This window comes from Colletotrichum scovillei, assembly GCF_011075155.1.
Source record: "Colletotrichum scovillei strain TJNH1 chromosome Unknown Contig00009, whole genome shotgun sequence".
NCBI classification, from domain to species: Eukaryota; Fungi; Ascomycota; class Sordariomycetes; order Glomerellales; family Glomerellaceae; genus Colletotrichum; species Colletotrichum scovillei.
The window spans coordinates 4,205,609-5,258,700 of NW_023336267.1; the positions used below are offsets into that span (position 1 = coordinate 4,205,609).

General features: G+C 52.1%; 316 protein-coding genes and 2 further genes across 316 annotated transcripts; 160 read left to right on the plus strand and 158 right to left on the minus strand.

Annotated features, from left to right (window-relative positions):
- Positions 1-8,748: 8,748 nt before the first annotated feature.
- Positions 8,749-11,121, minus strand: HER10_EVM0010580 (carbon-nitrogen hydrolase). The gene is made up of 4 exons (XM_035480036.1): positions 10,782-11,121; positions 10,598-10,690; positions 9,555-10,360; positions 8,749-9,258 (listed from the first exon to the last, which is right to left on the minus strand). The coding sequence occupies exons 1-4, from the start codon at positions 10,857-10,859 to the stop codon at positions 9,237-9,239; spliced, it is 999 nt and encodes a 332-aa protein (XP_035330005.1). The 5' UTR covers positions 10,860-11,121; the 3' UTR covers positions 8,749-9,236.
- Positions 11,122-11,675: 554 nt separating this feature from the next.
- On the plus strand, positions 11,676-13,380 carry HER10_EVM0008863 (diphthamide biosynthesis protein 1). The gene is made up of 2 exons (XM_035478371.1): positions 11,676-12,035; positions 12,100-13,380. Exons 1-2 carry the CDS (start codon positions 11,840-11,842, stop codon positions 13,251-13,253), a joined length of 1,350 nt encoding a protein of 449 aa, XP_035329780.1. The 5' UTR covers positions 11,676-11,839; the 3' UTR covers positions 13,254-13,380.
- A 1,223-nt stretch (positions 13,381-14,603) lies between these two features.
- HER10_EVM0012819 (uncharacterized protein) lies at positions 14,604-16,339 on the plus strand (the record flags this gene model as incomplete). Its single annotated transcript, XM_035482201.1, has 2 exons — positions 14,604-14,653; positions 14,740-16,339. The coding sequence occupies 2 exons, from the start codon at positions 14,604-14,606 to the stop codon at positions 16,277-16,279; spliced, it is 1,590 nt and encodes a 529-aa protein (XP_035330251.1). The 3' UTR covers positions 16,280-16,339.
- A 479-nt stretch (positions 16,340-16,818) lies between these two features.
- HER10_EVM0008237 (glycosyl hydrolase family 10) lies at positions 16,819-18,469 on the minus strand. Its single transcript, XM_035477767.1, has 3 exons — positions 17,902-18,469; positions 17,209-17,844; positions 16,819-17,142 (listed from the first exon to the last, which is right to left on the minus strand). Exons 1-3 carry the CDS (start codon positions 18,127-18,129, stop codon positions 16,903-16,905), a joined length of 1,104 nt encoding a protein of 367 aa, XP_035329716.1. The 5' UTR covers positions 18,130-18,469; the 3' UTR covers positions 16,819-16,902.
- Positions 18,470-21,069: 2,600 nt separating this feature from the next.
- On the plus strand, positions 21,070-22,669 carry HER10_EVM0006304 (ribosomal protein S6e). Its single transcript, XM_035475893.1, has 4 exons — positions 21,070-21,182; positions 21,364-21,813; positions 22,132-22,299; positions 22,361-22,669. Exons 1-4 carry the CDS (start codon positions 21,177-21,179, stop codon positions 22,454-22,456), a joined length of 720 nt encoding a protein of 239 aa, XP_035329453.1. The 5' UTR covers positions 21,070-21,176; the 3' UTR covers positions 22,457-22,669.
- Positions 22,670-23,114: 445 nt separating this feature from the next.
- On the minus strand, positions 23,115-25,327 carry HER10_EVM0001277 (ribose-phosphate diphosphokinase). Its single transcript, XM_035471032.1, has 5 exons — positions 24,265-25,327; positions 24,090-24,184; positions 23,673-23,998; positions 23,582-23,619; positions 23,115-23,519 (listed from the first exon to the last, which is right to left on the minus strand). Exons 1-5 carry the CDS (start codon positions 24,329-24,331, stop codon positions 23,293-23,295), a joined length of 753 nt encoding a protein of 250 aa, XP_035328854.1. The 5' UTR covers positions 24,332-25,327; the 3' UTR covers positions 23,115-23,292.
- Positions 25,328-25,660: 333 nt separating this feature from the next.
- HER10_EVM0009247 (HECT-domain-containing protein) lies at positions 25,661-39,297 on the minus strand. The gene is made up of 8 exons (XM_035478738.1): positions 38,626-39,297; positions 31,293-38,556; positions 30,693-31,238; positions 30,576-30,638; positions 30,363-30,524; positions 26,595-30,302; positions 26,189-26,533; positions 25,661-26,133 (listed from the first exon to the last, which is right to left on the minus strand). The coding sequence occupies exons 1-8, from the start codon at positions 38,671-38,673 to the stop codon at positions 26,039-26,041; spliced, it is 12,231 nt and encodes a 4,076-aa protein (XP_035329832.1). The 5' UTR covers positions 38,674-39,297; the 3' UTR covers positions 25,661-26,038.
- A 3,152-nt stretch (positions 39,298-42,449) lies between these two features.
- On the plus strand, positions 42,450-46,224 carry HER10_EVM0002702 (TBC domain-containing protein). Its single transcript, XM_035472404.1, has 4 exons — positions 42,450-42,966; positions 43,092-43,434; positions 43,497-45,688; positions 45,745-46,224. The coding sequence occupies exons 1-4, from the start codon at positions 42,850-42,852 to the stop codon at positions 45,805-45,807; spliced, it is 2,715 nt and encodes a 904-aa protein (XP_035329013.1). The 5' UTR covers positions 42,450-42,849; the 3' UTR covers positions 45,808-46,224.
- A 34-nt stretch (positions 46,225-46,258) lies between these two features.
- HER10_EVM0007054 (40S ribosomal protein S8) lies at positions 46,259-47,707 on the minus strand. Its single transcript, XM_035476620.1, has 2 exons — positions 47,232-47,707; positions 46,259-47,164 (listed from the first exon to the last, which is right to left on the minus strand). The coding sequence occupies exons 1-2, from the start codon at positions 47,293-47,295 to the stop codon at positions 46,608-46,610; spliced, it is 621 nt and encodes a 206-aa protein (XP_035329558.1). The 5' UTR covers positions 47,296-47,707; the 3' UTR covers positions 46,259-46,607.
- A 1,926-nt stretch (positions 47,708-49,633) lies between these two features.
- HER10_EVM0010572 (uncharacterized protein) lies at positions 49,634-51,230 on the minus strand (the record flags this gene model as incomplete). Its single annotated transcript, XM_035480028.1, has 8 exons — positions 49,634-50,163; positions 50,212-50,273; positions 50,326-50,447; positions 50,512-50,763; positions 50,818-50,885; positions 50,942-50,978; positions 51,031-51,050; positions 51,104-51,230. The coding sequence occupies 8 exons, from the start codon at positions 51,228-51,230 to the stop codon at positions 49,634-49,636; spliced, it is 1,218 nt and encodes a 405-aa protein (XP_035330004.1).
- Positions 51,231-54,744: 3,514 nt separating this feature from the next.
- Positions 54,745-55,131, plus strand: HER10_EVM0009690 (uncharacterized protein; the record flags this gene model as incomplete). The annotated part of the gene is made up of 2 exons (XM_035479170.1): positions 54,745-54,959; positions 55,017-55,131. 2 exons carry the CDS (start codon positions 54,745-54,747, stop codon positions 55,129-55,131), a joined length of 330 nt encoding a protein of 109 aa, XP_035329890.1.
- Positions 55,132-55,430: 299 nt separating this feature from the next.
- On the minus strand, positions 55,431-57,571 carry HER10_EVM0012311 (glutathione-disulfide reductase). The gene is made up of 2 exons (XM_035481708.1): positions 56,842-57,571; positions 55,431-56,736 (listed from the first exon to the last, which is right to left on the minus strand). The coding sequence occupies exons 1-2, from the start codon at positions 57,099-57,101 to the stop codon at positions 55,476-55,478; spliced, it is 1,521 nt and encodes a 506-aa protein (XP_035330196.1). The 5' UTR covers positions 57,102-57,571; the 3' UTR covers positions 55,431-55,475.
- Positions 57,572-58,440: 869 nt separating this feature from the next.
- HER10_EVM0010514 (RecQ family ATP-dependent DNA helicase) lies at positions 58,441-60,891 on the minus strand. Its single transcript, XM_035479971.1, has 2 exons — positions 59,786-60,891; positions 58,441-59,730 (listed from the first exon to the last, which is right to left on the minus strand). The coding sequence occupies exons 1-2, from the start codon at positions 59,786-59,788 to the stop codon at positions 58,528-58,530; spliced, it is 1,206 nt and encodes a 401-aa protein (XP_035329996.1). The 5' UTR covers positions 59,789-60,891; the 3' UTR covers positions 58,441-58,527.
- A 3,931-nt stretch (positions 60,892-64,822) lies between these two features.
- On the plus strand, positions 64,823-69,006 carry HER10_EVM0006408 (RAM signaling pathway protein). Its single transcript, XM_035475992.1, has 3 exons — positions 64,823-65,997; positions 66,059-66,170; positions 66,236-69,006. The coding sequence occupies exons 1-3, from the start codon at positions 65,603-65,605 to the stop codon at positions 68,678-68,680; spliced, it is 2,952 nt and encodes a 983-aa protein (XP_035329467.1). The 5' UTR covers positions 64,823-65,602; the 3' UTR covers positions 68,681-69,006.
- Positions 69,007-69,748: 742 nt separating this feature from the next.
- Positions 69,749-70,850, plus strand: HER10_EVM0000497 (ThiJ/PfpI). The gene has a single exon (XM_035470276.1). The coding sequence runs from the start codon at positions 69,870-69,872 to the stop codon at positions 70,749-70,751; it is 882 nt and encodes a 293-aa protein (XP_035328771.1). The 5' UTR covers positions 69,749-69,869; the 3' UTR covers positions 70,752-70,850.
- A 460-nt stretch (positions 70,851-71,310) lies between these two features.
- Positions 71,311-72,170, minus strand: HER10_EVM0001539 (uncharacterized protein). Its single transcript, XM_035471283.1, has 2 exons — positions 71,943-72,170; positions 71,311-71,802 (listed from the first exon to the last, which is right to left on the minus strand). Exons 1-2 carry the CDS (start codon positions 72,092-72,094, stop codon positions 71,397-71,399), a joined length of 558 nt encoding a protein of 185 aa, XP_035328883.1. The 5' UTR covers positions 72,095-72,170; the 3' UTR covers positions 71,311-71,396.
- A 593-nt stretch (positions 72,171-72,763) lies between these two features.
- HER10_EVM0012760 (uncharacterized protein) lies at positions 72,764-74,117 on the plus strand. The gene has a single exon (XM_035482146.1). The coding sequence runs from the start codon at positions 73,037-73,039 to the stop codon at positions 73,997-73,999; it is 963 nt and encodes a 320-aa protein (XP_035330245.1). The 5' UTR covers positions 72,764-73,036; the 3' UTR covers positions 74,000-74,117.
- Positions 74,118-74,144: 27 nt separating this feature from the next.
- HER10_EVM0004591 (3-oxo-5-alpha-steroid 4-dehydrogenase) lies at positions 74,145-75,487 on the minus strand. The gene is made up of 3 exons (XM_035474227.1): positions 75,344-75,487; positions 75,047-75,271; positions 74,145-74,957 (listed from the first exon to the last, which is right to left on the minus strand). Exons 1-3 carry the CDS (start codon positions 75,378-75,380, stop codon positions 74,287-74,289), a joined length of 933 nt encoding a protein of 310 aa, XP_035329235.1. The 5' UTR covers positions 75,381-75,487; the 3' UTR covers positions 74,145-74,286.
- Positions 75,488-77,053: 1,566 nt separating this feature from the next.
- Positions 77,054-78,181, plus strand: HER10_EVM0006041 (uncharacterized protein; the record flags this gene model as incomplete). Its single annotated transcript, XM_035475639.1, has 1 exon — positions 77,054-78,181. The coding sequence occupies one exon, from the start codon at positions 77,054-77,056 to the stop codon at positions 78,179-78,181; it is 1,128 nt and encodes a 375-aa protein (XP_035329414.1).
- Positions 78,182-79,184: 1,003 nt separating this feature from the next.
- HER10_EVM0013025 (uncharacterized protein) lies at positions 79,185-82,101 on the plus strand. Its single transcript, XM_035482397.1, has 4 exons — positions 79,185-79,428; positions 79,509-79,544; positions 79,601-79,841; positions 80,049-82,101. The coding sequence occupies exons 1-4, from the start codon at positions 79,412-79,414 to the stop codon at positions 81,450-81,452; spliced, it is 1,698 nt and encodes a 565-aa protein (XP_035330279.1). The 5' UTR covers positions 79,185-79,411; the 3' UTR covers positions 81,453-82,101.
- A 221-nt stretch (positions 82,102-82,322) lies between these two features.
- HER10_EVM0010843 (uncharacterized protein) lies at positions 82,323-84,823 on the plus strand. Its single transcript, XM_035480290.1, has one exon. It carries the CDS (start codon positions 82,549-82,551, stop codon positions 84,706-84,708), a length of 2,160 nt encoding a protein of 719 aa, XP_035330035.1. The 5' UTR covers positions 82,323-82,548; the 3' UTR covers positions 84,709-84,823.
- Positions 84,824-85,446: 623 nt separating this feature from the next.
- Positions 85,447-86,701, plus strand: HER10_EVM0005290 (heavy-metal-associated domain-containing protein). Its single transcript, XM_035474912.1, has 2 exons — positions 85,447-85,833; positions 85,919-86,701. Exons 1-2 carry the CDS (start codon positions 85,746-85,748, stop codon positions 86,080-86,082), a joined length of 252 nt encoding a protein of 83 aa, XP_035329323.1. The 5' UTR covers positions 85,447-85,745; the 3' UTR covers positions 86,083-86,701.
- A 1,218-nt stretch (positions 86,702-87,919) lies between these two features.
- HER10_EVM0007123 (acetyltransferase) lies at positions 87,920-89,512 on the plus strand. Its single transcript, XM_035476689.1, has one exon. The coding sequence runs from the start codon at positions 87,995-87,997 to the stop codon at positions 89,192-89,194; it is 1,200 nt and encodes a 399-aa protein (XP_035329568.1). The 5' UTR covers positions 87,920-87,994; the 3' UTR covers positions 89,195-89,512.
- A 34-nt stretch (positions 89,513-89,546) lies between these two features.
- Positions 89,547-91,368, minus strand: HER10_EVM0009642 (40S ribosomal protein S5). Its single transcript, XM_035479124.1, has 3 exons — positions 90,957-91,368; positions 90,617-90,800; positions 89,547-90,499 (listed from the first exon to the last, which is right to left on the minus strand). The coding sequence occupies exons 1-3, from the start codon at positions 91,094-91,096 to the stop codon at positions 90,182-90,184; spliced, it is 642 nt and encodes a 213-aa protein (XP_035329886.1). The 5' UTR covers positions 91,097-91,368; the 3' UTR covers positions 89,547-90,181.
- A 203-nt stretch (positions 91,369-91,571) lies between these two features.
- On the plus strand, positions 91,572-92,217 carry HER10_EVM0007859 (putative 40S ribosomal protein S25; the record flags this gene model as incomplete). The annotated part of the gene is made up of 5 exons (XM_035477400.1): positions 91,572-91,606; positions 91,670-91,705; positions 91,775-91,780; positions 91,901-92,124; positions 92,192-92,217. 5 exons carry the CDS (start codon positions 91,572-91,574, stop codon positions 92,215-92,217), a joined length of 327 nt encoding a protein of 108 aa, XP_035329657.1.
- Positions 92,218-96,879: 4,662 nt separating this feature from the next.
- HER10_EVM0009765 (uncharacterized protein) lies at positions 96,880-97,513 on the plus strand (the record flags this gene model as incomplete). The annotated part of the gene is made up of 3 exons (XM_035479241.1): positions 96,880-96,947; positions 97,019-97,102; positions 97,201-97,513. 3 exons carry the CDS (start codon positions 96,880-96,882, stop codon positions 97,511-97,513), a joined length of 465 nt encoding a protein of 154 aa, XP_035329900.1.
- A 952-nt stretch (positions 97,514-98,465) lies between these two features.
- Positions 98,466-100,006, minus strand: HER10_EVM0002251 (eukaryotic aspartyl protease; the record flags this gene model as incomplete). Its single annotated transcript, XM_035471971.1, has 4 exons — positions 98,466-99,292; positions 99,353-99,477; positions 99,536-99,647; positions 99,745-100,006. 4 exons carry the CDS (start codon positions 100,004-100,006, stop codon positions 98,466-98,468), a joined length of 1,326 nt encoding a protein of 441 aa, XP_035328965.1.
- A 1,698-nt stretch (positions 100,007-101,704) lies between these two features.
- HER10_EVM0006347 (uncharacterized protein) lies at positions 101,705-105,126 on the minus strand. Its single transcript, XM_035475934.1, has one exon. The coding sequence runs from the start codon at positions 104,851-104,853 to the stop codon at positions 101,743-101,745; it is 3,111 nt and encodes a 1,036-aa protein (XP_035329463.1). The 5' UTR covers positions 104,854-105,126; the 3' UTR covers positions 101,705-101,742.
- An 864-nt stretch (positions 105,127-105,990) lies between these two features.
- HER10_EVM0007717 (short chain dehydrogenase) lies at positions 105,991-107,090 on the plus strand. The gene is made up of 2 exons (XM_035477263.1): positions 105,991-106,180; positions 106,232-107,090. Exons 1-2 carry the CDS (start codon positions 106,119-106,121, stop codon positions 106,956-106,958), a joined length of 789 nt encoding a protein of 262 aa, XP_035329644.1. The 5' UTR covers positions 105,991-106,118; the 3' UTR covers positions 106,959-107,090.
- A 241-nt stretch (positions 107,091-107,331) lies between these two features.
- On the plus strand, positions 107,332-108,067 carry HER10_EVM0004507 (uncharacterized protein; the record flags this gene model as incomplete). Its single annotated transcript, XM_035474149.1, has 2 exons — positions 107,332-107,652; positions 107,717-108,067. Exons 1-2 carry the CDS (start codon positions 107,482-107,484, stop codon positions 108,065-108,067), a joined length of 522 nt encoding a protein of 173 aa, XP_035329223.1. The 5' UTR covers positions 107,332-107,481.
- Positions 108,068-109,576: 1,509 nt separating this feature from the next.
- HER10_EVM0008905 (calcium-translocating P-type ATPase) lies at positions 109,577-115,044 on the minus strand. The gene is made up of 3 exons (XM_035478411.1): positions 113,852-115,044; positions 112,489-113,745; positions 109,577-112,438 (listed from the first exon to the last, which is right to left on the minus strand). The coding sequence occupies exons 1-3, from the start codon at positions 113,928-113,930 to the stop codon at positions 109,914-109,916; spliced, it is 3,861 nt and encodes a 1,286-aa protein (XP_035329784.1). The 5' UTR covers positions 113,931-115,044; the 3' UTR covers positions 109,577-109,913.
- A 3,477-nt stretch (positions 115,045-118,521) lies between these two features.
- On the plus strand, positions 118,522-119,541 carry HER10_EVM0011888 (C-signal protein; the record flags this gene model as incomplete). The annotated part of the gene is made up of 1 exon (XM_035481301.1): positions 118,522-119,541. The coding sequence occupies exon 1, from the start codon at positions 118,747-118,749 to the stop codon at positions 119,539-119,541; it is 795 nt and encodes a 264-aa protein (XP_035330148.1). The 5' UTR covers positions 118,522-118,746.
- A 1,418-nt stretch (positions 119,542-120,959) lies between these two features.
- HER10_EVM0005427 (uncharacterized protein) lies at positions 120,960-124,783 on the minus strand. Its single transcript, XM_035475045.1, has one exon. It carries the CDS (start codon positions 124,398-124,400, stop codon positions 121,122-121,124), a length of 3,279 nt encoding a protein of 1,092 aa, XP_035329350.1. The 5' UTR covers positions 124,401-124,783; the 3' UTR covers positions 120,960-121,121.
- Positions 124,784-127,765: 2,982 nt separating this feature from the next.
- On the plus strand, positions 127,766-129,298 carry HER10_EVM0004405 (ADP,ATP carrier protein; the record flags this gene model as incomplete). Its single annotated transcript, XM_035474053.1, has 4 exons — positions 127,766-127,807; positions 128,115-128,136; positions 128,255-128,331; positions 128,489-129,298. 4 exons carry the CDS (start codon positions 127,766-127,768, stop codon positions 129,296-129,298), a joined length of 951 nt encoding a protein of 316 aa, XP_035329211.1.
- A 902-nt stretch (positions 129,299-130,200) lies between these two features.
- HER10_EVM0007115 (uncharacterized protein) lies at positions 130,201-130,734 on the plus strand (the record flags this gene model as incomplete). Its single annotated transcript, XM_035476681.1, has 2 exons — positions 130,201-130,614; positions 130,687-130,734. 2 exons carry the CDS (start codon positions 130,201-130,203, stop codon positions 130,732-130,734), a joined length of 462 nt encoding a protein of 153 aa, XP_035329566.1.
- Positions 130,735-135,471: 4,737 nt separating this feature from the next.
- HER10_EVM0006596 (extracellular serine-rich protein) lies at positions 135,472-138,730 on the plus strand. Its single transcript, XM_035483015.1, has 3 exons — positions 135,472-137,683; positions 137,774-138,113; positions 138,355-138,730. Exons 1-3 carry the CDS (start codon positions 136,762-136,764, stop codon positions 138,653-138,655), a joined length of 1,563 nt encoding a protein of 520 aa, XP_035329497.1. The 5' UTR covers positions 135,472-136,761; the 3' UTR covers positions 138,656-138,730.
- Positions 138,731-139,675: 945 nt separating this feature from the next.
- Positions 139,676-141,270, minus strand: HER10_EVM0000467 (cytochrome b5-like Heme/Steroid binding domain-containing protein). Its single transcript, XM_035470248.1, has 2 exons — positions 140,433-141,270; positions 139,676-140,339 (listed from the first exon to the last, which is right to left on the minus strand). Exons 1-2 carry the CDS (start codon positions 140,736-140,738, stop codon positions 139,833-139,835), a joined length of 813 nt encoding a protein of 270 aa, XP_035328767.1. The 5' UTR covers positions 140,739-141,270; the 3' UTR covers positions 139,676-139,832.
- Positions 141,271-142,219: 949 nt separating this feature from the next.
- HER10_EVM0004123 (uncharacterized protein) lies at positions 142,220-144,708 on the plus strand. The gene is made up of 2 exons (XM_035473776.1): positions 142,220-142,841; positions 142,903-144,708. Exons 1-2 carry the CDS (start codon positions 142,485-142,487, stop codon positions 144,430-144,432), a joined length of 1,887 nt encoding a protein of 628 aa, XP_035329180.1. The 5' UTR covers positions 142,220-142,484; the 3' UTR covers positions 144,433-144,708.
- Positions 144,709-146,174: 1,466 nt separating this feature from the next.
- On the minus strand, positions 146,175-149,211 carry HER10_EVM0006248 (BTB/POZ domain-containing protein). The gene is made up of 3 exons (XM_035475839.1): positions 148,163-149,211; positions 147,801-148,010; positions 146,175-147,744 (listed from the first exon to the last, which is right to left on the minus strand). The coding sequence occupies exons 1-3, from the start codon at positions 148,395-148,397 to the stop codon at positions 146,564-146,566; spliced, it is 1,626 nt and encodes a 541-aa protein (XP_035329447.1). The 5' UTR covers positions 148,398-149,211; the 3' UTR covers positions 146,175-146,563.
- A 1,812-nt stretch (positions 149,212-151,023) lies between these two features.
- Positions 151,024-152,425, plus strand: HER10_EVM0011239 (uncharacterized protein). Its single transcript, XM_035480676.1, has one exon. The coding sequence runs from the start codon at positions 151,038-151,040 to the stop codon at positions 152,097-152,099; it is 1,062 nt and encodes a 353-aa protein (XP_035330070.1). The 5' UTR covers positions 151,024-151,037; the 3' UTR covers positions 152,100-152,425.
- A 3,858-nt stretch (positions 152,426-156,283) lies between these two features.
- On the plus strand, positions 156,284-161,014 carry HER10_EVM0002241 (fungal specific transcription factor). Its single transcript, XM_035482886.1, has 2 exons — positions 156,284-158,614; positions 158,674-161,014. The coding sequence occupies exons 1-2, from the start codon at positions 157,841-157,843 to the stop codon at positions 160,447-160,449; spliced, it is 2,550 nt and encodes an 849-aa protein (XP_035328964.1). The 5' UTR covers positions 156,284-157,840; the 3' UTR covers positions 160,450-161,014.
- A 144-nt stretch (positions 161,015-161,158) lies between these two features.
- HER10_EVM0010273 (uncharacterized protein) lies at positions 161,159-161,869 on the minus strand (the record flags this gene model as incomplete). Its single annotated transcript, XM_035479738.1, has 1 exon — positions 161,159-161,869. The coding sequence occupies one exon, from the start codon at positions 161,867-161,869 to the stop codon at positions 161,159-161,161; it is 711 nt and encodes a 236-aa protein (XP_035329962.1).
- A 1,950-nt stretch (positions 161,870-163,819) lies between these two features.
- Positions 163,820-165,388, plus strand: HER10_EVM0002903 (kynurenine 3-monooxygenase; the record flags this gene model as incomplete). The annotated part of the gene is made up of 2 exons (XM_035472596.1): positions 163,820-165,175; positions 165,236-165,388. The coding sequence occupies exons 1-2, from the start codon at positions 163,907-163,909 to the stop codon at positions 165,386-165,388; spliced, it is 1,422 nt and encodes a 473-aa protein (XP_035329031.1). The 5' UTR covers positions 163,820-163,906.
- A 772-nt stretch (positions 165,389-166,160) lies between these two features.
- On the plus strand, positions 166,161-167,917 carry HER10_EVM0001478 (nonspecific lipid-transfer protein; the record flags this gene model as incomplete). Its single annotated transcript, XM_035471223.1, has 2 exons — positions 166,161-166,974; positions 167,035-167,917. The coding sequence occupies exons 1-2, from the start codon at positions 166,472-166,474 to the stop codon at positions 167,915-167,917; spliced, it is 1,386 nt and encodes a 461-aa protein (XP_035328878.1). The 5' UTR covers positions 166,161-166,471.
- A 179-nt stretch (positions 167,918-168,096) lies between these two features.
- HER10_EVM0000687 (acetyltransferase) lies at positions 168,097-168,925 on the minus strand (the record flags this gene model as incomplete). The annotated part of the gene is made up of 2 exons (XM_035470457.1): positions 168,097-168,353; positions 168,487-168,925. 2 exons carry the CDS (start codon positions 168,923-168,925, stop codon positions 168,097-168,099), a joined length of 696 nt encoding a protein of 231 aa, XP_035328786.1.
- A 2,637-nt stretch (positions 168,926-171,562) lies between these two features.
- HER10_EVM0002850 (DEAD/DEAH box helicase) lies at positions 171,563-173,992 on the minus strand (the record flags this gene model as incomplete). The annotated part of the gene is made up of 1 exon (XM_035472544.1): positions 171,563-173,992. One exon carries the CDS (start codon positions 173,990-173,992, stop codon positions 171,563-171,565), a length of 2,430 nt encoding a protein of 809 aa, XP_035329024.1.
- A 310-nt stretch (positions 173,993-174,302) lies between these two features.
- Positions 174,303-175,915, plus strand: HER10_EVM0007661 (uncharacterized protein; the record flags this gene model as incomplete). Its single annotated transcript, XM_035477210.1, has 2 exons — positions 174,303-174,891; positions 174,946-175,915. The coding sequence occupies exons 1-2, from the start codon at positions 174,413-174,415 to the stop codon at positions 175,913-175,915; spliced, it is 1,449 nt and encodes a 482-aa protein (XP_035329638.1). The 5' UTR covers positions 174,303-174,412.
- Positions 175,916-176,668: 753 nt separating this feature from the next.
- Positions 176,669-177,871, plus strand: HER10_EVM0008098 (uncharacterized protein; the record flags this gene model as incomplete). Its single annotated transcript, XM_035477632.1, has 2 exons — positions 176,669-177,783; positions 177,841-177,871. 2 exons carry the CDS (start codon positions 176,669-176,671, stop codon positions 177,869-177,871), a joined length of 1,146 nt encoding a protein of 381 aa, XP_035329693.1.
- Positions 177,872-177,941: 70 nt separating this feature from the next.
- HER10_EVM0013280 (NAD dependent epimerase/dehydratase) lies at positions 177,942-178,730 on the minus strand (the record flags this gene model as incomplete). Its single annotated transcript, XM_035482644.1, has 2 exons — positions 177,942-178,492; positions 178,553-178,730. 2 exons carry the CDS (start codon positions 178,728-178,730, stop codon positions 177,942-177,944), a joined length of 729 nt encoding a protein of 242 aa, XP_035330307.1.
- Positions 178,731-179,992: 1,262 nt separating this feature from the next.
- Positions 179,993-180,989, minus strand: HER10_EVM0002189.
- A 3,842-nt stretch (positions 180,990-184,831) lies between these two features.
- On the plus strand, positions 184,832-185,689 carry HER10_EVM0004158 (uncharacterized protein; the record flags this gene model as incomplete). The annotated part of the gene is made up of 3 exons (XM_035473810.1): positions 184,832-184,891; positions 184,921-185,258; positions 185,341-185,689. 3 exons carry the CDS (start codon positions 184,832-184,834, stop codon positions 185,687-185,689), a joined length of 747 nt encoding a protein of 248 aa, XP_035329186.1.
- Positions 185,690-186,886: 1,197 nt separating this feature from the next.
- On the minus strand, positions 186,887-189,736 carry HER10_EVM0013343 (phosphatidylinositol-specific phospholipase C). Its single transcript, XM_035482705.1, has one exon. The coding sequence runs from the start codon at positions 189,480-189,482 to the stop codon at positions 187,755-187,757; it is 1,728 nt and encodes a 575-aa protein (XP_035330317.1). The 5' UTR covers positions 189,483-189,736; the 3' UTR covers positions 186,887-187,754.
- A 285-nt stretch (positions 189,737-190,021) lies between these two features.
- Positions 190,022-195,150, plus strand: HER10_EVM0007463 (tetraspanin). The gene is made up of 4 exons (XM_035477018.1): positions 190,022-192,366; positions 192,456-192,484; positions 192,537-193,035; positions 193,100-195,150. Exons 1-4 carry the CDS (start codon positions 191,989-191,991, stop codon positions 193,412-193,414), a joined length of 1,221 nt encoding a protein of 406 aa, XP_035329611.1. The 5' UTR covers positions 190,022-191,988; the 3' UTR covers positions 193,415-195,150.
- On the minus strand, positions 193,666-194,899 carry HER10_EVM0006969 (HpcH/HpaI aldolase; the record flags this gene model as incomplete). The annotated part of the gene is made up of 6 exons (XM_035476537.1): positions 193,666-193,759; positions 193,829-194,002; positions 194,081-194,143; positions 194,216-194,355; positions 194,445-194,592; positions 194,652-194,899. The coding sequence occupies 6 exons, from the start codon at positions 194,897-194,899 to the stop codon at positions 193,666-193,668; spliced, it is 867 nt and encodes a 288-aa protein (XP_035329553.1).
- A 534-nt stretch (positions 195,151-195,684) lies between the features above and the next one.
- Positions 195,685-198,028, plus strand: HER10_EVM0005189 (pantothenate transporter liz1; the record flags this gene model as incomplete). Its single annotated transcript, XM_035474812.1, has 14 exons — positions 195,685-195,843; positions 195,909-195,968; positions 196,030-196,069; positions 196,125-196,184; positions 196,249-196,360; positions 196,414-196,552; positions 196,589-196,665; positions 196,749-196,986; positions 197,063-197,108; positions 197,166-197,302; positions 197,368-197,481; positions 197,543-197,627; positions 197,683-197,787; positions 197,856-198,028. The coding sequence occupies 14 exons, from the start codon at positions 195,685-195,687 to the stop codon at positions 198,026-198,028; spliced, it is 1,545 nt and encodes a 514-aa protein (XP_035329310.1).
- Positions 198,029-198,527: 499 nt separating this feature from the next.
- On the minus strand, positions 198,528-199,997 carry HER10_EVM0010800 (aminotransferase; the record flags this gene model as incomplete). The annotated part of the gene is made up of 3 exons (XM_035480249.1): positions 198,528-199,032; positions 199,106-199,405; positions 199,441-199,997. 3 exons carry the CDS (start codon positions 199,995-199,997, stop codon positions 198,528-198,530), a joined length of 1,362 nt encoding a protein of 453 aa, XP_035330033.1.
- A 438-nt stretch (positions 199,998-200,435) lies between these two features.
- Positions 200,436-202,393, plus strand: HER10_EVM0010859 (isocitrate lyase; the record flags this gene model as incomplete). Its single annotated transcript, XM_035480306.1, has 11 exons — positions 200,436-200,584; positions 200,665-200,694; positions 200,731-200,843; positions 200,927-200,985; positions 201,028-201,224; positions 201,366-201,422; positions 201,498-201,540; positions 201,580-201,644; positions 201,675-201,862; positions 201,993-202,150; positions 202,184-202,393. 11 exons carry the CDS (start codon positions 200,436-200,438, stop codon positions 202,391-202,393), a joined length of 1,269 nt encoding a protein of 422 aa, XP_035330037.1.
- Positions 202,394-202,868: 475 nt separating this feature from the next.
- On the plus strand, positions 202,869-204,527 carry HER10_EVM0002890 (cytochrome P450; the record flags this gene model as incomplete). The annotated part of the gene is made up of 1 exon (XM_035472583.1): positions 202,869-204,527. The coding sequence occupies one exon, from the start codon at positions 202,869-202,871 to the stop codon at positions 204,525-204,527; it is 1,659 nt and encodes a 552-aa protein (XP_035329029.1).
- A 15,183-nt stretch (positions 204,528-219,710) lies between these two features.
- HER10_EVM0010607 (uncharacterized protein) lies at positions 219,711-221,501 on the plus strand (the record flags this gene model as incomplete). Its single annotated transcript, XM_035480061.1, has 1 exon — positions 219,711-221,501. One exon carries the CDS (start codon positions 219,711-219,713, stop codon positions 221,499-221,501), a length of 1,791 nt encoding a protein of 596 aa, XP_035330011.1.
- Positions 221,502-226,029: 4,528 nt separating this feature from the next.
- On the minus strand, positions 226,030-226,792 carry HER10_EVM0008148 (uncharacterized protein). Its single transcript, XM_035477680.1, has 3 exons — positions 226,672-226,792; positions 226,272-226,610; positions 226,030-226,215 (listed from the first exon to the last, which is right to left on the minus strand). Exons 1-3 carry the CDS (start codon positions 226,710-226,712, stop codon positions 226,206-226,208), a joined length of 390 nt encoding a protein of 129 aa, XP_035329703.1. The 5' UTR covers positions 226,713-226,792; the 3' UTR covers positions 226,030-226,205.
- A 1,006-nt stretch (positions 226,793-227,798) lies between these two features.
- On the minus strand, positions 227,799-229,001 carry HER10_EVM0007692 (uncharacterized protein; the record flags this gene model as incomplete). Its single annotated transcript, XM_035477238.1, has 2 exons — positions 227,799-228,749; positions 228,804-229,001. The coding sequence occupies 2 exons, from the start codon at positions 228,999-229,001 to the stop codon at positions 227,799-227,801; spliced, it is 1,149 nt and encodes a 382-aa protein (XP_035329640.1).
- Positions 229,002-229,712: 711 nt separating this feature from the next.
- Positions 229,713-231,194, minus strand: HER10_EVM0008548 (glucan 1,3-beta-glucosidase; the record flags this gene model as incomplete). Its single annotated transcript, XM_035478065.1, has 1 exon — positions 229,713-231,194. One exon carries the CDS (start codon positions 231,192-231,194, stop codon positions 229,713-229,715), a length of 1,482 nt encoding a protein of 493 aa, XP_035329747.1.
- A 587-nt stretch (positions 231,195-231,781) lies between these two features.
- On the minus strand, positions 231,782-233,725 carry HER10_EVM0008598 (uncharacterized protein; the record flags this gene model as incomplete). The annotated part of the gene is made up of 1 exon (XM_035478113.1): positions 231,782-233,725. One exon carries the CDS (start codon positions 233,723-233,725, stop codon positions 231,782-231,784), a length of 1,944 nt encoding a protein of 647 aa, XP_035329752.1.
- A 706-nt stretch (positions 233,726-234,431) lies between these two features.
- Positions 234,432-236,159, plus strand: HER10_EVM0002218 (maltose permease; the record flags this gene model as incomplete). The annotated part of the gene is made up of 5 exons (XM_035471939.1): positions 234,432-234,613; positions 234,671-234,733; positions 234,811-235,507; positions 235,560-235,982; positions 236,016-236,159. The coding sequence occupies 5 exons, from the start codon at positions 234,432-234,434 to the stop codon at positions 236,157-236,159; spliced, it is 1,509 nt and encodes a 502-aa protein (XP_035328961.1).
- A 277-nt stretch (positions 236,160-236,436) lies between these two features.
- HER10_EVM0005755 (uncharacterized protein) lies at positions 236,437-237,015 on the minus strand (the record flags this gene model as incomplete). Its single annotated transcript, XM_035475359.1, has 1 exon — positions 236,437-237,015. One exon carries the CDS (start codon positions 237,013-237,015, stop codon positions 236,437-236,439), a length of 579 nt encoding a protein of 192 aa, XP_035329384.1.
- Positions 237,016-238,076: 1,061 nt separating this feature from the next.
- HER10_EVM0005084 (uncharacterized protein) lies at positions 238,077-238,535 on the plus strand (the record flags this gene model as incomplete). The annotated part of the gene is made up of 2 exons (XM_035474709.1): positions 238,077-238,400; positions 238,428-238,535. The coding sequence occupies 2 exons, from the start codon at positions 238,077-238,079 to the stop codon at positions 238,533-238,535; spliced, it is 432 nt and encodes a 143-aa protein (XP_035329297.1).
- A 9,323-nt stretch (positions 238,536-247,858) lies between these two features.
- On the minus strand, positions 247,859-248,621 carry HER10_EVM0002466 (uncharacterized protein). Its single transcript, XM_035472175.1, has 3 exons — positions 248,542-248,621; positions 248,318-248,492; positions 247,859-248,268 (listed from the first exon to the last, which is right to left on the minus strand). Exons 1-3 carry the CDS (start codon positions 248,590-248,592, stop codon positions 248,057-248,059), a joined length of 438 nt encoding a protein of 145 aa, XP_035328992.1. The 5' UTR covers positions 248,593-248,621; the 3' UTR covers positions 247,859-248,056.
- Positions 248,622-248,827: 206 nt separating this feature from the next.
- On the minus strand, positions 248,828-250,951 carry HER10_EVM0005797 (uncharacterized protein). Its single transcript, XM_035475401.1, has one exon. It carries the CDS (start codon positions 250,655-250,657, stop codon positions 248,999-249,001), a length of 1,659 nt encoding a protein of 552 aa, XP_035329390.1. The 5' UTR covers positions 250,658-250,951; the 3' UTR covers positions 248,828-248,998.
- A 198-nt stretch (positions 250,952-251,149) lies between these two features.
- On the minus strand, positions 251,150-254,849 carry HER10_EVM0002380 (uncharacterized protein; the record flags this gene model as incomplete). Its single annotated transcript, XM_035472095.1, has 4 exons — positions 251,150-253,291; positions 253,346-253,978; positions 254,032-254,516; positions 254,573-254,849. 4 exons carry the CDS (start codon positions 254,847-254,849, stop codon positions 251,279-251,281), a joined length of 3,408 nt encoding a protein of 1,135 aa, XP_035328982.1. The 3' UTR covers positions 251,150-251,278.
- Positions 254,850-255,502: 653 nt separating this feature from the next.
- Positions 255,503-259,538, plus strand: HER10_EVM0001855 (uncharacterized protein; the record flags this gene model as incomplete). The annotated part of the gene is made up of 4 exons (XM_035471590.1): positions 255,503-255,617; positions 255,714-255,901; positions 257,803-258,814; positions 258,871-259,538. The coding sequence occupies 4 exons, from the start codon at positions 255,503-255,505 to the stop codon at positions 259,536-259,538; spliced, it is 1,983 nt and encodes a 660-aa protein (XP_035328918.1).
- A 911-nt stretch (positions 259,539-260,449) lies between these two features.
- HER10_EVM0004094 (major facilitator superfamily transporter) lies at positions 260,450-262,100 on the plus strand (the record flags this gene model as incomplete). Its single annotated transcript, XM_035473748.1, has 3 exons — positions 260,450-260,611; positions 260,667-260,720; positions 260,853-262,100. The coding sequence occupies 3 exons, from the start codon at positions 260,450-260,452 to the stop codon at positions 262,098-262,100; spliced, it is 1,464 nt and encodes a 487-aa protein (XP_035329174.1).
- Positions 262,101-262,976: 876 nt separating this feature from the next.
- On the minus strand, positions 262,977-263,494 carry HER10_EVM0000403.
- Positions 263,495-265,106: 1,612 nt separating this feature from the next.
- HER10_EVM0010342 (cytochrome P450) lies at positions 265,107-269,187 on the plus strand (the record flags this gene model as incomplete). Its single annotated transcript, XM_035479805.1, has 8 exons — positions 265,107-265,565; positions 265,648-265,766; positions 265,817-265,852; positions 265,917-266,609; positions 266,734-267,559; positions 267,619-268,196; positions 268,258-268,454; positions 268,509-269,187. The coding sequence occupies exons 1-8, from the start codon at positions 265,343-265,345 to the stop codon at positions 269,185-269,187; spliced, it is 3,351 nt and encodes a 1,116-aa protein (XP_035329967.1). The 5' UTR covers positions 265,107-265,342.
- A 791-nt stretch (positions 269,188-269,978) lies between these two features.
- Positions 269,979-270,938, plus strand: HER10_EVM0012661 (uncharacterized protein; the record flags this gene model as incomplete). The annotated part of the gene is made up of 1 exon (XM_035482052.1): positions 269,979-270,938. The coding sequence occupies one exon, from the start codon at positions 269,979-269,981 to the stop codon at positions 270,936-270,938; it is 960 nt and encodes a 319-aa protein (XP_035330235.1).
- Positions 270,939-272,196: 1,258 nt separating this feature from the next.
- On the plus strand, positions 272,197-274,113 carry HER10_EVM0013001 (uncharacterized protein; the record flags this gene model as incomplete). The annotated part of the gene is made up of 1 exon (XM_035482374.1): positions 272,197-274,113. The coding sequence occupies one exon, from the start codon at positions 272,197-272,199 to the stop codon at positions 274,111-274,113; it is 1,917 nt and encodes a 638-aa protein (XP_035330275.1).
- Positions 274,114-275,527: 1,414 nt separating this feature from the next.
- On the plus strand, positions 275,528-278,640 carry HER10_EVM0010511 (calpain family cysteine protease; the record flags this gene model as incomplete). The annotated part of the gene is made up of 2 exons (XM_035479968.1): positions 275,528-277,129; positions 277,188-278,640. The coding sequence occupies exons 1-2, from the start codon at positions 275,784-275,786 to the stop codon at positions 278,638-278,640; spliced, it is 2,799 nt and encodes a 932-aa protein (XP_035329995.1). The 5' UTR covers positions 275,528-275,783.
- Positions 278,641-279,094: 454 nt separating this feature from the next.
- Positions 279,095-280,890, plus strand: HER10_EVM0001210 (uncharacterized protein; the record flags this gene model as incomplete). The annotated part of the gene is made up of 4 exons (XM_035470965.1): positions 279,095-279,414; positions 279,483-279,614; positions 279,713-280,541; positions 280,600-280,890. 4 exons carry the CDS (start codon positions 279,095-279,097, stop codon positions 280,888-280,890), a joined length of 1,572 nt encoding a protein of 523 aa, XP_035328848.1.
- Positions 280,891-281,034: 144 nt separating this feature from the next.
- Positions 281,035-283,910, minus strand: HER10_EVM0012869 (C6 zinc finger protein; the record flags this gene model as incomplete). The annotated part of the gene is made up of 3 exons (XM_035482249.1): positions 281,035-281,106; positions 281,223-281,457; positions 283,315-283,910. 3 exons carry the CDS (start codon positions 283,908-283,910, stop codon positions 281,035-281,037), a joined length of 903 nt encoding a protein of 300 aa, XP_035330254.1.
- Positions 283,911-285,276: 1,366 nt separating this feature from the next.
- HER10_EVM0003628 (uncharacterized protein) lies at positions 285,277-286,125 on the minus strand (the record flags this gene model as incomplete). Its single annotated transcript, XM_035473295.1, has 1 exon — positions 285,277-286,125. One exon carries the CDS (start codon positions 286,123-286,125, stop codon positions 285,277-285,279), a length of 849 nt encoding a protein of 282 aa, XP_035329113.1.
- Positions 286,126-288,128: 2,003 nt separating this feature from the next.
- HER10_EVM0008300 (NPP1 domain-containing protein) lies at positions 288,129-288,722 on the plus strand (the record flags this gene model as incomplete). The annotated part of the gene is made up of 1 exon (XM_035477827.1): positions 288,129-288,722. One exon carries the CDS (start codon positions 288,129-288,131, stop codon positions 288,720-288,722), a length of 594 nt encoding a protein of 197 aa, XP_035329723.1.
- Positions 288,723-289,777: 1,055 nt separating this feature from the next.
- Positions 289,778-290,326, minus strand: HER10_EVM0000669 (uncharacterized protein; the record flags this gene model as incomplete). Its single annotated transcript, XM_035470440.1, has 2 exons — positions 289,778-290,092; positions 290,183-290,326. 2 exons carry the CDS (start codon positions 290,324-290,326, stop codon positions 289,778-289,780), a joined length of 459 nt encoding a protein of 152 aa, XP_035328784.1.
- Positions 290,327-293,640: 3,314 nt separating this feature from the next.
- Positions 293,641-294,887, plus strand: HER10_EVM0004160 (uncharacterized protein). The gene is made up of 2 exons (XM_035473812.1): positions 293,641-293,995; positions 294,060-294,887. Exons 1-2 carry the CDS (start codon positions 293,770-293,772, stop codon positions 294,878-294,880), a joined length of 1,047 nt encoding a protein of 348 aa, XP_035329187.1. The 5' UTR covers positions 293,641-293,769; the 3' UTR covers positions 294,881-294,887.
- A 460-nt stretch (positions 294,888-295,347) lies between these two features.
- HER10_EVM0001014 (methanesulfonate monooxygenase) lies at positions 295,348-296,532 on the plus strand (the record flags this gene model as incomplete). The annotated part of the gene is made up of 1 exon (XM_035470778.1): positions 295,348-296,532. The coding sequence occupies one exon, from the start codon at positions 295,348-295,350 to the stop codon at positions 296,530-296,532; it is 1,185 nt and encodes a 394-aa protein (XP_035328827.1).
- A 30-nt stretch (positions 296,533-296,562) lies between these two features.
- HER10_EVM0009281 (uncharacterized protein) lies at positions 296,563-298,881 on the minus strand. The gene is made up of 4 exons (XM_035478772.1): positions 298,201-298,881; positions 298,019-298,086; positions 297,587-297,951; positions 296,563-297,521 (listed from the first exon to the last, which is right to left on the minus strand). Exons 1-4 carry the CDS (start codon positions 298,478-298,480, stop codon positions 296,723-296,725), a joined length of 1,512 nt encoding a protein of 503 aa, XP_035329836.1. The 5' UTR covers positions 298,481-298,881; the 3' UTR covers positions 296,563-296,722.
- Positions 298,882-300,377: 1,496 nt separating this feature from the next.
- HER10_EVM0009537 (uncharacterized protein) lies at positions 300,378-302,790 on the minus strand. Its single transcript, XM_035479023.1, has one exon. It carries the CDS (start codon positions 302,243-302,245, stop codon positions 300,671-300,673), a length of 1,575 nt encoding a protein of 524 aa, XP_035329875.1. The 5' UTR covers positions 302,246-302,790; the 3' UTR covers positions 300,378-300,670.
- Positions 302,791-307,615: 4,825 nt separating this feature from the next.
- On the minus strand, positions 307,616-310,612 carry HER10_EVM0008267 (uncharacterized protein; the record flags this gene model as incomplete). The annotated part of the gene is made up of 3 exons (XM_035477794.1): positions 310,429-310,612; positions 310,257-310,341; positions 307,616-310,184 (listed from the first exon to the last, which is right to left on the minus strand). The coding sequence occupies exons 1-3, from the start codon at positions 310,508-310,510 to the stop codon at positions 307,616-307,618; spliced, it is 2,736 nt and encodes a 911-aa protein (XP_035329719.1). The 5' UTR covers positions 310,511-310,612.
- A 3,299-nt stretch (positions 310,613-313,911) lies between these two features.
- HER10_EVM0005944 (glycosyl hydrolase family 3) lies at positions 313,912-316,714 on the minus strand (the record flags this gene model as incomplete). The annotated part of the gene is made up of 5 exons (XM_035475545.1): positions 313,912-314,613; positions 314,688-315,364; positions 315,417-316,383; positions 316,478-316,525; positions 316,577-316,714. The coding sequence occupies 5 exons, from the start codon at positions 316,712-316,714 to the stop codon at positions 313,912-313,914; spliced, it is 2,532 nt and encodes an 843-aa protein (XP_035329406.1).
- A 3,305-nt stretch (positions 316,715-320,019) lies between these two features.
- Positions 320,020-321,650, minus strand: HER10_EVM0005417 (major facilitator superfamily transporter; the record flags this gene model as incomplete). Its single annotated transcript, XM_035475036.1, has 3 exons — positions 320,020-321,193; positions 321,244-321,303; positions 321,346-321,650. The coding sequence occupies 3 exons, from the start codon at positions 321,648-321,650 to the stop codon at positions 320,020-320,022; spliced, it is 1,539 nt and encodes a 512-aa protein (XP_035329349.1).
- Positions 321,651-323,578: 1,928 nt separating this feature from the next.
- On the plus strand, positions 323,579-325,155 carry HER10_EVM0009948 (uncharacterized protein). The gene has a single exon (XM_035479419.1). It carries the CDS (start codon positions 323,612-323,614, stop codon positions 324,143-324,145), a length of 534 nt encoding a protein of 177 aa, XP_035329921.1. The 5' UTR covers positions 323,579-323,611; the 3' UTR covers positions 324,146-325,155.
- Positions 325,156-325,529: 374 nt separating this feature from the next.
- HER10_EVM0011308 (isoeugenol monooxygenase) lies at positions 325,530-327,149 on the plus strand (the record flags this gene model as incomplete). Its single annotated transcript, XM_035480743.1, has 1 exon — positions 325,530-327,149. The coding sequence occupies one exon, from the start codon at positions 325,530-325,532 to the stop codon at positions 327,147-327,149; it is 1,620 nt and encodes a 539-aa protein (XP_035330079.1).
- A 212-nt stretch (positions 327,150-327,361) lies between these two features.
- Positions 327,362-330,378, minus strand: HER10_EVM0003904 (oligopeptide transporter 8; the record flags this gene model as incomplete). The annotated part of the gene is made up of 12 exons (XM_035473566.1): positions 327,362-327,421; positions 327,479-327,818; positions 327,875-327,969; positions 328,020-328,361; positions 328,419-328,611; positions 328,671-329,301; positions 329,366-329,472; positions 329,526-329,753; positions 329,813-329,851; positions 329,907-329,940; positions 330,005-330,101; positions 330,166-330,378. 12 exons carry the CDS (start codon positions 330,376-330,378, stop codon positions 327,362-327,364), a joined length of 2,379 nt encoding a protein of 792 aa, XP_035329150.1.
- A 1,634-nt stretch (positions 330,379-332,012) lies between these two features.
- Positions 332,013-332,745, plus strand: HER10_EVM0002112 (uncharacterized protein; the record flags this gene model as incomplete). The annotated part of the gene is made up of 3 exons (XM_035471838.1): positions 332,013-332,329; positions 332,405-332,514; positions 332,693-332,745. 3 exons carry the CDS (start codon positions 332,013-332,015, stop codon positions 332,743-332,745), a joined length of 480 nt encoding a protein of 159 aa, XP_035328943.1.
- A 485-nt stretch (positions 332,746-333,230) lies between these two features.
- HER10_EVM0005810 (uncharacterized protein) lies at positions 333,231-333,799 on the plus strand (the record flags this gene model as incomplete). Its single annotated transcript, XM_035475414.1, has 3 exons — positions 333,231-333,484; positions 333,543-333,658; positions 333,732-333,799. The coding sequence occupies 3 exons, from the start codon at positions 333,231-333,233 to the stop codon at positions 333,797-333,799; spliced, it is 438 nt and encodes a 145-aa protein (XP_035329393.1).
- A 585-nt stretch (positions 333,800-334,384) lies between these two features.
- Positions 334,385-336,001, plus strand: HER10_EVM0005016 (phosphoglycerate mutase; the record flags this gene model as incomplete). The annotated part of the gene is made up of 2 exons (XM_035474642.1): positions 334,385-334,449; positions 334,608-336,001. 2 exons carry the CDS (start codon positions 334,385-334,387, stop codon positions 335,443-335,445), a joined length of 903 nt encoding a protein of 300 aa, XP_035329289.1. The 3' UTR covers positions 335,446-336,001.
- Positions 336,002-336,440: 439 nt separating this feature from the next.
- On the minus strand, positions 336,441-338,937 carry HER10_EVM0003678 (ERCC4 domain-containing protein; the record flags this gene model as incomplete). Its single annotated transcript, XM_035473344.1, has 1 exon — positions 336,441-338,937. The coding sequence occupies exon 1, from the start codon at positions 338,832-338,834 to the stop codon at positions 336,441-336,443; it is 2,394 nt and encodes a 797-aa protein (XP_035329120.1). The 5' UTR covers positions 338,835-338,937.
- A 3,407-nt stretch (positions 338,938-342,344) lies between these two features.
- HER10_EVM0003096 (uncharacterized protein) lies at positions 342,345-343,316 on the plus strand (the record flags this gene model as incomplete). The annotated part of the gene is made up of 1 exon (XM_035472782.1): positions 342,345-343,316. One exon carries the CDS (start codon positions 342,345-342,347, stop codon positions 343,314-343,316), a length of 972 nt encoding a protein of 323 aa, XP_035329042.1.
- A 7,877-nt stretch (positions 343,317-351,193) lies between these two features.
- HER10_EVM0012940 (kinesin motor domain-containing protein) lies at positions 351,194-358,123 on the plus strand. The gene is made up of 4 exons (XM_035482315.1): positions 351,194-351,958; positions 352,076-352,399; positions 352,490-356,724; positions 356,776-358,123. Exons 1-4 carry the CDS (start codon positions 351,793-351,795, stop codon positions 357,349-357,351), a joined length of 5,301 nt encoding a protein of 1,766 aa, XP_035330261.1. The 5' UTR covers positions 351,194-351,792; the 3' UTR covers positions 357,352-358,123.
- Positions 358,124-358,193: 70 nt separating this feature from the next.
- On the minus strand, positions 358,194-358,830 carry HER10_EVM0010533 (6-O-methylguanine DNA methyltransferase; the record flags this gene model as incomplete). Its single annotated transcript, XM_035479990.1, has 3 exons — positions 358,194-358,338; positions 358,441-358,564; positions 358,716-358,830. The coding sequence occupies 3 exons, from the start codon at positions 358,828-358,830 to the stop codon at positions 358,194-358,196; spliced, it is 384 nt and encodes a 127-aa protein (XP_035330000.1).
- A 761-nt stretch (positions 358,831-359,591) lies between these two features.
- HER10_EVM0001723 (uncharacterized protein) lies at positions 359,592-361,985 on the plus strand (the record flags this gene model as incomplete). The annotated part of the gene is made up of 1 exon (XM_035471462.1): positions 359,592-361,985. The coding sequence occupies one exon, from the start codon at positions 359,592-359,594 to the stop codon at positions 361,983-361,985; it is 2,394 nt and encodes a 797-aa protein (XP_035328900.1).
- Positions 361,986-362,768: 783 nt separating this feature from the next.
- HER10_EVM0009109 (uncharacterized protein) lies at positions 362,769-363,752 on the plus strand (the record flags this gene model as incomplete). The annotated part of the gene is made up of 1 exon (XM_035478608.1): positions 362,769-363,752. The coding sequence occupies exon 1, from the start codon at positions 362,838-362,840 to the stop codon at positions 363,750-363,752; it is 915 nt and encodes a 304-aa protein (XP_035329811.1). The 5' UTR covers positions 362,769-362,837.
- A 68-nt stretch (positions 363,753-363,820) lies between these two features.
- Positions 363,821-365,151, minus strand: HER10_EVM0004194 (uncharacterized protein; the record flags this gene model as incomplete). Its single annotated transcript, XM_035473846.1, has 3 exons — positions 363,821-364,601; positions 364,659-364,789; positions 364,860-365,151. The coding sequence occupies 3 exons, from the start codon at positions 365,149-365,151 to the stop codon at positions 363,837-363,839; spliced, it is 1,188 nt and encodes a 395-aa protein (XP_035329190.1). The 3' UTR covers positions 363,821-363,836.
- Positions 365,152-365,628: 477 nt separating this feature from the next.
- Positions 365,629-366,664, minus strand: HER10_EVM0002125 (uncharacterized protein). The gene has a single exon (XM_035471851.1). The coding sequence runs from the start codon at positions 366,385-366,387 to the stop codon at positions 365,887-365,889; it is 501 nt and encodes a 166-aa protein (XP_035328945.1). The 5' UTR covers positions 366,388-366,664; the 3' UTR covers positions 365,629-365,886.
- A 974-nt stretch (positions 366,665-367,638) lies between these two features.
- On the minus strand, positions 367,639-368,277 carry HER10_EVM0001789 (uncharacterized protein; the record flags this gene model as incomplete). The annotated part of the gene is made up of 2 exons (XM_035471524.1): positions 367,639-367,941; positions 368,005-368,277. 2 exons carry the CDS (start codon positions 368,275-368,277, stop codon positions 367,639-367,641), a joined length of 576 nt encoding a protein of 191 aa, XP_035328907.1.
- A 317-nt stretch (positions 368,278-368,594) lies between these two features.
- On the minus strand, positions 368,595-371,594 carry HER10_EVM0002399 (sulfate permease). The gene is made up of 3 exons (XM_035472112.1): positions 371,030-371,594; positions 369,344-370,899; positions 368,595-369,285 (listed from the first exon to the last, which is right to left on the minus strand). Exons 1-3 carry the CDS (start codon positions 371,301-371,303, stop codon positions 368,701-368,703), a joined length of 2,415 nt encoding a protein of 804 aa, XP_035328985.1. The 5' UTR covers positions 371,304-371,594; the 3' UTR covers positions 368,595-368,700.
- A 4,159-nt stretch (positions 371,595-375,753) lies between these two features.
- HER10_EVM0004863 (uncharacterized protein) lies at positions 375,754-378,966 on the plus strand (the record flags this gene model as incomplete). Its single annotated transcript, XM_035474492.1, has 2 exons — positions 375,754-377,462; positions 377,518-378,966. The coding sequence occupies exons 1-2, from the start codon at positions 375,891-375,893 to the stop codon at positions 378,964-378,966; spliced, it is 3,021 nt and encodes a 1,006-aa protein (XP_035329271.1). The 5' UTR covers positions 375,754-375,890.
- A 1,344-nt stretch (positions 378,967-380,310) lies between these two features.
- Positions 380,311-382,960, plus strand: HER10_EVM0001470 (glycosyl hydrolase family 92; the record flags this gene model as incomplete). The annotated part of the gene is made up of 2 exons (XM_035471215.1): positions 380,311-382,208; positions 382,267-382,960. 2 exons carry the CDS (start codon positions 380,311-380,313, stop codon positions 382,958-382,960), a joined length of 2,592 nt encoding a protein of 863 aa, XP_035328875.1.
- A 269-nt stretch (positions 382,961-383,229) lies between these two features.
- On the minus strand, positions 383,230-383,856 carry HER10_EVM0001765 (uncharacterized protein; the record flags this gene model as incomplete). Its single annotated transcript, XM_035471500.1, has 5 exons — positions 383,762-383,856; positions 383,663-383,688; positions 383,496-383,605; positions 383,412-383,437; positions 383,230-383,350 (listed from the first exon to the last, which is right to left on the minus strand). Exons 1-5 carry the CDS (start codon positions 383,845-383,847, stop codon positions 383,230-383,232), a joined length of 369 nt encoding a protein of 122 aa, XP_035328903.1. The 5' UTR covers positions 383,848-383,856.
- A 578-nt stretch (positions 383,857-384,434) lies between these two features.
- Positions 384,435-386,463, minus strand: HER10_EVM0003704 (sulfatase; the record flags this gene model as incomplete). Its single annotated transcript, XM_035473369.1, has 4 exons — positions 384,435-384,794; positions 384,874-385,842; positions 385,894-386,051; positions 386,127-386,463. The coding sequence occupies 4 exons, from the start codon at positions 386,461-386,463 to the stop codon at positions 384,435-384,437; spliced, it is 1,824 nt and encodes a 607-aa protein (XP_035329124.1).
- A 500-nt stretch (positions 386,464-386,963) lies between these two features.
- On the minus strand, positions 386,964-387,720 carry HER10_EVM0006122 (uncharacterized protein; the record flags this gene model as incomplete). Its single annotated transcript, XM_035475717.1, has 2 exons — positions 386,964-387,229; positions 387,297-387,720. 2 exons carry the CDS (start codon positions 387,718-387,720, stop codon positions 386,964-386,966), a joined length of 690 nt encoding a protein of 229 aa, XP_035329427.1.
- Positions 387,721-389,175: 1,455 nt separating this feature from the next.
- On the minus strand, positions 389,176-390,536 carry HER10_EVM0004577 (chitinase 1; the record flags this gene model as incomplete). The annotated part of the gene is made up of 2 exons (XM_035474213.1): positions 389,176-390,247; positions 390,307-390,536. 2 exons carry the CDS (start codon positions 390,534-390,536, stop codon positions 389,176-389,178), a joined length of 1,302 nt encoding a protein of 433 aa, XP_035329233.1.
- A 1,193-nt stretch (positions 390,537-391,729) lies between these two features.
- On the plus strand, positions 391,730-393,993 carry HER10_EVM0005107 (uncharacterized protein; the record flags this gene model as incomplete). The annotated part of the gene is made up of 5 exons (XM_035474732.1): positions 391,730-391,780; positions 391,844-391,927; positions 391,995-392,104; positions 392,165-393,240; positions 393,296-393,993. 5 exons carry the CDS (start codon positions 391,730-391,732, stop codon positions 393,991-393,993), a joined length of 2,019 nt encoding a protein of 672 aa, XP_035329300.1.
- Positions 393,994-394,064: 71 nt separating this feature from the next.
- On the minus strand, positions 394,065-395,429 carry HER10_EVM0004691 (uncharacterized protein; the record flags this gene model as incomplete). The annotated part of the gene is made up of 3 exons (XM_035482965.1): positions 395,251-395,429; positions 394,732-395,126; positions 394,065-394,672 (listed from the first exon to the last, which is right to left on the minus strand). Exons 1-3 carry the CDS (start codon positions 395,262-395,264, stop codon positions 394,065-394,067), a joined length of 1,017 nt encoding a protein of 338 aa, XP_035329244.1. The 5' UTR covers positions 395,265-395,429.
- A 173-nt stretch (positions 395,430-395,602) lies between these two features.
- HER10_EVM0007519 (NAD dependent epimerase/dehydratase) lies at positions 395,603-396,852 on the plus strand (the record flags this gene model as incomplete). The annotated part of the gene is made up of 1 exon (XM_035477073.1): positions 395,603-396,852. Exon 1 carries the CDS (start codon positions 395,893-395,895, stop codon positions 396,850-396,852), a length of 960 nt encoding a protein of 319 aa, XP_035329617.1. The 5' UTR covers positions 395,603-395,892.
- Positions 396,853-397,182: 330 nt separating this feature from the next.
- HER10_EVM0013192 (cytochrome b2) lies at positions 397,183-398,952 on the minus strand (the record flags this gene model as incomplete). Its single annotated transcript, XM_035482556.1, has 5 exons — positions 397,183-397,346; positions 397,411-397,619; positions 397,685-398,145; positions 398,201-398,739; positions 398,802-398,952. 5 exons carry the CDS (start codon positions 398,950-398,952, stop codon positions 397,183-397,185), a joined length of 1,524 nt encoding a protein of 507 aa, XP_035330300.1.
- Positions 398,953-399,701: 749 nt separating this feature from the next.
- Positions 399,702-400,688, plus strand: HER10_EVM0006830 (dihydrodipicolinate synthase; the record flags this gene model as incomplete). Its single annotated transcript, XM_035476404.1, has 1 exon — positions 399,702-400,688. One exon carries the CDS (start codon positions 399,702-399,704, stop codon positions 400,686-400,688), a length of 987 nt encoding a protein of 328 aa, XP_035329532.1.
- A 304-nt stretch (positions 400,689-400,992) lies between these two features.
- HER10_EVM0001944 (glycosyl hydrolase) lies at positions 400,993-402,123 on the minus strand (the record flags this gene model as incomplete). Its single annotated transcript, XM_035471676.1, has 1 exon — positions 400,993-402,123. The coding sequence occupies one exon, from the start codon at positions 402,121-402,123 to the stop codon at positions 400,993-400,995; it is 1,131 nt and encodes a 376-aa protein (XP_035328927.1).
- Positions 402,124-402,980: 857 nt separating this feature from the next.
- HER10_EVM0011623 (quinate permease) lies at positions 402,981-405,057 on the plus strand (the record flags this gene model as incomplete). The annotated part of the gene is made up of 8 exons (XM_035481051.1): positions 402,981-403,197; positions 403,270-403,290; positions 403,349-403,536; positions 403,603-403,822; positions 403,891-404,052; positions 404,117-404,218; positions 404,284-404,566; positions 404,622-405,057. The coding sequence occupies 8 exons, from the start codon at positions 402,981-402,983 to the stop codon at positions 405,055-405,057; spliced, it is 1,629 nt and encodes a 542-aa protein (XP_035330114.1).
- Positions 405,058-405,408: 351 nt separating this feature from the next.
- HER10_EVM0012081 (cytochrome P450) lies at positions 405,409-407,059 on the minus strand (the record flags this gene model as incomplete). The annotated part of the gene is made up of 4 exons (XM_035481484.1): positions 405,409-405,664; positions 405,728-406,341; positions 406,388-406,912; positions 407,006-407,059. The coding sequence occupies 4 exons, from the start codon at positions 407,057-407,059 to the stop codon at positions 405,409-405,411; spliced, it is 1,449 nt and encodes a 482-aa protein (XP_035330170.1).
- Positions 407,060-409,594: 2,535 nt separating this feature from the next.
- On the plus strand, positions 409,595-411,712 carry HER10_EVM0000752 (aminotransferase class-III). Its single transcript, XM_035470520.1, has 3 exons — positions 409,595-409,770; positions 409,839-410,164; positions 410,242-411,712. The coding sequence occupies exons 1-3, from the start codon at positions 409,664-409,666 to the stop codon at positions 411,342-411,344; spliced, it is 1,536 nt and encodes a 511-aa protein (XP_035328790.1). The 5' UTR covers positions 409,595-409,663; the 3' UTR covers positions 411,345-411,712.
- Positions 411,713-411,727: 15 nt separating this feature from the next.
- Positions 411,728-413,614, plus strand: HER10_EVM0007277 (aminotransferase class-III; the record flags this gene model as incomplete). The annotated part of the gene is made up of 6 exons (XM_035476836.1): positions 411,728-412,221; positions 412,282-412,628; positions 412,698-412,785; positions 412,855-413,020; positions 413,083-413,281; positions 413,351-413,614. The coding sequence occupies exons 1-6, from the start codon at positions 411,831-411,833 to the stop codon at positions 413,612-413,614; spliced, it is 1,455 nt and encodes a 484-aa protein (XP_035329587.1). The 5' UTR covers positions 411,728-411,830.
- Positions 413,615-415,334: 1,720 nt separating this feature from the next.
- HER10_EVM0008392 (pectate lyase 2) lies at positions 415,335-416,513 on the minus strand (the record flags this gene model as incomplete). The annotated part of the gene is made up of 5 exons (XM_035477917.1): positions 415,335-415,497; positions 415,569-415,641; positions 415,714-416,082; positions 416,137-416,306; positions 416,365-416,513. The coding sequence occupies 5 exons, from the start codon at positions 416,511-416,513 to the stop codon at positions 415,335-415,337; spliced, it is 924 nt and encodes a 307-aa protein (XP_035329731.1).
- Positions 416,514-422,091: 5,578 nt separating this feature from the next.
- Positions 422,092-423,657, plus strand: HER10_EVM0007882 (MIP family channel protein; the record flags this gene model as incomplete). The annotated part of the gene is made up of 2 exons (XM_035477422.1): positions 422,092-423,412; positions 423,479-423,657. 2 exons carry the CDS (start codon positions 422,092-422,094, stop codon positions 423,655-423,657), a joined length of 1,500 nt encoding a protein of 499 aa, XP_035329662.1.
- A 311-nt stretch (positions 423,658-423,968) lies between these two features.
- HER10_EVM0013342 (HPP family protein) lies at positions 423,969-425,451 on the minus strand (the record flags this gene model as incomplete). The annotated part of the gene is made up of 2 exons (XM_035482704.1): positions 424,841-425,451; positions 423,969-424,571 (listed from the first exon to the last, which is right to left on the minus strand). Exons 1-2 carry the CDS (start codon positions 425,105-425,107, stop codon positions 423,969-423,971), a joined length of 870 nt encoding a protein of 289 aa, XP_035330316.1. The 5' UTR covers positions 425,108-425,451.
- Positions 425,452-428,810: 3,359 nt separating this feature from the next.
- On the plus strand, positions 428,811-429,958 carry HER10_EVM0000680 (retinol dehydrogenase 12; the record flags this gene model as incomplete). The annotated part of the gene is made up of 3 exons (XM_035470450.1): positions 428,811-428,825; positions 428,880-429,625; positions 429,682-429,958. 3 exons carry the CDS (start codon positions 428,811-428,813, stop codon positions 429,956-429,958), a joined length of 1,038 nt encoding a protein of 345 aa, XP_035328785.1.
- A 98-nt stretch (positions 429,959-430,056) lies between these two features.
- HER10_EVM0009297 (uncharacterized protein) lies at positions 430,057-432,869 on the minus strand (the record flags this gene model as incomplete). The annotated part of the gene is made up of 2 exons (XM_035478788.1): positions 431,787-432,869; positions 430,057-431,722 (listed from the first exon to the last, which is right to left on the minus strand). The coding sequence occupies exons 1-2, from the start codon at positions 432,800-432,802 to the stop codon at positions 430,057-430,059; spliced, it is 2,682 nt and encodes an 893-aa protein (XP_035329840.1). The 5' UTR covers positions 432,803-432,869.
- Positions 432,870-434,621: 1,752 nt separating this feature from the next.
- HER10_EVM0003394 (cytochrome P450) lies at positions 434,622-436,566 on the plus strand (the record flags this gene model as incomplete). Its single annotated transcript, XM_035473071.1, has 6 exons — positions 434,622-434,937; positions 434,994-435,190; positions 435,243-435,601; positions 435,676-435,798; positions 435,862-436,363; positions 436,441-436,566. The coding sequence occupies exons 1-6, from the start codon at positions 434,694-434,696 to the stop codon at positions 436,564-436,566; spliced, it is 1,551 nt and encodes a 516-aa protein (XP_035329078.1). The 5' UTR covers positions 434,622-434,693.
- A 1,384-nt stretch (positions 436,567-437,950) lies between these two features.
- On the plus strand, positions 437,951-440,555 carry HER10_EVM0009184 (PA domain-containing protein; the record flags this gene model as incomplete). Its single annotated transcript, XM_035478682.1, has 5 exons — positions 437,951-438,664; positions 438,720-438,925; positions 438,988-439,501; positions 439,555-439,876; positions 439,947-440,555. Exons 1-5 carry the CDS (start codon positions 438,168-438,170, stop codon positions 440,553-440,555), a joined length of 2,148 nt encoding a protein of 715 aa, XP_035329825.1. The 5' UTR covers positions 437,951-438,167.
- Positions 440,556-440,883: 328 nt separating this feature from the next.
- Positions 440,884-443,129, minus strand: HER10_EVM0010877 (ATPase). Its single transcript, XM_035480323.1, has one exon. It carries the CDS (start codon positions 443,043-443,045, stop codon positions 440,991-440,993), a length of 2,055 nt encoding a protein of 684 aa, XP_035330038.1. The 5' UTR covers positions 443,046-443,129; the 3' UTR covers positions 440,884-440,990.
- A 1,143-nt stretch (positions 443,130-444,272) lies between these two features.
- Positions 444,273-445,561, minus strand: HER10_EVM0001053 (starch binding domain-containing protein; the record flags this gene model as incomplete). The annotated part of the gene is made up of 2 exons (XM_035470814.1): positions 445,379-445,561; positions 444,273-445,316 (listed from the first exon to the last, which is right to left on the minus strand). The coding sequence occupies exons 1-2, from the start codon at positions 445,478-445,480 to the stop codon at positions 444,273-444,275; spliced, it is 1,146 nt and encodes a 381-aa protein (XP_035328835.1). The 5' UTR covers positions 445,481-445,561.
- A 3,553-nt stretch (positions 445,562-449,114) lies between these two features.
- Positions 449,115-451,483, minus strand: HER10_EVM0004365 (uncharacterized protein). Its single transcript, XM_035474014.1, has one exon. It carries the CDS (start codon positions 450,866-450,868, stop codon positions 449,633-449,635), a length of 1,236 nt encoding a protein of 411 aa, XP_035329210.1. The 5' UTR covers positions 450,869-451,483; the 3' UTR covers positions 449,115-449,632.
- Positions 451,484-451,489: 6 nt separating this feature from the next.
- HER10_EVM0013334 (uncharacterized protein) lies at positions 451,490-453,295 on the plus strand. Its single transcript, XM_035482696.1, has one exon. It carries the CDS (start codon positions 452,004-452,006, stop codon positions 453,180-453,182), a length of 1,179 nt encoding a protein of 392 aa, XP_035330312.1. The 5' UTR covers positions 451,490-452,003; the 3' UTR covers positions 453,183-453,295.
- A 657-nt stretch (positions 453,296-453,952) lies between these two features.
- Positions 453,953-456,867, minus strand: HER10_EVM0012105 (peptidase; the record flags this gene model as incomplete). The annotated part of the gene is made up of 3 exons (XM_035481508.1): positions 453,953-455,211; positions 455,270-456,118; positions 456,168-456,867. 3 exons carry the CDS (start codon positions 456,865-456,867, stop codon positions 453,953-453,955), a joined length of 2,808 nt encoding a protein of 935 aa, XP_035330175.1.
- A 2,739-nt stretch (positions 456,868-459,606) lies between these two features.
- Positions 459,607-460,808, plus strand: HER10_EVM0005895 (BNR/Asp-box repeat protein; the record flags this gene model as incomplete). Its single annotated transcript, XM_035475497.1, has 2 exons — positions 459,607-460,127; positions 460,190-460,808. The coding sequence occupies 2 exons, from the start codon at positions 459,607-459,609 to the stop codon at positions 460,806-460,808; spliced, it is 1,140 nt and encodes a 379-aa protein (XP_035329403.1).
- A 1,145-nt stretch (positions 460,809-461,953) lies between these two features.
- HER10_EVM0012242 (glycosyl hydrolase family 35) lies at positions 461,954-465,483 on the plus strand (the record flags this gene model as incomplete). Its single annotated transcript, XM_035481640.1, has 10 exons — positions 461,954-462,070; positions 462,175-462,251; positions 462,306-462,492; positions 462,548-462,663; positions 462,721-463,096; positions 463,153-463,287; positions 463,342-463,598; positions 463,660-463,851; positions 463,906-464,129; positions 464,183-465,483. The coding sequence occupies 10 exons, from the start codon at positions 461,954-461,956 to the stop codon at positions 465,481-465,483; spliced, it is 2,982 nt and encodes a 993-aa protein (XP_035330191.1).
- Positions 465,484-466,060: 577 nt separating this feature from the next.
- Positions 466,061-467,243, minus strand: HER10_EVM0006866 (endopolygalacturonase 1 precursor; the record flags this gene model as incomplete). The annotated part of the gene is made up of 2 exons (XM_035476439.1): positions 466,061-466,966; positions 467,049-467,243. The coding sequence occupies 2 exons, from the start codon at positions 467,241-467,243 to the stop codon at positions 466,061-466,063; spliced, it is 1,101 nt and encodes a 366-aa protein (XP_035329541.1).
- A 3,607-nt stretch (positions 467,244-470,850) lies between these two features.
- HER10_EVM0006759 (uncharacterized protein) lies at positions 470,851-474,927 on the minus strand (the record flags this gene model as incomplete). The annotated part of the gene is made up of 6 exons (XM_035476336.1): positions 474,395-474,927; positions 473,718-474,309; positions 472,805-473,642; positions 472,726-472,753; positions 471,410-471,554; positions 470,851-471,228 (listed from the first exon to the last, which is right to left on the minus strand). Exons 1-6 carry the CDS (start codon positions 474,670-474,672, stop codon positions 470,851-470,853), a joined length of 2,259 nt encoding a protein of 752 aa, XP_035329522.1. The 5' UTR covers positions 474,673-474,927.
- Positions 474,928-475,945: 1,018 nt separating this feature from the next.
- HER10_EVM0006644 (uncharacterized protein) lies at positions 475,946-478,133 on the plus strand (the record flags this gene model as incomplete). The annotated part of the gene is made up of 3 exons (XM_035476224.1): positions 475,946-477,030; positions 477,080-477,416; positions 477,481-478,133. Exons 1-3 carry the CDS (start codon positions 476,236-476,238, stop codon positions 478,131-478,133), a joined length of 1,785 nt encoding a protein of 594 aa, XP_035329506.1. The 5' UTR covers positions 475,946-476,235.
- Positions 478,134-479,477: 1,344 nt separating this feature from the next.
- HER10_EVM0007214 (uncharacterized protein) lies at positions 479,478-481,888 on the plus strand (the record flags this gene model as incomplete). The annotated part of the gene is made up of 5 exons (XM_035476776.1): positions 479,478-480,596; positions 480,730-481,044; positions 481,095-481,604; positions 481,661-481,674; positions 481,782-481,888. The coding sequence occupies exons 1-5, from the start codon at positions 479,506-479,508 to the stop codon at positions 481,886-481,888; spliced, it is 2,037 nt and encodes a 678-aa protein (XP_035329579.1). The 5' UTR covers positions 479,478-479,505.
- Positions 481,889-482,532: 644 nt separating this feature from the next.
- HER10_EVM0012992 (ABC transporter transmembrane region 2) lies at positions 482,533-485,556 on the minus strand. The gene is made up of 4 exons (XM_035482366.1): positions 484,426-485,556; positions 484,148-484,363; positions 483,418-484,091; positions 482,533-483,359 (listed from the first exon to the last, which is right to left on the minus strand). The coding sequence occupies exons 1-4, from the start codon at positions 484,951-484,953 to the stop codon at positions 482,633-482,635; spliced, it is 2,145 nt and encodes a 714-aa protein (XP_035330270.1). The 5' UTR covers positions 484,954-485,556; the 3' UTR covers positions 482,533-482,632.
- A 333-nt stretch (positions 485,557-485,889) lies between these two features.
- HER10_EVM0013052 (CSL zinc finger) lies at positions 485,890-486,690 on the plus strand. Its single transcript, XM_035482423.1, has 2 exons — positions 485,890-486,175; positions 486,266-486,690. The coding sequence occupies exons 1-2, from the start codon at positions 485,981-485,983 to the stop codon at positions 486,344-486,346; spliced, it is 276 nt and encodes a 91-aa protein (XP_035330285.1). The 5' UTR covers positions 485,890-485,980; the 3' UTR covers positions 486,347-486,690.
- Positions 486,691-487,455: 765 nt separating this feature from the next.
- HER10_EVM0011413 (uncharacterized protein) lies at positions 487,456-489,288 on the minus strand. Its single transcript, XM_035480846.1, has 2 exons — positions 487,950-489,288; positions 487,456-487,889 (listed from the first exon to the last, which is right to left on the minus strand). Exons 1-2 carry the CDS (start codon positions 488,359-488,361, stop codon positions 487,735-487,737), a joined length of 567 nt encoding a protein of 188 aa, XP_035330092.1. The 5' UTR covers positions 488,362-489,288; the 3' UTR covers positions 487,456-487,734.
- Positions 489,289-491,327: 2,039 nt separating this feature from the next.
- On the minus strand, positions 491,328-495,341 carry HER10_EVM0004579 (leucyl-tRNA synthetase). Its single transcript, XM_035474215.1, has 8 exons — positions 494,862-495,341; positions 494,723-494,810; positions 494,417-494,668; positions 494,238-494,364; positions 493,617-494,185; positions 492,399-493,566; positions 492,190-492,352; positions 491,328-492,137 (listed from the first exon to the last, which is right to left on the minus strand). The coding sequence occupies exons 1-8, from the start codon at positions 495,077-495,079 to the stop codon at positions 491,372-491,374; spliced, it is 3,351 nt and encodes a 1,116-aa protein (XP_035329234.1). The 5' UTR covers positions 495,080-495,341; the 3' UTR covers positions 491,328-491,371.
- A 306-nt stretch (positions 495,342-495,647) lies between these two features.
- HER10_EVM0005989 (uncharacterized protein) lies at positions 495,648-496,156 on the plus strand (the record flags this gene model as incomplete). The annotated part of the gene is made up of 3 exons (XM_035475587.1): positions 495,648-495,873; positions 495,926-495,996; positions 496,049-496,156. The coding sequence occupies 3 exons, from the start codon at positions 495,648-495,650 to the stop codon at positions 496,154-496,156; spliced, it is 405 nt and encodes a 134-aa protein (XP_035329409.1).
- On the minus strand, positions 495,854-497,055 carry HER10_EVM0013307 (clathrin adaptor complex small chain). Its single transcript, XM_035482669.1, has 2 exons — positions 496,852-497,055; positions 495,854-496,790 (listed from the first exon to the last, which is right to left on the minus strand). The coding sequence occupies exons 1-2, from the start codon at positions 496,918-496,920 to the stop codon at positions 496,293-496,295; spliced, it is 567 nt and encodes a 188-aa protein (XP_035330309.1). The 5' UTR covers positions 496,921-497,055; the 3' UTR covers positions 495,854-496,292.
- A 402-nt stretch (positions 497,056-497,457) lies between these two features.
- HER10_EVM0005403 (frataxin) lies at positions 497,458-498,207 on the plus strand (the record flags this gene model as incomplete). The annotated part of the gene is made up of 2 exons (XM_035475023.1): positions 497,458-497,817; positions 497,935-498,207. The coding sequence occupies 2 exons, from the start codon at positions 497,458-497,460 to the stop codon at positions 498,205-498,207; spliced, it is 633 nt and encodes a 210-aa protein (XP_035329348.1).
- Positions 498,208-498,944: 737 nt separating this feature from the next.
- On the minus strand, positions 498,945-499,415 carry HER10_EVM0003745 (uncharacterized protein; the record flags this gene model as incomplete). The annotated part of the gene is made up of 1 exon (XM_035473409.1): positions 498,945-499,415. One exon carries the CDS (start codon positions 499,413-499,415, stop codon positions 498,945-498,947), a length of 471 nt encoding a protein of 156 aa, XP_035329127.1.
- A 611-nt stretch (positions 499,416-500,026) lies between these two features.
- On the minus strand, positions 500,027-502,118 carry HER10_EVM0012340 (uncharacterized protein). Its single transcript, XM_035481737.1, has one exon. It carries the CDS (start codon positions 501,933-501,935, stop codon positions 500,556-500,558), a length of 1,380 nt encoding a protein of 459 aa, XP_035330201.1. The 5' UTR covers positions 501,936-502,118; the 3' UTR covers positions 500,027-500,555.
- Positions 502,119-503,336: 1,218 nt separating this feature from the next.
- Positions 503,337-504,295, minus strand: HER10_EVM0000102 (RTM1; the record flags this gene model as incomplete). Its single annotated transcript, XM_035469897.1, has 2 exons — positions 503,337-504,049; positions 504,127-504,295. 2 exons carry the CDS (start codon positions 504,293-504,295, stop codon positions 503,337-503,339), a joined length of 882 nt encoding a protein of 293 aa, XP_035328718.1.
- Positions 504,296-507,483: 3,188 nt separating this feature from the next.
- HER10_EVM0003921 (uncharacterized protein) lies at positions 507,484-508,797 on the plus strand. The gene has a single exon (XM_035473582.1). It carries the CDS (start codon positions 507,971-507,973, stop codon positions 508,505-508,507), a length of 537 nt encoding a protein of 178 aa, XP_035329153.1. The 5' UTR covers positions 507,484-507,970; the 3' UTR covers positions 508,508-508,797.
- Positions 508,798-510,318: 1,521 nt separating this feature from the next.
- On the plus strand, positions 510,319-510,888 carry HER10_EVM0006436 (extracellular serine-rich protein; the record flags this gene model as incomplete). The annotated part of the gene is made up of 2 exons (XM_035476020.1): positions 510,319-510,513; positions 510,556-510,888. The coding sequence occupies 2 exons, from the start codon at positions 510,319-510,321 to the stop codon at positions 510,886-510,888; spliced, it is 528 nt and encodes a 175-aa protein (XP_035329472.1).
- Positions 510,889-511,794: 906 nt separating this feature from the next.
- On the plus strand, positions 511,795-513,585 carry HER10_EVM0004802 (arabinofuranosidase; the record flags this gene model as incomplete). The annotated part of the gene is made up of 2 exons (XM_035474434.1): positions 511,795-513,400; positions 513,458-513,585. 2 exons carry the CDS (start codon positions 511,795-511,797, stop codon positions 513,583-513,585), a joined length of 1,734 nt encoding a protein of 577 aa, XP_035329265.1.
- A 343-nt stretch (positions 513,586-513,928) lies between these two features.
- HER10_EVM0001000 (glutathione S-transferase) lies at positions 513,929-515,261 on the plus strand. Its single transcript, XM_035470764.1, has one exon. It carries the CDS (start codon positions 514,031-514,033, stop codon positions 514,871-514,873), a length of 843 nt encoding a protein of 280 aa, XP_035328822.1. The 5' UTR covers positions 513,929-514,030; the 3' UTR covers positions 514,874-515,261.
- A 630-nt stretch (positions 515,262-515,891) lies between these two features.
- On the plus strand, positions 515,892-517,197 carry HER10_EVM0000328 (proline oxidase; the record flags this gene model as incomplete). Its single annotated transcript, XM_035470115.1, has 2 exons — positions 515,892-516,304; positions 516,369-517,197. The coding sequence occupies 2 exons, from the start codon at positions 515,892-515,894 to the stop codon at positions 517,195-517,197; spliced, it is 1,242 nt and encodes a 413-aa protein (XP_035328749.1).
- A 406-nt stretch (positions 517,198-517,603) lies between these two features.
- Positions 517,604-518,562, plus strand: HER10_EVM0004534 (pyrroline-5-carboxylate reductase; the record flags this gene model as incomplete). The annotated part of the gene is made up of 2 exons (XM_035474176.1): positions 517,604-517,646; positions 517,709-518,562. The coding sequence occupies 2 exons, from the start codon at positions 517,604-517,606 to the stop codon at positions 518,560-518,562; spliced, it is 897 nt and encodes a 298-aa protein (XP_035329227.1).
- Positions 518,563-518,689: 127 nt separating this feature from the next.
- HER10_EVM0007536 (uncharacterized protein) lies at positions 518,690-519,613 on the minus strand (the record flags this gene model as incomplete). Its single annotated transcript, XM_035477090.1, has 2 exons — positions 518,690-519,413; positions 519,474-519,613. 2 exons carry the CDS (start codon positions 519,611-519,613, stop codon positions 518,690-518,692), a joined length of 864 nt encoding a protein of 287 aa, XP_035329621.1.
- An 815-nt stretch (positions 519,614-520,428) lies between these two features.
- Positions 520,429-522,369, plus strand: HER10_EVM0002470 (1-pyrroline-5-carboxylate dehydrogenase; the record flags this gene model as incomplete). The annotated part of the gene is made up of 4 exons (XM_035472179.1): positions 520,429-520,578; positions 520,640-521,112; positions 521,168-522,117; positions 522,197-522,369. 4 exons carry the CDS (start codon positions 520,429-520,431, stop codon positions 522,367-522,369), a joined length of 1,746 nt encoding a protein of 581 aa, XP_035328993.1.
- A 907-nt stretch (positions 522,370-523,276) lies between these two features.
- HER10_EVM0010246 (uncharacterized protein) lies at positions 523,277-524,842 on the plus strand (the record flags this gene model as incomplete). The annotated part of the gene is made up of 2 exons (XM_035479712.1): positions 523,277-523,680; positions 523,742-524,842. The coding sequence occupies exons 1-2, from the start codon at positions 523,471-523,473 to the stop codon at positions 524,840-524,842; spliced, it is 1,311 nt and encodes a 436-aa protein (XP_035329958.1). The 5' UTR covers positions 523,277-523,470.
- Positions 524,843-525,248: 406 nt separating this feature from the next.
- On the minus strand, positions 525,249-528,060 carry HER10_EVM0007879 (uncharacterized protein; the record flags this gene model as incomplete). Its single annotated transcript, XM_035477419.1, has 9 exons — positions 527,872-528,060; positions 527,657-527,779; positions 527,470-527,582; positions 527,220-527,408; positions 526,618-527,159; positions 526,288-526,561; positions 526,053-526,228; positions 525,814-525,997; positions 525,249-525,742 (listed from the first exon to the last, which is right to left on the minus strand). Exons 1-9 carry the CDS (start codon positions 527,919-527,921, stop codon positions 525,249-525,251), a joined length of 2,145 nt encoding a protein of 714 aa, XP_035329661.1. The 5' UTR covers positions 527,922-528,060.
- Positions 528,061-530,217: 2,157 nt separating this feature from the next.
- Positions 530,218-532,201, plus strand: HER10_EVM0003424 (transmembrane amino acid transporter; the record flags this gene model as incomplete). The annotated part of the gene is made up of 5 exons (XM_035473099.1): positions 530,218-530,657; positions 530,733-530,994; positions 531,053-531,244; positions 531,309-531,700; positions 531,767-532,201. The coding sequence occupies exons 1-5, from the start codon at positions 530,514-530,516 to the stop codon at positions 532,199-532,201; spliced, it is 1,425 nt and encodes a 474-aa protein (XP_035329084.1). The 5' UTR covers positions 530,218-530,513.
- Positions 532,202-532,543: 342 nt separating this feature from the next.
- On the minus strand, positions 532,544-533,584 carry HER10_EVM0012373 (proline racemase; the record flags this gene model as incomplete). Its single annotated transcript, XM_035481769.1, has 1 exon — positions 532,544-533,584. One exon carries the CDS (start codon positions 533,582-533,584, stop codon positions 532,544-532,546), a length of 1,041 nt encoding a protein of 346 aa, XP_035330204.1.
- A 624-nt stretch (positions 533,585-534,208) lies between these two features.
- Positions 534,209-535,312, plus strand: HER10_EVM0012713 (uncharacterized protein; the record flags this gene model as incomplete). The annotated part of the gene is made up of 1 exon (XM_035482101.1): positions 534,209-535,312. The coding sequence occupies one exon, from the start codon at positions 534,209-534,211 to the stop codon at positions 535,310-535,312; it is 1,104 nt and encodes a 367-aa protein (XP_035330241.1).
- A 730-nt stretch (positions 535,313-536,042) lies between these two features.
- On the plus strand, positions 536,043-537,839 carry HER10_EVM0006053 (isotrichodermin C-15 hydroxylase; the record flags this gene model as incomplete). The annotated part of the gene is made up of 5 exons (XM_035475650.1): positions 536,043-536,108; positions 536,182-536,982; positions 537,045-537,359; positions 537,432-537,598; positions 537,668-537,839. The coding sequence occupies 5 exons, from the start codon at positions 536,043-536,045 to the stop codon at positions 537,837-537,839; spliced, it is 1,521 nt and encodes a 506-aa protein (XP_035329415.1).
- HER10_EVM0007138 (C6 zinc finger protein) lies at positions 537,783-540,482 on the minus strand. The gene is made up of 4 exons (XM_035476704.1): positions 540,256-540,482; positions 539,836-540,153; positions 539,310-539,771; positions 537,783-539,259 (listed from the first exon to the last, which is right to left on the minus strand). Exons 1-4 carry the CDS (start codon positions 540,388-540,390, stop codon positions 538,075-538,077), a joined length of 2,100 nt encoding a protein of 699 aa, XP_035329570.1. The 5' UTR covers positions 540,391-540,482; the 3' UTR covers positions 537,783-538,074.
- A 265-nt stretch (positions 540,483-540,747) lies between these two features.
- HER10_EVM0009794 (C6 zinc finger protein) lies at positions 540,748-544,010 on the minus strand. The gene is made up of 9 exons (XM_035483108.1): positions 543,782-544,010; positions 543,674-543,708; positions 543,547-543,601; positions 543,172-543,422; positions 543,080-543,095; positions 542,816-543,028; positions 541,699-542,749; positions 541,262-541,625; positions 540,748-541,190 (listed from the first exon to the last, which is right to left on the minus strand). The coding sequence occupies exons 1-9, from the start codon at positions 543,882-543,884 to the stop codon at positions 540,954-540,956; spliced, it is 2,325 nt and encodes a 774-aa protein (XP_035329904.1). The 5' UTR covers positions 543,885-544,010; the 3' UTR covers positions 540,748-540,953.
- A 233-nt stretch (positions 544,011-544,243) lies between these two features.
- Positions 544,244-549,726, plus strand: HER10_EVM0006365 (uncharacterized protein; the record flags this gene model as incomplete). Its single annotated transcript, XM_035475952.1, has 11 exons — positions 544,244-545,293; positions 545,380-545,628; positions 545,684-545,886; positions 545,942-546,285; positions 546,343-546,586; positions 546,654-547,240; positions 547,296-547,659; positions 547,710-548,022; positions 548,089-548,711; positions 548,772-549,235; positions 549,291-549,726. Exons 1-11 carry the CDS (start codon positions 544,681-544,683, stop codon positions 549,724-549,726), a joined length of 4,440 nt encoding a protein of 1,479 aa, XP_035329464.1. The 5' UTR covers positions 544,244-544,680.
- Positions 549,727-551,017: 1,291 nt separating this feature from the next.
- On the plus strand, positions 551,018-552,342 carry HER10_EVM0004618 (uncharacterized protein). The gene has a single exon (XM_035474254.1). The coding sequence runs from the start codon at positions 551,067-551,069 to the stop codon at positions 552,171-552,173; it is 1,107 nt and encodes a 368-aa protein (XP_035329237.1). The 5' UTR covers positions 551,018-551,066; the 3' UTR covers positions 552,174-552,342.
- Positions 552,343-552,426: 84 nt separating this feature from the next.
- On the minus strand, positions 552,427-554,523 carry HER10_EVM0011008 (modin; the record flags this gene model as incomplete). The annotated part of the gene is made up of 2 exons (XM_035480450.1): positions 552,427-553,355; positions 553,416-554,523. The coding sequence occupies 2 exons, from the start codon at positions 554,521-554,523 to the stop codon at positions 552,427-552,429; spliced, it is 2,037 nt and encodes a 678-aa protein (XP_035330050.1).
- Positions 554,524-558,438: 3,915 nt separating this feature from the next.
- Positions 558,439-560,135, plus strand: HER10_EVM0009759 (uncharacterized protein; the record flags this gene model as incomplete). The annotated part of the gene is made up of 4 exons (XM_035479235.1): positions 558,439-558,499; positions 558,592-559,091; positions 559,164-559,292; positions 559,377-560,135. 4 exons carry the CDS (start codon positions 558,439-558,441, stop codon positions 560,133-560,135), a joined length of 1,449 nt encoding a protein of 482 aa, XP_035329899.1.
- A 408-nt stretch (positions 560,136-560,543) lies between these two features.
- HER10_EVM0007583 (amino acid adenylation domain-containing protein) lies at positions 560,544-561,665 on the minus strand (the record flags this gene model as incomplete). The annotated part of the gene is made up of 1 exon (XM_035477136.1): positions 560,544-561,665. The coding sequence occupies one exon, from the start codon at positions 561,663-561,665 to the stop codon at positions 560,544-560,546; it is 1,122 nt and encodes a 373-aa protein (XP_035329624.1).
- A 23-nt stretch (positions 561,666-561,688) lies between these two features.
- On the minus strand, positions 561,689-569,797 carry HER10_EVM0000992 (amino acid adenylation domain-containing protein). Its single transcript, XM_035470756.1, has 2 exons — positions 568,733-569,797; positions 561,689-568,667 (listed from the first exon to the last, which is right to left on the minus strand). The coding sequence occupies exons 1-2, from the start codon at positions 569,671-569,673 to the stop codon at positions 562,079-562,081; spliced, it is 7,530 nt and encodes a 2,509-aa protein (XP_035328820.1). The 5' UTR covers positions 569,674-569,797; the 3' UTR covers positions 561,689-562,078.
- A 1,466-nt stretch (positions 569,798-571,263) lies between these two features.
- HER10_EVM0009906 (major facilitator superfamily transporter) lies at positions 571,264-573,293 on the plus strand. Its single transcript, XM_035479377.1, has 4 exons — positions 571,264-571,618; positions 571,683-572,035; positions 572,108-572,498; positions 572,562-573,293. Exons 1-4 carry the CDS (start codon positions 571,343-571,345, stop codon positions 573,216-573,218), a joined length of 1,677 nt encoding a protein of 558 aa, XP_035329916.1. The 5' UTR covers positions 571,264-571,342; the 3' UTR covers positions 573,219-573,293.
- A 264-nt stretch (positions 573,294-573,557) lies between these two features.
- HER10_EVM0010237 (FAD binding domain-containing protein) lies at positions 573,558-575,351 on the plus strand. Its single transcript, XM_035479704.1, has one exon. The coding sequence runs from the start codon at positions 573,698-573,700 to the stop codon at positions 575,141-575,143; it is 1,446 nt and encodes a 481-aa protein (XP_035329957.1). The 5' UTR covers positions 573,558-573,697; the 3' UTR covers positions 575,144-575,351.
- A 163-nt stretch (positions 575,352-575,514) lies between these two features.
- HER10_EVM0003758 (uncharacterized protein) lies at positions 575,515-576,146 on the minus strand (the record flags this gene model as incomplete). Its single annotated transcript, XM_035473422.1, has 1 exon — positions 575,515-576,146. Exon 1 carries the CDS (start codon positions 576,055-576,057, stop codon positions 575,515-575,517), a length of 543 nt encoding a protein of 180 aa, XP_035329130.1. The 5' UTR covers positions 576,058-576,146.
- Positions 576,147-576,295: 149 nt separating this feature from the next.
- HER10_EVM0001077 (uncharacterized protein) lies at positions 576,296-577,723 on the minus strand. The gene has a single exon (XM_035470838.1). It carries the CDS (start codon positions 577,309-577,311, stop codon positions 576,439-576,441), a length of 873 nt encoding a protein of 290 aa, XP_035328837.1. The 5' UTR covers positions 577,312-577,723; the 3' UTR covers positions 576,296-576,438.
- Positions 577,724-578,344: 621 nt separating this feature from the next.
- HER10_EVM0002143 (uncharacterized protein) lies at positions 578,345-579,358 on the plus strand (the record flags this gene model as incomplete). The annotated part of the gene is made up of 2 exons (XM_035471868.1): positions 578,345-578,450; positions 578,502-579,358. 2 exons carry the CDS (start codon positions 578,345-578,347, stop codon positions 579,356-579,358), a joined length of 963 nt encoding a protein of 320 aa, XP_035328951.1.
- Positions 579,359-579,536: 178 nt separating this feature from the next.
- Positions 579,537-580,705, minus strand: HER10_EVM0006346 (uncharacterized protein; the record flags this gene model as incomplete). The annotated part of the gene is made up of 1 exon (XM_035475933.1): positions 579,537-580,705. The coding sequence occupies exon 1, from the start codon at positions 580,638-580,640 to the stop codon at positions 579,537-579,539; it is 1,104 nt and encodes a 367-aa protein (XP_035329462.1). The 5' UTR covers positions 580,641-580,705.
- Positions 580,706-581,533: 828 nt separating this feature from the next.
- HER10_EVM0005183 (Cytochrome P450) lies at positions 581,534-583,390 on the plus strand (the record flags this gene model as incomplete). Its single annotated transcript, XM_035474806.1, has 5 exons — positions 581,534-581,762; positions 581,875-582,071; positions 582,145-582,269; positions 582,335-582,646; positions 582,703-583,390. The coding sequence occupies 5 exons, from the start codon at positions 581,534-581,536 to the stop codon at positions 583,388-583,390; spliced, it is 1,551 nt and encodes a 516-aa protein (XP_035329309.1).
- Positions 583,391-583,828: 438 nt separating this feature from the next.
- Positions 583,829-585,351, plus strand: HER10_EVM0012564 (alanine racemase domain-containing protein; the record flags this gene model as incomplete). The annotated part of the gene is made up of 4 exons (XM_035481957.1): positions 583,829-584,133; positions 584,191-584,307; positions 584,371-584,857; positions 584,921-585,351. The coding sequence occupies exons 1-4, from the start codon at positions 583,963-583,965 to the stop codon at positions 585,349-585,351; spliced, it is 1,206 nt and encodes a 401-aa protein (XP_035330226.1). The 5' UTR covers positions 583,829-583,962.
- On the minus strand, positions 585,105-587,714 carry HER10_EVM0003528 (uncharacterized protein). Its single transcript, XM_035473202.1, has 2 exons — positions 586,501-587,714; positions 585,105-586,442 (listed from the first exon to the last, which is right to left on the minus strand). Exons 1-2 carry the CDS (start codon positions 587,485-587,487, stop codon positions 585,597-585,599), a joined length of 1,833 nt encoding a protein of 610 aa, XP_035329099.1. The 5' UTR covers positions 587,488-587,714; the 3' UTR covers positions 585,105-585,596.
- Positions 587,715-589,089: 1,375 nt separating this feature from the next.
- On the minus strand, positions 589,090-590,175 carry HER10_EVM0009101 (uncharacterized protein; the record flags this gene model as incomplete). The annotated part of the gene is made up of 1 exon (XM_035478600.1): positions 589,090-590,175. The coding sequence occupies one exon, from the start codon at positions 590,173-590,175 to the stop codon at positions 589,090-589,092; it is 1,086 nt and encodes a 361-aa protein (XP_035329809.1).
- Positions 590,176-593,094: 2,919 nt separating this feature from the next.
- Positions 593,095-593,901, plus strand: HER10_EVM0000950 (uncharacterized protein; the record flags this gene model as incomplete). The annotated part of the gene is made up of 1 exon (XM_035470714.1): positions 593,095-593,901. One exon carries the CDS (start codon positions 593,095-593,097, stop codon positions 593,899-593,901), a length of 807 nt encoding a protein of 268 aa, XP_035328815.1.
- Positions 593,902-596,178: 2,277 nt separating this feature from the next.
- On the minus strand, positions 596,179-598,754 carry HER10_EVM0007582 (uncharacterized protein; the record flags this gene model as incomplete). The annotated part of the gene is made up of 4 exons (XM_035477135.1): positions 596,179-596,356; positions 597,454-598,377; positions 598,443-598,543; positions 598,602-598,754. 4 exons carry the CDS (start codon positions 598,752-598,754, stop codon positions 596,179-596,181), a joined length of 1,356 nt encoding a protein of 451 aa, XP_035329623.1.
- A 913-nt stretch (positions 598,755-599,667) lies between these two features.
- Positions 599,668-601,222, minus strand: HER10_EVM0004096 (uncharacterized protein; the record flags this gene model as incomplete). The annotated part of the gene is made up of 3 exons (XM_035473750.1): positions 599,668-599,964; positions 600,031-600,759; positions 600,830-601,222. 3 exons carry the CDS (start codon positions 601,220-601,222, stop codon positions 599,668-599,670), a joined length of 1,419 nt encoding a protein of 472 aa, XP_035329176.1.
- An 814-nt stretch (positions 601,223-602,036) lies between these two features.
- Positions 602,037-602,485, minus strand: HER10_EVM0008635 (uncharacterized protein; the record flags this gene model as incomplete). Its single annotated transcript, XM_035478150.1, has 2 exons — positions 602,037-602,271; positions 602,349-602,485. 2 exons carry the CDS (start codon positions 602,483-602,485, stop codon positions 602,037-602,039), a joined length of 372 nt encoding a protein of 123 aa, XP_035329758.1.
- A 930-nt stretch (positions 602,486-603,415) lies between these two features.
- HER10_EVM0011349 (uncharacterized protein) lies at positions 603,416-603,965 on the minus strand (the record flags this gene model as incomplete). The annotated part of the gene is made up of 3 exons (XM_035480782.1): positions 603,416-603,456; positions 603,516-603,625; positions 603,733-603,965. The coding sequence occupies 3 exons, from the start codon at positions 603,963-603,965 to the stop codon at positions 603,416-603,418; spliced, it is 384 nt and encodes a 127-aa protein (XP_035330087.1).
- A 496-nt stretch (positions 603,966-604,461) lies between these two features.
- HER10_EVM0003789 (3',5'-bisphosphate nucleotidase) lies at positions 604,462-605,541 on the minus strand (the record flags this gene model as incomplete). The annotated part of the gene is made up of 1 exon (XM_035473453.1): positions 604,462-605,541. The coding sequence occupies one exon, from the start codon at positions 605,539-605,541 to the stop codon at positions 604,462-604,464; it is 1,080 nt and encodes a 359-aa protein (XP_035329136.1).
- A 644-nt stretch (positions 605,542-606,185) lies between these two features.
- Positions 606,186-606,984, minus strand: HER10_EVM0006962 (3',5'-bisphosphate nucleotidase; the record flags this gene model as incomplete). The annotated part of the gene is made up of 2 exons (XM_035476530.1): positions 606,186-606,229; positions 606,294-606,984. The coding sequence occupies 2 exons, from the start codon at positions 606,982-606,984 to the stop codon at positions 606,186-606,188; spliced, it is 735 nt and encodes a 244-aa protein (XP_035329552.1).
- A 4,707-nt stretch (positions 606,985-611,691) lies between these two features.
- On the plus strand, positions 611,692-613,960 carry HER10_EVM0005795 (amino acid permease). The gene is made up of 2 exons (XM_035475399.1): positions 611,692-612,500; positions 612,699-613,960. Exons 1-2 carry the CDS (start codon positions 611,998-612,000, stop codon positions 613,891-613,893), a joined length of 1,698 nt encoding a protein of 565 aa, XP_035329389.1. The 5' UTR covers positions 611,692-611,997; the 3' UTR covers positions 613,894-613,960.
- Positions 613,961-615,356: 1,396 nt separating this feature from the next.
- On the plus strand, positions 615,357-617,747 carry HER10_EVM0006211 (uncharacterized protein; the record flags this gene model as incomplete). Its single annotated transcript, XM_035475803.1, has 1 exon — positions 615,357-617,747. One exon carries the CDS (start codon positions 615,357-615,359, stop codon positions 617,745-617,747), a length of 2,391 nt encoding a protein of 796 aa, XP_035329440.1.
- Positions 617,748-617,890: 143 nt separating this feature from the next.
- On the minus strand, positions 617,891-619,195 carry HER10_EVM0005728 (alcohol dehydrogenase; the record flags this gene model as incomplete). Its single annotated transcript, XM_035475333.1, has 6 exons — positions 617,891-618,186; positions 618,247-618,441; positions 618,492-618,605; positions 618,663-618,803; positions 618,860-618,938; positions 619,037-619,195. The coding sequence occupies 6 exons, from the start codon at positions 619,193-619,195 to the stop codon at positions 617,891-617,893; spliced, it is 984 nt and encodes a 327-aa protein (XP_035329379.1).
- Positions 619,196-620,231: 1,036 nt separating this feature from the next.
- On the plus strand, positions 620,232-621,248 carry HER10_EVM0006181 (uncharacterized protein; the record flags this gene model as incomplete). The annotated part of the gene is made up of 1 exon (XM_035475773.1): positions 620,232-621,248. One exon carries the CDS (start codon positions 620,232-620,234, stop codon positions 621,246-621,248), a length of 1,017 nt encoding a protein of 338 aa, XP_035329436.1.
- A 184-nt stretch (positions 621,249-621,432) lies between these two features.
- HER10_EVM0013066 (uncharacterized protein) lies at positions 621,433-622,921 on the minus strand (the record flags this gene model as incomplete). Its single annotated transcript, XM_035482436.1, has 4 exons — positions 621,433-621,698; positions 621,768-621,957; positions 621,991-622,563; positions 622,616-622,921. The coding sequence occupies 4 exons, from the start codon at positions 622,919-622,921 to the stop codon at positions 621,433-621,435; spliced, it is 1,335 nt and encodes a 444-aa protein (XP_035330287.1).
- A 1,229-nt stretch (positions 622,922-624,150) lies between these two features.
- HER10_EVM0006023 (uncharacterized protein) lies at positions 624,151-625,809 on the minus strand (the record flags this gene model as incomplete). The annotated part of the gene is made up of 1 exon (XM_035475621.1): positions 624,151-625,809. The coding sequence occupies one exon, from the start codon at positions 625,807-625,809 to the stop codon at positions 624,151-624,153; it is 1,659 nt and encodes a 552-aa protein (XP_035329413.1).
- A 683-nt stretch (positions 625,810-626,492) lies between these two features.
- Positions 626,493-629,720, minus strand: HER10_EVM0002075 (uncharacterized protein; the record flags this gene model as incomplete). The annotated part of the gene is made up of 2 exons (XM_035471801.1): positions 626,493-627,869; positions 628,545-629,720. 2 exons carry the CDS (start codon positions 629,718-629,720, stop codon positions 626,493-626,495), a joined length of 2,553 nt encoding a protein of 850 aa, XP_035328938.1.
- Positions 629,721-629,959: 239 nt separating this feature from the next.
- Positions 629,960-631,379, minus strand: HER10_EVM0007507 (3-oxo-5-alpha-steroid 4-dehydrogenase). The gene is made up of 3 exons (XM_035477062.1): positions 631,122-631,379; positions 630,835-631,038; positions 629,960-630,760 (listed from the first exon to the last, which is right to left on the minus strand). Exons 1-3 carry the CDS (start codon positions 631,203-631,205, stop codon positions 630,158-630,160), a joined length of 891 nt encoding a protein of 296 aa, XP_035329615.1. The 5' UTR covers positions 631,206-631,379; the 3' UTR covers positions 629,960-630,157.
- A 311-nt stretch (positions 631,380-631,690) lies between these two features.
- HER10_EVM0002069 (uncharacterized protein) lies at positions 631,691-635,284 on the minus strand. Its single transcript, XM_035471795.1, has one exon. It carries the CDS (start codon positions 634,651-634,653, stop codon positions 631,882-631,884), a length of 2,772 nt encoding a protein of 923 aa, XP_035328937.1. The 5' UTR covers positions 634,654-635,284; the 3' UTR covers positions 631,691-631,881.
- Positions 635,285-639,817: 4,533 nt separating this feature from the next.
- HER10_EVM0008577 (DnaJ domain-containing protein) lies at positions 639,818-641,789 on the minus strand. The gene is made up of 2 exons (XM_035478094.1): positions 640,750-641,789; positions 639,818-640,694 (listed from the first exon to the last, which is right to left on the minus strand). Exons 1-2 carry the CDS (start codon positions 641,285-641,287, stop codon positions 640,162-640,164), a joined length of 1,071 nt encoding a protein of 356 aa, XP_035329749.1. The 5' UTR covers positions 641,288-641,789; the 3' UTR covers positions 639,818-640,161.
- Positions 641,790-641,934: 145 nt separating this feature from the next.
- On the plus strand, positions 641,935-642,797 carry HER10_EVM0008485 (uncharacterized protein). Its single transcript, XM_035478003.1, has 2 exons — positions 641,935-642,108; positions 642,177-642,797. Exons 1-2 carry the CDS (start codon positions 642,033-642,035, stop codon positions 642,536-642,538), a joined length of 438 nt encoding a protein of 145 aa, XP_035329743.1. The 5' UTR covers positions 641,935-642,032; the 3' UTR covers positions 642,539-642,797.
- Positions 642,793-645,821, minus strand: HER10_EVM0010858 (tyrosine phosphatase). The gene is made up of 3 exons (XM_035480305.1): positions 644,228-645,821; positions 643,979-644,171; positions 642,793-643,922 (listed from the first exon to the last, which is right to left on the minus strand). The coding sequence occupies exons 1-3, from the start codon at positions 644,722-644,724 to the stop codon at positions 643,626-643,628; spliced, it is 987 nt and encodes a 328-aa protein (XP_035330036.1). The 5' UTR covers positions 644,725-645,821; the 3' UTR covers positions 642,793-643,625.
- A 4,064-nt stretch (positions 645,822-649,885) lies between these two features.
- On the minus strand, positions 649,886-652,737 carry HER10_EVM0009449 (uncharacterized protein). Its single transcript, XM_035478935.1, has 3 exons — positions 652,460-652,737; positions 651,565-652,401; positions 649,886-651,511 (listed from the first exon to the last, which is right to left on the minus strand). Exons 1-3 carry the CDS (start codon positions 652,586-652,588, stop codon positions 650,363-650,365), a joined length of 2,115 nt encoding a protein of 704 aa, XP_035329863.1. The 5' UTR covers positions 652,589-652,737; the 3' UTR covers positions 649,886-650,362.
- Positions 652,738-652,989: 252 nt separating this feature from the next.
- On the plus strand, positions 652,990-654,292 carry HER10_EVM0003841 (uncharacterized protein). The gene is made up of 2 exons (XM_035473504.1): positions 652,990-653,418; positions 653,469-654,292. The coding sequence occupies exons 1-2, from the start codon at positions 653,281-653,283 to the stop codon at positions 654,171-654,173; spliced, it is 843 nt and encodes a 280-aa protein (XP_035329140.1). The 5' UTR covers positions 652,990-653,280; the 3' UTR covers positions 654,174-654,292.
- Positions 654,293-654,307: 15 nt separating this feature from the next.
- Positions 654,308-655,440, minus strand: HER10_EVM0005057 (37S ribosomal protein Rsm25). Its single transcript, XM_035474682.1, has 2 exons — positions 654,947-655,440; positions 654,308-654,883 (listed from the first exon to the last, which is right to left on the minus strand). The coding sequence occupies exons 1-2, from the start codon at positions 655,321-655,323 to the stop codon at positions 654,547-654,549; spliced, it is 714 nt and encodes a 237-aa protein (XP_035329294.1). The 5' UTR covers positions 655,324-655,440; the 3' UTR covers positions 654,308-654,546.
- Positions 655,441-655,600: 160 nt separating this feature from the next.
- HER10_EVM0000186 (pentatricopeptide repeat protein) lies at positions 655,601-657,582 on the plus strand. Its single transcript, XM_035469980.1, has one exon. It carries the CDS (start codon positions 655,715-655,717, stop codon positions 657,560-657,562), a length of 1,848 nt encoding a protein of 615 aa, XP_035328728.1. The 5' UTR covers positions 655,601-655,714; the 3' UTR covers positions 657,563-657,582.
- A 20-nt stretch (positions 657,583-657,602) lies between these two features.
- Positions 657,603-658,776, minus strand: HER10_EVM0000255 (cytochrome-c oxidase chain VIIc). Its single transcript, XM_035470045.1, has 2 exons — positions 658,405-658,776; positions 657,603-658,343 (listed from the first exon to the last, which is right to left on the minus strand). The coding sequence occupies exons 1-2, from the start codon at positions 658,616-658,618 to the stop codon at positions 658,315-658,317; spliced, it is 243 nt and encodes an 80-aa protein (XP_035328738.1). The 5' UTR covers positions 658,619-658,776; the 3' UTR covers positions 657,603-658,314.
- Positions 658,777-658,925: 149 nt separating this feature from the next.
- HER10_EVM0011859 (DSHCT domain-containing protein) lies at positions 658,926-664,380 on the plus strand. Its single transcript, XM_035481275.1, has 2 exons — positions 658,926-662,459; positions 662,513-664,380. The coding sequence occupies exons 1-2, from the start codon at positions 659,293-659,295 to the stop codon at positions 662,691-662,693; spliced, it is 3,348 nt and encodes a 1,115-aa protein (XP_035330145.1). The 5' UTR covers positions 658,926-659,292; the 3' UTR covers positions 662,694-664,380.
- On the minus strand, positions 663,270-664,277 carry HER10_EVM0002344 (uncharacterized protein; the record flags this gene model as incomplete). Its single annotated transcript, XM_035472060.1, has 1 exon — positions 663,270-664,277. The coding sequence occupies one exon, from the start codon at positions 664,275-664,277 to the stop codon at positions 663,270-663,272; it is 1,008 nt and encodes a 335-aa protein (XP_035328978.1).
- A 1,464-nt stretch (positions 664,381-665,844) lies between the features above and the next one.
- On the plus strand, positions 665,845-667,536 carry HER10_EVM0005352 (uncharacterized protein; the record flags this gene model as incomplete). Its single annotated transcript, XM_035474973.1, has 2 exons — positions 665,845-666,950; positions 667,059-667,536. 2 exons carry the CDS (start codon positions 665,845-665,847, stop codon positions 667,534-667,536), a joined length of 1,584 nt encoding a protein of 527 aa, XP_035329339.1.
- HER10_EVM0009771 (OPT family small oligopeptide transporter) lies at positions 665,934-670,621 on the minus strand. The gene is made up of 3 exons (XM_035483107.1): positions 669,380-670,621; positions 668,067-669,328; positions 665,934-667,995 (listed from the first exon to the last, which is right to left on the minus strand). The coding sequence occupies exons 1-3, from the start codon at positions 670,230-670,232 to the stop codon at positions 667,798-667,800; spliced, it is 2,313 nt and encodes a 770-aa protein (XP_035329901.1). The 5' UTR covers positions 670,233-670,621; the 3' UTR covers positions 665,934-667,797.
- A 344-nt stretch (positions 670,622-670,965) lies between these two features.
- HER10_EVM0000958 (FAD dependent oxidoreductase) lies at positions 670,966-672,591 on the plus strand. The gene is made up of 4 exons (XM_035470722.1): positions 670,966-671,118; positions 671,173-671,392; positions 671,451-672,000; positions 672,055-672,591. Exons 1-4 carry the CDS (start codon positions 671,063-671,065, stop codon positions 672,534-672,536), a joined length of 1,308 nt encoding a protein of 435 aa, XP_035328816.1. The 5' UTR covers positions 670,966-671,062; the 3' UTR covers positions 672,537-672,591.
- Positions 672,592-672,667: 76 nt separating this feature from the next.
- HER10_EVM0000330 (uncharacterized protein) lies at positions 672,668-674,244 on the minus strand (the record flags this gene model as incomplete). Its single annotated transcript, XM_035470116.1, has 5 exons — positions 672,668-673,307; positions 673,360-673,739; positions 673,824-673,894; positions 673,945-674,001; positions 674,058-674,244. The coding sequence occupies 5 exons, from the start codon at positions 674,242-674,244 to the stop codon at positions 672,668-672,670; spliced, it is 1,335 nt and encodes a 444-aa protein (XP_035328750.1).
- A 1,519-nt stretch (positions 674,245-675,763) lies between these two features.
- Positions 675,764-677,150, minus strand: HER10_EVM0011720 (uncharacterized protein; the record flags this gene model as incomplete). Its single annotated transcript, XM_035481143.1, has 5 exons — positions 675,764-676,211; positions 676,264-676,634; positions 676,712-676,782; positions 676,855-676,891; positions 676,953-677,150. 5 exons carry the CDS (start codon positions 677,148-677,150, stop codon positions 675,764-675,766), a joined length of 1,125 nt encoding a protein of 374 aa, XP_035330127.1.
- Positions 677,151-678,121: 971 nt separating this feature from the next.
- Positions 678,122-680,069, minus strand: HER10_EVM0011692 (major facilitator superfamily transporter; the record flags this gene model as incomplete). Its single annotated transcript, XM_035481116.1, has 5 exons — positions 679,632-680,069; positions 679,567-679,573; positions 679,061-679,510; positions 678,424-679,002; positions 678,122-678,370 (listed from the first exon to the last, which is right to left on the minus strand). Exons 1-5 carry the CDS (start codon positions 679,901-679,903, stop codon positions 678,122-678,124), a joined length of 1,557 nt encoding a protein of 518 aa, XP_035330123.1. The 5' UTR covers positions 679,904-680,069.
- Positions 680,070-683,605: 3,536 nt separating this feature from the next.
- HER10_EVM0001344 (uncharacterized protein) lies at positions 683,606-684,763 on the plus strand (the record flags this gene model as incomplete). Its single annotated transcript, XM_035471095.1, has 1 exon — positions 683,606-684,763. One exon carries the CDS (start codon positions 683,606-683,608, stop codon positions 684,761-684,763), a length of 1,158 nt encoding a protein of 385 aa, XP_035328862.1.
- Positions 684,764-685,011: 248 nt separating this feature from the next.
- HER10_EVM0004006 (sodium/hydrogen exchanger family protein) lies at positions 685,012-687,003 on the minus strand (the record flags this gene model as incomplete). Its single annotated transcript, XM_035473666.1, has 4 exons — positions 685,012-685,710; positions 685,765-686,615; positions 686,672-686,810; positions 686,845-687,003. 4 exons carry the CDS (start codon positions 687,001-687,003, stop codon positions 685,012-685,014), a joined length of 1,848 nt encoding a protein of 615 aa, XP_035329164.1.
- A 575-nt stretch (positions 687,004-687,578) lies between these two features.
- HER10_EVM0003867 (intracellular hyphae protein 1) lies at positions 687,579-688,699 on the minus strand (the record flags this gene model as incomplete). The annotated part of the gene is made up of 1 exon (XM_035473530.1): positions 687,579-688,699. The coding sequence occupies exon 1, from the start codon at positions 688,164-688,166 to the stop codon at positions 687,579-687,581; it is 588 nt and encodes a 195-aa protein (XP_035329143.1). The 5' UTR covers positions 688,167-688,699.
- Positions 688,700-692,620: 3,921 nt separating this feature from the next.
- On the minus strand, positions 692,621-694,275 carry HER10_EVM0002384 (uncharacterized protein). Its single transcript, XM_035472099.1, has one exon. The coding sequence runs from the start codon at positions 694,248-694,250 to the stop codon at positions 692,661-692,663; it is 1,590 nt and encodes a 529-aa protein (XP_035328983.1). The 5' UTR covers positions 694,251-694,275; the 3' UTR covers positions 692,621-692,660.
- Positions 694,276-695,340: 1,065 nt separating this feature from the next.
- HER10_EVM0004003 (uncharacterized protein) lies at positions 695,341-695,904 on the minus strand (the record flags this gene model as incomplete). The annotated part of the gene is made up of 2 exons (XM_035473663.1): positions 695,341-695,673; positions 695,734-695,904. 2 exons carry the CDS (start codon positions 695,902-695,904, stop codon positions 695,341-695,343), a joined length of 504 nt encoding a protein of 167 aa, XP_035329162.1.
- Positions 695,905-704,651: 8,747 nt separating this feature from the next.
- On the plus strand, positions 704,652-708,472 carry HER10_EVM0005476 (OPT family small oligopeptide transporter). Its single transcript, XM_035475091.1, has 4 exons — positions 704,652-705,442; positions 705,499-707,416; positions 707,496-707,620; positions 707,677-708,472. Exons 1-4 carry the CDS (start codon positions 705,173-705,175, stop codon positions 707,758-707,760), a joined length of 2,397 nt encoding a protein of 798 aa, XP_035329356.1. The 5' UTR covers positions 704,652-705,172; the 3' UTR covers positions 707,761-708,472.
- Positions 708,473-711,899: 3,427 nt separating this feature from the next.
- Positions 711,900-713,354, plus strand: HER10_EVM0010663 (uncharacterized protein; the record flags this gene model as incomplete). The annotated part of the gene is made up of 4 exons (XM_035480116.1): positions 711,900-711,934; positions 711,991-712,333; positions 712,386-712,570; positions 712,632-713,354. The coding sequence occupies exons 1-4, from the start codon at positions 711,905-711,907 to the stop codon at positions 713,352-713,354; spliced, it is 1,281 nt and encodes a 426-aa protein (XP_035330017.1). The 5' UTR covers positions 711,900-711,904.
- A 1,499-nt stretch (positions 713,355-714,853) lies between these two features.
- HER10_EVM0000777 (dioxygenase) lies at positions 714,854-716,393 on the minus strand. Its single transcript, XM_035470545.1, has 5 exons — positions 715,817-716,393; positions 715,523-715,761; positions 715,346-715,458; positions 715,206-715,286; positions 714,854-715,150 (listed from the first exon to the last, which is right to left on the minus strand). Exons 1-5 carry the CDS (start codon positions 716,290-716,292, stop codon positions 714,971-714,973), a joined length of 1,089 nt encoding a protein of 362 aa, XP_035328793.1. The 5' UTR covers positions 716,293-716,393; the 3' UTR covers positions 714,854-714,970.
- Positions 716,394-716,916: 523 nt separating this feature from the next.
- Positions 716,917-718,774, minus strand: HER10_EVM0006836 (CoA-transferase family III; the record flags this gene model as incomplete). Its single annotated transcript, XM_035476410.1, has 4 exons — positions 716,917-717,465; positions 717,518-718,012; positions 718,062-718,360; positions 718,420-718,774. 4 exons carry the CDS (start codon positions 718,772-718,774, stop codon positions 716,917-716,919), a joined length of 1,698 nt encoding a protein of 565 aa, XP_035329533.1.
- Positions 718,775-720,291: 1,517 nt separating this feature from the next.
- Positions 720,292-722,556, plus strand: HER10_EVM0012360 (fungal specific transcription factor domain-containing protein; the record flags this gene model as incomplete). The annotated part of the gene is made up of 1 exon (XM_035481756.1): positions 720,292-722,556. One exon carries the CDS (start codon positions 720,292-720,294, stop codon positions 722,554-722,556), a length of 2,265 nt encoding a protein of 754 aa, XP_035330203.1.
- Positions 722,557-722,936: 380 nt separating this feature from the next.
- On the minus strand, positions 722,937-723,742 carry HER10_EVM0003260 (uncharacterized protein; the record flags this gene model as incomplete). The annotated part of the gene is made up of 2 exons (XM_035472943.1): positions 722,937-723,328; positions 723,385-723,742. 2 exons carry the CDS (start codon positions 723,740-723,742, stop codon positions 722,937-722,939), a joined length of 750 nt encoding a protein of 249 aa, XP_035329063.1.
- Positions 723,743-724,776: 1,034 nt separating this feature from the next.
- On the plus strand, positions 724,777-726,132 carry HER10_EVM0011965 (mannitol 1-phosphate dehydrogenase; the record flags this gene model as incomplete). The annotated part of the gene is made up of 2 exons (XM_035481372.1): positions 724,777-725,521; positions 725,579-726,132. The coding sequence occupies 2 exons, from the start codon at positions 724,777-724,779 to the stop codon at positions 726,130-726,132; spliced, it is 1,299 nt and encodes a 432-aa protein (XP_035330161.1).
- HER10_EVM0006848 (uncharacterized protein) lies at positions 725,839-728,548 on the minus strand. The gene is made up of 10 exons (XM_035476421.1): positions 728,342-728,548; positions 728,262-728,282; positions 728,157-728,205; positions 728,029-728,104; positions 727,780-727,970; positions 727,687-727,721; positions 727,510-727,630; positions 727,109-727,455; positions 726,927-727,049; positions 725,839-726,856 (listed from the first exon to the last, which is right to left on the minus strand). The coding sequence occupies exons 1-10, from the start codon at positions 728,438-728,440 to the stop codon at positions 726,320-726,322; spliced, it is 1,599 nt and encodes a 532-aa protein (XP_035329538.1). The 5' UTR covers positions 728,441-728,548; the 3' UTR covers positions 725,839-726,319.
- Positions 728,549-728,768: 220 nt separating this feature from the next.
- On the plus strand, positions 728,769-731,351 carry HER10_EVM0001819 (TRI11; the record flags this gene model as incomplete). Its single annotated transcript, XM_035471554.1, has 9 exons — positions 728,769-729,433; positions 729,494-729,638; positions 729,702-729,852; positions 729,908-730,089; positions 730,142-730,248; positions 730,303-730,413; positions 730,460-730,849; positions 730,911-731,089; positions 731,141-731,351. The coding sequence occupies exons 1-9, from the start codon at positions 729,371-729,373 to the stop codon at positions 731,349-731,351; spliced, it is 1,539 nt and encodes a 512-aa protein (XP_035328911.1). The 5' UTR covers positions 728,769-729,370.
- A 1,413-nt stretch (positions 731,352-732,764) lies between these two features.
- HER10_EVM0004300 (taurine catabolism dioxygenase TauD) lies at positions 732,765-734,824 on the minus strand (the record flags this gene model as incomplete). Its single annotated transcript, XM_035473949.1, has 4 exons — positions 732,765-733,236; positions 733,315-733,961; positions 734,018-734,383; positions 734,417-734,824. 4 exons carry the CDS (start codon positions 734,822-734,824, stop codon positions 732,765-732,767), a joined length of 1,893 nt encoding a protein of 630 aa, XP_035329204.1.
- Positions 734,825-736,502: 1,678 nt separating this feature from the next.
- On the plus strand, positions 736,503-738,904 carry HER10_EVM0000113 (FAD monooxygenase). The gene is made up of 6 exons (XM_035469908.1): positions 736,503-736,716; positions 736,778-736,843; positions 736,901-737,020; positions 737,080-737,634; positions 737,733-738,068; positions 738,377-738,904. Exons 1-6 carry the CDS (start codon positions 736,659-736,661, stop codon positions 738,817-738,819), a joined length of 1,578 nt encoding a protein of 525 aa, XP_035328719.1. The 5' UTR covers positions 736,503-736,658; the 3' UTR covers positions 738,820-738,904.
- Positions 738,905-741,128: 2,224 nt separating this feature from the next.
- HER10_EVM0011880 (major facilitator superfamily transporter) lies at positions 741,129-742,700 on the plus strand (the record flags this gene model as incomplete). Its single annotated transcript, XM_035481294.1, has 3 exons — positions 741,129-741,333; positions 741,489-741,864; positions 741,953-742,700. The coding sequence occupies 3 exons, from the start codon at positions 741,129-741,131 to the stop codon at positions 742,698-742,700; spliced, it is 1,329 nt and encodes a 442-aa protein (XP_035330146.1).
- Positions 742,701-744,312: 1,612 nt separating this feature from the next.
- HER10_EVM0009935 (uncharacterized protein) lies at positions 744,313-745,614 on the minus strand (the record flags this gene model as incomplete). The annotated part of the gene is made up of 5 exons (XM_035479406.1): positions 744,313-744,607; positions 744,683-745,062; positions 745,169-745,239; positions 745,294-745,350; positions 745,533-745,614. The coding sequence occupies 5 exons, from the start codon at positions 745,612-745,614 to the stop codon at positions 744,313-744,315; spliced, it is 885 nt and encodes a 294-aa protein (XP_035329919.1).
- Positions 745,615-746,898: 1,284 nt separating this feature from the next.
- HER10_EVM0003978 (uncharacterized protein) lies at positions 746,899-747,853 on the plus strand (the record flags this gene model as incomplete). Its single annotated transcript, XM_035473638.1, has 2 exons — positions 746,899-747,034; positions 747,096-747,853. The coding sequence occupies 2 exons, from the start codon at positions 746,899-746,901 to the stop codon at positions 747,851-747,853; spliced, it is 894 nt and encodes a 297-aa protein (XP_035329158.1).
- Positions 747,854-748,812: 959 nt separating this feature from the next.
- HER10_EVM0007532 (uncharacterized protein) lies at positions 748,813-749,623 on the plus strand (the record flags this gene model as incomplete). Its single annotated transcript, XM_035477086.1, has 2 exons — positions 748,813-748,926; positions 749,006-749,623. The coding sequence occupies 2 exons, from the start codon at positions 748,813-748,815 to the stop codon at positions 749,621-749,623; spliced, it is 732 nt and encodes a 243-aa protein (XP_035329620.1).
- Positions 749,624-750,312: 689 nt separating this feature from the next.
- On the plus strand, positions 750,313-750,762 carry HER10_EVM0002358 (uncharacterized protein; the record flags this gene model as incomplete). Its single annotated transcript, XM_035472073.1, has 2 exons — positions 750,313-750,424; positions 750,503-750,762. The coding sequence occupies 2 exons, from the start codon at positions 750,313-750,315 to the stop codon at positions 750,760-750,762; spliced, it is 372 nt and encodes a 123-aa protein (XP_035328980.1).
- A 66-nt stretch (positions 750,763-750,828) lies between these two features.
- Positions 750,829-752,915, minus strand: HER10_EVM0002328 (aminotransferase class I and II). The gene is made up of 6 exons (XM_035472044.1): positions 752,597-752,915; positions 752,216-752,475; positions 752,078-752,150; positions 751,848-752,017; positions 751,466-751,783; positions 750,829-751,383 (listed from the first exon to the last, which is right to left on the minus strand). The coding sequence occupies exons 1-6, from the start codon at positions 752,737-752,739 to the stop codon at positions 750,989-750,991; spliced, it is 1,359 nt and encodes a 452-aa protein (XP_035328974.1). The 5' UTR covers positions 752,740-752,915; the 3' UTR covers positions 750,829-750,988.
- A 1,055-nt stretch (positions 752,916-753,970) lies between these two features.
- On the plus strand, positions 753,971-754,352 carry HER10_EVM0010516 (uncharacterized protein; the record flags this gene model as incomplete). Its single annotated transcript, XM_035479973.1, has 2 exons — positions 753,971-754,185; positions 754,235-754,352. The coding sequence occupies 2 exons, from the start codon at positions 753,971-753,973 to the stop codon at positions 754,350-754,352; spliced, it is 333 nt and encodes a 110-aa protein (XP_035329998.1).
- Positions 754,353-755,503: 1,151 nt separating this feature from the next.
- HER10_EVM0012562 (uncharacterized protein) lies at positions 755,504-757,639 on the plus strand. The gene has a single exon (XM_035481955.1). It carries the CDS (start codon positions 755,898-755,900, stop codon positions 757,392-757,394), a length of 1,497 nt encoding a protein of 498 aa, XP_035330224.1. The 5' UTR covers positions 755,504-755,897; the 3' UTR covers positions 757,395-757,639.
- Positions 757,640-757,656: 17 nt separating this feature from the next.
- HER10_EVM0007313 (FAD dependent oxidoreductase) lies at positions 757,657-761,140 on the minus strand. Its single transcript, XM_035476872.1, has 2 exons — positions 759,065-761,140; positions 757,657-758,984 (listed from the first exon to the last, which is right to left on the minus strand). The coding sequence occupies exons 1-2, from the start codon at positions 760,287-760,289 to the stop codon at positions 758,167-758,169; spliced, it is 2,043 nt and encodes a 680-aa protein (XP_035329592.1). The 5' UTR covers positions 760,290-761,140; the 3' UTR covers positions 757,657-758,166.
- Positions 761,141-775,767: 14,627 nt separating this feature from the next.
- Positions 775,768-778,240, plus strand: HER10_EVM0003374 (uncharacterized protein; the record flags this gene model as incomplete). Its single annotated transcript, XM_035473053.1, has 3 exons — positions 775,768-775,952; positions 776,024-777,901; positions 777,961-778,240. The coding sequence occupies 3 exons, from the start codon at positions 775,768-775,770 to the stop codon at positions 778,238-778,240; spliced, it is 2,343 nt and encodes a 780-aa protein (XP_035329077.1).
- Positions 778,241-778,689: 449 nt separating this feature from the next.
- Positions 778,690-779,889, plus strand: HER10_EVM0003013 (gelsolin; the record flags this gene model as incomplete). The annotated part of the gene is made up of 1 exon (XM_035472702.1): positions 778,690-779,889. The coding sequence occupies one exon, from the start codon at positions 778,690-778,692 to the stop codon at positions 779,887-779,889; it is 1,200 nt and encodes a 399-aa protein (XP_035329037.1).
- Positions 779,890-780,934: 1,045 nt separating this feature from the next.
- Positions 780,935-781,279, minus strand: HER10_EVM0000965 (uncharacterized protein; the record flags this gene model as incomplete). Its single annotated transcript, XM_035470729.1, has 2 exons — positions 780,935-781,166; positions 781,248-781,279. 2 exons carry the CDS (start codon positions 781,277-781,279, stop codon positions 780,935-780,937), a joined length of 264 nt encoding a protein of 87 aa, XP_035328817.1.
- Positions 781,280-788,010: 6,731 nt separating this feature from the next.
- Positions 788,011-789,357, minus strand: HER10_EVM0004100 (uncharacterized protein; the record flags this gene model as incomplete). The annotated part of the gene is made up of 2 exons (XM_035473754.1): positions 788,011-788,977; positions 789,038-789,357. 2 exons carry the CDS (start codon positions 789,355-789,357, stop codon positions 788,011-788,013), a joined length of 1,287 nt encoding a protein of 428 aa, XP_035329177.1.
- A 922-nt stretch (positions 789,358-790,279) lies between these two features.
- Positions 790,280-790,669, plus strand: HER10_EVM0010649 (uncharacterized protein; the record flags this gene model as incomplete). The annotated part of the gene is made up of 1 exon (XM_035480102.1): positions 790,280-790,669. One exon carries the CDS (start codon positions 790,280-790,282, stop codon positions 790,667-790,669), a length of 390 nt encoding a protein of 129 aa, XP_035330015.1.
- Positions 790,670-791,902: 1,233 nt separating this feature from the next.
- On the minus strand, positions 791,903-794,489 carry HER10_EVM0013054 (bilirubin oxidase). Its single transcript, XM_035482425.1, has 4 exons — positions 793,974-794,489; positions 793,679-793,913; positions 792,408-793,622; positions 791,903-792,362 (listed from the first exon to the last, which is right to left on the minus strand). Exons 1-4 carry the CDS (start codon positions 794,114-794,116, stop codon positions 792,048-792,050), a joined length of 1,908 nt encoding a protein of 635 aa, XP_035330286.1. The 5' UTR covers positions 794,117-794,489; the 3' UTR covers positions 791,903-792,047.
- A 2,124-nt stretch (positions 794,490-796,613) lies between these two features.
- HER10_EVM0007899 (uncharacterized protein) lies at positions 796,614-799,595 on the plus strand (the record flags this gene model as incomplete). Its single annotated transcript, XM_035477439.1, has 4 exons — positions 796,614-797,893; positions 797,961-798,452; positions 798,503-798,719; positions 798,780-799,595. The coding sequence occupies exons 1-4, from the start codon at positions 797,781-797,783 to the stop codon at positions 799,593-799,595; spliced, it is 1,638 nt and encodes a 545-aa protein (XP_035329665.1). The 5' UTR covers positions 796,614-797,780.
- Positions 799,596-801,103: 1,508 nt separating this feature from the next.
- HER10_EVM0005888 (uncharacterized protein) lies at positions 801,104-801,828 on the minus strand (the record flags this gene model as incomplete). Its single annotated transcript, XM_035475490.1, has 2 exons — positions 801,104-801,122; positions 801,203-801,828. 2 exons carry the CDS (start codon positions 801,826-801,828, stop codon positions 801,104-801,106), a joined length of 645 nt encoding a protein of 214 aa, XP_035329400.1.
- A 1,142-nt stretch (positions 801,829-802,970) lies between these two features.
- On the minus strand, positions 802,971-804,315 carry HER10_EVM0011757 (2OG-Fe(II)oxygenase superfamily protein; the record flags this gene model as incomplete). Its single annotated transcript, XM_035481179.1, has 5 exons — positions 802,971-803,249; positions 803,313-803,681; positions 803,739-803,815; positions 803,875-804,171; positions 804,240-804,315. The coding sequence occupies 5 exons, from the start codon at positions 804,313-804,315 to the stop codon at positions 802,971-802,973; spliced, it is 1,098 nt and encodes a 365-aa protein (XP_035330130.1).
- Positions 804,316-805,310: 995 nt separating this feature from the next.
- HER10_EVM0005345 (vitamin H transporter) lies at positions 805,311-807,346 on the plus strand (the record flags this gene model as incomplete). The annotated part of the gene is made up of 9 exons (XM_035474966.1): positions 805,311-805,383; positions 805,443-805,501; positions 805,651-805,747; positions 805,798-805,858; positions 805,922-806,070; positions 806,125-806,494; positions 806,547-806,730; positions 806,786-806,896; positions 806,951-807,346. The coding sequence occupies 9 exons, from the start codon at positions 805,311-805,313 to the stop codon at positions 807,344-807,346; spliced, it is 1,500 nt and encodes a 499-aa protein (XP_035329337.1).
- Positions 807,347-807,976: 630 nt separating this feature from the next.
- Positions 807,977-809,662, plus strand: HER10_EVM0005078 (major facilitator superfamily transporter; the record flags this gene model as incomplete). The annotated part of the gene is made up of 1 exon (XM_035474703.1): positions 807,977-809,662. Exon 1 carries the CDS (start codon positions 808,130-808,132, stop codon positions 809,660-809,662), a length of 1,533 nt encoding a protein of 510 aa, XP_035329296.1. The 5' UTR covers positions 807,977-808,129.
- Positions 809,663-809,976: 314 nt separating this feature from the next.
- Positions 809,977-811,648, minus strand: HER10_EVM0003664 (uncharacterized protein; the record flags this gene model as incomplete). Its single annotated transcript, XM_035473330.1, has 5 exons — positions 809,977-810,525; positions 810,578-810,654; positions 810,714-811,152; positions 811,242-811,309; positions 811,363-811,648. The coding sequence occupies 5 exons, from the start codon at positions 811,646-811,648 to the stop codon at positions 809,977-809,979; spliced, it is 1,419 nt and encodes a 472-aa protein (XP_035329119.1).
- Positions 811,649-813,600: 1,952 nt separating this feature from the next.
- HER10_EVM0001840 (uncharacterized protein) lies at positions 813,601-814,410 on the plus strand (the record flags this gene model as incomplete). Its single annotated transcript, XM_035471575.1, has 2 exons — positions 813,601-814,008; positions 814,075-814,410. The coding sequence occupies 2 exons, from the start codon at positions 813,601-813,603 to the stop codon at positions 814,408-814,410; spliced, it is 744 nt and encodes a 247-aa protein (XP_035328914.1).
- A 4,395-nt stretch (positions 814,411-818,805) lies between these two features.
- HER10_EVM0005532 (aldehyde dehydrogenase) lies at positions 818,806-822,509 on the minus strand. The gene is made up of 4 exons (XM_035475145.1): positions 821,404-822,509; positions 821,282-821,336; positions 820,435-821,229; positions 818,806-820,341 (listed from the first exon to the last, which is right to left on the minus strand). Exons 1-4 carry the CDS (start codon positions 821,707-821,709, stop codon positions 820,055-820,057), a joined length of 1,443 nt encoding a protein of 480 aa, XP_035329362.1. The 5' UTR covers positions 821,710-822,509; the 3' UTR covers positions 818,806-820,054.
- On the plus strand, positions 818,839-819,909 carry HER10_EVM0012803 (NAD dependent epimerase/dehydratase; the record flags this gene model as incomplete). The annotated part of the gene is made up of 1 exon (XM_035482187.1): positions 818,839-819,909. The coding sequence occupies one exon, from the start codon at positions 818,839-818,841 to the stop codon at positions 819,907-819,909; it is 1,071 nt and encodes a 356-aa protein (XP_035330249.1).
- A 369-nt stretch (positions 822,510-822,878) lies between the features above and the next one.
- On the plus strand, positions 822,879-827,782 carry HER10_EVM0004717 (xanthine dehydrogenase). The gene is made up of 3 exons (XM_035474351.1): positions 822,879-823,466; positions 823,538-825,739; positions 825,791-827,782. The coding sequence occupies exons 1-3, from the start codon at positions 823,288-823,290 to the stop codon at positions 827,514-827,516; spliced, it is 4,107 nt and encodes a 1,368-aa protein (XP_035329251.1). The 5' UTR covers positions 822,879-823,287; the 3' UTR covers positions 827,517-827,782.
- Positions 827,783-828,957: 1,175 nt separating this feature from the next.
- Positions 828,958-832,324, plus strand: HER10_EVM0006786 (transcriptional regulator). Its single transcript, XM_035476362.1, has 7 exons — positions 828,958-829,800; positions 829,935-829,957; positions 830,202-830,219; positions 830,399-830,711; positions 830,890-831,674; positions 831,728-831,924; positions 831,984-832,324. Exons 1-7 carry the CDS (start codon positions 829,671-829,673, stop codon positions 832,033-832,035), a joined length of 1,518 nt encoding a protein of 505 aa, XP_035329527.1. The 5' UTR covers positions 828,958-829,670; the 3' UTR covers positions 832,036-832,324.
- A 253-nt stretch (positions 832,325-832,577) lies between these two features.
- On the plus strand, positions 832,578-835,967 carry HER10_EVM0006458 (uncharacterized protein; the record flags this gene model as incomplete). Its single annotated transcript, XM_035476041.1, has 10 exons — positions 832,578-832,647; positions 832,708-833,082; positions 833,144-833,313; positions 833,373-834,110; positions 834,163-834,290; positions 834,339-834,763; positions 834,818-835,384; positions 835,478-835,503; positions 835,537-835,653; positions 835,758-835,967. The coding sequence occupies 10 exons, from the start codon at positions 832,578-832,580 to the stop codon at positions 835,965-835,967; spliced, it is 2,826 nt and encodes a 941-aa protein (XP_035329475.1).
- On the minus strand, positions 834,530-838,667 carry HER10_EVM0007457 (glutamate decarboxylase). Its single transcript, XM_035477012.1, has 5 exons — positions 837,982-838,667; positions 837,882-837,909; positions 837,795-837,818; positions 837,115-837,711; positions 834,530-837,042 (listed from the first exon to the last, which is right to left on the minus strand). The coding sequence occupies exons 1-5, from the start codon at positions 838,260-838,262 to the stop codon at positions 836,218-836,220; spliced, it is 1,755 nt and encodes a 584-aa protein (XP_035329609.1). The 5' UTR covers positions 838,263-838,667; the 3' UTR covers positions 834,530-836,217.
- Positions 838,668-841,095: 2,428 nt separating this feature from the next.
- Positions 841,096-845,374, minus strand: HER10_EVM0005297 (ubiquitin elongating factor core). The gene is made up of 5 exons (XM_035474919.1): positions 845,173-845,374; positions 844,183-844,853; positions 843,930-844,134; positions 842,441-843,843; positions 841,096-842,379 (listed from the first exon to the last, which is right to left on the minus strand). Exons 1-5 carry the CDS (start codon positions 845,230-845,232, stop codon positions 841,485-841,487), a joined length of 3,234 nt encoding a protein of 1,077 aa, XP_035329326.1. The 5' UTR covers positions 845,233-845,374; the 3' UTR covers positions 841,096-841,484.
- A 766-nt stretch (positions 845,375-846,140) lies between these two features.
- On the minus strand, positions 846,141-848,226 carry HER10_EVM0010406 (TRAF-type zinc finger). The gene is made up of 2 exons (XM_035479866.1): positions 847,858-848,226; positions 846,141-847,795 (listed from the first exon to the last, which is right to left on the minus strand). Exons 1-2 carry the CDS (start codon positions 847,964-847,966, stop codon positions 846,531-846,533), a joined length of 1,374 nt encoding a protein of 457 aa, XP_035329982.1. The 5' UTR covers positions 847,967-848,226; the 3' UTR covers positions 846,141-846,530.
- A 564-nt stretch (positions 848,227-848,790) lies between these two features.
- On the minus strand, positions 848,791-851,194 carry HER10_EVM0007852 (uncharacterized protein; the record flags this gene model as incomplete). Its single annotated transcript, XM_035477394.1, has 6 exons — positions 848,791-849,355; positions 849,417-849,673; positions 849,755-850,095; positions 850,328-850,476; positions 850,534-850,781; positions 850,841-851,194. The coding sequence occupies 6 exons, from the start codon at positions 851,192-851,194 to the stop codon at positions 848,791-848,793; spliced, it is 1,914 nt and encodes a 637-aa protein (XP_035329656.1).
- Positions 851,195-852,412: 1,218 nt separating this feature from the next.
- Positions 852,413-854,583, plus strand: HER10_EVM0001593 (ATPase). Its single transcript, XM_035471337.1, has 2 exons — positions 852,413-854,049; positions 854,107-854,583. Exons 1-2 carry the CDS (start codon positions 852,889-852,891, stop codon positions 854,506-854,508), a joined length of 1,563 nt encoding a protein of 520 aa, XP_035328893.1. The 5' UTR covers positions 852,413-852,888; the 3' UTR covers positions 854,509-854,583.
- A 38-nt stretch (positions 854,584-854,621) lies between these two features.
- Positions 854,622-856,393, minus strand: HER10_EVM0007168 (thiamine transporter; the record flags this gene model as incomplete). The annotated part of the gene is made up of 4 exons (XM_035476733.1): positions 854,622-854,923; positions 855,001-855,198; positions 855,248-855,411; positions 855,480-856,393. The coding sequence occupies 4 exons, from the start codon at positions 856,391-856,393 to the stop codon at positions 854,622-854,624; spliced, it is 1,578 nt and encodes a 525-aa protein (XP_035329574.1).
- A 919-nt stretch (positions 856,394-857,312) lies between these two features.
- Positions 857,313-859,434, minus strand: HER10_EVM0002878 (thiamine transporter; the record flags this gene model as incomplete). Its single annotated transcript, XM_035472571.1, has 7 exons — positions 857,313-857,645; positions 857,700-858,678; positions 858,743-858,899; positions 858,952-859,023; positions 859,077-859,163; positions 859,216-859,282; positions 859,378-859,434. The coding sequence occupies 7 exons, from the start codon at positions 859,432-859,434 to the stop codon at positions 857,313-857,315; spliced, it is 1,752 nt and encodes a 583-aa protein (XP_035329026.1).
- Positions 859,435-860,100: 666 nt separating this feature from the next.
- Positions 860,101-863,368, plus strand: HER10_EVM0009992 (hydantoinase; the record flags this gene model as incomplete). The annotated part of the gene is made up of 5 exons (XM_035479462.1): positions 860,101-862,232; positions 862,283-862,386; positions 862,444-862,520; positions 862,577-862,780; positions 862,892-863,368. The coding sequence occupies 5 exons, from the start codon at positions 860,101-860,103 to the stop codon at positions 863,366-863,368; spliced, it is 2,994 nt and encodes a 997-aa protein (XP_035329926.1).
- Positions 863,369-863,674: 306 nt separating this feature from the next.
- On the minus strand, positions 863,675-867,612 carry HER10_EVM0003474 (uncharacterized protein; the record flags this gene model as incomplete). The annotated part of the gene is made up of 4 exons (XM_035473149.1): positions 863,675-863,725; positions 863,804-865,927; positions 865,992-867,451; positions 867,513-867,612. 4 exons carry the CDS (start codon positions 867,610-867,612, stop codon positions 863,675-863,677), a joined length of 3,735 nt encoding a protein of 1,244 aa, XP_035329092.1.
- Positions 867,613-870,644: 3,032 nt separating this feature from the next.
- HER10_EVM0003306 (uncharacterized protein) lies at positions 870,645-873,117 on the minus strand (the record flags this gene model as incomplete). Its single annotated transcript, XM_035472988.1, has 6 exons — positions 870,645-871,322; positions 871,451-871,619; positions 871,696-872,137; positions 872,202-872,274; positions 872,346-872,976; positions 873,086-873,117. 6 exons carry the CDS (start codon positions 873,115-873,117, stop codon positions 870,645-870,647), a joined length of 2,025 nt encoding a protein of 674 aa, XP_035329068.1.
- Positions 873,118-874,708: 1,591 nt separating this feature from the next.
- Positions 874,709-876,543, minus strand: HER10_EVM0004163 (F-box domain-containing protein; the record flags this gene model as incomplete). The annotated part of the gene is made up of 4 exons (XM_035473815.1): positions 874,709-875,041; positions 875,107-875,632; positions 875,669-876,398; positions 876,453-876,543. The coding sequence occupies 4 exons, from the start codon at positions 876,541-876,543 to the stop codon at positions 875,036-875,038; spliced, it is 1,353 nt and encodes a 450-aa protein (XP_035329188.1). The 3' UTR covers positions 874,709-875,035.
- Positions 876,544-876,913: 370 nt separating this feature from the next.
- HER10_EVM0009428 (oxidoreductase) lies at positions 876,914-878,502 on the minus strand (the record flags this gene model as incomplete). The annotated part of the gene is made up of 3 exons (XM_035478915.1): positions 876,914-877,015; positions 877,072-877,968; positions 878,029-878,502. The coding sequence occupies 3 exons, from the start codon at positions 878,500-878,502 to the stop codon at positions 876,914-876,916; spliced, it is 1,473 nt and encodes a 490-aa protein (XP_035329857.1).
- A 662-nt stretch (positions 878,503-879,164) lies between these two features.
- HER10_EVM0005630 (retinol dehydrogenase 12) lies at positions 879,165-881,374 on the minus strand. The gene is made up of 2 exons (XM_035482990.1): positions 879,638-881,374; positions 879,165-879,571 (listed from the first exon to the last, which is right to left on the minus strand). The coding sequence occupies exons 1-2, from the start codon at positions 880,537-880,539 to the stop codon at positions 879,454-879,456; spliced, it is 1,020 nt and encodes a 339-aa protein (XP_035329373.1). The 5' UTR covers positions 880,540-881,374; the 3' UTR covers positions 879,165-879,453.
- Positions 881,375-881,676: 302 nt separating this feature from the next.
- HER10_EVM0010399 (cofilin/tropomyosin-type actin-binding protein) lies at positions 881,677-882,774 on the plus strand. Its single transcript, XM_035479859.1, has one exon. The coding sequence runs from the start codon at positions 881,994-881,996 to the stop codon at positions 882,432-882,434; it is 441 nt and encodes a 146-aa protein (XP_035329980.1). The 5' UTR covers positions 881,677-881,993; the 3' UTR covers positions 882,435-882,774.
- Positions 882,775-884,762: 1,988 nt separating this feature from the next.
- HER10_EVM0007709 (uncharacterized protein) lies at positions 884,763-885,547 on the plus strand (the record flags this gene model as incomplete). Its single annotated transcript, XM_035477255.1, has 3 exons — positions 884,763-884,816; positions 884,892-885,140; positions 885,191-885,547. The coding sequence occupies 3 exons, from the start codon at positions 884,763-884,765 to the stop codon at positions 885,545-885,547; spliced, it is 660 nt and encodes a 219-aa protein (XP_035329643.1).
- Positions 885,548-886,111: 564 nt separating this feature from the next.
- Positions 886,112-886,936, plus strand: HER10_EVM0008624 (uncharacterized protein; the record flags this gene model as incomplete). The annotated part of the gene is made up of 2 exons (XM_035478139.1): positions 886,112-886,333; positions 886,418-886,936. The coding sequence occupies 2 exons, from the start codon at positions 886,112-886,114 to the stop codon at positions 886,934-886,936; spliced, it is 741 nt and encodes a 246-aa protein (XP_035329756.1).
- Positions 886,937-888,049: 1,113 nt separating this feature from the next.
- Positions 888,050-888,592, plus strand: HER10_EVM0012088 (uncharacterized protein; the record flags this gene model as incomplete). The annotated part of the gene is made up of 1 exon (XM_035481491.1): positions 888,050-888,592. One exon carries the CDS (start codon positions 888,050-888,052, stop codon positions 888,590-888,592), a length of 543 nt encoding a protein of 180 aa, XP_035330172.1.
- Positions 888,593-892,129: 3,537 nt separating this feature from the next.
- On the plus strand, positions 892,130-894,462 carry HER10_EVM0001823 (uncharacterized protein; the record flags this gene model as incomplete). The annotated part of the gene is made up of 5 exons (XM_035471558.1): positions 892,130-892,609; positions 892,686-892,758; positions 892,830-893,274; positions 893,334-893,535; positions 893,647-894,462. 5 exons carry the CDS (start codon positions 892,130-892,132, stop codon positions 894,460-894,462), a joined length of 2,016 nt encoding a protein of 671 aa, XP_035328912.1.
- An 879-nt stretch (positions 894,463-895,341) lies between these two features.
- Positions 895,342-897,526, minus strand: HER10_EVM0009743 (uncharacterized protein). Its single transcript, XM_035479219.1, has 8 exons — positions 897,252-897,526; positions 897,084-897,199; positions 896,809-896,988; positions 896,671-896,747; positions 896,482-896,597; positions 895,850-896,394; positions 895,693-895,781; positions 895,342-895,633 (listed from the first exon to the last, which is right to left on the minus strand). The coding sequence occupies exons 1-8, from the start codon at positions 897,437-897,439 to the stop codon at positions 895,439-895,441; spliced, it is 1,506 nt and encodes a 501-aa protein (XP_035329897.1). The 5' UTR covers positions 897,440-897,526; the 3' UTR covers positions 895,342-895,438.
- Positions 897,527-904,989: 7,463 nt separating this feature from the next.
- HER10_EVM0002083 (major facilitator superfamily transporter) lies at positions 904,990-906,817 on the plus strand (the record flags this gene model as incomplete). Its single annotated transcript, XM_035471809.1, has 4 exons — positions 904,990-905,133; positions 905,259-905,315; positions 905,426-905,726; positions 905,802-906,817. 4 exons carry the CDS (start codon positions 904,990-904,992, stop codon positions 906,815-906,817), a joined length of 1,518 nt encoding a protein of 505 aa, XP_035328940.1.
- A 3,040-nt stretch (positions 906,818-909,857) lies between these two features.
- On the plus strand, positions 909,858-911,459 carry HER10_EVM0009841 (cytochrome P450 1A2; the record flags this gene model as incomplete). The annotated part of the gene is made up of 1 exon (XM_035479314.1): positions 909,858-911,459. The coding sequence occupies one exon, from the start codon at positions 909,858-909,860 to the stop codon at positions 911,457-911,459; it is 1,602 nt and encodes a 533-aa protein (XP_035329909.1).
- Positions 911,460-911,787: 328 nt separating this feature from the next.
- HER10_EVM0009489 (SPFH domain/Band 7 family protein) lies at positions 911,788-913,848 on the minus strand. Its single transcript, XM_035478975.1, has one exon. The coding sequence runs from the start codon at positions 913,499-913,501 to the stop codon at positions 911,891-911,893; it is 1,611 nt and encodes a 536-aa protein (XP_035329869.1). The 5' UTR covers positions 913,502-913,848; the 3' UTR covers positions 911,788-911,890.
- A 1,928-nt stretch (positions 913,849-915,776) lies between these two features.
- On the plus strand, positions 915,777-916,667 carry HER10_EVM0010396 (uncharacterized protein; the record flags this gene model as incomplete). The annotated part of the gene is made up of 1 exon (XM_035479856.1): positions 915,777-916,667. One exon carries the CDS (start codon positions 915,777-915,779, stop codon positions 916,665-916,667), a length of 891 nt encoding a protein of 296 aa, XP_035329979.1.
- Positions 916,668-917,391: 724 nt separating this feature from the next.
- Positions 917,392-918,105, plus strand: HER10_EVM0011812 (short-chain dehydrogenase reductase; the record flags this gene model as incomplete). Its single annotated transcript, XM_035481231.1, has 2 exons — positions 917,392-917,421; positions 917,464-918,105. 2 exons carry the CDS (start codon positions 917,392-917,394, stop codon positions 918,103-918,105), a joined length of 672 nt encoding a protein of 223 aa, XP_035330135.1.
- Positions 918,106-919,015: 910 nt separating this feature from the next.
- HER10_EVM0004149 (uncharacterized protein) lies at positions 919,016-920,683 on the plus strand (the record flags this gene model as incomplete). The annotated part of the gene is made up of 8 exons (XM_035473801.1): positions 919,016-919,119; positions 919,176-919,311; positions 919,373-919,557; positions 919,622-919,658; positions 919,723-919,790; positions 919,862-920,244; positions 920,311-920,381; positions 920,457-920,683. Exons 1-8 carry the CDS (start codon positions 919,027-919,029, stop codon positions 920,681-920,683), a joined length of 1,200 nt encoding a protein of 399 aa, XP_035329184.1. The 5' UTR covers positions 919,016-919,026.
- A 574-nt stretch (positions 920,684-921,257) lies between these two features.
- On the minus strand, positions 921,258-923,282 carry HER10_EVM0011966 (uncharacterized protein). Its single transcript, XM_035481373.1, has 2 exons — positions 922,646-923,282; positions 921,258-922,588 (listed from the first exon to the last, which is right to left on the minus strand). Exons 1-2 carry the CDS (start codon positions 922,821-922,823, stop codon positions 921,267-921,269), a joined length of 1,500 nt encoding a protein of 499 aa, XP_035330162.1. The 5' UTR covers positions 922,824-923,282; the 3' UTR covers positions 921,258-921,266.
- Positions 923,283-923,568: 286 nt separating this feature from the next.
- HER10_EVM0011945 (uncharacterized protein) lies at positions 923,569-926,056 on the plus strand. The gene is made up of 4 exons (XM_035481353.1): positions 923,569-924,304; positions 924,370-925,464; positions 925,524-925,875; positions 925,936-926,056. Exons 1-4 carry the CDS (start codon positions 924,166-924,168, stop codon positions 926,006-926,008), a joined length of 1,659 nt encoding a protein of 552 aa, XP_035330158.1. The 5' UTR covers positions 923,569-924,165; the 3' UTR covers positions 926,009-926,056.
- Positions 926,057-926,663: 607 nt separating this feature from the next.
- HER10_EVM0002623 (uncharacterized protein) lies at positions 926,664-927,796 on the minus strand (the record flags this gene model as incomplete). The annotated part of the gene is made up of 2 exons (XM_035472329.1): positions 926,664-927,185; positions 927,254-927,796. The coding sequence occupies 2 exons, from the start codon at positions 927,794-927,796 to the stop codon at positions 926,664-926,666; spliced, it is 1,065 nt and encodes a 354-aa protein (XP_035329007.1).
- Positions 927,797-928,542: 746 nt separating this feature from the next.
- Positions 928,543-929,356, plus strand: HER10_EVM0007312 (uncharacterized protein; the record flags this gene model as incomplete). Its single annotated transcript, XM_035476871.1, has 2 exons — positions 928,543-928,817; positions 928,897-929,356. 2 exons carry the CDS (start codon positions 928,543-928,545, stop codon positions 929,354-929,356), a joined length of 735 nt encoding a protein of 244 aa, XP_035329591.1.
- Positions 929,357-929,503: 147 nt separating this feature from the next.
- Positions 929,504-930,808, minus strand: HER10_EVM0004893 (class II Aldolase and Adducin domain-containing protein). Its single transcript, XM_035474521.1, has 3 exons — positions 930,357-930,808; positions 930,042-930,299; positions 929,504-929,970 (listed from the first exon to the last, which is right to left on the minus strand). Exons 1-3 carry the CDS (start codon positions 930,601-930,603, stop codon positions 929,573-929,575), a joined length of 903 nt encoding a protein of 300 aa, XP_035329274.1. The 5' UTR covers positions 930,604-930,808; the 3' UTR covers positions 929,504-929,572.
- A 649-nt stretch (positions 930,809-931,457) lies between these two features.
- HER10_EVM0010264 (uncharacterized protein) lies at positions 931,458-932,996 on the plus strand (the record flags this gene model as incomplete). The annotated part of the gene is made up of 1 exon (XM_035479730.1): positions 931,458-932,996. One exon carries the CDS (start codon positions 931,458-931,460, stop codon positions 932,994-932,996), a length of 1,539 nt encoding a protein of 512 aa, XP_035329960.1.
- A 231-nt stretch (positions 932,997-933,227) lies between these two features.
- On the minus strand, positions 933,228-935,970 carry HER10_EVM0003508 (uncharacterized protein; the record flags this gene model as incomplete). The annotated part of the gene is made up of 6 exons (XM_035473183.1): positions 935,730-935,970; positions 935,616-935,664; positions 934,824-935,554; positions 934,507-934,631; positions 934,258-934,456; positions 933,228-934,190 (listed from the first exon to the last, which is right to left on the minus strand). Exons 1-6 carry the CDS (start codon positions 935,829-935,831, stop codon positions 933,228-933,230), a joined length of 2,169 nt encoding a protein of 722 aa, XP_035329095.1. The 5' UTR covers positions 935,832-935,970.
- A 1,158-nt stretch (positions 935,971-937,128) lies between these two features.
- On the plus strand, positions 937,129-939,154 carry HER10_EVM0010443 (glycosyl hydrolase family 71). Its single transcript, XM_035479903.1, has 4 exons — positions 937,129-937,662; positions 937,739-937,972; positions 938,030-938,437; positions 938,503-939,154. Exons 1-4 carry the CDS (start codon positions 937,489-937,491, stop codon positions 939,124-939,126), a joined length of 1,440 nt encoding a protein of 479 aa, XP_035329988.1. The 5' UTR covers positions 937,129-937,488; the 3' UTR covers positions 939,127-939,154.
- Positions 939,155-939,316: 162 nt separating this feature from the next.
- On the minus strand, positions 939,317-946,836 carry HER10_EVM0005108 (SH3 domain-containing protein). Its single transcript, XM_035474733.1, has 2 exons — positions 940,314-946,836; positions 939,317-940,250 (listed from the first exon to the last, which is right to left on the minus strand). The coding sequence occupies exons 1-2, from the start codon at positions 945,886-945,888 to the stop codon at positions 939,595-939,597; spliced, it is 6,231 nt and encodes a 2,076-aa protein (XP_035329301.1). The 5' UTR covers positions 945,889-946,836; the 3' UTR covers positions 939,317-939,594.
- A 6,744-nt stretch (positions 946,837-953,580) lies between these two features.
- On the plus strand, positions 953,581-957,088 carry HER10_EVM0006491 (uncharacterized protein). Its single transcript, XM_035476074.1, has 3 exons — positions 953,581-955,484; positions 955,560-956,094; positions 956,169-957,088. The coding sequence occupies exons 1-3, from the start codon at positions 955,083-955,085 to the stop codon at positions 956,534-956,536; spliced, it is 1,305 nt and encodes a 434-aa protein (XP_035329482.1). The 5' UTR covers positions 953,581-955,082; the 3' UTR covers positions 956,537-957,088.
- Positions 957,089-958,540: 1,452 nt separating this feature from the next.
- On the plus strand, positions 958,541-959,998 carry HER10_EVM0005295 (cell wall glycosyl hydrolase YteR; the record flags this gene model as incomplete). Its single annotated transcript, XM_035474917.1, has 4 exons — positions 958,541-959,271; positions 959,326-959,541; positions 959,620-959,841; positions 959,909-959,998. The coding sequence occupies exons 1-4, from the start codon at positions 958,783-958,785 to the stop codon at positions 959,996-959,998; spliced, it is 1,017 nt and encodes a 338-aa protein (XP_035329324.1). The 5' UTR covers positions 958,541-958,782.
- Positions 959,999-960,165: 167 nt separating this feature from the next.
- HER10_EVM0005220 (major facilitator superfamily transporter) lies at positions 960,166-961,451 on the minus strand (the record flags this gene model as incomplete). Its single annotated transcript, XM_035474842.1, has 2 exons — positions 960,166-961,362; positions 961,419-961,451. 2 exons carry the CDS (start codon positions 961,449-961,451, stop codon positions 960,166-960,168), a joined length of 1,230 nt encoding a protein of 409 aa, XP_035329315.1.
- A 650-nt stretch (positions 961,452-962,101) lies between these two features.
- HER10_EVM0011535 (uncharacterized protein) lies at positions 962,102-964,319 on the plus strand (the record flags this gene model as incomplete). Its single annotated transcript, XM_035480964.1, has 3 exons — positions 962,102-962,672; positions 962,725-963,040; positions 963,166-964,319. The coding sequence occupies exons 1-3, from the start codon at positions 962,163-962,165 to the stop codon at positions 964,317-964,319; spliced, it is 1,980 nt and encodes a 659-aa protein (XP_035330105.1). The 5' UTR covers positions 962,102-962,162.
- A 2,144-nt stretch (positions 964,320-966,463) lies between these two features.
- Positions 966,464-968,547, plus strand: HER10_EVM0009291 (aminotransferase class-V; the record flags this gene model as incomplete). Its single annotated transcript, XM_035478782.1, has 1 exon — positions 966,464-968,547. Exon 1 carries the CDS (start codon positions 967,030-967,032, stop codon positions 968,545-968,547), a length of 1,518 nt encoding a protein of 505 aa, XP_035329838.1. The 5' UTR covers positions 966,464-967,029.
- A 151-nt stretch (positions 968,548-968,698) lies between these two features.
- Positions 968,699-969,719, minus strand: HER10_EVM0006476 (uncharacterized protein). Its single transcript, XM_035476059.1, has one exon. It carries the CDS (start codon positions 969,671-969,673, stop codon positions 968,717-968,719), a length of 957 nt encoding a protein of 318 aa, XP_035329479.1. The 5' UTR covers positions 969,674-969,719; the 3' UTR covers positions 968,699-968,716.
- Positions 969,720-970,742: 1,023 nt separating this feature from the next.
- Positions 970,743-972,141, minus strand: HER10_EVM0006723 (uncharacterized protein). The gene is made up of 3 exons (XM_035476301.1): positions 971,748-972,141; positions 971,149-971,694; positions 970,743-971,094 (listed from the first exon to the last, which is right to left on the minus strand). The coding sequence occupies exons 1-3, from the start codon at positions 971,983-971,985 to the stop codon at positions 970,940-970,942; spliced, it is 939 nt and encodes a 312-aa protein (XP_035329520.1). The 5' UTR covers positions 971,986-972,141; the 3' UTR covers positions 970,743-970,939.
- A 787-nt stretch (positions 972,142-972,928) lies between these two features.
- HER10_EVM0002755 (uncharacterized protein) lies at positions 972,929-974,536 on the plus strand (the record flags this gene model as incomplete). The annotated part of the gene is made up of 3 exons (XM_035472451.1): positions 972,929-973,981; positions 974,042-974,152; positions 974,207-974,536. 3 exons carry the CDS (start codon positions 972,929-972,931, stop codon positions 974,534-974,536), a joined length of 1,494 nt encoding a protein of 497 aa, XP_035329016.1.
- A 413-nt stretch (positions 974,537-974,949) lies between these two features.
- HER10_EVM0003751 (uncharacterized protein) lies at positions 974,950-976,616 on the minus strand (the record flags this gene model as incomplete). Its single annotated transcript, XM_035473415.1, has 2 exons — positions 974,950-975,112; positions 975,169-976,616. 2 exons carry the CDS (start codon positions 976,614-976,616, stop codon positions 974,950-974,952), a joined length of 1,611 nt encoding a protein of 536 aa, XP_035329128.1.
- Positions 976,617-978,101: 1,485 nt separating this feature from the next.
- Positions 978,102-979,262, plus strand: HER10_EVM0001447 (uncharacterized protein; the record flags this gene model as incomplete). Its single annotated transcript, XM_035471192.1, has 2 exons — positions 978,102-978,456; positions 978,604-979,262. The coding sequence occupies 2 exons, from the start codon at positions 978,102-978,104 to the stop codon at positions 979,260-979,262; spliced, it is 1,014 nt and encodes a 337-aa protein (XP_035328872.1).
- A 116-nt stretch (positions 979,263-979,378) lies between these two features.
- Positions 979,379-981,026, minus strand: HER10_EVM0006864 (uncharacterized protein; the record flags this gene model as incomplete). The annotated part of the gene is made up of 3 exons (XM_035476437.1): positions 979,379-979,797; positions 979,855-980,383; positions 980,454-981,026. 3 exons carry the CDS (start codon positions 981,024-981,026, stop codon positions 979,379-979,381), a joined length of 1,521 nt encoding a protein of 506 aa, XP_035329540.1.
- Positions 981,027-981,924: 898 nt separating this feature from the next.
- On the minus strand, positions 981,925-984,035 carry HER10_EVM0003518 (putative alcohol dehydrogenase). The gene is made up of 2 exons (XM_035473192.1): positions 982,766-984,035; positions 981,925-982,701 (listed from the first exon to the last, which is right to left on the minus strand). Exons 1-2 carry the CDS (start codon positions 983,335-983,337, stop codon positions 982,158-982,160), a joined length of 1,116 nt encoding a protein of 371 aa, XP_035329098.1. The 5' UTR covers positions 983,338-984,035; the 3' UTR covers positions 981,925-982,157.
- A 259-nt stretch (positions 984,036-984,294) lies between these two features.
- Positions 984,295-996,622, plus strand: HER10_EVM0009395 (polyketide synthetase). Its single transcript, XM_035478884.1, has 2 exons — positions 984,295-992,238; positions 992,298-996,622. The coding sequence occupies exons 1-2, from the start codon at positions 984,602-984,604 to the stop codon at positions 996,544-996,546; spliced, it is 11,886 nt and encodes a 3,961-aa protein (XP_035329854.1). The 5' UTR covers positions 984,295-984,601; the 3' UTR covers positions 996,547-996,622.
- Positions 996,623-997,993: 1,371 nt separating this feature from the next.
- HER10_EVM0006718 (cytochrome P450) lies at positions 997,994-1,000,071 on the plus strand (the record flags this gene model as incomplete). Its single annotated transcript, XM_035476296.1, has 4 exons — positions 997,994-998,200; positions 998,262-998,559; positions 998,642-998,755; positions 998,851-1,000,071. 4 exons carry the CDS (start codon positions 997,994-997,996, stop codon positions 999,897-999,899), a joined length of 1,668 nt encoding a protein of 555 aa, XP_035329518.1. The 3' UTR covers positions 999,900-1,000,071.
- A 369-nt stretch (positions 1,000,072-1,000,440) lies between these two features.
- HER10_EVM0008794 (NAD-dependent epimerase dehydratase) lies at positions 1,000,441-1,001,587 on the plus strand (the record flags this gene model as incomplete). Its single annotated transcript, XM_035478303.1, has 1 exon — positions 1,000,441-1,001,587. Exon 1 carries the CDS (start codon positions 1,000,529-1,000,531, stop codon positions 1,001,585-1,001,587), a length of 1,059 nt encoding a protein of 352 aa, XP_035329774.1. The 5' UTR covers positions 1,000,441-1,000,528.
- A 100-nt stretch (positions 1,001,588-1,001,687) lies between these two features.
- On the minus strand, positions 1,001,688-1,003,693 carry HER10_EVM0010503 (citrinin biosynthesis oxidoreductase CtnB). Its single transcript, XM_035479960.1, has one exon. The coding sequence runs from the start codon at positions 1,002,615-1,002,617 to the stop codon at positions 1,001,784-1,001,786; it is 834 nt and encodes a 277-aa protein (XP_035329994.1). The 5' UTR covers positions 1,002,618-1,003,693; the 3' UTR covers positions 1,001,688-1,001,783.
- A 1,195-nt stretch (positions 1,003,694-1,004,888) lies between these two features.
- HER10_EVM0008125 (LAS seventeen-binding protein) lies at positions 1,004,889-1,007,280 on the plus strand. Its single transcript, XM_035477658.1, has 2 exons — positions 1,004,889-1,005,967; positions 1,006,040-1,007,280. The coding sequence occupies exons 1-2, from the start codon at positions 1,005,331-1,005,333 to the stop codon at positions 1,007,125-1,007,127; spliced, it is 1,725 nt and encodes a 574-aa protein (XP_035329700.1). The 5' UTR covers positions 1,004,889-1,005,330; the 3' UTR covers positions 1,007,128-1,007,280.
- A 7,943-nt stretch (positions 1,007,281-1,015,223) lies between these two features.
- On the plus strand, positions 1,015,224-1,018,882 carry HER10_EVM0008243 (uncharacterized protein). Its single transcript, XM_035477773.1, has one exon. It carries the CDS (start codon positions 1,016,474-1,016,476, stop codon positions 1,018,133-1,018,135), a length of 1,662 nt encoding a protein of 553 aa, XP_035329718.1. The 5' UTR covers positions 1,015,224-1,016,473; the 3' UTR covers positions 1,018,136-1,018,882.
- Positions 1,018,883-1,019,152: 270 nt separating this feature from the next.
- HER10_EVM0003425 (BRO1-like domain-containing protein) lies at positions 1,019,153-1,022,348 on the plus strand. Its single transcript, XM_035473100.1, has 5 exons — positions 1,019,153-1,019,244; positions 1,019,301-1,019,544; positions 1,019,612-1,020,320; positions 1,020,370-1,021,612; positions 1,021,662-1,022,348. The coding sequence occupies exons 1-5, from the start codon at positions 1,019,237-1,019,239 to the stop codon at positions 1,022,059-1,022,061; spliced, it is 2,604 nt and encodes an 867-aa protein (XP_035329085.1). The 5' UTR covers positions 1,019,153-1,019,236; the 3' UTR covers positions 1,022,062-1,022,348.
- Positions 1,022,349-1,023,681: 1,333 nt separating this feature from the next.
- Positions 1,023,682-1,028,278, plus strand: HER10_EVM0001845 (hsp90-like protein). The gene is made up of 3 exons (XM_035471580.1): positions 1,023,682-1,024,563; positions 1,024,757-1,027,391; positions 1,027,452-1,028,278. The coding sequence occupies exons 1-3, from the start codon at positions 1,024,206-1,024,208 to the stop codon at positions 1,028,170-1,028,172; spliced, it is 3,714 nt and encodes a 1,237-aa protein (XP_035328916.1). The 5' UTR covers positions 1,023,682-1,024,205; the 3' UTR covers positions 1,028,173-1,028,278.
- Positions 1,028,279-1,028,585: 307 nt separating this feature from the next.
- Positions 1,028,586-1,029,991, minus strand: HER10_EVM0005934 (uncharacterized protein; the record flags this gene model as incomplete). Its single annotated transcript, XM_035475535.1, has 4 exons — positions 1,028,586-1,028,697; positions 1,028,815-1,029,103; positions 1,029,348-1,029,503; positions 1,029,802-1,029,991. The coding sequence occupies 4 exons, from the start codon at positions 1,029,989-1,029,991 to the stop codon at positions 1,028,586-1,028,588; spliced, it is 747 nt and encodes a 248-aa protein (XP_035329404.1).
- A 2,318-nt stretch (positions 1,029,992-1,032,309) lies between these two features.
- Positions 1,032,310-1,033,619, plus strand: HER10_EVM0011011 (cell wall glycosyl hydrolase YteR; the record flags this gene model as incomplete). The annotated part of the gene is made up of 2 exons (XM_035480453.1): positions 1,032,310-1,033,449; positions 1,033,518-1,033,619. The coding sequence occupies 2 exons, from the start codon at positions 1,032,310-1,032,312 to the stop codon at positions 1,033,617-1,033,619; spliced, it is 1,242 nt and encodes a 413-aa protein (XP_035330051.1).
- Positions 1,033,620-1,033,887: 268 nt separating this feature from the next.
- On the minus strand, positions 1,033,888-1,035,743 carry HER10_EVM0006571 (uncharacterized protein; the record flags this gene model as incomplete). The annotated part of the gene is made up of 5 exons (XM_035476154.1): positions 1,033,888-1,034,665; positions 1,034,887-1,034,966; positions 1,035,014-1,035,353; positions 1,035,410-1,035,490; positions 1,035,547-1,035,743. The coding sequence occupies 5 exons, from the start codon at positions 1,035,741-1,035,743 to the stop codon at positions 1,033,888-1,033,890; spliced, it is 1,476 nt and encodes a 491-aa protein (XP_035329495.1).
- A 968-nt stretch (positions 1,035,744-1,036,711) lies between these two features.
- On the minus strand, positions 1,036,712-1,037,110 carry HER10_EVM0006630 (uncharacterized protein; the record flags this gene model as incomplete). Its single annotated transcript, XM_035476211.1, has 2 exons — positions 1,036,712-1,036,982; positions 1,037,052-1,037,110. The coding sequence occupies 2 exons, from the start codon at positions 1,037,108-1,037,110 to the stop codon at positions 1,036,712-1,036,714; spliced, it is 330 nt and encodes a 109-aa protein (XP_035329504.1).
- Positions 1,037,111-1,039,754: 2,644 nt separating this feature from the next.
- Positions 1,039,755-1,042,561, plus strand: HER10_EVM0005055 (calcineurin-like phosphoesterase). Its single transcript, XM_035474680.1, has 7 exons — positions 1,039,755-1,040,181; positions 1,040,247-1,040,259; positions 1,040,322-1,040,445; positions 1,040,501-1,040,792; positions 1,040,847-1,041,339; positions 1,041,402-1,042,233; positions 1,042,303-1,042,561. The coding sequence occupies exons 1-7, from the start codon at positions 1,039,977-1,039,979 to the stop codon at positions 1,042,417-1,042,419; spliced, it is 2,076 nt and encodes a 691-aa protein (XP_035329293.1). The 5' UTR covers positions 1,039,755-1,039,976; the 3' UTR covers positions 1,042,420-1,042,561.
- On the minus strand, positions 1,042,511-1,044,670 carry HER10_EVM0012409 (heterokaryon incompatibility protein; the record flags this gene model as incomplete). The annotated part of the gene is made up of 2 exons (XM_035481805.1): positions 1,042,511-1,042,546; positions 1,043,522-1,044,670. 2 exons carry the CDS (start codon positions 1,044,668-1,044,670, stop codon positions 1,042,511-1,042,513), a joined length of 1,185 nt encoding a protein of 394 aa, XP_035330209.1.
- A 584-nt stretch (positions 1,044,671-1,045,254) lies between these two features.
- Positions 1,045,255-1,047,477, minus strand: HER10_EVM0004346 (F-box domain-containing protein; the record flags this gene model as incomplete). The annotated part of the gene is made up of 3 exons (XM_035473995.1): positions 1,045,255-1,046,199; positions 1,046,293-1,046,614; positions 1,046,696-1,047,477. 3 exons carry the CDS (start codon positions 1,047,475-1,047,477, stop codon positions 1,045,255-1,045,257), a joined length of 2,049 nt encoding a protein of 682 aa, XP_035329209.1.
- An 893-nt stretch (positions 1,047,478-1,048,370) lies between these two features.
- HER10_EVM0007913 (MFS monocarboxylic acid transporter) lies at positions 1,048,371-1,050,161 on the plus strand (the record flags this gene model as incomplete). Its single annotated transcript, XM_035477453.1, has 1 exon — positions 1,048,371-1,050,161. The coding sequence occupies one exon, from the start codon at positions 1,048,371-1,048,373 to the stop codon at positions 1,050,159-1,050,161; it is 1,791 nt and encodes a 596-aa protein (XP_035329668.1).
- Positions 1,050,162-1,050,447: 286 nt separating this feature from the next.
- HER10_EVM0001229 (uncharacterized protein) lies at positions 1,050,448-1,051,470 on the minus strand (the record flags this gene model as incomplete). Its single annotated transcript, XM_035470984.1, has 1 exon — positions 1,050,448-1,051,470. The coding sequence occupies one exon, from the start codon at positions 1,051,468-1,051,470 to the stop codon at positions 1,050,448-1,050,450; it is 1,023 nt and encodes a 340-aa protein (XP_035328849.1).
- Positions 1,051,471-1,053,092: the final 1,622 nt, after the last annotated feature.

Consider the following 1,053,092-nt stretch of genomic DNA (forward strand, 5'->3'; position numbering starts at 1 on the left):
TAAATCAGCCTCGTGCTGATTATCATGATGAGCGCCACGCAATTGACGTGCCATGAGCACGATCCGACGAACGAATTCCACATCTCCACTGGTCCGCGGGCTCAGGCCAACGCGATGATTTTTCCCACGCGAGCGATCTCGAGAGGATCCAACCGCCCCCCTACTCTCTGCGCTACCGCGTGTCTTATTCGATCATGCACACCCAACCCACACTTATCCTCTACAACTCTACTAATAATGGCGGTCCATTTCCACCTGTACTACCTCATCTGTACACCCAAAGCGTCCTGGCCGATTTTTCGCAACATTTCATCATACACCATTTAATACGCATATCTGTCGAAGACTAGAACATACCGGCTCGCAGCCACAACTTGCTTCCCAGCAGCAAGGCGAATGGGAACGCCTTACACGGTTTTCATGATGTGGCATCGGTTTTATTTTGTGTGTTTGTGGGATCATTTCGTCCCACCTGCACCAGGGAGAAGAAAAAAGGGCATGGCGTTACAACATAGACGGATCTGGGTTTCTTGAACTTTGGCTCCTTTTCGACGGGAATTTTTTCAAAACGTTTTGTTTCCTGTCAGCTCTCACATACCTCATCTGGGCCCTCGACGTCCTACGACACGACACTCGGCGACGGCACAATATCCCCGGCGGATCCATTCCAAACTGTCGGTGAGTGCTTCGCAGGCACTTTGGTCGGGCAGCAACGCATGACAACGCAACCACCATCCTCGACGCACATGGCTCGCAGCCGCCTCAACCGTCAAATTCGAGGGTGTGAGACGATAATCTTCCTTTTACATGGGGTTCCTCGGACAAGGGCACAAAAGAAACATGCAGCTTCAAGCGCCTGTTTTCCTTTTTTTTTTTTCCATCGCTATTTTCCTTTTTCATTCCTTTTTGCTTTCACCTTTTGGGCAATGCGATTCTGGGACGGGCTACAAAAAATCTGGGAACTGGACTGGGAAAAGAACTGATTCGCATATAGACTTTTGATTTTCTTTCATTTTGTTTGTACCAACTACCCCCTGTATTCTCTAGGTTTGGTCGACTTTTACGCACAACCAGCTACCTCGCGGTCCTGGTTTGAGCGGGAGCACCAAGGATATGTCAGCAACGCTTTCCTACTTTTTTCATTTTCCCTTGTCAGAACAACAAGGCGATGGCGATGACGGATTTTACTACCACTACATCTTTATTATTCCCCCATTTTCTTATTTTTTCTGCTTTCTCATGGTGTGCTCGAGACCGGGGGCTCCACGGCTAGCTGATCGTCCATCTGTGGGCGAAGCGGGCTTGGATGGACTCTGGGATTGACAAAAGAAGATACCCCGCGGGTTTAGCCCTCTTTAGACTGCATATGTATAGTACTGCCATCTACAAGAGCCAAGATAGCTACACAGCGCCAGCGCATAGGAAAAGGAGACATCCAACTTTGAAACAATGAAACATTTGAAAATCATATTACATCACCTCTCTTCTTTTTATGCATTGCACACCGATATTTGAGTTGAAGCCCTATCTGATCCTGCCTACCTAGGCGAGTGCCCAATCTGACGTAGAGACATTCCAGATCTGGCAGATGTGTGTGAGTGTGTGCAGGATGCATCTGAGACGGACAGGGGTGTTTGTTGGACGAGAGCATTCCTTAAACCCCCCGTATGAGGGCGGCGGCGGTTGCTCTCGAGAGCTCATGCTATGCTATGCCATGCGACTCGACATATTCGACTCGACTCGACAATTTCTGTGAGATTGCTCGAGTAATTCAGTTCAGGAAGTAGAGGAGAATTCGGGATAGGCGATGGACGGCGAGACATGGCAAAAAGGAAAGGTAAAGGATACCTAGGTTAGCTGAGGTGTTTCCCCAATCGCAGGGGGGCTTCCGCCCAACTTGGTGTGCCGTAAGGGGGCAAAGGGAGAGAGCTAGTCACCCACACGACGGGACGTCGATCCGGGAGGGAAGGGAGAGAGAGAGGTTCGGTTTAGTTTGGTGTAGGTAGTCACGGTAGAGTATCCAGAATACCCCAAGTAGAGGATCGGATAGTGTTATAGGGAATGGGAATGGGGAGGGGGGGGGGGGCACACAGGATCGGGGGGCCGGGGGGTTCGGATGCGGGATGCGGATGCGGGATGCGGGAGAGGGGTTCTAGGCCAAGGGGGGAATGCGACGACTCTCGCCCATCCGCCTGTCGTCATGCTTGAGGGAAGAATTCTTACTTTAGACCTAGACAACCCCCCTCGGGTGCTCGGCCAAGACGAAAGGAAGGGCCTCTGTCAAAAGTTGGTGATTCGGTCACCACCGGCTGGTATGATATGCCCATATGGGCGTGACAACGAATTGGGCAAAGACGCATGAGGTAGCAGCAGCGGCGGCACGACACATCACGGGGGGCATGCGAACTACGACGACTTACATGATCGACGGGGGGGGACGCGGACGCGTGCCGACCACACGTTGTGTGGATGTATGTATGTATGCGCGTGCGTTGTGTTGTGCCTGCCGGCGACTCGAACAGGACGAGTCGAATGAGACTTTTGAAAGCAAAAAGGAGCCTGCTCCGTGACGGCTACCTAAGCCATTTTTCTGCCGCCACACACCTACTGCAGGCTGTCTTCCTCTGGCGTGTCTGGGTACGGATACCGTAGTAGTGTCCCTCTGCCCCCTCCCCCTCGTCTGATCAGAGACCTTTGAGGAACGCGGAACTAGTCAAGAGAGAAAGGAACCGGTCGGGCGCTTATGCGCTGCAGCGTCAATCGATTTAGCGGGGGGATGTGGGATACCTTGGGTAGTGAGAGACACTGTGATAAGACAAACCTGGAAAGAATGACTTTTGATGTTTCTTGGAAAGGAGGAGCAGGGGAGGTAAGGGGTAGTGGTAGCGGTCGTGGTGGTGGTGGTGGTGGTGGTGGTGGTGGTGTGTGATTCGTTTCGAGCAGTCCTCTTTCGGACTATGGCAAGCTAGGTAAAGCAAAAAAGAAAATTGGGCGATGGTGGTGATACAGCCCATATTGCTTTTTCTCTTTCCTTGAGCTGTGTCGTAGATCGTGGTTTGCATGGTGGTGCGTCACGGGCGTGTGCGCGTGTGCGTGCAGCCGGGGAAGACGGATGGACATGGGTGTAATGTGAACAAGGTGATGTTTAATCATATAAGGCCAGGTCGAAGTATTTCAATCAATATTCGAGGAAGCGATGAAAAGCAAGTTGGTTACTTGTACTGGGATGCCGTGGCCTGGCGCGAAAGAGTTTGGATAAAGGGTTTCGTTCGGATGGCATGGATAGGTGCTGTGTAAAGTTTCTGCATGGTCCGTATGGGATGTGGCCGTCTGGAATAGTGCTGCCACTTTCGTTGCCAAGACCTTGCAGGTTCGGATGTGACGTTGGGATTTTTGGGTTTCTGAGGAAACTATTTTGGGGGGGGGGGGGCTGATTCTACTGTTCCGCGACTCTCTTGGTGGTACGTACGAACATGGATCCTCATCTTTCTCTTGGTTTTCTAGACTTTTTTCATTTTGATTCGGTCTGGTCTCACGCGGAAGATGGGTTTTACGAGCCGGGCTGCGTACGGGCCGGGGCGCGGGAGAGAGAGAGAGAGAGAGAGAAATTGGGAATAGGAGCTTGAAGAGATTCGAGAAGGGGGTGTGGGTGGGTGTGTATCTGTATGCTTGAACTAGTGATGCCCGCTGAGGCGGTAGTGTCATTGGTAGTGTCATTGGTGATTTTCCCACGGATGCGACGTTGTGGAAGACTGCCGTAGGGTTCCCCGAGATTTCGATGTGCCGAGACTGGGAAGAGAGCTGCGAGAGCTGAAAAGGGTTGGGTGAGTGAGAGAGTGAATGGAATGGGAATTTATTGGGTACGATGCGAAAGTGCGTGCAGTAGTAGGTTGGCACTTGGGACCGGATGTGTGACGGCGGATGGAGGTTGCCTGGTAGCTTGATTGTTATCATTGTCGCATCGCTGATGTTGTCATTTGATGGTGTTGGATTTCCATGTCGCGTACGCCGTCCAACCAATATACCGGGAGTGTATTGGTAGGAAAGATACCGTATACGAGAGTATACACAACAACCCCGAGACGATGGTTCCCGGATGCGCTCAGCTCTGTGACGTTGAATTTGGTACGATAGTGTGTGATGTACGTAGTACGCACATGTGTATTATTGGAAACACCATAGGTACAGAGAGTACTGCGCAGGTATCCTGTCGTCACGCGTGGCACGAGGAGGCGACACGTTGGAACGGGGTTTACTCCAGGAACAATCGCGTTTAGGAGAGACGAACACGCGCCTTGGCTAAAGCGCTGCGCGACGACGCGCAAATGCCAAAAGGCGGTAGGAACTTCCGAACTACAGCAGCTCCGTATGATGTGGTCAACCCATTGCGCAATCAGGCAAGGTGCTAAAAATTTTGGGTTTGATGAACTAAAATTACAACAAATTTTTGGAAGATGAAATAGGGGAAATTTCAGGAACACACACGCACACACGCACACTTACACCACCCTGCCGTGCCTGCCCCGGGGAACGTCAAGACCAAAGAAATGTGGAAACCCTAGAGCGCAAAGAAGAAAAAGGGGGTGGTGTGAGCTCAGGCTGTTTTTGTCGTGTTAGAGCTGACTGCGTTTCCGTTTGTAACTCTGTACAGGCATCGGCCGGGGGGAGGGGGGGTGATATGTGAGTTCGTACGGCGCTAATGCAGCGGCGGCGTCCCGGGAACCAAAGCGCTGGGACCTTCTTCTTCTTCTTCTTTTTCCCCTTTTCGCTGCTGTTCGGGAGTGGCCCGCGGTGGGCCGGAGGGAGGATGAAACGGGCCTATCATTGACCGAAATTCGCGCTAAATCCCTTTCGAGCTTCTCGGTGGGGTATCCACTTTCTTTTTGGACGCAAGAAAGCTGAGCCGTCGGTGAACTCCAGGTGAGAGGAAAGGGACGAACGGCCCCACACACACATATGCACACCGGCACACACCTTTGACTCGTAAGGTGAAGGAGCACCTACCTGAGGAGGTACCTCAGCTCCGACCCGACGCGGAAAGAGAGGGTTGCAGAGAACATGCAGCTAAACTGCGCGACCTGCAGAAGGTGCTGACCTATTCCGGTAGTTGCAATGCAGGGAAGGAAAGGGGAGAACGTTTTGTTTCTTCTTTCTTGTGAGACACTCAATGGGGCTAATTGTCGATCTCCTTTTTTGGCTTTCACATCGACAAAATTTCCAAAATTGGTCTCGATTTGACTCGAGAATTGTCTGTCTGCTTGCTTCCCCTGCATCGTCAATCACCAATGAGTCAATAACACCCATCTTGCATACAAACGCCAGATTGACAACCCGCATTGATTGTGCTCCTTGAGCTACTCGAAAAGGGGCCTGGCATCACACCAGATGTCTCCATCGCGCTGGTTGGACGCTGACTTGCTGTTATTGTGACAACTGACGGGGCACCGCAAACCAACAATCCTATCATTCAAGTACCAACTGTACACTAGTATATGCCAACAACTAGCCATCAAACAGCTTCCAACGGCCCAATGTCAATAACAACCAACAGACATACACCCGCATATGGAGCAAACACGCCCACGCTGCGTCTGGTTTTCCACCAACGAGATGGTTCATCCCATCCCCCCAGTCTCTCATTGGCCATCTGCAAGGCGCGAGATTGAACCACTCACACACACCAATGACAATTGGAAGGCAAACCTCCTCTACGGATACAAAGTACACACCACGTTGTCCGTACCGGCAATTTGGGACACGAACTCGGGTTTGGTGGGCTACATTGTCATTGCTGCAGCTTTCCCCCTTCCCCGGGTTATCAAATATGGGTATCTCTACGACGTCCCGGATATGCCTCCCGGGCCAAACGGATCACTACGGTGCTACCCGTACGGCGCGCACATAATAGCCGTTTATCAGCTGCCGAGTCATCGACAGATCTTCGTCCGCTTGCCTGTCCTGTCTCTTCGGCGCTTCTCGGCCGTAGCCGAAGAATGGCTGTGATTGCGCTGTGCTGCGTTGCTGCGCATCCAGATCCGCCGTGGGTACTCCGTACGGAGTATGCGCAACTGTTTTTCAAATTCGAAGCGCATGGCAATTGCATAGGAAACAAGACGCATAGCAACGACAGCGGCCCCTCATACCCATTTCCGGACACCGTGGGCCACGCCTCAGCTCACCGAGCCCTCATCATCACGCGGCAGACACACCACCCAACTGAGTACACGCCACATCGTGAACGAAACGGCCCAGCACGATGAGACAGCGTGAATCACTCCTCTTTGCACCCCCTCTAACCCAGGAAGGAGAAAAGAGCCTCGTCCGGTGTGCCAGTCTCCCGGCTCGGTTCGGTTTGGACATCCCACGCGTGCAACATCCCACGTCTGGCTTTGGTCTACGCCTTGCGAAACGGGGAGAAAGGGGGAGGGGGCCGAGGAGGCGCAGATGAGCGGGGGGCGCATATCGATGCATGCCCTTCGGAAAATGCGACGTCTCGACCGAGTAGTCGGGTCCCTTTACGCCTCTTTTTTCTGTCTCGCCGATACCTGACTCCGCGATGTCTTTGGAGACGACTGGATAGCGAAACCCCCACCCCGCCGTCCCCTTTGCCTTCGTCACCGAGAGGTGAGTAAGATGGGGCAGAGGTAGGTACCTTCTTCTGAGGGGGGTCAGGATATTTCGACAAGCAGAGATCATCCTTCCAACGTTTCATCCCATATTTCTCTCCAACAACCGCTTCTGCGCCGCCCAGGCCTCAAGGCTGTCCGGGACATCAACTCCCTCACCGATGCGATATACAGTACTCCCTTCCCCGTGCCCGGCTTCCCTGCGCGTCGTCCCCAACCTCTGGAAAAATTTCTTCCCCATGCCTTTTATCCTTACAAGGGCTTGTTCTTCCAGAAGTTCCTTTTGATGGAGACGCAAGGCGTGATGATGAGGGTCCAATTCGGTGAGCGAAAGCCCTGGCCCTGTATGATAGACCGCCTGACCACAAAGCCTGGAACTCCTTGGGGGGGGGGGGGGGGACGGGGCTCCGGGAGAAGCAGAAGATATCACGGGGAGCCAAGACGAGTGGCAAGGTTCTGCATATCTCAAACTGCCAAATTTCCCGGGGCCACGGTTTGGGATTCTTTTTTCTGGTTTGCTCACTTCTTCCCAGGTTCAAGGAAGCCGATCAGAGAGGCTCCGCCGACAAAAGGGCCCCGCAACAAACGGGCAGCCGTTGCCAAAAATCGCCATTTCTCTCGTCTCTCTTCCCTCTCCCCACCATGCCATGCGGACACTGTAGCCGGGGCATGGCCCCCGGATCCCCGGAGGCATTATTTGAAAGGTCCCAAGGGCTGCCGACAGGGGAGGAAAATGGAAGAAGCAAAGAAGGAGGAAGAAGGTCCCTCTTTTTCCTTCTTCACCCAACACACACCCCCAAACCGTCATCGGATCCCTGGCCAAGTCTTCATCCAGTGGGAAACATTACCGTCAGTATGCTCCATCTCCACCGGTATCCATCTTGCATGGATCACGCATGGATACCCATGGATGGAATGGCACGGTGACTTGGACGAACCCAACGGAGCCACGTACTGAGGTACCTACGCCGTACGGATACGCCCTCCCAAATTCCCTCCCCCCGGGCAGCTGAGGATAACTGAAGCAGGCGGATCTCGTTTCCTGCCTTTCTTAATTTTACCACGTTATTTCGAATTTCAGATTTTCCTTCTAGCGCGTCCCTCTTTTTTCTTCTTCACCTTCTCTCTCTCTCTCTCGCTCGCTCTCGTGGGGCCGACACAGTAACCCTTGCTAACGTTCAATGGGCCCAAATCGCGTGTCCGGGCAAAATTAACCCAAACCACGGGTCCAGCTCCGGCGCGAGGAGAATGCTCATTGCTCACTTTCACAGTCTACCCACCACCCCTGAGTTTCTTGACCGAAACTCCCCATGCGCAGTAGTTACGACACGAGCAAAGCCCGGCCTGGATCAGCAGTGCAGCACCAGGAAACGGGGAGCGGGCAGGCACACCGACAGACAGACACACCAACCCCCAGTTCCAAAACCGTTGGGTCTTCTCTTCTTCCTTGGCCCTAGTGTGTATCCGTACGCTACTCATAGGCAATCCGGATTACGCTATCCGGCCGGGGCTCTCGCCCCCATCGCTGAGGAGTCAAATGCTATGTACATACAAAAATGCAAAGGGCTGGGACGGATCCAACTCAAGCCGCCGACGGCTCGTCCTTCCCCTTCTTCCCCCCGGTGAGCTAAGGGTATTGGCGATGTGGGCAAACCCCGCTAGAAAGGCCAAGCGTCCAGATTACCACAGTACCGACCGTAGTGGACGGATACTCTGTACTCTCTGTACAGATACAGGGAAACACAATTCATCCTGGGATGTTGACTCACCGGGTCACCGGGGAACGTGGGCGTTTGGATTCTTGGGAAATTGGGCCTTTCGGTCTGCCAACTGCCGGTGGCATGCAACCGATCCTCCCAGCCCGTCAAGGGACCCGGTCTGGCCTCTGCCGTAGGTTGGCTGTTTCGCTGGAACCGGGCTCCATATCGATTCAGAACATCATATCTCCCAAGGGAGATTGTTGTCTCGGTGAGGGTCTCACCGGGGTGGGTTTGTCTTTCTCTTCTCTTTCTTTCTCATCTTTCCACCCTGCGAAACACGGGCCCTGTCTTGCTTGTGGAGGTCAAGGTAACCTTTGCGGTCTCTCGTGCCAAAGTGTGTATGTACGGATACTCCCATACAGCGCAGGACCTCTTTTTTGAATTTTTCCACACACTAATCTCCATTGATCATTTCGACCGGCGGCGCCCCCAATCTATGGAACATTGCGGCTACGCTTCTAGAATATCCACAGACGCGCCGAGTGGTTGGGACGCTCATCCCTGCAGCATTCCCTTCCCACAAAGAGCCTCAAGCCCTCAAGGACCTGCACCGCGGTGTTACCGACAGTCGGGGACTCAGGGCTCGTCTCGTCTCGCCCGTACCGGTTACCCGTGCTTCTTTTTCTCTCCCTCCCGCCTCTCCCCGGCGGCGAGGCTTGCTAGACTCCCCCTCCCTTCTCCCGAGACCCGCGGCCCTCTCCATACCGGTCTGTACTGTAATACCTTTATCTGTACTGCGTACTCCGTACGTACGGAGCACGAGTAACTCTACGGATACACCTGCGATCCCAGCTTTGACCCTGCTTTCCGGGAATGTGACAGCTCACACGCCCACCCCCAAGGAGGACCTTCAGAATTCAGGGTACACATCGCTGCTCTCAGGTCATCAGCTAAACCATCCCGCTGGTACACGATGGGAGAGGGGCCCGGCATCCTAGGTGACGGGGGGATATGGATATGCCCATTGCCCAGAGAGAAGAAATGACAGCACCTCCAGGGGAGGGGTTAGGGACAAGGGGCGTGTCATTCACATGGTGAAAATTTTGAGCCTCAAGTGGGCGTGTAAGAGATGGAGGTCGGTGTGAGTAAGAGGATGGAGACGAGGAAAAAAGGAATGATGACGTGAAAGAGAGAGAAAGGAAAGGAAAAGGGAAGAAACACAACTCACGTCCGTCTGGCCAACGGCATACCCTCCCTGACTTTAGCCCACTCGTCCAAATCCACATCGACAAAGCCAATGGCCCCCTCGGCGCCCTCCTCGGCCCTGCCATCGGCGTCCACGCCGCCCAGCTCCAGCTTGACCCGGCCCCAGGGGTCGACGACCATGCTGTGCCCGTAGCTGCTCCGCTTCGGGTTGTGCGCGCCCACCTGGGCCGCGGCGACGACCCAGCTCTGCGTCTCGATGGCGCGGGCCCGGAGGAGGGTCTCCCAGTGCGCCTGGCCCGTCCGGATGGTGAAGGCGGAGGGGTAGAGGAGGATCTGGGCGGGGCCGTGGCCGCCGTTGTTGTCGGGGAGAAAGGGGCTCTTGGGTCCCGGGTGCGTCAGGGCGAGGGCCGGTTCGGGGAAGCGGAGGTCGAAGCAGATGAGGCTGCCGGCGCGGCCGACCGGGGTGGGGAACGGGGCCGTGAGGGAGGGGCCGGCTTGGACTGTCGCGCTTTCTCGGAGGGCGCCGTAGTCGAAGAGGTGGAGCTTGTCGTAGGTCGCGGCTTGGAATATGGTGCCGTCTGCGTTGATCCAGAGGCTACGGTTGAGGAGCTTTGGAGTGGTGGTGGTGGTGGTGGTGGCGGCGTCTACGGCCGGCTTCTGGGCGTCTGATGCGGGGACGTGGATGCCGACGTTCACGGCGACGGAGTGGGTCTTTGCTGCTTCCTGGAGGCCGAGGACGAAGGGGGACTGAGACTGCGGTTGGGCTAGGGAGAGGGATTCTTGCGGGCTTGAGGCGATGTAATCTGCGGCTTCGGGGAGGAAGAGGACCTAGGAAGAACGCGGTGAGCTGTGTTGTTGGTGTTGGTGGTGGTGGTGTAGTGGGGTGGAAAGGAGGGCAGACATGAAGCCATTCTTGTGCTTCGAGCGACATTTGCACTGCAGGTCTCTCATCTGCAGCCAGCAGGATGGGTTTGCGGTGAGGGAGAGAGAGAGGAAAGGTAGCAAGACAAATGTCTTGATATCGACGCCCCCCTTTTCTTACGGATGGATTAGATGGAAACGTACTTTGGCACCACCGACAGCAGCCTTGGCGACGAGCCTCACGCACTGCTCTAGGTTGTGGGACAGAGAGGCCGTGGAACAGATTTGACCGACAGCCTGTTCACGCCGAAAGGAAGAGGGGACCGCATCAGTAAGTCATCTGCAGAGACACGTGGTCTTCTTTTGGGGGTGTGTTGGGCAGCCATACCGCGATCGCCATGTTGTTGAAGATACGGTGAGATGGATTTTTTTTGGGGGGAGGGATGTGTTTGGATGAGATACTCATGCAATGTAGGCGCGGGAATCTTGGGTAGGGGTTGGTCGTGTGGACTGATCTTGGAGAGAGGGAGGGAGAAAGTATGCTGGCCACGTGGCAGAGCAGATGAAGCCGTTCGGATGATTTTCCTGAGGATGAGGGGTGTGAAGGGTTGGCGATCTTTCATGCAAGCTATACTAGTTTCTTGGATGGGTTGGACGTCGGATGAGGAGTGGGAGAGGAGGCATCATTCGTTGCGTTGACGGGTGGGCCTGCTACCGCTTACCTTATCTGATGGTGGGATGCAGCGGGGTAAGGTAAGGTAAGGATGCTGCAATATTCAAGATGTCTCCCGTCATTTTCATGCTTGTTGATCTGATACACTCCTGACTGTTGATTCGACGATGGCGGAGAAGCACTTTCACAAATATACCTTTTCTTTCATATGAGGATAATGAACTCTTTGAATGATGATTTCCATTTTCTCCAGACACTTCGAAACACTCTGCGAGGCATGCATATATACGCCTCTGCTTAAGGCAGTTGAGGAAAAATGGACCTAGACATACTCCGCAACACCATTTAGTCATGAGAACTGAAAATATCTAGCTCGTGGAATGATTCCCTTGAGATGAGAGTGAGTTCTCAAGTGAGTTCTCAAGACTTGTGAGCTCACCGAAAGCCAGTGAGAATCCACATGTGAGCTATAGCCAATAGGCGTGAGGCCGTTTGGCCACCTCACTACCTGCATGTACCCTTTTAGCCCACGATCTTATCGTATCATTCTTCTAACTGAATTTTTCGCGGGGCAACAGCACCAGATCGCGGGGCAAACTCATCGAGACTCACTTACTCACGGTACGACGGACGGCCCTATACTAAAAGTAGTCTGCGTCTTATCTGATGATTTTTGGCTTCATATGAGAGCCCCCTTTCACAAAACATCAAATTCGCTGTGAAGCGCCCCCCCTACGTGAAGTGGAAGCCGAAGCAGAATAAGTGTCTCAGCCATGGAGGAAGATCGGGCGCAAACCGACTTGGGCATCGCCGCCGATATTGAAGAGGCTCATCGCCAGGAGGAGGCTGCGGCTCAACCAGTCCTGAAGCAACCAAAGAAGCGCTTCGTCGGAAGGAGGACAGCAGCCGAGACCGCGGCCAAAAATGGAGGTCCGAACGGGTCCATCGAGGACAGCAAGTCCATCCAAGGTGAGCACCCACGACGCCTCACATGAGAGGCAACAGCATACTCATTCTCATTCTCATCTCATAGTCGCACAACCTAAAAGAGGTCCACGCCTCCTGAACCAAGTACCCCCCGAGATCCTCAATGATCCGGCACTCAAGTCCGCCATCTCTATCCTCCCCTCCAACTACAGCTTCGAGATCCCCAAAACCATCCATCGCATCCGCTCCTCGGGCGCCAAGAAGGTCGCCCTGCAGATGCCCGAGGGTCTCCTCCTCTTCGCCACCACCATCTCCGACATCCTCACCGAGTTCTGCCCCGGCATCGAGACCCTCATCATGGGCGATGTCACCTACGGCGCCTGCTGCATCGACGACTACACCGCCCGCGCCATGGGCTGCGACCTCCTCGTCCACTACGCCCACAGCTGCCTCATCCCCGTCGACGTGACAAAGATCAAGACCCTCTACGTCTTTGTCGACATCAGCATCGACACCTCCCACCTCCTGGCCTCGCTCGAGCGCAACTTCGCCTCGGGCAAGACCGTCGCCGTCGTCGGCACCATCCAGTTCAACGCCACCATCCACGGCGTGCGCGGCACCCTCGAAAAGGCCGGCTTCAAGGTCCTCGTCCCGCAGATCGCGCCCCTGAGCAAGGGCGAGATCCTCGGCTGCACGAGCCCGCAGCTCCGCGACGACGACAAGGTCGACATGATCCTCTACCTCGGCGACGGCCGCTTCCACCTCGAGAGCATCATGATCCACAACCCCACCATCCCGGCCTACCGCTACGACCCGTACTCGCGCAAGCTGACGCGCGAGACGTACGGCCACGACGAGATGCAGGACCTGCGCCGGACCGCCATCCGCACGGCCAAGACGGCCAAGAAGTGGGGTCTCATCCTGGGCTCGCTCGGCCGCCAGGGGAACCCGCACACCATGGGCCTCATCGAGAAGCGGCTCAAGGACCGCGGCATCCCGTGGGTGAACTTGCTGCTCAGCGAGATCTTCCCGGGCAAGCTGGCCATGATGAGCGACGTCGAGTGCTGGGTGCAGGTCGCGTGCCCGCGGTTGAGCATCGACTGGGGCTACGCTTTTCCGAGGCCGCTGCTGACGCCGTACGAGGCCTTGGTTGCGCTAGAGGTGCGCGATGATTGGGGTAAGGGGGTGTATCCCATGGACTACTATGGAAAGGATGGTCTCGGACGCGTGAAGTCTGGCCAGCTTGAGGCATCGGCATAATCATCTTCAGGGGGAAGGATGAGGAGGAAGAGAGACACGAGAACAAAAGTTTATGGTTTGCATAGGAGCACGCAATGATACCTCTTTCGATGTAATCTGGAAAATGTCCCAGACAAGGATAAGCACATGACATCTTTTTGCTTCCCTGTCATTGACATAAGGGAATTCTTCAAATCACTTATACAGGCTTGGGAGCTCAAACTCAACTAACCCAGACTCCCTTATAAATGTGCCTCGCCCATTCGAAATGGTGTTGTTCGCCGGAAATCTAAGAGAGCTCATGTCTACCCAAGTCTGCACATTGATGGGTATTTGAGGTATTATACATGCGCAAACAGGGGGTTAGTGAAGAGCTCTTAGTGAAATGCACTCGAGGTCTAGAGCCGCCAAAGTTTTCGGTTTGCTTTCTTGTTGTCCCAGGTCCTTCGAGTCTCACCCTTTATTCACTCGAAAGAACTAAATCTGAATTTACTCCGTACATCTTGACCTAATAGAAAATGTTAATTGGTCATCAATCCTCTTTGTGATCTTCTTTCAACGTCTCGATTTTACCAAGAGGTGATCCTAGGCGAAACAACCAATAAACCCGTTCGGGGACGATGTTTTTGAGACCTGCCGCATCTAGTTAATTCACCCATTCGTATTGCTGCTGGTACATTTGGCAGCTGATTCTACGCTAAATACCTCGCTACGCCGCCTGCATGCGGTGCTGGCAAGGGCATCTCAACCGTGTCCTTTGTCCGCTTTCTTTCTAGAACACGAGTCTTCAGCGGTAGGGCTGAAGTTGCCAACCAAAAGCGTACTTCCTACAAAGATTCAGATTATTACGTTGGTCGATCATTCTTGGCGAACGATACCCTATATCCAAACCTGGTCAGAAATCTTGCCACTCAACATTCATTGCTGTGCCCCAAAAGTTCCAGGGGTGACATCGTTGGCGAGTTCGTACTTATCCCTGGAAGTCCCGCACCAGCACTCTTCTCCCTCACCTTATTTGCGATAAGGTGAGGCCGGAGCGCCAGCACTCTCCAGGATACCACCGCACCCTTCCGAATAGGGCCATTTGCACCGTTTACGTTGGTGCGCAACGTCGCCAAGAACAGGCATGTCTTGAATGCGTTCTGCTGATTGGTTCATTCTTGTCGACTCGTCTGGGGAACTTCCTGTTAGAACTACTACACTGGCATTGCTTAGCCTCAACCTTCAACTCCCGACTCGCATCAAACAGCTCGCTGCCTAAGTCAAATGAGGGGAAGGAACTAGAAGAGGAACACATCTCGTTATCAATCGGCTTCCGCCGTCGAGGAGCGACATCGCCCACGTCGTCTTCTCGTTTCCGCACATCATAGGATGGCCCGCAAAGGCAGTCGCAAGACAAGGACCGGCTGTATTACCTGCAAGTAGGCAACCCGCATAGATTCATACACCCCCTTTTCCATACAGCAAGGTTTGCATTCCTTTCTAACAATCACCACCACCGGAGCAGGGTCCGAAAAGTCAAGTGTGACGAGGCCAAGCCCGAGTGTATACGGTGCTCCAGTACCGGCCGTACATGCGATGGCTACGTGGACCCGGCCCAAGCCGCCGCATTGGATCAGCCCCGGCTGCTCAGGGCCCAGAGCATGTTCCCGAGCATCAACAGGCAGGAGAGCAGGGCGCTGCACTTCTTTTGCGAAATGGTCGGGCCGAACCTGCCCGGCGCCACCGACCCTTACTTCTGGACGCACCTCGTCATGCAATTCAGCCGGTACGAGCCCGCGGTGAGGCATTCCATCGTCGCCATCAGCTCGCTGTACGAGGGCGTCACCCGGGTCCAGGGTAGCCCCTTTGACGTGGGAAGCGAGCAGATCCAGGATAACGCCCTCGCTCTGCGTCACTACAACGCCGCAATTAACCAATTGACGGTCATGGAGAACCAGGGGCTGGTGCTGCTGGTTTGTCTCCTCTTCATTTGTATAGAATTCCTGCAGTCCAACCGGGAGACTGCCCTCCGTCACTGCGCTCACGGCACTGCCATACTCGCCAGCTCCGACTCTACCTCGTACAAGTGGGTGAGGCAATACCTCACGCCATTGTTTCGAAGATTGAGCGCGTTGCCCTTCTTCTTTGGGAGCGGACCATCGGATATGCTCGATCTGAGCATTTCGAGATGCCCGATACCGGACTTTTTCAATACCTTCTCCGAAGCTGAAGCCATGATTGACGACGTTTTCAACCAAGCGTTGCAAGCTATCCGCCGCGGTGACACATATCGCGTAGGACAAAAGAAAGATGTTCCAGTACCAGCAGAACTTCTAGAGGAACAGGACACAGTCTTAAACCAACTAAATCAGTGGTACGGCATGTTCACAGACCTCGAAGCCCGACGGGGGCAAACGACATTCAAAATCTCGGGGTTCGCGCGCGCATTCGCTCTAGCGAGGTATCGGATCTGTCTGATCTGGTTGAACAACGCCTTCGTCCGTTCCGAGATGGGCTACGATGACTTCCTCGACGAGTTCCGCAAAGTCGTCGAGGAGACGGCGCAAGCCGCCGCGGAACAAAACAGTACAGAAACCAAAACCGCACCCGCCTTCGAAATGGGCTTTATCGCGCCGCTCTTCTTCTGCGCACAGCGGTGTAGGGACCTGGGTTGCCGACTAGAGGCCCTGCGTCTTCTCAAACTTCTCGCCGCGCCCCGAGAGAACTTGTGGGATAGGGACGGCATGTGCGCTCTGGCTCGGAGAATCATCGAAATAGAACACGGGGTGGAATTGAATATGGACGGTCGGGTTACGCCAGGAGTCCATCCTAAATATCCGGGCCTACCACCGGAGACGACGAGGATACAACAATTCAACGTTGAATTCGTGAGTGGACGACAAAATAACTTGAACGGCCACGAAGCACGCGGCTTCAAGGCTCAATTATATATGCGGAGCGCGAGCGGTGAGATCTATCTTCGGCCCGAGACCTTATTTGAGGAGGACCCTCAACTGTCTGACGATGTGAGCCAAGAGCACATAGGGGCAGTCCTTTTCCCATAGCCCGCGAAGGTGTTACATGAACAAACCAAATAGAAACACAAACAATGAACTTATGCCCCTGCCCAAGAGCTCTGACACAATGACAAGACAGCTGGCACTTGAGAATACGAAGCTGGATCTGTCAGCTTATTGTTAATGTACGACTTGAACGATCGGAGCTAGTTGACTCAGGCCGGGTGATTAAAATGCTCGCACAGCATGGGCTGAAATAATTGCATGGCGGTTTTCGTATCGAAATCACCATATCGAGTTGAGCGCGTGCTAAGGGCATATTGCGCGTATCGTAGAGTTTTAAATTATACCGCATCGTATAATTTCCCTTAATAGCCTGATCCCGTTCAGGTCGATCTTTTGCGCCTGTAAAGCCGGAAAAGAACCACCACATGGGCTGAATCAAGACGTTTTTTTATTGGAAACATCCACATCACAATAAACACGGCATTCTGTTTTCTCAAAGCTGATAAGGCTTATCATTACGTAGAGTTAGCTGTCGCTAATGCCAAGAAGGCATGCTAAGTGCGTATTCAGACTCAATTTTGCCCTCATTACTTTGCCTCAGCTAAGCTTTTGACAATCACGGTTGGTGCAAAGCCCACCCGACACCCCTTCACCTATATCACTAACTAGAACAGCTTCTTGCTCTTGCCAGACCCCAAGGACCGCCTTCTTCTACAGGGAGCCGCAGTCGTGTTCTTCAATGCCTCGAGAACGCCATCATAAGCCGGGTGCTTGCTAAAGTCCTCGAACCAGAGAAGGGCAGCACCCTCACCCGGGAAGACGGCGGGAACCCAGCTGAAGGGGTCGTAGAAGTCCCAGATCGTGATGCCAATGCAAGCCGCTACTTGAAGACAGGCACTGGTAGACTATAGCCGAGTGAGTTAGCGTCTTGAATGCATCCAAAGATGGGGTGGGTGACGGGGTAAACCTACGTTCTTGTACGCCTCCTTCTGCCACGCCAGGTTTGTCTCATTTACCGGGAGCTCGACACGGACATCCAGCTCTGTGAGGGCAACCTCGACTCCGAGCTCGGCGTAGCTGCGAATGACCTCGACTTGCTGGTCCAGGCTAGGCGCCCTATCAGCTACGAGGTGAGCTTGCATACCAATGCCGTCGACCTTGATGCCGTCGTCCTGGAGCAGCTTCACGATGCGCTTGGCGCCCTCGCTCTTGGGACCGACCGACTCGAGGTTGTAGTCGTTGTAGTACAGCTTCGCCGCCGGATCGACCTCGGCCGCGGTGCGGAAGGCCAACTTGAGGTACTCCTCGCCGAGAACGTTATAGAAAACGGACTCGCGGTAGGTGCCATCCTCGTTGAGAGCCTCATTGACGACGTCCCAGGCGTAGCACTTGCCTTTGTAGTGGCCGGCAACCTCGTGGATGTGTCTGACAATCACCTCGGTGAGCTCCTCGGGCGTCCATGTTGTATTCTCAACCCAGGGGGCGAGCTGGCTGTGCCAGACAAGGGCATGACAGCGGAGGATCTGGCCGTTCTCTTCGGCGATGGAGGTCACGATATCACCCTCTGTGAAGTTGAAAACGCCCGGCGAGGGCTCGGTGAAAAGCCACTGAGTGAGACGTTAGCTTGAGGCGTGCGACTTCTGGGCTACCAGTTCGACACCAACCTTTTGCCCGTTAGTCGGGGTTGTTTGGCCGAACTCGTTGATATCATCGAGGATGGCGTCGTATTGCTCGTAAGATGCTTCCAGACCAGCGCGCTCGCGCTGTCCCGGGGAGTCAGTTGCAGCACCAAAGTACAGCAAGCCTGCTTTCTTCGCGTAGTAGTCAAGCTGGGCCGAGGCTAGGGGCAAGGACGCCGCCAAGAGGGGAACGGTGAGTGATTGGATGTGCATCTTGACCGTCTGGTAACAATGAAACTCGGGCGAGAAACGAGAGAACCTATCTTGAAAGAACGAGGCCGGCGTGGACGAGGGTGAGGTCAATAGGAACACTCCATAACGAGGGCGACGCAATTCATATATGCAAGATCCGGCCCGCGATGCGATTCCGTTTCCCCATGATTACCCCAATTTTCCAGGCGGACGGACGAGAGCAATCTCCAGATCATCCAATGCAACAGTGCTGAGCTACTAAGCTAGCAAGGACTGCCGCCGTGGGGTGACGTCCTCTAAGGGATATGAACCCGGCTTGAACATGTACCGGCGCCTTGGTCCCAAGACCTGCAAGCCTAGGTGACACGGCGTTGGTTGGAAGAGGGAAGGGCTTCGGGATCCAAAGGTCAAGTCCCGTGATGTGGGTACCGGGACAAGTGCGCTGGAAGAGGAGCTCATTCCGGTGAGAACCAAAGACGCGATGGTCGCGGTTGGATAGAACCGGTGGTGCTCTCAATTAGCGGCTTTCAGGGATCGTCCCTGGCATGACCTTCCCCATCTTTTGCTGGGGCGGAATGGGGAACCGTTCAATCAGCCTGTCTGCGGTTAAATTAGAGTTGGATTGTGAGCATTTATCCTAATAGCCTCCTCGGGTAGTCTCCAGAGTCCCCCTCACGGCCGGTGCGGAGGCGTGGAGAATCCCTGACTGTCAGAACAACCTCGACCTCTACGAATATTGTCGAGACCGCTATTAAGTCATTCATTTGGCCGAGCATTCGGCGAGAGCCGAGGCTATCCATGACAGACTTTGACGGTGATGGTGCCAGAATGGGATGAGGTTGCTTGGAACGCATAGTTGTTCAAAATTGAACTGGTCATCAATATGAAGGAAGCTCATCAACAGTGACGAAGACAATGGGCATGGTAACACTAGCGTTGATGCCGACTTCAGTGCCTGGTTTGTATGACCTGCGAGGTCCCTCATGAGGCAACTCAAACCAGAGTAAAGTTAACAGGGCGACCAAGCCTGCTGCGCATTGCTTCCGGAAGCGAGTAGAGAGACCAATAAAATCATGCCTTGGAATAAATTCGTCTGTTTGCCGACGCATGTTTGGAGGTATTTGTTACGGCGGGCCGTCGCCTCTCAATAACCTCGCGGCAGCGGATAACATCTTGTTCGGTTGTTCGTCTCTTTCCCAAATCCTTTATCGCCTCATTGCTTGATGACACATGGACTTTTGACTACGCGATTCTGAAGGGGAGATGCCTAAATGCAAGTAGGGTCTCATTCTTCCGACTAAAATGCCATCAAAAAGACCCGTGTTGACTTGCATCCCTAGAGGAGACCAACAAGCACGCAACCCAATGATGAGACGGAGTAACGGCCACGAAATTCGGAGACTCGTAAACCAAGCGCCAGTTGCCTGTTGCCGCTTATCCAACAAGCAAACAAGTGGCGCTGATTTTGAGAATAACTACCATGAAGCACCGCCAATCAAGGTACTGGGGCAGAACAAGTCGACGGGTTCGGATCATTGATGCTACTCAAGTCAACGTGACTTATTCGAACAAACAGTGATATCTGCGGCACTCGAATGATGTTGCTCAGAAATATGCAACTGCCGAAGATCCGGGGAAGCTGATGCTCGTCTCATTCGTCGCTTTGACCGCAGTCTACCAATGCCTCGAACCGCAACCGTATGATTTGTGAGCCGTAGTTGTCATTCTGTCACAAAGACATACGAGCTTATGAGATGCGCCCCTGATGATCACGCTGACCAGGATGTAGCGGGGATGGATGTGAGGTTGGCAACCTTTGCTAAGAGCTTCATGAGTCAAAGGTGATCTGCCACAGGCTGATCAAGGTGGCATACCAGTCTTACGTTTGATGACCGGCTATGATGGCACCGGAGCCGCCGCAATGAACAAGCGTCACGGAAATATAGACGGCAAGGGATCTGCCGTGCCAGTCATAGTTCTCCTGGTCCGGAATCGTGGCAACAGAACAGGATGAACGCCGCAACCGCTATCGTCCTTGGTAACCATCGCCCTCTCGCCACATCATGACTAGCCCCGTCGGTGTGGGTGTCATTCTTCAAAGATCGCCCTGGCGGCCTCGAACTGTCGATAACGCAGACGTCTCCTATGTGTTTTCCGTACCAACGGGCTCTGGCCGGTTCCCAAACATGATCTTGTACTTGACGATCTCAGCAATCTCGAGCTCCTCCTCAGCCTCTCCTTCACCGCCAGTGATGGCATCTCCCTTCCGCCGGATAATAGCCATGGCCTTCGGAAGCTTCTTGACCTCGCCCTGCAGTCTCTGATGCTGGCCGACATAGAGGAAGACGCGCTTCATCCAGGCCGTGCTGCCCTCTTCCTGCGTTTCGGGGTGATAGTCAGGGAATATCACTTTGCCAATGGCAATCTCAGGCTCCCTTTTGCTGGAACCCTCGTCGGGGTTGACGTGAGGCACGTTGACAGTTCCTTGCATCTCAAGCAGCGCAAGTCCAGAGGGTGTCTTGATGAGCGGGGGCAATGGGCTTTCTGAAGCTGAGGAGCCCTTCTTAGGAGGATAGATTTTGACTGATGACATTGTCGCGAGTAAATGTGATGTGTTACTTCAGTTGGCGATATACGTAGAGCAGAACCGTGATTGAGAGGTTGACTGAGTGGCAGGAATGATGTTTTCGTGATACCTTATTGTAGAGGTATGGATGTCTTGATCGCGAATTGTGAAGCGGGACCCTTTGACAGTGGAGTCGTCCATCTGAACGTAAGGTGTTGAACGGCGGCTGTAGTGTGGGTACGTATCCCGGTCCGCGTACCTTCCTAAACGGGATAGACACGTGACCCGGGGCTGTTTAAGCACGGCCCATGGAAAATCTCACCGACAGAACTTCTAGCGGCCTGTGATTGGCCCAGAGATTTTTTTCGCAGCAGGGCTCTAGCGACGCACACATTCTCGAAAATTCAAGAGTAACTTTCCGCTTTTCCTCCTTCCCACTGAACAATCCACGCCCAACGCCCAGCCGCAGTCGACAACACTTGCACCACCCAACGCCGGCAAGATGAAGGTACGATAACACCACATCCCGACAGACGAGAGTGATACAATCGAACGCGATGGAATTGCCATATCAACGACGGCGAGTTCGAATTCGCTGGCGGTCTGATCACCGCCCCGAATATTTGGAAATATTTGGAGGGGGTGGAAAAGTCAGGTTCAAGGTTGCTGACATTTTTTCTTGACAACAGTTGAACATCTCCTACCCTGCCAATGGCAGCCAGAAGCTCATCGACATTGAGGATGAGCGCAAGCTCCGCGTCTTCATGGAGAAGCGCATGGGCGCTGAGGTCCCCGGTGACTCCGTCGGCGACGAGTTCAAGGGCTACATCTTCCGCATCACCGGAGGCAACGACAAGCAGGGTTTCCCGATGAAGCAGGGTGTCATGCACCCTACCCGTGTCCGCCTCCTCCTCTCCGAGGGACACTCCTGCTACCGCCCCCGCCGCACCGGTGAGCGCAAGCGCAAGTCCGTCCGCGGCTGCATCGTCGGCATGGACCTCTCCGTCCTCGCCCTCTCCATCGTCAAGCAGGGCGAGGCCGACATCCCCGGCCTCACCGACGTCGTCCACCCCAAGCGCCTCGGCCCCAAGCGTGCCACCAAGATCCGCAAGTTCTTCAGCCTCACCAAGGATGACGATGTATGTGTGCTCCCTGTTGCGGTCCACCCTTCCAACAGCCACTTCGTCATCGCCTACCTGGTTCTGCGGCGGAGGGTCGAGCAGACCAGGTAGAGTGTGAGAGACGGGACCGTGTTTCCCCTCTGCCTTCGAACTTCTTCTTTCATCAGACGATATCTGTTGAATGCCTTGAGAAAGTGCGCCAGATATATCAGAAAACGAGAGAGGGAGAGAGAAGGAAGAGGTGGGAGCATGTGTCGGGCTTTAATCCCAATGCTATACATATCACAGATACCCTTGGCAAGTGGCTAACGAGGCATTCTTTGCTGCAACTTATAGGTCCGCAAGTACGTCATTCGCCGCGAGGTTCAGCCCAAGGGCGAGGGCAAGAAGCCTTACACCAAGGCTCCCAAGATCCAGAGACTCGTCACCCCCCAGCGTCTCCAGCACAAGCGCCACCGCATCGCCCTCAAGCGCCGCCAGGCCGAGAAGGTCAAGGACGAGGCCGTACGTTTACCCCCTATACATCCCATCTCGATACTTGAAGTCATACTGACCCCCTATCCAGAACGAATACGCCCAGGTCCTCGCCAAGCGTGTTGCCGAGCGCAAGACCGAGAAGGCCGAGCTCCGCAAGCGCCGTGCCTCTTCCATGCGCAAGTAAACTTGTCGTCATGGCGGCGGTGTTGCGTTGGGAATCATGAAAAAAGTGAAAGATTACTCGGGCCTTCTGGTTTTCTTGCATTGGCGTGGAAAAAGGGAAATGGGGCACTGGGAACTCATGTCATGAAACAAGTTTTCAGTCAACATCATGAATGTAATAGGGCATTCAAAAATGGAAATGCACATCCTTTTGACACGCGAAATACCACCAGCAATTGTTTTATGATGTTAAACAAGATTGATGCCCTCCTTGCATGTGCCATACGTCCACCTACCAATCAGCCTACTGTAACTTCTATAGTCGATACCCATCTCTGGCACATACTACTGGAGTACCTATGAGCTCTTAAAGACAAAAAGTCCTCTCAGCCCTGCCCCGCACAAGATTCTGGGGTTGGACCATCTAGATTTTCGTTCTCTTCCGGAGCGGGGGTCTATCAACGCTTGGTCTGGAGCTGGCATCAAGGCAGACCCACCGGACCCTGTGAATCTTTGGCACCGCCAAATGACCGTAGAACTAAGGTATGTCACGCCTCATGTATGGAACAAATAGAGACATCACATATACACGTAAGCGATTTCCATAGAGAATCCATTTCGTTCTTTTGTTTCAAGTCTGCCGCTAAAGCCGAACTTTTCTCTAAAAGCAGGTCTTCCTGCCGGATTTAAAAAAGGAAACCCGCAAAATGCCCGTTTGTACCGTACGCCCACCCTAATTTTGGAAAAAGGAAACCCCTCCCCCAATATGCCATGTGAAAACCCTCGAGGCTATTGCTGCTGCTGCTAGCTAGACTTGCTACTTAAAACTCTCGAAACCCTCCATCACGGAACCCCTCTCTAGACGGGAACGTGGTTGAAGAGGTAGCTGACGCTCTCGCCGTTGTGGGTGCGGCGGATGGCCTCGCCCAGGACCTGGCTGATGTCGATGACGCGCAGCTTGGGGCAGCGCTCAATCTTGTCGCCGAGGGGCACCGTGTTGGTGACGACGACGCGGGACAGGCAGCTCTTGTTGAGCGTCTCGACGGCATTACCGCTGAGGACGCCGTGGGTGACGATGGCGATGACTGTTTTATTGTCCACTGTCAGTGCATGGCTCTTCACGTTATGGATACTAAAGATGACGTACCTTCACGCGCACCGCCGGTCTCGAGAGTCTCCGCAGCCCTGTGGCAACTGTTAGTGGTGCCAAAGCATCATTTCACGATGGTTATACGAACTTGGCGAGGGTGCCGCAAGTGTCAGCCATGTCGTCGACCAGAATGGCAATCTTGTCAGTGACGTCTCCGACGAGAATCATGCGGCCGACAACGTTGGGGCGCGGGCGCTCCTTGTGGATGAGGGCGAAGCCGGTCTCCAGGCGATCGGCAATACCGGTGGCACGCTTGGCGCCGCCCGCGTCGGGACTGACGATGACGCAGTCCTCGACGTTCATGTTCTGTCTGATCCACTGGAGGACACTCGGCTCGGCGTACAGGTTGTCGACGGGGATATTGAAGAATCCCTGGATCTGCGAGGCGTGAAGGTCCATCGTGATGACGTGGTTCTATGTTTGCGCCCATGAAGTCAGCTTGGGATGCTCTCCCTCTATCCTTCGTCTCTCTTTCCTTCCCCCGCAATAATTTCGGAGTACTTACGCAGCCGGAAACCTGCAGCATGTTCGCGACAAGCTTGGCGCTGATCGGGGCACGACTCTTGTCCTTCTTGTCCTGTCTAGCGTAAGGGAAGCAAGCTGTGTGTGTATGTCCAGTCAGCGGGCGCCCTTTCCCAACAATGCGACATCCCTATTGATCGTTCGGAGGGTAGACTGACGGATGACGGCGGTGATTCGGCGGGCAGACGCGGTTCTGCAGGCGTGGATCATGATGAGAAGCTCCATCAGTCCGTCATTGATGTTGCCGGGCTCGCTGGACTGGACGATGAAGACATCCTCATCGCGGACGCTCTCGCCAACGGTGACACAGTAGAGAAGTCAGCTTTACAGGCCACTCAACGACCGGAGCCTGCCGGGGCTCAAGAGATTGTTCGCTAACCTCGTCTCTTGGTTGGAGTAGTTCAAGCTGTAAAGGCGCAAAAAGCGGTCAATTGTACTGTTCTCCAAAGAAAGTCGCGCCCGCGCCCGAAGGGCAGGTCTTGGAGACAGGCGAAAGCTTACCTCATGGTCTTCGCAAGGGGAATGCCCAGTCTGCAATATTCGCAACCCTACGTCAGCGACCGCTACTTCATGCTCCATTTCTCTATGCCACGGAGAATTCATACCGCTGAGCGACCTTCTCGGACAATTCCCCATGGCTGCTGCCCTTGAGGAGCTTGATGTCGTTTGCCATATCCCCCATGAGGCCGGTCGATGTGTGACGACAAGGGGAAAAAAAGGGAAAGAAGGATTTCGAGGAGGGGCAATCGGCCGACTATAAAGGGGTTGCTGCTGTTGCTGCGGCACCTTGCTGAGGTTTGGCAGGCTAAGGTACGGTCGGGTTTGTCTGGACGAATCGAATCGCAGCGCGGGGTCACGATGGAGGGGTATGGCTATCGGTCGGTCGGTGTGGTGGTGTCACACACACTATGGTCGAGGTCGATTTGGGAGGCCTTTTTGGTGGTGATATGCGGTTGAGTGAGACAGCGGGATTGCCTTTTACGTGGGGTTGCAAGAGCAAAGAGTCTGTGAACAGCTTTCACCGTGAGTAATGGCTGGGTCGGGTCTATCGTGTGCCTGTCCACTTGAGTATTCGCACCGGCTGGGATCGGAGTAGACTGCTTGGGAAAAAAAGTACGAAAAAAAACTAGTGCTTTGTCGGCGTTGTTCCGCAATCCCTGAGAGGTCAACATTATGTGGAGAAAGGCATGGATCCGTCCTCGGCTCTTGCTTTACTGGCGGACCTTGGCCTCTCGAAGCCTCTGTATTAGCTACCTTCCTTGCCTCATCCATTGGCATATGCGACTAGCCAACATACCTACCCATGGAAGAATTCCTCCTTATGTAACGACCAGAGGACCTTTTGAATTAGACTCGGCCATCTTGATGATAGAATTCGGAGTGGATTGATAGTTGGACCAACACCTATAACAGCCGCAATGCATGACCTAGATGCACCAGTTTAGTGCTGTCTATGGTTCAGTTTGCCAATTACCTATAGAATATTTCTATTTTGGCCCACAGCCTACCCAAGAGCAAGCCACGGAGCCAAGACAGAATGTTCATTTGGACTTTCCCCTTTAGTATTCATGTGTTCATAATCATCTGACGAGCTTCGAATTGGATACTCTACATACTGGACCTCCATACCATCATCAGCCAGCTGAAGTTCCAAGCGGCCTGCACTCCGCATAGGACCAACCGACGATGCGTAATATGAAAAGGCCTCAAAATCGAAAGAGGATGAACGCAAGCAGACCTGACCTGGTACTTCCTAGGCCAAGGCCGGAAGAGTCGCCATAAGTATGTACATGTGGTTCGGCATTTATTCACAATGCCCTCCCACTCAAAAATCACGCCCGTCACCCTCATACCAATGTCCTGTGTCGCCTACCATCCATAATGCAAATGCTGACGTAATCGCAAAACTGTCTATGTTTGCTCGCTCCCTTCTTATGCAAAGCCGAAGTAGTCGCTTCCTGCTGTGATGGCCTTCATGAGTTGTTGACGAAGCATTTCGTAGTTCTCGTATTCAGGGAGATCAAGCTCTGAGACAATTGGTTAGTGGATGCATTTCAAACTTGGTTCCAAGGGATCACGTACGGTTGAAGCATGTGTGCGAACTGGGAAGGCGCTCCTTGTTGCCATAGTCTCGATGGATGTTGAAGCGGTTGATACCATTCATACCCTCCAGCTCCTTGAATCCATTGAGAGGCACCTTACTGGTTCCAGTCACGAACTGCAATAGCTTGGCGCGCTCCTCCTTGTCGAATGAACGGATCGCTCGCCAGAACCATTGGATCTGCGGTGATGACGGAGTGTAGTTGTGGTATTCCGTGTTGCTCTTCCAGTCGTCAACGTCAATGTCGGGCAAGCCGGAGATGAGAAGTTCCAACTCCTGCTCGTTGAAAATGGAGATGAGATCCGCGGGAATGATATCATGGAATCCTAGTACAATAGTTAGCAAAATGACTTCTTTTTCCAGTCTTGCTTGGGTGATCTGACTTACCCTTCAAGAAGTGTTCCATCTGTTCCTTAACAGATGACAGCAGCTTGTGCTCCACCACCAATCGCACGTAGTCATGCTTGTTTTCCTCGGTGACGGCGATGTCACGACCGCCGGGGCAAAGGTCAACAGTACGAGTCACGCCAAACTCATCGTCTTCCACCGAGAACGTCTCTGTGATGATGTCCGTGATGTCATTATCGAGCATCCACACCAAAGACTTGTAGTAATCCGGATCGAAAGATTCCATGTCCTTGACGGATACCGACTTGCCGAGAATACGCTTGTACACAGCGCGGCTGAAGTAACAGTCGAGAACCCGACCCTCATACAAGGCCTTTCCGATGATACGACCAATGAACTTGAAGAACATGAGATGCTCGTCGTTGATGCCACTCAACTTGTTGGGGTGGAATGTGGTACGGTCAGAGGAGACCGGAATGAAGAGAGCATAGTTGGCATCGAACATTTGCCTGGACAAAACCTGGAACCACTCGCGGGTTACACCTCCGGCGTCGACACCCTCCTCATTGTGGAAGCGAATGTTGAGCTTGCCATACTTCATCTCGTCGCCGGTCTTGAAGTAAAGCGACTTGAAGGAGTCGTGGAACACATGCTCGCGACGTACTGAGAGCTGCAATGCAGGGAACGACGGCCGTTGATTGTTACTGGAACGGCTGTGAACACTACGGTTGAAGTAATTGCGCTTGTTGTCGAACTCGAGAACCTTTGGATTCTTGACCAGAAGCGAAAACGTTCCGGACATGAGCTTCGGACTGTTGCGGACCAGCTCATTGAGGATGCGACGGTGGTCCTCGGTGAAGGTGAAGAAGAGGCCGGCCATGCGATTCTCCGGGGGCGGGCTTGATAACAGCATCTCCTTGCTTGTCTGGTTCTGAGTCTGTGAGTCGTCGTTCATAGCGGTATTCTTGCAGACGACCATGAGTGATTCTATCAGTGGCAGAAGGATCGTCGCTACGTTAACCATGTTCTCCCGCTCACGGATAGCGCTGAGGCAGGCGCTCAGTTTCTCCCACATCATGGAGAAGGTCGAGTTGTGGTACAGTGAAGTAACGAGATCCTGCTTTTCGTTGATGCTGGTCTCGGCATCTTCGTCCGCCTTGTCACTCTTCTTCTTGTTGTCGAATAGGTGATCGAGCGCCGTGAGGACACGGAGGAGCTTGTTCTGCTCAGAAGCACCGGGAGAAAACTTGGCAAGCGCAACACCTTGAATCTCGGTTCCCGACGTAGCCTTCTCAATATGAGGAAGCAGCTCATCGAGATCCGCGACAATGTTCTCACTCAAGACACGAGCTTGACGGACTAGTTCCTGTCCAAATGTTGCCTTGGCGCCTGGAATAGCAGACAAGTTCTTGATAGCTGAGATGGTGTTTTGGAACGTCTTGGAGCTACATTCCCGAGCAACAAAGATCTTGACCACAAGGGTAAGATTGTGCGGCGGGATGATCGGAACCTGCATTTGGCGCGGCGCTTTTTGGGTTGTCGACTTGTCGGTGGTCTTCGCATTCTCGGCACTTTCACCCTTGGGCTCCTGGGCTTCCACGTCGGCGGCAGTCTCGACGTTTGCGTTCTCAGCAGGTTGGGCGGCTGAGGCCGAAGCGGGATTGGCTTCCGCTGCACTTTCCGCTGCCTTCTTCTTGGCCTCCCGAGCAGCCTTCTCTAGCGCTTCCCGACGGCGTCGCTCCATCGTAGCCAGTGGTACCGTGATCTTATTCAGTAAATCGGCGAGGTAGGCCATAACCACCGAGCTCTCCATTACCAAATCTCTGTCGAGAAGAGTGAGGAGTGAGTTGATTGCATACTTGTGGGCCTTGGAGTCTTTGGCCTTGCCCTTGCGGCTGAGTGTACGCTTGAGGGAAGATCCGACCGCCTCATGCTCTGTTAGGAAGAGCATGGGGATGTGAGGGTTCTTGGTGGAGAGATCTTGCAGAAGATCCAAGCACTGGTGGACGACCATGAGTGGTGATATCTCCGAGTTGGACTGCTGATGCGCAGCAGCGCTCAGCGACGTCAGAGTCCGCTTAAGGTTCTGAGGGGTCTTGGGGTCTGCGTCCTTATCCTTAGACTTCTTGGCCTTCACAGAGAGTTGGCTGAAGCTGCGCTCAACAGCTTCCATATCTGTGCTTCCTTCTTGTAGAATCGAGAGAATGGTGCTGATTACTTCGAGGCGATTTTGGCGGTTTTCGCAGACGTCGGCCAGAACACTGAAGAGGTAGTTGCGGATAGAGCCGATCTGGGAAATGAACATGAGCCGAAGCAGAGTAGCAACTCCTGGCTTGTCCAGCATCTGCACAACTGTCCGCCGCTGTACCTTGTTCTCATTGTTTTCTCCGGATTCGACAGGCGGAGCACCTGGTCGTCGAGCAACGACAGGAGGGCTTCTGCCTGTGACAGCAGGGTGAGCGCTGTGTTGCTGGGCGAGCAGACGGGCCTGAGCGGCCATTTCAGGAGGCAAGTGGTCCATTATGTCCTCTCCTTGATCCATGAGAACCTGCTGTCGCAACTCAGGAGGGAATGTCAAAAGGATGCTTGCCGGGTCCATATCCACTGCGATCTGGTCTTGGCCCGCGGTTGTCGCCTGGCGGCGCTGCTCATCTCTCTCTCGCCGGCGCGCATCCTGACGTTCTTGTTGAACGATTTCTAGTCGCAGATCCTCCGGGAGAGCGTCGAGGAACTCTTGGAAGACTTCGCCCTGTTCGCCAGTGGCAGCCTCCTCTCGAGCTTGAGATCTTCTGGTGCTGACCGTTTGTGCGATGACTTCTTCTCTGAATTCCTCTGGTAGAGCCGCCAAATAATCAGGGTCAATACCGAGTTCAGTGACGTCGACTTCCTCTCCACGGATAGTTGTCATGACGCGACTAGCGTCGTCTGCCGTGTCTTCGGCCAAGGCCGTAGACGGCTCTTGTGTTTCGACCCCTTCCATGGCTTGCGAGCCAGCATTGTCAGTGTGGCTTTCTTGGGTTGATGCCAAATCACGCTCTCCGGCGGCAGCAGCGGCCTCCGCAGCGGCACGCTCTTGTTCTTCGCGCTCTTCCGCTTCTTTCTTTTCACGGGCTGCCTTTTCGTTGGCTTCCTTGGCCTCCAAGAGCCTCCGAGCTTCCTCTTCAAACTTTCTGCGCTCCTCTTCTCGCACCTTACGTCGCTCCTCTTCTTCGGCCTTGAGCTTCTTCTCATACTCCATTGCGGGAGGAACCAGCTTGGAGAGAAGGATATTGACGAGCTTCTGTGCTTTCTCGATGAAGTGAGCCCCGCCGAAAACCATGCGAGCTTCTTCTTGGTAACGCTCGAATGTCGATTCGGGGGTAAAGGCGACGGCCTGTTGAGGCTCGTGGTAAGTCGTCTCACGACGGCTGTCTGCCCGAGACTCGCGAGGGGCAACATGGTACTCCCTGACTTCGCCGCGTCCATTTTGAGTAATGGACAAGTGGACGGCAGATTGACCGTGTCGCATGACCGGAAGAGACGCGACGAGATCGTTGAGAATAGCGATTGGGCTGTTAGACAAATGCTGTACACCCGGACCAAAGATTTCAGGAGGCAGACGCAAGCCAATCATACCAGAACCCGGCGCAGGGCGGGGTGATGCTTCACGGCCCTGGCCGTTTCGGCGCAGAAGAGGATTGACCCCGTCGTCGGCATTGTTAGGCACGGCATTCGGTCTGTGGCGGGGAGAGAAGTAGCTTCGGAAATCTGCAGGGCCTGTCAGCTGTTCGTTCTGCTGATAGACTGCGTCAACGGAGGAGAACATACCGCCAAGAGGATCGCGGCCACCGCCAACCATGAAACCGGGGGGGAATGGGCTACGGTGTCCATGACGATGGCGATGAGCGTGTTGAGGCTGGCCTCCGAATGGCTCGACGACCAAAGTATCCCATCCGAGAGCAGAAGGGAGGTTGGAAGATTGGTGGTCGTCTAGATGAGTGTTAGTAATCGTAGCGTTCGTGGACAGCGACAAATACTTACGAGGGTAGGCCTCGTCATAGATGAGCTCGTCTTCTTCCATGTCTTCATCATCATCTTCATCGTCTACGCCTTGTGTTAGAATATTGCAGAAAAATAGGCCAAGTTGTCTGGACCTACCATCTTCATCACGACCATCGTCAATGTAGTGATCTCCAAGATCATCCATGTCGTCGCCGTCGTAGTCTTCGGGGTCCATGACTGCTCGGGCCAGGTTTTCGATCATGTCCTCAGACTCCATACCATGAACGTGAGCCTCTTCGCGGTCCTGAGCTTCCGCCTCATAATCAATGTCTTCGTCGTCTTCCTCTTCCTCTTCCTCTGATTCACTCTCCCAATCCGAGGCGCCATCATCCTCCAGAGGGTTGCCGTCTTCGTCGACAATTTCTTCCACAACGTCGAGGTGCTCTTCCATCTCATCCATGTCGTCGGAATCCATTTCGTCATCCTCGCTGTCGTCATCGTCCTCATCCATGTCATCATCTTCGTCTCCCATGATGACCTCAACGACACCAGGATCCCCATGAAGACCCTCGATGTGACCCATCTCACCCAATTCTTCGTCTTCGTCACTGACGCCATCTTCACCATCATCCGATACTTCTTCTTCGCCATAATCAAGCTCGTCGCCATAGTCGTCGTCGTACATCTCTTCGTCGTCGTCCTCTACACCTTGAGTTAGTGGTGGCATGTAAGTCAAGTCCAGTGCATGATACATACCGTCCTCGTCGTCGGACTCGTCATCGCTTCCACGAGGCTCGAGCATACCAAGAGTAGAGTTACGGTAGAGATCCGGCGTTTCTTCGCGATCGTCATCCATGTCAGACATCGAAGATGTCGAGATGATGTCGTCTTCGGCGTTCTCGGGAAGAGATGTCGAGGGAAGGACATGGGAGCGGCTCAATTCTTTGGCGGTATCTGTCAGAACGCGCAGAACTCTGAGGACATACTTAATGGCCCTCTTGACACCAGCATGGCTCAGGTCGACTTCGGCGATAGAGGAAGTCAACTTGTCGAGGTAGCCCTTCTCGTACATCATCCTGCGTAACTGTGCTTGCGATCGTCCTTGGGGGGAGTCAAGTGCCCGTTGAGATGTTGTTTCCTTGTCCTTCTCGCCAATGATATGATTCATCAGCTCGGCGAGACACTGCATCTTCAGGTAGCGAGTGTCAACAGGCTCTTCGGGTGTGGCGGCGCGCTCGTATGCCTTGAGAATAGTGTCCAAGACAAATTTCCGAACAAAAAGCAGATCGGGCTCGTCGTCGTATTCAAAGCGATCTCGTGTCTTGTCAATGACCCTTTCCCCTGTCTTGGCTACAAGCGCAACGAGAACTTGTTGGGCTTGGGCAGAGGTGGCGGCTTTCTTCTTCGCTACAATGCTGTCTGCATTGTCGCTGAGGTTGCCTTGGCACAAGAGGTCGTGGATGAGATAGTTGAGTACATTCGATCGAGGCTTGACGGGCGTGTTCGTTTGCAACGAGATGCTACGCTTGAAGTTGATGAACTCCACCTTGGTCTGATTGTAACTCTGGAGGAGCTCTGCGAGGCAGTTGAGCAGGAAGCACCGGTAGATGAAGTGTGGATGATCCTCGGCCCTAAAAACCGGCTTTGTGGACTTTTTATCCTTGTCCTTATTATCGGCTGCATCCTGGTTGTCTGGCGTTGCCTCTTTAGAGGCGCCTTCCGTGGGAGCGCCTCCTGACGGCGCAACGCTCTCCGTGTCCTTCGAGACCTGTGGAGGCTCATTGTCATCCACTTCTCTGAATTTGAGCAGCTCGCACAGGAGGAAGTAAATGATGCCATGGGGATTCTCGACAACCGGCCGTTTCAGCTCAGCTACTTGCTTAGGCGCATCTGCCATTTCCTTGTCGTCCGTTTCTGTGGATTGCTTGACATCATGGATAGACAAGTCCTCCGTGGCCTGCACAGCCGGCTCGACGCTCGCCTCTTCCTCGTGGGCTTTGGTTCTGGAATCAGAGTCGGGCTCCTTGAGCGCCAATTGTTGGGCACGGCTGCTACCCTCGCTCCCAGGAGTCCAACGAGACAACTTGGTCATCTCATTGGTGATTTCGACGAATAGATCTGGGGATCGCAAAGCAAGAGGTGCCATGTTACGCAGATATGTGCTGAGATCTAGGTTTCTCTGAGTTCGTTGAGGGTTGTCAAATAGGTTACGAATCTCAGCTCGCATGATTTGCTTCAGTGTCTCCTCGTCTTCGACAATGTGTCTCAGGATAGACATGATGCTGCCTGTCGTTTTGCTTTCTTTCAATCGTGCTGAACCAACACCCGCAAGCTGTTTGGCCATGGCAAACAGTCTCCCGAGGTTATGTTTGTCTCCAACCTTTTGCGCCATGGCGGGCTTGCGTGTCAAGATGACGATGACACGAAGTACAGAGGTTGCGAGTGTCTCCTCCTTCCCGAGGCCGGGAAGCAGCTCCAGAATTACATCCAGAAGCCTATTTCGCTGTTCATCAGAAACAATCAAGTTGCGTTGAGGAAGCACAGCAGGCGCAATCGTCTCGTTGTCATTGCTTGGAGGTTTCCATTGCGCTTCAATAGGCTGCTCATCGTATGACAGCAGAAGCTCGACGATCAACAGGATGTACGGAATCCAGGGAGGAAGCTCTTTGTTTGAAGTCGACGACCCCTTCAAGTCGAGGAAAGATATGTACTCGTCCACCTTCTCTCTCAGAGTGTCAATGTTGCATTTGAAGAAACTCTTGTCTTGCATAAGCAGAGCCAGAAGATGGGCATAAGCAGCAATGCTGGTGCCATTCGACTTGGAATCGCTGTCGTCGAATGACAGGGAGGTCAACGCATTTGCCAGCGTCGCACCGACCTCATCCCGAGCCTCGTCGTTCGGCTGACGGAATACCATGGCGCTAATGAGCTCAGACAGCTCGATGGCCGAGTGGGGATGAGCCCTGACAACATCGAGAGACCTGTCGATGAGATTGTCTCGCAATTTTGATCGTTCTTCGTCGAGTTTCTCCTTGCTTGTCGTCTGAGTTTCGGTGCTAGCGCGGGCCTGTTCTTCGGTAGTAGCTGCTGGCGTGGAGGTATCGGGCCTCGCTTGGGCTTCGCCAGCTATAGCAGGACGTCCGTCGCTGTTGCCATTCCACTCAGATGCTCTGTTTCCCAGGTCGGCCCGTACGGCATCACCTAGCAGACGGTCCAGCTCTGGGGTGACGAATTCCGGCGCCACGTCAACCGCCATGGCATCGGCATCAGCGGGTGCAGCAGGTACCGGCACCGTGTTGTCCGACTGACTGGCAGGGTTTGTTGGCTCAGGGCGTTCGGGATTGTAGGCATCTTCGGGCGGGACCGGGTTCCTTTGACCGGCTTTGCCAGCCTTGTGAGAACGGCAGTACTCCGTCGCAGAAGGTTGGTTCCAGTTGGCTCTGAAGACAGCTTCGCGGGCCAACTCGAGGTCTGCCCCATCCTCTTGAAGCAGACCGATCAGAGGGGTATGGGCCTGCCAGTTGAACAAGACTGTCGATTTCTTGAACAGCTCGACAGCTGGGGTGTTCCGAGATGGTTCTTGGTCACCCGCAGATATGATCTTGAGGATCTCAATCACCTTTGCTACTGCCTCCGGTCGCAACTTCTCGATCAATGTTGACTCCCAGATCTCACGGATGACAGGGAGGACAGCCATTCGCACTTCAACAACAATTTGGTGAGATATCGGTGTGTCTGGGCGTCTCTCGGCTGAACGAGGCAGGAGGCCAAACTGTGCGGTCGAGTCGGAAATGTTCTTACCGTTGACAAGAGCAGCAAAGAACTCGAAGATCTTTCCGAGGCCGAACGAGGCAACACGAGCGCTGGCAGTGGCCCCTACGTCTGAGTCTCCAGCGTCTTTGCAGATCTCGGCCGAAAACCGACGCACCATGGTCGTGAGAACCTGGAAACCACCCTGATCAAGGAAAGCAACAAGCACCGGGATGACGACCTGGACTGATGAACGTTCCCCTGATGCTCGAGTGTTGTCCATCAACATCTCTGTCAATGTGTGAAGCATGATGATCCAGTAGTGGTACTCCTTGCCTGTAGGCTCAGCAGGGTCAACTGAAGGAGCCAGCTGCGCCAGGATCGTCCCTGACAACTCTCTGGCGATATCAATGTGCTTTGGACGTGAATAAGCATCGCGTTCACGCCTTGGGAAGAGAGCTTTGCCAAGTTGCTGGAAGAAGGGAAAGGTCGACGGAACCATTGAGTGGAGTAGGATGCGAAGGGTCTCGTAATTTTTGTACCGGAACGTTGCTTGTTCTTGTTTGGTTGGTGTCTTGAGCTGAGTGCCAGGAAGCGTAGCAGGCACAGCAGCACCCGGCGCAGAATCCGACGGCTCGGCCGGGGCTGATGTTGCCTCATTCTCACCTTCGCCCTCGCCAACATTCTGAACTCCAGCGGCCCCGGTGATGGAAACCATGACGTCACTCCCAGGAGCTGGCCGCTTAGCCCACCAGTGTTGGGGAAGCACGTTATGCCCAGCACCCTCTTCTGCCAGAACAGCCTTCAGAAGCGGCCCCAGTGATTTGACCAATTCAAGATAGTAGTCAAAGACATTGATGGGATACAGCTGAACTGAGTTGGAGCGTGGTGAAGATGTGAAACATTCGTACAGTGTCTTGATCAGCGACTGCGCAGTAAGGAGTGCCTTGACCATTTTGTTGCCATTGAAAATGCGTTCTTGCACCGACGGGTCAAGGCTACGTACTTCATCGAGGGTCATTCTGCCGTCGAGGCCGAGGAAAGGGTGAAAGTAGGGAGAGTCATTCTTGTACTCAGCCAAAGGTTTGAGTGTATCGACCGAAGCCTGTGCGCGCCTGAGGAGGGAGGGCAAGCCGAGAACCGGAGACTGTTCGACAAGCTGGGAAATGACCAGGTGCAGGGTTCGGGCTGCGTGGGAGTCGCAAAAGTCATGCGGCAGACTGGGCAGTTCTGCGACGTCTAGTAGTAGCTCAAGCCCTCCATGGGTAATGAAGTAAGCCTTGAGCGTATTATTGTTGAGGTAAGCTGAAAGGAAGCTTGACAAGGCATAGACGTAGGGCGTTATGTCGTTGTAAGCTGTCGCAGAAGTGGACGGCTCATCGGTACCCAGAGCTCCCTTCTGAGCCGTAATTTCTGTAGCATCAGACATCTCGACGTCAAGATTGTCGCCCCTCCCCTTTCCTTTACCTCCTGTACCTAATTCAGTGGTTGGGTGCAGTACCAGATCCTTGTACTTCTCATCCGCTGAAGGAGGGTTCTGTGAACCATCACTGATGTACAGTTTCGCACCCCAGCCAGCAGTCTTGGCCTTGTAAATACCGAAGGATCTGACCCTAGCAACCATGTCGATCACAGCATTTGAAATCGGACGCCTCAAGTTAGGGTGATGTCGGGCGAGTTCGTCAAAGCTAGCGCCCACATTGCTAGCGAGATGAGGATCGGTTTCCATGGTATTGACGTGGGCAGGGCTCTCGAAGATTTCGAGGAACGACTCAAGAGCGCGAGAGGAGGCCACCATCTTCATGCCTGCGTTATTCAAGCAAATGGAGTTGAGAACCTGCGGGACAACATTGATGGCGTCGGATGTTGGCAAGATGCCCTGGGCCAGAGGGCGACGCTCATGCGATTGGGCAATTTCTTCCTCAGGGGGCGGATGAGGCCGAGTATCAGCGTCGATCTGAATGGAAGCATTAGAGGATTCAGGGCTGCCTTCGTCATCCTCGTCGCGGTCTCTGTTGTCTCGATCAGTGTTGTTCTCGCCATTGTTGTCACTAGGATCAGCGGTGTCTGTCGCTTGCTCCTCAGCGTCCTGCGAAGGTGCGATGGTGGGCTGAGAGGTGACTGGATGGCCAGTGATGGCTTCCAAATAGGCGACGATGATTCCAGACTCAGAAATGGCAGCGAAGCTTGTAGGGTCATTGTTGATAAAGTCGCTGAGCACCGTGACAGTAGTCGTCCACAAGACGGATCCATAGCGCTTGGTATTCTGCATAATGTCTCGCAAGCTGGCCAACAGCTCCGATTTGTCAACGAGGTTACGCAGAAGCCGATCAGTGTTTCCGCCATAGGTGTAAGAGTTTGTCATCATGTGATGGACAAACTTGAGAACCCATTTCAGGGTCTGCTGTTGATTGTAGGGGATCTCATAGTCAACAACCTGGCAATAGTGTTCGGGTGTGTTGCCCTGTCCAGCTTGCACAAGTTGCTTTGATTCGGCCACCGTTGTGACAAGGAGTTCGGAGATGGCATCAAGACCGGATCCGCTGAAGAACGACTGGAAGGCATTCTGATACGTCCAAATCAGTCCGTCGAGGAAAGCCAGAATCATGGACTGGTTGCGCTGGGCGACATCAGACCTGATTTTCAGAATCTCCACCAGGATATCCATCAGTCCGGCCGTCACCATCTCAGCTCCGATTCTAGTGGACATGGCCAGGTGAGTCGTCAAAGAGAAAAGACTGGTACGCCACTCGTCGACTTCTGTAGTATGAATACCGCGGTCGGGTTCACTGGTCTTCATCCCTGCAACAGCCTTTCGGATGACGTATAGGAGAATTCCGTGGTTGACATTCGCATTCAGGGCCGACAAAACATCTTGGTACCTTGCAGCATAGTTTGAGATGACCTCAAGGAGGCCCAAGACAATTGACTGAAGCCACAGCGGAACTTGAATGGAGCCATCGGCCGGCGGGTGAATGAGTTCCGCCAGTTGATAAGCCAACTGATAGCGTCGTGTCTCGTCGTTGTCATGACGCAGAACCTTCTCGACGAAGGTCGTCTCCGGATGGATGAAGGCCAGGTTTGTGATGGCGAGTAGACGTACGGCAAGTGCTTCCTGTCTAGACTCTGCACCCCCAAGAAGGGCCTTGGCTACTCTCAGACGGTTGAGAATCTCGTATTTGGCTGAGGCGGGCATATCCGCAGGACATCGTGCAAGAAGCTCGTAGATGGGTGTGGAGGCAACGACTGATTGCGGCAAATCAAAGATTCGCTGACTCGACTTGGTATGGTCATTGGCGACGATGGGACTTCGTGTACTCAATGGCGAAGCCTCGTCAACGCCGGCCTGACGAGCGGATCTTGGAGTGTTATGCTGAGAGCCGGCTGTCGTGCTGCGCCTCAGAGGGGTCGGAGTAGAGGGCATGTTGGAACCAATGCGATCATGAGCCGTCGAGACAGGGTGGTCCTTTGAGGTGGAGGCCACGGTATAGGTGATCTTGATATCTCCCCATCCATTCCAGCGCCCATTGTCGGGTGTAAGAATGGATCCCAAGTCGTTCGCAAACATGGCTGCGGCGTTTTTATGGCTCGGGACCTGAGGCTTTTCCTTGCCCTTGGCATTCGACGTGGGCGTAGCTGTAGCCAGCGAATCTGAAAGACTGACGATCGGAGTCTTGGCGAAGGGCAGAGCCACGCTGTTCACGCGGTCGAGGTCGATCTGGTAGTGATTGCTCAGCAGAGCAGTGCTCACTGTGCGGGAGGCGCTTCCTATTCTCTTGACAGAAGCTTGGTAGCGCTGGGCCAACTCGGCGCTGACCTGCAGAGTTGCAAGAAGAAGCGACAGAACTGTAGTGTTGAGCAGCTTGTTCAGGACCATGCTACTAGAGTAGATGCTTCGGTTGCCGCAGTGCTGCAGGAGTATACGGGTGAACTTGAGGACAGCCTCGACCAGCTGCCTATCTCCATCTGCATTGTAGCCCAACTTGACAAGGCCATCATTGTCCCAGGTCTGGTCACCATATTGTTCAGTCTTGGCGCCTTGGTTGAGGAGCAGGTCGCGGCCGAAATCGCGGTTCTGAGGGCCCTGTTCCAGGTTGTAGGTGGTGCAGAAGCAGTCCAAGATGTCGTCGAATCGGTTAAGAAGAGGGATCCAGTGGTATAAATCACCTCTCGGGTAAGGCCATCTTGTCGGGAACTTGTGAAGGTGGTCTGGAAGGAGAGGCAAGGGTGTGGAGCATGCCGATGTGACAAAGTCCTTGAGCCATGGAGACTAGGAAACTGGTTAGTAACACTGGCCTGATTTGTACAAGAAGAGAAGACGGGCAGAGAGATGGCTTACCAGAGTCTCGGCATGCTTGGGCTGCATCTGCTTCGTTATCTTCCCCATCGTGGGCGAGCGCGGCAGGGCCGCAGGTTCATATGTGCAGCCTTGCTAGCTAGCCCGCGTCGGAGTGTGAAGGTCTAGATAGCGCAGCAGGGTATCTCGTAGACGTTTGCGCAAACGGAACAGACGCGTCGCAAAAGAGGGTATCCCTTTACGGTATTATACAGTCGTGTAGAGGAAGAGGTCGACGGTCTGGTGTGTGGTCAAAAGGTAACAAGAAATCGAACAGGCGATGACGAGAAAGCTTTGGGTAGAAAGGCACAGAAGTGCGAGGCCGGGTGCAGGTCGTCCTCACGGGCTTCCGTGACAATAGCTTTGCCAAGCAATGTCTGTTCGGGTCGTCGTGTTAAAAGTGCGTGTCGCTCAGATGCAAGATCGTAAAATCCTCGCGAGTAGCAGGCGGTGAGATCAAGCCGTCGATCGCAACGAGTGCCTGGTGTTGAAGGTAAGGTGGAAGGCGGAAGGCGGGATGGGATGTTGGAGAGTGAGGTGGAAAAAGAAGTTGCAGATGTCAAATCGGCAAGGAAAGGTAGGTGCGGTTACAGTGGGCCCTTTGCGTAATAGCAAGGTAGGTAGAGGTAGCTTTGCCAGCTTGCTAGGCGTAAGGTACGGCTCAGTCACTGTTTGGTTGGAGGTCATGTACGGGTGGTGGTCTGCCGCCTTGCGAGCGGTCAGACAACCAAAGGTGGGAGGAGCAGGCGGGCAGTTGCTGGGCTGGACATCTCCGCCGGCTTCGCACTGTCTTTTGATCGTGTTTATCCATCTGATCAGCAGTGCTAGTTGTGTGTAGACACAGTGACCGCGGTTGTTTGTCTACCTTCGTTCTTACCTTGCCTATGACGGGAGGATAGCGGGGAGGAGAGTGCACGGTTCAACTTAGATTTTGTTGGCGGGACGCAGGCGGCAGTGTGGAGGCGGCATCATCAGCATCTTTGTCAATGGTACGTACCACGCCGCAAGGCGACCAGGTACCTAATAAATCTAAATATTCCACTCGCTTCTGGAAACAGTTTCTGCCTTTGCCTTCCATTACCTAAGGTAAGGCATGGCAAGGCAGGCAGGCCAACACAATCGTAATGCTGCACTGATACCTGGTACCACAAAGTCAATACAATCAGATCATGAATGAGCAGCAATCCGTAAGATACCTTGTGCATTTCATTTTGCCCAATCACCATCTTACTCATAAGGTTGTATAAGGTTCCTTCGCGAATGTATATTTGGCAAAGGAAGACTTTCCATCTTCTTACAGGATAGCACTTTACGTACTGGAGATTTATGACAGCATTCAGCGTCAAACAAGTGGACTCTTAATACCTTAGCAACGGGGCTTCTAACGACTGGAGACTACTAGACTATTGTTCCCACTTCACAACGTCAATAAACGTGTGCAGTGTTGATGATGCGCAAAAGTCGGAGGGTCTGGCCAGCGGTAGATTGAATGAAAATTTCTCCATCGCCTTTGGGGAAGCAATGCCTTCATCGACAGGTTTCTCATGCAGAACTCTGCCAACTGCTCTCCTCCTCTCATAATAGACCTGTGATGGCCGGAAGGCACTTGTGGCTCACGTCAAACAACTCAGTCACTGCCAACACATGGCATTCTGATTTCTAGAGGCTGTCGCTCCTCCACGTGGCTGGTCTGCCGAGAATGCACGTGTCAATGTGAGGTATTGGGGCTTTAAAGCCTCAACTGACCGGGCAGATGTTGATTTACGCTGGGACTCGAATCTCATTGTTTAACAGAGTGCTTTAGAAAATGTGAACCAGAGTAGCTGTCTGGCTCTTCAGATTGGCAGAACAATAATCTCCCCGTCTCGAGCACGATATATCAGGAGGGACATTAAGCAGTGTCTTTTGTAGGTAAGTGAGGGATGAATGGACAGTATTTGAATCAACATCGAAAGTAGAGCACTGCGAAACATCAAACGTCAAGTAACAAATGTGATGAGTCCTGCTCATCTGTTTTACATCAGGGTATCACCACGACAAGTCCCGCGACCTGCGACATTTCTGCTTGTGGCTCAGCTTGCACAAAAAACTTGGGGCAGCCGATATAAGAGGTCTAGGTTGCATTCCAGTTCATCCGCACCAAGACACCAACCGGTGCTTGGTCCGAGGCTGGTAAAAATAGGATCCAAGCGTGCCTGGCATACCAGACGAGCCATTTGAGACCCAGGAAGACCCCGTATGGATTGCTGCCAATGATAACATTCGGATCAAATTGACCGAACCCAACACTGATCAAACCTCAAGGCAGCAGAAGCATGGTGACTGCTAAGCCCCGACGATGAGTGAGGAAACCGGCCTCGGTGCCGTTGTCCCCCGAACCCGGGTGCAACCCGACCAACAAACAGGCGGCGTAACGCCGGGTCTGCGGGCGGCCGGCCGGCCTTCTTAGAGTTGGAAAAAGGGGGAAGGGCACCAGGGGTTGAAAAGATCTACCCCCGATTGCAACGGCGCGAGAGATGCGCAGATCATAACGTTCCAACGAGGAAAGGCTGGCGCTACCCAGAGTCTACTCAGTGTACACAGCTAAACAGTGGTGAAGAGCAAGTACTGGAGAAGTAACCACCTCGCACAAATGCTTTGCCTCGGATGGCCAACCATCTAGCCAGTCCAACTTTCCAAGCCATCCAAGAAACTTGTGCTGCAGGGGCAGCGGCTGTTGGACTGAACGAAACTCTTTAAAGACAAGGTCGTCTCGGAAGACGCGCACACATCCACAAAACAAAAAAGCCAAGATGGCAGATAAACAAATAATACTATGTAGCGACGGCTGAACAGTAAGTTCATATCATTGTTGGCTATTGCTCACATGAGATGGTTAGGTAAAGGATGCCCCAAACTTCCAAAGATCGGACGAGGATCGGGATTACTCAGAAAGGGCAATTCAAGCTCTCGTTTTGACGAGATTGAAGCTCACAAAGCGGACAACGAGATGCTATTGGAGACTCCTCGTCCCAAGATAGAAAGCTTTAGGACAGTGCCGTCGTATCTGATATTATTGTCCGCACATTGACATGTTTTTCTGGACACGCACCTGATCAGAGTGACTTAGCGAGAGTGTCAGAGGCAGCAAAAGGCGTTGAAGAGGCTGGAAAAGGTGTGGGAAGTGGTGGGCAATTATTAAGAAACATCAGCTTCCCTGCCGTGTCGATCCCAGCAATTTCCTTTTGGCTGGCCCTTCCAGACTGGCGTGACTGGCTGGCATTTTCAGAGGAGAGCCCCCCCTGTCATTGATGGCATTTGGGGCTGGCAAGTCCACTGTCCTGCGCTCCGGGTGAGGAACTCAGGAACTCACGGCATCCAGACTTGCAACTTTGCAAGACGCCGCCCCCCTCGTGCAGCCCCCCGAAACAGAGAGCGATCCCGTTCCGCAGCGGCGCGCTAAGCTATCAGTGGTTGGCCCGGTCCCTCACCTTTTGCCTCCCCCTGGCCCCCAAAAGTTGACTGGACTCCGTACGCTAGAATTGAACGTTCGTCTGTGGTGGACCTCGAGGAGTGCTGAGGGTCGATTATTTGGGCGAATACGGACGGGACTCGAGTATTCTCAGCCACCGTTCGGGGGTCTACTTCCAGGTCCCATTCAGGTAGGTGGATTAGCTTAAGTACTGTGTCACCTTGAACAAGAGAAAAGATACATCTGAAAGGGGTCCCCCCCATCTGCGGTGAGGCTCGGGCAGCTTCATTCATTCAATTCAATTCCCCATCCCATCCCCCCCATGCCCGTGTACCCCCCCAGCCAGGAAATAGGAAAGAAAAAAAAGGGAGAGAGAGAGAGAGAGAGAGGCACAACTTGCGCGCCACAACCGATCCTCGACTGTCAATCCTCGACCCTCGACCTTGACCTACTCGCCTTCTCGATTCCCCGTCTTCCGTCCTGACAAGCTCAGAGACGAACAACAACACACACGCAACGACAAAAACAGTTCCCAGCAACCAACCCTGCATCATACCTTACGACACCCAGATTGCAGCTCCCGTATCACAAGGTGTTCTTCAGCAGCACAGACGATACAGTCTACAGATTTGCCTAGTGCTGCAGTCCCCCCATCTCCATGGACACCAACTAGGTCCTCTAAACAGTCCGACCTCGACCTGGACGCAAGCTATATCACCATACCGCACACGCCCACATAGGTCAGCGCAAGTTGACCTACGATTCTTCATTTCGCCATGTCCCAGCCAGACGAGCCTGTCGCGACCGTTTCTCCTGAAGTCACCAAGGAGACCAAGGAGACCAAGGAGAAGAGACTCTCGACTGACTCCGACTCCGACTCTGATAAGGAGAATGTAACGCTCCCCTCATCCTCCCTTGATGCACACATACCTGCTTGGGCCTTCCAAGCTCGACCACATGCCGCAACCGCAGTGCAGACAGGAAAAAGAACCACTCGCTGACATGACCGAATAAGCAGCAGGATGCCTTCGAAGATGCCGTTGTCGATGTCGCCGAGGTAGCTGAGGTGCGTTCTCTTACTCAGAGAACGCCCTCCGTCTCCAAACCACCACCCGCCGAGGAAACGGACCCTGAATCCCCGAAAAAGGAGGAGCACACTGAAGAGGACAGGGTGGAAGCACCAGCAGCTCCGCCTTCACCAACACCAGACGACCACTTTGTCGACGAGGACTTTGTGAGCGACCATGAGGACATGGATATCAAGCGCAAAGCTTCTCCAGTGTCCCATCGACTTTCCAATACCTCAAATTTGGACGACGTCAAGCTCGACGACGACCACCCTGCCCCACATGAGGAACCAGGTTTGTTGTTTGGCCGCATGAATTAATTGACGTCTGACAGTAATGCTAATTTTAAACCCAAGAAACGAAAGCCATTAGCCCGGTCGAAGAGAAGCCACTGCCGCCCAAGAAAATATCCATTAGCAGCATCACCGGCGCCCTCCCATCCATGCCATGGTCGCCGCCAGCCGAGCCATCGCCTGCCAAATCTCCCGTCGTCCCAGCTGCACCCCCACCCCAAGCCGCTTCCTCTGCCGCCCTACCACCACCCCCTGGTCCCCCGACCAGGAAGCTCACCAGCCCCTTCTCCTGGCTGTCTCGAAACAGCACAAGCAAGGAGAAGGAGACCTCACCGCCTCCACAGGCTTCTCCTCGCCGAAACACAGCCAGCTCCATCGCAACGTTGACAAGTAACCCAGAGATGTCGCTGGGCAGGTTAGACGAAGAGAAAGAGGGCGGCATCCCGCGACACAGCCTGAAGGACCGCTTCAAGATGGTCCGACTACGGGAAGAGGCCGGCGTTACGCTGCCATCAGACGACGATAAACCTGTGCCGCCCCCCAAAGGATTGGGTTTAATCACACCTCCCGCCCAGAATGGAACCGACAAGGAGCTTGGAGCTGATCAAGCCCCCAAATCACCTCTCCCAACGACCCCGAACCCGGCGCTGGCACCAGGCACAGTATCTGGTGTATCGGCTGGACCCTCGGACATGTCAGACTCCCAGGTAGACTGGGATCTCTGGCAGTCCGTGGTTTACGAAGGCCCGGCGGTTGTTCAGCGGACCAGCGCCGAGGAACTGAACAAAGCCATAGCCAGTGGTATTCCTAACGCCATCCGTGGAGTAGTATGGCAAGTATTGGCCCAGAGTAACAATGAAGAGCTCGAGATCATGTACAGAGAGCTAGTGGCAAGGGGAACCGACAAGGAAATCAACAGGAACAGTCATAGCACCGTCAGCTCGAGCAGCAACGGTACCCTCAGCATCCAGAACGACATTGTCAATTCCTCCTCATCATCTGTCCACTCGGAACACTCAGCCGCGAACGGCATGCCTTCCCCTCATGAGAAGAGTGCGGAGACGGTCCTAAAGGCGCAGCAGGCGGCTACGGCGGCGAGACAAAAGAAGCAAAAGGAGGATACTGCCATGCTCCAGAAGTTGGAGAAGACGATTCGACGAGACATGGGTGCGAGAACCAGCTTCTCCAAGTACGCCGCCGCTGCCGGGCTTCAGGAGGGCCTCTTTGGCGTGTGCAAGGCGTATGCCTTGTTCGACGAGGGTGTTGGCTACGCTCAAGGCATGAACTTCTTGATTATGCCACTTTTGTTCAACATGACAGAGGAAGAAGCCTTCTGCCTGCTGGTCCGGTTGATGAACCACTACCACCTGCGCGACCTATTTATCCAGGACATGCCCGGCCTTCACAAGAACTTGTATATCTTTGAGCGCTTGCTTGAGGATTACGAGCCAGCTTTGTACTGTCATTTGCGCCGCCGCAGCATCTCACCACACCTCTACGCCACACAGTGGTTTTTGACACTATTCGCCTATCGATTCCCCCTGCAACTGGTACTACGCATTTACGACCTGATCCTGTCTGAAGGTCTCTCAGCTATTCTGCGATTCGGTATCGTCTTGATGCAGAAGAACGCCTCCAACTTGCTTGCCATCTCGGACATGCAGCAACTGACGGTCTTCCTCAAAGACAAGGTCTTTGACGCCTACATCGATACCGCACCGAGCGCAGGCAGCATTCTGGAGAACGGCTTCTTTGGAAGCTCAAGCGCCAGCATGGATAAGGAAGTCTACCGCGCCGATCAACTTGTCAGAGATGCGTGTGATCTCAATATCACTCCCGAGATTCTCAAGACCTACACGACCGAATGGGAGGAGAAGACAAAGGCTGAGAAGGACCGTGAGGCCGAGCTGGAAGGGCTGCGGACTGCCAATATCAACTTTGCCGTCAAGGTCCGTAAGCTCGAGGAGCGTGTCGAAGCATACGATAGTGAACAGGCTGCTCTCGCAACTGAGCTGGTCCACACCAAGGTCGAGAACGAGGAACTCAAGGATGAAAATGAGAGTCTCAAGGGCCAGGTCCGTGAGCTGCGAAACGTCATCGAAAAGCAGCCGGAAGAACTCGAGAACGCATGGAAGGCTGAGCGAGAGGATCTCATGAAGCGTAACCTCAAGGTTCACGAGGAGAATGAGAAGTTGGAGAAGGAGATGGCGGAGCTGGAGGAGGAGCTTGTGCAGACCAAGATGCAGTATGCCGAGGTAAGAGGACGCCGCATTGAAATCCACAAAGGATTGTTTGACTGACTCTCTGATAGATCAATTCTCAGCACGAGACGCTTAACCGCAAGTGGACAGACCTCAAGCGACAGTTTGCTTGAGGCAGTCTGTGAGGAATACGACCCTGGTAACCCAGAAGCAGAATTCTCTGAATATCTTAATGTACAAAGTAATGATAGCTTCCCATTGAGTATGGAGGTTTGCGTGTGTTTGCTGGCCTAATACACATCTGGGCAGCCAGCTGGTAGAAGTACGGGCATCGATAAATCAGACAGACTCTTGAGGAGGTCACCTGTTTCTGATATCCCGAGAACCAACACGCGGTAGGAGTGAGCAAGAGCATGCCGGCCTAGACGGGCCAGGAGAAGCTGGCTAGTAGCCATCGGGGTTTTAATGCAAGACTCGTACCAGAGACCAGCGGCTAGGTGAGCATGGAGAAGGGGTTCAAGGCGCATACTCTAGCTTCCGTAGGTAGACTTGACAGCTACAACATCAAATACAGAAAGCATCACAAGGCAATCAGGAGAGTGGATGACAACAGGTGAACAGTGATTACGGCAGGCAAAAACTTGGTGGTATAGTCTTTTTGAGTCTTCCTAATAACCCATATCCGTCCGTGGACTCGGTTGCTTTTCCCGAGCCTACATTTCATTGTACGCTAATCACGCCCCGTGATGGCTTGCCAGACGAGAAAAGCAAAACCTGTTCAACACCAAGAACAACCTAAGAGCCCGATAAAATGTTTTTTTCATTCCCGTAAACGTGATCCGTGAGAGAGAGTCACAGTTATCTAGTTTTTTCCCCCATCCACATCCACACGCCCACAACGCGCGACGCTGTATCGTTAAGACATGGCTTTCACGCAGCAAACAGGACCACCCTGGTAAACAAGGCGATGCGTTTACTTGTGGAGCTTGCGCTGGTAGAAGGCGAGCTCCTCACCCTCGAGGATGTATCCGTCGCAGCGACCGGACTGGCCGGGGCGGGAAGAGACAACGGCGTACAGGCGACCGGCCTCGAACTGCTTCTCGAGAGCGTTCTCGACCTTGCCCTCGGCGGCGTAGCGCTCAGCCTGCTTCTTCTCGACGGACTTGGACTTCTTGGTCTCCTCCTCCTTGACGCCGGCGGCGGCCTGCTGCTTCTGCTGGCGGCGACGGCCGAGGTTCTGGCCGTAGTGGGCCTCGTACCACTGACGGAAGGGGGCGGCGTCGATCTGGACGACGGCGGACTTGGTCAGGGTGTTTGTGCGGACGAGCTCGTTGTTGGAGGGATGGTAGGCGACGCCGATGACACGGGTCTTGCGGGTGCAGCCCTCGGAGGCCCAGGCGAAGTTACCGGAGTCGAGGCGGAGGGCGCGGTACTTGTGGTTGCCGCCGCGGGTGCGGACGGTGTGGACTCGCTTGGGGCCGATACGGGTGTTGGCACCCTGGCGACCGGCCTCGAAAGCGCGCTTCTTCCCTGTTGAGCAGAAAGGTCAGAACGCATGCTTGATTAGAGCATACGGGCTTTCGATTGTATTACGCACGGTAGTAGGCGCGCTTGGCACCGGAAGCGGAGCGCTTGTGGCGGGAATCTCTTGAGATACCCATGATTGCTTATGCTGTTCATGGAGAAGAAGTTAGCCCATGGATTCTGGTGAAATGGTGGACGAGCGACAATGAAGAGCCTCCGTGAACACGAATGGTCATGAAGAGGGGTGTTGGATTGGGAGAGGGGGTGCGAAGTGTTTCTTCAATGCCCACCAAGGAGGATATCGCGAAATGCCTTTCTTCTTGCGCTGACGGATGGTGAAAACCAGCGAAAAGAAGTTTGGAAGATCGTGGGATATCGTCGTCGAGGTAAAGGGTTTCTTGAACTTTTCGCAGTTGCTGTCTCGCTTCGGTAACTAACCTGATGGTTCCTCAGGGGGCAATCGACTGGTGGCTGGCCGGCGTTGGGTGGTTGACTGTCGAGGTTGTCGGGAATGAACTTTTTTCGGGAGGTTGAGGAGATTCGAGAAACAGCACCTGGCAAATTTGGAGTTTGTGCGGGCTCGCTAACCCCACTGGCAAAAGCTGGGAAGAGTGCACGGTCCAGGCTAGGGCATGCTTTTGGCCTGAGGTTTGGTAGACATCAGGGGGTTTCTCATTGGGCGGTTTTGATTGGTCGCGGCTTCTCGTGGGGGAGTTCCTCGGTGAAGATCTCTGACCGAGGTCGCTTCACCGAAGGTCTCTACTTTTCCTCTTGGTGAGGCACCTCGACCGGACTTTGCCTTCGATTGCCTGGTGATAGATATCATGCCGACAATCGACAACAGAGGATTTATGCCGGACTGTTCTTTTTTGGAGTTTGTTTGCCTCCCAACTCTAATCGGCAAAACAACACGGCGCCTTCTCGCGATCGACGACTGCCATTGGAACCAACCGCCAGAACTAAACCAACTGCCGGTCAAGTACTTGAAGCAAGCTAGTAGTGTCAACGCATCATTGCAGAGCTTACTTCCATAGCATCAAAGGGTCGACACGCAATCTTCCCGGTTGAACCTCAAGGGATCCTTCTTCACTTCAATCGAGACGCCCCCATGTTGGAATCGTTTGTCCTCGTGTGCTCGGTGGCCTCTTGCAGCCAGGTAACTTCACGATAGGTAAATCAAGCGAAGTGCAAACATCATAACTTGTGAAGATTCGGCAGTGTACACGGCCACTTGTGAGGATAGGCCACCACGTGTAAAAAGGTTGTTGGGCCAGGCCTTCCTATCTCTACCAACCTTCTCTTTACCTTTCACGATATGCGCGCGGGTGGCGGGTGAGGGCGCTTCAGATCGTGACTTCTGCCAAGACGGAGATGCCAGAAAGCCTAAAGGCATAGCAAAGCAATTGATTGGAAGAAAGCTAGAGAGCATCTAGTCGAGGGCGGGGGCGTGACAGCCAATCCGACTCTTGGCCGTGTTCTAGACTCACCACAAGTCTGACGCTTCTCACGTTTCCAGACCAATTCAAGAATCCAATTCTCGTGCGTCAAATACCCATATTCGATATGGACAATATTAAGAGACGTAACCCTCGGGGACCTTGGCGATCGGCGCCTGACTTTGCATCTGCATATCATCACCTCCCTATTCCTACGACCCTGTCTTCATAGTCGAAGCAGACAAAAGATGGGAAGGTTTACTGTGGCATCTCAACTCAATCGCTCATTTACTTCTATCAGATATGACCAAACATGACAGCAGATTGCACTCTACGATCGGTTTGAGATCATTCATCCCATGTTTATCTGTCTTTGGCCAAGAATTGTGCAATTGTTTTTTTCTTGTCAAACAGAGACACATACACCAGAGGGCAAGGGAAGGCCCATCTGCATCTGTGACACCCAGAGACGCGAGTTCAAAGGCCGGCGTTCATCGGGTCCGGGATCTACTCTGTAATGGTCAATAGCCGGAGCTGGGCCTCACGGCATATCCGGCCTTTACGTGTTCCCTGCCTTATTGACAACCACCAACCCCCCCGGCCCGCCTGGGAAAATGTCGGATCTCTCACGCATAGACTGTGTCAAGAAGAGACAAACTGCTCACACCAAGCTCTTGACAGCCCACTGAATGTCCGAACCGCTTTGCGGTCCGCCGCCAGTGCCCCGTGCGGTTTCCGGATCACCAAGCAGCGGCAAGAATGACCAGAAACGGATAAAATTCGATGGACGAGAAAAGACGAGGAATCGAAAATCTTGAACTCGTGAAGAAGTGAATTGGCCTATTCTACTGTAGGCAATGTATCGCGCAGCGACCTCAAAAAAAGGGGCCGTAGACAGCCAAAGTTGGCGTGCCTCTATGCCGAGTGCTTGTGTTTATATACATTAATGTAGCCGCCGAAGCTCTTCCTGCGGCTTGCGTATGTACTAGGTTAAAAACCATCGAGAAGCCTGCTCAAGCATCGTCACCCTCGGGTGCGATCAATCATCGGATATCCAGCCTGTGCCCTCGCGGATGTTTCCGATGTTCCCTCGACTTTTCCGCCTGGCCATTGGCCGTCCTGCGGGGAAGTATGGATCTTCCATCACGTATTGTGACGGTGTCATCTGTAGTTGTGATGAAGGAATGTCGTTCTTCACCTTGATGATGCCCATCTCTACGCTGTGTGCTAATGATGGTTTGTTGAGGTCCAGGGGTAGGATATTCTCCATACTCTCAGTAGTCGCACGTGTTGAAGTCCCGTAGGAACTCGAGCTGACGGAGAGTTTTCCACCGGCCTTCCCTTGAGTTGCTCGTGCATACGCATTTTGGCCCAAGTATGGCTTCGATCCGCCTATCGTCGTTCGCTGATTGGGATAGTATACTTTGGAGTATTTTCCCGTCGACAGGCCGAGGGCCTTGTTGAGGACAGGGAAACGGGCTATCAACGGTCGTAAAGATGGAACGCCAGAGCAAATGATCAAGGCACAAACTTCGACTTCTGACCAGAGTAAGGGGTCGGCGACCAAGACTACGAGAATTAGCGAGTGAACGATGACGCGAAGTGAAAACGACCTACAAGTAACGTCGCGGTCAAAAGCATTGATGTAGCTCACTCTGATGACGGAAATGACACAAACCCTACGTCTGTTAGTTGCTTGTCCAGAAGGTGGAGGCGATTTCAAGAACTCACAATAAGCCTAGGGACAACATGACGATGACCCCGACTCGCTTTGCCATCGGTAGTTGCAGTTTCCAGACAGTCGGGATTGGTTGAATGAACAACACCAAGTCTGTCAATAGTTTGATGACGAACTGGCTCGAGTTAGCTGACTGGCGCGCACCACTTCATGTTACCTCGCTTTCAAGTCAAACTTACAGCAGAGTAGTAGAAAATGGTCAAATCCAGACATGTTCCTGGTACGGACGGCGTCCAAGCTCTTTCGATGGGAGTGCATCTGAAGATGACGACGGCAGTCTCTTCAATTCCCTCTGCGAGCAGCAAAACGATGAGGAACTTGTTGATGCGCTGGTAGACTTGGTCGGGGAGCAGCCGAAGGTAAAGAACTGCGAAAGACATTTTTACTGTCACAAATGCCCAGATGTATGTGAGTTGTGTGACGACTTGGAACTGCAGATGGTTTGTCAGTGCGGTTCGAGGAAAGTCTCTTTTGGTGTTTTCTACCTTTAAAAATTCGGCAAAGTCTGACTTCGAAACGTCTTGAAAGTGAGAGCCCAAGCCCACGCCGGTCACTATTCGAGATTAGTTTGAAGTCCCTCTCCAGCCTTCAGAAATGGTGGCAGCTTACTGGCAAGAATTGCACTGCATAGTGCCATGGCGAGGACCTGTTCATGTTTAGCAAGCAACATCCTCCAGATTTCTATCGTAGCTTCATACCCAGCTGATGAGCACGAGTGCTAGAAATGGTCAGCATAATAGTCGTGATAGTCCATCAGTCTTTGATACTCACTATCATCCCAGCCCAAGCTCCGTAGTAGGACACTTCGTACAAAGGTCCTCATCACGACTGTCAGCGTGATAAAAGTCATCAGCATGATGGTCACGCTCGCCGTTTGAGCGACCTTTGTGTCCGCCATTTTTGCCGATGGTTACATTCAGGTCGTGGGTGCCTCTCGATGGACCTCAAGACAGCGGGGGGCGGAATAGATATTCACAGTCCGACATAGAGGACCGGAGTGAAGGGTGACAGGATGGACCATGACTGATAGGTGGTCCCCTACGTATGTATGTGCTTGACATAGCCCATCGAACTCTGATGCATTGGACACACACTACGAATGCGAACCCAATCCCGGTCCTCCCACTGCTGTCTGATCTCTTCAGCGATGTCCCCAGACGACTTTGTCGAGATAGTCTGAAGAAAGAGACGGACTGGGTATCCAGAACGGGCACCCGGGGTCATGCGTGTGCGGTAAGGGTGCGGATGGCCACCCGAACAGAGGCACGCTTCATTGTGAACCTCGTTCGATGCCAGCTGTCTGGGACGAGCATAGACTTTCCGCGGATGGACTGGTGAAGAAATCTACTTGCGAGCCCCTTGTTTGGAGGTTAAACTTCCAACAGCCAAGTTTCAAAGTTCAAGGGCTGGTTGATCGCCGCAAGGAAGGCCATTCAGAACATCAGGCTCTGCTGCAAGATGGCCCACGGATCTAGGAGATCCAGTGGCGTGATTGGTAGAGGGAGACGCGAAGCCCAACGGCTTGAACCCGTCGATGGGTCGCCCTTGCGACTACCCACAGGGGAATCCGGGGAAGGCGAATCGAGCCGCGGAGCCATGCTGCGTGGATTAGGTCATGCATACATATGTCCTTCAAAGGGCTGGCGAGCCGTGCTCTCTGCCCGTCACGGCAATCTAGAGGAGATTCGAGAACACCTGTGTATGCCTGCCGAGAGGCGTGCAACCAATGACTCGTCCGTACATCGGAAAAGGTGCGGATAGCTGTCCATGTCCGAACCTGCCAGTCAGCTATAGCCCCAAACTCTACTAAGGACCCCAAATAGCCTGATGCTAGAACAGTGCAATAGCCATGCTCGTGTGATCCAATAGCATCCAACTTAATTAGCCGTGTAGCATTCGAAAAGTCGTATATTCGAGAGACTTGTCCAGGAAAGCTTGGCCAGGCGTAGCCGCTGTGGCCATGAGACGACAGAACACCGACCTCTTGGGAGCTTCTTCCTAGGCCGCGTTGGGAAATCTTAGCGGCGAGGCCATTGGTCAAGCCCCGTGTTGCTCCATGTTGGTCGTCTAAAACAACAGAAAAGCCACGAGCTGGCTATGACAAACTTGTCTGTGCGGGTTTCTATCTTCCGAATGACCCATTTCCTACTTATGACCAGAACAGACTAGTCAGGCAAACGATTCATCGTGAGAAGACCGGTTTGTTTACGGAGGAAACGCTGCCTCATTGCATCCTGGGTCCGCTTGGTTGAGGCACTTGCGCTCCCCGAGCCGCTGTTTGATGTGCTCTTTGGGCAACTTGAAGCCGATCGGTGACTATCTGGCCATGATACTGCCAGACATTTCGGTCTCCTCCCGCGACGAACACAAGCTTCGACGGCAGAACAACGGCAGAACGACGGAAAATCGTGATAAGATGAATCTTCCGGTAAAGTGGACAACGGCATGTGGGAAAAGTGCGGTCTCCGCTAGAATCGCGGCGTGTTGTGTGCCAGAGGCATTTCGTGTGGTGGGTTTCAGTCTCTACGCCGCGGTGAATCCCGACAGCTCGGGGCAGTCCCGATATTGAGTGTGAGTGGGCGGGAGCCGACTAAGCGCCGTTGCGCCGTTGTGCCGGCATCGTTGTAATGGAACAATACAAGCGGTGCGAATACCCTCCCACACGCCGGGAGGCAGGAAAGGGTAGCCTGTTGGACGGCCACGACTTTGATGTCTGTGATATGTTCTTGTTGGTGCATGTCAGTAGACGAGAACGAAGAGTGGCCTGAGAGGCTCAGCTTCTTCGAGGCGGCATTACTGACTCGCTGTTTATTTGTGGACGAAGCGAAACTCATCTCATGTTTCGAGACAAGAAACGTCACAGCTCACGAAGACGTTGCTGAGATCTCGTTTTGGCAGGACCAACCCCAGGGATCCAGGCGTTCAGGAAGCCATCATACGAGTCTTTTGTGTCAAAGAGCCGCCGTTCAGGCGGAAAGGCCGTTTATCCTTCTACTGACAAGGTGCCGCTTGTTTGCAAAGATGGGCGTTGAGAGTTTGCATGCAGTTGTCGACAGTGGCGGCGAGCCAAGGCGCCGGGCCATCAGTTGCCTGTAGAGACGTCTGCCAACGGGAAGCTATCGGACTTGGAGGCTGAGAGATACGTATTCATGTGTTGAAGTCTGCGTCAAAAGTTAAAGTCATGATTGCCGAGTGGATGGGACAAACACGGCCACCAAATGTGATTGTCTGATGAGATGACGAGTCCCTCGACTCGAACCTAATTCCGCCTTGCCGGCGTTATTTCTGTGCTGCCAAGCAGTATAAGTAATCATCTACAGACAATCGGCACACCTATTTAGGTTGGCGGCAAGAGTGGGAAGGTTTGAGAAGATGCGAATAAGACTGACATTGATCATCAAGAGGGAGTAGGGCTTCCTCTGCCGGTTGGCTATTTGTCTGCGGCTGAGAGGCCCTGAAAAAGAAGGGTCTTCCGGTCGTCGACCATTCTTGTCTATCGAATATTACTGATCATGAAGAGGACGCAACGGGTGAAGTGGGCCAGAACGGTCCAGAAGATATCGTCAGTGCCAACATAGTGGTTGCCAAGCCCCGTCAGTGGGTGGTTTTAAGTTGCCGGCGGGACAAGACGTAGACCTGTCCTACCTTCCCTTCCATATCGAAATCGGGCCTGTCATTTCTGCTGTTGGCAGTCAAGACGTCCATGCCTCCTCCATCCAAAGTAGAGGAACGAGTCGATCGTGACACCCGAAGAGGGCTGGCAGCTTGGTGTTGTGAACAGGAAAGAGACGATCTCAGGATGGTGTTTTGAAGTTGTTCCAGAAGGAAAGAAGTTCGCGCCGGCCCCACCCACCGGTCCCTTCCTTCCCCAGAATACCACCTGCCTCGGAGCCATTCCCGTCGATCTCCCTCTCCACCCACAGGGGTTCCTTCCGTCTTTCCTGGAGAATTGCCCGGTGAGGCACTTACACGACCACGTTTTGCTGCCACCACTGCATCGTCAAACTTCACCTTGCTTCATCACACCCTCAATTGGCTCTGCGTCACCCTCGGGTTTTCCTAAGATCGATCCAAACAAACAGAAAGATTGTATCCTTCCTTGGTATGTAAAACAATCCCCATTGAGAGTCCGCTTAATGCACCCTCTCTTTGCGGGTAGAAGCTGATTTCTTTCTTTCTTGGTCTTGCAGCAATTTCCTTTGGCGACCAAAATTCCTACGAAAGCCACCTCACACCCAAACGACACTTAGCTACGCACACTTGCACCAGCAACAATGAAGTCTACACTCTGCATCGCAGCCTTTGCTGGCATGGTCAACATTGCTGCTGCCGCAAGCCCTCCTGCCTGCCTTCTCGCTGCCGTTGGCCAGCAGCCCAAGGTCTCTTCGATCGATGATATGTGCACCGACTTCATGTCGGCCATGCTTGGCAACTTGACCAACGTTTGCCAGGGCGACAACCTCAAGGAGGCCTACAAGTCTTACGCATCTACGTGCGCTGAAATCGGCGTCAAGGTTGCTGACCTGCCCTCGGCCTCTACCACGAGCGCCACCCCTACCTCGACCCCGGAGGCTCCAGGTAGCCCTGGTCCTGATGCTACCTCAGCGCCGTCGTCAGCCACTCCCACGTAAGTACTTTTCTGCCGACTTATCGTTAGAAATTCGAGATTGACACAAGGTTACAGCGATGGCCCCCAAGAGTCCAAGCCCAGCGCTGCTGGTGCTATTGCTCCTCATGCCGTTCTCTTCACTGTGCTTGGTCTTTCTGCGACTGGCCTCGTCAGCATAGTATTCCTGTAGGGGAAACCAAGTTGCGCCAAAACACAAGCGAGCATATGATTTCTTTGGAATTCGGCATTACATTCGTGGTCAAACAGTACACGAGTTCTCAGGCATTCGTCTCAGGCCAAACATCGACAGGTGATTATGGTAACACAGGACAACCAAGGTTGCTTCGGGACTAGGCGGCAGGAAAATGGGCATTTGCCATAGCTGGCGGCGTTTCGGATGGAAGAGAATTGATGAACCACTTCACGAAGAGCATGGCGTTCAAGGACAAGGCGTGAGATTAAAGTTGAAATTTTACGAATTGGTATCTTTTCCTCCTCTTCTAAGTCTTACTAGACCTCTCTCTATGCATCTCTCTATTTCAGCGTGACCAGCTCTTCGGCGCTAGTCGGGTGGATGGCAACACAGCTGTCAAAGTCCTTCTTGGTCGCGCCCATCTTGACAGCGACACCGAAGCCCTGGAGCATCTCTCCGCTGCCAAGACCAGCAATGTGCAGACCGACAACCTTCTCCTCGGGGCCGGCGACAACGAGCTTGTAGGCGGTGGGGCCCTTCTCTTCAGGCTCCATCATGGCGTAGTACATGGCGGTAAAGCTGGTCTTGTAGACCTTGATGTTGTCCTTGCCATACTTCTCAATGGCCTGGGGCTCAGTCAGGCCGATGCTACCGACCTCGGGGTGGGAGAAGACAACGGAGGGGATGTTGGAGTAGTCGAGGTGTGCCTTTGCATACTCGGCGCCGCCGAACAGGCGCTCGGCCAGACGACGACCGGCAGCGATGGCGACGGGGGTCAGCTCGACCTGACCGGTGACGTCACCGAGGGCGTAGATGTTGTCAATGTTTGTGTTTTGGTACTCGTCGACGGGGATGTATCCCTTCTCGTTGAGCTTGAGGCCAATCTCCTCGAGGCCAATGTCCTTCGTCGCGGGCGTGCGGCCAATGGCCCAGATGAGGTGGTCGAAGCCACCCTCGGAGGTCTCCTTTCCGTCGGCGTCCTTGTAGGTGATTGTGAGCTTGCCGTCGGCGTCCTTTTCGACCTTTGTCGGCTGCGACTTCTTGTGCAGGTTGACGCCCAGGCGCTCGTACTCCTTTGTGACGGTCTCCTGGATCAGGGGGTCAAAGGTGCGGAGGAAGGTGTCGTGGCGGATGAAGAGGTGGGTTTCCGTGCCGAGGGCGTTGAACATGCCGGCGAACTCGACGGCGATGTAGCCCGCGCCGACGAGGGCCACCTTCTTGGGCTGCTTCTCAATGTCGAAGAAGCCGTCCGAGTTGGTGCCGAGCTCGGCGCCGGGGATGGTGGGCGGGATGGTGGGGTTGCCGCCGACGGCGACGAGGATCTTCTTGGCCTTGACGAGGGTCTTTGTGCCGTCGTCGAGGGTGACCTCTGCCTCGTTGCGGGAGGTGAGCTTGGCCCAGCCGTGGAGGTACTCTACATTGTCGTTCTTGAGGTTGCGCTCGTAGATGCCGTTGAGGCGCTTGATGTAGGCGTCGCGCTTGGTCTTGAAGGTGGGCCAGTCAAAGGGGGCCGTCTCGTTGACGGAGAAGCCGTAGGACTTGGCCTGGTGGATCGTCTCGGCGATGGCGGCGGCGTTGAAGGTGACCTTTTTCGGGACGCAGCTGTAGGCATCAGGGCGTTAGCATAAGCTTGGTTGTGTTTGTTCTTTCTGCTTGAATACCCCGACAGGGAGAGAGAAAGAAAGAGAGAGACTGAGGGACACTTACCCAACGTTCACGCAAGTTCCTCCTAGCCTGGCGCCCTCGACGATGAGGGCCTTTGCGCCGAACTGGCCGCAGGCTTTACGCGCCGAGGCGAGGCCGCCGCTGCCGCCGCCGATGACGAGGTAGTCGGTCTCCTTTGTGATGGGAGCCATGGTTCGCGCTGTGGAAGAGAGGTGCCTCTGTATGGAAACGAGTCGTGTGGGTGCTGTTGCTGCTGCTGCTCGTGATGCTGCTGCGGTAGATGTGCGGTAGAGTGCTTGCATGGGGAGCTGAATCGCGGGGCGAAACGAAGCAGAGGTGAGGAAGAGGGGGAGGGGGGCGGCAGGCAGAGTAAATAGATTTCCGATATGTACGATGGTGGGGCCGAGTTGAGTGACGTCTTATATGCTTCTAGATGCGCAACTTCCTACGCTACCGGTATCTGACAAATGCAGCTTATAATATGGTGCGTGTGTAGTTAACACGTGTGTGGCACGACGGACGCGGAAATGGGTTTATGGTGGGATGGAGCTGATGTAAGTTTTTTCTCTCTCTTGTCTAGAACCTCGGCGGCGTTTGTTGCTGTTCGGCGAGTCGGGGGGAGAGTGAGCTGGTGGATTAGGGAATCTCGAATTCGGCGTACAGGGGTCGGTCAGTGGCGCGCGACGTCAGGGTATTTCCTATGGCTGCTCTAGAACAATGGATGGATGCGTGTGTGTGACATGTGTATCTGTATCTGTAGGCTTAGTGTAGTGTACGGAGTACGGAATAGTGTGGTGAGGTGGTGCTGTTGTCCAAAAGCGTTGTTGGACAGAAAATGGAATATGCACGGGGATGAATCATCACCAATCAACCGCCCATGTTCGCAACGAAAAAAAAGGGTCCCTGCTGGAGAAAGCCGTGGAATTTAGATTGATAACTAAGCACCGTACAGCTAAAGCCCGCCGGGCATCTGTTAAACTCGCAATTGTTGCAACTTGCAGGATCCAATCTGCGAATGATGAAGAAGAGCACCATCGCCCATCATCTTAGGTTGTCATCAAAAACATTTTTTGACAAATCGACGTAAACAGGGTCATTATTCCAAATGCAACCCCCGTCCGCTGGAGCTGACCTCGGCCGAGGTACGTAGGCACATCCACAACCCGTCCCAGTCCTCCCCCCGCCGTCCTCGACCCGGCACGGGAGCTAGGCCGGAAGCTTCGGTGGAAGAAAGCATGACTTCGAGCCGGGCAACTTACCAAGCAGACATACCTAGTATTCAATATCTCCAAAATCAGTAGTACCTAACTGAATACGGATAGTCAACCGTGGTTCTGTCGGGTTTCTAGACGGCCTTTTTCTAGTTTGATAATTGGCACCCAAGGTGATTGGCCTGATGCAAGCAGACGTCATTAACAATTGCTGGTCCTGAATTGTAGCGCAACCTCGGAATAGTGGCTTTGCCTCAGAAATAGATCGTCACCTCCCATCAGCGTGAAGCTCAATACATGTAAGCTTAGGTAGGTAGGTCCCAGAACGTAGGAAATTAGTAGAATCATGATAATAAGCCCATCGAATGAAACTTCCACCGCCGGTTCGTTTGAGTCTCCGTAAGTCTGCCACAGGCCAGCGGTAAAATGCGTCTCATCAATTTGTATTTCATTGTTTCCTTATGCTGTTCGGCAGCCGGTAGCGGGGTATCATATTGGACCATAACCATCCTCGTCCTCAGTATTCATCGTAGTAACCGTCGTACTCGCCAATCTGAGCCTGAGTACTGACCCATTCCTCATCTGCCAAGCCGCGCATCATCCGCCTCTGGAGAGCCTGGGCATCTTTGTGCCAGTCGCAGGCAAAGTCACAATTTGGCGTTTCGCTCTCGCCAAAATATCTGCAAATCTGCGCATGCCGACAGGCCGTTGTGTCTTCGCAATAAAGGGCGAGTTTCTGCAGGCTCTTGGCCTGAGCCTCCCAATTCGATCCGTCGCGGTTCCCTTTTCTGATCATACTCTGCACGCGTTCCAAGTCTTCTCGGCTGTAGTACAGAAAACAGAAACTTGCGTTCCCGTCTCTGCCTGCGCGGCCTGCCTCTTGGTAGTAACCTTCAAACGACTTGGGCAACCGCCAGTGTACAACGAACCGGACATTGTTCTTGTCAATGCCCATGCCAAAGGCTGTCGTAGCCACGATAATATCGTAGCCAGGCTCGTTGTTTACCCAGCGAGCCAACGTTTGTTCCTTCTTTTCCTTGGTAAGCTTCGCGTGGAAGGGCATCGCGCCCACACCTTCGTCTCTGAGTGCCGCCGCAAGTGACTCGCACTCATCTCTTGAAATGGTGTATATAATTCCAGAGACGTTGTCCAGGCGCTCTCCAGCAGCCTCCAACTCTGACTTGCGTGGCTCTGTTTTTCTCCTCTCGTACACCCCACGTATCCAAGCTAGAAAGTTAGATAGGCGATCGTCCTCCTGGTCTTTGGTGTATCGGATCTCAATGTGTAGATTGGGCCGATGAGCAGTCATGACGAAACTCTTCAGCCTTTCAGGTTGCTCTAGGAGACCAAGCGTCTTAAGCAGATCCTGACGAACCGTGGGGTTTGCTGTTGCCGTCAAGCACGTGATGGGCACCTTGGGAAACGTCTCTCGAAACCATGAAAGCTTTTTGAAATCTTTCCGAAAATCGTGGCCCCATTCTGAGATGCAATGTGCCTCGTCGACTGCAATGCGTGCCAACTCACACTGCTCGTGGACCAGCTTGATCCGTCTCCTGAAGGAATCTCCTGAGCATAGCTCCGGTGTCACGTAAAGTAGTCTGATGCGCGGATGGCCACTAGCGAGATCCTGGTTGATGCGATCTCGTTCAGCGGGCGGCGTGTTGCTGTTGAGGGAGCTGGCATCGATGCCCGCCGATCGCAGTGCTTCAACCTGATTCATCTGACGGAGCTGTCAGCTGTCGCGCTTGAGTAAGGCTGCAAGGTATACCCCTTACCATGAGACTGAGCAGTGGCGAAACGACAATGGTGACTGCCGCAGCGAAATCACGTTAGTTGACGACGACGCGTGCATGCGAGCTCGGAGCAGTTTCGGGTACTTACTCCCTTGGTCAATGCAGGCAGGGAGTTGGAAGCAAAGACTCTTGCCGAACGACGTCGCGGCCTGAACGAAGACATCGTGGCCGTCCAGGGCAGCAACGATGATTTCACGCTGTTGGGGTCTGTGGCGGTTTTGTCAGTCGGTATTGTGTGGTTACGGGTACGTGCCATGGGCGTAGCTTGTGAAGTTGGCAATGGGACGAGGAATAGCTCTTCACCTGAATGTCGACTTGTTGAACTGGCGTCTGAGAGTGAAGTCTATGTCAACGCATGAGTTGGAGCGCGACAGAGGAGGCATGATGACGATGCGTTGTCGAGAGTTGATGAGGGGTGTCGTCTTGACGTGAACAAGACTGGTGTCTTAGTCTCGATGGGGTTATGCTTGGCCGAGCTTCTGGATTGCTTCTATTGCAGGGCACGGAAGCATAAGGTTGCACTAGACCAAGAAGAGGGCCCGGATGTGGTCATGATCGAGCTCGGGTCCGGAGGTGGTCCGTCAGGCGTTAGGCCTTTGGTGGGGTCCTTGGAAAGCCGGCCTGTCCGAATACCCTCAGACAGGAAGCGGAGCGAGAAAGTCGGCTTTCTCAGTGGATGTGCGCACAGGCGGACCATCCACCGATCAATTGGGGTCGATGTGAGAATTCCGAAATGATTCTGCCGACGTACGAACGAATACCTAGGTAGTCCAAGTGGCTGCTGTCACGCGTGGCTGTGCTTCTTCAAAAGAGAGGCAAGCAAGGGCATGGAGATGCATACCGGGTTCATGGAACGAAGCTACGAACGGACAGCAGATTCAGAGATGGATCTCAGGGCTGACCAATGGCATGGAGGCCTAAGGCTGCAAGGGCGGCAGAGGTGACATTTCCTTAGCTGCGTTTGTTGTCGAGAGTCGAGACTCAAGGGCCTGAGGCCGGGCGAAGGAAGCAGAACAGATCATCGAACCGTGGGTGACATACTTCGTAGGCTGTTTCCTTGAATACCATGGATAATTGCCTTTTTTTCTCCGGCTCGTAACAAGAAGCAGGGACAACTGCAGGAAGGAGCCGCCAAGACCAGGACACGGAGCAGGTAAAGTAAGAAGGGTGAACGGGGTAACCGTTGCCGCCGTGGATACAATTGACAGGAGTGCTCCGCGTACTTGCTTTTACTTCACACGGGGTCAATATGAGGCGATTCGAGGGGGTGATGTTTGCAAAGGTAGAGACAAAATGAGAAACAAGCGGCCAGTCCCCAGTCTCCAGACCAAACTTCTCGGCCATTTCCTATTTCAGAAAGCTTCGCAAATGATGCTCTGCTGTCAACATTGCGCAACCCGGGCCACCCCTTCCCGTCCAGCTGGGACATTGAGGACTACTACTTGCAGGTAAGGCAGGGGATGGAGAGAAAGACGCTTAACCCCGTATAACATGACTATTACTCGATATAGCACAGAACGGGAATCGTGTAGGATGTCAGGACTCAGCAGGAAATAATTATTGCCGGCGGGATACCTACGCTACCTCTTTGTCGAACAGTCGACCCCAAGGCCAGTGTCGGTAGGATCACAGACGGCGCATTGTGCAGCGGGCGCGCTTTTCCCAAGCAGTGAAGGTTCTCCCAGACTCCCACGGTGGGCTCGCTCGGGCTGGGCGTCAGTGTTACGGACTGGGGGTCATTGCTTGCTGATTCAGGGCCACGTTGTGATGAATCGCACACAAACATTCGCCGATATCTGGCACGGTGCCAAGGTGTATGTGTGCCCGTCGTTAATTCAGTCCCCTTATGTGGGAAAGCCTCAACCACCCAATTGGGTGGATCGAAACGAGGGCCGGATCTCCAATATCGTTGCCTCCGGACGCTGATCTTTCTACACAGTAATGAAGAGAAGCGCGGGGCTCATGGTCTTCATGACCGTGGTCGAGGAGCGCCGTGATGCGTGGGTAGCAAGGGCAAGGCGAAAGGCAAACTTGGAAGGGATTTCCGTGCTTATTCCCAGCAGACTTTGCCTTGAAATTGACGCCGGGCGGCATGTCTGACAGGCCGTTGGAACACACGGCCCCAGATCTGCAAGATGAGTTTTATTCTTACCTTAGCTTATATCTCGACGATGTAGATGCAGATGCAGATACCGAGAGAGATGCCTATAGTACGGATAGACATTGGCAGAACCACCCCGATCAACACATCGATGCGCCCAATAGCTCGTCGTAGAGTACAGACCTAAGTGCCTGTGCTCTGTACTCCGTACCCCGTACGGATATGTGCGTACGAAACCACGTTGTACAATACTGGAGCTTCCCCCCCTCTCGTCATCGCTTCTCGGGTTCCGTGGATTGATACGAACTATCCCGACTCTGTAACACCCTAGTAGCGAACTGGATGTGTTCGTTTCCATTTGTCCTTAGGCTAGCCTGTCGCGCCTTTTGATTCAAAGTTCATCTCAGCAACAAAAAACCAGGCCGCCAGGGATCATTCGAGGGCGAGATTGAGTGCGGGTGAATGTGGGGGCGAACGGAGACTGAAAATTGGCAGGGTGCATGGCTTGTAGCTACGGAGGCTGCTACTCTGTAAGTGTATCTGTAGCATGGAAGAAGTAACCGTAAACGAAGGCGTGCCGCATGCCCTTGGAAATAAGATTCAACAAAGTAAGCCAAAATACTGGGGTCGGAGAAGATGTTGTAGAAACCGCGTGGGAGGTTGAATGGAATGCGACGCTGACACGGAAGACTTTTCTTGTGCAAACTGCGTTTCCCGGTAATAGCACCCTGCCTTTGTTTCTGTTTCTCGCCCTTTTTGCGCCAGAAATACTCCCAGGGGCTGGGGAGTCTGGCTTGTCTGGGTGTGCGCCCCGGTCGTTTCCCGTTTGATCTGTTCTAGACCTCTGACCAGCAAGCGGCAGGCCACCTGCGCCAGTGCCAGTGCCGCATCTGTCTCTCCTAGAGTCCCAGTCGATCCGTCTCGCACAGAGTATCGGTACGGTGAAGGAGCATTGAGGAGCGAGGTATGATCCTGGTCTCTTGACTGTTGGGTATCATAGGGTGACACACAATCTGCACAGTTGGGAGAGATGTTTCTCGGCGTGACATCAAGCCGCAGCAGAGTCGTTCGTGGAAGCGTCCGAGTGTCCTGGAACAGCTGGCCACAGTCCTCGATATCGATCGTGGTGTGTGGCCCATGTGCAGTTGGTGGTTGTGTGTAGCCACCCGATGCCTTATTTCAAACGAGGCGTGTCACGTTGATGCCCGAGTCGACCATGTCGTCAGGAAAAGTTTCGTTGAGGCAGCAGGGACAAGAACAATGTGCTGCATGAGGTAAGGTAGTCAGTCCTGCGTACAAAAGTATTAGTCGAGAAGAGGGAGGGGATATGTTGAGAGTTCTGTCAGACTGTCATATGCGCTTTGGTCAAGTCTTCCCGCCCGTCCGCATCTGCAGCACTGTGCGACGTGCGAGATCTGTGGGGAGGAGGAAGAAGGGGAGGAAGAAAAGTCAAGCTACCGCGAGCCGCGATGCGTCCAGGTGCCTTGCATTTTTGGCATTTGTGGTGCGCTACGAAACAAAGCTACCTTATGGAGGTATCCGTACCTTACCTAAGTTTCTACCTATTGCGTACGCAGTAAGGTGCTGATGGTGGAAGTGCGGCGTGCGGCGCGCCTGCCTTCACTTGGAGAAGCATTTTGGCGTGGGTGAGGTAGGTACGCAGTACGCAGTACTCCGTTCCTACCTAAAGGTAAGGTACTCAATTCACGCCCCCTCCTTCTCGCCTCCCGTTACACTTTTACACACCCCGCCCTTTCCCTTTTCCTTTTTTTATTTTTCCTTCCATCTTTTCCTTTTCCCTCCTGCCAGTGCTCAATGTCCCAGGTTCCAGCCAGTCGCGTGCCTCTCCTTTCGCGTGCCCTTCACCATACAGCCGCTCTCCCCCATACCCAGCCATAAACTCGAGTGTTGATATTCCCTCTCATTGGTTCTTCATGATGGCATCTATCCGTACAAGCACAAGCCTCTGCAATGGAAGTCTGCTAAAGCCAACAGTCTGTGCGCCAAGCTTCGACCCCCAAAAGAGACCCTCAAAGTGTAAAGCAGCTGGCTCACTGACCTTGCCTGACCTAAGGCAAGTTGCTAAGCATTTAGCATAGATATCCGTAGTACGGGAGAGCTTCTGCTCACCTCGGTTTGGATTCTGCAGACGGATATCTGACTGTATGGAGTACCTTAGTCTTCCATTCTGCACATGTGAGGCCCAGAAAGTGCCTGCAGCGTGCCCTGCCGTGCCTGCTTATCTTTACACGATCGGAGCCAGAAATGGAAAGAAGCAGTTCCACTGTGGTTCCACCCCGCCGCCCCCTTTTTTGGCTTCCTTCCCGTCCAACTGACTGAGATCTGGTCCCCCATTCTCGTCACCATCTGTGGTCATTGGTTAGCACGTACCAGGTAGGTACGGAGTACTGGATTGAAGACTGGAGTCGCTGGTAACTGGTCGAGGGAGGACGACACCTTAGCACCTTGCGGAGTACCTTACTTCGTACCTACCTACTGCGTACTGTTTCTCTTTCCCACTGGCTGAGGTTGTTTCCCCCCCGGTCCCCAAATAACATCAGAGGGCGTGCGGCTCCGACTCTAGACTTCCGCCAAGGGGGCGTGAAGCCAGTGAACGACAACAGTGACCACGTAGGTACTCCGTACTCCGTAGACCTCGAAATAATCCTCATCCCTTCTCCCCAAGTGCCCATCCACCACCACCTCCCAAAAGAAGCTCCGGTTGGCAAGATGTCAGTTTCATCGTAGCACAACCTGACAACGTCTCCACTCTTTTTTTTTGCGTTCCTGTCGGGTTCAACGTTCCTGCCTTTACAGTCTTCTGTTCCTCTTCCATTTTGCTTCCAAGGAAACACCCATCCAAGCGACGAGAGACACAGCCAGGAAAAGGGAAAGGGCACCCGCGTACGGAGTACCCAACCAGCCAGCCCTTGCCTGCCTTCTTTTTATTTCATGTCTCCTACCTTTTGCCGACGCCCACCCGTACCTTAGCAAGTTGTAACCAACCGTGACTTACCGTACCTTTGCCATCGTCGCCATTTCTATACCGCAGGCTCCCAAAGTACCTCCAATACTCAATTACGCCCGACCACTTTACCAGTCTGAATTGCAGTCATTCGAATATTGAAGAGACCCAACTTCGCCTCACCCACGCCTGCAGGACCTGTACTCGTATCCTAGCCTCTAGGTACGGTACGGATACCCCCGTCTGTCTGGCCTGCTGGCTGTGCGAGGTGTGCCGGGCCCAACTCCTGTTGACCGCGCTTGAAAGGCTCGGCTCCATCTTCGGTCGCTCGTCCCCGACTGGCGACTTCCTTCCAAATCGCACAAGTCCGCCTCCACCTCCTTCTTCCTCTACCGCACACCTACCCAACCTTGGCCTACCTTACCCGCAAAAAAACATCATTGCTCCCACCGATTTCGTCGCGCCTTATTCCAACGAATGCCCGACTCTTCATGATGATCTCGCGCGTCTTGCAGTTCAGCCTGTCCTGTTCCAAAAGTCCATTGGCTTAAACTCCCGGCTTCCGTCTCCAATTGTTTGAGGGTCCCGACCAACCCACGGCCGGCCATCCAACATTCAAAGGGGACCCTGAAACGCTGCAGTCGACCCAAACCTTCGAGTCTGCGACAACAATAGAAAATCGTCACTCTTCGCCCTCTCCCAGCCTTCTTTTGTCGATCGCCGGCAGTTCATCATGGTCGAACGAATGGAACGGCCAGACAGGCCATCGGGGCCGCAGATGCCTCGCGGCTTGCCCGAGAATCCCGCCCAAGGTCGACGACAACTCCAGAAAGATGCAGCACTCGGCAACATCCCTCCCCCGCCTCCCCTCCCGCCGATGCCCAAGGATCTCCGAAATCTTTCCACCGGCGCGAGCCTCTCAGCTTCCTCGCCCATGACCTCAGCCCAAGTCATCGCTCTCGCCCGCGATGCAATGCAGAGTGCTCTGCACGAAAACGAGTCGCAGGCCGCCGAAGCGAGTGCCGTGAGCAACGAACTGAAACCTGGCGTCACCATCGACTTGAGCCGCAAGGGCATCCAGAAGCTCCCAGATGAGGTTGTTGATATTATCAAGAATGAGTTGGAGCGGTTCGTACACCTCGCATGCCTTCTTGTCCGGCTGGGCTATATTTCTAACGCGCTTCTGTAGTCTCGCCCTATCGCACAACCAGGTCAATTCCTTCCCAGCTCGATTCTCCGAATGTACATCTCTACGATACCTCAATGTGCGGAATAATCAGATCAGGGAGTTTCCGCTGCCGGTTAGTATTTTCCTATTGGCAAATACATCATTGGTACTCTGGCAGATTCTGACCAATAACACTAGCTCTGCGATCTGAGATCACTCGAGATTCTTGATCTGAGCAAAAACAAGCTTCGTGCTCTGCCCCCTGACATTGTCAAGCTTGCTTCTTTGAAGGTTTTCTCCGTCCAGAAGAACCGGATCGAAGAGCTGCCCGTTGCTTTGTCCGACATGGTTTCGTTGCAGGTGCTTAAATTCGATGGCAACCCAATCACATTTCCGCCTCGTGAGGTCCTGCAAGTACAAGCAAGCAGCCCGCCAAACGAGGGCTATCTGAAAGAAAGCGAAGTCACCGAGGTGGCTGTCACTGCACACATCAAGCGCTTTCTAAGACAACATGCCATGAACGGCCGTGCAGAGTCAGACACAGCCGGTGAAGAATCCAGCGAAGGCGTGGAAACCCCACGTATGCCACCGATCAAGCGAGTTGTGAGCGGTCGATTTCCTATCAAGGTCAATGGTACCGATGTGCCTGATCTTCGATCCCCGAACCTGATTCGGCCTCCACCTATTCCGAATCGGTCGCATTACCGAGGGTTGTCTCAGCAGAACACAGCTGTCCGCCGTCCTGGTGTTATGCCGTTAACCATAGGAAATGTCAACGAGCGACTCCGAAGCAACTCAGAGACGTTGTTGCAGGCAACTCGCGGAGAACGCCCCGAATCTCGAGCAAGACGCATGGGCGTGGTATCTCAGAAGGCTACTCAGCTCGGCACCTTGGATGAGACCCAGGCCAACAACCGCTTCAGTCACTACAGAGGCCTGAGCCATGGTAGTGCCATGCAGCCGCCTCCCCCCAGCATGTCGGTCAAGAGCCCCAACAGCCCTGCAGAACCTTTTCTCCAGCGTCCGATTTATGTCAGAAGACTCTCTGTTCTCCCTGAACGCAGACGCGAGTCCAAGTTCTACGATCCCATTCTCGAGGCCGCCAAGGGCATCCTATATGCCGTGTTTCAAATCCATCCCATGATCCAGATGCTCATGAGCTTGACGAGCGATGGCTCCTCCAAAAGATCTAGTCTCGAGATTGTCTTCTATAACACGAATTCGCATGTGGAGGAGCTGGAGCAGGAGATCCAGAAGCACGACCCCATGGTGGCGGGAGACGAGATGGCGGGCCGCGACAATGAGAACGTCCACCGGGCTTGCCAGACTCTGGTTGGGGCTTATACCCATGTCTGCACCCTCCTCGCCGGCAATATCGACTCATTTATCGACAACGGAGATCCGCGCTACATCCGCACTCTACTGATGCTCATCTATAATAGCATCATGGAGATCAGATGTACTCTTGCCGCGTTGACACCAGAGGCTGGCTTGACCAAGCCCCCTACGCGGGCCATGAACATGAGCGACACGATCAAACCCCATTCACGCGACAACTCCATCACGCCTACCGCTGACCGGCTTGGATTGGCCCAGCGACCACGGCCCGGCCCTATTATGCACAACCCGAGCAACCTCAGAGTTGCGACAGACGTATCCCTTCCATACCTGAACGGAATCAGCGGTATGAATGGCATGAACGGTACGAATGGAAACGTAGCAAGCCGTACAGCAACGCTCACTTCCGCAACGCCACGGTCAGGAGAATCGTTTGCGTCGGCGTCATCCGGGGGGCGTGGCATATCCGATTTCACCGAGGACGACAGACACTTTGAGAGAATTTTCCTCGCCCTGCGGGAATCGTCAAAGGTTGTCTCGCGCACTTTACCCGGTTTCCAGGGCCACATGTCGGTCCTCGCGAAGAGGGCAATGGGACGTCGCGCATCCGAACACGAAATGAATTGGTGGAAGGCTCTTATCAGCAGATGCAGCACGGCTTTGCAGCAGACGGAGATGTTGCAGAGTCGCCTGTCACTAATCAAACTCAAGGAGCCTGGTCTAATGAACCAACCTGCCTTCAGAAATTTGATCAGCAACTTCATGGACTCGTGGTATGAATTTGGAGATCACATTCGCAAGGCGATCAATGAAGTCAGTCTTCCACTTCCAGCCGATACTAGGAACCGACTACGTCCTATTCAGGTTGCCATGAAGCAAGCAAGGGATACCATTGTTCAGTCGCCTTGGGGCTACTTGTTGCGACAGTCTTCGAACTCCAACATGTTCAGCCCGAACGGCGGCCCAGGCTTGGGGCCCATGCAGTTGCCAATGACGCCTCAGAGCGCAGCGTTGGGCCCTGCTGTCCAGGCGACAGTTCCTTCGACTCCGCAGAGTGCTTCCTTTGCCTCGGCCTTCAACGGCGGCGTTTTTGAGCGCGCGGATGCTCTCATATCTATGGGTGGCCTCTCAATGTCTCGCAACGGTACGATGACAAACAGCTCGGCCGCTAGTTTCACCATGTCTTCCATGTCATCGCTCTCATCCGATGGCGGTGCCATGACACCATCATCAGTCATTAGCCCTAATGGCTTCGGCCCTGGCCCGGTGCCACTGCGACTCAACGGTAGCAAAGTTGCCTTCTAGTCGAAGCGCAGAGCCACTACACCTTGGATTCGCCGCACATTTTGGGGCAAAAAGTACGGATCGCAATCAAAGTAGATCCATTTTGTTTTTCTTTGTTTATACGGTGGTCTGGATGGCCAACAACCGCATTTTGTCTCATTCCTTCATTCGCGCATAGCATTGGCGTCACGGTCGGACTCATTCACGGATGGTAGCCATACACTCATTTGAAAAAACACGTCTCGGACCACTACGCAGGTCAAGGGGCGCATGTAATGTTATAGTCACGAAGCAAAGTGGATGCCATCTCCCTGCATACAGGACATGGGGAGCGCGGGCACCAGAGAAATGGCCGCTACGAGTTCATGTGCCACGGTTACACATCAACTATAGCTGTCAGCTGTATACTAGATTTGGTCTATTAGCAAATAGGCAAATAGCAAAAGGTTCACCCGGAGATTTACTTTGAGAAAACATGTGATGTAGGCAGCTTGTAGCCCTTTACCGTATGTCTTTTGGCTCGAGCTAAGCATTATGGACGAAACACGCCTATGTCTCTACTCATTATACGACCATACCTACCGGAGAACTCGGGATCCTATCCGCTCTCGCATTAATAAGCAGTAAGGGTAAGCATATCTGAAAGAACGGGATCCCAAACGACTTAGTTTCTAGAGTAATACCCGACCATGCCTTACCAATGTAAGTTTACGCTGACGACATCTTTGGCAGGCTGATGAAACTTTCTGAGGCTTTCGATGGGTCGCCGTACTGTTGTGATCTATAGTTCTGACGGAGGTTGCGGGCTTCCGTGTGCTTTGGCTGACTTTAGAGCCCGAAGACGCGGGGGTTCCATCGGACTTACATAACAATGTAAGCGGATAGTACTCCGAATAATCACCCCTCTCTCGAAATACGGCACATAGTGACCGATGACGTCACAATGTGATGCGCACCACGTACTCAGGCACTAATCTCAACCCCTATCGGCATAGCGGTATGATAAGGTTCAACTACAAACCTTAAGGTATTGATCGGTCCCTTCTGATCATGGTCGTAAAAGCAAACCCAATTGTGTGGTACTCGGGTATAAGAAGTAGGCTTCCTACCCGGCGAACAAGCTGATTCCCGCGGTCCCTCGCCTTCATCTCAGAAGTTCACCAAAGATTCCAGCTGCCCCCACAAGCTCAACAAATTCCCAGCACTCACAATGTCAAACTCGTCAGATCGCGCTCCCGTACGAGACCGGGCTGAGGCAGATGCCTGGTTTCCATCGCCCTTCTCTTTGACCAAGTACACCTCGCCCAAGACCGATTTTGATGGAGCCGACTATCCCAATGCCTATAAGGGGGACAAGTGGAAAGTACTGCTCATTGCAACTCAAGAACGATATCTTAAGATGGCCGGTGGCGAGTTCTTCTCAACAGGAAACCATCCCGTAGAGATGCTTCTGCCCATGATCCACCTTGACGCTGCTGGTTTCGATATTGACATTGCGACGATCTCGGGAGACCCGGTCAAATTTGAGATGTGGGCTTTCCCAGAAGAGGACGATGCGGTGAAGAAGATCTTTGACAAGTATAAGGAAAAGATCCGTAGCCCACTCAAGCTGAACGACGTGTGGGGTGAAGGGTTCACCAAGGAGACTCCTTATCTCGCTGTCTTTATTCCTGGTGGACACGGGGTCCTGAACGGCATCCCCTTTTCCGAGACTGTCGGCAAAGTTCTACGGTGGGCTCACAACAGTCAGAGATTCTTCATAACTCTGTGTCACGGTCCCGCAAGTATGCTTGCTGCCGATGTTGGTAAGCCAGACGGAAGCGAGTTCATATATAATGGCTACGCGGTCGATGTGTTTCCGGACTCTTTGGACCAAGGGGCCAATGTTGATATTGGGTATATTCCTGGCAAGATGGAATGGTTCGTGGGCGAGCGGCTTCGCAGTCTCGGTGTGACGGTCCTCAACAAGGATATTACCGGTGCTACTCACCGCGATCGTCTCCTTCTTACTGGAGATTCGCCATTAGCGTCAAACAATCTCGGGAAGCTCGCTGCAAAGACGTTGCTGGAGGAAGTTGAGAGGCTCTCGTGACGAAGTCGATGTAGCTTAGCTGTTTGAGATTATGACGCGGCCCATCATGGTTTTCTATGGTGACTTAACTAGGCAAATATCAAAACTTTGAATCTGGAACATGCCTCTATTTCGCCGTCGGGAACGACCTAGATTTGGAAACATGTCTTGGTTATGAAGCACGCCTGATCCTGAACATAGTTCAATCAGAACTCTGAAATCGAGTGAAAATCAAGGGTTCTCAATCAAGCCAAACTCTGGCAGTTGTCTTTATAACCGTGATCTCCTCCACGTCGTATATCTATTGCTCGATTACTCACAGTCGGAACGTATTCCACCATCATTCAGTCTCGTACGTTTACTAGTTGATTCCCAGTGAACAAGGCAACAGGTGACTCAAGTGAAGCACGTCTAGTGCCCTCTTGGTCTCCTATACCTCCGCGACCGACACGTAGGCCAGAAGCTCCTTGGCATACGCAGCGGCCACGGTCGAGGCGTAGCATTGCCATCGGCCATTCTTGCGGAAGTCGGCGTAGGCACATGTCCCTCGGATCACGAGACACGGAAAGTGGTTCATCAGGCCGGCTGTTTTCCTTCTCAAACCAGATGCAATCCTCGCCGACACCGGCAACAATAATCCTACACCTCTCTACGAAGAATGACACCTCAGGCTTCTTCTTTCTTCTTCTCCTCGACCTTGACAAACAAGTCCCGCTGAGTGTCGAGGTAATCAAAGGCCGTCAGGGGCACCCCCAGATGGCGGAGGATGCAGTAGGCGGAGCCGAGGTGGAAGTGGAAGTTGGGGCAGGCGTACTGGACGACGTACGAGTAGCCCGTGAAGCGGAAGGTGCCCATGGATTTCGTCTCCATAAGGATTTCGTCGTCTTCGCGGCCGGCGGGCATGGAGGTTTCCGGGTCGAGGGCGGCGAGGATGGCGACGGTGGCGTCGACGCGGGATTGGAGTTGGGAGAAGGTGGTTTCGTCGTCTGGGAAGTAGGTGTCTGGGGCGTGGGCTACGCGGGTGGCGAGGAATTTTGCGGTGTTGGAGATTGATTGGACTTGGTAGTCGAGGCTATATTTGGGGGTTGTTTTGGTTAGCCGAGGATTTTGGGACCCATGTTTGTCGATATTGGGATTTGGGATAGAGATGTGTCAGAGGAAAAGGGGGTGTTGGGTGAGAGAGACAGGGGCTTGGGGGGGATTGAAGCTTACCTTCGCATATCCTCGATGAGCCTGGACTTGATCATCTCTTCTTGGTTGAGACCTTTAGCGACGCAGTGCTGTTCGGCTTTTGTGAGGATGACTTTGAGATTGCCCAGATATTTGAGCATCATGGGGATGGAGGCATTGTAGAGTGAGACCATGTTGGCGGTGTTGATTCGAATGACTATGAGCTTCACAATCCTTGCTTTGGCATATAAATGGAAATGAGAAGGCTGATGAGGACAAAAGACTGGGGAGATGCGTGGAGGGAATGAGTCCTTTTTATTTCACTTCACATCGTATCCTGAGGAAATCTTCTAGTTTAATAACGAGTGCCCGTCGAGATGACATCTCTGCGTCAAGATGACCCTAGACTGACTACTAGTCTTTGCCAATCTCAGGTACGCCTCATACCAAAGGCCCGTTTGTAATCCGGCTACCGGCATCATGTCTCTCAAGTGGAACAGAAAGACGGATTGGGAATCTATGATTATCAAGCGCTGACGTGAGACTACAGTAGAGATATGGGCTTGTTCGAAGTCAAAGTTCTTCCTATACCGCGCGCGAGGCTCGATGTGGTAAACAGCTTAGAGTCCATAGGGAGAGACTCAAGGTATCGAGTCTAAAAGGATAGGACGTCGTGGAGTTTGCACTTGATCCTCCGGGACCGACCGGCCCCACTACCCCGCCATCTCATGCGGGGAGCTATCAGCCGATCCCGTCAGCTCCTCTGATTCGCCGTCACCACGACTTACCTGATCGAGGCAGGACCGGTGATTTCTCTAGTGTATCCCTACTGTACCTTAGGTAGGTAGATCGCGCAAAAGTCTTGGGGATTCAAGGCTACGTGGCTACGCAGACGCGCAGATAACCTTACCTTTCTCCCCCGCCACCCGCATAGTCTCCCACTTGCCTAGCTCACGATCCTTTCGAGAGCTCTCTTCATCTCCCCACCACGGAACCGGAAGCATACAAGGTACACGCAAGACCCCATTTCCCATATTCTTATCCAGAAAGTGAGCAGTGGTATCTGCGCGTGGGTATTTTACACGCGCGTGTACCGTATACCGTACACCAGAAGGACTCAACAACGCACCGCCGTCATGTTCGCCTCGCTATCATCATCCTGGTCGGGGAGGAATGCGCAGCCGCCGCCTCCCCCGGCGCCGTCTTCATCAACGACCTCGACGTCGCAACACCCCAGCATATCAAGCGCCTCCCGCGCAGAGCACCCGCAGTCCTCCAACACCTCCGTCTCCGGCCCCGCGGCCCCTCACAACGTGCTCATCGGCGCCGCTCAACAACACCAACTACAACAGCAACAACATGCACCACCACCGGCCCCCGCCTCTGCCTCCTCGGCGGCGGCCGCATCAGCCTCCTCCTCCTCACCGCCCCAACAACCCCTCCACCAAACCCTCCCCTCCCCAGACCAACAACACCACATCTCCGAGGCGCGCGCCGCCGTCGTCGCCTCCATCGGCAACATGCTCGACGGCGAGCTGCAGACCCGCGCGCGGATGTTGCACGCCAACGCGGCGGCGCTCGACAAGCAGGAGCGCGACGTTGTGCGCGCGACGGAGGCGCTGCGGAAAGAGAACGACAAGCTGGCAAAGTTCTCGGGGGACGCGGCGCGCAGGGTGAAAGAGCTGGGCAACGTACAGAACTGGGCCGAGGTGCTGGAGCGGGATTTCTTGGTGCTCGAGGAGACGTTAAGGCTCGTAAGGGCGGGGAGTTGCGGGAGCGGGTGTGAGAGTTGTGGGAGTGAAGGGAGTTGGAGTGGGAGTGGGAGCTGGAGCGGGAGTGAGGTCGGGGATGGGGAGGGGGATGTGAGGATGGGGAAGGACGGGCATGGTGGTGATGTGAACAAGGAGGGTGATGGTAAAGGGAAGATGAAGCAGCAGCATCATCATCATCATCATCATCATCATGGGCTTGTTGATATGGAGATTGATGGGGGACATGAGGATTGTTCGGAGAGTCAGAGTTTGACTGAGGCGGAGTCGAGCACTGGGACGGATGGTCGAGCCAAGGGGTCTGAGACGACATCGATTTCGACACTGTGATCTGCTTGTGGCGGTGGTGGACAGACATGATACCTTTTTTCTTCACGACTGAACGATGATGATGACCTATTCACGAAACGGACTGAAGTTCGAACAACAAAGTTTGATGATTTTGAAACTTTTACCCTCCTCTTTTGACGCCTTTCCGTACTAAACACCTCTAGGTTCTTTCCAATACATATCAAACGTCACCTTTCGCCATGATATCATTTCGTGAAAGAAGTCGATAGCTCAAGATATAGTTCGGGCGACCAAGCTATACCATTGGATATTGAACATTGCACAATCTAGAAGATGCCGGGCAGCAGCACAAACTTCTTCTTCTTGTATGTCTCGGGGAACTCCTTGCGGTACGCGCGCTCCTTGCCCTTGGCCCACTGGGCCATCTGGGCGGCGCCGATGATGATGAAGACGGCAACAGCCCAGCTGCGGCTGGTGATGATGACGCCGACCCACGAGAGGATCTCAAACATGTAGTTGGGGCAGGTGACGAGGGAGAAGCCGTAGCCGCGGGGGATCTGGCGCTCGGTGCCGCCGCGGGAGCGCAGGCTGGCGAGGTTGAGGTGGACAATGGCGTTGGAGGCTTCGCCGAAGAGGAAGATGATTGTGCCGATCACGTCGACGGCGTCGTTGCGCGCGAGGGCGGTGGGCGAGGTGGGCGAGTAGACGTGCCAGGCGCTGAGGAGGCCGGCAAAGGCCCAGTAGAAGAAGGAGTTCTTGAAGATGTTGCGGAGGGGCATGGTGTTGGCGGAGAACTTGTGCACGAAGAGGGTCTCGTATTCGCGCTTGAGGAAGTGGCCGAGGAACATGGCGAGGGTGAGAAGCTGGGTCGGCGAGAGGGCCTTCTTGGCGCCGGGGCCCGAGTAGATGTAGGGGCGCAGGCCGACGACGGCGATGTGGATGAGGATGGGTCCGAGGTACTCGATCACGAAGACGGTGCTCCATGCCAATTGGGGTCCTGCGCAGAGAAAGGAGTCAGTTCCGATGTCTCGTCTATGTGCTTTCCAACCCCCTCTGTCTGGGACTGGGCGTTGGACAGCAACGTACCGAGATCCTTGACCAAAACCTGGCCGGCGGAGATAACAGCATCCTCGCTGCTAATCTGTGCCTTGCGGTTCTTCAGAGTCTTCTGGGTCGAGGGGTCGAAGAGACCGACGCGGTTGAAATCGCTGAATCCGGCCTGGCGGGCAATGAGGTGCTTGACATCCTCGACGGTGGCATCGGCCGGGACTTCGATAGACTCGGGGAGCTTCTTGATCGGTTGCTTCGGTGCTGTGGAAACACGTGTAAGTAATTTTCTCAGTGGCATCCAACACAGAGTGTGTCTTGAGAGGAATTACTTACAGCGGTTGCTCAGCTTGAGCGTGATTTTGGCTGCCATGGCTTCTGACTGTCCTGAGTAAGACGAGGGGTCGTCGCTGGGAAATTCAAAGTGCACTTTTTGTGTCTGCCCGGGGAAGCTTGGAGGAGGAAGGGCTTCAACGGTGCTGGATTTCGGAGCAGTTGTTGAGAAGCTACTGCACGGCCGCTCGATGTGCCTCGGGATGGGTGGGGTTCTGATGCATTGGCATATTTTGAGTTTGTACCTTGTAGGTGCATAATGCTTCTCTATGCATGGAGGACGGGCGCATCACTTTAAACGACACGAATAACTAACATCATTCAGACCTGGCTGCTTGTGACGACAAATCGCCTATGAATTGGCGCACATGGCTTTGCTATAGACATCTTAGCTAGTAGTCCACATAATTCTACTGTACTTCTGTTATCTTGGGAAAGCATCGTAAGGTTCCCAAAACATTTGGATATCGAATCAAAGCCGCCCGGACACAGTCCCTTCAGGGTTCTCGAAATGGCACCTCAACTAACAGCGAATTCGAGGACCTTGCTTGCCCCCCTATAGAATTTTGGGCTTGAGATTCTCGGCATCGGGATTTGAATATGCTGTCTCTGGGGCCTCTGGTGTTTCCCTCGACCATGTCGCTTTTGATTTTTCTCGAGACGGTTCGTTGTGCGACCCCAGACTTTGAAGATGCGGCCTTCGAGACCAGGTGGACTGTTCAGGACAACCTCGACCTCGGTCTTGATTTGTCCTAGGATCTTGGGGGCCAAGTATTCAAAACAGTCCCCTTTCACTCAGAAATCTACCGCGCTGATGACCCAGCCGAGTGTAACTCATGCTACACCGCAGTGTTTGAAGTTGCTGTTGGCTTTGTCTTTGCTTGTCTCATGGTTTTTTTTCCTGGCAACTTCATCTTCTGTCGAGAAATTTCTGTCAGGTACTCCCACGGAATAAATGTTCGAGAGCCTTTGTATCTGGTCAAAACAAGAAGGGATGGTTCTCGAGAGGTCCTCGAAGGACCTTGGGTCCCGAGTTTCAAGTGAATCTTTGCAGGCCATGCCTTGCTTGTTATGATCGTATTTTGCAGCATCAAAACGACTGTTCAAAGTTGGTTCAAGAAGAGAACAGCTTTTGGCCGACCGTCTGGTCGATACAGAGAGGGTGCATGAGAACCTAAGTGCCTGCCTTCCGTTAGTCAAGGTGCACCCACACCATGCCTCCCACCTCCCGCCTCCCACTTCTCCAGTCCACGAATCTTCCCTTCCTTTGCCTTGCCTCCGGCTTCAACCCTTTGATTTCTACCTCTGCTTCGAACTCTTCACCGTCGAGTATCCTCACAGTTGCAGTGGTTCGAGTGATCCACCTCTCCCCAAGAGAGTGAACACTCAATCACTTTCACCATCCATTCACGCATTTACACAACATCGTCGATTCAACATCACATCGCCTATGAGTACGATTAAATGAATTCCATTCTCTGAGCGTGGGAAAAACACTTTTCCATTCGTTATTCCACATACTGACAATAGCTTTTCAGCAGCATAGCAGCATAGCAGCATCGCTCTCGCCCAACTGCCGACAAGCAGACTTTCTTCTCAGAGCCCTTCAAAGCGTCCAAAATGACTAGTCTGGGTGCCACTCCGGAGTTTATTCCGGGACGTCCTTTCCACCTTGGACTGGCGAAATGCTCCACGAACGCCAACAGGACCATCATGCCCTCCAACCGAGAGACACTTTCCTTGCGACGACAACGCAGTCGGAAAGTCCAGCCCAAGGTCGCCAACGTCCCGTCTTCTCCTACAGCTTCATCCAGCACAAGCCAACACTCAACAGAGACATCAAGTTCAGCTTTTGACGGTGTCGAAAATTGCAAAGACCACCACATCCATTCATCAAAGAACGACATACCCCCTGGCACGCCCACAGCTCCAGCAGCAGACCGAAGACGCCAGATACAGCTGCATCATATCCCAGTCTATCACAGTCGCGTCTTTCACACTCGACCCCCTCCGAACGCACCAACGGGCCCTGCAGCCGATAGAAGACAACTAACGAAGCTTGCACCAGTACCTCTTCAAGTGCCCCCTCAAGCCGTACCCAGTCACTGCCAGTCTAAGGTCTGGCGGAGCCCCAAGACGGAGTTGACGGACGCCTTCACAAGAGTGCAGCTCGAAATGCAACGCCTTGGCTTCAGCAAGTCGCCTGCTGCCCCCGCCACATTCGAGGACTACTTGGAAGTTGTACTAGCCGAGAAAGACCGCAAGATACAACTGAACGCCGTCATGTTAGAGGCCATCAGGTTGAAGACAGAACAACAGAAGAAGGCGCGACAGAAAGGCGGCGGCTCAGGCCATACCTCCAGCGGAGAACCAGCTTCGATTCAAGATCAGACCTCCGATGCAAAGCCCCATCTAGCCACTGCCAATCCATTGTATGGAGCTGATCCTTGCTGGAACATTCAGTACACCAAGACGACGGACAGGGCACAAGATCGATGTGCTGAATGGCCGACGCTTTCGGTCTACAAGGACGCGAGTCGCAGGGCTTTGAACAACAAAGGTCTGCCTCCTCCAAGACAGCGCAATGTTCAGGACCGAACACACATGGCACTTGGAGATGCGGCATGGGAAGAGCGCACACCGATTCACCAAGAACATGTTATCGGCTTGGACGACAGAAGGGGCATCTTCTCACTTGGGAACGATGCTTCAACCGAGACTGATCCGAATCACGACATAGACCCGAAGGGTCTCAATGACTGGACTCGTGAAATCATTGACGAAATTATCCTTGAGATAGAGGGCGACGAGACAACGATCCCGGACGAAGACAAAGCTTAGGCAGCGTTGAACAAGAGAAGAAAGAGATGCCGTCGAAGTCAATCGATATAAGAGGCAGAAAGAGGAGGTGGAATGAAGACATTTTATATGTCTCTAGTGCATTGGAACAAAGTTTGCAGTTGGTAAAAGCCAGTGCTGACTATGGATTGAATATACCGAGTTGGCTATCGACGAGGTCATTATTGGTGGCCAGAGCACCTGGAAGGAAACAAAGACGTACGACGCATAGAGAATATCGACTTTCATTGCCGGGTTTTGGCTGCCGAAGACCAGCGGGAATTCTTTTGAGTAGCTAGGGCTCTCGGACCAAGTCTAACTTGGATTCCGTATTGCGCAAAGGACAGAGATACGAGGAGGTTATTCAGAGAGCAAGTAGCCTCAAGGGTAGCATAGGCTTAGCGCAATTATAAAATTTCTCAAGCAACTCTCATCCACCATGGGAGGTGTGTGTCAGCTCTTTTCTTTATGCATCTCTGCAGCAAACCAATGTTCCATGGTGCTTTGTGAGTTTTGCATGGTAACAGGAGTAAAATGGCCTCGGAATGTCCGTGACACTGAAAGAGCTTACAGCATGCGCTTGGATGGCAAGTTTCGTTCTTGATTGTAATGAGAAGTGCGGCCAGAATGCTGCAATACGATGAACATACCTTGTGCAACGATTGAAACGGAATGTCTTGGTGGAGGTAGCAATATCTGGTTTGTTTGTGAATAGCGTCGCCTGCCCCTCTTCGAGTGAGTCGGAAGAACCTTAAAGAAGAAGAAGCTCGTTCCTGGCAGGAGCAACAGCCAGGGCCACCTTCCAAGGTAGGGGTCCTTGAGGTACCTAAGGGAAAAAAAGGTGCCCCTTTAGCTCAGGAGCATCTTCCACCGAGGTTCAGCCGTGGGGTGCAGGGCAGGAACGAGCAAAGGTGGAGGGCTCCAACCCAATGCGGTGAGAAGTGGGGATTTCAGCCTCTCGCTTTCTGCTTGCTGTCCTTCCACCTCTCGCCATCAAACCTTTCCTCCACACAAATACCTTACCTGCTTTGTTCTCCCTCCTCCTCTTCTCTCAACGACCCCAACCACCTCCAATACCATCTCCCTTCCTCTTGCGCGTCCTCTTCCCGGCATTGTATTTACTTTTCTCCAGGAGCGCATTGGTTCGCGGCTTGACTTTTCTTTCCTTTCCATTCTCCCAAAGACGCGAATTCAAAGCTTGGTTGCGTCTTTTACGCAACCCCCATAACCGAGATGTCAGAATTCTTAGGGTACGAAGACCTGGGGACCCTCCCAATCTCAAGCGCAATTTCGCTCGACATCCTTGCTAACCACATACACGTATATATAGATCTCGCATCTCCCTCATCTCCAAGAGCGACATTCGGTAAGGACTTGGAGGACTCTGCACTGCTCCCCAGTCCCCTTGCTCATCGCCTCTAGATATGTCGGCGTTCTTCACGAGATCAACTCAGACGAGTCAACCGTCTCGCTCGAGAATGTTCGCTCCTTCGGAACCGAGGGTCGAAGGAACAGACCCGAAGAAGAGATAGCACCCTCCGACCAGGTTTATGACTACATCATTTTCCGTGGCAGCGATGTCAAAGACTTGAGGATCGAAGACCACCCAGGTATGAAGGAGAACAAGCCTCCTGCCATGCCTGAGGACCCTGCCATTGTCAACGTAAGTATTCTTTCCGCGTACCTACTCTCCCTAGACGCATTTCATGATGAAATATTGCGGATGTAAATCTTTATCGTCTTGTCGGAAAAGCGCAACTTACACGATGTCGAAATTTCCGTTGCCTTCCTTCTGAATTGAAGCGTCACTTCTTCTCAAATCGTTTGATACAACGTATCAGAGCATGGCTAATCATGATGCGCATTACAGGCTCGTCCTCGTCCCGGCCAGGGACCCAACAACCAGCCGCCTCCCGCGCCTGGGTTCGGTCAACCTCCTTTCCAGAACAACTTTTACCCCCCACCTGGCCCATGGGGCCCCGCCCCGGGTCCTGGCCGCGGTGGTCCCGTTCCTCCCGCTGGCATGGGCGGCATGCCCTACCCTCCTCCGCCAGGATGGTTCCCTCCCGGTCCCCCGGGCCAAGGCTTCCCTCCCGGCCCTGAACAGTGGAACAACTACAACAACTACCCCCCCGGCCCCCGTGGACCTGCAGGCCCTGGCGGACCTCACGGTCCTGGTGGTGTACCTGGTCAGGCTCCTGAGAACCGTGGCACTCCCGGACCTCAAGATGGAAAGCCTGCGCCGATTGGCGCTGCTGGTGACAAGCAGAAGCCCGCCACTCCGGCCGCCCAAGGTGGACCAAGCGAACCGAAGACGGCACCACCGCCTGGGTTCCAGGCACCCGCTCCTACGCCCCCTGTCGACTCGAAGCCCTCTGTGGCAGAGGTCAAGGCAACTGCTGCATCTTTGAACGCAGCTGGTCCCGCTAAGCCTGTCGAGCTTCCTGTGCCTACAGGACCGAAGAACATCGGCCGTGTCCAGCCCGTCATTCCTCTGGCTGGCTCTATGCCCAAGGCCTTCCCAGTGCCTGTGAACGATAGCAACGCTGCGCAATCTGCTCCTAAGGCTGCTGCGGCGCCGACCGCCGCTTCTGTCCGCGATGCGACCGAGGCAGCGAAGGCCGCCGTCGCTTTGGCTATGGCGAACATGAATGCTGGCAATGTTGCAGTTCCGGCTGCCCCCCAGGGCAATGGCAATGCGATGGACAACTTGACTAAGAAGGTCAATGAAATGAGAGTCAACGCCGCCCGAACCACTCAGCCAGGAGGTGGCCGGGGCCGTGGCCGTGGTGGTCGCCAAGGTTCGGCACAGGGCCAGGGCCAGGCTAAGGTTGACGTCCCAGATGCGGACTTTGACTTTGCTCAAGCCAATGCGAAGTTCAACAAGGACGACCTGGTGAAGGAAGCGATCGCTGGATCCCCTCTGAACGAGACTCCTACCAACGGACCTGCAGCCGAAGTGCCTGCTCCCGAGGTCCCGGGCACAAACCCGCCGATTGCCTACAACAAGACCCGATCATTCTTCGACAACATCTCCAGCGAGGCTAAAGACCGGGCAGACAACAACGGTCAGAAGCCCGGCGGCCGTGAATGGCGCGGCGAAGAACAACGCAAGAACATGGAGACCTTCGGTCAAGGCAGCGTCGACGGCGGATACAGAGGCTACCGTGGCAGAGGTCGTGGCCGCGGCCGTGGCTTTGGCGGTGGTCGTGGTGGAAGAGGCAGCTACCGTGGTCGTGGTGGCCAAGGTGCTCCGTCTCCGGCTGCGAACTAGACGCCTCTTGAACCAGGGCATCGCGAACGGTTCCGCATGCCCCTTGGAGCAATCTGTCTCTGGACACTGCGATTCCGGGTCGGGCGAAGGACTCACGATTTTAACGGACGTAACTCGATTTTTGAATGGAGCATGCGTCCTTTCAAGACATGCCAATCATGCAACACTTTATACGATGTATTATCACTCCTCGATTCTCGATTTTTCTCGGATTCCCTTGGCGATGGAGCACTGGGCAGGCAAGTCCTCTGCATTGGTTTTGCCAGATGGGCAGGAATCATAGGACTGCTATTTTGACACGCATGGGATCGGAAGGAGTTTGGCAAGTGGTAGCCGCAAGCAATGGGAGCTGCGGTCTCATGAATGCGCGGTGACGACAAAAAGGGAATATCAGGCGTGGGTAGCTAGCATTGACTTCTCGTTTACTCGTTGGATCGGGGAACAACCCGGAACAACACGATACGACAGCAGAGACAGGTCTTCTACCTGGCATTCGAAAGGGAGCATGAGTGCCCTGATGGCCTGAATTCAAGCGATCAGAATTGGAGAAGGTACGAGAATAAGAGGATTTCTTTTGGTGGTAGAACCTAGAATCAGGCGACGTGGATGAAGACTCTGGGTCTTCCATCATCGAATGCAATCACGCCAGCCACCAATTCTCAAGTGCACCTATCCATCCATCCTATTGTGAGAATGTTGGCATAAGCTTACGTGTAGGGTGCGGGAAAAGCCATGAAAGCTAGACCATTACACCACGCGGCTTGAAAAAGTCTCACCTTGTCGATTGGATCGGAGACCTCTCAAGTGTGTATGCCCTGCTGGTGCCGGAGACAGGTCGCTGGTGCGGGTACTGGAGATAGGTTGTGAACTGAGGTGATGTGTAAAATTTGCCCCGCCACACCCCGCCAAACGTCATGCACCTCAGTCAGACACGTTTTCGGCGTGACACACTCTGCTTGTAAACCTCTAGTAGGCACACAAGACTTCTGCCTCCGTCGCTAAACAATTCCGAAGAAAAACACTCCACGACAACAACAATTCCCCTCTATTACTTACCTCACCACTGAGAAGCTCGCGCCGATTGAAACATTGCGCAATGTCGAGCCGTCAGCTACGCAAGCTGCAAAAGCAGCGGGAGCTCGAACAGCTCCAAGAAGCCCAGGCCACCGCAGACGAGTCCAGCGAAGAGGAACCCGAGCCCGCGCCCATCAAGCCCCGACAGAGCTTGTTTGCAGCTCTCGGAGGTGACGACGATGATGAAGACGACGAGGAGAAGTCTGATGATGCGCAAGACGAACCGGAGCCCGAGCCGGAAGTAGTGCCGCAGCCTGCGAAGAAGAAGAACAAGAAAAAGAAGAAGAAGGCCAAGAAGGCTGCGGCGCAGGACGAATCCCCCAAACCAGCCGACGACAAGGAGGATGAGATTGATCGGGCTCTTCAGGAGCTCAATATAGCCCGCAATGCAAGCACCGATGCCTCGGACAACCTCGCCCAACGCAGCCGCGATATCGACGACTTGTTGCAGATCAACACTCAGTACCTCAGAGCGATCCACGAGATGCGAGCTCTCTTCGGAAAAGAGGCCATCCAAGCTGCCCAAGATGAGGAGAGAGCCGAGCAGGAGGCGGCGCGTCGACAACGAGGCCCGACTCAGCAGGTCGATCTGGAGACGGCGCTTCGAGGGGACCCGCGCAAGAAGCTGCCTGAGATATCGCTGCGACGCAATATATTCATTCAAGGCAAGGATACGTGGCCTCGCGCTACTGCTGTGGGCTTGGTCATGAAAGAGATTAGGAAGGGCGCCGATGGTCTTACCGAGTTCGCCTTTGTCCACGAGAAGGCCTACGACAACGTTCAGATCATGTTCTGGAGCTGCGTCCAGCTTGGTGACCCTATGCAGATGGTGAACCTATTGATACGGTATCCCTATCACATCTCGACTTTGCTCCAAGTGAGCAAGGTGGCCATCCAGGACCAGAACCAGTCACTGGCTGCAGACCTCTGCGAGCGGGCACTCTTCACATTCGGCCGGTCCACGACATCCGCTTTTAGACAGAAATTGGAGCAGGGCAAGGCTCGACTGGACTTCCGGCGCCCCGAGAACCGCGAGCTCTGGCTGGCAGGATATACGTATCTCAAGAGCCTCATCCGCAAGGGCACGTATAGGACGGCGCTCGAGTGGGCCAAGCTTCTCTTCAGTCTAAACCCGAATGATCCTTATGGCATGAAGTATTTCATTCATACTCTAGCAATCCGAGCACGTCAAGCGCAATGGCTCATTGAGTTCCTCAACACTGGCGAATTTGTAGCGGACGAGACGGATGATACCTACATCAAGCAAACCATGGTCCTCGCCAAGCTTCAATTGGGCGACAAGGAGGGAGCAAAGATGGCTGCAGTGGCCGGTATGGAGCGGTTGCCATGGCTATACTGTGCCCTATTCCAGGCGCTGAACCTGGAAGCGCCGCCTCCCCTATGGGGAGTTCGACCTGACACGGACGAGCGCGAGTTCTGGACGAAGCTGTACGTTCATCAAGCCAAGGACATTTGGAACAACACGCAAGCAATCGACTTGCTCAAAGAGGCCGTCAAGCTTGCGAAGAAGCCGACAGAGACACTTCCCGAGGATATGCCGGCAACGACCCGTACAGCGAGATGGACATGGCTGGAGGACACTCCGGCATTGTTGAGCGGCATTCCGAGGGCCATTCTCACCCAGGAGCCAAACTACGCCTTCGATCCGCTCCCACCTCTGGAGGACGAGAACATCTTTACGAGTGAGGGAGTCCGGATGCCGTGGCGACAAGACAATGAGCAGGGTGGAGGCATGCTCGCCCAAGAGCGAGCACTCCTCAACATGCTTCGCAGACAGCGTCAGCGAGCAGATGCCCGGGGCGCTGGAGCCGGCGCGGCCGCAGGAGCTGGTGCTATGGCAGGTTTGATGGGCGCGTTCCCCGAAGACGACGATGACGCTGGCGATGGTGACTTTGGTGATGCATGGGAGGGAGCGTTCTCTGAAGGTGAGGGCGACGATGACGATGACGGTTTCCTGCAGGGAGAGGGAGGGCAGCCTCCTTCGGCTGGCGTGGTGCAGCGGCTTGCTGATTTGCTGGCGTCTATGATACCCGGCGGCTGGCCGGCTGAGCCAACCGTCGACGATGAGGCGGAAAGCACGGATGAGGAAATGCCGCCTCTGGTTGACGGCGATGAGGATGCTGGTGGTGACGAAGCACGTCAACGGCCTGGGGCAAACTAGTCGCGACGATCAACTGGGTGTGCCTATCTAGATAAAGGGTCTGTTGCCCTCAATAGTTTCCTAGATGTATAGAGCATCGATACCCGTACAAGAGAATTGAACAAATCATGTCACCCTCGTTTATTCTTACCATACTACTACGTATCAGCCCGACATCAACTTGCAGCCGTCTTCAACATGCACACGGACCCCTGTCCTAGCGCGAGCAGACTAACTTGCGGGTTCGACCGCACGCGACATCCATGGAAGGTCGGAACGAGAGAAGGGGGCGGAAGCAAGGACGATCTGCCAAGTGTGAAGAAAGAGAACGGAGGCGGTTCCCTGGATCCTGGGACATCTCACGTGTGAAGGGTCTGTATCCGTAAGGTACTTATCCTTACCTCACTTTGTACTACATTTGTGCACCTGCATCACTGTCACTGGCGCTCTGAAATGAAATGCGCTCGCTCAGTACCTCACGGCGGGAATGGGGGGTCCCTCTCTGTTTCAGGGGGGTGATTCGGAGAGAGAATCAGAAAAGAGCATTTTGGAAGTTGCAAAGGGCTGAGGTGAGCAAGTTTCAGAAGCGAGACGGGGACTCTCTTCTCTTTGGGGGGGGGGGGGGTGGTCGGGTTCAATTTGGCGCTAGCGGCTACTGGGGGTGGTTCGGATGTTAGTGTGAGCGTGCTGCGCGGCCTTCTCTTGCGCCATCGACGGGCGGTTTCTATGGGAATTAATAATGCGATTTGGCAGCACCAAGGAGGACAGATATATAATCGGTCCAGATGACCACCCTCTCATCCAGACTGCCGATGGTTTTTCTCTAATTTTAACTCTCGACTTAAAGATACCCCTTTTCTTCAACGGTTTCTCGTAATACAAGCGACTCACCCCGTAAACCACCCAGGATTATCAACGACTGGAGCTTTCCTTGCCCCTCCTTAATAGCTCTCTTCTACCCCGCCAAACGCCATACCGCAAACTCTCCCACCTGCAACCCACCGAACTTCCAACCTCTCGATCTCCTTCCAAACACCACCACCACCAAAACCGACACAATGGCTGAGCACACCTACAAGTTCAACGTCAGCATGAGCTGCGGCGGCTGCTCCGGCGCCGTCGACCGTGTCCTGAAGAAGCTGGATGGTTAGTCCCCCCTTCCCCCCACAGATTTCCCTCCCCATTGCCGAAAAGAACACGTTCTGACTGAAAGCATTTGTCCAAATTACAGGCGTCAAGTCGTACGAAGTCTCCCTCGAGAGCCAGACCGCCACCGTCATCGCCGAGGAGAGCCTGCCCTACGAGAAGGTCCTCCAGACCATCTCCAAGACCGGCAAGAAGGTCAACTCTGGCAGCGCCGACGGCGTTGAGCAGAGCATCGAGGTCACCGCATAAACAACCTTTTTGTCTCTCTCGATCTGAGTAGCGAACGGAACATTCTTTGGGGCAAGGAGTTTATATGGAACGTGTTGACCACTGCGACATAAATGCAGTGCGGCAATACGTTTTTGCTGCCGAGGACTTTATTTGCTTTTGCGCACTTGCGAAACCCATTATCAAAAATAGATATACTATGGTCGCTTCGACTCTCCATTCTTAGGTTGTCTGTGTCCACTAGGTACCTCTGTGCTCTCCGCCATCGAAAGTCGAGTGGCTCGAACATTTGCATGGCCAAGTCACTGTATTGTTGCTTGAATGCGACTACGTGTGCATAGCTTTCCACAGCCGGATGCTAATGGCTGGATGAGTATCCTTCAAGGGTCTTCTTCTGCGGTTTTTGTTGTGAAGCCACATCCGACCCGACAATGTCTTTGAACTGTAGATCATCACCCCTCGTGGCTACATGTTATTATTCGCAGCGCATCTCCGGTCAACTTCGAACCTCTGCAGCTGTGTAAGATCAAGCCTAGCGAGGGGGTGTCTGTAAGTTGAGCCAGGTTTCTTGTCGCCAACTCACACGAAGGTACTCACGCGACGGTACTACCTACGTACTATTCTGGCATCGCTACCCACAAAAACTGGCATCTTAGACTCCTGACACATTCAACTGCTGGAGCTCTTTGGACTTTGTTCGCAACTAAGGCGTCGGAACTGGGCGAATCAGGGCAATGTCTGTTTCCTCCTAGACTGTAGCTCACAATCCCGATGTTACCATATCAGCCTAGAATCAGGATCCCTATCGGCGCATTCCATCACCTTTTCTCCAAATGATGGTGGTAATGCCGATAGCAGTGGAGAAGAAATAACCTGCCCTCATCTAGGTGACATTGATATAAGGCCTTGCCTGCTCTGAGCTGCTCTCTGAAGATTTTGCAACACTGTAGCATCACGCGTAATGCGGCATGAACAAGCTGGTCGGTTTGGGCTTTATTGATATGTCATCTTAACATGGAACGGCTGGAAGCTTTGTTGGACCGCAGATGGCTACCAAGACAACGAGAAGCTACGCCTCCTATCTAGAAACTTCGTTATTGGCCCTGGTTGGACATGCCCCTCTTGCCCTAGATGGAGTATCGCCATGGATGGCAGGGTTGCTACCTACTTCGGTCTGCAATAAGCTCGCCGCCGTCTCATCAAGGGACGCATTAGAAGGGCCTTGGGGATCTCCCACCGCCGATCTTGGTGCCTTGCCCAATGGGAGCTTCTAGATCGAGCATGAGACGGGAGGACACGTGAAGTAAGGACCCTGAAAGAAAGGAGATATGCAGCGTGTTTGGGAAGCATATGTCTGGTATGTTACGTATTGGCATGGTAGATCTGGAAGTGGCTGTCGACACCCGGAGCTCACTTCAGTCCCAAGGGTACCCACACCCGCCAACGCCACCCGGGGAGCCGGGGAGGAGTGCCTACCAACGTCATTTTTGCGCCGTGGGTGGTGGGGGGGCGATGGGAGGGCTGGGGGCCACGGGGGTGTAACCCGCACAAAGCGCCGGCCGATGGGCGGCTGGATACGTTTTTGCGGTCTGGGCTACCGGTGTTTTCTTTGCTTTGCGCGCTGAGTTATGTCTACCTAGGATGGTGGGAGGTGGGAGAGACAAGTGAAGAGGGAAAGCGTCACACAGACAGATGACCGTCCGGCCCTGCCAGATGACGACCGGACCCGAAAGTGGGTGGCGGTGCTTGTACCGTTCCCCGTTTTTTTTCGCTTCCACGGGGTCTTGCCAAACGAATTGTTTGGTGAGGTGCACGAAGTACTTCGGAGAGAGCACGTACCCTTACCCTTAGTTAGCTGCCCAAACCTCTCATAATACGTCTGCCTTTCCTTGCATCAAAAGATGAGACCGCTGGGTTGCAGTTCTCGACACTAATGCAATTTCAACCTTTTGCAAAAAAACATACTGCTGCTGCCTTGAAGTCAAAACGGACACTTTTTAACTTCATCCGACTACAACTCTACTTCAAACTCAACCGGCAACGCTACTTGAGAGAGGAGAAGAACCAGCTTCCAGAACACATCTCATCGAACGCCATCTCATCTCCATACCTACCACCGAGGAAGAAATCAAGAACCGTCTTATATTCGCACACAACCAAATTCCTACTACCACAGCCTTCCTTCAAAAAACCACATTTCACAATGGGAACACCGTTCGTGTCCCTCCTAGAGCCGACCCGGCTCGACGCCTACATCCGCGGCGCGCCGCACGACGAGCAGCCGGCGACGATACCAAAGGAGATTTGCGACGCCATGGAGGTGCGCGAGGCCGTCTTCGTCGCAGAGCAAGGCGTCCCCGCCGAGAACGAGTTCGACGCCGACGACAGCCGCGCCTGCCACTGGGTCTCGTATGCCTCTGTCAATAAAGTCGTCGAGCAGGAGGTGCTCGACGACGCCGGCAACATCGTCCGGCCCCGCCGCAGCAGCACCCGCAGCACGCCCATCGGGACCATCCGCCTCGTGCCCTTTCCCCACGCCCCGCACCCCAAGGACGGGGGCGTCTACTGGGACGGGGTGTTGAAGGAGGATCCTGCGGCGGCGGCGGATGTTGCGCCGAACGGGGAGAAGAAAGTGGGAGGAGACAACAAGGAGTCTTCAGAGTCGACGAGCAGCCCCGCGGAGGAAAAGGCCGAGAGCGCGGCGGAGCACGTGGGCGAGGAGAGGCGCATGTCGGCGACCAAAGTCTTTGCGCCGGACCGCGCGACGGCGCTGCACGACGGGCGGGAGCCGTACGTGAAGCTGGGCCGGCTGGCCGTGGTCAAGGAGTTTAGGGGACACCGGATCGCGAGGCTGCTGGTCACGACGGCGCTGGCGTGGCTGCGGGCGCACCCGAGCTACTTCGACCCCAGTGTCAAGGAGTTGGGACTCGAGGCGATCGGGGCGACGAGCGCCGAGGAGGTGCCCAAGTGGAGGGGGCTCGTCTGCGTGCACTCGCAGGCGGCCGTGGTGGGCGCGTGGGAGAAGTTTGGGTTCCGGGTCGACGAGGAGATGGGGACTTGGTGGGAGGAGGGGATCGAGCACAAGGGTATGTTTATGCGGTTGGATGTCGAGGAGGAGAAGCCCATCCTTTGAAGAGGAATGGATGAATCAGCGATGCTTGGCTGGAGGTTGGCCGCTTTTAAAAGGAGAGAACGGAAGGCTGGGGAGGCATCCTTGCCTGGCTTAGCAATGATTGATGATGGGGTCTGGCTGATCGAGATGGGGGATCTTTGATGGTTTACGATACCCCATGATGAAGGCTTTCTGCTTTTGGACCAAGGTTCCTTAATATTACTTGGTAGTTTCGTCAAGACGACATGGGCATGTCGAGTTCGCACATGCATTTTCGAGGTACCATTACGTGGGAGGAAGCAGTGACATGCTATGACGTTAAGATATCACCAAACTGGGCATCTCATGTAGTCGATGATGACAATACTGGGAGGAAGAAAAGGGAGATATCATTCTCATCTCACATTAGACACCGTGGGGAAACGCCGGGGGTTTTGTTCATTTGCTCTGACGAGCTTCGGCTTTTATTGGAATAAACCACCTTTTAAGCCGTGAAGAGACAAGATGCCGTAGCAGCTGCGTTCCCCCATTTCCCCGAAACGCGCGCAAATGCAAAACAAAAAGGGTCACCCAGCGCAAGACACCGCTTTTCTTTTCGTTCATGATGTTGAAGAAAAAAGACGTTGAATTGCCCTGTTATGTAATACCACGCCTCCGATTTGATTTGTCCCCCAGAAAGCAGTTTTTTGACGTCTCGATAGAGAAATAGGGAAAAGGGGGAGGGTGTAGATGGAACCCCCATTTTTTCAACAGGTCTCCTCCACGTTTTTGTTGCCCGCCCTTTCTAAGCTCCCTCCTCCCCTCTCTCTCATTTCTCCAAACCAAGCGTGTTCACGGGGAACGAGCATGAGAAGATCATTGCCTTATCCCACTATTTCCCGGGGAAAGAAAGACAAGAACCACCCACAGTCCCCAGACACACGCCTCTCCAAGTCCCAGCAGCAGAGTCCCATAGCCCTTTCCATGAGGGGTGAAACACCATAGACAAAAGGGAGTAGCAAAAACCCTTTACCGGTTGGACTTGGCGACACGCTCGAGCTCGTCCTTCTTCTTGATGGCGTAGGAGTTGCTGGAGCCCTTGGCGGCGTTGATGAGCTCCTCGGCAAGGCACTCGGCGATGGACTTGACGTTGCGGAAGGAGGCCTCACGGGCACCGGTGGTGAGGAGGGCGATGGCCTGGTTGACGCGGCGGAGGGGGGAGACATCGACGGCCTGGCGACGGACGGTACCGGCGGAACCGATACGGGTAGAGTCTTCGCGGGGACCGCAGTTGACGATGGCGTCGACGGCGATCTGGATGGGGTTCTGGTCGGTCATCAGGTGGATCTGTGGTGGCATGTGTTAGTCTTGTGTGTTTATACCTCCTCAATGTGTCTGTAGGTCGGATTGGCCAAAGAGGTTTTTTGGCTTGTGGGTGCGGTCTCGGTAGGGTGGGTGACATACGATCTCGAAGGCGTGGGCAACGATGCGGACAGCCATGAGCTTCTTTCCGTTGTTGCGGCCGTGCATCATGAGGGAGTTGGTGAGACGCTCAATGATGGGGCAGTTGGCCTTGCGGAAGCGCTTGACAGCATAGCGGCCAGCGGAGTGGGTGACATAGACGGGGTTGCGGAGGGAGATGTAGTCACTATTCGATTCGGTTCGCGATTAGTTCGGAATTCTCAAAGTCCCAAGTTTCCAATTGCAAGTCCTCCGTTGAATGAAATTCCTCTTGTTGTCGTTGTCGATCGCGTTCCTGCGCAGAAAGAAAGAAGAAAAAAATAGTGCTGGGAGGTGGACTCACGTCAGAGAGATGTCCCGGACCTCAACATCGTAATCCCACTTGTTGAAGAGCTTGACGTTGCCGACCTCCTTGACAACGTCCTTGGGGAGGACATCGTAGTTGCCCACGCTCTCGACCTCGATATCGCCGCCGTCAGACATTTTCGCTCGACCTTTGGGGGGTTAGTAGACCTTGTTGGGAAGGAAGATCGAGAAAGGCTTGGGGTGGGAAAATGTGGTGGTCGTGGGTTGAAGTTGTCCAAGTGCGAAAGTACGCCGCAGAGTGGGTTTCGATTTTTGCCAGCTCGCTCCTCGAAAACCGTGACTTTGGTGCACAAGGAACGGAACCACCAAGGGCTTTTGGTCCGGGCTCTGGTCCTCCTCGCTGGGCCACTGGGCGAAATATTTTTTCAACCCGCGGTGGTGGTGGTGTGTACCCAATCAGAGCCCTGAAAGCCGGCCAAGTGGACCCGCCCGCGTGCAATTTGTTAGGGTTGGCCAACCCTCCAACCGAAAGGCCTGGAGGGGTGGTTCTGGAGTGGCACCTCTTCCCGCAACCTCATACACTTGAAATTCCTACTCCCGACGACCTAGGTGCCTTTGGTATTCCGACCGACGACATCACAAATCAGACAAAATGGTACGCACGCGAAACGACGCCCCTCCCCCCGTGTGCGCGACGCACAAATTCGCGACTTGGCCAGATCACGATGCTGACTTGAATTGGATGTAAAGGCGCCAGCTGCAGGAGCTAAGAAGCAAAAGAAGAAGGTTCGTCGCAAAACCCGTGTTCCCATAAATGTGTCTTCAAGTAATAGAATGCTGACCTTGTCCCGATAGTGGTACGTATGATCCTATGCACACACGCACAAAGAACTTGTCGAAATATCACCCAACGATACTCTACCCTCGGACGCCATTGCCTCCCTATCATCCGTCGACCAACCGACTTACCCATCGCTATAGGTCCAAGGGAAAGGTCAAGGACAAGGCCCAGCACGCCGTCATCCTCGACAAGGCCACCTCCGACAAGCTCTACAAGGATGTTCAGTCCTACCGCCTGGTGACCGTCGCCGTCCTCGTCGATCGTCTCAAGATCAACGGCTCCCTGGCCCGCAGATGCCTTGCCGACCTTGAGGAGAAGGGCATCATTAAGCCCGTTGTCCAGCACAGCAAGATGAAGATCTACAGTACGTCGAAACTTCAGTGCTACGAGAGAACCCAACGAGCAGCAGCAAAGCTAACAATCACCACCAGCCCGTGCCGTCGGTGGTACTGACTAAACCCGCTCAGCCATTGAACGTGGTACGCGTGACGACAAAAACAAAAAGCAACGGGAATCAGGGACGGATTTGGTCATATCTGCCTAGTCAGGAGGCTTTTCGGATGCTCAATGAAGCATTATACCTTGGGCCTTAGGGATCGGATTTGCTTAGCACCGCAAATGGAACGGAGTTGATCGTACATCTGCTGCGTCGTCAAATAGACCATGATCACGTCCTGACGTCCCAATGATACCGGCCCAAAGGTTATCGTTCCAGTGCATGTGGCCCGTATGCATTGTGCTCCCCTCAGACGTCATAGCCCGGTCACGTCTTGCTCCAGTTGATGGTCCTTGCCATGCTGGTTTGCATACTAGGTATTGAAGCTCATGTGCGAAGGCAAGCGGAGTTCTCCGGGGGTATGAACTGTGAGATGGAAGTGGCTCTGAACTTGAGGTCAGGACCCGACTGCTGTAGTCATCGCTGTGCGAATAATTTCATTCGCCAGCAAGGCGGTCGTTGCTTCAATATTCGCAGTCTCCAAAGGTCCAATAATGTTGCAACAACAGCTCTCGCCCGCCTAGAGGCCCACAGATATGGTTCCCGTCTGAAGAAGACAGCCGCATCTGATGCTGTAGGGCTGTGACGCACAGCTTATTATCATTCGCTCCGTGTTTCCACTTTCATGATGCGCCAGAAGCTCGAGAGCCAAGCGAAAGACGGGCTTGCCTTGGGTCTTGGCCCGCAGTCAATCCAGCCCTAGAGGTCACTATGAAAGGCCCGATGTCGTGCAGATTGAGGGCAACGGTTGCTGGGCTGAGATGAAGTGTTCTCGTTGCACGAAGGCCTGAGCATCAAGCCCTAGTAGTACAGAAGGATCTTTCGATGGCTTTTGTACTACGGTCTTGACGAGGGCAACACTAGTTGAGCCTCGTCGACCGCCACCAGAGAGGCTGACGCTAGAATAAAAGCATTATTCGTTGATGGAATGCGATATCGCGGTTCGTACTCCGTACGCATGTTCGTCGGTCGACTCATTTGCCGTCTATTGTATTTCGGTAGTAATGACAACGTAATAATAATTTTGTGCATACGGAGTGGATGCTGCCTTTAATCTGTCACTCGCTTGACGAATTACTCGCGCTCTTGGTTTCTGGAGACATCGGCGTCAGCGCTGTGATGGGTACTGTCATGAGCGTCAATGTCGCTGTCACTCTGGCTGCCACTTTGACAGGAACACGCCATTCCCTGGTCTTGCGCCTAAGAACACGCGTACTACGTACATGAATTTGAAGACGCAAAGACCGGGTGCGGGGATACAGTTTAAGAGCTTCTTGAGTCCTTTGCCGGGGCCCAAGCCCGGAGCCCGAGATGTCGGACACGTCCAAGGGCTGGCAGTGGGAATGGACTCGGAAGTGGTTCGGGCTGATGAGATTAAACCAGTCGTTGGCGGCTGGGCGCTACGGCGGGACTTCCCAGGCGCTTTGGTCAAGTTTGGGGGTGTTTGACCAGGAAGTCAAATTGATTAGGGCGGTCCGAAATTTGATGTCATGTCGAAATTGGCAGCGTCACGAAATGCCCCTTTTTCCCTTCTCTTTCTGCGACAAGGGGAATTGGAGTTGGATTTTGGGAGGGGTTGATGGAGATGAGAAGTGATTAGTCCGTAAGGTGGTAGCGCGGTTCGCGTGCGAGCTTGCGTGCATCGAGTCCTCGAGGGGTAGTGAGCATGACTTGGTCGAACGTTGATTGGGAAGCCGAAGAATGCTAGAAATGCCTTGTTCAATGTTAGTTGACAGGGCAAGTTCCAGGGTCTCATTTGAACAAAGGAGCGGCACATGATGCGGCTGTAAGCCAGACGTGAACGTCATGTGGTGGCTGACGAATGACAAGCCGCAGAAACACGCAGACCATATGGCAGCGGGATCCAGAGACTCAATACACAGCTGACTGGTTGACGAACCCCCCAAAAAGACGAGTATGACGAGAAGTGAAGAGGATGGACCGGGTCATTTGGTTCGTTTCAACTTTGAAGTTGGAGTGTAGACCCAAGAAGCTTGTCAATTTGCCGGCATGAAGGGGGAGAAGTGGTAGGATGGGGATTAAAGGCATGTTTTAAGGTATGGTATGTTGGTGGGATGAAATGGACGGCAGCCACGGCAGGCCAAGGTCCTTACTCCGTAGTACTTGGTAAATTAGCTGTCAAGACTCAGACGACTTCGCGGAGAAGGGAAGGAGCGCAAGGAACCTTGGTTCGTGATGTCCATTCCGGCCATTAGTTGGTAGGTGCACTAATGCCGCATAGGCATTCACTGTGTACGGAGCACCTAAGGTAAGTAGGTACTGGTAAGGTGCGAAGCAGTTACCGAGAGTCGTTTAGTAGGTACCATGAGCACCTTCCTTGGCTTCCACAGGTTCCTTAGCTCGAGGTTAGGTATCCGTGAGGTAGGGAGGCGGGAAGCTATCTTGGAGAAAGTAACGGAGCAAGTGACGGAGGGGCCTAGAGCAAATGACCTTGCCTTGTTGGTCATAGTGACAGATGGTGAAAGTGGGATTTCCAGGGTCGTGGAGAGCTGCACATGGAAGGCGCTCAAGACTTAAGCCTCCAAGGAAGGAAGGAAGGAAGGAAGTTGGCTCCCACCTGGATGCCGATGCCGTCAGGTACGGATACCGTGCCTTTGTCGTCCACCTTAATTAGTGGCCGGGGTGGGCGGATGGATGGATGGATGGATGCAGGCCAGCTGCAGGTGCATAGGTTCTCCGAAGACAAGGGATGAATAGATAGGTACTCTGCAGTATGCATGGTGGTGTCGGATACCCTCACCATCAAGATAGAATATGCCCATCTTTTCTTGCTCCCATGTGGCAAGTGCTCTATGTACTAGCGTTCTTTTACTTTGAGATCCCTTCAAATCCAGGCAGGACATCGAGTATGGACAGTATTCGCCAAACCAGGTCTCGAGGTGTATTTCGAGGTCAGTGTTCGCAAGAGTTCAGCCATTGACGAGGCTGCTACATGGTCTCAAACATGCCCCCTCCACTTCATGCTTTGCAACCATCTGGCTTTCTCGGGGGTCGCCTGTCAAGCCTGTTCCCAACTTTGCCGCTGGCCAGGCGTGGGCAAGCAAGCATCAAGAGAGGAGCTGAGGTGTCAGGAGCCTGGTTTATGCACTTCCATGCAACTTGCAGTGCGTGTATCCGTACGGAGCACTGCGTGCCTTACTACGTAGAGGGTGAGAGCGTAAGGTAGGTGCTCTTTTAGATTTGGATCGCCTGTCCCGGTCGGGTCGCATGAACACTGCTTCTGCGCCCAATTGACTGGGTCTCGAGACCATTCCCTTTGCAGCTGATTACAGATGGCAACCTGGTAATTGCACGCTCCACCATGGGACATAGGACCCAAAAAGACAGCAGGAGCAGATGCAGGACTCGAGGTACCTGATTTCCTGATGCGAGACTGCGGAGCCCCCGACGTACCTATTGTCTTTCCAACCTCCGGATTGACTCCGTCCACTTACCTTGGGGCAATCGCAACCCGCTTGCCTCCTTCCTCTAGATGCAATTCAACCACACTGGTCTCTCATTCTCGAGGTGAGGTATTTGTACAGAGAGAGATACCTTTCTCAAGTGTCATCATCTCAGAAAGTCTCGTTAGATTCTGAGATATGTGAGGTAAAAGGAAGGTACTTGCAATAACACCAAAGGTACGGAGCACCTCAACATGATATGGCGAGCTGTCATTGCCCTCCCTCATCGCGCCTTCTCATGAACCTGCAGCAGATATAATTGGTAATTATCCGGTACACCGTCTCCAGGCCCCTCCCTCCTTACTGTGTCCGCATGTGTGTGTGTGCCGCCCGTACCTGGCCCCTTCCCCTTCCCGGCCTGTGATCTCCATGTGTGCCAACCAAAAATGATGCGCACCACCAGATGATGGCCCTGATGTCAGGCACCACACCCGCCCTGTCTTACATCTTCGTTCTGACTTCTCTCCTGCTCAGTCCTCCCCTCCTTATTCCCACCTTGCACTGTCTTGATCTGACCCCATCTGAATGGACCGTGACCAAACCAGGTTTGCCCACATCCGCCTGTCTCGCCTCTCCTCTTGTTGCTTCCCTCAACCTTACAAAGTCCAAGTCCATCCCGCATCCAAAAGCCTCCGCCGTTCCTGTCCCGACTTGACTTCCTTGTTCCTCCTCCCCTTCCAAGTTCCCGCCTCCACCTCTCCCACCATCTCCGATCCCCTTTTCCCTGCCGCTTGCAGACAAGACAACCACAGACGAAACAAATACTCGCCCACCTCCCTTCAGCTCTGCTCTCAGGTCCTTCTCTCCGGCGCATCAAAGATACCCCTCTCTGCCTGTGCCTTGCTCCATCCATCTTTCGCGACAAGACCACCAACGCACTTGTTCGACATCTTCCATCTTGCTTCTAGAGCATTGCATAGCCAACTCGCTTTACCGCCTCTTATCCACCATACATTACTACCCGCTTGCTTGGATTACCACATCGGTGTGACAAGCACCCTGTCGACACTGTCAACCACTAACCGCTGATCATCCTCCCTTTTTGGTCGACCACGAACCCAACCGTCTCCAGTCCCTGATTGCGAGTCCTCTTTTCTCCCACTCGCAACCTCACAATCTCAACTCCTCTGCCTATCCGAAGCTCCTTCCTACACACGAAATGGCGCACAACATGACCGACGCTGAGCTCGACCTCGACTGGCAGCCCAATGGCCGCCGCCCTCAATCGTGCGTTCCAATGGCCCGCCTCAATTAACCAAAAACCTTGCGAGATGCGTTGCTGACCCGCAGTCGCGCAGTACCATTGCTCGTTCCTTCTCCCAGGAGCTTGCCGACATCTTCCGCCTCGACGAACCCGTCACAGACGAGAAGCTTGACCAACGGTATGTAGAGCCGCATCACCCATAATCATGTTTCACCTTACGGCATGCAGCTTTACACCAAAAGGAGTAAAGTCAGAAAACTAAGAGAATCGTTACAGAAAGCAGAATGTCCAGAGCCAGACAAGCGAGCTTGAAGCTCTCGAGCGTCGCATCCGCGAGATGGAGGAGCGGTTGAAGAACAACAACGTCAACAAGCAAGCCGCAACACAGCCTGCTGCTGCCGCGGGAGATGCTGCACCAGCATTGTCAAAGGAAGCCCAAGAGAAGGCCAGGTCACGACCAGGTACGGCGCGCCAGAACCAGCCTCATGCCCCGTCTTCGGCGAACATGCCGCCCACGCCTACTGCCAGCGAAGGTGAATACGAATTTGTCGGCAAGGATGACCTTGACGACCACCCACCCCGACACTAGATCGCTGCATGTTTCCCACACAACCCATACAAATACCCATGATACCACGTCCCGCCCAATTCTGCTCTTTCTTCCAACACCACCGCCTCTACCGAGCAAATCACCAGTCAAATATGTAATTGAGATTTCGAAATGCTGACTGTTGCTTCTTTTTGCTCACTCAGACGGCGACCGCGACCAGGCATGAGGGAAGACTTGCCCTTTTAGATTGCACAACCAGACTACTTGCACCGACTCGAGCTCATTCTCGCATATACCCGCACTCCTCGATTTAGAGCCTTCACCAAGCTACAGTGGCAATGTTGCACTTTCGGCTTGAGCATGACTGAAAAGGGTTTTTACCTTTGGCATATACCCATGCCGGCTACCACAACCCGTGACGGGGCGTCGCTCGCTACATTTCCCAGAGCGCTTCCTAGATTCGGAAGCATGAATTCTTCAGCACCCCGATATGTTTTTGCAGTTGGCTTTTCTTCTCTTGCGAGCCTGAGTGGTTCCGCATTTTTCACCAAGTTTATGGAGCTTGAGCATGCCTGAGCGGACCATCCAAGATGGATCGACTGCCTCTGGTCATTGATGGCACGTCCCTGAGAGAAGAGGGACATCTGTATATACCAGACGAAGAAGTGGGAAATTCACTCTAAATTGCCTCAATCGTTTGGGATGCACAGTGAGCATTTTCCAAGGCTGCCTATTCACAGTATCCTCGGGTTTATGGATTACACGATCAGCTTCACCGTGTGCAAATTCCGAATTCTTACAAGAGTCGTGCATCTACGCGCACGCGGCATCTCATTTTTGCGGTTCCCTTGTGGCCAGAGCTGTGCACGCGAACGGATAAACTGATTATTCTAGCTAGGCGACACCTTTAGGAACTCTACGAACGCCACTTGGATGACATATTGGACTCTCTTCCGACCCTGGCTAACGATGTAGCGTTTACCTCGAACTCCTATGATTGACAGGCTGTCGTCGTCGCGCAAACATCATACGAGCTCTTTTGTCCAAAGCTGACAAAGGTTCCTGAAGCTCCATAATTCAGTTGGACGAACATGCTCTTGAGGGCCACGCCTCCAAAGATGGAACGATCAGTTTCACTCTTCTGGATCCCACCAAAGCACATCTCGGAGCTCCCGGGCGCAGGGCCAAGATTGATAGACTCCTTGAGAATCGTGCCCACGTAGTCACCTGCCGTAAGGAAGAGCATGTCAGGAATGCTTGCGGCCGAAGCGCACGGGAACACCCAGGCCTTCAGCTTTGGGTCGTGAGCCGAGTCGGGGATGCCGGCGTAGTAACTGGCAACCATGTCGCCAGGAAGGAGCACAAAACTACTTCCAGTATCGATGGTAGCAATGGTACGCTTCTTGAACACGTTCCACTGCTTGCTGTCCATGACGCTCGTCCGTGTTCCCTTGAGTTCGAAGCTCCAGTGCTCGTCGTCGTCCACGGGCGGCTCGTTAGTCTCCACTGTGCCCAAGGCATATCCAAAGGAGAAGAAGCCTTTGTTCGAATTGGCTCGGATGTCGATACCGATCCATTCGTAATGCAGCGCCGGCTTGAGACGATCGAGCATGGACGGCATGCTAGGCTTGACAGATGAGGGCTTACTCTTGGCGAGACCCATGATACCGCTGATCTTGGGTTCGATGGCCCACCGTAGAGCGACGTTGACGGCGGATTGAATTGTTGCGTTGGCGATGGTGAAGTGGTTGTTGTCCGTCACCAGGCCGAATCCAACGGTGTCGAGGTACACCTTGCCCGAGCTGGTGGACTTGTCGACTGTAGTGGTTGCGTGTTAGTTGGGATCTCTTGGTGGGGAGGGATGAAGGGAGAGCGCACTGTACGATGACTGCCAAGATGCGCCAGGGACCTCTTGACTAGACGCCGACTTTGCGGGGTCGTAGAGCGCGGGCTTGCCATTCACGGCTTCGTCGCCGAATTCGGTGTCGGTGGTCATCAGCCAGCTGTTTCATCGTGTAAGTTGGGGGATTTCCAATAGTTCGAGGGACGGAAGGGACTGACAAGTCGGACGATGCTGTGTCGATGATGACGGGCATCTTCTGCATCGCCGACCCGACGAAGACGTCTGTCAGCCAGTAAAAGTCATTGCTGCTCTTTGCGGCAACGACGGCGGCTAGATGTGGACAGTCAGCATTGTACCTCCAGTGCGTTTCCGACTTCGAGGGATAGAAAGGAGAGAAAGGGGGAGGACGATGAAAGGGGCAACTTACATTCGTATCCTTCGCGCGGGGTCAACTTGTTGTGGTTGGCGAGGGACTCCGGAACGGGCATGTCCCACCGTTCGTAGGCGGCTGCGAGGGCGGCCGGGCCGTCGAGGATGAAATCCGGGTTCGATCGGGCGGAGACCGTGAGCGTGCTGGTGCTACGGCGTTGGAGGTCCGGTAGCTCGGCGTGCTGCTGTTGTTGAGGACCGGTCGGGACGGCGAGTGCCAATGTCGACCAAAGCAGCGGGAGGGCGAGGGAAGGGATCATCGTTGCGCGTTGTCAGATGTTTGGCGGGTGTTGAATTCAGAGTTTGAAGACCTTTGATCTGGATGAGGATGCCAGAGATGTTCTCTTTCGGAAACGGTGGAGAGGAATATTGTCCTTCTATATATACAATCCTATCTTTGGATGCATCTAGCTTTGCTTTTACGAATGTTTGATTCTATTTCTTGTCGACAAGGCAATATGTTTGTTTCGTACCGAGACTTGGTGTCAGCGAAACTATTGACGACGTCGCAACACGATGCTGTTTGTTGTTTCTTTCTCAGTCTCTCCAACTCTCTCGCGTACTTCCCTTTGCCTCTCACCTGGCCCCCTTTGTTGCCTGACTTCTACCGTTCCTTACATGAGAGTGCAACATGTGTCACTCCGCGGATCTTGGGGGCGGCGGCCGGGGACAAGAAAAAAGCCGGGTTGTGCGGATACCCGTCTTTAGCTTTTTTTGATTGCCTTGGAGAACGAGGAAGAAGCACAAGATGGCGAGAGGAGGAAGAGAAAGTCGAAGAATAGGAATGGCCGGAAGGGAAGCCGACGGGTTGATGTTACCGAGTTTTTGGTCATGGGGTTTCCATTCTCTGTGTATTTGGACCTTTTGCCAGTATCCCCTCCAGTTTCTCCCTTACATCCTCATCGTGTCCATGGTGACTCAAATGAGAGATTGTGATGGGCAGTTTGGAGTGAGACTTCATCACAAGGGGCGCGGGGGTCTCGCCTTACACCGGTGTACACCGAACGTCGAAGGTGAGAGGGCAAACAGCAGACTTATGGCTTCGCCACGATGTATTCGTGGTGATGATGATGACGGACTGCGATGACGAGACCTATAAGGAAAAAGGAGCTAGCCACACGAGAGGTGTAATGTACAACAAGTCGTAGCCTTGGCCACGTAGAAATATTCTTTTTACAAGGAAGGCAACGTCCGAGGATTGCGCCGGATCGCGTGAGGCTGGCGGAATCACATCCGGGAGCCACATCTCTTCTTCCCCGGAGCGATACAAGATCATAAAGAAGGCTGAATATGGTCCATGTGACTTTTGGACTTTTCGGCGAGATGTTGGGTAATACGGGATCGATTTATGCGCTCTGCCGACGGCAAAGTGGGCGATGCTGGTCGTGTTACCGTTGCTTCTCTCGCGGTTTTGTAATTGTTTACTCGTCCGCTGTCGTAGTAACAAGTTTGTGACGACCTTCTGATCATGAGATTGCCAACGTGAAGCACTCGGGGAATGAGGCCGACGGTGGCAAGATGAGGTGGCGGTGCTATCCTCTGTAGAACGTTTGATGATGTTGAAAAGATTGATGAACTGGCTCACCGTTACCGATGATGATTCGTGATTGCGCAAGAACCCTGCGCTTCAATGGCCGTGTTTGCTTTGCTCGTGGCCTTCTGTCCTCGGGTACTCAGTTGCCTGACTCGACTCTCATGTGGCACGATTGAAGGGTTCCTGCTGCTGTTGCTAGACATGTGAACATCGGGACCCGTCAAGATCGAGGCTTGAGGTCGCAGTTCATAGTTGAAGCGGAATTGACGTTCACGACGTTGTCCGCCTCGCTGTCACTCAGTCTGCACTAAGAATCAGTCACGATCCGAAAGGCAAATTGGCAGTCGTCTTAATTTGTCTGTAATTTCATTTCATCTGTAGAAACGCCTAGGTATGGTATGCGCAAAAAAACTTCAAAGCCCATCTTCTGTCTCCCCCAATCTACAGTCCATCCAAGTGTCTCTAAAGCTCGTCGTGCTCCAGCGCATCCTCCTGCTCCTTGGCAGCGGCCTGCTGGGCCTGCTGAGACTGATCAAACTTCTTGAGGATCTCCTCAATCTCCGCCTCGCTGGGCGTCTCACCATCGCTGCCGCCGAACTGAACGTAGCTTCCGCCACCGGGAAGCTCAACGGTCCGGCCAGCGGGGGCTTCACCGGCGGTTGAGCTCTTGGAGGGAATGGTGGTAGTAGACTTCTTGCCGTCCTCGGGAGAGGCAGTTGCTGAGGTCGAGGCGGTGGCGGTGGACTTTGTCTTCTTAGCCGCCTTGGCAGCCTTGCTTGCCTTCTTGGTCTTGCCCTCCATGTTCTTGACGCCCTTCATCGCCAAGTCCATGCCGGCCTTGTCGAGCTTGTCACGCTTGGCCTGGAGATCCTTGACGAGGAGGACGGGGTCCGCAGTTGCGGCAAGGGCGTCCTGCTTCTTCTCCATCTCATTGAGCCACTTGTTGGTGGTCTCGTAGACGTCCTCGACGACTTCGATGTCCTCACGCTTGTACAGGGGCGGGACGGGGCCCTTCTCCTTCACGACATCCTCCATCGTGCGCTCCTTTCCGGTGGAGTCCTCGTCCTCGAGACCGTCAAAGTCGCCAGACGGAGTTGCTGAAGGGGTCTCGGTAGAGGTGCTAGAAGAAGACTCGGTGGCCGCTGAGGCGTGCCACTCATCGTACTCATCAATCTGCTTCCTGATTGTGCCGACAAAAGTCTGGGTGGAGTTGAGGGCTTCCTTGAGAGCCTTGATGAGCTCAGGACGCTTCTCGGACTCTTCGCTTCTCTTCTGGATCTTAGTGACGGGGTCGTTGAGCTCCTTGTACTTCTTCTTGAGCTCATCGCGGGACGCGTCGGCGCCCTCCTCGTACAGCCAGTCACTTGCCTCGCTGTTCTTCTTCTCCAAAGTGGCACGCTCCTCGGCGGTAGAGGCTGCGATGAAGGAGTCGCTCTCGAGGAGATCGCGGACCTTGTAGGTGAAACCCTCGAGCTGGTTGAGAGCCTCCTCTCTCAGGCGGCGGGCCTTGTCTGAAGCCTCAAAGGCCTTGAGGCGGTCCTTGGACTTGACAAGCTCCTCACGGGAAAGCTCAGGCAGACCGGCCTTCTCAAGGGTGAATTCGACGTTGATGGTGACGAGCTCCTTCTTCTTGGGGGCGGGCTCCTTGCCATCAGCCGCCGCGTCACTGGGAACGGGCGACGAGGAGGCGGTGGTAGACTCAGTCTTGGTCGAGGCGGTAGTGGAGGACTCAGATTCCGTGGTTGAAGACTCTTCGTCCTCCTCTCCATCAAGAGGCTTCTGGTCTCCCTTCTTGTTGCCAAAGCCGAAAAGGTTCTTGACGCCATCGACAAAGCCCTCCTTTTCGGGGGCCTCGGCCTCGCACTCAACGGTAGCCTTGGTAACCTCAACCTCGCCGCTCTCACTGCTCAGCTTGACGCCGACCTTGAAGTGAATGTCACTGTCAACGCAGGAGTACTTCTCCTTCAGCTCCGCGACGGAGGCGGTGAGGTTCTTGGTAGAGAAGACCTTGGTATCCTTCTCGGCAGACTCGATCTGCTGATAGAAAGTGACATCAAAGTCCTCGTGGTTGGTGAAGGTGACGTCCTTGGGGACACCACCCTGAGGGGAGACGGCAGACCACAGGCGCTGGTGCTGGAGCTTGTTCTTGTTGTTGGTCCACTTCATGCCAGAGGCGTAGTTGGCGCCCTCGGAGATGCGAATCTCCTTGACACGGAAGCTGGGGCTCAACTCGGCAGCGCGGAAACCGGCACCGAATACGGCGGCCTCGTCAGAGTTGACGTTGCTGCGAAGCTTCTCGGCGGAACCGACGATTAGCTCCAGCTGCTTCTGAACAAAGGGTGTTCGGGAGGCGCCGCCGTGGAGAATGACAGAGGTCAGGTCAGAGAGCTCAAGCTGGGCAGTCTTCAGAGCTCCCAGAAGAACGGCGTCAACACGCGCGGCGTGGGTCTCGGCCATCTTCTCGAAATCGGGGCGGGTGAGCTTGTACTTAAAATCGACATCCTCGTAGAGCCCCTCGAAGCTTGCGCCGGCCTGCTGGTTGGCGCTGAGGACATGGCGCAAACGCTCCGCCTCCTTGGTGAGCTTCGCGATCGCGCGGCCATGGGCCTTGACCTTCTCGGCATCGGCAGAGATCTTCTTTCCACCCTTGGACTCGACAAATTGGGCGACCATGTCGTCGACAATGAGGTAGTTGAGTGCGTCACCGCCCAGAGTCCTGTCCCAGCCAGTGCCGATGACCGAAACCTCCTGGATGGTCTTGTTGAACTTGCCAACGTCCTTGACCGTACGGCCCTGGAACTTCATAACAGTGGCCTTGGCGGAACCGGCACCCATGTCGAAGACCAGGTGGTACTCAGGCTTGCCTCCCTCGTTGATGTTGGGGAACTGGCGGGAGGTGGCGTAGTTGAGACCAACAGCAAGGCCATCGCTGATGAGACTGAGGACCTTAAGGCCTGAGAGATCAGCGGCGGCTTGGATGGCGCGCTTCTCCTCGGTTGTGAAGTAAGGAGGGACCGTCAGGACCATGGATCGGACAGAGGTACCAGCTCCAGCAGCAGACTCGGCGTTCTTCTGGATGCTCTGCAGCTCCATGGCCAAGAGCTCCTCAACCAGCCATGCCTCCTCTTCCTCGGTAAAGACCTTGCTCTTGAAAGCAGCGGTTCCTCGCGCCTCGTTCTTTTCGAGCTGCAGGGCAGGGTGCCGGGCAGCGTATTCTTGGACAATCGGGTCGTCGACGGAGAGACCGAGAAGGGTCTTCAGGTTGGGGTAGACATCATGAGGAAAGCGGGCGGAGAGGGCAATGGCGTCGGAGCCGTATAGTCTCTCGGGGTAGGATCCGGACTTGGGGCCGCTCTGGAGAGGCTTGAAGGTGACGGCGGAGATTTCCTTGCGGCGCGAGTCCTTGGTCAGGACAATGTCGAGAGGAATGCCGGGCTTGACGAGGGCAGCCTTGATGTACTCGGTACCGAGATCAACACCAAGGACGGCGGATACGGCAAAAACGTGTGCGGAAAAGAAGAAGACGCAGCCAAGGACTACTGTCAATGGCGAGAATGTTCGTTGCGCCATCATGTGTGGTTTGCGCCCAATGGCGCTGTGGAGGGTCGTCTAGGCAGGTTCGTGTGGGAGTGACAGAGGTCGAAACTAACACGGATTGTTAGACAAGTCCCAGTATGAGACTTGAGACGCAGGAGTGTTGTAAATCTAGAGAGCGAGGAAAACCCAAAGACAAAAGAGGAGAAGTCAAAAAAAGAAGGAGAGTTCCTCGAGACAATGGCGACCTAGGAGCACAAATATGGACAACGGAGCGTCGTTGAATGGAGATTCGTGAAGGTGTCCTCTATTGGGTTCGGTACCATTCTCCCCCCAGACTGGGTCCAGGTCGTCCTCGGGCAGGGTACCTTCTAGTGGATTACCTGTCCTGGCGAAGAGGACAGCTGTAAGAAAAAAAAGTTGTGGCGCCTTCCCCCCAAATGCAAGGCTGACCACACGATAAGCATTCCATTGGTGCGATAAGAATAAGGACTGGGATTTGTGGCAGTTGTCCCGAGAAGAGTGGGGCTTCAGATCCACTCGGTGCTTTCAAGCCACATTAAAGGGGCCAACGCCCAGCTTCCCATCTTCAATTCTTGTTTGACCAAGCAACTCATGGACACTCTTTCGGACTGAGAATTACCTAAAGGTTACGTGGGTTATGACACCATCACAGAGCGGTCAGTCACCGCAGATCCAACGTGTACTACCGGCCTGTTTGTGGACAAGTATCCCCCAGCAGCTTATACTGTTCTTATCCCACTGCCAAAAGGACAGTCTTACATCAGAGTTGTTTGTAGGATGAGGCACTTGCACAGGAGACACTTAGCATAGTTGCTCAGATTCCATGAGGAAGATGAGACATACTACATCCGATGTGAAAGGCCCTGACAGACAGGTAGAATGCCGGGCCTCCATCTGAGTGTTTCAGTCTGGAATTACATACTAAAGTGAGAATCTGAAGTTCTATTCTCACAAAAAAGAGTTTGCATACTTGACACTTATTACGGCTAATTACTCCTACCAAACACCCTCCCCAATATCATCCGAAATCAGAAACACAATCTCTTTGAGTTCCCTTTGCCGTTCACATCATTGGAGATCGCGGGGTAATAAAGCTACAGTGGGGCAACCTATGGCGGGGTACAATCCAGCTGCCCTTGCATAACCTCCCAGCTGCAACCACACCAACCGACAAGGAACAAGAATTGCCATCAGCACATCACGGTGGAATATCTCGGGGTTTATATCCTTTAGGAGGCTCCGTCTTCAATAGACGCTCAAGTGGAGGCCAATCGGTCACCATGGCACATGTGGATAATGAAGTCAGAGGCAGACTGGCGTTGGTTACGGGTGCCTCTGGTGGGTGAGTTGAGGCGGCAACCTCCTCCAGCGAGTTCGTGCCTGACAACCTCAGAATCGGAGGAGCCTGCGCTCGAGAGCTCTTCAAAAATGGAGCGCGTCTAGCTCTGACATGTTCATCCGAGAAGACCTTGGCCAAAATCACAGACCTCGCTAATGAGCTTCGGAACTCAACGGACGACGACACTGACGTTACATGTCATGTAGTGGATATGTCTTCCGCCACGGACATCGAACAACTCTTTAAGAATATCATAGATGAACACGGCCATACCCCCGATATACTCGTATCCAACGCCGGCACAGCAGGCTTCAACAACAAAGCCAACCCCTTCCTGGAGAACATCTCCCTCGAAGAGTTCGACTTCACCATCAACATCAACCTCCGCGCCTCCTTCTTGCTGTGCAAGCTCGCTATGCCGCACATGGTCTCCCAGCGCTGGGGCCGCATCGTCTTCATGTCGTCCATCTCGGCCATTGGCGGCGGCATCAACGGCTGCCACTACGCCGCGAGCAAGGCCGGCATGACGGGCCTTATGAAGAACCTCGCGAACAAGCATGCCAAGGACGGCGTCACGCTCAACGACGTCGCGCCGGCCATGATTGGCGATACGGGTATGATTCCCGACGAGAAGCGCGTGGAGGGCACGCCTGGTGATGTGAAGAATATCCCTGTCGGACGGCTTGGGACGCCGCAGGAGTGTGCTAATGTTGTGCTGATGCTGTGTAAGACTGGGTATTTGACTGGCCAGAGCATCTTATTGAGTGGTGGGCTGAAGTGAAATCTTGACATCCTTTTTCTCTCCTATATTTCTGTGGATATTGGTTGCTTGTAGTACTATTGATACAGCTATATGGAAAGTGGCCCTGAAATATGATATCCAAGTCAACCGCGCAGCTAAGGACAAGAGGGGCATCACACTCTATGACGTTCACTACCGCCAGGAATAAAGCTCATCTCGCGCATATCTTCAAGGTGCGAAAATCATCTCTGCGATGGAAACATTCTATATCTCCACATTTTTGCGGTTTTGTGATTACTCTCCCCGAATTCGACCGTACTTTGCTTCGGAAGGCTTTCTGCGGGGTTGTTGTCAGCTGCCAGGCCGCGGCGTAATTCCCGATGTGTGATTACACATGATCTTTAGTAGTGTCAAACGAAACAGACCCAAAGTCTTTATCCCGTTCCCACCAAACATCCTCTTCGTGAAGTTTTCTAACTAGCATAACCCCTCGGCCAAGTAGAAAACTTAGCTCTTGTAAGACGTGATTGTTTCCAGCAATCTTTGACGGGACTTACACACAATGCCTCTCTACGAGATATCTCACGCCACCCCTCTAAGCCAACGCCAGAGGGATCAGCTCGCCGAATCCATCACCGCAATACACAGCACCAAGTTCGCCGTCCCCAGAATGTTCATCAACGTGATCTTCACAGACTCATCAAACACTCCAACCTACGTTGGAGGGAAACAAGTGAGACCCCATCCTTCCGTATGTAGACAAACACATCTACTAATCCTCGAATCGCAACCCCCAGCGCAAATCAAACCGCATCGTAGGGCGCGTCCGACGAGGATCCTCTCGGACGCAGGAGGACTTCAACTCGTTGTGCCACGAGATCCGAGCCGCGTGGGCCCAGATCGTTCACCCAGAGACGGCAGAGGAGGGGGGCAAGCTGCCGCCTCAGGATCTGGAACTGAGGTCGGTCTTTATTACCGGCGAGCTCATCGCCGGATTGAAAGCCACTTTTCCGACACCATTAGCTGGCGATGAGCTTGCGTGGGCTCAGGAGAATTTTGCGGCGTTCAAGGAGAGGGCGGAGGCGGGGGATGAGGATTTTGCGGATCTTGTTGCTGAGATTCAAAGTTGGCCAGAGTTCGAGTCTTGAAAATATTGAGTTTTATCTTCCATACTGACGACATGTAGGAGAAGCTCAGAAAGCTACTCCATAACTCGTAATGTGCATTCTGCTTTCACGTGACATATCTAGCCGAGGGACCTCTCGCCTGATCAGTCGAATTTGATAAAAGCCTGTCGCCATAACACAGAACCCATCTTTTCTACAGCCATGTAAGCATATCCTCGTTTTGGATGACAAAGGTTGGATCTCTGTTGGGGGTTTGGCCTGAGATTCTGTGAATAGGATGGCATCTCTCGCAGACCGAAACAGGTACGCCCCTTTGGCCACTATGGACCTACCGAGGCCTCTGGATGCTTATTCCGTGGTGAATCATATCCAACTTGCGACCGACAGGGTGGGCTAATGCTTTGATTCACTGCCGCCTTCGCCCATCGCAGGGAACTCTGGATGCTCCCTGCTACGCTACTGACCTCCTTAAGTCCCTCACTTTAAAAGAACGGACCTTGATAGATCGATAGCGTGGCTAAGAAGCAGACTCTTTTACTTATGCTATCGTACTAACTTATATAGCTAACTACTAAAGGCTAGGATTATTGATTAGGAGGAGTAGCTACTTATATAAACGAATGCCTTATTGCGTTGTGAACAAGTTGTATATCTTAGCCTATGAGTTACTTATAGTGAAGGTAAAAGAAGTATTTTGTGTCTTATTGGTATCCTTGTAGACTTTTGAAAGTATCACCTCCTGAGAAAACACTTGATTCTGTACTAGGTAGCTACACCCTCACTTCCCCGCTGAGAAAGACAAGGTATGTCAAATACGCACTTGTAAAGTCGCATTGCTTTCTACGTTCTTACCTCTGACCCATAGGCTAACCACTTACTCCCGGAAAACACGCCCGGAGGGCAGGCACGGCATGGCCAACCGTACCTGCCCAAAACCTTCATCCCATAACCTTTCCTTCCCGCCCGCCCGACCTGAATACGCACCAGACAGGCAGAAGCCCTTCATGTACCCCTCCAATTCCATTCCCGTCACCAGCCAGCAGGCGCTCGTCTAGGTCGACGGGTCAGGTCAAACTGGCTGGGTGATGGAGTGGTTTGGGGTCGACAATCAAAATCGCCAACCAGCCTACTCGACGACAGGCTAAGCGCATACGAGAGTACCCGAGTTCGAGTCCCGGATTGAGCACCCAGAAAAATTTCCAGCATGAGCGCCAGAGATGTAGCCCCCAGATCAGTACCGGGGGGGTGAACTCTTTTGCTATTTTAGTCAATATTGATACCCCTTTTTTGTAGTGTTTTGCTTACCCGTCGTCAGTGGACTGAATACTCTCCCTTCTATACTCGTGTGTATATCTATACTTAATTAAAGATGTCGTTGGGTATGACTAAACTAGACGTCTTTTTATATGAAAGTAGATTAGCTCGACGTGAGGACGTACACAAGTCGCCTTTCACACCATATACATTCAATCACTCGCATCAGGTCATTGTATAATGTTAGAATTGGTATCATTGGATTAACTATTTTTTGATCTCTCTCTCGGTCTCGCACCGTACACGATCGTCGGGTCTATCAGGCGTGTGTATATCTTTTGGTTTTGATGGTGGATTTTATCGTACAGGGTGTGGATATGTCGTATCTCTCGATCGGTCCAAGGAAAATAAGGGCAAGAGTACAGGTCGGATCTCGATCGGGTCGGGTCATTCGTAACATTGAAGGGCAAAAGAAAAGAAAAAGCCAACACACGCTCAGATAGACAAACAGGGTTGGATGTCCCTGATCCCGAGGGGCACCCAATGCATATTGAGAGGCTCACCGCGGAAGGTCCTGGTAGCGAGGACCTACCTTGGCTTCCTTTCCAACCTTTCATTCTTTGCGACTCTGCTCCTGATCGCGTTCTCCATCCGTGTTCCGGCTGTCGTGTGACACCGGTCGCTCAACAGGTGACAAGCCTCCAACACTAGCCGCCAAGATACCGGGCATGCCCAGGGCGGCCTTCATCGGCGACGCACTATGTCTGCTCGACGATCTGGACCCGCTCCGGCTGCGTGTTCTCTCGCGGTACTCGCGAGGCTTCATGATAACTTCGCTGATCTGGCTGATTCTTCCTCCCTTGATGCGCTTGAGGAAGGCGAGATCGTCTCTGATCTCGAGCAGGGCATCCTTGACGCCGCCGGCGCCTAGGTGCTCGCTGTCCTCCTCGTCCGTCTTCTTCTTGCGCTTCCACTTGGGGATCTTGGACCACGCCCACGCAAGAGGGCTGACGATGGCAACGAACCACGAGTCGGGGAAGAGGCGGATGAGGACACCGACGGGGATGGAGATGATGCCGAGGACGATGGAGATGCCCCATTGCGGTCCATTGAGCTTCTCAACCTTGAACGCGGCGCCGCCGACGAACACGATGAGGACCTGGCCGCCGGCCATGATGGACATCATGAGCGCGAAGAGCTTGTTCTTGGTGATGCCCTCAAAAATGTTGAGATTGTTGTCGATACGTCTGGAGTTGATGAGCTTGAAGATTTGCATAAAGACGAAGACGTTGAAGACGAGCGTCTTTTGCTGGCCAGTGGGATAGTTGAGGAAGCTGGGACCGACAAAGTGGAGGATTAGGGTGACGATAAGTTGGTAGATGGACTGGCCGATAATCATCTTCCACATGGGCGTGTTGATCAACGCGGCGGTCTTGGCCTCGGGCTTGCGGTGGAGCATGCTCTCGGTGGGAGGATCGGTAGCGAGGGCGAGGGCGGCGAAGGTATCCATGATAAGGTTAACCCAGAGAAGCTGGACGGCGTTCAGGACGGGCTCTTGGGTTTCGCTGCCTACGGCGGTGACAAATGTGAGGACGACAGCAGTGATGTTGACTGTGATCTGAAACTGCAGGAACTTCTTGACAGCGTCGTTAATGGCGCGGCCCCAAGCCATGGCCTTGACGATTGACGAGAAGTTATCGTCCATCAAAATAATATCGGAGGCTTCCTTGGCGACTTCAGTTCCGGTGATGCCCATGGAGAAACCAACATCCGCAGACTTCAGCGCAGGCGCATCGTTCGTGCCGTCGCCAGTGACGGCAACAACCTCGCCCAAACTTCGCAAAGCCTTGACCAGGATTCTCTTGTCCTCGGGGCTGGATCGTGCCAATACACAGAGATCCCGAACAATGTTGACACGCTCACGGTCGTCCATGCGGCGGAACTCGATTCCCTCCATAACCTTACCCTTCTCCGTAAGAATACCGCAATCTTTCGCAATAGCTCTCGCTGTCTCGACATTGTCACCGGTGACCATCTTGACCGACACAGAGGCGGTGCGACAGTCCTCCACGGCCTTTGGAACGCCAGCACGGACAGGATCCTGGATACCTACAACACCGAGCCACGTCAGGTTCTTAAAGATGCTGGAGAACTCGATGTTCTGGGAGCCTTCCTCCTTGCGGGCGTTCTCGGGAGGCCACTGCTCAAAATCGCGGTAGCCAAGGGCAATCGTGCGGAGGGAGCGACGGGCGTAGTCGGTAATGATTTGACGGATGTGCTCTTGCTGATCCGATGCCATTGAGGCAGTCGTAGGAGACTTCGTGGGGTCTGATACGGCGCTGGTGCATTGTCCCAAAAGGATCTCAGGGGCGCCCTTGATGAAGAAACGGAACTTGTTGTTCGGGAGGCGCACAACGGCACCCATGGCCTTTCGCTTCGAGTTGAAGGGGAAGAGCTGCTGAACGGGGCAGTTCTCGCGTTCGATGGCAATTTGCTGAAGGGCAAAGCATCGGCGAGCCCAATCGAGCAGGGCGGTCTCGGTTTTCGTGCCTACAAATACCTGCTTTCCGTTCTCCTCCGTTTCGAAAGCAGTCGTGTTCATCGCAACGGACTGCTTAACAAGATCTCTGAAATCCGCGTCGATTGCGGATGAAAGCTTGGACATGGGGACTTCGGTTGAAGCTTGGGACTTCTTGTCATCTCCAGTAACATGTACGTCCGACTCCCCATCCTCCTGGCCGGTCTCGGTTGATTGATCGTCAGAGGCAACGAAGCGGAAGTTGCCCGTACCCAAAGTGCCGGCGACGACAGTCATGACATTCTCCGTCAGGGTACCAGTCTTGTCAGAGCAAATGACAGTGGCATTACCCATTGTTTCGCAGGATTGCAGGTGACGGACGAGGTTGTTCTCCTTGGTCATCCGCTTGGTAGCGTAGGCAAGGGCGAGAGTGACGGCCAGGGGTAAACCCTCAGGCACTGCAACGACGATAATAGTGATAGATGTAATGAGAATCTGCAGGAAGCGTTGGCCCTTCTCCTCGGGAGAGTCTCTATTATTAGGAAGATGAGCCAGGAATTCGATCGTCAAGACACCCAGAAGGAGGAGACCGGCACCACTACCGAGCTTCGCAATGTAACCTGAAAGTGTTGTTAGCACACTGGCTAGCAAGACCAGAAAATAAACTTACCCGCAAGAATATTCAGCTTGAGCTGTAGAGGAGTCATTCCAGGATCGTCGCGGAGGGACATCATGGTCTTGCCATGGCTTGAGTTCTGACCGACAGCGGTGACCAAAAACGTTCCAACGCCATCCAGAACTCTCGCTCCAGAGATAATGAAAGGATCAAGCTTCTTGGGGTTCACTTCCTCCTCATGCAGTGCCTTCATGACGGCGTCTGCTGGTACTTTCTTGATCAGATCAGACTCTCCAGTTGCAGACGATTCATCGCAGCTGACGTTGTGCCCATCGATGAAAATACCATCCACAGGTATGATGTCACCCTGCTCCAAAAGCATGACGTCTCCAACAAGAATGTCGTGAACCGAGAGGTTGGCGGGCTTTCCGGATCGAATCACCTTGACGATGCGGTCCTCCTTCTTCTGGTTGAGCTTCCGGAATTGCCGCTCCTTTTGCCAATCATTGAGCGAACCGACAACCACGACAATCGTGATGGCGACGATAATGGCAACACCTTCAACCCACTCGAGCTTGGCCGTGTCATCTCCGTGATGAGTTGCTCCAAAAGTTTGGTACAATCCCAATGCCAGAGAAATGACGGCGGCCACACTCAGAAGAATCAAAACCTTGTCCTTCATCGCAATCCATGCGAGTTGCAACAGTGACAGCGATTTCCTCTCTGGCAAAATGTTTTGCCCAAATACCCTCTTCCGGTCGTCGAAGCCTTTGCCGGCACCATCGCCGTGGTGGGCGGCATCCTGTTGAAGCGCATCCGTTGGCACAGCGTCTGAGGACGACGGGAGCTTCTTTCCCGCAGCGACGGCCTCCTCGAAGCTGATGCTGCCGTCAAGCCGGGATTCGTCGAGACTCAGACCGGCGCGCCTGTCTGTCCGTAGACCCTTCTCCAAGCCAACAAGACCTCCAACGGCCACGAAGGCATCTAGACTCTTTGGGTTAATGAGCTTGGAAACCTGGCCAGGTGTGTAGGCAAACGGGTTGTTGTCAACATGGAAAGACGCCTCTTCGCCTGGGTTTGGTGCCAGGGCTTCGTCCGGGTTTGCGCCATAGCCTTTGGGAGAGCCCGAAAGGTGTGCAGCGTTCTTGTCAGTGCCTTCGTTTGTTTTCGACTTTGCTAGTGTGGTGTTGTTCGAATCCCAAGACTGGGACCGTGACTTCCTCGTGGGCACTGATAACGTATTATTGATTTCGTCGCCGTGGTCTGAGGAAGACGGTGACGATGTGATTTGGTGTTGGTGTTGGTCGTCTTCTGTAATTCGAACGCGACCCTGGTTAGTTTGGCCCGGCTGGACACGGTGGGAGAAGGATTATTTCATGACCGGTCCAGGGAGGAGGAATGCAATATGGCGTCATACCTTGGTCGTTCACGGCTGAAGTATCCAGCGTGATAGTAGGCGCCCGTGGCCGCCTCAGCGGAGAAGGATTCCGCGGCATGGTGATGCCTTGGTCTTATTATTTGGGGTTCGGTCGGTGTTTCTGCCTCGTCACCCAGAGTAGTGATCCTGGAGAGTGGTGGAAGCTCGGAGGGCAATAGAAGAATTTCAGGACAGCGACAGTCCGCCTGCCTCGTTTTGGGGGAGGAAGGAGCAGTGATTGGCAGCTGCTTTTCTGCGATGGGCGTTGGTGAATGGGTAGTTGCAGAACAACTTGGGATGCGTGGGTTGTGGTGCAAACAAAGAAGGGGTGGTGATGTTACACACGGAGTATGTAAATGGACCCAAAGAGAAGGGAGCCAGTTGTTCAGCGAGTGGCAATTGAGTGTAGCACCGTTGCGAGCTGAATACAAGTTGACGATTCGGTTTGGATTGGGAGGCGGTGTAGAGTAGTGTCAAAAGGGAGGTAGGGAGAGAGAAAATAATGGATCGAGGTGAGGGAGCTTATTGAGCTGAAGCTTGTTCGCTGCTGCTTGTTGGTGGCGGTTTGGTCGTTTACCTCCCGGTGAGGATTATTGGTGCCAGCAATGCGGATTGCGAGATGGGACCTGGATGCCAGTTGATATGTCCAGACGTGGATCCTCAGGCGAGGGTGATCTGGAGAAGGCGGCCCGCTAGGTTTGATGGGGTCATGACATCCAAGGGGCCACAGAAGAGGGCTGTGAAGCGTAGACTTTTCTCTCTTGGACCGTTGAGGTATCGATCCGGTACGTGTCTTTCGGCGAGTCTATCCGGATGGTGGAAGATCAAAGTTGGATGAAAAGAGTAGATGAAGGACAGATACAGATGTGGGCTGTGGCAGGGCAGATTTGGGCAGAAAAGACTTTTGCGGTCATCTGTACGTGGAGTCACGATGCCAAGGGTGAGGGAAAGAGAGAGAATTAGGTAGTGACGTGGGTGTGAGAACGAGAGGAAGCGTCTCTGTGTGATGGTGGTGATGGATGATGGTCTGTCGGTTGTGGACTGACAACGGATAGCAATCAACAACGGGCCAAGCGCCCGCAACAACCGCCAGCTTCACCTGCCTCAAGCAAGTTACAATGGAATTGATGATGGCACAGGGTTGCACGCTCGGGACGAGAAACATGGGGGGAAGAGAAGAAACAACACGCCGCTAGGTCGTGGACATCGTAGGTGCCTCACCAGCTGGGCTTGGCAAGTTCTAGGCCGCCTAGCCAACGGGTGAGGTACTTTGGACTGGAGAGCATTCATCAGGACAGGAGACTTACACAGCCACCATTGTCGGTGATTCGACCAAAGGCCAAGGAAATCCCAAGATGCCAAGACGTCGCTCACGCCCAGTACGTAAACGTGCAGGCGAGTGGTCATTTACGTTAATTCGCGCTCTTTGCTGCTCAGTGCTCACTCACTCACTCACTTACTGTTCGCTTCGCTCATTGGGAAGAGACCACATCATAAGGGTAATCTGCAAAGGTCGGAGTACGCAGTACAGTGGGTGACAGGTTATCTCATTGCCAAGACGGGGAGCAGCTCATTGGATATCGAAAGTGCTTTTCAAGCTGTACAGGGGGGGACGCCAAGCCATGTCTTTGAATTGCGGTGGGCGGTGGAATTGCATTCAATCTATCAAATAAAAGCATTCAATCAGGTTAGATGCGAGGACCTCGCTCTCCCTCTTTGGTCGTCCTCCTCTTGACTATCGATTATGGGCTATAACCTTAGCTTAGTTAGGTACCTTACTTGGGTAAAAAAAACAGTATCAGAACTGAGTAACGCATGTGCGGATACCATACTTGACCTTCATCTCACTCACTTCCATCTCAGTGCTCACTTTCACTCTCACCCTCACTCTCACTTTCACTTTATTATCCACACATTCATGGCAAACTCGGGGCCCAACACATGTCCGTAGACCGAGGTGAAGAACCATCCATCGGACCATTTACCGCCCCAGTTCCCACGGGCCCGGTGTTCGCTTCACCGGATGAAGAGCTTTGGTCACTCTGAGCCCCCAGAAACAGTGGACTGATCCATACGTCGCCTGAAGACCCGAATGAATCCAGCAAAGATTGGATGCCGCCGAGACATTCGTCTTTCTCCGTTCTCAAGTTTCTCTGTGACAACCGAGGAAGAAACAAGGAGGCCGCCGACCGCAAAATAGGGATGAGCCACAGTCCGGCCCTCTTGGCAGGAACCTAACAGCGGCCATCTTGCTTCGGCAGCACTCCCGAGAAACACAGCGAAACGACAGAAAAGATGCTTAGGTTTCTGTCAACCGTCTGAGCCTTTGAGGCGAAAAGGAGCGACTATGGGGCGACATCTTCCATCCCAACTTTCATCATAGTAGCTTCTCCACGTTTGGTGTGGCCGTGCTCACAAGGTCAGATCGGGTACGAAAAGGCAATTTTGGTCTTTGCCATGCAGCGGTGCCCCAAACTCAACTCTCAATCATGAGGGAGTACGGATATGGGCTAATGGATGCATCTCATCATCATTGGGGCAACCATGGGAGCCATCCCGCGTAGAGGGATTGCCATTGTGGCACCCACACCCCGGAAGAGACCAGTCCTTCTGCATACCCGGAGCCGGTGACAACCCGATTACAGATTATTACAGAACAGCCCGGAATAAGAACCCCGGCAGGCAGAGGGCCCCCCGTCAGGTACACCGTACCGCGAATGCGCTGTCACAGGTACGAACAGATAACTACCGTCTTGGGATGCGCTCACCCTTGGGCTGGTTTTCTGAGCTCGGATAAGCAGAAAGGACTTGGCTCTTGGAGGATTTGAGAGGAGCAAGACCTGAGGACTGAGGACCGAGAACTGCACTGCCTCTCTTGGTCGTCTCACCCTCTGTCGTTTTCCACCTCTTCCGATTTGTCTCCCACAATTCCTTCAATCACCAGTGACTACCGGCCGACTCAAGAAACAGATACATAGCAAGGGGCGGGGGGAATGGGGGATGTGGGAGATTGCCAAGACTTTAAACTGACATCATCTCAAATCACACAAGAACACACACACACTTACTCACTTCTCCTGCCACAGAGAGGGAAGAAAAAACAAGGCTTCCCCAAGCAAACCAGCCATGTGCCTCGATGCTCGGGTGGGTGTCACTGTCACGGTTGTCTGATGGAACGGAGATTCTAGCGAATACCTCTGAGAGCTGGCACACCCACATTGAACAACGCAACCAACTTACACGTGCAACAACTTGAAGATCAAGAGAGTCAGTGAGGCGCAGCTGTTGCGGCAGAGAAATGCCAAGAGAACGGCCTAATTTGGTTTTGTTTTGATAGTCGGCCCCCAGTCAGCCACACCCACACCCGGGAAACGAAGTAAGAAAACTTTATTATCGAGCAACCTCTCCCTTAGTGCAGTTCCTCCACGAGGAAAGCTCCGAAAGCACCTTTTCCATGCCATGGGTTGCACCCCTTTCCCTCTGACGTCAGATTAGAACCTAGAAGGCGGTACTGAAGCTTCCATTCGGAAACCTGCGCCGAAACGGCATCCTCCAGCCAGTCATCCCTGTTCGCTTTCCAAGCTTCTGTTGTAAATCATCGCAACTTCTTGACTTGGTTTCCCGTCCCATTCAAACGGTAGTTCCTCCCAATGGACAGTGCTACACGCTCCTCAAACCAAGTTTATGCGGATGTCTACACTAGGTTCGATGTGGCTGGATCATTAGGGTTTTTTTTCGTGGCGGTCTGGTCCCAACCTCACCACCTAGAAACGAGGTAAACTAAGGTTAGCCTAACTTTGACAGCCAAGCCCAATGGACCGACCGCCACTTTGCCGGCACACCTGGTAGCATCCTTTTTTTTCTCTCATAGCAAAACACTGATCGGCCGTCAAAGGCATGCAAGGTGGTGATACACCGTGATAGGTGTACAAAATACGCCCAATCGGCGCGCCAAGCGACGCGAAACCAGGACCGCCACCGCTTTGCTTCCAGCCGTCATGAAGACCATACCAACGGCAAAACAACACTGCCTCAAATACCAAGACTGCCGCAGAACAAAGATTCGCTCTCACGGCCCTCGCTTACTTGCTTTCTCTCAGACGTTAGCTGTGATGTCTTCGTACTACGAATACGTGTCCGTATCGACTAAGACTTTGCAAATCGCCGCCCCCGTTTCGCCCCTGATTTGGTCTTGGTGCTGGCGCAGCAATTCGAATGACTCTGTGATTTCTCGTTTTCGCCTCAAAGGAGTAGACTCTGTATGATCTGTCGATGCGCGCGGAGATTGGCATAACGCCGGGCCATCCCGTTCCCTTCCATAGTGACTGACCGTGCATGATGCCCCCTGGCACGGGGAGAATTGCATCCACTCCGGCCTCGACAGTGACACCCGGCACCCATCTCCGGTCGGGTCTCCACATTTACCGGGCCCGTCGCCGGAGCCCCATCGGATGTCCCATTCACTACCTCCTTTCGAGAGGTAGATGGCCGTCTTTCAAGCACATACGGTCAAAAGCCACACCTTTACTCAGCCAACGTTAACATCTTGTGTAAGATTGGATCATATGGTCGCTGACGACTGATCCTTTATGCAGGTTGCATTTAGGCAATTCAGAAGTGATCTCACCCGGAGCTTACTGAGAATTTCGTATTACCAATCCATCCTGAATCTCGCCAGTCGGCATCAACTCTCTCCTCATAAAGTTGATCTTTTATGTAGGCTAATGGGTCTTCATATGATGGTGGTGGTGTTTCGGAATGCTGAAGTCGTGAGATGACCCAAGCCACGAAAACAGTGTACGATACACATCGTCTAGACAGAAGCAAAGAGGAATCATCCACGCAGCAAACCAAACCTATCCCCATTCTAACTTCCGCCGCGAGTGGAAAAAGCCATGCCAACATACGTAGTCACCGGCGCCAGAGCTGGCATCGGCCTGGAATACATCAACCAACTAAGCAAATCCCCCTCCAACACAGTCATCGCCCTCGTCCGCTCCACCGCCCCTTCCACAGACCTCTCGGCCCTCGAAGCCATCCGATCCTCCAGCACCGCCACGACGCACATCCTCGAATGCGACGTCTCCTCCGAGGCATCCATCGCCGCGCTCCCCGGCCGGCTGTCAGCAGCCCTCCAAGAGAGCCGCGGGACGCCGGCTAAAGTGGACTTTCTCATCAACAACGCCGCGACGCTGCAATTTGCGCACCAGACGAGCTTGACGCTTGATAAGGCGGGACTGGACGTGCACATGGAGACCAACGTGCTCGGCCCGGCGAGGATGGTGCAGGTCTTGCTACCCTTCCTGACAGCCGAGGGCGGTAGCGAGAAGGACGGTGCGGAGGCTGCTGGCGAGGGCGAGGAGAGGATCGCCGCGGTCGTCGCCAACATTACCTCCGGCGCGGGCAGCCTGGGCTGGACCAGCGACGGCCGCGTCGGGATGCTGGCGGGCTACTCCATCAGCAAGGCGGCGCTGAACATGCTGACGGTGCATCAGGCGCGGGAGTTGAGGGGCCAGGGGGTCGTTGCGGTGGCTGTCGATCCGGGTCATGTCAAGACTGATTCTGGTGGGCCTGGGGCGACGGTTGAGGTGGAAGATAGTGCGGGGGGTATATTGGCTCTGCTGGCTGGGCTCAAGAGCGCTGATAGCGGGAAGTTCTTTTTGTACAATGGAACGTCTGTCCCGTGGTAGGCCTTTTGTGAAATTTGCACGGGAAGCTGGAGAATGGCTTCTCTTGAGAGTTGACTTGCTATCTCATTTTGAGAGATTTTACTATTATATCCTACTCTGGGCGTGTGAACAACCGAGAAGTTTATGAATGGTTTAAGCGGCATTCTCGATCTGGATCTATAAGTTATTTAGTGTGATTCTCGAGGGGGGCGGTAATCGACCTGAGTATTTCTACATGGTAATAGAGAATACTATGTTTTATCTTCAGTCTGCCTTTTGGAGAAAATGACCTCAGAGTTCTGGAAGACAATGGGCCTGTTTACTACAGCCAATATTTATAAAAAAGGCCATTCGGAGACGTGCTATCAAGATTTCAACCATCCGTCCTGAAAGCTTAGTATCTTGAATTCTTACTGACTCTTTCCTCAAAACCAGCGGTTCCTACTTCAAAGTTTCGCAGATTTGTTCCACCTTACTTTATAATGATAAGTAGATCCGTTCTGGATATTGTGCTAGAGAAACGGGGACCTATTGTACAATTCGTTAATAGTCACTCTATTCTAGTCATTAAATTTTGTTCACATTTATTGTGAGCTCAGTTTCTATCATTTAGACTAATCGTTCTGGAAAAGACAATATTCAAGGATAGGAGGAGAGGAGAACCACTGGACAAATTCTAATTGTACAATACTTCACTCGGGACATCTACTTTCATTCAAATCATATATTATAAGCCAAGTTGATATACGTAGGTACCTCCACCGTCCTCAAACGAAAGGTATCGAGAAAAAGTTGGGTAGGTAAGCAGGGAGGAAGGAACCGTCCGTGATTCGTTTCCTTCCACCACGACCTAAATACACACTTGAATACACATCCGAATACACCACAACCGAAACCCATATAGACCCCCTCAACTCCATTCCCGTCACCAGCCAGCAGGCGCCCCCTTGGGGGTCAGGTCAAAACTGGCTGGGTGGTGGAGTGGTTCAAGTCCACGAACAGCCTAATCGGTAAAGGCTCAGAGGTCCCGAGTTCAAGTCGAAAAAAATTCCTGATATATATATATATATACCGTAGATATATGAGCGCCAGAGATGTAGCCCCCGTTCGCCACCGGGGTGAACTCTTTTGTAGTTTTGCTATTTCTTTTTTTTGAGCCCTCGGTACCTTTATAGCAACTCGTATAACTACTCGCACAGTTTTCCCAGTCCTGCTTTCCCACCGCGCAAATACCCGCCGTGCCTTCCTCGGCAAGGCCATGATGAATAGGAGTTAAGAAAGAGAGAAGACGAGACCAACCGTTTGGATACGCAGAATCCCGACACATACGTCAGTCTTACGTGACACCATCTATGCCCATGTGCCTCTCTTCCTTACAAGTCACATCACATATTGTTAAATGTTGAGGACCATTGAATTAACTGGCTTAGCCACACTTGGGCTGCTTGGTAACATTATCATACGAAAGTAGACGCTAAGGGCTACTCAGAGTATCCTACACACTTCTTCTCTAAAGGAGGCCGTTTCTAGGCCCCCGACATACAACTCGCAAAGAAATGACCCTCCAATCAACGAAGCTTGCGTGCGATGCGCGGCAGCCTCTAGTTCCTCGTGCCCACGCGTCGTCTCCTTGTTGAAGAGGTTATATCTGCGTCGCCCGCCAACTCATCAACGTCGTCTTCCGCCATTGGTGTATCTTCACCTGTAGCGACGCTAGCCGGCCTCGTGTTCCCAGAGTTCGAGGGAGCTTGACCTGTGCGCTCCTTCTCCGCGTTACGGAGCTCTCCTATAATCTTCTCGACCTCCATAGACATCATCCTCGTAGAACGCACCACGGCGTCCTCGTCAACCTCATACCCCACTACGTCAGCCCCATCCGCAGCACTGCCGCCCTTCATGAAAGCCGGACCGGGCCCGCGACTCGGGTTGAGATTGTACATGATGGCGTTCGAGAACATATGAACAAGCTCTCGTTCGAGTTGGGCGCTGTTGATGATGCTCTTTGGTGGCACCAGATCGTCACTGATTGGCAAAAGAACAGACCCTGTGCCTGGGTCACCGTCTGGCAAGGCCTTGGCGGCCTCAGTAGCTGCTCTGTTGCCATGTGTGATGGCTGCGCGAATAGACTTGATGTCTTGCGGCTGAATGATCAGAGTCTTGTAACCAGGGGCGTCTCGCTCTCGAATGGGATTCGCGAATTGGTTTGCAAACCTGTGAGCACCAATCTGATCAAGCGCAGCAGCACTTACACGACCAAACTGGCGTGTCCATAGCACGTGAGTCGGGGCTGTCGGCGGTGCGAGTGGCTCGGTTGGAGTGTCCTGACGTTTGCGCTTATGAGCAAGGCGGGATGACACGCTACTAGGTGTAATCATGTTGCGCCGACTCGGCACGCTTTCGTCAGCAGTTGTATCGCCCGTGTCATCTTGTGGTTTCGGTGTCGCTCTGGGAGTCACTCTAGGAGTGGCGTTCTCGTCCTTAATTCTGGGCGCCAGCTCATGGTGATCCATTGACAACTCGTCAGTTTGTGACGTGACCGACTGACTTCGTCGCGTACCCGCAACCGAAGGTGTGCTGTCGGCACGGACCTTGTGCGCACTGCGTGGGGGGCGGCCTCGGCCTCTAGGGCCGGGAGTTTTCGTCTCTGACTTCGGCACTGGAATGGGTACGGGGGTCGGCTTAGGACTGGGCTTTCGCGGTGCTTGTGTAGGTGTAGGCGCAGACGGCAACGGCGCAACTTGCTGTACAGGGCTCAGTGGTTCAAAGGCGGGACTAGCAACCTCCTTGTCTGATGCACCCGGCCGAGGGGTCGAAGGCGTAGAAGTCACGGTCCACTTAGTTCCGGAGCCAGTAAGAAGGAAGCTGGGAGGCGCTGTGACAGGCGTCTGTGGCGGTGGGATAGGAGTATTCGCGGCTCGTTGTGCTGGAGGTGCAGCAGCTGCAGCAGCAGCAACTTGCGAAACCAGGTGAGGAGGAATAGCAGGCCGGGGTTGTTGCTTATTGAAGGGAGGGCTCACGCGCCTTTGAGCATCATTTGGCTTAGCATTCGGCTGGGATGGCGCAGGGGCTGGGGCCGGAGCTGGCGTAGGGCTGAATTGTTGCTGTGCATAGGGGGAAGGGTGAGGTTGCTGCCATCTTGGAGGAACGACGGTCTGCCCTGAAGCACCAGCGGATGGGGTAGGTGATGCTGCAGCGATAGGTCGTGGCTGCTGAACGGTATGTGGCCGCGCAGAAGGCGTAACCGACGGGCCTGGTGGACGGCCTCTGCGCGGTAGGTTCCCAGAGCTCTCTGAAGGCTCCTTGGTCGGCGTTGAGTGGGCTGGAGCCACCAACTGTCCCTTTGGCTGAGGCTGAGGCTGAGGTGTCGGGGGTTGATGATGCTTTTGAGGCTGAGGCTGATTCTGATTTTTGACTGGTGTCTGAGTCTGGGGTTGAATATGAACGTGAGCCTGAGCCTGAGCTTGAGCCTGCGTGTGAGCTTGAGCCTGAGCCTGAGGGTGAGACTGGGCTTGCCCTTGGGGCTGAGGGTGACCTTGGGGTTGAGGCGCTACCAGTACCGGCTGGGGTTGCTGCGAATATCTCTGTGTCTGATTTGCTTGCATTGGAACATGAGGAGGCTGCGGAGGACCATGGTATTGCCCTGTTGGTTGAGGATACCATTGAGCAGGGTGATGCGCCTGATTCGGGGTAGAAGGTGCAGGAGGTGTTGGGGTTTGAGCTGGCATAGGGCGGCCCTGTGGTTGAAGTGCTGGTGCCGCAGGCTGATATGGCTTTTCCCACTTCAGAGTCCCCGGAGTTGAGGGTTGAGCGGGCGTCCCTGGCGTTGGAATCCGAGTTTTGGGTATGTTTTCCGGCCGTGGTGATATTGCCGGCAGAGGGACCGGCGACGTCGACTGGCCGGGCCGAACTGGCGGATGCCCAGCACCAGCAGGGGGCTGCAAGACCTGGCCGGCACTATTGGGAGGCTTCAGATTTTGATGCTGCTTGGCGTCTGGCCCGCTAGCGGGTGCCATAACCGATGCCCCAGTAGCAGACACAGCTTGCGCCGGAGGCACCGTAGGTGATTGCTGAAACGCGCCTGCCGGCGGAGCTACATCTCGTCTTGCTGGCGCAGGCTGTAGGGCCGGGGGTGGAGCTGGCGCAACGGTCGTTGGTGGCCGTGGGAGCGCTTGAGGCTGCAGTGGTACATGTCTCGGAATCGGTACTGGAGTCTGCGTCGGAACGGAACCTTGTCCGTTCGCAGGCCTAATCGGTCGCGGAGTCTCAACGGGAGGCGTTGGGGTCGATCGCTTGGCTTGATTTTGAGATGCGACCTGGCCGGGCGTGGAGTTCAAAGAGGGAACCGGGACAGGTGTCGGGACAGGCTTTGGCGCTGAAGACCCATTTGGTGCGACTGGACGGGGTGTGTTCGCCTTGGCTCGATCGATCGCGTCTTGCGTTTCAAGAATCTTGATATCTCTGGCGAGCGTCTCGATGCGCCGTTCATCTTCCTTGATATCCCTGACGACATTTTCCTTATATCTTGCATAGAGTCGATCCACCAACGCGGGGAACCTATGTGACTGCTCCTTGACCTCCTTAAGCGTAGGTAGTGGCGGATGACTGAGCTTGCGTTTCTTCAAAGTTGGCGACGCGCCATCGGCCTTATCGGTCGTCGCACTCTCGATCCTCAGCTCTTCCTGCAGCAGGTGCAGGAAGAGTTGTCGAAGCGCATCCGGGCTCAGTCGTTTAGCGTCGTATGTCTTGTCATCTTTGATCAACGAGTTGTTGACGAGAAGATCGGAAACCTTGACGAAGGCAGTGGCTTCGACGCCGTGCTTGAGAATGGCTTGGAACAGAAACAAGGACTCGAGAGGAGTGTAAGCGGCCGGATTATTCATGCCCCAAAGCCCACCTCGCCAGTGATCGAGGGAGCCGTCGCGTCTCGGGAGAAGGTGGATGGGCGCCAGGGTCTGCATCTCAGACGTTAGACAAGTGTCATCTTATCAAGACGTCGCAAGGCTGAGAGTCGCGCGTCGCGGGACGTACTGACAGCCTCTATGAGGAGCTCTTGGTGGGCCGAGGCATCTACTTGCACGCGTTCAGGGGTAGGAAGGGGGTGGCTATCGGGGAGCCACTCGTCGTCGCGCGCAATAGTCGTGTCGTATGGATGGTGTTTTTTTCGTCTGCTCGCCGATTTCGGTCACGTGATGCAAGATGTTTGGAGGTGGAATTTTTGCTAGTATTGCTTGCAGGCGGGCCGCTGGGCGGTCGATGAAATTTTTTGTTGGTCGACTGGCAAGGTTTGGAGAGAAGATGGGGAATTGAGAACGGAATCTGGAGCGCGCAGCGGGCGGGATGAACCAAGGACGCAGTGCTCAGCGCAGGACAGCGTATCAGCTTGTAGGCAGGCGAGGCTGAGATTTGGGACGTATCACGTGGTTTTGGTGTACATCCGGGGAACATGCTTGGCAGCAGCTTTAGGTAAGCATCCAATGACATGGCACTTGTCCGTCAAGGTTCCATGCTCTCAGCGACCTGCAGCAAGTCCGATACAGATAAGAATGAGGCGCCAAGGCATCAGTGGAAGGCAGGAGAAGGTGCACGGGGAGAGAAGACCGGGGCTGCTTGCGGCCCGCCGGCGCTTCTGTTAGCCTCAGGTCCTGTTAGCCGGAAAACGGAGACCAGTCCAGGAAACTGCAGGCTTGAAGCTAGACTTGAAGAAAGCGTGGCAATTAGCAACTGGCAAGCACGGCGTCGTGTTTGTCGGTGGTGAGGCGGCCAGGCTGCAGGGCCAATGTACCTAGTAATTATTCCCTGTTTCCTCGTTCCCTTAGTCAGACCGATCGGTCTCGTTATTTTTTTTTTTTCTCCTTCACGGTTCCCCATGTCAAAATAGGAGAAAGCTGAGCTGGCAGAGAAGCAATCCACATGGAAGCATTCCGTCCAATCGTCTCCATCAATCCCTCTTCCCGGTCTCCCGGCCTCCCGCTCTTGGGGCCCCGAAGCTTGCGGAATCGCATCCTAGCCCGAAAGTTCTCCTCGTCGAAGACTTTGGTACCGCCGGCTCCATCTGGGAAACATTCTCAGCTATGCGTACCTTACCTGATGGTCCAAGTGAAAGAAAGCCTTGCAGCATTCAGGTTGCTCGCAAACGCCTCAGTGTAACAGAGCTGGCAACTTCCCAGACCGGTCTGGCCGCCCCGAGTTTGAAATGCTGCCGGTACGAGTAAGGCCGCTGTGACGTCTGTTCTGAAGATACTTGAAGTTCGGTACCTTCTTCGAGATGACAACATCGCCTCTCAGCCACCATCCGGGTTTGTTGCCTGTGTCCAGCCTTTGTCCATTCCCGGCCAGCCAGTTCAGCGCTCCAGCTGAACTATCAAGAGTCAATTGCTTCAGGTACGAAGTCGACACGCAGGGCATGCGAAGAAAAGGAGAACTGTATCAACTACCAATTGCACACAAGGGCCAAAGAGGCGAAAACGCATGCCTCTCTCCCTTATCAAGGATGGCGAAAATTTATATTGGCTGTCGTGGGCCGTATCCATAGATCTGCCCCGTCATTTCCAAACGGCGCTTCTGTCGAGCCTGTACGAATTGAATCAAATGTAAACAAAGCTCTTCTTAGAACCCTGACCCGAGAGCCGCTTGCCCAGCCTTGGGCATGTGAGTGTCCCATTTGCGGTCCTGGACTGCTCAGTACGGATGCTACTGTACACGAGCATGTCACTCTCTTTACCTAGTCTGCGAAGAGGGTACGCGTAAGAAAAGTTTGAGAAGAGGGTGCGCACTGGGAGACCTGCCAGATTCGCTGAATTGACCCGAAGCAAGCGAAGGCCTTGACTCGGCCGGGCCAGGCATGCCCCTGGATTCTGGAGCCAGTGAATTGCGTCTCTTTCTTTTTTTAAAGCTCGGCTGTCTGGGACGGTGGATGCAGGTCGATTGGCGGATTGCGAATTGCGAATGAGCATTAGCGGCGGCGGCTCAAAGGAGCTGACAAGCACACAATCAAGAGACCCCCCGAGCTTACGCTATATGTATGTGGACAGTAGAGGTGCCCGGCCCATTTAACCAAGCTGGGCGGCTTGGTACCGGGACATGGAGGCAATGCTCGGGATGAAGGGGAATTTTGATGCCACGGGGCCGGATGAGATATCCGTCGGTAATGTCTGGTTGCCATGGCAGGCTGAAGATGGCTTCTAGGCCTCAGGTTCCCCGGCTGGCAGCAGAAGCAGCGAGGGTACCACCTGGTAGTGATGCCTCACCATACCATGGCCATATCGCGGATGCTAATGACGATGTTTCTGGAACAAGAAAGATGGGATAACTTGAGTAGCCTCAGATGAACAACCAGGCTTGGAATGAAATCTCATTAGAACAAGGGCCAGGCCGTCCAACCCGTATGCTCTTCCGCACCCTCTGACTAGCCCAAGTCGGGTACCTTGATGCCATCGACTCTGTCGATATGGTGCTAGACACTCGTATGCATGCCCCTATTGCTTGCAACACGGTCGCCAATATTGGGAATATCGAAATGGGATCTCGAGTCTAGAGCTTTGAGCTTCAGTGACAGACTCTCCCCCCAGAGTTCCTGGCTAGTGAGCACTAACGACCTGAAGTCTGGCGGACGATGCTGCCGTCCAGCTTCCCGACGACAAGCGTAGGCCAGAAACATTGGCCGCGGAGTCCCCGTGCAAATCTCGGGGTGAACCGGTATCTCAATTCCATGGCAAACTAGCGCTTCGGCCTGAGGCCACAGAACTTGGCCTGAGTTGCCGGGCCAAAGAAAAACTTCGCCTTTGCTGCTGGCCTGCACCTTCCCACAGTGAAGTTGGGGGTTGGAGCAGCGGAAGGGGGCGACTCCACCCGCGCCTGCCCAGTGCCCACCCATGGGAAGGGAAAGAGGACACCTGCACCAGACGGGAGCCACCACCCAGTGCACTTTCCCTACCAAGTCTGGAGGGCCAGCAAAGAGAAGGAGGAGGAGGGACCCGCTCTTGTCCACTTCTCACGCACCCTGAGCCCGGCCTGGGGTGGTCGGTGCTCCTTTCTTAGCGCGGCCCGGAAAGATTCGCTCAAAAGCTGTTCCTTCTTCGGCCACCCTGCAGGAATTTTTTTTTCCCTCCCTCAAACCTGCTGCCGTCGGAGCACTTAAATTCTCTCGACTCGCTCTTCCGTCTTCTCATCCCCTTCTATTCCTCCGTCCATCTCCGCTCATTCTTTTCTCTGAGGTTGATCTTTTGAGAAGAAACCCACAGCCAAGATGTCTGTTCCCGTCGAAAAGCAGAAGGTCCTGGGCATGCCGGTAAGCTACTACTCATCCTCCCCTTGATTGTTATCCGAGGCTGCGGGAAAAAAAATACACCTCACCGGCGACGTCGCTTCCTTCCATCATCGGTCTATCATCAATGGCCACTGCATCCAGCTATGCATTCCATCGAGACATGACGAGTCTCAATGTGATGGACTGGATTTGGCGCGACAATGGTTTGCTGTACAGCTTATCGTCGCTGATGGAAGAACCAACGCGCTGGAGCTGGTATACTTCAACCTGCCTTCGGATATCAAGATGAACATCAAGATGAATCAATTTGTTAACTCATGTATCACAGCCCTTCGTGGCCGACTTCCTTAGTACGTTGCAGAACCCAATTCGATACCGGCATCTGCCATCGATCAGCTTCCCGACCTCGGCGAGCTGATCCCGGTACCGCGATAACCACGATGAACAATCACTAACAACTTCCTACAGTGGGAGGTGTCTCCGCCGCTGTCTCCAAGACTGCCGCCGCTCCCATTGAGCGTATCAAGCTTCTCATCCAGAACCAGGTTAGTATATGTGACTGCTCAATCAATCTGGACAGCTAGCCGGCCAAGGTCGGACCGGGTTACCCCGGTCGAAAAAGTTGTCACAAGACGACACGTGACCTTGGCCATCTGTGCTGCCAGTCATTCACCAGTAGGACTGCATCTAACAGCCTCACAGGATGAGATGCTTAAGCAGGGTCGTCTCGACCGCAAGTACGACGGTATCGTCGACTGCTTCAAGCGTACCGCCGCCGACGAGGGTGTCATGTCCCTGTGGCGTGGTAACACTGCCAACGTCATCCGTTACTTCCCCACCCAGGCCCTGAACTTCGCTTTCCGCGACAAGTTCAAGCAGATGTTCGGCTTCAAGAAGGAGCGTGACGGATACGCCTGGTGGATGGCTGGTAACCTGGCCTCCGGTGGTGCCGCCGGTGCCACTTCCCTGCTCTTCGTCTACTCCCTCGACTACGCCCGTACCCGTCTTGCCAACGACGCCAAGTCCGCCAAGAAGGGTGGTGAGCGCCAGTTCAACGGTCTCGTTGACGTCTACCGCAAGACCCTCGCCTCCGACGGTATTGCCGGTCTCTACCGTGGTTTCATGCCCTCCGTTGCTGGTATCGTCGTCTACCGTGGTCTGTACTTCGGCATGTACGACTCCATCAAGCCCGTTGTCCTTACCGGTAACCTCGCCAACAACTTCCTTGCCTCTTTCGCTCTTGGATGGCTCGTCACCACCGGTGCCGGTATCGCCTCTTACCCCCTTGACACCATCCGTCGTCGCATGATGATGACCTCTGGTGAGGCCGTCAAGTACAAGTCTTCCTTCGACGCCGGCAAGCAGATCATCGCCAAGGAGGGTGTCAAGTCTCTCTTCAAGGGTGCCGGTGCCAACATCCTTCGTGGTGTTGCCGGTGCTGGTGTTCTGTCCATCTACGACCAGCTCCAGGTCCTGCTCTTCGGCAAGGCCTTCAAGGGTGGCTCTGGCTAAATGCCTTTGACACTTCTTCGTGTATAAACTCTTCACTGGTGGCGGGTTGGGCAGTTGGCGAATACCCGGGCTGTGGGGATTCGTTACTGGTTAGGATCAGATGAGGAATCGGTTGACAAAATGGGGAAGATGGATGTTGCGGAGGGGCTTTGGATGCAGGCACCACAAGACGTGGCACGCCTGGATCGGCCAGTCCTTCGTGGTTTAGACTGGCATCGGCAAGGCGTTCTCTTACATGACCTGAAGAGCTTTGCTTGCTACCTAATCCACTGTAATTTGTACACTAAAGCAATTCTCGATTGCACTCGTTCACGCAACACCTGTCCTCGCTGGACTTTACCGGCTTCTGGTCGATCCTGGGGTGGATTTTCCTTGGTATTGCATGACGATAGACTTCCGCGGTACAATAGGAAGATTTCTTTGATTCTATGAACGTTTTCCCATTGACTCTGGTGACATGATGCTAAAATCTCGATTGGGATTAAAGTCAATCATTATGATATTGCTGCCGGGTTGTGGTTCGCGGTGCTCTGATTGGCCAATGGAGCTTTTGTCGCTAGTCCGCCTAGACGCGCCTGCACTCCGCAGTGACAGTGACAGTCGCGTCCCGCTCCAAGCTCTAAATATTCCCCCACGTGCTCCCCGCCCTGATCGCCTGATTCCCAGGCCAGATCGAATCTCGCCGTTCAGCAGATGCACCTCTGACATCTGACACCCTGTGTTTACTTGGAGAAGTGGGCTATCACGCCGTCGACACGTGGAATCTATGTTGCTGTATCCGACACACGCAGCACTACTGATCTGACGCCACCAACTCGGTCTAGCTACTACTTGCTACCTCGATGCAAGCATATCACCAGTCCTGAAGCAACACCCAGCAGCCGAACAGAACAAGGACGAAAATGCCCAGACAAGCAGCAGAACCAGCGAAGCGCGGCCGCCCTGGTAGTACTCAGCAGCCAGCCGCGGGCGCGAAGCGCAAGGCTACGCAGCAGCCGGCACGTAAGAAGTCGGGACCTTTCGAACTCTCCGACAGCGACGCACCAGCATCGCGGGGCCGGCGAGAAGCCCACGACGATGCAGAGGAGGAAGTTGAAGTAGAAGAAGAACAGGAACAAGATGAAGAGGCTGAGGACGAAGGTCCAGACAATACGATACCGCCCGAGCTGCTGACGCGGCTGCTGCACGAGTTCTTTGAAAAGGATGACACGAGGCTCAGCAAGGACGCGAATTTGGCGGCGGGAAAGTATATGGATATCTTTGTGAGAGAGGCGATTGCGCGGTGTGTGCATGAGAGGCCTGGTGGCTTTCTTGAGGTTAGTGGCTCTTGGATATCTTGTGTTCCTTCATCTATAGAGGGAACTTGATGACTGACTGGGTGATGATAGGTTGAGGATTTGGAAAAGATTGCACCTCAGCTGCTCATGGACTTCTAGCCTGGGAGTCAAAGCCATAGAAACGACGACATGATGAGCGATACCCCTCTCTTACACTACACAACAGCCTTCGGACGGGAACGGTTTCTAGGTCAGGCTTGAAAGACTGTTGGCCTCAATTCTTGACTGGAAGATGACTTGCGGCAACGAAGCTCCCAGCTCAACACTTGCTCACATATTTCCCTCGGCAAAGAACGCTGCAACTCTGGATATCTCGAGGTGCTTGTCGGCCACGAAGCAGACCAAAAGCGAAGGGCCAGATCAGCATGACCCAAACATGTCATAGCTCGGGAATGGAGTGTGGAGATCGGTGTCATCGTCGACCGAATCCCATAGCATTATTGTCGGATCTGCACAACACAACGTCGTGATCTTCTTTTCTTCATCAGCCTTGCGGCGGTCATGTCCGTGGAGAAGATGCGAAGAGGTCTTTTCCCACGGGTTTCTGCAAAGCCGTGAGAGATTGATACAGTTCTGTCGGGAAGGCAACACTTTTGCTCCGGTCGATCATGTGGAGCTCAGCCCACGGCTGCGATGATCAGGCATGTGTCTGCTACGATGCAAAGGGAGACTGGGAAACACGGTCATTCTGACACCAGGTGCATCTGTCCTTGCCTGACGCATTAACAGAATAATGAGTGTCTGGATCGGCCTGCTTGTGCGCGGCGGAACCATGGTGTGTTACTACCGCAGCCCGGTCGATCAAGGGAAAGCGGATAGAAATGCCGAAAAAAACCGGGAAAGCTATCACAGCGGTAAAACCAAGCACGAACGGTAGTCAACTGCCATTCGAAAAAAATTTTGTTGCCTCAACATTGTAATTGGGGCGAGGTTCAGACGAAACGGCAGGCTAGACGCCAGAGATGTCAAAGGCCCTGGAGTGGGATGGTCTGTCCAGGGGCGAGTGAAAGGGGGAGTGTGCTACCCAGACGAACAGAAATGGAAGAAAATTCTGAGAGTAATCACTTCTCTAACATGGTCTCTCTTACCCGTCGTGCCTGACCATCGGCTAAAATTGCACCATTTCGTTGTTCGAGGATGAGGCTCTTTATGTCTGGTGGGGAGGGGGGGGCCTTCGGACGAAACGCTACGCTGACACACAGTGGAATTGAGGCCATTGTTCGTTCGACTCTGGAATCTGGAACCCGGAGCCTCTGTTCTCTCCTGGGGTTGAGTTCTCCTCCCAAACAAATGTTCAAGAGACAGGTGTTTCTAGGGAACGGCGTGACAGCTGGAGAGCCGCAGTCTCACGATCTGAGGCACTTGGTCTGGGGTTGAAACTAGTTCCATAAGGCGGGCCGCTGCTCTGCTTTCGACTTTGGGGGAAAACCAATGATGTCTTGTCTTTCACGAAGGATCTTGAGCTAGCCGGTCATGGAACGTGGTTTGTGGCTAATACAATTGCTCTTCCATTAAACGAAGCTGGCTCTGAGCTTAAGGATCAGTATCGAGTACTGGGCTTGATAGCCAGTAGTCATGCATTGTGGGTAGCCAGAGGCGCATATGTCTTAAAAAAAAAGCCTGTGTCGGTACGGGCGCTCAAATTCGTCGGCAACTATTATTTGATGTTCACTGCACGACGACTCTGGTCTTAGTGTCCGTATGATGTCAAGGCTCTTGGACACATGTCTTGGCCTCATGTTGTAAAAGCCATACTACTCGCTTCCACTCAAGGATACGCCGCCGGCTTGCCCCTCGACGTACGAAGGCGGGATTTGACCCGACGACTCGTTGCGTGTTGGGATATTGTGCGTGACCATAGTTTCCCGGTTTAGTTGATACCAAAAGCACTGGCTCGTACAGTTTAACCGCGCTGATCGCCAAGACTGGCTTTTAATGAGATTCTCAAGACATGCCGACTTGGGGTTGTTCAATCAGTCGCCAAGTGGCCGGAGACTCAAGTAAAGAGTCTCAGAAGAATCGAACAGTTTCTCCAGGTCCTTGGCAGAGCCAAAGCAAGTAGAGTCTTGGAAAACCAAGAAAGTCCCCGCCTTCGCGATCGGATCTTTCCTTCTTGATACCTTCTTCCCCACTAGGATGTAGCCTGTGGGTTCAGGAAAGGGACAAAAAAAAAAAAAAAAAAGGCTATACCGTCCGTTGTGAATGCGAGCACATGTTCGGAGAAGGAGAGTCGGGCTCTGGTGGGAGGGTCGTGCGTGTTGAAGAAAGGTTTGGCCCAATCTTGCTGTTTTTGCCATCAACCACGCAGACCCGGTGCCTCTTTTTTCACCTTGTCTCGAGAAACATGAGTAGTTGGAGTGGTCTTGGCGATGGGTGCTTGACACAGGTTAGCCCTGGACTCATTGCGAAAAAAAAGTCTGTTTGTTTGTCTGGGCTGGCCTTGCTTGACCTGCCAAGGTGTGGGGGGAAAGAGGGATGATGGAGGGAAGAGGAGAGGACCGTTGACAGTCTGGTTCTGGTATGAGATCTAGGGTAGGAGCGGCGGCGGTGCATTGAAAGGAGAGTTTTTCTTTTTCTGGGAGACGGGGGAAAGATGGGATGACGCCAGAAGAGAGAGAGAGAGAGAAAGAGAGAGAGAGAGACTAGGGGAGAGACAGAAAGATCAGTTCAAACGCTGATTATGGTTTCTGAATAGAGCGAGAATAACCTGTCACTCCATCAATGGGTTGAACTCTCGACAATAACGAACGAAGCGGACTCTGACTTTTTCTGCCCCCAGAGGCCATTGGCTATTATTAGACACCTGTGAACTCGCGAGAACGGAGTGTGAGAGTGAGATGGGTGAAGAGGAGAGAGCCGTACGGAGTAGAGTGTCATTGAATTGGGGGCTGATAATTTTTCGATTTCACCATTGATCGATACCAGGGCCAGGAAGCGTTTCGTTTCCTCTGGCTTGAGACGGGGGAGTAGTTACCCCGACTGGTTATGTCAACTTGTCAAGAGAGGGAATCTTGACAGTCGTCTAGACGACGAAACGTGCAATCCGGCTAGACGGCGGGCGACAGAGGGACCCTTGTCAGGTATATCAGAAGGGTGGCTATATGGTCCTGGGGATCGTGGCCTTCAGTAGAGACCGTGTTGTTCCGTGAGGCTTCCCCTGGAATCTACTTGATGGCTAGGCTTCGAGGTTTGAGGCCGGAGGGCACATCATGGCAGGACGCGACTGAAAGATTTACGCGGATAGGTAGAATAGCGGATGGAGAGAAGCCGTTGGCTGGAGTCTGAGAGGGGACGTGGGGGGGAGCAATCAAGAACAAGATTATGCAGGTGAAGATCCCAGGCAAGCCATGGTCTTCCTAGTTACCGCGGACCGCGAATCGCGGGCTGCGATGAGTAAGGTCAGGTAAGAAATGCAAGTCAGGTGCGAGCCTGAGAGTCATGAGATAGTCAAGACTCAAATGGTCGGAGAAGCCGTTATGGGTGTGGCAAAGGTAGGGAGGGGCATGAAGACATGCTCGATTTGGGAACGAAGGAAATGCGGTATTGGATGTGTAGGCATGTGTGTGGTATGAAGGCTGGGATGTCAGATCTCGGAAAAGCGAATCTTGCGTACCTTTGGCCAAGAATAATTTTTTTGCCGCGGCTACTGCTACTACTCAGAGCAGCATCGCCGTTGTTTGAGCGACAGTGCGAGACAGGGGATGCTCTCCTTTCTTCTTTTCCTCTTTTTCCCCACGGGTTGAAGAGACTCTTCGTAACTCGTTGGCCGCGGGCACGTTCTTCTTAGAGATGATGGGAGGAAATGGAACGAGAAAGATGGCAGGCGAAAACATCAGACGCCAATGTCTCCATTTTTGGGCGTCTCTTTCTGTGACGACCGAGGGATGGCCGCAACTGTGGCAGGACTGGGATAGTAACACTTCTTGCCGCTAGGCGAGTCGAGGGTTGTGTGTGCCTTGATCGTTTGGGTTGAGGCTCACAGACCTGATTGGACGATGGGATGAGCACTTGGGAAGAAGTCAACGAGTGTGACAAGCAACGGCGGTGCACCGAGACGGGTTGACTAGTCCACTAGCTGGAGTCTTGAGCAGACTTGACATGACCAAGGCGAGCCGGGGGGGCATGGATCGTTTGTTTGCTTTAGGTGAGCGCTTCATTTGGGAATCGGACAATTCTTTTTAGAGCCCCAGACTGGCGGATACTGGAGACCCAGGGAAAGAGTGAGACGGTTGGGCAATTAATTTGGCCAGGGCAGAAGGGACGACGTCACGGCAACGGGCAGACTGGCGCATATAGTTGAGCGGTGCTAAGACTCAAGAGAGAGAGAGGCTGGGACGCAATGTGGTCCGGGACGAGGACGGAGGACGGACGGGAAGGGTTAGTGAGGCCATGTCATCCATTAACCATTGTTCATTATGATCCATGATGGAGAACAATCCATGATGATGTCTGTCTGTCTGTGTAAGTAAGATCCATGAAGATGGAAGCGAACACGGAGGAGAGGTGAAGAGAAGGGCAAGAATGCAATGGGTAGTTCCTGGGGGAAACGTCGAGGAACGGAGTGGATGAAACAGGGTACGTCGCGAAAGTGTCAGAGGGCTGAAGGAGAAGGTGAAGCACATCCGAGCGCCAGCCTCTTTTGGCGACCAGCCGGGTCTTTCAACCAATCAGAATGACGTTGAGTCGAATAAAGCGGGGATCAAAGACGGAGAGGTACGGGGATACATAGGTACGGAGGTACTTGGGTGCGTCGGGTGGACCGTGCAGAGGACCTCAACCTTATTTCGGCTTCGACGTCGTCCGACGACTTGAACAAGGTCAACTCGCTTTTGACACGCGCTACACTTCTCCGTACAGACAGACTACTCCGTACTCTCTCCCCCCGTGCTTCTCCTCGTCGGTCTCAAATTTTTTCTGCTTCCTGATCCTCAGCCAGTAGTCTAGGGCTAGGTATCCCCTCCTCCATCAACCGGGGGGCGTGGGGTCTCGAGGATGCTGGCTTGTCTTGGTCTCGTTGCAGAGTTGCGCCGTACCGCCGCCGGGGCTCACCATTCCTCTCCAGGCTCTCATCAAGGATGGATCAATCGAGACTCGTTGCGGACATCAGGCTGTAGGCACGGCTACGGATAGACGAAAATGTGAGCGTCTCTCGTCTGACATGTTGGGTGGTAGGTGTGTGAGTTTTCCTCGAATGCGAGTGCGCTAAAGTCGTGGCTTGTGGTTTGACGGGCAGAACGGGCTGATGTCTTGATGAGATGACTTTTCTTCCCAACAGGTTACAGGACTAGAGGCGGACGAACTGCCGTTACACCTGCTGTTCTTTTCTTGCCTTGTCTGGCCTTGCTCATGCTGTCAAGATCGGTCTGGTCCCAACTCTGACGACGTTGACGTTACAACCCACCACATCGTGAAGCATACCAGAGCATGGGCGTCGAATGCCGCAAACCGCAAATAGGTCGGGTGTCTACGTGCTAAGGCATAGACCGCCCTGGCGTTGACGAAACCCAATTGCCGTCTTTTCCTGTCTCTCACTCTCTCTCAGCCCTCAGGTTGTCTCTTTTGGTCTCATCCCCGGCCCGTCAATCATCAGTTGACGTTGAGCATGCCGCAGCATGGCGTGGCGTGGCGTGGCGTAGTGCGCCCAACGATCCATCCGCGACTACGACTACGTGTATCTTAGTCCAAGGTCTAAGCAACTCCAACCATGTTGCGTACCCTTCGGATCAATGTATCCAGATCCCTTCATTTCTTTCCATGAAAGATGTCGGAGGAGGAGAAGGATCGGCTAGAACGGCTTCCACCAATCCTTACTGGACTCTCATCCTTCCGCGCGTCTTGGCTTGGGTTTTCCCCGTACTACTTACTCCATGATCCATCATCCATCCACGCTTCTGACAAGTCTGACGACGGGGAACAAGGGCTCCCTACACAGCACCTTGCGGCAAATCCATCTTATTAGCTACTGTTGGGTGGTATAAGGCAGATTGACCTGCATGTCCAGTCTGCCAAGCATTGAGAAAAGAATCCACCGACGGCGACAGAGGGCAGCAAGCAAGTGCAAAGCAAGGCTTTTCCTCTCTCTCAATACCAGAGAAGACAGGCAATCTCCTGCAAGGTCGGGTCTTGATGTGTTTCTGCTTGTCCTGGGCTGCACTCAACAAGCCCATCATTGACCTATCCTCAGGTCCCTACGCACACAATTTGAGTAGACAAGAGACATACACAGTACGGCGGGTATGCAGGGTAAGGCTCTCACACCCATGGCCCGGCTGTGATGGTCAAAACGCGTTTCAACCACTGCTGCATCAGCCTCCCTCACACACCCCTGGCTTTTTCCTACCCTCCTCGCAATGGCAAATCGCACACACACGATGCTGCCAATGGTCCCCTTCGCCTCGCTTCAAGTTCTCGCCTCCACCACTCGACCCCCAGTGCAGCACTACCACACGTTCCAAAGGCCCTGCCCACCCATGCCTCATCCCTTCGCCTGTCGGCTGTACAGTGTACACGACTGATGTCGCGCCGTCGGGGGTGGGCATCATTCTGGTTGTCACGGTTGTTCAGATGCAAGACGACAACCCCAGGCACACCACCTTGAGGCTAGGACGGCCGCCCGAGCAGGGGTCTGAGGGTCCCTTGTTCTGGCATCTCGTCGTCGAGACGTGCGACACAAATTCTTGGGACGATCCCGAAGGTTGCTTAAATTCATGCCGTTCCCTCGCACCCCCCTCCCCTTCGAGTTCCCTTCTTCTTTTAGAAATTCCATCACTGACAACTTCTTCGAGGCGGGATTTCCTATTTGCTTCTCTTTTCTTATTCTTCCGTTTACGTTTAATTTTGTTCAACTTCTTCCAGAGGCTAGTCCTACCAAGAGCGCGAGTCGCCAATTTCTTCGAATATCTCCAACTTTTTAGTAGTCACTCTCTCGACTCCGTCTCTTCGACAACCACCTATTCACAACACTATTTTCTCGGATTCTTAAGAAAACTCAAAATCAAGATGCATATCTCAGCTATGGTTGTTTCGGCTCTGGCCGCTGTCGCTTCGGGTAAGCTGTCACGCGAGGAATCGAGAAGGGAGGGAGAGAGAGAGGCATGGCACAGGAAAGCAGGACAGTAGACTAACACGCCATCTGCAGCCGTCGACGTCCAGGTCGTTTCCGTCGCCTCGACGAACAACACGCTCAAGTTCTTCCCCGAGAAGATCAACGCGCCCGTCGGCTCCATGGTCCAGTTCCAGTTCCGCGGCGGCAACCACTCCGTCGTCCAGTCCACCTTTGACAACCCGTGCATCCCCATCTCCAACGTCAACACCTCGGCAAAGGGCGTCTACTCTGGCTACCAGCCCGTCGCCGCATCTGCCGCCAAGGGCCAGATCCCCGTCTTCACCGTCATGGTCAACTCCACCACGCCCATGTGGCTCTACTGCTCCCAGGGCAAGCATTGCCAGAACGGCATGGTTATGGTTATCAACGAGAAGTGAGTTTAATTCTGCTCTAGTCACTACTCTCCGCTGCAATCGTCAGCTTGTTCCCTCAAAAAGCGTCTACATTCATTTGGTCGGCGTGTGCTGTCCTCGTGGCTGCACCCTGTTTCAGCCTTCGGACGATGACACAAGACGCACGAACACCACCCTCAACTTCTCTTCCACATCACACCCCTAAAACAAGCAAACTCGGGAATGACACAATTTATGCTAACCACCCACCCTCCACAACAGCACCAAGGCAAACGCAACCCGCTCCATTGAGAACTACGCAAAGGCCGCAAAGAACGTCGCCCAGGCCCAGATCCCCGGCGGTGGCGCGGCCGGCGGCTCCAACGGCGGCGGCTCCGCTTCCCCCACCGGCGGTGCAGGCAGCGGCTCCGGCAACGGTGGCTCCGGTTCCGGCAATGGCGGCTCCAACAGCGGCGGCGGCTCCTCTGCCACCCCGTCGTCTCCTCCCACTGCCGGCGCCGTCTCCCTCAGCGCACCCGGCACCTTTTTGCTCGCTCTCGGCGCTGCCTTCTTGCTCATGTAAGAGGTTTAGTACCTTGTTTGTGTGCTTTTTCGGGATCGGTTCAAGATGGGAGGGGGTTATGGAGAGAGAGAGAGGGTACGGGCCAGGAGTTTGGTTTCTGGAACTACTACTACTGGGCTACTACTACGGGTGTAAACAAACATTTTTTGTGATGATGAACTTAATACCATTCACTTTTCCTTTTTTACTCATGGGTGGCATATCTTGTATGAAGAGACAAAAACGAAACGAAACTAGACGGGGCTCTTCATATGTATATGATAAGTCCGTGTTGGAAAAAACGGCGTGATTGCATGCTTGCTGCAATAACATCTAAATCGCATTTTCATTGATTCCGGCACATGTACGTTTCGTCGAGCACTTTGTATGCCCAATTTTCTGTTTGTCCTTATACCAGTTCTCGGAAGTGAGGCATCTCATGAACAGGCACTTGGAGTTAGCTTCGTCCTTGTGAGTAAGATAAAGTATCTCATTCTCTGATGCGGAGATGAGCATGTAGCTGATCATCTCCTACATACACCCAGTATTACTAGAGGGAGTTAGTGGACACTATTCACATAACCTGGCCTAGAGGTACTGAACAATTCTTGTTCTAGACTTTCCGTTTCTCAGTGAGGATCCGAGTCATTCAACAATCTTCTGCAGCCGAACCCTATGTGCACCATTCTTAATCCTTACGACCCAGATTCACGTCTTTTGGTTTTACTGCACATGAGAAGACCCGAGATGAGAGCCTTCAGGACTCTACAAGTACACCATTCCATCGTACAACCAGCGACCGGGACTGATCAAGAAAGCATGGTGGCGTTAGATGATGCGCTTTTGTCTACTAGCAAGACCAGTCTTGAAATGGGGAGTTATGAAAAAAGTGATATCTTCAGCGAGGAGATTACTGACGAAACTACCAAGCAGATCCGGTCTGTCTGTCTCCAGATCAGCTACTTCGTCCAAGACCAACTTGACATACATGTCACACGGACATGGAAAACGCAGCGCAGACATCGGATATCGTGAAAGGGTTCCGCCGCTTCATGTTGTTCAAGCCAATGGCTTTTTACTTCCTTTCTATCCCTTCCTAGTATACTACAGTGAATCGTCCTACAGTGAATCGTCCTTACAATGCAAACACCAAGTCCCGATAAGGAGGGCATCACCCGTGGAACATCATTCTCGGCTTTTACTTCTGCTCTTGTCCAGGAACAACCCTCTTCACCCGCCCCTTCTGCGCCTGCTCACAAAGCGGCCGTCTCTTCTCCTTCTCCAACCACCCTTCCTCCCTCTTGACCTTTCCGACCTCACCATACTTGTCGCTCTTGCTAAAGAAATCAACCCAGTGCTTGAGCGCATCGTGCACTTTTTGCTGCGCGGCGGCGCGCTCTTCCGCCTGGAGGGCCTGCATATCGGCGTACGACCAGTGGCGGTCGACTTCGGGGTCATCCAAGGGTAAGAACATGTCTTCGACGCCGCGCATGTCGGGGGTGCGGTCCTCGACGAAGCAGCCCGTGACGAAGCCGCGGGAGGCGTCGCGGCCGGCGAAGACGTTGTAGGAGCCGCCGGGGCCGTAGATGCGCGGGTTGGCGGAGACGTCAAAGATTGTGTGGTTGATGGCGAGGTAGATTGGCTTTGTCGGGTCGGAGCCGTCGTATTGGAGGAGTTCTTCGGGGGTTAGGTAGAGGGGGCCATTCTGTTTGTGTGACAAAGGTATGGTAAGCTTTCCGTTCGGTTCGGTTTGTCTTGTGATTGAGAATTTTGGAGAAAGAGAGGGTTGAACACGCACCCATTTGGCCTTCCAGTAGTCGGGCCTCATGTACCAGGGCTTATTCTTCTGGCCCCAGAAGAAGCTCTCGCCGCCGCTCTGGAGGTAGCTCAGGGCGCACGAGGCGAGGAAGAAGAAGCTGAGGAGGCGGAGGATGTCGAGGTAGGGGCTGTACTCGTCCGTGTATACAGACTCCTTCTTGGACTTTTTAGACTTCTTCTTGTCTGCTGTCGTGACGGGCGGTGCGTCCGAGTCGATGGCGTTGCCGTCCGAGTCGACTTCCTCGACGCGCTTGCGTTGCCGCACGTTTGCTGCGTCGTCGGCCATTGTATGAGCGTATGTTCTTGTGTCTGTGGAGAGGCGAGGAGAGGTGAAGTGAGGTGTGTAGCTGGCAGGACAGCTCGAGGTAAGGTTGCCGGTTCGGAAAGTCTCACTGCCGGGGAAGCTACTTTTAGTGATCGACGCCCTTGTACTAAGGTAGGAAGCTATCAGGCGCGATGCTGGTGTCACGTTGTCAATGTGGCCTGATAGAACCTAAGGGACACGATTCTAGATATATAAAGAATGGAAATGTACGGAGCATGTATCCGTACGCGGACAGATTTCTTGCACACCCCGCCGGAACCTGGCAATGGAATGGGCAAATACGTTACGGCGCGGACGGGACGGCGATGAGGTGGAGGCCGAGAGCGAGCAAGACACAAAAAAGTGACTTTTAGACGGCCTGTGATAGGTCGCTGCGGATCCAAGCCATCCGATGGGAGTCCCCCTTTTCTGGGTCTTTTTTTTGACAAGTCGGGGACCCTGGGGCCTGATTTAGAGGAGCATTGAAAGGCACTTTGCAGCTTTTTGGAGACTCTGGCAAGACTGGCAAGAATGCAGGAGGGTTCCCTGGAGACGCAGCAGTTACACATAAAGTGGCAGCCGTTGGCAGCTCTCCCGGATAGGTTAGAGGCTTGGAGCTGCTTACGGAAGCATTTGAGGGTACGGAGTACATACCTCAAGGAAAGGATGGTAATTAATGGGAAAGAGCAAAGCCTCAAGCTGTGTTCATGCGTGGCTGCTTACCTCATTATTGATGATTAGTACACTACTGGAAGGTACGGAGTATGGATACGGGTAGAGCTTCCAGAAGCTGTGACCCTGGTCAGAACGATTCAAAGGCAAGGCACTGGTACGGATAGTGGGCATCCACTTGTGCGACACAATGCAGGTTGGGGAATCTTCAGATGCAACAAGCAGAAACCCTCCATCTCTGGGCCGGGAGCTTAACCGATACATTACTCCGTACATAGTGTACCGTAGTATTCCGTGCAAGTGTTTGAGCTAGAAGGAGAAGGATTCAGGGAGAGGATGAGAGAAGAAAGCCATTTAATCCATCGCCATCCTTTCTTTCCTTCCTCCTGCACCTTCCCCAAGGTACCTACCTTTACCATAGCTTGGGTATCTTCATGCACATATCCTCTAAGTTGTTCTATATCAACCCAAGAACCCTTCCATAAATACAAAAAATCGTTATACCGAGTGACTTTACCGCATTGAGCAGCTGCCCGACGTCGAAATAATTCTTTAGGTCAAACCTCTTTTTTTCTTTCTTTTTTTCCTCTTTCGGTTCTTCGCCCAAAAGTGGAGCTGATTACACATGTCACTCGACCCTCAGCCAATCCCGTGGCCAAATGAGCCATTTCGCTAGACCAATCCGCCGCGTCACCCAGACAACCCACCTGCAGCAACTCCAGCGCCCGCACTGTAAACAGCCGCCCACCTGTTCTTGCTGCCCCAACCCACACCTCAATTCAACCTGGACTGGGAATCAGCTACATACACCTTTACTTTTGGCTTCTATTGCTGTATACCTACCTTACCCTACATGATCCATACCACCTCCGTTAAGGGTTTCTTCGCAACTCCAAACGCCATCATCGTCATTCTCGTACGCCGCGACGCATGCAAGACGTCTTCGGACAACACCCCCTCGAAGTAGACAAACCCCAACGGACGACTGCTCCATCAATCACGCAGCCCGCATGACAGATACCTCACCACGATAACCACAGAAACGCCATCACCACCATGGCCGACAGCGCCGAACCACCGTCCTCACCGGGCGGCCCATTGAGCCCAATGACCCCAGACCGGGCCAACAAAACCCAACAAGCTCGTAACCTATTTACCTCGCCTCGCAGTAGTCCTGGAGGTCGAGATAGCTCCGTCCACGAGAAGATCTCCCAGTTCAACAACCTCGCCATGCAGTCAAAGACTCTCGAGCGCAAGACCGCCGATGCCGCCCTTAAGCGCGCCATGCTGGGTCGCGAGGAGGCCGAGACCGAGCTGCGCAGATACAAGGACGAGTCCAAGGTCTTGCGCGTGCAGCTGGAAAAGGGCAAAGAGCGAGAGCAGCGCGTGAGCGAGCGTCTCGAAACCGTCATGGTACGCTCATCTGCCACATTTCCGGGGTGATGCAACTCAAACATACTAACATCTCCTCAAGGAACAATACGGCCGCGCAAAGGAAACCTACGCACACACAAAAGCAGCATGGGAGAAGGAAATCAAGCTCGCCCGTAAAAAGACATTTAAGAACGAGTCCCAAATTATCAAGCTCCAAGAAGAACTAAAGGCTTCCCGCGAAGGCTGGCGTCTCGCCTCCGACAACCTCGACGCCGAGAAGTTGCGCAACAAGGCCCGCGAGGAAGAAGCTTTCCAAGCTCGCTACCAGATGGTCGGCATGGAGCAGGAGCTCGGCGAGGCTCTCGAGCGTATCAAGATGCTCGAACAGGAACGCGACGTCTACAAGACCCTCGCCAAGGAGGAAGAGGTCGCCCGTATCGCCGCCGAAGGCCGTATCCCCCTGCCCAAGACGGCCAACGCCGCGCCCGACGACGAGTTTGCCTCGCCAAAGAAGAAGGGACCACGCTTCTCTCTCTCCACAGTCGACATCATCTCATCCGCCGCCAGCGAAGGAGAGATTGAGGAGCTTTCACTCCAGGTATCATGGGAGCGTCAACGTGCGGATCGTGCTCAGGAGCTCGTCGATTTCCTTCAGGCAGAGTGTGAATTGCGTTGCTGCCCATGCGCCAAGTCTCACAGGAGAAGAAGCATCGTCTCTCCGAGGCAAAGCTTGGCTTCAAACAGAGCGAGCATCTTGTCACCAAAGCGCAGACTGATGCCGCCAGCTGAGATTGCCGATGCCAGTGATCTGGTTCTCCTCCGTCGAGGTAGGGAATCGTCTCCGTCATTGAGGGCGTCCTTGAGCCCGCCAGTCGAAGACGCTCCCTTCAAGAAGCCGGCTGCGCACAGGAGATCCAAGGAAGAGAGGAGAAGCACCATCTTCTGTGCCCGTGAGGGTATTTTCCGAACTGTTTCGCAGCAAGAAGCCGACGAGATCGAGGCACAAGAAGAACGAGGAAGACGAGTGAACGAGTCAAGTGAAGAGTCCCCCAATGAACCTCCTACACCACACGATGCTCCAGAGAGATACTCGCGGACGCCCTCCCTCGAGCCCCCAGACTTTGCTGTTCTTGCGCAAGAACGTATGTCTCTGGCATCACTTCTCAATGCACCCCACGGTGGTGCCCACGGTGAAGTTCACACCGCACCTCTCCCTTCCATTCCCACCATGCCCGACACTGAGGAACGTCCGGCATCCCGCTCCTCAAGGGGCCCCTCGCCATCGCTCGATGATACACTTCGACCCCACACCTCGGCAGCTTTCTACACCAAGACCACAACGACAACCGTCCCTGTCCGCGACGATAAGCCTCGACCCCAGCCTCGGTTTGAGCGTGCTCGTACACCATCTGGCGGTGACTGTCAAATGTCCTTTGATATCAATAACCCCGCCATGACCCCGACAATGACCCGCGAGGAGGCCCTGGCTCGTATCCGCGAACGTCGTGGACGCGCCAAGTCCATCGCGCAAGGCACCGCGACACCCCGCAAGAAGATGATTGAGGGCGCCGGCGAGCGGCGAGATGTTAGCGCCCCCGCCGGTCAGACGGTTCCCAAGGCCAAGGCATAGAGTCCCTTTCGGTTCAAGGTGGCCTCGCCCACCATTGACCGCAGAGTGAAGCTGAACATGCCCCTCGAAGACATTGAATCACCACCGGCAGGTTTAGACAGCCCGGTCAATCCACAGACAGTTCAGTGGCGTAACGAGGGCATGCGACATCGCCTATGGAAGCTCACCCGGGACTCTCTCTCACGTGGCTCGTTTAGATGGTTGACAGATGTATGAAAAATCAGACTTGTTCACAAAAAGCAGGGCGTTTACGGTGGTCCATTAGGAAAGCGCGGGAGCTTCCAGGAGTTCTATTTTGGAGAGGAGTTTTTGTTCATTCATCCGGCCTGTTTTTCATCTCATGCTTTCCTCTCTGACCGGTACATGTCGTCTGCAGCATGGTCGCGGCGTTCTTGGACAAAATGGGGAGGGCAAACGGAGAAACGGCCTCCTTGTGTTTTTTTTCCTGTTGACCCCCTCTTTATGACGGGGAGTTTGGATTTCCCAACCTTGACGACACAGTACATACCACTGGGGGCGGGTTAGCATTCTTGTCTTTTTTCTATTTTCCTGTATGACGATGAAAATGAGGAGGGGGGTTGGCTGGATTAATGATAGTATTGCTTATTGTTGTTTTTAGTTGCTGCCTTACCTTATTCCGATACTTAATTGAGGCTTTTGACCTTGTTCTACTCCATTCTCCTCTTCAAGTCTCTCACCATCGTTCATCACTAATATCTGGCATCTAAGCGCCAGCAGTCACACTATTGTGTCTTTTTTTCTCCACCGCACCCGTTAGACCTGGCCAATGCCTCGTCTTCTACCCATCTGTCTTGACATACTTGACAATGTGGCTGGTCTCCAGTCCGGGTCGCCGTGAAAACGGCCCACTGCTATACACTTTTCTCTTTTGCGACCTTGATGGAATAGAGGCGTTTCTCGTCTGAGCAAGGTTAAGGTATATAGCCCAACCAGGGCCAACACACTCCCGCAATCCGGTTCCGTGACCTGTCAGCCGTGAAAGCCATTATGGCCGAACGGTATGATTCCGAACTGTGAGGGCTATACCGGCTATGTACATGGTGATGTCATGTATAGGTCGGCTTAGCCTTTTGTTTTTCTTGCTTCATTTTCTTTTGCACTTGGGAGCCCGTCAGTCACTGTCAGGGCATTCTGCGGACTTGGGGGGCTTGGGTGGAAGGAGACTTGGTGTTTGAGACTATTCTCGAGCGGGGGGATTTGGGTGAACAAGTGGTGAGATGTGAGGATGACTACTACTCAGAGCTGAGATTTCTGCGGGTTCGAATTGGGATCATGATGGGTTTTGCTCTGTTTCTATTTGGAAGAGGCTCTGCTGGGAATGATATTTGATATTCCGCGATAACTCAGCGTGGAGTTTGGATGAACGGTGATGAGACATGAATGCATTTCCGAGAGCAAGGATATTCGCGCGTTCGAAACCCGGTATCGTAGAGAACTTTGTTCTGTCCAAAAAATTGATGAGCTCTATTTTGAAAATGGTGTTTTGATGTTTTACAAGACTTTGCAGTAGGTGCTGTTGGTTCATTGTTCGATTACTTTTCTTCTTTTGCGCGGGCACATAAGGCAAGAGGTCTAATGAGGCTTCGAAAACCATGTCACGGAGCAAAAATCCTTTCCAGTATACCGATGGAGCAGGTGTATGAACCAAGACGAGAATTCACAAATTTCTCTCTAGCTAGACTTTTGCAGCAAGTACGGGAGTGATGCAGTCTTCGAACCCGCCCCCTTCTAACCCCCTTTCTCTCTTTAAAGAAGGTCTCGCCTCGAAAAATATTCCCCCTACTTTTTTCGACGTTGTTGATAGTTGGTAATGGTATAGGTAGCAAAAGCATAGCGAGTATAGCGAGTAATATCAAAAAGTCGTAACGTCATGCAAGAAGGTAGTATAGTATATCCACTTCCCGTCGCTTTTCCGCCCGCTCCCCTGGGAACACAAGAAAAAAAAAAAAACAAGGATCCCAAACAACTCCTCAAACATATTGGATATCCCAACTTTGCGACCTATATCGAACGATTGTGAAAAGACTCAAGACCGGAAGGCGGGGCAAGGGGGGATGGAAAGCGGTTCGAATGCATATTGGTGGTATCCGTCTAAAGCAGGCAGCCCCCATCATCCGTTCAGGAACCCCCTGTTTGCATTCCTTGCATTCTCCGAGCTATACGCGTCGAGCTTGACGGCGACGAGCACGCACTCGACGGAGCTCTTTCCGCCGCGCGACCCCTGGATCTTGAGCCTCCATTGGCCCGTCCGAACTACCCACTCCTCGGCCGCGAGCGCCGCCTGGCCCTGGCCTGCGGCCGTCGCGAAGCCGTGAGAGTCGACCCGTCTCCGCTTGCGCGAGTTGGGCTGGAACGCTGTCGTTGCTGTGGGTGATTCGGCTGTGCTCGAGGCCGCGGACATGGGGTTGTTGTTGTTGTTGTTGCTGTTGTTGGCGGTGACGGGCTGTAGGTCTTCAAAGTCTAGGGTGTGTGGTCTGCCGTCGAGGGTGATGGAGGTGTCGCTGTCGATGGACACGCGCACGAGGTCCTCACTGAGCGGGGTGTGTCCCGGTGTCGGGGGCTGGCTGCCGGCGCCGCCCGAGGCCATGAGGAGGCCTAGGGGTTGCGTCGTCGGCGGGAGGTTGAGCTTGGTGGCCACGACTTCGAAGAGGCGCGCCACACGGGCGCGGGTGTCCTTGAAGAACTCGGCGCGGACGGAGCCGGAGCTGTGGTGGAAGTGGAGGCGGGTGCTCTCGCCGCCGATTTCGAGGACCAGCTCCGCCGCGCGGTCGTCGACGTAGGGGCGGGCGTAGTTTACCCAGCCGGAGAGGTGGTCGGCGGGGGAGGGCGAGACGTCTGCGGCGACGCTGATGCCGCTTTTGAGTATGTCTTCGAGGCGCAGGAGGATCTCCTCGCGCCGGCGGCTCTGGTTGTGGCTGATGTGGTGGGGGATGAGTTTCTGCTCCAGGCCTTTGAAGTTGAAGTAGCGGCAGTCTCGCAGTAGCTCGGCGCGGTGCGACTCGTTGCGGATCGTTACGGGGTAGCCGCGTAGCAGGTGTAGGATCTCGGCAAAGGTATCGGCGGAGCGGTTTGGGACGGACGGCGGTAGGATGGAGGGCGGGCGGAGGAGGCCTTCGCGGTCAAGGCCGGGGAACAGGTCTTCGGGGTTCGAGAAGAAGACTGCGAAGCCGAGGGAGAAGAAGTTTGGCGAATTGCCTGGGTCGGTGAAGATATCGCGGGGGATCTGAAACTCGCGGTGACCGATGGAGATGAATATTGACTCCTCGTAGAGCTGTGATATCAGCTTGGGCACTGCCAGAGCTGTGTTAGCCATGAACGCAGAGGGCTTGAATTCGGCAAACACGCACAGCTATAGAATTGGGCGTCGGCAAATAGTCGCACAAAGTGCGTGCCGTCTCTGGGTTTGACATGATAGCCTTGGAGGTGGAGGGAGATGTCGGCAAAGGTCTGGGGATCGCGGTCGATGTACAAGGTGCGGATGGCATTGGAGAGGTCCTCGCCGGTTTCTTGTGCCTTTTTGACCTGGCAGTAAAAGTATTGAGAGAAGTACGACGGCGCTAAAGACAGAGACGGAGGGTCAGCATGGTGTTTTGTCTTGGGCGCCTTGCGCGGATCGCGGAGGATCGCGGCGCAACGCCGGACGGCGAGTTCGCATTACACCGAAGACGGGACTGAGAGAAGTGGGCACGGCAGGGATTCAGGAACGTACCATCGGATGAAATGGATGCGCCGGAGAGCTTAAACAGCTCATTGCCTATCTGTATGGGGAAGACGCGCTCGTGAGGGAGGAAGTGAGGAATCTTTGCGACCTGAGCCTCATCGTGAGGTGGCGCTGGGCTCTTTGATGGGTGTTGGGATCTTGCGCTGGTGTTGTTGGCAACGGACATGTCGGCGGCAGCTGATCGACGCTGAGGTTGAGAATCGGATTGCGCTTGTTGGACCATGGCGCCGCCGTGTTGTCTGATCGTATCCAAGATTCGCGACTTGGACGGGAACTCGGCTCGATGTGCCGAGATGGAGAGAGGTTGTGTGAATGCAGGTGGCGTGACTGGCAGAGTTGAAATTGATTTACTCAGAAGCAAAGCTTGCAAAGAGCCTTGTCACCTTGCGCTGTGGTGTCAAAGCACGAACCATGGGCATTGACATCAGATGGAAACGACGACTACGATGAAGAAGATGATGACGACAGCAGCAACGACGACGACGACGACGACGACGACATGACCCAAAGTGCGTTTGAATAGAGCACTTGATGATTGCGCGCGAATGAGCGAGCAAACGAGGGGCTGGGAGCTTGAAGATGAGGGGCCGTGAATTGGTGGTGAGGTGGTTGATGTTGTTCCGCGAAACGGAAATCTACGCGAAAGTAACCCTCCCCTAGAAAGAGAAAAGTAAGGTATGGATACAGTTCTACGATTTGTCCATTACCGCTCGAGGGACCGGGGGGAGGCCTGTAGATTGTAGTTCAAACGGCGCGAGGCCGGGGTTGGAGCAGACGACGAGCTTAAGGTCTTGAGATAAGGTGACGTCGGAAGGGACGGAGACTGAAAGAGGCAGCGTGTGTATTGTCTCTCCAAGGTAAGGTAAGGCAAGGATGAGTCTAATCTTGTTTGATATGCGAGCGGCACAGTCAGCGCAGAATTGCTAGAGGTGTTGGATCCGTACGGAGACCTTACTCCCCCGTCATGGAGGATGAATTGACGCGGAATGGTCAGGTTCCATTTGGAAGGGGGCTGGAAGCCTGGAACTTGGGGGTGGAATGGAAAGGGACCAGGAATGTCAAAATGCCCTGGTACCAACTGGCCAAAATTGGTCGGGGGGAATACTTTCCCATCATGTCGTTGCCTGGAATTAACCGACCGAGGTTGGGTGTATACTCTGTGTGGAAGCTTACCTTATTCCCGGCGCTTGTCCAATCAGACTGTATGTTGTACCACCAAGACACTGGAATGCGGTAGCCTCAAGTGCGCTAAAACCGGCTCGATGCTCTGTCAGCGCCAGACGTTCGGGGCTCCCGTGGCGCTAACCTCACTGTAGACACTCCAAAGTGCGAAGCGAGAACGCCAGTCTCACTTGGGATCTAGGCGAGCTGCTCCTTGCTTTCCCGGTGGAAGGTGCTTATTTTCTTTCTTTCTTTCCCATCCCAGTTCTGTGCCTCTGCAGCAAGTGCGCACTGCGGCTTGCAACTGCCTGACTTGTGCGACGGAATTGTCTCCGGATCCTGCCCGAGGTGAACGAGGTGGATCACTTTCCAAATGGAAGGTCCAAGTCGTTCTGTACCTTCCCACAGCATAGGTCGGCAGAGGGGCTCCCCGAATTCCAATGGCTTCCCTCAATTTCCTCCATGTCCGTACTATTCGTACGAATCATTACTCCGTACCTTACCTTAGTTTACGGAGACAACACTGCCAACTCGGAAATGACACCGAATCCCCTTCATCGAGATCCCCACGTCATTGCCATCGTCCCACTCTCTTGCGGCTTTCAATGTCAAACGCATACGTAGTAGGACCTGGCATCACCAAAAGCAATTATACAAGACACTCGCCTCGACTCGACCTACTCCGTATCCGTACACTACAATTGCGGCTTGCCTGTCTCGACTGGCGAGCTCGCCAAGATGCACTCCGCTGCAAGGGACCCCTTCAAGTTCCAGAACAATTCTCCAGATTCCCCTGCCAATCAGCTCAATGAGCACTCGAGCTCCTGAAGACTGTCAATTACTTCCCTAGTTTGTCAACCTGATACATGCAGCCTCAACGGGCGTCGGTAGCAAGCACGCAGCACGCTGCCCACCAGCCTGCTTTGCTGCCCTTCATTGTGTCCAGCCCACAGAGTACAGTTACGCATACGCATACGCAGTACTCGGAATTAGAGCTTCGAGACTCGAGAGACGTCGTCAGCTGCAAGCCCAAGCATGCTGGTCCGAGTATCAGCTTCGCGGCTTCGCCGTTGCTTCTTACAATGCTACCGTCACTTGTGCCTCCGAATCCTCGTCCGATGTCTTCGAGATCCCGCTCCCACCAACCACATCGCATCTGCTCTTACTTCAGACATGACCTACAGACATCCAAGCCAGGTCTTCCTCGATTTCGGCAAGCCTGAGCCGAGACTGACAACCTCGCCACATCGTGAAGCTTTGCGTCAAAAAGGCCAGCACTGCGGGAACCAAACCTTCTGTCACCAAACTCGACTGATGATCTGCTGTCCCGTCCGGGGGTCTGTTGGTCGATCATCATTCGGCGAGCCCTAACTCACCTTACCTCACCACAGTGCATCGTAGTTCTCGGTCTTTCAATCCCGAACTTTTCTCTTTCATTGTGCCTGTTGTTGCGCCGCAACACGCAATGCCTCCCTCTCGCCCGCTCAAACCGTTCGCTCGTCCCTTCGCAGAGTTTGACATGGGGAACTGACTGAGATATACGTGCCACATTCATTGCACCGATACGAAGCTGTTCGCGGCAATTGTCGTATGAGGGATGCTGTATTCCGTTCTTTGACGTTGACGGAACCTACTGCACGCCCATCCATGATCTCAGATGCTCTAGTACGGCTTTCCCTTCGCATCGTTCCGCTGCCAACACATGCATACGGAATACGAAGTACGACCTGCATACCTAATAGCCGCAGGGACTCCAATAAAGCCTGTTCGGCCGAGTTGCGGGTCGAATCCTCTGCTCACTCACACTGGCAGTCTGGCACTGCTTAGACGCCCGCAAAGTCAGGGCCGCGCTGCGATCGTTCCAAAGCCTGCCCATTGGCCCAGAGCCAGATCCTGGAATTACATCCCCTCCCCAACGCGTTTCGAACTAGCACTGCACAAATACAATATACGAACCCGATGCCGGAACCGAACTTGCGGCACACCCAAGGTTCGAGATTCGACGGTCCATTCGTCGACTTGCAACACCGTTTGTTGGATTCGTCGGCTGTCTCGGTGCGGTGCGCGCCAGTGCCACGCCCTCCCGAATCCCTCCCAGGAGAATTGCTCGGAGCCGACTTGCGAGCTTCCCACCACAACGGACCGCATCTGGGCCCCGCCAACACTGAGTCTGAGGGAGCTTTCGTGGGGACTTACTTTATTACGACCCGATATGTCGTGCTGGCCAGTTTCAAGGCCTTGCTGTTTTCGAGGTATTATCTCGTGCAGGACAAGGATGCCCCTTCGTCAACGGCACGCGTCCCTTGAAGCCGGCTGGCCAACTGGTGGTGCTGGAGAGATAACACCAAACGAGGTCTGGCCAAGGTCTTGGAAGCCGTGTTCCTTGTCCCGCTTTGCAGGAAACAGCAGCTCTGGCCGATCCGGCAGCGACGAAATTGTCTCAGGCTCTAAGCAGCGCGGTCGAGACTCCTCTTTCCTACTAATCACTAACCCGCAACTTTGGCATCCATTGGTGGCCATTGGTGGCACCGGAATCAGACGCGCTTTGGGAGGCTCGGGGAAATCTCGATTGCCAGAGACCAGATCGGGCCCTTCACACCTCAGTCCCACGATCTGTCTTAACAAAGGTCAGCTGATATACGGAGCCGACCTACTTTATTTTTCCTCGGGAACAGCCAGACGGTCACGGAACCCCGTCCGTCCACAGAATCAACCAAATAGGTACCCATCCCACCGGCGGACAATGGCCGCTGAAACGAAATGAATCGTCTTGGTGCTCTAGGCGGTGCCGGAGGGTCGGACTAGAAGCTCGCAGTGGTCAGCGCTCTTTAGAGACAGAAACAGTTGAGGCCGAAATTGGCATACTGACTTTGCCTGCATGCACAGCCTTTATCGCGGGGCAAATCTGGAGCCCGAAGAAGCGCGAGAATTCGTCGCAAAAGCTCTCGGCGGATAGAAGGGAAGAGTGAATGTGGACCTTGGATTGATCGTCGCAGAGTATGGGACGAGAGATGGAACATGCCGTCCAAACCGTATTATAGCCTCTTGCAACCATACGCACCCTGGAACCTGTGATGGACACCCTCCGACTTACCTCTCTCAGAGGCTCAGGGGCTCGTCACGCGTGGGATGCGGCTATTATTCTTCCCGTCTTTATCTAGTATCAACCAACCAACAAGACCGGCTCGTCATGTGGTACACGCTCACGCTCCGATGAGTTATGTCGAAAGTGAAGGGAAGGGATTGATCAAACTTTCCCATCCACCCCACCTGGGCAGCAACTGGATCCGAACGATGAATCTGTCTGTCTGGAACAAGGACGTATCTATACGGGCACGCCCTAGGGGTGAGACAGCCTGCCGAAGAAGATGATTGGGGGCCAGGGCAAGATTAGAGATTGACAAATGAAGCAAAGGAATATGGATGAAGGGAGGCTTGGCTTGGCTGGTTGTTGGAAGGGCAGAACGCCATGAAGCCCAGCGCTAGGCGAGAGCAAGAAGCACGTAGGACGGCCCGGCACAAGGCCTGAGCCTGAGGCGCTCGCAAGATATCCAGGGAAGGGTTTAGTGACTGAACGTGCGATGTAGCAAGGCGACAACTAGCTCGCCCGTTGCTCACATTGAGTTGCTTAGGTCAGGATCATGTCACAGTCCGAGATGCGTTGCACCAAGGTTGGACCTGTCAATGGTCTGTGAGAGAGAGACTTTGCCCTACCCTCAGACGGGGTGGGAAAGTGGACGTATCCGTACTTTATTTCCTCTCAGGTCCGGCGCCATCACACGTAACGGGAATGCGGTGGGCGAGGAGGACACTTCGGACCACACTCCGCGCCCAAAGTGATCAGCGCGACCACCACCACCACCACCACGAGACCTATGACGCCCATGACATCTAACCGTCCGGAATCACAAGACATGCTTGAAGGATCCGGACAGACTAGGCAGGCTCCGAGATTTGGACAGGCACTGGCAACGATCGGATAACAGATGCCGCGAAGCGCATGCTGTATGAGTACAGATTGCCGTATCGCGCATTTCGCCGCGCGCGCGCATGCGGTAGGCGCAGATTCTTACTTTACCACAACGACACCAAAACCAAAAACATCATTCGCCTCAACCGCCACTGCGGCGCCCCAAACACAATCGCGCAAGCGGTACGGATAGTTCCCGACCGGACGGTTCAGCCAAGGAATTGTTGGTTTTCAGCCGGACGTCGTTGTGCTGAGCATCCCTCGAGCTTGGGAGGTAGTTGAAGCTCGAAAGCTGAAGCTCCTCTAAGGGGGGTACCGATCATCAGTAACGGCGCCTTGCTGCTTATTCGTCGTGTCCATACTCTTGCTCCGTACGGATACACCAGGACGGCAATTAGCTCTTGTTAACGGACGTCAACAATTTATGTCGCATGCCCCTCGGCCCCATCATGCTCCTGCAATAGATCAAGGTGGTCAACACGAAGTTTTTCCAGGCCCTGGAAATGAGGATACTCTAGGCGTGGCTTTCACTGGCTGCGCATCTCCCGACCTTGACAGGCTCATGCTCAATTACCTCGAATCGGCTTCCACAACTGGCCTTACAGATGGGGTACCTTACCACCTTACCTCTTGTTTGTTGGGGAAATCTTTGACAGGCACTATGCAACTGGCCCACCGCAAGCCATGCCATATCCACTCCTTCCACTTCATCTTGGCCTTCCATCCTCCAACCTTGGAAGACGATTTGCAGTCTTGCGATGGCTCGGCCGGCTTTCTGCACAATCACATTCGGACGGCGGGGACAGCTCGTGCTAGAGGAAGCTTGGGTGGATCAAACGGGCCAGGGGAATTCCAGGCGTAGGTCCAGTCGAGGCCGCTTGGTGACACCAGCTGAGCCCCAGAAACTGTGGGTTGTCTCTGAGTTTCTGGAGACAAGTCCGCCATGGACATGCCGTGTATTTTTGGAAGTGTCTCTGGCCGGGAACGCTTGAAGCCGTTCGTTCCTCCAAGCCAAGCAATGGAGGTAGGGCAGGGTCGGCTACCTGGTCCTCATGTCTCCTTTACACTTCACGTTGGGGATTTGGGGTGCCTCGAGTTTGGACTATTGCCTTTGGATGCCTATCCGCCACAAGATAATAACGTGTATCTGTGCGTGACTAGCTTGGCTTGGTGCTTCATCATGACCGGCCATCCTGGCCGCGGATGGTGGTGTGCTGCTGACGGATCTATGTAGGTACTAGGTATTCGCACAGCTACCCAAGCAAGCTACCGACGACCCTTACTGTGTTTTGTCTCGTCCATCTTGCTCGGTTGTTGACTGCTTGTGGGAAGTATACAGGATCTTGGACAAGGTTCACGTAGCTCCGTCTCTGGTTCCCTCATCGCACATAGCTCTACAGGCCCAACGGCACGACATACATACATGCCTAGACACATAGACTAGACACACAACGCACACGCACACACACACAAGTTATCCAGGGCACGGAGACTGTTGGACAGTTGGGCTCTTCCGCCCGCCCGACCGCCCGCCCTTCCTTGCGCCCACGCACGCACTCACTAGAATTACACGCCCGAAGGTAGCAACATCAAGACATCAAGATTCCCGACGCAAAAGCAATGAACAAAATTTCCGGACTCCACCTCAGCGCTAATTCGTAAGCGAGGACGGTCGAAGACCCGTTCGGCTCAGGCTTCGAAGGAAACGGACAAGAAACAGAGCCTTTCTCCATTATCCATGCCGATCAGGGCACATGCGATGGCAACCTTGCAGGTCGTTGCATGTCTGCATTGCACGCTAGAACCAGAGACACCCGCTTACGCCAGGGTTGCTAAGAAGCGTATCCTCAACAACGTACCGTGCCCGTTGAGCGTTCGTTCCCTGTTCAGAGCAGCCAACTCTGTCTCTCGACTCGACCAAGCAGAACAAGAGGCGACGGGTTCATATGGAGCTGCCCGTCTACCGCCCATTCCTACTGTATGACTATGCAGCAACAATTGCCAGGCTTCCTCATGCCCAGATACAGATTTTCAGCAATGTGGCAAGGGTACCCGGCACGCCGATCCATCGTCCAGCTTCGTTCTAGGCCCAGCGATGCCCCTCAGCCCGGCGACATGTCTCTAGCGGCCTGGCGCATGGCCGGGGTTTTTGACCAGTGGCAGTCTGCTGCTAGTGCTCCGTCTCAGCTGCCTTTATTCTGCTCTCGAATGTCTTTTTTTCTGCCCAGAGTCTCGATGACCGCTGCATCGGCGTCCCACTTACTGGGGAGTCGGGACGGTGGTACCTCTCCGTGCCGCTCAAAGACTCGATCCTCCATCTATCCGTAGGCAATTACACTACCTACCGGTATGTCTGATCCTGAGCTTCAGGCTGCTTGTCCATGTCTGCCTGTACCTCGACTCTTGAGGCAGGGACTCGGGACGCCTGCTCTGCACTGCGTGGCGACCAGACTGCGCCCAACACACTCCGTCCATAGTCTCTAAAGGCGCTTGCGATTGGAGAGACAGACCGGCGACTCTTGGGTGTATCTCTCGGCTATCGAACGCCCTCTGTTCATCGGCATCCCACCGCGGTTTCTCTTTGTTAATTTCGCCTTGTTTGGGCCGTTTATCGGACAGCATCTCAGCTACGGATACGCCTACGAGGCGGCGAAGAGGTACTTGCAGTAAAGACGACGACTTGGAGGTTGGAGAGACTTTGAAGTCTCGACTAGAAGAAAAGGCTTAGGGCCTAGAGCATGGCTGTCTCTCTCTCTCTCGCAGTCTCCCCGTCTCCCCCACCACAGCAGCAGCAGCACCAGCCAGCTGCTCCATCCGTCACGGAACGGATACAAGCAAGTCTTCTTCACCTTGCCCACCCCCCCTTCTTCGATACCAGCACCCTACACGGATACCGGGTTACCTGCGTTCGCCGTACTTCTATGCCTCTCAAACTGAGGAGAATCGTATGCCGGCGTATCCTCACCCTACCCTACCTGGACCCGACCTCCCACCTCCAATCTCTCCAATTGAATGGCCTAGAACGACGGCCGTGGAAGGGGGGTGGATCACCAAATCATCACTAAACACACCACCACGACCGTCTTTCGACTGGCCTACCTTACTCAACCTTCCAAACTTCCCGTCCCGTCCACCACGAACCAGCCCAGACCAGGCCAGGCCTGACAAGGGCACTGTGTCCCTGCACGTTCGACACCTTTTTCTCTCTTCGGGGATCCTGTACATACATCTCACGCCTCGACCTTGACCTCGATTTTGACACGCTCGACTCACCTCAAAACCCCCCGGGCATCTGTCCTTGACTGCACTTCTCTTTGAGGAGAATGAGAAGCGGCAGTAGCAGTGAGAGAACCACTACATCGTTGCTCTCAGGTACCCATCCTCTGGAGGGCAGGCAAAGTAAATCATCAACAACCAGCCCGGTCTCGAGCTTCCCCCGACATTCGACGGTCAGCAACGAAACAGCAGGTTCTTCAGACTTTTGAGAGAGAGAGAGAGAGAGAGAGAGGGCCACGGCGCCAGTCTCACGGTTCACCTCCAAGGTCGCCGGGCTAGAAGAAGATACCTTGCCAAAGCAAGCAAGCCCTTCACTCTCCGTCCCTACATTACTCTATACCTTGCTTTGCCTTGCCTTGCCTTGCCTTACCTTGCCTCGGACGAGGCACTGGACCACACGGCACCCGTACCGCTCTGCACCACACACCCCCAACGCCCCGGGGAAGCTTGGATCATTCATTCATTGCAACTACCAAATTTGGTCTCTTTTTTCCTAATCCCATCTAACCCCCTTCTCCTCTCTTTCCCTTCCTTCCTCACTCACGAACTCCCATCTTCTTCTTAGAGCTTCATCTTCTTCCATTGGCGACGGATCCAGGGCCGCTTCTTGAGTAACATCGGTTACGACCTGTCCGGCAGACGGCTACTCCATCTTTGTTGGACACGGCAGAGCAAACAGCTGTTACTGCCCACGCTGCTACTCGGACCAGATCGCTATCTCCAACAACAAGATCGACGTTGCTGCAGCTTCTGCCTCTACTCCCGTCGCTCGTTTTCGCTTTGCGCCTACGCCGCACCCCCCTCCGACAACCACTTTCACCCGCATTCACAGCATGTGTGGCCGGCGAATGACTCGACACCAGTCAGATTCAAGATCCAGCGTCGCGAACCAGAACAGAGGCATCACTAGCCGTGCCTGGGAACTTGAATGTGAACAACGTTGATCAGCGCATTGATCTACAGATACAGCTGTATTTGTTGTTCATCCCACTACTAGAAATCGCCCGCTACGTGCGCGCGTCAAAGTCTGCACGCAGCGAAAGACACCCTCGAGCTTCGGACCACGAAGCCAGGCACTGCCGCTCGACAACGGCGTTGCTGCCGCCGCTTAGCTGTGGTGTGCCGCCAAGTGTGCTTGCCTGTGCTACGTTGTGCTGTGTTTCCTCGCTTCGTTGCTCACCGTCTCTCCCGCTCCCGCTGGTAATCATTGCCGGTGCCGAACGGGGGGGTTTCTAGAAATTTTGCATTTCACGGCACAAATGGCCGCCGCAACCACCTCTGCCCCGGAAATGGGCACAGTCACAACAACACTGCATCCCAACACGAACCTTGCTGCAGTTGCTCCCATGGGCTCGATACCTAACAACGCCCCAACTCCTTACGAAACATCACCAACTCTACCATCTCCCCATACTCTCTCTACCGGCGCGCCGGGACCCACGCCTGCACCTGCGGGAACCCCTGTACCACCACCTGCTGCCGGCGGAGCATCAACCTCGGCGGCGGCGGCGGCAGCGGCAGCAGCAGCGGCGGCGGCTTCGGCATCACGCAGTGTCAAGAGGCCGCGGCCCGTCAAGTCGTGCACCGAATGTCGCAAGCGCAAGTTGAGATGTGATCGCAACTTGCCATGCTCGCAATGCCAAAAGTCACATCGCAACTGCAAGTATGCCGCCGAACACGACTCGTCAATGCTCTCAGATGGCTCGGATGCCGAGATGGGCGAGGTGCAGCGTCCGCCGAAACGGAACTGCCTGCCCACAACCGCGACATCAGGTCCACAGACGGCTGAGTCGTCTTTTGTGCCTTTGCGCAACGGGGAATCAACTGGTCACACTGCTTTGGAGGAACTCACTTCACGATTGGACCGCTTGGAGAAACAATTCATGATTAGGAGCCCTGCAGGCACGGAATTCAGCGGAACTGGTCAGCGTTTGCCGCTATCGCCGGAAACAATTCGTGGGCTGACGGTGAAGAGAGGCGCCCTACGGACTCGATTTTTTGGCCAGAACAGTGTGCGCGTTTTGTTGAACTTGGTAACTGTTCCCGAACCCCTTTCACTCCGAGACTCTTACCCCTAACCCTACTCTTCTAGTTTGACGAGGCCAAAGACTTCATGGCAAACCAGTCCAAGATTGAGGGTATCCGGGAGACCATGTACGGTCTGCAGATACTACACAAGAGGATCCAAGAGGAGTACCGAAAGTCCTTGTCCCCGATATCCGTCTTTGCCGATTCGGTTATCCCAGTCCAGAAGCGCATGCAGGATATTCTTCCCAAGAAATCGATATGTGACAGGCTACTGGCTTCTTACATCGACACGTCCGAGACCATTTACCGAATGATTCATGTTCCTACTTTCAAAGAACAACACGAGTTGTTCTGGGAAGGGAAACTACAGGGGGACACATTTCTTCCCCAGCTTCTGACTGTGCTGTCCATTGGCTCGAGATTCGAGACCAAGTCGAAGGGACTGGGTCATGAGCGCGTGGAGGGAGTTCATATCCCCACAGCGTGCGCACTGGTCAGGTCGTGGCTCGATGGTTTGAAGGGCAAACAGCTGGTTGATTTGACAACGTTGCAGACCGAGATTCTCCTCGTCCACGCTCAGAGGATGACCACGCCGAGGCCACAGGATTCGTGGGCGCAATTAGGTTATATCGTACGCATGGCCATGACCATGGGCATGCACCGAGACCCATCGGAATTCGAACCTCGGGTGCCGGTGTTTTTTGGTGAGCTACGGCGGAGGCTGTGGTTCACGATACTGGACATGGATCTGCACCTCTCGCTGGCATGCAACCTGTCCTGCCTCGTGCGTGATGGAGACTTCACCTGCCGACCTCCCCGAAACCTTGACGATAGCGATTTGTTCTTCGACATGAAGGAGCTCCCGCCGAGCAAGCCCATCGACCAACTTACCGACAACCAGATGCAAGTATACGCTGCTATGACGTTGGGAGCTCGGATGCAGGTTGCGCACCTGATCAACCGCGTGGATTCGATCCGGGACTACAGCGAGATTATCGAAGTTGGGACGAAGCTCGACCGGTTCTTGGAGGACATCAACTACCTGTTCCCGCGACAAGGTATACTAAACGAAGTCGAAAAGAGCAAGCAGTGGAGGTCGAGGGTCATCCTCGACATGCACGTCCGACGTCCTCTGCTGGCTCTGTACCGCCCATTCGCGCTCGGTTTGCCGGATGCTCCATCCCAGATATCGAGGGCTTATTTGCGATCTTCAATGGTTATTATGCGATACCTCGACGAACTCGACCCGCTCCTCAGTCATTTCCAGGATGTCAGCGACATGTATCACATGGTACTGAAGAAGGACATTTTGCAGGCAGCCTTTAGCGTGTGCTTCTACATCAAGGCAGCAACCGAATCCCATATCAACGGGAATACATTTGGAATAGCATCTACCGTGGCCATGTCCCCGGATCCGATGGATGATGGGGTCACCTTCAGCACCGAAACATTTGCGCTCTGGTCACCATCTCGCTTGATCAAGACGGTCGAGAAGACGCTCAACCTACTTGTTCGCAATGTTGGTGGCAACGACGTCAAGGATATTGTCGCGCTCGCCGTGGTTCTGGCCTCGGTTCAGTCCACGAACCAAGAGCAGAAGCTGCAAGACATTCGACGCAGCCTTCAAGGCGTGCTCGACGCCTGTCAGACGGCTACGAATACTAGCCCCGAGAAGATGTCCTTGCCCAACCCGGCCGACCCGATGGATCCCTACATGCAGACGAGGCCTCCGTTCATGTTTCATGCAAATGCGTCGGCGGCTGCGGTAAGTGACTACGGCGGCTGGGTGCTGTGGGACGGATGGGACTGGGCTGATGCGTGGTCGGCAGACTCCGGATGATTACGCGGACTGGGACTTGGACTACTGGAATCCGATGATACCAGGCCCCTCCTAACATAACATGATGCGGGGTTGAGGATAGGGGTAGGATATGATCGAGGGAGACCGGAACACCCCAAAATTCGCCCGTGCCACGAACACCTTGTGGCTTGGGGTTGTTTTGCTGGGATTCTGCGTTGACAAATACACGACAAATACCGCGGCAGCGGTACGAAACTCCCCCTTTGCGGGGACATCATGGCGATCCAAGAGGACCCGTCGACCTTTGTCCTTGCTGGACATGTACGACCAATCACATGTCAACCGATAACAACAACAAGAACAACTGGACTGCCGGCGAGGATGAGCAGGTCATAATTCAGCAGTTGTTACTCACTTGTAGCACTTCTCTGGGTAAGAGAGGGATGCGATGCTAGACGATGATTATGCAGATATTCTAGCAGGGGAAACAAAGAGATGCGAAAAAAAGCCCACTGTGGGCAAGGGTGAGCACACGAGTAGAAACTCTGTAAATACATTACACCAAAGATACCAACAAGCAGCGGAGGAAGAAACCAAAAAGAAGGGCATGGTTGGCATTGCACAGCATGCTTATTACTACTACTACTACTACTTCCAGTACCAAAGAGCCTTCCCCTGTCTGACATGAACTCTAAATCCACCCGATGGCTTCTATCGCTTCTATCGCTTACATTGACTGAACTTGATCTTAGTTCGTGATTACAGGAGCACTGCGATTCCAATCATCCTTTTCGACCGCGTCCACCATGAACCCGGCCACGCTCCGTCTCGTGATCTTGGGCATCCAGCACACCCCGCTACCCTCGTCGTCGTACACCTTGACGGGAAGGCTCTCGCCCTCGATCAGCATGGGCGGCCTGACCAAGACCCAGTCCACGTCTCTGGCTGCCGCGTCGTCGTTGCCGTCAGCCCTGAACAGCGCGTCCACGGCGTTGTGGTCGTCGAGGGTGTGCTTCATGTTGGTGTGATTGAACAGGGCGCGGAGCGGGAAGATGAGGCTCTTGGCGCTCGCGCCGGCGCCTTGCATGCTGTTTATGACGAGTTTGGGGTTGCGAGGCGGGTTCAGGGTCTTGATGGCTCGGAGGGTGTTGGAGACGGAGTCGTGGAGGAGGGCGGGGGGCGTGTTTGGGTCGAGGGCTGAGAAGGGGGAGTCTGTCAGGCGGCGGGGGTTGAGGGTGATTATTATCGCGTCTGGTGGTGTTGGTGTTGTTTGCATTGCGGATTGGAGGTCTTGGAGGGAGAGGGGGGAGCCTTTTGCGAGGGTGAGGTTTTTGTGAGAGGGGAGGGAGGTTGTGGTGGGATCGCGGACGAGGGCCGTGATTGTGTGGTTTCGGGAGAGGGCTTCGGCGAGGACGAGGGTGCCGTTTCGGCCTGTTGCGCCGATGAGGAGGATGTGCATTTTTGAGAGTGGTGAAGGGATTTTTAGTTTTGGTGGCGTTGGTTTGGTAGTGGTTTTGGAATAGAGTATGAAAGGTAGACTGTAGTAGCTTTGAGGCTCAGAAGATGTGGTGATGATGATGATGATGATGATGATGTTGTTGGTGGTGGTGGTGATGAAAGGCTGGACACTTCTTCTACGCGACTTACACTTGCTCTTTATATTTTTCTTTAAATGCTACACTCTTTACTAGTCACTAGCTGTCTGCTACTGAGACCAGAAATCATTGGAAATCATCCTTTTCCATCCCGGCCGAGATTCTCTGCTTCGCTGGGAGGGAGAGGCTTCTTTCTCAGTGGTGTTGCTCTGTGTACGATCTATCGGCCGAGAAGGATTCAAGTCCGAAAGGAATTGGGGTGGCTTTGCGCCAGCCACGTTCGGCGCAGTGAGATTGATTGCGTGTCTGCTGACCAAACATACTCGAATAAATTCACGGAGCCGAACATGGTGAGGAGGTTTAAGTAGTTACAAGAGCAACTCGGCCGGGTGTTTGGTGGTCGCATTGGTCTCTCGACCGAGAGAACCACGACGGACGGAGGAAATTGGGACCCGACGCTAAGGTGGTGCTTATGCTTACCTTACCTTTACGCAGCGCAAGCTCACTCTAGATTTATGGGAGGCGGATCGTGTTGATTGGCCTTTTCGCATTCACCTCGCTTTTGTTGGCGCTCGGGAGATTTGGGACTTCTGATATGACCTTGGGATGAGTTTGAATATGGAGAGCTGGGTTTTCTTTGCGGTTCATGGTTTTGATGATTTACATACACGGCCCTCATCCCCCACTCACCCCCCTCTTACCACGCCAAAACCATCATGGTTCTTGAGGCCCAAATCATTCACCTAATTGTTTAAGAGCACGATGTCACAGAATATCGGGTTTAACACCCGTAAATTTGCGGGCGCTCTCCCGGATATTCAAAAAAAAAAGTTTAACGCCTATGGGGTGCAGATGCGATAGGAGCTTGGCAAGCATCTTTCTTTTTCGGTGAGCTGTGCTGTGTATGAAGTACAGTGTAAGAGACGGTCGGACGTGGGATGCCAAATCGGGGCCACTCGGCCGAGTTGGGGGACGTGTGGGAGGAGGGGATCTGAGTTCTAGGTTTTTCCCATTTGCAAGGGGGGTTTGGGTTGACGGGTTATGACGAGAGAAGGCAAGAGGAAAGTATGTGTATGGTGGTGTGCGGTGGTGATGCTTGGACAGTGTGAAAGGAGAAGAAAGAATATGAGACGGTTTGTTCACAATGTCTTGTGTATGGACGAGTACAGGCTTACCCTCAGGGAAGGTTTTCTCGGCGGGGCCGAGAGGTTCGAAGGTGAGATGGAACGATTCATAGTTTCCCCCCGTGCCCCCGCCTTTGGGATTGCTGTGCGCGTGTGTGTGAAGTTAGGGGAGCTCGGGGTTCACGTTGACGCCTTTTCTCCGGTCGGGGGTGGTCTGGAGGGAGGGATTCGGGAGTATGAATCTTGTTCCCCATAGGTGTGTGTGTATACAACTTTATGGGATAGGATGGTTCAGGGCAGGCAAGTCGATCCTATTTCTTTCGGTGTAGTTACATAGCGAGAATAGTGCTTACTCGGGGTGAGGTGGACATCTGTGGGTAAGTAATCCCCCCCTCTCTGTTTCTGACAAACCGAAGCTTTGTGTGATTAGTGATTTTGGGGCCGCAGGGTGAACGGTGAGATGGAGGGAGAGCAGCGATTCGGCGGCTCGGGTTTGGTGACGGACGCGGAGAAGGAGGGGCCCGGAGCACGGAGGACGCTTTACTGTATTGGGCAGTTCGTATGTGACTCGGCCGAGTGGCGGGTCCGGTCACACGGAGGAGGGGGCGCGGCCGTGTGGCTTTCTTGGTGAGATGGCGAGATTGGTTCATGGAAGCGGGCGCGCTTGAAGGATGATGATGTGTTCTTTTGGCTTACCAAGTATGGGAGGGATTTATCTCATGGACTTCTGGGCACCTAGGCAGGTCGGAATGTGAAGCTGGACGGGTATAAAGGTTCATGGAGTCTCCTCATATTGCTGCGTTGAGGATATCAAGGCAGGCAAACACCAAGCAATTCTCACCATCGTCGTTATTGATATTAGCACACACCACGCAGCACACGGATCATAGTCCGCTAGCCACACATTACACTCCATCTTGTCACACACATTTACCATTACCCTCACTCAGAGCATCACTCACAATGCCCACCGCAACAACCCTACCCCAGGACATCGTCGACGACGTCGCCATCATCGGCGGCGGCATCGCAGGCATGGCCCTCGCCCTCGCCCTCAACGCGCACGCCATCCCCGCCACAATCTACGAGTCCCGCGACGCCGTACCGCTGCCCCACCACGCCGGCGGCGGCATGATGCTCTGCCCCAACGCTCTGCGCATCCTCGAGTCCCTGGGCGTCTACGAGCCGCTCCTGGAGAAGGCGTACAGCTTTGACTACGTATACTACAAGGACCGCGACGAGGTTACCGTCGACCGGTACCCGCTCGGCGGTCAGGCCGAGTTTGGGTTTGACGCCGTGCGGATTTTCAGGCAGGAGTTGATTGAGATTCTTGCGGGGGCGTGTCGTGCGCGCGGGGTGGAGGTGCGGTATGGAAAGAGGTTTATGAAAGTTGTTGGTGAGGACGACACAGGAGTGGAGTTTGAGTTCGCGGACGGGGAGAGAAGGAGGGCCGGGTTACTTGTCGGCGCGGACGGGATCCACTCACGGGTCCGGAGCAGCCATGTCGCGCCGGAGGCAAAGCCCGGGTTTGTGGGACTCGCGGCGCTGACCTACGCGGTGCCGACGGCGCAGCTGCGGGTCCCGGAAGACAAGGACTACAAGTTCCCCGTCAGCGTGGCGAGCGGCAACGGGGTGTTTGTGCTGGCGCCGCAGGGGCGGGAAGGCGGGGAGATGCTGGCGGGGACGCAGGTGCCGTTTGACGCGGACAAGGCGAGTCTGCCGCGGGAGGCGCTGATGGCGGATAAGGAGGCGCTCAAGGCGAGACTGAGGTTGAACGAGGAGGCGTGGCCGGGCTTGGTGCGGTCTGCGCTCGAGGGGATCCGGGACGAGACGATGAACGTGTGGCCGTTTTTCATGTTGCCTGCGCTGGAGAGGTGGGCTTCGCAGGGTGGTGCGGGGCGGGTTTTGGTGTTGGGGGATGCGGCGCATGCGATTCCGCCGACGACGGGGCAGGGGGCTTCGATGGCGTTGGAGGATGCTGCTTCGCTTGCGCTGGTTGTGAAGAGGGTGAGGGAGAGTTCGGGGAAGATTGGGTGGGAGGAGGGTGTTGGGTTCTGGCAGGGGATTCGGAGGGAGAGGTTGGGGAGGTTGGTTGGGTTGACCAAGATGTTGAATAATAAGAGGCTTCCGAGCGATGAGATGGCCAAGTTGCCGCGGGAGGAGGTTTGGTTCGAGGAGGGGGAGGGGCAGATGAAGTGGTTGTATGTGCCTGAGATTGAGAAGCAGGTTGAGGAGTGGGTGAAGGGCAAGTTGCAATGAATTGTAGGTTTTGTGTTGTGAGTTGTATGGTGTCCTGGAAAAAACAAATAGACTGATAAAGTACAAAGTTAACTCGGAAGTGATAATGCTTGATTCTCCCTGAACAGTATTGACCCTGGGACTTGCAAGGCTACCTATGCTCATTCAAAAGTCGTGTTATGTAAATTGTTCCAGCATTGTACAGACAGACTGCGGTAGTTGCTCAAGCCCATAAGACGTGTCTCTTCACAAGTTCACGAGGTATCAGATGCGAAATCAGAGAGTCTGAATCACCTATTCGAGTCAGCATTTCGTTACATTCCTTGCTAATTAGTCCCCCCAACGACAGTTAACCACCGCAGTAGTCCGACGACAAGGTTACCAAAAAGGGCTGCAGCACTAAACCTGGCAAAGAGGGACCAGATTTTTACCTCGGCAAGCAACATGATTGGCCATCATCTTTGGGTAAACAGCTGCAAGGTCTGAAGCTCAAAAGTGCTCGACCATCCTCTTAGCGGCCGGGGCCTCGGCATTCTGCGTCTTCGAGACGCTGTTTCCCCGCATCGAAGCTCCCCATGGGCCCCAATGATCCCCGTTGTTACATGCTAAGCTGTGGATTTGGGTGGTGTTTTGACGCTGGTTTTGGTCACAAAGTCACAGCGGATGGTGCGGAATTTGTGCCGGTAATCACATAGTACTACTCCGTAAGTACTAGGTAGCTCGGGGAGGGAGGAAACCTGGAGAAGCTCATCCCTATCCGTACCCGTATTCCCGGGGTAAAAAGAGAGTGGTGCTGGAAGAGGGGGAGGCGAAAGCTTGCCAACTTCACCTGTTGTTCTCTTGCAAAGCACATGAAAGACATATGTATACCTTGTTAATCGTTTCTAAATAGCCGGGGGAATATATCACAAGGTCCTACCCCAGATTATCTATCCAGGTGTCTCTCTCCCTCATCCTCTTCCATTGAGATTGGCAACTTCAACTACTCCCAAATCATCACCAAGCTCAACCAGAAGCCACCTCCAGTATCACAACCATACTACAGCAATAACCTCTATATCCTTCCGACACACACACACACACACACACACACACACACACATCATGGCGCCCAGACAACAACGCCAAAAGGCGCCTTGCTACGTCCTCGGCGTCGGCATGACCAAATTCATCAAGCCCCGCGGCAAGGTCGACTACACGGAGCTGGGCTTCGAGGCCGGCGTCAAGGCCATGCTCGACGCCCAGATCAACTACGACGACGTCGAACAGGGCGTCGCCTGCTACTGCTACGGCGACAGCACCTGCGGCCAGCGCGTCTTTTACCAGTTCGGCATGACGGGCATCCCCATCTACAACGTCAACAACAACTGCTCCACGGGGTCCACCGGCCTCGCCATGGCCCGCAGCTTTGTCTCGTCTGGCGCCGCCGACTGCGTGCTCGTCGTCGGCTTCGAGAAGATGATGCCCGGCTCGCTGCAGAGCTTCTTCAATGATCGGGAGAACCCCACGGGCACGACCATCAAGATGATGGCTGAGACGAGAGGCATCACCAACGCGCCCGGCGCTGCGCAGATGTTTGGCAACGCTGGGCGGGAGTACATGGAGAAGTATGCCGCCACAGACCTCTGCTAGATTGCTTTTACAACCCTTGCTAACACCACGCGCAGATACGGCGCCAAGGCCGAGGACTTTGCGGAGATCGCCCGCATCAACCACGAGCACTCCACAAAGAACCCCTACTCCCAGTTCCAGGACGTCTACACCCAGGAGCAGATCCTCAAGGCGCCCGAGATCTTTGCGCCCCTGACAAAGCTGCAGTGCTGCCCGACCTCGGACGGCGGCGCCGCCGCGGTGCTCGTCTCGCAGGCCTTCCTCGACGCGCGGCCCCACCTCAAGGACCAGGCCGTCCTCGTCGCGGGCCAGTGCCTCGCCACCGACGTCCCCTCGCTGTTTTCCCGCTCTGCTATCGATCTCATGGGCTTCGAGATGACGCAGCACGCCGTCAAGGCCGCCATGGGCGAGGCCGGGCTTACTCCCAAGGACGTGCAAGTTGTTGAGCTGCATGATTGCTTCTCGGCCAACGAGATGATTGTGCTCGATTCGCTTGGGTTGGCGGAGCCCGGGAAGGCGCACGAGCTTGTGAGGCGCGGGGACATCACGTACGGAGGCAAGTACGTCGTCAACCCGTCGGGCGGGCTGATTTCCAAGGGGCACCCGCTCGGCGCCACGGGTATCGCGCAGTGCGCCGAGCTGGTCTGGCACCTGCGCGGCTGGGCCAACAACCGTGCCGTGAAGGGGACCAAGGCCGCGCTGCAGCATAACCTGGGCCTGGGAGGCGCCGTGGTGGTGACGGTGTACCGTCGTGCGGACGGTAAGGAGGCTCCGGCGATTGATTCTGCGGCGGTGGGCAAGGCGAATAAGCTTGGGTATAACCCGGCGGTCGAGGCCAAGGGGTTCACGGCGCAGCAGGCGGCGGCTGTGAGGAGTAAGACCAAGAAGAGCGATTGGGCTCTGCAGGATACGGAGGAGAAGGTTGAGGCGCGGTTCTAAGAAGAGAGAGGGTTGCCGGGATCTTGGGTCTGTATTAATGAAATTGTGAAAAATAAGTAGCTATGAAATACATGTTGCATTGATCAAGCACGCTGGCTTCGTCTGATTATCATTGACGTCGTTGATTCTCTCTTATCCCTACCCCTTACTTCTAGAAGTGGCCTGATAGAGGCGTACCCCTACGTGCTGTTTGTCTTCTTGACTTCGTACGTCAACAGCGTCACCCAGTAACCCTCGCCGCCGTATTTGGTGTCATCTTGGTAGCCGCGGTGAACTTCTTTGAAGCCCAGCCTCTTGTACACGTTCAGGCCGGCCGGGAAAGCCAGGATGAAGACATCGATACCCGTCTCCTCGGCGAGCCGGATGCCCTCCTTAACGAGGACGGTGGCTATTCCCTTGCCTTTTTGGTCGGGATGAACAGCAAGGTAGTCGAGACCTTTACTCGCATCTTAGCTCAAGAACCCATAGGTCTCGGGAGGGAATGGGGGAGAAACAATAGACCCGAATCCGATTCCAAGCCCGAAACTCGGGGCCACTCCCATTCACCTAGGATCCGACGAGGTACTTACTGATATACGGCTTTTCCGCCAAAATCCGCTTCTTCTGCGGAACGCAATCATCGATCCCGTCCATATCAATCGGCTCCCACCACGCCGCGTCAGAGCGCTCTTTGATCGCCCTCCTCTCCTCTTCGCTCACCGCATCAACTGCAATCCTCGAGCCGGCCCACGCCGCCGCGTCGCGGTGCCCGGCCGGCAGCTCCCAGCGCGCGTAGCCCACGAGCTCGCCTGTTTCCGTGTCGGCGGCCTTTTGGTGGCGTAGGATGGCGGTATCGCGCAGGAGGTTATTTGGCATGCGCTTTGTGGCTTCCGTGATGAGGAAGTCGAGGGTTGTGTTTTTGGGCCAGAGGAGGTTCCAGTTGGGGTTTGTCCAGAAGGCGGAGATGTTGTTGCGGGCTAGGGCCGGGCTGTCGGCGAGGGTTACCGGCAGGATTGTGTAAGGCGGCATGGTTGAAGATGTAGTTGGGTGAGGTTCGAGGAGTTTGTTGTCTGGTATTTGATGCTTGAGGTTGGGGATGTTGATGGATTGAGTGTCTTAATGCCAGATTGCCAAGGATCGTGGGCTAGGTTATATACCAAGGCTCGAGACGGTGTAGTTCATCAATTGTTGTAAGTCAATGGCGCAAAGGTGCGATCTGGTCTCTTCTTGATAATGACAGGTTACCTCAATTGCGTGATTTACTCACATTCGTCTGTGAAGATGAGTTGCAGAGCTAGACTAACTAGAATGAGCTGTGGTGAAGAGTCACTGTTTGTTGCGGATGAGTCTCTCGAGAACGCTGATTTGCTGGGTCCCTTTTTGGAAGGATTCGGCCGTGTATCCCGGTCTTTTCCCCTTGGAGGAGATGTGTTCCCAGGGTGCACCGCTTACTGGTCACGAAATCATGTCTTTAGTTCAACGGCAACAACACTTGTCTAGTCTTTTGTAACAGAAAACCTGTTCAGCGAATGTTGCCTGATGTGTTGACTAAAATCCCCAAGTCTCAACGCCTGCAACGCTCAAGGCTTTAAACGGAGTTACGGAAAGCAGTTTCTTGGGCTCAAATAGCAGCCATGACTCGAATTTTCTCCGTATCGTAGATGCCGATTGCTGACCGGCACAGAATTGCCGAGAAACACATTGAAGATGACGTGGTTATTTCGACTGTACTTGAGCCTTTTTCTTTTATCAGCTTCAATTGGATCATTGGTAAATCTCCTCGTAGCGTCATTGCGCGAGAGGAAATTGGTAAGCGAACCCTCCCCGGCATGAGATCTTGAGCGCGAGGTCGAGTTGCATAGGTGAATCTGAGCTTTTCGCCAAGGATATTTGTGTTTATAGAGCCTTAATTGGGTCTCGACGAAGATGCTGCTCGCAATCAAGAGACATGGGACTGATGTTGTGAGCATTGTGCTCGCACTCTGTCTGATAAGGCCTTCTCACGCCCGAGCCAGCTGCGCGAGTCATATAGTTGACTGACAACCCAGGTGCGATGATGACAACATACGGTACAGAGTCGCAAAATCGTAGAGCGACAGTTGTCTCAAGCTTTCACAACTCTTACCCGGAGCCCCGGACTATATGTTCGTGTGGGATAGTCCAAAGAGCGCGTATTTGGCTGACTTTATCTCCCACTTCCCCGAGATTACTCTCCGTAATACGGATCGTCGAAACGTTGAGAGCAAATGACTACTAGCTTCGAAGTATATTAGAAAGCTTTAATCACCCGGTGGGGTCTAGTTGGAAGCTACCTAGGGTCAAATTGAAGGTGAGGAAATAACTGCTCTATTGCACGAGTCGTCTGTCAATGTCCGACGGCCTATACGCAGATATCACGAGAACGAACTCCACAACACCGCCCGCCGGGACGAACGGCGTCACCGCCCATCCTTGTATCGTAGGCGCGGACTGTATCCGTACGCCCTCGTACTCCGTACAAGAACACAGGACTAGGAGTATCCGTAGGGCGCAGTAAATCAACCATGAGAGCTTAGGCCTCGCAAAAATATGGAAAGAATGGGGAGGGAGATAGGAGAGGCAAAGGTTGCTATATAACCAAGTAGAGAGGATGCAAACCATCCCACTGGCAAGAGCTCTTACCTGGACCCATTCTGTCCGTTTTTTGCCATCCCACCAGAGCCTATTGTCAGTCAACACACCATGAAGCTGTCTTCGTCCCTCTTCTTCATCGCCCAGATGGCCGGCACCGCTTTCGCTCTGAGCGGCGACGGAGCAAAGTGCCAGCTCAACATTGACTGCCTCAGCGGCTACTGCATGCCTCACACCGGCTCGTCGGAGTATGTTTGCTGGGGCCAGCGCCGCAAGGGAGGTTAGTCGATGCCCACATGGCATTGAGATACTGCAGTTGCTGATGAGAGTTTCGATGCGGTTTAGATTGGTGCAACGTCAATTACACCGGAACTGTGTGTAACAACGGTTTGAAGTGCGTCTCTTACCAAGGTACGTTTTTCAAATAATTCTTTCTATGGATGAATCAGGATTCGGTCTAGTAGTATGATACTCATGCTGACGTGGTTGATAGGGAGCTGGTTCCTTGGCAAGTGCACTTAATGTCTGCTTTGATAGCTTTGGTGGTTCTCGGTACGCTTCACACAGTAGAGAGGCACGGTATCGGTGGACACTCCTATCGTCTCGATAGGACTATTTTTTTTCTTTTCGTCTCTGCCTTTTCAGCTTTCCCTCCTGCAAAGTTCATAGTCATGGGTCAATCATGTCATTGGGCGCCATCACCTCGTGAGCCGCGCACCTGGCTGAGTTCGCGGCCCCTCCAGGTGACAGCAGCTCATAATGTTGTTGGTAGCTTACATGACAAGAATGAGTCTAAGTGGTGATAGTCCAATCAATAAAGTAATGAACACGATTAAGAAAGCCCCATCATCTTAGTGCTCCAACCTTTAGCGTGACAAGTTTACATCTCAGAGTATGTCGGGGCGAGAAGTTGTGCCAACTGGCTTTCCCAGTCGTGAATACACCAATCATGATCTTTAGTGAGCATGTCCAAATGTAAATGATGAAAGAAGATGCATCTTAGGCAACACATGCTCTGAAATGGTATTATTATACGAGACACCGCTATATCCAACACTATCTTTGCCTCCTGGCTTCACCGGCCTCTTTGCCCAACTTCTCCAACGCCTCCTCATATTTCTGCACTCTCTCCTCCTCGAACCCGCCGCTGTCGGGGTCTCCGATACGCAGACGATCAACCTTCTCCGCGCGGCGGATCCCGCTGCTCGGCTTGGCAATCTTACCCCAGAACCAACCACTCTCGCCGTCCTCGACCAGCGTCCAGGCGGCGCCGGCGCGGCCGGCACGCGCGGTACGACCGACGCGGTGGACGTAGCCGGCGGCGCTGGCGGGGAGGTCGTAGTTGATGACGTTGTCGAGGAGGGGAAGATCGATACCGCGAGCAACAAGGTCGGAGGCGACGAGGAGGCGGAGGCGGCGAGCAGCGAAGGCGCGGAGAGCACGGCGGCGGTCGGAGGTCTTTTGGGTCGAGGTGAGGGTTGCGATGGACGGGGCCAGGGAGGGGTGGAGGAGGGAGATGAGGCGGGAGAGACGGAGCGCGGATTCGTTTGATTTGGTGAAGATGAGGGCTGTTGTTGTGAAGGGTTTCGTGGAAGATTTGGAGGTGGTGGCAGCGGCGGCTGTTGAGCTGGCGTCTGAGGAGCTGTCCGAGTCCGAGTCGGAATCGGAGTCTGACGAAGAATCGGAGTCTAAGGAATCGTCTGATGAAGAGGTGGCGTCGTCTTCAGCGGGCGGCTCGGAAATCGTCTTGGACGTGGTCTCGGACATGAGGTGGCCGTCAAGAAGGAGGTCGATGAGGTAGAGCGGCTTGAGATTCGCGTCGTGTACTCTGATGGCCGACTCCTTGAGCAGAGTAGGCAGGGTATGCTCGGCAATAGATGCTGTGCTGTCGGCTTGTTCGCCTTCCAAGACGATGAGCTGCGGCCTACGGAGTTGTAGCCCACTCAGCAAGCTAAGGTCTCGCGTCAGGGTGGCACTGAGGACGACCTTACGCACGCCGCTCAGGTTTGAGTCGGGAAAGTCGCGAGCGCTGAATTTGTTGGTGCTGAGTTTGGGCATGACGGTGTCCAGCCAGCCCTGGAAACTCTGAGCGAGAAGCTTGTCGGCTTCGTCGACAACCATCCAGCGCACATAGTCTAGTGAGAAGCCGGGGGTCAGGTTAATGTGCTCGACGAGCCTTCCGGGGGTGCAGATCAGGACGTCGACCTTGGACGTATAATCGACAATGTGATCCGGCAGAGACCCCACGGTCGGCTTCGTTACTGCTGCGTCTTCATCTTCCGCTGTGGTGTCCTCAACATCCTTCCATGCCTCCAATTCCCTTTGGTGTGCGACACGGTATGCTTCAGGGTCGTATTTCTCCCCCTTTTCGATGAGACTGGCCTGCTCGTGCTTCAACTGCTGACTACCAATGGAAATACCGATGCGTACTCTCTTCTGCTCTCGGCCATCGAATGCGCTGGCGCAAAGCTCGAATACCTCCTGGGCCTGCTTGACCAACTCACGCGTCGGCAAAACGACCAGAGCCCGCAGTCTCGTCACGGCGCCTTGGCTGATGTCGCGCACGATGGGCAAAGCGTATGCCAGCGTTTTACCGGATCCCGTGGCCGCGGCAACGAGGACATCCCCCTGGCGATGCTTGCAAGATGGCAGAAGCAAGGGAAGAGCGGCCGTCTGAACAGCAAAAGCGTCCTTGAACCCCTTTGACTCGAGAATCTGTGCTGCTTTCGGGTTGATGCCAATGTCTGCAAAGGGTGTCCGTGTGTCGGGAGCTACGCGGATAGGGGCGGCGAGCCATGGTGGTAACGTCTCGTAAGAGGGTTTCGAGGTATCGAGGGCGGTCGGTTCGGGTTGTGGAAGGGGCACCAAGTCGTATTCTTCTTCCTTCTCCTCTTCCTCTTCCACGTCCATCTTGTCCGCGGCTTCATTCTTGGCAATTAGTTCTGCTGACTTTTTCAAGTACTTTGTAGCCTTGGCCAGGACGTCCTTGTGGCGTCTGTCGACGGTATCATCCTCTGCATCCTCATCCTGTTCGCGGTCCTTCTTCTTCTTCCTCCTATCCTTCTTCTCCTTGCTATCCCCCTCCTCGACAACCTCAGCCTCGGATTCGCGCTTTTTCTTTTGCTTCTTTTCCGCGGACTTTCTTGGTGACGTCTCTTCTTCGTCTGATGCAGCTCCAGTTTCCGACTTTCTTGACTTCTTCTTCTTGACGGGGGTATCTACGGCCTCGACGGGCTCTTCATGTTTGCGCTTCGTTGCCGGGGACAAAACGTCAGGTTCTGTCGGTGCTGCACTTAAATATGAGGTGCGAGGTTTCTTGGACGGTACGAATCGTGCATACGGAACGGCCGCCGTGGTACCTTCGGTCACGACTGGCTCGCTAGCTGGTATCGCGGATGGTTCTGGAGCTGGGGGAGGAGGCGGCGCCGAAGGTTCGACAGGCGCCTGAGCCTCCTTCTTTTTGGATGGAACATAGCGAGCGTACATGGTGCCAATTGGGCTCTCGCGAACCTTGTAGAGTCGTTGCGAACGTCGCACAAACCTCTTTTTTTTTTTTTTTTTTCGCAGCGAGGCTTGACATACAAATGTTGGAGGGGCACCTGTCGCACCATCCCAAAAAAAAGTTGGATGGACTTCCTTATCGCAATTCTGCCAGTCCCTACCGCTTACCACATCTTGCTTATCGGACTACTATGCCGCAGCTCCCCCCTTAGCTTCATTCGCGTACCTTCCAGGTGGTTGCGCAAGGTAAGGTACGTAGCTGAGCAGGACCTTGAGGAACACACCTCTCCGTCCTTTTCTATTTGCGACTACAAATCTTGTCCCGCGAGTTCACGATTGACAACCTGCAATGCTTCAACATCATTCCTCTAGGTGACCACCGCTCGCGCCGAGCATATAGACAACATGGCTCGAACATACAATATCGCTATGGCTAGCGACTTCTTCTTCCCACAGCCAGGAGGAGTCGAAAGTCACATTTACCAGCTGTCCACGAAGCTCATCGATCGAGGCCACAAAGTCATCATCATTACCCACGCTTATAAGGGTCGCACCGGTATTCGAAACCTGACGAACGGCCTGCGAGTCTACCACATCCCCTTTCTCGTCGTGTTCCGATCTGCTAGTTTTCCAACCGTCTTTTCAGCCTTTCCCATCATTCGCAATATCCTCATCCGAGAACAGATCGAAATCGTCCACGGCCATGCCAGTTTGAGCACCTTTTGCCATGAAGCCATTCTGCATGCGAGGACCATGGGTCTCCGGACCGTCTTTACCGACCACTCGCTTTTTGGATTCGCCGATGCTAGCAGCATCTTGACAAACAAGATTCTCAAGTTTTCCCTGAGTGATGTGGACCACGTTATTTGTGTTAGCCATACCTGGTACGTCGCGCCGCGCCTTAGCCCTCGATCGGGCAGAACTGACTGGAACTATAGCAAGGAGAATACCGTCCTCCGAGCATCTCTAGATCCCCTCATGGTTTCAGTCATACCTAACGCCGTCGTGTCTGAGAACTTCCGTCCACTCGATTATCCCCCCACCGACGCCAATAATGCATTTGGCCAAAATCCACCTCCCGCACATCACCTGGGACCGAACGATGTAGTCACAATCGTCGTGATATCTCGTCTCTTCTATAACAAGGGAACGGATCTCCTAACGGCTGCGATCCCTCGCATCCTCGAGAACCACCCGAACACGAGGTTCATCATTGCAGGCTCAGGACCCAAGGCCATTGACCTCGAACAAATGATTGAACAAAACGTCTTACAAGATCGGGTAGAAATGCTGGGACCTATTCGGCATGAAGAAGTACGCGACGTCATGGTTCGCGGCCATATTTACCTCCATCCTAGTTTGACGGAAGCCTTTGGTACTGTCATTGTAGAAGCAGCCAGTTGCGGGCTGTACGTGGTATGCACTCAGGTTGGTGGTATTCCTGAGGTCCTGCCGTCGCACATGACTGTCTTCGCCAAGCCAGAAGAAGACGACCTGGTCGCTGCAACTGGAAGGGCTATTGCTGCGTTGCGAGCAAACAAGATTCGGACTGAACGTTTCCATGAGCAAGTCCAGAAGATGTACTCATGGACAAATGTTGCTGAACGCACCGAGCGCGTGTACCAGGGAATCACGGGCGAGCTCAGCGAAGCCGAATTCTACGGTTATGACGCTGCCAATTCTTCGACGTTCGGCAACAGTCGAGTGCGGTCTTTCGCCCTCATCGACCGACTCAAGCGATACTACGGCTGTGGTATCTGGGCTGGCAAGCTCTTTTGCCTCTGTGTCATTGTTGACTACTTGCTATACCTGTTCTTGGAACTTTGGTTCCCGCGAGAGGAAATCGACATTTGCCCCGAATGGCCGCGAAAGGTTCCTCAAGACGCGGAAGACTCTAAGGAAGACTGAAGACTGAGCGTGGCCTTAGTGTTCGACTCGCGCAACTGCCCAGCCTGCTCTGGGGAAAGATTGTTCGGTTGTTCAGGAACCAAGAGACGCAGGATCTGAGTCAATGTTCGAATCTGATTGTATAATTCCAGGCATAAGAGCAGCGACGCTGCTGACCAGTGGTTACCGGCGTGGACCGGCGATGGCCGGCGGAAATCAACGGACATTGAAAATTGGTTCAGATTCTCCACACTCCACGCTACCCCGAGTCAGCCCATCGAGTCTTTCAGATCCGCAACGAAATGCTTCCAACGGGAGAGATCCTTCAATGATAGCAGCCTGAAAGGAAATCAGCATGGAGTAGGGGTCTCGGCGCGCCGGATGGGCCTCCGTAGACATGACCCGGAGAGCCCCGATGAAAAGACGGGATTGGTTGGCATTCACGATGTGCTCAACACCATAGCGCAGGAACCATCTTCAACGGTCTGGGTCGGCAGTGAGCTGCCTGTTCCGGTCAGGCGCCCGGGTGGGCCATGCGACCATTTGAGCCATCTGAACCCCCACCACGCGCGCATCTCGACCATCTCACATGCACAGCGACACAAGACAAAAATCCAGCGATTTCCGCTCCTCGTTTACGAATTCTGGCCGTAATCACCAGCGCTACATATTGTTTGCTTATTACATCTCAGCCACAGTCGGCTTCTCAAATCATCAACGAAGCGATCTTCAAGTTTTCAACTTCACCAGACCCCGCACATCCACCTGCCCGCGATGGCCGTCGCACAAGACCTCCCCATGGACCTCCCCATAATCGATCTCGACGTTTTCCTTAACGAGCCCCGCGACTCCGCTGCAGTCCGTGATGAGTGCGAAAAGGCCGCGACTGCCCTCATCACCTATGGCGCCCTCGTGCTGCACGACTCCCGAGTCGCCGAATCAGACAACACTACTTTCCTTGACTTGCTTGAGGACTACTTTGCCCAGCCGACTGAAGAGCTCAAGAAGGATGAGCGTCCGGAGCTAAGCTACCAAATCGGCGTCACTCTTGAGGATACAGAGAAGCCCAATTGTGCAGTAGACGAGCCCTGCCTGAAGGTCATCGAGCGCCTGGCGGAAACCGAGCGCCCTCTCGACATCACAGCACACGACCCCGACCCAAAGTGCCGTTTCTTCTGGCGCATGGCCGAGAACCCCCCGTACGAGACCGAATTTCCCGGGCTCAACGCCCCCAATGTCGTCCCTGAAGCTCCGCACATTCGCGAGCGTTGGCCTCCTGCCATGGACAAGTGGGGCACTTCAATGAAGCAAGCCGTTACGGGCCTGGCAGAGATGGCGGCGGTCGGCTTGGGTCTCCCTGCCGATGCTTTCAGCTCTGCTGGCAAGTACGGACCTCACCTTCTCGCACCAACGGCTTCCGACTTGGTCAAGTACGGCAAGCAGGACACCATTCTCGCCGGTTTCCACACAGACCTGAACTTCCTGACTATTCATGGGCGTTCTCGATACCCTGGCTTGCACATCTGGGCGCGCAACACGGGGAAGAAGATTGCCGTCAAGATCCCCGAGGGCAACTACTTGCTCGTCCAAGCCGGAAAGCAGTTGGAGCACTTGACGGGCGGGCTCATCAAGGCAGGCTTCCACGAGGTTGTGGTGAATGAAAAGACACTGGCCGTGATCGAGCGCCGCAAAGCCGAGCTCCCCGATCGCCCTCTCGTCCGCATTTCGTCCACGTTCTTCTGGCACTTGTCATCAGACCACGACCTCACTCCCATTCCTCAGCTGTCGGAGCAGGCACAAAAGGTTAGGGCTGAGCAATTCAACCTGGGCAGGGACGAGGGCGAGGAGGTTACGTACGCGCCCATGAAGGTGGGACAGCAGGTGCAAGAGTAAGTCATCCGATCTCTTGGATGCGTTTTCTGATTGATGCTGACATATCATAATAGGGAGCTCAAGCACATTGCTCTGATGACATGACGAGAAACGAGATTCGCTGTATTATGATAGTACTATTAATGACAAAATTCCCAAAGCGTGGTATGCTTTTCTAAGCCTTGTAGAATTCCTCGCCCACAGCGACGTCCACCTTTTCCTTTGCAACTCTGTCAACTGCAGTCTTGGGGTCTTCGTCGCCGTCCAGCAAGTCAACCCACGACGTTGTGAAGCTGTCGTTTTCCGCAATAAGCGCGGCGACCTCGGCGACGGTCTGCCGGCTCGATGTGCCCTTTGCCTCCTTTGTCTTTCCAAACTCAATCTTGCCGGCCGGTTCCTCGGTCAGCAGACCGGGTCTCAGACTAATACCGGCAAAGCCATCTGTCCTCTTTTTCGATTCCTGCCAGAGGGCCTCGTCGGCGGCGATCTTGGCGAGGGAGTAGTTGTAGAGCTTCTTGTTGCCGTCAAGGGCGTCCTGCCAGGCTTTATCGGACCACCAGGTGGGCTTCGTCTTGCGGGAGCTCAGGTAGGAGACGAGGATGAACTTCTTGATAGAGGGTGTGGCGACGGCAGCGTTGATGAAGTGGATGGCGGCGTCGCGGTCGATTGTGAAGGTGCGGGAGGGGTCGCCTTTGCCGCCTGCGCCGGCGGACCAGAAGATTGTGTCTGGTTTGACTTCGTCTAGGATTGCTTGGGCTTTTTGTTGGGAGGTTACGTCCTCGATGCTGCGGACGAGGACGTTGAGTTTGCCGCTTGACTGGTCGGCGCCCAGTTTTTCGATGGCGGGGACCTGGTCTTGGGTGCGGATTATGGAGGTTACGGTCCAGGACTTTTTGAGGAGGATTGGGGTTAGGTGCTGGGAGACTTTGCCGTGGCCGCCGAGGATGAGGACGTGTTTGCTCATGGTGGGCTGTTTATTGTAGCTTTCGAACTATCTGGGGAATGCGTGGAGTTGTGTGTCTGGGCAAGGTTTGTCGTGATGTCTTGTAGTGTGGTGTGGAATATCAACAGGTACGCATTTGAGAGAGGCAGACAGTTGATTCAAATAGTGGTCACATCAGGTGTACGGAAGACGAGACCGCGGGGCTTTGAAATCAACCTGGATGGCTTCCCCGCTCGGCCCCATCAAAAGCACGGCGTTAAGGGCCGTGGATGACTTGATTCGGATGCGGGCGGACTGGCCGAGGTGGATCTCTACTTTATTGTACGTATATCCGTACTTTACCTTACCTTCCATGGGTAATGGGTACATGTTTTGTTGCGGAAAGAAGGACCCCGCGGATGAGCATTTTCGGGGACGGGGTCACGTCACCGGGGCGTCAGTGACGTACGTCCCGCGAGTTTATTTGCTTTCGCTTTGGCAGCTGTTCCCCACCAGATTGGCTAAAAGCCGATAACGAGCTTTCCTTGGGAAAGCACTCAATTGAGTTTTGTGGTGCTTGCCCCCGAGTCAGAATCCATGGCTTTCGGCGTTAGTTACTCAGCAACTTGGACGTCGGTCTTGGCCGACATGTCGTGCCCCTCCTTTACACCTTGACACGTTCGACGCCTGTTCGATCTCAGCTGTCACCAGGATATCGTGCTTGGTTCATTTCTAGGCAAGATACTTTGACTTTTACTTCAAGCGTCTAGCAGATCAAAGTCGCTCGGAAACCCGAGCGCAGCAAGATCAAATCCCTCCGCCTCGAGATTCGTCAGGCTCGACTGGAAGAAGTGAGGCGTTATGGGCCGAGACATGTGATTCTTGTCTAGGAGAAGAAAGGCATCCCTGATGGACATAATGACTGGAAGGTTTCTCGATGAGGAGGCCTATGTAGAAGATCGTGTTAGTGAAGTAGGACGCCCATGCTGCTCTCGGCCGGCTTGCTGGGTTGCGGAAGTCGTCGAGGCGGAGGGAGGGGTAGCGGCAGCGGACTTTGTCTTGGTAGGTGTCGAAAAGGGATGTCCTGATCGGGTCTACGTGCTATGCTGCCGCTATTGTGGAATGATGGATTAGGTGGTGTTTGTGGTGGTGGATTGTCTTCCTCTGAGCGAGCAAAGGTAGTCAAGAGGCCGATCGCGGGCGAACTCCTCGAGAGAGAGGCCGGTTCCGGTCCTGATGCGAATGAGACTCTGCGTTGGTGGTGATAGTGCTCGTCTGAGTTGGAATGATGTGTGTGAGATGCTTCATGCGCTCGGGTGGACCCTGATGGCAACAGCGGCTCTGGCGCACGGCCGAGTTCTCTGATTATCGACGACCGCCTGAAGACGAGCGTCGGTCACCTCGAGACGCGATATGCGCTCCTCCAACGATGCGATGTCACTCAGCCATGCTAGGGGTGTGCCTCGAGGGGCGGTGGTGAAGACGATGATGATCTGAACTCCTAAAGGGGGAGGTGATACCGCAGCATCAGTATAGCATTGTAAGAAGTTTGGACCAGGAGGGTTGTGAGCAGATCCAGATCGGCAGAGAGAGAGATCAACCGTCGCAAACTACTGTCTACGAACCAGCCAACAACATGAAACTGAATGTTTCCTCCTTCGCAACTGTGGAAGGGCAGGGGAGAAGGAGAAAAACCTTACAGCGGAGGGAACCCGGGGCCCGGGGGACCGGGTTTGATAGGACGACGGGAGCACCGCCTCGTTGCATTGCTCTCCGGAACTGGCGCAGTTGGCGCAGGGTCTCTGATCATCGCATTTTTGCTGGTTGAGGGGAAATGATGTTCAGCCCTTCCCCCCCCCCGCCCCCCCCTTTTTTTTTTTTTTGCTCCCGTTTGGATTTCCTCTTCCCAGCTTTCCTGTTACCAGGCTTCATCTTCTTTGGGAATGGTGGAGTTTGAAGTTGTGATGATCTTGGTCAAAGGGTCAGCCCAACTTGGGCAATGAGTGGTTGTTTCAAAATTGGTGACAGTGCTGCTTTAGGGTACCAGAAAATGGATGTCTCTGGCTCTTACACACAGTGAAGTGAAAACCCAGAAAGAGAAAGAGAAAAAAGGAGAGAAAAAAAAGAAAAACGGAAAAAAGAAGAAATAATAAAATAGCGACGTACCTTTCGCCGACGACGCCGTGAGCAGGCCTGCGTCTTGGTCCGCTTGGCCGGTGGTTCGCCGCGGTCTTCGGTCGCGGAGGCGGTGGTTGTGGGGTTGTACGGGGAGCCGTTGGCAGCGGGGGCCGGTGGCGTCATGGCCGCCGGGGGTGGCCTTTCTTTGATGGGTGTTTCTTGTTTCCTCTTTCCGTAGTGCTGTTGATTCTATTTACAGGGGAGCTGAAGAGTTCAGTTGTTTCGAGTTGAGGAGATGATGGCATTCTACATTTTCAACCCTCTATGATGCCATAGGCGGCAGTTTGAGTGATGACGGAAAGATGGATGATTGTCGTCCAGATGAGGCTCGCCGAGGAGATGGTGCGACTGATAAGCATATCCGTATCCTTACGTGGCAATCAACTCGGCATCCTCTCAGTCAATTAGGTTTCGGGAGAGATAGCGGCGGGACTCTGGAGTTGTGGGTCTCTTTCCCCGTCTTCGTCTGAGCGGTAGTTGTGCGGTGATAAGATTCAGTTGATGATTTCCGTGTAAGTCAAGTTGATGGGGAACGAAGAAGGGCGAGATAAACAGATCTTCAGTACTGTACCGAAGCATCTGAATGGTATCGCGAGCCAGTGAACCATGGCACCAACCGGACCTTGTCTTACTACAGGAATTAATTATTTTCCCTTGAAAGTGATCCTTGAAGGGGGCTTGAAGGGGTACACACAGGTCACTTTTTGTGTTTCTCGCCTTGCTCCGCCACCGCACAGCTCGAGATTTTTGTTTGGTGTTTTCAATGGCATCATCAAACAAAGTCGCAATTTTCGCAAAGCTCGCTTGATTTTGACGAGATTAACGAAGACCCAAAATGCTCTGCCTTTCGGTTCGATCTTATTTGCAGCGTTAAAGTGTGAAGTAGCAATTACACAGATACCGACATGATAAAACGTCGAGCGGGTTCGGATTCGTACGTCGTTTGTTTCCCAACCCGCGCCGCTTTGACGCTGCCCTCCCGCGGCATCAATCAACTGCAAGAGACAGACACATGCAGTCCTGCACAGGAAAAAAGCGAAAGGCTTCGAAACGTCAAAAAGCAAAGACGAACCATAAAGCATGCTCCTGGACCTCGGCAGATCTTTTTCTTGATTTTCCAAATGTCGAGGAAAAAAATAAATTGGTCGAGACTCGCGATGATGTCGGCGCCATGCTAGAATAGGCATTCTTACCGCGTTATGCTTTAAGATATCCCACGTAGCCTCTTCAAGTGGATGGTACCGAGGAAGTGCGAGGCTACCAAGAAGAGACGATCGACGGTGCAACCCTCGATCACTATAGTCGCACTATTACCTTTCAGTATATCTCTGACATTGGCGTCCCATCCGCCGAGTGAGAGTTTAGGAGAGTGCACCACCAGAAGTTGGGACGGAGTGCTACTACACGACGTGTCTGCCCTCCTCCTCAGCGGGATGGGCGAGATCAAGGGAAAGAAGAGGAATTTCAACTTTGACTAGCGGAACGAGCCCGACCTCGGATCCGGGTCGCCCACCGCCCGAACGAGAGGCCCTGCCTTGGGTGTCGTAAGATTCTCGGTGGGCGACCGAAAGGTGCCTTGCCATTTCGTCTGTCTCCTACCTTACACACCCCCGGCGCGGGATTGTTTTGACAGCTGCGTTTTAAAAAGTCTTGACTGCCGAAGGGAGTCAGGGAAGACGACAGGCCTCTTTCTCTATGCAGAATCAAGCTGCACCAGGGGAGCGTGCCGAGTCAACCGAACGCGTTGGGGGAGGCTGAAGATAACCCTGTTTGTTCCTGTCGCCTGGTAGGGCATAATAAGGATGTGGAGGTTTCTATGGATAGCAACAGAGTACTCCGTAGCAAGAGTCTTGCCTGATTGCCAGTGCAGCCTGCAGGAAGAAGAAAGAAAACTTCCGTGGCCGGTTACCGAACGGAGATCGTGCAAAGCGTGCAAAGCCCTGGACCCCCCCCCCCCTGTCTACGGTCTCCCTGATTGCCCGCGCTTGACGGCGTGTCGGTGTAAGAGATGGCTGGATTGGGGTCGAGGAGGTGACCAGTCTGGCAGTCCTGCCGAGGGGGGAAAAGTGTACGATCGCCCGGGGTGGTAACGGAGTACAGACGAGTAGTAGGTATGGGTTGCGACGCGGGGATCATGCAAGTTTCCGAAGTTTGCCCAGTTTGTGAGGGTTGTCGGGGGGCAAGTTTGACAGGTGACGCCGTGTACGGGGGTGTTCCGACGTCAGGTCGGGCAGCGGTGGGTGATGCGAAGAGCAGATGAGGATGAGGAGGCTCTTCTTCTCCCCCCAGTTGTGGCCAGGGATTATTAACGTTAGTAACTTGGTCCGGTTTCTGGTGGCTCTTTTGGGGGAATGAGAGACAATACGGATAACCCTGATTACCTTATTGAGAACGGATATGTTCGATAGACTCTTTTGCGTTGCAATGTTCGGATTTGAATGCGACGCCAGTAGTTTAGTTGGGGCTCTCCACTTGGGGCCAAGACACATTTGGGGGCCCTCCAGGCTCCCGATCGAACTGTTCCATTGTCCAGAGATGTGCATTGGACCGAGAGACTGAGAGCCTCAAGACTCAGAGAAAAGGGCTGATGGAATTCTGAAAGAGACATTGGCGGGTCGTGAGGGATGAACCTGGAGAGGGGGTGGTTTGGCGGCCGGAAGGGCGGGAGAAAAGGTGGGACGAAGGAAGGATTGAGGGTTTCATTGGTCTGAAGAAGATCAACTCAAACACTCCACGTCTGAAACGGGCTGGCAGCAACCCTGCCAACATGCAAGCCGTGGGGCTTCAGTCTTTAGATCCCTGGGACTTTGCGGGAGGGGGGAGGGAATAAGAGTGAGACTAAGACGTGACTACCGAAGACCACATTACTCCGTGCCCCTCTTGGGCTCTTGGGGGTTGTTGGTCGTTACTACTGCTACTGCAGTAGTTGTCTTGCGGGACGGGACTTGACACGCTTGCTGTCAGTTAAAAAGCAAGTACTGCGTACGTAGACATATTGAGTCTAGTGCTGCAGAAGACTGTGCATCGGAGCCGCGCTTTGAGCCTCCAACTGGCGTGCAGGGATCAATATCAATACCATTGTGAGACGGTTGCGACCCCTGGAGATCCCTGGTACATTCATCTTCCTCTATTGAGACATTGACACACGCTCATACGCACAGAGGAAGAGAGGAAGAGAGAGTGTGAGTTGCTCCCTCTCTCACTGTCCCGACTCTGCGTCACGTCAGCCAAAACTCTCACAGTAAGGTTTCTCGGATGATGGGGGGGGAGGGGTGTTCAAACCGTAAGAGGATTTGATGTGAACGACGGTCGACGGACCGAGGGAGAGACGAGGGATGTGGTACCTACACAATGTGCATACATGGCACCATGTCATGTACTCTCTGTCAATATACGCCGAAGAGTGTAAGAGGGAGGGGCTACGTGGCCACCGGCACATCTTTGTTTAAAGATTCCTGTCCCCCCAGCCCTCTTTTTCTGGGATGGCAAGTGCCTTGGTCTCTTTTTTATTTATTTTGGGACTGACATTGTATGATGTTTATTGAGTGTTTAATTTGTCTTGTTTGAACTGGCCTTGACGTTGACAGCTTCCGAGGCTTGGCACAAAAAAACCAAGAAGACGAACAAGAGGAATAGAGAGAGGGCGATTGTTGAGCCGCTGGATCGACTAACATCGGAAAATACCACCCACCTCACGCCGTCACCTGACACTACCTGGTCGTCATTGGGACATTGAACCTGCTTTCGAGATCAGGATTTCATCATACCTCACCACACTCGAGTTAGTTACGAGGTTATTCGGAGGATTTCCCCCATCACCAAAGGGCCCCGGACACATACTGAACATAATCTACTACGACGCAACGAACATATTCCAACGGCCTTTACATACCCAAACATATACCACAAAGCACGAACAGCGATAATCATTTACTTTTACGACTCCACCATCTCAATTCTTCATCATGGCCGACAACCAACCCGACGCCAAAACTCCTCCCACAAGCCTAGGAGGGCAAACGGGAGTGGGAACAGGAACACCAAACACCCTGAGCGAAGCAACGAGGGCACAAACAACACCAACACCCTCAATAAAAGCGACGCCATCATCATCATTGCCTGCAAGAGCCTCATCCTCCTCATCGGCACCAATAAGGCAGAACACACCAACGCTCTCGCAAACGCCTTCACAAACACCAACACCATCAGCTCCACCACCGCCGCCGCCTCCACCACCACCACCATCAAGTTCCGCGCGCCCTCTCACAACCTTCATCATCTCAACCACCACAAACGCAACATCAACACCCACACCATCCCTCTCCGACCCGCCGCCACTCCCCTCACCAACATCCATCCCGGGCGTGATACCCATCTCAACACCAGGCGCCGGTGATCAAATTCCCACGCCCACACCGTCCTTCATCCCCCCGCCTCCAGCCTCCGTGATACCAGAGACCACACCCCTCCTCAGCCTCATTCCGACCCCGACGCCGACTCCCACTCCAAGCGGCAACGTCAACAGCGGCAGCGGCGGCATCGCCTCGCCCAGCCAAGCCGAGACCTCGGGCGGCAGCAACGTGAAGCTGATGCCGGCGCTGCCCATCGCGCTAGGTTCCGTGGGCGGGGTCCTGATTTTCGGGTTGGTGATTGGGATGCTGTACCGTAAAGGCCGGTGGCCGTTCCGGAGTAAGCGCAACTTTGCGCAGATTGACGAGTTGGAGGTGGAGAGGCAGCAGGAGCTCGAGAGGCAGAATAAGATGAAGTGGGATCCGAGAGTGACGAGGACGTATCGGACGCAGGATGCGGGTGTCAACTTTTGATGATCGAGATAGCATAGCAGTACATTACAGCTATAGACGAGTCAAACGTCTTTCATTCACATCACTGATTTGTTTTTACTATTTGCTGTGATTTCCGTGCTTAAAGAGTTGGGTCGAGTGCAATATGTTTTCTCGATTTATCACCACAACTACATAGAAGTGTGGTGCTGTATTGAACAATCTCACAGAAGTTTACGTTATTCTCATCGCTATAACTTCATCTTGAGCAATCGACTGAATGCCCTCACAAATCATCTCAGTACGAAACTACTGAATGAGCAGAGTACCGAAAAAGCACTCGCCGACTCGGCGCCGCTCTACATAGAGCACGAACCAGGTACAACACGAACACACACTGCTGCGAAAACCGCGGAAAGGGCTGTCCACGAATCATCCCAACCTTTCTCAAACCGCTCGCAACGCGGCCGTTCCTCCCAGTCTGTGTTCTGTCCCTTCCTCTCGGTAACTCAGTAGCAGAGTGGGTGGTGTTGGCTCTTGCGTGAGTTCAACGCACCCTCCCAAGGAAAAGGATCTCTTTCCCCTTCATGTAGTAAACTTTTCCTCCCAACCCACCTTCAGGCCACCTAAAGGGCCGGCCTTTGTGAAGTTCGGATTTCAGCGGTGATTTGCGTTTTTTTTTGGGGAGGGCCGCTTGTTGGTCTTGGTGGTCGAGGTGTACGGGATAGTTATGACTAGATGGACTGGACTGGACTTCATTCGGGGCCGTGTGTGGGTGGGTGTAGGACCGCGTCACGGCTGCGGAAGCGGAGGGCGGACGGGCTGAGATGGTGCTCGGATGGAATTGGTGAGTTGCGAACATCCGGAGAAGGAGGGTTATGGAGTTTGTGTGAATTTCCACACCGACTGGATAGAATCATCTTATCAAGCTGACAAATTTGTACGAGACAGGCCACAGTAAATATGAGAAGTGAGTACGATGAAGACTGGCAAACCAGTTTTATGTAGATTTCGGACGGCTGGTGAACAAAGTTACGAAAGCGATGAACCTGGTACGGTGGAACTCGCAACCCGTCAGTTGGTAGTCAGGTAGTAAGCCGGCACTCATCAACCCAGCAATCCAAATTCAGCGCACGCAAGGATACACCTAGAAGAGCCTCACACTCTCTTTCCCGTTCATCAGCCTCTCGCACCTTCAAGGTTCGACTAGATGTCGGGTTCTTCCCTAGCCGAAGGGGAGGGCGGGCGGCGGGTAAAGTCTGTTCATGACAGGTGAGCCGAGCGAGGCTTCCCGCGTGTTGGAGGTGTAGCGAGCGTTTATTTGGTGGGGTTTCCGTTGGGGGCCTATGAATAGAGCGCGTGTGATGTAGAGGGAGGATGCTTGTCTGTGGAGGCTTTCATGTCAGGAGAGGCAGTATGGTGCAAGTAACAACCGTCGCCTGCCTGGAAGATGCCGCCTGTGATGCTTCTTGATGGTGTCCGGTTGTACTAGCATTAGTGTGTAATCACAAACGGAAGGGAATCGAGTGTTCCTCCATCCAACTCAGCCATAGGCCATGTTGAAGTCTTTACTCTACATGAATCCAAATCCTTTGGATCCTTTCCGAAACCCCATTTCCAACCTTTGCCACGGTCTTGCGTGGTACAGTACACGAACATGGGCGGAATATGTCCATCACATAACCGGACTCTATCGGCACACGAACCAGACTGACAGCAGTAGGCTCAGTGCCTCGAAACCCTCATAGGTCTCAACGCCGTCCGTATCTCTGTCTTGGGGTCAAAAGTCGCTCACAAAGGCGGTGGTTTCTTAGCGGGGTAGGTTCGGGATCGGGAAAAGGTTTTGCCATGTGCCGCTGGCCAGGCTGCGTGAATGCGCGCACATAAGGGAAGTTATGTATATTACTTAGATCAAATGTTGCGGCAAGATCTCCCATCTGTTTTTGTGAATACGCTGTCTAGCCAAGAAGAGATCCATATGGCACTAGCTACGATGAGTTCAATCGCACATCAGTCCCTACAATGATCGGAGAAATAATTGCAATCGTGTTATATTACGAAAGTTTTCGGGAGATACTCGAAACAGTCAGCGTATACATGGCTATCTCTACGCGTCGACAACCTCAAACTTGACAAGGATGGAACATTTGGTTTCTCTTCCCTTGAGGTCAAGCATGCGGATAAAGACCCAACCCGGTATCGTGTAGAGCAGCCGTACCGCGCCAACGGCAAAGATTGGGTTTTTGGCGAAGCTGTCATCACTCTTGATGAGCATCCGCAAGAAGACCATTTCGTTGTCTTGGTATTCCCACTCTAGCACCTCGTCCCATAGCGGGTCGGTGGGTGGTGGATTCTCTCCCTTGTGCAAGAATCCCGTCAGCTTGTGCTGTTTGTAGCCAGCCGTTTTCCTCTTTGGAGGCTTGATATCGAGATCATGAGGATGTACAAGCGTGCACGTGAGGTAGGGCTTGATTGTCTCGTCTTCGTCGCGATCGGACGGCACGGGAATGTCGGTGGCACCGCCGACGTGCAGGCGGAGTTTTCGCTTCCTTCCGTTGCCGAGGTGGCCCGAGCCACCGGGCCGGAGCTCGGCGGGCTTCAAAACGAAACCCTCGGAACCGGCGAATAACGCCTCATTGAGCTGCATTGATGCTCCAAATGTCTGCCAGTTGAGGGCACAGATCTGGGCGCCAATTCCCCAAAAGGGAACGGGATGGAGATTCTTGGAAGAGATGCGAGTTCCCTTGGGGAAAACACGCATCAGATGGTGAGCGTTGTGGCGAGAGATTTTGTCAGTGTGCGTCGGCAGATGGGAGGCCAGCCCAGACTCGGAGACGTTGATGAGGTGGTGGTGCGGCGCATCTTGCAGAACCTCCTCAAACCATGAATTGTTGATGGGCTTGACGGACTGGGCATAGACGCCGAGTGCCTCTAGTTCTGGGACAATCAGCGAAGCAGGCGCAGCCTTCTTTTTCTCCTTGTAGTCTTTCTTGGCCTTCTTTTCCTCCTCGTCATCATCATCACTCGAGCTCGAGCTACTGTCGTCGGCCTCTCCAGGGAAGTGATATTCGACAATGACAACAATCTTGTTGCCGAGTTCCTCCAGACGAACATGGTTGGCCTGGCCTTCTTGCTCGGCGTGGCCTTTTTCTCTGATGGCTTGGCTAAGAAGGCGATCTCCAAAGACCTCTCTCATGATGAAGGCCAGGCGCAGCTGGCCCTCAGGGTCACAGTGATTCTCGAGAGACAGAAGGATTGGCGCAGCGGGATGAGGTTCCTTGGCTTCTTGGTCGACGACATCTCGGATGGTCTCGCAGACGGTGCGGAAAGGGATGTTGGAGACGAGGGTGTATCCGTGGGTGACCTTGGGCTCGTCCTTGTTGTCGGGGTTATCCCAGGCATCGATCTCGACGCATCGGGCGCCAGCACGCAACGTCTCGTCATAGGCCTCTGCCGAAGAGCTTCCATAAAGCTGGTGGGCCAGAAGGTAGGTGTTGTGGCTGGAGCTGATGAAGTACTCGGGCAATGGGTGGGATCTATCAGTAAGCTCGCGGGGCACGCTGATGTGAGGCTTGTACACGAGGGCTTGCAACTCGGGGGTGAGCTGTTCTGAGTCGACGTTTGCTTCCTTGGAGGAGATGGCCTTCTGATCGACAAGGAAAGACTTGATGGCGCGGCTCACGCGGAGACGGTGCTTAAGGTCTGAGTCGCGTGCAGCGTGGCCTCCGCCAGCCAAGGTGGTGTTGTCGGTCGCATCGCCAAGCTCCTCTTCATCCTCTGGCGCCGATTTGGAGAAGGGATTGAGGCTGGCAAACTTTGAAGTTAGTGAGGCCATTGCTGGTGACGGATCCGCGGCGGTTGTCTCTGTGGATTGCCTCTTCCGGAAGTGAGGACGATGGTTCTGACCCCAGATGTCCACTAGGTACGCGGGGTATGTGTAGATGTTAAAGAGAGAGAGAGAGATTGAGATGGTCGCAAACAGGAATTCCGGCAAGACGATGGCGGGAAACGACGACGTCAATCTTGGCTGATGCACGCCGCGTAAGGTAGCAGCAGCGCAACAGCAGGTGGCAGGAACAAGCTGTGGACTGAAGTTGCCCCTCCTTCCCGTCAGCTCAGCTCCTGCTGCCACACCTGCCGCACCTTCTCCGATGGAGGGGTTGCTGAGTGGGGAGGCTAAGATTAGATTGGCGGAGAGCTCAAGCAGCTTTGACGAATTGAATTCCAGTCTCTCTCCCTTATTTGGCTAGAGGCTTGCTTACCTAAGTCCCGGTATCCAGTCTCTCCAGGTCCCTCGCGGTTCCCAGTGTTCCCTTAGCTTGGAGCCCACCGTACTGGTATGGGCCAAGTTCATCTCAACACACGAACACCACCATCAGATGGCGCTTGATCATCGGCCTCGATTGGCTTCTAGCACCTGGACTGCCCACTATCATGCCCGGTATCTTCATGCCTGCCTGGCAATCGACTGCCAAAACGGTGCCCGACGTTTTTTTCCGATGGCACTCTGGGACCGACAATGCTCTCCATGGCTTCAAGTTGGAGAATCCGAGCTCAATCATTCCATCATTTCTTTAACAATGTCGGACGACGCTTCGAGCAGTAAATACAACCAATCAGACCTGAAGGACACTTTCAATTCGGGGGTATTCGAGGAGAAACCAAGATTACGACGATACCACCCGAGCTCCCTGACGGCAGCGTCGTCAGCGTTCCAATCCAAGCCGGTTCTCTCACCAGAATCATTCTCCACCTCGGCGACTCTTTACCGGCTGGGCATCTTGGGAGCCGGGCGGCATCTGGAAACATTCATTCAGCCTTGTGGGTCCGCCCATGCTGCAAGTTGGAGCTCCTCCGCGGCTGTCGTTTCCGCCCCCAAACCCCTTGCTACCTATGCCCCTAGGCCTCGTGGCATAGGTATCCTTCTGCCTCCAACCTCGATTGAACGCCAAGGAGCTCGTCAACTAGGTACTGGCCTCAGCTGGGTGGCCATACGGTGTACGGAACATCTCTGAAAATGTTAGGCAGAGTTCTGCGCGTCCCTCCTCCAATACAACCCCACGCTTGTTCCGGAGACTAGCTAGCTAGCTGCTTGTTAGTCACCACAGCACATGGATTCGTCTCGCCAAAGTTAGTATCGACCAGCAAGAATTACTCGGCTGCGGTGCCCCTCTGTCTCATATCATAATTCTCGGCTCTCCGGTGTTAACTTTGCACATCTAGGCCTCACCATGTTTGACTCACTCGAACTCGCATTGACAAGCTCTCCGCCTCGGTGGGTTGTGTCCTCTAAGGACCGTCGCTTCAGGCAGCAGACAGGTACAACTCATCAGCATCGGGCCTGATACCTACCTCAGGTAGCAACATATCGGCCGACGGAAAGGCCTTCAGGCGGGCGAGACCGTTTGGAGATGTCTCAGTCTTATTCCTCTCTGCGGCCGCAAACGATAGAATGAGCCTGGGGATTGAACGCATTCCTCACCACCATTGGCAGGCGAACCAAATGCAGCTCGGAGGGTTATTGACCTGGCGAAGTGCGTGCGAAAAAAAAACCACCATCGAGAAGGCTAACGCAAACGCACGGAGCACTACTGCAAGGGTAGCAGGCATCTCGATGGGGCCATGGAGGAGTCTGGACAGCTAGACTACTTCCCGAAAGCTGCCTCCCTGCCGCTGGCGTCATCATCAGCTTACCCTACACTCCCTCAAAGACTGATTGATGCGCGCGAGGAGTCTGCCTGACTGCCTGTATGCCTCCCTCGTCACCAGGAAGAGAGCGAGGAGGTTGGAGTCGGATCCATCGTCCGACACACCGCCAAAAGGCTGTACGTGGACAGCGCGGCACCGACAGAAAAAAAAAATCAGTTCTGTCGTGTCATTTGATGGACGAGTGCATGGGATAGAGTCAAGACAACACACCTCGCCTTCGATACTCGGGTCAGAAATAGCTGGAAGAACGTTGGATCGGCATTGGAGGGTTGCGGGATGGGCGGCCTGCGCCTCCGTGAATGCGGTCGCTGGTCGCACGGCATGCGGGGTCCTACGGTCTCTCGCAGATTCGCACACACACACTTCCTCTGTTTCTTCTCTGGATGGCACACTGACACACTGGTGTTGGGCCTCCAGCATTTGTGTGTCCATCTGGTGCTACCCGGCGGCATCCAGTCATCCAGGGTCCCAAGACCAGATTCACCCAGTCTGTAGAGATGACTGGTCCCTCGTACGAAAGTGCCTCCAGCCTATGGCGTGCTGGAGCTTGAGGGAATAAGCTTCTCGGAGGGTTGGGCCATGACGTCGAAAGACTGCGGCAAAGTCCTTTGGGGAAGATTTGGGACGACTGGATGCCGTCTGGCGTCGGTGCTTGTGGGCGCTTGCTCGCTGCCAACGCTGCTGGTGCCGCAAATGGGCATGTTCGATTTTGGCCGCATCAAGCAGCTTCCCACCCCAGCGCAGCGATCGGCACCTTTGGGTCCCTTGGGGTCCCCTTGGAGGGGCGCCACACCCTCCCTCTTCCCATTTTTCTTCTTCCTAACTCTCGCCCTCTTTCTTTCGTCTACTACTTATTCACATGTGAAGCCAAACGCCTTCTCATCAATGTTCATACACTGATTGCTAAACAAATTCCACTCCAACGGTCGGAAGCGATCTGGTGTTGTTGCGCGCTTGTTGGTCGTCAAAAGCTCATCATGGGGGTCAATCCGGGCGTCGTGTTTCTACTGGTAAGCCCCGACAGCCGGCACCCACTAACACCATTTGAAATGATGAACGATATCAAGGAATATCTTATTTAACCAAAATACTTCTACAGATCTGCATCGGACTGCTGACGACGGCCATGTGAGTCCTCAAACATCACCGACCGCAAATCTCTCTGCTAATCATCTCACAGCGTCGTTCACGTAACGAGCACCAATCTCGCCCTTCCCATTTCGCCATTCTTGTCTCTGCTTCCGATTCTGCTACCTATCCTTGGCACTATCAACGCATTTTACTACCCGCGCCTGCTATTCAATGCGAGCAACTCTCTCGCTCGGACCGAGCAGCTGTTTCCTACCATCATCCAGACACTTCAAGGCATCTTGACCACCGCTGTCGCCGTTATCTTGTTGCAAACCGCTCTTCCCGGCGATGGTCTAAACTGCGCCCTGTCCACTAGCTGGCAGCGCATGTTTGTCGCCAAGGATGAGTCGACCATCAGGCGCATCCAGGACAGCCTTAATTGCTGTGGTCTGAACAGCGTCAAGGATCGCGGTTGGCCATTCGGTGCTAATGCCCAGTGTGCCGAGATCACTGGTCGCGATACCGCCTGCATCGGACCGTGGAGGGACGCAACGGTGCGGAATTCCTCCATCGACTTGGGCATCGTCATCACCGTTGGTGTGCTACAGGTGCGTCGGATATAGATATATAGCATGCCACTGCCGTTCGGGGCTAACTAGGCATTCGTCACAGGTTCTGACGCTGCTCTTTATGCAGAGTGCCAGCAACTGGAGACACGCATGGTGGGCGCAACCCTGGAGCCACCTCTCAGAGCGTCCGATCGAAGAGCGCCAGCGCAGACCTCTTCTCACTGCTACCATCTCCACACACTCAGCGCATGACAGTGGTGAGGAATCTGAAGACATTGTGAGATACAGCGACCTGAACCCGCATTATGGCACCACGGGAGAGGGACAACGAGGCCGTATTCGCACTGGATCCAGCAGGATTGAGCCCTCTTCGCTCAGAAATGTCGAAAATGCCGAAAACGCACGGAGAGACGAGTAATTTTCATGCGTCACACCCTCATCGATCCAAAAGTCTCTGCACCTTACCAACGACGACACGACTCTCTTTCAAAAATCATTCTACCTTCTTTTGCATTGCGAGCGAGAATGGTTTGCTACCTGGGATTTGGAAGCCGGGGGACAGTTCGGCGGAGTTCGGGTTTGGCCGGTTCGTGCTTTAGTGGCCATAGTCCTTTTTTGCTAGGAGGGTTCCCTTGTCTGCTTTTTCTTCTTTGGGGTTGGCTTAAATAACTATTGGAGTTGGTTCGAAATTTCGTTCATTGACGCCGCTTGTTTTGACATGCCTGCGAGTAAAAGAGCTAGATCACGGCCTGCCATTGCGAACCTGAGGTCGATAATGTAAGCGGATTACCGGGTCGAAACGACGGGACACCGATGCGAAGGAAACTCTTACCGAATAGGAGCATGCCGTTTCGCCAGTGCCTCCAAGAGGTCTGGTCTCGGTTCCAGCCCGCCGAGTCCCACGAACACCTTGCGTCCATCTACGCTCGCCTTCTCTGCTGCGTTAGCGATTCTGGCGACGGTGGAATGGAAGAGTTCTGAGTCGTATTGTCCTGGGATTCCGAGCCTGCAAACCACACGTCAGCTTCAGTCTCGAAATGTCATAGATCGGTCATCTTCTACGGCGGAATGAGGGCTGACTTACTCCATGCAGAGATCTGCGCAGCCGATGAACAAGGCATCGATGCCCGGCACGGCGGCGATGGCTCTGTGATCTCGTTAACGCCAACAACTTCCACATGGGAATCTTCCCCCGTTGCGTGAGACTGCGGGCACTGACTCTACGTTTTCGACACCTTCTTTGGTCTCGATCATGGGAATGATGAGGACCTCGTTGTTGACTACCTCGGCGATGGCCGCGTAGGATAGCGTCGTCGTGTACTGGGTCATTGCTGTGACCATGGTGACGGAGCGGTGGCCCTACAAATTTGCCTCTTACGTGTAAGCTCACTGTTTTTTATCGTGGAAGTCATCCTTTGTAGGCAGACGTCTGGGAAAGGGCAACGTACCAAGGGTGGAAACTTTGATGCGCTGACGCACATTTCCGCTTGCTCGACGGTGTTTACGTGCGGTACGATGATGGATTGGGCCCCAGAGTCGAGGCAGCGGGAGATCCATTCCGGGGCGCACGTTGGTACGACTACGGTCGGTGTGATGCTTTTGTTTGCCATGGTTAGTAACGTACGTCATGGTCGGTTCCTCTGACTGGCCTTTACCCGACATTCAGACAGGAGACGGCGATATCTTTCATGGTCTCCATGCTCATGGCCATGTGCTCGAGGTTCATGAGCACGGCCGAGTAGCCCGCGCGCTTGGCGACGAGGGGCATCTCGGTGGAGAAGGCGACGCGGAGGCCGAAGGAGTGGGCGAGTCTGTTCTGGAGCATGAGGTTCTTGACGAGGTTTGGGCGGCAGGCTTCGCGGGCGAGGGCGAGTTGCTGCTCGTGGGTTGCTGGTGAGGACATGTTGAACCTTGAAGGGTTCGATTGTGTGGACGTTGATCAAGGGAGGACTCTGATGTCTCGGGAATGTCAAGATACTGGGGAAATTGGATCTCGGGAGGATGATGGTGCTTGAAGCTTTGTTTGATAGTGTTATGGGTAGGTTTACTTGCCCAAAGAATGGTATCGAGAACGTCAGCAGCTTGCGTCCGGATGCTGTGAGTTGTAATGGTTTTTGACAAGCTTGAGACGGTCCTGACTTACACCACCCCGCCTATCCCATCATCCCGAACGTCGGCTCCTAGCGCCCGATTTACCGGAGGGAGCGGCGGTCCTTATCCGTGGTGGACTTTGATAAGAATGCGGGGGAGAAAAGAGATCGGGCATTGTCCGACGACGTTGCACTCCATCATCCTTGAGCATGCTTGCAGCTTATCTTCGGGACAGGGGCGGGGAGGATGCCGATGGCCCACTAACACGCAATATGCTGATGATAGTGTATGTTGCTATCAACATCTCCGCGTATTGCTGGTTACGGTGGTAAGCAAGTGTATTGTTCTGGGATACTGACGGCCGATCTAGTATCGGTTTTGGGGGGTTTGCAAAGGGGGGTAGGCTGTCCCTGGCTATCTTGATCCGTGGTTCTGAGTTGAGGTGGTATCAAGAGTTGAGGGGGCACTTAAGCTTCACATTGTATCTCTGTTTGACTTGCGACTCGACAGCTCTCCTGATTTCCTGTCCCTTCCCAGAACTCGTAGGTCCGAACAGTGGTCTAGTCTTTCGTTCGTAGAACACCTTACTTCGCTGCCATGGATGGCGAGAAGAAGGCCCATGAGGTCAAATCGGCCACGTCGACAGCATCAGACGTCGGTGTCGGCGTCCACGAGGATGCGCCTCAGAATGTCTCTTGGGGAAAGAAGGTTCTCTATCACCTTTGGGACGCTGATCAGCATCTCAAGAGCCCCCAGGTATGGCTACCAATCAACCCGTATCCCTAGGGCCTTGATGGCGGGAACTGACTGGGGCGTGATAGGAACGCGCTTTGGTTCGGAAGCTAGATTTCGGTATCTTGATTTGCGCCACTCTTGGCTGGGTAAGTTCAGCACTGGGTCGTGGTCGAGTTGTCAGCGGCTGATTTCATCAAATTGATTAAGTGGATGAAATACATTGACCAGAGCAACATTACGAACGCATGTAAGTTGATCAACTCTGCGATGAGGGGAAAATGGAACTCACTGTAATCTCACAGATGTCAGCGGGATGAAAGAAGACCTGAATATCCAGGGCAACGAGTACACTTATATGCTCAGTTAGTTGATTCCTGGACCGATGAGCGGCAAGTGCTTGGTGGATGCGGACTGACAGAACAATAGTGTGCTACACCATTGCCTTTGCTATCATGCAAATCCCTTCCAACTTGATTGCCCTCAAGATTCGTCCTCGCTACTGCATCGTGTTCTGCGAACTGGGATGGACGGCTTTTACGTATGTCGCAATCTAGGATAGCATGGATCGAGAACATTGCTCATTATATAAAGCTTCGCCCAAGCCGTGGCCCAGAGCAGCAATCACATGTACGCCTTCCGCTTCATGATTGGCCTCTTCGAATCCGGCTTCTCGCCCATCATCATTTTCCTCCTTGGATCTTGGTACACCAAGCCCGAGCTCGCGAAGCGCGTGGCCATCTGGCACATCACGGGATTCTTTGGACAGGCGACGTCTGGATTCTTGCAGGCCGGGATTCACAAGTCTTTGGACGGGCATCTGGGGATGGCGGGTTGGAGATGGATGTATATCGGTAAGTGCCTCTCAAATTCTGGGCCGTGAGACTTGGTTGGCTCTTGGCAATCGGAAGGGAAAGTAGCTGATCCAGTGAGTACGCAGTTTGCGGCTGTATGTCACTCCCTGTTGCTCTCTCCGTGTGGTGGTTACTTCCTGATTACCCGCATAACACGACTGCATGGTATATCACGGAGGAGGACAAGCAGATTGCGATGCAGCGCGCGGCGAAGCAGGGTAAGGCGGAGATCACAGGAGTCGTGGACCTGAAGCTACTCAAGCGCATGTTTGGGAACTGGCGATGGTGGATTTTGTGCTTGATGTACATCTTTGTAAGTTATCCCAACGCACCTGTAATCTTCATGTGTTGTAGTCTTTCACCATTCTGACAAATTCCCCGCCAAACAGTACGGCAACTCGTGCCAGGCCAATAATTACTTCGCCATCTATCTTCGTACGACGATCCCTCACGGATTCTACAGTCTGTTCAACGTCAACTGACGCGATGTAGGCGAGAACGGGTACAGCGTCACCCAACGCAACGTCATCCCGGCGTGCGCCAACCTCGTCACCATGGTCACGGATTTTGCGTGGGGCTTCATGTCAGACCTGACTGGCAACAGGCCCTTATGGATTATTGGTCCTCTTGTAAGTAACGCCCCTGTTCTAGAAGTCTTTGGCGAAGTTTGCTGACGGGCGGCGGGCAATCTCAGATGGGCACGACTGTCGTCGGCTCTTCCATCCTTACTGCGTACCCGCCGACGGATGCTGCGCGAGTGGCCGGTTTCTTCCTCGTGTCTTGCGGTTATGTTACGGCTGTTACTTGGGTAAGTCAGCGTTGTGACACATTGGGTAGGGAAGTTAGTCGTGAGGCTAATCGGAATACAGACGTGGGCGAATGAAGTGAACAATGGGAACGCGGAAGAGCGTGCTTTGACGATTTCTAGCATGAATGGATTGTTCTATGCAACCAGTGAGCCAATTCCTGAGGACACAAATCTGATCTTTTCAATCGACTAACGATGCAGACTCTTTCCTGCCTATCCTCATCTTCCCGCAGACCATGGCACCCACTTTCGAGCGAGGCTTCCCCTCTGTCCTATCATTCGCGCTTGCGGCCGTGGTCTTAGTCCGTAAGTTCCCCCATTTTCACGATCTACAAGCGAGATATTCAGGATAAACTGACAGGGAAATCTTGCAGTCATTGCGGACTTATTGCATAAGCGTCAGCTGCGACAAGAAGCGCAGGTTGCTGGCGAACAACCTGCTTCTGAGACGGTCGTGGACGGAGAAGTCGATAAGAAGGAAAAAGAGATGGAGGGTAGACTTTCTGGAGCTATTGATCCAGCCAGGAACTCTTCTAGTATCTTTTGAGCAGCAAATATCGGAGGAGAAAACCCAGGGTTGGGCGGGTCCAATTTACAGCCAGCATTGATATGCTACCAACCTGGAAAGTCTAGGGGATCATTGGAACATTCGAAGATAGGCGAAAGTAGAGCTGTATCTGCAATTATATCGAGTTGATACCGCTTATTCCATATGTTGCCTGAACGCTCCGTGATCAAGTATATGCTCTTCGAGCATGCTGGTCAGCCACATGAAGTTTGATACTCAACCGGTTACTAAGGGAAACATGCTGGCAGCGTATCATATACTCGGTAGCGTATGCTTTGCATCTTTGAGGATAATTCATCGGAGTGCCTCTGGCGTCGTCAGAGACGTGATATATGCCAGTTCTCGACCGCAGTTGCCGCCTATACTTGAAGGGATCTGAGCTTGTGGTAACTTGATTGAAGCGCTTTCAACAAGCGAGTGCTAAAGTACAAAGTCCATATTTTCCGCGACTACCTGATTCCGATGGAGACCTGCTCACTCATATCCTCGCCAGCTTCCAACCTAGATCGATATCTAGAATGGTAGCAGCTAGTCTTTCAATACCTTCCTTGAGCTCAGCTATCTCATGCCACGCCCAGCATAGTCTGATGCACCTGGAGAAGCCATTCTTCGACTCCGCTCTATGAACGCTGCCTTTGTCTCCACTGACAACAAACATGTGTCCGAAGGCGAAGCGGAGGAGCTTCTCTTTCAAGGCTATGGCTGCCACTATTCGTGCCACTGGAAGGTCTTCTGGAAGCCGGAGGTATGCGAAGAAGCCTCCTGTCGTCGCTTGTGCGGCATCTTCTGGGTGATTGACTTCAACTGTGACACCCAGTGGCACCAAAATATCGCGGATAGAGGCCATGAGGGCGTGGTATCTCTCACGATATGTTGGTATGAGAGTCTTCTTGATATGTGTTTGCAGACTGCCACTTCGCAGCATCTTATCGACGAAAGTAGAAGTGAGGTGCGAGGGTGCACCGCCGGAGCTAGAAGATCCTCTGCTCTGGAGTTAGTACCGTCGTACGGGCTTCTTTGACTTGTTGCATGGAGAAGCTCAGAGCAGAGACTTACACCTCGGCCAATTCTCTGGCGAAGGCCGGCGTGCCGTCCGCCCAGCCAACTCTGACACCAGGTCCGATCACCTTGGAGAAAGATCCGTTGCTGAGGGTGTTTCCCCATGTGCTGTAGCCGGGCATGTCGTGATCTATGTCGACGAGCCTCGGCGGCACAGCTCCGAATGTGTCATCTGGAGCAGACAAGTCCTCAGGCCAGCTCAGGAAATCGTAGACATCGTCCGATACGACGAGGGCATCGTATTTCCGGGCGAGCGCGACAAGATCCTTGCGGGTCTGGAGGTAAAGCGTCTTTCCGCTGGGATTCGAAAATGTTGGAACGATGTAAATGACATATTTGTAGATTTTTGGGTAAGTCTTTCCACTTTGATGGTGGGAATGTCGGGCCGGCCGAGATTCTGAGCATCCTCAATGGCTTGAGCTTCGGCAGCGGCCAGCTCGCGGCGTAAAAAGGCAATATCTAGTCCATCGGTATCATTCTCAGGCACACCCGCGAGCTTTCCCTGAAACCCGTTGTCTTCAAAGATCGGGCAGGCCAAGAAGTACGTAGGCTCAACCATGAATATTTTGCGCGTATATAGGGGGTCTGTAAACTTCAACAATACGTTGGCCAGATTGCCGGATGCGCCGTTATTGATGGAGATTCTCTCGTGGTCTATCTCGGTACCGTAGACGGAGGACAGCCATTCTGCGATGCTCTTTCGGAGTGGAGGATGACCAATGTGAGGGCCGTATATGAGCGCTGCCGCGGTTTCGGATTCCGAGGTCAGAACCTGGGTTGCGCCCTCTAAGAGAGCGCTGGCTGCGAAGAGGCGAGGGGACGGCCAACCCAGCTGCAGGTTGATGAGCGAGAGGGACTGAGAAGATATCGCGGTTGTGTCGCTACCCATGATAAAGTTAGCCACTGTCAGCTGTAATTGACTTGAACTTTGCGCATATGATTCAGAATTCTCACCTGATCTTCTCACATTACCACTTCAAGATATGGCCTGAGAGTATGCCCCTCCTCCGCCTCCCATGCAGGGAGTGATCTTATCGGACGGACCCCGACATTTGCCGGGGCCATCTCCGCTTCATCGGGCGCTAGACGAGAGACTCCGACAGGACCCCGACGTCGCCGATGGGTGGCCTCATCTCTATCAGTCATCCGATCAACGGCATGTTGCAGGCCTATCTATGCATCGTCTTGATAGGAAAAAAAGGAGAAATCGGATTTCTTTAGCCGCGGTATCTCGAGACCGGGCTGATGTAACCGAGATAATGGTGATTGGATCCTGCAGGGTGACAGAGGAGGCAAAAGGAACCATGTTCCAGTCATGACAATGGAGATGGCAGCAAGCAAATCTCCCAATGTACTGTCACAAAAGAATTATAGAAATCTGTTTCTCAAAATACTGAACAACACGTCCCCAAAGTGGAGCGACAACAAGTCTGAAAGCGAGGCCTTCGCGGCTGAGCTCTGTGAGATTGAATCATGGTGGCAACTAAACAGATAGAAGCACATCCAGAGGTACATCACCTTGATTTAGAATTGGTAGAAAAAGCTAAGAGGTCTAGGCCGTATACAACGAAGTCAATAGCCGTCCTGCGAAACATCTGATTCAAGATTGAGTACCGATCGAGCGTTCAGGGTAGGAAGCTTTGGCGCATCCTCAACGAGCACAATGAGAACGGCACCCACGAACTGACATTCGGCACTGCCAAGACCATAACTGCGAAGGAGATGGAAAGCTCAAGTAAGAAACTGCGAATCGGTGGCTGTCAACTTTGCTGACTCGTTCGCAGACATCTTATGTATACGGGGCTCTCTGTGGACTAGCGCAGGCAACATGGCCAGGCGAAGACCATGTAGACTATCCCGAAGACTTGGTTCTATCCGTCGCAAAGCGAATCTTCGATTCGTAACTCTGTTACGACCAGCGACAAACTCAGCTGCGGATGAGATACTCCGAAACCGACCGTGAGTCGTTAGAATGCATCGACTACATGCGAAGTATCGTCGCCGACGCTGATATGGTATTCGGGACACTGCCTGGCTGCATGAGGTTGACTCGCAGCTTTGTTGAAGCTGGGGTTGCCATAATGCACATCCATGATCTTGCAAGGGGTCTGAAGAAGTTCACGAGCGGCGAGGGTCGTACTATTCTCCCATGTCGGACTACTTGTCGAGATTGACGACTGATTTCGATATCACGGGATCAGTTCATGCTTGCACGTTCAAAGACAATAGAGAAGACGGACTCATAATTGGCTAACAGGGCGGATACGATGCTCCTATGCCGATGTGATAGCGACCATGCTGAGTTCACCACGAGGTGGGATGATTTTCGGACACTGGCTTAGTCTTCTCTAGTGTGATTGACCCCAGAAAAGAAAACTTATATTCTGAGAGCGACCGACGTAGTCTCTTCCTTCATCCAAGCCCTGGAAGTTGTAAAGCTTGAGGGAAAGGATTACCTGGCAATCAAGTAGGAGTGGAAAGCCTCGGCTGAATTGATGACTTCTGACGAGGCCATCAAGTCCATAGTGACCGAGGAGTAGTACAATGCCTGAATGAGAGAGAGTAGAGACACGGCCATAGCGTTGCAAGACTGGCGAGCAACCGCCAAGCGCATTCTCGGGAAGGACATCACGTTCGACTGGGAACTTCAAAGGACACCTCTTGGCCAGTACATGTGGCAGTGGAGTAAGAAGGCTGTCATTGACCGATGTTTTCTCGCAGCTCCCTTGGGAGACGTTACATGGAACCGTCAAGGTATGTCCCTCCGGCCCTTCAGCATCCAATCGCTTGACTAACCTGATATAGATAAACCAAGTATTATGTCTCACAGCCAAGGTTGAATATGCCTCTTGAAGCCTGCGTGTGCTGGCAAACAACGTCACAGACAAGGAAGACATGCACGGATTCTATACCGCCTTGAGAGAGGCCTACCTAAACCGCCTCCCTGCCTTTGCATACACTGGCACATACGACTTTAGCAAAGGCGTGTCCTCTCCGGAAGAAGTCGAGACCCTCCCCGCGGACATTGCAAAATGGGGCATCGTGTAGCAGGTACAGCCAATCTGGGCTACATAGGGCTTGAGCCTGCATGCCAAGCAGTTTGCGGAGAGGTTCAAACAGGAAGGGATTGCCGGTTACATGCGGAACGTGGCTGCTCCCGCGATCGAGGCATGGCTACCGATAAGTTTGGGAGGCCAAAGCCACCTGGCGGATACCTCGCCTATGCGTTCTCTGATGTTGTTGGATCAAGGGAGATCACGGAACGCGTCTGAGAGGGGAAGTTGACTTGGTTGCTGTTGTGCTTCGCATACTTATGCGCTGTTACGCTCCGGGGAAAGGGCGGCAGAGGACAATCATCTGTCGTCGGCCAATTAGATATGCTGTGTTTGCACTGGATAGTATCGTAGTATCAGTGAACAAGTCTTGCGAATTGCCTCTATTTCCTGACCAATTAGACGACCTCAGTATGCTGATGGCTGAAGTGATGTGTGCGGTCGTATGCGTGTGACTGTGTTGCACGAAATGTGAGTGAGAAATAAGGCTCTTGACACGAGAACTCAATCTCTTGTCATACGTATGATTTGCATATAATGTTTCACGACATGAAGCGTAAACGACCCGCGTTGAACGAGAGGCTGTTACTACCACTTCCCAAGGGCGGATATTTGAACTCCCTTTCCCTTCATGTTTTGTGTTATCTAACCACTTCTTCAATCTACACTGAGTCATTGACTACAGCAAATTCATCAAAAAATTCACTATGGAACCTCTCGATGGCGAGCATGCAACTTCGGTCTGTACGTCAATGTCTATGGTCTTGCTCGTATTCGCCTTCATCTCTATTGTCCTCTATCTACTAGTCTCCCACATTCGGCAAAGCTCACAACCACATATGAAGAATAGCCTTTCTTTACCCCCAGGACCGCCTCGATTGCCAATTTTCGGCAATTTCTTCAATGCGCCAGAGATTTGCTTCAACTGGTTAACCCATTATCAATGGAAGTACTTGTACGGACCAATCGTGCATTATGAAAAGGGAGGCCAGTCTTACATCGTCCTGACCACGGTCGAGGCGGCTCACGATCTTTTGAACAAGCGAGCAAGCAATTATTCAGGACGCACATTCAGTCCTTACGCAGGAGAGCTCGTTTGTAACAACTACAACATTCTCTTTCTACAATACGAGACCCAGTTCCGGCTCCATCAACGGCTCCATGCTAAGGGACTCAACCCTCGCTCCGTGGCGCCGTACCATCCTCTGATAGAGTTGGAATCGCTTCAGCTGCTGAACGATCTACTGTCAGAGATTCAAGAGAAAAGCGGCGAGAAGCAAATAGGAGCTGCTGTGAACCCTCACTGGCACTTCCGACGCGCAGCATCCAGCAATGTCAGCATGATAGCTTGGGGCTATCGGCTACTTAGGGGCAATCCCGAGCATGAAGCACAAATCAAATTCTTCGACGTCGCCCCAACCTCGGTAGTCTTGAAGACTACGCAAACATGGTACGATATCTTCCCTTGGCTGAAACATCTTCCTTACGCCATTTCTCCGTGGAAACGGGCAGCAAAGGTCCTGTTCGAGCGCGAGGAGGCTCATTACTTGGGCAATTTTCGTAGCGCACTGGAAAGACCTGGTTATAACCTGAGCAAACAAATTGCCAACAGCACTGATGTTTCGGATGCGGGCATGTGCGAGACCGAGCAGGCGTGGGTTGTTGGAACGTTGACCTTAGCCAATGGTGATACCAGCGTCGCCACTCTGTGCTGGTTCGTCGTTGCCATGTTGACGTATCCGCATGTCTTTGGCAAGGTTCAGGACATGATCGATAAAGTCGTTGGTCATGATCGCTTGCCTGTTTTCGAAGACCGGGAGAAGCTGCCATACGTCGACGCGATGATCGAGGAAGTCATGCGGTGGCGCCCTATCCTACCAGCTGGGCTGGATCATGCGGCCGTTGAGGAAGATGAGTACAAGGGATATAGAATCCCGGCAGGAGCGACGATCATTCACTCACAATGGGCGATTACGCGAGACAAAGAGGTGTATGGCGCGGACTGCGACGACTTCAGACCGGAGAGATGGATCGAGAACGAAGACCTACCCAGGACCGCCTTTGGATACGGAAGGCGACTTTGCCCAGGCAGGCATGTAGGCAGAGAAGGCCTGTGGATATTATTTGCCCGGCTCATTTGGGCATTTCGTCTTGAGCAGACGACGGATCCGGTCACACTGAAGAAGAAAGTGGTTGATCCAATGTCCATGATGCCGGCGGGCTTCGTTATTGGGCCAAATCCTTTTGAAGCTTTGTTCATCCCTAGGGGTCCATGGGTTGAAGCCCTCGTACATCAAGATCTTCAAAGTGCAGAGAAGAATGTTGGAAAGATCATGGAGCAGGTGGACACAGATAAGAGGCTTTAGTTGCTTGGTATCGGATTGGAAGTCTAATTCGACCTCGTAGTAGCGCAGGGGCCACTTATCGACCGTATAATTAATTATCGTAGCCTACCTAACCTATAATTAGAACCTCCTTTTTATACGTACATAATAGAATTATATAGTTAATTAACCTATTATTACGTTAACTTATAGTTCGAACTAATTAATTAATATCTTTATAATAAGGATATTAATACTAATTAGTAATTAATTTTTATTATTATAGATTAATAAAGTATTTTATACATAAATAAGATAACCTCCTTAAATAGAACGTAATAAGAGAATCGTATTATTTAGTTTTATAAAAATAAGTAATAAAAAGCGAATTTTTATAATAGAACGAAATAGAGGATCGTAGCCTTTAATTACTTATAGAAAGTTAATATTTATTATATTAAAATAACCCTTATTAATTAATAAAAGTACTAAAATAACCGAGTTATTATTGTTAATTTTATATAACTTTTTATTACCTAATTTTATTATAGCTAGCCGTAATTAAAAAAACTAGCTTTTATAATAAAAAATTATTTATATAACGATTACTTATTTAATTAACCTACATAATAAATAAGTTTTATTATATAATAAAAAGGTATTATACAAATAATAAAAAAAATCCTAAAATATAAAAAATAGTTAAATTCTATTTTTATTTTTATTAATATTTAGTTTTATATAAAAGTTACAAGTAGGGGTTTATTATTATAAGGATTTTATAAATATAACTTCGAGGCCCATAATTTAAATAATTCTTTTATAACTCTTTTAACTACCCTAAAGTATTATTATGGAATATTATATAAGAGATATTATAAAAAAAAAGGATTTAGAGATTATAATAGTTATAGAGCTTAGTAATTATAAAATTTTAAGGTAAATAAACTAACTTTTTAATACTAATATTTTAAATATTTTTTAATTTTTAATAAAGTTAAAAAAGGTTATAATATTACTAAAAAAAAATTTTTTTTTAAAGGGCTTTAAAAGCTCTTTTTATATTATTATTTTATTAAATAAGATTATTAATTTTAAAAAGTAAGAAGTAAAATATTAATTAATAATAATTTATTTAACGTATATATATACTTTTTAAGTTTTAATTTAAAAAAACTACGTAATTAAAAGACGTTATTAAGTTATTTATAAATTTATTTTTAATACTAATTAATTAAGGGTAAGAAGAAGATTATAAAGAAAATAGTAAATAATTATATTAATTAAGAACTAATACTAATAAAATAAAGTATAAAGAGGTAAAAAGAAGTAAAAGCTCCTAGACCTTAATAAATTTAATAAGTAATAATAATACGTTAACGCTATAATTAATAAGTAGCTCTAATATAACTTTATTAAAATTAAATATGCTAGTTCTAATAAATAAGAATATAAACTAGGGTATAATAAGGGTAAATTAGTATATAGTTTAAGGGAAAGGATTTTTATTTTAAATAATTAGATTATAATTAACTTAAAGTATTAAGGGACGTAAGTATATAAAGAGATTAATAACCTTAGTAATAAGTAAATTAATATAGTATTAATATATATTATAAAAATCTATACTTAGAAAGGATTCAAGGTAACTCCTATTTTATAAAATTATTAATAACTTAAGTAATTAGAAAGATAAGTAGTTTATTAGTACTAATCCGAATATTATAAAGAGGGTTAATAAATTCCTTTATTACTGAGGTATTTTATTAATATAAAGAGTAGGATAAAGAGCTTATGAGACGCTTATTATAATAATTATTATTAATAAATTTATATTATAAAATTAGTATTAAGTTAATAAAATAGTATTAAAATATAACGAGTTTAATAAAAGAGTAAATTAACTAGACTTTTATTAAAAATTATTAATAATAATATATTAGTACTAACTGTAGCATAAGCTAAGGATTACCCTTAATAAATAATTAATAATAATTTTATTAATTTTTATAACTAGTTTAATAACGCTACTAATATATAGCTTATTACTAACTAATTAGTAAAGTATAAGATTAACTATATAAAGTTAATATAATTATTTTAATTAATAAGAAATTTATAAAAAGGCGATTTAATAATAATAAGTATATAGTAATTTATAGATTTTATAAAAATATTTTTAAAAGAAAATATATTTAAGGAAGTATAAAGTTTTATAAAAACTTTTATAATATTTTAATTATTATAAAAAGTTAGTATTAAAAGTAGTAGTACTACTTAATAATTAATATTATACTAACTAATAAGGCTACGAAATATTATTATAAAGCGGTACGTATATACGATTAAACTAACTTTTTAATATTATTAACGTAATTTAAAGCTATTTTAAGACTTATAATAAGAATTTAGAGCTCTTATTCGAGCTAAGAGTATTTTTATTTAGATTTATAGTTAGAATAATAAAAAAATCGAGGCTCGAGATTTTAAAGAGCTTATTAATTATATTAATAAGCTAGTAAAGACGTAACTAAATAAAAGGATTAATAAATAAAAATTAAATATTTTTATACTATAATATAGAGAGTCTTAAAAATAAGGATAACTTTATATTTACTTAATAATTATAAAATACTTTACTCGAGGTTAAAATTTAGTTTTAATATTAAGGCTTAAATATTTTACTAAGCGTATTTTTAATTTTATAATAGCTCTTATTAATAATATTAAGTTAATTATATATATTAAAATAAAGGATAAGAGGCTATAGTAGTTACTAAGCTAAAAGGGTAAACTCTTTAATTAGTTATTAATTTAATTTAGAATAGGGGTAAAAGGGGAGATATTTTATATATAAAAAAACGGTTATTAATTAAGTAATTATATTAAAGAAGAGCGTATTAAATTATATAAGTAATATAAAAAGGGGAACATAAAGTAAAACGAGTAATAATTAATTTTATTATTTTTTATTATTTATAAGGGGTAAGTAGAGGAGTAGATAGTATTATTAAAATAGGTTATTCTAAGAGGTATTAAGAAAGTAATAAGGATTTAACTTTATATATAGAGAGAATTAATAATAATAAATTTAACGATTTTAACTATTTTTTTATTTTATTTATTATTAGAAAAAATATATTATACTAAATAAACGAGGGTAGTATAAGCTCTTAATAAATAGGCTTTTTATATAGTTATAATAAAGAAATTTTTGGGAAATAAGTTTATTAAATACTATAATACTTAGTTTAAAAAATATTATACTTAGTATTTAAAAGGTTATTAATAAGGATCTTATTAAAGGGGTAACGGAGGGCTAAAAGCTCTTTTTATATTTTTAAAAGATTAATTAGTAATATTACCTAGGTATTTTATATTAATGAGTAATATAGCTTAGAAATTTTTATAGAATTATTTTAAATATAGGGTATTATAATAGTTTATTAAAAATAGGGTAATTCTAAGCGCTTTAAAAATATTATTAATTATATTAAATATATTAATAGCGGATATTATAAAGATTAGTTTTAGCTTAAGTAAAGAGATATATACTCTAAGTATAATAAAAGTTATTATATGCTTTAATACGATAATTTTTATATTTTTCTTATTAATATACTATTTTTATTATATTTAAAGGATATAAATAAGTTAAGGATTATATTTAATAATATAAAGAATTAATTATTTAATAGCTAGTTTTTAAATTTATTAAATAATAATAAGAATACGGGTTTATAAAGCTCGAATTAGATATTAAATTTATTAACTATTTTATAAAAGGCGAACTTAAGTAATTATATAAACGCTTTAGTTACTTATTAGTTATAAAGCTATATAACCTCTTTAAATACTTAGGGAATAAAGATAGATAAGGGTTTTAGAGTAGTTAACGAGGTATATTATTAATACTAAATAAATATATAAAGCCTGTATAGATTTAAGTTTAAATTATATAATAACTTTAATTTTAATTAGTAGAGATCGTTATTAATATTTTTATTTTAATAATTACTTAGTATTATATATTATTAATAAGGTTATAATATTTTAAGGGGATAATTCTTAAGGAATATATAAGCTAAGACTATTTAGTTAATACTAAAGAGAGTATAGATTAATATATATTAAGGATTATTAAATAGAATTAAAACTAATATTAGTACTAGTTTTAAGTTAGGAGTTTAAAAATAATACTATTATTTATAATATATAGCTAAAAATCGTATTTATTAAAGCGTATTATAATATTAGTAAAATAAAAGGGCCTATTAATAGCTAAAAGAGTATTTAAAATTATTTATAATAAGAGCCCTAATATTATAAATGAGTATTTTTAAATAATACTTAATTATATAATTATATTATGCCTAAAAGGGCTAATTCTAATACTTCTTGTATTTAGAATATACTTAAAAATAATAATAGCCTCGTTATTATTACTAAATATAGTTTAATAAGCTTAAGTAATTAAAAAGTAATAAAAGTATTTTATAAAATAAATATAAAGTAGTAGATTAATAAGGCTATTATTATACGTAATAAACTAAATATAAGCCTTAACTTTAATATACTATTAAATTTGGATGTTAGGTTTAGAGAGAAACTATTAAATAGTAAGTAAGCTTATATAAACTAATTTTTATTACTAAACGGTTATATATCGTTATTAGGGATTAGGATTAATTATTCAATAATTATAATAATATAACCGTACTATATTAATCTTAATAAGGAGATTTTAATATTATAAAAAAAGAGCTAGAGAATCCCTTTAATAATATAATAATTAAAAAAATATCTTTAACAAGATTATTATTATAAAATAAATAGATAATAAGTGAGGAAGAGGTAATACTTTTATTAATAAAAAATAATTAAAAGGCCATGGAGAAGGGTATTATTATAATAATTCGTTATTAATAAAAAGTAAATATTATATTTTATATAGCTAAAGAAAAGCTAATTTTGCGCTTGTAATATAATTATAAAAATAGTATAATTATAATATTAAGAAAGCTATATATGGATTAAACCTTATTAAAGTAAATATATTATAGGATTAAGGGTTTATTAATTTATTTTTATAATTTAATTAAATACGTAAATATTTATATTTTTAAATTATATATAATATAAGAAATAAAAAGAAAGGTACTTTAGCTATATAAGAAATCGAGGTATATTTATTATTTAGGGTATAATAACGTTAAAAAGTAATATTATTTATTTAGTTATTTATAGTTTAACGTTATAACTAGTGCTTTATAATAGTGCTAATAGTATTATTAAGGTAAAGAGGATATTAGATATAGAGTTATAATATTATATAAGTATATACGTAGTTAGTTACTAGGCTTATAAAAATCCTTATTTACTTATTAAAAAGATAATTAGTAAGTATTTAGAAGGTATAGTTATCGAAATATTTAAATTATTATATAGTTTTATAGAGTTGAGAACTTATTAGTAAGTAATATATTACGACTTTTATATTAACTAATTATTAATAATTATATTAATATACGATCTTTGCTTTTTAATTTTTATATACGTAGACGACCTATTTAGTATTATTAAAATATAAATAAAGAATACCTTAAGTTTATTAAATACTAAGTTTATAAAAAAAGGATAAAGAGCTTATTGGCTAGCTAGTTATAATAAGTATATTAGCAAAAGTTAAGGCTATAATAACTAAGTAAATAGTATTATAATCGTAAATAGCTTTCCTAAAACTATATTTATAAATCGTAAAGTAAATAAAGTTTTAATAATTAATTATAATCTTATTAAAAGGGTTCTTAATAAAATAACTAAAAATAATTATAAAATTTAATACTAAATTAATTATTAAAAAGCTATAAAGTCTATTCTTAAGCCTAGCTTAAGTCTATACTATATATAAATCTTATTTTTAAATATATCCTTTATAATACCGCTATTTATAATTACTTAACTATTTACTAAACGGTCGTCTATCTTACTTATATACGATTATTTATCCTACTTTTCTATAAGTATTTATTCTTTATCTTATTATATAATTATAATTACGTAACTTATTCTATAATTCTTCTATCCTAAGAGGAGTTATCCTAAGTTCGTATTTTTATATATATAGTATAATAGCTGTTATAAGTCTTATAAGGCAGGCCCTAGCCTTATTATACGTATTAAGTTATAATATCAGCTCCTCCTCTCAAAAATCTAGTCCTCTAGGCCTATAAATAAGTTACTCGTTCCTAAATTAAGAAATCGTTAAATCTATTTTTATTAAAAATATACTAATATAATATCAGGTTAAATTAAAAAATTAAAATCTTAAATAGCTACTTCTTGTTATTAATTACTACGTATTATTCGTTTTTTTAATAAAAATATAAAAATAATACCTTATTTAAATTATTATTTACATAGTATTTAATATTTAATTCTTCTTAATTCTAAAGTTTATAATATATACTATTAACTAGGTATATTATATAATACTTTTATTAATACTATTTATACTTATAAGTATCTATTATTTCTTATACTTATTCTTTAACTAATAATATAGTTAATTACTTAGTAATAAAATCTAATTAACTAAATTATAAAAAATAAATAGAAAAGTCGTATTTTCAAAGGGCTATAAAGTTATAAAAAGGCTAATACTTATTAAAAGTTTAAATAGAATTAAATAAGTTATTATCTAAATTAAAACGTCTCTATACTTAAAAACAAATAGTTTTTAAAAGAGCTATATTATATTAAATAAGTTTCTTAAAGACGTTAAAGAGGCTTTTAATTAATAAGGCATAAGCTAATAATACCTTTAGAATTATTAACTAAGACATTATAATAACTAGAAGTTCTAAGTTCGATTTTAATTTTAATATTCTTTAAAAAGTTATTAAAAATTCTAGAAGTTCGTAATAAGTTCCTATATATTTTCCTTATATTTATAGTTTTTCTATTTAATTAAAAATTCTCGTATTCTATTCTAATTCTATAATTAATAATTTTCTTAACTTCGTATTTTAGTTTATTAAGTTCTATAATAATATAATCTTTTATATATAAACCCTTAAATATTAGTTTAAAAATAAAATATAAAAACTAAATAATACTTTATTATATTTAATAATCTTAACTTATAATTAACGTTTAAGACTTTTAAATAATTTCGAAAAGTCTAAGTTTTTATAATCTAATTTATTACTTAGTTATTTTATTTTAATATTATAATAAAAGAGATAAATACTATCTCCTTTTTTAAAATTAGTCCTCTAATCCTTAATTTATCCATATTCTTCTTTATATATTAATATATAAACTCAAAATCTAAAAATACTTTTTATAAATTTCCTTAAGTTTTATTACGCTTATTACTACTTTAATAGCTTATAATCCTTATTATACTTCTTTATATATTATTAACTAGTATTTATAATTTAAATAGAACAGAGATTCTCTTATACTTTTACTAACTATACTATTATATATAAATTAAGTTATTAATAATAATATTACCTAATTATTCTAATCATAATTTATATAATAATAGAGTATATTTCTAAAATCTAATTAATTCTTTCTATCTAACTATTAGTTTATAGGTAAAAAAGTTAATAATTTATAATCTATACTAAGTTATAAAATTAAAAATCTCTAAAATTTTAAAATAAATAAAAGCCTCTATTAAAAATAATTTCTTTTAATCTACTATAATTAGTAATAACGACCCTAAAGAAAATATATATTAACTCCTCTACGCTACTAGCTTTTTATAAAGTATAAAATAAGTAAACTTAATAAGTCAGTTAACTATAACTAAAATACTATCATATTATACGTTAAATAGTTCTTTAAACTTTAATAATTTAATAATAAAATCTTATAAAATTAATTATTATACTTCTATAAATAATTATAATAACTATAGCTTGTTATAAGGCTTATATAAACTATTCTTACTTTTTATAAATTACGTAATCCTTAATTACTTCTATAATTTCTATATATATAGCAAATTTATTATAATATTAATAAATCCGTTTTTATATTTTAATAACTCTTTAGTAACTATATATAGGTATATTATAAATTTCTATAATAAGCTTAGATTATTCTTTTAGTTAGGCTAATACTAATTCTTTTAATTATTATAAAAGCTTCGTAATTAGTATAAGGCTACTATTTTTTCTTATTTAAAGATTATTTATATTTCCTTAGGAATTATAATTTCGTAATTAAGTCTTTTACTAAGGGTATTTACCTTATTATTTTTAATCCTTTTAATAAATAATTTAAAAATTATATTTAAATAAAAACTCGCTCTATTTAACTTATCGCTTATTTAAGTTCTTATTTATTATAAAGTTTATAAAATTCTTATAGTTTATATAAATTATAATTTTATACTTAGTTCTAAATAACTATAATCTCTATTTTAAAATATTTTAATAATAACTATTAGCTCCTTATTATAAATTTACTAATTTAACTCTACTTTATAAAATATTTTAAAATAAAAATAATATAAATAAAGCTTTTTTATTTATTTCGTTATCCTAAAACCGCTCTTATAATAAAATCCATCGGTTTTAATTTTAAAAAGTTTTAAAAGTCCGGGATTATAATAACTAATTTAAAAATAACTATATTCTTAACTTTAATAAATACTTCTTTATATTTAGGGTCCTAAATAAATAGAGTATTTTTATATTAGATTATTAAAGGGTTTAATAATATTAGTATAATCCTTAAAGAATTATTAATAAAAATTAATAAATCCTAAAAATCTTTATACGTCCTTAACGTTCTATAATATAAATTAGTCCTAACTACTTCTATTTTTAATACTTATATATAAATTTATCTTAGTATAATAGTATATCCGAAGAAGTCTACTTTTTATATATAGAACTTATATTTAAAAAGTTTAGTATATAGCTTAGCGTTCTAAAGTTTTTAAATACTATATAAATATACTTTTATATATTTTAAAATTAGGAAAAAATAAGAATATCGTTAATATAAATAATAATAAAAATATTAATAAACTCCTTAAGTATATAGTTAAGTATTATTTAAAAGTTACTAAAGTATTAATAAGTCTAAAAGTATAATAAAATACTTAAAAGTTTTTGAGTCCAGAATATTATTTTTATTTATCTCTTTTTAATTCGAATTTAGTTAAATACTTTTTAAGGTCTATTATAATAAACTAATTAACTCCATATAATAAATCTCTAAACTTAGTAATAAATAATAAGGGTAATAATTCTTTTTATAATTTCATTAAGTTTTTATAGTTAATAATAAGTTTCGATTTTCCTCTTTTCTTTAGTATAAAAAATAAGAAATCCTATAAAAGAATTTAATAATTAAATATATCCTTTTCAAGCTTCTCATTAATATATTCGTTAAAGTATTTTTATTCTTTTTAATTTATTAAGTATATTAAATAGAACCTAGGTTATATTCCTTCTTTAAGTTCAATTTCTATATCTTAGTTATTATATTTTAATAATTATTTTAATAATCCTATTTTTTAAGTTCTATAAATAGCTTTAAGTATATATACTTTTAAGTATAATTTAGAATTATTACGATCCTTAATTATTATTATTATATATAAACGCCCTATAGCTTTCTATTATTTTAATAAAAGCTATATATTATATTTATTTTCGTTCTTTAGGAGTTACTAAAAATTTATTTAAACCCTTTTTTTTTTAGGTCGTTTAATAACTAAATTTTCTTATAGGACCTAGTTAGTAGTTTAATTTATTTATAAGTTATGTTTTTATAACTATAAGATTCTTAGGATAACATTAAGGTCTCTAATCTCTATAATATTATATTATAGTTACTCTTATTAATTATTAATATATATTAAAAAGTATATAATCTCTTAATTAATATACCTATTATTATAATTAACTCTTTCTCTTTTACTATTTATAATTTATATAGGTTACTCTTCTATACCTATAATAAATTAAGTTTATTTATTATTCTTAATAATATAAAACTTCTTTATATACTACTATTAATTATAATATATAATTTATATCCGTATATTTCGAGTTTAATCTATAAGTATACGTTATTATACTACTTAGTTATATATAAAAACTTATTCTTAATTTTTATTTTTATTATTCTTTTATAATTAGCTTAATTAGTTTTAAAAATCTATTCCTTAATCGTACTTCTTATTTAATTTATTTTTATTCCTTCTAAGCTTAGGATTTAAAAACATAATAAATCTAATAATAATTATATTTATATTTATCTTATTCTATATAATCGCTATTCTAGTATTATATTAAAAAGCATAGGTCTAGTCTAAATATTACTTTACTTTATTAAGTCCATTAAAATATATAAGCGTCTAGTTTAATAACTAATTATTAACATAAATATCCTTAATAAGTTAATTATTATATTTTCAAAAATAAAAATAATTATTCTTTTAAATAAGAAATATTAAAAATACTTATTATTAAAATATTCTATCTAAAACAATTCTTTATAAAATACGTCCTTAATATTAATAAAAAGCTATTTCTTTTAATTAATAATATTATAAATACTTCCTTAAGTTAACTAGTTTTATAAAACTATATTATTTAGTTATTTTTATATAAGTTAATATTCTTATACTATAGTTCTTTAAGTTCCTTATTAAAGCTAGTATCGTTTATATTAAAATAAAATTTATAATTAATTTCTACTTAAGTACGTCGTTAAGTAACGTCGCAAAGTTTATTCAAGTTATAAAGTAATTCTTTATTAAAAATATAATTATTAAAGGCGATTTTAAATTTATTCTTTTAAATTAGAAATTTACTTTTCCGTTTTTAATTTTAAAATCAAAGTCGGGCCTCTTAATTATTTTAATTTTATTTTTATATTCTAAGTCTTTAAACTATTTTTTAATTTTATAAATAAATTTTTATTTCTATTATCTTATTATATTATATAAATAGACTTAGTTAGGATATTATTTAATTAGGATCCCTTTTTAAAAATTATTTTTATTATCTCGTTATCCTATATAAACAAAATTATTTATAATTTTTTTATATCAGGCCTCTTTTTAAATTTAAAAATTACTCCCTTATATTTACTTAAAATCTTTATATAATTTTTTTTTGAAAAAGTAAAGGTATCCTTTATAATAAGATCTATCTTAACTTTCTTTTTATATTTTGATAAATTTAAAAATATAATATTATTATTTTTAAAAATAAAAGTTAGTACGTAAGTATTTCCTTTTTAGTTACTATTACTAAAGTTTTAACATATAAAATAATATTATATCCTAACTATTTATAATTTTTAAATTTTTTAAATAGTATCCTATTTATTTTTATTATCTTAGTAAATAAAGTAGTTATTATTATAATAAGCCGTCTATAAGAATTATATATAAAGAACTTTTTATTTATAATATTAACTCGTTTTTTAAAATAAATTAATATTAAATATGCTTAAGTTATTAATAATCTCTAACTATATATCCTAGCTTATTATAATTATAATACTTAAAATCCTTTTAAGCTAGTTATCTTCTTTTTAATAATACTAAGGTCTATAGGACTATCGTATTACTTATAAATAGTACTCTATTAATTATTATTTTAATTATTATAGGGTCGTTAAGTTATTTAGAAACTATATTAAAGTTATTATTAATACTTATATCTAATATTAAGTCGTTCTTTTTTTATATTTATAAAGTTAGTTATTAATTTTAATAATAAGTTTACTATACTAAAAAGTCTTTAGATCTATTAAGCTTAACTAATTCGTTCTTAACTTTATTTTTAATTTTTAATAAAATATAAATATCTTAATATCGTTAATAAGGTTTAATTAAGTACTAAAATACTTAAATTTAATAAAATACTCCTTTACTAACTTAGTTTATTATAACTATACTAAATTACGTTTAGCTTATTATTTTTATTAAAGTCCTAAAATAAAAATCTAAGAGCTTTTTAAATCTATTAAAACTATAATAAATATTACGTACTTTAATAAAGTACTTATTAAAAATCTCTTTACTAAGGTATTCTTTTTAAATAAGTTTAAACTACTTAAAGCTCGTTTCCTAAAAAATTAGTAACATATATAACTTTTTAGTTTTACTAATAAAATCTCTATAATAAAAATTCTAATAATTCTTAACTTAAATTAAGAATCCTTTAAAAATACTTAAAATATTATTATAAATAATAAGTATACTAAGCCTAAATTTTTATTATCCTCTAAATAGAAATACTAATAATATTAATAATAGCTTAGAAAGTATTAATTTTTTTAAAGCGCGAATATTAATATTTACTTCTTATTTTCTAAGTTAAATAACTTTATTTTTAGGTCCTAAATATACTAAAAGCTATTCCCGAACTACTAAATTATAATTTTAAAGTTCTAAAGCTTATTTATAGTTTTATTATATATAGTTTATATCTTAGTAATATCTATATCTCTTTTTAACTCTCTTATAAAATTAATTATAAACGTCCTTTTTAAAAATAACCTTATTATTAAAATTAACGTTTATTAAAACTACCTCTATTTTTTTAACTAAGCTTTAAATAAGTTACTTAAAAAAGTAAAAAGCTTAGAATAAATAATTTAGTTAAAGTATAAAAATATTATTTATATTATTTAATTAGTTTTTATAAAATAAACTTACTAAATAAGAGTAATTAAAATATTATAGCTAACTAGTTATAATAAGTATATTAATAAAAGTTAAGGCTATAATAACTAAGTAAATAGTATTATAGTTATAAATAGTTTTTAAAACTATATTTATAGGTTATAAAATAAATAAGGCTTTAATAATTAATTATAATCTTATTAAAAGGGGTTCTTAGTAAAAATAACTAAAAGTAATTATAAAATCTAATACTAAGTTAATTACTAAAGTTATAAAAGTCTATTTTTAAATCTAGCTTAAATCTATATTATATATAAGTCTTATTTCTAAATATATCCTTTATAATACTACTATTTATAATTACTAACCGTTTACTAAACGGTCGTTTATCTTATTTATATATAATTATCCGTTCTACTTTTTATAAGCGTCCGTTTTTATTTTATTATATAATCGTAATTATATAACTTATTCTATAGTTTTTATCTTAAAAAGAGTTATCTTAAGTTCGTACTTTTATATATATAGTATAGTAGCCGTTATAGGTTCTATAGAGCAGGCCCTAGCCTTATTATACGTATTAGGTCATAATAGAGCTTTAAAAGTAATATTCATAACTAAGTTAAAAAATCTTTATAATAAAATTTTTATTAGTATTTAATAAAAGGATTTTTATAATTAAGGGATAATATAGTTTTTAATAAAAGGGTAGGATAAAAAGATTAATTTTATTAACCTAACCTTTCTTAATTATAAGAAATAATATAGGTTAAGTTTATATAAGGAACTTATATTATAAGTATTTATTAACCTGAAACTATTTTTAATTATATTAGAGTTATATAAGTTATAAAACTTATAGAGCGTAATTTTAATACTCTTAATTAATAGCTTTAATAATAGTAAAATAATTATAACCGTAATCTTATTTATTAGCTTATTAATTTAGTTATTACGAAGCTTTATATATTTATTAATAAATTATTTATAAATAATAATAACTTAACTTTATAATTAGGATATATTATTATTTTTATTAACGAGACTTTTAATAAGGATAATTTTATAATCTAAGGTAATATAATTTATTACTTATTAATAAAGAATAAATAAGTTATTAAGAACGTATTTATATTAGAAGTTTATAAAATAGTAAATAGTATAAATATTATTTATATAATTTTTATTATATTTAAAAAATTATAGATTAACTTAACTTTTTATAATTTTTATAATTATTTATATTAATTTATACTCGTTATATAAGTACTTCGTTAAGTTAAGTACTATAAAAAAAGAGGTTTATAATTAATATCATAGTCCTTAGGTAGTTATATAAATAACGAGAGATCTTTAAAATTTATTAGATTAATAAGGATAATAACCTAGCTAACGTTTTTATAAAAACTATATTTAATAAGGGGTTAGAATAATTCGTTAATAAAAAAAGTAATTATATAAATAAAAGGATAGGTTATATAAAAGGAGTAATAGAAAGAGGAGAAAAGAGTAGATTTAATAAGCTAATTAAAAATTAAATTATACTTTTAATTATTATTATTAAATAATAAAAAAAAGAAAAAGTTAATATTAGATTAAAAATCTAATTCGACCTTATAGTAGTATAGGGGCCACTTATTAACTATATAGTTGATTATTATAGCTTATTTAACCTGCGGTTAGAACCTCTTTTCTATACGTACGTAGTAAAATTATATAGTTAATTAACCTACTATTACGTTAACCCACGGTTCGAACTAATCGACTAATATCCCTGTGATAGGGATACCAACACTTGGAGATGAGTTGCAAGTGGCCTTGGCGCCTTGAAATTAGTGGGCGTGGTGCTTTCTTTTATTATAATTATATATCATATGATTTTCTTCTCCAAATTTGGCTCATCTGTCAATTGCAAGATAATAGAAAGCGAAAGTGACCTATGCAGTTGCTTGACCCTGATGTTTGGTTTGCGAATTCTAGCCGTTAGTATTGAGTGTTGCGTAGTGCATTGAAGTAACTTGGTCGTGTGCCTTCGCCATGGGGTGGAAATGGCCCTCATTTGATGTTAGTCCGATTGTCCGGCTTGATTGAACCGAACTGTTCAGTGCCGCTGGCAGCCGCCTCAGTCGTGGAAGGTATGCTTCGGAACAAATGGCTCGGGCAACCGTTTGACGACAATTCGGCGAGTCACAATTGCCAAGTCTGGGCAATTTTACTCCTCCAATGGCAATCTGATATGGCTGGAATTGCCGTGGCCGTGTAACATCAGGTAGATCGCCGGTGGCATTTACCGAGCTGCAAATCTGGGGAAATTGCGGGATCAATACAGTGAATCTGGCAACGATGGAAACGGAGTGGTCTCGCGGGAGATCGGACTGAGTTGAGATTATTCAGGTGAACAGCATTAGCAAGTCTGTGCACATACGATTTAGTATAAATAGTGGTATAGCTCAATGCCTATCTGGTACATCTAAGTCGACGTGCTTCAAAGATGACAAGAAAGGTCAAAACGTCCACACTGCTCACTAGATTCGTCTCGAAAGACCGACATTATGAAGCTCCTCAATCTCGTCTCAGCCTCCTTCGCTCTGTCTAGCGCTCTGTTGGCACAAGCGGCCCGGCCCTTGGAGAACCTCGGCCGAGGGGTAGTAGCTGTGCGCGCAAGCGACGAAGACATATTGGTTACCTGGCGTCTTCTTGGACTAGATCCACCAGGAATCGGGTTCAACGTCTATCGTGACGCGGGGACCTCACCGGAAAAGCTTAACGACAAAGTCCTCACGGGCGGCACCAATTTCCTTGACTCTACCGCTAATCCGAATGAGGTCAACACATACTTCGTACGGCCCGTCATTAGCGGCAAAGAACAAGACAGCAGCGGATCTTTCAGTCTCCCTGCCAAAAACGCGGTCGAGCCGGTTGTCCGGGTCCCTATCCGCAGCGGTGGCGCTGTCAAGTTCGTCTGGGTTGGTGATCTTGACGGGGACGGCGAGTGGGACTATGTTCTCGACAGACAGACTTCGCCCCAGACTATTGAGGCTTACACCAGCAACGGGACTTTTCTTTGGGAAGTCAACCTCGGCCCAAATAGCGAGAATCAAAACAACATAGAGCCGGGATCGTCGACAATTGACGTTGGTCATTGGGATGGTGTCACTGTTTTCGACTTAGACAGTGACGGACGCGCCGAAGTCGCGATTCGTATCGCCAATGGAGTTGTGTTTGGGGACGGGAAGATATTTGGCGATGGGGAAACGGATAATCACCAGTCCATGGCTATTCTTGACGGCCGCACGGGAACTCTTCGCGCCTTCGCCCCGGTTCCTACGGATTACATTGACGACGGACCGCTAGCCGCCCGCCTTGGTGCCGGCTTTCTGGACGGAGAGACACCTCATCTCGTTGCGTACATGAAGAACCGCATTGGCTCTGGTGATTTCAACTTGATGTACGTGACCTGGACGTTTGACGGTACATCTCTGAAGCAGAAGTGGAAGTGGAACCGGGGCGACAAGAATTCCCCCGACGGTCATAACACGCGCATCATTGATCTCGACGGGGACGGAAAGGATGAGGTCCTTGAGATTGGCTTTGCCTTGAATGGAGATGGCACGGAGAGATACACCCTCGGGGATCAGGGTATCATCCACGGCGATCGATTCCATCTCGCCAAGATTGACCCGGATCGTGAAGGGCTTCAGGGGTACGGCGTGCAGCAGCGGAACCCAGATCTGATCTACGAGTACTACTACGATGGCTCATCTGGCGAGATCATCTGGAAGCACGTCGGCAACAACGTGACCGACGTTGCCCGCGGCATGGTTGGTGACATTGACCCAACCCATCCCGGTATGGAAGTATGGTCGTTCTCAGGAGTTTACAACGCCAAAGAGAATGAGCTCACAGAGTCGGATACTGAGCTCGCCCCTTGGCCCCACCTGGGCCTTTGGTGGGATGGGGACGAGCTACTCGAACTTTTCAACGATGGCAAGTTCGAGAAGTGGGATTGGGAGAAGCCTAGCGCCTCCAGCAGTCTCCCTCGCATCTTGAAAGTCAGCGACTTTGGCGGAGTCACTGCCGGGAGATATCCGAACTTCATTGGTGATATTCTCGGGGACTGGAGAGAGGAAGTCATTGTCACCAATGAAGCTGCCGATGAGTTGCTCATCTTCACGACGGACGAGCCGAGCAATATCCGCTTGTATACTCTGGCTCATAATCCTGCATACCGCAATGCAATGACTCTGAAGGGATACATGCAATCTCATCATGTTGACTACTATCTTGGAAAAGACATGGAGACACCACCGCAGCCGAAGATCCGATATACAGTCGCTGGGTAGGGGGAACTACAAGAATGTTTAAGTCAGAATGATGTACAACATACTTCCCCCCATTGGGTACAAAATGATTCTTCATTTCAGGTTGGTCGACAGGTGTGTGAGGAGCGATGAGTATCTTTAACGCAGTGACATGTCCGCTTGTAGCTCGATAGAATATTTTCTGGTATGTCAATCAGTCATTACATGTATGCTTTAGTCAAGTTCCTGCGCTCATCGACGCCCGTACTTCTCCGCCTTCCTTTTGCGTCCCAAGATAGGGAATTCATTGCCTTCAAAGACAACGCAAAAATCGAACTGAAGGAAAGGGTGATATCTCAATCACAGCCAACTATGACTCTTACAGTAACTGTGAAGATGCGACTGAGACAACTTTTTGACATTGTATATCCTACATGACCTGATTGGACTTATCGATAGACACGCCCTGAAATCTGTGGTAAGCCATTGTTGGGTAAGTCGGCAATGAATAGGACGTGGTCTGCACTCCGTTCTCGAGCTGCAATCCCTGTATGAGCTGTTGTGGGACGGCGTTATCCGCCTCCTCGAGCCGAGCCTTCATGGCAAGCCAAGTCAAGGTTGGCTTCAATGCCCACATGATGAAAGCCACAGCCGAAGCCAAGACTGTGAAACACAACACAGGATGCCCAAAAACAAGACCAGCCTGCATAATGGTCCCTGCCACTGCGAAAGGCGAGATGAACTGCAACTAAACATTGTACGCCGCAGTCAGCACGCACTTATTTTGAGCCTTTTCTCAAGCAAAAAATGGAGCAGGTTACTTGAGGTGCAAGTTGGGAAGCTTACTATTGTGACGTTCCAGTATTGCAGGACGATTGCGCGGTTATCCCCGACTGCAACATGGAGACCGAGCTGCCGAGAATATTTCGTTAACTCGCGAACGAAATGGCGAGTGGTATGGGTTGTGTCTCGACTTACTTTCTTTTCAAACCTTTCGACTTTGACTTTAAGTTCCTCCATTTCTTCTCGGATTGCCCTAAGTTCATCTAGAGATCGACTGATCTCGTAGAGTGAGTCATTCATATGATTGAGTCCATCTTCGCTCGATTGACACACGATACGGCTGGCGTCCTGGTCGAAAAACTTATTCCATGCCTTGATTGTCTTAGTGAGAAGGAGAATCCATTGGATAACAAGGTCACTGGTTTGTCCAAGCCATGCCTCACTTGCTTCAATGGCGTACGATTCACCTCGCATGGTGCCAAGTGAGGATTCTCTCCGAGTCAAAGGTATGTGCGGACTAGAGAGCTTGCATACGCTTATGTTAGCAATGAATGGGTTACATAGAGTACATCAAGGTACAAAATCATGGCACGGAGTGATGACTCCTGACGATTCAGGCCATGTTCCAGGTCAAACCATCTTACACATATACTGTAGATATCGAGGAATGGTGGGATTTTGCCACTTACATATTCGTCAATCATGTCTTTCAGCTTGAAAAGGACGTTCATCCAATGCTGAGTGATCCTTACGACGTGAAACTTTACTACCAGAAGAAAGTATTCACGCGGATCCGTGACCGACACATTGTCAGCTGTTAAATTTGCAATGCTTAGTGCATCAAGTTCGCAACTAGTCATATCTGGGTCAGGATATGGGTCGGTGACATAGAACGGCAGCAAGTATTCGTTGTTCGGGTCGCTATCGTCTTCAAAGTAAGAATCCGTGAGGCCGATTGCTGTCCAGTGAGATGTATCACGTCCAGTAACACAGATAGATGTTTGAGCCTCGTGTAAGTAGTCCAAACCATGTGCGATGCGGTCCGACCTTGGAGCGCCTGGTAGGAAGGATAAATCTGTGGACTTGCGTAAAGGTAGACCGTCCCCAGTAACACGCTGATCTCTTCGTGGAGAGTGTTCCCTTTTCCAGACGGGGTAAGCCAAGTGGAACTCCAGAGTGAAGCCACCGTCAATCTGTTTATGCCGTGAGCAACACGAAAAGCTATGGCTTATGATTTCTTGGGAATGGTCTCACCACAGTGTCAAGGCCAATGGATGTTTTGGCTGTGAGATGCTTGAACATAAAGTCTCTGATGACTGGGGCTTGGTGTTCAGGGGCTCTGACAGCTAGAACTCCAAGTGTCCATTGACAGGGGTTGTTGATACAGCTGATATTTAGTCAGTGATCGCACGAATTGCACCTTCCCTCTTGAACCAGGCTCTTACATCTTGCGGGTATCAGCATTCGGAGTGTCCTTTTCACCGACTCGCTAATGAAGAATTAGTACAGAAGCATTGACTATCCATCAAGCACTTATAAAAGAAGCAGAGTTGATGCCAAGGTTACTCTCTAAATTTCTCAAAGATCTGAGTTAGTTCTCACCTGTAAATTGAGGTGGCGATCGAAATCCAAAAGTGAGAGTGATCCGTTGTAACTTCTTGGTCTATTCGAGAGATCTCGGTCATGAAGCCATGCTGCCAAGTTACTCGGCGTTTCGAAATTGCCTTCGCAGATTCTTCTCAAGACCGTTTCGTCGAGAACATTCTGGAAGACAGGCAACTCGTACTCAAGCCGAGGTGAATAGTCAGGGATATTGAGGAAGGTGGAGAGGAGACTAGGACTTGTTCCTTCATCTTCAAAGCGTCTTTGGTATTTAGTGTGTAAGTCAATGCGGGAGATCTCGGGGTTCCGTCTTGTCATTGGACGATTCCACTGGACAGGTCGGCGTGGGAACGGCCGTGATGTTGCTCGATCCATTGTGGAAACGTCATTTTCAGGTGATTATGCTACAAGTATGTTTGTTTTCCCATGACTCAAGAATCATTCCTGAGATGTGAGAGATGATGGCCATATTTAAGTCCGGAGTATGCAGAAGCCAACCAAGCCATTCGTTGCCCGACGAAAAGGATTGTCTAGACTCTCTTTCCTCCCAGTGGCTCGGTTTAGTCCAAAAAAAGGGTTGTCCAACCGACACAGAAGTATCTTAGTGTATTTAAATGCATTTTCCCAATCACTTTAGCCAATCAACTTCACTACGAATGCGGTGCAGAACCTGCGCCACCATCCCTGCTGCCCTCGCTTCACTCGTTTCCGAAACCCAACCCGTTGGGCATGACCGTGAGCGTGTTGAGGCCCCAATAGGCTTGATGTTGTCCAAAGGTGTGCCCTTGATGCAGTTCTGATTGCTTGAAATACTTGCGGGTGTTACCGACAGCCCTGAGAAAATTAAGCGGTGCATTGGCCAAATCAATGTTGAGACGTCTTCTCGCGCCTCACGATTGAAGGTGAGGAGAGCCGAGTTATCGGCAGCTTTCAACTTCGGAAGCAGCAACATTCTGATTCTTCATTTGTCTGATCTTGAGCGTGACACTGGTCAGGGCGAACAAGGCAGCCGCGCTAATGCTCATTGCGACGAACGGAATTCTTCCACGACATCTTCAAGATTGACGCGCATGCTTAAGTAGTATATGTCAGCTTTCTTCCGATGCTGCTATTTGTTCTTGTAGTGCCCCATGACACCCTGAACTTGCGCCTTTTATTAATTACCAATGAATTCTGGATTCACAAGGAACTGCGGCCATTGCTATCTCTCATCTCGATATTATGTACAAATCTGTCTCTGCTTGATTTCGTATTTCTAATGTTGTTGGGTTCCTAACACAGCCATTGGTAGAAGATATGATGGCAAGGGCTGTTGTGAAGCGCCTTTGAGGGATTGCCTCATCAACCTACTAAGCTAGTGACTCGTCTGGACCCCGAGTCTGGGGAGTTCGCCGGTGCCACGCTGCATAAAAATACAGGCAGGAAGAACAGGACGTAAAACCTGTGAACGTGGAAGCAGCGCAACGTTCGGGAACTTGCATGGTTGGACATGGGCAGCCCTGGGGTACTGGACCAATCCTTGAATGCATGATGCCGCGCCATCAGCTCGCAGACTTGCGAAGGACATGTACGCAGCTTTCATGTATCATCTAATGTGCATTAGGTGATTAACTACGACAAAAGTGTGTTGTGGAATGCATATCGTAGGTGAGGTGGGACATATCAAGAAACGCAACTTTGGCCTGACAAGAGACCGTCGGACCCACGCGCACCACCTGCGGGATCGACCGCAGGTTGTTAGCGCGGCGCCACAAAAGTAACAAAAGTAAGTAGTGCCCCGCCCTTTAAAATGTCTTTTGCCGGTCCTGTCTACTCTATTTGGACCCCTCTAAATGACTAAGGTATAATGCATGGATTAAGCAAATGAAAAGCAGAGTGCATCCGGACTTTCCTCAAATGTGGTATGTCCCTCTGCTGATTTGCAAGAGTGTGCTTTTGAGGGGGAAAGTCGCTGCTGGAGTCGCCGCTCGTCTCCGATCAAATCCCTGCTTATCCCACTCAGCATGCTTCAGCCCACCCTGCTTCATTCCAGCTTTGCTCGTCCTCTTGCACCATCGTATCCAAGACGCCAGCGCATGATAATGGTGAGGTGAGTGAATGAGTCCTAATGCCTTGGTGAAATATGACTTTATCGGTGTATATAAGCCACCAAAGCTCTCCCGGCCGTGAATTACACTGATGTATGGCATGAAAGAAGTCAGGTCTCAAGCAGGAGAGCGGACTAGCGACGACAAGTAAAGATACGTTGTTGACCTCAAATCCTGATTTTCGCGACCGGGCAATACGCGCAGCGCGGGCAACCACATGCACCGCAGCTCTCATGACGGATAGCGTTGCCAGTTTGCCCGCAACGGCACTACATTAGCCACTGGTGAGTATTGTTCAGCAACGAGAGATTCGAGACAACTAACACAGGTCCAAATATATACTTGCTTCCTTTTTGGTCCTCGTTGGAAGATCCCGGTCCACGACCAGTCTGTGCCGCCGGGGTCATCGACACCTAGAGGTCTCGCGTTCTCCGGAGGACAATGGCGGGGCTCCAAAAGACTACACGATACAGCATAATGGGTGATGCTGTCGCCGAGGGTATTTTCCAGCGAGAAGTCGACGACGTCCAGAACAGTTTCATTGTCAGGTATCGTATCACTGCCATGGTCGCCTTCCCGATATATGGCACCTCGACATAAGATCGAGATATGGTCTTCTTGACCATGACCTGATGCAGAAGAGGGCACGGGCCCTGCCCCAACAACAGGCGAGCCGTTACTGATCACGATTGGGAGGGTCAGTCATCAGACGGCTGGCAAGGGTTCGCAAGCAATCTTACGCTGCTATCAGAGAGCTCTGAGCGCTCACGACGTTCTGCATCTTTGACCTGTCGACTGACGACTCTCGTACTATGTCTTGAACGGGTACAGAAAGCTTTCAGTCGCCAGCATTCATCAAAGAACGATATCGGAGTGTGTAAATTCAGTTGTGCGAGAAATCACGTGCATCTACCCATGGTCTCATGCACGAGTGAGTCCGCACCCCAACATTCTATCCATGTGGGGGGGACTCAACGCATCCTTATACACAATCTCTTACAGAGAGCTTATAGAGAGAACGTTACACAGTGCAAGCCCTCCAGTTCCGATGGAGGTTTGAATTAGGGCAAACAGACAAAGCAGATTGGCAAATGGACTTTGGAACAGAATCTGATCCATTATAGTTGAGCTTTCAATGCTGTTTGATATTCGCGAGAGAATCTCCCGTGTGTATATGGTACCTGTTGATAAAGTTCAGCTTGTTAGGGCAAGCATAGCCCTCCGGCTCTTTAGCATGGATTGGTTCCTTTCCTTCCCTGATTGAAGGCTTGACGAAGTTAGCTAATCATGTAATCCAGCTAAGCCAGATTTAGCGTATACAAAAAAGGTCACCGAGTGTTCATCACAGCTGGCACGAGGCGACAAACAGAGAGTACAAGCAAGGGAGCTGTCGTGTACAACAGAATCTGGCGATTTGATTATTTAGGCTGTCCTGGGGGCTCTTGGGTATTGATTCCCCAATGGCAATTCTCTCTCCTTACGTGTTGAGCCTCCCTTTGTCTTACTTACAACCATGTCCAACAGGACAAGGCCGAAAGTTTACGATCATCTTGATGGGGAGACTCGTGTAGAGGCCTCAGTGCTAGCAGCTAACGTTCTCAGGGGGTCATTCTATTCAATTCAGCGAGATGTGAACCCTGCCACAACGCTGCACGGCCCAAATTTACCTACTAATGATACCTGAACGACCATGCCAAGTCAACTTGAAAGCCATTTTATCAACTGTCCGACGGCACACAGGATCTTGGTCCGAATAGCGCCATAGATATGAGCCAAAAGTCTTGAAGGGGGTAAAGGTTAGAAGCGGAGATGGATGTAAGGTCATCTCCAGCAGTTGATGGAATGTTTGCTTTAAAGACCTGTCCTACTAGGATTTCTTTGCCACCCAAGACTGAGCCTGGTAAGCATTGGTTGTGAGTGCTTTGACATCAAATCCATACGCCGCTTTCTTGCCCCTAACCCTCTCCCCTGGAAGTGTTATTCCTCCACAAGCCTCGCTAGATTCCAAAAACTCGAATCCCAGACTTTTCGTGACTTCAACGATTTCGTTGAGCGATAGCTGAACAAACGGACCAGTGCCCCATAGCAAGGGCCCATGATTGATCCAGTATCCACCAGGTCTCAATAGCGAGTAAATCGTGTCCAAATAGGTCATGACATTCCTTGCTGTATCGATGAAAAAGTGCGTAATTATCACGTCGTATTGTCCTTCCCGTGTCGTAAAACTGGTTGTGAAATCGCCTTCGACAAGTAAGACTGCGCTAGCATTCACCCGCCAGTCTGGAAATGAGATGGACCGCATCATATCATCAGTTGATGCATGGTGCGACCAGCTGTCAATGAACGGATGTAACGAGGTCGTCTGCACTTCGGGGTGAGCCTCCAAAAACCGGGTGACGACATTCATGAAGGAGGACCACTCGTTGCTTGTCACTTCAAAACCTCCCAAACCGGCGACTTCATGGGCTAGACGGCCCAAACCTGAGCCGGGAAGTAAGGCCCGAACATTTGACCGGTTGCCGTCGGGGAAGAGGGATTGAAGCGTGCCGATGAGGCACGGAAATGCATCGTCCCGCTCTTCGTGCCCAGCGCGGGACCAGTCCCGGACGAAGTGTTTGAGGGCCTGGGAAACGCTCGTCTTGTCGGCGATTTGACCGGCCTCATCTTTTGCCTTGCTATGCCGTGCAAGGTCATCGTGCGAGAGTCCGTAATAGCTGAGTGCGGTCTCAACGATTTCATCGCACAGTGCTTGGTTAACATCGAGGAGCTGCTCTACCCTATCAAACTTATTCGAGTAGCCAACTGTTGTCTCCAAAACCTAGAGACAAATTAGAAATTGACAGCATCAAGGTCTCCTGACGGACACGCTCACCTTCTTCTGGGCTTTCGTGACGTGCTTGTACAATCCCTTCAAGCGATCGACTTCCGCCATCTGCCTAGACTTGTACCTTGAGAAGCCAAATAGAGCCTCGAGTAACCGATGACGAGGATGATTGGTGTCCCACTTGCCATGGTGTTTGCTCAAACGCTTCAATAAGTGCTTTTTCTCCTGGATATGCCGTGGACTCATCTCATCCGAGGCATTACCAACGGTTACCGTCACTTGATGTATTAGCTCAACAAACGGAGCGCCCTGCATCTACACCATACGATCATTAGCGTTCACGAAAGATGAACCTATCACTACCCGTCCGTTGTGACCTTCAGTTGGACAGAGAGCCCTGTTGGGACTTGGGCCAACGGCAAGCAACATCACACGGCTGCGGCACGGGTTTCCACTCACAGTTGGGGCGGCGATTCCAACATCCTCCGCAGCGTCCCTCCTTTCGGCCGGTCCTCTGCTGTGGGTATCTGCAGATATGACACAGAAAGTCAATTGAGATATGATGAAGTAAGAAAGGGAAATTAAGGCGCGCATGGCTGCTGATGCTGTTGAGATTGTGTAGCGTGGGGGTGTGAAGCGTGGCAAGATGTTCCCTAGCCGAAGTCAATTTGAGAAGTTATCAAGAGTGGCTTCACTTCTACCGGCTGTAATCTTCATTACTTTGAATGTGGGCAATTCGGATTTAAACAAGTGTTGTGAAAACACAGATGAGTGAGTAGGTACCTTGATGGCCGCCAAGCCCAAGAGGTGGATAATTTTTGCAGCCAACAAACAAAATCTTGTGGCTTAGCATGGTAGTCTTGTGCAATATATCCTACGTTTTCTCCCAAAAAGGCCCAAATCCCTTCGAATGTCTATATTTCACATGCAATCGTCTATCTTCAGAGTCAAATTCCATCATACGTAGCCGTTAGTCCCATTCGTGAGTTTCCCATTTGCTGTCACCGCATCCTCCTTCAAATATTCGTTCAGCCGGTCGCGTGTCTTGCAGTTCTCCAACGCAAAACTAGCCGCCAGCTCCTCGAGCTCATCTTCCGTCTTTCCTCTGAACAGCTCTGCGAATTCCCAGCCGGCGTATTCGCTCATCAAGCACTCACGCACCACACGCTCGACCTGCCTATCAAAGTTCCACACCTTGGGGTACTTCTTCTTAAGCAAGTGCGCGGGAATTTGCTTCTTCAACTTCTCAATAAACGGTGCGTAGACCTCGTTGTCAATGGCGCTCTTGTCTGCGCAACCCCAGAAGTCCAGACCGTTCCGCTGCTTTTTCTCAACAAACGGCTGGATGAGGCGCATGTACGGGCTCTCTGGGTCGAGGTAGACCATGCCTTGGTAGCCGATATCCTTATACAACCAGATGCTCCATGAGATGCCGTCGAACTCCCGGTATATGGCGAGCTGCTCCTTAAGCAACGCGAAGCGCTTCTCGTTGGTCGCCTCGGCGTTGGGATCCGTTTTCGGGTTCTGATAGACGGGACCCCACTCGCCGTTCCAGATCGGCACACCAGCCTTTTGCATGAATTCCACCTTACGCTTAAGACTTGTGCGCAACTTCTCCTTCTGCTCAGATGTGCCGTCGTACTGCTCGGGAAGGGGAAAGCCCATCATGCTGTAGTCGTGGCAGCTGTAGACACTGTTGGGCAGTGTCTTTTCTGGTGAAAAGGCAGAGAAGTCCATGGCGTAGGTGTTGCCGTCCAGGAAGAGGATGTGGTCGGGGTCGATAGCGCGGATCGCCTTCTCGGCGCGCTCGTACCATGCGATGAGGCGGGTGTGCTCAGGGTCTGCTGGCTCATTTAGGGGGTTGTATCCCGCAATGACCTTGTTGCCGGCGTAGTGACGGGCGAGAGCCTCCCACAATTGAATTGCGCGATCCTGGAAGTCTTTAAACTCCCAGAAAAGTGCTCTGCTGATTCCTGAGTCGCTGTGCCAGTCCTGGTTTTGCCCACCTTGCACCGCATGGAGGTCAAGGATGACATAGATGTTGTACTTTGCGCAAATATTGACGAGGCGATCGAGAAGATCGAAGCCAGACTGCTTAATTACGCTCGGGTTGTCGTCATCCTGAAAGTGACGGTAGTTGAAGGGTATCCTCAAGCAGTTGAGACCCAGTTGTGCGTACAAGGCGGCGTCGGCCTCTGTGAAAAAGTGGTGGATGAGACGGTTGAAGAAGAAGTCGGCTTTCTCCTTGCCTAGTACTTCTTCCAAGGCAGCGCGATGTTCGTGCTCGTGACCGGCGTACCCGGTGATGAAGTTCTCCATGTTGAGCATGCCACCGAGGCCGGCGCCCTTGAGGATTACTTCATTGCCGTTCTCGTCGACAATCTTAGTTCCCTTGACGCGAAGCATCGTGAGAGGGGGGTTAGATGTAGCGGCCGACATAATGAGCGGGTATGAGATTCTAGGTCTGGGAATACGTTGTTGCTGATTGTCGGTCTTTCTCAGGACGGTTCTTTATACCCATCAGCATCGTGACCAAGACTAGACAGTGGACCGATTCGATAAGTATGGCCCAATCATGACATCGTATCGAGGCTCTGTTCTGCTGTCATCGCGTATGGCTAATTGAGCGTCAGGCTGTCCCCCTCACCTTCTTAAAGGCGACACTCCGCGAAGGTGGGTTGGTGTGGGGCTTGCCTCAAAACACATTCTCCATCAATCCCGCATGTGAATCAGCCCGACTGGACCGACTAGAGTCTGGGGTACAGCGATTTGCGCATGAGATGGAGCTAGGCTCTGACCGATGAGACCCCAGGAGCTGCCTATTGACATTCCTGGTAGTCTTCGCTCTGTATCGACCAAGTGACAACATGACTTTCCCACGACATTTCCCGGTTCCACGTTGTGTCAAGCGGAGTATCGATCGAGTTGCATTTAGCCTGAATGAATCGATGTAGTATTGCCGGTACTCAGCTTCTAGACCCTTGATGGACAAAGATCAAGATATCATGCCCGGCAAATAGCCTCGACTAAACCCGTAAACGATAAGCCGATGGGGATGGTGCCGAGATCATCCCACATGCCTTGTCCAAGACGCGACGAACAAGCTCCATCTCGCGCGTTTCGCACTCCCAAAACGCAAGTAGATCAATCACCTCTCCTACGGCGCCATACCAACCATTCGGTAGGGAATGTCCACCTTCAGAACCGCTAGACTGGGTGAGCAATGCTGCCGCAACCAACACCAGGGCGCTTCGCGAGCAGGATCGCATCATGGGCAGCGTGCCATGGTGGCGATGTCTATACCCTAGAAGATTAATGGCGAGTCGATAAGCGTGGTTTTCGAGACCTTTTTGAGCCAATAATTCTACACTAGGAGTAAGAACCTCGCCAGCGAACTCGGGGTTCGCCCCAAGTGCATCGAGGAAAGCGGTGGTAAATGGCCAGTATATCACCTCATAAAGGTTCACCGCGTGGCCTCGGAGCACGAATCTGCACACATCATCCTCTTCCGGAGGCTCGGCGAATGAGAGGCTAGGAGGAAGCGAGCTTATCCACTCTTGTGCTTGCTCCTCGTACTGTGGCACTGCCGCGGCCATTGCCGCGAGGTATGCTTGGCGCGTGGGATGTTCTTTCTGAAGGCCCACCATCTCGGCACTAATTCGAGAGGCAAGCCTTCTGAGAGATATCTCGGCCAGGTAAAAGTACCATGATGTTCTCTCGCGAGCCAGACGCGGATCCGTTGCCGCCTCAACTTCTGCCCTGGGTGCTGGCGGCGTCGGGAAAAAGGGCGGGTAAAATGCCAATTCCTGATCGCTGAGTGAAAAGTCTGGGAGGTAGAGATCGCCTCGCATCTCTCGCTCAGATTTCCACGAGGACCAGTAGACAGCCTGCTGCAGCGTGTCGATGGAGTAATTCCGTGACTCGTCGCCCGACTCAACATTTCTGTGGTAGCGCTGTTGGGCCTCAGGGGTAAGAAACGAAAATTGCTGACAGCTAGCCAGCGCCTGCACGAAGTACCTCCACGCCTTGACAGGCTGAAATACGCACATCATGTAGACTCCTGAAAGAAATAGACATTGAGCCGCAATAATGTCATCTGACGACAGTAAAATCCCCAGTCGCTTCTGCGCGGCTTGGAAGAAAGCTTGAGCATCGCTGTGGGCTGCGGAACCCAGCATCGTCTCCTGGCTGGGCCCAAAAGGTGTGGCTAGTGAGCCTAATGCGCAGATCAGGAGAGATAAGCAGGACTCAGCCGACCAATTGATCCCTTCAAGTACCGTATGTGAGACCATCTTTCGAGTTGCTGTCTCGTCGAGGATCGGATTCTTGACATGGACGTAGCTGAAGAAACTATCGAGCAAGTCGTTGATCCGTCGCGGCTCCAGGTCAAGAGCGCCGATGAGGGACATTGGAGAATTCGCAGCTATTGATGCATGGTCGACATGCAGAGTTATGTCTCCAGCATCAATGCCATTGCTGATCTCCTCAAAGATGGCCCATGACATGACATGTTCTGGCCTCGGAGGGAGAATCATCCCCATCTGGATAAGAGGCCCCACTGGAGGTGCTTCTATTACCCGATGCTCGACCGGCGCCTCGACCACTCGTGTCTTGTTGCTCGGTAGTCCGTCGACTGTCACCAATCTCATCATTTCCTCCAAGTCATCGAGTCGTTCCAAGATCTTTAGACTAGCCGGGTCGAAGCTGGAGAGGTCGACGGGCGACTGGATGCAAGTAGCCCCAACCTTGAGACAGAAAGAACATGATGGCTTGAGATTGTCGCATTTCGTTCTCCGAGCTCGACATACTTGGCATGCTCTGACGGCTCTCTTCCGCTGATAGAATGCGGTTCCGCGTGCTGCCGGTCGGGTATTGGCTTTGGACGTGGACTGTTCCGGCCGACTCCGATCTGGGTCAGACGCGTCTGTGGTCGAAGGCACGTGGCTGTCCGGGGCAGATGGGTCTGCCATCAGGAGAAGGAAAGGATTGCCAGGCGTACAATGCTCAAATTTGTGGGGGATAAACAACACTACTTCTGAGAGGCGGTTCGTGGGTTGCAATGAGATGTTGGATGAGGTGGAAAGCTGGAGAAAAGACGGGGGAAAGTATCGCGGAGTGTCGCTTTTAATGTTCTTTCCTTCGCCGTCTGGAGATTTCTGCCGGCCTAGCCCGAAAGGGATTGCGGGGAAATTCCGGGGCTCCACACCAACCCGAGGATACGTACCTGTCGTTCCACGCTCTCGGATTTTCGAGGGCGGTAGTCTCGGCCCAACACGGAGGCGCGTGGACTGATTTTCTTCACGAGCCATTCCTTGACCTTGCCATATTAGGTGTTCGTTCGCCTGGCTGTGGCTTGACCAGTCGCGGAATGTCGCTCTTACGCCATCCGTCCTGTTGTCCTTGGACAAGGGGTTCAGCAAGAACTATCCGAATGACCTCAACACACTTAGGTTGCTCGGGACTATAGCACCATCACGAATAGGGTGTTCCAGCAACCTGACTGCCGGGAATGAGGAGTTAGCAAAGGATATAATCTCCAAGACTTCCCCAGATTTCCTGGTGATCATTCTTTTGTTCCCCAGTCTCCGCCGCTCCGCGACCCTGGTTAGCCATCTTCAGTTTCCACATCGAGTCAAAATCGAAGTTTGTCACATTCTGTGGCAAATCCCATCAAACATGGCAGAGAAGAACGACGTTTCGGATCACTTGGAAGCAAGTGTTTCTCATCATGATGCCAAGGGAATGGCCATCGGTGCGACCAACCAGCAGGAGCATGATCTCACTGTTCGAGAAGTTTTCAAGAGCCACAAAGCCATTGTCTGGTGGTGTTTCTACTGGGCGATGGCCGCCATTGGATGGTAAAACATATAAGATGACCTCAAAGAGTTACAATTGGCTGACCGTGCGACTCCTAGGGGCTTTGATGCTCAGATCAACGGTGCCATGATTTCCGTCGCATCCTTCAGGAGAGACTTTGGGTAGGGATCCACCTGCAATCTTCTGGCCCAACCCACCATCTTCGCAACGGTGCAAAAACTAACTAGAGACTCAACAGATATGTACTCGACGGCGAAGCGATTCTCCCCGCGGATTGGCAGTCTGCCTTCAACATTATCAGCACCGTTGGTCAGTTCTTCGGAGGTTTTGCCTGCAGTTGGCTTGCAGATAGAATCGGACGCAAGAATTCCCTCCTAATCGGCGTCGTCATCTGCACCGGCGGCTGCGTCGGCGAGATCCTCTCAGATACCAGGGCAGCTTTCCTCTGCTCCAAGCTGATCCTCGGCCTGGGACTCGGTTTCTACCTCACGCTTGCACCCCTCGCATGCAGTGAGCTGGCTCCCGTCGCCCTTCGAGGATATGCCACAGCTGGTGTTAACTTGGGCATCGCCATTGGCCAGCTCTTGTCCAACGCTGTTGTCAAGGCCTTTGGAGAAAGATCCGATCGCTGGGCCTACCGTGGACCCTTCGCCACCCAGCTCTTCTTCGTCCTCTTCCTCGCCGTTTTCCTGCCCTTCACGCCCGAGACCCCCTGGTACCTTGCCCGCAAGGACAAACTCGAGCAAGCAGCAAAGTCACTCAAGAAACTATATGGACAGGACTACGACGTTAACGCCAGGCTATCTGGAATTGTGGCGACAATTGAGGAGGAGAACTTGAACCAAACACATGAGCTTGGATTTGTCGACTGCTTCAAGGGCACCAACCTGCTTCGGACAGGTATCTCAACTGGTGTCTTCCTTTGCCAGCACTTGGTAAGTACCTCTTGACGTAAATATGCTTGACTCTTGGCTAACTCTGCACAAGGTCGGTATTATCTTTGTCCTCGGATACTCGACATACTTCTTCCAGCTCGCTGGCCTCGACGTCTCGAAATCCTTCGACCTCGGCGTGGGCGTCACAGCTTGCGGTGTCCTCGGAAACATTGTCAGTTGGTTCGTCATTGAGTCCTTTGGCCGCCGGAAGATCTTCATCTCTGGAATGGGAGCCCTGACCACGCTCCTCCTTCTCATTGGCATCATGGACGTCGTCCCCACGGATGCCGCAAAGTGGGTGCAAGCCGCCTGCACCGTCATTTATGCTTTCGTGTACTTCATGACGATTGGTGCCATGGCTTTTGCCATCCTAGGCGAGGCTTCCAGCTCTGTTCTGCGCGCGAAAACCATGGCCCTTGCTACCGCTACCCAAGCAATCTGTGGATTGGCGATGAACTTCGCGATTCCTTACATGGTCAACCCGGATGAGGGCAACTTGAAGGGCAAGGTTGGATTCATCTTTGGGGGGCTGGCGTTGATTGGTACTGTGGGAAGCTTCTTCTACGTCCCTGAACTCAAGGGTAAGACCTTTGATGAGATTGACCGTCTCTTCGTGGCGAAGGTACCACCGAGAAGGATGGGAAAGATGTAAGCTACTGGAAAGACTGCGGATCACTATTAGTTATCATTGGATAAGTGCTGTTTATTAATACACGATAAAACGTGGTCTAATTATGACTGAATCAATCCCTATCCTCTGTGATTGCTTGAAGGCGACTTCTATCCACTGGCTTTCGAGGCATTCCGATTGCCTATGTCAGATCGGTTGCGAGAGCATATCGGCTGCTTTTCTCTTCCATGCCAGATAGGTAGGTTCAGGGCTACAAGGGAGATTCACCTAATCTTCTACGCGAACCGCGGCGTTCAGTCTACTTTCTCGGCGAAGGCTGATCATACTCGGCAATGTAGAAAATCAAGTCATCTGGCTGAATACCCTCCGAGTCCTCCAAACTGGACACATACGCCCCCGTGACGTCCTTGCCCTCCATACTGTTCCACTCCCAGCACATCTTGTGAACGTGCCAGTAAAACGGGTTGTCGGTGATCTGTCCCCATCCAATCTCGCCCATGTCGATCTGGAAGCTCGTCTTGGGCCCGACACCGCGCATCTGCCGTGCCTGCGCGATCGAGTTCATCGCCCTGTACTCCATGACGTCGACGAATTGGACAGAGTCGAGGTCGGATAGCCACTTTCCCGCGCGTCCCCAGACACGGGCGATAATGTCGCGCAGGGAGACGCCCTTTTCATCAAAGCCGTTGGCGACGAAGTCGACCTTGATGCGGTTGCCGTCGATGCGGAACTCGTTGATGATGTAGCCGCCTGACGACACTGTCCATTTGTCGCCACTGTTGCTGACGCTGTAGCCGGCGTCGTCGAGCTCGTCGCAGTGGCCGAGGCACAAGAGGCCGCAGAGAACTGCTAGACAGTAAAAGATTATGGACCGCATTGCTAGAAATGGTACGAATAGGTGGTCTAATGATTGTGGAAGTAAAGAGCAGATGCTTCTTGAAGAAATTGAATATGCTTGAGACTTGGACCCAAATTTGGGTCACTGGCAGGCGCTTAAATAGTAGTGATCAAAGTACTCAATACACAGTTCTTATCGACTTACAATGCTACTTGCTACGTGAACCGATTCAACGTCGTCACCCACAAAGCTCGTATCCATTTCGTTCGGCCCAAAGTCCGAGACACGAATGGAGCGTACGGCGAGTTATGACACAGAGAAAAGCTTCGAAAAGTCAAAAAGATACCGGTGATGATTGATTCGGTCTCTCCGCCTGCAGAATCGAAAGTCGAGGCGTTCGAACATCGCATATAGACTTTTGTCAAATGGTCGGTGGAGCCTTGAAGCCGAGGACGCCGGCACCCATCTACAATGATTACTCCCAATGATGTTGACTTTGTCGTATATACTGTACTGCGATTAGTAAATCAACGCACGGAGGTGCCGTTCATTGAAACCACCAAGGTTGTTCGGTGCATGGAACTGACGAGAAGTCTATTTCACATCGGCACAGTTGAGGATAAACGCCCAGCCGTGTATAGGATCACCAACTGGACCGAGCTGAGAACAGCAGGGGGCTGATGAGGTGTATGTCAACTGTCAAGTACAGTTGCGCACTTATATTAACTTCCGCGATCATACTATAAGTATAGTCATGTAATTAAGTAAACCTTTTCAACGTCTGGGCGTCGTATCTCACCCGAGCCGAAACACAATTCTCGCGGAATTCCCTAGTCTCCATCCACCGTCGGGGGAGCCCCATGCAATTAAACTTAGTACCTTAGGATGCTCAGTCATGACGGCAATGGCGCAGAGTCTCGTGGATACGTCAGTCTTCTATAGACTCCTAATGGTCCTAGTCATATAAGTAGCCAGACTAGGGAAATCTCAGCCAACATTCACAGCTTGCTGAAATCACTCCTTCTTCTCTATCAACGACGACCTTGGGTACACAATCAATCAATCAAAAGCCACGCTCTATACGATAATTTGTATTCATCATGCATTCCTTTTCTACCGTTCTTCTCTTCATCGCCGCGCTGGCCGGCCACTCTGTCGCTCAAAGTTGCACCGACCAGTGCGCAGACGTCTTCGCCGTAGCGAGCTCAGAATGCCCGCACCTCGGCAACACAAAAGAAGACGCCGACACCCTTAACGGCCCCAAAATGAGCTGGAAGAACAACATCTGGTCCACCCGCGGCAAGGATGGTGCCGTGGTTGAGATCGACCCCAGAGCTTGCACTCTAAGAACCTTCGGTGGCCGTGACGACTTCTGCGGCATCTGGATCGGCGGTAAGGAGGAGAAAGGAAAGGGAAACACTGAGGTTAAACAGCCGAATGCATTGTTGCAGATTCCTTTCAACGGTGGCTGTTGCAAGATTGACAAAGAGTTCTGCAAAGATGGCGCTATTGACTGGGCGCAGTTGCTGAGAGTGAAGAAGGGGCCTGATGCTTCGTAGATATCGCATGCCGAAGGTTGGTGAACACTTTCGCAGAAAGCAGATCTTTGGTTGACAGGAATACAAATTGGAAGAATTTGCCAAAATGGCCTCAGCAACAGAAATTCAATCAGTCGCAGAGTATGTGGGAATAGCGAAATAGGTATGATTTGATAATGTGGGAGTCGTCATCTCAATTAAGGTATAGGACTTGATGTGAATGCCAGACGATCAATCTTTCTCTCAGTCATGGTACCGGTCATTGCTATAAACACAAAAGCCCAATGAGAATAGACTACTTGCAGACAAATGTCTGTGCACGTAATGCGACCGCATCATGCCACGAGAACGTTCCCATCATGTTGCGCGAACGCGGCTGACTGGGCAGTACGCGCAGCGAGGTTTACCGCAACACCTGCAACACTCGACGCGTATTTCTTGCCCGTGTTGCCCGCATTGACACTTCATGTTGACTAAAGCATTAGCTTTGTTCACCGAGTCTCGAAGATACAATCTCAAGCACGTACACATGTCCAGAGATTGACAACTGCTTTCTTAGGCCCCCAGACCCAGACCTCAGACTGATGAAGTAGCGGAATCCATGACTGGCAAGATGTTGAAACTGATGAAACTTTAGTATCAAATGTCTAGTTGAGGGATGATTGAGTTCCTTACTGTAGGAAAAGAGCATTGCGGCAGGCGCTGAAGACTAGCTATTTCACAAAGGTCCTGTCCTGTTGTCCCAACTCAATCCGTGGCCAAGGGTGATGGCTCGGCCAGCTTCTGCTTTGGTTCTCGTCAGTTCTCTGTTTCCTTGGAGTTACGCATGCTACTTACCTTTGCAATGTAGGGAAATGTAGTTCTTGAAGCTTAATGCGCCTTGTGACTTTTTCTCAAGACTTCTGTGGCTCACTTGTCAAGTTCTTAACGGTTCCAACATATACCTATCCAACGTAGGTAATCAATTTGTGAAGTCTATTGTTCGAGCCCATTTCCAGTTTTAGTCTTTGTAACAACAGCGCGCTTCGTATGGAGCCGCTATTCAAGGTCATGTCTTAGACCTGATTGTATAAGAGCGCGGTATTACGTGCCACTGGCCGTGAGTGCGCACGCGAGCACACCAATGGGGCTAATATCAGTGACCGGCGATCTGCGACAAAATCCCCGATGAAACGCCCGCAAGCCCCATGTGCGCCTTCGTGGTTCCTCCGCCGTGCGCACATCTGTACTAGGTACGGGCACTTCAAAGTTATGGAGATAAATACGTTCGGTCAACATCCTCACCTAATGAGACACAGCCACGTTAGATTCCGATGTTGAACAGAAAATCTTTTGGACAGCTAGGCCACCGACTTGTAAAAGCCCTCTGCACAAGCGTTCTTGTCTTTGTGCAAATGATGCCTCCCGTGAATCCAGGTACTTGATTATCGACGTGAGATTGGTTGATTACCTGTATTTGAGAAGCGACTTGCTATGCTTATGACCATATCGAGGCTGTCTTAGCTCAACTTCCAATTCGAGGAGGCTGGAACTTGAAAAAAGCGACAGGACATGAAAACACATGATCAGCTCATGTGTGCCGATTATCGCGAGTCTCATGCTTCCGGGAACGTCAGGTTTGATCGGTGAAACGAATTCGTATCTAACTCTTAACTTAATAAATTGTATGATTGTGAAGAGGAAGGAGGGGCCGTTGCATCATTGACGTATAAGCTGAGAGTGATCTTCCGGCATATCTTTGTTTATATACCTATTTACTATGAATAAAACGCGTCCTAGTATTCACGAAGTTTAAAACACGCGCGATTGTTGAATTTAAATGCAGCTCACTTGAATTCTTCAAGCTCCTGCCGTTGTATGAGAAAAGACTCAGGAGTACTAGTGCCTTTAGCCTTTAGCCACTCTGCGCCATGGGGTTGCGCGTGCATCCATCGGTAACTTTCCTAGCACATCGAAACCCTCGGCTACGTGAGAAGAATTATGAATGCATGCAATTTCATCCTGAAATCCTATTAATGTCATTGAGTGGACCAAACTTACCTAGTCCATGCTTGTGACATGTGAGGTAAAGTGAGACAGGCGGCTGCGATTATACGCACCTCAGTTCACCGGGTGTAGGACCAGAACAATTGACTCGGCACCACGATAACCGGAATTTCTCTGAATCACCTTACACAGTGGCGGCTTAAGATACAATGTCTTTGTATGCGAATCCTCGACAGAGCTCAATAATTAGTCCACATCACCAAGACCGATGTCGGCATCCAATTCCGTAAGGCAGACTTGGAAGTTACCAGCATTATTGACATGTCTCAGATTTCGGTATGAATTGGTGCCTAGATCATTGAACTCTAAACGAGTAAAACCTGGTGTTAATTTACAAGGCACCTGACGAGATAGCAGCGTACAAAGTGGTCTGCCAAACCCCCCCTGACGTTTGCCTAGCTGCCTGGCATTCTCATATCGGGGTTACACAGTTCCCACGGCAACAGGCTAGGTCCGACAAGGATGCCACTGTTCAACTTTGTCAGAACACTTGCGTGACACGACCGAAGTCGGATGATTCAATCAAAGGATTTCCAAGCTGTGCCTAAGCTACTTCGTCGGATGATGTTACTTCTAGTAGTTCATTTTGGCCAACTGTGCAAAGTAGATGTATGATGTAACACTCAGGTCCGAATAAAATGTATTTTGTCCATCTAAGTCGTCTCTCACTGCCACATCCGCCCGACACGTGAACAAGTGTTGGGCGCCTTTCCAGGGCAGCACTGATACAATTCTTTCCTTGAGCGATCCGCCTTACCTACTTATCTCAGGCATTTAAAACGATTGCTCCCCCTTTTCCATTGGCGAGAAGCTTGTTGCATTTTTGCTTGGCCAATACCTGCTATCTCTTTATTGTCACCTTAGGCCAGACCGCCATACGAAACATAAGCCGGAAAGATTGCCTTCAATGTTACCTGGCGGCGAACACCTTGACCACGGGAGGTCTAACGACAAGATGGGTCTCAAGTTGATTCCAATTGGCTTCAATTTAGCCTCATTTCCTTACTGTGCTGGAATAGACGGCTCGGACAATCCAAAATGGATTATACCTGATCCGTTCAATCATGGACCAAAACGGAAACAGGCGTATGTGTGGTCGTGTGTGCGTATTCCTTGCATATCTTCATACCTAGACCTGAGTACTAATCATCAATCCCAGTGCCGCTGTCAACAGAGTGGAAATCCCTTGCGACAAGAAGCCTGCCAAAGTTGCGGGAAATCACGTTGCGCATACTGCCCTGTGATAAAAGTTAGGAATTAAGGTTGTTTTGACCCTACCTGCACATGCGTTGGAGACCGGTGGTCGTCGTGTAAACCCCAGTAACTTGACCTTCTTTGTCAAACATCCATACACAGGAGTTCGCTATGAGAAGATCTACACTATGTATTCTTAACCCCTATACCTCAGATCGTCAAAGAATTGCAGGAGAAAATATAGAACATTGGCCTGTATGGGTTTCGTTGGAGGCTCAGAGGGAATCTTACTCATAGAGGCGCAAGGGTATGTGTAGCTTCATACGCTTTGGAATTCATCTATATGCGGATTCGAATGTCTGATTCATATCATCAGGATGTAGCCAGTATGACAAGCCTTTGTGCGAGCCGCCAACGTTCATCGAAGTGATCTGTTGAAAACTTTGCGGCCGTTTCAGTGCCTTCGTGACGTTCTGAGGGGGCGGAATGAAGTCTTCAAGGTCACCGCAAGGCTCGATCAGGTACGAATCCGGAATTGTGAGATATCCCCCAATCACCGGATCTTTGCGGTAACATGACCATGGAGATAGTCGGAACAAGGTTTGAGGCCCGATAACTTGTCCAGATCCATTGGTGATCTTGTTGTTTTGACGTTGTGGAAAGAAAACAAAAGCGTTTGATAGCTGCGCAAGTATATTCACGGCATCGCCAAACTGTGGCTCCTAGGGCAGCTGAGACCTGGTCACTGGCGTGAGGTGACAGGAGGAGCATCAGTTGGTGTCCATGTGCTCGTATAATTGTTTTGTACTTATCACAGAGTATATATGCGTAGCACACTTGGTTCTTGATCAAGGGTGCCCAATGAATTTGCCTAATCTTCGCGTCGCATCGTCACACGTATACCACATATGCTCGGAACAGTCCTGGGGCTATGCAATCCCCCTCAGCCACGTGTTACGTGAAGTGTTGATATTTTCAGACGATCGAGGGGAGCAAAGACCCACAAGGTCTTGTACAATTCTATACAGAAAAAAAGAGCTTAATTCCATGATTTGCAAATTTACAGATTTGTACCAGCTGAAACTTCAGGAAATACCCATCCAGCTAGTGCTACAAGACAGCCTGCACAGTAGGCTAAATATTCTTATTAAACCAGGAACAAGGAAGCAAGTTCTGAGACATACCAGACCGAATATTATTTATCTATGGAGCCACTGGGGAAGTAATTGAACAGCTGGAGGCTCACCGTATCACTAAGGTAGATGGAAATACTTTCGAAATTAAGTTACTAGCGATGAGTGTAGCGATCAAACCGAAAGAGAATGGCAGACGCGACCTTCCGCACTAAAGGACATACGACGAAGAGATATTCTTTGGTAAGCATGGGGTTTAATCCTGAAAAGCACTTAAATTATAGAAGCGGAGACGCTTTTGAAAGTCTAGACGACTTCTTCTTGAGCGTGGCTCCGCGAGAGGCGATTCTTAGGCGACCCAAGAAATGCTGACGGGAGAGCTCCGGAACTCCATGCCTCTAATTCTACAAGTGGATCACACAATCTGCCTTGGCCTGCTCTGTTTCTAATCTCCTGGGACATAGCTCTTTGTGAGTACCATGTCATTGCCGGCCTCGTACCATATGTGATAATGCAGAGTACCACTGTGAGAACAGTGAAGCATAAGATAACCGGCTGAAAGACGATACCAGCCTGCATGATACTTCCAGCAAGGGCCAGAGGCGAAACAAACTGCAACTGTACATTGTCGGTGAACTCTGTCAGCAGGCTCTCATGTCTCTAATATACCTATGTATACATCACGGGTAGTAACCTACCAGAGCTATGTTCCATTGTTGGAGCACGATTGTTCTGTTACCGCCAATAGCCACATGTAAGCTCAGCTTCTCGGCGACTCATTTTAGCAGTTCTTCAGCATACGATTCATGGTATAGTTGAGGAAATAACTAACTTGTGCTCTGAACTTCTCAATTAGATCTTGGAGGCCTTTGAGGTCAACCCAAATCTTCCTCAGTTCATCGGCGAGTACCGCGATGTCATAAAGCAGAAGCTGAGCATTTTTTGAGCTAAAAAGCTCGAAGGATCGTTCAGTGAAGCTTGCGTCCCGGTAGGAGAATGCGTCCCACGCCGTGACTGTTTTGGACATTGTCTCAGTGAGACGGGTCAAAATTGAGGTGACTTCCCTGACCCAAGCCTCACTTTTCTCTATGGCATCTGCTTGGCCATCGGCATTACCAAGCGTTTGTTTCTGTCGTAGATGTGGAACGTGAGGAGCACGCAACTAAGGAGTCCAATGTGATTAGTTTACAATTTACAGAATTAGTAGACTAGGAAATATTCTCACATATTTTCGGACGCCAATCTTCATATGATAGAGAACGTTCCTCCATTCGTCTTTGCATTTCTCGCCTCGAATTTTCAAAGTCATGAGAAAGTATTCTCTCGGGTCGTTGATACTTACACGGTCGATCGGCAGTTCAGCCATCGATATTGCATCCCATTCGATCTCTTCAACATCCTCATAATAGGCCAACAGGTCCTCGTTGTTTGGGTTAAAAGCATCAGGGTAAAAGTATGTGTCCGTAAGAGCACAAGCGGTCCAAATAGTACGATTCCATCCAAATACTGCAAGGGAGGTCTGGGCCTCATAGAGGAACTCATGTTCTTGGCTTTCGGCGCTAGTTTTCGCACCTGATAGCAAAGTTGAAAGAAATGAAACGTCGGTAGTTTCTCTTGTCGGCACACCATCTGAGGTGGAACGTACGTCTTTTCGGGACTCTTTCGATCTACGCCAAGCAAAGAATGGGATATGAAACTGGAGAGCAAAAGTTCTATGACATGGCTGCCATGAGTCAACAATGATGCCTTTCCGAGATCGGAGACGAGGTAAAGCCTGCCTACCGAGAATGTCATTCTGATATGACTGTCTCCCTCAAAATGTTTCATGAACAATTCTCTATAGACGGGGATTTGTAGTTGGGATGCTCTCAAGATCAGCGGCCCAAGTGCCCATTGATCAGGATTCGGGATGTGCCTGTACCCACCGCAGTCAATGAATAGGCCTTATCAACAACTCCATTATGGCCCTACATCAGTCTGCCTTCTGAATTGCACTCATAATTTTCGCCAAAACGCTATGCAGGTGTGTGAGTGGTTGGTGTGCCTAAGTAGGATAGAAAACTGGTGAGTTTCATGAGAAGAATACGAAACTGGGCTTACTTTCAACTTCAGTAATCGGTGAAACTCTCCCGCCGTTTTGACCCCATTACAAGAACGAGGTCCACCATTAAGGCTTCTATCATGCAGCCAAACCACAGGTGTATCAGGGAACAGAACAGTTCCATCTCTGATGGCTAGAAGTATGTGATCCGGGCAAATAGCATTCAAGATGGGGAATTCGTAGTTGTGACGGGGGGAATGCTCTGGAGTGCCCAGGAAAAGCTCCAAAGGGGTGCCAGCGGCATCGTGAGCCTCGATCAAAGTGTCAATAAAAGATGAGTCTTCCCACTCGAAGCTTACTAGAGGACGATCCCAGTCGAACTTCTTCGAATGGATTGTGAGAGACATAATCACGTGACAACAAGGCCCATAATCATCTGCGGCATGAATAGGACAGAAACAGAAAGTCGATGGGGATTTTCATAGCAATGGCAATGGACGTGCTATCTGTTTCTTATGCCCGAGAGTATTGTGATGATAGCTTCGATGGCTTACCCAGGCGGTTTGTCAACGATTTGAGGCTGTGTCTCTGCGTTTGAGGTAGCTGCATAGGTGATGCATGTGGGTCTAAAGCCAATTTTTAGCGATTTTGAAAATGAGGCGGCGAAATACTGGGAAAGGATTGGTACGATTTCGACATTCTACAATATTCCTCACCGCTGAATCGCAGCATCGTTTATGCCCGACGCCCAACGCTTATCCACAATCTCTGGGGGGCCGTCAGAGGTCAGAGACGTACCAAAGACCAAAACTTGCATGTCTGTGAATCTTCCATTCAGCATCAAGCAGCTTCTGAAATAAGCATAAGTAGCCGACGTGATTCAGCAAATGGTCCTATGAGATTTATGGGCACAACGGTAGGACAGCCTTCAAGACAAGTGTTGTGCAATCGAAAAGTACCTTGCTTGCTCAACCAATTACGAATGCCATTTACATATAAGCTAATGCACAACACTACCAATCAAGGCCTTCTCCATAAACAGGGCGACGAATTACCCTGTGTCCGTACGGCTTCTCGGGGTGAACCGATCACGATGTGCACGTTTAGGCTCAAACTCTCAGGACCTATCTATACGTGTGCCTAAGCTCTCACAGCTTGTATGCTGTGCATGGATGTACAATAATTGCCAACCGTTATTTTGTCCGTCAAGATGCGGTTCCACAACATTTAGTGCAAAGCTTCGTTTCGTGGGAGTGTGCTGTGTATCTGAGGCTCGTTTCTTTTGGATCTTCCACACTTGAACTCGCCTAAATGGTTTCAAGCCACTTTCAACCAACCTGGAAATGGTGTTTAAACCCTTGATGTGTTTCAAGTTTTGTGTTATGACGGCCGATTATATAACTCAACCCCTGACCCTGTCCCTACCTAGCAAACGATGATTCAATGTCATCACCCTGGCCTATCGATTGTGTCTCGTAGGCCACAATACTGGCCAGTGCTGATCAGTGTTGATGGCTAGTATTTTTGGTGAAATGCTCAACTTAATCGTCAAACTCACTCGGGAAGCGTCCAAGATTGGGCACAAAGCTCTCATCTTTGCTTGAAGATTTTCTACTTGGCAGTCAATCTCACAAGATATATGCTTTAGCAAGCGAGCCATGCAGTACTACCTAGTAGACAGCATCCGCTCCTCACGTCATACAATTGAACGAGACTTTAAGATGCCTTCAGACGTATCCACATGAGTCTAGCTTGTGAGCCTGATGTCCAAAAGCGTCTCATCGTGATTCATCGCTTGCGCTTGCCTTGGGAAGGAAAGTACTGACAGACTTAGCAAATGTGCCTCAACATATGTTGCCTCATTCAGAATTCGGAGCCTGGATTCTGCTAAATAGAAATGAAGACACGGGGAGAAGCCAAATGCACTCGACCACCCTGGTAGTATGATAAGAATTTAAGTGATGCTTATGTTCCTCTTGCACGTCTTTACTTGGCGCAAAACCCATTAGATAGGGCGGCCCGACCAAGCCACATTTTCTCATACTATTGGGAAGGTGATTTCAACCTTGGGCCCTTCCTATTGGCCTAAGGTCGCTTTCACAAAGACTCTGGCAGCATATCCGTGAATCTGATGTAAGGAATTGGCTTTGCAACACCAAGGCTCCATGATTTGCATAATAATACGAGGGTTTGTTTAAGTTGAGACACTAGAAAAAGACCACTAACTTGAAATAAGATAGAATTAAAATTGATAAATATTCATCAACACGAGCTCATTTCCTACGCTTCTCTACAGCAATATCATTCAATTACTTCTTTTTGATAAAAAAAGAATAATAACTATAGAATAAATATTTAATTTATTAGCTCTTTTTATTTTGATAACTTATAATATAAATTAAATTTATTTAACGTTTATAATTAATAATATTTATTTATATTAATACGAAATTAAAGAATTATGATTAAGAATCAATAATTATAATAAGCTTAAATTACCCCCTTTTATTCATTAATAGAGCTTATTTTAAGTTTTAAAAGTTTAAAAAGGTTTAATTTTTAAGTTATTCAATAAAGCTTTTAAGTAAATATAGTTAGCGTCGCCTATAGCTGGTCTTAGAAAGCCAACTGGGTCCTTACGAAGGTAAACTTCTGCGTGGGATTCTGTAAGTAGGTCCAACTTCGACGTAAGCATCTTTGAATGTTACTTCGCGTTCCAACTCCGGAATCTATCTGACCTGTGGACATTAAGGAATGGGACTGCCCAAAAAGCAGCGCGAGCTAGGAGCCACCTTGCCACGATGTAGGCCGTCGGCAACTTGGAGCATCAATTTTAGGGTTGTCGACGCCGAGACGTCAGACGCTGAGTATTCAATGAGATAGGTGCTTGACTCCATTGTTGCGTTTGAGTAGCCGAATTCAATCATGTACTTGGGATATAATTGAGTCTGGATGATTAATCAAAGGCAAAGAGGCTTCTATTACATGTATGGTTCAAGTGAGCAGGGAGATAGTCCAAAAAGAAAATGATGGTGAGACTGTGAACCCGAGAACCAACTTATGAGAAGATGGAAAGGCGACTACCTCGGTGAGCTGATCTCCTATAGAACAGTCATCACAGACCCTGCTTACGAGTTGGAATCTGCAACACTTGCGATCTTTTCCCTGACAGGAGTGTTGTCCAGGAAGACATCAAACCGCGCAATCTTGCCAACTTCTTCCCCTTCCGTCACAATCGTGACCAGCCCCGCAGCTGGGATGTTGATATCTTCATTGTTAGGGTCGCCCTTGACCCGGTAAGTGATGTCCACCGCGAGCCAAATTCTGTTGTCCACCTGGTCTGCGAAATTTCAGTACCACTCGAAGACTTTATGGAATACAATTCTTACCAGCTTGACGAGTAACATGCTTCATATACGACAGCTGCCCAAACGCCGCATCCATAATCTGCTTGATAGCTTCCAGACCCTCGGCAACAGGAAAGTTGGTGAACTTGACCTGAGCATTCTTGGAGTAGATCTTGTCAAAGTCTGTGGTTTGAAGAGAGTCGTGTATATCGTGGGACTGTCTGTGAAGTAAGCGTGGAGTCCTGGGTGATGGCGTATGTACTCACGCGTTGAAGCCAAGCCAAGGCCTCGGCTTGAGCGTTTGGAACGGCGACCATTTTGCTCAGTATCACACTGGAACGATGAGACGCGGAGATATTACATGAGATTAGCGTTTTGATACTGTCTATGATGTGTCTCTTCTTATGTGTTGTGTTCCTTCTTAGTGCTGACAAATTGCGATTGCGCAAGAGCTTACAAATGTTGCCGAATCCTTCGGGGACTTTTACTCTGTAGAGGTTGCTGCGGCGCGGCGCCCCGCGACCATCTCTCACACATTATTTGCATATCTACGTCTACTAAAGTCAAGGGCTTGAGCATCCAGCGTAGACTGACTTGTCTACAGATCTCCACCGTCTGCAGAGACCACGTCTCTATGATCGTCATGGACCATCATTACCAAAGGATGCAAGGGAGTGTGTCCACGGGGAGGGTTGCCGAGAATCCAGAGGAGAGAACGAGGCATTAATCTGTGCTCGCCTTCAGCGGACCATCTACCAAGACCTCTCCTGGAAATGGGATCTTTGCTAGACCTCGAGCCCAGTCCATAGCGATGATGGGAGCCGCCTCTGCATCGCGAGACCACCGCATCTTCTTGACGAGGTTTCTCAACCGCTTTACGGCATGCCGATTACATGTTATCGTCGTGTAGTTCGTCTTCCACCCATACAAGAAAGACGAGCAGTTCGTCTCGTTGAGCGTTGGCTCCACCGCCAACACGACCTTTGGCAGTGTCCCCTTGCGGACCTCGTCTGCGACGTGCTCCCTGCGAAAGTCTTCCACGATGCGAATGGGTAGCTGCAGGTCTTCCGGTACTGGATGGCATGACAGCTTCTGAAGTTCTGCAACAAGGTTTAGGCGACGCTTTTCCGTTGCCCCATCGCCTTCTTCCTCCATGGGCCACCCATCCTGCCGTAAAACACGCTCCAAGAAAGTCATCTTATCGTCTTGCTTCCCCCGACGATCCTCCTGTCCAAGCAGTATTTCTATGCGAGAGACTTCCGACTCTGTAGATGCATCGTATACCATGCGCAGACATGTCTCCGCCGCCTCGCGAGTGCAGACAAGCGTGTGGCCGCGAAGAAGGGGGTAAAGGGACTTGGGTAGCCTGGGACCGTGCTCCGCTTCATCTCCCACGTCTTCCAAGATCTTGGGACGCCACTTTCGCTGTGAGCTGTGACTGTGAGAGATGTCTGTCGTCAAGGCCACAAATATGGACGTGTCGATGTTCAGATATGGAGTCAGGGGTGGCACTTTCGCAGCATCGCCATGACTCAGAAGGTTTGGTATCGCGAGTTCAAGAGGTGGAGGCGGGATCTGGCTCTCTTCGGCGCATTCCAACGCAAGTGAGATGCGGTCGTCACCGAGGCACTCAATCCTTTTCAAGAACCTGTCTATGGCAGGTACACTGCCCCGGGAGATATTTGGAAGCACGATTCGTACATGATGCTGATAGCCCCCATGTATTTCGCGAGCGGCAGCCAACAGCTGTGTTGCACTCTTTAGAACCTCGATCTGGGTCTCTTCGTCGTTTACAACCTCTTCCAGGTCATCATCTTCATCGTCATCATCATCGGGCTCGTCCCAGGGGAAATCTGCTTCGGCCATCTGTACTAACAGAGCCCGCTCGGTGATGCTGAGTACCCGCATCCACTCATGCCCGTTGTCGACAATGGCACTGACGAATACCGAGGTCTGTTGGCCGTCCAGCTTTGAGTAGGGAACTGCGAAACGAAACCAGGTGATTGAGCAACATTTCTTGATTGCCGACCAGTGGTTCTCGTATGAGGCAAGCTCCCCTTCTATGAGCCTAAAATCCCGAGATAGCGAACCCTCGGCCTCTGAACCCGGTTCATGCGTTTCTTTGCATCGTTGAATCAAGGCCTCCGCTCGAGTGCGTTGGCTGACGTTGGCCTGCCAGAATGTGCTGAAACCGGGGATGTAGGCGTGCCAGTGGTTGTTGACCTTGGCGGCTTGGACTTCGACAGCCAGGCGCATTTGCTCGAGCTCGTCGCATATCTTGTTGCAGCGGGCAATGAGATCTTCAGCGGTCTTGATGAGCTCTAAGGACTCTGCAGCCTCCTTGACTGGAGATGAAACCCCGTGGTTGCCATTGCCGTCCATCAGTCGAGTCAGAAGTTCGTTCTAGAGAGGCTCTGTGGGACAGATAAGTAGTGTTTGCGGTTCAGCTTCTAGTGAGTGCGAGGTGAGGTGCTGTTGGCCTTTGTCGATCGAGGTGAGAAAACCGGGGCGGATGAGTCATGACGTGGAGAGGTCCTCATGATCGATGGGAAAGAATGAGAGTCAACGGCTTGATTTCTTGTGTTAACATGCAAAATGGCTGTCCTACATTGGATTTCAAAGTCTAGAAGAAGTATCACCGCGGTCCACTTAGGACAGATTGAGATGAAGACGGTTGATTGTTGAGCAATTAAGGAGGAAATGTACGACAAGGGAGCCAGGGAAACGGCGTACAATAACTGGTCAGATCCTGAGAGTGGGTCGATATGAGGACAGGCTGATTACATCAGCCGGTCGGATTATTATCTCCGACAATTCCCGACGACATTCATTCGCAATCCTCACCTGCAATCACCACCATCACCATTACCGAGACCTTTGATCTTGAGTACGAGGTTCATCAACATTAAATTTGTCTGATCACTATCCAGAGCCTCCCAACGCCTCGTTACTTGATATACAGCCGTTATATGCTACGCTTGTCCCGCTTCCATGCAAAAGTTCCTATGCAACATTCTCAATCGACCACGACTCGACAACTTCGGCGAGCGTGCTGTCACTACCAACATTTCCAGGGAAGACAACGTACGGCACACCACGATGCCGGCTAGTCTCCTCGTCGCACTTCCACAACGGGACGCCCGGGGCAGCTTGGCCCATGATGCGAGCCCGTCTCATCCTCAGACCCTTCGTGGCCGCATCAGATGATGTGATGCCACCCTTTGCAATCAGGTACCGCGGCCGTACGTCAATCTGCTCAACAAGCTGTACCAAGGCCCGGGCGACCTTGGAACCAATTTGGAGAGAGCTGAGCGCATCGCCTCCCTTGATCAGCTTCCGAGATGTCATGACGAGAACGTCCTCGCCAGCTGCAAGCTTGGTTGCTGTCTCGGCTGCTGCCGCATTCACGACCTTCTCCGCGGCGTCCGCAGATTCGATCAGCCCTTCGACATCGAGCTCGATCACCGCCAACTTGTCGCCTCTCCTCTCCCTGAGCACCTTAAGTTGTGCCGTCGTCTTGGGTACGTAAGAGCCAGCGACGATCAGTCCACCTGGCTGCTTGGTACCGGCCTCGACCGACACTCCAAGGTCTGCCATGGTCAAAGGTGGGATCCCTGTGATTCCCAGGCGGGAAGAAACGAAGGCGGCGCCAGTGCGGTAGAGATACCGCCTGCCCTCCTTCTCTGCCTCAAGCAAGCCTGCCACGAAGACGTGCATGTCAGACTCGGCGGCAGCATTGACGATGACGACTGTGTTGGAGCCAGGCGCTACTGAAAGGAGCTTCTTGGTGACACCCGCAGGGCCCCCCACGCGAATATCATCGAGAGTAACGGACAAGAATGAAGATTCGTCGAAGCGGTGGCCGCACTTCTCGAGGACATACTTCCGCAAGTTCGAGTTCTTGTACCCAAATGTGGCGTCTTGGGCAAAGGGTGTCTGGCTCGCGGGTACCAGCACGTCGCCTTCCTTGACATAGTGCACGTCATTGATAGTGTATCTGCCGCCTTGATAGAAGAAAGGCGTCACAACCCACGCATCGAACTTGCCAAGAGCCTCCTCGGCAGCCTCGGGCTCCTCCGGAAGATGTCCACGAAGTGTCGAGTCACCTCGAAGGACGATCTCGAATGCTTTGCCTGCCTTCTCAGCCGCCGTCTTGACATTCTTGCAAATCTCGACAATAAGTTGTTTGGCTTCGGCGGAAGGTAATGCGCGAGAGTTTGTCAAGATGAAGAATCCAGTCGGGTTGAGGCCAAACTCGTCATCCAACGTGGCAGCGTCCCACACGGTCAGGACATCGATGTTATGGCAGGTTTGAGTTCCTGTTGGATCGTCGTCCAAGACCACGAGAACCGGCACTTCGTCATTGTCGACGACCCTGCGAGTGGAGCTGATCACATCACCCGAATACTCGGCTGGGAGCCCGTCAATCGTTTCTTGTGCCGGTAGGCCCTGTTCCTGGCCTGCTTCAGTCTCCGCGTTCTCGGTTTTCGAGCTATTGCTCTCCTCGGACTTGGGACCGGCATTACCAGAGACGGAAAGGCCCGCTAACTCCCAAAGTCGAACGACACCAGCATCGGATTCCTTTGTCCAGCCGTGAGATGCACCTGCAAGGTACAAGTTGTGAGCTGCTGACGAAATCGGAGCAAAGTAGGTGAGTCGCTTTGCCTCGTCAAGGACGATGCCGAGATCCTTCACGAAAATGGCCAAGGCGGAGTGTGGTGTCCAGTCGGCATCGAGCATTTGAGGCACTCTGTTCTCGAACATCCAACTCCATGCGGCGGCACTGCCAAGAATCTCGAAAGCCCGTCTCGTGTCGAGGCCTAGGCGAGCGGCGAATGCCATAGCTTCGGCAGCGGCTGCAATATGAACACCGGCCAGTAGCTGATTGATAAGTTTCACTGAAGACGCAGCGCCAACGCCTCCCTGAACATGGCAAAGGTTGCTTGACGTTCCCGTCATCGCCAGTAACGGGCTGTTGACCTTGGAAAGAACAGCCTCATCTCCAGAGCAAATGATCTACCAGATGTTAGCCACGAGTCTCAAGTCTGGTGGATAAGATGAAAAACTTACCGTAAGGGTGCCATTGGCGGCGCGGACCACACCGCCGCTGACAGGGGCATCCACGAGGCTCAGTCCCTTGCCAGTGTTTGTGAGCTTAGCCTCCAGTTCTCTAACAAATGAGGGTGGGACTGTCGAGCTGAGAATCACGATGGCGCCATCGGGCAAGGTTTCCGCTGCCTTTCCGGAGCCGAAAAGAACATCGTCGGCTTGCGCAGCATTCTGAACCATCAAAACCAGAATGTCGGCGCCCTTTGCTGCCTCCGCGGGGCTGCTAGCCTTGGACGCATTACCTCCGTTGGCAACGAACTTGTCGATAGCGGGCTCGTATACGTCGTAGCCGTGGACTGCGAAGCCGGCTCGGAGAAGAGACCCAGCCATGCCCTGGCCCATCGCGCCCAACCCCACCATACCAATCTTTGAGATTTCCAGGGGCGTACTGCTTGGAGTCAACTTTTCTTGCGTGTTCAACTGGCCTGCTTGCTCCTTCACGGCATTGGGGGAACCAGGGAGGAACACCCGGACAAGTCCAGAGTCGTCCTCTGCACCGTATCCATGTGCAGCTCCTGAAATGTACAGCTGCTCAGCTACCGACGCAAGAGGCACCGGGAATTGCAAAGTTCTGGCCGTTGAGACGACGATGCCCTTTCCAAACTCATCAGTCGCAAATTCATGACAACACTGAGGGAGCAACTCACCATGTCTTTGACAAAGATGTTCAGGGCCGACAGCGGTGTCCAGTCGCCGTCCAACATGTGCGGCACGCGATTTTCGTACGCCCAAGAATTACCAGCAGCATTTGTGATGATGTTGTACACTTCGCGAGTGTTCAGGCCCGCTTTGGCGGCCAAGCCCATCGCTTCTGACGCAGCAGCAATGTGCGTTCCGACCAGGAGCTGGTTGACCATTTTGATCTTGCTACCCGCTCCTGGTCCACCAGGAATGATGTAAAGCTTCTCCGACATGTCACGCAGAACACGGTCTGCACGTTGCAACGCTTCAGGGGCCCCGGAAGCGAAGATACTCAGTGTGCCGTCGGCTGCACGCTTCGTGCCGCCCGATACGGGGCTGTCCACCACCAGAACATCCTGCCGGCCCGCCGCCGCAATCCGGGGCGTCAGTGCCTCATGATACGTTGGAGGTACTGTTGAGCAGAGGAGAACGGTAGCATTTGCCGGTAATGCTACGGGAATGATGTCAGTTGCATGCTCATGGCTGAGATGCATGCGGACAACTCACTTTGCAGGGCACCCGTCTGATCATTGAAAAGTATGTCATCGATTTGCTGTGCGTTGACTGCCATGCAGACTAGGATATCGCTGGTTTTGGCCACTTCTTTTGGAGACTCTCCCGACAAACCACCCTGAGCGACGAATTTCTCTGCGCTTGGAGGATAAACATCGTGACCCTGTACTCGGTATGACGGTTTCTTCAACAAGTTGCAAGCCATTCCGAAGCCCATGGCACCGAGGCCAATGAAGCCGACGCGGGTGGCCTCAGCGTCTGTGGCTGCCATCGTGGATTATCGACTGAGGATTACTTTGATCTGGCGTGACTCGTCGGCGACTTTTTCTCCGAAAACCAACGACAGCTTGGCTCGAACTGGGAATAACGGTAGACCCAGTCATCTTATACCCTACCTTGCATTCCCCAGATCGGCCAAGACTCGGAAATCCAGCCGCGGCGGCCGGAGGACTCTTCGCAAATGGTCTGGGACTCGTCTGGAGGAAGAGCCGAAGAGGGCACCCGAGGTGGATTGCGGGCCCGTGTCTGTCCAAGTTTGATGGGGGTGGTCCTCCACACCCTGGACTCGCCTGGAGGCTTGTTCCCCTCACCATTCCTCTCCATTCCTCCCATCCGCAAATGGGACGCGACAGAAACAGGACTAGCCCGAGCCGGCACTCCCAGTCTCCCAGCGCAACAACAAGTGCCTGGCGCTGAAGTTGATCAAGTGGACGCGACTGAGTTTGAGCAGGTGGAGGCGTCTCAACCCCGCACGGAAAGAAGACCGGCCCGCTTATAAACAAAGGAGATGCACGTCGTCCGGCGAATCTTTTCCCTCTTTTCTCCCCTCGGCCATCGTCCCGCCCTTCTCTCTTGTCCACTCCGTCCACCTTCCCTTCCAAGACCCACGAAATTCACACGGACTTCTATCCAGCCCTTGGGACCATGAAACGTGCGAGAATCGACGCTCCGGACAAGACCCCGTCATCGGCGGCGGTCTCGGGGGTGGCCTCCGGGCAGCAAGCTCATTTGCCCAAGATTTCGAGGAAGATCCGAGCATGTGAGTTTTCCCCAAACTTTCGGACTGAACTCCCACTCCCTTGCAGAAGTATGACCTCAAGAGAAAGACTAGTCGCTGATACATGAGGAGAGACAGGCCAGGAATGCCAGAATCGTAAGATCAAGTGCGGCATTGAGCCGGGTCAGAACCAGTGTGCTCGATGCTCTCGCCTGGGTCTGCAGTGCGTCGTGAACAAGAGTCTCCAAACCTTGCTCGACAGCGAGAATGAGTGGAAAACCAAGATGGAAATGCAGCTTCAGACCCTCCAGGCTTCGATGATGGAAGTTAGGCGGGCTTTGAGTAAGTCAAACCCCCCACTTCCTGGCACCCCCCTGTTTCTGGCACCCACAAAAACGATGGGATCACAACCCAACCTCCTCATTACTATTAACTATTGATCCTCAACCACACCCACTACAATACAACTGCCAGCCTCACTAGGGCATTCAGAGTCGCTGGATTCAGCCGTAATAACCTCCTTTTCACCCGCTTCGATTTGAGCCCGATGGATATCCCTGATGTTCGCAAACTTCGTGTTGGGATCGATCTGAACAGTCTTCCTCTTCCTAACTGCAGCGTTGGTAACTTGGCCCTCAGGTGAGCCAGCTGCTGCTGGGCAACTGCCAGTTGCCAGGCCTGCTCTGTGAAGCCTTTTTCACCTTCCTGAACAGCAGCCGTTGAGTGCTGGTATCATTGTCGAGTTGGGTGTATAAGTGCAGTTGACCGCTGAGCTCTGCCAGCTTCCTGGGTGTCGACCAGACCACTGCAGAGGAAGCAGAATCCATGGCTCAACAGGGGTAGTTTGTTGACCATTATGGCATCGCTTTTTGCCCCGACTGGTTGGTTTGGGTGTGGTGGGCTTAGAAGGCTCAGGTAATACCATAGGGTTCATCAGGGCTTAACCATCGCTACAGGGTGTAGACCAGTCCACTTCCAACCACTTCTGATGTTCGAGACTGATAGACCAGCAAGTCGAGCCTTCTGGTAACAGTCCAGGAAGTTCCTTTTACCTATAATGGTAGAGTCGTTCCATTGAGACAAGTAACCGAGCTCCTTCCGATAGGCTGACTTAACAGGGCTGAAGACAGACTGGTCAAGTGGCTGGAGGACATGAGAGAGTGTGGTGGTAAGAACAGTAAATGGATATTGTTAATATAGCAATTCCACATGAAGTCTGTCGTCGTATGACTCCCATGCCCATCCACAATCAACAGTCGAGCCTCGCCCTCAGCCTCAGGCATAGTCTGTGGGATAAACACCTTCTCTAACCATTCAATGGCAGTTAAGTCTGTAGTCCAGCCATTATCTGTTGCTGTAAACTCCCACCCATCGTATGGAACCAGATGTAATGGAAACCACTGTTGTTGGACCGTCTTCCCTTGAAAATGATAAGAGGACAAGTGCCCTACCCAAGGCTGAGATACACTCAATGATAGAGACCCATGCCCTCGACCCAGGTTGTTTCTTGCGAACAGACGTCGTCTCAGCCATGCCCAGCACTAACCCATTAGCTCCTGACCCTCGAGGATGCCAGTCTCATCCATATTATATCTGTTGGCTGGTTTGATGTCCTTGATCTCAGGGATAGCAAGGAACTTAAACCAGTTCCTAATGACCTCAGTAGATGCCCCATTAACGCGTCTAGAATCGATGGAACGACTTCTCTGAACCTTAATGATAGGGTTCCTTCTCACGAAGGCATAGATCCAGCCTTTTCCTAATGGTTTGGTATCCCCAGCAGCCAGAACTCGCTCTGCAATTCCTTCACCTGTTGGTGCGTTGGTGCGAGGCCCAGCGAAGCCTGAATGCGAACCCATTGTGCCAGCTTACTCTCCTGGTCAGGAGACAGCCTCTGCCAGTCAGCAAAAGCCACTTTCCTAGTCTGACCACCTTGGAGACGTAGTTGGAGGGTTGATCGTGGTATCCCATACTCCAATGAGGCTCTCTTTTGACTCTTGCCGTTTGAGATGTCCTCGAGAGCCTGACGAAGCTGATCTTCGGTATATTGAGGCATTAGATATAGAAGAAGGTATGTGCAAAAAATGAGCCCATTTGGACTCGAATTGAAAATGTTGTGATAAAAGGAGGTTGGGGGTGGGCATTGCGTTGTGGTGGATTTTCGCGTTTTTGTGGGTGCCAGAAACAGGGGGGTGCCGGGAAGTGGGGGGTTTGACTTATGCCACAGCTCGTGCCTGTGCCACCTTTCCACCACGAAGGCGCCGGCATGTCCCAGAGTCCGCAGAACATGGCCGGATCACAGAGCAGTCCCGGTACGGGGCCGTCCCCCGTTCGGCCACCCGACGTTACGGCAATGACGCGGGAGAATTCACCGGAGCCCACGGCGCAAGACAACGGCGAAGACCAGGCCATTGTGAGTGCGCCCATGGCCAGCCTCTTCGAAGTGACCAAACTGCGGAACATCCGGAGCGACCCAGGGGCGCGGGTCCACCTCCCATCCAGCCGGGCCCAAGAGCCAGACTTCATTGCCCAGGGCAAGTTTAGCGTCCAGGAGGCCGAGCAGCTTTTCTCCACGTTCCGTGGGACCCTCAATGCGTACTTGTGGGGAGGCATTGCACTAGTCCATGACAACCTCACGGCCACGCGCATGTCTTCACCTCTGCTCACGGCCGCCATCCTTGCTGTCACTGCTCTGCACGAACAAGATGAAGGCCGAGCTTTCGATATTTGCTACCCAACTTTCTTGGAGCTAGCCAGCCAGACCATGTTCGACCGCTACCACAGTCTCGACGATGTGAGGGGACTTTGCATCGGCGCATTTTGGCTTTCCGACATCAGCTGGAAGGTGTCTGGTCTTGCGGTACGAATCGCCACGGAGCTAAACCTTCATCAGTTCTGCGCCAAAGCCCTCAACAAGGGACCACAACACGTCGAGAAGGCCCGGCTATGGTACCTGCTCTACGTCTGCGACCATCATTTCAGTATTGCGTACGGCAGGCCTCCAGTCATTAACGAGGACGCTACCATCACGCATCACGAGGCATTCCTTCTGCTACCAGGCATCACACAAGCGGACCACCGTCTACACAGTCAGGTTGGTGTCTTTATCATTTTGAGTCGGGTCTTCCACACCTTTGGACCAGACACGTCAAGGCAAGTTGCCAGAGATGAGTTTGAGGCACTCAAGCGATACGATGCCGATCTGGGTCGATGGAAGCTTCAATGGGAAACTCGGTTAGGTAAGACATTTTGGACTCCTGGTGCCAACGAATTATCAGCTAACATCTTTCATCAGTGCCGGACAAACACATCTCAAAGTACCCTGCCAAGGGCGTCATCCTCCACTATCACTTTGCCCGTCTCCTATTGTTTTCCATCTGTCTCAGGGGTCTGAATCCATCAAACCCGACTGACCAATACGCCATGTCCGATGAACGCCGCGACTTCATCAATCTCGCCATCGCAAGCGCGTCTGCCGCATTGGAACTGATCTTAACAGACACCGATATGCGGAGAGCAGTCATTGGCGTGCCTCTGTACCTGCTGACGACCATCGCGTACGCCGCCATGTTCTTGATGAAGGTCCACGCGCAGTGGAAGCCAGCGAGGCTGGACATACGCTACGAAGATGTGGTCTCTCTCATCGAGCGGGTCGTCCAATTACTGGAAGAAACTAACCGCTGCGCCCGTCATGTGGCTCACTACATCGGACGCGGCCTGAGCAACATGCTGGACAAGTTCAAGGAACGTGGTCCCCAAGAGAGGCAGTACATCGCCGGAGGTCAGCCCGGCCAGCCTGGTCAACCAGGCCAGCAGATTCCTCAAGTTTGGAATGAAGGGGAGATGGGGCAAGACTGGAACCAATGGATGTTCAGCGGAGAGATGATGAATAATTTTGGGATGGGGCCGGAGCAATATCCGCTCAACATGCTAGACTTGTTGAATTCGCAGATGCCCGGCTGACGACAACATCGTCGACTCAATGAGATCACAATTTGATGAACTGCCCACCTCGAGCCTTGCTTTTCCACGTTTGATATGCACACTTGCAGCGTTCGTGATGTTTATCTCAAGCTTCACATGGTCGAAGGCGGGGAAAGCTCGAACGGGGCGAAGCCCGATACCAATCGGAGGGATCGCCGCAGTTGGTGGCCGGCACTTAGACCCGGACACAAGGCCGCGCTGGCTCTCGCTTGTTGGCTGCCCCCCACCCAAAGATATGGATCCAGATCCGGTCCTCGACGCATGCAGCCCAATCACGCCTCGTCTGGTCCAACAGCAATAGTTCATTGTCCGATTTCCAGCACACCGATGAACGATTCGTCCGTGACAGGTCCAGAACTCCAGACTTTGCCCACCTTCTCAAGCGGATTCCTTCGACATCCACACTTCCAGGCGGCCCCCCTTTAGTTCCCCTTTAGTTCGTTCCCCAGTTTGTGGTCTACCCCGTGGGGGAGGAGAGCAGAGCAAGGACGGAGTACCCCGGGCAGAGACACGACGCACTAGACACGAGTCGCGTTTTGTGAACATTATATATCAGACGTCGCTGTTAATTGCTACCGCGTTTGGATGGAAAGAAGGTTTCATCCCTTCACAGCCTCATCGTCTCCAGATCCCCGGATCTTCCATTCTTCCTCTTAATAACCGCCCAAGTCGCATCTTCCAGTCGAGGAAGATCGCGTCGCGTTCTGCTCCGCTCAAGAAGTCGCCCCTACACACAGACCAACACTGCGGTGTGTGAAAGAGCATTCGCCACTTTCAGCCGCTCCGAGTCAGGGCAGACAAAGGAAAACGGGACGACACTCGACGACATCCGACGACATCGACGACGACGACGACGACGACGACACAGCACGAGCAAGAGGATCGCAATCATGAGTTTCGAGAACGGTCGCAAGCAATCTCTCGAGATGAAGGAAGACAAGAATGCGCCCGTCGTCAGCGAGGCGGACGCTGAGCTCGCTGAGGCACTGAGGAACTATGTGCCCGGCACACGGGAGGAGAAGCAGCTCGTCAGGAAGATTGACCTTTACCTGGTATGTCAATTGCCCCTAGAGATCCTCGGTGAGATGATTCTGACTTGAAGTCTAGATGCCCATGCTCTGGATCATGTACATCCTCAACTATGTCGACCGCACAAACATCGTAAGTCCATCTCACTCACCTCTTTCTCTCCCTTCCCCCTCATGGCGATAAAGGGGCAACGAAGCATCGCATGAAAAATTTCAACAACGCTACTCCAAAGCACGGGCCCACTGACATCTCAACGCAACACAGGGAAACGCAAAGATCGCGGGAATGCAAAAGGACCTCTCACTCACCGACGATGGATACGCCTGGGTCCTCTCGATTTTCTTCTTCGGCTACCTCATCTGCGAGGTCCCCTCCAACATGATCCTCAGCCGCAGCCGGCCGTCCATCTTCCTCCCCGGTATCATGCTCGTCTGGGGCGCCCTCAGCGCCCTCATGTCCATCTCAAAGACCTACGGCGCCCTCCTCGGCTTCCGCTTCGTCCTGGGCTGCATCGAGGCCGGCTTCTTCCCGGGCGTGCTCTTCCTCCTGTCGTGCTGGTACACCCGCGCCGAGCTCGGCAAGCGCTTCGCCATCTTCTACACGGCCGCCGTCCTCTCGGGCGCCTTTGGCGGTCTCCTCGCCGGCGCCATCACGGCCAACCTCCACGACGCGCACGGCATCGCCGGCTGGCGCTGGCTCTTCATCGTAGAGGGCGTCGCGACCGTCGGCGTCGCGCTCATCGCCTTCTTCGTGCTGCTCGACTACCCCGCCACCGCGAAGCAGCTTACCCCCGCGCAGCGCCAGCTCGCGAGCATCCGTATCATTGCTGACGGCATCGCCTCGGGCGGGCAGAACAAGGCGCGCCTGTCGCACTGGAAGGCCTTCGTCGCGGCCGTGTCGGACCCGCGGACGTACATGTTCATCGTGCTCTTCATGCTCGACGTCGGCGCGGGCACGATTTCGTACTTTATCCCTACCATTACGCTTACCCTTGGCTACGATACCGTCAAGGCGCAGTACATGACGGTGCCCATCTACGCCGTCGCCTCCGTGTGCCTCAACATTGTCGCGTGGAGCTCCGACAAGCACCAGGAGAGACGGTGGCACGTCGCTGCGCCGCTTGGCTTGGGCTTCGCGTGCGCTGTCGTGTGTGCCGCCGTGCAGACACCTATCGTGCGGTACGTCATGGTTTGCTTCCTGGCGGCAGGTATCTGGTCTGCGCTGCCGCTCGTCTTGTCCTGGACGAGTGGTGTCATCAGCTTGCCGGCTGAGAAGCGTGCTATTGTGTTGGCGATGGTGAATGCGTTTGGCAACTTCTCGAGTGTGTATGGGAGCCGCATCTGGCCGAGCAAGGATTCGCCGGCGTATCACACCGGCTTCGGTGTTACAGCTGGGTTCTTGGGTGCGGGTATGATTATTGCGATTTTGATCCCTATTCTTGTCAAGATGGTGAACTGGCAGGGTACCAAGGCGGAAAGAGAGGTTCTAGCCGAGAACGAGTTGGAACAGTGAGCATGTTGATGTATTGTCCCGAAGAGCGGGGAAGTCTATTTCGATGGAGGATTACGGCAGCGTACATGATATTATTTGAAATGGATGGCCCACGGGTCTAATGGAATCACCTGACATCTTGTGACCATACTTGTGTAACCCTTCAGGTGCAACTTGACCTTGATCGTCAAAAAGATCTCTTAACGCGATACCCCTGCGGCCGCGGTCCGCTAGTAGAGCCACAATTCCGCAAATAGCCCATGATTCAAGGACAGTGCTGTAGACCTGCGTCATGTCTGATGGACGACTGACCACCATAGGAGGACTAGCCTTTGGAGCTCTTTGGCTAACGGCAGGTGGTCTCACCGATACGTGTGTCTCGCTGTAGTGATTAGGTAGAATCTTATCTCTATTGAAGTTGAGGAGACATGACGCGATTTAGCTCCGTGACCCTCTGCCGAGGCACCAGGGTTGGTGCGTCCACACCGTATGGGGTCGTTGTTCAGGTTTGGCTATGCTCGCGTTGGAAACGAAACATTTGTTTGATCACTGAAGCTGAGATTAATAAAAAGTACATAACTATGTCAGAACCATAGGTAGAGTGGCTGGCAATGAGCAGCAACAGTCAACACGGGCCACGGACGCAAACCAAATTTCTGTGTTTATTGTGTATCTTGGATGAAGATAGCTTGTAAGCGATTCTCTTTTCTCTCTAATTGAGGTTACAAAATCTTCCTTCCCTTTGACTAGGGGTATCATGAAACTAAACTTCTTGGTTTTTACCAGGGTATGTAAAAAGGGTTCTCAGTCCCACACATTTCCCACTTGTATAAGGTAGCTTGTACAGGGCAAATCAGTATCGTGAGATCATTCGTGAGATCGAATTACTTACACTGCTCATGGTAGCAACGTCGGTACGGGGAAGGGCCTCTGCTTCACTGGTCTCAGGGGCCTGTCATCTTGCTGGTTCTTCCAATCGTTCGGGTGAGGCTCGCCGTGTATGTTGAAAAGGGGCTCGACCTTGATAACGGTGGGGTAGGGCATGATTTTCAACAATGTGTGATCGTCAATCTTGGCCAACATGGCGTTTGTGCCAGTCTCGATATCCGGCCGGACCTCGCCAAAGTTTCTCGCCCTGATGTACATGCAGAGGAGATCTTTGACGTCCACGACGTCCGGCAGGTAGTTATTGGCGGTGACGCGGTAGGTTCGTGGAATGATCTCGTACTCTCCTCCTGGTTCTTCCTCTTTCATGAGCGTAGGGAACGTGAATTTGTGTTTGTGGCGTGGGTGGATTTGTCCGGCGAGGGCCCAGACGTGGAAGGGCTTGTAGGAGACGTCGTAGTGGCCTCTAGAGACGCACCAGACCGTATTCAAATCCTTGATGTCTCTTTCTAAGTACCAGGGGAGACCATTTGCGGGGCGACGTCCTTTTGGCGGGGCAAGTAATAGTGCTCCAGATGGCGCGGACTCGGTAGATGTGGCCAAAGTTGTCGGGACTTGTGCTGGAATGACTAGGGAAAAGGTGTTGGCGATGTCTTGAGAATTTTGACCAACGTGGGACGGTGAAAAATTGAATGTCGCAATCGATGAAGGCTGTGTCGCTGTGACACCTGGAGTATCGGCCTCTCGGTTGCCGCCGTCGTGCTGGCATGATGCCGCGGCTGCAAGCAGCAAGTACGCAAGCGAAAACGTTATTTGCATGGTGTAGTGACAATATTCTGTTCGTGATAGATGTTTGACAAAGATTACGATCAGGACCAAATGTAGTATGATGTTAAATCATGATGAGATCTACGTTCAATGGGAACTTTTATATTCGCAATGGTAGAAACTGAGTTTGCGGACCATCCATGTAATGGTTCGTGATAGACCGCAGAGGTATCTAAGTAAACTGGGCCACCCTTCTTAGTTTTTTGACCTTCCGGTCGTATCGTAAAGCTTTACCTTGATAGTCATACATGACTCCTTTACACTTATACCTTACCTTAATTAACGAAACCCTCGCCCGCACCGTTCCTTACTTCTCCTAAGGTAGCCAGTGTATGTCTCCCGACAGGATGGCTGACCTATGCTCTCAGCCACTGAAGCTCTTGTCTAAGTCACACTTTCAGAGAAAGGATGACTGGCTGAGTTGCGGAGTCCTCATCTTCTTAAAATCAAATCGGAAAATCTCTTGTGCAATGATTCAGAAAGTCAAGACTATTGGACTCCGTGTTCAGAATACGTCAAAGCAGTCAATCATCTCCTTCTCATAAAAACCACGCAACGTTAAGTGTTTCTTCCCAAAGTCAGTGGGAGACGGAATGGTCCTTTACCCTGACCCTATCACACTCTAAACCTGACTGCGAGCAACTAATGCATCCATATCTGGTCGATTACGTGGGCCTGATTCTTCCTAAGGTTGTGGAACTTAGTCATCATTCTTTCCATATGGGCTATATGACAAATCTACGAAAAGTCGACTAATCTGCTGAAACCCGAGAACCTCGTACTCTCGGAAGGCGTTTCGCTCGCAAGGTTAGAAAGAGCAAGACTGGCCACTCTGCGTCTTGTTTCTGTTGAGATCCAGGTTTCAGAATAGAAATGATTCTATCGATACACAACATATTGATAGTCAGAATTGATGCTTTACTTCAGCCAATCACCTGAATGTCATGAGCGCTGCAGCCCGATGCCGAGCTAGCTTGGAAGCTTCACCCGCTCACCGACGTGTACGAGAATGCTGCCAGAGTGGAGTGCACATCGACTCAGCCACCATTTCTAATGAAGAAACTCCGACTCCAGGTATTAATCATGTTTATGATCTAAGGATTCGGACTGCTACGGTCCTACATCGAAAGTCTGGCAGACGATGTAAAGGGGGTAGGGCGGATTAAAAAGTGGATATCGGACGCCCGCGGAGGACCGGCCGGGGCCAGTGCACCGCGCCAAAGGACTCAGAGTCCCACTCGTGCCCTCCGCGGGTAAAGACATGACGAATCTCGTACGCCTGTCGTGGTGAACGCGGTGTTCTTGTCTGATTCAAAGCCTCTCCAGCGTGGTATTCTGTGGATTCTGCTCCCTCAGCCACAACCAGCCTTGCCCCGAGGACACCGAAGGTAGGGATTACCAATCTGAGCGACTCCGTCGGCCATCGAAATTGTCCCGTTATGCTTGGCTATCGCCTCAGATTGCCTATATATCAACAAAATTAGAAAACCTGTGATTTTCAAGACGACGATATATAGGCAGCAAGAGGTCATCGGATTATCAAGTCCATAATGTCGTCCATCTCGAATACCCAGTCATCAGACTCCATTCCGACACTCGAAAAGAGAAAACGAGTCTTCAGTCTTTCTCGGAGGTCTTCTAGAAAAGCCGTCGACATGCCGAACAGTATCATTGAAATCCCAGAACCGCCACGGAAGCCCGTCTTGGGGCATGTGACTGAGATCGACCAGGACTATCCCTTAGGGTCCTTTGTACACATGGCAAACAAATATGGTGTGTAGCATTACCCCGGAAGTGGATACGTGATTGCCGCAAGACTTATCGGACAGCATGTCCAAGACTGACCATTCCCAAGGCCCTATCTACAAACTTGATCTTCTAGGCCAGAAGCTGGTTTTCGTGAACACCCACGAGCTAGTCAACGAGTGCTGCGATGATAAGAGGTTCAAAAAGTCGATAGAAGGAGACCTCACCGTAAGTCAAATCGCTCGAGTGTTTGGGATATGGCTGACAACAAGCCATAGGAGCTTCGCGACGCTGTGCACGATGGCCTATTCACCGTAAGTTAGATGATGTTTCTTAGCCTCACGGGCTGTTCGCTACACCGGGCTAACCCTACGGTAGTCGAAAGGCGTCGAGGAGGAGAATTGGGGCATCGCCCACAGAGTCCTGATGTCTGCTTTTGGTCCCCTTGCCATTAGAGGCATGTTCGACGATATGCACGACTTAGCCGCCCAACTTGCGCTTAAGTGGGCTCGCCACGGATCTTCTACTCCCATTCACATTGGTGAAGACATGACGAGACTCACCATGGACACAGTTGCTCTTTGCTCGATGGGCTACAGATTCAACTCTTACTACCGCGAAGACACGCACCCGTTTATCACAGCAATGTACGCTGTCATGAAAGAAGCCGGCGATAAGGCATTGCGCGTACTGCCTCAAGTCTTCTACAAGAAGCAAGACCGCAAGTACAAGGCGAACATCAGCTTCCTTCGGTCCACCGCGAGAGAGGTTCTCGAGGCTAGAAAGAAGGACCCGGAAGACGCCAATGGTCGAAAGGACCTCTTGACTGCGATGCTCAACACTGTTGATCCAGTGACGGGCCGCAAGATGACGGACGAGAGTATCATCGACAATTTGATCACCTTTCTTGTCGCCGGCCACGAGACCACTGCTGCTACATTTACCTTCACCATGTACTGGTTGCTGAAGAGACCTGAAGTATATCGAAAAGTCCAACAAGAAGTCGACAGCACAGCTGGTGACGGTCCTCTCAAGGTCGAACATGTCGCTAAGCTGAAATACTTGAGTGCAGTGAGTTCCAACTTATCCTCATACCTCTAGGTTCCAGCTCTAGTGTAGAGCCTAGGCAGGGTTACACAGAGCTTCCTGGTCTCCCATGGCCCTCTACCTCATCCGCACTAACATCTATCGACAGGTCATAAGAGAAGTTCTGAGACACAGCGCTCCCATCTTTGGCTTCGGTAGAGAGGCTATGAAGGACGAGATTATTGGTGGCAAGTACCGCGTCAAACCCGGAGAGCAGATCCTCTGTTTCTTGACCAAGTCACATCTTGATCCCAAGGTATTTGGAGACGACGCAGAGGAATTTCGACCAGAGAGGATGCTCGACGAAAACTTCGACCGGCTGATGAAAGAGTTCCCTAACTGCTGGAGTCCCTTCGGTACTGGTATGCGTGGGTGTATTGGTAGGGCATTCGCCTGGCAGGAGATGGTGCTCGCCCTCGCTTTGCTGATGCAGAACTTCAACTTTGTCATGCACGACCCCAACTACGACCTGAAAGTCTCGCAGACGCTCACGATCAAGCCGAAAGACTTTTACATTCGGGCCATTTTGAGAGAGGGGTTAACGCCGTCGATGCTGGAAGCTCGGATGGCCGGCTCCCTGACCGGAGGACTGCCCGCCCAGCCGAAGGTCAAAGCCCACGAAGCTACGGATGGAGCAAAAGACACAACTAGCCCTGTCACAAAAGCGAATGTGGCAATCTTTTATGGTTCAAACTCTGGCACGTGCGAATTCATGGCTCAGAGACTTGCTAGCGATGCGACATCTCATGGCTTCAGTGCGACCGTTGACTCACTTGACACCGCGCGAGAATCGCTTCCGACAGATCGTCCCGTCGTCATCGTCACGTCTTCATACGAGGGCGAACCGCCTCATAACGCTGCGCTCTTTGTCGATTGGATGTCCAATCTCAAGGGCAAAGAACTCGAGAACGTGGCCTTTGCTGTCTACGGCTGTGGTAAGATCTGATCGGCTCTCCTAGACTTGACGTCTGCTAATACAGTTTGATTTCTCTAGGTCACGCCGATTGGGTGAAAACATATCATCGGGTTCCCAAGCTCGTCGATGCAACGCTCGAGGAACGTGGGGCGCGTCGAATCATTCCGCTTGGCACGACGGACGCCAAAGACCGAGATATGTTTTCCGACTTTGAGGCCTGGGAAGATGAGGTCTTGTGGCCTGCGCTCGTAACAAAATTTGGCGGAAACTCCGATGGAAACGGTAACAGCATTGCAGAGGCAGGCTTGTCAGTGTCATTTTCCACTCCCAGGACGTCAACTCTCCGCCAAGACGTCAGAGACGCGCTCGTGCTGGATGCCCGCACCCTCGCCCAAGGACACCTGGGTCCAGTTAAGAGACACATCGAGGTGCAGCTTCCTACAAACATGCGCTACTCCGCTGGCGACTACATCGCCGTGCTCCCCCACAACCCCAAGGACACAGTAGCGAGGGTAATGCGCCGCTTTCATCTTACCTGGGACTCGCATGTTACCATCCAGGCTTCAGGGCCTACGACCTTGCCGACCAACGTTAGCAGCCCCGTTTCCGACGTGCTAAGCTCGTACATCGAGCTATGCCAAACCGCTTCAAAAAGGGTGAGTCTCAGAATCGATATCTAATTGATACTGGACGAAAATGCTTACACGCTGATCAAAGAACATCTCGACTCTGTCGCAGCTTGCGAAGGAAGAGGAGGTCAGTCGTAAGCTTCAGTACTTGGCTACTGACGGCTATGACACCGAGGTCAAGGGAAAGAGACTCTCTGTTCTCGATATTGCCGAGCAGTTCCCATCTCTGGTCATCCCTTTCAACCACTTCTTACTCATGCTGCCTCCTATGAGAGTCCGTCAATAGTAAGACTAGACTATCACCCCGTCTTGAGGCGTTGTCCTAACAATAGTGAACAGCTCAATTTCTTCGTCACCCCTTGTGGATCCCGGTATTGCCACCGTCACCTATGGTGTTCTGGATGAGCCCGCCTTGTCAGGACAAGGTCGGCACGTTGGCGTCACCTCCTCTTACCTTGCTACTTTGACTGCCGGTGACCGCCTTCAAGTTGCCGTTCGGGCTTCGCAGGGCGGCTTCAAACTTCCAATCGACATGGATAAGACGCCTCTCCTGTGTGTTGCAGCCGGAACCGGCTTGGCACCATTCCGCGCCTTCGTTCAAGAACGTGCTACCCTACTCAGCAACGGTCGCTCTCTTGCACCGGCCATCCTATTCTTTGGGTGCTGTGACCCAGAAGCTGATGATCTCTATCGTGAAGAATTCGATAAGTGGGAGTCCGTCGGTGCTGTGAAGATGTTCAGGGCCTACAGTCGTAAACCCGAAGCTTCCAATGGATCCAAATACGTGCAAGATCGCATCTGGCAGGAGCGTGAGATGTTGTACGGGCTGTGGGATCAAGGCGCCAGAGTCTATGTCTGTGGTTCTAATAGAGTAGCCGAAGGAGTGAAGGATGTTTTGCTTAGGGCGGCCAGGGAGAAGAGCGAATTGGACGATGGAAAGCCGATGGATGATGAGGAGTTGGAGGAGTGGTTCAGCAAAATCCGCAACGAGCGATATGCGACTGATGTATTTGACTGAAACTCGCAACCTTCTCGAATCCAGTAATTTGGAAGACTTCGGGTTCGAATCAGGGCGTTCTTGCTTCTGGGGTCTGCATGAAATCTGTCTTTCGGCAGGTTGTAGGAAAAGTTTCTGATTTCAGACGAAACTACTTGTACTCAGTCCCAAATCCAGAATGGCAATATGTTGATCGGTGTATCATCGCAACCATCAGTCATCAAATCAGTCGTAGCAACACTAGACGGGCGAGGAGAGTTGGGAAAAGTCCAACGTTTGACAGCTGGACAAACGTCGACACGCGAGCTACGTCATGTGCCATGCAATGCAAGCCGGAAGTCAATTCCACAGCCAAAACCTCTCCTAGGAAAAACGAAAGGAAGCAATACCAGCATTGCCTACGTGGCAATCCGGATCGGTCATGCGCTCAGAGAATTTCGCCCGAGCCCCGGCGGATTGCTGGCCTGGAGCTGGTTCATGCCGCTCGGACGAATTGGAAGCTTCCAACTATCAACGCTTTGAAACGCGGAGCTTCTAGTCATCTGAAATTTCCAGACTAATAGGTTCATGGTGCCGAGTGGCGCAAACGTTAAAGCTGCAGCTTAAACTCATGATTTATGGGGATATAATGCCTTTCGCGTACCCCCGACAGGGAAAATAGACCAGGGCGAAACATCTCTTTCCCCCCTTAACAAACCAGGAGTTTGGGAGAAGCTCTTTGCATAAAAGTCACCATGGGCCCAGGTTTCTCGCTTCTGGGGATGGTTGTCGGGGTTCTGTCCATTTTCTACTACGCAAAACAGACGCAGAGGATGACGGGCCTCAAATTCGACACAGAGTTCTGGGCGGTTGCCGGTCCGCTGATTGCCATCCGACCGCCGAAGGGACCTACCAATGCATTGGAGCTCCGAGCCAGCGTCAACGCGGGTCTCTCGGCTATCCTCAAAGATGTCCTGCCGGACGGTATAACAGAAACCAAGCATATTGTCAAGTCATTCGACGGCGAAACAATTACACTCCACCAGTTCACACCGAGCGGAACCAAAAGCATAGGCAAGCAGTCGGCTTTCATCTACGTTCATGGAGGAGGGATCGTGGGGGGGAACATCGACCCGCACAGCCGGCCACTCGCCGCGAAAGCTGTTCTGGAATCCGGGGTCCAGATGTTCGCTGTTGAATACCGCTTAGCGCCCGAGTTCCCGTTTCCAACACCTGCCGAGGATTGTTATGCTGCTTTAAAGTGGCTGAGTGAGAATGCAAACGAATTAAACATCGACGCGTCTCGCATAGGCTTTTACGCGTTGAGCGCCGGCGGTGGCATAGCTGTAGGCGCATCAATGTTGGCGAGGGATCGAGGCTTGTCACCGCCATTGGCGAAGCAGATTCTCATATACCCAATGCTAGACGACAGAACTAGGGTTGAAGCAGACAATCCTTTATCGAAGTTCCTTACCTGGACGGATAAGTCGAATCAGATTGGCTGGAATGCGTACCTCGAAGGCAAGGCCGGGGGATCAGGCATACCTCCGCATGCGGCACCAGGGAGAGCAACTGAGGTTGCGAACCTCCCTTTTACATACATCGACGTTGGTGGAGTTGATCTGTTCTGCGCTGAGGCGGTCGCATTTGCAAATAAGCTTGCATCCGCTAATGTGCAAATGGAATTGCATGTATATCCTGGACTGCCTCACATCTTCGATCTCTACGCCCCTACGATAGAGCTCACGCAATCGGCGAGGCAAAATAGGCTGAGGGCGGTCAGAAGTCTTTGAAGATATTTGATTCCAACATAATTAGACATGACTGTTTTCTATTTTATACATAATTTTCCTCCTCCTCCTAGGACTCGCTCAATTTACTGAACTAGAACCCGCAGCTTTGATGCTGTGGCCTCAGTTGCTAACTACATAGGGGGTCTAATACTATTGTTTGAAGACCGACTTCTGAGACAACATGGCATTATAGTGATATCGATGATGCAATCAAGACTCCGAAGCCGATTTGGCTACAGAGTCCTCGTTGAGCAATTCTCTTCACTGTGATGCATTTTCGAAAGGCTTGGTCAAGAGGAAAGCATGATGAACAGTTCTCGCAACAGGTCGTCCGATGAAAGTGATCATATAAACCGAAAAGTTGGTGCTGAACCAGTAGCCAAGGCCTTCCGGACAAAGTCCGAGGCCGAATCTGCGGGATTATTGCCAGGAACAGGGATCCTGTACCCATCTTTCGACTCGAACGAGTAGCAATAGCCACTCGAGTAAGCTTAATTCAGGCTAAAAGTAAGCACTATCCCGGTGGCTACATGATCTGTGGGCTGATGTCTCGAAGAAAATCTTTGCTATTTTACTTCGACGACCCGTCCCGCTTACATAAATCGGAGATGGTTCCTCATTCTCGAAATATTGGTCTAGGATCGGAGCCAGACAAATGACAAAGCCATTGAAATGCAGGTTCTCAGTGGCGCGTCTCTGCGTACAGTCTAAAGGCACTGTATACTTGCCCATGAAGGAATCTATCCTGGCCTTAGTCGGAGTCTAGTCCCGCCAAGGTGGTGATCCCTCCCCAATAGAGAGATATGGACCATCTGATTAGATGGCATGTTCCCCCAATAGTGGATTCAGAAAGGATCTGATAAACACAATGAGCCAACCATCCCACCTTGAACTTAGCTGTCTCACCCGCGTGTCCGGGACACTGGGCGAACCGATGTCGGAACGTACCGAAAGAGACTTGTACTTGTAGACTGATCTTTATGTCACGCAGCAGAACCATGTCGTTGGCCACTTTCTGGTTGCCTATGTTCGTAGTGTGGGGTGACCATTCCGTAGCACTTCGCTAGATCCCAGCGGAAGGATTGCGAGGTGGCACTGGATCGCTGCCAAGACCGTAGAGTTTTCGCTGTCTGTCTCTTCATGAGGCCTTGATAAACTTCTTCTACCCTTCTTCAAGTCGCTCTCTGTCTGTGTCTGTGTGAAATCAACTTCATCTTGAACCTCTCGGAAACTCAGGCAGCTTGAGAAGTCGCCAAATATGTCGACACCTGCGGCCGACAATCAGCCAGTGGCTCCCGAAAAGGCCCCCGCCCAGAACAATGCACCTCAGGACTTCTTCGAGCCGGATGAGAAGCCCGACCAATCCGCTGATCATGAAGGGTCAAAGGAAGTCGGCGTCAGCAGAGTCGAAGCCTTCAACAAGGTACTCTACCATTCTGGCCAGAAGGGCAAGGTGCTACTCTGGCTCCTCGGTATATCCATCGGCCTGACCATGTTTGCCTATGCCCTCGATATGGGTATTACCACAACCATCTTTGGCACGCTGGCTGCTTCAACGTTCAAGGTGCACAGCCAACTTGGTACCGTCAACACTGCCAGTCAGATTATCCGCGCCATCAGCAAGCCTTTCATCGGAAAACTAGCCGACATCACCTCGCGACCTACGACGTACGTCGTGATTCTAGCGTTTTACGCCGTAGGCTTTGCCGTTGCAGCCAATGCCACCGCCTTCCCCGCCTATACCGTCGGTATCTGCTTTACTTCAGTCGGCAAGTCAGGTCTCGATCTTCTGAGCGACATCATTGTGGCCGATTTAACTCCCCTGGAATGGCGCGGCTTCTTCGGTGCTTGCCTGTCCCTGCCTTTTATCGTCACTGTCCCCGTCAACGGTTTCATCGCTGAAGGCTTTTACGAGAACTGGCGATGGGGCTTAGGCATGTTCGCCATACTCGTCCCTGTTCTCCTCATCCCGGCCATCTTTACTCTCTACGCCATGCAGCGTCGCGGAGAGAAGGCTGGCATGGTTACCATTGCCGACTCCAAGAACGTTCGTACCGGTGTCTCTGAGGCCCCCTCTAAGAACTTGGTGTACTGGGCCAAACTTGCGTACCGGGGCATGATTGATATCGACATCATTGGCCTCGTCCTACTTGGCTTTGCCTTCTCCCTGATTCTCTTGCCTATCACACTGGCTAAGAGTGCCGATGGTGGATGGACCAACGCAAGCATGATCGCTATGATCGTCATGGGTTTCGTCATTCTCATAATCTTCGTCCTGTTCGAAATATTCCTCGCTCCTAAGCCCCTCATGACGAAGAGCATTCTACAAAACCGCGCCTTCATTGCGGGTGTCATCATCCACACCTTCAATCAAATGGCCTCGTCCGTTCGCAATACCTACTTCTCGTCATACATCCTCATCATCAAGGAGTGGACTACCTACCAGTGGACTATCTTCTTGGGCATAACTACGATGGGTCTCTGCCTGGTCGGCCCTGCGGTTGGTCTCATTCACCGCAGCACTCATCGCTACAAGAGCCTTATGGTCTTCGGTGCCGCGGCCAAGATTCTCGGTTATGGCCTCCTGGTCCAACCGACCGGCAATATGACTCAAGATACTGCTCGGCTCGTAGCAGCGCAGCTCATCTTCTGTCTATCTTCTCTCAACGTAGTTGGTGCGCGTGTTGGTGTACAGGCGTCAGTTCCCCACGACGATGTTGCTTCAATCATTTCCATCATCACTCTGTGGTCTACTTTGGGATCCAGTATCGGAAGCGCCGTTGCAACGAGCATCTGGACGGAGCAGATGGTTGACCAGATGCGTGAAGAACTTCCCGGCGTTTCCAACAGTGTTATCGCCAAGATTTACGGCAATATCAAGACGTTGAAGAAGTACCAGTTCGATGATCCTATCCGCCAAGGATCTATCCGCGCCTACGCTATCGTAAACGGGCATATAACAATCGCCGCCATCTGCTTGTCCTGTATTTCTCTTATTGCTTCTTTCTTTATGCCAAACTACTATCTGGGCAAACAGCAGAATGCCGCCAACAACAAGGGTCTGGATGGCGAGATTGTCGACGTACCGGATCACAGAGGAGCTGGAGAGACAGCGATTGCTCAACCGGAGGCCACAACCCTGTGGCAGAAGGTGCTTGCTTTGTACCGCAAGTAGTTCTTGCTTACTCAATATCGAGCCTGACCATATCCACCTAATCGAGCAGCATCACGAAGGAGATGAGTCGGCTATAGACCTCGTAGTAAGAACATGAGCACATTCCAAAGCCTCCAAATGATATTGACGGATGCCAACACATTCAATTTTTGATGAAAGACAGTTTTCGCATAACTGTCTACGTAGCCTTTCAAAGCCCAGTATTCAAAGTATTCAGTATCATCTGTGCCAGACGAGAACTGAAGCTTGTACAACTTTCAAGGAATGTATACAGTGAGCTTTACTACTACTGGAAAAGGCAGGCCCTTGGAGGGCCATTCAAGATATTGGTCAACATGGCTATGTACATCTATTCCATACCATAAGTAGCCTGGATATGCTTCCAATCAGACGAAGACACTGACGTCGCAAAGAGATAGAGGGACGGTCAATCATTACTAATGTATGAATAAGTTGGAGCATTACATTCTTGAAAGATAGCATCAGAGTTTCTCTTCATCGGCGTCGCCATGGTTGAAGAACGGATTCCCTGTCGTGTATAGAAGCCAATCTAGCAATGATCGGCCTCAGGTCTAAGTCAATTTGGGAGTCAATGATGCTTTTGTCCAATGTACGCACTTTCCTCTCCTGTGATATGCGCATATATGTGACCAATCGTTCAACGTGACATCTCGATCACCTTAAGTACTATGTTCTCTAGGTCTGGCCAAGTATGACACCCTATCAGAATGATCAGCCGTGAGCCTGTCATTCCTGTGACTGCAGTCCAAATTTCAGCTTCATCTTCCCGTCTGCACAGAACCCCTGTTTGGGTTACTCCAGTCCAAAATGAGTTGGTCGTAAAGGCTTGGGGAAACGACACGCACTAACAGTGGCCTGCATCTCATGCATGCATGGCGTTCCAAGTCTTACGTGAGAGTCGCCAGTTCATCGCGCGGGGTTATCGTTTTCACAATTACCTCGCTAGAATGAGACACCAAGCCGATTCCTTATGTTATTTGCCGTGCGCGGCCGAGAAGGAGACCCTGGGTATCAGCCATATGCTTCGCTGTCATGGCCCAACCTCGCGGCGCTAAAGTCATTGGCGCCATGGGCCTACCTGATACTAGGCCCTGAAGCCCGGCGGCAGAATGGCCCCCAATCTGGGTGCTGTTGGTACTTGTAGTACGAATTGCCAGATCCAACCCTGGCGATTCGCTGCACATCAGAGCAAGTTCAGTCAAACATTCTGCAGAATGCGGCCAAGCAAGCCGACCGTTCCGATACCCAGGGCGCCTTCATACTAACTATCCCATACAATTGGTTCAGTTTCGTTACGCATTTCAATATTGTCACATCCAAGTAACGTGATTTTAGGCAGCCTCACACCCAAACACCCTGATGTGCGGTTGTACACGGGAACTATCGCTGGTGCGTCAGCACTAGATGCCGGGTCAAGTAGGTAGGTAGGTCGTAGCCTTACCAAGGCCTTCTCATAGCACTCTTCAAGGCGTGAATGATATCTTCGTCAGACTGCGACGACTACTTAAGTCCAGCAGCATCGCCGAAACGAGCTCAATCCTATTGCACAAGTCAGTCTTTCTTCCTGTGTCAAGGGAAGCCGACGCAAGCAAGACACCAATTTAGTGATTCAACCGGTTTTGGCTACCAAGTCAGCGACGCTTCTCAATATGGCGACGTACGGCGATCCACCACCACCAGTGCCTCCCCTCCCTCCAGCAACGAAGCGCTCGAAGAAGAGTCCCCAAGAAACCTTGTCTGACTTCTGGGACAAATTCCACTCGAAGTACCCGGGGAAGGTGACATCCATCTTCCCTCGCGCCCTCTACACATCCCTCCTGCCTGCTTTCCAGGAGAAGGGAGCATCTTCCACCCGCAACGCGCAGGAGTCATATGACGCGGCCGCTCGCGAGTGCCGAGAGAAGGTCAAGCGAATCATCCGAGAGTGCGAGAGAACGAATGAGAAGTTTACCGACCCCGACTTCGATATCGAGCGCGACCCTAAAAAGAATTGTCTTAACGGTCTTATCCGTGACGGGGACCAGGGTACTGGCGGAAGTGGCGCCGCGGGAGATGTGCCGTATGTGAGCAGCTGGGATGTGAAGAACAGCCTCGACACACTTAACGCCGCGCAGATCTTGGGTCCCAGCTCTACTATCCCCATCGACCCCACGGCGGTGAGCCGTTTTCTTGGGGGCGACAGTGACATCTGGAATCCCTTTGCCAATGCAGCTGCCGGTAAGGGAGCCAAGTCGGGATCTGGCAAAGTCTCGAAGCGTCATGGCGTCCGTGGAGGCGAGTACTACAACCCTGGTTCAATCCACCGCGTTGACTGGATCTTTGATTCGCCGCAATTCACGATGAACGGCTACTCGTCTTCCGATATCAAGCAAGGTTCTAACGGTGACTGTTGGTGGCTCGCCGCGGTTGCCACCATTGCGCACCGGAAAGACCTCATGGAGAAAGTCTGCGTTGCTCGCGACGAAGAGTGTGGTGTCTACGGCTTTGTCTTTCAACGCGATGGCGAGTGGATTTCGACAGTCATTGACGACAATCTCTACCTCAACGAGTCAGACTTTGACTACTACGGAGACGTCTATGATGCAAGTGGCAAGAAGGCCCGCCTGCATAGAAAGAGGCATCAGACGGGCTCTGATGCTCTCTACTTTGCTCGCTGCGATGATCAGAATGAAACGTGGTTGCCGCTTCTCGAGAAAGCATACGCCAAGGTTCATGGCGACTATGAGGCCATCTCGGGTGGCTGGCCCGGCGAGGGAGTTGAGGACATGACAGGTGGCGTAACCTCAACCATCGCAACTAACCGCGTGTTGAGAAAGGACAAGTTGTGGAAGGAGCTTGTCAACTCTGACGGAGAGTTTGTCTTCGCCCTTGCCGCCATGGGTACTGGGTGGGACTGGCAGAAGAGCGGCCTGGCGTTGGGGCACGCATACTCCATCCTTCAGTCACGAGAGGAGGTTGACGAGGACGGCAATAAGGTCCGCCTCGTTCAGATTCGGTCAGATTTGTTCCCAGAGTCTCAATATCTTGCCTTGCTCTGACACTTAAACCAACAGGAACCCTTGGGGCGAACGATCCGATGGTGGTGTCGGCGAATGGAACGGGCCATGGTCCGACGGCTCCAAAGAATGGACACCATACTGGCTTAAGCGCATGAATCATACCTTTGGCGATGATGGCGTCTTCTGGATGTCGTACCAGGATATGCTCTCGACCTTTATGTACATCCACCGCACGCGCCTGTTTGACGACAAGTGGACCGTCGTGCAACAGTGGACCTCCGCCAATGTATCTTGGGTGACAGGTTTCCTCCAGACCAAGTTCGTTGTAGAGGTCAAGAAGTCGGGCATGGTTGTATTTGTTCTGACGCAGCTTGACGATCGCTACTTCCACGGGTTTGAGGGACAGTACTGGTTCGAACTGCACTTCGTCCTTCAGCAAGCTACTTCTACCACCTCCGCGGCCAGCGATGAGTCCAAGGATGGAGAGAAGAAGAAGGCGGATGCCCCTAAGCCAGAGCAGATTTGCCGCGTCCGCCCTGTGCACAAATGGGAGAATCGCTCGGTGAGCTGCGAGGTCGACCTAGAGCCAGGCATCTACGAGGTTCTGCCTAAGATCACAGCCGTTCGTAACAGCGAAGGCGACGTCAGCACAATCAAGCCTGTTGAGGAGGTAGTCAAGGAGTATGCCGAACGCAACCCGCAAAAACTGCGACAGGTAGGCTTGCAGTACGATATCGCCCACGCTAAGGGTGGTGTTCGGAACGATGACGAGCTCGTAGAGAAGAAGAAGCTTGAAGCGAAACAGAAGAAGGAGAGCAAGAAAGCAAAGAAGAGAAGAAAGCAGAAGAAAGCGCTCGGTATTGCGGCGAAGGCGCTTGAGGATTCCGCCAAGGTTGTGTCTAACCTCGCGAACGAGGGCAAGAAGACCGAGGAAAAGAAGGATAGCAAGGACGCTGTGGGGAAGGAAGGGAAGAAGGCCGAAGACAAAGATGAAAAGAAGGAGGACAATTCGATTGCAATCAAAATCGCGGTTAAGGAGTCAGCTCAGCCCACTGAGGCAGAGAAGCCAGCAAACGTAAATACGTCAAAACCTGGTGATGGCCCGACTCCGGAGCCGAAAAAGAACGATGAAAAGGAGCCTACGGAGGATAAGACTGAGGAGAAGAAACTCGAAAGAGATGAGAGCGAGAAGAAGTCTGAGGAGTCAAAGCCAGCCGAGGAGACTGCCATCGTTGAATCTAAGGCCGAAGACGTCGCTGATGAGGCGCCTGTTGAGGAAGCGCCTGCTGAGGAGGATGAGGCTTCTGATTCAGACTCTGATGCTGAATCCACTGTTTTAGATGACGAAGAGGAGCTGGCTGGATCTCCATGGAACGCTGTCTGTGTCTTGGGCCTGCGTGTCTATGCTCGGGACCCCGAGGTTTCCATCAAGCTCGTCAAGCCGAGTGATGCCGAGGAGGCTTCAAGCTTGATTGTTGATGGCGAGGCTGCAGGTGCTACTGGTTGAAATTTGTAAATGATGATAGAAACGACCGTCATGAAACATCTCTGTAGGACCCAGCACGACTTTTCTCTTCTCCTTCCTTAACACTGAATGTTGTAGTGACCCTTGATGTTGATGAAGCTGGTTGACCAGCGGATCTCATTGCTCACATAGGAGGGCCTTAAAGTTTACATACGTGACCTCTCGATGAAATTCCCTACATATTTGCGCACAATTCAATACAACAGCTACAGCATTGCAGAAGCCTATCCTTTAGAAGCGCTTTCGAAGCATCTCTGCCAGGGTCCACTGATAGTAGGTGTTTATCGCTAGGGATCCGACAACTCGATCAGGAACCCCGCACTATTCCTATTCGGGTTATCAAAAACGCTGTATCCGAAGATGAGTCGAAAGATATCGAGGGATTGATCCAACTTCTTCATGGCATCTCGGTGTCTTCAACATCAGAACTGACAAAATGCCTCACAGATCTGGATTCTCAGTGTCATGTCTCCAATATCTATCATTGCTACTGGCATTCGTCGACCAAGGCCTTGCTTCACCAACCCACTCTCGGTCGCCCGGCTCTCCCGCAAAACATTTCCCCGCCACGGTCGACATCCCGGGATTCTCCCTCAGGCTCGGGTCCGACACGGCTAGTGTATGCAACAGCTCAACTCCCGGCGTCGCCGGCTTCATTGATACAACTGATGGCGATGATGAGAGTCATCTGTTCTTCTGGCTTTTTGAAAGCAAGCATCGTCCTTCTAATGATCCTGTAATATTATGGATGTCTGGGTCAGTGCTTCTCGTCGTCCCGAGCCAACACTAGCCTCTCAGCTAATTTTGTTTTTGAACATTGTCAGTGGCCCAGGAGCATCCTCTGCTGGTTATGGAAACCTGATGGAGTTAGGACCTTGTCGTATCGCGCCTGAGGGCGGGTATACTATTGATAACCCGCATGGTTGGAACACGAATGCGACCTTGATCTTTGTCGAGTGAGTGACTAATGTCTTTTGGGTACAACCTTGATCCTGAGGTTCGTGTCTATCACTTTCAAAGATGCTTAACTGACATTTGCATGGTCCAAATCCAGTCAGCCAGTAAGTGTCGGCTATTCAACGGGATCCAAGATACCCAATGGTCTGCAAGAAGCATCTCAAATGATGGATCGATTCCTTCGTCAATTCATGATCGCCTTCCCTCAATACTCAGGCCTTGATTTTTATATTGCTGGAGAGTCTTATGGTGGATCGTGGGTACCGGCTCTGGCTTCCACAATACTTGACAATCAGGCAAGCTCCCATGACATAAACTCCCATAATGTCGACCTCCATTCTGCTGCTCCAGGGTTCTCGGTTCAAAGCAACGAACATCATTGGGCAGGAGATCATTCACCGGTTCAGCTACCTTCGCGGGTTCCGCTCATCAACTTGAAGGGCATTCTCATTGGCAATGGATTAATACGACTTCGTGTTCAGAATCCAGGGACTTTCGAAGCGCTTTGCTCCGGGCCTGACAGTCTTCTCAGCACCTCTCAGTGTATTGAATGGGCCCCACTGAACCTGTGGTGCGAACAGAATCTAGGGGTCTGCGAAGGCACAGGCGATGATGAAGGATGGACATCCCGAGCTTGTATCGAGACACACGAGAAATGTTCCTCCATGAGCGGCTACGTTGTCAAGGCAATGAGGCGCAACCCTTATGACTGGAGACGACGATGTGGTGATGGTCCTTCGGAAGAATGCTACGCCGAGCTGGGCCACATCGACGCCTTTTTGAACCAGACAAAGGTAAAAGCTGCCCTCGGAGTCGACGAAGATGCTTCGTTTCAGGGAATCTCGTACGAAATCCTCAAGCAGTGGGAGAGCGTGGGTGACTTGTGGAAGTCCAGCGACGAGTACGTCAACGGGCTTCTCAATGAGGTAAGTAGCCCAAGCACAGAATAAGGCCTGTATTGCAACTCACTGACAACTCCTACAGGGGATTCGCGTTCTCATCTACGTGGGCGACAAAGATTTATACTGCAACGCAGCTGGAATGCGGCGGCTCATTAACGAGGGACTGGCATGGCATGGCCACCCCTTCTTCCGCTTCCGAGAGATGACTCCTTGGTACCATGACGCTAAGGTAGCTGGCAGGTGGAAGTCTTATAAAGAGCTTACCTATGCCGAGATATTCAACTCTGGTCACTTGGTCCCATTCGACCTGCCAGCCGAGTCTGCCTCACTAATCAACTCGTGGGTCCTGGATGAGCACCCACCAGTGCAGTAACCGGGGTAAAGCATATTGCGAACAGTTTCATACTTCATTAGACGGTTATTCGTATATGTATGCGTATTCTTCTCTAAGTAGAGTTAAGTATCGGACTCCGCAATTTCCAGTCGACCAAGGTTCCGTGAAGATGCAGGTAACGCTTCACACAGGCAATCTCCGGCCTGGGCAAGAAGGCACATATTCTCTCTTGGAAGACCTGGAAGCGGTTTCAGCCTCAGATTGTTTAATGTCGCCTCCAAATGCGCACATCTTGTTGCAATAAGTGACATTGTGGGGAGATAGCCGGTGTCGAATGTGAAATAAGGAGACCCTTCAAAGGTCGCAAGGACCTCCGGATCTACTATCCCTGCTTCTGTGGACATTGCTTTGAACACAGCCAAGTGACTGTCGTAGTCGTATTCTTTGTCACCAAACGCCGTGTTCAGCCATATCCTACAACATTCGTATCGCGACACAATGACGTATCGTAACGCCGTTGTTAGAGTCTCTTGCCCGGGGACAGGCTCGCTCGGTGGTGATGCAGGCCGGGCTTCAAATGCGTCAAATAGTAAGTCAAACCCCCCACTTCCTGGCACCCCCCTGTTTCTGGCACCCACAAAAACGATGGGATCACAACCCAACCTCCTCATTACTATTAACTATTGATCCTCAACCACACCCACTACAATACAACTGCCAGCCTCACTAGGGCATTCAGAGTCGCTGGATTCAGCCGTAATAACCTCCTTTTCACCCGCTTCGATTTGAGCCCGATGGATATCCCTGATGTTCGCAAACTTCGTGTTGGGATCGATCTGAACAGTCTTCCTCTTCCTAACTGCAGCGTTGGTAACTTGAGCCCTCAGGTGAGCCAGCTGCTGCTGGGCAGCTGCCAGTTGCCAGGCCTGCTCTGTGAAGCCTTTTTTCACCTTCCTGAACAGCAGCCGTTGAGTGCTGGTATCATTGTCGAGTTGGGTGTATAAGTGCAGTTGACCGCTGAGCTCTGCCAGCTTCCTGGGTGTCGACCAGACCACTGCAGAGGAAGCAGAATCCCATGGCTCAACAGGGGTAGTTTGTTGACCATTATGGCATCGCTTTTTGCCCCGACTGGTTGGTTTGGGTGTGGTGGGCAGCAGAAGGCTCAGGTAATACCATAGGGTTCATCAGGGGCAACCATCGCTACAGGGTGTAGACCAGTCCACTTCCAACCACTTCTGATGTTCGAGACTGATAGACCAGCAAGTCGAGCCTTCTGGTAACAGTCCAGGAAGTTCCTTTTACCTATAATGGTAGAGTCGTTCCATTGAGACAAGTAACCGAGCTCCTTCCGATAGGCTGACTTAACAGGGCTGAAGACAGACTGGTCAAGTGGCTGGAGGACATGAGAGGAGTGTGGTGGTAAGAACAGTAAATGGATATTGTTAATATATTCCACATGAAGTCTGTCGTCGTATGACTCCCATGCCCATCCACAATCAACAGTCGAGCCTCGCCCTCAGCCTCGGGCATAGTCTGTGGGATAAACACCTTCTCTAACCATTCAATGGCAGTTAAGTCTGTAGTCCAGCCATTATCTGTTGCTGTAAACTCCCACCCATCGTATGGAACCAGATGTAATGGAAACCACTGTTGTTGGACCGTCTTCCCTTGAAAATGATAAGAGGACGAAGTGCCCTACCCAAGGCTGAGATACACTCAATGATAGAGACCCATGCCCTCGACCCAGGTTGTTTCTTGCGAACAGACGTCGTCTCAGCCATGCCCAGCACTAACCCATTAGCTCCTGACCCTCGAGGATGCCAGTCTCATCCATATTATATCTGTTGGCTGGTTTGATGTCCTTGATCTCAGGGATAGCAAGGAACTTAAACCAGTTCCTAATGACCTCAGTAGATGCCCCATTAACGCGTCTAGAATCGATGGAACGACTTCTCTGAACCTTAATGATAGGGTTCCTTCTCACGAAGGCATAGATCCAGCCTTTTCTAATGGTTTGGTATCCCCAGCAGCAGCCAGAACTCGCTCTGCGAATTCCTTCACCTGTTGGTGCGTTGGTGCGAGGCCCAGCGAAGCCTGAATGCGAACCCATTGTGCCAGCTTACTCTCTGGTCAGGAGACAGCCTCTGCCAGTCAGCAAAAGCCACCACCTTGGAGACGTAGTTGGAGGGTTGATCGTGGTATCCCATACTCCAATGAGGCTCTCTTTTGACTCTTGCCGTTTGAGATGTCCTCGAGAGCCTGACGAAGCTGATCTTCGGTATATTGAGGCATTAGATATAGAAGAAGGTATGTGCAAAAAATGAGCCCATTTGGACTCGAATTGAAAATGTTGTGATAAAAGGAGGTTGGGGGTGGGCATTGCGTTGTGGTGGATTTTCGCGTTTTTGTGGGTGCCAGAAACAGGGGGGTGCCGGGAAGTGGGGGGTTTGACTTACCTTCCACTGATCTAGTGATGATGCAAGGCTGGCTTGCTCAACGAGTAGGTCAGGCGGCACAGTCTGGTGTTCTTCTAGGTACATTCTATAAGGGTCGCCATTCCGCACCAAGCGCATGGTGCGGCTGAAGATGTCGTCAACCATTCTTTGGGCGTCATAAAATGTTGAAAAGCTGCTGGGAATCGGATGCTCGAGACCTTCCAGATTGGGAAAGTCTCTAGGATCGGTCGCGTGCAGGAAAGCATAGATGCTCAATCGTCGAAACAGAGGCAGTAAGTGTTCCTTAGTCCATGCATAGTCCCTGATTGTGCTTTTCAAAAGCTGGAATCCGTGCTTCAAATGTTTCACCGTCTCATCACGGTTGACTTGTAGGAATTCAATAGTGATAAACAGCAGACACACCAGCAGTATAACGGGACTTCGCTCAGGAGAGGTCATAGTCCTGAGGTCACGGATAGCTGTGTTATAATGTTGCAAGGCGTAAAGATCGTCCTTCAAAAGAATCTCTTCATCCATGTCCTCCCGGAATTGTAGACGTTCACAGAGGGTACTGATGGCAATGACAGAGTGGCGTGCGGCTGGTTCGAAACTGGTGAACTGCATGACCAGTTTAGGCCAAAAATGAGGGTCCACGGCGCCCGACATGTAAGGGCCGGCTACTTCGCAGAAGAACTGCAAGGCTCTGCCCTCTCCGACGCCGTCTGCCCCCGGAAATACGTGGTGCGGTCGGTAACGGCGGAGTTGGGACTTGTTTGTTGGCGAGGGCGCCGGACTGTAGCCATCACACTGGCGGCCGGTGGCTTCGCAGCGATTGCAGGTTGGCTTGGTCTCGTCGCACTTCACTTTACGTATCCTACTTGGTCATGAGAGATTAGATGCGAGGTATCTTCTGAGGCAAGTTTCCAGCTCTCACTGTGTAAGGTACCGATGGATGGAATGGACACTCGCAGGCACACTCACTTGCATGTTATGCAGCCAGTTCTAGTCTTCCGACTGCCCTTTCGAGCCATCGTGTTTCTGCTTCAGGCCGTCTGCGTACCTAAGGCCACGACCCCACTCGGCCAGCCTCTCCGTCGAAGCGATAACGGGGCAAGCCACCTGCGGTTCTCATGACCCCGGAGCGGGTGAGGGAAGCTTAACCTAGCCGTGTAATGTCGACAAACACGTTGGCGACGACGGGCGTGCGTGCGGAGAAGAAGGAATTCTGGCGTCTGGAGATAATAATTCGGGTGTCCCTTCATGGTGCGTCTGCGGGGCGACAAGGGTCCAATGCGAGCCAACCAATATCAGCATAGCTCAGGCCAGCCAACAATGAAGAGCGACGCCCAGAGTCCTTGATTGGTCAGGCCGATGGACCATGAGACGGGGCTCTCGATGATGGAAAGTCTCAACTTTCGGAGTGAATGAGATGAAAGCTATATGTCAATATTTTTTGGATGCTCGTGATAATTGGGGTGTTAGGATGCAGGGTTGGTCTTCCTCAGTGAGCGTCTCGCCGCACTCTTATGGAGAATCAGAACGTAAGCTTATTACACAAGAAACTGCCTGAAGGATTTGTCGGGGTGGCTGTGACTGTCATCATGTCATTTTACTCTCTTGGATCAGGCAGCCACTGTTCAGCTGTCTGCTAAGCCCTTGAAAGCTTGCGCTTATGTCGCATCAGCTCAACGGAAAATCACAGATTTGGTAAGTTACCCGGATCAAGCGTTCATGACGGCGAATACAATTAGTCTACATACACCGTTGACTTTTCCCTTGAATTTTTGTCTTCCAAGAATAAGCCATAATACTAGACACCAAGCGGAATGTTCGAAACTGCAATTGTATGAAAATCGAAGGTTGACGAAGCTGAAAATCCGTCGGATCGAGAAGGTCGTCCAATGAATAGGATTTGTAAAGAAGTCGCTGAGATTGCATACCCTGAGCTGAGTCAAGTCTATCGATAACATATCCCCGCGCCCAGTAAGAATCAACGAAGCCGGTAGCGAATGTATCTACTTCCGTTACTGGTCCAGAGATCCACGCGGTCAATTTCCTTATCCTCCATCGCGGTGAAGGTTGACGGAATGCCTCGAACAGCGCGGCCAAGCGGATTCTGGTTCACGAGCCAGTTGAATGCCTTCCGCTCATCGGTTCCCTCCTCAGTCTTGTCGATCTGGAGTTCATTTGGTTCGCCCGCATCCTGGCTTCTCTCCATCCACAAATATGCCTGCTTGATCGACTCTAGTGCGTCTTCGTTTGTGATACTGGCGAAGCTGACATACTCGAGCTCCGAGACGTATTTGTTCGAGTATTCCTTCCAAGTAGCCATCATGATGGTCCGGAAACGACATTTGCGCGGCTCCGGTGTGGGGTCGTCTTCGTTGATCGCGTTGAAGACTCTGATTTCGTTCTCGCTTGGATACACAGCCATGTCATCCATGCTCCAGAACATGTCAGGCTTCCAGTCCTGGGGCGAAGGAATCATGACGCCGACATCGACCCTCACAGAGTCCGAACGACGGTGGGCTTGGAAGATGTAGCCTCTCTTTGTGATATCAGGCACACGGCCATCTTCGGTGTCGCTTAGATCGGCTGCAGCCGTTTGCTCTTCATTGTCTGATTCAGACTCGACTTCTTGTTCTGGCTGGGCTGAGCTAGAACCTTTGCTGCTCTTGCCTTTAAAGATGCTCTTTAACTTCCATCCCCGACGAATGATTTCAAAGTTACCTGAACGCTCTGCTAGCGACAGTGCATCAATGTCCGTTGCAGCGCTGTGGACAAAGCCACTCAAGAAGAGAAGAAGGCCAAAGATGGCAGTCGAAAGTAAGAAGCGCATAGTGGCGAGATTCACAAGAGGAGGAGAGTGTGAAAATCTGAATAGCGATCTCGTCAAGCCATTTCGTTTTCAAGGAGTTTTGTCTCGATTTAAAGCACGGTTTGGGGGATATAATTGGCGCCTTTCCCCAGAAGTCGGCTGGTCTTTTGGGCTGTCCAGGCTGTAGCCCATCCTGGTAGGGAATGACCGGAGAATGCAGAGATTACTCACCATAATAGTGTTCATTTATCCCACCGCCGGTCTGATTCGGTCATAACCGAAACGGATGGTTTTCAAATGACTTCACTCGAAGCTAAGGGCGGTTAAGAGACGAATTACACGGAACCTCCCAGCCCTATCCAGTTGTCCCTCAATTTCATATAAGTTTCAGGTTGACCACAAAATAAAGTTGAACTTGCGCTTAACGTTTGGGAACTAGCAGTCATTGCTTCGAATAATTCGCCTCCAAGGCTATGGTTTTGGTACACTTGCACGATTCTGATCCTGGGGAACGTCACGTAACAGAAACTTGCCGCACTGTTGCACGGAGTATCCATAGCCTTTTACGTTTAGACCATACTCTAATTGGGATAATAATTAAATTGTTGTCATTCATTGACACTTCTGTCTTTCATTTGGTTGTGGAACTGTAGCCAATGGGCACAACCGGATTCGGCCCGCATCCTTAAAGTTTAATATACGTGCCAAGCTATCCGTACTTCATCCTTGAACTTTGGCCCGACTCGGGAGGTACATGCTTTCCGCATGCGATCGGCCCGGCCCTCCATGCAGGCACGACGGCCTAGAAGACGTGTTAACTCGAAGCTTCATGATGGAGTTGTATCTTGCTACTAGACCTGGTAGCTCGTAAGCAGATTAGATTAGGCTTAGAACGCATGGTGAATCTGGGCTGATGTCGCATCATCACACGTCATTCGAGAAGTGCAGGGCGCCTCGTATTGAGAACTTGGCAGCGAGGACCAAAAGGTCACAGCTTTTTCTAGAAAAGTCTAATTCCTTTGCCTCATCGTAGATGGTTTCTGAACCGCCATCTCTAATTAGCGGCTGTGCCCACAAATTTAACTAAACACAACTCAGTAGTCAGGTAAGGCTGACAAGTATTTCTGAAGAAGTCGCCGAGAATGCACACGGGGCCGGCTCGACCGAAGGTACACTTTCTTCTGGGAAATTCCAAGGCAGAACTTGTAGATCCCGTACGGATTGCCGGGTCCGGGGCAGTGTCAAGCAACCTTATTCTCCGCCAGAAAATGACGAGAGTCAAGTATGAAGTGGTCTGGATTCGGAAACACCGCATAGAAGCTCACATCATATTCAAACTAATTAGATCTTGCATGAGAGAGTTCGCAGGCTATAACGGTTTAGGTGGAGTCAACGTTGAAATTACATGTAGGTACTGCGATAAAAGTCACATTGAAAGTCTGAAGTCAGCCACTAACAAATAAAGTCACAGTAGTATCCGCGTTCGTGAGCCAGTGTGTGCCAATTGTTCCAATATCTCTAATGCCATCGCTTCCTTCATTCCAATCCACCCGATCCAACTGTGGTCTTTTGTAGACTCTTAACTTCCGGCAAACGGATTCAGCATGAAGCTCAGCATATTCCAGCCATCGCTTGGCTGCCTCTTCATTCATGGCGCATTGTCGTCTGTCCTCCCACGAGGCAATGATGATTATGCCGGGCATCCGACACTGGGCCACGATAAGATCGTCCCGCTCACCCAGAGCGCCTCGACAGGACTTGAAGGACAGTTAGAGCTTCGATTCAATCCGTTCCTCTATGTTTCAGGCGGCTGCGATCCGTATCCCGCCGTAGATGCCACCGGCAATCTTGGGTAAGATCAGACTTGCTGTCTTCCACATGATCCATGGGCACGAAATGAGACTAACACAAGGCGAATTAGAGAAGGTCTGAGGCCTACTGGAGGTGGCAGAAGCGGATGTGATGCTGGAGGCACTGCCCAAGTCTATGTCAGAGGTGGACAAAGTCAGGACCGTACTGGTATCATGTTTTCCTACTACATGCCCAAGGTCCGCTGGGGTAAGGGCAACAACGAAGGTCATAGACACTACTGGGCCAGCGTTGTAGTCTGGTTGAACCAGTTTGGCTGCGGGGAAGACGCCTCATCCGTGTCGCCTGTGGGTGTGTCATTTACGACCGATCATCTTGTCTGGGATACTGCACCGGCGGGCAAGATTTCGTACGCTTCCTCGGGAGTCGGTGTGGATACGCCGACACACCCCAAAATGCAGATTCACGACAACGCCTTCTCCCCATTCACGGGTGCTGATGGAGACAAGGTGTTTGAGCGCACAGCCATCAGCTGGTTTTCTCTTCCCGCGGCTGCGCAGAAAGCTTTGTCGGATGTCAAATACGAAAAGACTCAAGTGCCATTCACCGACGCCAACTTCCAGGCTCACCTGGACGCCGCATACCGAGAGAGCTTTTACGGCGGGCTTACAGACCAGGAGGGGTGCTTCAGTCAAGAGGCTGGATCCAGTGTGAAAGAGGATCCGATCAGCAATTCGCCCCCTAAGGACAAGGAGCCAGCTGGTGCTCCGCCTCCGAGCGGCGAGAAGGGGCCCACGAATGCGCAGTGACTGATAGAGGATTAGGATGAGAGGCGCTACTGATCGATACTTCAACAATTACACATATCCAAGATAGAATAGCAACAGGCTGCCCAAAACCTGTCAGAAAAATTCAAAGAATTATGCATGTAATCTGAGCTTTGGGGGAGGTGGTCAGCATAATATCCTTGTGGAGCCGAGCTTAAGTATCTTTGATAATCCGAGAATAGACAAGATAAGCTAGAATAGTTTAATCCGGCCGCGCTATAAAGGCGAAGTTTCTTTGGCAAGCTCTTCCGAAGCAGGTGCTTAGTGAAGTAATATAGACTTTTCCAATCAACCATAATAGACTCAAGGACAAGTCAGCGCAGCATTATCTAATGTAACAACCATGCAATGTCGACCTCCCCACAGCTTCTCGGATGAAACGAATGATGCTTCTATGTTGTATTCGAATGTCTTACTTTAATATCTCATTTGTATCATCGCAGAGAGTCTACCTACCTCTGGAAAGCGATAATATAATATGGACGTAGGAACTCAATCTACCTTACCCAACCAATTTACGCCGACTGACGACTACTGGGAATACTTCCTATTACTAGTATCCCTCCTGTGTCAAATATTGGCTTGTGACTATCACTATCACATCTAGTCCTAGATAGAATAGATTACTCAACAGATTATACGACTTTTCTTTTCTTTTTTTTCTTTGGGGTTGGGGTTCTCTCATGATACTCAACAGAAAGTGACAGGGATATGGATTCGAATAGTTAGGTCAAGACATAATTCCTTAGTACTCAAAGGACATGCTTCAGAATGATTGGTAAATGTTATTCAATGCTTGATGGATTTTGTTGCATCCCATGAAATTCCAACAGTGCCACATTCCGGATCTTGATACGGTTTGCTACCAACCCCCTCTCTTCAAGTTATTGATACTCTACTGAGTTATTTTCATATACAGGTAAGATATTTTCTAGTACATCTTCTAGACCGAGTAATCCGAATGTAACTTGTTGCCCAAGTTTTCGCACATGGTGATAAGAGCAAATTCGAACGGTCGCCATCCCCCAGGCCCCAGCTCAAAGAGCCTGACAAGTCAAAGCCATACCATTATCCTGAGCCTTCTGCAGAAGTTCGTCATAAGCAGAGTCCATCTCGGACTGCGTCAGCCAGCCGCTCTGTCGCATTGCATTCAGCGCATTCTTGAGGTATTGCCAGCAGTCGTATCCGTTCGAGGGGAGAAGATCCGTGTCATTGATAAGCTCGTCGACTTCATCGAAGGTGTCGACGTATCCGTTGATGGGAATATTGGCGACAAGTTTCGGAATTGCAGAATCGACGTAGCTGCCTGACTCACGGCGATCGCGGTCAAGCTTGAAAGTTCGGGTTTGGCCCTTTTGAGTCGCGTGATAGCGATAGGATACAGCATATTCGTCGCGGTCTATCACGATAGCTACGTGATAAGATTGTTTGTGGTAGCATACCAGCCTTGCTTGGAGCTTTTCGGCCTCTCGCTTGTGTAAGGATACGTCCTTCGCTATGTCTCCATTGTCTACGGGAGTGGCATAGACGCTGGTGACGTTAAGAACGATAGATAGTAAGGCAAGATAGAAGTAACCAAGCAACATGATTAAGAGGGGTCAATTGCCTAAGCAGGAGTCTGAAGATTTAGGCTAGTGATGCAAAAGTAAAAGGCGAGTGGTTGAGGCACGGTAGAGGGCGTTTAGTCTGCTCAAATATCTTCGATGAGACACGACGAGATACAACAAAGACTTATATCCTCTCTTGTCTTAAGAATGACTGAATGAAGGCGCTAGCCTCACTTCATGTGACACCGCTCCATAGGACATTTCTCGAAATTGACAGATATGAAGAGGCAGAACTAAGTTCGACGTAAGACCCGTCGTCATTTAGGTGGAGCGGCAAGACCGAGGCTCAATGACGATCACCCTTCCGTCTGGGGCATGGAGTCGAGTTGGATACTTTCTGAATGTCAGAAGGTTGCTTGACGATAGAACTCGGTCACCATGATTGAACGGTCCTGTTTTGACTCCTTGTTTGCAAACGAGAAGTAAAGGATGGCACTGGCACATGATGGAACAGGTAGCATGCAACCTACATGCTGAATGCATGCAAGGAATTTTACTACGTATGGAATACCTTTCACATCACAGGGGTACCAATCAAAACTTATGGAAAGATTCTAGTCAGGCCAACACTGATGACCATGCCAATCCATCAGTGCTAGGTTGGAGATATTCCCGGATTCACCGGATATAGTGTACTATAATCAAGCTTTCACCGCGACAAGTGTCATTTTATTCTACGGAGTAGTCCGCTCTACACTCCAACCGAGCTCAAGATGATCTTCTAAATAGTACACAAGTCAACTCCGCCAATTATTGATTTCTGGTCAAACCAATGCTGGATCCCCATGGTAGTTGTACTGCACCGGAAGAAACCGAAATCTACCAGCGTATGTTGATAGTGTTTTTACTTAGCAAAAGTGTCCGCCAGGCATTGACCCTGGCGGGCGTTCCACTACCCCTTGTCATGGTGAACCGAGGTGCCGTTCCGGCGGGTTATTCCCATTTTTGGACAAGTGCTGCATTGCTTTCGCTTTGCCTATAAGTTTGAGTGCGCAAACTACTCAGTACTTTTCCGTTAGGTGTTTCGATTGTCTGAGACGCTTTAGGTGGTCTCGGCATGACATAGCCCATCACGGCAGGTCTCAGCTGCTCCTCTGACTACGAGCTATCTACGCCGCTTTAAGCAACGATTTCACGTCGATTTCCACTTCATGTAGCAGTCCTGACTCAATCATCCTCCACTGGCAAGAGGCCCAATTGTCCCCGTTCTGGCAGAAAACGTTGTGTTTGAGTTTACCAGGACTTGGAATACGCGTATATTCAACTGCCAAATGATGCGAGCGATTCCCCTTCGTTTTCGGAGTCGGGTTTCGGCAGCTAATAAGGACCGGGCCCGCCATTGCTCTCCAGCCTAAATGACTCGTGAAGAATACAAATACCGCTGCAAATAATATCACGGCCATCGAGAATCAAAGATTTCTTGCCCGCCCTCTAACGTGATGCGTGAAAGATGTTTAACGACTCATTCTCAATCAGGAGGCGGCTCTTGCGAGGCGCCGGGGGTATGGACGACACGGCGACAAGCACGACCGAAAAGCACGACCGAGAAGCGGGCCGCCACAGACCAGTTCAATCTCAGCTGCATCTTTGATGTTATCGCCCATGGACTGCTGATGTAGAGACTGTAGTTAGCACTCGACAGAGCTATTATTGATACTCGCTGCTTTCTCGTATCAGCCTTCATCGTATTACTTTTAGCGGGAAGCTGCTGCCTAATGTTGCCATGGCGACTAACAAAAGTTCCCTAGACTACCTCACTTTCTTTAGTTCTTTTGAACAGTCTCGTGCTCTCGCTATCTGGCCACTTGGCGGGGTTTGCGTTTTCAATATCTCTTCAGGCATAAGCGCACAAGTATCACTGAAATCGCCAAGCACACTGGTACTTGCTTTCATTCTCCCTGCATCAGCCCTCACCTCGAATCGGAGTCGTAATGTATCCTAAGCTTGGTAGTGGTTTTAAAAACGGCGGGATTGCAAGTCTTGCGATCCTTCTATTTGCCACGACGGTAGACTGCATCACTCCGCTATCATCTGGCCTCGCTAGCACTGGAAAATGCAAGCCGGTGACTTGGGAAGATTCCACAACCCCCGGCCGACCCGCGGCCACGATTTCACGACCACGGGCATGCGCAACTCACACAACCATTCATGGGATCAGAGGTGCCGACACAAAGCCTGGAGAGATCAACTGTCGCTATACTAGCGACACCAGTGAGAACGTGGGTCCGGATACCTGTCAAGAGCTCGCAACTCGTTACGGGATTACACTAGACAAGTTCTTCTTCCTCAACCCTTCTCTGGACCGAGACTGCGGGAACATACTTCCTTGCGCCTCATACTGCACTCGCGGATGTACGTGACCCCAATGCACGAGCTTGTACTGTAACCAAACTTATCTTTCCACTCGCGTTAGTCGTTGAACCGAAAAGGGCGTGGGATGGCATATGTGGTCCGTCGCGTCCGGGGGTCACCTGTGTCGGGACGAACGGGCAATGCTGCAACTCTGAGACCTGGCGATGTGGTCAGAGAGAGTAAGTGATAGAGTCCCGATCCTTTCCTAATGTTGATGGCCGTCTATCACCGGAACTCGAATATGCTGACCATGTTCACCACGCTTCAGCATAGACTGTGCTCCGGGCACCTGCTGGGAGGGTATTTGCTGGGGCCACAAGGTGTACACCACCGATGGGACCTGCGGATATGCCAACGGGAATCGCAAGTGTGCTGGCAAGCAGGGAACTTGCTGCAGCATTTATGGCCGCTGCGGCAGATATGAAGACTTTTGCGGCGCTGGAATTTGCCAATCCGGAGACTGTGAAAGTCCACAGTCACATATGGACGTATTCCTCATGAACGAACAGATATGCCGCATTTGAGTGGTCCATGTAAGTACGCAGACAGAGTATGAGGCTCAAGGCAACGTTGTCGGAATGTGTTCTCCCCTTGATCTGGCAGGGCGGGCTCGGATTCTGACGAAGGTGGGACCATGTGAAAATAGAAGTGAGGGGCATTTTGCGATACCCCGCCAACGTGGGTAGCCTCAACTCGATCGCACGGCTCTCCTGGTAAAAGCAGATAATCTTCATGTCATCAGAAAAATAAGCTTAATCCGACTAGTGATGCATCTAGAACCATCAGAGACGGCTCGTAACATGACAGAAGCCAATGATTGCTCGCAACCGGTGGGGTGAGGCAAGACGGAAATCACTTCCCGTTCTCCCTAGGTGGTTAAACATATTTCCGGGAGCGGTTTACTCACGATTAGAAATCCACGCCGACGTCATAGAAGACAGCAATAATTAGCTACGTAAGTCACACGTAAATCACGCCAGTGATAACATCACTTCCTTGCCATTTATAAGGCGAGCCCGCAGTTCAATTTAGCTTCCTCATCTTAACTGTATACGATACAAAGCGTTACAATGACTGCCAAGATCTTCATCACAGGAGCCACGGGCTACATCGGCGGCGACGCCCTTTACCAGCTGTACCAGAAGCACCCCGAGTTCGAATACGCGCTCCTCATCCGAACTCAGGAAAAGGCAGACAAGGTTCTCGAGAAGTACCCGAAAGCCAGGATTGTCATTGGGGGACTCGATGATTCGGAAACCCTAGAGCGCGAGGCAGCATGGGCTGATGTCGTACTTCGTAAGTTGTCTATATCTTAGACACGAGCTAGACCCCCCACTGACCTTTATCTCACCTCGCTCAGACACCGCCGACTCTTCAGACCACGCAGGGGCAGCCAAGGCCATCGCAAAGGGTCTCGTATCGGGCCACTCGTCATCCCGGCCAGGGTTCTGGCTGCACACAGGCGGCACCGGTATCCTGACCTACTTCGACTCGGAAGTCAAGAAGACGTTTGGCGAGCACGACGACAAGGTCTTCAACGACTACGATGGCGTCGACGAGCTGGTCAACTTGCCAGCTGCCGCATTCCACCGCAACGTGGACGAGATCGTCCTTGAAACCGGCAACAAGCACGCCGATTCCGTCAAGACTGCCATCGTCTGCCCTCCCACGATCTACGGCCAAGGGCGAGGACCCGCGTCGGGAAGAGGCCGTCAGGTATACGAACTGGCTACATTTGTGCTGAAGGAGGGCTATAGTCCCCGTATTGGAAAGGGACTTGCTCGGTGGAATAACGTTCACGTTCATGACCTCAGTGTGGTGTTTGAGTTGCTGGTTGAGGCCGCGCTCGACCCATCTCGGAAGGAGGACAAGGAGATCTGGGGTGCCAAGGGATACTTCCTCACGGAGAATGGCGAGCATGTTTGGGATGACTTGTCGAAGCTTGTAGGGAAGGCAGCACATGAACAGGGCTTCATTAAGCAAGAGCCTGAAGTCCGGGAGTTGTCTTATGATGAGGCCGTCAAGTCATCTGCTGGCTTCGAGGCAGCCAGCTGGGGCCTGAACTCTCGGGCATCTGCCTTGCGTGCGAAGAAAGTTCTCGGATGGAAGCCACAGGAGAAGAGTCTAGAGGATGAAGTGCCGACCATTGTCAAGTCTGAGGCAGCTAGGTTAAAGCTTTAGAACCCACATAAACTCAAGGTATCATACCTAAAAATCGGTTGATCATCCGAAGTTTGGCAGCATTCGTACTTACAGCATTCGTACTTACAACATTCAACATTACATAACCAGAGACCAGTCGTCTCACGCGTATGCCAGTGCAAGTCGTGTGGAGGGTTGAGATAACACTCGATGGCGTGCTCAAAGTCGGCCGATGGCGGAGATGGTCGGCAATTATCATGCACATGAACCGGCGCAGGATGCGATCTCGACATTGCTCCTCACTTGCGCGTCATCTCCAACCTACCTTACATAAGTAACATTGAACAAACTTGTCTAATACCAAATACCGATGAGGATTCAGTACATATATCAAGACGCCTTAACTCCCATTCTCATCAACCAACCTCACTGTAACACTTAAGAATCACACGTTTGAGCCTCAATATAGTTCACCTCCCAAATCCAAACTTCGAATTACAATTACCATGCCTGCAACCTCAGTCCGCGAAGGCGGCCCAGAACTCAAAGGCCCCCTCGACTTCAAAGACAGCCCCCTCCGCAAAGCCTCTCGCCAACCTCTCCTCCTAGGCCTCTTCCTCAACCTCCAAGACATCAACTTCTCCACCCACCCCACAAAAAACACCTGGACCTTCGACTACAACGTCGCCCTCGTCCGCCGCGCCGAACAGCTCGGCTTCGAACTCGCCTTCAGCCGCACCCAATGGCTCCCCAAAGGCGGCTACGACGGCGAGGCCTCGCTCGACGCCTTCGTCGCCCTGGGCGCCATGGCCGCCGTGACGGAATCCATCCTGCTCATCTCCACCATGCATGTCCTCTACGGGCCGCTTCATCCCTTGCACATTGCCAAGTACGGCGCTACGCTGGATCACATCGCCAAGGGACGCTGGGGTATCAATGTCGTCACGGGCCATCGGGCCGTGGAGCACGAGATGTTTGGTCGGCAGCGCATCGAGCATGATCAGCGGTATCGGATGGCGGGCGAGCTGTTTGACGTGGTGAATAGTCTCTGGAACGAGACGGAGAATATCTCGTACGAGGGTAAAGCCTCGCCGTGGCGCCTCGAGAATGCGTGGGTCACGCCGAAGCCGCATTTTGGGCGCCCGATCCTCGTCAACGCGACGGGTTCGCCCGCAGGCATTGAGTTCGCCGCGCGGTACTCTGACCTCATCTTCATTACCTCGCCTGGGACGGCGCACATTGACAGCGCGCTCGAGACCTTGCCGGCCCATATCGCGAACATCAGGGCTGCCATCGAAGCTCAGGGCCGCAGCGGGGTCAAGATCATCATCAACCCGATCATTGTATCGAAAGACACGCCGGAGGAGGCATGGGCGTATGCGGAGAGCATCGCCGAGGGAACCAAGATCCAGGCGGGCACTAAGAAGTTTGGTACGGCGAACGGGGCGTATGATAGTGATGCCCATGCTTGGCGGGGTAGGAAGGATGCCAAGGAGAATAAGGGGCTGAATTTGGGAGGGAATATTGAAATTATTGGGTCGCCGGAGCAGGTCGTTGAACAGCTGGATGCGTTGCACAAGGTCGGGATTGATGGTGTTCAGATCAACTTTTATGATTTTGCGCCGGATCTGGAGTACTTTGGCGAGAAGATTTTACCACTATTGAAGGATGCCGGTCTGCGAGTAGACTGATACTGAGCGGATATGTTTCAATGCATATAGTTCCGATATCTTCTTCATCATTAACTTATACGATGATATTCTCCTGGAACCCGCCACATGAATGCAAAACTCCATAATCGCCATGAATGAATCAAAAACCATCCCACCCAAACGCTGTACAATATGTTTTACAAAGTCTGCAAAGACCTCCATCGACCCATCAAGAACTGGTCGACTTGCGACATTTTGGCGGCGGACTCAGTGGCGTCGGGCATTCCAAGTCCACGTCCTCCTCATTGACACCAAAATAGTACACATCATCATCTGAATCCCTTTCCGTCAACGCTATGCTCATGTGCCTCCTCACACTCAAATCCCTACGCAACGCCACGCCGAGACTGCTATCACTCCGCAAGCTACTCCTCACGCTCGCTCGTCGAGGAATACCACGCTCACGCTCCACGCCCCCTTCGACACGCTCACTCTCAACAACGATGATGCCGTGTTCGCTCTCCCGTCGGACCCCGTGAACCTCCACCACCGGCATCGCGGCAGCGGCCGCCGCCATCATGGACCCCGCGTGCGGAGGCATGGGCACGGGCTCAATGTCGTCGAGGCCATTGATGCTCGAGTGGTCGCTCTGCTTCCGCGTGCGCAGCCAGAAAAAGGTCGGACCGGGTTTCCTCATGCCCGTTTCCGAGGCGCAGCTGATGGACGACGATATCCTCTCGTTGTTGACCCCGCTCATACCTGAGCGAACGCGTTGCGGGCCCTCGCCAAAAGTCGTGTCCTCTCTGAACATGCCTCCGCCAAAGATGGTGGCGTCGTCGTAGTCGTCATTCAGGCCTCGTTGTCTTCGTTCTGCGAGCGGTCGGAGGGTGGGGATACAGCAGCAGATGACTGCGCAAGAGAGTTCTACGACGGACCAGAGGATGATGGATATCCCGTCGTACGTCATGTCGACCATGTCAAAAGATCCTGGGAGATATGCGATGCGAATGACGGATACTGCGCATGTTCTGGGCGGGAACAAACCCGCATTAATATCAAAGCTTTCATGAAGGATCGAGGAGTTGCAACTTACAGTAGCCCCAGGGCAAAGCAAACGACGAGAGCCAGCTTCTCTCCTCGACGAAGTCTCAGCCTCCCGAGCAGCGGTAGCGGCAAAACAAAGATGAAGATGTTTGTGAGCAGGTGTATTGACGCGTTGGCAAGCCACCATCCCAACACACTGACGGGCGAATCCGTCATCTCGCGCTTGAGTACCAAACTGTACGTGATGCCCGCCGAGACCATTAGCGATACGCCAAACAAGACGAGAAATGCAATGCCAGCGTTGCACAACATCTCGACCATGAGAAGAGGGAAGCTTTTGCGATATTGGAGTAGGAAGGCGATCTTGATGGTGACGAAGGCGATGTTGTAGATCATCATGATGAACATTGCGAGCTGTTTTGTAGCATGCGCAATCAGCATCAAGAGAAAGGATGTAATTTCCATGTTTGGAGAAGCTTACCTTTTGAGCTTTCTCAATTGTTTGTGCCTGCGTCATCCAGACATGCTTTCCAAGTCCGAATCTGGTACCTGTGTCCCTCTCACCCACGTCAGCCCATGAACTCCTCCATCATGATTGTCCTCTCCACCTGAACAACTCTTCTCCGCGACAGCGTCCAAGAGTCCGATATCAGAAAGGCTTACCCAAACACAGCATGATACCATGGAAAGCCACCGTAGCAAACGAAAGCGTCACCATCGTATCGTCGGCACCCCATTTGTTGATAACCCGCGCCCTCACGTAGATCCGCAGCCCGACAAACACAGTCGTGACGACGAGCACCGCAATGATGACGCCGAGCATCATGTTGGCGAGGCTCTCGTGGGAAAGCGACTGTATCTGCGTCGAGCCGAAGCCTCCTTCGGTGGTCTCATTGGAAGACACGTCCATGTCTTCCTTTTCTAGCCCGGGCCAGATCAACATTGAGTAATTTCGATGCCCTCGTTGTTCTCAATCTTTATTCTGAGACGCGCATCGGGGTTCTGGGTTCCGTCCTTTGGGCGACGGGAGTCCCAGTCGTGTTTCGGTTCGTTTATCTCGAAGCGAGTGCGAGGTTGGCTTCGCAGCCCCTCCGAGCTGCTTGTGAGCTAGGGGACTTGAAGCCCTCAACTGATATTACCCTTTTCAGACACGAGTGTGAATGATGACAGCATGCAGTCGAACAAAAGCAAGAGAGTTCAGGACAAGAACAAGGAATTGAGAAAAACCAAGAGAAGAGCAGAACCAGAAAAGACAGGTAGGGCCCCCCGCGGTGAAAGAGGAAAGGCCTTTACCACATATACGCGCAAAAGAACGCCACGGGCTTAAAGTTCTGCGCTTACACGAGCCTCAATCCATTCCCGGCATGCGTTCGGAAAGAGAATGTCTCAGAGGCCGCGTCCCCGGCTGCACGATGGTCGCTCCGGATCCGGCGAACCGATCCACGCTTAGAGTGCGCCCACTCGTGGCTGGATCTTCTTCCCACCTGGGTTCGATAGAGCGAAGCACTCAAGCACGCCAGTCCAACTTTTGCTTCTGTTCCAAATTCATCTTCATCATAGAAGAACTTTCGCCTCTCCTGAAACATGTAGCCATTCCCATAGCCGCATTCGAACCACCGAATTCGGAATCGGAGCCGGTAACTTGTTAGCATTTCGTAAAAACGTCCTGAGAGCTTCTTTCAGCACTTGAAGATGCTCTGTTCCTCAGCGGTATGTCTCACCCGCTACAAGGCGCCCTCTAGGGTATATCGGCCGATAAGAGAGTCCATGCACGAACCAGCTCCGAATTCGACGTGCGACAAACATGAACCCTTCCGAGGCTACCAATCGTTGCATCCTCCCTCGAACTAACACTTGAGTCGTAGAGGATGAGTCGTTCAGTCCATTTCTTCCGTGGACCCTGTCACACACCAAAGTACGCACACAAGGCTCATACGTAGTGAGGCGCGACGGTGTCTTCAGCCAAGTGGAGAAAGCGACCCTTGGGGGCGATCGATAGGATCCCGGAAATCTGGTCCGAAGACTCGGAATCGACCAGATCGACCTGTCACGCCTTGTCAGATTAAAGCCCTACCATGGCAGGCATGGCTGCTTGGGCAGGTGGACAGATATGATGTAAAGATCTCGGTTACACCGGCGGGTCCGTCATAAGACACTGATTCTCGTGGCGTTTACGTGGCGTTCCCCTCCATTGGCGTCAAAATTCATCTTCCGGTCCCAAACTAAACAACGCGGAGCCGGGCGCTACATTGACGGGCGGCCGGCTCGGCTTGCCGTAGGCAAGTATGATATCCATAGCGAGAAAACCTCTGAGAGGTTGCAAGACCGGGGTATGAACATGACCGATGCCCCGAGCCTGGGTTGCCTACCATTCGCCGGGCCCCAGGGCGGAAGCAAAGTCGCAAGATCGAGCATTGCGCAGAAGTCTAGAACGGCCCATGAATCGACGTCGTGGTTTTCGCAGGTGAGGAAATAGCCCCTGGTTTCGATCCAAAGTAACCTATAAGTAAAAGTCGTGCGCATACACTATACGTTTGATTTGGTTTCCGCTTGGTCTGACGTTCTGCCTCAGACCCTAGTCAATCGAGGTCCGAGGAAACCCACTCGCACACCCACTTTACGGAGGGCGGCCCGCGCCGTTGTTTGATACCTAGTACCCAGACTTTCGAGATCGAGGATGGGATCTTGTCGTCAAGGTGGAAGAGCAATGCCTATTCCGAGTATGAGAGTCAGCAGCGAGATCAAGACACGAATGCGTATTATTCAATATAGTTCACTCAGCACTCTGAAGAAAGTCCTTCTTTTTGAAATGTTTTGCATTCAATTTTGGTATGTTGTTTCTGTTGTCGTCTCAATGCCATGAGAGGAAATGCCGCGCTCAAAACCACACCTGTCCTTGTGTCATCCAGGAATCAGGTAATTACAGTGAAAAGAAAGATCCGAAACCGTTCCTATGCCGCAAAAAGCCACCTGTCGGGGCCATGTATGAAAGAATCTTTTGTTTTTCCGTGCCGTAAATGCTCCTTGACGCAAATCGCTAAACCCGCTCTCGCCCAAACCCTTTCTGATGCAAATAGAGGGGAGGAGAGATGAAGAAAAGACTCGAAGCAAAGCGAAAGCACACGCCGTCTGTTTAGACATTGTGATCGCCGTTAATAGTGGTGGTGCCTTCGCTGCTAGGCTTCTTCTCTGTTGCGGTGTTGCCGGCCCTTGACGCCACCTTTTCGAGGATGACCTTCTTACGGAACTCGAAGACGGTGTTATGCTTGGACTTGATGGCCTCGCGGACGCGGTTCTCGGAACGGCCCATCCAGATGTGGTAGGGCGCCATGCTGGCAGGGAATAGGGGCAGGTTCTGGGAAGACTCCATGAAGCGGTAGGGGTCACGCTTCTCAAACGAAGCGATAATATCCAGTTCAGAGGCAACCTGTTCGCAGTAGACCTCCAGAGGCAAATCGTTGACGTCCTCGCCGAAGGGGTTCTCAATCTCACGACCGATGAAGAGGATACCGAGAATGATGTAGGAAGCAGCGACGGTGGCGGGAATGGTGATCCAGCCGAGCTTGTCAATCAGCTGGAAGGGAAGCAGCATAACGTAGACCCAGGTGATCTGGCTGATGGCGATGGCATACGCAATGGGGAGAGGCGTGGTCAGGACACGCTCGGTTCCGGTCATGATGTCGTTCAGGAGGGCAACGTTGTTGTAGGCGAGAGTCTGCTGCATAGGAACCTTGAGCTGGCCATCCTCGACCATCTTGTCAACGAGGCAAGAGATGTGGGAGAGGATTTCGAGGGGCAGGTTGCCGAGAGGACGGGAGGCCTTCTTGATGGTCTTGCGGGGGTTGCTGGCGGCGAAAGAAACACCGAGGTACTCGCCGGTCTCCTTGAAGAAGTTCTTCTTCTTCAGGGTCATCTTCTCGGGCTCGGCAGACGTGGCTTCTTGCGCAAAGGTCGTCATGTGGGAGACGAGATGCTCAAGATCCTCGTACTGGGTGTAGGGTTCGAAGCGAAGTTTGTGCTTCAGGGAGACGGAAAAGGCGAGGAGCAAGTTCATGCACCCAACCTTGCGGAGCAGCGATTGTCTCGGATCGATACCCTCATTGTCACCACCATGGATCCAGAAGACGCGGCCAAGACTCTGTGTCGCAAGAATGAGCTGAGCCCAGTAACGGCGACCCTCGGCGTAGCGCTCGTAGGCGGTAGAACTGCGGAAAGAAAGACCCAAACCGACGACGAAACCCAGGACAGTAAGCAAGACGGAGTCGACACCCATAGTCGTACGGTACTTGTCAATGACGGTGATAGCGGCAGCCCACAGAGACATCCAGATCAAGGGAACGATCATCTTGGGCAGAATGCTGCCGTGCATCTGCATGAACAGAGGCCATTTGGAGTGCTTGAGAATGTCGCGAGGACCAGTGAAGTAGTCGTCAATGTCAATGCTGGTGTTCTTTCTGCTAAACGGGTTCGGAGTCATGGGGCCCGTAGGGGACATGGTATCGCGGATCTCTTCTGAGTTGAAGTCGGTCATGCGCGGCTTGATGGTGAAATCCTGGTGGTGCTGGTTGTCGCTCGCAGGGTTGTGGTTATTACCGCCCGTGGGCGCGTGGCCGCCTTCTTCAGCCATGATGTGAGGCGTGACTCCGGAGTCGTTTGTTGGTATATTGATTGTTGGAACTTCGTAGGCCGAGGTGTTGAGGTGTGGCATATCCGGGAGTGGGAGGGAAGAAGGGGAGCGGGAAGGGGAGAAGGAGCTTATTGATATGCTCCTAACTTGTCGATTCTAGACAGACCCTGTCCGTCAATCGGCAGCGATGGCGGCGGGAGTGAGGGATGGTCGGTCGAAAAGAGTAAGGACCGTACTACGTAAGGACGGTAAGGCAGCTTTTGGCGCGGGAGTGTTTGGTATATGAAGCGGTAGCGCTGGAAGGGGTAACGAAATTGGTCGGGAAGATGGTGAGAGAAGGAGGGGGGACCTTGTGTGAGGTTGGGATATTAGACGGGAGTTAAACTCGAAAAGGGCGCTGATGGTGTGGACGTTGACCAGGGCCAGGAGGTGAGATGGTGTGGTAAGCACAGGTACGGCTACCGTGAAGTAGGAATTCGGTGATCAGGGGGTTGAACTGGTGAAAAGCGAGTGTCGGACGAAAAGAAAAGACGAACAAGTGTGGCGGAGAGTAGTGACAGGAGGGCGGTTTTCAGAGGAAGGAAAAGAGTCGGAAGGAGAAAGTGAGTGTAGGAGGAGGAAGAAATATGAATAGGAGATGTTTTGTTAAGTAAGTACGAGGCGAACAGCAGCCAAGAGGAGAGAAATGTCACCGTCGCGTCTGTCTGCGGCCACCAATATTTTTTTTACTATTATTTTTCATGACCATGTTATTTTTTTTTACCGTCTTTTCTCGCTCCTGCTTCCACAGCACTACCTACCACTCCTTGGTCCAATGGCTCACTCCTTCCTCTGAGAAAGAACATTCGCTCCTGCAGGCCACAGATGCACCCCTTGGCGCCTTTCCTCTTCAGTCCAGACCTTCACACCTTTCCCGCTGCCGGATCGTCAAACGGCCAATGCCTGCCTCGCTTCACCCAATGGAAGGCGCGTGTTTCCTCCTGTTCCTGCCCCGGCCTACCAAAAAAAAAATGTCAGGCCAAGGGAAGGAGCGAAAGACAAGGGTGTGGGGCACTTGGAGCGGCCAGCCCCGGGGAAGGAACCCACATTTCGGACCCAGGTGGGAAGCCAGTGAGAACCGGTGGAAGGAGCAGGGGGGCGGAGCTGAAACAGGGGCCATGCGGCTCCACTTCGTCAGGACTGCTCCTTCTTCTTCTTTTTGCAGTTGCCTTTACAGCAATTGGGTGAGTGACGACTCTCACTGCGTGACTGCCTGCACTTACGAATTGCCTTAGGTTAAGGTAGTTTGTTGACTGCTGCATTGCCATCAACTCCCAAACGGGATCTTCGTACACTCTGGCCATCATCACCACGCATAACAATATTGCTTCCTGATCTCCAGGCAGAAAGAATTGGGCACGCACGACCACGCTGGCTGCTGGTCGAGCTTACTTGCATCGCAGTTCCTCCACTCGCTCCATCCATCTGCCCACTGGGCTGAGCCCGACCGCCGTCGACACGTGGAGGCGCCCAAGTTGATCGCTTGATTCCCTGGATTCGAGTTTCTTGTTTCTGGCACAGGCACATTCGTACAGATGCACCTCCACGGGGGCGAAGAGACGCAGAAAATAGCAGCTTTGCCGATGATTGGACCACACGATACCACAGACGGGTCTCTCCTGGCCCAGGCCGTTGACAGCATTGATATCCTGCTCCACCTTTCCCTCGGCCCTTGATCGAGATTGATTCGCTGTCGACTCATTCCACTGCCAAGAATCCAAGACGCTGCAATGTAAGGTACGGAGTTGCAGCTTGCCAGCCAGCGTCGGGTTACTCTGCGCTCCGATGCCTTCGATTCCTGTTCAGTGAGTCTATTGCTCCCTCTCACTCCCTCTTGTTCTAGGTAGTGTGTCACTTGGTGTACTTTTGTGCGTGTGCATACCTAAAGGTACCTACCCATCCGTGCCTCAGAAATTCACGACTCATCGACCGACCACCAGTGATCTGATGCGCATCAGCTAACCTGTAGTTCCCAGGCCTTGCTCACCGATGGTTAGTGCCCCTGAAAGACGTTACAGGCAACAGTTGCAACCCCCCGAGAGTCCCCGTCTGTGTGTCCTGGAGACCTCACTCGAAGCCCTGAGTCTCTGATGGCCAGGCCCGGTCTACGTGCAGGGCACCGGACGTGTATTGGCAGCAAGCAGTGTTGCTTCGTACCCACGAGCACCGTACGAATGCCGATACGAAAAACGGGCGGCGCGACGACGATCCTGCTGTTTTCAGGCTTACTTCCCGTCTGGAGCCGTGCGGCAAGTCACGATGCGGTGCCCGCAGCTTGCAAGCCGGCGCTGGTATATTCGGGCCTTGGCGTGTGAGGCGAGACGAGGCGAGCCAGGCGCCATATTTTGTTCATTTCGTGCCAATCTCGCCAGCACTTTTCTGGCCATCATCACCGACATCACACTGGGTCTTGGCGGAGTCCCCTTAATAATCCAAGTTGGCACGTCTGGCATTCAATGCCTGGATCTGAAGCTCAAGCTCAAGCCGCTGCTTGTGACGGATACTCGTGTGGCTGTCAGCCGCTGCACAGTCAGCGAGTCCTTGAAAGCCACGCCTAAGTGCTCCGTACACCATATTAGACACGCCATGACTTCCCGGTTCTCGCTGCCTTCACGACAGCCTTCCAGCTTGGGCCAACAAGATGCCGCGTGCGGCTGCGAGCGGCGGAGCGCCTGTCGGCCGGCAGTTTTTGCCTCCATGCTCAACGACGACGTTTCTCAGACGCGCATCCGGCAGCATTTCTTCGGAGGACGCAGGTTTCAATCGGACGGCATGGATCTGCCTGCCGCCGTCCTTCCCACATGCCGCCCGCCATCCAATGTTTCCCGTGGACCGGATGGTTCAGTCTGTTTATCATCACGTTCCACCAGTGTTCGTCACGTCTCCTGTTGGCTGTGAGTGCCCTCGGCGGCTCATCACGAATTCGTTTCCCCTTGAATCATGGCGGTGCCAAGAGCCCACATCTGCCCCCTGCATTTCACATTTTACATGTCACACTCATACGCCAATCTCGCAACGAAATCCAGTATCGCAGCCATTGAAGCATCCGTAACACAACGCGTAAATAGTACAGCGTACATAACATACGGCGGGTACTTCTCGTCAGTATTGCTTGCCTCTCCCTCCGCCGTGAAGGAGAGAGAGAGCGCGAGACGGTCAGGGCTGACAAAGCCATGCGACGATTATCCATCCATGATCTGGATGACTCGCCGTCATGACCTAGGCCAATAACTCTGAAATTGAAGAACCAAATTGGCCGTTTCTCCATTCTTTTTTTCTCCTTCCATCGCGGTGAGTTGCGAATTGAAGGTCCCCTCTTGTGGTGGCGAAGCTTCCTTGGCAAAGTGGAGAAGTGAAATGGCCGTACCCTCGAGGGGAGAAAAAGAAAAACAAAAAAAAAGCTCACGGTGATGGAAGAAACGGCCCCACCGTCTTCGTCTTCCACTTTGGGAAATCCAAGTCGTAGCTCCCGTTCAGTGGAGACTTCCCCGGCCATTGGCTCACGCTCTTCTCCGTATTGTTGGCCTTGCGGCCTCAGACGAAAAAAGCTTGACCGTCGCAGACGGGGGCCTCCATATCGAGCTCCAGTTTTGCGGTCCCTGCACCAGGACAGTGCGACGGTTGCCGGGTTCGCTTCCGTTGCGCGTATCGTATCCGTTCAGTTGGGTCTAGTAACTCCTAGGTTGCCGTTCATCTCTTCCCTCGGTTTGGCCGCCATCGAACCACTTGACTGTACGCATCAAGATTCGATTTAGAGCCTTTGAACGGCGTCAACGTCAAACATGACTACAAGCTGTGCAGACACGAGTGACCTCCACAGTCGACGGCTGACTAGGGCTGACATCAAATCTGCAAGCCAATATGTAGCAAGATTCTTATGAGAGCTAGGATACCTAACTCGTCCTAGGTATCCGTAGCTGCACCTTCAGGCCTCTGCATCATTGTCGGTTTCCCGTCCGAGCTTTTTCCGCTCCCGCTTCAATGCTAGAATTCACTCAAAGAAGTTTCGGTCGTCATAGCCGCTTTGTCGCAATGATTCGATATCAGGCTATAAGCTTCAGCCTCGATTGCGGCACCTGCTCTGCTATTTTTCGACACCTCAATCAAGGTACGATCGGGCGGGCGCCGGTTCGATGCTATGAGAACGTGGCTCACAGCTACCGAACGGACGGATCAAAAGCATGTTTACGGAAAGTGGGCACGCTACGAATACTTTGTACAAAGTTACGAACTACGGCAGTGCACAGCCTCTATTTTTTTTTGGTCTCCCTTCCGATGTTAGCTGCCGTCGGCGTACGAACGGTTGATGAGCCATCTTCGTCATCCAGGTTTGTGGCATTGCCAATTGTATTCTAGATTGAATGGATCGAAGCGTGCCGAGGTAGGTATTTTCGGGTGGCTTTCCGATGTCCTGCAAAGGCCTCCTGGCCCACGGGCCACGGGCCACGGGGCAGGGCTGGCTCCCTCCGGCTTGGATCTTGCGCCCCGGCCGGTTGCGGACCCGGTCGGCGGTCCCCGCGCCGCCCGAGCCAGGAATCTGCCGAACAGCGGCACGTGAGCGACAACGATAGACGCGCGTGTCTAACCTCAGCTCAGCAGTGAGACCTTGATATCGTCAAGAAGAGGATGGTGACGGCAAGCTCAAGTTTGTCGAGATTTAGATCGAATGAATGTTGGAACAAAAGCCGCAATGCCCTTCGGAACCCCTGGGATCGGAAGGGCCGGAACGCATTGTCGATCGTGGTCAAGAAACTGGATTAATGCCGGCCCAGTTGGAATTCTTGGCAGACCAGCTTTCGATGTTGTGTCTCCATGTATCCCGCTTACTAAATGCATTTCTTGGTTTTAATACAACAGTTGATTCATCGTGAGTTTAATTCTAACGAAGCATTATGACACGTTCTTTCGTTCAGTCAATATTTGCCGGCAATGTCAGCACGTAGAATAGTCGTATCATGGTTCTACATTACTAAAACTGGCCACTCACCATTCCAAGTAGCCTTGAGACCGAAAACATGCGCTGAAGCGCAAAAGACCCGTATTCTCTTCAATAATGCATCAATCTCAATGTTCAGACTTGCTGGTCAACTACGATTGATGCTAGTCTTATACCGAGAGGTTAGCCTTTTGATGACAACAGGAATAGATCAAGTTATGTTCTCAAGTCGCAGTACGACAACGTAATCAGGAAAGTCTTTGAAGGCTAATGTATCAGAAAAGAAAGTGTTCAATTTGTAACGAGTGTATGTAGTGAGCTATCCATTACGCGGGTCCAAAGTATATAGTACATGATTATGGCTCCCAAATCCGCCCAATCATGGTAAAAGTACAGAGATTCTAGGCCTCGTAGGCTGTCGTTTGTTTTGCAAAGAAGAAAGAACACCGGTTTCAAAGACCGGCCAAAGAAAGAATTTAGCAGTCGCCCTGGTTGAAGGGAGCCAAGGTAATAGCCTGGTTGTTGTTGATGAAGGGACGACCCGCGGTCGCGACGCGGAGGACCGAGTCGGCCGAGTTGCGGTTGTAGAAGAAGCGCGAGTACGTGTTCTGGTTGACGCCGTCGTCGCCGGAGGCGGTGCAGTTGAGGGGGACGCCGACGAGGAGGGACTGGCCGTTCGTGGCGCAGACGAAGGGCGCGAGCTTGCGGACGAGGGTCTGGCGCGGGGTGAAGCCGTTGACGGGGCGGTTGTCGTCCGCGTAGGGGGCGGGGACGGCGACGAGCTCGCCGTTGGTCTGGAAAAGTTGGCCGGTGGAGAGGTTCAGGTCGAAGAGGGCTGCTTCGGTGCCGGCTGGCTTGATTGTGAAGCGGTTTGAGCCGAGGGCGACGACAGAGCCGGGCGTGGGGCCGGTTGCGACCTTGAGGCAGAGGTTGCGGGCGATGACGTCTGTTGAGGTGGGCGTTGCGGAGGAGGAGGTTGAGGAGGAGGTGACTGTTGTCAGGGTGCTGGTGACGAAGGTGCTGCTTGCGCTGGAGGAGGAGGCGGTGCTGGAGATGTCCGAGGTAGAGGTGCTGCTGGCGGAGGCAGAGGTTGAGGAGGACTCATCGGCGGTCGAAGTGGCTGATGAGGAGGTCTCGGAGGCGGAGGTAGAGCTTGAAGACTCGTCTGCGGTAGAAGTTGCCGACGAAGAGGTCTCGGAGGCGGAAGTGGAAGAGCTCACGTCCTCGGTGGAGGTCGAGCTGATGATGCTGATGGTGACGGTAGGCTCACCGGTGAAGGTGGTGCTGTTGGGGAAGAAGGTAGGGCCAACAGAAGACGTCAGGGAGGTGATGGTGGAGGACTCAATGGCGGTCGAGTTCGGGAAGAGGGTCGACGTGGGGAACAGGGTCGAGGTCTCGGTGCCCGAGGTGATGACGGTCAGGGTAGCGTTGGGGGCCACGGTGGAGGAGGAGAGGGCCGACGACTCGGTGGAAGAGACGTTGGGGAAGAAGGTGGAGGTGGACGTCAGAGTTGTGGAGGGCTCCGAGATGGTCAGGGTCGTGGTGTTGGGCAAGAGAGTGGACGAGGGGAAGACCGTGGAGGACTCGGAGGAGGACTCGGTGGAGGTGACGTTGGGGAAGAGAGTGGAAGTAGGGAATGCGGAAGACGACTCGGTGGAAGTCACATTAGGGAAGAAGCTAGAGATAGAGATGGAAGTGAAGGTAGAAGAAGACTCGGTGACGGTGGTGGCCGAGGTGGTGTTGGGGAACAGAGTCGACGAAGGGAAGGCAGAGGACTCGCTACCCGAAGTGAGAGTCGTGCTGTTGGGGAAGAAGGTGGGCGAGACGGAAGCGGTCTCGGAGGTGGTCGAGTTCGGGAAGAGCGTGGTCGTAGGGAAGACGGTCGAGGTCTCGCTGCCAGAGGTGATTGTGGTGTTGGGGAAGCCGCTGCTGGTAGGGAAGACGGTGCTCGACTCGCTCTCTACGGAGGACGTGGTCGTGTTGGGGAACACGGTGGTGGAGGCGAAGCTCGACGTGATGGTGGTCGACTCGGACGTGATTGTGGTGTTGGGGAAGAAGGTCGAGGTGATGGAAGACTCGCTGGGGACCGAGCTGGATCCGGTAGAAGTGATGTTGGGGAAAATGGTAGAAGTAAAGGTGGAAGAAGTCTCTGAAATGGTAGAGATAATGGTAGAAGAGTTGGGGAAGAAAGAGGAAGAGGGAGCGGAAGAGCTAGCCTCGGTGCTGGTGCTGTCAAAGATGGTGGAACCAGTGGAGGAAGACTCGGCTTCGGACGTGGTGGACGAGGGTCCAATGGTAATAGTAGTGTTGAAAATAGGGGGCAGCGAGGTGGTGCGGGTAACGAAGGTGGTGAAAGTAGCGTTGTTAAAGAAAGTACCAGTCACAGAGGTAACCTCCTCAACCACTTCCGTAGACGTGCTGCCGACGGAGGTCGTGGCCGTGACCGCCTCCAAGGCCGTGGACGTGGCGAGGACGGTAGTGACGGCGGTCGAGGTCGTTGTGGTCGTGGAGAGAGCCGTGGAGCCAGGAGATCCGCTGCCGGAGACGGTGACGGTCACGATGGAGGTGGACAGGATCGTGGCCGGGACCGAGACGGTTGCCGTGGCGGTGGCGACGGCCGAGGTCACCGTGTTGGGCGTGACGCCGAGGCACGAGCAGGCCGAGGCGTAGCGGGCGACGGAGCTGCAGGCGGAAGCGTAGGCCGGGAAGGTGTTTGCGGAGATGGCGGTCGTGGCGGCCTGGCGCTTCTTGAGCGCAATGGTCTCGAAGATGGTCTGGGTCTCGGTGGCGACCGTGGTGATCTCGGTGGTGCCAAAGGTGAGGGTCCGGGTAGAGGAGACGACAATGGTGGTGGGAACGATGACGACCTCTGTGGCGACGGTCGTGGTCTGGGTGACGCCGACGAGGGAGGTGGCCGTGGAGGAGGCCAACTCGGTCTCGACGACGAGGCTGGTCTCAACGGGACCGGCGCCGCCGCCGGAAGTGAGAGTCACCGTGGAGGTGAAGACTCCGCTGGTCGGGACCGTCACGGTTGTGGTGGTCGTCCTGCTGAGGTGTTAGTCCTTCTGGATGATGGGCAGTGGAGGAGTTGAGAGGGTTCGTGATAGAGGCACTTACGTGGCACCGGGGTAGACGGTCACCTGCAGGTACCGGGAGCAGTCGGCAGTACCGCTTCTGGTGGTGAAGGCACTGGCAGCAATGGCTACACGTGGGGGTATTAGTCAGTCCATGTGGCCCTCCTATTGTAGATCGCCGCCCAGGGTCGAGGTAGGGGTTGAGGATCACTCACCTCTCAGGCAGTTGTCCCTGTTACACTGAGCAGCGGCGAACCCAAAGAGGGCGGCCAACACGGCAGAGGTGGAAGGCTTCATGACTGCTGTTAGTAACTGGACCTCTTAAAGACTGGCGACTCTTGAACTTCGAAAAGAGCAAAGAGTGAATGTCTGGAGCTTGTCGATGGGAAGAGATGCAGGAGATGACTGCGCTGGTGTGGAGATGAGAACAATTCCAGACAACCGGGCCTGGAAACCTTCAAGTCTTATACACCCAGAGGCATCTCGAGAGAGGCACCACCATGAGCATCAAATCAAGAGACTCGGCATAGGAAAAAGCACTTCCCACGGCGACTTCCACAGAAACCAACGCGATGTACCAAGGGATGGTGGGGTTGAGAGCCAACAGTCGGCCACCAATATCGCGTCTGTTCTGGGTCTTAGACTCCTTCTTCCCTTGGTTCATCTCGCGATTGCCTCAGCGATAGTGCTGGCTATGCGGTTCCTCCATCATAGACTCGCGACTTGCAGGTCATCCGCAGTCTGTTGCTTGCTTTGCCCATCGAGACATAAGCAATCTGAGAATTAGGTAGGTAGTCCGCATCCCTGCCTGGCCATGTCCGTTGCAGACGAGACCAAGCTTGCGGACACTAGCGAAAGTGGCTTGACTAGCATCAGCGTCGTGCCTAGTGGTGTGCTTGCTACGCGGGCGGGATGAATAGGTAGATCGCCGCTACGTGGTTCGCAGAAACCCCTCTCCTCAGCCTCGGAACAGCTCCGGGGGGTCCATCACTTGCGTCTGGTAGGGCTCGTACACATGGAAAAAGGTAGATAAGCTTGCGTGATGAGAGGATGTTCCCTAGGATCCGTGGGATCCCTGTGGGAAACCTCACTAGCCACTTGGCTCTAATGGGTGGTGTGCCTCAGATTAACTGCGCTGCAAGGAACCCGTCCGGCTTGCTGCAAGGGCCAAATTATTTGTCTGTCCGAGATGCAGACATCGGATCATGGCACACCATTGGTAGGCCCTTGGCAAGGGAATCTCAAGAGCCGTGTAAGAAAGGGAGAGAGAGATTAAGAGTGTGAAAGGACCCCCTACCCCTCGTGGCACCCCAGCCGCGGGTACACACGCACGACACGTTGAAAACCAGTTACCAAGCAGGTCTTGTGCGATTGGGCCGTGGAGGGGCGGAACTTGGGCTTAGGAAGCCGAGAAAAAGAAACAGTTTTCAGTCTAGAAGACCTGCGCTGCTGCAGGTCCCAATGGAATTTGCGGAAAAGAAAGCGTGCTTTCGCGCGATAGAGTGGGCTATGTGAATCGACTAAGAGCTACGCTTCCTGCACGTGCGAGTCACTTTTTGATGAAGGTCTTCAGAAAGCCCTGCATCAAGATGCAGACGAGAAACAAGCGCGCCACGGCTGTGAATCCGGATTTTTCTTTCTTTCAATCCCATCTTTTGGGTGAGCAGAAGCTGAAGTGAAGTTGTCAAAATCGTGAGACCGCATGGGAAAATTGGCTCGGCTTGTCGTCTCCCTGCGAGATATGTGTCAGACTCACAGAGCCTCCAGAGCGAGCACTTCTTTCATGCCGGATGAACCCAGAATTACGGTAAATGACGTGCCAGCCGATCGCTCGTTACTAACCCTGTATTCTGACGAATGAGACTAACTCCGGGGTACCGAGAGTGTGGGCTATGGGGATGGGAATGCCTCGTTTCCCCAGTTTCACATACCGTCAATCGACCGCCCTCTAAGATCCTATGCCAAGGACGTTTCGAATTTGTCTATCAAAGGCTGATGTGGTCATGACTCTCTGGACGGATAATGGCTCTGAGATTGAGTGATATCGCCGTCCCAATACCTAAGTAGTGATCCCTCACAGGACGAATCTTTCTCAGGTCTGGATCCATCACTACCGTTCAGCTCGTGGAGGCCTTGTCTTGCACAAGTACCCGAAATAACAACACGAGGGATAGCTTCATGTCATCATCGCCGTGGATCCGCGCGAGACATTGTATGGGTATTACGCACAGGCTAGACCGCGAACGTGCCGGAGGTCTCACCCGCATCCCGGTGGGAGTCAAGATCCGCTGCCCGCCAGATGCGCGCTCATATCCACATCTTCCTGCGATAGACTCCCAAAGTGCGAAAGCTTGTGTGAGATGTGAGAGTCAAAGTGACAACTCGGCTTCTGGCACAACGCTTGGCAGATCAATATCGCCACGCGCGCCGAGACGATGGGTCCAGTATACGAAGGCTGAGGAACATGGCATCCGATTTCGCGATGATCTGGGCCCATGTCGGCCTTGAGGTTATTTGGCGGGTACGTCGATTTATCTCCCATCGTCTTCTTTGGGTAATATTCCGATGCCCTGGCTGGCTGACGAGGAAAAAGCTGAAGCTCAACAACTCACATGTTTACCAGTGAGTCGATCACTTTCCGGAGGTTACCGTTCCTGCCAAGTCAGCATAGAACCAAGACCGTGTGTGCACGATCTCTCATCGTGGCCGACCGACCTGATCCCTCGGAAAAGCCGCTGACAAGCTCGCGTCCAGCAGGCAACCAGCCACTGGTATCATCGAGCCAACATCTGAGAGATCTGCAATATTTCCATTTTAACTCAACGGTCTTAGATCTGTAACGGCGCCATTAGTCTGCAAGCAGCTGAAAGAGAGGATCCAGTCGCCCTATGTGCGACTGTGCAAGGTGGTGCTGTGAAGGGAGACGATGTCTTTGGTGACGCGATTCAACTGCCAGGCCGCATTCCACGGGACCTCTTGCCGTCTCCCCACCTTTAGCGAGAGAGCCAAGGATCTTGTTGCGGTTCGATATCATCCGATCAGGTTTTTCCGCGATGCTCATCGTCGATATCGAAACAGAGGATCGTTTGTGGGAGGATGGTCCAATGCCAGGTGAGGCCATGAAAGCGTCGAAGGGACATCCCTTGCTAACGACATGAAGCGCAACTTCCGCGGTGACTCCAACGAACCTTACAGAAATCTCAAATGAACCAGGGAAGGTCCCAGTGTCATCATTGACTCAAGTCGGGCCCACCAAATAGAGGGGTAATATTCTGCGACACTGTCTGGAATGTTGGAGTTTATCGAGTTCGAGTCTCGGAAAATGCAAGCAGTTTAAGATCCAAAGCAGGGTATCACAGGCATAAAACTTTCCATAGAGAAGAAGGATGAATTTGCGAGTCCTGAGGCCGTTTCTGTTGCTCGTGGATCGAGGTGCTATTTCCCAAAGACTCGTATGCCCAAAGGTGGTTTATGCTGTTGACGACCAGATTCAAAGTGTTTCGCAGGCCTTTCTCGAGAAATAGGTATTCTAGTGTCTACATGTGATTAACTAGAACACGGGGAGCTAGGCGTTTTCGACTATCTCTACGCATGAAGTCTACATCATCCATGTTGCACTTTAGGCGTCAACGTGTGAAGTTGACTCAACACCCTCGTTGCCTCAATGCCCTCTACTCTAGCTATCTCAATGCGCGCAATCAGACGCCGTCCCAGAAAAAGGTCTCGGGTAAGTTGAAAGTGGCCCTTAGGATTTCGTCCTGCGGCTTGGAGCTTGAGGCAATAATGACAATATAGTCTCCAGCTTCAGCAATCCACTTAGATCTCTCCTGCGACCAATATGAGAGCGAGTACTTATCGAGCACGACCTCAATAGTCTTTGTCTCATTAACAGCCAAGAAAGGTTTGGAAAACGCCTTGAGCTCCCGGACAGGCCTCAGCAGCGTGCTCTCCGGATCGTGGACGTAGACCTGGACGACCTCCGCTCCGTCATAAGGACCCGTGTTTTTTACGTCAACCAGAACCTTCATCTTATGATCTTCTGTCGGTTCAAATGTCTTTGGCACCACGAGCTTCGAGTACTCAAACGTTGAGTAGGACAGGCCTTGTCCGAAGTAGAAGAGTGGATCTCTGTCAACTGATTCGTAGTAGCGGTGGCCGATGAAAACGCCCTCGCCGTACACGATGTCGTAGTCGGACTTTGAGAATGAGAGGTATGCGGGGGTGTGCTTTATGGACAAAGGGAACGTCTGAGATAGGCGGCCGGAAGGATTAGCTTTGCCAAAGAGAACGTCTGCGAGGCCATTGCCTGTCTCTTGGCCGCCGAACCATGCGTGCACCAAGGTAGCTGCTTTTGATTCCCACGGCATCTCGATGGGGCAGCCTGACTGAGTGACAATTACCTGTGATCATCGATTAGTCTCGGGCATGTGCGACTCATGACTCTCTTGTATTTTCTCAAGAAGGGTTTACTCACAGCGTTTGGATTGGCTTCAAGCACGGCCTCAATCAGGTCATCCACGCGACCTGGCACTCTGAGATGCTTGCGGTCGGCCCCTTCATACTCGAAATCTGATGATAGTCCAGTCACAACGATAGGAACATCAACTTTCTTGGCCAAATCTGCAGCTTCTCTGATGGCGACCTCCTCATCAATGAGCTCAAATCCACCAACGCGGCCTGCAAGAGTCAAGGCGGTTCCGACACCTCCTGAAAGGTCCTCGTTAACTTGAACAACTTCAAGCTCAAGAGTCCGGCCTTCAACCACATCCGTGTTGCAAAAGTTCTCCATTGAAAGCCTGTTGAAGCAAGGCGTAGGCCCTGTTTTCGGCGGCTGGTCCGTCCATAAATCGATAAGATCTTTTCCGTCTACTCTGAGCTTGCCCTTACCCGATGTACTGAAGCCGAATCTGAAGGGGCCTGTGACTGAAGGTGTGTATGTAGCCTTGGCTCTGACGTAGAACTTTTTCGGAAGCGACGCATGGAAACTCTCTGGCACATCTATGAGCTCTTTCTGGGCGTGGGCCGTCACGAGTACTTTTGCGTCAGGTTTCTCGTCCGGGTTCTCCTCGAAGATCTCGACTGACCATCCAAAGCCTTTGTGCTGTGACTGCTGTGGCGCTAAATTCTTTAGAAGTGGGCTGAATCTGAAGGCTACGACTGCTGTTAATATTAAATACCCCAAGTATGTTGAGTGAAACCTTACAATGGCAACCAAGGGCATATGATACGTTTTCCTTTCCAATTGCCTCAATAATAGCATCGTAGGGTGTCACGGAGTAGTAAGGCTCAACCTCTGCACTCCCACCTCCACTCAGAGCAGGGTTCTTGACGTGATCGCCAATCAATCCGATTGTCTTCCCTTCTGGTCTTGTGATGGGGAGCACCTTGCGATCATTCTTTAGCAAGACGATGCTTTCAGCGACCAGTTGGCGAATCAGAGCCTGCTGCTCGGGTGTATTCGACGCCGCAAAATAGCCAGCCGGTTTCGTATCCTTCACTTTGTTGACCAAATTGAGAACATTCCGAACAGCGTCGTCAACTGTCGTACGCGCGACTTTGCGGCTGTTAACAGCTAGACTTAGACACTTGCCTCTCCATTGTGTGGGTCCGGGCATCTCCAGATCCAGCCCAGCGTTGATGGCTTCAGAGGTGCTGTAGGTACCGAACCAGTCGCTCATGACGAGTCCCTTGAAGCCCCATTCATCTCGAAGAACCTGCTTCAGGAGTAATGGGTCCTCGCTGACGTGAATCCCATTGATCTTATTGTAAGAAGTCATAAAAGTCCAAGGGTCTGAGTCGCGCATGACAAGTTGGAATGGCATGAGATGGATCTCCCTCAAGGTCCGCTGCGTCATGCAGACATTGTCTTCGATGGAGTTGTCCGACTGATCGTGCGCGGCATAATGCTTGACACTGGTTGCAACACCTCGTTCTTGCACGCCGTTGATGTAGGCTGCCCCGAGAATGCCGCTCAGAAAGGGATCTTCAGCGAACGCCTCGAATCCTCGTCCGAATAATGGTGAACGCTGGAGGCAGATGGTAGGTGCCAACAGCACATGCACCCCTCTGGCTCTTGCCTCCTCTCCAAGAAGATTGCCGACCTTGTGCAATAGTTCGGCGTTGAAAGTTGCACCCATACCAGTGGCAGAGGGCAGCATGGGGCTCGGGTTCTGTGGAAGAGATTCATTCATCAGTATCGGAGCCAAAGAAAGGCCAAATTTGAAGGCTTTTCATCGCCCAGAGCGATCAAGGACTTGGACCAACACGAGCAAAAGAACGACGTCCTCGGATGCCATGAGGACCGTCTGAGGTCTGCACGGGAGATTAGCAACATGCTCATCATCAGGTAGAGTGCCGGCTCACAATGAGATCTGGTATTTGGCGATGAGATAGACCGGTCGTTCGGAAAGATCCCTGCCCAGCAAGCAACTCGATCTTCTCGTCCCAGGTCAGTTGCTTGATCAGCGCCTCGACGTCGAGGGGGGTGAACTCAGCAGCCATCTCGACAATACTGATAATTCCTTGATCTGACGAAGCTCAAGTTATTTAAGTTAGGGGAATATGGAGAGCCCGGTGATCTCGGACAGCAATCAAGCTTCAAGTGGCCTTCCGGTCAATGTTATGCGGTGTCATCTGGGGATTCGGTCAGCACAGACCCGAGTCCGAAGCATAAAAACCGCCGAATTACTGTCCTTCCCCGTAGGATGTGCGGGCCGTCTCGGAGTATCGTCGGTAAACGCGACGGAGTCTCCTGTCACGCGTGAGCAAAACTTGCCTTGGTTCGATCACTTCGGTGCGTTCGGCGCATTTAGGCTAAACCCGCAGCAGCCGGAACCCTGTCCGGGGACTTCCGGAGTCCACGGGGCCCCGCAAATGCCACATCCGATCCAGTCCCGGGACCAGTCGCTGACTCCGCTCTGCGAAATGCGGAGATATATATCACCGGAGGAGCGATGATGGATTGGGATTCACGAAACGGCCGTACTTTATTCTATCCGTAATCCATGCGACATCAGAATCATAGTACGCAAAGGTCTTGTGACAAGCGCCTTCGCTCGGAGGAAAGCCGAGCGGTAAATGTAGACGACGAGCTCTTGTCCTTCCACATGATCTTTGAGCCAATACTAGACATCGTGTAGAGTAGCAAAATGACACCGCGAGACAAGGCAGGATCATGGTCGGGGAGCAAATGCGTTGCTTCCTTATTACGATAACGCCCGGCACGGTCAATAGGTATTGGCAGTTTGGTAACATCTGTCACCTACAGGCAGGAAGTGTCTCTAAAATGATAGACAGGTCTGGATCGAAACGTGAATTGCAGATGCATGGTGTTTGCTTCTTGGCCCTTCGATGTTGTTGTAATTCTGCGGATAGCTGCATCAGTTGAAACATCAACGCTGTTACGCAATTAGCAAGCAATCCTTTGTTACCTTTACAGTTTCCGAGGTTACCTTCATTGAATGATCACCTTCATGCCTCTCATCAATAAGTGCATAATTGTCTGCATGCCCTTTTACAACGAGTATTTCCCTTAGTCTTGCTTGTCTCTGCAAAGCGACTATCATCTTCACCGCCCTCAACGATCATACCACTCGGGGATGTCGGACTCATCTGATGGCGATGCCCTTTTCGACTCTAGCGACCAGTCTGGAACCGACTGTCAATCATATGCAGACACCCATGATGAATCCGACATGTCTACCCTGTTTGACTGGAACTTGGATAGTCCTCGCCATCATGTCCTGTCGGACCGCGTTTGCGTGGCTCCGATGGGCGGCGGACGTGAGCCTGATCGCAACATGAAGAAACAAAGGCGAAGAGACAAGACTCGTTTCCAGGAGCAAGCCAACCATTCAATAGCGGGACCATCGACTGCCAATATTCCTGAGCTTTATCTAGTCGACAGCCAAGGGAACTTCAAGAAGTATCGCCTCGTGCCGGCAGAAGTTGGAAAGACTCAAGCCATGGAAGACCCGAGACAAAATCTGGAATGCCTTGAAGATCTTCTTGGTGACAAGGAGAAATCGAGCCGACAACTCCAAGTTCCGAGGCGCAATATTCACCCACGTCATTTTGAAAGCTCCATTCTCTGCACGATTGACTCGATGGAAGATTCTTCCGAGATCAGAAATGTGGAATATGTCGTGTTCTTTTTTCTGATGGTGGTGATTATCATTATCACTGTGGTAGGCCTCTCGACCAGACCCCTCCCCCTACTTCCCTATCTGAACTCTACTCGTGATGCCACGGTGTTGCATACAAAATGTAGTATTCACTACCCAGGAATGAACAAATATTGATGGGATTTAATTGCAGATTACTGTTTTCTCTCTTCCATAGTCGTGTGCATTGTTGCTTGCGACGTTCTTTGGGGCATAGGAACCACGCGTCATGGTTTTTGGCAGCCACTCTACCACGTCACGTACCAAAAGCTTATGAAAGCAGAGACTGGAAATCATGGGCGATTGATGTTTAGATTTCAGCTGAAGGGTGTGTTGACTGTCTAATCGAAGCAATGCATATTGATAGCAAAATTCTCGTGGCATTCTACCACCAATACCAACATGACGCGGGTCTTTCATCCGCAAACCCGCTGCTCGTGTTCGACTTTTATCCCAGGGAATCGAAAGAAGGGTTAAAAGGTTCTCTGGCTCTACCTTAATCGCGGGGAGCGTAGGGGGCAGAAATCAGGCTTTCTCGGTGCGACACGAGAACAGCATGCGAGAACCCATGTTCATTTGCTTTGTCAATACACAGATCGTTGCATTTGGTACAACCATCAACCTGCTGGTGGTGTCTTATGTGCTACCACCCTTATAAAAACCCCGGAAACCATGGAAGTAGCGGCATTATACCTCCCCATCCCCTCGCCCCCAAACTTGTTCCTCGAGCACTCGATCCCATCATTCTGGCATCTGCATTGACCGCCAGTAAAATTCAAAGTCGACCACAGAGTTCAACGACCCAAAAGCAAAAATGTCGGATTCCTCTGACTCGGGAGACGAATCATGCTCGACTTTGTTGGACTGCCCACAAGATTTCGAACTACCTTCTGCTTCTTATGGAACGTTTCCCATCCAAAAGAATACATCATCGCAGAGACACAGTCAATCATTTAATCAAAGCTTGGCCGCAGGGCCTTGTATGAAGTCTCCGGAGCTCTACCTTGTGGATGCTGAAGGAACCACCCACAGATACAAATTACTTCCAGCAGATATTGAGGTGGGCCAGAGACCAACATCTACTTCCTCTACCGATAAGTCTTGCGAGATATCGGAAAGCACGGAGCTATGTGCTTGGGTGATGTTCGCTATTTTGGTCGTGGTGGGAATCGTATGTCTGACCTCTTCAGATCCTCGGCTGGGATGGTCGGCTTGATGTAAGTAAGTAGAGATCAATCAACCCCTCAGAAAAAAGTCCTCAAATACACTGTCTTCCCGATTGTCTGACTGCCTAATGCAAAAAAGCTCAGCCCCTAGAACAGGGAGCCTACGAAAGATCCGAGGAGACTCTTACCAGCCTTAGGTGTAACGATGCAAGGATTTTCACAAGAATAATACGGGACTCAAACCCGGGACCTATGCGTGCGGAGCTATTCATTCAATTCGATGACATTCTCCGCTACGACACAGGCCTTGGTGACAGAATGAAGCATTTTTATTCATCATGTAGGCATCAAGGCTGGGTGCAGGTGGAATACACAGAAAAAACCTACTAAGGAAGGAAGGCCCACTCTCGTGCACCTTCTATACCAAAAACAGTGAACGTAAGGTCTCATATATATGTCCATTTTGTCAAAAGTAGATCTACAGCTCTTTCGTACCCGAGATCTGAGTCGACTTATCGTTGCCTCCATTGACTGGAGCTTCCGATTCAGCGACTTTGGCGTTCTCCTCGTCCGACAGACCTTGGGCACTGATAGCTGGCTCATATCCGTACTCTGCCATCTGTGGATGCCGCCTATCCCACCACAACATACCAAGCTGGGTCAGAATTGTAGCCACGGTGAACGCAGTTGTAAGAGGGAATCCGATAGGGTATCTCGGAGCGTCTGCGACGCGGAACGCCCCCAGGGGTATAGTCGCATGGCCAATGTAGACGACTGTGACAGTCAAAGCCACGATAATGGAACGCGCCTCGGGCTCCTTTCGGAGTATCTCAGCCATCCATGCTATGAGCGATGGGCCACCGGCGTTGGTGCCATACGTGAGGAAGTAAAACGCAAGGATGACTTTGTGATCAGACGGCCACCCACATAAGACTGCTAGACAGATGCCGTGAGCTGCGGCAGAGAAAATGCTTATCTGCCAACGCCAACGCTTCCAGTCGGAAAGCCAGTTGAGACCAATGTTGGTGACAATTTGCAAGGCGTACCCACCCAACGGTAGGATGTTGACCTGGTACGTGTCATAAACCCGGTTGCCGGCTGAGTCTTTGATGCTTTCAAGGTACAGGACAAAGTAGGAATTCGCCCTATGAGCCCAAGCCCCAAAGGCAAAAGAGAGGAGGTAGAAGTACGTGATTGGATGAACGATAAGTTTTCGCAGCTTCTGGCGGAGTACGGATGCCGGAATGCGCTTGGATGTGTTGACGCCAGAGTTTCCCATTCTCTCACGAGCCAGGCGCTTTTCGTTCTCGGTGAGGTAGATGGCGCGTGTATTCGCTGGCGAATCGGGCACGGTGACGAAGGCTATGAGGCCCTGCCCCACTGTGACGGAGCCGGCGATGATGAACAGCCACTGCCAGCCGGCGAGGCCATGAACACCGTTCATGTCGCGAAACAGAGCGGCTTGCAGAGCACCAAGGAACATCGCGCCGGCAACGTCACAGACTGTGAAGCAGGCGACTCGGACGGCGAGCTCGGTGGGGGTGTACCAGTTGAATATGAGGGCGACAACGCTTGGCCAGAAGGCAGATGAAAACAGTCCGAGAAAGAAACGGAGTCCGAAGATCGTTTGCGCATTCGGGGCTTTGTATGTGCTGCGCTAGTGGTGAGATGGCGTTCGATAAGAAAGATGTCGGAGACTTACAAGAGTACCAGCAGTCCCCAACTCATCTCACAGAATGGAAGGAACATTGAGGGGCGGAATCTTGTCTGTATCAACTGGCCAGGTACCAAACCCAGAGCATACCCAATTGAGAAAAAGGTATTGAATTCGACAAGCTCATTGCCGTATAGGCTGAGGGACTCTCTCATGCCCGAGACGTAGGCTTGGGTTGTTGCAGACTGATCCATTTCCTTCATGATGCCTGCCAGGAACATCCATGCAAGCAGCATGACGTCTAGTTTAAAAACTAGGACATTTCTAGGGTCGCGGAAGTACGGAACGATCTTTGAGATGTGCTTAAAGATGCCTTCTTGTGGGGGGCCATAGTTGATGGGTTCCTCGGTCCCAGGCCGGGGTGTCGACAAAGTCACTGATGTGGGTTCACCCATTGTGGCTTCAGTGACATTTACCAGCAAGCAAAGACTGAAGACCGGCGAAATGCGAGAGGGTGGAAATGACCTCGTGAGCGAGATCAGAAAATCCCTTCTGGTAAAAGACGAGGTGTTGCTTCATGACTATATAAAGAGCCATCTCGGTTGTATTAGCTAAAGGAAACCATCATTACGATTCAAGTCATCAAGGAAAAGTTGGGCGAACTCTTCCGAATGAAGTGATTTTAGATGTCGCGATCCAAAAAGATTGCCATCCCGCGCCCAGGTTGCAGGTGTTTGAAGACGCCAAAGTCTGGGCAAAACCCACCAGGTGTCGGGCGAACGTTGCATTTCTCGCCTCCCACCGCACTCTCAGTCCAATCACCGACGGTAACGGAGGCCGCGATGGTGAGAGCGGGCGAGAGACCAGGGGGTTCCGTCGGGGTTGGGTCCAGATAAGCCCCTGCCATTCTGCTATTGCGTGACCAGAGATCCAGACTGCGACATCTCCCACCCGTGCTTAGTGCCCGAAAGACGGTCGATGTGTAACCCGCTTTTGGTAATTTCTGTCGGGATAGCGGCGACGGTGCGGTCGTGTGGGTTACAAGAGGCTATTTATTAGACCCTGGCGATCCTTAAAACTCACTGGCCCTCTGACGACAGCAGTTGAAAGTTCTTGGTGGATAAGGTAGCCAAATCATTTAAATGGTGAGGAGCAATATTTCGCTTGCCAGGCCTTATGTTTTACTCGCAAACAAGTTCGGTTTACGATCTATCCCAGCTAGGTGCGCTCGTAGGCTTCATCCTATGCCAAGGCTTTCTCTTCAGTTAGCAGCATTGCGATTGACACGAAGAAGAATCGTCAAAGCAGGGGCGCAATGTCAGCAAATCATCAACATTATTGAGCCTACAATGCATTCAATTTCTTGTTGTTCTTATATGTCTATGTGCTACGTCTTCACGTTTCAAAGCATTTCGGGCTGAGGAGAATGCTTCCACGGAATTGTCAAGCATACCCAGCTGTACCAGCGCATGGGAGACTGGAGCTGTCAAGTTCTTGTGAGTGCATATGAGGTGGACTACTAATACCTTAGAACTTGGAGAACTGGAATATTCTCTGCTTGAATTAGGAGACGGGTTTGATGTTCTCTTCCATGAACTCTGATTGTGTGATAGACATTTAGCCAAAGCTTTGATCTGAAATGACAATACGCGAGCTTTTATTTCATAACTTCAATTTATCAATAGCACTGTTCGGACCTAGGAAACCCGGCTTTTCCGGCGAGGCCTGAGCGAAGGGAGAGAGAAGACACGCATCGGTGTTCCAGAGTGGTACGAGTTTGCTCTGTGGAGGCGTCCATATTCGTTTTGGCAACTGGCGCTAGTCTCAGGCCCACGCGGTCGATTCGAGCCAGTGACCCTTGGCTAAGACATTGGACATCCCAGCGCCGCTGATGTATCACAGAACGTAAACAAAAAAAAATGACCATGTAATTCATGGGAGAGAAAAGACACGATCAAGACCATTTGCCTATTACAAGCTCAACCTCTCGAGCCGAGCTTTATTTCGTTGGGGATATCGTGCCCTGGCTGAAGTGAAAATGAGAATTCTCAAGGCTCAGCTTGACGCGTGCATCGAGCTGCATCGAGCTGTGAGGGCAATTTTGAGAAAAAGCAAAGACGTTCACGGAAACACGGCTTGCGTAATTCCTTTTGGTTGTCACCAAGCTAGGGAAGTGTTCACTCGTGCCGCCACAGCAGAATTCTGTCAAATCTCCAACGCCTTTCCGCAAAGTCAACGTGCTTATTCGCACATCACCTGTCAATATCACAGCTAGCGCGAGTTGGCGACTAAGAAATGCCCCCCACCGTCAACACTATTCGCCGTTGACTAGCTTGACTTGCAAGCTGACCATGCGCACCAGAGACACTTGTCTCTTGATTGCCTCGTACAAGAGCCGGAATTCCCGAGCAGGCGCATGTTCTGTGCAAGGGGCACGTGGGAATACACCAACCGTTCTTCGCTTGAAATATGCAGCACGCCTTCGCATCGTTGCACACGTGTGATTCGAAAGGTAATCAATCTCCAGTCACCGTTCATCGACCTCTCCATCTCAGCCGTCCAATGTGAAGCTAAGGACGGATCTCCGCCCTCAACTGCTTCAACGTCAACTGTCCCTCGACGTTTGCAACCCGCCCGAACAGTATACAGTGATCAGATGGCACTCAGTGACTGGCCTGGGCATTCGGCTCTTGTTGAAGATGGCAAGAAGCGGGAGCTGGCGCCTCCAGACATTGCGGTAGTCGATCGAGCCGACAACAGGCCTTCCGGTACATACGTAGCGATTCCCATTTCGACGGAGCCCAGGGCATCCCGGAGCAAACGATCATGGCTTCGACGATATTGGATTTTTGTGCTCGCGATGGCCATCCTCATCGTTGGTGGCATCATTGCTGGTGCCGTTGGGGGTATCACTGCTTCTCATCAGGCAGAACAGAGGGGTTCCGCCTGAGCTTGTGATGAACAAGAGAAATTTTTGACTCGATGTCCAGAAAGACGATCTATGTAAGTCATTCGAATGAATCGCTCAGCCTATGGTGTCGTGTCTGGAATGACAAAGTGACTGACAGTGTTGTTGGTGTCAAAGACATGTATTTCATTCGATACCCCGAACCCCAGCGATTTTTTAACAGCATCTTTCGAAGTGGCCTATCAATTCAGAGCCGCCTGCATTTCGATAATTTATTTGAAGCGGATTGATCTTCGGCTGCCGGACGAGCCCGACTGCCGGACGGAGAAACCCAGGCATGATGTGGAAGTGGCCCCGGAGAGACAGTTTGGTTGTCTAGTGTCTCACTAGGCACAGAGTACCTAGTCCTGAGTTGATACGGCAATGGTGACTGGGACGCTATAGAGGACGAAAAGTATCGAAGACGATAATGGGCTGCTCCGGACGAAAGGAGATTGAGACATCATAGGAGGCAATCTTGCTCCGGGAACTTGCAAGCTGTTCATGACCCTACGGGCGAGGCATCTCGCGACGATTGGACGGGCCGGGACACTGCCCCGTGTCCGTCTCGGGATCGCATTGCTAGGAGATGACCAGTCGACATGTCGTTGCACAGACCCAGTAAACTCGGCACTATGCCGATGCAGGTCTATGGCCGCCACATACCCGAGGTAGCGCCAATGAAACCCAAATAGAGTCCAAGTGGTATCCGTAGGCAGCAGAAGAACTGCTCCTGGGCGGCTCCTGAGCGGCTCTTCTGATCAATCCGCCAATGTGAAGAGAAGTAATACTAACGACCAATCCCAAGTGATGTAAAGGCAATGTCAGCGTCAGTAGATGGGTCTATGTCAGTCTGGTGTCACATGGGGTTTCAAGCCGGATGGATCCATGGCTTCGGACGACCGGCGGACGAGATAACAGATCTCAAGAATGGGAATCATCCTTGACGGGGTTGAGATGACGGATAGGAATTGCATCCGTGATTGATAATTTTTGGACTAGATTTACAGCACATCCCTGGGGAGGTGCCCGATGGAGGTCATCGACAACTCACCGAGGCCCCATTTTGGCGCTTAGAAGCAGAGGCGGCCGCCCTTGATGCGGGGAATTCTGGGGAAATAGTGTGAATGACCCGCGGGCCGGCCGCAAGGATCTGGGCCGGTGAACTCTATTCTGACTTGGCAAGGGGTGAGGTTTCGGTAGTTACATTTTGCCCATTGTTGAGATCAATGGCCATCGTTCTACTATTGCCTTATGAAATGTATCGTCTGATCATTCTTAGTATAAGATATAGCTGGAAGATGCCGGTTACAAATGCCTTTAGCAATACTGTCCTCGACAGCAAACAAGACTTCACACACCACTATTCCCTCGACTACACAAAGCAATGGCTCCTGGTCGAACAGACGACGAGGCGGCTGAGGTCGCCACCTCGTCCAAGACACATGCAATTTCGAATTATGGCCTGGCTACGAAGTGGCCGGAGGCCTACGATCTCGCCGGATCGAACTTACCTTGCCGTCTAGAAGGTGAAATTGGCGACCTAGTAGTCCTGGGAGAAATCCCAAAGGAGATCGACGGCACATTCTACCGAGTCATGACAGACCCCTTTGTGCCGCCCCATCCTAACAACGTTCCCCTTGACGGCGACGGCAACATTTCAGCATTCCGTATTAAAGATGGGAGAGTCGATATGAAGATGCGCTACGTCGAAACCGAGCGTTACAAGCTCGAGCGCAAGGCCAACAAGGCCCTATTCGGTCTCTATCGCAATCCCTTCACCCATCACCCTTGCGTTCGTGCCGCAGTGGATTCCACCGCCAACACCAACGTCGTGTTATGGGCCGATCATTTTCTCGCCCTGAAAGAAGGAGGCCTGCCCTACTCAGTTGACCCACAGACCTTGGAGACCATCAAATACGATCCTTTTGGACAAATCAAAGCAAAGACATTTACAGCTCACCCCAAGATCGATCCCTACACGAATGAGCTAGTCGTATTTGGATATGAGGCGAGAGGCCTTGCGTCGCTGGACATTGTCATATACGCACTGGACAGTAACGGCGTAAAGCACGACGAGCAATGGATCAAGTCACCGTGGTGCGCACCAATCCACGACTGTGCCATCACGCCAAACTGGATCATCTTGGCACTTTGGCCATTCGAAGCCAGCGTGGATCGCATGAAGAAGGGAGGGCACCACTGGGCCTGGGACTATGATCTTCCTGCTACCTTCATCGTAGCCCCCCGTCGAAGTTCGACCAAGCTTCCGCCTGGCTGGGAGCCGGGCGAGAGTAGGGTGTACTCGTGGAAGAACTGCATGCTCATTCACACGGGTGGTGCGTGGGAGAGCGAGGACGGAGAGACTTTGTTCATGGAGACGACTCGTGTGCATGACAATGGCTTCCCATTCTTCCCTACAAACGAAGGAGTGTATCCGGCCCCTGATCCCAAGTCCGACTACGTTCGTTGGACATTTGATCTCGCCCAGCCCACGAACAGCACGGTCCCAGACCCGGAGATTATTCTCGACATGCCTGCAGAGTTCCCTCGGCTTGATGAGCGTTTCCTGTCGAAGTCATATAACTACGTCTGGATCAACGTCTACATTCACGAAGACCAGAACGGTGATGGTCATACTATTGTCGAAGGGCTAAACGGTCTGGCGATGCACAACTCAAAGACGAAGGAAACTAAGTGCTTCAATGCCGGGCCTGAGTCGTTCTGTCAGGAGCCGATCTTCATACCACGGAGCGATGATGCGCCGGAGGGAGACGGATGGGTCATGACCATGGTTGAGCGCAGAGGTGCTAACAGAAACGAGATTGTGGTGCTGGATACGAAGGACTTTGAAAATCCCATTGCTGTCATCCAGTTACCCTTCCATGTGAAGGCACAGGTCCATGGAAACTGGGTTGATCAGCGCCGGTTGAAGGCGTGGCAAAAGCTGGCGAGGGATGCGGTGCCTGAACCCATTAGTGGGCAAGGAGCACTGGAGCCATTGTGAAAGTAGCTATTATTTCTATGTTTACCACCAAATCCCCTCTGAAACATGGAGTTTCGATGAATTTTCAGCTGTGCTGTTTGTCTTGGAAGTTTTGAGGCGAATGAAGCTATACCGATGGTTATGACAGATGCCTCCAAGAACTTTTATGGGGGTTTGACCAACATTTCTATCTTCGTCTTCATACTGACTCAGTTAGACTCCAGACGAGGAGTCTAACCAGTGCCGCAGTAATCAGCGTACTGCTTGGAACTAGATTCCGGGTTTCCCCACCACTGCAATGTTGTCAGATGAAACTGTAGACTTAGTTTCAATTCATTGATAATACTCACCGTGGGAAATGGCACCTCTTTCCCTGAACCGCCAGCAACGGCAAAGGTCAAGATGAACATCATGACCTTGGCACCTGCATCGAGACCACCGCCGACGATGTAGTTGTATTTGCCGAACCAAGCAGGATGACGCAATCGCATGTACCATTGAGACCACAAGCCGACTACTACCTGAGACCAGATGACAGAAGTGGTTCCAGATGTTGTCTCCGAGGCATTGTGGAATACGACCGGGGTGACGAGCTTGCTTACTTCCCAGCCGTAGATTGTCTTGTACTTCTTGGATATAAGCCACAAGACAACGGGGATGGCAGCCCCGACAACTATGGAGAGAGGAATCCTGCGAGCAGCTATGAGAAGATTTCAAAGCACAGAAAGTGGTGATGAGATACTTACCAGCCATAACCATCTTTGCCGAATCCATATACATACTTGGCGAGCGACCAGGTGACCGCAGTCGTGTTAAGAGATTGAATTTTGCGTCCGCTCCACTGGCTTTGGGTTAGACCTGAGTTCTAGGGTGGGATCAAGACGAACTCACAACTTGGGTTCCGATAGGGTCAAGGAGGATTTCTCGGCGATTTGCTACAATTGTGTCCATTATAACGTAGTTCAAAGCTGTCCCAAACAGACTTCCCCAAGTTTGCAGGATGAACATGGTTCTCCACGGAATCTTGAGATATTGGGCCATCTTGAGGTCAGTTGACAAGAATACAGAGAGGACGGTAACCTCATGACTGAACATCGAGAAGTATAGATTGGCGACAGGTTTTCCAGGTTGAAGTACGCCGCACAGCATCTTCGAAAGGTTGTTTGTGGCGACGCTAGTGCCCAGCAGACCGTACAAGCATAGCGAGAAGGGCGCGACAATGCATCCCAGAAGCTATGCGAATGATGGAGAGTTACAATAAGTCAGGCTTTGAAGGTACAGTAGACTTACAATGGCGCAAACGTACGCCCAGGCATCAAGCGTGGTGTGGCCCTTGATTACGGCTCCAAGGCCAGTGAAGAAGCCGACGAGAAGGATAGCGATATACCACCAGATCGGCACGTCTTTGTAGTTTTCTTGCATAATCTTGTAGTGAATATCTGTCTCTTCCTTCTTCCAGGCTTGTTTCAGAGACCGCTTGATGCTGCTAGAGTCAGAAAGGGAACAATACAAAACTGATTAGGTCATGGAAAGTGGACTTACAGTGGCCCGTAAAACAGAGCAATATGAGTCAGTAGCGCTCCTATAGCAGCCATCGCGGCCATGTTCGCCCAGACGTTGGACGCCGTCAATCGAGGGAGCCCATGTACCTCCAACGCCTCGGTATCGAGGATCGCGTTTTGCCCAAACACAGCCGTCTGGTTGTAGACCTTGCCAGTCTTCCCGTCAAACATGGCCGTCGACATGAAAGGGAACTTCTTGGCACCCCACGCCCCGCCGTAGTAGAGACTGAAGCACATGATGTAAGAGAGGACAATGCCCACCCAGGAGTTGGCTTGTTGCAGGAGCGGCAGGGACATATACCGTGACGTGATGTACTGCCAGTCCAGGGAGAAATTGAAGATTCCCTGGCCCTCGTTGGAGTTGATACCGCCAAAGATGGTCATTAGGACCTTCCGAGTCGGTGGCGCGGCCTTCATAGAGGCGAGACAGGGAATGGAGATGCCGTTCAGCCAGGGCCAGACGTAGGATACTATGGGCTCCCATATAAACATTCCAATGGAGGTGAAGCCAAACACTCGAAGCCTGTCTTTGTTGTTGCCTTCGGGCTCGCGGTGGAGAGTCTGATAGATGGAGATCATGGGTAGGCATTGCCACCAGACCATCTCACTCGCTGCCTTGAGTCAGAACATATTCTCATCTCTGATAACCGGCAAGTATCCCAAATTATGACTGACGATGAACGATGATGGATCTCAGGACTCCAACGAGACCATATCCGAAGATTGATGCCGAGAAAACTGTCAAAATTGCAGTGGCGGGGTCGGTGCTGCGGTTGTAGAACCTAGTTATCGTTTAGAAGCAAGCTTTCACGTTGAAGGATAGATTCCGACTCACAGCCGTTCTGCCCCAAACACCTGCACGATTGCAGCGCCATTTCCGCTTGATGTGGAAAGGATCGATGCGACGGCATGTTCCTTCAACCCAAAATGGCCTGGGTTGATGAAGTGGACGACTGGACCAAGCCATTTTGCCTGGGATGGGAGGTACTTTTCAACATGCTGCCGTCGAGGAAGCACAATTGACCAAGCAACTCCGATCACATATGCCATCAAGCACAGGAACCTGGTACAACATGTCAACACGATGTCTTGGACCTTGATCAAGCGGGATATGAAGCTTACACCGAAGCAAATGAGACATCAACGGGCTTGTAGAAGTAACTGTGCATAGTTTTGTCAGTGCGAGACATCAGGAAACGACATGGTTTCTTTTCACATTTGATTGATGCAAGCCGCGAGGGCAGTCAGGCCTGTGTAAAGTTAGCTCGCCAAAGCTTCAGTCATTTGCAGTCCTTACGCCGTGAACAACCATACCAGAACCAATGATGAACGATCGAAAGGTGCAAGACGCATCTCCATCGTCTTGGGTACTGACGACGTATCTCGCGACATCGTTGCCTGCGGAAATCAGCTGACGTTCAGGGCCAAATACTTCGGCCAAAGGTTTTGTGGCTTTCCATACCATCCCTGATAACAACACCACCTTTGACGAGCTTTCTCTCGTCATCTGACTCATTCCGCTCAGGATCCGTCGTCTTCAGGCCGTCGTCTGACTTGTCATACTCCAGAATCAGGGGTACATCATTCGAAGCGCCGGCTGCTGCCGAAGGGATATCTGCATCCAACGCAGTGGCAGTGATAACCGTGCTGTCTTTGGAAACCTTCGTGCTCTTCCCAAAGTCTGTCATTTTGACGGAAGCGGGGGATGTCCTCGCGAAAGGGAGGTTCCGTGGAGGTTCTCGCACCGCATAGGCTTCTCTCAGTCCCTTATATCACCCGTGCAAGGTTATCTGACTGTACGCTACCCAGGCCCGCAAATCCTCTCTTATCACGTCAACGGGGCCAGCTTCTTAATTCCGGCAAAAGCCCACCGACTTAACGCAGCCAAGCATTCGGTAACGGTCAAGGTAAAGTCATGGTCCGATCGCCGTCCCAAACCTGCGGTGCCTCGTTGTGATCGTCCGAGTGCGGACGTTGGTTTTACGCAATGTCGGACTGCTGCCGACACATGGCAAGAACTCTCGGCGGCTAAATTGAATGCCGTACCCAAAATTCTTTTTCGGTTTTTGGATGACGCGAGATCCGCCCGGCCAGTCGCCATCGTGCCTTGCCCCACAGAGCCCGGTTCGGCTCCGACTTGTCGGGGTTGCCCTGTGTTCAGAAGGACGCCAAGGAGTTGTCAAAACGTTTCCTGAGTAATGTACGAATATCCAATGGACCTCAAACCTGACTTACCTGAACATTTTCTTGGCGCGTCTATCGACTATTTTCGGCCGAGAGCACACATGATCATTCGGATCCGGGACAATGCCGATTACCGGCGGTGCTTTGAGGTGGATCTTCCCGCTTCGGTGCTCCGGGAAGAGACAGGTAATGTCCTCAAGTCCTTTTTACGGACCAAAGATCAAACTCAGTCTTCACTGCAACGATGGCGTTTCTCTCAGGAACCATACCATGGCAGATCTATGCTGCTTAGGCGACGGGAAGCTTGGACGGCTTGTTTGTGTAGTTTCTAAGGGACTACAGAACGAGGTAGGGAGAACGCCGCTTTCATCAATGCCGTTGCCAAGAGGCTTGCGGCTCTTTGCGGCTTGAAGGGAAGGTTGTGAGTGTCAACCTGCTTGGTCATCCGTTTGTTCGTAAGAAGTCTACGATCCACCGCATGATCGGAACTTCAACGTCATCAGAATACCGCATTCCCCATTGCAATATCCAACTTGGCCGTTCAGGGTTACACATACTTTTGCATATGGAACGTGGACTGATGTCACAAGGACGGGTGCTACATTTTCTCTTCCGTCATCGGGCAAGGAGTGACAATAATGATTCATGAACATATTTTTTATGCAGGTGAATACCCATCGCCAGAAGATATCCAAGCCAGTTTCGTTTCAAGCATTTACCACTGAGAAAAGGCCTGATCCTGGGATTTCTAGTGTTGTTCCAAGGTTGGTGTGAGAGGGCCCTGCTCTAGTGAGAATGTCACTGTTACTTATCATTTTGCGTAAGAGCACTTGGGATGGTGGCCCTTTGCTCGTCAATCTACAGTATGTTCAGAATTTGACGTAGAGCAAAGAATGGGCGGTTAGTATGCACCCATCAGTCATTTCCCCGATCATCAAAGAATATGATAGGTGTTGTTCGGGTTCCCTTGCCGGATACAACATGATTTAAACCCTACCTTCGGGGCTTTCCCTCAGGAAAATGTTTCCTGCAGACCACCTCCAGTCCATACCGAAAGTTTCTTCTGTCTATCCAGATTCTTGTCCTTAATTTCTTCTGTCACATAATCCGCTCACTGGTACCTGCTCTCACCGTTGCGATGATCTTCCCCTCCATCCTCCTCGCCATATTCTTGATGGCCTGCGAGACCATCGCAGCACCATACGAGTCCTCTACGGCGCTCGAAACCATCCAAGGCAGAACAAAGAAGAAGATACCAGCAAACTTCAAGGCTTCTTGCTCAGACGTCCGCTTCTTCGACCCGAGAGTCCTTGTAGAAGAGGGTAGCAAGAAGAAGGATTCGACCCCCTATCTCGTGGCCAAGTGCGGCGATGGCAAGGGAGGCCAAAAGTGCTCTTGGATGCCCCTGACCGCCTGTTTCGCGAATGCCTACGGTGAGATCGTCTACCGGAGATAGTAAGAAGCTTTCTGTCTCCTTTGTCCAACTTGTTTGCTGGGCACGGTGGTTCGTTCGACTAACTTTTCGCAAAGCGGTGCATTCTTCAAGTCCTGCCTGGATTGCAAGTATGAGAACGTTAGCGCAAACATGAATTGCAATTGCCAGGGTCCCAAGGGTTCGGTACAGGCCAGCATCAACTTGAGTAAGTTCTCACTCTCGAGTTCTGTCTACTGTTTGTGGGGTCCGGACCATTCGCTCAACTATCGGGAAAACAGATGAGTGGATGGACAACAGGGGAGGACAGCTAGGCTGCCACAGATTTGGAGGGAATGTCATTGATTGTACAGAGCATGAGATGATGGCAATCCGATTCCATACAGCTCCCGATGTCATTCCAGATGAGCCGGAATGGGCTTTCGAGGGCGGCTTGTGAGCAAGCATGGCTGAACCTTTGTTGGGGCCATTTATCGAGCTTGGGTATACTGGTGAACAGGTCGTTCTTTTATGTCTTTGTTTATGAAAGGGAGCATGTACGACGTGACTGGAGTATCGTGTTCCGGCAGCTGTTGTCTTGGAAGCCCTCGTGGTTCTGAGGATGGTAGTACTCACCCAAATATCATTCAATTGTTCATGTCATATCGACCTCGTGACCAACAACATCGAGGCAGCCAACCATATCAAGATCACACGAGCTAATCGAGTGAATTGAACCGAAGCTTAGAAGGCCGTGCCTGTGATCTGCTGGGCCTCATTCACCACGTCGGAGCCTTATCGAGACTCTGATATATAACAGCTGCTGCCTCCATCATGGACTCGGTTTCTTGCCTGACTTGAAAAGAGGCCAGAGCCGACCCACGAAAGTGCACTTTCACCCTAGCTGTGTATTTCGTTCTGACAAGCAAGAGAATCAACACCACGATGAAGTGCTTCGTAGTACTCCTCGCTGCCACGACCTTGGCAACGGCAACCCCGGCCGACCTCGAAAAGTTGAAGAATGACGACAACTTCCTCCACAACTGTGACTTTGTCAACTTCAGTCTCGGCGACAATAACCAGAACCCTTGGATCCACTACTCGTGCCCCTTGAACAAACCACCCTACATGCAATGTTCCCGCTTGGAACTCAATGACTGCATCATCAACGATCACGGAGTCCTGCGTGGACAAGAAAAGTAAGACCCAAAGGAAAATCGTGGCATGAGACCATTGGCGCTAATCACGGTGCCACAGGGGAGGGTTCGCCAAAAGCTGCAAGGACTGCGTCTACCTTCACGAGATTGGCAACCTCGTTTGCCAGTGCGCATTCGGAAACCCAACCCAGTTCCGCGAGACCCATAGATATCTTGGTGAGTACAGCCGGAAGAGCATGAAGCTATGCTATGCCGTCCTTATGCTCTTTCTGCTAACGCATGAAAATAGATCAGGATGTGTGGCTCTCTGGCAGTAAGCTGGGTTGCTTCGGAATGAAGTCTAGCAGCAAATGTTGAGTGGGGCTCAGCAGTCCAAGGTTCACGAGCGTTGTGCCAATTTGAGAGAAAGCATGGAAGGCCGTCGAGACTTTCGTTAGGTAGCTCTGCGGTAGAATTACCTCTTGGTCAGTTTGTGTGACTGAGCTTCGCACGTAGAAAGCTCCGAGTCCTTGCTCATGCTGATCCGCAAGCTAAGGTATTCAGAATGTGATGCCCGTAGAACATGGTACCTTAGCCTTCGATGGAACATCGAAGAGTGGAACCGTCAATTCGGAATGGAAAGGAGACAGGCGGGTCAATTTCAATTAAATCCACTTAAACTTCAGGACTTTGACGCGTCGACGCGTTGGCGAGATTCCAAGAAGAATGGCCAGGGCACAGAAATTCTACTAAGCGAGCTGAGGGGTCGTCATGCACTTAAACGATGGCGGTGAGGGCTCCACACAATACGCCTACAAAAATCTGTTCGTGCCTCTTTCCCTCCCTCAATCTTCCACTTTCATCCTTACGGGTTTTCCTTTTCTGCCTACTGCGGCACCTTAAAAGCAGTACCCCGAGCACATTTCGAGAAAGGCGCTGTTCGGCCCGCTTGAAAAAGCAGCCATGGGCGCGGTTCATCTCTACCTCATCCGTCATGGCGAATCCGTCGATAACGTCGCGAACCTTTAGTACGCATTTCCCACACCGCCACAGTACCACTTTTTGTGCGCTTGCCGGATTCTAGTCTGGGTCGCAGCTTTCTTTCTCGTCTTTCCAGCGAAAAGTCAAACTTGTCACCCATTCTAACTAGCAGCGCGCTCTTTGTGGGCGTGGCGCGTGTTTGCAGTGCTGGGTCTCGCGACGCACCTTTGACGAACCATGGCGTCTTGCAAGCCAAGCGCCTGGGTGAACATCTCGCGACACGAACTGCTGAGGCTTCGGCCCCCATCACGCACGTCTTTTCGTCGAATCTTCAAAGAGCCTACCGTACTGCGATGCTAGCATGCCACACGAGCGATGCCGATGCCCAGGCATCGTCCAGTACCGACGTAGGGTCCATACCCTCAACGGTTGGAGTGGCCCCGCTGCAGTTAGCAGAGCTTCGGGAGAAACACTTTGGAACAGGCGAGGGTCAGAGGTTCGGCGCCCGGTCGTCTGGAGAGAGACATGAAGGCGCCGAAGACCACGACTCGATGCGCGTGCGTGCGGAGCGGTTCGTTAACGAGTACCTCGCTCCCCTCTTCGCTTGCGTCGAAGGAGAGCGAGATGAAGAGCAAGAGGGCGCCAGCAGCGGCACTGAGAGCATCATCATTGTCGCCCATGGCATCATCCTCGGCGTGCTGGCGAGGGTTCTCCTTGCCGCTGGCAATTTTGGGTCTCTGGCAACCGGCACGTCGGACCAGCAACAGCGCTTTTCGTGGAGCAACACCGGCTATCTCTTGATTCACATCAAGTCGATGCCGGCAGTCGATGCGAAAGAGCCTGCTGGTCTGCGAAGCGGTACGCAGGAACCCAAATGGCCCCATCTGAAGCTCGAAATTGTGGAAGTCAACTGCATCGAACACCTTCGCGGGTTGAAAAAGACTCGCGGAGGGATCGGCAGCGCAAAGTTTGACGAGAAGCAGAAGACGCTCAGCGCGTTCTTCAAACCGACTGCATCCAAACGGAAGCATGAGGACAGTTGATGGACAGAGTTCGCTGTCCCATGGGGGTTTACTTACTCGCCCGTCCTATCGTCGTCGGTCAACAAATGGTATGTTTAACAATTTTCATTTCGTCACCAACACCTTTGAGGTGCGCTTTTCATGATGAGGCAAGAAATTCACAGACCTGTACCGAAAGTATACGTGTGGAAACAACTTCAGTCCAACCGCTGTCTGACATTCAAGCGCTATTCACCTTCATTTGTGACTGGATTATTTTGAAGAGCCTTGGCTAACATCAAAAAGCCTTCACAGAGCACCAGGCGCCCGACACAAACCCCCACTTGAATCATCAAGAGCCTCTCCAGAGCAAAACACGCTCAGAGGAAACCAATCTACCTGAACCACGGCACTGAACTTGCGACGCCTTGCGCTCGCTGTTGTCGGTGGCCCTGTGTCTTTTGGAGGCGGGATTCTGGTCTACCAGTCAGGCGCACCGAAGACACAGGGCCGAAATAAACACATGTCAGAAGCAACCTGTCTACAAGCAAAGCGAACAAACGTCAGATGCCCACTGCCTATAATCAAAGCGTAACATGACCATCCTGATGAGTGCTGGAGGGTTCGAACCCCTCATCCCGTGGCCAGGGGGGCCGGTACTCATCAGTCACCTCGGCGGGCTTTTCAACAAGGGCTTTGCTTCAGGGTGTAAATACTAAACTCTTTTCACGGGAATTACCACTTGCTTGAAGTTTTTGAAACACGTAATGGGTTGATTATGGATGCGGGTGGCGTAGGAGAGGAAGAGTTTTGAAGTCTAGATAGGTACTCCATGTCTAAAATGAATAGAAACAGCAGTAATCAACGTAAGAGCCAACTTTTGTGGTCTTCATTGTGAATTTGTATTGGGAGTCTAGTTCCATGCAGCCATAATTGCCGATATAATGGGATCCTACCCCCCAACTGTGAATGCCATGCCAATACAATCATCCAGTCATTATTCATACAAAACAAACCACTCCTGACCTATTCCTAACCTATACATCCGTACTCCATTCATCCGTCTCCGTGAAGATCTTGTAAATCCTCTTACTCACAGCCTTCCCAACCGCCCGGTCCGAAAACCCACCGTCCTTATTCGTACTCTTGCGACAATTCTCCAGACAAAGCGGCCCTCGCTCCTCAAACGCCTTAACCAGCTCCCCGACCGTCTCAAACTCGGACACGATGCCGTACGCCACGGGCTGCGTGACGCGCACAATCTCCTGCAGCATCCGCACGTAGGTATCCTTGACGTCCTCGCCCGTGCGGACCTGGCCCGTCTCCATGCAGAAGCCGGCGCCCGCGGCGTTGGTCGCCTCGCGCTGCTTCCGGTACGGCACCGTCGAGATGTGCTGCGTAAAGACGGCGACCCACTGCGCCGTCTCGACGGCCGCGGCGGTGTGGTGGATCAGCACGTCGTACATGACCTGCAGCTGGAGCAGGGCGTCTTCGACCGAGTCTTCGTCAATGTACTCCTGCGGCTGCTGGTTCTTGCGCCGCCGCGGGTGAGGGGCGGGAGCGGCGGCGCTCGTCGAGGCCTGGGCATCTCCTGCTGTTGTAGCATCTTCGCCGCGCACGGCAGATGCAAATTGTCGGTTCCGAATGTTGCGGTTCTTTCTCATCCAAGGGTTAAGGCCTTCGATCAGATAGATGAGCTGTTCCTGTGGGAAATGTTGCTTCATCTTGGAGACGTGGGCCTCGAGGTTGTTACCCTCGGGTCCCAGGGCGTATGTGACAAATTCAGACGCAGTGACAATGACGAGCGCAAAGTTGTCTGGTTGAATGCGCATAGGGATCGGCTCCCAGTGCCCGAGCTCGTCGTTGAATCGACTTGCAACTTTTCTCCTCCACTTAACCACATTGTCCACGGGACTCTCCCAGGTAGAGTGCTGCACGTCGAGGTCTTTTAACAATGTCTGTATTTGAAGCGTCATGGCCGGGGGCAGGCTAGCCGGGAGGTCTGCAATCATTTCGGGGGTCGACACCTTCTTGTCGGTCCTGATCTTGTTGACCTCTGCCAGCGCAGCCGCTCGTTCCTTTTCCTTGGCCTTTTGCTCCTTGGCAGCATCTTTCTCTTGCTTCTTGCGCTCCTTTTCTCTTTCTCGTTCCGCAGCTTTCGCTTCTTTCTCTCTCGTTTTTGCTTCCACTGTTTTTATCGTCGGTGCGCGGCTGGTACTCGATTTCGAGGTGGCTTTCGATGGCGCCTTTGAGGTAGTTCGTAAAGCTGGCTTTTTCGTATTCAATCGTGCTTTGAGTTTCGAAACATCAAAGCTATCGAGGTCTGGGAATTCTCCGTCCGAGTCGGCATCGAGACCTCGGGCTGCAGGCTCCGGCTCCGAGTCGCTGAGATTGATCACAGCGCTAGCGGCTTTGGTCATGGCCTTTCGCGGTGGAGGAGGAGAGCTCTCGAACGGATCACTTCTAGTCTTCAGCTCGGGCGCAGAGCTCGAGATGGGGTCCCAATGAGCCTTTCGTCTGGGCGGTGACACAGCCTTCTCTTTCCTCTTGGCCGCAGTCTCAGCTAGTTTTCTTGTATTTGGTGGTTTCAGAGTCTCCGTCGGTGCTCGTTTCGGTGAGCTGGCAAATGGGTCGTCATCGTCATCGTCTAGAGTTATTGCACACGGCTGTGGCATCGCTTTCCGTACCACAGGTGGCGAGCTCGCAAAGGGATCATCGGAGCTTAATTGGTAGTTTATGTGGCCGGTCCCGGTGGCTTTGGCATTCGGAAGCGGGTTCTCATACACCGGCGCAGGCTGCGCTGAAGGCGGCAGTGCTGCGAACGGGTCATCGGAGTCAAGCCTGTCCGCCGCCGTTGAAGCAGCTGGGGCAGTTGTCTTCGGTGGAGAGAAGACGCCGGGAGAACTTGAGTACTCGATTGGTTCCACAACTGAACGTACTCGTCGCAAACCGTCAACCTGCTTCTGAGGCGGCCGGGTACCATGATCAGTGGCGGAATGGGAGCGGTCGAAGGAGGATCTGCGGCTGCGACGAGGAGACGAGAGTCGTCGTCTTTTGCGTTCTCTTGGTTCGGTGTTCAACCCGTTTCCAATTGGTAGGCTGCTATCGAGATCGATAGTTGTATCAAAGTCGTCCGAGTTGAAGTAAATGGGCGTATTCATAGAAACAGTTTCCTCTCGTGCACGTTTTGATGCTGAATTTGCCAATGACGCAGAGGTCGTTTTCGGTAGTACGGACGGCAGTGGTAGAGATTTCGGAACAATCTCTGGTGATTCGGCTGTTAAATCAAACATATCTTCATCGCCGTATGCCAGCGCCGTTGCGACAGCTACAACAGTTGGTGGCGCAGGACGAGATAGTGGGGGTCTTGCGTTCGCAGAAGAGGACCCCGAGGGGCTGCTGGAGAGAAGGTCGATCACTTCGGCGGGCATGGCTTTTAGCGATTTGAATCGTTCTTGGCCAGCCTGCGACTATGAGGCGTGGTGAATACGGTGGAGGGCGCCTAGGGCATGTCGCAGATGCACTATCAACGGCATGGGATCTCGATGTCATCGACACAGATTCACGGCACAAAGTCGCGTCTCGCCTTGCGCGGGTGGGGCACCGGCGCAATCGGACGGGTCAGCGCCGATGGTCCTAGCGCGAACCAGTCACGTAAGTCACGTGCGGATGACTGCAGTGCTTTGTCAGCGGCATCTTCGCAGCAGCCATACAATAATACGTAAGTACACAGAACATGTGGGTGGTGGTCGGTGCCGATTGCTCTTCAACGCCAAATGCCAGATCAGACCCTGAATCATCTGCTTCAGACTCTTCCGCCTCCTAGATCCGCTGAATCACTCCTCCACATGATCTCTAGTCTTAGTGAGCGATCTCTACTCAAGAGGACTGTCTAGATTGGGTCTTTGCCCCGAATGCCATCCGATCCCCATCGGATGCAATACCCCGTATCCCACCGGCCCTCTGCCGTTGGAGTCTCCAAGCGACGTGGGATTGGTTTTGCTGCATGTACAGAACAAGCTTCCAGCCTTCAGACTTCTCGAATTCGGTGTCGGTACGGAGTAATTCTGCTACGGAGACTTCGAAAGTCAGCTACATAGATGCGTATGAGGATTCGACCGCTTCGAGAATGCATGGTCCCCCGCGCTGGCAGTGCAGCACGTAGTATGCCGCACGATGGCCACTACCATACCGGTAATCCACGATGAGGAGCGAATCCGACTGCGACTCGACGATCGAAACCTATGCTAGTGTCATGCCACAATCCTCAAAAGACATGCGAAGCTGGGCGTACGATTCCTGCCAAGGGGTCCGACCGTCGAGGGGGTAGTGCAGGATGGCGGCCCGACGACTTGACAGGCTGATCGCCTTGCGGGATTGAATGGCGGAGCGATGGGTCACTGGACTCCTTCTCCCACGTGTCGACGCATGAAACAACGGTTCAATTTCCCCAGTTGGCAGAGCCCCCGGACCGAGCCCTATCTTTACTTGAACAAGCCCCCGTAATGAGGAGAATTGTTCGTGCTCCCGTGTGAGAATAGGATGCATATTGTGTCCGTTCGGACAGCTATCTCACCATGGGGTGCGATGGTGTTCACCCCATACCCGAGCGAATAAGCGACAATATAGAATCCCGCTTACAGAGGTCCAATCGCGCGCACGGCCGGCTAGGATGTCAATAGCCGACCCAAAAACTTGAAGGTTGTGGTTGAGCAGCAGGGGGTTCTGCCGAGACGGCGTGGCAGTCAATGGTAACCCAATTCTCCTTGCTGGCGTAGGATACTAGCGGGTGATGAATCCGCAAAGAGCCAAAAACGCAGTAGAATATACAGGATGCATCAGAGCTGGCATCTGCGACCCCTCGAGGTTGCAATGCTCTGACTTCGCTTCTGCTCGTTGCAGAACTTCGTCCAGTGTTACCATTTCGGCGAATGATTATGTTCCAGAAGTTTCATGAGGGCCCTCCTGCAACCCATGTAAGTATTCGCTCACTTCACGTTTGCGATGCAAAGCGCGATACTGCCATGAACAGGTGGCAACGATCTGAAAACCTACGGCCAATACGCAGACGTATGAATTTTGTACTGTACACGTGTAGACCTGACCTAGCCTTGAGGGCTGCGTCGATTATCAAGGGGCAATCATTAAGGCAAGTCTGTCCAGGCTACTACGATGCTGAAACCAACGTCAATCTCTTCATGATTGGCTTCGGCGCTTTGTAACCACGCAGAAGAAGTTCAATTTGCACTTGAACGCTGTTAGAGAGTCCCAAAAGCAGTTGCTACAAGCTCGAATTGGTAAGTTTTGTGGAAGTGACGCTTCTTACACATCTCTCTGACACTTGAATTCGGAGACCCGCATCGCGTGCTCCTTCGGCGAGGAACAGATCTGAAATCAGTCTGGCTTCAGTTTGGCATGTGATGGCTTCGCTCTTCGAAATAGACCGACAGTAGTAGAAGCAATTGTTTCTCCGAATGAGACAACGTTGAATCTATTCCAGTGAGATACCCGAGTGGGGCTTGCCCACCGGCTTCGGTCCAGGCTCGCTAGAACCGAACAGCTCGGTGCGGCCCCGTTTAATCAGACCTGGAAGCATTTCATAACGGCGCCGAAGTGGATCGTCATCCGGAGCGTTTTACGGAGAAGAGATTTGATTCGCGGTACCAACATCCCCATCGAGGCGTGATAAGGCAACCACCCATGAATATTGGGTTTCTCGCTAGCGCTTATCAGCCTAATTGAGTTGCGGTTAGTGATCCGGGTAAGGAGGAAAGTAAGACATTGAGTTTCGAATAATGAAGCAGGCCATCAGATTTAGTTTGGGACGGAAAGCTAGGAGCAACAATTGTGTTGTTGGTCAGCCGCCTCTTTCTCTCTCTTTCATAGTAGTCAACAAGTCTGGCCTCGCTGTCAACTGCCATTACAGTCCATGTCGCCTAGTGAGTTGCGCCGTATCACGGGCTAACCCAGGAACTATTCGGCGAGAGAACAGTACGCATCTGAAAGATTGAGATGATGTCCGATGACCCGTCCATCCACACGCTCCACACATAGATCCAGCAACCTTCCTCTTATGACTTTTCTAGTCCATCCGCCCTTCGTCTGGGTAATTAGCCCAAAAATGATCTCAAGTCTGATGTCAAAGTCGAGGTTGCCGACCGTCTTACCAAATAAGAATCGACTGCCGGCCGTCGGGTTGGCTTGGCTCTAACACATTTGGTGCTGTCGATCGTCAAAGCACATCGGGGCGGACGAAAGGGATTTGGGGTAAAATCGCGAACATCAGACGGAGATCACGCCTTACGCCGACGATTCCTGCCCTCTCTACACCATAGACAACTCTACTCCGGCGAGAGCGAGTCAGGGAAACCGACACCGAGGACCTCGCATACCCCTGGTTCTCCGCGTATCTGCGCCTTTGTGCATGCAAATAGCATCCAACTCTTGCAAACTTCGGCTGGCTAAACCATGGAGTGTTTCAACGATACCGATTTTCGAAACCTTAACCCGACTCATCGTTGTTAACCTAGTTAAAGAATAGACGAGGGACGAAGCGCATTCTTTGCTTTATAGGACGGGAGCAGCCACATAATTAGCATCCAAAGTCCGCTTACGCTCCACCCGGTCACGTCTCCCATTTTGCTGCCCAATGGCTCCGAACTCCACCGGGCCCGAGATTCTTGGCCGCCCATATATGTATTGAGAAAGCGTCTCTTACAATTATCACGCTATTGAGAGCATTGAAGAGGAGAGGTCCTCATCAATACCCTCGACCAAGGATCCCAAAAAGGGGGAGCAGCGCACTTTGCATTGCCGACGCGATTCGGCCCGCTCCTCGCCCTCCCTTTTTTCCCATCAACCCCAAACCGACATACTCGCAAGCGAGCGAACGGAACACATGATCTAGTAGTAAGGAAGCCAGGAACCAAACGCACAAGACCATGGCAGACAACATCAAAGGCGCCCTGGACCTCACCCGCCAGGAGGCAATGGCCATCGCCGCCCTCGCCACAGCAGGAATCTACAACGCCGTCGAGATCTACGTCCTCATCTTCAGCACCTTCCGCCAGCGCCGCGGCCGCTACTTCTGGAGCATGATCGTCGCCAACACGGGCATCTTCGTCCACGCCATCGTCTCGCTGATCCGCTACCTCAGTCGCGGCGGAACCGTCGTCCCGGGCGCGTTCGCGCTGATGGCTTGGTGCGCCATGGTGACAGGTCAGTCTGTCGTGCTGTGGTCGCGGCTGCACCTCGTCGTGTACAACCGCACGTCGATACGTCTCGTGCTGGCCATGATCGTCGCCAACGGGTGCGCGATACATATCCCCATGGCGGTGTTGTGGGTTCTGTGCTGGGCGACGCCAGCGGGGGAGCAGGGTGGGTGGCTTGAGCGTTACGGCGTGTATGAAAAGGTGTCGATTGTGGTGTTTACGCTGCAGGAGACGTTCATCACAGGGATATTTGCGCGGCAAGGGTTTTTCAATCTGAAGCCGCTGTTTGCGTTCAAGACGAGGGCGGCCAAGCTGATATCGTGGTATCTGCTCGGTCTCTTTGTTCTCGTCTTCTTACTGGATGTCGGGCTCATCGTGCTCGAGTACACCAACAACTTTATGTTCCAGACGACGAGCAAGCCTCTAGTCTACAGTATCAAGCTCAAGGTCGAGTTCACGGTACTGAACAAGCTGCTCGCCTTTACAAAGATGAACTCGTGCGATTGCCACCACTTGGACGATACGCCGGGCGGGTACACGAAGGGTCTGATCACGCAGAACACCACGGGCACGACGAAGGGCTTGACGCCGGCACAGAGGGAGATGATGCAGGGTGGAGGGTCGATGGTGTCGCCCGAGCCGGATCGGCCGGATCACATATTCGACGGGACGAGGCCGGTGTCCATTGAGGAGAGGACGTGACATTTGGCGCGGCCAGTTTTACAGTAGCATTTTGTAGTCCCCTGAAAAGTTTCCAGAAATCACCTACAGCGAGTTAGATACCCCATTTTGAAGCATTTGGCTATCAGGTTTTACAAAAGTAAACTACTGAGATGATTAGAGAACTAGGTCTTCTTTTTTCACACATCCCCCTCCATCTTCAGTGCAGTTCAAACTACCAGCACCGCCAGTCAATTGGTCAGCATGACAGAATGCAGTGCTGCTGGCATGTCGAGTGCTTATGGTTGACAAGGGTCTCTACTGTTATGACTCGTTTCGAGCGACTCGCCAGACTGCAAATAAGGTTGGCGATTGTGTCATTTGCACCAAAACTATCTTGTTTCTGCTGTCACCGAAGCAAACACCGACCAAGGCACATCCATGGTTTCCTTGAACGCTGAACAACGACATCAGCGTACGAACACAGGCGTGACAGGGTTAGTGTTGGAGGTTCCTCCATAGTTCACTTGAACGATATTGCGAACATACGTTGATTAAGGTTCTCAACTTACCATATCGCCACAACCATCAGGAAAATAATGGAACTCTATTACAGATGGCATTTGCAATTACAAAACTTAGAGTGGAAAGTTCGCACTCATCATCAAAGTCTGCCATTTTATTCATGTACAATAATCAGTACTGTCATGATCATAAAATCTCAGAGAACATACCTATCCATGCAAAGTCAAGTCTGAGATCTTGGATCTATCAATGAAACGGGAATGCAGACACCGTTGATAAAGTAATAACATGAGGGCATTCGTGAGAGCGTCGCTCTTAGCAGGCTACAATGACCAATCTATGTACCAAAACTATTCCTAGTTTCCTAAGAGTCTAGTATCGCGAGTTTCCAGCACGGAGTCTAAGGAACCGTACGGCCTTAACAAGTACCCCTTGAGATACCTGGAGAGGAGCTACATTGCCGTTTTTAGACGCATGCCTTTTTGTATGGATCTTTAGAAGATCTACGCTTACGACCTTATTAATCACTTCAATAAAATGCGAATCTTCGTGATTTGCTTAACGTTAAGAAAGACTTGTCAACTTCCTTATTTAAACACGCATGCCATCTTAAATTCAATCATTGATGATAGTCAAATAAAATGCTTCCGATATGTATCTTGAATCAGATCAACTTCAGCATTTTGTCTGGGCAGTCGCTACATTCGGCTTTTGAAGGCAGCTGTCAGAGACAAGAGCAGGATAAATACTAATCGCATTACGCTAGCTTGCATAATGATGTGCGTAGAAACTCACAAAGGGTTTAATATAGTTATGAGTAGCAAAAGTAAGTCGACTCATATCTTGTAGTCATGGGAAGATTGACCTTTAATCACACAGAAATCAGGTTACCAAAGTAAGTGAGGTTAAATATCAACTCATATGAGAGTCCTCAAGTCTTATCAAGGGTAATCACGATATCTTTTATTAAGGAACCAATGATTCTAAACTCTACACCGCCAACTTAAGTAGGAACCCAGGCCTGCTCCTTTACGAGGCTCACCGTTTTTAACGCATATTATATGAGGTAGCATTCGCTCGATACAGCTTGCGTACTCGAGTGAATGAACATAGTACAGAAAGAAGCAGTGAGCACCGAAGGTCAAAGGATGAACAATTCTATCCAGAAGCCTGTTGTCAGCACACAGCCGGCCTCCATGGCTCCCATCTGCAGGCGGTTGAGTATCACTGCAATAACCAGCCCAAAGCCCAAATGAAACTCCTGAACTTTCCTAGCTTTCGTCTTGAAAAAATGATTGCCTTGAATGGTAGAGGGACGGACAGCGAAGTGAAACTTCGATTCACCATGAATCCGACGGTCGACTTGTCGATGAACTTGGGCTTCGATCACGATTGCGTATCATCTTGAATGTGACTTGGTTCGCAGAAAGTTGACTTTGATCATGCTTACCGTTGATACACAATGCTCACACAGGTATCATAATGAAGCCCTTCAAGGAGCCTTCAAGACATTTCCAAACATGATGACACGTCGACCCATTCGAAAGTAATATCGCGCAGATAGATGTACCGTCAGAACGAGGGGACAGTGACCTCAATAACAAGAGCTGTAAGCAGAGTGTTGTTGGAACTACATCTATCGTCAGGTCTAGCACATTCTCCAGGATACAGGCCAGGACAGCAGCATCTTCGCCGTCAAAGGCAAGACATCACGGCGTGACGGCATCACAAAAGACAACTCTGACTTTTGACGGCAGACACATCTGCTATTGAACCAAGACGATGAGAAAGGCGTCAGCTAGCTTCTTCGCTTATGTGCAAGAACCGGCCTGGTACTACTGCAGGTTGCAATCTGCAGATGATACAGTTCCACGACCACCATCGCCGTGCCGTCATGGTATCGCCGTACTGCCGGCCTTGGCAACCAACCTCAATGGCAACAACATAAGCCGGCAGCCGAGAGGGCGTTCCATCGGGGAGATCTAGATTGAATCCAACCCCCCTTAATGCCTGTCAAGCCCGTTCGATAGAGAACGCTTTTGTAGACACGTACAGCCCGAGAAAGCCGTCCGTCACTGCATGCTATGCGGTTTACAGAAGCTGCAGCGCCCAAACTATCAACGGGACGGGCGACAGGCAGTCGTCACTGCTCTGTGAACAATGGCTCTACGGCCCGGAGAGGCGTGCGGCAATGAACCGGGAAAAGCAGAAATGACACGGAGGCGTCAACTTGGGAACGGCAACGCTAACGACGTGGGCGGCGCATGGTGAAACACGATCTCAGCAAACTGCAGGTTTGTAGATAGAGTCGAAAACGGCGGGGCCCGATAGATTGAGGAGAAACTTGCCGCAAGCCACCCTGAACCCTGTTTGTTGTGCGCGAACATGTAGCGAAGAACTGGGCACGCCAGTTCGTGAGCATCGCCACCCTCGCAACAAGTGGATGAGCGGGCGGGTGAGATGGCTTGTGCTCGAGAAAAGGGTCCTGAGAACGGGGGACATGCAAGTACGACGTCTCACGGAATATTTGGCAAGCCGATCTTATTATTAGTCTTGCCTCGAGTGCCCCGTGGAAGTTTTCAGAATTTCATCGACTTATGCGATCGATGATACTTGGCCTTTGATCAAAGGAGATATGCTTTTGCGATTTGTAAATGCCGAGACAGCGATTGGGGGGCGGGAGTGAATTGCAACGCTTCCGCCATGCCAAAGGTTTTGAATGGCGATAAGAGAATATGCACTATATACCCCAAGATAGGGATGAACGCTGGTATAAGCGCTGCGCACGCGGGTTCGTTGTGATAATCAAACATGAGTATCGCAGGGTTCAGGGACGAAGCCAATTGACCTGCGGGGATCGTCTGCGCGGAAGTCACGCGAACCGATGAGGAGCATGTCGAGATGCGAGACGTTGGAGCACATGTGTTCTAGAACCTATTTGACATCGAATTTTGGATCGCATCAGTCTGAAAAGGGCTGTGACATGCAGCGCGAGGCATGGGCAGAAGAGTTATTGGGTTTCGCGGCCAGAGTAGTGATGGGTAGCCCGATTTCCAGGCGCTGCCAGCAGCTGGTGGACTGCCCTTCATTTCGGAATCGATCATCTGCAATTCGAGACATTTCTGTAGAGAAGAAACGGCCTGTTGCTCGCCCGCCTTCCCGTCAAGGCGACATGGGATGATGGGATCGGCGAACGAGCGAAACCCCTATTTCTTGCGTTTGACCCCGGAGAAATCCAAGAAAAATCTGTGAGCGCACGGTCGATTACGAATGGGTTTTAAGTTCTGGATGGCTGCAAGTCGCGCTATCATCTATGGAGGGTTGGAACGATTGCATGCACGTTTGCCAGCTCTTCGAAAGGGTCTGGTGGCCTTGCAGTGTCAGTGTCGCTCTGTAGCAGGGGAAGACAGGACGACGATGTCGGTAGGTTGAGACGGCGCGTTGGTACGACGCATAAGGTTTGGGGTGGGATTGGCGGGACGGACGATCAATGCCTAGAGACGGGAGGTGATTTGGTCGGATTCGGCCTGTTCATCTTGAGGATTTGCAGGTGTCCTCACAGACGTCTGAGGGCTCCAGAGTCTAGAGGGTCATGTTCGTACATCGTGGAACTGTTGCTGAACGCGTAATGATTCACAAACGTCATGGTGCGGAGGGCCAGAGATCCAATCGTGGGAGGCGATGTGAAGTACCAGTAATGTACCAGTTAGACTGAGACCTCGTACCGGCTGGCTCCGGGACGTTGACCTAGAGGCTCAAAGCCCGCTCCATGGCGTCCATTCTTGGTGGGCATGAAGTAAAAGAAGGTTTCGAGTTTCGACCCAAGCCTTGCTGTGGAGGCATTGGATGCCCTTGATGCCTTGTGGTGGTTTTGATCTTCACGCCCGGTCTCGATCGTAAATATGTTTAGTCAGCTCATCTGCATGATGGCGGCTGTTCATTGCGTCCTCTAGGTTACGAAAACGCAAACAGTGCTCCGTCTTGCGCCAACTTCTCCTGTTGATCTGCCTTTGCGGAATAGGGAGCAGTGATAAACAGGGACGGAAAGCGGATAGACTGGTGCAGAGCTGTCACGTATCAGAAACCGGCGGGACTGGCAGGCCTCGGTCGGAAGTATATTTTCTGCCGGCCTCTCGGGCCATGACTTGGATGCGTTCCCATTGGGTGCGCGATATGTGTCCGGTTGGTAATGGTAAGAAGACGTCCAAAGTGAGAGGGCTTTTCCCGGGATCGTGCACCGTAGTGGCCGTTGTGTGTCGTGCGGAAGGGCCGCTAGGGCAAGCAAGCGTCTTTCAAGTCTCTTGAATCAGCCAATCCTCAACTTTGAAGAGGCACTTGCGCATGCGCTGTAGTCTGGGTTTGCGTGAACCGTGGATGCCGGCTAGATGGCGCAGAAGAAAAAGCAATACGCTTCTTGTTGGTGTAGAAATCTTTCGATTGTTCGCAATCAACTGTAGGCGGACGGGGCGAAAGATCCATGGTTGATGGAAACCTCCCCCCACGGACGACTCGTCGTCGTCTTGAGCCTATCTTATGTGTGTTCGGAATTGACCTCTGTAGAGCAATCGTTGCGAGAAACGAGAACCATGGCACCCGATGTCTCTTGTCATGACATCTCAGACTGAAGTGTTCTCTAGCCGATCCTGTTCCTCGGACAAGTCAGAAAATCTCCATGTCTTTGCGGATACGGATACCGAGGGCATGGGACGTGGAGGATCCGAAGAGGTTTCCGGATAAGGGTTCCAGAAAGAAGACGAGGCGACCCGAAGTACCGGTACAAGGGTGGACAGTGTTGCTCTGTTGTTTCACTCAAGTGATTGCTTGTTTTTTCTTCGCAGAGTAGCGATCCGTAGTTGTCGCTGCAACTTTTGTGGTCGAAGGGGGCCGAACACACAGTCAATCCAATGGTGACTGGGTGGGTGGAGGATTTGCCGTGTCAATGTCACATTGAGCGTCTTGTAGAAATCGGGTGTTTTGTTCCACTGATTTTTTTTTCTGTCTCTTTGAGAGGCGCTGGTCCCTGCGTCAGGTGTGGAGGCCACACGGTTCATGTACGGATACCTTATCCCGTGCCTTCCTGGAGTGCCAGTTAAGGTACCTTCCTTCAAGGTGTGTGGGGGCGTACCTACCTACCACAGTAAGGTCCTCTTTACTGAGTAGGTATCTAGGTACATAGATAGTGGAAGGCAGGTACTCCGTACGGTACCTACCTATGCCTCACTTTCCGGAATGGTTGTGCCTTAGGTGCACCGTACCTACCTTAAGTCTGCTGCTGCGGAAGGTAAGAAGTACCTTGTGCCTTGCAGGTAGGTGGGCAATTTGAAGTTGGTTCCTGCCTCCAAGATCCAGTCTCGCGTGGTGCCTTCCTGCATTGCTGCCCGCCCTGGACCGGTCGATTTGGTGCTTCGTTGTCGATTGGCAGTCGCGCTCTTGCCTCCCGTCTTGTGCAGCAGACCAAGCAGCCCTCCACGTCCCTCCTGCTCGTTTCTTGACAGACCACAAACGAAGATAACTGGGGTCTCAGATGACTAAGACCTGATCAGGCAAGGCGTCTTTCTAGAGGCCCCGCTTGGGGTCCCCCCGGCCCACCCCTGGTCTGAATGTCGGGTCTAAGTGGCTTGGCCACTTCCGCTCGGTCGCTGCCCCACCTTTCGCTTTCTTCCCCCTCTGCACTTTCCTTCCTTTCGCTGTGCATCGCTTTTCGTTGGATAGAAAATGGTGGTGGTTTTTGAAGCTATCGAGACAAGGTAGCGAATAAACGGCATTCCACGTCATTTACACAATGATTGGCATCAAGACCGGGCTTGCAGTCGTCGACGTCGGTGGCCTCTAGCTCTCACAAGCGGAAAGAAGAAAAAAGGCCAGCAGCCATACATTGGCACGACTGGATCAAAGCTCTGCTACGGAATGCAGTCAAGAGAAAAGGGAAGCCCGGGATAACACGGCCCTCTCATCAGTGGATGGGCCATCCCATCTTATCCTGCCCATTCCATGATCCATCCAATCCCCTGTCCTGGACCCTGGCTTTGTATCGCTAGAGTTAAGACCGGACTCTCTGCCGTTGTCTCTCTGGACATTGCAGCTGGAGATAGGTCTTGCCAATAGTGATGGCTCCTCGATAATTAAGCACTTAAGTTAAGGTCGACAGACATGAGACCGGCATAGACTGGGACTGGGGCGAGCGGTCTAGAGAGGCTCAACGTCCTTTGCCGAGTCTTATTCATTCTTCTATTCATGATACGAGGTACTAGGTAATGAGGTAACTTGTCATTGTTTAATGGCAATGCGAGGTGACGAGTTTGGGAAAACTACCTTAGGTACCTTACCTAGACGAGGAACTCATTGTTTGTGCCTCTCCTCCTGCCACTCAATGCTGCCATTCATTGCTCTTTCCGTGCCAAAACCTCCCATTCCGCGAGGTGCTCCTGGCATGACCAAAGTGCTTTACAATTGGCAAGAAGGAACGTCAATCACTTAGCCGTTTCGTTCTTTCCTCTTTTCCTTCATTCCACCCGTGATTACGGGTACGAATAACTTCTTCCTGTCTGCCACCTCCCTTCCTTCTGTGATCAGTGGATTATTCATCTTCCACCATTTTTGCTCTCTTCCTCCTCACCACTCTCCTGCAGTCCTTCTCCTCTCCGGCGACATCCTCCTTCCCCCACAACCCACCTGGCAGGCAGTCATCCGGTCGGATATCGCGACTCAGAAGCGGTCCATACCTGTCACGACGATCCGCCGGGGATTATTTCGCACTCGACCTGATTCAGTCCAGAAGCAGCAACAGACAGGAGTCCCCCAAGTTGGCCCCCCTTGAGCCCTTCTGCTGCCATTCCCGAATCGGCCCAGGAGACATTCGACTGTGAGAACGGGCGCATCCGTCACATCTCGCGCCACCCAATCACAGCCCACCATCGACGCGCTCCTAATTTGCGAGACATCCACACCACACCCCCGGCCTGTCTGCTGCGTTCTACTTTCTGCTGCCAGCCTGGGTACGGAGTACCTACCACAGTGCCACCTCTTGGACTCTGTCGACACTCGACACCTCTTTCGCCTTTGGAGAATAAACACGACTGACGGTTGGGTTCCCCTGTTTCTTCCCTCGACCTCTCCTCTAGGTACCTTACTCTCCCACCCCTGGCCCTCGCCAGTCTAACCATTCCCAGGTCCCAGTCCGGCCCAGTCCAGTGTGAGGTGTCTGCCACAGGGAGGCGGACTCGGCACAGAAGAGCAGTCCACCGCAGCATTGCGAACCCCCAATTCCAATTCGCCGTCTACCTGAGTAGCTTGTCCACGCATGCCCCCTCCACACTACTCGGCCAGCAGAACCCGCAACAAAACACTCCAGCATCCCGGGCTACCCTTTCCTACGAATATCTCCAACAATCTCGCGCGCGTCCCAAGCAACGCCAGACAACGCATTGCACCCGCAACGCAACACGACGACGGGCTCCCAGAGAGCCATAGGCAACCCGTCCTTGCTGTTGCTTGTTTTTATTTTGCTTCCTCGACATTTCGATACGATACTCGGTACCATATGACGCCTTTGTTCTTTCACTTCCACCGAGCTGCTGTTGCTGCGCTGCCGCTTTTGTGGTGAATCCGAAAAAAAAGAGTAGCCTTCCATCACTCCTTCACAGCCAACACAAGATACACAATTCGCCGCCCCACGATAGCATAAGAAGTAGTGCACCGAAAACAGCTTCTCTTCCCCTCTACGGACAGATAGGAACCTCCACACGCTCGCGCAATCCGTCACCCGTCGATTCGATCACACTTTTGAGACAACGGCACAACTGCACCAGATACCGAACAGTGCTTCATACCCTCCGCAGTACAGGGTTCGAGCCTGGGGACCAGGACTGCACAATCCCGACACCCCGTTCGTTCTACTGTTTGCCTTGCGCGCGATTAACCTTATACAAGGAGGAACGCATTCCGCTCGCGCACCCGATCCGAGAAATCCCTTCCTCTCTTTCGCTTTCCCATCATGGCCAGCTCACCGCCGGCCTCCCCTGGGAATCATCTACCCCAAAGACCGCTGAGCGCAATGGTGCGACCATCACCACGGAGCAACAGCCGTCTGAGCATGACGAGCAAACATGGCGGTGGAAGCAAAGCCTCCGACGAAGACTCCCGGACGGCCGTCAAAGTCGGTAAGTGTGCAATTCCCATCTCCGGTGCTGTTCGTCACTTGTCTGAACATTGCGCGGCACCTCCCCCTTCATGCCAGCCTATCATTACACCACTAACCTCGTTCTCTTTCTACGTAGCCGTGCGTGTTCGACCGCCTCTGAAGCCCACAGATCCAGGCTACGAACTAATTCCTCAACGATTTCAAAGATCTATGGCGCAGGTGACATCGAACACGAGCTTGGCAATTGACTCACCACAAGGAAGGAAACTCTTCGTATTTGATCGCGTCTTTGGCTCCGAGGTTGAACAAGAAGGCATTTGGGACTACTTGCAGGATTGCGTCGGCGCTTTCATCCAGGGCTACAATGTATCGCTGTTGGCGTATGGCCAGTCTGGCGCTGGAAAGTCGTACACGATGGGCACATCAGGTCCTATCGATCAGGACGACCTCGAGGTGATGGGTTAGTTACACTGCGTCGTGTTACCGTGCTACTCGGTTATCTGCGAAGCTCTCCGTCTCCTACAAACCTCCAAGCTGACATTATTTTTAGGCGTTATTCCCCGAGCGGCGACGGCTTTGTTCGAAAAGCTCGACGGCCCGAAGAAACAAGCGAATCGTGGCTCCATGTCTCAGCTGAGAGCACCACACAGATACTCCGCCCAACCAACATCGACCTCAGCAGCGGACAGGACATGGTCTTTGAAAGCAACATACCTCGAAATTTACAACGAGCAACTGCGCGATCTGCTTCTTCCTGACCACGTCCCACAACACGAGCGTGGCAACGTCACAATCCGCGAAGATGTCAAGGGGAACATCATCCTGACCGGCCTGCGACAGGTTGAAATTAACTCAGTGGAGGACCTCATGAATGCATTGAATTTCGGTTCGACCCTTCGACAGACAGATGCGACGGCCATTAACGCCAGGTCTTCCCGGTCCCACGCCGTGTTCAGTCTCAACTTGGTGCAGCGGAAGAGCGGCCTGCAGGGCTCAAATGGGGCCGAAAAGCGTTTCTCCGTGCCCATCGAAGCTATGACGGGATCCGAGACCTGGGTTACCACAGACAGCAAGCTACATTTCGTCGATCTGGCAGGTAGTGAGCGGCTGAAGAACACTGGCGCACAGGGCGAGCGTGCCAAGGAAGGTATTTCCATCAACGCTGGCCTGGCTGCGCTCGGAAAAGTCATTTCACAACTCTCATCACGACAGGCCGGGTCGCACGTCTCTTATCGCGACTCCAAACTCACCCGTCTACTCCAAGACTCGCTCGGTGGAAATGCCATCACGTACATGATTGCCTGCGTGACACCTGCCGAGTTCCATCTCAGCGAAACATTAAACACCGTCCAATATGCACAGAGGGCCCGAGCCATCCAAAGTAAGCCACGGATTCAGCAGGTGGAGGAGGGTGACAAACAGGCCATCATTGATCGTCTGAAGGCGGAGGTTGCCTTCCTGCGCGAGCAAGTCCGCAGCGCGGAGCGAGGCGGGGGCGAGAGGCGCATCGCCTCCACAGGCGAGCGGTCTGAGCGACACAATGAGCGTGAAAGCGAACTGCAAAATCAGCTTCTGGACGTCCAAGAAAACTACACGACCCTAAGTCAACGTCACGCAAAGCTTATTGCTGAGATGGCTAAGGCCCGCGACAACGAAGCTGCCGAGAACAATCAACACGAGGAGTCTATGGGCGACACGGCCACGGAGAGATTGAATCGATCAAACTCGTTCGCTGCTGCAGTCGAGCAAGTCGTGCTCGAGTACGAGAAGACCATTCAAACTCTTGAACAATCGCTATCCAGCACGCGCGGCACACTCGCCAATACCGAGGCAAATCTGCTAGAAAAAGAGACCAAGTGCACGTACATTGAGACCATCAACACACAGCTGCAGGCGCGTTTGCAAAAACTCATGGATCGGGAAGCGAGTACGGAAAATTACCTCCACGACCTGGAGAACAAGCTGGACGGCCACACCTCTGGGGAGGAAAAGAACACGACGATTATTGTGGAACTGCGCAAGGAGATCTCGCGGATCAGAGAGAATGAAGCCTCTTGCGAGGACTACATTTCCACCTTGGAGGAGCGACTCGCCGAGGCCGACCAGGATGCCGAGCTGATGCAGCGCGAAATTGATCGACTAGAGCAGGTGATTGAGCGCCAGCGAAGTCTCGGAAAGCTGGACTCTCTGCTTCACGAGCTGGACCACATTCAGGGCGACAGCAAAGTTCCAGAGCCAACTGCCGAAGCATCGAACGGTGTTGCGCGCCAAATTGCTGACCACAGTCGTAGCCAGTCTCAGTCGCGTGTTATCCGCATGAGCCAGAATGATATCATTCCTGAGCATGCCGAAGAAGAAGCCGCGGCGGCAGCTGAGGTAACAGGTCCCGTTCAAAACGGCGATCACATCGAAAATGGCACCCACGTTGTGACACCTGATGCGAAGGAGAACCTTCAGGCCGATATCAACGACTACCCACCTCACAGCCCTGCTCAGTCCAAATTCGTGCACGACAAGCTGGAGAACGTCACTCAGGAGCTTATCGACTTGCGGGTAGAGCATGAGACCACGGTCAACGAATACGACCTTCTGCACTCCAAGTACGAGGAAGCCCTACGCACCTTGGCAGAGCTTCAGGACACTATCGACGAGTCTCGCCACCCCGAACGCAAGGTCCGAGACTCTATGATGTCTGTCACTTCTCCCAACCTGACTCGACCACCCTCGTTCTTCTCCGACGCCAGGTCGAGTGATCTCAAAGACGGCGGCCAATTTTCATCACGCTCTCTGTCATCAGAGCTTTCGTCGGCGTTGGAGTCGCCTGCCACGGTTGACCCGTCTGATGCCGAGACATCAGTGACTGTAAAGCCTGAGTCGGGTCCAGAACATTTGTCAACGGAGGATCTCATGCACCAGGATCTCCTGGCGACGGAGGTTGAGAGGTTCAAGACTCTTGCCGCCGAGAAGGAGGATGCAGAGAAGGAGCTGGCCGAGAAGTACACACAGCTTGAACAGAAGCACCACGAAGCCCTGGATATGCTGGAGGAGCTGAAGACCGAAGTTGCCCAAGCAAAGGCATTGGAGGCGTCGTCGCCACGCACTGGCCAACCCGTCATTCGCCGCAAGTCCAGCCAAAATGTTATGATTATCGACCGCGCTCATCGATCTTTTGCGTCGCTCCGCAACATCGCCGCAGACAACTTCGAAGGCCAGCCTGATGTCATGCAAAACTTCGAGCTTAACCTCAACGCAGCCATGCACGAGCTGCATGCTCGCTCGGAGCGCATTCAGGAGCTCGAGGCTGACATTGCGTCCGCCAAGAAAGAGATGGAGACTAAAATGGCTCTGATTTCTGGGCTTACTCGTGAGCGATCGAGTTTGCAGGCGTCTCCGATGGATATGTCGATGATCTCCACCCTGAAGAACCAACTCGAGGCCAACGAGAAGCAGATGGCAGAAATGAGAGAAAACCACGAAGCCACCGAGAAGAGGCTTATGGCCGAGCTCGAAACATTGCGCACTGCTGTGAGGGATGCTCCTGCTGTGGGTGAAGCCCCTCAAGGTACTACCGAGACCGTGGTTGCGACCGCCGCGGCCGGCGCCGTTGCCGACATCCCCATGGCATCGACTGAGGTGGCCAACACCGAGACGAGATCTTTGCAGGCCACAGAGGAGAACGACAAGAAGATCACCGAACTGCAAGCCGAACTCACGGCATGGGAGACGAAGCACCAGACAGCCCTCGACACCTTGCAAGAGACGGAGACGAAGATGAAAAAGACCATCGAAGAGCTCGAATCTGAAATTGTAGCGCTGAACACGCAGGCCTCCGCGCACTCCACTGCTCGGAGTGCTGAGGAAGTCAAGGAGATCGAGGAGAAGCACGAGACGCTGGTCAAGTCACTTCGCGACGAGATTGACGAGCACAAGGTTGCCATCACCACCAACTCTAGCAAGGTATCCGAACTGGAAGCAGCGCACGCTGCCACCAAGACGGAGCTGGAGGACGTTATCAGGGCCCGTAACTTGCATGAGACACAGGCGAAGACGCAGCAGAGTCTTATCACGAACCTGGAGAACCAGATTACGGCCCACGAACAGGCTCTGAAGACGCATCAAGATGGTATGAAGCTGCTTCAGGAGAACCACGCAAAGGAGCTCGAGGAGATGAAGCAGATGGAGCAGAAGGGATACGAGGAGCAAGTCGCAGTCTTGCTCAATGAGCATGCGGAAAATGTCAGAGCCCTCGAATGCGAGCTTAATGACGCCCGGGAAGATCTCATGAAGGTCGCTACTCAAGTTGCGTTCGCGCTTGGTCTTGACGTCAGCATCGAGAAGATCACAGAGCGTATCGACGACTTGATTGCCGACCAGAAGGCCTTGGGCGAGGAGCAGAAGAAGTCGAGCGCAGCTGAGAAGCAGGTTGCCGAGTTGTCGACCGTTAACGACAACCTGGTCAAGGAACTTGAGCAGGCCAAATCGACGCTGACCGATCTCCTTACTGCGGAGGGTGAGCCAGTGAAAAGCCCTGCTCCTCTCCCCGACCAGCTGTCTGCTATTCGTAAGAAGATTTCAGACTTGCAGAGCCGGAACAAGAAGAACTCTCGCCTTGTGGAGGAGCTCGAGGATCAGCTACAGAGCAACTTTGATCAGGTCCAGATGACCAACAACCGCCTGTCCACGCTGCAGACAGAGCGCAACTCGCAGATTGAGGAAGCTCAGGCTGCCAAGTTCAAGGCTGAAAGCGAGCTTGATTCACTCAAGGCCGAATACGCGGCCCTCCAGGTATGTGTCACTCAAGCAGCTCGTTCTTCTTCAATTGCTAATGTAGTGCAGGCCAAGATTGACGAAGCGTCGGCTTCTGGCCAAGTCCAAAGATCCAACTCGATTAGTTCCCCGCTGCGGAAGAGCGCCTCTGTTGCGTCTCTGCCCTCTCCGCCGCCGGCCATTCCCTTGCCGCCGCTGCCCGGCGCGTCGTCCGGCCCCAACGGCACGGTGCCAAGCACACCCACTCAAGCAGGCCGACCAGGCAGCAAAGACAACATGGGCCCCGTCAACCAAATTCAAGAAGACCAGGAGGCTCGCATTCGCACCATCGAGAAGCATCTTCAGGCCGAGAAGCAACTCACTCAGACTCTGGAGGAGGCCCTCACCGACCTCGAGCGTCAGTCGAACAAGGTCAAGGCCGACAGCGATGCTTGGCGCAAGCGCTGTGTGGAGTTGGAGTCCGAGGTCAAGGAGCTCAAGGACCGTCCCGCGCCTACGCCGCAAGCCGACAACCGCTGGAGCTTGCACGCCGTTGAGGAGGAACGCAAGAAGCGCCAGGCTGCCGAGGCACAGCAGCGTCTTCTTGAAGAGCGCATGAATGCACTGTCCAAGAAGAAGAAGAAGGGTTCCCTCAACTGCTTCTAGTTGAAGCCTTGTTGCTGGAACCTCGCATCTCGGAGGGACCGAGTCCGACTGGATTGACCTGTCCCGCGTCATGGACATCGATTGGGCCGGGGTTTTGGTTGTTTTTCTTTTTTTCGGCGTGGCGGGGCGTTCTCTTGATTTTCGTTTTTACCGTTTACACTACCCCTCGCGCCATATTGTATTTTGCGTTTGCGGCATTTTTATGCTGGCCGACGATGATTCCCCTTACGCATGGCGAAACCCAGAAAGATTGGGCAGGAGTTTCTCATACTGGTGGCTCGTACGTGCTTTTTCTGCTGGGAGGGTATTGACGATGGACCACTCCTTTTTTTCAATACCACTACGCGACTTTGCTCATACGATATGCACCATCCAACCCTTCACTTCTCTTTGTTTCTATTCTAATTATTTCTCTTACATAACATTTTGTTTTTACGAATAGCAAGACCGACGTCGTGCACTAATGACGGCACGAGGGAAGGATGATGGTGGATGGGATGGTGGTGGGTTGGAGACGGACCGGTTGCGTTTCTTGGCGGTCTCTTGAGGTGTTTGCGTGGCCGGGCTGACTGCCTTTGGCTGCCTGGTTACTCAAAGAAGGTCTTGAGAGACAAGACGAGGGGGGATTTAGACACCTTGGCTAGTGCTAGTCTTTGGCGCTCGCTGGAATGCCGTCGGCTGAATAAAAAGTGGTTTGGAAGTTCAACTTGTGCTCCACGTATCGTGCCTCATGCCGTGTTTCTGCGTTGACGATGATCCAGGCAGGTCCGTCTGCCCTATGACATTTCGGAATCTTTCGATGTCGGGACATGTCTGATTATAATCTTGACTGTTGTCCGCCTTCATTCTTCTTCAGAGGGGAGGACATCGGGAAACCAGCCGTAAGAACTAAAGTCGACCTGGAACTCGCCCATTGCCGTCCGCGAGACCTCGACGTCCTCGGCTTGTAGGGCTTCGGCTTGGTTCCGGGCGCCTGAGGGCTGGGAACTGAGGTGGGGGTTTGATGTTAGATGCGTGTGTACATGAGAGTGAGAGTGAGTGTGACGGTGCGAAAATGGGTTGTAGGGGTGGGAGGTGAGGTGGATTTACCGTGGCGAGATGGTTCCTTTGGCGTTAATGACGCGCTGCCATGGGACGTTTTCGTTGTTGAAGCGGGATGCTGGGTCTGTTGGGAGGTGTTTGAGGCAGATGCCTACTTGACGGGGGCGTTCGGCTTTGGGGTTGTTAGCTATTACCTGATAGGTGTTCTTTATGGATTACGTATATGGTGCGTGGAATCATGTGAAGGATGAGATGCGATGAGATGAGGTTCCGGGTGATGGGAGGGAGCGTGAGTGGAGGGGTGGAGTGAGGGAAGGACTCACGGGTTCCGACGAGCCTGGCGATGTGGCCGTAGGTTGTGACTTTGCCGACGGGGATCTCTTGGACTGCGGTGTAGACTGCGTGGAAGAATGCTTCTGCTTCTTCTGTGCGAGCCATTGTTATGAATTATTGCTGGTGGATTGCGAAGCTTGAGAGGTTGATGGTGGGAATCGAGGTGGTGATAAGATGATCGTGGATGACGAGTTGGTGAAGATTGATTTGGTGCCGCGATGGACGTGAAGTCACTGCTAACAATTATGTCCGGGTTAGCGTAGGAATGAGTTAGCCTGATTGGGCAGGAGGCGGATGCACTTTTGATGCTACTTCACCTCACCTCTGCAGCGCTCCGCAGATTCAGGTAGGTAGCAGGCGCATCACTTACTCTTCCCCCTAGATCAATAAGAGTCATTGAGGGTTTTGAAATTGAATTCGAATTCCACAACCCATGGATTATATCTTCATGTTATTTTAAGGAATACCCTTGGTGATTGCCTTTATCTTACTGGTGTCTTGTGGTGTTGGTCCCTCCCAGTGACGATACTAAGACTTCACGTGCATCGCCGGCCAATTACATGGTTTCCCGATACGCAGCAAGGTGTATGGGCAGAGCCTCCTGCCATCGCTCAGCCCAGCTCAGCCTGCTTCTACATACATGCAACTACCTTACCCCTCTTTTCCATATCTGACGTTGTGCACCGGGAGGTCAGAGTCAACATCACCCAAGTTCGCCAACAGTAGACCAGCCTGTCGCTTTTTACTCGAGCAAAAGGCCATACCATCAGGCAAGTAGTCTTCCAACATCCTTTTGGTACAATAGCTAACGTCCGCCAGACCTCGAACATCGCGAGCGAATACCACGCACTACACGACGGCCGACCATGTCCGATCAAGTAGGCTTCAGCTTTCAAGCTGACGTCGTGAACACGGCCTCTCTGGGACATGTCTTGACTGGGCGACTGCTCAAGGCCCTCAGTGATGGAGGTGTCGATACGTATGCCATGTGGGCTGCTGTTCAGCTGGGAAAGCGTATACCCGTCCAAGCTTCGCACCAGAGCTCGTTGTACGCCCACATTATGTCGAAGAAAACATATCAATCAGTTCTGTCGAAGGCACTCAGCATCGGCTGGGGCCACTCGGCACCGGTTGCAGATCTGGCTCGCACAGTGGCTGGGACGAATGCTATCATTCTGATTGGTGCTCCCGGAACGGGATGTCAAGCCTTTGCAGCCGCCCAGTGTCTATCTGAGGTGATGGCAATTTACGGACTCGAGGCTGATATGCGGCCGAGCGTCGATGTGCTCAAGGGTCTGGTTGACTACCTAGCTCCATTCACCCAGAATCTCGGCTTCTCAAAGGTTCTCCAGCACATTACAATCCTTGCAGAGAGAATCATCAGGCACGACAGCAGAAAACTTGGAGTTGATAGCCACGAAAGAGTTCATGATCTTCTCAAACGACTGAAAGACATGGGTGGCGCGACTTCCCTTGCTCGGGCTATAAAACAACTTATTCACTCGGCCCAGAAGGACCAAAGAGACTACATGGCACTGAAGACACGTGGATCTTGGCTGCCGGCCTTCGCCAGCTATGTACTTGGCATGTCTGTGGAGGTTCGACTCAATCAAACAATCGTTTGGGCCAGTGGAGGTGATCATGGGCACATTCTGTTTCAACTTGATGACGAGTCTATCGTTCATCCCACAATCCATCCTTTCGCAAAGGCCAATGGGGTGATTGCGCCGCCTGTGAAACAAGACTACGAAGAAGGAAGCAGCGGGTCAAGTTTGAAAGTTGACTATCTCATCGGAGATGCCCTCGAGGCACAGTTCCTCAAAAGACCTGAAATTGACGACGGCCTTGCCACATCCATTCGAATTGGGATTAAAAGCTTCTCATTCTACCTCTCGAGGAGAATGAAACTCAATGATAAGGGCTTGTACGCCAATTTTGTCAACGGCCTTGTCGATGGGGTGAGGGCGTTGAAGGACACCTTGAACAAAATGGGTGTTTATGTCGACTCTACCCAGCAAGTTGCTCCGAGCTGGCCGAAGCCTCTCGGAGGACCTGAGCACTCATTTGGACAACATGAGGATGAGATGGGGCTTTTTTTCCTTGACCACAAGGCTATAGAAACACTAGTGGATTCCTGCCCGGTGCATCCATTGCAACAGGGGCAGGTCATTTTCGAATCGGATGCGAGGCAAGACTTTGAAGTCATAAGCTTCCACAACTGTCCTTGCATGCTAGTTGGGAAGCTGATGTACGGCTTTGCAACCACGGCCCTGGCACTAATGTTATGCAATTTCGACGCCGCCGAATTAAGAGTACAGGATGCAGTCATTGCGGGAGATTCTGAGAACGCTTTGAGCAAATGGATGACTGTTTGTCATACTGACCTCCAATACCACATGGTGGAAAAGGAACACAGAGGGGTGAGCGTACAGGTGAAGATTAGCGACATAATTCGTTACCTAGGGGAACTGATTTGCTGTGATTACATGCCTTACTGGCTCCATGGCGTCATGCCTACGGGACCTGGAGCAGATGAAAAGGAGATTTTGGTTCTTTCAGGAAGGGGTTTCACCATTAATTACAAATGCGTGATGGAGAATGAGTCTTTTGACGATTCTGGCAGAATCCTACGCATTCAGTCCGGCCGGGCATCAGTGGCTGGAGCTTTCCGCAACATTGTCGTGGAAGGACCGTTCCGGTTTCCGGATGGCGTTTCGGACGAAGTCTTGCATGATATCAACGAGACTGCCGATGTTGTCTCCTTGGCTGGGAGGACTACGCTGGAACCCAGTCACAGGCCACCGGAAACCGAAATCAACATGGATGCCTTTGTCCAAGAGGATGCCATCTCAGTTCGGCTGAACTTAGCCGGAAAGACATCCAGGTCTGTGGCAGCATCTATTACTCTATGCGTGTATCAGCTCATGGCCTATTGGGCTGTTCCCAAGTGCAGTCACGAGAAAGACGGGCCGTATACGTTAGAACACGACCAGGATGTGGTCGTATGTGGTTTCCATGTGGCTTTCTTACCCCGGCGAGACGCCGCGGAAGTGCTGGTGTATGCTTTACGTAGGAATACACTTCAACAGCTCCTGGTGTGTGGTCTGATGCAAGATCAGGTGAATAGGTGGGCGCGCAAGGCATCTTACAGTCGTTGGTTTCCTGGGCGATGCGTTCTTCAAACTTCAGCTTGCCTCAAGTGCTGCATTCGCTTGGCTCACCAACCACATTATCTTCCGTGTGTTGTGATGGGCGGTTGAGAGGGAGCTAATATTTGTGTGCGATATGACTATGTTGCAAAATCTTGCACTCTATATTCTGCTATCTTATCATGAACAATGCTAGAAAAAGATGGAGGAAGTCTATTTCGTCTCCTGATACGAATCATAGTACTTATGGCAGATATTTTCATGTATATTGGGAACGTTTGGGAGCCAGAATAGGTGAGATGGCATCGAGGGGAATTCTCTCGACGGGGACGACATGAAGAAGAGTGTTATTGAAACATTACCCTCCTTCGATGTACAAATGTACCATGAACAGGGCTGAAGACCAAACCATTCCCAAGATATGCTTGGCGACTGAAGCCAGGTCTTCTGATGATTGAGAGTTGCCAGCGGGTTCGTCACTGGGCAGCAAGAAACCTTGTACTGACCTGTGTGCGATAAGGAGTACTCCAAGGTAACATATAGCGCACGTAAGACGAAGGATCCTGGTGAAGCGCACACGTAGGTTCAGCAGCCCTTATACCCGGATCACAAGTTGATTATTGCCGCGCGACCATGCTGGGTCAATGACTTCGGTTTCGGTGCAGAACATCCCGTCGACGGACCCGTCGTGATGATTGGAACCACTTAGATGCCAATTGACTGCTCCGACGTCGCATTGCCGACGCCGGACTTGGCCCGACGCCCCGCGTTCTCAACCCGACCTCTCCCCGGATCCACATCCATGGGGGCGGGGGTGGTACGACTCGGATACTGAATACGAGAAATCATTGAAGAAAGCCGAAACGTCCTCTCGCGAAACCCCCATTCCTCACACTTATTCAACTACGCAACTTCAAGTCTCAGATTCATCTCGTACATCAAATTTCGTCAAACGTTCAAATCATGGAGTCATTCATAAAGTCGAGGGAAACTCGACCTCAACTTCTCCAAAGCCTTCTCGCAGCTCTCCCTCCACTTGACAAGTCCCTCGAAGAGTTCCGCGACGTCGCAACTCTCTCAGATGGCTACACAATTGATCTCCAAATTGTCCGCCCGCGCGGGGTAGACGAGTTGAACGCGGACCGGCCTCTCATCCTGCTCTGGCCAGGCGGCGGTTTCATCGTTGCCGGCGTCGAGCCGACGACCCGCCCCGCGCGGGAATTTGCGCTTGAGTTCGGCGCAGTGGTGGTCAACGCGACTTACCGTCTTGCGCCTGAAAATAAGTTCCCCAGGTCCGTCAGGGACGGCTGGGAGACGGCAGTCTGGCTTTCGAAGAATGCCAGCCGATTCGGTGCGGATATCGGCAAGGGCTTTGTTGTTGGCGGGTGGTCTGCTGGTGCCAACATTGCTTCGGTTGTCAGCCAGAGGTCTGGTGTTGAGGGGCTGGGGATCACTGGTACGCTTCTGGGCATCCCGTTCCTGCTTGTAAAGGAGATTGTGCCGGAGAAGTACGCCAAAGAGTGGGTTTCTCGAGAGACCAACGCCGAGTGGAGCCCGACTTTTACTACAGCAGTCATCAACGATGTGTCGAAGGCGTTGGAGGCGGAGATCAAGTCGGCCTGGTACTCGCCGTTCAATGACCCCGAAGCCATCCCGAAAGCCCCCAAGACTTATATCCAGGTTGGCGATCGAGACCCGTTGAGGGATGATGGGTTGATTTACGCAAAGGTTTTGAAGGATAATGGGGTTGAGTCGAGAGTTGACAACTATCCTGACTGGGGACATCAAGGCTGGACTATCTTTGCGCCCCAAGACCAGCCAGCGGAGCTGGGGCCGAATACGATGAAGGGGATGCGGTGGTTGTTGGGGAAGGAGTAAACTCTAGCTCACAGAAGCGAAGTTTCAGATCATTGTAGAAGCCTATACTAAGACATATAGAATGTGTAAACGGAGAAGATGTTGTTACAAAATGATTTTGGCGTCTCTAAACTTTTCAAAAGCCTCCAGCCAGCCCTCAACAGGATCTCTCTCTTCGATGAATCCCACAGACCTCACCCTCTGCAAGCTCAGCTGTCTGTCGAAGGACAGCCAGTAACCGACGCTGTCAAGCTGGATACTACCACCACCAACGCCAGCAGTGACAGCTCTGCCACAGCCCTGTTCTTCGAATATCTGCCTATGTTTCTTGACATACTCCCCGGGCTTCTCTGCATTGTCGTTTTCCCTCGGCCCAACGCCAACCAATCCAAACCAATCAGCGATCGATGGCCAGAGGTCACTAAAGTTGGTAGGCTGGACCTTATCGGCCATATTGATGACCTTTCCACCACACTTGTCACCATGAAGTGAGGCGTGGACGGCGATGCGTCCGAAAGTCCGAGAAGAGACGGGAGTGCACAGGCTGTTATACCCCGCCTGGTTTCCAGGGAATGGGACTTCAACATTGGACTTGGAGTTCTTGCCCACACCGTGGTTGTAGGCATAGAGGGATAGGTACTGGGCCCAGTGGAGTGCCAACGAGAAACCAGATCCATTTGGTGAGAATCCGACTACCGCGTCTGGACATACTTCTGACCAGGTCCAAGGCTTGCCATCGCTTGCCTTTGTGAGGATCTTACGCCACCAGGGGTACGCGACGGTCTTTGCGTAGTCTTCGGGGAGGTTGTCTGCCATTGATTCTTCCAGGGGAGGCTTGAAGGTACCCCCAGGTGTGTAGATTCCGTAGCCCTGAGTGATGTTTGTCAGCTTTATATCATGGTATGATGGGAGATGAGGAAAACTTACTCTGGTTCCGCCAGAGTAGACGAATGCTTTGAGGTTCATCGATAACGATGTGACCGCGTCAACCACCGTCTGCATCATACCACAGTTGGTCTTGCACTCAGCAACATCATCCCCATCGCCCTGATTGAAGACTGGTATAATGCCAGAAGATTAGCTGCATATTCCAGTGAATAAAACTACCAGATAGGACACAATTCTCACCGAAATAGAATACATGGGTGACGCCCTCGACCCCGTCAACTTTGCCCTTGAGCTGCGAAGTCAGGTCTTCCAGCGTCCCAGTAAGGTTGACGCCAGAAGCAATCTGCAATCTAGGTCTGTTGGACGACGCTGGCGGCCAGAAAGAGGCGGATTCTGACAGCGGTCGGTTCATCAGAGCCGTGACATTCTTGAAGGAGCCCTCGGAGGGGTAGTTGAAGAGCAGCTGCTCGACTGTCGCCCAGCCAAGCAGACCAGAGGCGCCAAAGACGATGGCGTGATTTAATTCTGACATTTTCCGGACGTTGTGGTTGTCAGCTGTATGGAGAGTTGGAAGTGGAATGAAAGAGAACGTCTAAGGTAGAACAAGGAAGAGCTCGATATATACTGTACGTGTAGTACTTAGTAGAGGGATCGAATTCCTTGGACTGGCAGGAGCGATCGATGCACGTGCATGCCTAGATCGTTCAGGGTCCAAACCGATCTACTAGTCCACTAGCGACCAATGAGAGTCTCACTTTACACACTGAGCCATGATGATTCATAGTGAGTTATCAGCGTAGCCAGAACTCAGTTATATCTAGTATATCTAGTATGCAAGCCGCCGGGTCTTGAGAGATCCGTTCTGTAGATTTTGTGCAATCCGTGTAATCGGGGAGCAGGGCGACATATCAGCTTTGACAATCGAGGCGAAGCTCTATCTAGATACGTTTATGCTGCTGGGCGATAATATCACCGAAATGAAGTCTGATCATCTCATGGATCGATGCAGCGGCCAAAGTAAGTGACTTTAATTGGGTATCGTAATGGCATTCATGTTCAACACCACGCTAAGCATATCTCTCAAGTCCCATTCCGACTCAGAGTCAATCCGCATTTCAAAGCTGGGTTCAGGTAGGATGCATTAGGTCTGTAGAATCCGGGTGATTTGAACATCGGTCCTCTCTCCCACTCCCTCCCTCCCCCTGCCTCCATCTTCCCCATCAACTTCCTCCTCAAACCCCCCAGCACTATATCGAGACGGCTTCTCTCACGGCATGGCCACCCAGATTCCACTCATGAAGAACAACGCACCAGCACAGACAAAGATGATGTGCGTAGAGGTATCGAGCGGCTCAGCAGGCGGGATGTTTGAAAACTGCAACACGGTGCGGATCGAGAAGTTGTTCGCAGCCTCCTGGATCGCCAGCGCCGTCAGGTTTCCGCAGGCCTCGTTCAGCGCGCGGTCCATAATGACGGTCGGCAGCTTGAGGATGGCGGTGTCGAGGACCTCGGCGTTGAACTGATTGCCGTTGGGCGAGGCCTCGAAAAAGGTGGCGCGGTAGGTGCTGTTTGCGCCGACGGTAGAGAGGTTGGCGATGCGGGAGTACTCGCCGCACGACATGATGGTTGACTGGGCGGGCGTCGTGGGGTTTGTCTGGCGGACGACGACGGCGGGGCCCGGGGCTGGAACCTCGATTGCTTTACCGAAGGCGGCGGTGCTCATGAGGGAGACTGCTAGGAAGAGGTTGGTGAAGATTGAGTGCTGCATCTTGGCTTTTGGTGAGACTCTTTGTCGCCTTGATGTCGAGCTTAAGCGAAAGGTGAGATGGGAGAATAGATGGTGTTGTATTATGAAAAGGTAGACAAGGGTGGTGTCGAGAGAGCTTCAAGTTTAACTGAACATAAAGGACCGCGACAGAAACCAGCCGATAAAGTTCAATGACAACCCAAAAGTTTAAAAGTGGCCGGCCACTGAGAAGTGAAGGAATACAACCCCAAAAGGAAAGAAGAGAGAGAAAAAAAGAAGGATGACTCGTTCAAAAATGAGGGAAGAGTGGCAGCAGACAACTAAAAAGAGAGGGATCAAGGAGGTCTGTGTCGTTATATGTGCCATAATTGACATGGAGGGGAGCAGTGGGAGGGGGGACACACTCGGTAGGAGGGTGTTCTTGTCAGTGCAAGGGGCTGGAGCGTCTGAGACGAGATGACACATTTGGGATCTCAGATCAGACGGTCTGGTGTCTTGGGTGAAAGCCACGCCAGAGACTTGGGACGCCGCGGCTAGCTTATTTCTTCGCATATGATTGAGCACGTTCAAAGCCGTTGAATCCTTTGGCGGAATCGTTTTCTCTTCTGTCCAACTTGAGTTCGAGAACAGAGAGTTTCCATAGTATCCAGTCTGCAATACGACCATCGAGAGAATAAGCTCAGCAAACGGGGCCATACTGAGAGTCCATGATCGCCAAGCAGGGTGTCTCACAATTCTCCTGCCCCAAGCACAGACCAATCAACCACAACAAAAGATTGTGGACGATGTGGTCCGGCTGTGGCCCCCTCCTGTTTGATCCTCCCTCTGGCACGACGGTCGATGTTTTTGGTCGCCACCAGCATGGCGGTCCCGAGGCATCGAGCCAGTCAGACGTGAATTGGGACTGATGAGCCGAGAAACCGACCATCGTCGTGTTACCAGGAATTTGCCTGGTCTAACGTCCGGCGTCATAAGACCCAGAACGACACTGATTGGAACTTGGCTTTGGCAGGTTTACTGGGGTGGCTAGGGCCACAGCTAATCGGGGGCTGCCTCACTGAAGGAAAACTCTCATATGGTCGTCAGGTGTCATTATCATTATTCGTCAACGGCTAATGCCATCCTGTCATTGCCGGCGTCTACGTGCCGCAACTCCCGTAAGCCTTCCGAGCCCTTGGACCGGGGGGTGGAATCTCGCTTCAAGTCCCAAACCCTTAACGCCTATCAAGCAAATGTTCAGAATGTTCCCTCCATGCCGCATCCCGTGCGAGTCTAGTCATCGTCGAGTATCGCAGACACAACCGCCCTCCTAGCCTTCTTGCCCTTCCCCTGAACGGGCTTCTGCATCTTGCCGCCCAAGCCACCCAAACTCAACGGCTTCGGCTCAACAGGTATGACACCGCACTTGATGCTCATGCTCGCAAAGAAGCCACCCACAGGCCGTAGCTCGTCCTGGAAAACAGCAACGTTGGAAAATGCGCTGCACCGCTCCCCGCGAAACAACTTGGCCTCGCACCCGTCCGCCTTGTTTCCCATGAAGATGCCGCACTGCGCCGTGCCCGGTAGGTTATAGCACTGCCCGTCCTTGGTCGTGAACGTCGGCTCCGTCGACGCGTTCTGCGGGAGCTCCATGTCGACGAAGGACGCGCCGCGGCAGTTCTTGACGCCCGGCGAGCTGGGGAACAGCCGGACTGTGATCGGAACGGGCGGCTTCTGTTCTTGTGGTGGAGGGACGGTGGTGTTTGGTTGAGTAATGTCGACTTGGTCGGCTGTCGCGATGGGTTTCGGCGGTGCTGGTGGGGTGGGTGGGGGGTCGTCGCGGTCGACGACTTGAGGCATCGCGAGGGCTGTTGAGGCGAGCCATGCGGCCACGAGGGCGGCTCGTATAATGGGATTTGATGATATTCGCATGATTCTTGATGTGATGCGATCAAGAAAGAACCTTTGGAGTTGTAGAGACTGAAAACTAATTTTGCGCTCAGGAATTTGTCCCATCAAAAGTTGGCGAACGCTGATGAGACGACGGCGGAGGCAGAACGCTAAGATGCATCAGCCGCGTTTCAGACCACCTCCCTACACCAATTCGCACGGATACAATGCTGAAACACAGCTTTGAAGGCTTCACAAGTCTCATGGACCTCAATTGAGAATATCATCTGATAAAAATAATGGAAAAGATTGAATTAGAAGGTGTAAAGAGGGCCTCTTCCCAATCCCTAGAGCGGTATATGCAACAACACAACTTGGTATCTGGATCTATAATCTTTGAACAACAATTACTACACCTCATCAAGCACCATAACAAATGTGCACGTCATGGCCACTTGATCAACTCTAACCGCTCTTAAGGACCGACTCAGCCGACGATCTCTGCCCATCACTCTTGCTCTCCGCGTTCAAAATCGCACTCTCCACAGCCGCAGCAACATCGATGTGGAAGAATGGCCGATTCATGCCTTGCACAGCAGCAAGCTTGCCATCACCACGTCCGACAACCCTCGCAGCACCATCGTGACCCTTGCTCGTAGGAGAGATGACGTCCTCCTCCTCCTCGTCACGGCTGCGCTGCGAGGTGACCCGGGGCTCATGACCTGATCCAGAGTCCACGGGGGCGAAGCTGTAAATCGGCTTCCACCGACCAAAGTTGCCCTCGTCCTTGACGGAGGGGAAACCAAAGCCGGCGGCGGCGAGGGCGCGGCGGGTCCAGCGGTTGTTGACGTTGGCAAAGTGCCACTCGACGACCTCGGGCTCGGCGTAGTGGTCTAGTGCGTTGCGAACGTCGATGAGGCCTTGGATTGAGGTCACATCAATGTTGTTGACGGCAGAGCAGTCCAAGATGATTGCGCGGACGATAGGGCGGGTGTCGTCGAGATCGATCTTGGCGCCGCGACGCGGACCGGGGTCGTTCCAGGGACGGTCCTGTTGGACGATTATTAGATGAATGGTCAAACTGAGTACAGCAGGTAGATGAACTTACGCCGAGCTTCTCGTAGCGATCTAGAACAGTCCGTCTTGCGTGCTTCTGCACATAAGCGACCAGAGCGTCCATGTAGTGAGCCTGGTTGGTGTAGTTGAAGCCCTCGCCGAACCGGTAGACAAAGACACCGGGGTACGGGGTCTGAACGTCGATGTTGGGGTTCGAGCCATCATCCTTCTCGAGAGGGATGTAGCTCTCGCGGGCAGGAACATCGATGGCCTCGCCCCTTTCGTTGAAGGGGACGCCCTTGCCAGCGGTGTCCTTTGTGGCGCGGTAGACCTTGACGCGGCCGAGGAAGTGGCCCTTGGCCTTTGCGAGACGTACCAGCAGGAGGGCGGCTGAGGCGCACATGGTCAGGTAGATACCGTTTTCGATGTTGGTGAAGATGGTCAGGAGGACACCGGCGAAGAAGATGAAGACCTCGAGGGGCGATACCTCCCAGAACTGGTACACCACCTTGGGCGGCGTGATCAGATCACCGACGGCGTGAATGATGAGACCGGCGAGGGTGGCCATGGGGATGTAGAAGAAGACGGAGGTCAGAGCGTAAAGGGCTAGGAGCACGATGACGGCAGTGAAGATACCAGCGAGGGGCGTGCGAACACCGGCCTTGGACTTAATGGCGGTACGGGAGAAGGATCCGGTGGCCGGGTAGGCGCCGAGGAAGGGTCCGAAGAGGTTCGTGAAGCCGACGGCGACGAGCTCCTGCGAGGGGTTGATGACGTAGTTGTTGACTCTTCCGAATGACTTGGAAATGGCAATGTGCTCAATGATGAGGACGATGATGGTAACCGGCAAATCAGGGGCGACGGCACCCAGAAGCTCCGTGTCAATCTTGGGAGCGCCGGTGTGCTGGAAACCACTGGGGACCTTGCCCAGGATCTTGAACTTGGCCTTCTTGGCATCCCAGTTGACGTGACGGTTGACGAGCCAGCTGATGAGGACGTACAGAAGAATGACAAACGCCATGCGGAGCGTCGACATGAAGAACCAGAACTTCTTGCGGTGGGGCTGCTTGTTCGACATGAAGTTGCAGAACGAGCGAATAGAGTACAGCAAGAACAAGGCCGTGAGACCCATCGCGGCGTCGAGTCTGGCCGTAGGCAGCGCCTTCAAGAAATCGATAATGACCTCGTACGTCGGGTTGCGCGTGTTGACGCCCTGCAGACCGAGGAGGGCGGGGACTTGACCCGCGGCGATGCTGATGGCGGCACCGGTCATGAAGGAGGTGATGGCCACGAGCGGGATGAACTCGACGATCCATCCCAGGCGGACGAGACCGATGAACAGGAGAACGGCGCCGGAAATGACGGCCAGGGCTTGAGCGATTTGAGGGCCGTCGTATTGCGGGTGAGAGTCCTTGACGCGGAGCACGATGTTGCCGACAAGCTGGGACATGACGGCGACAGTTCCGATCGTGATATCCTTGGAGGTTGCAAAGGCCCAGTAGAGGATGAAGCCGACGAAGGAGGTGTAGAGACCGTATTCGGGGGTCAATTGCGCGAGGAGGGCGTAGGCCATGCCCTGGGGGATGACGACGAAACCGACAGTGACACCTTTAGATGAATAGTTAGCTATCAAGATATTCCGAGATATTGGAATGAGATGGCAGATGAAATGGCATCACAAGGGCTCAATCAATGTGATATTTGAGCAAGTACCAATGGCATTACATGAAGAACATACCGGCAATGATGTCTCCCAGAAGCCAAGTAGCATTGTAGTGGAAGATCCAGGACCAAAAGGGGAACAGGCTCTTGATGTAGTTCACAGCGCCGTGAACCGTGGGCCGGTGCTCGTACAGGAACTCGGCGACAGTAGGTTCCCTCTCCTCATACTGCTCGACGGAGCGGAACGAGGCGGCGGCGGATTGGACGGCCTCGGTAGGCTCGTTGCGGTACCGGGCATCGACGTCGATACCAAGGCCCTTGGCCAAGGTTCTTCCGACCTTGCTCGACATGGCGATAGGCGCGTCCGGAAGTGATGGTCTGCCGCGTGTAATGTTCCCAAGGGACTGACCCGAAGTAGTTGTCCCGAGATACAGGAAACACTTGGCAAAGGGAAGGCAGGTCTTGGTGACGAAGAATTCAATGAGGTAGAATACACCAAATCTCAAAAGAGGAGGCGGACGAGTCGACTAATAAGGTTTCTGACCTGGGCCGGGAGACGGGACGACACGAACGAGGCATATTAGGTGTAAGGGCACGTCCGGGACCGGGGAACCTTATATGCTGCGGAACGCAAGTCACCCCCAAGAAATCTCAAAAAACTGACAAGAGCCCACGATGATGCTATCCCCCTCTTGGAAGCAAAGCTTGGCCGCGTCGCCAAGAAGCGTGGCTTCGGATCGTCCAGGCCTCGCCAAGGTGCCCTTCGATTGGAGCCCTGCGAATGTTGCACTCCCACATGCCGCCAAGGGTAGGGGTGTGGGAGTTGAAAGCCATTTTCTGACGACATAATCATTCTCTATGGCGTCGCATGGGATGTAGACACCCTCTCATTTCGATTTCCTCCGTCTTGATGGATTTGAGAAATCGCAAAAAGTCTCTCTAGAAGGCATCCAGTCCTTTGGGACAGCCCGTGTGTTTTGGAGTAGCATCGCTATTTTGATATGTGGTGGCCCAGGCCGCACTGGGGGGAAACGGGGCGGATGGCGGGGTGGACCACCAGTCTCTCCCCGTATGCATATTCGACCGAGCTAATAAAGGGTCCTCTTCTTTCGTGGGAAGAGCATTTCTGACTGACTGTTTTCCTGTAGGTACTTCCGCGTGTTGGAAATACGTACATGCACTCCAGGCCGGGGTGTGGAATGCTAGCCTTCGGTGCGACCACTCTCTCGGACGACTGTCTTGCCCGACCAAAGCTAATTAGTCGAACCCAATTCGATGGCTTCTCCCTCGCCCGTGCCCGACCGCCGGGGACGCTGACTCTCTCGGTTGGACGCGTGGGGGCGACGACGAGCAAGAGGAGGAGAGCTGTCAGAAAAGCAAACTTCCGCCGTCCCCAAGTCACTGCGCGCCGGGATAGCCTTGATTCGGCATGTGCCATATGCAGCTGGGCTACTGCGCGGCTAACATGCGCAGACACACGCACACACGGCAGACCACAACTGGGATATTGGTACTAACATCTTGAATGGATGTGTGTCTTCGCCTCCCAGACCATTCGAAAGCTGAGATCGGCTCTCCGTGTGATCATTCCGTCCTCTTCAGCCTTTTGCACATCGATCAGGGATCGACCGGTGAAGGGCATGGCAGGTGGCACTGGGGCTGATCAGTAGAGGGTCGACTACTGGCGTTCCAGACCACCGGTGAGGGTATCGAGCGCGCGGGATGTTTGAGACGTTGGAAAGGCCGGACAAGGCGGGCGGTAGTGAAGAGTAGTGCCAAAGCTATTAGCAGACTGCGGCCGAGAAGAGAGAGAGAAAAAGGGAACTAAATTGGCCTTTCTCCGCGGTATGCGGCGGGTAACACAGGTTCATATTCAGTGGCTTGCTTGAATACATGCAGGCTTACACTGGACAGACTTTCATGCTCGCGCCTTTTCTCTCTTTTCTATTTTCCCAGCATACCGGGTCGATGCTCCTCTCATTAAGCTTAAATGCCAGACGGGTTTGTCGGTCACTGCTGTCAGGTTCGTCCGCGATGCCGTGTCTAGCATAGTCGACGTCGTGTGTGACCCAGATGTCCTGCCGAACACCCGAGATGGGAAAATCGACATCCCAATGGCACTCCTGGGGGAGCTCTGTCCACCATCACCACCACCATCTCTACCACCCCTTCTCTCACCCCCCGTATGGGCGACAAGACGGCTGGACCAACCCCCAGAAGACAACAGGAAGGCTGGTCCCTGTTCCATCTGTTCTCTGGTTTTCTCCCCGGGGCTGAAAGTGAAGGGTGTGATATGGGGGAGGTGAGGATGCATGGGGGTGTGGTGTTGGAGAAAAAAAGAACGGGGCCCGGGAAGCATATTGGACGATGGTGTCGAGCACGCCATTCTTGGCGTAAATGAGACCAGCGTTAAAGGATCCTCCCGATTCCAAAGGGATCGCACCCGCGCCAAACAAACACAAACAGAACTTTGAAGAGTCCCCCGGCTTTGTCTCTCTTCATTATGCAGTCCGCGAGTACTCTCGGTGACATTATCTTGATTTGGGGGTAAAGCCAGCTTGGCAAATCTCTCCATGGTCCTGTACCGGAGGTTCGCAGTTGGCATACCTAGTTCAACAGTAAGGTTTTCGCAGTAACTAATCACTTGTCTTTCTCTTGACTCTTCATTCGGTTCATCTCATTCCCTCTTATACGCTGGCCCCTGGCCATCTTCTATCAGCCTGCGCCCGCGCCCAGACATCGAAGCTTCACTCAGTGAGCGCCTCAATGCTGGTGCCTTGAGCTTGGTGTTGCTTGTTCAGTCTCGGCATCGCGGGAAGGCAACTCAGGCAGCCAGCCAAGAAGTTCAAGGCCGTCGGAAAGAAAATTCTTCACAGGAACACCCCCCAAGCCAGACTGAAAGTTGGAACGGCGTCTCTTGGTAAAGTCTTGGGTCTCTCCACAAACAGCAACTTGATCACGCGATGTGGGAGGGGTTGTGAGCGAGGATCGGAGGCAAAAAAACGGGGGAATGAAGGTAAAAGCCAAAGCGTGTGCGGTCAATATTCGGCCTTTGATATGTCTTGGAAGCTGTCATATTGAGTTCGTCAGACGGCAGAGTTTTCGCTGTTCCAAGTGACTGCCGAGAGTGATATGTCGGCCAAAACTTGCGCTTTGGGAGGGACTATTACTATTACGAGACCGAATCGAGGCAACGAAATGGAACAGCGCGGGATGTAGCGTGATTCTCTGCGTCCCAGCTGAACGGGAGAGACTCATGCTAGACATGCATGCTGCCCGACGAATGTCTCTAGACAGATGCAAATGCCCGATCGAGAAACAACCTGCTCAATCGTGCCAACAGAAGCGAGCTTTAGACTGTAGTGTCTCTCCTGTTTGCTTCGTTGTGTGTGTCTGCATGGATGTCCCTGGCGTACGGCTGAGAGGGTCGATCATATGGCATATCCTCGACATGCCTCAATGGCAAATCGTTTACCAGCGATCTTCGCGGCTGAGAGTCACGACGGCATCACTACGAAGGCTGGGCGCCGTCAATCGTGACGGAAGTGGCCCAGAACACAATTGATCTTCGTTATTCCTCATCGCGCTTCGAGCGGCTTTTCCCTTTGGTAACGAGGAGTGACGAATGGATTAGACATCTCAGGCGAATCTATGAATGTCGCCATACGCTTGAGCCCGCCGAGCTTCGGATAGTTCTATCCCGGAAATACAATATTTCTCGCGCCTCACCCTTACATGAGCCATCTCGATCAGGGGTGTTCACCGATGAGGCCTGGAGTAAGGTACTGAAAGCGAAGGAATAAGCTTAGAGTGAAGGGTCATAACAGGAGAGCTTTGAAATCTTTCTGTATTACCACCTAGAGAGAAAGATGCACGGTTTATGTTTCTAGCAGACGTAAGCTGCATGCATTGCAAGGTCCAAGTTTCCAATCTACATCTCGCGACACCGTCGAATACCAGAACAGAATAATTGCAGTCTTTCGAAGCATTCTTAGTGACATTCAGGCAGCTGGCTCGAAACTTTTCTGATCACACCCATTCATCGGAACAGTCACAGGACTTATTGAATAAGGGGAGTATCCGCGGAGGCCTCGATTCGTCCCAACATCACAGCAGTCCAAAAGCGACGGAATTGCCGGCACATCCAGCCTTTGCAAGGTTGGTCTCACTTAAGGGCTCTCAGCTTCTGTTGGAGAGTGCTTCCAGACTGGGCCGCAGCAATGAAACAGAAGAACCAGGACGCACTACCGGATTGTGCCGAGAACGAAGACCCGCGATGGTATGCACATGCAAACACTGCACAGACATGGGACCCTGCTTGGTGGAAGCCCATGGCTCTGGTCCCGTCGGTGCACCGCATCATGTACGGGGGCAACTTATGGGACAGAGACATGGGACAGAGGCGGGCAGAGCGGCCGCTCGCTTGCCAGAGCTACCCAGCCATTCTTCGCTGACCGGAGGCGGCGTTCAGGTAGGCTCTGAAGGCCTGGTCTTCTGCTCAAGTATGCCAAGAGACCGTCTCGGTCTCTCCTGAGCACGTCATCGCCAGTCGGGCGAAGTAGGCCGAGTCCGCTCTGTTTTAGAGCGAAGAGTCCCCAAAAAGCGCCAGGGTCTTTGTGATGGCAACTTACGATGGTGCGTTCAATTTCGGATGATATTCTGCAATCCTGTGGTCAGCAATTTCGGAATCACTTTCCGGATGTCTGTTGGATGAGGCCTTCCGTTACCCGCTTCCGCCGGTCTTGGCGGAGCCGCCCCGAGGCCGGTCTCCGCTCCTGTACCCGGAGCCTCGGTCTCCGAGGGATCGGCCATCCTTCATACCCCACCTCCCACTTTCCATAGAGTTGTGAACCCCGCGGTCCTCATCAGTGTATAGAGCTATCTTCCATGAACGTAGAACAAAGCAGGCACGCTCGTGACTAACGACATACTCTATCATGTCTTCCCAACCCCGACACCTCCGCATCGGCGTCGACGTCGGCGGGACAAACACGGATGGCGTGGTCCTTGATCCCTCGCGGGCCTCTGAGCCCGATAAGGGCATCATCGCGTGGCATAAGTCGCCAACGACGACGAACCCCAGCGAGGGCATCAACAACGCCATTGTCACAATGTTCGAATCCACCAAAATCGATCCGAGTGAGATCGCCAGCGTGACCATCGGCACGACACACTTCGTCAACGCTCTCATCGAGAGGGACGCAGCTCGTCTGGCCCCGGTTGCTGTTATCAGACTAACGAGCCAGTTCTCTAAGCACGATCCGCCCTGTCTGGATTGGCCCGAAGATTTACGCGACCTAATTTTGGGCTACTATGCTCTTTGCAAGGGTGGTCTAGAAGTAGATGGCACTCTGATTGCTAATATAGACACCGAAGAAATCAAAGCGCAATGTGCTGTGATTCGAGAAAAGGGCATTAAGAATGTAGTCGTAAACGGCATCTTCAGCCCCATCGACACCATCGAACTACAAGAAGAACGAGCTGCCGACATCATCCGATCAGAGGTTCCTGGCTGCACCGTCACCTGCTCCAAAGACGTGGCCAACCTGGGCTTCCAGGAGCGAGAAAACGCAGCCATTCTCAACGCGACGGTGTTGAACTTTGCTCGTAGAACTATCAAATCATTCCGGGAGCCTATGAAAAGGCTAGGCATCGACTGCCCAGTCTTCATCTCTCAAAATGACGGTACAATCCTGTCAGGCGAAATGGCTGCCAGCCTACCCATCCGAACATTCTCCAGCGGTCCGACCAACAGCATGCGAGGAGCCGCCTTTCTGGTGCAAGATCACGAACTTAGCAATCGTGCCGTTATGGTAGTCGATATTGGAGGTACAACTACCGATGTAGGTCTACTGCAGGCCAACGGCTTCCCCCGCCAACAAGCCGCCTACAGCGAATTCGCCGGCGTCCGCCTCAACTTCTCCTGCCCAGACGTCAAGAGCATCGGCCTTGGTGGAGGCTCCATAGTCCGGAAGGGCGCCGAGAAGCTTACCGTTGGACCGGATAGCGTTGGCTATAGAATCAAAACAGAGGCCATCGTCTTTGGAGGGTGCACCCTAACTGCCACGGACTGTACCGTCCTCGCCAGCTCATCGTCGCCTGCCGCCACCATTGGGGACGCTACTTTGGTCCAGGGCGCTCTCGATGCCCAAGGCGTAGCCCTTTTCTCCGCCATCGTGAAGCAAAAGCTCGAAAAGGTCATCGATACGATGAAAACCTTGCGCGAAGACATACCTGTTCTCCTAGTCGGCGGTGGCGCCGTGATTGCGCCTTACGAGCTAAGGGGAGCTAGCGAGGTGCTAAAGCCTGAGTGGGCGGGCGTGGCCAACGCAATCGGCGCAGCCATTGCACGTGTCAGTGCCACCGTTGATACGGTCAAGTCGACGGAGTCCAGATCGATCCAAGAGATCTTGGGTGAAGTGGAGGAGGAGGCTAGGAAAAAGGCCGTTGATGCGGGTGCGGTTCCTTCGTCTGTTCAGATCGTGGATGTGGATACGATACCCCTGGCTGTAAGTGGTCTCAGGAGTCTGGGATACGTGGGACCATATCGGCTGACAGATGTAGTACATTGCCAACAAATCGCGCTTCATTGTGCGTGCTGCCGGTGACTTCGACTTCTCTCGGACAGATCTTTCATCTGTACTGCAAAGCAGTGCGGATGAAAGCCAGGATGATGAAGTCTCGACCAACCGAGTCATAAAGACTACCGCATTCCAGACCAAGGAAGAGATCGATGTCTTGACTTACAAGCCTCTTGTCAAAGATCGAGTCTGGTACATCAGCGAGACCGACCTCGACTGGATCAGCATCGGATGCTACATCCTCGGCACAGGCGGAGGGGGCTCTCCATACTCCCAGCAACTCATCCTCCGTGAGAAGCTGCGCAACGGTGCAGTTGTCAGAGTTGTTAATCCCCACGACATACCCGACGATGCCCTCGTCGGCTGCGGAGGCTATGCGGGGTCCCCAACCGTCGCCATCGAAAAGAAGTCTGCCGACGAAATGCAAGAAGCTCAGGAAGAGATGTACAAGCATTTGGGAACGCCCGCCACGCATATGATCTCCGTCGAGATTGGCGGCGCAAACGGCCTGCAGAGCATGATGATCGGCTCTAGCACGAACATGAACGTCCTGGCAGTCGATGGCGACTGGATGGGCCGGGCATACCCGACAAAGTGGCAGACGACGCCGGTGGTCTTCAACGAACGGAGTCCCATCTGGACGCCAGTGACTATGAGTGACGGGAACGGCAGCATTGTCACGATGTCCCGGGCGTCATCTGATAAGCAGGTTGAGAGGGTTATGCGTGCGGCTCTGGCCGAGATGGGCTCGCAGGTGGCTGTCGCTGACCCGCCGGTGACGGGAGCCGAGACCAAGAGGTGGGTGGTGGAACATACCATCTCTCAGTCGTGGCGGATCGGTCGAGCTGTTGCCAAGGCGAGGAAGCTCAACTGCGTCGACAGTGTTGCGGAGACCATCATTGAGGAATGTGGCGGTCACGGCTCAGCCAAGGTTCTCTTCAAGGGCAAGATCGTGGGTGTCGAAAGGGTGCTCAGGAAAGGTCACGTCTATGGAGAGCTGGTCATCGAAGGTGCCGATATCTCTTCATCGGAAGAGCTAGGTCAAGAGCCAAAGAAGGAACAATTCACAGGATTCGTCAAGATCCCATTCAAGAATGAGAACATTGCTGCAATCAAGGCTTCGTCTGCAAAATCCGGGTCCCAGGAAGCTGGGACAGAGATGCAGGAAGATGTTTTGGCCATCGTGCCAGATCTTATCGCCGTCATCGACGCGCAAAACGGCGAAGCCATTGGAACCCCAGAGTACAGATACGGACTTTTGGTTATTGTTTTGGGTATCGCGGCTAGTGATCGCTGGACTGGCTCTACAAGGGGCCTTGAGATCGGAGGGCCTGAGGCTTTTGGATTCTCTCATCTCAAGTATCATCCTCTGGGTAGCTTCGTGAAGCCTCAGAGTGTCATTGATGAGTTTAACGTTGAGGTCCAAGGATGAGATACTCGATTAGTACCAGTAAAGTAGCACAAGAAACAGTATCCTTTTCACAGAAGAACACAGGGCGAGTCGTGACCCTCGCCTAAGTTCGCAGCTTGAGGTCTCGAGTAAGCTGTAGGCATGGACTGGTATCAGAGATAGCTTTGCTCAATCACCTGGCTGTGACACGAACCTCTTCCAAAGCTTCTGCGGAGCGCTCTGCCCGGATCACATTAGGGTCTGCCATCTCGTTTGTTTGGCCTCTGACTGCAGAGTCAAACACCAAGACCCTGGTGAAAAAGAGGAATGTTTCAAAAAGAACAGAGAGATCGGACAAACTGTCTGCACAGCCTGAGTCGTTTCTGTGGTCGAAAGTGACGCCAAGATCCCGGAGACTAGGATATGCTCAATCTCGAGGCCACTGTAACAAGGCCAGATCGGCTCCAATACAAGAAGACCCGCTTGAATGATATTCTGGATCAGAGAGCAAGGTCGGTGACATTCCCGAGAGCCAGTGAGAAGGGTCGTCATCATGATCAGCATGAGGCAGGCCAACCAAGCGGGCAGACAGGTGCTAGCCATGTAGCAGCAAACTCAGCCGTAGTTCGTCCAATTCGCATGCCTTCTACCCAGAGCTTCTCGAAGCCAAAATGCGACAACGGGCTCCCAAAGAAGGTAGCACTCAGCCATCTTGTTGGCAGACAAGCAGGGTGGCGGCCGTCAACCCGCCCCCACGGACCAAAGCATCCTGACTCGAGAGGGAAACAAATAACGAGAAACGCTCACTTTCAGTCTACGAGACGGAAAAAAGGTTCGTTTCCAATGTGAAACGGTTGGGTTCGCGAAGAGATATACCTGCCAATGCTTGCTTACCGCCCCATTGTTTAAGTTTCTCTTGCAACTGTCGGGTCCAAGCGGGCTTTCGATCAATGCGACGACGGGACCGAGACCACGTTATTCGATTGCCGCGTGCGACCTCAACTTATTGAAGTATCTTTGAAGCTAACAGATTCAATGCAACCATCAAAATGAAGAGAAAGTTTACACCATCTAGTCCATGACAAGTCCTACTGCGGGGTTGGAATCGCGGTGCACGATGGCCGGTTTTCGCCGTTTACGCCATGATGCCCAATGGCTGCCTCAAGCTGGCATGCGTGGTATGCAGGACGTTCTCAGCAGAGCTCGGAGGAAACTCTAGTGAACTTGAGACCAACTTTAGCTTTGACGTTTCGTCACGTGTTGGCCGGAACAGCCATTGACTACATGTATGATAAGGGATGATGGGGAATTTTCAACGCGGCTGTCACTGCAGACTTTAGACTTCATTCTTCAAGGTAGCAAACACATCATCAACCAGGACTCACGATGTGGAATGAGTTGTGGTCTTTTCATGGCGCCGCGGCGTTGTTTCGCTGGTGGCTTATGCCAGACACCCATCTGCCTTCGCTATCTCACGCAGCCTCACATGCAGCTCACGACGCGGTACAAGCTGCGTCGAACTGGGTTTCCGGCTCATCCTCTGCAGACTTGACGAACTCAGCCGCAGTCGAGGCATTGGATGATTTCGATGCCTTGAAGTATGTTGATCCTCTCATCGGCTCGAGGAATGGTGGCAACGTCTTCGTGGGTGCGACCCTACCCTATGGCATGGCAAAAGCATCAGCGGACACGAACAGCAGCTCGAATCAAGGCGGCTTCACTCTGGATGGGAACCCCGTCACCGGCTTCTCAACAATGCACGATTCCGGTACTGGTGGACAGCCTTCTCTTGGAAACTTTCCGCTGTTCGCGTACACAACCTGTCCTAGCGGAGTCATCAACTGGTGCACGTTTCCGAAGAAATCAAGGGCGAAGTACGGCTACTTCAACGAGAAAGACGTAATCGCAAAGCCAGGACTCTTCAACATCACCCTGAAAACCGGTATCAGGGTAGAAATGACGACAACTGAGCGAGCATCTCTTATAAGATTCAACTTCCCCCAAGCAGGACAGCCTCTCATTCTCCAAGACCTCTCAGATCTCGCCGACACGAGACAAGACAACGCAACTATCAATGTGGACGCGAAATCCGGACGCATCACAGGCAACGCGCGCTTCCAACCGAGTTTTGGTAGCGGCACCTTTGTCCTTCACTTTTGCACCGACTTCAATGGCGCTGAGATTCTGGACACGGGTATCTTTGCAGACAGTCGCGCGAGCACAGAGGTCAAAAACATGACTATCTCGCGGTCAATCAACGGGTACCCCTTACCCGGCGGCGCGTTTGTGCGGTTCAAGTCCGCGGATCAGCCCATCACCGCGCGTGTTGCGACAAGCTTCATCAGTGAGCAGCGGGCGTGCGAACATGCTGAGGGTGAAATTTCGGATTATAACTTTGAGCGGGTGTCGGGTGAAGCAACAGCAATATGGCGTCGCAAGCTCAGTCCCATCAAGATCAACACCGATCGGGTGAACGAGTCGTTTGCGAGGAACTTCTACAGCGGAATCTATCGGACCATGGTCAACCCGCAAAATTACACCGGCGAGAATCCCCTCTGGAAAAGCGATGAGCCTTACTGGGACTCATTTTACTGTCTGTGGGATTCGTTCCGCTCCCAGATCCCGTTTCTGGTGATCATAGATCCAACTTCGGTCGCGCAAATGATACGGTCTCTCATCGACACATATGTTCACCTCGGCTGGCTTCCGGACTGCCGCATGAGCCTGTGCAAGGGCCTCACTCAAGGAGGATCCAATGCGGACAACGTTCTAGCAGACGCCTACTTGAAGAACATCACTGAAGGCATTGACTGGGATCTGGGCTATGAAGCAGTGAAGAAGGACGCAGATGAAGAACCGTTTGACTGGAGCGTCAACGGCCGCGGCGGCATGGATAGCTGGAAGAAATTGGGTTACATCCCTGTGCAAGATTTCGACGTCAAGGGATTCGGAACACTAACGAGGAGCGTCTCACGAACCCTCGAGTACAGCTATAACGACTTCTGCATCGCCTCTATGGCTGACCGGATGGGACATGGGGATGATCGGGAGAAGTATCTTTCCTCGAGCAGCAACTGGCGCAACCTGTACAAGCAGGACCAGAAATCAGCTTTCTTCAATGGTACCGACACAGGGTTCAGAGGATTCTTCGAGCCCAAGTTCCTCAACCAGACTTGGGCCTATCAGAATCCGCTCAACTGCAGTAACCTGGACGGTCAGAGCTCGTGTTCCCTGCAAAATAATGGCCCAGAAACATTTGAGAGCAGTCTGTGGGAGTATGGCTTGTAAGTCGAAATTAGGACATGATTGACCGTGGGAGCTTTGAGTAACTAACCTCGATAGCTTTGTTCCTCACGACCAAGGAACGCTCATCAACACTCTTGGTGGTCCGGACGCCTTTGTTCGGAGGCTCAACTTCTTGCATGATCAAAACATCACCTACATTGGCAACGAGCCGGCCTTCCTCACAGTCTTCCAGTACCATTACGCCGGTCGTCCGGCTCTCTCAGCAAGAAGAGCTCACTTCTACATCCCTTCATTCTTTTCACCTGACCCAGCCGGGCTTCCCGGTAACGATGATAGCGGAGCCATGGGATCATTCCTGGCCTTCTCCATGATGGGGCTCTTCCCAAACCCCGGGCAGGATGTGTATCTGATCATCCCACCCTTCTTTGAGAGCCTCGAAATCACCCACCCGCAAACAGGCAGGACGGCCAAGGTCCGCAACATCAATTTTGACCCGACTTACCGGAACATCTACATTCAAAAGGCGACTCTGAATGGCCAGCCTTACAGGAAAAGCTGGGTTGATCACAAGTTCTTCACCGAGGGTCAAGAGCTGGTGCTTACTCTTGGCCGGCGAGAGAGTGACTGGGGAACAAGAGTCCAGGATCTCCCGCCAAGTCTGGGTCCGTATCAGGGATTCAACCGTACCTTCCCTTCCAATCGCACCGATACGAGAATTGTAGATACTGGGATCATAGATACGACGTATAAGAGCGAGTTTGGGCATACAGGGGCGGACTTGCACGTTTAGGGAGGCGGACGAGTAATTGACTAAAGCGATCACTATAGACTTTTTGCTTTATTCGGGCAGTTGGAATACCTTTTCTCTCATCGTTTGACGGATTCTGAATGGATGCAAAATGCCATATGTTTTTCTTTTTTTAATCAATTCAATATCAAATACAGATATCAACAATCTGCCTATCTTCGGCCACTTTTACCCAGCCTCATCCGCCAAAGTGCGCCCCCTCTCGCCTTAAACGCCACATTCCGTAACTTCAAATTCGGTTACATCATCCTCTACGCCCAATTGATTGCCTTCTGTCCGTAAACTTCACTCTTCTTCGTTGGGATGTCGTCAAACAATGACGCCTTGATGAGGGCTTTGCCCGGAATCGCCTTTGTTGTGGTCTTGACAGGACTACCAGATGCGTCAGTACACAGATGGACGGGTCACCTAAGTACCTAGTTGATAGCCTCACCTTCCACACTTTCCGCAAAAGCATCGCTAAAAGCTTAATGTCAGAAACGGTTTCTACCTTATCAGAGAAAGAGTTTCAGCTCACCTGAATGGTGTTTCCAGAATCAGTGTTTGAGTCCTGGTACTCTTTCAGCGTGTTTTGGCTATCGTTGATCTCCCATTCACCGTCGTCGACAAAGAGGTTCATGGAAAAGGCTACATGTTTCCATTACAGTCAGTTTGGAAATCTGTAGATGTCGAAGTCTGACGTACGGCCCCCAGCGCGTTTGCAGTTTGAACTGAAATTTTTCATCGTGTCAACTTGTGTCCCCCGATTGGCAGCTGTGGAGACAATGAGGATTGCGGACTTACCAATGACAAATAACGATGTTATCCGGCTTCTTATTGACTGTGACCTTCACCGAGCCACAGTTACAATGACCCTGATACGGCGCCATATTGATTTACTTGGGAATGGAATTTGCCTTTAGTCAAGAAGAACGTCGAATGCGCACGGGATTGAGACGTGGGGAAGTTGTCGTCAAAACTGAGGTGTTTCCCGAGAGTGTTCCACCCAAGATACAACCGCCTTTTTTTTATCAGATGATGACGAATCGAGTAGACTTACGTCAGGGATCACTTGCTTTTAACATGTCGAGCTTTTCCCGAAGTCTAATCCGGTTGGAGTTGGGGGAATGTTGGTTTTCCTAGTTCCGGAAAGCAAGGGAGCTTAAATTCCTAGTTCCGAAGCGGATCTCAATGTGGGGGAAGAGTGGTCACGATGTCGCACGGCGGGGCCTTGATCAAGCAGCAAGCCGCGTGCCGTTGCGTCCGTCCCGTTGCGATTGCTCGAGATCACGCACTGTCACGCTGTTGGACATGTTTCACTTGCAGACCTTGGCTGCGGGAATTTTCACCGCTTTTTGATGCTGTGGAACCCCACTACTTTCGTACAACGGGCAAATAATTCGGCAAGTGGTGGTCCATTGAGCTTTCATTATCCGGCGATGCCTCAAAACAGCTTCTTACATACGGCCGAAAGTGCTCAGGTCCAGTCGCTCCACTTGGAACCCTTCCAGTACACAGCTCCATCATGCTCAAACTGCGGCCCTTCAGCCTCGATAATGTGACCCAGCTCGCATTGATCAAACTGCACACGCGTCTGCTGAACGTAGAACTCGTCAAAGCGCGGTGCGAGGGCTTCGAGTAGACTGCCGACGTTTCCTGTAGGGTGGAGGGCCTTCCATGGCTGCGAGCACGTCGTACCTTTGCAAGACTTGAGAACGAAGAGGAGGGAGTCGAGCCTGGGCAGGACCTTCTTGAGAGGGTAGCCGAGAATGGTTGCGCCTGCAGCCAGGGCCGCTTCGTCGGCGTGCAAGAGGTTGTGAAGCTGGCCCGGGTCCGTCTGGATTGGGCAAATTGTCAGTACATACACTCTACTTCTTCACATGCAGGATGTCAACCACGGACTCAAGCGAACTTACAGTCATATCATACAACTCATGCTCGTTAGTGCACCAAACAGAGTAGTAGAGGTTGTAACCCTCCCCAACAACCCTCAGCGCCTTGTACGTGTTGTTGAAGATGCGCTTCGTGTCATCGCCGTTGAAGCCGAACTTGCTCTCGGTGATGGCCCAACCCCAGTATTCAACATTGACGTGCTCGCGAGTCAATGGGGACTCCGTCAGGTCCTTTGTCGAGAGTGGGATCGGAGCTCCATCAAAGTCGGCTCTCAAGGGAGCACCTGCGAGCGACAGAATGGTGGGAACGAGATCAACGTGCGCCGTTACGGCTTCAGTCACGCCTCCCTTGGGAACACTGGGTCCACGAACGATCAGCGGAATGTTGATATCTTCCTCATATCCACACTCCTTGCCGGGCTGCAGCCGGTGCTGGCTAATGTGATAGCCATTGTCCGTCGTGTAGAAGATGTAGGTGTTGTCCAGGATGCCATGCTTTTCCAATCTCTCCACGAGACCATCGACAAGCTCATCGACTGCTTGTAGGGCACGTAGACGGCCTTGATAGTGCTTATCGTTATATGCCACGTTCTCATCCGTGAGCTTGGGCTGTCGACGAATCCAGTCGGCGCCCGAAGGTTTGTCAGGGTTGAAGTTTTCTGTTCTCGGGACCTTGGCATCCTCAAAGAGGTACTCATGCCTCTTAGCAGCTAACGGAATGCTGACCCTGAACTTGTCATCAGAGACGGGCACGTCGTCGTCTGGGCCCTTGACTGGGAGGAGGATACTGGAGTTGACGTTGCTGTGAGGTGCGATGGGAGCAATGCCAAGGAAGAAGGGCTTGCCGGCATCCACAGCTTCATCCAGGAACCCGTAGGCCTTCTCGGCGACTAGATCCGTCGAGTACTCGCCGAGATGGTTGACCGGCTTCTCATGGTCACGCTGGAAGGTGGCGTTGTAGTAGTCATAGGTGTTAGGGTCGAGGAGGAAGTCCTGAATCAAGGTAAGCATGACATTTGTTGACTAATAGAGCAGGACACTTACAGAAGAGTTCCAGCCCTTCAAGTGCGGGCTATCATAGTTCCAAACAGTATGGGCATTGAACATTTTACCCGTGTAATAGGTGCTGTATCCGGCCTTTTGCAGCCAAATGGGCAGGTAGTTCTCATTGTGGCCATTCTTCACAAAAATAGGGAAACCACCTGCAAAATCAATTAGCGTATGTTCTTGAACTCCGTCTTCTGTCAGTCAGACAAGTAGACGAGCGAATCTTTTACCGTATGGTGGGTTAAGGTCGGTGACGTTGGTATTATGAGCCAATTTGCCAGTCCACAGACTCGCGCGCGATGGGCAGCAAACTGCCGTTGTGCAGAAATGTTTCTTGTACAGTGTCCCTTCTTCAATAAGCCGTTTTTGAATCAGCGGAATGTACTCCAAAGAGTTCATGTGCAGGTCCTGATCATCAGTCAAGACAAACACGATGTTTGGCCGCGAAGACGGCGATATCGCATCCCGGGCGGGGCCGACGAGAGGTGTCTGAGCATCGCCTTGTGCTGCAACACTGCTGCTGAGGAACAAAGCCGCTGAAGCCAACGTTGACGTCGTGAGCTGCATTGCGATTCAATTCGATCAAGTCTTGTGGCTCAATTGATCATTCCATTGGAAACGGGAAGCAAATGTTATCACGCAGCCTCCAAGGACAAGACTTTAAAAGTTTGGCTCTTAGATAAGCCGCGTGCCCGTGTTCCGGCGTCGCAAACCAGGCTCGCCGGATGGGCGAAGCGTCCTCCGTGCGCGAGTTCCGATGACGTGCTCCGTCCCCAGCATCGCAACAGACGGGTTATCCACATCCTTCACCGAAAGCGGAGAAACAGGACCACAGTCATAACAACGCTGTCGAAATGAACATTGCTCACAATGTCGACACGATTATTGCGGCCGAGGAAAGAATCGCGTGCTGGCTTTTCGCATTACCGACGAAGACAAGTAAGCACTTAGCCGTAGATGGCGTCTCCACTGAAGGCAAGGTACAAGTTCTATGCTTCTAGTTATATCAAATAACTCCAGTGATTGATTTCGATCTGTGGTGCTTCTAGATAACTAAGTCCAATCCATTACTCGGCCTGGATATGGAGGTTGCCACGGTCGTCGTGAACGACAATCACGTTGGACTGCAATCTATTGAAGTCAATAGCCACAATGCTGCCTCCGATCCTGTTCGCATCAATAAATTCTCCTTTGCGGTAGCTTCCAACTGTCAAGTAGTAGGTGTTGAGAGGCTGAATTTGGTATCGCACACTGGGCTCGGGAACGAAAGCAGCCAAAGGTCCATCCTGGCCATTGCCAGTCCTGGAAACTCCAAGACCGATTAGGTAGTTTTCTGATATGATGGTAAGCTCAGTATTATGCATAGTTTGACCTTCAATGTTCCGAATAAGAGAACTAACCCTGTTTAGCTTGGGCAAAAGTAAAATCGTTGCCGGTTTGGATTTCAAAGGCCTTTGAGAAGGCACTGTTAGGAAGAGGATTGCTGCTGAATTGCGGTGCATCTTCAGCGACAATAAGCTGCAGAGTGCTGCCTGGGACAAGGGTCCCGTCGTCCCTGACAGAACCGAGGGTGACATCTCTTTCGCCGCTCACGTTGACCTGAACACCCGGTGAAGGGCTGCCCTGGGAAGTTGCAACAACAGCAGAGTACTGGCCGGAGAATGTAAAGTTCGTCCGGGAGCCTCTGGGGGTGTTTGCAGTCGCAAAGACGTTGGACCAAACTTGGCCCTGGACTCTGCCAGTAACCACTGGTGGCTTGTTGAAGAGAACATACTGCTGCTGGGAACCAGACTGGTTCTGGACCGTGATGCTGTACCTGACCATTTCGAAAGATGGTGGAAAGTTGAGCCTGAATAGAATGGGAATAGAGCTATAGTCCGAAGGTATCTGTGCTTTGCTTTTGTTCCTGAGAGATCCCTGGAATTGAGGGCGATCCCATCCAGTCTTTATGTCCTTGAGTCCGTTCCAGCTGTGGCCATGCAAACTATGGTTCAAAGTTACTCATTCGGCTATAGCTCAGCTGTGTATAATTCAATCCCAAAGAGGAATGAACTTTGACTATTGACACCTGTTCGAGTCCGCTCCTGAACCCGACATTACATGTACATGCACGCTTCCGTGTTTTCATGCAGGACAGGCGGAAAGAAGCTAGTCTTGTTGCGTCGCTGCCACCTCATCTACTACTTTTGCTGTCCTAGTAAGTTGTAACTGAGTGGGATAATTGATCGAGACTCTACTCACCCATAACGTGTTGTCGTGTGTGGAGTCAAGATATTGTCTCAGCTGAGTGAACCGCACGTGGACAGCAGGATGGTTGACCAGCCGCAGTAATTGATCGAAACTTAAACCTTTCCCTACTCGGGTGAGGGAATATTCCGAGACCAAACGCTAAGCTGAGTTGTCTCACAAAATGAGTACATATCACAATTCCCAAGGTACAAATGTGATGAAAGTCAGCTAGCTAGCCCCTCAAGCTAGGTTTATCCGACGAACTGGGTTCCAGACTGCGATCTGGGCCATGTTACCTGGTCCCCGGAAAGCGACTATTGAAGCGGGGAAATGTAATGGACGTTTAGTCTAGCGTGATTGTCAACAAGGAATTACATGAAGGACATATTTTGCGAACGGCCACCGCGTAACTCGTCCAATCCTGCGGGGAGAAACGCTTGGGCCCGCGTTCAATCAATCTTGGGCGACTTGCAGGTGTCGCAATACTTGACGGACTCAGCCTCAGCCAGCCTCTTGACAGGCTAAGACACCTTCAGCTCAAATGAAAATGTGCTCGATGTCTTGCTTTGCATCAGCCTCGGACGCTGATGATGGGGATTGGCTGGCACCATTTTACCAGATCAGCTCATGCTATCACATCTTTCAGGGACTTGGACGGTCTGCATATATGGAGGAGTTGTGTTTGCAGCTTTCATCGCACCACACTTCACACACCCCTCATCAGGCTTGTGCACTTAACAGTGCACTAGGATGATCACGCTAACGCGATCACAGCGAATTCGATACAGCGCAAAAGCATGACAAACGCAGGCAGTGGTGCAGAACTATAAAGCTCATATGTCTCTCTATTGCCTCTAATTACGCAAAATCGTCGAAATGATATTATTTTCGAGATTTGATAGACAACAACTAAATTTCCCGCCTCACAAGCACCCATGTCACTTCTACTCCAACGTTTTCGCTTGATCACGTTGACTTGCACCTGCACACACACTCCGGCATTGAATGGAAGCTCAATGAATTTCTATAGCCCGTGACTTCCAACCAACTTTACGATGTCTTGCTTGGAGGCACAATAAAGTTTTTCTTCATCCCATTGCGAATGTTGTCATACTGAGAAGTCGGGTACCGCAGCAAGTTCTGCGACTTCTCAAGTTTGCCCATCCCCTTCGCCATACTGCGAACGAGACTCTCGTCACCCGCCTTATCACCCGTAGCCTCCCAAAACATGGCACCGCCTAGTTTCTTCTTCTTGATATAAGCCTGCTTGTACTTTGCGCTTCTCATATTGTCAAAGGTCACCAGCTCTTGCGTCGCGTTGTTGTATGAATACGTGGCCTTGACTGCACTGTCCCAATGGACCGTCGCACCGGGCCTAGGAAGGTCTTTGTAAAGGTAGATTCCAGCTTGGCCGAGCGTACCATTCGGTAGTCCGCTGTACGATTTCCCCAAACCCTTTGTTTTGCTGAAGGCACGACCGTAGAGGGGCATACCTAAGTTGATCTTGGCAGGAGAGATCCCTTCTTCTTCAACGTAGTCCTCGAAGGCCCTCTCGACGCTCGCCTTGGTGCTTTGTGGGTTCCGCTTGCTTCGGAAAACATTGGACTGGTGGCCTGTGACATTTTCCCAGGCACCGGCAAAATCAAATGCCATGAGCGACCAGAAGTCGAGAGACTTGTCCATCTCTTGGAAGTCAAATGCTTTGTAGTTCTGAGGTCCTGCAGGCGCGGGAAAACCTAGAGTGAAGTGATATCCGCCTGCATTACTCTTCGAAAAGTCGTCCAAGCCTGTGCGAAGTTCGGACAGGAGCTTTACGCAATTTTGGTTCTTTTCAGTGGTGTTAGGGTACTCGTAGTCCATGTCGATACCGTCCATCCCAAAGTCAGCCATGAGTTTGATGGCGGAGGAAACAAAGGTTGCGCGGCGAAACTTGTCGGCGGCGACAGGTTCGAATTTGGGGGACCAGTTGTAGCCGCCTATGGATAAGATGACTTTCATGTTGCGATTGGCCATTTTCTTCAGGTAGAGCTGTTTGACCAGGCCGTGTGCGTTATGGCCAGGCTCTGTGGTGCTTTCATTGCCAAAAGGCTTACCGGTGTCGGCCCATGGGTCTGATGAAACGCTGGCCAGAGACGCAGATGAGGATCGAAGCTCAAGGTCGAAGGAAGACGGTAGACTTACACTGTTCCATTTGGTTTTATATCTGCGAAAGCGTATAGCACATGCGTGATGTCTTGTACAGGAAGGTCATCGGGGTTGAAGCCCGCACCATAGATCCCCCAATTCGTTACGTACAGAAGATTCCGATGACCCTGCTTTGCGGTGGAGTTGTTTCCACAAGGCCGGCCGCTCAAGGGGCTAGCGAAGGCATGCGTTACAGCAAGAGCCGCTATGAGAAGTTGAAGCATCATCATAGCGCGATCATGGGGTCGACGGAGTTTCATTCATTCCGCTAGGAAATAATGATGAATGAAAAGAAACTCCAGACACCCAGCCCCCTTCTGGGCTCTTTGTGGACAATAAAGAAGAAGATTGGAGACATGGCAGCCAAGAGATGGAAGCTTTCGATGTTGAGACGACGCGTCGTTCATCTTCCCAATCCTTCGGCAGCAGGGAACAGCTCTCTGAGGAAAGTCTACCTCCAGGCTAATGCCGCGGAGTGCAATTCTAACCTTGTGATTTTGGGGTGGGCAGCCCAGTCCTGCTGCTATCAACCAAGTTCGTGGCAAGGCTTGGGAAGTCGACATGGGCCAGTCCAATGCTGCCATTGGGCAACATTAGTTCATGGCCGAGCGACTAGGAAAAGCTTCTTTTGTTCTTGATTCTGGATTGCCTCCCCATAAGCCGACCAACAATAGGGGTATCTATCGTCGTAGTGTTTCAGCCCCTCAAAGCTTGTTCGTTGTCTCCTTGAAGATGAACGAGAACCGTCGGCTTCCAGCCCAACAACCATAGATGAACTCAATGTATTGGCCGAAATTGTCCGCGATGCGAGTAGACATTGATTTCAAATTGATGCATCCATCTGTTCTTGAAGAAACCTCTTCAACAAGATGGGAGATATGGCTGGGTCTCTGGGTGACCTCCGTCGGTGTTCCACTGAGACAAGTTCATGACGAGCTTCGCACAGAGGAAATGATAGTTCCTGCCTATCTTATAACTCGGTTGAAAGCTGATTGCATTACATAATTCATTTCCCTATGTTCAGATCGCAGTCTGAAAGAAGTAATGTTAGGCTCAGTTGTAAATGAGGTTGAATTGGATGTAACCTCGCAAAGATGGACAACATTGGGAGGCGGATCCCAGCTTTATGCGGGGAAGCGGGGTCAACTCCGAGCCTTCAATCATCTCCAACTGCTTTCTAAGCTGTCGGGGGAAGGAAGCCATTCGATCTCACCCCCTTGAGTCTCGACGGCGTTGGCCCCCTGTTCTTTTCTCCACACAAGTGCCGACCACGCGGTCGACTCGCGCGGGCCATTGCGTGTTTTGGAGCCGAACTTCTCCTCTTTTCATCCTCCTCACGGCCGACGACTCCAACTATCCAAGCGAGGTTTGAGTGCGAGATTCTACAGCCAGCCTCATTCGGAGGCTCGAGGTTTCCACCATGGCGAAGAGAACATGGTCTGATGCTAATGACAACATGGAGTTTATGACGGTAGGATAAACAGTTGTTGTCTAGAGTTTGCACATCACACACTGATACTTTAGACTTGTGTAGTTGATGACGGCCGGCAACGGGGAGCAGTCTTTTCCGCAAATTTCCCGAAAGATCAAGGCGTGTGCAGCCTGTAGAAAGCACAAGGTACGTAAAGGCGATCACGATCTGGATCGAAGGACTGAAAGAGTCTCAAGTCTAACCCAGCTCCAAGATCAAATGTCTAATGGACGAGAGCGGACCACCATGTCGGCGATGTTCCGAAAGAAATCTGGGTTGTGTTTTGGGCAAGAACCTGCAGAGCATCATCGACGAGAAGACACAGTAAGACCCCAGCAAAGACCTAAAGAGAGACGAGGCGTTGAGTCGACTTACCATTTAAAGGTACAACGAAGCAGTCTTACAAGACATCGAGAACCTGCACAATACGTTGAGAGAAGTCACCAAGAAGATGGGGCTACCTGAGCCAGCGGCACTTCAGAGTTCAACACTTCAGAAAGCAGCTGAGTCCCCATCACAGCAGAGCCGGTCTGGCCCCGGGCTGGCTGCCAACGCAACCCGTTTCGGTGTAGCCGGGCAGGACAACCACGGCCCCTCGTGCGACAACTCCCCCAAGATATCCCCAGAAGACGAAAACCTCCCCCACGTGCCGATCCACTCGCTCTACGCTCTCACAAAGCTGAGGGCGCTCAGGTCGCCAGACGCCCCGGAGGGCCATTCCAGTCCGGCCCAAGATGACTTCATTGCCCGAGGTGCCTTGCGCCTAGACGATGCCGAACGCCTTTTCCGTCTCTACCGAGACCGTCTCGATGCTTTCATGTATGGTGTGGGGTGCAAGTACCAGCAGCTGGATGAGTTGCGTCGCAAAAGCCCTATACTGGCTGCGGCGACCCTGACTGTTGCCGCGCTGCATGATCCACAAGCAAACAGCCTGTACGGTATCTGCAGCTCTGAGTTCAGGCGGCTCACAGAGAGATCAATGTTTGATCGGCGAGTGAACCGTGACTACCTCCGCGCCATGTGTGTCGCGTCGTACTGGCTCTCTGACATGTCTTGGATGTTGTCTGGGTATGCGATCAGGAGAGCGGCGGAATGTAATCTACACAACAGCTATACCCGCGCCATACAAGAGAAGAGCGAGGAGGCTGCAGATGGGGCACGGCTGTGGTACATATTGAACATTTGCGACCAACATCTTGCCACCTTGTATGGGCGGCCGGCGATCGTGCAGGAGGACTCCTCCATGCAACAATGGGAAAGTTTTCTTCAATCACCGATATCGACGGAGGAGGACAAGCGTCTCGCAAGTCAAGTTGCCCTCCTGGGCATTATCGGTAGCATACGAGAGCTATTCGGGCCCGACAAGGGTCAACCGACGCCACGAGCCTACGTCCACCAAATCACTCACTTCAATAAGGAGCTCGACCACTGGATCAAACATTGGTCTGAAACGCTGTCAGGTGCGTTGGTCCTTTGCTCAATATTCTGACGATGGTTGTACTAATCCGCGTATAGAACAATACCAACACATAGGCCGCTTCCCTCGCAAAGGCGCTCTCCTACACTTCCACTTCGCCAAACTCCATCTCTATTCTCACATCTTCCGGGGCCTCTCTGGAGACAGCCCGATACCGCACCACTTCCTCGACTGCGCCGCAACGGCTATCTCGGTAGCGACATCAACCATCGACTTCATCATTACCGATCCGGATGTCGCCGCAGGGGTAGTGGGCATGCCCTCGTACCTGCACTGCATGACAGCCTTTGCCTGCATGTTCCTCATTAAGGTGGCAGTCAAGTATGGCGGCGACTTGATCGAGCCGGACCGCGTCTGGAACCTTACCACGAGCCTCGTGCGGCACTTCCGATCTCTACCAGCTGGGCGGTGGCATCTAGCCAATCTCATGGCGCCTGGTCTCGAGCGCATGGCTAGGACGTTGAAGTCTGGCCGTGGAGATACATCAACGCAGGTATTGGATACGCAACCGGTCAACGGAGACCAGTCACAAGTCATCGATCCCCAACTCGCTGGTGGTAGCGCCGATGGGACTCTCATGGGCCCGGAAGGAGAGTTCTTCTTTGACTATGACATGAGTTTCGGTCTTTCCCCAGTATTCCAGTTCGACATGACTTCGTTAAACGCGGATGGTGCAACAATTGGTGGCCAAGATTTTGCAAACGTGGAGTATCAGATGGGAAGACCTGGTTCATGATCACCAACGAAAACGGACTTTGTAGCTATCCCTTGCTTCTTAAAGCCTCCCATTCGTAGGTTTATAATTATCTACATACCCTGAATATTCCTGGGTCGGTACTCGCTCTCCAGATATTCCAGTTCCTCCTCTGTCAACTTCACCTTGAGCGCCCCTATCGTCTCTTTGATCCTCTTCTCGGAACTCAAGCCAACGATCGGCCAACATCCCTGCTGTAGCACCCACGCAGTTGATATGAGAGCCATGCTCACACCCTTCTTCTTCGCAATCTCCTCGACGCGGTTTACTATATCCAGGTTCGCATCCGCAAACCATGCCTGCGTCTTCTTATCTGTCTGACTGCGTAGCGAGGTTCCTTCATCGTTCTCTTTGGCGAGGGGCTTTGCCAGCAGTCCGCGAGCAATCGGTGACCATGGGATCACACCGACACCGCTTGCTCGGCAAAATGGTAGCATTTCTCGCTCCTCTTCGCGGTAGAGAAGGTTGTAGAACGGTTGCATCGAGACGAACTCTGTCCAGCCGTTGGACCGGGCGATGTACTGCAAGCGGGCAAACTCCCATGTATACATGGATGAGGCACCAATATAACGGACTTTACCGGACTGGACGACGTCGTGGAGGGCTCGCATGATTTCTTCGGGAGGTGTTTCGCGATCGAGGCGGTGGATCTGGAGAACATCTACGAAATATTAGCTGCCAGCCCCTCGATTCTCGTTGCGTTACTCGTAGTAGTCTTACCGATGTAATCCGTGCCAAGACGTTCGAGGCACTGGTCAACAGCATGGAAGACATGTTTCCTGCTCAGACCCATCTGGTTTACTAGAGGACCATCATTGACGCTGGCGGGCCTGGAGTCGTCGTCGGGAACGGGGTTGAAGATCTTTGAGAGGATGACGACTTTTTGGCGCGGAATATTGAACTTCTTCAGAGCCTTGCCAATGATTACCTCGGACTTTCCGTTTGAGTATGTGTCTGCCGTGTCCCAAGTGTTGATGCCGTTATCATAAGCTGCCTTCAGGATCTGGAGTCCTTCCTCTTCATCGAGGACCCATGGTGAACCCTCCCATTTGGAAGAGCCAAAAGTCATGCACCCGAGGATGATTTTGGAGACCTTGAGGCCTGTGTTGCCGAGTCTACGTGATGACTATCAGCGTTTTGAAAGATAGCCACAATGCTTGTGGCATTTCGTTCTAGTGAAGATGGGCAATTGCATGACAACGCGAGAACGATTGTGCCCGGGATTATCGCAGTACTAACCTCACGTATTCCATGATATTGACCCAAAATCGTCTTCAGACAAGTAAGTCTATCAATTCGGTCTGATTAAGCTTGATTGCGCTTACAATTGGCGCTCTATAGCTTGTCATCCAATTCATACAGAGCCCGAGGTTTTGTTTTGTACCGTCACGTCATTTTACCTCGCTCTTCGGCATCACTTCATCGGCTTTCAGCTCTGTCGCCGGGATACCTCACCACCCCCACCACCTCCGACTGCGCGATGCCCCTCTTACGCAGTGCGGGGAAGCTCCCGGACAGAGATCCACCGGTGGGATGATCGGCATACTCACCGATGCCCGGATTAGACGACCTGCATCGGCGACCTGTCCGACCTACATGTCCTGACGTCTGAACTTCGCGTGTGCCAGCGTATCCGTCCCTCAGTCGCCGGATATGCTCGGTAAATGTGCAGGCGACAGAGGTATGAGGAGAAGCTCCGACAACGTGACCATGCGTGCAAACTGTACCCCTCATGACGGCACAGCGAGATCGGATCAGTTAAAGCCGAGGGGCACGCGATCGCGTCTCTTTTGTGAAAAGACGCGTGAAGATTTCCTGGCTGTAGAACTTTGCTTTCACAAGAGCTTGTCTAGAGAGCTGCATACCAAAAGTTGAGCCAAAATGTCAAACGAGGTCCTCGTAACTGGCGCCGCAGGCTTCGTTGGCCAGGCCCTGGTGTCCGCCCTCATCAAATCCAACCCCTCAGCAACCCTCACAATCACAGATGTAATCGAGCCCCCAATCCCCGCCGACGTGGCAGGAGAAAGCAGCAAGATCAATTCTCTGAAAGCCGACCTCACCGACCCGGCGGCAGTGAGCTCTTTGCTCTCGAAGCAGTTCTCAGCTGTCTACCTCCTGCACGGCCTCATGTCCGGCGGGGCGGAAGCGAACCTCGACCTGGGCCTCAAAGTCAACCTCGATTCCGTCCGTGCCGTCCTCGACTACCTCCGGAATAATTACCCTGGCACCACGGTCGTCTTTACTAGTTCGTGCGCAGTCTACGGCCCGCGCCAGCCTGTTATCGAGAGCGAAACTGTGCCGAAGCCGCGGACATCGTACGGCACCGAGAAGCTTATTATCGAGTTGCTAGTGGAGGACTTTTCGCGGCGTGGGCTCATCGACGGCCGCATTGTGCGACTTCCTACAGTCACAGTGCGACCTGGCGCGCCTTCTGCTGCGGCATCGAGTTTCGCGTCAGGTATTGTTCGTGAGACTCTGAAGGGCATCAAGAATGTATTGCCTGTGAGCCGTGATCTCGAAGTCTGGGTCTGTAGCCCCGCTACGGTGGTGAAGAACCTTGTCAAGGTCAAGGATGTGCCAAAAGAGAAGTTTGGGGAATCGAGGGTCGTCAACTTACCTGGTATCACCGTCACGGTGCAGGAGATTCTTGATGCGGTGGAGAAGGTTGGTGGCAAAGAATCGCTAGCACTCATCGAAGAAAAGAAGGATGCCGCCATCTTGGCTATTGTGGAGACATGGGCTGCTCGGTTTGATGTGAGCAGGGCGTATGGCTTGGGTTTGGAACCCGATGGTACGATTTTAGAGGCCGTTGAGGCATTTGCGAAGACTCTTAAGGCATGATCTCCCCCCATAGAGTGACTAGCCTCATAATCATGCAATTCACCACTGCTTTCTCAAGTCTACTCCAAATGATGCTCGTGTGCGGCTCTATCGGCTATCCTGGTCATTGGCAAAGTGCTTACAATACGTTGAGTACTTACATGTATCATGCCATTCGCTTCGAAGACATAAGAAGTGTCATGATTTGCTCGACTTGCCGCAGTGGTCTCAAGGTACATCGACCCAATCCTCAATTCCCTCAACATCTCGCTACCATTCGCATTTTACGGTTGTGATCATGAGAGGACTGATGTATCATTGCCATGGTATCTATGCGGGCCTATTCACAGCCTAGAGCTTTGACTTTGGCCTTCTCACAGGCTTCTTTTGCCGGGCTCTATTCTCAGAAACCACCAAATGGTCAATATCTAGTGTGTTCACCATCGCGGGGGTAGCTTGACTGAGGCTGGTGATGCCACAAAGTCTCATCGAAGTCTCCAACTCGTCTTTCAGAACTAATGCGCGTTCAATGATCAGCTTTCACCCTAATAAATCGGATGACAAGTAACGAGGACTTACTTTGAGAGAGATGCTCTACACCATCTTGACCATACACGAGAGAGTACAAGAACGGTCGCCCGACGCCCACAGCTGTAGCTCCGAGGGCGATTGCCTTAAGGATATCCGAGCCGCGCTCGAAACCGCCATCGATGTAGACTTCGAGCTTCTCGAAAATTTCGGGACACTGTTCTCGGAGCTCTAGCAGAACTAGGATAGAGGCTTGCGATCTTTTGTTCAACCATTGTCAGCGTGTCTGTCAATTGCCAGTGATGACTCGAGATTCAAAACATACCCATCCAGAGATCGACCACCATGGTTGCTCAAGAAAACTGCTTCAACCCCATACTCAACCGCTAACCTGACATCATCGGCAGTTTGAACACCCTTAAGGACGATTGGTACTCCGCTAGCCTCTCTGATCCAGGTTAGGTCCTCCCAAGTAATTGACTTGTCGATGTATTGTGCCATTAAGCGGCCGAGTCCGCTGCCCTTCTTGTCCTTGCTGCTCTCAGCGCCACTGATGGCTGCTCGGATCGTTCCTGCTTGAGCTGCACGCTCGTCTGCCTCTCTCTTCCCAGGGACCGGGGCATCGACGGTCACGAAAATTGCTTTTATGCCGAGTGCACGTGCCGATCGGAGGATCTCGATCGTCTTGTGACGTTCTGAGTTGATGTAGAGCTGGAAGAAGAAGGGCTGTGACGGCGGGGCGGCGGATACGATAGACTTGAGGGTGTAGGATGCATTGCTCGAAATCTGATGCCCAAGGTCAACTGCTGCGCCTATCGGCTGGTTTTTCTTGGTTACTCACACATTGAATAATTCCTTCGTTTGCTGCGCCGCGACTGAGAGCCAGCTCGCCATCTGGATGCACAAGCTTTGCCATCGCGGCAGGCGAGATGAAGAATGGGGCCGAGCTTTCGAATCCAAGAATGTTCGTCTTCATATCAATATGCGAGACATTTCTTAGAATCCTTGGTCGGATCATGATTCTTCTTGTGAGTTGCTTATTGTTTCGGTGTGTGATCAGATCGGTAGCCGCAGATGAGTAGAATGCCCATGTCTTTGGCGTGAGCGCTTTCGAGGCCACAACTTCTAGATCTGGCGCACCGACGATGGACTCTAGAGGCGGGATGGTGTCTTCTTCGGCAGAGGAGGGCTTCGAAGTCTCGGCGGGGGCAGATAATGTGCCAGTTAAACTCTCTGGCTGCGATGCTGCTGCAGGCACGTCTGGAGTGGCATCTTTCAGTAGGCCGATGAACTTCTCGTCTGGTAGCTCCTCCAGGATATCTGGTGCGTGAACTTCATCGAATATCTTTGTGGCATTTGAGCCAGCGCACTTGAGAAGAACTGACAAGTGCGCATTCGTCAGTTTCCCAAAGAACTAGACTAGGAGGCTGTGCCAGACTCACCTAATGGACCTCCCGGATGCTCGTTGATGAAGTCTGTGATATCCCAGACTTTGGAGTGTACAGCTATCCAGCAATCCGACTTGGTGTTGTGCTTGCTGAGATCAGTCACACTTATCGTGGCTCTCTCACTCTCTTCTGGCTTTGTCGTCATTGTGTTTCGACAATTGCTGGCGTCCGGACTCGCTCCTCGCCGGTTCACAAGCACATTCCGAAAGTCTACTAGTAATAAGGCGCGTGAGATTTCTTTTGCGAGAGGGTGTTTGGTCAAGTACGTCGAAGAATGGTGTAGCCTAATGTTTAGATCCCATTTACCATTCCCCAAAGTTGCCACAGCCACCGTCAAACCCTATTGACCCCTACACCGCGTTTGTCTGAGACCTAATCAATGGCATCTCGGATCGCCTCACAGATCGCGACATCCCCGTCATTCCGGCCGATGCTTTGCCCCCCCTGTAAGCTCCGCACGCTCGTTCCCCATGTTTCGGCATTCTCGCCGATGTGGATAGCGGGTAAGCGACCATCGCCGGGAGGATTTGATTCTTGCTCGGAACCACATGGCTTCCTACGAATCCTCAAACATGTTCGCTACTACTGGTCCACTGGATCAAGGTTCTCCATGCAAGTAGGAAAGAGCGAGCTGGTTGCGTGATCGGAGCAGAAGCCGTGTGGGATGTGATACTTCGCCATAAGCTCGCCGAGAAGGTCTCTCCGCAATTGTCTCCGCATCTCAGAATTGGAGTCGAATATTAGGAGGGGTTGATTTTCTCGACCAAGAGTGAAGCTGTTTGCATCCCAGTCCTCGCCCTCAATTACGCCCTCAGATCACCGATATTATATTCCTGCTGGGCCTGGCTTCTGTTGCATTATTCTTACCTTGGCTTGCCTAAGAAGACCTTCACAATGCCTTCGAGCACCATCGCACCCAAGTCAAAGCCCCTCCCACCAGGGGTTTACACCCCCGTCGTCACAATTTACAAAGCCGGCGATCCTCTGCAACCTGTAGACCATGACGCACTTTACAAGCAATGCCAGGCCTTAGTTCGCGCTGGTATGCACGGTCTCGTCTACCTCGGAACCAACGGCGAACTCGTTCTTCTGACAGCAGACGAGCGCAAGACTATTCTCCAAACAGCGGTGCGCGCTGTCAAAGACCTTGGAAAGCCTGACTACCCTATTGTAGCTGGCATATCCGCAGAATCTACCCGCGAAGCCATTCTCAACGCCAAAGATGCCGGCGCAGCGGGCGCAAGCTTTGGACTGTTGCTCCCGCCCAGCTACTGGGCTAAAGCCCTATCAAGTGACGCGATATTGGGATTCTATCGAGATGTTGCGGATAACTCTCCCATTCCGATTGTCATCTACAATTTTCCTGGCGTCACGTCCGGCGTAGATCTCGATTCCGACCAGATCACTGCTCTCGCGTCGCATCCCAATATCGTGGCTGTGAAGCTGACCTGCGGTAACGTCGGCAAGGTGACTCGTTTGACCAGCAAGTTTACACATGAGCAATTTGGTGTTTTTGGTGGCAGCAGCGACTACCTTCTTCCAACGCTACAGGCTGGAGGAAGTGGCTGCGTAACGGGCATGGGAAACATCTTTCCCGGTTCAACGTCAGCAGTGTATGACCTGTGGAAGGCTGGGAAGGCTGACGAGTCCCTGAAACTGCAGTATGATGTAGCAAACGCGGAATGGGCTTGTAAGAAGGGTATTGCCTTGACAAAATACGGCGCCTGGCACTTCTTTGGTCGCGATATCGGGCTCACCGATGAGTCATCGTGGGAGATGAGGCGGCCGTATCTTCCACTCGGCGACGCAACTAAGAAATGGGCTCTAGAAACACTTGGTGTATTGGGAGAGACGGAAAAGCAAAGGTCGTGGAGCAAATAGTCGCTTCAGCAATATATCATTGATTAGACTTTGTTGACTTCGACGGACTACTACCTCAACTAAGATCGTCCAGCATGCGTTCGCTACAGTGACGAGTATTGAGTAACCCATGTTCAATGTCGTTTGGCAAGTCAAGAAGTATTAACTCCATTATGTTTTCCAGGTTGTCCTTTTAGAGGTGAATAAGTTGAGACGAATCCTCCGCAAAGTTTGAAGTGCAGTCATTAATCACTAAGCATAACGATCGTGATTTTCAAAGCCACCCTTAGGCCTTAGCGGGTCTGTTTTGAGAATGGGTTTGGAGCTATGCCTGATCTACCCAACCCTCTATATCGCTTATTCTAACATACTTGATATACTGGCGATGGAATGTAAAAGCAACATGCACACTTCCCTTCTCAACAAAGATGCTAGGATAGCTCAACTCCCGATTTGTCTTCTCGATGGAATTGTTCGTCATGCAAAAGCCATCGCCTTCCTCAAGGACCTTCTCCTTCCATGTCAGTCCATCGTCGCCAGACACAGCAACCGTAAGCGTTTTCCGCGGGGTTCCCCAAATTGCATTCTTGCCATTTACCGAAGCTTGATTTGGTCTCTTGTCATCTTCGGGTGTGATGTCGTCATACAGGCCCTCTCGCTTGGCCATGTCAGGCTCGGCGGAGGAGCGGTTGAACACGATGGCCAGGTTACCTGATGCTAGCCGTGCGGCGCAGATGCCGCTGTTGGGATTCGGAAGAGATGTCGGCTTGGGAGCAGCCCAGTTCAGGCCATCTGGCGATGTTGAACGGTAGACATTGTCTGCCCACCGACTTCGAAAGAACGCTACATATTCGGAACCTTGGCTCTTTGGTGCAATGATATTCATATGAACAGAGCCAATGCTATCAGGCACCACATTCTCTATCCATGTTTGACCCTCGTCTTTGGAGTAGAACACTGCAGAGATATCATTGTTCCCAATCCACCTCTGACCTGGTGTTGACCGGCAGTGGAAAACTGGAAGGACCCAAGTATCATCTCCGAGAACGACGAGAGGTTGGCGCACAAAGGCACCGGTAACACCTTTCAGGGGATATCGGGGCGATGACCACGTCTTGCCATTGTCGCTTGACGTGCGGGCCATTACGATGGCCCCATCTTGGTTACCCGCATCTTGAGAGGTGTGGAAGAGCCAGATATCTCCCGTCTTGGGTGCTCGGAAAAGCACCGGGTTCTGGCAGCTGCGGTTGGTGTCAGAAGATATCTTCTGAGGTGTCGACCAGGAAGTTGTGCCTGGCTCTTGACGAGATAGCCAGATGCTAATATCCGGGAGGCCTTCTTGGGAGCCCCCGAACCAGGCGCAGAGTAGGGTCTTGTCGGGTAGTTGGAGTAGGTTGGATGCATGGGACTGAACCGTTGCCGCGGGGATGGCAGCAGTCTGCAGGTTCGGGGACATGGTAGGTCTAGTTGTGCGAGTGCTTTGGCAAGAGTTTGGGAGATTGGAGTGTGTCTAACCCAATAATAGAGAGCTGACCGAAGAGTGTCCGAGCTGGTAGGTTGTCTAGTATCGATCCAGCCATCAAGTCTGGTATTATCACCCTGTAGAGCCAGGTTCAGTCTACATGTATGTCTTGAGTCGAACCACGTTTGCCAAGTACGCCCTCGACATGCACCACTCCTCCCACCCTTCCCCGCAATCAACCGCGTTAGCCCGCCGGCGAGATTTCCGGCCCCGCAATTCATAGCCTCCCGGGAAGCCCCCGTCCATGCTCCGTGTCACAGGCGTTTGGAGAGTTCTGGGCTAGGACAAGTCTCCGAGTTTCCTATTCCGTCCAAGGGTAACGAAACAACGCTCATGGCCACGAGAAAGGCAGCTTAGGGTATTGTCGGTCTTCCTGAAAACGGGGCAACTCAGAGATTGAACAGGCGACGATCAATCACTGTCAAATAGCAACACGATGCAACCTGATGACACCTCATGACTACGGTCTTCTCCCCGATAATTGTATTGGTTGATTTCCCAATAGACACCCCCATGCATCCATGGCTCGAGAAATGCTGTGGATTACGCGGGGTAATTCGGCTCTTGGAACTGCTCCCCATGGGGGAAGGTGAGTGCTAGGGCCAGTTCGTGAATTGGCACCAGGGTCGAGTCAGTTTATCCGGGTATATGATACAGTTGCAACCTTCTTGTTAACTTGATCTAAAACCAAGAGAGAGCCGACAGTACAGAGTTTCTGGCCCGCCGAACTCAGCTTCTTGCAACACGATACTCAACCCCTATCGACCTTCGCCGGAATACTCTCTTCGACAATGGGTGGTGGAACATCACTATGGGCTTCGCCCGACTGGAAGAAGGATCCAAAGGAGATCTTCAACTCTAAGCTTCTGCTGTTGGGCATCACGATAGCCTTTGCGGGATGTTCATACGGTTTTGACCAGGGAAATATTGGGGGCATCATGACGTTTCCGTCCTTCCGGCGTGCCTTTGGGTTCGATACAATAAGCGAAGAAGAAGCAAACACAAGAGGTAAAGCCGTGCCCACTTATCACTCTGTTTTTCTTGTTTGTTGGAACTACTGCTGACGGAAACACAATACAGAGGGCAATATAGCAGCCATGCGTAAGTAAACCTCAATCGATACCTGATTTACACATCACCTCTAACAGGGTATCTTCAGTCGCTGCCGGTGGTACTGCCGGTGCTTTACTAGCAGCGCCTCTTTCCGATTTCCTTGGCAGGAAGAAAGCCGTCACATCAATGGCCGCTCTATTTCTTGTAGGCTGCTCCATGCAGGAAGTTCCCAACCTGGATGTTCTTTACGCTGGAAGACTCCTAGCTGGTGTGGTCATCGGAGCGACCTCAATGGTGAGTACTCTTGTTACACTGAACGCTATCGAGACTTCGGCGATGAGGCTAATGCGCAACTTTCAGTTGGCTCCCCAGTACTTGGCAGAGAACTCCCCAAAGTCAATCAGAGGGTCCCTTACTACATCCTACAACTTGATGATCATCTTGGCACTTGCTATCGCCTTTTGGGTTAACTACGCAGTCAGCCTTTGGCCCAATCAGGACCCCGACAACAACAAGGCTTGGCAGTTGGCTCTTGGCATCCAGTTGATTCCAGGCTTCTTCCTCTTCACTCTTATCTGGTGTAAGTCATCGCGATACCATAGCACCTCACAATTTGGACCAAACAGACTAACGTGACCATCCATATAGTCGTCGTCGAGACCCCACGGGCACTCATTTCGAAAGGCAAACAAGAGCGTGGGCTTAAGAATCTGTGCAAGCTGAGAGGCCTGCCCGCCGAGCACCCATACGTACACCAAGAGTATCTGGAGATTCTGGCCCAGTCGGAAGCCGAGCAAAGCCAAGCAAAGGGTATGTCAAGAGACAGCACATGGAGACACACATGCCCAAGAACAAAGTTGACCCATACTCTTAGGCCATGGCTATGTGGTGGTTGTGAAAGACATCGTCACCAACGCCAGCAATCGGCGGAGACTTTTCCTTGCCGTCATGCTATTCCTATTCCACAAGCTCACAGGTAGGACCAGCCCAGCTACCCTTCGGATCATAGTGTGCGGGTAAGCTGACAGTGTGCAACTTTAGGCACTGATTCTCTGAACTACTTTGCGCCCCAAATCTTCGCCATGATTGGAGTACCTAAAGGCTCGAGTTCTCTTTTGACGACTGGAGTCTACGGGGTTGTCAAGCTTGCAACGACCATCATCTACGTTACTGTCATTGTTGATCGTGTTGGACGTCGTCTTCCACTCATGATCGGAGCAACAATTCAGGCTACAGCTATGCTCTACATCGGTCTCTTCCTCCGCTTTTCTGATGTTCAGCCTGGAAGCGGAACGACTCCGGGTGGCATTGTGGGCATTATCATGTAAGTTTCTTGAAGCGCACACACTCAAAGAGATTTCTGTCTAATTCGAGGCTAGGATTTATCTCTACGCCTTCGGCTGGTCTTTCGGGCACTCGGTAGCACCATACGTCGTAGCCGCTGAGATCTTCCCCGCACGAGTTCGATCGGTCTGCATGTCCTGCTGCCTCTTCACAAACTGGATCGTCAACTATGGTATCACCTCCGCCACACCACACATGCTGAGTACCATGAATTACGGCACGTTCTTATTCTTCTCCATCATGACGTACATTGGGGCCATATTCGTCTTTTTCTGTCTGCCCGAGCTCAAGGGCCGAAGCATAGAATCCATGGACGATCTCTTTGCTCACTCACTCTGGACCATGTTCAAGCGTGCCTACCCGACCGAGGATGAAAAGGTCAGGCATGATGTTCAGGAGCAATTGCAGCACGAGGAAGACAAAGTTGTGTCGCATGTGACGATGGTTGAGGATAATGGCAGGCGTGCTTAAGTGACTGGCGCATACATCATGGGTTGGGAATTTGGTGCACATTTATGAGTGTCAGAAAGAAGGCAATTTTGTTCTAGGTATGATATAAGTCATGATTGATTACGGAACGAACTCAAAGTCAAGACTCTATGCAATAAATCTTGGGCTAAGGGAACCCTCCCGTAGCGCAACCTGTGACTTGAACCTTAGGCAGTGACGATTGATGTCATCTGGTATCAGATACTATTCATATCGAAGAATTTCTAATGCTCTCTAGTAATAAAATTCGATTAATACCGAAGATCTCTCTGCAGAAACATTCACCAAAGTCACGTCGATGGCTACAAACTAATGTAAGCATGCATCATGACTTTATTTGAGTGTGACATCACAACGATGACCGACAGGACTAATTAGCCAAACATTGCGCATATCCATCAGATCATCGGTCATGCTTTCAGCTAGTCTTATGTCTCGACATTTGCGGAAGAATACTGCAACGGCGAGCCGTAGCTCCATGCGAGCCAAGTGTGCTCCGATACAAACCCGAGTCCCGGCTCCCCAAGGAGCCAATGATCGCCTCTGCACTTTTGTCAGTCCCTCATTAAGAAACCGAGTCTCATTAAATCTGCGCAGGAATCAGCTTGATTTGCTAGCTTGATCAGTTCACGGCATAGGCCAAGTATCTTACGTCTCAGGGTCTGGAAAGACATTGGGGTCACGGTGAAGGGTGTACGCTTGCGTCTCTACAACCGTGCCGCCAGGAATGAAGAATTCACCAAGCGTCACACCACACGGAGGTACAGACCTAGGCAGGTTGCCTGCCACCGCCCCGTACATGCGCAACGTCTCTTCGATAATGGCATTGAGAAGCGGTAGTCTCTCGAGAGTAGTGTCGTTGAGTTCATCATCTCTTAGGTTGTCAAGCTCCGCTTGAAGACTTTCATGGAGGGCAGGTTTCTTGAGCACCGCCCAGATGAGGTAAGTGAGAGTGATTGAGGTGGTATCAGAGCCTGCCACAATGAGGTTCGTCGCCTCTGATTTCAACTTTTCCGGGGTCAGGTTATACTCGATCTTTTCCTCACATGCAGCTTGCATGTTACTAAACAGGTTTGCAGAATGTCCTTTGCCTTGGTGGTTACTTGTGGCCATACTGGCATGTTCGCCGATGATTCGCCCTGCGTTCGCAAGCTGCTTAGGGTACTGAAAGGGTAGGTATTGGGCGAGGTAGAATAGAAAAGGCACCTCGCGCCGAAACATTGAAGCTGTGAAGAGCGTTTCCAAGGCGTGGATGTAGGGGCTTTTCTGATGAAATTTAGCGTCACAGCCAGACAAGAGTTGAGAAACAAACCTCGCCGAGTTCGAGTGCCTTGAATGACTCGCCGAAAGACAAGTGGGCAATAACGTCCGTCGTCATGAGCATCCACCACTTTAGAATATCGGCATTGCCCTTCAAAGCATCCGCGCGAATATGGCTGACGGCCACTTCGACCTTCTCTCGAACAACTGGCTCCCAGTTCTCACGCAACGAGTTGGTCGTAAATGCTCTGGCAAGCAGCCTACGCCTCAAAGCATGCTCCTTGGGATCGGTCATGAAAACGATACCCGGCTCGCGCCCAGCCGTGACATCTGAGTACCATGGCCCTTTGGTGAAGCCAGATCCAATCTTGTGGATTGCATTAAACGAGTCGGGGTCTGCAATTGCAACTTCGGTTGGCGAGATCCGTACAAATGATCCATACTTCAGGTGAAGAGAGTGTACGTAGTGCATCCGCTGACCTGCGAGAACATGATACTTGAGAGCATAGTTGACGAAGCGGGTATGCCACGGGCCAGGTACGTGAGTAATTGAGCAAGTCAATCCTCTGAGAAGAACCTATGCGCAAACCCATCAGCATATTTTGAGTCGGTAGAAACACCTCATCCAAACGGATGAGAATCATTCCTTACCAACAAGAGCAGAGAAGACAATGCAAAGCGCGGCGATGGTGTAGCCAGCATATGCGGAATCGAGAAGCGGCATAGCGGATCCTCTCGATATGATGCTATAAGTTGATCGCGCTGGTGGGTATGCACATGGATTCCGAAAATGTTGTCCGCAAGTCGATTGTTGAAAGCACCTGTAAATCAGAGGAGCGAGCTAGTGAGGACGGATTACAGGAAAAGGCCGGAATCCATCACTGACTAGGATTCAGTAATGTGGCGGCTCCTGTTCGGCATGTCTTCATGCTAATGATTACTCAACACGTGCCGAGAACATGTTATGTATCTTGCGTGCAGTACGATGGCTCACATGGCGGTGACGTAGGTAGACTAGAATGTATATATGGTCAGAAGCGCCGCCGGACGTTGTTTGTCAGATGCCCGACTGTAAGTCTCCAAACTCGGCTAGAACATCACAGGCCTCCGCTTGTGGCATTGCCCGGTTCTAAGGGCGCCTTTTTCCATCAAACTTATTCCACTGAACTACATGTGCTTTCATTTCTTGACCAAGTGCTCCACAACGAATGTTACACGATAGGTATCTAGCACCAAAGGCCAATGCGGAAAAGTTGTCACATCTCTTCGCCGCCTAAGCCCCCTGCTCCGCAATCCCATCGATTAAACAGTTGCACACAGATCTCATTTTGTACTGGATAGGTATAGGGTTTCCTCTGTTTGGTTTGTAAAGAGTAAGATTTGATGCGGCTAGTAATCAAATTATCTGGAATTGATCACAGTAGGGCTCATCGCCGAGACCTACCCGGTTCTTGCCTATGTAAGTTTTGCAAGAAGATGCTTTTACTCTAATCACCTGATAGTCTAGATCGAAAGCATCGATGGCACATAGCAGTTGTTTAATGTAATATGCAGAACTTGGCAGCCAAGGCATCCTTCTCGGAATTTATGAGTCTGCTTCGCTATTAACCTTGGCTACATCATCTTGAGTCTTGCGGACGTTTGTAATCGGAAAGCGCATTTGAGACTACGCTCAAGTAGGAAAAAGCGTTTGTGGTGTTTTTTTCGTTGGCCCTCGCAGTCCAATCGAGCCGTGGCTGCAAATGTCTCAGTCTTGAGAGATGTGTTGAACTATGTTGCACCCGGGTTTGCGGATTAGAGAGATGTGTTGAACTATGTTGCACCCGGGTTTGCGGATTAGCTTCTTTGAAGCCGACCAGAGCGAAAGAGAGCCGGGGATACAAGTCAAAGTACTTGGTAAGTCGGATCGGGTAAATTACGTACTTCCCCGATGCTCTCAGCCTACCTGTTTAGATCCTGCTGCACCATCCACATAACCTCCCCTCCTTCGACTATGTCTGCCGTAAAAGCCCTCTCATCACATGCAATCGCTGACAAACGCGAAAGAGCCAATTTGACACAGAATGTAGTTGACAGACTGTCCCACTGTTCAAGTGTAATCATCAAATAGTGCAGCGCGGTGGTGTGCCAAGGAGACAGGCTCAGCTGAGGCTTAGGTTGGCCAATGACTGGAGAATCGGCTGGACAATCCGCAACTGCAAATATTTGTCGACTAGAATCAGGAAGCTTAAGATAAACTGGTATGGAGCGGTCAATACGTCATCTCCTTCAACCAGCAAGTATAAAAGGCGGAGGGAAGTCACGATCTCAGTTTCAGCTGTATCCCAGCAAATCAGATCACACTAAACAACTACTTGAGTACGATCACTCGGAACTACTCACGTCTATATACTACAATGCCAGCCACCGAGCTTACGGATATATCGGCAGTCGAAGATGCGATCGGTTCCATCGATCCTAACAAGCCAGTGTACATGCTCAACATCCTGAAATTCCATCCCGTCGCTGTTTACGACTCTACTGCCCCCGCCGATATCCTCTCCCTACCCGCGTGTAGCGGTAGAGAGGCATGGCAACAACGCTACGTGCCCGCCTTTTTCGCTCTCCCGACGATGAACGGGACTCGTGTCCCGTTTTCAGGCAGAATGGCTGCCAAGGTGCTAGGACTGGAAACCGATGATTGGGATGAAGTGGCTCTTGTGCGATACGAGAACATTGGAGTCTTTAGAGACACAATCGCGAGCGAAGAGTACAAGCGATCCGTGGTGCCACACCGAGTTGCCGCCCTGGCTGATGCGCGATTGTTCGCTTTGGAGTTGTCAGGTTCTCTTTGAGTCGAGTTGACTCTGAAACTACGGGAAGCCTTCCGCATTTCATTCCGGCGACCTGTTCCGGTCTCTAGCCCTTAGCTCGAGTCATGCACCCCGGCAATTGGCGGACTACTAAAGATAGTGACAGAGAAAGAACCATGATCTTTTGATAAGATAAGATTAGAAAAGAGATAAGTCTGTCAATAGAATCAGCGAATAGGGAGTCCCGCAAAGACTGAAAATGTATGTACTCCGTAGTGAGGGGCCGATGACGCTCGTCCGTGGCGGGGAAAGACATTCATACCGACACATTGGTGCTAGGACTGATCAGGAAAGTGTCCCAGTAATAACTGCATGGAAACTTCCGTTGTTTCTCCCCGTAATCCACTCACCGTGCTTGGACCGCTGAAGGAGTCCCTCTTTTTCCTTCTCGACATCAAGATTCCCCCCACGTGTTTGTTGTCTGTTACGCCCAACACGCCGGAGTTGGATCATAGCAACGTTGCTTGACTGTTATAATGGAAGGTCAACCCGAGGCCATAATGTCTTTAGATTTTCAATCAGAAACGCGGCGACGAAAGGGCTCCAAACACGACAAAACAGGATGTCTAACCTGCCGATATCGGTAAGCCCACCTCACCGATAACCCTGTCGCGGGACCTCTCATTCTGATAAGTATTCTTGGAACATCAGGAGGAAGAAGTGCGTCGAGAACACGTTTCCCATCTGCGGAACATGCTCCAGGCTGAATCTGAAATGCGTGCGATCGACGACTCGCGATGTAGTTCCGACTACCTGGGTCGAACAGAAGAAGAGCACACCGCAGGCAACTCAGGCGCTGCGGCCATCGACGAGAGATAACTCGCATCAACCATTCTCGTCATGTTTTCCGTTGCTTGCGTCACCGCCGGGCGTAGACCAGGCCGAACCGCCTCAGAAGCGACAAGTAATGCGATACTACATTACAGTGCTGAGCCATTTCTTGACTGCAAGCGAGCAGTTCAACTCTTTTCTATCTGGTTCGTCACTCTCGGAATGAATCAGATGCACTCTCATATGTCTCGATGGGCTGCAACTGACAATAAGACTCTTTCAGAGTTCCTACCAATGGCTATGGAGTCGAGCGTGCTTTACGATGCACTGGTCGCTTTTGCTTCTGGTCACTTATCACTCACGAATGAGTCATATCGGGTTTCTGCCTTGGAAGCACACTCGGCAGCAATCACCAACCTCGCCACAGCCCTCGCAAAACCACAGCATGAAATCACATGGTACGAAACCAAAGCAGCAACATGCTTGGCCTTTGTCATAGGTGAGGTATGCGTGGGAGATAACGACGGGTGGTGTGCCCACCTCAACGGTGCCAAGCTCATCATCGAGTCCGCCGTGGTCAATCCAAGCTCAGGGACGACCTTGCGAGGACCTGAAGTCTTCAAACGGAGCTCTGAGGGTCAGTGGATTCTTCGAAACTTTGCGTATCATGACATGATTGGGAGTGTGACCATGCGGAGGAGGCCGCTGCTGGACTGCAGTTATCTGAATGGCATCACAGATGTTGTTGACACCTACCTAGGCGTCGCCACAGATCTTCTACGCCATGTAGCTACTTTGAGTAGCATCGATGAAGAGACCAGACTCAATGTTACTCTGGGGGCTGAGGAGATGGCCAGAAGAAAGGAGTCGTTTCATGCCACCTGCGAAGGAGTCCAGCAAGAGCTGCAAGACTGGCGATGTAGGCCAGATGCCGCTCCAGAACTTGCTGCTCTGGCGCATGCATTCAGGAGCGCTGTTATTATTGTGCTATTCCGACTGATACGGAGCCGACTGAGATCGGAGGAAGAGTGCACTCAAGGGGCAAGCTCTGAAGCCACGAGATGGGAGATGCTACAGACGAAGATGCGGACGCAGGTGTCTAACATCCTGAGGCACGTCTCAGATATTCCGGTCGGGTCACATACCGAGTCGGCAATTCTCTTTCCTCTCTTCCTTGCTGGCGGCGAGGCGACTGAGGACGAACACATGGATGCCGTTCGTGTTCGGTTGCAGATGACGTTGCAGAAACGACGATTCCAGAACATTTCGCGTTCTTTGATAATACTCGAAGAGTTATGGCAAAGGCGGCAAAACTCAGGTTTGACGGATGAGGCAGACTGGACTGACATCTTGGATGAGACTGGGGAACATCTTCTCTTGACTTAGGGCCGGTTATCGGTACCATCCACATAAGTCTACTAATACGATAGAATTGCACAAACAAAGGCTAGCTACATTGAGCGTCAGGTCGGCGACCACGTATGAACCATGGTCAGCAAGCGATGCTGAACCAATAATCTTTAAGCTCACGACTGGATCTAGGGAGACCAGCAAGATCGGAACCGGTCCTTACCCCGCCTTAGGCCGATGCAAAGCCTCCACACACGCCAGATACGCCATGCAGATACGCCTTGAGCCCACATGATACCGTATCAGATAGTCAGTCTCCAATACAGTATTGACCGGCGTTCAGATGGAAAGCAGCGATAACGATACAAGGTAACATGCTTAGGACTAGGTATATCTCTACCCACCTCCTGCCGATGGTCATCCAGCTTGTGAGCTCTAGTGTCTCTGCTCAAACCCTCGAGTACTACTATTACATATATATTGTTTCTGTCCACTTGACCGGCTCTGATAAATACTTCTGAGATGGCCACTGCGTCGCAAAAGATCGCCAAGACAGCCGCCAAGCTTGGTCCCGGATTCGTATCAACACTCAACCCCGTCGTGAACGGGGTTTCATCTGCCAGTGCAGTCCTCCATCGCTCACTGAAAAGCGCGCCGCCACATGTGGTATCGGCAAAGGGCAAACATTTAACATTTTCTGATGGCCGAATCATCTTGGATTCGACATGTGGCGCAGCAGTAGCGTGCATAGGATCGAATAATGAACGAGTCAAGAAAGCCATGGTTGAGCAAATTGACAAGTTTGCCTATTGCAACTCCATGTTCTTTGGCCACGAGATTGGGGAGAAGCTTGCTGACGAACTCATTGACGGTACGGGCGGTGCCATGTCGAAAGCGTACATCATGTGCTCAGGTATGCTTTCAGCCCCTTTGGGGGAAAATAATAACAAACACTAGAGACTAACGCTCCTAGGCTCTGAGGCTATGGAATCAGCAATGAAGATGGCACGACAATACTTCATGGAATTGTCTCCACAACAGCCAAAGCGGATCAATTTCATTGCCAGAGAGGGATCATACCATGGTATAACTCTTGGTTCGCTGTCAATGAGCGGGCATGTCGCGAGGCGGAGTCTCTTCCTCGATATGCTACTTCCGAACATATACAGAGTGTCGGCTTGCAACCCGTACCGCGGTATGAGCGACGGTCAGACCGAGCAGGAATACGTCAGTCAACTGGCCGATGAGCTGGACCGGAAATTTCAAGAGCTTGGCCCCGATTCTGTATGCGCATTTGTCGCAGAGCCTGTTGTTGGTGCAGTAAGTACATGTAGTCCCCCAATCTCTCAACTAAGTGTTATGACCTCGTTTTAATCATCTTTCCCACAGACTCTGGGTTGTATTCCAGCTCTGCCTGGATATTTCAAGGCCGTTAAGAAGGTCTGCGACAAGTATGGCGCCCTACTTATCTTGGATGGTAAGAACATTGAGCTTAAGGGGCACGTCCAATCCACTTTGTACCAGACAAACACTAACACAGGCGAAGAGGTCATGTCCGGCATGGGCCGCTGCGGTTCTCTGCATGCATGGCAACAAGAAGGAGTTATCCCTGATATCCAGACACTTGCTAAAGGTCTCGGCGGCGGTTACGCGCCCATGGCTGGTATGCTCATTAATCACCGAGTGGCTGATGCTCTCAAGAACGGAAGCGGGTAGGATCTCTACAGACTTCTCCTTCATAATTATTTTTCAAGGTTGACTAATCACCATACAGCTCATTTTCCCACGGACATACTTATCAGGGCCATCCTGTTGGATGCGCTGCTGCCCTCGAAGTCCAGCGAATCATCCGGGAAGAGGATCTTGTCGCAAACGTTCGAAAACAGGGCGCTCTGCTTGAGAAGCGATTGCGGTACTACCTAGACGACCACCCTCATGTTGGTAACATCCGAGGCAAAGGCCTCTTCTGGGGGGTAAGTCTATCAGAGCCAATTCACCCTTCACTTTCTTGAGGCGCAAACTCACAAGCGTTTCTACTGTAGATCGAGTTTGTCATAGACAGAATTACCAAAGAACCATTCCCAAGATGTGAGGATATCGCGAACAAAACTCATCTTGTTGGATTCAACGACTTCGGCATCAGCTTGTACCCAGGAATGGGAACGAAAGATGGTGTTCTGGGCGATCATGTCCTCCTTGCGCCTGCATACACTAGTACAAGCGAAGAGATTGAGGAAATCGCGTCTAGAACTAGAGATACTGTCTTTCAGGTATTCGAGAGTATCGGAACTTCCACCCGTATTTAAATGTTTTTGAGCGCACCCTATGTACTCTCGGTGTTAGATGTTTTTCAATTTTCCCCTTCAAAAATGCCGAACTCAACCAAACGACATTGTCAGAAGCCCGCAATTAAGTTCGCTTTCACTAAAGTCCCTCGGGAGGATAGGACATGACGATCGCCACCCTAGTCGACATACCAGATTCAAGCTAGCGGCAGCCTAGCCATCACACCCTGATGCGTCAGCAAGCTTCTGCACACTTTTCGCGCCTTTCATTGTTTATTACTGAGCTTACATATCTCTGACTTCTTTGCGCGTGTTCCCGAGGCAAACAAAAACATTGCAAATTTGCTCAAAACGCACGAGTAGCCACCATGAGCATACATCCGAGGTGTGCTGGCGATGTGACCTTCAACACGCTATCATCTAACTCGTTTTCCGAATGGCCGGAGTCCATAGCCGGCATAATATGCAAGACTCCGCCCGTCGGCCGCAACAGCGCCCCGCACTTTGCGGAATGCTGCTCCGGCAGGGTGTACAACATCACGAGCCCGACGTCGCCCAACGACGAAGCCTACCCAGTCTCGTGCGCTACCTTTTGTCAAATCAGTCCGGAGATGAATGCCGACAATCCGAATAATCCCTACGGGTTCAGTGACCACTTCATGTGTCTCACCGACGGCACAAGGGAGCCCTCATCCTGGGAGGTTGCCTGCGACACGCTGACACTGCCAGGCGTGGCATGGCCTGCGAGTTTTCCCAATTCCCCTGTCCTCTCGTGGAAGACTAGGTCTTGGACGACCGATATTTATTCGCGCATCAGCGAGGTGACGTCTGTCGTTGAAAGCCAGACTACCCCGCCAATCGCGACGGTAACGACAGATACCACGACATCTTCGTCGTCTCAAGAAGCATCTATTTCAACGTCTGAATCAAGCGCGGCATCCACACCGCTCACTACAGCTTCATCAACACAAACGAGCGCAGCTGTGGTGACGCCAACGGGTAACGGTGTCGCCGAAGGCAAGAGCGTGCATGCGAGACACCTCACGCTAAGCATCTTGCTTGTCATAAGCGCCCTTTGTCGCGCTTAAACCTGTCGTCTAAAGCGATTGAGTCAAGAAAACTACTGTCCAAAGCTCTTGGCATAGGCTCTGGGCATGCATCCATTCGTCGCGACGGGCATTTCGTCGCTTATGTTGGATCTTTCTTGTGGGGATGACTCGCATTTCAAGCTTAACGTCAGGGACAAAGGCTGGGGTGACCGGTCAAAATGTATTAAGTACATGTAGTATGTAGTGGTCTGTGATCAATATGAGCGAATCCTTGGACAACCTTGTCCAGATGTCTAGGTGAAACCCGATGAGACTCGAGATAGATTTAGTTGCCAAGCTTTAAGACAAGCATTCTTCTCGGTGCAAAGATCATCTATACCAAGCTAATGTTCAGATGATCAACTCATTCCTTCGCCGCTTTTTAAATCAAATCCAGTTTGAGTTCATCCCCATGATCATTGATAAGAGATAGAAAGTGATGTATATTTCACGTACAATACTCCGAAGACATGACGACATTTGAGTCTTCCCAATCAAGCCAATCCGCCTCGAAGCTTCTTATAGACACACCCTACGGATGAGCGTTATAACGTTGGCAATACAACTCGACGTAAGCCACTCAAAACCCAAGGGTCTGTCCGGCTTCCTTGGTCACAGCAGCCTTCACATTAGCAGATCCAAGAAGAGACCACTCAAAACCCAAGGGTCTGTCCGGCTTCCTTGGTCACAGCAGCCTTCACATTAGCAGATCCAAGAAGAGAGTACGAGTAAGGAGGGCTGTTAGCATTCAATGTGCCAACTGACGCAGTGTTTTGGCTTTCACCACCAAGCACAACATCAATGGCAACAGCATACCTGTGGAGTAGGATCATTAGTCACGGAAAACTGCCAGCTTAAGGTAGTCCAAAAAGGCTGGAGGCACTTACCCAATCTCCTTGCTAGACTCGCTAAAGATGGCCTTCTTTCCAACATTCTCGAAGACGGAGCTCTGAATGAGAGCTTGTGCATTCATGCGAGTGTTGATGCCCGTATCCATTGTGTTGTAGAACTGGTTGTAAATATGGGCAGTACCGAAACGCAACAGGGGGCCACGACTACGGACGTTATAGAAGTGGTTATTCGCATAAGTGACGTGGAGAGTTCCCGTATCCTCGGCGGCATTACTGTCAGAGTGGCCAACAAGAGAGCCCTTGGAGTGGTCATGAAAGTACGTATGGGAGATAGTGACCCAGTCAGCGGCGTGAGAGAGATCAGTCAACCCATCGTAGAAGTCCTTGTCGCCGTCGCGGGTGGCCGAAAGATCGCAGTGGTCTACCCATACGTTCTTGGATAGCTGGATGGTAATGGCGTCACCGTAGTCTGCTTCGACCTTGCTGATCTTCATGTTGCGGACGACGACGTTCTTTTGTCCAAGAATAGTGAGGCCGATACCCTCGAGAGCTATAATCGAAAAACATGAGCTTTGAGGGGGTTCGAGTGAGTCGCGTCACTCACAGCTGCCCGTCTTTCCCACGATAGTCTTATCAGAGCCGACTTGGACTTTTGCCGCGCCGACAATGTTACCTGAAACAATGACAATTCCTGGACCGGATGCAATGGCTGCGGCGGATAGTTGAGCAAGGTTCGTCACTGTAGTAGTGGTTCCTCCGGCGCCACCCTTGGTTCTAAATTTCACGGATCAGTCGAAATGTTTTGAACAACTCTGATATTGTCTCTCCTTACCCGCCGTTCTGAGTGGCATAACCAATGTTTGCTGCATCCGTGATAGCAGCCCTCTTGTTCAAGAGATGACCTTCAGGGTTCGTAGGAGTGGGCGAAGCCGATGCAGCGATAGCCAGAAAGGCCCAAGACACAAAGCCAGTCAGCTTCATCGCGACAAGGATCAAGAGATAAACGGTATATACAAGATGAACAAGTTTCACGACCTTAGTGGAGCGATGGGAATTAAGCATAAGTTTCACGACATGCGGACGATGATCGCTTATATGCCGATCGCTGGAAAATGCAGCGGCATGATGATATGACTTCTCAACTCCACATCTCTCCTTATTTCTCCTCGACTCTCGAATTGAAATGAGGCCAAGACCTACATCAGAGGAGGACATAGAGGCCGACACATCGATTTCTTGGCATTATGGTAATGTGTTCCTCCAACGCTAAGCTTCCCTAGGCTTTCAAAATGCCCTCTTAGGTGGAATGGCCGGGAATTTCCTATTTCCCCGAATGAGACGACATCTTCGCCTTTCTCAACCATGCTTCACGGAACCTGACCATGACTGCTCAGTTGAAACGGAAACGTACCAAAAGCGTAACGGACGCAACGTGAAGGCTTTCCCCATTGGTCTAGTAATCTATTCGGTTCTCTTGTCCATGCGGCTGTCGATCCCTATTCACACGTCCAAATGAATCGTTCTGCGGAGAAAATCGTTGTTGGAGGAAAATTGCCAGGGTCGGCCGCCCACTGGCCCCAAGGCGAATGGCGGGATAACGCGTGGGGGTCCGAAGAAAACGTGATCATCTTCGGGGTGCTACACCACGTTGTCTCCAGTTTGCCCCGGATTGATCGGGGCCAGCACGGCGAACCACATCGGTGGATCATAGTAGCGCCTATCTAGCGTTCGGTTCATCGTTCTTAATTCTCAGATTAAGACGATTAACGTATCTAGCGCCGACTATGTACCGAAAATCAGACGAATGAATTTGGCAAGCAAGTCGCCGACTGATTGAAGTTGAGCTGTCACCAGAATGCACTGCGATTCGGTTATGGGTGAGACATTTGGCCAAACTCCAACATGTAAGCCATTGGCTAACATGATGGGCTTCTTTCGAACATACAAGAACTTCACTTGGTGGTGTTGTCTGAGTGCAAACGCAGTCCTCAACCTTCATTTCGGGCGAGGATTTACACGGCCGAGACACGCGGTGGTGGGTGTCTCGTACGAGAAGGGGCATGTACGAAAAAGTAAAGACTCGCGGCCGAATCTTGGTTCTTGGAGACTTTTTCTGCGTCGCATGTGGCAGCCTGGATGAAGCAGAAATCCAAAAAGCCAAAATGGTTCGTCCTGCGTGCTTAAAACCATGAGCAATGCGTGTTACCCATGTGAAGTCCCTCCCTGGTGTCACTACCCTTAAGAATGGGCGGGAAGCAGATGCCCCGAGCACTCACAATCATGCTTAGTTCCAATCACAGCGGCTAGGAGTAGGATCTGTAGCCCATTTTAGATTGTCAAGGAAGCTTTGGTCTCAGTAGTGAGGGCTGCGACCCCTATCTCAATGCTCGTTCAAAATAAACCGATTGGCTATTGAGCATTCACAGCATAGGGCTGGAGCAAAATACCAAATCCTGTAAGAAAAGGAAAACAAAAACAAGCATTTAGCGGTAACAGGGCGGCACGATCCGGATTGCCTGGACTGTACTATTCGAGCATGCCGCGTACGTTCAGGTTTCACGGCATCCCTCAACGCTTTTCTTTTCTGTTCGAGGCTGGTGCGGAGGGGCCTCGACTCTATTTTAAAATTCATCTCAAATCATCAGCTTGCTTGAGCTGCACCTGCGACGGCGGGTGAAGTTGCTCCTCTGGACAGCATTTGGTATTTCATCGGAACTAAGATGCTTTCCCAATCAATTCCCCATAGTTCCTCGAGAGCCTGGAGGCTTCTCCAATATTGCAGATATGCTTGCTCGTTCCATTTTAGTTTCCTTTCAAGGCACGCTTTTCTCAACAAACAGCCTTCTGTTCGGTCATCTTGGGATCCGAATAATTGTCACAGAACACACTGTTGTTTCACCTTTTAGCTTTGTGATTTTTGCAGGCTGGCTTTCCATTGCGAGTAAGGACAGAATTTGAATGACTAGACTTTTGTAAGATTCAGGCTTAGCCAAGTTACAAACACGACATCCAGAGCTAATTTTCCCAACAAGCGCATTGAACCTTCCATTTTTCATGTATCTACCATCCCACTTACTCGACAGAACTTTTGTCCCAGGCGCTCAAATGAATTTACGAGAATGAGATAAGACATTCTGAGAGTCATCGCAAGATTAAAAGCTTAGCAGCTCCCAGAAAGCATGAACCACCTAGTCCGAGCCATTGTTTCGACATTGACAGTGATTTTCCTCCTTGGAACGAATGCAAGCCCTCTGCCCTAACCCCAACATTATCTGTTTCGCCGGATCTCTCTTGGAACCTGCACTGGCCTGAAGGTGAACAGCCAATGGAAGAGCTTACGTTGTCACTTCGCCCCTGAGCACTTGTGTAGACTCGAGCCAGATCGAACGGAACTAACCGTTCCCCCTCTCTTGAACCCTCGCCGGACTTCTCCCGAAATAGCTGTTCGGCTCAGTCTTCTGATATATCAAGCTTCCGATGCAGGTAAAAATGTTCGATTGCCAAAATTTGTAAGACTGTGTGGCCCATAAATTCATTCTAGAAATCTTTGCAAACGTACTGTTTCTCAACTAGCGGTCTGGACCAGCCGTTGGAATTATCAATGTACTTGCATATCTGGAGCCTTTCCGCTGGGTTTAGGATTCCATGCAATCACAGGCATATGTGGCACATGAGGTGGTGAGGCTGATACTCAGGGGTACCACGTCTTCACCAAAGACTTGAGCCAGGGTATGCCGACTTCTCCGAAGACTTGACTTTCCGAACCCGCCCTCTCCAACCTCATTCTTTCACCCAACATAGGCGGCTGTTACGGATGCTTGCGCATTGAAAGAGGGTATCCTAGCAATTTTGATCGAGATCTGTAGATCATCACCCACTTTAGGGGAATTTCTCACAGAACTCCAACTGGGTCGTTCTAATTCGGAAGGCTGTTGGCACGTTGTCCAACCTCACTTTTGAGAAACCAGCCACACGACATTGACTCGGAAGAAAGTCACTGGATCGCGGTGCCAACTCATCGTGAATAATGACTGCCAAGAGGGGGGAACTTTTACCACCCAGCCTGTTTGACACAACTTTCCTGCCACCGTTGTGTCCGCCTCGTCGCAGATGGAGCAGATTGTCGTGGCATCAGTGGGGATGCTGCAGTCATCTGCAAAGACCTGACATGTTCAGGTCACAAGGCCAGCTATCTTGCAGAGGGAATTAACTGAAGTGAAGGGATTCCACACTTCATACAGAATGCCAATACCATCGGAACCTGGTCCGTGACTCTTCTCGTCACCCACTTGGATTCATCACGATGAGAGTCGGAAGAGCTGTTTGTCTGCCACACTTTGTCACGAAAAGACTGGAGAAAGGGGGCCAGCGCCCGTCACCATCTTGGCACTCGCACGTCCAACCTCTCATAACAGCCCTTTCATTATTGCATACCCTTAGTCTACCTATCGTCGCTGCTCATCGACAGATGACAGGCTGGGGTTTACGGCTGATGGAGGGAGCGCACAGATGAGTACGAAGGGAGCACGGGAGTGGTCAAAAGGCCATCGGATGTCCGACGTGGAACCGCGTAATACTCTACGTACTTGAACTCGCAACTTTTCGCAGCCGGCTAGGAAAGATTTCGGGTTCAGAGCTCCCACATGGAGGAGGACCGCATAGAACAAGGGTGTCCGAGCTTCCTTCGGTTGCGGTGAACCATCTTAGCACATGGAATGCTAGACAACGGATGCAGAATATTGATGGAGTTCCCACTCTTGGGGTTGTCAAACGACCTGCTTTTCGAAATTAAGCGACGCGAGAAGGATCTCCGAGCTTGAACGGCGAGATGCAAACGGAATGAAAATAGGAGCCGTGATTTCCTCGGCGAGTGGCACGGTGCAATCGTTGAACCTGGCAATCCGTAATTTTCACAGACTGATTGACGCCCAGACATCTAACGGAGTTGCCATTTGCACTAGAAGTCTAGTTTGCGACAGGTAAACTCTCTTAAAAGTTGCCGTCATTTCTTCCGTCTCCCGCCGGTTGTCTGACAATCCACCCGAACAGAAGAACCAACGGCCGCAAGTGCGAAATGGTGGCCCGAGAGAGGAAGAGGCTCGCAAAAGAGGATGGTAGGCACAGAGAACTAGTATAGAGCCACACGGGGCACCGTCCCAGGTTCTCCGTTTGACTCCATCCAGTCTGCTTCTCATCCGAGCCACACCACCATCGGCTCTTCTCAACTGAACGTTCGTGTGAAAACTGCCCCATTTCGAATGACAAGGCCAAGACCGCCATATCGCGCAATTTTCCTCCCGGACCTTTCGTTAAAGTTGGGCGATCATCTGCACCAAGGGTTAAAGGCCACCCGAAAAGTCAAAGAAACCCAGTGGTGATGGTGGAGCGATGCGACGTTTCCAAACCCCAGACGATGGATCGTCGTCCTCGGTTCTGAACCCTTCACGATTCAGCAGTACCGTCCGTCCCGACACCCGGTGACGCGCCGTATTTCCCAGCCCTCAATTCGTCTCATTCGGCAATGCCAGGGTCCTGGCGAGGAAAACTGGGCTAGAGCCCCTCAGCTAATAGTTGGAGTTCTTAATGGGTGTTCTGGAAGTGGCAGCTTAGCGTCTCCCGATCTTTCTGGGATCTAACTCCAGAGGCCACAATCGTGAAGCTGTCATACAAGGGTACTGCAGTCGACGTGTCAAAGGTGGTGCACTAGCGCCTTGGGTCTCCTGAGTTTAAACGTCGATGATCCCAGCTCTGAGCCCATGTTAACGCCCGGTTTTATAACTCAAGACCCCAACCACACAGACGCCGCAATGCCTCATTTGCCTCAAAATTGGACCTCGTTTCACCCCGTCCCTTCAGCTCCTACACACTTGGGTTGATGTGATCCCATCAATTTCAGTCTGATTTTGACGTCACCCGTCCGGGATCTCGGCTTCAGCTTCCCCCCATATCCCTCGCTCTCGCCGGGGCACGCCAGCAAGCCTTACCCGGCCGCAAGATTCGCGTGCATGAGATCGGCTCTGGGGTTATCCATGACTTCCGCCCTCCGCACTGCCCGGTGTGCCGACCACTCACGTCCGTGGGATCGGTGACCCCCGCGAGCCAGAGGCAGGCAGAGCACTCTGGGAGCACTTTGAGAGGACAATGGAGGCTCAACGGTCCCTTGTCGAACCTCCCCATCCCACCATTGCCTATTTCGCAATCCAATGTCCCCGCGGTCCTTGTCGAAACTAAGTCGGTGGCTGATCAGACGAAGGAAATCAAGGCCTAACTAACCGAAAAATGCGGTGACGTCGAGGTAAAGAGAGGGCTGGTTGGGCATCCATTTGAGTTTGAGAGCAGAGGTATATTATGCCTTCGGACACCTTCGGAACACGGGATCATGGTGCCCTTCAAACATCAAGCCCACTCGAAGACTAGACGACAAGACTCAAGCTTACTCGAGAGTCAAACATCTCTCAACAACGCTCTCACGACGGCGGACTTAACTATTCAAGTCCCCCCCGGCTCTATAATACTTCCTTCCTCGTCTCTGCGCTTGACACGCGACTTCGATCAAATCATGTCAGCCCAGCAGACAGGAACACTCAAGGCACCTGAGGGTGAACCCTCTCCAGTATCACCAGCAACAGCAGTCGATCCAAACTCCTTTTCTGACGACGAGAACCCCATCCAATCACCAAGATTTGTACCATCACACTCCCAACAACCTTCAAGAGGCGGCTCACGTTCAGTCCCTCTCCGTCGCACAAACACCCAGACACGGCAGAGGGAATCAGTAGACGACCCCTTGCCCACTGGTGTCTCTACAAAGTCCACACGTCCACTGAAGGACAGCGCCCGTTTCGGTGACTACGACGACGATTCGGAAACGGATCGCTATTGGGGAACAAACGACCGACATCCAGACTACAGCGGAGGTCGTGCACCTCGAACGCGGCCTCCCCGCGCGCACCTGAATCGTCCTCAACCGTACTTCAACTACGACCCCCAGACGGAAACCAAAGATTATTACGAGGAGACTCGCTCCTACGAGCCCGGTGACTACGGTGGCAGACCGCCCTCTCGCAGGATGTACGACGAGGAGATGGCGGGATACCCGCGCAGCGGTGTCGCTGTTCGCAGCACCAACGGCGAACAGGCTCGCATTGACTGGCACAACCTGTCCAGAGAAGAGAAGGCCCAGGTTATGCGTCTGCCTCTCACTCAGTGGATGAACTCGGACTTGAAGAACCACTTTGTCGCAAGCCTCGGCGAGCTCGTCGGCACCACCATGTTCTTGTTCTTCGCCTTCGCTGGCACAGAGGTTGCCAATATCAAGTCCGCTTCCAACAACTCCAGCAATCCTTCAGACAGCAACTCTACCACCGGAGCTTCCACGGGATTCAACACCGGCACTCTTCTCTACATCTCCATTATCTTCGGCTTCTCTCTCATGGTTAATGTCTGGGTCTTCTTCCGTATCAGTGGCGGCTTGTTCAACCCAGCTGTTACGCTCGGCATGCTCCTTGTCAAGGCCATCCCCGCATCCCGTGCTGCTTGCTTGTTCGTTGCTCAAATCTTGGGTGGCATGCTTGCATCAGTCATAGTCCGCTTTCTGTTCCCCGAGAACTTCAACGTTCGTACGACACTAGGCGGCGGTGCTTCACTGGTCCAAGGTGTTTTCATCGAAGCCATCTTGACGGCCGAACTGGTTTTCACTATCTTCATGCTCGCCAAGGAGAAGCACAGAGCCACTTTCATTGCTCCTGTCGGTATTGGCCTGACGCTCTTTATCGCCGAGTTGGTTGGTGTTCAGTTCACGGGTGGTTCGCTCAACCCGGCACGAAGCTTTGGACCCTGCGTCATCACGGCAACCTTCGACCCTGAACACTGGATTTACTGTAAGTCTTGTCTTTTTGACTTCTTCTCCCTCATGACTAGCGGAAAGCTAATCTTGATTGTCTTAGGGGTCGGGCCTTTCCTTGGCACAATCATTGCTGTCGTCTTCTACAAGTTCATTAAGACCTTGGAGTACGAGATGGCCAACCCCGGTGCTGACGGTGACCCTGAGAATGATCCTACTCAGAACCCCGCAAAGCTGGCAGAATTGCGCATGTCTCGCACAAAGTCTGCTAAGCAAGGTTGAAACCAGACAATTACCGACAAAGAAACACGACAGAACCGGCACGATAATGAGGGAGAATTTGATGTGGATAATGATGATTTTTGATAATGATTTGCAACGTGTCTCCAGGAAGTACTATCTCCTGGCAAAATGACGAGAACATATTTTCTCATGATGAGAAACCAGAGTAAAGGGGTGCCGCTTGACAGCTAACACTCACTTCGTGCTGGGAAATGAACATAGATCTGGGTTTTCTTAGGAAACTACTCTTACGAAACAGTATGCTTTGGTTTCATAGCCTCGCAACTATATAGATCGCTATTGAATACGGTTCACAACCGATTACTCAATTCTTCTAAGAACAGTTTTTCCTCGGGTGTGATGAACATGTGTTCTGGAACAAGCACTTCTCCAGGTCTCATAATCAGTACCGCATCTTCCCTCACTGTAGAATCACTCCTACTCCGCCCATCAACCTCATCGGGTTTTGGTTCCTTTTTGCTTTCCACATCGCCCACATGGCGCCTCCAAGGCACGCGGTGCAGCCGAACATCCTCGGGCGACCACCAATACTGTGGGAAGCGCCGCTGAATATTATTAATGAGTAATGCGACGACCAGCATCAAGGCACAGCCGAGGAGCATAATAGGCACCAAGAACCATCCCAAGTGTACGACACCGTCATCGACGACGGCGAGCAGTGCCGTCGCGCCAGCAGGGGGGTGAACCGTCTTCGTAAGCGCCATTACGGTCGTCGCCAAGGCGCATGACAAGGCTCCTCCCAGCCAGCGAATGGAATCAAAGTGCGGGCTCAGCTGGAACAGCTTGCAGATCGCTACCCCTACGACGGCGGAGAGGAGTTGGCCGAAGACTGAATTACGGGGCTGAGAGAGGGGCGATTCGATCGAGTAGAACTCTAAAACGGCGGCTGCGCCCTGTATCGGGAAGAGAAAACGAGTCAGCCAGTCTGTTACGTTACTGAGCGTCACTTCTTGGCCGGTGAGGTGCCGGTGTGCTGGTGTGGCAGTGGTCGGTCGGTGTCGTCACCCGAGAGGTTTATGAAACGGGATGAGGGAGTTGAGGTCCGAGCCTCTATCACCCACCACCCCCTGACGGTGCTGCTCCGTAACAATTTTCGGTGTGTAGAAGGTGTCGATACAGGCAATGTGCGCAGATTTCGAGATGAAAGGGGGGATATACTTACAAAACTGCCCACAATAATGGGCGCACCATGGTCTCTGAAGGACGGTATCTGGCGGGAGACGATGGAGACTACGGCGACGCCGCAAAAGACGCCAACACAGGCCCAGAAGATCGAAACGAGGTTGCCAACATTCTGTGGCTTCGACTTGCGGTAGCCAAAGAAGTGAGAGATAGGATATGGTAGATATTTCCAAGGAGGTGGTGGAACAAAGGGATTGAGGAATCGATCAATGTCGAAGTCCCAATTCCTTGGGTTGCAGCGCAACATCGGGTATTATGTGATCGTCGTTGCGCCAAGTCCGGGGTAGGACTGGATAGTATGGGGATGCGGAGCCACTATGCCAGGGGACAGAACACGAGTTGCTCTTTCAGGATAATGCAGAGTTGGAGGGCTAGTATTTTCTACTTCTTTTCAGCAACCTTTCTTTCGTCCATTTGACAACTTGAACTTGAATGTACTCACGTATTCTTCGGCAATAGTTGTCGATGAGAATGCTAACTTCCGTTTGAAATGACAGCACAAGCCACGCACAGGCAATGGTGGTATCGTGTAAGAAAAAAAACGTTACACAGCAGCGTGGTGAGAACAGACTGGACCAAACAAGGGACGAGTTGACAAGTGACAGCAACACGGCCCATTCACATTTCATCCAATTCGATCCCATCCCAAACTCGACACGGGATCTGGGGATCTCGCATCAGCTTTAACGGCCATTAGTGCCGCGGAGATTCAGCATCTACAACGACCGGCTGACTGTTCGCTTTGGTGTTGACTGGGGAGGCCCCACGTCATATTTAGTAACAGAAACTCCCAAAGAGGCTTAGATGCCGGGCCAGGCGGGCTGCCACCGGGAATATGTGGACCCAAAAACGGCTTTCCAAAGAGCTTGAGACTTGTTGAAGCAGTGTTAAAAGCAAACTATTATCTAACAGATGGCAAGTCGCCCATAGTGTGACTCTCTTGGTCCATCCAGGTGAGCAGCCGTGCCGTCCTGGCGCGCTTTGCCTAGGTAGGCTCGGTAATGTCGCGGTGTTCGTTCGGGAACGGCTTTTTTCGGTGGGCAGGGTTAGCGATTGTGACTCCCCTTTGCCGCTGTCAAAGTTGTCAAATCTCCGGAATCCCGGGACGGGTTGCTACTGTCTCAGGGCTCCAGTCCAGAGAAGCTGACCACATGGTCCACAGGAAGACAAAGTTTGAGTCTTGCCCTCAGTGAGATTCCCTTGGGAGCTAAATTATGGGTGTGGAGCATGTCTGTCGCTCGCCGTTTGCAAATCATGAATGCTATGGCGTGCTTCCAGTCATACGTCCCCAGTTCTAACATGACTGTCGCTCTTTGTAAACCACAGAGGTGGGATGTCGACGTTACCAAATCTGGTCGCCTTGTCTTCTAATAATACCAGTACTCAAATAGTCGCACCTTGCGGGGTTGCTTCCAACCATGACTCTCTTACTTCGCTTCCCCTATTCCCTAAGACGGCACCAGCTGTTCTGCTAAAGCCGGCCGCTCCCAAACCTTATACATACTGGGGGATCGAAATGACGTCCCGTCGCTAAGAAGCTTCGTGGCGTACATGGCAATACCACCACTTGTAACACGGTACACCCCTGTGGAGGTTACACTGAAGCCGTTGGCATGTCATGGAGACGCCACAACATTTCGCAATAGCCAGGACTGTGTCTCCAAGAGATATCAATCTCAGAGTTGTTTGCTTCTTCCCTCGTTATCGCGGTTACAATTACAACCACCCAGTGATACGGACGCTGGCATTCAAGTTCGCACGAGGGACTTGCAGCCTGGCAACAATAACCGATTTGCGAGTGATCAGCCAAGTCGAAAGCGAGGTCCAAGCACAGCTAGTCGCCTGATGTTTGTCCTGGAGTCGTTGGTGGCCCTACTACACCCCGTCGATTCTCTGCCCGCGATCGATGGACGCTAAAGTTGTCAAACTCTCAACGAGTGGTCGCGGTAAAGTCGGTTGCAACCTGGATTCCGGAGTGAAGTCACATTTGTAGTAGTTTTGGGATATCCTCGTGCTCCGTGAATCTAGTTGGTGCGATGGACCTTCACAATCGAGTTGCTCGTCATCCTTCGTTGCGATTGCGAAACTTTGTGAACGCGTATTTCGGGTCTATTTTCAGATTTGATGCGATATGTGACTTCATTATGTGATGACTGATCAAGGTACCCAGTGGTCGAGGACCTCGCGCCGACGTAAAGGCGAATAGCTACTTGGAATATACTTCTCGGCGACTAGATAGAGGGTGTCACTTGGCAATCGAAAGTGGTTAGCGATCACATAAAAGTTTATTACATGGTAAGTTCTATCTGCATGAGCTCTCATCTCGAGAACATATTGCTTTTGTTCATTCATGGTACATGAATGCCACTCTCTCTCTCGCCTTGGAAATGTATCATCCCGAAAGGTGAGAAGACTACTGTTCTCAAATTGAGGGAACACCAGCATGAACTAGGGCTAATATCTCTAACGAAAACTACATGTTCTGTCTTCGTAACACAATCCTGGCACTTTGTGCTACTGCAATTCGAAGTAAGGTATAATGACACATAATCACGTGCAAGGCGCAAGTTCAGAGTACTTCAAGCACGTATTTCTTCGAGTGCCCATGGTTGACTTGGATATGAGTGGCTGGATTCATGAAGCATCGATATCTGTTAACACTTTGGGTGCGATTCTAGGCGACCAAGATAAATCATTCACCCCTTGTAATATAACCTCAATGCAATGGTATCCCTGATATCAAGATCCATCTAGCTTCAGCGAAGCATCAGTCTCTTCTAAGGTTTCGCAGCTAATAGTCGTCCCAAGGGGCAGCCGAGGAGGTAGTCCTCAGCAGCACTGCACTCATTTGCCATAAAGAGGACCGACTTTGTGACGATGCGTTTGTACCATTGATACTTTCACCCATCCACCTGGATGTCCCCGATTGAGACTATTCTGAGTATGTTGGCTGACATCAACGTAGCCCGATACTAGAATCGCCACTGCCTTCCTTGATTCATATGTGTTGATCTAAATTTACAGAAAGTCAATGGCTTAACAACACGATAGGAAACTCAGTCCCCTAAGGGAAGTCGTCATTATTTGCTTCTCATTGGACAGGCCCAATTCTTGGTGCCTTCATACAGCACAAGACCTGGAGGCGAAATGAAGCCATTGAACGATTCAACGGCAACATACCTTATTCCGGCCATCGGATGATTGCGCAATCCTTCTGGCGACTTTCTGCATTTGACTGCTTGATTCGGCCTTCGCTGTGAGATTTTATGAAAAGCACCGGGACTTCTGCTTGCAAATTCGGCTACGAGAAACTTCCTGCGCACAAGAAAGAGTTGGCAGGTCGTCGTGAGGTTAAAAAGGCCAGGCTGGCGACGCTTCGATGTACAGGGTGGCACTCGTCTTCCATGCAACTACTACGCAGCTATTACGACACCTCAGCTAGTTAAAGTATAGTTAGCACTAGGTAGTCGTATAACATACCTAGAAGAAATTGCTCGGTCAAGTCTCAGCGAAATTTTCAACTGTATTCCACAGCGCTGAAATGTAGGGCTTAGTCTCTCTGGGGAGCTTTTGCCCCGGAATGCAGCCGCCAGCCGCCAGCCCGGATGCGCCAACGCAGACATCAGCGCGTCATCAAGCAGCCCTGTGCGGCTGCGATCACCGATGAGACAGTGACATGATGGTGATTCATAGTGCTCAAACCACTTTCCCATATAAGCAATCAGAAGCAAGAGAGGCCCAAGAGTTTTATCCAGTGACAGACGGATGAAATCATTCTATTCTGATAGGCGCCAATGATTTGCAAGCGAGTTCCAACCGGTGTGGTGATGCGAAATTGGTTTTTAGTATCATCTCGCCCCAAGGTCTTGCTTGTTGGGTCTCAAACTTACTCGCCTTCTGTCTACTCTCGGGGCTACAGATCAACAAAAACTCTCAGATTCCCTGCAGTCATGGATGCCATCAAGGTTAGTATTCACTAGTGGCCCCGGGTATTGAACGAGGATTGACAAGATCGTCAGAACACCATCGCCGAGAACTTCGGTGGAGCAGCCTCAAAGCTGGGAACTCACCAATTCAGCTTAGACGAATGTCCCGACCAGTCAGGCAAGGTAGCCGTCGTCACCGGCGGCAGCGAGGGCATCGGCTACGGCGTCACGTACACCCTCCTCAAGCATAACATCTCCAAGATTTACATCCTCTCCGTCTCCAAGGACGTTGTTGACGGCGCCAAGGATGCCATCGCGAAAGACCTCGGTGCCGACAAGGCCGAGCGCACGAAATGGTTTCAGTGCGACATGGGTGACTGGAAGCGCGTCAAGGAGGTAGCGGAGAAGATCAAGAACGACACGGAGCGTCTTGATATTTTGGTGAATAATGCCGCGAGGGGCATCATGACCTACCAGCTCACTGACTACGGCGTCGACCGTCACATGGCCGTAAATCACATGGGACATGTCATTCTTACGTCGCATTTACTGCCTCTCATCAAGCAGACGGCGGAGAAGGGTGATGTTGTGAGAATTGCGAACCAAGCTAGCAATGCGCATCAGGCTACCCCAAGCGACTGCAAGTTTGAGAGCCTGGAGGAGCTGAACACCGACCTGGGCCCCAACGGTCAGTATGGCCGGAGTAAGCTCGCAGGTATTCTGTACGCGAGGTACTTCAACCGGAAAGTCACGCAGAATGGGCACCCGAACGTTTTGATGAACGCCACTCATCCTGGGTTCGTGAGCACCAAGATGAGTAAGGAGGAGATTTTCGAGCCGTGAGTTACAACCCCAATCGTCACATATCCCAAAACTAAGTACTGACGCAATATAGGTACCCTCTTGGAGGCTACGCTATGGCAGTTGGGATGGAGCCTTTCAAGAAGTCACAATGGGAGGGTGCTGTGTCGATGGTGTATGCGGCGGCCGCCACGAAGGAATCTGGCCAATACATATGCCCTCCCGCGATTCCTGAGCCGGGCAGTAAGCTTGCTCAGGACGACGCTCTGGCTGATCAACTGATGGAGTTGACCCGTCAAATCATCACTGAGAAGACTAAGACGTCCTCGGTAGATAAGGGATGTCCCATGGATGACTTGGTTCTGCACTAAGTTCTAACTCGTATCGCTTCAGATACTGAGATCGCCCTCTAATCGTTAGACGTGAACGGGAATAATTATTAATCTATTTGTTGAAAAAATAACGCTCGCTAGCGATGGAATAAAGATCCTTCCCTCCTCCTCTGGTTTACATCACCCTCCAATCCAAATCCGCACCTAATCTCGCTCGGCGACCAGAGCATGCTATCTCTTGCGCGGGGGTATCTTCCTCCATCCGGACCCATTCCGTCCCCAACATTCTGACCCATCACACCGTATCCCAGCTTCAGCTTTTTCACATCCTTGGGTACATCGCCTCTGTCTCTATCAGGACCTTCCCAGTTGACCTTCTCCAACGCTGGGCCTCTCGTCGCCGCCACCACGCTCGAGAACCGCGTGTTCCTCAATACACCTCCATTCTCATTTACCGCGAACCCACCAGCAATTACGCCCACCGTGGCTAGAAATATGGCGATGGAGTACACGATCCACAGGTCACGTTCATGGTAGCTGTACATGTTGGCCATGCGCGACTTCTGGCAGGGGAAACGATATGCTGAATGATTTCCGTCAACGCCGCCCTCTCGCAGCCCGCCCGAAACCTCGTCCGGATGAGCGGCCCATACGACAGGAAGGAACTGCGGGGTCGAAAAGATGGAGAGGATGAGGTCTTCGTAGAATTCCTGCACCATGTCCTGCAGGTCGAAAACGGGAAAGTAGTTATTGCGGGGGTCGAGGAGCTTCGTCTGGATGGCTTCCGTGTTAGCCATTGGATTCGCGGATTGCTTGTCGATCTGCACAGTGCCATTGAGGAACTTGCGGAGCATAAAGCCCAGGGAATGGTACGCGGCGATGCGGCGGTATCGTTCAACATCTTGAGGAACGACGTAGTTCTCTTTCGGGGTCGCGGTGATGTTGTCTGCTGTGCCATCGTTCGCGTCGAGGCCGGGGATGTAGGTTGTATTGATGACGGGTATGGTGAAGTTGTGTTTCTTCATGTATGCTGACTGTGTGGTGTCGGTGTAGTTGAAGACGGCAGTGTACTCCGTTACATAGTGCTCGCATGCAAAGATCTTGGGGACGTATTGCATTAGGTCATCCTCTTCCTTTGACGAAGCTGGATGGTCCGCGTCGGGCGGAACTACGTGACCAATCCAGATGACCGGCTCAGTGCGAAGAGCTCCCATGTGCTCAGGATATGGCGGCTCCATCTTTGGGATACCCCCAATCTCAACGTCCTTCATCTGCGTGGTGGAGTATTCTCCTCCGCTGGTGAAGGCGTAGTACGCGTACGTTCCTTCAGGAATGAGAATATCCGTTCCAAACGGCGGGGGAGCCTGCCCAGACTCTTGCGTTAGGTTCGCGGGTGTCGAGCCGATTCCTCTGGCCTGTTCGCTACACTTATATCCCGGAGCTGTGAAGTCTATCTCAAAAGTGCAGTTCCAGCCCTTGCTGCACACCTCCGTTGAGGCGTTCTTACGCGCGACAACTTCCTGCAGGAAAGCTCCCAGAGTCGCGGTCTGCTGAAAGTTGGGACTTGGCCCGGTGTAGTAGTCGAACCAGCCCTCCGGCTCAGAGTCCGCCGGCTTGGTGGAGTTCCAGATGGACAGCGGCATCTCATAACGGCCATCGATCTTGATGGGCTTTCGCCAGTCGTGAGTGTCCTCCCTTGCGAAATTAAGACTGCGAACAGCCGGGCAGGTAGTGTTTTGCAGAATAGTCTTGGGCTCAACAAGCAAAGTGTTGGCTGTGAGAATGACCACCAAGGGAGAAAGCCTGTGACCTGTGTGAGCGAATCCCCTTCATAATTTCTCATCAACTTTGATTTTTGACTGCTTACCAGACGAAGAGGGCCAAGGCAGCCGCCACCTTGGCACCCTTGAGAAACTCCAAGTTCACAAAAGCAATGACGTTCTCCGTAGCAGCGAACATGGAGTCTAGCGCGGCAATACTCATGAACCTCGATCTCACAGTCGTCCAGATCCGCTGCTGGAATGCCGATATCACGGCGGCACCCAAACTCGCCTTGGCAGCGAAAGCCAGGATCGTGCCGTACCTAAGCATGCGCACCTGGTCGTCCGCGGGTTGGCCGTCCAGGGTGTGATAGTAGACATGGTGGCCGATGGCGCAGCCGATGCCGAGCAAGAGCCACAGGTACATATTCCATGATGAGTGCCAGTTGCAGTGAGGTCGTTTCATTCGAAATGGCTTGTTCCTGTCATTTGGCGGGCCTAGATAGTTCTCGGGGACGTAAGGGGGCGGTTTTGGCGGCTCGTGATCGTGATCATGCTCGTACTGCTGCTGTGCACCGGCTGGAGGTGAGCGATGCCCATCGTAGACGGATTCTTGCGCATTCTGCAGCAGGCCGGCACGGGCATCATGGCGCTGGTCTCCGCCGCCTCCGCTGCCCTGGTGGTGAAGCGCATCCGCTTCTCTTGGAGAATCATCAGGCGACTCCCGGCCGTGGAACGTGGGATCAGCGCCGTAATGCGCCGATCCGCTAAGCGAGCTCAGGTCGATGCCATGCGTGTCCATCGGGCCGCGGGTGGTCGTCTTTTGTGCCGTGGTGTCGTCCTCGGGCGTCGTCTCCGTGACATGAACGGATGGGCCGAACTTGTTCGGTGCGAATAATGATGTGAGCGGCACGGGTTTGCGAGGGATGGAGTTTGTTCGAGCGTGCCATCCCAGTTGCGGAGATGAAGTTGTTGACTCTGGTGACACGGGAGATACAACTTCTGATGCAGGTTGAGGAGCTTGATGAGGAGGTGGAGGTGAGCTTGGGGAGGATGGGATGGAGGATGCGCTAGTCCGCTGGCGCGCATCGAATCTGCCGAGGGGCTGCGGCAACGTCGTCATGTTCGCTGTCAAATGTCTGTCCGTATGGCTGGACGAGATCCAGCTGGAATTTCAGCCCCCCTTGATAGACTGGTCCCACGAGAGAGAGAGAGACAAGACACACAATCAGTCTCACACACACACCCAAATCGCCCATGCATGTGCCACCAGGCAACCACAATAAGCAAGATCCACGAAAGCTTTCGCGCAGTTGGCGTTCCCAGTAGTCAGACGGGTCACGGGCCTGTGTCCTCCCTGGGATACAGTAATCCTCGTGGCTGTGTCTTGAATCTGCTTTTGCTGCTTGGCCACGCGAGGGAATTCCTTTCTCCCGAAGGCGGAGCGACGCGCGGGCGTCGTAGACACGGGATGGCTGATGCGCTTCGATCTTTGTTTCCGTACCAAGAACCGGTTCGTCCAGTCTCCTTCCCGTCAACTATGATCCGGGGTCCCGGTAGTGTGGGTTCTTGTCGCTCCTCCGTATCCGAACGCTACCGCCGTGTAGCTGTCGATCGGCGCGTATATCCGTCGCGCAATGGAGACCAAAACCTTACTTTACCAGAAGTTTTTTTCTCTTCTCAAAGGATCACTGGCACGATCCATCTGAATTTTCGGGGACCAGTGGAGCATTTGTACACAGGGATGGGCATTTCTGAACCCTCATCAAACCCATGTCGGCCCTCCAGCCCCCTTTTCCCACGCAGTTGGGACCAGCCGCAACATTCTGGGCCATTCTGCTGACACCAATAGTATGGGACGCGCCAATGAGACGGCACAGCAACTTTGGAGGGGAAAATCTTCCAGGTTTCAACAGTCTGACTGTTGGTCTTCTGCTTGAGGTCGCCATTCGATCGGATTTGCGACCAATGGTATGCCGCCGTTGGAGAAGCTGAGCGAAGGATTCAACAGTCCCCGTTCCAGACTCTCTCGGTTGTGATGCAGGATACAGGTGGGTGGGCGGTGTCTGACTCGGCGACAGTTGGTCCCAAAGAAGAGCTCAATCCGTTCCGATACTGCGGTATTAGCGGACCTGGGTCCGGAAAGAGATCAGAAGCACCCACAAAGGGTCCTTGGTCGCCCTCTACGGATACATCGTGTATCGTTTGTGAGTGACGGCTGAATTCTGTCTTCGACATTATTCGAAAAGTCGATCAAACCAACATGTCTTGTATGAAACAGACCCATCCTGTGCGGCAACTCGAGCACACCCTGGCATCGCATTTCCGCGCGACGCCCGAAGCCTCTCGCCCCGAAGCTTCATCGAAAGCAGCTTTCATACTCATGAGGATTGGCATTTTGATATTCCGGACTACAAGTGACTAGGAGTTTGTTGTCAATAATCGCCATTTACATGTAGGTAATATTAACAACGGTGCCAGCTAAATGACGTGCCCGGATTCTTTGGTCCAGAACGCCGACGAAAGACAGACTGCGGCGACCAACATGGCCTTGAGCCATCTCCCGTTCTCTGTTGGTTTATTGGAAGTCCAAGAAGCCCATCCCCAAAGAAATGATATCTGTCCACTATAAGAGGTCTGTTGAACCGCGCTTCAATGTTTTCACCACCATCACACGGCAAGCGACCAAGAGATTGGTTGACCGCCTAATATCCCACAGAGATGCGACCGAGCAATCAGACAACCCCAGAAGCAAACATGGCGATCCCTGGCTGTAACAAAGATAGGGTTCAGTCCCGGAACGGGTTCGCTCGCCCCCAGCCATTGACGTCGAGAAGAATAGAAGGGCTTTCCCCGCACAAGATAGCGTGCTAGAAGAGTGCTGGTATATCAACAAGTGCAAGGGCCTTTCGATCCAGAAGACTTTGTAGCTCTAGATCTGTCGCATCGTCGTCGCCTCTTTTGCGTGCACACGCCGCGGACAAAAAGTCGCGCCGCGCTACGTAACGGTGGCCATGTCTCCCCAAGATCAGATCTCCGAAATGCGAGGCACGAACGATACACTCATTTTACCCTCATTGTACGGCAGCATTGCGCTCTGTGCTTTAATTTTGCTGTCAATCTGGTATCTGTCGTCGTGGCACCGATTACGACACATCCCAGGTCCTTTCCTTAACTCTCTTTCGATTCTGCCAATGCAGCATATGACGAGAGGTGGAAGATTGAGTTTCATGTTGAAAGATCTAGGAGACAAATATGGTAAGACTCTCAAGCGTACGTCTCGATCCCGCCCAACCTTATCGTAGGCTCTTTAGGACCGCTAGTCCGCGTTGGCCCAAACGAAGTCTTGTTCGGCGATCCAGACACATACCGCAAGATATCGGCGGTCAGGTCAGACTTCACCAAAGGTCCCTGGTACGCTCTCGCCAAGGTCGTGCCTGACCAAGACAGCCTATTTTCGATGAGGGACGATGATCTAAGAAAAGAGTACAGAACCAAGCTGAGTCCTGGTGTATGTAGAAACGTACAACTCGTTAAGTCACATTGAAGCTGACTTTGACTAGTACGCCGGTAGAGAGAATGGCGGCTTTGAGCCCGGTGTTGACAGAATCGTCGCGCAATTCGTCAACCTAGTTGAAACTAAGTACATCTCGACGCCCAAGGCATTTCGACCCATAGAATTCTCCCATAAATCTCAATACTTTGCCCTCGACGTCGTCAGCGAGCTCTCTTTCGGAGAAGCGCTGGGATTCCTTGCAAATGATGAAGATTTGTTTGGTTACGTGGCAACCAATGACCTCATCTTTCCGTATCTCGCTATCATGCTCAATGTACCATGGGTGGGAATTTTCTTGCAGCAATGGCCGTTAAACAAGCTTCTACCCTTTTCCAGCGACGAGTTTGGCTTTGGTAAACTTATGGGGTAAGTCAAGAGACTTTATCCTGGCCCTGGATGCGCTGTCTTCAAGACATCAAGTGTCGACTAACCTGTAGCAGAATGGCCAAGAACCTGGCGGACAAGAAGTTGGCAGCCGCGTCGGATGAGAACAACATGGTCCAACAACACCTTCGCAACGGGGTAACTTACAAAGAGCTCTTGGCTGAGATCTTCCTGGAGTTGTGAGCTTGAGTCTAAACGCAGCCTACTTAAACATCTTAATGTAAACTGACATCCAGATAAAGAATCGCGGGCTCCGACTCTACCGCAACGGCAGTCCGCATGACTATGCTCTGTCTGCTCAACACGCCGTCATCGCTGAATGCACTACGTCGCGAGATGGACCAAGGCATTGCCCAAGGCCGCATTAGCTCCCCGATCCGCGACACAGAGGCCCGCCAACTACCTTACTTGCAGGCCGTTATCAGAGAAGGCATACGCATGTACCCACCGTCAACGGGCCTCAACTATAAACAGGTAGCTAAGGGAGGAACAGAGTTGCATGGGCAGTTCTTGCCAGAGGGGACGCAGATGGGTGTCAACATTCAAAAGCTGATGAGATCCAAGGATACATTTGGTTGCGATGCGGATGTGTTTCGGCCGGAGCGCTGGCTAGAAGCTGCCGCTGAAGATGAAGCCTGCTTTCGAGACATGTGCGGTGTCGTTGACCTGGCGTTCGGGCATGGTCGATTTCAGTGTCTTGGGAAGACTATCGCGGCTATGGAGTTGAACAAGATCTTCATTGAGGTGAGTTGGCGTCATACTCAATTCTCTATGTCTACATGTGACTTGGAGCGAGAAAGACTAATCATGATCATTTTAAGCTACTCCGAAGGTTCGATTTCGCGGTGGTGACTCCTCAGGAGCCTCTCAAGCTCTATGATGCTGCTTTCTGGGTAACAACCGATTTCTGGTTACGAGTAGTACCGAGATCGGGCGAATCTTCCTGATCTGACGTGCAATGCTCTCTAGGGGTTGTCACGATTTGAAGATGTCTCGCAAGCATGCAATTGCGACGCCCAAGATACCCATGTTTCTTTTGTCACTAGAGATGTCTGGTTGCACAAGAGTTAGTGGGGTAGGAGAAATTCTGGATCAAACAACTGAGTATTTGGGTGCCGAAATCTCGTAGAAACCTAGCTGAAGAGCGCGTACTCTACAGCATCGCAGGATGATTATTCGTTAGATAGGAAAGCAGCCACCGCTATTTGCGCTGATGGACCTCATATAAGACTACATATACCCATATCTGCTCCGAGACTCGGCGGTGAGAAGCTTGACGCTGTACCCCAATATTTACACTTTTCCCTCACAAAATCCCTGAATAACACCCATGGCACTGGAATAGAGTTTGGCGGCAATCCCGATGCATCCGCTGCCCTTATCGTCTCGATCCCTGAAGGCTCATTTGGGTACGGTGAGATATCGATACTGACATGGGTCCTGGCCGGAAAGGTTCAGCGATAACATTCTTGGCAAAGCTACCAGACTTCATCATGCGTCAGTTCGACGGTCGAAACGATCTTAGTACATAGAAAGTCTGGTATGTTCGATGAAGTCTTCCACGGTATGTGCTCAAGCCAACAGTTCATCTGACATTCGTCATGTCAACGGCCGTAGTCAGAAACCCAATCCAGAACTTCGGGCCGCACCTAATAGGCCTCTCTCAAGCTCAAAAGTCCCCTTGGCAAAGACATTCGTCATCAGTGCATAGAGAGAGATGGTATCACGTACGGCACGCAATGATCCTTCCAAAGGTACCTGAGAAGTCCCAGAGGGATCGGCTTCGGTGTCGGCTTCGGTGACATACGGGACTAGAGCATCCAAGCTCGCCGCCCCTCAGAGCGGGGGGAAAAGGGAGCTGTCATTGCGGGGAAGACCCATTGACAATTGTTCCCCATGCCACCTCACATCAACACTCCTGTCATGTCAACGCGGCATGCCTTCTTGTGTGCCATCAGCTTATCCACGGCGAACAAAGCTACCCCGCCGGTATTGCTTGGCATACATCGAATCCTAGCACAAACAAGGCAGGTCGCTCACGTTTCCAAGCAGCTAAGCTCTCTCTTCCACACCGTCTTACTGCTTGCCGTCGCATCACCGCGTGGATTGGGGTAGACAAATCTCGAAAGTACCATGTCTCCCCCAGAAATCGGGTCAGCTTCTCCCCAAAGTACCGGGTCTTTGGAGAAAGATATGACGACGTGCGTTCTGACTGCCTTGCCCGCGGACAGCAGGTTCTTCCCAGCCTGCATATCGCCAATGCTATCACAGCAGGGCGAACAGCTCCAGAATGCCAAGCAATATTGCGGGAAAGTCTTGTTCAATGGCATCACCGGCCTTACCGATAGGTGATGATCGCTGGGCATATTTTCTGCGATTCCATTGTGGGCGAGCTGCCTGCGGGCGAGAGCTATAACTACGCCTTTCCGTCACCCCTCCCGGAGGCCGAATTTCGGCAGAGGCCTTTTTGTTCTCAACATTTCGCCGTCGCCGGTAAAACACCATTAAGCTAGATCTATGCCCATCGCTAGATAGGATCTTGCTCATCATGCGTTGTAGTCAAGTCTCACTCGCCTTGACCTATGTGGCTCTCGCCTCGGCCTGCCAACGGGATTTCTTCGTCGAGAAGCGGCACACTCACCGCAAGCCCATCACGAAGCGCGCCGACGACGTGTGGCCTCCAGTGCTTACAGAGGAGGAGACTATCTTGGTCAATGCCTTTGACAATGTCACAGTCGACGAGTGGTCAGACTACTACGGTCATCAGGTCAAGCTTGCGGGACTCGGAAAGGAAGCGGCGCAGTGGACGGCAGATCGGTGGACAGAGAACGGTTTCAATGCGCAACTCAAGGAGTACCACGTCTACCTAAGCTATCCTGTTCATGCTTCGCTGGATATCACCTACCCCAATGGCACGACAAACAATGTCAGACTCGACGAGGATGTTCTGGAGGAGGACGATGTGACGGGAAGGGAGGATAGACAGCCAACTTTCCACGGTTACTCTGCGTCAGGAAACGTGACCGGGGAATATGTCTACGTTGGGTGAGTGCTTCGCTGTCGTACCATATGTATTGAGCCATGCTAATCCTTGCTGAAGTCGCGGTTCCCAGGCAGACTTTGATCGCCTCGTCGAATTGGGAGTCGATCTCAAAGGCAAGATTGCACTGGCCAGATACGGCGGGCTCTTCCGTGGCTTGAAGGTCAAGAATGCGCAAGATCACGGCATGATCGGCGCAGTCATCTTCACCGATCCCGGCGATGACGGGAACCAGACCGTTGCGAACGGTTACGAGGCGTATCCCCGTAAGTCTCCCGTTCCATCGAATGAGTACCTCAAAGCAGTGTTATAACCGTATAATGCGCAGACGGGCCTGCCAGAAATCCTAGTGCCGTTCAGAAAGGCTCCGTTCTGTTCCTCTCCACTCACCCGGGCGATCCTACCACCCCAGGCTACCCATCCCACGAGGGTGTCGACCGCGCAGACATTTCGCCCGTCACGCCCAAAATTCCTTCCATCCCAATCTCCTACGCATCTGCCGAGCCTCTGCTACAGGCTCTTGATGGTTTCGGGGTGTCCGCAGAGGAAGTCAACCGGACTATCTGGGCGGGGGCGTTAAACGCCAACTACAGCTCAGGACCAGCCCCAGGAGTCACCCTGCACCTGGACAACTTGATGGAAGGCAAGATCACCCCCATTTGGAACGTCATTGGCCAAATCAATGGCACCAACGCCGACGAGACGATTGTCATTGGGAACCATCGCGACACCTGGATGATTGGAGGCAACGGAGACCCCAACTCTGGATCCGCCATCTTGGTTGAGTTCACGAAAGCTGTCAATGTTCTTGTGTCCAAGGGCTGGAAGCCTAAGAGGAACATGTAAGTCATCGGCCCTCTAGCCCACGGAATGATTGCAGACTCTGACTCTTTAGCGTGATCGCATCCTGGGACGCCGAGGAGTACGGCCTCGTCGGCAGCACCGAATGGGTAGAGGATCATGTCGACTGGCTTACTGAGACAGCCGTGGCGTATCTGAACATCGATGTCGCAGTATCAGGCCCGAGGCCAGCCCTTGCAACCACACCTGAGCTGCAGACCGTCGGCACTGAGATCTTCAAGAAGATCATCTACCCCAACTTTGGCGGCTTCAACATCAGCCTCTACGACGCTTGGCTGGAGTCCTCTGAAGGTATCGTTGAGTCATTGGGTAGCGGTAGTGACTTTACAGGCTTCTTGCATCGGGGTATCAACTCGGTGAGTACTTACTGAGGGCCAAGAGGCCGCTCATAACCGCTTCAAAGTAACAACAACTAACTCGCCCAAGCTCGACGTTGGTTCCAACAATGGTGCGACCGATCCAATCTGGCACTACCACTCCAACTACGACACCTACCACTGGATGGCCAACTTCGGCGATCCGGGCTTCCTCGTTCACGCCGCCATTGGCCAGTACCTCACGCTCCTCGCCTACCACCTCGCCGACGACGAGGTCCTCCCCATTGACGTACCAAACTACGCCACCGAGCTTCGCGCATATCTCTCTGATCTGGAAGAGTATGCTGAATCCGAGGGCGCCGAGATCGATCTCTCCGAACTCTCCGAAGCCATCGAGGTCTTTGCGACGCGGGCTCATGAGGTCAAGGCTTTGGAGCAGCTCGCTGTCACAACGGGCGACGCGGATCTGATCACCGTTGTGAACCATAAGTACCGCGACTTCCAGCGGGGATTCATCAGCCAGGGCGGTTTGCCTGATCGGGAGTTCTACAAGCACGTCATCACTGCTCCGGGCTTAGACACCGGATATGCTGCTGTTCTGTTCCCTGGCATCACTGAAGGCATCCAGTACGGCAAGGGTAACCTCACCGTCGCCGAGGAGTGGGTTTCAAAGACTGCTCGGGGCATCCTACGGGCTGCCAATATTATCAAAACGTAATGTCTCGACGGACACCCGGTGATGAGCGCACCACGAGCGGCGCCGGGTCCCGGTGGGTCTCGCCGTCTCCGGGCTCACGGCGCTGATCGGGTCCAGTTCTCCTGGCCTTTCTCCGACTTGCACATGACATAACGAAATGAAGTCTTAGCTAGAAGAATAATAATTAATCGTAACTCACTTTATTGGGCATAGTCTGTACATGTAGAGTTTGATGGCAAGTTCTAATGTTGAGGCTCGCGTGTGCATCATTCAAGAGTTCCGTGTCAGGGTCGTAAGCACTAAGTCACAGCTGTGATACCTCAAGCCTGATAGTCATCAAATGTCATTCATTGAATCTCAAAACAACCTGAACTCCTACCCGTCCTTTCCGAATTGAAGAAGCCGTGTAATCATTCCAAACAGTACGCCCATACTGACTGTGATGTGTTGGATTCCCTAAGAAGCCTGGCCCCCAGGTCGCCGCTTCTCGATGTTAAGAACAATGTCAATGAAGCTGCGCTTGAGTGGACTCTTCTTCCTAGCAGCCAGCAATTGCGCAGTCTTGAGGATGTTCTTGATCTGCCGGCCATTGAGCTTCAGCTCAGCTAGCTCGACGATATCCTCATCAGAAACTTCGCTCTTGAGCGTTGCCCCCTGCAAGAAGTTGCGCCAGATCTGGCGGCGCGATTCCGGAGTGAGATCAGGGTACTCTAGCGAAACGTGAATGCGCGACTGGAACGCCAGATCGATGTTGTCGACGCGGTTGGTCGTCATGAAGAGAATACCCTCGTAGTACTCGAGCGTCCGTAGGAAAATGGAAACGACCTTGTTGCGCTCAAGGTCGTGCGTTGAGCGTGCCTCGAGGAAGACGTCGCACTCGTCCAGGAGCAGGATCGCATTCCATCGCGCCACAAGCTCGAGAATGCGTGAGAGGCCATGCTCCACCTCCCATGGCTGCGAGCCCAGATCGCCCGAGCTGAGGGTATGCAACGGGACGCGGAGGTTCTCCGCGACAGCCTCTGCCGTCAGGGTCTTGCCGACTCCAGGCGGACCCGAAAGAAGGCAGATGATGCCCTTACCCTTGCCGGAGATGACATCGTCAAAAGTAGACCCATCGAGTTGCGACTCTGAGAAGGCGAGGATCAGTTCCTTCTGGTCCTCGGGTAGGACAAGCTTATCAAAGGCGTTTGTGTTCCAGGTGATTTCGGTGACTTGCTCAACGAAGAAGTCGAGCCACTTCTTCAGCTTGAGGGAGTAACCCCTCGTCCGCGACCGCGCCAGCATCTGGTGGTAAGGAGTCAGCTTGAGGTTGCCATCCTTGCCAAGTCCATGCTGACGCTTCCATGCCGAAAGTGCTTCCATGTCCTTTGCGTTCCAGTCGTCAACGTAGCGGTTACGGTAAGGGCTGAAGCGGTTGAATGAGTTGATATCAACGACAATGCGGCCTTCGACTTGGACGGGCACCTCGTTGCCCTCGCTATCCCAGGTGATGGCAGTGCCTGAGTACTGCTTGTAGTTGTGGCCAGCCAGCTCCTCAAAGATCTTGCCGCGCTGAATAAGACTGGTGCGCAGCTTCTCCTTTTGGGCGTGGAATGCCCAAGGGTAAGCATTGAGGCCGGTGATCTTCTTGGTGCCGAGAAACTCGGAGATGTTGATGCGCTCACCGTAGCGGCCGAACTCCTTGCCACCGTAGTCAACACAGTCGGCGCGCAGCTGCAGGAACTTGCCGCAGTTGTTCTCCATATACTCAGTCTCCTCGAGTTCAAAGGCGGATAGAGGGCCCTTGTGCGCCGAGAGGATGATGGCACCGGGCTGGAAGATCATCCACAGATGCTCGAATGTGATGACGCCCTTTGCAACGTAATCCTCGAATGCCTTGATGGTATTACCGATTTCGTACTGGAGGATGTCGTGCAGGATAGTGAGATGCTCCTTGGTGTGTGCATCCAGGTCCTTCTTGCCCATGTACTTGCGGAATTCCGTCCAGCGATGCACAAATGGGCGGAAGGGAGCGTCGAACTCGAGGCGTTCCAGCTCGCAAGCGACGCCAGTGTAGCCATCCAGGATCACACCCAAGGCCTTCTTCAACCAAGGGCTCTGGATGACGATGGAGTCGGCCTCAAGCTTCTTCCGGCTATCGTTGCTCTTGACGTTGCGCACTACGACGGCATACTGCTCAGTCTCCTCGTTCTCGGCGGCTTCCTGCACGTCTTCTGGGTACTTGTCCACCCATGTCCAGTTGCCGTCGCTGTCTTTGGCGGACTTGTAGATGTTCTTGGTAGAGGCAATTGAGCCGAAGGGAGCCAGAGGCTTCTTGGGCTTCTCCTCCTCATCCTCTTTCTTCTCCTCGCTGTTGGTCTCTGCTGACGTCTCGTCTTTCTCGACGGTCTCACCGTTTGTGGTTGACGTGCCATTCGTCTTTTCTGGGGCTGGGGTCTTGGTCTCCTTGGCCGATTCGTCGACCATCTTAAGGCCGAGGGCGGCCGCTGCCGCTGCTGTTGTGCGTGCCATTGTGAAAACTCGATTGTTAAGATACAACGGGAAGAAGAGATGCTGATGAAATTAATTCTAATCACGACTTGAAGTTGGTTTTCCGCACATATTTATCTGCATTGCGACACCTTCAGAATTTCACGCGCGGAAAGTGTAATAAGTCTTTCTTTTGCCATTTCGTCAAACCTGACAGCAAAGCACCAGGCATCACGGCATCTTGCTCTAGTGGCTGCCTCAACAGGGGTCGAATCGGTTGATGCCTTTGATGTGCATGGCATGTGGCAGTGACTCACCCCTGTTCACGGCTCATGGGCTGCCAACTGCGAAACGCATACGTCTCTGTATGGAACAGAGAGCATGTTGCTGCCTACAATGGGCGGTCCGTCCCAGAAGCGTTGATCGAACGAAGAGGCCAATTGTCGCGGGAGATGTAAGCACTAGAGCGAGATGGGATCCCGCATTTGCAAGGCAGAAGAGCCGCCCTGGCACAAAGTTTGTTGTCAGGATTCAGGCCGCCACAGCTGGCCGTCTTGCTCATTCGCCGATCTGTGGCAAACAAAACGTCTTTGGTGAACAGACCTTTGACAGTGTTTCGACAGGCAAAAAGGTTGAGCTTCTACACAGAAGTCAGAATAATGGTAAGATTATTGAGTCAACCTACAGAGGCCTCACGAAGGATTCTTGAAGAGACCTAGACAACGCTAAAGTCGCGTCAACTCCTGCAGGCAGACGAGCACTGCCTACAGCCCCGGTTCTTTCAAGCATTTCTGTTCGCTTCAAGCGAGACGGAGACGGGAAGCACCGATCGCTTGTTCAACCCCTGGAAGGGCTGAGCATCATAGCGCTACAGCGCCACATAAGCAAACAGAATAGCGGGGGAACGAGGACTTATAGGGCTAGGATTATTGATTGAGACACGTGTAGCGCGTCCAGCGTTTCCTGTAAGCCTTGTTTGCATCCTGTTCCAGCCACAGCTCTCACATGTGGTGAATGGTCCTGCTGGCTTTGAGGCTCGCGACAAATAGACTACGTTATTGCGCATTGTCTTCCAATGATAATATATTGAATCCAGTCTGCTCAAGCTGTCCCCTTGTATGTACAATTTTCAACTGAGAAAGAGAAACACAGCCCGAACACAAGCTATCAAGTACTGTAAGTATGTACAGAGAATCAAAACGCTGACCGCCAACACTTTACTGACTGATCCCAGGTTCCTCAGTTCCTCCCCGCAGCACCTTCTTGATTCTACTTCCAGCTAGTACTGACCGTGACCGCAGTAGAACAGCTTTGAGGCACAGTGTAGGATCTGTTCGGATCGCTCTCCCATGTCGCGGTCCCATCCGACGCCACATTGATGAACTTGTACTCGAAAGTCGTCCCAGCCGGTAGCGAGAGAGTGTAGGTCCACAAGTTGTTCGAGCTGGTGTACTGCGCCGCCGAAAGCGCCGGGGCCGATGCCACATTCCAGTTGCCGAGTGCAGCAATGGAACCCGCGACCTTGATTGTCTGGCCCGGAACCGTTTTGACAATTTCATTGAAAGTAACAGCCACAGTACTGGCGATCGCGCAAGTGCCGCTCGTAGCTGTCGCCGCGGCGCTGGTCGTGCGTGTCGAGGACGGCGAAGTGCTTCCCCCACCGCCGATGGCGATGTCGGCGCACGTGAGGTAGACCTGGCCGGTCTGGAACGAGTTCCAGCGCAGCGACAGCAGAGTGTGGTTGGAGACATAGTCGGGAATCTTGATCTTCTTGGTGACGGTGTACCCGCCGGCGATGGAGGTGTAGCAAGACCCCAGCGCGTTATTGTCGACGCCCTGGCACCCACGTCGGCTGCTCGCCTGGAACGCGTTGCAGGTGAACCAGTCGTTCCGCCAGCACGCCTGACCGGAGGTGCAGTCTGGGCTGTAGTCGCAGCTCTGGCCCGAGACATCGGTGCACTTGAGGGTGCCGGCCTGGAAGCAGTTCTCGGCGGCCTGCTTCTCGTCGTCGGTAGGGAGGTATCCGGGTGTGATGAACTTGTCGACGATGGACTGGTCTTGGCAGATGCGGTAGCTGAACATGCCGCCGTGGTCGCCATTGTTGTCGACGCACCACTGGACATCGACGGTCTGGCCGCGAGTGTAGGTCGCGACTACATTGCTACCCCAGTTGCTTCCGGGCTGGTTATAGTCGACGCTGACACGAGCATTGTAGCCGCAGGGACCGCTTCGTCCGACGGTGGCGGCTGTGAGGTCCGGCCATGCCGAGACGGGCTCCCGGATAGTGCACTCGGGGCAAGAATCTATGCCGGCCTACCGATGGTCTGTTAGCTCAATGCCGGAGTAGTCTTGGATACTACTTGTTGGGTTCTTACCTCATGCCCGAGACGAGTGCGGCTAGACGGGATCGTCAGATATCCATGTCCATAAACAGAGGAGATGAAGGTGGCAACTGCCAAGGTCGTGAATGACTTCATGTTGAATGGCTTGCAGGCGTCCTGTGAGAGATTTGGCCGTTCAAGATATCAACCTACAGCTACTTCCAGAAGCGATGCTCTATGTCTCTCACAACATCAGTGTGAGAGGAATCATCTTGGATTTATATATGTCAAATTTCACATTTGGTGTCCCACAGCGTCGCAGCTCATAGCATACTCACATGCTTCTATGATACTACTAGACATCTCACGATCCAACTTGCCCTTGCTACTCCCACCGGCACACATCACATCAAGCAACGCCGAAGTACCTCCAACCGAGACGGCCCTACCCGTAAACGTTTCCCCGAACCTAAACTCGACCTGGAAGTCCGGGGCATCTCCAAAATATCATGCAGGCGATGGCGGGGTAGCAAAGTTCTGTTAGTGCCGGCTGTCATATCTCCAACTGGCAACCACCGCGGGGTGAGTAGGCCCGCTGTGTGGCTAGCCACCCGAACGCCTACCTGCAATGGTTCACCTATGTAGACTTTGCATGCGCCCAACCCCGCGGTCCCTGATGTAGCACATGCAACACAAGAGAGTTCCTGATCTTGGCATGGTCGATGACACCCTACGCCCACGTTCAAGGCGGAGTTGTGCGGAGTCTTGAGGAGTTGAGGTAGCATTCCGCCCATACATCAGATGATGGGTCACGACGACCTCAAAATTGAATAGAAGGCCCGAAGATGAGGTCCTTCTCAGATCATGGCATGCACTCTGGTAAAGTTAAGCTCTGCCGCTGTCACATATGCTGCCGAAAAACGCCCGGCTCCTGCATACAGGTCATCGATCGCAGGCCAACTCATCTTACTATTGGTGGCTTAATCAAGTAATACTCTTATGCTTGTAAGGAGTCGTGTTTTGCAAACATGTTTCCTGTCTGTTCCTGAATGGTCAACCAGGTTCCTGTCTCTGTCGTAATTCTTGCATCGCATATCTTTGCATAGTTTTGGACGTTCTGGAAATAGGGCCATGCTGGTTCTGCTTGATCAGATACGATTTGAAAGCACATGCACTCCAATAATACCGGAGTTTGAACGACGTTGGTTTATTTCGACCGTCAATAGCACACATAATTCGGACTGATAGCGTCGCTAATCATACATATAGTGATCGGAGTAAGGTAGCTACCCACATCTCATATGACTGCTATCATCGCTTAGGTAGTTTTGAATAATTGCAATATCATCTGGGACCAGGATGAAATTACTTGCTCGCTTGAAACTCGAGCCTGGTTTACCGACTTAAGTGGCATCATGAGCGAAATTGTTGGCGTTCAATTCTTTTGAAGGAGATCAAGTCATCAGATGTATTGAGCCTCCTCAAGCAATTTGATATTTTGGTGTTTCGGTTCTGATCATAGTTCCTATCACGCTCATGTGTGACTTGATGGTTTCACATCTCCTACTCGAATCTGTCGAGTACGAAGTATAGGTCAAGCCCTTCATCTCAGGTTATCTAGCCCGCCCATACCTTCAGCTCTTATAACGGGCCGACTTCATGGTGGTGGTGTTGACGCATGAGATGCCATTGAGAAGTTGGTGTTGTGGCGGACCGATAGTCATGTAGACAATGATGTGTGTTGACGACTATGCTTCATCTGAGGTGCTTCAAGCCACTGCCGAGTCTTACCGCATTCCGATGGTATTCGTCCAGAGCCTTGTGGCAAACGCTTTCGGCACTATCGAGGCATACTGGAATTGCGTCTAGGTTCTCTAGAGGAAGGCACCTGCATCTCTGGCAATACCACTAAGCGGTCTAACTAGTCTCGACATATCTTACCTTTACCAGTATCTGGATGTTCTTTTGTAAAGATTATGTCGGGTTACAAGGGCCTCTTCCGTCGCTGTGCCTGTCTCAAGCTCTTCTTGCCGTTTGTGGACTTCGGCACTTGTCAATACTACCTGCATGATGCACTGCTAGTCACCATGGGCTGCCAAGCTCGTCAACAGGATCACTGCCGGTGCTATCCTTTCTTTGTGAGGCGCATAAATGCTCCTATAGTATTTGCCATTTTTTGCCACGTGCCAGGATGCGTTCAAGGGCAACATTGATCCAAGCTTGCATCCCTTCTTGAGAGGCATGTCTTGTGTTCAGCAACGCCCCGAAGCCTTGGTTTGCCTCTACACCTCAGCCTCATGGAAAACGTCGCCCTTTCCCCTAGGTTTCAAACATTGTCATTAGATGAAGTCGAAGGTATCACCATGGCCCTTTTCGACTGCAAATTATCCAAATCTCACCCCTAGCATCTAGTACTTTTAGTATCTTACAAACAATAGATTTGAAAGTACCCACCCACCTCTGTCAAAGCTACAGCAGGTAAGCGCCGCGAATACTCCATGTTGTGTGAAACGCTACGTCATGCGATGCATCAATTTGCGCTTTAATATAGATCACTTGGCGACGGCGTCTCTCATCGCGAAAGTCCCAATCTTCATAAACAAACCTAATTACGGGAAGGGAGAATCATTAATCTAGTTGGCTCTCAGCACAGACAGGTATGCGGTATCTACATAAATACTGTTCTGCCGAAGAGCGATACCGAGGCTTGAACGCAGCTTAGACTTTCTTTGGGACTATGCGACATCTGTGTTCGGGGCGAGATCACTGGCTGGCTGGTGTGTTTGCTCATTGCTTACATTTCGCCGCGGCTTCCCTGCTTTCAATGATGTTGATGGGAGCGAGATCCCAGAATCCCGCTGCCCGTATTTTGAGTTCACCTACTTCCACTCACCCGCGGTATCCAATAATAGCGATCGATGAGAACACAGCCGTAAGCTTTCTGGGATCTATCCCATCGTGCCAAGTTGTCACCCGAGCGTTTTCGCTCCAATCATCCCAAAAGGGCATCGTGGTGATCCGAACTGCCCTGTACGGGCCTGTTTGATATCCCTCGAACCTAAAAGATACATCCGAAGCTTAAGTTTTCAAATTGAAGCATTCAGTAGAGATATTTCGCATCAAATTCTGCAGTAGGTACATGTCTGCTGTTTTCTGCCTTGGGCAGCAGATTGAGACCTTATTGTGACTGGAAACTACATGCATGTCAACAGGTACATATACTCTCCCAGCCTAATGATATGTAGAGTTCCTGTTGGTGCGTTTCCATATCCCATCAAGCCTCCATGGCAACAAGAAGCCCAGCATTACCCCTTATCAAGTTAATCTGGGAGCCACTCTCGAAATGGCCGGTGTCCCAGTAGCCTGCTGTCTAACGCCTTTAGCACCTTTGCATCTGAACTCCTAAAGCCGTTAGAAGAGTGCCCGACCGTTGGGCTGCCATACTTTCAACTAGCGGAATTTTGAGACAAGCCACTGGAATACGAGCTCTGGCGATCATTCGTAGCCTCCAAGTCTTTTTTCTCTATCGCCAAAGGGCTAACTCTCTGGTATCATTTCTCGAGCGCGATGTTGCTGAGCGATTCATGTCATTGCCGCCTTAGCCGGTATATCTTTATTCGCGCTCCTGGCAATCTGCTGTCAGCATGAGGTGCCCGGAGCTGATGTAGAAATCCTCTTCAAATTGCATTGCTAGGTGGTTAATTAACCTGGTCCAGCGCACGTACTTAAGACCGTCGATGTTAATGGTGGAACCGGCGCCGGTCCGGCAAATGTCAACTGATTCCTGGTTCTCGGGTCTGTCCTGATCGAAAAGCAAAATCAACGAGGTTCGAGTCATTGTCTCCCAGTAAAATGGGTCGTCGGCCGCGGTTTATCAAGGACCCATCCGCGCGCGGCACACCCACATTACGTCTGGGAGTCCAAACAAGCACGGACAAGGCGATCGACAATCTGCTCGCGAGAAAAAGCCTCAGGGATGTATCACAAGATTTGCGCAGGCTTTTTCTGCCAGTCTTTGGGGGCAATCGAGGGCAGCCGTGGAGCCCATGATGCCCATGCAAAATTGTCTCTGGGGTTCGCTTACGACAGAGCAGGGGTGTTTTCTCGGGATGCTGCCAGGTCCGGTTCTGCGCATACATCTGACGCCTCACATCTGGTCGGGATTTCGGGGACTTAGGAATTGGCCGTGATTGTGAATATGTGATGAACGATGGATTCTGGTTGGAATTTGCATAGCAATGGTGTTTTGACAATTTTTCTTATGTCTGTCGATTACACTATGTTACTTCTATCATCGAAATCGTTTCTTCATACCATGTTATTGACCCTGTGCCGTCTATCATGGCCCGTAGTGTCTGGGATCGAGTGATTGTCACCCGTATCGTCGGGTCCGTTGTGTTGAATAACGTCCATCTCAAGGCCGTCGTCCTTGCCGACGATGTTCTCGGCCGAGCTGGCATAATTCTTTCGTGGCCCGGAACTGATTGTCTCGACGTTTGTTCCTCTGGTACCTTTCGTCCCCCTGCTGTTCTGCTTGTCTGGATTCGAGAGCCCAAGTGTAGATTTAGCCGCATGCCATGATCCCATGATGGCCGCATCAAGCACCGGTAGTGAGGCCGTCACGATGCCCATGGATATGTCGAGCACCGTCCATCTCAAGATGATGGTGTAGTCCCAGAAAATGTCAGTTGACGTGAATGGCTGCAGCTGTTGCAACAGGCCGCCAGTGACGGTCAGCCCTCCCGCAGCCCAGATGATGAAGAGCCTAATCTTCTTGCCTCTATCAATACGAATGCTCCACAAGATAATGATTGGTGTTGCGAGGAGGAGGACACTCTGCACCACGTGGATGATGCTGAGGACCTTCGCACTGAGGAACTGGTTTCCACACGTCGCTGGCTCTGCCAAGGCTCCTGCAAACTCTCTATCCCAAACAGCTCGTGGCGGATTGCAAAGGAAGATGCTCCAGAATAAGGCAGCAATGACATACGCAACAACCGTGACGAGGAAAATATCCGCAAGAATTCTCCACGTCCTATACGCCGTGTCGACGAGCCGTCTGATAAAGAGAGTGATGGATATCTTAATAATGCCGACCGTGGGGTAGTATAGTAGTCGACAGATGGTGAGGTAGTAGGAGTAGAACTGGTAGTCGTCGTAGGTGTTCTCCCAGGTGTGCGTGCCGCCTCCAGCGTCGACGACGACGAGGATCTGTAGTATCGGATATACCACTGCGAGAGTTGCCGCCGCTATGATAACCCAGTCGTCCCATCCAAACTTGGTTTGTGCTCCCCGTCCGCGAACCCAAAGTCTTCCTGCTGTCGGTACGATGATGGCGAGTAGGACAATGATCATTCCTGCAATGATGGCGCCCTGCTTAGACTCGTGGACGGCGTTCGCGGGCTCCTTTGCGGCGAAGAGGTAGCCCAGACTGGGGTCGAGTGTCGTAACGCCATACTGTCGGTAGATACCCCTGATGATGTTGTAGTCCCTCGTGTTGTTTGGCGGTTTTCCAATCTTCGCTGAGGTCGTTGCGTTCGACATTGCGAAGGGTAGGGGGTTTGGATTAGAGGTCAGGGGCAGGTCGGACTCGAAGTAACGGATCACCCGTACGGGGAGGGGGGAGGCCGGGCCGCTTTATGATATGAATTCGATCAGATGGAAGGTAGCAACATGGCGGAGAATCTGATGTATCATGGTGCGCAGTCTAGGTTGGTTTCATATCGTGGTTATCAAGATCAAGTTCCTTGATGAGTGATGGCCTAGCTCGCGTTAACCCCATATGGTGTGGATTAAGTCCCGGGAACGTGGGATGGGCTGAAAGGTCGAAGACTCATAGACTCGCAGTCTATCCGTAGTACCTAGTGTCATTACAAAAATTGCGCGACAATAGTGAACAGAGGGGAGCAGTATTGGGAAAGACGAGCCGCTGTTTTGGCTCGTGTTCCACCTAGGCCCGCGGTGGCCATCCAGCTCATAAATTAAGCGCAAGGTCAAGGTTGTCTTAGAGCGTGCAGCTGAAGTGGAGGGTGAGGCGATCTCGAGTCATGGCCCCTCCTTCACCCTATGCCGTCGGCAGCCTACCTTGCGACGCGAACGCCGGAAGGCCTGCGAGTTCGCGGCACAGGTCCAATGGTGAGCCCTGGGCGTCAAAGATCGGACAAGCCCAAAGCTGCAGTCAGAAACTCTGAAAAGAGGTTCCTCAGCGTTCCGGGATTTCCCCCTTCTTTAGCACGTCACGCCTCTGCCTTGTGCAGATGGACTGGCAAGGGATGACTTGCGGGCAAAGGCTTGGCTTGCGATCGGTTGGGAAACTGGTCCGTCGAGGGGAACATTCTCTCTCCACGGTGTTGGACCCAGTCTTGCCCAGTTCCCCGAGATTGCGTTCAAAAGTTCGTTGCTCCAATATTTGCAATTTGGAGCGTCCTGTTTGGCTTGATCCGAACCAACACAGAAACGAACCAAGCTCCGGTCGTTTAGCGTATATTAACAGTAGTTCTCGTTCGCAAGCCCTGCTTTAGAACTCGTTCTCGCCCTTTCTTTACTCGTCTGATGATGATGCGCGTTTGACCTGTTTGTGTGTTCCAGCCAGATAAATCTGTGCGCATCTAGCGCGCTCCTCTTCTCTGTTGTCTGGCGTGTGTCAAACTGCTTCAACGTCCCGCCACCCACAGGAATCATGGTCCGATTTGCGGGTTTCTCCGCGCTCGCGCTGGCCGCATCGGTCACGGCCGCCTCAAGTGCCGACAGTAGCTGCATCGGCGTCAACGCCGTCAGCTCCACGTGCAGACCTTCAGAGACGTTGCACAGTCGAGAATTCTTCTACGTCGGGGGCCAAAGCGCACCAGACCCCACGGGCAACATCACCATCGGCCAGCTCTACGTCGAGAAGCTCACCCCCATCCTCACGCTACGCTCGACCCCCTTGGTCTTCATCCACGGTGGCGGCATTCCGGGAACCACATGGCTCAATACCCCTGACAATCGTCCCGGGTGGGCGACCTACTTCCTGAAGCAAGGCTACCAGGTTTACCTCGTCGATGCTAACAGCATCGGCCGATCCACGGCCAACAACGCCGCCAACTTCACCATGGCCGTAGGCATGTCGGCCGAGTTTGTCGAGATGGGCTTCACCGGCGTCAAGAACTACAACACCTACCCCCAGTCCCAGCTTCACACGCAGTGGCCCGGCACGGGTATGCGCGGCGATCCCTTCTTTGACCAGTTCCAGCAGAGCTTCATCCCATACACAACCAGCCAGGTCTCCCAAGAGCTGGCCATGCGTACCGCTGGGTGTGAGCTTCTTTCCCTCATTGGCGCACAGTCTTACCTCATCTCCCACTCCCTGGGCTCCAAGTTCGCTATCGGCATCTCCAATGATTGTCCCCAGCATCTCGCCGGAAACATCAATGTTGAGCCCTCTACGATTCCCTTTCGCGCGTACGGCTATGGTCTGACCAGTACCGCGGCTAATCCATGGGGTCTGACGAACAGCCCCGTCGATTACGAGCCAGCAGTATCCAGCGCCGCGGAACTCAACGCCACTGTCGAATCTGTGGGTGAGCCATCATTAGCTCATCGTAACTGTTACCTTCAAAAGGAACCTGTCCGAAAACTTCCCAAGATCGCCAGCGTACCGTACCTGGCTTTGACCGGAGAGGCCAGTGTCCACATTACCTACGATCACTGTATCATCGATTATCTGAAGCAGGTGGGTGGCCAGCCGGAGTGGATCAAGCTTAGTGAAGTTGGGATCAAGGGCAATGGCCACTTCATGCACCTTGAAAAGAACAATCTCGACATCGCTCCTTTGGTCCACAAATGGATCAAGAAGCAGCAGCAATGGTGGTGGTGGTGATGACTGCGCTTTGCTGTGCAGCGGCTGGACTGAAGAGGATGTGTTACCTACCTACTTATGTAAATAACATATGCATACCTGTACATACACGCAGTAATCGTAATCCGATACCCTCGACTTCAATGTTGCAAAGATCACTAGACTGGATTCCCGGGCATTTAAATCGCCACACCACAAACATATCGGACTCTAGTTCGAGCCGTCTCTGCCTGCCGGACCAAGAGTGACCGCGCATATAAGCGCAGAGTCAGATCATCTTCATTATTTATGCTGCCGCGCTGCATATTGTGGATGTCTCAATATAAAGCTGTAAACTCTGCTAAGACGGCCCGCGGCTTCCCTACTATTTTTAGGTTCAGGACAAGGAAGTTTAACCACTGGAGTCTTTCCCCGGGAATAGCGAAGTTCCCACTTTGGAACAACTCGATCCAAGCTCCTCGGCAGTCTGAAGACAGCAGGCCAACAGCTGTTTCATCGACAGCTGCCATTTGCTGGCCTTGCGGCATCGAGTGTTTTGGCCCCCAGGAACGCTTCTCATGCCTAACTTCAGTTTTACAATAGCTATAAGAAGCACATGTCTTGAATCGCATGACAATGTGAGCTGCTGATCTGATCGGCTGATGCTGGCCGTACAAGTACGCAAAGGTGGGAAACGCGTGTGTCAATATGCCTGTGGCTAAAATAGGAAACAGTATTGAGAATTAAATTCGGTTCATGTTGGTAGCAATTGCTATCGAGTAGGGTACGATCTCTTCAGCCACACAATCTCCTTATGGGTAGTAATCTTGCGGAACATCGATAACACCGCTCATCCAGGTAGACCAGTCCTCAGGCTTAGTCTCATCCGCACCATACTTCAAGTGAGATATCAATAGTCTGTATCCGCCCTTCAACATAGGTATCGGGACAGACGCAGTCTCGACGTCCCACAACCTTGGAACAGGCCAGGAGTCAAACAAGCTAGTCACCGGCGCATTATTGTAGTTAACGTACAGGTTGCCCAATAACTCGGCGCCGGCGACTGTGCCGTTGACAGGCTGCGCTGTCTTGGTATAGTTCAGAGGTCTATTCTGATTGAATCCATACCATGTGGACTTGAAGTCTGTGTCTGCGCGAACAACGTCCAGCCTCTCAATCCGCACGGGCTGCATGCCGGCGTAGTAAAGGGTCAGCTCGGCGGGATCAATCTTGATGTAGTCCTGAATCCCGAAGCCGTCGGACGTGACAAGCTGTGGAGCTCCGAACACGGGATACTCGGTTACGGGTATGAGGACATTAGGCGGCACGGGATCGGTTCCCAAGCTTGGAGCAGCTGTGTAGTTGTACCCGGCCCCTTGGTATGGGATAGAAAGCTTTTCATTCCGGTCAGAGGAGATGGATATAAAGCCTGAGTAAAAAGGGATCATGAAAGCTCGGAGGTTTTGCGGCGGGACGATCTCCACGGAAATAGTCTTATTTTCACCAGGACCTAGAGTGACTATTGAACTTTCTGGGAAGTTGATAGTTGCTGCGAAAGGGAGAGAGGCAAGTCGTTGATAGACGTTGCTGAAGAATCCGACCTGGTCTGGGACGTCCGGATTAGGGTAGCGAGCCATGCCAGGGGCTGGGATGTGACCTAGGGTATACTTTGTGGCTTTGTCTGACGGGTTTGCAATATTGATAGAGTAGCTAGAACGGGCGACAACCTCATTGGGACCGAGATCAAACTGGCCGGGCGAGATGAATGAAGGATAGAAGATCGCATTGTAGGCGTCGACCAAGCCGGCTCCCTGATGAACAGGAGGCGAAACATCGTCACGGGTGGCGCGAGTTGTCGGCTTTGAGGTTGACTGGAGACGGTTGAGTATCTCGGTCACTGATAGCTCCGGGAATTGCGACTTCACGAGTGCGAGAACACCAGAAAGGTACGGAGTAGCCATTGAGGTGCCGCTGGCCAGCGCCCATCCTGATGCAGCAAGGGGCCAGGTCGACAGAATCTGGCCGCCAGGGGCACTGATCTGGGGCTTGAGGCTGAAATCCCACACAGGTCCTGGAGATGGAGGTTAGAATATCCCCTAGTTCCACCATCTTTCAACTTGGGAGCTTACCTGGACTGCTAAAGTTGTTCATCTGGCCGCCCCACGCTTGCCGTGTGAGCTGGGGGGTAGCAGTTCGAAATGTTACAGAGTATCCGCCTTTCAGAGATCCAACCTGGATCTTGTTGTTTGTCGTTGTACCGAAGTTACGCGCAGCATTTGGCAGGGTTGCACTGAATCCCTCCAAAAATGGGTTGTCAAGAACGTCCCTGTCAGGGTATGTCAGGATGTTGTTGAAGCCTGCGGTAGCTGCAACATCCTGAATCAAGGAGAGACCACAAAGTCCACGTCGAACTACGATCACGTAGTTCTCCTTTGAACCTGTGGCTTTGCTTGCAATGGCATCATAGTCGGCTGCCCGGCATCCGAAGTTGCCCTGGACGCCCCCATCGCCGACGTGCACCGCCGTTAGCGTGCGGTTCAGGGGGAAGGGGTAAAGACTTCCATAACGAATGACTTCACCATTTGAATCAATCAGCTCAAACGTCTGGAAAAGAGTGTTTTCGATGGAGCCGACTGCAATGGCAGCAGGGCTGTTGGCAGGCGCGTTGACTGCAAAGGGGAGGTTGGCTCCGTCATTGCCCGCAGCAGCCACGACAGCAATGCCGCTGTCCGTTAACTTCTGGATCAGGACGTGGTAAGGGTCGTTTGGCGAGTTGCCGACCGAGGAGAAACCGCCGATGGACATGCTGATGATCTGGGCTCCATCGCTGGCGGCGCGCATCATCGCGGCCACGAGTACATCGCTGCCGACGCCACCGGAGCAGCCGAAGACGCGGTACATACCCAGTGTTGCTTCGGGTGCGACGCCTACCATGCCTTTGAAGGTATCGTTGGAAGATGACTCCATGGCAATGATTCCTAAAATCGTCAGTTCGGCTTTAACATCGAAAGTTGAACGACAAATTACCTGAGACGTGACTGCCATGTCCACCCCCAACACACGCAGCCAGAGGATCTGCATCTTCAACTGGGGTACCGTATCCGTCGTACTCATCACCAACAAGATCATAGCCAAACGAAATTTTGCACCCAGATCCGAAACAGCCGCCGAGGGCAGGATGATAGTAGTCGACACCAGAGTCCAAGACGGCGATCTTGACTCCTTTTCCTTTGATGCCAGCAGCGTGTACACGGTCAACTCCAGTCATGGTGTGAGGGATATTGTAGTCCAAGTTGTTCTGGGGAATCTGCTGTCTCTTTGCTAGCTTACGAGAAGTATGCACCGAAGAGGATGACTCCGAGCGACTTTCATAATCGATGGCAAGAAGGGGCCGTGGTATGAACTGAACTGGGGAGACGTTGACAACTTCAGGTAGAGACTTCAACGCAGCGAGAGACTCATTGTTGTGAACATTCATCGAGATGCCATAGAAAAGTTCATGATTGGTGTATTCGTATCGCACATCGTAGGAGGTCAAGGATGAGAGCGCACGCTTAAATGCAACGTGGGTGTGTTCGTCCGAACGGCGGCCGAGACTTATTGGATCGCGAAGCTCAACCACAAATGCATTCGGAATGAGCTCCGGTTTGGGCCTGAGATTGCCCTCAAAGGCAGCAGCTTGGCTCCAAAAGAGCGCCAAGCTGGCAAGAACGAAGGGACGGTGCATTCTGGAAGAAGAGATACACCAACAGTGAGAAAGCGAGTGATGTTCAGTGAGCGTGCTGGGAACAAGATCTCCTGACGGTAGGCTATCTGTAATCCGACGAGAGACTTATATGTGAATGCGATCACCTGGTGTGAAGTTAATACTCCTTAACACCGCGGATTCCGCGGCGTGGTAAGAGATTGAACATTTGAGCCAATGCAGGGCAACGTCGCATTGCATCTTGAGGTTGTTCGTGATGTTATCAGACCCTGGTATGTTCTCGTATTCCCGCTCAGGCACGGCAATTGAGGAATATGCTTAACACAATAGGCAGCTCAATTAACCGTACGGTCACTAGGTATCTACGAATCGGCTCAATTCCAGATCATCACAGTGTCACTGTCCGATACCGCAATCTTCAATACCCAGGTGAAGAGAAGTAAGATCTCGTATACGCGGAAGACCCTGGAATTGCGCGATCAGACCTGCCTGATACAGCAATCTGTTATCGCGTGATCTATGCAACTGGCTGACATTCTAATCAAATATTCACAATCTTCGTACGCCAAGGTGAAGGCAATTTAGGAGTTGTCACATCACAAGAGCACCACAACTCCGCGCAAGCCGATAGATTTACGCATCATCTTACGAAGATTCTAGTAGCAGTGACTTTCATTGCTGAGTAGCTCAAGCATTTGAGCATGACAATGCACGATTGACCATCCAAAATTTCTGAAAAATGTAAGCGGGTGCTAAGCATCGTAGAAAATGTGGTGGCTAGCCGCTTGAGGAAAATCGTATAATAGCCAAAGTGTTCTGTAGTGGGATAGTCAATGTGTGTCTTGGTGAGAACTGACTTTAGGCGACTCCTTCTCCGTCGAGATGGTCATAAAGAGCTAGAATTAGTAAGTTTGGCGTAATTGTCAGCGTAAAGAACCCCAGACTTTGGTTTTCGCACTTCAATGCCTAATGGAAAAACCACTTGGAAAACTCCTTGTAAGTCATTTATCGAGTAGACCCCTATCATGAACTAGATCCAATGTCGTAACAAAATCTCATGTCAACTCATGAGTGGAGGTCAATAGCTCATGCTACAGTATCAATGCCCTTAAAACAATATCAAAGTCTTTTTACGCCTAAAGTAGGATTAAAATGTAGGACGGACCTAGCCGGCCAGTGACAGTAGAGACGGGATAGAAGTTGGTGGTCTACTTTGTCGACCATGTTTGGATCGCCCGAAGTTTCCAGCCGAAACATTCTTTAACACTATTGTAAATGCCTGATACCTTTTCGAACTTTCAATGGTTCACACAACTGACGCTTATTAATTGGATTTGATACTACATGTACTAAGCTTATTTACTCTGCCTCTCCAGAGTAAACCAAGTTGAATGGGCATAAACAGCACTCATTCGCAAATCCACCGACGCACTCTCCTTCTTGTAAGGTAGCAAAGGAGTGACAAGTACTGGGAAGACCACCCGTGATCGCGCGAAAACTTGTAACAATGAGGCCGATGGATAATAATCTTCATTCGCATAAAACGTCAACTCTCCAGTTTCAAGAGACTACAGCAGCCGTCATCACAGGCATCTAGAAATTCCATTCAACCATGACAATGACTCCATGTTATTGAGATAAAATCTGGAAGATAGCTCTAGAAAAGTATCATGAGCGACTGGCGGGTGATCGTCTCGCAAAAATGAAGGTATGGAGAGAAAACAGCCTTATCACGGGATAAAGGCAACACAGGTAACCTTAGCGAGAGTGCACTAGGATCCACTGGATGAATCCGAGTAGTCATTCCAACCTCCGCCAACTTCCTGTTAGTTGTTGACATAATCGCAACTTCAGGTGAATGCATTGAGGGCGGTGAGGTGATTATGCAAAGTGAAGTAGGGAAATGACGGAGACAAAGCATTTCCAAGCAATCTGTTCCCGGGACATTATCGAGCTCAGCCAACTTGGCAATCCACAAAGCCCCCTCCTCTCCCCTCGTCGAGAGCGGCCTCACAGCCCAGATGTAGGCACAGGCATACGAGTCCAGCTAGACCAAGAGCGAGCATCACTACCGGGGAATTGGCTGGAATGATTGGTGCGCATCTTCTACGAGCAACTTCGGTACTTGACTCCATTCCCCCGCACGAACCCCACAGCTCGAGGTCTTGGGGTTCACCGGAAACGAGCAAGTTTGTATGGCGGAGCTCGAGATAACATTGGCCCGGCTCCCGCAACCCCAATCTTATTTTCTTTCCATTTCGGCACAACCTTGTCGTCAAGTCCCGCGACTCTAATCATCATCATCGGCCAACGGTTGTTTGTTTGGAGCGCATACAGTTGCTGCGCAGCGGTACTCCCAGTCAGCGGCTGATTCGTGCTTCGCGCCATGGGAACTCCTCGTTGACACACCTAAGCCGTGCTTTCCATCGATAATGTTTCTCCAGGCTTCTCCAGTCTGGGGGAGCTGAGCCAGGGTTAAGAAGGTTATGGGGAGTCGCCACATGGCCGAGGTAACCGAGAGGGAGCTCATGGCTCGGGCAAGGTCGCATCGTGCAGCTTGCCACGGTCATCGGCCCCAGCTCAGTTACTCCTCTGGAACCAACCACATGGGTCAAGCAGTGAGGGACGTGATGTCCAATGCTACCTTATAAAAGGTGCTTTGCTTCTCGGTCCGGCGAGAAGGTGTCTTCCTATTCTCGCACACCTGTCTTCAGACGCGTCGCATCCCGCAGAGATCGTCGAGTTGTAGCAGCAGCCGTCATGATGCTCCGGTCCGCCCTCATCGCCGCCGTAGGCGCCCTCACTTGCGGATTTGCCTCTGCTCTTGAGACCTTCGAGCGCAACCTCATATTCCAGCCGCCTGACAACTACACGGACCCCCGCGTGCTGTACCCTCGCACAGTTCAGCTCGATGACGGTCGCCTCCTGGGGACTTGGGAGAACTACTCACCGGAGCCTCCTCTGGTCTGGTTCCCCATCTACGAGTCCTTAGATGGTGGCCTCACTTGGGAGGAAGTTGGCCAGGTTCATGATCAGGTCAACAACTGGGGCTTGCGTTACCAGCCATTCCTGTACGAGCTCCGCGAGGACTTTGCAGGCTTCCCTGCTGGAACCGTGCTCCTGGCCGGTAATAGCATTCCCACTGACCTCAGCGAAACCCAAATCGACCTGTATGCTTCTCAGGACAAGGGCCGCACTTGGGAGTTCCTCTCCCACGTTGCCCGCGGTGGTCGTGCCATTCCCAACAACGAGGAGACTCCCGTCTGGGAGCCTTTCATTCTGTAAGTCATGAGCAATTCGAACCGCATTGCACTTAGTTGAGCTTTACTAACATCGACTGTAGCATCTTCGAGGATGACCTCATCCTTTACTACGCCGACCAGCGCTCGGCCGAGCACGGCCAGGAAATCTCCCACCAGACCACCAAAGACCTCAAGAACTGGTCCGCCGTCGTGACCGATGTCTCTTACCCAACATACACCGACCGCCCCGGCATGCCCTTCGTCACGCAGCTCGCCAACGGCGACTATATGTACACCTTTGAATGGGGCGGCGCACCCATCATCCCGACCTACGCGTTCCCCATCTACTACCGTATCGCAAAGGACCCCCGCAAGTTCGCCGATGCCCCTGACATGTACATCAACAGCACCAATGGTGGTGTCTTCCCCATTAACAGCCCTAACGTTGTCTGGTCTCCTGTCGGTGGTTGCAACGGTACTATTGTCGTGTCAAGCAACAGCGCCCCTCTCTTCATCAACCGGCGCGGCGGTGACCCGAGCGCGTGGGTCGCATACGATTCCCCTGAGGCCGGTGCATACACCCGTAACCTGCGTATCATGGAAGAGGATCCTGATTACCTTCTCATAATGGGTGCCGGCGTCCTGCCTCCCAGCACCACTAACAAGGTTACCGTCAGCATGCTGAAGCTTACCGAGCTGTTGGGTCTCAAGCAGGCATGAGGATTGCCAAAAATCCATGTAAATAACAAAAGTTCGGGTCGGTCATTTGAAAAACGTGCCCTATGCTCACACGACAAGTACATACACGCGATCAACGCCATAATGAGACATTGTTAAATGATTGACATGTATTCACCAGCCGCTACGGATTGCTCGCGTCGCGGTTTCCGCTTCTTCGCACCGGGCATGTGTCTCCGATGTGGTCTCTGCCTCCTGGTGACGTAATTTGCCTACCGGATATTACCTCCTGGCGGACCTCCAAGTATGTGTCTGCATGTGACTGAAATGTGTTTGTACTTTCAGAAGTGACATGCAATGGCAGTGCCTCCAATTCGAAAACAACTGCTCGATCAGAGAGGACGAACCCAAAGGAACCGGGAAAATTCGCAGACATGGACAAAGCAATGCGGTGGTCTCACTCAGGTCCTGAGAATAACAGCCGAGAGACCAGCAACCTTGGTCAACTTTTCCGCCGTCCTCTAGCTTCATAGACCGGGCTTCGTATGGACGGAAGTTTCGATGTGTTCCTGGGTTGCCCCGGACATGCGGGCCGTTGGAGGTGGCGCAACTCCCCGCATGGAAAACCCTACCACGTCTTAGTCCGTCTTGGGAGACAAGGGACGAACAGGTGGTTAGCCGACAAACGCGGGGCTCATGAGCGGGGAAGAACTAACAGCTCAAGGTTCGGATGGAGATGCGGTGAAAGAGCCAATGTCTGCCACTCTCGAGCAGTTTCCACCCTGCTCTCCTGTGTGTTCAAGCTTGACGACCAGAGATGGTGCAAGATACATGCATGCACGTCATATCCTGTTATCCAATCCCATATCCGTGGACTGACGAACTCATACTCGTATAGTTGGGGTAAGAGAGGGGGAAATTGAGATTGCAATGAGACTGCTGCGCTGCCAGGTGCTGGTCAACCATTCAGATCCCAGCAATGCCGATGATCCCGCCGCTACGTGGAGTTCAAGGTTGGGGATGGTGACATTTCCGGTCCGTCGCTTGTACAGGCCGGAACTCTGTTGTCTTTCGTCAAATAGCAACCGGTCCCTCGCCGCGTAGACCTGTCTCGTACCATCCCAATTGATGTTGCATAGCTGCAGTTCAAGCACGGTTTCGAGTGTGCTGCTGGTGTAACGATCAAGATGTTGCTGTCGCGTCTGAAGGCTCTTTCCCTACTGGCCTTAGCTTGGCTTGATGGGGCCAATACCAGAGCCATTGGGACGGATCTGAAGCTCCTCAATGGAAGGCAGCAAGACATTGTGAGTCTGTCTCGAAAGTGGTTTTGAGAATGACCAGAGTTTGGATAAGGCCTTACTTGGTGTCCTCATGAGGCGGCCAAAAAGGCGTTGACTAATATGACTAGGTGACATGGGACGACAAAAGCTTGTTCATCAATGGCGAGAGATTGATGATCTTCAGCGCCGAGTTCCATGCCTTCAGGTAGGCCGGTATTGTGGCATGAAAAGCCGTCACATCACTGACAGTAGTCGGTAGAATGCCGGTTCCATCCCTATGGCTCGATATCCTCCAGAAGATCAAGGCAGCTGGCTACAACTCCGTCTCCTTCTACGTCAATTGGGGACTCTTGGAGGCAAAGCCAGGTGAGGTTCGCGCTGAGGGCATTTTCGCACTCGAGCCACTCTTCGAGGCCGCCGAGAAGGCTGGACTCTACCTCTTTGCTGTAGGTCACCCGACGAATGTCCTCCCAGGGATCTTACGACTAACACAGAACCAAGCGACCGGGGCCGTATATCAATGCTGAAGTCACCGGAGGAGGTTTTCCTGGTTGGCTCCAGAGAGTCCAAGGAGCTCTCAGGACTGGCGACGAAGCTTATCTGAAGGCAACTGACAAGTGAGACAACAAGCATCAACGCCAATGACATAAATGGTTGTTAACTAACATGCAAAGTTACACCGCCACCCTCGGAAGCATCATCGCCAAAGCCCAAATCACCAACGGAGGACCTGTCATTCTTTTCCAAATGGAAAACGAGTACAACGCTGCCGTCGACCCGTACCCGTTCCCCGACTACGACTACTGGAAGTACGTCGACAATCAGTTCCGCAGTCACGGGGTTGTTGTGCCGTACGTCAATAATGAAGCTTGGCAGCTTGGTGCCATCACTGCGCTTACGCCCGCCAAGGTCGATATCTATGGACACGATGGGTATCCGCTGGGATTCGACTGCTGGAACCCCACGGTCTGGCCTGAGAATGGCCTGCCTACTGATTGGCTCACGACGAATAATGCTATCGCACCGACCACCCCGTATACGATCGTTGAGGTATGTGATATCAAGTCGACATTGCCCAAGTTGGTAGGCAATCTGACAGTCATTAGTTCCAAGGCGGTGGCTTCCAGCCATGGGGAGGTGCTGGATTCGAGTACTGCGCAGCCCTTCTCAACCATGAATTTGAGCGTGTTCTGTACAAGAACAACTATGCCGTTGGAGTAACCATCTTCAACATCTATATGGTTAGTGTTTCGGTAGTAGGTTCTCCAAGCGTTCCTTATTAATGAATCCGGCAGACTTGGGGTGGCACCAACTGGGGTAACCTCGGACACTCAGACGGCTACACCTCGTACGACTACGGTGCGCAGATCACCGAAGAACGTCTAGTCAACCGCGAGAAGTACAGCGAGACGAAGCTCCAGTCCAACTTCCTTCACGTGTCTCCCGCTTATCTCGTGGCTGATCGATTTAACGCCTCGCTTGAGTGGACCAACAACGACGCGATCACCGTGACCCCAGCAACAACGAATACCACCAAGTTCTACATCACGAGGTATATCGATATTCTACATGTACCCTCAGCGTTTAGTCAGTCCTAACACATGGTGGGATAGACACACAAAGTACGACTCTCTTGAGACAACTGCCTATAAGCTGAAGGTCAAGACTGTCAAGTACGGTGAACTAGAAGTTCCCCAGCTCAGCGATAGCCTCTACTTGACCAGGCGCGACTCCAAGATCCACGTCAGCGACTACCCTGTCGGCGACAAGAATGTGGTATACTCCACAGCTGAGATCTTTACATGGTAAGTTCTCAACTCTAGTCGAGCATCCTTGACCCCGTTCTAACCTCTTGATAGGAAGAAGTATGCCGACAAGACCGTGTTGGTCGTCTACGGAGGTGCCGACGAGCATCATGAACTGGCCATCGAAGGTGAACAAGCCGACGTTACCGACGAGAACGTTATCGAGGGCTCGGATGTTACTATTGAGCAGAAGGACGGCTACACTGTTTTGGGCTGGGCTGTCTCGGACGAGCGCAAGGTCGTCCGCGTACACGAGAACTTCTATGTGTACCTCCTGAGTAAGTTGTCTCCAAACGCCGACGCGTCTTCTTATCTAACGAGACTTCTCCAGCGCGCAACGAGGCCTACAATTTCTGGGTTCCTCCCGCCGTCGGTGACTTCGGAACCTCTGATGTCATCGTCAAGGCCGGATATCTCGTCCGCAATGTTGCCGTTACTGGTGACGCCATCAGCTTTTCTGGTGACGTTAACAGCACAACCACCATCGAGATCATCGGTGGTGCCCCGTCGTCTCTGAAGACTCTGAACTTCAACGGCAAGTCTCTTGACTTCGAGCAGAACGACCACGGAGCTGTGACCGCTAAGGTCGACTTCTCTACTCCTGAGATCAAGCTCCCGTGCATCAGTCAGCTTAGCTGGAAGTATATCGATAGCTTGCCAGAGATCAAGTCAGACTACTCTGACGAGCTATGGACGGCCGCGGACCTTGAGAAGACGTACAACACCGCGAACCCTCTCAAGACTCCCACCAGCTTGTACGGCGGAGACTACGGCTTTCACACCAGCTCGCTTCTCTATCGTGGCCACTTCACTGCCAACGGCGATGAATCGACTTTCAACATCACCACCCAAGGAGGTAACGCTTATGGTGCCTCAGTATGGCTGGACGACGAGTTCATCGGTTCTTGGGTCGGAAACGCTGTGTCTCCCGCCTATAACAGCACATTCACCCGGCCAAAGTTGACCAAGGACAAAGACTACGTCTTCACTGTCGTTGTTGACCACATGGGTCTGAACGGCAACTGGGTCGTCGGCGAAGAGCAGCAGAAGAACCCACGCGGCATCCTGAACTACAACCTTGCAGGTCATGAGCAATCCGATATTAAGTGGAAGATCACCGGCAACTTGGGCGGCGAAGACTACGCCGACGGAGAACGCGGCCCTCTCAACGAAGGCGGTCTCTTTATCGAACGACAGGGATACCACTGGCCCCAACCTCCGTCGGCCTCTTGGGAAGACAGCAAGGGCCCCTCCGCGGGAATTGAAAAGGCCGGAATTGCCTACTACTCTGCGACTTTTGACCTCGACCTCCCCACTGGCTTCGACATCCCGCTGTCTCTGACTTTTGCCAACACCACAACCACGGCGTACCGAGCTCAGATCTTTGTGAACGGATACCAATTTGGCAAGTATGTCCACCATGTCGGCCCGCAAGCTCGCTTCCCCATTCCTGAGGGCATTCTCAACTACCAGGGCTCCAACCATCTCGGTATCACGCTTTGGGCCATGGAGAAGGGCGGCGCCAAGGTTGAGGGGCTCAAGTGGGAAGTTGGCATGGTCAGCGCAACTGGGTTCGGAAAGGTAACGCCTGCTCCGCAGCCGAAGTGGTCTGAAAGAAAAGGGGCTTACTGAGGGGTCATAAATCACAAATCTGATTTGTTTAAGTACGGCATTTCATCTTGGCATTTGATCGATTCCACGAGACTCTCCGTGGCCCAAGGAATAGTGTAGCTAGTCGCCCAAAAGTATCAAGACTCATCACCTCACAGCGTTAAAAGGCTTGGTCCGCTCCTAGCAGTCCTGGGTTGCAGTTTCTTTTTGGAGATAACCCTCGTGAATGACCACTTTCTGGAAATTCTATTCACTATCGGAAGGTGCATGTGCACCTACAAGCCAGCATAACGATACTACGAAGCTTTCAAGCAACTGCAACACGGAAATTTCATAGCTCAGACAGTTTCAAGTCACTTTAGATGAACAACATTTGATTTGGTTTAAGGTTTAATTATATGTTCATATCGTGACCAGCAAGATGATACGATATACATATTTGCATACAAAAGAACATAATTCGTCTCCAGCTGATGTTGGGACACCACTTTGTAGCAAGTTTTTGAGCTACATCTAGACCGATACCAAAAGACCGGTCCATCATGTACACAATTGTCCCAACTCGCCATATTACGACGATGTCTGTGCTAACAGCCGCTTACAACTTGGTGTTGACGCTCTGAACCGCGCTCTGCGGGACGTTGAGAGCCTTGGCTGCCTTCTGACCACCGGAAACGTTGACTCCCTCCCACTTCCAGTTGCGGCAAGCGCCGGATCCGCAAAGAACCTGAACGTCGGTACCGGAAGACTTGATGTTGCCAGTAATCTTGCTCACAGTAAGGTCGGTAATGGGGACACCGCTGGTGGGCTTGCCGGTAGGAGATCCGTTCTTGTAGTCCTGCTGAATGATGACGCCGTACTTGTTGATACCAGTCATGGTAATACCGGAGTAAACAACGTCCGAAACAGCGCCAGTCGCACCAGCAACGGTCTTGATTCTAACGCCGTTGTCCGAGTCGATAATCTTGGAGTTGAGGATGCGAACGGTCTTGACGACGTTGTTGGAGCGTCCACCAACAGATCCGATGGAGAGACCGTGACCGCCAATGCAAGTGCCGTCGATGAAAGTGATGTTGGTACCGGAGTTAATAGCAAGGCAGTCATCCTGGTTCTTGACAGTGCAACCAGAGATGTAGATGCCGTTGGAAGACCCAACGTCGAAGCCGTCGGTGTTGTGGCCGCACTGGGAACCGCTGTCGCCGGCGGAGTCGTCAATCTTGACATCGTAGATGCCGAGGTTGGTGCAGGTGTTGATGGAGAAGGCCTGAACAGGGGTGTTGAGCACGTTAAGGCCGCGAATGTTGGAGTTTTGCAGAGAGTGGGCAGCGAAGAACTTGGGCTTCGTCTTGCCACCGTTGCTGCCCTTGCAATCCCACCAGCGCTGGCCGCCGCAGTCAATCACATGACCGGAGGCGCCGACAACGTTGACATTGGAGCCCGAAACGGAAATGAGGGGACCAGCCCACTCCTTGTATCCGAAGGTAGTCTTGCCTTGGAAGGTAACCTGTTGATTTGGTTAGTAAATCTGACCGAGAGATGATAGTGGCTTATTGACCACTAGAGGTGATCTCCAGGAATCGACGTACGGTAGCACCCGACTTGAGGCCAGTCAAGTCAAGAGTGACTCCAGCGGGGACAGCGATATCCTTCAAGACAATGTTCGAGCAGCCGGCCTTGCCCTTCATGGCAGCGTTGGCGTCGGTGAAAGTGCAGCCGGACTGGCTAACAGGCGCAGCCAGGGCGGTGGCAGCCAGGCCAGCGAGAGCGAAGAAAGAAACCATGTTTAAAAGCAGAAATGTTTGTTGTGTGAAGTAGTTTGTTATGTCGGAGTGCCCTAGGGCGATAAGTACGAGAGAGTGAACGAATAAAGAATGGACGAGCCAAAGCTCAAAGGATGGTAATGATCAGAGTAGAAGATCTTCTGGTGACAGTTCGAGAGATATCTCAACCGGTGCCAAGGCCGTGGGAACTGGTTGATTTATATCTCAAATGGAGGCGTTCTCAGCAGGGCTCTGCCAAGACTGTCAATCAAAGCTTGTGTTCACCGTGACATATCAAGAACAGGGGTGACCGCCGGCCGAGTCAGTCAGACATAGGACGGCTACCTAAACTTGGGGCAAACGCCGGCAAGGATCGCCATTGTTGGACGCCCGAAGAACATTTCTTTTCCTGGGAACGAAGTACTGGCGTCATATTGAGCTCGCACTCACAGAGATTACGTCTAGAAGGACTACTCAAATAAGCTTGTCTCGAATATAGTATATCTGCTAGAGCTGTGGAGTGGTGTGTGGGAAGTTCGGAAGGAGCCTCAACGAGGGTTTGCCGAAAACCTTCATTCGCTTGATATAGATGGGGGCTATAGGTGTTCGCGCAACGACGGAACCTAAGCTTCCCCAGGTTTGTGCCTTCCAACTCGAAAACCTTCTCCCTTCACTTGTTTGCTTCTGTCACATTTTTCTCGTGAAAGTGGAATTATTCTTACATCATACCCAGACACGTTGCGAAATGTGCCTCGTGCGCTGCGCATCTAACAGAGTTCAACGCCAGCTTGCTAGTCTGCAAGTCAGCTCCATAGCACAGAAAGTCTCACGGACCAAAAGGACGCAGTGGCCAGATGCTATGCAGCTTTCTTATCACGCATAGCAGCAATAAAACTGACTTTTCAAAAGGTGCTTCCATTTCGCGATAATAAACCTCATTCTGCCCACACTCATTAGCGGGCGAAAGCACGACTCCATTCCCCCCTCTTTGAAGTCCGCTTTGCTTTTACCCAATGACTTGGTGAGTTCGCCTCAGAAATCAACTCTCAGATTGTTTCTTGGCTCATTACTGATACCTTTGTTTGCAAAGTCTTTCTGAGCGCATGCCACCACCTGACCCGTTGTGTTTACCGCATCACTTGTTCTCTGAATGTTTTCGACGTTTGCAGGTTAAGTCCGCGCAGATTGCCTGAGCAGAGCTTGAGTAAGGTGGAACGCAATTGAAATGCAGATGGGACCGGTGACAAACGATAATTCTCCAACCGTAAGCGCCGAGCAGAACAAATATCCCCCGAGAGATAACCCGGAGGCTAATAAGTCATGTCCCACAACTGCTTTTGACCGCTCGAGAGGATCACATCCAACATGTCAGATATCACAAAGGCTGCAGTGATTTCCCCTGAATGGCGGCAGCATGGAGACGGATTGCCACCTCACTATGCGGATTGCCTCATTCTGCTTTCTCTATTAAGTGGAATAGTCCCTCAGGTCACGGCAGAAATATGAGCGATCGTCAAGGATTGGGAGTGTGAGCGGGATTCATGCGAACCAGCAAGTGCGGAAAGCGCCGGGTTAGCCAGGGTTCCCACGTTGAAAAGAAAAGTTTATGGTTTCTATCCACAACTCATGTGGCAGCCACAAAGCATTCAGACTGCGGCAGACGAATGAGTCTCGGCTATCCGGGGAACAAGATGGCCATCTTCCGAGACTCAAACGCCGATTCTGAGGCACCTTCACAGTTGTGCTGTTGCTGGAGCCAGGCAACGCGCGTAGACTTTGGCTAGTCGCAGTGAGTAAATATGAAACTCATGAAGTAAAGACTTCACTCATCATAGAAGCATCAGGTCCCATCGAGACTAGACGTCTAGATTATGGACGGTAAGCTGTCCAAAACACCGAGCATTGCTCCAGAGTGCCGCGAGAAATTATTCCACTTAACAAATGTAGATCAGCACATCTAATAGAAGAGCAAAATGGTGCCAAAATTCTTTCTGCTTCTTGTTTGTATGACGTAGACAATTGGCCTGTGTCTCATGTTATTTGTTTTAGTACGGACTACGGAGTAAAGTACGATTGCCTCCCTTACCTTGTGCCCCTACTGACAGAGAGCCAGCTCATCTCGGACGCTCTCCGGCAAATATCGCGATGCGGCCATTTAATGCCAATGAGTCAAAGCTTGCCATTCATTTGCATCCGAATAGCATTTCATGGAGATTTTTTTCTCATTGATGATATGGGGCTTTCCACGTATTTGTTGACATGTAGTTGAGGAGGCTGGACTATTTCTTGGCTGCCAAGAAGTAGTGGAAGTGCATCCATACAACTATTCAAGCATGGGCCTCCATATTTGAAGTAACATCGACCGGGATTATGTCTACCACAACTCGGTTGACTCTGGGCTGGAAGCTATGAGGCACATATGCTATCCGTGGTTTTTGATGTGGCTAAAGACCTTATGCAGACAACATAGATGTTTCGGATGTTTTGGACCTCTACTCAAGTCGGATGATTCCGCGAAGTCCCGCCGATCGACGCGGATGCCACACCTCAGCGCTCCACCCCGGGCAAGCATCCGTAGAAGCCAAGGCTCAGACATGGCTATGAACCAACTCAACATTTCAACCCCATGCCAATTTCTCCCAACATCATAGACCGCCTCTCCATCGCTAACTTCCTGCCTGGTGCAGATCCTCCTCGACTATCCATATGTTCTCTTGCACTCCACCGTTCCCCATATCCCCCCCGTGCCATGATCTTTTCCAACAAAATCGGCCCCCAACTTCGCTTGCCGGCTCGCTGCCGGACCGCAGACAAGCTAACCTCGTGGTGTCTGGCCTTGTTGCCCGATAGCAGAAGACTTTTACCACTTCTTGCGTAGATCTCTATCACAGAGGATGCGCGTCGCAAACTGCAGTACAGCAGAGGCAGTGAGGCACATGCCGGTGAAGATGATCAGATGCTGATACTCTTCCGGAGTTCCTTGCCGGACGAAAGCGCCGCCTATGGGCGTGCCGGTGAAGACTCCGATTGTACTCCAGATGGAGAATGCGCCCAGCCGGGCACCGACCTTATCAGTTGGAGAGAGCCTGACGGTCACGGACGGTGTGACGCTGATAAATATTCCCGAGCAGAAGCCTGCTTTTTGATTAGCCGAGTTGAAATAAACCCCGCAAGCTCGATGCATGCATAAAGTAATGGAAAAAACATACCGTACAAACAGGCAAAAGCTACAATCATGCTGACGCTGGTGGATAGAAGCCACAAAGTAAGGCAGAGTATGCCCGAAATTGCCGTCAGTGGATAGAGGAGGTTCAATCCACCAGTATGATCGGCTACGTATCCACCACTAGGATGCGTCAGTGTGGAACTCACGATGGCACATTGGAAGATTCAATAACTTACATCACTCGGCCGAAGAAACTCGATCCGTTGATAAGCGGGAGAAGGTAGTTCCTCACCGCGGCTCCCGGGTGGTGAACCGCAATGTACGGCTCTGGTGAAGAGATTAGCTGTATTCAATGAGGGTATCATCCGTCAGCCCGCGGTCAAAAGGCATTCAGCAGGGACATCGAGTGCTGGATCGACAGCCTGCAACCTTGTAACGGCACACTTGATGTCTGCCTCAAGTTTACACAATATCGCGAAGCCATATTGAGTCAGACTGTCCAAGCATAAATGAACACATACCTAAGTAGTAGAAGGGTACGTAAAGCCCAAAGTTGCCAACCACATTAGCAAACGCCAGTGTAGAGTATTGGGGGTCGCGGAAGCCATTGAAATCCACAATAGACCAGATGGATTTCACAGGCTTGCGAGGCAGCTTGGGCCGCGAGATGAGAATAGCGATCCCGTAGCATACTAGAGCAATCAGCGCAGCAATCCGCAAAGCCCAACCGAAGCCAATGCGTGGCACAAGATGAGAGAACATGATGGGGAGACAGACTCCTCCTGCACTGCTCCCGCTAGCGACAATACCAATGGCCAATGCGCGTCTTCTCGTAAAGTGCTGACTAGCGAGAGGCAAGGACACCGCTGTGCCAAACACGGCGGTTGATCCAAAGATGACGCCCTGTTGTTGACGTTAGATCGATCTCGGCTCGTCGGGCACTAGTGACCACACGTACCTGAGTGAGGATGAACTGCCAAATGTGGCCCGGCTGGGCGAATGAGACGCCGACGCTGGAGACAATCGCCCCGACAGCTGCGATAGCGTAGAGAATGCTCGGGCTGTATGAATCGGCGAGACCACCGGCGACAGGCTGGATGAGGTTCATAAGACCAAGCTGGAGCGACCCGATGATCGCGATGACCGAGCTGGGGTACCCGCCCAGACTATAGCCGAGGTAGTAGTCCTGGAAGTACCCAAAGCTATTCATGTAGCCAAAGGACACGAAGTAGACGAGGAACGAGCCGGCTACGGTGAGCCAGCCCGCGACGGTGTGTTCGTCGCCATCGTTGCGGTGGGCGGCGTCGTCGCCTCTACCTTCAACCTGTTCAGGGTCAGATCTGGTTTGCATCGTGATTGTAGGGGTTACCTGGGGTTACGAACAGCGCAGTGATGTCGTTGGTTGTTAGGACTGTATTGTCGTGTGGTTCTTTCCCGACGATCTTGAAATTGTTGATGTGATGAAGAAAGGAGTCAAAGTCGCGCATCCCAAGTCAAGGTCTTAATTGTTGTGAAATTTGGCCTCGGTCAGATTTTGTGCAGGGGTCCGATTCCTCTATCGCGACCACTGATAACGCCTCTCGGCCACATCCGCCATCAGCTAACATGGTCCCATTCCCTTTTAGGGTACAGCGAGCATTAGCTACAGCTCCTTGCGATCATGTTTGCAGTAGCCAAAGTAACCCTTCACAGGTCATTCATTGGTGTCATTGGTGTCAAAAGCTTTGGAACTACCTGGGGATGCGTCGCGCTGGAGGGAAGCATTTAAGGAGAACCAACTGAACCAAAGCCAGACCGAGTGTGCCCAAGTTCCCAGATTGGTAGTTTGAATTGAGTTCTCTCAGCTGTCTCTTTTGTCCCGATATTCCAATGTTGTCCTCTTCACCTCGTCTTTGCTTCCGCCGTCTATTGTCATTCCGACTAAAGGGCCAGGCGTGTGATTAATTCGCCACAACGCCAAATAGTCAATAGCAACCACCAATCCCTTGCCCGGATTCCAGACTCTAACGAGCGAGTTGAAATGATCAGCGTCTTAGGAACACACAAAGTAGTTCGATCATGGTATTGACCAATTAAGAAAATGTTCATCCAGGGGCCAAAGTCATTTGGGCGCACAAAAATACTTGATTTGGCTTGAATTTCAATAAACCTTGATTGTTCCTTCCAGAGAAGCAGAACTTCTGGAGTAGAAACATCGCGCAATGTTTGTGTTGTGTACACTATTATCTCTTCATATGTGCTCATCAATCCCATGACCCAAAGTGCTCCCGTATCCAGATGGAAGGTGCATCCCAACTACATGCGTCTGCAGCCAAAGCATGACGAGATCATACATACTCTGCCGTCACCGTGTTGTACCGTTGATCTAGAAGGGGTTAACGTTCGTGTCAAGATGCCTAGTGGAAGGGAAACTCACTATTGTAGAGCAGTGTGTACGTGGTTGAGGCCGAAAGATACACGGCTTCAATCTTACAATTCAGCTCGTAGTACCATTGGCCATCAAGTCCTTGGCGGCGGGAGAGCATGTGCTCGGGAATGTGTCCGACATCAGCCTCGACATGAACGAGCATTGAAACATTCTCATCTCGAGCAACAGGCGCAATTCTCTGGTTGCGATCGGCGTAGATATCCATCTTGATCTTCTTGATGCGGCCTTGACTGACCAGACCGGTCCACACGAATGATGTGTAGAAGGGTTCGTTTTCGGAGACGTTATCGCCGCGTTGGATGAACCACTCCATGGTGTACACCTTGTAGCAACCATCCAAGCCGCACCAGTGTCGCTTGTGTTCGAGATGCTTGTGAAGCTTGGCATCGTACTTGCTTCGCCACTCGGTGCCATAGTGCTTCCGGGCCTTGCGATTCTGCACCTTGACCTGCGTAAGCTTGTCAGGAGATACTTGAGCTAGACCTTTCATGACAGCGCCTTGAACCACTGCCTGCCAAGCATTGGGTGGCTGCATGATTTGGATGCTCTTGTCGATAGCGTTGCGCAAACGCTCCTTGAGATAGTTGGATGCGCCGAAACCGCCAACCAGGAGAATAGCACGAATCGGCACGTTGCTTGCTGTGATCTGGTCTTTGACAAGCTTGATGCACTCGAGAACAACGGGCTCGAAGATGGTTTGGAGATCTGATGCCTTCAAGGCGAAACGACCGCGGTTGATTCCCAGCTCTTTGTTATTCGCCAGACCACCGACTGGAATGGTGTAGGTGTCGTCTGGAGCAGCGCCGAGCGTGAACTGTCGTTTGACCTGTGCACTGTTAGTCAAAGAGCTCTAGTCAAGATACCCTTGAAGGTCAAAGAGTGATCAAGGATATAAGCTTGCCTTCTTTTCGAACTGTTCCATGGCCTCGGCCATAATCTCGTCATCAAATCCGTCTTCTTTGCCCAGCTTAGCCTTTAGAAATTTGGCAAAGCGCATGTTAAGGAATGTCGAGCCGCACAGCGCACCAGATCCTGGAGCAGCCTCTTGGACCTCCAGAATAGGCTTGAGACTGGTAATGGTGTACGAGATCAAGTCCACAGTTCCTCCTCCAGCATCCACAACCACCACAGTATCATCCACCTTGAGCCCATGTGGATCCAGGCCATGCAAGGCATAGATGGCAGCAGCCTCGGGCTCAGAAACAAGATGGATGGGAGCAACAGTGTTGGTAACAGTGTTGAGGCCGGCAGCCCTTTGGCAGGCTTGCTTGGTCTTGTCCTTGGCGAGATCTGACCAGATAGCAGGCACCGTGACAACAAATTCCAACGGGGTGGTATTGACAACCTGCTCTCCGAGCTTCTCCTTCAATGTGTAGATGAGATGGTTGCCCAGGGCAGAGATGTAGTCCGTCACAAGCTTGTCGACATTGCGGCCACCTCGAGCCTCTGAGGAGACAGCTTGACCCATGCTTTGGAGAGAAGGATCGAGATCACTGGAATACATCAGCTCTGCCGTGTCCTATAACATCCGAACTCATTGTGCCGAGACTGAGGTTGATTGGGATTCAAGGTACTCACAGCTTGAACCACTCGACAACTTCATCTTGTGGTGCAGTAACGGGGATTGAAAAGCCCCATTGGATCTCGTCGCCGGCATATCGCAGCTTGGTAGGGACTTTGTCCGAAGATTCGCCCTCGCGGATGGTCTTGCTGATCGGCCAGGTAGTGATGGCAGTCCGTCGATCGGGACGTTGGGTTTCAGCCCATGCTACTCCTGAATAAGTGGTACCAAAGTCGATGCCAACAATGATCTTGCGCCCGCTGACGGACAGCTGCCCAAAGTCAAAGGCGTCCATGACTAGGCGCTGTGTTGCTGCCGGGTGTTGCAGAAGGTATCAAAAGCTGAGAAGCGATAACAAGTGTGTATGGATGTAAGAGGCAGATGCAAGTCGATGATCGGCTGTCACCCACCAGAACAGATCAAAGTCTTGTGATCAGTGTAGTGGAAGCCCTGTCTGTTTCCAAATGAAGCTGTATCCGAGTAGGCTTGACGGACCCGAGAAGAGGGTGAAGAAGATTTCAATTATTCAGGATGGCCTGGTCGCAGTAGAAAGAGGTGCAAAAAGGTAAAAAGGAAAACTTGAGGTGGAAGGAAGGAGGGCGATGTCAGAAGCTGGGCCTCATCAAACTTGATGGAAAAATGTGCTCGGGCAAGGTACGTAGAGGTCAGCAGGCGAAAGAAAATCTGCCTTGATGAAGCTTGGGTGGACTTCTGGGAGGGTGCACGGCAGCAAGAGGCTCTGTCTGAACCTTTTTGGTCTTCACGTCCTTGACGGGGCGTTGCGTAAACGGGTGAGGAAGGAAGTTCCGATTTGCTTGTAGCTCCTTCCCTGGCTGATCGACCTTTCTTAGGCAGGCACGAGCAGGTAGACTTCAGAGGTATCTCAGACTAAGGCACCTAAAGGTAAGGGAGACAAAAAAAAATCGACGCACGAATAAGACTGCACATGAACGAGAGCTATCAATCATTGAATTAAAATAATCAGCCCTCTGGAGAAATCACTGCCTTATCCATCAAGCTTATGCGGGTTCTGACTTCCATTGTCGGACACGTCTGGATGTATCGACATGTCGTATGTCCAAGCGCCGAGATACTCGTCCGGCATGCCATGTAGCTCAGGCACCATCATGAGGCACCTTTCGGTCTGTATTATGCCACTGTTGTTCCAAAGTGTCCAATCCTCACTGCCTCCCAGCATCACTCCAACATGTTGGGCTGTTTCTAGACTACCTACCTCTTGTCGAAGATCAGGATGCCTGTCAAAGAAAGTGACTTTGATGGAGTGGACCGGTACTTCTGAGCACAACCAGGGTGTCAGCCTTAAAGGTACGTACTTCATCAGTGCCCCACCCGCCGTTATCCGCCCCCCACTTGGCGGGGTTACTGAGCAAGCAGCTTCAATGCAGCAACAGTCCTCCTTCACCGAAAGCTGCCTTGCCTCCTGATGGTAAGGTACCAAGACAAGCCCATGAGAAGCCGACTGCGAGCTCAATCAAGCTCCAAAAATGTTCGAGAGACTTGAGGGTGTTCTTCCGGGATTCCTGTTCTGGGCCCAGCCTCAGGATTCATCATACAATGAGGTCTGATGTACCACCTTGAACTTTTGTTTTGGGCTGAGCACGATAGGCGGCATTTCGAGGTACCCAAGGTGCCTGGCCTGAGTATTCAACCTTTGATAGGTTCCTCAAGAAACTAGAATCTTCCTTGTCCTGTCCGTGCAACTTCCCCCAGGCCTCTCCTTCGACAACATCTCATTTCTCCAAGTCATTCTTACTTCTGACGCACAGGTAGACTCGGACCTCTCTTTTCATCCAAACATCTTGTTCATTGTTGCCATTTTGCAGGACTACGTTATGGCATGATGGAGGATCTCAGACAGGTAGACCCGGCTCTTCCGCAGCACCGCGAGGATCACAGCCCACCAAGTCTGGACAAGAGACCCATCGACGTCGATGCTGATGCCATGATCCTCGACGACTCGAGACTTACCTACAGTCAAGCCCCGGGAACTCAAGCAACTGTCACAATAGACCCAGTCAGCTCACACGCGACTTCTGACACTGACACCATGGGCTTCACCAAGGTCGAGATGCCTGCTACGGAGAACGGGCCTCAAAGCAGCGGACCCAGGCAAGCTCTACCCAAAGGCCTCGTTGCCACTCGTTTCAATAACTATCCTGCGTCCAATTCTTCTCGTCATCCTCTATCGCCTTCTTCAACAGTAACATCATCTTCTTTTGTCGAATGCGACCTGATCGACCTTGGTGCTGATATTTCTTCGCCATCAAGGGAGCTTTCCGAGAAAGACGTTATCCCGAATGCACGCGACGGCGGAGACGAGGCAGATTCCAGTGATGACGCATTGCTACGTCGTGAGATCATGGAGCTGCGCTATAGGCTCAAGTCAACAACGGCTCGAGCTGAGATTGCCGAGGAGAAGGTAGAACTAGCAGAGCGGAGGATAGGCGAGATCAAGTCAACCGTAACCTCGACTATTACAGAGATTGAAAAAGACACAGCCCCTCTTGCGTCAAAGATCAATGAGCTCAACACAGAGAACGCGGTTTTGAAAGAACAACTCAGAGATGCCCAATCTCACATCTTTAGCCTTCAGCCCTACCGCAAAGAGCTCACTCCCGAGGAAGTTGGGCGCGTAAGTACCTCCCGAGACACTCAGCGAGATTCGTCTGACAGGCTGGTAGGAATACGATGATCTTGTCGAGGGAATCAGCGATTGGGTTTCCAAGTTCATGGACCCCTATCTAGATGACCATGAAAAGGGGGTCGAAGACCTGATGACGGCTGCCCGCAGGAGGCCTAGCGACGCCCTCAAGTTGAAGCAGGTCATACACCAATACCCTGACCTAGTTCATGGCGCAGTCTTTCCAGAAACGGACGAAGACATTATTATTGCAACCATTATGAGGTTCATCAACGAGAACATTTTCCAAAATATCATGTACGGCTCCATCGCCAACTACGTCGAAGTCCTCAGCTTCGTGGAAACAGCGCTCCAAAATCATGTCGACCCAAAGCGAGGTACCAGCATATTCTTTCAGGATTACCATTGAACCTCTGTACTGATAGCTGATTCATGTTGCAGATCTGTTCGCGATACGAACTTGGACGGCAGAAGCATACAATGCAATCTTGAGCTCCCGCGACTTCAAAGGCTGCCGGGAAAAGAAATTGCGCGAGCTCACAATAGAACTTGCGAGTGTTTTCAAAATATTCTGTCGAAGAGACAAGATAGATTCATTCTTCAGGAACTTTGAACAGATTTGCATCAAGCCCGCAATGCAACTGTACGAGAAGATCCAGGTCTCCACCAACCATTTCTATTTCGACATCAACCCATACATAGTTTGGGGCGCGGACGGCGAGATGCAAACTTCAACCGACTTTCTCGACAACTTGCAAGACCTCGACTGCAAGAACATAGTCCAAAACCGCAAGGCTTTCAATTTGGCAAAGATTGACCCTCCGCCTACTAAAAAGGAGTTATATCACCACCTGCTCAACGTTTGCACTCTTACGCCGGCACTATACATGCGACAGATTGGTCGCAAGGATGTCATCAAGGAACCTCAGCTTGTGCGACGCCAACGGATGCTGGTGGCGTGGGGACCGCAAGAAAAGCGTGACAGGTTCCAGGAGAATGGGGATCGTACGCTTTTGAGCCACCTCTACTACGCTAAGAGCGACCGCGAGAGGCAGGAAGCTGGTGGATGGACAAACTTCCGTTGGGGGGGCTAGGAGACCTGGGTATCTCACACTAATATTCTTCATTCGCTACACTAATTTCGGTGTAATAGCACATTTGCTATATAAGGATTGTCATAGTATGTTCGAATTGCACATATGATGGGACTAGTTTGGCTGATCTACCCATTTGAAAAACAATGGGGACAGTAGAGGGAAACAACCTTTAGGTGCACTTTGTCAACTTAATAGTCCCCCAGATTGCTTCCCATGCGTCATTTTTGTGGAGTAGATTAGTTGAAGCATCACCGCGTCATTGGATAGTTTTTATGAGGTGTCAAATCCACGTTGGCAAGAAGAGGCTAGCACGAGAGCCCTCTCTGGGAGGCTTACGTCCGATGATCGGATATCTTGAGCCTGGTGGAGGCGTTCTAGAAAGAGTTGTACGTTGAATTTCCCATTAATCCGACCGGTCGGTTTACTCTCTGGATGTGAGCCTGAAGCAAGTATAGAAATGCAAGTCAGAAATGTGCAAATGCCTTTGTTCTGTCTTTCAAATGGGCTTAGGCAACTACCTAGGTAAACTTTCAGGTTGGTCTGACTTCGGATCCAAAAAAAAAAAAAAACGGTCGTCTTTGGTACCTGTGAAGTCTGCCCATTGACTTTGGCGGGGTTGAGCGAGGCTTAACAGGTGGCCGCTAAGGACGGGCAACGGGCAGTGACATGCGCTAGCAAGTAGGTCCAGGCGATCTGTGGAGACGTTCAGGTACCTACGGTAGGTACATCTGCCTCCTCCAGAGGTACTTACCTACGGTACGTACACATCGCTTCCCAAAGTGGAAGAAACATTCAAGGCAGGTCCGCCTGGGAGCTGTCTGACCATGGCATGAACCACTTGGACGTCAATCTGGAACTCCTTCCACCTTCAAGGTTCGCCAACGCCCCTCGTTCGGCCTCATCTGATGCCCTTTCAGTTCGTTGCCTCATGCGCCCGCCGTCATCGTTCATTAGGAACGCCATCACAAGGTTGAGCCAAGCTGCGATACATCATATCCCGCCTGGCAAACCGCGAGAACCGCATCACTCTTCTCCCAGCAGCCGCAAGACGTCTGAGTATAGGCCATTGAGCCTGGAATCTGCGTCTTGGTTTCGTCTCCGGAGACACCTTGCCGTTAGAGTCGCCATTCAACGTTCGTCTGGACTATGTACCGTGATCGGCCTCTATTATTTATCCTGTACTTTTGTTGTCAGTCTTTCTGCTCTGATAGGTACCCGTCTCCTGAACCATCCAGCCGCACTGCCAACACGTTGTCTCGTGGCCTTTCTGCATCAGCTCTATGCTCGGACGGCGATGCAAGGTTAAAGGTCCGAGTTGAACTCCAAGCAGTCGGCAGGGACATCCCAGTCAGCTTGCCGCCCTTTCACCATGTTTCGATCTTCCAAGGGAAGATTCACTGGAGCATTTCAACACGATCCGCAAACAACAAACAGCTCGTCAGAGTCCGAACCGAACACGTCCTTGCCCCCCTCCCAATGGCACCCTTCACCGCGTGGGGGACGGCTGAACGATATCACGCAAGAGAGTCATACCACCTCGTCTCTCAGACTCGAGTCTCCTTCTCTAGAGTCGCACACGGAGATCGTGTCTCGTCTTACTACAACCCCTTCGACGTCTCATCTTTTTACTGCGGACTTTCTCGTTGACGGAACTCCAGAGCGCTCCACAGACGCTCCAAAGTTGTCGACGGCGACACAAGTAGCTATTCCCGCAATACGAGACCTGGAAGAAAGCTCTCACCGGCAGCAAACAGATACATCGAACGATTCATCCCCACGATTCGTGCCACATGACGAAGACTTCCCCTTAACGAAGATGTTCGCTCCTCCAAACAGCGGACTGCCACCAAGCTATCATTCCAGCGCAAATCCGTCTCTGGTTGGAGGCTTTGGCAGCGATGGACTCGATCCCGCCCCAGCGTACGATTGGGGGCTGGCTATGGACGTTGACGGATCAAATAACGTGAACAATGAGCAAGGCACATCAGTACGGCGCGTCAGTCACGATCAGCCCGAACCACCGCCTTCCTTGCCAGAGGTTCCACGTCGCGTCGACTACTACCGCGCTATAAGCGCTGATATTTTGGCAGACTTCGACTTTCCACTCCCGGTAGCCAAGTCCATAGCCACGGTAACAGAGGCTGCGATTCCATCTTCCTCTACTCCACCACCACAAAGAGGCTACCGACCAACACCAGCGTCTATTCTTGAGGATTTCGATATCTCTCCGTTTTCACCACAGATCACAGGCGGCAGCTCCAGCACCGCGGCTAGTACTCCACCAGTACTATCGCCGCCCACACGGTCAAGATCAACGTCGAAGGTCGCATCGCTGGCTTCGAACAACCCTTATGTTGAGCTTCTTGAGCAGAAGGAGCAAGCAATGACGGTTGCATTTCTGCGCAGGCAAGATTCAGCATCGGGGTCTCGATCCACGGATCTTGGAGCTGATGATTTCAGGTAAATGCACCCTCAAGCTCGATTGATACTCTTTATCAGCCTTCATCAATGAATTCGGGACTGGGCAACTCAGACTTAACACTTCTCATTGTCAACATTAATGTTTCATTTCAATATTGCTGACGAGTCCCAGTTTCGGCCAGAGATATCACAAGGCAGCAGACACAACAGATATTGTTGTTACAAGGCAAAGGCTACCAGCTAATGACCTGGGCGGTTCTCGAGAATGCCCGATTTGTGCGGAGACAAGAGATATTTCGTCATTTCCTGTCCTCAGTGTGACTCCAACATGTACCCACCCGCCAGAAGCGTGTCTGGAGTGCCTTAAAATGTCCATCAAATCAGACTTGAACAGCAAGTTATGGACGGAGATTCAGTGCCCAGAATGCCGCGAGTTGCTAGAATACGTCGACATTCAGAAGTACGCAGACGAAGAGACTTTTGCCCGGTAAACCTCCTTGACCTCTCTTGCCTACAAAAACACTGACGTTTTCCAAGATATGAGGCTTTGGCTCTTCGCGCTGCCATGGCTGAAGCTGATAACTTCATTTGGTGTACGGCAAATTGTGGCTCGGGCCAACTTCACGATACCGGCGCAGATCAGCCCATTGTGACATGTTTGCATTGCGGTCAGCGATCTTGTTTTAGCCATAACGTGACATGGCACGAGAACCTGTCATGTCAAGAGTATGACGCGCTGCTTCATGACCCAGAAAACTTCCGCTCGCGCATCGAGATGGAGTATGACGAGTTCGACTCGGCGCGACAGGCGCAAGAGGATGCCGATCGGGCAATGGCGCAGGGCCTAATGGCCAAACAACAAGCGGAGATTCAACAGAATGAGGCTAGAGAGCGCGCTGAAAGGGAAAGAGCCCGAAAGGCGGTAGCCTTGGCGAGGAAGGTTGCCGCTCGCCGAAAGGCGGAAGAAGAGCAAAGTCGGGTGACCGTAAGCCGGACAACAAAGCCTTGCCCTGGTTGCGGATGGGCCATTGAAAAGAACTCTGGGTGGTAAGTGCCCTTTTGTAATCTCAGAGCGACAGATGAAGCTAACAAGTACTTGGTAGTTCGCACATGACTTGTAAGTGCCCTCGTTCTTGTATTTCTCATATTTGACCTCCTACCCACCCCTTTCAACTTGGGTGTAGCCGCGTTGTACTTGTCAAACTGAAGCCAACATCATCGTAGGCATCAAATGCCGCTACGAATTCTGTTGGGGCTGTTACTCTACTTGGGAACGGTCGCACAGCGTTCGATGCCGAGGTCTTGGGCCTCTAGTGTCGGCCAGAGAGTGAGCCACGATGCTTGCAGCAAAGCAATAGTTGGGAGGAAAACTCAAGAACTATCTGACCCAGAGACTGATTTCTAGGTTACAAGTGCAAGCACGAGTTCTGCTACGAGTGCGGTGCGGATCATAAGCGTATTTTACTGCTTGACAATAGCATACATAGCGAGAATTGCCGCTTCCATCCGACACATCTCGTCGATTAACAGATGGAGACTCGGAATTGTCCAGTTTTGATGCCCGCAATGGACGTTGGGTAGGGGGCGTGTCTTCAAAGCAGGTAGAGGGGTAGATGGCAGCTGCTTTTGTCCGTCTACCAACAGCATTGACTTGGACAAATGTGGAGTTTTGCACTTTCAAGACGCATTTAGGAAGATTGATCAGCTTCAGGTGGCGACCAAGGAGTCTAAAGCATATTGATTTCTCAGGCCTGGCTAGCGTTCGCGCACGTCAAGCCTTATCATGAGCTGGGCTGACTTGAAAGCACGGATAAGTTGTGAGTTGTGGTATTATTGCTTTCGATTTGCCTATCCTGTTCTACGCCGTATCCTCTGTAGGTGTTGTTTCTACAAACCTTTGTGTACAAAATTTGCAAAAAAAAAATAAGACCATCTTCCAACATCCATCAAATCATGCTTTCTTCATTCGAGATTCGCCTCCCTTTCCATCATCAACCAACTGAAGAAGAATGCACCGCTACAACCTCACCTATGAGAACCGTTGTAGATAGGAGGACAGTAACCAACACCGCCATCTACGCGGCTGTCAACTCGGCAATACGCCTCTCAATCTCAGGCACCTGCCGCAGCAAGACCTCCAGGTCCTCCTTCTCGTCCTCGAGCTTCAGCCGGCGATCGGCGTCGAGCTTGGTGAAGACAAAGTTGCCCTGTCCGTCAAACTGGAGGATGCGGCTGTGATACTTCCATAGACTGCGGCGATGGCTGACGGTCATGAGGGTGATACCCAGCGCCTTTGCGTTATCGTACATGACCTTTTCCGTCTCGAGGGTGACGCTGGAGGTGCACTCGTCGAGGATGGCGTAGCGGGGCCGGTGGTAGAATAACCGCGCCATGGCGACGCGCTGCTGCAGGCCGCCCGAGAGAACGTCGCGCCACTCGGCCTCGGCGTCCCAGCCCTCTGGGTAGAGTTCGGGGAGGTGCTCGAGGCCGAGGAGGGAGAGGATGGAGAGGAGGTCTGCATCGGTGACGGATTTGGCGCGCATCTGGCGGAGGGAGTCTGGGTAGGTGATTTGTTGGCGGAGAGAGCCGCGGGAGAGGTAAGGGCGTTGCGGGATGTAGAAGATGTCGGAGAAGGGGGGCTTGTGGACGGTGCCGCCGTAGACTGGCCAGAGGCCGCCGAGGATGCGGAAGAGGGAGGATTTGCCGCAGCCGTTGGGGCCGACTACGAGGAGATGGTCGCCTTGTTTTAGGGAGAAGGAGAGTGCTTTGATGAGGACGTCGCCGTTGGGGGAGATGATGGGGCTGTTTGTGAAGTGTTAGTCTGCGTTTGAGGGTGTGTGGGTGTGGAATTGTGACTTACACGTTAATGAACTGAATGTCCTTGCTCTCGACGACGGTTCCGCGGCCCTTGAGGACGGCCTCGTTGTTCTCGGTGCCCGAGCTGGAGACGAGCTTCTTCTCGAAGCGGCCGGCGCGGATGTCATTCATGACCTCGAGAAGGGAGTCGACACGGGAGGTATAACCTGCCAGCTCCATAATCTCGCGGTACGAGAACATGATGCGACCAAAAGCGTCAGAGGCAGAGAGCAGCATGCGGCGGTTGGTAACGAAGCTCTCGGTGCGGTCGCCCATGTTCATGGCAATGTGACCTGGCATCTTGACGAAGACAGGCACGGAGCAGAGCAGCAGGCCGAGGGCGCCCCAAAAGTACTTGATGACAAAGTCTTCCATGAAGCCGTGGTAGAAGCGGCGTCGGAGAATGTAGTTTACGTGCTTGATGAGGGTGAAGTAGCCCTTGTCGAGGGTGTCCTTTTCGGCCTCGTGGCCGGAGTAGAGGGCGACCTCTTCGGCGTGGTCGATGAGGCGCGAGTGCTGGAAGCGGAATTCGCCCTCGAGGCGGGCCTCGTCGGCGACGTATTTGCCAAAGGGCGGAGTGAGGGCGCGCATTACGTTTGCGGAGAGTTGGACGAGGAGGGCCATTGAGACGACGCCTTCGCCGCCTACGCTACGCGAGAGCGAGTGCGTATAAATTGTCTACCAGTCATTAGTCTTCGGGGTTGATAGAGGCATTTTGAGGGGGAAGCTTGTACCATGTCCAGGACGGGTTTTGCGAGGTTGCTAAAGAGCTCAGCCAAGCTGTTTGAGAATTTGGCAACATCGACGGCAATCAGCTGGTCAGGGTTGTTTATCCGGTCGTCGAGGGCAGAGATGCCGTAAAAGGTGAGCTTCGAGAGGTACTTGTCGTGAATATGCTGCGTCAACCGCGTCCGGTACTTGAGCGACAGCTCCGCTTGGTGGTAGGACAACTGCCACATCATATTAGCATGACTTCAACACGGGTGTATTCGGGGCATAGAGCTGGGCTTACCATTGAGTTTGTAAACGTCGCAGGGATAGCAATCAGCATCCACCACACGATGCGCATCAAAAACTCCCGCCCGTTGCCCTTCACCAGGCTCTTGACAATAGCGCCATCCATGGCCGCGACTTTGAGACTAATCAACGTCCTGACAACAAGGAAGAAGGAATGGCTAATGAGCAGCCTAGCCTCCTTGCTCCGCCATCCCGGTATAACAATCTTGAGCAGGCGCAACAGGGACCGGAAGAACTCGCGGTTGAGCTCGACCTTTTTGCGCTTCTTGGTCATGTCCTCGTCAGAGGGGGCGGCGACGGTGGCGCGAGACTCGCGGGCGGCGGCCTCGCGCGCGGAAGCGGCCTTCTGATCCGAGATGGCGCGGCGGATGCGATTCGCGAGGGCGACGAAGAGGGTGATCCAGACGGCGCGGGAGATGCGCGTGCGGTTTTGGAGGTAGAGCTGGGTGAGTTGGAGGGCGAGGTTGCGGACTGTGCGATTTGAGGGGAGCCCGATGAGGGAGACTTTGGATTGGGCGGCCATTGTGGGCGGTGGTTTCGGGGGTTGGTGTCTCTGCGCGCGCGCGCCGCTTGATTATGGAGACGGCGATCCCGTATTCTTTTTCGTCTCGCGATGTCTTTCGGGGGGGGAAATGAGGGTCGTGGTTGTGTTGCTTGTGAAGATGGACGAGATGCCGCGGCTACGTCACACCGGCGGCTGTGGGGGAACGTCCGTCGGTTGACGATGGGACTGTATCGTCAGCGCATTCGTCGCGGTATTTCGATCGAGGTCCGTCGGTCGTCAAGAGATCATGGGGGTCTCGCGAGGGAGAATATCAAAGGCGTTCGCAGCCGATCAGAAAGGGGAAGATAATGATGTTGACAACGGCCATGGCTGGCAGTGGGTGCTTGGGGGTGAGTGTCACACGGCTGGTCCTTCGGACGAGGCTTTCGGCTGGGGCCCTTGGGGGGTAGCGGCAGGTAAGCGTGGTAAGGTAGGTACCAAATCCAGTCCCCTTCCGTTTCCAGATTTCAGCAGCCAAAACGTTAAAACAACACTGGACCGCTTCGGTGGCTCGGGTCTTTGTTCTGATTCAGCACTGGGCCAATTTGACCATTGGATTCCGCTGGGGAAAACGGGGAAAAGCTGGCGCTGTTGGACCTCTCTGTCCCTCGGCTCCCCGGAGTGACACGGTACATGGGTGCTGGAGAAGAGCGGCCCCGTAGCGGCGAACGACGTGATTGGCCAACCCCGGAAAATGGCCCTTTTGGCTCGTTCCCATGTGAATTGGCTGCCGATGGCATGTGATTCGTATTCTGGGGTTCTTTGGCTTATGTGCCTGAGGCTATATTATCTAATCAGATGTGGCTCAACTCTCGAGGACCCATCAGCCACATCGCGGGGCAACTCCTCCCGCAGCTTTTTTTTTTTTTTTTTTGTCTAATTCTTTTTTTCCCTCGAGGTCGGCTTGCCACCCCTCAACTTGAATGACTCCATCGCCATCATCCCAGCAAGACTAGATCGCAATCCTACCATACACCGATATCGCGACACCACGGACACCGCCAGAATGTCCGACGATAACATTTCCATCTACGACGAGATCGAGATTGAAGACATGACCTTTGACGAGGACATGCAGATCTACCACTACCCCTGCCCCTGCGGCGACAAGTTCCAAATCGCCCTGGCCGACTTGCGTGACGACGAGGACATTGCCGTTTGTCCTAGCTGCAGTCTCATGATTCGCGTCATCTTTGATAAGGTGAGCACTACCCGTCCGCAAGCTTAGGGACATATACGGAAACTTTGCGTGGAGGGAAGTGTATGGCTAACATGCAATCGCAAACTGCAGGACGACCTCCCCGAGGACCCCGAAGATGAAGCTGAACCCGCCGTCGAGGACGCATCCGCTCAGATTCCCGTTGCCGCTTGAAGAAGACCTATCTTCAGATTCCAAGATAAAATGCCGCGCCACGAAGCGGTTACTTCGACTGCGCGAGCAGCACTACAGATACTCGCGCCGCCAACCAGCCAAGCTCATCGCCCAACCACGAGGTCCAGCGCAAAAAAGTACGAGCGCGGAATAAGAACAACACGTGAGCGGTATATACAAGCGCCCGGGAGCTGATCCTCGGTCATTGCGCATCAACAAAACAAGCCGATTGCCACTTGCGGGCTTAGGACCTATCCAGGAGGAAGCCTCCACGGTTGGACAAATACTCTAGCCGCCCGCGTACCACAAGACTTGATTACGTGTGACGGCGCACAAAGGATTCCGGTCTTCTTCTTGCTGCTATTTCCATCTCACGGGAATGGAGGAGATTACATTGTGCCGCAGAGGTAACGGTGGAGGCAAACATTTTCTAAATGAAAGATGCCACCCGAGCTCGTTCTTTGGACAACAGAGGGATATTGGCCCTCGTGCCGTGCCGCTGTTTGCTGAACATGCGTTAATGGTCATCGCACTTGGAAGTGTTGGATAGGCAGACCGACGGACACGGCGGTCGCTAGTGTCTGTCGGTCGCTATGGAAGTGGTGGGATTTTTAAGGTAGACGGCGCTGCAGAGGGGAAGCGCAAGGCCAAGAATATGGGGGGGGGGGGGGGTATCACGGAATACCATGCTGGCAAATCTTCCAAGGTTCCAAACTTATTTTACGTTTCCGCCGCCTGAATACACACGAGTGAATACACGGAAGAACCATTCATATACCCTTCCAAGTCCATTCCCGTCACCAGCCAGCAGGCGCCCCCTTGGGGGTCAGGTCAAAACTGGCTGGGTGGTGGAGTGGTTGAAGTCCACGAACAGCCTAATCGGTGAAGGCTCAAGAGGTCCCGAGTTCAAGTCGACAAAAAATCCCAGCATGTGCACCCAGAGATGTAGCCCCCGTTCGCCACCGGGGGGGTGAACTCTTTTGGTAGTTCTTTCCTTTTTGTTTGCATAATACCTATATATAAGAGGCATATAAACTTCAGAGATGTTCCTCACGAAGCCACTGTAGTGGCAAGCTCGGATTTCAAAGGTGATGTAATTGAGCATAATATATGTGAAAGTATTTATTTGGAAAATTAATTAGCAGTATTAATGCTATCTTATGATGACCATGCTTCATCATCGTATGCAGAATATCCAACGCCGTTGCTCCAAGCCGTTAAAAGGAGTCATAATACATGTCCAAAGCAAGTGCTGTTTTGCTTCCTCATGAATCCCGTGTCAAGTAAGTGTGTGTGTGTGTGTGTCTGTGCACCGCCCTTATCATCATTCAAGCGTAAACCCATTATTCCATCATGCTTTCCGAGTCCCGAATCTCAGAAAACTCCCTTTACAGAAGGAAGAAGCTGGCAATACCAAAGGCAATGAGGCCAGCAGCAGAGCTCTGGACCTTGTCGGCGGCAGCGGTGGGCACGGTGACGGGGCCGGTGGTGGTGGCGTTGGGAGATGAGGTGAAGTACGTCTGGGTGAGGGTTGAGAGAGTAGCTAAAAGGTCGCGTTAGTCTGATTGGTCTTGCGGAATCAGGGCAAGAGGTGATAACTCACTGTTGATGATGGGAGGGATGACGGCGGTAATGGAAGGAATGGCAGAGTCCGTGATGGTAGGCAGAGTCTCGACGGGGTCGGTTCCAGTGGGGACGATGATGGCAGTCGTCACGGTCACAGGAGGGTCGCTGACGACGACCTGGGTGGTGGTGGTCAAGCCTCCTCCCGGGACGGTGGTGAGGCCCTCGGAGACGGTGGTGGTGCCCTCCGGAACGGTCACGGTGGTGGAGGCCGAAGGCTCGGGGGAAGCCGTGACGGTGGTCAAGGGGACGGTCTCGGTCACGATGGCCGTGGCGGTGGGCTCAGGGAAGACCGGAAGGGTCACGGTGGCCGTGATGCCGTCGGTGATGACGATGGAGGTGAACTGGGCGGCGGCGAGGCCGGCAGCGGAGAGGATGGCGAAAGAACGCATTTTGGCTTGTTGGTGTTTTTTGGAGAGAAGAAGCGTAAGAGCCGTTGATGAGAGATCGGGAAAAGAAGCGACTGGTTTAGCTCGAAAGCTGAGGCTCTTGTTGATGAGATGAGGCGGGAAGTAGGATTGAGATGTTCTGAACTTGTTGTTGCGAATGAAGAGCAAAAGAAGACTCTTGATTTGAAAGAGACTGGATGGGAGATATATACTACAAGACGGGAGTGAGGGTCTGCGTGACGGGCAAAGCCCAGACCGTACGACTAGGTACGACGTACACAGGACATTGTGTGCTACAGCTACGAGTCGGTGACAGCAGTGATGCCAAGAATGGCGATTTTGCACGACATCATCTCGACGAGGGGTGCCGTGACGGCACCGTCACTGGGTTTTCAAGAAAGCAGAGGGTTGGTAGCTTGGTTACCGGGGGTCGTATTGGTGGTGAGGTGGGCAGGCTGTATGCGGGGCGCCTGGGTGAAGCAGGGAAACCCGACCTGGGACTTCTTTTGGGCCTTGAACAGTTGTGCCGCCGACCTTGATCAGCCAGGCCTTGAACAGAATCCCCGACCAGATCCTCAGACCAAACCACATCATTCATGTTCGCTTGCCTGCAGGCCTGTTGGTGCTAGATTCGGACTGGTCGCAGACATGGGTGGGATGAGGGTGGAAGCAACCGAACAAGGCGAGACAGGACAGGGTTGTCGTCCATCGACGGGACCCAGGAAACCACAAGTGGACTCTGTGTGGGTTGCTCATCGGGAAGCACAAAGAGAAAGAAGGCTGGGATGACCGTGGTAAACTCTGATGGGTTGAATTGTGCATAGTGAAATGGCTGGGGATGGCTTCACTTGCAGCAAAGAGCAACGACGGCGAAACGCGACAATGGCCACACAAAATGATGAGCCGCAGCACCAGACGTGTATGTTTCCCCCACCACCTCGATTTTCGTTTCATGTTGCTGCCATGCCGTCCCATTGGTAGATGCAATGCCCATCAGCTTATTCTTCCCAGTGTCAGTAGGTAGTCACCGGAATTCAGGCTCAGTCGATGGTGATATTCAAAGTCGCCTACAAAGCAGACTTCTGCCCTGATCCTGGGGTAACTCAACCGACCCAGATCCACCATCTGACCGTCTGTCTATCCCCCTTCGACATAGAACAAAAAAGAGGAGTGACGCTTGCCAACGGTTGCTAGTCTGCCGAGTTTCCGCAAACCTGCACACTCGTACAAGAAGCATCTCGTCATTTCGGCCCAGGGTAGTGGTTGGGTGACGGAAGGCGCGCAAACATGAGAAATCAGGTAAGCATCCATTGTGCCATTCTGCTAGCATATCCAGTGTGCTGCAGCTGTCCCGGATTTTCCTGCCAGCAGAGAAAGGTGGTCGTACCGAAGGCCGGGGCCTAGATTGTCCAGAAAGATGGGGGAAGACTAAGTTGGCGATACTCTGCGCCCGATGCCGTGCTCTGCTGTGTTGCGTCATACGTCGACGAGGGCCAGCGGGTGCTGCAGCTGGCAAAGACGAGAAAGAGTCCGTAAACAGGTACTGTAGCAACCGGAGGCGCATCCCGCAGAACGGGGGCCCAGGCTACCTTACCAGCCAGAGTGGTAGCTGGGGATAGTCGGCGAGAATCGAGGCTGGCCCAGTGAAATGCTGCGGGAAAAGGGCAAAGGCGGCTGCAACGGCTCTCCCCTTGTGCCTGGATTGGCCGGGCCATTGCATGGCATTGGCAGGCCCCCGACGACCCCTCTCGAGAATAGAGATCTCTGGCCATGAATCACATCATGCCAACCGTGACCCGTCAGGGCCGAATAAGTCATCCAGTCAGACCCTCCCCTTCTAGCTCCCAGGGGCCAAGACTCTGGTTCTTTCGCAAAACATGGCAAACGAGAGTCGTGGTAGTAGGGGTGGTCGAATCCGAGGCCGAAGCCAATTCGATGGATGGGACGAACATGGCCATTTCCTTGGAGTTGAAGGACTAGACTCACCCAACTGCAACTGGGCATGGGAAACACCAGATGGCAGACGGTGACCAACGGTGAAAGATCCCGTCATGGGAAAAAGAAGGAGGCAGGGACCAGGGTGGAAAAGTGAGAAAGAGCAACGCGGCAGGGGTCCCTGCTAGGTTTTCCCATTCTGCCGCATCCTCGCCTGCTTCCTCATCCAGTCACCTTCCTTCCCTCTTTCCCTCCACTCTCCAGAACGCGACTGCCCGTTTTTTTGACATCCGTCACCGCATCACCCCAGCCACTTGCCCTCCAGTGTCCTCCACAACCGTTGCAACCAATCATCCAATCAAGCCACATCACGCTCGACCCACCAGCCACCACCCGCACGATTCCTGACGTTTTCTGTGCGACTTCAACGGCCCTTCGCGCCTTTTCGGCTTCTCAAGCCACGCCATTGTTTCTTTCCACGAATCAAGGAAACTCTCATACACCGTTGTGCACCCTCATCTGCATGTCGGTGGCCACGCATGGCCAAGGTCAAGTAGAGTAGGTATTCGTGCCTTCTGTCATAACCTGTGCTGCTTGACAATTCACCCCCGAGTCCTAATTCCTTGATTTTCCATCAAGCCTCAAAAAGCCTTGCTTTCAGGCCGCAACCCAACGGCCACAGCTGAGCCCGAGTCAATTCTTCCCCCCTCCATTCTCCATGCAGTATTGAGTCTTGAGTCTTGAGTCCCATCCTTTTGGCCCCATCTACAAGAAGCATACACTCTACCTGCCTCGCAGGCAGCCCAGCTATCCGCAGTCCCCGAACGACCTACGCCGACGAGCCCCATGCCAAGTCCGGCACTAAACCTGCATGTTCCGGTCTTTGCTCAAAGCACATCCTCCATATCAATCACGTTTGACAATGAATCAAGCTGTTTGCTATTGAACAGAAATCGTAATCATTGATATCAAATCTCGTCTTACTTCCTTTTGCTTGGCTTTACATCAGGATGTGACGACATACCCAGATGCTACCATTACTCTGCCAGACTCTTGTCTATCCCATGCACCTCGCTGCTCATGACGACTCAACGTTGGCAAACAAAAAGTTGGGGGCACCCGGTACCGCGCCTTCGGCGTTGGGCGCGAGGCTCTCCTCCACAGCCCCGGTCACCAAATCGGTGCCCTTCTTGCCGCCCTCCTCCACTGCAATAATCTTCACCTCGACCAGGTTGGCACTGCGCTTGAGACCCTCAATCATGTCCACGAGCACGGCCTTCTCGTCAAATGCCAGCTTGCGCTCGAGGACAGCGCTCGCGGGCTCGCCCATCTGCAGACGTCTCTTGAGACCCTGAACGAACGGCATAGCCTTCTTCATCTCACCCATCTTGGAGATCTTGCCGTTGAGCGCCTTGTCGTCCACCGACTTGGTCTCGGGGTTCCACATTTCCTTTAACAGGTCAATATAGGCCTGCTGCCACTGCGGGAACTTTTCGCTCATGAAGATGGTGAGCTTCTTGGGCTTCTTGGGGTCGAATGACGTCTCCTTGCCCTTGGCCTTCTTCTTGAGCTGCAGGGACTCGGCAGAGTTGACGTTGGAAGCCGTCACCGAAATGTACTTTCTCGCCGCCGTAAGAGCCGCGTCCGTCTCCGGAATCTCGGGGAATGTCGCCTGCTGGATCGATGTAGGCTTGCCGAGAATCTCAACCCAGACTGACTCGGACCAATGGGGCGCGATGACAGCGAGGAGAAGAGCCTGAAGCTCAATGTAGCGCAGAACCAAGTCGACGTGCATCTTGGACAAGGCACTGCTCTCGCGGTAGAAGGAGAGAGCGTTGTTGAAGCTGTTTATATGCGTCAGGAATGCAAGGCATTATGGTAAGTATCTAAACTTACTCGTAGAAAGCCGCCTTCAGGGCCAGCTTGTAGGCTGTCTCGGAGTACTGGTGGATGGCCTCCTTGGCAATAACGTTCATCTCGTTGTTGAACACCTTGTCGAAGAAGTTGTACTCGCCCGTGCGGAGCTCGCTCTTGTTCTTGACGACATCGTCGCACCATTCTGCTGCTATTAGTATGACGATCGCAGTATAAAGAGACAAACGTACCTCTGAGAGTGTGGAGACGGAGAATGGCCTGGTTAGCAACATCCTCCTCAAAGTTGCTGTCTCCGTTGGTGTCACCGGCATCGGCCAAACCGATACGGGCAGCGTCGGCACCGAACTTGCGAGCAACATCCTGCAGGGTCATGAAGTTACCGGTCGACTTGCTCATCTTCTCGCCGTTGAGCATCAGGTGACCGTTGGTACGGATACCCTTGGGCCAGTACTCGGGGCTGAAGATGGCGAGATGGATGTAGAGGAAGAAGGTCAAGTGGTTGCCAATCAGATCCTTTCCAGAGCTGCGAAGGTCGAGAGGGTAGAAGTACTCAAATGAGCGGCGCATGCTCTCAAGAGTCTCCTTGGGAATCTTGCACTCGTCAAGGAGCTTGTCGTCAAGCTCGCGGCGGCAGAAGACGTAGTCCCAAACCTCGTCCTTCATCTGCTCGGGAGCAATGGCACCAGTACCCTGCTCTCTGCCAAAGATGTCCTTGTGGAGGTAGGGGGCAATGGTGTAGTATGCCATGTAGATGGTGCTGTCACTGAGAGACTCGACGAGGAACTGAGGGTCCCAAGGCAGCTTGGAACCAAGACCGTATGATCTGGCACAAGCCCACTGGTTGAGCCAGTTGAGGACACCCTGGAAAGCGTTCTTGGTCTCAGGGCTGAATGTGTTCAGACCCTTGCCATCAGTGTTCTCGACCCAGTCAAGGGCAGTCTTCTTCCAGGACTCTTCACCGTAGTCGAGGTACCACTGGTCCATCAGGGAAACAATGCAGTCGTCTGCAGAACGACTGACGACCTTGCGCTCAGGCTCGGAGTAGACGAATGCGAGTCCCTGGTCAATGAGTGATTGGCGGACCTTAGGCTTGGCGGACTCGACAGACTCGCCCTTGAACTCGCCAATGTTCATGGTTCCCTTGTAGAAACCCTCAGAGTAAGCCGTCTCCTTGGCCTTGTCAAGCTGGACAGTATCCTTGGGAGAGGCAATCTTCAATTGCTCGACCAAGGTCTTGGCAATCATGTCACCAGAAGGAGTGTTGATGATGGAGATGATCTCAAGCTCAGCCCACTCCTGCTCGATGCCGTAGTAGGCGGCCTTCTTGCGGAGATCCATGGTCATGACCCAATCGGCAGGACTGTCCGAGGGGACGGATGTGACGACACCAGTACCTTTCTGCGAACTGTTAGAGGTGTACCGCTCAATGCGAAAATAAGAATACGTACAGTGGGCAGGATAGACTCCATGGGAAGAACGCGAACGCCGTCCTTGTGGACGGAGAAGGGGGCGTTGACGCGAGTACCGATAAGGGCGGAACCGTCAATCTTGGCAGTCTCGTCAACAACTCCCTCGGCGAGGAAGAGACCCTGGTAGGCCATGTTGCGGGCGGCACGCTCAGTCATAACATAGTAGTCCGTCTCGGTAGCCTTGAAGACACCGTAGGTGATCTTGGGAGACACGAAGACAGCGTTCTGGCCGTACATTGTCTCGGGACGAAGGGTGGCGGGAATGAGGAAGACATTCGCGTCGGCAGGTAGCTGAGACTTGAGGGCCTCCTCAGCCTTGGGTGCCCACTCGAGGACCTTCATCTTCAAGCCAGTGTACTCCTGGGGCCCAACTCCTTCACCCTCAGCTCGGTCGTGGTCCATGCAGGGCTGGCCATCCTTAATCGAGTAGATGGTGTATCTCTTGCCGAACTTGATCTTGTTGAGCTCCTTGAGGCGGATCATCTGCCAGCGAACGAAGGCATCAAAGTAAGGGTTAGCCTCGGTAGTAATGAAAGATCTACGCCAGTCTGATATCAATTAGCTAATATCATTGCGATGACCGTTCGACTTGGAACTGACCGATTCTGAAGCCAAGGCTTGTGAGATCCTCCTGAGCCAGAGGGGGGAAGAAGTCCAGCCAGTACGATGCGTCGGCAAAGAGGTGAATCTCTTGTCTCGGAATGCCCATGGCCTCCATGATTTGGAACTGTTCGTCTGTCAGTGATGTGCAAAATGGAATCGATATAACCGATGCATACCTGGTACTTGGCCTTGATGGTCTTGGCATTGGCCTTGCTCTTCTTGGTGGAGAACTTGGTAATGTCCTCGCGGGCCTCCTTAGCATCAGTAGGCTTCTCGTCGACGACAACCTCGTCCTCCTTGTAGCCCTCGAAATCGCGACCGAACCAGGCAACCTCGTTTTTGAGCTTGTCGGCAACGGCCTTGATGGGCATACCGGTCGCGTGCCATCCCATGGGGAACAGAGCACGCTTCCCCTGCATACGAGCGACCTAGAACAATCCATTAGCTCCACCCTTATTGCATTATTGCGAGAGCTCTCTTACACCAGCGGCGAATTCGACCTTGCTCACGGAGAACAAGTGGCCGGCGTGAAGACGACCGTTCATGTAGGGAAAGGCCATACATCCCATCCTGTTTACTTTTCAGCCTCCATTGCTCAAGTTTTATCTAATGGCGCCATACCATTTGGGCTGTTGCTCGCGCAGCTCGGCGGCGGTAATGGAGTGCAGGGGAACCTCCTTGGTGGAGGGAGCGTCGACCTCGAAGATCTTGTCCTCGGACCACTTGCGCTGGTACTTCTTCTCAAGAGAGATCAAAAAGTCGCGCTTCTCGGTTCCCTTGAGCTCCTTGGTCTTGGAAACCTGGAGGGCCTCGAGGGCTTTGGCAGCTTCGTTGGCCATGATTGCGGGTTCTCGTTCGATTCGATCAGGAATTGTCGGGGAAGGCAAATACGCAAGGCCAATTCCAGGACCAATGCGTATTATGTGATTCGACGGTGACTCTTGCGCCGAAAAATGAGAGTCACGCTCGATATCGCGTTGTAGCTGGTGCTCCTTCGAGATAGTCGCTGGCGAGGATACTGAGTCACAGATCCAAACGTGGGGGAGATTTCGTCGCAGCTCCGATGTTTTTTTCGAGGCTGTGCCCCGCGATGGCTTTGGTGGTTATGGCGGGGTACTGTCGGGTCAGTGGTCACTCTCCGATGTTTGGAGTGCTGTGGCGGTTGAGTCCCTTGGAAAGTACGTACCGCTCAGTCTCTTGTCGTTGGCCGCGTTGTAGGTGTGGCTGGTGCAGCCCGGCGGCACTCACTCGTGGCGCGAGGTGTGGCTAAAAGTCCTGGTGAGCTTCTCCAGTCGCGCAGAGACCTGGAAGCATATCCTCGAGATCCGTCTTGTCCATGCCATCCCCGGAACTACCTTCGGCAATCCAAGCCAATTAATCCACAACCAAAGCTTGAAAACACCGAAGATGCTTCCTACGATCGTTCGCCGCGCGGCCGAAGCAGCTGGCTCCAAATTCACAGTCTTCACCAACCCGTACCGAACGAAAAAAGTCTGGCCTCCCAACTTCACGAACCTGTCCCCTCAGTCACAACTGCGATTTGAGAAGAAGTACAAGAGACGCCTAGCATTAGTTTATGCGCGACCGAGATGGAACAAGGCTGTTAAGCTTGCGCAGTTGGCAACTGTCATTGGTTCGCGAAGCCCTCGTAGCGACTGCTTGCGCTCCATGCTAACTTGCTCTAGGTTTCCTTGGCTGGACATTTTTCTTCTCCGAGCTCGAGTTCTTTGGCAAGGAATACAGGCCATCGGAAGAGGTATGTGGCTTCGTCGCTTCCAGTCCCGCCTGATGCTAACCATTCCGTCCAGATCCGAAAGCGTGTGCGCGGTCTGTTTGGCACAATCGAGTCTGACAAACGATACGAACGTCGCAGAGATGCGCCCGAAGCACCCGCTCCCATCGAGACCCCCAAATAGACAGATTCTCGGCCGACAACACTGTACCAGCATAGGGAGGAGTTTATGGCGTTTTGAATACCCGGCACAGAAGCCCATGTATAACATATTGTTCGAAAACAGAGTCATGTTCCTCTCAGACAGGGGGCCGCCCACCTCACCGTCCATGCCAGACAAAGTTACCTCCCATACTCAGTCCGCCTCCCAGTCCGGCGCTGCGCCCTTCGTTCACAGGTCTTTTGGCTACAGTGCCTTGTGCGCGCACGCCAGAGACAATGCGATCTAGATTCGTCTCGATGACCACTCCTCCCACAATCATCTCGCCGAGCGTTGAGTGTAGCGTTTCGAAGTTGAAGATGAGATCAAGCTCGCAAACGTTCTCAAACAGCTTATCGAGCGCCTCGACGTAGACTTGTATCAAATCGATCAGGGCAAGTGGTGACTCTGTCGAGGTCGAAATGACAATGAAGTAGAGGGTCGCGTAGTTACGATACGTAACGAGGGAGGGAACGTCGTTCTCTTCTTCCGATGATGAATGTGAGGTGCCCGAGGCAGCGAGCAGGGGAGGAAGCGGGAGAAAGTTGCAAGACCCAGCCGGTCGATTCGATACGAGGGTAAATATTTCGGAAATCAGGCGCTGCTGCATGCTCGTTTCCTGTGTAGATACGCCAGTCAGCGATGCCAGCTTTCACTCAGGAGTGCAGGCCCAAGCATACCAACTGTGTGTAGAACTTGGTCAGCCGGGGCTGACCCTGGCCATTGAAGACCAGAAAGGCGTTGATCATTGTGTTCTCCCTTGACTGAGCATCCCGAGTTGACTGCGGTTGTTGGTACCAGGGCGTGGGTTCGCCAGTGATGTCTAGATTCAATGCGACTGGGTGGTAGTGTCCCGCCAGACACTCAATGCGCTTCGCGGTGTTCTGGCTTTGGTGGGGTCAGACCGCTGCCAGGCCCAGCCGTCTCCCACCAGCCAGCAGAGAGAAGCTCGAGGTGCACGCCTCGCAACTGCACATGACTTTCTGATGTAATCACATCTGCCAGGACCTCTCCTTGGCCCAAGCTCGGTTCCTTCCCTTGACCGCGGATCGAAGCTGGTCCTGCAGCTTCCGTCACACCTGCAGCAAACGTGGGGAAGCAACGGAGCTGCCTTTGACCTGCCGTCTTTTACGAAGCAAATCAGTCACCTCTTCAATTCGCTGATCGACAACGACCACCCGAACTCCTCTTCTTCCACTTACGCAGACCACTTGACGTCTCAATTCCTCAGCAACATCACACTCAAATCTCTCCCAATCGCTCATCAACACCTACGCCCAGCTACCATGGCTCGCAACAGCATCACCAAGCTCACCGGCGCCGCCGCCCGCACTCTCCGTGCCTCCTCGCAAGCCCGCTTGGCTGTCCCGCGTCGCTCTGCCCTGCTTCTCGCATCCTCAAAACCTACAATGTCTGCCCTTTCGGCTCGCAAGCTCTTCACAACTTCATCAATCGCCCTTCGTGGCATTATGCCCGACACCGATGACCCTCAGGTCAAGGATACACCTAAAGAGGAAGTCAAGATGAGCGTCGTCGAGCTTACAGATGCTGAGTATCACGAGCTCTCCGAGACCTACCTTGACAACATTGTCACTCGTCTTGAGGAGATAGCAGATGCTCGTGAGGGAGTCGATGTCGAGTATGCTGTAAGTTGACAGACTGGATCTGACTTTTAAAGTCCTTGTACCCACTGTCGCTTTTTGCGAAGCTCAGGATTTGCGTTCCGCAACCAAGCAACGTATCACTAACTCTTACGGATGCAGGCCGGAGTTTTGACGGTTACTTTCCCGGATTCTGGTACCTACGTGATCAACAAGCAGCCCCCGAACAAGCAAATCTGGCTCTCATCGCCCGTGTCCGGCCCCAAGCGCTACGACTGGGTTGTCGTGGGCGACTCCCAGAATGACAAGGAGGGCACTGCAGCTGGAGCCTGGATCTACACCCGTGACGGCAGCAGCCTGGACGATGTCTTCCTCAAGGAGCTCGACATTGACTTCAGCATAGCTCCATCGACCTACGGCGAGAACCAGTCCTAGTTGGGCAAAAGTGGTCCAACAACCGAGGACGATGTTCACAAGCTTTGATCTCATGCAGAGGCAGAGACCATTTCATTTCTTATTCATATGGGCGTGAGCAAAGCATCAAGCTCTTGAGTGTATTCTACATGGCAACAGGGAGTTGGTAAGGTGGTTTCAGGGACAGGAGGCAAGTACCCTGCCCAAGGGGAGAAAGCGATGCCGAAGGGTCGCTATCTAGGCCGGTGTACACAAACTTCGTACAGCAAGTGCTCAATCGTGCAGTCCATCTCAGGATTGCAATGAGGCTAGCGAGTCCTGTATTGAACAGGGCCTCAATTGTGACCTAACAACGCGATGTTAATGAAGTTGCGTGAATGTCTGGTTCTCATACTGATCTATTTACGGTAGAAACATATTCCCGTTTAATTTCTCATCCACATTGGTTTGGCCGTAAAGAATTGGTAGACCGCCCACTGCTGCCTTGCTCCACAGTCCCTCACTCTCTTTGACGTATTACACCACTATTCATCATACTTCATGGCAACAGTGTCTTTTGCGGCGGGAGTCTTTCTCTCAGAGTCCGACTCTTTGGTAATAATGCTTAAGCGAAAGTACGGCTTAGCGAGGGTATCGTGGGTCTCATTTCCAATTTCGTTCATCAGACTCGGCGAGGCGCCATCCATTTCGCGCCCTTGTCCTCCTAACCATTCCGGCAGGCGTCTCGTCTCCCCGTTCTATCTTGGGGGAGTTTGATGTTACGCAGGCATTTCGTGTCGCTCAACGGGAGCAGGGAGTTCCACAGGCGGGCCTTCACGCGTCTCAGGCATCTCGTGTACCACGCGAGGTGCCGGCAGTTCGACCGTCTCCCCCGTGTTCTGCGCCATCATCATAGCCGCGTCGTCAGGCTTCTCCGGATCCTCCATGACGGTGTCGAGCGCCTCATCGCGCGCGGCGAGCTTCCGGGCTCTCCTCCTGTTCCAGAACCAGACGAGGGCGACGACGAAGAAGACGAGGCCCGAGGTGGCGCCAACGGTGATGCCGATAATTTGCCCCGGGGCGAGGCCGGACTGCTGGAGGATGTTGTCCGGGAAAGGCGACGAGTCCGAGGTGGTGCCGCCCGTGGGCGTGGGCGTGAATGTGACTGTTCTCCCCCCTTCTGTGACGGTCACGGCGGTCGGGACCGTGAAGCCAGGGCCGAACCTGGATGTTGGGAATGGGAGCGACATGCTGGGCCGCACAAATGTAAAGGACGGGAATGGCTGCGCCAGCTTGGAGAAGCTGGTGTGGGTTGTTTGTTTAAAAAGTGGGAAGACGGAGGAGGATTCATCAGAAAGGATAACAGAGTGAAAAAGCTAAGCTTTGCGAAACTTTTGCCCCAATCCTTTGCCCATTCCTTCTTTCCGGGCATCCAAGAGAACGAGCTTCATGGTGTCATCGGCGCGGGAGGCGCAGACCTTTTTGATAAAGTCCCCATGTCAAGTCCGACGGTCATGGCGTAGATTCTCTGGCGTTCCTGGCGCCCGTCCCTTGATGGGGGTGTAACATATGCAGGAGGAATAAGGTACAGGAGAGAGAGAGAGACAGCGAGTTGTGAGGTGAGATGAGGTAAAGGTCCGCGATGGGCGTGTAGCAGTGGTTGAGCGCCGCACCGACTCCCGGGCGTTCTGGCGTAGTGTGAGACGAGGGGACCAACGTCAGATCGCAGAGGCCGTGTGTTCTTCTGATCTCCGGTTGATGTACGCCACTTTCCCTCCCACCCAATTCCCCAAGACATTTAAGAACCTCTGAGCCCCATCCTCAATATCCCACCCAGTCCCGGATACCCGACGTGCCCGGCGTGTGGACGAAATTGGCGCGTTTGGCCAAGGCAACGACTGCAGCCCAGCAGCTGCACTCTGCTCTGCGACTGCGACTGCGACGGATACATGGTTTCCTGTCGGTGGACGTCGGTGGCGGGCGGCGCGCTGGGAATGTTTCGGACTTTGACGTACGGTGTACTTAGCTCTCTCGGCATCGGCGCAAAGCCCGAAGTTGAGATGGGGCGCGCGCACCCGCATCCGCACACTGTTCATTCCGTCTTTTTTAGAGTTCGCTTGCTTGTTTGCCATGTTGGAGTTCTTCCAGATTCCGGTTTTCCTGGCTGGCTCTGCTTTTTCATTCTGCCCTGCCCGCTACCGGCTACATCGGCCGGGGTTGGATGACTACAGACTTGCAGTTCTTAAAACTGATCTGTTTCTTCCTCCACATGCAGGAGAGAAGCTCCCTGTGCAGCTCATTGTGCACAAGGTTGATTTCATTGCATCAGTGGTAAGGAAGTGGAGGATAATGTCAGGTATGTTTCTGCCTTGCTTCCTTGCCTCGACCTTTCAGCCTGCATGCACCTCGAGCACCGCTTGAGGGAAGGCTAGCCATTCTGACCAGTAATCTCCTAAATGCGCCGAGACGGAGCGGATGATCCACTGGCCAGCGTCTCCAAAGATCCAGTAACTGCGACACCAGTGAAGGAGGACAGCGTAGAAGGCGAGGATGACGAGGGCTTCCGGGCGGCGCTGCTTAACGACGTCGATGAAGCCTGTTGTCACGCGGACTCCGAAGGCCATGACGGAGGCGGATTGATGGCTGGATTTCATGGCAATGCTGCGGTAGATGGAGTACGACTGCCGTAAGGACTCCGTTGCATCACGGCAGGCTTGGAGGGAGACAGGGCCGAGATCGGCTTGGTCGAGCATGCTGTGAAGGATGTCGACCTCGGAGCGCTCGTTCGGGTCGGGCTTGTTAGATTCCAGGAAGTCGACAAAGGGCTTGCAACCGGATTCGCGGATGATGTGCCAGGAACGGCCGGTGACGGTGCTGACGCCGCGGTGGAGATTGAGGTACCAGGCGAATTGGTCCAGAAAACCGTTGAAGTCGCTACGATAGCTGCGGAGGGTATCGCAGAGGACTTGAGTTCCGAGGCAGGATGCGAAGAGGAACATTGGGATGCAAGTGTCATCGTCGATTTCCTCCTTGGCGTCGTTGAACAACATGAGAGCGCGGGTCTGGAGCTGGGTTGCCTCGTGCTGGTAAAAATCTGCGCGTTGGGGATTCAGCTCGGCCATGTGCTGGGCAGAAAGACCGAGGAGGACGTCCATGAGATAAGGGGCGTGGAGGGCAGCCTCGAGGTTCATATCAACCAAGGGTTTCATAAATCCGTCTGCGGCCATGAAGGTGCCCATACGAGTTTCCAGGTGGTGGAGGAGGCGCATGTGTTCGAGGGTAAAGAATTGGCCGTTAGGGGGGCTCGGTACGCCGCGGTCATCTTCGGTGCGCATGACAAAGTCGTTTACGACCGTGGTAATGGATGGCGAGGTTGCAAAGGCAGCCGCCGTTGCGGCGGCGGAGGCGCTGTTGCCATTGCTGCCGGAGCTACCCGCTGGGCTGGCGACGAGGGCGGCGGCTGCGGCTGCTCGCTTGGCGGCCGGGCCGGAGGAGACGGCGGAAGAGCGAGCCGATGCCGGAAGGGAGTCGAGGTAGGAGCAGTGTCGCTCAGCTGTTGCGCAGTTGACGCAGGTCGGGCGTGTTTCGTCGCATTTTACGTGGCGGCGCTTGCATTCTTTGCATCCATTGCGAGATTTCCGGTGGGCTCGGCGGAGTTTGACGTCGCCCGCTGCTGCAGCCGATGCTGATGCTCCTCCCGGTGTACTGACGTCGCCGTTTGTCGAGCCGGTGCCGGGGGCGGGAGAGTTGCTGCGTGAGATGTCCATCATTCTCCAGGTACCTCGAGGTTGACTTGTCTCGGCCGGTGGGATGAAAGGGATGTGGAGGGAGGGGGGGGTTCAAGGTGAGTGGTTTGCCATGGGGCCTTTTCGGCGTATAGCAAAGCAGATAAGATGTGGTGTTTGGGGCCGGCAGACGACGATGGGCCTTCCTTTTGTGTTGAAAAACGTGACAAGGAATGACAATGGACGAGAAAAAAAAAAAGAGAAGTGTTTGAATTTGAGGAATGATTTTGAGGGATGCGAACCCGAGGGAAGCTCAGCCTTTTTTTGGTGGGGGGAGGGGGAAAGAAAAGATGACCTACGAAGATACTCCGTAGCTTGAATGGATAAGCTCAGGTCAGTCTAGTTAAGGTAGGAACGGTACCTGGCACCACTTGGGAAGGTACACAGTACAGCGTGCCTGCCTGCTCTAGAGACGAAGTACAGACTACCTTACCTTACAGACGGGAAGCACGAAAGTAAAGTAAGGAAGGCACGACTGAATATGCCTACCTTCCCTCTAGTTTCGTACAGGGGTGCGGCATCTACCGCGCTCCAACATGACTTCAGCGGGTCCAAGGGCCACCGGTGGACGTTAATACGGGGAAGCAAGTTATGGAACTGAGGGAAGGGGCCATTAGGAGGGTCTGCTACAGGGGCTACTCTGCAGCTCAATGCACCCAAAAATTCCTAAACAGGACCTTTAGGGGAGCAATCGAAGGTCGTTGGACGCTGCGCCAACCAAGTCCACGCGGCCCCTTCCCCCTAAATCTTTACTTCTGTGTGGGCAGGTGCGCCCACCCACCTGCGTGCCTTCCTTAAAATGCCCGCGCGGTTGTATTAGTAAACACCCTGCAAAACATCTCCGATCCAATGACATCGTCAAGGAAGCCAATTACGCCGGGAATGGCCCGGTAGAATGTCCCAGACCTTGAGGAGCTATCCGTCAACACGATGAAATACATGTATCCAGTGCCGTTGACAAACATGGACATGCAGGAGTTGGTTGAGTCGTCAAAATCAAGAAACCAGACACCAAGGATTTGGGGCTAACGATTTGCACAACATTTTCCTCATTTATCATTCTAGTGCGTCTAAAGTGCTAAATACTAAGCCAAGGCAGGATACCCGGCTTTCCGCGGTTGATACCTTAGCCATCCGCCCATCGCTATTATTCTGCATATTCCAGCGTTATCTCCGCTGACCTGAATCGTTCAACTTCTCGGAACCGTGATCGCGACATGGATCACTGGCCCTCAAACTCCGCCATGTCTCTCTGTCTTCCATTCCCAACAATTACACTAACAATACTCCGTGGGTGCGCTCGCTGAGCATCCCCAATGCGAGCCTCCACACCCAATCTCCGCCGGACGAAAAATGAAAGAGAAAAAGGCACTCTAGAACTCTTCTCTATCGCATGGTCTTGCGCATAGAGCCGGGCTGGTGCTGCTCACTCTCCACCGCCAAGTCATAGTTCTCCGCATCCGAAGCCGACTGCGAGCCGCCCTTGCGGATCTGGAACGCCGAAGGGAACCGGAACCCGAAGGCCACCATGACGAAGAACATGAGCGTGGCGTCGAAGACGTACAGGGTCCACTCGTGACGGAGCGGGTATCCGTCGCCGCCGAGGACGTACTCGATGAGACGGAAGACGGACCGGACCATGATGCACGCGCTGACAATGTAGAGCATCCACAGGCCCGACTTCCAGGGCGAGTGGCCCGCCAGGGATGCCTGGGTAGGGTTCTTTGCGAGGCGCGAGTGGAAGACGATGGCGGTGACCCAGAAGATGGCGAAGAGCACAATCTGGATGACGAGACCAGCGACAATAAGGTTCTGGCCCATCTTTTGGCTGCCGTCCTTGACCATGAGGCCGCCACCGCTGGCCTGGACGAGGAAGGAGAAGCAGTCGCCGGCGACGAAGATGCGGGTGAGCCAGTTGATGCGGATCACCGACAGGGACTCGCCGTGGACGCTGCGGATGATGCGGCCGAGGGTCATGTAGACGGATGCCGCGAAGAGGGCGGGCGCGATGAGGATCGTGAGGGATTGCATTACGTAGGGTCCGACTTGGCCGGTGCGATCGCGTGCAATGGCTCTGCCTGCATATCCGATGATCTCGACTGGATAGTAGATTCAAAATGTCAGTCCAAGGTCTTGATAGCAGGTAGCAAATCAAAGGTCGGAGTTGGTAACGTACGGATACCGCCTATCACGAAGACGATGCAGAACCACGTCTTTGTCCTGGCAATCTTGTACGCGTGGAAGAGCGTCGCGAGGACGAAGAGGACTTCGAAGATGATGGCGGCGATCAGACTGGGCACATAGTGCCAGAGGTAGTAGCCGTTGTAAGACTCGAGGGTAGGCATCTTGTCAGAGTCTTGAGGATTGCCAGGAATCGGTTATCGGTAGTTGGGTTGTCCTCCACCTTTTCCCCGTTTCCTGCCTGTTGTTGTGGGTTGTGTTTTTTCGGGATATTTGATCGCGAGAGTAGACTTGCTTCATATATTGGCGCCCGATGGACAAGAAAAGACTGATGATTTGCTGTTATCGACGGAAATCTCGTCCTAGGACCTCGTTGGTGTTGACGTTGTTGCTAGATATGTTGCCAAGGGCCAAGGGGGTGTCTCGAAGTTGTAGTCCATCTTTATACCGTCCTCAAGGATGGGAGATGGGGGCGGTTGGAACTTGTGTTTGCTGCTGCGGCCACCGTATACGTGAACTCTCGAATAAAGTCTCTTTGACGGCATCTCCATACGCGTTTGTCGTGAACAACAGGCAAAGAGTCTAGATGTATCTTACTGCCAACGTGCGAGATCCAAGCTTCGCTGGTACCCACAGGTGGGGTCTGAGTCTTCCCCATAAGGATGTATACGTGGATTAATTGGGTTATGATTGGCTTGTGTGTTCAACTCCCCTGCTAGCCCTGTGGGCGGATCTCACTACATGTTTCTTCGGGTTGGCGAATCACGTCCCATTCCATACGCGTACAGAGATTTTGGCCGTGATGTTTTTGCAATCACAGAGGCTGAGGGAGGCATACCTGGGACTCGTCACCCCACCACCCCTCTGACATTCAATCTCTTTCCCATTTGTACGGATATCAGAATGTGAAGTCCTACCCGATTCAACTTTCCAGTCGTTCGTCTGATGCAGGGACAAAGCCACGCCGATAAGGGACATCCCGTTCGGCAAGCTTATGTACCTCATGCAACCCCCTTTTAGTCTTTGGAAGAGGCTGCATTTACGTGTATTCTTCCCCAGCAAAACTTGCAACACTGTCACCAAACACGAGGAAATCCTGAGTGTGGCTTGGCCAACAGGAAATGCCCCATCAAACAGCTTCACGGAACGGCGGCGATCGTGGAGCCATGCATACTTCGTAAAACCACCTGGCCGTCAACCTTGTCTCTCCATTTGGGTACTCTATGCAATCATTCCGCTCTTCGCATTCACTTTTTTGACTTCTGCGCCATCGCATTTAGTGGTGTAGACAAACGGTAGTCTGTAGAAATCAGGTTACCTTTGAGGCTTAGTCCGGAATCCGGCAACCGCTCAGCTGTTTTCGGACTTGACCGGGGTCTCGCTTTCGGTTCGTCTTGGCGTCTGCAGTGGAAACCTACCGTCTTTCCGCCCTGCCGGAACCTTTCTGCGGCTGCGCCGGCGATGGGAACAACGGCAGGCGGGAACGTCCTGTCGGTATCGCGAACGAGGCAGACTGGGCGGCGGACTTGGCTCAACTTTGGAAGTCGAGATAAGCCTTTGCGTGACTGCGTTGTCAAACTCAATCGCTTGACATGAACAAGGGATGTGATTTTGTCGCTCGTGAAGACGTGGCTGTGGTCGCCTTGTTCGACATTGAGTTTTCTTCTCAATATCGGTGATTGCTACTGTCACCACATGGTGCACTGCCATTACAAGATGACGCAAAAGCACACGATATGTAGTCATTTGCTGTATGCATCGCAGCTAGGATACTGGTTTTCGTTCCCAGGCGCTCTGCATTTTTGGATTTTTTCACCCTTCAACGATTGGGCAGAATACATGTAACATTCCGTGCAAGTTCCAGTCCACGCATATGGATAGTGACGACGACTCAGCCGTCCCGCCGCAATGCTCCCCAAATCTGAGACAAATATTGAATTGGGTATCGGTGGCTGATTTGGAAGTGTCGGACGGCAGTTCATTTCTATTCTCGGCCAGGTGGAAAGTAGTCTCCATAGCCTGGAATTTGTACTAGATTCTGTACAGAGTACTTGACGAAGTTTCTCGTCACTTGAATGACCACTAGCAGATACACGTATTTCCGGGGGCGGGTCTACTCCGAGACCCCAATACGTGGAACCCGGGTACTAGGGCCGCCACAAATTGCAAATCTTTATTTCCTCTTCAAGTCTCTTTTCTAGATTTGCTGACCTCAAAAACCTAGAGATGTGCTGACTCGAAATTTCCAGTATCCGGTGTCTGTGGCCAACTGCTGCAACATGTTATCCTGTAATCGTAAGATGCTAGTCTGTCAGACGAGTCATTGTGAGAAACACGTCCACAGCCCACTAGGTACGTTTATACATGGATTCCTCACGTTCTCTTGGTTGAAATACGACCGAAATGCACAAGCATGATTAGATTTTCAACGTCATGCATGAATGCTGAATGACTCGGTGATGGCAGGAGAATCTAAAATTTCCTGTTGGGCTCCAAGTAAAAGGAGAACTCTTCACCTTCTGCGGAGTTTTCGTCTCTGTCATACCACCTCATTATGACGTGCCCATGAGTAGAATCTATACGCATTATGAGGGGACATGAGAATATGTCAATTTTAAGAACTGCGAAATTTGCTGCGTGAATGCGCGAGGGTTTCAGCTCATAACAGACCCGAGGCTCTAACCCAACCTTTAGCATAACCAGATTGGCAGTGGCCCAAGAACAGCACTTCGAATTTAGTGATAGTTCGAACTCAATCTGAAGTATACGTCAATCTCTATCTTTGAGAAATGGGCTCTAAGTGTAGGCTATCTGTCGTCTGCGGTGTTCCATGAAGATTCTCGACTCGACTTCCCTTTCAGAGGTCAATCTACTTTGAGAGTAGCCAGATGAATAGGTATTTCCAGTGATTATTGTCTTTCAGAATTATTCACATGTATCCAACCTGGAGAAATCATACTAAGTTACTTGAATCTCGCACATGCTTTACATCAAACGGTCTAAATCAGGTAGTGCAACAATGGGCTGCGGAAGTTGATCCTACGACGGGACTAGCTAGTAGAGCAAGTGTGATATCGAGTTTAAGGGGAATGAAGATGAACCCTGAAGAACCGTGGCCAGTGAAGGAGTGGGTACCTGAGCTTGGTCTTTGCTGCTCTCGATGTCGTCCCTTCCTTCAACGTCGCGAACCTCCCGCCAGTCCACGTGGGTCCCCACTTCCTAGAAATTGCATGTGACCGAATGCTGAAACCACTATCTTCACGTGAGCAGGTCACCCAAAACGCGTTTATGCAATTGAAAGCGAAGTACATGCAAGAAGGGAAAGTTTGAAAGCTGCAATACCGATGCTTTAAGGAAATACCTCTGAGCGTTTAAGCTCGTCACGCCCCGTACTATGAACTTACCCGATCCCGACGTCACTGTGCGTGTGGCAGCAGATCAACCCCGCCACGCAACAGGGATGTCGCGAGAACATGAAAAACAGAAAAAGCAATAAGCGAATGATGTCAGTACCTCCCTCACTATGGCTGCTGCCCGCCCAACTTTCCTTGACTTCTTCGATATCGAATAATCCCAAAACCTTGCAATAGTCCGCAAGCAAATCCTACCCAGGACTGTCAGACCTGCACGACTCGCTACCGAATTCTGGCAAGTAATCGACGGAATCCCGTCCTTCACCTTGTTCATTGCACTGTTTCGTCCCGACCGTACGGCACAGCACAGCGCAACTCCACACTTCATCCCACCTCAGCATTCCATTCCCCGAGCTCCAGCCTCAAGCGTCCAAAAGCTCCCTCTTCGAGCGACCTCGCACGGCCACCGACGCCACACTTCACATAATGTCGTCCCCACCAACACCGCCCGACGAGAAGCAGACGGAAGAGCAAAAGCAGACCCAAAAAGAAAAGGTCCTCGCCCAAGCCACCGCCAAGCTCGAAGAGGCACAGAAAGAGACCGAAGCCGCGCAGGCGCTCCGCGAGCGGGCCGAGGCGACCGAGGACCCGGAGGAGAAGAAGAAGATACTCGCCGAGGCGGCGGAGCACGAGAAAAAGGCACAGGGGTCGGCTAAGCAGTCGAAGCGGCTGCAGAGCGGCGTGTGGCAGGGCGGCATCGGTGGCGCGGGCATCGGAGCCGGACTTGGCACGGGACTGGGCGCCGGGGTGGGTACGTTGGTGGGGGCTGTTGTCGGCGGTGTCACGGCTATTCCTACGACGGGGCTGGGGCTTTTGGTTGGCGCTGGGACGGGCGCGATACACGGGCCTTGGTATAAACTGGAACAGGAGAAGAAGGAGGCTGAGGAGGCAGAGGCGAGTGGGGATGATGGGGGAGAGCCCAAGGATAGAGCAGGAGCTGAGAAGGCCGTCAAGGCCGGGTAAAACCTAGACCTCGGTTGTGTTTCCTCGTGTCTTATCCTTTTTTGTTTGACGAGAGTACCATCTGATGAGGGCTGTATGATATACGGGTGCAAGCTTTTGTTTATGGGATGCGAGGGGGGATCATGGCTTACGACCGAAAACGGCCATTGCATATAGCCTTGTTTTCTCATTTTGTTTCCTTTTCGTCGTTCTTCTTTCCATTATACCTAGCATAGCAACACGATCTTGGGTTCTTTTGGGGTTTAGATGTTCAAAAAGAGGTATAGGAAAACACGAGCTATACGTATGGGCTTGCGCGGACGATCCAGAAACTTCCTGAGTCAAGTGTCAATATCCGCAGTGAACTCTGTAGCCTCATGCTATTCTCGGCAGCGAAATTGTTCATGCTGTTGATCGGCTCTAGGCAAGTCACACATGAGGCGCAAGGTCTTAGTGACTAAGGACAGCTGAGGCTAGTAGCCTATTGGAGGACGTATCTCGGAACACGGGCACTATGGAGGTGGGCCATATGACAGGTCGCTACTGATATATGTTGAAGAACGCATTCCTGTCGAGATGTCGACAAGCTGAAACAATCCCTCGGCTCAAGAGGCCTATCCATAGGTGTATAAGGTAGCTTACGATGCTCTTAACTTGTCATTTGGGGATATGCAGAGTCCTGGTTTCCGTCGCGGACCGTTTCTCGTCGTCAGGGTCAAGCTCTCTAACACTTTGAGATGCGTATAGGCATCAAGGAGCCCTTCTTTTCTGCTTCCGCTGATGCCTAGTTCAAGCTACGAAGTATTGACGAGACGTCCACTTGGTCAGGCGCCATCGTCTAAGTAATAGATGTTAAGGGTCAACTGTGCTCATTCCAAGTAATAAGATGGGCGTATAGGCTGTGATTCTAATTAAACCGGGATGGATCTAGATCTCAGTTTGGAAACGGAATGAAGGTATCGTGAGTATCACACAACTATTTCCGACATCGCAGGATTTTCCATCTTCCCAGGTTCGGAGGGAACTAGAACATAAGGAGGGATTCAAATATATTCAGGGCTAGCCCGCATGGCAAAGTCGTCCACACTAATATCACGTTCACCAGTCACCACTTGCCTAGCTTGGAATTGGTAATGGAGTTTAAAATTAGACGCGGGCAGCGTTCATCTCAGCATCGGGGCGGTGTTTGCTGGCAGCCTACGAGCGAGCTCAGCCCCCCGGCCATAACGACCTTAGCTTCTGCGATATGTGCCGCACACGCCTGGTTCAGACGCCAATTCCGCCGTCAGCACGTTCTTTGTCCGCAGCTGCGCGGCAACGGACCACTCACGTCGCGCCCCTCGTTCGTCTGAGTGAGATTCTAGCGCCAACAAAGGATCTAGTGCCGGTTGGCAGCCCCCTCTCCGGGTCACCGCCGTCCCGGGTCTGCGTGCCAGGCGGTACATGACAGAAGAGGAAACTTCTTTCGGAGAGCTAGCGTTGTTCACGCGAAGGAAGCTGGAAGATGAGCTTCCCCCAGTCGGAGCAGGCGGGTCGTGTAGGTGGAAGAGGATGCTTCCGTAGGGCTGTACAACAACACCGTCAGCAGGTCACGATGACCAAAGACCAAAGCAAAAGCATCGAACGATGCTGAAATTGTATATAAGAAGAAGATGTTGCAGTCGAACAGTGTGTTTGTTCTCTCATCATCACACATTCACACAAACAACCAGACCAGTCTTCCAACTTTTCCTATCTTCTTTCCTATTTTTCCTTATTTCCTAGAGTCTCCTTTCTCTCTACGCATTTGGATCTACCTCATACACACATCCAAAAACACACATTCAGACAAAATGTTCTCCATCAAGACCTTCTCCACCGTCCTCCTGGCCGCCGCCGCCACCGTCTCCGCCGCTCCCACCAACACCGCCGGCACCAAGACCCCGACCCGCACCTACGAGCTCACGGGCGTCACCCACTCCGTAGTCGCCGGCCTCGGCGGCCTCCGCTTCGACCCGGACAACGTCGTCGCCGAGGTGGGCGACATCGTCGAGTGGCACTACCTGCCCCGCAACCACTCCGTCGCCGAGTCCAACTTTGGCAACCCGTGCAACCCCCTGGCCGACGGCTCCTCCTTCTTCTCTGGCTTCAACTTCTTCACTCCCGAGGGCCAGTCCGCCAACGTCTTCCAGATCGTCGTCGAGGACAAGAAGCCCATCTGGTACTACTGCGCCCAGAACGCCGGCCAGCACTGCAAGAACGGCATGGTCGGCGTCATCAACCAGAACTTTGACAGCCCCGACTTCACTCTCGCTAAGCACAAGGCTTTGGCTGCGCAGAAGGGCGATGCTGTCATTCCTCCTGTTCAGCAGGGTGGCTTTGTCATCCCCAATCTCAACCCCCTTGGAGGCTTCAAGCTCTAAACACATGGTCTATCGTTGATTAGGCCACTTACTGGTGGGAGCTATCGGGCTGTCATGGCGGTAATTGCATGTGCATTGAGCGGGTTGCATGGTACCGTCAAAAGGGAATTGCATCTGGCGGCGTTGAATTTTGGAATATTTGAGCTATCTTCCGTCTAGCAACCTTCAATACTTAGTTTATTTTAGATATATGACATTCTATAACACTCATTCACTTACTTAATCCCATCAATCCTTGCGCATTTGTGAACATCGCAAGCTTCCGAACACGAAATTTGGCTGGCAAAGAATATTGTCCTGCAAGTAAGGTATGGCTTTCCTAGGTGGTATGTTTAAAAAGTAACGAATACCTCGTACAATTGCTCATCATGGGCAACAAATTGAAGACAGGATGGAAGTGCTTCATGAGTAGGTCTAGAATGCTTCTTGTTTACTCGACTTAGCAACCATCACTAACTCCGCGATTATCCCCTGAAGAGTGTCAGCCGCTTGCATACGCTAAGCACTTACGTTTATAAGCGACTTTGTCGGATAGATCAAGCCGGTGAATACGACGGTATCATCGGGAAAAGAGCCGAAGACAACGGGTAATTCGTGCGGGGTTAAAGACGATAGACAAACCACATATGAACGCTCAACCCCGCCCTAGGATACCTTGTTCACTCAAGATGGCATCAAAATGAGACCATTGAATTGGTGGAAGAAATGAAGTGAAATTATTGAGGAATCGTTCTCGGGTTCGCCCACAGTTATGCCACAAGCAGAACTCTGTGTATTGCCGACAGCAAGTAATCGCTAAGATATACAAAAGGCGACTTAACGCCCAGGGCTACTCAATTAAACTCGAAGTGCTGCGAGACAAGATCCGGCATCTTTAGATTGATCACGTTCGTCCCAGATCTCCCAATGCGACTCTTCAGCCTCATCTGGCTGTCAATCGTCACACTGGCGGCCCAAAGCCAGTCTCAGGAGGTCAACAGAACCTTCAACAACCCGATCCTCCCGGGTTGGAACTCTGATCCTAGCTGCACTTTTGTCAAGGAATGGGATGACACGTTCTTCTGTACTGTCTCCTCGTTTCTGGCTTTCCCGGGTGTTCCCGTCTATGCCAGCAAGGACTTGGTCAATTGGAGACTTGCCAGCAATGCTTTGACGCGATCGGAACAAGTGCCGGAACTCTACCGGAACTCGGGACAGAATGAGGGTATTTGGGCGTCTACAATCAGGTTCCGCAACGGAACGTTCTACCTCATCACATCGTACGTCTCTTGGTATGAAGGGTGGGGACCCAAGATCTTACTCTTCACAACCACCGACCCATACGATGATGCCTCGTGGACGGGCCCCCTTCGCGTTGAGAATCCGGCAAACGATATTGACCCGGACATCTTCTGGGACAACAACAAGGTGTACATGTCGGTGGCTGCCGGTATCTACATTAGCGAAATCGATCTTTCGACGGGCGCGGCAAAGGAGCCTATCAAAGTCTGGAACGGCACCGGGGATCGCAACCCCGAGGGACCGCACTTGTATCGCAAAGATGACTACTATTATCTGCTGATTGGAGAGGGCGGAACGGAAACGAATCACTCTGTGACGATTGCTCGGGCAAAAGAGTTGGCGGGACCGTACGAAGGAGCTCCGCACAACCCTATTCTAACAGCAAAGAACACCGACTTGTATTTTCAGACGGTGGGACATGCTGACCTCTTCCAAGACGCCTTTGGTAATTGGTGGGGTGTCGCGTTGGCAACAAGGTCAGGTCCTGAGTGGGAGATCTACCCAATGGGCCGCGAGACTGTTCTCTTTGCCGTCAAATGGGATGATGGGGATTGGCCAGTACTTGACAAAGTACTTGGTGTAATGGATGGACCTTTGCCTCCCACGAACAGAGATATCCCTGGCAATGGTCATTGGATAAACGAACCTGATGTTGCCGACTTTGCGCCAGGCTCGGAGATCCCCAGACATTTTATCTTTTGGCGACCACCAAAGACAGATCTGTTTAGAGTCTCACCGGAAGGCCATCCCAATACGCTGCAGATATCTCCTTCACCTGTCAACCTTTCGGCAACACCAAAATTCAACCCGGAACAAGATGGTCTCGGATTCGTCGCACGCAAGCAGAGTGCTACGCTGTTCAAATATACCGTCGACGTCTCATTCCAGCCAAAGGTTGAAAACGAGGAAGCTGGCATTTCAGTCTTTTTGACCCAACTCCAGCACATTGACCTAAGTATCGTGAACTCTCCAACTTGCTCCAACCAGTCGCTTGTTCCAAAGTTCCGATTCAAGGTCGAGGCATCAGGAAAACCCAACATCACTGTTCCCGAGACAGTTCTCGTCACAGTGCCCAAAGCCTGGAGATCGGAGCCGATAAAGCTCTCAGTATCTGCTGTCAGTGACGCAAAGTATGTATTCGGCGCAGCTCCGGCTTCTCGTCCAGAAGAGTATCTGGAGATTGGATCGGCGAGTGCGTTGATCGTTTCTGGAGGCAGTGGCCCGTTCACTGGTAAGCCCCCTAAATCAGTCCATTGAAGTTCTGATGATTGACATGGCAATCCTGTAGGCACAATTGTCGGTGCGTATGCTACTAACAATGGCGGTGATGGGATTACGCCCGCATACTTTAGTCGTTGGAGGTACACTCCTGTGGCACAAAAGATTGACCACGATACTCTTGTACCGGCGACTTAGAAATAGGGTTTTGACATTATAATCATCACTTATCCTAGTCTGGCGAGTAATCACGCAATCCACGTGCACTCAATAAAGTGATTTTTGCCAATATTACACTTGATTTCAAAGTCTCAAGCTCCCCTCGTATACTAAGTTCCAGTAGGAGTTCTATTTATTCGGGTGGGCATTGTAGCAGCGACGGTGATCCGGAGATATTTGCCGAAGTGGACGGCTTTGAAGTGGATACCATCAGTAAAAGCCGGCCGAGACCTCCATATTTCCGGCCGCCTGCTGTAAAGTAACACGTCATCAGAGGGGTCGCATCACTTTCATCATCATTGGAACTTCACCATCGCCACATAAGATATACAAAATACTTCATCAACAAAACAACCTAGAGAACGCTGAGCCACAGTCATTTGGCATCTTGTAACCCTAGTACAACTTCGTGCTGATTGGCAACATGGCAAATGTGGACACATCAATCGGCGCGCGTACCACGGGTGCCGCAGCCGACTTCGCAGCAAAGCACTCGGAAGAGCACCCATTGAAGCTCTACGGCGGCTGGTTCTGCCCCTTTGTCCAGCGATCATGGATCGTCCTCCACGAAAAACAGATTCCCCACCAGTACATCGAGATTAACCCGTACAAGAAGGATCCCGACTTTCTAAAGATGAACCCTCGGGGGCTGGTCCCGACCTTGGCCGTTCCCGTGGATGTGAAGGGCAACGAGCAACGACCGCTCTACGACAGCACTGTGGTTTCCGAGTACCTTGAGGAAGCATATGCCGGGAACAACTATGGGCCGCATCTTTTCCCGGAGGCGGCGTATGATCGCGCGAGGTGCCGGCTGTGGATCGATCACATCAACTCTCGCGTCGTGCCGGCATTTTACAAATTTATTCAACACACTCCAGAGAAGGAGTACAGCATCGGGAAAGGACGTGATGAGTTCTTGGGTCACATCAAGACTTTCACTGCACAGATGGACCCCGAAGGTCCTTGGTTCTTGGGAAAGATGTTCAGTCTCGTGGATGTGATGATAGCCCCTTGGGCCATGCGTCTGTTCCTATTTGATCATTACAAGCCAGGAGGACTTGGGATCCCCTCTGAGGGGGAGGGCGGCGATGATGAGGCGGTATGGAAGAGGTGGAGGCAATGGTACGATGCTATCAAAGAGAGGCAAAGCGTAAAGGATACGCTAAGTGACAGTGATGCCTATATTGAGGTGTACAAACGCTACGCTGAGGACAAGACCAACTCGGGAGTGGGACAGGCAACAAGAGGTGGAGGAAAGCTGCCTTGAGGAGATCTCTTTGATCAACAGCGACTATACAACCCGCCACTATCTGCCCCATATGGTCAAGGTAGCCGGCGGTATTTGTATAGACCCCTCAACGGAGCGAATGCCGGGCTTATACGAACCCCTTGGTTTCGATTTTCCGACAATGCATCTCGACAATGCATCTGCAACTAGTCATTGACTGATCACTAGACCATTTCACTTAGTCAAAGGAATCAAGGGGTGCTCCGTGATAGGACCTAGGCCGAATCCCCGCGATGCTCGTATCACTCGGCGCATTTTTCGTACCTGCCACCCAGTGCCCCGACTTAGACTATCATCGGCCCCCTCTCCGACTCAACCCATCCGGATTCGAAACCGACCAGTCGCTCAAAGATCCGTCCACCCCCACAAACATAACCCAAAACAATCGGATTCCAAGGCCGGTTTTGGTTTCAGCGAATCTTCAATCTAGCCCGTCATCACGGACCCCCGAAATGTGCCACCGGAAGCGCACACTGCATGCACACCTATCTTTGTCAACTCGTGACAGCCAGATATGAATGCCTGTGCTATCTTACCCCGCGTTGTTAAGCGGGGTATCGATAAGCTGGCATCAGAATCCACGTGGCTGTGTGTCTATTGAGTTTCCAAAGGAGTATACGCATTCTGACACTTCCGATGTCGTTGGGAGCGTCTGATGGATCAGCTATGCGTTGGTGTGTAGGAAAGGGAGCTGGTACGGCTCACCAGGATGGACCACGATGTGCCACATGCCACATCATAAAGGCAATGCGTCCGCTCTAGTAGATACCATTGAGTTCAAGTCAGAATAATCATCATCACACCAGTAATTCTTACGATGAAGCCTTCATACTGCAAATCCTCCCTCACGGCAGGAAAGCCTGTTAGCCGCCATGTCACAACCGCATTCTCAAAGACGACTAGGCCAAGGTCAATCTCTACAGCACCCCTAGTTGCAGACAAGGCGACTGGTATTGTTGCGCCTTCTACTTTGGCAGCTCTGCCCACACCAGTTCTTATGAGGTCTCTTTTGGTCTCCGCCATCTCCTCGAAGCCTATGCTCCTCGGCCCTTCACTGGCAGCGCTATCATTCTTCACAAGACCAAACAGAGGATTCTTCACAGATGTCGACAGAAATCCTGTTCTTCACTCTCTACTCAAGAGCGTTTTTTACAAGCAGTTCTGTGCGGGAGAGACACCAAAAGAGACGAAAGAGACCATGCGGCACCTGAGATTTATGGGTTTCCGCGGTACAATCCTCACCTACGCGAAAGAAACGATTTTTGATGCAAAGACGAACGTGGAGCACGGCTTGGGCATCGAGTCGGAGGATATGACAAAGGGTGGTCTCGATTCTACCATCGAGTCCTGGAGGCAGGGTGTTTTGGAGACTGTCGATCTACTTGGTGATGGCGATCAACTTGCTCTCAAGTAAGCTAGAATCACTTATACGCCTTCTGATACCTGACAATTTGCTAACATCGCCAACTCGCAGACTTACAGGAGCCGGCCCTCGTGTCACAGAGGCATTTGCCGCAAGACAGCTGCCTCCTAAACAAATGATGCAAGCCCTCGAAGAAGTGAGCCAAAGATGCAAAGACCGTGGCGTGAGACTCCTCCTTGACGCCGAGTCTCAACACTTCCAATGGGGCATCTTCCTTGCAGGCATGGAACTGATGCGCAAATTCAACCGCGACGGCTACGCTACGATTTACAACACTTACCAGGCATATCTCAAGAGCACCCCGACCACCCTGGCCAAGCACTTGGAGATGGCCAACCAAGAAGGCTTCACGCACGGCCTGAAGCTAGTCAGAGGCGCCTACATGGGCTCAGACGAGCGGTCCCTGATTCACGACACAAAGAAGGATACCGATAACGCCTACAACAGCATCGCGCAGGGCGCCCTGAGGCGGCACATTGGAGAGTATGGAGCCCCGGGCGGCAAGCCGTTCCCCTCGCTCAACCTCTTCCTGGCAAGTCACAACAAGGAGAGCGTGGTCACGGCGCACAAGCTCCACCAGCAGAGGCTAAAGGAAGGACTCCCGACGGTGCCGGTTGGTTTCGCGCAGTTGCAGGGCATGTCGGACGAGGTCAGCTTCTCGCTGCTGGCCCTCAAGGAGGAGGGGAGCCAAGACCCTTCGCCGCAAGTGTGGAAGTGCTCGACGTGGGGCAGCATGGGCGAGTGCGTGGCGTATCTCTTGCGGAGGGCTGTGGAGAACCGGGATGCCGTTTCCAGGACGGTGGACGAGTATGCGGCGCTCAAGGCGGAGGTGGGCAGGAGACTGCGGTCTAGATTCTTCCGGTCTCGGACTGTTGGCTAAAGATAGCAAATCGATCTTTCTTCGTTAATCGTTAATCTTATCTGACATGTGTGGGTCTCTCGTGATATGTTCCGAGTAAAGAGAGAGAGAGAGAGTGCCGTGACTCCGTGAGGTTGATGTTGTGTCGGATGGCCTCCCGTATATCAACCCCACTTGATTAGCTTCGTGGCGGGGGATCTCCCGTTCAGCGCCGGTGTGAGGGGTAGCTACTAGGACCAGGGTAGCTTTATCGCACTTGATTCACATCAAGATAGTAGGAGGGGCATTCATCAATTCAACTCAGAGCAGTCGGCCGAAAAAGGTATTGGACAAACAACGACTTCAACCAAGTGAGAATTCGCCCAGATTCCTCTCAACCTCCAGCCGGCAAACAGTACACGTCTCACATCAGACCACAAGAGTCAACATGGAAGCATTCAGGGATGTCAAGTTGTGCATTTTGGGTTGTGGTAAGTTACTATCGTATGAGATTGATCGTTCGAACTACTCATGCTAATCAACCGGCACATAGGTAACCTAGGAATTCCCATTCTGAATTCACTGCTGGAAGACAACACCCTCCCCATCACTCAATTCATCGCATGTGTTCGAAGCGAAAAGTCTGAAGAGGCCCTAAAGACACGCTTCTCTAGTGCAGGAGACAAGCTCGTGGTTTCAAGGGGCGACAACACTGCGGCCTTGCAAAAGTCGGATGTTGTAGTGCTAGGAGTGGACCCTGCGGATGTCGAAGAAGTTCTGTCCAAGCCGGGTACGAAAGAGGCTTTGAAAGGCAAGCTTTTGATCAGCGTCGCCGCTGGCTGGACTCGAGGAAAGCTGGAAGCTACGATTTACGGAAGCGAGACGACGTCCGAGAACACAGAGGGCCGGGCTTGGGTTGTTCGGACGCTCCCCAATATTGCGGCCATGGTCTCTCAATCACTCACGGCGATCGAGATCTCAGAGCCAGCAGTGCCGACCAAGTACATGGAGCTCACCGAAGCCATCTTCAACAAGATTGGTAAGACGGTGAAGATTGCGCCGAAGCTGATGAACGCTACGACCGCCGTGGGAGGATCTACGCCAGCCTTCTTTGCAGTCATCGCAGATGCTCTCATCGATGCTTCCGTTGCCGTCGGTGTTCCAAGGGATCTTGCGCAGACTATGATCTTCCAGTCCATGCTGGGTAGCGCGACACTCATGCAGAACGGTCTGCAACCAGGCAGCCTGAGAGATCAAGGAACATCACCGGAAGGGTGCACAATCGGAGGCCTGATGGTCTTGGAGGAAGGGGCTGTAAGGGGGCACCTTGGAAAGGCTTTGAGAGAGGCTGTGACAGTCGCTCGTCTCATGGGTAGCGATCCTCACCCCAATGATACCAGGCATTAGCTTAGACGTTGGACTACCTACAATACAAAAGTTGCATCTTCACACATTGCGATTCACCACTAAGAAATGTAATTTGCACGGCAGAATGCTTCGAATGCTCTTATCTTGTCTATTCCTTAACCAATTGCTATGTGTATGCTGAAAACCATTGCTGGAAGAAAGTCCGCAACCCTAAATTTGCTAAACACCCAATACCAAACGCCGGTATAATTCTCACACAGCGCATCACGATCGTCGACGGCATATGCTCCCGTGTCCGCGCAACTCGATTCGAGAACGGCAGCCTGCTTTGCCTCTCGTAATAGTCCAGCGCAATCAGATGAATCGGCGATGCCACGACTTGCGACAGCACGGGAACCGTCAGCTGCGTGATTGTCGCCTTGGCATGTGGGGAAGACGTGACAGAGTCCGGGATCGCTGCCGATATCCAGTTCGGGAGCGTAAACGACCCAAAGATGGTGACGGCGTCTCTGACAAGGAACGTCGCCGTCGCGGCTCTGGGAAGCTTGCGTGGGGCCGCCGCCACCACTGCCTTTCCCACATCGGGAGCGGCGCCGGAGGAGGAACCAAAGATCTCTGCGAAGCGGAGGTCCTTCCACACCCCGAGGGGTACGTTGACGAGAAACGTGGAGGCAAAGGTAGCTGTGCTCGCTGCGGCAGCTGCACCGTCGAACCTCTCGGCCACGGTGGTGGCGGCGTTGGCTGTGACGTAGGTTGCTGCGTACAGGGTCCAGACGATCCCGAGGGGCCGGGCGAAGAAGAAGCCGCGGGGTCGACGGATGGCGGAGCGTAGTTGGGCGTGGAGCCCTCGGATGAGGGGCCGCCCTGTTGTTGTCCGCTCGACTACCGCTCTGCAAACGGTTTTTGTTTAGTCAATGAAATTCCAAGGGTCCTGGGCAGATTTATCTTACCGATCTAGGATTGTGATTGCCGGAGAGATGAGGATTGCGGAGATGGTGCCAGCCGCGAGGTCACCCGCCAAGTTTCCCCAGACGGAACATGGTTCGTGGTCGTTGTGTTCCAGACCTTGTTGAGTCTCGAGACGAGTCATTCTCACAAGCGTTTTTGGGTAGGAGAGCGCAGATAGTCTTCCATGCTTGGTAGACGTGGCTAACACCCTACTTATCTCTATTCTACACCCATTCTATACCCACAACTCCGCTAATCGAGACAGATGTGCTACGGATGGCCCGTGATAGATAGCCATTTCCTGGTTTTAACAGCATTATGACTGCTTCAAACTTATCTTCCAAGTAAGTTGTGAAAGCTGAGCCTCACAGCTAATGTTATCGATTTGTCTTCGCCATGACGCCGTATTTCCCAAAACTTGTCAATCAGAACCCGTGGATGTAGCAGCGTAATCGGACTTGTCTCCGTGAAGCCATCGTTGACTACGTAAAACCACCATATATCAAGATAGGACTCTAACCGCGATGGAGCACGGGAACAGACGCCGCCGGATGCAACTGTCAAAGACCCCCAACCTCCGATTATGCGGGGAAATGCACCATGACTCCGCACCGGCGGGGGCCCTGCATGTAGATATCGGCAGGGCGTCCGCAACCCCTCCGCTCCGGGATCTACCCCCGTCCGATCTCGGCATGATTGTGAAGATGACATCGATTGTGGTCTTGATTGGTTCACGATGCCATAGAGCTATCGGGAGCTTGACCGGCCTAGTGCAACAGCCATTGTCAAATAAGACGATGAGACTGCGAAGCTGTCATATGATCTCAAGTAGTAACAGCAAGCTCTCTTCATCTAAAGCACAGGTTCATCACCGATAATCACCTCATCAAGAACCATTACGAGCTCTTCGTGTATCATTTTCTATCTTTGAGCTTTATACCCATCAAACCAGTCAGAATGCAAGTCCACAGCGTCATCAGGTCTGCGAGACCAGTTGGATCTCTGAGATCAGGATTGCGCCCAACAACAGCCCCGGTTGCTCTTACACAAAGAAGGACGAAGGCGACTGCGCCATTCAGACTTCCCGACCCCAGAAACGAGCCCAACGTGAGTTGCAAACCGAATCTGAGGAGGTACGCTCACGGGTTGGCTAATGATCATTTTGCAGCCCACATACACAAAGAACTCTCCCGAGCGCGCAAAGCTCGAGGAGGCCCTCAAGAAGCTGCGCACCCAGCTGCCCGCCAAGAGCGACCTTTTCTTCGGCGGCCAGACCCAGGTCGCGGCCAAGTCCTTCGACACCGTACTGCCTTCCGAGCACAAGACCAAGTTCTCCAACTTCCCCCTCGCATCCAAGGAGCAGGTTTCGTCAGCAATTGAGTCGGCGCTGGAGGCAAAGGAGAGCTGGCAGAACACCCCCTTCGTCGACCGAGCTGCCATCTTCCAAAAGGCGGCAGAGCTCGCCGTGACCAAGTACCGCTATGAGCTCATTGCGGCCACCATGCTCGGTCAGGGCAAGAACATGTGGCAGGGAGAGATCGACGCGGCGGCTGAGTTGGCCGACTTCTTCAGACTCAACTGCAACTTCGCGGCAGAGATTCTCGAGAAGCAGCCCACTCGTGGCTCTGACGGCATGTGGAGGTATGTGGACTACGCGATGATCTTCAATGAACTCAATGCTGATGAAATTATCTAGTCGCCTGGAATGGCGTCCTCTGGAGGGCTTTGTCTACGCCATCTCCCCCTTCAACTTCACTGCCATTGGCGGTAACCTCATCTCCGGCCCCGCGCTGATGGGCAATGTCGTTGTCTGGAAGCCTTCGCCTAGCAACATCTACGCCAGCCAGATTCTCTACAACATCCTCCTGGAGGCTGGTCTGCCCCCCAACGTCATTCAGTTCGTCCCCGGTGACGCTGAGGAAGTGACCGATGTTGTCCTTAACCACCGCGAATTCGCCGGCCTCAACTTTGTCGGCTCCTCCGACGTCTTCCGCTCCTTGTACGCCAGAATCGGTGAGGGCATCGGCAAGAAGACCTACCGCGAGTTCCCCCGTGTCGTCGGCGAGACCAGCGGCAAGAACTTCCACCTCATCCACCCGACCGCCGATATCGAGCACGCCGTCAACCACACTATCCGCGGCGCTTTCGAGTACCAGGGCCAGAAGTGCTCCGCCACCTCCCGCGTCTACCTCCCCGAGTCCAAGGCCGAGGAGTTCATCTCCAGCTTGAAGTCCAAGGTCGAGGAGATTACCATCGGAAGCCCCGACGGCAAGCTGGATGCCTTCATGGGCCCCGTCATTCACGAGCGCTCCTTCAACAAGATCAAGAATATCATTGACGAGAGCAACAAGGACTCTTCGCTTAAGCTGGTGGTCGGTGGTACCTACGACGGCTCCGATGGATACTACGTCAACCCCACCGTCTACGTGGCCAACTCTCCGGACCACCGTCTCTTCAACGAGGAGATCTTCGGCCCCGTCCTGGCTATCTCCACCTACCCCGACGCCGAGTGGTCCTCCACCCTGAAGAAGGTCGACCAGAGCGGCGGCGGCTTCGCCCTGACCGGCGCCGTTTTCGCCAACGACAGACGCGCCATCCGCGAGGCCGAGGATGCCCTGCGCTACTCCGCAGGCAACTTCTACATCAGTGAGTTAATCCATGTTCCTCCTCTCCACTACAGACGTCGATGTGTGTATCCATGTACTAACTCCATACCCTTTCCCAGACTGCAAGACCACCGCCGCCCTGATCGGCCAGCAGTCCTTCGGCGGTGCCCGCGCCAGTGGCACCAACGACAAGGCAGGAAGCGCAGACGTCATGCGTCGCTTCGTCAGCCCCAGATTGATCAAGGAGGAGTTCTTCCCTCAGACTGAGTTCCTGTACCCTAGCAACAAGTAAGTGCAGTGTGTGGGATACCGAATGGGTCGCGGTCACGGTTGCATGCAAAATGGCGCATTGTGTAATTTAGGGATAGTCAAAAATGAACAAATTTTACATTCACCCCATCTCTTGAATCTAAAAGTCGTGTCACGAATTGTGCAAAGAAGCGAAGCTACCCTTGTCCACCACCAACCTTGCATCTGAGTATCGTCCCAGGCGCAGTTACTCAGCTTGATTTGATTAGGTACGGTACGGAGACTTGAAGCAATCGTCGGCCCACTTCCAAGAGGAGAATCGCATGTGCGACGCTGAAGTAAGAGGCGGCCTTGGTTTGCTCCATTTCCTGTGGTCTTAGCAAGTGACGTAAGATGCAAACAAAATGTTGAGTGAATCACTACAGCGGTAGTTTGGTCTTAGAGAATTAGAGTCACATGATTGCAAGTCTGCTACCAACATATCACGCGTCAGTTCCTTCAACGATAGGAAGACTACGGATTTCTTGAAACCAGGTGATATCGCTATCACTAGCCCATACCTATTCTCATCTTTTTCGTATCAATATCTTTGCCGAACATTACTACGCAACCATGAAAGCTGTGGCTGGGCGGTAGGATGACCGGCTGGATGGCCGGCGTGTTAATAAAGTTCCCACTCGAGTCAGTGTGACCAATCAAGCGAAGGTTGACCACCGGGTCAGCTCCCGATGTATCTTGGACAGATATCGGCTCACTATCCGCCTTGATAGCCCAGACATAGAGCCACGCCTCTTGTGCCGCAAACAAGGTCCAGGCCATTCGAGTTGCCCGGCCGTGAACAGAGTAACACGGCATTGATTCCACCACGGCCACCACCCCGCTCGGCGCGGCTACGCTAACCAACTACCCCATGATGGAGATGGTGCCATGAGTATCTCCAGTATCTTGGATCCGAAGCCGGGGCAAGGGCCCGAAGCCAGCCGGTCCTGGGAAAGATCACGGAAGGTCATATACGACTGCTTGAAGATATCATACTTCAATGGCTAGTAGTGCTGCTCAAGGGCCCTGTACTCACACTGAATCAACAGTGCTTTCATTCGCACAATCCCGTCCTTAATCTCCGCCTTAGCCTCCAACCGTCATCATGGGTGTCAGTAAATCCGACCCAATCATCATTGTGGGCGCCGGTGCCTTTGGTCTGTCCACGGCCTACCACCTGTCTTTGGCTGGTTACACGGACATCTCCGTTTTCGATAAGCACGAGCAAATACCCCCCAGGGACTCTGCAGCCAACGATATCAATAAGATCTTCAGGGCTGAGTACGAGGACCCTTTTTACACAAATCTCACCATAGTAAGTTGAACCCTAGTGAGCTGTCTTATCGTCAAGAAATGGCCTATCTAACTAGCAATAGGAAGCCGCGAAAGCATGGCAAACGCCTCTTTTCGCACCATCCTTTCACAGGGTAGGGTTTCTTCATTGCGTCTCGGCCAATGCCCCTGAGCGGGCCGCCGAGACTCTGCACAGGTTCCAGAAGGCCTCGGAAGACCACCCCCTTCTCGCAAAGTACGTGGTGCCTATCAAGGGTGGCCAGGACATCAACTACAATGTCTGGCAGTACGGCGAGGGCCCGTGTGCCGGCTGGAAGGGCTACCTCAACAAGTTTGACGGATATGTCCACTCTGGCAATGCCCTGATCGCCCTTTACAACGCTACCCGGGTACGGGGCGTAAAGTTCTTCCTCGGACAGCATGGTGGCGTACAGGAGATTGTGTACCAGAACACCGGCGCCGGCCGCAAGGCAACCGGCATTAGGACGCAGACTGGCAGTCAAATCTCGGCGAAGCTCGTAATTGTGGCTACTGGCGCGGCAGCGGCGAGACTTGTTCCAGAGTGCGGCAAGCAGGTCGTTGCCAAGTCTTGGTCTGTCGCTCACGTCGAGCTGACGGACGACGAGACGTCTGCGCTCCGTGGTATCCCCGTCACCTACGCGCGCGACCTCGGTTTCTACTTCGAGCCGGATCCGAAGACCAACCTGCTCAAGCTGTGCCCCATGGGCGGAGGTTACGTCAACACGGATCCCAAGACGGGAATCTCACTCCCGCCGGCGTATGAGGAGAGCCAGTTCATGCCGCCGCACGATCAGGCCAAGGTGCGGCAGCTGCTGGCGGAAACGCTTCCGGCACTCAAGGACCGTCCGCTTGTCAAGCAGACCATCTGCTGGTTCGCTGACACGGCTGATTCGGACTTCATCATCGATTACGTCCCTAAGTCGAGTGACTCCGTGGTGCTCATGTCTGGTGACTCTGGTCACGCCGCGAAGCTTATCCCGCTTGTGGGTGACTGGGCCAAGAACCTTTTGGAGGCTCCTGATAACAAGCAGCCGGTCGCAAGGTGGCGTTGGAAGGAACCTCAAGAGAAGGAGGCAGGGAAGTGGGGTGATACCGTCAGCTGGCGCCTAGGAAACACTGAGGAGTTTGCAAAGATCCGCCAGGCAAGGACGTCAAAGCTGTAGATTATCTATCCACATAGCATTGTCTTATCATTCATGAATCATGTTTATCTCAGAGGAATCCCTTGACATTGATATCTGATTTCGTAAAGACCTGGAAACACGGGGCTTACATCAGGCATGTCTGTTGACAGTAAACAGACCGGCTTCCTCTCCGAGTTGTCCGTCGTAGTCGACACGGCCCATTCTCGGAGTTTGATCCTGTGATAGTGAAAGATGGATGTCAAACTACAAGTACACTTCGGCCTTGAGAAGTTCGGACTGGCTACCGGTCATGTTAGCTATGTTACAGAGGTCACTTGGACTTATGAGCAAGTATGGTCTCTAAAGCAAACGCAAGTACATGTACATTCGGCAGGGTTTCAAAATGGGAGATAACGCCGCCATGACTTTGACAGGTCTTGTTGATCTACCAAATGCTATGTTCCACTATCGTCTGAGACATCCACTCTGAATCTTCCTGTTCAATAGAGTTGGCCATATCCAGTAATTGCGCCATAGTCAGCCCGCTATCATAAGCCATCTCATCCATGTTCCCCGGTATAGAAGAAGAGTAGCTCTCGTGTTGTGAGTGTTCCGATGCCATGGCCGAGACCACCGTGTCTTGGGGACTCGTGTCGTCCGGGGGCTGCGTTTGGCGCCCCTCGTCTACCAGAGTCGTCTGCTCAGATGCCTGTGAAGGCCAAGGCGTAAGTCGCTGTAGCATGTTCTCAAGCTGTTGTAGTTCAAATTTGCGGTACTTGGCGATCCCGTTCCCGGCCATGATCATCTCGTCCAGAACGGAGTAGACTTTCTCCAGTGACGGGTCGAGGCACTCAAAGCATTGTGGGTCGATTGCGGGTCCTAGTAGAAGACTGCTGGCAGACACGAAGCTGGCTTCCAGGTCGAATGGAAGAAATGTTTCTGAAAGATGCAAAGTTAGCCTGGTCAATCTAAAAGAACGTGATTTTCAATCAATCTTGGAGATGACTTACCTAGTAACCCCTGAGATTGCAGACAGTCTAGGATCGAAACCATTTGCTGAGAAGAATCGATACACATCTGGATCAAATTTCTGACCGTCTGCGAAGACCCCAATAGCTCTGTGCATTTACTCTGCGATTCAAAACGAATTTTCAGAAAACAGAAAAGCAGCGGTCTGGTTGCAAGAACAATGCACTGCAGCCACGTTAGTTCGTTTCTAACGCTCTTCTGACAATCAAAGTAGACATACCTGATGATGCAGTAAATGCAAATGGGCGGATGTTCTCGAAATGCAGCTGGTATCCCTTTCCAGAGGCAGTGCAAATGATTGTTGGAGCTCATCAGCAATCTCAGCCACGCTGGCTAGCACTTCTTTGGTGCCAAGCATGAACTTGTTGTTGAGTCTTCCATCAAGACCGTAGACCTCTGGTTGGTATCGCTGTTAGCTTTATCTCTCAGGCGGAGTTTGACCGGGGGCCACATACTCCTATTGATACTCCCAATAACCTTTGACAGTTTGATACGCATTCGCAGCGCCGCTGTCCTCTGGACTGAACCAGAGTAGGTTGGAAGTTGGCAGAGCACATAATCATCATGTATCGAAGGCGGCATGCCAAACAATGATGTGATCTCGCGGTCAAGGATGTGTACAGTCCACCATAACCTCCGACATCTTTCCACATATGCCTCTCCTAGTTGCTGGACAGGCATGTCTGTATGCATTCCCTCTCCAAGGGCTATGCGAAGTGCTTGGCCGATCTAGTATCCTGTCATCAGTATAGTTTATTATCGCAAGGAAGAAGAAGGTAACTTACATAGTTGTATGAACAATGTCTGAAGTCGATGCATTGCGTATAGAGAGCAATGCAACACATGATCTCGGTTGACAGAACATGGTTCTTCAGCAAAACACTGAAGTCTGGGAGCAGTTGCATAGCCTTGACAAAGAAGTCATGGCCAGGGGGTCTGCTCCCCCTGTTGGTCTTAGTCGTGAAGGCTTTTCCAAAAGAAAGAATGAGCAAGAAATGAATGAACCACGGATCGGTAGGATCGGGTCTAGGATTAGGGTCAGAATAAAAGCTGTACAGGGACTTCATAAACGTTTCTTCGTCAAAGAGGTGGAACATTTGGCCGCAGTGGAACTTGACGGCGTTGACCAGGTAGATGGCATAGTCCTGTGTCGGAAGGGCTGGCATCTCGGGGGCTTCGCTGGCTCTGTAGCCATCCCAGTCGAGGACGTACGTCGTGCCATCGAAAAGAAGTGCATTAGACGGCAATGGGGTTTTGTGGACGTATTGGTGTGTGATGTTGAGGACTCGGCGGGTGAAAGACCAGTTGGATGACGTCCCCAGGTAGACTATCCTCTTGTTAGGCTTCATTGCTATCAAAGTGATGAGCTGCAGTATAGATGACTTACATAGCCTTCCATTTGGTGCCGATGTGTACTCTGACTGTCCAGTGGACAGAGGGTTGATGAGGTTCGACGCGACAGGATCTATTGGCGCTTTAGGCCGAGTCTCCTGACTTTCCTTTTCATGCGTACCATCTGCAATGATCGGGCCACTTGATTCATCCCTCATGGGCAAATCACCGTCGCTCTCATCTCCTACTGTCAGCTCAGACATGTTCTCTGCAATGCAAAGTAAGGATAATTAGGGATAACCAACTGTTTCCTGCTTTATCGGGACGCTGGCCGCCCTCGACTGACACTTGGGCTGGCTCATTGGTGCTTCGGCTCCGCTCCCACCGTTCAATTCTCTGTTGAAGGTCGATGATGTAGCTAGAACACGGATGGTAAGCCGGACACATGCCTAGATCTAATCGCTGGTTGAAAGGCCAGGCCCGATTACTTACCCTCTGGTGACGACGATTCTTTGATCCCTTTCGTCAAAGGTGCAGGACTGTTTGCGCTTGCCACATGCATCGCACGGCTGAGATCCTGAGCATTTGATTTTCTGTCGACGACAACGCACACAGCTAGATATCGAATGGTGTAAGTCGTACGCGATCGCGGCCAATTGACAAGGGAGGGAAATTGAGGTGGGTGTGGTTGGCTCGGGCAAACTTACGCATTCGACGACCGCTTGGATACCTTGTTTCGGCCTGCTCCAGGTTCCATTTCACTGTTTAGGAAGGCTTATACTCGAACTGCCAGGTAGAGAATAGAGCAATTAGACAGGCATAAAAGGGTTGTCCGTGTTCTTTGGCTGCGGAAATCGCGTGCTCTGCTGTATGGTACCGGGCGAGCCTCAACTGTGATGTGACGTTTTTTTGCCAAAGGAGAACGCGGGGTAGTGGTCCTGGTGGAACCGAATTGATGGGGCTCTGGGCTCTCGGGCCAGGGGGGCACGGCTTATCTGCATCTATCTTAGTCTCGGAAAAATGTCACGAGATGGCACCGGCGATAAGTAGGCGTTCGGTTTCTGTACGGATACTAAGTAGGTGGCTAAGATATGCAAGAGTTGTAGACTAGGACCGATGCCGGAACGCTGGGCGGCCCGGGGAGGGACTTGGCTACGAGATATCATACACCATACACATGCCGTGTTGATAGTAGCCGCGCTGGATGAAGGTTAAGGCGTTCCAGAAGGATGCCACATGAGATACACTGCGAACCTTGGGAACCTCACATGCCTCCCTCGCATGCATGGTTGCGTCCAGTCGTCGTGTTGTCTTGATAGGTATCTGCCCGTCGGTGGGAACTCCGGGTGTCTGCCAATGGGGAACAAGCTCTGACAGAAGTATTCTCCTCTATGGCTGCGGGGGATACGACGATACAAAGTGACCAAGACGGAATTCTGTCCACGCTATCAATAGCTCGTGGGTCTGTAGATAGTAAAGCACCGAGAAAGAGGGCTGACGGCTGTGCTGTTTGTTTCACGCCCAGAGAAACTCTGGTTGAGCCTGTCAATTACCTGCTGTCATACTTTATGCTCTGTGCTAGTCGATCAGCAATTACGGGCCGCCCGAATACAAAGCACCTTAGTCTGATGCAGCTTTTGGGGGTCCAAGTGGTTGTCGAATGATGGCTAATTCGTCGCCGAAATGCAGGCTTTCCCGCCATCCGAGGAATCTCAAACTCCGTGCCTCCGGGTTCATGGTGGCAGCGCTATGGATCCCCAGGAGTTCCAGTTGCCAACGGGGTTGATGCAATCGTCATCTCATGTGGTCTTTCCTTCTCCCCATGGGGAAACGGAAGTCAACCCAACGTCTCGAGGCTTGAATCCCCATCATTGGCATCATTAGTGCTGCAAGCGTGACTAAGAGAAACTCATCGTGAAGTTTGAACTTGGGGGAGGACCATGCTCTGGACTGGAGTCTGGAGTCTCACGCCCTCCCTCATGTGCCGGGTCTTGTGGTGGCGCGGTGGCGTGTGCGAGACATGAGAGGAACCTGATTTCGAAGGGGGCAAGTCAACTCTTCTGCCGTCGGGATGACCTCCCGACTTTGTCAAGATGGGGCGAGAGGTTTACCGGGTGAGCATCCGATGGTGTGAATTTGAAACGGAGGCTCCGCTCCAGCAGGGGTATACGCAGCAAAAGAACCCTTGCTCGAAGGAAGTTGACCGCGAGTCGTGCCGACGGCGCCTCCGCTTGTATGCGCTAGAGCGGGTAAGCGTTCGCGACGGCGCGACTCTGTACGGCAAAAGCGACTTTTTGTCTCTGGACAAGGGGCGCAAAAGAATTGGCCCATTTCATGTTATCACGACTGTCCATGGTTGCATTTGACTCTTTGCGGCGTTTTGTGGAAATCCAAATGTGCGGTCCATGGGCCTGGACAACTCTTATCCGGCCTTTCCGTCCGATATCCCATCCCACAGGCGTGCGGCGCGAGGTAGTGGAATGTTGGTTCCCTCAGCTGAAGATACACAAGATACCAGGTGAAAACATTCACTACAACAGCGCAAGCATTAATGATTAGGAGGAAGATATCGGGATGGCACCCGGTCATCCCATGGTGGTCGAGTTATCAACCCTAGTGAGGCATATTTCCCACGCCAACGCTTTTTTTGTGCAAACGCGTGCAGCAATATCGCGTACCGTGGTCTGTCCCTAGGCAACTCACCGAGAAATGCCGCGCGAGTCATTTCTCTCCCCCTGAACCCTTGAGAAAAGAAATCGTCCCGCTGTGACGTAGGAGCCCCCCGTTGAAAGGCAGTCTGGGGAAAATATGGGGTATGTTCTACCTAACCGGTGCGTAATCTAACTCAAGCGATAGCAGACTATCTGGTACCTCTTGCAGGAGGAAGCCTGTCAGGCTGATAGAGAGGGAAATCTTGGCAGCCCTTGCCGGCTTTTCCTCCTGGCTGGGACTTCGAGGCTGTAGAGAAGGCCGCGCTTGGACTGGTTTTGTACAAAAGCGCATCATTCCCAGTCCCAACTTGGGAATGGGTCTTCTCATCATGCCTCTAAGCTATCAATCTCTCTAGTGAGCTACCAGTTTCGCCTCAGTGTCAATGCATATTAACATTTGCTTGGCCACTCATTCCTCGTCTTGAGCTGTCAACGACTATCACCAACGACAACAACTCTTGACTCTTCAATTCGGTTGTCCTTCCAACTCGGACTCAGTGCCTTAGTCTGAAAGATCATCTCGACGACAATTCCCACTTCGCGTGTGACCTGTGTCTCTAAAGACTTTAAAGTCACATTTGTCTGATCGACCGCATACGAACCAACATCACGTGAAAATATCTTCATCAACTGCCAAGATGGCGCAGAAGAACAAGGAGGATGTTGAGGCGTTGGGACCCGTCTCAACACATTCGCAACAAGGCCAAGTCTTGGAAGACCCGAACGCGTCTTACGATGCTGTCTTTGGTGAAATTAAAGAGGGCGGCCCCAACTACCGCAATGTAAGGAGCGATCCGGAAAATCTTTTCGGCTTGGAACGCCTAAACCTCTCTTCGGATGCTAATTCCCTCAATTAGGTCGGTTGGAAAGGAACAGTCGCCTTGATGATGAAGACGCAGATCGGCCTGGGAGTCTTGTCCATTCCCGGTGTCTTTGACGTCCTCGGAATTGTGCCTGGTGTGATTGCTCTGTGCTGCATCGCCGCTATCACCACGTGGTCCGACTACATTGTTGGTGTCTTCAAGCTTCGCCACCCCGAGGTCTACGGTATCGACGATGTTGGACGCCTTCTCTTTGGCCGCGTAGGTCGTGAATTCTTCGGCATCGTCTTCTGCCTTTGTAAGTTTGTCAATCGTTGGAACGGTAACTCAGAGACTAACCACTCTCTCCCGATCAGACTGGATCTTCGTTGCCGGCTCTGGCATGCTAGGTGCCTCGATCGCGCTCAACTCGGTTTCCCTTCACGGTGCATGCACGGCTGGCTTCGTTGCCATTGCTGCAGCGATTGGTTTCTGCTTCGGTAGCATCCAGACCCTCGGAAAGATTACCTGGTTCGCCTGGGTCGGTCTCATCTGCATCATGTCTGCCAGTGAGTGCCACTATACCCCTTTGGAAGAAATTCCAGAATTCAGAAGCTGACCATGCATACACAGTCTTTACCGTCACCGTTGCCGTAGGTGTACAGGACCGACCGGCTGCTGCTCCCCAGACTGGCCACTGGACCTCGGACTACAAGGTCGTCGGAAGCCCGACCTTCGCCCAGGCTTCCTCGGCGCTTTCGACGCTCGTCTTTGCCTTCGCCGGTACCCCTGCCTTCTTCTCCATCGTCTCTGAGATGCGCGACCCTCGCCACTACACTCGCGCTCTTGTCATCTGCCAGGGTGGTGTGACTGCTACCTACATTGCCATCGGATGCGTTGTCTACTACTTCTGCGGTTCTTACGTCGCCTCGCCTGCTCTTGGCTCCGCCGGTGCGACCATGAAGAGAGTCTGCTACGGTCTTGCCTTCCCCGGCTTGATTGTTACCACTACTCTGGTTATCCACGTAAGTAGATTCCAAACTTACAACCCGGTTACCAACAAGCATCAATACTAACATCTGTGTCCTCAGTTGCCCGCCAAGTACATCTTCATTCGTCTGCTCCGTGGATCCCGTCACTTGACCGAGAACACCATGAAGCACTGGGGTATCTGGCTCGCCTGCACTGCAAGCATCGCCATCACCGCCTACGTCATTGCCAGCTCCATCCCCGTCTTTGATGGCCTGGTATCCCTCGTCGGTGCTCTCTTCGGTACGCTGTTGTCTTTCCAGCCCATGGGTTGCATGTGGTTGTACGACCACTGGGCCGAGGGAAAGCTCGAGAAGAGACCAAGATGGATCGCCATGGTCTGCTTCAGCTGCTTCGTTGTTATTAGCGGCACCTTTTTGATGATTGCTGGAGCGTACGGCTCGGTTGTTGGAATCATGGACAGCTACAAGAAGTCTGGTGGATCGGCCGCATTTTCCTGCGCCGACAACTCGAATTCTGTGTCCTCGGCCCATTAAGTGTCATGTTCGCATGATCAAATGGGTTAGGCGAGCAAATTTGTCCGCGGGAGAACGATCCAATTAGATCCACGCGTTTTGAAATATACCCACTAGTTCTATTCCTGAATAATTCGGACCTAGATGTGTTGTGACATGCCTGCAAGATATCCCGGCTTGGCTGTGGCTTGAATATGTAACCGCGCCCCTGGCCTACATTAGAACGCGCAGAAATGCGGATCGAGTCTGTTAGAGAAGGCTGAAACAGAAAGCTTCCTTGGAGAAAAAGAGGGTGAAATGACTTGTGCTGATCACCTAAATAACATTTACAGAAGTAGTCAAGATCTACAGGACATGAATCTTCTAACTGACATGCCACTTATCTCCAACCCTGAACCCTTCCGGGAATGGATCTGTGGGGTGCAAGATGACTTGCTTGAAAGCCGTTATCCAGGCAGTTCCCTTCACCACGGGAATAATAGCATCGTAGTCCCCGACCTTTGCCTCACTTTTGACCGTTCCGATAAACTCGGTCCCAATCACGCTGCGGTGTCGGAACGATCCTCCGACTGCGAGCTGGCCTCTCTTATGGAGAACCGCCAGCCGTGCACACGTTCCTGTCCCACACGGACTCCGATCGAGTCTTCCCGGTGATACGACCACCGTGTTGACGGCCGTCTGTTGCGTGTCCGGCTCGAAGGGCGAGAGCGGGTCTGTGAACTCGAAGACACTGACGCCTCGGATCTCTGGGTTTTCGGGATGCACCGGGCTTGTCTGCTTCTGGATAGCCCTCTTGATTCGCTCGCCGATGTCGACTAACTCCTTTCCGTTTTCCGTCTTGATCTGTAAGCCTACCGAGCCTGCGTCGACCAGCGCATACCACATTCCACCCCATGCAATGTCGGCCTTGACCGGCGTGTCGAAGCCCGGCACGTTGATGTCTAGATCTAGGCCATAGACAAAAGCCGGAACGTTTTGAAACTCCACAAACGTAACCTTGCCGTCCTTGCACTCGGCCTTGACCGTGACCAAACCTGCTGGCGTATCCAGGCGCAGTGTCGTAGCAGGCTCCTGCATCGGTACCATGCCGGTCTCTAGCAGGACGGTGCTCACGGCGATGGTGTTGGCACCGGACATAGGGGGGTACTCCTCATGTTCCATAATGATGAAGCCCGCGTCGGCTTCGGGATTGCACGGTGGAAGGACGAGGTTAACGCACATGGATGATGAGCCGCGGGGTTCGTTCATCAGCAGGTTTCGTAGGTGGTCTGCCTTTTTCCAGAAATACATCATTTTTTCAAACATTGTCTTGCCTGGGACATCGAGAACTCCCCCCACGATGACGTCGCAGACCTCGCCGCCACAGTGGGCTCCGACAACGTTGAAAGTACGGCCGATAGTCATGGTGTGATAGTTCAAAATATGATAGAGGAGAAGGACAATAGACTCACGATCTAGATATCCGCGTCTTCGTGCTCAAACATAGAAGCATTGCGTAGTATGTATTAATAGGTTTCATGGCTGATAGACATCTCACTCACAAACGCATGGGAAATGAATTGAACGGTTCATGAGCCGGTGAGACGGAACAGAGGCTCGTGGACGGAGTAGCAACCGGCTCGTGTTACACCTGAACTTTCGTATCACCCGCTCGCATTCGGTCAACTGGAGCCCACAACGGATCCCGTCGAGCGGCTCAGCTAACCACCGCAGCGACCCATTTCCCCGCATCGGATGCCGTGCCGGTGGGATTAAATCCGGTAGGTCTTGCCGAGCCGGACGGTTAAACACAAATCAAACTGCCGTAACCTGCGTAACTACGGAGACTGTTGATGCGTCTACTCACATTTGTTATCGCAGTGACCCAACTGACTATCAAGACTTGACAAGCTGCTGATAAGGTCTTTTCACCGTCAACATACTAGTATCGGTGCCTCTTTCGCGAGACTTCTCCACACTTCGACCCCCTCACGACTTTGACTGTTCAACGGCCTTTTGCAAACCTGAGCATCTTATTCACTATTCAGCATGGGTAATTTTAGAGTCCTCAGCGACGCCGCTGTTCTCGATATCCTGCTCAACCTTCCAAGAGATGGCATTCTCCAGCTCCGAGATCGGCTTGTAGGAGCGCTGATAGAGCTTTCTGAGGGTGCGGAGCGCGACTATCAGCCCGATGCATCGATAGTGAACAGACCTGAGGGCATGAAATGCCTATTTCGACCCTTCAGCTCCGCTGGTGCCTTCGGAACTAAGATCGTCGTCACCCCGGCACCTTCATCCCCAGCAGCTAACAGCTTGCACGGCATTATCTCCATTTGCGACCAGGACGGCCTACCCCTAGGCGTTATCAATGCCGAAGAGGTCACAGGATATCGCACGGCGCTCTCTGCCATTGTGCCGTACTTATGGCGGAGCCACACTGACAACATTGTTGTGTTCGGTGCTGGTAAGCAAGCGTTGTGGCATCTTCGCTTCGCGTTATCGTTGAGGGGTGACGAGATCAAGACTATTACCGTGGTGAATCGGTCCGCTGAGCGAGCACAGCAGCTCATCTCAAGATTGAAGGAGGAGAATCAAGCTCGTTGGAAGTCTACCGCCAACTTTGAGTATCTGGGTTCCTCTAGCTCCGAGTACGAAGCTCAACTTCAGTATCGTCTCGCTGTAGCAGACGCCATTTTCTGCACAGTGGGCACCAAGAGCCCAGTATTTCCGGCACACTATGTCACGAACGGAAGAAAGGAAAGAAACCCATACATTTCTGCAGTGGGTTCCTGGCAGGCGGACATGTTGGAAGTAGACCCAGATCTCCTCGTCCAGGCAACCAGCGCCGCTGGTGGGAAACTACGCGAACAAGGTTCGAAGGTCGCCGTGCTGGTCGACGACCGCGAGTCTGCGCTTAAGCACTCTGGCGAAATCGTTCAGAGCAAACTTGCGGCAGAGTACATAGTGGAGGTTGGAGAAATCGAGGTTTCACGGAAACGAGGGGAGAAGCTGGAATCGCTATCGACATTGGAGGATGGCTTGATCATCTACAAGAGTATCGGTGTCAGTACGACGGATTTGGCGATTGGGACGGCGATTTTGGATATTGCGGAGAAGAAGGGGGCTGGCATTGTCATCTCAGAGTTTTAATAGGCGACTTGTAAGTCGTCAATCAAGAACGACATCAACTTCAGTAATTCTAACAGCTAAAGCTAGGATAAGAAAAGGATCGGCTAGCCCCGAGAGGATCTCCACGTGGCTTTGCCTTCTGTCATCTCGCACTGGGAAAGTATTCAGGTCTAGGGTTTGTTAGCTCTGTTGAAAGGCGACTAATCGTTCAAGAGCGCAAGAATCTCCAACTTGTGCCTTTTATCTGCTTGGCATCTTTGCGCACTCACTCTCATTTGTCGTTAATTCCACGATGTTACGAGTGCGCCATGCTGGAAGGCAATGACCAGGATATCAAGTCGTGCAACACCAATGCGGAGTAACACTCGCAGATGGCCAACCGTCTCAACCTCCCCCATGCATATTTACGGTTGCTGCATGCATGAATGTGACAAAGCCGGACAGTGGATTGGTCCGCACAAGGAACGTGGTATTGAAACAACCGTCCGATGACCTCAAACTTCTCGCGCCCAGGGCAGAGCCCGTCCCCTCAATGGAAGGTGACTGACTGTTTGACGCAGCACCAAGTGGTGTGTGCAATGGGCAAGAAGCGAACATGTTTGTCGCCAGGGGGGAGCTCGGAAAGGCTCGCACTCGGGATGAATCTACATAAACGACGCGTCAACGCCAACGCGGGGTTGATGTTTCTCGTTGATGCAAGAAGATTATCACAGAACTTGAGAAGCAAACCCTTCCAGACTTGACTACGGAAATGGCGGGTGTTTTGTCCATTCTCTCTGAGCATCCTTCTCATATTCTGGCTATTGCCTTTGGTACAGTAGGTGACTGGCGTTCCTACACAAGATTAGAGTAGATGATCTCAGTGAAGGATAACATAGCTAACTTGCCAGGCCGTCCTCTGGCAACTCCTCCTAGCCGGCTACAACCTCTTCCTCCATCCCCTACGAAGGTTCCCAGGGCCTGTCCTCCAACGCGCTTCGCCTCTAATCTGGGCCTGGCAACATGCCACAGGCTATCAGGCCTTTCGAACCCAGCACCTCCACGACCGATATGGCCCCATAGTCCGAATCAGCCCAAATCACCTGTCCTTCACCGATGTGACGGCCTGGAAAGATATTTACGGCTTCCAAATCGGGAAAGAGCTGGCCGAAAACGAGATCCCCAAGTCGCAGCTCTTCTCAACGACGATCAAGAATTTGCCCACGAGCATCATCAATGCCGAGCGTGAGGAGCACCAGCGGTACCGGCGGGCGCTATCTCATGGCTTCTCGGATAGCTCAATGCGAGCGCAAGAAGGCATTATCATGAAGTACGTCGATAAACTGATTTCTCGCTTGCATGAGAACTGCGACGGGGAAGAAGCGCCAATCAATGTTGAGGCTTGGTATAATTGGACAACGTTCGATATTGCCGGCGACCTAATCTTTGCGCAATCTTTTGGCTGTCTCGATCGTTCAGACTACCACCCCTGGATTGCCTTCATCTTCAAGACTATCCGATACAATGCTATCATGACAGCGATGAAGTATATCGGCCTTGATCCTGTTGTCCAAGGCCTCTTCCGGATCGGTGGTCTTGCTGCAATGATGCAGTTACGTGAGAGCACGGACAAGATGATGCAAACGCGTCTAGATATGGATCCTGATCGGAAGGATTTGTTCGAAGGACTCTTAAGGAAGAAAGAAGAATGGGCATGTGGACCCCCAAAGCCACTCCTCGAGGGGGTGAATCTACGCTAACTTTGTGTGCACAGAACCTCTCGTTTGAACAGCTATCAGCTAATGGTCTCATACTCGTCCTCGCTGGTTCGGAAACTACTGCTACAACTCTGGCCGGCACGACATATCTTCTGTTGAGAAATCCCAAGGCCCTGCAAAAACTCAACGAAGAGGTCCGATCTAGCTTTACCGATTCTAGCGAGATCACCATCAACTCAGTGAGCAAGTTGCCATACATGCTTGCTGTTCTCAATGAAGCTTTGCGCATGTATCCTCCAGTGACGTCAAACCTCATTCGAGAGGTGCCGGAGTTTGGGTGTCAGATTGGCGCAGAGCATGTACCTCAAGGAGTAAGTAGCCTTGCGCACCACCTCTCCTTTTCGAGATTCCTATCAGGTGACTAATCTAGGCTTCCCTTCAAGACCTTCGTCGAGATCCAACAATGGTCCGCAAATCATAGTCCAGATAATTGGACCAAGCCTTGGGAGTTCAGGCCGGAGCGCTTCCTGGAGACCAACAAAGAGGAACACAACCATTTGGATGCACTTCAAGCATTCAGCGTTGGCCCGCGCAACTGCATTGGAAAGAAGTAAGAGCTCCTCATATGTCCATTGAACCATTGCTTGCCGCCGCTGACGTTGAAACCTACGCGAAACAGTCTCGCGTATGCAGAGATGAGGTTGATCTTAGCCCGAATCGTGTTTGACTTTGATCTTCAACTGGCCGAAGGAAACGGGTCCTGGATTCAGAGGCAAAGAGCATTTGGTTTGTGGGATAGAATTCCGCTGAATGTCTACTTGAAACCAGTAGCGCGTGAAGCCCGCGCATAAATTTGCGAGAGCATCTCGATAGGCTAGGCCAAAGCGAGTACCAAAAGTCTAGCAGTAAATTTTGAGAGGTGATATATAGGTATTCCAAGAGCCCTAAAGACTAGGGATAAACTCCGTGTTGGGTATAGTCTACCCTTGAGCCGTCTTCAGTGTCATTAAGTCATGGTCGAGTGCTTGAAACGCACAACCCCCTTTCCCCCAGCCCTTTACCCCCTACAAACTAGCTGGGCCTTCATCATAGAGCATGTTGTCCAGGACCACCTCCACCCCAAAGACTAAAGTTAGGACCATGCGTATCTCCAGGCATCCCGCCGTCAAACGTCTCAAAGTCGGATGGACTCATGTCAGAGAACAGCGCGGTATCCGGCGTCGGCGCCGGCCACTGCTCAACTGGCAGGCCGCCGAGCTGTCTCTGCTTGAAAACTTCGCTACTCCGGAACCGTGCCACAACGAGCGGCGTGTCGCACGACATGCCTAGATTTCGGAACGCAAGCTCCCGTCTTGCCCACCCTGCAAGCAAGTTCTCCGCCCGCAGCAAGTTGTCCTTCCTGGTCAAGTCGTACATCTCCGGGTGGTGGTGATAGAGCCGGTCGATGGCCTTCCATGCCCTGTCAACCAGTGTTCCGACGGACTGCCACTGCAGGAGCTCAATCATGACGGAGAAAGCATCGGATTGGAAGTGGAGTTTTAGGTACCAGGTGAACTTATCGTCGATCGTGTCGTACCAGCTAACGTCGCTCTCGAAGGAGATGACCCATGCTCTGAAGAAGGATTGCTGGCTCGCCCCACCGTCTTTGTTCTCGTCCCATGGCTCTCGCGCGTGCATGATCATGTCGCGCATCCTCTGCGCCGTAAAAGACCGGATCTTACTCGCAACGAGATGTATGCCGCCAGCCGTCGGGTTGCAGAACCGTCGTTCGGCCACAGCTAGTCTCTCATCGTATTGGTCCAACGCGAGTCGATACCTGTCGAGGACATGTGGTTGACCAGAGAATTTCCTCGAGTTCTCCGCGCTGATTTTGTCCCCGCTGAGGATGACTGATTCGAACTCCGGCATGGGATTGTCGCAGAAGAAGGCGCGTGATTCGTAGAGCATGAGGCAGAATGCCATCTCGGTTGCTCCGTCGCGAGACTTGACCGGCTCTGTTGAGCCGGGTAGTAAGTCGGCGTCGTTGACGTTCGATGGGAGTTTGGTGTCCCAGTTAGGCGGGAGGAGCGTGTCGCCGAAGCCTGCGAGGACGGCGTATTTTGTTTCTAGCATGATGATTTGCCACCAGATTCGGCGGCGCATCTCGGTCTCGAATGGTTGAAGACCTATGAGTTCTCCGTCGCGATGGAGGCCCATCCTCTGCGCTATCCTGACTAGCATGCCGGTCAACACCCACGCGGCATGGCGATCGAATTGACCCTGGAGAGAGACCTAGCCTGCAGTCAGATCAGAGTCATGCTTGTGTGGAACAGACGTCTTACCAGATATAGCACTAAGCACTGCAAAGTGGTCATATTGTACTTTCGTAAAAAGTCCACTTTGGACATCGCTTTTTTCAGTGCAGACATCGAATTTCGCAATGCTCTTGCTTTTTCGAGCTTGAGCATCTGGATTGATTCCGCTTCCGACAAGGCCATGATTGCAACAACGTTGATGGAACAGAGCAGGGCCTCAAGGTCGGGGTTCAGGTTGAAGCGGTCTGTTGCTGCTTCAAAGACTAAAGGTTCCAGGCTAGGGACGTGAATGACCTTGATCATAGGGTTGACTCGTTCTAGAAATACCTGCCACAGGCGCAGAACTTCGACTGGTCCCAGGGCTAATATGTCAAAGTCCATAGACTTTTGGTGAATTGAGTCGCCGCGTTCTGAGACGCTGGTAGAACCAGACGGGTTCGTTGATTGCTCGGTGTCATTGTCTTCAAGACTGAGCTTGGAGAATTGGAGCTAGATTCCACTTAGATCTTTACTGGGTGGGACTTATCGTTTGATCGAAAAACAGTGCACTTACGTGGTCAAGAACATTACCGCGAAACGGATTTTCCATAAATGTTGGTCGACCTTCATCGCAGACAATCTTGCCATTCGGTCTCGAGCTGGGTTGTTTCCGGGCTTCTTCGTAGCTTATGTGGGACATTGCCGGGCTGTCCGCCACATCGCGTGAGGAACCCGGCGTATCGGGATTTACGGGGCGGCCATCGGCATCGCGCGGAGCCACCTGGCTCAGAAGACTCTCACACTGATTCAATCTCTCCAACAGGTCCTTCACCACGCGTCTTCTACCAGCTCCTGGTGGTGCTCGCGTCGATGGCACGCACGGTTGATCAGACTATCGTGATCACATCAGTGAGTATGCGTTGCGCCTCGGTGTGGGTGTGCGTAGACCTCGGGTCCATCGGCTGAAGGGTGAGTGAGATGATGACAAACCAACCTTTATGCAGTTGGCGCAGGGGGACTTTCGGTCGCACTTGATTTTGCGCTGGTGACAAAAGACGCAGGCCAAGACGTTGCGTGGTTTGTCGCCTGCCGGAGTACTCGCCTGCGAAGCTGGGCTTTCGGATGCCATCAAGATCTACAGATGAGAATATGGGGCTCGTTAGAGATCAGAGAAGTGTGTAAGTTGTTGTCGTTCATCGCATGATATGTTTCTCTTCCGAGCTCTGCTCTGTTGGCGGCAACACTCTTTTAAACGTGCCGCTTTTCTGCGGGAAAAAAGACAGGGGGCCACGACATTTGGGGATCCACCAAACGGACTTTGGAGGAGACGCTAGGCTGCATTGGACCGTCCGAGACCCGGCTGATCCTTGCAGCGGACCGGAGCGAAGCCCGGGATCCCGGAGCTCACTGCCACCGAAGAACAAGTGATCTCCCACTCACACACACACACATGCAGTCTTACCTGCTTTTCCATTCTGGAAGGTTGCTCCAGCGAACGTTCGATTTTGTTCTTCATAAGCATTTCGTCATTATGCCTAGCAACGATCTCGACTGCCGGGCATAGCAACTAAGGTAGCTGCTAGTATCCGTTGGGGGCACGCATTATAATAGCTCCAAAAATAAGGTTATGTCATGCTGCATCCGGCCTGGCAAACGGACGGAGATTAAGAATTGGACCCCGTCCGCATCATCTCACTTGTCCATGCTCTGAACGGTCCCTCCATGCTGCTGTGGTAGCAGATCGTACTCCTGCGTCATACCCTGGTAAAACATCGGGTCCAGATCGGGCAGGAAATAATTAAAGATTCCCATCACGTCGGTTCCCATGAGCGCACTAGGAGATACCTGGCCCATCCCGCTGTCGAACGCAAAGTCGGTGTATCCTGGTTGCTGCATCGGACCAGACATCATGGCCTCCCTCGGCAGAGTCTTTCAACGCAAATGATGATTAGACACTTTTTTCTTGATGGGTGGTAGGCCTTGTAAGGCCGAGAACTTACATCCGATAGATCCAGAGTCATCTGAGTTGGTCTGTCTATTTGCTTGTTGTTTCTGGTATCAAGCTCTGACGATTGCTGTACCATTTGCATGGCGGAAGGATTTGTGGGTGCATGAGGTCTCGCAGGATTCGTCAAACCAGCCTCGGCATGCTGGATCTCGTTCACGTAGTCTCGCGCAATCTTGGCGAACTCGGCTATCAGAGAACCGGGCACGGTGCCGCCGCTGGCATACTCTATCCGACTGAAGTGACCAGCAACCATGTCGAGCAGGGCCAGGTTGGTGCCTGTATCTGGCTGCCGAGGATCATGTATCACAAGGTCAAATAAGACAAAAAGTGCTGTAATAGGGATTCCGGCAAGGACCCTTAAGGGCTGTCAGGACCGATCTGATGATAACGGCGGGAAAACGTGTAGTTCGAAGTTCGCTCCCTACTTACCATGTGACTGTGTATGGCTCAACTTCAATCATCGTAGTCAGCTCCAATATGGCCCGTGATGCATTCAAAATGGTCTTCATCTTGTCGTCCTTTGTCGCTGTCACCGCCGGCGTCTCAGGGACAGGCAGGTAGCACAGCGTAGTTCTCGCGAGAGTCAGTAACATGCTGTAGTAAAGATAATGAAGAATGAGAGCGAGCGATCTCGCATTAGGACCCGATACAGTTTGAGGGCGTAGAATTCCACCCGGGCGGAAGCCATTGTCTGGCAGAGATGCTCTCCATTCTTCGAGTTCACCGTTTAATTGGTCAATCACGTCGAGATAGTACGAGTCGGAGTTGCCCGACACGCCGACCGAGAAGAGTGATGTATATGCTCGAGAAAGGAGGCGAGCGAAACGCACTAGGTGCAGGAACCAGCTAAAGTCCCCCGACGTTGCTTCGGGGACGACGGGGATGGGGCAAGATATGTCGCTATCGACGAACCCCTTGTCGCTGTCAGCAGTGCAGAGCAAGTAAACAAGAGGTGTGCATCCATCATAGTATGACGTTATCGTGGTAAGGAGAGGGAAATTCCAAGCACGTACGGAACTTCTCCCAAAGTGGAAGCTGGTGATTTTCTCAACCGCATATAGAATCCAGAAAGACTTCTGGTAAGCGTGAGCCGTTGGACCAGTAAAGCTATGACTGGACATCATCTGAGCCCGTCTTGCCGCCTCTGACATGATGACAGGCTCAACAGCCAAGCCCGAGATCCCTAAGCCATAGACAGACATGGCTGTCAATGCCTGCAAGGTGGTGAGAGAATCAGGAAGCAGCAGGAGCTCCGAGAAGCCGCTCAAACTGACAGAGAACAGCCGCCACGACTCTCCCTTACCAGGCTCGAATGTCCCCCCATCAGCATACTGGGACCCTAGGGCAAGGACGCTGTGGTAGAGACAACACCATGGCTTGCTGCGTTCGAGGAGATTTGGGAAGTTGGGACTTGACACTGTAGTCTCGAAAGTCGTCCGGTCAAGAAATGGGAACATGGGATGCACTCGCTCAAAGTAGACTGATCATGATCAGCTTTCGCCAACTCCAAGGGGGGGTTACAGAAGGGAGAATGGCAAATAATTACGGCGGATGTACAGGGCGGCTCGCGCTCTGTCGGTCCCCATATCGGGAGGCTGCGTCCTCCGGGGATTCGTCGTTGTTGAGTCGGTGCGACGGAGACGTCCATTGACAATGACGGAAATTCGTCCAACGAGCTCGTTCACTTTTTGATTCTGAAGGCGCGTCGACAGGGACAGTAGCCTGTTGTCGGAGAAGAACGTGAGGCTGTTCCGGCCCCCTTGATCTGTCAGTACGTGCAGGCCACTGAGGGCATGTGGCGCTTCAATACCAAATATGCCATTGCGCTGTGAGATTCCTGTCAGCTTACAGTTCACTCACATCTGCAAACAATTGCTTTAAATTTTGGCTTGTGGTGCTTACTGGTACAAACATGGTTTCCTCCTGGCCTCTTCCAGTAGAGGTCTTTGGCCTCTGTGCTCGTGCTAGGACGCGATCGACGTGGAGTTCTTGAATGCGGTGGGGAGGAGACTTTGGCGACGTGCGATCAGGGAGGACGAGTGGCTTGGTCTCTCCATCTGATGTCGACAAGTCTAGCACGGCTTTGGCGTCTGGGAGACTGGGTGGTCGATTGCTCGATGGCGAATAATTCGTTGGCAGAAGCTGTCCGGCAACTGATAGTTTACTTAGTACTTTGAAATCCTTTCCCACAGAAAATCGACCGGAGTTGTTGTGCTTGATGTGCTCCTCAAAAGAGTGTAAACGTGGTATGGTGGGTGTTTAGTTGCCAGTGCTTACCGTTGCGCCTGTGGGCTAGCCTTTTCACACTGAAGCGACACTCTTCTTTTCGACGCTTACAGGTTCAAAGCTTGTGAGTAAACAGGCACGTCTTGTCAGGAGAGAGAATCCATTTGGCTTCACTCACAATACAATTCGCGCAAGGTCCGGGCGGGCCGTTACCTATGGATAAAATCAACTCGTCAGTTCGTGAATGAGGAATAGGAATGGCAATCAGCTCTCCCGAGTCACGTACTAGGACAGCGGACCTTGCGTGACTTGCAAGCATCGCAGGACTTGTGGGTTCGGGACCCAGCACCAACACCAGTAGGACTGGGCGCGGGCTTATCAGCAGTCATCTTCTCGGCTCGCAGAGGATGAGATGAAAATGCAGGCTGAGAAGCAAAACAACACCGAGAAACGAAGACGAGTAGGTCGGAGACGAGGTCTGTAAGTATGCGAGGATGTGGTTCGCAAGGGGACGGGGGGACCAAGACAATTCAGCTCATGGTGAAAGGAGCTCGGCTCCTTATTTGCCTTTTAGGAGAGTGGAGATTTGGAGAAGTTCGACCGCCATGTGGGTGTAGAGCCTCGGCGCCGAGATGCCGGATTGGGCAACTTTACACACGCATCGGGCCACTTCACAAAGCCGCCATCCCGGGATCTGCGGCCAGGATCTTTGCGGCGCGTGTGGGTGCTTTCTCGTCAACATCGTCAACTCATTTTGCGTTAGGCCCCCTCCCTCGGCGCCGACTTGAATCATACGGCTGCTCTACATCAGCAAAGTCGCAAAATATGCAGCCAAAACATGGAAATTGGACCGTCAGGCTCGGCTCGCGAGCTGTTAGCTTCGGCAGCGTGACGTGAAGCTAGTGATCTGGTCCCTGCTTTTCGGGTCCTCTCTGCCCATGTCGACTTATTGATAGTAGGTATTGACGTTAGAAATGCGTAGCTGTGTTGTTGTTTTCACATGTCTGCCTTGTGCTGACCGTGAAAACTTATTTTTAACGAGGTGGGCGCCTCTTTTGGGAAGCTTCTTAGGATATAACTTGCCTGTGATCCCCGTTGGGTGACATTGCTTGAGCCTCCTCTCTTCTGCGATCTTCAGCTTCTTTCTTATCTGCACGTTGCGCAGTTATCAAATCAACTCACAAGATGCATCGCCCGCAGGGTGACAGCGGCAACGTCATGTCCAAACCGTCGGATGACACCTTGCACGCCAAAGCCATTCAGGAACACGACCACCAGAGGAATGACATGGACATTGAAGCCAACGATGCCCACGTCAACGAGCTAGTCAGGCCTTACAGTCTCGATCTTATCCGCTCAGCGTCAAGACTCGACCCTGGTATCAACCCGTTCCTATCGGACCACCCTGCCCTGGACCCAAGCTGTCGCGAAGAGTTCAACGCCAAGAAATGGGCCCGAGCCCTTCTACAGCACTCATATCATCATCCCGAGGACTACCCAAGACTTGAAGCTGGAGTCGCGTATCGCAACCTGAGTGTTCATGGGTACGGCACCGACACGGACTACCAGAAGGATGTTCTTAACGTTCTCTGGCAAGCGCCAATGATGATCAAGCAGGGTCTTAGCAACCGTCGTCAAAAGATTGACATCTTGAGGGAGTTCGACGGAATCATTAAGAGTGGTGAGATGCTCTTGGTGCTGGGCCGTCCCGGCAGTGGTGTTTCTACCTTGCTCAAGACGATCGCCGGTGAGACCCAGGGTCTTCATCTGGGGGATCATTCACACTTCAGTTACCAGGGTTAGTGACAATGCCTACTCAACTCTGTTGGGGGTGTTATATGCTGGTTCTCACGAAAGCTGACTGACAACATTCATCCTAAACAGGCATACCAATGGAAACTATGCATAAACGATTCCGCGGTGAAGTGATTTACCAGGCCGAAACAGACATCCACTTCCCCCACCTCACGGTTGGGCAGACGCTTCTTTTCGCCTCACTGGCAAGAACGCCAAAGAATCGACTCCCTGGCGTCAGCAGGCAGAGATACGCCGAACACTTGCGGGACGTCGTGATGGCAGTTTTCGGCATCTCCCACACCATCAACACAAAGGTCGGAAACGACTTCGTCCGTGGTAAGTGGCTCAAGCCTTTATCAGCTTTGAAAAAACCTCCACTAACTCTCCACAGGTGTCAGCGGAGGCGAGCGCAAGCGCGTCAGTATTGCGGAGGTTACGCTCAGCCAGAGCCCTATACAATGCTGGGACAACAGCACTCGCGGATTGGACAGTGCTACCGCGTTGGAGTTTGCTCGGACTCTGCGGTTGTCTACTGATATGGCCAAAACTTCGGCCATTGTCGCGATGTATCAGGCCTCGCAGCCGGCGTATGATGTCAGTACCACCTCCCGAACCTGGCTTATATCGTTGTTGACTTACACTTGTCTAGGTATTCGATAAGGTCGCGGTGCTTTATGAAGGTCGCCAGATCTACTTTGGCTCCACGGCCCTGGCGAAGCAATACTTTGTCGACATGGGCTACCGCTGCCCCGACCGCCAAACCACCGCTGATTTCCTCACTTCCCTCACGAATCCCGCAGAACGACTGGTACGAGAAGGATTTGAGAACAGAGTTCCCAGAACGCCAGACGAATTTGCGACCGTATGGAAGGGAAGCGATGTCAGGGCACGTCTAATGGAGGAGATATTTGCCTTTGAGGAGGAACATCCTCTCGATGGCTCAGGGGTAGACAAGTTTGTCGCCACCCGCCAGGCTCACAAAGCATCTCTTGTGTAAGTGGCAGTGAAGGCAGGACATCGTGGCATAATCGCCTGCTAACAGTTGAGAAGGACTCCGCAATCACCTTACACCATCTCCATGCCCATGCAAATCTGGCTCTGCATGACGCGTGGGTACCAGCGTCTCTTGGGCGACTGGCTCTTCTTCGTTGTCACGGTTGGTGGGAACTTGGTCATTTCTTTAGTCCTTGGAAGCATCTTCTTCGACCTGCCCTCTGATGCATCGAGTATGAACTCTCGTTGCATTCTGTTGTTCTTTGCGATTTTGTTCAACGGTCTCAGCAGTGCTCTTGAGGTATGATTCGGATTTTCTTCTAAGTAATCCCACGACGAGAGAAATTTACTAATAAGGAGATCATCAGATCCTCACACTGTACGTCCAGAGACCCATTGTCGAAAAGCACGCTCGCTATGCCCTGTACCATCCCGCCTCCGAAGCAATCTCCTCCACGATCTGCGATCTTCCCAGTAAGATTCTATCTACCTTGGCCTTCAATATTCCTCTATACTTCATGGCAAGGCTCCGCCAAGAGGCCGATGCCTTTTTCATCTTCCTCCTGTTCGGCTTCACCACTACACTTTCAATGTCCATGATCATCAGAACCATCGGCCAGACGTCCCGTACCATCCACCAAGCCTTGACGCCAGCCGCTATCTTCATCTTATCACTCGTCATCTACACCGGCTTCATCCTTCCGACCCGCGATATGAAGGGATGGCTCCGCTGGATCAACTACATCAATCCCATCGCCTACGCTTTCGAGAGTCTGGTCGCCAATGAGTTCAACGGTCGGCAGTTCCCCTGTCCCTCATTCGTTCCGGCCTACCCGAACGCTGCGCCAAACGAGAGGACGTGCTCGGTCGCTGGCGCTGCACCTGGCGCGGACTTCGTTGACGGTGACTTCTACATGAATGCCACCTTCAGCTACTACAAGTCTCACATTTGGAGGTATGTTCTCGTTTTGTGAAAGTCGCTTCGTAAATAAGTTTAACGTGTCGCTCAGGAACTTTGGCATTTTGATTGCCTTCAAAATCTTCTTCATGTGCGTTTACTTGCTCGCGGCGGAGTACATCACCACAGACCGCTCCAAGGGCGAGGTGTTGATCTTCCGGCGCGGTCACTCGGCGCCGACACTATCAAAGAACTCATCCGACGAAGAGACTGGCCAACCTGAACGCATTTACCAACATGAGAAGTCCGAGGGGCATGCTACTCAGTCGAGTGTCAAACAATCTGCAATTCACAAAAGCCAATCGGTATTCCACTGGAAAGATGTTTGCTATGACATATCGATCAAGGGCAACAACCGCAGAATTCTTGACAAAGCTAGCGGTTGGGTCAAGCCGGGAACTCTGACTGCTTTGATGGTAAGTCTACCTCCATTCTACGAAATTATTCATACTGATGATCGGTTCAGGGCTCTACTGGCGCTGGCAAGACTACTCTTCTCGATGTCCTGGCTAACAGAGTGACTATGGGTGTTGTGACTGGAGATATTCTCGTCAACGGCATTCCCAGAGACCAGTCGTTCCAGCGAAAGGCCGGATACGTTCAGCAACAAGACATCCACCTCGAGACATCTACTGTAAGGGAAGCCTTGCGATTCAGCGCCATGCTACGCCAGCCAGCTGCTACCAGCAAGCAAGAGAAGTACGACTGCGTTGAAGAGGTGATTGGACTTCTGGAGATGGAGGCCTATGCCGATGCCATTGTCGGAGTACCCGGAGAAGGTAAGTCCTTAACTGGTCTTTGCACCTCATCCTCAAAGATTGGTAAGCTAATCCGTGCTACCACAGGCCTAAACGTTGAGCAGAGAAAACGACTGACTATCGGCGTCGAGCTCGCTGCGAAACCTGACCTCCTTCTCTTCCTTGACGAACCGACCTCGGGCCTCGACAGTCAGACAGCATGGTCAATCTCATCACTGATCCGAAAGCTCTCGGAAAACGGCCAGGCCATCCTCGTGACAATCCACCAGCCTTCTGCACTCCTATTCCAGCAATTCGATCGTCTTCTTCTCCTCGCACACGGCGGTAAAACAGTCTACTTTGGCGACATTGGCGAGAACTCCCGCGTGCTCACGAGCTACTTTGAGCAGTACGGAGCAATGACCTGCGGACAGGACGAGAACCCCGCCGAGTGGATGCTCAAAGTTATCGGCGCTGCTCCGGGCGCCAAGGCTGAGAGGGATTGGCCCGAGACCTGGAAGGAGAGCCATGAGTGTGCCGAGATGCGCCGCGAGCTCGAGCGTCTGGAGCAGGGCCAGGTGGCGAATGGCTCGACGTCCAGTCCCGATGAGATGTCAACTTATGCTGCGCCGTTTCATGTTCAGCTTGCCTTGTGCACTGAACGTGTTTTTCAACAGTACTGGCGCACGCCTTCGTACATTTACTCCAAGTTGATTTTATCTGGTGGCACGGTACGTCTCAATACTTAGTGGTCAACGACCTAATGGATCTTCAACTGACACTTTGCACAGAGCTTATTCATCGGTGTGTCCTTCTACAACTCACCGCTCACAATGCAAGGACTCCAGAGTCAGATGTTCTCCATCTTCATGTTGTTGGTGGTCTTTGCCTTCCTCGTTTACCAGACGATGCCCAACTTCATCCTGCAACGCGAGCAATACGAGGCGAGAGAACGCGCCTCTAGGGCGTACTCATGGTATGTGTTCGTGTTGGTCAACATCATTGTCGAGCTTCCCTGGAATACCTTGGCTGCTATTGTGATTTTCTTCCCGTTCTATTATCTGGTCGGCATGTATCGCAATGCCATACCGACGGATGCGGTTACGGAACGTGGCGGTCTCATGTTCCTACTCATCTGGGCCTTCATGCTCTTCGAGTCAACTTTTGCCGATATGGTTGTCGCTGGTGTACCTACAGCAGAGATCGGAGCGACTCTTTCTCTTCTACTTTTTGCTTTGTGTCTGATCTTTTGCGGGTAAGTTCCACACCGATCCAATCAGCCTGAAGTCTTCAAACTCACGAATCAACAGTGTCATTGTGCCGGTCAATGCCCTGCCAGGTTTCTGGAAGTTCATGTACCGCGTCTCACCCTTGACCTACCTGGTTGAAGGTCTCTTGTCAACGGGACTGGCTCACAACAAGGTCAACTGCTCTCAACTCGAGCTGCTGCAGTTCAGTCCCGCGAATGGAACCGCATGTGGTGATTACATGGCCCCGTACATGCAAATGGCCGGCGGCAGTGTCTTTAACCCCAACAGCACCGACGCCTGTCAATTCTGCCCTCTGGCTACGACAGATGCCTTCTTGACTACCGTATCTACGTCATACGACAGACGATGGCGGTCGTACGGACTGATGTGGGTCTACATCATCTTCAACTTGTTTGCAGCTTTGTTCCTGTATTGGCTGGCTCGGGTGCCAAAGAAGCACTCCCTTGCTCAACTTTGGAAGAAGAAGTCTTCCTAAAAACTGACTCTCGGCTTTATCGGCTACAATCGCTCAAGATAAAGGGGCAATGAGGGCCTCCGGAGTTTCAGCGTCTTTCTCGAAGGGCTCAAACATGCATAATTACTAGTCCCTAATAATTTACTTTCTCATTCACTTTTCGACTTTATTATAGAGTATTAGAATGAATGTTTTCTTACAACATGGTATTTAGTGCAGCTGTATTGTAGATAAACTTCCAAAATCGAGACGTCGCTTTCATTTGTAAAGTGCATTCTTTGCTTTGGCTTCCTTCCGGAATCCGGTGAATCGGACTGTACAAATGTCAATGGATCCCATTCCATTTATTGAGGTTTCAAAAGTTTTGAGCAATTATCGCGATATTTCCATTCGTAGTGGTTGAGCGATTGATAGCGAACGTCGAAGTTTGAAGACTCTATCTTGCTTATTGTATCTATTGCAATTGAATCGCACTCATCACAGAGCGGTTGCGAAGCCCAACTTCAACGCTATGTAGATACCACTTCGTAACAATGAACGTTCCCGAACTCAATAGTTCAAATCGTTTCCCATTACATCCATCAATGAAGACTGCCCTTGGAGCAATCTTGGCTCTGAACGGAAGAGGGGTTGCAACTCGTTGTGGTGCGCCCGGAGCATGTTTCCATATCTGTTGACAAATCATCATAGTAATTTGTCTCTTGCACAAACGTTGATTTGTAATTGAATGGCACGATAAGATCCGCGTCGGAGGCACTGCGCCTCTTTAATCAGCCAATGTCGACCGTTCGGGGCTTCAGGTGTGCGGGCATGCCCGACGTAGGCCCCAAGTTGTGGATGTGTGGAACTGATCCTGAGAATTGCGTGTTGACATGGAGCGGGGTAATTCGGTGCTGATAGGTGTTTTCGGCAGTTTCAGAGGGCTGAGAGTTACTGATGAATAGTTGAGTACGGTGTCTGGCCTTGATGTGGTCCGGTTGGCATATCTTGACGGAACGGCCCCGGCCTGGGGCCGCATCGCCAAGTAACCGAGCACCGATCGCATCCCGCCCGACAACATGCAACGTTGAAGAATTGGCGATTTTTTTCTTGAGGCTCTCCAAAACAGCTAACGATAAAGGCACCAGATGTTCTTTGCCACATTGACCAAGTGTGCTAGATTTAGATGGGGTTATGGTGACATCTCACTGGGGAACCCCTTGCCGATTTCGGCTCGGGGTGTAAGGCGTGATTATCTTGCAGTTGTCGTCATATCGTGCAACGGATGTATATAGGCGACCACATAATTCACGAATAGCAATGTCAGGAAGAAGATTATTCTGCAGTATTGATACCCAAACCCAAGAAAAGACATAGCAAACATGCCGACCGAGTTCATCAGCGTAACTTTTCCCAACGCCTCAACGGAGATCAACCCGATCCCTGGTGCTGGCGTTGATCCCGAGTTCCTAGTCCGCTACGCCAAGAATTTGGACGACTACGGCTTCAACTACACACTCGTTCCTTACGGCTCAAACTCATTTGATCCCTTCACAATCGGTGCGACCATCGCAGCGGTCACCAAGAACGTCAGCGTCATCATCGCCTTGAGGCCAAACACACTCTACCCCACCGTTGCCGCAAAGGCCCTAGCCACGCTCGACCAGCTGAGCAAGGGCCGTGTCGTTGTGCACTTCATTGCCGGTGGAAGCGATGCAGAGCAAGCCAAGGAGGGCGATTTCTTGTCCAAGGACGAGCGGTACGGCCGCCTTGAGGACTACATCAAGATTCTGCGCCGAGCGTGGGAATCGCCGGAGCCCTTCAGCTGGGAGAGCAAGTACTACACCTTCAAGGACTTTCACAGCAGCGTCCGTCCGACAAAGGGCACAATTCCCGTCTCCGTTGGCGGTTCATCTCCTGAGGCATACCGCATTGGTGGTTCCCTCGCCGACATTTTCGGACTGTGGGGTGAGCCGTTGAAGGAGACAAAGGAACAGATCGACCGCATCTACGCCGAGGCCGAGAAGGCCGGCCGCAAGGACCGGCCCCGCATCTGGGTTACCTTCCGTCCCATCATCGCCGAGACGGAGGAGCTTGCATGGGCCAAGGCACACCGCACGCTCGATGCGCTCAAGGGAAATATTTCTGCCGGACAGGGCAAGCCTGGTCAGAATGGGCCCGAGCCTCAGAACGTCGGCTCGCAGCGTCTGCTTGACATCGCTAAGAAGGGCGAGGTTCAGGACCGGGCGTTGTGGTACCCCACCGTCACTGCGACTAACGCCCGCGGAGCCTCTACGGCTCTGGTAGGATCTCCCAAGACCATCAACGACTCCATTTTGGACTATGTCGACCTTGGCGCAGAGTTGATTTCTATCCGTGGATATGACAACCTCAACGATGCTATTGACTATGGTCGCTATATTCTGCCTGCAGTCCGTGAAGAGTTGAAGAAGCGTGAGAACAGTACCAATGGCACGAATGGGGCTTAGATATTTGATTATTAGCGCTTGTGTAATTTTTAGGATCGCATGTATGTCCTGTTGGGCAAGCGAAGCCATGCGAGTAGGTAGCCACTTAGTCCTGAAAGTAGATGGAAAATTACATGGGACATCAGAGATGACAAACCCTGAAGGAGCCATCGAGTGTGGTGAACAGGACCAGTCAAGAAATTTATAGTTTCACATTGACACATTTTCCCATTCCGTCGTAATTCGTGTTATACTTCATGATCACGTCCCAGCCCTATGTAATGTAAACCGGCAGACGGCTTCCAAATATCTCGCTCTTCTCAACTTGGATATCCTTGCCATGGAAATCATGCAGAAGCAACCAGCATACCATGCGGAACACAAGCATACACCACACATCATTGATCTGCTGTTGCTGGTCGTGGGCGATCACCTCTGTGGAAGCATCAGAGATGATCGATCTAGCTCCACGCTCTTTGCGAGCTTTATCAACCCGCAGCTGTTTGCAAACAACATCAATGACCCGCTTGCGCACCGAGAGAAGGTAAATCTCGGCTAGAACGCCATGCCTCTCGCTCGAAGACGCGGAATCTAGCTTCTGAAGGAGCGATACTTCCTTCTCGATTTCCTCGTTCTCCTCTCGCGTCCTCACGATAGGTGATGCTCCTGGAACAACAAGGTCGTGTCTTGAGTCCCTCTTTGACCGAGCATGATCTCCTGTAGCGACCACAACCGTCTTGTATTCTCCTTCTTTGTCGTTCAAAATACGCAAGATTTCTTGGAGGTGTACGCGGAGCACGTTTTGGACAAGGTTTATCCTCTCTTGATTCTGAAGGAATTCGTCGCATTTCGAAATGGCCGAATGCAAAGCCATGACGAGGTCATTGGAGTAGATTCTTTCCTCGGTGTTGTTTGTTCGTCTGAGAATCGCTTCCGGGCCGTCGCGAGACTCGAGCTCTTCGAACTTGTCTTCAATCTTGCCGGCTTCTTTGAGAATCACGCTAATTCGAGATCCTTCTGTACTTCTGAGCATTGATTCTGTTGCTGCCGACTCACCCACGATGTGAACATAGTCGCTGAGGAAAGTCCTCAGTGAAAATGACTTCCGGTCCCAATGCCAGATGGTTGGGTTGGGAAGCATGCGGAAAGCCGTGCCAGGGATCTGTAGGACGGCGCCCACCATACCTAGGATCTCAAAAGCAACTAAAACATAATAGTCAGTATTCGAATCATTTGGATATACTGACTGTTGGCAAGACTTACTTGGAAACAGATGGATGTGTCTTGTATCAGGAGTAGACTTTCGGAAATGCCGGACGGTGTTAGTGTTGCAACCGATCACCACCAGAGTCTCTGCAATAGCCGACATGCTGCCAAGCTGTAGCGTTCCGATATCTTTTGGTTCGTCCGCGTACTTGTAGTTGTCGTTGTTCTGCTGGCGGAAAATCGTTGGACAGTATCCAAAGCAAAGCTCCTTGACCTTATTGTTCGGCACTACCCTGTTCTCGTGAAACCAAGTCGGACCAGTCTTCTCGAAGGTAAAAACAACACCGAGATCGTCGACATCGTAGCCGGTGATGCTGAATCCATTGCCTTGACCGCGGTAACGGTCTTCATTTCGGTTAAACTCTTTCCAGTGAACGCCTAACATTGCCGCCATTTCCACCAGATGTGAGATCGTTGTCGTTGCGTAAGGTTTCTTCATGTTGTCTGGCATACTATCCCAGGACTTTTTCTTCCTCTGCATGCCGACGGTAAGGGTGTAGGGTACCGTGGTGCTGGACTGGGTCGGGTGACATGGTGTCTGGGCTTCCCATTGAGGGTTGTATCCGAAATACTCCTTGTCTTGCCAGGTCCGAGACTCCCTTTCCATACGCTGAATAGCCATCAGCAGACTCGTCCAGTTTGCGAGCTCGTTGTCGGCGGTGTGGATAGCTTGGCGCGTCATCCCAGCCCGCAAAGTTTTGGAATGCTTGTCGTACTCGTCCTGGTCCCAGGTATACGTCTTCTTGTAACTGTCTGTCGTTCCGGTCATGTAGGTAATCTCCTTGTCGTCGTGCACGCCGAGGGGCCCCCGCGGGTTCGTCGGCGGCGCAACGAATATGACGGGGACTTCGAATTCCACCTCAAAGCGGAACTCGTACCATTTGAACCGTCGTCGTGTGAACCTCGCCCAATCTCCCATGACTTTTGGAGTGCATGATGAATAGCCCGTTGCCGACGCGTAGTATTGTTGGAGGGCCTGGAAAATTGCAATGATGAAGGCGAGAACTGAAATAACCAAGGCCACGACCGCTACAATCAACTCAACTTGATTGTCATTGTTGTCACTGTCGCTGCCGGATGAGCTTGTGGGGTCAGATGACGACATGTTGGTGGGATCCCTTGCATGCAGGCAGTTGACGTTGCTCCTCTAGGCACTCGGAACGATTGTGAAAAGGGACATTGAGCCCCCAAGATGCAAATACAGTCAGTATCGAGACCCAAACTCTCTTGGGATATTGAAGGAGAAAGAGATTAGCAGAGAGCCTGATTTATCAAGGGTTTTCTCCAGTGCTGGCAGCCAGCCTGATCCGAGCCTGGCTGAGACAAAATGTAGTTCAGCTAGGCAGCCAAAATCAGCCCCTTGCGCAGGTGCAAGTATCACGTGTAACCCCTGCAGTTCTCCATAATGGAACAAGCGCGACAAATGATTCAAATGGTCTTGGGAGACCAGGGCCGTAAGGCTCTCCCGCTCGATGGAGCGTGGTGGTCATATGAACTTCTAGCGGATATGCTAGTGCTGAAAGTTGTTGGCATCTCATTCGATCATCTGTGCCAGATTATAGCTAAACTAAGGTCTGCCCCGACGCCATCTACCAGTCTAGTGGAATTAGCAAAGCAGGCCCAGAACCCTATCGCTCCAACCCAAGATTTAGTTGTAGCTCGAAAGGAAAACAAAAAGAAAGCAGGAGCCGTTCTCCAACATCAGGATATTGAATGCTCAATATTGGAACAGCAGATCTGGAAGACTTATTCCAGCAACTCAGCCCCGGAGTAAGCACTAGGCACAATGGCCAGCTGGCTGAAGTCATCGTCCCAGCTGGTTGGTGAAGTCGGTCGGTGAGGGGCCTCAGTCCCCTGTTCGCAAGAATCGGTAGTGGTCATCATTGGTTCGAGTAGCACATCCTTGCGGCGGGATATGCTGACATGCAGAAGACGGCACCGCTATTCCGGCCCAGCCCTCTGGTGCACACAAGGATTTTCCATTTTCCATCCCTCCCCTGTCTGCCATTCTTCTGTCCGTAACTCCCACAAGCCATGAACGGCTGTGCCTGCAATCATTTTCTGAGAAATGATCATGATGAGAATTCGGGGCACTCAATGCCAGTCAGATGTCCCAGGTGAGAGTGGGCGAGCACCTCCTTAATTACGACATGTCTAGCGATAGACAGGGTTGACAAGTCATTGCAAATGTAACAGCAGGTTGCACCAGTCACAGAAGTAAAACAGACTTTCCGCGCCGCCGAACCCAGGGAATTTGAGTGAGTAGAGGAGCTATCAGCCAATGAATAGCACGACAAGACAGTTGTCCAACGTCCCTTCGTCTATTTCTTCGTCTTCAAGTAATCCTTCTTTGACCACGCCCATCGAGAATTTTGCTGTAAAATAATCCGCTGCCTGTGTGAGAGAAGCCAGTCAGCACTAAAGTCACTGCACTAGTTTCGCTCACATTCGAGCCATTCCATGCGTAGGGGCTCAGTTTTACCTTTTCAGCGATTGCATAGACCGTCGTCTCGGTATGCGCCGATGGAAGTAAAGGCATGATACTAGCATCGACTATCCTCAAGCCATCGATCCCATGCACATTAAGGTCGAATCCACGACAACACCAAGTGGCCTCGGAAGTATAGCGCAGGTTCTAGTAAAGCGATACTATATAGAGTTGTCTCCCAAATGAAAACCAAAATGTCAGAATCGCTCAGTGTACCGACCCGAGGCAGCGTTTCCGTTGCTCCGAGAGCTTGAACTTGCTGCGTGGCCAGGAGTCTTGGGTTGACCGTAGTGACTCAACCAACGCCTGCCCATCGTAAGGGTGGGAGAGACAGCGAGGGTTCAATGATCGGGGCGCGAAGGGGTCGATGAGGTTAATTCCAATAGTCCCATGGCTTAAGGGGTGCATCAAGATATTCACTGTTGAGCGTCCACCGTCCCCATAAATAAGCCCCAAGTCGGCCGTGGAATTACATTGTTGCATTTGCAGAATTTGCTGTCTTTGTTTCGAGTATGCGCCTTTAACAGTTCGATTAGTATCCTGTGGGAAGTACTTAGCGGTGCCACCATTGATAGCGGATACTAGTTTGCTAGTGACATCCGTCTGGGTGAAGTTTGAGGGAGTAATAAACGCGAGCGCTTCTGCGATGGTATCCGTCCAGCGCCTTCACAACTCGAAGTTTAGACGAAACTCCAGTTTTTCACTTGCAGGACTTACCTTTTAGTTGCGAGTAGTGGAGATCTCTTTGCCCAGCATCAAATGTTGAGTCTACCAACTCGTAGTTCTCGGGTATGCCAGTACTTACTACTCACTATATGTCAAGTATATCAGCCATGCAATGCATGTGACTTTTACATGACTGAAGACTTTGCCGGTGCGCTAGCCCGAATGGATGATCTTGCAGGCTTGCGTCAATGATGTTGATAGAAAAGTCAACGTGGTCGTCTTGATATTCTGCCTGACTGCCAGAAACTATTTCATGAAGGAAGGACTTTGGCAGAGCCTTGATTCCATCAAGTTCAGCTGCGAACATTATTTGTGCTCAAGAGATGGAACACGTGATCAATGATATTAGTACAAGACTTATTCGGCTCTATGTCTAAGCTGAAAGACCCTATTGAGACTACTGCTCCCGCATTCACACAGTCGTACTTAGATGCAGCCTTCCCCCATTGAACTTGAGTACTCCTAGCTTGCTCTTGGCCATTGCGGCACATGAAAGACTGTGACCACAGTCTACCCGCTGCTCGGAGTGTTGGTTGAGGAGGATGTATGAAAATACACATTCATACCCTCAGAGTATTGTTTGAAGGTTTGGAGGAAAATATTGGCCGATGGTTCCTCGATGTGTGTGCCTCGGCAGTGGAAGTTAGTTCGTAGCCACATCCGAATCAGTTAATTAGCACATGTGTTCATTGTGGAGAACCAAGCCACCCATGAGTATGTCAGAAAGCCCCCAAGGGATTATCAGAGATTCAGCATCAATAGCTGAAATCCACTTCTTTATAGTTGTTTCCTCATCCCTGCCAACCCAGCCTTCCAGGTCTTGCAGGCAATATGGCTACTTGAGGATCTAGCAGGTATCACCTCATCGTTTCACCAGGATATCATTGACCCCTGAACCTTCCAAAATAGAACAGCCTAATACGTTTGGTGAATGTTTATGATCAAATGTGCAGATCATCTTGACCAAATGCTTATCGAATGCATAATAAGTCCTTCATCAGAAGTTCCGGTGGATCATCGATCAACCTCCAACATCGCCGACAAATGTAATATGCCAACAAAGGAATGACAACACGAAAAAGGTAAACAATCAAATACGGGCTGATGTCAAACTGTAATCCATCGCAACGATGCTGTCATTACCCATGAAGGCAACGAAGTGACTGGAGGCACCGATGAGACCGGCGCCTCTTTTCGGCATACAATCTCGTGATTATCTTAAAAAGTACCCGTGGCGGTCTTTGCGTGCATGTTTAAATACGTCTTTATGATTGGACTAGAAAACGAAGAACCAAATCAAGCTGCAGTCAGCATGAGCCTGGCCAATGAACAGGAAGTCCGAAGCCCCCACTGGCTGCTGCCAAGTGATGCATCAGAACTGAAGAGAATTAGAGTGCGGCTTACCTTACGCCGTCTAGGATGACTAAATAGTCTAAAACTGCCTTGTTACTTGCAGCGCGCGCGCGAGACCAAGTGGATTTTGCCGCTCGCTCTGCTTACTCGATCTCTTCCGCCCCACGTCTCCGTGATGTCCGGCACTGAAGACAGAGGTGGGCCTTCTGATATTTGGATATTGGGACAATATGATTAGGCCTATTCGACAACATCCAAGACTGGGGGTCTCTCTTTCATTATTGATTCAAAAGCGCTATATTATGCTAAGTCCGTCTCTCTTTAGAAAACTTCCTCGACGACAGATTTCTTGAATCTTTTTCGCAAGCGTTGCCGGTGGGCCCATAGTTGACAAAGCCATCGTAAACATTCTTACTTGATTTGAACAAACTTCACCCAACGAAACGTTTTGCCATGGGACGTCCTCCAACTAGCGGCTACTGTCATACCTGTCGACGAAGACGGGTCAAGTGTGGTATGTCAGTCTTGCTTTTTCTGTGACAACTCTAGCCTGTCCACCTCAGTTCATAACAGTCATGTCACTTACACGCACCTGGAAACACTTAGACAAAGCTCGACCTGCATGCGAGAGATGTCTGAAATCCGGCCACAAATGTCTGGGCTACGAATTGCCTCTCCGCATGCAAAACTTTGCCGCCACTGGAGATGCTGGTGGTAGTCAACAACTAGTCAGAGTCTCAAACACGAGCTCGAGCACTGTCATTCACCAGAACATCGTCCCAGAGCTTCCATTCACAGCTTTTCGTAACCGGATGGCCTTTTCCCATCTTGTAGCGCACTACCGCTGGGCTCCGTTCTGGAAACCTCTCTTTCGAATGTCATTAGACGGAGAGCTAGATTCAGATGTGGCCAGAGCCGATTATACGGGAAGCCTGGCGACCGCGCTCGGCTTCATGGGACATTCTGTCAACGAGCCGAGCATGGTGGCCGAGGGCTACGAGTTGAATGGCAAGGTAATCAGAGCGTTACATCACGCTGTGTCAGCGAAGTCCAATCAGGAGTTGGCGAGGTGGGCCTTCACAATCATTATCCTTAGTCTTTACCAAGTAAGTCTTTGAAAAGGAACTTCGGTCAAAAGCACGCGCCTATTGTTACAGTCCCTATTCTAACAAATACAGTATGCGGTAGAGAACGTGCCCAACGTTCCTCACTATTACGGCATGTCGAAAATTATAGAAATGTGTGGGCCAGAGTGCTTTCAGCAAGAGCCAATGTTGACCTATCTACGCCAAATTCGGGCACTTCATGTAAGAGAATTCCGGGCTTTGTTCTTTGACTTCCTAGATACTTGTGGTCTATATATGTACTGATGGAATTGACTGTGGCGTCAGGCGTGCAACTCCTTCAATGAACATGATCACTCTTTCTTTGAAAAAACGAGGTGGAAAACTATCCCATGGCGATATATATCCAAGACCTCCCACGACCTGCTGATGGACATTTTCGTCGATATTCCCGGTCTCACTCTTTCCATCGCATCACGCAATCGACCGTTATTCAACAACGAGATAGAGGCCGCCCGTGACAAGATTGATCAGCTTCTCAGGGATCTACGTGATTGGAGATGGCGCTGGAAGTGCGACAATCCAGATGCTGCAAGAGAAGCTGATATGCCTCTTAACGAAGAGGTGGAAGATGTTTTATTGCCTTGGGCCAAGACGTTGGCGTCTAGGCCAATCGAGGTGAAGACACCGGAACAGGCTGCCGAGCTCATCATCTACAATGCTTCAATCACGCAGCTTATGAATTTGCAAGTTTTGTTGGACACGGGCACGCGGCATCCAATGCCATTCCCTGAAGATATCGACGAAACCATTCTCAAGCCAGCGGAAGATCCTCTTTACACGCCGAATGAAGTCAAATATAGGTGGCAGCCATCCATGGAGGGCTTGAGGCTCATGAGGCTGGCACCGAAGCTCTTATCTGTTAGCAACGGTACCTCCGTAATGCTTGCTGCATCGCCCATCGGAATCATATACAACTCCCTCCTGGCTACCGAAGGTCTTGGAAATCTATTTCTGTCAACGATGGCGGTGCCGAGTGATTATACGATCACAAATAGAGAGCTTTCTGTCTTTCGCTTATGGTAATAACATACTTAGGAAGATACTGATAGGAAACAAAGAGAAAGGGTTATCGGGGCATGAAATACAACTGTCAAGAGCCACCTCAGTGAACAAAGTGTAAAAATGCAAGCTGATCACGTCGCCGACCACCATAGCTCTTCGCACGACATTTTCTATCATCAAAAACCAAAAGTATGCGTCGAGGGGGAATCGAACCCCCGGCTCCCCGACGCTGCTGGATGGCAACGGAGAATTTTACCACTAAACCATCGACGCTGATGATTGGATAGTCTTTTCTCTCGCAGTGTTGATCTTGTAGCCTTGCGTGTCGCGCTGCGATTTTTTTCCAGGTCTTCGCCAACCTCGATCAGCCCCCTCTTTGTCCGGCAATCGAGGGCTTCGAAATTCCTTCAGATGCTCCTGACCTGCTCCCTAGTCGTTGTTACTCTGATTCTCGTTCAAGGAGTTGGACCACTCCTTCATTGAGGTCTTCGTTCTTGCAACTAGTTCTTCTCGCCATCCGCCTGCCGCATCCCCTGTCCACCCAAGCAGGCCATAATTCCAAGCCAACAATCCTTCAGCACGTGCGCCATCCGGATGGTCCAACAGTCCAACTGCAATGTCAACCATATCTTCACGGTCATAAACGGCGTAAAATATGCTGGCTGAACACACTGAACAGGAGTACCGCTCTACCTCAGGAGAGCTATTGTAAACCGCCAATGTTCCGAGGCGTGGGTCTTTGGTCTTGGATAGAACTGCTTCTTTGAGTTTAACGATTGTCTGTGGAAATTGTGACGGCGCGGATGCGGCCTCAGTGCTGAAGTTGATGTGTGTGAGAGGAGCAAAGGTCCAGGCGATGATGTCTGAGCCGAAGTGTTGGCGGCAAGAGTTGCACGAGTCGGAACATGCCTTGAACTTGAGCGTCTTGGGATCCACACACGTCGAGGTCGATTCCTTCGCCGGGTCCGCCTCCAAGTCCGCCGCGCTTCTCAGCGATAGCTGGACGCCCTTGCAGTGACAATGGAACAGTGTCGACGATGGAGAAGGACTAGCATGCAGCCGAGCGGTAGGGATAGACTTGCTGACCGGCCAGTCGAATGGAACCTCTTCGCTGTTGCGATGCCCTTTCCAGCGCTTAACCGGGTCTCCATTCTCTTCTTTCGGAAGCCAGGGCGCAAGGCCGCCATCGATGGTGTCGCTGATGAACATGTGGTTGTCATATTTGACGAGACCAGGGATGTTCCCCAAAGCGCCGGTTGTGACATAAGGAGCGATGCTGGGATCGTGACCACGGGCGAAGAGCTGCGACGAGCAGGTACCGCACGAATAAACATCAAAGTGTTTTGAGAACGGATATTTCCGCAAGCCACATAGGTCTACAGAGGCGTCTGGCCACGAGACGGCAGGATTGTAGAGAGATCCAGTTAGTCGGCGACACGACGTGCAGTGACAGCAAGACGCGTTGAGCGGCAGTGCGGATTTGGGCAGTGAAGCGGAGAATGTGTGTGCTTTACACATGCACTGTGCCTTGATAGTGACTGAGTCGTTCATTGTCGTGCAGAAAAGGTTGTGATCCTCGGGAAGTTTATGATTTTGAGATGAACCAAGTTGAAGGTTTCTGGAGACTGAGGTAAATAGATTAGATGAACGACTTTTTTAATTTTCTCAATACTTTTAGGCTGCCATTGGTTGTACAAGGGCGTGAATGACAAGCCAACCATCTCACCTCGCGATAGTGCACCACCTACGTCACCACAACCGGCACAGGGGTCTCATCTCAGTAGCGACATTACGCGCCAAGATATAAGTCAAGTAAGACTTGATACACATGGAACAACAAGCCGCCGACTCATGCTGCAACCACAACGCCTCGCGCTGACAGCTTGCGTGTTGCTCTAGGCAACTCTATCTTTGAAAAATTCAATCCCGTAACTCCATAATTGCACACAAGGCATCCGGCTCACTCACTTCCTATGAAATGTGCCCCCGACAACTTGAACTTCCTGGGCTCGACGCGTGGCCGGCAGGAAACCCACCCTCACAAGAGCGTCCACGTTCTTCTTCAAAGCCACCTTGAGCTGCAACGGACACATATTGTGGCTCTTGGCCACCTCTTCCCATTCCATGCTACCGTTTTCGAATAAGTGAGCCAGCGGCCAAAGGGGATGCTCCTCTTTCCGACGCGAGATATCGTTTCTGACTGTTGACAGCCATTCAGCAGCACGTGTCGGACGGATGTCGTAGCCCATGCCCTTGATCAAAGTCCAGAACGTCCCCCAAGTCATTCCTTCTTCATGCTGTGTCACCGGACTAGTAGATGATTCTGGATTGAAGGCGGTGCAAATGGCAGCTTCCGAAGTTGTAGCAGCATCGGAGAGATGCAGCCATGCCTGCTCCTCGTCCGCACTGTAGATGCCCATCTCAATGTTTGCAGCCGTAAGCCTCCAGATGTAGTCGTCTAAATTTGCTACACCTTCTGCGGGCGTCCCGATGATAAGCCCAGGCCTAAAGACGCCAATATTCCGCCGCGAGACCGGACACCGTTCCGCAGCTCTCTTGACGACAACCTCGGCAACGAACTTTGTCTGGCTATAGCCCATAGAGTCCGAAAGCTCTCGCGCGATGTCCTCGTCTCGTTCTTCGGCACTCTTCCACTGCCGTCCGCCAGACACATATGCAAATCGCATGGCCGGATTCTGAAGGGCAATGCCAAGGAGCTGAACTGTTGAATGGATGTTGACCGCCTCCAAGGCAGCATAGCTCTTGTTCCAATGGACAATCGCACCATTGTGAATTATGATATCAAATGTGTGTCCATCGCTTAGCAAGTCCCATTGTTTCTGGCCGAGGCCGAGCATAGTCTTCGCGAGGTCCCCCGTCCAGACGTCCAGCTTGTCCTCGTGGAACTCGGTCCACCAAAGAGCCCTTTGTGCAGCTTCAATCACACGGTCTTTCGATGCTTGAGGTGTAGCTCCGCGTACGAGAGTGGTGACGTGGGCAACATCGCGCCGCTCCAGAAGTTGTCGCAGTATTTGAGTACCCAGGTATCCGCTTGCACCAGTAAGGAAAACCCTGAGATTGTCTGTCTTCTTAGTCAAACTACCTTGGGCATCTCTAGACAGCATACCTGGAAGTTCCAGGAGCCCCGCATCATGACGATCAATTTCACTCATCAAATCGATCCCTCGAGTCTCAGAGTTGATGTTCGAAGATTTCGGCGTTACTGGGCCGTTGGGAACTGCATGGGTAATGAAAGCTGCCAGCTTCCTGATGCTTGTTTTCTCATCCATGAGCAGCTGCATGCTGACTCTGACATTGTACTTGAGACGAACGAAATGCATGAGCGACATCATGTTGAGAGAATCTAGACCTGAAGTCTGTAACAGCACATCGTTGAAACCGTCCAGTCGGGGCCTTGGCGAAAGGGTTTTCTGAGACACCAAATCTGTGATCTTTTGTGCCAGCTCGTAGGCGGGGAGCTCATGAGGCTGAATGGTTGCTACTGTACTCGGTATCGGTGCAGAAGTGTCGAGGATCTGAGATTCTCGGATGGACAGATTTCGGATCCATGTTGTGACTTTATTCCTGTCAACCTTGCTTGAGGTCGAAAGTGGAAATCTTTCCTCAGAGAGGGTCGCAACGTCGATGAAGTGTGCCGGGAGCATGATGCTTGGAAGTTTGCCGGTCAACTCTTGACGAACTTCCTCTGCAACGATATTAAATCGAGTCATGATATGGTGGAGACCAGACGGTCTCTCGCCCTCTTCTTCTTCGAGCTCCAGAACTGCCACAATTTGATTCGAGAATGGCCCTGACGAGGGAAAGACAACAATACCGCGCTTGACGGAACAGCAACCAGCGATATGCGACTCAATATCTCCGAGTTCAATTCGCTGGCCGTTCAACTTGACTTGGAGGTCCTTTCGTCCCACGTAAACGAGAGTTCCGTCGGTTGCTCTCCTCACAAGATCCCCAGTCTTGTACAACCTATTTGTGCTCATTTGATCCTCTCTAGATATCCATGGAAGTCGCGAGAGAAACGTAGCAGTTGTTTTCTCAGAGTCATTCAAGTAGCCATCGGCTAGAGTCGGACCACCTATGAGCAACTCGCCAACCTGTTCACTTTGAACCAACATCGTGTCATCATCTGTGGCGACAACCCACGCAGAGCAACCGACCGGGCTTCCGATGGATTTCGGGTCTGTATCGTATGTGCATGCATGGCAAGCAGCGATAACGGAGCATTCACTTGGGCCGTACGCGTTGAACAGAGTCAGTCCAGCGTCAAGCCATTTCTTGATCAACGCCTCATCGGGAGCTTCTCCGCCCAGCACTAGAGTTCTTAAAGACGGCATCTCTGTGGGATGAACGATGCGAGCCACCGATGGTGTGAGAAGCGCGAGGTTGACACGCATGTGGCTTGCAAAGTCTCCAAGATTCTCGAATCGCTCTTTCTCAGTGGCGACACAGACGGTTCCGCCGTGGATGAGGGTGGTGAGAATCTCAAAAAGGCTGGCATCAAAACTGTATGCAGAGAACTGCAAGACGCGATGCTCATCGCTCATACCGAAGACGGAACCATGGGCCATCGCGCTGGAAGCAAACGCGGCATGGGAGATGATGATGCCCTTGGGATCTCCCGTCGAACCAGAAGTGAAGATGATGTATGCAGGACTGTCGGGGGTCACTTGAGCTGGTGGTTGCCGTTGATGCTGGAGCCTGGAGATCCCGTTAAGAGCATCCCGATTGACAACCACGGACGCAACATCATCGAGATCAGTTGCCTTATGTTGGAATGCAGACATGAGAACTGTTCTGGCTTTGACCTGTGTAACAATCTTTCGTAGACGTGATAGGGGCTGACTCGGGTCTAAGGGCACGAAAGAAGCGCCAGCTTTCAAGACCCCAAGCATCGCAACGACAGTCCAAACACATTTCTCGAAGCACAGTGGAATCTTGTCTCCCTTCAAGACTCCCTTGTCGATAAGTTGGACGGCAAGTGTCGTGGACATATCTTCCAGCTCTCCGTAAGAGAGTGACTCGGCTGTTGAGACTACTGCTTCTCTCTGGGGTTGTGTTAGACTCATCTTTGTGATGAGTTGATGGAGCGTGGCCGAGACCTTACTTGCTTCGAGGGGTTGAGAAGCTTGTCGTTGGATAGGTGTAGAGGTTGGTTCAAAGGCCAAGTCAGCAATCGTAGAAGGTCTGTAGCTATCAGATGTAGCCCAGGCGAGTTGACTCATGACAATTTTGACTGTTTCAATGGCTTGAGCGACGAAAAGTCGACTTGTCACATCTTCATCGACATGCGTCGCAAACTCAATCCGTCCAGAATGAAGCCATGCCTCGCATGTCACGGGAAATGTGGTAAACTCTTCGCGATAGATCGGCTTCCCGAGGGGACCAGGCCTAGTCTCGTCCCAGCCGCCGCCTGCCTGGATGACGAGCAGGTTCTGGAATTCGCAGGCGCGCTTAGTGTCTTCGTTGAGTGATTTGATCTGTTGGATTCCGGACTGCTCATAGGGTATCATGGCGGTGGCGTGGTCCTGGATCTTTCGCAGAAAGTCGAGGATGTCCCGCCCTTTGTCGAGGTGAACTCTTACAGGTACTGTGGCTATTGTCGGACCCTCGACGCTTTCGATATTGTCCAATGGTGCGTTTCTACCCGAGACTGTTGCGCCGAAGAGCACGTCGTTTGACTTGGAGAAATGGCTGATCATGAGACTCCATGCCGCTCGAACGATTGTTGACATGGTGATACCTGAAGACTGATCGATGTTGATTCGAAGATCATCGCGCACCACAGCTCGGGCGAAGGACTGGTGGCCAAGCTTGGGAGCCGCTGGGAAGTTTGACGGGCTCACTCCCTGTAGCTCTGTCTTCCAGTAACTCGCATGTGTTTTTGCCGTGATATTCTGAGTGTATTCGATGAAGTTACGGTAGTCAGTTACTGGCTTGACAGCGCGGCTGTGATACAAATCATTGAGACGGTCACAGAGCATTGCCAGGGACCAGCCGTCATAAAGCATGTGATGTATGGTCCACACGAACGTCACATCGCCAGACTTCGACGTGATCACAGCAAAGCGATTGAGCGAGTCTCCGGGAAACATTGGGTTCGCATCGTCTTGCTCGAGGTATGCTTCGAGGTCGTCGTGCAAGAGCCACCGTACTTTCTCCCGGATGACGGCTTGAAGAGACCCAGCCGTCGACGTCGTTGCGAACCTGGTCCGCAGTATCGGTGATGCGGCATGGATATCCTCCCAGCAATTCTTGAACCTCGCAAGATCGACGTCCCGAGGTAGCGGATGGATCCATCGACCAGTGTAACTACCTGGTCGCGTGAGATTGACGGCCATCAGACCCTCTTGCATGTGTGTGCAAGGGTACAAGTCTTCAATTTCATCTACAGCGACGTCGCACTGGAAAGCGGCTTCACTTTGCAGCTCTGTGATGTCCTCTCGCCGCAGGAAGTGGAACGGAATGAACTGGATAGGAGACACCGCTTGCTTCTCAGATATCGTACTCTTACAAACGAGAGCCATCTTGCTCAGCACAGAGTTCTGGAAGATGTTCGCAACATTGATCTGGAGTGATTGCTTACGACAAGCTGCCACGATCCTGATAGCCCCGATGGAATCTCCGCCGAGCTTAAAGAAATCATCTTCAAGGAGGATCGAGTCTTCAGGTAGACCTAAAACTTCTGACCAAGCCAGCCGTAGGGCCTTCTCAGTTCGTGTGAAACTAGACTGTGAAGGGTCGCATAGCGACATTGAAGCTTCGGTTGAGGGGTATGTGTCGGATATCAGCGTGTGCTGTCCGACCGAAGAATCCTCTTCGCTATCGGGGAAGTCTTGAGAAATTGCCCTAGGAACCTCAACCGGCATACAATCTTCCTTGTTGTTTGGCGTTTTTAGCAGATGTTTTGACGTCGATGCGTTTCCGTATGCGCGGAGCGTCTTCCTGTCGACCTTGCCTGACGGTGACAGGGGCAATGTGCTGCATGGCACAACTGCCTTTGGTATCATGTATCCAGGGAGAGCATTGGCGAGTTCCTCAGTAGCTGTCGAAAACTTCCGATGTATCGTCGCCCACAGAGAGCGAGACTCCTCAACAATAAGCTGCTCTTCTGCGAGTAAGGGGGTCCCGAAAATTGTCTTCGGGGCGATGAATGCCGCGAGGATGCCATGTTCTCCCCCAAGAGGGCGTAGGAGCTCTACTATTAACTCCCAGTTCGTCCCAGAAGGCGACGCTGTCTTTTCGGAATTCAATAGTTGCCTGAGTTGATGTTCAATCTCGCCAAGCTCAACTCGCTGACCATTGATCTTGACCTGAGTGTCTTTCCTGCCCAAGAAGTCGATAGTCCCATCAAGGTTCATCCTTCCGAGGTCACCAGTGCGATAGCATCGCATTGGCTGTCGTACGACACCACGCAGGAAATCTGGATCATCCAAAAAGACAGCTCTTGTCTTCTCCTCATCGCCTAGGTATCCACGCGCAACAGGCGGGCCCTCGATCACGATTTCACCAACAGTACCGAACGGAGCAAGCTGGCCGTCTTCTCGGACAATCCAGACGGCACAGTTAGGAGGTCTTCCAAGCGAAATGCTCTTCAACCCCTTAGTCCTTGGCTCGCTGACTATAGTGATAGCGGAGCACTCTGCCGGACCGTAAGCATTGAGGGTCTTGACATGGTCGGCCCATGTGTCAGCGACAGCCTGCGGTAATGCTTCACCCACGAGACACAGAACTTTGAGGCTTGGAACTTCCTCCGGAGCCATTAGGCTTGCAACTGAAGGTGTCAGCATCGCCCAGTTGACCTTCATGCTGGAGATGCAGCTGGCAAGGTTGTTCATCCTATCCTCCTCAGATGGGATGCAGAGGCATGATCCCGTCATCAGGGTAGCAAATACTTCGAGCATGGAAATGTCGAAGGAGAAAGAGGAGTACTGCAAGACCCGGCAGGTGGGAGAGTCGAGGCGGATGGCTTTGGTGAAACCCTTGGCGCTGGAACAAAATGCTTCATGAGTGATCACAACACCTTTTGGCTTTCCGGTAGAACCACTTGTGTACACAACGTACAGTGTATCGATAGGAGAAGACGAGATGTGTTTCAGCGGAAATTGTCGTGCGGTAGACAAACTGTCCAAAAAAGCCCGGTCGACCAATACGCGGTTCTCCTGTTGGATTTGTGGTGGGATCTTGCTTTTGCTGTCGATGGACGATACAACGACCTTGGCATCCAGGTCCTTGATGATCATGCTGATTCGGGCTGCAGGAAGCGAGGGATCCAAGACTACGACAGCTCCGCCAGCCATCACCACACCCAGAATGGAGATGATACTGTAGACAGACTTTTCGAAGATGATCGGGACCATCACCTCGGGCTCAACTCCAAGACTGGCAAGATGCGTCGCTAGAGCCTCTGATGCACGCTGCAACTCAGAATACGACAAATCACCGTCCCAAGCGCAGATAGCCTGTGCATGAGGATTTGATCTGGCATGCTGTGCTATCAAATCTTGAACGAGATGTTCTTCTCTTGTCGGGAGCCTTTCTCACGTTAAATAGGCACGAAAATAGTATAATCGTAGACTGTGGAAGTGAACGAAACTTACGGTCTGTTCAATTTGACAAGATGCCGTTGACTCGCTGGACTCATGACATATACATCCGCAAGAGCGGAGTGCTCTCCGGTCGAGTTGGCCAACTGCCAAATAACGTGCTCCAAATCACTCAGTAGCAGGCGAACTCTTGCCTTGGTAATAGAGAACTCATTGAATGTCGCAGATAGCTGTAGATCGTTGCCCTCGACGAGACAATGAAGCTGAAAGGCGAAGTTGGCGGCGTTGACTGGCTGTTGCTGATGTTGAACGGTCGTTGAAAAGTTGACAAGCGTTTTAGAGAATGGTTCGCTCCCGGTCTCATGGAAAGCCTCGAGCCTTTGGCTGGCTGCTCTGGTTACAGTCCATTCATCTTTGACTTGCTGTAGGAATGTCGCAACCGAAATATGAGTGTCAATAGAGACTGTGACCGGTGACACGCTGCTCGCGAGCTTAGAACTATCACTGCTCGAGACGCACACATCGAAGTTGACTACTTGGCTGTCAATGAATGTAGAAAGGACCAAGGCCCAGGCTGAGCACACTATCGACTTCGCGTCATCTGGTGCGTCGCAAGTAGGACCACGAAGATGAGTGTTCGACCCTAGCTGTGATTCGCCAGACGTAGTCTTAGTTCGATTGTCGGTCGATAGTGTCAAGCTCTCTATACTTGTTGGCACATCAGATGCCTGTCCGTCATATGAGACACTGGCATCGAGGTCACCTTCATCACGCGTGGCCGTTGTCTGAAGACCGATAACCTCCTGGTTGGACTCGTGGATTGTGGGTGTCTTGAAGACAAACCGCTCAGGCACGCCTGGGATATCCACAGGGAATGGATTGTCAAAGAAGATCTCGTCCGGTGTCTTTGCATCTGCCGGGGTCGGAGCATCGAAAACAAATTTGACAGAGTGAAGTCGAGGCGTGAGCTTCCATTTCCCGTCTGCGGATAACATATTGAAGATTTGGCTTGGTTGCAGCGATGCAGTTACTGGCGATGCATGCACGATGTAAGCCTGGAAGCGTGGCGCCAAGGCGGGAAGGTCTTGGAGAGTGTTGTTTGTATAAAGTACGGTGATTGTACGGAGAAAGTATCTTTGAGTCGATGCAGGACCTTACCACTTGGCTTCCGTACATGTATGAATGATACTGTAAGATCTGTCATCGCTCCTTCGGACTCGATTCGGGACCTTTGCGTGTCTCGACTCCGAGAAGGTTAGACATGGGGCCACAGAAAATCCTTCAACGTCACAAGTAGCTCTCAGTCTAATCGACTGGCTCCCGTGATAGTTCCCGTCCATGTCGCCATACTCAGACCGCGCGTACCACGGAACAGCCCAGACGACGCCTCCTCGGGTAAGGTACCTTAGGCCAAGACTTACAACAAGCAGTCTTCGGGTTGTCCAAATCAGGTATTCTAGACTGGTCGCCGGTCTTTCACAACCTGCTCAAACAGGAAAAGATCCCGGAACCTCTCACACCGTCAATCCTTCGATGCTGCGCCATCTCATGGGGATTCTCACGTTGTGGTCGCCCGAGATAGGGTGACTCTCATAAGACCGGGGTTGCCGTAGCCCCTCCTTTTGAATCTAGAACAGCAACCTTTGACTCCTGATCTTTCTTTGATTATTTGGTCATTGCTCATAAACAGAAAGAAGGTGGAGTGCGACATTTCTCGGCATTATACTGCCGTGTCTATTCATCTTGGAGTGCAATGAGTTGACACTGTACAACAGTTACGCGCCTTCTTTGACGTCCGGAGTCGACTTGGACGCGTTCCGATTGGTTACTCGAGACTCTGCCCTGAATCATATGTCTCTGTCAAGACTCAATATGCCAAAGTCTCAAGTAATATCGAGCAAAAGGCTGACTGATTTGGCGACATAACTCCAACTATTGGGTGAGTGATCCCACTCATTCGTCAGCGATGCGGTGATGCCTCGCCACGCCGAAAGGCTGGAAATCCTTTGACCCCCATCGGTTCTTTTGTAGTGCATGCATTCTAAAGTGGTTGCATGCTGTGCCTTGCATGGGTTTGTAAGCGGGTCTCCGGGTTTCTCAGTTCGCATAGATTCTTCCCGTGCCTCGGGAACCAATAATCGATCTCACTCTCCATGACGAAAAATGCTTGAAAGAACGAGTTTTGATGCAGGTGCCTGGAGCTGGTGACTAGTAACCGAGTCACGAATCCTTCGGCCCCATTGAGTGAGAGGGGTAGTCGCAATTCTGCTGGGGGTGGTCAGCGATAAGGCAGCTTCGGATTCGTCCCGGCAGCCGATATCGTGGATTTTCGAACATGAGAAATGTCGAGCTTTGTCTTACCCCTCAGACATCCACAACATCTACCCATGAGGTTCGTTTTGGCCTTCCGGATGCGGGTTGGGGGCAGTGTGATGGGATCCATGTCTAGGCTTGAATCCTCTCATGGCGGTCAGCCGGTGCAGCGGGGCGAGACTTCTACTGAGGTTCCGCCGTGCTATTCTCGAAATAGAACCAAGGCACTTCAGAACTCGCCGCTCTGCAAAGGTGAATACGACTGTGGGACACCCAGGTGTTCCCGTTGCATCTGCTTATGCTGGAGTTCTCTTCTATCTTTTGACGTGTAGAACTTCTCAGATCTTCTCCATGGTTTCTGAACAATCGCCTGCTCTTGAGACAGTCGGCGTTAATATGGACTCCCAGCAGGAGAAGGGTAATGTGCTCGACAGCAGCACTCAGTCCGATGAATCCCATTCTGAAGAGACGCACACCAAGGAAAGTGAGAGCCTTCCGGGATGGAAGATATTCGTCATTTGGTTAGCGATTGCACTTGGTGTTTTGTGTACTTTCCTCGATGAAGGCATCATTGCGACAGCCATTCCGCGCATCACTGATGAGTTTGGGTCTCTCACAGACGTCGGTGTAAGTCGCATTGCATTCCATGAACAGACTCCAATCCAGCGAAATGCAGCTAATAAGCCTATAGTGGTATGGCTCAGCATATCAAATGACTCTTTGCGCATTCCAACTCATCTTCGGACGCCTGTACAACCAGTTCAATGTCAAGATCATTTTCGTGATCTCTCTCGTCATATTCGAGATTGGGTCCCTCATATGCGCAGTGAGCCCGAGCTCAGCAGTCTTCATCGTCGGACGCGCCGTCGCCGGCCTCGGTGCATCCGGCCTTCAAAGCGGCTGCTTGGTACTCATCTCAGCAGCCCTTCCTGCAAAACATCTGCCGACGTACGTAGGTGCCATAGGAATGGTCTATGGCGTTGCCGCTGTTCTCGGGCCGGTGGTAGGCGGCGTTATCACGAACAGCTACCTCACGTGGAGATGGTGAGTGGCATCCCATTGCTTTGATTTGCTCGACATACAACATTTACCTTGCTAATATCACATCGGTCTCAGGTGTTTTTACATCAACCTTCCAATCGCCGCACCACCTGCTCTCGCGACGTTGTTTCTGGTCAAGTCCTCTCCACCAACCGAGGAACAGCGGCGGCCTTGGCTGCAGAAAATCCGGGGCTTGGATTATCTTGGCATGCTCCTCTTACTGCCAGGGATTACCTCATTCCTCCTTGCCCTCCAATTCGGAGGCGCGCTCTTCACCTGGGGTGACAAACGAACCATTGCTTGCTTTGTCGTTGCCGGCATTCTCGTCATCGGCTTTGTGGCCGAACAGTGGTGGATGGGCGAAAAGGCGCTGGTGCCGCCGCGCCTGGCTAAGATGCGTGTGGTCATTTTTGGGGCCTTTTTCGGGTTTTGCCTGGACAGTGCCTTTTTTACTCTCGTTTACTACGTATGATGCCTGATTTTTTCACGGTATTGTTCAGCACAGAAAACTAGCTAACATCTCTTGTAGGTACCTCTCTGGTTCCAGGCCATTCAGGGTGCCACGCCCGAGCAGTCTGGAGTTCGATACCTGGCCTTGTGTCTAGCATTTATCCTCACCATTTTCCTCAGCGGCTGGGGTGTCACAAAGACGGGTTACTACCAGCCTTTTATGCTCGCTGGTACCGTTCTTGTCTCTGTTGGCGCCGGTCTTCTTTCGACGCTCAAGGTATCTTCAGGCGCGAACCTCTGGATTCCCTTTCAAGTCATCGCCGGGCTTGGTATTGGGGCATCAACACAGCAAGCAGCGGTCGCTGTCCAGAGCAGTCTGGAAGAGGCCGACGTCGCCATAGGAGTGGCAGTGGTACTATTCTTCCAATGCTTCGGCCCTACCACTGCCATCACAGTTGCCCAAGCCGTGTTCGCAAGCACATTAACGTCGGGAATAACCTCCAATATCCCAGGGGTCGATGCCCAAGCAATTAGAACCTCGGGGGCAACCCAACTTAGAGATTTGGTATCTCCGAACCAGTTTGGTACACTACTACAGGTATATAATCATGCCATCACAAGGACATTCATAGTTGCTGCTGTCATGGCCGCGGCGAGTGTCATTGGCGTTGCTGGTATCGGACTAAAGAAGATTCCTGGTGAGGGTGATGAAAAGAAAGACACCGAGAGCAAGTGACGTAGTCGCTGCGAGAAAGGAAGGCTTTCGATGTGGCATCGACATATAGAAACTGCATACTAGCTTCAATGACGACAGACATCAGCAACAACCCAGCCCACAAAAGGAGTCAGTCAGTGATCTCAGTTCAATCTACAACATCATGCAGGGTTAAGATTATCGATCCGTCACGGATCCTAGCGCTCATAACAGAGAAATCCCTGTCTTAGTCATCGTCAATGCATCGTGGAAAAGGCCCAATGACGGTGTACCCAGCTGTCCGGAGTGGGTCATGCCAACTTCTGACAATCCTCGTTACAACTTGCCTTAGCCACACAGCGTTGCATCCGTCCGTTCTCAATGACATCTTGACAATTGACTTTCCGTTCTCCGGAACCCCAGATCTCCAAGCTGTCGTCGGATCGCAGCTTCGAGGATTGTCTTCAGCAGAGTTTCCGTTCTGCAGCTTTTCTCGCTGTCAGCTTCCGGGCCACACTCAAATGGAAGACCATAACGCAGCGGTCAAGCGCATCGCTGAGGTCGTAAAGGACTTCCACTCGCGCCGGGAACCTTTCCGCATCTTCCACGGTTCCACAAGCAGCACCAGACCCGCCCACCATCAGCGCGTCGTCGATATCAGCGAGCTGCATCATGTTCTACACATCGATACTGCGGCCGCCGTCGCCGTAGTCGAGCCCAATGTCCCCATGGACCAGCTCGTCGCAGCCACCTATCGGTGCGGATTTGTCCCGCCTGTCGTTATGGAGTTTCCGGGCATCACTGTCGGCGGCGGCTTCGCCGGGTCAGCCGGAGAGAGCAGCTCTTTTCGCTACGGATATTTTGACCAGACAGTGCAGTCTGTAGAAATGATCCTCGCGAGTGGGGAGGTCGTCAATGCCTCCCAGACCGAGAATCCAGATCTCTTCAAGGGTGCGGCAGGGGCCCTGGGGACCCTTGGTATCGTCACAAAACTGGAGCTGCGTTTGCTAAAGGCCAAGCAATTCGTCAAGCTCAGCTATCACTCGTACTCGACGATTCCGGAAACCGTTGCCGCGATACAACGGGAGACGAATCTGGCGCACAATGACTACGTCGAAGGATTAGTCTTCTCGAGGACGAGCGCCGCTGTTGTTACGGGTCATATGACAGATGATCTGCCCGACAAATGCCAGCCACAGACGTTCAGTAGATCCAAGGATCCTTGGTTCTATCTGCATGCACGGAAGCGAATTACAAATGGCACACCGACGCCGGATTATGTACCGCTGCAGGATTACTTATTTCGCTACGACCGGGGTGCATTCTGGATGGGCGAGCTGGCCTTCAAATACTTCGGCTTCGTCCCCTTCAATCGACTCACTCGGCGGGCTCTGAACCGACTCATGGACACGAGGACACTATACAAAGCCGGCCTAAGCGGCAACAGCCGAATGACGTTCAAATATACGGTTCACGACCTATCGCTGCCATACACCACAGTCCAAGAATTCATTGACTACGTGGCAGACAATCTCGAAATATGGCCACTCTGGCTCTGCCCCCTGCGTGCCACTGAGACCGTCGGCTTCCACCCCTACACGATGGAGCCTGGAGGAGAGACGCCGCAACCGATGCTCAATGTGGGCGTGTGGGGAGCGTCGTCAAAGAAGATTGACAGGTTCGTCCGTCAGAACCGAGATCTCGAGGCGAAGGTCATGGAGCTAGGCGGGCGCAAGGTGTTGTACTCTCACGCGTACTACACGGAGTCGCAATTCTGGGACGTATACGACAAGGATTGGTACACAAAACTGCGAGATCGGTACAGCGCGACGAGTTTACCGACGGTTTATGACAAGATTACGGTAGATGTGAGCAAGGAACGAAGGAGAAAGTCGTTGAAAGACAGGCTGGCAATCACGTGGCCGGTCGCTGGCCTCGTCGGTGTTTGGTCTGCAATACGCAAGTGAGAGCAGAGCACTTCATACGGCCGACCAGGGAATGGTGGTTTGATGTCTATGGGTCATGATCATTACGCGGTGTCATTCTTTGGATGCTTGTGATGTGTTATGAGAGCATGCTGCCATGATGGTGTGGAATGTCTATGTTGGTGTGGATAATATGTGTTCTTTTGGCGTCAAATGTTTCTGCATCCTGCATACTGAGCGGAGTTCGGGCTATTCTTCTGATACTTGTCAAATTTCGGATTATGTTGTCGGTAGGAAGTTTAGCATCAAGACATTGTGTTGCGCGTCACGTTCTGGAACTTGTTGGGATCATGCATGTGTCAACAATACTGTTGATGTTGGCAAGCCTGCAGCTGTCAAATTGCCACAAGACATCATACCTCTACGACTGGCCCATGATCTCCATATATCGGATCTCTGCTAAACCACGGTACCTCAGCAATGGCATCAACCTTTCCTTCTTCGCCCCTTTTGCCGTAGCACATATCCCAGTGACAACCTTTCGGATAACTTCCAACCATTTCGAACTCGCTGCCCAAATCATCCAGTAGGCGGTGAGAAACACCAGCCGGTACAATGATCACATCGCCCTTCTCAACCAGAGGCTCAATCCGGCCTCCATTGTCTTCGCCCCCAAAGCAAAGCTTAGCGCGCCCATGACTAATGCTCAGGACTTCGTGCGTTGTACTGTGAAAGTGACTCGTTCTGTACATGGTATAACGCCACTGTGGCTCGACAACACCAAGGGAGGTAAGGTGAGATTCGATGGCCGATGCACCCGCTGACAAGAAGGCGGAGTGATAGATCAATAGGGGTTTGTTTTGGATGCTTGTATTTGGAAACAGCTCATGTGCCGGGATGAAGTGCTTGGACACGCGCAGTGATGCTAAGGGCGCTAGGCTGGCTTTGGAGCCCATGATCGTGTGTTCGAGCGTGGATCTCTTCTTTGGGTAGGTTTGTTGGTGAATATCTGTAGGGCAAGCTGTGATATTCAGTCACAGACCTGTTTCGGGCAGAAGGAGAAAAAAAAATGTAAGTCGAAATCTGTGAATCAGCTGAGAATGGGGAGAGTCAATATTGACGTCATACCCGGCGCGACCGCTCATCATTGCTTAATTTATTCTCATTATTATCATAAGTCTATTCTTTCTGCGCCCGGGCAGAGTCTTTTAGCACACGATGAAATCTGCTATTATTCCGGCCAAGCCCATCGTGCGTTCGAGGACATGACGTGAAGAACAACACGCATCAATACCAGTGCCAACCACATGTCCTTCATAGCAAGTCCTTCAGGAGCCTCACGTTTCTTTCCAAGCCGATGCAATAGCGTTCCAGTACTGGTCAGGATGCATCCGCATATGCCCAACATGGCCACTGCCCTCGAAACGCACCGCATCGTAGGCGTAGCCCTTGCCCTTCGACTCGGCCATGTTCTCCTCGATATCCTCCCAGCCAATGAGCGGATCCTCCTTGCTATACAGATACAGCTTGCGTGATCCCTTCGAAACATATTTCGTATCGCCAATGGCAGCAACGCTGAAGACAGGCGCGCTTTCGCGGCCGGTGAGGTGCTCGAAGCTGTGGTTCAGAAGAAGGAAGACGCCCATGATGCACTGTGTCACAACGAACGGCCAGGGAAACCAGCCGGCGGTCCCGAGGGTCATGGCCAGAGACCAGCGCTTGAGGTTGTTCCAGGTCATGATCACGCTGCCGGGCGTCGAGTCGTAGCTAGACAGGCGATGCGGCATGGGGCGACCGAATCTCTCTTGGTAGGCATGCAGCGTTCCAGCGTAGTTGATGCCGCCAGTGTTGGACATGACATGCATGAGGACCGCGTCTTCGTTGGGGTCTGGTGTTCCGGACGTTGCTGAGGGATAGGCGGCTTCGATGATGGGCTTCATGTTGTTTGAGCGGGTCTGGAGGTCCTCTCTCATGGCTTTAACGATTGGCGAGAGCACGGCGATCTGTTTTGCGTGCGGAAAGAGTGCGCGGAATCCATCGGCGTATTTGGAGACGTGTTTCGGTATGGCGTCGCCCCAGCTGTAGATGATGACGACCCTTGGGTGATCTGCTGGTGACTGCGTGCCCTCTGTTACTGGTTCGCCCTCCCGATAGAAAATCTGGTCGGTGATGGCCGTGAAGCCTGGGAACGGGTCTGATTTCGGTGCCATTTTGAGGGCTTCTTGGGGCGTGGACCACGAGCAATGAGACAACAACAATAGTGAGATAGTAAGCGAGCAGACTTAGACTTTGGTGAGAAAACTTGAGCAGAAGGTTTGGGCATCAGCTGCATATTCGCGAGGAGGGAGCGTCAGCCTTCATATCTTGAACGTCAGACCCATTTTCTGATGACTGATCTCATCTCGGCGATAAAATCTTATCAAAGGCCCGGAGACTCGGTAGGCGTCCCGCGGCCACGCCGTTGTTGGGACGCGCCGTGGACCCAGGAACCTAACTGTTGGGACTCGCATCGGAGCAGTAGCCTGAAAACCGTACGACGGCCGGCGTTGGGCATAGTCCACGGAGGATCCGTTACTTTAACCTGGCGTGCCTGGGAGGATCGCATTGCGCGTTGTGTGGCGCCTCAAATCTCACACCAGTCATGGACTCATGGCGCCGCCCTGTGTGGGCTTTTTAGGGGGCTTTCAGTTATGAGTGTGAGCCACTGAGAGCGAGAGTGAGACACATCTCACTCACGCTAGGTACTCAAAAGTGAGCTTGGCGGCGTGCGCTGATGGCTCCCTTAGGTCCACTTACCGAGGCAAAAGCAATTTGTTGTTCAGAAGTGGCCAGACGCCCCCAAGCTCATTGAGTGATGACCAGATTGAGCGGGCTTGAGTCAGGTGACATGTGCAAAGCCGAGGCTTCCTCACTCAGGAACGGGTTCGGTATGAACTCCGCCCGCCCTCTCTGATTCTAGAGATGGACAAAGTGAGAGCCAACAAGCGTTCGAGAACCGGGCCCACACCGCCGATACCCCAGGAGCTTCCCCGGATTCCAGCGACTCGACGATAGTTCGTCTTCATCCACGTTCTTTTCGTGTATTACTGATCCTAAACTCAGACATATCCTCCATCTATTGAACGGCCTTGTCGCCTCACTGACCGGCGTTGTTGCAAAGCCAATCAGCATCCCTGCAATTGAGTCTCTTGGCGAAGAGGACGAGACTTTGACCCTTGAAATCAGCTGGATCCTATTGATGTCATGGCGTCTGAGGAGCTTGTAACATTCTCAAGTGCTACGACAATAACAAAACTCGGCCCCAATGTGTACGGAGCAAACTTGGTTCCCAGCTGGTGCACCGGTTCAGGTCAGTTGATTTTTCTCTACGCCCATAGAGCTCATCATTGACAGCGCGCAGTTCCGAATGGCGGCTACGTCGCATCGGTGATTCTCTGTGCGGCATCGCAGCATCTCACAGCACGCGGACAACCCGACTCAATCTCGGCGCATTTTGAGTACGTCAATCGCACGGAGATTGGTCCTGCAATTCTCATCGTCGATGAAGTCAAGCTCGGCCGCAACCTTTCAACGTTGCACGTCTCCCTCTATCAACATGATCTCCAATCATCAGCTCCCTGGTTTACTCCGTCTTCCAGAAAAGAGGTCGTCGCCTACTTGATCAATAAGCGCTTGACTGTCGAGAAGGGCCTGACGCTGGAGAGCGGCTGGGCGATGACTCCGCCAGCCAAGACCGCCAATTTCTCCCTCCTCGGTCAGGATAAGGACCCCCACTGGGTGCGCAAGCTAAAGCTGAATGCTCGCGCGACGTCCTACGCCCGCGCTCACAACAATCTCGAGTACTACGCTCCGCGCGAGGACTCACGCCGTGGAATCGTAGATCTCTGGTTGCGGCTGAAAGACGGCCAGAGGTTTACGAATGCATCGCTCGGCTATGTTGTGGACGCGTATCCGACAGTAATAGAGGCATGGAGGCCGAAGCGCGATGAAGAACAGACACCTTTCCGGTCGAATGAGATGTTTTGGTACCCTACCCTTGCTCTAAATTTGGACGTGAAGAAGGCTTTGCCGGAGGAGGGGGCCGAGTGGCTCTTCCTTCGGACAATGGCAAAGGTTATCCGGAATGGCAGACTAGATCTCGAGGTTATTGTTCTAGATCAGGGTGGAGATGTTATCGCTCTGAGTACTCATGTGAACATGGTTTTGCCTGCTGAGAGGAACTTGAAAGAAAGGAGTCACTCGAAAGCAAAGATTTAGACGCAAGGCCTAGACGTATACTCAACCTAATCGGGTTCAGTTCATTTTTTCCAAGGGCATTATGTATCAGATCTCATATCCTATGTACATGTCCATAATACCCCTAACCCGTTATGTTTTGCATCATTCAGACGTGCTTGGTTCAAGGCGCTACTTGAGGCGTGCAGCTGACCGCAAACTATTGCACCTTTCCTCTGGAGTCAACCGACCAGATTTCTTCGATGACACCATTACGATGGGCGTAATACCAGTCGTGAAGGTTAATCGTTGGATCAATGTGACTGGGAACCATCTCAACCCGATCTCCCACCGCCAAGGCGGGAGTTCCCTCTTCCCAACTAAGCGAACCATGCTCGTCTCCCAGGTTGGCGTGGGCATAGCGCCAGTCTTTGCATTCAGCAAGTCCGCTATCCGTCGTCAACGACTTCAACCCCGTATCAATCGTCACTTGCCGCTCGCCCTGCTTGCTGACAACGGTCGCTAACAGCGTCAAGCTGTTGGAGTAGAACGAGCCGACGGCGTTGCGGTAGTCCGTATCCATGAAGATGAAGGATCCCGGCTGCAATTCCGTGACTCCCGGAACAGTAACGCAGAATTCAGCGGTGCCTGTGCCGCCGGTCGTGACTACCTCGATGCCGAAACCTGCTTTCCGAAGCGCTTCTGCCGTCTCGGTCAGCGTCTTCATGGACTCGAGGCACTGCCTCTTTCGGTCCTCCCGGTCGTGGAGGTGCTGCAGGTGGCCCTCATATCCCTGCACACCAATCAGGTCGAGATGCTTGAGATTCCCAATGTGTCTCGCCAGAGCCAAGGCAGGCTCCCCTGCGGCCACGCCAGTCCGATGCAGTCCAACATCCAAGTCAATCAGCGTAAGGATAGGCTCCTCGACACCGGCCTCCTCCAACGCGTCGTTGATTGCCATCGCACCAACTTCGCTATCGATGACGATTCTAATCTTCTTGTTCTTCTTGAAGAGTTCAACAAGACGCTTCACTTTCGGTTTGCCGATGATTTCGCACGTAATGAGAATGTCGTCGAAGCCCGCCGCCGTGATGGCTTCTGCTTCTGATACTTTGGCTACACAGCAGCCTTTGGCACCGGCAGCAGCAAGCTTGCCGGCAAGAACTGCGCTCTTTGTTGTCTTGAGGTGAGGGCGAATGTTGACTCCGGTGGGAAGTAGACTGTCGAATAGTTTCTTGATGTTTGCTTCCATGAGGTCGAGATCCACGATCATGGAAGGTGTGTCTAGGCTGTCTAGCCCGTCTCCCACATTGACAGTGTACATTTTGGCGGCGGTTTTGGGTTGTTGAGATGAAAGTACATGACATGAGCAGGATCTCAATGCCAAAGACGAAGTGAACACGGGACTCCAAGATCCCGCATAAGATCGGCTGCGGGGTCGGCAACCCCAGAGCGAGATAAGACGATTCGGAGTGGATCTCCGGCGTCGGAAACGGCGTGACTAATCAGTCTGTGTACTGTTGTCCGCGGAATACCTCGAGCAAGGTCTGATCGACGTGTTCATTTCCCTGCTGAAATACGCTCAAGTGTGGAAATGGAAAGAAAGTTGATAATATCAGGCATGGCATTGCTCTGCAACTTCGGTCAATATGTATGTCTCACAGCGCACATGAACACACCATAGTTTGGGCTGCCAACGCACATGCGCCTTGGGACTTTTTGGCGCCTGGACACGGGATCCGGCAGGTTGTGCTTGAACGATGGGTCCTTTGCCCGGCTCGGCACGTCTGCAGGTTCAATAGAGGCTGGCTTCAGCCAACAACCGATGCAGGGTTGCATCATTCATGCAGCACTGTTCACAATCAGCACTATACTTATCCGTCCTACTCAAAGCAGCATTCAAGGGCTGATCACGCATTGCCGATAGGCCATCGATGAGGGGCATGTTGTAAAATGGGTATAAGGCAGCAGTCAGAGTAGGACTGGGAACTTGCTGCATATCAGGCCAGACAAGTGAGACGAATGAGGTGGTTATGATATGAAAGCATATGATCTTGCTCTAAGACAGCTAATGACTGAGGTAGAGGAAAATGGAAGAGATCTGCAAAGCTGGGTGTTATGAAATCTTTGTATATATATCCCACGTACCTACTTGAGCCTTTGGTAACAGGCATGCACAATATCTCACCGAACCTTCTCTCCAAACCCTCCGTGACTATGGTGCTACTTGATGTGCCAGAGCTTTCGCTAGCCTCGACCGGGGCTTTTTTGTTTATCGCGACAATTTCGACACTAATCTTACGAATCTTCTATAACTTGTATTTACACCCCTTATCCAAATATCATGGCCCATGGTATGCCGCTTCATTCTCACTATGCTCCGCTATCATATCCGTACTTGGGCTTGAGCCACATTGGTTGCTGTACTTGGCCAAGAAATATGGATGTGAGTTGTTGCCCGTCTCGTTCTCTCATCTGAAATTACCACGAGCTTCACTAGCTAGTGTCCCGTTATTCTGAAAAGTGATAGAGTACCTAGAACTGACTGATCGGCGAAGTTGAGAAACCTATCCGTATAGCACCATCGCTCCTGCTTTTTCCTCAGTCCAAGGCTGTCAAGGATATCTACTGGGATTCGAAATGCAATAACAAAGCTCCCCTTTACGGCTCCGGTGCACTTGGCCCACCGCACCTATTCTCGACCATTGATGGGAGTGTGCATAAGTCCTTGAGAAAGGCCCTCAGTGGTCCATCGGTGTGTCTCTGCAACAGTTCTGCGCTATCAGTTGCATCCTCGGCGCGCCTTTGACTATTACTGAACTGTCCAGTGGTCTGTAGGTGGGTTGAAGAACAACTGGGAATCACGAATCGACGACCACATTCAACTTTTTGTGCAACGGATGACCGAATTTGCCGAGAAAAATCAGGCAGTCATTCTCTCCGACAAAGTAGCGTGAGTATTGACATGCCCCTAGCAAAGATGTAACACACCTTGTGACATGGCTAACTTCATCTAAGAGAGTTCGCGGCCGATATCATGACGCTAGTCTGTTTCACCAACCCCTGGGGCTTCGTCGACAATAGTCGTGACGAGCGCAACATGCTCAAAAGTTGGCGGGAGGGATTAGTCTTCTTTGGATTTGCAGGTCGTTTCCGTTTCTTTCGTGATGTGATTCTGAAAGGCTCGCTGGGTAAATATTTCCTACCAGAGACAAGCGATGACAACGGCATGGGATACTTGATGAGGCAAGCAGACAGGGAGGTCTCTGGTCGGGAGCAGCGCATGTCGCAGGAGGGCTTTTCCCAGGAAAGGCCGGACTTTTTACAATTGTTCGTCACATCAAACCCCTACGTGCCATCAATGCGCAATACTGACCTGGTTATAGATGCCTCGAGGCACGGATGGACGGAAAGCCATTGACGGCGATGCAGAAGCGCGCGCACGTCACGCTGCTCATTCAAGCCGGCGCAGACACAACCGGAACGGCGCTCGGCAGTACCATTCGATTCCTTCTGACCCATCCGTCCGTGTTCGCACGTGTACGAGCCGAACTAGCTGCTGCCTCCGACGCCAAACTTCTCAGCACGCCCATCCAATTCGAAGAGACAAGGACACACTTGCCCTACTTTGTGGCTTGTATCAAGGAATCTCTGAGACTCCACCCGCCCGCGACGAACTTATTCGGTAGAGTGGCGCCGTCCCCGGATGGTAAAGTCGTGGACGGTACCTGGGTACCGGCTGGCACAGAAATCACGAGCAATTCGTATGTCGTTCAACGGGACCCTCATCTGTACGCCCCGGACCCAGAGGCATATCGACCAGAGCGGTGGCTTGAGGACGAGGGGAATTCCAAGGAGCATATCAGCGAGATGGATGCTTCTGCTTTTGTGTTTGGCGTTGGGCCCAGAGTCTGTTTAGGCAAAGACCTTGCCATCATGGAGTTGTACAAGTTGCTTCCAGAGGTTTTTCGGCAGTTTGACTTTGATATGAAGGAGGAGGGAGAGTTTGTGGTTGTCGGGGGTATTGCCTACAACGAACGGTTTGTTGTTCAGCTGAAGCCGCGAAAGGAATAGACTTCGTTGAAAGTTGTCGTTTCTTCGGATTGTTCCTTTTTTTCTTCTGAGGCAGCTGGTTGCCACGGCCAAGTTAGTAGACTGAAGGGATCTCAGTAGTATGGTAACCTTGCCTGACGACAATGCTGCGCCACATCTTTGAGACGACGATAATCAGTGTCTACAATACCATATTATAACTTGTGACTTGAGGAACTTATCAACTAATTGGTTCATGTGTCGATGCAACGCCGGTCAATGTCTCCGGCATCGAGCAACCGACGATAAGCGATGAAGGGGAAACGGGCAACTCTGCCAATAAAGACGTTTTCCGCGCTGAATCCTTGCCGGCGCCGGAGCGGGGAGATGCCCCACAGCTGTCCAGCGCCGCTTTCGGCTATCTCGGTCGCACTCATTCCTCCCCTCTCGGCCGCCCTCCCTGGAGAGTATTGCCCATGTCAGCAAGTCGACTCCGACTGGTCCGCGGGAAAGTGACAAGGTTTAGAGAAAAGCATGCTGTCTCTTCAGTCGTTGGCAGTCTTTCTAGAAGCATAACGTTGCAGCACACACATTTCATACTGGAGACAGGCACCATGGACTACTCTTTACAGAACCACCGCTCCTTCATTGGCTCCAAAGCCACTGACCTACCTACGCCCTCTTTTGTTCTCAGCTTGCCAACCATAAAAAAGAATATCGAAAGGCTGCATCAAGATGTTGAAAAGGCTGGAGTCACACTTAGACCTCATGTTAAGACCCTCAAGGTAGGAAATTGACATATTTTCCACTCCGACACATGGTCATAACTAACTGACTCGCAGAGTCTGGAAGTCACGCGGTTGATGCTGGGCAATGGCAAGTACAAGAGAGTTGTGGCATCAACACTGTCAGAAATTCGTGGATTATTGCCATTGGCAGAAGAGGGAATTCTCGAAGAGGTTTGTTGTGATTCTCCATTTAAAATACACAAGGACTCGTAGAACTGAGGCATTTTCTTTTAGGTTCTGTATGGGCTGCCGCCCCCAGCAAGCACCATCCCTCTGCTGGAAGACCTACGAAAGTCCATCAACGTCCAGCTCATGATCGACCATGAGAAGCAGCTCACAATAGTAGAGACCTTTGCCGCCAAGAACACGGAAAGTACAATCAAACCGTGGGACATCTATATCAAGCTCGATGTGGGTAGCAAGCGCGCCGGTCTTCCCCTGGGCAGCGATCGTCTCACAAAGTTGATTCAACGCGTCAACGACTCATCAGCCGTCACTCTCAAGGGCTTCTACTGCCATGCAGGCCACTCCTATGGGTGCCGCACACCACAGGAGGTGGAGGATCTCCTTACGGTCGAGATCAACAGTGTCCTGGGCGCGGCGAAGCTGGTCACTGGTGACAAAAAGCTCACCCTATCTGTGGGCGCTACGCCGACGGCTCATGTTGTCAGCACTCTTAAGGCAGCGATTCCCGAGAACGTCACCTTGGAGTTGCACGCCGGTATGTACTTCTCGTCATTCTCCAACACAGAGGCGAGACACGATTAACACGATACTTTCTTAGGTAATTTCCCAACAAACGATCTCCAACAGGTCGCAACCAGCGTCATCGGAGCCGAAGACCAGGCGATCCGCGTCCTCTCCGAAGTCTGCAGCGTGTACCCGGAGCGCAACGAGGCTCTCATCAACGCCGGGACAATCGCGTTGTCAAAAGAAGCTGGCCCGGACCCAGGCTACGGCAAGGTTGTCGGCAAGCCCGACTGGGCTGTTGTCCGAATGTCCCAGGAACACGGTATCCTGGGTGAAGTTCAAACACCGGGTTCAAAGACTGCTGAGCCGGAGCGCAGAGATGTGGAAGCGAATTTCGATGTTGGCGACAAGGTGTTCCTCAATGTCCAGCATGCTTGCATCACAGCTGTGGCCTTTTATGTTTACTTCGTTGTAGATGAGAATGATGTTGTGGTCGATACCTGGGTTCCGTGGAAGGGTTGGTGAATGGTGAATGGTTTAGTAGTGTTGTCAAATAGTGGAAGTGGAAGCTTTCGTCCCTCATAGTGTAAAAGAAAAGTTCATGGTATCATATTCGCCCGCTCTTGGTGAGACCCGTCCGTAGATGTACACACATGTTGATCGAAAAATGATCTCCAGTTCCGTCAGTCGCAGCCATCTTTCGTTCGTTCGCACGCTCGCTGGCCCCTTAAACACCGCCGCTATTCATATCGATCATGTCCCCGGTACACCTACGCAAATGAAATCCAAATCTGATTCTCGTTCATAACCCGACAAACCTGCCAAGGACCTGCCCCAATATCTGCCGGCATGACCTCGTTGTGGTCCCACAGGTGCTGCAGCACGACTGAAGTTTGTCGGATGTTACCCAGACCAATGGTGGCAAACATATGGCCCAACCTCTCATGCAGGAACTCTTGCTGTCCCTTATCTGTGACGCACGAACCGATAATGGTGATGGGCCAGCATAGACTAGTGTTTATGCGGACGCTAGGATCTAGTTGTGCTAGATGTGAGAGAGCTCCACTGAGGGCGTTTTGGATAGCCATTGCCTGGAGGCCGTGCTCTTCTCGAGAGAGCGTATGTAATGCCGTGTGCAGATAGAGCAACAAGGCTTTCTGGTATATATATCCAGCCAAGGCAACATTCTCAGTCACCATGGGGTTTGGCTGCCAGTTGAGGATCTGGCTTTGTAGTTGTGAGAACAGAATAAAGTCATCGGCTGATGGGCGCCAATCCGGCTCGTCCATGTGGCTCATTATTCGCCGTCCCAGGTCGAAGATCGAAGGCACTAGCAGGATCAGATCTAGCCAGCATCCGCATAGACTACCTATGTAAGAGGATGCCACGAGCTCAGTGGCGAGGAGAATGAGATCGTTGCTGAGGAATAGTTGATCACCAAGTCTTGCATCTATGGATATCATGCTGACGGTCGCCGTGTAGATGTAGTATTCGGTCAAGAAGTCTTTCAAAGTCTTGTGTAGAAATGTGTTGTTCGCAGATAAGAAGGGCAAGATCAAGGACTGGGCTGCCATGAGATGGTCGAAGATGGTTCCATTTACGTCACCTTTGGCAGTCTACAAGGGGTATCAATATCACGGTGAACTCAGTTGCGAGCGTGATTGTGCGACATACCTCAACCAAGCACAGAATCAGGGCACCAATGCCCAGGATCAGCGTTTCTTCACCATGCTGTCCGCCCATGTACGTCGAGATGTTTTGCTGAAAGAGCCGTAGGGACTGATTGTAGTATTTGGTTGCGATATGGTCCGTCGGAACTAGAGACTTTGCTGCTCGATGGACGGCACTCTGCGTAAGAAGTAGTTGTAAGACGAGATCGCTGCTGAATGCTAAAGGAATCAACTGCGCGGTAAAAGGGTTGTCTGCCGTGGATCCATTGGCCATACTGAGCGATGTCGCGCTGAGATAATGACTGAGAAGCTCGAGTGAGTTGCTATCCTGATTGCCGGCCAGGAGGTTCATCGACCTCGGCACATGGTGATCTCTGAATATCGACATTGGTTGAACTGGCGAGTGCACCATTTGATCCGCAGTCTCGCCATCGTCCGGGTCTTCCGTGTTAAAGACGGAAAAGGCGGAAGGGTCTTGAAGTCCGATAGCAGTCGTCGTGTGCTCTTCTGGCGTCTGGGGAGGGATGATGATTCCGCCGCTCTGGTCCGTCGTGACGATCTGGGTTGCCGGACTTGGACTCGAGTCTGTTGTGGCTGCACTTGGTGATTCCGAGGATTGGATATGTGATGCAAAAGAGAAGTTGACTGAACGATCTGGGAGATGCTGGGGACTCTGGGATGCCACCGTGGACCCTGATGGTGAAGGAGCAGTAGGCTGAACATCGTCCTGCCGCGTGCTCTCTGGCGAATTTCCTACCTCGCGGGGTGAGCGCGAGGTGCCGCCGCTCTGGGTAGCTTGAGAGGAAGAGGCAGCGGCGGTGGCCTGGGATGAGGACGTTGGGGGCCAGCGGCACTCTAGGCGGTTCCGCTCACAACCGCGACACCGCGGCTTGGTCTCGTCGCACTTCTTCTTGCGACCGCGGCACGTCAGGCACCCCGTACGGACGCGGAAGATTGGCCCCGCAAGGGTACGGCGGGGTTTCGTTGACATGGCTGAGAGAGCCGGCCGGGCCCGTTGAAGCGAATGAGTGACGGAGGGAGGGAGAGAGAGGGGAAAGACAAAGCGCCAAGAAAGCCCGAAAGTTGAACCGTCCTCCGATAGAAGGGGAGAGCGAATGAGGCAAAGTTCTAGACCAATTCCAACGGAACGGGCAGCAGAAGAAGCGAATGCTTGTGTGTTAGATGTGATAGACTGATCTTTGCATGGACAGTTGACACGGAGTTGGAATGTCGAATGGACTGCCTCCGCGTGGGCCAGATAAGGAAAATTTGCCGGGGTCGTGTGAAGGCGCACTATTCGTGTCTCGAGCGCGGTCCGCCGGATCCGCCCGACCCACTTACTTCGCCGGTGCCAGCGCGGTAAAGAACCGGATTGGTCACCCCGCATCCTCCTTGTCTCGGCCGGGTTACCCTGACGAGGCCTAGTCGACACTATGTCATCGTCCTCACCCCTCTTCAGCCTCAATGAACTCGGATCGGGTGTTGGGAGGTATCAAGTATCAGATCTTTAAAAATTTCCCCAGCTGACCCACCTACCATTGGAGGACAACTGTAATTTTTGCAACGGGCCTGATGGTTTGGACATTCAATGAATAGGGCGCATACTGTCCTCCTTACGTAGGTTGGGTACTATTATAAGGAAGTATCTATTTACCCATTTTAAGCATCGTGTCTATCCGCAAAAATATCGATATCGCATCTAGCTACCTACATATTCAAATCTACCCGTCAAGGCGTCAAAGGTGAAGTGGGCCTAGATCTCTGGAAAACTCGATCACGATCTTGTAGACAGAAATTTCTCGTGGGCAATTCAACATCTTTCGCATGCATAAGTACCCAGCTTCAATGCCGGAGAACTGCCTGTGATCCATTAACCATTCTGCCTTGACTCTCGCGCGAAACCCTTCCATCTCCTTGATCTTGCGAGAATATTAGTTGGCTTTTCTAATCGCATATTATAGCTTCTTGGTTTTGTATATTTGGGAGGACTAGAAATCAGATACGCATACTGCAGGGCAAGGGTAAATTGATAATGCTGCTGGTGCGATTCGGATTCGTTGCACCATACAGCTCTTGTCTTCATGGGATGATATGGATTCAAAATAATTTCCTGCTCAGTGGGGGTTCAAGACTGGCTGACTGAGAGTCGACCAATTTAATCCGGCTCTCGCAACTATCACATGTAATGAACATTCCAATTTGCAACGGGTTCATTATCCATCGTGGTGATCTGCAGAAAGCACCTAAAGTAAGTAGTCAATAGATCAGCATTCTTATCATCACTTACAAAAGTTGTTTGTATCGATTTAACTGAGCCCCTAGAGCTTGTGTAATTTTAGTACTCTATCTAAACTACGAGATGCAGATGATCGGACATCGAAACAATTTCCAAATCGCAAAACAACTATTCGGTAAAACAAAATTGCTCCATAACAAGGCCACAAAAGTAACTAAGTCACCAACCCTTCGTATCAAAAGGTAAACTAGGCACTAAATATGCCAATTCGCGTGCACATGATGTGCGTACTGGGAAATGATTCGTCTTTTCAATGCCCATGCTCTTCCATGTCGAGATTATCAGTCTGAACTGGTTTCAGGAACCATTCGAACCTTTGACATATGGTAAACTGTAATTGTATAGTCGCGGGTGGGTGTTGTAGTATGGATCAAATGTTAACAAGGCAAAGCCTGGGTCGCCCGCAGCAATATTGTTTGGCCAACAAGTATTGAGCTCCAGACCATCGTTCGCCGGTGGGTTGGCAGCATGCCCCCATTTGTTAATGGTAAATTCTGGCCGAACTGTAGCCGTGATAGCGGCCTGAGTTCTTGTCACGCCGCCTTGTATGACGGTCTTCTTGTTGGGATCGGCGTCGACTTTGGCCTTGAATTCGGAGTCCTTCATGTCTTCGATGGCGGCACCAAGACATATTCCTTTCCACATATGTCCTGCTCCTCGATTCATTCCTCCTGGGATTAGACGAATTAGTTGTCCCTGTGCATTTTTACCAGAATTGAGGCGGGCTGGGTCCTGTGGTCCTATAAGATATGCAGGTGGGTATTCGTCTTTGTCGCAATCTACCTTATTAGGGTTCGATTTGACTTCATCCAGCCATCTATCGCCTTTATGTTGCTTCTGGAAGGCTGGCACAGCTTCTGCATCTAAGCGCCACGCCGTTGCCGCGGCTTCAGGCGGACAAGTTAAGGTAGCCCATTGCGGATTGACCTTGATAGCCGAACTATAATGGAAGCAAGCTTGAGACCATTTTTGGCTACATTCTCTCTCCACAACAGTCGGCTTGGCGTTGGGTGCGTAGACAACCGATGTTACAACTAAATCATTCTTCCTTGTCGCATCGTTGACACAAGATTGTATCCTCAATGTGTTTTTAGCAGCCCCAAGTCGCATGGTTGATTTTGCTGGTGGAACCCTGCACTTCCGCCCCTTTTGGATCTTTCTATCAGTGGGGTTATTGTCGTCACCCTTTTTGCCACTACCTTGTTTGAGGTTATCCGATTTCTTCTTCTTCTCGAATCGGTCTCTTCCAGCAGGCGAGTTGCTCAATATGTCGTATACTTTTTTGATGTCTTCCGGAACCAAGTTTGTTCCGCCACAAGGCTGAAGCCACCAAGAGAAAGCGCCTCCAGGGTCTTCTTCCTTGGGATAAAGATATGCTGCCATTTGAGCAGCCGTATTGGCGATTTCTAACCAGATTTATAAGCTTCGGATTCATAAGAGGGGAATAGGAGATGGGAAAGGCACCGGGAGGTGCAGAGAGATAATGAGAGAAGGGCAAGGGCATACCCAGACCAGCGCTAATTGGCTTCCCTACCACAGGAATGAATTCTACACCAATCTCCAGCACTAGTTTCAACGTTGACATCATAATATAGCATGAAATCTGTAATGCTGGTTGTAAGTTTCATCTTTACTTCATGTTGCTCTGATTGATTATGGTGTAGTAACGCTTACCTGAGCCATCTGTGGCATGCCATCCAAGACGATATCTGCAAATTCGTTTACCAGAGGGTTGTTGCATTGACATATCCCTCCAGCAATTGTCGTATCTGGGCCCATCTTCTGCCAAGGGATAGGTTTGTCGATTGGCCAAAAGCCCAGGCAGAACGCATTATACATTTTGCCTTCTTTCTTGGCTTGGTCAATTTCTGGCTTGCAGATGGAATCGCAACTTGTCTTTTGGAAGTCCCAGTGTCGAGGTTCTTTGTATATATTGCAATTCTTCGCATTGCTTTTCTTGGCGCGCCTGACATAGTCGAGAGGGTCCTCAGGGTCGGTCACCACGATGTCGATGTCACTCGTATCTGGTCCATCGATACGGCTCGTGCAGATATCTTGTGGACAATAGCCGTACTTGCAGGCAAACTTGCAAAGAATATTAAGATCCGTGTTCGTATCGTCCCAGGCGACGACATCGACTTCTTTCTCAGGCGGAACCTGTGATGGAATACCTCGGGCAGTGCACTCGCACAAGGATTCTAGGCAGAAGCCGTATTCGCAAGAAAACTCGCAGAGATTGCCAGTATTCAAAGTGCGATCTTCCCCTGATATACATCGTTGCAATTCGCGACGTTGGAAGGTAGGCTCAGGATGCGGAGGCTGATGTTGAGGTGGCCCAGGACGCTTAGGCTGAGAACGCGGAGGCTGAGGACGCGGAGGCTGAGGGCGTGAAGGCCGAGGACGAGGAATCTGAGGACGCGGAGGCTGAGGACACGGAACCTGAGGACGTGAAAGTCTGAGGCTAGGATCAGATATCTCATGAACCTTCACGCCAGGCAAAACGGTTGCGTTTTTTGGGCCCGCGAAACATTTCCCTTGACTCCAACCCAAAGTAAAATCTTCAACCAGCTCGCGGTTTTCGACAATGTCAATTGCAATGCCTAAGATCCTTTCAGGTCCTCGACTGTCATCGCAAATCTCGACGAGCATCTGAGTCGGATGGCCGGCGATTGGCAGATACGAGATTGCATTCCATGCAGATGTTATTGTTGACTTTGCCAAGGAGCCTCCGCTATAGATACTCACTATCATGCTTCTAGATTGGGCGAAGAGAGTTTTCGTAGGGCAGTTGGAGGGATCTGCAAGCGTTTTATCTACTGACCCGCCTAGGAGAAGGAAGTCCCACCTACTGAAATTGTCATTGCCATCGTTGCCTCGAACTACCATGACTTTGCTCTCGACCTCTTGGCCGGTAGACTCACAGGATGCGGAGTACATGCCATCTGGTTGCCGAATACTAAATTGAGAGCTCTTCGCGAGTGACTCCGATGTCCAGTCTATGACTGGACGACTGGAATTGAGCGAGCAGCCGTAGACGGTAGTAGCAGAAGTTAGGTTGGCAAGAGCGTCGGGAAACAATGGTGCAATAAGCATGGGTTCCAGGCAGCGACGTAGGTGGTCAATCGATCCATATTCTGTCCATGTGTTCGTGTTTGTGTGGTTAGCACAAGGTATAGGACATTCGATTTGTTGGCTAGAAGGGGTAGTATCGATTCCCAGTGGTGCTGCGACGTTGACGGTGACATTGTGTAGGACGTCAACTCGTGTGGCCTTGTCGAGCGAAGGATGCGGAGCAGCTACTGCTATCCATGAAAGAAAATAAACTAATTTCATTGTTAATCTGGTTATAGAGGTTAGTCGATTGCCTTGGTATGAGACATAAGTGTTAGTATCTAGGTAGCTTATGCGTGGCAGTGATAATTACATAGTCAGATTCTGTTTCATAGTCAATGTTCTCACAGTCAATGATTTCGCCTGATGAAGAAATGTTTCCAGGCAAATTCATGCCTTTGGGCCTTTTAAAGAAGTTCTGCAATCCGACCTTTTCGGTTCGAAGTAGAATCTTAAACTTGAATATACGACCGTGAGAGCTAGATTATCACATCAAATGTGGTTGAGAAACTCTTTGGATTAATGTTGGTTGAAGCTTATGGGGCTTGGCACCCTGGTAAGTGTTTCAAGGTTCTCAAAAGCCATTACATTCCGTTATACAGGATGTCTACAGACCATCAGTGGAGAATGGCACGAAACACCTTGAGAGGTTTTCCGAGACGTTCAATATGAGCTTCATTTTACAGCAAGGTTTGATAGCTTGGAGTCGAAAGATCTCATGACGTAAATCAGATGATCTACCTATTCACCTGAGCGCGAATTCCACCCCTTAGCTAACATGATGCTATATGTTGCCTAACTAGGTCTTCTCGTCTATAGGCTAGAAACTGATCACAGAATCAGAAAATATTCGAACCCTCGTTGCCTTGGAGGCTACAGACATTGGCTAGTAAGATGACCTTTTAGAATTGACGCGGTCCCCCGGGGTGTTATGGAAGGTAAACTTTGTGCATCTCCTCTCAGCCAGTCAGGCCACAAGGTTCTGCAGTGCTTTGGGTCTTCACTTAGCTGTGACACTCGAAAACTAAAGTCTGACATCATGCTAACTTGCCAAGGTGTCACTTGATGTCCCACTAGTAGGTCATGCCTTGAATTATTTAAGCGAGCTCATGCCTGCCTCCAAAGTTTTATCTCTCACTCTCAAACACAACTTACTTGCCCCAGGCCGACATCTTTTTCAGAATTGCAAAGATGCCCGAACTCGCCGAATGTAAATACTCCCGCGAAGAGTGCATAGCGTCAATCCGCGACTATTACAGCTTCTTAAGTACGATGTATGTCCGCGAAGACGACATCCTTTATCCTCCAGAAGAAGGTTGGCCTTCAATTACAACAGAAACTTTGAAAGACATGAGAAAAACAGATGAGGTCATATGTCTTCTACGCCATCTACCCTACATTCGTGTCCCGAGCAATCCCTTCAATCAGGCTCAGGGCGCTCCTTGGTGCCGTTTCGCCGATTGGCAACACACAGGAGCCCGTGTCGAACGCGGCATGGATGGCCAGGATTTGAAAATCATGTCGGAAGGCTCCGAAATCTGCGACAACGCACCCTCCCACGTGATTGGTCTCACAAAGGGTGGCCGCGAAAATCCTGTTTTCCTTTTGGATACAGAGCTCGGCATAATATACTGGCCAGAATGTCCAGACGGGATCTCAAACAATTCTTCCTACGACCATCTGCGAGTTTTCGATGACCCTCACGAGTGGGCTCCAGAAAACGAGGCCGACTGGCGTGGCGATGCCACTCGCTGGACCGTGAATGGTTTCTTCGAAGTTCTCAAGGATCAATTTCGAAAACTGAACTTTATCCCCACCAGTCCACTGTCTGTCATCGATGTATACGCGTATCTCAGACCAGGCTCGGACGGCTTGGTGGAAAAATTACAAGTTATCTATCATGAGCATGGCTGGCCGGGCCTGGAAAATTATCGGAAGCGGGAATGCTTGGAAGCTGTGGAGGCCGCAATGGAACAACAGTATGGAATGGATGATTGAGTGGCTTGGGAAAACAGGACGGATCTACATGTGTCAGCATAAAAGTCTTGGGAGGTTTCATTTGCTTCATTGCTGTGGGAGTCGACTTCGCAAAATAACTCAGTCATGACAAACTCCAGCTAGCACAAAGTCTTATTAATGGTTAACTTTCATAAGGAAACTCAGCTAGCAGAGTTCAGCTCAGGATTTCTGAAACTTGTAATCCGATTTCTGTATCCAAAAGGGCCTGAAATCCCTGCTACATCCGTTGAGGGTTTAGCAGATTTCTTCTCAGCATTAGTTTAATTGCATTGGTTCTACAATATCCGTGGCTGTGGACTTTGGAAGATGGAAGAGTTCCTGAAAAGACTCGTGGTAATCTCTAGAAGATGGCTTCTTCAGATTACTACTAAATTACCGCGCCGATGTGCGTAAAACTACCCTATATATAGATACAATACATTGGATACCTTACTAGTGATTTCAATGTGAAGGATATTCCACAAACAACAAAGTCGGAAGTGTCTTGTATTACTCCAAGAATCTTCAACCTGATTGTGGATTGAAGAAAAGCCTGGTGAAAGCTGTTGTAAGAGAGCACAAGTCCGTCAAAGAGACCGTAGAGTTCGCCCCCGTCATTAGCAATTGGAGGTAGAAACGGTTTCGGAGCAATAATACTGTCTTGTCAATGACGGATCCTTGAAGCTACATTCAACGGCTACAGGCTCGAAGGCTTCTAGGATGCAATTCTGTTTCAAACGGACAATTCGCATCGACTAACCATTGGCGGTAGCCTCCATCTCTCTGGATGCCTCAAATGTGGCTCTTAAAGCTTAGCAAATCATGAATGGCATCCATCAGGGTAAGTTGACCACACCGCACCAAAGGTGAGCCTTGATGGTTCTGGTTTAGGGTCAACGATTTCTAACCTCGTTGAATCGAGAGCTTTTCTGGGACCCTTCATGCCTCATGACTCCGAACGGTGGTCTATTTGCCAGGATTCTTGCACGGTTCCATCACAACGCGTCTAACCATACAAGCGCGTTTCTCTCACCAACTCACGCATTGGGGATATGTTCGAGCTCAAGTATAATTGCAGAGGATTAGCAGTAAGGTCGCGAGTAGCCCACTGATGTCAGGTCGAAAAGAAGCCTCGCAGGTAGCCTTAAACCATTCATCAAAACAAGGTTAAGGTATTTGTTTGGCTTTCCGTCCAGTGGGTCCTCCCCCGACCCCCTGAAGCACGCCTGCGCCCAAGTGGAGTAGCAGGCCAGCGTCGGAAACATGTGTACATGAAGTCAGACACTTACTTTGGGAACGCGAACAGTACAACTATCACAGCAAACTAACTGTCGGCTGCAAGTACTTCGTAGTGCCAGACGCTTCCACTGTTCTCACCAGACGTGTCAGAACAGCCAGTGGGTCATCGCCTCTGTCTCATTCGGAAAATGTAAGCAGCCAACTCGGAGCCGACCCCCCAAAGTATCCAGCCTGGATGTCAAATGCCCACAAAATCTAAGCAGCCAGGCTTAGCGGCCGTTTCCACTGTCCTAAAATCTGACGGTCGTGTTTGCTGTGTTTTGGCGAGTTAAATGGTCAATTCGGTGATCACTTCCCTCATTTGGGATGGCTTAGACCGGGAGGACAGGGCAAAACAGGCAGTAAGGTCTCATTTGCCAACGCTTGGCAGCGCGTAAGAAGAAATGACTTTGCACCCAATGGTGCCATATGCCAGAATCCAACCCGCTAAACCGACGAACCAGCGGCCCGTTGCACCAGCTTGGTCTCGTATGGAGGACAACAATTATGCAGCCACCCGCAGGGCTGACCCTTCAGGTCCCCATAACCTGAATCCTTTGACGAAAGCCCCTTCGACCCGCGGCGTTGCGGATCTCATCTTCCAGCCGAACTTATTTCCCGCTAATGTTTAATGATCTTGATCCCATTCAGTGAACCCTGTTCACAACTTTCTCCCCGCGACAACCATAAGTCCAGGAAACTTGTCCTGTTTTTGTACCTCGAAACCATGGATTTCGACACGACCCGATGGCGATTCAGCCTCCGCAGTTTCGTGACCGCGGCATCCATCGCGGTCCATGCGTCTTTCGCGCAAGAATGCGCGTATGAAGGAGGATGGGCGCTTCGAAACGATAGATCATGTCCGCCGAGCGCACCTGTCGAGTGTGGCACAGGAGCGCAGCCGAGATGCTGCCCCTCGGGCTTCAAATGCACTGGAGATGGTGACTACGTGGGCAACTACTGTTGTGAAGGTTGGTAAACGCTGTTTGGACACTTCAATCAACATGATCCTGATCCTAGATCAATAGACCCTTCTGACTGCAGGGACTTGTCGTTAAAATACCCCAAGGTGAGGGCAACTGCAATCCAGCTCCTCGAGCATGGGAGCAATGCTGATCCTACGTTTTCATCATAGTGCCCTAATTCAGACTGGACTCTCTGGGGGGTCGACGGAAAGCTCGACAATGGTGGATGGTGCTGCCAATCCGGGCAAAACGGGACATACCGCGATAACTCGAACGGAATCGCCCTGCTGTGTACTCCCACGACGGCGACAGCACTTGCTTCGGATATCTTCTGGGCTGCGACAGTTAGCACTTCATCCTGTTCCACATCATCGACGAGTTCGACACTCGCCACAACATCAGCGACTGCGACTGCCGCATCAACGACCGCAACCACTACTGCCGGAGCTTCCGCCACGACCGCGATTACGGCCACCTCTACGCCGTCGGGTACGAGCGATTCAACCTCAATGTCTACCGGAGCGATAGCCGGTGCTGCGGTCGGAGGCGTCGCTGGCGGAATTCTGATCATTGCGGGAATTTTCTTCCTCTGGCGGAGGAAGAAGAGAAGCTCAGCCGATGCGACTCCTACGACGGAAGCGGGCTCTTCGGCGTGGGCGTACGAACGAAAGGATGGACAGGGATACGGAGCGAATGCTAGCGGGGTGAATGAGCTCGCAGTTCCAGAGCCACGGGCAGAGATGGATTCCGCGATACAACCGACTTACGAGCTTGATGCTGCGGCATCAAACACGCCCGAGCTAGACGCAGCGCACTCCGGTGCAAGACAGGCTCAGAGAGACGATTTGAAGTACCGATAGAACGAACGTGCTACGTGATACCCAGCATGCTTTAGACTGTACCTACGTTAGAAGGAAGAGGGAACATGAAAAGACCGCTCATTGTACCTAATAAGGTAGAGCAACAATACGAATCCATGATATCTTAATACATTGGCATTCCATGTTTAATATCCATCAATCCCGTTCGAATCGCCCATGGCACACGTGTATTCCGCATTCTGACCAGATTTTACAAGCAAGGCAAGTTATAAAAGAGACTGCCCACGTTCAGGTGCGCTTGTCCAATCAAGCAGAGGGTGCATCGACAATGAATTTTCTTATCACAGATGACCACTCCCTTTGCGATGTTGGTTCACTGATGAGTAACCGTCTCTAGATTGATAAGACTTGCGACTGTCGGCACACATTTCTAGTCAGGGGTTAGCCATTAAACAGATAGGTAAGAATGTGAAGGCCTGCACAACGACTTACCACTCAGTATTGAGAGAAACGTGAAAGCCGTCAATCCCACCAAGATAATAGGCACAAGCTGCCCAAAGGATGTTGCATCGTCTTCTTCACTCTGCCCGCCTTCGTCCAGCTCAAGCCATCGCGACCTTTTCACCCAACGCCTCAGGTTCATGATGTAAAGGCTTGACATCACAACTGTTGTTCCGCAGATGCCTATTCCACCAAGAAGATATACTCCGTAGGAGAATCTACCAACACCGGAGAAAAATTTGACAAAACAGTTGTCGCGCTTGTGCCAACCGTTATGCTCGGCGGCTTCGCGATGTTTTTTCCTACTTCGATGACAGCATCGGCCCAATTCTGCAAGAATGGATACACCGTACCAAATCAAAATGACTAGGTAGAGGTTCCAGCCCTGAATGTAGTTTCCCGGAGTGCTCTGTAGTAATGCCCTCTCCACCGCTGTTCCATTTCCTACTGAGTCTAGCAGGAGTTGCTTCAACTGTTCAATGCTGTCTTCCCCATTCTGAAAGCAAACAGCTTGAGATAACAGCAAGCTATCTGTTTCATTACTGGGCGGTACCTTCGTTGGAAAAGGTACGTTGTTGCTTGCGTTCTGGTTGGATAGTAAGAGCCCAGTCATGGCGAATACGACAGTGATAAATATGACTCGTAGACAAGCAAGGAGGAGCCTTTCGAAGTAGTTCTTTGAGATCACAACGGACATGAGATGCGTCGCGCAAGTGAGCAGTAGCATGTTTGCGACAATGTTATAGTGGTAAGCGGTTATGAAACAGCCTTTCCAAAACCTAATGGTCACTAGATAGGCACCGCCTGTGAAGACCTGTTGGTCGCTGCAAGAGATGACGAGAGCTTGAAAGAATTTTGATCGACTAAACTTGCTAGCCCAACGTGGTCTTTGGAAACCAGAAGTCTTGAACCTATTCAACAGCTTGCTATTAGCTTGACATTGAAACTAATTTACTTCTTGAAGGCTGTGTCTTACCGTTGATGTGTCGTTGAATTATGTTTTACTACGGTCCATATGACGTCAAAGACACCAATGGCGAACGCGAAAGACGCGACAGCGATGAAGACGGAAACAATCTTTAGAACAGTTTAACTTCTCGACATCAAATAATCAATGAGTGGCAGCTATACGCACCCCAATGCCCGCGATATCCGGCTCGGGAGGGACTTCGCCGCGCTCATAGCCAGCGATAGTCTGGAATCCTCCAGAGTCGTTGGGGGTGACACTGCAGTCCACAGTCGTGTTGTAATGGCTCTTACACTGCGCTATCGATATGGAAGCTCCCATGATGGTTCACTAAGGTGGCTTGAATCGCGGTCACTAGGACATCAAAAGTAAGAATAAGCCTTGCAGGTCGTAGACTGGTTGTCGGCCAATGAAGGAAACCCCCTGAGATTTTATATCATTTTGATGCTCTTATGAGATTCCGCGTTCCCAAAATGGTGACAAGGCTGGCCTCAAGCTTTCTCGTTTCATCGTCGAGGTAGAAAGGGTGACTCAAGCAGGCTGGGTGGGAAACACAGCATGCTTATTATGGCATTCTCATTCTGTACCCTCTAGCCGCAAAAAACCAGGGATTAAGCTACCCTCCATGTCAGACTAAGCTGCACTTCATCTCAGCCCCGACGAGTTCGGGGTAAGCTAACATACTGTTCTCCAACGCCACGTGGGGGCTATAGCGGATTATAGCTAGCTTTTACCGTTTCAGTTTGCAAGCCTACAGCTATGGCCCAGGCTGTAGGATTCATCCGCGTGGTGTGCGTTCACTATAATGTTGAGGCTTCAATGGTGGTGCTGTGAAATGTCTGCAAGTTGGTTCATGCAGGCTGTGTAGATGTAGGTAATCGCGGCTAGACGTCTTGAGAGCTAGGTGGCAGCATGCAGGATGGCGGTGGCTCCCAAAAGTACCTTCGGGCTAAGATTGACAGGACATGTAGGCCATGAACAGCGCGAAATTCCTAATAAGTGAGACATTAGGCAATCATCACGAAGAACTGCTGCCCCTTTACGTCTTGCGGAATCGGCCCAATACGAGAACATGGGAGAGGGGGCGTTGGGAGATGGGAGATGGGAAGTCCAGGAGGGGCCGAGATCGAGAAGTGTTCATTCATGAGGCGACAAGAACCATTCACTGCGAAACTTTTTGGATAGTCAGGTGCTTCGTTGATTCAAACATGCGAAAGCCTCAACTTTCCTCTGATCAAGGCCTAAACTGGCTACCAGCAATGATCGCCTGCAAAGGGTTGCTGGCCATATACGACAAGCCCAGCTTAGCTACCATAGACAAGAGCCCGGTCGCAAGCAACATAGCAATGGAAACTCCAAAGAGGCCAAATACCTCCAAATGTCCCATACCATTCGCAGGTCGCGGCCCATCTGCAGTCTCGGGGCCAGTCTTCGCATCGTGATGCGGCACATACTTGAACTCGTATTTGTATCCTCCCTTCAGGGTGTCCTTGTTCTCCACGATGTAATCCCAGAATAAAGCTCGGAATTTCTGACGACATTGGATCAGCACGTGAAAACCATTAGGCCGTCCTGTCCAACTACAGAGCGGGCTTACCTTAATTTGCCATCTATCCCAGGCAGGGATAGATCGCGACATATAAGTAATCACCATCAGAGTCCAGATGATACCTCTGATGACAGCATCCCAGTACAGACCGGGTTTGCCAAGTCCGACGTCATCACACATCTCATCTCCGTTGATGAAGCGAGTCCCAGCCTCGAAGAACTCTTTCGGCTCATGAATAGGAGCAACGCCGTCCAGAGCAATGACCAAGTTGTTGGCCAAGGCTCGAGAGTTCTTGCTCGGGGCAAGGCATGCTTTCAACAGCGACTCCATAGACGCCAATGCTCGTTCAGGTGTTTCCAAGATCCAGTGGGGAGTACCCAGGACGTAGCCGACCCATCGCCATAGAGCGAGGTAGTCCAGAGCTTCTTGATGGCGGACGTAGATACCCTGTCGAGGCAGAGCCAGCCATACGAGGTTGGTGGAGAATGCACACACAGATTGCATCGAGTCAAGTTCGTTAATGGGGACGCCGTATTTATCGACATCAAAGTATCCGGGACGCTGTGCGTTGAGCTTCAAGATTCGCCCTCGCACCGCGGCATGCAGTAGTCTGACGCGCACGGCTGAAGCGAAGCCTTCGCCTCCAGGCTTGATATCGTTGAGGGATTTTGTGACCTGGAGAAGGAGCTGAAATGTCTCAAAGAGTCTGTTCTTGGCGACTTTGGCGGAGTGACCGCCTGTACGAACCAACGTCTCTGCCGGTCGGTACGAGGCTCCCTGTTAGTAGATTGCATTAGCATTTTCGCCGCGGTTTCTCACATATGTGTCTTCTTCTCATCGCACTTACGGTCGTAGCCAGCAGTCCCTGGAACGCAAACCCAGTAACTGCAGCAGGCGCGTAGCGGTAAAAGACATCCTGCCCACGCTGGATCTGGTCCCAGTCGACCCACTCAGGCACGGCGTTGACTTCGTCCCAAAGCTTCATCAGTCTCGGATCCTTCTCGCGATGGTCCCGAAGCAGAGCGTATGTATCGCGATCAGGCTGCGGGTCTTCCTGCTTCCCCTTGGCGTACCACCCAGCTCGAGGCGGCGGGGGAGGGAACATGCCATCTAGAGCTGCGAGAGCTTCTGACCCCACTTCATCGAACTTATGCTTCAGGGGGTCAAGCTGCTCTGCTGACATGTGAAGCTCCGTTTGGCGAAACTTGTAGCCATATGAATCGATAAGAGAAGGCGCCATTATGATTCCATGCAGATGTGCAATGAGTCCTTGTGATTTGGTTAAACGTCAGGTCGAATTAACATGAGACGAGATTCTTTTCGAGAGGAACCAAATCAGAAAAGCTCTGCTCAACGCCTACATTTATATTCAGAGATCATGTTCCAGAACGCAGTGAGCTACCCATGCAACTGCGGCAGCACTAGTCCTAATCTGTGACATTCGTACAGTTGCCCAACGAGCGACCCTATCAACTTCCATCCCTGCGCATACCTCAATGTTCCACTCGTTCGAGACGGTCAACCAAAACTCCATACTGCATGTCAATTTGACTCCGTGAACAAGTTACATGCGACGTTGATGGTAGCATAGAAGGCGGAGAAACATCTGACAGGTCACTCTCCACCACGGCTGCTGCTGCGAGAGCACTAATTAGGTGGCAGGATAGCCGAGAAATGTCAGCGCCAAGGCATAGACTGCGACACATGGGAACCCGATTGTCATCATCCTCCCGTCTGACGGTCTCTTCATTGCTTTCAGTGACATATATTTCTGCCAATGAGAAGCGATTCAATCAATACCGCAGGGTATGCCTTCTCCTTGACTCTACTGGCTCATAACTGCGGTTCAAAGCGATACCCCGTAAGAACCGATGTTACAGAAGGGGTCTCACCCCAACACGCAGATATTAGCATCCCGCAGTTGAATATGCACCATGTGTTCAATGTTCACGCATCTCAGTACCGTGGACGAAACGTAATTGATCAATAGAATCCGCTTAATACAATGCTAATGCCACGCATCAAGAACGCTATAAAATGAAAGCCTCAGTCATTTAAGCGTTGACACAGCTGAAGTCAGACAGGCTGTAGTATCCACACTTGTCTGTCGTCGTCTTCCAGGCCCGGCAGTTGCCGCACACACGGTCGACCGTGACTCTGCACAAAGAAGAGCTGCCGTAGCCGTTGGTGCCGCGCCAGTCCGAGGTCGTCAGCCCTCGGTCCGCGCCAGAGATGCGGGCCGAGACGGTAGAGCCATACTCCTTGGGGTTGGCGTACTTGTCAAACTTGCTACATTCCCGGAATCTCACAGTCAGTTCGACATTCATATGCTAAAGCTAGTTTGATGAGAGATGTGGTGTTCTTACGCCGTGCATGTGCAATCCTGGGCGGCGGGGCAGTTGCCGCGAGCGACGAGCTCGAGGTTCTCAGCGGCAGGCGCGCCGGGAGCGGCGTAGGCAGTGGAGAAGAGGGCGATAGCCACGGGGACGAGTGAGAACTTCATGTTGGTGAAAGAAGACTTTGAAAAGAGTGGATTGAGGTCAGAGATCTGAGCAAGTAATGAACGAGCGAATGAGTGACTGGCGTTGAAGGCTGAGAGGCTGTACCGACGTGTAATTCCACTTCGTCTTGAACATCCATCTATATAACGTCGGCAGGGCACTTCATGAACGAGAGTCATGGCAACGGCTCGGCATCAAACCACGAGCGTTTTCCCCGATACCATCTAGACAGATTGCGATGAGACGAACTAATTCGATAGAGTTCGGATCGAACCCGATGCTTTGGCGCACCTCGTCTCATGTTTGACCCAGTAATTCCCTATTGCAGAGCGCTGTGGCGAGAGAAAATCCGTGCTTTCCAGATGAGGCAGAGAAAAGGATAATTGATTATTTGTCCCAGACTACGGCACCGGCGGCCCCGGGGGGGCTCGCTGCTGAAGAATAAGATTAGGCTTAGGCGGTGCCTTAAATCACCGCCATTTCGTACTGCGAGTCAGGCTACTGGATCGGAATTGCGGGCGGTCGGTTCTGGCGATGCCGTTGGCGCGCGCAACGACCAGGTGACTCGTGAGAGATTGGGCTTTTGAGGAAAAGCGAAGTGCAATCTGATAACGCGAGTCGTTGCCAAGAAAGCAGTTTGTGAAGCGTTGGTAGTAAGCCTTGGCGCTTCGAGCTTTGAGATTGGAACAAGGGAGCCATGGTGTCACCGGTTGCACGCACCGATGGTATGTGAGAACTTTTCTCTGGATTCATGGACACCGGTTTGGTTCAATCTCCCGAACTATTGAGCCTAGAGTAGAAGAATGAAGCGCTGGATGTTCTATTGACTAGCAACTAAAAAGTACGCTCGCTATGCGCCGTTTGTGTTTAGTAATCCTGGCTCTCCTTCAATATCCCACCGCGGCGAAATAAAGTTCAAATTGAGAGGTCCTCTAGCACTTGAGGTCTCCATCGATGTTGCTCAAGCACGTGTCTGAGCCGAATAGTCAGTACTTGCTGTGATAATGGATGAATGTCCCATGAAGATCTTACCCAGGTTCAGAGACGAAGGTCTCTTCGTTCCGGTGGAATCAGTGCAGCGGCAGTTCAAGATCTGCTTCTTGTCGCCGCCAAGACCGCAGTCGCAGAACTTGAACGATGGGCTTTTGCAACATGTCAGTATAAAGATTTATTAACTTAAGGTATGGCTTACTTGGAAGGACGGCACTGCGAATAAATCACATTAGTTTGAATCCAACGATGTGGCGACTCAGAGCTTTGGCTTCTGGGTGTAAGACTCACGACAATCCTGCCTCCGACATTGGCCAGGCACTTGGTCATATCCAAATCGGTCGAGTAATTATCCTCCTGGTACTTATCCTGGCAGTAGGACTTGACGCTGGTAGAGAAGTAGGACGTGCCAGAGCATGTCGCCGAAAAGTCGCCAGCAGCAACTTGCAGGGCAGCCATGGCCAGAAGAGGAAGTGTAGCGAGCACGCGCATGGTGAAATGATTAATGAGTGATTAGTATTGAAAGAGTGGAAGAAGGGAATGGGCAAAAGAGTGTGAGTAGCAAAGCTGGCGATTTCAAATATGGACAAAGGAAGAGTTTCTGGGAATTGTGCTGTGTTTTATAGGTTTTGACTACAACAGCAAGCGCTTTCTATCATGTCTGGCCAAGCGGGATAACAGCACGGAGTAGTCCATGAGATAGTCGACTAAGTACGCCGAGTAGTTGCCAAGTCGTGACTACCTACCTACATGAAGCTTGATACATTAGAAGGAAACTCAAATTACTTGAGGCATACATGACTTTTACCGCCGCGGGATGCGTGGGATGCAGAAAAGGCGCCGATCAGGCGACTATTTCCCCCTTTGGAGGGCAGATTTCATTTCCCAATATTGTAGGGCGCGGCAGGATTAGAAATCATCTGTTTCTTGAGAATGTAGGTATCAATTATCTCTTAATTGCCGGAAACGCTGACCGACTAATCATGCCTTAACCTAAGAGCTCGTGCAGACCTTCCTCCTTCAGTGTCTCCCTCACTGCCTCTAGAACCTTGGTGTGTACTGATGGTGGTGCCGCGATGAAACCGTAGTTTGCCTTCATCTTTCGTCCGGCTACGAGATTTACCGGGTTGCCGTCGACGTCGGTGACCTTCCCGCCGACCTCCTCGAAAAGCAGCATGGCGCCCGCGTGGTCCCAGATCTTTGCGAGACGGTCCCGCCGCCTGTAGGCCCAGAACGTGCAATTTGCCTGACCAAGACCGAGGACCGTCCACCGCAAAACCCAGCCGAGCAGATCGTTGCCCGGATACGCTACACCAAGGCGTTCGGCAACTTTTTGGTGGATCCCCGGAGCCCCAGATTCGGAGCCCTCGATGCATGTCACTGACACCAGGGATTGCGTCTCCACGTCAGCGTGGCGGGGGATCTTTGTGGGCTCGAGGTCGATCGGGCCAGGAAGCGGCCGGATGAAGGTTCCGTGCCCTCGGACTGCGAACATGATGCTGCCGGTGCCGGTGGGGTCGATGGAGTCGTTGTTGATGGGCGCCTTCGCGTCGGCCGAGAGTAGCGGCAGACCGACAATGCCGACGCTCTGCTTCCCTTCTTCCATCAGGCAGACGTTGATGGCGTAGAGCTCACCCCGCACAAATGTCTTTGTTCCGTCGATGGGGTCAAACACCCAGAAGCGGCCAGTAGGTGAAGGGTCGCTAAGGCCGCACCAGTCAATCATGTCGCACATCTCCTCTGGTGACGTAGGCAGCTTGCATAATGAGTCGGCGGTCTTGTCGTTCTCGACCTGCTGCAGCAGCGCCCATACAGACTCGAGGAGTTTGGGGTTCTCGCGGAGGTCGGCGGCGGACTCCTCGCCCACAAACTTATCGTCGGGGAAGGCGGCGTGCAGTGTGCTCGTCAGTAGGGCCTGAATGGCGAAGTCGGCAACGGTAACTGGGCTGAGGTCCTCTTTTGTCACGACCCCCTTGTCATCTTTGACGAGAACACGGCGGCTAAGCTTGGCGCCGTGTTGAATGGCTGCAATGGCAGTTGCCAATTCTCGGGCATACGGTCCGTCCATTTCGGTTGCTGGGCGATGTCGTCTATCGGGGAGAACGGCGAAATGAGGTGGGTGGTGTTGAGAGTAGTGTCGACGATAGGTGGGGTGAACTTGACAGCGCTGATCAGTGGTCGTGTAGAGTGGATTCGGTGAGTACCAGTTGATGAGTCAGGCGATTGATGTGGATGCGATGTGAACGAAGATGCAGATGCAAATGCGGATGTTCACCTTATGCAGGCGTTCTGTTCGCAACCGGGCAGATGACTAGTGGTAGTGGTAAGCTGCAAATGCCGCCGCGTGAATGTGGTTGAATGCAGTTTCTAGAATGCCGCCGATGATGTCAGACCACAAGTTCAGGCAGGGTAGGTGGGCTTTTCCCAAGCGCCTTCCCGATGCAAATTTTGCCGGAAGAACTCCGGTGACGTGGGACCTGGAAGGAGTGGCCCCGGCATCGGCGTCGGCAGCCCCGGTTCGAAAAGCGGGTCCTTGTCCGCTATCAAGATCTTCGGATCCGATCTAAAATGGAGTAGCAACGACATTCAGTGTGAAAAGAGCTTACAAATGGGAAGTAGGGGGTATCACAAAGTCTTGGCTGCTGCTGAATATAAGGTATAAATTACAAAGTTGAAGAGCCACGCCCTGAGTTCATCCATTGGCCCCAAGTCTCATTTTGGCAGATCCCATGTGCAGGTTTGCATGATGTATTTCCCTGGTGGAGGTCTGGTGAGCAATTCCGCCATTAAAACCGCAGAGAGGCGAAATCAGGTACTTACTGTCTTTCCAGGTACGTTTCTTATGGAACAACACAGCTCGCAAATACCAAAGCCTGGTACACCACACGGCCGCCAGAGCATCTCGCATCGCACGGTCCAGGGAGACCAGAATGTTGAGACTATACATGCCGCTCTTGGACTCCTCAACTGCTAATCTTGTTCCATTACCGTCAAGCCAGTCGAAAACTTGGTTGTTGCGGCGAACGTCGAACAATAGCTCTCGCGCCTCGTAATACTCGGTCCTGTCACTCGCCTTCCGCCGGCCCACCAGCCAGGCCTTGCATTCGCTCTTGCCAATCTTCAAAAACTTGAGCCCGATGCTACCCAAGCCACTCCGAGATGTTGGTTTAATGAAGTATGGGAAGGTTTCCTGGAGAATGGCAGGCGGGCGCTCCAAATTGAAGATGTGCCTCGAGTTGGAGACAATTTCGGGCAGACGATTCGATTCATCAGACCTTTTCTTGATACTGTAGTCGATGCGGCTGAACTCCACTAGTCTATCGGTTTCTCGTAAGAAGTCTATCTGGTGGTTGATCTCGAAGATTCCCGGCGCATCCACATTCCGGGTGTTGGCGGAATGGACAAATCGGCCAGCTAGCCGGAGTGTGTCTGGCGGCAAATTCTCTGAGACTGTACCAGCATCCACCGAGTAGTCTGGCGGAAGATCGGGGTTGGTGTCGACTTGTGCCATCTCGTCTTTCAGTCTCTTCGCTAGATCTACAGCCAATGACGACTATTTGAGCTGGGTGAGCAACGGCTTCGAGAAACAGTTACGCAGATCAAATTATTGTAGGAGGAGTTGCGCCTTGGACACGGTACTGATTGAACGGATTGCAGTGAAATTGAAAGCCTGGCGGTTGAGCGTGGTGACATGTTTATGATGAATGAGGTCATGTGCAACATCAAATGAGCCGTGACAGGCCCAAACGGCAAGCGTCGCCCGAACATGCTCCCGCACGTGCGACAGACAGTTAATTGGCTCTTTTTTGTGTCGCTGCCTAAGTAAGCGGGCGATAAAGAAACATTGAAGCGCTACATCGCTCGGGAGTGCGGCAAATGTGATTGGGTTGTGTGCTCTGTCAGCAACTCGCCCGAACCTGAAAGTGCGGCATAATGTCGGAAATGCCTCAACGTCGTGGTCAGCTGCATCTAGTTTTGCCCGGTTTGTATGGTAAATCGTCGTAAAATGAATTTGTTATGCGGCTGGCCTCAAGATCAACTGCACCATACAACCAAGAACTTAAAATCATGCACGCAACATATAGAACGCACTTATTTTGCGCCATTTTCAACCGCTCCCAAGTTGCTCAAGGTCCAAGTGGTGATTGAATACCATCCTATCTTGTTCCACTCACCACCTTACCAACCCGCCTTCGCCTCGATCTAGTTCCGTGGCAAATTGTACTGCAAAGATTCAAGCTGCACTGAAATGAATCCGCGAGCAAGTTACGCATGTGTAGTCAACAATTGCATTGGTCGAAGATGAACCTTTTATCAAAGCGACGAAATGTGACGATGATCAGAAAGACAGCTCATATAACATTGCAACAGTCGCTCTCACGATAGGAAACAGCCGGCTACAGCTCCGGGGAACAGACATGTTTGTCTACTCCATCTTCAAGGCTACTTGCCGAAGCACACGTAGGTGCGAGTCTCAACGCTGTACCTGTTGTTTGCCTTGTACAGGTCCATGAGATGGAAATCCAGCCCCTAGCACGATAAAGGTTTCTTGACCATACTTCTCAGCCTCATGTACGGCGTGGGCGCCGTCAAAGATAAGGCTGAGTCTGTGCTATTGTGGGAAGGTTACAGCACAAAGCCCCTGCTTGCATACCCGTCCGTGCCGTTCCCATGAACTGGATAAGGTATTGGACTGGTGGCAGGCTCGAGGAGTAGCTTCGGGGACTGTTGCTGGTCCCGCATCTGTCAGATGCAAAGAAACGCAAGGGTAGTTGGTATCTGCGGCAACTGGGAAAGGAAGTCGCTGCCGTAGATCATACTCTGTCCGGATAGCGACGTTCAGCATATTGTTGCAGCTGCTATCTGCACCCTAGGCGTAGGCTCTCGTCCTTGTTTGACGTCTCTTCGGAGTATTTTGACTTGATCCAGCCTTGTGGTAAAGTTAACAGGCCGTTTGTGGTCCTTTGACCTGACCCGGAAGAGATAATTATAGATCTCAATCTCTTTTCTAGGGGGTAGTTGCAAATCGTCTATGGGTAGGTGGACGTGTAGACTGCAAACTCCTGAGGAGTGTAGCGAGCAAAGACAGCACCGTTTCACAACATCTACACGAAGCACTCGAGATTAGATCACTCCGACTGTCAAAGCTCACCGATCTGGCAGTCGCTGCTTGTCTATGGCGAATATTCTAGGGAAGGAACTCATCGAATTACTTCAAGATGCGGTTAGGCGAATTCGGGTGTAGATGGCAATCCATGCCCAGGTTTTGATTCATACAAACACGTGCATAGCCAGCCGCGACATCGGTTTGTTGTTGTCAAGGATAAGAAGCAGTTGCGACATTTAATTAAGGATTCGTTCTAGGGACAGGCTCACTGGTGCGACATGGATGATGGGTGAAGCGTAGGAATTAGCCCATTGGACACTGAGTGCAACAAACAAGAAAAAGTCAATCTTTTAATTAACCCGAGAGTTTCTCTCGCACAGTGCTCGCCATGGCGAATTCATCGCCTGATCTGAGGAGCTAGAGGCGAAAACTCTGCGAAACCTTGAATTCAGTCATAGCAGGACAATCCGACAGCCCAGGTTGGCATTAGATAATTGGGCAATGCATCAAAGTGTTCCGGCGCAATCGATGTCTGTAGCCGAAGCCAGCCGGCCCGCGGACTCCTCGCTACTGGGCAATTGCGACAAAATCGCTCCTTTGCGAATGAGTCGAGTCTCTTTACGGGAATAAGTCGTCTGACACCAAGGCAAGACACCACGCCTCATGCATGGATCTTTTCTTCGACGGGCCCGAGTCCGCGCACAATTATTCGTCGCCTGCAGCGCGTATCCTACGTCATCGAGCGAGAGAAAAGCCTTGCTGGCGGGTTCACAAAGCTGCAAAAGGACCAGTAACGCGCCAAGACACACAGAAACGGGTCAAGCGGCAGGCATTTGAGGAACGGCAAAGTGGATCCTTTTCGGTCCCGCAGAGGTGGGGCCGTACGGTATTGAGAGGGGTCCACTGCGATCCACTCTACGGTTCCGTTCCAATCAAGCCGTCGGTAGCCTCCACGCCGTAGGACTCGGCGTCCTGCGCGTCGTGCCATTCTCCACTCCTCCTCAAGGCAAGACGAGGCCTTGGCAAATGGGAGGCCGTCTCTCATAGTTCTTCACCCTTGCGCCCGCCGTCGTTTGGCTTGGGGGTGCCACGGTGCCTCGCGGCTTTACTTGGGTCTGCTCTCTCAGGATCCCTACAAAACTCAATGAGAGCGCCGAGAACGCACGCGCGCGCGCGCAGCACCACCTGCCCTATCCTATCCGCCAGACATTGCGGCTCAAACACCATAAGTCCTTATCAGCGCGCTTGATGATCGACCCCTTCGACGTCGACCCTGAAAGATGAGCTTCTTTCAACGACGGCTCATCAACAATTGCGAGTGACATGTGCTCTCTCTCTCACCGGGAACACACCGCTTCCGGTAGGCCCCTTGACGAAGAACCCCCCCTCCGCTAACTTGCCGCCCACCGACTCAGCCTGTGGGGTCGCCTCATTTCCCCCCGTTGGAAGAACGAAAAAAAAGTGTCCACATCCCTTGGTTGGGCATTGACTGGCGGCTGCATATAAAGTGGATAATGGTCGAGTCCTTTGAGACACGCTCGTTGGCTGGTTTTCTTAGCATTTGGCACCACCTTATTGTGCGAAACTGCGAAACTGCGACGGATAGTGATTGGCTGCTTTTTGCGCGTTTAGATGACATAAAGACAAATTTTCGTTATTTCTTTGCTCCCTCACTGGCTCAGATGAGCTGCGCGAAAAACTACTGCGACATGGTGTCACGGGATACTCCCAGGATTCATCCCCAGCCTCGCACCATTCTGCCTTGCTGCCTTGGTTTTGAGGGCAAGTTCTCCCTATCCTGTCATCCCACTGTTGACTGCGGCGAGTGGGATTGCAGGAGAAGGAGTCAGGCTTTCTTCCATTGTGTGTCACTGTCGGCATCTCACCGAGACACGAGAATAAAGGGAGATTGGCCACCTTACTGATAAACACGGCCCAGGCTCTCAGCAGCAGCGACAAGATGACCTTTGGATGAGTCTGTCTGATGCTCATTGGCTCCCTCCCGACAATCACGGTTCAGTGTCCGACACGCACCAAGTGGTCCCTCGCCAAACTTTCGCCCACCCACAAAGGCACGGACTGCTCCAGCTGGTTCCCATTCTTTTCCCCTCAGCAAGTGAATCCTTGTGGCCCTGTGGCCCCTTCAAACAGCGCTGACAAGTGAGATTGGGATGAGCGAACGAGCCGACGACTCTGAGAATCCTGGATGTATCCGTACTCCCTGCCTACTGTGTGTAGTGTGTACGTAGTAGGATAGTATGGGGGATACGTATCTGATAACCCCGCATAGAATTGCCTGAGATGGCAATGTGTCCCTGCAGATAAAGCTGGAGATTGCGCCTCCCCCATCCTCAATCCTGCGAGGCGAACGCTGTATTCCGATATCTCTGCCACTCTGATATCGATAAGCCGCAACTAGGGTGGTAGTTATACGTCTTAGTCAAGGCAAACTGATTACAGTCCCAGGCAACATATCGATATGGAAGACGGCGACACGGCGACAATTCCCATGTTGGCACGGCCAAACACTCCGTAGCCGAACCCATAATCCGTAGCCCCAAAGCCAAGCCAAGCCTCCCCCGTCCAATGGACAGATGCATTCAGAAGCGGACGCTAAGACAAGGAATGACGACATTGCGGAAATATTCTGCCTTAGCACCAGCGCCGCGCCAAAGGATTGGGATGGGGTCGACACAAAATCCATGGATGGCATGGGCATGGGGCGCAAACACAACAACGCCTGCGTACGAGATCAGGGACGAACCCAGTCAAACTCCACACAGACTTGCAACGTTCCTGGCCCTCTGTATGGATACTTTCCCTTCATTGTCCCTGGATTTTCTGATGCAATCTACCTACAGGCTACGCCGAGAGCCCGCGGGCCGGGTTGGTTCAGAGTTCGTACCAGTCTGTGTCTGTGGGTTGTTCAGCTGCAGAATGCAGAAAAGCTTTTGCATTTGGATGTATCTATGTACATGCCTGGTAGCCCGGCGCGGCGCATTCTTCTTCTCACTCTCTTCGGTACACTGTGTGGCATGTGGCACGTTGCCTTGGGAAAAGAGAAGAAGTTCGCCCAGGTCGCAAAAGTTTTTCCCCGGTCGATTGACCAGACGAGACGCTGATCGATCTGCCTGTCTGCCTGCTGCCACCCTTAAAACTAAACTCTCCCCCTTCGAGATTCTCCTCGCGTGCCTCCGTTCGAAACGTTTCGTTGCTCTCTCTCTCTTCCTCCCTTCTCTCCTCTGTCCGCACGCCCTCCTCTTTGTGCTCACGGTTTCCCACTCGGCTTGAACCGTTTCTTCGTTCCTCCACATGCACTCAGTGGTCTCCTCCCTCCGTCTCTCGTCAACACACCTCCACGGGGAAAGGGTCTAGATAGTAAAGCCGTTGCGCTTGAACTAGCTCACTCTTTTCACCATGTCGGGTTCCGAGCAACTCAAGGGCCCGGTTGAGTCTGTCCCCAACGACAGGGTCTCTCTCGACAGCTATGGCTCTTCCGTGCGACACAACTCCGATGGCCTCCAGCGCCGCCTGAACAACCGTCAGATTCAACTGATTGCCATCGGAGGCACAATTGGTACCGGCCTGTTCGTCACCATCGGCGGCGGCCTCGCCAAGGGCGGCCCCGGAAGTCTGCTCATCGCCTACACCCTCTACGCCTGCGTCGTTGCCCTCGTTAACAACTCCATCGCCGAGATGAGCACCTACATGCCCGTGTCTGGTGGCTTCATTCGTCTGGCTGGTGTCTGGGTTGACGATGCTCTCGGCTTCATGGTTGGCTGGAACTACTTCATCTACGAGGCATTGCTTATCCCGTTCGAAATTACCGCGCTTAATCTCGTGTGCTCTTTCTGGAATGAAAAGATCACGGAGCCGGGTCCGACGGCGGGTTTCTGCATCGCTATCATCATCGCGTATGGGTAAGTCACAAACCAATTCGTGGGAACGATTGACTTTTTTTCTCCTTTCATTTCAGGGACAAGCGACTAGACCGACCGGACATTCTAGAGCTCGTCGTGTGCCCGCCCGTGACCCTTTTCGTCCTCCTTTTCTCTCTCTCCTCTCGCCTCGGTGGTGCTTGTTGTGTATGCATGCTAAACGTCAATGTGTGATTCTAGTCTACTGAATGTTGTTGCCGTCGGCATCTTTGGTGAAGCTGAATTCTGGCTCTCAGGCGGCAAGGTCCTGCTCATCTTCATCCTCTTCCTCTTCACCTTCATCACGATGGTCGGAGGAAACCCCGCCCATGATGCCTACGGATTCCGATACTGGAAGGAGCCCGGCGCATTCGCGGAATACATGACGCAGGGTAATACTGGTCGCATGGAAGGCTTCATGGGTGCTCTGGCCACTGCCACGTTCACCATTGTCGGCCCGGAATACATCTCCATGATCGCCGCCGAGGCGAAGCACCCGAGCCTGTACATCAAGGGCGCCTTCAAGACCGTCTACCTGCGTTTCGGCCTCTTCTTCGTCGGTGCCGCCCTGACCTGCGGCATCGTGCTCCCCTACAACAACCAGACCCTCATCGACATCTATATCACCGGAACCGGCAGCGGTGGCACCGCCGCTGCCTCCCCGTGGGTCATGGCCATGGAGAATCTCAAGATCCAGGGTCTCCCCCACTTGGTCAATGCTCTGCTCTTCACCACCATCTTCTCCGCCGGTAACACCTACGTCTACTGCGCAACCCGATCCCTGTACAGCTTGGCGCTCGACGGTCGCGCCCCGGCTCTGCTCCGCAAGACCACCAAGAACGGTGTGCCCGTCTACTGCTTCGCCGTCACCATGATCTTCCCCTTGCTCTCCTTCCTGCAGTGCGGCAGCGGCTCCGCAAAGGTGCTCAACTGGCTCCTGGCCCTCATCACGGGCGGCGGTGTCATCAACTACCTCGTCATGTCCATCACGTACATCAACTTTTACCACGCGTGCAAGGCCCAGGGTCTCGACCGCAAGACGCTGCCCTACTGCGGATACCTCCAGCCCTACGGCGCCTACGTTGCCCTCTTCTTGCAGACCATTGTCATCCTCGTCTACGGATGGTCCGCCTTCCGCCCCAAGTTTGATGTCGGAGGCTTCTTCTCCAACTACACGATGCAGCTTGTCGCGCCTCTCCTGTTCATCTTCTGGAAGGTCCTCAAGCGCACTCACTGGCTCAAGCCCCATGAGGTGGACTTGACGTGGGACCGCCCCATTATCGAGGCCTATGAGCAGCACGCTTTAGTGCACGAGCCCCCTACCACCTTCTGGAGGGAGATGCTCCAGATGGTTGGAATTGGTCGCAACAAGGTGATCAAGGGCGAGAAGGCTTGAACGAGTAATTCTAATGATGATGGTGGATGGCGCGTGATACCCCAGTGTGCTAAAATATACGGTCGGCTACATGTATGCAGCGTAATATAAAAGTTACCATCAATTCTTGTCCATGTTGTGAAGGTTTCCGTTACCACCCAATCGTTCCGACCACAGGCGCTCTCTCGAGATTGCTCAGGGCTATCGAAGCAGTCTCAAGTCCCATTCACGTCCCGCAACTTCTGCTCATTGCACGGATGGTTACTACGGGGTGACAGAATGGATATTGCATTGATGCCTACGCGTAAGCACGCGCATGGCCTTGTACCTCACTGCCTTGCAGCAAGTGATCGACGCGGTGGATATCCTAAGTAAGTGAGACCGTCAGCGCTAGCACTGGGCAGGACGAATGAGACACGGCTCATTTTTCTAGGTACTTGAACACTGCCTCAGCTGCTGCGCTCATCTGAAGAGAAATGCCTTCACACAATGATTCAAAGGTAGGAAGGGTAAGCATAGTTGAAATTGGGATGGGAAGGCTAACTCACACGTTTGTTCCAGTTTGCAGCAACTCTGCTTATTTACAAACCTGATTACCACGTAACGATTTCATGCATTTTCAAGCGCAATGAGCGACAAGGCCTTCATGGCATCCTTAGAAGGGGGTGTGGGGCTTCCCGTCCCATCATCGCATATTGCTGCTTTTCAACTCCCATCTCATTCTTGCGTTCGATCTATCAGCTCAACACAGAGCCACGGACGGTCTGACTGAGCCGGTGTCAGCGATCAGAGAGGTCCTCACTTTGGATGAAGATGCCACGATTCATGCTCCACTCTCAGGTGGAATCAGTGTGGCTTTGAGTGAGCTGGAACGTCCTTACATATCCCGGTGTTTGAGCGATTGCACTCCTTATGTTCTAGAATTCAACTGTTCTCAAAAGTCTTCATTCAGGCCAAAAGGATTCAAAATAGATTCTCACACGCTTAGAGCACGCATTTTTCCGCACTTTGGAGGTGCCTTCTGTTCTTATTCATCATGATAATTGCCATTTGGATAGTTGAGAGCCTTTGTAATGATATCTGATAATGGTCCCCGGTTTGTCTATTTTCAATCTAGGCTGCCTGCACCTTTGCATGATTCGCGGGTTATCATGTGCTGCCACAACTGTGGTTGCACTGTGGCTTGCAGGAGCTGAACTATCTATGCAGCCACCCCAGAAGTCGCTGACCAGTTGGAATTGGGCTGTTTCCCAAAAGGCAATATGCCAGGCAGAGACTTTGGCGGGCCGGTAGGCTACAGCAGGCAATGGCGAACCATTTGATTAATATTGCGATTGTGTATTAAGAAGGAGAAGTTTTGCTCATTATCTTCAGACTGCAGTCGTTTTCAATTATTCCTCGAACTTTGATGATTGAAAATCGCCAGATGATGACATTTCCGCTTCCGCAAGCCTAATCATATGGCTGAGCTAAGTTTATCACCCATGGCTGGAGCGAAGGAAGATTCTCATAAGGGATCATGCACTGAATGCTTGAAACTACCGAGAAAGTTGTTCGAACCAGGCTCGACAATCTCACATTCATTCTACAGCGGTGACGGGGCCATTGCTAGACTCCAGCTTTCAGCTCATCAAGGATGCCATTTCTGTACCTTGATATTCGATGCCCTTGAAGCAGGGCAGAAAGGCGACTCTGAAGTTACAATTGACAAGAACGGAATTGCACTGAATACCCTATGGACTACCTCAGGGCCCGGGTATTGGCAACCAAAGGTAGCGGATTACTCAGTGCTCAGACCTAACGAGGAGCACATTACTACTCCCGCCCGTAACAGTTCTCCGGATAAAAGGCCTGGTCCTCTTTTGAAGCTATCCTGGGGCAATTGCGTCGCTCATCTTCGCTTCAACGTCCACTCTGATGCTATTTCCAAGAAACCGGGGAAGCACGTGACGAATTGGGACTTATATAGCCAAACGAAGAACTTTGAGCCAGCCAAGAAGCACTTTTCCCCTTTGGCGGCACAGACGGACTCCCCTAAGGTGTTTCAGCTTCTGAACTTCTGGCTGGATGAATGCCAGAAAAGGCACCGAGATAAATGCGCATACGTGGGAGAGCTTGTTTTGGAGCACGAATTTTCTTCGCCTACAAGACTACTGCGCGTCGGCGAGGAAGGCGAGAACATTGTCCTGGTGCTCTCGGCCGGTCTGAAGCGAGACGAAGGCGGCTTCGGGCCCTCTTACACCGCGTTGAGCCACTGCTGGGGAGACCCCAAAAGTGTGCCACAAACGACAAAGACGAATCTGGTGCATATGATGAGTGTTGGTCTTCATCATGACGAGCTATCTCCAACATTCCAGCATGCTGTTAAGATTGCGAGAGAGCTCAATATCGGGTGGCTCTGGATCGATTCTTTGTGCATTGTTCAAGACGACAAGGCCGACAAGGACCGCGAGCTGCCATTGATGGAAACTATCTACTCCATGGCCATCTGCACTCTCGTCGCATCAGACTCCAAAGGTGGGAGTGGCGGTTGCTTCCTCCCTCGAGGGCCAAACCCAGATATGCACGTACGGCCTTACACAAAGACTTTTGACGACGTCAAGACCAAGACCTCAGTCACCTTCCAACCCTACCTGGCAGACTGGGCCCAGTCGGTGACCAATGGCCCCTTGTTTGCCCGTGGCTGGTGCTTCCAGGAGAGGCAGCTGTCGAAAAGAATCATCTACTTCACCAAGAGTCAGGTACTCTGGGAATGCCGAGCGTCCATCGCATCCGAAGCATACCCTGAGATCAGCAGCTGGTTTACTCGATCAGAACCCCCCTTTATGGCTCCGCCTTTCCGCGTCACTTGGGCTAGAATAACCGATAGATCAATGCTATACAATAGCCTCGAGAGGGTCCAGCCGTGGTTAGATGACTGGCTGCGCGTCGTCGAAGCTTATTCTGGCAAATCTCTCAGCAAACCGGAAGATCGACTTCCCGCGATTGCCGGTGTAGCGGCGCACTTCCAGCAAAACATACGCCGGCCCGACCAATTTCTCAGTAGCTATGTAGCTGGAATGTGGTTTTGTGATCTTGAGAGAGGGCTTTCATGGAAGCCGTCCTTCGACCCTGGTAAACATAGACTAGCGAAAGACAAAGGCTGGCCCCCGCCCCTCAGGAATTCTGCGACATTCAATGCTATTCCGGAAAGACAATCTGAGCCCCTATCCGTGTGGCTTCCGTCCTGGTCATGGATATCAGTTGATGGTCGTGTGCGGTACCCTTACGCCAGAAATTCCTCCCCAAAGCCGACTGGGATCGGAATGGGCGGTATGGAATATTTCAATCCGAAATCTAAAAATTTCGACGATGTATCGGTTCCTGACACACCTCTCGAACCATTCTTCGGCCGCACCTCGCTCAAGACTGACTTCGAGTTTGGGGAACTCGAATGGGGGGTTATTGGCCTCACGAACTACGCTGTTGAGACTGTGATATCCGAAAAACATCTCATCAAAGCTTCGATTATTGTGACTGGAATTCCCAAGTGCTATTCAATGTTCAAGCAAAGCACCAATCCGTTTAAAATCGTCAGGCGGACGGAGCCATCGGCCGGCGGTGTCATCATTATGGATTCGATCCCAGCTCAGCTTCCCAAGACAAAATTGTATTGTTTGAGACTCGGTAACTCTAAGAGCCTGTTCAACAACGAAAACTTGGTTGAGATTGGTCTAGTTTTATTGGAGACGCCTTACAAGTCCATGGCTGGGCTTAGCTCACAATGGAATTCGAGGCCTGGTCCGGTGGTACAAAGAGTTGGCTTTTTCGAGATTGGCATGTGGGACAAGCAATGGGTCACAAACGCTCGACGAAGAACCTTCTATATCATATAGGTTCAATGTGCTGTTTCTTGTGTCGTCGGTGGCGGTGATGTATGATATTTCTTGCTATCAGAAGGTCACATGCTCGGTGAAAATCTCGAAAGCACTTTCAGTCATGAACGAATTTTCATAGCTTCGTATACCGCACATCTAGCTTAGTGTCCAACCATAGCCTGCTGGGTTGGGTTGTATCTGTTTCCGTGGGGCTTGGCCGCATCGATAATCTTCCGCATCTCCACCCTCTCCTCGTCGGAGAAAATAACGTCTCTTGATACCCAGTTCTCTTCTAATCTCTTGGCCTTTGTTGTGCCAGGGATAGGAATCATTCCCTGAGCGGCAACCCAGGCAAGGGCAATCTGAGGTAGCGTGACTCCCTTGCGCACAGCAAGCTTCTTGATCTCATCAACAATAGCCTTGTTCTTGTAGAAGTTCTCGCCCTGGAACTTGGGACCTTTACATCGAGTTGTCAGCGTTTGTTAGACAGAATTTCTGGTTTCCAGTTGTGACTCACTTCCACGACGGAAATCGTTGGGTGCAAAGTCGTCTGGGCTCTTGTACTGGAAGTCATCAACGAGCCATCCGTGACCCAGGGGGCTGTAAGCCACGTAGGCAACTCCGAGTTCCTTTGCAGCTTCAATCAAACCGTCAGTCTCGTGGATGGTCTCGAAAGCTGAGTACTCGGCTTGAAGAGCATCGATCTTGGCAACTACGGATTATTAGTGGGGGGTTCTGAAAACTTCTAAAAGTGGGAGTTACTTGAGTTGGCCTTGCGAAGAGTGGCAGCTGAGCACTCAGAAAGACCGATGTACTTCGTCTTGCCGGCCTTGCGGATCTCATCGAGCGCTGTGATTGACTCCTCGAGGGGCGTGTCTGAGTACCTGTCAGTGAGAGTTTCCTCTCATCTTCCTCCGTGGCTTGAAAGCTTACTGGGATCAATGCGATGAAGGTAATAGAGGTCAGGAGTGAAACCAAGTCTCTCAATAGTGCCCTCGATGTACTCCTTGATGTGAGAAGCAGAGTTGGTGATACCGCCGGAGCCAAAAACGTCAAATCCACACTTGGAAGCGACTGGAAGAGAAAGTCAGTTATAGTCAATGAAGTGAGGATACTTCAAAAGCACTGACTGAACACCTTGTCCCGCACGTTGTGCTTTCTGATGAAGTCGCCGAGAAGCTTCTCGTTAACACCAGCCTGGTAAACGACCTAGTCAAACTTTTGTTAGTGCCTCGTGGAAAGCATGTATGTATATAGAGATCATGCGCAATGGTGTTGAGGGGCTTGCTTGAGAGCCATTGACTTACTGCTGTATCCCAGAATGTGCATCCGAGCTCAATTGCCTTAAGAAGAACGGGTTCAGCTTCTTCCAAGCTCAAATTGCTTCCCAGGCCGAAACTCAGGCCCATGGCGCCGAAGCCTGGCGAGTTGACTTGAATGTCCTGGAATTGGAAAGTCTTGGCCATTTTGATCGATTTTGGTTGCGGTCGTATTAGTAGCGTTACTTTGGACGTGAATTCGTAAAGTTGATGATCTGCTACTTCAATAACAGAACAGGGTCTTGACTTCGAGGTCATTTAAGATGTGTTGGTGAGTCCATTCCCAGTGACGTAACTGCAGCGAAAACGACATGGCGACGGAGTTACGGCGATAACATGCGACTGGCTGACAACTAGAACGTGGATCCAATGATCTTCGTCCCACAATATGGCGCCACGAAACTTTGCCAAACACTTCAAAACTGTGCTTGAGCCAATGAACAACTTTTACCTACACGGAAATAATTTATTTTTCTCCGAGGTCCTGGATTTAAGGATGGTAGGTAAGCCGATGTAAACTCTCCAAAGTCTTTGTATAAGTCGCATTTGGTCTGGAAGCTTGGTCAGTGCATGAGTCGCATAACAATACTGCTGACATCCCGTCGCTCTTATGACGCTAAGTCAGAGAAGACCACTTTCGCCGGAATATTACCTGCTGAAGCATCGGCAAAGCGGCACCCTAGCAACAGGGCAAATCCTTTTCCTCAAGAACAGCCTGGACTGCCCCATGGTCTGATGAATGTTATTCAGTAGTCCGGCAGTCTCGAGGTTCAAACGCAGTTGGCCCTCAGCTTCATACTAATCTGGAGAGCGAGTATATATACCATCTGCTTTGCTGAAAACCGGATTCCAGATATATCCGTACAATGTCATTGCCGAACCCACTCGGCCGAATCCTGCCTGCAAGGGGTAGAAGCTTGTATTCACGGTTTGACGTGATCGATGAACAAGCAGCTAACTGATGTCGCTATTCCGCAGTGGGCCTTGGCCATCCACTTTACAAATTAACTGCCTCCTTTTCGCGCTGACAGCTTCGGTATTAGTAATACTATCTCCAACTTCATGAAGCTCAGGAATCTTTGAAATATGGTACCTCTGCCAGACTGGACATTCCAATCTTTCTTCTACTAATCTCACTCGTTTCGCTATCCTACTCTCGCCCTATCCTTAATCGACCAACAGAATGACATTGCGATTGGTCGGTTTCCAGTTGTTGGGACTGGCAGCTCTCCTGCTCTCACCAGCCTCATCGGCCCCTACTAACGGTTGCGATTGGCGGAACGCAAGTGAGGTCACGTCATTGCAGTCCGTCCCCGGAGCACGATCACTCGAGAACATTGCAGTTCGGGAGAATGGAAACCTCTTAGTCACCTCCACGGCCTCTCCGACCCTTTTCGATCTGTCGCCGGAAGCCAGACATGCGCCGGTTCCTGTTGTCACCATCAACGGCGTTAACAGTCTCCTCGGAATCACCGAACTTGGTGAAAAGGATGTTTTCTACGTCCTCGGTTCAAATCTGACCTCAACCGAAAACTCGAACGGCTTGTGGAAAGTCGACCTCCGTAAATTCCGCACCTCGCACAACGGGACTGTGCTCCAGTCAGCTGTGCTTTCTCTCGTCACGCTTGTCCCATCCGCTCTTCAGGTCAACGGCATGGCACGTTTGGCCAAGAACGATACTCAGAACCTGCTCATATCCGACTCTGGCCGTGGAACCGTCCTTCGCCTCAACGTGAACACCAAAGTCGTTGAGACTGTCCTTGCTGAGCCTGAGATGGCTCCGGTATCCTCGAGTTCGAGCATCGGCGTCGCCGTCAACGGGATCCGCCTCCGGGATAACAAACTTTATTTCGTGAGCTTGGACCAAGGCCTATTCGGCAGAGTCCCCATCTCTCTCACAACCGGAACAGCCACTGGCCCCGTGGAGACTTTGGCTACCAACATCACCTTTGGTGACGACTTCGCCTTGTCGAAAGACGGCAAGACTGCCTATGTTGCCACCAACGGTCCTCTGGAGGTTCTCGGAATCGATTTGGTACACGGAGGAAAGACTGTCGTTGCATCCTCGCCCCTTCTTGGAGCTGCATCTTCGGTAGCTCTGGACTTGCACCACCCTCGCAAGGTTTTGTACGTGACGGGCGCTGTGTCATCTGGCAATAGCACCGTTGGGCATGTGTCTCGCGTTACTTTGAGGTGCTAGACCGAGGAATGAGTGGAACCACAGAGCAATTCCCTCTCGTCTCGTATAGCGGGCGCGATGCTATCGTGAATAGTTTATATGCTGGGAGGTCTCTCTAATAGAATCATAGGTTCATGGCACAACCTAATGAAGATGGAATTGAAATAACAAAACAAATGGGGTATTATTGATCAAAAAACGCTATCTAAATGCTTTTCTTCCGCTCTTCCCACCAACTATGCAACGGTGGAGCTCCCGAGCATATGATGTTTATCGGCGTCTCCAACAGAAACCGATCGATGGCTTCCGGTGGACCAACGTCGAGATCGTCGAGTCGAAAGAGAGTCTGACCGTTTTCGCGTAGCATGGAGGAAAAGTTTGGTACTATTTCTGGGACTGCCAACAACTTGTAGCCCCTCTCTAGGAGGCCAGTTCCTGTCATGGCGTCGATCACGGCTTTTGCTGGTTCAACTTTTGCAACGATCAGTCCTCAGTCATAGACGGTAGCTGGCTGGAGTATGGTTGGAATACACGACTTACCCATGCCGTACTTCTGCATCTCTCGTTCAGTCTCGATGATCCGGTATTTGGTGAATAGGGGGTCCGTCGTCTCCAGCTTTCGTGCTTGGATATGCATGTTGAGAAGGTTCACCTCGAACGGTCCACCATGTGTCACCCACGCAGTCCAAAAGTCTTGCTTTTGAACCTTTTCCACATACTGAACCAGGTCCTTGATCATGTTCTTCTCGAATATCCATTCCACACTCTCCAGATTCCAAAAGGCGGGTCCAAATGAGTCCATCGATCGATCTAGAACGTTTGCTGCGGCGCCTATGAGTCTCCGCATGAAATCGTCATTGGTCATTCTCGACCTCCAAATCGTAGGGTCCTTGACGTAAGCATCAAAGGTTTGGCGCATGCTGAACGGCTGCACGGCGATAGCCTCAGAGTCCAGCCAGAGCGCGTAGTCGTACTCGAGCTCCAGTGCTGCTGACATCTTCTTGATTGTCTGGTATTGGTATTTTCCACGTTCTTTTAGAAGTGCCGACGTATCATCGCCCGTGATTTTCCCGGCCGTCATGGAGTGAAAGACCGGAGGTAGGATGTCGAACATGTTGACAATGTTGATTTTCGGCTTCGGCCCGTTGATGTTCATCGCTGGCGTCGGGAAAATGCTGTAGGTTGGCCCACAGGGCTTCAACTTTTTCATCGCGTCTTGGAACATTACGACCTCATTTGAATCTGACACGATGACGTGGAAATCGATTTTTGACTGATCTGTACAAAGGCACATATAAGACTGCAGGAACTCTATCGCAAGAGGCATGTGTCCACTCTACGCTCGATTAGCAATTATTATCTATTCACCCCCAATGACCGGAACTTACAAATGTTGGGAGAATAACGGCGTACTTCATCTCCTGTAGCCTCTGTGATTCTGATGTTTCGTTCTTTTTCGATCCAAGATTGTACATCTCATCCTCTTCGTTAATTGCGCCATGTTGGTCATACGGATTAGCATGACTTGTTTGCGTTCCAGTCCTTTCTCCAGATAAGTCAAAAGAGTGAATATCGAAATGTGGCCATAGAGTATGGCTGAAGAACACCACCAACACCACAATACCACTCAGACAGCTCAAGTACAACCACCGAGCCTCTCTGGCCGACGTAGAAAATGGCTTCGTCAATATCATGGTGTGCCGTCGTCCATTATCCTCCCACAAAAGGTTGCATCCCAAGGAAGTTATTCAACCAAACTTAACTGCCCGCCGGTGGTTGGGATGGCGCTCACTTCCACTTTATACCATAGCCACCAAAATGTCTGTTCTACGCCCACCGGGCCTGTAGGTTTTCTGTGGCGTGGTCCGCCTATCAACTTACAAATACTTGCCCGATTTCTAGTTCAGCATAGATAGACTATGTCGGAGGGGCTATGCCTTATCGTCAGTCCATCAGAGATGCCGATAGACATTGACTGTTTCGAAAATGTGAGTTGCTGGGGTTCAACTCATGATATTAACTTTGCCGCTGAAACGCTCGCATTCCGTAGAAGCCGTTTGGACGGGTTTCTGTTAGCCGTGATTGCGTCTCCCCCACACGCGAAATATCCTTCATTATTGCCACTTGTCATGAGCTGGACCATCGGAACTATGTACAACTGCAATTGACAGTCCGTGGTTGTGGAACTCAGGGTCCCCCCATGTTGTGTCGCATCCCTTTGCCTTACCGGGTTGCTTTTAGTCGATTGTTGCGGAGCTGCTAAGCTTCAGAACGCCCCATCCGCGCGGCTACCCCGTCGCTCAAGCGTCCACTTGCCCTCCCGCCGGAAAGCTTGTCTGATACTTGGTCCCCGCAAACAAGCAGAGCCATGCTAGTGACGCTCGGTTTCCCAGACCGGCGGCCTGGTGTGGATGGAACGGAGGATTGATGAAACCCATCATCGGTGAGGTGTCTACTATCATCTTGTAAGTCATCTGAACAGTTCCATGTTGGCAGCGAGATCACTACGACGCAGCGTTGGTTGTGTGGTCGTATCAGTGAAGTCGAGAATTGTTTGATGACATGATGCAGAAAGGTTTACGCGGAAATTTTGATGACGTGAGAAACGAGAGCGAAGGTTTGCTCATCTTCAGTCTGTCACTTATGAAATGCCGACAGCGGCCATTCAATTTCCCTGGGTTTGAGTTTCTGCTCGCCCTTCGGTTTGCGCCGATAACCCTTGACGCCCTGTACCTAGTGGTCCACTCACATTTGACTGACAAGTGGGCATAACAAAGTCTGAAGAAATTAACTCCAGAGTTTGTGTGACACTAAGAATAATGCAGCAACTGGAAGAGAGCAGCGTCGTAATCCACTCTTAACTGCCTACAGCTCGTATCGTCAATTGGAGACAGCACACTTAAATACATGATCCGATATGATTTCATAACTCTCCCCCACCTCCGTCATCGACTCGCTCGGAGTTTTCCTTTACTTGAAGATAGCGCTCCTTTACTGACACGCTCTCGTACGCATCATGGCCCCCAGCCTTCTGATACCAGTAAGCAACCACGGCGTATAGACATTTATTGCCTGAGCCCCAGTCATTGGGCTTATATTTCTCAATGTAGGCCTCGAAGCTTTTGTGAAAAGGCACGTCATCGCACACGTGGAAGCGACAGACTGAAGTGTGCCCGTTGGCATCCAGCTCAATGTAAGGTTGGCAGGCATAAGCGCTGTCAAAGGTCGGAAATGGCGGTTCGGCCGCCCACGCGTAGCCCACATAATCTTCAGAACCGGTGCCAAAGGTTGACGGGAACTTTTCGCCGTCGACGAAGAACTTCTCGTCTCCCTCGCCCCACCACCAGTCGATCGACTTGTCGCCGCCAACGCCGTACCACCAGTCCTTTGATGGGACCTTGGGATCTTTCCAGCGGTTCCACACGTGCATCTGCACGCCGCAGAATCTTCCAGGGCCGTTATCTAACATTAATAAAGGCCAGTCGATCTCGCGGCCCTCTTTCTTCGGCTTCTCGAGAAAGGCATCTCGGTGCCACTTGGCGTGGAACCGAAGCATGTACTTCGCAGACTTTTCCAGTGGGCGGTGGCAGATGGTGAAGAATAGCTTCTGCTCCTTCTTGCCATCATTGACCAGCTTGATCTCAGCGCGATCGGAGAATGGCATGAACCAGTGACTGTAGAAACCACCCCCGTCTGTTGAGCCCTGGGGCAAGGAGCGGTAGGTCTGGATGCCCGGAACGCTACCAAAGAAGTCACCCAGTGGTGCCCAGACACTTGGAGACTTGTCATGATCCCAAGTGATCTGGATAGCGAGCTCCCGGAGAATTTGAGCGACATGATGAGAATCCTGGACCAGGTCCAACGGCACCACACGCATGCCAGTGATTGCTCGGTTGCCCGTCAACTCGCGAACAGTATGGCTCTTGCCCGGTTTGATGGTGAGAGTCAATGTTTCCATCGTGTCGCCCTTTGACCGAGGTAGTGCGGACCAACCACGTTGACTCAGTTCTCGGTCAGCTGCGGCCAGTGCCAGACAAGCCTCCCGATCGAAGTCGCCATCAAAGTGCGGAAGCGTAGTGTGTTTGGGAAATGAGGTGTAAGTGAAGTGATAATACGCTCCCCAGCCCGGTCCAAGGCGGATCTTGGCATACTTGTTGTACGGAATGGGAATGAAGCAGTTACGCCCTCTTGACAGAGTGGGCGTTATCGAGGGAAAATTATGTGGCATCCCTTGAAACCGATCGAAAAGATCCCGGAAGGGCATGTCCACAACAGGCTTGTCATCGTGCTCGTCGTCAATGAAGATCTGGATACGGCCGACATCCGGCATCGCGGACCAGGTCCGCCAGATGACTCCTGGACCCCGCTGCTCAAAGGCGACTACCCACTCGCCTTCTTCGCGAATGATGCCTCTCCCATCGTCGTTGGCGTCCCAGTCAATGTACTTGTCTTCCTTCGGGTCATAGCGTGAGGCCCGGTCATAGCTCGACATACACCCGCCGCGCTCTCCGGGCAACGGGGATTCGGCAAGACGTTCAAGATCGTAGAGCCGTCGCACTAGGTCGGGATATGTCAAATGCATTGCTGGAAGCGAAGGTCTTTTTTTTTTGTTGGACACGATCAAGTCCTGGTATGCGGGGATTTGAGAGTTCGTTTCCCCGGTTCGAGACGCCGCTGCGATTCCTCGACGTCTTATAAATATTGGGGTAAAACTGCAAGGCCAGCTCTGCATGACTAGCTTAGAGTTTGTTGCAGGTCAGGATTGGCCCCTTGATTCTGATTAGGCTCGTTCTTTGGTGTTTGTCATGAAACATGTCGGTGTCTTCCAGCGGCCTCGCCTCTCGTTTCCACGCGTCGTTCGATAGTCTACCACATGTAGTAATCGGCAAGGCAGGTCCTCAAGTGCCTCTTGCATTTTACGTCCGATGTCTGACGAAGAAGTTCAGCCTGGTTGTTCTCAAGCATTCGCGTGGAAGCATTGCTTCCATTAGACCTTCGAATTCGAGGTTGGCAGCTTTCTTAATAGGGAGGGAAATCGCGGCACTTGTTGCGTCATTGCTTCTGAATTAACGCAATGATTGTGAATTTCTCTATCACCGTTTCTAAGTCTTAAGCCTTATTTTCTTGTGTTGCCTAATTTCTGAGCTGACGTTTTATTCGAAAGTCCCCTCCTTCCACTACAACGTTGCCCGTCCATGGTGTGCACGAGACATCGTTCGTCCAGGCCTTCTGATCGATAACATCGCAGTCGAGAGCCCTTTAGCCTTACGAAATCAACAACTCAATACCAAGCTCCTGCTGAAAGCGCCTTTTGGCACGTACGAGAAACTTGAGACCCTCATACCCTGAACGCTCGCGACGGTAGGAAAGAGCGAGCATGCTAATGTCAATAAGCCGAACCTTCCGCCATTCTTTCCGACAACACTCCTCCATCATATCTATGGTGTACCGAAGCTCTTCCAAACTCTTCTGCCAATACCTGTAATACCGGGCATGTGCATTCGGGTCTCCACCTGTTACACGCGAGGTTATTCGCGAAGCGAACTCAATGGTCTCGACAGTCGCCGCAAGATTCGGAAAACCGTCGTACCTCGGAAGTTCGTTGTACTCGAGTGCACCTCCGAAAATCTCATGAATCAAATTCACCTTGAGATGCTTCACCCGACGAAACTGGCGTAGAGGATAATAATAACAATGTGCAGGCCGTTCGACGAGCCAGCCACATGTCTCGACGGTATCGGCGAGAGGGTTTACATCGCAGACTTCTGTATCCTCATCCTCAAGGCAGTAGTCATTGTCGATGACGAGCACCTTGAGCGAAGGCATACGTTCGAAAACTTCGTTTTCGGGTAACTCGCAATGGTAAAAGTGTGCCTCGACAAGTGAGGGGAGATGAGGAAAATTGTCTCCCTCGAGTTGGTAACAATCTCTCAATGCCAAGTGCTTCAATGAAGGTAGAGACGACAGCATTGGGATCCAAACCGGTATGATGTATGATGAATTGCAGGAGATATCGAGGCTCTTCAAGCCTTGTAGCTTCAACGAGACTGTCTTGGCAAAGTCGCTGTAGGTGGCATCGTCATATACAGATAGGCCCTTTCTCACCATGCAATCCCATTCAAGTCGATCACCGTGGCTCCGAGTCTTGAACATTTTTAGGTGCTGTATGTCGTTTTGGTATGCTGGGTTGATGCATTCCAGAGCATCCCAAAAGCCAAGGAAGCCTCGCCCAGAGATAGGGTTCTTGTAGAGAACCTCGTAACAAGCTCCTAACAGCCGCTGATTCCCGGCTTTCGCTAGACTGACGAGGCCCGCTCCATTATCTGGTGTATATGGCATTCTTCCATGTTCGATCGGATAGGAGTTACCGAACTGGTGCGAAATTCTCCAGTATCGATCTAGTTGTTGGGTCGAAGTCTTATATGTACACTCGGTCTTGTAACTAGGGAAAAGGTCGTCCTCGACAATCTTTTCGGCAATGATGAGCAGCAGCTCATATGGCAGAGAAGTCAACGTGGCCGGAATCATCTTATTCGACAAGGTATTCTGGCTCTTCGGGTGTGATTGAGAAGATTGCATGTCGATGATGTATCTTGAGATCCGTGGGTTGGATCTATTGCAAATGGTTGGCTTTATGTCGACCTTCAATAGGATATGGGTGCCTCTATCTCAACGTTCAGGAAGATATGCACGCCCTTTTATAGGGAAAGATGAGTACAATGGGGAATCAAATTTTGACTCAATCCTCAAGGTAGGCGGTGCTGACCTCTCTCCGACACATACATAGTTGTGGAGGTCGCCTATGGCGGCCCGGCACCCTGCGGAGGAAATCTGTTGATTTCTAGATAACAAGGTACAGTACTTCGACTACCTTACTTGGTATCTTTTGATTGCAGTTGATCTCTTTTATAGTTGGCAGGGGCGTCGTCTTTGCCGAGACTAGGTGGTAACCTTGAGGGCAAAGAACGTGTTCACCTCGGAATACCATCTCGGCGGTTTCTCAGTCGTAAGCAAGCTGCCGAATCATCCAAGTCTCACGCGTATGGATTTAATGAATACGCTCCTCGAATTTCATCAAATATACTGGTATCTAACATTGTCGAACTAATCACAATGTCAATGGCAGTCAGTATGTATCCTTATCGGGTCTTTCCCTCAAATCCTTCAACCAAACAAACCCTGTAGCAAGACAATGCCAAGGTCCTCTTTGAAAATCCTGGCATAATCCAGCGCAAGCTTGCGCAAGAATTGTTTTTCTTCCTCCGTTCTATCCGGGTCATCATCATCAGCAATGACCCGAATATCAAGAACTCGGACCTGCTTATACACATCCCGGCACTGCCTGAACAGAAACTTGAGCAGCCTCTCCATCTCTTCTGAAATCAACTCCTCCAATTTCAGTGTAGAATATTGCATCCCGAGTGGCCAAGAAGGTAGCAAAGCAGATTCAACGAGCCCGTTCCACCTCCCATCTTTTGTCAGCAGCTGGGGCACATGTCTCAGGTCAAAACTGCCATTGAGAAGCTCAATCGTCTCAACAGTCTTCCTAGCCGCGCAGCCATTGGTGTCGCCGCACATGAGCTGCAACAGACTCGCGACCTTGAGGTGCTTCACCGCCCTGAGCCCATGCGCCTGCAGAGGGTACGCCGATGTTGAGAGAATCGTCATCTGCCATTCTATTTCGTACCAAGTAAACGTCTCCAAAGTGTCCGCAAAAGGCGCAAAGGCTTGGGCGTCGTGCGTGAGCTCTATCACCCACATGTCTCCGATAGTAAGAGTGCGCAGCGCCGGGAAGCACTGGAAGAAGTCCTTTTGTGTGTAGGAGCCGCCTGTGGCAAGACGGCAGTTGAAGAGACACAGGTCCGTGATCCGCCGCAAGGCAGGCATATGGGATTCTACAAAGTCGCAGACCACATTGTTCATGTGTCTCAAGGCCAGACGCTCGAGACTGGGAAGTTTGGGAATGGCCCTGAACCAGTGGGCCCGGGACCGTGAATTTAGTCGTTCATAGCGTCCTACGTCGCCGGAGAGCTCCAGAGTCCTCAAATGGCTCAATCCGGAGGGGTCGAGTAGAGGTAGTTTTGGTAGCACGCTTCCCCCCACTCCGCAATCGCGATCACGGTCTATTCGTAGTTGAATAACCCTTTGCTGGAGCTCAGCTCCTGACAATGCCAGTGTAATCTGTAGCTTGCGCGAGTTGATTAACCGCTTATCATCCGTAACGACGATACGTCTATAGAGGAGTTCGGCACAGATGTGTGAGAAGCGGCTGTTGACCCGCGCCAGGCTGAGTATGTCCTTTCTACTCTGTGGGTCTACGGGATCGAGATGCTCTTTGAGGGCTACAGATTTCCCGTAATGTCCCATGTCGCGCGATGACGCTTGACTGTATTCTAGCAACTTGACAACGTCGCCTGGAAAGGGAGAGAGTTCGTCAACAAGGTTGCCGAAGATTAGCAACAGAGTCTCGGTGGGCAGTTGGTTAATAGACATTGTTAGCGATGAAGGATAGTTGCTATCAACCTTTTGTCTCGTGCCAAAAAGTTTTGTGAGTGTCGGATTTGCGTCAAGTTGTCGTTGACTAGATACGTAGACCGATGCATCTGCAGGCTTGGGTTAAGACATCAGATAGAATCATTCTCGAGGGAACCGACTTAGAATACTATCAAGCAAGTGTTTCTCCGAAAGCAGCCTTTTGGCTTGAGAGAAAAAAACATGCTTTTGAGCTGCCATCCGGGTAAAGAGAAGGTGGGCACCATGAGAGCAAGAGATGAAGAGATTTGACCCTCGCTAGTCGTCAAAAAGCTTGACTTGCCCATCATTCGGAGGTGCCCTGCGTATGTAGTAGCAAACTTTCTCAGCGTTTACTTCTCAGCGTTTAGAGCAATTCAGCCTACACATGGGAGCAAGCTATCCAATAAGCTAAACCCTCAATAGACCCCCGGAATAATAGTCCACTTCTTCCCAACCTTCTCCTCCCCAAACTGCCCAACATACCACCGCCTCCCGCTCCTCGCCCTCGGAAACATGACAAAAATCTCATTCAAAAAGAACGCCCTTCCAGGTACGCTCCACCCGCTGGCCATCCAGAACCCAAACCACTCCACCCACTCGCAAAAGTAATGCGGGTACAGCATATACCGAAACAGCATCGTGTCAGGCAGCCGATAATGCTTGTCCACGCCCTTTGCCATATCCGTATTACCCTCCAGCTTCTGTTGCTTCGCAATCTTGGCCTGGCGCCGCTGCTCCGTCCTGCGGATCTCGCGCAGCTCCTCGTCGTGGAAGTAGTTCAGCGTCAAGCCGACGTAGAAGACGGCGATGCCCGCGGCAAACTGCGCGATGCCGCCGCGGCCGAGGGCAGAGTCCCATGCTGAGGCTGTGGTGGGGCCGTAGGCGGCGAGGTAGCTTCCCAGGCAGGTCGCATTCATGAGCTGGAAGAGGACGGCCGAAGAGGCGACGACGACGTGGATCGGGGACATTGAGGGTTGGAGAATCGGGAATAGGACGGCACGGTAGGCGTAGTGGATAGTCTGCAGTGGCGCCCAATTGTCAGTCGACGTAGATCTAGTAATGGGCAATCAAAAAGAGGGACGGGAGATCGTACGAATAACCCAGCGAGCACCTTATTCTGCCACGGCAGATCGTCAATGCCAACCTGCCGCGGCAGGGTGTTCATAATGTACAACAACGTCGTGACGCCCGGAATCTCCATCAGGAACCACGCCAGACGGCCGGGGATGTTGAGGCGGCTCGTGACCGAGGTCTTGCCCATGCCGTACCAATTGATGACATACTGCAAAGAGCCGAACTACACAGACATGCAAAAGTCAGCAAAGGTCAGCCACAGGTGTTTTGACCAAATGGCCCATGGAAGTTGTTGTTGTTGCATACCACAGGCCAGGAAAGCTGCCACACGGTAGTGATGGTCTGCCAGTTCTCCCGCGTCGGCGGGAGCCACCCCTCAATCAGGGACATTTCCGGTTCCTTGTCGACTGGTGAAGGACGATCCAATTGCAGAGAACTAGAGGAAACAGAGTAGCAGAGAGTAGTATGAGTCAAAAAGCCCCAGAAGAACAAGGTATTGTGGCGTGGTGCGCTTTCCCGCCTTCTCAAGTCCCCCACCGTAGATTGTAGGTATGTGGAAAGTGCGACACAAAATCAATGACATCAAGCAGCTTGGGTGGAATTGGCGGCGGGAGCTCCGGGTCTTGGGCCTGCGACGCGTTGAAGCCACGGCTTGCCAGACCGCTTTCCCCATTCGCCTTAGCAATGGCGGGGTTGAAAGAGCTGCTCTGCAAATCGGGGAGGTTCCCCTGAGCATCCTGTACAGCTACCCCTTGCAGCCTCCACCACAGCTTCAGGAACACGTCAAAATTACCGAGTAGAAATCCCTTAACCATTTCTTGACAAATTTCACAAGAATATTCAGAGATCCCAGCGTAAGCTATAGGGCCATGATTCTTCTTCCATTCATCAGCTATCGATCCTATAAAGCCACTATTTCCAACGCCGCCCGCTGAGAGGAAATGTTTGTACAGCAAAAGGCTCAGTCAACTCTGCTTGTCTTAGTCGTAGTCTGTCCATGCTCTGCGCAAGAATTCAAATGATACGAAAACGCCGCAATCATAAAAAGCACTGGAGCTTCTTCTGCTCACATTACGATGCAATCCCTTTCCCTCCCTCCTTGCGAACTTCCTACAACGCCGCCGGGTCCCAGCACGCGCCCGCGACCGGCGCCCATACCTGGCCGCGAGGGCGACAGCGGGAATGACGGCCCGGCACCCCCGTTGCCTTGTCGATTGACGGGACTGCTCGCATGATGGTGAGGGTGTCCAGGAGGTGGTTCGTACTTGGCAGCCGCCTGCGCCTGCTCATACGTCGGCGGGGCATCATCCATGCCTTCGTCAGCCGGCCGATTTACGCCTTGTCGACGAGCAGGAACCGTCGGCGGAACCAGTGGTCGCACCATCTGAGGCGGTTGTCCAGGCTGCCGACCCGACGTGGGTGGTACTGCAGCACTGCTCACGTTGGTGCTAGAATTCCGACGGCTACCGCGAGAAGCAGTTGAGTTGCCATTGCTGTTGCTGCGTGCACCGGTGCCGGTTCGGGCAGCCTGCCTGTCGGCTGCACGTCTAGTCGTGGGCCCTTGTTGCAATCTGGCCTGTTGCTCAATATACTGCTCGCTAAGCTGACTCTCGCGCCGGCGAGCCGACTGCTCTGCCCGATGGCGTTGTTCCTCTTCTTCCTGTAGCTGAAGCGCGAGGGCAAGATCTCGATCCTCCTGCTCATGATTCGGCGACAGGGGCATCTCGTCACCTTGCGCCGGAGCCTCGAGATGCTTGTTGCGGCCGCGGCCCGGCACAGTAGTCCAGCCTCCTTCATTGGCGCTACTCGTGTCGATTCTCGGTCGGTTATGGGCATTGTTTCTCGGAGCAGGTTGTCCCCTGGAGTTCCCTTGTGGTTGCTCCCCGCCCACGATCCTGAAGTCGCCAGAATAGTATTCCGTGCGTTCGCCATTCACGTCGGCTAGGGATTCCCACACAATTTCATCGTGGGTGGCGTAGCCTGCGTCGGTGACGAGGACCAGGAGTTGCTGTGTAGCAGGGTGCCGGTACAGTGTTGAAAAGTGATCGTTTCTAAACAGAATGGCAAATGAGCCCGGTTTCATGGCCTTTGTGATAACCTCCAGTCCAGATGGCGTCAGCTGTGTGGCTGAAGTCTCCAAAAACGCCTTAATCGACTGTATGTCTGAGTATATCCGCTCCTCCTCTTCCGTCAATTCTCCCAACCTCTCCTGCAGCTCCTCGTCTCGAAACAGGAGCGTCTGCACGTCTTCAAAAGAGGCAGCTTGGCGCTCAAAAGCAGGGTAGGCCGGATCATTCTTAGTGGGCAGCCACCCATGGATAAGCGGAATGGCAAAAGCAGCATAGAGCGCCATCTCTCTAGTGTCTTCGAAAGTTCCGGGAATCAAGTCGTCGCGTTCGGTCGGGTGTAAGTGAGTCAAGGAAGTGCGCTTAAAGGCCTTGATGATTTCAGGTGTGGGAACGAAACGTGGATTTACGTTCATTCCTGTGTGAAGCCCCTTCAAAAAGGCATACAGCTGGGATACATCAGGTAAAGCTTCTTGCGTTCGCCTCATCAGCTCATCGACGACCGCGTCCAGTAAGTACCCGAGACTGATTTGCTCTCGAGAGCGGAGGACCTCTATCAAGGCCGTTTCTGATAGAGACGATGGAGTTGTAAGTGTAAGCGCGTTGACCAAGGCAAGAAGAGGGCAAGGGCCGTTAGCATTCTGTACGAGGATGGGCGAAACTCGCGGGTTCTTATCCGCGCTATGATCGTGCCAACGGACGTTCTTGATCTGGTATGTTTCGGCCTTGCCGTCCACAGGACGTGGGGGTTGGCGCGGAGGTTGTTCTTCGTCGTCGTTCCGCGGAGGCAATGCTGGCGCTACCTTGTCGTCGGAGACCTGATCGGGCCTGTCGTGCGTTTGATCCGGCATTTGCGATCTGCCCGGCGGAGGGCCAGCGGGCGGTTCGACGTCGATGAGATTCCAATCATCCATAGGCCCGTCTTCGACTGTGGGAGGTGGGATAACGGAAGCGGGTGCGGGGGCCTTTGCCTTGCCCTTGTTCTGTCCCCCTTCGTCGTCCCAGGCATTCTGGTCTGCAATTGCATCGTTGGGAATAGAGGCTACAGGTAATTCTAGCGGTTTCTTGCTCTGATTCTCCGGCAAGTCGTCCCATGCCGGTGAGGTAGGTTCCGAGGGGAGCGATAGCAGTGCTGGAGAGGTCGAAATGGCGGGCAATTTTGGCTCTTGCGTTGCAGCCCATGCATCGCGCTCAGACTCTCCGCTATTCTGAGTACGCAAAGACTGCTGGGCGCTGGCGGCGGCAGCTCTCTGAGCATGCTGGTCGAGGGCAGGTTGCCATGGATTATTACTGATCTCGCCGGTGCTCATCTGCGAAAGTGGCTGCGCCGGAGGCATCGTCGGGGTCCCGTTGGTGGGCGGTGATGTTGGATTTGAGTCGTCGCGGACTTCCTTGCGCTTGAACGGGTTTGTGTCGGATCGTGAAGGTGGCGCTCCTGGCCGTAATACCAGTGGGATCTCGTTGGACTCGCTTCTTGTCTCGCCGGCGATTTGAGGTTTGTGGCCGTCAACGTCATTCCATACTCCGTTGGTCATCTCGGGGGCCTGTGCCGTGACCCCGCCAGGCTTCAGAGATTCGGGAATGTCTTGGGGTATTGTTTGTTGGTTCAGAGCAGCAGCGCCCCTTTGCTGAGGAGCATCGTCCCAAACACTGTCTACGTCGGAAGGAGAATCGGTTGCGCTCCAAAGCTCTTTCCGCATGTCTTCAACCCGCGGGGCAGCAACGTTGGTGTCGAGTGAGGTCTCGTTGGGGACGGGCTTGCGGGTAACCATGTCGACGAGGGTCCCGAGGTCTCGGACTTGGGTGGTCGTAACGGAATGAACTCGTGAGGGTGGCTGTCGTTTGTCGCAAGCAAATGAAAGCAACGCGAAATCAGAATGTCTTCGATTTGGGCGAAATTATGCGGCTGAGAGAGCTGTAGGTGTGGTTGAGGATGTTCGGCGAGCGGCTAGGCGAGAACGAGGGCGTAGGTGAAGGTGAGATTGAAGCTCCAGTAGGTGTCGTCATTCGTAGTGGGCTGTGAATAGAAACCTCTCAATTATTGCACTGGAAGCGATCAGCAGCCAACAAGAGACAATCGACCAACGGCAATCCCGGAACCGTTTGGTAGAATAGGTAATCAAACGGCAGGCTCTTGAGGGCCAGTGTATGCCGAATGCTGTGAAAGACAGGCTGCCGAAAAGGATGAAGCCAAATGTCTGGAGGTTGCAGGAAAGAGAGTCTGAGGAACCTTGGAACGGAACTTGCTGGGAAGCCAAAAGAGCACCTCAATGGAAGCCAAGACCAGCCTGCTGCAGCTGCGGCGGCAACGAGCAAGCAGTGGCCCTGACAAGGTACCTGTGCTGGTACAGACACTGGACGAATACACCAGGACCATCACTGCACTGTAAGGTAAGGTATTCGTACACCTCAGCAGCCGTCGTAACGGAGAAAGCCCACGCAACCCGTCGGGACGCAAGCACACGGCGCAACGCTGGCGGGTTGCGGGCGGGCATGCACAAGTGGCGGTGCGCCTTACACTTTCAGGTTTCGTTCCTTCCAAAATCCCCCACCACCTCCTCCTCCCAAGTTTGAGGTACCTTACCTGGAGAGGTACTCCCCGAGGTACTTCCATTCGTATTCCGGTACGTACTGCTGACTTGACGTCTTTTTTCGTCCCGGATTCCCCATCTCTTCTAGAGACTCTTCCCGCCGACCTCTTCCCCAGCACTGCACCTCGACGTTTAGAACTGGGACCCGTCAGTTTTATCTCGCACATCACTTGGATGGATAGAAGGGATGTCAATGGAACTTCTCAAGAGTTGGGACAAACGCTCCTCAGCACCTACCATTGCTGCCTCGAATCTCTGATACTGGGTTTTCAGCAAGGCATGGACCTCAACGACACCATCCGCCTTGCTTCACCACCAACTCCGTACCATCGCCTCTCCGCTGCGGCACGACCAAGTGGGCCCCTGGACGCAGACCCGGCGCGGCACAAGCATCTCGAGTTACGCGGACAGGGTACCGCCGCTGCCACCAGAAGCTCTCTCGCAGTCTGTAGAGCGCTGAAGGCATGGTGAGAAGAGATACACCTGCGGCAAAGAGCCAGCGGCAATTACACCATGCTCGTTGACTGGCCCTGGCAAGACTTCGCCCTGTGGGAATATCCTTGGATACCTCCTCGAGTCGTCCACCGACTACACAAAGCGGAATCGCCAGGCAACAGCATACATGCAGGAATCATATGAGACCTACCTACTACAACATAGCAAAGCATCGCTGCTCGCATAGGGCCAAAATGTCACGGGCCAATGGCGAGCATCATTGGAAGATAAGACAAACCACAATTCGTACACATGGGGATTCTTTAGCGGACATGGCGAATTGCGGTACACGCATGGTGACGACGACAATGGCCATGAACCATTCGCGGCTGTCCTCGATAATTTCTCGTCAACCAGTACAAAACTATCGGGTAAGATGGCACAGCATGTCGCCGAAAGCTTGCGCGTCCACTCGATCAGCACGCGCGCAGTACACCGCCAGCCACCCGCCCGCTGTCTGATGCTCAGTGAACGACATTGCGATACCGAGATACGACTTGGGCAGCAAATGAAAGAGCCGTCCTCGTCGATCCATGCCTACATCTACAGCTTGACGCAGACGGCCGAGACCAGATTGAATCAATCATCATGGAACATCCAGAGACGACGGGTGGAAAATAGAAAAAAGCAAGAAACGGTACCCTTGGAAGAGAGGTGCCCGCGCCATTGCCCAGTGGGGTAGAGTTGTGGCGTCTACAGCTTCAGCCACACACTAGACGGTACGTACTCCTGAATACCATGGATGCTCCCCGCGCAATGACGCAGCCCGCCGTCCGGTGCTCCGTGCCCGTGACTCTACCGGACAGGGACAGACCCCGCCTCTCCGTCCAGCACCAAAGCCTCCGCCGTCTAGCTGCGTGAGCGCCCACGATGCCTTAACAGCCAGCTGTTTGTTGGTGACGCATCACCAGTTAGTGTCAAAGCTATGTTCGCTCGGAGGCTTGTATACTCGCATACAGCCCACAGTTCATACAACCCTCAGCCCTTTTTGCAACTCCTCAAGGCCCGAGCCTCCGTTTCAAGACGGGGTCAAAGACGGGGGACACGCCGGCTGCCACCACGAGGCCTTATGGCCCATGGGAGTCGCCGACGCTGTACGTTCAGCTTTGGGAACTTCCTTACCTAGGTTTTCTACCATGGACGAGGCAGGCCACGACAGGCCTACATGAGAGGAGACCACCCCCCCCCCTCCCCCCTTCGAAGCATGAATCTCGTTCGGAGCATTATGGGTGGCTTCACTAACATTAGGACCATTGTTTAAGCCTATGAACCTTGTTCCGGGAATCAATGTCGCTCGATTTTATCTCGATTTCCGATCTCACCTCCACCCTAATTCCACTCTCTCCCTCGGCATTGCATCTCTCTCGAACATGCCCCATAGAGCCCGTTCGTAGCCGCATGGGACGGTTTGACGCTAGATGGGGAGAGTTTAACGCATCTGCCTCCTTTTGCTTACTCGTACACGCCAGATTGCAATGTTCTTTCATCGTGACACCTTTCCATCCTTCCATTAGGCTTGGCATCATGTCGTCTCTTACTCTTACTCATAAGCATCAAGATAAGCCTCAGGGTATCAAGTAGAAATGCTCTCTCCTGGGTAATGTCCCGACGTGGGGTTGCAAGGAGTTTCTAGTCAACAGAGGCCTCCATATAACAGTCTGAACTTTGAACAAACCTTTTTTCTCTTTGAGTCCTGTACAAAGTAATAGTCTCCCTCTCATCTCAAGCCTTGATAACCGGGCACATCCCGACAATTGCCCTCCTCTCCAGCGCCTGGAGCCCAGCATGCTCCCCATGGCTGTCAGGACTAGAGACTTGTGAGGCGCAGAAGTCACGAGACCAATTTTGCACTGCTCCCAATCTGGGGTCGAAAGATCCTAGCCACTTAGCTAGCCCTACCTACTTTTCGAGTATTCTCCTCTCGGGAAGCTAGGCACAAATATGAGATGCCGCTCTCGGAGCAGTCGATGACCCGGCGGGCCGGAAGGATTGGGGTAGGACAGAAGGCTGCAGTCAGCATCAGTCACGACGGCAGTCGATCCATTCCCAAAGTGTTCCCGTGATATCCACAGACTCTTGACGCTCTGGGGCTGTCTATCTGTAGTGAGACCTTGGATTTGACATGCGAGCTTATTCGGCGCACTTATCTCTTGCGTTTCTCCGCCGTAGGCGTCGTCATATGAGTAAAGCTAAGCAACCGCGTAGATTATTCTGTCAATATGGGCATCATTAGAGGTGGCCACATCTATATCTCGTGAAGAAGTGCTCTGCCCTTTCTTGTGGGTACATCGCACATGCCCATAGGTAACGTCCCGGCAGTCCGGCTCCGAGAGACATTAACCTTTGAGGCGTGCAGAACTTGCTACTGACGCCGCTTTGTGCCGAGATCTCTTCTCCGGAATCGTCGGCCGCACGGGCAGCTGTCGAAGGATGATACGAAGATCACCAATAGGAGCTCTGGTGGCGGATTTGTACGAGGTTGTAAAAGAATCAAACCATCCAACTCAAGTCACGCAACTCGCTATACCGAAACCTCGTGAGAAGAGCTTGGTCGCGGTAGTCTCGGCAAGTGATATATCAACTGACCAACTAAAGCTTACACAGAACGATATTCACTCATAACAGGGCGCGCGCGCGCGCGAGAGAGAGAGAGAGAGAGAGAGAGAGAGAGACAGAGAGACAAACGAGAACGGAAAAGGGATGGGAAATATACTCGATGATCGTCTTCAATCTTCAACGAAAGCTGAGATACGAAATAGCTCGGGCGTAATAGAAACCCTCAGAAATTGGCCCATCAATCATGTCCGCTCGCTCGAGACATCCCACTCTCTCAGGAGGGTCTAGCAGCAAGAAGAATCACGTTTCCCTTCGCTTCCATCGTCGTTGTGAAAGATGAATGAAATATGAGTAGCTTCTTCGTATTCTGCGGTCCCCAAGTGAAACTGCTATGGCACTGGCGCATAACTAAGTTCTGGGAAAAGTATCTAGATACCATTGATTTGCTATCTTTCCTTAAGGCTCCGGGTCTGTGCCTTGGATGTGATGAAAGACAGACATAGAGAAAAGACGCGCACGCTTGGGCTCCGACTTGCAGCTTAAATGGTATATTATGTCGCCGACTATAATGCCGGAATGAAAAAAAAAAAAAAAAAAAAACCTGTAACGCCCTTCCATAGAGGTATCTGTCCATCTCACAGCATGTCCGAAGCAATGTTTGCTAAAGATCAGGTTAGGTATCTGATGAGTCGAAACAAGTTACTCATTTACAGTAACCAGTACACCATCATCGACATAACCTCCCAAAAGACACGCAAGTCCCACAGCAAAACAAGGCGGTGGCTTCAACCCTGCCAAATTTCTCACTTGAAGCAGAATTCGACACGATCTCTCAGTCAGATTCACCAGAACACGAAACCAGTGCAAAACAAAACAGAAAAAATGCAAAAAAACAGTCCTCAACTGCAACTGTGGATTCTAACCACTGAATAACTCCCCGAGGTGGGCTCGAACCACCAACCTCCAGATTAACAGTCTGACGCGCTAGCCAATTGTGCCATCGGGGATAGTTGAGAAGGGAAGCTTGCTGGAGCTCCTGGTTGAGGGTCCCACGATGTTGTGGGGGCTAAGAAACGAGTCGAGGCACGTCGTGTGAATCTGTGGGCAGCAGAGGGCCGACGCCGACCGACTTAGGCGAAGTTTGGGGTTGTGGATCACTTCGAGAAGGGGACCTCCACTTCAGCAAGGTGCGGGACAGACCAGACATGGGGCGGATCGGGGGGGGGAGGGAAAAGAAAGGGTGTAAGCATGATAGTCCAGGTACTATGTCGATTCTTGATCTTCGATGGGAGGGTGTCAGAGCGAGAAGACAGAAAAGGCATATCAGGGCGTGAAGAGCGGAAAGAATATATGAGAAGAATACTGCATCTGCATCGCAAAGGACGACAGAAGGAAGAAGAAGGGGACCAAAGGCAGAAAGAAAATGCCCGACGCGGAGTTTCCCAACAATGCTATGAATCTCAAAGACTTCTCCCCAGAAACGCCAAACGGAGAAAAAGTGAACCGGACGCGTCTCTCAGCTTCTCCGAGCTCCCTGTCCATTTCATACAAAGCCTTTGCCTCCCCCTTTCTCTCATCCGCTCTATTCCTCTTAAAGATGTAATCACCAGACAGACAGATTCCCCCCAAAAGCATTAATTACCTGCCCACACGGAACGTCTCCAACCTCTTACACGAAGGCATTTCAAACTCGTCCGCCCTGCGCATCTTATCCGGATCCTGGAAGAACCAACCGCTCGCCGCATCGTACATCCGCTGCCTCGCCATCATCTCGTTCTCGCACTCGAACCGTAGCGTCCTGACCAGGTTATTCTCCGCCGTCTGGTCCAGCTGGCTGAGCTTCCCCTTGGAAAACGACTCAACCTCCTTGGGGTTGACAAAGTACTTGACGTTGAGCTTGGGCGTCGTCCGCCCCAACGTGTAGGCGCCCTTGGGGTTGTCGTAGACGATGCTCGGCGTCGCGGGGCCGCCGCCGCTGAAGAGACTCGAGATGAGCGGGAAGACAAAGAGGAGCAGGATCGGGAGCAGACCCATGAGCGTCGAGAGCCCGCCGCCTTCTTGCTCCGTCGCCTCGCGCGGTCTCCTCCGCGGTCGCGCTCCACCGAATTGGTGTACCCTGAAGCCCGGACCGCCGCCAAAGTTGAACACGAACTGAGGTCCCGTATCGAAACCTGCGCGCCATCATTAGCTTCATCGCCCAGTCTCTCGAAATGGTTTCATTCTTACCTCCGCCTCCGAAAGGTCCACCACCAAACCCACCACCGCCAAAGAAGCGCTGGAACATCTCCTCAGGCGTCATCTCCTCCATGCCACCACCACCGCCGCCACCACCTCCTCCACCCCCTCCGCCGCCCTGCCGCCTACCGAACCCGCTGAACGGATTCTGCGCCTGTGCCTGCCCAAATCTCGAATCAGGATCCGTACCGAACCGGTCAAACTTTTCGCGCTTCTCCTTGTCGCCCAGCACGCTAAACGCGCGGCTGACCATCTTGAAGGCCTCGTCGGCGTGCTCGTGGCCGTTCTTGTCCGGGTGAGTCAGGAGTGACTGCTTGCGGTACGCCTTCTTGATCTCGCTCTCCGTTACCGTCGTCTTTACCTCCTCGAGGCCGAGGATGTCGTAAAAAGCCGTCGGCGAGCATTTCCGGATCCGCAGGACGGCGGCTTTTTGGTCGACCGTGTAGGCGCGGGCCTGGTTGCCCTGGTTGTGCTCGCGGTTGCGGGCGCCGCCGCCTGAGTCGGCGCCCGAGGCTGTTGCGCTCGGCATGGTTTGGTGTGTACGTGTGTTTGTGTTTTTTTCCTTGGTGTGGTGATGTGGTTGCTGGGGCAAGATCGAGGAGTCGTCTATCGGATGGTCGGAATCAAGTTAATGATTGCGATTGACGGTATTGCGTATGAAAGCACACAAAGTGTGTGCAGGTTGGATCGAGACTCGTTGCGGCCGTGGGTGCGCGCAGTCGTTGGCGGTTGCGATGTTGCGTTGGTGGGTTTTGCCAATCTGGCAAGATAGGCGATGCAAGGCTAAGAGCCCACGTTACTGATGCGATGCTCCCCCGCACCAGGTGCAGCAAATAGCTCGCTGGCTCGAGACTCTGCCGTCAATGAGCCCGGAAAGTGACGAACGATCTCGTGTGTTCGTCGGAGGGAATCGTGTGACTATCTTGCGAAAGCGAAAGAAAAGTAGACCAAAGTCGCAAGAGTTCCAGCCAACATGGGGGGAACAAGACACTGTACCAAGTTCCAATCCACTCGATGGAGGTCGAAATTGAGAGACTCGCCCGACGCCCCGGAACCACGGACCAGCTGATTGGGTATGCGGCTCAGCTGACTCATCCGAGCAGGGTCTCTTCTTATCGATAACATATGTCACTAATACGGGAATGAGCTAAGGTACCTCGAGGTAAAGGTCCCTGCTGCGACTCCAAAAAATCAGTGACGATATCCTTTTCTCGCTCCGATTGCGAAATCAGCCCAGTCTTGCGGTCGCCATAATCCCAAGCACTCCAGCAGCAATGGCGTCCGACAACGGTCTCCCAGACACGGAAGACGTCAAGTCATCAATCTTTAGCAAAATCCACGACTATGGCAGTACGCACTTCCCCTCACGTCTACCTTGAGAACATCCCATTCAGCTTGCCCCCACTAACACTCTTTAGCAAACCCCCTCCCACCCGCCATCCACGCGATCCTAATCGGTGCCCTCCACGGCAGGCCCCTCAAGATCCTCCCGGCATCCTTCGCGCCCGCCCTCCTCTTCAGCAGCTACGTCAATCTCGCCGGCTTCCCCACCGACAGCGCGGGCTTCACCTGCGCCCTCTCGGGCCTCTATGCCCTCCTCGCCCTGCGCCGCCGCCAACCTCTGCGGAGCAAGTTCACCGCCCGCGGCCTCGTCCGCGGCACCGCTATCGGTATGGGCTTTGCCAACTCTGCTGCCGGCGCGTGGGTGTATGCCAATGGCGATCGGAAGAAGGACGAGGTAGAGAGGAAAGAGAGAAATCGCTGGGGCGGGGAGTCATGAGAGAAGGAGAAAAGGACGGAGAAGAGAAACCTTTGAGAGTTGCCAGGCGGAGAGAAGAGACTCGAGGGGGACCATGTTATAGGAACCATGAGGCATGATGTTCTTCCACCTGGTCTCTGCCGTGGGAATGCTGCCGCTCTCCTGATAGGTGGTGGGCGGTCTTGGCCCGGCTCGAGTTGTCTGAACAAACTCGAAATGCCAAGCCAACGTAGACATTAATAGTATCGACTGTAAGGAATATTGTACGATTATAGGGGAAGTCTGTTAGGATAATGATATACGTCGAGTCATGAGACGAAACGTCGTTACGCGAAACGGCACTGTCTGGGGATGGATCGACATACACACATGCCATGATCTCGATAAGCGCTTGGGGAAGTCAATGCTTACACACGAGAATAGCAAGCGTGGAGACGGGGGAACGGGCACTTTAAGGAGACCAAAATTTTGGAATAGTATGTAGACGAATCTCGACAATGTAGAAATCAGCTACGTTGACTTGAGTCGATTGCGTTTGCAGAAAGTTCATAACCTCCCCAAATGGTCAACTGTCCAAACTACCCTAACAAGATAGTAATACAATACAACGGAAAAGCAAAGAAAAAAGCCTGTACTTGATGAAATGCCATCGTCGATGACCTCCAAAGTCTCGAGTTAAACGCCAAAAGGAGACATCTCAGCTCTTGATGAGTCCCCAGTATTCTGTCTATCCATACAAAGGAAAAATTGGAAGAAGCCGGTCCAGCCCAAGCAGGCTATGCTGCATCTTTGAGGGCGGTAATCCCAATGTACCAAACTTTTTGTGTGTCCTTATTCTTCTGTCCCCTCTCATGTACTTCGACTCATATCGTCGATCTTCCTCTCACCGGTGCTGTAACAGCCTTCTCCCCTATCTTTCATTATCGCTCTGTAGTCTTCTTCTGTCTTTGCGTAGGGTATCGTTGCTGGGTAACAGTCTCCAGTTTTCTTCTAGAGTACGGTACCATGCTGCGTTGCGCTCCACCAAGTTCAGACTTCGGCGAAGATCCGCCCAATGCCAAGCATCATGCAGAAATGCCAGAGCCTGTAACACCCGCGACAGGGTCAATTACTTCACTTCTTTAACGCATCTAGCTGTCGTCTGCATTCTATGCCCCGAGATAAACCAGACGAAGACGACAAAGACAGTGAACAGGGTCACTCTCATAAAGTGCCGGATCCGAAACCGCATATTCGCTTCGTGGACGAACAGGTTGGAAAGATCCGAGAGATCAAAGTCGGTGAGATACTTAACGTCGCAGTCTCTGATCTTGGGCTCAGCGTATGCCCGGTACTCATCGACAATGGTGTTGAGCTCCCAGCCAGTCACCTTGCGAACCACGCCAACGACACAGCCAGTGCGATGCTATAGTCATGTTAGTGGGCGAACGATACCAAAATTGCCTAGTATTGTAGACATACCTTGCCATGGTTGCAGTGAATGAGCAGGGGGTGGTGCTCTCGGTTCAGAACAAGCCGCAAGATTGACTTCATTGTGCGAATGGGAATGGCCTCCTTCTTGGTACCCTTCATGTTAAAGACGTGGTGACGAATACCATTGCTTGACATGAAAGCAGTGTAAGGCTCATCAACATCATCCTTTTGGACAAGGGTACTAAAAGCAATGTTAGAAACGGCCGCTGGCAAGGACTGAGACCTGTAGTGACTTACACAATTGATTTGAGGCCAAGATTGCGGATGAAGCCAAAGTCTTCAGGCTTGGGATAGCTGCTTCGATAGACTCCAGGCACAACAACGCCAAAGTTGATGGGTCGTCCATCAATTGGCAAGACTCGCTCAATGCCAGGCGACATAGGAGGGCCCAGGGGCGATTTCGCCTGGTCGTTGACTTTGAGAAGTCCATCCTCGCGCCTGGCCAACATCTTCTCTCCAACAATGGCGACCGTTTGGGAATCGTCTTCGATCGCTTTCATGATCTGCTTCTGTATAGAACCTTCCAGTGTAGAGTCGGAGCCAGCTACGGACTCGCGCGATCCTTGCCGCGAAGGGCCCTTGATTTGGTACTTGTCGGCCATCTCAATAGGTGTGGGATCGTCTTGCTTGGAGTTACGTCTCGCGGGATGGTAGGTAGGATGCTCTGCGGGATGACCGCCTTCGTCTTCGAGGAACTGTCTCGCACTTCGTTTTGAGACCACGGCACCAGCCATGGTATGGGGTAATGGTGTAAGTCGTGGGTGGAGTGATCGTGGAGTGAGCTTGATCGCGTGACTGTTCACGGGCCTTGCAGTACTTATGTCTTCTGGGGTTCGTGGGTAGTAAAGTTCAGGGTTTCGGAGAAAGGTTAGGAAAGGGTAAGTGGTCGTGTGAGCGAAGCGGTACGTGTTGTCGGTTGGTAGTTATTTTTTGAGGAGTGTTGAAAAGCGTGCAATGATGTTTTTCCTCCCGTGGGACAAGAGGCAATGTTGAAAGATGTCCCTTTGCGTGTCTCTAAAGAGCACAGGCAGAAACCTGAAGGGCGGCAAGTTGGAAATTGAGGTCCATCTTGTCGTGAATCGCGGGTAAGGTAGTCTTGTTAGTGGTGTCGCAGGCGTAGGCGACGGTTCGTTCTCGCAAGGTCTCGGTGACGAATTTGGGAATCCCAGTTGTGCAGGCGAGAGAGACAAATGAAGAGTGTTTGGGGGGTTGTTTAGATAGTTGATTGGTATTGGTTGTAGAAGTGAGGCAGAGGTAGAAAGAGGAAAAGGACCCTGGGTGCGCGCGGGAGGAGCGGGTTAGTAAATGAGCATCGTAATGTGTGGGATGGGTTGAATGAATGGTCCGCGGTGTGGTGCGTGAGGTGGGTGGGACGTGGGTGCGGTGGAGGAGGCTGAAGTATACACAGGCCTTGGCTTTGGTGACGAGGTACCTCTGAGCCTGCCTGCCCTGACAGACCGCGCAAGGAACCCAAAGGTGAATGAATGACGGGGAAGGCCTGTCGCTACGTACCTTTTTCTTCTCTGCTGGCGTACGAATAGCTTGGCCTCTGGTCGAAATGCTTGGCCAAGACGAGACGAAGTGAAGTGGGTGGAAAGATCTGCCTTGGGGGTTGTCTCAGGTTCAAGGCCCAAGTATTGGTTTAGATTTTAGGAAGGGGGGAGAGGGGAATGGAGAGGTAGAGGCAGACGGAGAGAGGAAGAAAAAGATTGATTTTGATGGGTGACAGCCAGAGGGGTGATGGTATTGACTGACTGAGTGAATGGGATGGGAGAGACCTGAACGGACTTAGAAGGCGGAGGTCGGAGACAGTCTCGACAATGGAGAACCAGGAAGGCACGAAGGGGAGACGAAAAAAAGGAGGAGGGGTGGGGTGGTGGCATCACAAAATTTGGGGAAGGGACGTATGTACTCTGTACCTGTCGTACCTTACTTCCACCGGCACAGAGGTACATGAATACTTCTGGAGGTTCACTCTCAGACTGGACTCTCTGAAGTTTTTGCTGGAGACAGTGAGGGACAAGAAAATTCAAAGGGAAAATGCAATGCTTCAAAGGTGACAAGTGTGTACTCCGTAGTGGGCTGGACCCGGCCAATGCAGACCTCAGGCCAGCGAGAGGCCAGGAAGGGCGAGGACTCGGCTGAACATGTATCTCCCCCCCAAAATTCACGCTGGAGATACAAGAGATGGCAGTGTGGGGGACGCAGCAAGGGTACGCTCACTAAACCACAAACAAACAAGGTGCGACTCTGGGCCACTCTGCCACTGAAGTCTGAGCCGAGCTGACTTTGTAAGCTTTGGGGCCACCGCAGAGCAGACCGTAAGAGTCAAGCTGGAGAGAAGCAGAGAGGCCGTTGTTTGGGGGACTCGGTACGTACTCTGACACGATGGAAGGTGCGAATGGAAGGAGAAGGGGAGGTACGGATACTTGAGACAATACGTACCTTCGCTCCTCTTTCCCGTGGAACCTACCTAAGGTCAACCCTCAGGCATGATAGGTATTCTTAGCACCTTTTTGATGCGAAGTGCGAGATACGTACCTCAATATTCAGTCCGACAACCTACCTAACTCCCATTAATTTGCACGACCGTCTCTTCCTGGGGGTTTGGTACAACAATCATAAATCCACAACATCATCATAACTCGCATCACCCTGGCAAGATGGGCACCCGCTGGCCGCGCAACAAAAACATCAACATCCTCCAGCCCCATAGCAAGCCTGTAAAGGTATGCCACGATGGCTGGGTGGGCTGTCTCGGACTGCTTTCAACAGCAAAGTCCCAAAAGGGGCGACAACAAACTTGTGACAACCGTGACAGACCGCCAAGCGATCAGAGACCAGCCAACAGAAAGGGAAAGGAAAGCGCAGAGACCAGCAAAACAGCAATACAGCGAGCGGTACGCATAGCAAGAAGAAAGAAAACCCCCCGATGATCTGAGCGCTGACGCAGCAGCCACAGATGATCGGCAACTCTCAGCCACGGGGCGCACCAGGACGACGAGGCAAAAGGGAAGGCGGCGAGCACCGGCCGATGCGTCTTCCTGTGGCAGCACCAGTGCACCACTTTGACAGACAGACTCGACAGACACCGGTCAGTTACAGAGATTCAGCGCCAACCCGCGGTTGGACCTCTCTACCAATCTCAACTCAAAACCTGATATGATCGGTGATCTCCTCTTCCCGTCTTCCGCGAGTGGCGGATTGCCTTCAAACCTGACCGACAAAGCGATGTGCGTCCGTTCATGCTATTAACGATTGTATCTCGCACTGTTAGGGAGTACGGTTGTTATTGCTAGCAACGCGAATGCTGGGATCAACAGGACGCCAACCATCAACTTTTCCCCAGACTTTGCCAGTCTCGATTAGAGTCGCATCTTGGGGGAACATCTGCTCAAAACATTACTGGTCCCCTTCCTGACAGTCCGCCGGTCGAGCTACATTAAAACTGTGTGTTATGGACTACAACCACTGGACCAGTGAGATGGGAGACTCAAGCAGGGATTCTCCAAATGACTTTCTCTCGCAATGCACCCATCCATGGACGATCAGCGATCAACAGGCGCGTCGTGTGCTTGACTTGTGCTGAATGGGTGGTGTCCAGCAGTGGTTGGCCTTCCGAGACAGGCGCCCTGCATCGTCTGCATCGACCCGGCTCGAGGCCGCTGTTCCTCTTGCGTCCTGTCGTGCCATGTCATGGCCAGTAGAGGAACTCACGCGGACGGCCGACGCGGGGGTCCTTCAGAAGGCGTCAACCAGCCACTTCCGAACAGCCTCGTCTTGTGTCGATCGAGCGCCCGCGACGTACGGAAGCTCGATGACTGGTCTTCGCAACTGTCAACGTGACTCTATTCTGTTGGAGTCATCCCGCAACCGCCGGGAAGAAGCGCCAAATTTCGCTACACCTAGGTACGGTTACGGAGGCTCTAACTGAACTCCTTGGACAAACCAGCATTCCAGTACCACCTCCGCGTCGAATCTCGCTGACCTCACTTCAATTCCACACAAGTTATTGTATTCGACAATACGGAGTACCATTTTACCAAAGATGCATACCTATTATCTCACAGGGAATAACTAATGAAGACATGGGGCTCTGCTCTCGAACCCTGGTTGCCTCATCGCCATTCCAGACTGTCGCATTCTGTCACTCGCTTCGCAGTGACAATCCGTTCAGTACGTCATATGCCCCCTTGGTACAGACACCGCCCAAAACAGTCGACTCCCGCACAAGTTCGACCGAGCGTGGCATGCGACTTACATTGGTGCAAACATCTGTGGCTTCAGCAGAGGCTGGCAGGCTGCGTAAGCCGTACGGAATCCCACGCAAGGGTTCTATACTACGTGTACCGATTTCCTGGTAACCATAGCGAGGCAAGCAGCGTAAGGTACCTCGGTGTACCTATCAACATGCTGACATGACGCAGAAGAGAGAAGCGAATGAAGCAAACACCACCTACAAGTCTCCAACCCCCGAACCAGCCAATTCCGTCTCAGCCAGGCTGCCAAAGTGACGGCATTACCTCACTCTTCATCACAACTTGAAGCCTCGGGGCCTTGAGCCGCCTCCATCACGGTACTGGTGACGCTAGCTGGTGCCATACCCAGCCTAAAATCAAGGAAACTTAGGAAAGCTTTACCTTGCGGCCCACGATGATTATCTGATTATCCCCATTACCTGGTGGCCACCCGGAAATACCGGCACGTCTGGACTTGCCCTGCGAGCATCGCACAAAAAAGTACCCATTAGCGATCACAAAGCTTACTGTGAATGCATACTACTTAGTGGTAACCTTATGATGGACCTTGGTTGTGAGAGGGCGAGTATCCGTACTGGAGCACAAGTTTATTACGCAGCACAGAAAGACATAGCACTGCTCGAATCCTGCTGAGTGAAGACTAAGCTGTTATTACTCACCGAACAAAAGTTTTGTCCAGGGTCCTGGTATCCGTATTCCGTAGGCCGGCCACACTCGCCTTTTTCGGCACCGAGCGGCAGATGCCTGTCAGATTTTCTCGATGAGGCTGACCGGGATGATTCCCCGTTGCTATCTCGGTGTTAAGTTTGGTAACCTCGCGAACGAGCGGGTTACTTACGTCCGTCCCACCGGCGGGCGGAGACTCGCCTGGATTTATCATCACTCGTTCTCTTCCAAGACTCTTTCGCATCAGCTTCAGGTACTTTGTATCTGCTCTTGTCATCGGGGATCCGGGCCTCACAATTTCGGGTCACTATCCCAAAGACCCAAAAAAGAGTGAGATGCCGAACAGGATCCTGGGCATCTTGTCGTGCTTGTTTCCCACGACCGACCGTCAACTAGTGGAACCAATTCTCTACGAAGAAAACTTGACAGATGATGCTATGAGGGTAAACCCCGCGATCCACGAATACAAAGGAGCGTTATGAAATCACAGCATCGAAGGCATGCAGACAAGCCCAGGCCATGCGATGAACGACGCCATGGCGGCGCCTCTGGCGTGTGCTAGCACTCCCCCATCTGGCCATCAAGCAGAACGATCTAGCTCAGAACAGCATCGTAGCATACGCGGAGCAAGATTAGCAGTAACTCTCTATACTTCTAGCGTACGCCGGGCCCGTAGCGTCGGTCTACCTCGGAGGATTCCATGGCAGGCCAAGCCGTGCAGCGGGCAGTTGATTCGAAATTTCGTCCGGCTCAGTTAGCCGCGACCTTCTATGGAGTATTACTTGTATTTCCTAACGGTGCCCCGGCTCGACCGAAAGCAAACAGAGCCCGTCGCACCACTACTACGCGGACTAGCGGGTGCCAAACGCACAGCTGGACCACACCATTCAGTACCTACTCGCACACTCGCATCGAGGCTAACAAGTTTGATTTCTCAGAGAGGAGGCGATGGGCCAGAGGACCCGAGAGCGAGGGCGGGCCGGGAAAAAGAGAGAGGAAAATCGCGTGGAACGGCGGTAGTGTGCATGATCGGTAATTCTCAATTTTTCCCCAAAGCCCTCCGCTATGCTCCCGGTCCCGCTAGACTTCGTTGGACTTGAGCCACTACTGGAGGCGTAACACCGTTCGACATCGTCGATATACCATTGTCTAACTATTCAGCGACAAAGCTGCCTACCCGTAAAACCCCAAAAAAACCAAAGGGAGCAAAGACTTCAAGTCCATGGCCCTCTCTCTATCCTCTTCTCCGTTTGTAAATCCTAGTGGTCGCCCAGGCAATGAATCTCCTGTGTGCCCCTTATGCAGCATTATACCCAAATTCCGACAAACGCCGCTGAACAATGCCAATCAATGCTTCGTGTTACTCATCTCATGTGTTTCTTTTGGTGTCTTGTTGTCTCTTTCTCCACAACATCCAACGGGGGCCAACGGTATCTACGGATGCCCTCTAGCAAGCAGCATTCCACATCTCGTGTGCGAGTATTGCGCCAATGACCGACGCGCCGTGCAATCCGGACGTCGGCGTCCGATCACCCCAGATTTGGAGCGCAAAGTGACATGCCACCGCCAGCTCTCCTATCCCCAGCGACGTGTTGATAATGGACGCCAAGCTGGGCGTGTTCTCGTTGCGCATGTCCCTGATCGCGTCGCTGGTGAGGTGAATGGCAATGGCCATGCTCAGGAGCATGGCGCCGAACATTACGTCCCGGCTGTACGGGTATGACGCAGATGTCGCGTGGAGCCACGCGCCGAGGAGGATCGCCAAGGTGAAAACGTCCAGTAAGCGGTTGTTACGCAGACCAGCCGTTCGTGCCGAAGGTCCGGGGTTCGCAAGCTCGGCGTGCTTTTTTCCTGTTTCCGTCTTCGTTGCCGCCGACGTCTCTCCCTCTTCTTCATCGTCGTCTAGGCTCAGCGTAAAACTCGAATTGAGCAGATCGGCCAAGGAGCTGCGTGGATCGCTGGGGTTCGACATTGCCGAGGGCGCGAAGAACGTGGGTTGCGCAAATGCCACCTTGCCCGTGTCGCCGCTCGCGTCCTCGCCCCGCGACTTGGACGCATCCGTCCTGCCGGTTGTGAAGATTGACTTTTTCTCCACCGGTTTCGTCAACACCTTGGGACCGTTGCGAAGCTTTTGCGCCGGTGTTATCGGTGCGGGAGGAACCTTGTACCAGAACGGGCTCGAGTTGGGGCCCGGATCAGGTTGCCCGAATACCTGGTTCGGTGCCTTTGGAGGTCCAAAGTCGTTAAAGGCCCGGTGTTTGGATTGTGTCGGAGACCAGTCCATCTCCTCCGAATACTGGGGCTGAGGCAGCTTTTGCGGAGTGTTGATGCCAACGTTTCGGTTGCTCGATCTGTGCTGCAATTCCCGCTGGAAGAGTGCTGGTGATGCAGAGCCAACGCTCGTTGGACTTGGAGGAATCCCTGGTCCTGGGCTGGACTCGGCCAGAATGTCATCCAGAAGATTCGCCATGTTCTTGTTGTCGTCCTCTCGAGCTTGCGCCGTTTGCGGTCTTGGTGGTGACGCAGCTGGTGTTCCGGTGTTCTGGAATAGTGGTGTCATGTCGACACGTACGGATCGTTGGGCGAGTATGTATATCTGTAGCATCGAGTCAGCAGCGCCTTTGGGAGATCGTAATTCGTGTCACTCACAGCTAGCATCAACACAGCCATCAGTCCATGAAGGCTCATCTGGGCACTTCCTTCAGCTGATCGCCCGCCTTTCATTTCGGTCATTCTCATGGCAAGAAATCGCGTGAAGATGATTAGCCCCTGAAAGGTGTACCAGTGTGACAAGCCCAGGATATGACGAGAGAAGCCACGGAAGACCTGAACGAATTTCGGGTTCCACCAGATGCTCACAGCATTGGCCCATAGACTCCAGTGTATCAGTCTCTCAGGCCGTGGAAGAAGCAGTGTAAGAGCAAGTGAAAGTCTCTGTATCATTGTGCTTTCGGCATCCGCGTCCGGGTCTCGCATTGGCCCTTCATCATATTGCGTCGCAAAGACAGCAGCCAAGGATGCGACATGCCACAGGTATTGGCAGGAAATACCACCAAACCAGAGCCACTTTCCCACCTTGGCCGCAATATCTAGCGAGGTCAATTGCTTTGGAGCGATCCTGACTTTCCTGCTCCTATCCATCATGCGTCGTAGGTGGTCGGTCCGCGCCGTGTAGCCGGCCTGATCCAGCTGAGCTTGGACTTTGGGCTCGCACTGGGCGCATATCTGGGGGTATCGCTGTTCGAGCCGTCGACGAAACTTGTACATATTTCTCTCGAGCTCAGCATAGTCGGGGTGGTCTGGGTCTTCAGGCAAGTATTGTGCCAGGGAGCTGGTGAACAGGTGCTGGTTCTTGAGACATGTCGGGCAGAAGATGCTCTGTGATGGAGTACTGAAGTCGGGGGACTGAGATCGCGGTATCGCGTACGTCGTCGCTGCAGGCGCTGAGGTGGTTTTGGCTACTGGAGGATCGGTGATGTCTCCGCGCTGGGCTCCTGTTAGATGGAATCGCGACTCGCAATGCGCCGTGGGTTGGTTAACTCACCTCGTCCAGATAGTTTGTCGCGTCGCATTTTAGGCAGAGAAATTCTCGAATCAGGCCATCGTATCTTGTTGATGACCGTTTGCCGCAGTAAAAGCAGGTCAGCAGCCTGCCGCTTCTCAAGTTTGCCATTGCGCTTTGAGGTTCGAGGCTCCTCGGGCCATACAAAGCATTTATGCAGGTTGACGGTATGTCTTTCGTCAATATTGTTGTAGCCCGGAACTTTCGAGATTCTGCCGGGCGGTCTGCACGTGTTCCTGGGAGAAAGCAGGGGAAGTCGCAGGGGTCTTCAAGTCCCAGCAGGAACATGAGGTCATCCGCTTTTTCTGTCAGGAACCTCCTAGCGTATTACCTAAGGTACACTACCTAGGTACCTTGAGGTAAGGTACGGAGCACGGAGTACCTTCTGAAGCCCGGCACAAGGCGGAAGCTTGGAGCAGCGCTGCTCCAATTGGATGTACCACACAGGGTCCCCACAAGTCTCCAGTGACAGCTTCAGTCACTGCCAGCGGTGCACTTATATCCACTTGAAAGCCATTCACCTCATGGCTGAAGGGCTTTTAATATCTCTTCAATGAAGTGAGATTCGGTCTTTTAATAGGGAATACACTCACTTGATCATTATTTCAGCCGATGAGCCATCAAGAATTGGCATTTTAAACGCTCGCTCATTAGACGCAAAGCTGTGAGTAATATTTTGTTCATTTTATTCGAACACATTGCTGATGTAGCCATTTCAACAGGTTGAATAATCGCAACAATACCACACACTGATGGGAACTGGCACTTGAACAAGAATAAAGGTCTCATTGTAATACGACAACATGGCGGCTGCATCTACTTTGATCGGCATTGCATCTGCTTTCTGTGTCCTCGGCCTAGGCCTCATTCTCAAGTCCTCATGGAGGGCCCTATTATTAACCCTGGTTCTGGGGGTCATCTCCAGCGGTGTCTTTATCACGGTAATTATTAACATGTCTTTGGGAACCCAGTCAATACTGACATGACTTAGGCGCGACACCTTCAAATCCAGCAGTCTCGTTTAAAGCGACCAATTCATCTGTCTGATGTCGCTGCGAAGAAGTCCACCAGTCCCAGCTTGCTCAAAGGAGCTTACTTCTTCGTCGTCTTGGGCTCAGGTGGCCATACCAAGGAAATGCTAGCCATGATGGAGATCAGCTTTCCCAACGTCCCCGACATGCACCGACGCTATCTCATCTCTAGTGGTGACTCAATGTCACTCACACACCTGAATGCCTTTGAAGACGAGCTCAGAACTACTCATGGCGAGGGACAAGTAGGGACATTTGACAAACACATCGTTGCGAGAGCCAGAAAGATTCACCAGAGTCTACTGACAACGCCCTTTACCGCCCTGATGTCGGTGGCTCAAATATTCCCCTTGCTGCTGTCCTCTCCTTTCAAGGGCCCCAGAAGTCGCCAGCAGTTTCCCGACATCATTCTCACCAATGGCCCTGCCACTGGCTTCATTGTCGGCCTGGTGGCGTACCTCCTCAAGATGCTCTACGTTGTTCCAGAAGACACCATGCAGGTCATCTACATTGAGTCGTGGGCCAGAATTCAGACCCTCAGTCTGACAGGGAAGCTGTTTCACTACACTGGCATTGCCGACATCTTGTTGGTTCAGCATGAGCAAGTAGCCAAGACCTACGGCGTTACGAATGCAGGTTGCATGGTTGTGAGAAAGAAGAGATGACAATTCGTCAAATCTCAATCATTTCTGGCCCTTATGAGCGAGAAAGGTCGGTGGATGCTTGGCATCGGACAGAATATATAGCTATCGGCCCTTCCTCCTTTTCATCAATACAAACCCATACATTGAACGAACTCGAATGAAGGAAGATTCGACATATTCTGATATCTTATAATCTAACTGCCTCGTAGACACTGATCTCAAAGCGTGAAGCTCACTTCAGAACGGCTTCGACATTATGGTCAACATTTCGTGAACATGGCTAGGCACAGTATTGTGCGCATCAGATAACTATTCGCAGTCGTAGCAACCTGGAATTGTGGTATTATACAGATCTTTGTAGTACATATACTTACAAGGCCCGGGGCCTCTCTGCTCAAGCCGCCGCCTCCGCCTCTGCCTCGGCAGCAACCTCATCCGTCGCCTCTTCGCCAAAGTTGGCGTAACTGGCAGTGCGCGCCTGCTCGATCATGACAGCTCTGTTGCTCGCCCAGCCCTTCCAGACCTCAAATTCCTTGTCCTCCAGATCCTGTGCGATTTGCAATCTGTTCTTGCCAAAGTACGCTCCGACGTGTCTCGCCTCCTCCCTGGCAACGCGCTTCTCAATCTCCTCCTCCTGGCGCAGCGCGTAGAACTCCTTTCTTGCAATGTCGTATGCCTTTGCTCTCGGGTATTTCTTGTTGTGCATGAGCCAAAGCTGTCGCTGGACGACGCTGTCTGGTTGTTAGCTGTGGCTCCGAGGGGAGGGAGGAGCTCAACAGTCGGGGTCAGCTTACCATTCACCGGTCAGAGGCGTTCTGTATTGGCGGACACCCTTGGACCAGTCGCATCTCTGATAGTCCTTTCCATCTGTTTCCAAAATCATCCTCGGGCGCGCCAATTCCCAAGGGTGGTCTCTGAAGAATGTCTTCCGCAAGGAGTCCTCCTCGTGCACGATCTGTTGAGGTTTGTATATGCCTTGAGGCTTGCGATGCTTGCGGTTGGAGTTCTGGGTGTTGACGATAGCCGGCCTTGTAATGATTTCGGAAGGGGGGATATCCCTCATGACCTGGAACCATGGTGGTTCATAGACGGGATACTTTGGGAGGATTTTCGAGTTGAGCTCCTGGCTCACGGTCTGGTAGATCCGCGCAGGCCTGATCTGTCGCCCCATCTTGATCTGTCAAATTTGTCAGGCGTCTGGTAAGCTGTATCTTTTGGGCAATTGAGACTCACTATTGAGGTCGAGGCGGATGTGGCACGACGGTTCGATCCTGTCTGGGGTGCCTTTGCAAGCGATGAGCTCCGTCCGTCGCGAACTGCAACTCAGAAATTTGGAGCGTCGGCCAATCCTAACGCCGGCACCGGCTTTCGCGGTCGGCCCCACTCTACCCATGCACTTCACCAGCGAAATAATATTCCCATCCCAATCATCCCGGAGCTTTTAGTAACGCAGCTGGCAGCTCACCAACGATCCCCAAACGCCAATTTTATTAAGCTATTCGCCAGCGAGCGCGTGCTCTTCGATGGAACGGTGATGCCCTGGCCGCAATGCTCGACAACCCATGAAAGTACTTAGCCGGATAGACGGGTCCGTATGCGGTGCCATTCTCTCGACTCGACCCTGCGCAGCTCGAGCTGCAGTTTCTTCCCGGCCAGAGCTCCGAACCGAGAGACCTTCGAGGGCGCCGGCGTCCCAGCACCAGAGGGACCGCACACGATGCCCTCGCCCACCGGCTACTCAGTGTCCTCGGACAGCTTCATGGCTGCTGTCGACCTTTCTGCCGGCGCCCTCTTCTGTTCGCCCTCGTGCCCCGACAAGCTCAAACTCGGCCATCCGCGGACGAACTCAATCTTATAGCCACGTTGCCGCCTCCGCCGTTACTTCAGCTAGTCGATCACATCATGTAGTCATGCGGAAGGACAAGAACGTCCTACTCGGCTTCGTGGAGCATGAGGATGTTGGAACGGTGGACGAACACCTGGAACTCGCCCGGGATCCCTACCTGAACAGATACGCTCAACCAGAGCCTACTCCGCTCACGATATCAGAAAGGAAAGAGGATCAGCAGTACCCGTCATACCATGAAGCACTACGCGGCGACGAGGACATAGGACAGTTGGTGACCAAGCTTGGCACTGCTGTAAGCACCAAGATGAGATATCCAGCGAGGGTGGATCTGGACACCATACATAGCCTATACGCGGCGCTACCGGAACCTCGGATGATTCATATGCCAGCAAAGCTGCGCCATCGCTTGCTCAAGATATTCGGTACCCCGATCAAGAAGGAGACGCAGACGATGCTTCGGTACTTCTCCCTGATCGGCGACGCGAAGGATTGCGGGATTGCTCTGCGACAAAGCGAATGGAACCATGCCCTGGCCCTAGCAAGCAGATATGTCGGCAGAGTCACGGACACCGAAGCCGAGGCTGCTCTCCAGCTGTGGAAGGAGATGGAAAAGTTGTCTGGGGTAAAGGGGAACGCTGTCACTTTCAACATTCTATTCGATGCGGCGTCCAAGGCTGGAAACTTTGCACTAGCCGAGATGCTCTACGAGGAGATGAAGAAGCGCGGATATAGCTTCAACCGCTTCCACCACGTCAGTCTGATTCACTTCTTTGGGCTCCGCGAAGACCCCGACGGCGTCCGGGCTGCATACAAGGAATTAGTGGAGGCCGGGGAGATGGTCGACACCGTGGTTCTCAACTGCGTCATCTCCAGTTTCTTGAGATGTGGGGACGAGGACGCGGCGCTGAAGGTTTACGGGTATATGAAGGACAGCTACTCGGCGGCCGCCAAGATACCCCAGATGGACCCGTCGATGGACAAGGCCGTCATCCATATTCACTCCATGTTTGCACGCGTCGGCAAAAAGATACCAGAGCTCCGCCCACAGCTCCAAGAGCTTGCGCATGAGACTCCTGACATGCGAACGTACCGCATCCTGATCAAGCATTTCGCTATAACGAAGGGGAACCTGAGTAAAACTGCCCAGTTCCTGGACGAGATGCCACAATTCGAAGTGCCCGTTCACGGCAGTATCTTCCTCGCGATCTTCGAAGGGTTCAGCAAGTATGGCGCATCTCCATTTTCTCCGTGGACAGGTGACCGGCTTGAAAATGTCTTGGCCGCGCTATTTGAGGCGGTTGACAACAAAGTCCAGGGTCTAAGACTTGATACCTGGCTCATGATTTGGGCGCTTCGGGCCTTCATGAAATGTACAAATAACGAAAAGGTATTGGAGGTGTACGAGGATTTCAAGAAGAGGTGGGAACTTGAGCCGGATAGGGCGGACTTTATGGATCACTATATCGCCAGACTCATGGACGGCAAGGATGCGTTCATCTTCCGGCATGGGCCCGGGCAGCAGAAGAAGAAGCACAAGGCGGTCAGGAAACGGCCAATGTAAAACAACCTATACTATAGACAAAGATACCAGTAATTTCAATTGCCTGTCCATACCTTATCGTCGAAAGCTTATTCCATTGTCCTGTTATGATTGATACGTTAGTTAGCCCTCCTTCCCTCCTCCTCACCTCACCGGCCGTACCCAAAAGACCTTCATCCAATGACCTTTCTATTAATTGAATACACACAAGAAGTCCTTATTACCCCCTCGATTCCACTCCGGCCACCAGCAACAGCAGGCACCTCTCTGTGTCAGGAGTCCAGCACAAGCTGATTGAGTGGTGGAATAATGTACGAGCAACAATCAATTACCCCTTCGGCCAAATCGGTAAGCTCTGAGTTTCAATTCGCATACGTTCCCAGTATGAGCACCAGAATAATCGACAAGAGATGGAGCCTACTGAGGCGAACTCTGTTTGTGACCCCTTAGTCTTTAAGACCGTCCAGTTGCTTACACTACACAATGGAGCCAACTGCCACTTGAGTAGAGAAATGTGACTTCTATCCCCATTCAACCTCTGATGCGTACTCCAGCGTGGGCACACTCTGTAGTCTGGTGTGACTCCAAGGTCCGTGATTCACATTCATCACATAGAATACCGCGACGGACAGATCGTCATTCGGTTTTCCTGCTGATCCATTGAGGACGAAAAGTCTCTATTTCGGCTTGTGTACACAGTCGTCCTCCGTCTCAACCCAATCCATGCTCTACAATGGCGATCGACTCAAGGAAAAATTGTGCAAAGAGTTTCCTTAAACCTTGGGCTTCTTGGTTTGCCAGACTATGATACTCGTCAGTAATCGATATCGGCGGAAATCGGAGCCACGGTAAAAAGCACGCACCAGCAATGCCGAAGGGGGCGAAGAATCCGACGAAGGAGTAGGTCCAGAATCCAAGACCGAAGAACTTGCTCTTGGGGTTGAAGGGGATGTTGGTGTAGGGACCCTCGGGGTAGTGGTAGGGCGAGGACATCTGGGCGCGAGTGGTCTGGAAGCCGCGGCGGGCGACCGTGGAAGGGGTCTTGGGGACCGCGCGGGCGGCAGCACGGGCGAACATCTACGGAGCACTGGTCAGCATCAATTGGACTTTTGGGGGCATTCGGGAGATCGTAGTTACTTTGGCGGCGTGTTATGAGGCGATCGCGAAGCGCAATGGGGGTATGGAGAGGTGCGATTGTGGTGTTGAAGTCATCCAAAAGAGTGGTCTGAGACTGTGCAGCCGGCTAAGCTCCAAAGATCTCCAAGTCTGTTTCCCGGTTATGTAATCCCACGTGACTGAGCCTGAGTCGTAGGTAGCGGCGAACGGTCCAGTCCCGCGGCTGGGATTTCGAAGCTACGATGGTCGGCCACCGCCTTCCGTGTCTGGACGAATCTCAACCACCGTCATGCAAGCATTTTGGAATTTTTTTTCTGCCTCTTCCTTGTTGCTTGCCTTGGCCGACCCGCCAACTTTTTCGCCCCAGCACCTGCGAATTGCGACCGAACGCACATTGCCGGGACTAGACAAAATTGAGGAGTTGCCTCTTGTCAACACCCTCAAAAACTAATAGCCACACCGCTGCACTCCAAGTGTCTCGCGTCTTTGCATTTCGAGAGCTTGCAAAGGTTTGGCTTTATTTGCTTGCCATTGGACCATCAACAAACCTTGAGGTCCCTGACGCCATACATAAGACCAACTAGGCGCCGACCCCAACTTTGCTGTTCCCGCTTGGCAACAAGCAATCGCCCACCATGGACGAGCTTTTCGATGTTTTCGACGCTCAACCTGACGCGCAAAACGAGTCACACAGCGAGCCCGAGCCTGAGACTGAGGTTGCCGAGCCACCTCAGAAGTCGCGCAAGAAGGACAAGAAGAGCAAGAAGCGCAAGGCCGATGGTGGAATGAAGAATGGCGTCGCCGAAAAGTCAGAGGACGACGACATGCCCGACGCCGATGAGACCTCCAAGGATGGCCAGGACGCTGACGAAGCTGAAGATGCCGCCGCTTCTTCTGACGAACAGCAGGAGCCCCATAAGGACAAGCGGAGGAAGAAGGAAGACGAGGCCCAGCCTGTCTTGACCGACACCTTCCAGACTGCCCAGTCCCGAGAGGTTGCTGGCGCCGCGGTCTTCACCCCAGCCCAGGACGAATCGCTCGTCCTGTCCCACAATATCCAGCACCAAGTCGCCCTGCCGCCTGACCTGGACTACGAATACATCCCCCTCTCCGAGCATAAGCCGCCCGCGGAGCCAGCACGCCAGTACAGCTTTAAGTTAGATCCTTTCCAGGCGCTGTCTGTCGCTTCGATCGAGAGGGAGGAGAGCGTGTTGGTCTCTGCCCACACCTCTGCCGGAAAGACTGTCGTCGCCGAATACGCCATTGCGCAATGTCTGAAGCGCAACCAGAGAGTCATTTACACGAGTCCCATTAAGGCCCTCAGCAACCAGAAATACCGAGACTTCGAAGCACTATTTGGCGACGTCGGTCTGATGACTGGTGATGTCACGATCAATCCCACCGCCAGTTGTTTGGTCATGACGACCGAGATTCTGCGCTCCATGTTGTACCGTGGTTCCGAAATCATGCGCGAGGTTGCCTGGGTCGTCTTTGACGAAATTCACTACATGAGAGACAAGACTAGAGGTGTCGTTTGGGAAGAGACCATCATTCTTCTTCCTGATAAGGTCCGCTACGTCTTCCTGTCCGCCACCATTCCCAACGCCTTCCAGTTTGCGGAATGGATTGCCAAGATCCACCACCAGGCTTGTCACGTCGTCTACACCGATTTCCGTCCCACCCCCCTTCAAAACTACTTCTTCCCTGCCGGTGGTAACGGTATCTTTCTGGTTGTTGACGAGAAGGGCGTATTCAGAGAAGGCAACTTCCAGAAGACCATGTCCCTCATCGAGGCGGGCAAGGGCCAAGACCCCAACAACACGAACGCAAGCTGGAAGGGCAAGGGAGCCAAGAAGCAGACACAAAAGGGTGGTCAGGCGTCCGATATGAAGTCTGATATCTCCAAGATCATTCGCATGATCATGCAGAAGAGTTTCCACCCCGTCATTGTTTTCAACTTCAGCAAAAAGGAGGTCGAGAACCTGGCTCTGCAGATCTCTCACTTCCAGTTCAACAACGACTCGGAGCAGGCCATGGTTAAGACCGTGTTTAACAACGCCATCCAGAGCTTATCTGAGGCTGACCGCGAGCTCCCCCAGATCCAGAACCTGCTTCCCTTGTTGCAAAAGGGTATCGGCGTGCATCACTCTGGTCTTCTGCCCATTCTGAAGGAGACCATCGAGATTCTGTTCCAAGAGTCTCTGATCAAGGTGCTTGTCGCAACCGAAACCTTCTCCATTGGTCTCAACATGCCTGCCAAGACTGTCGTCTTCACCCAAACTAACAAGTGGGATGGAGTTCAACGGAGACCTCTTACCCCGTCCGAGTACATTCAGATGTCTGGACGTGCTGGTCGTAGAGGTCTGGATACACGTGGTATTGTCATCATGATGATTGACGACAAGATGGAGCCTGATACTGCCCGCGGCATGGTCGTGGGTGAGCAGGATCGTCTTAACTCCGCCTTCTACCTCGGCTACAACATGATCCTAAACCTCTTGAGAATCGAGGCTATTTCCCCCGAGTTCATGCTTGAGCGTTGCTTCCATCAGTTCCAGACAGGTGCTAGTGTCCCAGCTTTGGAACGTGACTTGGTCGCTCTCCAGCAAGAGAGGGACAGCATGTCCATCGCTGATGAGGCTACAGTCAAGGACTACTACAACCTCCGTAACCAGCTGGAGCAATACACTAGCGACATGCGTGCTGTTATTCAGCACCCTGAGCACTGCACCGACTTCATGCAGCCCGGCCGTCTGGTTCGCATTCACGACCCCAAGAAGACCAACAACACCATTGGCGGCACCGACTTCGGCTGGGGTGTTGTGGCGAACCTGATTCGCCGCGACCGCAACCGCAAGCAAGGCGAGCCTGAATACCCTCCTCAGGAGTCCTGCCTCATCGACGTCATGATGGTTGTAGACCAGAAGAGCGCACCTGTTGCCGAAGGCTCCAGGCATTTGACCTCTGATCTGCCAAAGGGCCTGGTTCCCTACCCGAACCCCGAACAGCCGGACAACGGAGCTCGCTTCGAAATCATCCCTTGTCTGCTGACTTGCGTCAAGTCCATCAGCCAGATCAGAGTCTTCATGCCCAAGGATTGCAAATCTCAGTCCGCGCTTAACGAGGTCGGCAACTCTCTTCGGGAGGTTCACAGACGCTTCCCCGACGGACTGCCAATTCTGGACCCTGTTGAGAACATGGGCATCAACGACGATTCTTTCAAAGCCCTGATGAGGAAGATTGAGATGTTGGAGGCGCGCCTCCTCACCAACCCCCTTCACGGATCACCACTGCTGCCCGAGCTCTACCTTCAGTATCGCTCCAAGGAGAAACTCGGCGAGCAGATCAAGTCCAAGAAGAAGGAGATTGCAAGACTCCACAGCATTGCGCAGATGGATGAGCTCAAAGCGCGCAAGCGTGTCCTGCGCCGTCTTGGATTCCTTAACGAGTCCGAGGTTGTCGAGCTTAAGGCTCGCGTCGCCTGTGAGATCTCATCTACCGAAGGTCACGAACTTGTTCTTGCCGAGCTTCTGTTTGATCGCTTCTTTAACGAGCTTTCTCCCGAGCTCATTGCCGCTACACTCAGCTGTTTCGTCTTGGACGAGAAGCTTGAGACAGCAGCCCTGCGTGAGGAATTGGCCAAGCCCTACCGGGAGGTTCAGGCCAAGGCTAAGCAGGTCGCCAAGGTCAGCCGAGAGAGCAAGCTTGAGCTCAACGAGGAGGAGTACTTGGCTGGCTTCAAGTGGCAATTGATGGAGACTGTCTACTCGTGGGCACAAGGCAAGCCATTTGCAGACATCTGGTACGTTACCTCCAATATCTTCATTCCATCTTTCGTCCACTGACACGTTACAGCAAAATGACCAATGCCTACGAGGGTTCCCTTATCCGCCTTTTCCGCCGTCTGGAAGAGCTTCTGCGCCAGATGGGCCAGGGCGCCAAGGTCATGGGCAGCGACGAGCTTACACAAAAGTTCGAGGACAGTCTCGCCAAGATCCGCCGTGACATCGTCGCGGCTCAGAGTTTGTACCTGTAAAACTCTAAAAAAGGTTTGTTTTCAGATGCTAGCGACAATACTGTCATGCTAGCAGTTGTCAGATAGCCCTTTTGCTCCCTCTTTTCTAGCCCGTTGTACTTTTTCCCTTTTGTTAGGTAGCCCCAGGGGACATCATGGCGTTTGATGGTTATTCGAGGTTTTATACCATGCATGTAGAATCTTTGTGTGTGCGGATTCGGAGTTTCGGCTCTTAAAAAGTCGCTTTCTCCATGGCCACCAATGAAGCAGATAATGGCCCCCTTTTGTTCGCTGTCTCTATCTATGTGATTCATACCACGCTCCCTAGCCATCCTTGCCTGATGCTTGGTATAATTACGAATAAGACACCGTTACCTAGGTATAATCAATAAGCATCCAGGTTAACCTAACGCCGAAACCCCGTAGTAGAAAAAACCGCCACTGCTCTACCAATCGCCCAAGAAAACCATCGTGTCGACACGAAATAATGCAACACCATGCCACACCTAACGTAACGTAATCGTACCAACCGCCCGGAAACATATCCCCTCCCCAAAATAAGTCCACAAGGATTTGAAAGCCAACAACGGCCTCGCCCTATCGATCGCCCGAGAATGCCCTGATGACGCCAATAATGATACTCAAAGTCACGCCGAACCCGATAAAGTCATGCCACCGGCCAGAGAGCATATTTTCCTCCCGCGAGAGCCACCCCAGACACCCCAATGGCCAGAAGAAGCCCACAATAAGACCCTCGATGAGGACGTCGAGTATACCACTCATGACGCCAAACGCATCATCACCGCCGCCGCCACCCGCTCCTCCGTCGGCTCCGTCCCCTCCTGCGCCTGTCCCGCTGCCGGGTAACGCGCCGCCGGCGTTGGTATCTATCCAAGTGTCCTCGAGCGAGCGCATCGTGTCCGGGCTGGGCATGGTGTCGGGGGTATACTGCGTCGCGCGTATGTCGCGGAACTGGAGGCGCAGCTGGTTTACTTCGGCCGCCGTGAAGCCTGCGTTGAGGAGCCTGTCGAAGCCCCTTGGCGTCGGGCGCTGCTGGTGGTGGTGGTGGTGGGCTTGGGAGCCGTATGCGCTGCCATCGTGGCCGTGACCGCCATGCTGCCCGTCTCCCGCCCCGGAATGAGTCGTCGCACTCCGCTCCGATGGCGCGCGTAGAGCTGCCTCGGCTTCGGCGGCGAGTTCTTCGTCGGTGAGACTGTCGCCGATGCTGCAGTTCACGTAGACCCTCTGCGGCAGCGCGGTCTCGTTGGCCTTGGCCTTGCCTTTGCCCTTGGGATCATCGAAGCCGCTGTTTGCGCCGGGTGTGGACGGCGTCGACGTCGGGTTCGAGGATGATGGAGGGGGAGGAGGGGGCAGCGGCCGCAGGACGGAGCTAAGGGCCGAGGCGTCGGGGAGAATTTTGCCCTGGTGGATGAAGCGGAGACGGCGTTGGGAGTCGGGTTGGGCGAGGCGGCCGCGGATGAGGTGCTTGAGGGCGGCGACTGTTGTTTGGGAGGGGGAGGGGATGTCGAGGTCGAGGTCTGGTAGGGAGGTTGTGAAGCGGATGCGGAGGAGGAGGGGTGGTGTCCAAGGGCGCGGGGTTGTCATCTCGGCGGCATTGTTTTGTGTCGAGGGGAATTGGGCGAGCTCAAGGGAGATGTGTGTGCGTGTGTGACAAGGTAGATGTTAATTGAGGTTTGGCGTTTTGGAAGCTTGGGGAAGCTTGAGAGAGACCCTGACTTCTACCTTAGTTGAAGCTGGGGTGACATGCTGCATGACGCTTATCGTTATCGCACTCCGATTTAGGCATATTAGAAGGAGCCCCAATAAATCGACATAAACATTATATGCATCTGACCATGAGAAGGGGCTCAGGCTAACTGAATTCACGTCAACGCGTGAATTTTCACCAAACCAGGGAAAAAGCAGCTTTCTCGTCATATTTAGAGAGACAGCTACAACTCTAGGTCAAAATTGCAAAAGAAATGATCAGTGGGAGGCTTGAACTCCCGGCCTTGGCATTACACAGCATTTCAGGTGAAATATTAGTACCACGCTCTAACCAACTGAGCTAACCGACCAGTCGTGATTGTTGAAAGATCCAGGGTGCTGTGCGCTCTTGAAGCGTGCGCGTGGAGCCCTGAGTCATGGCCGACCCCGCGATGGCCCCTCAGGAACTCATCACAACCCCTCCTTGTACGGATAGAGCCCCAGAAAAGAGCTTCAGAAGTCCCTGACTCGCCCAAGCTGCCCTACATGGCGAAGCTTCCTGTGATTCGATATCAAAGGGTGACGGCAATTCTCTTTAGTACGGCCCACGCCGTCCTATTTTCAGTTGTCCGATGTCATCCCGCTTTGAGAAGCTTTGTCGCGAAGTGCTCTAAACTCAGAGCTGCCCACATGAGCCGGCATTACCCCTCAGAATGCTTTATATCGGACGACGCTACCAACGTCACGACTGCGCAGAGAAGAGAACATGGTCAAACGTTCATTCGAATAACACGTTGGGTATAATAAGTTCGGTATATTCGACGTTTGATGTGCAATCCTCGATGCTCATGGTAACCCTACATCATCAACACCTCTTTGACTGCTCTGATCTCCAGGGCCTTGCACCAACTCTCAGAGTCCGAGGACGCGTATCACTCGCACCGAGTCAGATAGCTAGTAGCAATGTAGTGCCAGTCCGTATTGAGTTGCGTAATTCTTGAAAACAAGGTAGGGCAACAGCTCAACTCTAATCTTTTGGCTTTTGTCTGAGGTGAGTAGTCAAACATCAAGTCAACCCAAGATTGGCAGTTCCCAGAATGAGCATCCAACACTTGGGGATCGGGGTGTTTCCCCCTAGCCCAAACCTTCAACTAGCGAACCAGCCATCCCAGCGAACTCTATCTAAGAGACCCAAATGTTGGCGATGATCAAAAAGTCGGAGTCAGGCTCCAAGAACGGGGGTTTAGTCAGCCGACAATTTGCTCCATCACTCGACAATTGTGCCCCTCACATCCCCGGCCTCCCCATCCGTCCCCCGGAATCCTCTCCTGTAGTTCCATGTCACGCCCCATCTTCTAAATCCACTATTCAATACTGCTAGCACCGGCACCTTACTGTGTTCTTTGTTAGCTCATAGTAGACCTGTCGAGACATCTTCACAATCCGCCCACGGTCTCTGGCAAAAATGCCGCGCAGACGAGATCCCTCCAAGCAGGTATCTAGACGGAGCCACCGCGGCTGTCACCGCTGCCGTCTACACAAGATCCGGTGCGACGAGGCGAAACCTCACTGTGGGCCATGTACTTCCCGTGGCTACGCCGACTGCGTCTACGCCCAAGTCCTGAAATGGGAAACCGACTACGTTGGCCGTGCCTTTGGGAGGGCCGGCGTGTGGTCGAAATCTGGGACCGGCGGCAATAACAAGAAGAAATCCGCGACGCCGCCTTCGACCCTGGACAACTACTGGTGTCTCCCTATCCACGTTCATTCTTTTGGTTTCTTGAACTCCTTCGTCGCCGACTTTGAGAGGGAAGAGTCTTCGTCGTCTTCCAGTGATGACAGCTCCACGGATGATCGCAAATCGGCAGCTCTTACACTGAGAAAGAACTTGGGCTGTATCAATCGTCCGGTGAAATATGTCCAACTCGACAGCCAGGCCGAATCACATTTATTATCTTACTACCTGGATCGTATCTGTCCCATGACAGTCCCTTGCGCCAAAGGCGAATCTCCCTTCTCCGCGCTCATCTTCCCCTTTGCCGTCTCATCCGCCTCGCCAGCCCTCATGCACGCCCTCCTGGGCCTCGCCGCTTCACACAGGGCAAGATCAGACTGCACATATCAGCCGGTAGCTCTAAGCTACTCGGCCAAAGTCATCCGATCGCTGCGCCTGACGCTCGAAAACAAGTCGTCCATCGACATCGCAGCCAACTCGGAGATCCTCGTCCTGATGATGCTGCTCTGTCAGCTCGAAATCATTGCAGAGTGCGACAAGCGCTGGGTCACGCATCTGCGCGGGGCCCGGGACCTCATCAGGTTCAGACGCCAAGGCATGACTTCGGACGCCGCCAAGATGGCGGCGCGACAGCAGAGTCCCTGGGAGCGAATCATCAAGTTCGCCGAGCGGTATTTTGCCTTTTACGACGTCATGGGACGAACCGCCTGCGGCGAGGAGCCCATTTTCGGCAACGACTTTTGGTCTGCGCAGGAGGACGAGGGGCTTGATCTCTGGATGGGCTGCTCGCCGCAGCTGGTCAGTATCATTGGCGAGATCACGGAGCTCAGCTTCAAGTACCATCGCATGTCATCTTCGACGGCGGAGGACTGCTGGCAGGATCTTGAGCGCCAGCGGATAAGGTTGACTTGTCTACTCCAGCAGCCGCATCTAAAGAGCGATAGTGAAGACGAAATCATCAGGAATACCGTCGAGTTGAAGCGGTTGACGGTAGAGCTCTACCTCCACTCTGCTCTCAACGACTCGACCCCGGCAACACCCGTAATTCGGCAAAGTGTCAAGAAGATCTTGGGTCTCGTCGCGATGTTGCTCGAGGCGGATGTCAAAGCTGGACTCACTTGGCCGCTCTTCATGGCAGCCTGCCAACTCGATCCCACAGAGGAGCTTCAATGGGTTGAGGGAGATGTCGAGGACAAGACCTCACCCCGCTACGCACGTCCATTTGTCCTCTATGTTCTCGACAAGTTGGCAGATTCGCTCTGCAATGTCACTCGGACCCGTTCCGTAGTTGAAAAGGTCTGGAAGCAACGCGAGGCGGCATCGTTCTTGTCGTCGGATCGGCAGCTATCCCCCAGTCCCAAGGCTTTCAACGACTGGGCTCGATTCGTGGCGCCGTTCTGCCATAATATTAGTCTGGCTTGAGCTGTATAGCTCGAGCGGTATCGCCTTCGAACCTGCAGAGCAGTCCCCACGGTAATTCATGCGTAGGAAGACCCCAGTTTCTGTGATGTATTATGCTTACGAGTAACGGAGACATGCGAGCGTTTAGATTTGGCGCAATGTGGTAATTAGTAGTGTTATTTGTACCTGATTGGCTTTTGCTATTGGGAATCATGGCTTATCAGTGCCAGGAAATTACAGGGAATCATTCAGACGGATGATGGATATCAGAAGAATACCTGGCTAAGACCAGGTTGCTGGGCCAAAAGCGCCATTTGACGGCACAGCCTTCAAGGGAACGCCTTGGCCGTCGATAGTCGAACGCTGAATATTATTACCCCACCAGCTTAGCTGGACACCGGGGAAAACGAGAGCAAAGAAGATGACGATGGCGGATATGGCTAGGCCGGAGTCGAGCGCAGCAGATAAGACGTAGTTGTACTGTCGTTACCGAGTCAGTATGGAGCTAATTACCTTAACTTTGGGAAGCAAGTCGTTGCATTTGAACACACCTTTGCCCACCACTGAGGGAATTTGCCCTTAAGCCACTTGTTAAAGATGAAGGAGACGACAAAAGCTGAGGTGTAGTTGATCCCTGTGGCGGGAGGAACGTTGCCCGTTCCTGCAAAGAAGAGAGGCCAGTGAAGGTATCTCAGGAACTTGTTCTCTGGGAATCGCTTCTTGAGGAAGAATGTCACCACGGGCAAGAGTGCCCCAATCCAGAAAAGGTGCAACAGACCAGAGTAGATCTTGCCGACGCTGTATAGCCGTGCTGGGCCGATGGCACCCCAAACGATACTCGAAGAGAAGTTGACCCGTCCTTGTGGGCAGGTGTAGCCATTGGGCTGGCTTTCGTGGCAAATGTCTTTGACATGGTTTAGCATCCACAAGAGAACGGCATTCTGCGTGAGAGAGCCCGTGATACAAGCCGCCAACTGGGCTACAAACAGCGTCCTCCGGGGAATCTTCATGTAAAGGCCTAGCTTCATGTCCGAAGAGAACATCATGGCCTGGCTGAGCCCCGTGTAGGCGTAGAACTTGAAGATCAGCATGACGATGGGCTTTCCCGGAATGGCGTATCCCGAGATGATTTCGCCCAGGACCGTGAGGACGTTGCTGTTGAGGTTTGCGACGGCGTAGACGCTGCCGGTCGGGATCAGGTAGATCAGAGCCAATCCGAACGCCACGAAAACGCCCCAGACAGGCATCTGGGTTTCGTAGACCTCTTGCACGATGATTGTCAAAGCCAGCACGGCGGCCGTCATGATGCCGTACCACCACCATGGTGTGTCTGGATATCTCTCGATCAGGCGGGTGTGAATATCCTTCTTTCTGCTCGGGTTGAATGCGCCAATGATGTCTTTGTAGTAGTTGATGAAGATGTACGTCGGCACGCAGGTCATTGTCGCAAACGATATGCCATAGCTTAGCGCAAAGGTGACGGGCATGAAGAGTGGGCTGTATTTCTCGTACTCCTCCACGATAAAGTTGCCATCTTTGCCTACTACGCGGGTAGCATTGTAGATCTTGCCGGTGTTGTCGTAGGTATCTGCGCCGGAGAATGGGAGGAATGCGGTATACCACGTATTAGTGTAGTATAGAATTGGTGTGACGAGAGCAAAGAGGATGACCCAGCCAGCAAAGACATTAGCTTGCGCCCAGAAAGGAACGACCAAAGGCGACCCATTGTAGGCGATCTGAGACCAGTCAAAGGTAATGGGTAGATAGGCCAGGCCCGTCGACATGCCGAATAGATTGTTGACCACAACGTTGTCTGCGCCTTGTCAGTGGAACTGGATAACCATCATACAGGTACCCGACTTACTCGGAGCAGCCCAGCAGACAAATGCAAAGGTACTCAGACCAGTAAACAAATATCCAGGAAGCCAGTACCAGAAGAACCCCCCGACAAAGACATAAAGAAAGAACCGATATCTTGTGATCCTCCAACCGTCTGCTAAAGGGTTCGCCCGGCCATGAAGTGTCTGGAACAGCGCCGCGTTGGCCAGTGTCGATGGCCAGATCATATGAGGAGGCTCTACGATGAAGCGATACGCCAGTCCAGCCATACCAAGACCGAACAGCTGCATCGAGAGGCCTAGCAGGAATTGGTATGCGACCGGTGTGTCGAGCCCGTAGAACGCCGACGCCTTCTGCGCTTGAATGATGTCAGTAGCCCACGACGGTCCAAAAGAAAGGTTGGACATGATGGTGATGACCGCGTGCTCCTTGATGTTGAAGTAGTGGTCCGGATTAATCACCAGGTCCCAGCGGCCGAAGACGCGCACCTTTTTAACGGGCAGGATACGGGCCACGGCGCAACCGACGGGGTAGGCGATGAGTTGTGCCACCAGAGACGAGATGGTGACGCCTGGGTACCTCATAGAGAAGAACTGGTTGATACCGGAGCCGACCATGGTGAAGAGGACGCCGAGAACCCACATGCGGAGCGTGTTGACGGGCATGGACGGGTCATCCGTGTTAGGCACGTTGGCGCGGACTTCGGGGTACGGCGAGTTGTCGGACTCGATGTCAAAGTGCTCCTCGATCTCGTCAATGGCGTAGGCCATCGCCTTGTCTAGGTCTTCGGCATCGCGAGCCTCCTCGTCGGGATGCGGCTGCGGCCCTGGAGAGGCCACAGCCGTCTTTTCGCCGCGCTGGTCTATTGTGCCAGACATGGTGCCGGATCTTGAGCCGGAGAATGTTGGTATAAATGAGTGGATCGCTGGGCTGGTCTGACCGATGCTACTGATGTGGAACGGAAACTTTCTACAAGTCGTTATATACCATTTGCCGTCGAGCCGAGTATAAACCTCATCCGGAACAAACTACTCGGTATCGACCTTCCTTGGAATTGGTGGACCCCTTCGCTGCACTCATTCCATCTTGACAGGATCTCCGGACCCCGCAGTCAAGATAGGCTTTACGCTGGTGTTTCCCCATGATACACTACCTACAGCGGACCAGGAGAGACAATACTGTGGAAGGTCCAAGCTATCTGGCCTGTGCTGCCGCGACCGGATCAGTGGCTCGTTTCTAGCCATTGTTGTCGATAGGAGATGGTGAAATGCACGAGTAATGCGGAGTCGTAAAAGCTTGTTGACATTTTCAGGGTTCCGATGTTACATCTCCAAGGTTGATGAGGCGGGGGAGGACGTCGAAGATGGACCTGGTGAGGCGGAAGGGAAGGTCCAAGCCGGCAGAGACCCCTGAGATCACCTGTTTAGACGTGCGCTCTAGCGGCCTGGCGCCCCAATAATGGTCTAGTATGCAACTGTGCAGGACGAGGGGTAAAGCAATGAGCCAATTAGATGCCCATGTTTCGACCAAGTCGATCCTCTTTCATAGAGTTCATGTAGTCTCGGCGTGTTTGTACCGACTTGAGGACTACATATCTTACCGAGATACGGAAACTCTCTGAAATATATTCCAGCTTTGAAGTGGTGATAGTTTGCGTTCAAATTCTGCTGCCTTGTACAAAGATATTAATGGTAATCATTCGTCAGCCATGACCGTCAATACCCCGCCTCTTTCAAAGACCTCGAGCATTGTCATTCTGGGCGCGTGAGTTTAACATAACCATACCGAACCGGGGCATTACTGATAGGACTTTATCAGTGGGACTTTTGGCATCAGCACCGCGTATCATCTTGCCAAGCGTGGCTACGCCAATATCAGGTGTCTCGATCGTCATCCCATACCAAGTCTCGATTCTGCAGGGTATGACCTGAACAAGATCATCAGAACCGAATATGATGAGCCTCTGTACACGGAACTAGCACTCGAGGCACTCGATGCTTGGAGAGGTTTCGAGTGGGAAGGAATTTTTCATGAGACGGTTGGTCGACGTTTTCTCTAACCATTGTCGCAAGTTTCGGCTCCTCATAACCTCATAGGGACGCATCGTGACAACTCTAGGCGACCCATTAGCAGAGAGACACCTCAAGGAGTCGTACGAGAACCTTAAGAAGGCTGGACAGGCTGGCAGCCTCGAGCTAGTGGCTGGTAAGGAGCAGATTGCCAAACACGTTCCGCAGCTCCGTGATGCAGACGGCATCGAAAACTGGAAGGGCCTTTGGAACAGCCAAGGCGGCTGGGCCCATGCAAGAAACTCTCTAGAAAAATGGGGCAAAGCAGCACAGGATATGGGTGTTGAGTTCATCTCAGGTCCCAGCGGCACGATGACTGGGCTGAGCCTCGGTACTTTGGGCAAGCTTGACGGGATCAAGGTTGCGTCCGGCGATGTTTTGCGTGGGGACAGGTATATCCTCTGTACGGGAGCTGCATCGCCTGAAGTTCTACCTGAGTTGTCACTGGAGATGTGGACAAAGTGCTGGTCTTTGGCTCATATCGAGCTGAATGATGAGGAGGTTGCTCAGTGGAAGGGGATTCCCGTCGTGGATAACTTTGAGCTGGGCTTCACATTCGAACCTGACCCAGAGACCAGTAGGTTTATACGACAACGAGAGACAAATATCTGTTTACTGACAGTGCTTGCAGAGTGGATGAAGATCTGTGACGGATCCCCAGGTTACCAATACCGAATCGGCACGTACACCGATCCCTCGGGTAAAGTGGAGCACTACTCAGTTCCTCGATACGCGAGTGCACACCCCGAAGACGGAATCCCCGATGAAGCAGCTACAGCAATTAAGAAGTTTATTGATACCGTCATGCCACAGTTCTCTGGTCGACCGCTGCTAGGTGCGCGAGTCTGCTGGTGCACCGACTCTCCGGACTCTCACTGGCTCATCGACAATCACCCGAAACATCCATCGCTACTCCTGGCAACTGGAGACTCTGGTCATGCTTTCAAGATGTTTCCAATCATTGGCGACTACATTGCGGATGCCTTGGAGGGCAAAGAAAGGGGACTAAAAGAGGAGTGGAAGTATGGCAATAGAAACTCGAAGCCTGTCGCTACTAGACCTGGCACGGAGGTGAAAGACCTCAGAGATATGATGCACCTGGAGTCTGCATGATGAGCAAGGAAACCTTTGACCATGAATTCAGGAGACCTGGAGCTTGAAGACACCTTGTAGTCTGTATTGCTAATATAAAATTCGAATGTGTCTTAAGTGCGCTCAACAAACAATAGAACAATCTGGGAACATCATCCCCTGGGACTGCGATGATCCGGCCATGGCACCTCATACTCGACCGGCGTCTCTGTTGTAACTCTGATACCGCTCATGCTCGCCACTATCTGTGGCGGGTCTCCTCTTGAATCATGTTCCGCCACCGACTGTATCTGGTTGACAAGGGTTGGGCTACTATCATCTGGGTCCCTTGGGTTCGACTCGATGATGTTCTCGCAGTGACTTCTGCTTTGTTTGCGAAAGGCACTTGCGGACCAAAGCTTCGCAACATCTTCTCTTGACACATTCTTCGGCATGTCATTCGATGATAGCGACAAATCATCACGCGAATGCAGCTCGTATGCTTCTGACTGAACGTTGCGCCTCTTCTTGTTGGCTTCAATCGTGGTAGAGTAGGGATTCGAGTGTTGGTATTTTTGATAATCTGGTATTGTCTTCTTCGTCTTGGATCCGCGTGCAGTGACGTGGGAAGTCACAAACATTGGCAGATAGCGCACGAAGAAGGGCTTCAGTGCCGGAACGGAGGCACACACAATTCCAGCGTTGACTTCGATGGATGCCCAGTTCAACTGCCTGTCAATGTCAAAAGTGTAATCAGTACTTTTGAAGAGCGGCGGTAGGAGGATTGTACGTCTGATGGCACATAGGCAGACACTGTAGAGATGTCAGCATGCGGTTGTGCACCTTCGCGTGGGAAGTCACTTACAAGCCCCCTGTTGCGAATAGCAGAATCAGCGACAGCTTTTGTCGGGCTGCCATCTGCAGGGGGATGATGATCTTGAGAGGGAGAATAAGGCAAACCACATCCATGATGATATTGGTAGCACTGAGCACCAAGTAGACGGTGTTTTTGTCGATGCATATCGCTCCTTCTCTAGCCGAGAGATCCCATGAAGCCTGGATTGGCCTGCAGCTGAGGACGATGAGAAGGAGATATGCCAGCGCGTACGAAGAAGCGAAGCCAATGAGGGTCATTGTAATAATCCTGAACCACCTTTCGGGTGATAGACGCAAGTACAAAACGAGGAGTGACAACTTCGCAGTAGTTACACTTAATGAGTAGACGGCTATCGCAATGATGCTGTGCTAGATCGTTTGTCAGTCGAGTGAGTCCGTGGAAGGAACAAATGCTGAGGTTCGTCTACAACGTCAAGAAAATGTTGTACTTACAAGCAGGAATGAAGGTGAATAGTCAGCTCGCTCGACTTGCCAAAGATGAGTACCCACGCCGAGCTCGCACACTTCTGGAATTAGAGGCGCCCTCCATAGTAACTGGTCGGAATATTCTCACATTTGACGGATAGTCCATAGAAGATTATGGCCAAAAGTAGCGAGATGCCGATGAGATCTGGATAAGGGCTCATTAGAATAGAGTTCACAAATATCTATTAGGAGAATACTCACAGTCATCGGGACCAAGGCCTCTTCTCACTAGGGATAGCCTTGTGAAGGCTCGCAGACCGACAAATATGATGGATAGCGAAGTCAGCGTTCCACCCAATGCCAATGCCCCGGTTGTAATAGTGCCCGCATCGAATCGTCCTTGACCATCTGGCGGCTCGGCCATGTACCTGGGCTCGGAAGAGGCCATCGACACACCCAATGACGCCCAAGCCTTCAAGGCCGATCACAAAGAGGTTACTGATGGAAAAAGGGAGGTCAAGAATAGTAAAGAAGCACAAGCCACGGCAGGACCAAAACTCAGTATCCGGGAATTTGGGTTGTTTTATTCCTGTGGAATGGTATGCTGGGGTCTTGGCCATCCCTTGGAAACTTGTGTCACTCCACCGGGCGGCGTGATGCAGGTCACTGGGAGGCTCCGTGCTGACATCAAATTGACAAACAAACCTGAACGTTTTCGCAGAGTATGCACTCCCAGCAGAAGTCCTTCTTTTTTTCACAGGGCATCTTTCGCAAGCTTCAATTGGACAACCTGCTAAGCGAAATCCCTGCAGTCTCGAGCGTATCCGCCCAACCGGCTTTTTGTGATAGATCGGGGAAGAAAATAAGCAATATGTTGTCTGAGACTCGAGCTCCAACCTAGATATACCCCTCCTGAAAACTTGACGTGAGAAGTGACATTTGACAGGTGTCAGTACTTTTCCATTTTTCAAGACCCTCTTTTCGGGTTTGGGGACTTGGAATCGAGGATCGTGACACCACGGTTTCAGTCCGGATGCAATTCACATTCTGACTTAGTTTCTGACCTTCTCTGAGTGGCCCGCAGTTGACTTCGCAATACCTGGGGATTTCCTTCCCCCCTTACTGCCCTAATACTGTCCGTGGGCAGTCATTCTCCCCCTCATGACATCGACCTCGTCTCCCTTGTTCAGCACCCACCGTTCTACGGACGACCAAAAAGACTAGGAGTGTCAGGTTTGGGTATCCGAAAAAGAAATAATGCTCGCTATTTAGAGGTTCTGCCAGTGATCGGCTTGAGTTATACGGGGCTCTAGGCTCTACAGCCCACTTCTGCAACCCCTGTAATAGTCTGGACATGCAGACATCGACTGATATCGTTCGAATGCCCAAAGCAGAAAACCTCTTACTAAGATATGTTGAGTAAGGCAGAGCCATACAATCTCATGTATATATTCGGATTATGAGGCATCGTCGATTTAGATTGTATGTGATATTTTGAGGCCAAGTATGTGGTTCAGAGGACACTACCATTGATGCTGATGTGGTTGACTCCGTCGTACTGATTTCATGGCTATCTCAAGTAACTCAGAAGACGTGATCTCGGCATTAAAATCCAGCAAACATCTCCTCACTATGATTTATGAACCCTGGATCTACCGTTGCTCATCAAAAGAGATTATGATTTGAGAGACAATTCTGTATTCATTTGCAAAAGTCCGAGCCATCAGCCTTCGGAGTAGACGTATGACAAGCGCAACTCAGCATTGCCTCCGTCAGGGCGATAGCGCATCGAACACCTGGTGATCGGTTGCTATTGTTTCCTAGTCTCTCATTCAAGCCTCGTAAACAGTCTGCGCCGCTGCCAAGGGTTGATGTTTGCTTTCCTAGCTTTCGTGAATTTAGACACCGCTATCAACCATGGAGTTACAACTGTTTGCTGTCAAAGGTAAAGAAACTTCAATTCCGCATTAAAAATATACAGTTTTGGTGGGTGATGATGGGTGCATAGACAGTGGGTTCAATGTATTGATGCCCCCCCTGGCCTGTTGGCTTGAAGTGTATCCTTCCAAATCTCCATCTATACTCCCCGCGATAGTCGATCTGTATGTCATCTGCGCTACGGATTGGCTTATCGTGCTAGTGGGCGATTGTGGAGGCGCACTCGGTGTCTGATGTCTTTGTCCGGCCGATTCTTTGGTTGCTCCTGAGAGAGGTCTTCGCGACCCTCGGCTGCCATACCTGGAAGTTCCCGAGCATGCTAACAAGGGCCGCATAATCGGCACACATGCGCAAATGACTGCAGACGTTGGCTCGGCCATACTTAGGAGAACGAGTGGCACGGCTTGGTAGAACCCATCGATACCGCTGGTAGCAAGAGGCAGGCTGACAATTCTCAGCACGGAGATCGCGCTGGTGCTGCAATTTGGTCAGGAAGACGGCCTTTGAAGAGGCAGGTTATGTTGCTCACAAAATGCCCACCCCAAAACTGGAGATTAGACCAGCTTTTTGTATCGCCGCAAGGCGCATCTGTCCTACAAGTGCCAGCGGCAGTATGAAGATGACGATATCTGTCGAGAGATGTACGGCGGCGTTGACATAGCCAAATACGAGGTATACCTCGTCCCCGGGCGTAGGAACATAGCCCGGCTTCAGAAAGTCTTTCATAACGATTCCACCGAAGATGAGCAATCCTATGAGTGCTAGGAACATAATTCCCAGGAAGATGTCGCAGAACAATATTATGTAAGGCAGAGCGAATGCTCGGCGGAACTGAAGTAAAAACGTTGCTTTGATGAAACCGAAAGATAGTTGGTACATGAAGACTGTTGCAACCAAGTACTAAGACCGACGTCAGCCAAAGTTTCACAGGCTTGGTACCGACTGTAGATCATTTGTCCTGTGTCCTGGTGACTTACACGAGGATTTCGCTGTATTTGATCAAATGTTGATCTCCAAAGGTGCAGCCCAAGACTACCGTCTACTACATCTGATGGAGGAAATCAGGACCAGCCTATTTTCTGGCTGAAAGATAGTGAAAATCCAGCAGAGTTTGACTTACTGCATAGCACCAAGGAACCTTGGCCAATCACGAGCAACTTGTATGATAGTGTTAGCTGTCATTTGTGGCTCTTGATAGCGGAGCAACCTTGAACTCACCGAAGACCACATGAACAAGGAATCGTCGAGTTCCCATCCTCTCAAGAGGTAACCCCTGATGTAAACCCGAATGGCCATAAAAGTGGCAACCAATACGATGAACATTGATGTAATACCGATAACTAAAGGCTGCCTCGTATCACTTGGCAAGAATGCTCCTGGCCCAACCACCCCTGAGGGTATAGTTATGTTGCTCATGCTGAAGCCCGCAGTCGAGACCAAGCGAAGCGAAGTAAGAGACCTCCAAGACCTGTTGACTTTGTTTGCTCAATATAGACCGTGTAAGTAGAGTCGTACACATATGTTTTCATGAATCCAGCCGCATTCCAGAAAGACCACTGCGTCGTGAAGTTTTCAGGCTCACACGTGCGTCCGAGTGCTTGCGTGTTGTCGAAATATGGGAACCGTGAATCCAGTCAGAATTCAAGATGAAAGAGGAGATCAGGGTCACTTTTCTTGAACCGAACCCCCCAACTTGAGGACCGGTGCGGTTGAGTCGCTGCTATGCATCGGGCTGGCCGCATTTGGTGGCGGATGTGTCTTGGACTGATGTGGCCGCCGCAAACTGCCGCGTATCTGCAATCCTAACCCGCATGCGGCGGGCGCCATCCGTACGCCGGCAATCGAGGCAAGCACTAACTATTTGGATTCTCTTCGGTCCAGTCTTCGTCAATACCCGAACACTGTGAAATGGCATGCGCCGCTTCTTTGTTACTGATCGTAGCTCTTGCGTAGCGCACCACGTTTCATTCGGCTCTGTATGCGGACCAGTATTCTGACCTTGAGGGCCAATTTTGATGGTCCGCGCTTGTTTCTTTGATGAGTACAACCGCTTACATCACGACATAGACTGGGAGACTACTGGCGCCACCACCGCCAAACTACATCGTCTTTTTCTGTGGCTCATAGTCAGTCCCGGCAAAGCGGCAACGACCACCTATGTTATGAATTGGTAGCACGAATATTTATGGGGCATTCGGTTTTGAGATCCAGTTGCCAAATAAAGTCTCTCAGTATATTACGTGTCTCAACTATATAAGATATGCGTCTAATGCTTTGTGATCATCACCCCATATAAGATGGCACCTTTTAGTATGCCATAGAATGCTAAACCCTTACGCCGTGCTTCAAAAGTAATAAACCATATTCCCCAAATAATTCCAGAACATTTACAGAGTAGGCTTGAATCTGCCTCTGATCCGCTCGCCGAAAATGTAAAAGACGAGAGGAATGGGGATGAGGGCGACCGAGATGAACCCTAGCAAACTGTTACCCCATCCGAGCCCGAGGGCGTTGTACATCTCCAAGCCTCCAAGAGGAAGGAGCGCGCCGGCTAAGGATCGAAGAACAGCTAGCGCGGCAGTGACGGAAGCTGCATATCGGGGGTATGTGTCGAGGAGGTAGTTTTGAATGCACATCTGTTTCTCATGTCAGCGAACGCTTTGCTATTCGATGCGCATTGGCGACTTACCATAACACCCATAAGCCCAATGGCGAAGATGACAACTCCAAGCATGGGAACGATGAAGTGAACCCCCTTCTCAGTTGTCCATCCATAGATGAAGAGGCCGATTGGGAGAACCACACCACAAGGCATGGTCAGAACAGGAGTAAGACGGGCCTCGGGTCTGTGAGCGAGTCCCTTCTTCTTATTCCTGATGACAATGAAGTCGGTGAGCGCGCCGAAGGTGCCGACACCGATCATCATACCGATACCGGCGGGAAGGAAAGTGAGACCGATGGTGCCCTCGTCGAAGCCGTATTGATCCCTATAGACGAAGGAGAAGGTCGTGATGAGGAGGTAGAGGATACCGTATGTGATGGCGACGTAGAGAGCCATAAGAGTGACGATCGGTGTGACGAAGAGGAGCTTTATAGGTCGGACGATGGCGTGCTGGAACTTGTGCTTCGTGGTTTGGCCATCATCGAGCTTGCTTCTGAGGTTCGTGTTGCCAGTTTCCTTGCGGAGCCTGGCTACCTTGCGTTCGAGAATGAGAGGGGCGAAAGTCTCCTTCATCATGAACCAAGAGAGAGGAATGAAGATACCACCCTGCAGCTTGATCAGATTCCGTGCACTGCTTAGCTTTAAAATTTCTTGGAATACATACCACAATAGTCACAAGCCAATACACCCATCTCCATCCAGCAGCCTTGATCAAGTAGCCTCCGGCAACGGGACCAATGCAAGGGCCGAGAAGGGGTCCTAAGGCCCAAGCGGACATAGCACGGCCTCTCTGCTCAATTGGCATGATATCCGCAATACTGCCACTTCCGATGGTGACTGGCACCGCACCAGCTAAGCCCATAAGGAAACGGAATGCCATCATCATGGCCATGTTTTGTGAGAGGGCCGTGCCGACGGTGAAGATGGTGAAGAGAATGTTGCCGTAGATGTAAAGCCGCGCGCGACCAAAGACCTCACTCATCGGAGCGATAATGAGGGGACCAAAGGCAAAGCCGAGGATGTAAACTGAGACGACGAACGTTGCTACCGTGGCCGAGGTCTCGTGGAATTCAACCATGATCTTGGGAATACCGGGGGCGAACATAGAGGATCCCTGAGAAGAACGTCAGTTTTCAGTCAGCCTAGAAAGGCGTTCCCAGGACAGCTTACAAGTGGTCTGTTGAGGTCAGCTGGTGGGCTTCTTCTTGGGGTTCTGGGTTGGAGGTAGGACTTACGTGACAAAGGTTAACATCGAAATAGTAGCGATGTTCAACCACTTTTGCTTCATGGGCCAGTTTTGAGGGTTTTCGGGGTCGTCGGGCCCGTCCCAATCGACGACGTTCGGGTCGTGGTGTGCCTCCTTGTCGGCATCTTGTGTGTTTTCTTCTGGCTCCTGGTGAGACTCGGGTCTGATGGTTGCGCCTTCGAGATCCGAGGCGTTGGGGCTGATTCCTTTTTCAATATCCACATCTCTTTGGGCAGAGTCCGAGGACTTGAGATCCGCCATGGTGTGGTTTGATTTTCCGGTGCTGTGCTTGTGTGTTGGTATCACGTGTAAATCGATCGTGTAAGTCGTTTGCTGTGTGTAGGTTTCCGGGAGAATAGTCCGGCGCAGTCGTTATTTGTATGTAGAAACAAGAAGTTCTTGGCTTGAGCCTCAAGAATAAAGCTGGAAAAAGTAACGGGAAGACGGTTACATTATATTCGTCGCGGGAGACCCAGAATCGGACAGCAACCCCGGGTCTTCGAGAAGGGGTTCAGCTCCGATTGCACAAAGTTGTGCCATGGCTGGACCATGCGCCGCACTAGTTCGTTGGTTTCCCCATCAGCACACCACGAATTAAGAATCCGAAAGCGAGATACCCTGACAATGCGATCGCGAGCCTCTCAGCGATTGGACGACACTGATGGGCGCAGGGATCATACCCCCTTCAACATTAGACGGCCTGGAACCATTTGATGAACAGAGGCGACACTGACATGGCAGGACACGGGGCATTGCGTACTGATGGTTCGTTCTGGCGCAGAATTTTCCTCGCTTTCTCGTTCCAACTGTGGCTTCCCAACGTGTCGGTGTCATTCCAGCCTGATTGCTGTCAGGAGACCGAGCGCTTCTGTCAAAATATTAGACGATCAAGCTTGGGTTACTGGGAACTGCCTAGACCACCGGTGATTATTTCACTCCCTAAATCCGGGGGGATGGTAGCCTCGACATCTGAGTCCCTATGTCCGTATCGTCAAGGAGCACAGAGATAGACACCAATAACATGAATTCTCGTGGTGAGCTAGCAGAGCCACGTGTATGACGGATTACGACTTGACATGGGACACAAGCTAACAAGTGCTTAAATGCCCATGATGCCTCAAAATGGGACAGTCGCACGACCGCGTCGGGCTCTCTCCTATTTAGTATGTTGTGGCACATGGAAAGCGCCTTCAGTCTTTGGCCGTAATCAAAATAGCATGCATGCTCTTCCCAAAGAACCCACGCTGTTCGTCTCCTTAGTCTGCGGGATAGGTCATTCGGGCCCGGAGTTGCATAAGTCAGCCGGAACATGCATAACTCTCGCCGGAAGGTGGCGCTCCCGCCGGCCAGGCCCCTGCGGGGAAATCAACACTTTAAGATTGGCATTCCCATCCCCATCCCCGAGGTAAGACGCGGATCCTGCCGCAGCGCGGGCTCTTACAAGAGCCCGCTCTTTTGGATCCCGTTCTCTGTCCAAGGCAGAAGCTGCAAACCGACAGCGAATGGGATTGGAGGGGTTGTACCTTATTTGTCTGTTATATGACCCCGGCTGTCGGAATTAGGGTTACAATCCGGCCAAGCTTCGATCCTGTGCCAGCTTGCCAGGAGGCACCTTACTGAGTGGTACTACAGAGGCTCACCCTGAATACGCGGACTGCCAGTGTAATACGAGGAAGAGGCCCTGAAACCAGCCAACCACACTCTTAAACCCACGTTCCCTACAAATATCTGAGTTGGCGGCCTTCTATAGCACTCCGTCTGGCGTATTTACGTCTCAACTTCTTTCTTAAATCCGTACATACTTGAAAGATCTATCAAAATGCTGTAAACCACCAAAGTGCTTCGGACAAGTGTTCTGCTTCCAAGTTGATGAAAGAAAGTCGACTGTTGGGTATTACTGATCGGGGTTAAAAGGTGAGCAGCACTTTCTTTCTCAATTTGGTTGTTTGCGCGCATGTCGTTCTACACGTAGACGATTTCCCGTGACAGAATCTACAGTTCGTCGTACATCCTTACATCCAAGTTCGGATTCGAGGCCAAGCTCCTCTGATTTTGCTGTGCCTCAAGTCGAACGCGACAGCCGTAGCCTTCGGTATGGAGCTGGAAGGAGACCGCTTCCTCCGCTTGCTTCTCTTAGCGGCGTCAAAGAAGTTTTTGAGGCGGGCCCTAATATCGGGGTGTCCAAGAAGAATGTCGATCCTCGATTGGGCGTAGATCCTCCCGGTATCAAGCATAAATAAGCAAACTTTGTGGATATCCCAGCATCGCTTTCGTATAGCTCAAGTGGCCACAGATTGCTTGCTGTGACTCCGTAGTTCGCATTCGCCCATTACTAAAAGTGGCCCCTAGTCGTCAAACACAGTCAAAAACTTCATATTCATCACATGCAATCGTTTCTTTCTCAATTTCATCACCCGTTCCCTGTTTATTAGTACAACGGGCTACTCCTTTGGACGCCAATTCCCGCGCCCTTGCCTACCTTAAGACGGACTACTCCTTTCCACGACCAGCTGTCTTCGAATTCGATATTCAAACGTCCAAGATTCTATCACAGCGAATATGTTACTCCCACGACAAAACCACAAAGACTTAACGACGGGGTGAAATGAGGTTATGATACATTTTCCCTCCCGGCCCACATCTCCTACGGTCATAATGCGCGTATCGCCACAAGTACTCTCTTGACCGTTAAACCACCGGCTGCCTGCGTCGCCTTGATCGTTCTGTTGGCTGGGTCTCTGACGGTGCTATTACCGGGTTTCCTGAGCTGGAGTCAGGGCTGCATTGAGGCGTCGTGATCTGAACTCAACATCCCCCGTAGTCGCGTTGGACTTTCCTTAAGCAGCTTCACGAATGATTGTACCTTATGCAAACAAGCGGTAATACTGCTAGTGCATCACTGATGCGAACCAAACTGTTTCTCATCAGTAGCAGCTAGTATCTACGGCTGAGCAAGCGTTCATTTGAGTGATCTACAGTCTTGCTTGTTCTATCTATGGGATGTGTTCTCGTAAAGTATCTTTTCCCAGACACTGGGAAGCGCTCTAGCCTACAATTGATGAGTCTCTTTCGTTGACAACTGTTTCTGAGGTTGCGACCCAGACTTATAATGCTGACGAATGAAGAGTAGGGCTTCGCCTGGTTAATCAACCTTCCGGAACGGATGACTGGAGGTCTTGATGTAATACCATCGCTCATGGCTAGAGTGACATTTGTCGATTGTAAAGACGAGTATGTCCGAAGTTCTCGAATTTCGGGTCATATCCATGATATCTTATGTGAATTGGTTCAGCCTAGTAATGGCATGAAGGAAGTTCAAGGCCCTGTGCCATTTCATGTGAGGACCACGTTTATCACAAGTGTAGGACAACATGAAAGCAATTGGAAATGACCGCGAAAAGGGTTAAGGGTTTGTGACGTAACTGTGACCATAGCTAGTTAGAGATAGCGCGGTCTGCAGCAGCTTCCTGAGAGGCGATAAATGAGCATAAGGTGGTTGAGTGAAAACATTGATGGATCTTACACGGAATATAGTGAAGGAGACGAGACTAAGTTAGAAAGCACGCACAACTGTGAATTAGTCGAAAAGTTCTATGACCTGAGTCAATCAAAAAAATTATGTCGGTGGTCATCAAACACGTCAAAAATGAGTTAAAAGAGCGAGTCCGAATTTATTCTGCGAGTAAAGTCGATCGCGAATGCTGAAAGAAGGAAATGCGAATGCATGGTGGAGGGTAGGATCGGACTGTCAGGCCGGGCCGGGGTGATCCCTAGCTGTCGCCCAAAGCTACGTAATGACTTGCATTAGCGAATCTTCAGTGGGCATGCCCGCCACGCCACCGCCCTGTCAGTGACCTCGCGCCATCTCCCCACTGGCGAAGGAATCTGACAGAAACATCACCACTTGACGCCCACGGCCTCAGTTTCCACGCCGCGTCGCCGCGAAACGATGAACGCGTCCACATGTCCCCCAACACGCCCGAAAAGCCGGCGAGCCCAGCCGAGGTAGCATTTGCCAATGACGCCGAGCCATTCGTTCCGAACCCCTTGATTAACGACCTGCTGCGCACCCGCTACTGCATCCCTGGTTCCATATTCCTTGTTGAAGACGTCGAGTCGCTCCCGGTGCCACGGTCGAAGCGATGGAGGGCTATACGACTAATGCTGGGGGATGGTGAGCTATGTATACAAGCTCTCCTCCGGGGAGAAATGCATCGTTTCCTGGACAACAGAGCTGTCCGCGTCGGCTGCTACGTCCGCTTGGGGGAATTCTCGATTCGTCTACAGGATCTTGTCGGGCATGACGGTCGCTCTGGAGGGATGCGGCAGATGGTATACTTGGTGGTCCACGATCTAGTCACAGTTGGATGGCACAGAGCTCTTACGGAACCCGACGCCATATCCCCGGAACATGAAGTTGAGGAAGAGGTCGTCTCCGATAGCGATGTGGAGTCTGTCGCAACTCCGACAAAGGCACGACAACCAAGACCGATCTCGATACCTACATCGACCCAACGTCCGAGACCGCAACACACGCGTTCGATTGGGACAACCTGTGTCACCGTGGAGGCTGACGATGAAGACGAAGATGGTTTCGAGGTTATGCAAGTGTCGGAGACGAAAGCAACTCAGCGTCGGGTGCAGGCCAAGAACAAGGGAGGTCCTGTGGCTTTGCCGCGCGACTGGACAGATCCGAACACACCCCTAAAGCTGACCTCTTTACGGTCCATCCCGAACTTGCCCTACAAACAAAATTGGTCTGTCAACGTTCTCGCAGTCGTCGCCTCACTATCCGATATCGAGCCGTCCCACATGCCGCCGCATCACACACAACGAACTGCTCGACTAGTCGACCCGAGCACTAGCAAGCAAGTCATCTTGACCGTTTTCCTCGACGCCGAGGCCTTCACCCCCAAGATTGGGAGCGTCGTACTCCTTGTCGGGGTCAAGAATCACCGATTTGATGGTGGCTGCCTCAAGAAATATGTCAGCGACAAGCCCAAACACGGTAGCAGGTGGTGGTTTGAGGAGCCAAGACAGTTTGACTGGTGTGACGTGGACGGGCTGAAGCAGTGGTGGGAGCAGTCGGGCTTCCAAGGAGTCGCAGTCGACGGTTCATGACTCGGGAGGAACATACTCGATCTATATACATGATCCCGACTGACACGTACATGAACGTCAAGACTGTCGAAGTCTTGGTACCGGTTTCAGACGCTACATTGTATGACCTGGACTGGCTATTGACTTGGGCTACAGATGAGCCCGACGTGTCTACCGCATGAGGATGGGGATATGCCAATATGGAGGCAGCTTCAAGAAGAACGCGGGAATTGCTTGTCTATCGCTCGCGGAAAGGTCTCTCTTGCCGTCTATTCCACACCCCAGGCACCGAGAACGTTCCGCCCACCTCCGTTCGTGCCTTTGCCGCTGAGCGCCTCAAGCCGCTTTACCCGATTCACAAGCAGACCAACGCAAATCGGTCCTATGATTGTGCATAAAGTGATGGCCCACGTCACGATCAAGAACATCTCCGAAGGCTGATCGGGTGCGCCTGACCCGCCGCTGAAGATGCCGGTACTTTCGGCTAGTGCAGAGATCAAGTACCCAATTTCACCGCGAGCGACCATCGCGAAGGCTAGGATGCAGGCCGGATACACGGAAACGGGCATCTCCGGCTTGGGAGAAGCATTTTTCGGAGTTTTTCTGGGTTGTCGCGAGTCGAGCGGTTGAGGCGGCATCTCTTCCGCTTGACCATCTTGCGCACCCTGTCGCGGCTCCTGGTCCTGCTGTGACTGCTTTGACGGAGACGTCTGACTGTTGTTTGCTCCCGAATCCGATGCTGTCCCGCCACATTGTGTTCCGGGTGCGAGTTTCTTCGGCTTCTGCTTCCCTACACCGGATACCTTCTTGGTTATCCGCTGCACGGTGTGCAATGGACTGGCAAAAGATAGCAGCCAAACACCACACATTAGTTTGCCAGCCATCATCAGGATGGTGTAGACTATTCCACGCCAAACAACGGGACCGTTAAACATCTTCGTTATCGGTACGGAGAAGCCGATGGATGCCTGTCGGGTTTAGCATCTGATATCAATACCATACTATTTACCATGGGGACTTACGAAGAAGCACGGCTTCAGCACATGATCAACGGCCTTGCTGTAGTAATGCTCGTAAATCTCAATGCCTGTGTTATAGGTATCCGATTCGCCATTGCTTGGTATCGGACCAGCAGCAGAAGGGTTCTCGGAACTCAATTGCCCTGGATGGTTTACAGAGATAGCTTCCTGGTTGTCTGAAGCAGATGCAACTTGAACCGTGGATGCCTTCTGCTTGCCCTTTCCGCGGAATATGGGATGAGGCACCTCGCTGTCCCACCAACTGATGGTGGCGCCCGCGACATATGCCGCAAGCAAGGTCGACGTCCCAGCGAAGGCCCCTCCCATAACGAGCCCAAATAGCCAGCACGTATGGATGGCGAGGGCAGTCTGACGCAGACGAAGAAGCTGATCAATCCTGGACCCAGAGTTCTTCTCTCTTATCGTGTTCAGGCGCAATGTGATCGGCCCCACGACGAGCTTACACACTGCCGGTACAACGGTCGCGAAACCCAACGAGACGAGAATCGGTCGGACCACCGTCACGGCGTTGAAGTCGCTGCCGCCGCCGCCACCGAGGTTGGACACGACCTGGACCATAATGAGGCCGACAATGTCGTCCATCATGGCAGCGCTAGTCAACACGACTCCCATGCGGGTGGTCGTGAGGCCGCTCGTGCCCAGCACTGTAAAGGTTGTCCCTAGACTGGTCGAGCAGAGCGCTGCTCCCGCGGCGAAGGCCTGTAGCGGTGTGGCGCCGATCAAAGAGCTTAGGGTGAAGGAGAGCCCCATGGGGACGGCGATGCCGGTGACGGCGACGCCAATTGAGAGTAAAAGGTTGGCTTTGAGCGACTTGAAAGACGTGGAGAGACCTCCTGTGGACAAATCATGAGTATCACAGTTCTGGGGCATTGCAAGAGATGGGCCTTACCTTCATAGACAATCAAAATCAAGCCGAGATATCCCAATTGCACCATTGAGTGCTCCATCTCTTCGGAGAGCCATTTTGCTCCTGGTGTTCCCCATGCGATACCGAGGAATACCTGACCGATGAGACCACAGTAGACGAGCTTGTCGAGGCCGTAATTTACGGTATTGAGGAGCCCATGCGATACCGAGGAATACCTGACCGATGAGACCACAGTAGACGAGCTTGTCGAGGCCGTAATTTACGGTATTGAGGAGCAGGAGAAAGCCGGAGAGGATGGCGATGGTGGTGATGGATGGCTCATGATAGGCCAGCGAGGATGCTGTTACAGCCATGGCTCTGCGTGGTTTGATCAGGAGTATCTTGAGAGGAACAGAGACGTTGAGACTTGAAGAACAGCCATGTCACTTATGGCAGCTGGATTTCGCCTTCCTTTATCAATTGACCGGCCAATATCAGCGCGGGATTACTGTTGAAGATAGTTGCAGTTTGAAAATTGACGCAGATCTTGGCGACGGACATTTGGTAGACTCTCCCCCTTTGCTGACTCATGAGCAGCTCTCGGCGCATGACGTCACATGATCCTAATGTACGCCGTCTCTCGCCAATGTTACTTCGTACTTCAAGTTGTCACCCAAAGTTGCAACGGAGCATTTGTTGGTGAACTACTTTCAATGTTTGAACAGACTGTTCCAGCCAGGTATATTATAAAAATGAGTAACAACGCAAAAACACATCTCGCACCTGAAATATGCCATAATGCCAAAACTCCAAGGCTAGACCCGCTGCCATCTGCCAAAGTCTCGTGTTATCCAGCCACGCTGCGCACCCCGAAATCCCGTCTTCCAAGTCAGTAAGCCCTCCCGGTGAATGTTTTCCTGATTCGGCCAAATCCAACTTGCGGAACGGATTAGTGCAGAGGCGCCCGGGGGCTCTTCTCGGAAAACAGGGTCCCGCTCCGCTTAACCTTCTTCCCCTTCCCCTTCCCCTTGCCACCCGCTGGAGGCGTACCGGGAGCAGTAGCATTCTGTCCCGGGGCCGGGATCGCGCCGCCGCGGTTGAGGCACGAGTCGTTGTCCGGGTTGGCGACGTTGATTGGCACTTGCAGAACCTGTCCGATCTCGATAAAATCCGGGTTGGGGATATTGTTGAGCTTGGCGATGTTGCAAATGCCCGAGTTGAGCAGGCGCGCGATCTGGCCGAGGGTGTCGCCTTGGATCACGGTCAGGGTGACGGTGCGGTTGGCGTTGTTGACTGCGCCGCCGCCGCCGGGCGGGGCGGCGGCTGGGTTGCTCGTCAGAGGGGGAGGCGGCGTTGCTTGTCTCTTTGTTGGGGGTGGCTCGGAGCGTGTTGGTTCGGAGCGGGAGAAGAGGAGGTGGGAGAGGCTGCGGGTGATGAGGCCTTTGGGGTCGACTTGGGCGTCTGGTTTGATGATTGGGTTGGCTTGCGCGATGCTGGCGACGCCGGCCAGGGCGAGGTAAAGGATTGAAGAGCGCATTGCGTGGATGCTTTGTTGGTGACAGAAGTCGATGTATAGAAGGAGGGATATAGTTGAGTAGTTGATAGAGCTTTGACAGACTGTTCGTCGACTGAATGAGTGGCAGATGCGACGGCAAGCACGAGAACCTTGGTCTTCGACTACTTCGAGGTGTGGGATGCCGTGGGGATATATGGTGACTGAAAGAGCGTCTGGTCTGGATGTTGGAACAGGGAGACTGTGGTCAGAAAAGAATGGCTTGGCCCTTGAAAGAACTGAGACGATCCCCTCCCCTCGTCTGTCAAGTCAACTTTATATCAGAGGCAATACCGTTCCTCCAAGGTATGCCACCTTCTCTGAAAGTCGCCGGACTGCTTGGAGCCAGGTCCGTCAGTATGCAATGTTGGATGCGATTGGCCAGAGGACAGGAGTTCGAGGTTGAACTGCCCACCCCGGCATGCTGCCAGATCCACCTCAATGTAACCTGCTTAACAGACACTAAGCCCTGCCGCCCGCCCTACGATGTGTCCCATGGATTCGGTATGGGCGGGAGTCAACGGGCAGGAATTGGTGGTGAAGCGCGGGAGTGTTGGCTCAACGTCGCGGAGGGGTGAGGGAGTTCCACACAAAGGCCGCCCGCGAACGCCGAAGACAGTAGCCAAAAGCTAAAAATATGGGGGGATCTTGGAGAGATGCGCGTCGTAGTAGCGAAGAGAAGACACCCTGAAACGGCAGCCCAGTGCTTCGACAGTGCTGCGGCCGACAGTTGAGTCAGGTTCCAGCTCACAGTCGCTGACCTCAAGTCAATCGAAGCACTGGTTCTGCAGTGCTTCAAAGTCGGCAGGGGAGAGCTGCCTAGGATGGGACAGACGGGCCCAGCAACTTGAGACGGCGCCCACACCAGTTCCCAAACGGTTTCTCGCATGTTGTCGAACTCTATCATCGCAACCACAGACAACCTCAGAGATGTTCTGCGAGTATCGCTCATTCTCGAGTCAGGTTCCGGGACGGGATGAACAGAGCCCAACTCCTTAGTCCAGCCCAAGCTTTTTTAGCGCATAGGATGCTGAGGTTTCCGGTTTGTGTACCGTGAATTTACTGCTCTGCAAGGAGGTGATGCTTGGTTCTAGCAATTGATAGTACCAAACCGATCTCGGATCTCAGTGCTTCAAGAGGTGAGGTAGAGCCACTTGACATGACCCCGGCGTCCAGCCACCAATGGGGAATTCCATTTCTTCTAGAAGTTTCAAGAGGTTCTGCATTTGTTCTGACGCATTACACTGCCACCCTGCAGACTAAACGATCTGCGGAAAAATGTCACGATTTATAGCACGTGGTGATATCTCGAATTGCATGGCGGCATTGTGTCGAAATCACTATATTGTGTTCAGCGCGTGCCTGCCGCATGCTGCGCATACCGTTTAATTAGGAATTGTACCGTATCATGTGATCTTCTTGGGAATACTGATCCCGTTGAGGTCGATTTTTTGCGCCTGTAAAGCCAGAAAAAGAAGCCACAACAGTAAGGTCAGAGTGTAACAATAATCCCTGTTCAGAAAGAGACACACCTTTCGCAGGCTTTGCAGAGAGCCGAGGCAGCTTTCGGCAAGACAATGGCAGATTGCTAGTAGCAACGTATAAGTCTAATACTATTGAGATTCTCTACTGTATTACTTCGTAGGCTAGCAGTCAGGAGGTTAGAAGTTTAGAGCTTGAAGCAATGCTTCTTCTCAAGATAATTTTAGTAGATTTCCATCCAACGATCTATCGACTTGTCCATCGCTCACAACATCCCTGCCCAACTCAGTCAATCTTTTCCCTCTACAATGGGTCTCGACAGTTAATCATGTCCCAACGAAGAGATCCAATCTAGCTCTGAGTGCAAAGCTTGTCCTTGCCATTCATCTGAACCCGCGAGCACTCAAAGCAAGTAGAATCCAAGCCACCGTAGAGACGGCATTGATTGTACATCCATTTGCCGTCAATTCTGCCGACCTTGCGTTCGACGAAAGAACCGCCGAAGCGAGGACCTGGCCCCGACGCGTGCCCGAGCCAAATACCAGGGGCATCTTGGCCTAAGATTGATCAGCCACATCTTTGAACGGAAACGGCAAAAAGTGAACGTACCCCACTTCAAAATCTCCTGGTTTTGATCATGTACACGTTGAGTTGCGTAGACATGGATGGGGAGGTCAGTACCGCCTTGACAAGCGCAGTAAGTGTGAAGATCGGCCGAAGCGAAGGCACTGAATAGAAACGTTAGTTCCTGAGAATAACCCAAGGCGACAAGCTTACACTAAAGCGCCAGAGATGGCGAGCACGTGAGTAAAGAATTGCATCTTCTGAATTCAAGTATTGCAATGCTAGGAAATGGTTGCGAGTTTCGAATGTAATGCTCTGAAGTGGCGAGATGACTAGTAGAAGGGTAAATCGGTTGGCCTTATATAAATTTGTACAAAAGGTTGCTACCGGTCCTTCGCTGCATCTGTATCTTACGTCAATCTCACAAATAATATTCTAGCTCGTACAACTGCGTCATGTCTTTGGGTTTCCGTCTTTAGGCCGCCTCTCCTAGACTATCTTACCTGCCACTGTTTGTCCCCAATTTTCCTCAAATTACTCTTATTGAAGGTTTAGAAAAGCAGTTCGATGATGCATCAGTCTTCCTTTGCCAAGATGAATAGTAAGTCTAAACGACGATCAGGAGAGACTTCTCTTATTTTCTTAGAGTTAAAACGCTGCTTCAACTTTACTTCTGTTAGCCCTATTCTAGTATCTGGTGTTTAGAGTTGGAACTCTTCAAGACAAATCAAAATTTGTACAACCATTGGCCACATAGGCCCCTCGCTCCATCCTCACCCTCTGCCCCTTCTGGGAAATTTCGCTGCGCTGCGCGATGGCTACGACTGGCTGTAACCTCACGTAGACCCACTCATTCTTTGAAGACCACACGAACTCGAGCCTGTTTCGGCACTAGGGATGGGGTGGTCACCCATGACAAGATCCGAGTCCGATCTACGCCAGGGAACACGTCTTACAAACCTTAAACCTCTAAGCCACATGCCCACCTTACAGGCAGGTCGAGGAAGCTCATGTGATTTGCCTTTTGCAAAAGTGGCTTCTTGACGGTGTTCGGAACTTACACCCAGTTTTTTGTGTATCCACCTTGATGAAACTCGCATTTGGAAGAGCTCGTGAAGCATAGGAGTTCAACGCATTGCGAGGCAATCAGCTGCGCCAACCGGTCTCTCGGCACTGGGAATATGATTTGAGATTGAAAGTAAAACCATCCTCTCAAGATACTTGGGAGGAAACCGACTACGCCGACTTATGCGTAAGAACGGAAGTTGTGCTACCCTTCTTGACAGTGATGAAAGCCTCGTATGGGGTTAAATTACAGAGCCAAGCATCGTGTCGATAGCCTTGCCGGGAATTTATTGTAAGACGATATCAAATTGTAACGAGTGAGATATCATTCATATCATAGGCGAAGTCTGGCTAATTGTGTTATGCTCTCTCGAATAATACCGTCGGGTACACCCCAAAGAAATCTCAACCTCCACAGCAGGCATAGAATGCCGACTAAGAGGGCAATGTTCTCCATTTTCTTGACCGTCCCATCTTTGTCTCGAGTATAGTGCACCCTAAAACATAACTTGGCATTGTGGATCTGAAGAGAGCAGCGAACAAGTGAAGGCAACTTAGCACCATACCTTGCCTATATACCAAATATGCTTACTTGCTATTGCTAACTTTTGTCTTGTGCCTTGGCTGTGTGTTGGGTCATATCTAGAAACATGCTGTGTTTGATCGTCCGTAAAGCTTTTTCTCAACGCAATTTAACAGACTGAATTTACGAGACGTTAAGTATACCCAGACGAGGGGAGGATCTGCCGAATGATTATTATATATGTATGGGTTGTATTTACTCACATCGTCTGCTGAGACCTTGCAGGGGTCTGAAGTGCTCGTCTGACAACAAGATGCGTCTTGTATTATGAGAACCCAAGTTCATGGAAAAAGGAGGCGGGGTCGGAGTCTAGGGCAACTGAAGTGGAAAGGACATTGCGCCTCGAAATGATCATGTCAATTCTATGAAGTTATGGGCCGTCGCTTACCTCTGACTCGCAGGTCATGGCATTGACTATCGCAAGACTTTTCAATCCTTGAAGCCACAACGTTGTTAAGAAGTCAATAGAAGGGTTGAACTGGTCTGTTTCAACACAATCACGGGTTGTTATTAGACATAGCATGCCTGTGAGTATTCTGTACCTACCTTAAACTCTCGAGAGACGCATCTATCTATGAGATCTGATCTAAGGTCTCAACCAACTGATGGACATCACAACAATAAATTTCATTAGAAACTGATCCGATGGATTCATCTGCTACATGGAGACTATCGGGTTCTGGCAATAGCCCATGAAGCTGCGCTGATCACCTCTAGGCAGTAGCTGTTGCCCAGGATACATAATCCCCTCGCTTGCGAGTTAAGGAACGAACTTCTTTCCGTTCTCAAGGCTCTTCGTTATTAACCCACTCATGCTGATCCATAAACTGAGCCATTGTCTTCTCCACCATCGGCGCCTCGTAAACCTCGTCTCCAATCGCACGCAGCTTAGCTGCCAGCTCATCGCTTGGCTCCCAGTCAAGGTACAACTTCACCAGCTGGCGTGTCACGCCTCTATTACATTTCGGGCATAGCAACCTCGGAGGATGCTTTGGCGCCGTGCGGCAGGGCGCAAAGTACGCAATGCACATCCAGCTGGGTTCATCCTCCTCGGCCTCGTACTCGAGCTGGAAGTTGAGCGCCGCGGATGTGAGCGTAGGCATCACCTTCAGCGCATTGGCGTAAGCATCGATGAAAGGCACGATGTAGGCGTCGTCAGGCTTGCAGCGGAAGACTTCTACCGGAGTCATACGCGCGTAGGCGGCTTCCTCTACGAAGCTGAACTCTTCATTGTGCAGATCTGAGTGGGCGTTGTTTGTGTTGGAGCTGTGGTTGTAGGGCCGGTGATCAGGGCTTCCGTCTGCCTTTTTGAAGTACCAATTTCCTGAAGGAGAAGTGGCGTGCATGTTAACGTCGAGAAATCTGAGGTTGGGCCATGATGTCTTGCTCAGGCCCTGCACAGGTCTGAGGAGGGAGTCGTCAAAGGAGCCGGTGACACTCAGATCTACGAGATTTTGTGAAAATGCGCAGATAGCAGAGCTCAACGGATCTGGGGCTCCGGACTCATGCAACGCTGGCGGCATTGCTCTCTCGTTTCGATATCGTCTCTGGAAGAACTCGAATTCGGCTTTCCTCAGCAACGGCAGTGACAGCTCTCGAATAGCCTGTGCCGCTTCGTTCCGGTTGTTGATTCGTATTTCGTTGAATCTCTTTTCATCGTCGTTCATGAATAGCTTGAAGCGTTCCAAATTTGGCATCTTTGAGGCAAGTAGGATAGGCACCTTAGGGTAGGTATTCCGATAGCCATACCTTTCCTCTGGTTGAATCATTGTGAGCTGTTTGATTCTTGCCAGACGTGGGAGTAGTTGGCATTCTCTCAGTTCAATGAAAGAATGCAAGAACCGGCCCTCGTAAATCCCGTCCTCCTCGGGATACATCTCACCCCAAGGAACATACTTGGTCGGCCATGGCGTATCAGAAGGCGATTCTGGGTGGTTTATAAATAACGCAAGGGGACAGCTGATTGTCTTGGCATCCTCATCTTCCCAACCGCGAAGAATCTGGAATAGTGTTCTTATGCCATTACTGTAGCACTTATCATTGACAAGCCGTTCTTCGGGCGATTCCGCTCTGTGAGATGCAGCGTCATCGTAAGGTGGAAGAGTGATGGTGACGATCAAGCTGGTTAGATGATATCGCCTAGCCGGAGTAAGAAGCTCGATGAACTTCGGAAATTCGTCGCTGGTAATCTTCAAAGATCTGAACGTGGCTTTCTCCACGGCGGCTTGTAGTCGACGCGAGACTGTGGCTATCGGAGCGATGGGCCAAATTGGTCTCATGCGCGTATCATAAGGCTTTAATGTTGCTTCGGGGCGCTGCTGCGGTAATAGATAAGAGACAATATCATCGACCAATTCCTGAGGAAGGGTCTCCATTTCGATTTGGTTGAGCACAATGATGCATTGATGGCGACGTCAATAAGAAGCTGCCATGACCTCAATGGCTCCGGAGGAACATAAACTCACCAAACCCCTCTCCGGCTTAGACCCGATATTCCCTAGGCAGCCACGACTTGGCGCGCGCTCCAACCATACAAGGAGCACCGGTAATAAGCACCCCAGCAACCGATAAAGGGCACACCATTTAACCTATTTAGGCGTATCACCGGGAATAAGGAAGCTTGCTTGCCATTACTGGTGTCGATATGTAGCCTACCAATTGCTTAAATAGGTTAAATGGAGTGCCCCTTACCGAAGGATGCCTCTTACCGGTGCTCCTCAAAAGACGACATCCAAGGTTCAGATTGGAGCTAGGCTTTACTGGGTTAGCTCATGCACCGTCTCCAGGCACATAACATCAGGTCAATGAGTTCTACTAATGTTGGGTTATCAAAGCTTTAATCTTTGGAAGTCATCTTTGACTCTTTGTAGCACCTGAGTTCTCTTCCACCAATTTAATAACCCTGACAGCCAAGGTCATGGTTTCTTCTCCAATTGTATCCACTACGATAATGGTATCGCCATCTTATCTGTTCATAGCATTCAAGGGAAATGAATTCCAAGCATGAGCGCCTCTAACGCATTTCCGCCGGAGGATTCGTTATTACTTCCCTATTGGAGAGCAGAAAATTTTGTATTGATTATCATTAGAAGTAACGGATCTGACTTGAACGTCGAGTCAGTCGAGTTACCCTGCCCTACGTGCCTACTAACACTCGGATCTGCGGGCCGTACCGTATCATCCATGGCCTTGACGTGACGCAAAGTGGCCCAGGCTCATGCTGCACCACACCAAGTTCGTGCTATCGCCAGTAATCATACATTTCGTTGCATGTGACGACGTTGATTTTCAGAAAACCATCATCACTGCAGCGAAGTAGTAATTCAACACTGCCTGGCGGACCCATCGGGTTGGTTGTTGAGATTGCACTTGAAAACACCATTCGCAAGCCTTTGTTAAAATTCCGAAAGGGTAGACTCTTATTTACACAACCACTATGTATTGTGAGCTCGGGGCTATTTGCGCCTAGTCGGAGTCGTCTCCGAGTTGCTCGTCCTCGCCGCCTGTGGACCCAGCAAAAGCTCCAGATGCCTTGCTGAAAGCAGCCTCACGCCTCTTCTCAAGCGCCTCAGCATCTCCCTTGATGCTACTGGGGGCCTTGGCAATCATGACCGCAGAGAGCTCCTTGCCCGCAGCCTCGGTCTTGGTGACGTTCTTCTTCACGAGACCACCGACCTTCAAGCTCTCGAAGCGAGCCTGGTTCGATACCATGGCATTAAGCTGAGTCTCGGTGAGGTCGACAATAGTGTTCATCTGGCCAAGAAGCTTCTTGGCTTCGTCTTCGGAGGGAGTGAAGGTCTGTCATTGATTCAGGTGTTAACCCCAGCTTGACAGAGACGAGAGGAAACGGAAACTCACCGAGTAGTCCTTGATACCCTTGTTGATCGTGCTGACAATCGAGTTTGACTTGGTGCCCAGCTTGATGGCATCCTTGTAGTTCATGTCATTGCCCTTGCCAAGAATCTTGATCGACTTGTTGACCTTGCGTTCGATGTCGCTCAAGCTCTTGGAAAGATCGGCGAAAGACATTTTGCTGATTGTGTATTGATTGTGGTTGAAGTTGATTCTGAGATGTGTTGGTAAGTTGAAATGCTGTTAAGGTGTGATGGAGATAATGATGTGATGTGAAGAGTTGTTGCAGGCGCAACTGAAGCCTTTTTATGATCCATAGAATCAAATCATCGTGATTCACATGCCGTTGTTTACCTCGGACCACACACATTTCTGTCCGTCCAAAAGAGTAGCTGACCCCTAGAGCATGAACCAAGCACATCTGGGGGAGCCCTGAGCTATGACGTGTTCAGAGAGCCTCAGCTTCAAGCGCCCGGCGATTTGGGAGCTGTGGCCCAGGGTCTGGCTTCGAAACATGAAACGATGCGGAGGCCGCCCAGCGATCCTCCGCCTCTGATGAGCCCCCGGATAGAACCCAGGGAAACTCTTTGATGGGTCCTTTTCTGGCGAGACGTCCCGAAAAAGAGGTTTAGGACAGAAACTGCCTTTCCTGAAGACAATTATGCGAACGTGAGAGGAAGTGTGATGTGCAGCGGGGGCAGGGAAGATGTTGAGCAAGGATTCATCGATCATTCGGCCGGCGGTCAACATGCATCGCCCACACGGCCGGCGATCGTAGCATTAGTCTTTGGCAACTATTATGAGAAAACATGCCGAATCCTACCCCACTGTTTGCCCAGCATCGACAATTCGTCGAATTGCCCCAGGTCGCACAGCCTTGTCGTTGTTAGCATGAATTGTTAGTAGGATGCTTCCTTGGTTGTGGCGGGGCCTGGGTGTTTCTCCCTGGAACCAGAAGCTCACTGCCTCGGCCCGCTGGAGACAATTCACGTGGTTTTTCACAACACAAATTTATTCTGCACGTATGCAAGTAAACAACACCACGTGCTCGCCGATTGCCTTCTTGAGAGTTCGCAATACGCAAGGCATAATGTCGTAGTAACATCTAATTCGAGAAGCGTATCAGCATGAGTTGCTGCTTGCCGACTACCTGCGCAATGTATCAAAGCTCCAATGGATCTTTGTTTTCTTAGTCAAGTATGGTCCGAGTCCGAGTCCGAAAGCTCCTACGTGGCGCACCCACCCATCTCCGAACCATCCTACACTTTGCGGTCAACTGCAACTTGCTTTCGTGCTAAATTGATCGACGTAACAATCAACCACTGTCTTACATGAAGCGATTACGAGGGGAGGCTCTCGAATAATCATTTACAAGGTTGATGGAACCCTGAGCGGAGAGATGATCGCGAAGCATTAAAAGATGACAATTAGATGACAGTTTCATACACATTTTTGCATTAGTTTCATAGCAGGTAGTTGGACAAGTAGATCGATAGATACTTTACATATTGAGAAATGGCAAAGAGCTAACTAGATCTTTGGTAGCGTTACTGTGTCATCTTCCTTGGGAAGAGGCTAGAGGAATGTAAAAGGCATCAAACTATCAACAGACGGAGGTCTGAGGCCCAGTAAGTCAGCTGATTAAGACTAACAAGTCACGTAAAGGTCTATCAAGCTGCATCCCTGTTAAGTCATAAAACTGGTAACTTGCTCAGTGAAGGCTCGGGACTTGGTTTAGACATATAAGCTTAAGTGATGTCTGGTCCAGTCCGACTAAGTCATCTTAGGCAGTTGAGACATGAGTCACTTCAACTACTTGCAGTCAGTATACAAGTCCCCTTGATCTAGGACGTCCTCCTATTGGGTACCTAGTTTGCGCGAGGACACAATCTTAACGGCCTGTGAGCTTACTTGTAGAAGTCAGCTTTGAGTCTGCGGCCCGCTGTTCTTCTTACATTGGATCAACACAGAAGTCGGGTTATGGTGCCGTCAGTCTTTCGGCCCTTGGGTTGTACTAAGAATCCGAAGCAGCCTTACTCTGCAGGACGATATGTGTTCATGAAATTCAAATTGTCAAACCTCGGATCTGAAGTCCCAGTTCAAAGGCTCGAGGAAAGGTTGGGGTTATTACAGATGATAGCGCCAGACCACAGTAAGCTTTAATGGAATGGAGTTGAGAGAACTAAACTCCGCTCTTGCAACTGATTGTGTTAACATATAGCAAGCAGGTCAGTATGTCTATCTATACTAAGATATGTACCGACTTTCTCATTTCTAAATCATCATTCCACCGAAGCTGATGTTCGTCCGCGCCGATTTCCGTTTTCGTACTCGCGATGCGAGAGCGCTTGGTGGGGCGATGACCGGGGCCGGGATCCTTCTGTCGGGTGCCGTGGATCGGAGCACGTGCAAGAGTATGGCGGGGTAGCGAATGCCGGTTTGACCCAGGCCGGCCGAGGCAATCGAACACTTCGTTGGCTGCATGCAAAAGATGGGCGGCCTTGCGAGCGCATTGAGCCAACGATGTGCGGCGTGTTTGGTGTTCCAAGGGGTTCATCAAATGACCTTCGATCCTCGAGTTCTTGCAGCAACTAACCACATATCTTGCTTAAGTGGTAGAATGGAACTCAGGGTAGTAACCAGTATTGTTACGTGACATGCTGCCCTAGCTTACGTGTGCGATTCGTGAACCATCGCTTACACAGCCCGTATGGAGCCCAATTATTAACTTGAGATGCAATAATCTGGATGCCATATTTCGTTGACCAAACTAATATGGCATTTGGAGATTTTTTCAAGTTATTCCATTTATTCTGATACTATTGCGATAAGTATGGCTCAACTGGATGCTATGGGGACCCTCGAGATGAGGCGAGGCAGTCAGTAATGGGAGTCTCGACTGGTCAATGGAGCAGCTCCAAATACATGAGTTAATGGGCCGAATGTAACTAACATTCGATTCTTCGAAATGTAATGCACTCGGGAAGAACCATGAGAGGATCGTTCATGTATCGCGTTGATACTGTCTACTTTGTTCAATATATCCCAGATGTGTCTAGTAGTAACCAAGGGCCCCGTATAGTATGACAATCAGGATCCATCCGCGAGGTCTGGAAGCCCCAATAATCCCCAAAAAGACCCCTTGTGGCATGTAGCCTGTCATAAGGGACATGTGTTTAAGTTGGGTAAATGTACTTTTAGCCTTGCACATGACTTTCTCCCGGCAATACCCAACGTTATGATACACTGAAGCAATATTTATGTCGCAAGAACTTTCCTGGACTGCCAAGAATCTTTTCAGCCCGACTTTGGCGGTGGCGACAAGATTCAGAGTTTCGCATTGCCATGGCCATGTTGAGGACGTGAACTTGGATAGTCGGTGCGGTGCTGTGCTCTGAGAACCGAATGTGGTGAAGATCGTTGAGCTTTCTCGGTACGACTTGTCATGAGACGGGAGAACCGTATAGCCCAGCACTGGGCTCTCATAGAATTCTGCTCTAGTAATCTTGGGATGATATGGGGTTCTGTTCCGGAGACTAAGTCTCTCGAAGGTTACACGTGGTCCTGAGAATGATGTTTCGTTGAGATTGCGTTAAGGGAAGTTGACGTGAATTCCTCGGTAGTTGGGAGAGTCGCCCCAGAACCCGCGGGGCCGGCGGCCGTTGAAGTCTTTCCAGTCCCTTCTATACTCCTTCATCTTTTCTTTCATTCTCTTCTCAGATACTCCGCGTTCCATAAGGGCGTACCACTCGAGTTTCTGGGCCATTTCGAGACTGGCGACGTCTCTCTCTTCTATGGCAGCCTCGGAAGGGGTGAGTTCTCTGGAGCATCCGCAACCCATTATGATGACTGGTTTGTATGGTGGATGGATGAGTGGAGAGAGTTTTTTGCGGTGGTTATGAATGTGAGGGAAGATGGAACCAATGACGAGTTGTGTTGTGAGAATGTGCTGAAAGGATTGCTGGTGAAGGACGGAACAGGAGCCGAGAATTGATATGAAGAATCGGCCAGGTTATGTGAGTGAGAGGAATGGATGATTTAGCTGGTGAGCATGAATGAATGCCAGCAGAGATGCTTTCGACTTGGACATCCTGAACGAGCAATCTCCGTAACCTGTATGGTAAGGATTCTGCCTCACGGTATCCATGAGAGTGCCCACTTTCCAAAAATGTTGTTAACTTTGTCTACCGTGGAAAAGAAAGGAGACAAAGTTGTCAGGCAGAAACTCGGAGTTCCGGTCATGGCAAAAATCCGCATCTTAGCTGCTTGCTTTGCGCAGTGTCAGTGAACTTTGCTCCAAGCATCTTTTGGCTTCATCGCCTGGATGCCTGTCTCAAAAGGGGGGAGATCTTATCAACAGTGAGGCTTATCTTGTCTTCTCTTGGCATCACTTTCCTGTACACAGCCTATGACACTTGCTACAATGCTTCAAAGTCTGATGGACAAAGAGTATTGGTTGCAATCGTTTTGACTATGTCACAAGAATTTGATGGAACTGAGAAAAGGTTTCATACAGGAGCTCTCACATTCATCACGAAGAGCCCTCCGGCATCCTACCTTGATAAGCCCATCCATCCAAGTGGACAGCCAGAGCTGCGCCTCTAATGATATCGGGCTAAGGGAGACAACTTTGGCGACAGACAAACCCTGATGGATACAACACCTTTGTTTAGGCGCAATTCTGAAGGCTTCGACCGCAATTCGATAGAATAGCTTGGAGAAGAGGCCAGTAGCGCCGGAAATACCAAACACCAACGGCCAGGCTGAAGCTTATCCCACGTGCAGGTCTTACAATGACTATTCGAAAGGCACCTCGCACTCAGAACATAACTCATAGTAGAAGCCTTCATATGCAATAAATAGTAGACTCCGAGCGTGTATCAAGGGGCAGAGCTATAGCGTGTTGAGTACTTCTATCACACTGACAGCGGAATGGGAACACTATCAAGGTGTACGTCTTGCATGACTTTAGGCAAGAGACGAATACAGTGTTAATTCGAACCTATACCCAATATAAACTCAAGTTAAAGAATTCTGAAAAGAGAAAAGTTAACAAAATTGTTGAGATTTTCGTGTTATCGCCCTTCTGTTGTCGATTTTGATCATCCCAACAATGACTCGAAGGACAGTAAACGTAAGTATCTTGCGAATGCAACACAACACCGAAAATGAATTCTGTTAGTTTTTGCTATTCTTCCCATGGCTTGAGGTATATCGAGTTCTAGACCATACTAGTCTGAGAGCCTCATGAGAGATCGCGCGAAACCATCTCGACAGACTATGTTCAGTAATGAATTCGTAGGCTCTCATTCATTTGACTATCGCATGGATCTAAGGTTCATCAGGTAGGGTCATTCGGCAGTGCCACTGCTAGGTTCTCATTCGACGAAGTCGATCTGTATGAGTTTCTACCCAGAAAACAAAACTAGATCTACCAGTACTTACACTCGATGATAGAACCATATGTTGGAATATATGTCAAGCATACTAAAGGTTCATACATGTAATGAGCGGAAGATATCACCATCTGATAATACCACGCCTTAGTGTCAAGCGGTTGGCCATGACAATGTGGCCGCTCATGGATAGAAGCATCCGTTTGCACATCGAGGAACGTCAGATTGAACAATTACCTAACGACGACCAGATGATCTATTGCTTCACGGTAGCTAAATGGAAAACTTAGCTGCAGGATTTGGCAGAGGCGAACAAACATGGCCACGTGAATGACTAAAAGAAGCAAAAGGCTTAGCTAGAATGTTGCCATTCAGCTTCATGATCGGCATGCGCAACGTTACGTGGATGATGGTTGAATGTGGTTGGGCTGTTAGTGCAGGCAGATAGGTACACACTAGTCTTGAATCCTTCACCAAATCACTATCGAGGCTCGTATACCTACCCTTTCGGACGAGACTGAGCTGAACGGGTAGAAACCGGCCCGACCAAGTGTGTCTCGATCATGCAACCACCAGCAGGAGGTCGGCTGCGTTACCAACGGCTTGCCTCGGCCGAGTGGATTGTGGCGGCTCCTAAAGGGACCTAAGATGTCATAGATCAGCTCTCAGATGATAAGGACTAAGCTGCCATTCGCCTGAGCAGGCTCACCCGAACTAACGCCACTGCCGTCCCTTATCCCAACTTCCAACAACATACTTGTACGCCCCGCAACTTGCCATTGGGTGTTAACCGTGCCTATAGATACGACATGTCACCGAGAGGCAAGGCGTCGCCTGCAAAGTGAATGCGTCGGCTCCATCAAGAGACCCAGAGGGAGAGACCCAGCGTACCAGCCTGGCGGAAAGCTGCGTGGGGTTGATGAGTGACCACCAGTGTACCAGGCTGGGATTTCCTATCTCTGGGTTTGCCTGCTACCGCGTGCCAGATGGCCAATGGGAAGGACCGAATTTCTCGCAATCATCAGGAAATGCCACACTTATTTGGTTCTTGAGCTGACCTTCTGCAGGGCGGTCCACAAGGCTAGGTAGGCCGCATGCTTTTCTGGGATGTCACTCACCTACCCGAGATACCGAGGAGACGCTGCAGCCGTCCGGATCAGAATGCGTGCTGGCTGCCCACCCCGCAGAAGATATTCTGGAATAAGGGTTCGGCGGCCGGGTATCACGGATGGAGCTCTCGCAACCTTTTTCGCCATCTCGCATGCCCATGTCCCGGAAACCACGCGAGGTGGTGGCCAAATGCATCCATTCAATGTCTAGGTTGCCCACATCAACAAGCCCATGTCTGTTTGCCGCATTGAAAATCATTACCAGTTGTGATATGAAATTGCTGTGTGAGGAAGAAGGCATCTCCAGGCGGCATTGATGAATGCTTGAATAAGCACAAATTATTCCAATTTAATTGTTTGGTCGTCGCCCAGGGTGGTGGTGGGCAGTCGTGACACCGTGCCACCGCGCGCCACGCCGTCTTTTCCAGTCAGCGGAGACCTGGGGAAATGACAGGAACTTTACGTACGAGAATCCGTAATTTCAGTCGTTCTCGATAACCTTAAACTGCTACCGAGGCGCTGGAGAATCTGTCACAAATAGACTGGAGAACAAGGGCAGCAACAATCGATGTTGCGGCGGTTTGTCAGGCGTAACATATCGCTTGCCTTCCTGTTTGTTCCTTCGCGCGATGTTTGCTCACCAAGTTTGTCCAAATGCTGTCCGCTGTGCTACAGTGAGAAAGACGGTGAGACAGCTGAGTGAGAAAGGATGCCGAGGTTGCTGCCGAGTCAGTTGCGCCGATTCGCTGTTCCTGGATAGATGTGCTGAATGAATGACATCTCCCATCTTCATCGCCAACGCAGGAATACCGATACAATCAAATCTGACCACAACCGCATTTCCAAGGTCCTTTTGCGCGGGACTATCGCGTGGGGCGGAGGTCACCCATCAGGAAAGTCTCCAAGCGCAGTCGGACGAACCAACCGTCTCCAGCAGCTCGGATCTTAAGCGGCAGGCATCCTCCAACCGTGTCAACCCAGAAGGGCGCGCCTACGGAGCACAGAGGGACGTTTGTCACGCTTTCAGAGGGGCCATTTGCGGAGGGAACGAAGGGGTGGGAGGGGTCTCAGGAACTTTTTGTTCATCCACTTGTGTCCAGAATGCTCAACTTGTCAGTGCTTGTGTCATTAACCTGACAGCCTCGAAGCCAACTCGACGCAATGATTGGCCTTGCTGCCGACAAACCATGACATGGGTGGCATCATTTGCCGTCTCTTCCGACGTCCTTCCCGAAGAGTGCAGATTGTCGCTCTGTTCCCGCGTCTCTGAGTGGTCAGCAGAGTCGGAACTCGCTTCTCCAGCTCTTCTGCTCTCGCGTGCCTTTGCAGGGATTCAACTCGGGTGATTAACTGAGAAAGTCTTGGCCTCGAAGGCTTGAAGGGGGACAACCGCGCTAGACAGGCATCATCCTCGGACCCCAAGGTCCCTTTGCTATCGGCGGATCCACTGAAAGCAGGGCCCTTTTGCATTGAACGACTTTTTGTCGGAGGAGTGGCGACGCGGGTTGGCTAGCTCGCAGCCACCAACGCGTTGGTCTTGTTGCCCTTTTCCTCCTTTTGGCTCTAGCGGTCGAGCCTAGGGTACGACTTGCGGCTTCTGGCGATGCTTCCCACGCTTCCCCGACCTTGGCCACCCGTCTTGGACATTGCTTGAGTTGCTTGAGACGTGCTTGGCTGCCATTCTCTCTGCCACACCCGGCGGCACCATGCCCTCCCGCGGTGACTACCTGCTCTTCTCGTGCTTGGCGCCCAGCCCCCTTGGCGATCGATCCGGGAGGCGGCTCTTTGAATGGCCTGTTGAGGGCCGAACGACTCACCTCGGTGCTCTCAGTCAGCTCTCTGGCTTCTGTCAGTCTGACAACTCCGATGTTGTGCGCCCCATGTCGTCAAGTCAATGTGCAACTTTGGCGGCTGGAAGATGGAAGGCGGCGGCGACCGGCGGCACGACGGCGGAGGAGGGTAGCGGGATGGATCAATTGCCAACGCCCCAACGCCATTCCCGCTCAAACGGCGCTCAGTGGCCCTGGCCTAACCATCGAATGACAAGAGGCCTCTTGGTCATTTCTGGGAGGCGGACAGGCTCCGCGACCGCACCGTCGAACAGTACATGAGTACCTAATTTGTTCCAGTCACCGAGAGAGGCCTATCAGGGGGTGGAGAAGAGACGGGCGGAATGTGTCCACCCCCAGAGCACCCCTCCACTCCCACAATCCAGCCCGTTCCTCCTCGAACTGCTAGTTCGTTGCCTGCAGTTCTTCGGGTGGTCCTCATCTGCGAGGATATCGAAGTATCGAACGCGGGTTGGTGGGTTGGTCGGTTGACTCTCTGTGCCGTGGTATCCTATCAAACGGCACGATCACACCTCTTACGAGCAACCAGAACCATCCCTTCCACCCTTCTAGACGGTGGCGAGGAAGGATAGACCCAACAAGAGTCCTCTCGAGACGAACGATTGGTGCATATCAGGGGCGATTTCGTTTATCGGTCACGTCAGTGCGTCTGTCAAGGACAAGCTACCGCCCGTTCCACGGCTCAAGGTGTGTGTTCTCCATAGGAGACACACACCCTCCATCTCGTCCAAACAAGCTTCCGCTTGCATCCAGCGCAATATCTACATAGTAGCCTTTTCGTATCGCCCGATGCTCCGCCAGGGGTTGGCCCGCTTCGCCAACGACTGACTCCATTAGGCAGGTCAATATCTCGGCCCACTGGTCGCCGATATGGCAACCGATCATGGAGTCCATCGACGAGGCCCTGGATGTGCGACGCATCTAAATACTACCCGACGCGCTCTCCCTCGTCGTGCTCGATTTTGGTTTCTTCAGCCCACAAGCTCTACGACCAGAGACTCCCCCCTTTGAGTTCCATTCTTTTGAGAACTCAGGGTGCAACCCGAACGCAACACCAACCCGGTAACCAGTACCTGAAAGATTGCCAACCATGGCCTTCAGCAAGTGGAGGGGCAAGGTCGGAGAGCGGCCCATCGTGGTCGACGCCGTCTCGACCGGCGTTGATGCCAACGGTCTCGAGACCGTCAACCCGGAAGCCGAACTCAAGAAGTTCAAGAAGATTCACAAGTGGGATCCCTTTTTGGACATTGACAAGCTCGATGCCGCCGACGCCGCCGTCCAGTCTGGCGACTACGAGAAGGAGGCGGCCGTTGAGGCTGCTCTCCACGAGGACTCTCCCTACCCCGAGGTCCGCGCTTCGGTGAGTTTCTTCAACGTCTCGAGTCGAGTAACGGGCGTCATGACTAACAAGCTCAGGTTCAACCTTTTGACGATACCGAGCTGCCCATCAACACCATCCGTGCCTGGTCGATTGGTGCCATCATGTGCACCATCATCGCCGCCTGCAACATTCTCCTCGGTCTCCGTCGCTCACCCATCATCATTACCTCTACCGTAGTGCAATTGATCTCCTACCCCCTCGGCTGCTTCTGCGCCAAGGTCGTCCCGGAGATCAAGTTCAACCTCTTCGGTCACGAGCTCAACACCAACCCCGGTCCCTTCAACGTTAAGGAGCACACCATCATCACCATGATGACTGCTGCCGGTGCCACCGCCAGTTACGCCATTGATATTCTCCTCGCCCAGGAGATCTTCTACAAGCAGTACTTTGGCTGGGGCTTCCAGATTCTGCTCATTATCTCGACCCAGGCCATGGGTCTTGGTATTGCTGGTATTCTGCGTCGCTACCTCGTCTGGCCCGCCGCCATGGTGTGGCCCGCGACCCTCATCACCACCACCGTCATGCACTCACTTCACGACCACTCGTCTTCAGATCCCGCCCTCACCAACGGCTGGAGGATCGGTCGCTACAAGTTCTTCCTCATTGTGGCTGCCGCTACCTTTGTCTATGAGTGGATTCCCGAGGTGTTTGCCCAGTTCCTGCAGATCTTCACCTTCGTCTGCTGGATCGCCCCCAACAACGTCGTCGTCAACCAGGTCTTTGGCGGTCAGACTGGTCTCGGTCTTATCCCCATCTCCTTTGACTGGAGTACCATTTCCGGTTTCTTGCTCTCTCCCCTGCAGACCCCGGCTTTCGCCATCGCCAACGTCGGTGCCGGTATCATCATCATGATGCTTGGCTGCATCGGTCTTGCTTGGGGCGGCCCCGATTTCTACCGCTACCTCCCCATCAGCGCCAACTCCAACTTTGATCACTTCGCTCAGCCCTACAATACGAGCCGTATCTTGACTCCCGACTTCACCTTCAACGAGACTGCTTACAAGGAGTACTCTCCTCTTATCCTGGGTCCTGCCTTCTCCCTGTCTTACGGCATGGGTTTCGCTGGTCTCATCAGCACCCTCGTTCACGTCGGTCTCTTCTACGGCCGCGACATCATCGACCGCACCAAGTCTGCTTCCAACGAAGAGGCTGATATTCACCTCAAGCTCATGCGCCGCTACAAGGAGGCTCCCGAGTGGTGGTTCGCGACCATGTTCGCTGTCAGCTTTGCCTTTGGTATGATCGCTTCCCAGGTCTGGAACACTCACTTGACCTGGTGGGCCTACATCATTTGCATCATTATCGGTGCCTTCTTTATCCTTCCCGTCGGTATCATTCAGGCTGTCACCAATCAGCAGACCGGTCTCAACGTCATCACTGAGATGATTGTCGGTTACATGACGCCCGGCCGCCCCGTCGCCATGATGCTGTTCAAGTCTTGGGGTTACATGCTCTGCTACAACGGTCTCCAGTACGTGTCTGACATGAAGGTTGGCCACTACATGAAGATTCCTCCCCGCACCATGTTCGCCGCCCAGACCTTCGCCGTCGTATGGCTGTCTCTTGTGCAGATCGCTTCTTACAACTTCCTCCGTGGTAACATTGATGGCGTCTGCACTTCCCATCAGGCCCAGGGTCTCACCTGCCCCAACGCTCGCACTTTCTACAACGCCAGTGTCATTTGGGGTGTCATTGGTCCCCGCCGCATGTTCGGTGCCGGTCAACTTTACTCCTGGGTCAACTACTTCTGGCTCATCGGTGCCATCTGCCCCGTCATCCAGTTTTTCCTTGCCCGCCGCTACCCCCGCAGCATGCTCCGATACGTCTTCTTCCCCGCTATTTTCGGTGCTGCTGGCATGATTCCTCCTGCCACCACATGGTGGTTGGGACAGTGGGTTATTGTTGGTCTCATCTTCAACTGGTGGGTTCGCAACCGCTTCTTCGGCTGGTGGAGTAAGTCTTTCCCCATTTGTGACTAGTGCCCCACTTGGACTAGTCGTCGTGCTATCACGTGTGCTAACCCAACTCTCAGCTCGTTACAACTACGTCCTGTCCGGAGCTCTCGATATCGGCACCGCCCTTTGCATCGTCATCTCTGGACTTGCTCTTGGTCTTTCTAACACTGAATTCCCTGATTGGTGGGGAAATTCCGTATTTGTATTTTCCGGTTGCCTTTCCCTTACTGGTTGTTCATATGCTAATCGTATTTATAGAACAACAACCTCGACGCTGAGGGTTCTGCTGTCACGAAGATTTTGCCCGACGACGGCTCAACCATTGGACCTACCCACTGGTAATTCGTCTAAGAGAGCAGCGAGCATCAGGAATATGCTGCGAATGTCAATGAGCAGCTCACATTGTAATGGTTTTAGCAACAGATGTTTATCAATATCTAATCGAACATACTTGGAACACTGTCAGTGGTAACATACAAAATGACATGTCAATCAGTACAGCGACACTGTCTAGCAGTGACTGTCTAGATCAAAATGGAATACACTCATGGCGGCAATGGTTGAATGCAAGGTGGATGGTCCAAGGTGGGCGTCTGAAACCAAAGTCTACAGCAAGCCTATGGGTTTCGGTTGCGTCTATGATAGCGCGCCGGGGACACAAGAACGCGTCGCTGACGTTGCGATACACGTCTTTCGCAGATATTGTGTGAGCTGGCATTACTGACGTTGCTTATATTCACCCATTGCGCATATTTCGTTTGCAATGTATACTGGCTGCTGAGTGGAGGACAAAGGTTTTCAGCGATAGGAAGATACCAAGTGAGCCACCAAGATACGCACTATCGCAAGAATGATCAGCTCCGGTGTCTTTTTCTCAGTGCAACCGACCGTCCTCCGTGCGGCCTTCCGAATGGCTTTCAGATCGGCGATGTTGAGAAAGTTGACTAGCGGGATTGAAGACTAATGCTTATCAAAATAAGAGTACATGTAAAAGAGGGATTCTCTCAAACATTATTGGTATATTATTAGCCGCAAATCATTTTTTTTCTTTGGATGACTCTTAAAGACAACACTTATCATGTGAGGCAGCTCTATCAAACCCTGTTCGCCGTGCAACTCTGCATTTTTGGTCAGCTCTAAGTGGTTCGGGTAGCCATTGCCTCATGTCCTCGAACTCCATATCGAATATATGCATGTAGCAGTGGTGTGGTGACGCCCTGTAGATTCGCATCGCTAGGCTTTGCTGCCACTGTAAGTAGGTATGCTGTACCTGTAGAGTGGTTGTGTGTTCTGTTGCGTGCGTCAGTCTTCTCGTCTTAGAAACAAAAGTCAGCCTCGGCAGCCAGGAGTAGGTGCTCTTAGGTATTGCTGGTCCTGGTGGTGTCTAAGCATAGTGGGACAACTGGACTAAAGTATGTCAACTCCTCTGAGGTTTTCCTCAATCCTGGTAGTCCACCATATACAATCATTTAAGCAGAATTCTTCTTTTTGAGTGGCCTGCTACAAGCTATTAATATGCCTTGTGCATAATGTCTGAAGTAAGCCTTTTGAGGCCCACGGGCTTGTGAGGTCGGCATGGATCATGAGTCACCCTGTATCATGAGTCACCCTGTACGGATTGAACACGGATCAGCTGTATAAACATCCAGTCCCTTAGGGCGGCCAGGGAGTATTCCATACTGGTATTACTGGGCCCTGCACGAGGTAGTATCTAAAGCTCTCATGAGCAATTACTTGCAACAATAAAAGGACGTGTGGCTCAGTGGTAGAGCGTCTCCGTTATATGCTTAGAGGAGTTGAACCATGTTCACTTCTTTCATTCTAGACAACCGCTTGCGGTGATACAGTTCTAAGCAGACAATGAGAGGAAGCGCGGGTTCGATTCCCGCCACGTCCATTTACATTTTATATTTTCAAGTCTTTTTTTTTTTTTTTTTTTTTGATCAGGTGAGTCATCAACTAGATGAATCATAAGCGATGTAGGCCACCGCCAATAATCGAGGCTTTTGTGACTCTCGCTTGGCTTTGTTGATTAGCTATTCCTTGCTAAACGCTGACTTATAAAGAGACCTGTAACCAAGGATAGATGTGCTGGTCAGCCCGTAGGTGACCAGAGCCTACGCGAGTGAGACCTTTGGTCAGTCTGTTGATTGGACGTGTGTGTTGGCTGGATGAGTAGCCACTGTCAGGCAAGAGTTGGGCGGGTAAATGGCGAGAAATTTGACGAATCGACCTAGCCCTCACTTGGAGGTCCAGCCCGCGTACTCTTGACGCCTCGGCTAATAGCATTGAAGGCTACTTCTATTTAGATCTTCACATTTATGCCATTCTACCACGACGAGAGACAGGTTCTATACTACTCAGAAACTATAACATTGATGATTTCCGGATTGCTACGTGTACTGTCCACACGGCTTCCTGCTGTGTACTTCTCAATATGGGTTTTGCCGTTCTGAAATTCGAGCCTAGGAAGTCCAAAGAGGCGGTGATGCCGAATTCGTGAGCTTCATTACTATGACAATCTTAATTAACTAAGGTCGTTGAAGATTTCTAGACCTTACCGTCACCTCGTAAAGAGGACGCTGGGCCAGTTCCTCGCTACCTTATAGACCTAGGGCTAGGATTACCGACCGTGATACTTATTATGACAAGGACTATGTTAATAAATTAACTAACTACCCTTTACATTTATCAAAAAGAATATATAATAAGTAAAGTAGTAAACAGGGCCCATTATAAAAGTTACTTACCTCTTATCATCGCTTTAGTTATTATATTTACTTCTACGAGTACTTTCCAAACTAAAGTGTTGTTCTTCTTTTTTTCTAATTAAAACTCTTTTTTTATTTCTTTATATTTCTTTTGCTAAATGAACTAGAAACAAGACTAGATATAATAAATAAGAGAAATTAAAATATTATTAATATTTATTAAAAATAGCTTCATAAACCTATAACAATTATATATTTAATAATATTAAGTCTTTAATTATAATATCATAACTATTATTATACTGAAATAAATATAATTAAATGCGTATAAAACTATATAAAAAGATAAGTATAGAACCCGGTTGAATAATATAACATTTCCCTAGTTATCTATAGCATAGTCACGTAGGACACGTAACCCCAGTGTATTAGAATAGTTTGACCGTGTCCCTCCCTAAGGGGAGGGATAACTATCAGAATACACGTTTTACGTCACCTATCTTTCACTTTCATATTACTTCCGTATTGCTCTTTAATCGTAGTCTTATTTCACATAATACGTCCTAGTCGTGTAGTTACCCGACCAGGCCGTAGTCTTACCCCCTCTGTCGGAGCGCCCTCTGCCAGGGAAACTGTGTCAAATAAGATATTAAGTTCTTAGTAAAAAAGGAAAAAAATAGAAGTGGACGTGACGGGAATTGAACCCGCTCCTCCTCGTTCCGTGGTTTTCAACTACATTAGACAGGGCCGTGGCCGCTGCCTGGAACGAGACGCTCTACCAATGAGCCACACACCCTTTTCTTGTTGCAATTAGAGAGCCGTGAGAGGCTTATAGACCACCCGGCGGGTGCGGCAGTATCCAGCATGGGAGCCTATTTGAGCTAGTAATGCCAAAGAATTCGCGGTATAAGGTCACCATACCTAACCAGCCCAAATCTCTTTCAATATTCTTTGTTTTGCTCCAACCCAGCCATGATTCACAGTCAGCCTATGATATGGACTTGCCCAAACGTTTACAACTTACAGCTTACGTGGCTTCGTTATGTAGTAAGTACCGAAACGCTATCTGAGGAGACCAGTATCAGTGGTACACGTACCTTTGGGCATATGCATCGTTAATGATGTATGCTGACGTCTTAGCACACGAACCAAGGCTGGCCATACGGAGAATGAAACGCGACAGCTAGCGTGCTACAGTACCACATATGGCACTGTGAGATTATGTTGGCCAAGTTGCACTTTTTCTGGCCGAACGGAAGCCGAACGGAAGGAGCTAGTTGATCTTTGGAATGGGAAAGAGACAGAGGCATGGCGTTCGTTATGGTTGATTGACGAATTGAGGACTGAATGATTAGGAGTCTAGCAGAAGGCACTTCCTGCTGGAATTCTAGAGGCTCGCCGGATTCTGGAACTTGGAGACATGCATTCGTAAGGCCCAACCTACCTTACCTTACCTAGGTATTACGTCGTGGTTGAGATGGACGTTAGGAGATGTTGACCTGCGGCTGAACGGTGCGGCGCAGTGGCTTAGTCTCCGCCCCAAGTGAAGGGCAGGGGCAGGTGGGAGCGGGCCAGGGACCAGGGCTGACTACTGCGGATACCTCGCAGACCCCTGATTCGTCTAAGATTGTGGCAGTTGGAACATGGGATCCACTCAATAAGCAGGCACCCAGGGACTGTCTAAGTTAACCCGCAGTGGAAGGCACAGGGTACCTCTTATCAAAATTCGTAACTGCTCAACAACAACGGCACCAACCATGATGGCTTTAACCTTGATGGCCGAAATTTTTGAACGCAACTACCTTGTACGTCTTCCCTTGAGATATAAAATTCCACGTAGGTTTGCTGATCTGAGATCCAGGACATCAACACCCTAACCAGGCGGCAAATTACCAACCGGAAAGGGTCGCTCTCAGATCATCTCTACACGATGTCAACCACAGAGGGTCTTCCGGATCCCAACTACCTCGGAGATTTCGAACAGAAGCTACTTCTCATTCGGAAGATCTACGGATCATTGGACGAAATCACGATGCCTGAACTTAAGACAGCTCGGTTTTGGAGCGGTCTTTGGGTCCTCGACGTTCACTCTTTAGTGGACATTGCAGAAAAGTTGGAGGAAGTCAGACCCTGCCGAGCGTTTTACACGTACCTTACCAAGCATATTAGTGCAGCAGCTGACTTTCCGAGATTGATCAGAACGTGTATGGTCTTCTCGCTTCAGTTCAAACCTGCAAATACTAATTGGTTTCTTAGTTATGAAAGGATACGACCAGGGGAAGGATTCTGGGGTGGCACAGTTTGATGAGGAAATCTCGGGCGATACAGCATCCTCTGCGACAAAAAAATGCCGAGCTTCCTCATCTGAGCAGTGGGCTGCACCCAAGAAGACGCTCCAGGAGCCGCCCAAGCGAACACGCAACAAAGCAAAATCCGACGAGGTGAGCATCGAACGCGACACTGCGTTGGATAAGACATATCACTGACCTCTCTCCGTTGCAGGCACTCGAACGGGACAACAAACGGTGTATTGTCACAAATATGGAACTACCTAAAGTCTGCCATATTGTTCCCTTTGCTCTGTCGACCTGCAAGCGGGTGTTGTGGTCCTTGCTTCATGGAATGAAAGTCTGGTATGGCGAGGAAGCAATGAACAAAGTTCAATTTATCCTGTGCGAAGAAGACGATGATAGTATCATTGATGAGCCGGCCAACATGCTCTGCCTGAATGCCAAACTGCACGAGTACTGGGCAGACGGCAAATTCATGCTCAAGCCCAATGGAAAACCGTACGTGGTGGCTGTGGAAGACGACAGCGTTACGGCGGAGCGCCAACCTGCCAATCAGTCAAATTCCCGTCACTCTATGAGAACGCGAAGCGCCGCAAGAAGAACGGTCAACAAGCTTCGATGGTGTCAGGAAATGACTTTCCATTGGCTTCGATGGACAAACATCAAGATGACGGATCGTGTCAACTACGTCTGGGATCCTCGCGACGAGTTCCAGCCCCGTGATCATGAGACACTTGGGGCAACGAGCCCGGACCCATGGGAAACTGTGACCGACGGAAAGCTGATCAAGGTCTATGCCGATCGCGAAGCCGACCTCCCGAGCTATGATCTCTTGCAACTGCAGGCTAATCTGGTCACAGGATTCTCGCTAACAGCAGGTGCCGATCCGAAACTCTACGACTCTGACGGCGAGGATTTATATGAGTTTTTATGATTAGAAGCAAAAGAAACGGATCTCAAAAAAATAATATTGAAAATAATAACAAGAGGTCCTCTACGCCATTTATAGTCTGCAAATTATACATAATAGAATACTCTACAGGAAATACAATAAGAAAATAGAGATACAAAGTATAAGGATACCAAGCGCAGGGATACTAACAAGAGAGACAGCAAGGACAGAGATACCAAGGACAGAGATGCCAAGGACAGAGATGCCAAGGACAGATCGATAGAGATGCTAAGGATAGAGTTGATAAGAACAGAGATGCTAAGGACAGTAGGTATATCAACGCTATGTATGTTGTCGTAGGAGGTAACTCTTGAGATGGCTGGGCGCTAACCCACTTCTACCTTGAGCTAACCGGCTATGTGGGCTTAACTCGCTTTCACCCTATGCAATCATACGAACCTACTTACTTGTCGATGACAATAATCCTTCGCTCGATGTGGTATAAGATTCCAAAGAAGTAGAGGGCTACGCAGTTCTAGTGCGCCATCCAAGCCTCATTAGCATCCGCTCGACTTTCGAAGCTCACGACGGTGCATCGACTTCCGGGATCATGAGGGTGCGGGCGTGACAAGAAAAGCACAATGTTATATCCGCCAAGAGAGTGAGGCTCGAGAGCCTGGATGAAGCTCGTGTGCTGCTTGAAACTACATCGCCTACACATAATTAGTACAAAAGAGAGTGAGAGTGGTTCCCTGGGTAGGCTTACTAGAACCCAGAGGGCTTCTCGTCGTCCTCGTACTTCCATAAAATCAGTGAAACTTGTTGCTCTCAGAGCTTCCTCCATGCAGACTCGAACTGATCCATGAACTCCTTGGGAAGAGGAAGGATAACGAAGTAGTTATTCTTGCGCTCAGGATTGGGGACGAAGTAAGCACGTAGCTTGACAGTAGCGATAAGTTGAGCTTGCTGCCACACGTATCCCATTGAGCACGAATTAGCGTTGGTACACCATTCATTAGAGTGATAAGTAGCTAGCAGCAAGATGACACAGCCCTATTCCCGCCATTTCCGTCAAACACAAATGCAAGAAGCACGTCGAATAAGAGAAAATATGGGGACATGTATCTGACATTATTGTGTGCTTAATGGAATAGTTGTCCTGGAGTAGCGACTGCGTTGAGACGGTCAACATCCACTTGGTATCATGGAAATTGTTGATAATGTTACCCCCCTCGGCACGATGTCTCCTTGCTGCCCCACGTTTACACAGCGGCTCCATAAAGGAGATGATACAGCTTTGAGGTCAGTCAACTGAGGCTCACAGCTCGGCGCGGCATTGGTAGTATCCGACGAGCTATCAAGAGCGGTATAAATACTGCCAGGAAAGACCACTCATGATGCGGCAACTTGAGGCAAAAGACTCCACCAGAAACTGCTTACGGCGAACTAGGCGTAAGGCATCCGAAGGTCGTCCTCAGCGGTCGCAGTCTCCGCAGTCCTCTTTTTCTAGCTCATCGCTCAATGAGTTGAACATAATGGTTGGGTCATCAATCCCCACGAATGCGGAGCATAGGTACTTCAGCAAAGGCATTTTTCCTGGTATTCATGCTTCAGCCTTCCATAACAATTAATGAACAAGATCCAAGCTCTTCTCCAGCTTACTCGGCAGCCAACTTGATGTTGTACTCGAGCTCCTTGGCAGCCTTGGGGTCTCCTTTTCTCTCGATAAACTTCACAGTCAGGCCATCCTTCACCGCGAACACAGAGTCGTCATCCAAATACTTTGAGTCCTCGTCAAAGATCTGTGTTGTTACCGACTTGAAGCCTTCTGATTTGACCTGGAGAGCTGTTAGTGCATGTGTCGGTATATGCGCATTGGAGCTGGTCACTTACAATGAGATGAATGTGAGCAGGTCTGAAGTGGTGGCGGTGGAGCAGGTCCAAAAGCTTTCCAGCGGGGCCATCACCCGGTACCTGAGAGATGTCGTCAATAATCAAGAGCAACTTCATTAATACATCCTGAGAAAACTCACTGGGTAAGGTGTGGGCCGCAGGCAGTAAAATCCATAACGTCCCTCCGAATCCGTCTTGAAGACTCCGCGGAGGTTGTGCTCGGGCTGATCAGCATCTTGCTGCTCGTACAGACCTGCAGTGCAACATTAGACGACATGTGCATCAACAAAAAGCTTAGCCTGATCTTCAAAACTTACCGTTTGTGGATGCTTGCCAGACATCGACTGAGGCATTTGCCAGCGGCTTTCCAGTGTTGGAACACGTTACTTGGCCGTACATGAAAGCGAGCTCGCCGTCCTCGGGACACTTGACGGCGATTGTGCTGCCGTTGGGACGGACAGGGGTGTCGGCCCGCCAAAAGGGGCCGAGAATGGCTGTTGCTGTGCCTGGTTGGCCGTTCTTTGTGGCCACTCGGTTGGTGATATCGTCGACGAGCCTGCAAGTCTCATTTAGTCTCATCATGATTTGCGTCGTTCATCATGAAAACTCACGATTCAAGTCCGATAACATCGCAAAGCAGCTGGCCCTCGTTGCGTCGGTCATTTGACATTTGGCCCGCCCAGTTAATCATGTTGACACCCATCATCCACTCATCCGTTGTGAGATCGACCTCGCGAGCAAAGTCGTGGATGTGCTGGATGAATGAAGTAAGAATCTCACGGAGTCTGGGGTTCGTCTCCGATCCCATGGAGGCGATGACCTGCTTGGTGAAGTCCTGGCCGAGGCCCTGGTACTGGCCGTCTCCGTTCTGTAATGAGCCCATGATGGTGAGATGTGAATGTGTGATGGGTGATGAATTTCTGGTTAACTCTGGGGGATATCGCTGATGATGTAGATAATGGTTTTCTCGGTGAGACGACGTGATCTTGAAAGATGAGCTAACTTCAACTACCCCGACTGCCAAATGCGTCCCGCAGTTCGATGGAGGATACTTATTCCCAATCACAGCGCGTGCATTACCCGCCATTGCTTTGTAATTGCACGTGCGCTGTTGCTGGGCGGGTACCACCGGCGCTGGGCTTCTACGCTCCCGGAAACCGCCCCCCGGGTCCGGGAAACACACGCAACTCTCTTTTCGGGTACGGGGGAGAGATCCGACGTGAGGGGTGTGTCTGCCGAGACTCACAAACATACTGATAGAACAAAGGACATGCCATATCTGCACTCATTATGGACCTATTCCGGTCGGCTTGCCCCGGTGACCCCGCAGTTTGGTAGCTCCAGGCTTCGTTTTGGCGGAGTCACGCGCGCGGGAAGGATCATTGGCTTCGGCTTCGGGTTGTGAGATGTGACTCTGCTGTACCCCTAATTCCGTGCGGATTTACTCCAATGATACGATGGTCATCAGATGTATCATTCAGTAATATCTCGTGATAGTAGAAGTGAGATGAATGTTCACAGCCGCTCACGATGTGTAGAGGAAGCCCGACTTCACTGTCTCACAGCGCTGGGTTCATGGCCCAATTCCTGGGGGCTCAGCTCTGTAACGAGCTCAGTGTGAATACCTAGTTTGACCGTTCAGAGCAACGTGATAGTCACTGAAAATCATTATTGAAAGATCTAGATGAATTTTATTCTATCTGGAATGATTTCACGCCTTCGCAACCCCGTTTGTCTGTGCAACGATCCGGTGATCCTCCTCCGGGCCAAAATCCCAGCTTGCCTCATCTGAGCCGTTCGGCCTGCTAGCCCTCTTGAACCCAATCTCAACGCCCTCGATCTCGACCACCGGGCTCACAGCCTCAACCTCTGCCTTGTAGCGCCTCGCGTACCACTTCTCACGGACGTTGGGCGAGCTGAATAGTTCCGGCGCATACCCCTTCATTGCCTTGAGCGCCGTGCCAGAGATCTGGTCGACACTGTGACTGTGCCGCAACGCAAGGAAATCGTCGCCCGCGAGCTTGCGCAGTTCCTTCTGAACGTCCTCTGGATATTTCCCGGCCTTGATGAGAAGAAGATCATACTGCAACAGCGATGCCTTGCCGTGCCATGAGCCACCCTTCGTCGCTCTGTTATAGAGACCCGTGAGAGCGGCGATGGCGCCCATGCATCCCGTTCCGTAGTCGGAAATGGGGAACGGAGGCACGACGGGCTCGTCAAGCCCCATGAACTGACCCTGCGCCCACGCCACACCGCTCACCTGCAACTCAGTCAGCGATTTGCAGTCTCAAAAAAGAAATGTGTCGACTTACACAATCAGCAATCTGCTGCCAGCCGGGCCGCTGGCACCACTCCCCTTGGTACCCAAAGCAGTTCTCATTCACGTACACGAACCCCTTTCCGCGCTCCTTGGCCAGCTTTGTCAACGCAGTCGCGCCGTACCCCAGCTTCTCCAGGGCCCCAGGGCGATAACCATCCAGAACGACATCCGCCTCGGCCAGCAGCGTCTCAAAGTGCTTTCTCCCCTCCTCAGTCTTGAGGTCGAGATCTGCGGCGTGCTTGCCCATGTTACCATCAACCTGGAAAAACGGGACATCGCTAAGATTCGGGCTAGTAATCTTCAGAACGTCCGCGCCGTACTCTGCGAGGATGCGTCCTATGACGGGCCCTGCGATGATGCGGCACAGCTCGAGCACCTTGACACCCGACAGTACCCGCTTGTCAGATGTAGTCGGCAAAGGCGCCGGCGGTGTTGAAGTCTCAAGATTGTCCACGCTCCACGGAGGAAGTGTGGTGTTGGTTTTGCCCTGTAAGTTGATTAGCAGTGATATCGCAAACTCAACGAGTGAGACTTACATGAGGCGTCTTGATGAAATCCTCGTGCTTGAGAACAGGCACTCCAGCTTGGCGCTTATCGGCATTCATCCGCTCAAGCTCATCGACCGAAAATTGCTTCACATGAGATTCTATCGCCTCAACAATAGCACTGTGATCTTTCAAGTCTGGCCTAAATGGCTCGAGACCGATCATACCGAGCGTTGTCGATGCTTCCAGAGATCCATGAATGTGGTAGTACTGGCCCGGCTGCTTTGTCTCATACAAATTCGCCGACATGCGGCGATAAGGATCTGACTGTGCCTGAAGCAAATCCGTATCTAAGTGCACAAGTCAGAAAATTTCACGTTACTTTCAATATTGCAACAACATAACTCACCTTTTAAAAATCGCTTCACCTCTTTATCGAGTTTGCCATATCCTCCAACAGTTGCCAAATACGCCTGAATCAGAAATGCGGTGCTCTTCTCCAAGCTCACAGACACCTTCTTGCCGGAGGCGACGCCATCCTTGGTGGCTGCAAGGGCCCCTGCTACACCACCTTCAATAGCCTTCAGAGCTGAGGCCAACTCCGTTTCTTTGAATGGAATCGGGAAATAGGGCAAGTCGCGGGTCGCCGAAAACTGCACAGCCTTTGAGATCTTTTCTGCCTCTGCTGGTATCTGAACGGAACTCAGGACGAGATCCAAGATTTGTTTCGTCTCAGCGACGGATGAGTATTTTGAGTCCGTCATGGTTGCTCGCTTGCTATTGTGAAAACAAGGCCGTTCGGGACGATTCTCAGTTGGCTCGCGCGTACAAAGTCTGGGTTGAGTAAAGAGTAATACAGAGAGTACAGTGTAACCAAACCATTTGAGACTACTGGTGATTGTGTGCACCTTCCAGAGTTACGATAATCGTCAATCACGAAAAAGGATCATTATTTCTTCCGTCTTTCAGCTCTGCGATTGCGCTTCGTGCCCATATCCGCTCTGCATTTCCCGTAGCTCTCGATCAGACTCCCCGATCCGATTCGGCGATTCGCGAGAGGTCGGAAGCAGCTGCGTTACAGCAATGGACAACGAAACGTCGGACCCGCATCGGGAATCGGGGCGGAAGGGTACATGTGTGCTGTCGCGGTGTCCAGCAATAGCAACTCTAGAACCACTTTCAACAGACCCGGCTTCCGATCGCTTCGGAAATGGGCACAGCTACTGCGGGTCTAGCCTGGGGGGCTGGCAAGTTAGGTGGCGCTTCCTGGGGCCGCGCTCAGGCTTGGGACAATGGAATGGAACCGCTTCCTCTCGGTCTTGGGGCGATCGTCGGATAAGGGCATCGGTGGGCTTGAAGTCATGTCGGGTAAGGGACAAGCTTCGAGTGTTTTATTGGTTAAAGATAGGTGCGTTTGACATTACAGTTTAATTGAAATGGTGTCCTCGGAAGGTAGCACTTGTGCTAGTCGCTGCTGGCTTTTAGTCAGTTGTTTCCAAGCCAGTTTCGCTGTCATATTTCTATGCTGGCCCTCTCTCGGTGTTACCAGTAGCATCTTCCTTGCAGAGCTGACGTGGTAACGCAACGGTGGAGAGTAGTGACGATGATCAAGTCCGCATTGGATATCAATCGCATCGTCTTTGAGTCTTTCGAGTGAAGGCATGAGTTGAATAATGGCTCAAAGTGCCGTCGGACTTGTAAGCGGTGGATATGTCGCGTGGGTTGACGGAACGGATGCGGGACACTGTTGGATGCCGAGCCAAGCGGTCGACGTTCCAACCCAACAACCCGTTTCTTCAAGCAACCAACCATAGCCAATGGTAGTTACTGCAGAAGTAAGACCTCGACCATTATTGGCTACGCCACCGTAGGATTGACGACTCTTGAGTCCTGACTTGTTCCCCATTTCTCTTTGAACCTCCAAAAACCTCGGCATCCTTTGAGGCGTGGGAGGGTTGAACTACGCCGCAGCGGGCAGCAAAATCTGGGGAAACATTTGTGAGCTAGGACCCCCTTGGAAAAGTGCTCCCCCGCAAAAGAAGCGAGAGAGTGCGCGCGCGCAAGCAAAGGGGGAAAGGGAAAGCCAAGAGCTCTGCCCCGGACCATCCTTTGCCTCAGTTGGCCGCCGCCGCCGCAGTCCTGTCTGGCCCCCCCAGCCCCGAGGTTCAACGTCTCCTATCTTGCCACGCACTCGTCTCTAGTCGAATTGAGACAGCTTTGAGGCTGTCACTTTTTCCATATCGTATCTTCAATCAGACTGAACGTCGAAGGCGAGCAAACGATGCCTACGAAAAGAGTCCGTCAGAGCGAGCGGCGTAGATGCGTCAAGGCTTGCGGGAATTGCAAGCGGCGCAAGGAACGCTGCGATGGCCAACAACCCTGTCGGAGGTGCGTGATCCGCAGAGTCGAAGCCGACTGCACCTTCATCGGCCCGCCGACGAACTTTGCCGCTGCGGAGGACTCGTCATCCGTGAGAAGTCCTGATCGCCAGCAGGTTCATGTTCCTACTGCTCCTCCTCCTCACCGAGGCAGTCCTCCCGGTCACGGTCAGGATCTCTTCAGTTCTTATGGACCGACTGCCTCCTTCCATGAAGCTGTCATTTCACCGAGTCATCACCACCAGCACCGGCGCGCGTCGTCGTCAATCAGCCACCTCTCACAGAGCACTGCGGTACCAAAGGTATCGCGACTCATCGCAGATGGCAAGGGACGGTTCATGTTCATTGGCGATGCCGCCAATCTGTCCTTCTTGAAAGTGATACGCCGGCTTGTGCGCGATCGCGTCGGCCTGTGCCCCTTCACTGATGATCCCCTGCGGCATATCATGGTCGAGGCGACTCCTGAAGGTCGTCCGAAATGGATCATCACGAACCCCGCCGATATCCCCTCCAAGCCTAGCACTGAGCAGGCAAGATATCTGCTGCGGTGGTATCTCCGTGCAACAAACTGTATTCTCGATGTTTTCAATGAGTCTGAAATCCTCAAGGACCTCGAACACTGGCTGCGTGGAGAGCCCACGAGCCAAGATGAAGAGGCCATGAACTGTATCTTCTTTCTGATATTCGGTATCGGAGCACAACGATGCCCGGATGACCGCGATGCCGATGCAGAGAAGTATTTCAACTATGGTCGATTCTTAGCAGTCTCATATGCCATGGAGAACCCAACAAACAACACGGTGCGCAGTTACATCCTCATCACCGTCTACCTCCTCGGCGCATCGCGTCGCAACTCGGCTTTCATGCACCTGGGCGTCGCTACCCGTGCCGCCTACGCGCTAGGTATTCACCGGCGAGACGTCCCGGCGCTTTTCTCAACACAAGAGCAAGACACCCGGGATCGACTGTGGAAAGCTCTTCGAGTTCTGGACCTATTCTTGGCCGCCTCATTAGGTCGCCCGTTGGCGACTTCTGAGACCCGAGATACTTCAGCAAGTGAGAACTACTCTGCCTCACTAGATCTCTGTGCCATCTTCGAATCAATCTTGAACGACGTTTACGCCAAGCGTATGGTGTCTACAGAAACACTCGAGCGTATCAGCGAACAGCACCGTCGATGGGCCGCGAAGTTCAGTGATGGTCTCGCGGCTGATGGGATGAAGCCCAGCAAGTATGTTGACGCCGACGATGGCGAGAGGTATCCAAACATAGGGCTTTACCACATGAAAGAAGCATATTACTGGAGCATCATGCTGTTATCACGGCCTTTTCTCATCGACTTTGTCTCGAGGAACATTGCGCGCACCCGGACGACGTCCATGTGGGCCGAGGAAACGCCCTTGTCATCACCGTCTGACCAACTTCTGGTCCATGCCTGCGTTGACTCTGCAATACGGACAATCGACCTCCTGTCAACTCTCATCCCAGACAAGAACGTAGCCAAACGACACCCCTTCGTCATCAACTCTGTCTTTGTCTCCGCCCTGGTCCTCGGCCTAGCCGTCTTTGGTGACCTAGACAGCACATTCCCGTTAGACCACGGCTTGAACGACGCGCAAGCGCTACTGAAAAAGTTCAGCAAGCACGATCCTGTTGCAAGCAGAGAGCTCGCCATCGTCGAGCATCTCCAGAGCGCCTGTGTTCTGTACCGAGAACGGAGGGCACGCCGGAAGATGGAGTGCCAGGGGATGCTCATCGGCGAGCTCTTTGGGAGTGTCCACGAAGGCGGTCCGCTGTCGAATGAAGCTTCCAAGCTCGGCTCGAATGCTGTTCACCGAGACATTCGGTACTTCGGCAACCATCGACACTTGAGCACGTCAGAAGCGGGAGAGATCAACAGCCTGGACCAGAGTGTCTCACTGACGACCGGGAGCACCGATGGGCCACAGATGTTGGGTAGCGAAACTGGTCGAGGAACAAACGTGATCCAGGCACTTACTCCGTCGACCGATATACTGCTTCCAATGTCACCACGGACGCTGCTCTTCGACTCTTATGGGCAAGATATGCCTTTCTTCCCGACGATGGACGCGAGCATGGCGCACCTGGGCTACACGGATGAGATGATGCTTGCCGATGCAGGGGCTTTGATGGAACCGCCGTGTTAGTAGCCCTGGAGGGAAGATATGTGTTTTGAAGTAGACTATGTACGACTTATTAGCGACTGAGTGAACAAAATACCAAGCGATGAACCACAAAAGATGTCTACAAACAAGCAGATGGGACTTGCATGTGATGATATGTCATTCAGTAAGCCCTATCGCCGAAGCAGTGTCAAGCCCAGCGAATCACACACATGACGCTCACGAGAATTGGAACCAACGTGACTATGAAACTTGTTTGATTTGAATTCATTAGATTGAGGTCTCCTCCAACCAAGAGCCGAGCTTCCGTTCCTGCGATACACTGCAGCCCAAGTTCGAGACCCTGCATATTACTTGCATGGCGTATTTTCAAGGAAACCTAAAGAACCCCCACCCGTGGCACCTCAGAAAGTCTCGCCTGCTGATCTCCTACAGGCAGCAATGACCTCATCCGGCTTGCTCAAGAACGGAGAATGACTCGCTTGCATCGTCTCCACGGTTACATCTACACCAGCGGTGTCGATCATCTGCTGTTGGCCTTGATGAGGAATCGCGTTGTCGAGTTCGCATTTAATGTAGGTTACTGGTATGTCCTTGTACGCAGGGTACGTGAGCTTGCTGTAGAATGTTTGGTAGCTGTGGTGCTTGAGTCCCGCGATTGCCTCCTTGATGGCGGCTTCGTCCATATCGTTGTAGAAGATCTCTTCTGGGCGTGCGGGGTCGACCTTTGTCTTGTCGTCGGACACGATGAACCAAGGGAGCGGGTTGCCTTGAAGCATGTCGAATAGTGAGACTCCTGGAGGTGTTTTGTTAGTCACATGATCCTGTCAATATCTTTTGGCGAGAACCTACCTTCTGGAACCATAAAGGCCGCGCAGAATACCAGTCTTACAACGCCACCAATCTTGCCCTCCTTCTCCCGAGCTGCCTTGCCCAGCCCACGGCAAGCTTCGCAGCCTACGATACCGCCATAGCTATGCATGAAGAGCACAACGTCTTCGCCAGCATCTACACTCTTCTCAATCTCTTGTCGAATGGCCGCGACATCGGGGTGGAAGTCTGACAGCGGAGGCTCCGCGCCATAGCACGGAAGCTGAACAGACTTGGTGGGATACCCGAGAGCCTCGAGCTTCGAAGTCACCGGCTCGAACTTGGTCGCGCAGTGCCACGCTCCAGGAACGAAGATGAAGGTAGGCTTGGTAGCAGTCATATTGATAGCGAGAAAGTCTGATGTACCCTTAGCGTCGAATAAAATGTTGGTGTAAACTGTCTTGATCGGTTGACAGAAGCAGTGGGACCATATGAACCATTTTTAAACTCTTTCCCCACGGGGAGGATCTCAACTCTGCGAGATGAGATCCAGGGACCAGAAGCAAATTACCCCAGACCAACAGCATGATGACTTCGGACCGGAGTCCGGGGTAGAGGTAGGATGACCATGCTATTTGGTACTATCTTGGACACTAAAACGCGTTGGCAGCTGTGGCGCCTGGGATAGACGGTGTTAGTGCTCAGTGGCTATGAGCCCCCAGCCCCCAATGGGGGGATCTAGACTGCACAACAACGACTTTAAAGTTTCGGAGATTCACATTATTGAAGGGTAGTGAAATATGCGATCTACAATTCGTTCCCCTCGTTTTCCCCTCTTCAGTGCCGAGATGATACTCCGCATTCCACCTAAGTATGCACGTGTGGCACGTCTGCGCCGCCACCCGAAGCTGGCCTTCGGCATATGGTCTATTGTTCGAAGCCCCATTCCCGATGTCTAAAACCCGTGATCCGATAGGCTACACCCGTGCCTGGGAGGGACTGTCAGCTGCTGGGAACTTTCAGCCGAATGAATTTGCCCATCCGATGGGCCACCGATGCAGTGCTTCCGTTGTCGTTCGGGCACTTCGGCACTGGCGTAACGTGGGTCGCGGCCGGGGTCCGGGGGGAACGGGGTCAGCCAGAATCATCGAGAGCGTCATAGGTCCCAGCCGAGCAGCCGGTCTAGGAAGTAAGGGGCAGTTAGCCTTGGTAACTTGTCTGCTTTGTCGGCCCTTATTTCCTAGCACCAGCGATATATCTTTGCGTATTTCTTCATCGCTGCGATCTACGTGCAACTCTACAGACTAAAGACGGAGATCTGTTTCGCAAAGCTACCAGAAGTCGTTTCACGTAGTCTGAACTGCCCACCACCTCACAATACCACATTTAGACTTTGCCCTTCGTTATCGCAAGAAATTTTCTGCCTCAATCGACATGGCACCACCAGAAGAGTTTTGTCAGACGCCAAACAAGCCCTTCAATGTGGCTGTCGTTGGTGGTGGTATTGCGGGCTTGACCTTGACCCTTCAACTCCTCCAGAACAGAATACCGACGACGCTATACGAACAGGCGCCAAAGTTCGGTGAGATCGGTGCAGGCGTGTCTTTCGGCCCCAATGCGCTAAGGGCTATGTCCTTGATCTCACCCCACGTGCGGCAAGCTTTCGAGAACCAGGCAACACACAACGAATCAGAAGACCACCAGGACGTATGGTTCGACTTCAGGTACGGCCAGACTTGTAACGACAAGAATAAAGAGGGAGACCTAATCTATCGGCAAAAATGTGAGACCGGCCAGACTGGTATTCACAGAGCACACTTCTTAGACGAGTTGGTCAAATTACTGCCCGACGGAGTTGCCGTATTCGGCAAGAGGGCAGAAAAGTACGAGGATGACGGGAAAAGCGTTCTGCTCACTTTCCAAGATGGCACGACCGCTCGCCACGATGCTGTTATCGCCTGTGACGGTATCAAGTCTAGATTGAGGAGTTTGATGCTCGGCGAGGACCACCCAGCATCCAAGGCTGTCTTCTCTGGAAAGTATGCCTACCGAGGTCTTATTCCCATGGAAGAGGCGGAGAAGCTTCTGGGCGAGGAGCTGGCAAAGAACGCCCAGATGTACTTTGGCAGAAACGGGCACATATTGACCTTTTCTGTCGCAAAGGGCAAAATCATGAACGGTAAGCAAAGTGTTTTCTAACTCTTCATCCACCGACAATGGCTAATAAGGACTTCAGTGGTGGCATTCGCCAGTGCTAAAGAGTGGAAGTCAGACAAGTGGGTTGTCTCAGTGGAGAAGGAGGACATGATCCGCGACTTCGAAGGCTGGGGCGAAAAGTCCAGACAAATTATTCAGCTTATGCAGAAGCCAGACGTGTGGGCACTATTTGAGCACCCGCCCAGTCCGACGTACTTCGAGGGGCGACTCTGCCTACTGGGAGACGCCGCTCACGCATCCACGCCTCACAAGGGATCCGGTGCAGGCATGGCGATTGAAGATGCGTACATCCTCGGCAACCTGTTGGGCTCCATCTCTGATGCCAGTCAACTTGAGGCAGCATTCTCGACGTATGATAAGACACGAAGAGAGAGATCCCAGCAACTCGTCGTCGACAGCCACGAGACTGGTCAGCTGTACGACTTGGAGTTCAGCGAAGACTCTGAGTGGGTTGCCGACAATCTGTCAAAGCGAATGGAGTGGATCTGGAAGTACGACTTGACTGATGAGTTGGAGAGAGGAAAGAAAGAGTTGACGAAGGAAGGGTCTGCTGAGACGAGGGCGCAGCTTTGAGCATGGCGTTCAGGGATAAGGCTTCGTTAGCGAGTAGAGCGAAAATGTAGTTATCAGCTACTCCATCGTGCATATTATTTTCGATTACAATGCCTAGGTATCTAGCTAATTAGAGGTTTCTGTTGAATTACAATTATCCGGTGAGCAAGTATTTGCTACGGTCTTCTCGCAGACAGCACTCGGCTGCCTACTCTTCAACCGGACGTTCTCCCGCAAGCAATGTCTCCTGGATTCTTTGAGACGGTAGCCATCTTTCAGCAGGGATGAACCACCAAGAAAGAATAGCGAAGATTGTCACGATGCCCATGATGACCGGGGCATAGTTGAGTGTCGATGCCTCAACCGGAAAAGCATAGGGCGAGAACAGCACAGCAACGACCCAGCCGTTCCACAAGACAGCAATTGCCTGGAAAGGCTTGCTCAGGCGTCCAAGACTCCAAGCGGGCTTCGGGAATTGCTTTGGTGTCAGGAAAAGGCGACAAAGGCAGATCAGACCGTAAGCCGCGGCTGAAGGAACACCCGCAGCCGAGACGAGGGAAGTGAAGGCCACTGATGACGGAAGAATCGTGCAGGTAATGACAGAGGCCACGCCCCAGACGACCAAGACGGCGTTTCTGGGTTGGCCATCGACAACTTTGGCGACCCAAGGAGACCAAGGGAGAACTCCGTCGCGTGCCACGGCGAACACCAGACGCGACGCCGCCAGAATTGCAATCGCAGTGTTCTAAGCGATGATCAGCACATCACTCAATAGACAAGAGAATAAGGTACGAGACAGGGCAAAGATGACTTACAAACCACAGCGCGACAATGCAAACGATGTTCATAAAAATGTGGCCTCCCTCTCCGAGGATAGCTGCATACAATGGTACAAAGGGCTGGGCGCCGCCAAAAGAGAAAAGGGTATCCGCATCAGGCTGTGTCAAACTCCGTCAGTAGGGTTCCTGCGCTGCATTTGAGAAGAGGATCAACTTACGACGCAGAACAGAAACAAAATCACGACAACAAAGCCGCCGATCCCGCTGACCACGGTACTCCAGAAGATGCCGCGAGCGGCAGCGACGCTTGCATTCTTGGTCTCCTCCGCAACGTGCCCCGACGCGTCGAATCCGATGAGAATACCAGCAGTAGCGAGATACGAAAGACACCAATTCCAACCGGCGGGAGCGCCGGTCCCGTTGTAGGTGGTCATGAAAGCATCATGAGCAGATCGGAAGCCGTACTCGCTCTTGCTTGTTGCGACTGGTAGCCAGACCATGTTTAGAACAAAGTCCAGCAAGACGAACCCGGTCGACAAGTAGAAGATCCATTTGAAGTAGCGGGCTGTACATTTGTTAGCTTGTCAATGATGGCACATAGGAGTCTAGGTGGACTCACGAGGCAAAAGGTTCCAGATGGCAGCCAAGGCCAGCATGACCTCTGTAGTGATCCATTGAACAGCGCGAAATTTGACGCTCGAGGAGTCAGAAGGGAAGTCAAGATTGAAGACAACAATCTCCTGTTACAAAGTTAGAGACTATCACAGAGAAGTCACTTCTTTATGCCGTCACTTACCGAAAGCATGTAGTTCACAGCGGCTTGTGTGTTGCCTGAGGGGGGTCAGTGACTCAGGTTGGGAAGATGCCTCAGAAGTTGTTATCAACTTACTCGCACAGAAAGTTGTCCATGCTGTGGTACTCCACCACGCAACGATGAAGCCAAAGAATCTGCCAAATCGGGGTCCGCCAGCTTCAGCAGCCCATAGATAGATGGATCCCGCCAAGGGTAGAGAGGAGCAGATCTCTGCAATGACTGCAGCGGTGATGAAGGTGAAGACGCAAGTCACGATGAAACTCGTCCTGTCTGAATGTTAGGCGTTGCAATTGCACATCGGTGAGTACAAACGCCAGCACTTACCAGTAAGCCAGGTTACCTCCAGCAGCAATGCCGGTAGAGAATGTCACTCGGACGCCACCAATGAAGTAGAGGGCAGCTAAACAAGGTCAGAAATGACGAAGAGAACCAGCAGAATGGGTACGACATACCGAACGTTGTCGCAAAGTTGTGAAACGTATTGAATGTCCGGTGCAGCACCTAGAGGAATGAGTTATTTGTGTGAGATGGGCTGACTTTTGAGATCGTCTGCTCACCGGCTTGTAGCCTAGGTTTTCCTGCGGATTCTGCGGTTAGCTGACTGAAATGCAATGCTTTCATGCTGTAGATTGCTCACCAAGACCCGGGCATCCTTTGTAGACTCATCTTCTACGTCGCTCTGGAACGTATTCGCGTTCTTGGCGACGCCTTCGTCTTGGCGCTCAGTCGCAGCCATGTTGATGATGTTCTCGATGTTGGTCCAAGCTGAGCGAATTAGCGACGTCGCAGCGCACAAATGCGGATGGAGAGGACGTCGTCTTATGGGCGATGGAGTATTCGGGCCGCCCAGGGGCCGTTGAAAAATCTAATTAGTGGGACGGAAATGTTCGGCTTTTGCGTGTGAAGAAATACGAATCTTCCAATCATTGCCGCATGTGCCAATGGCTGACTTACTTAGTCGCGTGATGTGGGACTGAATGACGGCATCGGTAGGTCGTACGAAATAGCTTTAGCAGCAACTTGATGAAACCAAACGAGATGAGTCTTTTGACAGGTCGATGAACAGATCTTTCGCTATCAAAAGTAGTATAACGTGAGTGTTTGAATGATATTACTACGGGATCTGCGACTCCAAGTCCTCTACTCAATTACTCCATAACACAGTCTACAACACTAAAGCAGCACATAACGGGTCGCTGAGTAAGTAACATTAATCCAGCTTTGACAAACGTTGAGAAACGATCACAAGCATCCACACACACATTGAATTACTCTACCTATGGCAATGGCCGCATCTCTTTCTTCACTTACCGCCATATTCCTCTCTTTTTCTTCGGATGTTGAGATTGGATTGGGATGTCGCCGTGCTCCGCGTGCCCCCTGCCAATCAGGTCAACGTAAGCAACCCCGGGTTGACTGCCAGTTGCGGGATGGTTTGATAGGTTTCGGGGCATCAGGTCCATCACGCAATCGGCACTCAAAGAACGTGATTCACTTGATCATAGGATACCAGTAGTCTTGAGTAGTTCTTCGACGTTCTAGATGCTCTAAGTGTAGTGTTCAACGCAAACATGAACTTGAGAAAATCGGGTGAACTTCATTAGCGCTGACATCCTGTGACTTTTACTCTTAAACTTTCTCAGGAATCGGAAGTTCCTGTGCCAAGATGACGATCCTCCTCCTGACCTCACTGGTCGCTCTATGCATTGTGGTGGTGACAGTGTTCAAGGTATTTATGATCTCGAAGAGCTGAAATATTCAACTTGATCGGACGATTGACACTCTTCAGACCGTCACCAAAGCTCACGCATCGCCCCTTTCTCGTATCCCTAATGCTGGTTGGGGAGCAGGCTATTCGAGGTTGATCTGGGCTTTTCGTCAAGAATACCGAGGCAACGTCACCCTTGAACTCCCAAAATTGCATGAGACCCTAGGTAGCTCTGTTGTCCCCCTCAAACCATTGACATGGGTGGCAACTAATCTTATTGTCCTCCTAGGCCCTCTTATTCGAATTGGTCCCAATGAGCTATCGTTCTACTCCATCGACATCTACGATACGGTCCATAAAGTCAACAGCGGATTTGTAAAGGATCCACGAAACTATGGCGAATTTGTCCAAGATGAACACCCCGCACTCTTCTCTATCACGTTCGCTATAACCCTTCAGAAGTAAACGTAGGCTTTCTTTGCTAATGTGTCACAGAGATCCTCAAGAGCATGCCAAGAGGCGGAGAATCCTTGGTCAACTCTTCAGCCGCAGTAATATCGAGAAGCTTGAAGGATTAATGCTTCATCATATTGATGAATTCGTCTCGGCAGTCGGAAAGAGAAGCACCTCTTTTGATATAGGCCTTGCCTGCCGCGCTCTTGAGGCAGATATCATATGTGAGACGCCACGGCATGACCCGGGTTTACGTTCGTCAGCTAACTTTCCAAGCGGATTTTTCATTCGGCGAAGCCTTGTCGGCCGTCTCTGCCTGGTCAAAAGGTGAAGAAGTTGCTCTTGTATCAAAGAACGATGAAAAGGCGACATTTTTGCCTCTGGTACGTGTCAAGGGTCTGGATACTTGTGAAGTCTAGACAAAGCTGACCATGTAGATAATGAACTTCCCGCTTCTGTACTCAATCTGGGTGAGAGTAGAAGACTTATTTTGTCATATGGAAGGCTCGCGTACATCCTCTAAAAGGGGACTACAGCAATATGACGAGGTTCGTTCAAAAACTACGAAACTTGTTAGCGTACTAATTCGAGAAGTGGACGTACAAAGCTTGGGTCCAAAACAAAGATCCAGACCGAAAGTCACAATTTCCCAATCTACTAAACGTCATGGTTTCAGCTGGCTTGCCGACTCAGACGGCCCTATCAGAGGCCAAAGAGAACCTGGGACCTGGGACCGACACCACCTCTGCATCCCTCGCCCATATACTCTATGCCCTTTCCTGGAACTCGACTTATCAGCAGAAGGTGTATCAAGACCTAGCATCCCGCGGGTTTCCCACGGATTTCAATACTTTAGAAAACATCCCTCGCTTGAGAGGTTGTGTAAAAGAAGGCATTCGTTGGGCCGGCGCGTCCGTAGCGATGTTGCCCCGTGTGGTTCCCAAAGGTGGTGTTGAGCTATGTGGAAATTTTGTTCCCGAAGGCGTAAGTCACCACAGTGGCATGTTCATTGATTCAGTACCATATCTAACGGTGTGCACCACAGACTATCGTAACTTCATCGCCAGTCTGGTATCTCAGAGACAAGTATGCATATCCGAATCCAGAGTTGTTCAATCCCTACCGCTGGATAGATGATTCCGGCTTGAACACTACGGAGGATGTACTACGAGACAAGTTTTACGTTGCATTCTCTAAAGGCGCAAACACTTGTATCGCAAATCAGTAAGTGCCGTGGCCCCAGATGGACATACAGTCACTGACAAGAAACCTCAGCTTCTCATACCTAGAATTGTACATGAGTGTTGCAAAGATGGTCGCAAACTTTGAAATCAGCCCTGCCAATGAACAACATAGACACGCGCAAGCTGCAGGACTGAACAATGCAGACTGGCAGCCTGTGCAACTTCCCAAGAGAAAGGAATGGGTTTCAGCCGTGGTCACTGAGCCTCTGTTGATCAAGACTGTGCCACGAAGACACGTTTAGCTGGCTTCGAATGTAGCGTTGGGAATATTTCCGCTCCATTTCGTTGTTGGGGCGGATAGATAGGAATAAAACATGTCCGTTACCTGTATCCGTACTCGTCCTCGGTATCCGCATAGTTACTAGCCCGAAGAGGTACGTGTTCCTTGGCCAAGGTTTGCTCAAGGGTTCGCAGCAGATGTTGGTTGTGCAGCGGGTTTGCATGTTTGCGTAGCAGGGCCCCGGCCCCAACATGTTCTTTGAACCCTGGCTCGTCACATTGCATGCAGCATTGTACCTTATCATATTCACAACCTGCAAGCATCTTGTGGCTCCGGAGTTGAAGAAAAACCTTTGCCGCGGCCGGGGTTTCGGCAACCTAGTGTCTTGGCTTCGGACAGCGGTTTACGGCCCGTTCCCGGCAATATCTCGTTTGGCGGCTGAATCAACGAACCTTACACATGCTTACGCACTGCTAGACTTGACCTGCTTTTTATTCGACCGCACGAAAAGTGGGCTTGAGAAAGTCTCTAGAGTCTAGACTTTATAGGTTTACGGTAGTACGGTGTACTGCACAGCCTGGCCAACAATGGATCCACAAGCGAATAGTAGCAAACATATGTAGGTGGGTTATGGTGACCACAGCTATCCGCAATGATGCATCTCACCCATGAACCGGCATGTTTCACCATATGAGGACGCGTCTTCCTAAAATTTCCGAATGTTTTCCAGAGTAAACGGTTGGCACCTGCCCACATGCCGGAAGTGCCTAGGAGGACGGCTGGGATCTTCCGTCTTTGTAAGTACGGCATAGCCAGCTGAGTGGTGTGATCAATTTACTAGCAATAACATGATAGACGTGACATTTGGTTTCTTGGCCGGTATTATGATGCAACCTAATGACAAGTTCTTCCCGTCGTATTAGCGCCTCAGATGCATAGCCATCGTAACTTCGAATACGTAGTCCCAGAGGAGCATCGCACATCTCATAGCTTTTTCGAGAGGATCCAGTCCCGGCGCTTGATTTTGAGATCGTCAAACTTCAAGGATGTCTTGGTTCAGATACTAAGTATGCCTCAGGGTCAAGTGACGTTATCGATGGTGGCCCTTGAAGTCTGATTGATGTTTTCCCTCTAATAATCACCAATCATCTATCCTTGTTATTCACGTCAGTACCGTGGTAACATCAAACTAAGACCACGTCACGTAGTATTTTACGGCAATCGAATTTACCTCTGGATTTCAATCTGCGCTCAGTACTTGACACTCTCCTTATAGTTTATCAGATAAAATTCGATTCAATCGCTTCAGACTAAAATGTATCTATGCCGAGCTTAATCAGAACAGAGAGGGAATCCTAAACTAACACCACTAATGCCAATTTTCCAAACTTTTCCTTGCATATCAAAACAGTCCCAAGATCAAATAATTCGTTCCTTAATCAAAGTGAATGCGCCACATCTCTCTGGGAGAGCCAGCCGTGAAGTCACTGCGGGTGTGCATGGCCAGGATGTTATCGCTGACCAGCAGGTCACCCTGCTGCCAGGAGAAGTAGAGGGTGTTTCTTCTGTCGTGGAGGAGGGAGTCAATAGTGTTGCAGATCTCGGTGCTCTCGCTCTCGCTCACGCCCTCGATGACCACATCAGTGGCGTCAAAGGCAGTCTTGGACTGGGGCCAGGGCTCGTGGTATCGGATGCAGGGCTCTCCGGTCGTGGGGTGGTCGACGACGAGAGGAAGGCCGCCCATCTTGGTGGAGTCAAAGGAACTGGTCTGGACGCTCCAGGTGAGCTCTCTCAGTCTGTCCACAGACAGGTGAGGAGGCAGGTTCTGGAAGAGAAGTCTGGAGGGCGTGAAGAGGGTGAAGCCGGTGTCACTCGGTGAGGGGGTGATGGAAGTGAAAAACTGGAACCTGTTTTCGGTGTGTTAGAGAAAGAAGCTCATGAAGGTTTTCGCTTGACAAGTTCGCCACAGCGGGGATGTAACTTACTTGGGAGGGTTGGGAAGAAGCTTCTCAGTTCCGTCCGCCTGGGGCACTTTGTGGGTCTTGAACAGCCCATCGAAGTGGAATGGCATCCACTCGGCTGAGAGAACGTTGTTCAGACCACGGGTATCGGCACCCTGGTCCTTCACCTCCAGGACGAGGCCGAACTTCCACGGCAAGGGAGTGCCGAACTCCTCCGACTTCTTGACGAACAGGTCGCGATCCTTGGTCTTGGTGAATCCTCTCATGACAACGGGAGAGTTGACTTCAGACAAAGCGCGGACCTTTTGGGCCTCAACGTCGTGGATGGAGAGCTTCTTGGAGCCGGGGGCCGGGCGGATGAGAAGACCGCAGGGGTACATGGGCTCAAAGACGACGTCCGACTTCCACTGCATCAATTCGCTCTTCTCGCGGAAGTAGCTGGGTCTTCCCTCCTCGTAGACGAGCTCGTACTTAGGGTCGTTCTCGAAGTCGGCGCGGGGGCCAGTGGTGATGGCGCCGCTCAGGTCGAAGGCGATCGAGCAGTGCCAGGGAGTGGTGTAGTAGGAAGAGGTGGGAAGAGGGCTGATGGAGATCTTGTTCTCGCCGGTGGAGGGGTGAATAGAGAGGCGGATGTGGTCGCGGAAGTTCTCACGGACGGCGCGAGCAAAGGCCTGTATTTGGAAGGTTAATAATTGTAAAAAGCTATTGATATCGTGTTGCAACTTACATCACCACGCTGCAGCATCTGCTTGGAGATGTACTCGATGCCAGTCTTGAACTTGGTCTTGGATCGGTCCTCTCCGACGGGGTAGACATGGCGCAAATCGGTCTCGAGGAACTTGATGTATCCGCGATATGTCAGGCAGGTATCTTCGTTCTTGGAGATTTCGGTGGAGGGGTCGTAGTCAGATCGGCCAAAGGTGTTGAGAAGCGCGCGGCGGAAATTGGTAGCGTTCGCAACATATGTGATCTCCTCAAGCTTGTTAGGGAGGTTGGGAAGGTGAACGAGGTCCTGAAGGCGCGAAAAGTCGATGTTGAGCAGGTTCTTCTCGGCAGCAATGTCGCGGAGGGTCTCTCCGTATGACCAGACCTCCTTGTCGGGAACACCGAGCAGGTCGTTGTACACAAGACCGTCAGAAATGATGGTCAACTTCGCGCCGGGCTCGTAGATGTCCTTGATCGCGGAGCAGAGACCGTTGAGGTTGGCGAGAGAGAACTCCTCAGCCTTATCCGGCAGACGGCTGAGGACCTTGTCCTTTGTGTTGGGCGACTTGAAGGGGAAAGCAGGAAGGCACATGCGAATCGGGCTCTGTGTCTTGACTTTTCTGTAGATCTGGGAGAGGAAGCCCAGTCTGCCCTCGAGCTGAGCAGGGCATGTTTCGTGCGGGCGTCTAAGGCGGTAGCGGCAGATGATGTCGAGAATGTCGGCGGCTTTTGAGAGGGCTTCGTCGTCCATCATCTGAGGTGCCACCTTTGAGATGAGCTGAACCTCTGGTGACGGTTGGCGAACCGGTGTTTCTACAAGAGAAGGCATGTCGTTGAATGTGGCTGAAATAGAGGCGAAGAGGACTGAAAAGGTATGAAGAGGTAAGGGTAAGGGAGGCTTGATTAACAAGATAAACGACGATCAAAGTAAGTTTAAGGCTGGCAGATGCAGCTGGGTCTTAATGCAATTTGAGCCTGGTCTAGTAGAGAAAAACCTTCCAAAGTCTCGGGAGACGCAACCGGCTTATATCCAGCTTCCTTTCGTAGCATAGCCTGCCAACGTTGCATCTGCATACAGACTTGCTCGGAGATGACGATCACAGGGAAAGGGTCATGGCAAGGAGCAGCGGGCCAAGTCGCGGCACTGGCCGTGATGGGCTCGGAGCTGCGTCAGGTCACATCTGGCCATCCCCCATATCAAGGCCCATAACGGTCTTATTCCGGTCCTCTTCATCCACAATTCCCGTGGTTGTTCGATACTCAATGTCGCCACTAGGGGTCAATAGCAAAACGTCTAGAAGGATGGTAAGATGGTAAGGATTTGCCCACGGAACCAATATGCACCCGGCATCCTAGCCCTGTCAACGGATGTCATACCATGCATGACCTTCTTTTCTTTTTTTCGTACTCTATACTCTTGATTGTTTTTCCCAATCTTCATCCGGCTTCCATCGTCGATTGAGTCAGCGCCGCCACCCCACTACCCAGGAACGGCCCCATCAGGATCAGGAAACTCATGCGCTCCATCGGACATGGACCAAGTTTGAAGGGCTGACAGCTAAACGACCCACGTCACGGTGGGCACCTGCCTGACATAGCCGGCTGAAGACTCTAAGGAGAAATCAAGTGTGTGGCCACTGGCCAGTGCAAGATCTAAGTTGCAGCCGCGCGGGAGTCGTCAAGGGAAGGTGAAAAGATCCTGGTTTGGATCCTCTGGGAGGCGTACCAGTGTGGGGAGGGGACCACTTGTGCGAAAACAGACAAAGAATCGAGCCACCAACGTCAGGCTAGGCTATTGACAGTCTGGTTCATCCCAGGTTAAGCCGCGGCAGATGGGTGGCTGAACCGTTGAACATAGTCGTCGACCCCGACTAGTAGGGGGCCAGATTCCGCGCCGGCAGGATCCTCCCGCGGCTGTGGGGACAGGGGAGCCCCGAGGAGAGCAAAAACGCGCCTTTCCCGATCGGCTTTCTGGACCGTGACACGATGTCTGGGATGGCATGGCGAAAGATTGGGAGTACCACGGCGCAGATTCCTCACTTGGGCAGGTCTAGCCAGATAGCCGGGATTGCAGCTGCATTGCTACATTGGCATGTCGTGGCATGTCACATTAAGATCGTCGGAACAACATTCAGGTTTGTAAGGTCGATTGCTCTTTGCGGAGTGCATCCACAGTCGTGTGTGGTCGATGCGTAGCATTCGATTCCAGGTCAGGAAGAACCCCGGCGCGCTCCGATATCAGACGATTATCCGCGGTATTGCTTCGAGCATCGGTCACACCGGAGGGGGCTCGGCTCAAGGCACGGCGCACCCTTCGGCCGTCGACCGTTAGTAGTCCCGGACTTGGCCTTGGTCCATTGATGTCAGATATCAAGTAAGCCACCCATCGAACAATACCTGCTGGTTCCGCGTAAGACAATACCTATGCCCCTGATCGGATCGATTTAGTAATCGGTAGTCGTTCGACCTGCATTTCAGATTTTTTTCTTCCGACCCCATCGTACTCGGGCAATCCTACCAATAACTATACTTATCTTGGACATTGACGACTTACACGGGAGCTGAACCCTTGCGACCAACATCACTGCATCAACTTCAACCTTTGTCAATCATCCTCACAACCTCTCACAACACCACGCGCAAGTCACATTCAGTCAGTAATCATGGGCTCTATTCCTCGTGAGACTCTTGAGACCGAGGTCGACCTGGCCATTATTGGCGGTGAGTATTCCTGCCGACTTATACAGATGAGTAAACAATGGAATCTGACTCAAGGGTGCAGGCGGGCCAACTGGTCTTCTCACCGGCTACCTCGCAGAGCAGCTTGGTGTGAAGGTATGCATTATTGGTAAGTTAGCGAGGATAAGCTCTTCAAGTCAAGCTCCATTATTGACACGCAAAATAGATAGCAAGAATGCGCCTCTTGAGTTGGGCAGAGCCGATGCGCTCAACGCTCGTACCCAACAAGCTCTTGAAGTCGTTGGCATCCTTGACGACCTTATCCCCCAAGGCATCACCTGCAATAGTAGGCTCTGAACCACCTTCCTGATTCGATGAGAACGCAAAAGCTGACAGAATTCGCAGCGAGCTCAACCTTTGCGGATGGTGAATTCAAGTCGCGCCAGAGTCAATGGTGGACTGGTCTTGAGCACTGCTTCCGCAAGAACTTCCTGATGATTGGCCAGCCCGCCGTCGAGAAGGTCCTCGCAGAGAGACTCAAGACGCCCGTCTGCTTTGGCGAAGTCGTCACTTCTATCTCAGAGGACAAGAACGGCGTGGTGACGACAACAAACAAGGGGCGAGTGATCCGCAGCAAGTATGCGGTGGGAGCCGATGGCGCTCGCTCCACAGTCCGCAACACGCTGGGAATCACCTTCACCGGCACCAAGCCCGAGATGATCTGGGCCGTTTTGGACACTTTCATTGACACGTCGTTCCCCGTGTGCTCCGAGATCATTACGTTTCAGCTAAACGGCCAGAGCCGAGTCTCGTGGATCCCCCGAGAGCGTGGCATGGCCAGATTCTATATCCTGCTTGATGGCGAGATCACGCAGGAGAAGGCCGAGAACTCCATCCGCGAGCACATGGCTCCTCACCGAGTGGACTTCAAGAAGACGGAATGGTTCAGCACGTTTGATGGTAAGCGACACCCTGGCACAGCGAGCCGGCGGCATAGCCCGCTCTTGCAGCATGCCATTCAAATGCTGTTACATGAAGATAGCTGACACTGCATGCAGTCAAGGAGCGTATTGCATCGACATTCGTCTCTCAGAACGGAGGCGGCCGCATTATCCTGGCAGGTGACGCAGCGCACGTTCACTCGGTGAACGGTGGCCAAGGCCTCAACACCGGTATTGCCGACTCGTTTGCGCTATCATGGAGGCTGGCACAAGCCATCACAAACGACAAGCTCAGCCCTGACGCGGCTGATAAGCTGATCAGGAGCTACGACATTGAGCGGCGCACCGTTGCCCAGGGCGTCATCGACGTTGCAGCGAAGCTTGTCAGAGACACAGTTCGAACGGCAAAGGAGTACGTCTCCACAATCGAGAAAAACGCTGGGTACATCACAGGTAAGCTTGTCTTGCATGTTTATTGCGCTGTATTTTCCTAGCTTCCCCCCCTCCTAAGTCCCCGAGCCGGAGTCCTCTTAGGGCTGCGCTCCTGTTCTCCTAAACTCTGTTTGAGTGTCTGGCCCCCTTCATGGATGGGACATGGAGACCACTGCAGATTCGGGAAGTCCTTCCAGAATCCTAGACCACCCTACCATGCGACAATCCCTCTACTCCACGTTTCTCCACGCTCCCGAAACCTAGCGGTCTTCAACCATGCTGCGTAGCGGCAAGAATCTTCGGCTAATGTTTTTCACCAACTACCTTAGGCATGGGCGTGTCTTACGATGGCACTGGCTCCCCCCTGATCCAAGAGGCCCCCAGCCAGGGCATCTGGACCGCCGGGCGGCGCTGCCCGGATGTCTTCCTGACGCCAGCATCCGGAGAAGAGCCGAAGCGCTTGTATGATCTTGTCGCTGGCAAGTATGGCAAGCACTTGGTGCTGAAGATTGGACGACAGTCGAATGGTCCCGCCTTGGGAGATGGTCTCCAGGATTTGGCCAGACTCTTCACCGTCGCTCCCCACAATGCGGAGACTCCTCGTACGACCGCTGTGAATGAAGATTCTTCATCGCCAGAAACGTCCTTCTCAGCCGAGTGGGCGAAGGACGATGACGACTTCACCGTTGTCGTCAGACCCGACATGTACATTGGCTACGTCGGTCTCGGAGGAGAAGGGTGGAAGGATTACCTGTCGTACCTGACTCAGTGACGGGTGTGACAAGCAAGTTTTTTGGCGACGATGATGTTTTTGTTTTTAGACAAGATGATGTACCATTACCGGATTTACTGGAGCGAACGCCCAAAAAGGGCAAACGAAATTCTTTTTAGAGAGACCCCTGATAGCTCAATTTACGGATAGACAAAAACCTATGTTTAGTATTTACACACCTCTCGCAATGTGATTGATCATCATCAGCCAATTGGGATGGGCGTGGTGATCTAAACTCCCTTGTTGGCTTCCGTTACGATGCACATGGAGCTGCCGTATGCAGATAATATATCACATCGTGCCCACACATCGTCGCTTTCCTCTTTGCGAATTACGGATACGTTGTCATTTATCGTTCGCCCCCAACGTGACGCTGCGCGTCGATTCAATCGCTTGCTTATTCAGGGGACTCGTAACCGAAACCGAAGAGCCGAAAAGACCGAGGAAGACTTATCGGCTCTTGATAGCTGATAGTGCGAAAGGGCCCCCAGTATGATTAGGTTGTGCTTCTTCAGCACACAATCTGCAACTTTATTTGGAGTTGCTGCGGCCTTACTGCGACCTGCCACATTGATCTCCAGACAATCACTGCGGGACCCCATTCCGAGTCCCGACGACCGCCACGTTCCGTCGGCTCGGAACTGGCGCTTCAGAAAGCGCGGAACCGAACCGAAGACAAGCTTGAACCAAGTTGAACCAACATCAGGTTACAGACCAGGAATGTGGGATACTCCGTAGTTTCCCTGAATAAACACGTCATCATCCTGAGACTCCCCCCACGCCGACGGTTTTTCCGGCTGTCATGCAAAAGGCAGACATTTTCATGTTTTCTTCATCCCACCGGTGCGCGCGCCGGCAACTAGGGCGGCAACTAGCGGGATTTCGCGGTTTGTTTCTCAGGGCTCTTAGCTAATAAACTGCTAAGTCAGCGTTGTTGAAAATTCAGTCCCCGATTTTCGATCACCGCGCCAAGACGTACATAAGGAGGGCCTCGGCATCTTTTTTATCTATGAAGAGGAGCCCCGAACTGATTTTGTCTGTAGTTCGGCGTTCAGATAGCAGACGACGACGCCAAAAAGCTGATAAGACCCGCTACCAAACGACGGACCATGGCCGAACAGCTCAGAAAGACTCAAAGAAGCATTTTCTCATTCACCGCCCACTGTAACCTAACCACAATCGCACAAGAATTATCAATCGTCAACTCCACTACTCCGAGGTTTCGACGAGGTTCAAATGCCTCAAAGCCGTTGGCATTCGCAGATTCCAGAAGAGGTCCGAGACGTTGGAGGATTCTCGCAATGTGACATGATGAAGCCCCCCCTCGTTGCGGACACATTTGACTAGGGGAGTCCGCCTCATAAATGCCAAAAATGATGTGTAGCTTGCGAGTTTACTATTCTACGAGTGCAATGTTCAGTAATAGACTACTCTGACACTTTTTGTTTTCCGTCTCCCGCAGCCTGCAACGTTGATCCCTATCCGCTCTGGCCGATCCGACTTCCTCATTGGGCCTCGAACCACCATAATCCTCAAGCTTTCTGACTCTTCAGACCGCGTCAAGACTTGTCTGGTCTCCGAGACGTTGGAAGTTTCCCGAACAATAACAGCCAGGGCCACTGTGCCTGACTTACACCTTATTTTACTCGCGGCCTCTCGCCTCAGGTTATTTACATCCCACCTGGAAACGGTAAGGTTACCGCTATACTTTCCCCCAAGTCATCGCAACAACGACATACTTGGAGGTCCATCTGGTCTCTGTAACGTGGCCTGCGACCGCGGGCGGCGCAACCCGAGCTGCGGCGAGGCCCAGGCGGCTTTTTGGGGGGTCCGTGGAGGGCTCCGTCTATTGTACTTAAACAAAACGGAAGGCTAATTTTCCATTGTTGCTCGTTCTTTTGCTCAGGTGGGAGAACTGGATAGATGTCAGAAAGGCTTGCTGAGCAAGCTCTTTACCTATCGTTAATTCATTCATTTCGTCGTCGTCGCTGGATGATCTCTCGCTCTGTTAATCAAGCCGGCCTTGACAACGAATCAGTACGACCAACGCCACAGCCGCAGTCAAGTCCACCAATCGAGGAGAGGACCGCACGACATACCATCCCGGTAGTTGCATCACCGCCGCCTGCAGCGCTAGCAATAACCGCGGTCGATACTACCCAACCTATTCGTATTGAGAGAACCATGGAGTACACATCCGATAAAGAAAAGCCCTACGGGCCGGGCGAAGACCCAATGCAGAAGCTCGACGAAGAGAGCGGTAGCGATGGTATTGATGAGTTCGTCGCCGCCACCGTCGCCCACTAACCATGGAGTACACATCCGATAAAGAAAAGCCCTACGGGCCGGGCGAAGACCCAATGCAGAAGCTCGACGAAGAGAGCGGTAGCGATGGTATTGATGAGTTCAAGTCGCCGCCACCGTCGCCCACTAAGCCGACGGGGCCCCCGAATGGAGGCTTGAAAGCCTGGATGCAGGTTCTTGGCTCGTTTTTCATTTATTTCAACACGTGGGGTAAGTCATAAGTCGGACCATCCGCCCATACAATAATTTCAAGTCCTGTGCACTGCCTTTTTTGGGCAAATGAAATCCCGCGGCTCCCGCATAGCCTGCATCAATTTGGGGATTAAGCCAAGCAATGAGCGCGTTTAGAACTAACAGTAATCCAGGGCTTGTTGCCAGTTTCGGTACCTTTCAGGTGTACTATGAGGGTCACCTCCTGAAGGAACACAGCTCTTTCGCTATTTCCACGATTGGCTCGTTGCAAAGTTTCTTGATGGTGTTCCTGGGCCTCTTTGCCGGCCCCATCTTTGATTTGGGATACGCCAAGCAACTTCTCTGGGCGGGAACTACGTTGATCGTCACCGGGTCCATCCTCCAGAGTCTTAGCCACAATCTTTGGCAACTCTTGTTAACACAAGGTCTCTGTGTCGGCGTTGGACAGGGAAGTTTAGCTGTGCTGGGAGTTGCTATCTTATCGCCATGGTTCACCACTAAGCTACCCATGGCAACCGGCATTGCAGCGGCTGGAAGCGGTGTTGGCGGGTAAGTCTTCCCTTATCAAAAACCTCCGGCTCAGAAAGTATCCCGCCGGCTAAGGCTGGCCATCCGTACTAACATCGTGTTCTCATAGCCTTGTATTGCCGATTCTTTTCAGATCGATCCAGCCAGAAATTGGCTTCCGCTGGACTGTGCGCACCATGGCGCTGATCGCGCTCACAACCCTTAGCATTTCCATCGTGACCATGGAACCGCCCAAACCTTCAGCCTTCAGAAGACCCTTGATTGACCGCACTGCCTTCAAAGACGCCCCGTATCTACTTTTCGTGGGCGCCTGCTGCCTCGTGTTCCTTGGCATGTACACTCCGTTCGTCTACATTCCGGGATACGCGTTGGCAAGGCATGCTGTCAGCACAGAGATCGACAAGTATCTGCTTGCGATCCTTAACGGCGCATCCATTGTCGGCCGCACCGTGCCAATCTTATTCACAGCTCAACTCGGTCGGATGAACATGCTCATCGTCGCAGTAGCGGCCTTGTCCATCTCGGCATTCTGTCTCTCGGCAGTCACCCACACTCCTGCGTTGTTGGTGACGGTCATCTTTTATGGAACCAGCAGCGGAGCATTCTTCTCTCTGCAGCCGGCTACATTTTCTCTTCTCACGGAGGACAAGAAGTACATCGGAACCAGACTTGGTATGGCTTATGCCGTAATGTCTGTCGCTCTGTTGCTAGGTTCTCCCGTTGGCGGCGCACTCGTGCGCTCTGTAGGCTACATTAGCGCCTGGATCTGGGCAGGAGTGACCCTTGGGCTGGGTAGCATTACAATCGCATGTTCGCGAGGCATGGCAACTAAGTGGGATTGGAAGAAAACGCTTTAGTTGCCCCAAGTTTTGCATATTCAGACTGGTCTAATAATATAGAGATGATACCCTGATAGATTTCTGTAGACTAGCTTAGCCTAGATGACTCACCGCTTAATGCTTACACGATGTTGATGCCACCGGTCCGGATGTATTTTGCTTCGTCTCAAGTGCGATGTCGAGTCCAGTTAAGCCAGCTCTTGGCAGCTGATCCTTCACCCCGTGGGCTACAATGGTTCTATCAAACAGTAGTAATGTAATTATGAAGTAATAAGCGCTCTCTGCGCACTCCTGCATGGTCGATAGATTCCCAGGCAGATGCCTAAGTAGTGGGCTTCGACTGAGGTACCATTTCCCATATTCGATGCAAATTTGGCTCTCCTGTAAATAGTGAGACACTGACTAATGACCATCCCAGCTCGGATGAAAATTGCACACGCGGCACGCATACAATCAGTCGTGTCAGGAACCATCTAAGGTGACATCCCACGCGTCCAATTAAGCATATTCGAGCCTTTGTCTTTCATGTAGGTAGCGTATGCTCTTGGCACACACTCAGCCTCTTGGTTCCTATGCTCTTAGTTACTTTGTCTCGCTCCACCCACTCGGCATTGTCTACTTCAGCATGGATAAAGTAAACAGAACGGAGCACCCGATGAGTCGGATTTTCCCAGCCAACGCCAAGAAATTGATAGGTGTTCCACACGTAGTTTCCCATGGCAAGCACAAACCTTCCGTACCCTTGGTAGACAACCATCGGCCCTACTTCAAAAAGGACCCTGAGCTCCACTACGGAGTCAGTGGAGATCAGGCAAAAGGGTTAGGGCCCTGGCCAGGATTCGAACCTGGGGCCTCTTCCAGGTGGATGTGTTTAATGACAACCCTAAGGAAGAATCATACCGCTAGACCACCAGGGCGATGACAATCTCACGATGGTCGCTGAGTTGCTGGGAGAGGCGGCTGTTGCTTCGCCTCTTGTTCCACAGCGAGCATTGCATCAAGGGTTCGATATGTCGTGTTGCTTCATGCAGAGGGCGCACGGACCGTGAAGTGACGGATTAAGACAATGATATTGGTGTGCTCTGTTTCTCATGTACATGGGAAGAGCAAATACTTGTTCCAACGGTGCTTGGTGCTGTGTTGTGGAAGTGCTGCGAGGAGTAGCAGCTCGTGCGGATAGACCAAAGTTTCTGGCGCTTTGGAGTCTCATTTGACTCGTGGGAGCATTTGATTATGCCTCATTGTTGTTGTCTGGTATTTCAAGCATGCGAAAACGAAGTGCTGTGAAGTAGTTGCGAGGAAAGTTTTTGACCAGATAACTGTTGTGTTCGGGGATCATACGAGACTGTGGTCTCGTGGGTGACTTGAATTCGAGTGGCCGTTGACGGCGTGCTCGACCATCGTTTCCATTCCCAAATGAGGCTCACTCAACGCCATTGAGGCCAACTTCATTAGTTGCATGACTTATCCCGCTTCAAACCCTTCGGTGCTGATTCGATTCAGATTCGATAATTGTCTCCCGGTCACTGAAAATATCCTTGCTGTACCTTCTTCCAGACCATAACTCACCTTCGTCATCGTTATATTTTGCTTTTCCCGAACTCTCGTCTGGAAGATCATCATGCGACTGTTATTCGTACGACTCGGATTGCATGTTGCGTCTTTTCCTATTGTTCTCGATGATAGTGGAGTATGGCAATGATTTCATTCCGCTCTTGTCCGCAGATCCGGTGATACGTAAAGAAATGAAGCTTGGCAGATATCGGACAAAGAAGGGCTTCAACCCAGGGACCGAGGCGCACACAATGCCGGCGTTCGCCTCGAGGAAGGACCAGTTGAATTGTTCGGCTACATCCCAGCTGTAATCAGCACTCTTCAGCAGTGGTGGAAGGATGATCGTCCGTTTGATCGCTGATGCACAGACACTACGAGCAGTTAGGACCGGAGTGATACTTTGACGGGATAAGATAGAGATAGATAAAGGAGATAAAAGCTCTCACAAAGTTCCAGTGGCGAACAAGAGAATGACAGAAACCTTCTGTCTTCGAGCCATCTGAAGTGGAATGACAATCTTCAGCGGAAGCAGGAGTATGGCGACGTCCATAATGATGTTTGCGATACTGAGGATCATATAAATAGTCTCTTTGTCGACGCAGTGAGCAGTCTTTAGTGCTTCTGCGTCCCAGGATGCGTAGATTGGGCGACAACCGAAGATGCTCAGCAGTTGATAGGCCACAGAATAAGCGATGACAATTCCGATGAGACTTGTGACGATGATTCGAAAGCTTCGATCGGGAGACAATCGCAGGTAGAGGAACAAGAGGGAGAGTTTCGCCAGCACGACACTGAGAGAATACGTTACGGTGGTACATGTGCCGTACTAGTGTGAAATCGAGTCAGCCTTCCGAAGCATGCCTTGCGTACATATCCACTCAGTAGTCCGTATCTTACTCAAAGTAATGATTAGTGGGCAATCGTCAACTTACAATGAGAAACCCAGGGTTATAATCGGCGTAAGTCACCTGCCAGAAATGCGATGCAACTCCAAGATCGATCACTAAGTCGGTGAGAAATAGGGCAAGCAGAGTAGCAGGAATGAATGCGAACTTACTTTTCATTCCTGTAGCAAAGAAGGCAATGCTCATGACCATCGAAGTGACGATCAAGTCTGTTTTCAAGTATTAGTAGGTCTCTCAGATCACCAGATCTCTGCATAGAAGTATTGAGAATCAGTTGGCTTACAATCATCAACGCCTAGGCTCCGTTTTGCAACATGTAGTCTCGTGAATATTCGAAGGAAAACAGCCAATAAGGAAATGGCAGTCGTCGAGACCGCTGCAGCTATCATACCGATGCCCACTGTCTTAGCTGCAAATCGAGCCTCGCCGACGGGTGGTTCGGCCATGTAGATGACATCTGCGGCAGTCGCCATGGCGGAAATTTCGAAATGCTGACGCGCTCAGGAACGTTGTTCGGGAGATGATGAACGCAAAAGACCAGCTCGTGCAAGCTGCATTGATATATTGGGTTTCTGAAACTTTTGAAGGATGTCGTGTGCGGAACAATCCCAAAGAGTTGTTGGTTCTAACATCTGAGATTAATCAGACGTTGGGCCATGTCTTCGTGGTTATCACACTAGGCAATGGGCATCCTTTTTCCAACAAGAACTTTCCTCGGAAATGCTTCCTAAAAGAGGCTCTCATATTCATCAAAGATGTCATGGATCACTTCGTTGGCTCACGTGCAAGGATGTAACCCACTGCATATGCATGTTTGCCATGCCAGGGGAAGTCTCCAGTAAACAAAGATTTTCGCTGGCAAAGGATTTCGGCCAAGAATATCTTTCGATTTCCCCCAACAACCGAGTCCTTGGGCCACTCAGGAGTTTTGTGTTTGGGGAGGTTTTCTCCGTGCGGGCCGCTAAGCATGTAAAATATGTGTGCAATTCCAAGTTATTGATGAGTGGTGAACCCGACTTCGCAGTCTGAAGTCGATATACAAAAACAGGTAATCTTGACATCCGAACGTAGGCTTATGTCTATGTGTACTTAATCTATGGACCAACGTCTGTAAGATCACTTCCTGAAAGACGAACATCCTCGGCGTGAAGTACACTGGTAGCATCCGGTACGCAAAATGCGGGTAGCACCAGGGTCTCGAGCCCACTTGGTGTTTCGTTATCTCGCTTGAACGAATCCTACATTGAACATCAGGGCGAAGTGCTTGGATTTCTAAAAATCTAGCTGTTCTGGTATTGCCAACGGTGACGCTGGTCTATGAATCACATGTGATCTCTTATTCGTGCACCAAAGTTCGGCCGCAAAATGAGATCTTGGCTCATCGGAGGCGGCCCGCATGCCGATACGTAGGGCCAAGGCACTAGAGATTCGAACCCCAGCCGCGGAGACGATGGCTTCCCTCCGAAGCCACAAGATGCTTGTCATATGTGGATATGATACGATCCAATGTGATGAGCTGGGGTTGAAGGACTTGTTGGAACCGGGGTTCTCAGTTCACAACCAACGCCGGTTTCGTCTTGACAAAGTACATGTAGGATTGTCGATCCTATGAGGTACATTTGCTTGCTCCCGAAAACACGAAAGCTCCTTCTTCCTTATCTACAAAGTCTCTCCAGCATCCGTGTCTAGTTAGTTTCTATCTCACCTACCATACTCTCTTTCGCGTATTGCGAACTTCTACATGAGACCGGCTCACAATGTCTCGGATGCAGAGTGACAAAGAGAAGCACCCAGAACTCTTCAAGCCAGACTTGAACATTGACAGGCGGCAATGCAAGCGTGTCGTACCTCTTGAAGTCTTGGCTTTGGGGATGTCCAAGACGGGCACGTCGTGTAAGTAACTTCTAAGCATGTTCAGGCCTTTGGGTTCATCAATCATTCTAACGAGATGCAGCTATGCAACGAGCACTAATGATCCTCGGTTACAACGATGTCTATCATGGATTTGCCATGGTCTCAAACATTTGCGAAGTCGAAATGTGGATGGAGGGCATGCACGCGAAGCAGAACCCCAAGTCAGGCCAGCAACCGTTCGGTCGCACAGAATTTGACCAGCTCCTTGGTCACTGCGGAGCCGTTTGCGATATGCCAGCTAACTTCTTCGGACCTGAGCTGGTGGCGGCATACCCTAAGTCCAAAGTGGTCCTCGTCGAGCGCGACATTGAATCCTGGTACAAGAGCTTTGACGAGAGTATCGTCACCGTCGCGTTCAACCCCGTCTGGCGATTTTTATCGTGGCTGCGAGCCAAGTATGTGGCTGAGATTGACGACATCACCTTCACGTGGTTGAAGTACACCTTTGATGCAGAGACAAGAAAAGAAGTCCTAGAGAAGGCTCGCGATGGGTATCGAAACCACTACGCGACTATTCGAAGAGAGACACCCCCTGATCGGTTGCTCAACTATAACCTAAAAGACGGATGGGAACCATTGTGTGCCTTCTTGGGGAAGCCTATTCCTGATGTTCCATTCCCTCATGTCAATGATCATGAGGCATACCACGAGAAGCTTCAGATAATCATCAGGAAAGGGGCGGTTGGATTCGCAAGGAAGGCGACATGGGTTGTGGTTCCGGGGCTTATAGGTGTAGCGGCGTATTATCTCGGGTCGAGGGAGGGGTTGCTAACAAGCATCGCAAGAATCAGCAAGTGAGCAGTAGCTAATCCAAGTAAACTACAAGCCTTCAAATTCATCCGGTGAAGTTTCTCAAGTCCGTTGGCTTTGCCTGACGATAGTCAATGTGTGATTGTTGCGGCCTGCCTCGTGGGTCTTCATAGGGTCACGAGTGAGAGGCTTGTATCGTTCTCAGAACGAAGAAAGAATTGACGGGACGACAGAATACGAAGAAAGTCGATTGGAACTTTCGAGTCAAACATGGAATGACCAACAGAGAGATTGAGTGAGATTTCTTTGAGGCCTTGACTGAAATTTCTCCTCCTGCCTCGTGTGATGCTGCAGCCTGCAACACTGAAGCAGAAAAACACAATGAAGCCTAATGTCAGTAAAGCACTCTCGAATGCCAAACATGATGGCCCGTGATGAATAATTTAGTTCAAGCTGGCGTTCACGGAAATATTGTTGTAGTATCGTGGTCGACTTGCCTTAATCTGCCGGCAGTTCGCTGTTGCCTTCGATGTCTTCTGTGATTTTCACTCACTTCTTGCCGTCAAGAACGGCCGGACGATCGTTCTTTCTCGCTCAGATTAGAATTTTCGCCCACTCATATGAGTCTTTTATTCGTTTCTACTTAATTTTCACTCACTTTCTTTCTCATTCCCGCTCTCACTCTGTCTGCCATACCGCTCTCAAACTCATTCTCGTACTTGCCTTTGACTTCTCCCGCCTCCTCACTACCTTCCAACATCTCCAACCTATCTGCCACAGGTCCTGCCATAAAAGGATCTTCACTCTCCCGCTGGTCTGCAGGTTTCATTCTTTTACATCAACCTCATTCCTCTTCTTCCAGAATTCATAGTTCTACCCACACACTCCTCCTCTGCCATCCTTCGGCACATCACAGCTTTCGCACTCTTGCATATTTATTTGCAAGTTCTCGCCTCTCATTGCAGATTATTCAATCTTCATCACACTCTCATCAATACTCATTCATCATGTCTTCCGCCGACTCTTCCTCCGAGGCTGCTACTGCCCCCAAGCCCGCCCTTACCGAACGCGAGCTCGAGATCCTCCACCACGCTTGGAGCTCCTTGAAGAGCGCTCCCGAGGTAGGACCTACCCTCACTTTAACTCCCTCGTCATCTACCTCACGCATAGGACACTGCTAACAATATTTTTGTCTTCTAGGTTGACTTTGCCAAGCTCGCCGCGGCCTGCAAGATGACCAACCCTCGCTCCGCCTCTAACGCCTGGAGCGGCATCAAGAAGAAGCTCTTCTCCGACCTCCCCGCCCAGTCCAGCAACAGCGCCGGCAGCAGCTCCGCCAAGCGCAAGACCGCCACTCCATCCAAGAGAAAGGCCGCCGCTGCCGCTGCTACCACTAGCTCTGACGACGCCGACGAGCTCGCCGCTGCCGGTAGCGCCAACCTGAACTCGGACGGCGAGGAGAAGCTCGCCGTCGAGACGCCCGCTAAGAAGAAGCGCGCCACCCCGGCCAAGAAGAAGGCCGCTGCTACCCCCAAGGCCGCCGCCAAGACCACCGAGAGCGACGAGAACGCCGACGAGGAGGCCGAACCCGAGACGCCTACCAAGAAGAAGGCTGCTGCCGCCAAGCGCAAGACCCCTGCCAAGGCAAAGAAGGCTGCTGTTCCTTCTGCTGCTCCAGAGAAGGCGGCTCCCGAGAACGAGGAGGCTGTTGATGCCGAGGACGCTCCTGCCGCTGATGTCGCCAAGCTTGAGGTCAAGGATGAGGCTGCCAATGACGACGTTGAGATGTCGGGCGCCGCGAACACTGGCGAGATTTAAGCATCTTGCGGCTATGTCCTTGCCCCGTTGCGATATCTCACTCTTCACTTTCGACCCTTACGATTCTTTTCTACTAGCATTTGAGGTTCCTTCTAGTAATGGCAGTCTGGGGGGCTTTTGGAAGCTCGGGCTGGCGTACAGGATGATACGGAGGTAATAGGGATGGGGATCGCTTGGGTCTGGATCATGGTTGAGACGACAAGGTCTCGTGATACCCTCATAGGTTTTCGGATAGCTTGAGAGACCTGAAGACACAGGTCAGTAGTTACATCAAGCATCATTTCACACGCTGCTTTCTTGGATTGGTGCGCTTATGATGTTGGTTCAATTGCTGTGTTGTCTATCGTAAACCCCCGGTTTGCCCTCCGTGTGTGTGACGACTCGGGCATATGAGAAACCCACGCCTTGCGACCGCGTCGCTTCAGTTGACGAAACCAAATAATTTCTGACTCGCGTGACTCCTCAATTGTGTGATGCTTGAAGGTGAAGCTTGACCTGGCGTATCCATCGTCCCATCCGCCCTGTGTCAAAGGGATACGAAAGGGAGAAGCCACCATCCCTTCACGAACGTTGCGACGGGCGCGTGAGCCTCAAACAAACCGACACCTTGCAGAAAAAATATTCAACACTCGTCAATCATAATCTCCGACATCAAGAAAAGAAGGAAAGAAAAAGAGGCCAAAGCAAACATGTCTCGTCTCGCCCTCATCGAGATCACCATCTCCACCCTCATCAGCGCCGCCTTGGCCGTAGTATGCACCCAAGCCGAAACTTACTGCGGCTCTCGCCTTCTCAAACTCGGTTCGTATCCCTTCCTATGATCCTCTCATCTCTTGTCATAAACCCTTCGTGAAGCCTCTATTCTAACCTCAAGCGTAGACACAAACAATCATCAGGCGATTGAGGGCGCTCTGACATCGGGCAGGCAGTCTATCGACGACGCGCACGTCAATCAGTCCGTCTTCTGGTGCGCGCCGGCAGGCGTCCCCGTGCCGGGTGACTCGGGTCTTCTCTTTGTGACGTACTGCGGTCCCGAGAACGTCTGCCAGGAAGGCGGAGCGCTCGGGGGCGTCGGGGATGCTTGCGCAGCTTCTACGGGTGGTGGGCTTAACCATCGGCGCCATCACCATCATCATTGAACACTTGCAGTCTATTTCTTGACACTTAATGAGGCAAAGAAGAATGTTTATGTCAACTACAAGCGGGGTGATAGGAACTGTATTTGAGAGAGAAACTATATGGCTCGGATTTTGTCTATTCACTCTTTATAAAGGTAGAAGAACATGGGAAATTATGACAAGGCATGGTACATACTCGCGTCACATCAACTCGCGCCCTCTACGAGCACAGCCGACCACCAGCATCTCATTCCTTGATATACTTCTTCAGCCCACGAAGACGCTCCTTGGCCGTCTCAAGCACCTCGTCCTCCTTGCACACCGCGAAGCGGATGTAATCCGCCGCAATGTGCGCATTCTCGTCCGTGTAGAACTCGGTCGGCGGTATGGCAGCGACGCCCACCTCCTGGATGAGGAACCACGCGAGCTTGAAGTCGCGCGGGCGACTGGCGACGTGGGGCGGGAAGGGGTAGTCCTCGGGCAGCTTGACCTTGGCCATGTTGACGAGGACGAAGTAGCCGCCCTCGGGCTCCGAGTAGGGCATGCCGAGCTCCTTCCACACCTCGTTGAAGCGGTCCATCTTGCCCTTCATGTCCTTGATCGTCTCGTCCCAGAAACCTTCCTTTTCGGCTTGCTCGAAACCTGTTGGATGGGAAGTTAGTCACACTCAGATCCAAGGCTGATGGGGAAAAGAAAACAGGTGGGGAGACAGGGGTGAACATACCGACAGCGCAGGCTTCCTGGAGAGGCGAGACGGAAGAGTAGCAGATACGAGTATGCGCCGCAGAAACATGCTGGATAAGTTCGGCAGGGCCCATGAGCCAGCCGACACGCCATCCGGTAGCGTAGAAGTTCTTGCCCGCGGAGCCGACGGTGATGGTGAGGCGCTCAACCTCGGGGGAGAGCGTGGCGATTCTCGTAAAGGGAACGTAGTACAGGCGGTCGTAGACCTCGTCGGAGAGAATGATGATCTCGTTCTTGACGCACAGGTCGCCAATCTTCTGAAGCTCCTCCTTGGAGAAGACCTTGCCGACGGGGTTGTCTGTGTCATATTGTCAGCAAAATACGCCCTGTACCTTGGCGCTGTAAGGGAAGTGGCAACGAACGCGGTGTGTTGAGGACAATCATCTTGGTCTTTGGTGTGATGGCGCGCTCGAGCTCGTCAAAGTCGATGGTCCAGTTGGCGGCGGATGATGTCGTCGTGGCGCCATCTGTGGGAGGATGCAGGGGAACGTAGGTGATCTTGCCGCCGGGCATCTCAATGTTGCTGATGTACCTTTTCAAGGTGTCAGCATGTCTGGGACGTATTATAAGCAGCACTCATGGTCTAGCTTACTGGTCAAAGAAGGGCTCAAAAACAATGACTTCGTCACCGGGCTCAATAAAGGCCATGAAAGCACTCAGCATGCCTGGCTACCAGTCAGTCCATTGTCTATGGTTCATCTCATTCTCCTTGAAGGGCTCCTCATCTTACCCTCGTTTGCTCCAGTAGTGATGGTGACCTCGGTCTCGGGGTCCAGCTTGCGGCCCCAGTGAGGAGAGTAGGCGTCCGCAATGGCCTTCTTGAGTCTTGGGCGGCCCTTGGTAGGGCTGTACTGGTTGCACTCGACACGGTCCAGCGCTTGCTTGGCGGCGTTGAGGATGAAGTCGGGAGGGTTGTAGCCAAAGAACCCCTGGCCCATGTTCACGATGGGCTGCTTGGGCGAAGCGGCAGCGGCCTCGTTGATGATGGACCTGGTCCTATGGTCAGCATTATTGCGTTCAATTGCCCATCATCGACCAATAGAGATGTGTCAGAAGTAGCGCTGGCGCATACTTTTCTGTCTCTCAAGACGACCGGGATCTCAATACACACCAGACATCCTGTCGCCGGCCGGCGACGCGAGCCGCGGGTTTGAGCTTGCTGCTGAGAGACATGGCGGTGGACTGGAAACCTCGTCTGGCGGTACTGGTGCTGGTGATGCGCGACCGGAAGAGAGGGAGGACGAGGGAGGTCATGAAGAGGGCAATGGGATGAGAAGAGGAGTCGGAGCGGCACGGCGAAGAGGGTTGTGAGTCGGCCTCCTCGATTAACCTATCCGTAGTACTCCAGAACGAAGCTCCGAAAATTGGAAGACGCTGATTTGCTTCACGGCAGCTCGAGACCCATTTCCCGTCTGGAGCGTTTGAATGGCGTAATCGGCCGTCCCGATGTTCGGTGCTGCACGCCCTGTGGCGGGGTGAGCCGGCCCAATGCGCTTTTTGGCGGGGTAAATGTTTCTTATGTAATCTGACTGAGCCGAGCCGGTGATTCTCCGGTGCAGTGGAAGTTTTACCCCGCGATTCTTGGTTGCTCAATTAACCCCAACTTCCTTCATTGTCATGCATAGAAACCCGCAGACTCTAATAATAATCAAGTTTACGAGAGACTTTAGGCAGCCAAATTCAATCTCTTTCGTGCAGAGAGTAGGATGATGCTCTTTATTGGGATTACTCGGTCTTGAATGTACGAAAACTCGAATCCATAGAGGGATGCTTCCCCCTGATGACAAGGCACCTGAGGCAGACTACGTCGCTACAAACTCTCCGGGCCCTAGATCCGAATTTCGGATGTCAGCCTCCTATCACAGCCGCAGATACCATAGCATTGGATGGTTTACAATTCATGAACCCCTTTTAGTGCTGTATCCCTGGATTTAAATGCCTTCACTGGACATGCTGCCTTGCGTGGGTCATGACACAGTGCCACCAGCTGAGCCAATCCAAGTTCAACTCGAGAGCAAAGTGTCACAAAACCCTCTGCAGTTGCTGTGTGTACCAAGTTCAAGTCGTATGAATGTATCAGAGACCACGGCATCCACGCGAAGGATCACTCGAGGACGGGAAAGATGGTATAATGCATGGGTCCCTCTAATGCTTGGATAACAATTGACGCCAGCGTCAGCCAAATCCTCTGCGTGATGGGCTCGTAGAACCACCTATGTGTGGCTATGCGCTCATCAATTCGTCCGAATAAGATGGCTTACAAGGCGCTGTTTAACATAATGATGTCTATTCTTGTTGTGCTAGCGGTCCATGTCTCTTCCTCGCTGGCATCTTCATGACTACAAGTAGACAGCTCCGGCCCCTCTCTATCCACTCGACTCCATTTGCATCTACTCTTAATCGCACTTGAGATCCCTTACTCCTCGAAACTGTTTATCTGCGTTACACACTCAAGACTAGGTCCCTACGTTGCTAGAAGTTCACGATGCACTGCCTCGGTCTCACCTTGATCACCTCCCTCGCCATTTCAGTCATCGCCAACCCGGTGGATCTCGAAGTCAGAGACGGCTGGGCCAAGGTGGTCTCCTTCAGCGACGATCTCTGCAACTCAGACCAAAGCACCTTTGAGGTGACTGGCAGCGGTGCGTACCGATGCATACCCGTCACCAACAAGCGATCCATCAAAGTCCTTCAGAAGAGGTATGTCTGTTGAATACTACCAACTTGAACAGTGTTTGACCTTGTCCAGGGATTGTACGATCAAGACGTTCAGCGGGTCAAACTGCGGTGGTAGCCACTTTACCCTTCCCGATGGCGACCTTGACTGCCATTCCGTCTTGCATGCGTCTGTTGAGATCTCGTGTTGAAGACTGGGGATAGAAGTTGTTCAGTGATGAGAGTTTAATGCTTCATGGAATGTGAAGATAGTAGGGAGATATCTGAGGCTAAGAATACAAAATAGAGGAAAAAGACGAAAAAAAGGTGACCAGTGACCACCCCGAATCGAAATGCTGTCGCATGATTACCTCAGGAAACTTCACTGGTAATCTACCGATCAGGCATTTCGACTGGTGGTCCGTGGCAGGTGAAATGCTGCTGGCTCCTATAGAGCCTTCTTATGTTGAGGATGAATGAGTCCCTCTGCGGCCGCCGTCGACGTTTGTGGCTGATCTATATGGTCAACCTTTCTGGCTAACGCCGCCATAAGTTCTTCCTGGAAGTTGCGCACGCAGTTGTCGCTTATGTCGCGCACCGTGTACGTGATAAGTAGTGCTTGGGTAGATGTAACGTGGCTAAGCATGGAGCGTATCCCTGACCGAATGACCTTGCATTTGTGTGACTGCCATATAGCTGTTCTGCTGACCGGTCAACCTCTCTCAAGACCTAAGGAGAGGAAGAAGAAGAAGTAGAAGAAACAGGTGGATAAGATAGCTGAGAATTGAATGACGGGTCCCTTCCAACACTTGATACTACACACAGCATCTTTTCTTATAATCAATAGATACGAATATCCGCTTGGAATACAAAGGTAATGCCACGACGTCAATGTCAATCACATCAAGCCAGTTTTAATGTGGTGGTAAAACATCGGGCAGATTTAGTAACCGTACCGAATCCTTGCGCCTTATAACTTTCTCGATGCCAAGACGATTCACAAAATTTCTAGGCAGCTACGAACTGAACTGCAGAGTTCGTACACTCATATCTACCTACCTACGTAATATCCGAGTTACTCGGAGTGTTGTTTGATGGTAAGTTGCATGTAACGTCAAGGATTCGGCCTCCACTCAAGCTGCCGTATTCCGACTACGAAAAGCAACCCTGGTCTAATTGGTCAATCGTCCAACTGAGACTAACAATCTGGGCGGAAAGAGGCACATTCGTCCCGTGTCAGCTAAGCTTTTTGGAGCATTAGCGCGGCAGGCTACAGTCCCCAATCTCCCAGCTCTGGAACGTCCTTCCACTTTGTACACGAATAGCAGGGCCCAAAAAAAGTTGCACCTTTCACACACACACCTCAGCAGTCCACACTCACCCACCTTCCGAACCAAACAAGCAAGGAAGCTGCATGGCACTTTCCCCTGTTGCGACTTGCGTGTCTGAGAATCGTCGCCCATTCCAGGCATTCTTCAGGCATTTCTTTCCTTCCAGCAAGAGAAACGCAACGCGGCTGAAGGAACGTACCTTCCCATTCGTCACACACGCGCGGCACAGGTGTCGCCTCACACAACCATGATCCCCAACTTAATCTCATCGACTCCCGCCTGCCCTGCGGCGCAGCAGCTTCCTTCTCCCTCCCTCACAATGCCGTCGTCGTCTTCCACGAGCCTTGCCATCGTCGCCGAGCTCGACTACATTCCTCTCCTCCTTCCGCCTGCGATGCGCTGATTCACAGCTCGCCGAATCTGAAGATGATCGCTATCAATTCTCGTTTGCGGACGATACTCCCCCTAGCTGCTCTCTTCGCCCTACTCCTCGTTCTTGTTCGCTTCCATGAAAGCATTATAAATCTCGATTCACTGTATAGCCTCGCGAAGCACACGAAGACAACGCCGCCATCTTCGAGTGGCAAGGATAACAAGCAGTCGCTCTCCTCCGAGACCCCAGTCTACAAGCCAGTGCCGACCTATACCTCGCCCCCGGTAATCGACCCCTTCCCCCTCCTCGCCAACACCGACTCGCCGCCCCCCTCGATCCCCGCGCATAACGTTCCCCGCGATGACCTACATAAAGACTACGGTCTTGATGCGCAGCCGCCGCTATTCATCGGCTTTACCCGCCAGTGGCCCATCCTTCTCCAATGCGTCGTTAGCTACATCACAGCAGGCTGGCCGGCCTCTAGCATCCACGTCCTCGAGAACACGGGTGTTCAGTTCGCCAACGCTCAGGGCAAACTCTCCCTCCAGAATCAGTTCTACCTGAACCACACGACGCTCAAGCGGTTAGGAGTCAACGTCATTCAGGCACCTGCCCTGCTCTCCTTTTCGCAGATGCAGAACATGTTCCTGCACGAGGCGCACAAGAACAACTGGCCATACTACTTTTACTCTCACCAGGACGTTCTCGTCTTCTCCTTTGAGGACGGCAAGGACGACACCCACCGGCCCGGCGACCGAACATGGGAATTCTACGACGAGGAGGAGCAAAATGAGATCATGAACCCGCCTGCGGCAGGACAGCAGGGGTACCGCACAATATACGAGAACTGCCTGCGCGATCTCGATACCACGCTGAAGCGGAAAGAGAAGTGGGGGTTCCGCTGGTATCAATACGACCACCTAACACTGGTGAACCGCGCCGCGATGGACGCCATTGGCGGATGGGACTCGCTGATTCCGTACTACGCGACCGACTGCGACATGAACGCGCGCCTGGCCATGGATGGCTGGACGATGAAACACCGACGGGCGGGTATCATCAACGACATCTCGACGCACCTCGAGGACCTCTCTGCTTTATACCGGATTCCGGGAACCATCCCGAAGATGGTTGACCCAAATCCCCCGCCCCCGCCTCCGCCCCCGCCGCCAGCCGAGAAGAAGCCCGAGGACGAGCAGAAGGGCGACAAGCGAGACGACGACCCCGCGGCGACTACGAATGCCACTGTCGTCAACGAGGCGGAGTACTTCCGCGCCGTGGTCCAGACGGGCCTCGAAATGACAAATTACAAGTACAGAGACAGCGACCACAACCGCAACTCGTGGCAAAAAAGCCAGCACGGCGGCGAGGGCGAGCCGTATTACTACGATGCCGCTGGGTTCGCAGAGGCCTTTGAGGTGCTCGTCGCTGCCGGGCGCCGGGTCTTTGAGCTGAAGTGGGGACGCGGCGGGTGCGATATCGCCGAGGGGTTCGGGTTGAAGATTACGGACCAGTGGCGCGTCTTGCCTCCGGAGAAGAAGGATCGATGAGATGGGAGTGGTGGTTGAATGGGCTTGCTTTTGCACGAGTCACGCCGATGACGTCTTTTTTGGGGGGATGCGATGTCACTCGTTGGTTTCATGGAGTCGATAATGACTCGTCACATACGGACCTGAATCAGTGGTCCACAGAGCTGTGAAGGAAGTCTGGCGATACAAGGTCAAGATAGTGAAAGGCGTAATGGTTTTAGACAAGCACCTGTGAAGCATCATCTCACTCGGTCAAAATAAGGCAAACGAGAGCAATTAGCATGTAATGATATCTTGATATTCAATGGCCAAAGCCATCTATGCGGGTAATTTGTGTAAACGCACTCAAGTCCAACTCCTTTCTGGGAGGAGGAACTTTGCACCAGCGTTTGATGCCATATGCTACTAATGAACTAGGTAAAAAAAGGAAAATGAAAAAACCCAGAAAAAAAGGTTGGATGGAAACACAGATGAGAAGAATCGTACACACAGTCGGTGCTGCTCTCAAAATGCCCAATCCCTCCCTTTGCCCCCAAAAGTACGCCAATACCCCCGTTCTATCTAGGTATCCCAGGGTTTTCGTTTCGGAAATCCAAGTAAAAAAAAAGGATTTCAATCAACACACACGCAACGGAGCGTAGCTATTCATCGGCTCCAGTTGGGTTTCAACTTTTTTGCGGGCCAAAATGCTCTCGCTCTCACTCCTCTTCGTCTCCCTTACACACGTATCGTCAAATACACAAGGAAATAGTAAGACAAGAGAAACAGTCATCCTTGATGAAGAGGGACTGCTCTATGCCTCGGTGATATTTCTCGCCAGGGCACCGCCGGCCTGGATCTCGTTGGGCGCAAACTTGATCCCGCTAGCCGAGGCCGCGATCTGCGACTTGGGCGCGTACGCTGACGTGGCGGTGCCGCTGCGGAGAACCTCGTCGCGGGTGACGCCGAACTTCTCGGGGGACAGGCCCATGGAGCGGAGGAAGTGCACCGTCTCGGTCCACTCTTGGTCCTTGCGCTTGGCGTCCCAGCCGAGCTCCTCGGCCATGACGTCGATCACGCGCGGCAGGGCACGGAGCGCGGACTCGGCGTCGAGGAAGGCGAGGCGGGTACGGCGGGAGATGAGGTCCGTTGCCGTGAGGGCGGCCTCGGCGCGGACGCCGTGGCGGATCTCGCCCTCGACGAAGGGGAAGTTGGGGATGATGCGCTGGCGGTCGGCGGGGGTGGTGGCGACGGACCAGGCGCGGTCGCCGTAGTTGTGGGCGAGGTGGTGGGCGACGTCGGCGTCGAGGGCGAAGTGGTTAATGAGGTGGCCGGGGAGGTGCTTTGAGAAGCCGTGGGCGCCGACGAGGGGGATCTTGGTGGTGATGCAGGCGCCGGTCGTGGTGAAGGGCGCGAGGCCTGCGCCGGAGATGTCGGGGAGGGAGACGGGCTTGGGGGCGAGGTTGAAGGTCTTGATGGCTTCGTCGACGGCGTCTTCGGCCATTTGGCGGTAGGTTGTCCACTTGCCGCCGGCGCAGGTGAGGAGGCCGGAGGAGGAGACGGTGACGAGGTGGGAGCGGACGAGGGATTCGGTGTTCTTTGCGTTGGGGTCCTTGACCAGGGGGCGGATTCCTAGCATGAGATGTTAGTTTCTTGGCCCTGGCCTGAGAGCGATATCGGAGGGAGGGGGATTGAATGAGAGGAAAACTTACCAGACCAGGCAGAGAGAACGTCGGCACGGGACAGGGCGGACTCGGGGGTAATCAGCTTGTTGACCTCCTTGAGAATGAACTTGATGTCGTCCTCGCGGGCAATGGGCTCGCGCTCGACGGGGGCAGCGTTATCCGTGGTTCCAGCCAGAGTGTATCCTTGCCAGGGCAGAACAAAAATGACACGACCGTCAGAGGTAGCAGCATCCAAGAGACCGATTCCGTTGGGGCAAATGTCGCCGGGCAGCATAATGTGCGCACCAGAGGCCGGGGCGACGATGGGCTTGCGGTCCGGGTTGTCCATGCACTCGATTGCGTCGGCAAAGGGGCCAGTAGCGTTGATGACGCCCTTGGCGCGGACGGTAAAGGGGGGGCTGCCGGGGTTCTTGACATCGCGGACTTGCGCGCCAGTGATCTTGCCGGTGGAGGAGTTCTTTTCCAGAGAGGTGACTTCGACGTGGTTGAGGACGGTGGCGCCGTAGAAGGCGGCGGTGAGGGCGAGAGAGACGTTCATGCGGGAGTCGTTGTGCTGGCCGTCATAGTAGACGAGAGCGCCGACCATGTTATCCTTTCTGAGCTTGGGGAAGGCCTCCATGGCCTTCTTGGTGGAGACGTAGTAGGAGCTCTCGAGACCCTGGGAACCGGCGAGGAGATCGTAGGCCTTTGTGCCGGCCCAGAAGTAAGGAGTCTGCCACCACTTCTGGATGGGCAGGAGAATAGGCAGAGAAGAGGACAGGTGCGGGGCGACGTTGAGGAAGGTCTTGCGCTCGTGAAGAGCCTCCATGACGAGCTCAAGCTGTGAGTAGTCGAGGTTCCAGACGGCCTTTTCGAGGTAGCGGACACCGCCGTGAACGAGCTTGGTGCTCTTAGACGAGGTTCCAGCAGAGAAGTCGTCGCGCTCGACGAGGGCGACCTTGAGGCCGCGGGTGACGGCGTCGAGAGCGATGCCGGTTCCCGTGGCGCCGCCGCCGACGACAAGGAGATCGTACTCTTGGGCATCGGAGTTGTGAGCGCGCAGGTCGGCCAGCTGTGAGGCGCGGTCCTTTGTCGCGGGGAATGAAGGCGGGACAATCTTGCCCTGGTCATCGCGCTTGAGCTCGACGAGGGCCTTGTCGAAGTTGTGAGCGCCGCGGCCACTGAGGAAGGTTGAGTAGGCGACGACACCACCAGTTGCCGCGGCGGCAGCGATGGCGACGGGCCTTCTCAGGCTTGAGAAACGAGACGCCATGCTGGCGGGTGTTTCTTGTGTGTGTTTCTTGTGTGTGTTTTCTTGTGATTTCTCTACTCGGTGAGGTTTAGACCGAGTCCGAGAAGGACGGGACGATGACGGTAGGAGGCGCGTCTGGTATAGGTGACCAGTCCGGGCGGGTAGGGTGTGGGATGCCCTTTTGGTGAATGCTTTCCCTCAATGGTAATGTGATGTGTTAGGAGGGTGAGGGGTTCACTGGTTGATGATCCTGGGAAGAATCAGGAAGGTGAAGGTAGGGGAAGAGAAGTAAGAACAGGAGAGGTAGGAAGAGGAAGAAAAGCTCAAGGGCTTAAGAGGGACCGAAGGGGTCGAGGATTGTCGATCGGTAGATGACCCAAGTGAGTGGGTAGATTCCGGGTGGCAGAAAAGCAGGAAGCTGTCCTTGTCCGGGCTGGGCCGCCTCACCCGCGAACTATGGACTGTTATTCGTGGAATGACACCCCGAGCTCGAGAAGGAATGGTCCCGTTTGGCGCGAGCAAAAATCTTCCGTTGGACTGACTGGGCAGAACGGAAGAGCAGGGGAGGTGGGTATCAGAGATGGGCGAGAGTAAGAGAGACAGAGAGAGAGAGAGGGCGACCTGATGTGAGGAAAATAAAAAATAACGAAACTTGAGCCCAGCAAAAAGAGGCTAAAAGTAGATCGGGGGTGGAGGGGGGTACGAAGATACCTTGTGATGACGGAGATCGGGGGATGGATGGACGGACGGGGGGTCAGACGGAGAGAGAGAGAGAGACATGCAGCTTTGGCCGGTAGCGATGGATGGAACACACGGACAAAGCAATGGGGATGGATGCCAGCTCAGACACAGCTTTTGCTTGGTATTCGTAAGGTATCGCTCGCCATTGCCAATTGGACCTTAACCCCCACGTGGTCGCAGGCGCGTCTGCGGTATGGCAGCACGGCTCTCATCTTGAGACTTTTGCTGATACCTTGTCTGTCCTGACCACCCTACCTGTGTTTTCTACCTTGTGCTACCTTATGCCACTTCACTCATCTATCGCAGCTTCATCAGCTACACCTACATAGTAGATACATTGTGGTGAACGGTGGCAGTGTCAGTGGTGAAGGGCAAACGGTCTCCGGAAGCAGCAGTAATGCACTCGAGTCGGGGTCTGACATCATGGGCACCGAGCTCACTCCGAGCTAGCAATTAGCAAGCAGAAACAGCATCCCAACACTGGCAGAGTCAGGACATGCAGTGAACCAAAGTGAGTGGGAGACGGGAAAAGACCCGCTTCTTGTTCGTCATGTCGGTAACGGCGCAGGATCCAGTATGGAGAAATGAATGGGGAAAAGGCACGCAAATCTGGAGGTGGGAAAGAGACGCCGGTGCCATCCCATCCGTATGCGTAGATGGATCCGTAATTGTATGGTGTTTCCAGTCAGAGCCTCAAATATGCCATCAGGGGTCCGTCTGCACCTCGGTGTTGACTGGCCGAGATGGTGACATGTTTTCGGTATTCTCTCGGTGCTGATGATACATGGAGCATTGTACCCCTGTCTCGGTGGTCTCGGTTGACATCGCCGACCACTGAAGAAGAATTGGAGAAGGTGCGGCCCAGGTTCCCACAGAAAGGAAGGAAGGGTCCCGCTAAGAACTTGAAAGTGCAGGTGGGGTCACAGATTTGGAGACCTTCCCACACTTCCATCAGCTGGAAGGAAGGCTCCACTGGTCCTTGAGGTTCGCAATGATCGGCGGAATCCTCCGGCCGAAGAAGTACGTCCTTTTCCACTTTAGCCCCTGCTTCCAGCCCTGACCCTCTTTTCCCGTGCCACACGTGCCTTCTCCTCTTTTCGCCTTTTCCCACCACCACCACCACCGCCAGTCTCCACTTTGGCAGTGCCAGACGGCGACACTGCGGCCTCGACTCTCGCTCGTCTTCGGTGTTGCATTCCCGTCACCACATCCACACACCGCAGACCTAGACCACCTCCACCACCACCACCGTCCAATACCACTGGGCAGCAGTCCAATCCAATCACGCTCACTGCAGAATCAGCAGCAAGGCACAGTCACTCGCCTGCTGGATCTCGAGACACGCATTGCAGATGCCCTGCGGATGCCCTCCCCTCCCTCACCCAGTCACCCAGTATTAACAATCACCACTGCCAAACGGCGACTACACGGCGACCACCAATCGGCCCGGCGAATGGCCCGCGACTGATTTCTCCTCGTCGACTCCTCCCAACGTCTCCATCAGTGTCCATCGTGGGATGTTTGCCCACACAGCGCCACGCCATACTGCCGCTAACTACCCTTATCTTTTGCAATCCTCACATGTCGGCCCTTATACAGGGGCCTGATTACTATGGATCTCGCCTCACTTCTCAACTTGAGGCCCGATTGTGAGGCTTGCCCAACAGCCCAAGGGGCATCAACCAGCCAAACAATTTCTTCCAGGGCGGATTTCTGGTTCATCTTAAGAACCAGATGCCGTCCTCTTCTATCCATCCATAGATAGTACTGCGGACCGTTTTTGGTTCCCGGCCACGGGACGCTGCATCACACAGACGCCGCGCCATTTTGGTGACCGAGTTATCGGGATTCACAGCCAACAAACGCCGTACAGTCGAGCCTGTCTTCGTTCCCTATTTTACCTACATATCATCGACTAGCCCACCCACCATGGCATCGCTTACACCCGACACGATATACTGCCACCACTCGCCAAGCTATCCAAGCCATCAAAACCTGCCTTCAGTCTGCCGACTCTTCCCTCCAGACCCAGCTATTTCCGCAACTCTTTACCATCATCGATCACGCGCAATATCCCCTACGCAATGCAGCGGCCGACGTCCGAGCTTGACTGACAAGTCACTCTACCTCTGTGCCATGTACCTCGACTTACTCTTGTATGGGTACTTGGGGAGTGTCCGGACACGAACCCCTCCTGCGTTACGACTGCGGTAGGGACACCGTTGTTGCACCCGCACCGCACCCGCACGCCGTAGGGTACACGCCCGCCGTCCACTCCTCCGTGGCCGCTACCAAGTTTCTTCGCTGCACATCCCTCGGCCGTGACGGCCACGCCGCAATGCCACGCCGAACATCCCGCGCCGCCCCTTGCAACTCGCGTGCGAAAAAATGGGAGGAAGAAAGTTGAGGTGGCACACGGATTGAAATGCTGCCAATCCACAACCAGTTCACAACTCGGCTCCCCTACCCATGGAAATGGTCACGATACAGTCAGTTGTCTTGCTGCGGTGCCAGATGATGCACTGGGCTAGCTTTGGCCTGAGTGCTGGGTACCAGGTCCCTGTCTACGACAGCCACTCAACCCAGCTCGAAATAGTCCTTCACACCTCGTTGACTTACACCCAAACGCAGGTCAACCCTTTACCATGTCCTCGTTTGATGACCTTGATTTGCGTCTAGGTTTTGAAACTCGCAGGTTGCAGCTGCGCCCCACGGCACGTTCGCAGCGAGACGTGCCAGAGTACCAATCTTAGCACTACGACAAGTATCGCACCCAGAGTTCGTCGACTCGCGCTACCACACCCTCCAACCAATCTAAGTAAGATGGACCAGGTCCCAGGGTGCAACTTGACAGCGACGTTTCCTGCACGTCCACTAGCTCTTGGCTGTTTCTACCCCGCGCTTCCAGACGAAGCACCAGCCAGACACAACCTTATCTCGCGACGGGCAACGTTCGCCGGGCCACTGAATAAGGGCCATCGATCGGAGACAGCTGTATTACGAGTCAGCTTCGCTCAGAGTTTGGAAGCCATCGGCCTCTCATCGACGCAAGCACGATCTCAAAGTCACTATACGCAACGGGGACAGTACGGGCTGTTGTCAGACGCACTTACACGCAACGTCCGTTGCGCACTGCTCCGCCTCGCATCACAACTTTGCTACAGCTCAGCAGACGGGAAACTCATACCGGTGATTGGGCATCCGGGCCATCCAGACAAGACAGTCATCCGAGATCCTCACCATGCGACCACTTCTTGACATCGCCTCCCGTCGCCACTCCGTCCAATCCGCACCCACTCCCGCCTTGACATGGACGGTAGTTCAGGCGACAACAGACCACTGGCCCCAACTTTGCCCATCTTCAACGTAAGCTAAGCACACAGTTCTTGCGAATGGCTAGTTGCCACAAGAAACTTGAACAACACACAATGGACCATCCGAAGTCCTCATAATGCACCCTCTTGTTGGCTGAAAGAGGATTACTAGGCACTGGCGAGCTGGTTGCGCCATGGAAGCATGGGCAACGTAATACCTAAGCTTGCATAGTAGGTTGCTGACTACTATCCCTCTGCTTGTCTCCCCGTCTCCTGGCCAGGAAGGTGAGCAACAAAGGTCAAGATTCGGCTACAGACGGAGCGGGTGCAAGATGCCCATGGGGACCACCCATTTCCCCAAGCTGGGGTCGAGATGGACCATGACTGGGACTCCAGTCGGTCTCGATACTGCAATTGCTACCCTAGTCCACGAGACCATTGGATTCTAGACATTCCAAAAGAGAATGTGCAACCGCGGACCCAGACATTCGGGGTCGCTGTCAGGGTCAATCTCAACCTTTGAGGCCTCTGAGAGGTCAGAGGCGGGACCCCCAGTCTCCCCAACAAGATGCAAGCCCACGCCATCATGGGTTGCATGCAAAGTGCGAGCATTTCGTTGGTCTGGATTCTTTTGGACTTGGTGGTGGTTCAGCTTTTGATGCACTGGGATTCGGAAGCGATTCCAGTTCCCAGCGGCGTGGGCAGGTCCCTTCCCGCTAGCCAAGTTGGCGGCAGGCCCCCCCGTAATTTGGGTCCATGTCTCTGAGCAAAAACCCCCGACTTGACGGAAGAATTGTTCACCTGGCCCGCCCTCGGGGCAATCGTGCCAATCTTCCAGCGAAGGTGGCTTTTTTTCTCGTCTCCAAGGGTCTCGTTCACGAACATACTAATTGCTGGCCATGGGCGCACATCGTAGTTGAGAAAGAGAGTTGTTCTTGCTTCTTGATGGCACTCTTTTCTCTCGTTCATTGCGTAGTCACCAGGGAGAAGCATTCTTTGAACTTTGAAAAATGACTTTGTGATTTGAAGACAAGACACCGCTAATCCAACCCACGCCAATAACCAAGCAACAGCACCAGCACCTCAGCACCCAACAGGACAGACAGCAGGCAAAACAAAACAAGAAACAGGAACGACGGAATACAGCTGCAAACAAGCTCATGATATACGATTTTCGCTCTTCGCCGTGTTCGCTTTTTGGGGTGTTTGGACCGTAAGACCGACCCATCTTTTTTGTGTTTCTTTTTGTTCTTCCCTTCTGTTTTCCCTCGACTTGTACCAAGTCAAGAGGTTGTCTTGTTGAAGGCAAGGGGGGACCTTCGAGTCGGTCGCCCGTCCCAGTCTCTCATCTCTCTCTCTCTTCTCTCGTTATCCGAAACCCGTGGTATCATTGTCTGCCAGTTTCTTTGCCTTTCTCACTCTCACACACTCATAAGAGATCGTTGTGGAGGTCGTCATCATGGATGATTGTCCCATACAATAAGATCCCTGTGTCAATCTCATCACTCATCAATATGAAAACAACATCTCTCTTTCTCACTTTCTCATCATCAAAAACGCACAAATCGGACACAACGTGAAGCGAGGACGCTGTCTACACCTTCTCCAAGCGGTTCTTGTAGGTGTTGGACCAGACGTCCCGGCGCGGGCGGAAGAGTCGGGTGAGGCCAAAGTAGGGCGTGTTGATGGGGCTCTCCCCGGTGAAGATGAAGACGTCGTACAAGAAGCCGCCGAAGAGGGTGCCGAAGAAGGGGGCGACCATGGGGATCTACGGAGGTGGAAATGTTAGTCACGAGACTTCAGGTCAGGATGTGAGATGAGGGATTCGCCACTCGGAAGGACGACGTCGGCCGAGGGCCACAAGACTGGCGCACACGACGACAACGACGAAAAGCCCCGAGCCCCATCGAAAGATAGGGGGCAGGCCGAGGCAGGCAGGAAAGGAATTTTCTTGCTGCTTACCCAGAAATAGTATCCACCGGCGGACCACACTTCAGACCCGTATCCGAGAATGTACGAAACCAGGCGGGGGCCAAAGTCACGAGCCAGGTTGATGGCGTAGCCAGTCTCCCAACCGAAGCAGGCACCGATGCCGAAAATGAGGAAGAAGAGGGCCAAGGGCATAAAGGGGCCCGCGGCTCCGTTGGTGGGATCGGCGAGGGCGAAGATGGAGAACATGAGAATGGTGGAGGCGACGATTTCCGAAAAGAACATGCCCGTCCGCGTCATGAAGGCGGCCGGGTACGTGCAAAAGATGCCGGCGGTCGAATTTGCGCCGCCGACGGTGCGGATGCCCGGGCCGCCCTCAAAGGCGTCGATGGCGCTGATGTAGTTTCCGTACACGATGAAGGCGCCGGCCATGGCGCCCAGGAGCTGGCCCATGAAGTAGACGGGGAACTTGCGCCACGGGTGGCCGCGGTACACGCAGTTGGCGAGTGTCACTGCCGGGTTGAGATGACCGCCGGATTTCTTGCCCACGTAGACACCGAGCATGACTGCCAATCTATGAAGCAATGAGTTAGTTGACTCATTCTCATCTCTTCTTTCTCTTATCTGTTTGACCTCTACCGAGGCGTTCGTTTCACTCAAGAATTCTCAAGATGAAAAGCCACGCGCACTCGTGAAGTGAAGTCGGAACACTGAAAAGGATCGAAACTTACCCCCAACCCCAAGAGATACTCTGGTAATCACCCTTGGTGCTGTTGCTAAGAACGACCTGGGCAACGACGCCGTCGCCAAAGAGGATCATAATCATGGTTCCAAAGAACTCGGAGAAACCCTCCTGGCAGGTCTCCCGGATACGCGACCACCACAGCTGCTCCTCCTCGTGGTGAGGAGGGAGCATGCTGCCGACGGCGTGCTCCTCGTGGGTCTCTTCGCCTCCCATGTCGTGTTTATAAGTTGGAATATGCTGCTTGCCGACGGACGACGACTCTGACACCGATTCCGCTGTGTGGACAGTGATGACCATTAGAACCTCGATACGATAACGTTTACGATTTCTCTCGAAGGGACGAAGGGGCTCGAGGGTTGATGAGGTGGATGGATGGATGAGGAGTGAGAAGGACTTTGAGAAGGAGAGGAGATGGAGAAGGAGAGAAGATAGGAAACGCGGGGACGGTGAGATGAAGATGAGATGAAGAGATGGACGAAGGTCTGGCCAAGGTATCATCCCACGTCCATCCCATGGGGAAGCAGCATCTTCTTATGGTCCCCACGGGCTCGTGGTGTTCCCACGGGGCTGGACACCGTTGCAACCAATCCACCGGGTTTGGCAATCATTCTTTGGGGAAAAGAGGAGAGAGGGATGGATGGATGGACACATTGAGATGGGGCGGGGTGTTGATACTGGGGGAGTGAGGAGAGGGCAGTGGAAGTGGGAGGGGGTTTAGGTCTAGGGGGGCGTATACGGTATCGCCAAACGGAAATCATGGACGCTTACCCATCTTTGGTCACTTTGCAGATAAGTTGTATGCTTGATTTGACTCTTCTTCTCTTTTTTTCCTTTCCTTCGTTCTCCCTTGAGCGCGTTAGGGGTGTTGCGAATGTGGATCTCTTGGACCGAGATCACTGATCAAGTAGACTGATTTTCTTCCGGGATCCCACGACGCTTGGGATCACCACGACCTGCGCGCGGCGGTGACTGATACGAGATTGGTTCGAAATCCTTGAAATGGCTTCCACAATTCCGGATATCTGGGATCACCGACAGTTCGGGTCCTTGGATGAACAACCTCGGTGATACGAAAAGGAAAAAAAAGAAGAGCAAAAGTTCGACAACTGTTCCTAAACGGGATTCGTGCGTTACGGGTCTCGCGGAGAGATGGAGATTGGCACGCGGGATGAGGATACCGAGGGGACTTGACGACGAACGACGCTATGGGATGGGTTGGTCAAGCGGAGGAGTGAGAAAAAATCGAACGATGTGGGCGGGTGAGATGAAAGTCGCTCAGTTTGTGCGTGTGTCCGGGTCGGTCAGGTGTGTGTATGTGAGAGGGAGAAAAAAAAGAGAGAGAGAAGGAAGATGGCACGAAGGTGGGACAAGGGGATATGATGCAGTTCGGTGGCTCACACCGAAGTTGAAGCGATTTGGCGGCCGAGATGGACGAGACGTTGTCGCCGGACGGCGGCCGAGGCTTTGATGAAGAGGAATTCTGGACCTCTGCTGGCTTTGGTGTACTTGGGTGGTGCTTCTCACTCCCGTCTTTCGTCTTGGCCTTGTACACCCCGCTCATTAAAGGAGGGACCCCCTTCTCCGGGTTTGCGCCAAGGCAGATGTGGTGTGCGCGCCGAACGGATCAGGAAGAGGATGTACGGATACTATCTGCGGCTTCGTGGGTAAGGAGACAGGACGCACAAGGTTGCGCAATGTAGAGGTACGGAAACGACGAAGCTTCTCCACTCGCGCCACTAATAGGCTTCACTTCCCGGCAAGGAGAATGTATGTGTGAGAGAAATGCGCGCCAGGGCCCAGGAGAAGGACTAATGCCCTTTGCAACCTCGCATGGGATGAAAATATGTGGTTCCTTAGAGGTAAGCTTCTGGGGCAGGTTCCCACGTGTGGAGAGGGGCGACTGATGCGAATGGTGACTGTACGGAGTTCTGATACTATGTGTGAGGAAGGGCAGAGTTGTTGTACAAGTTGCTATACAAGAGAAGAGACGCGCGTGAGGTTGAAGGATGTGGGATTGAGTAAGAGGCACAAGGGTAAAAAAAGAAGAGGGGACTTCTTTCTTTGGCCTGTTGCGAGGAGGCTGGAGTGATCGCGTGGTGGACTGGACGGGTGGACTTGAGGTAAGTTTTCGGTGCGTCTTCCGAACCAAGGACCCAGTTTGAATGAATCCTTCCTAATCGTCGTCAAAAGTACAGAGACGGGTGTGACGGGGAAAGCGAATAGAAAAAGATGATTACGCGGGGCCAAGTCGTCGTATGCAGCAACTCAATTCTCTTGCTTGTTTCCAGTCAGTCAGCTTTTCCCCAAACCTTGTCCAGTTACAAACCAGAATCTGGGGGAGATCGGGGGGATACCTACGCTTGCTACGGAGTACGGTACGAATACCTTGCAAAAGAAGAATGTACTGAAAGTCTCATGACCTGCCAGTGCCACAGCTTGTCGTCCTTGCTCCCTGGTTTGCCGATTGATTAAAGCCGAGTTTGAACTCTGACTGATCAGATCGGAAGATTGCCTCTTCCATGATGCATCCCTGAAGCCATCTGGGGCCCGGGCGATGGACACCAAGGGTCCATTGAGAGGTGGTGGAGCCGCTCCATCGTCCATGGGCCAAATCTGACAGTGACGAGCGCGGGCGAGCCACACCACACCAAAACTATGTAACCAGCCGCGGCAAAAACGTCATACACGAAGGGTACGCCTATCATCATTGGCGTGTGATGGTGCGCGGCGTTCCGTGGTGTCGACCGAAGTCAGAGAAGAGACGGACTACTTCCCGTTGAAACCCATTTGCGGCTCATTTTTTTCCTCCCCTGTCTCTCATTGTCTCTCGTCCATCGCCGGCCAAGGTTCAAGCGTTTCTTCCAATGACGTTAGTCGTCCAAAACCAAATGGGGAAAAGGCGACAAGCAAGAGAGAAAACTCTACACGGCGAGCCGAGGCCACCATGAGCCCTCTTCTCTCTTCGGCAGCACTGGCAGGCCGCAGAAGGAGAGTCAGAATTTCTGTTAGTCCCATCTCTGCCATCCCTCCAGCCTCCAGGCAAACCAATTCCGTCCAAAAGCTCCAGCTGGTCCCAAGCAAGCCGAGCCCGGCGATGTTCTTGGTCTGCTTCGTAACGGGACTTTCGCCTCTTTCCCCGCAGTTGGTTACTCGAAATTGGACAAATGAGATGAAAGGTGGGAGGGCGGGTGCAACGTAGTGGAGGGGAACCAGGTCAGCGATGTGAACAATGGTTTGTCGGTCTTGTCCCGTTTTTGACAAGACGATGAGCGCGATGGTCGGGCAGGGGGTGTTAATGGTGTTCTTTTCGAAACGCATGCAGGTCGGCAAATGGTTTGGAGCAATTGCCTATGGGTTCATGGCCCATGGGGGAAGACGTTTCTGCCATTGCTGGATAGGCAATCCCTAGCCATTCGGCATGGCCCAGAAAGAGAAGACTCTCTTGACTCTTTGGACCAAGTATCCGCAAGAGTCCAGACTCTTGATCGGAATGACTGGCAGATTAGTCTGTTGGTTGGTTCGTTCGTTCGGCCACTGCTTCTAGCGTTGGCGTTGGAATCTCGTCGCAATTGTCGCCTGTGGTTGGTCGGTCGCCCGCGGCGCCGAATCCCATTTGCCGCTGAATATGGCCCTTTACGACTACGAACATGGACATGCCCTGGTGCCCTCGTTGGAATGGGGTCGCAAAGATCCCCCGGCCCGGCGTCTTTGCCTTTTCCATGCTGAAAATGTGTCACCTGTTCGTGTGCGCAAAATAGCATCAGCAGCAACTAGCAGCAGAACCAGTAGCAAACGCCAAAGGAGAAAAAAAGACCCAGCCAGCAAACCAGAGGCGCAGGCACCGCACGCGGGCGCGCGGAGGTGGCCGCTGCATCCTCCTCCCGTCCCAGCTCTAGCCCATGTAGGCAAGGCCACCAGCCCATCTACTTTTCTGCTCGACCAGTGACCTGCATGCCTGCCAAGGTGCTTGGTCTAGTTCGTAGAGAAACTCGACGACTCAAGGTAGCTTGCCGTCTTTGCTCGTACTCGACCCCGCTTTCTGGGGCGAGCCTCGGGCCACCGGTGCTTCATAAAGAGATAAAAGCCCGGCATACGGCCGGACCCACCGATGCCTCCGTGGGAGCTCGCCGACGCAGACCGAAACTGCTGCTGTTGCAGTGCGACTTGGAATGACATCAGCCCCATCACGAGGTGATCCGGCCCCCGTCCTCCTCCACTTTTGCTCGCTGCTCACGGCCGACGTTGCTTGCCAATGTCGAACAATGACCGAAGTAACTCGGGGCATCCACCCCGAAACATTGCTTCCCCAACTTTCTCGCATGCTTACTCCCGAGTCCGTACGCATACCTATCAAGTTACCAACAACTTACCAAACAACCTAAATGGCTAGTATGCCAGTCAGCTGTCAAGGTAGTAGTCAGTTTGCTACCGGTATGGATACCCGTGTAGACCAACAAGTACCTACACGCCCATGGTATCTATACGTATAGCCTCGTTCGATACCGAAGCAGTGGTACGCAGACAGATAGACTGACAGACCGACCGGTTGCTTGCATCTCTCGTTCCGGCTTCTCGCGTGGAAGGATTCGCCGGCCTGTCAAATTCTTTAGAACGCTTCCAACGCAACCCCGTTCGATCCGTTCGCATTTCCCCAGTGGGGATTGGTCTTGGATCCGGGGACCCCCCCTTTGACAGTCCAGCGGTTTTTTTTTTCTTCTCTCGACCCAAGCCCAGCTCCTTGGTGCTCATCTCGTGACATCTCCACACGATCTGGGGATGGGGTAAGAGAGATGCATGGAAATGAGGGGTAGCTCTCGAAGAAAGCTGTTTGTTCCCCATGGAGGGAGCTAACCCGACACGCCGCGTGCCCTTTTGCGTTGCGCTTCCGAGAACTGGAGCTTGCTGTTTCCTGCTGGCTGCTGAAGAGCTGAGAGTTTCCCACATGCGCGGCACCTACAAATATTTTTGTCAGCCCGTGAAACTTTAGGCTTTTGTCGTGTGTCTCTCTCACTCCCTTCTCCTCATCCCGTCCAGCAAGATACCCAAAAACCTTCGTCCCTTTCTTTTCTCTGCCGCTGCCGCGCCACGCCGTTGCCGTCTTTGAATGCTATCGTCTCTTCTCCCCAGTCGATTTAAACAAACTTCAGACAACATGTCTCCCACTTCTGTAAACGGGGGTGCTGGCTCCAAGATCTCCTTTGTTGGTGCCATTGACCAGGGCACCACGAGCACCCGCTTCCTCATCTTCAACCCCCACGGTGAGGTCGTTGCTACTCACCAGCTCGAGTTCAAGCAGATCTACCCCAACCCAGGGTAAGTCGTCTTTCCTCTGTGACCACCATTGGTGCATGAGAAGTATTGCGCAGAGTGAGAAATTAACCCCATTGCGACAGCTGGCACGAGCATGACCCCGAGGAACTCGTTGCTTCCGTCGAGACGTGCATTGACGGCGCCGTCCAGGCTTTCGAGACTCAGGGCCACTCCCGCGAACAGATCAAGGCTGTCGGCATCACCAACCAGAGAGAGACCACCGTCCTTTGGGATACGACCACCGGCAAGGCTCTGTACAATGCCATCGTCTGGACCGACACCCGCACCAAGGATCTCGTTCGCCGTCTGAAGCAGCGTCTCGGCGCAAGCGAGCTCACCCAGCGATGCGGTCTTCCCCTCTCCACATATCCCTCCGTCGGCAAGCTCCTTTGGCTTCTGGAGAACAGCCCTGAGGTCAAGGATGCTTACGAGCGTGGCGTTCTGGCCTTTGGTACCATTGACACCTGGTTGGTCTACAAGCTGAACGGCGGTACTGCCCGCGATGTTTACGTCTCGGATCCCTCCAACGCCTCCCGTACCATGTTCATGAACATTCACACTCTCAAGTACGATGAGGACCTCATTGATTGGTTCAGAATCGACCCCAAGAAGGTCAAGCTTGCCAAGATTGTTCGTTCCTCTGACCCCGAGGCGTACGGTACGCTCCACAACACCGTTCTTAGCGGTACCAAGATCACCGGTTGCTTGGGTGATCAGTCCGCTGCTCTGGTCGGTCAGAAGGGCTTCACGGCTGGTCTCGCAAAGAACACGTATGGCACGGGTTGCTTCTTGCTCTACAACATCGGGTCCAAGCCCGTCATTTCATCTCACGGCCTCTTGACCACTGTCGCTTTCGACTTCGGCCCTGGCAAGACCATGTACGCTCTCGAGGGTTCCATTGCTGTTGCTGGGTCCAGTGTCAAGTTCCTGGTCGACAACTTTGGCTTCATGGAGTCTTCCTCCAAGCTCAGCGCACTCGCCGAGACGGTTGAGGACAACGGTGGTTGCACCTTCGTCACTGCCTTCAGTGGACTCTTCGCGCCGTACTGGATCGATGATGCCCGTGGTACCATCTTCGGCATCACCGCCTACACCCAGCGCGGCCACATCGCCCGCGCCACCCTTGAGGCCACCTGCTTCCAGACCAAGGCCATCTTGGACTCCATGGAGAAGGACAGCGGTGCAGCCCTCACTGAGCTCGCCGTTGACGGTGGCATGTGCAACTCCGATCTCGTCATGCAGGTAAGAATAGAACCCCCGGACCTTTTCCGAGCCTCGGGCGGAGAAATCAAGCTGACCCATGTACTCCGTAATAGACCCAGTCCGACATCATTGGCATCCCTGTCAACCGCCCAGGCATGCGCGAGACCACTGCCCTCGGCGCGGCCATCGCGGCAGGTTTCGCTGTAGGCGTCTGGAAGAGCTTTGACGAATTGAAGGACGTCAACCTCGAGGGCCGCACCATCTTCAAGCCCCAGATCTCCGAAGAGGATGCCTCTGAGCGCTTCGGCCGCTGGGAGAAGGCTGTCCAGATGAGCAAGGGCTGGTCGAGCTGAGCGGGATTTGCTTGGGAGTTCTTCACGTGATAATGTCTTCTTTTTTTCCGTTTCGATATACCACAGTCTGTTGTTTGGGAGGTCCATTCACAATGGGCGCACGCACATGCGACCCGGCGCCGCTTGGAGAGAAAAATCCAATTTGTATCATAGGTAGCACGGCATTATGACGCATTTTGCCTCTGTCGGAAACTCGATTTTGTGCGCCAGAAGCTGGTTCTTTTGCCCTGTCCACCGATGCAAGTCTTTGTAAGAGCGCCAAGTCAACGGCTCCAGGGAAAGCCGCGGTTGCATTGCTGTCTCGACCCGTCCCCACGTGCGCGTGTTCCTTGTAAAATCCGGATGATCGGAGTGTGAATCGTCGTCCGTGACCCCGTTCAAACTGAGTCGTGAAGCAGGCAGAAACGGAATGCAGTGACTTCATCGCGATCCTCAGCCTGCTGCGCGGCCTTGTTCCGAGGGGTATTGGCAAAAAGGACCCTCCTCTTGTTGTGGGCGTTGTTAGTTGTAGCCTACCTGTCAGCCACCCGGTGACTACTGCTTCTGGGGCCTGTGGAAGAAGACATCGTCGAAGCCACTGCCGTTTACCCCCACCTTTGACGGTTGCATCGCCCCATGGATGATCCTCGCGGTACCAGGCTTGACAGGGGAACCATAAGGAGCGGGGGAGAGTTCGGAGTGGCCGGGGTGCGGCGCTGTTTGCCGTCTGGAAGGGGGGTTTTCGGTAGCAAACTTGGAGAAGAAGATTGAGGGGAACTGTCTAACAGAGGCGGCGCGGTTCCTGCATGTCTTGCGGTAGTCTGTATTAGCACCGTTGTTCCGTCGTAGTGACCAGCGTGCCAGTGTCATGCCTGGTGGCTTCGGAGATGGCTCTGGTTATCGTAATCGCCCCCAAAGGTTCATCATTGGGCGCAACGATCTCCCCTCATCCGTTCCGTCCATCCCATGCTGCGGGCGGATGCTGTGTGTAACGAGTTTCCGGGAAAACGAGGATGCCGGGCGCAAGTGGTTGTTTGGTTGGTGCGCATTGGCGGCACGACGGAGTCTTCATCTCTGGTACTGTACACGGTTCCGTCGTCTTCCGCAGTCTTTGTATGTAATATGTATACTCTTTCTGTCCCGGTATTAGTTGGCAGCGCAGACAGACAGGACGGTCAGACCGCGTAAAGTAAGGGACGGTGACAGAGTTGCGCAAGAGATCCAACTCTTATTGTGGACGAGAGTGGGCCGACAACTGGATCTCTCTTTTTTTTCTGCCCTCCGTGCAAGCCATCTCTTCAAATGGCGTGTCGGGAGAGAACACCGAAGGACCCCGTCCCCCTCTCACACTCGGTCAGACTCAGACACTTAAGCGCTTGCTGACAAAGTCCCTCATCGCGGCCTTGGCTTCCCGAGTATTTTCCACCTAGTCGAATGCCTAGTCAGTCCTTTTCGCCTCTCGCTGAAGACTCGGTGCTTGTCTTCCATCTCTCTCCACTTGTTCCTTCGACTTGCAGACTGCACTCTGCGGGTTCGAGCACAACACAGACTGGTTGGACTGACTGACACTGCAGCGACTGCAGCGCTGACACCAGCACTATTCGGTACAAACACACAGACGGTACAGAGACTCTCTCCTGGATTCGGCTGTCCACGTTTCGCCCATCGACCCGGCCAACCAACGCGGACAAGGCCGGATATGCCCCATGCGCCCCAAGGTGCTGCGGCGCAATCCTTCACTCTCTCCAGCATCCCGGCCGGCTGAGGCAATTCGCTAGCCTGCCTTTTACTGTTTGCTGCACGCCCGCTCATGAGTGAAATGACCACTTCCTGACATCAAATTCGGCCAGGCTCCTCACGGCTCCATCCAAAAAGGGTCCTGATAAGAGCAACACCTTCGCAGTCCATCAAAGTAAAAACGGGAAATGTGGAGTTCCCACGACCATGGGACAGATATGCTAGACACGAATGCACGTCCGCAACAAATGGCCGAGGAGGAAGCGAACTCGGTGTTCAGCCACGACGAGGGCTCAAGTGGTGAAGACACGACCAACAATGGCTCGGCCGGTGCACCGAGGAAGCGTAAGAGGGAGAAGCACCAAAAGACATCGTATGTTGTGCGCTTTCTGATTGTGTGGCCCACCGAATGAGATGCATGGCCATCGACTGACGCGAATCCAGATGCGAACTATGCAAGGCGAGGAAGGTCAAGTGCGATCGTGCAGAGCCCGCATGTTCTTGGTGTGCCCGTCACAACCGAACATGCGTCTATCTAGAAAGACAGAAGCCGGGTAGCCGTATCGGTTTCAGTCTCGAACTCGAAGCCAAGGTCAACAGGCTCGATGCTCTCTTGCAGGCTCTTGGCCGTCGTGTAGAAGATCACATCGCCCATGATCACGTCGCCACATCACAGGCTCATTCGCCATCCATCAGCAACCAGGCGCCATCACAAATCGAGGGATTCCGTCCTGATGGAAATGCGAATGGCGTCAGTCCGGCTCCCGGCCTTCCTAGAGGGCCACCAACCACGAATGGAAGAACACCAGCCTTCTCGAGCCCTTTCTGGCAGGGCGGTGACGCCCAAGAGACGTTACAGAATGGTGACCGGACTTCAGTTCAGGCTCTCTTGAACCTATCCGCAGGCGAGTCTTTCAGCCAAGCAGGCGCATCGCCCAGCGTCAACGGGCCTCGAAAAGATGCATCTTCAGTCCCGACTGTCTCTGAGTTCCCGCCTCACGACATGCTGTATACGCTTGTCGACCTATACTTCAAACACTGCAACACGTGGTGTCCGATCTTAGACCGCAAAACGACCTTCGGTGCCTTTTTTGGTTCGACGTCCCTCAACGAAGCCGATCGTGTTTTGTTACATGCCATAGTAGCAACGACACTCAGGTTCATGAAAGACCCGCGGCTGTCGCCTGACATGCGGTCACACTACCATGCAGTGTCGAAACACAGGGTGCAGATATATGCGATGGAGAACGTGAGCATTGCCGCGTTGAGGGCTTTGGTGATACTCTGCCTGGACGAGTTGGGAACCTCAAATGGGCCGCGCGGTTGGAACATGCTCGCGCTGCTCTCGCAGAACGTGAGACAACTGGAACTCTGCGAAGAGAGCAGCGTGTATCTCACGGCCGAGGCAGAGGAGACGCCGCACACGGGCTCGATCCGTCGGGTGGCGATGGGTCGACCAGAATCTTGGATCGAAGATGAGGGCCGTCGACGGCTTTGCTGGATGGTTTATCTCCTTGATCGATACGCGACGATAGCGACAACGACGTTCGACTTCATGCTCGACGACAAAAAGATGAAGCGCGGCTTGCCGTGTTCATACGACCTCTTTTCGAGAAACGTTCCCGTTGAGACGAAGTCATGGAGTCCGTCATCCGACCAAACCGGCAGCCCGACCATCAATAAACCTGAAAACCTCGGCAGTTTCTCGTACCACTGCGAGATCCTGCGTATACTGAGCAAGGTCCACGACTTTCTCAAAACACCGATCGACGTAACATCGTCATCGGAAATGGCCGTCTGGCGGAACACATATAGATCGCTGGACGGTGCGCTCGACAGCTGGTTGCAGAGCTTGCCCAGCGAGTACAGCAGGATTTCGGCTCTGTGCCACTCAGATCCCGCGAGCCGCGTCGCCAACTGGTTCATGCTGCATAGCGCATATGTCACGTCTGTGGTGCGTCTGCATTCCTCGGCTGCGTACCCCACTGTGAGATCTCACATCTTCGTCCCATCGCACTATGCCATGCAGAGGTGCTTGTCTGCCGTGCAAAGTCTCGGCGATATTGCGCAGGACGTCTTTGAGGCCAACGGCCTAGATCTCTTAGGACCGCCATTCGCCTTTTCGTTGTGGGTAGCCGCTAGATTGCTGCTTATCCACGCTGCGACTGTTGGGTGTCCCGTTGATCCCAAGATTGACTTTTTTATCGAAACGCTTCGCCATGTTGGACAGTACTGGGAGGTCGCAAACAATTACGCCAAAATTCTTGCTCGGGTGGTACAGCGAGGGCGACAGGGCGACATGAGCTTTACCGCGATGAGGAAGTGAGTAATCCCATATGATGTCTTACCGCCCCCGGACCGTACTAACAGCAATGCCCCAGGAGTGCCCACGATCTGGTAACCTTGACATCCTCCACACGACGCTCTGGCATGGAGCCGACATCGACTCAAGTGACTTCGTTGAGCGAACTTGACAATATTGACGTTTTCGACTTTTTCAATTATCCCAAGATGTCTGAGCCGAGCTCACGGGCGACCAATGGTCAGACGAATTTACTACAGCCACAAGTGATGAGCGGGTTAGGCGGCGACTCCATGAGGACGACCGGGGTACCAGATCCAGAGTCGGATTGGCTGGGCTTCAGCACCCCCTTCAACTGAGGCTGGGGCTGAGGTCGACGCTGCGGGTTGCTTTTCCCTGTTGTATTCCCTTGACATATCGAAATATTGTTTCCACTTTTAGACAGCAAATATCATGGAAGCTGGGCCGGCGCTGGAGGCTTTGAGGGACCTGGTTGAGGCGTTCGTGGGGCGTTGTAGTACTTCATTGATGGATCTCGTGTGGCTTCGCGATACAGCCGCAAGGAAAGCTGGCAGATCGACCCAATTGAAACTGCTGATCCCCGCACAAGCTGAGGAGCTTCGATCCACTGTGACTGGCTGAGCCACAGACAGCGTCCGTGTGTGCCATGACGTTCGTTGAAACGCTGTTCCTGCTTCTCCCCCATCTTCTTCAACTTCGATTCTTCTTCAGACTTTGGCAAGCGCATCAATTGTGAAAAACGACTGGACCAATCTCTTGAGATATTTCGAGCAAACTTGAATCAATCATGGCGCCAAATCAAGGTCTTGTGCATCCGACTGAGTACGACATCAAGGACAGCAATGTCGAGCTCATTGGCACGGACATTGACCACCAAGTGAAGTACAACTCTGCTGCTACCGAGCCAGCTTGGAATGAAGGCAATGTTGGCCAAGCCGCTGGGCTTCATGTCTGGCGTATCGAGGAGTTCGAGGTCAAGCCATGGCCTAAGGAGAAATATGGTCAGTTTATGGATGGCGACAGCTACATCGTCCTCAACTCGTACAAGGTCGGGAGCAAAGATGACGCCGAGAAGCTCGGCCATGACATCTTCTTCTGGCTCGGTGCCCACACATCGCAGGACGAGGCCGGGACCGCTGCGTATAAGACGGTAGAGCTCGATGAGTTCCTGCACGGGGCCGCGACGCAGCATCGTGAGCTACAGTCGGCACCGTCTGATGAGTTCCTGGAGCTATTCCCTCGCATCCAAATCCGCTCTGGTGGAGTAAGATCTGGCTTCCGTCATGTCGAAGACGAGGAGCCCAAGGAGGAGATTCTCACTCTGTTGCGCATCTTCAAGAACCCGTCAGTCGGTGCCAACGGCGTTGTTGTGCACGAAGTCGAGCCAACGTGGAAAAGCTTGGACGAGGACGACGTGTTCGTGCTCGACACAGGCGACAAGATTTGGCAGTGGCAGGGCAAGAGCTGCAGTCCGATGGAGAAGGCCAAGGCTGCTCAGGTTGTTAACGACATGACGCTGGCGAAGCACATCGACGTCGAGGTTCTGGCCCAAGAAGAATCGAGATCTCGCGTTATCGTCACCCTTCTCGGAGGCGACGATGATACGCCTCAGTCTGGGTTCCACTGTCCCAGACCAGTTCGATCAGCATCCAAGGCACACGCCGGCGAGCGACCTCAGAAGCTTTTTCGCCTCAGCGATGCTTCCGGGGAGCTCAGATTCGACCTCGTCAAGGATGGCAGCAAGGCTGCTCTCTCGGACTTTGAAGAGCAAGACGTGTTCCTCTTGGACGATGCAGGCCGAGCCGTATGGGTGTGGGAAGGACAGGGTGCAAGCCGGGGAGAGAAGGCCAACTGGCTCAGAGTTGCCCAGGCTTATGTTCGACAATTGCAAGGGGGGTCCGAGGCCGATGAGGCTCATCTCACACCCGTCGCCAAGGTGACTCAGGGCAATGAGAGCAGGGCATTCTTGAAGGCCGTGGCAGTGTAATGGGTACTGCATCGCATTGATACGAATAGGAAGGGCTCGTGGGTCTCTGGCTAGCCGCGAGGTTTAGGATGTAGATGATCTCGAATAACAGTCTTCCGTTGATCGTGTACTGCTCACCCAATTGAAGTGGCCATTACCTCGGGTATACTCTGGTGATGCCCCTACGAACATGTGATGTCGATACTGTATTCAACAAGATCAATTGTCTGCAAGAGATGGACAATGACGATTGATGCAATGTGCAGTTTGAACAGAGGTGTCGTCAACGTAGACGGGATTGGAGGGGCAGCGGAGGACGGAGCTTGTGATCCGGGAAGGGCCAGGCAAGGCAGGAAGTCACGCGTCGTCGTGCCTGCTTCCAAGCTTGACATGTGCCTGCCTCGTTCTTGCCAGATAGAGGGCGATCGACCATCGTCAGCAGGAACACCACAAACAGCAAGCGCTAACGCAGCTCCAGGCAGGAACAAGATGAAAACTGCATTTCTTCAGCTTCCATGGCAGCGACACCTCCTTCCCCCGCTGAATGCCGGCAGAGCCTGCTCTTTCCCATGCAATTGGAGCGTCAGTCGTCTTTCCTTGGCAGGGGATCCTGAGATGAGCTGCGATCCAGTGCCACCTGAACGGGCCTGATGATGGGTTTTGTCGTTCGTGCCAGAAGCTAGCGAATATGAGTACTGGCAGGTCAACGTCGGTAGAAAGACGCCACGAGTACTGTGTTATGGACGGGAACAAGTAGACGGCTGACGGGGATAGTCACATGCGGCAGCTGTAGCAGAATTGAAAGCATGAACGAACACTCAATTACAGAAGCAGACCAAAGTCGTCCGACTATGGAATCTATGGTATCTTTCCCTTTCCATGAACGCCTCTCGACTATTATCCGCCCGCGATTAGTCCTCCTTCGTTCCGGCGTCTTCTCTGTAGCCACGGGCGATCAACGCCAACGCGACGAAGGATGAACTCTGACTCTGCCGTATCACGTCCACCCTTTGCCAGTCACACACGTTTTCCGTTCCGCGCTGCGTTTCCCACATGCGTGACGAGGTCAATCGTCTTCATTTCCGCCGTACTGGCTCATAAACCTTGCGATGTTCTCCGCGGCTTTGGCCTGGTGACGTGCCTCACTGGCCGCAACGTCCTCACTTCGGAATGCGGCGCCATACGCGGTAGGTTCATCGGAAGCTGGTTGGTTTTGATACATTGAAGTCCGTCGTTGGGCGAGCTCTTTCTTGGATTCCTTGGACGAGTGCTTGTGTGATCCCTTTGAGGAGGAATGGCTAGAACCCGTTGGATTAGTATATCAAGCCTGACGCGCATCTTCTCCCATCACACCCATCGCCCGGGGCCGGATCATGTACCCGCTGTAAGCTGACTGTCCAGAATGCGCCATGTTTGCCTGTGGGAAGGATGGACAGTGTGCGCGAAGTTGTGGGCGTAAATCGTGAATGACTGATCTTCAAAGAATCAGGTGTCTAGCTGTTCGTGAGGTTGCGAATATGACCGTTAGGGTGTGTAGTGTGCAGGTTCCTCAGGATCCAACTTGGCAGGTTTAAATACGGCCAGCATGCAGAGCGCGCGAACCATTGCTTTCCAAGGTCGAGGTTTGAAGGAAACATAATACACTTCCGACCCTTGCATGGCTGAGCTTGCCCCAGGGGAAAGGCGAGTGTCTTTGCAGTAGGTTGCGTCAGGTGGAATGCGGCCGTTCAACGAATAGAAGGCTCAAATGGCCACCCGACACCAAAGTCGATGGAGTCGGGTCAATGACAATGCCGCAGTATGGGCAGTAACGTTGAGGGACGGCGTGGCATTCGAATCGAGGGAGCAGGTCCCCGGCAGGGGGGCGAGGTTGCCGAAGGATTCAATCCTGTCGTCCAATCGTTGTCTTGTTTCTGTTAGTCCTCTTCAGCCTGGTAAGGCGTCCCCGTCTGTTCCGCCCCCACCCCAAGCACACAATGGGCCCCACAGGTTGAATGTTCGTAAGCAGGGTGCCGGTGTTCCTGCAAAGACAGTGAAGTCGAAATCTCGAGTCGTTGTGGTTCCAATGAGTTGCAGCTCACACATCGTGCTATCTGTGAAGTAAGTAGATAGCAGTGGTCATGATAGCATCCTCAACCTCAAGCATGGATGCTCAAGCGCTCTGGTGCGATGAGCGTGAGCGCTGAATGCTTTCCCAGAGGTTTGGTAATGTCAAGCATTTGACACGAGGTGTATCTTTCGCTTGAAAGAACCGTCAAGACTGGTCGCCCAAGCCGCGTGGACACCGTCGAAGACCTTCGCATCGCAAGCCGTTTGCAACGAAGCTGGAGCATTGCCGGGGCCGGTCCAGACCAAGTTGATCGCAACTTGCAATGACGAAATCCGTTCGTCCGGCTAAATCAGCCAGGTAGCAGGCTGATGCGCAAAACGAAAGGCCATTGAGTGTGCTGGACTTGACTTCAAGCTCTTCGATCTCTCTGACGTCCTACTGGACGACCGAAAGTCCCGTGCATAACCCTGAAAGTCGCAGGTATGCGAGATGAAAGATGCTTCCTATTCGAGGTTAATCGATGATGACGGTTATTGGCTGTGATGTGAACGAAGACCTGCCAACTTTGGCGAGCGGGCGTTGGGACTGTGTGACTTGAGAGGGATGGGGAGGGGAGGCTCCTGAGGTGAGCTCATGCAAATAGAAGTGGAAAAAGCTCCAAGGGCAGTGCAGATTGGATGTAAGCGCTATCCAATGCGATGAGCTGACTCTCGTTGATGTGGCGCATAAATCTGCCTTGCCGAGAGTGAATGAGATCCAATCGTCGATGAGGTGGTGATGAGAATGATGTGTTGAGAAAAAGGGGGCGCTTCCAGGTTCCAGATGATGCAACGTGACGCAGGCAAAGAGGCCTCCGCGCGGGGCTTGCAGCTGGTCGCCAGCCGCCTCGTTCGCTGCCTCGCGATGCCTTATTCAAGGCATCCGTGGTTCGCAATCTGAGAAAGGCGTCCGAATTGCCTCGTTTGAAGAAAGTTGTCCGCCGATGGGTCGCCCAAACTCGCGATTTTGGTGGCTGCCTGGCCATGTGTTGCCGGGTGCTCTCAGGTGGTCTTGCTGAACCGGAAATATCGAGCTTGACGAAGCGAGAAGATTGTGGTGAAAGTCGTAAAACTGTTCGAAGATCAGTTTGATCAGAATCGGCAGGAAGTCTGTTTGTAGGTCTTGTCCAAAGTATGGCGTTCGGTAGAATAGTAAAATATGGTCGATTTGGCGAATTGGAATTGGGGGCCGAAAGAGTTCATTCAGAGCCCAAATCGAGAGGGAGGGGGACGGGAATGGGGAGACGTATATGTAGGGCTGACCCAAAAGCATGGAGTGATACCAAAGACGAAAGAATCCAGCTTTCTGGGAAAGAAGTCATAGAGCAAGATTCCGTAGACGTGGGATGGGATTCTCGAGGACTTAAATGAAGATGGCATCAGGACTTTACGTCTCATCAGCGCGAGAGTTCACATCCGGTTGGCTACGGCTGTGCGCAGGTATCCCTGTTTTAATGTGCTCCGCCCCAACGGTCATCTTTATTGGCTCAAGTACGGAAATCCTCCAGGCAGCAGGGCTTTCCCTTTCAAAACCATCCAATGAAGACACGAAGCGTCCCCTCAGCCCTATACACTGGTCGTACACCAACCAATCAGTCAGCGAATGGTACCCTGACCCGTGAACAGTGAGGTTTGAGCACCTCTCTCTCCTGTTACCTCTGCAGCTCTGCATGACAATGTGGCTGCATTTACCTTATTGATTGCACTTTGTAGATTCGCTGGCACGGTATACCTTAGTTTGATATAAGGCATGGCAAGGCAAGTTAAGGCAAGGTACCTTGGAAAGTACGACCGAGCAGCAGTCCGGCTTCCCGATAACCATGCCGAGATCTTTGGGCGCCACGCTTTACCTGAAAGGGCATGGATAAACAGGTACTCGAAGGGAAGATATAAATCTGACTGCCATGAGCGGGGTCTTTATAAGATTATAGAAGATCAAACAAACAAGCCATTGTCTTCTTTGTTTGAGTCAGGGATTGGAAATGTCATGTTGATCAAAGTGCTTGTAGGTAGGGAGAACTTGGTGCGAAGCCCGGTGGCCGGTGTCCCACAATAATCTCGGCCCCGCTCTAGTGCCGAAAGTGGATTGCCCGCGCCGGCCTCGGCAACTGCAGTAAGACGGTAGGCACCTGACTGTGTTCTTCAGGTCCGGTTGCCCCCAAGATTACATAAAACCAGACACTAAAGGCACCTAAGGTACCTTATACTGAGGTTCCTGGGGGATTCTACCTAGGTGCAACAATCAAGAGCTGAAGCTTTCCCTTTGATACCTTACGCGCGTGTCCTTGGGTTTACCCTTCTAAGCGCCTCGAGCTTTACTCCTGACATCACCTTCATGGAATACACATGAGCGCAATGTATTTAAGCTTCATAAGCGCGTAAGATAGCTGGAATAGACAATCTTGAACGTGAATCTATCCACCTTTCCAAACTAGCAAGTCACAGTATAGCCAAACGAACGCAAGGCGATGAGAATGCAGAAGTTAAAGGTAGAGCTCCCGGGGTCGGGGAGTCGCTACTCATCTACCAACAACTCATCTTGTGGTGGTCTAAACCTGTAGTCTAGCACCTAAAGCTACTGTCCGTCCCCTACACCTTTTCCACGCCCTGATGAACGCCGGGTTTACATATGCCCCAATATACGACTGATCGGAATGCGACGCGACGCTGAACCTTCGCCTCCTTCACATCTGGACCAATGATGTTATGTACTGCAATTATTTCCCATGCAGATACCGGTAGCCGACCTCAGGATACCAGTATCGCGAGCTTTTCGTCCCGTCTCTGGAAACAATGATTTCACAGCGTCTGTCAGGAAGAGCTGCCATCAAATCGACCCGTAAACTCGTCCAAATCCGCGACAATTCTGCCCCTATGTTGCGCCACGCTGGCGCCTGTATCGGTGTTCTGGTATGCGACGCGATAGAGATTGCTATCTTCAGAAGGCGCTTGATTCTGATACGCACTCAGCTGTTGGCTAGGGAGGCTTCTCTGCGACGCTGCTGTTGAATGCGTGTGTGCCGATTTGCGCTCGGAACCGCTGCAGTGAGCCGATCAGTAAAAGGCATGTTTAGATATTACAAGCGGTGCAAAAAGCTACAAACACGACAAGCATGAGAAAGGGCAGCTTTACCTGTGGCAGACTGATTTCCCGGCGTTCGAGTCCATCTTGATCGCAAGTCGATACTCGCTCTATGGCAGTTGAAATAATTGTAAATTATGTTTGCTAGAAGCTGACTGAGTCGCTGAACACCGCGAGCGTAGTCCTTGCTTCGCAAACATTGCAAGAAGAGCTTTCTTTGGCCCCCGAAAGTTTCCCTCATTAAATACCGATTTGAATCTCCGAACAACGACGAATGGGAAACCAACGGTCAGGAAACGCAGTGGTCCTGGTCAGATCCCGATTCCCGTCTCGTCAAGACGACCAAATGCTGTGCGAGCTCCAGACAAAAGCCAGATGAATCGACAACCCCTCAAAAAGATGCAATCCCTCATGAGTTCCAGACTGCATTTGCGGGGCAGATGCCTTCGAACTCGGGCGTAGCGGGGCTCGGCCGCCTAAGGAGACTAGTCGAGTGGTTGTGTCTAATCATGAGCCGGAGCTGTTTTGCAACGGTGGGTGATGAACGTGTCCCAGCTCCACGCCCCGTCCGGGGAACATCATGCATGCGTGCATGGTCATGATGGTCACTAGCGCGGTGTGTAAAGTGGAAGCTCAAAACATAATCGACCTGGTGAAGCCTAGGGCCAGCTTAAGAGCGTAGCCTGCTCGGTGCTGTGATATCAACTGTTAGCCCATAGTACAAACATCCAGCCTTGAGCGCGGGAATATCTGAACAATCGAAGACGATTTAATTGAGGCTACTCTGCACCATGAGTTGCCACCGGGGTCATTCTTTCATGTTGGAAGCTGGTTGGTATGTGTGGTAGCCGGCAGCCATCTGGGAGCACCGAAGGGCAGCGCTGAAGATGGCCTGCCTGCCAGTGTTCCAGTTCTTGAAGACGGATATCCTAGGAAGGCATTAGTACAAAAAGAGAAGGTCACAGTCCAAGCAATGTCCCGGTTAGTGGACATCGTTTTGACACAGACATAGCATATCTTGAGTGTGCGTGGAGGAGCGGTCACACAGCTCGGAGCCGAGACAACAAGGAGGGTTGACTTCAACCACGCCCCCACCATCCAGATGGAAAGCGTGAAACCTCCTCCCGGTTCAGTCAATTCCCTTCTAGCGGACTGGAAGGGGACTAGCCTCAGTGATGCGGCAGGCTGGGGCAACATGTTGTTGCGGCAGCACAGCTGGCCAAGTATGAATGAGAAGTTCCGCGGCCTCCGATCAACTTTGATCGGGCAGCAAGTAGGAATAAACAAGAGACTGCAATGAAAGGTTGGGTAGGATGTGGTGTCAAGCCACTCGACTCTGGCCCTTGGCAGTCAGGTCTTGTGTTGTCATATCTGCGAGTTGCTTCATGCCCTTGGCATCCCGGATAGCGCCCGCAACCAGACGCATCCGATGGCCTACGTGGCCCAATTGTGCCTTGCTCCAACGCCAGTGGAGATGATAGATGCTTCGGCTCGATGCAGAGTGCTGCTTGTTGCACGAAATCCCCTCACTTTCTTGCTTCACTCTTCTATTCAGGGCTCGTATCGTGATGCCTTGTGACGCTGTTCGCTTAGGCACCAGTGATCCGACAGAGCCTGACGGAGTGTTCCAGTTTTTTGATGGTTCGCTCAGGGCTGCGAAATATCAGCTACGGCCGGGTGAATTCAACCGAGCTTCGTCTGGGTTTGTGTCGTCCTCGGGAGTGTTGTCCTCGTTCGTTCGTGGTCGACCTTACCCAGCCGGTTGACTAAGCTCGCTTGTGTGGCCTGTTTTCAAGGAATTCTTGCCTTTGTCCTCGCCGAGCACATGCTCCAAGGCCTGTTGGGTGTGTCTCGTTCTTAGATGGCAGTTTGTTTAACGAATTGACGATGGAAGGATGCTGCGGATGGAGGATGGGGTCAAGTATGGTTTTGTGTAAAAGCAAATGTGAAATGAAAGACTACAAGAAGTTGGGGATTTCTCCTTGATAAATATCCTTTCGAAGGTGGCTTTAAACTGGGCATTGCGCTTTTTCACTCCAAGGGATCTTGCTTCTCTTAAGTATGCGAAGAGGCCATCGTCGGATGTGGGATATGTTGTGCCATTCTGTGTACGGAGTACCTTGCATGTACTTTCCTGACTTTAGCAAGTTTCAGTGACAGTATCTGTACGATTCGAGGCACAGTAGACAAGGCCCCGGACGCTGTGTCTAATTGGGTCCAGCCACGATCTCGGTATCGATCAGACTGGCAATGCAAAAGATAACACAGTTTGTGCACTGTTTCCATTCCCAATCCATCCTTCGACATGATTATCCAGCCGAGACAGAAGGACTATCCTCATCCAATGAAAATCAAGATAGGACATATTTCAGGAGCGCCACGGACTCACACATAGACATGTTGATGTAGTGTGGACCTTTTGGCGGTAAGGGTCACATGCGAGGCGACGAATTGGTCGCGCAGTTGAATTCATCTTTTTCCCCGTCTAAGGACCTCAGTATGCATCTACATCTCAATACGGAACCATCTCAGGCTTCTCAGCTATGACACGATCCACGATGTACTTATTTTGCTATTCGCACGTGCTTCTGCTCTCTTCACTTGGGATTAAAATAGGCAGGCGAGGCAACTGAACTGGTTTCTTAAGTTCACAGGCCACCTCGACTGCTAGATCATTCTGGCCTCATGATATATGAACGTACTAATGTCAGCATCCTGAGTCGCATGTCGATGACATGAAGGACCAAGCCAGTCAGCAACTGGGCAGAATCAGCGACTTCCGAATGAAAGCAGTGTCGCAGCCGTTGCCACAGGATTTGATGAAATTGGGAAATAAACGTCCTCAAAGAAAGAGAGGAGGGTGATCCTTTCATCAAGCATCATCATGGAGTCAAGGTCATCAGAAACATTTGATTGGGTGCATTATGCCACCTTCACTCAAGATGATCTTGAGAGCCGTGATACATCCCATTCTAAGTCCAAGTGATGCCTTGCAGCTCACACATCCAATCCGAATGCCCGGGCTCATATACATCAGTAGGCCCATATTCACCCCCCTCCGCCGCATCCATGTTGCAAACATTGACATTAAAGTTACACAACTGCACCGGCTCCAAGCCCACACCCTTCTCCGACACAGTCTCCCAAGGGTTCGTAAGCTGCTCATAATCATGCTTATCAAAGCAGTCCGCAGGCCCCTTCAAGATCTCCTCCTTGGTAAGCCCATACGTCTGGATGAGCTTCTCGGCAAGCCGGTGTTCGGGCACGTCATCATCGCTATCGTGCCGCTGGAACCGCCACTCAGTCCACTTGCTGTTGGCCTCCTGCCTGCACAGGATAGCAGCAGACGAGTCATCGCACGCCGTCTTGTTAAAAGTGCGGATAATGTACACGTTCTGCGCCTGCATCAGCAGCGCCATGGCGTTCACGCTGACAGTCTTGTACATCCACGTGTCGAAATCGTCCTGCGTGATGTTCGTCTGGCGTGAGAGGAAGCCGCCGCCGCTCAAGACCTTGTTGATACCCCACGTCGGATCGTCAATGGGCGCGTCAATGACCTTTTTCGCGTACGTCCCGATGGCCTGCTTGTACTCGTCGACTTTGCCGCCCATCTGGCTCGACAGGTCGCTCCATCGCAAGAATTGGCCGCCGGCGCTGGGCGCGAGCATCATACCGCCCGCAATGATGTTGCCTCCCTGGACGGTGCTAGCGATGCTGCCCGCGGTGGCGCCGAGGGCTGCTGTGGTTGGGAAGGCGTTGAGGATCCCGTTTACCCACGCCAGGAACTGCTTCATGGGAGTGACATTGTCTTTCTTTGCCGGCCATAGGTCGTCGACTACCTTTGCAAGCTTCAGGCTTAGGATGGTGGCGGCGTAGGTTACGGCGAGGTTGAGGTTGTTGACGTAGTTGTTCCAGCCTTGGATACCCATTAAGGCGTACCTTGCGCGACTCGTTAGTACAGAGAAGAGTGATGAGATAGGAGCAGAACACATGGCTTACCACCCAGGTAAAGTGACCGGTGTACACGGTTGGCCGGCGTTGCACCACAGGTTGACCCCGCAAAAGAAGTTGGGGGCACCCAAGTATGCTCCTAGAGCTTGCACATTGTCGGAGGAGTATTCCGTATAATGTTTCGCGGCGTTAGCGAGGAAGTTGTCTACGCCCTCCTTCTTCCATGTATCGCTCGAGAGTTGGCTAGGCACGCAGTTCGCACGCGGGCTCACGACTGAGAGCAAGTCGGTGTCATGACTAGACGGCGCAGCGTCCACATAGACACTCAAATACCCAGCCCATAACGCTAGTAACGATCGGAGGTGCATGACAGGCTACTATATCTCGAGAATGAACTGCCAGCAGTTACTCTTGGTAAGACTGATACAAAGGCTAGGGGTGCCTGGAGGCCGGCGCAGAGCAGCTGGTCAATATACGCTGAAAGACAAGAAATATGATGATGGGCAGTGAGGCTCATCGAGGTAAGCTCCCGGTGTTCAAGTGAGGCATATAAGCATCTTCAAGTCCAAACAATCAGTCTCCATGTTCGCCGAGCAAGCTATTCCTTGGACCGTGCTGTTTGTCGTCAAAATTGGCAAGCATCATTGCGTGATAAGGTGCAATCGAGCAGGGACCTCCGTTCATCTAAATAGACTTTGTTACGATAGCATTGATGATGATTGACTTCAACACGAATCGAACTTCACGTCAAAAATTGACAAGATGAACACACTCTTGCGTGGGTAATGAGAGTCGGTCAGTGTTGTGATAGATAAAGTTCCCACTAAGCTTGGATCACTATGGGTCAGGCTCGGCGTTGCCGTTTGGTTCATGTTTCCCCATTCGACGATCTTCTGGGCAGTACTAGTGTAGATCCCTCGATCAAAGTTTGCGGGAAGTCTGCTAGGAATAATATAAAGAAATTGAGAGGACTATAAGCAACTCATTCAACCACTTCGCTCCGCTATGGCGATAGACACTGACTACACCATTGGCTCTTTGGTATAGTCGAGTATCTAGTCGTTCTATTACTCGCAAATAACTGTATCTCTAAGAGACTGAGATGTGATTATAAACTTAATTAGTGATATCCTAACTCGATAACGTTACCATTTGCTAGACAGCCTATTGCAACAACAAAAAGACATTCAACGCATATGCAATTGTTTTTGGAGTCAAAGACTCGACGCAACCAGCGCCTCTCTTTCTTCCCTCCATCTTCACACAGCCCAAACCCATCACAAAGCCACCATGAAGTTCTCCATCCCCCTCCTCTTCGCCGCCTTCACCACACGAGCTTTCGGCGACAGACACCACTTCTGCTGGTGCGGAAGCGATCAAGTCCCCAAATCAGACCCCTGCCTAACACAAGCCGCCTGCGCCAAATACCCGCAAGACAAATTCTTCGGCGTCAAGGGCGGCGACCCGTCCGCGCCGACGATATCGAAATGGAGCGAGAAGAAGGGCAAGTGCTACAGCACGCGCGCGTGGCCCGTGATCCCGCATCCCTTTCTCGGGGGGAACGAGTTTGAGGATGCGTGCTTTGCGGCGGCGGCGGATCAGGCCGTCGTTGATGCCTGTGGCGTTTCGCCTGGGAGTAGGACGGGGGTGAAGTCGTATTGCTCTGAGCCTTTTGACTGAGGCGGAAAAGTGTTGGTTCTTAAAGGTGAGCTCTCTTCTCAAAATCTGAACGGTTGAGAAAGTCTTGGATAATGTTGACACTTTTACCAATATCAGTCTTGCGCGAGTCTACTAGAGAAATTTGAACAACGGGGTCAAACACCTCAAACCTTTGGCGTTAATCGGATTCAAGAATGAAACATAATGATAGAGCTGGGAAGTCACCGATAGATATCTTGTGTAGGCTATAGCTTGGATTGAGTCCAAATATTTCCATTAATATCCTCCATGGTCTTGACAATGATACAAAATCGAATAATGAAAATACGATCATCTGCCCGATTATCAAAAGTCTAATTTGGCCAGGGACCAAGGTCTCGACTATCCGCGATTAACGCGTTCATAGGAAGCAAACAAATAACTAAGGTAGGCGCGTCCATGAAGAACCAGCTCGAATAGCACCTTAGGAAGAGAGCCTCAATCCAACTATTTCCCTCAGCATCAAGTCACAAAGCACATGCCGCCGCACCGAAAGGTGAAGCTTTGCGGGTCAGCCGGCCCCAGCTGTAAGCTGCACGCAACCACCGCGCCAATCAAGCTACGGCCCACACCCCCTACTCCACCTCCCTCTATAAGCGGCCAACTTTCTCTCTCATTTTGCCTTCGGGCATTTGGTCAATTTGAAACGATACAGAGAAGATGTAAGCACCATCCCTGCACCCCTCGAGTTCGAGTTTGGAACCAGGCACTAACTTTCCTCACAGTAGCATGGCCCCTGCACTAAGGATGACACGCTCAATCAAAGAGAAGCTACCAATTTTTTTTTCTCGATTCTACTTCTCGATTGAGCGTGTTCGATATCACGAAGGGTGAGCGCTATGGTTCCTATCGCCCGCCTTAATGCAGGTCTAGTTGGCCAGGTTCCGTAGTCCCGTGAGAGTAGATTTTTCATCCACATCTCGCATGGGTGGCTGTTCATAGTACGCTGTAAGGTTGCGCCGGACACAAAAGTAAGTAGTGCCCCGCCCTTAAAAGGTGTTTAGGCACGCGCTTGCACCAGTGGTTCTTATCAATGTGATATTTTCGGAGAGGATTAGTAACCAGACCGTGTCACTTTCGATGCAACACAATCACACATTTGCACTCAACAGGTAACACTGCGCGTCAACTATTTTTGTTGCATTAAATCGAAAGTAAATAACATTACAAATACTGTGAGGGCTGCCCATTTTTCCGCCGCCCGTACTATGTAGTGGGAAAGAATATGTCTAGATGTGCTCAAGGACAGGATATCTAATGGTCTATAAGGAGCGTGGGTTGTGTCATTAAGTCGTAAAGCGAAGAGATGTGCAAATGGAATCCTCAAAATCCGTCCTGCGTGGTAATTACTTAATCATTCTCATGCCTGGGGCGCGGCAGTGCGCTTGGGCATCTCCATGTCTACCCCGCGGAAGCGCATTCCACGCTTCTTCTTGGACGAAGTGGTGCTGGTGCTAGTCGACGAAGTCTTCTTCTTCTTGTCGTCGTCATCAGACTTGCTGGTGGTCGTGGCCTTGGAGGTGATGGTCGAGCTGGCAGAAGTGACAGCGGGAGAGGTGACCACGGGGCTCGTGGTGGTGCTCACGACCAGAGTCGAGGGTGTCGAGCTGGGGGTCGAGCTCGGGGAGGGCGCGTTGGTCTTGGTGGCCCAGTAAGCATCCAGACGGCTCTCGACCTCTTACTCGTTGTTGTAGGGCTGGAGCTTGGCCATGTACTCGACGCGGGATTTGATTGCGTCCCAGCTAGATGCAGCAGAGTTCTCGTTCTTGGACCGCCACTCCGACTGCATGGGGTCGGCGAAGGCTTCCTCGTCGTAGCCAAGGTCCTCGAGCTTGGTGACGTTGAAGGCAGCCATCATCTCATGGTCCTCGTGGATGAGGTTGTGGCAGTGGAACATGTACACACCGGGCCAGGGGGCGTAGTGAGCCTCGACCGTCACAGTCTCACCGGGTCCAACCCAGACAACATCCTTGAGACCCTGAGACTCGTACGGGAAAACCGTGTTGCTGCGGCCGTTGACGCGCTTAATGACGCGGAAGTCGACGAGGTGGATGTGGATTGGGTGGCTCCAGCCGCCGGAGCTGTTCTCGAGCTCCCAAACCTCAACAGTACCCCGCTTAGGCTTGGCAAGGACGCGGTTGTTCACATCAGCAAAGATGACACCATTAATACGCCAGTCGCTGCCGGTGCGGTGGAACAGGAAGTGCTGGTCAACGCCGGTCTTGTCCTTGGGGAACGGCACGGCGCGGAGGGAGGAGGGGACTTCGGACTTGTCATTGACCGATTCGTCGCTGACTACAAAGCGCATAACCTTGTCGGTGTGCAGATAGTCCACATCCGCGGCGAAGCCTCTGGTGTTGCGCATGGTGACATTCTCGCCCTTGTACTTGGAGAAGTCAATGACAATCTCGTAGCGCTCGGCCATGGAGATGTAGAGATCCTTGACCTTCTGGGGTCCCGTCAAGAGGCCGGCATCGGAGGAGATGACTTCGAATTCGACCCTGTTGGCCTTGAGATCTTCGAGGTAGAGGAAGAATGTACGGGAAATGGCGGCATCGAGAAGACGGAAACGGTACTTGCGGGGTTCGACCTTCAGATACGGCCAAGGCTGTCCGTTGACATGGATAACATCGCCGTATAAGCTAGTCTGTTCGTTGGCAGGCGAGTACAGAGTACCATCGGAATTGTATTGTTTCGCAGAGAGAATCAGAGGAATGTCGTAGACGCCGTAACCGCTGGGGAGGCCAAGAGAGTCTTCAGCAGAATCGTGGAGGATGTATGCGCCAGCCTGGCCAAAGTAGGCATTCTCGGCAGTGTGGTCGATGGCGTGGTCGTGGTACCAGAGGGTGCGGGCGTTCTGGTTGTTGGGATAGTAGTAGTCTTTGTACTGGCCAGGGTTGAAGACATCTTCAGCCCAACCGTCCCAAGGTGTGCGCTGAGCAAAAAAGGTTAGATGGTAGTATCTCAAAGGTGGATGGTGCTAAGCCCTACCGAAGGAGAGCCGTGAAGATGAACGGAGCTGGCCATCTTGGCGTGGTTGATGAAGCGAACGACTGCCTCTTCGCCACGCTCCATGAGGAAGGTTGGTCCTGGCGCTATGCCATCATATCCAACCAAGTTTGTAGGCTTGAGGTTGGGGTAGACTTGGGCTGTGAACTCCTTGACCTCAACCTCATAGTACCGGATCTTCTTTCCAGTCACTGGATTGATGATCGCCTGGTTGGGGCTGATGAAAGTTAACCACGAGAGCTCTTCATCGACGGTATGAGCTGAGGGCGTGACTTACTATCGTTCCTCCTTAGGAGGGGGAATCGGTAGAGGAAACTCGTAGAGCCATGTGTATGCGGGACTGTCCCAGTCTTTGGCGAGGGTATCAGAAGCGAGAGCCAAGACAATGGCCAGAGACTGGCGAAGAGTGAAAGAGACCATGGCGGAGATGGAAGATGATATGCAGGGAAAAGAGCCAAGAGAAACAGTGCAAGTGACAAGTGCTGGCCAAGACGGGTGGCGACGCCTTTGTAACTGTCAAATGCTTGGAAGGAGATGAGGGCGATGAGACTGGTGGAGAAGATTTCCATCCGTAGGGACAGAACTCCAGTATTTATCAACTTTCATTTTTCATCTTGATCCAAAATCTGGGTGGTCGAGGCGGCGAGACCATGGACCGAGTTGCGGCGATCCAGTCCAATCTGACAAGACCCACGCCGGATCCCAGGTAGAAAGCCACAACGACAGCCTTAGCAATGGTGTGAGCCGGTGAAGGGTTGACCTCGAGCGAAATGTTTCCCGCACAGAGGTTATCGGCTAGCCTTTTGGAGCAAGAGCATCGCTAGTCTGAGCTGCTCTCCAAGGCGAACAATACCCTTGGGATGGGTGGGCTGACGAGGGCGTGCTGTAAAGCTCAATGGCCGACTTACGGTCCTTCAACATGGATCGCATCGTTCGGTGTCAGTGGGGCATGTCGTTGTCCATGCATATACTCCAAGGGCAGATTTCTGGACGGTGAAGAAAGAAGGCCAGTCTAGAAACACGCGGTAGATGCAACACTCTTGTCCGAGTATGCCGAGGGGGGTCCAGGCCATCGGCAACCCAGGATCTTGGTTCAGCAGAAGCAGCAGCCCACGGGATGGTCGGGCTAGTCTCTAGCACGTGCGATCCGTTTGATTCCTCGAAGGTGACCCCATCTGCAAAATCGTGGATCGAAGATACGGGTCAAGAAATCAACGGCCGGCAGCTACAGCCATTCAGATCCAAGTCCTCAATGTCGGAGTGATACTTGTGGTTGGGTGAGTGGGCAGGCCGTCAAGACGAGCGCCACTGTCGCGTAGCGCACCATGCGATGCATGGAAATGTAAGGAAAGCTTTTGCCGGCCGGGCGCGGGAGGTTATCCTGACGCTGGTCGAGACGATATGAGAAGGCTGGGAGTTGACGCCAGGTGTCGAGGCCATAAAGACAGAGCTAGTGCGGCTGTTCAGCCAGTCCAGATCCCTTGTTCTTGAATCTGGTGTGGCGATTTCAGCCTCAGAACCTTCGACAATGCAAGATATCAATAGCGCGAGCCTATTAAGTTGAAACGAGCCACTGAGCGAGCTCCAAAAATGGCCCAGCGAGGCTATTCTGGGATCACGGTACCGGCTCGAGCGCCAGTACCGGTAGGCGCAGGATGCCTAAGAGCTGATGTGTATCCAATGGATAGCAGAGGAAGAAGCGACTCGGAGCTGATATGCAAGAGGTTCCAGGGTACTGGGTCGGTAGCCTGTCGAGTTGAAGGTGGATGGGATCATTGACAAATCGGACTCTGCGTTCCCCAGAACACGGGAGCAGGGATGCTGCCCCGGACCAATGGCTTCGGAGTTGTGGAAGTGTGCATCGTATCTGGTCCAGCTGCAAGAACATGAGAGCTGAGCAGCTCGAAGCAGGCATTCTGTGCGAACGAACGCTGCGGGCCTCCACACACACACAGGCCTAAAGTCGGTCTTTATCGACGCTTGAGACGGCTCTGATCGGGTCCCGACTGGGCATCCTTCCCATCCGATGATGGAGGGGTACACCCTGGTTCATGCCAACCTCATGTCATCCATGACTGGCAGAACTTTCTCGTTGGTGTCATTAGGCTGACAATGCTTAGCATACGGTGTCAGCAGCCGACCTCAACAAGAGGTTGTCAAAGGCTGGTTGAGAGAGCCAGACGCAGTCTTGCGGCACGTGATGCGGTGTGGGAGCCGGAGGGTGGGCTGTCACTGGAGAGCGTGGCCAGGCCGACAACTTGACGAGACTATCGTACGCCACATTGACGCAGCTGATGGATGCTGCAGAATGCTTATTCCTTCGATGATGCGGCCATGATTCGACGACATGTCTTCTCGGTGAGCTTTTCGTCCGACTTCTGCGCAGAGAAGAAGCTTCGCATCGATATCGGATGGATCGTTGAAGTTCGGACAATGCACATCGTCTGGACTCTGAAGGTCTAGTAGTCTGATCTCAGGGGTAAACTGGAGAATGCGTGGAGGCAGTGTCCATGTTTCGGCCGGAAATGGAAAAGATGAGAGGTGGGACAAAGCGTTGAATTCACCGGAATTGGTGATGAGGTGAGGAAGAGGACTCCGAAGAGGAGGGGAGAAAGGCTGGGTGGGTGGGAAAGTCGAAAGAAAGGCAGCAGTCAGTAAACCCGGGCGGCACCTTCCCCAAGTTTTCGGTTCCTGGAGCCCCACAATTTAGTGCCAAGCCGCTACCGTCGCTAAACCTTATTAGCGCTTCAGCCCGGACCAAGATGAAGCTTAATTATCTCGAGCTTGATTGGTCAAGTTCCCGTGATCGGGGCTTCAGGGTCCACCTTAGTCAGGCGCTCGTTGTCCACCTCCGTTTCCCATCGCCGCCGCTAAACGTCGAAAACCTCCGAGTAAACTTAACCACACCACATTCTCTGGCCGTGTCCTTCGGCGCTTTGTGCTCGTATACGGTTTACCCCAGGCTGCCACACCCTATCGACTTGCCAGCGAATCATCCATGCGGCAGTCGTGGAGCCAGAACTCCAGCTACCCAAACTGCCGGGTCGTGAACAATGAGGCCACACGAGCGGTTCCTTGTCCTTGTCCTTGTCCTCTTCGAAGCCGAATCCTCAAGCTCAAGCCGATGACCATGTCTCGAAGCCCCCAACGTTGCTCGTTTCACGCCAGACGTTGCGTACCGTATACGATGAAAAGCCCGTTCGGATGACTGTCAAAGGATACGCACGCGACGCGCTCTCGACTTCTTTACTGAGTCTTTGTCGTTTAGGCCTCACTGTTGAACGGCTGCCCACCAACCTCCCATGCCAAGACCCTTAACTGGCTGAAGGTTGTCACAGTTATTTCTCGCCGTCGAAGGAAAAACTGACTGGTGGCGGCAGACGGTTTTCTCGTGGCGTTTCCCTGTCGAGTGGCAGCCTCAGCTTCTGCAGACCCTCATCTCCCCATCCTGTGATCTACCAGCTACCCAGCCGTCCGGCTGAGGAATCATGACTATCCAACCGGAATCCTCATCTCCGCACAACTCGGTGTAAGATTTGTGGAGATCTGCATAGGACTACTGACCTGAAGTCGTATCTCTAGTTCCTCGTGCATGGACCGGCATACGGCCAGACCAGTCTGCAGAATCGTGGCCTCGCCGGCCTCGTCGGGGTTCGCGATCCTAGTCTTTCGTGCATACTGCATACTTATCATAGCTCGTGCATGTATGTGCATTGCCACATGCACAAGTGGCTTCCGCACCATTCGTCTATTCTGGATTTACCCTCTCGTTTCGAATCAGCTCGTCTAGCCTCATGGGGTTTTCAAAGGAGTCACCACTCGGGTGCTAGTACGTTACGGAGCCACGTTCTAGACCATTCGTGTTTTAGCTGCCAAGCCTCACGGTCCCCGCGAATCCATCTCAGGTCTTCAGAGTATGGGAAATACTGCGGGGAGACACGATCTCGGCCGACTTTTCAGAAATAGTTCATAAGTGCCGGGCTTCATCGCGATATCTCGATCATAATGAAGTTATCCACCACTCTCATCATTCATAGTCTGATATCTGGCAAACTGGTCTAGCCGACTCAGACATACCTTCATCATGTATTCGGCAAAGTCAATCGTCTACGCGGCCTTGAGTGCTTCGGTCTCTCTCACATCTGTACAAGCACAGGTTGCAGACTATCCCTTCGACATTAACGGAGCGTTCGAAGGGTAAGTATACGTCCCTCCAGTCATTAGACAGTACTTGGTGAACTTCAGACTGACATGGAAACTGTAGTGCTTCTGCCAGCACAACAGAGTTCAACACCGGTGGCACCTTCAGGTGCAATGGCCACGCCATTACTGTACCAAAGAATCTTCAAGTCACATTTCCAGCGGCCTTCATCCCTTTCAAGGAATTTGTGGGCAGCAGTGGTGGCTATACTGGCTACAACTGCGAGGTCACAGGCAATGTTGTCAACGGGGTTCCCATTGCTGCTCAGGTCTCAATCGCCCAAACGCTTCTGAATGGTGCCTCTGGTTTCGTTGATAGCGTGAACACTGATGGCCGGATCAAGTTGACGGACGGAAGCACCATCCGTATCAACGATCCTAACGCCATCTACTCCGTTGGATACACTTCCCAGCCTTTCTTCACTGCAGACGACGCCAATCCAAGCATCACCTCTTTCTCTGGCTTTCCCATGTGCGTTCCGCGCAGCGCCACCGATGCTCTCTGCCCTCAGTCCAACAGACCAGATGTCACTCCTGGCGTTAAACAAGGACTTTTGTAAGTCTCGAAGCTCACTTTTATCCGAAAACTTCTAACAACCTTTGCAGCAAAGCGCCTGATGCCCTGGTCATGGCTCCCATTGTAGCTGGCGATTTCGTGGAGTACTCTGGTGTTCAGTCTGGTAGCGAGATCATTGTCTACAACCTTGTCGTGAGCAATGTCCAGATTACGACCTCGGGCGCCCCGACGTATATCCGCATGGAGGATGCCAACATCGGCGTTTGGACCGCCGACACAGTCAACCAAGAAATCGCACAGACCAGAGTCAGTTCCCATGCCGCTGTCTCCGCATAATGAAATGCCCCTGTAGCTAACACAACACAGTTCGTCGGCTATACATCTGACTCTGCCGCAAATGTCAATCCCATCAAGATCTACGCCATTGAGTACGACCCGTGCACTGGCGAGGCCGTCGATCGTGAGATCGCGGGTGTGAGCGTGCCCGGCACCGAGGTCCGCAACAAGTTTGAGTACCGCATCAAGGCGACTCAAAACGACAACTACGCCCGCGAGTACCGCGTCGTCGCCGGCACCGGCACCGTGAAGACCAAGAACGGTATCATGGCCGGCCAATATGTCATGCCTGTCTCGGAATGGATCCAGCCCGAAGACTCCGTCCCCGGTCGCCCTCCCAGCCCGCATGACTTCCGCAGCTACGCCTTCTTGACCAAGGGACTGGGTCGCGATGCCGAGGGCAACCTCTGGGGCCCGCTGAACCCCTTCCCCCAGACTGGTGCCACCCTCTACGACAACTCCAAGTGCCCTCCCGCTACCACCCCTACCACTGGCACCGGCACTGGCACTGGAACAGGTACTGGAACCGGCACAAGCACAACCCCTGCCACCGCTGCCAGCAGCTCCGCGGCGGCCGTCAAGTACAAGGATGTCGTGACGATGCCCACCTTCAACTGGGTCTCATCCCAGAGCGGCACCCTCACCGTCGGCTGCCAGTCCAACAGCACCGACGATGCCGCGGTCGCGATGAAGCTGAGCTACACCAACAAGGACGGCACTACCACCGGCCTCGCCATGACCTCCGGCGGCAAAGGTCTCTGGAACTTCAATAGTAACAAGATCAAGCAGCCCACAACTGGAACGGTCATTTGCAAGAGCGGTCTTGGCGGCCAGGTAGCGCGCTGAAGTGTTTGACAGGAAAAAACTGGCTGTTGATCTTTTCGTTAGTTAACTTTGGCGTTTTGTTTGGGATTTCGGTGCGCGATACCTTTTAGATTTACTCCGTAGATTCCATGTTAATGAATGATGACCACTATTGCAATAAATTTCCCCTATCACCGTATTCATACTTTGCCAGATAAGGATAGTCAATGCCGCAAGCTTATGTGCCAAGACAATTCTATAAGTCATGAGTAATCACTACGACTAGAAGAGTGCGTCGGTAGTTGACAATGTCGGCATAGGGCCTGGGGCTCGGACGAATCGCCACATTCTAAATTCACTTAGAGTCCCCGCGAGTTTGAGAAGAGGAAAGGATAGCCGACTAAGTCCTTCCTTAGCGTTGCGCTTTCGAGTCATTTTTGGCGAACGGTTAGTGTGTTGGTGGAGATGAGGGGGGAAGCGTTGGACTTTTTGGGCGCTAGAGATGGACGGGCTAACCACATACTCTTTGGCTGCTCCGAAGACGTGCGGCTGATGGTGGAAGGGTTCTTTAGGTGATTGAGTTACTACGTCTCTCGATTTCGGGACAGGGGTTCAGGTTTTCTCGTGGGGGTGCTTTCCTCTATAAAGGAATTTGAGGTTTTGTTATAGATATCTACAATCTCAACATCGCAACGATCCAGTGTGGCTTTCTTTGTGATATAATTCTGTGAACGTCTTCAAGGACGGTTGGCTTCATCATCTAACTACGTCAGTGGAAAAGGGTAGCAGCAAAAAAGGTATCGCTTCACGTCTGAGTCCATTTCCCTTATTCCTTGTTTCAAAATGAAAAAAGGTCTGAATGAACAACGAACCAAGCTGGATAACATGTCAAGTAACGCGATGTAGGACTTATTGGAATATTCATCGAGGGAAGGCAAGTAGCTAGGCCGGCGTCTACCCGGACGTCAAGGCTATGCCAGACATTGGTGTTCAAGTCTTTTCAAATCAATTCAGGCTACTTCCAAATTTGGCACGATCTTCACAAAGCAAGATAGTTGAGAACAAGTCCTAGTGCTTCTAAATTCTGATGCTGAGCAATGGTTTCCGTTCCCTATTGATCCAGTACTAGACTCATCTTCATGGGCAGTGTGAAGTAAATGCGTGTCGAACAGCTTATCTGTTGCTAGCATTTAGATGGCCAGGGCAAATCGGGAAATCCCTCGCCAAACTCTTGTTGAGGATGGATTTGTGCAAACTCCAGGTGATGAGGAAGCCTTGGATCAGGCCCAGGATGAAGTTTTTCCCGGTGACGATAACACTTAAGACAAAACTGGAAGTCAGGACATCTCCGACAGGAGTATACCCGGCCGATTACGTGCTACTCATGTAATACAAGGCATTAGCAACACATCCATTCAGAAACACGAGATAGATAGCTTTTTGCGCAAGATGTAGGAACACATACCGATTGACAACAAGAGCAAATCATTTGGTCATGTTGATAGCCCGCTCTTCCTCTTTCGTCTTTGAGCTTCTGTAGCTCCTTTGGATCACTCGCCTTCGACAAGGCTGCAATGACATCTTTCCCGCTGTTATGAAAATAGGCGATTTCCACTGGACACCATTTCACCGTATCCTCTCTCACACACTTCACTCGGCCATTAGCACCGCTGTTGAGGAGGTGCTCGATCACCTCTACTTGGTGTTGAGAATCCTTCTGAGCAAACTTTGCTTTCGAGGTTAGACCTCTAGCGGCCCAGCACAGTGCCGTCCAGCCATCCTTGTCGGCTTGATTGACATCGACTTTGCCAGATGAGAGAATGTTTTGGACGGTTTTAACATCTCCGCTTTGAGCTGCCCAGTGTAGAACAGTGCGACCGGTTTTATCCGCCGAATTCAAATGGTCCCCTCCCTTTTCGGAAAGGCGCTGTAAAATGCCCTGGTACCTCATAATTGAGTGAACAGCTGCGAAGTGAATCGGCAAACGACCCATCTGGTCGGCAATAGTTGGGTTCGCATTGAGATTGTTTGAGAGAGTCGACCAGGTGCTATTCGCTGGCAGCAGACAAGCCAGGTTGAGCGCAGTGCCGAAGAATCCGCACTTTTGATCGACATTTGCCCCGGCCTTTACCACGAGATACTTGAGAATCTTGTCAGTTTCGGTTTGACGCACGCCCTTCTTGTCGGAGCATGCGGCCTGCAAAGCATTGCCCATGAAGCCTTTGGAGACGAAGTTCACGTCCGCACCGCATTCCCTATGGAGGAACTGAACCATTGACAAATTGCCATCATAGCATGCCTTGTTCAAGGCGGTGCCGTATAGGGAGTTGTCCAAATTGACTTTGGCGCCTGCGCTAATCAGTTCCTTGATTATTGGCTTCGTGTCTCCCTTCTCCCAAAGTTTGTTGAGTGAATGCGGGTCATCGTCTCCCGATCTGACAAGATTGATCAACGGTGTGCAGCACCTCTGGGAGCATGCAACGTTGAAATCGTCCCCATGTTTAAGATGATGCCTGATCTTGGGCAGCATATGTTTAGGATGTCCTTGGGTCGCATACAGGAGGGCTGTGTTGCCATGATCGTCGATATATTTGTCATCCCACAAGAATCTTTTCGCTTTGACAGCATTGTCCAAAGCGAGTTCGGAGAGACGTAAAGGAAGATTTCCACATCCATCGATATGCAGTCTTGCGCCGCCTTCATGCGATTGCGGACTTGAGCTTCTTTCGCTCGCATTGGACGTCGATGGAGAAGGCATGATTGGAGCTAGATGCTTTTGAAAACGTCAAAGAGGTCGTTTTGCTTTTGCTTTTTTGAGGGGCCGTGGAGCGATGTTGGAGAGATTGATGATGGGATAGCTTCGAGGTTGCTCATGGTGAGAGATCGTAGGAAGTTGTCAAGTATTTCATATCCAGTGGTGAAATTGATGCAGATCAAATGAAGCTCTACTGTTCACTAATGAAAGAATCGTGTTTGTGTAGTACAGAAGTAGTAGGCGGTAGCAATCTGTCTTTATTCTCCTCCGAATCCAACCAGTCAAGCTGAATACCTCACGAAGTTGTAAAGAAGGCCAAGAAAAGTGTGACGCGAGATGAGAGTCGTCCTATCATTTTAATCGAACAGTCTAGGATACTCGCAAGCGACAACGGGGACCACGCGGGTTAGAGACCTCAGCTGAGAGATTGTAGATGTCTTAAGTCGATTGATTCCTTTGTCAGTCTAGGTAGCACATGGTAAGGTGGTGTGGGCTGGTAGAGGGTCACTAAAGGATGAACCTCATATTGATCACCACAATACATAACGTGCCGCCTTGGTCGCCGCCACAACACCACCATCACAAAAGTGCCTTTCATCCAGACACATTTATTCGAAGATCATGTTTCCGAGAAATGTGGCGGCCAGAACAGCCCGTTCGTCCTACTTGAAGTATTGGCCCTTGAATCCCGGGAGGATCTCCTGTCCTTCCGAGTTCTGGTAGCTGACCCCTTTCCTTTGCTGCCAAGTCTGCTTGAGGGTGGTGAACTCTCCCATGGTCGGCACCGGGTGTCCGCCAGCCTCGAACTCGTTTTGAGTAAAGCCCTCGCGCTTGAGCACTGGTGAGTCAATCGTCTTCAGTACGAGGTCGTTTTGAGGACGCGCGAAGTACAATAAACCCAGGCGATCGACATGGCGCTGGTCCTTGGGCGGCACAGATACCTGAATTCCAGATTAGCAAACTATAGAGGGCAAGTCAAGTTGTGCCGATGAGCTTCAACTCACCCGGTGGACCGTGGACTTGACGTAACCACCCGTCAAGAAGCTGAGGGCATCGCAAGTGTTGACGGTAAGACTGCCGTCAAGCGGCTTAGCCCATTTCCAGTCGCCGGTCTCATGATCCCTGATTTGCAGGGCGGCAACGGGTTGACGGAAAAGCAGGGTGATCGTCCCCAGATCTGTGTGGCCGCGGGACCACAGGCCATCATCGAGTTGCTTAATCTCTTCCGGAGTGAACTTGGAATATTTCATATAGCGCAGATGAGACTCATCGTGAGTTTCCCACTTGTGTACGCGTGTAAAGAAGTCCTCGGGAAGCTCTAAAGCCAGAGCGATGAGGTGGTTCAGGGGGTCTAGCACTTTATCATGGAGGTTCTAAGTTTGGCGTTAGTCACGATATCCTACGTACGATTGAAAGGGCTTCGATAGTACCTTTGCGAATCCTTCAATATCTTCCTTGCGATCTTCCAGAAGCTTGGGCAAAGGTTGTGTGATGTGTCCAGCGCGAGCTGGAATGCATCTGTCAGCAACGCTTCCTCGATTCGAAGCAAAGTGAAGAAGTACTCACTAGCCATGTTCCATACTTCTGTCTTATCCTTGAGGCCACCGCTCAAAAACCGCCGACCAGCGGGACGGTATCCATTGTAATCTCCAGAATCCAAATCCGGCTCATACTTGAGTTTCTCGTCCAACGGCAGCTCGTAAAATTTCTGGCCAAGGGCAAATTGTGCGTTGACGGCCTCTTGCGAGATGCCATAGTTGATAACATAGAAGAAGCCCTTGGTACGAATGGCTTCGATCAATGTATCGGCAAGCTCCTTGTTGCCCTCTGGTGTCCCATACTTTGCAAGATCAATGGTGGGAACTTCGGGTGCCTGTCAGCTTGCAAGCCCTGCATAGTCTTGCGTGAAAGCATGGTGAGCCAAGACTTACGGTCAGCCCAATCGAGGTTCTCCTCCGTCTCTGGGACGTGGGTGTATTGGTACAATTCGGACACAGCAGACGGCATTTTGGGCGGTGAGGCGGGGTATCTTTGCTTCGGAGGCTGGTTGGTCTCTGTCTAGGTTTTCTCCAATACACCCAAAGCCCGGGTTCCAAGCTCGCCGTTTTAACTATGAACCTTGACTGCGACTACGGACGGCTTCACGCCGGATCTCGCTGCCCGTATTAGTCGAGCCAACACGGCACGGCGACGTCTCCGCAGGACTTAACCCCCACCAAATCCTCAACCATCAAGAGACCAATAATAGCAAGTTGATTTGGTTTCATCCTTCTCCATGGTGTCACACTCGCATTTTACCCCGCGGCACTTACCAAGCAACACAATAAATCTACTTGGTCGAGGCACTTGGAGATGCGAGATCGCCGCATGTCATCATCTGATAACGGATGGCGCAATCCCCACCCCCGTCACACGTCGTCGGGCTTTTCCCGCCGCTAAACCGATGTCTGCGCCGCAGGAAACGGGTTCAAGTCAGTCTAGAGATCCCACCCGGTAGTATTTCTCCGGTCTTGGACGTTCGGTAAACCCCCGAGTTCGGCGGAAGTGGTGGGTGAGGGTTTGTCCGGACTCACGATCTCGTTGCCGCATCGGAGATTATTGGTCCTTGTTTAAGGTACTTTACCCGCTATCCCGCATCTTTCCCCGGTAAGCATGGACACTCGTCATTCCTGCCACTATGGCGAATAGTGGGCGAGGCTCTTGTGCGATGCATGTAGTCGGGTCTCGGCGGGTGTTATGCCGCATGAGAGACTGGGTGTTGAGCTTATCGCGGACAAGACGCCGCGGTGGTTGGATGTTCATGGTAGAAGCACGTTTTGGGGTTGGCAAGCATTTAGTGAAGGCTGTACATAAGACCAAGAAGGCGAAAGGGACATAGACAGGGGGACGAGGAATCCTCCTGGCGCCGGTGACATTATATGTAAACCACTACCGACAGCTCAGTGCCGATTCTGACGCTTGCACGTGCATCGCAGACGAATATCCGGTAGAACCAGCTGAAGATGGGATCTTTCGGTCAAAAGGTGAAGGAGAACAAGATAGGGGCAGTGATATTGTCAGTGTTTGACTGGTACCGTAAGTGTTCGACCGTGCATCTTAAGTACACAAGGAAGTCACTCACAGTCATTGAACAGCCTCCCACTATCCTGCAGAAGAGCGGAAGCTTTTGCGAAAACTCGATCTCGCGATTCTAGTCTTTGGAAGTTTGTCTTGTAAGTCAAGGTCTCTTCATTTGATGGAAGGTAAACCAAACTAATCGTTACCTTTACGGCTCTTAGTCTTTTGCAGAGTAAGGGAATCTTTCACTCACAACTCCCGTAGTTATGAGCTAATCGCCAGTAGTTCCTTGGGCAGCAAAATGTCACCAACGCATATGTATCAGGCATGCGTGAGGATCTTGATTCTCACGGCAACGAGTTGAACTACTATGTCGTCGCTTGTAAGCCAATGTTCAGAAACTCATGTCACATGCACCACTGACCTTTTCAGACAACACCGCATACGTCATTGGCCAAATCCCGCTCATGACTCTGCAAACGAAGGCAAAGATGTAAGTTAAACAATTAGATGCTTATTCAGGCGATGTAGCAAGTTGCTGATCAAGATTGTGCAGTGCACCTTTCTTGTTACCTTCCCTGCAGATCATCTGGGCAGTGATCGCTTTCTCTCAGTCCACAATCAAGCATAGCTGGCATCTGTACATCCTCCGCGCTATCACAGGGTTCCTCGAAGCTTCATCGTTCGGCGGCACTCATCTCATTCGTAAGGATGTCGTTCACATACATTGTTTCACGTTGAAATACTGACCAAAAGTAGTGGGCAGTTGGTTCAAGAATGAAGAACTCTTCAAGCGAGCTGGAGTATGGTTCATGGGTAACTCTCTAGGCTCCATGTTCTCCGGCTATTTGCAGGCCGCGGCGTATCGAAACCTCAACGGCGTTTTTGGACGCGCAGGGTGGCGATGGCTCTTCATCGTCCAGGGTATCATCACTCTACCCATCTCCTTCCTGGGTTTCGCGTTTTGGCCTGGCCTTCCAACTTCACCCAAGAGGTGGTACTTCTCTGCGGAGGAGCACGCCCTCGCCGTCAAGCGGATGCCAACAGTCGAACAGGAGGGCATTACCTGGAAGACGTTCAAGTATACGCTCTCCAGACCAATGTGGTGGATCTGCGTCCCTTGCTACATGTTCGTGCCCCGGAGCCTCCTTGGAAGCGATTGTTTCTCTGACACACTACAGCTTCTTGTGCCAAGCGCACTACTGGACAGGCTACATGGCTTTGTGGCTAAAGGCTGCTGGATACTCTGTTGAATTGGTGAATATTTTGCCGACTTTCATCGACCTTCTGCGGGCATTGTCTTCCTGGCTGGGAACTACGTTAGCGGGTTGTTTGAGTTTGAGGGGCCTTTGGTCTTTCCAAGCGGTAGGAATCCCATCTTATCAAAATTGACACAAGGATCAGCGCTGATTACTCATAGTCATTTGTGCTCTTCTCTTGCATAGTCCTGTCGATATGGAACGTCCCCGACATCCTCAAATTCCTCGCATTCTATTTCGGAGGTTTCTCTGGAATGGCATCCCCGATCTTGGTATGTCGCCTTGTACACCATGCTAGATTCACCTATCTAACAAAAGCGGCCTAGTATTCCTGGCTGAACTCTACACTCAAAGAGAATTACGGTGAAAGAGGTCTCATCATCTCTTCGATGATGACCCTCGGATTCTGTGGACAGATTTGGATCCCTCTCTTCACCTTCCCAACCGTCGAAGCCCCGCGCTATCCCCACGGGTATCCCGCAGCTACAGTATTCGAAGTCGCAATGTGGGCTTTTCTTATGTTTGGCACATGGTACATGAAAAGATGGAAGCACAAGCATCCTGACTTGGAGATGAGGCTTGCGACCGAAGGAGCTGCCGCAGAAGGCTCCTCAGTCATTGGATCCGATTCCGATAGGCCTGACGGAGATAGCCCGGCTCACCAGTATACAGGCAAAGGGGAAGAAATTGTGGCCACTCAGCCTGTGAGCCAGAAAGCCTGAAAGATTTTGGAGGTGATAAAAGAGTGCAATGGCTAGTAGATGTATAGCTACATCTCAGCGGCAGAGGATTTACCGGATGACTTTAGTCTTCGGTGGACTTGTTTTGCAGAAAAGGATCATATGAACTGGCGAGAAGAAGATCAATCTGCAGGACTGAAATGCACAGAATGGATCTATTTGACAATTAAAATTCTCGCGAGATTTCAAAAACAGACAAGTGCTTTGAATTAGATATTTCCAGCCAGCGGAAAGCGGCGTTTTGAATATGATAAAAGCTGTCACAACCATGTGTACTATGACGAGAGGAGAAAATGAGCGAACCCGAGGATGTAGCGAACGGAAGCCCTGGATGAACAGGCGAGTTGTTCAGTCTTCTTTGTCTCAATGGCAAGCGAAAGAATTGGCATCTCATTGCACAAATGCAATTGTGCAACACAAAAAATCCCATCCTTCAGAGGTATGCTTAAATACAGCCATTGAATTGTTTGTTGAGAGTTGGGACGGTACTTTGGTTAGGTAGCCTAACCTGATTAGGAAGGCTGAAAATTGCGGCGGTCTGACATAAGACCGAGGTGACGCGCTCTCAAATTATTAACAATGTTAATTGCGTTTCATCTCACTTTTGCTTACATACACTTAATTACTTCACAAGCGACTTCGTCACGCCGCCTGTGCCTGGAACGCAAGCTCTGAGGAAGAGCCGACCAAACCGAGGAACCTCCGTCTTCTAGGGTAATTGTATCAAACCATACGAATACAACCGCACATTCTTGCGCCATCAAGATGGCGCCGAACCAGAGGCCGGCAACCGGCGACACCTTCAGTCACGACGCGACGGAGACAACTCCATTGCTTATCGCCGGCGATATCGCTCCGACCGCTGATCCCGATGTCTCCAAGGCCACAACACTCAATGAGCCATCCCAAGAGAATGAGACTCCGGACGACGATGATAAGCCATTGCCGGTATGGCAAGTCTTTTGGCTATGCTACGCGCGACTTGTAGAGCCCATGGCCTTCTTCTGCATCTTCCCATACATCAGCCAGATGGCCGAAGAGAACGGCCACCTCGCCAAAGCCGACGTCGGTTTCTACAGCGGTCTCATCGAGTCACTCTTCTCCCTGACCCAGGCCGTCGTCATGATCTTTTGGGGCAGACTCTCTGATCGGATTGGCCGCAAGCCCGTCCTCGTCTTCTCCCTCTGCGGTGTCACCATCGCCACATCCATCTTCGGCATGGCACAGACCATTTGGCAGATGATCCTCTTCCGATGCCTGGCAGGCGTGTTTGGCGGATCTCTTGTCACGATGCGCACCATGATTGCCGAGCACGTCACCCAAAAGACGCAAGCCAGGGCCTTTAGCTGGTTTGCTCTGAGTGGTAACCTAGGAATCTTCTTCGGGCCCCTTCTCGGCGGGGCCCTCGCCGATCCGGCGCATCAGTACCCGAGCGTTTTCAAAGCTCAATTCTTTTTCGACTACCCTTACGCACTATCCAGCTTCTGCGTTGGCTTCATTGGTTTGACGGCGACCATCACTAGCATACTGTTTGTCGAGGAAACACTGGTCAAGGAGAAGCACAGCAGCAACGACGATGCAGCAGCACCGCTCAAGAAGGACAAGGGCTCCATCAAACAGATCGTCAAGTCGCCAGGCGCTTCCAATGTCCTCTTCGTGTACGGGTACCTCATGCTCCTCGCATTGTCCTACACGGCCGTCGTTCCCGTCTTTTGGTTCACCCCAGTCGAGCTTGGTGGCTACGGCTTCACCCCTCTGCAAATCTCCGTCATGATGTCCGTCAACGGTATCGCCCAAGTCTCATGGCTCCTCATCATCTTCCCGCCGTTGCAGCATCGCATAGGCACGAACGGTGTGCTGCGCGCCTGCGCCTATGCGTACCCTTGGTTCTTCCTCGTCTGCCCTCTCGGCAACGTCGTCCTCAAGCTCGGTGTACACAACCCGGCATGGGTGACGTTCTTCTGGGTCTTTATGCCCATTGCTCTCACTATCGGCTGCGGCGTGAGCATGAGCTTCACTGCCATACAACTGTCGTTGAACGATATCTCGCCCAGCCCTCGTGTTCTAGGAACGCTGAATGCTTTGGCTCTTACCGGAGCGAGCGTCATCAGGGCATTTTCTCCGGCCTCGTTCACCACCCTATTTGCCATAGGTGCTAACACTCAGGCTCTAGGCGGTTACGCAATCTGGGTTTTGATGGTTGCACTCGCAGCTGGGCTGATTTTCGCCGTGAGGAACCTCTATGGGCCGGAGGATCTGAAGAAGGCCAGGGAACAAGAGCAGGCTGAGTCATCCTAGAAGACTACGTTACGGTATAACTTCTTGTTAACATATCTTTGCAGCATTTTGCATGTCATAGAATCATATGCGCAGAGAAGTAAAAACAGAAGCTGCTTTTTGAGGCAACACTTGAAATTCTTTACACCGTGAACAACCTTATTCGAGGCTTACTGACATGTATTCCAGAACCGAATCGCTTTGGACAGCTTGTCGAGGCCTTGATCTGAAAGATTTGAAGCTTTTGCTCCATCAGCATGATTATACTAGATACTATTACAGGTTATTTACAAAGGATGTTCATTCATATGGGTATTCCGCCAGCGTCCGTCTCGTCATATCCCCGACTTCCTTTTCCTGTTAAAATCCGGCAAGACGGACTCCGGTTCTACCGGTTCCGTCGTTATCTCAACCTCGCGATGCTGCCATATCCTGTTATCTGAGTGAGGATATCCAGAGTTGCTTTCCTTGGAGATCTTCTTCCCATGGTAGTGCTCTCTCGCACTCATACCCCCTTCGTGTTCGGGAAAGTTGTCCCTGGCTGGGCTCCGCACAGTTACGCTAACCGTGCTCTGAGGCATCAGCTCGACATCATTTGAGCTACGGGAGCTACGGTCATCGTCGCCTCCACCCATTGTCCGGAGGCCGATACCGTACTTGGACTCCTCCCGGAAGCTCGGTTTAGCGTTGGCTTCGGGAAGCTTGGACCAGTCTTTCGAGCCATCCCTTGCATGGGAGGCGTTTCCGGATCGTCCGCCGCCGATGGTCATGCCTGCTGACCTTCCTGTCGACTTCTTGTTGGAGGATGACTGGGCGTACTTATCCAGACCACTTCGTTGAGCGGATTCAAGGAGACCCTTCCATAGTACACGGACGATTGGACCCTGTGCACTTGATCAGTCATGTTGTCATTAACGTTGTCATTGCTAAACTTACAAGAGTCGGTAAGCATGCAGACACGATACCACTGCTGATTTCAATAATGTTCCAGGCCAGGCCTTGAGCCAATGAGTCTATTATTGTTGAGTTAGTACGAGAAAATCAGAGAGTTCATCCGCATCAAGAGACTTACAAGGAACATCGTTCTTCGTGTATAGCAAGAAAATTCTGAAGCGGTAGACACTACAGAACACAACATAGCTTCCTAGGAGGAAAGTGAAGAGGACCAGGATCCGTTGAGCTCTATTCATCTGGAGCTTCAACACGTGGGGTATCGGAAGATAGAGAATCGCAATGTCGACAATGATGCTCGGCACAGCGATGGCAAGTTGCGTCAAAAAGAGGTTGATGCAAGTTCCGGGCTTCCACGGTTCCCATAGCGTGTTCAGGGGAAGACACTGTATCGAGGCGGCGACGACGCAAGCAAGCGTCCAGAGCGATGTCAAACTGCCACATATCCATGCTCCCTTACGGACTTCTCGCATTGGAAAGATGCGTAGGTACAGCAACAGCAGCGCTATCTTGTATACGTTGACTCCGTTGACGTATAGAATCTCGGCACCAATCATGGTCTACAAAAACAATGTTAGTCTAGTCCTCATAAGCTGGATAGTAAAGCGAAGCTGCAGGGTGCTAGGGAACGCTGATCAGTGATGCGTACCTTGTCGAGAAACTGCAGCTGTTCTAGTGTAAGGCGTCCTGAATGCAATCCAATACCGGCATCAACCACTTGGCAAAAATGTTAGCATGTCTTTGTACTCTCATCTTCCAATGCCACTTACGGATAAGATTCATAATCATGTTCCCAATCAATATCACCAGAGCGAACAACATCGTGTAGTCATCTTTAAGGTACCTCGCACCCTGCAGGTGACGGGCCGTAAACCTCAACCCGACCACGAACGCAGCAAAGACAGTGAAGGCGATCGTAATCGCTCGTACATATGGACGGAGATCCTCGGACAGGTTTTGATCTTCAGCGAAGTCGGCCAGCTTCTTCAGATAGTCCCTCTGGGGTTGATCGATAGTCGGATCGTTGTACGGGTATGTCACCATAGTGGCTGCCATGGCGGGTGGCTTGATGGCCACGCGGGCTCTCGTTGAACAGCGGTCTATAGAAAACGGGTCGTCGTCGTCGATGGTGAGTGGAGGGGGGTTACCGAGTAAACGGACGCAAGGGGGGTCAACGACACCGGTCACACCACGTGGGGATGGGGAATCATTTTATTCTGGACATTCTTTTGGGAATGCCAGATGCCTTCCTTGCCGCGGGCTTTGCTTACACAAAATCTACCAGGAGAAAAAAAGCAAAAACACGTGCGACAACCCCGTCGTCGTCTATCACGGCCGCGGGTTTCGGGCTCTTGGACCCGTTCGTTTTGCCCGAACCGCTGTTGCATACCCAAACTGTCAATCACTTCTGTTTTGACATGTCATGTTTGACATGTCAATCTGCCCCCATTGCAACTGCTACCTCGGGTAGGGGCCCAGAGAGAGACAATAGGTGGAACTCCAACCGAAAGAAGCAACGAAAAGGGGAGCGAGCACCCGGCCAAGTCCCGAGGAGTTGTTGGGTTTGTAAATCTTTGTCAGTTTCGAGGAGGAAACCCGGGAGGGTTGTCCAGACATCTGTGGACTCTGGACAGGGTGTGATGTCGTAAGGAGGCATGGAGGCTAGGAGTATAATGTGTTCTAGTCCTAGTCTCGCCTTTCTTCTTTCTCCGTCTTAGGCCTACACAAGCCGGCCCGCAGAACGCTACAAACACTAGGAAGCATCATTGCCAACGTCCGATGGACTCGGATTAGGAAGAGTGCTTCCGGCGCACGGCTCTCGTTCTGGGGTCTCGCATCCAAACTCGAAAAACCGTTGGAACTGATCCCGCGCTAGTAGACTAGTTCGGGGGAGATCCCCTCTTCTAGACCCGCCTCTAGCAACTAGGGCCCGCATGCCATGCCCCTTGACGTCCGGGCGCATCCATGCATGCACAGGGTTGACATCGACAGATCAACGCCAAAACCACGGCAATTGTGGCCTCTGTACAGCTCCCGGAAGAGAGCTGTTGAAGACGCGGATGGGGGCCACAATGAGTCAACAACCCTGTACGTCCTCGATTTCTTGCGGTGGACCACGATTCCTTCCTGTGCGTCATTATCGTCAAATACTAAGTGGAATATTGACATGAAGGATTGCTTTTCTTTGGGTATGAGGGGCGAATGGAAAACGACAAGAGATAAAATACGAAGCTTGCCCCGAGCCTTCGAGCCCTCGACTGCCGAGGTAACATGGAGAAGATGGTTGCAAAAGGCCTCGGAGACTAAAGCAAACTACTTAGCGAGATGCCTGAACCTCAAAAGAAAAAGAAATGCTAAACAAAGCAGAACGACGGCGCAGCACAAGCTACTCCGTACACAAAAGAAGATCCTGCCACATGCATTCTTCAAGCTGCAAGCCTGTAAGGTACCGAGCCCCTCTCGTCCTTTTGTCTCCGCTCGATCGAACCGGGTATTCACTTGCGCCATAACCTGTTCCGTCATGACCCCCTCAAGTTGGCCCCCCTTCGACCCCTTTTCACAACTGGAGCAACCCACCGCCAACGTTGGGCCGTTTGTGGATAACTTCGGGGGACCGCGTAAACCACTCTAGCGGACCTCAAGGACTCAAGACCTCGTGGCAATATCCGACAGACTACCCGGCGCTCATCCCGCTGTCACGCGTCGTTCATCGCTTTTGGCCGCTGTCATTTCGGGGATATTGCTTGCTGAGGATGTATATTCATGCCTTGATATCTATAGCAGATACGAAGTAGTACTTTAGAAAGACCACCTGCCTCTGCTCATCACTTGCCTCTTGCCGTTGTTACTAGGCAGGCTACACATTCCTTTTTAGAGTCCACCTCGATTCAAGTCTGCACGCATCCCTCGCCCATCTCTGCCCATATCCTCATCTCGTCAATCTCTGACAGATCCAAGATCGCATCACTCGTGGTTCTCCAGTTGTCACGTCACATTCCCATTACACAATGAAGCCCTCAATTCTTATTGTCCCCGGCGCTTGGCAGCTGCCCTCCGCCTTCCAGCCTTTCGCTACCGAGCTGGCCGGCTCCGACTTAAACGCCTCCATCGTGGCTCTCCCCACCGTCGGCGGTACCACCACGCCCCTGGCATCCCTCTCAGACGATGTTGCCGCCGTGCGCACCGAGCTGGACAAGCTTGTTGCCGATGGCAAGGAGGTCGTCATCTACTCCCACTCCTACGGTGGTGTCGTTGCCAGCAACGCTGTCGAGGGCTACGACGTTGCCACTCGCTCCGCTGCTGGTGCTTCTGGTGGTGTCGTGAGCATCGTCTACGCCAGTGCTTTCATGCTCCCCAAGGGTTCCAGCTTGCTCGATCTTCTCGGCGGCGAGCCTCTTCCTTGGATGATTGTCGAGGTATGTAACCTAATACCCCAGTTCCCGTCGGTTACAAAATGGCAGTCATACTAACATGCAATATAGGGGGACCGTGTTGTTGGCAACGCTACTCTGCTCCCCGAGGCCGGCTTCAACGACCTTCCTGCCTCTGAGCAGGAGAAGTGGGCGTCCGAGATGACCTGGACCGCTCTCGGTGCCTTCACCAACGCCTCCGGCTACGAACCCTGGAGCAACGGCATTGACTGCGCCTACCTCTATGCCACTCTTGACAACGCACTGCCTCTGAGCTACCAGCAGGGCATGTCTGCCGTCCTGCCTGCCGGCTCCAAGACGGAGACCGAGCCTAGCGGTCACTGCGCTCACCTTAGCAGGCCGGCAAATGTGACTTCTATCCTCAGCAGATGGTACCCGGGCAACTAAGTGCCGCAGCGCGTCGAGGTGTGAAACGGAGAGTTTTGGGGTTTCGTGATAGCGGCGTAGCGGCGTGCGGAAAGCGCAGATCTAAATGAGCCAAGTAATTCGAATAATACCTCCAAAGAGTTGATGTAACGCTGTCAAATCCCTTCAGTGGGCCTGTTTTATTTGCGACGCGACTTCGACAGCGGGCACAGTTGTGTCTGCCCCGTGTTTGGATGGAGCAACAGTGTCAAAGAGACTTGGCGAACTGGCGAGTCACTAACCTAGCTGGCCACGTTGAGGCAAGGGAATGCCAGCTCTTCTACCATCTGAAGACGCATTCGATCGTAACGGCCCGAAAGTCCTATCGTGCCACCATGAACCGTTCGTGTCCCCAGATCGTTCGCGAATGAATCGTGGTGCTCTCTCTGTTGGTGGCCATCTCCACATAACGCCTGTCAAACTGTCAGGGGATACATATCGGAAATAATGGCTTTCGTCTGGTTTTGGGTGGGAGCCGGGAGAACCAACAAGCCATGCCCATGCTAGGGTCGTTCTGAGAGCAGATTTTCTCGTCTACCAAACACCGAACCCCACAAGGATCCCTGAAAGTTTGACGGTTGACCTGAAGGGCGGAACCTCTTCGACGAGCGATCGGGTAACGTGCTGTAAGTGAAGGCGCTCCCTAGCGGCCAGTATCTCCAAAGAATACGGATTTCTCTATCCGGATAGTTGTCACAGGCGTGGGAGTGAGTTGCTGGCTGATGCAGCCTCCCATAGCGGAACAAATGCGTCTCTTGGCCCCCTTGTATGTGAGTTTGTGCAGGGAGTTTCCTGTCTCTCCGGAAACTACTGGACTTGAAAAAAGTAGACACATCCGTATGGAAGGAGCCGTTTCGTCTTTCGTATACCAACGAAGAGCAGTCCCCTTGTCATGGAGCCGCCAGGCGAAAGGTATGTCACGCATGGGCGGAACACGCTTTTCTCCACGCCTCAAGGACTACGTTCCTACCCTGTGGTGTTTTACGTAGCCATCCACCCGCTAACAACATCAGTAAAGGCAATTTCTGGCATTCCTATGTTCATTTCTATATATGAGAGCCTCAAATCTCTCTGCGTTAGACGAAAAGGCTGTCAAGTAGCAATCTATATGCTTGCTTCCGTATGGATAGTATCTCGGGAAAGGGACCGCAACAAGGTGATCAAACGAGGCGGTATGTAATCATGAATTTGAGGCCGAGGTAACTGATAAGCCAGGTATATACCGACTGAACAACACACATCACTTCGATGGACGTTTAGAGAGGCCAATCTAGGATAGACAGATAATACCTTCACTGACCTGGCGGTATCAGAGAGTTGGTTCATGAGTATCCGGGGACAACGTAGTTTAGTCTTTTTGTATGGGTGTCCTCTCTCTCGATCTTCTCAAAAGAGACTCACCTAGTCGCTGATACAATTACCCCGTGGAGACATCGTGATGTAGTTTTGTGGAATCACCGGATCTATCACATAAGAGAGAGCGGGCCTACTAAATTGAGTTGGAACTGGGAAGCATCAAAACTGTCAGTGGCACTTTTGAAATTTCCATAAAGATGGTATCATAATTCTGATTCTAGTGCAGTGTGGCAGCTCTTGAACCTGAAGCTGGCATGATTGCATCGAACATATGATCAGTATCAGACTTGGTCAGCTTGAGTCTTCGCCATCAGTACTCTCAATCTTCCTCTTCACGGGATATCGTTTTCAAGAGGAAAAGCCACCCTAAAGCTCGCTACTATTTTACAAATGCAATGTTTAGATATCGCAACCTCGCAAGCCTACCATGCCCGTCCAAAAATTGTCCATTGCAGCCAGAAAGCTTCTTACATCATCCTGAAGAGATTGAGTCGACTCAACCCGACTGGTTTTGAGGCATATCTAGTACGCCTGAACTGCGTCGACGAGTTTAAGTCCGGTTTACTGTTGCTCAGCACGCTCCCGTAGACTGAACAGACAAACCCTCAATGGGGCCATTGGTGACGCTGACTTCAGTCTCTACCCATGGCGAACTGCACGTACGGTCCCTGGGGAATCGATACACCTCCAGTGTCGCCAGCACCGACACATCCGCCAGCTTGACCTCCTCCGGAAGCGGTGAAGGCAAATCCGCAGTTGCCTCTAGCTTGGGGATGAGCTTGGACCGTCGCAGCGCAAAGTGCAGCAAAAACGAAGATGAAGCGAGCCATCTATGGTAAACTAAATTAGCTCTTAACCAGGCGTAGTCGCGACAAGGATCAGCTCACGTTGAGGTTATCCTGACTTGGGAAGTGTGAAGTGTAAACAACGTTTTGCTTGGTAAAAGTGTAAAATAGTAAAGGTTACGAGCCGATGGGATGAACTAATGGCAATCATAGGATTTGACAACTTGTCCATTATATAGAATTGACGGGTTCCTATTCCCGACCGCGGGACGTTCTTTAGCTACAGTACCAGATTCCCGAAATAGCCGTTTAGCTATGGCAAAGTCATGATCGCTGGCGCAAATTGATTGTCAGCCCCACCACCACAGGGAGTTATGAGTGGAATTCGCAGCACAATCGTGAAGTGACATGACTAAGTCGTGAACTTACATAGATCAATAGCATAACGATCTACATGACCACGGGAGCTTGAGCCAACCACAAGGAACAATTGCTCTCGCTTAAGTCGCATGACTATCTTGTGAAACTGATTCATCGAGTACAGCAATCCGTAGTTTTCTTACCGCTTCCATAGAAAATAGGCAATTAGCAGCGCGAATGCCAGTTTCTGGCGACAAGTGTGCCTGAGATGGAAATGAGAGAAGCAAAATGAGACATTCGCTACGAAGCTAGCAATTGAGGAGGGTCAAATTGGTAGTATCAACAATGACAGAGCTACTAAATCCGTGATCGTGATAACCAGGAATGAAAAGAGTAGAGATAAGTCTATATAAAATGAGCCTTACCTTGATCTTTGGGGTGTAAGATGTTTCACAAGCACTGATGGTATTGCCACATCAGGTGGTGCATTTCGAGGTCGCGATGCTCAAGTTGCCGCTGCTAGGGCTGACATCACTGTGAGAAAGGTATATGTACGCAGTTTTGGCCTTGCTCGTCAACATCCTTTCGAGGATTCAACCAATCATGGCCGGTTGGCCCAATGGCAAGGCGTCTGACTACGATTCATCAGTTATCAGGAGATTCTGGGTTCGACCCCCAGGCTGGTCAATATTTTTGATTTTCGATGCGGCATTTCTGTCTTTGTGTGATTTCTTTTGGCGCTTGTGTACGCGGGCGGCGGGCCCGGCAAAGTGGGTTCTTTTCGGGGCAGATTGTTGGGGTTCTTGCCGGGATTGGCTGGTTGTTTTGGGGTAGTCCGTACATCGGCCGGGTGCGGAAGCGGGGGTTACGGGGGCACATTTGTACGGTCGGTAGGGAACGTGGGGGTTCCGTTCAACATGCAAGGGCGACCGGAAAGGTCCCGGCTTACCTTGTCTCAAACATTCGTGCAAATAGGCCCCGAGCTGAGAGAGTGTCTGTCGGATGCAATCTGGGTCCTATGTAATGCTGATCAATCGATGCTGGAGTTATCATGAGTTGCCTAAGGTGGAATCCAACCAGATAAGTGTCTCCTGCCTTTGATACGCACTTACGCAATAATTTGACCTGTTCTAAATACCAACCAGATAGTGGGATGTTGCGATGAGACCATTGGTTAATACGTGCAATTCGTTCCCAGATACGGCAAGCCTTTCCACGGCCGATGGTTCCCTGGAACTCTAAAAAATCAAAGCCGGCAGTGAATTCGGAAGACATGTTGCTTCGTCAATCACCAGCGACGGTGAAGCTCACGGAGCACTCTGCGATGGCTGCATCACCTCAGCAGTTAGAGCTTGCCTCGTGTGCCAATTACCCCTCCCACCGGCGCGGTCTTCGGATAGCTCTTGTTTACCGTAGCCTGTAGGCTGTGGCCTATGCCGCCTATCTATGTCTCGAACCCCCGGTCAAAGTTGCAATCGCACTTGTTATCCCAAAGTTTAATAAACACCGTTTTCTCCGACGAGCCTGACCGTACCGCGGCAAATTCCTCAACTGGTAGCGAGTACCGATAGTCGGGTACGTTAAGACCAGCCGTCGCTTTGGTCGGAAAGTTCCATGATCTTTTCAGTCACTTTTTGTACGAGGTAAGGTATGGTGGCCTTGGAAGGAAGATGGGAGAGGACTCGAGGAGGAAAGTGGAAAGCTGCTGCGAGTCATGGAGCTATGCTTGCTGTGATGGCAAGTTTCCACATGTCATCGGAGGGGTCGGAACTGTTCCGGCAGCGCTGCGAATGGTATTATAAAGAAGCTCGAACTGAAGCTCAACAATCAACTTCCAGTCGAAAGGTGGTTGTGTATTCAAAAGTCAATATTAAGAGTAATCATCATCATAACAGCAAACTGTTCCAACATGCCTCTCCGCGTCCTCTTAACCGGCGCAAACGGCTTCATAGCCCAACACATCCTCGCCCAGTTCCTGGAAGCAGGTCACTCCGTCCGCGCCGTCGTCCGCTCCCAGTCCTCCGTCGACCAGCTCCGCAAGACCTTCGCCTCCTACCCCTCCACGCAGCTCGACTTCGCCCTGGTCCCCGACATCGCCACCCCGGGTGCCTTCGACACCGTCCTCGTCTCCGACCATGCGCCCTTTGACGTCGTCCTCCACACGGCCTCGCCCTTCAACTTCCGCAAGGGCAACTCCAACGCCGACTTCCTCGACCCAGCCGTCAAGGGCACGACCGAGATCCTACACGGCGTGGTGCGCAAGGCGCCGACCGTGAAGAGGGTCATCGTCACGAGCTCCATGGCCGCCGTAATCGACATCACCAAGCCCCCCATCTCCGACCCGCCCAAGATTTACAGCGAGGAAGACTGGCTCGGCGTATCGAGGAAGGACGCAGAGGCGTCGACGCACCCGGCGATACCCTACGTCGCCAGCAAGAAATTCGCAGAAAAGGCCGCCTGGTCCTTCCTCTCCTCCGAACCGAAACCCGCCTTCGACCTCGTCACGATCTGCCCGCCCATCGTCTACGGACCCCTCTACGACGTCTCGGCGACGGCCTCCCCGCAGAACCTCAACGAGAGCAACCACATGCTCTACCAGAACCTCTGCGGGCCGTCACTCACCAAGGAATCGCCGGTCCCGCCTGAGATGCTGCACCTGTACGTCGACGTGCGGGACGTCGCGCGCGCGCACCTGCTGGCGGCGACGACGCCCGAGGCGGGCGGGAAGAGGTTCCTGGTGAGTCCCGGGGGCGTGTCGAATCAGCGGCTGGCGAATGTTCTGAGGGAGAAGCTGCCGCAGTGGGAGGGGCGGATACCAAAGGGGAACCCGGCCAAGGCGGCGCTGGCGGAGGGCATGTTTGGGGTTGATGCGTCATTGGCGGAGAAGGTCCTTGGGATGGAGTATAGGCCGTTGGAGGATACCATTGGGGATATTGCGGTGCAATTTGTCGAGCTTGAGAACCGGGCGAATACTGCTTGAACGGTGTGATAATGTTGGGTTCATTGGTATGTACTACGTCTTAGCGAGACTAGACTATTGGTACGAGTCTCTGACTACAGTAACACGCTCAAAGTAGCATGGAATAAGTCTTCTGGTACGCTTGTTTGCCATCTTGCCGGATTGATCAACTCTTGCCAAATTGTAGACTTTGCGTGTAACAGTACGAATGAAGGCCGTGTTTGCCCATCTCGCCCCCATGGCCGCTGTCCTTCATGCCGGAGAAGTAACCTCCGTGGTGCGGTATCTCGGGGAGGTTGATGGCGACTGTTCCCGCCTCCACCCTCCGGGCGAGGCTCTCGGCACGGCCTAGATCGCGGCAGTAGACCGAGGAACCGAGACCAGCGTTGGCCAGGTTGACTCGCTGGAACAACTCGCCTTCCTCTGTCCAAGATAGGATGGGTACTATCGGACCTGGTGACATAGTCAGCATGAGTAGCTTGTGCGTGAGAGCAGAAAGAGGCGGTGCCTAGCTCAAGATACTCGGGAAAAGATTAGCGGTCTCACCAAATTGTTCTTCCTTGACCAAGATAGAGTCATCAGGAGGCTTTGTGACAATGGTCGGGGGTATCCAGAAGCCTTTGGAGTTTTCGGGATGGTCCGCAGCAATCATATTGAAGCCATTCTTCTTGTAGTGGTCATAGATATCCTTGACAACGTTATACTGCATCTTGTTCGAGACGGGGCCGAACAAGCTGGGTGCGTGGGCATCCTTGGTGATGACATATTTCTCGGCAACTGCACTCTTGAAGGCATCCAAGAACTTTTCATACACCGAATCGTGGACGTAAACTCGCTTCGTTGCGACGCACATCTGCCCGGCGTTGAAGAAGCATCCTTGTGCGACCTGTCCTGCCACCTTTGTAATGTCAATGTCGTCCGTCACGATTGCCGCGTCGTTTCCCGCTAGCTCTAGGGTCAAGCGCTTGAGCGTCTTTGCGCAGCTCGCCATGACACTCTTTCCTGTGGCGATTGTCCCTGTGAAGCTGATCTTGGCGATGCCTGGATGCAAGGTCATTGCGATACCCAAGTCGACGCCGCCGTTGACCACCTGTACGACACCGGGAGGAAAGACGTCAATGAGCAGCTCGATGGACTTCATGACGGAATACGGAGTGAAGGGTGAGGGTTTGACGATGATGCAGTTGCCGGTGATGAGCGAGGATGCCACTTTGATGTTTGACAAGATGAGAGGGAAGTTCCAAGGACAGATAGCCCCCACAATACCCAGCGGTTGGTGAGTGGCGACGATCTTGATGTTGTCGTCCTCGAAAGTGACTTCATCTTCAAGGTGAACATTTGCTGGCAATTGTAAGTATGAGCGAGTCAACCCAAGAGAACAGTGCAGGCATACAGTAGTACGAGGTCTGATTGCAGGTATTTGTGATTTCGATGTCGGCCATGAGACTCTAGACGCCACGAGTCATCAGCATCTTCATCATTGGATAGAATTCATGATAAAGGTTATGGTATTACCGATTTCCCCGTCTCTTTCATGACGATTTCTTTCAGCTCATCCTTGTGGGTGGTGTAAATCTCCACAATCTTGCGCAAGAGGTCAGATCTCTCTTGGATCGTAGTCTTGGACCAAGTCTTGAGGGCCTTTTGAGCGGCCGCAACGGCTTCCTCAAGATCCTGCGTCGTGGCAAGGGGAGCGTCCCAGAGCGGTTCCTCCGTGCGGGGATCTGTGCATTGGTGGTGGTTATCGCTCCCACGGCGCTCGCCGTTGATGACGTTGTAGAACTTCATGTTGTCCGCTGTCGAGTCTAGCAGGTATCCCATGGCTGCGGAGAGCTCTGAAGAGGCAGATAGGCCAGCTTAAGAATCGACGTGTCGGCAAAGCTATATCTACTCTCTACCTCGGTCATAGCACAGTCGAAGAGCCAAAAACTTGTCTCAGCCGGCAAAGCTGGAACGCAGCCGAAATGCCACGCTGCTCCATGTTCCTGCGGAGAAGGGAGGGGTTCGAGCTATCGGCGATGTCAATCGGCCTTAGGCGTTCCGGATTTGGTGCCGGGCTGCTGACACGGCGGGGGATTTAGGTTTGACGGCAGTTGAGATAGACAAAGATGGAGCCGCGAGGGGCCTGCAATAAGCAACTCTCCCCGTTCCTCAGCCCGCATCCTCTGGGGTAAGCAATATAACCTTGGAAGGATTTGCCGGGGATCGGGGTAAAAGAGTTGTATGAACGACTGGGGATAGATGACAGAGGTTGGTGGAGGGGGTTTGTCAGCGCCGGAGTGTTGATGAATCATTCTCGGTGACGGAGGGCTGGGATGCCCGTCTGTCATCTAATCATTTTCGGTGTATTTCGGTGAGTATCGGTGAGCACACGCGAGTTGAAGTGAGCTTTGGGCTGGGAACATCGCTTCACCCTCACCGAGGTAAGGTAGACTTGGTCGTGGAGCGTGAATTGAGCGTTGTATCTTTAGGACGGGCCACGTGCCGGCCAATCCTTGTTGATGCGTACAGTACAAGCTACAGAGCCGCATGGAATCTCTGAGTGCATTCGACTCGTTGAGTAAGGTACAATTTTACAGCGTATGCAGGGGTTCAGGATGGGAATCGGTGCAAGATGGAACGAATTGCATGTCTGGACCTTCTCGCGATGCAGGGTGGAAGATGCCGACCAAGGGGAAACGGAGCCGGCCGACAGAGGGGCCGCTGGTGAACGGCATAGAGCGCAGCGGGGCTGCACGGATCTCTTAGTGCTCAAGGCTTCAACTGAAAGACGATGTCTCAGTGGCGGGGAAGCACCGGCTTCAGTGGGGAGGAGGGGGGAGGGCCGATAACGATAACGCACCCCACCAAAATCGCAGATGCAGATTGGCGGGATCCGCTGATAAGCTCAAACTTGGGCCCTCTGATTCGCCAGACGCCCGTCGCAAACCGCAGCCAACATGTCAGCGACACCCGACAGCTTTTGTTTTGTCTTGCCACAGCAATCAGTGAGCACATGGAAGCAGAAAACCAGAGGGGGATAACGCACGTTAACAATTGCAAACATTTGTCTCCACGGATGTAGGCGAGCGGAATGCAGTAAATAGACACACACATGCTCCGTACACAACTACGACTGGCTGGTCAGTGGTCCCTTCTGCAGCAAATACTACTCCTAGGTACCTGCAGAGGCTTGGCTCAACCCGAATTAGCATCGTCTTCGCCTCTCTTTCTACAATAAAGCTGCGGGGTTGTCTCTCTTCCACCATCCGAAGCGCCCCTACATCCCTTTGTTTTTCTCTCCTTTCCCTCTCCTTACACTCCCTCCTCTTCCTCCTACCAAAAGACCCTCGAAGCGTGCTAAGGACTTACCTGTATCATATCTCACTGTGAGCCGGTGCTTGACAGCTTCCTGGCAATATGGCGCCTATCGCCATCTCCCCCGAGCGGGATGTCGGGCCTTTGAACTCGCTCACAACCAACTTTGACGATACCATTCGCTTCTACCTCAATGGCACCCGGGTCGTGCTAGACGAGATTGACCCCGAGGTTACTCTTTTGGAGTACCTGCGAGGCATCGGTTTGACGGGAACCAAGCTGTATGTCCAGGCCTTGGCTTTCTTGCGCGCAGGAGATCGAAGCAATCATGACACGCACTAACACCAATCAGTGGATGTGGCGAAGGCGGTTGCGGTGCCTGCACCGTCGTCATCTCCCAGTTCAACCCCACGACGAAGCAGATCTACCATGCGAGCGTGAACGCTTGTCTGGCACCCCTAGCCAGTGTCGACGGCAAGCACGTAATTACCATCGAGGGCATCGGAAACACAAAGAGACCACACCCCACCCAGGAGCGCGTGGCGAAGAGCAACGGCAGTCAGTGTGGTTTCTGCACCCCTGGCATTGTCATGAGCTTGTACGCTCTGCTGCGCAACAACGATTCGCCCTCGGAAGAAGACATCGAGGAAGCCTTTGATGGCAACTTGTGCAGGTGTACCGGCTACAAGCCTATTCTCGAGGCCGCGCAGACATTTAGCGTCGAGAGGGGATGTGGAAAGGCGAGGACAAACGGTGGTTCAGGCTGCTGCATGGAGAATGGCAACGGCGAGAAGAAGGAGGGCGGATGCTGCATGGACAAGGCAAAGCTCGATGACCAACCCATCAAGAGATTCACACCCCCCGGCTTCATCGAGTACAACCCCGATACCGAACTCATCTTCCCACCCGCACTCAAGAAGCACGAGATGAGGCCGCTTTCGTTCGGCAACAAGAGGAAGAAGTGGTACAGGCCAGTAACCCTTCAGCAGCTGCTGGATATCAAGAGCGTACATCCTGCAGCCAAGATTATCGGCGGTAGCACCGAAACCCAGATTGAAGTAAAGTTCAAGGCGGCACAATACCCCGTCTCCGTTTTCGTTGGAGACATTGCCGAATTGCGACAGTACGAATTCAAGGATGACCACCTAGAGATTGGAGGAAACGTCGTCCTGACAGATCTGGAGCACATTAGCAAAGTGGCAACGCGTCACTATGGCGACGCTCGTGGCCAGGTATTTGAGGGCATCTACAAACAACTCAAGTACTTTGCTGGCAGACAGATTCGCAACGTTGGTACCCCTGCCGGTAATTTGGTTACTGCATCGCCCATCTCAGACTTGAACCCGGTACTCTGGGCAGCCAATGCCGTCTTGGTGGCCAAGTCCCAGAGCGAAGAAACCGAGATCCCCATGTCACAGTTCTTTACAGGATACCGAAGGACGGCACTTCCTCAAGACGCCATCATCGCTTCCATCAGGATACCCGTGACGGCTGCCAAGAATGAGTTCTTCAGAGCATACAAGCAGGCCAAGAGGAAAGACGACGACATTGCCATCGTGACCGGCGCTCTACGGATCAAGATGGACGACGATGGCGTAGTGACCGAGTGCAACCTCATCTACGGTGGAATGGCGGCCATGACAGTAGCCGCGAAGAACACCATGGAGTACTTGGTGGGCAAGCGCATTGCCGAGCTCGAGACCCTCGAAGGAGCAATGAATGCCTTGGGAACAGACTTTGACCTGCAGTTCAGCGTTCCTGGAGGCATGGCTTCGTACCGGAAGGCGCTTGCCTTCAGCTTCTTCTACCGTTTCTACCACGACGTCATCGCCAATCTCGGTGGGAAGAGCGAGCACATGGATATCGAGGCGGTCGACGAACTCGAGCGTGGCATCTCTGGCGGAACCGAAGACCACGGCGCGGCTGCTGCGTACGAGCAGGAGACCGTGGGCAAGTCCAAGAGCCATGATGCCGCCCTGAAGCAGGTCACTGGAGAGGCACAATACATCGACGACATACCGGTAGCGAAGAACGAGCTGCATGGCTGCTTCGTGCTGTCGACGAAAGCTCACGCAAAGATCAAGTCCATCGACTACTCTCCCGCACTGGACATGGCTGGTGTCGTCGATTATATTGACAAAGACGACGTCGATTCACCTGAGCAGAACCGCTGGGGTGCTCCCCACTTCGACGAGCTCTTCTTTGCCGAAGGTGAGGTGCATACCGCGGGTCAGCCCATTGCCATGATTTTGGCTACTTCAGCGTCGAGGGCAGCTGAGGCCGCACGTGCAGTCAAGGTCGAGTACGAGGACCTGCCATCAATCCTGACAATCGAAGAAGCGATCGAAAAGGACAGCTTCCACAACTACTACCGAGAGATCAAGAACGGCGACACTGAAGAGGCATTCAAGAAATGCGATCACATTTTCACCGGCACGGCGCGAATGGGTGGCCAGGAGCACTTCTATCTCGAGACGCAGGCTTCATTGGTAGTCCCCAAGCTCGAGGATGGCGAGATGGAGGTGTTTTCCAGCACCCAAAACGCCAACGAGACGTAAGCTCACCCTTGCTTAAAATTTGTGCTTCTTGTACTGACAGCTTGCAGACAAGTCTTTGTTGCTCGGATGACGGGCGTAGCAGCAAACAAAATCGTCGTTCGCGTCAAGCGACTTGGCGGTGGCTTCGGAGGCAAGGAGACGAGATCAATCCAACTCAGCGCACCGCTCGCACTCGCAGCGAGGAAAACCAGGCGGCCGTGTCGCTACATGCTGACGAGAGAAGAGGACATGGTCACTTCAGGGCAGCGCCATCCGTTCTTAGGCAGATGGAAGGTCGGCGTGAACAAGGACGGCAAGATCCAAGCGCTGGATCTCGACGTCTTCAACAACGCCGGCTGGACGTTTGATCTGAGCGCGGCCGTCTGCGAGCGAGCAATGTCCCACTCGGACGGCTGCTACAGGATTCCCAACGTCTTCATCCGCGGCCGGCTGTGCAAGACCAACACCATGTCGAACACGGCTTTTAGAGGATTTGGCGGACCTCAGGGCATGTTCATTGCCGAGACTTACATGGAGGAGGTTGCGGATCGATTGGGCATGCCGGTCGAGAAGTTCCGTGAGATCAACTTCTACAAGCCGTTGGAGCCGACGCATTTCAACCAGCCCTTGACTGACTGGCACGTACCATTGATGTACAAGCAAGTTCAGGACGAGTCAAAGTACGAGCTGCGGAGGGAGCTCATCAGACGCTTCAACGACGGCAACAAGTGGCGTAAGCGTGGCCTGGCCCTCATCCCGACAAAGTTCGGCATCTCCTTTACTGCCCTCTTCCTGAACCAGGCAGGCGCTCTCGTACACATCTACCACGATGGTTCTGTCCTGGTGGCCCACGGCGGTACGGAGATGGGCCAGGGACTGCACACCAAGATGACGCAGATCGCCGCACAAGCTCTCGAGGTGCCGTTGGATAACGTCTTCATCTCCGAGACAGCGACCAACACAGTGGCCAACGCCTCTGCGACGGCCGCGTCGGCCTCGTCAGACCTTAACGGTTACGCCATTTATAATGCGTGCGCGCAGCTCAACGAGCGCCTGGCGCCGTACAGGGAGAAGTTGGGACCTGGCGCGACGATGAAGGATTTGGCGCACGCTGCATACTTTGACCGCGTGAACCTTTCGGCGCAAGGGTTCTACAAGACACCAGAGATCGGGTACACGTGGGGCGAGAACCGGGGCAAGATGTTCTTCTACTTCACGCAGGGCGTCACGGCGGCCGAGGTGGAGATTGACACCCTCACCGGCACGTGGACGTGCCTCCGGGCCGACATCAAGATGGACGTCGGGCAGTCCATCAACCCGGCGCTCGACTACGGCCAGATCCAGGGCGCCTTCGTCCAAGGGCTAGGCCTATTCACGATGGAGGAGTCGCTCTGGCTCCGCAACGGACCGATGGCGGGTAACCTCTTCACGCGGGGTCCGGGAGCGTACAAGATCCCCGGGTTCCGCGACATTCCGCAGGAGTTCAACGTGACGCTGCTCAAGGACGTGGAGTGGAAGGACTTGCGGACGATTCAGCGGTCGCGTGGCGTGGGCGAGCCGCCGCTGTTCATGGGCAGCGCGGTATTCTTTGCTATCCGCGACGCGCTCAAGGCGTCGAGGGCGCAGTACGGAGTGGCGGCGACGGTCGGGGAGGACCGGGAGGGGGATGGTCTGCTCAGGTTGGAGAGCCCGGCTACACCCGAGAGGATCCGGCTAAGCTGCGAGGATCCGATTATGAGGAGGGCCAGGGTGCTGCCGAAGGAGGGGGAGAAGAGCTTTTTTGTAGCCATTTAGCAACGGGCGCCAAGACGTTTTTTCGGGTTGCATGGGGTTCTTTCTTGTTTTCTCGGAGGGGTTAGGTGCTCAAGTGTCGATTATTTGGTGTTCAATCCGTAGAGAGACTGGCGAACTTGACGAAAATACTACGATATACTGTATCACCTCATTCAATTCTCGTCTTGTAGTATTGCTCAACTGTTACTGCGAATTACCTAGGAGAGCAATGCGTCACACGATCTCGAATGCGCCCCCAAATCGCCAAGTCCCATGAGCACAGAGAGATGGGATGATGAGGGGGGAAGACTTTGGGGCCGGGGTAGCCGGGGCGATGGATGAAGCAGCACGAGCTTGGAAGCGGTAGTGATTTTCTCTCAGCTGGGAAGCCTTAGACCAGGGCGGCCGAGGGGAAGCAAGAGAGTGCGAGAGAGCGAAGCAGAAAACCACCTGCCGAATGGCGGGCTGTGGTTTCATGCTTACATTACATTGCATGCTGCAGGCGACTGGAGAATACTAATTCTCAGCCGTTGGGCTTTTTCCATTCTGCTTCGCTGCCGTTGGAGCGCACATTGACTAGGTACACTAGTAATACTGGCTGAATTGTTGCAGTCAGTGGAAGATGGGACGAAGGACCACTTGGTTTGCTCCTTGTCCCTAACATTTTCGAGAGCCAAGAATGTACCGTTTGGTTTGATGCGACGGTGGTGATGGAGCTGCCCAGGGGATTTCGGGAACAACGACTAAAGATAGCTCGTAGGGCAGAAGGGAAGCTGCATTGACGGGTGGGTTCCTCTAGCAATGTCTGTGCCATGCGTGCTGGTGTGATATCATTGCTTTGAATTGGCAGATGATTGACCGAGGTACCTTTTCGTAGAATGTCACCGAGTGTGAAATGTGCGTGATGAGGCCTTCACCGAGGTAAAAGGTGACAAGTCGGGATGAAGGAGAAGGCGGGGAAATCAAATCACATTCTGTTTCCTACCGCTTCTCTCTGCGACTCTCTTGCTCTCAATTTGGTCGTCTCATCGGGCGACGTCCGACCGGCTGGGTGAGGGGGATACCTCATTACATGACGATTACTGGTTGTAACCCACTCCTGTCCAGCTGCGCCCAGCCTTGGATACTGTGCCTTGAGTCGCGATTTACTAATAAGATTATGGCTTTCAGACTCTCGGAGTGTATTGAAGTGGTTTCTCACGATTGAGGTTGATGAGTGAAATCGTATGTAAAGTATGTATATGAGTGAGAGTGAGTGAAGGTTGAGTGAGATGACGAAGTAGCATCCCCCGCTTGGGTCAGGTACTTTCCACTACCAGGAACACAACAACATCGATCTTGCCTGTCCTGGGCTCGTCCCAAAGGCTAATGTGTTGAAGTGGGTGGGAAGGAATGCCGGGTGCTCAATTAGCTAACCCACTTCCCATGGCAATTGGGTACGGATACGCCGCCTGCCCGTTGTCGCTTTTTTCCTTTTCCTTTTCTGCGAAGCTTTCAGCCAAGGTACCAGGTTGGTTCCCTCTCGCCTGGCTCGCCTGGTTCAGCTCCCATCCCATTCCCTTGGGACCGATCATCATTTGCTCATTGCGCCAAAAGCCCGCACCCATTTTTTCTTCTTCTCCATGCGACTGTCCAAAGCCACCACCACCAAAACACCAACACCTACACCTACACCACAACTTGCGACCACGCTCGAAAACGCCCACGATCCCACGATCCCCGGACCCGAGGCGAACGAACGCACGAGGAGGACGAGGACTAGGAACTTGGAAAGGAGGATCGGCAGTTTCCAACGGATCCCTTGCAATCCGTGTCCAACTCGAGAACTGCAAGGCGGGACAAACCCGAAAGCAAGCAAAGCAAAGCAACCATAGCCGAACTCAGCCCGCCGGCTACCCGCACGCGACAACCTCGTTTTCCCTACCACTCCGTCTGCAGAAACCCGCCACGCCCAATCTTTTGCGCAAACCCTCGAGAGCACACGGCGGACGATTTGCATCATTCACCCCCGGTGTCAAATGATCTACGAACCCTCGTCTACTGCGTAACCTTTGAGGTCCAATGGGAGCCGCTGCCCCATTGAACTGATTCCGAGCCCGCCCTCCACCACCACTACCACTACCACTACCGCCACCACCCATAACCGCTGCCGTCACCCAGCCTGGGTCTCTCGCCATGCCAGAGAACGGCAAAGACGTAAAGTCTGAAGCGCAAGACGACAAGGAAAAGCGCGACAAGACCGAGAACAATGGTGGCCATGCTCACTCGGCCAAGAGCCCCAAGAAACGCCGCAAGGTCAACCACGGTATGTTGAACCCCTTGTACAGCCGCGCGCTGTGTCCGCGGGCTCCCTCGAGACTGCGATTGTAGCTGCTGCAACGACTCTCTCAGTGCCGCAGGTCGTGCGGAAGCACCAGCTAATGTCATGTGCCCTCTCAGCTTGCGTCTACTGCCGGCGATCTGTAAGTCAGATAGCCCTTACCCAAACAGCATAACTGGCATTGCTTCCCCGGCTCCGCGCATGGCGTTGACGCTATCATGTCTCTGCGATTGCTGCCGTGCGATGACTCTGCCAACCACCGAAGCCCCTGCCTGCATATACGCGCAACTTCGTCTCCCTGCAGGAGGAAACCTGCAGGGCCTGAATAAACAATAAGCGGGAAAGAGAAAAGATGGCTGACGGATAGTGTCTTGCCTGCTCTATAGCATATGACATGCGATCTCGTATGTAAGATCTCTTTCTTCACACAACCTTGACACATGACGGGTAGCCTTGCCGAGGCGTCCGTTTATCTCTGTCTCCCCGCGCTGTCCACTCGGCTTCCTGGAAGCCCTGCGCGGGCGCGAGCACGCGCATGCCGTTTCTTTGGCTCGTACCACACCCGCTGACATGTCGTGCCTAGGAACGACCGTGTACAAGATGCATCAAACGCAATATTGGCCACCTCTGCCACGATGAGCCCCGCGACGCCGATTCCAAAAAAGCCAAGAGCTCTCACGCGCCATCCGCTGTCGATGAGTCCGAGACGACGCAATCCGAGCTCACGAGAAGCTCCATCGACCAATCTGCGACCGGCTCCATGGGCCCGCCGCCCCCTTTCGACCGCAAGGCGTCTGCTTTTGGCGCCGCTGTACTGGGCCAGGGGAACCCGCTGCACCTCGTGTCACCGGGAGCAGGCACCGGCATGGCGGGAAACGGCAGTAATATGAACCAATGTAGGTCTTCATCCGCGGGCTTGTTCTCCCCCTTTTTCAAAGTGCCATGCTGTTCGTACTTGGGGGCTCCTTGTTCTTTTTGCACGCGTCTACGCTTTCTAGGGAGTACAGAAGGATATTTAGCAGCCTCAGCTTGAGAGAGACTCGCAAGCTAACGTGATGCGCTCCGGCCGAACAGTTGCTGGATTCTCCGATGCTTGGTTGACGGCCCAGAACCACTACCACGACATGCAAAGCTATCACCCCAACAACTACTTGATCGCCCCCGAAGTTACGCACGAGTTCAACCTGTTGAATGACTTTCTGCAGACGAGCTTACTGGATGACGGCGGCATCGTCTCCGACGAGTCCCAAAACAGCCCCGCCTTCAGCAGGACCGCGGGCGCCAACGACATGCTGCCGACTTTTGGAAACCATAATGGGAATAACCGGGCCGGTACTGGCAATGGCAACAATGCGCTTTCGCAGATGCTGCCTCCACAGAACCTGGAGCAGGGCAAGGCGATATCACGGCCAGGCAGCATCGTTCAGGGCGATAAAGACAAGGCGCGTGAATACTACCTCCAGGCGGCCGATCCTTCAGGAAACGACACGCCTGAAGAGCGCATGGACCGTGTATTGAAGGCCAAGTACGAGGCCGGTCTGCTGAAGCCTTTCAACTATGTCAAGGGCTACGCGCGACTGGGCACGTATCTGGATGGCCACATCGCTGCATCATCGAAACAAAAGATTCTGCGAACGATTGATCGATTCCGACCCAAGTTCCGCGAAAAGGCGCAAGCTCTGACGGATATGGAACTGCTTTACGTGGAAATGTGGTTCGAGAAACAGCTCATGGAGTACGACCGTGTATTTGCCAGTATGGCGGTGCCAGCGTGTTGTTGGCGGAGAACTGGAGAGATCTTCAGAGGCAATAATGAGATGGCGGAACTTCTCCACGTGCCTGTGGAGAACCTCCGCGACGTACGTGTTGTGGTCGTTTCAACCAGGTCATGTTGCAACTAACCAGATCATAGGGCAAAATCTCACTTCACGAAATTCTGACGGAAGAGTCTCTCGTGCGATACTGGGAAGAGTTTGGAACCATCGCCTTCGATCCCGCTCACGATACGTTACTTACAGCCTGCACACTAAAGAACCCCGACGACAAGGCGACAGACCCAGTGGTTCATTGCTGCTTCTCATTTATGATTCAACGAGATAATCACAAAATGTTGGTATCTGCCCAGCCACTACCTAGTCTCGAGCCTTTTGAAGCTGACAAGTAGACAGCCCTACGCTCATCGTAGGTAACTTTTTGCCCAACGATCCAGCCCGGCCGTAATCATTTGCATTGCAAGGGGACTTCTTGGAACACCTTGGTTTGGGGGGTTTGGAAACACAAAATCAAAGGGGGCAGGCGTCATTGGATACCAGAGCATTCTCCGGTTCGGTTGCATTTTTGAACGCTCTTTTGCATAGGCGGGAGGAAAGGACCACCGCCAGTACATAACAGGCTTGTCTAGTATATCCTTATTTTTTTGTTCGAAGCCTCAAGTCATTGCTTCCCATCATGTCCTTCAGGTTCTGTTCTTTCCGGTCCGGGTCAGAAGTTTGTCGGGGGAGAGTAACTCCGCGTCCGGATACAGGTGCTTTCGAGGAAGGCGCATACGAGATTTATGCCTGCCGCGAACGACTCGGTACTTGCCACCTTCGAACCGTGCCAACTTCGGGTCTTCCTCAACCTCTTCGCTTTTTCCTGAAGGCAGTGAAGTGCCGTCAACGTAATGCACCCGTCGCTCGCTCTTGGCTCTCAACTTGCTCTGCACGAAGTACTCACCTGGTTCGCATGATCTCGACCTCCCCAGTCTGCCCTCGTCAAGCACAATGCCCCATCAACGGTGCGCAAAGTCGCCCAAGAGCAACAACACCATTGACAAGATCAACTCCTTCGCAAGTCCGTAGCATCCCGCAGATGAAGCTTTGGTGGTCTGCAAGCTGACCCGTAGTCTGAAAGCATTCTCTCAGGCCCTCTCGACGCGTCTCCCCTCCGCAAACGATACCCTCTCCATCGACGCCCTGCTCGCGGAGCTGAACCCCAAGCTCGAGACGATTATCCGTTTCTCTGGTAGCCCAAGAGCGAAATCCCAGAGGGTGGAACTCGACAAGAGGGGAACGGAGCTTTGGAACCTGTGTACCCGACAACGCCGTGATAATGTAGGCGGGGCGGCGGCAGCACCGGCTGCGAGGAAGAAGCTTCTGTTGCGGAGTAGGACGTATGCCTTTTTCATGATAAGCGTCGCGAGGGGTGTTTCTGGCGGTGCTGAGCCGCAGCTTGCGGATGTGGTGCATGTAATGAAGTTGGCGCTCAAAGCAGGCAAGACGTGCCTCGGTAAGTGGAGGGTTTGGCGGGACATTCGGGACGAGGAGGAAGCTACTTACACTGCGCATAGATGACGGCAGTACCAGTTCGAGTGCTCTGAAGCTCGCTGAGACTGTATTTGAGAAGGGGGCGGAATACAGCGCGACATTGGGTCAGCTACAGGCCAAAATGTTGGGACCGGATGATTTGAAAGAATGCAAAAAGTTGGACGCTGAATACTTTATACTCCGAGCGGCACTAGCAAGTCCGCTCTTGGATCTGACGACACAGCTGATCACCCAGCTGACCGTGGAAAATAGGCCTGGAAAACGGATAACTTTCCCGTCATGGAGTTCATGTACAGCAAAGGACACCTCCAGCCGAATGCGCTCGATCCTAGTTCGGCCGAGAAAATGACAGAGATCTTGTTCGAGATAGGCAAAGACCTCTCCAAGAAGGAAGACTTCGGCATGGCGGTGCGATGGCTCGAACGAGGGTACGACATCATCAACGCCCAGGACCTGTCGCTTCTCTCCCGCGACGCCATCGAGCTGCGCCTCTCCGTTTGCCAAGCCCTGATCCACGCGCTTCTGGGCCTCGACACGCCAGAGTCCTCGGAAAAGGCGCTTGACCTTGTCAGTTACATCGAGTCCGAGATTGGCGAGAAACCTGTTGTCCTCCTCCTTCGCTTGGAGCTCTTGCAAAAGGCGCCGGCCGAGGTCTTTGACATCGAGGCCTATGCTGATATTTTGAGGCGGATGGTCCGGTCATTCAACTTCTCCGAAGCGCACTTCAAGCTCTTGGTTCATCATGCGCGAAAGCTACATGACAAGAGCCCAACACTGGCGACGAGCGTCGTGGACGGGATGCTCAGGGGCACCATTGTCTCTTCTGGGCGCGAAGAGTGGGTCGAGAGACTGGTGCTGTTAAGAATATGGATGGAAACAACACAAAGAGATGGTATGAGGGCCATAGAAGGACTGATGGGAGTTCTGACGGGCCTCCAAGATAACTTGAGTAAGCCTTTCGGGGCTTCTACGGCAGTCGGAGCTTTGACTGTGAGCTTAATCCGGGAAAGATGGAAAACAAGGGATGCTGATATTGGTGCAGCTTATTTGGAAAAAGATCGAGGCCAACTACAATCAGGGGCACTTCGACTTCGCAGATGGCTGGTGCCAGATAGCCCTGCAGCCTCTGTTTCAAAATGGCGGTCCTGCGAATATGTCGAGACTTGGCAGGTGCGTATCTTCACAGGAGTCGCAAGCTACGTACACTGACGACCGTAGAAAGCTCATTCTATGTGCCCTTGGGAGAAACGACGCCGAGATGGCGCGGCAAGTCTTTCATAGCATGTCTGAAGCAGCGCAAAACGAACCAATGACGAGGTACTTGATGTACAAGGCTGCCCTTCGCTCATCCGATCAAGAGTTGGCCGCTCAGTGTCTGGAACGTGTGGCTCTTTCAGCAGCAGGAGACCCTAACTTTCTTTATGCTTGTGTTCTCGAGGCGCAGCAGGCTGGGGATAGGGTCTGCGCGATGCAGGCTATGAAGCAGCTGGTGGAGAAGTTTGAATTCAGCGAGGGGTCTCCAATTCATTTGCCTGCACTGTTGCGGTGTAATATCCGACTCGCTGTCTCGGTTGTTGAGAGCGAAAAGGGGGCTAGGGAGCGGCAGAGTGCAGTTGAAGAAATTCTTGTGCTTTTTGAAGGAGGTGAGAAAGTGTCATTCATCGGTTTCTATCACAGGCTGATCAAGTCGTCTTTAGCTGTCGAGGCAATCCAGCGAGGCCCCACGGACAAGGACGGCAACCGGCTGTTCACCGTCAAGGAACTGGACTGGTTCTGCCAGAACGCGTATAACCTTGGCCTCAAGCACTCGGACAACTGGGACGTAAAGCATCTTATCCGGCTTTACAACAGCTGCCTCACTATCGCGAAGCATTATCCAGAGGATCTTCCTGCCGAAGCTGCGAGTGACCTCGCGCTCAGGACAATGTTTTGCGACTTCATCGCTGCCGCTGCTCTCATATCGCTCGCCCGGACGGAAGACAACGTCGAGCAGCAGCTACAGCATTATCTCGTCATGCGGAGGCACGTCGTGGCGTACAATGCAGCTCTGGAGAAGCAGATGAGCGATGGTCTGGATACGAGGCTGAAGAGCGATCTAACGGCCAAGCTTGCGACGTTGATGGTGTTTGATTTTGAGGCTGCCATAGCATTGAAGAAGACTGATGAGCTGGGGTTCATCATCCGTACGGCCGTCACGTGTCGGGATGTGAATACGCTCAAGGCGATGGGGGACATTGCGCTGCGAGGCAAACTGCCTGGACAAGGTACGCAACCTAACCTGCCACCTACTGTTTTCCATTATAGATGGCTACGAGGAGACCGTTGCTTACCAAGTGCTGTGTTTCCACTGCTCGCAGCTCTCTATTCCACACTAGGCGTCATCGTGAACGAGATCTAGGAGCTCGAGAAGATGAAGGGCGACAGACTGGCAAAGTACATCCGGTGCATGTTCCACGCCGTATTACCGCTCGATGCGGCGCTGGGGCAGAGGCTGATGAAGCAGGCCGTCGACGTGGCGAGGGATTCTCGCAAGGTGCGTTTGCATTTCCTCTGCTGTGCAACCCTTCTCCCCCCGTTCGCTGTTGTTCGGCACGTTTCGTCAGGTAAAAATACTGATAGCGATCTCACTGGAAATAGAGCCAGCATCCTTTCCCGGCCGAAGAGCTCGAGTGGCTTGTCACCGTGGGCTTTAACCAGGCAGTGGACGCTTACAATGTCCGACAGGACGACGAGTGCAATACGTGGGCGGATTTGGCGCTGAATTTGGCGCATTATGCCGATGACGGTGGGGTTTTGGAGAAGACGGTGCAGGAGAACCGGATGAAGTTGAAGTTTGACTTGCCCTGAGATCAATTGGTCACAGAGACATGGTCGCTCAGTTGATGGCCATTCAAAGTAGATCCAATGACTGGTGTATTCTTTTCTCCTCTACAAACCTCTTGAGCAAAATACAGGTGCCAGAAAAAGTAGTACCGTTCCTATCCTCTCGTGAAGTATATATCCCCGCCAGCCTACGCTACCCAAACCTTGCCCGGCCTAAAGCCGTCGTACTTGCCGCCGCCACCGCCGCGCCAGTGAAGCCGTCGTATGCGTCGTGTCAGTCGTTTATTTCGTGCCGTAAGTAGTTTGCGTCTTTATGACAACAACCGCGGAAGGGCTTAGCAGATGGCATGCGTTTTGCCAGTCTTACCCTGTAGGGAATGCTTTTCCTTCTGTTCAAGCACAGCATGGTTAGTGAAATCTCATTCTGGGTGGGTTCGCGCGGGACCCGGGGGGTTTGGGGACAAACTCTGAACTTTGGATGGTTGTGGGTTGACTTCGAGCTGGTGAGGTGGTGCTTGTTGATGTACTCTTGTTGCCTCTTGACACCGTCCTGGTCCATCTGCTCGAGCAGGCCCATGCAGAGCTTGATATCGGTGATGAGGGCGTCGCAGCGTGATTTGGAAAAGTCCTCGCGGACAACGACGCGGAGCATCTTGAGGTCGTCGGTCTTGGGCGCCATGGTGTAAGCGGGCACAACCCAGCCACGGACACGGAGCTGGTGGGCGAGCGCAAACTCGTCGTAGTGGCGGACGCCCGGCTCACCCTCGGCGCCGGCAGGGACTTCGGGGAGGCGGAAGGCGACAAGGGGGAGGCCCTCGCCGGAGCGCTTGGACATGATACGGAAGCCGAGGACCTCGAGGGACTGGGAGAGGTAGTCTGCGGTGCGGGTGAGGTTTGACATGATGGCGCGGTAGCCCTTCTTGCCGAGACGAATGAGCTGGTAGTATTGACCAATAACCTGTGAGGCGCCCTTTGAGAAGTTGAGGGTGAAGGAGGCCTGGTCTGCGCCGAGGTAGTTAATGTTGAAGACGAGTTCCTGGGGGAGGAACTCGGCAGAGCGCCAGACAACCCAGCCGACACCGGGATAGACGAGGCCGTACTGTAGTTTGTGTGTAAGTGAGTGAACCAAGAAGTTTGAGACTCGGTGATTGAAGCACGAGATAGAAATTACCTTGTGACCGGAGACATTGATAGAGACGACATTCTTGAGGCGGAAATCCCACTCAAGATCAGGAACGACAAAGGGGGCGACGAAACCTCCGCTGGCGGCATCAACGTGGATAGGCACATCGAGGTTCTTCTCAATCAGCAAGTCATTGACAGCCTTGACGTCCTCGTACTCGCCCGTGTACGTGGTACCCAGGATGGCGCAGATACCGATGGTATTCTCGTCAATAAGGTCGACCGTCTCCTTGGGGTCAATGACGTAGCGATCGGGCGCGCAGTAGACGAGCTTCTCCTCGACCTCGAAGTAGCGGGCGGCCTTCTCCCAGCAGACCTGGACGGCGGAGGACATGACAATGTTGGGGTGCTCAGTGGACTTGCCCTCGGCCTGACGCTTGTTCTTCCAGCGCTTCTTCATGGCGAGGACGGCGAGCATGATGGCCTCGGAGGAGCCGACGCACGAGGTGCCGACAGCGCCAACGCCTTCGCCCGCGCCAACGTCGGCGTGGAAGAGCTTGCCAATCATGGAGACGCAGCGGTTCTGGATGTCTGCTGAGGCGGGATATTCTTCGTAGTCGATGAAGTTCTTGCTGAAGCTCTCGGCCTGTTCGTGGGAATACCATTGTTAGATTTTGGAATGTGACTTCGTGTATGCGGTGCGTGGGGAGGGTGTTGGTGAGGATTTACCATGAGCTTCTCGGCTTCTTCTTCCTGGTGTGGGGTGTTAGCTCGGAATGTCACTGCAGTTGTTGGATTCGTCAAGTGTTTACTCACCATGTAAGTCGTCACAAAGGAAGCCAGGCTGTGAAGACGGGGGTTAATGATGGTCAGAAATGACAAGAGATTCCCGCATATGACCAAAGGAGAGGCCTACTTGAGCATCGGGTTACCGTCGAGACTGAGCTCGTCTTTGATCATGCGGTAGGCGACCTCCTTGGGCATTTCGCTCTCGGGCATCTCGCTCTTGGGGAGATCCTGATTGGCGAAGCGAGAGCCGTAGACGCTCGTGGTGTAGCAGTCATCGTGGTCGGCGAGCTGGAGCTGGACTTTCTTGAGCTGCTGCTGGACCTGGCGGAGGCTGGTGGCGGACGAGTCCTCGGCGCCGGAGGCAGAGCCAGAGTCCGGGGGTGTGTTGACGGTTGTGAGGTGAACCATTTTGAAGTGAAGAAGTAGTGGAGGGTGCTGGAGTGAGAAAGCTGTGGTGCGAGGAGAGAAAGGGAGCTTTGAGCGTGGTGGGAAGCGGACGGAGAAGTATGTTTATATGAAGTCGAGACCGTTGATCTTTTACTGGAGCTGAAGCTTGAGCTAGAGCTGGACCTAGAGACGGAAATGAAGCGTATGGGCAGGTTGAAGAGAAGCAAGACGGGAGAATCTGGGAATTGGAGCGAGGGGAAAGAAGGAGAAGAAAGAGAACAGGAGGAGGAGGAGGAGGGGCATTCACAGGGCCAAGCCATGGAAGCAACAAGCGGAGCTGGGAGGGCGGCCGTGGCACTGCGCTTGCATCTGCAGCTGCACCTGCATGTCTAAGGCAAGGAGCTGGAACTGGAACTGGAACCGGGACCAAGGAAGCTACCCGACCTTAGCTACCTACCTTACCTATCTACCTTAGGTACACTTGGGTGCTAAATGAAGGTAGCTAAGCAGCTTGAACTTACATTAAGGTACCTTTTGGAGTACATTCCTGGCGGGGTGCACGGCAGAGCTGGGACCATGTCCAAGAGACTTGACAGCTACAGTTACAGCTACATCCTCCCCGATTCCATGGCCCATTCCGGCCACCTCATTCAAGTTCCAGCCCAATGGATCGTTGAGGGAGAAAAGCCGAGAGAACCGGATATGGAGACCTGCAATGGGAAGCTCTGGGAAGAGAGACCGAAAGAGAGAGGGCCAAGGCCAATGGCAGATGCAAGTGGGGTGACACCGTGACGCGCGACTTGGGGTGCCCTGAAGCCGGCACGGATGGCGGGGCACAAGACGGTGTAGAATGGTACGTACTGCCTTACATAAGGTGCAGCTACATCATTGACAGAGTCCTTGGCAGGTACTCGAGAGTAAACCCGGTACATGCCGCCTCCAGTACCTCACCTCGCATGCGTAGCGTACTCCGTACTTGCAGTGTCGAGAGAGAGTTGCAAGTTTGCTTAGTCGAGACACGTTTAACCGCTGGCCTCCCCCCCTGATCGGTGAAGAATCTAATTAGTTGTAAAGGTACGGATAGGATGGGACGATTTGCCGTCACCTTCTTCCCCGGGGCCATCCAGGGAAACCTCCGAGAAAACCTACGTAAACAGAGACTCGGGCAAAAAGGGGCGCAGGAAAAAATATCCGCAAATCAGCTCCAGCTAAGAAAAGAAGTTGGGATCCTAATACCTTACAGTACCAACAGAAACGGGATGACTTTGGAATGTTGCCGCGACCACTCTCTTGCCAAAAGCACGTGTTTTCCATATGAAGCTGCGCCCAAGGTCTCCGGATCGAGGTCAGGTCGGTACGAGGGCGGCCTCCCTTCATCTCCGTTTACTCCTATTCACTCTCTCGCTCTTCCACGTCTCTCATCCTTCCTACGCAACAGTCTACGATACCTTTCCCCATGTCTCGGCTCCCGAGGCGTCACAGCAGACACACACACACATGCGTGTCCAAGGATCCCCAAGTCCCAAAAACGACGCTACGCCCAAAGCTTGGCACGGGTGACATTTCGGGTGGCCCACACCAGCTTCGAACCAGCAACACACCTACGGGCACTGGTCCAGCGCACCTCCACGTCTTTTCAACGCGCGCCCCACGTTTCGCCCAATCGTCAGCCGTGCCGTTCTTCCCGCCACAGCGGGCGGTCCCTCCCTGGTCTCCATCCAGAAGTCCAGAGTCCAAACGAACCTGAACCTTGGAGCACATCCATCCATTGCCCGCTACAATTCTCTCACTCTCCACTGTCATCCGCTTCATCGACGAGATCCCGTCGATGGTCTTTCAGCTTACTCATGCGTTGGTTGTTTCACGGCAGTGATTGGAGATATTGGAAACACCGGGGGACTGGTGGACACTGGGTAAATCGGCTCGGATATCAATGCCTAGCACCGTAACACAGCCCTGGACCCCAACGGCGTTACGGCAGTCTAATCATTTTGCTGAACCTTCAAGTAAAACAATTCAATGCAGTACAAGAGCAAAAACGAATAAGAGAAAGGAGCATAGCTACGCGAAAGCACAAAAAAGGCCAAGGATGGAACGGGTAAACAGACACCTCAGTACGTACGGAGTACCTAAGCTAGACGGGGGAATATCAACACCGCTCTCGCTACGGAGGACGGATATTTTCCCTCAGTTGCTCAATGACATCATGACCACCTGTCATCCCTAAATCACCTCAGCCAAATTTCACCCACGGAACATCAATACCAGCATCGGGGAGAAAGACAACATGCCATTTCATTTCCTCGCCCAAGAAACCCAGTCCCCAGAAACACCGAGCCGCCAAGAAACCATCATCCAAAAAAAAAGTTCCAGACCGAAAATGACCTGCTGATTGATAGTCCGAATGAAGAAACTCCCCGTATCCACTAAGGAACAACACCCCCACGGCCCATGGATCATCATCACCGCCTCACTCTCCCACGTCTCCCGATTTCCCCTGTGGCTGAGCTTCACCCACCCCCGGACACGACAGCCGCCATCCGACAGTGGCACGAGTGGTTCGACTTTTGTTTTTTTCCCACATCCGTAATCCGTAATCCCTCAATCTCTCTTCACGATTTACCCAGCTGCTTGCTACCTTACTCCAAAACTTCGCCTCTCGTAATCTCGGTGAAGGACACCCCGAACCCGGTCAGCAAACGTGCCCTAATACAGCAACCTGTACAACACATCATTCTCGCCTCTCTTTAACTTCTTCGTAATACCCTCATCCCCGGTGAGGCAAGTCCTGGATCTCATGTTGACCCAAAATTGACCTTTCGGCCCGCCCTGCACGGCTTCAATTCCTCCGTATGCTCTTCTCACCCTCGAATTCTGCTTCGTCTTCAGCTTCCGGCAACGCCGAGTTGGCCTAAGGTGTCTGGGCTATTCATCTGCAGTTTCGGTCGCATGCTGAACATCACTTTGGGCTCCAGGAGTTCTGCCTGATTCGAGAGCCAATTCTCTTTCGCTGTCACAAATACCTGATGTCTCGCTGCATCTAAGCCTATGCTGTCCGCTGCATCAGACGCTTTCATTCTCAGCGTTCGCTTTCCAGAGACGTGCTATGCGTCTATCCCAGGCCTACCATCTGCCTGTGCCTGTCTGTGTCCCCGTCCTTGGGGAGGACCTGAACGTCTAATCAACGAGAATCCCAATGCCCCTTTGTCTTCCAGTCCTGATCATAGTGCCGTGTCCCGTTCATCAGCCTTCCGTTGTATCCATCGCATCGCCGCCCGTTGCCCTGGCCTTGGCCGCCGCAATCTTCTCTTCTCTCCACTTCTGGATCTTCTCCTTCAGCTCAGTGTGCGGGATGGCATCATCCACCGTCATCGGCTGTCGCGTAAAGGGATCCTTGGGATCCGACAGCAAGTGCTGCACGATAGTTCCCCGATCAACAATATGCTTCGATGGCAGGATGACGGGATCCTTCATCAAATCTCCCATAATCGGGTCTTCGAATTCGGCCGGGATGTCTCCAAGATCCAGCTCGGCCTGGTCCGCAATCTGCTTCGACTCGAGGAACTTGGCCATCAACGTGTCGAGCTGCTCGAGTTCAACGGCCTCCTTCATACTGCGCTTCGAGAGAATGAATCTAGCCTTGTCAAAGACCTCTGGCTTATACGAGCGACCATCCGAGGCAACAGCGTCGATGAACGCTTGCGACGAGCCCAAGTTGAGGTAGATGTCGATGAAGTCTGACAGCAGAACCCTCGGCTGGAAGTGATATTTGGTTGGGTTGTTCACCTTGAGCTGACCCATCTTGGGTCCCGCAAGAGTCTCCAGGTTGTAGTTAAGCATGCTTGCCAGACGCTGGACAATCTCAGGCATTGTAAACGCTGATGTCAATGCAGATGTGAAGAGCTTCATCATCGCCAGCGTCTCATTGGCCAGCTGCATGTACGAGCCCGCCTGGCTCTCCAATGTTGACAACTCCTCTTGCTTCTTCTCTCTATCTTGCGTGGATAGCGTGTTGCCAAACTCCAACTCCTGTTGTAACGTATGGATCCTGGGGAACTTTGTCAGTGCCTCGTCAAGCACGTAGGTCGCATCATTGAGCAGCAAGTTGACGAACTGAACAAAGAATTGTCTGTTAACCCTGCGAGTTGTTAGTCACCCATACCGCACCCTTGCTAGAAGCTGAAACAGATAAAACTTACTTGCTCTCTCTCGTCAACTGCTGCTTGTAGACATCATTGCCCCAAACGCACTTGATAACCTGGAAGATCTCATATCTGATGTTGAACTTGTCGTAGAACTGGGTGTTAACACCAGTCGACTCCGCTTCGATATAGAATTTCATGAGGGCATGCAACAGGTTATCGTTTGCAAACTTGGATCCGTAGAGCTGATCTCCCAAGACACCCTTCTTAAAGTGCGAGAATGGCCAGGTGCCGGAGAAGAGCAATGTGACCAAGGACGACTTGAGGTACGGGTTCTTGATGTACTCTGACGAACGCAAGAAGGCGATGCAGAGCGCAATCATCTCGCTGCCAACAGCAGACGGCATGATTTGAGGAAGGTAGCGGTACACAAACTTGAAGTTGTCGACCACATCCTGGAGCGCATACTCTGGCAGGCACGCAAAAGCCTCAGGGGCCTGAGCAGGAAGGGGAAGTTGAAGATCCTTGTCGGGGGTGTAGCTAGACTGGCTAGCAAGGCGAAGAAGCCACACGGCCACGTATCGCATGAAGCGAAGAGACAGTTCTTGCATCTTCTCGTCAAGGAAGATTCCCTCGATCGCGTACTTCATTGCGATCGCCTTCTCCAAGACCGTAGTGTGGCGTTTGAGTGTCAACTCGAACATTGCAAGCTGCTGTGGCTGGTTCTGGACTTTAATCCTCTCAGCTTCCATGGCAGCCAAATGCTTTTCGTACCACTTGATATCCCTTTCGAGACCCTTGAGCTTCGAGTTTGTTGCCTCGCTGCCGTAGTGGTGCGCAGCCAAAGTCAAGAAAAAAACCTCTGAAATGAAGTTCGAGCTACCCTGAGATTGAGTGCCGTAGAATGCATCTGACGTCGACTGGTCGGCATTGAGCTTGGTCTCTTCCTTGATGTCCACGCGGGGGTTGCGGCGGAAATACTCCACTTCGATCCTGTCGACCTTTGAGAACGTTGTGTCCATGAAGGGAGAGCAGAATCGGTCCAATACGACAGTGAGGTTCATCATGAAGCCATCTGAGGACACCTCTTTGGGGTCAACCTGGAGAGCTCTACGCTTGTGGTTGCCGTTGATAGCGGAGGCGAACCAGTCGAGTACCCGGCTCCGGGTGTCAGTGTCAGCTCGGATAAAGGCATTAGCGATCGTGAAGAGCTCGTCCTGATGGACCCGAAGAATAGCCCGTAGAGCATCTTGGGATGGGGCAGCCTGAGTGCGGTTCAGGGCCCGCGGGTTCGGGAAGTATGTCATTGTCACCTCTGTTTGCAAGGGGGAGATGCGGAAGAAGGGTCCCAGAATCGTCTCCTTTTCAACGTGGGATCCCAGCTTGTGAGCGGTCATGAAGTTGGGATGTTGTGCCAGTGCATTCAGCAGAGGAGGGAACTTTGTGTAGGACATCAAGGCCTGTCCATGGGTTAGTTCTGTTTTATTCCAAAGACTGGGGCAACGGCTGAGAGATAGGCAAATTGGCGTCGCTAAGAAAAACTCACGCTGATGTACGGCTTGTAGTCATCTTCCATGGACAAAGTCGACAACTTAACGCTGAGTGAGTGCATGGCTGTGGCAAAAGCAGCTGGGAATTGCTCATCCTCGGGAAAGCGCTTTACTGCCTCCCGCAAGAAGTCCAGGCAGACTCCATCGTCCTGCTCATGTCCTTTGAGCAGGTAGGTGACCAAACTCTCGGGCCGTGATCGTCTAGTACCACCTGTAAGCGATTGTAATGCACAGGATGGGTCTACTTACCCAAAGAGATCCGGTATCGTGAGCGCAAACAAAGCGTTGCTAACACACAGTCTCTTTGCCTCCTCCAGAGCCTCCCTCTTCTCTGCCGTCTCTTTGATAATGTTTGTCCGGATGATACGCTTGAATGAGGGAAGTAGATAGCCGAGAAGGGGCTTGTCGGCGGGAATCGCAGTGACGGCCTCAAGCAAGGCGCTATCGAGGATGGAGGTTGTCAATTTGAGCGGCGATCCGCTCTCTTGGAGCTCTTGGCTAGCTTCCGGCAGGAAGGTAAGCTTGTGTCCGTGGGTATCGACAACTCTCTCTGGGTCGACTGTGATCCGGAAAATATGGCTGAGGATTCGATCTGAAAAATCGTCCAAAGACTCTTCCACATTCGCCTTCTTTGCGGGAGCAGGTGCGGCTGCGCGTTCGGAGGCGATTCGCTTGTTGCTCTCGGTGTTGTTCGATGCAGCTGGCGAAGATGTACCACTACCGGACTTGACACCAAGCTGATTGAAGGGATTCGAGGCGGCAGGCTTCGGTGTGGATGAGGGTGCTGGGCTGGCCGGGGCCTTTGGAGCCTTGACTTCGCTCGTTGCGGAGTTTGATGTCTCGGCGTCTGCTGACGATTCTCCTTCCGGCTTGGGGGATCTTGTCGAGGAGCCAAGCTTGGCGAGCCGTCGAAGTCGGATCTAGGTAGACTGGTCAGATTGTTTTCTATGAGATCAAATGATGACCTCAGAGTCCACGACAGCCGTTGCCCTCATGTGTTCCGGGTGACATGTTTGTCGATTGCGCTCGCCACAATGGGTTCTCTGCTGAATTGTCCGTAATGTCATAGTGTGCGTAGGTCTAGTAGAACGGCGGAGAGGCGAGAGCAACCGGCGAAAGCAGTTCGTGCCAGACCGGACTTCTAGAGAAGGCGTGAGGGCAGAGTGGGAATCGTCGAGGTTCGAGAGTAGGAGCACTAGGAGGAGGAAGATGAGAGGACGAGGGGCAGACAGCTCTTACATCGTTCATCTTCTTGACGTCGGGCGCGTCGGGCGCTTGGTTGCCCTCGTTTGGATCCATGGCAGGCAGTATCGATGCTTTTAAGCGACAGTCGTAGTGAAGCAATCCGTTTCTATCGAGGCTGGCAAAGGTGCAAGGTTGAAGTCCCCGGATTGAAGGTGGGTTGGCTGGACGTTAACGTACAGGGCCTCGCGAGTTGAGGTCAGGAAGGCACTATACCTAAGTGCGTCGGTGGGCAAGCGCAAGGTACGAACGGCCAGGTTGGTGGGGGAGCAAGCCAGGCAGGCGGTCACTGTGGGGCGACAGCGGGCCTGTGAGGTGCCACGGATGAGTCCCTGAGGCTGTTAAGTCCGACTCCGATAAGCGGAAAGACCCACCAAGAATCTCAAAGTCCGCCGCCGTGGGGATGGGGGCCAATTACTAAGCTTAGGCTTTCCTGCTCACCTCAGGTTTTTGGTTCCAAGAGATTCGACACGACAGGTACAGAGCAGGCATCAATGATTCATGAATTGAAGCTTTTTGGTGTTTTGCCGGCCGCCTGAATTTCATGACTTATATTGTGCATCAAAGGCTCCTAGATATCCTCATGTAGTCAGTAATACAGGGATGCTGCGAAAGGAACAGCAACAAAGTACAGGATGGAAGCTAGTACAGACTGCCTTTGCGCTATTGACCGAAGGTCGATCGAGTTCAGAAGACCCCTAAGACCCTTATTTTGATGAATTTCTCCCTCAATATGAAGCTACTGAGGCTTCAGATGAACGAAGTGAAACCTACGTCATTGGTGTGGCGATGGAACCCTGCGAAACCACCCTTCTAAGTTTTGCTCCAAACATGTGGACACGGGGTCTGTAAATGCGCTTGCTTCATTTGAAGGGCTAACCAAAACCTTGAGCTTTGGTCAAGATGAACGTTGATGAGCACAAGTTAGTTCACACGTGGGATAGTACAGAGAGCATTGCAAAGCTGCCTCCTTGTGTCAATTAGACTAGATACGAGACCAATTTTGTGTAACTGGGTGTCTTGCTGAACTCGCAGACCATCACAAGGGTATTTCCGTGCCTTTCCGTTTCGCGTTTCGTTCCTTTGTTCCCATTTGTCCCCAACGCCAGTAAAATCAACACTTTTAGTAGTACAGTCAGACTAAAGTCTCGAGAAGGTACGGAGCCCATCTAGGTCGGGGTGAAGATGTGGAGTGCGTAGAACAGAGGCTGCGTTACATCTGTTCTTGCTCATATCTTGCATCAGCCAGGATCCACGCCTCGCAGCCATCCAAGATTGCTCTCGGTCTCACTTGTATATGCAAAGATTCCCAAGGATGGAGAATGGATACCAAAGCCCAGTCCAGAGCAGATGTCTCAAAGGCGGGGGATGCCATTTGACCCATCACTCAGCCGCCGAGATGTAGTCGGAGTAGTAGCCTCGCCGTCGCTGTCAGAGCTGCCCCTCGTTCGGCTGGTGCTACCAACGCTACGGTTGGCCAACCGGCTGCGCTCGACTTCCTCTCGGCTCTTGTTCATGAGCCATGCCATGTGCATCTTGAGAATGCCCAGGTTGCTCCTGATCTCGGTGATCTGATCCTTAATCGGCATGACCTGGTTCAGGACCATCACTGTCTGGCGGCCCTCGAGGTCTGTAAACTCTTTCTTGAGCTCCTCCATGCGACGTTCCATGTCTTCGTAAATAGTCATGACAGCCTCGGTGGGTTTGAACTTTGGTCCGCCTTGGACGTTGTTGAGGTTGAATACGTCGTCCCAGGAGATACAGTCTCGACGCTCGTCCTTCATTGCCATGATTTGTCGCTCCTGGTCTTCCGTCTGCTTCTGCAGTTTTTCGATTTGTTTCTCTTGTGATTTGACCTTTTCTCCAACGACAGCAACCACCCTGAAGATACACTCGTCTTGGTGAGTCGCTAGTGTCTTGCGAAGTGCCTCGTGCTTGCAACCAAAGTCATGATATGTGCAAGGGACCGAGGTTTCCGGGCAATGATCATCGCGGTGTTGGCCCAGCTCGGAAAGCTTGATTGTCTCTCCACACTCGGTACAGTCCGTCGTGTTTTTCGGGCACACTTTGTTGATGTGGTCGGCCATCGACGCCGCTTCCATCTTCTCCTCGCAGTATTCGCACGTCTGCTCAAAGTGCCAGCACTTGCCAGACACAGCCAACCATTGCTCCACCCTCTTATCACATGTTTTTTCGGGGCAGTCGTGCAGCGTGTATCGGCAACTGATTGTGTGCTTGACGACCTCGTCGCGCTTCATCTTTTCGCTGCATCCTCGCTCAGTATTGGGGCATTCGACTACCAGGCTGTCGAGGATATTCGTCAAAAGTCTCGACGTCTTGCAGTCCCTGGCTCGGAACCTCGTCCGGTCGATGGGACAGGTATCGGATGAGTGGACATGGCGCTTCAGGCATTCCAGACAGAAGGTATGATCGCAGGGCGTAATGATCGGGGTGATGACGGGCAGCTTGCAGATTGGGCAAAGTAGGTTATCGTCGGGTTCTTCGACATAGTTGAGGGCGGAGAAGTCGAGGAGGTCCTTGACGTGACTGGGGCTAATGGAGTATCGCAGGGCCTCCCGGGTCGCAAGTTCTTCGACAGGCCACTGGGTAGGAGTTCGTGCTGTTTGTCTAGGTTAGCGAATTGGACCCGGAGCTAGATCCGGGTGAATTCCATCAACTCACGCGTCAAAGGGATCGGGACTTCCTCAACGGAGCGCACAGCATTCTCGACGAGGTTGTGTACGAGATGGGTGATGGCCGCATCTTCGTTGGGAAAGCCTTGGTGGGACATGGTGCAAAACTCTCCGCTCGTTATCGGTCGGGGCGCGCTTGGTGTAGCAGAGAGGATTACGAGATGTCTAGGAGGACCATGTTTGAGATCAAAGCAGCTGAGAGAGGGGGGGCCAAGCTGCGGTGTTTTCCTCGTGAAGTGGTTCGGGTGGTGACGGAGATACGGAATTTGCTGCGGTTGTGGATATCGTCTGGTGGCGCAGAGGGCGATACTCCGGGGGCAGGCGCGGGTGAAGAAAGTGGAGGTTTGAGAGATCCAGTTGAGGCCCAATCTCCAATCCAAATAGACTCTGAGGGAAGCACTGGAGGCTTTCGGCAACAGGTGGGAGGGTGACGTGACTCGAGCCGAGGGTCCAAGTCCCCGATAAGCCGATAACGCTCAGGAAACGGCCGCTAAAACGCCGTGTGACTAAGCTTCGCACGGCTGAGAAGCACAGTCCCCGCACATGGCATTGTCTGCCAAATTGCATGTCCTCGCTTTGGCCGATTCCTCTCTTTCGTCATGAATAAGATGTTTCGTACATGGAGAAATGCAGATACCCATATTCCCATTCCCGACAATGACGTCGATTGAGGCCATCTCAACTCGAACCAACATCGCAAAGATAAATCCCATTCATGCTACTGGCGCCGTGAACTGCATGGCTCCACAGTTCAACCTAAACGCTGCTTGCCGGCACTTACACGGTGTCCAGCTCGATGAGTGGAAGCCTAGGTAGGCATCGACAAGACAAGCCTAGAGAAGTTCCTTGTCTGTGAACCAGGACTCGAATTCAGTACCATTTCTGATTGCAAATTACTAGGCTTACCGATTAACTCATTCATCTACAGGTTTGGAGCCCGTGTATCTCCACGCCCCCAATCTCTACCAGTAGGAGCCTCTGGTGTGCGCCTGTAGGCGTCCGGCAAGATCCCCTCGAGAACTCCCTTAATCTGCAAAGCAATCACCTTTGAAAACCACCGATGCTGAGCCGTGCCACCAGCAAAGATCCAGAGGTTGTCGACTCCTGGGTGTCGCTTCCAAAGACCACGAATTTCGCCCTGGGTGTCCACGCCCCAAGTAGGCTCAAGCCGTCCCGCAATGTCCTCGGCTCCGATTCCCAGGGTATCTGGGAGATTTTTTCGGCCATCTACATTGCCGAAGCCAATGCACCAGACTATGGCATCTGCCTGCAGGTTACTACCATCGGATAGCACCAGACTGTTGTCGGTGTAGGACTTGGGCACGACCCCGGACCGGACACCGACCTTCCTCGTCGTGATGAGCTCCATGCCGCTGCCCATGTCTACAAAGTGCCCTCCGCAACGATCGATGAGGTTCACGAGCAGGTCGCCAGTCAGCGAGTCTTGCACGCGGAACCCAACCCTCCTAGCCTCCGCGTATCGATCCCTGGATAAGGTAGTGATGGTTAGCAAGAGGGTAGGATTACGATTTCTTGGGCTGTACGTACGGCTCTTCCTGTGCCTGCATCCTATGCACCAAGCCCAGGAGGGCCCCGCCGATGGCCAAAGGGCCTCCGTTCACAATCACGTCCGCGTCGTCGGGAGGCAGGATGTCGTAGACCCCAAAGCCCATAGGGTGAGCAAAGTACGTCATGGGAACGACATACGTCTCTGATCGCTGTACCATGGTCGTCTTAAGACCGGAATCGTGGCAGTCGACCAAGACATCGAATGCAGTGTTTCCAGAGCCGATAACGGCCACGGACTACCCCGAAGCACGGAAGGCATTAGCAAAATGACTAGAGCTATTTGTCGGATCTAAGTGACGCCTTCTGTCAGAACTGACCTTCGCCCCCGCTGCAACTAGGTCGCTAGCATTACGATACGATTCCGAGTGCATGTTGGGGCCTTTGAAGGATTTCCTGCCCGGTAGATCTGGAAGGGGCGCGGGTCCCGCGAAGCCGGCGCCGCCCGTGGCGAGGACCATGCATTTGCAGGATAGGGTGCGTCTTAGATCCCCCGTCTGTATCTCAATATTCCATGTCTTGCCCTCTTGATCGTATTGGGTTGCGGCGATGGTCGTACGGTGTAGAACGCGGCGGTCTAGGTCGAATTCCTTTGCGAAAGCGACCATTTGGTCGGCTAGCTGGTCTCGTGTGAGACCGTCATTGGAAGCCTGGGGATATGCTACACCAAACTGTTAGTAAAGTTGAAAGGGCTCTTCTACCACCCCAGGGCCAGGAAAATCGAGTTAGGTTCTCTTGTTGGCGGAAGGAAGCGGCAACGAAGCGGCTAGGATCACCCCAGGGTTAGGGTTACGATCTTGCCCCCTTCTCTTCCTATCCCCATCCGATACGTCCGACGGTGATTGAATAACTACGAGATCCAAGTTTGCCTCCATGAGCTTGGTCTTACTTACGAATGTACGGTGTCTCGCAGAATGACTTGTAGACGTGGAAACGCATACAGTCGTATCTTGTCGCCCAATTATCCCCTACCCTTGCATTCCGGTCGATCACGACGTAGTCGATGTCAAGAGCCTTCAATCGAGCGGCCAGGATCAGACCTCTGCAAGAGTGTTTGTTAAATGCAGGCAAGAGATTAAGGAGGCTCTTGTGAACTCACCCGTTGCCCCCACCGACAACGAGCACACTCGTAGAGATGTGGCTGTCATCCGTTACAGGAGTCGAAGGCACTCTGAGCAGACCCTCATCCTCGGGGAAGTCTTCGTACTCGGAAAGGTATGTACTCATGGACCAAATCTTCCATCCGCTGTCGCCCGAGTCGCCGCCGCTAGGAATAAGCATCATCTTTCCTCGACAGGAAGCCTTGGGAGAACCAGTCATGAAGCCAAATTCGCAGTCGAGCCATTTCTAGAGGAGGGTAAATCAGCATCGGGCTAAGAGACCGAAGGTTGTTTCCCTGTACTGACAAGTTCACTGGTAGCCGACAGAACCTGGGCCTTCTGAAACTGGAAGCCCTGGGCCTCGCGAAGCGCGAAGAGTTCCAGTAAAGCCGATGCAATGACACCTTTGCCATTGAAAGTTCTGATATGAGCTGTGAAAGATAGTGTATCTTTCCAATGACAGGAAGGTTCGGCGAAGAGGGCTTCAATGGCATGGTGCTGGCGCTGCTGAAGAGCCTTTGAGAGGCCCGATACCACATCGTTTGCGATCTTGTCGGCATTGATCGTGTCCCAGGTGTCTAGTAACTCTGCCGTGTTCGGGAGTGTCTCGTAAATATCCTTCCTAATGTCGACCTTTGGAGGGTTATCTGGTAGCTCCATCATGGCGTTTACCACCGTTTGCTTTCGCCTTCTGGACCGTGGTTCTCGTTGAGGTTTGCACACTAAGCTTGCAACCCGAGGCATGGCAGCGGGAGGGGTAATATGATATTTCCTTCCATAGATGATGAAACCTTGAGTATACATGTGTGCTCTCTGAATACCACGGACGTTCTCGCAGCAACCTGCAGGTCATGTTGACCGGCATCTTCGAAAGAGTAACCGGGACATGTGGATGCCGACGAGGCTTGGGGAAGGCCGTAAGACGACTTCTTTGTGGTGAGAAAGGTTAGTACGTAGCCCATAAGGCAATGCATGATTTCTCGGGGAAGTGCAGCATTCTGCTATATTGCCTCCAACCAATTGAGCAGAGGTTCAACATTTGCAGAAATGGCGTACACTTGGCTTGCGGTTGCATAGGGGCGGCGTCCGTGATGATACCCTGACATAAGATGTCCCCCAAAGCAGTACATTGATAGGACGAAAAGGCCGATGTATCTGACGAGTGTCTGCTGTACGCTCAGCCATCCCACCGTTGTATCCTCGAGGAATTCATTAGTGCTTACCTTACCTATGCTGTGAAACTAGACGGTGCGAAGGAGCAATAGCATTTCTTCGGACTGCACCGGCATTGAGGGGAAACATGCAGCCCTGGTTCTTGAGGTAGTGACCCTCCTTGCTAGAGGAAAAAACGAATATTCAGTTCTAGAGTGAACCTTGCTATACCGTGCTATCTACTAGTGTCTCTCTCTCATGCACAAAGCGCCTCGATCGAGAGCGAACGCGGAGGAAACCGGTAATATTCTATGACTACCTAATCATAGTAACTTAGAGAGAAGAGAGGTAGTTATGCTTGTCCTGTGTCTAATCGAGTTGCCTCTTCCAAGGATAGTCTGCTTTCGAGCCAATGGGAACTAGACATAGGCTTGTGTACCTTGTGGTCTATAAGTTTCGTCACACCTTGATTGACGCCTTGCGAATTACACGATCGAGGCTGACTTACCCTTCCTTAGTTCCGTTACTGATACATGTTACTCTTTCCCGCGTCATGTGTCAACACTCGATTGTTTTGAGCCTAGAAACTAATATCGCCGATGTTGGATTGAATTTAGCAGCAATAGGGTAGTGGTAGATTAGATAGGATAGAGCACAACGATAAAGCTCCCCATCGGCCGGTTCCAGGCGCCAAGCTGCTTGTGACACCCCGCGACGCCCGGTATACCCTTGTTGACGAACACGAACGGTGGCGCAGCAGCTCCCCCTGGCTGTTCGCCCCGGAGGATGAACGAATGGACGAATGGCTCAACGTCATCCCACCACAGGGCCGGCGGTACAGCCAGACAACTTCCCCAAACGGCACCCAGCAAGACCAGCTCGCCCGGCTCAGACGTTCCACCGGTTACGAACACCTCTAGGCAACAAGTTAGCGACCTATGTTTGTCTTCCTCCATACGCATAGTCAGTACTCTGCACAACTCATCAGCTCCAACCTGAGGCGAACAACAAGTAAACCCCCTCCCCCGCAGCTCCGCAGCTGAGCTTATCTTAGCTCCCTTCAGCTCTCCAACCCCTTCGTCTCACCCCAACTTTCGATCTCCAACAGCTTCCTCGGATCTACCATCCGTACCTTCGTCACATCCCACAACACACAAACCACCCGTTGCAGCTCATCGGACGCCGGACGACCAAGTGACAAGATGCCTCCGTTCCCTATGCCTCCCCACGATATCTGGAGCCAGGATGCCTTCCAGCACCCGTCCTACAACCCGACCCCGATCCCCCGTCGGCCCCACCCCCAGCCCCAGCCTGGCGCAAGCAACAGCAGCAGCAGCACCCGCGTCAACGTCAATACCCGGTCCTCAGAACCTGGCCCCAGCGACGCCGTCACGAAGGAGTTCTTCAAGCACTCGAGCGCCAAACGCGTCAACACCGACGCCCTCATCTCAAAGGCTCTCAAGGAACAGTATCCCCACCTCGAGCTGGTCGTTGTTCCTGAGTCCCTCGGCTACGGCAACGGTTGCAACCTCCTGGCCTACGCTCAAGGCGGCCACGCCACGTTCGAGGTTATTGATGACAAGGATGGCAATAACCTGCCCTCATCCCTCGAATGGCTGCTATACCTGCCGCCCTCCCGGCGCATGGACGGCAATCTCGGCGGTCTGGCTACGATTACCAACTTCGGCAAGTACCTGTACAAATGGCAGGGCCATGAGTTCATCGTCTACCTCGTTGATGGACGCGACGGCGTGATGCCGTACCCGATCAAGAACTACTACGTCCTCGCGCCACAGACCTACCACGTCGACCAGCTCGTCCTGGCCGCAGGGAAGTGGAGCAGCGACCTCCACGAAGAGGTGTGGGTGTTCGATCAGGGGTACTGGCAAAAGAGCCACGAGCTGTTCAAGAGCTTCCGCGATGCTTCGTGGGAGAACGTCATCCTGGATGAAGACATGAAGAAGGCGCTCATCGAGGATCACCTATCCTTCTACAACTCAAAGGAGACGTACCAAAACCTCAAGGTGCCGTGGAAGCGCGGTCTCATCTACTATGGGCCGCCGGGCAACGGCAAGACCATCTCCATCAAGGCCACAATGAATATGCTCTTCCAGAAGGACATCACGACTCTCTACGTGCGCACGCTAGCGTCCTTCATGGGGCCAGAGTACTCTATCCAGCAGATCTTCGGCAAGGCTAGGGAGTATGCGCCCTGCTACCTCGTGCTGGAGGATCTCGACACCATTGTCACCGATGACGTGAGGAGCTATTTCCTGAACGAGATGGACGGCCTCAAGGCCAATGATGGAATTTTCATCATCGGCAGCACCAACCACCTCGACCGCCTCGACCCAGGCATCTCTGTAAGTTATTCCTATCGCGAACGTGTATGCAAGTTCTAGAAGACTGACACGCAACAGAAACGCCCATCCCGCTTCGACAGGAAATACTTCTTCCCCGATCCCAATCTAGAGCAGCGCATCGCCTACTGCCACTTCTGGCAAAACAAGCTCAAGAGCAACAAAGACATCGACTTCCCCGACCAGCTTTGCGAGGCCATCGCCAAGATTACTGACAAGTTTAGCTTTGCCTACATTCAAGAGGCCTTTGTGGCGGCCCTACTTGCCATTGCGCGCCGCTCTGACCATCGCGGTAGCAGGAAGCGAGACAGTGTCGAGGCTTTGACGGAGCAGCTTGAGGATGACTGGCTTGGTGTTGTCGATGGCGCTGAGGATGACGGCGACTTGAAGAAGCTGACGTTGTGGGTCGAGATCAAGAAGCAGATTGAGATTTTGAGGGATGGTATGGAGGAGAAGAACTAGATTCTGTCTCGATTGGTATCTCAGGGCTGCATATGGATTCACATGGCTTTGCATTAATCGGAGTGTACAACAACAGCATAATTCGCAATGATTTGAAACAAAGAAACGAAGTCCTAGGGGTTGTTCATGAGTGATATTGGTGCCGCTGCGGGAGTCGAAGTTGTAGTAGCTGTACTGTCGGCAACTGGCCCACCACGTAGTCGATCGGCTGCCTGGGTGAAGAAGGAGTCAATCCGAAGACTGACCGGGAGAAGGAGTAACTGCGAGATTGAGTCAACTTGTCGGTTTAGCCGCTGCAGCGTGTCGTAAAAGGTCTCTAGTAGGCTGAAGGCCGACGTGACGTCTCCTGACTCAGTTGCCAGCACAAATAGGTAGATGATGAAGTTACCGCAGAGTATGAGCTGAGATCGGGCGTCTAGGGAAAGCTTAGATCTCAGTACAAATTCTCTTGCCTTTCTAAAAAGGTTTGGGTGAAGCGGAAAGGAGGCGTACGGCAGCCCCAGAAGCCTCGTAGGTCCTCAGGGTTTAGTTCATTCATGAAGTCCGTAAAACTAGCAAAGTCCGAGAGTGCCGTGCCGAACCACAGGCGAAGGCTAGATGATGGCATTGCCTTAGCAACCTTGGTAGCCGGGTTCATGAGAGCACGGTAAAGAAGCGCCAAGTGGGCGTAATACGCTAGATGTAGAGGTGCTGCCCCCATCAGATCAAGACCTTCGCTGGGACATTTTCGAAAACATACCATTGTTGGATGTAATACTTATTGCCCCCTTGAGATGAGGCATTGTAAGGCATTGCGGCAGTATCGTTGCCCAGTTATGGAGTTCTCCCTGGAGCGAGACTAGACACCCTCGATTCTCCATTTCCATCTTCTGTGAGTCTGGAGGGGCAAGCCTAGGCACTTGACTGAGTCAGGCATCAGTTCTCCATTATCATCGGAGTCAAAAGCGGATTTCAGGTAGGAAGGTACTTACAAGCTGCAGTCAATTACCTCTCGCAAGGTCTGGCTTATCTTTACCAACTCCAGAAACCGCGCTCCGGAAGCAACATCAAATCCCACATTACTAGAATAAACCAGCGATCGCAAGTCCTCAGGAATGCTCTCCTCGGATCGCAGATCGTCCATAGTGACGGGTGACGTGTTAAAAGAAGCAGCATAGATATGTGGCGGGTTTCCGTGGCACACTGCCGACCACACGTCAGTCATATACGTAGCCCACCAAAGCTTCCTTCGCAGCCTTTTCTCCCACGTCGGTAGATTCCACTTCTCAGCGTCCTGGTGCAGCCCGATCATTTGAGCAGCGGCTGCGGCCTGCGCTGTCGATGTCCAGGTTCTGGGGTGCGCGATACTGTCTGTCTTGTTGGGCGTCATGTGGAGGAGGAGCAGGGATGCTTGAAGCTTTGCCAGGTTTGGCGAGTCGAGTTCTCTTTGCAACGAGTCTGTGGCTAGGTCGGCGAGCTCATGCTGTTGGAAATGAAGGAAGCCTTGGAGTGACGGCTCAGACTTCCAAAAGACTGAGGCTAGTGCGTATACTGCCCCGCGGAGGGAGGCGGGAAGCTTTGTTTTATCGTCGGTGTATTGTCTTAGAAACCTGACCTTCGACAGAACAGGCAACACTGGGTGAATGTGTCTGAAGTATAGGCGTACAAGCGTAGGACCGTGAGGCTCAACCATTTCCTCTATCGCACGAGAAGCTTCTTCCCGGGCTGAGTTATCGTGGGCCGTGAACTCGTCTTGCAGGAGGCAGAAGTGAACCGGCGGATCCCAGGGGTATCCGCTCCCTTCGTAGACCTGAATGAACTCTGCGTCAATTTGATTGGGCCCGCTGAGGACGTCTGAGCGGAAGGAGGCGAGGAAGTGGGTGTCTTGTTCGGCTGCCGGGCCCATGCTGTGTGCTGTCCTATTTTCATTGTCTTCTAGTGTCTGCAGGTAGGGTGCTGGGATCACTTCGATTGAATCCCTACGAGCCGAAGGGCATATGTTGTTTGATGCTATCCTCGGAGATTCCGAGTTACTGGAAGGCCCATCTTGCGCGGCATCTTGAGGGGCGGGTGCAGATGCGAACAAGGATGCAGATAGAGCCGACCTGGAGGCAACACTATCCGAAGCCGATGACTTGCATTCTATGCCTCGCCCCTTGCAGAAAAGGCCTGCAACTCATCAGTCATGCATCTTCAAGACACGTGAACCTGGGAGCCCACACGACTTACATGGTGGTGTAGAGGTGATCACACACGCCGTCTTTCTCTTACGGCACGCGTCACAAGGGCGGTTCTTCCGGCTTCTCGATTGTCTTGCCTGGCCGAACTCGCTCGGTACTTTGAACTTACGTCTTTGGGAAGACTTCTTGGTATCTTTAGGCATGGTGTCGATCAACCTAAGCTATCGAGGGTTCGCGATCAGGCCGAAAGGGGTGTTGTACAAGGGAAGTTGGCCGATGGAGTTGGCCGATACCGATACCGCCTGTGCGCGTTTGGGTCATCAGTGTTAGTGGCTTACATGCGGGACCTGTCATTGCAACGCTAGGGCGGGGTGATAACATGCTCCGTCGGTCAACAACTTACAAGGGTTTACCCCTTTTCTCAGACCATAACTGCAGTCCTGATACTTGCCATCGCTTAATGATTGTTTTTATCATAACAATTCTCACGACTTCATCATCACGAAGTTCTGAGTACATGATTCAGAAACTATGCCCAGGTAAGGTAGCTCGATAAGAATTGCAGCAGTGACGGGAAAGGAGTTCGAAGTAGGTAGTGGAGAAGATAATGGCAGGGATGGAAATTGAGTATGTAAACTATGGCATCTATACGTCTTCTTTGAAGGGTGTGGCGGAGTTTGCTGTTTTGGGTCCAGGCCCAGAAAGCACTTCAAGAAGTTCAGGAGTCTCGGCCAGCGTCACGTCCCACTTGCTCTGTTGCATTTGTTGAAGTTCACGCGCCGAGGGCGCATCTTTGACAAAGGCATTCAGACTTCTCGCCGGTAAAAGCCAATGCAGCAACGCGTACACCAAGCCGCTCGAAAGAAGCCCATAGATATACGACATGGAATACAGCTCCGTGGCGCCCTCACTAACAGTTACGGACGTGTCGACGGCGGCGATGAAGCCTGGCATGCAGGGCACAACGCCAACAAGCCACTGAAATGCGAGTCAACAGTTGTCTTGTTTCAATAAAGATGGAAGGTAACTCACTGCCACTGGGGCTCGCCAGTTGAAACCGTAGGAGAACCAGTAGATGCTCCCCGAATCGCCGCGGTACAAGTGGTCCACGTTCACTTTGCTCTTGTTAACAATCAAGTAGCTAGATATCATCAATCCCGTCATCGGAGCCAAGAAGACACTATAACTTGAAAGGACAGTGAGGAATATTGTTGCAGTGTTGACGAGACGCCACGGGTTGACCACGACGCTGAAAATCGCGGTGATGTAGGCGCCACGACGGATGTTCAGGTACTTGGGAAATGTCGCAGCCAGGTCAAAGCCGCCAGCAAGCGCGTTTCCAGGGACATTGACTCCGATCTGGGATATGACGAGACAGAGACCCGCAAAGAAGCATGCTGCTCTCGTTCCGGCTGTTTCGTCCTGGGCCAGCAGCTGAGCAAAGAGCGTAGGCGGGTTCCAGATGGCCTCGCCACCAAATCGCTCCTGGGTCGCTGCAGTGACAAGGATGCCGATCAGAGAGCTGAAGATACTATAGAAAGGGAACGAGATAGCTTGGCCTACGATGGCATGCTTAGGTTGTGTAGCGAATCGAGAATAGTCGTTCTGATTCAGAATGCCCGCCGCGATGGAACCGATTGTTGAGACGATGCCGTAGATCATCAACCAAGCCACACTGTCTGATCCTCCTGTGTTAGGTAGGGCTGATCCTGAGGTAATGGTATCGCCGAAGCCTGAAGATCCCATAGTTGCGAGAGCCCAGATAAGCAGTACAATGAAAAATACAAGAGTGATGGAACAGGCAAAGTGGAAGAATTTCTCGAGACGATGCGGGCGGATCCAGATGACTGGGAGAGAAATAGCGCTGAAGATGATGTACGAGACGAATTGCGCAGTTGTCATACCCGTGTCCGCTGGCATGCCATTGGGAATGTGGGATTCAAGCTTTGGATCCCAGGAAAGAAGGATCACGTAGATGCACTCTCCTCCCACCCAGGCAGTGAAAGCATACCTATGTATAGTGTGTTAGTAGAGGTCAACATGCCGGCAATGTTGATATAATGGGTCCTACGAACCAGACTAGAGACAGGCAGAATGAGTTTATGGTCTGCTGTGTGACGTAATTGTATGATGAGTAGGGAAACTTACCAAGGGACAGAAAGATGCGATTCCAGATGACGAATTGTGATCCCCACATACCCCATACCGCTCGACTGAACACAGGAAAGCCAACTAGGTAGACTTAGCAACCAAGTCTGCCGCGAATTGCACTTTGTAAACGTACTATGATAGTAGCTGCCCGGAAGTGAGTTGATAATCACCACGGCGGTGGCAATAACATTGCCAAGAATGATACCTTGAAACACGTTAAGCAGAGCTGAGGAAAAGCGGAAGAGGGATGAGAATCACATATGAAGGCCTGCCACCAAGTTAGACCTAGAGGGATGAGGGCACTGCCAGTCAAGTAGGTGGTGATATTGCAGTTGACCAACAGCCCTTGGAACCAGTTAGCATAAAGAGGACCCAGTGCACATAAGACTTCACGCACAAAAGTTGTGAAACGTCAAGAAACCCCAGGTACGTCTTTGAGCCTCAATGGGTCGAATGTCATCATTCTGTCAAAAATTGTGTTAGTGTTGTCTTGACTAGCCACCCTCCCCTAACAGCCGGCGACATGAACGATGTGCGGAGGTGGGCTGAATTTACGTACAATCCAGCGGGAAACATAGGGGAGTTCCACCAGCTTCAAGGCGGCCTGCAACCCCATTGTTTCCTTTGATCAAATGCTAGCTATTTTGGAGCAAGCAAATGGAACGATGTTGTAAAGAGTTGTGGACGAAAGGGACCCTGTCTGTTCGAGTCCTTTCGCTTCGGACATGAGTGCGGCACGAGACATGCATTATTTGAAGAGGAGTTCGGTTGAAGATATAAATGTCGGTCTATGGTGGTGTTATCTCGGCACTCTGCAGTCATCCCACGTTGCGCTAACAAGGATACTTATCACTCTCTAGGGCGCTTTCGGAAATTTTAGTAGGTGTTATCTCAACGTAGGAGGAGGAGCAAAGGGCCGCGCCTGGGGATGACCCCTGTCCAGGTTGAAGTTGGCCGATCGATCGGCCAACTTCGAGGTCGTGAACCCCTCAGGCGGGGCTCCTGGAACGACTGAGTGCCCCAACTTACACGGACGCCAGTAGTTGACATCTCTTCGATCATTCAACATTCCGTCGGTGTTGTTGTCGGCCAACCTCTTATCAAAGTCTTGGTTGGCCGAGTCTGCCTTAGTTTAACCTCCTTTGTTAAGAGCTTTGCCATCCGCCATCCACCATAAGAAGAGGCAGATAGAGCAAGTAGTTAATTACCAGACGCAACCACACTGTATATCCCCCTTTAACCTCAGCCTTCACCTTCAACACCATACGAGAGTTCATCAATCATGGCCCTTTACCGCATAGGTGTCGACGTAGGTGGCACGAACACCGACGCCGCGATCCTTGACATTACGGCCTCAGACACGCCCGGCCGCGGTGTTCTTGCTTCCCACAAGGCCTCAACTACACCAGACATTACCACTGGCATAGAAGCTGCAATCCGCGCTGTAATTCAGAGCTCAGAAATCGACCAGAAGCGAGTCCTGAGTGTTACCATAGGCACAACGCACTTCATCAACGCTCTTGTTGAGGCTGATACGCGACGGCTTAGCAAGGTCGCTGTTGTCCGTCTCTGTGGGCCATTCACAAGACAGATTCCCCCATTTTCAGACTTCCCTTCTGGCCTTCATCGTATTCTAGATGGTGGAGTCCACTATCTCGATGGAGGGCTGGAGATCGATGGTCGGGAGATTGCGCCGCTCGATCATGAGCAGATTCGCCAGGCGGCCAGAGACATTGTCGCGTCTGGGGTGAGATCAGTTGCCCTAGTCGGTATCTTTTCACCGCTGGATCACTCCGGTATGCATGAAGAAACTTGTAAAAGAATCATGCTGGAAGAAGCGCCGGATCTCAATTTGGTTTGCTCCCATGACATAGGCCCACCTGGCCTTTTGGAGCGAGAGAACGCGACAATTCTCAATGCCGCAATTCTCAGAACAGCACACAAGGTCATCCGAGGTTTTAAAACCGCGATGATGAAGCTAAAGCTGGCGTGTCCGCTTTATCTGTCCCAGAATGATGGCACGCTGATCGATGCTGATACGGCAGCCGAGTTTCCCATCAAGACCTTCGCCAGCGGTCCGACAAATAGCATGACTGGAGCGGCTTTTCTCGCCGGACTGGATCAAGCAAAGACGACAACCGGAGATTCTACAGATACCTCGGAGAAGAAGGAAGTGGAGCCTCAAGTGCTCGTTGTTGACATCGGTGGCACAACAACCGACGTATGTGCTTTGCTACCATCTGGTTTTCCGAGACAAGCACCCGGGTTCGTGGAAGTCGGTGGGGTGAGAACAGCATTCTCAATGCCCGAGGTCATCTCAATCGGGCTCGGTGGCGGCAGTAAAGTCAAGATGAACTCCGAATTTGAGGGCGTCACGGTTGGCCCAGGGTCAGTTGGACACTTCCTTACTGAGCAGGCAAGGATCTTTGGCGGTCCGACACTAACAGCAACGGATGTTGTGGTGGCTTCTGGGAACGCGAAGCTGGGAGACGCGAGCCTCATCAAAGACATCCCACGCTCAACCATTAACGACGCGCGTCAGAAGATCAAAAAGATGCTGGAAGGTGTTATTGAGCAGATGAGGGTTTCCGCTGCCCCTGTACACGTCCTTCTGGTGGGAGGGGGTTCTCTTCTTGTCACAGACAACCTCGAAGGCGTCGAGAAGTGTATTCAGCCTATTCACCAAGGCGCTGCCAATGCGGTTGGCGCTGCTATTGGCAAGGTCTCTGGCGAAGTCGACGTGATTGAGATCCTTGAAGGTAGAGACGAGAAAGCAGTCGTTGCAGCGACGTGCCAAAAGGCTATCGATCTGGCCGTCCAAAAGTGCGCAGCTCCTGCAGACGTCCACGTTGTCGAGGTCAACAAGATGCCGCTTCAATACGTCGATAATGGCGCCATGAGGATACAAGTCAGAGCTGTCGGCAAACTGAGCGTTCCAGAGGATCCCAATTTCTCGCCTGAGAGCATGACGCTAGTTCTTGAAGAAGATAAGGAGGCCGAGGCACCAAAGGAGAGTGTTCCGGACGCTCTAGAGCCGACCACGAAGCCCTCACAGCGGATAGATCTCGAGACCTACCGGCCTGACGTCCGAGAAGGGGTCTGGTATGTCTCAGAGGTAGATCTGGAATTGATATCAACAGGCTGTGGTGTGCTAGGAACTGGGGGCGGAGGTCCAACCCACCACGAATTCTTGAAAAGCTTGCATGTCTTACGCAATAGCGAGCCTGGCAAGATGAGGATTATATCACCTTCGTCCCTCGCCGACACTGACATCGTATGCTTCGGCTCCTGGTATGGCACTCCAAGCGTCATCAACGAGAGAATTGCTAGTGGCTCGGAGATCCCTAGCGGCATCGATGCCGTGAGGAAGATCTTGGGTGATGTACCCCTTCACGGGGTTTTCATCGACGAGATGTGAGTTAAAAATCTAAGGTCGCTTAAGCATGTTGACTGACAGAGAGTAGCGGAGGAGGCAATGGTCTCAGTGTTTTCCCCACTGGCGTACACTACGACATACCGGTCATCGATGGCGACGCGATGGGAAGAGCATATCCGACCATGTATCAAGGTAACAAGTCAAAGTCGATCGACAAGCCATGATCAGCTAACAAAGCGTCTTGAACAGCCACGCTGAGCGTCTATGGTCACCCGTTGACCCCCTGTGCGCTCTCCGACGCAAGGGGCAACGTTTCCGTTGTGATGGTGGGTTCTCTTTTCGGGTACAGCCATCTTTCCACACTGACTCAATACAAACATAGAGTTGCGACACGCCAGTTCGCCTGGAGCGATTCCTACGCACGGCAGCAATTGAGCTCGGCCTCGGATGCGCCGTTTGCGCCAGGCCGCTTCCCGGCTCGGCCATAAAGTCCCACGGCGTCCCCAACACTCTATCGCAAGCCTGGTATCTAGGTCGGGCGGTACATATGGCGCGAAAGAAGAAGTCTAGCTATGTTGATGCTATCGTGAGTACCTACATTATCAGATGCACCGTTTGGCCCGGAGTAGGGACCACCCCTGAGAGAACCAGGTGGTCATGATGCTGTCCTGAATATCTTTGACTGATCTGCTCCTAGTTCGAAGTATGTGCCGGGAAACTTCTTTTTACAGGCAAGATCATCGATGTAAGGCGCTATGTGGGTGGTGGCTACACGATGGGCAGCGTCCTCATTGCCCCGCTTGCCGACGAAGAGAAAGACTCCAACACAAAGAACACAGCGCTTCCAAACCGGCATATACTCATCCCGTTTCAGAACGAGTACCTTTACGCTGCTCTCACAGATGAAGAGGGTTCAGAGGGCGGCCAGCAAGAGGTGCTGTGTACCGTGCCGGATCTGATCTCGATTCTAGGCCAAGATGGGGAGGCTATCGGGTCTCAGGACCTCCGCTACGGCTTGCGTGTGAGTGTTATCTCGCTACCTGCTCACCCTCTCTGGAAGACAGAGAGAGGTATGCCCGTGGGAGGCCCTCAAGCCTTTGGGCTGAGCATGCCATTCGTTGGGGTTGGAGAGTACACCGAGCCCAGGAGTGTCATTGAGGAGTACGAGGTGTAAGAGATTACGACACGTTACCTGTGGAAGATTCTCATGGCACGGGTTCACAAGCAGTCATTGCGATACAGAAAAAAGGATCAAGGTCAATTTCACGAATAGCATGATGAACGTGGTTTATTGCATTGAGAATACCATCCTCTGCCTTACCACAGCGGACATTGGCATCTATGTCGGCTAACACTTATGCCAACCCTTCGCAATATCCTTTCCGTGATTTTCATTTCGTGCTTCGCATTCTACACTTCCGTCTCATCCAGAATGTGCTGAAAAGGGAGATAATGGGGTATTGAATGAGCTTCGAGGTCTCTATTGGCCAAAAGCACGGTAGTGACACTCTGCAGACCGCTTGACTACGCCCTAGAAGGTGAAGAAAGTTAGGCTTAAAGTTCAAAGAATGATGTGAGATGACCACGAGAATGGAATATAAGAGCTTACCTCGCCCGTAGTGTTCTTAATGATCTTGCACCAAGGACCGTTGGCGATCTTGTTGCCCCATTGCTTCATGGACCAATCCTGGGTATGACCACCGATCTCCGATTTGAGCTCGTAGGGCTGATCACCATCCTTGAAGGAAATGGTCAACTTAGCCCCCGAGTTGTCGGTGATGACAAGCTCATGAGGAAGCTTGACAGGACCTCCGCCATTGCTGTCTCTGTTCGTGACAACGTTGACCTCCTTGCCTTCCTCGATCTGGACAATACTGACTGTCGCAGTGTGATTCGAGGTGCCATCACCTAAAGCAATGTCCTGGGTGATGCGGGCGATGCGCCAGATCTCAGCCGTAGAGCTTGGAGCGGCAGCCGAGGGCGTGACAGTCAGGGTGACATCGATGTCGTTGGTAACAGTTACTTCGGCAGTGGCGGTGACCCAGACGACAACCTTGCTCTTGGAAGAAGGGATGTCGCTGACAGGGGAACCAGAGGTCAACATCCGACCGAAGGATTGACTTCCAGAGGAGCCGGACATCGAGGCACGGTCGGAGGTTTGACCACCAGGGGAGCCAGACATCGAGGCTTGACTGGAGGATTGAGTACCAGGAGAGCCGGCCGTGGCAGACGCGGAAGCAGCAACGGAACCGGTAGCCGAAGCCGAGCCACCGGAAGCCGCGGCGGACGACTTTGCAGGAGCGGCGGGCATTGGGCATGACTCACTTCCATTCTCGTCACGCTTCAGCTCAGTGCCTGGGGGACACCAGGAGAACTCGTAGACTGGCCACGTCTCCCAGTAGACCTTGACGGTAGGCTTGCGGATCTGCGTGCCGTCAGGAAGCACCTCCACGACGTGGGCTGGATGATACTGCCACCAGATGAGGCCATAGGGCGGGACATAGTTGTCCATTGGGTGGTTCTCGTCCGCATTGGGCCAGTACCCGGGGCCTTTGTGATATCCCACATTGGTGAACTTGTCCGCGGGAAAGCCAAGGTGGTTGGAGACCCAGTCTTTCCATTGCTGCAGCCGCTCGGGATGTCTGGGCGGCAAGTAGTCGGGATAGTTCGGGGGTACAGGGTTGCTCCATTGTCCACCAGTAAGGGGGTAGATGAAGATGACTTGGAGAGTGTCCTCGGGGATGTTGTCGAAGATCGGGGTCGTCTCCTTGAGTTGCTTGATTCCAGGATAGGGTGTCTGGAACTGACCTTTGGTGCCGTCTTCAGGATCTGGCATCGGGTTGCCAGGTCTAGGCGGCGGAGGGTTCGTCAGTCTGTTCGGCCTGTTCGGCTGCAAGATGAATTCTCCATCGCCAGGTCGATCACCGGAGCCGGTCTCCAGGAACTCGAGAACGCCCTCTCGGAACTCCTTGTCAATGTCGTACTCCCCGAATCCTTGGTTCCAAAAGTTGGGCACCTCCCAGACGTGACTGGTGTAGATGCCTCTCTTCGTAATGATGATGATTCCGCTACAACCCCACAGTGGTCCGGTACCTCCCATCATAGGCTGGTCTCCCCAGACATCAGCATGCATTGTAGAGTAACCGACCAGCATCTTTGCGCCGTCAACGAAGTCGCCAAGAGGTCTCCAATGATCCAGACCATCGCAGTAGTGAGCCAAATACTTCCAAGCGCGGTCGAACCAGTTTTGTTTACCCGCAGGCCAGGTCGCAAAGTTCGTGAGTCCATCAGGTCCGCTGAGGATCTCAGGGTCTGGCTGAGGATCCCACTTGACGAATTGGGAACGTTTCGAGAGACCTGATCTCTTATCCTTGCAGTTCTGACAGCTCGAGTCAACGCCGCCACAGTAGTTCTCTGTAGGGGTTGCAGACACGGTCGTGATGGTCGTTGTTGTGGTAGTATCGACGGTGGTACTGCAGACGATGGAGGGTCTGCAAGTGGCCGTGTTACAACTGGTGGTGAAGCTTGTTGACGAGTCAGAACCCACGATAGGGCTGGCGGTACATCCCTGATTGCAGTCGGGGTAGACAGTGGTGGTTGCTGTGCAAGAGGCTTCAGACGAGGAGGTAGGTGTCTCAGATGGCTCCGATTCGTCGTCCTCGGGATCTTCGGGATCGGTAGGGTCGTCTTTCCTGACCTTGCGAGGCTTACCCTTGGGCTTCTTGGGAGGCGGCTAGATGTTTTCATTAGCGGATGCGTCGAGAAGTGCAAAGAGTCAAATAGAGGGATGAACATACCTTGGCCCAAGGGAAACCGAGCGGGCCCGGAAGATTGAGGGCTGGGAGATCGCAGAAGAGGAAAGGAATCAGGCACTTTGGATGACATAGAAGTTGTCCTCCGATGCAAGACCATGCGGGGAAGATTGTCGGCCAGGCCTGACCATCACGAGTAGTTGTCTTGGTGACCTCGGTAGACGTCCAAGTGAGCCAAGTCCAAGTTTGGACACCTTCGGGAGGCTTGATTGTGGCAGTCAAGTAGAAAGCCGTGAGATCTCCATGCCCTGAAGAGGTAGGAGATGTGACCGTGGAACTAGGACCGTTTGATCCACTGCTTCCAGGAGCAGCAGTTGAAGTAGAAGTCGCAGAGTGCTGAGTAGAAGAGGCATGGTGTGTAGAGACGATGCTCTTTTGGGTGCTGCCCGGGGATGCCTTGGTGGATTTGTTGTCATCATCATCTTGCTTGGTAGACTTCTTGTCATCATCGTCATTGCCCTTCTTGGTAGACGTCTTGCCATCATCGTTACCCTTCTTGGTAGATGTCTTGGAATCGTCATCATCGCCCTTCTTGGTTGACTTCTGGTCTTCCTCGGTGGAGACGATGGGAACCTTGGTAGACTGCTGATCGTTCTCTGTCGCTGATGCGGAAGTGGTCGTTGAATGAGAGCTGCCACCACCGGAAACAGATACCGCCATGGATGAAGTCTCAGCATTGCGATTAGTACCCGAGGGGGACGTCGGAGGCACATTGATGGAAGGTGTACCGGTAGTCACATCTGAGATTGAAGATTCGATAGAGATTGAGTCGCTGGAGAAGCTGCTGGACGATTGAGATGGTTGCAGAAAGGTGGTCGATGCTGGGGTATGGCCATTACCTGTGGTAGCACCAGGGGTCTGGGCTGTACCACCTTCAGACAAAGATGTCTGCAGCGAAGAGGCGGGGGCAGTATCACTTGTGCTACCATCCTGGCTCTCCTGAGAGGTGGATTGTGATTTGGCAGAGGACGCAGGCAGGTCGCGATTTCCGGTCTCAGTCGATGTCGCTCCCGAGACAGTTGGCTGGTGACTCTGGGAAGAGGAAGCAGAGCCCGATGAAGACTCGACTGGGCTGGCAATGGTAGAGTTCCAGTTCAGAACAGTCGATGAGGATCCATGATTGACTGCAGTCGTATTCCAGTTGGTACGGCTGGAAGAGGAAGCAGAGTGGATGATTGTAGAGTTCGAGGATCGAACCAGGCTGCTTTCAGAACCTGTAGTTGTGTTGAGATAGCGGGAAGAGGACTGGGTAGTGATCAGGTCGGAGCTGAAGGAAGAAGAGCCTTCAGACGCGCCACAGGGAAGCGTGATGAGAATAGAGGTGGTCACAATGCGAGTGATAACGCGACCTTCCTGGAGTTCAGAGGTGGAGATGGAAAGACTGGTTCCGTCGGTGGAAGCGGTTGAGGCGAGTGATCCGGTGACATCGTCTCGCTTCTTATGGTCTAGAGGGAGGGATAGGATGGTTAGATGGAACCGCATTGACGTGAGATTGATAGCCCTTACCTCTGCCACGAGCCTGGCAGACATTGACCGCAAGAGCGAGGAGCAAGAGCGGGATGAGACTGTGGCACCAAGCCTTCAAAGAAGACTTTTGCTTGCCCATCGCGATGGATTCAGCCTCTGTATCGTTCAAGCAAGGGTCTCTTTTGATATCTGGCGACGATGGAGCGAATCGAAAAGATGAATTGGCAGTGAAGGAAAGGGAGTTGTGGGTGAAGACGACTCAGAATCGAGGGTGTGCGCGGGAAGAAGAAGGGAAAGCACAACAAAGAAAAGAGAAAGTAGAAGGGAGTCTGATTGCTCCTGTGGCAGCTCAATAAATCTAAGATTTGTGAATGGGCTCACAATTTAATCGATATGTGGGCGGGCGGTCAAAAATCCTTTGTTTTTCCCAGTCCCTGGCTTGCCAGTGGTTGGGTCAAAACGAAAGCACGTGAGGGTGAGGCGAAGGAAGATTCTATGGAGATCGAGGGAAGGAACGGTTCCAGTTAAAAATCAGACGATGGCTGTTCCTCCGTTCATTATCGAGAGGCTCGCATGTATTCAATGCGAATACCCAGGTCAGCAAGTTCTGGAAGTGAGATTGGTGACTTGGGTATCACTGAGGGCTCAATGCTACAGCTCGCGGGAGCTGATATTTTGACTCTGGCATCTCAGTCATAAAGTAATGTAATGATACCACTGCTTCCACCCCAAAGTCACAATGTCCCATTGGCCATGAACATCGTGATTATCAAGCTGTAACGTCTGCCCAATGACACAGCATCTAAAGAGAAGGGACGGGATGAAATGTCTTTGGACGTGAGTTGATACGACTTTGAGCCTAAGAAAGGATTGTAGTATAAGGTAGTTTGAGTGCATGTGAAGCTTGATATTTGGTGACCATGTGACAAGGCTAATAGAATCGAGTTCCAAATTCTCCTATAAGTTACGTACCTGCAAATAGGGAAGGTCCACAAGAACTCATTACGCACCTTCCTCCGGACCAGCATGATAACAGACTGAATAATTAGATCTTCATCCTTGATTACTGTTTCATTTCATCGGTGAAACGCTGCTGGTGAGTGTTCTTGACCGGACATCGGAATCTGATAGATAATCCATGGCAGATCGATGGTATTGATCTCGTAGGCTTTCCGACCTTGTACCGCCTCCTTTCGATAGTAAATAATCAGCTAGTTGTTCTGATCACATAAACCTACACATCAAGACACGATGTCAATACTGTCAGCTTAGAAAAGGAAAAGACAAAACCTCAATGACTATAACTAGCAATTTTCAATCCAACTCTTCTTAGGGCAGCAGTCTTCTGTGTAAATCGACATCGCCAAGACGTCGAGCTATGTGAATCCCAGCCCGACGGGCATTAGTTTTATGAACGCATTCTAATGAAAGAAAACACGTCAGCCAGCAGTCACTAGAGAGATCGTTGGACCGCTAAAGAGCTTGGCTTGGCACTCCATTCTCCGACGGTAATCCCTAAAGGATTGACTATTCTCAAGTGTTCTCAACGAACAGAGTCACATACATATCAAGCCTCATGGTCAAGAGAGAAGGTTTCGCGATGTTCAGCAGTAGTCCCTAGCCTGGAAACCTTGTTGCGGTACAGACACCGCCATCATGTGAGATAAAGCGCTCAAGCCCGTTGGCAACACCATACGGCCTCGATCTGCTAATGGGGGCGTGACTTCGTGAGTTTTTCCGTTATAAACTGTGGTTGTAAGGCAAACGAGATGGCAAAATTGAATACCGATGCTGTTTTCTACTCATGTGTTGTAAAGTGGTCAAGCGAACTCTAATTGTTCTGTTGTGGAGCTACCATCCGTTTGCTTCTTTCTACCTAGTCGATACTCGATACTGATACCGCGATTATGTCTGATAAATTGGAAATCTTCCATATGGACTTAGAAATCTATTGAGCCTACTATCCGACAACGCTGATGATCACAGGCGTATACTGTACTTGATGTTTGCTGAGGCGCGGCATGCAGCGACAGTGGATTGTCCGTCTGGACCAGGTATTGACATTCAACTCGGCAAGGAAAGTGCATTACACAACGCAATCTTTACACCGTTTCGACATAATAAAACACGGGAAAACTTCTTAGCCCTTATCGGGAGATTATAATCAGGCCGGCTGATCTTGTCCGCCAATCTAAGAGGACAATGAGGGCTGGTGGTACTCACCAAGCAAACATGTATTTAGGTGGATGCCGTTTTGGATGATTACTGCGTCTGGGCGCGCGGAACATCCAACACAGAAAGACAAGGTCAATTGCATGAACCCTTGTTTTAACAGCGTTTGCCCTTGCGTGAAGATATCCGCTCAAAGCCTGCAAGTCAACGCAGGGGCTGTGGCCGTTGCCGATGTGCCGTCTTGGGCGTTATGGATAGCGCCGGCAAGACCCTAGCGTGGCCAGGTGGCTTGCAGACCACAGGCACTTTGTGTGGATGGGAGTCTTGAAGTGCGATGATGAATTTGGTAAGATCATCGTGATGTGTGCAATTACTTGAAAATAAGATAACAGAGTTCCATTCAAGTTTATTACGCGGTCACCTTTGGGACACCAGGTCAATGAGTAGATTGCTCAATAATGTAACGACTTCATATGCGACACACCCTCCATATCTTCTTTGCATTATTTTGCTGCAAGAAGTGCTGCAAGCCGGCTTGCTTCCTCCATTGAAGTGTGAAACACACATTGCAAGTTAATATGTCATCTCTATGTCGAAGTCCCGAACTTCTGGTTGCTATTCGCGAACCGTGTCGTTACCTCCAATGAAGGCGACTTCAGGGTATCATCCGAAGTGCAGATATTTGACGGCCCAAGTGATGCTGAGGGAGAGCGGCGGTAAAACTATTCTCAAGAGGTATTTACTTGCATGGTCGGCATTCAGATTTCATCTTCATTGATGTCTATGACTTCTGGCCATATGAAGGGCTCTATTCGCGGCCTTTGCGGCACAAATGTCTTTGTGTTTTTGGGCGTCTTCTCTGAAACAATAAGTACTAGTAAATACAATCCCAAGGCGAGGGAGCTAGGAAGGCACGGTATCTAGGTACATTGAGCACTCAACCAAGGCTTGTTAAGTTCACGACCCGCCTGCTTGCTGCCTCCGTCATTTCGTGTTGTCCTACCGCTTCATGAGTCGTTTCTTGTAGGCCGGTTCCTGTCCTCTATCGTCATCACGGCCGGACTTCTTATGCGGCTTCCCACTGCCCCTCATCTGAGAAACCGACGTGGACCTGGGCCGCTTTCCTGCCGCTTTGATTTTCTGTTGTTCCTGCTGCTGTCCCTGCTTCTCTTGCTGCTCCTCTGCCTTTTGCGGCTTGGACGTATTGGTCGCGCTCGCTTCCTTCAGTCGATCATTGTTCTCCTTTTGTAAGTCCTGAATTTGATCGTTCACTGCCTCCGGGTCGCACGGCACAAGCTTCCCGTCCTCGGTCAAGAGGATGCCACTCTCAAAGTCGGTACTCTCGGTCTTCACCCGGTCCAGGTTGATCAGGCAACACCTCGAAGACGTGTCGTATTCGAGGGGGAAAGGGCCGTAGGTCGTCTTATTCAATACGGCTTTGCCCTTCCACGATAGTTTGTTCTTTCGAAGTGTCAGCCCCAGCTTGCCGTCCCCGAAGTCATGCAGCTGTAAGCAGAATTCCCAGTGGCCTTTGGTAGGCGGTGCTAATTCGAGAATGTCGTAGCAACACGTTGCTGGAACGTGATCCCATTTGGCAGAGGCTTGAAGCTGAGGGTCACAGACGATCTTGAGCCTCGTCGTCCCGCTGTAGCGCTTTCTAAAGTAATGGGGACCTTCCTGCCAGATCGAGCATTTGTCAGTGGGAAAATCAAGATGATTAATCGGCATCTAGGAACGCACGTCCATAGACCGGGTCGAGAACACAAAGACCTAAGTGGGTAGCTGGAGGTCAGGGGAAATCTTACAGAATCAAGAGCCAGAAAGGCTGTATTATCCCAGCTTATGAAGCTGCCATTGGCGCCCTCTGACGGGCGACCTGTTTGGAACCCGAAAGCAGCGCCCCTGTCAATGAATTTCTTCACCGTAATATTATCGACCGCCGCAAGAGCAGCGCCCTTGCTGATGTTGAAAGAGCTGTCGAGACGCAGGACGCATTAGCAACTTATTCATCTCCGAGCCTTGCGAAATTTCGAGGTTCCAATCTACATACTCTTTCTCACCCACCGCCTCGTAAAAGAGGAACGGCCCGTCAATCTTGAGTTGAGCACAAACTTGCTGAAGATTCGCCTGCACTAAAGCGTTCTTGCCACTGCCGCCAGACAGAACTATCTTGACGTTTGAGCCCAAGGCGACAGCGGCGTCAATCTTCTTCCTGGCGAGTCTGAGGGGGGTTTCTAGCCCGTCGAGGAAGCATTGCCTGGCATCGGTCGCGCGTAAGTGTACTGATATGCTACCGTGGTTGTCTGGATCTTCTGCGTGCAAGACCATGCTCGCGAACAAGCCTGTTTGTAGCCTCTTGATTTTCAAGTGGAACATCTCCAAAAGGTCTGCTCGTTGGCTCGGGAGTAGAGTCGATTTGAGTGACTTTTCGACGTAATTTGTTGCGAAATCATCAACTCTTTTCTCCCATAGCTGTGTACCGCCATGAGCGGCTGATCGGTCGTTCATTAGACGTGGCTCTGTGGGCGTACGTATTGATAATGTGATTGGACTTACTAAAGGGTTCCCCAACTTGGAAATAATTCAACTCGTCGCCACTCCGTCGTACGGCGCTGAATATGCAGCCGTTCTGCGCCACCGCGGTTAGTAACTCTCCATGCTGAGATCGTGAATCCCCAAACATCGCTACAGCTGACTCACCATTGTGTGACCTCCAAAATCAAGAAAGACCAGATGACAAGGCTCATCCACCTTGGTGAGTATCTGCTTCATGTGACGCGGGCTCGAGAAGAGAAAGTGAGCCGACGCCAGACTCTCCACATGAAGCTTGATGCGACCGTGTGCTTTTGTAAACGTATTAGACTCCATCATGACGGCGGCAATCAGGTTCTCGTAGTTGGACAGTTCCTGGGCTGTCCAGTGCGCTGGATGCGACAGGCCAACCTCGTCAATATGAAGCGCGCGATCGGTACAGAAAGTTGTCACCTCCTGAAATACGGTCCTCACAATGGCTTCAAGAGCCCTGCGGATCCGCTTCTCCATGCCTCTGAACTTCGCCAAGAGCCCATCGAGAAGTGGGTTGCCGGTCTCGCGGTCTTCGCACAGGAACCATTTTGAGGGGATGGGCGTGCAGCTTTGGTTGTACACCTCGCCCGTGTACACTATGCCGCCTCGATCGTCGACGTAGAGAGTTGAGTTGAAGGCGCCTGTCTGATAGCGGATGTCATGTCCAGGAACCGCGCCGTGGTTCCAAATTGGGTGCAGCTCCTTGGTCTTGCGGATGCAAATGGTTGCACGTATGGCGGTGCTGCCCCAGTCTATGCCCAGGATGCTGTACGTCGTGAAGACAACGGTCGGTCAGCTTATGAGATGTTGAGTACGGTTCAATGATTGAATGAAAGGTGTTGATATGGTGATGAGTAAGGTTATGAAGGACTTACGCTGCCTCTGACTTAGCGCGAGCATTGGACATGAGAGGCTGGATGTGACCACTCGAGCCGTCACAGTGGCTGTTTTGAGATGACGTCTTGGGCCTGAATGAGGCTCACATAGGTAGGCCTTGAAGGCAATATTTACACGTGAGTCGCGTGCAACACGAGTTGTAAGATTTCTGCGCGCAGGTTGAAATACGTCGTTAAACCTGGGAGTGAAGCTCTATGAGCACGTCCGTTATCGCACTGAAAGTGATGAATGAGGTGAGAATACGGGTAGATGAGGGTGGGTCGGCCTATGTTCTGAAGCACGTCCCCCTTTGCGAGAATCGTTGCAGTCGTCAGCGACTTGTGATAAGGTAGGATCAAGTACATAGGCAGGGAAGGACATGAGAAACAGCGTTAAGGACAGGAACTTGTACAAAGGCAGAATTACTCCACTGAGCGAGCTGAGGAACGCTAAGGTAGTATGGCGAGTGAAAGGTTTGCTGAGGGACAAACGCAGCAGCAGTGTATCTGAAGTGTAGGCTTTCTGACCAACCTGCACACCAGTGAAAGACGCGACTTTTCGCGACGCGGCAAGCTAGGTGCCTAAAGTGAACAGGCCAGGGGGGCCATTTGTTTTACGCAAGGTAAACAGGGGTAACGGCAAACATTACATGCGCTGTTCCACCTCATGTATCCGTACCTCCGATACATTCCAAAAAGGAAGCTGGGCTGCGTTTGACTTCATACTGAGTGCACTAAGGCTTTTGTGACTAAGTAGCTGACCCCGTCAGTATTATTAAGGGTTGAAGTGAATGAAATGCCACCTCTTTCGCAAGTCATTTCAAGAGTGTCGCATCTCTAATTGTATCTAATGGAAGCCTTCAAGTCATCTCTTCTTTTTTCTGTCGAAATGACGTTTCTCAGGTTCACCCTACTCCCTTCCCTTCCTTTTCCTCGTTCATGCTCTTACAAGTTCAGGGAAAACTCCACAAAAGTCCGTCGCCGGAGGTGCCTTTCGAAATTCACGATAGCGTGACATGCGTAATAACATGGCTAATCATTCGGTAACGGCAGACTTCAAGACTGGGCAACAACCCGATTCCCGGCCCTCCACAGAACTTGGGCCCCCAGAACTTGGGGGCTAACGGACGATTTCTACCTTATCCCGGTATCAACTCAATCTTCAACTTCCTTCGATCGCTTCGGAGATGACACCCAGAGCTGAAATGCTACTACCCTCATGGGAATGCTACTCTCGTCAGTTAATGAAAGATGCCTCGCAAGAAGACACGCGGTGTAAGTATGCGGACGCGCTTACCTGGATTCCATAAAACCCAGTGATGGCCTCTCCAGGACCTGCGGCGACTAGAAACGAAGTATTGCTTGGCAAGTTATCTTGAATGGAGAAGAAGCAGCTCCTTCCTCGGTTCGTGGACACCTCAACGTGATTCCTTCAGCGCACATCTCTTGCGGGAGACTTTGGAAAACGGACAGGTGAATATGGGCAACTCACATTGAATGCAGCGATGAATCCTTCTTCCACCATCCATGCGTAAGCATCTTTGGGATCAACATTTTCCTGAAGAATTTCGACCGCAGTGATGAGTTCGCCTCCTGCTCCGTCGATTTTAAAGTTGATTTCCTTTGTCACATCTCCAGGCATTTGGCAACCGAACTCTCTATCGAGTTCTGGAGTGTTGTATGTGAAGTCGATGCGGCGTATGCCGGCGGGGCCCAGGACGACCCTGAGATTGTTGAGTTTTCGGAGGTGGGCACCACCTGGGCCGCCGAAGGAGGTCCAAAATAGTGGTTTGAATCCGTCCAAGTAGAGTTCCCTGGGGGCGAAGGAAGCTTCGTTCAAGCAGAGGTCTGGTCCCGGGACTTCGGGATACCACAACCCCATATTTCTCAATCTGTTGTCATCCTGTGCTAGTCTTGCGATAGATGAAGACTGGGGAAAGATAGCCAAGCTCACAACTTTGCAACCCTGTGAAGTCAGCATACTTGCATAGGACAAAGCTTAAAAGGTCCACTTGACTCACATCAAATCCAATGTCAAGGTAGTTGATGCGCTCGCCTACATTGAAGCGCATTGTCTTGAGCGACGTCCCCGGACTGCCGAGCCAGTGGGAGGTATGGGAATTTTGATTGATGCATTGCAAAGCTTGAATCCCCCTTTCTCCCACAGCTAGCTTGAAGCCGATTATGTCTGAAATCTCCACGGACTGCTCGACAGTAGTTCTGTAGCCTATTTGACGAACATCGCCTGTGGCCGTGGCAAACTTCAGTCCAGCGATGTACAGAATATCTCCTACGGGAATGGACCAGACAGAAACCGTCGATAAGTCTTCAGGGATGGTCAACCGGTACGTTTCGCGGAGAAGGCAACCTTTATCCACGTGGGAGTGGTGTGGCCCGCTCGGTCTCTCCCACAAGTCTCCCGACACTTTTAAACGCTGGGTCGGGCCTTGCTGCTGGGAAGGTTCTGAACCACTGTCGACCCATTGGAAGTCCAGAGCTGCCACAACTTTCTGGGCCAGGTTCCAAACACGAATCCTGTTCTGGAGGCTAGGACCTATGTGCGCATTATTGGTTCAAAGATACAGCCATCTCCAGTCCCGAGGCTGAGCCCCGTCCTGGGATTCGAGAAGCCATGAGCGGTCTGACTTATGTTTGAATCTCGAGGCCCAGAACTGTTGACTATTGAAAATCGTCCAGAACGAACGTGAGGCCAACCGTAGGTTCAATACATCCAATGTCGGCAGGAAAATGGCGATCGCTGACCGTAACTCTTCTGGGAGCGCATAGAAGTTGTCTTGCTCTGGCTCTATTGTATTGGGATTAAGCCCTTGTGGACTTGGCGGCTCTTCGGGTGCCTCGGTGAGCAGGTTGTGGGCCTCGTCAGCTTCGTACGGGTTGGCGCTGAGAACGGGGTCGGGATCCATGTAGTCGCGATCGAAAAATCTGTCCTCGAACGGAAAGTGGTGTTCATTATCGACGATACTGGCTCCCCCGTAGTCGTGGCCCCAGCTGATACCTACTGACAGTAGCGGAAATGGGAGTGATTCGCAGACGTCGGACAGTCTCGATAAGGGAACTGGACTCGGATGGAAGGCTTTCTCTAAGAGACCCCAGCAGGCATCATGAAAAATAAAGCCGTGCCTTCCGTCAACTGGCGGGAAGCCCATAGCACCAAATTGGTCTTCATCTGTACTGTCGTAGGTTGGGTCATCCCAACGACGCTTGTGGTCGACTGGGGCGATGAATGCGCCCCTTGCCGGATCATCGTATAAGCCAACACCGGTGAGAATAACGCCATCTGGGCTTGAAGTGACTTCGGATCAGATGAGTATGCTTCATACTCCGAAAACAAACCTAGAGCACTTACCTCCGCGGAACTGATTCAACCAAGAAACGCTGCCTGGTGCATCGACGACGACCCACCCACAGAGAGTGCACGAGCATATACGTGGGCTCATGCTCGTTGTGACGTGGGAAAGGAACTTGGAAAGAATATACGGCATAGTTTGGAACATTGGGCGGTTGCCTGAAAAGGTTCCATTTTCGCTGCAGGCCCGATCGGGGAAATGTTGGTTCCGTGCCGTCACCTCGAAACCTGGACCTGAACATGGACGGTACCTTGCTGCTAAGGTAGGCTGCGATCGTTTACCATTCCATGAACCTGTTTCGTTCATAATACGCTAGTCTTCGTAAACTTGAAGATGATTTGTTACCAATTCATTTAAAGATACACTGATACTTGATTCCATCCCGCGGGCATGTTTCCTGTCGGTATCTCTACCGACGTTTCTTACCCCGAATTCCTTTCCATCAATATGGCGCATGATTCTACGCTTCCGCGTTATCGCTTGCATTCACTCCAACACCAGGGATCTCAATGACCATCGCAAAGTATGAGTAGATTTCCTCGGAGGATGGCTCATTGCCGTACTGCAAGTACGTGTTAGCTAATTTCAAATCTCAACGTGGGCAACGGGGAAACGTACTGCCATATATGACACCTGCATATTCGACTCGCCATTGTTCTTGTTCAGCCAGATGATCTTGCTGGCGTCGAACTTGACCTTGTTGGTTCTCATGGCCCGGCTGATGATGCTTTTCAGATCATCGTCGTCCTCAACCAGCTCGTCAGTGGAGAATGCTTGATTGATGTATCCGACGGTTCTGGTGTAGTACTTATTACTATCGTCGTCGTCCGAGTCAGATTGGTCCCCGCTATCGTCGCCGTCCGAGTCAAATTTGTCCCCGCTATCGTTCTTCGCCAATGTCACCTTCTGCGTTGGCTCGGTATCTGAATCCTCATCGGAAAACTCTCCATTGTAAAGCTTACGTCTGCAAAAGCCTTTCGGGTTTTCGAGAATGGCACACAAGTTGACTTTCAAGCCTAGGCTCTTGAAGGTGTTGTAGAGCACCATGTCAAGACCCTTGAGGCAGAACGGAAGGCCGTGTTCCTTTTCGGTGTGAGGATACGCGTGCGTGCTGTAGACTCCCAGAAGTCTGTCCTTGGACTGGAATTTCTTGGAGCCGAGCAAGTCTACGATCTGGCTATAGAGTGGCAGCGAAGTAGGGCTGAAAGCAGACGTTTCACCTGCGAGTTCTCCGTTTCCTGCTGTGGCATATAAGTTGTATGTGAGTGTAACTCTGTGACCGGACTTGACCTCGAGCACTTCATGTTCGCAGTCGCTGTAGAAGGCCGCCCACTGAATGACGGAGTTGTTGGAGTTCTTGGCCCAGTCAAAGGTGTGAGTCTGTCCAAAATGTCTCACTGCCAGCTCGCCACCCTCATGCTTCATCGGAAGACAGACAACCAAAGAGCCAATCTGGTAGGGCGAACGAGGAGTATCGACGTGCGCCTTGAACTTGCCCGAAGGACCAGAGTAGATCTGTAGAAGGTCATGTCAGAGAGATCGAGATCGTAGACCACCATACATCAACCCACTTACATTCATATTGTACAGCTCCGCCCGGATTGCCCGCGTGTCTTCGTCCGTATCGTAGCTAGGGAGAAGAACCTGGCAAACAGCGTCGATGATGCCTGTTTCATATGGGCAGAAGGTGGTGCAGAAATCACCCGCACCGAGCTTCTGAGCCTTGCGGTACGTTTCATCGAATTCGTGCCGTCCGTTGAGACCGAATGTAGCCTTTTCAGAGGCTTTGAGGAGGTGATTGAAGGCGACAGCGTCGTCATCTGAAGCGACTGGGAAGGAGACTCGCTGGGGGCCAGGATGTTCCCCCGGATTGTCCCACCGAAGAACGACCGAAGAAGACACAACCTGAGTCGTAGGGCTAGATTCGTCTTTGGGCTGCTCAATTGGGATCTCACCGCCAATAGCAAACGTACTACCGGCGAGATGTTCGTCTGAGATGGATTCAGAGACTTGCTTTGCAAGCTCTCGAAGCGTGGGTACGGAAGCCATTTTGTACTTTTGGTCTGTAGAACGGTGAACTGTTGATTGTAACGTCAGTTGAGACGAAGGTGGAAGTCAATAGATGGATGTTGAGATGATGCAGAGTGAAGATGTTACAGAGGATTGCAGGGAGAAAGATGGATTATATACCTTCCAACGATGTTTCTCCGATGATCAAGGCATTAAGTGAAAGTTAAAGTATGGTGATACCGTACAGACCACAAAGGAAGGTAACTCAGACACCAAAAGGTGGGTCAAGCAGGCAGCTGAAACTCAATCTCGAATTCGAAAGGTATTGACCGTTGCATGGCTGTATTGAGCTTGAAGGCAGGCATCTAAGACGAATTTGCTTGGTTGCCTAATGCCTTCAGGGCGTTTGTAATCTAGATACTTAGAGAGCTGGCAATGACTTGACACGTCCTCTGATCCCAAATGCTGCTATGGTCACTGATTCAGGACATTCAGACGTGACCAAATAATTCACATCATTCCAGGGTGCGAGCCGCCTATGTGCCATCATGGAGGACGGCCAATGATTGAGTACAGCTACAGTTAAGCTTGAACCTGCGACCCATATGGAAAGTAAGTCATCGGCATCTCAGACGATACACAATGTGCTCTTCGTCTAGCCGTCCTTTCCGGAGAACCTTTGCAACTGATAGGAGACCTGTGCGTATCTTGGCAAGCCAAGGTAGCTTAGCTTGTATTTCCGCCTAAAGTTGTATGCACATAGGCGTAAAGCAGTCGCCGTTTGTTGACCAAGTAGGTTGAATGCTCATCTCATATATCCTAGTTTGCTTCTTGAGCTATATCCGCTTGACAACGCCGTACGTGCACACGCCAGCCTCAACTTTATAGGCTATTGGGGAATTTCACCAAATATTAAAAAACCTCCTTAGTGATTCATAGTACACATCTCTTTCCCAGCTGAAGGTGCGACGTTTTGCGCACTCTCAATGCTCAGAGGCCCTTTTCAACCTCTGCAAAAGCCTCTGCGAACCCAGGCTCCTTCTTCGTCTCTGCCCATATCCTCTCCTTGAGGCCATTGCCCTCAGATGTGTACATCACAGCTGGCCATCTGAACTCACATTAGCTTCATGATCGCTTCATCCTCAGCCCACGAGATTCTTTTAGTTTGACTTACGGCTTGATGAGTCCGTCCGAGGTGAAGCTTCCGTGACTCTCTCTGCCCTTTACTATTGCCGCATCAAGATAGCTTCTAGCGCCAACTTCCACGCTGCGGCCGATAGTTTTCTTCATCAGGCCCATGAACCATGACTCGCTTGCTGGCTTGACGATGTTGGTACCGCTGGTGAGGCCCGAATTGGCGAGATTGACAATGATCTGGTTCGGGTTGACGTAGGTCGCAAGCTTTGACACGAAAAGCTGGCCCAGGAATTTCGACTGCTGATAATTCTTCCCAGACTCCCATAGGGTTTCTTTGTCGGCCGGCTTGAACATGGAACCCGTCACCATGTCCTCTTCTGGCGTATGCCAGTACGTAAAATCTGAGCTGACGATGACGAGCCTCGCCTGGTCTCCTGCCGGTTTCTTCTGTTTCATAACTGGAAGCAGAAGCAGAGCTAGTAATGTAGTTGATAGGAAGTTGACCTGAAGCATCAACTCGTGGCCTTCTCGCGATACTATAAAGTTTTGGGCGACCACCGCGGCGTTGAGAATGACGATGTCGATCCGCGTCAGCTCCTTCTTGCACCGCGCAACAAAGTTCCTGACGCTCTCGTATGACTCCATTTCCAGGTGCCATACTTGGATCTGCGCCATCGGGAACTCCCGTCGTAGGCCTTCGGCGAGGGCCTCCCCCTTTGATGTGTTGCGGACGCCCATAATGAGGCGACCGAGTGAGCGCTCGAGGAACTGACGGCTGGCTTCGAGCCCGAGGCCACTACTAGCACCCGTCATAATGAGAGTGCAATCAGACAAGTCGAATTCTTCCGGGATCTCGGCTGGTGTGATGACGGCCTGGCGGTACAGGAAGGATAGCGGGTTGGCTTCCCAGCCCGCCTGGCTAGCCAACTCATTGGACATTTTGGGCGATCAGTAGGCGAAAGGTTGAGCTTGGTGAAGATTCTAGCAATAGCTGCGTCGTCTGTTTCTGGAAACAAGCTTGGAAGAGCTCAAGAGGCGACGTCGACGTTTGATATATCCCGCCGGCCGATCCGACAAATATGGAGCCAAGAAACACCAAACAAGTTGGGAGGGCCCCTGGTTCCAGCTCCTGCTCGCATGTGGTCGGAGAAGGGGTTATCTGGTGTGGTATTTGATGTCATGCGGTCTGCTCTTGTGTCGCAGAACCTTTGACTTTGGACCGGGTTCCCCCACGGGGGGCGCGGTGTGCATCGAGGACCGAGCGGGCGGACGTTGAACGGTCTTGAGACGCGCCAATGTGCCCCCGGGGGACCGGACGCTTATTCGCGCTTGGATTGGGCGCTTAAGGGGTGTCGAGGTCTATCATGCGTGCGACGTCAAGCAACCCTCCAGGTTTGTGTCATTCTGGTGCAGGTGCTGGACGGGGCCTGTCAAGGTCAGTGATGGACGTTTTGCATGAGGGGCTGTTTCGTCGCACGATCTACCGCAAGGTCGACTCGGCGCAGGGGTCAGGGATATCGGGATGTTAGGGGTCCACGACGCTCGGTGTGCGAGATCTAAGAAAAGAAGCAGTTGCTTAGTCACCGACTGCAACGCTATTGACTTGAGTGTCGAAGCATTACGGTGACACTGAGGCATCGTCTGAATAGCTGGGCTGTAGGTTGCTGCTCCATCTGATGGATGAGATGTATTTAAGCAAGGCTTTTTCGTGAATGTTTCAACAGCCGCTAAGCTTTCAACCAGTGTATCGGGGTGGCATGATGGGAAATGCAATTCGGTGAGGTTCATTCACACCGAGATATACCGACCTGGCCGAGTGCACACAGTTCGGTGGAGAGGAGTTCTCGGTGAGGAGATCCGATGACTCAGCATTCCCACACTGGACCGGAGGGACTTCGGGTGAGGCCGACCATGGCCTGTGCTTGGAGACTAGTCACAAGAATTAGGTACGTAGACAAATCTGCCCCTCCGCCTCCAGCTTGATTCGCCCTCGGATGGTGGGGTTAAAGGAAAGATGGGCGGGACCTGGAACCAGACGAGTGGGAGGAGAATGCAACCTTGGCCTTTCTGGACGCCGTTTCGTCCTTTGCCAACCGTCGAGTCTCGTCACCGCCAATCCGCTGCCACTTCTTCTCGAACCACTCTCATCCAAGCACCTACACAATCAACGACCACCCCTCCCTCTGCCTCTCCGGCCCCAAACCGCCTGCAGGATTCGAGAAGCGAAGAGCCTTTGTTCCCTCTCGTCCTATCTAACTTTCTCTTTGTCCCCAATCTTTCCCGCTCACACCCGGACTCGAGTCTCCACCAAAGGGACCACCTCCTCCTCGTTCCTCCTCCGCCGCCGTTCTCTTAGCCCTCCCGATCCCGAACATCCGCCAGCCTCAAAAAAAATGTCCGGTCTAGACGCCCCCGAAATCGCCGCTGCCTACGATGCCGTCCGTTCCGACAAGGACGAGACGAGCTGGCTCCTCATCTCCTACGCCAGCGCCGTCGGCAACAAGATGACCCTCACAAAGACGGGCACTGGCGGCCTGTCCGAGCTGGCCTCGGAGCTGGACGACTCACAGGTCCAGTACGCCTACGTCCGCGTCGAGTACGCCAACGACGTCGAGAGCAAGCGCGTCAAGTTCGCCTTTGTCATTTGGATCGGCCAGAACACAAAGATTATGCGCAAGGCCCGCGTCAGCATCGAGAGCAGCGAGGTCAAGAGGGTGCTGCCGCACCACAGCATAACGGTCAACGCCGATCACAAGGGCGACTTGGACGAGGACGACATTGTCAAGCGGTTGCGCAAGGCTGGCGGCGCTGACTACAACGGTGGACGCGGCTAGATGCCAGGCAGGCTCGCTTGACCAGCGAGGATGACCAAAGGGGGAGAACAAAAATCTGCACGCATATATATTTCAAGGGGGAGTTTAGAGAGTGGCTGTGGCTGGTGGGATTTGAGCTACGAGTACAACGGTATCTGGCCAGGCGGAGGCGCTTCAGGGAGCGGCATGCATACTCTTTTTAAATACAGCATACACCTTGGATAAATATTTTGGAACCCAACACGGGGACCCGGCGCAAGTCGAGAGAATCAAGGGACTTTTATTTCTTGTCGAGCAAGCCGTCTACTGGTCCCTCGCCCAGTTGCCAGCGAAACCCGAATGCCTGAGCATTGAATAAGGGCTAAGGAATTGGGACGTGTCCTCCGCCCCTCGATAACAGGCTTTTGAGAGATATCCCATTCGGTCTCCATTGCCAGGGTTCAGGTGCTGCCCTGCCTTACCATCCAATCTCCTCCCACATCATATTGTACTGGATAAGCGTACCTCATTTGAACTCTGTCCTCTTCTCGAGCTAAAACGGCATCGTCGTCTGGCGGCAGATCAGCATCTGGGACGATCCCTGTATCGTCGGCGCCTCCACATCCGGGGAAAATTGAACATGGAGTAAGCCAGTGAGTTAAGCAATTAGGCCGTTAGCATTGAGCTGGAAAATTCAACAAGTCATCTGGGACGGCCGACGTTCTACGAGTTCCCCCAGTGGTCTCCCCGGGTGCGCATTCGCCCAAGCCAAGACCCTACCCTTCGACAACCCACTCCAGAGTTGTAGTCTGCTATTGTTTTAGACCCTGAGTTCACTGTGCGAAGGGTCGCGGAAGGTCCGGACGGGCTTGCGTCTAAGCATGTATGCTGGCTTTCTCGGACTTTTCGGACTCGCTGGGTGCACAAGAGGTTGAATAGCAAATATGGACTAGCTTGGAGCGACGACGAAAGAACCTCGGCGCCTGAAACCGAAGAACAGAATGAAGAAAAATCACACATGCAATCATGATAGCTGCCTGATGGTTTCGAGAATTGCTAGACGAGCGATCTGTAAACAAGCCCGTGAGCGGCGCAGCTGCCGTTATTATGCTCGAAAATACAACCCGAGATACGTCCTTCCATCATCAGCAATCAATACGTAAGTTCACTACTAGCCGCTCCTAGCCGCTAGGGACAACATCGAACATGGCGCTGATAGAAAGTATTCCCTCAAGAGCCAAGCGGTGGAAAAGGACTTCAGTTCTCGGCTTCGCTTGGCATAAGGGAGCGCTATGCCACGAAATCCCTCTTGGCATTCGGTCAAAATCTTAACAGGCATGGTCACACCTCGCATCGGGTCCTCGGCCAAAATAAGCTTACTCCAAGGAGACTATTTGGGACTTCGGTATGCTAGTAATAGGCATGCACTGGAACTCCATTCAATGCCAACATCCTGCCGTAATTAGCTAGCCGAGGGAATTCATCGAAACATTAACCGCAAAAATCCCTCGCTTTGATTTGCTCGCTTGCTGTTTGCATCGCGGAGCTCACCACACTTAGTTCCCATTGTCCACTTTATACCACGGAACTACTAAGTCCACTGTTAGTTACACTCCTTTGCTACTGCCACCTCGATTGCTGTTTAGCCCATAGGAAGAAGATGCGTTGTAGTCCACAATACTAAAAGCATAGTTACAACATTCAAGTTGGAAAGGCCTGCGACCATTCTCTATAGCCTCTCCCAAACCTTTTGTAAAACCATTCTTTAACAAAGATCAAGCCTTGGAGATTCCCGTGGAGCCTGAGCTCGAATAGAGAGTTGAATCATCCCACAATTGAGGGGTTATGCTTGGTGCCAAGCGATTATAAGAACTTCCGTCAGTGTGGACCTCTCAGTCACATGTGGCACCAAGACAGAACTTCAGTCACTGTACCCAGACCTGGACCTTGCGAGACTACTTAGTCTATGGTATTGATACACGGGAACTCAGGAATTCGTATATTGCCGCCAAGCTGAACCCTGGCGGCCCAGAGCTATGTACTGCAACTTCACTATGACTTGGCAGATCCCGCAGGATTAACATTGGACTTCGAAAACATTTGCATGCTTTGATTTGGTCTAGTGTAAAACCATGAAGGAAATTAGCCCTCTTATTGAGACTTCGGCACAGTCAGTGTGTCGAGTCTGATCTATTCTAGTGGGGAGGTGAGCCTCATGACCGAGGCTTGGAAGGTTTGGCCCCTCACTCGCGGAGTATAAAGACTTGATCAAGTCTCACTATTCAGGAGGTTCAATTCAACCTGCTCTCATCATCAACCGAAAGCTCCCACTTAACATCAGAGAGTCTCATTCAATCTACTTTACTCACCATGAAGACTGTTCTTTCCGCACTCGTGGCGGCCACCATGGCTCGTATCACTTATGTAAGTCGCGGCTCTGACAACATACTTTTTCTTCATGGATAATCGACCTCTTTACTAAATCTTACTTATATCAAGGCCTCTCCAGTTGATTCTGGCCTCGTTGCCCGGGATGAGAGTCTGATTCCCTACCCCATCGGCCTTCTGGGCTGGGAGGGACCGCTTACCCCCGGAGGTCCTGATGTGTACTACGAGGGCGCCGACATCGAGGCCATCAACGCCCAGATCCTCGCAGATACCCCCGAAGCCTCCATCTTTGTCAACATCACCGAGTCCGGTGTTGAACAGAGAGATGCGCACAACAGTAGCCCCCTCGAAGCTCGCCAGGTAACCATTTTTACCACACTTCGACAGAAGTCTTACTAATTAATACAAAGGCTTATTCTCAAACCTGCGGAGCTGGCCGCTGGGGCCTTGTGTCCCAGATTGATATCCAAACTGGCATCAACCACTTGTACAACGTCGGGCGCTGCATCGTGCAGGCGCGCCAGTGCATCCGGACCACCTGCAACCAGGATTCGGCCATTGCGTGGTGTAACGACAACACGTACGCCATCAACGTCCCCTGCCGCACCGTCGCCGACTTTGCTTCCCTTGCCATGTGGGAATGCGTCAACTGGCGCGAGATCCCCTTCCCGAACCTTCCCTCTACTCAGCGTTTCCACGAGGCCGAGCGCTGGAATGTTATTTTGTCGGAATGCGGTAACTTCAGTCCCGGTGGCCAGCCGGTTTGATTCTCGCTCGAAGATCCTGGCAAAGTCATTGCTGGCTACGAAAAGAGTGTCTATGCCCTGACGTCTCTTCCATGACTGCAAACACGCGCGGTCAGTAGAGAACGCGGCCGAATTCTGATCAAAGGAAGGAAGACAGGCCGGGTCGATCTCGCATGTTGAGCCAAATACCCTCAAAACTCCACTTCTTATTTCACTCATTCTCATGTATCTATGTTCTCGAAGGCAGCAACAATTGCTTCACATACTTGCGCAATTTTACTTATTACTCCCGCTAACCACGTAAACGTTGACATTTATGGTTTAAGAAAACTTTTAAGAAAACTCAGTGTCTTTCAACACGTGATGTCTCCGCAAACATAATGTTCTCCACATTTGCTTGACGGTCCGGGTTTGGTTAGACTACGGGCTAAGTTAATAGGTTGCCTAAAATCTAGAAAAGGCTTCAGTTCAACATAACCCAGAGATCTTTAATTATCCTCCCCCAAGGCCCTGTTAAATTGCTCATTATAATCACTTGCTTGACACCGCATGCTGGAATCCATTTCTCAATCCTCATCTCCTAAGATGGCCTCATCTCCAGATGACATCGCCGTCTCGCTGGCTGCATATCGCTCGTTCATCTCAACGCAGAACCGCCGCGCTCTCGATGTTTACGTACCATTCATTGCTGCCGCGGTACCTGACGATCTAGAAGACGACGAGGACGTCGAAGAGCTCCGCCTAGACGGCCTCAATACGCTCCTTGACACCAACCTTAAGGACTTTGGTGTTTCAGAGCCTAGCGAGGTTCTTACACGTTTCGATGAGCTGGCGCCGAAGATTGGCCTCGACGGTACTTACACGATGCAAGAGCATGAAGGCACCTCTGAGGAGCGTGACGCTATCCGTCGCGAGTACCTCTCCGTCATTGAAGAGAATTTGAAGCGAAAGTCTAGGGAAGACGTGCGAAAAACCATCTCGATTCCCGAGGACTTTCGCGTGCTGGCCGGGCTCGTTGACGGCATTGTGGGCTACGGGCTGCCCGTCTTTCGGAACAGGTCCCATCCGGCCTTCTGGTGGGGTTGCCGAGATGACCTACGCCCGCACGCCGAGAGAGTGATGACGCCTGAGGACCTCGCGCAACACGCGGGTCTCCCAGAGTGCTGGCAAATTGCGGGAGGTTGGGCGCCAGGCACAGGGCCGGATGCCAACTTCAGCATTGTGTATAGCCGCGACTCTGACGAAGACCCTTGGAAGTGGAGATACACTCTTTCCACACTGGATCACGGCTTACACATCTTTGAGATGATTCCAGAATTTCTGGCCTGGTACGCGCATTTCAGGCAGTTTGACGAAGTTCCCGGGCCTGATGAGCTGGACGCCAACGATCTCCTTTTCGGCCAAATTTAGCCATGGTTCGTGGCTTCGACGTCAAAATGAAGAAAGAGAAAATGATCGCAACACAAAGATATACAGGCGATCTCAGTGAAGCCTACTACGAGCACCACATATTCTTGTCATCTCACTCCCCATTACCTAGTCCACAATGCCCACAAAGAATGCACTCTGTGAATGAATCATCAATTTGATAAGACCACCATTGGTTGTGTGTAGCCACGTAAGGGAAAATAGGCCGCACTGTCGAAAACTTTGGCGAGCAAGTCAGCAGGTCAGGTCTTTTAGTGCTTTCACATAAGGAATCTGCAATGCGGGTAAGATGACACATACGTAATCATTGAGCGAAAGGTGATTGAGAGGAATTGGTGACATGGCAGCACCAAGTTGCAAAAACCGTGAACCCACTTAACAAGACAAGACATTCCTTAAGAGCGATTATCAACATTGGGAGTTAGCATCAGCTTCAGAAGAATTGCCCCCTTGAGGCCACTGTTACCATACTAAGCTGCCGCTGGATAAGTCAAACCGCCAGAGGGGAAATACTTTGGTCCTCAGCTGCATATAACATCTCTTTTGATAATCCGAAGGCGCAAGAGGTTTCTTGTGTACAGTCCCTCGTATTTGTTTTCTTCTGATCGCATGGTAATTATATTCTTGTTGGACTTCGCTTAGGCATGTCTGATCTTACAGCTTATGCACGTAATATTGCCTCGAGGATACGAGGTAGATCGTGGCCAGTTGATGTAAGTCAGCCTTGGCCAGCGTCCTACTAGCGGATTTTCTTCCCGAGGCAATATCTTGTGGAGGCTCTCATAGGCAGACCTGCAGTCGAATGGACAGTCGTAAGCCCACCATCTTACGAGCGATGTGGGATGATATGGGCACAAACAGAAAACATCCATGTGCGGAATGTAGACAAGAAACCAATATGTCATTACATTACCATATTAAAACATGTCTTGAAGTAATACCGAAGATGGTGGACACCAATATAAATAGGACGAAGCTTTCCACGGTAACTTGAATCATACCAACTTCAGACCCTGACGAAATGCTCTGTACGTTCTTACGTTAACTATAGAAACATTATTGCCAACCTTCCTAATTCCCAAAGACAACTTCGAAATGATCATTCAAGCCATCCTCAAAACAACCGTTCTTGCTGCTGGTGCAATAGCGGCAACTATTACCGCCAGGAACGACGATGGAACCAACGGTTTCCGTCTATGGGCCAACATGCTTTACCCCGATTCCCCAGGCAATGGGCCTATCATCCAGGGTTATGAGCTCGGCTACGTCTCCGACGCCGCATGTCAGGCCACCGTGATCCTGGTACCCGAAAGTCAAGGAATCATATTCTATGCCAATAATAATACTATTGGCGTTGACTTTGGCGGCGACGCATCCTCCTTCGCCGGCATGGTGGTGCCCTGGCGCGGGCCTGCGATGGTACCTAGCGGTAGACCCGTGGAGCTCAAGTGCGAAGACGGTACACAAGGTCTCACCCTCAACGATAACGGTGTATACTATCCCGGGGAAATGGGTCCAGATTTTAACGGTGCATTCATGGTGTGCGAGGATGGAGCTGAACCGTTTTTAAGCTTCTATGGCTGGGGTCAGAGGCCTCTATGGGGTTGCACTGTAATTCAGCTTCTGCCTATCTACTAAAGGCTAGGAGCAGACTGCTTTCCCTTTGATATTCGCCGGAAGGAAATCTGTGCAGGCCATTTGCTACCATTGCTAGCGCTATATACTGGATATGGGATTCCAGGGAACTACATCCATGAGTATCTATACAAATGTCAATGCATGAGCATCGTGTGGGCAACTTGACATTCTAGAGAAAGTCCGTCCAGGGCATGCTTCGGGGGATCAGTGTATTTCTAGGGTCAACCTATGTTAGCGGCCGCTACACTGAAAGTACAGTGCCGGGTTATAGACCGTCGCCCTATCCAAACCAGCGCACATCACCTTGTCCAAGTTCCTACTCAATTCCACCATCTCTATATCCACCGCCCATACTATTCTATCCGGACTCCGCAATGAACTCATATCGATGTATTGTTAATATTTAGATACTCCAGTATATTCACCTCCGATACATCTTCTTTTTAGCACTGGTCCCGACAGTCTAACATTCAAATTACATACATCATTCCTCTTTACCATCCAATGGACGTAATTGAAATCCTTAAAGATCTGGGAAAGTGGAGAGTGAGTTCGCACTGTCCAGCAGATTTTACACCCCTACACAGTTCATATCCTTGTCGAGATTACATATATTAGTACACTGAGCTTAAGAAGCTACTCAGCAGGCATTCATGTAGAGGTACGAATCTTGTACAAGATCTTGGATGGAGAGCACAAGGTAGACTTTGCCGTTGGCCATAAAGCAGCTAACAAAAATCTAGCGACCTCGCCCCTCCCGGACACAGCCTTTGTGCAGTGTGATAGCACCATGACACTAAGGTAGACCCTAAGCCGCCCCCCAAATCTCTTCATGCCGAAGTTGAATATGACAGAAGGGAGGCCTGATCTAATGCTATAAAAAACGACAAAGGAAATCTATATTTTTTTTTCTGGTTTGATTTCTTTTTCTCCCCACCCCCCATATCTGCTTCTGAGGACATGTTCTTTTCGTAGCGGAGACCCGGTAAGCCTAGAAATGATGTTGAATGAACGGTGTTCCGTATCCAGGGTTTTGGTCTAGTAAAGTGTCCTGGAATCTAAGAGGCAAAGAATTGCTGCATGCATTATGTCGGCCCAGTCGAGTTTCAAGCCATGCCATCATCTGATCCTGTAGCCACCTCGTCTCTGTGATCGTCTGATTCAGGCTCGAAACTGAGGTCTTTGTTACTTTCAGTTACGCCAGGTTTGCCCTTCGTCTCCTTCCCGCATGCGGGGATGTCATGACAGGTACTGGTCTGGGCAGAGTCTGTGTTGTGTTTGAGTGAGTCTCAAGCGTGAATCTGAAGTGCCAAAGTACGAGACTTACTCCGCGGACTTGGTTTTCGGGCTTTCAGTCCGTTGTTGTGTTCTTTCACCCAGCTTTGCTTGACTGGGGCGTTCCATGGCGATTTGACTACGTAGCATTGATATGTCAGATCAAATAAACACATTGAAGAGACCGAGTATCCGTTCACTGACCTCGCCGAGCGTATGTACGAACAATCTCGTCGTCGCTGGTAAAAGCGATGCCACAATTCTTGAAGTGCGTAGCTGCTAGACCATCTTCGAAGGGATCACTACTGAAGATTGGATCATGGCAGCCTTTGCTCATCTTTGGGCAAGAAAGAATGTAGAAACTTGTGTCGTCGTTGAGCTTGTAAGAAAAGACAAAGTTCGTAGGGTAGTATACTGTGATTGACGACGTCAAGGTGCATGTGACATTCTTCTGTCTAGAACGTTGGAAGCGCTTGTTGTTCTGTTTCTTTGATATAAGCTTCTGACGGCCACTCTTGGGAATTGTTCTCTTGGGCGGCTTCTTGGTCGATGACGCAGGGGATGATCTTTTTGTCAGTGTATTTTCCAGGTTCTCGAGGCTACGATTTCGCCTGCGTCTCTTGTTCAACTCTAAATGGTCATGACTAGGCACTTGGGGGGAAGGACTGCGAGATTCCAACTGATACTCTGTGGTGTTTTCAGTCTGTTCTGAAGAAAGCCCGTCTGATGACTATAATGATTGTGAGCGGTATGAAGTGGAGAACAGGCCAAGGAGTCTGATGAAGTACCACTATCGAAGGTTCACTAGGCTGACGAAGTTCAGGCGGTGCAGTGAACATTGGTCGCTTTGAGGGGGCATACTCCACGCCAGAAGAGAAAAGCCCTATGCCCTGTTCGAGAGAGAAATTGCTGACGTTGCAGAGAAAGCTTTCCTCAATTTGAGCAACGATAGACCCTTTCTCATCAGAGGGGAATCGGCTTGGCGTTTCGGATACGAGTTTATCGCGCATTCTTTCCCTGAAGGTTTCGTATTGTTTGACGAGCCTTTTCATCTCCTGATTCAGTTCCGCCTCGAGGTGAGTGTTGTAGTGTTGTGTCAGCTTTTGAATATATTCTGCGGCTTTCCGAGAGATTGAAGATGCCATCGGCAGGTCAGCATCCATGATGAACAGGCAGGTTTTGTCTTACGACGGGTGCCGAAGAGGATGTACTGATAGGTGCAAGAGCTGCGAGGTGTTTCTCTTGCGACACATTTAGGAAGAGTTTGGAAACTCAAAGTGCAGATGATATAAGTACCTTAAGATCAGACAAGCAAGATAAGGCTTGCCTTACCATTTCTTGTGTTTGCACCTCGCTACACGCAACCGATACTGATAATTCAGCCCGCCGCGCACAAACAAATGTCTTCAATGGATTTTCAGGGCATTCGCTTATTTTCACTGGAAGACAAGCAAACGTGTCGTAAGCAGCTAAGAATAGAGAGAAAACAACAGCTGCAAGGATGCTCCACACTAATGATCTCGAGACTTCGAAAGCGCCTACGGCATGCAATTTTGCGTGCAAACATTGAACCTGTTTGTCTCAAATCATGAATCCCTTACAGTCTATGCTGCTTATCCCAAGGAAAACAATCAAAAGCTTTGCTGCATTCCCTTGCAAGCATGGCAAGTTCTCAATGTTTTCTGCTGGTCCCTCTAATTCCCACAATGGCCCCTCTATCAAAGACCATTATTTAATTATATCCATATTCAACTGCGCAATTGCAAGCTTTGACATCGCAGTGATGATTCGAATTATATTGCTTGACATGCTTCATCTCTCACCTATCTCCACTCTAGAGACCTCAATAGTTAAATTAGCACATGTCAACCTCCCTTCGCTTCTGATCCATCATTCGGATTCACACTTTCCATCATCAAGTTCCTAAACATCGGACGATTGTATCCTTCATCTCGGTATGGAATCTCCAGAGATTCATTCAGCGTAAGTGACAAGAACCCTTGTCCGAAACTACCGAACGAATGCCTATGAGATCGGGACTGCTTTCTATACCTCTGACAAGATGATCATAGGATATTGGGCTGGGATTGGGGCAGCACCGCAATCAGAGTCAGTCTACTCGCTTTCCAAGGTAGAGAGCGGATTCTACAAGATGTTTTCAACACAGAATCTCATCCTGGGCACGATGAGCGATACCAAAAGGGTGCCTTCAGCTCGGCCCTGTATTTAGACGGAAAGGGCGATGTGTACCTGGGCGAAAGAATGGACGACAGTCGAATTCCTACCCCCTCCAAGGAACTTTTCAGCAGCAATTCCGCCGCCATCAATAGTTTCAAGGCTATCAACAAGAATCTGAACAGGGGGGGAAGCAGGAGCTCCCAAAAGCTCATTCGCGAGGGAATGGACGCCATCGCCAGAGCTGTTCTTCAGCAAGTACAAAGTCACTGTCAAGGAGGGGATTTACACGGCCGTGTGCTCAGCGAGGTCAAGATCCTTCGGGTTGGACTGTCCTACCCAGCATTCTGGGGGCACGAGGAGCGAACCCTCTACGAAGACATCATTAGGAGAGTTATGCCTGAGTTCCCTGATATTTTCACGACCGACACAGAGGTAGACTTCCACGTGGAAAGTCTAGCTTCAGCACATAACTTATTCTGGAACCAACGCCTCCACAATAAGATTCTTCGAATCTCCGACAAGCCTGCACTTTTAGTCTTCTTGGACTTTGGCGGCTACACTTTGGTAAGAGTCTAGACACCTTGCTCCCCACATCCGAAGCCGCGCCCGGTATGAGATGATACTGACAATTATCCATCAGAACGGCTGCATGTTTACTGTTGTTCAGGGCAAGAAACAGGTGTTTAGCTACTATAGAGTAGGCGACACATTCTGTAAGTTGGTACTTCGGTTGTCTCTGTTTGTGCTGCTGTGCAACAGCCGTGGCTAAATCTTGTTCGCCCAGGCACAAGCGGCGGCACTCAACTGTGGGAGCAAGCCTTCGGGAAATTTGCAATAGAATACTGCGAAAAGACGCTGAAATCCAAGCTACCTCCAAGACAGCGGACGCGCCTTTTTCAAGACTTTCATCTGCAGATCAAGAAGTTCAGCTCGGACAAAATCAAGGAGATGTCGCTGCATGTCACAGATCCGCAGAATGCAAGGAAATCGTTGACGGTTTATCTTTCGGAAGAAGAATCCAAGGGCTGCTTTTGGGATGGGCTGAAACGACCCATCGAGTTGGCAAAGAAGAAGATTGCCGAGGCGGCAACTCTCAGCAACAGGGTACGAGTTGTAGTTTCTGGCGGAAGCGGCAAAAGCTCCATGGTCCAGGCCCACGTCTGGGAGGCGTGCAAGAAAGCCGAAATCGATGATCCCTTCTTTTTTCACGAAAAGGCGGGAGATAAGGAGTAATGAGAGCTGTTCCAGAGCTTCTCTCAAACGTCATGTTTGCTGACTTACGCCGTAGTTCATGGAATATTTCCAAAGGAGCGGCAATTGCCACGGCGAACACCATGACGGGCCTGGAGTTCATGGAAAGAGGAGCAGCATTCGGAATCCAAGTTGGGTACTTGAAGAATTACGACGGCTCGGCATGGAAGAGAAAGCAGTCAGCCATCGCGAAACCGACTATCTTTTGGCAAGAAGAGATCAAAGTCACCGCTGATGCAGTATGTACACATTTACTTTTTCAGATGATATTGATGCAGAGCTTCGAGCTGTGACTGAAAGCATTTTACCTGTCCTACTGGGGATTGGAGACTGATATATTTGGTATACAGACGAAGTCTTATCCTTTCACAACATGGTGTTCTGGGCAGAAATGGCTCAAGATCGTATGTGATCCGTTCTTACAAGTCTCAGAACGCAAAGAGGATCTTACGGCTTCACTGAGCTACGATATCCTCGATCTCCCTCCACCCAAAAGAGGCTACTGGCGTTTCACTCATTCTATTGTCTACGACGGTGATGCCATGATCCTTTGGCTACACAGAGACTATTTGGGGAGCAACAAAGATGCACCTACAGCCATGGAATCTGAGGCTCCTTTCTCCTGCCCCATGTATTTTGAAAATTCTTCAAATTGCTTCTTGCTCGACACGGATGTGGATGATGGAGGTCGTGGTCTTCGACTCAGTGAAGAGGGAACGCTTACATCCTGCACTGTGGATTCCGTGAAGGAACAGCTGATAGGCCTAAAGGAAAGCACACGGGACCATTGTCCGCCTCGTAAACGCCAGATACAGGTATCGGAAACGTCGCCACGGACGAAGAGGCGACAACCCGGATGGAAGCCCACTGGTCATCTCCCTCCTTTTCGACCACCTTCAGCGGCAAGCTGCGATTCATCACAGGGGCAAAACGAAAGAATCTTAGGTGCACAGATTTCAGTTGTTGGTAACACCCACGATAGTGGCTCTGATTCCGATTACGAGCCTATCAGTCATCCAGGGACGCCTCCAACAAGATCGATGAAGACGAGAAGTGGCTCATTACGGGAACGAGGCGAGCACACCCAGTCGTCAGTCGAATTGGGAACCGAGTATTCGCAAACCCCCTCAGAATACGACAGTGACGATGTTCATCTTGCCTCTTAATGTTTCGGGTTAGGTGACAGCCTTTGAGCAATCGCGAAATTCAGCGTTTTCGCTACGGCATCTTTTCTGAACGGAGCTTAATGCGCCGATTGGTCTGAGAGGAGGGAAAGATAGTTTGCTAGCTAATACAATCGTTCTATCCTTACTTAATACTGCTTCCACCCATGGTTTCCTACGTACTTAGGCTTCTTGGAGTGTGCCTCCCAAAAGGAAAGGAATTGGAGGTGTTGCCGCAAGTAAAGTACTGGGGGCTAAATTGTATTGAGGCACAGTCGAAGTAAAAGGGATGCCGCAGTAGTAAAAGTAAAAGCGAACTTACCGCCATCTAAATGAGTAGGTTATTCTGTGTTCCAGTTGCAGGCTCGAAATTCACTGTTCATGGAACGTGATCCAAGCAATAAGGCTTATTCTTCATGTTGTAGAGGCTATTTCCACACGTGAAGGAACCGGTACAAAGCGCAACACAGGGACCGTCCGCGTTGTGTTACGGCACATACAGACTGACAAATGCGTTAAACATCCTTGAAAGGCCACAAATACTTGCTATTTAGCTGTAACTGGGGCTGTGTAGAGGGTGCGCCTGGCAACGTCGGTACAAGCTGTGGTAATTGGTGGCTTCAATAGGGGCGCACGTGTGAGAGCAATCACTTGCATACTATGCAGCATTTCCACTTGCTTAGCCTACGGGGATTTGTGCTTCATTATTTTACTCTTGGGATTGAGAACAAATGCGACGGTGGCCTTGCAGGTCACTCGCGAAGCCTTCGATAATGGATGGTAGCGAGGAAATTCAAAACGGCAATCCTCTGGATCTGAAATCCAAGTAGGCTGTTGTGGTGTCCATATGTCGATGCGATATCAAATGTGATCTTTGGTTGGGCACTAGCATAACATGGTAGAAGTATTGATGGCCTTTTGTACGGTATCGAGGTAAGGTACGTAAATGAGGCATAGATATCAAAGCCAAACACTGTCTCTAGTCATCCACGGACTTCAAGTCTCGCCTCATTCTCCACTTTGGCCCGACCTTCATTTCTATATACATGAGGGGTAGGAGTAGAGCACAAACGCCGCCAAGTAGAACATAACTCCAACTGATGCGCAAGGCAGCCGTCATCCTGTCGATGAGACCCACCAAGAGGGCTGCCAGCAAGCAACGTACGAGGTTCGTCTATTACTAGCATTAGGATTTCCGAGTTCCGGCAGAGTTCGAAAAAGCCAGTTACTCACACATGCTGTCGCGGCCGAGCTCCTAGTTTGTAGAATATCGATCATAAGAGTCATGGTCGTATTGAGGATAGCGATCGACGTATACCCCACTAAAAGCGTCAGTTGTGGAATCGCGACCCGACTGAGGATAAATATTTAGCTTATGATGTTGACTTACAGACAATCTGAAGGATGAGAGGGACGGCGATATGAACCCCTCGGTCGACGCAAAATCCCCATGCTATCACAGCTCCGGAGAACAGAACCAGCAACACCGGCATGGTCCTAAGACGTGCATACTCCTTGGGAAACAAGATAGCGCCATCGGATTCCTCAACCTTTTTCTTAATACGAGCATAGTCCCAATCGAGGAACTTGCCGGTGAGGGTGCTGCCAACGATCATGCCGAATCCCGTGGACAGGTAGCACAGACCGAGGGCGGTCTCGGATAACCAAGGATAGACTTTGGCAAAGGAAGAGGCAACCGTCGTCACGACGGTGTTATTGACTGCGTAAACGACGCCCGTAAAGGTGAGGGTTATAGCGACGTCCGGATATACGAGGATGACAAAAGGATTGATTGATCGCTTGACGCCGGACTTGTTGCGCTGGGTCTTGTTCTTCCTTCGGGATCTACCTACCACGGGTAAGAGAGGGGTGTACACCCCACCAAGAGAGATGCTCCCGTTGCCGACGAGGTTGCGAAGAGTCTCCGGAAGGAACCTATAGAGATTAGTAACTCTTAGCGCACGGTCTTGAGGGGGGAAAAGGAAGGCCGAGGGCTTGTCTAGCTTGCAAGGCGAAACTTACAAAAGGATGAAGAGAAGGCAGCAAACAGCCATGATGACCTGGAACCAGAAAATGGAGCGCCATCCAAGTTTATCAGAAAGTGCACCACCAATCGCCGGAGCGATACAGGGTGAAAGCTGATAGTGTTAGTACCATGATAAGGTAGGGTAAAATACCCTTCGCAAAGCTCCAATAGTTGGCTAAACGTACCATAGGGCCCAGATTGAATGTGCCAAAGAATCCTCCCCTCTCTTCGGGAGTCGAGATGTCTCCGATGACACCCGCACCTGATATTCAATTGATTAGCCCCGCACATACAGTGGGATGAAGAAAAGAATGAGTTAATACCAAGAGCGATTGTGCTGGCGCAACCTGCAGCCTGCAAGCATCGGAGGACGATCAAGAGCCAGAAAGCGTCTGTAGGAATTACGGCTATTCCTATACACGCTCCGATCAAAATGGTCAAGCAGACTAGGAAGACTGGCCTCCTCCCGTAGCGGTCGGAGAGGGGTCCCCATAGCATCGGAGCTATTCAGGTATAAGTGTTAGGTCGTATTCTTCCACTGAATAGCTGGTAGGGTGGATATCAGGGGGTAATTTTTTGCAGGTCGTCTTTTACTTACAGACGCCCTGAGTCGCCAGAAAGGCTGTCACTGTCAAGTTCAGAAGCTCAACAGACTTGCCGAATGCTTCTGATAGCTTCGGGATAGCAGGTAGGTAAATGTTTGCCGGCAGCGGGCTACGCCGGATGTCAGGGTAGGCAATGTGAGGCACAGAAAGACCTTACTTACCTATAGAATCCCGCGACGGCGACCATTGCGACAATGAACCACTTCTCTGTGCGAGAAAAGATGCTGTAGGGCTCCGTTGGTGCATTCCCTTCCAGCGGTAGCACGAGGTTCTCCTGTCCGGGTTGGGTGTTCGGAGCAGCCGCAACGCCGGTCTCGGCATCGGGGCCATCGGTTTTAGGTTCACCCATCGTGGGGCGCAACTCGGAGGCCGGGGATCGGGGAAGTGGAGGCCGTGATGGAACCGTCCGGACGGTTCAATGGACTTGTGCTTCTCTTGGCGGAGGAGAATTGAGAATAAGAGGAAGAAATGCCCCTTGCGGTCCCCCTGCTGGCGAAATATCCATACCACCTCGGCCTACGAAAATTCTTGACCGATGACATTTTGGACCCCACGCAGGCCCAGAAATCGGCCAAAATATTTCGGCGCCGGTTTCGGAAAAGGCGAACAGCGGCGGGTCTGCCGCGGCACGGTCATCCGAGAAGGGGGAGGGGCCAGTCCCCGTTTCTTAGGCTATGGACGGTTCGCATTAGTTAGCCTGGGCAGTCATTGATGTAATCTGTTTTTAGGCCTGCTAGGTAAGCGGACTGGCACATTGGCAGAGGGGCTCCTGAGCGGTGGATCTGTGTGGATTCGGCTCGTGGGGACTTCAGGCCGGCTTGCGGTGATGTTTCCGGCGCATATCCGGAGTGCCAAGTTCCAAGGTTAATGATAGGCTACCATGGGCTCGTGACCGCTAGGAGGTCCGATATATCGGAGGCTAGGACCTTGAGATATCTGACAATGTCTTTTGTCTGTTTCTCATCTTGTCCAGAGATGCAAGGTGAGGCTTTCAAGGGCCTAGGTTGATGGCTTCCTAGCGATCGGCTTCCACTTGGAACACCTTGGCGAAGAAAACCTTCACCTCTACATGTACTTTGTCCAAGTCAAGCACATGGACTATATTATTGTCAATCCCTGAGCGATCAAGTTCAACACCACCTAGAAATGATAGACTTGGCTTTAAAGACGAGGAAAAGACCAGTTGGCTTTGATCCCGTCAAAAGTTGCGACTATCTTGCACGCCTTCTAGTCCACGACCATCACAAGTATGATCGAGCTTCGACAGTAGGATAGGCTCAATGAAACAATATCTCCAGAGAAATTCTCTCGCCACAACGAAGCGCCATGCGGAAGTCAAAAGTTTCCATCCCAGATGCGCAGAGACGAGAGTAAAAGAGCTGGAAAGGCATCCTTCATCGCCGAGTTACATTAGGCTGGATTATTTAAATATGAGGTACCGCCCTGATTTTCGGCGACGAGCGGGTCGTTGAAAAGACAGTCAATATCCTTGCCTTGTGTTGGTGATGAACGCGAACATACTCCTCTGAATGCCCATCTTACAGGGCATTATCCTCAACTCGTCTTTCTAATCATGTGAAGAATTCTTCTGTGACATAGGAGGCAGAGCCACCTTCGAGATGCTAGGCGCAACGTCCGGGCTTGCTGTGAGGGAACTCGGCTCTAGCTATCATGTTCTTTGCCCTTCTGGTAACGATTTGACCAAGATATTAAGTACCAAGCGACGGCTGAGGATCTCCTGGTATACCTATGCAGGTCACCCTGTTCCCGCAATCCTCCTTATGATCCTCGGCGCAGCTATTGAAGGAGCAGTGCCCAGCGCGCCCTGATTTTGAAATTGCCTGCGAGAACGAAACAGTCTACAGGGTGATGTCAGCTATGGTTGATCCAGCAGGAGGTCTCAGCAAGTTCGATAGCATAGTCCTCTCATCCAAGCTGTTCGGCAACATCGCAGTAAAAGGGTGCACCATAGCCCTCAATCTCCAGCTCCTCGTCTCTTCCCTTTCCCGAAGGTCCGCAAATATCTCTTGCGACTCGTATGCGCCGATGATGACAGCGGTGGCAAGTCTCGTTGACATTCGTGACACAGCAGATTTCATTGAGAGTCTGGAGACCTTCGTCCCTCTCATTAAGTAGGTACTGGTCCGTAGCATTCCTCAATGTGAACCGTGGACCGTGGACCGTAGTGTTTGTCGACCACTTCGGATTCCGTAGCGTCAACAGCGCAACGTAGTGCCCAGACTCCTGGGACTACGCCGTAAGGCTGCCGCTCGTCGTGGCTGTGTTTGCTCATGCTGCTCTTACCTCGGCGTCCTCGTTCCCTGCGTGGCGCAAATGTGGTGGATCGGGCCGATCGCCGAGAGGGCCGGGATATTGGAGGTGAGCTGGCGTTTGTGATGTTTGGTTTGCTGCATTTGGCGATTGGATCGTTGGAAAGGAGGTTTTCAGGGCGACGAAGAATGGCTCTCGAGAGTCGAGACAAATGGGCCCGTGGCGGTAAGGTCTAACGGGTCTGCTGTGAGAGCTGCGCCGCTTGGCCCGCTGGGAAGGACGGCATGGGTAGCAATTATATCAAGAAATTCATGTACTGTGTAGATGGAAAGGTTCATGAGGAAGATGTAGCAAGTCATTATTGGGTCTAGTTCATACTGTTTGCTTGCCATACCTAGGCAGAGAAGTACGGTTGGGACCATATTATTAGGCGCAGCAATAGATCTATGCGCGTGGATACCTGCATCGACGCTCTTCCCACGTTTTACTTAGCGCACAGGATCCCTTGGGATGAAGGATGAGGAATTTCAGAGTAAAAAATACAATGGGTGATTCACTCACCTGAAGTCCTCAACCTCCTGCAACAGGACATGCGTCACTAGGCATGCCGCGCGTCGAGTGCCTCGAGCAAACAAATTGATATTCAGGGCGGCCTAATCCTTCCCTTCGACGCTACAGCAAGGTTGCATCTGTCACAGCTTGCGTTCTTTGTTGGCAAATTCTTATCAAAGAGATGCTTCTTCCGAGCTACCCATCCCCTTGGTATCCTCCTCGAGGCATTTTCGGGATCATTGTTGCCGGTCGAATAAGAGTGCACGTAAACAGGCGAATTATTGATCATGCACTGGTCTGCGGTGTTGCAGCAGCATATGCAAGAAGGAAGCAAACAACACGTTTTCGGCCGCAAGCCGACTCGCACAGAATTGCTCATGTTGGAATAACGCCCGAGATGGGCCCTGCAGAGAGATCTCGCACCAACGAACTGGGACGGAACTCGTCCGGAGATCTCGTACTGTGCCCTACTTCTCCTTTTTCTTCATTGTCACGGCGGCAGTGGCGGGAGTAAGATCCGGGAGAAAACGTTGGGACGGCTGTAAGGAGAAGGAGAAAAGAAAAAGTTTTGTTTGCTTTTCGCCGCATACTGTATGCAGGACTGGACATGTCGCTCCGAGGCCACGGAAATGAAACCGCACCGCCGCTCGGCCTGTGTCACCTACTCGAACAGATGAGATTGCATGAGACGAAATTGAGGTAGATGTAGGGGAAGAGACAGGAGGAAGACATGCACATTCTCACACGACGTAGGCGAGAAGCGCAAGATGGTTCGACCGACAGTTGGCCAATGCCGAGAGGCCTCACACTCACTGAGTCTCACATACTCACTCTCACTCTCACTCTTACTCTCACTCTCACTTTGATTGTCAGTCTCACCCTATTTCCACTCATGTTACTCTCACCCTTACTTTTCCACATCCGCATCACCGGTATCGAATCGCGGATGTCCCTCGGCCTGACTGACCAGCAGACAGCAATCTGCGCCGATTGCGACCGAGACATGTGACGGTTCAAAACTGATTGCGTTGCAACCCTCATTCTTTCGAATGCCAGTTGAACGCTATGAGCACAAGCTGTCGCAGCTTCTTCACTTCCCTTCGACCGCGATATTGGGAGTCGTTTGTAAAGGTTGCCTGCTAGGTCGCAAGCCACCCAGGCGGGAACGGCGCTGGAGACGATCTTATTCGAGAACCAAGTGCAAGGGAACGCGAAACCAGACCGGGACGTCGTGAAACCACGGCATCGTCCCGCCCAGAAGGCACTGTTGTCTGTAGTGATCCTCTCGAGTCGAGGCGGTGTTGCCACGCCATGCCCGGTCAACGGACCACGAACCTTCTAGCTCACCTCTCAGAGGTAGCCGTTCAAATAGGGTTTCGCCTGGTCGAGAATGGCTTCGGACTATGATTGGGCCATTCCGTACCCGGATGGGCGTTCGTCGCGTGGTCTCGCAGATGGCTTATGCGGTTGAGAAGATGTGCTATCGGATCCCGCCCGCGATGAGCGAATGTTGTTGGGACCGGACTGCCTGTTGCCAAGAGCACTGAGAACGTCGATAATGGGACCTGTTCTCTAGCTTGGCTTGCGTGAGTCTATGCGTTCCATTCACTATTGCGCATATCATAGGAGCACTTCGTGGAACTTGCACATTGCTTACCACCAATCTAAAGCTCTCCTGGAACAACCTTCACTATGTTATGGATATTGGTTGGTGCATAAGAAAGAGGTGTACCGGCATAAGAAAGCGTGGGAACTCCGCCCCCTCCGGATGTGCTCGGTGGTGCTGTGATTTCAGTCCGGGATGGGCTGATGTTGACCAGGAAATCCGGGGAAGAGGAACCTTGACACATTGCGATCTAGATTCTTTCTTCCCCGCCAAGTAAGAAGACCAACAGAAAAGCGCGCATTGTTTCATTTGGGAGCCACTACTAGGTTGCCCAGTGCTAGCTAACCCCAAGTTGCCCCAGGCTGGCGGCGCCGCCAGTGTGAGAGCCACAGTTCGTGTCAAAGTCGGTCTCAATGGCGGCAAAGCTTATCTCGTCGACAGCTTTCCCAGCCGTCTTTCTCGTAGTGCCCTGGACGGCGGCTGTTCCCAAGACAAGGACGGGGAAACGGGCGCACCAGTCGCCAAGATCACGCCGGTCTTCTCCTTTGCCACGAGCTTTCGGTGAGAGAAGGGACTTGTGGCTTGCACAATTCACGACGGTGGCCTATCTAGCGAAAATCGCTCTCGTCCATTGGTTTCCGTCGGTATGGGGAGCTCGTGTTGCTCGACTCTCGTCAACAAGCTCACTGCTCACAAGACTGTCTAGCTAGCTCGGGCGCCCGCCAAGCTCCAACCAACGTCCACGGTGTGCTGCCCGGTCTCGGCTTCACTGGAGAATGAGAATGGCGGGAAGAAGCCCGATGGCCCGCCATCATCCATGTCGCTGATGAAAAATGAATACAGGCTGGGCTGGGCACTATCCACCCCAATGGAACGGGACTTGATCGCACATGACAGCGCGACAGAAGTCAAAAGCACGCGATGCCCCATTGGCCTCTTCTCTAGCATGATCTTGGCAGACCAGGAAACAGGTCTTCCCCAAGAGCCTGAAGGATCACAGACGTCGGTAAGAATTCCCCTAGTTTGGCAAAGAGCCGTAGCTTGATTAGCCTGCCTCCACTGCCGGGCCCCTCCCAAGACTTTCCAAGACTTCGACACAGATGGAGCCGTAAAGTAATCGGAGCGCTCTCGTCAAACTCCACGACTCCCTCTCCGTGCGGGGAAAATGCCTAGAAACAGGATTGCGGGGGATGGAGAGAGAGAAAGAGGGGCGCGGCATGGGGTGTTCGTGAGAAGGCTGGTTCCCTGTCTCTGGCCAACTATTTCGCTCAATGTCCGAACTTTTCTGTTTCTTATGCTTATTTCGTCCGGGGGCCTCCACGAATGTCAGTGGATGAGTGGAGAGGCTTGTGAGGGGAAGACGGGGTCACGATGATGACAAAAAGATGATGGCGGCACTGAGGAGAGAGATGATGTCGGGGGAGAATTGCGTCGAAAATTGTTCATGTTCTCACCCCTGTCTTCATGTCGCCCACCATGACCTCCACCAGGTTCCCCATCCCCTTCCCCGTTTCCTCCCCCGCGCCGCGATGGCCATCAGGACGAGAAGAAGCTTGTAAGAAACTTGGGGGAGGACGGCTCGAACTTAATGCAGCATCCGTCCTGAAGGACTCACATACTTCGGATACAAGGAAGCTAACGGGAAGAATCGAACATTCTATGCATTCAGCTCGACCTTCTTGCCAATCTAGCGTGTCCATTTGGTGTTCGTGAACCGTTCAGCACTCCTTAGCTTGCAGGGAACAGCCTCTCCGTGAGTAGTGTAGCACAAACAAATCCCTCGGGTCACACACTGGGACGTGCAGACAATGTGCTGCCAGCAAGGAGCAATTGTCTCATTCCAATAGGCCAATTTGCAATATCCTTAGGGCACCCTTACCGTCGTGTTTGCGTCTGGTGCCAGCATAAGCGCAGGCGTCTCGGGCTGGGCAGAAAAATAAGTTGAGGGCTGCGCTCGACGAGTCATGGATGTTGCTCAAACGCGCCTGGGCATCGTCGACTCCAGTTGTCTCTTTCTCTATCACCTCCCATCGTCGTATTGGCAACGGGCCATTCACCTGTCTGGCTTATTCTTGCTCTTCTCCGCCTTTCCCCTTCGTCTTCCCCCCATTATGAGACCCCCATCCTCAATCCTGTCCGAAGCCTGCCTACCTGGCTAGCCCCAGACTCGCAAGTCTGCGGGCCAATCGCTAGCAACAAACCGCTCCGGGGTTGGCTCATGAGAAGTGCCAAGAGCTCTGGGCATGCATTGGCGGGGGCAAGTCATCGGTCGTACGGACGAGGAAGTTCGATAACTTTTCCTAGTGTAAATGCGACTCGAAGCGTCGAGACGTCGGAGACACAAGCAGCAAGCAAAGTGGTCAACCTGAGCTCTCTGAGCTAGAGTCAGCCACTCACATCCCTAACTCAAAACCTCCTGCCATTCTCTTCGTCTCGAAATGCAAGCCAGCTGCGAGGAAGACCACGACCAGCAACCTGCATGCTGCATGGCTACGGAGTACGTACCGGAAGCCCAAAACAATAAGCCCTGCAAACCCTGCCTGCAGTTACGGATGAGGCACTCCCAGAGTCCCTCATTCTCCCTCCTCCCAGGCTCCCAGACCACAATCCACCTAGCCTTAGTCCATGTCGTGGGCGGCGCGGCGGCGAAGCTATGACTGGCAGACAGGGGTTTTCGGTACCGAATTTGAAGTACTCCCGTTCCCCTCCCGTCGGAAGCCCGCACGGTGATGGCTGTTTACACAGTACTTCGGAAGAGAGGGGCGGGCCATCCAACGAAACCATTCAAATGGAAAGCCAATTTCGTCCTTCCCATTGGGGTACGTGATGTATAGAGTGTGAGTGTGAGTGTGAGTGGATCGGGGGTAGCACTCGGCGGCCACGGAGGGTCCCGGGCATGGCAGGACCGTCGTTGAATAAGAGAGGGAGACGAGACGGCCGCCTACATCCCATGTTGTCGTCGAATTTATAAGAAGCAGCGCTCAAGGTTTCATCCCACGTTGGCTTCGGATCTACCCCTCAAGCTCATCCAGGTTGTTTTGGGACACATCTTCTCTCTGTGTGTGTTACTCCCTCCCACTTAACCTCTCCGTCACCTCTCAACGCCTCCCGTCTGCCGCGTTCCACCATATCTTGAGTCTTGCTCAACCTCTCTCCTCATCCCCTCTCATCATCCTGAGCTTCGGTTACCGGTGAATACACCTGAATAACCCGACCATTTAAGCGAACCACGCACCAGATTTCGTGCGCCTGCCTTGCCGACGGATCCTACCTCTCTTGATTGAGAGTTACTTTTCTTTTTTTCCACCATCGAAAGGCAAGAGGGAAGCAAACTTTTCTGCGGGATCCCACATACAAACCTCGGAAAAGCAACAAACCTGGTTCCAACGCGCTCGCGCGCATACGCAAATCTCATTAGCACATCGAACACCTTTCCCGCTACCCACGACCGTCGTTCCATTACCGTAGCCATGGATCGCTACGGGAAGAAAGACCACGAGCTCGCCGAGAGCTCGGATGAGAAGCCCATCGACTCCCAGCTTGAGCAGGCGCAGATGCTTGCTGATCTGCCCGATCCCGACGCCGGAAAGTCTGCGGAGGAGCGTGCCGCAATCGTACGTGTGCTCCCTCCCCCGGCGGATGAGTGATGAGGTCGTGAAGCCTTCAGTCACTCATCCGCCCTTCATTGAGACAACGAAAGAACTGAGTCCACTCATGCTAACTCATCTTTCCTTTTTAGGACAAGAAGCTCATGTGGAAGGTCGACCTTTGGCTAGTCCCTTGGCTATCCCTCCTTGTAAGACACGATCTTCCCTCTCACTCAACTCATCCTTGGAGACTGGACGCGTGAGAAGCTGCGCGCACATAATACGATTGACGGTATACTAATTCCCTATTTCTTCATAGTACCTCCTCTCCTTCCTCGACCGAACCAATATTGGCAATGCGCGTCTCGCCGGCATGGAGGACGACCTCAAAATGAGCGGCACCGACTACAACATGTCGCTCACCATCTTCTTCATCAGCTACGCCGTCTTCGAGCCCGCCACCAATGCCTTGCTTAAACGCCTCACACCCCGCATCTTCTTCACCGGAATCATCATCGTCTGGGGTATGATCATGACGCTCATGGGCCTGTGCACCAACTTTTCCGGTCTTCTTGCGGCCCGCTGGTTCCTCGGTATCGCTGAGGCCGGTCTCTTCCCTGGTAAGCCCGCTATTTTATCATGCTCTCACAGAAACCTATTGTTGTGAGATCTCAGAGGCTGATATGAGACACTAGGTGTCAACTACTATCTCTCTTGCTGGTACAAGGGGTCCGAAATCGGTGTCCGCTCCGCCGTCTTCTTCTCCGCCGCCGCTTTGGCCGGTTCCTTCGGCGGTCTCCTCGCTGCAGCCATCGCCAAGATGGACGGCATCGGCGGCAAGCCCGGCTGGGCCTGGATTTTCATCATCGAGGGTCTGGCCACCGTCTTTGTCGGCATCTTCTGCTGGTGGATGGTCTTCGATTGGCCCGAGGGCGCTCGCTTCCTTACGCCCGACGAGCGTATCCGCGTCCAACGTCGTCTCATCGCCGACAAGCAGGGCCGCACCGCCGAGGACTTTGACAAGCGCCATATCTACGCTGCCATGAAGGATTGGAAGACGTACGGCTACATGGTCATCTACATGGGCTGCCTCGTGCCCCTCTACGCCTTCTCCCTCTTCCTGCCTACCATTCTCCGCGCTATGGGTCACCAAGGCACCAAGGCTCAGCTGCTTTCTGTCCCACCTTACGCCGTTGCTGCCGCTCTTACCGTCACTGTTGGTGTAATTGCCGATAAGACCCGCTGGCGTGGATACTGCAACGTCGCGACTGTCACTATTGGTATCGTCGGATTCGTTATGCTGATCTCCACGACCAACCCCAAGATCCAGTACGCCGGAACTTTCCTCGGCGCCGCTGGTATCTACCCGACCATCTCAAATACCCTCTCTTGGGTCATCAATAACACTGAGGGGTCTCTCAAGCGCGCCTTCGTCCTCGGCATGGTCGTCGGCTGGGGTAACCTAAACGGTGTTGTCTCCTCCAACATCTACCTCAAGGCCGAGGCGCCTCGTTACCTCACCGGCCACGGTGTTGTCTTGGGCTACCAAATTCTGTTCCTCCTCGGTGGATCTGTCTTCATGCACTTCGCACTTAGAGTCTCCAACAGCCGCCGCAGAGCCGGCAAGATGGATGCTCAGTGGGCTGGTATGACTGATGAGCAGAGATGGGTCGCTGGAGACAAGCGTCCTGACTTTATGTACACGCTCTAGGTGCTATATGGTGCTTTGATTTGCTATTACAGCTATAGAAATCGGGTCACGTGGTGTGAGCCCTGCGTTCAAAGATTGAGTTACATAGTGTCTCTAGAGCGCTTTTCTGTACATTCTTTGTCTTTGTGAAGTCAACGATACCAATTCAACATTTACCCTTGAGCTTACGCTACATGTCTCTCCAAATGTGTCTAGTTTAGGATTTGATTCTAGGAGGCTTCTTTGAGAAGCAGAGGATTTATCAATACAGGACGTCAAGCTATTATGGATTGTTCTGGGAGAATACAAGCCCAATCCGGGTTTCTCCATTCGCTCCTGAAGCTCATCCTGCCGGTCATCACTAGGATTTTTCTTAGACGATGCTTGAGAAGATGTCAAAGTTTTAAACGCTTTTGAAGTCATAGACTTTTAAGCATCGCTGCTTGCCATGGTGATAGTTTCCTGTATCAAATCACCCATAAATCCGTGAAACATCGGTCAGGCTAGTGCTTTTGTGAGTTCTGGCAGGTGTCCGGGAGGTTTGAAGCCGGATCCCTATCTATTATCCTTTTTCCCGCGCTCCGTGCATGTTATCCGCTTTCTGTCTGAATTATCCCCTGTCATATCGAGATGTGAATTGGTATGTCGTAAAAGGGTTATTTTGCATTTGCTCTTTTACGCAGGCTACACCCTCTCCATTTCCGTGACCGGTAGACCCCAGCCTTCATCTTCTGCGTCTGAATTTACCAGGCAGCAACAAAACTAAGAGGCGTAGTGTAGTACATTGGAAGCTCTATGTTTGCCATCCGGCCACAAGGATTCTTTCCGTTCTGGTCCATGTAGCTCCTCTCAACGAAAAGACGTACATCATAACCATGGACTTCTAGGCGGAGATTGAACAGCCACTAGCCTCTGAAGGACTATATGATATCGCAGCAATACAAGAAACAAATATTCGTGTTTCTTTCCCTAAATTGCAAGAAAGGGTTGCCAATAGTATTCATTCTTGCTATCCCTACGGCACCACTCCTTTCAGGATAATGTGTGACGCTCTGATTGCACATATAGCATCAGCACACATGGAAGAAGATGGCTCAAAGATATGGGTCGAAACACTTGCTGAGTCTAGGGGCCTGGTAGCGACTGAATCTCCCTGTTGGAAGCCAAACGCTGGACTTTCCGCTAACGCCTCCTGAACAGACTCGATATTTGCTGTTGCAATCGCCGCTCTATTGGAGATGATCCCAGAGCTCTCATCGTGTCTAAGATATTGATGCGGTTCAATTCAGTTGTAGACCAAGGTGATAGCCACTTGTTCTTCCCTTTCGATTCCCCTCCTAGGAGCACTACAGGACTGGGACATCGTGTCTTCCACAAGCTGACCTTAGCCGAGACTATACAACATAGTTCTCTCCACTCCATCCAGAAAGGGAAACCTCTACGCGAGGACTTAGGGATAAAGCTTCAGCTGTCTTCCTTTCAGCGAGCTGTATGGACTTGTAGAAGACAGCCGTAAAGGATTTCTCGGCGAGCTGTTTCTTCGGATATACAGACTATCGTTCAAGTGGATTGTAAGTGTCCGGCGATGACAGGGACATCAGGCCGATCTCACTTGTCATTAAACTCTTGACCTCCAGGCGGAATTGTCTGCGTAGGTCTGTTTGTCATCGGGGTAGTAATACGCCCTCTTGATGAGCATGTCCGAGATTAGGCCAAAGAAGGCCACTAGCATACTATCTAGTATGCAACCACTGTGTTCTTAGTTTTGATGACGTTGTTGAAAGTGAAGGGGCAGACGTACTGTGCCTTGACGCAGGTGCCAATTATGTTCCTCCACGTAAGGTAAAAACCTCTCTTGCCTTCGACGTGCGTGGCGTCCAAGAGAATTCCTTTCAAGGTACGAGGTGAAGCAAACACCGGTACAGATAAAACGTCGCGAGGCGCGACTGACGCCAGATGCGAAACATCCAGACATGCTGCAGCGTTGGTCCAGAATTCATAGAGGTTGATCCGCTGGGCTGTTCTGAGTACAAGTCGAATTTGGAATTCTGGGGTGCGTTTTCGCCTAGCGGTGAAGTTCCCGGCACCGCCTCCAATACCGCTTGGTAGCGGCGGAAGTCCGAGTCAGTCGGCGCCGTGGAGTGAGCGACCGCCGCTGCGGCCCCGACCATGGTTCTCTCTTACGTGGGCTAGGAGTTAGGTGTGTGAGGGGTAGAGCAGAACGAATAGCACCACACGGCTCCGTGTGACTCGATGGTTGCGAATTCCTGTCTGCACGTCACTGACTAGAAATCGTTACTCGTGACTAGATCTGAATCTTAGGTGAGATCGTGTCAGACTAGAAGTGAACTAGCGGATGGATGGCCACGTGGGAGGACAAGGTATGCAGATTGTAACGTTCGGAGTAGGCATGAGGTTCAAGAGATACGGCCTAAGCCACGTCTGAGAAACATTCATAATGATAGCTTTGAAAATGGTACGAAGCTCGCTGAACGGGGAACGCGGAGACACACTGATGGGCTACGGACCGCATTGTAAAAGGACTACCATTTCCCCAAGTCCGGCAAACTCAGGAGCTTGCCGCCGGCTACGGACCCTTTTGCCGGTCGTGACCAGGATGCGACAAACCGTCGTGGGCAGAATTTCCGACCAGGTTTTCTTGTGTGTTGGCTTGGGCGGCTTGTCACCCTCATCCCAAGATCCTCATATGCACTAACCCGAGTCAAACGGCTTTTTAGTCTGTGTTGCTTGACTCTTACTCTTAACACCTCGCTGATAAACCACTGGCAGAATCGATCTCCTCATCATTACGTGCTCGAAGGGAACCGGCCCCTCCTCCACTTGTCAGCCAAGATGGCCATTTCGGGCTTCCTGCGTGCTGCATCACGACAAGGTTGGAATTGGCATCGCGTTGGCTATCATTGGTGATACTTCCGTATAAGAGCCTCGAGGCATCCCCGCCGCCAACCCCAGTCCTTCTAGCTTCGGTAACTCTCGTAAGACTATCCTGAGATTGCATACGCTCGCTACATACCCACAACTATAATCACCATACCCGACAATGGCCCTATTGCAGATCCTATCCGTGCACAGGACACGGCTTGCCGCGATGCTGCTTCTCTTCCTCCTCCTCGCCGCCGTCACCGTCCATACCCTACGGACCCGGCGCACGCGCACGCGCCTCCGCAAACTCGGAACCCACCAGGGCCTCCCGCTCCCGCCCGGCCCCCCCGGCGAACCAATCCTCGGCCACCTCCGCATCATCCCGACCGACAACCCGGAACACGCCTACGCCGCCTGGTCAAAAGAATACCGCTCCGACATCCTCTCCTTCAACGTCCTAGGCCAGCCCATCATCGTCCTCAACTCGGTCCGCGCCGCCGTCGACCTGCTCGATAAACGGGGCGCAAACTACTGCGACCGTCCGCGCTTCGTGCTATTCGAGGAGATGGGCTGGCGCAAGACGCTGACGTTTATGCGATGGGGCCCGGAGTTTCGTATGCATCGCAGTATCCTGCAGCGGAGCTTTTCCAAGACGAGTGTGCAGGTGTATCGCGAGCTGCAGGAGAAAGAGGCGTTGGTTTTGGTCAAGGGGATTATACGAGACCCTGGGTCTTGGGAGACGGCGCTGCGGAGGTTTGCGACGGCTATTGTGATGAGGATTGGATTCGGTGTGAATGTTGAGAGTGATACCGACCCGTACATCCAAATGGCCACGGATGCATCCTACGCACTCGGCCATGGTGGAGCGCCGGCTGGGACGCTGGTCGACTTCTTCCCGTTTGTACGGCATCTGCCCGACTGGCTGGTCCGAGACCGATCACTCCGCTTCGCGCGGACCTGGAGCTGGGCGATCCGCCAGATCCACGATGCCCCCTACGCCGCCGTGACAGCCAAGAGGACCCAGGACCAAGAACACAGTCTCACTAAAATGCTGCTGGAGCAGAGGACAGAGCAGATCAAATCCGGCATCCCCCCGGAGCTGTCGGTAGATGACATCAAGGGCGCCGCGGCGGCGGTCTACGCTGCGGGACAGGATACGACGTGGTCCACGCTGGTAGTCTTCGTCCTCAATATGGTTTTGCACCCCGAGGTCCAGGAAAAAGCGCAGAGGATGCTGGACGAGGTTGTCGGAGATGGGAGGATGCCTTGTTTCGAGGACAGGTCGAGGCTACCCTACATTGACTATATCGTCCAGGAGACGCTGCGGTGGTGCCCCGTCTCCCCGATTGGCGTGCCGCACCGCTCGCTGGAGGATGATGTATATGATGGCATGTTCATACCCAAGGGATCGTTCGTGTACGCCAACGCGCGGGCGATGACGCACGATGAGCGGACGTATGCTGATCCCGAGGCGTTTGACCCGGAGAGATACGTTCCTGTTGAGCAGGGCGGCCGCGGGGAGCCGTTTCCTGTGGGGCAGTTTGGGTTTGGGAGGAGGGTTTGTGTTGGAAAGCATCTTGCGGAGGCGAGCGTTTGGATTGTGATTGCTTCGATGCTCGCGACGGTCAAGATTGAGGGGGCGAGAGGGCCGTGGGGAGAGGAGATTATACCGCGTGTGGAGTTGACGAATGGACTTACGAGTCATCCGAAGCGATTCCCGTGCCGGATTATACCCAGGAATACTCGAAGTGCAGAGATGGTTATTTCAGCAGCTTTATAGGTGTATCCTACTGAGGGATTATAGAACAAGTGCATTGTAGTATGATTTGCTTGCCTAGCTGGTTATCAGTGCCAAATGTTGTAAATATTCCCTAAACGTCGGACGCTACCCGACGAACTACCTGGAACGATACTATGTAAACTACTAGTAGTCTTTGAATACTATAACACCAATCACGTGCGGTTCTGTCTGGCTACAGCTTATTCCCTTGGCGATAGCGGAATTATCGAATATTACTAGTGTCCAAGATTCAAGGAGATATTGAGTGACTATCAAACTAAAAGTACAACTTCAGACAAAGGAGATCTATAGAATCGACTATGGCCATCCCTGCTATGGTATCATCAAACTCGTGAATCAGGCATAAGCCACCAACGCCAATCTACCCCAATCGTTTAAATGAGTGTGTCTGTGATATTATCAATCATCCCTTACTTGGAACCGTTGACCTTGCCGCCGTTCTCGCTCTGCATAGCCTGCATACCGGCATTCATCTTTCCAAATTGCCACTCAGGCAGCGTAATGCCAGTCTGCTCGTTGATGGTCGTCATCAGGGGAGGCAGCATCTGGTAGACATTGCGCATGGTATCGATGCCAGAGTTGCCACCACCCTCGCCAGAACCTTGGCTGCCAGTGTTCCAGACGCTAATCTTGGGCTGCAGCCCGCGGATGGCCTCGGCGTTGGCCTTTGCGAGCTGGACGTAGGTGCCCTTCTCGATCATGAGGTATTGCAGCAGACCCGCGGGACCGCCAAAGGCAGTCGACATCTTGCCGTAGGCGTCCGCCATGGCGGCCATACCCTCGGCCTTCTTGAGCATGATGGCCAGGTCGGCCTCGGCGTTGAGCTGGGCAGAGTACTGGTGCGCCTCGGCGTCCTGGCGGGCCTTGTAGGCGTTGGCGTCGGCCGTCTTTGTGGTGCGGTTGAACTCGGCCGAGGTGTGCGCGTCGGCGTCCTTTTGCGTCTTGAAGGCCTTTGCCTCAGTCTCGCGCTGGCTCTTCTCAAAGTTGGCCTTGGCGTCGGCCTCGATGGCGTAGGCCTCGGCGTCGGCCTTTTGCTGGCGGGCCTCGCGCTCAATGGTGGCTTTGACGACCTCGGTGGCACGCAGGCGCTCAATTTCGGCGGCGGCGCGCTTGACCTCGACCTCGCGCTTGAGGTCCTCGTCCTTGGACTCGAGGGCGCGGCGGGCCTCGACGCGGGCAATCTCGACGTCCTTGCTGAGGGAGGCCTGGCGGGTGTCGAGGTTGGCCTCGGCGGTGGCGCGCTCGATGTCGCGGTCCGTCTTCTGGACGGCGGTCTCGGCGTTGATCTTTGCGATCTCGCGCTCCTGCTCACCCTTGCGCTTCGACTCGCCGACGTTACCGCGCAGCTGGGCCTCGGCGACGTCGATCCTGGCCTGGTTGCTGGCGCCCTCGTGGGCCTTGCGGGAGAGGGACTCAAAGTAGTTTGAGTTGGGTGCGTCCTTGAGCTCCTTTACGTTTGCGTTGTAGATCTTGAGGCCGAACTGGCTGAGCTCGGACTGGATGTTGCGGAAGATGCGACGCTTGAAGACCTCGCGCTCGGTGAAGATCTCTTCCATGGTCATGCTGGAGACCAGGACACGGACTTCACCCTCGATGATGCCCTTGACGATGTTCTCGAGGTGGACGAGAGAGCTGGTCTTCTTGTCGGCGGACTCGGCGAGGAGCATGGCGTACTTCATGAGGGCGTCGCCGCGGTCCTCACGGCGGTTGGAGGAAATGTAGCTGTCGTCCTCATCGTGCTGCTGGTGGTCGGAGGTCTCGGAGTGGTGGCTCGATTGATGAGCGGCGTTGGCGCCGCGCTGGTTGACGTCGGGGCCTACGGTGAAGACGACGGGCAGGAGGAATTGCAGCTTCTCCTTGGTCATAGCCTGGAGGCTCATGGCATAATCGTGGGGCGTGATGCGGAAGCGCATGCAGCGTTGGAAGGGCCATACCCAGGCGGCCTTTGTGATTTTGACCGTCTTCACGGACATACCCGTGATGGCGAGGTATTCATCGGGGGCGGCGACTCTGTACGACATTTTGGCGGTGTTGTATGGGTGGAAGTGAGTGAGAGTAAGGTAAAGATGGAGGAAGGGTTGGAAGAGGGAGAAGAGGGTAAGATCTTTTGAGGCGACTGCTTCCCAACGAGCCTGTTATCAGAAGTTTGGGTAGTAGATAGATGGATGTTTGGAGTACACGTTGACGAGTTAAATTGCTGGTGAAATTGATAGACTGTTTCTCCTGTAATAGTAGACAAGAAGACTCGGGGTATCTTGAGGTAGCTCTATATTGGTATGACACAACACTGCAAATAGGAGGAACCATCCTATTATATACCTTGGGAACCCACGAGGCAGATCAAAGCTCTACCTGAGCTCTAAGCTCAAGAATGGACTCACATCATGTCACCTACCTTGGCATCTCGGGTAAGGTAGTTCATGGCTGAGGGCGAACGCCCAGCCAAGCATTGAAGTTAGCGGCGGTAAACGGTTGCGACTAGCGTGTGACCCATTCATGACCAGGCATTCTCGTTACACGACACACCATTCTTGCAGCCTATGAAATGAGCCTCGTGGCAAGGCATAGCAATATTGGAGGGTGGACAATGCGGTTGGGCGGTGTCATTGGTAAATGGTCACCGTCAGAACATGGCTCCGTTGGTGGCGGCAGTGCATATGGTAAGACCTTCCTTTACCCTTGGACGGTTGGACCTGAACTGAATGTGGAGGAAATGGCGAAAAGAGAGTGGCTGAATTGGCCCTTTGAATTCCGCATCAGGCGGCAGGCACCCGGTTAGTCAGTCCTACCTCTGCACGTGACTTCATTGGAATATTATTGACCAATCACGGTAGCCCTGTGGATGAGTCAAGTCAGATGGTGTGGCTCATGCGCGCTAGACTTCTTCTCGAAGCCTGCCTTATATGGATGCCTGAAGTTACCTAATCGCCAAATGTGGCTGATCTGGGGAAATTAAGGTGTCGATCCACTCCACCGCTTTCCATCTGAGGCCCTCCACTTTCTTCGCCCGACACCATCGACAACACCCTCACTTTCATGGTTTCGCCAGGTCAGACATGCATCAAAAGACGCCAAAAGATGCAGGGACGGGCTAACTTGAGTGCACAGGCCCGAGTCAGATCATCGACGTTCTCTTCTACACAACACAGACCCTCTCAAACGGCATAGTCTGCTGCTACAATTCCGGGCACCGCAAGATGAAGGCCTGTCATTCCCGTCACCGAACGCTTACTTTGCTATTGCATGCCAACATATCTTGCGGCTGAAACGGGCATCTTAATCACGCAGCGTCGACATCACGAATTCGCTCACATATCCACATCGACTTCGAACTCAATCCGACCTCCTATTCCCTAAGCGATGACCGAACCTGGGGTCTGATTTTCCCTCATGTCAATCGACGAGCGGGCCTCATTCTCGGTCACCTGTTCCGGGAATGCTGAGCGATGGCGGCGCGCTAATGCCTCCTTGGGCCCTCCGATAGGAACCAGCTGCGGCGCAGCACAGCACTTTAGTCGGGCGCATTTCTCTCCTCTTCTTTTCGGCACCTTTGCCAGGCACTCGAAAGCGCCCCTGACAACACTGCCATTAGCGTAACCGATAAGCCTTTACAACGCCTGCTTGTCTTCCTTCGCCCAGCCGCAGTGCCGCCAGAACCGACCCCAAGAGAGGCTATCCAAGGATCTACAACACCCACGAACCAACTCACAGCCTCATTCCCTTGCTATCCTTTGACACAACATAATCATACACATCCGCCCCTGCATACCATTGATCGCTCAGAGGACCCCGTGATCACAAAACCCGATAATCTCCGCCACCATCCCCGGATTCTGAGTCCTCCTGCATGTGTCCGTGCAGGCCTTTCGGTCACAAGAGTTCAGCCCTGTAGAAGTCGAACTGATGCTCCCATCGGCGTCGGCCGAGAGCATTGCAACTACCTAGGTACTACGGAGTACGTCGAGCCGTGTTCCCACTCTTTCGTCATTGCGGAATCCCCGTCTCGGCACCGAAAGTCGTTGCCTGCCTCTTCTGATCCTTCAAGGTCCAGTCACAGTTGCGGCACGCACCTGATGCCAGAGTCGCCCGAGGCGTTTTTGGCACAAAGAGCTTAGGCTTACTGTTCATCTATCAAGGTCATTCACTCAGTGACCCACGAACGACGGACTTCCCATCACCTCCCTTACCACTGCGTCAGCCCGACGAGCTCACTTTCACGCAAATCTCAGTCTGTGTTGCAGAATCCAGACTACAAAGCATCAATTCAATCTCAAACTTACTCACGGTACTATTGCTATGTCGAAGAACCCTGATGGAGACGGGGATCTTCCCCCCTCATACAACGAGGCAACGACATCGTACCACTCATCGTCAACACTCAATCACAACTCATCGGTCTCGACGACCCTCAACAACCTCTCTTCCTTGCTCCGCGAAACGCAAGCTCAGCAGACCGCCCGTGACACCGTCACGACAACAACCCTTCTTCCGCTCCTAACGCCCCACATCACGTCACTCTTGACACGTCTAGGAACGACTCCTCACCCACCGATATCAACAGAGCTCTATCTCGTGCCCGCTGCAGCAGTCGGTCCAGAATGGATCATCGCTTCAGATGCCGACCCAAAGGCAGGCCAGGTCGCGGAGGTCATCCGCGTGGAGCCGGAGCCCGACCCCGCTTCTAAGGGAAGGGGTGACACCAAAGGTCAAAGCACGGGCTCAGCCTCAGGAAATGCAGTTGCAGGTTCCTCCTATGAATTCGACGAATGGGGCCGCTGGGACGACGACATCAACGCCGGATCGTCATCATCTAAAGAAGGAGAGTGGTGGTGGAGCGATGAAGGTCTGGCCCGGCGTCTCGCGAAACGGCTGCAGCCCGAACCAAAACTCGACCGTACCGTCGTCCGTGCCGTCGTAGAACAAGCAAAAGAGGATAAAAAGGCAGGTCGGTGGGGGCTATTCAGAGCCGGCGCCGACCCGTCGTCGTCGTTTTCGTCTTCCTCATCAGGCCCACCGCCACCTCGACAGTTTATTAAGCCCACGTCTCCTTCCACAACGTTCGAGGAGAATGTTTCAATGACGGTGCGCGGGGAAGAAGTAACCTTTCGCCGGGAAAACGAGATGGGAATATGGGAGAGCATGCGCGGTTTTGGAATCGTGGTAAGAGTGAGGATACGAAGGACATGAGGCTAAGATACCCCAGTCTCCGTCAGGATCACAATTATTAGGCTAGCAGGCCCGATACAGACAAACATGCCTCTCTGGCACCTTTGTATTTCGGACTATTTCTATCGTCCGCTTCAGACCTGTCTATCCGAGCCACAGCTCATTGCTGACCAACCTCTCGGTATCCTGCACTGAAGAGGGATTCTAGCCAACCAATGAGATGAACCAACACCAGGAGGATGCATCTCTCTCGTCCGAAATTCGATCGAATTCTGGCTTGCTGACGATAGTTCACCAACTATCATTGAGCAACTACAACGATATCGGGTGATGTTAGCGGTAATGTCTAGTAGCTAATAGATTATAAGATATGTGTCTTCTGAACGCATGGTAGAACTATCCAACTTTGGGACAAGACAGCAGCCCAAAGATAGCGAAAGCACTCGCTCCAAACTGCTCAACCGTGGTGTCTCTCCACGTAGTCAACCAATCCAACGCCCTCGTCGCATCTCTGCCAAAGGGCCTAGTAGCAGTCTTCATCGGCGCAACATCAGGCATCGGAAAAAGCACCCTCCAACACCTCGCCCAATACGCGCCCTCACCACACATCTACACCGTCGCGCGCCCTCAAACCGTCGCATCCCACGAGGCCTTCCTCGCCTCGCTGCGCGCAACCGCAAGCCCAGATGCCATCTACACCCTCCTCCCTGCAGACCACGCGCTCGTATCTGACATTGACGCCGCCATGGACACCATTCTCCAACGGGAAACAAAAGTCGACATTCTTTTCCTCTCGGCAGGCTTCATTGCTTTCGAGGGCCGTAAAGACACCGTAGAAGGGCTGGATCCGTCAATGTCGACGCGGTACTACACCCGCCTCCGCGCCACTCAAAAACTCCTCCCTCTCCTCAACAACGCGCCGCACCCACGCGTAGTCTCGGTACTGGCAGCGGGCTTAGAAGGCCCCATGCCCGACGAGGAGGATCTTGACCTCCGAAGGCCCGGGAACTGGGGGTATTGGCCTGCTTCCGTGCAGGCTACGACCATGGGAACGCTCGCGCTTGAGGTGTTGGCGAGGGAGAACCCGGGGGTGAGTTTTGTGCACTCTATGCCTGGACCCGTGGCGACACCTGGGTTGGAGAGGGCGAGGGACTTTGGGGTGGACGTTACGGGGGAGATGAGTGTTGATGAGGCGGGTAAGAGGGGGTTATTTTTGGCGACGAGTGATTTATATGATTCTCGGGGGCGGGAGGGAGTTGTGAGGGTTGCTGGGGTTGAGAGAGTGAGAAAGTCTGGTGGTGGTGTGTTTTTGGTTGGTCCGCTAGTGGAGAGGGTTGATAATGAGGAAGTTTTGGGAGGTATGAGGGAGAGAGGGTTGGATGTGAAGGTGTGGGAGTTTACTCGGGGGTTATTTCATGATTGTCTAGGCCGAAACGGAAGTTTCAACGAGCCTGTGTAAACTCTGGCCATCTTGAGACCGAACAAGATTTCTAACAATCGAATTCCGATGGGATGCTGTCTTCACCGAAGTCTCTGCTGGCTGATAGACAGTCCTTGCAGATATATAATTCTAGATAAATTAGTGCGCAAAGACGATGCTAGAGAACTTGACTTGGGGAACAATAATGGCCCCTGGGAAGTGAGTATGCGACTCTCCGGTTTTGATTTTCGATAGGTAGGGTCAGTAACAATTGTGGCGGCCCGCTTGTAGCTGGTGGAAGATCTCTCCTAGGTGACGGGACTTGCCTCGGCCCGGTCTCAAAAGGGGAACGCCAACGAGGTATTGTGATAGAGTTCAGATCACTAGCTTGCTTGATTGCATAGCATCAATGGCCATTGCGATCCAGAGAACTTCGTCATTGAGCCATTCGGTAGATCGAGAAATGATTTGGCTGGACCGCCTATTCGTCCGTTGAGCGGTCTAGACCGAAACCGGCTTCGATCTGAACTCGATGCTGGCATTCTTTCAGCACTTGGGGGACTAGATATAAAGCATTCTTTGTGGCCATTCAACGCCACCCTTATCGAGATTGACGCAAATGGGATCGGAATGTCGGCGGTGCGGAGTCAAACCACCTCAAAACCAATGAAGGGACTGGAGTGGCGGCTGCAAGGCCTACTTGGCCGCTCATCTCGGCAGGCTGAAGGAATCGTACATACGAGGAGTCCCTTTCGCTTGCCTCCCTCTTCCATTGAGGAAAGGTTTCCCATTTGATGCAAAACCGGAAACTCCCAAGCTCTACACAATCCCAAAAGGCAAATCGTGGTTGTTATCACTTAGGAAACCAGTGACTGAGGAGCAGATATCGAGGCGACAAACGACTCTGTCCAGGAAGGCAAACAGCCGCATATCGTCCTCTTATCTATCGCTTTTGCAGTCATGCTGTGGGCACGGCTCGCACCGCCCTTACTCCTGCTCTGCCTCAGTACCATTACGAAAGCATCCAGCCTGGTCGATATTCCACCATGCGCAGTAAGTACTTCCGCACAATGCATTTCTTACCACGCGGCCTTGCTAACAATAGGCAGATACCTTGCCTACTGGATGCCATTCCAAAGTCGGCATGCGCTCCCGGTGATCAAACATGCCTCTGCCATGACAATTCATACATAAACCTAGTCGAGACATGTGTCAGAGCGGATTGTTCAGTCAAAAATGCCCTGGGTCAGTGGATGAATGTTTCCGTCGGGATAGCAAGACAGCACCTTGCTAACCACATCTCCAGTCACGAAGAATATCACGCAGACGGAATGCGGTTTTCCGATAGAGGACGACTTCGCCGCTGTCAAGATCATGCGCCTGGTTCTGTTCTTCACACTTCCCACTTTCGCCATCATCATCCGTTTAGTTGTGAAGATCGCCCGGATGTCACCTTGGGGATTTGATGACAGTACTATTCTATTGACATATGTGAGTCACGCCCCTTGGGTTGGGCGAATATGTGAGTAAAGAGAAGTCTAAACCGTGAATCCAGATCATAATGTTTGGCTTCATACCGGTAAATTACGTCGGTAAGAAAATCCCCACGCATTACCCAAAGAAGTTTCGATAAATGGTGTATTAATCACCTAATAGCTGAACTTAACGGCGCCGGGCGAGATATTTGGAGTCTCACGTTCGACCAAATCGACCTCTACTTCTTGGTAATAACTTTCCCTCCAACGGCAACGAATAGTGAATAGTCAGACGAGAACTCAACGCTGACTGGCTCCAGACATTTTATATCGGCCAACTACTCTACGTGTTCACGCTGACGCTGATCAAATCCTCCATACTGTTCATGTACCTCCGAATCTTTCCCGGCGACAAGTTCCGCCGGGTCTTGTGGACAACGCAAGTTGTTACCGTGGGGCTCGGGATGGGCTCCGTGTTCCTAGTAGCCTTTCAGTGTCAACCCGTCGGGATGGCTTGGAAACAATGGACCGGGGAGGAGAATGGTCACTGTATACCGGTGCCGCCGCTTGGCGTGGTCCATGGGGTGGTCAACATCGTACTAGACGTCTGGATGCTCATTCTACCGGCATCTCAGGTGCTCTTCTTGAACATGAAGCCCCGAAAGAAGTGGGCGGTGATGTTCATGTTCAGTCTCGGCCTATTGTAAGCATTTTCCCTCCAATGACATCTTCAGCTCTGACATACGACTAACCCCTCTGCTGCGATCAGTCTTACAATCTCCAGCGGCATACGACTGAGGGCGGTTTTGAGGTACACGACCGCGTCGACCAACCCGACTGGTGAGTAGAGCCTCGAATCGTCCAAAAACAAACACTGTTTCGCGTACTACTCTTAGCGGGACTGACCATTTCTAGTCGATGCAATGCCCGTCGCCGTGTGGTCAGACATAGAGCTCGACGTGGGCGTTTTCACCACTTGCATCCCAAACATTTGGCAGTTCGTCCGCCGCTTTATTCTCAAAGATCCTAAACGAGTGGAGAAGTTGAGCTCGAAGAATACTCAGAACCAAAATCTCGAGGAGTATCCACAGAAGTCGCCGGCACCGGCGTCGATGGAGGTCGGGGAGGAGGAGCTAAGATGATGCCAAGGCACAACTTAGGAGGCTCAGTGTGGTTCGCGGGTAATTCTTTACGCGGACGCGGGCTATTTTGAAGACATTCGTCAATTTGTAGAAGGCAGTAGAACTTAGATACTTACAACTGAGGTTTGTACCAAAGCTTCGTGTCTCGCGCGTTGTCTAGATGCATCTGATTAGCAGTAAGATCTGGTGAACTGAGGCATAGTCGAAGTTATTTAGGAGTAGTGTAGCTCATGCAAGACGGACAGCCCGAAGAAGGCCGGATCAAACCTTCTTTGCAGTAAGGTAGACCACAGCATACGGTGAAAGAGGCTACAAAGTAGTTGGACGATGCGTGTTTTTAGCAATTATTCGGGGAGCACATCCGACGCTACGGTCACTATAGCCGAACCTTAGCTGAGAGTCGCACAAACCTGGAAATCACCCCTTCTAGAGCCATGGTAGCTAGAGATCGACCTTAGGGCTGAATCAAAAGTCAACCCGCAGCAGAAAAGCCGGAATTTCGGTCTGTGTATATTTGCATGGTACAGTGATTGATGCTGGTAGCATCTTGGGGTTCATGATATGTCGAGACCTAGCCTCGATTCTACATCCTAGATTTAACACTACCGGATATCTCGATCTCGGCCGCCAAAGGCACGTTGCCGAGAGCTGTCGGGCCCTTGCTTCCTTCCATTAAGACATTATACGGCTTCTCCTGTTTCCCAATCTGTCTCCACTTCCAAAGCTTTGGTGGAATCTGGTCTTGGCCCTTCTTTTCCACTTTGTCTACAACCCAGTTGCCAATGTTGGGAAGATACTTGAACGCGTGTCCACTCCCGCCAGTCGCAACCATAAGTGACTCCTCGGTGTCGGGGACATGGTCAATCACAAAATGATTATCGTAGCTGTCTGTATACCAGCACACTCTAGTGAAAGAAATATCGATGCCTTCGGCGCCTAGCTCCGGGAGATTCTCTGCCAAGAATAAGCGCAAAACTCTCAGAGCTTGCTGGGGAATCGTCGTCAGGCGCTCATTAGTCGCTTCGTTAGGATCGCTAGGCCCCGATGCACTCGACCACCGTGTTACGGGTACGCTGCGTTCCCTACCGTCAGCTTGCTTGACGGGGTTTGTGTATTTGGTTCCGCGATAGCCGATCTTCAGCCAGCCATTCTCATCCCTAGGGAACCCGTATAGACCACCTTCAGCGCCGTCTCTCACTTTGTATGTGAAAGTTGGGAAGTTTTCGGGTGCGAAACGACTAAATAACGGCGATTCACGGGGTATCTTGAGTAGTACCACCGATCCTGCCGTCGTCTCACACAAACCGTCTAGATCTGGGAGTAAAGAAGGTGTCCAGCCGCCACATGCCATGATAGTCAGCTTTGCATGGTGTTCCTTGCCGTCTCGGGTTTTGATCCCGCTAACCTTCTTCTCCTCGTAGATCAACGAGACAAGAGCACCAGCTTGCGAATCTAACACAAACTTGACGCCTTGGCTTTCCGCCTTGTATAGCGCAAAACGGCAGGCCTTGTCAGCCACGGCCATGCCTCCCGTCGTGTCGAGAACGCCGGCCGCGTTGAGACCTCTTTGCAAACGTCGGAACGGGTCCATTCCAAAAGACCATCCTTTCTCAGCAGCGATCCTTTGGTGTTCCTCATCAATGGTGATCAGCTGAGTATTTCGATGCCCTGCTGCCTCCATGTTGTCAACTGTGTCCTGCTCGAATTGCGGCAGGGTTGCTGAGTCTGAGAGTGACAGGTTGCCGTTATTGACAAATACGCGGTCGTTGGTGGTTAGGCCGGGTGGGACTGTCTTCCCGCTGGCCAGCTCCTCGTTCCAAGCGGTCCAGCCCTCTAGCGCCTCAATGGTCAACCCTTGGTACTCCGTTTGTGCGCCATACGCAGATCTGATGATTTTGTTCATGTCTGGAACGTACGTTAGCCTTGTGCCAATAGCACTAGAGGAGTGATTAAGTTCGTTACCTGCAGAAGCTCCATCGGCGCCTTTAAAATACGAGTAAAGACTTTCGTGGTAGGGCTGCCTGTCATAGACCGTGACGTTCTTGTATCCCCGGCGAGACAGGTGCAACGCGGTGCTGAGACCAAAGATGCCGGCCCCGACGATGATGACCGCATCGTCCTTGTTAGGTGAGCGTGCCATGGTTGCGCTACTGCATGTACCGGTATAGCTGAGCAGAGTTGAAGAAGAAATGCAGAAGCTATTCTAGGGAGTTTTAGCCTCAAGACGTTCCAGAAGCTCTGGCCAGGTTTCGGAGAGGAGTCCGAAAGGATTGTTCGTAGCGTGCTGCTAAACTTTGGGCGATGAGGGGTCGACAGGCGAAGATGGGAACACCAGCTTCCTGGGACGGCGTTTGACGGCCTTTTTCTCTTGGATCGAGCAAACTAGTCGAGTGCCGACAGGCTGTATGGTATGATCTTTCGGTAAACGCCGTGGCAACGCTGCTGGCCGGGTCGGAGCTAGAAGAAAGTGCGGGAGCTAAAGTCGCTGCGGCGCCTGGATTGAGGAGCAGCAGTGTTAACTAAACGATTCAACAACAAGTCGAAGTTTGTGAGAGCCTGGTGACTTGCGACAGATGTGAATGAAATCACATTGGCAATGATTGGCGACTTGGTAGGGAGCAAGACCATAAAACATACAGATTGATATCAACAACTGTGCAACCAATCCAATCAGACAAGTTCAGCCCCCAGTCGCCGTCGCTATCAAAGGTACATCCTCCCTTAACGGAGCACTCTCATGCCGTGCGCCCCACGGGCCCTCCACCTACCGCGCGGTCTTGGGTCCGGTCCCGGCAGCTGATAACCTCCTAGTCTGTGTCGCTCTACGACCCCGCTCTCGTCATTTCGCATCGTGCCGCAGACATGGACACCCTTGCCCGGATTGTCCCGGATAACGATCCAGGGCTGTGGTTGGCAAGCTACTGCAAGTCCCATCAGAGCCGGTGACTGTCAACCTACCTTAGCCCGATACGGGTTACGCTAAAGGGGGGTTCGAGGAAGAATCCTATCTCAAAGGGCTTCGTGATCATGCGCCGTAGGGACGAACGACTGGAAACCCCCGTCCAGAGGTGTCTACCCCGGATCTTGAGCTTGCACAGACAACGACCCTGCCGATTGGGACTCCTTGGTCAGCAAGCGAGGCATGCTTGGGGCAGGGTAGGGGGTTGAGCCAGACCGGACGTCTCTTTTTCGCATCTTGGCTTTGATAACGTCCAACTGATGCATAACGGGCCAACAAACATGCAAACAGGTTGACATATAGATATCCATTGGGCAATCTCCCTGTCCGATGATATATCGCAGGACCCATCGACAAAACACACAACTCCTTTGGTTCATACAATTGCTCACTGGTCGCCAAAGGTTTCATCTGCTCACTACCTATACAACGCGGTCGAATTCTCGTGCCGACCATCCAGACGGCGCCGATTTCCCGGATCATTACTCGGACTCAAGAAGGACAACGCGTCGTCCTCTGTAAGATGGGTGTCAAGCAAGTCTTCACGGAGTCGACCTTCGCCAAGTACATCACGGCAATCAGGGAGTCGCCTCGAGAACTCATCTCGAATCGAAAGCTCTTGCTCACCGCTGCCCTCTATGCCACGAGTGGCATCCCCATCAGTAAGAAGACTCCGTCCACCATCATTGGCTTGTGCAAGATGCGCCGGCTAACGTGGTCAACGTAGCATGGGATCAAGGCTCCTCCTCGGTGGTGCCGTCCCTTCCCGGTTTCCAGAAGGACTTTGGAATCACCTCGGCCACGAACCCTACCCAAGTCTCCAACTTCATCTCTTTCGTCTACATCGGAGCTGGCATCGGCGCCGGCTTGTCATTCTTTCTCAATGATCGCATCGGACGAATGTGGTCCTACCGCCTCTACATGACCATCTGGATCATCGGACAAATCATCGCGACCGTGTCGATGGGTAACATCGGTGCCCTCTACTTTGCTCGCATAGTCTCAGGCATGGGTATTGGCGCTCTTACAGTCACTGGACCTGTCAGTATCGTCGAGATTGCCCCTACCGAGATCCGTGGTCTCCTGGCGGTCTGGTTCAGCGTTGCCATGCTACTGTCCTTGACTGTGTCGGTCTTCATCGTCTACGCCTGCTTCATCCATGTCGCTGTTGGGAGGCTCCAGTATCAGATCGTCTTCTTCTCTCCGACTATCGTCATGGCCATCCTCATCGCGGCAAGCTTCCTGCTCTATGAAAGTCCACGCTGGTTGTTCATTGCCAGACGGGACGATGAAGCGATCCAAAATCTGACGGCTCTCCGAGGGCTGTCGGTCGATCACCCCAGGGTGGCAACTGAGATCGAAGACATCAAAGACCAGATCGCCAAAGAGGAAGAGAAATTCGGACGCAACCCCGGCTTTGTCGTCTTGGTGAAGGATGCCTTCCTGGTACCCTCCAATCTTCGTCGCGTACAGCAGGCCGTTCTGTCGTATGCTCTCGCCCAGCTTTCAGGTGCCAACAGCGTCACCTCCTACCTCGTTCCGATTCTGAGCATGCTCGGACTTGGTGGCGGCACTGCCCGCAGCTTATTTCTCAGCGGCATGTACAGCATGGCCAAATTCTTCTTCACTCTGATTGCTAGTTTCTTCTTCATCGATGCCCTCGGTCGCCGTCGCAGTCTATTCACGGGTATCACTATCCAGATGATTTCTGATCTGTACATTGGTGTCTTCATCAAGTATCGCCAGGAGGGTGACGTTGCACCGGGATCTAGCGAAGCTGCTATCGCCGCTGTTTTCATTCACGGATTCGGATACGCTGTCGGTGAGTAGACTGAAGATATGGGTCAGGCCCAACAAAGCAGCTTGCTAATACTTCTGCAGGCCTCCTCGTTCTACCTTATGTCTTCGGTGCAGAGCTGTGGCCCAATCATCTCCGCTCCTTCGGCAGCGCCTTTTCACAGTTTTTCCACTGGCTCTTTTTCTTCGGCGTCAACAAGGGTATGCCTTCGCTGCTCAGCCAGACTCACAACTGGGGTGCCTTTATCTTCTTCGCGGGATGGTGTTTCCTGTCGTTGATCTACGTCTACTGTGTTGTCCCTGAAACATCTCTTCAGAGCTTGGAGCAACTGGATGAGCTCTTCAAGGGGCCATGGTGGAACGTCAGTCGCAGGGCGAAGCAACTGAAGCAGCAAGCTCGGGAGCAAGAGGCAATCATCGACGCTCAAGACTCACTGTCAGTACCCTCAAGTCGTAAATCTCGAGCGCAAAGTCAAAGGCTAATATGCATGTGTAGCAGCGATCAAAACAGCGAGCCCGAATCTGGCATTGAGAAGAATGGCGCACGTGCAGTCAGCCAAAAGGTCTAATCAGATGCGTTGATACTGCCACACTTGGGGGAACAATCATACCAGGCGCGAGGAAGCCATCGCCAAATTGCTTTGTGTGGAGGGCTGAAAGCTTTCCATAATGACTGAATCATGCATCAGTAGGCTTGAATTGATAAATTAATATTTGAGTCCTGGTCTGTACTTCTAGGCGAAGTCGGGTAGCCTTTATGAATCGAGAATGTGTTCGGTTCAACTCGTGTTTTCACCCCGTCCGAAATATGTGCACTCTCTAGGGAAGTGTGGTTTGCATTTTCAATCGCAGTTAGCTTGCTTGTATATAATTGCTCTTAGCTTGGACTTGATGAATGCCGGCGTAGACAGAAAGAAAACTGTATCAGTCTTACTGAGATTGCTGGTGTGGAGACAGTAGTATACAAGGAGTCTATCCTATTCTATTGAGCTTTGGGCTCACGCAGCTTGTCGAGCGAGGATATAGGACTCTTTCTACTTTCATCTTATGAAGTTGTGAAATAAGTTTGTGATATTAACTTATCTGTTCGAAGCATTCCTGAGTCGCTGCAGATGTGTGCGGACCGCTCTTGAGTGTGTATGGTGGTGATGCTCTACGCTATTCGTGATTTCCTTCAGATCCTAGCTAACTCTATAACTAAGAAATGTCGCCAGGCCTGTTAGCTCACTTCGCTAGAGCCTTTGCCTTCCTATCATGGATGTCGATAACAGGAGAGTTAGGCTTCCCACTCTTAAACCAAGCCCGGATATTCTCAAAACACTCCCTCTCAGCCTTCTGAAAAGCCATGTCTGTGAGGCCACCAAGATGAGGTTGCGCAATCACGTTATCGTGCTGAACCAAGGCCATGTCTGGCTTGGGCTCGTCGCAGAAAACATCGAGGCCAGCGCGCGCCACCTTTCCAGAGTCCAGAGCGTCCTTGAGCGCCGCCTCGTTGATGACGGGCCCGCGAGCGGTGTTGACGATGAAGACACCGTCCTTCATTGCGGCAAACTCTGCAGGTCCGATCAGACCAGTCGTCTGGTCGTTTAGCGGGCAGTTGAGTGACAAGATATCGGACTTGCCGAGAAGGTCCTCCAGCGTTGGGGAGTATACCGCGTTGTACTTTGCTTCCTCTTCCGCGGGAAGCTGGTGGCGGTTGTGGTAGCTGATCTTGAGGTTGAAGACGGCCGCTTTCTTTGCGAGGTACTGTGCGGTTACTCAGATTAGCTTGGCAACTCTACAACGCAGTCTTGATGCGATGGACTAGAACATACTTTGCCAATAGCCCCCATCCCGACAATACCCATAGTCAAGCCAGACGGATCTCTCCCAGGAACAAGCCCTGGAACCGCTCTCCAGGTGCCGGCCTTGGCGCTCTTCTCTGCATTGCTCGTATTGCGCAGAACAGCCAGCGTCAGGAACAGAGCCATATCCGCCGTTGCCTCGGCCACGGCGTCGACCGTGTTGCAGAACCAGATGCCCTCTGAGGCCATCCACTCCACGTCGAACTCGTTGTATCCGGCGCTAGCGGACGTGATGATTTTGCAATTTGGCGCCAGAGCGCTCAAGAGACCCTTGTCGAATGGCTCGTATGGCGGCGTGCCCATGCGAATGATGAACGCATCGATAGGACCGTTCTTTTCGATATCCTCTGGCAGCATGGCTATCGTTTCCGCCCGGTCTGTTGCTTCGAGAACTGAATAGTCGAACTCGGTCTTGAAGCCGGCGAGGTAGTCGTCGCCGACATATTTTGGGGTGCCGAGTGCCACGACGCGGGGCTTCCTTGAGCCCAAGTCATCTGTCCGAGCTGGTGCCATGATTGTGCAGAACGTCTTCTTTTCAGCGAAAGTACAGCAATTGAGATGTGATAGTAGGCTGGCGGATTCAACTCAATGATGATCGCGGGGTATATGGATACCGGGAGAAAGAAATATGCAAGGTGTCAGACAAGCAGTCAACTGAAGAAGACATGCCATTTACCCGCAATGTCGCCGGCAGCTTTTGAAATAACATTAAAAAGGTGCCCGAATTATCCCACATTTACCGGAATTGTTGCCCGTCAGTGACAAACAGAAACACATCAGCTATCACATTTCGCCGACAAATCAACTCAACTCTTACGCCCGGCTTTTTTCCGGCGCGGATCCGAATCACGGAGGGGTTTCTGCAGTGGTCGGATTCTCCCGAACCGCAGGGGACTCCACTCGGGAGGACCCGAATCCGGGGAGACCTTGGCTTTTTTGTCTCGACAACTTTCCCTCCTTCAAGTTGATCGGTTTACTTACGAACTGCGGGGTAACCACAAACTACTTCCAATTGGGTGATAGTGCGGCTAATCGCATGGAGCGCATATCAGAAAGACCTCCTGGATGAATCAACCGTTATCGATGATGTCCATGAAGTTGCTGATGGTTTTGATAAGCATCGGTAACTCAAGAGCCTTTCTTCGGCAGTCTCAGACGCGGCGTCTGCTTAAAGAAAGACGCTTTTGTCACTAAGATGAGAACTATCCGAAGAGCTCGTCAACCTCGTGAACTCACGAGTAGTAAGATTATACTTCACCATGGCTCAAGCTACACAAAGTCTCCCACCGCTTGGTTTCATTGCCATAGAGGTGGATATACACCGACCACCGGGTGATCCCTACAACGAGCGCACCTGGCCGTTTCCTCTCATTCGTGAAATGGCAGAAGGGTCAAAAGTTTCGCAAGTCGTCACGTCTTCCAGCTATGACTCTACATTCATAGACCGGTTTGTGGACGCGGGACTGCGTTTAGCGGCCAGAGGTTGCGTGGGCATCATCACTAGTTGCGGGTTCCTGGCACTAGCCCAAGCCGAGTGAGTATAATGCCAAACATCATTTGCCATTGACTCAACTCCAAGGAGAAACCCAAAGTCTGATTTGTGAACATGATAGACTTACCGCAAGGTTGCCCATCCCGATCGCCACGTCATCGCTAGCCCAACTGCCCTCAATCCTACCTCTGCTTCCGCCTGGCAAGAGTGTGGGAATTCTCACATATGATGAGTCAAGACTAGGCTCTCAGCACCTCGCAAGCTTTGTGCCCGAGCAGGCGCTTTCCAAAATCGTCATCCGCGGGGTGCCTTTCGATGGGCACTTGAGGGGTACGATTGGGAAGGGCGCCCCGTACGTCCATGCAGACATTGAGGCAGAGCTCGTCGCTGTTGCAAGAGACTTTGTAGCCAGTCGGCCTGATATCAGGATACTGGTACTGGAATGCACCAATATGCCCCCGTTCTCAGAGGCGATTTTCAGAGCACTAGATGGCAAGATTCCTGTTTATGATGTTTACACTATGGGTCAGTGGTTTTACTCTGGGTTGGTAAGACCAACGCCGGTTCACTGGCATGGGTAGCTATATCTGCAAAATTGTTCGTGTCAACATGGATGCTTCTATGATGACTCTACGAACGCATTTAATTAGATCACAACCGAGTCCGTTCCAGCTCGTCATTTTTTATTTAGTGCAACCGAATGGGTTTTCAGTAATCACCACACCACCGCGAGTGCGAATGGATATTGACTTCTGTTCTCTTCTAAGTTTACTAAACACCTCTATCCACATGAAGTCTCATAATAAAAAGTCGCCTCCTGACTCTTTCAGAATCAACTGATACTCTGGTACAAACTGCATGTACATTACTTCAGGTGTACCCGTGCCGTCCTTTGTGTACTGCGCCTCCTCTTCGCCGACAAACGTCTTCTTCAGTCCGCCAGCAGCACCGTTGGTTCCAGGAGCAACAGCCTGCTCAACAAGGAACTGGGCCTGGCAACACCGCTCAAGCGCGATAAAGAAGGCAGCAGCTTCAGCTACCGTCCCACCGGCGGTGAGGAGTCCGTGGTTCTGAAGGATGATGTTCTTGTTGGTGGGGCCGAGGGCTTCGGCAATATGCTCGCCCTCTTCCTTTGCTAGTACGACGCCACCGAATCCTTCGTAGACAGAGAGGTCGTTGTAGAACATGCATGAGTCTTTTCAATGGCATAATTAGAACTGCATCTCTCCACAGTAGTACACGATGAGGTTGGTAGTTGTGACTTACCTTGGTTAAGCATGTCGATCGGACGTCCGAAAGTACTCCACGCCCGGCCGTAAGGGCTGTGCATGTGGCAGGCGGCGTTGATATCCGGCCTCCTCTTGTGGAGAACGGAGTGAATGGTGAAGCCGGCGGTATTTACCGGCTTATCGGCACCGCCAATACGGTTACCGTCCTCATCGATGTGAACCATGTCCGACACCTTTAGCACGCCAAAGTGCACTCCATACGGGTTGATCCAGAACGTGTCCGGTCTGATGGGGTCTTGCAGGAGCTCTTAGCATCTTGATTCCAGTAACGGAAAAGGAAAAAAAAGCAAACCTCGTAGACTGATGTGTCCACTGCTGCCATCTGAGAAGCCCAACTTGGCAAAGATGCGAAACGCGGCCGCCATCTGTTCCAGCTGCCATTTCCGCGCAGCTTCTTTGGATTCGGGAACCGGGATCTGGTGTAGGCGCTTGACCTTGCCGCTACCCGCCTTGCCCGAGTCCAGCGCCGAACCGAGCGGCGTCGGTGCCGGTGGTGCTTGTGCGGATGTGGATGCCGTGACGGTTGTGGTGGTTGACATGGTGGGCGATGTGGTAGGTAATGCTGTCAACTGCAATGTGCCTTCAAAGAAGGGGAGTTGGTTTTCCTCGGCTGCGTCTTCTTATCAAACCCAGCTTACGAGACTATCTCTCGCTATGTGACCTTGGGAAAATTGAAATGTTGAGTCAATGAGCGGCGGGATATCGAATGGCTGTTACTCCGCATGAGGTGATGGAGAAGAGCGGATAAGCACAACAGCAATGTCGCCATCACTCGGAAACCTCCGACCCTGGCGGTTGGAGACGGTTCATGCCCGACTAAGGCCGCTCCTTGCTTCCGATCCACATTTCGGCAAGATGGCGAGCTGCCGGCGCCCCCACCGCCCCATATCCGAAGCCACCAAACGATTCGCAGTGACATCTTATCAGTAGTCCCCGGCGTAAGCCGGACGACGTAGTCGATGACCTCGGTCATAGTTGCTCGAGTAAGTCATCTGACGGCTGTTAGTAACTCACCTCTCAGTAGGAAGGTTTCCTGGTCAAGAGTTCGAACTAGTTGTTTTTGTCATGCTCTCGGGAAGAACCATGAGGCCTAACTCTATGCCAGCGTTTTCCCCCGAAGTCATCGTGTGACCCAACTCGACTAATCGCAAGGATAGTTGTTTGCTACTAGCTTTCCTTGGTATTTAATAATACATGATATCTAGAAGTTTGCCTTTAAGTTAGAACTCTCTACTACGGACTAGCTCTATCTAAGCCTCACTTATCTTCCTACTATACCCGAATATCAACCTTATCGCATCACTCTTATCTTGATCTCTTCCTACTCAGCCATCCTCATCAAGAGATCATTCTTGATCTTTGAACAACAAGTGCTTCACAAACCAACGCCATCATGTCAACCAGCCTTCTATCCACGCACCGCTCAGGTCCTCCGGGCCATCCGGCACCCGACGCCAACTACGTCGACGCCGACACCCTCCGAACGACCTTTGCGCTGGCAATGTCCGCCATGTACAAGGCCGAAGTGCCCCTCTACGGCGACCTCATCCAAATCGTCCAAACCATCAATAGAGATGCCCAGTCCAAGCAACGCCACGGCCTCGGGCACGGGAACGGCTCCGGAGGCTCCGCAACAATAGAAGCCAGCATCGAGCGCCTAACCCTCGAACGGCACGGCGCAATCCGCCTCGGCACCCCGCAAGAACTCCACACCGTCCGCCGCATCTTCGCCCTCCTCGGCATGCACCCCGTCGGCTACTACGACCTCTCCGTCGCCGGCCTGCCCATGCACGCCACCTGCTTCCGCCCGACGTCGCCGCAGTCTCTGGAACGCAACCCCTTCCGCGTCTTCACCACGCTCCTCCGGCCCGAACTACTCAAGTCGGGGTCGGCGCGAGCCGTTGCTCTGGAGCTCCTTGCCAAGCGGAACATCTTTACTGATGCCCTGTTGGAGCTTCTAAGCACAGCTGAGGAGTGTCAGGACGGTCGTCTTACGCCGGAGCAAGGGGAGCGGTTCGTGGTGGAGGCGATTCGCACGTTTAGCTGGCAGCCCCTAGCGGCTGCCACGCACGAAGAGTACGCTCTCTTGCGGAGCGAGCATCCCATCTTGGCGGATATCGCGTGTTTCCGCTCGTCACACATCAACCACCTCACGCCGAGAGCCCTGGATATCAATGCTGCGCAAGAGGCTATGCTTGCTGCAGGTATGGCTGTCAAGAGCCGCATCGAGGGCCCGCCGATGCGCAAGTGCCCGATTTTGTTGCGCCAGACGAGTTTCCTTGCGCTGCAGGAGGGTATTCGCTTTGCGATTTCGGGGAGAGATGAGTTTGTTGATGGTTTCCACAAGGCTCGGTTTGGTGAGATTGAGGAGAGGGGCGCCGCCGTTACGCCTGCGGGAAGAAAACTGTATGACGGATTACTAGAAGAAGCGATGGCCACAGTGCAAGAAATCGGATCCTCTGCTGATGCGAAGATGGTGGACGAAACTTTTGCAAAGGTCTTTGAAAACTTTCCCGACGACTGGGACGAGCTGCGGCGGCAGGGCCTCGTTTACTCGGACTATCGATGCGCAGAAAATGCCAAAGAGAAGCTGCATAGCCTGAGAGGTGTTGACACAGCAGATCCCGTCTCTCTTTTGGATCGGCTCGTCTCCGAAGGTGTGCTCGAGGCGGTGCCCATCACGTACGAAGACTTCTTACCCTTTTCGGCTGCCGGAATCTTCCAGTCGAATATCCAGGCCGGGGCCAGCCCAAGCGAACCTACGATAGGAGATGATGATTCGACGCGACCCGATGTAGATGGCTACGAGAAGGCTTTGGCGAGAGAAATCCTCGACGCAAACGACTTGTATGCGCAAGCGCAGATGAAGAGTCTGCAGACCTGCGCAGAGGAGCTTGGTTTGAGTATGGACATGATTCCTCGACTTTATTAATGCCTAGGAGCAGGATTCCAGGTAGACACATAGAGAGCTCGCTCATGCTTTTCGTTCTGTCAGGATGTTAGGCTCACATTTTATTCCAATGATTGGAAAGATTTTTTTGATTTTTGCTGCAAACTTATTAGCCTATTTCGCTCAGCCGGTGTATCTCGGCGCCCCTAATTATAATATCATCCTCGTTCATCGTAATTCATGGCATCTGCTCCGACGTGTCGGCCATGACTGCTAATAATCTCGAACACCTTGAAGCAACTCTTGCACCAGCCACTCCGACTCTTGCGGAATCGACAAGTCATCCAACCCCATAATCCAATCCTGCATCGACGGCGCCGCACCACCACCAAAAGCAGCATGCATATCCGTCTCCGCCCCCGGACCCGGCCCGATCGCAGGCAACGAAGCATTACCACCAGGTGCCGCCGCCGCCGGTTTCTGCCCATCATTACAAACCATGCTAATCGTCCGCTGAGACAGCGCCTCAAAGATATCCCTATACGAAGTCGCCAGGTTCCACCGCTCGGCAATGATGATAAGAACGGTGGTGCACGCCATGCACGTCGTGACAACATCAGCCTGCCTCGTCGAGTCCCGAACGCGCTTAGAGCGCCACAGGCAGTAGAGGTACGTCAGCCCGCCGAGGAAGAGGATGTGCAGGCTGCCCCAGGTGAACTGGACCGAGGAAGACTGGTAGACGCGGCGGTAGAGCATGCACATCTCCCGCGCGCGCACCGCGCACTCTTCCAGCACCCGTTCCGTGGCTTCGTTGTCGTTGAGGTTTCCTCCGTGGCCGGCGCCGCCGTCTGGCGTGGAGTGGTTTGCTGCGGGTGATCCGCCCATCATGTAGTGGCGGTATAGCAGCAGGATCGAGTGGTCGTAAGCGAGCTGGAACCAGGAGCGAGAGGTGAAGACTGAGAGTGGGTGCGCCCTTGAGTAGTTTAGCTGATCGGGAGTTTTTGCGCGCCACTCCTCTAGTTCTTGACGGAGACTCTCTATTGTAGCTGTGTGTCCGCAACCGCATCGTCGAGTCGTGGGGGGATACAGGTTGTCACTAATCTTTGTCCACAGACGCCTTAGTTTGATGGCGTGGATGAAGCCGGTCATGAGTGTCGGCGGATCTGTGATGGATGTTCGTGAGGCTGACAAGAGTCCTCCTGAAGTCACATTTTCGTCATCGATATCTAGTGGTAACTGCGCATTGTTAGTATTTCATAATCAGAGGCTATCGCGGGAGGTACGAAGAGTGGAAAAGCCTTACCTCAACATCGATAGAGTCGTCTGGAATGCCCACTGGGCGGCCTAGTGTAAAGGCAACGACTCTGTCAATGTCATACGCGACCCAGAAACACCTTTTGGACATCTCCTTAGTCAAAGCATCTGTATTTTTGTGATATCTCTCGGCACTTCGGTGATAGCCGAGCTCAATGCAATGGCGTATAGCCATACCAGAGACCTTCCTAAGAAAGATTCAGACGATCCCGGAGCAATGAATAGGCCGGTGACTTACCATAGGCTTACGCCAACAGGTGATCTGATCGAATAAACGGCACAAGCCAGTATTGCCTGGATGGACTCTAGGCTGTCGAGGTCCAAGACTGCCGAGATGTGATCCAAGGCCATCGAATAGTAAGCCTGCCCACTCCTGCGTCAATAATCTTCGTCGCCTATTACGCCAAGTCCACGAAAGGGTAAAGCATACCTCAGCAGCATCATAGTGGTTTTGACCAAGGACTAAAGACCCTATTGAGTAGACCTATAAGTCGTATTAGAGCACTGCCAAGTAATTGACAGCCATATCTTGAGCATTTCAGAGTTCCGTCTTACCATCAAGACGAAAAAAAGCGTTGACCCGTTAACACTGCTCAAATCTCCGTCGAGACTTGCTTTGAGGCAGGTCTCTTCCCAGATCTGGAACGTCGGCTTGTGGAGAAATGGGTACTGGGGATGTATGTTGTTAAAGTACGCTTCCGATAAGTTTGCCCTCAGTGTCGGCGACGGTAACCTCAACGGAACCTCTCGGACGACTTCCGGATTGATATCCTTCCCCCGGCCTGCATGGCTATGCTGCGAGCTCCCGCCAGTGCTGGCAAGGCCCATAGTAGCGCTGACGATGCGCGAAAAGGAAACAGCGGAAGAAGGACCAAAATAATGCGGCTCTCGGCCGGCCGCGCTTAGACAGAGCAACGCAACCTCTGACGACAAGGTATCGACATGATGGTCGTCGACATCTGGAGAAGGCGCACGCAGCGCCCGCGAGAAGTCCACGTCTTCGAATGACGAGGGGTGAGCCTGGAGGTTCGGGGCGAGGGCAGATGGCATGTGCATGATGGACGTTGCTTGCGTGTGACCGCCGTTGTGAGAAGCGGCGGCGGCGTTTTGGTTGGCTTCACGACCACGACCGCCTCCACCCTCGTGATTGGCACCAAAGTGATCGAGGGCGACCTCGGGCCGGGCCTGCTGTAAGAGACCTTCGAGATAGGCAACGCGGGCCTCCAGCGACTTCATGTAGTCGCGCGGGCGATGTAAGCCGGTGCCGGGGTCTTCTACCAGGCAGTCTGGTTTTCCCCACATTAGCTAAAGTTCATCGTGCCGTCTCATGTTGCTGTTGGACCTTACCTCGTCCAGTCCTCACGCAGTTCTGGCACTTGGGACTTTGTCCGTCGCACTATGAATGAGTCAGTCAGCTCTGTCGTGTCTTTGCAAATCTACTAGAAGTCAGTTGAATGTTACCTTGAGCTTCTTTTGCTTGCAGCCGATGCAGGCCAACATGGTACGCTCGCCGAGTCGCGGGCGTTTGGCCTGATGGGTGCTACCGGTTCTTTGGCCACTCATTGTGAAGGGAGGAGGGGAAAAGAAAACCCAGCGCGTTCTAGACGCAATGGAAAACGAGAGGAAATGCCCAACGGCGCGGAACCGCCGATCTGCACAGTGGAGACTTTGAGAGTCAGATATCGCAACGGTTTGAAAGCATGTAAACGAGCATGGAGACCTGTCGTCCGGGAAAGTCTGGGGTACGTTTGCCGTATGTGTCAGCACTCGATTTCCGCAGAGTTGTTGGTTCGGACAATAATAGGGGGGCACGGAGGGGGGGTGTACCGGAGGGCCGCGCTACCGTTATCTCGTGCGGAGACTGGTGGGAACGAGTTAGCACTGAACGTCTGTTCGGAAAGTTCCTGGTCACCCCTAGAGTGCGATGTCTTGCGTTGTAAGTACACCTGTTAGTGCACGGAGATGGATGTCGAGTTCGGCCGGGAACGTTTGCTTTCCGGCATCGGAGGAGACCAACTAGCCCAGCTGGTTCGCGATGAGTCGAAGTATACTGCCGGTGTTTGAAAGTTGAGCCAACTATTGGCGAACCTTCTTGTTGTTCATCCCGTGTTTGCCTTGCGTATAGATGTCCCGTATCATTGAGGCCATCCACACAATGATACAAGGTGAAATCAATTGTGCTCGCAACGAAGGCTTGACCCACAGGATCCACCGCTACGGGTCTTAGTCGACTCACGCTTCGAGTTTTTCAACTTCCACAGTCTCTATGGCTCAGTCGGTAGAGCGTTGGTCTCATATTCATACATATGACTCTAGATCATCTAGAGATATCCAAAGGTCGCAAGTTCGAGCCTTGCTAGGGACAATTCCTTTTGTTTTTGCCACTATTTAGTACCTAACATGCCATTTATTGCCAAGATTCAACTATCTAAGCATCAATTGATGGTCAGGTATTGTCTCGCTCACTTTTTCCTCTTTTCTCCATCCAGCAAGCATAAGACTAGCTCATTATGTCGACAACGCAAACACAGGCATGGGTTTAGAGAGGAAAGACTGATTAACTACCTGGTTTTCTCTCTTGGTTGATTCAACGACATGTTTCAGAAAACGAAAACTAAGAAACAGTCCTAGAAACAATTCAGTATGCCTTTTCTTTCTTCTTGTGTTATCCAGCCAGCCTACAATACCTACATTCCGATCGGTTGCGCCGAATCATGTTCCTTGGCCCGAGTTGAGCAGCGATAAAAATAGCAGCAACCACTATCCAAACGGATTCAGCCGCTGTCTTCAACATTAGCACTTTAAACCACGACTCAGAACCTGCAACCCACTAAACAACACCTGCGCAACGCACTGTAAGTAGCTAATAACCTGCAGTATAACATCGCAGCGGCACATGATAGTTGCACAACACCTTCGTTCAACGTCGAAAGAAAGACCGCCGATAACCTCACCCAAATGCAGCCAACCCCCAAGATCAATCGTCCGGATAACTCGGGATGCTGCTAAGCCCTCGGCTACGCAGTAATGGGGCAGCAGATGGACTACTATCGTTCGCCAAGTCTGAAAGCTTTCGCCATCCCACCATACGTGTCATTTAACTGGAGCTCTTGTATCCGTAGATGCAGCGGGCGCACGCGTCACTCCTGAAAGTGAGTGAGTTTGACGTGGGGACTTAACTCACTCTCCCCAAAACACCAAAACCGCGAGACACACAACCATGAGGAAATTCTTCAGGGAAGCAAAGCAAAAGATCGAGGCCGAAATCGCCTCCATCACCGGCGACGATGAGCCTCAACAGCAGCAGCAGCAGCCGCCGCAGCATCAACAGCAGTACTACCCCCCTCAACCGCCGCATCAGGGGTTCGAGCGAGCGGTATTCGCTCATTTCATGGTTCGTGACATCCCCAAGGAGGCCTCCTCAACACCACACAATGAGATGCAAATGTGAAACTGACACACATCACCAGCTGAGCAATACCTGCGAGTACACCGAGGACGAGTACAAAGTCGACATCGGCCTCGCCCAGCAAGCGCACATTGACGCCTTCGTCCTAAACTTTGGCATCCACGAGGAAGCCATCGTCAAGCTCCCCGACGTCTTCGCCGCCGCCGAGCAGACGGGCTTCAAGCTCCTCTTATCCTTCGACTACGAAGGAGCAGGAGCATGGCCCAAGGAGCGCGTCATCGAAATCGTCAGCAGAGTAGGTCTCAATGTCCTGCCCTTTACTCAAAGTCTGAGATACTAATCGCCCCAAAAGTTTGGCCCCTCACCAGCCTACTTCAAACGCGGTCACCGACCCCTCGTCTCGACCTTTGAAGGCGTCGGCAACGCAGCCGACTGGCACGAGATCAAGGCCGCGACGAACTGCTTCTTCATCCCCTCCTTCTCCTCCATCGGCGCCGACAACGCCCTCAAGACGGGCGTCACCGACGGCCTCTTCAGCTGGGCCGCCTGGCCCCACGGCAACGCGCGCAAGATGGACGAGGGCCTCGACGCATCGTACCGCCACGCCCTCGGCCCGCACCGCCCTTACATGGTCGCCGTCTCCCCCTGGTTCTACACCAACCTGCCCACCTGGAACAAGAACTGGGCCTGGAAGGGTGATGACCTGTGGAGCGATCGGTGGAACGAGATCTTGGCCATGAGGCCCGAGTACGTGCAGATCGTGAGTTCACACATACGAAACCCACCCACCTTTCAGGAGCGCGATATTGACCACAAACGCAACAGCTCACCTGGAACGACTTTGGAGAATCGCACTACATAGGCCCCCTCCACGAAAAACAGTTCGGCGCCTTCGAATACGGCCAAGCCCCCTTCAACTACGTCCGCGACATGCCCCACGACGGCTGGCGCCTCCTCCTCCCCTTCCTCATCGACCTCTACAAATACGGCACCGCCACCGTCCGCCGCGAGGGTCTCGTAACCTGGTACCGCCTCCACCCGGCCCACGCAGGCGACGCCGGCGGCACGACGGGCAACACCGCCTCCCACGGCCAGGAGCTCTTCCACCCGTCCGAGATCATGGAGGACAAAATCGTCTTCTCGGCGCTGCTGACGGGCCCCGCGCAGGTTACCGTGAGCGTGGGCGGCGTCGCCGAGGAGGCTCATTGGGACGAGGATGATGGAACCCCTGCGCGTGGTGGCGTGGGCGTGTATCACGGTAGTGCACCGTTTAATGGCCGGACGGGCGAGGTTGTCGTGACTGTGCACCGCGGCGGGGATGTTGCGGCTCAGGTGCAGGGGCGGCCCATTACAACCGAGTGCCATCATGGAGGAATGAATAACTGGAATGCGTGGGTTGGCGCTGCCGAATCTCATATGGAAACACATGCTGTTGCGTATTTGGGTTAGTCGCGATGATATAGACCATAGATCACCAGGATAAATGCTAGAGATGAGAATCCGTGGTATTGGGCACACCACAGTAAGACGCATATTTGTTGTCCAGAGTATTTTGTGTTTTTACACACACTTGGTGTGAAACCAGGTATTATTCACAACCAGAACCTGAAAAAAATGAGGTGCATCTGCGGCGCTGTGTCGCCTTGCAGATGAGGGGGGATCCTACAGATACATATCCAGAACACCATCCCGCCAACCGTTCCCCGTCTGTACAAATCGCAAAAAGCCAGTGAAAAAAAGTATAGACATCTTGAATGGAATCACGGAGAAGCACCCCGTGACGGCCTTGGACCTGCCCCTGGGAACCAAGCAGACGCTCCCTCCCCTACACTTGTGCCATCATTATGAGACCGGATATTGCCATTCACCCGTCGTCTTGTTCATGTAACCAAGCTGCTCGGCTGCTGCCGTGAAGTCCTACTCCTCGTGCACGCTGACCATGGTACCGTTACCCTTAGCAGACTTCTTACCAAGTTTCAACATGCTGAGCCTCTTTCTGACGCTTCCACGTTTGACGATGCCAAGTGCGTCCACGGGCCGTTCGTCCTTGTACTCCCGCTCCTTCTCTGTCAAGTTCGTTCCTGCGTCTGAACTGCGCCGTCCGCCCGAGTCCGTGATCCATTCGCTGGTGGCATCGTTACTGCCTAGAATCCGCGGTATGTCGCTGGACGGAGCTCGGAAGAAGCTGCTGCGACGGTTGGCGTTGCTTGTGATGGTCACGTTGTCCTGTGTCTTGCTGAAGCTTCGGCTGCGGTGGCTAACAGTGTCCTCAGCTTCTGGTGTCGTTTGAGGGTCGCTGTTGGTCTGTTGCAATACTGGAGATTCCTTCTTACGGCCTCCCAAGAAGCTCAGACGTGTGCCACGCCCTTGGCGGATGGCAACTGGCTGGACCGTTGACACTTCTTCCACAGCGACTCCGTTCGTCATGGCACCAGCAATGCTCTGCGGTTGAGGCGATACTTGTTCGGTGGATGGCGACGACCGTCTGTATGTCGGTGAAGCATTGGCAGACTCCCTCGATGGCTGCTGAGGAGCGAAGAGGGCAATCTCAGGCGCAAATGTGCTTTCGAAGTCTGTAACGTATTAGCATGGGGCGATTAGGCAGGAGGTCTTGAGCAGGAGGAAGAAAGACTGACATCGTTGAAGTTCCTCGTGCCTTTCATTGAGGATTTCGTTGGTACTTCTAGAAAAGGTTGCGAGGCACCGCTTGATCATGATCGCATGGTCTACGAGGGCCATCTTAATCGCGTTGTCTTCGGGGTCAAGCTCAGGTTCAACCTCTTCTTCTTCTTCGAGCACATCGTGCTCGTCATCCTCGGGTTCTGCACGGGATGGCAGTAATTGGCGATAACATGCCACGCTATTTTCCGAATCTGGGTTGACCGACACACTTACTGCGTCGACGAGCAGCTGTGCATTCTCTTCGTCGCCCTCGGTAATCCGCTTCTCGATCACTGTCATTTCCTGCGTCTTCCTTACAATCCGCTCTAAGCCGGTCTGGCGGGCACTGAGTTTGATCTCCTCGGTATGCACGATTTCGCTGCGACGAAGAATTGTCGGGAATGGGTCGGCAGTGGTGAATACCATCTTCTCCGCAAAGTGTTCCTGAACAGGGCCAGATGTGCTGCGCTTAGAAGACACCGAGAAGCTCTGAGGGTGGGCGGATACCAGGTAATCGCGGATTACTTGGGCAACGCGAGCGCGCTGGAATACTTGGTGTGACAGATCGCGGTGCGGTGTGATGGCAGAAACGACCAAGAATTGGCCTTCAACATCGTCGACATCGCCACCGGTGACGATCTGAGCGGACGGGTACTGCTCCTGCATACGATCGGTGAAGGCAGAGGCGCGCTCGGTCGGCGAGCCTTCGTACACAAACTCCTTGTCACGGAGGCTAGAGGGGAAGCCCAGTCCTTTGTATACCACTTTGAAATACTTGGGCACCAGCTTGTCGCTTTTGGAAATAGTTTCGTAAATAGTGGCAATGGCTCGCTCGGTTCTGGCCAGTTTGGCAAAGTCGAATACGTTGCTCTCGTACTGCATTCGGAGTTCCTGGTAGGCAGCCAAAGCGCTAGTCCAGGCCTCACCCTCCTCGAAGTGCTTGATCATGTCGAAGTAGATGCGTTCCTTGCGCTCGAATGAGGTTTGGATGGGGAATTCCGGGTCATCCAGAGCAGTTACTTGCTTCGTAGGGTCCCAGTCGTAAAGGTCGGCGTGCAAACGGAGGGCCAAACCAGCTTCGCAGTGGTTCCTCGCCTCGCCCTGAAGAATGGCCAACTGATGGACGTATCTGATGAAGATTTCCTCCTTCTGCATGTCGCGGAGGAACTCCATCAGGCGTAACCGGTTGATCAGGTGGGATGCTTCGCTCGTGTTATCGCTGCTGTGTACGGCAACGAGAAGATCCAGGAACTCGTCGACAGTCGCCATCAGATCACGGATACCGGCGTAGAGGGGCTCGTCGGGAACGCTCGACAGCGGCGCGAATCTCTCCAGGACCTCGTTAACGAACAGCTTCTGCAGTATGCTTTCCGTCAGGGGCTTGGACTTGAAGTAGTGGTCCAGGCAGTCAATCATCTCGGTCTGGATGACGGACAAGTCTTCGCTCAGGGTCCATTCGCTGACAATCATTGTCTGCAACACCTCGACGGCCATGCGTCGCAAACCTTCGTGGACACTAAGACAAAGCTCGACGATGGGGCCAACAAGAGTAGGGACGTATTGAACCTGGTAGCCACCCATCTTGGATAGGCCATATCGTGCACGCTCGTCACTACTCGTCTCCCAACCAATGGCCTCCCAAGTCCGTCTGAGCAGTTCAGCGCCATGTTCTCGCACGTCGCCAGCGATCTTCCAGACTGCTCTCCGCTTCTGTTCAGGGAAGGTCTCCAGGGCCAGAGATGGGCTCCCAACAAGCTTCAGCATCGTCGTGAAGAACATTTTCCAAAGTTCCGTATTGAAGTTTTCGGCTTCGTCGGGATGGGGGAGGAAGGACTCGAGCAGTATGCTGGACAAGTACTGCAAGGTTCTCATTGTGGATTTGTGGTGATATATGTAGACACTCAGCCACTCGTGCGGGAATGCCTCACCCATCAAGATGCTCATATGTACGCGAAGGGTGTTCTCGAGGAGGGCGGTCAGGTCTCCTTCTGTTAGTTCCAGCTGCATGCCGCTCGGGGAATTCGAAACTGCCGATAAAATTGCAGAAAGCTCAACCAACGCTTCGTCAAAAGTAGACTCCTCCGCGATAGGCTTGGAGGGAAAGGGGTATGAAGTAGGGAAAAGAAGTGAAAGACGGCTGCGAGGCTTGCTCGAAGTGGCCACAATAGAGAGGTATGTATCGATGATCTTTGGTAGGTAGTCGGGGATCTCAGGGCCGAGGTTGTCGATCTGACCGGCAAGGATTGAGCAACAAAGACGAACTTGCTCCTTCCATGAATCAGTGACGTCCTCATTATGACCCCAGTGCGGCGCGATCCATCGGACGGTATTGGCCGTGAGAGCTGACTTTTGTTCCGGGTGCGAGAAGATATCCAGCTTGGAGTAGTTGATGATGAGCACAAGCTTGTACAGGACCAGCTTGCCCTTAACAAGCGAACACGAGTCGAGGAAATCGATAGCAATGTGCAAAATCTCCTCAGTCGTCAGGAGTCCAGTCAGCTCTGGCAACCAAGTGTGAAAATGTTGAACAGCTAACGTCTGACTGCCAACAAGGACAGGTGCATTGCTGCGCATCATGGAATCGAGAGCTTTGAAGATGTTCCTCAATTCCCGAGTGAAACCAGGAGCGGAGTGCGAAGTCGTGATGCCTATTCCGGCTTCCTTGGCCTTTTGCTGGCCTCGAGCGTGGGTGATGAACTTGAGGATGTGTCGCACGACCTTGAAAGTGGAGCGGAGCTTCCTCGAGGTCTGGGCCTCGGTAGGCTTCTCCAGCAGGCGAGTGAACGATCTCACCAGACAGGCCGTGGCGAACGGGTAGTTGAAGCGGTTTTCCGCATAGTGGTCGACGAGCGGGCCGAGATTGAAACGTCTGTCATGCACAATGCCCAGGACTCTAACCAGTGCAGTGAATACAAGGTCTTCGTATTCGTCATTGCCCGAGTGTTCCACCAGGACGCCAAAGAGACCATCAAGAACGTCGCTAAGGAGCTTGACAACCTCGATTTCGGGAACGAAGATCAGATGCTTCAGTAACATCGGGATATCCTCCTTGGCAGCTTCTTTCCACTTGAGCAGGCCCAAGACGATGCGATCTTGGGAAAATCGTGTGCTGCATAGGTATGTGTCGACTCGGAGGAGCGCAAGAGGACCCGTTACCTCGGAAGAGTGTTCGTCGTTTCCTCTAGCACTCCATTGCAGTGATAGATAACCCCCTTTGCCGGTCGGGCCAGCTTGAGCCGTCGAGGTAAACTCATCCGTCTTGTATAACAGCAGGGCATGTGCTCCGTCTCGGACAAAAGCCTCTTGGTTCCACAGTGGCATGTGGGCAACCGCGAACGGCGCATTCGGCATGTCGGATAAGAACATGACTATGTGCGAAGTGAAGACATCTTCTGGTGGAACAGCAAGTCGGACGGTCTGGCTCCAGTGCTCCCCCCTCTCAACAGCCACAGATTTCCACGTGGTAATTCCTTCGGTGTTGGACGAAGAAAAGATGCAGTTCGGAATCTTCTCCCCGCCTGTTCTCCGTACCTCGAGTGTAACCTGTAGGTTATTCCCGTGTACACTCCCAGAGAGTGTGGCGGGGTTGCCTGCATATCTGGACAACAAATTTTGCTTGGAGAGCGCAGCAGTATCGAGAGTAACATAAATGTCCGATCTAGCTTTTGTAGGCGCGCCAGAGAAGCCCATCTTGTTTGTTTTGCGAATGCCAGCCAACAAAGTTGGCGTTATCTTGACCAGCGCATCCACATCCGGGTGATTGAAGGACTTGAGATGCACCTGGACTCGCTCAGTTCGGCGTGACTTTTCGTAATGCCCACTCTTGCTGTCCATGAGGTCCCGGATAAGGGTATCCCACTCCTCGTGGAGACCCTGCTTCTCTGTCGGTAGTGTTGGTGATGGCGACCAAATGCTCACGACCTGTTCCACATCTTCGTCCTGCTTCATGACCGCATTGAGTTTCAGGACACCAATTCCCACCGTCCGTTCGGCCATGTGGAAACCAGAGCCGCCATCAAATGAGCCACGCTGTCTGGAGCCGGCAGTGCTGGGAGGTGCGGCGCTGTCTTGGCTCTCGTCCTGTGTCGGGGGGCGACCCTCGGGCTGTTCTGTTAATGAATCGAGCTTGGGTGTGGCATTCCCTCTGGAAAAGGCTGAGCGACCACTCTTGGACCCCCACATCAGACTTCTTCTAGAAGGTTTGTTGCCACTCGCAGAAGGTGGCTTTGAGGGATCTTTGGAATATCCTCCACCCTGTGACTTGACGCCAGAACGAGAGTCCGGCTTCCCGCTGGGAATAACTTGCTGACTCGAACGCACCTTGACGACGAGGTATAGCTCGGTTTCCGCCGATGCAACGTCGCCAATGTCTTGTGCTGAAAGATCGGCGAATATTGTTCTAGTTTGGCCCGATTTCGCCAGACTTCCTATCGTTCCCCCGGGTGGTATGTCAATGATGAAGCATTCGGTGAGAGCGGCGGCCTGCCCTCCCACCGGCTTTGCTACGAGATAGACTACCAGTGATGTCTCCTCGGCCGATGCGCCGGCAAATCCCTTCACGTCAACGAGCAGGTGGTGCAGGGCCGTCGGTTCTACAGTGGGCACCGGTGGCTCATCCAGAACGCTCATGACGGACTGCAACTTCGTAATGTCGACTACCGAGTCATCGCCCGTCAATACTCGTCCCCGGTCTGCGGGGTCTCGAACAATGACCTCCCCTCCACATAGCTTGTTCACCCGCACCAGGTCCCAGACTGTCTTTTCGCGCAACTTGTCATATTCGTGTCGTGTGAGGACGTTATGGAGGAACTGTTGTCGGCTAAGGTTGAGCGTCTGGATCAACTGCGATAGCTTCTCCAAGCGAGGGTATTGGCGAGATAGGAGTAGGCCATGTAGATTGGTCGAATGCCACTCTCGGAGACAGCTGGCAATTTCATCAATAAGCGGTTCAGCTGCTGATGTTGGGGTTTCGTCGCCAATCTTGAGCATCGGTACGGGGGCGGCCGGCCGTGGGGCGTCAGGATCGCGCTTGACGGGGATGGAAAGTCGACCCTGAGTGCCGTTGGGTAGTTCCCCAAGCGGTTTGCGACCCTTGATCTCGATTCTGGAGCCTTTGGACCCTCGTGAGCTTCCTAGAGATTTGTGACCGTCTTTCAGTTTGGGTTTCTCGGTAGCTGTCGGCGTCAACCCGCTCTTTCCCGAGTCGCTACCGAGTTGAACATCGCCAGCGGCAGCAGCATCGTCGCTTGTAGCATCGTCTAGGTCCTCCGTGTCGTCAGATTCACCCAAAACCTCGCGAACCTCGACGCAACTTCGGGGAAAGATGCCACTGAAAACGCGGGCTTCGAGTGTTTGGCCCTTTACGGACGTCAGTCCGGCCAGCAGACTGGGTGGGGCTACCAAGTAGCCACGCAACCAGTTGCCATCCGGGGTTTCTTCAATGATGTAGAGCTCATCGCCGAGTTCGAGAGGGAGATCGGCCGGGCCCGAGGCGGCAAAAGGAAATGTCGCAACGGCGAAGGCAATGCGAGGAAGAGGCTGCCAGGGCATTGAAGGCTCGGTTCGTCGACGACGTGCGCAAAGATGTGGTCGGTATGTGGAGGAACGAAGGACGATGGAGACGAAAACCGATGAACCTGTAACAAATACAGCTTAGCACGGGGCCCAGAACGCAAGGCAAAGGATACGGGAGGATGGTGATCGATTGCGAACCTGTGGGACCCTGGCAGGGCTGTTTCTGGTGGTGAGGTGGCCTCGTGGAGACGATCGGCTATCGCTTCATCAGGAACAATCGACACGGGCCGGGTTCGTGTAGTCTTGGTTCAGCAATTCGAAGAAGTGGTTGCGTGGGGGCAAGCAACGTAGGCGAGGAAGAGGGTGAATGAGTGAAATGGCGCAAATGGATCGATGGGCTCGGCGTTTGGCGTTGCTTGAGTTGGGACGACAAGGGCGGCGGTGATGTGTTGCTTGCAGTCTTGCAGTACGATGCAACGGCGACTACAGTATGTGGCTTCTATCTCGAGTCTGGCGTTCGTGTGAAGGCGAATGGAGCAAATGGGTATCCGTAATTTTTCTCGCAGGGAAATTCGGCCGGCCCAAGGTAGGAGAGCAGAAGAGGGTCGGCAGAGGAGGAGGGGGTCGGTGGGTTGGGTGGTTGGACTGGGGGATAAGGGACGGGGTATCAACAATGAATATGATTGCAGGCAAAAGGCGAAAAGAAAGCGACAAAGTCGTTCAAGGGTCGTATCGTGGTTCGGGGGACCCAAGCGGTATGTTCCCTGGTTATTCCCTCTGTGATGGTCATGTATCAGATCAGGGCGGCGGATGGCGGGTTCAACGGCTGACTACTGCTGCTTTGGGCAGACGGACAGACAGATGAATCAAGGGAGGAATTGGCAGATGGCGGGAAGGGGGAAGAGGTGAGAAAAAAAAAGTCATGAGAGACACCAAACGGTCCTTGACTACCTACGCTGGGCTACGTTTAGATGTGAAGAATTTCCTGGCATGAGCGACAACGAACAATGAAGATTGAGCATTGGGACGCGCAGCCGTGTGTGGTGCATTGAGCAGTAAGGTACATACCACAAGCCCAGACCAACGGAAAGCAAGAGCCCCTGAAGCACACAGCAGGGACAGCCAGGAAAGGGAAGGCACCTCCCAATTGTTGTGTGTGCCTGCACGGAGTATGTGCCTGAGCCTTGCTGTGAGTGGCTGGTGGAGAGCATTGGGGAGAATTGACTTGGGCTGGGCTGAGGCTGGACTGCAGTCTGATTGGCCAGATGAGGCTCGAAGAGCACGAGGTGTGGTGGGTCACTCAGGGTGTGCACGGCTCACTCATCAATCAAGAGGGGACCTGGAACGGGGGGAGGAACGACTGTGGAATCAGGAAGGAATGCAATGAAATAATCCGAGGCTGTACGTAGCATATACACCGCAGTACGGATACACTCGCATGAATAGAATCAATTACTTTCGTAGTATACGTATATACATTACTTAAGTATTCATACGGCCATTACCTTAGTCATTCCAAAGTGGCATTAATTGATGCAAATACCAATTCATCTTCGAGACAAGCACGGAAAGTCCGATGTCTTCTCATTGTCGCGACCCAAACTACGAAGTACAGGCACAAAACATGTTTCATTTCATTCAATGACATGACGTCCCCATGCGACCCCATCGGGACCATCCCGCAAGAGCACCTCGCGTGGTTTGCCTTCAATAAAGCCAAGACCAAAGATCATTAGACAAAGACCAGACCGGAAGAAGAGGATTGCGATCGCTGCGACTGGGGTTCCCATCGAGTCAAGAGCGGAGGCTCAGCGACTCGATTGGAATCTCTTTTTGGAAGCAACTGTCATTTCAATTCTATTCAAAGCATTCCAATCTCAAGCAGGGTATGTCCCATCTCGTCTCAAACCGGTTCGAGCAGAAGCGACACCCGAACGCCTGAGAAACTCCCGTCGTTCAATTAACTCAATCCGCCCAACCTTTACCTATGCCACAATGGACGCAGCCTCCATGTCTTGGACCCTGGACCCTATTTAAACCTCAGCTGAGGGTGGAAAAGAAAACAACAACATGAGCACAGACAAAGACTGAGAGACATATGATCGCATGGCCTCATTCTACCATTCTGTTCTGCCGCCTGCCTCCCTTATCGAGTACCTATGCCATGGTGGAAGTACCTCAGCAGTAAGGTAGCAGTAGCAGTAGTAAGATAGTCAGTGCATCATGTACCTTTACATGTGACCGCTGCAGCCCTCAACGCCCGTCCGTTGTCCTGGGCAGCAGCTACCACTTTCATCTCATCACGCTTGGCCGCTAAACAACGCCGAGAAAACAAGGCCGTTGCCTCTCTTTCTCATCCTCTTTCGATTTCTTTCAGCATCTTAGCTGACGGGTTTTTCAGGGACCGGCCGAGCGATTGTTGTGCCCGCCCATCGACTCGGTCGTGGCTTGTGATGCAATGCATTTCATTGTCTCTTACCCCGTTTGGGAAGATGCCAGTCCGCAACTCAAGGTTAGTGGCGCAGGAACATTCTCATGTATCTATCCTGAGTAAGAGACGCATACCGGTACAAGATCGCGGAAGTATCTCTCCTCTGTTTTCTCAAACTATCAAACAGGTGGATCCATTCAATTATCAGAAAAAGCTTGTGGTTGGTCGCGGCCGTGCCATTCTATAGTCCGGGCGCCGACTTGCGTCTGCGCTAGACTCGAAGAAGCCTGGCTTTCAGCTTTTTGTGCGTGTCTTTGTGTACGTACCGCATCTGAAGTCCCCGGAGCCCCTCCTTCCCGCGACCAACTCATCGTCTTTCCTCTTGCGCATTGTGGCCTCGACCATGTCCCTCCTGCCTTCGACCGCAGGTTGGTTCCTGCATTTCATGCCGTCCTCGAACTGCAGGCGCCTGCTCTGGCCGCACCCGCGCCTCACTTTGTCATCAGATGAACACCACGCAACGCACCTCTCAAGGTTCCTCGCCTTATGTAATTAATCAACTGCCTCATGCATCGTGAATGGGATTTTCCCTCTTCCATCAAAAAGCTCCAACTTCAGCCTCTTCTCCTTGTCAGACTTGATTTCCATGGCGGCGTTGCCCCGTCTGGCTCATGCCCCCACGCCTTGGCCCCCAAGTGTCATCTCGCACGCGCCAGCGCAAAGTGTTTGCGTCTCCATTGACCACTCATTTCGAGACACCGACATCTTCGAGAGTTCCATCCACAAATCCTACCCAACGACTGACCATGGTGTCACGCTCGGGCCCTCTTAGATACACCATTTGCGTCTGATTGTGTGCTAAGGAGTAGAGGCATGCAAGCACTTTGTGCCTTATCCAGATATGTTGCTTTTACCATCAGGAGGAAGCATCTTCCCCATTCCATTCTTCAGCAGTACTGATGCCCAAACAGGTGCCATCTTTCTTTCTCTCTTCCCGGACCCCATGCTTCTCGGCGGTGCCAAATTCGCTCCAGATCTACATCAACTCTTTACCCACGAACATGCTCTGGGAGTCCACACGCAACGTAGCAATCGATGCTAGAATTCACTTCGACGCCCGCGCAAGATCAGAGTCGTTCAAAGCGCAGACATCCTAAGGATGTACAACGCAGTCGCGCTATTGATGGCACGGATGAAAGCCACGACGTCTGCCGCCGATAGCCCCGGATGTGGCTGAAAAGCTGGAGCGTTCAGGCCTTCCGCCCGGAGCGCCGAAATGAGACAGATTCCGGACCCACCCTACCATCACCGATCGGGATCAAGACTAGAGCCTCTACTCCCTTCTGGAGCAAGCTATCCAATATCTCTGGCGGCTCTCGGACACTTCCCACCCAGCTAAGATGTACATTCATCGCATATACCGAGGCTGCACCAATAGTCATCATCGTTCTCATAGTAGACCGTTTTCCATCAACATGAGAGCAAGGGGACGGCATTTCCGATCGCCCGGCGAACCCAAGTGCGGTCTGATATCAGTCGATGCCTCTCAAGCCACTCTCGGCTCGAGCCGAACACGTGGCGCTGACGATACCGGACGTTTGTGTCTCGAGTCTCTTGACATGATATCCCTGGGGCAGTCTTCTTCAACAGATCGACATGGGGATGTCACACTATCGATTGCTCCATTAGTTACTTGTAACTCGCCCAGGAACGGCACGACAACGCTGCCTGCTAATATATGGGTGATCAGAGTTCTCAATGGATCCCCTGGGAGTGCCATATCGAGCCACATAGTGGCGGGGCCGCGCGTTCAGTCGATTCATTAGTTCGCTCAGCTCTGATCCTCAACATCATCGAAGCCGGTGGATGCATGCCTTTACAACATGCGAAGTTATCGACTACAACACCTGGCTGTGAGAGTAAAGAGCTGGCGAGCGGAACCCATGGTCGAACTTAACACTCTGGTCACTAGATGATGCAATCGAAGACCGTTTTAAGTATCTACTCCGTACCTGCATAATGGTTTCGAACCTTTTCACAGCCTGTGTCGGTCATCTTGGGCTCGGATATGTATCTGTTCGCGACTTGACCAGAGCAGCGCCTTCCGGTCGAGCATTTCAAAGCAAGAGACTGTTCAGACAATCTGCGCCGCTGTGTGATGGATCACTGCCAGCCCAATATCGACAAATCCGGGACACTATGAGATGGTATTGATCATCTTCTCCGAAATCCAGTTGATGGTCTCGTGATCGTCTCATTAACATACATACATGATATCGGGTTTTCGGCCTCGTGGTGGTTCTTTCCGGCTTTTGGGGTGCAAAAGATCGATCTTGACGTAATCTGACTTCAAGCAAATCACAGGACAACGCGATACTCGGGCTATGCACCAAGCTCGTGCTCAACTCAGTATGGTGGTTCTAAGCCGAATAACACGATCCAATACGAGATGGTGGGTAAATTGCCTGTAGAGATGGCAGGACCGGCCGGCAAGGTCAATCGCAGAGGTTCTGAACTCTAAGGCTTGCAATTGTAAGATCTGCTCAGATGGCGATCATTGAGGTGCGGATTCCCGAACGTTTTAAGTCTTTCTTCGACTTGTTGAGATCCACATAGACTCGGTCACGGCCTACGCGTTCACCCTCATGAAGTTGTGACGATGTGGACAATAGTTCAGCCTGCCAGATGCTACTTCCGGTGATACCAAAAGCTCTTTCACTGTCGTTTTAGGTTCGCTGATCCCTCCTCCAGCGATAACAATATGACTGGACGGTCGTCTTGGGCACCAAACATGGTAGTCAACAGACATGGACTACGCATTCGTGGTGCCCGGAATGAAAGTTCATTGTTTCAGCCGACGAGCTGACAATGAAGACTCCCTTCTCAAAGGACGAATAGCCCATCGTGCGAGACAGACATTCTGTTGATGGTCGGTTCTTCCCCTGTGGTCCGTTGAGGCCGCAAAGGTTGCCTCGATCAGATATCTGCGGCGCAAGGGACTGCTGGACCAGCCAGAGCGGAAATCTCGACGTGACTCCAACAGACTGCTTAGGACAGAACATAAAGGAGAGACGGCTAAACTATCAACGAATTTCCGCAACTTATCTATACTTCCGCGATTCGTCACCTTCTCTGACGGGGACGAAAAACTATTTCATCCGCATGGGCTGGGTTGTCAGACTCTCTGTTACCATCGATTCTCACACCTGCCGGGAGATGTTCGACCTGATCCACCGGGACCACCAAGCGTCACATGTCAGATGCTGAAGGTCCGGTCGTTTCGCATCTCCATGACCAGCAGTGCTGTTCGCTGGTGTAATGCGGCGCCAAAGCACTTACAGAATGTTCCGTCCCAATTACTTCGGTACAAGTCCAGCAGTGAAGCGCCACAGAAGTCGTTCGGATGTTGCTGTGCTGCTCTGCACAAGTGGCACACGTCCTGAGTCCTCGGCCGGACGGAGTCGGCATGGAAATCTTTTTACGCAAGTCGGCGCCGAGGAACGGGAGTTTTAGTTACCGATGCCGGGTCAATGTGTCGAGGGTTCAACAATCCGGAGGGGGCGGAACGGAGCGGGCAAGCTCTCCGACCTCCCAGGATTCCTGAACGGGTATAGCTGGATGGCAAGTGCCCGCAAGAGCCGGCCGGGATTGGGCATTTCGCCGACGGTCCAACAGTCGAAATTTCAAACACCATGCTGGCTTGCTGGTGGTTCGGTACCCGCCCAGCAGACGTCGCGAACTGTGGCCTTCGGTAGCATCCGGTGACGATCTGCAGGGCTGAACGAGTATCCGTACGGGATAGAAGCAATACGCGGGATGGCCGGGTTCATCGCATAAACGCGGAAATGACAAAACAGCGTGAACGTGCCCAATCCGGACTAGGTGAAGTCGCCGAACGACGTTGGCTGATGTTTTGCACCGAGACTTGGGGTAAGTTGAATAACGTTTTGTTCGGGGAGGTTGATAAACACCATCATTGGCGTCAACTGCTCAGATGTCACGAAAAGCCCCGGCTAGAGATATCTGCCTTAGTACAAAGAAGCTTTGCTAGGCGACCAAGGTCAGCGAGGCAGTACGACCTTATCAACCATCACAAAGCTTTTTTCCCTTCCCTTGTCAGTCTCGCTAGGAAATCGCCGAGCAAAGGATGGCCCGACCACGGGGTCGGCGATGGCGGACTTTGATGATGTATGCCAAGACAATTTGTCCAGCTCGCATTGAAGGGCGGGTGCGCCGGCCCCTCCCATCATCAATGAAGCCACCCTCCCGCAGAAGCATGCCACCGACCATTGAAATTAAAGTCGGGTTGTCGAGAATTTTCATCACTGGTCTAAGGCAGACTGAGCATGGCGGCGGCCTCTCCTTGGACGCCGACATCCCGTTGGAAGTGTGGGAAGCGTGGGGGAGAAGGATTGGGATTCGGCCAACAGTTCTGTCACCACCTGTGTCACCCATCCACCGCTTTTGTGTCCATCTGTGATCTGCCAGCTAGTCTCTCAAGCGCTTGCTCGACAGTGCTGGCGACTTGGTGACATGCAAGACGTTCCTTATCTTAGGGTGCGGAGACGTACGAAAAGGCATACGCAACCTGCAAATTCAGCAAATTCAGCCATGGTGGAGGTCGCGTGTTTGTCAAACGAGTCCGGTAATGAACGTCTCCCAAGAATACCTAGGAAATGGAAACCCCAACACGCAAGCCCCTGAGGGGGCAGGGTCATCCACCATGGGAGCGGAGCGGAATTCTAGCGGCGGCACGCAGCAGAAGAGCCAATTTCCATGACAAGGGGGATCTCTACGGCGTATTGATACACAGCATCCGTACCGGTAATCGACAAAATTTGCGACCTCTGTGCTGGGTTTTTGTCTTTCTTTTCCCGCCGTTGAACACGAGGGAGGAAAATGCCTGCAAGCGGTGGACTGTGAACGGACCCGTCTCCACGAACTCAAGAAGGACAAGACGGTTCTGTCGGATGTCGCGGATGCAGACCACTCCACCATGTCGCCCGATCCCCTGTCTGATTGGTCGGCTGTCAGCTTACGGTGTCGTGTGCCTCGTCGCATGCCCTCCGTCATCTTCGATCCCTCCCCGACGCCCACCTTCCCTCTAGCGGACGCGCGCCTGATTGATAACAGAGCCGCGTTTCCTAAGCGGACGTCGGAGAACATGTTCCCCCTGAAGGGAGTACATACAAAGTAGGTACGAAGTCGAGGCAAAGCCGCAAAGGCGTGAAACCACAGCGAACCTCCAGAGAAGCTAGAGAGCACCGAGGGGGAACACAAGGGAGAGTACTAGAGAACGGACCTGGGCTTCGAAGCATGACGGAACGGTTGAAGCGCAGGAAGAAAGAGACTTTGTTTCGCGGTTGGACGTGCTTGACAGACCAAACTACCTACGTCAGGTAGCCAACCTCGGAACATGCAGAGCTAAAAGCATAACCGCACCGCAACGGTGAGCTGCCAACAACTTGGAGGGAGCACGCGACATTTCGTCTGTTGTCTTCTATCTTTCTCTCTCACTCTGCTGCTCCCTCCCGAGTCCACAGGCCTCGCTCTTGTCTCATCCCATGCTGTTGGCGACCGACAACACACCCAAGCTAGAGTCTGAAAGGACATTCTCTGGGTGCGAATTGGATTCCCGGGTGCGCCCACACACCAACCAAGCCAAGCAGAAGCTCTCTCATCTCACACAGGGCCAAAGAAAGACGCAGCACACAAAAAGGAAGATGTAACCCTTGGCGCTCGCGGCACTTGGCGGGCGATTTGTCCACGTCAGGGATCCCAGCCCGCCCGCCCCAACAGCCCACAACCCGCTATTGGCTACAGATCGGAATTCCGTGTCATGGACAGGGTTGGTCACGGGCAGCAGAGCCTTTCCCACCATCCACAATCCACTTTGGGGCCATTGCGAGAGGGACCAGGGTGGGTTCGAATTCGACATGCGGTGCGCGGCTTGACCTTGAGTTCCTCACTTTCCTCCCCAGCACCTCGGAGCCATGCGGAGCCCGCTGATGTGGACTGTGGCGGGTGGTGGGAGTGCGAACTTTGCGAGCAAGAACGAGGAGGGCGAAGACAGCCTGGGAGGATGCGCAAAGCATGGCATGGGCCGCTGGATTCGCTACCTTACCTTTACGCAAAGTGCAAAGGCCACCAACCCGGTAACTCTGTATACGGTCGGTCAAGGTCCAGCTTGGTGGGTTGTGCCGAGCCTGGGCTTTCTGCTCAAAGTGTGCCGAAAGTCCATGTTCTATTACGGGATTATTAACAGATCCATCTGATCCATGCTGCGTGATGAACGTCGCTACCTCGAGCTCCCCCGTTTGTTGTTTGCCTTTCGACCTTCCCGCTCGACAGCTCTACCTCCTTCTTAATCTTGACTACTGCTCCTCTGCTCACTTATCCATACTCCGTACACTACTCAATTTAGATCTTCATCAGGAAATCCCCGGTAGTTCAGGAGACATTCAAACTTGGCCCCTTTGACACGGACAATCTTAAACTCACATCCCCGACCTTCCGGTCGCCTCTCTCATTGGACCTTGACCCAGCACACACCGGTGGACTGAGTCCGTCAGATCCATCCCACCCGCACGCATCCAGCCTTCGGGACCTGTGGCCCTTGCCGAACCTCCCGCGCCCTCAAATACCACACGGCAGCAGTCACAACTGGAGTAGCCAAGTTTCTCCAGTCTCCTCATACCTCTCTCACTAATCGCCGTCTCCATCGTCGGCTGTTTATTCCGTCATCAGTCAGTCAGTCAGTCAGTCACACGAGGCAAGGAAGAAAGACACAAAAGGAAATATGGGTATCGGTGCCGTGGCAGAGCCCTTGGTGGTCATCACCCTTTTGTTTGGAGGAACGTGGTTCAACCGCAACATTGGCGACACCAACGCCTACGATAACCTGGGATGGAAGGGAGCCGGCCTCGATGATGCCGAGCACAAGCGATCTGACGAGCGCCGTTCCGGCAACTCGACCCCGGACTCTGAAGAGTCCCTCCTCTCCCTCGGCGCCTGGAGCTCATCATCAACGTTGACACCGCAAGAAGAGCCCCCGCGACGCTCTCGCAGGATCAAGTTTTTTGGATACCAGCGCATCATCACGACACCAAACACCAGAGTCTACAAGGACAGACTCCTCAGCCGAGTCCTCCGCAAGTTCCCCTTCTTGGTCGAGGCATGGTACTGGGCCCTGATTTACTGGGTAAGTGGGAAAACTCCTGATGGCCGCCCTTCCAGTAATTATATTTGGACCATTCTAACACCATCAAAACTATAGGTGTACCAGGTCGGCCGCGCCTTCACCGCGCTCACCCTCAATGAGGGAACCGTCGACGTGGCGCGCAGGCACGCACTCCAGCTCATCCACCTCGAGCAGCGCCTCCATGTCTTCATCGAGGTCCCCGTTCAGCAGTACTTTTTACAGATGCCCACCGTGATGCACTGGATCAACCGCATCTACTCCTTCATCCACATCCCGGGCACCATCCTCTTCCTCGTCATCCTCTACTTCATCACCACCACCCGCAAGCGCCGCGCCGTCTCCGCCAAGCTCGGCGGCAACGAGAACATTCGCTGGAACTCGGCCGGCCCCGCCTTGTACGAGGCCCGCCGCCGCACCATGGCCACCTGCAATCTGCTGGCTTTCGTCGTCTTCACCCTCTGGCCCTGCATGCCTCCCCGTCTCTTGAGCGATCCCAACTACAACGGCCCCGATGCCGGTGAGGCTAAGAGCTTTGGGTTTGTGGATACCGTGCATAGCTCTACCGGCGAGAGCAGCGTCTGGACGACGAACAAGTTTTGCAACCAGTATGGTGAGTTTTGGACCTCCAAATCGCGTTTGCAGCCCCCCTACATTGGATTCCTCACTGACAAAACGGAACAACAGCCGCCATGCCCTCCCTGCACTTCGGCTACTCCCTCCTCATCGGCCTCACCGTCGCGACCCTGCCTCTCCCGTCGATCCGCTCGCGCCCCTGGAAGCGCTTCGCCATCGTCGCCGTCGGCATGGCCTACCCGGCCCTGATCCTCACCGCCATCGTCGCGACCGCCAACCACTTTGTCCTCGACGCCGTAGCCGGTGCCATTGTCTGCGGTCTCGCCTGGAACTGCAACGGCGTGCTGCTTAACCTGCTCGTCGTCGAGGACTACTTCCTCCGCATGCTGCGCATCCACAAGCCAGTCAACTGGACCGATCCCGAGGCGACGATTGATACCAATGAGTGGAAGCCCAGCACGGTTCTTGATGAGATCTAAAAAGCTACGAAATTTTAATGCCGATCTTTCTGTTTTGCAAACGGCGCATTATGCTTTTGATGGGGGAAGGGATGGGTTAGAAACTCTTTTTGGGGGGTTGTAATGCGCCCATGGCTTGGATTACATTCTTCATGCGTTACATTTGCGTTGAGAGAACAAAAGAGATGCCGATTATTGGAGGCATGTGTGCGAATAGTACATGTTCTCGCATGATGTGGCGAGCATTTTGGGTTCAAGTGGCGGAGTTCCGTGGGCTCTTTTTATTTTCTCTTTTTAACGCAACAATGCGAAACCAATCCCCGTTCAGACAGCGTGGATAACTTGTTCGCTTGGGACGATGTTAAGCTTACGAACACAAGAGCAAAAACATAAGCTCATATAATGGAATCACCTTATAAAAAGCCCACTTCTCTCCTTTGATGTTGTTGATTCGGCAGTACCCTTTTCCATATGACGGTATTGTGGCTAGCCTCAGGAAAGATTATTGTGCTTTAGATTGCCGAGGTCTTTGCCTTGCCAAGCCGGCAGTGAAAGACGTTTAAGACGTTTCCCATTAAGTTGCTCGGTCTTTTTTTGTTGGTCTTGAATGTTTGTCGCTTTGACAGGGTGGTTCGCACGGATACGATGACCGAGCGAACGTTTAACGACGCTTTTTGTTTCCGTGGGCGGCAAGAACCTTATTTCGGCGTGTATGTCGATGTCATGCCGATACGCCGGTCGGATTTAGACATGTGGCTGGGTTCGAAGTTTCAGTAATTCGTCTGGGTGGTGGTGGTCGTCGTCGTCTTATTCCTCCCGTTCAGACTTGAGACGATGTTCTCCTAGGGAGCATGGGAGGCGGTTTTCGGCCTAGGAAAGCGAGGTTAAGAGAGGGGATATTGGTTTGATGTAGGAATAAGCAGGTAGTACTAACAAAGTAACCGAAAAACCCTAAATCCCACAAAGCTCGGACTGCCATGTGGTAGATTTAACAGACTTCAAGGGGAGGAGAGGAGTTCCCAGAGGTCTGGGTGTTGAAATAAGATTCTGGGGGGCATGCAAGGTCAGCATTTTGCAGCGTCCTGTCCCAGACGTAAGGAAAGCGACCGTGACAGCGGAAAATGACAGTCTTCGATTCGCGTTCCCGTTCCTCCACACCCCCCCAACCGTGCCAGCCTAGCTCTTGGAGGGCTTGTTCTCGGGGCGGGAGTGATGGCTACATGGCGGTGCCGTTTGATCCGAGTGTTTGCGGCGGGCGGGGCGGACGGGGTATGGAGGACACGGGGCCCCACTACCGCCCGGAGGGTTGGAGCCTACGGAGTGGAAGTGGTGCTGAGTTGGACCCACTCTGGATGCCGCGGGCGCCGGGTTCCCGTGGAGGAATTGCGGTGTTTCGATTACCCCGCCGCGACTCCCTTATCTGATCCTCTCCTCCCGCCTCTCAACGGCTCCGGGGATTTAGTTTAGCTTGCGGTCTTCAGCTCCGTTGTTAAGCGACCACCCGGGGCCGTGATCGAATTCGCCGCCCGTCACATGGTGCCGGCCTTCCCCTTAATTCTGTGGCCCTGGCCGGTTTGGTGACATTCGGAGGCTTGGCGAGCGAGCCCATGCTGGGCGTTCGAGGGCAGATGCCCCGAGAATTGTCGCTGACCGGGGCGAGATGCGATCAACCGGAAACGTGACCTAGGCCTTTGCCTCCCCACGCTCCCCCGGCTGGGGAACCGCTTCGATGGGGAATGGGGACGACCATCATTGCTCAAAGAAGTCCATTGCAACGTCGTTATATTTTTCCGCCTTGGCGGTGCATGATGCAGTGCATCATCGAGCTGCCCTCCTCTTTAACCCCCCTCGCTGATTCCACCAACAGGTCTTGCGAAATTCCTCCACTGAGAGGTGTTTTTGGGTCCTGAATTCAGGCAGGGTCTTTCTCTGGCCAACTAGAGCGCTCAATTGGACGTTGTCGAGGCGCAGTTGCTTGCATGTGTCATGCACTGCGGATGTTTATCGGCGCACCGGAGATTGGGGGACGACTGAAGTCGTCATGAAGGCCTCTAGAATTTGTCCATGGTGCGGTTGTACGTTGCGGGCAGCGGACAAGGATGGGTGATGGGTATGGCGTTACGAAGAGGTATATAGGAGAGCAAGTCCATGGTAGTGATTCCAACACATCTGGTCCTCCCACCCAGTGTTCATCTCGTACATTGGAGGTTCACTGCTAGACTCCCTGGGCTTCTTTCGAACTCCTCTCATCCTCCCTAGCACCCAAGATGCGCGCCTCCGCTTCCCTCTTAGCCCTCGCGGGTACCCTCGCCCTAGCCCAGACCCCCTCCCGCCCGTACTCGACCTGGCTCGCCTCCTCCTTCGTCGCCCGCAAAGCCCCCATCGACGCAGGCTACGGCCCAGCCGTCCTCTACGAAGGCATCGCCCGCGCCGCCGCCGCCGCCAACAACGCGACCCTCCTCCGCGCCGCCGAGACCGCCGTCTCCTCCCTCGTCTCCGACGCCGGTGTCCTCGACGGCTGGGACCCGGAGTGGTACTCCCTCGACGACATCCGCATCGGCAATAACCTCCTCTGGTTCTACCAACGCAACACCACGGCGGGAGCGAAGTACAAGATCGCGGCAGATGGGCTGCGGCAGCAGCTGAACCGGTGGCCAAGGACGCCTAGCGGTGGGTTCTGGCACCGCGCGCCGATCTACGAGGATCAGATGTGGTTGGATGGGATTTACATGGCCGATTCGTTTTACGCGACGTATGTATCGCTGTTTGAGAAGGGGAATACCACGGCGTGGGGGGAGATTGCGCTGCAGTTTGATCTGATTGAGGAGCATACCCGGAACCACACGACAAACTTGCTCGTGCACGGGTACGACGAGGCAAAGGACGCCGTTTGGGCGGATCCCGTGACGGGAGCGAGCCCGTTGGTGTGGAACCGTGCCGTCGGCTGGTACTTCATGGCGCTCATTGATACGCTGCAGGTCTATCCCAAGAACCTTCCGGGATACGCGCGGCTGCAGAAGTACTTTGTCACACTTGCGGACGGGCTGGCGAGGAGCCAGGATGCGTCGGGAGGATGGTGGCTCATCATGAACGAGGGGTACCAGACGCGCAAGGGCAACTATCTCGAGTCGAGCGCCGCGGCCATGTTTGCGTACGGACTGCTGCGTGGTGTTCGGGATGGGTTCCTCGAGACCAAGTACAAGGATGTCGGGCTCAAGGCGTACAAGGCGCTTGTGAGGGACTTTATTCGGGATGACAAGAATGGGCTTGTCAGCTTCACGGGGACTGTTCAGGTTGGGAGTCTGAACTCGAACGCGAGTTTCGAGGTAAGTCGCTGTTGTTATCACGCAGAACCCCCATCTCGAGAGTTGCTTTGCTAATTGGATTTTCTAGTATTACACCAGCATCCCTATCGTCGAGAACGATCACCGTGGTAGCGGGTCTTTCATGTTTGCCGCTATTGAAGCCGAGTTGGCGAAGTAGACACTGGACCGAGAAAAGATCATAGAACCGAGTCCTAGAACAGAAATAAAGCTTCCATGTGTGGCGTCGCAGCTTCAGCCTAGCTTCGTGTCAATGCCCTTGTGTGACAGTAAAGACCTGGCTAGGCCACGATAAAGCCTTGTGCGGCGACGTGCCGCCCTGTCCCTCTATACAGTGTTCAGAGGGTTCCTCTCTCTGAGTCTTTGCCCGTATCGATTCAACAGAAGAGGGATCGGAACCATGGCCAAACTGACAAAGCCAAGCACCGAATTGCCCCATCCTAGGCCGAGGTTTCTGTATAGAGTAGGCCCAACCAGAGGAAGAAATCCACCGATGAGACAGCGAGCCGACGTAACGCAGGCGTACGAAGAGGATGCATAAGGGCCAGAGGCGTCAATCAAGTAAGCCTGAGAAGAGGCGTTGATCCCAACCTGAGCAAAGCCAAACGGCGCCAAACTGATCAAGGGGACGATCCAATGCGTCCTCGAATACGTTGACCAGCCGTACCAAAAGAACGTGACGGGGATGAACAGGGCTGGAATGAAGGCGGTAACCAGTCTTATCTCTGGCTGGTACAGGCCGCCATTCTTCTTTGCGATCTGTGCGGCGATGAGGTCGGAGGTTTTGGCGAAGAGGAGGAGACCGACTAGACTTCCGAAGCCGAGGCCCAGGTAGGCGAGTCCAGCTGTCTCGAGGGGCCAGCCGTAGACTTCCTGGAAAAAAGAGGACGTGGACGTGAGGAGGATGTATAAGAGAGCTGAGATGAAGCCCGTCATGATGCAAAACACCGGGACCAGAGGTGAGCGGAATAGCATCTTCCAGGGGCGGCGGAGTGCTTGGCCCAGTGTCTGAGGATTCTTCTTGGACGAGGTCCCGACCTGGTTGTCGTAGAAGCTCAGCAAGTCCGTCCTCCCTGTCTCCTTTCCAATCCGCAATGCCTTCCGACGCAGGATGATGTGCGCATTCGTCTCTGGCGTGAAGACGTTCATGAGAACCGTCACCATGGCCGATGCGATGAGAAGCGTCCAGAAGATCCAGCGCCAGCCTGCGCGTTGCGTGATGATGCCCCCAAACAAAGGCCCGAGCACGGGTCCGAAGAGAGAGCCCGTCGTGATGACTGCGTTTGGTACGCCGCGTTGGTGGACATCGTAGAGGTCTGCTAGCATTCCGCCTGCGACGGAAAAGCATGCTGAGGCGCCGAAGCCTGAAATTGTGCGGAAGGCGAGGAGGCACCCGATGTTAGGGGACAGGGCGCTGCCGACGTGGGTGAGCGTGTAGAAAATGTTGGCGTAGTAGAATACTGGGCGTCGACCGTAGAATTCGCTGAGCGGTGAAAGAAGAAGAGGTCCGACCTTGAAGAAGGGCTGATGAGTACGTGCATTGTAATATCGGAGTTGTGATTGTAGTTGCTTATACTCACAAGGTAGCCAAAGACGTAGATAGTTGTAACCATTGAAGACACTGTAGATGAATCATTATGAAACTCAGAGTCAATGCTTGAAGCAGCTGGTGCGATGATTGAGGACGTCAAGAAACTATCAAAAACATGGCATCAGCTGTTTGTTTTATACACTTCAGCATCTAGGCGGGACTGCGAACCTGAGCACTATCATGCAGCTAAGCAGAGCCAGAATGGTAGATTTCTTAGTTGAAGTGAAGTTCCTGTAGGATGTGAGCATCGCCTTAACTAGAACCAAGACACGGAGTTTCCGCCCTGTTACCATGTAACTCTTACCTTGGGTTTTGGGTATCGTACTGGTCATCCCATGCTACCACCCCCCTGTCGAGATCAGACACAGGATCGGACCCGGCAAGATCATTGGGCGAATTGACATCAACAACACCCATTTTATAGATTAGGGGTAAAAAATGTACTTGAAAAAATGATAAGAAAGGCTCAAAGGGCAAGTTGATTGCTCATTCTCAAAATCTCCTTGAAATACTCTACTTCGTCAACACTTAGACTAAGGTAGGTTCACCCGATCGGCCGATCGGCCAAAATGGGGTACGCGGGGAAACCTCGGGAGGCGCACCGAACCGCAAACGCCATCACCATCTTTCCATTTAGCATGACTCTAGTTTACGACTCAATTTATCGAACTCATCCTACCGACCACAAGCTCTCTTCTCACAACTGCCTGGGTCTCAATGGAACGAAACTGCAATGAGTGAGCCAAGACGTCTAGGACCACGAGACCGTCCTTCTTGCAAGCCCTGCCGTGATCGCAAAGTCCGTTGCAATCGGGGCCTCCCTTGCTCGCAGTGCACTCGCTTACAGCTCTCATGTGTGTTCGAGGCCAGAACGAGAAGAGCCCCCGTAAATGCCCGATCAGTCAAGTCCTCTTCGCCATGCGATGCGAACGTATCATCGTTCTGCGAAACTCCTGCAAATCATCAAGCAGTTGAGTCATCGTCACAACCTCCTCCAGGGCAAACGATACAACCGACGAACCAGGAAGTTCTTGACCGACTTGCTCGAGTTGAAGGACTCTTATCCAATCTTGTCTCCTCTCTTCGTAATGGAGCCCCGGTGCAAGACCCAGGTGGACAGAGCAAGCCTGGGACGGACCCCATTCCGGCTCCACCGATCCTGCCATCACAAGAAGTCCTTGTCGGAGACGGGGAGAGAGGAAACTTTGTAGATGATTCAGTATTTGTTGGCTTATTTCTTGGGGTAATGGCTCGAGCAACTTCTAGTCTTGAGAAAACATGTTGATGTCTTCTAGGACCCGCCTCGACAACGACCAATAGCCGGTACGAAGACTAGAGATCCCATACCCAACGCAACAACTCAACACATATCTCCCCACTATGGCATAGCAGCCACGGATGTCTTTGGATCTGACCCGGAGACCATATCAGTACCTCCTCACGTCCTTACCAGGCTATGGATCGTCTATCTACAAAACGTTGATCCCTTGATCAAAATACTCCACATACCCACGATCCAGCCAGTGATGCTTGGTGTCGCAGCCAAACCTCAAGGAGCAGACAATATCACACATGCTCTTCTGTATACCACTGCCTTTGCGGCAACGACCAGTATGTCTAGCACCGAGGTTGCAACCCAACTAGGTGTTGAAAGGCTGGTCCTCTTGCGCCACTTTATGCGGGGAATAGATGGCGCATTCACGAGGGCTCAGTTCTTACTTTATCCAAACGTGCAGGGACTGAAGGCTCTGGCAATCTACTTAGTACGACAATTCCTGTTCCACAATTCATACATTACGCATTGCTGATCACGCATACACAGACTGCACTAAGAACCTTCGACACCGGACGAACCATCTGGACGCTCACCGGCCTCGCAATCAGAATAGCAGAATCCCTCGGCGTACACGAAGATGGCTCCCGTCTCGGCCTGGGCCCCTTTGAGACGGAAATGCGCTGTCGTCTCTGGTGGCATCTCACCGCCCTAGACGCCACGGCGCCCGAAAGCCATGGTTTCAACAACACGATGGCCGACCGCGGTAAAATATTTCGCTTACCGCTGAATGTAAACGATACCGAGCTATGGCCCCAGATGGACAACGCCCCTACCGGAAGAGACGAATGGACCGAGACGACATTTTCGATTATGAACCTCGACCTCTGCCGCAACCTACGCCACGCCGTCTCCGCTGTCGGGGCGGCGGACGAGCAGACGAGGGAGGCCAAGATCCAGCAGACGGAGTCGTCAATGGCCCATCGCTGGCTCCGGTTCGCACCGAAGAATAGTGACGTATGTCGTGCCGCGGAGTCTTTGCTTCGAATATCTGTAGCCAAAGCGCGCTTCATCTTGATGCTCCAGGCCTGGCTCTCGGCGCCGATGGAACAAGAATGTAGGTACCGTTACCTGCCCCATTCCCTGTTCACCACTGCCATCGAATTGCTCGAGCAAGGGTACCTGCTGCAGTCAGGAAAGCTTTTCCCTGGATACGCTTGGTTCTATCAGCAGCACCCGCAGTTGTACGCCTTGTTCCTCACGCTCCGCACGCTCGTCGATTCGCCCGAACGAGGGGAGGCGGAGCGCGCTTGGCTTGCGGTGGATAACTACATCGCCTGCCTCGCTGACTTTGAAGAAGCGAATGAGCGGAGAGGGAAGAAGAGTTGCGTGTGGGCGGCTATGGGGCCTTTGCGAGACCGGGCGAGGGAGTCGGTTCGACAGCGTGATACTACTTTTGAAATAGCGATACCGGTAGCGGCGTCCCCAAAGATGCCATCTGGGGAGAACTTTGGCACCGGAACATCGCAATCGTGGAATGCGATCGCGCTTGAGCCGCTGGCGTTTGATAACATTCTTACATGGCATGATTTCTCAGATCTGTTTGATGTCATATGACATCAAGGGGCAAACAATTTGACAATTTGCTTGCCAGCTTGTCCAAGTAGATCGAGAAAGATTACATCATAGGTCGTAAGTGATTAAAAGGAAGCCAATCTGGAAATAGAGTTTCTTCCACTCTGATGTTCTTGACCAATTCGAGTTTGTCAAGAAACACTCGAAGCAGATAGTCTTCTCGGTTAGAGAACAAGGTCAAATTACCCAACAGTAGTACATGGGTTCAGGATATTCCAGACCAAGACCTACTTACCATAGCGATCGTTTCGGATGAAGATCAAATCATGTACTTGACTCAAGTCTTAACTTCGTAAATCCCGTTTAGGTAAGGTAGGTAGGATGGCAGGAAGCTTTTAGGCTCCAGTCCTGGGCTTCAAATGGAACGCTCTCAAGGCTTCTTAGATGCATCGCGGAGCTTGATGAGGCGAACAAAATATGTGTGCGTTTTCCTAGTGGTCGACAGTATCTTGTTCATGGTCCTAAACCTTGGCTATCAACCCCGTGGCCAAACTCGACTGGTGTCAAGCCGAGGTTCGGGAAAGATACCGACAGAATGCGGATACCTTTCGCGAGGTCTAGATTTCAAACGTTGCGGTCCTAACGATGGGGATCGCTGCCAAGTCATATAGTGCCCGTGACAAGTTTCCAATGATTCATGAAGCTCCACGAATAATTGTATGTTGAGTCCTTCGATTTGGTTAATTGATAGCTGCCTAATCGCCTCCTTCTTGCAAAACTTCCCAATGGGGTTAGCAATCAACGAAAGCACAGTAAGCTGTACCTTGGTAGCACCTTGCCAAGTTGCCACATCTCAAACTAGTTAGATGCGTTGGGCTAAGCGGCTTTCCTTTGCCCCCCTCGATAACCATGCATACTGTAATGAGACAAATTTGCACCCAATCATTTGCCTGCCTCAAGCGATCTTGCACCGGTGCCCACTTCCAATGCAGGCTTTCTCTCAGCTGGCGACGTGGAACGCTGCACATATTCGTTAGTCGTCTTACACACCATCTTTCGTATTTCCAGGTAGAGAGAGACGTACATCCTGCTTGTGGAGAAAAATAAAACGTGGGTGGATCGGTGAGAACATGGTGGAGACCAACAGTTTGAGTCCGAGAAGTTGGCGATGATGCCATACAAACATGCTAGGTGACAAGCGAACAAATCTGTTGTTCATTTTCATGGAACATTGAGTTAGGCATTGCGCTTGTTCTGCTGGTTGATGTTGTTGTAAAATAGAGCCTGAGCGCTCATTCGTTACCAACATGCTGTCCAGTGCATCGGTCTTTCGCCTGTATATGGCTCTTACAGCGAAGATGTATGCAAGTACGAGCTTCCAACCGCATAGTATACCGGCCGTAAAGTCACCGCCGCTGCACGTTCCAGTGTTTTTCACTTGGACATGTGGCCTACCTCTAAGCGATTAACGATACAATGTTTATCATCGACGGGTGTCTCTGCTCTGCTGAAGCGGCGCCAACGACGATCATGGGCCGCGTATGCAGGTCGGCGTGGACAGCATGATCGTGATCAAGTCTGATTCATTGTAGTTTTAAACTCATAAATTTGCGATGGGACAAAACGTACGAAGTGTGACTTGAAGTACTTTGCGCTGTGTTCGAGGATATCCAAATTCAGTAATCCCTTCGCAATATGAATCTCATTGCCTGTTGTAAAACTCCTCCACTTCTTTGAGCTTGTGCTGTTATCAATATTCTTTACAGAAGATCTTCCTTCCCACGCGGAGATGCCGGGATGACATGCACTCAGGAACCGGTTGGTCTACCAGTCCGAGACCGTCAGGCCGTCAGCAATTGGTAACCCGAAATGGAACATCTCACGACCCAATTTTGTGGGAAATTCCACGTTGGGCGCCACAGCATTCCCCGAAACGCAGGCAACGGGTCTCGCAAAGGTGAAGGGAGAAAACACATTGTGCCACCTAATCATCCGTTCTGCACTTCTTTCGCACGTAATTATTGGGTGGCATGGGGGATCCGAAGAAACGCAGCCGTCCTCGTGGTGTGGACCTGCAGATATTCGGTAGGGCAAATGCAACAGTCTGCCCAACGAAACAATGTACAAGCAGAAGAACGGTGTATATATCCCCAAGCACAGTCCACCTTTGTACGCAGTGCGTGCTCTCTTGTTCGATATTACCAATTATCACCGTCAGAGAGGCGACGAACAATGAGAGGCCCATCCAAGAGCTGCTTAATCCCTTCTGACATGGAGCTCAACGTTGGGTCTTAGCTGCTTGGGCTAGCCGAACCCCCGGATCCACGGTCGATGCAACCCTCCACTGTCTGATATCTGGCACCCTAGAAGTAATACTAGTGGAGAGGGTTCTGATTAGGATCAGGATGCATACCAAAGAGCTGGTTATCCAAAATAAGTTCGGACGATCGGATAATGATGGGATTATCTGGCAGCTGCAACCTACTACTCTTTCCCTCCTTCCTTCCCGTTAAGTAAGTAAGGGCCTGCCTTGTTTTTATACCGAAATTCCTGCCCCAGATACACGCTGTACCTGCAGTATTCACAAACATCTCCAGTCAGACCAGCCCTACCACACTTATTCCTCTTCCTACCTACTAAGCCAATTCCTCTTTTCCCCTTGTATTATAATTATCCACTTACCCAACCCAATCGAGACTGGACTTCACCCCAACACCAACATTCCGATATTGGGATATTGGAGGTGGCCAGCATGGAGAACATTCTCGACAGCCACCCCGAATATGTATCGACTTCGCGGTTAGATGATCTGCGCGCTACCGAGTATGGCTACCTTGACGAGCAGGACCACGTCTACCTCGACTTCACAGGCGCAGGACTCGCCGCCCGATCCCAAATCCGAGCCCACGAGACTCGACTCCAGCAAACTCTTTGCGGCAACCCGCACTCCATTAACCCCACGAGTCAATCCGCCACTCACCTCGTCGAGCAGGCGCGAGCCCGCGTCCTATCCTACCTCAATGCCTCCCCTGAAGAGTACACTGCAATCTTCACCCCAAACGCAACAGGCGCTGCGAGGCTCGTTGCGGAATCATACCCCTTCACGAGACGAACCAGGCTCGTTCTCACCTCCGACAACCACAACTCCGTCAACGGCCTCCGAGAATTCGCACGCCGAAAACACACACGGACCACTTACGTTCCAGTCCGCGCCCCGGAGCTGAGGATAGACCCGTCTGACCTCATGTCAGCACTAAACCTTCGCAGAGGTGGCTTATTCGGCTCAGCTGCAGCTGCAGCTGCAAAACTAGCTCTGACCCCACGAACCACCAACGACGACGACACGGTCAACACCAAATCCAAAAAGAGAGGTCTATTTGCGTACCCTGCCCAAAGTAATTTCAGCGGCGTCCGTCATCCGCTGTCATGGATCAGCGTCGCGCAGAAGCAGGGGTATGACGTGCTCCTCGATGCGGCGGCGTACCTGCCGACCTCCAGACTCGATCTGTCCGCAGGATCCGGCGTCCAACCGGAGTTTGTCATCGCGAGCTGGTACAAGCTGTTTGGCTACCCGACCGGCGTTGGCTGTCTCATCGTACGACGCGATGCTCTGGCGAAGCTCGCCACCTCACGGCCTTGGTTCTCGGGTGGAACCATCACAGCGGCATCAGTTGGAATTCCCTGGCACGTCATGGCGCCAGATGAGGCTGCCTTTGAGGATGGAACGGTCAACTTCTTGTCAATACCGGATGTTACTGTTGGGCTGGACTGGTTGGAAGGCATTGGCATGCCGTTGATCGATACCAGAGTCAGGTGCCTCACCGGCTGGTGCCTCGATCTTTTACGGAATCTCGAACACAGTGACGGGTCGCCCATGGTCAGGATATACGGCCCGACGGATATGAAGCTGAGAGGGGGAACGATTTGCTTCAACTTTTTGGACATTGGTGGAAGGGTCGTCGATGAGAGACTGGTTGCCAAAGAAGCCTCTGTCGAGAACATATCACTACGAACGGGCTGCTTCTGTAACCCCGGTGCTGGAGAAGCTGCCTTTGGTCTGGACAAGAGGGCTTTGTTACCGCTCACCGGCATTCAGAGTGACTCTCTGGACGACTACGTCAGGCTTTTGGCACCTGTGGGTGCCGTACGGATCTCGTTTGGGTTCATGACGACGACAAAGGACGTGGATCGCTTGCTGGACTTTGTAAAAAGGAGATACACCGACAGGCTGACAACAGCTAATGGCCTTCCGCCACACGAACACTGTTGAAAATGATTATTATCTCAATAAACCACGTTTTGTTCAATGATAAACTCACTTATTCGTATTACGATACACTGCCCGAGTGCATCTACCTTACTCTGGGGCTCACCTACAAGTAGCCGCTATTGGCACCACAATACACTGTCCAAGTGCATCTGTCGCAGGCAACTTGCTACTAATGCCCTCGTCTCAATCTCAGCCATAAAAACACAACAGTCCCGAAAAGCACCAGCAACAGCCCGGGGGTTGTGTACAGAGACCCTTGATTCAGTGGGCTCTCGACCATACTAGGTCTGTAAATGACCTTCTCCGTCAGGCGGTGAGCTGCTTGCGGGTCGTGAGCAGGGAGCAGCACAACGTTTTCGCTCCTGGCGAACTCTTTGATTTTCCTGAGAGAATCTACTGCCAGCGCCGGATTGCTGTTGACACCATCCGTAAGCTCCTGGTCGAGTAGGTCCTGATCATATGTCGCATCCCCAAGTAGGAGATACGAAACATCATCAGCACGAACAATGACCGAAAGATGTCCTGGCACATGGCCGGGTGTGTCGACAGCCACGACCTTTCCATCTTCAGTGATGGGATAGCTCTGGTTCCATGGACCAATTGGACCACCGGTTGGTTGAAGAATGGAAGGTTTGAAAGATGCTGGCCATTGGTTCGGAACGGCTCCTTCCATTGTAGCATGAAATGGCGTCTTGTACGCCTGCCAATGTTCTTCGGTGATCCAGACCGGTGCTCCGACGAGGTCGGGCAGCCCGTCACCATGATCATGATGAAGATGGGATAAAACGACTGCCTTGAGGTCACCTGGAGTAAGATTCTCTTGCTCAAGTCGGGAGCCAATACCCTCATCTTTTCCTACATCGATATCGACAGCAAGATGGAAGAAGGGCATCCAGAGTGGGAAATAACCGGGCTCCATACTGTGTGGCGACTCGCCGGAGTCGAACAGAATGGGCCCCTCTGGATGATCGATCAAGTACGTGTTGATAGGCAACATATCTGTCCAGGATGTGTCCAGCAAGACTGACAGGCGGCGCAGGAGTACAGCTTTATCGGCAGGCTGATGACGGTGGGAGGGGCGGATTCTTATCGACCCTGTCTGGAGAATCTTGATGCTGATGGCCATTCTGAAGTTACGATGGAAAGGTATGAATAAGTGCAGACGAGTTCATAGGACTTGATTCATACGGAAAAGAGACTGAATGGTGTTGATGTGGATGGATAGTATTTATGTAAGTCCGCGAGATATTGACTTCGGGCGTCTGAATGCAGCCATGTACTTTGTACCCCTGGGCACGATGAAGGCATTCATGCCGGTGGGATATGCGTCATGGACCAATCGCCTTAGACGCTCTGGCAGCACGGCGATTGGCGAACGCCGTTTTCCGTGATCGGAGGTGCTAGCTACCGACGTTCGACTTATGGTGATTTACATAGCATCATGTCTTTAGGCATCGCAGACGGACGCGCCAGTACGGCCCCAGGCTCATCCGATGCCCGACTTTCGTCTTGTGAAAGCCTGGCCTCTTCAACTCCGTCGTAATTGCTTGGCCGAGATCTCCCGGTCGCCGACGGAGACCCGCGACAGGGACGCTTCCATCAAGCAGTGCGTGTGAAGAATATAACTTGGAGAGCACGCCTCTTATGCGAATGAGAAGGACTGAAAGGTGGAAGAAGCGATAGCTATTCGGATCGCGTAACGCGCACGGGGTTTAAGGGAGAACGAAGGCGTCTCCTGTTCCACAAGTAGTGCAAGGAGGGGCAAATCTCAAGTCTCATGCATTGCCAACAATGACGTTGACCGTGTTGGTCCTGCACGATCCCACTTCCACGCCTACACTTCGCAGGCTTGGTAGTGGTTGAACCTCAGTAAGTCCGATTCGGGTCAGAAGTCATGAGAACCGGCTCTCCATCGTCTGAAAGCTCACCGTGCGACTCTTCCTTGCAGGCTATGGCGTATCTTTAGCGGCCGCGGCTTTGAGGGCCGTGCGATATTTCGGCATCTATTAGGCTTAGGAGTTTCCAAAGATTTATTGTTAAATTAATAGGTCTATGCTAGTTTCGAGCATTCCACGGCATTTACGTGTAGAGATATTTTCAAAGGAAGAGCTTTCTTACGCACTTACATGCTTAGAATCCTTAGAAGAACGAATCCTTAAATCATAGAATTGAAGCCATAGAAAATTAAGCAAAATGTCGTAGAGAAGATGGATGTGGGTAATATCGATCTTATGTTGTTCATTTCATGAGATTGAACTAGTAGGTACTCAAGTAACCTATACATAGTTCATGATTCGCGATAACAGAGCGAAATCTACAAAACTTGACGTGGCTAGGTGAAACTTTACTTCTTCGTTTTTGCTATTCGCCGAGCTGAGCTAAAGGATCTGCTCTATTCCTTAGACTTGGGCTTCAACCCTCCGGCAGGCACCCTTCCTCTAACAGCAAAGCTTTGGAATTCACAACCCTTCTCTGACAGCTCCTGACGAACTCTGGCATCGAGCGTGTCGAGTTGTTCGGGTGAAAATCCCTGAAGCTCTGGCAGGGCTGAACCTGACGTTAGTCTAAGCAAAGAAAACGGGCGTGCGATTAAGAACTTACTCCGGGCCATAGCCACGATCATAGGACCAGCGCCAGCAGCGCCATTGATGCTAGCTTCTTTGAGCTCAGGCTTCGCCTTAGCACCAACCTTACATGCCAAGACATCGACCTGAACGTCCTCGAGACCGGCCGCTTCCATCCAGTCCTTCAAATTGGGCCCAAAGTTCCCGCCCATCTTCTTGATGATCCAAATCTGCTCCAGCAACTGGAAGAACTCGCGAGCGACCGTGCCTTCGCCCAACAGACTCTGGTCGCAGTCAAGCTCGACAAGCTCAACCCAGCCCCCAGGCTTAGCCAACGCGCAGAGATTGGCAACAGCTTGCTCAAGAGCGAAGTTGCCGCAAAAGCCCAGCACCTGGCGCTGATGGACAACATCAAATGATTCATGCCACTCGACAGGCCAGGCATCGGTGATAGACTGTTTATGGAACTCGATGCCATCGGGTCGAGGATTGGGGAAAAGTGCTTCAACTAGGTCAGTACCGATGAAGGTTTGCTGTTCAGCGGCAGGTCCCGCTTGCTTCAGAAGGTCCTGAAGCCAGATGCCTAATCCGATGGTCAGCTACAACATGCAAAGCTGCATGTGGAAAAACTCATACCATCTGCCGTTGCGGAGTCCAAGACCCTGAGACCGGGCTTCTTCCAATCGATTGGAATGAAGGACAGCTTGCCACCGGCAGCATCTGTGTAGACGAGGTGGTTATCAGTCAAACGGGAGATTTCTTCTTCCAGGCCACGTTTTTTAGCATCTGCCATGAGTTCGTCCATGCCAGTGCCGTTGGCGATGCCGGCATCAAGCTCGGCTTGGGGAGGGGCTGCTGTGGTTGTAGTAGCCATGTTGATCGACGAAGCTTGGAATGAATTTAGATTTTCAAAACGATCTGTAAAGAGGAAGTGAAAATGTGGTGCGGAGCTGGAAGATGAACTTGCAACCTTCTCTGGTGATGTGTTCAGGCCATTACTTAATTATGTTTATTTCGTCATGTCCCGTTGTCTAATCTAGGCCATTACAAAAGCTCTAAGAGTTTGTATCTCAGACAGGCTTATCCTCAAGTCCCTATTCCATTTCCTGCCAAGTCTAGTATACATCAGGCAGCAGGTTATGTTCCGGTTAGCCACGGAGGATTCGCCAAGGTGAGACATTAGGGCGTAACAATATCGAAGTGGAACTATGATGGTGTGAACTTACGGATAGTTGCATAAATGACGTTGAGGGACTTTGGAGATACCCCTTGACACTTCGCCCCGTCAATGGGATAGCTCTCAACAACCCCCGCCACCACCCCTCTCTTATGCCCCGGTCCCAAAGGATCTCACTAGTCGCTTGCAGGCCATCCTTTGCCGCTCGGCCTGAAGGATGGAATATCCCAGTCTGTAGATAGTACGACGCACCCCTCCCAAGGTTGATCTTCCTCGTGGGGGCTTCGTAAAGAGTGGTGCGGGAACTTTTGACGACAGTCACCCTTTGTATCCATGGGTATCGTCTCTCATGCAATCATCTGACGATATTTTCTCAGACATTGCTCCCTAGTCTTCCACGCCAATTGTGTGATCAAATATCTCTGCCTAAATCAAGGCGAACATTACGCCGAAAGCTTAAGCTCGGCGACCGCTGGCCCGACTCATTGCCTTGTAGAAGCTATTTTTGACACCTTGGTCTAACGGCCGTATCCTTTTATGAATTTGAGTTGCGGTGGCATTATCCTTGAGCTTTCGGTCCTTCTGAGAATTTTTGGTGCCCCGAAACATTGTTTGCACTCTGCGGTGAACAGCTTCCATGATGGACTTCACTTGGGATTCACTAAGCATACTCAAAGCTTTGGTGCTACTTCTACTGCACTATCTTATTGTTGTGGTGGCCTACCGCTTGTTCTTTTCACCGTTGAGAAAAATTCCCGGCCCGAAACTTGCTGCAGTAACATTTTTGTACGAATTCTATTACGATGCCATCTGTCGTGGGCGCTTTCTCTGGAAAATCCAGGACTTGCATGCCAAGTATGGTCCCATAGTTAGGATCAACCCTCGCGAAGTTCACATCAACGACATTACATTTTACGACGAAATCTACGCCAGTGGACCACATCGACCTCGGAACAAGATTCGGTTCATGGCCACCCAGGATGAGAGCATGTTTGATACCTACAGCGCCGAAAGGCATCGGATTCGCAGATCGGCGCTGTCGGGGTCATTCTCTAAGCAGTCAATCCGTGCCCTGGAACCTCTCATCGTCCAGACTGTCAATCAATTGGCTGGTCGAATGAGTGGCCTTGCTGATTCTGGGGCGGTGATGGACTTCAAAGAGCTTTACAGTGGCCTCACGATGGACGTCATCGGCCAGTACTGTTTCGGCGAGAGCATGGACAACCTCAAACAAGATAAGTTCGGCAAAGAGTTTCTCGACTTTTTTCATGAGATGCCTCAAAGTCACCCCATTGGCCGCATGTTTCCTTGGCTCTTCGACTTGATCCAGAAAGTCCCGATCAGCGTCCTAGCAAAGATCGATCCCAAGCTTCAGCCTCTTGCGGACTATGACAAAAGGATCTCTGGGCAGATCATGGAGGTCCTTGCCAAAGACAAGCCCGATAAGATACGAACAGTGTTCCATGAGATGAGAGACAGCAAGCAGCTGCCGGAGTCTGACAAGACTCTCGAGCGCTTTAAAGCCGAAGCGGCGATCTTCTTAGGCGCCGGCACGGAAACCACTGCCGCCGCCTTGACGGTCTTGAGCTATCATCTCACGGAAAATCCGGCTATGCTTGAGACCCTCCGAGGTGAGCTCAAGTCTGTGAGCACACCTTTCACTGTGGCAAAATTGGAGCCTCTCCCGTATTTGGTCAGTTGTCACGTTCCATAATAGCGAGTAAGTCGCTTCTTCGCTAACATAAGAGTTCAGAGTGGTATCATACAAGAGGGCATAAGACTTTCTTTCGGAGTACCGGGACGTCTTCCACGGTATGCTCCTACAGAAGACCTAATGTACTCTGGCTACAGGCTACCTCGAGGTGTAAGTACAACACAGTCCAAACTTACTCTGTCTTATACTTACCAATCTTTGTAGACCGTTATGAGCTCTTCCTCATACCTCCTCCATACAGATGAAGCGCACTGGATCAACGCGAACCAATTCAACCCCCAACGTTGGATCGATGACAAAACGACGCTTACGCGCAATTTCGTGCCTTTTGCGCGTGGCAGCCGGCAATGTATTGGCATGAACCTTGCCTATGCTGAGCTTTATCTCACTGTTGCCACGATCTTCTCTCGGTTTGACTTCGAACTGTATCAGACTACACGGCGTGACGTTGAGCTTGCGCATGATTTCTTTGTCGGGATGCCTCCACTAGATTCGCAAGGCATAAGAGCTCGCGTCTCCAAGCAATTGTTATGAACAGAAGGAAACAACCGCAAGCTCGCTTGCAGGATACTGTAGTAATTCAAAATCCGTGATAAAGCTTTTCTGTATCTCCAAACATTCAGTCACGGAATTGACAACGTACATCTATGCTAAAAATGCAATAGCCAATTTCTCATGAAAAGGATGGGAAAAACCTGCAGAATAACTTGACGCATACTGATGATGTGTTGATCACATGTTATTCATCTTTGAACCTTTCAACCTTTAGAATCCAAGACCCAACAAGATCATGGCAGTACTCAAGCTTGATTCATGTTGTAATGTGGCAAAGCTATTTGATTGCTAGAACGAATGACTCAAAGACTCCATCAATTTCAATGTTGGCACTACATGTATCCTTAGGATAAGTTGGCATGATACCAGGATCCCAACATTTAAGTCGCTTTTTAGTTCGTCTTGGCCCGTTCGACGACTGCCATCAGAGGCGGCTTCGACCGTGTGCTATAAGTGAGTTGGCGATCCAGCCAATTCTCAGACGCAGCGTCTAATGTTACGTCATAGCTGAACAGCAGCTTGCACAGGGCCATTCGTAGAACATAGAAGCTTAACCTATCGAGTGTCAGTATAATTCAATCAAACTTTGAAACGAGGGCGGTAAGACTAACTCTTGGCCGAAGCACGACTGGGGTCCAACTGAGAAGGGATGCACGCTTCCTTTCTTATCGCCTAGGCAGTCTTTTGGTCGTCCTCGATCATCCGGGAGCCATCGATCAGGAACGAATTCCTCAGGCTTGGCAAAGTTGCGCTCCACTGAGTAGGTAACCTGATGCAGCATCATGACAACAGTATTCCCAGGTACGAACTTGCCCGCAATCTGAGCTCCCGATAAAGGAACGCAGCGATCTGTGCCAGTTGCCGCAGGCGAGTAGCACCGGATTGACTCTTGCAGACATGCCTCTAGGTAAGGCAGATCCTTTTGAGAACTGCTGAGTCTGTCCATGGTGATATCCGCTTCGGTTTTGAACACAGTTCTGACCTCCTCAAGCAAGCGATCCTTGATAGCGCGGTTTTCCGCACGTGAGACAAAATAGACAAATCCTGTGAGTACAGTCGGCATGGCCTCGCAACCACCAAGCATCAGGAATGGAGCAAATTCCCTCAGCAGCTCTAGGGGCATCGTTCCTTGTCGTCCGCCGGTTTCGGAGTCTCCATCCAAGACCATCTGTAGCATGTCGTGCCTCGCTGATGATAGGGCGATACGACGATCAAAGCGTTCAAAGATTGGAGCCATGAAAGACTCACGCTCGCCGCTTCCCCATTTGTGAACGGCGAAAAGTAGAATCTTGTGAAGAAATGGGAACCGGTTCAAAACGGCTAGGATTGTGACACCCTTGGCAAACCGGTCAAAAGAATGCACCCAAGGTACGAACTTCGGGTCTGAGAAGAGATGGAGAGACTCGCCGAGAAACAAATCCGCTATGAGGTCGCAAATCAGAAAGCTGTTCATGTCGCGCATGTCGATAGCGGCACCATTGGCGGACTCTATAAAGGAAAGGTACTCGTTGATGTGGCCATTGATCATGCCCTCGATCTTCTTGACGTTATCGCGCTTCAGAGCCGGCACCATTGCCTTGCGCATGAGGCTGTGCGTCTGTTGAGATCGTGGCTTCGCAGGGTCAGGATTGACGAGGTCGCCTCCCACGAGGGCTGCGAGACGAGGGTCTTTGGCCATGCCATCTTTGGCTGCCTTGGTGGCGCCGCAGATGTCGAACCAAGCACGCTCGTCTGTGAAGGTGAGGGCGTCGGGAGCGATGCGGACGACACCGCCGTATTGGTTGTGGAGTTTAATCAGCCATGGAAGCTGGCGTCCTCGAACTGTGGCAATGAGATGGGGAATCCGAGAGATTGCGCAAAGTTTCGGACCAGGGAATGACGATAACGGCGAGAAGTAGAGCTCTTTGACGATGGAGATGATGTACACTCCGATGCAAATGACAGCGACTGTGAATGTGAGACGCGATGTTGCAGTGAGAGCTTGCCAATTGGTAGTAATGTCGTCCCAAGTTACGCCAGGAGTAACTTGAGTGTGATTGACGTAGGGTTGGGAGGACATTTTGGTTCCAAATGAATTCTGGTGATGCAGTACGATGCGACTGGACCTTTGCAGTGCTTCAATCGTCCGCGAAGAATTACGATAATGGCATCGACAATGGTCCAGGTTTCAGTGATTGAATTTCTTTTAGTGCACCATCAGACGCACATCCCTAATAGGATCATGTACGAGAAGTAATTACTGACAGCTAGGTTTCCAAATGCAAGTGTAAAGCCAGCTGTTTGCTTCATCCACATGAAAGAATCTATCTGATGACGAATCCTGACTCGAGTCACCAGCATCAGATCCTGGTCTTTAAAGGAGTGATCCTAGCAATGCAAACATATCGTGCACTGAACCCATGAAAATGGCATGCTTCTGCCTGCGAATAGCCCGCATCTTCCGATGATCAACAGGTCGAATCATTGCTCTAAGCGATGGAGCAAAGGGTGTCTTGGCATGTCTACCAAGTATGACTGATTTCAGAAAGCATTTGTCTACTTCAAGTTGCCGGTGAATCCTTCGAGACATCCACTAATATGAACTTCTCCCAAAACAGGTATTCTTTTCGATCTTACCCTAAACAGACTCGGGGATAGGTGTGAGCATTGGCTACCCCTGTTACATGAATTCGGGCTGGTCTCTTGAACCCTTCAGACATGTGGGGTGCACAATCCTTCTCCTTCGCACCGTCCCGCTCGCGCTTACGAATTTCGCACGACCCGACGTGTCTATCCGGTATTCATCCAATCAAGTTGACGATATGTCAACCTGACAGCCACCCAAATGCGTGGCCTGACAAGGAACTAGGCGGGGAAATGCAGGTAGTGAAGACTAAAGTCCCAGCGGCAGCCTTATCTTTAGTTCATTTAGTGTGGTCTCTACCGCACGTACGGGACTTTGGGTTTGCTCCCTCACGCCGTGTAGATGGATCTAGCCCTGATCGACACCACACCCCCAGGGGTCACATCCTTGGTGCCTAGTTGCCAGTGGAAGTTTGGTCTGTGCGACCTGGGCTTCCGAGCAAGGCATCAAGTTTCCACAATTCATAGACCAATACAGTTGGAGTTTTACGAGATTTGTCTCATCCTTGGCGTGTATGTTCAAACTTCACCTAAGGATGAGAACCCTTGCACATGCATTTCTCAATGGAAAGCTGTTGAAAACCTGTGGAACACAATCTACATATTCTAATGAGGTAAGATTGATATGATTGACGTATGTCGCGGCGGCTGTTCTGACATCGTGGCTCGTCATGTTCCATGTAAGCAGCCTGGTATGTCTGGCTACATGTAGCTATGAACTTTAATGTACAGTAGCTACCTGAGAAAGGATGGTAATCGTTGTAGATGCATATCCAGATGACATAAATGGATGGCTCCAAGCGTAGGGTGAGTTTGTTTCTTGGTATACTACCACCACCTTTCACAACAGTGGATAGTCCCATCGATACACCCCAACTCCATCTTTTCCAACCCCTTATTCTTACGTGTAGTTTCTGACGAAATGCCTTCGTTACTTTCCGTCCTCGAACATAACGCCTCATTGTCAGCAAGGAAAGCAGGGTTCGTAGCCGTGTTTGCCGGAGCCACCAGCGGCATTGGCCTCGCTACCCTCAAAGTTCTCACCATCAGTCTTGTGTCACCGCGCTGCTACGTAATCGGTCGATCGAAAGCCAATTTTGCCCCTCAAATCGCCGCGTTGCGACGGAGTAACCCCTCCGTTAGCATCCATTTCATTGAGACCGAGATAGCGCTCCTTCGGAATGTCAGTGCCGTCTGTGAGGACATCATACGACGTGAGCCCCATGTAGACTTGCTTTACATGAGTCCAGGGTCGTTGGCCTTTGGGGGACCACATTGTGAGTCTATTCGAAATGTCGACTTTCAGCTTCGTTGCCTGATTTCCATCTTCACGCCCCTTCCCTGTTTGTGGGAGGCTAGTGGCTTCATACTGCAATATCATCCCGGGCTATTCGTAAGAGTCGATCTGACCATTGGCATCCTAGATACGGAAGAGCGCCTTGACATTTGCTTCGCTCTGTCCCACTACATCCGCATCCGATTGATCCAGGGACTCTTGTCTAGTCTCTTGAGAGCCAACGAACCCCGCATTGTCTCTGTCTTGGCCGGTGGGCACGAAAAGCCACTCTTCACTGAAGGAGGCGACTTGGGACTTCGGCTCGAGGGAAATTACACCGCGCCAAGAGCTGTCGACCAAGTCACCACTATTCACAGCCTGGCTCTCATGTTCCTCGCCAAGGCCCACCCTAGGATCTCGTTCCTTCACGTCTATCCTGGTTGGGTTTCTACGAGCTTCCTGTCTAATCTCTTGGGTAGTGGAGGTGTTCTTGGCAAAATGGCTGAGACGGTAGTTGGTCCCCTTTATCGAATGGTTGCTATGAGTGAAGACGAGTGTGGGCAAAGACAGGCCTTCAACGCAACCAGCGAGCGATATCCCAGCCGTGACATGATTTTGCGTGCCAAGATCAATGTTAACGATCAAGCTTTATGTCACGGGCCGTGTAGTGGCTTTTATCTGGTGCTGGCAGACGGAAGCACATCTCCTCGCAATGAGATTCTAGAGACTTTAACGTGTGATGATGGTTGGATGCAGAAAGTCATGGATTACACAGAAAATGTTGTCATTGAAGCAGGAGGTAGGTAGAGTGAATTGGACATCTAGTATTGGTAGAAATTGGGCCTATGTATCGAGTTTTCGGCTGGTCTAGAAGCCGCATGATGGCTTTGAGTTGCTTTTTGTTCCAGCGCGTAACTTGAAATCTATCGCGGGGTGACCGCAACCTTGACGCCGTGCAAGCTGCTTGGCCCAACCCTCATAACAGGAATATAAGGTCGATCATCTCTAGCTTCGAGGTTTTTGAACCTCTGGCAAAACCGCGTCAGAACATACGCTGTCTCTGTAGCCACGAGGATATGAGCTGGGCAGATGCGTGGCCCGCCGCCAAAGGGCACGAAGTGCCACAATGGCCTGATACTTTTCCAGCGCTCGGGGCGGAACTCGGCCGCATCTGGGCCCCAATAGTCAGGATCGCGGTGCATGAGATAGCGATTGCTGTGGACAATGTCGCCCTTGGCACAAAAAATGGGCTGTTTGCCGTCCGGGCCACCACCCCGTGGAAGGGTGGTGTCATGAGCGGCAACGCGAATCATCTGAATGCCGTTGGGCATGGTTCGATGCACTACGACGACGTCGTTAGTAAGATGAAGTTTACAACTCTTCGGAGCAGATTGCTTACCTTCGTTGATGACCCAGTTCATGTACTGCATCCCCCGGAGTTTGGAAAATGTGATTTCCTCGCTTTCGTCAAACGTATCCTTCACCTCTCTCTGTAGTCGCTTCCAGACTTCAGAATGACGAGCGAGAGCAAAGATGGCGTTGGAAATGTGGATGCTAGTCGTCTCATTGCTGGGAACCCAGACGGCGGTGATTTGATCTCGTAGGAGTATCTTGTCCTCTATCTGGTGTGCCATGTCCCATAGTAAGTCCGTACGCTCCGGCTTGTCGGCAAACTTGTCAGGGAACTCTTTCCGCTGCTTGAGTTCATCGAAGGCCTCGTCGATGTATTCGTTCATGAACTTGTGCACGAGACGAATGCTCTCATACCACTTTGGATCCCGGTGAAGGAACATGAACTTCCCCATGGTCAGTCGTACGCGAGCGCCACGCATAATGTCGACCATGGCGAGCATGACGTCTTCTTTTTCGGGATTTTGAAGACTGTCACGACTACGGCCGAAAAGGAACTCTGTGGAGGTGTCTAAAAACTGCAAAAGAAGACAGAATCATGATGAGCTGGGTGATTTTTTCAAGCAAGCTGGAGAAGGCACGACTCACCCATCTTCTGATCAAGACTTGGAAGTCAAAAGTGTCCCCATTCGTGGGTATCAAATCCAGCATTCGGTCGGTGAATGGCTGAAGTCTGGCAACGTTGGCAAAAGCTTGTCTCTCAAAGTATGGCTTGATAACGCCCCGACTGTAGTGCCAGAACTGACCATCAGAAGTGCTTACGCCCTTTCCAGTGAACGGAGTTGCGACGCCGTTGTCGACTCGTATGGGCTCAAGTACAAACTCTTCCCACTGGCTAGTGCTCATGGCCTTCATGTTTTCCATTTCGGAAGAGTAGACCATGCGCATGCCGAGGAACCGCGCCTTGAAGGTTTTGGTGCCCTGAGCAGCCCAAGTCTCCTCCATCCAGGACAACCATCTGTGCTCCTTGAAAGCACGGCTCATGGACAGCACAAAGTCCATGCCCCAAACAGGGTCCCAGTGGGAGTAGGTCCTGAGCTCGCCACATTTGAAAGCCTTAGTCTTTCGAGAGTAACTGATATTGTCCCATATCTTGTTGAGAAAATAGAGAATAATGAAACCGTATAAGGCTGTCAACGAGACGTTGAATAAGTGCAACATCTTGACCCAAGAAAGATGGTGGTAGCGGTACTGTGATTGCAAAAGTCGTGAAGGACATTGGACCAGAGGTTGTGAGAAGCAGCCAAAGGCAGATGTTGGAGTTGTCAACAAACAAGATTGAGTGCGGGGTGAATATGTGTGAGTTTGCTCTGCGATCGGAGCTCAGGGCGTGGAACTAGGACTGGTAATGGTGTATCTGCATGGAATTTGATTGTGCAAATTGATTATGAGATTTTCTATTCCAGGGATTCTTTCTTACCTAGATCTACCTTGTAAGCCACCTTCGGGGATATATGTCCGCGACTTGGGCTGTTCACGGACATGGATCGCATTCCCAAAGCATGGTAAACCGGCTGTCGTGGCACCTTGATTTACACTAGGAAGCTCTGGCCATGGATGGATCTGGCTTTCAGACATAGCCTTCATTGCAAGATAGTACGATGGCACGATGGCAAGAAGAATTGGCTGCCCTATTCAGGGATGAGGCAATGCCTGCATGCTCTGTGCAGTCCTTCAGGACACGGCGCGAAGCTACCGCAAGCGACTTAGTCTTGTGGGCCTAACCTGCAGAACTTCCAAGACACCTTACGAGAAGGATCTGTATCCAAGAAAACACCAGGAGGGATCGTCGATGATATGGAACCTTGGCTACTAGCCGAGCGAAAGGTCTCTGGAAAGGTGAGAGACATCAACAGCAGGTCTTGGCGAAGGAGTCGGATAAGCGCTTAACTCAGCTTGGACTTCGTACACTGCTAATTGCATATGAAATTATCCACTTCGGCCAGCGCTTGAAGGATTCCCCGAGGAGTGGATCGCGGCAATTGCTCGGCTCGTGTTGGGTGAGTGGAGACAGTGGCGCGCTTCGATGGAACTACACGCCTCAACATCCACACCACAACCCATCATCGCCTTTCTTCTCATCACGACACCCCCTCGTCCCATGCTGGCCAGGATGTCTTCCAGAACTTGTTGACGCCATCCTAGTGAGACCGCATCCATTCACGTCTTATTGCCCGAGGAACAATCGGCGCTTGATAGTGCTTATGGAAGACTTTCAATTGCTACAAACCCACAGCTAACTCGGTACAGACTCTTGTTTCCCGGTCCGAGAAGATGGCACTCCTCTGTCGATCATGCGACTGCTACGGGCGTAGCTACGCGGTACACCAACTTCTTTCCACCTGCTTTCCCTAACTTGACCCTTTCGGCTCCTTTCGCAACCCCTGCAAGTCCCTCGTCGCTCACTTCGATGGGGTGCGTCGTGATATCACCCGCATCCAACACCCGCTGAGTGATCGGCCCCCAAAGCTCCCCGAATGCCTTGTCCTTTGGCTTAGCATCTCGTCGATATGGCTTTTTCCAGTTGATCGGCTTGCCGAGAACCGTCCAGGAGATGATCCAGTCAGGACGCACGTTGCGACGCGTATGCCCACGGATGGGAAACTGGTCGAGGCCCACATATCGGCCACCATCGCTTCCGATGGCCCCGTAGCAGATCTTCATGCTCCCGCTGTCAGTGATGCAGTCAAGCACGTACGTCAGACGGTCGTTTGTGAAAGCGCGTATGTCGGAAGCGCAGGACGGCGAATGGTAGTCCCACACTTGTGCGGCACCGAGCAACTTCACCCGCTCAAAGTTGTGTGGCGAGCAGGTCGTGATAGGGATCATGCCTGAACTGCGGTCTGTGTCAGCCTCTGACTTGGCCGTGTAAATCTCATGAATTGCTCAGGTATACTCACAGCTTCGCGGCTTGAATGGCCAACGTGCCCGTCGCGGTTCCGCCACCGTAAATAAGCACATACTGAGGCTCGCCGTCACCAGAGGCTTTGTTGGCGTGCGGCAATGGGAGCTTCATGACGTGGTATAGAGACAGACCGATGGTGAGCATACCGCACCCTAGTGTGGCAGCTTCTTCAAAGCCCATCGAAGAAGGTATGTCGAATAACAAAGCTTCTGGGACGCTCACATACTCGGCAAATCCACCGTTGTGAGGGTCGTCAGCGCTGTTGCCCGGAGATGCGCCTGCAACTCGATCACCGGGCTTGAAGTGCTTCTTGCACTCTGTCCCGACACAAACGACCTGCCCAGAAAAGTCACAGCCCCAAGTTGAGCCTGGGGATGGTGACATATCCAGTGATTTCCAGTCAAACGGGTTGATGCCAATGCAGACGACCTTCACCAAGACCTCATCAATCTTTGGCTGTGGCACAGGACAGGCATCTTGCAATTCGACACTCCCTGCCCCTTGGACTTTCAGCGCCTTTTGCGTAGCTGGCGGCATGTTGCCGTTGTTCAATTTCTGTATCGCCATTGTCGATGGGCTCAAATGAGAGGAAAGGCACTGAGATGGTTGAGAATGAAGTAGTAGAGGTAATATGATCCACGGTAAAAGAGATGATGGGATTGCGAAGTTGAAGACTAGAAGGAATGCTCGTAGGTCTGAGAAGAGGTCTGTAAAAGCTGACCAAAGAGCAGATGTTCATGGAGCGCCTCCTCTGGTGAGATCAGCTCTTTCCGCCTCTCTCTCAAGTCCCAAGCGCCTGCAGGGTTTCTCGATGAGAGGCGCAAATACCCTGGCGAGGCACTATACTAGGTTCCATCGTTGCCTTCGACGGATTCGTATGCCCGTGCATTGCGCCATATCTTGTCAGGACTTTTGGTTTGCCGGTGCCTCCTTATGACTCGACCTATGCTCAGCCCTCTCGCCGAGGCGGATGGAACGACGGGGGGTCGGTCATCCAGCGCCGCTCCTGATGCTTGGTGAAGCGAATCAAGCATCCACCTCGAGCAAACCTCACGGCTTGTCAATCGTACAAATCAACTTTGTATCAGGCTTTGATGCTTGCTTGCTAACCTTACAAGGTACTGATCTCGCTTACGCATCGTATGCACACGCCCCAATGTGTCTTATCCTGGGCTTTGGGGGTGAGGTCGGAAAAGTTCGGTCCCACACCGGGGCAGGATTGTATACCTGTTGGTCTTATTCAGTTCTTCCGGTTACAACACCGCGATTCCCAATCCTGCCTATGCACATGCAAGATTGTCACCCCAGGTACACCAAAGTACCTTCGAAGAGCCCTGCAAGGGCTGTGAACATCGATCATGTCCCAGGTCTCATCCCGCTCCACTGGGTATCCACCTCGGCCCCCATCAGATCGATCATTCTCTTTCAAGCAGACCAGACGTGCAAGGAACTTTCGGGCATACGCTTGCTTTACGCCTCATGGATTACGATCTAGGGGGCAAGAGAATTGCCTCAGTATGTATACCTTGAGTGCCAGGCAACACACCAATCGAACACTACATGAAGCAATGTGTTTGCATACATCCAAGTCTTTGCAAAACCAACTCAAACTACCTAACTCGCTTGTAAGATTGACATTGTCGGGTGCCTTCACGAAGACTCTTCTCTCCAGTCGTTCTCATATCAGATGACAGCGACTTCTGGTCTCTCTTCTTGACGTTTTCGTTCAACACCCCCAATACATCCACCGCTCTCAACAGCACGTTGGTTGTACTTCTTCTAGCACCTCTAGCTAGCTTTATATCACCAAAAGTTACCAGGCTTTGTGACCATGCCTCCACAACAAGAGCCCATAGCCATCATCGGCTCTGCATGCCGTTTTCCAGGCGGCGCATCATCCCCTACAAAGCTTTGGGAGCTGTTGAAAGAACCCAAGGATGTTTTACGGGACTTCGCCAAAGATCGACTGAATCTTGAGGCATTTCATCACTCCGATGGTGAGCATCATGGCGCCACCGATGTCTGCAGCAAGGGATATCTTCTCGAGGAGGATAGCCGGCTGTTTGATGCCTCTTTCTTCAATATCAACCCAGCTGAGGCTGATGCCATGGACCCTCAGCAACGTCTCACACTCGAGACGGTATATGAGTCACTCGAGTCTGCAGGCTACACACTCGACCAAATTCAAGGATCCTTGACGTCCGTGTTTCTCGGTGTGATGACCGGAGATTATCATGACATTCAACAAAGAGACCCAGAGACCATCAACCGATACCACGCCACCGGCACGTCCAAGAGCATCCTTTCAAATCGCGTGTCCTACTACTTCGACTTAAGAGGCCCTTCCATAACGATGGATACAGCCTGCTCTTCATCCCTCGCTGCCCTTCACCTCGCCGTTCAATCTCTCCGTAATGGCGAGTCCTCCACGGCTATTGCCATCGGAGTCAACTTGATCTTTGACGCTGCCGGCTATGTCGCTGAGTCCAAGCTTCACATGCTCAGTCCAACATCACGTAGCCGCATGTGGGATGCAGGCGCGGATGGCTATGCTCGTGGAGAGGGAGTCGCTTCCGTCGTCCTGAAGCCCCTCAGCGCTGCAATTCGCGATGGTGATCATATTGAGTCTGTCATTCGCGAGACTGGCATGAATAGCGATGGGCGCACCACTGGAATTACTATGCCCTCCGCCGCCGCGCAGGCCACACTCATCCGCCGAACGTATCACAATGCCGGATTAGATCCCATTGTCGATCGTCCACAATACTTTGAAGCCCATGGCACTGGTACTCTGGCCGGAGACCCAGTCGAGGCCCGAGCCATCCGAGAATCATTTTTCTCTCCCGGAGCATCGTCGCCCGAAGACGCTGGAAAGCTCTTTTGCGGCTCCATCAAGACTGTCATTGGTCACACGGAAGGTTGTGCAGGTCTGGCAGGGCTGCTCAAGGTCTCTCTGGCGCTGCAAAATCACACGATACCTCCCAACTTGCTATTCAACACCCTCAATCCTGCGATCAAGCCATTCTACGACCGACTTCGTGTACCAACTACGTCTATTCCTTGGCCAAAGATCTCAAACGGACCAAGAAGGGCCAGTTTAAACAGCTTCGGCTTCGGCGGGACCAATGTACACGCGATCATTGAGAGCTACACCCCTGACGACTTGACTACCGGTGAAGACACCTTTCTGAATGGCCTTTCTAATAAGTTTGTTGGGCCGTTGGTGGTCTCGTCCGAGAGGGAGTCGTCGCTTGTGGAGACTGTCGGCAAGTACGCCGACTTCATCAAGTCCCATCCTGATGTCGATCTAGAGGATCTGGCTCTCGTATCGCAGACGAAGCGCAGCTTGTTCTCTACTCGGGCGTTCTTCTCTGGAGATACACGAGATAAGCTCATCGAGTTTCTCGAGATGGCTAGAGAAACCTCTCAGACCGGGGCTGAGATTGGCATCAAAGCCCCCAGTGCTTCTGCCGGGCCTCCTGCGATTCTTGGAATTTTCACTGGCCAGGGAGCACAGTGGGCGTCGATGGGTCGGCTGATGATCGAATCATCCTATCAATTCAGGCAATCCATCATGAAGTGCGAAGACGCCCTTAGAGATATTCCGGACGCTCCATCGTGGTCTCTGGTGCAGGAGCTTACGGCTCCGGAAGAGGTTTCGCGTATCGGAGAAGCCGCCATCTCCCAACCCCTCTGCACTGCAATTCAAATTGCCGTGGTTGACGTCCTGGCCTATTCAGGAGTTCACTTCGATTCGGTCGTCGGCCACTCTTCAGGAGAGATCGCCGCCGTTTACGCAGCCGGCATCATCTCCGCCGCTGACGCTATGAAGATCGCATACTATCGTGGTTTATACGCCAAGCTTGCCCTCAGCCAGTCAGGCGCACGAGGCTCTATGATGGCGATCGGCCTAGGGTTCGAGGATGCCATGGCCTTTTGCGACGAACCGCAGTTCAAGGGTCGGATCGGCCTTGCCGCTAGCAACTCCCCCACCAGCACTACTTTATCCGGCGATGAAGATGCCATTAATGAGGCCAAGGCAATACTGGAAGAGCAAAAGACATTTGCCCGCCTCTTGAAGGTAGATACGGCCTACCACTCTCATCACATGATGCCTTGCGCCGAGCCCTACCTGGCGGCTCTCAAGGCATGCAATATCAAAGTCAGTACGCCATCTGATCGTTGCGTGTGGATATCATCGGTCTACGGACATGCTGAGCTTCTCGATGACGAAACTGATCTCGCAGTCTTGTCGGGCCAATATTGGATCGACAATATGGTGAGACCCGTTCTGTTCTCCGAGGCAACCGAATGTTCTCTGTGGAGAGCCGGGCCATTCAACCTTGTACTCGAGATCGGGCCGCATCCAGCACTCAAGGGACCTGCATCGCAGACAATGAAGACTGCTCTTGGCCATATTCTGCCTTACGCTACTTTCCTGCGACGTGGCTACAACGATGTCGAAGCCTTTTCTGGTGGAATTGGTTACATCTGGAGCTACGTCGGTTCAGTGGTCGATTTCTCGGGCTACCGCAAAGCCATGCACGGCCCAGATGCACATCCAGCCCGAATGCTCAAGGGCCTCCCTTCCTACGCGTGGCATCATGACAAGATCCACTGGAAAGAAGCACGCCTCTCGCGTCGGTATCGTTTAGCCGACAAGGCACCTCATGAGCTTCTGGGTAGGCGCACTATTGATGACTCGGAAACAGATTTGAGATGGCGCAACATCTTGAAGCTGAGTGAGCTGCCTTGGGTGCGTGGGCACGTCTTTCAAGGACTCGTTCTGTTTCCAACATCGGGATACATGGCCATGGCAATACAAGCAGCAATGGAGATAGCGGACTCTCGGCCGGTCAAGCTTATCGAGATCCGCAACCTCGTTATTCCTCGTGCACTGACGATGGAAGAGAACCATCCGGGCGTGGAATCTGTCTTTTCCATCAAGAGGACCTATACCAACGATCATGACGAGTCCATTTTTCGGGGAGAATTCTCCTGTCATACTTGCTCGAATGAAACCACTGGGACATTGGAACGGAACTGCGCTGGGTCGATCATCATTGACTTTGGCGAGCCTTCGGCCGATACTCTACCACCTCGTGCCCAAGGGAAATCCGGCGTCGCCTCGGTGGATACGGAAGAATACTACTCTTCTCTGCTCAACATCGGCTTGAATTATCAAGGACTTTTCCGTGGCATCAAGTCTGTAAACCGCACAATGGGTTATGCCACGACCAAGGCGTCATGGAATCAGTCCGACGTCGGCGACAAATATGTGATGCACCCCGGGCCGCTAGACGTTGCTTTTCACTCCATTATTGCAGCATTTTGCACTCCCCTCAGCGGTGCTCTATGGGCGCCGTATCTGCCGGTCAAGGTCGACCGTCTGGCTCTCACACCCAACATCGATTACCGAGGAGAACCTGGCCAGATCAACTTTGACGTTGACACATTCATCACGAAGACTACGGCAAATACTTTCGAGGGAGACGTCCATATTATTGGCCCGGATGGCCGAACAGGCTTACAGGCCGAGGGTCTGACGCTGAAGCTGTTCACCGAAGCCCGCCCATCCGATGACCGCCCCATGTTCTCCAAGACAGTGTGGAAGACGGATGTCCTCGGTTCATCGTCAAACCTCGAAGAGATTTCGCCCGATGCTGAGGAGCTAGCACTTGCCGAGGCTATTGATCGAACGTCTTTATTTTTCATCAAGAAGATCTTCGACCATCTTTCGGATGCTGATGTTTCGGAGTGGAAGTGGTTCCACAAGGCGTTTTTCAATGCCTCCAAAGCATGCCTCCAGGAGACCCGAGATGGAACCCATCCAACGACAAGGAAGGAATGGCTCGAAGACTCCGAAGAATTGATCATGGCATACAAGGAAAATTACTCCAACCAGGCCGATATCAAACTTATCCATGCTGTCGCGGACAACGTTGTGGATGTCATGACGGCTGATGTGCAGCTCCTAGAGATCATGCTCGTGGACAACATGCTGAGCAACCTCTACACTGACGGACGTGCGATGAAACCACTCAACAAGCTCATCGCGGAACTCGTCGAGAATCTGTCGCACAAACATCCACGAATGGATATTTTGGAGATCGGAGCTGGCACTGGCGGTACCACCAATTCTGTTCTGAGTCAAATTGGCGACGCCTTCGGCCACTATACCTATACCGACATCTCAGCCGGCTTCTTCGAGAACGCAAAGAAGCGATTCGAGGCCCACAGCAAGCGCATCACCTACAAGGTTCTCGACATCGAACGTGACACGACTGAGCAGGGCATTCCCGCAGGCAGTCAAGACTTGATTTTGGCTTCAAACGTTCTGCACGCGACGAGAAACCTTAGGGAGACCATGGCTAATGTCCGCAAGTTGCTCAAACCTGGAGGATATCTCATCATGATGGAAGTCACTGGCGAGTTCCTTCAGATGATGTTTCTCATGGGCGGTCTACCTGGGTGGTGGCTTGGGGTTGATGAAGGGCGTGTTCGCGGGCCCGGCGTTGGCTTGACCGAGTGGGACACGATTCTCCAAGATGTCGGTTTCAGTGGCGCAGACAAGTATGTCACGGATCTTCCGCACGCCCAGAAGCATGCTTGCTCTGTCATTGTTGCTCAAGCTGTCGATGAGAGGTTCCAACTACTCCAAGATCCGTTGTCCTCCCTGGACGAGGTGCCGCTTGACCAGCGCTTGTTGATCATTGGCGGCAAGACGCTGCCTGTGTCTCGCATGATCAAGAGCATCGAGCGCCTTGCCTCCAGGTTCACCGACAAAGTGTTCCTGGTCGAGAGCGTGGACGCAATTCTGGACAAGCATGTTGAAACCATGACATCTGTCATCAGCCTCACAGAGATGGAAAAGCCTCTCTTTTCCGAGCCAATGACGGAGAAGAGACTGTCGAAACTCCAACGTCTGTTCTCGCGTGCGACCAACACTCTTTGGGTGACCAATGGTCGCCTTGATGAGGATCCTTTTGCCAATATGATGGCTGGGCTCGGTCGCGCTTTGATTACTGAGCTCCCGCAGCTCAACCTCCAGTTTCTCGATGTCACCAAGTCGACAACGTTTGACGCCCGCTTGGTTGTAGACTCTTTTCTCAAGTTGAAGCTGGCCAAGTCTCCTGAATTTTCCCGATCGCCTATGCTCTGGTCCACCGAGCCAGAACTTTCACTTCAAGAGGACGTCCTGCGCATTCCTCGAGTTATCATGGACGATGAGAGGAATGACCGGCTGAATTCTTTACGTCGCACCATCACGAAGGATGTTCTGCTTGCTGAGACTGAAGTCATTGTTTGTCCAAGTGAGGACAGCCTCTATCTACAAGAGAAGGCGCCTTGGCTCAGAAGACACCCAGCACCAGGACATGAAGACTCTTCACTTTGCGTCAAGCAGTCCGTTTCCTTACCTTTCTGCAAGGGAACAGGCCCCGTTCTTTGCGCGGGCACAATGGGCCAGAAGGATGAGGCTGTGCTAGCATTCGCCGCCTATCACGGTTCAAGCGTAGCCATTACTGACTCCAATGCTTTCGTTACATCGGTACCAGGACCTGTACCCAACGCCATCCTGGTCGCTACAGCCCATCATCTCATCGCAATCCGTCTGCGTTCCAGGCTATGTGCTATTCCGTCGATGAACGATGCCATTCTCATCTATGGAGCCACTCCTGACATGATCGCTGCACTCCGCACGAGATCGAGCGGTCTCAAACTTGTCTTTGCAAGCTCTGAGGAGAAGATGGCGCAAGGGTCCATCTTTATTCACAAGAGAGCATCTGCACGATCCATTCCGCTTCTTTTACCCAGAGGTATTAGATACGTAGTCGATCTCAGCGACGCAACCGGCGACACTATCAAAAGCCGCCTCTTGGAGCTTTATGAGCAAGTCACCTTTTCCGTCGACCTGGCTGGCGTTCTCGACGGAAGCGACCTGCTCCGACAAGCATTCTCATCTGCTTCTCAGTCGACCGCTCCCACCTTCTCGATTATTCCTGCCAGAGATCTACCTGGCTTGTCGCCAGCGTCCTTACGCTTCCCTACTATTGTCGACTGGGCTTCCACGGGTTCTGTTCCAGTCAACGTTCAGCCTATCAACGGTGGAGGACTCTTCTCCGCAGAGAAGACTTACCTGATGGTGGGCTTGGTCTCGGATCTGGGTCGATCGATCTGCCGCTGGATGATTGAGAATGGTGCCAAGTACATCGTACTCACTAGCCGCAGTGCGAAAGTCGATTCTCTCTGGCTCTCCGAGATGGAAGCACTCGGCGCCGTGATTTCGGTCCATAAGATGGATGTGTCCGAACGCAAGTCAGTTCAGACAGTCTGCGACATCATCAAGGAGACACTCCCTCCCATCGCAGGTGTCTGTAACGGCGCGCTTGTCCTCAAGGATCAGCTCTTTGTCGAAATGGACGCTTCCGCTCTTAACGACGTATTTGCACCCAAGGTGGCGGGCACAATCCATCTCGACGAGTACTTCTCGGAACCTACTCTTGACTTCTTTATCCTCTTTTCGTCCATGAGCTCTGTCGTTGGAAACGCCGGACAAGCCAACTACAATGCCGCTTCCTTATTCCAAGCAGCAATTGCGAACAAGAGGCGAGCCAAGGGCCTGGCAGCATCCGTCATGTCGCTTGGCATGGTTGCCGACGTGGGCTACATCGCCCAACGAGGCCCCAGTCTGATGGAGAAGCTCAAGAAGGTCTTCTACATGCCAATTTCCGAGGCAGATGCTCACCTAATCTTCGCCGAGGCCGTGGTGGCAAGCAAGCCAGAAAACGCCGACGGCACAATCGAGATGGTCTCTGGAATCCAGCCCTTCAACTATACATCTTCGACCAAGGCGCGTCCACCCTGGTTCTCTAACCCACGCTTCTCGCACTTTGTCCGCGAGGAAGAAGAAGCGCAGGAGAGCGCTCTGGGCGACCTCAGCAGTGTCCACGTCAAAGAGCAGATGGATGCTGCAGGATCCGAGGAAGAGGCCTCCGCCGCACTGCTTGCAGCCTTTGGGGCCAGGATGGAGTCCATGCTCCAGATGAGCGCAGGAAGCTTGAATGTTGAAGCGCCTCTGCTAGATGTCGGCATCGATTCCCTGCTTGCGGTCGAGATTCGGACGTGGTTCTTGAAAGAGGTACACGTGGATGTGCCTGTCCTGAAGACCCTGAGTGGAGACAACGCTCGCGATATCTGTGCGGATGCCGCCAAGAAGTACATGTCAGCCAAGATGCAAGATGTTGGGAGCAAGTTGGCCGATGGACCAGCCGGATTGGAGGTGGAGGCGTCCACGGCATCGGAGCAAGTATGCAGCACTGAAGCCTCCAGCGCAGGCACGTCGAGCCCCGAAAAGGAGGGAAGCATCGCCACGCCTAGCAGCGTGAGCGAGGCTGGATCCGATGTCGAGAAGCTGCAGCAAAGGAAGGAAGTTGTTCGAACTGAAAAATTGTCATTTGCGCAATCGAGGTAGATGATCCTCTCCTGTGGGAAGCCTGTCCGTATGAGTTAGCTAAGCGTGTACATAGACTCTGGTTTCTCAATCAATTTTCTGAAGACCCAACATCTTACAACAGTCTTTATGTCTATGATGTGAAGGGCAATATCCACATACCCCGACTGAGAAGGGCTGTCTCAGCTGTGGTCACTCATCATGACGCGTTGCGGACCTGCTTCCTAACCAGGCCAGGCAATGGAGAGCCCGTCCAATCGCTTTTGAAGACGCCAGAAGATTGCTTGAGACATATAAAGAATTCCGACGAGGACTCAGTGCAGCGCGAAATGGAGGCATTGCGCAAACACAGGTGGAATCTAGCCGACGGTGATGTCTTCAGTATGGTTCTCATCAGCCATTCTCCCGACGAGCACACGATGCTTATAGGATACCACCACATCATAATGGATGGTGTGAGCCTGCACGTCTTCATGCGAGATCTCAATGTACTATATGCTGGAAAGTCTATCAACAAGGCGTCGAAGCAGTACCTGGATCTCACGGTGGACGAGCGGACAGCTATGGAGAACGGTCTTTTGGATAACAAGATTGACTTCTGGAAGCGGGAACACTCCTCCCCAGCAGAAACACTGCCTCTTCTCCCCTTCGCGCACGTCAAGTCCCGCCCAATTTCCGAATCTTATGCAAATGTCGAGTCTGTCAGGGAAGTTGGGCGCGACTTTTCGGAGAGAATCAAGCGGGCCAGCCGAGGTCTCAGCGTAACGCCCTTCCACTTCTATCTCGCCGGGATGCAAACTCTCCTGCATCGACTACTCGGCGTAGAAGACATCTGCATTGGCATCACGGACGCTAATCGTACACCTGAAAGCTCTCAAGCAATCGGCTTCTTTCTCAACCTCCTACCGATTCGGTTCCAGATTGAGAAGGCCCAGAAATTTGGCGACCTCGTCAAGAAGACGAGTCAGCGATATTATGCCGCGCAAGCCAACTCGGGCGTACCCTTTGATGTGATTTTAGACAAGGCGAATATCGCGCGGGACATGACGCACACGCCCTTGTTCCAGGTCGCCATGAACTATCGCCAAGGCAACTTTTCGAGCATCCCCCTGGGCGGGTGCAGCCTGACTGTCAAAGAGGGGTTCGATGCCAAGAGCCCTTACGATCTCGCCTTTAGCGTCACGCCGACGGAAGACGCATGTTACCTTCAGATCGTGGGCCGAGACGACTTGTACGACCAAGCTGCGACAAACCTGTTCCTCGACATGTATGTGACGCTGCTCGATGATGCGGCTAAGGACACATCCAAAACGCTTCTGGAGTGCCAGCTCTATGATCCTCGTGATGTCGATCGCGCGATCGCCATTGGACGGGGCGAGGATATTGACTTCGGATGGTCAGATACCTTGACTGGAAGAATTGATCGGATTTTCAGCAGTCACGGAGACGAAGTTGCTCTCAAGGATACGGCCACAGCGCTCACGTACTCACAATTGGCTGGCAAGGTGGCTGGTCTGGCAGCCATACTCTCGGGTAAGACGCAGCTCGGGTCACGAATTGCAGTCTTGTGCGATCCCACGGTCGACTGGGTCGTTGCCATGCTCGCGATTCTTCGTGCTGGTGCTGTTTATCTGCCCCTTGATACCAAGTTGCCCCGCGAGCGTCTAGCTGCAATTCTCGAAGCCTCGAACCCAGATTTAATCATATGCCACGCGTTAACGCGGCAAAGGGCAGACGATCTTTCCAGCAACATCTCCATCGTCGACGTTTCTGACAATTCTGACGTCAAAAATGTCCCAAATTTGGAACAGCCGGGCTCGGCGACGTTTATCCTTTTCACGTCCGGATCCACAGGGACTCCCAAGGGCATTGAGCTCACGTCCGCTGGCATCATCAACTACGCAGCTACCAAAGCCTCGAAGCTCCATCTCGACCGCGAAGTCGTCCTACAGCAGAGCTCACTCGGCTTCGACATGTCCATCGCGCAGGCGTTCAATGCGCTGACGAACGGCGGCACTCTTGTTATCGTCCCGCAAGAAAGCCGTGGAGATCCCGTCGCCCTCACGAAGATCATTGTTGATGAAGGCGTCACGTTCACGCTTGGCACGCCTACGGAATATCTTATGCTCATTCGACATGGAGGCGGAGGCATTGAGAGGCAGAGTAGCTGGAGACATGCTTGCACCGGCGGAGAGGCAGTCAATGTCCATTTGAGAGATGCGTTTCGAAGGCTGGAGCAGCCACCCGCAGTGACAGACTGCTACGGACCAACGGAGATTTCCTGCTGCGCAACGATGCGAACAGTAGATCTTGACGAAGAAGAAGCCGTCGTTTCTGGCTCCGTTGGCTCTGCGAATCCGAACACCTCGATTCTCATCATCGATGAGAACGGCATTGTTGTGCCGTCTGGCATCCCTGGGGAGATCTGTGTTGGAGGCGTAGGCGTGTCCCAGGGCTATCTTGACGCAGATCTGTCAAAAGAGAAGTTCACAGAGAACCCATTCGCTTCCGCACGGGACGCTTCAATGGGATGGACCACGATGTACAAGACAGGCGACAAAGGCACCCTACGCTCCGATGGGTCTTTGCACTTCATGGGCCGCATGGATGGCGACACCACGATCAAGATTCGCGGGCTCCGTGTGGACCTCGAAGACGTCTCCAATGTCATTGTTCGAGAATCCAAGGGAGAAATCGCAGATGCAGTCGTCACCGTCCGCGGGAATCCTGCTTTACTCGTCGCTCACGTCGTCCTCTCCAAACACTCAGTCGCGGTCGAGGCCAGCCTTCAGACCTTTGCTAGCAAACTTCCGCTTCCTAGCTACATGAAGCCCTCACTGATCATCCCTCTGGACCGCATTCCCATCAGCAGAAATGGGAAAGTCGATCGCCTCGCCATCGCCTCATTACCCATATCGCGCCTGCCAGCAGGACAACCGGTATCACCGCAGGGCGCCAAAGAAATGAGTCTCGCCGAGGGAGAGCTCCGTCTTCTTTGGGATTCCGTCCTTCACCAGACGTCCTCCCACCTGATCAACGGCGAGCCTCTGACATCAGACTCGGATTTCTTCTTGGTCGGGGGCACGTCGCTCCTACTAGTGATGCTGCAGAGTGCAATCCGCACATCCATGGGTATAGAGGTTTCGCTCAAAGACATGTACCACTCCAGCACGCTTGGTGGAATGACTACCTTACTTTTACGGCGGAAGAGCGAAAATCATTTGCCGGAATCGATTGATTGGGAAGCGGAGACGGCTCTTCCTAGCCTTCTCGACCTTGGGGTCCGTAGAGATACACCGAGGAATGTAGGTGCAATGGAGATTCTCATAACGGGATCAACAGGTTTCCTCGGCGGCGCAATCCTCTCAGCCCTGCTAAAGAGCCCAAAAGTAGCGAGCGTCCACTGCATCGCAATCGAGGCCGATAACAAGGTGCCATCACACCTCCAGCACGACAAAATCACAATCCACACTGGAAGTCTCCTGGAACCCCGACTCGGCATGTCACCAGAGACCTACACCCGCCTCCAAAACACAGTCGATGCGGTTGTCCTCGCAGGCGCGCAGGGCCACTGTCTAAACAACTACTCTACCCTCCGCATACCCAATGTTGATTCCACGAAGGTGATGGGCTTGTTCGCCCTTCCGCGGCGGATACCGCTTCACTTCATCTCTTCGAACCGGGTCACACTACTTGATCCCGCCGCAAAGGCTGCGTTGCCACCTGTAAGCGTTAGTCGTCATTTGCCGAGGAGGGATGGAGGGGAAGGTTTCACAGCTGCGAAGTGGGCGAGCGAGGTGTTTTTGGAGAAGTTGTCCGCAGCCGCAGTGACGGAGAAGAAAGAGGAAGGTCTACTACCCGTCACGATTCATCGGCCCTGTGCTGTTGTAGGCGACAAGGCGCCGCTCGAAGACGCGCTCAACGCGCTGCTACGGTTCTCAAAGCTCATGGGCGCCGTACCGCGGATCGATGGGTTGAAGGTCGAGGGATACTTTGATTTCGAGCGGGTTGAGGACGTGGCGGGTGAGATTGCAACTGCTGTCGTCAGTCCACGCGATCCTACCACGTCAAGCCCACATCGTGATAATAGCCAGGCAGGAGGGGTTTCGTTCCGGCATTATTCGAGTGGTGTCCGGGTACCGCCAACGGAATTCAAGGCGTACATGGAGAAATCATATGGCGGAAAGTTCCTTGAGCTGGACATGGATCAGTGGATTGAGGGTGCGAGGAGAGAGGGCATTGAGGAGTTGATTGTTGCATATTTGAAGGCTGTAACTGAGAGAGGGGAGAGAATGGTGTTTCCGTTCATGGGAAGTGCTTTGTAAGTGAGCATAAGGCTTAGTTGTTGTTTTAGTACCTAGGTAGTAATACATGTAGTTGTCGAAGTTGGAGGAGGCTGATAATTTAAATACTGTAATCATGAACTTCCACGCGGGACAGTGCCATTGGCCAACAATGCGTAGAGTAGGCGAACGATCGTGAGCTCTGCATGAGCACTGCAATTTTAACTCATGCGAAGGACATTATCGATCGTCTGATGCGGTTTCTGGCTATTTCCCCATATTACTTAAGCTGCGTGCACTCGCCGCTAGTATAAGGTGCGTGGCATAAGCTTCACTGCAATTTTGAACCTTCTAAAGGACATGCCTGTCCTTTACCATCATGCTGACGAGTATCTCCAGTTTCCCCTATCGGCCTCATGCTGGTTCATAGCGTTCCAGATCAAAAAGCTCAAAGAAGAACCATGTTCATATTGAAGAGGTACCGCTTTTTCCCTCTCATCGTTGTGGGATCTCTTGAGGGCGGTTGGTGAAATGCCGTCTCCATGAAGCGTTGGAAGGAGACGCCCGTGTGGGTTCATGCGCATCATGCATAAAGATGTGGCTGTCTCCTCCTCGACTGCTGCACCACATCATTGAGATCGAAAGGCTCAAGCCAATCTTGGCACCTCATTTCTCACTTGATACGAGCTATTAGAGTGCTATACATCAATATCTAGCTGCTAAGAGCCTCTCAACTAGTTGATGGAGTGGTCTGCTGGTCAGCACATAAGTCATCCTGTTTCAGAGTACTGTCATGGCGCATATAGGCCGTAAATTGAGAAAGACTCTACACTAGATGCCCCGATCGTGAGATCGTCTCTAACAAACTGATGCTGTCTGATTCGTTGCCACAATGTTGGTGTTGAACACGACAGACAAAAGCCCGCTGTGGATGAATTCCGCAAATCGAAAAGCATTTTCCTATTTCGTCCATAGTTCAGTACTTGAGCAAGGATGTTGCATGGGTGGGCGTTCCCACGAGACGTTCCCAGCGTTCTGTGTCACCTGGTACAACTTACAAGTTTAACTATTAATCAGGTTCAGTAATCACTTACAAGACACTAGTAAAAGAGCACGATAATTCCGAACATTGAATATCTTGTAGACTAAGAAGCTCATTGGCGGTGCGTGTTTGTTGCTTCTTTAATTCTCAAATGGTAGGGCAATCAGTGTGGGGGAAATCGCCGTCTGTTGGATACTATGTTTTGTGTGTTTTCCGGGTTGTTGGAACTAACCCAGTTACCGAAGCAATTGCGGCACAAGCAACAGGGTTTCTTTCCGTACCCATGGTCAATGAAGAATTGATTTATCTTTCCGATTTCTTATCAATGGCACGATTCTCCACATCTTTGCGTGATGTTACATTTATTACCCTAATACCCTTCCTACCTCTATGGCACCACATTCATCCGACCAGTACGGCAACTCACTTGCTGAATCTCAGGTCACGATGGAGTCTTTGAAGCCAACTTGGTACCATGAGCTCCTCGCTCTGGGCGCTCTGTCTCTTCTGACGACTCTACGTGAGTCTTCATTGCAGACCGCCGCTCGTTACCTGATCGCTCTGCTCGTGGCGCGGCACGTTATCAGGGCAGTGTACTGCCTCTTCATCTACCCGCACTTCTTCTCTCCTCTCAGACACCTCCCAGGACCAAAGGTAGGAACGATGGCACAACCTGTTATAAGCTCTATTACCTTATTCCTAATACATCTACCAGGACCACCACTTCCTCGTCGGCGACTTCATAAACCAGGCCAGGTCAGGAAACCCCATCGAGCCGTACCTCTCGTGGACGCGACAATGGCCCGACGAGCCGTTGATCAAATTCACCGGCTTCGGCAACGCGGACTGCCTCATTATCAACGACCTGGAGGTCTTTAAAGAGGTCTTTCAGACGAAGAGCTATTCGTTCATCAAGGCTCAGTTCAACACTCGCATCATTGTGCAAGTGACGGGGACTGGAATGGTGTTTGCTGAAGGAGATTTGCACAAGGCTCAGAGAAAGTTACTATCGCGTAAGTTGTCTATTAGCATTCATGCCGCAGATCGCGCTCTCTTATTTCAAGAACTCACTTCTGACTGGGTACAACCTCGTAGCCTCATTTTCTCTCACCAAGGTCAAAAAGGCAATCCCACTCTTCCAAAGCAAAGCCAAAGAGCTCGTTCAACTCTTTGATAATGAAAGCAAGTCCCAACAGGGCGTCGTCGACAGTAAGTCTGGCCTCAAGCACTCCGACTCGGTCGGCTGGTACCAAGTCTCGCCTCGACATTCCTCTTGCTAACCTAGCGTGTTCACATAAACGCAGTGTCCCAAGCCTTCAGCCGCGTCACAGTCGACATTATAGCATGGTGGACCCTCGGCATCGACCTCCAAGCCACCCTAACCCACTCCTTCTTCCACCAAGCCTACCACCGCATGTTCGACCCGTCCCTGTTCGGTGGCATCCTCATGGTCATGAACGCCTACGTCCCGGGAACCCGCTCGCTCCCTTTCGAAGAGAACCGCGTCTTCAACGCCTGCAGCGGCGGCGTCCGCTCGCGCATACGAGGAGTCATTCGTGAGCGCTTCGCAGAAATCGACGAGGTCCCCGGCGGCAGCGGTGGCGATGGTAAAGGCGCGGAAAAGACTCGTGACAGACCCGATCTCCTGACGCACATGATCCTCGAGTCCGGATCCATAAACGAACCCTGGTCCGAAGACGAAATCCTCGAAAACTGCCTCAACATGATGGTGGCAGGCCACGAGACCTCCGCCACGACGCTCACCTGGGGCACGCACATCTTCACTCTCTACCCGCACATTCAAACGCGCGCCAGGGCCGAAGTCCTGCGTCTCCTCAAGAAGAACCCGACGCCGGACTATCTCGATCTCGAAGAGGGCCTGCCCTTCATCGACAACCTCACGCGCGAGATCCTCCGCTTCTACGCGCCGGGCGTCCTCGCCGCCCGCGAACCTGTCGAGGACGTCACCGTCGGCGGCACATTTATCCCCAAGGGCACCCCGCTCTACATGTTCCCGGCCCTCGTCACACGGAACAAGCGCATCTGGGGCGAGGACGTGGATGTCTTTGACCCGGACCGCTGGGACCGGCTCGAGGGGACGCCCGCGAGCAACCCGCTTGCCTTTGCGACGTTTTTGGCCGGGCCAAGGCAGTGTATCGGAAAGGCGTTCGCGCTGATTGAGATTAAAGTGCTCTTCATGGCGATTTTGAGTAATTTCAAGTTTGAGGCCGCGGTGGATCCTGAGGATATCGAGTTTGTTAATCCTAGTCCTGTGTTGAGGCCCAAGGGGGGTTTGAAGGTGAGGGTGCGACGGCTGGAGGCGGGTGATGTTGAGGATGCGTTCTTGGAATAAGGCACTTTACTGTCCAATATTTGTGTTCTATATGGGCAGTAGCTCATGTATCGATTGGATGTTGGCCTAGCTTTACAATCTATTGGCAAGTTGCCGCGACACAGACGTTACAGGATTTCCCGAGAGCATGGTCCTTGTCGGCTGGAAGACTTGCCGTGTTATCAAAGAGGAGTTGGCGTGATTTTAATTCCAAACCAATGTTGGTTTACTCACAGTGGATTGGAACAGTAACATCTTTATCCTTGGGTCAAAGCAAATTGATAAGTGATATTGGGATGGTTGGTATGCTCCAAGGACAACATCAACTACGACCTCAAGATGTATATCGCCAATTTGGTTGAATAGACAGCACTTGGAAAGAATTACGGACATCAATTAGCAGTCGCCGCAGGGGTCAAGTAGTCAATATATAGCCTTGGGTGGCCGACTGAGACGTCCCCAAGAGCTAGTCGTGCGCCCTTCCCGCTTGGCGTAGAATCACCGAGGAACCAATGACTCACCCCACTACGACTAACACCGAGACTCCAAATACCTTCATCCACAACATTACCAAAACCTCACGAAACCATCACCCCCGTCACCCATTGAATCCCCAAACTCACCCAAACCCTCTGAACATCCTATAAGCAATGGCATCGCCCTACACCGTCCTCGTAACAGGCTCCGCCGGCCACCTCGGCGCAGCCCTAATGCTCTCCCTCCCATCCCTAGGCCACGTCCCCCACGGCATCGACATCCTCCCCTCCCCAACGACAACAACACTCGGCTCCATCACAGACCGCGCCCTCATAGCCTCCCTCCTCGCGGACAACCCGTCCATAACACACATCGTCCACGCGGCAACCCTCCACAAGCCCCACGTCGACTCCCACCCGAAATCAGCCTTCATCGACACAAACATCACCGGCACCCTCGTCCTCCTAGAAGAAGCAGCCGCCCAACAGAACCGCATCAAATCATTCCTCTTCATCTCGACAACCTCAACCTTTGGCCGCGCCTTAGCCCCAGCACCGGGCCAACCCGCCGCCTGGATAACCGAGTCCGTCACGCCCCTGCCCAAAAATATCTACGGCGTAACCAAATGCGCGGCAGAGGACCTCTGCAGTTTAATCCACCGCCAGACATCCTTACCGGTCCTCGTCCTCCGCACGTCCCGCTTCTTCCCGGAACCAGACGACGACGAGGACCGCCGCGCCGCCATGCCCGACGACGCGAACCTCAAAGTCTGCGAGCTGGCCTACCGGCGCGTGGACATTGCCGACGTCGTCTCGGCCGTGGTGTGCGGGATGGAAAAGGCCGAGTCGATCGGGTTCGGGAAGTACATCATCTCTGCGCCGCCGCCCTTTGCTGCTGCTGCTGCTGCTGCCACGAATGACGACGGCGGCGAGGCCGCCCGCGCGACGCTCCTACGCCGCTTGGACTCGGACGCGGGCGCCGTCGTCGCGGAGGCCGTGCCCGGGTGCGCGGCCGTGTTTGAGAAGCTCGGATGGAGGTTCCTCGACAGGTTGGACCGGGTGTACGATTCCTCCAGGGCGGTCAGGGAGCTCGGATGGAGGCCTCAGTGGACGATGGAGAAGGTTGTCGAGAGGCTTGCGAGGGGGGAGGATTGGAGGAGCGAGCTGACGCATGCGGTCGGCAAGAAGGGGTACCACGCCGTGTCGACCGGCGTATACACCTCGCGTGACTGAGTGCCCAAAGAAGTTCAGATCGCTAATCATGATGATAATTTGGCGCATGTGATATAATTGAACAGAAAATTACAGATTTTGGTATTCTCAAAAGATCTATGTATGCTTTCATCAAGATATCCAGTGGAAGATATGGAAAAACGCAAATGGGTACTCAAACAATTCCGCCAACATGCTATGCAGCGCACGCCAAAGTCTATACCTCAATCCCCTCCCTCACGATTCCCAGATCCCTTCCGAGATCGAGAATCTGTGTCGCGACCGCTTCCACGTCCCACGTCTTGATGGGCACGCGGTGAGCACCGTCCCATTCGACCAATCTTGTCGTACCCGGTTGGCAGTACTGCTTGAGCAACACCCGGTGATGATCCAACCCAGCATCCTTCATGCCGTGGACGTGAATTGTCGGCAGCTTCAAGACGTGGTCCGTTCCAGGGCCCGTTGGCCAGTCATGGAACTCAACGCTCGCCTCAGCAGCATCGCCGACACCCTGCGGCACTTCTAACCTGTCGTCGAGGACAATCAATGGCGCCCTGCCCGCGAGCAGCACGCCAAACTTCCAGTCTGCTGAGCCGCCCGCCGACGTAATGCGCTTGCCGTACTTCTTCTTCAGCTGTTGTTGCGTGTACATCAAGCTGGCGCTGATCTTGGCCCCCTGGCTGAATCCCAGTAACCCCACCCACTCCCCCGTCGCGCCGATGGCGTCGTCGTCGTCCATTGCCATGCGTAGCTGGAAGTGGATCTCGGCGGACGCCGTCTCGGCGTCTACGGCCTGGTGCTCAGGAAGCCAACGGAGCCAGCGGCGGAAGGGACCATAGTCACCATAGACGGAGACGATGTCGTGGTGAGGGGCGCACATGAAGGGTCCGTCGACGAAGACGAGACGGAAACTGTTCTTGAGACGGGAGATGAGGGCGCGGCACTGGACCTTGAAGACGGAGGCGTTGACGCCGCCGCCGTGGAGGCAGAGGATACGCGGGAGGTGGAGGGTGGGGTCAGGACCCGGCGGCGGCGATGTTGCGCTTGGCATTGTATAGGTACGTAGGGCCGCTTGTTTGGCGCTTAAGGCGTATATGTGTATGCGAGTAGTGATTTAGTAGTACTCGAGTCGTTCCTTTGATGAAGTCTCAGTGCTGCAAGGTAAAGACAAGAGCTAGGTTGTTCGGGACCGAAGAGTGAAGATTCGGGTGCTTGAGAAGAGGGCGAAGAGCGAAGATAAACGCGAGAGTAGGAGGGAAGAGAGGAGACGAGGAGCCGAGGAGAATGATAAAAGGTCGGCCACTTCTTTACTCTAATCAGAGACAGGAGGAGAAGTAGGAGGAGGGAAGAAGGGAGCGTTGGCCAGCTCTACCTTGCGCTTGCGCTCGTTCACGGCTCTCGACTCTCTCACCCTCTCCTGGACGCTTGCCCACCTTTTGCGCAAGGGCAGCAAACAGAGCGCCAATGTGGGGCGATGGATTCCTTTGTCCGTCGCTCACCGGCCGGAGCTCCGACACACAGGCACTGGCGCCGACTCTCTTCACTTGCTTGATTGATTGCTGACAGTCTATCGACCCCGAAGAGAGCAGACAATACGGGGAATGGGATTGAAGATCGAGCAAGGCTTGTCCCATTCTGGTCGATGGTCACGCTCGTTGGCGCGAGTCAAATATCCGCCCCCGGGCAGCCGGGGGGAGAAGTCTGTCGTACAGAGAGTCCAGACAGGGCCGCCCTCAGAAAAAGGACAGGAAGATCGTGGGGCGGGATCGTCTCGGTGTGTGTGGATGACAACTCCGCCGGGAAGTGGATAACTCGTCCCAACGGATTTCTGTCTGCGGGAAACGCTAAGAGGCCGCCTTGTTAGGTTGATGCGAATTCTCGTGGGCTTTACCGCAATAGAGGTTCGTCTCTGTGTTAGGCCTCGCAAGCTTGATCAAACTTATTTCGCAAAATGGAAAATAAAAAGGACGACAAGCTACGCTATCAGACCCAGCGGTATGGTCAAGCAGCTGCAGCGAGCGCCGAAGATCAGATTCCGGCAGCGAGAACAAACAAAGGATGAGACGAGGCAGGGCAGGGGCGTCTCTGCTCTGTTTCCTCCCAAAGTTTGCTTGCAACTGGGGATTTGACGCGCGTGATTCGGAGTTGGAGGGCGTCGGGATCACTCTCTGGTGGCTGATTGTCAGCCCTTTCTTATTTTCGCGTCAATAGCCCGGTCGTTGGTAAGACGGGACTCGGTGTCAGGTTGCCCTCTGTGCCTGTGTTCGCGTTTCTAGTTCCCGTGTCGACGGACAGGTTGGGAGACGTCCGGGATTCCCACTCTTGGCGAGGTCCGGTCCGAGACCTGTAAACCACATTTCCGCATCTCGCCCTGCTGATACCAGCCTGATTAATTAACCGGCGGTGCGAACTGGAAACGCAACGAAATGTCATAAAAAACCGACACGTCGTCTAATAAACTTCGTCTTGGAAGCTTCTCGACTGTCGCAATGTTGCAACGGAATGACATGGCGAGGACGGGAACAGGAATAGCCATCATGAAGGTTCGGGGTCCGATCACCGAGTGTTGATTCCCGACTAATCAATCCAACGGTACTGGTGGGTGGGCATCTCTTTCGCCGAAAAGGCCAAGTCCGTCGAGGTCCGGACACTTGACAGCCATTTAGTCACTCGTATCCCCCCCGTTTCCTTTTTTGTTTGGCTCGGTTCGGGTCAGACTGGCAGATAGCCATCTTCCGCGCATAGCATCTAGCATGACGACAGCAGGCCGATACGTCAGAGGTCGCAACACGTGTAAGTTTGGCCGTCACCGCGAATGCGAAGCTGTCAAACGAATTCAAAGTCGACCGAGGTGACAGCTTGGCGATCGTGGCAATAGTGTCAGGGTGTGTACCCGCATCCGCTGGGGAATAAGGTTGGGTCGTTGGGGAAAAAGAGGTGGGGGAGAGAGAGAAAGATGGAGACCTCCCACGCCTCCCACGCCCTAGCACTGCTTAGGTAATATTGTACTGGCACAATCACACTTACGTAAGGGGAGGAAGTGCCTACGTAGCTTACCTCTGTACCTGCTTAGGTAAGACACTTCGACCAGGCTGTATTAGGTAATACGATGGAAAAGATCTTTGGTAAGGAGTCGGAACGTCGGCCCCGTCGCTCTGTGTTAGCCAACTGCGCAGCCACACGCCTCTGCCGCAGCGGTGCCGTCGGTTCCCGCCATCCCTGTGCATCAGCCACATCATGACGTTTCCTGGTGTCCCCGGTGCCGTGCCCCTCCAAGTTTCCCCTCCTCTGTACGGCGCCCATTCTGTGCAAGGTATGAGCTGTTGCTGCTTGGCTTGGTGGTGGTGAGCTGGCAAACGATGACATGACTCTCCCCCGTCTGCATTGAGAGGCCTCTCTGCAGAATATCTACACCTGACCCCGTTTTCTGGACCACAAGCTGCCAGGAGCTCAGCCTCACACGCCTACGATATCCACGTTGACGACAGTATACGCCACATTACGCCCAGCAGAATTCATTAAACTTCCATCGGTCTTGCCGTAAAGCTCCATCAAACACCAGACCTACAAAAGGAACAAACGCACAGCGATTCTCCCCTCGTCGGTTCACTTTTTCTCCTTCATACTACCATCTCAAGATACCCCTCATTTCCAAAAAGCTACCAGCTAAAGCAATTGCATCGCCTTCTTGCATTGCTACTTCGACGTTCTTCATCTCATCAACTCGAATCTAATCAGTCATCGTCAGAAAGACACTTCCAATAATGTCTGGCACCAACCCGGAGAAGCCTCCCATCCAACCGGAGCAGCAGCTCTACCCTCCCCCTCCCACCGGCGACAACAACCAACAGCAGCCTCCCCAGTACACCTCCGGCCATGAGCAGCAGCAGCACAACCCGGACCAGAAGAGCGCCGCCGGCCCCGGCCACGAGCAGCAACACTTCCCTCCTCCGCCCCCGGGCCCTCCTCCCGCCAACCAGCCGCAGTTCACACATGCTCCCCAGCAGCAGCAGCAATACGCCGCCGGCAGCTCCGTGCCCCAGCAGCAGTCGTACGCACAGACGCCGAGCCAGCAAGCTCCTTACAACCCCGCAGACCACGGCGCCGGCCACCACTACTCACAACAGCAGTTCGAGGGACCTCCGGGCACGGCAGCCCCGAGCCACGCCCAGGGCGGTCCTTACACCGACCCGGCTGCCGCACACGCTGCGTACATCGCACCCGCTACCGATCCCAACCACAAGGAGAAGCGCGGATGGGGTGAACGCCTCTCCCAGATGGGCATGAAGGCCGCCGTGCCCATCAACGCCCTCGCCAATAAGATGGGCTCGCAGAGCTTCCTGCCCACCACCATGGATAGAGAGTGCGACAAGGCGGCCAAGATTCTCAAGAGCTTCTGCAGTAAGTGCCCTCAAACCACACCCCCAACCACTGATACCCCATTGAGCACTCGGCTAACACACAATCTCACAGAGGAGGGAATCACATCCGACGTACCCCCACAGACGGGCGAGCACCTCGAGCCCGGGAAGCACGCCGAAGCGACCGGCTCGCGCCCCACGACGCCCAACAAGGAAAAGGCGCGCAAGGAATCCAAAGCCATCGTCAAGATTCCCTCAAAGGTCATCAACAAGGCCGTCGGTCTCGCCATCTTCACCACCGCCCGCGTAGGCTTCCAGTTCTCCGGCGCAACCGGCTCCGGCATCCTCATCGCCCGCCTCCCCGACGGCTCCTGGTCCCCGCCCTCCGGCATCCAGGTCCACGCCCTCGGCGCCGGCTTCATGATCGGCGTTGACATTTACGACTGCGTCTGCGTTATCAACAGTCCCGCCGCCCTCGCCGCCTTCATGTCCACCCGCGTCAGTCTCGGCCCGGACGTCGCCGTCGTGGCGGGCCCCTACGGCGCCGGAGGCGTCATGGACGTCGGCGCCTCCTTTGGCGGCAAGAACCCCGACCCCAAGGACAAGAACGCAAACGACCACGTCACGGACGCGAAACCCGCCGAGGACGGCAAGCTCAAGGCCGACGAGAAGGACAAGAAGCGCAGGAGCAGCAGCACCTCGCTCAAGCCCGTCTTCTCCTACGTCAAGTCTCGCGGTTTCTACGCCGGCATCCAGGTCGACGGCACCGTCGTCACGGAGCGCAAGGACGCCAACGCAGCGTTCTACGGACAAAAGGTCACCGTGGACCAGATCGTAAAGGGCCAGGTGCCGCCCCAGGGTCCCAACGGCATGTGGCCGGCCGGCGCCCGCCCGCTTTACGAGGCCCTCCGCACCGCGGAGCAGCAGCAGGCTCTCCCTGAGGTCCACCTGCCCCAGGCGACGCCCGGCCAGCAGGCCCCGCCCGGGTCGATCCCCCCTCACCAGCAGCAGCCGGCCTATGGTCAGCAGCAGCAGCAGTACGGCCATCAAGATGCCGGCGGCCCGCTAGGTTCGCATCCTCCCGGCCAGGGTGGCCCCGTCGCCTTGGGCGGTCTGAGCCGCGAGGAGCAGCTCCCGGGCTACGTGGATGACGGTGTGGCGCGGCCAGGTGTCGGTGATCACAAGGGTCACTACCAGTAAAGAGGTGGCAAGGGCAAATTTCGTGAGTGTGGAGGAAAGAAGAGTGTTCGCAAAGGGCCAGAGAGATATCCCCATGGGCGTTTTAAGTGGTTGGCATGCTTCAAGCTTAGCATAGAGAATTCGAATCAAGATATCCATCAACATCAATTTCTCGCACACCTAAGATACGCAACAGTGACTTACCAGTTTGTGACACTTCCGTTACCTCATCGTCCCTCATCTCCTCAATCCATCATCTACAAGTCGCCTTCCCTGACCATAAGGGAAAGAACAGAACAGAAATATGGAGAGAAAACTCCTTAGGCGTTGTTAATCTTCCCCCATCCCTGAGCACCAGAACGAAATAGAAGAAAAGCCACGCAGACACCCGAGGAAACAAACCCAAACCCAGCCTGCACGCCACCACTTTCGGCAAGCTCGTGATACCACTCCTCACGCTCTGTCACGCTCGTCAAGAGCGTGCCTCGCCTTCCCCCTCGCCTCCAGCCAGCCACACATCCTCCGGGATCACACAGCCGTCAAGATAGATTATGCTTGCCCCAAAGTACACATCCGAGTTACACACACACCAAATGGAAAAAGGGGGAAAAAGTTGACAAGCACACGGGAGGGAGGAGACTCAGACACGGGAAGAGAAACACATACACACATACACGCACACTCACTTACACATACAAAGAAGAGAAAAAAAAGAAAAAAAGAGAAAATAGCTGACGGCCGGGTCCGCTGCAGGACTCGGGTAGGACGAGGCATACATGTCTGCCTGTTGAAAGTCTGTGGACTGTTTGTTGTGTGTTTGCCGCGCTCTCATGTATCTATGACATTTTTTTTCTTACCTTTGTATGTCGAAAATGTGGTAGCCTGCAAGCTTAAAGTGGCAAGCAAAGTATACGGCAAGCAAAAAAACTGTTCCTTCAACCTTGACCTTTCGTTTAGGAAGACCACGAGATCTTACAGTTGCCCATCGCTTGGAACAGATATTGGAAATGCGAAGTAGGGAGGTAACTTGGCGAAACAGCAACCCCCCAATTTGATAAGAACGTAGGGGGGAAAGCAAGTAAGGGCTTTGACTGGCTTCCGCCAAGTCGTTCACCGTACGCGGCTTCATCTTGCATCCACGTACACATGCGCCGGATGCTTTACAGACACGATTGCAAGCCATGTCTGGCTGGCTGCATCCGCACGCTAGCCCTAGTTGGATTCGGAGGGCCTTCCCGAACCAAGGGGACGCATGGTCTTATTGGAAAGAAACATATGGTGCTGTTGCGGCCGGCAAGGGAAGCAAAAAAGCAATGGTTGGTTCTGAGCCCTCCTCAGATTGAGAGCCGCCATGCTATCGCAGTGAGCACGGGAGATCATGCAGGCGGGCCAAGTGCGGGGATGGGCAAAGAAATGGAGGCCCAATCAACAAGTCGGGTCGATGAAAAGTGTTAGTTTTCAGGAGTAGGTTTGGACGTCCAGCATCTATTGGAACTTTGGAAGGCATGCTTTCAAGCTTCTGCTTGTGAGCCACCGAGGCGCTCGCAACAACAGACAAGAAGGATACAAACGGAGGCTCGAAAGGAGATGGAGCTTCAAGGCTACAACCCCTATACGGTTCTTGATCGAGCCACTGAGATAAGTGGAGGGAAGAAAGCAGATCATGATATACACCAAATAACCCCTTGAACTATGGCAGCCGACAGGCCGTATGGAGAGCGATAGACAGACGTTGGTGCGGCGTAGCCCAGGGGCCCACGGTCCAACTGCCGGCCGGCTCCCGTGCGGTCCCGCGTGGTTAGAGGTTTAGCATTATGGCATCCATTAGATCAGTGACAATTAATCCGGAGCCGTCGCCAGCGCTGAATGGTGTATGGTGCTTGTCACTGGTTGGAAGTTGGCCAACGGGCTGGACATTGTTGTAGGGAGTAGCCATATCGAGCAGGGCGATCCTCGAGCGATGTGAAACGGATCAGTTGGGTGATCCGCAGGGGTTCATCAGGTAACTTTGACACAATTCAGACGACGTTCGTTGTGCGGATTGTCTTGAATCCAAAATAGCAGCGGTAATGGACGGATGGCTGGTCTTCGGGTGCTTTTAGACGTGAGCTAAGGTAGGCTCCATACCAGATGCTCTATTCCTCGAGGTAGGTATGTTAGACTACCCCCGCCGGCAGTTTAATTATGAATTCGGTTCCGAAATTCCAGTTCATTACCAGCAAGGCGGTGCATTGCATTTTTGACGATTGTCTGGACTTTGCTTGTCTCGCCAAAGCCGCAAGCTCGAATCGCGGGAGTCATGCCCTGTTCTGAGTCCCCGGGTTCGCTGAGCGAAATTCCAGAATTCCCAGTCTGCGTGGAACTCGTGAGTCGTGGTGATCGGGTCCATGAGCTGGTGGAGTAGCCTGACGACTGGATTTGGTGTGCCAGGTTGTGCTGAGGACGTCATCGACTCCACGACGATGAGACGGCCTGGGATGTGCAGGTCTCTCTGCGCCTTTTGACGTTTGGCAACACTGCTTTCTGGGCCTTCGTCAGAGGCTAAGTCTTGTTGTTGCTTGCTTCGGCCTTTCGCCGGCGGTTCAAAACCCCCGTGCCCCCAAAGTCCAAAATCCAACTGCCCACAACCCCTTCTTCATCTGATATCCCCCACGTCAAGGAAACGGTCACTGAAAACTGGCGCTGAATTACTGGGCCACATATCCGTCAGGCCGTGTCGGGTCCATTGAATGGGCTGTCCAGATGCGGTGGGATGGGCAGGTCGATCGACCATGTCCAGTAATGCTCCCCGTTTTTCTCTCTTTTCCTCGTTCTGGGCTTCAGGGTGTACTCTGTGTCCGTTGCACGATTCGCACGCGGTTGGGACCGGTTCGCCGGTGCAGCCGTCATCTAAACATTTGCGATTTCTCGACGATTAAGCTCATCGCCAAGTCCAAATGTTTGTCTTGGCTGGCCGGGGAGAGCTGGCGTAATTGACTTTTGCCCAACTTTTGACTCTGCGCTTCCCGCTTGTCGGGGCATGCAGTGGAAGGCTGGAAAGTATGTTGGCTAAGGTTCACGGCGTCGAACCGAAAGTTTGATGGACTGGGCCAGCTGCCGCTCCAAGCACCCGCCGTGGTTTGGGGATGGGTGGCTGGACGGTTGAGCTTCACCACCATGCATGCATGCCACCATGGCTTGAAAGGGGAACAAAGAATGCGTGTCTGTTGTCAGAGAAATGCTGATCGGCCGCGGTTCGCAGCAGGATCCGCGTCATGTTTCGTCGAAGCAGAAAGGAATCAAACGGCGCCGGCACAATCCCTGAATCGGGAAGCGTCGCTGTCAGTTGGGGGTGTCTAGATCCCTAGGATGCATGGACTCGAGAAATGATTTGTTGCAGGGTAACAGTCCATTGAACGGCGGACCCTTTTCAGCCAGCCTTCAATCCGTTTTAGGACCGTTATGTCGCAGGCACCACAGGGCACCCGAAGCAGTTGTCCAGCCAGAGAGGGTATTGGCTTGAAAGCAGCGCCTCCCGTCTTTCGTCGACGTCGATCTCAGCCGGTTGGAGCATGGGATTGGCTCTCTGGCTTCTTAGTGCTCAAGCCTCCAGGTGGTTCTGTGACTGTTGAGGACGCTGAAAGGGACTGTAGGCTGTTGTACGAATACGTAGGAGCAACAAGGGCGATTGCTGAAGATCCGATGAGCTTCCCCAGGGCGGCAACCTTCTGGAAGAAGCGCGGTACGCAACTATTATTTCGGATCGCGGCAAATGCGTAACAAAGCTTTGAAGACACCAGCTGTTTGTGGCCTCAGGACCAGCCGCCAAAGGAGAAAGCGTGGCCAAGTGCGCAACTATTTGGCCACTTTGGTGGAGGCGACTGTGCAAACTGGGTCGTCCGGTTGGAAGTGACGACGCGTCAGGCGGCCCGTTTTTCTCGTGGTGCAAAAAATAGCAACTCTTTTGTCGTATGCATCTTGATTTCTGGCAGAGGGAGGGTTTCATTCGGAGTGATACTGCGCAGGCGGCGGATGGCAGGAAACAGTGGCACCAGAACAGGCTGTGCTCGTGTATTAGCGGGTACACTGTATGAAGCGTGCAAAGTTCTCAGTGGCAACCACGCAAACCCAAGTCAGGACTCGGGAAAGACGCTGCACCCGTAGGGCAATGCCATCCAGCTCGTGTTGATTGCGCTGCAGCGGACGGAACAAGGTGGCTCAGAGCACAGTACACAACAGAGCGGGGTCAGAAGGGCCGATGACGATGGCGATGCAGGCTGAACCAGCGTAACGGGTTTGGTGGCAGAGACGGAGACTCGGCGTGAATTGATGATAGGCCATCCGGTTTCTGTGGAGGGTTTCTTTTCCTGCCATCTATCCGTAGCTGGTGTAGGTGTACGGAAACAACTCCGTGGGAGTCCATGGGAGACGCCATATGTTTCTTGATATTGACTGAAAGAGAGATACTGATAATATCATCCCCTTTCGGCTGACCGAAGTCAGAAACGGGTGGTCTGGGATTGAGGCGAATCGACGATGATCAGCAGCGTGGTATATAGATTGAGTAGCGAGTAGAGTTGTCCGAGCCGTGCAACACCATCCACCAAATGGAGAACATCCACGGGCCAAGTTGCCAAGTCATTGTCTGCTGTATCCGTATTGAATCAACGGGACGTTTGATTCTTAGGGCCTTGACCATCAAATCTGTCACTATCCGAAAATGGACCGCGTTCCGCCGGCCCTTGGGAACCCTTGGGAAGGGTTTGGGATGATGCCATGAGCAGTCTAATTCAGAAAGACCCGATTGGGAGCCGCACTGCGATGTGAATTGGAACGGAGACGAGGATTCGCGATTCGGGTATCCGTACGGATAGACTCGACTGGAAGGGGTCGGCCTGGATAGCTTCGCAGCAGCAGATTGCTGAAATTTGGACGGTTTGCAGATGGGGGTGGGGGAGGGAAAATAATTAAGATTGGGGTCGCTCGGCACATGGGAAGGCGAGAGATTGCAGGTTGTTCGCGGGTACGGGAGCGGTACTTGGCGATGCGCGGTCATTTCGGTGGGCTCGGAAGGTAGAATCTGGGTTCCTTGGCTTGTCGCCTTCCTAGATCATCTTTGGTGGATGGTCCCTTCCCAAGTTTTTTTTTTTTTGGTTCCCACTGGGAAGAAAGGAAGGAAGGAGGGAGAAGGGGGGAGGGTGCAGAACAGACACGGGCTATCTTCACACCCCTCCAAAACGAAGCAGGAACCCCTGAGGACCTGAGGAAAAGGGACAGACAGAAGGTGCCATCTTGACCAATGATGGCGGTGCTCATTATGACTTTCTACTTCCATACTCCGTAAGGTAGTTGTATTTGGAGTGTGCAACCGCGGACCTTCCAATCGCGTGCTATTGCCTCGAGCACGTTCACAGACTTGGCAGAGCGGCGAGATTGGAGATTTGAAGATGGCGATTGAATCTGGTGGTCTGTGAGAGAGGAGGTATGGATCACATGATTCAGGATCCTCTTATCCCCCAGTTATAACTTATGGTGAACTCTGATAGACTGATACGGATGAACATTTCGTCATTGCTTTTCATTTTTTAATCGTACCTTATTTCCTCGCACTCAACTTGCATTTGGCACTCATTTCGCCTTTTCCTCCGCTCATGCAGGGCACGCTCAAACACTGTCTAACAGCCCACTAAGTATCTGATAAGGCCGAATACTCAACTGCCACTCACCTACACGCCAGAGGGAGGGAAAGTCAACAATCATGCAGATGGCCTTACTAATGAACGCCCACCGCTTGCGAATTCGCCCAAATCTGCTCTAGCCTCTTAGTCCCGTCTGCAATCTGTACACTAATTAGCGCCCATCCACAGGTGACTCGGCGCTGAATCCCAGCGGAGAGGGACGGTGGGCCGGCGTTTCCTCTCAGCTTGGAAGCTTGTGGCTTGCAGCTGGCGCCGGGCTCGATACGCAAGTCAGGAACAGGAGCCCCGTTGATAGCGCCGTCTTGACGGGAATGTCAATTGAAAGTCAAAGAGCAGATCGGCCGACCTCTGCCTAGGCGTTAGCACGCTCTTTGACGCCTTCTGCCACGTAACCGCGCTCGAGGGCCGAAAAGATTTGATGCATGTTTCGTGCCATTCTTTTGGCGCTGACAAGGCGACTGTCCGTCGACAAAGTATCGAATGTGTGTTGATAGCTGACGTCGTCACCTACTTTCACTGCCAGGTTTCCAAGCACAGAGGTTGGTCTCATCATCATCATCATGAGCAGCAGCAGTGCCGTCTTATCCACGATAGCGCCTCCGCATACAGCGCCCAGCGTTCTCGGCACGGTTGACAGGTCCGCCAGATGCCGTGCCCAGCAGATGGGGTTGTTGGGTCCTTGCCGTCTTGGTGCCGCAACGTCGGCGACAAGATGCATATTCTAGCAAATAGATCCGTGGTCTCGCCAGAATGCTAGCTGGATATGGCGAGCGATAACGCAGAGCATACTGGCGACTGGTCACTGAGATGGAACTCTTAGAGGCAGGCCGCAGGTTACCTTACAGCGTACAGTACCTAGAGCAGCACGACAGCACACCGGGGAGGCTGTGGAGGTACGTACTGGACATCCCGGCAGACACCCCACCCTTGGCCCCCACCTGTGTCTATCTACACACCCATCATTCCTACCTAGGTATGGTGCCCCCTCGTGCGTTGCCGGTCCTGGCCAGTCAAATTTTCTGATTCTTTCCCCGTCCCTGGTCGCGCGGGCTGGACCTCTCCCACCTCCCCATGTCTTTCCAGTTGTTGACCCTTGAGCCGTGATCCATCAATTTTCAAGCGTGCCCTTCTTTCTCACAGTGCCGCCCGCACCCAACACGCAGCTCACTCACTGCCACCGACACTGATGCTCACAGTCAGGTATCGTACAGTGCTACGTAGGTCTTGGTTTCGGTGGCTTCTCAGGGCTCTCCCTACCTATCCATGCCGCTACGATGCGAAACCCTGGAAGACTGGCGGAGATGATTGAGGTCAGTCTCGGGGGCGCGATAAGATGAGATGAAATGACGAGGACACCCGCTTTGTGCCATGAGGAGAAGCAACGACTGCAGCAAGCAACATGAGTCCGCAGCAAGCAACATCAGATCGGACTCATGTTGCTTCTGCGTGTTCCATGCTGCCGCGTGTACGTGCCACCGAACAGGAAAAAATAGGGAGACGGAGACACTGGAGTTTGGAGACGAGATCACGCGGTTTCTGTCTCGAGTACCTAGCAAAGCAGCTTTCGTTCTGATTCAATCAGTCAGCCTCAAGTTCAATACTCGTTTCGCGGAATCGAGAGTAAGCTCGACTCGTTCCCCCCCCATCTGCACTCGTCAACCTCCAACTCGGTTGTAAATTCCCATGCAAGACGCAAGCTGCAGGTCCCGTTTCCGCGCCAAGGTACCATCCCAGGTTCCCCTGCACCTTGCCTTTGGCCCTGCCGCCCTCTGCTCACCAATGGTGCCTCCCACTTTGTGACTACTGGCTGTCACTGCAGCACGCAGAATCTCTCTCTCATTCATTTTCGCCTCACAGTCCCTCCTATTCCTGTCTCTTCCCCCCCTATCATATGGGCTCGTCTATGTATGAGCAGGAGCATGGTCTTTTTGTTACAGAGTCTGTGTAGGTACGGATACTCCGTAGTGTACCTACCTACATGCTAAGGTATGGTACCTCGCCGTCTTGCTACCTTGGGACGGCACTGGCAGCCGGTGGCGGTGGCGGCGTTGACACTGGCAGCGGCTCGTTATCCGTTGTGGTCGTTAACCGGCGCTTGGGAAATTGTGGCTGAGACGGTTCAAGTAGTGTATTCAACATCGGTTTGTTGACTTTCCGTCCTTGTTCATCCGAGGCAGAACCTGGAGGCAGTTGAAGCGCCCGTCCCCTATTTCCCTTTCTGTTTTGCTCCTTCCTTGTTCACGCACATACGGATGCACACACACACACGTATTGTTTGGACGGTATTTTACCGTACCGTACCGTAAATCCTGTACGGGAGAGAAACCGTCCATCGCTTCTTCCATGTGTGGAAGCGATGGGCGGCAAGGACCATCGTCTTTCTTCAACATGGCAGGCTACCCCTGTACGCCCAATTTAATTCCAATCAACCATCCCACCCGCGTTCCCACGTCTTTCTCCCAAGTGTGTCGGTTCATCAATCCAAGGCCCCGGCCACACCAACCAAACCGGGCCCGTCTGCCTCTTCTTTCTCTATCCGTTCCTACACAGTATTTTTTTATTTTATTTTTTCCTGTCTTGATCCCGTAGTTGACAGAGTATGACAGTGTTTTCCCCTTGGAAGTGGGCAACTGATTACCTGTCTCTCTTCCAAAGCTCCCTACAGAAACAGACTGCCCTTTCTGCTTCCTTCTTTTTTCCCTCGTCCCTTTCAGTGTATTCCTAGTCTGCCAGTGTCCACCTTTTCCCTTTTCACACTTTATATCCGTAGGTACGAAATTCTGCCACACAGTCTCTCTCTCTCCCCCCTAAGTATCCTCGAGGATCGCGCACTCGGTTCATCCACACGCCCCCTGCTCTTTTCCCTGGCTCCATCACTCTCTCTCTTCCTCTCCCATTCCAATTCCCACACCCCCTGACAGCCTACCCTGGGAACTTCCACCATCCCCAGTCCATCACTCTACGCCGTACCGGAGTCTCCTCTTCTTCGCTGCTATCCACGAATACGTCTTCGAGGTCCTTGCAAATTGGGACCTGTCTCTCTCCTAATTGCCCTAGCCTGGCCTCCCGTTCACATCGGCGCACTATTCGTACGCCTTTGCTTCCCCTACGCAGCACTACCTATCCGCCAAGACCCTCTTTTCCTTCTTCCAGACCTCTTCTACCTCTTCTTCCCTCATCTCCCACCCTCCCCCTCCTACTCCTTTCCTCCTTCTTCGTCTCTCCAGCTCACGACGAAATCTGGATCGCCAGTCTGTCTGTCTGCGTCTTCGTTTCCTAGCGGCAGAGATTCCGATCCCGCTCCCGACCACAAATCTAACTCGTCGTTGTCGTCGTCAACGTCTTCCCGATCACTTGCCGGTCCTATGATCGTGTCACTCGCTCAGCAACAACAACAGCACTGCTAGTTACTATCTTTAGTATCTACGTTGACGTCTTTCCTATGCGGTTCTCGCCTTGACGCCTTTTTTCGACCGTTTTGACACCTCTTGGCCCGTGGAGCTACATCGTCCGAACTACTGCTGCCGCCATTACTCTCTCTCCGTCATCCAGACTATAGCTTGGTCAACATCTCTTGGCTGCTCTCACCAGCGATTGTGTATACCTCACCTTCCCCCGCCTCTCAAGGACGACACCCACTCACAACCGTCAAGCTGGACGAAAAACAATTAGAAGTTTTTATTCGGACAATGGGAGCTAAGCTGCCCAACCCGCATCGCGTCTGCAGCATGCGTAACCCACTTACGAGAACGCTGCTTTTTGCAGTCGTCGTCCTCATCGTCATGGCCCTCACCCTCAGGAACGATGCCATCGACGTTCGCGGCCGCATTATGAAGACGGGCGCCGGTGTCAAGTCATCAATCACGCATCAGCAGCCCCTGGACCCCGTCAAGTCGCACGGTTCCTCGTCGCTTTCCGAAAAGATCCCCGCCGAGCCCGCTCCCTCCTCAAGCCACGTCATGAACTGCGATATCAACACCGACCACATCAAGACCCTCAAGGACAAGTATGGCCTTTCCGAGAAGATTCACTACTTCAAGCGCTACGTCAGATTCAGTCGCAAGCCCATCCAGCGCAAGGGTTACACTGTGTTGGATCAGGAGTTCCTCCCCAAGAAGTTCAAGACTGTCGACATCACAAAGTCGTACGCTCCCGAGGAGTGCCACGAGCCCCTGGATGTCCCCGTCACACAGTCTTCCTACCCTTCCACCGTCAACGCCTCCGACTTCATGTTCGCTGTTTCTACTACCTACAAGCGTTTCAATGACCCCAAGACAAGCCCGATCAAGGAATGGGCTCACTGGCTTACCGACAGCAACGGAAAGTCCAATGGCGGCAAGCTTTTGCTGTTGCTTCTTGACGCTAGTGACGCTGAGTTGAAGGACGCCAGCGACAGGCTCAAGAGGGTTGGAATTGACGCCGACGTCGCCCACTCCGACCCCTCCATGGAGATGGCTGTTCGCTACCTTACCCTGGTGCCCTATCTGTACAACCACCCTGAGAGAAAGACCAGAAAGTGGCTCGTCACTTGCGACGATGACACCTTCTTCCCCAGCATGCACGGTCTGATTGACAAGTTTGCTACCTTCGACCACCTCGACCCTCTCTACATCGGAACCCTTTCCGAGGACGTCAACGCCATTCACCGCCACGGCTCTCAAGCTTTCGGCGGTGCTGGTGTCTTCCTCAGCGTTCCTCTCGCGGCTGCCATTAACCAGCTCTACGAGTCTTGCAAGACGGAGACCAAGATCAAGGAGGCCAACTCAGGCTGGGGTCCTCAGGGCGATATCCTTCTCCGCAAGTGTATCTACGAAAATACCGAAGTTCGTTTGACCAACATTTGGGAGCTTTGGCAATTGGACTTGTACGGCGACCCAGCCGGCTTCTACGAGTCTGGTATCAAGCCCTTGAGCTTGCACCACTACAAGGGCGGTGGTTGGCATTACGCCAAGCCCCTCCAGTCTGCCAAGGTCGGACACGCTTGTGGAGAGGATTGTGCCTATCAGCGTTTCATTACTGCTGACGACTTCATCATCGCCAACGGATTCAGCGTTGCCCACTACCCCCAGGGTATCGACTTCAACCTGGACCAGATGGAACGCACCTTCACCCCTGCTCCGGATGACATTGGCTGGAACTTGGACTACATGTTCGGCCCCCAGCGCAGATCTTTGCACAAGACCGGTCGCAAGATTGCCTGGGAATTGCAAGAGGCCCACGTACAGGAGGATGGATCCGTACTTCAGGTCTACACTCGTCGGAAGGACGATGAGCGGTGGGTTGAGGAGGATGGCGAGCCGATGAGCAAGATTGACGGTGTCATTGAGCTCGTCTGGATCCCTTCAACATGAAGTGCCCTCGGAACTGCCGAGCACGACGATACGATACGACCAGAGGCACTCTCATTAACCTCTCGCCTCATGACATGATGGGTTAGGGTGATTCTGGCATTGTAAAAAAGCACAAGGACGGATCCAAAGTCCATACAAAGCTCATTTCACGCATTTGTTCAACCCAGGACACCCCGGCCTGTTCGCAATAGCTGCCCTTCAGCTGAAATGGCACGGGCCCGTTTCGATTCAGACGGCAGCAAAAAAGTCAACCTGGCCGACAAAGAACGACAGGTTGCATTGCCCAGGGCACCTACCTACATTACGACAACACCCCTGGACAGGATCATAATTATAATCCGCTGACCGTGATACCCTCATTACAACACCACAACTACTCTCTTCTTCGATTCGACTCGCATCTCGACTTCGGCATACAGCTCGTATTGAGCTTCGGCGTTTGAGTATGATACGGGGCATTTTTTCTACATTGACAGCATGCTGGCAAACGCTTACCAACTTTCCTTTCTTTTCTATCACTGCGGCATTGCATTGCACATAGATGGATTGCGTCGACAGATCGCGCAATCGGCACATAGACCTGTGACAGGCCGGACGTTTGGAGTCATGATAAGGACGTTGGGTGTCCTTTTTGGAGGTCAACCACCTGGTATGGTTTGATTTTGGTGCAAGGAAAGGCAAACATCGGTGCCTATGTAGAGTTCTAGAACAGGTGTATACCAATGCTACGAAATATTCAACAGTTCCAAACTTGATTCTACCCTACCGTACCTTGATTCATGGGAATCTATGCCTCTTGGTCGGATCGCCATCGGCTGAGAGATGCTCCATATGGGACGAACTGCTCACCCTTGATACGCCTGACATATCAGGCCTCACTCAATAACGGTCATCAGGCACCAAACTGATCTGTCTCAGCCACGCCCCACCCCCACCCGAGGCAGGCTCGCGCCACAATGCACTCGTGCCCCGCCAACGTCAGTTCCAGCGCTGCTTCCTTTCCATGCTTCGAGCAATGAAGTCATGAGGCTCGTGACATACCGCGCCTAGCTCGAGGTTCTACAACGACGTCCCCTAAGCCCCGAGAGGCACTCTTCCACCATGGCGACGTGAGTATTGCTTTCATACACACCAGTGTCTCTCCTAACTTTCTTGTCATGGCCAGCATTTCGAATATTCTGTCGTTGCCGTTCCGCAAGTCCACACAGCTCTCGCTCTCGTCGACGATACGACAGTACATCAACACCAAGTATGACCAACACCCGGACATGTTTCGTCAGGACCTCGAGGTCATCGACGCCTTACGACGAGATGCGGTCAACGTGAGGGAACCGCACCCCAGCGGAGTGAAGAAGCTGCAGGCCTATGCGGGACAGCTCGTGTGGATCGGGGGCAAGTTCCCGATCGACGTACGTCTAGCACTTCCCACCCAAGCAAGAGAGATGTGGTAAGATCACTAATGCAGATTGCGAACAGATCGGGGCCGAGTTTACCTGGTACCCAGCATTGGGTTACAACACCGAACGACCGATGGTGCGAAACAACCTCAAGTACGAACTCATGAACATCCTCTACAACTTGGCCTCCCTCTACTCCCAGCTTGCGGTAGCGCAGTCAAGATCCGGCACGGAAGGTCTCAAGACGGCCGCGGGCCACTTTGCCTCGGCGTCTGGAGTACTAGAACATATGCTGAAGGAAGTCCTGCCCGAACTGCGCATGTCTGACCCGCCCGAAGACATGGACGCCAACACCCTCGAGTCTCTGTCCCAACTGCTCCTGGCACAGTCGCAAGAGTGCTTCTGGCAAAAGGCAGTCATGGACGGGTACAAGGATGCCATCATCGCTCGACTAGCCGCTCGCGTGTCTGATCTCTACAACTCGGCGGGGGAGGCTGCTATGAAGAGCGAGGCGATTAGCTCTGCCTGGATCCACCACATGAGCGCAAAGCACCATCACTTCGCTGGTGCCGCGCAATACCGGGCCGCGTGCGATTGTCTCGAGAAGAGGAAGTATGGCGAAGAAGTTGCTCGCTTGCAGGACGCTGTGAGCTGTGTCAATGAGGGCTTGAAGGAGAGTCGGGGCGGCTACCTTAACAAGGCGGTGCTCGAGGATCTCAATGGCCTGAAACGAAAGGTCGAAGAAGATCTTAAGAGGGCAGAGAAGGACAATGACGTTATCTATCTCCGTAAGTACCGAAATCTAGTAAATAGGGGTTGCAAAGCTAACTCGAGAAGAACCTGTACCGCCAAAGTCGGAGCTCAAAATTCTTGACAGAGCCAATATGGCAATCGCTAGAGTGCCTCCGCAAGTAGCCAACCCCTTTGACTACGTCGGGGACCAGGCCGAATTTGGCCCGGCACTTTTCACGAAATTAGTCCCGTTCTCTGTTCACGCCGCCATCACTATTTACGAGCAACTGCGCGATCGCATAGTCAACGAGAACATTATTGGTCAGATGGAAACACAGACGGAAAAGCTTCATGCCATGCTCAGCTCCATCAACCTGCCTGGTTCGTTGCAGGCACTTGAGAAACCGTTGGGCCTGCCTCACAGCTTAGTTCACCACGCGGAGGAAATACGGCAGGCAGATGCTATAGGAAGGATTCAGCGGGCCTTTTCGGATATCGATAAGCTTAGGACTGCCGATATCGCCATCTTCAACGAAGGCAAAGCGATCCTGGCGGCCGAAGAGGAGGAGGACAACCGAATGAGACGGAAGTACGGCACAGACAGATGGTCAAGACCGGAAAGTCGCAGCGACCCCCAGGGAGGCCAGTTCTGGGCCCAAGTAGCTGAGATTGAAGGCTACTTTGCAAGCAGTACCAGCAGTGATGCGGTGGTTCGAGAGAAATACAAGGAGGTACAGGACTTGCTCGAGATGCTCTCTGGATCCGATCGAGCCATTATGGACTATGTGCCTTCATCCAGGCGCATGGACATCCCAGAGCACCTGAAGCCGGTAATAGGTAGGCTTCGGGGAGCTTACAACGATGTCCTGCGACTCGAGTCCAAGAGGAGAAAGAAGGCTGAGGCGCTGCGGGAGAAGGCTAGGACGGACGACATCAAGCCGGATATCCTGAAAGAAGCTGCACGACTCGAGAGGACATACCCGACAACAGCAATTGTCCCGGCCCACTTTGAGGACTTTTTCGAGAAGCGTCTCGACAAGCTTTATGACTCTGAGATCGAAGCGGTGGCCAAGGAAGAAGACGAGCAAGAGCGCCTCATGACTGAGGTGCAGAGAGTCAACCGAGAGTTTGAGAGTCAAAAGAAGAACATGTCGAGTGGCAGTCGCGAGCGGGAGCTGGCGCTTCAGAAACTTGACAATGCTTACTACAAGTATAAAGAGATTGTCAACAACGTGGACGTTGGTCGCAAGTTCTACAATGACTTGAGTAAGGTCGTGGGCCAAAACTTCCGCGATCCTGTCAAGGCCTGGGCCGCAGAGCGGCGTATGGACGCCAAGAGCCTTGAGGAGTAAGTTGTCACCTCTGCCTACCGGCTCACCGTGCTAACTAGTGTATAGGGAGGTAAGCATGCCGCCGCTCAATTCACTGAACTTGAACCGATCCCCGGTCCACTCCCCGACCGGCTCAAACTATGACCCGCGACCCCAATCCTACTTTAGCGCCAGCGTCGTTCCCGGTACAACAGCACAGCAGCAGCAGCAGCCACCGTCGCGGCACGAGGTTCACTCTCCCGCACAGGCACATATCCAGTCATGGGCCGGGTCGACTGTCGAGCCCCAGCACCCGAGACCCGCAGCGGCAATGTCGAACATGTGGCAGCCGGATATGGGCATCAAGTTCGGAGCTCAACCAGGTGCACCAGCGCCTCCTGGGGGACCAGCACAAGGCCAGGGCCCGACGAGCCAGCCGCCGCAAGGAGGCACCTGGAACCCGTCCTCTGGGATCAAGTTCGGTTAGGATACAGATCGATTCCCACCGCCTGCAAAGAAGGGACGGTGAAGGGGGAGGTGGACGGGCAAGTCCGAGGAAGGCTCCCATTTTGTCGGCTTTGAGCGAGTCGTTTGGCGTTGATGGGATTGTGTCGTCTTGCTAGATGTACCATAGCTCCGTCGCAAAGCACGCTTTTTGTGTTTGAGGGATGAAGAACACGTACATGGTTTGTTCATGTACACTGAAGCAAACTCAAGCACAGTCGACGACCTATGTTGAACCCCCAGTGGATTTCTCACATAGATCCCCCTCCCATCATCCAAATCAGTGTTCACAGCAGGCGTAGGGTTCAAGAACATGCGCTATGACAGACAAGATTTGAAATCTGAATTCGACACGGCTTCTTAAGAGAAACTCGGGGTGGAGACAACTATCTAGGTCTCAAAGCGGGATGACCCAAGGGCGTGGGACGCTTGACGATACTAGGTTCCTCTAGAACCGAATTGGAGGTGAAGAAAGTTCGGCGGCGCTATTTTTAGTCTCCCTGCTTTTTTGGAATGTTTCCTCCATTTTTGCGCCTCTTGTCCCTTTTTTTTTTTTTTTCCTTGTTCGGCCGATAGGAATTGGAGAAGAGATGTCTTGGGGTTACATGGCATTTCAACCGGAGTTGACCATGGGTTACAAGACAAGAGAGAGAGCGGATATACCAAAGACATGAAAACATACTGTAGGAGCCACTTGACTCGGCGCCAATTTGAAATTAGTAAGTGCAAGGGCGACATTTTGCCGGGGAAAGGGTTTGTGAATCAGTCGGTGACGTCGCTGAGTCAGTATCTGCCGAAATCATTTCGGACATGATCCGCGATAGCCGTTGAAGAGTCTGCAGTTGCCGGTTGGAGAACAACCGCCTTATGTATGGGTAGCCTATGGAACAAGGTGACAATTTCGAGAGTATGAGTTTGTCGATGTTGGGCATCATGTTGTCGTGGCAATCGTGAGTTTTGTTTACTTGGAAAAGTAAAGCTTGGGGAGCGACAGCGCGGCAGGCAATCGGGCGATGAGCCAAAGTGGAAAAGTTCGAAAATCGATCCTGATAGCCAACAGAGATCGGGATCGGTTGAACACTACGGAGTACATACCTGGGTACCTTATTGACAAGAGGAGAAAAACGTCCGACCGAGTCATTCCATTGGTTCTCTCTTTTTTCTTTGGGCTGTGGACGCGTTTCATAGGCCGCTCTAGAACGTGGGAGAAGGCCCCAAAAAGAGACTGACGGGTGGATCTTGAGTGAATCTGAAAGGGGGAAAGAGGAGGGGTATGATGTCAGATTCTCTTTGGTTGGAAAGAGAGCCTCGCCCACCTACTGCCAACCTCCTACCAGCCTATAGGCTGTGTACCTTATGGTGTACCACAAGAAATGGATGTGTTTTTTCGGTATCCATTTGCGGTACATGTATCTTTTGGGGGGCATCTTCCATTCTTTTTTTTTTTTTCTGCCCTTTCCACCATTCCTTGTTGTGTTTACCGCCAGCCTAACAGTTACCGCCCTGCCGCCACCGCCACCGCCGCCAGATGAGAGAAAGTAGAAGAAATAGGAAAAGCGCAACGCCCGGAATGGTTTAGGTGACACTTCACTCTTGTCCGCCTTTCCGCATTCCTTCCGTGCCCCTCCCCCCTTCTCCAAATGCACCCCGTGGCCACGCGAAGTCCACGAGCGTAGTTAGAGGTTGTCGCTCCCCGCCGGACTGTCACTCCGAAAGTCCCCTTTTGACAGGAAAAAAAAAAAAAACCAACCTAAGCAACAAAGCCTCGGGACGTAGGAAAAAAAAAAAAAAGCAGAACGAATTTGAGGAGAGAGACACAAAGAGAGGCAGGCCTGGCCAGACGAGAGCCGCCAACACCGCCGCTCCCCCCCCTGCTTGCGACCCCTCGACATCAGAGCACGGCTACGCTCCTCTCACTCTCAGTCTCACACCCACTGCCCACTGACGCTCATTCTCGTCCTCATTCTTACTCTCACTTCTCACTCGCTTTCCTTCTAACTCCCTCGCCAAACCCGGCTCACCTCACACACACGCCCCCACAGAGAACCGCACCCGCCACCCCTGTGCGGTGTGCTGCTTGCTGCTCTGCGCGCATCCGCGTGTGCGTGTTTTCTCTCCCACAATCAAATGTCCGAGGCCCAACGCGAGCGGGAGGTCCAGCGATATCTCCAGAGCTGGCAGGTCGCCCAAGGTTCCTCCTTCAACGTCGCCCTCAATGTCGACAGCATCGCCGCCCCGGACTTACATGGCAACGGCTACAAGCCAAAGGCCTCGGCCGACAAGGCCCTCACCGCCTTTGCTCAGCTCGCCGTGCTGAAGCTCGACGTCAAGCGCGCCATGGTCTCGCTGATCGATACCACCACGCAGACCATTCTTGCCGAGGGTACCCGTAGCGTTCAACTTGAAGACTTTGAGCACCTGCAGGATGCAAACAGTAGTGGTTTGAACGACGACGATGAGGCGAATGTTGATAATGAACTGTGGCGTACGTAGGCCTCTCTATTCGAGATATCGCATCACTCAGTCCCGGCCGTCGCAGCATGTCGACAGCCTTCTTTGCAACTGCTGGCTTCATGCTCAAATCCTAGTTTCAGTGTGCATTGTCGGACTCAGACATGTGGGAAGAAGGGGGCGGTTCGTTTTGGGAGGTCCTATGCTGACGTTTGTGATTTCCATAGTCGGCGCCACCATTCTTTCTCGTCCCGATGCCGTTTGCGAACACTCAATGGTGAACACTTGCACAGGTTTAGACCCAAAGGGCCGCCCGTATACGGCAACCGGACTCATCGTCAATGACTGCCGCCTCGACCCTCGCTTCGCCCAGCGTCCGTACGTGGTCTCGGAACCCGGCGTACGCTTCTACGCTGGCGTGCCCATCATCTCACGCAGCGGCCACAAGATTGGCTCTTTTGCCGTCTCCGACGAACGACCCCACGATGGACTCACCGCGGAGGAGATTCGCTTCATGCAGGGCGTCGCGCAAACGGTCATGGAACATTTGGAGTGGGCGCGGGATCGCGTGGACAGGTTCAAGGGCGAGCGGATAGTGCGAGGACTGGCGACGTTTATCGAGGGATGTTCCACCATGAACGAAGACTCAAATCCCGTCAAGGACGACATACCGAGGAGCCCCTCGACGGTACGGCCACCGGATATGCCGCTAATGTCGACGCGACGGCCGATGCCCAGATCGAATTCGTACTTTCGCAACGCCGAAGCACTCGTCCGGTCTCGAGAGTCATCAGCGTCTCGTCAGCAAAGCGATACTACGGAACCTCAGGGGCCCAGCACCGAGAACCCGCCATCGCCCAAGAAGGCATACCAACCGAGGGTCGACGGCCTGTCGAAACTCTTCAACCGCGCAGCAGACGTCCTTCGTCACTCGACGCTGGCCGACGGCGTGGCCTTCTTTGGAGCAACGGCAACGACTGCCACTCCCGGAAGCCAATCAAGGTCGGGCAGGAATCAGTCCTCGGACGAGGAAGATATCACACGACCCGCCACGTCAGGCTCTGGGCTGGATAGCTCCGACTCTGACACCTCGCCCTCCGCCAGGCCCTGCAAGATCTTGAGCTTCTCCGTGGCTGATGAGCGGGCGCGCGCGCGCATCGAGCAGGGCCCGGCGCTTTCGCTCGGCATTCTTGAAAAGTACTTTTCCATGTTCCCCATGGGCAAGACCTTTTCCTTCACCGAAGCCGGGCTTGGGGTGTCATCTGGCGACGACAGTGCCAGTGACAGGGAGACGATGGGCGTCGACGGCGCAGCTCCGTCTAACAAATCCGAAGGCAGACGGCGAAAGGTCAAAATGGTTCACGAAGAGCTCCTCAAGAAAATACCCGGAGCCAAGACGGTGGTCTTTGTACCCCTGTTCGACTACGGCGAAGACAGGTTAGCCGGCGGATGCTTCCTCTGGACCTCCGTCACCGGCCGCATGATGAATCTCGACCAGGACCTCTCGTACCTCCGCGCCTTCAGCAACAGCATCATGACCCAAGTTGGCCGCATCAACAGCCAAAAGAACGAGGCGGCGAAGACGACCTTTATCGCGAGCATGAGCCACGAACTCCGCAGTCCCCTGCACGGCATCCTCGGATCCGCCGAGCTTCTCCAAGATACCAGCACAGACGCCTACCAATCAGGTCTTATCAGCTCCATCGCCACCTGTGGAAAAACGCTACTCGACACACTCAATCATGTTCTCGACTATAGCAAGATCAACAGGCTCGGGCGGGCGCAGATGAGACGGCGCGCCAAGCAGAACCAGAGTAGGCCGGCGGCCATCACGTCGGACTCGCTCGAAAGCTTGAGCATGTCCTCAGTGGTGGATCTCGCTGTTCTCGTGGAAGAAGTAGTCGACGCCATCGCCGCGGGCCACGCCTTCAAGAAGTTGGTCGGCGCGGGCTCCCTGGACGGACCCAAGCCCAGCATCAGCGTCAAGGAGACGAACAATGTGAGGTCGGTAGGCAATTTCCAAGCGCCGGGGGCTAAGGGTCCTGTATCAATATTGCTAGATGTCGACCCGAAGATACCATGGCTGGTCAAAGCGCAGCCAGGTGCCCTCCGGCGGATTATCATGAACTTGTTCGGGAACGCCCTGAAGTACACGACACAAGGCTACGTTCTAGTTTCTTTGACCGGCCAGGCAAGGTCCGAGGGAACAAAGATTGACGCCATGATACGTGTGGCGGACTCTGGCAAGGGCATGTCTGAGGAGTTCCAGCAAACCCGACTGTTCCTCCCCTTCAGCCAGGAGGATTCCTTCCAGCCCGGCACGGGCCTGGGTCTCAGCATCGTCAAGCAGATTGTCGACTCATTGCGGGGAAGCCTCGAGGTCAGGTCCGAGCAAGACAGAGGCACCGAGTTCGACGTCCACCTCAGCTTCACATCGGCATCCGACGACACGGAGGACCCTCGTGAACCGGATGAGGCGATGCGCAGCGCCGTCGACGAAACAAGGGGGATGAAGATTGTGCTTCTCGAGGAGGAGCGTACTCCTGACGCACCGCCCATGACGAAATACGCCGCGAAGCTGAACCAGATCCTCACGGAGACGTGCTCCGAGTGGTTCAAGATGAAGGTTGTTAAGGAAAACCCCAGCGAGCCACCGGATGCTGATATGTACCTCTACTCTGAGCCTCCCTCGGTGGAGGTGCTGGAGAAGCGCTTCAAGGAGAATTCGCGGAGATCGCCTAGCCAGAAGAAGGCGCCCTTTATCATCGTGTGCCCGACGGCAGAAGAAGCAGTCAACATCCTCCAGGACCACAGCAAGCTGTTATTGGACTTTTCAGAAATCGTCGAGGTGATACCACAGCCGTAAGCAGACAACTCCCGGATTTCTTCATATCTGTGTCCAAGGCTAACTAACGAATGCAGATGCGGCCCCCGAAAACTAGCCAAAGTATTTAGCCACTGTCTCAAGCGGGTAGAAGAGCTAGAGAGAACCCAAGCAATGGCACGCAACTCATCCGGGCTGCTAGCCCCGACACCGCTCGCCCCCGACGGCACCACCCCCGGCACCAACGAAATCCGCCAAGTCGAACGAGTCGGCACCCCGCTTCACCAGCAAGCCAGGCCAGAGCAACTCGAACCCGCCATGGGCGTGCAACCACTCATCAAGCCTCTGGGCGCCATGGCCCTCTCCCCGGCCCTCAACGGCGGCCAGCCCGTCCTCGTGGGACAGAAGAACGTGACGCTGCACGTTCTCCTGGTAGACGACAATCAGATCAACCTCAAGCTCCTCGTCATGTTTATGAAAAAGTGCGGCTTCACGTACGAGCAGGCCGAGAACGGGCAGGAGGCGCTCGACCGGTTCATCGAGGCGTCGAGCTCGTCCATTGAGGCGAGCGCGAGTAAGCGGCGAAGGTTCGATTTCGTCTTGATGGATATCAGCATGCCCATCATGAACGGGTTCGAGGCGACAAAGAGGATACGCGAGTACGAGAGGGAACATAGGTTGCAGGCCACGACGGTGGTGGCGCTTACGGGACTGGCGAGCGCGGATGCGAGGCGGGATGCTGAGACGTCTGGGTTTGATGTGTTTTTGCCCAAGCCGGTGCGTTTTGCCGAGTTGCAGAAACTCCTTACGGCGTCGTGATGGTTACACCTCGGGTGTGACTTATAGTGACTGCTCGAGGTGGTCTTCATCACAGGCATTCCCCCTTTTCCTTTCAACCCCCGAGCATAATATACAAAGACGCTTTCTAGGAGTATAGACTAGGTCGTCTTGAACGTCAACTATGTATTTTCAGACTTGACGAGAAATCATTCACTAGTCTTTCTCAAGTCGTTTGACGGTTACATGGTTTGTAATTATGATATAAAAAGACAAATACCACCTTTACGCTTCTCCATTGCCTCCTTTTTGAGCTTGTCTCTATTTTCCCGTTCTACTACTTTAGGACCCCGCCATCTACGAGTCTAGGACAACATCTTTCACGACTGATGAATTGTCTCAAGTACCAGCCGTTCCGTTCGGTTCCTACCCTATTACCCCTTTCGGAATATAATCTACTCCTCTTGGGAAAGAATAGGAGCCGCCGCAGGATCGTACGAGGTTCCGAAGCCTTTTGCCAAGACGCCACACGCGTCGTGGACGAGTTTCCTGCTAATCTGGTGCACACTAGAAGATGAAGAAGTTAGCAATCTCTACCCGCATCCAAACCACGACTCAACGAGCAAATCAACCCGCCCGCCAGACCCAAGAAAAACATCAAACTTGTCAAGAAAACAAACATACCCAGCAAGCACAAGCACAGAATGCGTCGCCCCCTCATACACCACACTCTCAACCTCGACCCCATTCTCCTTTAGTAGCTCCGCATACGCCAACCCCTCCGTCGTCAACAGATCCACCCCCGCGACAGCGAGCCACGTCTTCGGACTCTTGGCCAGCAGCTCGCGCGGCGCGAAGCACGGGGACGCCCGCCACTCCTTCTTGTCCTGCTCGCCGCGGGAGAAGTAGAGGTCTTGGTACCAGCCCATGCGGGTGGGCGTCAGCCAGGGGACGTGGCGGGTTGCGGACCAGCCTGTTGAGGCGGTTGCGGTTGAGTCGATTACGGGGCAGATTAGGAGTTGGGAGATGGGGGGCGGGGAGAGGGGGGGGAGAGAGGGTGAGGTTCATTGTTAGGATTGCGGCGAGGTTGCCGCCTCTGGGTCGGGTGTTAGCATAGATATTGGCTTGGAAGGGGGGAAGGGAAGTGAAGGGGGAGAGGGTCATGGTGAAGGGTGAAAGGGGGAGGATTCAAGAAGGGGGGACGAACGCTGAGAGACCGCCGATGGTGATGAGGGACGTGTTGATGCCTAGGCGGGAGGCGTTGGAGGAGTCGTAGAGCCATTGCAGGCCTGTGAGGCAGTCGTCTACGGCGGCCGGGTAGACGTGTTCCGGGGCGTGGCGGTAGTTAATCGTGACGACGACGCACTTTACATCTGTGTTGAAGTTTCTATCAACACCCGCTTATTCACTCACTGTTTCGTCTTTCCGAGACCTTCATCTCTCCATGAAGATCTCATTCAAGGCAAAAGAGGAGCATAGGAAGAAAAGAGCATGACCAACATTTACAAACATGCGTCAAGAAGCCGTTCTCGCTATCCAGCCCACCATTCACCCACCCCCCGCCGTGAAGCCAGACCAAGCAAGGCCACCCGGCCTCCGACGGCGCCGCACCCTCGGGGACGAAGACGCGCACTTGGATGTCGCCGCCGATGTCCTCGTCCCACTGCTTGCCGACGGGCGAGAGCTTCTGCGTGGTGTGCGCGAGCGGGTTCGGCGCGGACCGCGAGGCCGGGTCCCAGGGCTTGGCCTCGGAGGGTTCCATGTACTGGATGATGGAGTCGTGGAGGGCGACGTACTCCGGGTCGAGTTTGGCGCGGACGGAGGGGTGGATTGGTTGGTGGATTGTTCGTGAGTCCGCCATTGTGTGTTGGGGTGAGAGATGATGCCTGTTGGTTTAGTTTGATGGTCTTGTCTCTGGGTAAGGTCAAAGTACACTTCGTGTGGAGTGGTCTGCTGGTGTCTAGAGCAGCGTTGTTGAGCTTGACGTTGGTTGGATGTTGAAAGTCGAGAGAGAAATGAATGAAGTTGAAGATAATTGACGTGATTGGTCAAGTGGAGCTCTTGGAGGTTGAAAATGAGGCTTTTTTAGAGAGTTTGTGGTGGACGGACCCTTTTCCCACCCCATCCCGTAGCTTGAGATTTGCCCGTTCTCGGTAATCTTCGTTGAAATTCGAATGGGGCGTCCCGCTCGCACCGGCACTTGATCGGACACGTAGATGGACCCGCTGATACACGATTGAGTCAAGATTTAGTGTCTTCGAGTCAACGCCCTGGCATCGAAACACGCCAACTTGCGCGGTCACGATGATGAGGTGAGTAACCCCATCTATCTAGGTGGATGACGGGATAATGCATTGCTCAACACATCCTCACTACCTCTATCTCTGTTACTATTACCATCACCATTTTTTTTCTTCCGGCTATTTCTTTACATGTTCTCTCGAGGCTATGCTTGTCTCGCAGAAACGACGCTGGTAATTGCGGGTAGCGATTTGTACTTGGCATATCAGTGAGAATAACAATGTTGATAGAGTACGAAGGGCCATTGATATTGGCCGACAAGTTGTTACGACACCTACTTGTTACCTTAAGGTACGCACGATAGACTGACCTCATCGTCGCACTCGATAAGCCCCGATGGAGACGACGGGTCAGGGTCTGGCGGGCTTCATGAGAATTGCCACATGACCTCAATAAGTCACGATGAGGGAAACATTGAAAGATAGGAACTCAGTGATGATGAGTCACAGCTGAAGCTTTTCTTCAAGGCACTTCGATTATGCACATAATTTATGTGACTTCTCACTAGGCAGTTCTCGGGTAATAGTAAGCAGGAGGTACCAAGACTGGTAACTTGCAAGGTAGCTAGCTACCTTGACTTATATACGATTGAAAGATCAACGGTCGGCTGCAGCAAATCGCACCAAAATGTTGGCTTCTCGGCTGTCTCTAGCATAATTGAGAAGAGGGACTCGACTTATTACGGAAAGATATGAGGAAGGAAAGATCATCGCGGTCTTCCGAATGTGCGGAAAAGTGCTTGGCTTGTCAACGGATAAGTCACCCTGTGTTTGGGCTTGGCAAAATGGCGATGCTGATGCTGCATGGTAAATTCAACATGAGTCCGGGTCACCGCCTTCTCACAATGGAGGAAACGCCAAGCATTGGGGAGCAGGCCAACCGGCTTAACGATCGCCGAAGGAATCAAATCGTTCTCTATCTCACCAGGCTAGCTACATCACCAGTCTTCCTTCTGATTGGTGTATAAACTTATCGGCAATTTGGAGAACATGAGTGCCGAATTTTCAGAGAGAAAACGACATCCTGCATGCAGCCTGGACAACTGGGAAGGAGCCGATAGGAAATATTCGACATATTCCCGGCTGACTACTACCACTCCGGCACACGGAGTGTTGTGAAAAAGTCTCCATACGGCACTCGCGTAGAAGAGCTTGTAAAAGTAGGTCGGGAATAGGTACCTTAGAGAGTGGGCTTCCTGCCCTTGATCTATGGAAAATTGGTGACGACCGAATATCGTCTTAAGATTGCCATGAACTTCGGTTCATCCCAGGCTACTTAGATAATGTCCTGTACGGGGGTCCCTGGGGTGGAATTAAGCATAAGAGCAGACTACTAGGCTTCCCCGCTCCGGCCGGTCTCTCCTCCCGACCTTCCCCGCAAACTTCAATGTGAATTGAGTACTTTGGCCCTGGCCCCGCAGTGTTAAACAGATCTGCTTTTCCGTCAACTCTCCGAGCTTCGAACCAACTACCTACCTTATGTGGTCCGCGGCTTGACATCATGCCTCGCTTTCCTGGGTTGATCAGATGCCAAGAGTGGCTTGCCCAATTCCAAGCTGTTACTCTTTGCTCATATTCACGCATCGGATAAGCGGAGCTGCAGATGAAATGGAACCACAACGACTCAGTCAAATTGGCAAGCTCTTGGCCGATCTTGGACGAAGTTAGAGTGAGGGGAACCTTGAAGATGGCAGAACTTCACGAGATCTCTTGAGCTCGGTGGTGTTCCCATTGGGAGGCAGGCTTTTGTATAAATAGTCAACCTCGGGGGATGCCATGAGGGTACATTGCACTCGTCGGCTCAATCTTGATCCTCCAAGTTGTTGACTTGTCGATAGCCTCAAATATCTAGCCGGGCAGCAGTTAAGAAGTAGTCGAGATGAAGATAACCTCACTCGCAGCCACCGCGCTCGCCAGCGCCGCCCTCTCATCCGCAGCAATCTCCCTCCCCAACGGCTGGTTCGCCATCGCCCCCGACGAGAAGCTGAACCCCGGCAAACTCGACGGCGAACCCCGGTATCTCACATGGATGGCCGACTCCCAAATCAAGCACGGCGTAGAACCCACCTACGCTTACACAATCTCGGCCTTCTACTCGGGCGTCCTGCGTGCCCACGAGCGGACCGGCGACGAGCGCTACTACGACTACGTCAAGCACGCCACAGACATTCTTCTCTACCCGTCCCAAGACGGCGAGATCCTTCTCTACAACAACAGCAACTCCATCGACGACATCCGCTTCGGTCACACTTTCCTCGACATCTACAACGCCACCGGCGACGAAATCTACAAGACCGCCGCGCAGACCCTCCGTCACCAGATCGATCGCACAGGCCGCTCCCCGGACGGCGGCTTCTACCACCGTTACCCGGTCTACATTGACCAGATGTGGCTCGACGGCATCTACATGCTAGACGTCTTCTACGCCCGCTGGACCGCCGAGTTCGAGCCGGATAACACCACCGCGTGGGACGATATCGCGCTGCAATTCGACCTCGTCACCGCGGGTACGATCCTGGGTAACGCGACAAACGGCCTGCCGCTACACGGCTTCGATTGGAGTAAGAAGGCCATCTGGGCTGACCCGGAGACGGGCGCCTCGCCTAACGTATGGGGCCGCGCTGTCGGGTGGTACGTCATGGCCCTCGTCGACACTCTTGAGCTCTTCCCCTTGGATCATCCGGCCCGCGATCGTCTGGTTGGGTATCTGCAGCACGTCTCGGACGCCGTTGTTGCTGCGCAGGATGAGAAGACGAAGGGGTGGTGGCTCGTCATGACGCCCGGCACTGAGGGCCAGTGGGGGAATTACATTGAGAGCTCTGGGTCCGCCATGTTTGTGTATGGACTTCTCAAGAGTCTTCGCCTGGGCTACATCAAAGGCGACAGCTATCTCAAGTCTGCACTTAGCGGATACAAGTTGATGACGGACACGTTCTCCGACACGCGCAAGAGCGATAATGCTCTCGTCTGGGGATGGACTGTGCAGACGGGGAGCTTGAGCTCCAACGGCACATTCGAGGTATGTGAAAATGTCATTCCGTGCTATGAATACATTGATTAGCCCTCGATTCTGATCCCTCTTTCTAGTACTATGCAAGCATGCCCCTGTTCGAGAACGACCTTAAGGGTGTTGCTCCCTTCCTCTTTTCCAGTTATGAGTACGAGCTGTACCTAGAACAGAAGAAGTAATAGCCATGTGCTGAGGAATGGAAGAAATTCCGCGTTGATAATCCATGCAAAACATGGGGTCCAATATGATGGCGCAAGAGAGAAAGAGAACAAGAAGTTTCCGTATGATGAGCGGTCACTTTGAATCATTCTTGTCGACCTGCTCCTCCCGTCGACGCCGAAGGCCTCTCTGCAATGATCGAAAGACAGCACTCACCCTCTGGCGTCCCTTGCTGAGAGTGCCGATGATGTTCGGCTTACGGGACGAAGATTCGGCCTGCTCCTCCTCCTAGGCAGTAGAGGATTGAATTTCATTGACCGTCTTGCCGTTCTTGACCGTATCCTTGTTTCCATCTTCATTGGGGCTCAAAGCTTCATCTGTAACTTGTTCCGAATCTTGCTGCGCATGGGACGATTCGTCGGCAGCCGTCGAAGGTGTGTTATGAAACCGTGGGCTCGACGGTGATTTGGCCCTCTTCTTCAGCAGCATCCGTTTGTGCGATCTAGAAGCGATCATCTCGTCGAAGTCATCGTCTTCGTTGTCGCCTTCATCACCCCCCTTCTCATCGTCAAACTTGAAGGCTCTCGGGTCTACAGCCGCAGCTAGCGAGAATGCCATATACAGGTTTGCCCGCAGATCCAAGAGGTCACAGTCGGGCAAGTCCTCCTCATTGTAGGCGCAGATTCGGATGATCTCTCCGCCGATCACGGGTTGAGCAGTTGTGTTGTTGAAGACCCCAAAGTTCATGAAATCGAAGTCCTCGAAGTGCTGGCGGGGATCAGTGTCGAAAGACATGGCCTGCTGCATCCCCGGAAACTCGGTCTTTTGAAGCCAGTGGAAGATCAACGTCAAGACCCACGCACTCTTCACCTGAGGTTCTTCTGCCGGGTCTTCTGCTGGAAATGGGACAAACATCTGGACTGGTCGACCCATCGGTTTGAGAATGAACTCTCCAGTGTACCAATGATCGTCCATCGTTCGGTCCATGCAGATCATGTTACGACGAGTGTTGATGATGTTTTCGTCGCAGGATTCTGATGTGAGTTTCTTCAGAAGCGCGGTGATTCTATCATCCGAGTACCATGATCTCATTCCTTCTAGTTGCTTGATCACATGGGTTCTCAATCTCAGTAGATCAAGTGGAATGATGTGTACCACGTCACTGTCCAAACTTCGCTCTGTGATGATGCAGCGTCTGCGGTCGCGTATGCGTGCCTTTTGTGGAAAGAATGTCAATTTTGCTTTGCTCCTTCTATAATGACCAATTGAGGAGCAGTTGATACTTACAAATTCGAATTCGGACATGTCACCCAACGGCCGAGCTGGATACCACTGCCTGGTAGGCTCTTTCGCATATCCTTGTATGACTGAGCAACGAATTAGTAGACTCACATCAGAACAGACTGGGGCATACCATACGTGAACGGAGAAGCATCGCCGTTGCCATGGCCCATGCCGGGAAATCGGTGAGTAGAAGCCTCTTTGCCTTGACGCTGGATATATCATCCAGGTCGCGTCGAACTTCTTCCAACCTCTCCAAGTCCATGGTCATCAACGTGGACCAGAACGAAGCCTTGTCCAGGTGAAGCTCCTTCATCAAAGCATCCGTATGGAGCTGTCTACACAGCTGATTGATTTGTTGCACCAGTGGGATCTTCTGGTCGAGGTCCTTGAGGTAGTCGCTGTCGGGGAGTCGCTGTGGGTACGATGTAAGACGTCGACGGAGTTGTTCAAGATCAAGCATGGAGGGCTTGCTGTTTAATATCAGTAATCTAGCAAGTAAATCAATGAAGATCAGCGTAATATTTACCTGGGGCCTTCTCGGCTCAAGAAAGCATCCTGCAATCGTTGCATCTTTCGTAGGACAGTCAGACTGTCGGGGTCGGGACTGCTGTCCAGTATCAGTAATCTATCAAGCGCAGTATTATCTGGATTGTTATGATGTACCCTTCGGAGCCTTTTGGAGTGAAGCGTTTCTCCATCAATCGGAGGAACACAGGCTTCATGGCGACGGCCACGGGGTTGGGTCCTGATTCGCTACCAGGTATCGGCCTATGCACGTGGCTTTGGAGAAAACGCGCGATGGAAGCGTCGTCCATCGCAGCGAAGTCCATCGAAGTGAGATCTATTGAAGAGGCGTTCATCATGTGTAAAGAAGAGAAAGTGAAGCCGAGAAAGTGCTGTAGATCGACTCTTCTGAGGTGAAAACTGTTGCGAGAGAAGCGTGAGGGTGGAGAAGGAAGAAAAGAAAAGGTGAGCCGGATCCTCAGGTGGGTGGCGGGAGGCAGGTAAGTTAAATGGGTTGATGGGTGGGAAGAAAATTCCGCGAGCGTCGGGATGGAAGTGAGAAGAGAGCACGGGAATGTCTGCCTTGGAAGGCACCACCTGAATTTCGTTTGTTCTTGCTCCTTCCCTGCGGGCTGCCGCTTTTCGCCTCAGTTCTGTTTCTATTAGACTATCGCGAACACTATCCACGGATCTCTGCTGCTTTGAATGTCCTTTGTGCCTAGATTCTTTTCTATCTTCTTCACAGAATATACATAGAAGGACAAAAAAAAAAAAACTGATAAGGGCAGCTGTAATAGCCTGGAGCTTAATTGAGCTTAACTACTCTGTGTTTATTACTTGGTTGACTGTTTGAGAAAAGTTCTTTGAAAGGAGGGAATGGTATCTGTAGGCTTTTTTTCAAGTCATGGGTTTGAGACAGCCGCCCATAAAGTGCCTAGAAGGGAAGTCAAAGGTAGAAAGTCCAAGGCGATCAATGGTGTCTACCTAGACTCGTGTTTGCTTCTACTTCTCAAGCTCGAAATTGCTTTCGTCTTTTCTAGAACATAGCTGGCCCAGGACAAGGCGCCTTCCTAAAGCTTTGTACATATCCCCCTTCCTTCAAGTTCAACCATTATTCTACAATCGAACCCGAAGAGAGTTTCCGGGTCTTTGGATATCCTCATATGGTTTGATCATTTGCAGACTGGAAAATATCTCAAGGCCATGATCAATGTTGATTTTGCCCAGCATATCATTCATGACATGTCATGAATCACTGAGTATCGATGACCAACACCTGTATTGCATTGGAAACAGCAGTAATGTAAACATTTTATTATGAGACTTAGATGCGCCTCTTCTTGTTGGCGTTGTTGTTGTTCCTGTTCCTCCCGTTCCTCCCAGTGCCAGTGTTACCAGTATTGCCGGTGTTGCCATTATTGTTGTTGGTCGCGCCGCCAGCACTAGCACCGCTTACACGCTCGCATCTCTCGCCGCCATCGCCGTTGCCACAACGGAGGGGTAGCAAGCAGCAGCCATCGGGGTCTGCGAATTGCTCGAGGCCATTGGCGCCCTTGCCGAGGGATTGGCAATCTGGTCCATCCGGGAAGCCGCATCTTTATTCGAATTCTTGATTAGCAAGAGAGTTTATCTCAAAAGGAACAACATGGTCAGCCTTGACTTACCCATTTTGAGCGAGGACGCCGGCGGAGAAGAGGGTGAGGATGATGGCTGAGAAACGCATTGTCAAAGTGGTGTGAATGAGAATTGTTTAATCAAAGATTTCTGCGCAGCAGATTTGAACTGGTGATTATAAGATGTAAGTAGGTAAAAAGCACAAGGCGAATGCGGTTGAGCTGAAATGGTTTGAATTGAGACAAAAAATAATGAAGTGAGCAACTCCTATCTAGATTTATAGTACTTGAGTTGATCCTATTGACCATCAGTTCAGCTATGATCTGCAAAAGTCTCAGCTCCTAAACATCTTGGCTGAAGTCCTCAGCTGTTTTGCCAGGTAGTATCGCTTACTCCGAATGGAGTACTCCGTTCTGGATAATACGGGGTAGTAAGCCCATTCACAGGGCAGGCCCACCCGCGGATTCCCTGCGAAACTCGGCTCTAAAACCAAGCTTAATGGACCTCGGGTCTTGATTCACGGGGTGTGTCAGGATTGAGCAGAGCCAAGCCAGGTACATGGTTTAAGCTTCAAAGTTCGGTTCGTCACGGAAGAAAAAATGAGGAAATCATAGAGATCACGAATAATTCTCTTGTGGGATGTCTTTGACAGTAGGTTGGAATGAGATTTTGCGACTGCAGGCTGGGATGATAGATCCAGTCTGGAGTAGCCTTGAGCTGGAAATTTGACTCACGGCAGTTTAATTGGTAGGTTCCATTCAATGTCCAAGGAAGCCATCAAGCAAGTCAGTATCGATATCTACCTTACTTTCATGCCAACAAAAAGATGCTGAGACGAGGGCTAAGCCCAGCATCGGTGTCATCCGATTTTCCTGACCTACCTACATGCGGACTACTCCTGTCGTGCAACTTGACGTGTGCTGCCGTCTGAAGATGCCCAATGAACCTCGGGCGTGCTTTCGTCAGTGCGTAGGCTCTGTCTAAAATCATGGCAATGTGAGCTGGGAAGATGCCTTCAGTAAACGACCCAAGATCTAAGACGAACGCTCGAGATTACTACTCTTCAACATTCATCGACCGTATCTTAGATATCGCAAACCTATGCTTGAATCCAATAAGACAGAACGTGTGTCATGCATTCCCTTAATGTCCTTCGCCAGCAAAAGAAGGAGGTACTAGTAACTACCAAAGGTATGGGAATGACGCAGCCCAGCTCTTGTGTTGGATCGAGCCAGCGTGTATTTCCGGTAGGCAGCCAAGTAGATGGCGGTCTAGGCAAGTGACAAGCAGGTGGGTGGTGGATATGTCATTCAAGATAACGTACGCCTTATTTCAGTTCCAAGTCCCTGGACGCGAGGGCTGATGTGAGGCGAATCCGGGGTGGAAGTTTTCGAAACTCGTTCTATAGCTGAGTGGATCCATCGCATCAACGCAGGGGTGGTGAGCCTGCCGAGGAATGCGAGGGCGTCGGGCCACCTCCGTCAGTCAGCCCATTCGCAGGCTCGCTATACTCTGCTTTCCAATCTCAGATTGGGTAAGTTTAGAAGCGCGAGAAGAAACGGTCGCTATATAGTATATTGAACTCAGGAGCTTGAGATCAGACAGGCTAGGTCGCTCTCTATGAACCCAAGGACTTTCAAGAATTAGGACTCGCATTGCCGTATGCTATATTGCGGATAACCTTACCCCTTATTGGGGTACCAGAGTTCCATGATGAAACAGAGCACCGGTGGGATGGAAGCATATGGACCCTCATTGAGACTCCGTCTGGAGCAGAACTCCATTATCCATTTCCTGAGCACGTGAGCTATTATGGTGGGCAATTTAGTAGATAATTCTTTGACTTAAATATTCCGAGATCTAGTTTTACGACCAGTCTGCATTATATGTCTCTCATTTAGGACTTGTCGCTATTCATATCAGCTTATCGTGGTGTAGCCAATATTAAGCCGTTGAGAGCTAGAACTGATAACCCTTCGATTTCGAGCTTGGCTGGGTACTGACATCCACATTCAAAATGTTCGTAGGTTGGCGTCAATAACTAATTGTAGCTCTGTTTCATCATCGGATCATCACGCATGTTACCAGCGGGTTCGCAGATCAATAAATTAGGAGTCTTTGCACAGCGTGGGAAAGATACGAATGCTCCTTCAAGTAGATGGTAGCCGAGTCCAGACGTAAGAGATTGGCCATCTAGAGCTGACTTATGGTGACGAAGGGTAGTTATGCAGTAGTGATGGCATTGGTCACACACCACTGAGAAAAGACGAACAACAATTTTTCTTAGTCGAGCAAACTGAGCATTAGTCAATCACAAACTTCCGGGTGACTTTTACTGCGAATAATCTCCAGCTCCTCCACTGACATGACTAGTAAACACCCAACAAATACATAGACCAATCAAAGCACCCCGTGGATCACCAGCGATCGCCATTTGGGAAACCCGGCAATGACGGCACGTTAAACGAGATCCCATGCGGGCCCGGCCATGTCAATTGGGGCGCGGACATCGGCCACGCTAGATAACAAGAGGAAGCTCGGTCCCCAGCAATCCCTGGCAGCTGCTTTATCCCACGTGCCCAGGATGTCTTGTTGCTTTGGATGATAGCGAGATAGCAGCTCTGCGAGTTGCGATTTCGGTGGCCCCCGATGGAGAGATATTGAATGAGGGGGGAGGACGATGGGTTATCATTTGCCGCGTCAGCGCGGCAGAGCTGCAGCTGCCCGGGATACCACGCCGTCTCCAGGTGCTGCTGCTCTTGGCTCATGTAGAGAAAAAGCTTGTTCGAGCGGGAAGCGCATCTTTTAAAAGCTTGGCTGCATGCCTTTTCCACACCTTGTATCCTGGGCCTTGCTGACCTGCTCAGAGGATCTCGTCAACCGTTGCTTGAGCTCGCCAGACAGTCTGCGAATAAGGTTTTCCAGACGTCGGACCGTTCGTTCTTTTGTTTAATTGGGAGCCTTATCACGTCGCAATGCGTTTCGGAAACAGCGTCTGGGCCTCTCTCGCCCTTGCGTTCGGCGCCGTCCCGGCCCTCGCCTGCGAGAGCTGCGAGCATCCCGAGAGAGACGTCGTCTTGACCAGAAATGTTCGTCGCGCGCAGCCTGATGCTCAGGCGGCCGCCGTTGCGCCTCGTGGACCGCTCTCGTGGGGTCAATTAAACTTTCTCCATACTACTGGTAAGCTTGTTTCAATCTGCAAACAGGAATATGCAACTTTGTTTGTGCTAACACCTTCGATACAGATACTCACGGATGGTACGGATAGGATTTCTACCTTGGCACCCAGCGACACGACTCGGATGCTGACAAGATCACAGGCTCGAAGGACACATCCGCGAGCAAAATTACGGCGCTGACTGGGGTGACTTTGTGAGCTTCGTCAAGCACATGCGCAAGAAGGCCAAGGACCTGGATGTTGACTTGCTGGTGGTCGACACGGGAGTATGTTTCCGCCCACGAGCCATCCTCAACACCAGTTTCACTGACGCAACTCTAGGACTTGCACGACGGCGCAGGAATCAGCGATGCCACTGGCGTTTCGTCTTACGCCAATGGCACTGGCGTCAACGGCCAGCTGTCGAACCCAATCTTTGAGAACATCGATTACGATGTCTTGGCCATTGGTAACCACGAACTCTACGTTTCTGCCATTGCGTACGAGACCTTCAGCCAGTTCGCCAAGGTCTACGGCGACAGATACTTGACGAGCAACGTCCAGATCCGCAACCCCAGCACGGGAGCGCTCGAGACCATTGGCAAGCAGTACAGATACTTCACCACCCCCAAGGGTATGTAGCCTCTCTGCCCTAGCCTTGTTGATATCTGACATAAATCCTACACAGGTCTCAGAATCATGGCCTTTGGCGTCCTCTTCGACTTCACAGGCAACTCCAACGCCTCCGTCGTCACAAAGGCCGCCACAATGGTCAAGCAGCAATGGTTCCTCGACGCCGTCGACTACACGGAGCCCATCGACCTCTTCCTCGTCATCGGCCATAACCCCGTCCGCCCGACGCAGAGCAGCAGCACCCTCAAGACCGTCTTCGACGCCATCCGCGCCGTTAAGCCCGACACCCCGGTCCAGTTCTTTGGCGGCCACACCCACATCCGCGACTTTGCCGTCTACGACGACAAGTCGACCGCCCTGGAGTCCGGCCGGTACTGCGAGACCGTCGGCTGGCTGTCTCTGAGCGGCGTCAAGTCGGACAGCTACAAGGGCGCCGTGTATCCCAAGGGCGTACCTCACCCGTCTCAAAAGGCTGTGAACGTGACCGCCGGCCAGATGGCTGCTACCGGAAACTCGAGCATCACGTACTCTCGCCGCTACCTGGACTGGTAAGACTAATACACATGCACAATCAAGAGCCCTCCGTCTCATGACTGACTGCAATTCCCAGGAACACCCTCACGTTCGAGTACCACGCAGTCGGCAGCCAGCACAAAGCCTTCAACACCACAAAGGGCCTCGCCGTCTCCGCAAACATCACAGCAACCCGCAAAAAGCTCAACCTCACCTCCCTCTACGGCTGCGCGCCCCAGACGTGGTGCATCGCCTGCGCGCCCTACATGTCCGCCGGCTCCATCTTCTCCCTGCTGACGACCGCCCTCTCCGCCACGATCGTCACCGAGGCCCGCAAGGCCACGCCGCGCATCATCCTCGCCAACACAGGCCACATCCGCTTCGACCTCGCCGAGGGCCCCTTCGACTACGACTCCTCCTTCATCGTCTCCCCCTTCACCGACGGCTTCCAGTATATCCCTGACGTCTCGTGGTCTCTCGCGCGCCAGGTCCTCGCGGGTCTCGAATCCGGCGGGTTCCCCTCCAAGCGCAGACGTTCTCTCTCGTCAGATTCGTTTGGCTTCGGACATGTCAACCCGGCCCTCTCGGCCGTGGACAGCTGCATCGACCCGCACGTGACGAACGACCACTTCTCCAAGCGCTCCTACGCCGGCGGACGCATCGTCAGGCGTCAGGCCGTCACGCCGGGGTACACGACCACCGACGACTTCGGCACCGACGGAGATGATACCGTGCACAGCGAGATCCCGACGTACGATTACCCCGACTTCTTCCAGGCCAACGGCAGCTTCCCCGCCAGCGGTGAGCTTGCCGACGACGACAAGATTGATCTCATCTTCTTGGACTACGTTGCGGGTTCCGTCGTCTCGGTTCTGCGCTCTCTCGGGGGCAACTACACGTCTGCTGACGTCTCTTACTATCTGCCTAGTGTAAGTCAATGTCCTGGAGGATGGGTGACTGTCGTTTACTTGGATGTGACGAGCTAATTTGTCTCATAGACTTTTACGACCAACTCGTATCTGCCCGCGTTCGCAAAGAGTAACGAGGCGTGGCAGGCGAATGTGCCGAATTGCCCCGTTGGACTGGGCATTGGGTACAACACCACCAGTGCTTGAGATTGAGATGTAGTCGGAACCTTTGAGTATAAAAGCAGCACCCAGGGGGCCGTGGGGATTGTGTTATTGACCTACGTATATCTGGGCATCATCAGGTGTTTGGCGCATGAGATTGCTCGCAGGATCTCTCACCCGTCACCGGTACATAATTTTCTCTTCAATTGCACATATTTTGCACTCTGTTGAACGTCTCTAATCCATGACCTCTGATCTTTGATTGTCGTGACTACTCACGTACCATGACTAGACAGCTAAGTGCTCCGCGCCGAGGGTATAAGTCACCTTCGCGAAGCCGAAAACCCAAACAACCAAGCCCAATACTTTTATCTTCATCATTTCATCTTTCATCATTCATCATTTCAACATCTCAAATTGTCTCTGACGTCTTCAACCCAGCAGCAACCCCCGAAACAACAAGATGCGCGGCCTTAGCCATCGTCTTTCGATCATTCACCTCGGCGCGAAACTCGGGCCCAAACGTAATCGTAATGGCATCCCTCTTCGTCACACGTCTACTCTCCACCGCCTGCGGTGAGACGTACGCTTTAGCCCGGTACGAAGGCTGCCAATTCGTCGCTGCGTCCCGCAGCAGTCTCTCTAAGTTCGCCTCGGTCATTGAAGAGGAGGAGGAGGAGGACGACGATGAGGAAGAAGACGAGCCCGAAGCCGAGGCCAGCCCGTCTAGGTATCGGAATATCCACCACGACTGCCCTGCCTTGTTGACGAGCACGCCGAAGAGCATCCAGAGGGCGCCGTCCTTTTGGCTGAGGGAGTTTGCGTGGAGTCGGACGAGCGCGCCGTGTGCTTCTACTGCGTTGAAGACTACCGAGTTTGGCGACGAGTTTGATGTATTCGTCGCTGATGTCGTCGTCGGTGACGGCGGGAACTTGAACTTCTTCATGGTGATAAACCCCGCCATGGAATCCGTGTACCGCGGTATCGCCTCGATGCGCGTAAAGATCTCGACGCCGGAACCGCGGCTGTGCATGACGAGGAGCATGATGGCGTACTCGCCCAGGTGAAAGCTCGAGTCGTGGGGCTTGAGCTGGACAATGCCGAGATCGCTCCCCGGCGCCTTTGAGGGGACGAATATGTCGTGGACTTCGACCTTTAGGCTGCTTCCGGACTTTAGGAGCCCGAGATCGCGCGTGTTCCATCGCAGCGAGATGGGTCGGGGGAAGTCCCGGACGACTCTGTACGTGTCCACCAGGCCGGTGCTCTCCAGGGGAACACCGATGAGGTGGCCGCCTTTCGTGCTGGCGGATAGGATGCCGATACACTCTGGGGGCCGGAAGCCGAAGTTGGAGATACGAATGTTGGCGGGGCGTACCAGCATCAACTGTATCGACAAGCCAAAGTTGGTCATGGAATACGGCACCGGCCTGCTCGAGGGATCGTGCGCCGGGTGATAATCCTGCCCGTTTCTAAAGTTGCGCGGCGACGGCGCCAGCATGCTGACCCAGGAACCCGGGTCGCTCTCGGTCCAGGACCAGCAAAAGAGCGACTGGTCCGTCGACGTCTTGAGTATCTCCTCCTGCAGCCGCGCGAACGCCTTCGCGCCCTCGCCGTAGAGAAGAGGCATGTTGATGTCAAAGATGCCGAGCATGCAATACGCCATGTCCTCCTTGCGCGTCGTCTTGCGGCACGACAGCCACGACATGCGCTCGGCGACGCTGGCGTCGGACAGGCGTTTCCTGCTTCGCGGCTGGAGATACTTCCAGTCAATGTTCGTGATTCTCTGGATGACGCCCGCGAGGAGCTTGCGGGTGCCCAGGAGGCTCCAGCCGCGGGCGAAGAAGAGGACCTCCCGCGGGGCAAGGAGCTCTTGGAGCGTCCAGCCGCGGGTGAACCAGAGACTCCGCGAAAGGATGTCGAAGCTGTGCTCTGCGTCGCCGGCGGGCCCGTCGAGTCGTTCCGCGTGGTCTACGTCCGAGAGGTAGGCGTAGCACCGCACCGCGCACTCGTACCACGCGAACATGGAGTTGATGGCCTCGGACAGCTCGGCGGAACTCTCCTTGTTGATGCAGCAGGTGTCGATCCAGAGGTGATCGAGTCCATCGTCAATGGCCTGGATCCTGGCCATGTCAATCTTGCGAAACCCCTCCCTCTCCCTCGCCACGCATAGGTCCTCCTTCCAGTCTTGAAATGTCACTTCATCGTGGCCCCATGTATGAGATACGATGGCGTACCGCGGGATCTCGTCGCCAAAGAACTCGGCCAGGGCCAAGGTGCGGGTGTTGATGAGGCGCATCGCACGTAGCGCGGCAGGGTCGAAAGATGCCGCGGTGGAGACATGTATCTCGCGCTTGGATCAGCTAGGTTTGGTAAGGCACGTCATGTCATGTTGCTGGAGATTCCATGTGTGCGCAATTCCGTAGACCGAAGCTGAGAAGCGGGGATATTTGCTGACCGTTGCGAGGCTTGAAGTCAGTTCTACACCGTTGGTTAGACCAAATGTAACCTCCCGGCTAGCAGCAGCGAAAATGGCCCAGAGCGCCCAGATGGTGCCAGCTGCGGCCAGCTGTGCCAGAAAACACTGAGTATCACGATGCCTCGTATATAAGTGATGGCAGAAATGATGACCTACAAAACAACTGGCGTGGTTCTGGGTAATTGTCTTTGTCACGGGATGCCTGAAACCACCTTTGAGCCTCAGAAAAATAGCTGCGTTGTATAACCAACAACTACTCTCTTTCGTTTCCTCCAGTTTCGTTACTGCTGTCGACGGTTACTCGGAAGGTGTATTCTTTCGGATAGTGTTTCCTGGCACTCTGTCTTTCTTCGTCGCCAAGCACAATGTCTATCGAAAATACAACCGATTCAGTGCGCCAACAATCACATCCAGCGTAAACCTCGTGGAAAGAGATTGGAACTGGCCTGGCCAAAGCCCGCATCGTCATCGTCGGAATCCGAGGTGCCGTCGCCGTAATAATGATGGTAGGTTTCGGCTTCGTCCGACGACTCATACATGTTGACGGTATCAACGATGTCATCACTACAGACCTGGCATGTGCTGGACTTGTTCGGCCCCGGGCAACCCCAAACGGGACATTTCGTGTCCTTGTTGTCCATGTAAAGCCGCACGTTATGGGGTTCGCACCAAGGCCCTCCTTTCAGACTTGAGTCGCCAAAGTTGTACACGACGTAACTCCGTGAGGAGAGGCCGACCACGAAGTCATCATCCACCGCAATGGTCCGGAATGCCTCCGACCCAGTGAACCAAGGGTTGTTGGTTTCCAGGACAACCGTTGATGACTTGTTGGCGATGCAGATTGATCTTTGGCCGTTGCCCTCGAATTCATGCCTCCATCGAGACTTGTTGTCGCCCGGGTAGATGGGCGATTTGTTCTGAATGTAATAGATCGAGTCGTTCCACAAGATGCCGCCAGTCTGTGATGGATCACGACTACCAAAATCCCAGATCGGTCTCCGCATGCCGTTCAGGACCCTCTTTTCTACAATGAATGACTCCGTCACTGTGTTGAAGTTGATGCTTCTCACGGGAAGACTGGGCGTCCTTACAGCCTCTTTTCCGGACAGCTCGCTCTTGACTGTGGTGAGACTCTTCGAAGTCGACCTGTATATGTTGCCAATGTTGAAAAGTCCATAGGAATTCATTGGTCGGCAATGTGTTGCAAAGCGTGGCACATTTTGCATCTTGTACTTTCGGGTGAGTTTGTATGGGAAAGTTTTGACAAACTTCATGTCTTCGAATTTGTGAACCTCGACAAGGAGTTCAAGGCTGACATATTGATATGAGTCGGTATCAATTTCCTCAAACTCAATTGTTGAGTCGTTATCGATTTCCTCGAACTCACTGGTAGAGTCACAGTCACTCCTTTCGTCACTCATCCTATGGGTGCCGAGAAACACACTGACGAAGTAGAGAACGTGAGGGTTTGTTGGGTGAAAGATGAAACCGTTGTTTACATCCACGCCTCGGCATACATGCTCCTCCCATGGAAAGCCGGTGCCGTGCCGTTCATGGGCTGCAGGAGAAATAGGAACCTGAAGCTTGACAAGTCCAGTAGACCAGGTCCAGACATGAGGCGGGGTTGGCACAGCTTCATCCTCGCCATGGTAATAGTCGGAGTTGAAAATGACGACGAACGTATCTTTATGGGCTTGTAGATCCGTCATGTGCCTAGGAAGTGTAACACGACGGTGCTGTTCCTTGACAAGATCGTATACGATACTGAGACGATTAGCTGGATTTGAAATATGACTCGGTGTCTTTCTGATGTAGTGATGAATGGTATGTTGTCGAACAACTTACAGAGCCCTCATGCTATATTGGTCAACGAGGATTAAGAGGTTCTCCGTCATGGTATGCACGATGAAGTCCTTGTCTCCCTTCACCACGAGGTCGGGAAGTGGAACAAGCTTCCTTGTCATGGCTCGGATGTCGTCAACGAAGAAACGGTAGGAATCCCACTGCCAGGCGACTTTTCCACTGCAGTAGGCGAAGCCGAGATGAGTCCTCAGTTCTACTTCTCGAGTGTTCTTGAAGAATCTCGAGGATGTAGGTGTAGGCTTAGATTTGGCAAACTTGAGGCTGCGCTTATCGTATTTCAGGGCGGTACATTTCAGCAGAGGCACATCGGCCGTGTTGATGGAGAGCCAGGAAGTGAGTTTGCCTTCGTTCCGGGCTGTGGCCTTGTGGGCTATAGGACGTAACAGATCCCAAGCCGACGCATCTGGAGATGCAGCGACTAATCCAGGAAAGGAAATTTGGGCGATTTCCCTGGCGACGGTGTCGGACGTCCATTTTGCTCGCCATGCTTTGGAAACCTGAGTGCACTTAAGTGCATCGCCAAGGCGCAGATACTGTGCTATCATAGCAACAACTTCTTCCGGAAGATGATGCATCTCTGCAAGCTTGATTGTGCTCTTTGATGTCAGTTGCCTGAGATATAGAAGTTCCCATGGCGTGAGTCTCGAGACAAGATTGTCTAGGTTGGCGTGCCGGAGGGCTGTGTTAGGAGATCCATCGGCGTTGGTGAGCTTTGCAAGCTGTTCAGCAAGTACACCATCATGCGAACCCCTGGCGTATTCCATCCTGAATTTGACTTTAGTGCTTGCAATAACAGAATCGATCTTCAGGTAGATAGGTGGACTGATGAGGACTGGAAAAGCCAAAAGAGAACATTCCGAGAGTGCCGCTGGATGCAGATGGAGTTACGTTGGTAGGTACGTAGTTCTTGCCTTGTCTAATCACTGTATCTAATCGACCTTAGCCCCATGAGATACCTTAGGTAGGTAGGTATCTTAGCTGGGACCTCGGCGGGGAGACTACCAGACTCCGATCTCGCTAAAGGCAGGTTTAGGTAAGCGATAGGTGCCTGGCTCACCCCAGCTTTTAGCTCGCTGTCCGCCCTCCATGGTCCACCAGCCACCCGGCCAGTGACATGATTCGGTATGTACCTTAGGAACTACGGACAGCCTAAGCTCTGTGCCCAAGCGCCATGTCAGTGACAAACGGGTCCGCCGGACAACAGTCCAGCAGCGTTCAAACAGCCTAAGCGGCGCTCCAGAGTCCACCGGGCCGACAAGCACGACATCATTATAGGTGACAGAAGCGACCTGCTGACGTGCGAAATCGTGACTCCAACTCCTGACTCCGACGCGGGCCGTCCGTCTCCTCCCACCATCTTCTTCTACTCCCGCGAACCCGAGACTTCTCCTCTCCTCTCCCTCGCCCTCCCTCTTGAGCACGTCATGTTTGATCTTGGTCGTTTGTGACTCGAGTCTCGCGGATCCGGCCACCTCACTTCTTCCATCTGCGCAATAATGACCAGCGACTGCCCTTCTTTTTCTGTCTAATTGTCGGTTCTTCCCTTGGCTACCCATAGCCGACCACGGCACATAGCTCCAAATCGCCAATCCGTACTCATCTTCCACGCATCTCCGAACCCGACTGAACCTCCCACACAACCAGCCAGTCATTCACCATGGCGCGAGCCGCAAACACCCCAACCCCGTCCGATGACCGGACCCTCGTCGCGGGAGCTCACGACGACGACGATGCTTCCTCCACAATCAGCCGCTTCAGCTCGAGATCCTCCTTCGACTCCCAGACACCACCGAGGCGGAAACGTCCAAGCCCCCGCGCGGCCACCACCCTCCGAGCAATCTCCTTCATCGCAGCACTCGTCTCGGCCCTCTGCGCGGGCTCCATCACCGTCTTCTCCATGTACGGCCACATCTTCCAGGAACGCCTGCACTATACCCAGTTCCAGGTCAACGGCCTCGCCATCAGCAGCTCTATCGCCCTCTACCTCCCCGTCTCGTTCCTCGGCTACATCTGCGACCGCGTCGGCACCCCGCCCTTATCGCTCCTGGCGGCTATACTCTTCAGCGGCGGCTACGCCATCGCGGCTGGCACGTACCGGAAGCTCGAGGCGGAGAACCTCGGCGGGCTGCGCGATTACGCCGGACGGCGCATCGGCGGCGGCGCCGACTGGACGTACCCGCTCATGATCTTCGCCTTCGTCTGCGTGGGCGTCGGTACGTGCTCCATGTACCTCGCCGCCGTCGCGACGTGCGCCAAGAACTTTGGCAAGGGGAAGCATCGCGGACTGGCGCTCGCCGTGCCCATTGCCGCCTTTGGGTTGAGCGGCATGTGGCTCAGTCAGTTGGGCAGTCACGTCTTTTACGAGCGCTTGCCGGACGGTTCAGCTGGAGACTTGGACGTTTTCCACTTCTTCGTCTTCCTCGCTATCCTGCTCTTGGTGGTGGGAGTGACCGGTTCCTTCACGCTCAAGGTTGTCGACGAGGAAGAGATCTTCGAGGAAGCCGTCGAGGAGCTGGAGCGAAGCGGCCTCTTGGAGCGCAGCACCTCCTTCCTCAGCGCCCGCAGTCTCGAACGCAGCAGAAACTACGGCGCAATCGGACAAATCGACGACGAGGAAGACGGCGGCGTCTTGGGACCGGCGGAAGACGATGCCAAGCTCAGGAAGAAGCTCGTCCTCAACGCCGAGACCAGGAGCTTCCTCACGGACAAGACCATGTGGTGCTTCGCCCTAGGTTTCCTGCTGATGATTGGACCCGGCGAAGCCTTCATCAACAACCTCGGTACCGTGATTGGCACGCTGTACCCTCCCACCATGCACTACGTCGGACCTCCGACCTCGGCCGCGACGCACGTCTCCATCGTCGGCATCACCAGCACCATCGCCCGTCTCGCAACCGGCACCCTAACCGACCTCCTCGCGCCCTCGCCGCAGACGCAGCACCTTCAGGTCTCCTCCACGTCGCCCTTCCTCCGCGGCAGACCCACCATCTCCCGCGTCGCCTTCCTGCTCTTCTTCGCCATCATCTTGTCCCTGGGCCTGGTCGCCCTGGCCTCCGGCCTCATCCAAGAACACGGCGAGCGGTTCTGGATCGTGTCCGGTCTGATCGGCTCCGGGTACGGCGCCGTCTTCAGCCTGACGCCCATCATCATCACCGTCATCTGGGGTGTCGAGAACTTTGCGACAAACTGGGGCATCGTCGCCATGTTCCCCGCCCTGGGCTCGACGTTCTGGGGTCTGGTGTACTCGGCCGTGTACCAGTCTGGCGCCGAGAACTCTCCCCAGCGCGGCGGCGGCAGCGGTGGCGGCGGAGACGTGTTTTGCTATGGCGCGCAGTGTTACGCGCCGACGTTCTGGGCCATGGCCGTCACTGTTTGGGTGGCGTGCGGCATGATCCTCTTTGCCTGGAAGGGCAAGGGTGGATGGGCGCAGCGCGGCATCATCATCTAACTCATTAAACAACACTGTTACTACAATATTACATTAAATATCTTTCTTTTATAGTGTCAGGCATGTGTATCGGCGTTTGGGCAAGAACATTTGGGTTGAATAAGGCGTGTCATATCTATTCCGCCGTGGTTTCATTGGGGTATATAATCGCGTAAAGTCATAAAATATCCGGGCCAGTCCTGTTTTCCCTCTCGTGATCCAAAAGTCGCTCTCGCATCGCACACGCATATACTTTCTCTCTTTCTTTCTTTATTTCTTTCTCTCGCCTTGATTTTGGATTGTTCGATCATAGCATCATAATTCCTACCAAGGTCGCAAGCCCCATAATCAGGCCCGCCATCAAAGGCGTGTTCGTCCTCGCACTCGCGTTCTGCTGGTCGTACTCACTCATCGTCTTCATGCAGATCCATTGCGAATACAAGAGCTTGTCAAACAAGACGCTCATGACGGGCGTGTACCCGTTCAGCCCGCCTGTCGGCTTTGTCGTGCTCCCGTCCCCGTCGAGAATGAGTTCGACGTCGGTCAGCTTGAACATATCGTACGACTGCGGCAGCGTCGGGTGGCAGTCGTTGTTGTCGTCTGCGTCGCCCGCGTCCTGCGCCAGCAGGGTAGGGGCGTCCGGGCCGATGACGTCGACGCCGGTGATGTTGACGGCGCCGGCGACGAGGTTACAGTGGAAGTCTTTATCTGTACGCGTCCGCTCCTCGAGGTACATTGCGATTTCCTGGCACCGGGGTAGGGTCTCGTCATTGGAGTGGGCGGTGCGGAAGTCGTCTACGTAGCCCGTGATCTCGTCCATACAGGACTGCTGGAGCCAAGGGCTACAGTCTGTGGTGTCGAGGTCGGGTACCTCGTGCGGTGTGGGCAAGGTCTGGAACATGTGTTGGAAGATGAGGGCACATCCCTTGGGATAGCTCTCCGACGAGAGATTTAGTCCCGCGGGGGCGCCGAGGTAGTAGGATTGGGTGTAGAGCTGCTTCTTTATCCAGCTGGGGGAGTTTGCCGGAGCGGGGGAGTTGGCGACGGTGGCGACGGTGAGTGAGAGCTTGCGGATGTCGGTTGTGTTCGTGTCGTCTATGGGTATGTCGAGAACCTCCGGGGCAATGCCGATGCGGCGGAGAACGGAGCCGGCGAGTGTGCAGTTTGACTCGCCAACGAGGTCGTCGACGGCGCCGGGCGGGCAGTCTACATCGGCGCAGCCTTTTAGAGAGACCTCTGTCAGGATGGGGACCGTTGCGAGAGCGGGCCCGGACCCCGCGAGAACCGTGAGGAGGGAGGTCCCCATGAGGCTCGAGGACCAGAGCCTCATTCTAGAGGGGGGCGTATCCGTAGGGGACACCGGCCGGCGGGATGAACTGGATTTGCTTTCGTCTCGGTTGAGTTGGTTTACGTCAAGTGTTCAGGGGAAAGCGTGTTGAGAGGGACCCGGAGACGGGAAACCGGCAAGAGGCCACGCAGGGCCAAGACCGTGATGAACAATTGTGGCCTGGGCCGAATAGGTATAAAGACCTGGGTCCCGGGACGCGAAGAGAAGAGCAGCGCGGTGGGCGCGCCGGGCTCTGCTCTGCTCTGCTGCGGCGTGCGCTGCCTGGCGGGATGCTGCGCAGGTTCCGCAGGACAATGAGAGGTGGTTCGTCTGGCACGGAAGTACGGCAACGACGGGTGAGGTTTTTGGTCTCGGCGCCGTGGTTGTTCGCGGGCGGGGTGTGGGGTGCGGGTTGCTTTGCGGTACGTTTGTGCGTGGTGTGCTGTGCTGGCTTTGCCGACCTATGCGGACTGCTAGGCAGTGGATGGGCAGAGAATGGAGTTCTGGAGAAGCAGATGAGTGTGCTAGGGCCGGTGAGTGGTAGAAGGTATCACCAACACCTTTGTCGCTGGCTTCATTGTCCGACCTCGCGTCGTTGTTGTTGATTTCTGCATTGACTTTGGGAGAGTCGAGGATTTTCCTGGGCAGAGCGCCGAGAAAAGGAAAAAAGGTGAGCAGAGAGGCAGAGCAGAGACGGACAGCCAGGAGCGGGGTGAAAACCACCGCGGTAGGAGGTACTTCGTATAGACACTGGCAAGACTGGGCAAGAACTGGTCACAGATTACATCAATGAGCGAAAAAGCAGCAACAGCGGGCAAGAGGGTCGCGTGGTGGAAGGTGATAGGCGCCCAGAAGGTGATTCTTTCCTTGGCATTTCTTGGCGCTCTCACCGTCTGGTTGGCTTATCTAAGGATCTGAGGTAAATTTCTCAATTTCACTTCGTCCACGAACTGAATTTGATGGTTTTTGAATGTCGAGTTGGCATTGAGTTGTTTGTGACGCTCAATTGAGTTGAGATGAGATGAGATGGCAGGTAAGAAACTCACTTCACACTCATCTCAAGCTTGTCATGAGCACTGAGGAATGGACGGTGAGTTTGGGTTCAAGAGTGAGTGTGAGAGTGAGGTACCTATCTGACCTGAGAGGGGTGGTGGGGTTGTGGATGACTAACCATTCTGGAAGCTTGACTGCGTCCGATTTAATCCCCGGATACCTAGGTAAGGTACCTGAGGTAAGCTTAAACTTCGGACTTTGCCAACAGCTCCTTCCAACTTCACTCACTTCCACTCATCCAACATTCCTCATGTTCATGTCCCTTTCTGCGGCTCATGCGAACCACTCGCCCTTGCTTCAACACACACTACGAATGATGTTTTGTGACGACATTGGACCCGGCCGTCAATCTACTGAGACACGACTACCGTTACGTCGAGGCATTGAGGCATTGAGGCATTGAGGCATTGAGGCATTGAGGCATTGAGGCATTGAGGCATTGAGGCAGTGAGGCAGTGCTGTAGTTGGTGCTCGACGCCTGGTTGCCCTACTTCAACCTGACCAATCTTGAGGACCCAAAATGAAATTTCACGCGTCGAATCCTCCGCAGATGCGCAGATGCGCAACAACGG

What these genes read in the sequence shown, in the direction of transcription:
- HER10_EVM0010580 (XM_035480036.1), bottom strand. Translation starts at nt 10,859, where the DNA reads ATGAGTATCTCATCCAAACACATCCCTCCCCCCAAAAAAAATCCATCT. An exon ending in CTGCTGTCGGTGGTGCCAAA is followed by an intron (nt 10,361 to 10,597) that starts GTACGTTTCCAT and finishes CGTTCTTCCTAG; the next exon opens with GTCCTCTTCCTCCCCGAAGC. An exon ending in ATGCCGTTGGCCAGACGGAC is followed by an intron (nt 9,259 to 9,554) that starts GTGAGTTGTGTT and finishes ACCTGAGAGCAG; the next exon opens with CGATGTGTACCCTGAATTCT.
- HER10_EVM0008863 (XM_035478371.1), top strand. Translation starts at nt 11,840, where the DNA reads ATGGAGGAAGATCGGGCGCAAACCGACTTGGGCATCGCCGCCGATATT. An exon ending in GGACAGCAAGTCCATCCAAG is followed by an intron (nt 12,036 to 12,099) that starts GTGAGCACCCAC and finishes CTCATCTCATAG; the next exon opens with TCGCACAACCTAAAAGAGGT.
- HER10_EVM0008237 (XM_035477767.1), bottom strand. Translation starts at nt 18,129, where the DNA reads ATGCACATCCAATCACTCACCGTTCCCCTCTTGGCGGCGTCCTTGCCC. An exon ending in CCCCGACTAACGGGCAAAAG is followed by an intron (nt 17,845 to 17,901) that starts GTTGGTGTCGAA and finishes CGTCTCACTCAG; the next exon opens with TGGCTTTTCACCGAGCCCTC. An exon ending in AGAAGGAGGCGTACAAGAAC is followed by an intron (nt 17,143 to 17,208) that starts GTAGGTTTACCC and finishes ACTCGGCTATAG; the next exon opens with TCTACCAGTGCCTGTCTTCA.
- HER10_EVM0006304 (XM_035475893.1), top strand. An exon ending in GCCTCACCAAGGATGACGAT is followed by an intron (nt 21,814 to 22,131) that starts GTATGTGTGCTC and finishes TGCAACTTATAG; the next exon opens with GTCCGCAAGTACGTCATTCG. An exon ending in AGAAGGTCAAGGACGAGGCC is followed by an intron (nt 22,300 to 22,360) that starts GTACGTTTACCC and finishes CCCCCTATCCAG; the next exon opens with AACGAATACGCCCAGGTCCT.
- HER10_EVM0001277 (XM_035471032.1), bottom strand. Translation starts at nt 24,331, where the DNA reads ATGGAGCTTCTCATCATGATCCACGCCTGCAGAACCGCGTCTGCCCGC. An exon ending in CCGAATCACCGCCGTCATCC is followed by an intron (nt 24,185 to 24,264) that starts GTCAGTCTACCC and finishes ATACACACACAG; the next exon opens with CTTGCTTCCCTTACGCTAGA. An exon ending in ACTTGCGGCACCCTCGCCAA is followed by an intron (nt 23,620 to 23,672) that starts GTTCGTATAACC and finishes CAGTTGCCACAG; the next exon opens with GGCTGCGGAGACTCTCGAGA.
- HER10_EVM0009247 (XM_035478738.1), bottom strand. Translation starts at nt 38,673, where the DNA reads ATGGGGAAGATAACGAAGCAGATGCAGCCCAAGCATGCCGAGACTCTG. An exon ending in TGGCCGCGATCCTCTTGGCG is followed by an intron (nt 30,303 to 30,362) that starts GTATGTTCTCCT and finishes CAGGCCCTGCAG; the next exon opens with ATTTCCGAAGCTACTTCTCT. An exon ending in GATGGAACACTTCTTGAAGG is followed by an intron (nt 26,534 to 26,594) that starts GTAAGTCAGATC and finishes CTATTGTACTAG; the next exon opens with GATTCCATGATATCATTCCC.
- HER10_EVM0002702 (XM_035472404.1), top strand. Translation starts at nt 42,850, where the DNA reads ATGTCCCAGCCAGACGAGCCTGTCGCGACCGTTTCTCCTGAAGTCACC. An exon ending in TGCCCCACATGAGGAACCAG is followed by an intron (nt 43,435 to 43,496) that starts GTTTGTTGTTTG and finishes TTTAAACCCAAG; the next exon opens with AAACGAAAGCCATTAGCCCG. An exon ending in CCAAGATGCAGTATGCCGAG is followed by an intron (nt 45,689 to 45,744) that starts GTAAGAGGACGC and finishes ACTCTCTGATAG; the next exon opens with ATCAATTCTCAGCACGAGAC.
- HER10_EVM0007054 (XM_035476620.1), bottom strand. Translation starts at nt 47,295, where the DNA reads ATGGGTATCTCAAGAGATTCCCGCCACAAGCGCTCCGCTTCCGGTGCC. An exon ending in TGCCAAGCGCGCCTACTACC is followed by an intron (nt 47,165 to 47,231) that starts GTGCGTAATACA and finishes TCTGCTCAACAG; the next exon opens with GGAAGAAGCGCGCTTTCGAG.
- HER10_EVM0012311 (XM_035481708.1), bottom strand. Translation starts at nt 57,101, where the DNA reads ATGCAAGCACTCTACCGCACATCTACCGCAGCAGCATCACGAGCAGCA. An exon ending in GGAACTTGCGTGAACGTTGG is followed by an intron (nt 56,737 to 56,841) that starts GTAAGTGTCCCT and finishes TGATGCCTACAG; the next exon opens with CTGCGTCCCGAAAAAGGTCA.
- HER10_EVM0006408 (XM_035475992.1), top strand. Translation starts at nt 65,603, where the DNA reads ATGGTCGAACGAATGGAACGGCCAGACAGGCCATCGGGGCCGCAGATG. An exon ending in ATCAAGAATGAGTTGGAGCG is followed by an intron (nt 65,998 to 66,058) that starts GTTCGTACACCT and finishes GCGCTTCTGTAG; the next exon opens with TCTCGCCCTATCGCACAACC. An exon ending in TCAGGGAGTTTCCGCTGCCG is followed by an intron (nt 66,171 to 66,235) that starts GTTAGTATTTTC and finishes CAATAACACTAG; the next exon opens with CTCTGCGATCTGAGATCACT.
- HER10_EVM0000497 (XM_035470276.1), top strand. Translation starts at nt 69,870, where the DNA reads ATGTCAAACTCGTCAGATCGCGCTCCCGTACGAGACCGGGCTGAGGCA.
- HER10_EVM0001539 (XM_035471283.1), bottom strand. Translation starts at nt 72,094, where the DNA reads ATGGTCTCACTCTACAATGCCTCCATCCCCATGATGCTCAAATATCTG. An exon ending in CTCATCGAGGATATGCGAAG is followed by an intron (nt 71,803 to 71,942) that starts GTAAGCTTCAAT and finishes CCCCAAATATAG; the next exon opens with CCTCGACTACCAAGTCCAAT.
- HER10_EVM0012760 (XM_035482146.1), top strand. Translation starts at nt 73,037, where the DNA reads ATGTTCGCCTCGCTATCATCATCCTGGTCGGGGAGGAATGCGCAGCCG.
- HER10_EVM0004591 (XM_035474227.1), bottom strand. Translation starts at nt 75,380, where the DNA reads ATGGCAGCCAAAATCACGCTCAAGCTGAGCAACCGCT. An exon ending in GCTCAAGCTGAGCAACCGCT is followed by an intron (nt 75,272 to 75,343) that starts GTAAGTAATTCC and finishes GTGTTTCCACAG; the next exon opens with CACCGAAGCAACCGATCAAG. An exon ending in GGTTTTGGTCAAGGATCTCG is followed by an intron (nt 74,958 to 75,046) that starts GTACGTTGCTGT and finishes TTCTCTGCGCAG; the next exon opens with GACCCCAATTGGCATGGAGC.
- HER10_EVM0013025 (XM_035482397.1), top strand. An exon ending in ATCTCCAAGAGCGACATTCG is followed by an intron (nt 79,545 to 79,600) that starts GTAAGGACTTGG and finishes CATCGCCTCTAG; the next exon opens with ATATGTCGGCGTTCTTCACG. An exon ending in AGGACCCTGCCATTGTCAAC is followed by an intron (nt 79,842 to 80,048) that starts GTAAGTATTCTT and finishes TGCGCATTACAG; the next exon opens with GCTCGTCCTCGTCCCGGCCA.
- HER10_EVM0010843 (XM_035480290.1), top strand. Translation starts at nt 82,549, where the DNA reads ATGTCGAGCCGTCAGCTACGCAAGCTGCAAAAGCAGCGGGAGCTCGAA.
- HER10_EVM0005290 (XM_035474912.1), top strand. Translation starts at nt 85,746, where the DNA reads ATGGCTGAGCACACCTACAAGTTCAACGTCAGCATGAGCTGCGGCGGC. An exon ending in TGTCCTGAAGAAGCTGGATG is followed by an intron (nt 85,834 to 85,918) that starts GTTAGTCCCCCC and finishes TCCAAATTACAG; the next exon opens with GCGTCAAGTCGTACGAAGTC.
- HER10_EVM0007123 (XM_035476689.1), top strand. Translation starts at nt 87,995, where the DNA reads ATGCAATTTCAACCTTTTGCAAAAAAACATACTGCTGCTGCCTTGAAG.
- HER10_EVM0009642 (XM_035479124.1), bottom strand. Translation starts at nt 91,096, where the DNA reads ATGTCTGACGGCGGCGATATCGAGGTCGAGAGCGTGGGCAACTACGAT. An exon ending in GTCCGGGACATCTCTCTGAC is followed by an intron (nt 90,801 to 90,956) that starts GTGAGTCCACCT and finishes CGAATCGAATAG; the next exon opens with TGACTACATCTCCCTCCGCA. An exon ending in TTGCCCACGCCTTCGAGATC is followed by an intron (nt 90,500 to 90,616) that starts GTATGTCACCCA and finishes ATGCCACCACAG; the next exon opens with ATCCACCTGATGACCGACCA.
- HER10_EVM0006347 (XM_035475934.1), bottom strand. Translation starts at nt 104,853, where the DNA reads ATGATGGCGCAACGAACATTCTCGCCATTGACAGTAGTCCTTGGCTGC.
- HER10_EVM0007717 (XM_035477263.1), top strand. Translation starts at nt 106,119, where the DNA reads ATGGCACATGTGGATAATGAAGTCAGAGGCAGACTGGCGTTGGTTACG. An exon ending in GTTACGGGTGCCTCTGGTGG is followed by an intron (nt 106,181 to 106,231) that starts GTGAGTTGAGGC and finishes TGACAACCTCAG; the next exon opens with AATCGGAGGAGCCTGCGCTC.
- HER10_EVM0008905 (XM_035478411.1), bottom strand. Translation starts at nt 113,930, where the DNA reads ATGCCGCGGAATCCTTCTCCGCTGAGGCGGCCACGGGCGCCTACTATC. An exon ending in TTCAGCCGTGAACGACCAAG is followed by an intron (nt 113,746 to 113,851) that starts GTATGACGCCAT and finishes TTCGAATTACAG; the next exon opens with AAGACGACCAACACCAACAC. An exon ending in CAAGCTGAATATTCTTGCGG is followed by an intron (nt 112,439 to 112,488) that starts GTAAGTTTATTT and finishes CAACACTTTCAG; the next exon opens with GTTACATTGCGAAGCTCGGT.
- HER10_EVM0005427 (XM_035475045.1), bottom strand. Translation starts at nt 124,400, where the DNA reads ATGAATAATCCGGCCGCTTACACTCCTCTCGAGTCCTTGTTTCTGTTC.
- HER10_EVM0006596 (XM_035483015.1), top strand. Translation starts at nt 136,762, where the DNA reads ATGTGTTTCTGCTTGTCCTGGGCTGCACTCAACAAGCCCATCATTGAC. An exon ending in TCTGGCCGCTGTCGCTTCGG is followed by an intron (nt 137,684 to 137,773) that starts GTAAGCTGTCAC and finishes CGCCATCTGCAG; the next exon opens with CCGTCGACGTCCAGGTCGTT. An exon ending in GTTATGGTTATCAACGAGAA is followed by an intron (nt 138,114 to 138,354) that starts GTGAGTTTAATT and finishes CCTCCACAACAG; the next exon opens with CACCAAGGCAAACGCAACCC.
- HER10_EVM0000467 (XM_035470248.1), bottom strand. Translation starts at nt 140,738, where the DNA reads ATGGCCGACGACGCAGCAAACGTGCGGCAACGCAAGCGCGTCGAGGAA. An exon ending in ACTACTGGAAGGCCAAATGG is followed by an intron (nt 140,340 to 140,432) that starts GTGCGTGTTCAA and finishes TCACACAAACAG; the next exon opens with AATGGCCCCCTCTACCTAAC.
- HER10_EVM0004123 (XM_035473776.1), top strand. Translation starts at nt 142,485, where the DNA reads ATGGCCGACAGCGCCGAACCACCGTCCTCACCGGGCGGCCCATTGAGC. An exon ending in AGCGTCTCGAAACCGTCATG is followed by an intron (nt 142,842 to 142,902) that starts GTACGCTCATCT and finishes CATCTCCTCAAG; the next exon opens with GAACAATACGGCCGCGCAAA.
- HER10_EVM0006248 (XM_035475839.1), bottom strand. Translation starts at nt 148,397, where the DNA reads ATGGTCCAACAAGCGCAATCCGATTCTCAACCTCAGCGTCGATCAGCT. An exon ending in CGCATCCATTTCATCCGATG is followed by an intron (nt 148,011 to 148,162) that starts GTACGTTCCTGA and finishes CTCTGTCTTTAG; the next exon opens with CGCCGTCGTACTTCTCTCAA. An exon ending in CGACGCCCAATTCTATAGCT is followed by an intron (nt 147,745 to 147,800) that starts GTGCGTGTTTGC and finishes CAGCTCTGGCAG; the next exon opens with TGCCCAAGCTGATATCACAG.
- HER10_EVM0011239 (XM_035480676.1), top strand. Translation starts at nt 151,038, where the DNA reads ATGCATACGGAATACGAAGTACGACCTGCATACCTAATAGCCGCAGGG.
- HER10_EVM0002241 (XM_035482886.1), top strand. Translation starts at nt 157,841, where the DNA reads ATGGCCGCCGCAACCACCTCTGCCCCGGAAATGGGCACAGTCACAACA. An exon ending in TGCGCGTTTTGTTGAACTTG is followed by an intron (nt 158,615 to 158,673) that starts GTAACTGTTCCC and finishes CTACTCTTCTAG; the next exon opens with TTTGACGAGGCCAAAGACTT.
- HER10_EVM0013343 (XM_035482705.1), bottom strand. Translation starts at nt 189,482, where the DNA reads ATGGCCTCACTAACTTCAAAGTTTGCCAGCCTCAATCCCTTCTCCAAA.
- HER10_EVM0007463 (XM_035477018.1), top strand. Translation starts at nt 191,989, where the DNA reads ATGCCGTCTGGCGTCGGTGCTTGTGGGCGCTTGCTCGCTGCCAACGCT. An exon ending in CGGGCGTCGTGTTTCTACTG is followed by an intron (nt 192,367 to 192,455) that starts GTAAGCCCCGAC and finishes ATACTTCTACAG; the next exon opens with ATCTGCATCGGACTGCTGAC. An exon ending in TCACCGTTGGTGTGCTACAG is followed by an intron (nt 193,036 to 193,099) that starts GTGCGTCGGATA and finishes CATTCGTCACAG; the next exon opens with GTTCTGACGCTGCTCTTTAT.
- HER10_EVM0008148 (XM_035477680.1), bottom strand. Translation starts at nt 226,712, where the DNA reads ATGCAGAACGTCGTGAGCGCTCAGAGCTCTCTGATAGCAGC. An exon ending in CAGAGCTCTCTGATAGCAGC is followed by an intron (nt 226,611 to 226,671) that starts GTAAGATTGCTT and finishes AATCGTGATCAG; the next exon opens with TAACGGCTCGCCTGTTGTTG.
- HER10_EVM0002466 (XM_035472175.1), bottom strand. Translation starts at nt 248,592, where the DNA reads ATGGTCGCCGTTCCAAACGCTCAAGCCGAGGCCTTGGCTTGGCTTCAA. An exon ending in CCTTGGCTTGGCTTCAACGC is followed by an intron (nt 248,493 to 248,541) that starts GTGAGTACATAC and finishes CTTCACAGACAG; the next exon opens with TCCCACGATATACACGACTC. An exon ending in GCATGTTACTCGTCAAGCTG is followed by an intron (nt 248,269 to 248,317) that starts GTAAGAATTGTA and finishes GAAATTTCGCAG; the next exon opens with ACCAGGTGGACAACAGAATT.
- HER10_EVM0005797 (XM_035475401.1), bottom strand. Translation starts at nt 250,657, where the DNA reads ATGGACGGCAATGGCAACCACGGGGTTTCATCTCCAGTCAAGGAGGCT.
- HER10_EVM0004160 (XM_035473812.1), top strand. Translation starts at nt 293,770, where the DNA reads ATGACTGCCAAGATCTTCATCACAGGAGCCACGGGCTACATCGGCGGC. An exon ending in ATGGGCTGATGTCGTACTTC is followed by an intron (nt 293,996 to 294,059) that starts GTAAGTTGTCTA and finishes CACCTCGCTCAG; the next exon opens with ACACCGCCGACTCTTCAGAC.
- HER10_EVM0009281 (XM_035478772.1), bottom strand. Translation starts at nt 298,480, where the DNA reads ATGTTGATCTGGCCCGGGCTAGAAAAGGAAGACATGGACGTGTCTTCC. An exon ending in TGGTATCATGCTGTGTTTGG is followed by an intron (nt 298,087 to 298,200) that starts GTAAGCCTTTCT and finishes AGAGGGACACAG; the next exon opens with GTACCAGATTCGGACTTGGA. An exon ending in CAATTGAGAAAGCTCAAAAG is followed by an intron (nt 297,952 to 298,018) that starts GTAAGCTTCTCC and finishes GCTACAAAACAG; the next exon opens with CTCGCAATGTTCATCATGAT.
- HER10_EVM0009537 (XM_035479023.1), bottom strand. Translation starts at nt 302,245, where the DNA reads ATGCCACACCTCAACACCTCGGCCTACGAAGTTCCAACAATCAATATA.
- HER10_EVM0009948 (XM_035479419.1), top strand. Translation starts at nt 323,612, where the DNA reads ATGTTCTGTGCAAGGGGCACGTGGGAATACACCAACCGTTCTTCGCTT.
- HER10_EVM0012940 (XM_035482315.1), top strand. Translation starts at nt 351,793, where the DNA reads ATGGCCAGCTCACCGCCGGCCTCCCCTGGGAATCATCTACCCCAAAGA. An exon ending in GGACGACCTCGAGGTGATGG is followed by an intron (nt 352,400 to 352,489) that starts GTTAGTTACACT and finishes CATTATTTTTAG; the next exon opens with GCGTTATTCCCCGAGCGGCG. An exon ending in CCGAATACGCGGCCCTCCAG is followed by an intron (nt 356,725 to 356,775) that starts GTATGTGTCACT and finishes AATGTAGTGCAG; the next exon opens with GCCAAGATTGACGAAGCGTC.
- HER10_EVM0002125 (XM_035471851.1), bottom strand. Translation starts at nt 366,387, where the DNA reads ATGCAGCACTCAATCTTCACCAACCTCTTCCTAGCAGTCTCCCTCATG.
- HER10_EVM0002399 (XM_035472112.1), bottom strand. Translation starts at nt 371,303, where the DNA reads ATGTCGAGCAAGGTCGGAAGAACCTTGGCCAAGGGCCTTGGTATCGAC. An exon ending in TCTGGGAGACATCATTGCCG is followed by an intron (nt 370,900 to 371,029) that starts GTATGTTCTTCA and finishes ATTCATCTAAAG; the next exon opens with GTGTCACTGTCGGTTTCGTC. An exon ending in ATCGCTACGAGAAGCTCGGC is followed by an intron (nt 369,286 to 369,343) that starts GTAAGTTCATCT and finishes ATCGTCCAACAG; the next exon opens with GACCGTCCCTGGAACGACCC.
- HER10_EVM0000752 (XM_035470520.1), top strand. Translation starts at nt 409,664, where the DNA reads ATGGAAGGTCAACCCGAGGCCATAATGTCTTTAGATTTTCAATCAGAA. An exon ending in TGTCTAACCTGCCGATATCG is followed by an intron (nt 409,771 to 409,838) that starts GTAAGCCCACCT and finishes TTGGAACATCAG; the next exon opens with GAGGAAGAAGTGCGTCGAGA. An exon ending in GTTCAACTCTTTTCTATCTG is followed by an intron (nt 410,165 to 410,241) that starts GTTCGTCACTCT and finishes AGACTCTTTCAG; the next exon opens with AGTTCCTACCAATGGCTATG.
- HER10_EVM0010877 (XM_035480323.1), bottom strand. Translation starts at nt 443,045, where the DNA reads ATGGCACGCACAACAGCAGCGGCAGCGGCCGCCCTCGGCCTTAAGATG.
- HER10_EVM0004365 (XM_035474014.1), bottom strand. Translation starts at nt 450,868, where the DNA reads ATGTCGAACGCAACGACCTCAGCGAAGATTGGAAAACCGCCAAACAAC.
- HER10_EVM0013334 (XM_035482696.1), top strand. Translation starts at nt 452,004, where the DNA reads ATGGTCCGATTTGCGGGTTTCTCCGCGCTCGCGCTGGCCGCATCGGTC.
- HER10_EVM0012992 (XM_035482366.1), bottom strand. Translation starts at nt 484,953, where the DNA reads ATGGCCGCCCAATCCAAAGTCTCCCTCATCGGGCTCCCCTCAAATCGC. An exon ending in CAAAACCCGTCCTGGACATG is followed by an intron (nt 484,092 to 484,147) that starts GTACAAGCTTCC and finishes AATGACTGGTAG; the next exon opens with ACAATTTATACGCACTCGCT. An exon ending in GACATTCAGTTCATTAACGT is followed by an intron (nt 483,360 to 483,417) that starts GTAAGTCACAAT and finishes CTTCACAAACAG; the next exon opens with CCCCATCATCTCCCCCAACG.
- HER10_EVM0013052 (XM_035482423.1), top strand. Translation starts at nt 485,981, where the DNA reads ATGTCCGACGATAACATTTCCATCTACGACGAGATCGAGATTGAAGAC. An exon ending in TTCGCGTCATCTTTGATAAG is followed by an intron (nt 486,176 to 486,265) that starts GTGAGCACTACC and finishes CGCAAACTGCAG; the next exon opens with GACGACCTCCCCGAGGACCC.
- HER10_EVM0011413 (XM_035480846.1), bottom strand. Translation starts at nt 488,361, where the DNA reads ATGCGTTCTTTCGCCATCCTCTCCGCTGCCGGCCTCGCCGCCGCCCAG. An exon ending in CATCCCTCCCATCATCAACA is followed by an intron (nt 487,890 to 487,949) that starts GTGAGTTATCAC and finishes GCGACCTTTTAG; the next exon opens with CTACTCTCTCAACCCTCACC.
- HER10_EVM0004579 (XM_035474215.1), bottom strand. Translation starts at nt 495,079, where the DNA reads ATGGCCAACGAAGCTGCCAAAGCCCTCGAGGCCCTCCAGGTTTCCAAG. An exon ending in CGCGAGCAACAGCCCAAATG is followed by an intron (nt 494,811 to 494,861) that starts GTATGGCGCCAT and finishes AAAAGTAAACAG; the next exon opens with GATGGGATGTATGGCCTTTC. An exon ending in CCATCAAGGCCAAGTACCAG is followed by an intron (nt 494,365 to 494,416) that starts GTATGCATCGGT and finishes ACAGACGAACAG; the next exon opens with TTCCAAATCATGGAGGCCAT.
- HER10_EVM0013307 (XM_035482669.1), bottom strand. Translation starts at nt 496,920, where the DNA reads ATGATCAACGCCTTTCTGGTCTTCAATGGCCAGGGTCAGCCCCGGCTG. An exon ending in CCAAGTTCTACACACAGTTG is followed by an intron (nt 496,791 to 496,851) that starts GTATGCTTGGGC and finishes GTATCTACACAG; the next exon opens with GAAACGAGCATGCAGCAGCG.
- HER10_EVM0012340 (XM_035481737.1), bottom strand. Translation starts at nt 501,935, where the DNA reads ATGATGGACATCTCACGCAGCAACTCTCCCGCCCCCGGCACCGGCTCG.
- HER10_EVM0003921 (XM_035473582.1), top strand. Translation starts at nt 507,971, where the DNA reads ATGTCGTCCCCACCAACACCGCCCGACGAGAAGCAGACGGAAGAGCAA.
- HER10_EVM0001000 (XM_035470764.1), top strand. Translation starts at nt 514,031, where the DNA reads ATGGCAAATGTGGACACATCAATCGGCGCGCGTACCACGGGTGCCGCA.
- HER10_EVM0007138 (XM_035476704.1), bottom strand. Translation starts at nt 540,390, where the DNA reads ATGGCATCCGAAAGCCCAGCTTCGCAGGCGAGTACTCCGGCAGGCGAC. An exon ending in CCTGCGCCAACTGCATAAAG is followed by an intron (nt 540,154 to 540,255) that starts GTTGGTTTGTCA and finishes TGATCACGATAG; the next exon opens with TCTGATCAACCGTGCGTGCC. An exon ending in AGTGCTTAGTGCTATATCTG is followed by an intron (nt 539,260 to 539,309) that starts GTAAGACGTCTG and finishes ACTGCAGGCTAG; the next exon opens with GTCTCTCTCCAGGGTCAATT.
- HER10_EVM0009794 (XM_035483108.1), bottom strand. Translation starts at nt 543,884, where the DNA reads ATGACTGCTGATAAGCCCGCGCCCAGTCCTACTGGTGTTGGTGCTGGG. An exon ending in GCTAGCCCACAGGCGCAACG is followed by an intron (nt 543,423 to 543,546) that starts GTAAGCACTGGC and finishes GTAAACTATCAG; the next exon opens with TTGCCGGACAGCTTCTGCCA. An exon ending in GAGCCATACACAGTCACATG is followed by an intron (nt 541,626 to 541,698) that starts GTAAGTAGGGAG and finishes ACAGCCCTTAAG; the next exon opens with GGTCCTTGCCGGAATCCCTA.
- HER10_EVM0004618 (XM_035474254.1), top strand. Translation starts at nt 551,067, where the DNA reads ATGCCGACCGAGTTCATCAGCGTAACTTTTCCCAACGCCTCAACGGAG.
- HER10_EVM0000992 (XM_035470756.1), bottom strand. Translation starts at nt 569,673, where the DNA reads ATGTTATCCGCAGACGGGAAATGGAAGCTCACGCCTCGACTTCACTCT. An exon ending in CTTGTCAAATTGAACAGACC is followed by an intron (nt 568,668 to 568,732) that starts GTAAGTTTCGTT and finishes AACGTGAGAAAG; the next exon opens with GCTCCCGACAAGAGAAGAAC.
- HER10_EVM0009906 (XM_035479377.1), top strand. Translation starts at nt 571,343, where the DNA reads ATGGTTTCTGAACAATCGCCTGCTCTTGAGACAGTCGGCGTTAATATG. An exon ending in AGCTACCTCACGTGGAGATG is followed by an intron (nt 572,036 to 572,107) that starts GTGAGTGGCATC and finishes CATCGGTCTCAG; the next exon opens with GTGTTTTTACATCAACCTTC. An exon ending in TTTTTACTCTCGTTTACTAC is followed by an intron (nt 572,499 to 572,561) that starts GTATGATGCCTG and finishes CATCTCTTGTAG; the next exon opens with GTACCTCTCTGGTTCCAGGC.
- HER10_EVM0010237 (XM_035479704.1), top strand. Translation starts at nt 573,698, where the DNA reads ATGGAAGACCATAACGCAGCGGTCAAGCGCATCGCTGAGGTCGTAAAG.
- HER10_EVM0001077 (XM_035470838.1), bottom strand. Translation starts at nt 577,311, where the DNA reads ATGGCACCGAAATCAGACCCGTTCCCAGGCTTCACGGCCATCACCGAC.
- HER10_EVM0003528 (XM_035473202.1), bottom strand. Translation starts at nt 587,487, where the DNA reads ATGTCAACGAAACCCCGCCGTACCCTTGCGGGGCCAATCTTCCGCGTC. An exon ending in TGATTCTGTGCTTGGTTGAG is followed by an intron (nt 586,443 to 586,500) that starts GTATGTCGCACA and finishes TACCCCTTGTAG; the next exon opens with ACTGCCAAAGGTGACGTAAA.
- HER10_EVM0005795 (XM_035475399.1), top strand. Translation starts at nt 611,998, where the DNA reads ATGTCGGGTTCCGAGCAACTCAAGGGCCCGGTTGAGTCTGTCCCCAAC. An exon ending in GCTATCATCATCGCGTATGG is followed by an intron (nt 612,501 to 612,698) that starts GTAAGTCACAAA and finishes GTGTGATTCTAG; the next exon opens with TCTACTGAATGTTGTTGCCG.
- HER10_EVM0007507 (XM_035477062.1), bottom strand. Translation starts at nt 631,205, where the DNA reads ATGTCCCTGATTGAGGGGTGGCTCCCGCCGACGCGGGAGAACTGGCAG. An exon ending in GGCAGCTTTCCTGGCCTGTG is followed by an intron (nt 631,039 to 631,121) that starts GTATGCAACAAC and finishes ATGTCTGTGTAG; the next exon opens with TTCGGCTCTTTGCAGTATGT. An exon ending in AGGTGCTCGCTGGGTTATTC is followed by an intron (nt 630,761 to 630,834) that starts GTACGATCTCCC and finishes GCGCCACTGCAG; the next exon opens with ACTATCCACTACGCCTACCG.
- HER10_EVM0002069 (XM_035471795.1), bottom strand. Translation starts at nt 634,653, where the DNA reads ATGGTTACCCGCAAGCCCGTCCCCAACGAGACCTCACTCGACACCAAC.
- HER10_EVM0008577 (XM_035478094.1), bottom strand. Translation starts at nt 641,287, where the DNA reads ATGCCGAGCGCAACAGCCTCGGGCGCCGACTCAGGCGGCGGCGCCCGC. An exon ending in TGGACCTTTCGGAGGCGGAG is followed by an intron (nt 640,695 to 640,749) that starts GTAAGAATGAAA and finishes GATGGCGCGCAG; the next exon opens with GTTTCGATACGGGACCTCAG.
- HER10_EVM0008485 (XM_035478003.1), top strand. Translation starts at nt 642,033, where the DNA reads ATGGCGTCCGACAACGGTCTCCCAGACACGGAAGACGTCAAGTCATCA. An exon ending in CAAAATCCACGACTATGGCA is followed by an intron (nt 642,109 to 642,176) that starts GTACGCACTTCC and finishes AACACTCTTTAG; the next exon opens with CAAACCCCCTCCCACCCGCC.
- HER10_EVM0010858 (XM_035480305.1), bottom strand. Translation starts at nt 644,724, where the DNA reads ATGGCTGGTGCCGTGGTCTCAAAACGAAGTGCGAGACAGTTCCTCGAA. An exon ending in CTTGGCCTCAAATCAATTGT is followed by an intron (nt 644,172 to 644,227) that starts GTAAGTCACTAC and finishes CATTGCTTTTAG; the next exon opens with TACCCTTGTCCAAAAGGATG. An exon ending in TTCACTGCAACCATGGCAAG is followed by an intron (nt 643,923 to 643,978) that starts GTATGTCTACAA and finishes ACATGACTATAG; the next exon opens with CATCGCACTGGCTGTGTCGT.
- HER10_EVM0009449 (XM_035478935.1), bottom strand. Translation starts at nt 652,588, where the DNA reads ATGGCAAACTTGAGAAGCGGCAGGCTGCTGACCTGCTTTTACTGCGGC. An exon ending in CGACAAACTATCTGGACGAG is followed by an intron (nt 652,402 to 652,459) that starts GTGAGTTAACCA and finishes ACAGGAGCCCAG; the next exon opens with CGCGGAGACATCACCGATCC. An exon ending in TGGCTGTGTTGATGCTAGCT is followed by an intron (nt 651,512 to 651,564) that starts GTGAGTGACACG and finishes TCGATGCTACAG; the next exon opens with ATATACATACTCGCCCAACG.
- HER10_EVM0003841 (XM_035473504.1), top strand. Translation starts at nt 653,281, where the DNA reads ATGGCGGCTGCATCTACTTTGATCGGCATTGCATCTGCTTTCTGTGTC. An exon ending in CCAGCGGTGTCTTTATCACG is followed by an intron (nt 653,419 to 653,468) that starts GTAATTATTAAC and finishes GACATGACTTAG; the next exon opens with GCGCGACACCTTCAAATCCA.
- HER10_EVM0005057 (XM_035474682.1), bottom strand. Translation starts at nt 655,323, where the DNA reads ATGGGGCGACAGATCAGGCCTGCGCGGATCTACCAGACCGTGAGCCAG. An exon ending in ACGCCTCTGACCGGTGAATG is followed by an intron (nt 654,884 to 654,946) that starts GTAAGCTGACCC and finishes ACAACCAGACAG; the next exon opens with CGTCGTCCAGCGACAGCTTT.
- HER10_EVM0000186 (XM_035469980.1), top strand. Translation starts at nt 655,715, where the DNA reads ATGAAAGTACTTAGCCGGATAGACGGGTCCGTATGCGGTGCCATTCTC.
- HER10_EVM0000255 (XM_035470045.1), bottom strand. Translation starts at nt 658,618, where the DNA reads ATGTTCGCCCGTGCTGCCGCCCGCGCGGTCCCCAAGACCCCTTCCACG. An exon ending in CGCCCCCTTCGGCATTGCTG is followed by an intron (nt 658,344 to 658,404) that starts GTGCGTGCTTTT and finishes CGAGTATCATAG; the next exon opens with TCTGGCAAACCAAGAAGCCC.
- HER10_EVM0011859 (XM_035481275.1), top strand. Translation starts at nt 659,293, where the DNA reads ATGGACGAGCTTTTCGATGTTTTCGACGCTCAACCTGACGCGCAAAAC. An exon ending in AAGCCATTTGCAGACATCTG is followed by an intron (nt 662,460 to 662,512) that starts GTACGTTACCTC and finishes GACACGTTACAG; the next exon opens with CAAAATGACCAATGCCTACG.
- HER10_EVM0009771 (XM_035483107.1), bottom strand. Translation starts at nt 670,232, where the DNA reads ATGTCTGGCACAATAGACCAGCGCGGCGAAAAGACGGCTGTGGCCTCT. An exon ending in TGTCTGCTGGGCTGCTCCGA is followed by an intron (nt 669,329 to 669,379) that starts GTAAGTCGGGTA and finishes GACAAGGCGCAG; the next exon opens with ACAACGTTGTGGTCAACAAT. An exon ending in TCCCTCAGTGGTGGGCAAAG is followed by an intron (nt 667,996 to 668,066) that starts GTGTGTTCAAAT and finishes CGGTAACGACAG; the next exon opens with TACAACTACGTCTTATCTGC.
- HER10_EVM0000958 (XM_035470722.1), top strand. Translation starts at nt 671,063, where the DNA reads ATGACCGTCAATACCCCGCCTCTTTCAAAGACCTCGAGCATTGTCATT. An exon ending in AGCATTGTCATTCTGGGCGC is followed by an intron (nt 671,119 to 671,172) that starts GTGAGTTTAACA and finishes GGACTTTATCAG; the next exon opens with TGGGACTTTTGGCATCAGCA. An exon ending in AAGGAATTTTTCATGAGACG is followed by an intron (nt 671,393 to 671,450) that starts GTTGGTCGACGT and finishes ATAACCTCATAG; the next exon opens with GGACGCATCGTGACAACTCT.
- HER10_EVM0002384 (XM_035472099.1), bottom strand. Translation starts at nt 694,250, where the DNA reads ATGGAGACCCTTCCTCAGGAATTGGTCGATGATATTGTCTCTTATCTA.
- HER10_EVM0005476 (XM_035475091.1), top strand. Translation starts at nt 705,173, where the DNA reads ATGGCCTTCAGCAAGTGGAGGGGCAAGGTCGGAGAGCGGCCCATCGTG. An exon ending in ACCCCGAGGTCCGCGCTTCG is followed by an intron (nt 705,443 to 705,498) that starts GTGAGTTTCTTC and finishes TAACAAGCTCAG; the next exon opens with GTTCAACCTTTTGACGATAC. An exon ending in GGTGGGGAAATTCCGTATTT is followed by an intron (nt 707,621 to 707,676) that starts GTATTTTCCGGT and finishes TCGTATTTATAG; the next exon opens with AACAACAACCTCGACGCTGA.
- HER10_EVM0000777 (XM_035470545.1), bottom strand. Translation starts at nt 716,292, where the DNA reads ATGGCGGGTAATGCACGCGCTGTGATTGGGAATAAGTATCCTCCATCG. An exon ending in CTGGCAAGCATCCACAAACG is followed by an intron (nt 715,459 to 715,522) that starts GTAAGTTTTGAA and finishes GTTGCACTGCAG; the next exon opens with GTCTGTACGAGCAGCAAGAT. An exon ending in TGCGGCCCACACCTTACCCA is followed by an intron (nt 715,287 to 715,345) that starts GTGAGTTTTCTC and finishes GACATCTCTCAG; the next exon opens with GTACCGGGTGATGGCCCCGC.
- HER10_EVM0006848 (XM_035476421.1), bottom strand. Translation starts at nt 728,440, where the DNA reads ATGGCTGCGACTGAGCGCCAAGACGAAGGCGTCGCCAAGAACGCGAAT. An exon ending in AAAACCTAGGCTACAAGCCG is followed by an intron (nt 728,206 to 728,261) that starts GTGAGCAGACGA and finishes TCATTCCTCTAG; the next exon opens with GTGCTGCACCGGACATTCAA. An exon ending in TTTTGTTTCTGTTCTGCGTC is followed by an intron (nt 727,050 to 727,108) that starts GTAAGTTGATCC and finishes AGTTTGACACAG; the next exon opens with CCTGATGCGGATACCCTTTT.
- HER10_EVM0000113 (XM_035469908.1), top strand. Translation starts at nt 736,659, where the DNA reads ATGGGCTCTATTCCTCGTGAGACTCTTGAGACCGAGGTCGACCTGGCC. An exon ending in TGTGAAGGTATGCATTATTG is followed by an intron (nt 736,844 to 736,900) that starts GTAAGTTAGCGA and finishes CACGCAAAATAG; the next exon opens with ATAGCAAGAATGCGCCTCTT. An exon ending in CCAAGGCATCACCTGCAATA is followed by an intron (nt 737,021 to 737,079) that starts GTAGGCTCTGAA and finishes CAGAATTCGCAG; the next exon opens with CGAGCTCAACCTTTGCGGAT.
- HER10_EVM0002328 (XM_035472044.1), bottom strand. Translation starts at nt 752,739, where the DNA reads ATGACCTCCCTCGTCCTCCCTCTCTTCCGGTCGCGCATCACCAGCACC. An exon ending in GGCCGGCGACAGGATGTCTG is followed by an intron (nt 752,476 to 752,596) that starts GTGTGTATTGAG and finishes CCATAGGACCAG; the next exon opens with GTCCATCATCAACGAGGCCG. An exon ending in CCAGGAAGCCTGCGCTGTCG is followed by an intron (nt 751,384 to 751,465) that starts GTATGTTCACCC and finishes CCCATCCAACAG; the next exon opens with GTTTCGAGCAAGCCGAAAAG.
- HER10_EVM0012562 (XM_035481955.1), top strand. Translation starts at nt 755,898, where the DNA reads ATGATCGCTATCAATTCTCGTTTGCGGACGATACTCCCCCTAGCTGCT.
- HER10_EVM0007313 (XM_035476872.1), bottom strand. Translation starts at nt 760,289, where the DNA reads ATGGCGTCTCGTTTCTCAAGCCTGAGAAGGCCCGTCGCCATCGCTGCC. An exon ending in CGTTCTCTCTGCCTGGTCTG is followed by an intron (nt 758,985 to 759,064) that starts GTAAGTTTTCCT and finishes ATCTCATGCTAG; the next exon opens with GAATCCGCCCCCTGGTCAAG.
- HER10_EVM0013054 (XM_035482425.1), bottom strand. Translation starts at nt 794,116, where the DNA reads ATGGTCTCTTTCACTCTTCGCCAGTCTCTGGCCATTGTCTTGGCTCTC. An exon ending in CCTCCTAAGGAGGAACGATA is followed by an intron (nt 793,914 to 793,973) that starts GTAAGTCACGCC and finishes AACTTTCATCAG; the next exon opens with CCCCAACCAGGCGATCATCA. An exon ending in GGGACGCAATCAAATCCCGC is followed by an intron (nt 792,363 to 792,407) that starts GTCGAGTACATG and finishes AACGAGTAAGAG; the next exon opens with GTCGAGAGCCGTCTGGATGC.
- HER10_EVM0005532 (XM_035475145.1), bottom strand. Translation starts at nt 821,709, where the DNA reads ATGGGATACCTGCTAGACTCGACAGCGGACAACATGAAGTTCTACAAC. An exon ending in TGAAAGAGACGGGGAAATCG is followed by an intron (nt 821,337 to 821,403) that starts GTAATACCATAA and finishes CGTGGCGTCTAG; the next exon opens with AGTCTCATGGCCGACATCGA. An exon ending in GGTCAAGGAAGAACAATTTG is followed by an intron (nt 820,342 to 820,434) that starts GTGAGACCGCTA and finishes CTATGTCACCAG; the next exon opens with GTCCGATAGTACCCATCCTA.
- HER10_EVM0004717 (XM_035474351.1), top strand. Translation starts at nt 823,288, where the DNA reads ATGGCGCCTATCGCCATCTCCCCCGAGCGGGATGTCGGGCCTTTGAAC. An exon ending in GGTTTGACGGGAACCAAGCT is followed by an intron (nt 823,467 to 823,537) that starts GTATGTCCAGGC and finishes AACACCAATCAG; the next exon opens with TGGATGTGGCGAAGGCGGTT. An exon ending in ACCCAAAACGCCAACGAGAC is followed by an intron (nt 825,740 to 825,790) that starts GTAAGCTCACCC and finishes GACAGCTTGCAG; the next exon opens with ACAAGTCTTTGTTGCTCGGA.
- HER10_EVM0006786 (XM_035476362.1), top strand. Translation starts at nt 829,671, where the DNA reads ATGCCAGAGAACGGCAAAGACGTAAAGTCTGAAGCGCAAGACGACAAG. An exon ending in ACGCCGCAAGGTCAACCACG is followed by an intron (nt 829,801 to 829,934) that starts GTATGTTGAACC and finishes GTGCCCTCTCAG; the next exon opens with CTTGCGTCTACTGCCGGCGA. An exon ending in CTGTGGAGAACCTCCGCGAC is followed by an intron (nt 831,675 to 831,727) that starts GTACGTGTTGTG and finishes ACCAGATCATAG; the next exon opens with GGCAAAATCTCACTTCACGA.
- HER10_EVM0007457 (XM_035477012.1), bottom strand. Translation starts at nt 838,262, where the DNA reads ATGGTTCACCTCACAACCGTCAACACACCCCCGGACTCTGGCTCTGCC. An exon ending in CCTTTGTGACGACTTACATG is followed by an intron (nt 837,819 to 837,881) that starts GTGAGTAAACAC and finishes ACCCCACACCAG; the next exon opens with GAAGAAGAAGCCGAGAAGCT. An exon ending in AAGAAGCCGAGAAGCTCATG is followed by an intron (nt 837,712 to 837,794) that starts GTAAATCCTCAC and finishes TCCCACGAACAG; the next exon opens with GCCGAGAGCTTCAGCAAGAA.
- HER10_EVM0005297 (XM_035474919.1), bottom strand. Translation starts at nt 845,232, where the DNA reads ATGGATCCAAACGAGGGCAACCAAGCGCCCGACGCGCCCGACGTCAAG. An exon ending in ACGATACCGGATCTCTTTGG is followed by an intron (nt 844,135 to 844,182) that starts GTAAGTAGACCC and finishes AGGTGGTACTAG; the next exon opens with ACGATCACGGCCCGAGAGTT. An exon ending in CAGTTGACGAGAGAGAGCAA is followed by an intron (nt 842,380 to 842,440) that starts GTAAGTTTTATC and finishes AACAACTCGCAG; the next exon opens with GGTTAACAGACAATTCTTTG.
- HER10_EVM0010406 (XM_035479866.1), bottom strand. Translation starts at nt 847,966, where the DNA reads ATGTCCCACCAAGGCTTTCCCAACGAAGATGCGGCCATCACCCATCTC. An exon ending in AGTCCCGATCCCTTTGACGC is followed by an intron (nt 847,796 to 847,857) that starts GTGAGTTGATGG and finishes CTAGACAAACAG; the next exon opens with CACGAACTCCTACCCAGTGG.
- HER10_EVM0001593 (XM_035471337.1), top strand. Translation starts at nt 852,889, where the DNA reads ATGCCTCCGTTCCCTATGCCTCCCCACGATATCTGGAGCCAGGATGCC. An exon ending in GCCTCGACCCAGGCATCTCT is followed by an intron (nt 854,050 to 854,106) that starts GTAAGTTATTCC and finishes GACACGCAACAG; the next exon opens with AAACGCCCATCCCGCTTCGA.
- HER10_EVM0005630 (XM_035482990.1), bottom strand. Translation starts at nt 880,539, where the DNA reads ATGTCCAATGAGTTGGCTAGCCAGGCGGGCTGGGAAGCCAACCCGCTA. An exon ending in TCGGACGGACTCATCAAGCC is followed by an intron (nt 879,572 to 879,637) that starts GTAAGTCAAACT and finishes ATGTGAGTTCAG; the next exon opens with ATGGCCAGCTGTGATGTACA.
- HER10_EVM0010399 (XM_035479859.1), top strand. Translation starts at nt 881,994, where the DNA reads ATGTCCGGTCTAGACGCCCCCGAAATCGCCGCTGCCTACGATGCCGTC.
- HER10_EVM0009743 (XM_035479219.1), bottom strand. Translation starts at nt 897,439, where the DNA reads ATGGGTGAACCTAAAACCGATGGCCCCGATGCCGAGACCGGCGTTGCG. An exon ending in CATTCAATCTGGGCCCTATG is followed by an intron (nt 896,598 to 896,670) that starts GTACGTTTAGCC and finishes TAACACTATCAG; the next exon opens with CTTTCACCCTGTATCGCTCC. An exon ending in TGCCTTCTCTTCATCCTTTT is followed by an intron (nt 896,395 to 896,481) that starts GTAAGTTTCGCC and finishes TAATCTCTATAG; the next exon opens with GTTCCTTCCGGAGACTCTTC.
- HER10_EVM0009489 (XM_035478975.1), bottom strand. Translation starts at nt 913,501, where the DNA reads ATGTCGTACAGAGTCGCCGCCCCCGATGAATACCTCGCCATCACGGGT.
- HER10_EVM0011966 (XM_035481373.1), bottom strand. Translation starts at nt 922,823, where the DNA reads ATGGCACGCTCACCTAACAAGGACGATGCGGTCATCATCGTCGGGGCC. An exon ending in CGCCGATGGAGCTTCTGCAG is followed by an intron (nt 922,589 to 922,645) that starts GTAACGAACTTA and finishes CGTACGTTCCAG; the next exon opens with ACATGAACAAAATCATCAGA.
- HER10_EVM0011945 (XM_035481353.1), top strand. Translation starts at nt 924,166, where the DNA reads ATGGGTGTCAAGCAAGTCTTCACGGAGTCGACCTTCGCCAAGTACATC. An exon ending in CACGAGTGGCATCCCCATCA is followed by an intron (nt 924,305 to 924,369) that starts GTAAGAAGACTC and finishes TGGTCAACGTAG; the next exon opens with CATGGGATCAAGGCTCCTCC. An exon ending in CGGATTCGGATACGCTGTCG is followed by an intron (nt 925,465 to 925,523) that starts GTGAGTAGACTG and finishes ATACTTCTGCAG; the next exon opens with GCCTCCTCGTTCTACCTTAT.
- HER10_EVM0004893 (XM_035474521.1), bottom strand. Translation starts at nt 930,603, where the DNA reads ATGTCAACCACCACAACCGTCACGGCATCCACATCCGCACAAGCACCA. An exon ending in TGGACACATCAGTCTACGAG is followed by an intron (nt 930,300 to 930,356) that starts GTTTGCTTTTTT and finishes AGCTCCTGCAAG; the next exon opens with ACCCCATCAGACCGGACACG. An exon ending in GATCGACATGCTTAACCAAG is followed by an intron (nt 929,971 to 930,041) that starts GTAAGTCACAAC and finishes GCCATTGAAAAG; the next exon opens with ACTCATGCATGTTCTACAAC.
- HER10_EVM0010443 (XM_035479903.1), top strand. Translation starts at nt 937,489, where the DNA reads ATGAGGAAATTCTTCAGGGAAGCAAAGCAAAAGATCGAGGCCGAAATC. An exon ending in CGGTATTCGCTCATTTCATG is followed by an intron (nt 937,663 to 937,738) that starts GTTCGTGACATC and finishes ACACATCACCAG; the next exon opens with CTGAGCAATACCTGCGAGTA. An exon ending in TCATCGAAATCGTCAGCAGA is followed by an intron (nt 937,973 to 938,029) that starts GTAGGTCTCAAT and finishes TCGCCCCAAAAG; the next exon opens with TTTGGCCCCTCACCAGCCTA.
- HER10_EVM0005108 (XM_035474733.1), bottom strand. Translation starts at nt 945,888, where the DNA reads ATGCCCTGGCAGCCTCTTCCTCGCATTGCCTTCGCCGTTGCGACATTT. An exon ending in GCACGAGGAACTTCAACGAT is followed by an intron (nt 940,251 to 940,313) that starts GTCAGTCTTTCT and finishes AATACGTTACAG; the next exon opens with ACTTCGAAAGCACATTTGCG.
- HER10_EVM0006491 (XM_035476074.1), top strand. Translation starts at nt 955,083, where the DNA reads ATGGGTATCGGTGCCGTGGCAGAGCCCTTGGTGGTCATCACCCTTTTG. An exon ending in ACTGGGCCCTGATTTACTGG is followed by an intron (nt 955,485 to 955,559) that starts GTAAGTGGGAAA and finishes TCAAAACTATAG; the next exon opens with GTGTACCAGGTCGGCCGCGC. An exon ending in CAAGTTTTGCAACCAGTATG is followed by an intron (nt 956,095 to 956,168) that starts GTGAGTTTTGGA and finishes ACGGAACAACAG; the next exon opens with CCGCCATGCCCTCCCTGCAC.
- HER10_EVM0006476 (XM_035476059.1), bottom strand. Translation starts at nt 969,673, where the DNA reads ATGGCCATCAGCATCAAGATTCTCCAGACAGGGTCGATAAGAATCCGC.
- HER10_EVM0006723 (XM_035476301.1), bottom strand. Translation starts at nt 971,985, where the DNA reads ATGGCTACTACAACCACAGCAGCCCCTCCCCAAGCCGAGCTTGATGCC. An exon ending in GGACTCCGCAACGGCAGATG is followed by an intron (nt 971,695 to 971,747) that starts GTATGAGTTTTT and finishes CCATCGGATTAG; the next exon opens with GCATCTGGCTTCAGGACCTT. An exon ending in GATCGTGGCTATGGCCCGGA is followed by an intron (nt 971,095 to 971,148) that starts GTAAGTTCTTAA and finishes CGTCAGGTTCAG; the next exon opens with CCCTGCCAGAGCTTCAGGGA.
- HER10_EVM0003518 (XM_035473192.1), bottom strand. Translation starts at nt 983,337, where the DNA reads ATGGCGATACAGAAATTGAACAACGGCAACATGCCGCCAGCTACGCAA. An exon ending in GCCATTCAAGCCGCGAAGCT is followed by an intron (nt 982,702 to 982,765) that starts GTGAGTATACCT and finishes CACAGACCGCAG; the next exon opens with TTCAGGCATGATCCCTATCA.
- HER10_EVM0009395 (XM_035478884.1), top strand. Translation starts at nt 984,602, where the DNA reads ATGCCTCCACAACAAGAGCCCATAGCCATCATCGGCTCTGCATGCCGT. An exon ending in TTGTCATTTGCGCAATCGAG is followed by an intron (nt 992,239 to 992,297) that starts GTAGATGATCCT and finishes GCGTGTACATAG; the next exon opens with ACTCTGGTTTCTCAATCAAT.
- HER10_EVM0010503 (XM_035479960.1), bottom strand. Translation starts at nt 1,002,617, where the DNA reads ATGCCAAGCGCAACATCGCCGCCGCCGGGTCCTGACCCCACCCTCCAC.
- HER10_EVM0008125 (XM_035477658.1), top strand. Translation starts at nt 1,005,331, where the DNA reads ATGTCTGGCACCAACCCGGAGAAGCCTCCCATCCAACCGGAGCAGCAG. An exon ending in GATTCTCAAGAGCTTCTGCA is followed by an intron (nt 1,005,968 to 1,006,039) that starts GTAAGTGCCCTC and finishes ACAATCTCACAG; the next exon opens with AGGAGGGAATCACATCCGAC.
- HER10_EVM0008243 (XM_035477773.1), top strand. Translation starts at nt 1,016,474, where the DNA reads ATGGGAGCTAAGCTGCCCAACCCGCATCGCGTCTGCAGCATGCGTAAC.
- HER10_EVM0003425 (XM_035473100.1), top strand. An exon ending in GGGGCAAGTTCCCGATCGAC is followed by an intron (nt 1,019,545 to 1,019,611) that starts GTACGTCTAGCA and finishes GATTGCGAACAG; the next exon opens with ATCGGGGCCGAGTTTACCTG. An exon ending in CAATGACGTTATCTATCTCC is followed by an intron (nt 1,020,321 to 1,020,369) that starts GTAAGTACCGAA and finishes TAACTCGAGAAG; the next exon opens with AACCTGTACCGCCAAAGTCG.
- HER10_EVM0001845 (XM_035471580.1), top strand. Translation starts at nt 1,024,206, where the DNA reads ATGTCCGAGGCCCAACGCGAGCGGGAGGTCCAGCGATATCTCCAGAGC. An exon ending in TGTTGATAATGAACTGTGGC is followed by an intron (nt 1,024,564 to 1,024,756) that starts GTACGTAGGCCT and finishes TGATTTCCATAG; the next exon opens with TCGGCGCCACCATTCTTTCT. An exon ending in GTCGAGGTGATACCACAGCC is followed by an intron (nt 1,027,392 to 1,027,451) that starts GTAAGCAGACAA and finishes TAACGAATGCAG; the next exon opens with ATGCGGCCCCCGAAAACTAG.
- HER10_EVM0005055 (XM_035474680.1), top strand. Translation starts at nt 1,039,977, where the DNA reads ATGCGTTTCGGAAACAGCGTCTGGGCCTCTCTCGCCCTTGCGTTCGGC. An exon ending in TGCTGGTGGTCGACACGGGA is followed by an intron (nt 1,040,446 to 1,040,500) that starts GTATGTTTCCGC and finishes ACGCAACTCTAG; the next exon opens with GACTTGCACGACGGCGCAGG. An exon ending in TCTCTTACTATCTGCCTAGT is followed by an intron (nt 1,042,234 to 1,042,302) that starts GTAAGTCAATGT and finishes TTTGTCTCATAG; the next exon opens with ACTTTTACGACCAACTCGTA.